Below are 1,153,433 nucleotides of genomic sequence, written 5' to 3'. Positions count from 1 at the left end.
GGCTGGTGAGGGCTGTGCACGGAGCACTCCTTGCTTTGCATTGCATGAGGGCCCTCCACATTCCTCACCTGCTACACTCGCTGATAAGGTTAGCAGGGGAAAGAAAATGTTGCTAAATGCATTTTAACAGATGAGTGCAGTTTGCACTCCGCTGTTAGGCTGGTGTTTGTTCTGACTTAGGAAACGCTGAATGGGAAATATTAGCTTGAATTAGTGAGAAGTGCAAGATGAAAGCGCAGAGACAATTGCAAAGTGAAGCCCTGCAAATTTCCCCTGCACTCAGTCAAACTACAAAATAATCAGATTAAGCCATAACTGCATAAATGGGGCCTGAGTGTGTTTGCTCTGCTTACTTGGTCGTGCATTCAGGGCGTTCAGAGTGGTGTAACTATAGCCCAGGAGGTATTAGTCACGCTGGGAGAACTTCAGTGAATATAAGAGGGCTTCATCTGGGCAGTTACCAAGGCAACTCTTGCTAATATTTCATTACAATGCTTTCGCCCTCTCCAAGTCCCACGGATTAGGACTGGGAATCTCAGAAAGAAGAGTTTATTGTCAATATTGTGCTTGGATTGAGTGCATCCCAAAAAAGAAAAAAAAATTAAAAATAAAAATAAAAAGGCAAAGCATTCTCCATAGGCAAAACCCACAATGCGCAGCTGGAGCTAAACTCTCTGTCATCCATCACTTCCTTGTGCCCTGTGGAGCGTCTTGGGTCGTAAATAATCTCTCTCTTTCCAGCTTTGAAATAAGTGGAGATGCAGGTATGAGCTCACTTCCATCTGCGTTGAGATGATGCGAAGACACCCTGCCGCAGTGCCGTGCCGGTGTCATTCAGAGTGGCTGCAGCAGAGCTTGCACCCGTTTGAGCCGATGCTCCCAAACAGTGGGGCCAGCACGCCGGAGATGGAGTGACTTCGCGCCGAGCTGGTCCTGCTGGGTGTTTGCTGGAGCCGTGTCCCCAGTGCCAGCACCGGGGTGCAGCAAGCGGCGCCCGTTTGGCCTTTCCCAGTCCTGGGAGCTAAGGCACCGCACAGGAATGTTGCTTGGCTTGCTTTCTTTCCATTGCAGCCTCTGCCCTGGCAAAGGATGGGGATTGCAGGGCAGAGTTAGGGATCACATTCACGTCTCCTCATGTGCTCAAATCAAAGTAATGCAAACACGAGGGCGTTTGGTGTCGGTGGTGCATACCCAGGATGCTGACTCCTTCTGTTTGTCCTCGTTGATCTTTGTTACTCGAGAGGAGCTGCCCTCTCCCACACCTTTTGTTGCCCTTGCCCTTTCTGAAGTGAGAAGAAAATGCAAAACCTCTGCATCGAGACTGGTTTTTATCTCAGCGGTCTGTATGCAGAAGGTTACAGTAATGGTCTTTCTCTTGTCAGGATTAGACTAGCGCAGCAGGCAGGAGGTGGGCGGCTGCTCCTTGGTTCCCATCCCTCAGCCAAATCCCCCTGGCTGCCTGCTGACCCAGCACAGCCTGCTGGGGTGGCAGAGGCCCCACGTCCTCCTTATACCAGTGCCACTGGTACCGGCCGTTCAACTTCCTGGATTTGGGGAATGAGGTTATCTCCCACGTTCAAAAAGCGCTTTGAAAAGGATGAGGGAAGAAATCCTTCATTTCTAACTTTTTTTTTTCAAACTGCATCTAACCTCTTTACCAGCTGGCGCTGTTTATAAGACCCACGGTTCTGATTTCGTCTGGGAAAACATGTGCAGAGCAATTAGAAAAGCTGCTGAGGAGCGGCAAAAACTGGAGCTTTGTAGCCAGAACGCGGCTTCCCTGCTTCATTCAGCTTTGTGCTTTTTTAAATGCTGCCGATTGGAGGTAGCAGGGAGATCCCAGATTTAAGTGTTTGTTCTGCTAAGTCCAATAAGCCGGTTGCATTGCTGGGTCCATGCACGTCCCTCTAACTCTTGCCCTTATGACTGACATGAGAGCTGTTGATTGCTTTGGGGAGCCACAGCCAGTGTGTGTTAGGCTGGGCATCCCTCTAAGCCGGCAAAACACACATACAAACCAAAGGATAGCTTCTGGTCTGGGATATTTGCTGAGATGACCCTTCCTGTGGGATGAGCTTGGTTCTTGTAATGTTGCTGAGACCTGTTGCTTGTTCCTAGTGACACTTTTCATTAAGCATCTGTTATTTCTCATTAAAGAAATGGGACTTAATAGGAAAATACCAATACTACCATCCTGGATGACAGAGAAGGTAGTCTATTTATCAAGTCCATGTACTAGAATTTGATAGTGGTGGGACTTTAAGGCATGATTTAGGTCTCATCAGTCCTAGGGAAATTGGCTCTGTAGGATATAATATATGATAATTAGCTGTAACAGAAACCAAGCGTGTTCACACCGTGGAGATCAGAAGAGTATTAGAGCGTGTCCCTGCCATGTTTGGACTCCAGTTAGCAAGAGGCACCAGTGGGCACCTGTCTCCTTGTTTTCAGTGGAAGTTAGTGCAGGCATTGTGGGCTGGTGGAGATTTCAGCTGGTGTGGGAGGGCAGCACCCAGGGGAGCATCGCAGCATGTTATCTCTGGGCAGGTGAGGCACAGCCACCGTGCACAAAGGCAGAACAAGCAACCTACAGCTATCACACAGATCTGAACGTATCCCTCCAGTCAAGTTTAGACTGTAAGTAGAAAGATTCCCCAAACAAAATCAGATAAGCAGTTCTGAATCACTCTGACTACAGGAAAGAAATCTGACCTTCAAGTCCCCAGGTGTAGGTGAAAAGTTACTGACAAAAGGCCAGCTTGGAGGTAGAAGTTGTTCTCATAGCAGAAGCTCTGTGCTGTCCTGGGGAGCAGGTGTATTTGTGTCAGTGCTGTGGTACAGTAACCTAGCAAACAGCACACGAGCTCTGTTTTGTGCTGGTTTAGTAGTGCTAATAAAATCAGGCCTTTTCCCTGAGGTAAGCAAACCCGTAGCTTTCCAGCTGAATGGAGGCACAGTTAATGAAAATGCAGTCACAGGGGCAGGGCAGGCAGAGGGGAACTATGCAACAGTCAGCTGTGTCTTGCCTTTCTGATCTGGATGAGATCTTCCTTTTGCTATGCTAGCTACTAACTTGCTCCAGGACCTATTGTTTTCAGAGTTATTTGTGACATTAGCACGAGCTCTCAACAACGGCAAGGAGAAAAGAAACCCCTTGAATGGAAATGCAGTGGATGATTTCGCCCAAGCAATCCTTGTTGGCATGAATTATTCCTCCCACTCCAGCAAAAAAAAATAAATATGTGGATATGCATTAGAAGTGCCAACTATTCTTTCTGAGATCCCCGAAGAACCTTGCACCTGATAATCGCCACCTAGATTTTGAAAAATGGGATGTGATCTGATCTTTCTAGAGGGCAGCAGGGGTCTGTCATGACCCCGTGCCTGAAGAATATTCCTGCACATAGCCACGGGGCACGGAAGCAAGTGTGGGTGAAGTAATCTGTGGGAGAACAAACTTCCTGGTATTCCAAGAAGTTACAGTGACAGGGTAGGAGAAATCCTGTTCTGTGAGTCAGCCTTGAGTCAGTCGCCCTTGTGCAGTGCTGGATCCGTCCCACCTTTGGGACAGGCCCTACAAGCCTGTTCTGTCTGTGGGTTTCTAGCTTGCCCCACTGCTCGTTCACACTCGAGGGGTTGCATTAGCTCCCATCATTGCTGGTTTTCATCCCAGGCACATTCGCTCGTCTCCCTGCTTCCTCTGGGGCTTCGATTTGACCCAGAAGTCTTCATTCTCCTGCAGTGCTGAGCAGCTACCGTGTCTCGCCCTAGAAGTAGCTGCACTTTTCTGGTGGGTGAGCTGATCTCTGCTGACATGTCAGCTCGTTAAATCCGCAGGGCCCTTCAGGGCCATTCTGGCTGAAGGGAGAGCTGTGTGGCGTAAATCTAAAGCGTGATTTAGTTATTAACATAAAAAGCAGCTGTGTTCCTGTTAGATTTGTGCAAAGAAAAACACGTAGCTAATGATGACCAAGCCTAAAGCATGCCTAGCAGCTGGCACATGCATACATTTTCAGTGCGCGCCGGAGTAATATGGAGGTCGGGCTTTAAAAGAAAGTATTTGGGCCCTTGCCAGGTAGACAGACAGCATGAATGAAACACCTGTTCTGGCTTTGGGAGGGTTTTGGAACCAGTTGATTACAGGGAAGGTACAGGCTGACCTTAAAGTGAATTGAATTCTCTGGTGTAGAGTAACATGTCCTGCTAGATTATGAAACCTCTTGATCTATTCGTGCAAATGTCCTCCGCAGACAAAACACAGATGCATGCCTTTTTTTTTTTTTTTTTTAACTAAAAGGTGCTGCCCAGGCATGGTGAATCGACCAGCTATGAATCAAAATAGTCTTTTTCAAATTTGAATGAATGTTTAAGTGGGAATACTCTACAGGAAGTAAAGATAAGATACCTTAAAGCGATTTTACAAAGGGGAAAAAAACTATTAATTCCAGATGTCTTTTAATTCTGCTCTTGCTTTTTTGGAGCTTCTGAGGTTTAGGGTTTTGCATTTTCACATAATGTAATTCAGTTTTGAGAAGATACAAAGGAGATTGCCTTTCCAAGAGTTGTTTCCTGTTGCATCACCGTATCAGTCTGCTTTGGTTGGGTTTGTCCAATTTTAACTGTGTTTCTGTTAACATTGCAAAACCAGCATCGGGAATATTTTAATCAAAGCAGAGGGTGCTTGGTATAACACTGTGGTGTAGAATATTAAGGCTTGCAGTAGAGGGGCAGATTAAATAGTGTGAGGAGTCTGCTCATCCCTTCTGGCCTTTGGCTTTGTGCATTCCTAAGAACAAGGCTGAGAAAGTGAGGCAGATCCTGCTCAAATTCCTCGTGCCTTCAGCGAAACTTTGCAGCCATTTCCCAGTGCAGAGCCAAACCGTGCCCAATCCCCCAAGATGCAGGAGGGTTTAAGAAGTTGTAATTGAGCTGTCAGTTTGGAGAACAAACAGGGAAAATGTACTTTGAGTCACTCTTTGGGGGCTGTTTGCACAACTGTCTGTGTGTGCGTACGTGGAGGGGCTGTCTGAATAGGGAGGGAGCTCCTTTCCACGCCTCTGCGAGCTGAGCAAACCCAACGCGAGCTCACTGGAAGACAGGGACTTGCAACCTGCTTATGTCTTCTGCTTTGTGTTGTTTTACAGTCCTCTCAGGTACAGCCTGTAAAATTATGAAGCTGGAGACGTGCTTGAAGGCTATTGATTGCTCTGGTGGCTTGTGTTGTTTCAGTTCCAGCTCATGTGGAATTAATTCGCAGCATCTAGTAGCTGATCTTGACACACGTGTGTCGTGACATGACACGGTTATGAAAATGGTGATGTAGGTACAGTGTTGTTAGGTCACCACCGAGCAGAGCTCAGGAAACACATTCCTTCACACCGTTTGCAGCAGAGTAGTAGAAAAGTAATTAAATCTGCCTTAAGACAACATGTTCCTGACCCCACATAATGCACGGTACAGAAACCATATGCTCGGTTATTTTTCCTGGCTCAGGCCCTGCTTGCACTGACAGCTCTGTATGTAGTGGTACCTTGCTAGGAAGCCCTGTGCAGGAAGGCAACAGTTCTCCTTCCATTGGCCATACGTTGGTTTTCCCAGAGTGAGGCGCATCTGTGCTTTCTCAGTGTAATAGACAATACAAAACCAGTTAATTTATCCACAGCAAGCAGAACTTGTTGGTATTCCCACTGAATTACTAGGTAGGCCTCACTTCCACCTGTGGAACACTTCCCTGCACTTCTGCAGCAGGTTAAAAGGGGATGAGTAGATAGGAAGGCTGGTGATTGTAATTTGATGAATGTCTGTTCAGATTCAAAAATGGGGTTCCCTAATTGAGGTAAGCTTTGGGGAGCCCAAGCCTTACATTTGTTCTCAGACCTCTCTGAAGCTCTTCCTTTCCCTCCACCCTCCCAAACGCCTGCTGTCATTTCTTCAGGTTTGCGGTTTCTGACGGCAAGCTCTTCATGGTCCTGCAATTTTTAGGAAGGCAAAACTAAAAACTTCAGTGGAATTCAGATGCCTTTAGTGGCTGCAGAAGGATAGCAGTCATGTCACTACATGTAGTTCTGGAGAATAGTTGAGTAGGATTGCCAGAGGCTGGATTTTTTCAGTCCTTTCTGCAGTCAGTGGCGGTGGATTGGATTTAAATGGAGAGGTCTTTTCTGCTTCGGCACCTCCAGTGTGAAAGTGTATCACTACAGCTGCTAGCTTCATGAAGCCAAGCAAAGAAGCACCGTTGCTTGGCTGAAGACATTAGTAAAATTCAAAGGGGAATAGGAGTAGATAACGTGAATAGTAAATGTCCAGAGCTGTTGAATTTAGTGCTTTAAAAAAGCTTCCTAAATGGAAGAAAGGCTTTGGTGTTCAATCAGATTTCCAGCTGTTGTAGATCAGGGAGGTCTTTTTGGGAGCAGAGTTTTCTTTGTCTGCCTGTGGGGGTTTTCACCTGCAATGGTTGCTGCTGGTGACTCTCAGGTGAGACGTGTGGCCTGGGGACTTGTGTCGGGGCCAGATTAACAAATACGTCACGCCTTGTTTTCCTGGGAGTGGCTGACCAGAGCTGGCATCGGGATGGGAGTTCAAGCCTGGAACCTCAACTTTTTGGTTAACCTCAAAATTGGCTGTTTGGCTGTTATAAACCCTCTGCCCCTTTCTTTTAGTGATTTAGGAAGAAAAAGACAAACACTCAGAAACCTCTTTCTTTAAAGCGTTTCCCTTGCTTCTCTGAGCACTCCCGATCCCCCCGTACAGGTGGCCACGGCGTGTTTTCAGTCTCTGAGCTGCCTTTGCAGGGTAGCTCTGCGGCTGACTCGAGGCCAGCTCAGGCTGCAGAAGGGTCATTTTTCCTGCATGGTGCTGCTGAGCCTGTGCCACAAAACCCACGTGCTAACTGTGAGTTCGCTCTGGATGGATTGTTCGCTTTCCTTAATTGCCTTTTGGAGGGGTGATTAATTACGTGCCACAACATTACCACTAGAGGGATTACAGATATTAGACTGGCCCGAGTGTTTTGCCTTGTTAACAATCTTGTGGGGGTGGGAGAAAGCTATTTTCTTAATCTGTGCCCTGCTTTCCTGTTAACTCCTTTTATGTATTCACAGATGCCATGGGGTATAAGCACCTAATGAAATATGGCATTAGATAAAGTTTGAGGAAGTTTTAATTCCAGTTCTGTGGCGTATTGGTTTCCTGTCCATAAACACATTAGTTAACGATTACTGCAGATCACAAGTATATTCAGAGGTGGTTGTTCCACTTTCCCCAGAGCAAGCTGCCCATCTTAATGTGGACTTTAAAGGGCAAAGACTGCCCGTGCTTTTTAAAAGAATTTGTTTCCAAGGGCTCTATGTAGCTTTTAAATTATATATTCATCTGCTAAGTAGTAAGACCTGACATTAAGTGGGAAAAGCAGTGGGAAAACCTCGAAAGAGACAGACAAGCAGGAATGGGTTAGAGATGCCTGGAAGCCCTTTAGGAAGCCTGTGGAGCTGAAGGGGTTTGGTGGCTGTGCTTGGTGCTTGCTGGCCGTGTGGAAGCGGGCACCCCGCAGCACCCTGCGCTGAGTCCTGGTGTCCTGGTGCAGCGCGTGCTGTGCGTGCCCAGGGACGGGCAGCGGTAACTTTTCTGAGCAGGATGGTTCCTGGGGGGCTGGCCACTAAAAAGACATAAAGATGATGATGAGAGGCAGTGGGCAAATGCTCAGCAGCAGCCTGCGAGGACCTGGGTGCGCTTACGAGCTTGTGTTGCTTTCTGCAGGGTTCAAGTACCACAGCGCTGCGATGTCTGGAGTCCAGGCCCGATCTCAGTTGATTTATTTTGTATCTTCTTAGTGTAGAGAAAGAGCATCGGTCAGTTCAGGCACACCACTTTATCAGTACAGTGTATTGCTTGATTTTTGGATTGAAGAGAAGCCTGCACATGGCGGGAAATGAAAGCAGCTTTTTGTTGGGTTTGGTGATGTGTATAAGTATTTTGGTGATGTGTATAACTGTTTTGGAGATGTGTACAACTAACTGCGCTGGGTTCGGTTTCTTACCCCTAAGATGCCTTCTACCAGCGCGTCTGCCCTCACAGATCGTGCCGTGGGGGGACAGCACTGCGGTGGCAGAGGGGGGAGCAGGCTTTGGGGTGGCTCTGCTGCTGCTTTTCCCCCAGGTGAGAAGGTGAAGGCTTTTGTGGGCTGCCAGCCTTTCTGCCCCACGAAGAGGCAAATCTTCACCATTTAATGAAAACAGACAGCATACCTCGAGGAGAGTAAGTTGGGTTCTGTGGGACCTTATAACGCTTTGTTAATTAGTAATAGGGCTTTTCCTGGAGATAAACCAACCTATCTGCTAACGGAGTTTATTAACGCCCTAAAAACACCGGCGAGCGAGACCACGGCAGCGCAGCGCCGCAGATACAATGCCCACATTGTTCCCCGCGAACATCCCATCCCTTTCATTCCTTAAAAAAAAAAAAAAAAAAAAAAAAAACGACAAAAAACACTTCACCCCATTTGGCCTCTCCACCCCTAAAGCTTCTAAAGGGCGCGGGGGGGGGTTCCCAGGGCGAGGCCGGCTCCGGGGGGCGAAGGGGGGGGGGTCCGGAGGCGGCGCCTGCCGGGGCTGAAGTAGTGCGGGCGCGGCGCGGCGGGGCGCAGTGCCGGGGCCGGGGCTCGGGGGAGGCCGCCGCCCGCCCCCGCTGCCTCCGGGGAAGATGGCGAGGGAGGCCGAGCGGGGCGGCGAGAGGCCGGGGGGGTCGCTGAGGGGGTTACTGGGGCTGCTGGTGCTGGTGGTGGTGCCCTCCGCCGCCAGCCCCGCGGCGTCCTTCCCCGGCGACGTGAACGGGCACAGCCTGCACCCGCCCTACTTCAACCTGGCCGAGGGCACCCGCATCTCCGCCACCGCCACCTGCGGGGAGGAGGCGGCGGGAGCCGGCAGCCGCCGAGCCGTGGAGGATCTGTACTGCAAGCTGGTCGGGGGGCCGCTGGCCGGGGGGGACCCCAACCAGACCATCCAGGTAGGGCGGCGGGGGGAAGGCTCCGACGCGGGTGGGGTGGCGGAGCTGCACCCCGGGACCCCCCCCTCCTGGGGAGGGTGGGGGGGGTCTAGAGGAGTCCGAGCCCCCCCCGCTTTGTGCTCCCCTGGCCCTCGCTGCCTTGTCCCAGCCCTGCCACCCTGCTGCGGGTGCCGGAGGAGGGGGAGAGGTTGGGTGGGGGGCGCGGAACCCCCACTGGTGGTTTCCCATGTGGCTGGAGTTGATGCAGAGCCGGTGTTCCCCGGCTTGTTGGGGGGGGGGGGGGGCTTGGGCACCCCAGGAGGGGGTGAGGGGCAGGTTGGGGTGCCAGCCCCAGTTGGTTGGGGTGCCAACCTGGCCCCAGTGCTGCAGCCGGGGTCTGTGGGAAGCCCCCCGGAGCAGCCAGGGCACGCAGCACACGTGCTCTGCTCTCCCGGGCTCCCCAGAAGTCGCGCACGTGAAGCGCGGTTTGCTGGGTTCCCATGGCTTTATTTTTACAGGGGTTGGTTCTTTATGGCCGGACGGTCCAGGGTGAGCCAGCCCCTGAAGTCCCCTGCCAGCCGGAGAATGGCTATGACATGCATGATAATATTTAGCTTCGGGGGGCTTAACTCTGAAATTCCCTCTGTGTTCGGTGGGGCATTAGGATGAGCAGAGGGGAGAGTTAAGAGGGAGCATTTTACGAGCGAGCGTCAGGTGACTTAGCTCAGGGGTCCCATTTTAAGCAGCCCGGAGGGAGCTCGCAGCCAGGAATGTAGATGGTAAAAACTGCTGTGCAGTTTAACGGCCCCGGCCCTCTTAAAAAGAAGGAAGAAGAATTGTAAACAGGCTTGTAAAACACTAGGTTTAGCTGCAGGAACGCCGGACCTGCTGCCCCCCTCGGGGCAGCCTGAGCAGGGAAAAGCAACTCTGCCTCGAAATGCTCTTGCAGCACGAAGCCCTCGGCAGAGCCAGCAGCTGCTGCCCACCAGCGTGTGCTGCTTGTTGCTTGTGGGGTTCCCGGTGCCAGGTCACCTGTTGCAGCGGAGCAGTGGGATTGTCTGGTTTGAATGCAACAGGGATGAAGAGCAGGGGAGAAGCGTCAGCTTCTGGGACGGAGCCTTTCTTGGCCTTTTGTCGGGGTTGGCTTTATTGTAAGATGAGCTTCTGAAGCATTTTTCTCATTCTAGCCGCGTTCTCCTGAGTCAGTGCTGTATGAGGAATTTTCTGGCTTTTGTGTTTACGACGTGGAATTTTGCCCGTTTGTCATAGAAATTGTTGAGGATGTTACTGGAGGGCAAAAAGCTGATAGAGTTTCCTCTGAGTGTTGCCACTTTTTAAAGGGATCTGTTCCACATTGCTGCACTGTAAAACAATGCAACTCGAGCAAGCTTTGCTTTAAGTAGCAGTACTGGGGGAGAGCCCTGGGAGCTCTCTGAAGTCATTGTGCCTACAGTGATGCACGTTAGTTTTCACGTAGAAAAACGTAAGGAAAAGTAAAGAATTAACTGCTACTATGTGCAGTTACAAATGTGAATAACCTGCCAAGCAGAAGTAGGAGGATAAAGCTACTTAGAAAAGCTGGCAGGTGTGGGTCTGCGTTTATCGCTCTCCTGTCCACCTGTGTGCTGGCCCCACGGCTAGCCTAGCACCACGCGCTGTGCTATGGGTGTTCTCAAAAATAAACCACGCGGGCTGTGCCAGCCTCGGGGCAGCTGTAACTCATCCTCCAAGTTCAGCCCTTTCCTGGTACCGCAGGGCGTGCAAAACCTCCCGGCCTCCCCCAGCTGCTCCTTGTATGGGGCTCCTTGGCTGCAGATTTTACTGCAACCCCCTCCTGTCCCCTGCACAGCTCTGGTACGGGATCCTTTGATCTGAGCACCGCTTCCAAGGCCAGCGGTGCGGTCTTTGGTTGGTCCGAAAGCTTTAGAAAAATCCTTTTGTAGCGGCTCCTTCCCGTGACCACAGGCAGCACCTAAAAGGGAGGGGAGGAAGCAGGAGGCTCGGAGCAGAGGTCAGAGTTCCCAATTCATCCCCTTTAGGGGTTTTGGCACCGCCTGGTGAGTAAAGCAAAGAGGGGGGTGGGAGGGAAGTGTTCAATTTAGGCAGACTGCAGTGACAATAATGAACTCCACACGCATGTCCTCGGTATTTGCGTGTCCCACCGGAGTGCCTTCCCTTACCCATTCACCTGCTCTGTGCTGTGGCTGTGGTGTAAAGGGGCTTTTCACTGGGAATTCTGAAAGAATGCCTCTTGGGACCCTCCAAGGGATTTCCACCTGCTGTGGCGGTGAAGGGAAGTTTGCTTGATGGAAGACCTAGGGAAAGCATTAACACAGCCATCCAGTCAACGAGTTCAGTCACTTCTGTTTTCTGGCTGTTTTCATTTGATATCGTAGTAGACTTTTAGGAAAGGGAATTCGTGCACTTTAAAACATGATGTTGTTAAAATGGCGATAATCATTGAGCTTTCTAAGATAATGCTGCCCTAAAGACACTTGCAGTGTTTTTGGCACGGCTTGTGGGAAGGCTCTAAACCTTTTCAAGGAGTTTCCTTTGCTTTATTGAGGGCTCTTTGGCAGAAGACAGCATTTCTGACCGCGGGAGGCTTTTCAGCCTGTAAGGATGTGAGGCGAGGCGATGCTGAGGTGCGCTGAAAGGGACTCCCATGAAGGTTTGCTTCCCTCCTTCCCCTCGCTAATCAGCGGGGGCAGGCCCACCCTAACGAGAAGTGCCTCTGAGCCGTCTGTTGAAGCCGAGACAAAAGGGAGATTACAGGTTTATTTTTCTGGTCGGGCTTTACTGAAGATGCCTGTAAGCTATCTGTCTCCCCAGGCAGGGGCAGAGGCACAGCAGGGTGCTCAGGTTCCCCATCCCACCCAGCTGCCCCGGGGGCTATTCCGGAGCCGTGCCAAAGCCAGCAGGGGCTGCAAGGCAGGGCTGCAGATGATTGCTTGATTTCAGGAGATTAGTAGTACAACAATAAGGGAAGTTACTGGCGTTAATTGAGGCAATTACCTTAGAATTTAAAAACGTGCAACAAACCGTACTGATTTCGTATCACCACCTCTCTCGCTTTCATTTGAAACCTGCCCTCACCTAAGCCCTGGTGCCACAAAGCGCTCGTTCGCATGTTGCGTCGCACCTGAGCAGCGTTGTTGCTTATGGGAGGTCTTGTCCAGGTGTAACAGAGGAGGTCTGAATCTGTTTGATACTTGAATGGTGTGGCATTCTCTCTTGCTGTCCTGTGCTCATCAAGGACCAGGGTTTCTTCGTCCTGTGCCGTGTCACAGTGCACGGCGGGGAGAGCCGGCCCAGCGCGGGGCCTCCGTGGGTTGGTTGGGTGGCTGCAGCGGGCCGGCTGGTGCTGTACGCCTCTCTCCTGTGGTTACATGTGTGAAGGTGCTGAGCTTTGGGGGCTTAACTGCAGCCGAAACTGAGTAATTCTTAGGGCAAGCTGCTGTAGCCTGCAGAAGACACCTGGTGAGCAGCTGGTCGGTCTGGGAGGACAGCCGCTAACGGCTCGTGGAACACCTCCTCGCCTTGTCTGCAATACTACTTCTTGCTCCCCGTTTCCAGCCCCGCTTACCTCACCCCAAACTGCCCGGGCTGGGTCACGCTCCCTGCGGTTTTCCGATAAATTAGATGAGGAGAGCAGAGGTTGGGTCATGGCAAGGCCAGATAAACCAGGACAAAGCCATCTGCTTTCCCCGAGGCGAGCCGTGCCAGCAGGGTGCCGGGCTAGGCTTTATGCTTGGGGGGAACTTCAGAGCTCCTATTGATGTGAGCAGGAGCAGGCCTTGCAGGTCTCTGGAAGCTGCTCACCGTTCAGATCTCCTCCTTATCTCCCTCCCTTGCAGTTTGCTCTGATAGCAGCAGTTTTGTGTTCTCGAAGCTGCCTTGCATCTTCCCTGCATTGCTGAAGTTCTTTCTGTGGCGTGCCCTGGCGATATCCAGGCCTCTCCTGCGCTGGTAACCTGCTCTCTCCCCTTACCCAGTGGCTCACAACTGCTTTTTAATTAAAATCCTCTTCTGATGTCAGAGCTTCCCTTTTCCCATAGAGACCTGGCACGCTGCACAGGAGCACGAGTCGCTTTAAAGCACAAATAACTGGAAACGATTCTCGCCAGATCTCGGTGCAGCTCTAATGAAACAACTAACGAGCAACTGGTGCATGGGGGGGGCCGTGATACTTTTAACAGCAAGCTTAGCTCAGCTGTTGACGTGTTACCAGCCCACTGGCAGCTAACACATGCAGGCTGCTCAGCGGTGCCGAGGGATAACATCAGCATTACAAATGTATAGCAGCTGAGCCTAATTTTTAGTCCCCTCTTATTAGGCTTGAATTGGCTGTCACCCATCAATGCGAACATTTGGTTCAAAACGGTTTTTGCATCCGTAGCAAGAATTTGAAGTATGAAAGCACTTTGTTTTCTGTTGTTTATCCCCGTTTTGTAACCTTTCCTCGCTTCTCCCCCCCGTCTCGGTGGTGTGCATCGTGCAGAAGTTTCCACACAACCTGTTGCACCGGTTCCCCTTGAGGTTTGTGCTCAGGAGTGGGTCAGTTTTATCTGGTCTGCTCGCCCTCCTCGCTCGGTGCGCGTTCCAGCGGGACGTGTCCTGACCTCTCCGTACGGCAGGAGCTCCCTGCCTGGCATCAGGGTGGTTTCAGCTGCCCTGTTCTTTGTCCTGGTGCTTACCCATCTGCTGTTTTCACCTTCCTAGAGGGGTTAATTAAAAGGTGTGCTTGTCTGGCACAGTTTGCATTGCATAATTGCCTGCAAATAACATGGCTGTGGGGAAGAATGCGGGGAATTCTGTTTCCTTTGCATCGCAATTCTCCCAAAGTTTGGGGCATCTGGAAAACCTCTGGGGTGGCTGTGCCTTGCCTCAGCCCTCCTAGGGGTGCACATGGAGTAAGCAGGAAGGAGACTGCCTGTCTTGAAATCGTGTACCTGGTGTAATATTAAAGCTGGCTGCAGCTGGGACAGGCAAGGGCAGCTTGTTTGCCTGGGAATAACTGCACCTTTTAAAGGCAAATTGCCTGCAACAGAGTTCCCTTTCAGGCTCTGTAGCAGCAAGTCAAGTGACAGAACAGAGGCTCCACAAAACAAGTTCCTTGCTAATTTCAGGGCTGCGTGCAGGTTTCCTTGGGAGTGGGTCAGATTCATTTGTGCCTTAAATAGGAAAGAAAGAGTTGCCCTTAACAGCTCAGGTCTTTGTCTGATCCTGCTCAGGAGGTGCTGTTAAAGTTGCAGAGCTGTTTTTTCTGGCAGCGTGTCCAGGGAGCTGACAGAGACACTTGCACCACAAAAGCGAGACAGAAAAGACTTCATGAGAGTGATTGCAATGAGGTCCATGGCCAAGTGACAGCAGGGGCTGTCCCTTTCGGGCCTTGCATGGAAGCATCACCGGCAAAAGGGACTTGGCTGCTACACCACTAAGCTTGAAAACGTAGCTGAAAGGACTATGCTTGTGAAATGAATGGGTTGACAAGAAACAGATTGCAGAGTTGGACAGAAGAACTGGCAGCCTGGGTCCGTAGGGATGACTGAATGGTCCAGGTCAGGATCTCTGGGTATTGACAGGGCTGTGAGTGGCAGCCTCGGCAGAGGAGCCGTGGGCTGGTGGCCCTGGAGCTCGGGCTGCCGCTGGGTGCAGGGGGCTCAACCTCCCTCTGCCTGCTCTGCAGCTGGCAACCGCTTCCTTGTGTTGGGTCCCTCTGCCAATGCACGGTGAAATCTACCTGAATATGCACAGTGAAAAATACCTGAAATATGGAAGGGGTACTTCTTAGAGCAGTCCAGAATTTACATTGGGTCGAAGTGGGTTTTTACAGCTTTTTCTTGTTCCTTTTTCAGTCCCTGCTCTAAATGGGTGCAGAAAAAAAAGTTTATGTATTGATTCACACCATCAGGCTTGCATTCTTTATTTTCCGAAGTGTTCTGGTACCTGCCTGCTTTGAGTCGTGTTTTCCTGGCTACAGTTAAATGCTGTCTTTGTGCTTTCCAACAGGGCCAGTACTGCGACATCTGCTCCTCAGCGAACAGCAACAAGGCGCACCCCATAACGAACGCCATCGATGGGACAGAGCGCTGGTGGCAGAGCCCCCCGCTCTCCCGGGGGCTGGAGTTCAACCAGGTCAACGTCACTCTGGACCTTGGACAGGTAACTCAAGTCCTGCTTGGTTATGTTGGAGGCTGTGCTGGCGAGGACCTGTCCTTCTGGGCTTCTAAAGTCCTTTAGTGGCCTTTGCTGGGAGGGTGAGATGAGACCTCCTCATTTAATGACATTTTCTGTTAAAACTTGGAAGGGAAAAACTTCATCTGTCTGTTCGTAGTATTAACTGCCATCTGTGCTATTTGCTGTTACTGTTTAGCTCTTTCCTAAAAGTTAGGTCATGAAAATCTCCCATGCCACACAGGTGCCGTTCCCGTAAAGGGGGGGGGTACCTGGCTCCTGAAGGGGTGCGATAACACAAAAATACAGCCCTGAGGAATTTAAGGTTGTGCTGTAAAACTTTAACTGGTGTATTTAAAGCTCTTGAAGACAGTTAGCCCATGCTGAAGTTCTTCCTGTAAAAGACAAAGAATGACAATGGATTCTCGGTCTCTAATGTTGGCAAGTCAAAGGGAATTAACATTGTAATGGCCATGACTGCCAGCCCACACCGCCTCCTCTGCTGCTCCTATTCAGCCTCAGACCCATTCCTCTGGCAGCAGGCTGTTCTCTCAGACCTTCCTCGGCTTAGGGAAAGCAGCAGGAAGGATGTCCCATCTGAAGCTGCAGGAAGAGGAAAGTGGTGTAAACCAGAGGCCTGAGGGGCTGCAGGACGTGGGTCTGCTTACTGATACGAGACCATTGCTCTGGCTGATGGACGGGGAACTGCTGCGTCCTCGGTGCAGGAGGGGTGTGGGACACCCCTTCCTTTGTGGTGCTGTGCTGCCTTGCCTCTGCCCCCAGCACCTCTGTTTGGGGGATGATATGGGGGGAGGCAGACTCAAAGTCCACAGGGTTGTCTCTGATCTGCTCCCTGCTCTGCCACAGCACCTGCTCCGAGCCTCTCAGCACCCTCCTGGATCTGTTCTCTCCCATGCGTGGCAGCCACCCAGAGCTGTGCTATACGCAGCACCACCAAAATGTCCCCGACTGCCCGGGGCACAGCGTGCGTCGCACAGTGCTGTGTGGGCAAAGCCTTCTCGGGCTGCACACAGTGTGCTGATCCCGTTAGCCAACGTAGGTGGCATCTGCTGTCTCTCAGAAACCTCCCTGCTGGCAGGGCTGTGCTGGCGGGAGGATTGCTTGCAGCCTCCCATGTGGCTTTCTGGTTGCTCGCTGCTCTCAGGAAAGAGATTCTCAAAGACCAACTTTCCTGGAGAGCTTCTCCTCCTCCTTGTCACTCACTTCAATTTTCTGCCTTCAGGCCACAGCTAATCCAGCCATGCCAGCCACTTGAAAGCTGCTGATTTTGGCTCATGTGTGGGTTTGCAGCCTTTAGAGCTGCGCTGGTGGGAGTCAGAGCCTGGAATAATTTGGGGGGGGGGGGGGGGGGGGTGCACTTCTGCTGAAACCGAGCTGCTGTAAGCTTACCTTGTCTCCCAAGCCCCCTGTATTTGCTCACTGTACCCTGAGGGGCAGGATTGCACCATTGCTCCTACAGGGTTGGTAGCACGACTTGCATGGTGCTGGTCGCAGTTTGTCTCAGCTGGTGGGGAGTTCCTCTGGGCTTACAGATTGCTCAGCATCCCTCCTGCTTCTGTAAAGTAAGTGCTTGCCCAGCTTGTTGGAACAGGAGCACAAACTGAAGTATCAGCCCATTTGCAGTGGCTTCCTCTTAATACGTGCCCTTATTGTATGTAATTGCTTTAATAATCGGTTATGCTCCTGGTGAGAGTCAGTTCTTTGCTTTTCCCTCCTTTGTTTTGGTGGGTCAGGCAATAGAAACAAGACGAAACATTACAAAATTGCTAATTTCCTCCTTTTGAAGTTGAGGCTGGTTGAAAGGGAGGAGGATAAAGAGGATTTTTTGGGACCCAGTAGGGTCTGCAGGGTGAGTGCTGGAGCGGACTGGTGGACCTGGCAGCCAGGCTCTGCAAATTCCTTGGATACCTGTGAAAGATGCAAGTAACACCCTCAGAGGCATGTCTGAGTGCAGGGCTCTTTTTTTTGGCTGCCTAGCAAGGCCTCTCCTTGCTCCACGTGACCCTCTAGGGAGCTCTCGGATCGATTAAGATTTAATTTAAGGGACTGATGGCCACGGACAGCTGTTGTCCCTCTGGGGAATTGCTGGTGCCCAGCGTGCTGATGGCAGAGTCCTTCAGCAGGGGCTGGCACAGGAGGCTGTGGTGGCAACCTCATCCCATCGCTGTGGTGCTTCGCTGCTGTCGTTGTCCCTCCTGAGCCGTAACTGCTTAATTACCAGCTGGAATTGAGTTTCTCCAGCAGTTGGCAAAGCTGTGGCAGTTGGGAGAGGGGCAGTTAATGAAGAAGCCTGTTGGTCTTTGCTCTTGCTGCCCAGGAGTTTGCTCTCCTCACAGGGATGTTAAAATCCTATGGGAAGGAGAGAGGGAGGGATATAATTCACAGCCAGCAGATAAGATTTTCTTTTGAAAACAACCAAAAAACAGCAAAAACCACTCAGGCTGGCCTCCCAGCTGGCGGGAGTATATTAAATACTTGCATCATGTCATCTTAGTGCCAGCAGTGGCCTAATCTTAACAGCTTCATTGGCAAGGGAGGTCAGAGCTCCTGCCCCGGCACGGGAAGAGAATGTGGCTGCTGATCTGCTGGGGGCTGGATCTGAGCTGCTCCTGCTGCCGCGTCTGTGCCTGTCTCCCTGGGAAGGGGAGCTTTGTGTTTAAAGAGTTGGTAGGGTGAAAAGCTGGGAGAGGAGTAAAAGTCACCGAGGGTTCCCTTGTAAGACCTGAATTTGGGAGCCAGAAATAAGGCAAGCAGCTCCAAGGAGGGAAGTTGAATGGATTTTAGGAGCTGTTGGGGCGGGGAGCATGAATAGGCTTTTTTTTTTTTCCTTGCTTTTAATCCTGACTTTATGCTTAAAAGTTTATTATGCTTAGGATGAGTGATTGGGTGACTGCATGGCTTTGCCTGCTGTGTCCTACAGCTCTGTGGCACCACGATGGAGCACGGGGCTGGTTTCAGGGGGTGGAAGGACCGCGGGGTGCCGCGCTCCGGGGGAACACCATTGTGCATTGTGCTGTGCTCACCGAGCAGAGGGACAAGAGGCCGTGACTCACCGTCACTGGAAACTGTCCCCTGTGATCTCGCTGTGATTAAGCGCCACAGTGGGTGGAGGGGAGGAAAGGGTGTGATGGACTTTTTTTTTTAACTTTTTTTTCCCCAAGTAGGTCATTTGAGTCAGAGCTGACAAAACTCAGGAGGTTTAAAGAACCATGAATGGCTGGCTCCCTGCCAGGGCCTGACATCTTCCTTGCGTGAAGGTGAACCCAGGCCAGCCCTTCCCGGAGATGTTTGTGGATAGCTGGTGCTTTATGATAAACTCTGGGGAGAGGAATGCTTGCTGTCATGCGAGAGCGAGAGCTTCGTGCCAGCGCTTGCCCGGGGTTAATTGCTGCGGTGGGAAGGTGGCTGGGCAGCGGCCCCGGCTCCCTCCAGCCCCGGGACACTGGAGAACAGCAGAGTTCTGATTTACACCCCTAAAGGTATTTAATTCGCATTTCAGCAGGAACAGGCTTTACGGCTGAAAGCCCCCACCGAAGGGGTGAGCCAGGTCTTGCAGCTCAGCGGCTGCACGGCCTCCCCTCCGCCCTGGTCACCAGCACGAAACACCCGCGTCCCCTCACCTCTGTCACCGAGCAGAGAGATCTGGGCTGTTAACCGCTTAAAATCTAGTTCCCTTTAGAGTATTTGAAAACAAACAAGAAGTTGCAGTCGTTGGTAACTTACGAAGATAGACGGGAAATGAGGAGGACTGAGGTGAGCTCCTGGGCCAGCGTGATGGTGCCTTCTGCAGCCTAAGGGCCGTGTCTAGGCGAGGGCACAGGCTGAGGGCTTACTGGGTGCCTTGAGAAGTCTCCTTTTTGAGTTTCGTATTACAGTGGGATCTGCCAAAGCTAGCATTTTTTCTGGCCGCTGTCGGGCTGGTTACCTTACGCGTGCCAGGCTCCTTGAGCTCCGAAGCGAAGGTGTTGCTGGGCGCTTCAGCCCTCGGCCAGCGGGCTGCTATTCTGTCAGCGTGAAAAGTGCCTCAAAAGGAGGTGTGTGTTTTTTCCCTGTGGTGGATTTCCAGGGCATAAGCCTACTTCCTCTCCCTCTTGCACTGCGAACTTGGCCCCTGGGGACCTGCTCTGCGCAGAAGTTAGCCGTGCAGGATGCTTTCGGGTTCTGGGTATGAGGCCTGGCTTGCAGGAGCAAGTCAGTCCCTCTCGTGTGAGCTGTTTTCTTGGTAATGAATATGAAGTTCTGGGCTGGGTTCAGTGGGTGGAAATGTTGCCTGGCCTAATGCTAAAGGAGCGCTGTTGGACATAGTACAGCAGGGCATGGTACCTCGTGCCTCACAGCGCTCTGAAATCTTCTTACGCTTGTTTCTAGCCTCCTGTTTGTTTTCACTGAGTTGAAATAGTAATGGGAGCTGCTGGCGGAGATGTTCAGGAAGCCTCTTTGAAAGGCAGCTGGAAGGAAAGCCTTGCAGGCCGATGGGCTGAGTTTACCTCCCTGCTCCCAGCAAAAGCCTTCAGCACACATGAATCTGATGTTTATTCCCTGTCTTAGTTAATTAAAATACCCTTCTTAATGAGAAAACTTATGAAATCCCAGGAAGAGAGCTCATGGTTACTGTGGAATGGAGCTGTTCTAGTGGCTGCTTACCCCAGGACTGGGGTGGGATAGGGGTTATGGTCATCTGAGAAGAATTTTCAACTAAAAACTTCTCACCTTCTTCCTTTTGCACCCCTGTTTCAGTTGCTGTGAGATCTCGTACTTGCCCCTGGATGATATCACTGCTGCCAACGTTTTCCCCCAAGGCATCCTGTTCATTCTCACTGTACGCAGAGGGAGACTTGCGATGGGTCTCTCTTCCTTCACTTCCCTGTGGTGGAGATGTCTTCTGCATCCTTCTTGTACACACGTTTATAGCAAATGCACAGCTTCCATTTGCCTCGGGGCCACACGGTGCTTTAGCTGCCTGGCACACGTTTCTCATAGAGCGTTCCAAAAACATGTGAAGATTTCAGGACTTCTGTACAAAGTCTCCAGTTGTTTTTTTTTTTTGTGTTTTTCAAAATCTTTTCCTGTAAGGACTTCTAGTTCTTCATTATGCTGGGGTGCCACTGTGGGAAAGGAGTAGGAGGCACGGTGACATTTATTGGGAGATTTTGCACCTTAAGTAAAGGACTGGGGCGTAAAATCTCTAACAAAGACGTTCTTTCTCCAAATTTTTTTCTGGCTCTTGGAGCAAAAGCAGTATTAAAAATAAAGCATGTTAAGCAGGCTGAGCAGAAATCCTTTTTGCTTTCACCAGCTGAGGCGACAGTCTCCTCTCCTATGTAGAATCCTCTACAATTACCTAAAATCCTCCAAAAGCAGATCAAGATCTCTGTTCACTTACAGGCTTCAAAATTCTAGTTCCCCGGTGTGAAATGGCTTGTGGTGCCCCTTTTGCTTATGGATCCTAGTCAGTGCTGCTGTGTTTTAATGTGATCGTCTAGTGGAAGCAGGGTGCCTGTTTGTGATGCTTCCCTGGGAAAAGCTGGAAAGGTGCGAGTGTGAGAGCACGCGGTGCTGAGAGCTGGCGCTGAGCCCAGCTGTGTGGATCTTCTCTCCCAATATATTTTCCCCTTTATTGTTTGAAATAGCTTTGCTTGTGAAATCTGTTCTGTTTCTTTCAAACTTGCAATTCCCCTGACCCAGACCAGGAGCTTTTTTTTTTTTTTCCTCCTGATGAGGGGGGAATTTTCTTTCTTTTTTTATTTTTTTTGCCTTTGCTTGGCCCTTCTTGACCTCTTTGTGCTTTCTGCCGGCTCCCACAGGATTCCTGGCTCTAGCGGCTGCACAGGAGCCGCTCAGGTGAGCGGGAAGGGAACGCTCAGTTGTTAATCAAGTGGGGATCTGTCCACTTCAGCAGTGAGAGCAAACCCATCCCCTCCCTTCCAAGCAGCCATGCCAAGTCAGATACCAAGTTCCTTGGTATCCAGAGCAGCCAAGGCTGATCCTTTTTTCTATTTTTCTACTTTGTTACTGCTAGTGCTGGTTGCTGTAAGAGAGAAGACACGCAGAACATCACTTGAGGTAAATCATGGGTGACATGTGAATTTTAATTCTACATTGTTTACTTATGTCATGAACCAGTACTGCCTACAATCAGTTTTCCAGGTCTGCAGTGAGTAGGTGGCATTGCACTTGCAGCATTTGATTCCCCAAAGACCTGCCATGCCTGACAGACATGCCAGGCTATGAGCACTGAGAATTGAAGACTCCTGGTGGAGGAGGCGGCCCTGAGCAGATCACTCATCATTGTGGCACCTTTTGTGATTTCCATGGAGGTTATTTCTGACTGTCCCTTGCATCTTGCACAAATGACCCTTGTGCTTCGACTGCTTAATCTCCCCAGAGGCTCTGCTTGCTCTGCCTGGACCTGAACCAGCTAAGGAGAATTCAGGTGTTAAAATTCAGCCTCAGCCTTTCCCCTAGGACAGCTCTGGGTAACAACTGATGAAAAGATAATTGCTCCGCTTCTAAAAAACGCATGCAAGATTTCCAGGGTAATTTCTCCCTGGGTATCACTGCTTATTTTTAATTTCGGCGCGATGAGAAACGAGGAGGCTGACGGTGAGGTTTCCTGCAGCAGAGCTCTCCCTCCCTGCCAGGCTGCCGGGTCCTGCTCCGCTCCCTGGGATTCTTCAAAGATTAGGAGAAAGCCTCGAGGCGAGCGCGAGCCGGGGAGAGGTCAGGCAAGCTGGGAGCTGGCGTATGGGAGGCTTTGGTTTGTAATGAATAGCTGGAAGGCAAGCCTTGTAATTTCTTGCTGTTCTCCTGGAAAGTGTCTGCTTGGCTGGGCTGGTAAACAAGAGTGTGCCTTGAATCGGGTGTGAATGTGTGCAGATACACGTGCTGCGGGGGTCGGCTTCGTCTGACCCCTTTGTGGCTGCTCCAGGCAAGTTAAAACAGACCAGACCCAACTAGTCGGGCCTCTGCTTTACTGGAGAGTTGTGTTTTCCTGCTGCAGACAGATGTGGCAGGCAGCGTTTGTAAAGGTCGGCGTACCCAGGGGAAGCAGAGAGGGTCACAACCCTGACACGGAGCGTGCCGGTGTCTGTGACCCAGAAATGGGCTGGGAAACGCGTTCTTCCCGAGGCATTGCACAGTGGGTTCAGTTCTCGATGCTTGTCCAGATCACGATGAGAAGCCTCTCAAGTGGGCAATTCCTGCTTCCCAAGGCGGGTTTCTGGAGCCATTCCTGCCTGCCGCAGCCCTGTCCTGGCTTAGATCCACAGGGCTGGCAAGGAAAATGCTAAAATGCACCTCTCATCATCTGCCTAGTCAGCTGCTCTGCTCTTTCAAGCCTGTTTTGCCTGCCTCACCCCCCCGCCTTTCTTTCTCTGCTTTACCACGCCTGGCTCAGCCCTGCTTTCATCTCTGCCTCATCCTTTTATTACAGTCGTAAACGTGGGCCTCTGGGCTGTGCCCAGCCTTGATCCTCAGCCCTTTCCTGTTTTCTGGACTCCGTGCTCCTCAAATTCCAGACCTCCTGTGTGGGGTGCCAAGCAGTGCAGTCAACGGTGCGTTGCCTCCTGCCTGACAGAACAAAAAGGAGGACGGTGGGAAGGCACGAGGTGGGAGGCACGCGCCTGGCGTGATGGCACAGAAGAGCCTTTCAAATGGCTTAGGAGCAGCCTGAGAACCTGCGGCAGCTAACAAGGGACATGTGGCCTGTTCACACAGACCTGGGACACGGTTTCCGCTTCCAGAGGTGTGCTGAGGAGCTGGTCAAAGAGAAGAGGGTGGGACAGGGATTGGTGACGGGGGAGATGCAGGGAGGAGGACGAGGCTTGAAGGTGGCCCGTGGATGGCTGCAGGAGGTGAGGGCAACGTGGTGGTTCGGGGCTTCCTTGGGTGAGGTCGCCAGAGTCAGACAAGGGCAGGAGGAATGACTTTGTGCTCCACAGAAGGGCTTGCCAAGCGTGACTATAAAAAGGCCTTTGTTAATATGAGGTCACCGCTAATGGAAGGTGGGTCGGGAGCGTCCCAGCTCCTGTTTGTGCAGCGCAGGAAGCAACGGTGCTGGCTTCCTCTGAGCGCTCGGCTTGCCCCGTGTACCTTGGAAAGGGAGCCACCGGATACAGGGGGAGCAGAGGTGGGGCTGGTACCGTAGGCTGGGGACTTGGCGTCCTCTTCCTCTCTGTCCTCTTCTTGGAGACCTGAGAGCTCCTGGAGGAAAGTGCTAGGAAGGTCGTCTGACTGTCTTGTCCTTCCCTCCACTGAATAGCAAGGGCTAGAGGAAACATTGGCTTGGGGGGAAATGTTCATGGGAGGCTTGAGTCTCCTGGATGTGGTGGGAAGCTCCGTACCTCTTGTTGCCTGCCACATCTACCTGGAGAAGCTGCGGCCCTGCCAGCAGGGTTAAATTAGCCAAGCCCTGGTTGCAGAGCTGTATGTCAGTGTTGAATGGTATACCAGGTTACCCAGAGGTTAGAATAAGGTGCCTTTATCCTGAAAGAGCTGCATTGCCATTGAGGGCTTTTACGTTGTGCCTTGTTTCTGCTGAAAACTGTGTCTTTGGAGCAGACCTGCTGGCAAAGCTTGCCCGTGTAACTGTTCTAGCTCGTGCCCTGCGCCTGAAAACAAATCGTGCATCTGCTGCTCGGCATTCTGAGGGCTTTCAGTGGTCGTTTGCGTAACCCGTGCAGTGACAAGCAAACAGCCGAACCCTGAGAGCTGCCCCAGTTTTTCTCACACACATTTAGTTGCTCTTTCTCGTTTCTTTCTTTGCCCGCTTTGATAAAGAGCGCCGCTGAGCCCTCGCACATGCAAACCCTCGGCTGAGCTCTGCTTGTGGGTTCCTGAGAGCTCTCGTCACTGTGGATCGGAGCGCGCCCTGTGTCCAAAACCCGGCTGGCATGCTGCTGGAGGCAGCTCTTGGATACAGTCAAATGCAGATGATGCCAAGGCCTGATCGGAAGGGGAAAAGAATGGCTTTCTGGTATTTGCGCACAGCTGCAAATAGTAAACAGACGTACAACTGCAAACAAATCCGTGCCACTGCCTCCATCGTGCGTTGTTCTGGCTGTTTGCTAAAGCTGCCGCTTAATCCTTCTTTAGTCCGCTGCAAAGTCTGCGTTCACCCAAATGCAGTGGGCACGAAGATTTTGGCTGGAGTCCACGATGGGTTTTGTGTGTTCTGTTTTCTTTATTTACCAGCCATTGCTTTCTGCCTTGGCATCGGCTCACATCAGGTCTCGGTAAATGGGACCGTAAATACGAGGGCGCTCCTGGGGTTCGTGTGAGTACAAAACCTGCGCTCTCGTGAGCTCTGTGCGTCCCGGCAGCGGTACGAACTGTCACACAACTGCTGTAGCTGCGGATCTCTGGTGTTAGCGGTGGCATTGGGAATGTTAATCCCGCTGCGACCCTGGTATGCGCTGCTGTTGGGTCAGCGAAGCTGGCTCTGAATGGCAGTGTCATGGTGGGAAACCTGCTGACAAACGCTAACGTGGTGCGTGGCTCGAGCGCAGATTTTTAGAAGAATGAGCTTGCTTGCACGTGTCAGGTTTGGTATTGTTGAAATCTGCTAACGACTGGACAACGGCTTTAAACACAGTGCTGCCAGAGCTTGCAGGAACCACGCAGAAGAATCGCGAAAAAGCGACGTTGCTGAAACGTCTGGAAGTTCGATTCGGTCGGGGCTTGGTGCAAGGGGATGTTTCCTCCAAGGCTTTATTAGAAAATCAGCATGGCCGAGTTAGGGACCCGGAGCTTTGGGGTGAAATCTGGCCCCTGCCAGACTTCCCCTTAGGAGGAATGCCGAGGGAGCTGCTGGAGCAGCGTGGTTTATGTCAGCGTGTCGGTGTTTTTGCCATGCGTGTGCAGAGGGACCCTGCTGGAGGAAGGTCTCTGTACGCGTGGGACCTGGAGCTGCTGCCTGAGGGTGGCAATAAAAGGGACCTTCCAAACCCACCGCTTGGGCCTGGGAATGGGCAAGGTGGAAATAAGACAGAAAGGGAATGGTGTTTGTGTCCTTGTAGAGCTGGGTCAGAACCAGATAGAAACCCAGTGTCAGAACTGGGGCATCCATATCCCCCTCCAGACCCATTCAGAAGGATTTAGGTGTGCTGCTCTTGGGCGACAGTGAGCTCGGAGCTCCTCTGAGGTTCGTGTGAGTTGTTCCTCTTCAGCCTTTGGCCATGTAAAACGAAATCCTTTCAGTGGCCTTGGTGGCATGCTGAGACCTCTCGCTTTGTGCCAATTTTTAGCTAATTCATCCTCTTCCCTTTCCTTCTCCTCCTTACCCTTCCCAAGCGCGCAGGTTTGTGACAGGATATCCACTTCATTCAAGAGAACGGGGGAAATATTTGCCTGTAGCGTGGCCAGTTGCCAAGCTTGCTTTGTTCTCCCAGTCTCTGAAAGGACAGGACAGCCCAAGGAACGCTCGGAGCTGAAGCTGGCATGCAACTTGGAGTGAATTTGCTGCGGCTCTGCGAGTGAAATGTATGACACTGGAATTTTTTTTTTTGATCCCATAAATGCAAGGAAAGAGAGAACCTGGGTGGGCTGCAGACAGGCTGGGTCTGAAATCCTCTTTGATGTGAAATTGCTGTGTCACAGCTATACAAGTTGTGCCGCCTTTATTTTTTTTGGCAAATTAAGTGCTGACCTCGTGTCAGCTTGTGAGTTCAGTTGTGTGGTTAAGCCGGCTGTCCCTGCATCCTTCACAGCGTTGTAGCTGGAGGCTCTCCTTGGTGCCACTGAAGCCCTGCTGTGATTGCAGAAAGCCTCTTGTAACAAATCCAGACCCGTAATGATGGTGGCAAGGAAAGCAGTGAGTTGTCGTGTCCGAGTTATAACCCCTCGGTGTGGGTAACTTCTCTTGCCCTTAACTCTTGAGGCCAAGAGAAGTCTCCTGGGCAAGCAGGGTGCCTGGTGTCGGGGCAGGCTGGTGCCTGGCTGCTGCTCTAACACCGTGCTCTGCCTACAGCTGCAGGACAGATGAGGTGGCTTCTGTTTGTCGCGGTACTTTGGGTGGCGTTTGTCTGTGTGCGTGCTGCGTTGTGCTGGGGTCGTTGCCTTGGGTCCCCCAGGAAGCCTTGGGAACTCCCCAGACATCTCGTTCACTATTGCAACAGCTCCTGCTCGCTTCTTGAGCAAGTCTCGTCCAGTGCCTAAAGACCAAAATCCTATTTCTGCCTTATGGAGGGGGACTTGGGTGTTCCTTTTTTCAGCCAATGACTTGGCCAAGGGCTTCCTGAATAAACTGAGCAAATCGGCAAGGCTTTGTTGTTACTGAAAAGGGTCTTACTATAGCTCTTACTGCATTTTTTTTTTTTTAATTTTTAGTATTACAGAGCCTAGAGTGTTCACTCATGGAGCGGGTCCCAGATTTGTACGACTCCTTGCATGCCCTGAAGAGCCCATTCCAATGAGGCTGTGGTCCTAGCTTGTACAACTGTGGGGTCTAAATAATCCTGCATCCTCTCTAAAGCAGAAACAAGTGTTCTTTTGTCTGGCTTCTCCGTTCCAGTCGTAAAGTGGTCCAGGAACTCCTAAGAAAATTGAAATTGTCTCGCACAACGAATCTGGGTTGGTATTCCTGTAACTTAAACAATGCATAAAACATACAGTCAGGACCATTTGTTTGCTCCGGATGGTAGGAATGTCCTCTTGAAAATGTGCTGTGCTTTGGCAAGTATGAATAGAGGGTTTTTCCATCCCCCTTTCCAGGTTTCTGAAGGCCAAAGTCTTGAAACAACTTAGAAAGGCTGCTAAAGCTGTGCTGATAAGATAGGCAGCAAATGTGCTTGAGTGCCTAATGTAGGAACAGAAACGTTTAAGCTGTTTGCTTTTCCCTTAACGGTGTGAAAAATGAGCGGGTCTCATTGAGGAACCCGGGGGATCGTGTGCTTCGAGTGAGGGCTACACCGAGTTCTTGCAACTGGTTTGTTCTGTCGCTGGGGCTGGCAGCTGAAACGCTTGCTTCACATCTACCGGGTGGGAAGCTGGAGCTGCTGTGGGCTCTGCAGAGCCCCACTCATCCCAGGTCCGTTTCCAGCAGGCTCTGCCTAACACTTTGAGCGTGGTGCAGAGAGGAGATTGCATCTTGATGCTGCAAGTCAGTGGTGTTTGGAGGAGTCATTTTTTTGTATCCAGTTAATTCCTTGTTTTCTTCCCCCTCCGCTTGTTGTTAGCCTCACTCAGCCAATAACCACGTTACGGAGGACAATTCTGGTAGCAGGGTCTTGCAGAGGGTGCCTGTCGGAGCAGCAAGCTGGGAGCGTTCAGGGAGCCTGGGTTCACAGCACCGTCAGCCCGAGCCAGGGGAGGAGGATGCTCGACAGCCTCTGCCGTGCACCAGCGCTCTCCTTCCCCCAGTCTCCACCACCGCATTTGTGATCTGGAGCGCAGCTTAGGGTCACGCAGGAGATTACAGGGCCTAGAGACTGCTCCCCAGAATCACAAAGAAATAGCGAACCGCTTGTTATCTGTGGTGCGAGCAGCGTGCAGACGGGGCCTTCTGCACTGACGCAGGCAGCCAGAATTGCAGCCCTGCCTGCGCGTGCCGCTCATCAAACCAGCCTCCGCGCAGGTGCTGTGCCTGCCCAGCCAGAAACAGCTCTGCTCCCAGGCTGGGCGGATGGGTCCTGGCCACGGCCTTGAGGCTTTGCTTCCGTCTTTTTGCTGCTTTTCCCCCCCCAAAAGGCCCAAGTGGTTACCCCGGGTCGTGGGGCAGAGAGCAGGGTGCTCACTTGTGCTGTGCCCCTCTTTCCACCGTGCTGGGCTGCCCAGACATCGCGAGCATCTGCACGGAGCCGCAGTGGCAAGCATCAGTTAGACACACTTAATCAGGCAGGGGCACCACGAGGGTGATAGTGCCGTTGCTTAAAAACTTGGTTTCAACGTTTCAACCTTCCAGGTAAGTGGTGTGGTTACGTTGTGCCCCCACCCTGGACGCGTGCCATCGCACACGTGCTCCCTTCTTTCACTGGTGGTCTTTCTTCCAGTGGTGCGTGCTTACACACCCAGAGCTCTTATCTCTACTCAATCGTAGCTTTCTTAAGCCCTTGTGTTCTCTGTAGCGCTCCCCTTATCTCTGTTCCCTTCCAGGGCTGGGCAGTGGGAGCAGGGAGGCAGGAGGGGCTGAGCAAGCAGTAAACGTGTGTTTGCCCTGCAGCGATGCCGCAGGCTGGCTGCGAAAGGCAAGACGGAGAGCGGTGGGAACACCTGCAGGCCAGTTGGGTTTTTCTGAATTGCTAGAATTTTGCAAGAAATTCCTGGTTTTAGGGTTTGAGGAAGGAGGGTTTGGAGCGTGCTGCTGCAGCACAGAGCTGCAGTTCCTCGTGTGAAGGTCTGCTCGCGGAATGGGGCTGAAAACTGGCCCGAAGGTTGCTGTCAAGTGGCTGGCGGGCTTTGGCTCTGCTCTCTGTGCCCTGATCTCTGCCAACCATCACAATGAGGGTGCTGTGAAGCTCTGGGAAGGTGCTTGCAGTAGTCCCAGGCGGACTGGGGGGCCAGCAAGCATCCACACTTCTGAGGTCTGGGTGGTGGGACAGGGCTCTCCGGTCCTTTTGGTCGGTGGCTCCAGCCAGGCTGGGTCTCGGCAGCCCCGTGCGCTGCATCCTGCCTCTTGGGCACAGCTCAGCACCGTCTGCAGGGCAGGCGTGCCTGGTCTCCTGCCCAGCTCACGAAATTACTGGTTCTGGTGAGAAGTGTTGCAGTTACTTCTGTGTTTCCTTTCCCTTTTCTCCTACAAGCATTCAGCGGTGGCTATGCAGCGTGCGGTCACCTCCTGGCAGACCTCAGGCTTTGGGATCAGCTGCGTGTGCCTGGGCTGTCTTTATGGTGTTGCCCTCTTGTGGTTGAACCTGAAGGAAAAACCTGGGGGTTTTATCGCTGCACCTCGCCAGGACACCCGAATTGTTTGATGGCAGGAACTAGGGAGTGCAGAGCCGGAGCTCTGCTTCCCAAGAGGGTATGTTTTCTGCGCGGAGGGTTTATTATCCACAGCGACGGGCAGCAGCTCCAAAACTGCAACGCTTTTACCTCGTTCTGTAGCCAGAGCTGAAGGTTTGGGGCATGGTGCTGAGAGCTGCGGCTTTGCCCACCATTTGGGGGAAACCTGTGCATCTGTGGTTGCACCTGGACGAGGTGGGGTGCAAGCAGCCGTGTGGCCGTGCGTATCCCTGAATAACATGCCAATAGCTGTCCAGCACTGTTGGTTTTGCGCAGTTTATAAGGCATCCGACCTTTCTTTCGCTGAGGCTTTCAACGAGCCAATTTACAGTCCTGGGAGGGACCACCCAGTGCTCGCTTTTGTGGCCGGCGGAGGGGGAAAAGGGAGGGAACTCTTCAAAGAGCAGAGGAGGTGAAGTTACCACCACGGGCCGTGTATTGATTTCATGAGCCGTGAGGCTCGGAGTCAGATGCCAGCCTGCTTTGCTCTGATCTCAGCAGAATGTGACCCCTGTCCCTCGGCAGCAGAGGCACGGAGGCGATCGCGTTTCTCCAGGCAGGTCCCGTTTCTGGAGGCCGCCGGGGCGACGTACCCCGGGTCTGGGAGCGGTGCGGGGAGGCGTCGCAGGGGAGGCTTGGGCTGCACCTGGTGGACACGCCACGAGCACAGACCCCCACACCAGCTTTGGAGGCTGGTGCCAAACAGGGCGGATTGCTTGTAGCTGCCCTGTTTGCATGGATGGCCTCGCCTCCCCTCCTTTGAAGATGACGGCTCTCTTTGAGAGCGGGAGATCAAGACTCGGTTCTCGGCTGAGTTGAAAGACGCTGTGTACAAATGTTTATCCTGCAAAATATTTATAAACCTACCCCTGGGAGCGGGGCTGTACAGCGCAGTGGCCTCCCTGGGACCGCAGAGCACCGCTGTCTATTGCTCGTGAGCCGAGCCCGTGCAGGATGGGCTGCGTCCTGCTGCGGGCTGCCGCTTGCTCTCCGGGAGCCGCTTGTTGTCCCCCCGGTGTTTATGTCGCTGTTGTGCACGGCTCTGCACTAAACACTAAATCACGCTCGCAAGTCCCCTGCCTCTAGAAGAGCTGTGAGCGTCAGGCGAAGAATAGAAGTGCGATGGCTGCTGCTCTTTGCAGCTGCTGTAGGAGTGTTTTGGGTTATTCACACCAGGTCATTAAAAGCTCCTCGTTAATCTCGTGGGGGCGTAACGTGCTGCAGCACCGCTCCTGCTTCTTCCAGAGTAACGGCCTCGCGTCCTTCGTTCTTGCCGTGTGTCAGAGGAGCGAGACGCTGTCGGTCAGCAGCAGTGCCGGGGGGCGCACACCTCCCTGTGTGTGGCCGGGAGCTGCCCATCCCTCTGCCCTCACCCACACGGAGGCGAGCTGCCGGGGACAGCGAGGACACGCAGCGGCTCTTGGAGGCACGCCGAGGTTGTAACCCCGTGCTCACGCCGTATCCACAACCCCTACTTGAATCGCTGTCTTGCTTTGTGTTGAAGCACAGTAAATCCCCCGCTCCACCCCGGCGATGCCATTTTCTGGGCAGGGGGCAGGGGATGGGCGCTGGGGTTTCCGTGCTGGTGGGGTGGATCCGCTGCCACCGACCTGCACCACGGCAAGGAGGGGACGCGGGGTGGCTGCTGCGCAGGCTGGGGCGCTGTTTTTGGTGCCGGTGGTGGAAAGGCTTTGGGGGTTATTTTACCCGCGTCCCGACGTCTGCATCTCACGTCAGCAGCGAGCCCCAGCGTGGTTTGCTGTTCCTGTCCCGTGTGTCTCAATGTCCCTCGGGCTGGGCCGGGGCCGGGGGGACAGGATGCGAGCGCGTTCGTGGCGTAGCTGCCTGGGGTCGGGTTGCTGAAAGGGAGAGGGGGTAACAGGTGCACTGCTGGGAGCACGGCCGGGCTCAGCACCACGCGGGGACGGATGGAAACTGCCCGGGTTTGAAACGAGGTCAGGAGCGCGGCCTGAAACACACCGCTCCTCCGGCCTGGGGCAGTTCAGTCCAACGGTGCCTGGCTGCTGGGGCTCGTGCGTGCCTCAAAGGCCAGAAATCCGGTGTTGCTAGAGGCTGTCTGAGCAGAAGTGCTCACAGGAGCGATGTTGTTTGCAGTTGGCCTGTTCCTTGCGTGCTGGTAGGTTTCTGACCACGATAGCTGGAGATGTTTTGAGAGCATCAGTCCTCAAGCAAAGTGTAGCCACCGCATTTGCACTGGGCTTTCTGCAGCCAGGTTACCTGCTCGGCAGTCCTGGGGCAGGTCGGAGAAAAGCAAGGCTCTGTGGCAAGCAAAGCAAAGCAGCTGCAGGTGTCTGAGCCACGGGAGCCACCGGGGCTCAAGACCAGAGCGACCGCACGTGCCTGCAGCGTGCTTCTTCTTAACGCGTTGTTTATTTGATGTCCTGTTTGTTCTGGCACAGCCTGATCGCCTGCTGAGATAGCTAACTGAACGCTGGAGCGCAGCGCGAGCTAACTTCTCTCCTTGCAGCTGCCGGGAGCAGCAGCTCTTCTCCCCGTGCCTGTTCAGTGGCAGCCTGGGAGCTGCCCAGGGAAGGGGAGGCTCGCCGCCCATCCCCACGGCGGGGGAGATGGCACAGCTCCTTTTGGACCTGCCTTTGGGGTCTGGGGTCGGCAAGAGACTGGGACAACATCTTTAAACTTCTCTTTCCCCACAGCTACAGGAGATAGCACGTAGGATGGGGCACAGGGGAAGGCTTTTGTTTGCATCACACCTTCCCTCTTCCCTTCTAGCTGCGGCTGGGTCCACGGAGAGGTCTGCCGTGCTTCTGGCAGCCTCTGCTACGCAGCCAGGGGGATGCGGCCGTGCTGGGGGCAGGCAGCAGCTGCCCCCGAGGGACTGCCTGCCGTCCTACCACGTAGCGAGCCTTTAATTTCCTGTTATCAGTTACAATAACGCTGCGCGTATTTAGAAAACAACCCCGCGTTAGTCCTCCCTCCGAAAGAATTCGAACCTGTCGTGAAATTCGGAGGAGAAACGTTTTCCCAGACAGCCCAGCTGCGGCAGGGCCGTGCTGCTGCTGTCAGCCGCTGCGCTTCTGGGAAAAGCAGGCGCTGCGTCCACCGGGGGAGCGTCCCTGGGAGCGCGGGGCGAGAGGCTCAGCACCCAGCCCCCAGGACCCCGTGAGTGCCTCCGACAAGGGCAGGTTTGGGCGGCCCGACGCCAGCTGAAGTCGCCACGCTTCGGACACGATGCAGGGCACAGATCCGTAGCTAGCACAGCCCCACTCCCTCCCACCTCGGCTCAACGCCGCTGCCCTGCGACATGCGGTCAGTGACTGCCTCCAGCCCTTGGGCTGCGCTGAAGGAGCAGAGAGGGATGTGTGACGGGGAGGAAAGTGCTAAGGGTTCCCTGGTCTTTGCAAGGGTTGGTGTGAGCACAAGCCAGAGCAGTGTTTTGCGTGCACGTCCTGCTCAGCATCGCCTCTGCTCTGTTTGTTCTGACGTGGGCTGGAGGGGCTGGGCCCAGGGACAGCTCGAAGCAGCGCCCGGAGCGCATCAGTTGCTGAGATGTGGGGAAGGGATTAAAGAATTCCCTGATATTTCAGTGGCTGATCGAAACCGCACTGAAAGTCTCTGCCAGGGGGAGTTGCTGGATTTCATTAAACACAAGCAACCTCTTTTCATCCCGCTGCAGTCAAGCTGCCAGGCGCAGTCAGAAAATACCAGAAACTATCGATAGCACGGTTGATATCACACTTATGATTTGATCTTATCAGCTCCTGCCTGTGAATTGTGACCGAGTTTAATTGACTCTTTCCCTGAGTTGGTTTGGGAGGGTTCCTCTTCCCCAGCAAATGAGTTTTCCAGCTGCTTACTTTAAAGGGAAAAAAAATAGTTAGGGATTTTCTTTGGCTACCTCTCCAGCTTCCAGCTGTTAAGTACTGGAAATGTGTTCTTCATTATGTCCGAGAGAGAAACGTTTCTTTCTTCCGATTGGGGTGGCAATAAATAATTCAAAACATAATGTGCTGTAGACAAGTGGGTTAGTATCATTTGTTTTCCGCACAGCAGCGTGCGGCAGGCTGGGCCGGCCGCGGCGGGGAGCAAACGCCGACATGACGAAGGGGCCGGGGAGGCGCTGAGGTCTTGCCTTAATTCATCAGTTGTCCTTAGGCTGAGCGCAGTCGCTTTTGTTATTTGGGTACAGATTCAACAACCGAGTGTCCAGTTCTACCTGTAGGCAGCTTTGCATTAATTTAAAAATAAAGGCAGAAATAAGTGATCCTTAGCAGCCTCTTTGAGCGAGCACGCTGCACGTCGCTGCCTTGGCGGCACCTCTCCAGCCCACGGCGCCTCTCTCCTCATCTGACCCCTGAGCACTCGAGTCCTGGAGTGATCTTGACAAGCCGGTGATGGGGCTATTTTGGATTAGGGGGAGGAGGGATGAATTCCAGTTTTGTGGAGCATTGCCTCCTCTGCCGGGGTTGGCTTTGTTCAGAGCAAGGGTGCTCCAGCTTGCGTGCTTCTGGTGGTCTTGGCCAGGCCAGCGTGACCAGGGCGCTTCCACTAACAGGAGGGTCCCAGGACATAACCTTCCACTTATTCCTCCTAGCCTTGGGTAATTAAGTCTCTGAAGTTTGGCAGGTGCTTTCCCTCCTTGGTCAAGAAGGTGCCAGGAGTTAGAGGAGATGAATTTGGGCAGCTGCAGGAGTTACTGTCTGTGGTGGCTGCCTCTGGTCAGGCTCCCCCTGGCAGACCCTGTGGTGATGTTGGGGACTGATGGCAGCGTCTAGGTCTTCTTGGAAAGAAAAGAAAGCATCTTTTTGGAAAGGTAGGGGAAGATGGAGAGAGAGGGCTGTCATCGATGGTTAGCAGCAACCCCTTATCTAGATCAGCTTGGCTGAAAGCGGTGTAATCGGGACACATCCCTGAATGAGCCCCTGGAGCAGAACGAGGCAACATCTCATCCGATGCTGCGGATGATCCGTCGGTGTGAGAGGGAAAAAAATACTGAAGATTTTGCCGGGAGCAAATTGAATTTCAAAGGAGTATGAATCAGAGTAAGCCCCCAGTGAGAGATGAGATCGCTGACAGAGAAAGAGCAGAGCTGGAAAGTGCAACTAAAGTGTTTCTCAGACAGGAAAGGAAGCCATGGTCCCTCAAGTGGGAAGGTGGCCTGAGCCACCAGTCTCTCCCCGTTCTGCAGCTGGGAGCAGGCAGCGCTCGCAAAGCCCGCACGTTGTTTGGGGTGTGAGGGGCACGCAGACACCCCCATGGGAATGGGGACGGGCTTGAATGCTGCTGTGGGCTGGTGCGAGCTCCTAAGTGTGCGTGTCGTATCTGCTACCTCTGCTGACACCAAATTGCAGAAATCAGCTGTCGTGTTCTCCCCTGCCTGAGAACCTCTAACGACGTCTCCATCCTTTTGGCCTCTCTCTGTGTTCTCTTACCCCAGCCCAAAGCTAACGGGAGAGGCAGGCTGCGAAAGGGCTTCTCACATGTTCAAGGGTTTTATTCCCAACGTGGTAAATACTTTACTTTAAAATGTTTTGCCCGCAAAGACGGCAGCATGTGTTTCCCTTTAAAAAGATGTTTAATAAGAATATTTTTAAAAGAATTAAAATACCAATGAAAGCAGGAGGGCATAAGCCAAACGCTAAGAAAAAACCCTTGAGGATAGAATGAGTTGGTGAGCAGTTGGGTCTTGAACTCTGTGGGAATTGGACGAAATCTGTGAAGTCTTCCCGGATATCCCGCCATAACTTGGAGCCCTAAAAATAGCACAAGACTCGAATGGCCCAGATGACCTCAAAGCTGCTTTGCGAGAGACTTGCAGCGTAGCCAGAGTAGGTGAACACCCTGCAGCACATTTGGGTTTCAGAAACCTCTGCGGCGGGGGTTGCTAGTTGATCGCTGGCCTTCATTAGCACCAGGCTGTGATGGATGGGGCTGAGTTTGCTTCTGCAGCGAGCAAACAACGGTGGAGGACAGCGGCCTCCTTTCAAAAGCTGAAGCGAGTCTAAGGGGCCCAATTAACTCGGTCCTGGGGGGCTGTTTCACCAACGACCACAGCCCTCGCTGCCGCCAGCTGTGCTGGCTGTGAGCCCGCTCCCTGATTTATTTATCCCTGGGCTCCGCACGGGCCCCAGCGCTGACCCATGGTGCTCCGAGACTCAGAGGAGGAGATGGGAGCGCACGCAGAAAGGTGCTTAGAGAGGAGCTCTGGCTGGGAACAAAGCAGCCAATTTCCTTTCACCACAGATGAGCCTTATCTCAGGAGATTGCGTTTGTCTCTCAGGGTGCCTCTGGTGTCGTAACCGCGCTCTTCCTGGAGATAGGGGGTTGAGCAAAAATCCCACAGCGGGAGCCTGGCCTCGGATTGCGGCTGTGACTCAGGAGGCCTGGCCCATGGGGGAAGTGCTGGGGCCAGGGAGCTTGGGGCTGAGTTTATTTACTTACTTATTTTCTTTACATATACATATATATTTATATTTCCGATTTTAGTTTTTGTTTTCATTTTTATTTTGGACCTGACAGAGGAGGGGAGCTGCGGGGCTAGTTGTCCTGGCATGTTGCTGATTAGGACAGCTCAGTGCCTTTTGGGGTCCCCCAGCCAGACCCCCGCTCTTGTGCATGGCAGGCACGTGAGCATCCTGGAGGTGCCCAAGCACTTCTTAGGTCTATGACCCTCTGGGGTCGTGCTGAGGGACAGGCCTGAGCTCTGTCTTGCTGGCATCCACTGACGGCTGTGGAGATTTCTCCCAGCAGTCATGAACAGATGTTGTTCCTAGCAAAGATTTTCTCTAGGACATGGTCTCCTTGGCCAGACAGAAGGTTGGTTTCTCCAGCTCATGGGAAACATTTTTACGGTGTGTCTTCAAAAATATAACCACAGGAATCAACTGTTTGGCAGTTGTTGTTTTAAAAGGGTTTCAACGTGGATAGCAGAGAGGCTGCTTAACTAGTCCACCATGCCTCAAAGTAGGCAGACCACGTTTTATGGTCCTGGCACAAATGTGGCTGAGACGTTTGCCTTTTCTCTTCTCCCCCTCCTACAAACCCAGTGCTGCTGCTTGTGTGAGATTAGCGGTGGGCCGCAGGTAGGTCTGGCTGGTTCGGGCTGAGTTCAGAGCAACGCTTCACCGTGATACACTCAAGGCACTGGAGGAATTTTGCAGTTATCCTATCCCTACTGGCCAGAGGAGACTGCTTCTCCTCTTCTGTAAACCCCATCCTGCCTCTGCCACTGTTGCTGAATAGTCAGGTTCTCAAAGAGGTTGGATTGGTGTGCATGTGTGCATGTGTGTATAAATATATATATAAATATATATTTTTAGCTCGCACTTTCCTGTGATGTTAAATGTTCCTGAAGCTGGGCAGGAAGGAGCTGGTGATAAGAGAAGAAAAGGCTGGAGTAAATCCTGCGAGCAGAGATAGCGCTGTGCAGGGAGTAAGGGTGAGCCGGCACTGGAAGTTCAAGGCAGCCGGCGGGCCGCCCTGCCAGCCAGCTGGGCGCGCGACGTGCCCGAGGCAGCTTTTGGTGTAGCTCGGAGCACCGTGCTGTTAGACACGAGGCCGTTGTGTTCACAGCTGTATGACGTCATCGGTATTATTTTGCTTTAAAAATGCATATATTTTTTTAAATCTTAGTCAATTTAAAGGATTTCCTCTTACACCTGCCCTGAGTCATAGGGTTCCTCCTTGTCAGGCACCCCATCTATTCTTGTGCCATTTAACCACAAACAGTGTTCACTGAGCTTGGGGACGAGCAGTGCGATGAAGGTGCCCTGTGTTATACCAGCACTGTGGTTTACTGCAGCGCTCCCAAGCTGATCTTCAGGCACCCACACCGTTTCCGTACAGAAAATGGGCAAAACCAGGAGGCCGTGCTGCGCTGGTTTTTGACTGTGGAGCAGAAGAAATGAAGCAGCACGAAAGGTCACACCAGATTTCTTAGCGAGGAGCTGTCTGCCGCTGGGAGGAAGTTGAGGAATTTTGGCCCAGCGCAAGCTGAAATTCCTCCTGGGTTGTGTGGGAGCCTTTGGCCCGGGGGAGGCCGCCCCGCTCGCAGATCCGCTGAGGCCTCGCTTTGACTTGTCTTTGTAAGGACGCGAACGCTTTGCATCGTATGAGCTGTCACGCGTGCCCCAAACTGGCAGTGCCTTGGAAGAACAGAAATGAGAGGAATTGTGTGGAAGAGCCCCTCTACTGTCCCAAGGCCTCCTCCCGGCCAGGCCTCACATGGGCAGCGCCCGGAGGGAGGACGTAACCTCACCAGGGGCTTGGGGCTCTGCTGCGGGGGATCTTGGACCCACGCTGTCCCACAGCTGTGCCCATACACCTGGGTCTGCAATGTGCCGCGTTTCATGACGAGCTTTTGTAGCAGCTGCTGCCAAAGTCACGGATTCCTTCTGTACGTTTTAACAGCAGAATAATCCGTGACTGTGGACGCTTCGTTGTCTGCATCTCGGCATGCATGCAACTGGGTGAACCGTTAACCAAATTAACCGAGAGCTGTTAAATTACAGTCAGAGGAGATGGGAAAGAGCTTGGTGCTGCTCCCAATCTGACACCCTCTTGGTGAAATCCTCTCACGGGGATGTTGTCCTGGACTGGAAGAGAGATGAACATGGTCTTTTAATGGGATTCTTTCTCTTCCTCATGATCAAGGTTAGAGTTTCTACCCTGTTAGACTGCATGTTAGTAAACAGGAGGTACCAGGCAGTTGTTAAAAGTAACAGGGCTCTTGACGTGAAGCCCATTCTTCTCTGTCCAAGGAATGGATGCCCCGAGAGATCCCACCCTGTGCCCACAGCCCTGGTCAGTGCGGCAGGAGATGGGACTTGGGCCGGGCTCTCCTCCAGGCCGTGCTAGTGCTTGCTGCACAGAGGTGGTCGGTCACAGGGGAAGAAAAGGAGGACATGGTTTTCATTAAAACTAGACCTTCTCCCTCCTCCACAACCCTTAGAAAAATGCAGCAGAAATGCCTGGTTTGTCTCAGTCCACGTCCCATGGCTGTTTGCGCCAAGACTCCTTCTCCGTCAGCTGTGCCGGGGCCAGATGGGCCGTGAGCTCGGGGAAGGCTGTCGGAGGATGCTGTCGCTGAACTTTGCCGTCATTGCTGCAGAGGGGGTGGGTGTAGGTCTGGCTTCGGCCTCTGCTTGCTGCTGAACAACCTCTGTGCAGCTCCTGCTGTATTTGCGTGTCCCACAGGGACAACACTTGCAGGTTGGGGATGGCTCATTGTCTAAAACGTGCCATGGTTGGGCGGCACACCTGAAGATGGTTTTTCTGTTAGCTCTTGAAGTCTATCTGGCATTAAAAACTGCGTCAGTTCTTTCCCATTAGTAAATCTCTGAGGCCTGTGGGGCACAGATAAAACCGCATCTGCCCCCTGGGTCCTCCACTGCTGCTCTTCGCTTTGGTTATGAATTGGTTTTGGCTTCCAGCTGTCGTCATGACATGGAAAAGAAGGAGACGGCTGGTTGTCTATTAATAACCATTTTGAAGCAATAGCTCTAAAAAACCTTTCCCTCGGAGATCTCATTTCATAGTTTATCTTTTTCATTTATTTACTGCTTCATTTCATTTATTTACTGCTTCGTATTATGCAAAATGAACGTCCTGAATGCATTCGGTAATTAAACGTGCAAGATGCTATTTTAGAAACATGCCGAAATCCATACAAAAAGCCTTCTAAGAATAACAGAGCAAAGAGAGAGAACAGTTCTTGCGGAGTTACCAAAAAAAGACTCTCCCTACGTGAGAACTGACAGCTCCCTGAAGAGAGCTGTGTCTCGCTGCCTCAAATAACTGCTATCATATCACATCCCCCAAGTCATGCTTTCTGAGCGATTTCAGATTTAGGATGCAAGCACTCCCGTTAGTATTAGCAAGCAGGAACTCCCTGAGTCCTCTATTTATAGAAAAGCTCATTTTTCCATATATTTTTGGGTGAGCAGACTCTGCTAGCATAGTTTTCTTTTTGCTAAAATCAGTGGCACGCTTCTGTTAGATCCAGGGAGCAGAATTAAGGCAACGTACAAAGAGCCTTTGAAAAATCAGCCCCAAGAACATTTTTTTTGTGTGTGTCCTCAAAGCCATCTCTGTGTAGGTGGCTGGCTTGGGTCAGCTGTCTGGATTTGAGTGACTTCCAGTTAAATTCCTCTGTAATACCGGGTCTTCTGGGGGCATTGTTGCCCACCTAGCTGCATGGAGCTGCTGGCGAGCGCTTTACCTTCTTCACTCGTGCACATCAGGCAGCTCTGCACGAGCACACAATTTTGCAGCTGGTGCCCTCGGTGCCTGCCTGCCTGTCGGTGTGCCTCGTGCCTCCGTGAGCCCAGAGGCTGACGTTCGTTTTCCCTTTTTCTTGTTTGAGTCCCTTTTTCCTTACCCCTCTTTCCAAGTAAGGCCATGCCTTACTGGGAGCAGCGCAGCCCTTTGGAAGAGCCCAGTGGGAGTTGCCGCTAATCCTGCCAGCTGCTTACAGTGCAGATGTTCTCCCAGAACACCTGGCTCCCAAAAAAAACATTCCCAGAAGCTTCCTGGAAGCATTTAACAGTCAAAGACAGTTGACACCTCAAGGTAAATAGTCTGAGAATCTGAAATCCTGAATATGGTCACTGCGTCTTATCTGTCTTATCGCTGAAGGATTAGGAGGTGTTAAGGGCATCTTTACTGCCACCATGGTGCTGGGCTTGCACTGGTGTTTGCAAGAGGATTAAAGCAACTGGGAGGGTTTGAGCCCTTGTCGTGGGGGTACCCGCTCCTCTCCGTGTCCCATGGGGTGCCCCAGCCTGCTCCAGGGCTGAGCTGGCCTTGGGGGCCGGCATCCATCCCCCTGTGCGGGGTACCTGAGAACATCTGCTTTGTGGTGGCAGAAAAGGCCACTTAGCCCTTCCTGGGGGTGTGCTAGTTCAAGTTTGGGCTAAAAGACAAATATTTAAGCCTTGTCTCTAAGCAGACACTTTACACCTCTCCCACCAACCTAGAAAGTGCAAAGGCCGTCTCAGCTGAGTGCACGATATCTCCTAATGCACAGTGAAAGCCTGGGGTGGGCGAATCCTTATCTGGAAGTGGCTGGAGCATCATCTCAAGGAATTCCAGCCATCCCCTTCTGCCCTGACCGCATTTTGCTCTGCTGTGATGCCTCCAGCTACCTGCGCTCCCCGTGAGCGTGTCTGGCTTCAACGATACCGGGGTGGCTGCTGGGCTAGCGCAGAAACCAGCTCCTGAATTTGGAGGGGACACTTGTGAGCTGGGGCTGAGCGCACGTGTGTGTGTTCAAGCATGCCCAGGCTGATGCATCAGCATCCCCCACGTGTAACCATGTCACACGTGCTGTTCGCAGCCCCAGGACCTTGCCGGATGCTCCCTAAGCCCTGTGCCCTGCCCAGGCTCCTCCATGCCTCCGTCCTCCTTCGTGCCAGCCGGCAGAACCCTGCTTATCGGGCTCTTGCTGCTGCCCTGTCAGTAGGTATTGCTAAATCTTGCCTATGTGAGTCTTCAGTCCAGCTCTGCGCAGGTTTTGCAGTGGCGCCGCTCTGTCCGGGTTCGTGCCAGGTGCCGCGGATTTGGTCCCCCAAGGATTTTTGGCAGGAGGCGTTCACGGCGCTGGCCAGGGAGGGACAGCTCGCCCAGGAGGATGCTGCGAAGATAAAGCAGAGCTGTGTGTGAAATCGGCGAACAAGCCAAATCCTTCTCAGAAGTGGCATTTAAAGAAAAAATCCTTTGTGGAAAGCGGTCCATCAGCTGTTCACAAAAGCCAAGCCGCTTAGAAAGGGCCTGAACAGGCACTGTTCAGAAAATACCATCGTAAAACGTTGGGTCGCTGTTGCTTTATGACACCGAGCAGGTTTCATGCTGGTTTGTGGTTCCCAGCCCGTGGAGAACAGGAGAGTGTTTTCTTTGATCTCTCTCAAACTCTTGAATTTTAAGAGAAAAACTTGAAAATGGCTTAGTGCGGAGCTCAGTCCCTTTCCTTTCGCCCGAGTCTCAGCGCTCACCTCTTCCCCCAGCCGCGTCAGAACAGCCCCAGCTTTCTGTCTCCGTCCTCCCCTCTGCATATCTCAGCTCCGCACCGGGCTCTGGCTCCCATCTTTCAAACACCGACTTTTGTGCCTTTTTCTGGTGGGTTTCTTTGGTATCAGGGACTTCAGTATTTTATTTAATATAAGTCTCATAAAAAGCTATGCCTGCTTGGAGAGGAAGCGCTGTTTTTGCTGCCTAGAAGGGCTGAAATTGTTCTCGTGTGATTAAATGTGGGCACCTACCTCCCAGCAGCTAAATACTGAGATATTTTAATGAAGGGTTCTGAAGGCTGGGCTAGGAGGAAATAAAGCTGCTCCAGGACAGCTGAAGCTCAGCACGAGTCAGCCAGGCAGTTAATGAGTAAATCCATCGCTTCAATGACAATAAATGATTACAGGCAGAAGATCTAAAAGGGGCGGGTTGTCGACCTGGAGAAATTCAAGGGCAAGTCAGAAGCTCTCTGGCTTTCTGGGGCTTCCTCACCTTCCACATCCTTGTCTGCAGGGACTGCGGGGCTGCGGCCAGAGGTGAGATGTGCTCCCCCTGGGCTGCTCTGCGCTGGGGCTGGGTGGGCTTGGGAGGAATCGAGGCCTCGTGTGCCCTGCAGAGAGGGATTTATTGCCGCCGGGCTGCACCTGCTCGCCCGCCGCATCCGATACTTCCAGGAAACCTCCGGCGGCATCGCGGCCGCGCTGGTAACACTAGCCACAGGCGTGCTCCGCGGGGGGATTTAGCGGCGGTTAGGAAGAGACGGATTGTTTTGGTTCTGCCTGGTGCTATTTTCAAAAGCCGGTGCCAAAGGTAATAAATCTGTCCTGCGGAAAAGGAGAGCGTCGGTCGCTGCGTGAACTGCTGCCGCGCGCGCTGCGGGGCTGGGCGCAGAGCTGCGCCGAGTCCCCGGCCAGCACGGCCTGCTCGTGCCTTTTGTCTGAGAACCAAAAAAGGGCCTCTGGCTGTTTGTCAGCACGTAGCGGCTGGTGTTACAACAGATCGTTGTAAAAAAAAAAAATACAAGGAAGATGTAGTTTGCCTATTAGATGTTGCTGTGTGGCTTTGCGGCACCTTGGAGGAGTGTAAGTGAGACCTCACCAAAGAAACTCGGGATGTGGCTGGTTCCAGTTTGCTGTCTGTTTTTCACATGTGTCCCCCAGGGCTGGAAAACTGCGATCGGTACCTTGAGAGAGGGAACGAGGAGCTGGGAGAGCTCGCCATCGTGTGCTGCTCCTGCAGGAGGACGGACGGGCAGAGGATGCGCTGCCCCAAAAGCAGCGGAGTTTCTCTTGCCTCCCAGGTCCTCGGTTTTATCCTTCAAAGTCTTAGCACTGTCGCAACGGGCAGTAATCAGAATTACATTTCCATGGCATTTTGGTGCTCAACAAAGTTGCCCAGTGCCCAGATAGGCAGAGGGAAGAGCGGGGGGGAGATGGAGGAACTGCCCTCACCTCCATCTTCCCCTGCTGGCTCCGGGACTGGCTCCGTCCTTCCAGGCGCTGGGGCAGCTGCGAGTGATGGTCCCTGGGGAAACTGGCTCCGAAACCACTGCCGGCAGGGAGACGTCACTATAAAATACCCCTGTCAGAGTGTCCTGGCTGAAGATTCACTGTGTGAAATGAAGGGGGTTGAGTTGTACCTGGTGGTTTTTCAGAGACGGTGAGAGCCTGAGATCTGCTTGCCTGGAGGCAAGTGCGTGCATCAGAGCTGGTTTGCACCTCCCTCCCCTATGGAGAAGGGAAAAGAAATTGCCTAAGAGTCTGGGAGCACAGAGGTTTTTATTCATCTGCCTGATAATAGGAGCTAAATAAAGGCTCTGGAAAAAAAAACAACCATTGCTCTTGCAATATTGGTGGGGCAGAACTGTACTGGAACTAAACATGGAATGAAAAGTCTGGCTTTTTTGTCAGCTCTATTTTTGGAGTTACTGCTCCATCTTTGTAGCTTTGTGAGTTTTCTCAGCGCGTGCACTTGAAGCAAGCAATCTGCCTTTTTTTTTTTCCGGCAGGCTGTCATATTTTGCGAGATAAGGGTGTCGGATGGGGAGGCAGGGGACTCAGCAGATTTGACAAGAAATCCCTCTGAATACCAGGATGCGGGGCCCGTTCCAGGGGGAGGTTCACTGCTGTCCCAGACTCCTGCATATTTTCTGCGCTCCGACTAGAGATGGGCCTAGCCCGTAAGAACTGGAAAGAAGAGGGTGTGAGATGTTGGCTGCCTGCTTTGTGTCCCAAAATTGCAGTCCCAGCTGGAAGGAAGTTCAGCCTAGCATCGCGCAGTAGTGCTCACGCCGGTTTAGGGCGTGGAGCAGGGAATGGTGTTTGGCTTTGGGAGCAGGGGCTGGGTAGGAGTACCTGAGCTGGGCTTTGGCTGAGCTGTGGCTGAACCAGCGAGGACGCAGAGGTTCTGGCTCTTTCCTGCAAAATGCTGCAGTGAAAGAGAAGTTAGCATGCTGGTCCTGGTCGTGGATATTGAGCCCTGCTGCTCCCCGGTGCGTTTCTCAGTGCCCAGCGTGGCTGTGGGCGTGTGGACGTGCGCAGACCCGCATCTGCAGCCACTTACCGCGTGCTGACACCGGCGACATCTCCTTGCAGCTACAGAGGGCTCCTCTGGGCCATGAGCCGCCCTGCTCCCCGACCCTGCCACTCCTGCTCCCAGGACCGCTTGTGCCAGAGCGTGCAGCCGGCAGCACGAGGCCTTTTTTTGGCTCTTGGTTTCCCGTTACAAAGCACCGAGCCCCAGGCTTGGCTTCGAGTCGAGTTTCAGTGTTTGTGCAGAAAACGACTTGCACCAGGCACTGGTGCGGCTGCATCGTGACTCAGAGGACTTCTGAGAGCCAGAGGGATGCGAGGAGTTCGGACTCGGGGATGTTTAGTTAGGGACATTTCTTTCCAGCATCGACTGGAAAGCAAGAAGGACCCCACAGAAACCCTGTGGAATTTACCGACCATAAACTCGGAGCTGGCTGTCCTTGCAAGAAGATAAATGGAGAGGATAGGGCTGTGCCTCATGTTTCTAATTTCGTGTTTGGGGTTGCTGCTGTTCATTGAAAGCATTTCCCCCTAAGTGTGAGAACAGAAACACGAATGCTGCTCTTTGGAAGTGCCAAAAAAAAGCGTCCTGTTGGAAAGCATCTTGCCTTCGTGGATCTCCCAGCAATTTAGAAGTGCTGCGAGTAAAACTCCGCAGTGCTTCTGTGAAAGGGATATTTCCTCTGGGCTGAGGGAAGCGCCAAGCGTGTGTTTCAGACCTGTCTGGTGGTTTTCATTACGGTGCATCAAAGGCAACTGAAGGAATTTTACACTGTGGCTTCTTTGACTACCGGGTGGTTTCTGTCACTTCAGGCTGGGTGCTGCAAAAGCAGTCGTTACATTCAGCGGCTGAGAAAAAACGTTCCTGACACTGGGGTTGGTCTGTCTGACTTGGCAGTCATCCTTCCACTAGGCGCTGCTGATGTGATTCTTCGGAGGTTTCAGACCTCTGTTCGAGGTAGATGCTACGAATATGAAAAGATTGCCCCTTCGCGTTGAGTATAACCACCAGTTTGTGGAGGAAAGTAAGGTACAGAGAACGTCAAGGCTATTTTCAGAGGCACAGAGCGCGCGCATCAGGTGTCTGCTGCAGGCGCAGAGGTCTGGTAGCTCGTCAGGCAGACCCCGGGGACCTGATGGAGTTAGGACGAGAGCGGTTTGGACACGTAACCCCAGTCCTGCAGGACAACAGGACGCTGTTCTGCTTGCTTTTGCAATACTGCCTTGTTTTGTCAGCGCTTTGTTTTGTGTTTTGCTTTGTAAAGGCGGGTTAGCCCTTTCGCACTGCCTGCTCTGAGCCACGGGCGGTTCCCGGTGCCTCCCAGCTCTCCCAGTGCCTGAGGCCAGAACACCTGCAGGCACACTGGAGCCGCAGTGGATTTTGTCCAGTTGAAGGCTATGCCAGCTTCCAGCAGGAGCAGTGGTTTATTCCCTGGAGAATAAATCTGGAGGAGGATTTCTAGTGGAGGGAAGATGTAACTGCACCGGCTGGTGCTCAGCCCCGCTCCCGTGCCAAGAGGCGGATGTGAACCTGTGGGAACGGGGCCTGTAGAGAAAGCAGAAAAAAAAAATCCCGAGCTGAAGCCTCTTTCACTAACAAATAACAGCTCTGCTGGGAGGGTAAGGGGGCAGAAAATGCCGCTCCTTCCAAAAAGCGTAGTCTCCTGTGCCTTGATAACATGTAGGCAGCGGAGGGGAATACGAGGCAGCGTTTAGGTCTGGTTTCCTTCAGGTTCCAGCAGCTTGAAATGTCTTTTTCCCCTTGCTTGGGCTCACAAGGCTTTTGGCAGCCGGGAGCTGCGCTGGGTTTTGATTCCTTTGCTCCGGATTGCACCAGTCCTCACAAATCCCGCGCTCCTGCCCCTTTGCAGCCGGAGAAGAGCCTCCGACCTGCGACACCCCCGCCGTGCTCCAGGACCCGCGGCTTTCCCAGCTGGACCGAGTTCAGTCCCCGAGCAGCCCTCTCGGGCACCCCTCACCCACAGCCAGGTGTGAGGGTGGGTGCCGGCAGCCTGCGCTGGGACCACAGCAACCCCTGGGGAGCGGAGCAGAGGCTGTCCTGGTGTCAGAGCAGTGTCTGGTAGGAGCCTGAGGAAGCTTTTGCCTGCTGATGTTGAGACAGAGCCGGGGCCAGCCTGCAGGGCTGCGCCGTCCTCTCGCTCCGTGCCCTGACAGCGCTCAGACCCGCTCGTCTGCGTGGCTGTAGCAAGGCGCGTGCTTCATGGGTGACTTGGTAGCTTCAAATGCCTCTTCCCTGCCTCCTCCCTTCCCCTCAAAAAGCCTAGTTACCGGCAGGGCTATTCTGGAGGCCTGTTGCGATTAATACTCGCCTTCTGACTCCGCGACGTGTGCGGCTGGGGCAGGGCCGAGGTGCAGGCGGCTTTCTGGTGCCCCTGCGCTGAGGCAGGCACGCAGCCATCCTTCTCCTTCCCTGCAGACGTGTCCCGGGTAATCCTTGGGGGATGTATGCTCATACAGTACCAGCTTTGTATGAGGAGGGACTACTGAGCCATAAATCTCTGCTTTTTGAGCACTGAACTCCCTGTTGGGTTGGTTTTGATGTTAGGAATTTTCTCTGATAAGAGAACTTTATTTGCCTTTAAATATCACTTTGTGACAGGATGATGGAGCGGGGATTCTTGGAGCAAGCCCGTGCCAGCCGGGGAAGGGAAGTTCTGCTGGGGCTTTTGTTTTTCTCTAGCACTGACATTTTAGCTCTTTAAAGAGTACATTTATTTTATTCTTGGCAAGGGTGCATGCACACGCGTCAGTGTCCAGACGAATGGGAGCAGCCCGGCGGTGGAGCTGTGCTGGAGCCAAGTGGGTCTCCTGCTCTCCTGTACCTGTGGCGCCTGGGGGAGAGGAGCAATTACGGGGCTTTTTTTGCAACCAACTTCAAAATGTAGGTTGCGTGGGCGCAGCAGAGCTGTCAAGTGTAGAGCCTTAAAAAAATAATACTTTAATTTTGTGGTATTACGTGCAAGGTGCGCACGGGGTGTTCCAGGCTCCGGGCAGATGTTAACAGTTCGGGGTGGCACTTGGTACCCCAAGAGCAGCCTGAGGCTTTGTAGCACTTAGCAGCTTTTTGTGATCACCTTGCAGAGCGTGTTGGTGGGGTCAGGCCAGCACGAGTTCCCTGGGCAGGACGTGGGCACAGGTTTCTGGTGCCACCGGCTTGGTCGAGGCTAAGTCTGAGGAGCCGCCCAGCACAGCCTCCCGAGTGGGGCCTGTAGCCACAAAGTCTGAGTTTTGTTTGCATTCGGACTCGTGGGAGCTGAGCTCCGTAATCTGTCTCTCCCCAGCAGCCTCATCGTATCACCATCCTTTTAGATACGGAGGATTTTGCTCCACGAGCTGCCTGTGAGCAGCAGGCTCTGCAGAGCGGCAGCTCCTTTATTCAGCTGGGAGCCCCCAAGCTCCCCCTGGTTTTCACGAAGCTTCGAGCAGCCGACTAACTCTGTGTTCCTCTCTTTCAGCTCTTCCACGTGGCGTATGTCCTGATCAAATTTGCAAATTCTCCTCGTCCTGACCTCTGGGTGCTGGAGCGATCTACTGACTTCGGCCTTACCTACGAGCCCTGGCAGTATTTTGCCTGTAAGTATGGCAGCGTTAGGAGAGAGCTGCAGCATAGTGCCAGGTAGTGAGGCTGAAAGGAAGAAGGGCTCTTTGGGCTTGCTCTTTGTGCAAGCACTGGGCTGGTTTGGAGCTGTTTCTGTGTCACTGCCGCGATGTGGTACATGTCTCCTGCCCAATAAGGCTGCAAGAGTTGTGTTTCAGATCGTAGCGGCTGGCTGAGGTTGTGGTGCTCCTCAGGGCAGGAGAACTGTTTTGCTCTGTGGGGCTAAATGTATTTTTTAAGGTGTTGCCACTGGTGCTCACCCAGATCTCTGTGGATGCCAAAGCTGGCACCAGTGTCAGTGGTTGGGCATTGCTGGTCTAGGTATGGAACCTCAGATTTCTTACCATCTTCTCTCTCTGTCTGTCTGCCCTTTACCGCGCCCAGAGGAGCATATTTCAGCTCTCCAGAAACAAACCCGCAGCTCACTTCCAGGTGGCTGCAGGAACCCAAAAGTCTGGGGGCAGAAAGCAGCCCCCTTCCCCTTACTGGTTACCGGAGACGGGATGCAGCCTGGGCAGGGTGGGGAGCCGCTGTCCTGCTGCTGGCCGGATGGGATCAGAGGAGGCACTTGGAGAAGGAGGCTCCAGAAATCCCGTCTGTGCGTTTGGATTCCCTCCTTCCCAGTTCCCTGATTAAAACCTGACCTCTTTAGGAGCAGCTGGTTCTCTGGCAATTTGTCCCATGGGGTCTATGGGGTAGCCAGGTCTGAGGAATGTGTTAACCACCGTCCCCCGCCCAGAAGCAGCAGCAGCAGTAACTGGGAGAAGATGAGAGTTAAGATCTACGACCAGAGCTTAAAACCTGTCATGGAGGGACCTCGGAGCACTCAGAGGCCTTGCCCTGGGCTGCCCCTCAGGGCTCATATTTCTGAGTTACCTGTCAGCCCGTGCTTTAGCTCTGCTGGCCTTTTCTTGTGCAGGAAAGAGCTGCAGGCGTTTTGTGTGCTGCGTTGCCTTAGTATGGCAGCTCCTCTCCAGCACTCAGATTTTCCCCTCTGCTGTGTGCTAGGGGGGAGTCGCTGCTGTCAAGTTGCTTGTTTTGGTTTTTTTTCTTCTGTAAGGAGAATTTCCCTTGCAGCTGTAGTGCCTCTCTTGGGGCCCATTACAGTTCTGTTATTGTATGGTCTGGGGCAGAGCTCTTGCCCTACATACTTGTTCCTGCTTGTAGTGGCAACGCTGCAACATCTGGAGCTCTCTTCCCTCCTGCAACATCAAGCCCTGTCCACGCCAACCCCCCTTGAGAAGAAGTGAGATGTAACGACACAGCCCAGTGGAAAATTCCCGTGGAAATTAAGAGGTTGCTGGTCCGAAACGTGCCGGGTGCCCTAGCACGACAAGTCCTTTGCAGAGGTTTATTTTTGGCTTGGGGAATTCTGTAGGTGGTCTAACAAAAACACTGTGCGGTTCGCTAGGGTGGTTAAAAGCAGCTGGCAGGGCTGTAAGCGCTCTCCAGAGACGCCGGCCAGCCTTGCCGGGGGTGATACCGTCCCTGGTGGGAGGCGTTCGCTTCCCCAGGCTGTCCCGGGCAGGGCACTGAAGTGCTTTTGGGCTCAGCTCTGCAGGAGGAGGGCAGAAATGACGTTGTGGAAAGCATCTGTTAGGGCAGCTGCTGGGGTCTGGGGGAGCGGGACCGGAGGGAGCATGGCAATGCGGATCCTCCGTGCTTCGTGGCGGGGAGGCACCGCGCGTTCCCCGGCCACCAAAGAAGTGGGAGCAGCCGGATGAGATTCGTGGTGGTGTTTATCCCCATGAAGGGTTCCCCACGCAGCGTTTCAAATGGGGACGGGACGTGAAAGATGCCCGGTCCCAGCTGGCCGTGCGGGCTGCGGAGCCTTGCCTGCCCCAGCTCAGCCTGCCGGGCAGGGCCAGCCCCTTTCATTGCGCTTTGCTGGGCAGTGCCACCATGGAGGGGAGGGCAGACAAAGCACAGAGCCAGGCTGTCCTCGTCTCCACCCAGGGCTGGCCTTCCCCAGGCTGCTCTTTCCGTACAACATGGGTTAAGTAAAACTGTCTTAGCTCGGAGACAGAAAGTCCTGCCCAAGGGCATCAGTACAGCTGGTGACGGAGCCAGAGTGCCCGGCTTCTGCCTCACGCAGCCATGGAGATCTGAGCTAGCTGGAAAAGATTTTTGTTTTTCCTGAGGAGCTGCTCTTGCTGAGCATCCTGTCTCCGTGCTCAGCCATGGCAGTGCTCTGGAGATCAATCACCTCACGCCAGCAGTGACAGGTTCCTCGCCTGAGGCTTCAGGATAAGCTGCCTTTACAGAAGCACCTGGTGAAGCAGAGCTCGGGAGCGAGGCACCAGAGCTAAAATATTTCCACGCCGTCTTCCTGGGGGTGCAGCTCAGCTCCTGCCATTTCCACAGCAGCGTTTAACGGAGCAGGACCACGTTGTTGCTGGAGACCAGGTGTAGGTGGCCACGAGGCGCAGGGCAGGCTGAAGCCGCCTGTGCTCACCGGTCCCACACCTCCTGCCTGCCTTCACCCAGCAGTGCAGCACGTGGGGCAGGGGGCATGCCAGCTGGAGGCACGTTGCAGCAGATTTGGGAGGGTTACTCCCATGGCTTGGACTGATGATTCTCATCAGCTCCCCACGTGAGCTGAGCAGCGCTGGCAGGTCGTGTTGGCTGCCTCGTATTCCCTCTCCTCCCCGCGGAGACGGCGTCCGAGCGCTGCAGCGACGTGCGCTTCGGCAGGCGGTGCTGAGCGCTCCTGGCACGGGTGAAATGGGGGTGGGAAGGAGCAGCACCCAGGCTCTTCCCTGGGGGAGCAGCCCCATGGGGCTCCCCACCCTGCAGAATCGGGTCCTTCACTGCCCCAGCACAGTCGCAGTGGGTTTGCGGGCTCTGCAAGGTGCGGGGCTTGCAGGAATGGCTGTGCGGGGAAGCCAAGGCGTCCCTGCAGCTGCACGCACACTCATGCAGCCTCGTGGCATGCAGCATCACGTCCGGCTCCTGGGAGCCCAGCAGGGTCCCCAGAGCAGGTTGCAGGGCCAGCAGACTGCCCAGTGGTGCCTGTCCCCTGGCTTTAGCCAGCCTTCCGTTGCCACGTAGTGGCAGGAGCCCTCGGGTGCTGTCCCCAGGGGGCGGTTCCCATCAGCTTCAGCGTTTCTGTTTTGTAGACGTAGTGGACATGGTGCGGTGAGCTCCTGCATCAGGTGCAGAGCTCTGGCAGCAAACAGCCCTTCAGTTCAGCAGAAGCAGTGTAGCAAATTCCCCATCAGCAAACGAAGACAACAAATTTAGACTAGGGTTAGCTCTCAAACTGTGAGCTTAATGCCAAAATTGCAGGGCAAGTTTCTTGTAGGTGGTCGCAGTCGGTGCAATGTCCGTTTCCTACCTTCCATCTGTGAGTTAATTCACTGCACTGAGGTGATTTGGAGGAATTTCTGATGGTGCCTGTTACTCTCACAGCGACTCCCTGCTTTCTCAGCAGTGGAGCACAAGTGTGTTAGCAACAAGAGAGTTGATGCAAAGCAATCTTTACCCAGTAAGTGCTTAACGAAGAGCATAGACCCTTCTCTCCTGTTGGCCAGCGCGGAGAAATCAGTACAGCACTTTGAATTGTTCCTTTCCCCTTACTGCTTTCATCTCTGGTTGATACAGCTTCCAAGAGGGACTGCATTGAGAAGTTTGGACTGCACACCGTGGATCGTATCACCAAGGACGACCACGCTATCTGCACTACTGAATATTCCCGGATCGTGCCTTTAGAAAATGGGGAGGTGAGCCGTTGCACATGTCCATCCCCTGGGGCTCCCAGGGTTTCTGTGGCTGTAAAAAATGCTGGTGAGGTGACTGGCCACTGAAATAGATGGAGGAGTCTCGTAGGAGACGTTGGGCAATTCTTCCTTGTATGGATGAAGAAAGTCCTCTGTCCTCCCAGCATACAAACCCTGGTAGAACACAGAGGACATTTGGGTTGTGGCTGTGCCTCCAGGCTGATGAAGCAGTGTTCCTGTTGCCTGTTTCCTTTTGTGCCTCTATTTACATGGAAAAATAGCCATGGGGTGCAGCAGTCCGGAGGGACCTGACTGCCTCTGGTTGCAGTTGTGCTCAGGGCGTGAGTCCTAGGAGCTCCTCAGCCCTTCCCCTGCTCCTGCCCACAGCCCAGCTACCCAGAGGAGTGGCAGCAAAGTGTGCATAACCCATGAATATTTCTCTTTACAGAGAAATGTAAGTCAGCAGGAGGCTTTTGAGGAGGACAGCAAAGAAGAAGAGAAAATAGAAAGAGCCTGATAATAAAAACTTGCATATTGGGTAGTGTTTAAGTTAAGATCTGAACTCCTCTATAAGGGCAGGTAACAAGATGAAGTAGGCAGAGCAGGGCAGGTGTGTGCATTGGACAGGAGACTTTAGAATTGCTCATCCTCCAAGGGATGCTGCAGCCTTGGTATGAACAGTGACTGGGCACGAAGGACAGAGCCGTGCTATGTTTCATGCTAAAACTTTGCTTAGAGAATAGACGTTCAGGGCTGGGTTTTTTTGGCAGTTGTTTAATTGTGCAAAAAGGCAACAGATTTCTAGTTTGTTTTCTCAGTGACTGAAAGTGCTCATATCAAATGGTTCCCGCTTGGCTTTTGGATGCCACTTACACTGCTCAGCGTTAAGACAAATAAGACCAGCAGGGAACTGATTCAGTTGTCCTGAAAAAGGATAAAGCTTGGGTTCTGCTGAGGGAGAGATTATTTTCCTCCCATATCAGAGGATGATGCTGATGTGTTTTCCTTCCTTGTGTTCTCAGATTGTTGTCTCTCTCGTAAACGGGCGCCCGGGAGCCATGAACTTCTCCTACTCTCCTCTCCTGCGGAATTTCACAAAAGCCACCAACATCAGACTGCGCTTCCTGCAGACAAACACTCTGCTTGGCCACCTGATGGGCAAAGCATTAAGGGACCCTACGGTGACCAGGAGGGTAAGGCAGACCTTGATACTTCTTGCTCATGAGGTGGAAGTGTTTGAGGGGTATTCCAGGGGTATGGGTGCCAGCTCTAGGGAAGAGACATCCCGGGATGTTGCCCATGGGAATTTCCTCTCTCTGCACTTGGGCTCCCCAAGCAGAAGGTGTCTGCAGCGGGTGCCACCACTGCTGTGTTTAGAGCTAGGGACTGGTTGGGAAGAGCTGTTCTTAGCACCAACAGCATGAAACTGGGAAACACTTCCTGGTGTCCCACAGGGCTTTCTGGCTGTGCTGGGACACCCAGCTCGTAGCTCATGGGCTCTGTTAGCGGTGGCAGGTCTTACCATAGGCAGATGCTGCAGCCTATAAGGTCAGGCTTGCTGGTGGAAGGAAGATGTTCCGACGCGTTATTTTACTGGTTAAAGTCCTGCTGAATCCTGAGTTGTGAAGCTTATTCTTAAGATATTAATGCGCAGTTTCTCTTGTGCTCTCCAGTATTACTACAGCATCAAAGATATCAGCATTGGAGGGCGCTGTGTCTGCCATGGCCATGCAGATGTCTGTGATGCCAAAGACCCTAATGACCCTTACAGGTATGTTTTTCAAAGTACCAGTTCTGTGTAAAAGCATTTTAATCATTGTGCTTAAAAAATCGTCGTGCTACAAATGAAATACAGCAGTGTGAGTTGAGTCCCGTCCTGAGCTTGTAATTATGCTGGTATTGTTGCTCTTGGCTCTGCCCTGGGAACAAACTAGAAACTAGTTCAGCCAAAGTAGCAAAAATGAAAGATGTTTTGCCCATCTGTCTTTTGGACAGATCAGCTCCCTGTACACAACTTTGCCGTCCCCATGGGGGCAGAGTGCTGGAGTGGGAAGGTGGGTGCGCAAAGCTGATATTGTTGAACAAGGAGGTGTCTTATCAAAGCCCAGGGCTGTGTTCTGAACCCGTTCTTAGAAGACTCTTGCTTCCCACATGGCTTCTTAAGAACTGGGGCAATGCTCTCACACGTGGATGGCCTCCCAAGAAAGTAGAGACTGCTGTTCGGTTATACTCATAGAACCGTAGATAAGTTATGTATGTAGCTAAACAAATACTCTTTGCAAAAGAACAAGAGCATGCAGAACAGTTATATTTTGGCTCATAGGACTCTTCCCATCCGCCTCAGCAATTTGAAATGCCAAAGAGCTTCTTCAAACCATGAAAGTGTTGCGTCTTAGCCATCTGTTTGCATCCTGAATGTTGCCTTTATGAAGGGGATGGGTAGATTCAGCTGGACGAGGGAAGCTTATATTACTTTCTCATAAGGATCATGTAGAGCTTTTGGATCTTCTAAAATAAAATTCCAGTGAGTCCCAGCCAAGATTAAAAGCTGCTAAGCGTTAAAACAAAGATGTATTGAAAAGCAAGTCTGCGTCAGTGTGCTTAACTCCCTGACAAAGGGAAGTTCATAAATATTTGAGTGCATGGTTCCTTGTTTTCATTTTAGACTTTGGTGTTGCTGGATGCACTGTGCACCCGTGTACCAGAGCAGAGTGATTTTTTAACATGGAAATGCCTTGACATTGATGGCTCAGGGATTTCCAGGAAGGAAGGGAAAACTGAGGGAGGAGAAATACGTTGGGATCATTGTTCGATGCCACTTCTGCTGATGACTTGCTCTGCCTCCCGGAATTCATCTCCGCTCACATTTGAATGCATTTGGCATCTTCCCTCTAGGCCCCAAGCTGTTTTCTAAAGCCGCAGCACTTGTTAGCAAGCAGCTGTTGCGTTTCACCCAGAGCAGATCGCACTTGCCTAGAGGAGAAGCCATCTCCTCCTTGGGTGCTTTGCACAGCCAGCACAGAACATCTGTGAGGCCCTTTGGGATCCATCAGGGCAAAAAAGCTGGGTAGATAGAAGACCTTCTCATGGCGTTACTGTACCCTGTTGGCAAGCCCAGAGAAGTCAGTGGGAATATGATACCGGGGGCAGCACTTGGGTTGAGAAAACAAGTAATCGGTGAAGGCCTGCTATTTCACCAAGGCTTCAGCAGCAGCTGTGTGCAGCCTTCCCACTGAGGCAGGCACTGCCGGGCAGTCGTCGCACCCCTCCCGTCCCGACACAGCACGGAGCCAGCAGAGCAATACCTGCCCCAACCCTGCACAACCGGAGGCATCGCGGAGGCAGCTGGGGCCTGGAACACGCCGTCCCTTCGTGTCATCGGCCTCAGCTGTCAGGACTGTGTCATTCGTCCAGAACTCGGTGCAACCCCGAGTGGGAGGCGCGGTGTGTCTCGCTGCACACGTCCTGCCTCCTCAGACGCTGACATGCCACAGCGAAAGGGCAAGGAAATGCAAACAGAGGGAGGCAAGGAATGTGATTTGGCCCAGCCCTGTTAAAAATCCCAGTTATGTCTCAGCCTGTCTGGGAGGTCTCTGCCTCTCGTTTTAACTTCCCGCTTCAGCACATGCCCGCTTTTTGTTCCCGTTGCCCAGAAAGGCAGGATGAGCACTTTGATAGAAGTGAGGTGAGCTAGAAATGTTGGCAGAGATTTTAGGACATGATGGAGCATGTTCGTGAGCTGACTTCCTGGCCATAGATGATGATGTTTATCCAGCTTAGGAAAGTTTTTCTGAAGTGCCAAGTTACGGAGGCTGCACTTCCAGACGCGGTATGTTGGCAGCACATCTGGTGTGAGTGTGTGTGTGTGTAAGGCCCTGTGCTGTGAGGGCAGATACAGCCCCCTTAAGGGTCTGTTGCACTTTTTACACCCATCTCTATTTGCACTACGGTCAAACGGGCTGAATTTAGCATTGGGAAGTAAAGTTCTCCTGGGTAAAGGTGAGCACCAGCAGGATCAGACACAGACCTTGCTCCTGGCACACCCTGTGAGCAGTGAGATAAGCATCAGCAAGGACTCTGCATGTTGCAAACGGAGGGCCCAGGCAGGAGCCGTGTGTTGACATGCAGCTGCTGTGGATGTGGGCTCGGGAGGACCCTGCGAGCGCTCTGCTTCTGCCTGATAAGAGCTCCTGTTTCTGTGCCTTCATTGCTCCGTCACAGATGTACGAGCAAGAGGAGAGACAATCAGAGAGAGGAGCTGCTGATTCTGTGCCTGATGCTGAAGATAACCGGCAAGATGGTATTTAAAGACAGAGGCCTGGCTGGTCAGAAAGCAGATCTGTGGGGAGGAAGTCGGGAATGTTTTCCCCTGCTGGATCCTGAATGCTAGCTTGCTCTTTCCAGTTCTGGAAAGGAAAACACCCTGTGTGGTGGCACCTTTGTGCAGTCAGTGAGTCCTTTCGCAGGTGGCTCCCTCTCTCTCATTTAATTGGAAGCAGTTAGAGAAAGGGGCACTTTTTCCTGATCCTAGTGTGATGTTCTGGCCCAATCCAGATACCGCAGCACTTGTGTGCCGCTCTCAGCTGTGACACAGACACTCGCTGCAGACTGTTTACACGCTGTTGTTGAGCATCAGTTCCAGTGGGAAGGTTGTGGTTTTATGTTTACGGCTGGATGGCCAGGAAATACGTGTGCTATGTGAACGCAGCCGCTCCCTCTTCTTCCTTGTATATATTCAATCAATGAAACATGTAAATATTGTAGCTTGTGAACGTTTGTCCATAATTCATTAGCAGTATGGACTCGACACAAGGTGCAGTAAAGCTGCCGTGATAGATGAGCTCTCTGAGAGGTCACTGCTAACTCTGTAGAGCAAAGTAAATAAATAGCTCCTTCTTCATCTGAAACATGCTTCTTACTCATTGAGGGCCTTCTTTTTGCCTTCTGGGAACTGAACCAATGCTTTTCAAACATCTCAGATGTTAAAGAGCTGGGATGCGTGGCTGGAGCCATGTCCTCCAGCCAGGGACATTAATACTGTTCAGCAGGTTTATAAGTTCCCTGACTCAGTGACCATCTTTTTCAACACGTATATATTGTGGGGTTAGTCTCCAGCTGCTGCCATGGAAAAAAAGCATCAGAAGATTCTGTTTCCTTGGAGGTATTGGGCAGTGGTCAGCCAGGTGAGAGAGGTCTGTGGGTGGTTTTGTTACAGAGACATGGCCAATGTTTGCCTTTCTCTGGGTCTCGCTCTTGGATCTCCAAAACATGGGAAGAACAAAGTTTGCAGTGGATGTTTCAGGGCTCATTTCTGCCACGTAGACTCCAGCCAGCCCCTAAGGGACGTGGTTTCTTGCCTGGACTCTCCTGGCCATGGCTCAGTCCAAGAATGTGGGTAACAAAGGGCATGAGTGTGCAGAGAGCCAACTGCAGCTGAGCATTTCATGGCATCTGCAAGGAGAGGGCTGCCCGTGGAGCTGGGAGCAGAGGTGGGACCTGCCTCATCCTCTCCGGCTGAAGTGAACTCCCAAACTTTCTCCCAGACTTTCATGTCATTCCTTATTTCATTAAAATGAGTTCTCTTGTCCCATGCTGCTGCCTCTGTCTACCTCTTCACTGTACACACGCTTGCAGGTCCCACATCTTAAAAATACGTGTAGGTGGAAAACACAACACTCCCAACTCACTGCAGCCATCAGAGTGTCTGCACCTCTGTATTTCATCCAGAATCACTACTCCATTTGTGCCTGACGTTTTTTAAAAAATAGATTTATTTTTAAACACTGCTTTTGAATGGAAAAGCAGTGGAGGAGGGAGAGATGGGAGTGGCAGGCCAGCCCTGAGGGGAAATGAGTAATTGCACAGATAAAAGCTGGAACATGCTGTATTATCCATAAGTCTAATACAACAGAAAGCATTTGTTTTGGATGGGGATCGCCTTCTGCTAAGTGGAAGTTTTGGAGATGATGTCACTGCTGTTAATGAATCAGTGCCGTGGTCGAGCAGGGATGAGATCCGTCGGTCAACCGTCGAGATTTCTTGCCCGGCGCCTCAGGAGCCGCCTGTTTACCCAGCACAGCCGTGCCTGCGCTGGCTGGGGAAGCAGGAGGTGCATTGCACAGGAAGCGTGGGCTGGCGTCTGCTAAAAGACTTCATTCACCTTTCCCAGCTTTCCTATCTGCAAGCACAGGTACACCTGGAGGACCGGATGGGGCGCGCGTGGCCCCATCCCTCTCTGACTCTGGGCTCATTTATTCCTTCCACACCGGCCCTGCAGGGTGCAGGGACATCTCCACACCCCTGCACCACGCGGCTCCCTCTCAAGAATTTGCTTCAACTCAGGTTTCTGAAGCCCACTACCCCCTCTACCCCCTCCAGCCAGTTCACATTTTATTGTCTGTAGAGCTGACTAGGCAGTGGCACACCGATTTTTTTCTATTCCTTGTCTTCCTGTAAAGAAAAGAGAAGCGACAGGGGAGGAGGAGAAGAAAGGCAGGCAGTGGCACTGGAAGAGCAAAGTTTGGTGTTCGGCTCAGAAAAAAAAAACAACAAACTCATAAGTAAGAAAAATGCCTTAGAAGCCTTTTATCCAAAATACTTGGATTACCAAAACGTTGCTCATTGGTGTATCTGACTGGTGACAGCTACGCACAGCGGGGCTCTGCGGCAGGTCCCCGTCCCGCACGCCCCCGTCGGTGCGCCAGGCTCGGCTGACCCTCGTTCCTCTCCCCCCGCAGGCTGCAGTGCGACTGCCAGCACAACACCTGCGGCGGGTCCTGCGATCGCTGCTGCCCGGGCTTCAACCAGTTCCCGTGGAAGCCTGCCACTGCCGACAGCGCAAACGAATGCCAGCGTAAGTTGGAGTCGGGTTTTTCCTTCCTTTTCCCAGCTGTTTGCAGAGCACGGGTTGGCCCACGCTTCCCCGGCCCCTTGACGTCGCAGCGCAGCGAAGTGTTTCACCGAAATAGCGCGGTTTGTGGTGTGTAGTGCTGGGTGAGGCGTAGATCAGCAGCGCTGCTGAGAGGACAGTTTACACGACGGTTAATTTTGTTTAGTCGAGGCTCGCACAGGGAGGCCCGCAAAGTCTGTACGGGGCTTTGATTCTGCTCGCGCTCTGGTTCCTCCTCCATATCCAAGGGTTCACACAGGCAAGTCGCGTTGCTCAATTCTGTCTCCAAGATGAATTGCGTTTGGGTCTGTTTACATACAGGACATCTTTATTTGTCCGGAGAAACCTTTGGTAAACGCCGACACTGGAATTTGTGCAGCACTGGGAATGCAGAGCCCAGAGCACAGCTACATCGCACGATTTCTTTTAAGTGCAGGGCAGCAAAGGACAGTTAGATCTTATTCTTGTGGGTTTATAGAGACAGCGGGCTGAACTTTACAGCTCACCTCCATCCTGGGTGGGATAAAAGAAGCAAGAATGTTGCCCTCTGAGCCAGGCTACTTGAGGCCCCAAAGTTGGGTAATTTCTCTTTCTCGTCTCTACACGCCTGCACATATTTTTCTTCTGGTTTTGTGCCTGCTGTCGTTTTTTTTTTTTTTTTTTTTTTTTTTTAATTTTTAAAATAGACCTTGTGAAAGAGCTGTTTCTTCTTTGGTTTTGAATTGGAAGATCTCTGGAAGCTTGGGTGTTCCCCCAGATGCATTCAAGCGACTTTCCTCATGGAAATGTAACCCATTCGATATCAAACCCACAAGGAAGAGTTAATATCTTGAGATCCAGCTGGTGACAGAAGGACCTCCAAGGACTGATGACTTAGCTAAAATCTCTCTGTATTTTCAGCTTGCAACTGCAATGGCCACGCCTATGACTGCTATTACGACCCCGAGGTGGATCGCCACAAAGCCAGCAAAAGTCGCGAAGACAGATATGAAGGGGGAGGTGTCTGCATTGACTGTCAGGTAGGCCTGAATGGCTCTGGTGGAAAAAGCTGTTGCAGATCCTTGTGTGTGTATTTCTGCAGTCACACCTGGAGTTCGGTCTTGCTGGCAGCTCTGCCAACCCCTTCACACTCCCTCTGTTGTCTTAATTAGGGTCTCTCTCTGGAAATCTGGTCTCTTTGCCATAGTATGCACCAGTAACGACAACAACACACTTGGATCCCTCGCTGTCCCCTGGTATTACCATTTTAGCTGTGCAGTCTTGCTGGGAAGAGGCAGGTCACTCCCATCCTCCTAGCCCAAAGTGGTCAAGACATTTTTACCATGTGAAGCAAACAGAACGGGCTTGAGGTCAGATATGAACCTGAAGCTCAGACTGGAGTTATGGGAGGATGCAGAGTTTGCAGGAAATGCTTTGTTTTCAAATCAGCATATGGAATTTTGAGCAAATTTAGGTCTATGTGCTGACACTCCCGAGTTGCTCCCTCTGGGCCCTTGAGCTGTTAGCAAATCTGGCAGATGAGCATGAATCCTCTACTGCAGGTAGAGGAACTGATGTCCGTGTAACCCACTGTCTTTCAGCATCACACCACTGGCATTAACTGTGAGAGGTGCATCCCAGGATACTACCGGTCCCCTGACCACCCGATCGACTCTCCATACATTTGCTATCGTGAGTGTGATTTCCTCTGCAGGCTACAGACATCGTCCTGGACTTGGTGACGCTGGGGAGGGTGGTTTGGGGATTGGCATGAAAGATTTTTCTGGTGTAGAGAGTCCAGCACCATGAAAGATGGGGCCATGAGGGCAGTTCCTGCTGCAGCTGGCATTGTCCATGGAAATCTGTGTGCACACACAGCCTGTACGTGTCTGCAGCGTCCATGTAATCAGAAGTGGTGGTGTGTCCAAGGCTGGAGTGACCTAAAACAGTGTTGTCACCTCTGCTGTACCCCCACGGAAATCCAGTCTTAGCTGCTGTCTCTGTGCTCTTTCAGCCAGTAGCTACAAACCACTGCCGTCTGTGCCTCTAAGCCAGACCCTCTCAAAATCACTTTTTTTTATTTCTGGAGAGAATTCCTGTCGGATGGTGGGGGCTATTACAGAGAATCTGTGTTGTAGCAATGCCCCTGTTGTGCTTGTGGCTGGCAAGGGTCTTGATCAGCGATGGCCACTGCAGCTTGTCCCTCTCTGTAGGCTGTAACTGCGAGTCTGACTTCACCGATGGCACCTGTGAGGACCTCACCGGCCGCTGTTACTGCAAGCCCAATTACACCGGGGAGCACTGCGATGCCTGTGCCGAGGGATACCTCGACTTCCCCCACTGCTACCGTAAGTACAGCGAGCGAGGCCATGCGGTGGCCAGGTCTGGGACCTCAGAGTGGGCACAGAAACAGTCAAAGCTCTGTTTGTGGCTGCTCTTTAGATGTCTTTCCCCCGTGCCATGTTGGCAGTCCAGTCTCAGGAGTAGTTCCCACTGGTGTGGATGGAGCTGTGCTCAGCCTCGGTGGAGGGTGGAGCAGAGCAGAGCTGAACCCAGCTCCCTGTAGTCAGTGGGAACTTCCCCTTTTGTCTAGAGTCTGACCTCTGACTTTCTATGTTGGAGAGAGAAAGACATCTTTCCAGAGCCTGGGTCTAAAATGGCTGTAGTTGTTTTTTATATAGTGGGATGTCTGCACTTGGTTACATGTTTCACATTTTTATTCAGCCCGTTCAGTTTTGGGACCATCAACCCATTGCTATTCTGACAGGATTTCTTTGACTGTGTGATGACCTGTGCGGTGTCTCTTTCTCCAAATAGCTGTTCCAGCTTTCGCTTACAACGATACTGGAGAACAAGTGCTCCCTGCGGGACAGATCATAAGTAAGCACTGCAATTTTCCTTGCTGCTTTGGCAATCACCCTGCTATTATTACTGTTATACCTCGCCGCCTAACGTGAGATCAGCTCTTCAGCTTACTGGACTTGTACGTTGTAAGGGACAGCCCTGACACACAGCGGTTCTGAGAGAGGAGGCAGCTGAGGGAGAGGGGAAAGTAACCGTGGGTCCAGGCCAAGTGGGGATGTCCCTTCTGGTCTCTCTGTAAGGCACACCCTAAGATCATGGAGGGGCTGTGGCTGAGGTGGAACTCCAGCTGGGTTCTCCCAGAGCTCAGCCTCTGGGTTTAGGTACACACCTGTACTTGTGCCACACCTGCATGTTCTGCATTCTCCATGTGGTGGAAGGCACAGTGGGTCCACGCTGACAGCCCCCGCTGCGCAAAGCCACAAGTAGCACAAACTCCTGGGAAGCATCCACAGGCGGCTGCTCGCTCTGTGTTGCTTCCTGTGTTGTTTTCAGTGTTCACCCATGCCCTCAGCCGTGCTCCCCTCCAACTCCCTCCTCTCTGATGATCACCCCTCTCAGTTGATCTCATTCCTTGTCTTTATTTCTTTTCCCACTGAGTCCTCCTTTGTCTCATGCTCCCTAGCGTGCTGGAGATAACCTTTTCCTTCCTTCTGATATTTTAAACTCTGTATCTTCCAGGCAGGTTTTTCTTTCCTGAGCTGGAACTTCTCACTTCCTTTCCCATTTCCCTGCCTCCCCCTTCCTCTGGTTCTTGGATGATTTCTGCACTTCCCTCCCCAGCCCGTCCCCCCATGCTGTTGCAGGAGGCAGGGTTGGCTGACGGCCTCAGCATTGCTGGCCCAGAGCACCAGCCTGCCCTGACAGCGAGAAGGGCTCGGATGCAGCTGAGCATAGAGCGGCCAGAGAAAGAGTCCAAACCCCACCCTGGGTAGCTGAAGTCTTTGGTTATTCATGCGCAGCTCTTGGGCAGTGCTGCACCGAATCAGCCTCCTGGGCTTGTGCAGTCAGCGTTTGCCTGCCCTGTGCATTGCCCTGTTGCAGGCCAGCACCTTGCACAGCTGCATGATGCCGATGTTTCCAAATCACCCTGCAACCCCCTGAGCCAGCCGTGCTGGTCGGCTGAACAGGCTTTGGTTAAAACATTTACATCTGATAGAAGGTTATTAGGGGGCAGACCCATGAGCTGTCACCTCTCCCTGCAACCCCTTCCCTGACTTACAGGGCATAGAGTTCAGCTGACAGCGCTGTGTTGTTGCTTGTTGTGCGTTCCCCCCTGCAGACTGTGATTGCTACGCCGGTGGGACGGAAGGCAACGCCTGTCGGAAGGACCCTCGGGTGGGGATGTGCGTGTGCAAACCCAACTTCCAGGGGACACACTGCGACCAGTGCGCTCCAGGCCACTATGGACCCAGCTGCCAGCGTGAGTGACTCCGGGTTAGCGGCCTCGAGCCTCCCCCTGCTGGCCTCCCTCCTGGGCAGAAACATGCCTCTCCCCATCCTCTGCTTGTGCTGGGGAGGAGGAATTCTCCGGCCCTACTTCCAAGTGACAAATTCCCAGGACTTTTGCCGGTATTTTCCACCCAGCCCTAGCCCTCCAGTGTCCATCCAGCCTGGGGGTGCTCTTGAGAAATTCCGTAGGGATGTGAGCTGTGGGCTGGGCACGCTTACTGTCAGCCGTGTCCCCTGTGGTGTCTGCAGTGACTGCATTTCCACCCCAGAAGAACAGGCAGTTTGGTTTCTTTCCTAGGAAGGGAGAACGCTAAGGAGCTGTTTATTTACTAGTGCCCTTGTTGCTTTCCAGCCTGCCAGTGCTCCGGCCCCGGTCAGTACGATGGCACCTGTGACAGCGAGACAGGACAGTGTCTGTGTCGAACGGGATTTGAAGGGCACTCGTGCGATCGGTGCGCTCCCGGCTACTTCAACTACCCGCTGTGCCAGCGTGCGTATCCGTCCTTCCAGGGGCCTGGGGGGGGCGTGCGTGTCTGTGCTCTGCAAATGCATCAGAGTGCATCAGATCTGGCAAAAACTGTCTGAAGACAATCTCTGCCCTGCTTACAGATACTTTGCTGGAAAAGAGATGCCAAAAAGTAGGCACAAATCAAGGGTTGCATAGTGGCAGTCAGGGTGACAGCAGCAGTCTGCCTCTGCCAACTGTAGGGTAGTTGTTACAGCAAAGTCAGTCTTCTGGTAGTGTTTTGAAGGAATACTAGAAGTGGTTTTGTGGGCATTTTGGAGAATGTGCAAAAATTTGCAGAGATCAACAGTTTGAACACTTAGGGCAGGACCCGCATTTCCATTTGAAAGCCTCAGAGAAAGCCACAAGTGTTTCCCTGTACTCCCAGAGCAGAGCAGACGTTTTCTCTCTCTTACAGTGTGTGGCTGCAGCGCTGTCGGGACGCTGCCGGGAGGCTGCGACTCGTCCGGGAGGTGTTTCTGCAGACCTGAGTTTGCCAGGCCGAGGTGCGAGCAGTGCAGCGCTGGGTACCACTCCTACCCCCACTGCTACGGTAAGAGCACAGCGTCAGTGGTGGAGAGCTGGGGATGTCCACGTGGCAGTGCTGCCGTGAAAAAGACAGGGTGCTTTGTCTCCCCAAAACACCTCTCAGGGGAGGAACAAGCTGGCTCCGTGCCGGCGAGGCAGCTGAGAGGCATCTGGGGGTTTCCTCATGGCAGAGTGAGGTGATGCGTAGCTGAACGCAGAGGAGAGAAGCCATCCCAGCTCCCTGCTCAGCATCCATCAGCCATGGATGTTGTGTGAACGTGCCTCAAATTGTGGTTATTCATGTGGGGCATTTTAATGAGCGTTAACATTCAGTTCCTGCTGGCCTGTCACCTTCCAAAAAACACGCCTTTTCTCAGATGATGGTGCTTCCCAAAATCAAAACCCATGTGATTTGCACTATGAATTTGGCAGGCTTGTTCCGGAGGTCATGGATTGTGCCAAAGCCTGGAGGACAAAGCTTTTTTTGTCGGTCACACTTCCTCATCCCAACCCGTCTGTGACCTGGTGTCCCAGCTCCTGCCTTTTTGCCTCTCTTTGGTGCATTAACCTACTAAACTGCTGTAAAAAACTCTCAGGGGCATTTTCCTGGTACGGCTATATTTGTAGATTAAAGTATTCCCTGTCTCTCCGGAGAATTAAGAAAATTAATTTCTGATGGAAGTATTCCCCTTCTCTCTGGGGAATTAAGAAATTAATTCATTTTTAATGGAAATAGCTACTTCCCGTGGGACTGAACAACAATTCAGACCAGCAGTGGTTGGCCACAGCTCATGTTTCCTCAGACTATTGAGAGTCTTGCTCTTCCAGCCTGCTCCTGTGATTCCCGAGGTGCGGTGGACAACAACTGCAGCCCAGCTGGCCAGTGCCAATGCCACGCGAATTTTGCAGGGCACACCTGCAACCAGTGCGCCCTGGGCTTCTACGGCTACCCCAGCTGCACACGTGAGTAGCCACCCTTGTGAGAGGATCCTAGGGGAGGGAGGGGAGGAGCTGCTGCTACTGACTTTGAAATGGTTTTCTTTTCCATAATCCATCTCTAAGGGTTATACATGAATGTAGCTGGCTCTTAGAGCAGGAATCAGTTTTCCTGTGTACGGTTCACCTGGCTATCCATCTGATAGGCATGCTTTGTAATGAGCAAACATCACTAAGGAGCGCTTCCCCGGAGGCCGTGCGGTTTTGTCTCCCCCAGTTCATTCGTTGTCACTAACAGCAGGAGCCTGGGTCTGCCTGCTTGGTTTGGAGATGAAACCCGGTCTGGATATATGGCCTCTGTACCAGTGAGCTCTTAAGAAGCAGACCTACAGAGTATGAACTGGGGAGCAGCTGTGGTTCGGACTTCCTCTCTGAAAGAAGTGTGTGTGGATGAACATAAAATGTGCTCAGAGTTACATCTCTCTGTCCTGGGGTTTGAGTGTCTGCAGCCAGAGAGCAGGGCTCTGAGAAGGGTGATGTGTCCCAGCAGTCTCAATCCACATGTTTGGGTTATACTTTGGTGCCATGAGACGTTCAGACATGGCTCACAGGACACATTTAGGCTCTTCAGGACTTACTCCACCCTAGTTCATGCCAATGCACAGCAACTGTGCTGAAACCAGCAGGAGTACAGTTGTACAACAGACTGAACAACGAACGTCAGGATTTGGGGTTTCTTGTCAGCCTCAAATTCAAGGTGTCATGGTAAGAGCGTTACAGCAACTTCCCTGGGTGCTGCATCACTCCGGGAGCAGAGCTGCTGGCGCCAGGGCTGAGCGATGCCTGTGGCAGGTGCCTGCAGCCCAGGATACTCTGGATAGCCTTCTCCAGCTCTGGGCAGAGTGTCCCCATCTCCCTCCCCGTCGGCAGTCTGGCTGGGAGCCAGATGTACTCTTATGTCTCCCGGCAAGAATTTACTGCTCATTAAAAAATAATCTGTGATACAGCTTCCCTGAAGCAACAAAAGAGCATCATCACCCTCTTGCACCATACTAAATGTGGATGCCTGAGCCACGGCCAGCTGGCAGAGCGCTCCTAGCAAATGCTGATGCCGGCAGTATGCCTTTGAAGAGGCTGGAGACATGGATGAAATGGTCTCGCAGGAATTCAGTAGTCTTTTTTTTTTTTTCTATCCTACAGCAATATCCAGATAGCAGAGCTGTAAAGGAGTCACGGCAAGGAAAGAGGAGAAGAACATGTTTTTGTCTGTTTGTTTTTAAATCTGTAGTTTAATTAACAGTGTTTTGCTGTGCCAGTCTAGGGTGTCAGCTTAAAACCTTCCCCCTTGGCATCAGAGCAGGGATTTGAGGAGCTCCCAAGAGCTGCCCGACAGCTTGCTGACCTTTCATGCGATAGGGCAGCAGGATCTCTCCGTGCATTCGCAGCAGGCAGGTTATACAGGAAGCTGCAGAGCCATCGCCCTGCCTTGCCCTCAGCCGCTGGCAGTGCCACGGCGGTGTCTGGTGCTGCAGACCTGCTGCCTGTCCTCAACAGCCACAGGGCAGACACTGATGGCCAAATGCTGCTCTTAGGAGTCTGGGTGCAACTGGGCTTTTGTAGGGTCTGACCTGTCACTGGTTGCTGACCTTTTGGGGATGAGATCACGCAGTCCCCTTGTCTTTAACCAGAACTCCACCCACCACTGAAATAACACCTCACTGTAGATGAAAAGCTGTGATAAAAACGTGAAAAGCATTGTTTTTCTTATTTTTTTTAACTAAATCAAAGAACGAGTTTGTTATTTATAACCTGTGTTTTTGAATGCTTTGGTGAAGGTCAGGCAGACAAAAGAGGTTGTTGGTGGGAAGCCTTGAAGGCAGGAGCCGTTGTGCCCCGCAGGCCCAGCAGTTGCTCTCTCCTCTTTTGCAGCTTGCCAGTGCTCCAGGGAGGGCTCTCTGCACGGCACGTGCGACCAGGAAACAGGGCAGTGCAGCTGCCGGCCCAAAGTGACGGGACTGCGCTGCGATAGCTGCGTGCCAGGCGCCTATGGATTTCCACACTGTGAAGGTAGCCCCCTTCTCCTCCCTGGGACGGGGACTCTGGTCTGGGACGTGGTGTGGTGCTGGTAAATGGGCATGTCGCTCCCCAACAGCTGCGTCAGGGAAGAAATAACCACCCTGAGGAACAGCTGGGGTGTGAGCTGTCTCTTTATAAATCCCTCCTTGTGCCTCTCTTTTCTAGTGGGCTCCTGTAACCCAGCGGGGTTAGTGACTGCAGATCCCTCACTGGCCTCGGTGAGTACCAAATGGAGCTGCCAACCACTCGGGTCATTTTTTCGCTTGATCCCCTTTTTCTCACTTTGGGCTGAGACCTTCCTTAAGCACAGTGTTCGAAACAGCCATTGCCCACTTCAGAGTAGCAGACACCACATTCAGCCACTGTGCTGCAAGTTCTCACCTGCTCTTTTCTCCTCCTCCCTTTCTGCAGGGCTCCTGTGCGTGTCGGGCATACGTTGAAGGCCCAGCTTGTGACAGATGCAAGCCCTTGTACTGGAACCTGACTCCGGAGAATCCCTACGGCTGCACAAGTAAGGAAATGGCATATGCACAGCCTCAAAAAGCCCCTTCCATGCTGTAACGGTGCAAGACCCACACCCAAGTCGGTGGGGACCATCACTGCTGGGTGGTTATGATACCTTTCCTTCCTTCTTCTTAATGAGACGCAAGTAAAGCTAGAGGTGTCTGAGGAGGGGGGAGAGGCTAGAGCCCAAATCTTTCTGCTTGGTGTAGAAGACAGGGCTCGTGCGGTGAGTTGTGCCATTCTCAGCCACTCCCTGCAGATGTTGCACACTTAGATTTTCATGGCCCGCTGTGCAGAAAAGTTGAATGTCTTCCACAGCTGTGTCTGCAACAGTAACTGCCCAAAAATGACAAGTGAGCCCTTGTGCAGTGCTACCCCCTACTTGCCCAGTTCCCATCTCCTCTTATCCCAGTTGGTGTCCTCTGATGTGCTGGGTATTGTCACCCATCAGGCCTCTCCTCAGGTGCTGATTGGTTTTCTTGGCTTTCTTGTTCGTCTCCCCCTCTCCAGGCTGCAAGTGTGATACCAAGGGCACCATCAGCGGAATCGCAGAGTGCCAGCAGGTGGGTTTGCTCCTCTCTGCCTCTGGGCACCTCCCAGTCTGTGCTGTGCTGGGAACGTTTCAGCTCCGTCTCCAGCAGCTGCTGCTGGAGAAGCCTGTCCTGATGCTGAGCTTTCAAAGGTTGCACCACAATCTGTGCTTGCATGAGAACATAGGATTAAGACCTGTCATAAATTAGGCACCTAAATATTTCTGTGTCTGGCCCAGGATGCCTGTTTTTTTGTTTGCCTGCATTTTTGGGTAATTGCACTTATCTGGCCCACCCACGCACAGGAAGCATGAAACTCAAAATGCTCCTCCAGTATCCCAGACTAGGACCCAAATAGCTGAGGAATGGCTCAGCCATGACGAGAAGTGGGAGGGAATAAGGTTTTCTTTCTGCCTGCTCTCTCCTAGGGCGATGGGCAGTGTTTCTGCAAACCGAACACCTGTGGCCAGTTCTGCTCAACATGCAAGGATGGCTACTTCAGTATGGAGAATGCAAATTACTTTGGCTGCCAAGGTGAGTCCCCTTCTGGTGTGTCAGGTGAAGGAGGGGGGCACAAGAGCTGGCCCTGTAGCGAGGGTCTGCACATACCCCCTGACTGGTGGCCTCGGAGGAAAGGAGCGGGGCATGTCCCACCTCCTGCTTTTGAATAAACCATGGCAGGTGTTGGATCTTGGTGTGTATCTGGAGACCCAAGTGGGTAGACACCGGTGAACAAAGGACAAATGTCCATCATACCAGGCGATGAAAGGCCAGGAAAGCTCTCTTGGGCACTGCTTGGTTTAGAAACTTGTGTGCTTAACCATTGCTCGCGTCCTTGCAGCTGTACCCCATCTTCCTCCTGCTGGGAGCAGGTGGATGTGGGGTTGGCTGCTCTCCATGGTGCCCATGGAAGGAGAGGAAGGAGGAGATCCGGCCGCTGTCGGCTGGCCCACATGGTCCCAGAAGGGTTGGGAAGAGGGAGCGAGGCTGCTGCTGGCGGCAGGGCTGCGGCGCCCGGCCGTGAGGGTTTGCAGACCTTGTTACTCCCGCAGCCGTCTGGAAATAGCTCGGCGCTGAGGTGGAAGAGGAGCTGGTCCAAGTGGGGCCAGGGCCAATATGAAAACGGATACAATGGAATAAAAATAGTGGCCCCGGCCTCCCCACCCGCTGGGGCGCGCCTTTGATTAGGGACCAGGAGCTCGTTAGCGCGGCGGGAATGTAAACAGACGCTTCCTGCCCACAGGCTGCCGGTGCGACGTTGGCGGGTCCCTGGGGCCATCCTGCGAGGAGCGGAGCGGAGCCTGTCGCTGCCGTCAGAGCACACGTGGCCCCACCTGCACTCAGTAAGCTGCTAGCACCTCAGGGTGCCGGGCCTCTCGTTCGCTGTCTCGGGGCTGGTGTCCTCTGCCACGACTGGGATGGGGACCTGACCATCCGGGCTGCTGCCACATCAGCCGTGTGCCTGGCAGAGCTGTCCTCCTGCCCGCAGGGGTGACATGCAGAAGTGTCCGTCACTAGCATCTAACATCTCAAAAGGCTAAAGGGGGCGTTGGTGAGTGAGTCAGGAGCCTTTCCTTCCAGATAACTAGGTAACGGTGCTCCTTCTCTTCCGCAGACCTGCACGGGACCATTATTTCCCTGACCTTCACCACCTGAAATTTGAGCTGGAGGAAGGTACCACGCCAGCCGGCCGGGCCGTGCGCTTCGGCTACAACCCCCTGGAGTTTGAGGGGTTCAGCTGGCGAGGATATGCGCAGATGTCCTCCATCCAGGTATGCCTGCTGCCTCCAGCCCAGCCCAGCTCCTCCTGCGGAGGATGCGGCTGGTAGAGAGCTGACGTCCTTTCGGCACACATCTTTTACCCCAAGTGCTTCTGAAACCCCCAAAGTCACATGACAGCCAACATAAACAGCACAGTGAATATATATAGCGTGTTTGTGCAGATATTTCCTGTAGTGCTAGGGACAGCATAGACTGATGAGGGGAAAGATCCTAAATTGGGAGTCCCCTGACATCCTAATCCGGTTAGATAAAGGTGGTAGCTTGGTGATTACTTACAGGGATGTCTGTAAACACTGTATCTGGGTTTCCTTGTGGCTATTTCATCTGACTCTGCTCTTTCCTGCATCTCTCTGCATAACCTTCTCTCCCTTTTCCAAAAATAAAGTAGATCCTTCTTTGCTGCCATGTCTGGCTTGGATCTCTTGTTACTGGTCTGCCTCTGCTCTTGCTGATAGATGGTTTGCCATAATGATGGTTTACACTAACCAGGAGTTGTCTAAGCCCCACAGATGAAGCTATTTCATCTGTTGACCTTTTTTTTTTTTTTTCTTGGGTGGATTCTTCTTCTGCATGGCACCTGCAGAAGCGTCACCTGTGTGTGTGTTTGGGCATGGGGTGCAGGGCAGTGATTCTCTGACAGTCTTGTCCCATGTAAGATGTTCGTTATTCTGGTGCATTTACTTTCAGTTTTCTTCGCTTTTTACATGCTTAAGTGAAAGAACAGAGGGGACCAAAATATTAGCCATTTCCCATTGAATTTGTATATAGAAGCTAGGCAACAAACTGCTGTAGGCTGCCTTGAGAAAACCCTAGCCTTAAAGTTTAAGTGTGGAGCTCGTGCTCAAGCTCATGGCTTTGTTTTGCATCCAGCATTGGCAATGAGATAGAAACAGGCCTTGACAGAAGGTCAAGCTCATGGCTTTCTGCTGGCAGGTCTCTCCTGTAGTTTGCTCTTTGCAAGGTCCTTCCAGTTTGCTCTCCAGTGGGAAGAAGGTGTGTAACTGGAGCTTCAAGGAGTCTCCCCAGGCATATCCCCTGTTTCGCTCTTTAGGCAGAAGGGTATTTAAGCAGGTGCTTAGATCTCTTTAAAAGGGATAGGACGTAAGCATCTACTTAACTGGTATCTTCCCAAACAGTGTCCAGACAGGCGGAGGGCTGACACGTCCCTCAGTGGCACATTCCCTTGGCACCACTAGTTCATAGTGCTGCGCGTTTCTGGGGATGAGGCACCAGCTCCATTTGTAGCCTTCTCTGTAGGCATCTGGGCAGAGACCTGTAAGCACAGGAACCAGGAGCTTCAGTGTTCGGTCCCTGCCAGCTGGTTATGTCACAAAGCCCAGAAGCAATACGCAGATGAGAAAAACAAGAACTTCTTAAAACCTCTCCTCTGGCACGGCGTGTGCCCCAGGATAGCCGAATGACCCCGCTGCGCCAGAGAATCTTTCCCGTGTGGTTGGAGCCTCTCCACCCGCTTCCTGCAGGCAGCTTGTCCCCTCCATGGGTGGCCCTGGAAGGGACAGCGTGGCGAGGCAGGGCCGATGTGCTTGTCTTCTCCTTGCGCTGTGGCATGTCGCTTTGGGAGCAGTGAGCCGAGCGGCTGCGCTTAGGCTGGTGGCTGTCGGCGGTGGAGGTAATTGAAGGTGTGCTCTGCTTCTCTCCCCTTTCTCTCTCCACCAGCCCAAGGTAGTGGTGACTCTCAATGTGACTTCCCCCGACCTCTTCCGCCTCGTCTTCCGCTACGTCAGCCGGGGGCCCGCCAGTGTGGAAGGGAGGGTCTCGGTCGTTGAGGAAGGAAAGTTTAATGTTTGTGACAACTGTAAGTGCATTTTTCGCTTCTAGACTAACTCAGAGCATCCCGCACTGCGACACTACTCCTCCGCCCCTTCTCCTGTCCCAGGTGTGCCCATCTTAAGTGTGCCCATCCCAGATGGCCGGCCAGTGCTGTGCCCTGGGATAGCAAGGGAGGGGGAAGAGAGGCAGGCAGGCAGGCAGGTAGGCAGGCGGGTCCGGCTCTCCCGCAGCGTGGGTGAGTGGCCAGGAGCTGGCCTCCCAGTGACGTGTGCCCCATGTGCTTTTTTGCTTTTTGCAGAATAAAATCAGAGTCACTGTAGACGTGAAGGAGGCAGAGCTCTATCTGTTCCATGTCATCCTGAGGTATATTAATTCAGGAGGGGCCACTGTGTATGGCAAAATTACAGCTTATCAGCCACGAAGGAGAGGTAAGGATCCCAGACTGCTCTGCTCCCCTGCACCATCGCCACCTCCTCCCCATCCCAGGCAACCTTCTGCATCATCCTTTCCAGAAGACACTTCCATGTGGCTTTATCCCATTAGTCCTGCCTTTCCAACTCCTAGGCTGATTTCAGCCTGCAGCCCCCCTTATTTAACAAAGCAGTGACAAGCTGGTCCCCAGTCCTGGGGCTGTGCGTCGAGGACTGTTATCAGCCAGGCTGTTGTTGGATAAGGCTGCTGTACAGCTAAGTGCAGTCTCTCCAGCAAGGGTCAGAATCGCCTCAGTGCCCCAGGCAGAACTGAGCTGAGTTTCCACAAAACCAGAATGGGCCAAGTGCTGGGAACTGGATCCAAACTTTGGCTGCTGGACATGGTTTTATTTCACAGATGCCCTCATGTGGCAGGCCTGTCCTTGCCTTTTGCTTCTCTCAAACCAGGCTGCTGGCTTCACAGAGTGCAAGCTTTGGAAGTGACTTGGAATTGCATGTGTTATACAGGCTATGCACTCTGGTAGTTAGTTTCTTACCAAGACATGAGCTGCTGGAGAGGAAGAAGAGACACCAAAAGATAGTTGAACAAGCCTAGAGACCTGGGAATTGATTATTCTGGGAATCAGTGTGAGCAAGCTTGCATGGGTACAGAGCTGAAGCCATGCAAGTGCCCTAGGGCACAGCTGGCTGATTGTTTTTACCCCTCTAACAACTGTAGTGACATTGTCCTGCTGTACAAGGCTGTTGACATCAGCTAACTAATTCATCAGAGTGTGAAGTTCTGTCCTCTGTCTTGAATTGACATAGAAGATGTTCTGCCTTTGATATCATATGCAAGGTTTGAAATGCCAAGATATTATTTTTCTACCATTTTTTGAGGGAAAAAGATAGCTGGTTATTTTTACAGCCATGCTACACAGCAGAAAGCCCAGAGAAGCATGAGCCACACTCATGCTTCAGGATCCGGCCAAAGGTCAGGAAGTATTTAACCTTTCCTGTCCAGCAGCAGAGCTCATTTGCCTTATGATGCATTTCCCTTCTTTCTCAGAAGCAACACTTGATTTTTCTAGTGTTGAAGGCAAACTGCCAGGCCAATACAGCAGCAATGGGATCTAGGAGGGCAGCTTCCTTGGTAGGACAAATGGGCTTCAGAAATGCTGCTTGGGTAGAATGGGCTTCAAATGGTAAAGGACAAGTGGCTTGGAAAGAAACTGAAAGGACAAACTGGACCATTTTCTCTCTCCCTGCTTGAAGAAGATAAGTGAGGAGATGCGGCTTGCGAAAGGGGAAGCCTTTTCCAAGTGTATAATCTATTGACCAGTTTGTCCCGCCCCACCTCCACAACCCATCTCAGTTTGAGTTGCGCATACAGTCAAAGGGATGTCGGACTTCAGCTGCTCAGGAAATCTGCCCCGTTGCCTCTTGAGGGAAATCTCTCCATTCCTTGCATCCTCACCTTTGCTTCCCATCTGAGAAAGTGAGGGCTTGGCCTTAGCTGATGCCAGGCATGTTGCAGACCTAGCACACGGGAGGAGAGACTGCCTTATCCCAGCAGCAGCACAAGTCCTTGCTATAGCTTCGGACCCTCTGCACTATGCCTTGATGCCCGTGTACCATACTAGGATAGTCAGTGTGACATTCTCCACTTCTTCATCTCATCTGCTCCCCATGCAGCCATACTCAGTGAATCCTTCTTAATCATGTGCTTCAAAACCTCCTGAGACTGTTAGACAGGCAGGCAGTCTGCTCCTAGGTGCTGTTTCGTTTTTGCATCCAAAGTTAATGAATTCAAAGGTTACGGAAATGTGTCAGCTGAGCCAAGTTGCTGTTCAGCTGCAGCAGGATCAGGCCTTAAATCTCTTCTGTCCTGTCAGTTAAAATCAACGTCTAAATCTCAGGCACAGAGAGTCTATTGCTGGCAAGAGAGACAGGAGCACAGACTGGGGGGCTGAGAGTTTGCCAGAAGGCAGGTATCTTTCCCATGGAGCTGGGGTAAGAATACCCAAAAGGAAAGTGTACCTGGGCAATTCTTTTTGTCTGTCTCAGAATAAATTCTTCACAGAGGACTTCCTTCTCTAGCAGGCAAACTGCTCTTTGGAATGCAATACTCTGTGCTTTGCAGTCCAGGGAGGCAGAGCACACTGTGAGAGCCGTGGATTATCATTAAGGATTGCAGAGATTCTTTTTTTTTCCTCCCATTAAGCTACTGAGTAGATTTAGAGTGGATGCCTCTGTTATGGGTTGGTGTGGGATTGTGGTGCCTCTGCTACAGCAGCACCAAAAGAGCAGGAGCCCGGGGCTCCCTGCTGCATTACAGAGCCGCTCCCCTGAGCGCAGCCTCTGATTTGCAGCCCCAAGTTTCCTATCTCTCCCCCCACTGCCGTCACAGCCTCTTGTCCCTCCCACTCCAGGTACAGAGCAGACCAAGCAGATTGTCTTTGCTCCCAGCACAGAGCCAGCTTTTGTCACAGTCCCCCAGAACAGCTTTGGGGAGCCATTCGTACTCAACCCCAACACCTGGTCTCTGGTTGTTGAAGCGGAGGGTGTGCTGCTGGTAAGGACCAGTCCCTGCACTCCATCCACCATGGGGAACCTCAGCAGCTCCCCAGGGGCAGGTGTCCCAAATAGAACTAACTCTCCTATTTCTCCTCCTAGGACTATCTGGTTTTGCTACCCAGCTCATACTATGAAGCTCCAATCCTGCAGCTGAAGGTCACGGAGCCATGTACATACCAGCCAGCCCCAGAGCAAGCTACCCAGAAGTAAGAATCCCCTTGTTTTTGTGCTATTTGAGACCTACTCAGCTCCTCTTGGCGTGAGGTTAAGAAATACACACAGTCCATGTTCTGCGAGGGTCTGGATGCAGTAAAACTACTTTGTGGAGTACTTGTCATGGTTGATAACATCTGGGCCTACACTGGAGCAGAAAGCCAATGCACAGGTCACCTCATCCATGGCACAATCAGTCTTTGTGTTCCCATGGATCCTGGATATCTAACTCAGACAGTAAGACCATAGCCCCTTTCCTATGATTCAATGCGTTCCCAGTGCCCAGGACCTCTCTGTCCATTTTGGCAGGAAGGCTGTTTGGATTCTGGACATCAGTTGTCCCCTCCACTAGTAGCAGATGTCACTAGTATGAAGAACATTGCAAGGGGAGAAGCTTTTTGTTGTTACTGCCCTTGCTGGTCCTATAATACACACTCTCTTGCTCCACACTACCCTGAGATGCTCCTTTGGGCACTGGAGCCCTCACATTGGACCAAAACCTTCTTCAGACCTTGGTGGGATCCTGTCACACGGGTGCTCTTGACTCTTACAATCTTGATCTAACAGCAGTACTTTCCAAATTCTTTCTCAATGCTTTTAGCTGCCTCTTGTATAAGTACCTGTCTGTGGACGGCTTCCCTGCTGTGTCCGGGGTGGACGCGGTGTGCAGGCTGGATAACCGGTTACCCAGAGGGTGTCCCACGGAGCAGCTCACGCTTTTCCATCCCTGGATGGCGACATGCAGCGGCAACGATGTGAGTAGCACTCCTGTTTCACTCCTTGCACAAGTACTGTGGCAGCCATCTCTGCTCCCACTGTTTACGTTTTACATACACCCAGGCAGGTTGCCAGAAGGGCTTTGCACCCAGCTGCACTTGCATGCCCTGTTGCTCAAGACACCCAAAAGCAGTGTCTTGCTTACAAGGACACGGGTGGTACTTGGTAAGAATTGTCACTTCGTCCCCTCAGTCTCTCCTTGTACCCCTAGAGCGTTCCCTGAGAGTCTACAGCATGCAGGTAGACTGCAGTGACAATACTCTGCAGACAAATGAACACAGAAAGACAAACTTCAAGGTGTAAATCTGGAACAAATCTCCCTTAGCAAAAAAGTAGCACGTGCCTTTGAATACGGGACATTCTGTCCTGGTTCATTCAGTGGTAACTGCTCCACGGGGACAGGGGGAGATTGATTTGAGGAGTAAAGCTGTGAACACCTTTTGAATCAGCATCCCTTGAAATACCACAAATGAGTGCCGTGACATACCTCCTCGCATGAGAGGTGCAAACAGCAGTGGGGTGCACACTCCAGCGTGTGCATGGGCTGTGCAGAGGAGGCTGGTTTGCAGCACAGGCATCCTGCATGCACTCGCTATGGGGAGTGGGACAGGAGACCCCCCTTCAGTTGTCTCTCTGTCCTCCAGGTGGAAGTCCAGTTGTCGCTGCCTGTTGCTCAGCCCGGAAAATACGTGCTGCTGGTGGAGTACGCCAACACCAACGCTTTGCAGACAGTCGGCGTTGCTGTCAGCTCACCACACCTAGCCATGCAGCAGGGCACGTTCACCTTCTACCCGTGTGTCTACAGGTATGGTCAGCCCTGAGACAGGGAGAGGTTTCAATCTTCCTGTGACATAGTGAGGGACAGACTCCCTCAACGGAACTTTTTCTGCTTTGTCGCATAAACAAAGAATGCTGCAGCATTGTATATCTAAGCTGTGTACCTCCAAACTCAGTCTAGCTGGACATGATTTTAGTGACTGGCTGTCCCTGGGAACTACATGGTATCCCTGGCACACTACCTGTGCCGGTGGAGTCCTGTAGTACCTCTGCCAAGAGATGTATTGCTCCCTTTTACAGCTGGGTACGTTGTTAGGGGCCCTGATTTAGGGAATGGCCTACGGGCGGGTTTGTTGGAGCTGATGGTGCAGGTCAAACCCTGTCCCTTACAAAGTGTCTGATTTCAGACTGCAACCTTTGCAATAGGAAACAAATGTCTGGGCTGTCCTTGGGAAACTTCACTCTTGTGACTTGCCAGAAAAGGCATCAAAAGATTTACAGGGACTTTGTATAAATGCCTTCAGGACATATAGCTGGCAAGACAAGAAATAGATCATGACCCTGCTCAAGGCTGGCCTCAAAATCTGTGTTTGTCTCACAGTTTCCTTTGTCGAGGGATTGCTGTAGATTCCCAGAGCCGCTTGGCAACTTTTGAACTTACCTCGGAGGCCACAATTCGGTTCATCGCTGATCTGGCTGACTTCTTCCTGGTAAGGCTCCCTGCGAGGGCAGCTCTGTTTGCAGGTTGCAAGGAGGAGAGGCAGGAGCAGCACCTACTCTGTGGAAGGGCTTTCTGCTCCTGACTGGACTGGATACTAGATCTCCATCCGAGTCATGAGCAGTCCAAGGCGGAGAGTGTGCTCAGCAGTGTGTTTTGAAGTAGATCATGAGACGTGGGTTTGGGAGAAGATGGTGGGAGGAAGCTGCTCTTTGCAGAGGAAGCTCTGAGCAATGTGACAGTGCCTCTTCCCATTTTACCTGGAGGCATTCGTGGTTGCTTAGCTGAGGATGAAGAAACCCATAAATACATGGAGCTCCTAAACACCTTAGGGCTTGTACCAGGGAAGGAGGGGCAGCAAACAGGGGTGCAGCCTGCTGTGCATTAGCTGAAGTGTCTGATGAGGGGGGTGTTCAGTGTGCTGATGGTGGAGTCCAAAGCTGCTGTGGACTCGCAGTGGCAGAGGCTGTTGTGTAACCAAGCGTCTCTCCTTTTCATGGCCTGCAGCACAAGGTGTACCTCGTACCTGCTGCTCAGTTCACCATGGAGTTTGTCGAGCCAAAGGTGCATTGTATCAGCGTCCATGGCACGTTCTCATCCAACAGGTAACAGAATCCCTCAGGATTTAGTGTGAAAGTGTCTGTGACCAAAAGCCCTTGCTTCCCCCAATTCCCTCAGCTTTGGAGCCTCTTAAGTTCTTGACACAGGAGAAAGACATCTGTGGCATAGGAGGCTGCAGTGAAGCTCCTCACCCATGGCCACCAAGCAGGCAGTGATGGAGTAAGGACTGGAAGTCAGGCAGCTGCTCCTTTCCCTAAACACCACGTTGCCTCCTGGGGCAGCTCCTCAGCTGTCATCGTGAACAGGCTTTCCTGTGCTTGCTCACATATAGCAAGGGACACTCACTGTGTCCGGTATCCACTGTATTCTTCAGAGTGCTCTGCATAAATGTTTGCACAGGAATTAGCCTTTGCAAGATTTCTGTCCTTCCTGCTGAGCCTGTGTCCCAGAGCCCCAGGTCCCAGTAGAAAGCTCTCCCTCAGCAGGCATCCTTCATAATCCTAAAGGTGTTACAGGGTGTGCGTTTCCTGCCGGGATCCCCAAAGCCTCTCTCCTAACATCTCGTTGTCTTCTTCTGCAGCAGTTCCTGCATTCCCTCAAGGTTTCTGAAGCTTTCCCAGTCAATCATTTTGGAGGGGGGGCAGGCTCTGCCCATTGCCTCTGATGTCCCCCTGGCCCAGGCAGTCCACGTGGCTCCAGCCGGGATCCCGCTGGAGCCTGCACCTCGGCCTCCCACAGCTGTGGACCCCACCGCAAAACTCATCCTCCTGCAACAGCCCCAGGTAGCGGCGTGGGCATGGGGTGGGCTGTCGTGGTGGTGCTGTAACACTGGATAGCTGGGGCAGGGAGAAGTTTTCATTCTTTGTTCAGTAGCTTTAACAATTTAGCAATTAGACTTTAAATCACAATTTAACCAGGACTTTAAACTTGTCCCTGAACCTGTAATTCCTATTGAGGTCGTACCTCCATCCTGCCCTGCTTGTTTTTCTGGACTCCCAGGAACAGCTTTGCAGGTGGTGCTGTTAGAAAGGGGGGTGTGGGGGAATGGGAGGCTGATTCACCAAATGTCTGACTGTTACCTGACAGTTGTGCAGTAGGAGCACAAGTCTGTGCAATAATAAATGAAAAACAAGCAGGTGTAAGTGCAGGCGTCAGATTGAATTTTATTTATTTATTTTTTCTCTCTCTGTTCTCGTGTTTGGGGCCAGGATGCTGTTGTGTTTAACAGCCGGATTCAGAACCTGGGACGCTACGCCTTCATCCTGCACTACTACCAGCCCAATCATCCCACCTTCCCTGTGGAAGTGTTAATCAACGGGGGGCGCATCTGGCAAGGTGAGATGAGCAGAGCCCTGGGGAAAGCTGCAGATAGGCAACAGCGCTGTAAGAGGCGCCCCAGAAAGTTTTTTGTGCTAGACAGTAACTGGGTTCTCTGAGGAATGCAAACATGAAGTAAGACTGACTCTCAGCTCTTTCAAACTGGGAGGGTATGATGGGGTCTGCAAGGGAAATGTGAGACCAATATCTTTGTTGTTTTTTCAGGTCAGACCAATGCAACTTTCTGTCCGCATGGCTATGGGTGCCGGAGCCTGGTAGTTTCCGAGGACCAGATTATTCTGGACGTTACTGATAATGATCTGACTGTGGTTGTTCGAGTGCCAGAGGGCAAGCAGCTGTGGTTGGTGAGTCTCACTCTGGGAAGCTCCTTGGCATGCTGGACCAGGCTCCAGCAGGGCTTGGGGATTTTTGCAACTGTGTCACCATAAGAATGTTTCCCACCATCCTCAGTTTCTGAACTACCTTAGAAAGTTGCAATCTCAGTGTTAGTGGCGTAGAATTGTGGGCAGGGTTCACATCTGTCCAGCTCAGCTAAGACTCACCCATCTTGTCCTTGCTGCAGGATTACATCCTTGTGGTGCCGGAAGACAGCTACAGTTCTCAGTACCTTCAGGAGGAACCCCTGGACAAGTCCTATGACTTCATCAGCAGCTGTGGCATTAACAGCTTCTACATCAAGTGAGACCTTTGGCTTTGGGTGGCTGCTCTGCTGTACAAGGGCTGCATGCTCCACAGAGAGCAACAGCCTTTTCCCTTTGCAGACATCGTGTGTGGCAGGGGAGGGCTCTGGTTAATGCTTTCCTTATCGAATGACCAAACCCAGGGGTGTTTGGGGGATCTCAGTGTCACAGGGCTCTCCATCCCACCAGTTCAGTGTTTCTGTAGGATTTTGGGGTGGTGGGGAGGTTGGGAGACTGTGCCACACGATGACTCTTCCTGCCTTCCCCTGCAGTCCCAGCACATCGTCGAGGTTTTGCCGCGACTCCGCCATCTCACTGTCCCTCTTCTACAACAACGGGGCGCAGCCCTGCCAGTGCCATGAGGCAGGGGCACGGGGCAGCCAGTGCGAGCCCTTCGGCGGGCAGTGTCCCTGCAAGTCCAACGTCATCGGGCGAGAGTGCTCCCGCTGCGCCACCGGCTACTGGGGCTTCCCCAACTGCAGGCGTAAGTTGTCCTGTCTCCTGCTCTGGCCGTTTTGCCTTGGGCTGCCTGGGTCTTGCCCTCACAAACACAGCTTCTTCCTGCCTCTTCCAGCCTGTGACTGTGGGACACGTCTCTGTGACGAAGTGACGGGGCAATGCATCTGCCCTCCGCACACCCTGAAGCCGGAATGCGTTGTCTGTGAGCCCCAGACCTTTGGCTGCCATCCTCTCATCGGGTGTGAGGACTGCAATTGCTCTCGGCCGGGCGTGCAGGAGCTGACAGAGCCGGGCTGCGATGTGGACAGCGGGCAGTGCAGGTGAGGGGGCCCTGTCCCTGTCCAGGGCACATCTGGCAGCATCTCCGGTCCCTGGGGGAGTAACTGGACACGTTGGCAGGCTGCAGGGAGGAAACAGGCAGGATGGGGAAGTCCTTGTCGGCACTGTGTCCCTGCCAGCACGGATGAAACTCTGCAAACCCGACTGATCCTCATACAGCAGCGTGAGGCTGAGGTTTCTAATGCTGCACCTCTTGTGTCCTGTCCAGGTGCAAGCCCAATGTCATAGGGCGACAGTGCGACCTCTGTGCCCCCGGCTACTACCACTACCCCAACTGCCAGCGCTGCGACTGCCACCCAGCTGGCACTGAAGCAAGCACGTGCGATCCGGTCACAGGGCAGTGTCACTGCAAGGTCAGTCCTCCAGCACTTTCATGTGGTGCGTTTCTGCTCGGCTCAAGTCTCCTTGCTCTGGCAATATGTTCAGTCTGGGGGGCTACGGGAGTCTGGTGGGCCAAGAGGGAGCGAGACACAAGGAGTAGCTGGTCCAGAATACCCTGAAAAGCTTCTTTTCCCTATTTTTCCTGGCTGCAAGGGCTCATTCACCAGGCAGTTGCTGGGGAGTCAGGCACTCTGAACCACTCATACAGCCATCTCTGTCCTCTAGGAAGGCCTAGCAAGGAGCTGCTGACACTGTTGAGCTTTGTTTGTCTTCCAGGAAAATGTGGAGGGCCCGAGGTGTGACCAGTGCCGCCTGGGGACGTTTTCTTTGGACGCCAGTAACCCCAAGGGTTGCACCAAGTGTTTCTGCTTTGGTGCGACAGATCGCTGCCGCAGCGCTGAGAAGTACCGAGCCGAGGTAAGGGGGCTCCCAGAGCTCACAGATGAGTTGTGTTCCCGTCTGCCTGGCTCTCTGCTGCCCGGGGGTCTCCATCCCGCACTGATCTTAACCCTCTGGAAGATAGGCTGTGAGGAAGGTTATCTTTGTCTTACTGCGCCCATCTCCCACTTTCAGCCCCTTTTTCTGGTCCCTGGGGCCTCGTAGGGTGGAAAGGCGTAGCAGGGTTGTGCCACGTGGGGCTGGTGCTCTGCTTTCCAGTGGCTTCATCAAGATGCATGGGAGGTTGTGACCCTCTTGGCATCCTTTCAGCTGTACTGAAAAGTGTCAGCATCCAAACACATCCTGTAGTTCCACCAGAGCACAGTGGGGGCTCCCTGGAAAATGCGTACAGTTGATGTTTCCCCGCAGTTCATCGACATGAACGGGTGGCTCTTGCTGAGCAGTGACCGCCAGGAAGTGCCAACGTCCCTGAGCCTGCGGGAAGAGCTCCTCCGCGCTGATCTCAAGAACCTCCCAGATGCCTATCAGGAGCTCTACTGGGTTGCACCCAGCTCCTACCTCGGGGACAGGGTAAGAACACAGTGAGAGCTGGACCAGCAGCCAAGCACATCCCTGACCCCACCAACATGCACGCCGGCAGCATGCCCACAAGCGTGCAGGCACGGCTCACTCATGATTGAGCACAGACAGCTCAGACTCAGGTCCCTGCTGTGGACTTGCAGCAACGTATGTGATTTGGCTCTCCCTTAGGTTTCCTCCTACGGTGGCCACCTGCGCTACGAGCTTCACTCCGACCCCCGGAGGGGCGATGTTTTCATTCCAATGGAGTCCCGCCCGGACGTGATCCTGAAGGTGCAGCCCGAGAAATTCTCTGGTGGCTCCTGCTAACGTGAGCAGGATGAGGTGGTGACTGACACTTTCCTTGCTGTTCCCAGGGAAATCAGATGAGCATCATGTTTCTGGAAGGCTCCTACCCATCCCCAGGGGGGGTACATGAAGGTCAGCTGCAGCTGGTGGAGGTGAGTTTGCACACACGTGTGTACCAAGTTAAGTGCTCAGATGCTACTGAAAGGACAAGACTAGCATGTAGGCAGAAGGGAGGATTGCTTTGAGCTCAGTATTTTTGTTGCTGCCTGTTGCAGCAGAACTTGCTGTGAAAATCCAGGAACTGTTTTACCTGTGCAAAGGGGAGACATCCCAGCGGCAGGGAAGTGAAGGTTAGGCTGGATGTCCAAGCACCTGGTACAAAATAAGGGCTTATGCTTTCTGCCAGTAATGTCAGGTCTTCTCCCACTAGGGTAACTTCAGGCACACGGAGACGCACAACCCTGTGTCTAGAGAGGAGCTCATGATGGTGCTGGCAAACCTGGAGCAGCTGCAAATACGGGCACTCTTCTCCCAGCTCTCCTCATCTGTGTCCCTGCGCCGTGTGGTCCTGGAGATTGCAACGGATACAGCTACAGGCGTCCAAGCCAGCAACGTGGAGTTGTGCTTTTGCCCAGCTAACTACCAGGGAGACTCCTGCCAGGTAGGGGCAAAAGGGCACACGCCATTCCAGGCAGAGAGTAGTTGAGCAGAGACCATTTGGGGCCTCAGACACCCCTCGTGCTTAGTGCAGGTGGCAGTACATGGGGCTTGGATTATTGACCCCTGAGGGCTTTAGTTTTAATCGCAGCTCAGGTTGTGTCTGAGGAAGGAACAACATCTCCCAAACTCCGCACCAGCCTGCTCACAGCTTCCCTTCCACCACAGCACTTGGGAGCCCTGCATTAGCTGCACCTGGCCTCTTGGAAAAGGCATGATGGGGAAATTGTTCGGGTGTTGAAGACCAAAATCAAGTTCTTGCAGTATCTTGGAGTAGGTCCTACTGCCTGTGCAATTATCTCTTACTGATGAGGAGCAGAAAAGAGCTGCGTGGAAAAAATCTTTGTTGTTGCTTTTAATCTCTTCTCTATCTATACAGCCCTGTGGAAATTCTGTCATGGAAACTAAATCAGTCTCTGCTTTGTCAGGCTGTTTTTCACATCTCTGTCTTCTCCTCTCTCCTCAGGAATGTGCTCCAGGTTACTACAGGGACACCAAGGGGCTATTTTTGGGAAAATGCATCCCATGTCATTGCAACGGCCACTCAGATCAGTGCCTGCCAGGGTCTGGGATATGCCTTGTAAGTAAACAGTGAACCAGCGTGGTATTTTGGACTTGGAAGATCTGTAGTGTGTGATGAAAAAAGCTCTTCACATGCAAACTGCGTCAGTGGGACCACGCTTGAATCAGAGCATTTGCTGCACGTGCCATTTCAGGGGTGGTCCCATTCAGGGTCAGCCTCGGGTGAAAAACAGTTCTAGGAAAGAGAAAGGATCAAAGCATCCAGATATCTGGTGGGGAATTGTCTGTGCGAGCCACTATTTCCTGCTGTCAGTGCTGAGCCTGCCTTGTCCTTGCAGAACTGCCAGCACAACACGGAGGGAGACCACTGCGAGCAGTGCAAGGACGGCTACGTGGGCAGCCAATCTGCTGAAGGGTCCCTGCAGTGTGTCGGATGTCCGTGTCCTCTTTCCGTTGCCTCCAACAAGTGAGCACCCTTGAGTGGAATTGCCTGTTTGCCCCCCATTTAACTGCTGGGAACAAGGCTGGCCCACGTCAGGGCGCTGGTTTGGCGCTGGGAAGTGAGCCTTTTCCATGACCCCAAACCCACTCTCCTGCCCGAGGTCCCAGCAGTCCACACCAAGTAACTGACCCCCCGGCACCACGTCAGTGAGGTGCCTGCACCTTCCCATTCACCCCTTGTCGTTTCAGTTTTGCTGTCGGTTGTGTCCGCAAGAGCTCCAACATGCAGTGCCTCTGCAAGCCGGGCTACGCTGGACCCAACTGTGAGCGGTAAGGAAACCCGTGTTTCTGGGGCCACAGCCACGCTAGTCCAATGCAGCCACTGCTGTGGCACAACAAAAGTTGTTCTAGTAGAAACTGCAGAGGGAACAGTTGGCCTTGCCCCCAGTGTGATTTGCTCTGGCAGGAATTCTTTCGGTCCCTTTCAGCCTGCAGATACCCCATGGCTGTCTTTACTGCTGACATATTGTGCTACTGGGGCTGCATTACTTAGCTGGGCTTTGCCTTAGCTTGCAGTCTGTGATAAAGGCACCTTTCTGGGGTATCCAAAGGGAAAACACAAAGTGCTTTGAGATCCCAGGGGGCTGCATCAATTGCAAATCTTGGATGCCCTCACTGATAATTGCTCAAGACTGAAGTGTGGTGCCAGCAAGGGCTCTGAGGATCCCCCCAGTGCCCTGGCTGTGTTTTAACTTGCTGTGTTTCTCCAGGTGTGCCCCGGGATATTACGGCAATCCCTTGGTGATTGGCAGTTCGTGCCAGCCCTGCGACTGCAGCAGGAACACGGATCCCAACATGCTCTTCAGCAGCTGCGACTCCCTGACGGGTGCCTGCACGGGGTGCATGCACCACACAGCCGGTGCACGGTGCGAGGTCTGCGCCCCTGGCTTCTATGGGGATGCAGTGACAGCCAAGAACTGCACGCGTGAGTGGGGCAGGCAGCACGCACTGTGGGGAGAAGGTGGACAGACAGACCTCTGACATGTCAAGAGCCTTGGATGAGCTGCTCGTTGCCTGGATGAGTCATGCGCTCAGTTACATACGTGCCCGGACAGGCAGCCTCTAAATACGATGTTAAAAAAAAAACAAAAAACAGCTCTAAAAACGTACCCTCCAGCATCACAACTCCATAACCTCCAATCCACCCGTCTGTAGGCTGCCAAGCCACACCCAGGCTGGAACAGCCTTACTCCAAGCAGCTACTGCAGCCACGGTGCTGGCACTTCCCCGGGAGCGTGGGTGTGCACAGCCCACTCCCAGCACCGCTCAGCTCCCTCTCAGGAGCGGCAGCTCACAAAAGAGGGGCTGTCCTGGGCGAGGGTAATGGGAATAAATTGTCAGCTGGAGAAGGTCCAAGAGGAGAGAGGCTCTTTGGTAGTGAGAAATAGGGTTCCCTGTCAGGAATAAGGGGGTTTGGGGGTAGCTGACCAGTCTCTTCAGTTCAGCACATAACTGGGTGTATCTTTTCCCTGGCAGAGTGCAACTGTTCGCCTTGCGGGACTGACTCATGCCATCCACAGACTGGCCAGTGCTTCTGCAAGGCTGGGGTGACAGGCCAGCACTGCGACCGCTGCGAGGTGAGGGCCGCCTGCGTGCCGTGACAGTGCCAGTGCAGACACGCCTGCCCTCTTTGTGAACGGGGCACCCACTGACCTGCTTTTCCCTAGGAGGGGTACTACGGCTTCGAGGGATGCTCGGGCTGCCAGAGGTGTGACTGCGACGTCGGTGCTGTGGGGAGCAGCTGCCACGTGCAGAGCGGACAGTGCAGCTGCCTGCCCGGCGTCAGTGGCCTGCGCTGCCAGCAGTGTGCCCCCGGCTACTGGGGCTTCAGCGAGAGGGGCTGCAGAAGTGAGTCCTGCTGTTGGTGCTGGGTTCCTCACGTGGAGGAGCGGGACAAGGTTTCGGTGGCATGTGTGCTTGTCAAATTGTTAGGGGAGGAAAACAGTTAACTGCTGTTTGAGGTCCTGCGCGTGTTGCCAGAATGCACAGGGAAGCCCCCAGCAGTGCCATGCACATAGATATCCAGAGATGCAATTGCACAGCTAGAATAAAACCACCTCTTCCCCTCCCTCCGGTGTGGCAACAGCACAAAATGATGACACGGGCCTTTCCCTGTTATTACACTTGGCAGAATGTGAGTGCAGAGGAGGCTCCTGTGACCCGCGCACCGGGGAGTGCACCTGCTCCAACGGGCTGACGGGGAAGCAGTGCGACGTCTGCATGCACGACTACGAGATCCCGGTGGCGAATGGCCCAGACAGCATGAGGTGTGAAGGTCTGTGTCCTGCAGTGCTGGGGAACGAGGGGCGGGAAGCCCCGGGAGAAGGCTCCGTGCTGACTGCTGCGTTCCCCTGGCAGTGTGCGATAGCTGTGTCCTGCTTCTGCTGGAGGATCTGCAGAGCATTGAGATGTCCTTGCCCTCCATCCGCAACCAGCTGGTCAACCTCAACGCCAGCTCCATCGCCTGGGCTCGCCTCCACAGCCTCAACAGTACTATGGCAGCTATCGCTGTGCGTGCAAGGTATAATGCTGTTTTTAGCCTGTGTTTGCTGGTCCGTTGGCCTAATTTCAGCTCTTTTTTTTCCAGAACCAGCTGCGTGAGTACCAAAGAGCCATGAGCAAGGTCAGGCAAAGGGCTGATGAGCTGGAGGATGAGAACACGGACCTCACGCAGGACTTGAATGCACTGCAGCACAAAGTAGGATATTTCTCCATCTCCCTCCCCTAGCCAGAGCAAGAGTCCCCCCCTTTTATCTAAAATGAGGGGTTTGAAGGCTGTGAGGAACCTAGTTCTGGCAGGATGGATCTCCTGCTCAGCCCAGCTGTGAATGTCGGGGTGTCTTACTCAGCTGCCCAAGCTACGTTACCTGCATGGCTCCATTGGAGGGCTGTTAAATTTCTTGTGATATCGATGGCTGTTTCTTGATTTAACACTTGCTTTTGAAGGAGCTCCATATTTAATCAGTAAAAATAAATACAATGTCATTTATGTTCCCTCCCGTATGCTACTTCTGTAAATGTCCAAGTCTGTCTTGGGTGTATCCCTGTGGCAGGGAGAAGCCATGCCCTGTCAGCAAACAAATACATCCTCTTTATTGTAGTTATCCTTAGGGGCCTCAGTACTGCACACATTTTGCAAGGTGCAGTCGGTACAGTCTAGAAACACTACTTGTGTCTTCAGAGAATTTGTAAACTGAGCGGAATTTGATTTGATTTACAATCTCCCTGCTTTTAATCTAAGGGAGAGGGAAACGTTTCTACTTGAGACTTTTGGGTGTCCCTTGGGCAGCTGCATGGACAAATGTCTGCCTCTGTGTATACATAAGTCCATGCTTCTAACAGCTGAACTGCAGGCCTGTACCTCTTCTTGTTCCCTGGTCAGGACCCAGGTGGGCCTAGCACTGGGTTCTAAGCCTTTTCCTGTGTCAAGAGCAAGAGCACAGGACAGAGACACCCTCTGTGGTCTTAGAACCATTTCAGGATCCAGAACCTATTGCACTGGGAGCTTCACTTCTCACTTGTGCTCCTGTAAGGTAGTAAATAAGACCGTTAATAACACATCACAGGAGAGCAGCACCAAATAGCTGTTGCAGATGTGACTTCAAGGAGCTCAAAAGCTGTGTATTCCTAGTCTTGTGTGTTTTTTGGGAACATCATACCCTCTGATGGGTCATGTTAAACATAACTTACTCGTGAGCTAAGCCTGTGTTTTGTGTTTTAGATGACAATGACTCACAGGAAAGCAAACCATTTAGAGGAGAATACAAGAGAGACTTACCAGAGAGGGGAGCAACTCCTGCTGAATATCCAGGGTATTCAGAAAAGCATTGGAGGTAGGTAAAGAAGCATCCCGGCTTTGTGGGTTTTTGCTGCTGGGAATTTCGCTTTGCAAACAGAGTACTGCATCACTTAGAAAGGGCCATGGAAAAAAAGAAGGGGAAATGCAAATGTAGTGGAGATCCTCCCAGACTCATGGCTGTTTGGGTGGACCAGAGGTTATTGTGAGTCCCAGCTGTCTGACTGAATGCCATCTTTGGAAAAAATACATGAAACTTGCACAAATGTTATTAAAATGCATAAAACTGTCACTTCAGGAGAGATTTAGCAAAACAGGGAGCGACTGGATCAAGGAGAGGAGGCAAAATCACAAGAAGGTGCTTGGGATGTAGCGTGTATTAGTGGTAGTGTTCAACAAGACAGAAACATGGCAATACACCTGAGTGATATTGCAGTTTGGGTGCCTGAGTTCTGAACAAGGGCTGGCTGCATTTTGGTGAGGGTGATGTGGGAGATGGAAGGTCTCAGAGGGTTGTGAAGGGACCGGGGTCCGTTGATGCTAACAGGACTGGATTTCTCTGCAGACTTGGTGCGGCAGATGGCCAAGTTCGGGGCGGCAAACGCCAGTACCACCTCCACTGAGGAGTTTCGGCAGAAGATGGCTGAGGTGGAGAGGATGCTGAGGGAGATGAAGGAGCGGAATCTGGGCAGCCAAGAAGAGCTGGCAAGGCGCGAGCATGAGGAAGCTCAGAAGCGTGAGTCCAGCTCAGCAGCATGGGACAGAGTTGTGCAGACCCTGCTTGGTTTGGTTGTTCCTGACAGCCTGGTTTGGAACCCTTGCAGACACTACACATCATAGTCATGTTTGGAGGGTGTGGTTATTAAAACAAACACCCCTCACAAGTTTCACAGTAATTTCTGGGTCGTCTTTGCCACCCCAAGGGATCACTTATAATTTTTTTCCCCTCAAAATGAATTTTAGAGCTGATTGTATTAACTGGGTAGTTTGGTTTTACGACCAAAAATGACAACACTTAGAGCCAGGAGTTAGCATTTATCATACAAACATTACATGTGGATGGGAATGAGACACCTTGTGTTTCTTCACTGTCCCAAGAGAGTGGTTCAGAATAATAACTGGCAGCCCACCATCCTCAGCAGCCCTGCCATCCCGAGGGCTTCCCTTGCAGGACCAAGGGGTCACATTCTGCTTCTGTGCAAAGCTCTGCTGCATAATCAGGCAGACCAGCTATTGCAGGGAGCTGAGTGCTTCTGATTAGCAGACAGTGGCAAAACATAATTCAGCAGTTGTCAACTGGAATTATAAACTGTCTCTCACTAGAAATAAGTAAGTGAAATGGGGAGTAATTAAGCAGTGGAATGGGACTCAGGTAGAGGTTCTCCATCATATGGAGCCTTACAGGCATGGCTGAGCATCTTTCTGAAAGAGATCCTATTTCTCTCACCAGCATTGGGGATTTTTAGACAATACTGGATGAGCTCCTATGCTATCCAGGCTGAAGGAGGAAGGGAGGGAGGATAGTCACTTCAGGTCTTGATACCAACAGAGTGAGACCAGAATCAGGCTTTTCCACAACCAAGCACAGAAAGAGCTCTTTAACACAGGAGGATGGGTTAGTGACAGTTCTCACCTCCTCCGTCCTCAGTGTTGCATCGGGTGAAGAGCGAGTTTCATTCCCACTGGGAGTCCAACCAGGACCTGGTGAGCAGCATCCAGGACCGTCTGGCACAGCACAGCTCCCAGCTGATGGATCTCCGCGATGCCCTCAATGAGGCTGTGAACAAGACCAGGCAGACAGAGGACTTGAACAGTCTGAACCGCAACAACCTGGAGGAGAGTCAGGTAGACCTTCACCACATATACTCATTCTACCCAGCAGTGAGGAGTTCCTGCCCTGGTCCCACTCGCTCCTAACTCCACATCTCTGTCTAGCAAAAGAGTCGTGAGCTCCAGAAGCAGTATGGGCTGGTGCAGGAGACCCTGAGGATGGCCGAGGACTCCCTGGCCCAGGTCTCCAACTTCCTACAGAAGATGGAGAGCGCAAAGGAGGTGAGTGATGGAGTTGCTTTGGTATGGGCAGAGCACAGTGGGGCAGCCCTGGGGAGTGACACGTGTCCTTGCAGGCATACGAGAAGCTGGCGGCACTGCTGGATGGAGCGAAGCTGCCCCTGACAGAGCGGGTCAAGAAGTTCTCCCCAGCCAGCAGCAAGATCCCCATCGTGGAGCAGGCGGAGGAGCATGCCCGGCTCCTGAGCGAGCTCGCCAAGAACCTGTCCAGGTGAGACATCCACCCAGCTCCCTGGTCCTGCCTCTTGGTTGGTCACCACCCAACCCAACCTTGACCTATGAGAGTTGGGGATGGGAAACCACAGCCCCTACATTGCAGCAGAGGAGCAGTGGGGTGTTGTTTCCAAGGCTTTAGCTCCACAGGCTTGACAGCTTTGTCTTCCAACACAGCATTATCCAGGGCACGAACCAAGATGGCTTTATCCAGAGGGCAATTGATGCCTCCAATGCCTATGCCAGCATCATTGAAGCTGTGAAAAAAGCTGAGCGAGCAGCCCACGACGCCGATGAGGCAGCTGGCAAGGCTTTGATGGTACGTGCTGTGCAGACAAGCAAAAGCCAAATTCCCTCAATGGTCTTGCAGCTTTTCACACCCACACATAGTGGTCTGCTGCCCCCTCCCTCTGAGACTTCAGCGCTTTGTTCTTTGTCAGAGAACACGAGATCTGCCAGGGCTGGTCTCTGGGGGTTGGGGTCTCCCCATCGCACCCCACAGGACACCCCACTGCAGTTGTCCAAATGAGCATTTTTTGAGGGTGGTCAGGAGCAGTGACTTGAATTCCTCTTCCAGACTCCCAGGCAGCACCTGTTTGTTTTACAGAACGTCATATCGGAAAATCTCGGGGCTATCTCTAAAGAGCTGAAGAGGAACAGCAGCAACCTTGAGGAGTCTGTGATGAGAGAGCAGAGAAAACTCAATGGAGGTGAGAGAAACTCCTTGCCTCAGTGGAGGCTTTGGGCAGAAGTAGCAGATCACAATGTCCTTTGGGCTGGACTGAGACCCAACATGCTGAGTATGTGTTTATACGTTTCTTTAATTGCAGCTATTAAAGGCACTCTGCAGACAGCGAAGGACAAGCTGGCCAACCTCCGCACAAAAAAGGAGCAGCTTTTGAACCAGCTGCAGTCTGTGCAAGATATGCTGGGAAGGGACCAAGGTTTGTCCTGGGTGGGCACTGGTGCTCTCTGCCTCTTTTCTCAAGTCCAGGCTGTGAGCCAAGACTGCTTCTTCTCCTCTCCTGGCCACCTCAGAGATTTTCTTCCTATCTTTCTAGAGGACACAAAGGAAGCGATCCAGAAAGCCAAAGCAGCAGCGACAGAGGCCAACGAAACAGCTTCAAGAGTGGAAGATACCCTGAGCACCATGAGGAAGAACCTGGATGAGTGGAAAGACAAGTATGGAGGCCTCAGAAACGAAGATCTGAACCGAGCAGTCCAAGACGCCAGGAAATCTGGTGAGTGCTCATTCTGCTTGGCTACTGGGGCTGAGTCCAGTGCAAGCCAGTGCCTGGACAGATCCGTCCTCAGAGACCGTGCTTTTAGGAGCTGTGCTTTTAGGAGCTCCACATCAGGAGCGTAGGGACGTGAAGAAGCCAGTACTAGGTGCCTCAAATCCTGCTCCTTCGTTTTAATTTCAGTCTACGTTTTCGTTTCGTTTTAATTTCAGTGTGTGTATCACCTGGGCTTTTACTGCAAGAGATTGCATGCACTGGAATATCTTTAAACCCCTCTTCAAGGCTGCTGTGCTTGGGGGGTGATAGCGTGACCCTGCCTGGACTTGCACGTCTCAAAATTGCAAGATCTTCACATCTCCCTTCCTCACTAACACAAAAACACTGGTTCCTTTCTAATTCCAGTGTCCAGCCTGGAAAGCACCATCCCGCTCCTGCTGGGGACGCTGAGCAGCCTGGAGAACAGGAGGAACAAGAATGCCACTGTGTCAGAGAACATCGTGCGGATCCGGCAGCTCATCACGCAGGCGAGGAATGCCGCCAGCAAGGTGGGCTTGTGGGAGGGTGAGGGCTGTGCACAGGGGGCGAGGGGCTTGGGGTGAACGAGGACCTACCTGAGGGTGGTATGTAAATGGGAGAGGTGGCTAGAAGAGCTCTGGGGCTACCAGGCGTGGCTGCTTGCTCAAGGGAAGACTCCAGAAAGTGGACTTGGCAGAGTGGTCGTGGACAAGAGGTAGCAGCAGTGGTTTCAGCCCTTTGGGCTTGGATTTCTTTCCCTCCAGGTGAAGGTACCCATGAAGTTCAATGGCAGCTCAGGCGTGCAGGTCCGGATGCCCAGCAACCTGCAGGATTTGGCAGCCTACACATCCCTCAAATTCTACATCCAAAATCCTGAGCCCAGGAGCCGGCAGCGACGGCAGGATGGGGCAGAAGAGGGGCGGTTCGTGTTGTACCTGGGCAGCCGGGAGGTGAGATGGGACCGCACGGGCAGGAGGGGGGCAGCAGGAGCCCAGGCAGGTAGCAGTGTCAGTGGGGGATCCTGCCTGGACATCATGCCCTCGGTGCAGCCCTCAGCACCTGGGGAACCAGGAGCTTTTCTCCCCATGCCCTGCTCTTCCCCCGGCTCTGGTGCATCAGGGAGAGCATCGCTTGGTGCACTCCTGTGCATCCTGATTGCCAGCATGTGGCCCTGTCTCTCCTGCATTCAGGCCACTGGAGACTACCTGGGTATCGTGCTCAAGGACCGCAAAGTGCAGTGGGTCTACAGACTGGGTAACGAGGAGCCAGCTTCCCTAACCGTCGATGAGGAGATCGGAGAGCAGTTCGCCACCATCAGCATTAACCGGTAGGAGACTGATGGGACACGTCCTGAGGGACCTCCCTGGGAGCCTGTCCCCGCAGTGCACGTGCATAGTGGTACTGTGCCCAAACCCAGGCAGGCCTCGGGCTTGCAGAGGTGCTGTGGATTCCACACCATTTATAAATGATCAACTTAAAAAAATGCCAGGGAAATTGTCTTACCGCATCTCGGAAGGTCTGGGGGTGCCTTCACGAAAGGAAAGGTGAAAGATGATGATGCTCCTCAGGGAGAGTCCCTTCAGCCTGGTGGCAGCACTGAGAACAGGAGTGCTGACTCCTTTCGATGCACTGCTGCTGTGGGGTTCCCTGGTGGGAGGTGCACCCCTTTTTGGCTGAGCTGCATGGGGAGGCCCTTTGCTCAGGGAGGGCAAGGTTGGCTCGTCTTTGGGAGTCTCCACTTACCTTGACCATCCCTCCTTGCTGCAGGATACTGCAGTACGGGCAAATGTCTGTGATTGTGGAAAGGCAGACGGTGCACGAGACCAAGGGAGACAGCGTGGCCAAGGGGGAACAGGGGCTGCTCAACCTCGACCCGCACAACGTGGTCTTCTATGTGGGCGGCTACCCCGCCAGCTTCACGGTGAGACGGGCAGCAGGGAGGGAGGCACGGTTTCCTAGGAGGTATCAGCCGTATCTTTGGAGCTTCTTGGGGGGAGAGCCCTTGATATGGTGGGGAAACCAGGACCAAACTTGCCTTACCTGGTTCCATTCCCAGCCCCCTCCCACTCTGCGTTATCCCAACTACCGTGGGTGCCTGGAGCTGGACACGCTGAACGAGGAGGTGGTGAGTCTGTACAACTTCCAGCACACCTTCCAGTTGGACACCACCGCTGAGAAGCCCTGTGCGAGGTAAGGCACCACAGCCAGGCCAGGGCAGCTCCTGTCCCAGGGGCTTACCCTGACCCCTGGCTGCCCCAGAGCGTGGCAGCTGGCTTTGGAGTGATGCCTTGTGTCTCTTCTTGCACGGTCCAGGTCCAAGTCCACAGGAGATCCATGGCTGACCGACGGCTCCTACTTTGATGGTACCGGGTATGCAGAGATCAAGTTTGAGAGCCAGTTTGGTACAACCAAGCGCTTCGAGCAGGAGATCCGGGTTGTCTCCTATAACGGCATCCTCTTCTTCCTGGAGAATCAGGCAGGTGCCCACTCCTCTAAGGAGCCTCCACACCTGCGCGAGTGGGCTGGGGCAATCGGGAAGAGAGGGCTTTGGAAGTGGCAGAGTGCTGCTTGGAGCAGTATTTCTGCACTTTTGTTAAAAGCCACAAGAGGGCTGGACGCAGACCTCACAGCCAAGGCAGTCACTTGTCTGGTCCCGGAGGGCCTCCCCCAAGCTCCAAGAGCTTTTGAGCTAGGGCAGGGTTCACTGGCGCAGTCAGTGCGTGAGGAGCATTTCCACCTCGCAGTGCCGGTGCTGAAAGGCAGGTTGGGCTGTGCACCGAGCACCAGGGCATGGTGCTGAGCATCCGACCTGCCTCCTCTAGGGTCAGTTCCTGTGTCTGGCCATCCGGGACGGGAAGCTGGTGCTTTACTATGACTTCAGCACTGGCCTGGAGATGGCAAAACCCAGCAGCAACTCATCCTCCCTCACCGTCAGCAGCACCACAAACAAAGCGGTAAGGGAAAGCGGTGGGTGCACGGCTCACTTGGGGAGCTGGCTCTTCATCCAGAGGGCAAGTGGCGCACCTGACCCCTGGTTTTGGGAGAAGGTTTGAAGCCTGCTGGCTCCGTGCCTCCCTTTGGGGTGTTCTTTGCTTTGAGATGTGAACTGGACACCTTGTGCTGTCCTCCGTGATGGATCCGATTGCCCCAGGCTGGCAGGTCATTTTTCTCCTCTGTCTGCAGATCCAGATCTTCCTGCTCAAAATGAACAACAAGAAGCGCATCCTGGTGCGGCTGGAGCGCCTCACCATCTTCATGGTGGAGCAGGAGAACTCCCTGGAGAATGCTGTCTCCTATTACTTGGGCGGCGTGCCCCCAGCTTTGCTACCCCCCAGGTGGGTCCAGCCCAGATATTCAGGCCCGTAGTCCTTGGGGAGCCCTTCCCCAGCCACAGCCAGGGCTGCTGGAACTCTGCAAGGAAGGTTCCTCACCCTGCCCATCACCACGGGCTTGAGGGCTGAGGTGCTGATGGGTGTCATGAGCCCTCCTTGGCCAAGCTGGGTGCTATGAAACAGCCTCGTGCATGAAGCACTGGAGACACGCCAGGCCTTCGTGGTCCCAAGTGCTCTGTTTGAGAGGCTGCAGGGCCAGAACCCCCCCAGGGCTGTCCGGTAAGGCTGTCTGCTTCTCCTGCAGCTTGAAAGCACTCTTCCCCATGGGTGGGCCCATCCGGGGCTGCATGAAGGGCTTGAAGGCTCTTGGCAAATACGTTGACCTGAAGCGCATGAACACCGTTGGCGTGAGCTACGGGTGCACCTCAGACCTTCTGGTAAGCACGATGTTCTGGCAGCTGGGAAAAGGGTCCACGGGGGAAAGGATCACAGGACCCCTGGGACAGGCCCCATCTCCTGTCTAGGCAGAAAGGTGCATGAAACCCACGGCCCCTCAGTGCAGGGGGGCAGGGCAAGGTGCTCCATGTGATAGCCGTAGCACCAGGCAGACCGAGCGAGAACCTGGATGCCTTTCTCCTCTTCCCAGCAGCCTGCAATGCTGGGCCTGGCTCTCACCTCTCTTCCTTGGCATCCCTTGCAGGTGGCTCGCTCAGTCAGTGTCCACGGCCACGGCTACCTGACCCTGGCCCTCAAGGATGTGCCAGGGCTGCGGGACTTCTACAGTGGCTTCAGCTTCCAGACGAGCCAGCACGAGGGGCTGCTCTACCACCACGCTACCCAGGTGGGCTCCTGCTGTCCCCCCAGTTATCCTGGCAGTGGGGCAGAAACGTTAACTCCTGCTTCGGGGGTGGCAGTGCTCCTCCTTGGGAAAGGGAGGGATTTTGGTGGAGTGAGGGAGTGAATCCACAGTGAAATCTCCACCCTGAGCTCTTGGAGGGTGGTGGTGACATGGGCCCTTGTGCCTTCCTTCTGTAACGGCACGATGCTTTCTGCAGGAGGGGACGTGCCAGGTGTCCCTCCAGAGGGGCCAGCTGGCCTTGAACCTGCTGGAAACCAAAATCACCACTGAAAACGCCTACGCAGATGGCCGGGCCCACTATGTGGCCTTCTACAGTGACACCCGTGGGTACGTGTCCTGGCAGTGTGCGGGGCCCGAGGGGCCAGCCGCCACGGGGACCTGCTCAGCCCTCACCACTCCTCCCTGCCAGGGTGCGGCTGTACGTGGACGACGAGCTGCAGGACACCACGGCAGGCGCCAGGCCCAGCCGGCGGCAGCGACGGCAGGATGGACGGCTGCTCTTCCAGCTCGGGGGCTCGCCAGAGCCAGGTGCCCTCAGCAACCTCACCGGCTGCATCGGGAACGTCTTTGTCAAGAGGTAAGCGTCTTTGCACAGATTCAGCCCTGTCCTGCCTCCCTCGCTGGCCCAGTAACAGGAACTCTTTCTCCCTGCATGTAGGAGGTCAGAGCCACAGATGGTGGTGGACCTGCAACAGAACATGGAGAGCATCAACGTCACCATGAGCTGTGTCTGGGGAGAGCAGCCACAGCAGCTCAGAGTTGCCCTGAAGAAGGACAGAAGGAAACCCAAGGTACCAGCTGCTGTCAGACCTCTCCACGTCCTTTCCCCATCCTCTCCAGACACCACCATCACCCCCTTCCTGGGCACCTCTGCCCTGCAGCACTCACAGGGGTGCTCCCCTCACTCCATTCCTTGGTGCAACTCGTGTAGGTGCCGGGCAAGCCCATCTCAAAGGACCGCCGCCATAACCAGGAGGGGCTCTGCCAGCTGCCCCACGCAGCTGGGGGCACCTTCCGCTTTGGGGGCACCCCGAGCAGCCGCTGGGAGTTTGAGGAGATCCCAGCCTCCTTCAGCCAGAGGTGAGGCTCGCTCCATGCCCACCCCACGCACACTCAGCCCCAAGAACCATCGCTCGGAGAGTGGTGGCTCCTTGCAGCTGTGGGCGAGCAGGATGCTCCCATCACCCCCCGTCCCTGCAGGTCCCACTTCTCCCTGGAGGTGAGGCTGAACTCCTCCAACGGGCTGCTCTTCTACGTGGCGGGCAAGCGGGGCACCTTCATGGCTCTCTTTGTCTCCAACGGGCGCTTCGTCTTCGTGGTGGACGTTGGCAGGCGCCGCCTGCGCATCCGCAGCAAAGACAAGTACCGGGACCGGCGGTGGCACACGGTGAGCAGCGGGCTGGTTTTTGGCAAGACCTCGCTGAAACGTGTCGCTCCTCCCCGCCCCTGCTGCCACAACCCTGTTCTGGGCATCGCTTCCTAATTGCACGTGGGACTCCCACCATCAGATGGGACAGAAAAAGGGACAGCAAAGCTGTAGCCAGGGCTGACTGAACCTCTGAGTCGGCCTCCCCCTTCCCCAGGCATGGTTCTGGGGTTCCTCCCACCCCAGGAAGCCCCCAGCCCTGGCACTGACCTTTGGTCCTTGCAGGTCTTCTTCAGCAGAGACCAGCACCGAGCCCAGCTGGTCATCGACGGGCTGCGAGCCCAGGATGCTGCAGTGGCCACCGCAGGGCTCTTCGTGGCCCGGAGCCCCTTGTACGTGGGGGGGATCCCAGCTGGAAAAGCCAAGGCTCACGTGCCGGTGAGAGTTTGGTGGTCCCGTGGCATCATGCCATCTCTGCCAGTTCTTGGTCCCGTGGCATGGCCCCGTGCCTGCCGTGTTTGGCCCCTCTGCACTCACTCTCACGGCCTCTCTCTGCAGGACACATCAGCCTTCAGCTTTGATGGCTGCCTGAGGAACCCGCAGCTGGATGGAAAGCCCCTGGGTGCCCCCTCGCACACCTTTGGGGTGATGCCATGCTACGAGGGTGCTCTGGAGAGCGGGGTCTTCTTTGCTGCAGATGGCGGGTCCATCAGCCTAGGTACCCCACAGCAGCCTGGGCTGGTTCCCGTGGCCCTGGGAGGGTTGTGCCTCTAGGAGGTCCCTTGTCCCCTTCTCACCAGCAGCATTTCATTTTTAGCTGATGCAGTGGCAACTGAGCAGGACCTGGAGGTGTCACTGGAGGTCCGTCCCCGCAGCGCCTCTGGGCTCATCTTCCACGTTGGCACAAGAAGGAGCCACCATCTCCTGCTGTACATGGAGGAGACGAAGGTAGCGGGAAGGGCGGCTTCCCCCTGGGTTTTCAGAGGCATCTCCTGCTCACCATGCTCAGTTCAGTGACCTCTGATGATTTTGTCTCCCATGCTAGGTCACCGTGAGAGCGAACACGGGGGCTGACGAGTTGCACACATCAGTGATGTGCCCATCCCTCTGTGACGGGCAGTGGCACACCATCACAGGTGAGGTGACAGCACTCAGCTCGGGGGTGCTGCTCCCCTCCTGCTGCTCTGCTTACACCTATGAGGTGGAGGCCGGGCTCCCTCCTTGGGTATTTAAATCCCAGCTCCCACCTGTATGTGGTTAATCTGGGAGATTGTAGCTGCCATTAAGTAATTTCCTAATTACAGCCTTTGCCCAATCTCGTTAGTGCTGTCAGACCTGGTGAGCCCGAGGGACGGGGCGGTTACCAGGTCACAGAGCCACCGGCAAGGCCAGGGCTGCCCCGTGACACTGCCAGGCCAGGCCCGGGCTCGGCTCCGTCCTGCTGGGGGTGAAAGGCTCGGGGCTAAAAGGCTCGGTTGGGTGCACGTCGGTCCGGTGGGTTCAAAGCCTGCAGCTGGGCCAGGTGACTGAGCAGGAGCCCCACCTGTCTGGGCTCAGCCTTTAATGCATTTGTCATCGGGGGAGTGCTGAGGGTTTTGCATCGGGGCCTTTCTGGGTGGGGGTCACAGCCCCTGCTGGGAGAGGGCAGCTCTGCTCTGCAGGAAAACACCCCAATTTATGGACGGCTGCGGTGCTACAAGGCAGGTTTGGGGGAGGCTCTCCTGACCCCAGGCGTTTCTCGAGTGCCACACCAGGGCCTCCGACCAGCCCAGTTTTGCTGTGCTCCAGCACTGGCCTGTGCCAGAGGGCGGCGGTGGACTTGTTCTCCAGGTGAGGGAGCAGCACTGACTGGTTTTGCTTTCTTTCTAAGTTACCAAATGGAAAAACGTAATCCAGCTCGACGTGGACACGGAACGAAAATACACAATGGGGCCCAGCCAGCCTCCTGCACCCAGCACAAGGGCGACCTTCTACTTGGGAGGACAGCCAGGTGAGGGGGGGGGGGGAGATGAACTCCAGAACAAAATTCCCCAAATTGCTCTTGCAAATCTACTGCTCTTGCAAATAAAATGTCCTTAACCCCCTGCCCTGTTTCTAGCCCCACTAATGCTTGGTTTTATTTGTTCCACCAGCAGAAACAGACCAGGCCAGCACAGCGCCATCGTTACCTCCCCTCCCTCATTACGTGGGCTGTGTAAGGAATCTGTTGATCAACCGGAGCCACGTGAACCTGCTGCAAACCGGGACCGTCAGGGGCTCCGTGGGCCTTAGGGGTTGCCCCGTGCTGTAAGTAAGCGCACCTCAGCGTGCAGCCTGACCGACAGACACCGCACCGCTCCCTGGGCCCCCGCCGTCACCTCCTCGTTGCGATTAGCCGTGGCCAAACGTACCTGACCTGCAGCGACTGCAGCGCAAGCCTACAGGCACAAGTCTGGGGCCAAAACCACGGAGGGGCCACGAATCCATGGGGAAGGAGGGCAGGGGAGGAAGGTGGAGAGAAGGGGGCACTTTAGAGGCATTTTTCACAAATATAACCAAAAAGTTGGAGCAGGATGCGGAGGCAGGTCCGACTCCTTCCCCGGTGGTCAAGCATCCACAACAGGACTGGTGCTGACACACGGCTCGTGCTCGTGTGAAGAGCAGCTGTCCCCTGCCGAACTGGGCTGAAGCACACAGCAGCTGTGCAGCATGTCCCGAACCCTGTTCCCTTCACCCCACCCTCACAACGCACATAGGTTTAGGTCACAGAACACTTGAGGCAGTTAATAACAGTCACAGGCTGTCTTCTGCTGAAGGCTGGAGGCAGTTTCTGTTTTATAATGCAATTAGGACAAACTGGATTAATTCCGTCATTTCTGTGTTTTTATAAGCAAGGCCGCATTTAACCCTGCCCGCAAGGTCAGTCTCGGTTCACCTGCTGCCGCTACACAAATAAAGAGCTTTGCAAGGGGGACCTTGGACAAAATTCTGCTCTCAGAATTAGCATCTGCCTATCAGATTAATTTATAAGATTTAAAAAAAAAAAAGGAACAAAATAGGCTGGAAGAACTGCTGAGGGAAAGCAGGCCATCACACCCACCACTGAGCTCTTTGCAGTTAGATTCAGCTCTTTGCTACCACTGACAAAAGTCCTGTTGTACGAAGCAAGAAACTGTTGCTTGAAAGGGAAGTACTAAAGAAAGGTTACCTCTGTCTGGAGTTGCAATGTCACTTTGCCATCACCTCACCTGCCACCAGCTGCCTTCTCCCGTTCAGCCTAACTCACTCCTGTTACAGTGCAGGCTTCACTTGAAAAACACACTTCTTCTCCCAAGACACCTAGCTCACTCGTGCACTTACACATCATATATATATTTGTGTGTGTATATATATATATATCTAGCCACCTGGGGACAAAATCTTGCTTCTGAAATGGACTTATAACTTATATCGTATTGTTTTTTATGAGGGGTAAATATTGTAAAATGGGTTTTTAACATGTCCATCTTAAATGTAATTATGACCTGTTTTTAAGTTGTAGTATTAAAGATGGTCTTTGTAAATCACTGGTACATACTTTGGAGTCAAATAAAGTTTTATGTTATGCTCTTTCAATTTTCTGGTGAAGAGAAAGAACGAGACTAATGTAATAGAAGAGGACTAATCCCCACCTCAGGAAGCAGCACAACAAGGAGGCCCTAATTGTATTTACCACAAACAGTACTTAAGCAAGTACTGCTTAAGTGCATGTCAAATAGACTGAGAAAACAAAAACAGTATGGCAGATAAAGAAAATTCCTTTATTTGTAGATTTATATAAGCATAATATGAAGTTAGTAATCCTACTGCAGTTGCTTAAGTTAGTATCTAGGATATCTGTAAGGAAGAGCAAATAACTTAATCTAAACTCATATCTTCCTCTTCATCTTTCTTGTCCTTAGAGTCTCCTTCCTTTTGGTCTGACTTCACACTGTTCTGCATTGCTTTGGCAAACGCTTCTACATCTAGAAGTTAAATACATTAGTTATTTAATTTCGCATTTTCTGGGACAGAATTCATTGTCTGCATGAAGTTAAGAGTCATTAGTTGGAAAGCAAACCATTGCTTAATAGTGAGAGCCTATTAGCAGAGAAGAAAATGCTAACGCTCATTCACCATATAATGCACTTCTGGATTTATGCAATTTAAGCTTGTGTACAGGCAGCCTAAGCACTGAATTACTTCCATAACGGACTAGATTCTAAACATTCCTCAAGGAAAAGCGGTACTTTCCCCCTTTCCCAGTGCTAAAGGCCCTAGCTCTGAACTTATTTTAGCTGAATCATTAATGACTCTCATTAAAAAAAAAAAAAAGTATTTCTAAACAAGCTGCCTGACCATCTCTGGTCACGTGTAGCCCTTTCAATAAAACAACCAGAAGGCTGCTCAGCACATCCCTCTGCAGAGCCCTGAATTCTCTAACTCCAAGCCTGACATCAGCACCGTGTCTGCTGCACAACGCCCAAGCCACTCGCCTTTTGATTTCAGAACCAGCAGTGTAAGAGTCAGCTTTTGACAGTTACTCAGAATCATTACCTTTTGTATTCAAGGGCTACGTATGTGCAGTGCAAAAAAAAAAAATTAAAAAAAAAAAATCACAAAACACACACACACAAAAAAGAAAGAAACAAACCCAACCACTTCATCACGGTCCCCACAGCAGCGGTACGTACCTCCTTTATTTGCTGCATCTACTGCCTCTGCGGGTAAGCCGAACTGACTCATTAGTGGGCCGAGCTGTCCTGAAGCTAAGGCAGCACTGAACATGCTCAATGCCTGTGAACAGGAGGCAAGAGCACCAAAACCACGCTTGCACCACGTTTCTCCGTCACCATGTGGCTGTGGCTACTGTGCAATAACCGAGTGAGGCCAGCGGTCCCTGGCCGTTTCCACACCCTGTTACGGACACTGACCACACGGCCCACCTGGGCGCAGCCTCTACCCTCTTTAGAACAAATAAACCGAAACAAACAAACAAAAACCAACCCAACAACCTACTGCACTGGGGCCAGGCCTGGAAATGCCTCTACACCACAGGCCCTGTGAGTATTTTGTAAGGAGGAGCAGTGTTTGTTCTTGAACTATGTGCCAGTAGGCACAAATTAACAAGCCGTACTGGACCGAGCAGGAAACAATCGCAGTGACGGAACCTCCTGGCACCCCAGCACGTGGCTGCCCCGCTTAGGTGCAGGATGTGCTGTCATCAGTTCGCTGATCAACAACAGCCCTCATTTCTGAAGTCCTGTCTGCACAAGACTTGCCACAGTTTAAGCTAAAAACATTCTTTAGCCAGGGGAATTTTGCTCACTGACAAATTTTAGTCACTTTAAATTCAAGCCGGCCTGTAGTACACCAGATTTAATCTGATCAGTATGTCCAAATGGACACTCCTGGAATTAAATACTGGTGTTTCAGGAGGGAAACAGGGAAGTAGTGCTGTAAACATTCGCATCTCTTCCCTTCTATGTATTTGTTTTAATGACTGAACTTTAAAGGGACTGCTTACAATCCACTCTGATATGAGTGAATTTGCTGCTACTCTGCTGTCATTTGCCAGAGAGCATTTATATCCATGACAAAGGTAAAGCCCAAATCCAAAAGAAAGTTAAAAAAAAACCAAAAAACAAAAAACAAACCCTTTGTGATCTGCCCTTGGGTGGCCACGGGCAGGACAAACCAGCGCCCCACTAAATCGTGTCCCTCCCCACTTCCACCTCTACAGATCAAATTCCTGCTCCGAGCAGCGGCAGGGACCTAAAAAAGCCGGGCAGGACGAATCGTGACACACACGGGAGGAGGGAAGGGGACCTGCGCTCTGACCGCTACCTGCTGGAACTGCGGAGATGTCAGGGTGTTCTGGATCTCTTCTGCAGTCTGCGGCAGGGATTCCCCTGAGGGAAGGTAAGGCATCAGCCGCTCCTGAACTTCAGCGTTGGCCAGAATGGGAGCCATTATCTCGGGAGTCAGAACAGTTGCCAGGTCAACTAGGAAGAAAATAAATGGCTGGCTGTGAGACTACGGACAAACCCGCATCTTGTCACGTAAACAAAATGTTCCAGCGGAGTACCGAAACGCATTTAGCACGCTGCTGGCATCCTCCCTCCCTCTCTCAGTTCTGGAGCGAGGGTAAGATTCCTGAAGCAGCCAAGAAGATCAGCACTCAAAATAAATAAACATATAAACATTTAAGAGACCTTTCAAACCAAGTTAGAACGGGACCGGACAGTAAAACAGCTCTGCCTGGCCAGAACACCGTTACCTTGCTGCCCTCCTGCTCCAGACGGCACATTCATGGTAGCTAGAATGTTCTGAAGGTCACTCAGCTGGATGGGCTGGGTCGGGCTCGTGGCCGAGCTGGTTCCGTTACCCGAACTTGGGACGGGGCTCGGGCTGGTCACGGAGGCAGCCGCAGGAACGGACGGGGCAGGCGTTACGCGTGTAGAAGAAGTCGTGGAAGATGGTGTCACAGCAGCTGACTGGCTGCGAGAGCTGGAAAGACAATTCGCGTGGAGTTAATGCCCTGCAAAAAGCAGTTCTGCCTCTTCTTTTCAAAAAGCTTCTTTTCAAACTACAATAAAAATTAACACCCTCAGTTTAGCGAAGTAAGAAGCAGTCTTAATTCCCGTTACATTTTCCATTCGGTTGGCCACGATTCCTCCCAGGTAAGCAGCAACTTCACATGAGGAAGCTGTTACAGCCTGGGACCGAAGGGGCGCCCTACCTTGATGACGAGCTGCTGGTCGGGGGTCCCCCACTTCCAAGCAGACTAGCCAGCCCAGGACCTGTCAGCGCACCCAGCCCACCTTCCGCAAACACAAGAGAAGAACAGGTTTAGAGGTTTTTTTTTTTTCAGGTTTCCTGCACCTCTCTGGTCCAGAGAGGTCACTCTTGTACCTGAAAGGTTTTATTGCTAAAACAAAGGAGGAGGGGGTGAAAAGAGCCCGGACCAACCCCCACCCACCGCTCTGTAAATAAACAGCTCTCGTTTTCGGAGCTTGCATCCCCGTTAGAAACCTGCCTTACTCGCACGTTTTAGAAATTACTCGATTTCTGGATGTACACAAGGATGAAATGACTTCGGTTCGTGCCGTACACGCGTGACTGTTGTAACAGAGCTCTCTCTCTCTCTCCCTTTATCTGCTACGTTCCAAAAATCCAACTGGTCCCTAAACTTTAAAGCCAAGGCCCTCAGCACAAGACTGCAGAGGCAGCCTCTGAGGCACCACCGCTGTCTCCCCCCCACACCTGCAGTTTTTGCGGCTTCACACCTAACGCAGAGATACAGCGGCAGAAGCAAATGAGTCCTTAAACACCCCCCAGGCAGAGCCAAGCGAGAACAACCCCGCACAGGACTGAAGTGCTCCCAGGACGGTGATCGAGAAACGCAGCAGGAAACCAACACCAGACCCTCAGCCGACCGTCACATGCCAAGAAGTCAGAGCAGAGCCTCCTTCACCCACACCACGTCCAGCCACCAGGGAATCACTGCAGCACCCCGAACACCAGCTGAAGAGCTGGGGAGAGGCTCGGCTCCTGGGTGCAGCGGAGCTGTCAGTGACCGACCGTCCCCTACAATTCCTCTGAGCCATAATCACCAGACGCTCCATTCACCACACGCCTTCCATTCGGTGCCTTGTCGCACCACGCCTGCTCAGACGCACTTTTCTACTCTGCATTCATCGTCCAGCTCCTGGGACCTATCTGCAGGCACAGAGGGCAGAGCAGCAGCGCTGTCAGCGCCCCGACGAACAGACCGCAGAACGCAGGCGGTCAGAGCAAGCACCGGCCGCCTGCCGGTCCTGGTGCGCTCCGTGCTTTGCACAGGACCGCTCCTCACGTGTGGAACCCAGCCCGCAGGGCCTGCCTTGTGCTCACTCACACAGAGCTCCCACAGCAGCAGGGACACCGGGGTGAAACAAGCTAACCAGGCCGCACCGCGTGCTACTCTACCCAGCTTGGCCTTGCTCGGAAAAGTTTACCCAGGAGCTGCAATAGAAGCAAAGTCCCGAGAGGTGCAAACCAGATGTCAGAGAACCAGATGCTACCCAGGGAAGAGATCCACACGGACTCACCGCAACCACTGTTTGCCGAGGCAAGCAGATGGTTCTGAGTTACGTGTCGAGCTGTCTTACGGCTAGATGTAAAGGGAAAGGAAGAAGAGCTGCTGAAAAAAACGTGTTGAGAATAAGAGGAAGGAAGTTCCAGGAGTCATGTGAAGCTTCAAGAAGGAAGCAAGAAGGTCTTTTCCAAACACATCCTAGGAAGTCAGAATCTTCCAGCGCTAACGTTAGATTTGCATCTGAACATCCCACCAACGCCAGACCTGTATCTGAAGCTCGTAATTAATTACACTACTGCTAGATCCGCAAAAATGGACTTTGGAGCTTAAGCACAGAACCTCAGTCACTGCCACCTGCTAGGTATTCCTTTGCCTTCCGGGGTCTGATTTCTCAGTAACTGCTCTGCTGGCCTTGGAGCACGGGCAGCGTTGAGAACAGACCGCTGCGGTGACTCCAGCGCCACTATCGGGCCCTTTAGAAAAAGCAGAGCAGTGGTTCGAGCTCTCCCCAGAAGAGAAAGCCCTAAGCTGAGCCTTCCTCTTCTCACAACAGATTGCTGCAGGGCGGGTACGCGCCAACCTTCCTCCTGAACTCTGCTTTGCACACAAATATTCACTGGATCAGAGACGATACGAGCAAGAGCCCACAGCTGGACAGCTGGGATGCTCACCCAGGAGCCCCTGGTTTTCAGTTCCTGCTCCAGTGAATATTTAGGAGGAAGAGGAAGGGGTTTAAAAACAAGAACAACAACAACAAAAAAAAAAAGGCAGAAGATTCAGCAGAGCAAGGAGCAGAGCCTACGTTCCTTGCAGACAGCACCCTAAGATGAGTGCCATCTGGAATTTGGTACCCCTCATTTCCTGCCTTTTTTTTTTTTTTTTCGCCCCACAGCTCACGTTTGAGGCAGGGCCTTGCTGCTTTCTCACGTGAATGAAGCGCTATCCAAATCAATAGCACCACTTGAGAATATCGTCAGGTATAAGATTTAACCTGGCAGGAGAAAATACCATTTTGGCATAAAGATATTAAAGCATTTTACCAAGTCCTCCTAAGCCCGTTGGTCCGATCAGCTGCATGAGCTGGTTATGGCTCATGTTTCCAAGAAGGCTTTGCAAGCCACCCTCACCTAAAAACAAAAACATTCTGAAACACAACATATTCACAGAGGTTTTTTTCACAGCACTCCGGCTCAAACAGCAGGAGATTAATTGGCATCACATTCTGTATGGAAAAAACAGTTTCAAGTGTTTACTGATTCATGATGCTCATAAAAGATAAATGCAACTCGGCTTCGTAAAAAGGTAAGACTCCAGAGAATCTACTGGGATCAAGCCCCTTCTTCTGGCAGTCTTAACTTTCAGCCGGCACCTATTACAACAGCGCAGTTTATTGTGCCAAAAGCACGTTTACACTTCTGGTATTAACATTGTCCCCAACTCACCCTCCAAAGCCAGCAGGAATGTCTCCCTAAGGAGCTACAAGTGCTAATTCTAAACAAGGGCCTCGCGTGGAAGAGCAGGGAACGGACTGTACCTCCTAACGCCGACAGCTCGTGGCCTCCGCTCGCGTTTCCACCCAAAGCACCGGGCATTGGGGGATTGTTGAGATACTCGTTCACTTTGCGGCAGTGCTCTTCGTCCTTGTCGGTCTTCGGTTCCTGCAAGGAAGCCGCTCTTGGTACAAGGCGAGCTGGCAGCGGCTTGCTCCCAGACCTTTACCATTTACCTCCCACAAACCTGCATCCAGAAGAAGAGCCGCTTGGATCCCGCCTTGAACTTCAATACGTACACGCGGCCGGTAGTGCACTGCGGCACCCTTTTGAACTCGCAGTCGTCGGGGAAAATGATCAAATCCTGGAAGAGGCGGCGGGAGGAAGGAACGGGCGTTACAGGGAGCGCAGGGATGTTACTTCCAGCCTCCCCGAGCCCCCTGCCCTCCTCCCCGGCCTCCTCCCGTCCGTCCCAAAGCAGCGCGGCTCCGCCAGGCCCCGGGGACCCCCTCTCACCCCGGACCGCCTCAGGGAGCTCCCGGCGCGGTGCCGCGGGCCGAGGCCGGGCCGAGGCCGCCCCTCAGCGCCCCGGGGCCGCACTCACGTCCTCCACGGTGCCCGAGGCGCGGTCCTTCCAGCAGAAGTGGATGAGGGAGTCGTCGGTCTGCTGGATGTACACGAGCCCTTTCCGCTTGTCCGGCGTCACGGTGCTGCCCTTCAGCGCCATCTTCCCGGCGCGGAACTCCACCAGGTACTTGCTGGACGAGCCGCGGGAGCCCGGCACCAGGCTGGGGAACAGCGCGCCCGAGGACATCCTGCGGGCACGGGGGGGGGGGGGGGGCGCTCAGGGACCCGGGACGAGGCCGCCCGGCCCCGCCGAGCCCCGCGGCCGCCCCTCAGGGCCCGGAGCCGCCTCAGGCGCCTCAGGCCCCTCAGGGCCCGGCCCCGCTCCCCCTCCCCCCCCCCCCGGTACCTGCCGCCGCCGCCGCCCTCAGGCCCCGCGCCGCTGCCGCTTCCTGCCCCGCGCGCCGGAAGCCCGCCCACAGCCGGGCGGGGCGGGCCCCCCCTCGGCCCCCCGCGGTTGGATGGCGCGGCTGTCACTCAGCCGGCGGCCCGCCCCTCCCCCGCCTGCTGTGTCATCACGGCGGGAAGATGGCGGCGGTTCCCCCCCCCCCCCCCGCCCTCTGAGGGGCCGCGCGGCCCTGGGCGGAGTTGTATGGAAACAAGAGCTGTGTGTGACAGAGATGCGTACCGACAGCCGTTAAATAAAAGTCAATAAAATTCCGTTTATTAAAAATAAATCCCACTCAGAAAGCGGCTGTGGGGTGCACGGGGCCAGGCAGTCCGTGGCCAAGGGGTTGAGGCCTGTGGTAACACCGCTGGGAGGCGGTTACCTGAGCAATGGGGGGAGAGCTTTTCTATTTTTTCCTTCCAACAGCAGGTTTCAAATCGATGAGAAATGGGTTTCAGTTACTAAACAGCAGTAAATACTGCCATTTAGTCCTGTTTCCTTTTCCTGGTTAATTTGGGGTATATACTTCCCATCTGCGTTAATTGGGGTACCAACAATTCCAGAAGAGGCTGATGTTTGGAAGAAGCTGCTCCCAACCTGCAGTATGACATCGCCTCAAAGACACAAGTCAAAAGCCACACAGTTAATTTTTTCCTCCTACCACAACTCAGCCAAAGCCCCGGCCCTGGGCACGTCCCCGGACGAGGGGCACAAATCGCCACAAATCGCCCCGCACCACGGGGGCTGCTCTCGCCCCTCACCTCACGGGTCCCCTGCAGGACTCCACAGGGGGTGTCCCAAGCTGCGATTTAAATCGCCTTTTGTCTGATAGCATCACGGTGATAACAAAAAGGGACCCGGCCATGGCCGAGCAGCAAAGCCAGAGCGATCTCCGACAGTTTTCTTGCCCTAGAACGCGAGTCTCACTTCACAAAAACCTCTCTCTCACCACCTAGAGGCCCAAAGGGAATTAAGTATTTATTATAATCTCTTTCTAGATGGTTTCTCTACATAGTTGTATTAACATATACTAACACATTTATCTTATATACAGTGTTTAATCAAGTTATAAAAGTGACATTCTTTTAAAAGGTGCAAAGTTATTAAAGTTTTGACATGTAAACTACTGAGGCGAGATCTGCATTTAAAATAAAACTTTTTCACTTTCAGAGCAATGACAACGTGGTTTAGGCATCCCATGGCTAGCCAGGCATAAATTTGTTGGCAGCAATGAGAAAATACTTTGTTAATGTTTTCGATGAAGAACAATAAATTAAAAGAACAGACTTGGAACCAATCTGAAATTTCACTGAACATTACACTAAGGGAAGAGGAGAAAAGGGTAAAGACATAACTAAAGAAGTGTTCTTATTTTAGAAAACTTTCCAGTTCATTTTTTAAATTCCATGAAAATTCTATACTGAAGTTTTGATTAAACGTTGTTACAATTGTCTCTGATTTTGCATAATGAAAGGGGTTTAGGTCTTTGAATTAGAATTATAACCTAGAGGAGAGAGATGCTAACCTGCACGTTCCTTCTTAAAACCAGAGTATTTCTTTAGCAATTACTCTACTTTTTTTCCATTCTGATAATTCTATTTATATGTATTGTTTTAGAAACATGACTCAAACTTTAAACATATTATTTAGTTCAAGCAAGTTTTAAACTCCCAGAAGATGTTAAACTGGCTTAAACTGTGAATCTTTTCAATCCTCATCTAATATAAATGGTTCACCAGTCAGCCTGCAGAGAGTCTGCAAGGAGGATTACAGTGCTTGGAACAGTCATTAAAATCCATTTTTTATAAAAAGGATGAAAGTGTTTTTATGCTGTCCCATACAGATCAGCAAGGTCTTTTTAAAAGTGTCTATGCATTTATTAGGAGCAAATACAAACTTACTGTCTACGCCTTATTACCATGTCTAGCTCGTGTGTTTGAAAAACTTGCAATCAGCTCAAAGCACAATTTCTGGCAACACAATAAAGTTGCCATGAGCACGTTCAGATTCGGCCCTTTTTGGGAATCTTACAATTTTGGGGAATTTTACAATTTCTCCCATTTTTCCAATGAGGAAGACAATGAAATCCCCCAAATTTAAGGTTAATCCAATCATTAGATGCATACATTGAGACAAAAGTGTTTCTCTGTATGTTCATTTCCTTTTGCTTTCTAATCCTGTAGCTAGGATAGAAGAACAATCTACACTTTGGATGAAGCCACAAACATGTTTAGGCATCAGTTGGATTGATTCTTCCACAAATTCCTCAAGGTGCTGATGCTTAACACCAGCAATTACTGAATTTTACCGTAAATCTAACAGTAGTGTAGCCACTTTCCATTTTTGCCTAGTTACTCGATTAGAAGCTTTCATAAAAGAACAAGCAACCATAGGATTAGTTTTAATTACTGGACCTAATTTTTCAAGCCTCCTTTCCCCCTCTCCCCCTCGCCCCCCAAGAAATGTACCACTTTGAAAGAAAATGAATGCATCAGTTCAGTAATTGATCTGTAGCTCAGTTATGTCCAATATTACGTGGCTTCGATGTTTCGATATGGAACAAAAAAATCCCACTTTTATGCCATCACGTGCTCACAGAAAACGTGTAAAAGGTACAACTATGCCACAGCTTTAAATTGATTCTGCTTTTTCACAACGTACAAAACAGACATGACCTAATAAAGAAAAACATGCAAACAAAAACATCCTGGAAATATGAACCTGTGTGGATATATATACCAAGTGCTTCCAAATAAAAGTTTAGTCTAGAAGCGTACACAGTGCCAAAGCTGCCAAAAGTAGTGCGGAAGATCTAAGCCTCCAAGTGGTAGCAAGCAATATATTTTACATTGTAACCACCTCTACATTCCTACAATTGCTTCTGAAGCTTCTCTTATTTTAAGAACAGCATTTGACTTCAGAAAAAGCACACAATTTTTAATGCACCTTTCTCTTCTCTTAACATATATTTTTATGTAATTTTATCACAGGTATACAGTTTAATGCTCACAGTGTCCAAAAATTGTGAAGACTCTGTAACAGACAACTACAGTTTGAGAAGCTAAAGTTGTTTCTTGTCTCTCCAAGTCTTTGAATTATTAAATCATATTGAGAGAGAGGGGCCAGAAGCTCCAATCCCCATATAGTGCTACATACCGTATGAGAGTTTCACATGCATCTCTTCATGGGGAACAGTACTAGATTTTATCACGTTGGTACCATATTAACGTTTCATCCCTGCTCCAAGTTCAGAAGACTTCAGATTCTTCACTATTGTACTAAGTAAAGAGGATATTATCTCTATTTTATTAAAGTTACACAGTTTTCAAGGATGTTATGAGCTCTACCAGATACAGCATACCTTCCTGACAAAAATGAGAGGGGGAAAAAAAATGAAGAACCAAAGGTCCCTTTAAAAATTAGTGAAAACATGATGATTTCAGGTGCAGCTTTACGGGAAGAACGCAACAGTATTTAAATATTTGGCAATCCAACATTAGTGATAATTAAATCCTTGATTGTTGACTGATAGATGTTTTGTTAAAATTTACTTAGAAAAGCTGGTTTTTGCTATTAACAAAACCAGAATAACTGGCTTAGAATGAAATCTAGTGATGTCCAGATGAGATGAGCAATTGGTTCCATAATTTCAGTATATGTCTGGACAGTCTGAGAAATTTCTATCAAAATAGCCACCTGAGTACAGCCAATCTGAAGTCCCAGTGTATGGGTTAGTGCCTTGATGAAACCATCTGTGAAAAAAATAATAAAAAGAAGGCAAACTGTTAGAAGAGCAGAAAAAAACAAACACAACTTTGTTTCTTTCACAAGAACACTGTCAGAAGACACTGATATTTCTTACTGGGAAAAAATTACCTCCAGAAATTTTCCAAACATGAAAAATAAGGCATTAAACTTCCCACATTTTCAAAGGTATTAACTGGAATTAGTCTGTAGCTGTTCCCCAGGCTTTGGGAACAGAATGCTGAATTCCATGAGATCATGGGAGCAACCCAGAGTTCTTGCCTTTGAAGGGGACACCTGCAGCAACTGGCCTTGAGTGTACACCTTACTGTACAGCACTGGCTTCTGAGAAAAACAGCCGGAAGGAATGGGAGCCAAATCACGCGTCACTGCGATGCACTCTATGACTGAGAAATCACTTAAATATGCAACAAAAAGAGCAATTTCTGAAGTAACCAAGCCAAGAAGTCCAAAGAGTTTGAAAGTAAAAGGTCCTAGAGGACGTTACTCAACTTCCAAAAGCTGGACAGAAATTGGTTAAAGGAGAGATGAGACTTAACTTTTTATTAATTCTAACAGAAAAGATGACCTCTGTAGGCTTTAGAACAAAAAAAAAAAAAAAACAACCAACCAAAAAAACCAACAAGCCAGCATTACCAGTTACTTATGACAGGTCGCAGCATTTATTATAAAATAATTTCTCTAGGACAAAATTATCAGCAATTTTGCCTTCCAGCTACATTATTTAAATGTTGACCCAGCAAATGCTTTAAGTGACATTACAAATTGTGCTGTCATGAAAGAAATCAAACACACGTTGTCTTGAATAAAAACATTTCAGGCAACAAAATCACACCATTCCAAGCAGTAAATGCCCAACTCCCTCCTCCTTACCGTGTCTGCCACTCCACTTCGTCTTTTGCACGCTCCTTGCGAGCAGCTCTTTGTTTCTCTTCTAGTCTCTCTTTTTCTTTGCTAGCCACATCTAGCAAACATTTCAATGGGAACAGGTTATTTAGTAAAATTGAAACAAAAAAAGGCAGAAAAAAAAGGGAAAGACTGCAGAGAAATAAAATACAGCTCATTTAAACAAGAGAAGCCATTCGCTGTACACAATCTCACTCCACAATGACAACTGCAGGTAGCAAATCTAATACTGTCATTTCAGAGAAGTTGTGACTAGAGAGTACAAACTGAAATTATGGCCTTTTATCTCTCAGAAATACTGCACCCAGGCACCAGGGAAGAATTTAATCTACAATGCGCATAACAGTGCTTTTTCCACTACTTCATCATGTGTTCTTCCCGACAAACGTGAGAGCAAGACAGCAGGTCTGGCAGTTTTCCCCAAGTAAAGAAACCTGCAAACACACCGTAACCTAGGACAGCAGTCTCGGGATCCCTCTTGGACACACTTGCTCTCCCAGGCATTTCAGAGAGAAAACAGACACTGCACATTGTTCAAAAACATACTCGCTAGCACAGAATGAAAAAAAGTTACGGCTGCTCTGGGAATGAGAAACTGAGGACAGTGTTCCTATATCCCTTCGGACATCCCCCCCAAATTTTAGTGATGTTAAAATATTTCCTCCACCAAACACATACCCATGTTTCCGTCTTCCATATTTCTGATATCTGGACGTAGCCGACAGTCGGTGGGAGCTAATATTGCTTCCATGCCTTTTTCTAGTTCATTGAGACTCACGGCAAAACTGGTGAAATTGTACATCTTAAAAGCAAATTAAATACAGGTTATTTTGGCAAAGCAGCAGTACATTTCCTATACCGAATGGACACAACAAAGCTTCTAAGAGAAATTATTGAGTCAAACCTTTTCCCACTGGCTACCCTGAAAGCGAGTTTAGGTGCAAACCAAACTGCTTTTCTTAATTTTTTTTAAGTGGAGAGAAGGCAGGAGCAACAAGGAAGGGCAGAAGGGAATGGAAATCACACCTTTCATTTCTTATGCAGTCTTTGCTGCAGAGGATCAAGATACATTTTCCTCATGCTTGATATTTCGTACCATGATTTAAAAAAAAAAAAAAAATCCACACTCAAAACTAAAAAAGCAGGTCCTTTTTCTCCGGAAAGCAGACATCCTTTCATTCATTCATTTCAGAGGACAACATTCTGGGCTTTTTCAAAGACAATAGCTAAATCTCTATGCACCCATTTGCGCAATTCCCAAAAAAGTCTACTTGAAACTATTTAAGTTAATAGCCAGATGCACAGCTACTGCACGTTTTGTAAGCCTGTCTCCCAACGGCAGGGTCAGCAGAAGGGAACGTGCACCCATACTTTAGCCACTCCAGGTGCAAAGGTCTTGACAGATCAGACAGGCTAACAAATGACCCCAAACTGCACCCTGAAGCAGCTGCAGGCAGATCATGCATTCTGTCTCCTTCGACATAGGAGTGATGCTTTCAGCACAGGGATGAAGCAGACAGCTTGCTGCGGTTTAATTTTGCTGCTGCAGCAAGAACTGCCAGGATGTGTCAATAAGCATGCCACAGCTAGACACCTGTACAGGGTTTCCTTTGAACATTGCTCATGTTCCCTGGGATGAGTCACTACTAATAGGAACACACAGACCGATTGAAACAGTTACCTGCGATGAGTTTGGTGGTCTACAATTTATCCTCCAAAGCAATTTACTGCCTGGCACAAACTGCACGGTGTCTTGAACTTCTGGCATATCATCAGCCTCATCATTTTCAGATTTAATAACATCTTCACTCTGAAACAGAGATAACGTTTGGCAGGGGAACGGAGGGAAATTAGATAGTTTCATCTAGAGTTCTACAGAGTGACTGCTGGAGAACGCGTTCAAATTTGAGATGCTACTCTCTCTCCTGAACTTCTGCCTCACCCTTCACGTTTGCTTTTCCTCATTCTTTACACTGTTCCTCCAACTTTCATCTTAACGTCTTGCTCCTGACACAGAATAGTCTCCCACCACCTATGTACAGCTTCATCATCCATTAAAAAAACATAACAGTGATGTCTTTCAGAAATTAGATAGCTCCCCTCCTATCCCATACCATAGCTTTTGTCTAACTACTAATTTTGCCTATTACTTCCTCATGTTTAGATGAGTCAAGGCAGCAGTTTAAACCAGTTCTCATAATGGCATAAGAAAGATACACAGCACACGCATGCTTTTGGGTATTGCTTCATCACTTGCAAAAGATTTGGATGGGTGACTGAAAAACAGATACGCTCTTGTTCCAATCTGATTTCCTATGATGCAGATTCTATTAGCAGTTATCACTGCCAGTGTTCTCACTACGAAGACTTGGTACTTAAGTTTAAAAACACGGTGTCTCTCTCTCCAAGTTCCTTTGTTACCAGACGCACTGCTATAATCCATAAAATCAAATGCAACATTCTTCAGCAGGCTGCTCTCAGAAGACCAAGTCACAGCAGACCTGTTCCCAGCTCCCTTTCCTTGCACAAAACGGAAGGACAACAGAAGAGCGGGCTTGCAGCTCATCTAGGAATGCAGTGATTTCTTAGGCTTCGAAACACAGAAAAGCCTTTTTATCCCCACACTCCAGGTCACATATGCATCTCAGAAGCTACTTGGACCTTTAAGAGTGTCATTGGAAAAGACAATTATGTCCTTGTAGATGATTCCCACTGTCACTCACAGCTGCTGACTTCTGCCTAAGACCTTCACTACAGCTCTCTGCTACCAAGTGAGCCTTTACAGGACCCTCTGACATTAATGCAGGCTGACATTCTAACACTGGTTTTACTTCTACTTATTTTTCTTATTCTTTTCTTGGAGTAGCTGCCACTTAAAATTTCCTACTGTTCTTGGTGCCTCCATGGAGGCAGAATAATTAATTCCCGAAACTAGGTGCTTAACATGACAGAAGGCCTCACGAATTCCATCTATTTCAACCTAAAACAAGCCACTTTTTCACATCAGGACTCACACCTCACCTCAGTGCATTTACATTAATGCATGTGCTGCCTAAATTGCACTAAGAACTCAACAGCTAAAAAGAAAAAAATATATATTTTCCATGGTTCTGGCCAGCATTCCCATTCTCGGTGCTACAGTTAAAGAAAGCCGTGTGTCAGGACGGGCAATCTCATCGGGCTGGACTGTCATTTCAAAATGTTGCATGGGGGTGGAAAACAGAATGAAGAGTTTTATTTTATCACCTCACTATTTTTATTCCACTGTTCACTCCACAGACCTCAATCACTTTTGTTCTGGCTTTAGCTATTTTAGGAAGAAAATACAATCTGGTTCTGTAAGCAGTTAGAGGAAAGAAAGAGGCTGCACACAGCACGAACACAGCGGAAAATAACATCTTCCTTGTAAAGCTGAAAAGCAAGCAGAGCACACACAAATTAAGCATTCTCTCTGCACAAGATCAGGCCAAACAACACAAGCTGTCAAGCTGTACCACCAGATGTGTTTTCACCTACTTGAACTGCACAGACCACAGATCACTGGGCAGCTTCCCCCACCTACCTGAAAACCTATTTTCTGCATATTCGGTTCCTGCCATCAGCCTGAACCAGAGGAGAATCTGACCGTCTTAGCTCACAGCCATGTTGTGAGAGTTCAGAGGCTTTCACCATGAGAAAAGATTTAAAACCACAACAACCAGAAGAGAAGACACAATAACAGTCTAGAGTTATAGTATCGCTTTTTCCTCTCCCCTTTTATTTTCCTTCTGCCTCCTCTGACATGGCTCATTTGTTTTATTCAAAAACACCCCATTAAGTTAAACAGGGCCTGTTTTATACACTGGAAAATAGCTCCATATGGTTAAAATTCTAGTTTCAATCCTTTGGTTTGAGTATACACTATTCTAAAAGACCCTTTTAGACTACTTTCCATGTCAACATCTGGTTTACCGTCAGGCAGTTCCCCATCTAAATATAAATTCAACAGGAAGGAAGGAAAGAAAGAGTTGATTTTCTTAAGATGAACAAAATCTTATTATTTAAAAGAAGTCAAAATATAAGCCTGCACCGTGACGGAATCCAGAGCTAAAACCAAGGCCTGTTGTTGCTCTAGATTCCTCTCGTAATACTTAAAAGAAAGTTCAGGCCTCTTAAACAGAGGCTAATCACTCTCAACTTTAGTTTATCATTTTCATTTTGAACAAGCAACCAGGGTCTGCAAGATTTCTGTTGATACTGGGCAACCCAACAGTCCTCTGCATTTTGCATTTTTCATTTAACACTAAGGCGTGGGAGTAACACGTCTGACCTGGCCTACACGTGATGAAAAACCCAAAAGTCTCCAGACCCCTTTGTTGTCAAGGCTGTCTGCATCACAAACTCTAAAATGCTGCACGACCAACGTAACTGACGTAAGCACTCTTTACTCCCTAAAGAATCCTTCGTCTTACCGGCTTCAATTTCTTCTGCTCACCACCTCTCTTTTCATTCTTTTTGTAAGTCTCATATGTAGTGGGATCAGTGCACCATAAGCATTCTGTCCACTTGCCATAGATCACACACAGCTTCTTTTTGCTGCAGAGAGAGCGAAGGAGACTTAGCTTTTGCTTCTTATAAAGCCTAAGATGAGTCATGCAGATTCTAGTCTATATTAAATACACAGCTTCCGACTCTGTCGTATATTTCTTTGCAAATTTCTTAGAAGCCAGATACCTGATTAATGCAAAGAAAACAATTCACCTTATTCTACTCTTTCTGCTGTGCAGTCTTGCAGAATGCATCCTCGTGACTTAGACACATGCTTTTTGCTACTGTTAAAATGAGTGTGGGTGCAGCGAAGCCAAGAGCTTACAATATAGACCCCCAGAGTCACATCACAGCTTCAGGTTTGATTAAGTACTTCCAATAACTGTATTCTCATTCTTTTAAACTGAAGACTGGAACTGTGACTGTAAAACAGTGAAATCAATTGCAACTACTCTGCATATTCCCTAAATACCTTTATTTCAAATGACTGAACTGGAAAATTTTTCCTAATAATGCTTAAAGTGCTTATCCTAGAATCAAGGAGTTTAAAACCAACACCGAGAACAAATGATTGTAATCTGCATTGCTTTGCAGTCACATGGGTTGTGATCATCATCATGCCAGCACTAAAGTAATGCCACAGTGCTCAGGAACAGAGAGGACAACAGGCTTTTATCACTTACTTTTTGTCCTGAATGTATCCTTCTACTCTGTGAAGCTCTTTCCCAAACAGTCCACATGGTTTAAAGTTAAGGACACATTTATCTCCAGTACTGTAGAGGAAATAAGCACACACTTAAAGAAGCAAGCCCCTAGATACATTAATAAATTCACTTTTTCTTTAACTACACCTTATTTTAGCTTTTTCTATGCAAGCACTGTGGATTAATTATTTTTATCATTATTTTTATTTAACTATGGTTTATTATTTTATCAGGGCATTTCAAAATACCATCAAAAAAGATAAAAAAGAAAATGTGCACAGGAAGACAAAATAAGCACGTGAAAGCCAACTGAAAGCATGATCATACTTCTGAATTTCATGTATATCTAAAATTAACCAAAAATGTAAGGAATAAAATGGAATACAGTCTTGCATACTGCTTAACATACACTATAAACACACCACAATTCAGGTTAACATCTGTTTACAACTAACTGGAATTAAATAAAGCTTTATGAATGACCTACACAGGGAATCTCGTTAATGGCATTCAAGAGTCACCTTTAAATTGCATGTCAAAAATTCTGAATTAAATATTTTACAAACACAAAGCAACATTATACTTCAGCATCTGAGATGTACATATGTAAGATACTGTCTCCCAGGGAGGTTTCTGGCCAAGTTTCTACGTTAAGCACAAAGCATACAGAGACCATCCCAGTCTTATGTGTGAATGCAAGAAACAGAAACTTAGATCTGATGTGATGAGAAGCATCAAAACAGCAGCCCTGCTGAATCAAAGCCCTAACCTACTGACAGAAAAACAGGTGCAGAATTAATACAGTTTTCACAAAAATCCTCCCTTCTTACAAGGTCATTCTCCCTTTTATTTTATGTAAGGTAAAAAGCTTTTATATAGGCAGTTGGCAGAGCAATTGACATGCTTTAAGTTCACATTTTCCTACTCTGCAGTCATTTTTGTGTGCTGCACCCTTAAATTAAGGCATTCTCTATTATTAAAACTAAAATGAGTGGCAAATCACAATCAACAGGTCAATCAACAGGAGGTCTATACTGCAAGCCTCCAACAATTATTCCATTTAATGGTTCTGGAGTTAAATCTAATTTCTGTCCGTTGTCAATAAGGCTGAATGTGAATAGGTAACTCACAAATGTAAAACCTCTGCAGCCCAGAAGCCATCTAGCCCTTTTCCTTTTACATTATGATGATACTAAGCCCAATCCAATGAATAGCTTGCATTTGTCAGAAGGTGGAAGAAAAGACTTCGGACCTATAAAGGTCTGCGCAGATCTGAGAAAAATCAAAAGTATCTGCTTTGTAACGACAATGCAGCAACCCCTATAAGCCAGCCCTCAGTTCCATGGTTAGCATTACCTGTGATTTACAATTTCTACTGTTCCATATTGTTCTAGCCACAGTTTACCAATAATTACATTATGTACACAACAGGTTGGATTTGTCCATGTGTAGGCTTCGTTATGTCTGTAAAAAAAATAGAAAAATAAATCAGTTTCTTGAGCTTGAGGTGGAATGTAAGCCTGTTTTCAATTCTATTTGTGGCAAAATATTTAGCACTCCTGTGAACAGCCTGCAGTTAACTTCAAAACAGAAAAGAAACAGACTTTTCTTTATAAGCCAACAATGTGTTGTATGCAAACATTAGTGCAATTTAATAAAGTGATACCCCCTTTACTTTTCTCCCCGTTACATAGTTGAAATAGTCAGTTTTACAGTTGCTGCGCTTTTGATTACAAATTCCAGCTCAGCTTAAAGAGCAGCCCAGCAATTCTTCTTCTTCATTTGCGCTTTTAAAGTTATACGTGACGGATAATGCTCAGGTGAGAACTGGACTGACAAAGCCTAATATTGTCTTCTATTCAGCTACTGCAGCGGCATTACAAACTTCTTCCTAAAGCTTTCTTGTAAACCTGTATCATAACCCAGAGAGGATCTTTCATTCCTGAACATGGATGCCTGAGTCCTCCAGCAGAGGTTAGTCACCACCAGACCTGACAAAGGGTTGGTAAAGGCACTCCTTGAGGCTTGGTCAGACTAACCACTTAGGCAATTTTTCATACAAACTGTGGGTGGTAAAGGCTTTTGAACCTGAAGAGTACGATAGGAGTCAGCAACTGCAGAAACTGTTTCCACGAACACGGCATCAGTGTGTGAGGCCTGAAGGCAGGCCTCACCGAAGGCAGGTTTGAGGGGTGAGATTAGTTTTTGTTTAAAATCAGTTGGGACGTGACAGCACTATGTTCAGTCTCATAAGCACGATGTTTAAATGTTGAAAATATTATTTAATTCCACCCTTTTCCCAAAGATTTACTGAGAAGGAAGAGTCCAAAAAAATGAGGAATGTTCCACTTGTTTTTGTTTTGTAACATTTTGTAAAAAGCTTTGCAATGATGAGTTAACAGATCCTAAACCCTTAAAAAACATTATTGTCAAAGTAGTCAAAACATTAAGTAACAGGATTCCTTTTATCACTAGCCTGGCTGTATCAAAGCCTCCTATTCTTACACATCTTTCAATACTGATAAAAGAAATGCAAAAGTTACCTGGTTAGCAATCAACCCATCTTAGAAAAGCTTGCAAACTCTATTTTAGTACCAAAAACACAGAAACAAGTAGCGTCCTCTGTGACAAATGCCTTGTGCTTCTACTTCCATTAAGCATGGAGAGAACACACATATTTAATCTTTCCACCTGTCAGTTTTCAGCACAGAGAAAAAACAGATCAATGACGTCTGACTATTTTCCACAGCAAACTATCTTCAAGCATACTTTAGAATAATGACTACTCTTCAAGTGGAAAAAAAAACCCTGCATCCCACCAGCCTTAGTGTACATTTTTATTCATGAACTACTTGACAGCAAAATCTTGTGTAGCATAAAATATACCAGAAGACACTCATGCCCTGTGCAGACAAATTGAAACGTTCGTTTGTGCTGGAGAAGCGAGGAAGATGTGTGTTTTCTACCACACCAAAAACAGTTGTTTTTAGCATAAATACAGTACTTAACAATGACTACACTTTTGCTCAGGCCCCGAATAATTCTCAGACTCCTCAAACCAACAGAGCAGGATGAATCAAAACATTAACAGGCTCAAAATTTGAGCTCAGCTTCTGCTACTAACCTGTGCAAATATTTAAAACAAGTGCTTTAGTTGTTTACACTCCAATTTAAATCTGTACTGTGATTTGATTAGGCAGAGCAAGAATTCTAATAGTCTTCCACATAAGGGCTCTCCCTCCACCGAATATTTTTGTCAAGTCTGCATTCTACATTGAGATTCATAGCTATATTTCTACATTCAGAAGAAATTTCCTCTATTTACAGCACCATTTATATTCAAGACCTGTTCATACTTTTATAAGCTTTGGAAGATTAGATGCCAGCAGCTTGACGAATAAACTGTGCTTTCAAAAGAAACTACAGGAAGAGTCAATGCTTGATGTGGCAGTCAAGTTGCCTCTTTATTGAAACCAAATGTTTAGAAGTTTCATAAGATATCTCAAAACAACCTCAAAGTCAGGCCTGAGGAAAGCTTTTGGAAAAGCACCTTTAAGTGTTCAATTGCAGAATGCTTGTTCTGTGATAGTACATGCTTGTGACCCACTTTGGAAAGCTCCAGAGTCTTTGTGCCACCAGGGCACAAACCAGCTTGTGCAAGGTCGCCTTATTTGAGACATGCTTGATTGGAGACAAGCCCAGGAATAACCTGGAAGGGTACTTATGATTTTACTTGGAAAGTGATCGTACACAGGGAATATTAAATAGATAGAAATCCTGACAAGTTCCTTGCATTCACCATCACATAAAGCAGCTACTCCGAAGCAGCAGTTCTTTTCACACAAACATGCATGCAAACAATCAAAACCAACAACAACATTTAGAAGTGAAACGAGTTTGAATAGCCTGGTAATAGAATTTTAGCTCTTTGATTGAATTTTAAGTGCCCTCACAGAACTAGCTTTCAATTGCATTCCATTTTAGGAAATGTTAATTTTCATGGTGCAAAAACTGGGTCAAATTGCAACAGCTACACAAGCATGGCATAATTCCAAAACCAGAGTTCTTAAATTAAGGAGTGAAAAATAACCTGTAAATAATTTTTCACCATCTTTTCAGCAAGAGGTTTTCAGATGCTCATCGACAAAGAGCCAAAAGTAGAATATGACCTACATTTTTGTTCAAGTAAGTGTTAAGGATATAAGCATAAACGGTATTGACTTCTTATACTCACTTTAGAAGTTCCAAAGTAATTGTTCCCCGAGGCTCCGCTTCTATACTCTTTCCCCAGAATTTTAGTTTGGGGTAGATTGATCCATGAAAAATAAAGTCCTTATTGAGGCCTTCAGAATAAAACGCACTAATAGGCGGGTGATGGCTGACTTGCTCAGATATAAACCTAAATCCTAAATCCTCCCTAGCAACAAAAAAAAAAAAAAAAGTTAACCCCTACATCAACCTCTTTTCTTTTCTTTCCTTTTTTATTGTTACAGAATAAGTAACTTTTTTTAAAAAAGGATTTTTAGATTACTCTGAAGGTGAGAGTTTCCCTCTTCTAGTTCCATGACACTTTTACAATTAATAAAATGAAAGCAATTATACACTTAATACTTTTTCCCCTTTAAACACTTCTTTATACAAAGAAACTATCCCCATTCAAACACCTAAGTGGCTTTCTACCCAGAAAGGCTTTTGAAGAAGTTTGACTGAAATAACTCTTGAAAACACTGAAACTGCTTGGGCGGCAGTAGAAGATCTGATTGGAAATTGATTTCTCCACCATATCACTCATTTAAGCACACGGAAAGTCTCCCAGACTAACTCCTCTACCTGACACGATCAGCAAAACACGCTTTAAATTAGTGTATAGTCTCTGGTCAGGTGTCTTTGGCAGAAGAACTTAGACCATTTTTTCTCCGAATAATTCAAAGAATACGTAAACACAAAATTATTAGCTTTTATGAAACTTCTTAAATATTTAGAATTAGTTTGGGGAAAACAATTTTAGCTTTAGTCAGAAATATATGTTTGTAGATTTTTATTTATTTCCCTGAATAAACACCTAAACTAGTACGAGAGTGTGCTCACACAAACAGCCTCAGCTCCCACTTTAATTATTACCTGGTTAATTCATAGGTTTCTCCTAACAGCGGGTTAAATGGTTTGCCAGTTCTCTCCCACTGAGAAGCTACAGCAGAAACTGCAAAAGCAGCTACAGCCTATAAGCAAATAAGAACACATTGTTATGAGAAAAGTATATTATATTAAACTCGTAATTCTAATGTATTTGTTGCATATTGCAGGATTTTATTATTTGCACCAAAAGAAAACTATATATATTACTTAAGGCCAAAACCTTGGTCAGGCAAGCATCATTTCTAATATGGATGAGGTTTCTTGAATCTTAGCAGATACAAATGAACATTAGAATATCTTGCAGGCTGATAAGTAGGGATATGTACTACACACACAAAAACAGAATACAAGAAGTACATTTCAATTTCACTCATGTAAAACAGAGCTGTAAGCAAGACCAGTATGCCCTAACGCACACAGGCCTGGTATCACAATATTCATTCAGTTTCTTGTTGTGAGGCTAGTACTACAGAATCAGGGATTATACATAACCATAGAATAAAAAACAGTTACTGGAACAACAGAACAACAGCCAGTCTGGAGAAAAAGAATGGTGAAGTTTGTCTCTGTCACAACAATTTTTCGTCCAGTAACTTAAAAATCATGGAGCCACTGAACAAATCAACTTAAAATGATTTAAAGCAAAGATCTCATTTTCACAACAAACAAAGACATAACAGGAGCCACAGTTAAAGCAGTCCTGAAAAGGTTAGGGCCTTGTTCTTATGATAGCACCAGAGAAAAATGCACTCAAGTGAACGTTTTTTTAGAAGATAAAAGAAGACTGGGAGAGAGCAACTTGTGAACTAAATAGAAGCTGGTAGCTGGTACTTACCTGCATTCTTTCCAAGGGGTCTGCATGACTACAAGCCTTATTAATGAGGTATATATGTTCCATATATTCTGTTATCCGCTGAAGGAAACTCAATGGCTCGTTGAACACAATGGGCATTGTAATCTTAGACAATTCCTAGGTAACAAAAGGATACATTAGTTTCTTAGACACAATACTAAGTTATCAACTGAGAAGAATTTTGAAAAGTTGTGGATTAGTTTAGTTCATAGAATCATTCGGGTTGGAAAAGACCTTTAAGATCACCTGGTCCAACCTTTAAGCAGCACTGACAAGTGCACCACTACACCATGCTACTGAGGTCTGCATCTACAAATGCCGGCGTAGCATTCTTCAAAAAGCATTCCACAAGGCTGTAGCAGAACTCTAATTGTTATAGCTGAAAGGGGTTAAAAGCACTGCAGAAACTTAGCAGCGACCTGAAAGAATAAAAAGCCTTCAAAAATTGATCCAGCTAACCCAGTAAATTCAAGAAAAATATTACCTTCTGTTCTGTTTTCTACTTAAAACAGAAGAGGTTTAAATTTACGTAGATAGCAGCACTGATGTGTCAACCAGCTCATTAAAGGTATTTAAGTACCCCACATTCCTTTGAAAACCTCACGTACCTATTTGCATAAAATCTAACTATTTTAGATTACTGCAGGAAGCACAAATTCTTTTTTAAAAGGAACAGTTATATAAAGAATACTATTTGAAGCGCTCTAACAAATTTTGGGGGCTTTATTAAATCCACCTGTTCCTTGCGTCAGTATGTTTCTCATTTCACATGTGCACACAAGACAGACACAGAGTTCACGCAGAGATTTCAAGCTCCCCAGGTCTTACACCATACCCAAGCAAATCTGGTTGGTTGTTAAAAGAGTTGCACTCTTGACTGAGCACTTCAGTCACTTACAGCTTACAACTTAGGGGAAGGGAGAATGCCAGCAAACAGTAACACATTTTCCTCACATTGTCACAGGCAGTAAGGAAAAGCGACTCCAAGCTAACTTGATTTGGTCCAAGCAAATCGTTCTAGTAGATGTGTACTCATCCTAACAAAAGGAGTTTAAGACCGTGCATTCCTCTCTCAGAGGACATAACGTAAGCCTGCAAAAGGGCTGTTGCATTCACATGGTACTGCACTGGCAGCCCTAGAGAAGATATGAATGTAATTGCTTAATGCTTCCAAAAAGCATCTGTGGCAGCAAGACGTTCAGTGTAGAATACCGAGAACTACATTCTTAATGACTTCAGTCCAGTTCTTACAGGACAGCGTTAGAAATGCCAAACCATATGCTCCAACAGCTAAAGCAAGTAAGGCAATAGAGTTGCAGTTTCTTACAGGAAAAACGCAAAAGGTACCAGGTACATTCTGTAGGCAAGTTTTAAGCAGTACAGTTAATGAGCTTAAATTAGGAGACTTAACATCAGCATATTTCATCTAGGCTAACTTACCAGTCCAATGCATTTTTTTAATATGCTCCACACACTAAAATCACTCCTAGAAAACATTGGGGCAGGTAATGATGTCCTGTAATTGGAAAAAAGAACTGTCACCATAAGCCCTGTAAACAACAAGATATCTTAATGTACAGGGACTCAAGTACTTAAGAAAGAAAGCAAAGCATTAACCCACAGTTGACACAGGAAGCAGACAGGTGAAATCTGTGTTCAGTTCCAGAGAATAACTTCTTCCAATGGTGAGAACAGCAATGCCCCAAAAGGTCATGAGCCAGCACATACTCATTTCACATTTATTAGGCAGTACTGTGTGCTTACCTGTGTCTCTTAATTCCATTTTCTTGAATCTCTGTCTCTCCGTTATGCTTTTCAGTCCTATTGCTTTGGTGCGGATCTAGATCGAGCATTTCTGTGACTTTATGATTTGCTTCTGAAAAGTCCCCCGAAGAATTGTCAGAATCAAAGCCTGTAAAAAGCCACAAAGCGGTAATTTCCTTGGGAACATTATTACACCACAGAGTGCCACTCACATTTTACAACTCTCGCAGCATAAGTACAATTATACCAGGTTATTTTATTTTAAAAAACATCAGAGTGAAGAACCTTTATTAAGTGACCAAATTTCCAAGAGTATTTAGAGCTAAGTATTGCATAAGGATATGGGATTCTCAACCATTTTTTCACACTGCCGAATCGTACAAGTTCTTCAGCAGCTCTTGATCAGATTAGCTGTATTGTCTCTTCTTCAGAACTGCAGCATGATTGCAATAATTTTGTTTAGGTATGTAGTTTTCCTTAAAGACTTTTAAAAAAATTACTTTGCCTACTCACACAGATAGCAGCCAAGGAGCAATAAAGAGGAAAAAATATCCATTTCACAATCCAGCAGCAAACATCCAGACTACTAGAGCAACAGAAACATGGGATATCTAAACTTCTTTGTTTCCTACACCCAATTCCATCCACTTGGGTAGACACCTACTGGAAACAGGCTTATAACACACGAAACCATTGCGCATGATGAGCCCTGCTTTCCTGGAAGTGGCTGAACATCTGCCTGCTGATGGGAAGCAGCAAGTTAACTCCTTGCTTTGCTTGCATGCACGGCTTTTGCTTTACCTAGTAAAATGTCTTTAACCCATGAGTTCTCACGCTTTTATCTTTCTGATTTTCTTCACGATCCCACCAAGGGAGGGTGAGTGACCAGACGTGTATACACTGAGAAACAAAAAGCTACTTTTTTTTTTTTTAGGGATAAAAACAGTAACATCCAAAACTGGAAAAAGGAAGTACCACTGATATGATCTTATTTGGTAAACAGCAGTTATAAAGGGTAATGTAAGGTATTAAACCCTCTCCTACATTTTGATGTCACAAGCATGTAATTATACAGCAATAACCCCACCTTAAAAGGTCGTAGTACTTAATTGGAAAGTATGATAGTTATAGATACTCAGGTTATGAAAATGAAGATTACCCTGAAACACCTGTCTTTAAAAAAATAAAAAAACATGCCTCTCTTCAGCCAACCTACAACAAAACAATATTTATCATTTTTAAATGGCATTTCTAACCACATATTAGCTTTTTTGGAACCTGTTACTGTACAAGGAGATGGAAAAGGCAAATACTGTAGGCTGTAAGGAAATAACTTTGACTGATGAAGTGGGGGGGGAAACGAGAGCTTCCACGCACATATGCCCTCAGCCAGAAGGCTGATCAAGTGCACACAACATATGGAACTGCATCCCATTTAATGGGCATTTCAATTAGTTGAGAGTCTAGTGTTTAACTGTGCTTTCAGTCTTCGCTAACAGCTGGCTTGTCTGCTACAAGCCCAAACAGAAAGTTTTAAAAGCTGTTTCTCGATGAAGCTCTAAATATTACCATTCTGAGAACTACCCAGGTGACATTTTTCACATAGGAAATACTGATTTGGAATAAAAACACTTTACTGAAATGCTCTGTTATAGTTTCAGTAACTTCCAAAAGTCTTTCTCCAGCTGCTATTAAAGCCTCGAACTTGTAAAACCGAGTTTTAGCTTTAGTACAGGCTAGTTTTTGTAGTGAAAGGCCACTAGGAGTGAAGAGAAAAGCGGGGATTTAAAAGGGGGACAAGGAATCGCACACAGAAATACAGTTTCAAAACTTAACATAATCAAAAGCCCCAACTTACAGGCGGTAAGGGTCAAACAAAGCTTTTAAAAAATCTTACATTTTCAAAGTCAGATATCTAAGCTGGTTGACAGCATTAATCTACTTCAAGAGCTTAAGAAAAAGGACTTGCCAGTAACTCTAAGTTTCATGGTCGTCTTCTTCCCCATCCTGCAAATGAAACAAGTCCCCTGAGCCTACGTTACACATCCACCTGGGAGGGCGCGGAGGCACAGCACTGAGTCACTGCGGCAGCCACACGACTGCCCCGTCACACATTCAGCAGCTTCCTCACATACTAATTAAGCGCTGTCACTCAAGACGGAAAGAGAATCAAAACAGCACAGCGCTGGGAGCCCTCAGACCCGAAAAGGGTATAAAGAGTAGGGAGAAATATGCTGGAAGTGTACGTGGCAAGTAAAAGGGGAGGTAACTTTTCCCCTGCCAGAAGTTGCCAGGGTTGGGTTTTGGTTTTCAACCCAAGGCTTCGCAACCTGCAGCCGTGTCACGCTGCTTCCAACAGGAGGCAGGCTGGGCTTCCACAAGGCTCGCAATACTTAAAAACCGTGGCAGAATCTGCTGATTTAATACAAACACTGTGAAAATATATACATTTGGCAGCAGGTACCTCACTTCTTGCTCCCCAAGAGAAAGTGAGAGTTTACAGCGAAGAAGAGCCAAGCGGTAGGAAACAGAAGGGCAACACGCTCACAGATGCTCCGGGCCAGATGAACCTCACAGACACAGAACAGATTTCCCTGGAACTGCAGGTCATTTAAAAAAAATAAATGAAATTATTAGCCAAACATTTTGCTGTTCCATTGCAATCCTTCCACAAAATACCTCGGCAAAGAGAGATCTGGCAGAATTAATGAAAGATACAGGTCCGACCCAGCAGAAGCTGATGGCACACAGTCTGTAACAAGTTTATAATGAGATTAATAATCCCCAAGTGACATAGGCCAGAGGCAAGCGATCAAAGCTATGTGCTCCCTGTCTGGCAGAAGATTTCGAAGAATCTGCATTCCTCCAGGAACGTACCGGATTGCCTGCTCCAGTCTCAGAGCAGACTGCCTCCTGTATCTGAGAAAAAGCAGACGCCGCGCTGCCAAGAACTAACTGACCTTGCAGGTAACATTTTCAAGATTCCCACGGCAAGCACTCATTGCTGAAGTAAGATGCCACGTGTCCAGCTAATCGGCAACGACAGTCACCTCTGAATGCGAGGAAACTTCACTACGGAAACTCTCTCCATTGGTCAAAAACCTGACTCACCACCTCTACAACATGGCCCGTCCTGGACGTTTACGAGTGTGCTCATCACCCAGCCAGGGTCACACCAGCCGCCAGGAGGGTGACTCGCAGCCACGCAGCACAGAAATCCATCCCATGAGCGTGACTTCTCGTTGTGATGGGGACGGTGTCAGAAGCAGGAAGCTTCTCAGCCTACGAGATGAAATCCATCACAACAGAAACCAGGTGTCTCCTTAGGAGAGGTTTACATTCTAGAAGTGGTTATCATCAAGGAATAACTAGAAGTTATAAAATAACTAGAAGAGTTGTGGTTTCCTCAAGGAGTCAATTCATGTTTTAGAGAGCACACTACAAGGGCTGCTGCTAAGACTGCTGCAGATTTCCAAAGCACAACTTCTGATGGAGTTCCGCTGCCCTGCTAAGCCTGGTTTGCTATTTATAGGGCAGAAACCACGGAATCCCAATCACTAAAATCAGGGAACCTGCGGGAACGCATTGCCAAGTCCCACTGGGGAATGCAGGGCCCAGGACTCTGGGGGAGGAAGTGGAGAAGAGCACGGGGTACACACTGTTTTCATCTCCGCACGGAGGTGAGGCACAGCTGGAGAATGTGCTTGTTCCCGGTAGCCACGTCCCAGCCACACACTTAGAGGAAAACAAGTACACGTCTAACGCTGGCTTCTGCCCATCTACTGATCTGACTTAAATGATGGAGAATATTCCTGGAAGGAACAGACTGAGGAGTCTGCCAATGGCATTTCATTTTTTTAAATCAAAATTCACAACCCCAAATCCTGAAGTTCTCACTGTGGAACTGAAAACCTTACCTTGACTCAGCAAGGACCTCAGTTATGAACTTGATTTCCTGGGTGTACTAGGTCTGCACCTAGCAAGTCCAGACCATCCAAAAACTAAAAGAATAAGCAGGCACAATCAGGACCCATTAGAACATAAAGAATCCAACACAGCACTGCCTGAAAGACACAGTCCGTAGAATTAACAGGAGTAAAGAGTTGCTACGGGCACCAGCAGCTGGGAACACGAATGCAGAAAGATGTAGTCAGAGCTGTTCTTAGCATCACACTTACGTATGACTTGGACAAGACATAGCTACAAACAACTAGGTCTGGATTTTATTATGTTTATGCAAGTAATCCATCAAACTGTCAGTGACTTCTAAAGCACCTAGCTGGAGGAAGAGATTGAACACCTGTCTTTAAAGACAGTATCGAGGGAGGAGGAATCTGCAACAAACTTGTCTGAACTGAGCACTCCTGGTAAACCAAACACCTGTGGGGCACGCTCAAGGGCAACATAGACTAGGGAAAAAGTTCAACCTCGTTTAGTTCCTGGAGCAGCTGCTGCAGACCAACACCCTCCGTCAGAAGAGGGCTGTGCTGAGAGCACATCAAGACATCTGATTTTCTTTTGCTTTGAGCTTCTCTCCTCCCATCACGTCGCCCAGTAGAAGAACAAGCTCCGGACAGGACAAGGAGCGCTCTCAGAACTGACGCGTTACATCTCACTCGTGAGCAGAGCCAGCAAGGCACAAGAACATCTCACGTACAACAGCTCAGAAGTCATTACCTCCTTCAGCACTTGTAGGGCAAATCAACCTTTTGGGGTTGAGGAAGGAGGGGAAAGATGAAAGAAGAGAAAATTCAACTGCTCAAACGCAAACGACTCAAACACCGAGGGCTGTGTGTTTCTGCAGAAAGAGACAAAGGAACGCATCAACATCAAAACGGCAAGCCACAGAATCCATGCTTAGATGCTCATTTCTGTTCAGCTTTTCAAATTAAGTAATTTCTAGGTCATTCATGGCTGTGGACCTGAACTCCTGGAATTATAAGATCACCAAAGATGCACTGGAACAATCCATAGTATTCTCTAGATTTTCACAGCATGCTTCACAGATTTTACAGAGGAATTTGGAGTACCAGCCCCATCACTCCTAGCTAGCGTCAACACAATCCAAATATCCTTCTCTTCCCCCTGACGTAACTGTGACAAGTCCTGTACAGCCTGCTGTCGGTCACACTGGTGACCCAGCTCCCTCTGTTTGTTCCTCATAGGCCTCTTCAACCGACCATGTCTAAGTCACAGCATCTTTGAATGGCTCAGGTTGGAAGGGACCTTACAGATCACCCAGTTCCAACCCCCTGCCATCGGCAGAGATGCCACACTCTAGATCAGGTTGCCCAAGGCCTCGTCCAACCTATGTCCACCTTACCCACTTGGATCTGCCATGCTACTTCCATTCCTTCAGCCTTCCCATTATTCTCTGTTCATTCCCTGGCTTTTACATTAAACACTCTACACCCACCACTGCCAGCATTTCTCATTTCACTGCTATCATAGGATTTCTAAGGAGACAGTTAAGTGGGAAAGTTATATTGTTCGGGATCTTTGAAAGGTTTTTTTTTTTTATTAGAATACTTCAAGCATTTTGTTTCACAGCTAAAAACACACAAAGCTCTTATGAATAATCATAAGTTCAAGTTATTATCAAGTATATTCAAGTTATACACTGCTTAAGTGTGATGTGATCACCGTTTGCTTTGCTAGTAGCAACACTGGATTGCAAAGACTTTTGTCTCCCTATTTTGAAAGCCTCTTTTACAGCAATTTGTAGAAATGCAGAAAAACATTTCTATTTCAATTCTTGGGAATAAGTTTTCTATTAAAATAAATAAATAAATTACACAACAGTAAAAATAATCTACAGAAGATGTTTCACCTTCCAAAAGGGTCTTAAAAGCATTACTTCTCAAGCTGCTATAAAATTACCCACATTTTACTGAAAATGAAAGCAAGACTCTGGCACTAAAGGACTGTTGTAATGATAAAATAACAGCCAGCATTGAACTTTAAGGAAAAAAAATTAAATAATTTCCACGCCTGAGCCTGAACCTGAATTATAATTCTTCCTCTCTTCTTTTCAGAAGAGGGTACTACAAGTTTCACCAGAAACAATTTTATTTTAACCTGTAATGGTGACACATTACTAACACCTCACCACACACGTAATGCAGCTCATGCCTTCCCCCCACTTTTTTTTTGGTAGTGTGCCCATCACTCACCCGTAACGGCATCATAAAACTCTTCTTCACTATTCATCCTTCAGTGTGAAATCTCTGTACAGCCAGGCCAGCTTCCTCTAATGCATTGTTGAATCTGATTGAGAGATTAAGTATCTGTACGCTGCTGAAGTCTTCTTTTGCAAATATCCAGCTGCTTTAGATGATCTATTTGACAAGACAGGGACAAAGAATTAGCAACGTCCACGCTTCTTGTATGCACACACACACTTGAAAAATACTGATTTTCCTATTTCTTCCACAACAAAAGGAAGTGCACACGCTTGGATTCTTGCATCTGTGGTATAGAGTCACTTCTGACACCAAAGTCATTCTGAAGATGATCACCACCTACCACCGGAACAACAGATGTGCTACGCCATGCTTGTTCTCCCTATATAAATAGATTTTATACTTTATTGTAAAACATTATTATTTATTTACTGCAAGTCACAGTTCAGGCAAGTACAGCTAGAAGAGGAGAACTGAAGGAAGAAAAGGACAGCCGGCCAAACAAAAATTATTCTCTTCAGCGAGAGGCTAAACCTTACCGCATCCTTAACAACGAAAGATGGGAACAAGAAAAAGAACCTTACATCCCCAAATCTCAGTGTTGCATAAAAACGCAGGGCCTCACGCACATTATGCAATTGTTATCTAACCACCGTTGCAGAAGTTTTGTCGGCTGCTGCTACAAACTCCCGAAGGAACAACCGGAGGTTTTTCTCTCGGGAGGGAGAGCGTAAAGAAACTCCAACTTCTGCCCAGTGAAGTCAAGCACGCTGCAAATTACTTACAGATTTATGAAGCGTTCCAGCTCTACTTTACGGACAGACTAAATTAGATCTATTCCAGATGGTTGGCAATGGTGTAACGCAAGCAGTTTTACTTCACCCACTTTTAGGCAAAGCAGAATAATCAACAAGTTGAGTTTCCTCTCTTCCCAATGCTCAGCAGGTACCAAGGACGAGCCAAGCACACCGCGTTGAGGGGCAGCACGGCTTGCTGTCGGTATCTCCTCCAAAACAACCTCAATACGTCAGTCACAATTTTTTATGATCCTTGACGATCCCACTGCTTTTGTGAGAGTAGCTTTTCCAGCGTAATTATAACTTGCACAATTCCATTCCAATTAAGAGGAACAAAGCCAGAAGTGCACTCTGCTCCTAGCAGAAGAGCTTGCCATGTTTCAAGCCAATTCCTCCTCTCCTCCTCTCTGCAAGAGACCAAATTACACGATTCCCCCTGTACTTCAAGGCTTTTCACCTCGCTGCCCAGAACAAAAGCTGTTTGAATGCCTCACACACGGACAGTCCTCCCCGTTCAGAAGGAGCAGGAACAGCCTACTTCAGACCTCAGCTAAGTCAATGAACGCGGCGTTCGCCTTAAAGCGTCGCGTCTCCCAGTGCCAGGTATCTCAGTTTCTCCTCAGGAACCCCCTATTTTGCCCACCACCGTAGGATTTTACACCAATCTCTGCATCATGGTTAGTATCTGAGCTCCCACACAATCTTCAGCAATTTCCTCCCTTTACAAACCCTCATCTCCACGAGGAGGAAACGGTCTGCAGCTGCTTCTCTTGACTGTTGCTACCGTGCTGTTGCAATTGCTCTGAGCCAAACAAGTTTCCTTCCCTTTTCCCTGTGCTCCAGTCACAGCCCTTTAAACCTTCTTCAACTTCCTTGCCCACCAGCAACAGGTTTCTGATTTGGTTTTGTCAACCCGCCTCATTCTCCTCGGGAAGGATGCAACAGCTCAAAAGATGCACACCCCAGGGATGGGGATGTGTGCAGACTTCCAGCCAGGGCTATCAGCAAGTGCTCTGCCTGCAGAGGCAATGCAGCAGCGGCTTCATTTCAAGAAGATCCAGGCTGTTCATGCTGCTGACGGAAGCAGAGAAAGGGAGAAATTGAACTAATACCTGGTTCAAAAGCAGCAGCTGGCCCAGCTTTCTGGGCGAACTGAACAGGATGCCATGCTCCTGCTCAAAACAGCAGCAGAATTAATTACGGTCTTTAAATGCCTACTTCTCTTGATGAAATGTGCATCCACAACTCCCTGTCAACAAAGAGAGGAGGCCGTACCGTAACACGGCCAGCGGACCTGCTGCTGCCTCACCTCGCCCAGCAGCAGCCCGTCCCGACTGTAAGAGCAGCTTGCTCATAGCGAAGCTGCTGGCAGTTTCTCCAAGGTTTCCAGCCACGCCAGCAAGGTACCTCCAAGTCTCTCTTTAGGTCTCCATCTCTATCACGTCTTCGTGGGAAATCTGTCCTTGAGGATGCAGTTCTATAAACCTTTCAGCTGGGGACGGGGGGAGAAGAGGGAATCCTAGGAAACTTGCTTTCAACTGCCCCCACGTATCGCATCCTGCCAGCCCAACAGCAGCCAGCAGCGCCAGAAAGCTTTCCCGGCACAACATACAGCACAATGATTCCCTTATTTCCTCCATGCTTTCCCATCTCCAAACACAAGAGAAGTGCAGTGAAAGACTTGAGAGAACGACAAGGAGGAGCGATGCCACGTTATCCTTGTGATACAGACCTCACGACTCACCCTACAAGGATTGTTACTGAGCATGAAAGTTTGTCATATCCCTGGAAGTTACATACAAGCAGCGATCTACTACCTAAAAACCAAAATATTCATGGACGTCACTTTAAATAATAGCCACAAATTCTTTTAAAGCCTTAGGAGCATTTTAAAAAGGATAAAGCAACGTGTTTTGCATCGGAGTTGCACTAGGAATAACTTAACGCTCCTATCACTAATTTTAAATTCGGTCCTTTTATTTAGCAGAGATTACCATGAATTCGCATGCATCTGAACACACAATGATAATCAGCATTTGGCTTTCATGAGCCAAAAAGCTAGGATTAAGTCCCTTTCTCTTCTAAAAGCAACAGCAAAAAGTTACTTTCGACCACGCTGAAATGCCAGAAGACAAAAACATCCTGTTTGCTTCAGGTTCAGCGCTTATAATCTGTATTTCCTCCTCCGTGCCCATCATGTTCTGAAAAGATTTCACTTCCACACTAGCAACTATAGCTAACAGCTTTTCTCAAAGCCGCCACAGAGCCGTCCGAGGAAGGGTGCACAACTCCCACGGCAGACAGACCTCAGGAGCTCAGGACTAATTCCCATCCCAGAAAGCCTTTTAGGAAGCACAAACACCGTGTTCTGCTCACACCTCGTCCCGCAGCGCGGATGAAACACAAAGCACACGCCGATGTTTCCTCCGCATTCCCAATGATCGCCGTGTGGGACATAAAAACAAAACGGTTTTCCACGCAGGGCTCCCTTCCCACTCGCTCATTGGAAATTAAGGATGCAGAGAGAGCCATCCCAGCCATACGTGCCTACTGACGGCATCTGGAAATCAGCTCGCTGGGTTTCTCTGCAACTGCCAGTGCCAAAAGGCTGTGCCCGAGCAGGAGGCCCCGACACCCAGAACGGTGCTTTGGGCTTGGGATCGCGCTCCGGCCGTCTTGCCACATTTACGCCTAAAGACAGGCTGCATATAAATCACTTTATAAATAACAGGAAAAAGCTGCGAGTAAAGGCATCTTAGCAGGACTGGGAAATTGGAGATTTAATGATGACAACACACTCCTGACCGCAAGCAGCACAGGTTTCGTGGCTTACAAGATAAATGACAAAGCTCATCTATTTTCTCCTATTTAAGGCTACAGATTGGTAAACGCTAATTTGATTTATTACGGGTCGTGTGTGCATGCATATTAAAGTGCCACATTTACTTTATTTTTCTAATAGATTGATTTCCCTACAGGAGAGACGCTATTTTGAAGGTCAAACTGGAAGAGACTACAGATAAACTAAAAGAAGAGATTAAAAAAGCCTAACACCCATCACTACAGCTTCGTAATTGCTCGGTAAATCTGTACTGCAGACTGTATCATCCTATACTTTGCTCTGAGAAATTCACTATACGAGGTTATTAAGAATATTCAGAAGACATTTTACTCCAAATTATATATAAAGTGGGTGCAAAGCAATTAAGAGAAAACATCGAAGTTTAACATGATCTACTCGAGCGAGCCTTGAACAAGCAGTTTGGGCAGAAGCTGGTTTTCCTGGTCCTTTTGCCTATTTGTATGCCAATGACTACAATATGCAAAACCAGCCTGGCAAGAGTTAAGCTACGCATTGCATGCGAAGCCCAAAACTTTAACATCTTCTGGTTATCTTCAAATCAAAGGACTACCACTTTGGGTCCCCTGACATAAGCTTCGCGCCTTAATGATGTTGTAAAGCCATCCACAAACAGGTTCAACGAGATACGACGCTCTCTGATAACACAATCTGAAATGTGAATGCCAGTGCTGAAATAAGAATTCCTTGTGGTACCAGGCAAGTAACCCTGAAAGGTAAGGGGCTGCCATATGAGTACCTACCAGTCACACGGGCACGAGCTCTGGTTTGCACCTTCATTACTCAAAGCTGTCATCAGTGCTGCAAAACTAGTCATCAAAACCAAGTCACTTCATTAAACTCCTTTAAACTCTCACAATTTATTAGGGAAGCTTTGCACATTCCTGTTGCCCGATGACCGGGGCCAGTCCTTTTCATTAAGGACGCGAGGATGCTCTGCAGGGGCACGGCAGCGCTCCTTTGGGATCCGCGTGCAATAAGCACTGTTCGAAAGCCCCGAGGGATACATGCAAGTAAGAGGCACATGCAGAGGGTGGCCAAAATAAAAGCTAACACTCACCCAGTTTTAACAGGTAGTTAAAAAAAAAAAAAAACAACGCAAAACTCCTTCAAGTGCTACTGGAAGCAAGCTCCAGGAAGACGTGGAAAATGCTCGTCACCTACGACAACGCACAAGGAGCAGGTCCTAAGAGCCAACAGATGAACTGAGCAGACCAGGAGCAGGGCCCTACTCTCTTCTGCAGAAAAGCATCGTAAAAGACAGCGAGCTGCCTAGCGGCCTGTCTTCCTTTTTCTCAGGGAGGGAAATAAGAATGCAGGTACAGCAGAGATGGAGAAGCACGCAGCTGCATTAAATGCTGCAGAGACGTGAGCCGATTCCCGCAGCAGCCCGTCCCACACCTTGCAACCCCTACACAGAGGAGGGAATTCTCAGGATCGCTCGCTGCTTTCCAGAAGCGCATCCATCACGGACAACTGGCACCGACGGCTGTCCCCAGACACACGTGGCACACCGACGGTCACTGCAGGCACTGCAGCACACCCCAGAGGGTTGCTCTCAGGGAAAGCGTGCTTCTCTCCAGGCGAGAACTCTCACGTGTGTTTACTATTAAAAACCAGGAAAGCAAGACGCAGACTTTGCAAGTCACCTTAGAAAGCACCTAACGTGCTCAGCACACTCGGTGACACACATCCAAGTGCCAGCAGGAGAGCGGATGCAGACGCTTGTTTCTGAGACCGGTCCATTCCCTGGAACCAAGGGTGTGGGGATGCCGAGGGCTGCTCTCGGCACCTGCATGCTCCAACACCAGGAGCTGCCTGAGGCTGCAAGTATTACCTGCAAAGGCTGTCTAGAGCATCGTCTCACTTGCTTACAGCACTACCAAGTGCTACAAGCTGAAGTTTCCTATGCCTTTTACCTAGCCAGGTTTGGTAATTCCTAAAGTTTGTCACTACGCATGCTTGCTCCTTCTCAAATTTCCATTCCTCAACAGAAAAAACAAAGAAAAGAACAGACCAGAAAAACAAACCAAACAAAATTTTCTGTCTGTCTTGCTAAGATTCTGGATCCTGACCACTTGTACACCAATTTAAAAAGAAACAACACCAAGACTTGCCCAAAAATAAATCCCTAAGAGCCAAATGTGCAATTACCATGCTTTAGTTGATCCAACATAACTAGTTACTCCATACTAACTCGTTCTTCTACACTAATCACCAACAAAGACCCAGCTGGTTAACCAGAAGCTGTCACTCCTCCTCGAAGCAGCGTTTCCACGCTGCAGGAAGGGGAGCTTTCACAGCTGGAGCAGCTCGCTGCCCTGGAATGCAGCTCAGCAGGAGCCGCTTCGAGGTCCAGCTGACGACTACACCCGCGCTGTTTCAGTCCTCCGGACCTGAAGCTGAAGTCCTACCCCATCCTGGGAAGCAAATGTTGTACTGACACCGTTCTGCCACCTTCGCAAAGCCCGGGTTTTCGCTCTTGAAGTGCACGTTCTGCCCTGTGAGAAAGAAATAAAGCACACGGACATGTTCATCGTACAGGCAGTGACTACAGACACGGCATCTATTCGTCAGATCGAGGAGCACTGGAGTAAAACCACACACGGGAACAGCAAGCAGTTACGCACATAAACAGGCGCTCGCCAGCGTAAGCAGGTAGGGTGTTAGAAGTTCAATCCACTGGAATCAAAGCGCCACCAAAGAATTAATGAACCGGCACATTCATTAGGTTTTTCACATGCCTGGCAAGGCTCTGCTGGAGGTGCACTTCCAGAGCAAATTTTAAAACACGTTAAGTTTGTTAACCTGAAAGTAAATACTTGCAAGCAAGAAAAAAAAAAAGTTATAAAAGAAAAAAGGAAAATCAAGTGAGGTTTTCATCACACGAAGAAAGAGAATTTTCTCTCAGGTCTCATATGGTAAAAATGCTGCCCAAATATTGCCAGAGGGGAGGCAGAGAAGGGGCAAATCGCACGAGCTCTGAAAGGACACTCAGTTTTCGGATTTTTGCTTTTCTTTAATGGGTCAAAAGGGCACAGACTCAGTTCAATAGAAATAGCTTGGTCGGAATTTAAAATTAGCTTGGAAAAATTAGCAAAGGAAAAATAACTCCATGACCTGCTTAATCCACCCAACAGCATGTGTTAATAAAAAATAACGTTTCCATTTGTTTGATATCCTGCATTCAGGATACAACTTCTGTCCAGAAACTGTCTCCAGAAGAGCCAGGGGAAGATCAAGTATTTCCTTCACGTTGACACTTAAAACAAAAACACAAAAACCACCAGACAGCAGTCCTAAACACGACTGGTGAATAAGAGCCAACCCCACCTTTTCTCAAGTTGCCAGCTGAAATAAAACATAGCTGTAGTACTTCAAGGGACAGAAATGAACAGCTTGAACTAGAAGATAAATATTAATGTGGTTTTGCTTCTTCTGTATCTCCTGAAAGCATCAGACTGCAGTGTTTCATCTCTGAATGAAAGCTCCAGCAAGGATGAATCTTAATTGACTCATGAAATTAGGTTACCGACAACAGTGGATCTAAAACATCTATAAAAGTTTGCCAAGAAGTCATTTTAATTGGCAATTTAGATGCCTGCTGTAATTATGCACTTGAAATCTCTTCAACCAGCGAACAGCTCCACAGATGGCAGAATCCAGAAGAGGATTTTATTTACCAAGTCGGAATTGTTTCTTACTCCAAAGTTCGAACATAAAAGCACCTTCCACCAAGATGTCTTGGCACGACGCAGCTCACCCAGCGTTTCCAGCAAGAGAAGGCAACTTGCTTCTCAAAGTCTGTCAAACGGAGAGCACAGAGGGTTAGGGAAGAGATCGGCCGCAGGCCTGGCCCCCTGCCACTCCTCCAGGTCTTTGAAGACTGCAGCTCTCCCTGCCACAAGCCCTAATGAGGCTGGCAGGTAATAAATGCCCCGAGGACCGGGGAGCACCTGCGCTGGGTCTGCCTGGCATGGAGTCAATTTCCTTCGCAGCAGCCTTGTTTCGGATTTGTGAGCGAAACCTCCAGCAGAGGCTGGTCGGGAAGGGTCGGGGCCGCCTGCCCCACGCTACCCGCGGAGCTGCCCCATCCGTACGCCGCACTGCTGGGCTCCGGCCAGCTGGGGCTGAGCTGTTGGTTTTGCACCACCTGGCTTTGTTTTATTTTATTTCTGGTTTTTCCTCCGTTGCTTATAACGCTGGTGGGTGGGCGGCTGCGTGGGGGCGAGCTGCCTGCCCGCTGACCCCCAGCACAGCCACGGCCGGCAGCTTACCTGGACCTGTTCCTGCAGCGACGGTGGCAACGAAGCGAACATCCGAAAATTCAGCGTCGGAGGCACGTGCCAAGCAGGTTTACGGCAGAGAGAATCGCGTTTTGTTCTCCCAGGTCTACAGATTTCTGGTAACAGGTCACAAGGATCAGAGCCAACTGAGATGCCAGCGCTCTGCTCTGCAGCTGAGGTAAGGCTGCAAAATTTGCTTCGTTCTGCATCAGAACGAGCAAAAAAACCCCGCACACTGAGCGCAGCCCTGCTGTCAGCAGCTTTACTTAGCGAGCGTAAACACTCCTCTGGACAGAGAAGGCCCTAGCAGAAGGGTGACCCACTGCATTAGGAACCGATGGCTATCCCCAGGTTCACTCCAGCCAAAACTTCCGTTCTGTGGCCAAGGAGAGTGGCCTGCAGAACTTGTACCAAACCCAACAACACAAACAAACGGACCAAGGAAACACGATTTCAGAGTAGTATTTTCTCATGCTAAACACCTCGCTGAAATTCCCGCAGATTTTTGTAAATGCTCTCAGTTTTAACACTGCATTAATATTTGAGACACTTGGGTGCAGTGCTCTTTGGAGTTTGTAGCGTTCTCTTGGAAACCAGGTCACTGTTCACAATTCTAAAATACCCTAAAAATCTATTTTACACGCCTTCCCTACCCATGATACATACTGCTAGACTTGATGGTGACTGATACACCAGCTCATTTCTAGCCATGCTGTTAAAAAAACAGTAATTCAAAACTGCCTTGTAGAACTAGTTGCTCCTTACTAGGCTCCCGAAGGATTTGTCTGACTTGAAAGAGGGACAAGGTGGGAAGCAATCGATAACTCCAAGCACAGCGGCTCTTTTGGTATATCTAACTTTGTCAATAGATATACAATCAACCATTTATGAACTATTTATCTTTGAAGCAAAACTTACCTGGAAGACAAAATTAAGTGTGCTTCAATATTTTTCATCATACTGTAACCACCCCTGTAAAGTGATCCTTGAAATTTAAGGATATGAAGGCAGTTATGGCATATAAGATCACTAGAGAAAAGAAAAGCCCGTTACAGCTCAGTTTATAGGTCTTCCTAATCAACGGCGCTTTTTAAGCTTTGTCTCCGCGGACCCATTCTCTCCAAGCAGGCACAGTTTTGCATTCATTCTCTGCTAGGTACTGTACTACTTCTCTACTTACAAATCATGTTCAGGAGCCTGTGAAAAATTAAGATAGTGATCATACTGTAAATAAAGCAGGACTACACAGCCGACTAACCGAGTGCAAAGCCCCACAATGTAAGCAACTGTATTTTAATGCCTACCAACCATTCCTCACGCAAATTCTGCAGCACCAGCTCATACAAACAGCTCACAGAAACGTTCCTGTGAAGACAGCAGACCGTTTCTTAAGGAGTTTTAAGATTATACCAGAAATTCACAAGTTTTAGAAAGTAAGGGTGTTACTTCTCTAACTGTCAAGGGTTGCTTTATTTAAAAAAAAAAAAAAAAAAAAAAAGCTAAAATTTGGCTTCATAAGCCAGGATACGTATCTCTGTTCAGTGCTCACTTTTAATAAAAATTCCACCTAGTTGTCTGCTTGGTAGCATTAATCCTCTCTGATAATAAGAACACTGTACAGCACTACGTTTACGGCCATATACATAAGGCCACGTGTATAAAGTTATTTGCATCTTTATATTTAGATAGCATTTTTTATTATCATTAAACCACGAGACTCAATAGCTTTTCTGCTGTTGTGCAAAGCCTAGGAAGAACACACGCAGTGGCAGAAGAGCACAGCTTCTTCCCCAAGTTCCAGCTGTCCCGCAAACAACCACGCTTGGTGAGCTAGCTCCTCAGCAGCCTCACCACGTACAGGATTTTGAATTGGGAGTTACCGAAAGGACCCTTGCTTTCACTTGCTCGCACACTGCAGGGAACAAAGCCTGCGCTGGCCTCTGCCACCTACGTGCCCCTGGCTGGGTAGGTCTGAAGCGAGCGACACGAAGCGCAGAGACATCTCGGGGTTCACACGCCTCCCGTCGTTACTCCTTCCGTAGGATAATCAGTTTTGAACTATCACGAGAACCAAAATACAATGAGCTGTGTTGACGGATTCTTTTGGGAGCCCTAAAAACCGACCTAGAAGAGTTAAAGCAATGCTGGTGAAAACCTAACCAAGCTATCAGCTCATGAACGCGCGCTTCTAGACTGTGCCATGAGCATGGAAACTCCTCAAAGGTTCGTCACATCCCAACAGCCCCAACCTCATCCCATCCACAGCTGAACTGCAGAGCAAAGGAACCGAGCCCCAACAGGAGTCCCACAGATCTGGGGTTCCATTAAACCAACGCTAAGCAGGGACATCACAAATCCAACAGGTTTGGGACTATCAAACCAAGAGGGCCAAGATTAAAAGGCCCAGACGCATTCCTGCAGCTGCAGGAAGAATTCACCTCTTGTGCCCGCTCCCGTCAGATTTATAAACACTCACAGGAGGAAAACACTGCCCAGCCTCCTGCGTTTCCTGAATGGAGGGCAGTTGTAACTCGCCGAAATCTGTCCGATCAGATTATGTGCATCGCAACGTATACCGAAACAATCTAAGGATCCGTCTAGACAAGCAAATGAATTTCCAACCGTTTAAAAAAAGCAAATTTAAGTAAGCTGGGTCTATTCTTGTACCCTACTGATCCTGAAAATTAAGCCATTATCTTTGTGCACTGAACCTACAGTACGTGTTTGAGGAGCATAACCGAAAGCACCAATAAGCCACGTTTGACACATTCTAATTGCTTGCCGCTTTCACGCAACGAGGCTCTAAGCCTACAGAGTAAATAATTACATCATCATCTGTTCTTCTCACAATAAGCTGTTAAGAATTAGAGGTCTGAGATACCGTATTTTTTAATTCCAAATTCTACAGTGGCCTATTAAAAACAAAAACCACATAAAGGAATCAATATAATATATAGCCTTTTTTTTTCGGCCACAGGAAGCCTACCAAAGCCCTGTACCTTCCGAAGTAGGAGATAAAAAGTGGCCAACTTTCTCAGGGCTGCCACTTCCCGATTTATTCCGCTAGACGAAGATGCCCCTGTGATCAGTTGTACATTCAAAGTCAGCAAAAACATTCGAGAGCACCCCGTATTTAACACATTCTCTCTGCAGGCCTGACTTTGAGCATTGCTTTCAAGAACACGTAAGAGAAAACATTTCAGGCATTTCACAGAAAACAGACCGACCAGCAAGCACAACAGCGTCAAGGACACACATTTCTCTCCAGGTATCTTCGTGGCTCAGGCAACAACACTGAGTGAATGACTACAAAAAAGCCAGCTGGTAATTGGAAGTCCTAGCTATCGAGCAGTATGATGCAACATTGCACGGCTCCAGACCGAGCTACTTCAGATGCCAGAGGTAACGAATTATCTGCCGAAAAACAATCAGCGGACTTGCAAGCGAATCCTGCTTTCAAACAAAAAATCAGCTGGCTGGCACTACAAATAGCTACGTAAAAACACAGCCTTAAAGCGAAAAAGCCTGCCTGGTATGTTTTCCAGCCAACACTAACCTCACAGAGAGCTAAGCTTTTCGCCGTTGTTCTAGGTCAGCATGTGTGACATTCACACAGTCGGATTCACAAGAAGAAAGGCTGGAAGAATTAACAGTTCCAATGGTACCACCTGGCAGCTTAAGCAAGAACGTGTCACAGAAAGCAGTCACAGTTTTAAAACGGATTTAAAGAAACCACCGAATCCTTAAAAGGGCCCTCCGTGACCACACTTACCAAACCAGCTACGCTTGCACAGATGTTAGCAAACAAACAACTGCCTGCACCACGCTCAATTTTCCTCTTTCAGTAGCACACCAACTGAACCCTTTAACCTATCCAGCCTTCAACTACTTCCAGGCAGGGTTTGTTATTTAATCATTTCTGTCTTGAACTTTTGTCTCCTGTTTACAATGTTACATTGGCATGGCTGAAGAGCTCGTTTTGGAAGAAACAGCCTATTTATTCCTGGACAGCAGCTGTCTCGGTGTTTCCTTTGAGCCCTCCCTGACGTGACAAGTTCGTTACGAGGTACTGCTGTTGGTTCAGGAAAGCAACACGAAGAATCACTCCTGATCTTAACCCAGATTGCCCTCAGCTCTGTCATGTGGTCAGAAATCTGTATGACTTGACAAGTATTTTAAGAAAAGCTATGTTTACAGAAACTGAAAACCCAGGGGATTACTCAGGGATAAGTCTCTGCTCGGAATTTCTTGCCTCCGTGCTAGTTTAGCCAGTTCTCCTACTTCCATCCCACGGCTTTACGTTTGGAAGTTACCCAAGTCACCGCTTCCAGAAATCGCCCTGAGGTTTTAGAAGTCCCAGAGCACACTGGCATGAAGTCTGTACGACGATACAGATGTTGGTGCCCCCAGTAACAACAAGAACGTGGGGTTACCAAACTTTGGAAAGCTAAGTTGGAATTAAACAAATTTAATTCTTCTCGCATGCGTATGTTTGCAAAAAGCAAATGCTATGAGAGGAACATTAATGCCAACCCATGCTGCAGATCCCTGTCTCTTTTTCTTTTTGAAAGTTTAAGTGAAGGCCACGTATTTTAATCGAGAAAATTCACAGTAAACGAAACTACTACCTGCTTGCACTGAGCGTGCTTTGCCCAAATACTTCTGAAGGGAAAAGCCAGACTAGGGCAGACAGAAAACAGACAGTGAATGTGAGCACACATCCGAAATTCTGGCCTGCGAGTGCTGCAGAGCGACGAGTGCTTCTGAAAGGAGCCCTGAGTCTAAACATACAGATAGCACAAACAATTAATATCCAAATTAAGTAAGTGACAACGTAACTTATACCTTTGTTACCATGCAGAAGTTCTGGTGGCATGTTATTTAAACAAAAGCCTCTTTTCCTGCTATTTTTCCCATCTTGCTCGCCTCCCTTTGAGGAGCTCTGTAAGAGAAACATCGAGGAGGTGACCGCAGAGCGACAACCAGACTCCTGCAAGCCCCGACAGCTCCGGCCTTCAGCCGGGGCCTCAGGGGCCCCTTGCGGCTACCGCATCGCGCCGAAGTCGGGCTTAGCGCGTTCCCCTCGGGTGCCAGGGCTCAGAGTGCTTCCCGCGGCCACCCGGCTCCAAAAGCAGCCAGGAGAAGGGAAAAAGAAGGAAAGATAAAAAAAGAATTTGCTACGGCAGGCCTCGCGGAGCTCCAGTGCCTCGCAGCCCGTGCTGCACGCAGAAAGGCCTGGGCCCGGTCCGTGTCCTGGGCCCTGCCCTGGTCTTGGTCCCTGACCCCTGTCCTGGCCCTTGTCCTTGTCCCCGTTCCCATCCCATCCCTGTCCCCATTCCCATCCCCGTCCTGTCCCCGTCCCCGTCCCCCTCCCCATCCCCATCCCTATCCCAGGCCCTGTCCCCGTCCCTGTTCTCACCCTGGCCCTGTCCCCGGCCCCGACCCCATTCCTGTCCCTGTCCCTACCCCGGGCCCTATCCCCATTCCTGCCCCAGTCCCCATTCACGTCCCTGTCCCGGTCCGTGTCCTGCTCCCTGGCCCTGGCACCATCCCCTGGCACCATCCCTATCCCCGTCCCCTCCCGTCCCGTCCCGTCCCGTCCCGTCCCCGTCCCCCAGCCGGGTCCCTCAGGCTCTGCCCCCGTCCTGCTGAGGCCCCGGCCCGCCCGGCCCCATCCCGGCCCCACGTAGCCCCAGGATCCCGCCGGGGCCGTGCTGTCAGGGCGGGCCCCGCCGGCCCCCTCGGCCCCGTCCCGGCCCCGTCCCGGCGCCGCCATTACCTGGCCCCGCGCTCCCCCGCCGCAGCAGCCCCCCCCCGCCCCGCCCCGCTGACACCCAGGCGGAAGTGCGGCCCTCGCAGCGGCGGAGCGACGTGCGGCTCCGCCAATCGCAAAGCGAGGCCGCGCCCCGCCGCCGCCCGGACGGACGAATCGGTTCCCTCGCCCTCTCGCCAGGGGGCGGGGTGAATGCTAATGAGGCGGAGAGCTCCGCCGGCCCGGGCTGCACGGCCGCGGGGGGGGGCTGCTGGCCAATGGGGCGGAGCGGGGGGCGGGGATATGCAGACGAAGGTGGGTACCGTGAGCCCCCGCGGCGCTGGGGGGGAACCAGGCGCGTTTAGGGGGGAACGGGGACGCCTCTGCTGCACAAACGAGGATGGGGGTGCTGCAAGGGGTGTGGACGAGTGCTCGCTATGGGATGGCACATTGGTGTCCTGTCTGTAGGGAGAGATTAAATCACCGTAACTGCAGTAGTACAAAGCCACCTCCTGACTGACGGGTGGAAAGAGAAATTCCCCCGCTGCCCTATGGAGCGCTGCGGGGGCGCTTTGTCAGGGGGTGGTCACCTCAGTGCTGTGCACGTTCTGCTATTAATAACTTATCCTACGCGATTAAGATTTGCCTGGTTTTATGTGGTAAATTCTGTTTAGTCGTGGGGTACGGCGCGTCACCCACAGGCCTCAGCGTTCAGGCCCTTCGCCCAGCACGGCCTGCTGTCCTCTGTGGCCTCGGAGCTGGTCAACGGGCGCCTGGAGAGCCCAGCGAAATGCTCGGCAAAACGGGGCTCAGGAGTCAGAGTTGCGTCACCAGGAGAGCAGCCAGCAGGTGCCTTCATTTCTCTCCCCTGAACTTGGCATTTGTTCGTACACAGCCGTTAACTTGAGGCAGCTTTGTAATCGCCCCCCTCGTTTCAGAGGCAGACTTAAGCAGTCGACGTTGTTTGTAAATGTTGATGCAAGTATCAAAACTCTGAGTCAGGAGCTTAAAATGAATTTGATTCATAACATTTCTCTTAGATAACACCTATTCTGCTCTTTTTATTTGCCTTCTAGTTTCTGAATCTGCAAGGAGCTTTGCCTTCACATGCGCTTAAATGTCTTTCATGATCAAAGAGACTCAAAACTCTCATCCTCCCAAATGTCTCCCGCCCTCCCTCTTCATACTTGAAAGCTAACAATCAAACGAATTCTCACTGGACCCAGCAACCAGGACTTTAAAAGGAAAAGGGAAAAAAAATATATATATATATATAAACTAAACAGAATGCGAAGCGTGCACAGAGCGAGGTGCTGCAGATCAGCCAGATGTAACAAGCATCTTTCCTGAGGAGTTAGGAAACCAGTCAGTCTGGACGAATTACGTCTCCTATCACAAAGTCAAAAAGACCCACTGGTAATGGCCCAGGGAAGCCTTGTTGTCCTCACGAGCAGGAAATCATCCTGGACATCAGGAGGAGCAGGCACAAGAGTTAAGAAAAACCAGTCAGGAAGGACAAGCTGGAGACTGAACAAGGAACTGGAGGGAGCGAAGGAGGGAGATGAGTCACAGAAATACTTATCCTCAAAATTATCTTTCCCAACAATTGGTACACTTCTGAATGCAAAGCAAATGGAGCATTTTAACTCTTTAGCGCAGAGCTTTTTCATCTGAGGAGGTTACAAATGCTTTTAACAGGGGAATGACTCCAAGGCCAGTGAGGAAGTCATCACTGCCAGAGACCTCTGCCACCAGCACAACTCATTGTGTCGCGAGGATTACGGACAGGGGCCGGCAGCGTGGCTGCACTTCGGGGGCAACCCTGGCTTTGGGCACACGCGAGGGCTCTGGCTGCAGAGCAGAAGCTCGCTGCAGACCAAACACCATGAACGCCCTCTTCATTTCTGGTTATCTGCTGTAGACAGCAAGGAAGTCTTGCACGGATGGATGGTGGTCAGAGGTAGGAATGGAGGCAGAGACCCTGATCGTGACAGAGTTCATTCCTCCACCTGCACTTGAATAAAGTGAGTATGTTTTTAGAGGTTCAACAGCAAAACCACAAACCATTCCTTTGCTACCTGGCTCCCTCCTACTATCTCCAAGCACTTTACATGGCACACTGTATGCCGATTCTGGAGTATTACTCACTCCTAAATGAGCTGACAGCTCCTGGCCATCAGCCACATGCTGACAATACATGAGACATGAATTAACAATGATAATGCTCCTTGCTCTGGAGCAAATATAAGTTCTTAAATAAAATCTCCCTGGAGAATTTCTCTCACACACTGGGATTCAGGAGTGTTCAGGGGAGCACTGCTGGCTCTGAGGATGTGTCGGTCTCTCTGGATCCAGTCTTGCTACACCCACACGTTGGTTTAGCCCTGCAATGATGCAGGCTGTGTTGCAAGGCAGGTGTTGTTGGACTTATTTTGGGAATGCAAAGCTTTGGGAGGAGAGGATAATTTGTTTCATTCTAAATCCTTTTATAAGATCTTACTAATTTGCCCAGAGAGGTGTGGGTTTTTTTGTTTTTGTTTGTTTGTTTGTTTGTTTGTTTGTTTTGTTTTTTGTTTTGTTTTGTTTGTGTGTTTGTTTCAGTAAGTCATTATTCAGCAATCCATCAGAATTTAAGCTCACCATTTAGTACATAAATGCCCATACTTAGCAAAAAAAAAAAAAAAAGCCAATTGAAATTTTCTTCTGTTGCTAAATATTCAAGGTTACTCTCTAGCAGTATTGAATCAAATGTACAGATGTATATTGGACAGGAACAAGAATCTAGATCCTTATTTGTTTCCCTCCTGTGCTGGCAATGAGGGGAGAGAGCAGTTGCCTTATAAAGGAAATGGCATTGAAAATTTTGCCTTGCTGCCAAAAGTTTTGCAATGTTAATCATAATTAAAATGGGTTTTTACAGTGGAAAGTACAGAGCAACTGCCTCATTCCTAGGTGTAACTGTCAGCTCCATGTGTAATAAACCCAACTGTTCACCTACTGTGGAGCAATGCAATCCACTTCAAAACTGTTCCAAGAAAACCGTGTCACTACAGCAGGTTTACAAATGACGAATTGCAACAGAATAAGGGAGGGCAAAGTGGAAAAACAAAACGCATTGATCCTGTGCTCTAGAGATAATCCCATTCCTGTGTGGCATGCTACTGCACAAATACACATTGTCCTTCACCGGTTGCAGGTAAGCAGAGACAAATGCCTCTTCTCTCCTCCTTCAAATGGAGCCAGCCTGCTGAGGCAGCCACTTCAGTCGCGGCGTGTTTGGGCAAGTGCTCACCTCTGCCACTGGAAGCTCTTTGCAGATGACTCCTGGCAAGGGCACTTCAAAACCCAAACCATTTGTTTGGCAAGCACTCCAGTGACTTCTGCCTGACACTGTCAGTCCCTGCCACGCGCTGTGCTCGTCTGCAGATGGCCGGGGCTCCCAGCACGCCACTTCTCCAGACCCACTCGTGCTACGGGAAACCCAGAACAAATCCGGAGTTTCCCCTTGCATCAGAGAGTTTCAAAGACACGGCATTGTCCTTGCGGGTATGTGCTGAGTGCGCTTGGAAGCATTCCTTCTCCTGTCTACAAACAGCTGCACTTCACAGGAGCACGGGGCTTGTCCATGCTTGAAGGCTAATTTGTTCTGAGGGAGGGTGTGAATTAAAAGCGCAGTAGCGATCCAGAAATATCTCTGGGCAGCTAAGGCCCAAGGTATCACAACAATTGATTAAACACACCATCGCTAAATGCAAGATCAGCGGAGAAATGCCACGAGCAGCGCACCCAGGAGAGAAGAGGGTCGTGCAGCGTGGCGGGGCCTGGGGCTTGTCTCCTACCACAGCTCCTGCCTGATGGAGCTGTGCCATCAGCCGCACAGCGAGACTGGGGACTGGGTGGGATGGGGGGAAGGAACAAGCCCCAGAAGAACGCAAACAGGACTGCAGCGAGGAGCACAGCCCCTGGTTGTTGCCCCTTGGGTGGTGCCTTTTGCGTGGGCAGATGCCAGCCTGGACAGCTGCAGTGTGCCTCTGGCTCAGGTGGAGGTGGTGGTTCTCCCCTCCTGTTCTCTGCAGTCCTGCAGTTTGCTTGTTAATATTAATCGTGATTATTCAGGTAATAAGACGGCACACCCGGTGTCACGCTGTGCTGGAGGCTGTGCAAACATGGAATAGGAAGAAACTTTCTGCCTCTGAGAGTTTGCATTGAAGGCACTCCCACTTTCCAAATGAGCGCAGGCTGCATCCAGGTACAAGTGAGGCAGACACAACTTTGCAAAATGTGAAACATCCAAATGTTCCACGGTCTGAATAATAAAGGTTTCCTCCTATAGCCTGTCCCATCTTGCAAGACAGACATTATAAGTTCTATTGACTGGAATACTGAATTTCAAGCTGCTGGCACTAAGAAAAAGGAAGATATTGTGAAGGAGCTAGTGTCACATAAATGTATTCAATAGAAAAAAGACATTAAAAAAGCAGACATTGGTAATACTGATAAGGCTTCAGTGAAGGACCCGGTAATGCTGAAACCACATGAATTTTAACCAGCATCTTGAGGAAAAGCAATTCAAGAGAAAAAGGAATCCACAAATAATGAGGAACATGGCCAAAGCTGAATAAGTAGAAATAGCCGGTCTGTTAAAAGGCTGAATAAGCATGTTCTTTGTAATGGCATGTAAAGGAAAAGGCACAACAGGCTGTGTCCTCCGCTTCAGTGATAATTTCCCTGGGAGCTGCACGCATTCAGCTGAGGGCAGCGCAGGGTCTGAGCCACTTCTCTTCAGTGTAAACTAAAGTTTTGAAATTTCGCATAGTCAAAGTTGTAAAAGCTTAAAAGCCAAATGCTGAATGTCCAGGGACTTTCCAGGGTAAGTGAGAACGTTTCTTAAAATACATGCTTTCTCACAAGGTCTAGAGGTTACCCCGCCGAATCCTGAACTCTTCTAATTCCAGATACGACTTTGGCACTGGACACTTCCACTCCCGGAGCCAAGTAGCGATGAGCAGGAGGCTGTGCTCAGGATGAGAACAGTTGTGCAAAACTAGGTCAGCTCCATATCCCGCCTCACCCTCCCTGGGAGGAAGGTCCTTGCGTTTCTTCCACCTCCATAGAAGGGAACATGGGGATGGATCAGCGTCAGCTCCCAGCTTTAACCACCCCCACATTTGTACAGGGCTTGGGAAGCACCAGAAGAGCCCTGCGGAGCCCCATCTCTGGAAACTTGCTCCTGCTGCAGGCTGGGCACCAACGTGCCTCGGCTCTTTCTGTTTCAGGAGCAAATCTGAGGATGCTCCATTTTCCCAGCGCCCATGCACCACCACGCTGCCGCTGGTTTATCTGCCAGCAGTCAATGATGCTTTCTGTCCTAATAGAGGTTTATTTGTCAAACTTGGCCACAAGAGTGCCTTATTTAGAATTAATTACAATGTCTGGTTTTAGCTACATGTACAGCAGCGTGGCAAGTCACCTTTGTACTCTCTGGACCAAATTTCTATCTATGGATGTCAGCATTTACATCAGAGACTAATTCTACAGCTTGTATGATGCTTTCGTTCTGGAAATTTCAGTCAATAGAAGCTAATTGTATTTATTGATGCGAGATCAGAATTGATGTGTGAGTAAGATTTAACCTGACTGAGCGCTTCCTTGGTAACTTGTCTCCGTCTCCAGGATCTCACCATCACCAGCAGCTGACCGGGATAGGTGTGCACGAGGCAGGGCGAAGGGATGCTCCTCACAGCCCAGAGCAAAAGGGATACTTTCCTTTGGATCCTCCCCACACTAAGTCAGAAAGTCAAACAGATTTCTACTGCCCAGGTAATGCAGAGGTGTTGCTTATGTCAGGTAAATTAATTTCAGTAAGTTCCTTATAGAATTAGATACAATTAATTCAGTAGCAGCGTTTCCCCAACTCAGCACCAGTTCCCTCTGCACATGCTTTGTGTCTGAAATGACAGCAGAGGAGAGTTTCCTGTAGCACGCACGTACTGTTCCTGTATATTTTCAAGTACACCTGGCGAGACGTCCACACTGTGCCCCACAGCACGGGGAGGAGCCTTCTGGACTGGCGGAGGTCCCAGCATGGGGACAACTGCCCTCCCACCGGGGTGCCACCTCACCACCACGCAGCACAGAGCTCAGGCAGGTACTACCCCTGGAAACAGGTTCTGCAATTTTATAAGAAGTCCCTGACTTTAACCCTACCACCTGTAGCTGCCAGTAACACCTGGGAAAAAAAAAAAGGGGGGGGGGGTGTATTGCAGATAAGCTTTTTTACTGATAAACTATAGGCTGTTCTAAATCAGTTCAGCACGTAATTTTCTTTATCTTTGCAAAATTACCACCATTAATCCAACAAATATTTATACGCAATATTATGCTGGGACAGTTTTCTGCGCTGAATGTAACAAAGTCCTGTTAACTGGTCCCTAGGCAACCACTAGGACTAATTAGTAACTGCTAATTCACACACATCCATCAAAATAAGATCCACATTCATTTTATGCTTCAGTATCTTTGTGCTTGAAAATCATGTAAACTTTCCAGAAATAAATGATACTAATTTGCAGATTGGTTAAAAATGGAAAAGTATAAAAATGGTCTCATTGTGATATTCCACAAAAGCAAATCACAAAATATACGGAATAATTGAGCGTGAACAAAAAAAATCAGCTCCTGTCCCAGATGGAGTTGGAAAGTTTGGCTCTAGATCTGACGTCTGCTGTACGAGCAACCCCGACAGGAAGGGTAACTACGATGCCTCTCTCTTCAGCTCCTGTGTCAGCTACAGCTGACTCTGTTTGCTTTTAGCCCAGAGAGGAACGGGGAGCAGAAGGAGAAGAAAACCTTAATTGATATTCACAATGATGTCTTACATGTTCAGCATTATTTTTGTCTAAGGGAGCTCTTTCAGAAAATGTGAGAAAACAAGTTATTAGGTAAAAGAATGGCCATCAGAACTGAAGAAAGGACTCTGTTGGGAAGGAAGAGACTGCATAACTCTAGGTATTAAAGTACCATGAATCATTTTGGTTGCCGTTTATATATTTGGAAACTGAAAAGTAAGACAGATTCAGATCGGCACAGTGGAAAAAAAGAGTCCATTACCTTATCTAAGCTAAATGCCAAACTGGAAGTCTCTAATGATCAAGGCAGATGGGTTCAATTTGCAGCTGACAAGTAGCCATTCCCTTATGCTGCCAGCGTAAGAATGGTAAAACCTCTCCATGACCCCATTTCCACGCATAAAACCCGATGTCCTGAACCCAAAGCTAAACCGGCTCCGGCCCTGGGGGCTGTGATGCCAGCAGGTGGCCAAGGCCAGTGACAACGCAGTTGCCAAGCTCTGTGTGGCCACCAAAGCCCCAGCCCTGCCTGCCATTTCCCAAGCGCGGAGCACGATCCTTGTTTTCCAGCCATCCAGCCCCAACGGCCGGGGCAGGCAGGAAGGAGCCTCGCCAGCTCGCTGTTAGCTGAGGGCTTCCAGCAGGGAGAAGCCCAGACAAAGAGCCTTGCTCCCCCCCCCCCGCTGCTGCCCGGGGCCTGCTTCACGATTGGATTTATTCCCGGTCACCGGCTCTGCCGGGGACGGGACCTGGCAGGAGGGCAGGAGGGGAAGCCGGCTCACCTCTGCTGGGTTTCCTTGGCCTGGCCGTTCCGTATGCAAAGCATGCTGCCATTTTTCAAGCCCTGCCACTTGGAAGCGGATTTTGCAGGTACTCTCTCCTCATTGTCACGTAGGGAGGGTTTTGGCTCAAAGCACGGCATTTACACTGGCATGAATAACGGGCAAGAAGACAGAACTCACAGGAAACTTCTAATGTGATGCGATTCATTACCAGTCCTGCGCAGTCTGAATTAAAACAGCATTACAAAAAAAAGAGAAAGAATCACTGAACCCCCAGGCTGTCTGGCAAGCAAGTGCCCCAGTAACCCTGCCGTGCTGGTGGGGATGGCGAGGGCTCCTGGCAGGCGGCTGCCGCAGCCCCCGGGCACAAAGCTGGGCTCTGCCCACGGCTGCCACCTCTCCATGTGCAGCCATATGGCCTCGGGCAGGGCCTTCGCACGGACCAGAAACAACTCTGCTCTGGGAGCGTGGGAGCGGAGGGAATGCAGCCAGGCCAGAGGGAGAAGGAGAAGGAAGGAACAAGGATCAATTAGCCTCTCATTTCCTCAAATTAGTGTTTCAGTTGTCATGAACACAGACCATCCATTCCAGACAGAGAGCAGAGATGAGAGGATTTCAGGCAGCAGCAGAAGGATGGACTTCAAAGGAAACCCAAGCTCCTGCCTCCAAACTAGAGGCTGGAGTGAGGCTTGCCATCACCTACCATCATCTCCGCCTCGTCCAAACCCTTCACTCACCCACGACCAGCTGCGACATGCCTTCCCAGAGCACCTAGAGCACCTAGAGGACCAGAAGCATTGGAGAGCAAAGATCTTTGCTCCCACCCTATCCTGTCCTCCCCTGCATACATCTCCCCTGTAGAAGGAGCTGGGGCAGCTCTGTGTGTCAGCCCCATCCTTGCCACGACAGCCAAGGAAAGATGTCAGCCCCGACCATGTCCGCACAGGAGTAGCAATCCAGCCCACCCTGCTATGGCCAGCCCTGCGCTCAGCTCCAGCCTCGTCCCACGTTCACTCTGGGTCTGGGACTCCCCCGGAGCTGTAGCCAAGACCCTCACCAGCATGTGCCCCCCATCAGCTCAGCACAGAGACTTCAGTGAAGAACAGCCGCGGGGGAGAAACCTCTGCTACTTTGCTTGGATGGCTCGATATGTGTGAAAAATACTGCTGAAGAAGAAGAGCAAACGCTTGGCTGTGCCATACACGGGGCACCTGCTGATGCTCAGCCCTTTGTCCAGCTGCAGAGGATCAGAGCGCAGACACGGTCTCCGGGAGATTGTGATGCTGGGTTTTCCAGATTTGCAGGCACTGAGGTGACAAAGTGCAATAGCTGGAAATGAGACAAATAGCCAACCCTGGCAGCACTCAGATCGGCGCTGGATGTTCTTCTAGCCCAAAGAGGGATTAGTCCGGAGCAGCTCCCTGCCAAGTGGCAGAGGAGACACGGCTGCCCTTTCAGCTATGGTGAACTTCATCAGGTTTTCAGTAAGAAAAACAGATTATCTGCTTGCAACAGCAGCCTTGGAGTGCCACACATGTTCTTGTTGCTTCAGGTGAATAGAAGCAGAAGGGCTTTTTCCTATCTTTTGTATGTGCAGCTGCTATTTAATGTAAATGTACTTACCAGAAATTGAATAACTCCCACACGAGTAATTTTATCCCCATCCGACATTTAAATTATGAATGCAGTAATCTGCAGCACCACGAGTTACAAGGCAAGGCTAGAATTCCCGAGGCAAGAAGTCTATTTTTAGACCTTTCAAGCTCAAATTTTCACTAGCTGCAGAAATTTGCTTCCTTCTGCTGCTTTGGAAGTTAATTCGCATTGAAAGTTTCCGGATACGTGTTTCTGACTTTTGGGTGCTGCCTGGTCAAAACAAAACTGCTGCTTTCTGCCACCAAGCACTGGGGAAAACGTGCAAGGAGGAACCCCCAGCTTGCGGGTCTGTAGCTGGTGCCCAGGTCATGATTGCCTAATGTGGTTGTTCTGAAAGCACGGGGAAATGAAGAAATTGCTTGTTTCCCTTGATGACATCCTCCAGCTGGGATGTGACCTGGCTCGGGAGTTGTGTGTTCAGCTTGAACAGGGGCTGTGCAAATGCTCGCTGAGTGCTTCCAGTTTTAATCTGCATGACTGACAGCAGTTGTACAACTCTGCTGTCTAGAGACTGCACAGAAGATGCTCCTGACTCTCATTTGCAAATGCTGTTTAAATTCATGGGTTATTTTCTTCTCTATTTTTTGGAGGGCTTTTTTTCCTATCGTGGAGACTTGGTGTTTTACTTGTTGCTCTTGTTCTGTGTGCGATACCCAAGAGAGACCCAAACACGATGCAGATCTCTTATTATCCGCTTGTGCGTAGCAGTCCCAGAAAATAAATGAAAGCAAGAAAAGGCTCAGATACACTACAAAAATGGAAGACCCTTTCTGCTGGTCTCTGCAAGGGGTCAGTGACATCTAGAGCATGGAACAACACTGGTCTGGGAAGAGCAGCTCAAGGATGAATCACCTTTTGCTTCATGTAAAGCCCTTTATCTCAGAAGAGGCAGGAGGCAGGGCTGATAATCATCGGCTGCCAAGATGTGATGCTCTTTCCAAATCAGGACTGGCAAGCAAAGCCTTCCACGTGAGTCTTGGTCTGGAATTACAGCGAAGCGAGAAATCCCAGCTCTGACTCTCTCTTCCCTGGACAAATTGTCTCATCACCATTTCTTAATCAAACAGTGCCAAAGCAGGAATGCTGGTACTGGCTCAGCTGCCGTGCTGGCCAGCCCTGAACCCAGCTGTGAGGCAGCTCAGTGGCGAAAGCTGAGCACCGCTGTTGAGCATCTGAATGTTGTGTGTGGGGCACATACAGAAGCAGAGGGTAGGGCTCTGCAGGAGCCCAGGCTCCCCAGTAACCCCCAAAGGCTCTAGCAGAGTAGATGGACCTTAATTTCCTTCCCTCTGCAGTGAAATGCACTGCTTTCCCCTATGTCATCAGGCTTTTGCTGTGCTTGGGGGAAAAAAAAAAAAGATTGTGGCAAATGGAGGTGCAATTCTTTTAAAATGTTCTTTTTTTTGAGAAGTAGCAGCAACAAAAATTACATGAAGATCAAAGAGAAAGGAGACTATATTCAGAGACAACTCAAAAATAATATGGGGCAGTTGCTGAGCAACTCTCCAATGCAAAGTATTGCTATTTTCTGGTGCCTCCCCCGCCCGTACAAGAGGGACGGTGTCTAGTATTAGTCAAAGAAAAGTCTGTGTGATTGCCTGAGCACAATTAGATCTAAGGTCTTTGCAAACAGCTCCTATCAATCAACCTCCAGCCATTGATCTTACATCTAAAGCACTTATTGAAAAATAAATGATGCTTTTTTGATCTAATCAACTATTAAGGATTCTTTTCTTCCTTTTTGAGGCTAGGTAAATAAAATTCTTCCATCAGAACTTGCTTAATAATTATTCTGGACACACAGTGGACCAAATCCTGAGTGCGAAGCAAAGCGATGACTCAAAGGCTGATTTCTTTTTCTCCGGTCCTCATTTTTTGTTCGAATATCTATTCTTCCAACAGGCATTCACACAATTTGGTGCACAATGCTAAATTCATTCCCATAATCAGGGCATTGTCTGTTATCTGACTGGAGCCGCGACGCACATGTGCCACAGGGATCTGCCTGCCTCAAAGTGGTGCCCAAGGATTTTACCTTCCGCCTCCTGACGTCGGTCCGTCCCCGTCCCGCTTTTGTGCCGCATCGGTTACAGCTGCAAAAACGCTTTTGTGCTCCGAGGAGAGACAGCGGGTTTCCATCCGTGGGGATCCTTCAGCATCAAGATCGTGCTAACGCCGAGTGCTGTCAGAGTGCGTGTGGCCTCGGGAAGGGCCGGGGGGCAGGTGCCATGACAACTTGGCGGCAGGGCTGGGACAAGGAGCGCAGGCAGGGGAACGGGTCAGATGGTCACCATCCATCGCTCCCGCTGGGGTCTCCGGGGAGGAGATGTTTAGATCCCTGATAGCTATGGAAATAGGAAGCTTCTTCTCGTTTTGTCGTCGAAGTGAATAAGCTTGGGGCTACAAACAGTGAGGAATTAGCGAGGCTGCACTGGGGCTGATGCAGGCGAGAGGGGCAGAGATGGTGTCTGCATTCATCCCTCTGCCACAGCGCGTCTGGAGGGCAGTGCAGGGCCCACCAAAGCACACCTGGAGCGCAGCAAAGTGGCCCTGCAGCCCCCCGGCACACACAGGGGTGTCACACCCAGAGGGACGCAGGACAAAGAGCCCGCAGCTCCAGTGACCTCCGCCTCAGCCTGCAGAAATGGGGGCACCCCACTTTCACATCAGGACGGGATGGAGAAGAGACGTGGCGTGCACGAAAGGGCCCTGCGAGCGTGACCAAAGCGATGTCAGCCACAGAGACCGCACAGCGCTTCTTCCCAGGGGCCAGGACCCGAGGCAAAACAGATGCTTGACCCACGCCGGCATCAGCACAGCAGGGCTTGCCCTGCTATTTTCCAGAGTTTTTAAAAAATGCCCCTTTGAAAGCAGCGCAGCCGGCTCAGCTCTGCCTCTTGGAGGCTGGCACGCTGCCACCCTTTAATTAAGTCTGCTGTTATGTCTAACGCTGGTGGCAGCATTTCAGGTCGGCGGCGCGGAGGCTGTGGGAATCGGCAGAGGAGATCAGGTGGCTGTGGAGCTCTGGGATGACTTGGATGTTTGAGTTAATATGCCAGAGTAATGGAGTCGATATTACCACACTTGCTGATCAGATCGATGGGGAGCACAGATCTAGCCAGGGCACGGCTCCTTTGCCTGCAGGGAAGAGGATGGCTGGGAGCAGAAAGCATTGGTTTGAAACCCAAATCCTCTTTTCATGGCACAAGCCATGGGTAAAACTACTGCCAGAGGCCTCTCTAACGTCCCCTGGCACCAACGTGCCAGCTCAGCCCCAGACACCTACGCCCCTTGCACGCTTTGCTCTGTGCCTGGCTATGAGCTGAGCTCCCAGCACAGGCGAAAGGAGTGAGGACTGAGAAGGGGGCAGCTTCTGCATCTTTTTCTCTGTGCTGGAAAGCAGACCTCAGGTCCAAGTCTGGGTGGTTTTGGCTTCACTTCTGGTAGCTCAATGTGCAGCAGCTCAGACTCACACTGTTTCTTATGCGCTTCAATAAAAGTAGAGTCTGTGACCAACTGCATTTCACTGCTAGAGAGACTGTTCCTTGCAAAACACAACTTTTTGTGCTTTCTGCAGCGTCATTTCTCCTCACGCAGCCTCCTGGGAGGAGCAGCCTGTTCCTGCACCTCTCCCATACACACGAGCTGCTGTGGTTGTGCAACCCCAGGGCTGCATTTTTACGCACAGGACACGGTGACAAGGCACACCAAAGTCCAAGCCCATTTCAAATACAGGTTTCCAGCAGCCACTGTGCTGCACGTCTGTCCCCACGTCAGCCGTGTCCTGCAGACAGGGTAAAGCTACAAGCGGGCAGTCTGCAAAATCAGCCTCACATTGCAAAGTGCTTTGGGATCGTGACTGGGAGGTGAGGCTCTGCCTCCACCAAGTGATCGGCAGAAAGAAGAGAAAAAAGCCTGCTCGGGGTTGCACTTCTGCAACTGCAGACTGGGGGGGGGCAACACCCAGCGATTTGTATTCTGCCGCTCGTTTTCGTCAGCCGTACCCTGCTGCCCCGGAGAAGCTAATCTCTGCTTCGTCCCCACAAGGCAGTTTGATTTGATCTGCTCTGCTTGCGGATAGTGCCATGTACAGAATAGTGTTGCAATTAAATATTTTCTCCACTCTATGCTAATGAGAAGCAGGAAGAGCTAACAGAATGCACAATGGCAGATAATTACAGCCAAGCAATTACTGACACAATCCTATCTCCTTGGCCTCGCACTGCTTTTCCCACTGCTAAATGCTTGCCATGAGCCTGCCACAGCAGCCGGAGCTGCGAAGGTGGCGAGCAGAGCGGTGGAAAGGCTCCTGGAAGCATGTCCCCTGGATCCCCATCAGCCCTGGCCACACGCCCCTGCCATGGCTGAGCCTCGGCAGGGCTGCATCGCCAGTGCAGGAGGGGACAGGCTGCCTGCATCTGGTCCGAGCTGCTAAAACTAGGATCATTAAGAGAAAAAATATCTTAATCGCCATAACTGAATTAAAGGAAAACTAGGGAGCATTTCCCATTTGCTTTCATGAGGGCCTGTATCTGACCAGAACTTTGTGAAGTCTAGCTGCCCTAAATGGCCCCCTATGTGCTTTCCCAATCACTTTCATTTCTTGCTCAATCCTGAGTATCTAGGAGCTGCTGTTCAAAATACCCACACTTTGCACAATTACTTCGGATGTGAAACCCCCTCAGTGTGTGCTGATGCTCAGAAAGGGCTGTGGCAGGCTGGGGAAAACACATGTTTAACATCAACAGAAGTAAATGAATGAGCACATTTTTAGACATGCAGGCTCAGACAGAATTGCTTTAAGCCAATGCCATAACATTCTTCAATGCCGAGCGTCACATGAAACGTTACCCAGAACCACCTCCCTCCTGTTCCCAGCCTGCTCGCAGACAAGTGGGACCCACGAAGCCTGGCTGTGGGCGCTGCAAACAGCATCGGCTGCGTGTGATGCATTATTAACAAGAGGAATTATGAACTCTACTTCAAAAAACTTCTCAAAGCCAACCCCAGTGCCACTACACACAATTCTTTGCAAAATTAGAGACTGTGATTTGAGTTGGACGATTCATCTTGTACCTGAACAAATGCAATTAATTTAGCACTGTGCTCTGCGTCCCCTCCCTTTTTCCATTGCACTACGGCGTGCTGTCAGACAATGCAGAAGGACAGCACGAAACAAAGAGAAGGGGAAAACAGCATCTGATATTACAGGGAAGCCTTTCCCACAAACCACCAAACTCACAGCGTAAATCAGAGCAAGACAAAGGGAATTAAAAGAGAAAGAGCAATGCGCGAGGACAGCTTGGTGGGACAGAAAGCTGTGGATGGTCGCATCTAGGGAGATAAAAACCCCAGCTCCTCACCTTCTGGCAAAGCTTTAGCCACACGGGAAGTACCAAAGGTGACCGGTGCCAGCCTGGTCCTGCTCCCTTCCCAGTGCCTCGACCATGCTCCTTCACCCAGCCCAGCGCCGTCACCCCAGCTGCGGCTCTGCACCGTGTTCCAAGCTTTGTTGTTGTCCTCTGTTTTCTAAGCGAATTATCAAGGAAACCTTTGCTCACCTCGCACCAATACAGCCTTCATTAGCTACTTCCACGTGGAAAAATTGCACATCATTGTCTTCTGTCTGTTTGCCATGAATTTTCAGGCTCACCGGTGTCTCATGTGCCCTGGAAAGAAGAGCAAGAGAGACAGGTGGGGAATTATTTCTCGCTTCCCATTCCCTGCTAACAGGCAATGTTTCACAGCCTCAACTCAACTGAGACATGTGGGAAGTGACAGAGCAAGCAGAATTTCTGTGGCTGTTGGCCTTGAGATAATCAGGTACGGGGTATTCAGGCAGGCTTAAAGGAGACCTGGCTCCCAGAATCCCCAAATTCTGGCTCATGTAGCACGCAGGAAAATTGCTGATTGACCATCATCCCTTGGAGGCGCAGGGATCACATCAGCGACCTGTGCATTACCGGCCATGCTGAGACAGAGAATGACAAGGGGGATAATGGCAGAGGTGCTCCAGATGGAAGACCTGGCTCCCACGCAGTGAGTTTTCATACACCTTGTGTGACTCAGTACCTTAACTCACACAGGAGGCGTCTAACGTCGTCACTTGTCCTTGGCTTCTCCGAGCACCCCGCATCCTCCCTCCAGTGCAGCTGCACCCCTGCCTGGGGGGGTCAGCACTGCAGGACCTGATTTCTTACTGCAGAGGGGAGGACTTTCAGGTTTTTTTCCCCATTATTTCTTCCAGGATGTTCTGAACTCGGTGAAATCACAGTGACTGTTGCGTTCAGCAGCAGCTATGTAACATTTGAGTCTCCCGAGACAGCTTAGCCGAGTGGTTTCACAAGAAGAGTGCCATAACTGCAGTAAGGAAAATAATCTTGTTATTTACAGCAGCAAATTCCCTGTCTTTACAGGGGAGCAAGGGTAGCACAACAGGCCAGAAACCTCGGCAAACACCAGGCTGGCTGCTGAAGTGGCTTTTGTTGCTAAAATGCTATTCATTGCAAGCTAATCCAATAAACAGTTCTGCTCAGGGTTCCAGCTCCTCTCTGGACCCAGGGGAGCTCTGGTTTCTTTGTCCTCCAATATTTTTCTGCACCAGTCTGACTCCAAATTACTGGCTTGTCTGGAGGCCAGAGCAGCCCAGGAACGTGTATTTGTGCTTGGAAGGGGAATGACAGTAGATAGCAGCACAGGCAAAAACATCCTGAGCGTCCTTGCTGCTTCGCCTGCAGTGAGCTGATGCTTCCTAAATGCTTTACCTTCCTCCTGTCGCCGTATCCCTTTTAATCCCTCTTCGCCGTGCTTTTGTAGCCGGATGCCTGACATACTCTCTATTAGTCTCTGCTGGCTTATAACAAACATCAAAAGAAAGCCTGAAAAGATGAGGAATCAGAGATCAGAACCTAGAGCAATAGCTAATAGAAGAGAATACGTTAGGCACACTGAGGCTCAGTATGAAATACCTTTTCCATCTACCTTTGTTAGACAGATCTAAGTGCAGGCTTGACATCGACGTGAGCAGTCAGAGATGTGGCTGAGAAAAAGGTTTTTTATTAGAAATGCCAGGAGTCAGGGAAAATCCTTGCACAGATGAATTTCTTTCTCAATTACACTGATCTGGAGACCCGTGAAGCATAGTTCAGGCTTCAGGAGGAAAGGGGCAGGTGGAGGAAGCAGCATCCTTCTGCTGGCAAACTTTTAACTGAGGAGCTGAGCAGGATCTGACCTTGTTCAAACAGCGAAAAGGAGGGCAGAGGAGCCGAGGGTGACTGTGACTCACAGGGGGTGGGACAGGGAATCCAGCAAAGCAGATTAGGGCTAAAGGACAGACAGACATCTTCCCCTCTAGCCAGGAAGCCTATCTTCCTTTGAAGGAAGTGCGCTTTGAGAAGTGACTACAAAGCTGCTGGATTTAACTGTGCAATGCCTTTCACAGATTGCCCTTGAAAGTGCTCTTAGCAGCACAACCACTTAAAATTCCTGCAGACCTGCTAAGAGTGGCAACAGCAGCGTCTCCAGTGACGTTGGCCTGCCCTTCACCCTCAGGAGATGCATGTGGGGGCGAGCCCAGGGTGACCAGGTTAGCCAGGGTGACCAGGTGAGCCTTCTGATGAAGGTGCTGATCACAGCCCGTGACTGTACAGCGATTGTTTCTGACACTGGGTGCAAAGGCAGCTTCGGTCCAGCCAAGCTGATTCTGTCTGCATCTGCACTTGGACCTCCCCAGCATCTGCCTCCTGTCCTCCCAGGCAGCAGAGTGGAGGTTTTGGTGCCCTGTCCTCCCCTCTCGGGAGCAACCTGCACACTTCAGACAAGGTCTCCAGCCACCACGGAGGTCACTGGTGACACGACAGCAGCCTCCTGCAATCAGACCCCTCAAAACAGCCTCCACCGAGGAAGGGGCAGCCTAAATCCAACGTCACCTTTGCTCTCCTTCCTTTGGTTCAGGGGGACCCATGCACCAAGTTCAGGGCTCAGCGCGTGCAGTGTCAGATCATTTTCAGGGGCTGCCTGCAAACAGGAGACTTTTCTGGTTCTCGTGGCTGGTTCAGATGAAGAGTCCCCTACCCCAGGATGTGTAGCCCAACCCGGAACAGCAAGGACGGCTCTGGGTGCAACAGTGCCTTCACCCTCACATGGAGAAGGGTTCTGGGTGAATGAGAGCTCTCTCCGTAGGACCTGGACAGACTCTGCTCAAACATTTCACAGAGGCTGCTGGGGAGTTGGAGAACAACACCAAGCTTCAGTCCCTGTTGGCTAGACACTGTCCAGCAGCCTGGAGACAACAGACTTCATTATCACGGGCCTTGCAGAAGTCAAATCATCAAAGAAAGCAGAGTTAAAGCTAGTTAGACTTCTGATTTTCCTGATCTTAGCAACAAAGGTCTTGTTTGCCTTCTGCTGTACAGAACTACCTCTACTTCTGTGCTGCATTTCTTCTACAGCTGAGTATGATTGTGAAATAAATACCAGACTGCAAATCCAAACCTCGACTTGTAGAAAAGCCCCTCAAGTATTGTGCCCGAAGGACCTTTCACTGAGCACCTGACGGAGGATTTGGGGACAGCTTCTGCTTTCAGTGACACCAGCGCTACTCTGAAGGAACTCCCTTGGTTCAATCAAGTCACGCAGAGATGAGAGGAAAATCGCCTCTACATTTCTGCTTGGAAAGCATCTGGAGTACAGAGCGCTTCGCTTTTCTCCCTGTTGCCAACAATGAATCAATATGGTTGCATCTTTGTAAGACAGCAGAGAATTGGACCCACATTAAGTGGCGATAATGAATTAGACTGAATTAAACTTTGGTGCATATTAGAGAGATGTTAGTTACTATATAAAGTAATATAATTAATTAGTCCAGGAAATCTGTTAAATATTATATGAGGTTACCAATGGATTTCCTGCCTCTGGGCCCCACAGACCAGCAGGAAGCGAGGGATTTGACATTTGCAGATCTTCTCCCATAAGAACCTCATGGCAGCTTGGAAGAAAATCATGGGCTCCATAAGTGTTATTAAACTCTACCCCTCTAATTGCTCAATGTCATTAAGTTTTATAAAGTTTGATCAAGCGTTAAGAAGCTCGCTGCTCTGCAGCTTGCACCAGCCAAAGTCCAGAGGAACCCAGCTTGTTTCTCTACAGCTGCTCTGTTTTTACATCTGCCCAAGAACAACACTGGCTTCAACTAGAAATTGTTCAAATGCTCCCACCTAGCTCCTAACCAACCCTACTTACCACCACTAAGAGCATTAGGAATGAAGCCCAGCCCTGCTTTTTTTAAACCATCTCCTGATGGAGTACCAAATGTAACCGATATTTTTTCAGCATAACTCTAATGTTTACTCCTCCACGTGGGAAAATGCTTCCAGCGTAGTTGGTTACAGCTGTATATGGATCTCACGTCTTGTTACTCAGATCCTGCTGCCTCTCTCTGCAAACATCTATCGGTCTTAACAGCTGATGCCAGCTCAGTCCAAGCTGACAGATGCACAATGACTTTTGGTTTTATTCCCCTTGTGCTCTGAAATTTTCATTTCAAAATGCAATATCGAATTGGCCTTGACAAGAACCAGGTGTTAATTCCGAACAGACAGTTACTTCATTACTATCCCTATTACTCATCCTGCTCTACTGCGTTTTCCTTTCCCAGAGTAGCTAAACTCAGCATTTTCCTGCTCACAGAAGTGCAGTTGGTTTCCACAAGACTAGAAACGTGACTTTCTTTGATGACAAGGTGATTTGTAATTTTAGGGAGTTAGTTCCCAAGAAGACACAAACAGTCACTGAAGTTAGGGACAGGTCCACGTACCAAACATCCCTCTGTGCTAAAAGATACGGTTGTTTTTGTACTCTTTGGGAGTTTGGGTTGGCAGGTTAGAGTTAGAGGTGGGGGTGGAGAGAAGAAGATGAAGGAAGAGAAAAGAAGAAAGGAGAAAAAAAATGTATAGGGCTTGTTGAACACAGATGGACCACAGCCTGCCCAGGCTGGAGGCAAATCCTCTCCAGTGTTTGGGGTCCTGTTCAGGTGCTGCTGGTGCTGTGCTGTATGGCTGTCAGTGCTGTGCCACTTCGAGAGGAGAGATACTAGCGCTGTCCTTGCCTTTTTGAAAGCTGAGTTCACAGAGTGCTTCTTCTCATTTTTGAGAACTATTCCTGTCATTGTTCTCTATATCCAACCTGAAACTTGCTCAATTAAGTCCCTTGCAACACAACAAGGCAAAGACCTTCTGCCACCAGCAGAAGTTGTTTTGACATCTGGCTCAGCAGCAGGATGAAGCACACCCAGGAGCTGATTTCATGATGTCCCATCCAGGTTTGGATTGCCATGCTGTTTTTCAGTCCTAATAGCTCTCCAACTTTGACAGACAAGCTGTTGTTTTTATTTTATATATCAAAGAGTAGCATCTCGCTGGAAAGGCATCTCTAGCATTGGAAATGCTCCCCTGGCATTTTCTCTATCCTATCTTCTTATCCTAGCTATAAAAAATTCATCTTTGGGTGTGGCTTCCCTGTTTGTGCAGTGGCTCGGTGGTCTGGCAAAGCAGGAGCTCAAGGCCTCCTCTGGAGATTTCATCCTTAGCTGCTCCGAGTTCTTTTCTCCGCCACACTGCCCTTACCCTCACCCACATGTGCTCGTAACTTCTGAGAGGATCTCAAAAAAGGGAATTTTCCAAACTGAGTAAACATTTCCTATGACGAAAAGCAGAACAAAAAGAAATAAAACAAAGGGATGGGTCCCACAGTGACAAATACTTGTGTGAATGCCAGAGCACTTTAAACCCTCATCAGTAAAGACATGAATACAAAGAGGTTATTAAATCATCTCTTTCTTTAAAATTTGTTTCACAGACAAGCTGGCTCCACAGGGCAAAAATAAGCAATGGAAAAAACTACAATCACGCATAGCAATAGCAGCATCTCTTCTGGAGGTTTGGGGCTTGCCCTGCCTCCAGCCCTGCACTTTCTCAGTGCTCTGTAAAAGTGAAGAAGAACTGCTCAGTGTGAAAGATCCAACTTGGTGGAAATGCAAAGATGGACATGCAGCAAGAGAAGGTGTCAAGAAAGCTCTCGTTTCACCTTTAAATGTTTCTGTTGCTAATGTGTCTTCTGATTTCTGTCTCTCTTGATTTCAGGACACAGCTGTCCTCACCGTGTAAATGCAATGATGCGTATCTAAGCCTGCACCGAAGTGCAAATGCCTCCATGGAAGGGTTGGAAAAGGCTGATCAACATCCAGGAGAAGTTACATCCATCCGTATGGATTATGGATAACCCCCTCATCCTTAGCACCTTATATACCGGTCTTGTTGGGTTTATTCCCGGAGAGATGGGAGCTTCCATCTCTCCCCTTCACAAAGAAGCGAGCGAGAGCAGCACGCAGACTCGCACACACCTTTGTTCCTGCACAGCTGAGCTCACACGAGGGTGGGATATTTTGCCCAAACACCTGTGCCCCACAACAGAGGCACTTTTACTGATGTCAAAGCGCCTTAGGATTCCTGAGCTGCAGCCAAGAACGTTAGTGCAAGCACTGAATTATAGATGCGCCTGGAACAGAGGGGCAGAAAAATGTTGAACCTTTTCAGCCAGCTGCTGCCTGGTGGAGGCGGGGGCTGTTTGTTCGTAGAGCTTGGCTGCAGCCATCTCTATCGGTTTTGACTGGGATGCGTGTGACAGCGATTCCAGGTCATGTATTCTCCGAGACAAACCACAGGGAGACTGTGTTGTTGTTTTAATGATTCAGGCATGATTATCACTTTGTCATTTGTAAAAGATCACAGTCTCTGAAGGTGGGAGATGTTGTCAATTATGTAGCCATATGTAATCAGCCGGCTATGGAGGAATATCCTCCCAGCTCCAGGTTTATTACATCGAAAAGCTTTCTGTGGGCCAAGAAGGTGCTGGTTTTAAGAAACTCTCTAATGTACTCTTCAGAGCTTAAAAGACATTTCATGGAATAAAACTTAAGTGGATTAGATAAAAATGCCAAAGCAAGCCAACGAAGTTATCTCATCACAGACATATTGACCTGCCTCCCAGAGAGGGTAGAAATCCAATTCCTTGCATCTGGGTTTCCTGGTTCATTAGAAAGAGCATCCAAGACAATCTAAGAACCGAATAAACATCTAACAGAATATCAGCATCTCTAAAACTCTTCTAAGAAGCTGAAAACAAATTTTGTAGTGCAGTGCTCCACATCCAGTGTTTTGGCATATGTTGTCTTGAGATTTTCATGAATTGCAAATAAATGTATGAGGCAACCAGAAGAGAAAGTGACAGTGGCCCAAGACAAAACAGATGCATGTATAATAGCTCAGATTTGGCATGGACTATAGCATATGCCTTGTAGATCAAGGAGCACCTCAAGTGTTACAGGGAAAACATCATGGTTTAATAAAACCATGGTTTTTATTATACGAATTACAGGGATTTAATAAAACTACAGGAGGCTAAATTTGAGAAACAGGAAGAATTAAACCTGGCCTGTAGAAGAAGGTGCTCCACTGAGATGAGCAAATCCCAGCACTGTCTTCGGTGGTCAGAATAATCAGCCCACATGGAGACTTCATTTATTTGTACAAGAATTCTTGGGAAGGCAGAACTTCCCCATACCTCCTCTGTCCAGCTTGTAAATCTACGCGCAATTCTGCAAGTCACAGGAGAAAACAAAAATGAGATGCTGTACAGAGGAAATACATCTGTGCAAAGGAAACTCCAAATTGGTCCCTCTAGGACCTCCAAACTAAAATAACAAACAAGAGGAACAGAAGCCAGTGGCACTAAGCCATACGCATACAAAGCGTGTACAAACCACTCGGTGAGTCTGAGCGATCGCCTGTGACCAGCACCAGCAGAGGCTGTGGGCGCCGGCAGCGCTTTGCAAACGCGGCAGTGGTCGGTGGTCCTGCGGCACTGCGCTGTGATGTGGCAATGCACAAATCCTGCAGTGCCCAGAATCCAGGACAGGGCCAACTCCAAAATTACATCCAAAGCTCCTTAAACATCTGGAGGCTGCAGAAGCTATTTGTCTCTCAGCCTGGAGGCTTCACAGAGACGCTCCCTAGAACAACCATTTTACAAGAGGGTTATTCACCCCTTCTTCACACACTGCTTGAATCTGAACTTTCAAGTGCAGACTTCTCCTTCAGTATAAAGCAGCCTTAAAAAAGTCATGTATTACCTCTGTCTGTTTTTAAAGACATAGAACATCTGCAGAATTCACGTTCAGGCTAAATGCTTCTCAAAAATCAAGTAGGGAAGGAAGCAGAGAGGGGAGGAGAGCTCCCAGTCCCCTTGTTCAGGAGTCTCCCAGAGGAGGAGCTGCCTAGCAGGCAGCGGCTCACCAGGAACTGCTTACCAGTGGCAGCAGGGCTGCCCCCAAGCTCTTCACCCCCTTCCTGGGGGCTTCTAGGACTTGTGTGCTGGTGTAGCTGGAGCCTGAGTCTGGGAAACATCAGATCACCTCAGCACCTTGGCTGCAAACTGTGGCTCCTCAACTGCCGCATCACACCCGGCTGAGACTTCACAGACGCCTTTAAGAACTGGGTTCGGGGGGAGCTCTGGGCTAGGAGCTCTGCATCGGCCGCCTGCTCTTGCGTCTGCCTGAGGACTAAGCGGTGCACAAGCTGTGAGGCTCAGGAGGCTCCCAGCCCCAAAGAGGACCCCGAGGGGTGACTACAGGGTGATCAATACACCCCGGTGGACATACATAAGCACTTGTGAACATCTATGGTATCTCCATGTGACGTATGTAATGCGTAGGCCAGGTCTGCACGTTAGCCATCGTACCGTCTGCTTGCATAGCCTTACGTGATCTGCTCTAACTGGCGCTCCTAGGCTGGCTGCCGCCTTTGTTTCATCACCAAAACAGCACGTCTCCTAAGTGTAGTAGACAGATAGTCGTCCTTCTGCTGAAGCAAGAGAGAAATATCTAGAGCAGGAAAACTATAGTCTGCTCGGCTCTGTCATCCCTTATTTACCTGACATGCCAGGCAAATTACTCTGGATAAACAATAACTGAGAATTGTCCACATTACATTTTACAAATCACTTTGTAAATTACCTTAGGTACAAAGCACGATTTCTGCTTTCTGTTCGGATGGCGAAAACTCTGAATAATGAATGACAGCTAACAAACGGCAAACAGCTCCCAGTGACAGCGCTGCAGCCTGCACACAATCATTCGGCATTTGTAAACATTTTAATGAACACTAATGATTGTCTGAAGAGCTAGAGATTACAAATAACACAAGATCCCGAACAGCCGCAGAATAAAAGCGGTGTGGTGCCTCATCAAGACATCCCCCCTCCCCCCAAAAAAGAAAACCTAACTAAACACGATTCTCTGTCCCATCTGAGGCAACACACACACAGCTCGTATCCTCCGCGCACTGCTGGGTGCCGCCAGCTGGGTGCTGAGCCGGGGAAGGGGAAGGGGAAGGGGAAGGGGAAGGGGAAGGGGAAGGGGAAGGGGAAGGGGAAGGGGAAGGAAGGGAAGGTGCAGGACGTGGCTGGGTGCCCTCGCCCCCAGCCCCGCGGGTGACTGCCCCTGGCTGAGAAGAACCCCTTGGCCGCCCCCCAGCAGGGCCGGGTGGGCCGAAGGGGAGCTCTGCGACAGCTCCTGATGGGAAAGCAGCTTCGGGAGGGACAGGGAGGCGGCAAACCTCCCCGCGAGGCAGCTTCGGGCGCGGTTCTGGGTTCGCAGGATTTTGTCGCTCCGCTTTTTTGTTTGATCTCTGTTCTTCAGCGACGCTCACAACTTCTCCGACTTCCCCAGAAGGGAAGGAGCTTGGTCGGGGCCCCGGCCCCGGCTCCCGCCGCCCGGCCCTGCCCCACGCCGTCTCGGGGCGGCCGCGGCGCCGCCAGCACGCGTGGGAACACCGCCCCCGTGCGCGGAGCGGGCCCCGGGTGCCGGCGGCAGGAGCCGCCCCCCGCGGGCAGCACCCGGACACGAGTTACTCCCAACAGCCCAACACGTGCGGGGGGAGGCGAGAGCATCGCCCCCCGCCCCCGAGGGCCCCTGGCTGGGGCTAACCGAAGGACAAATGAAGCCTTTAACGCCGCTCCCCGCCGCCCCGGGGACCTGAAGCAGGCACCGGGAGCGCTCCCCAGGGCCGCTGCTGGCTCCGGGGGCGCTGCGGGGAGGCGCTGCTGACACGGCCCGGGGGGGGGGCTCGGGGGGGCTCCGGGGGGTGCGAGCACGCCGCGGGGGAGGCGCGCAGGACGCGGCCGGCTTGCGGGGGGGAAGGGGAGGTCCGGGCTCCCCCTGGGGGGGCTGGGGGGTCGGTACCGGGGGGGCGGGGAGGCGGGGCGGGGCGGGGCCGGGCCGGGCCGGGGAGGGGCGGCGGCGGCGGCAGCCCCGCGGCTGCGGCTGGGTGCGGAGCGGCGGGGCCATGGAGAGCGGCGGGGCCCTGGGGGGCGGCGGGGCCCTGGGGGGCGGCGGGGCGCTGAACGGCTCCGCCGCCGCCTCCGGGCGCTTCGCCGCCGGCGGCACGGCGGCGCTGGGAGCGCTCATGGCGCTGCTGATCGCTGTCACCGTGGCCGGCAACGCGCTGGTGATGCTGGCCTTCGTGGCGGACTCCAGCCTGCGCACCCAGAACAACTTCTTCCTACTCAACCTGGCCATCTCGGATTTCCTAGTGGGTAAAGTGCCGCCCCGCCGCGCCGCGCCGCGCCCGGCTGCAACTTGGGGACGGGACGGGACGGGCAGGGCAGGCACCCGGACTCCATCCCAGGCAGCACCCCCGGGTCCCCCCCGGCAGCGCCCCGCTTCTCCCCCCGATACCCCTCTGCACCCCGGGTCCCCCCGGCAGCCCCGACGCCGCCGCCCCCAGCCCCGGGCGCTCCCCGCAGCCCCCGGGCGAGCAGAGCCGGCAGCGGCCGCACCCCGGCCCCGGGGCTCTTGCGAGGCCGCCCCGGCCCCCGTGGCCTCCCCCGCGGGGGCTGCCGCCGCGCAGGGTCCCCAGTTTCGGTGTAAATGACCCCCTCCGGTTGCAGGTGCTTTCTGCATTCCCCTGTACGTGCCCTATGTGCTGACGGGGAGATGGATCTTCGGGAGAAGCCTCTGCAAACTCTGGCTGGTAGTTGATTACCTGCTCTGCACCTCCTCGGTCTTCAACATCGTGCTGATTAGCTATGACAGATTCCTCTCGGTGACAAGAGCGGTGAGTCCTGTCATGGCAGCTGAAAGGGGAGTAACTCTCCCCTGCTTTATTCTCCCAGATTCGCTGCAATAATTAAAAGCTTTTTTAATCCTTCAAAAACAATGAATCTTTTAGCCTGGTGACGGAAAGCAATAATTATCCACAAATACATAATTCAGTTATGGCTTCAAATTATTATTTCTGGCATAATTAAATCATTTAAGGCTCAGACCGCATTGTGCAGGTGTTCCCTTCCCAGATAACAGGACAGTGTACAAAGTGAGTCAGCGAGGTAAGCAGACCTATTGCTAACTTCCAGGGGCTTGTTATCTCCAGGACAAAGAAGCAGATTGTGGTTGGATTCTCAGCTTCTCCCTGGCTACCAAAGCCGAGGAGATTTCAGAACCAACTTCAGCAGGGCACTTCCCGGAGGTCGTTGGGCATGGTGAGATGAAAATGCTCAGCCTTTTGCAGGAGGGAACGAGCAACTCACGGGCTGCTTGTTTTTTTCCATGACTCCAAGTACAATGTGGATTAGCTACAAGGAGCCTAGGTTCAGAGAGACCCAGAGCTAAATGCCTGCCTAGCCCAGAGCTTGAGGCATGCCTCTCCCCGGGAGTTGCAGGGTGTAGCTAGGGACAACTCACGCAAGTGGCTGGGAGCAGCAGCCTGCCGGGCTCAAACCAAGTCAGTACATTTCCACTGAGCAGAAGCCACGTCTGTTTTTGGAGCTGCAAGACGAGGGTTCTAAGTCTTCCCTGCAGGAGTGTGATTTATCTAGCAATTGCTCCTGTTGCCTATGGCATATGAATTTGTTACACTGCTGGGAGATTGCCTAGCAACTTTACCAGAAACACTAACAGTTTATTTGTGAAGAGCCTCAACCAGTTGGTATGTGTGGCCATACTTAAGGAAAGGTTTCCCCACGGCAGGTCGCCTACAGAGCCCAGCAAGGCAACATCAAGCGAGCGGTGCTGAAGATGGTGATGGTGTGGGTGTTAGCGTTCCTGCTTTACGGACCTGCCATCATCAGCTGGGAGTATATCTCGGGCCAGAGTATCATACCCACCGGGGAATGCTATGCTGAATTTTTCTACAACTGGTATTTTCTCATGACAGCCTCCACGCTGGAGTTTTTCACCCCTTTCATCAGCGTAATGTTTTTCAACCTGAGCATTTACCTGAACATACAGAAGCGCACCAAATTACGCCTGGATGTTTTCCATGAAGTGCACAACCAATCCTTCACCGAAGAGATGGAAATGAGCCCAGAAGCAAAGCTTTCTTTGAAACGCTGTAAGTGGGAGCAGAAGGAGCCCGCTGAAACCCTCGACCTCTCTAAGAGCAAAGCACAAGCAGCAGCCTCCACTGCCAGCCTTGGTGCAAAAGACCTGCAGACACCCAGCTCGGGGAGCTCTGGGAAACCCAAGTGTTGCAACAAAAAGAGCTGTAAAAATTCAGCGTGCACTCTGTCCTTAGAGAAGCGGATGAAGATAGTCTCCCAGAGCATGACTCAACGCTTCAGGCTCTCTAGAGACAAGAGAGTGGCCAAATCACTGGCAATCATTGTGGGCATTTTTGGAATTTGCTGGGCACCATACACCCTCCTCATGATTATCCGTGCCGGCTGCCATGGCCACTGCATCTCTGATTACTGGTATGAGACTTCCTTTTGGCTGCTGTGGATCAACTCAGCTGTCAACCCTGTCCTGTACCCTCTCTGTCACTACAGCTTCAGAAGAGCTTTTATTAAACTCCTCTGTCCGAAGAAGCTAAAGATCCAACCTCACGATCCTCTCCAGAACTGCTGGAAGTAAATCTAGCCCTGTGTGTGGATGAGAAGAGCCTTCTGTAACACAGGTTTTTATAAAAGAAAAGTACTGTAGCTTGCTTCCTTGGCAGAAGCCATGGCCACTGGTCTGGCACACGTGAGGAAGGCAGCAGTGAGATCACTATTAAATTACTCTAGTTCATCACCAACAGAAACAAGCAGAATAGAAGGGAAAGGTGGTTGTTTTTTTTAATTTTTTTTGACGTTAACCACAGACGGTGAAATCTGCATCCTGCATCTGCACAAAAGAGCACAAAAGAGCTCTGCTGCCACCTAGTCAGCCTGAGTGGCAACAACATTTTGTTAAAATAAGATCTAACCTGAAACCACTGGACTAAACTACAGTTTACACTTAAGATATTACATGATTATATGGAAAGAAAAGAATGGACCTCAGAAAGAAAACCACCTCATTTATCATTGCTACTACAGCAGCTTCAGCCATAAGCCGGGTCCCCACTGCACGTGGTGCTGCAATAGATGTCCCTTCCACCCCCAGGAAGGGGCAAATCGCTGCCACGAAGAGCTTACAGATGGACTTAGGGGCACCAGGTATCCTGAAGCATTCTGTTGGCATTCCCTGCTTCCTGCTTCAAAACGGATCTGATTCCCTTTGCGTCCAGCCATGCACCAGCCATTACTCCCACGATACACGGGTACGCTTCTCTCCTGCCCTTCGGCCAAGCTTCCTGTCTATTCCTCCACATAACCCTTGCCTATCTTGCCTCCATTGCAAAGCTTCCTCTCCTCTCTCAGAAGCTGTCCTTCCTCGAGCACTGCCCTGTGTCCTGCAGCAGCTGTCTGCCTTTCCCCCTTTTGACTGTCAGCTGTTGGACCGGCTGTGCTGTGCACCACGTGGATCAGCACAGCACCACAACGTGAGCAGCATCCAGCCCAAGGGCGTGCAGCAGGAGCAACAAGCGCAGGCACCGGCCCTGCAGGATGGTGGGAGCCCCGGCAGCCTCGAAGAACAGGGCTGCTGTGCCTATAGGAAAGGTGTCAGCAGGGTTTCAGCTTCTCCATGGGCTCTCCCTCACTGTGACCCAAAGACCTTTCCCAGTCTCATCCGCAGGACCTCATATTTACCCTTTCAGCGATGCGTTACCAAATGACAAGTGCTGGGAGAAGTGAAGTTTGCATTCCTCTTTTTTTAAGGTAGTTTCAGACCTCCTAACTTCAGCAAGCTCTCCAGAACTCTCACATGCTTTCTTTTAAAGCATATTATTTTGAACAGAGACCCTGGTCAAGCTGTTCCAAGCAACATAAGTATCTTTTTAATTATTATTTTTTATTTTTAAAGCAGTCAACTAATTCCACAGATAAAGCACCAGATTCAAGAGACCAGGGCTCTATCCTCAGTCTTAGCAGGAGATCTGGGGCATTTTAGCTCTGCTTCCCATCTCACACTTCATCATGCTTGCCCATGTAGTCTATAACCTCTTTGGGAACAGAGCCAGAATGACCACAAAGTGGAAGACTAACTCCTGATCTCTGCTGGCATTGTTCAGTGCTATAGTAATACGAATACATAATAAGTTGCCATGGCAAAGCTCATATTAACAGTATTGTGCAAGGAAGCTCAAAATCCTAAGTCTGAAAATTACATTTACAAATGGAAACCCAAATGCTGTAAGGTAGTACCCAAAAGCTTCTGATGGTGTGATTGCCCATTACACTTTGCTATTGTGAGCAAACTGTTTCTTGGCTGTTGCTAGGAATAAAATAAATCACTATTCAACTTTATTCCAGTGACATTTGCTGAGTAGATCAATATTGTTGTCTGAAGTCAGGTTTTAAATGAAGTCTTGTTTTGTATATATATATTTCAGTCTTGTGACATGTTCAGTCAGACCATTATATATGAATTAAAATATATGCTTTGAAGTAAGTGTGCTAAGAGCTGCCAGTATGCACTGTTGAGCCTGCTTGTACCTTTCCTTGTGTCTGCTACCTTCTGAGAACCCTAATAAAGTATTTTTCTACAAAACTTGCCAAATATTTTATGGTAAACAGGGTGTTGCTGGAAACAATGAAAACCAACTGAAAGTAAAACCTCTATGGGTTTGTCTGAGGAGACAATTAAAGCCTATACATTTTACTTTAATAATAGTAATTTTTAAAGCTCCTGGAACAGCTGAATTTTGCTTACCACTGATTAGTAGGTTCTTGATAGCGCACACAGTTGGTGGTGAGAGCGTATCACTTAATTCTTTCCAATTCTAGTTCTTTTCCAGAGCACGTTACATGAAACTTAGATCTGAAAACAATACATTAACCTTCTCTCTTCCTGTGACTCATAAAATCCACTGGTCTGCCTAAAAAAGACAAAGTCAGAACGTGAACAATAGACTAATTTCCAGCTGTTTCTCTTCTTTCGTTCACAAAGAGAGGACTACTAGATCATTCAGTCTGATAAAAGAAAAGTTACATTACTTTAAATTACACCTAAAGAAAAGGATGGAGGAATCGTTTCTGTCTGGTTTACCTGGGATTCAAAATAGCAGGTAATAATCAAAACCCTTCTCTATCTGTCTGTATCCTATGGCTCTAAAAGATGACTTATGATACTTACCTAAACTTAGCTGTAAGTGATTTTATTCATTGGCAGATTTTGCAGGGAAGATACTTCTATTCCTTCCTCCTGCCTTGCCAAATACAGAAGAGAAATAAACTACTTATGCCTGTACGTGAGGTCACACCTGAGCCTGGTTTCATACTCAGAATGTTATCAGCTGGTTTGAAGTTTCAGGGTAGCTGATGACTAATTCAAATCCAGTAAAAGGAGTATTGGAATTCTGCTGGTTTTTACTGTTTGGAATATAAATGTCTATATGCATTTGGAAGAGGCAGGGACTAGGGAGCACCTAGGCATAATCAAATATGAACTGTGAAAAAGCATTACCATTAGGCAACGCAGGGCTCCTCATCAGCTAACCTACCAAAACACACACACATTTTCTGCTACCACACCTGTTAAAAAAGTTGCCCAATTCCTATCGTCTAGACACAAAAAAAAGCAGACAGGACCTGTTTAAAAAAAAACAAAAACATGAAAGATGACTTGCTGTAATTATGAATATGCATCAAGTATTTGTGGAAGCACATAGGCACAGAGGAAAAAAAACAAACAACTATTTCCAGAGAGAAGGATCCAATTTATGCATGGAGTGTTAGTAAACAGTATTCATGCAGTCCTAAATTGTACTCAGGAGCTTTTTAAAGAAACAGGCTAAATGACTTACCGTAAGACCTGTTTGGAGGCAATGTCAGCTCCCTTAATACAAATCTACACTCCATTAACTAGAGGATGTAAAGGGCACAATAACGAGGTCTGTGGTCCTTTCACAGAGCAGCGTCTGCATATCAATAAACTATCAAAGAACATTTTTCAGCACAGCTACTTTCTTTCTGGCTCTGTGATGCTTCCTCCCTCATCACCAATAATGAAATATCTCTTTCCACAGATAGAAGATCCTTGCTCCCACAGCCTCTCTTCAGTGCCCTTCCTCAATTATGATTCCTTATTTGTTCTCACCAACCTGTAGTTATATAAATTGCTGCATTGTTCCAGAGACATCACTGAAGCTTCATTAGCTTGTGTAGGAGGCTACAGAGGAAGAAACAATGCAAGAAGAGCTTTTGTTGAAAAACACCTGTCCGGGATAATTAATGAGACTTGCCAAGAGGGATAGGCTTTGAAATCAGGAAGATGTGATTATATTTTGATTTGAAAGAGTGCTAATGTTTTCCTTCCACGTTTGGAAGGAAACATTCAATCTCATAACAGAACTAGGATGGAAAAATACTAAGTTCATTCATAGAGAGAAGTTTAACAATGGGGTTTCTAAGAGGGAGGATTAATTTTTCATAACCCCAGCCCCTGTGCAGTGATTCCAGCACAACTTTGAAATGTGGATGTGGTCTTGAAAGAGACCTTTCTCCTCCACTCTACTGAAATTATTCTGCAAATAGATGGAACAGAGTAAGGAGTATTTTTATATTATTATTTTTACTTCTGACCTAGGAAACACAGGCAAGAACAAAAACACTTCACTAGCCACCCTGGATGAGTGCCAAAAGAGGGAAAAGCTCTCTCAAAAGGTTTCTGACACCACGAAACTAGCATTTCTCATGAAAGATTTCACAGATGTCCTTGTGGATAGCAGGAAGCTCATAACGCTGCTGTGTTCCCTTATCCTTGAAGGAAACCTCCCTTTCCTCCATACCTTTGCACAACGTATTTTTCTGCCAGTACAGTTGTATTTGCAGCATTAAGGCAATATGTTATATTACGAAAAGCAATCAGGAATTCTGCAGGGTGAAAGCTATCATCCATAACCTGTTACCACAATTTTATGAAGATATTCAGCTACCGTGGGCACTCACTTAAATCCCACCGCTACCTGGGGAAGGGAAGGCTTGTACACACCACAGAGGCAAGAAAATCAGGTCTGTCAGCAACCTGCTCTTGTCAGCTCAGGAATGCTTATGACTCATTAAATCAGCACCACTTTTGTCGCTGTAGTCCAGGATGCATGAATACTACTTATTACTAGGTATTTACAAACCACACACTTTTACTCCATAATTTACAACCTGTTTGCACAGCCTGAATATAAAAAGGAACCGATATTTAATCCAATTACCAAGCATTATCGGTAGTGCTATGCATACACATTTGTGGGGGAAGAACAGGACTATTATTTTTCCATTTGTAAAATTCTACAACTTGATACCATTTTAAAGTGACTCAGATACACCAGGCAGGACTTTTTGTCGTCGTGTAAAGGCTTTTCTTATACATCAGAAACCTGCCAGTAATTCCTAGGCCCCCCTGCCATACCGGACAATGATCACACATTAGAGATGGCAAGGCAGTGCCATGAAGTAGGTAGTTGTGGTGCATGTGTACAAACACCACAAGCACCCATCCTGTGCACGTAAAGGTGAAGTTCATGGCAAAAATAGTTTTTATAGGCAGGCTGTGCCCACAAGCTGACACCTGTCCTTTTAAGCACAAAAATGCATCCATGATGTGGCACTGACTTCTGAATTCTTTTTAACGCAATATCCTGGGATTCAGCAGCACAATTAACACTGAAGGAAAACTGATTGCTGTGTAGTTAATAATCTCAATTCAAGATCTCTCTCTGAGCATTCACAAACAAGCTCTCTGCTAGAAGGGCAATGACAGTCCTGGCAAATACTTTAGCCGTTAAGTAACAGCTCACACACAGCTTTAGTCGTTTGAAGCTGTTTATTGAACAACAAACAATGACGGGAGTTGCATATATAATTCCTTGAACATGAGGTTGCACATACACCCTGCAGCGTTCATGAATTGATGATGGATTGACAAAGCAGAGCTATTACCCTCCATTATGAAAATAATTTACTTTCTAAAAAGCACAAATTCAATAGGCCATTACAGCTAAAGCACTGTTTAATATCTCTGATACAGCTTGTATTCAAAATATACAGGGATAAAATAATATGTGTGATACTTGCATGAAGCCTATGTTAAGCAGTCTCATAATTAGGAATTAAGCTGTTACTCAAGAGCTTTCATGAAAGTAACAAGTAGGGAGATCCTTTGTTGTTGCTGTTGGTACTTTATATGACAGTTGCAAAATGCTCCACAGAACCATATGGACAGAAGAATGCCAACACGTAGCTCCTTCTAGAGTAAGGTAGAGACTGAAGTCAAACGTGCACAGATGATGGACACTGCACGTACAGAGCAGCACAGCAAATCAAAACCTCAACAGAGGGCCAAAATGCCCAACATATCCCTCCTGAAATTCTCATCGGGAAGAACTCGTGCAGACAGAAGCATGCAGAACAGTTCATAAGGGGCTGAAATCCCCTAGAAATTCCCCCTCAGAAATCCCACACGGCTCCTGAGCGGTTTCAAAGCAGCCATCTCAAAAATGCTTTCTGAAAACACAGGTTTGAGTAATTTCCTTGGAATAAACTAGAAATACAACCTTTTTCATTCATCTCTTGACAGCTAGCCCCAGCTGAAGTGTTGAACAAAAGACTAAGAAAGTGGAAATCAGCTATTTAAGGTCATTACGATCAACTCATCCGAGTAACTGTGTTTTCATCTCAGCAATTAATTCACCAGGTACTCACTTTTACAGAGTGCCATTCAATCACAATTCATAAATAAGGACGTTTTCTAATCAATATTAACCATTCACAAATCTGGCACGACGGGGTATGAAATCAGCAAATAATACAACAGAAGAATTGCCTCCTCCACACCAAACCAACCCAAAACATGAATGTTAGCTAGTCTAAATGCAAGCTACACAACAGTGTCTAAAGAGGTATTTGTTTTGCTAGGATCTACCAAATTGTGTTATAAAAATTTATATTTTAAAAAGAAGAGCAAGCATAAAATATTCTTCTAAATCTGAAAAAGTTTATTATTTATTCCATGACATTTGTGACCCTCTGTAATTATTTCCTTCCTTAACATGGAAGCACCGAGGCATTAGTAGCATTCCCACTTTCACACTAGTATTTTTTAGTTTGAATATTCACTAAAAGCAAATTTCAAATTGTGTACTCATTAATCAAGTGATGAATGAAGTGACCCAGTTAGTTAAATGTATTATTGGTTTTGTTCCAGACTAAGTACATTACGAAATTGACTTGTATAGCACTAACTTCATTTAGATTTAGTATACCATTCTAGAACTGTTCCACATCGATCAGTTTCCTAAACCACTTGAATACATTTAGCAAGCATTAAAAAAGCAGTCGTTATCTTTAGATCTTACATGAATGAGTAGCACCAGTTAATAAGCTGCACAGGTTGATGTGGCAATATTGTTGCCCTTCTACAAATCAAGTTTTATTTACCATGGAAAAAAACCTGAATGCCTTCAGAAAAAATAGGAGATACTGAAGTCAGCTCACAGAAAGCTCCTAAGTGCTAAAACGGACTGCAATACCATGAATATGGATACTAAATATGGCAAAATGGATACTGAATAAGTATAATACCTCACAAGAGTATTGCCAGTTCTGGGGAAGGCAGATGTGAAGCAGCACACACAACTGGCCACCTCTTCTGTACGTCAGGTATTTCTGCGCTTCTCTGTAAACACCTAGGTGAAGTGCTTTGAAGCTACAAATACAAACGTGACGTATCTGGTCAGCTCTAAGTCATGCTCGTACAAGGCTCCTACAAATAAAAAAGAGTGTTACTGCAGGGCTAGCACTACGCTCAAGTTTTTCCAAATTCCAGGCCCTCTGTCTTGTCACACATTTCCTGTGTGACTTTGCAAGTCACTGGGGTACAGATCCATGTGGATATTTAAATACCAATTTCCTAAAATTTAGAGGGACATAGGTTTCTTACAGCTAGATTTGGACCTCAGTCTTCTGTGATTCAATTTCTACCAGGAAAAGGTGGTTAATGAATCAAACATAAGGTACTGTATTAAAAAAAAAAAAAAAAAAAGGAAAAGGTAGGATGTAAAACATCAAATTTTCATCCCTCAAAGCCATTTTCCTGACGGCAATATGTCAATGAAGCTGCAAAATTTCTGTTGATATAGAAACAGAGACATCTTCACTTACAAAAATGAAACAAGTTTTGTATATCTATAGTTAGAGGGGTTGGTTGGTATGGACCTTTCAAAACTAGCATAGACTTAACCCATCACATGGATGTGCGAGCTTCAAAACCACAACTGCTGGCATCGAAGTTACATTTAGCAACTCTTATCAGTTTTTGTTTTTCTAGACAGAGCTCACTGTCCCAATAATAGTTTGTTTGAACTGATGTTTTAAACTTCCATTACATGCCTGGTGTGGGGGCGGGTAAATGAAGAAAATAAACAATTTCTAAAATAATCCAGTAAAAATGTTGATTTCATGCAGTGACCTTTTACCAGGTTATTTTTTAAATGTGATAAATGTGTGTCCTGTCTGGACAAAGCAAACTAGCTGCCCAAACTCATCTTCCTGATTTGTAACAGAGGAAAACAACAGGAAATGAATAGCCACAAGCCAATATGATTTCATGAATAAGATAATCAAAATATGGATACTTCATCTGTAATATCACAGATGTCTTCTTGACAACCAGTGTTTTAGAAATTACATTGCCTCATGCAAATATTTTTCTTCATAAGCATTTTCTACTTTTAGTGGAAGATTAATTTATCTAGATTTAGACAATGAATAGCTAACTTCTGTCAATGGTTGATCAGTGTGTGTACGAAGGATGTACTGGGTGGGGATTCACGTCTTTGGAAAACAGTGATGTTCCAATTTCAATGGGAATTAAGCACTGAGGAAGCAAACGTCAAGATTCAAATGAAAAATCTTTAAAATTATGACCAAGCTTTTCCACGGTATAACCAATCCAAGCCCTTTATGTTTTCTAAAATGCTGACTCTTCCCTATACATTTATTGGCTGTGCATTTCTCTGGTTACAAAAATAAAAAGGCACCCACTACGGATTTGAATAACAGGAGATAATTTGTTCTGCAGGTAGTTTTTAGCCGTGCTTTTCAATCAGTGTTAGTATGTCTGGATCTAAGTGCATTTCTGAAAGGTGATTTAATCTGCATAAAACATTTTCAGCCTATGTGAATAAGCGCAAGACTCTTCACGTTTTGTGTGTCTCATTCTACCCAATAACCATGACAAAATGACAGCATTTGAGTACACTGCAGTGCTGCATTTTGAAGGAAAAACGCAAACAAAACCCCCACAAAAACAACCAACAACCTGGGCCTGGGTCACCAATGCATTATGCCAGAGCGACTCCAATTAAAATTTATGGAACGTTACCAGAATAAAATGAATTGTAACAAAGTAACCAGTCATACTATTACCTCTTACTGAAATTGAGCACGCAGAGATGAGCTAGTTATTAAACCGTAATTATATGGTTTAGCAGCACGACTAGCCTTTTGTCTTCGCTCCAGGGAAATCCACATGTAACGCCGGAATACTTCCATCTCAGTGACAGGAAGAACAGCGCCTCGCAAGGAATGCACGCTTCAAGGAGTCCAAGTGCTACTTTGGATAAGCAAGGGCAGAGGGAAAAAACAAACGAAAAAATGGAACAAAACCTGCAAACCCGGTGGATAAGGCACCAGACACCGTTAAGGTCTCTTTGGACAATTCTATTTCAATCAGGAAAGAGGAGATGGAAAATTACTCTCTGGGGAAAAATGAAGGACAAACACAATCTCAATATTAAAACGAGCTCGATAAAAATCTCCCTGCCTTTGTCCTACCAGCTATGCTTTATACCTCAGAAAAATGGGCACATACCACATAATACATTTCAGAACTGCACATAGAAAAATCAGGAGTGCAGCCCGAAGGTAGCTTTGTTCTGTTATCAAGAGTTACCAAATCATCCCTTATCATTATTGGCACACGTATATAACCTGCCCTCCAAATATTAATAACTTCAGTCTTTCCAGACCTTTGTAGCGCGGGCACAATTAATCCCTGCTTAACAAGATGGGGAAACTTGTTAATGGGGAACAGCGTTGGCAACTGCAGTATGGGAGAGAAGAAAACAAAGCTGGTTTTTAAAGGCCAGGCACACAGCAGTATCGGGGTGAAGTTTTAATTTATACCAAAGCCATTTTCACAGTGGTAATGAATTTCATCGTTAACAGAAGTAGTCCACATCCCCATCCATTTAAAAAGAAAATACAACTTCCAGGGAAATGACAGGGCTGCGGACCCACTGAAGAGATGCTAAGCTCAAAGCTTACCAATTCTCCCTGTGCACACTGTGCAACAGGCCCAATAAAGGAGATTACCTCTCCCCTAAAGCCTCACCTCTCACAACCTTTATGCAAGACAAAAATCTGCAGATTACAGACTAGAGTGTCCCCCCAGAATAAGCACTCCCCATGTAAAGGTTATCTTGCTGCTAGTAAAAGTTCGTTTTTACACAGCAACGATTTCCTTACAGTGATTAAACCAAACCATTTATTCGTTGTCTTTAAATTTCCGTTGCAGAGTTCACAGTTCATACAACACAACAGCATTCCAGACCTTCCTGCCCCCTATTTATGTTCCACCTGCCATTCAATTAACAACTCATTTGAGTTGCACACCTGCAACACACCGAGCCTCTGGCCCCAACATCAGCTCCACATTACAGGTGTCAGCATACCAAGGAGCTCATTTAGCAACATGATGTTGAAGACAAGACAGCAAAGGAGTTCAACTGGTGTTCTGCAACCAGTTGTTCGTAAATGTTTGTACAAACCATGACAAAGTCCTGTTCTACTACCACTTGTATCTGTTTCATAGCCACTCCTGGATATCTGTAATTTGAGTCAGTTTGTTCATAAAAAAACAAAAGCAAACAAACAACAAACAGCTTACATGCCTTTAAACACACCTGAGTCAGAGAAGCTATTCACTTACCACAAATTTGCCTGAAAATAAAAATCACTATGAAGAAAAATCACCTAACACACACACAATAATGAAAAAAGTAAGTTCAAAACCTTTTCCTTGCAACAGAAAATGAAATCCTGAGACCAAATGAGATCTGATACCTCTGGTAGCCTTCCCCCTGCCCCCAAACCTCATAAATTGTTTGTTACAATAAATCAAGAGAAGTGATAGTAACCCAGCTTCACCAGTAGTAACAGCAAAGCTCTTCAGCCCAGGAGAGCAGCACCATTTTCCATTCGCCTTTGATCAACCACAGCTCTCTTCAGAATTTCAGGTGCTGTGGGGGCTTTTCATATCTTACTCCCACATCCCTCCCGTGACATTTCAGAGACTGCCTGGTTTGCTTCTCTCCCGTTTCAGATTTCTCCGCTCCAAACAACTGTGACACAGGAGGGTGGGCAGGCTGACCACAGCTAAGGATACCACTAAGGATACCCAGCCCTACAGCCCACCGACCGGCCAAGAGCAGGGCAAAACACGAGGAGGCTGACACAGCTGTAACACGGAGCGTCTGGGTGCACCTCAGAAAACCCCCACCAACAAATCATGAATAAAAGGTGCTTCTAACTGCTAGGAACTCCATTTGCTCGTATCACTGATTACTGCCCTTCTTTCTCTTCTCTTCATTCCGGAGGCTGTTTCGGTGCCACTTTATACTTCAGTCTTTGATAACCTTTATGTAAGTGAAAGGTACGCAATCCCTCCATTCAAGCAAGTGGAAACCTACCGCTGTTGCTTCAGTATCACACCTCTAAGCATACCTATTATCAGACTGTACCTGGTATCATTCCTGCATCTCCTGACCCTCGCTGAGACCCTGAGCAGAAATGCTAAGTGCAATTCCAGTGAGTCTCACTTTTACTGCTGGCAGTTCACTTCATTGCAAAGACGTCCTGCTTTACCTTAAAAATATTATGCTACACGAAAAAGTGCTTAACAAAACAGCGTAAGTAAAGCAGACTGCAAAATAGGCCATGCTTAAACACACTGATCCAACACATTTTACATAATGGACTGCAGTGAGTCCTCAATAACCATATGTTTAAAAAGTGTGATCGTTTTTTGTGGTTTTACATCAATATTTCTTTTTCTGTTCAATTGATGCTACCTACACTTTCCATGAACCTACAAAGGGGGAGAAGATTACAAATAAATATAGAGAAAACAATTACCTCTAAAATACTCCTGTAATCATTTACTAAAAATCGTATCAAAATAGATGAGGAGTACTAGAACTGCAAAGTGCTAAACTCAATTATGGTTCAAGCTTCTCTATGAAATATTAAATAGACTGAGCTTCAATTTGCACTAAAATAAGGCCTATTGTCAGAATGAGGAAAAAATCCCCCATCTCTTTCCTCTCGACAACTTGAAAAGCACAGACAACATCAAAGGTTTCAGTAAAGGAAAGCAATAGCTACTTAGGGAAAGTCATGCAGAAGAAAGTCACCAAAACCTCTCCAAAACCTAAAACAAACAAAAAGAACATGCTCCCCCTCCAAAAGGGGGAAGAAAGCCTGCAGCGCATCGTTCTTCTCTGAAACCATTCACCCAGTTAATCTGAATATTTTTTTTCCTCTTCTCCTACAAGTGGGATGAGTTTCCGTTGTAAATGCCTTATTTTCAGCAGAAACAGAGGTTACTCCTCAGTTCTGTACCACGTAAGAATTATTTACAGGAGATCTTCACGCTAATGCAGAAGGAGCACTATGGAGAAAGGTGAAGCTAAGCTATTAACTCTGCGCTGGGCTGAGCAGCACGCAGTCACACCTTTTGTTTGGCATTGACTTAGAGACCTCTACCATGAGGTCATTTTGACGGAGATCTATATGGACTACAGAAAGTTCAAGCTCCTACAAGCAGTTGGTCCAGCGACAAAGCTGGAGCTATTTGGCACTTTCCATCAACAGATGAAGGGATCCACGCTCCTGTAAAACCGCTTTGAAACTTATAAGCCTGTGGCTAAGAACTTGGTCTGTCATCTCGGAACAGGTGGCTGAACACGTTAAGAACAAAGAAACCAATTACATGATCAACAGGACATTCTGTTAAGCTGTCCAGCATCCCGCTGCGCTGTTTGCACATCGCTATACAAAACACTCTCCGCCCTCAGCGCTAAGGCTGCATGAGTGCTAGGAAGGCAGTGTGAAAGCTCCTTTGAGTACAGGGGCTTTTAAAACGGTCTCTGTCATTCCCAAACACGGCAGAACACTACAATGCAGTCAGAGCGCTGAGTACCTGTAAGTACTGAACAGCCTGCAAAGCAGCTACCCCAGCTTTTGTGTTTGGACAACCTTCAGCTTTTATTAAATGTGGCTGAAAAGCATACACGAATAGAAGAGAAAACCGGTGAGGCCTAAAAGCGCCGCACAAAACCAGTCGGAAGGACGGAAGTAAATATTCACTTCCACCTAATTCAGTCTGGGAAATCCCCGGGATGAAGCAAGTAGGAAACAAAAGACGAGAGCAGCTCTGGGACTTAATACTTCTGTTTTCATCTTTTCCCTGATCGTATTTATAACGGTATCACTGCTTGTTATGCATAGATTGCTTTTTCACATCTGATCAGATACAAGTACACAGAATGTGAATTTAAGAGACGTAATTACCTATTTTGACAATTTTCTTAAATTAAAGAATCTGGCCATTTGAGTTAACCTTGCAGTTCAGAATAAAAACCTGCTGCTCTTAACAAGGAGGAGCACGCACCTGCTTTCTTACACACACGCAGTTAGTTCTAATTCAGTCGTAATCACAGATCTGATCCCAACAGCAGGAGGATGAGTTGAGTTTTAATAGTGAAATTGAACAAGACTGCTCCCTTCCAGTCATAGTCAAAGAGTTACGGGGAAAAAAAAAAGACATCATCCATGAAAGCCAAGAAAGCCAGCGTTTTAAGGATGCACCATTCAGATGCATTAATAAGGCATACGAGATGAAATTAAATAAAATGTGCAAAGTGACAGAAACAGAATTATCACCTTTTCTGTAGTACACGTAAGAAAGAAGTTAGAGGAGCACTGCAGCTTTCTTTTCTTTAAACACGGTAATTCCCACTAGTGGTGATACAGTACAAAATATGACAGTCAAAAAAAAAGAGAGCCCACATCAAATCCTTAAAGTACTGTATTGTTCTTGTGTTTGGAATATCTAAGTCTAAGACTTCTCAGAACATTACTTAAGATTCCTCAAGGAAACTAGAGAGCTCAGAACTGAGTCTCAGATGAGCGTCCTGTGGCTAGTTTATACAGCTATTTAGCTGCTGCCAGCATTTAAAGATAGTTATTTATGCTAATGAGGAAATGTCAATCATTAATTGCAGCTGTTTCACCACATTCCTCCTCCAAGACACTAAGCACCTGTACCTCCTCCTCCGAGGGGGAAAAAAAAGGAAAAGTTTGAGACAACTAAAAGTCGTTATGGTACAGAAATAGACAGGAAGGACCACCTTATTTTTATTTTAGAATCTTTGACAAACAAAAATTGAGACTTCACACCATTCCAATTCAGACAGACAGCCAACATACCCTGCATATTGTGAATTTCAGTAATTTCCACCAGATATTCTTTTATTTCCACAATTAACTACCTAATGCCAAACAAAATCCCAGTTTCCAAATGAACATCCATCACGGTTAAAACTTTCAAATTTTGTTGGATAACATTTGAGACACCTCAGAGGTGCAAAAAATGTTCCAACGAAGCACTCCAAAACACATCCACGAGCTGTGTCCAATGCATTAAAAACAAACAAAATACAATCAGGAAGAAAAAAACTACACACAGATGTTGCCTAACCAAATGATGACTTTTTTTTTCCTTCCAGTAGAGTTCACGGTCGTTCTGTGTCCTACCACTTGACTGGCCTTTGCCCTCGTGATTGTTCTGTCTTCACATAAATGTCATACAGTTCTCTCAAATGCAACAACAGTTCCTCTAAGTTGTCTCCTGTCAGCGCAGACAATGCAATGACCCGGTCACCTATCTGCTCTTTAAGGAGCGGGAGATTAATCCTGGACTGAGCAAGGTCGATTTTATTCCCAACGACAACACAAGGCCTCTCCGACAATCCATTTTTATATTGTTCCAGTTCATATTTTAAGTCTTGCAGCTGAATCCACGGCCGAGGCACAGAGAGATCCACCACATACAAGAGAAAGCGGCATCGTTCGATGTGCCTTAGGAAGGCCACCCCGAGGCCCCTGTTTTGATGAGCACCCCGTATCAGGCCAGGAATGTCAGCGACTACAGTGAGAGAAATTTCACAGTGAATTGAACACATTCAACAACAACAAAGCCTTTCACTGTCCAGCGCAAGTACTTTTAGAATGACATCCCATCAATGAATCAATACCAGAGCATACCTCACGTTAAGTCTGGCTATCATGTTTTACAACCCCCAGATTTAGATTATTCCAGTGAAAACAGCATTCGGATTGCTAGGTTAATATTAGGGGCACGTAGAACTGAACGACAAATGGGCTTCCAGTTGTTTTCAGCTACATTAAGCTTGAGTTCTTGCTGTTTCTATTGGACTTGAACAGAATTGCTAAACTTCCTCCTACAGCATTTCAAAGATAAAGCCACCTGACACAAACTGCTATCGAGGTACAGACTGTGTCCCGTGATTTTTACCTGCCACTTGTTCGTAGTCTTCATAGTGGACAATGCCAACGTGGGGGTTTAGGGTTGTGAATGGGTAGGCAGCCACTGCTGGCTTTGCGTTGGACAAGGCTCGCAACAGCGATGATTTCCCAGCATTGGGAAAGCCCACCTGGAATACAAGCATTTATTAAAGCCATGGTTCTAGGCTAATACAAAGGAAAAAAAAAAACAAAAAACGAAAACTAAGCTTTTGCTAGATGTGGAAAGAATCTTCTGGCAAGAATATAACATTAATTTTGCATGCTCAGTTCTGAAAAACAACTTGGTTTCCTTTTTTATTTTTCCTAACTCCTCTTATTTATTCCCATAAATATTAAAAAGGTCAAAACACAGAAGGATCACCTTATTTTTTTGTGTGCACGCAATACTTAAGTATTTATTTTGTTCTGAGTCAAAAAGGTATACCATAAAATCTTTTACCCTGAAAAAACATTATGGCTTTGTCTTGCAGTTCACATTTTACCTATTTTCTAATTGTGTGATTTATTATTTTCCAAAATAATTCAAAGTTAGTTTTGACCCTAACCAACTCAGTAATGTAGCTTGGCCTGTAACTAACCAGAATGCTTACAAGTCTGCAATCTTACAGCTCTCAGTCTTGATATCCAAGAACTTGGCCTTCCAAGGAGAAGACAAAAATTTAAACAAACCTATCCTGCAAAGGAAGTTCCTCTGGGATATCCTAGAGTTGACATACCACAGATACACAGATGGCCAATAATCTCTAGATGAAAGTAGATCAAATCCTAGGTTCTCCCATCTACTGATGTCAAACACACTGAGTACTTGTTAGAGGATATGAAGTACAGAACTTTATCAGATTTCCAAATCTGGCCCACTTCTCATGTTTTTGGCACTGAGTGTCCAGCTGGACAGAGAATTAGATGTTTTGATCCACCAACTCTAACTCTAATAAATTTGTGAAATTATGCTAGACAGTTATTTTGCTTGAACAACAGCAGTAACACTTGGTAGAAATGCGTGATTGTAACAGTTTTACCAAACGGGGTCAAAACATTATCATACTTAAATACAAAATCAGGTTAAGCCCTGAGGTGACTTAGCACTCATGTCTAAATGGTATTTTTGTTTCAGAGGATGCTAAACCCAGAACTAACAAAGTCCAATGTTTAATATGTGAAAAAAGAGAAATATGAGTATTAACTATAAGATAATTATAACTTTATACTTTTTCTTTTAAAAAAACAGAAAACGAGCTAATTTAGAAGAGTTCTCCACAGTGTACTGTTCATTTGCAGATTCTGCAGACAAAGCCTGCTGTACATCATCAGGGAATCTGTTAATCACCGGTGAATCTTCAGCATTGCTTTTCTATATATACTGTTGATTTTAGCAGAAGTAGGATGACATTACGTAGCAAGACAGTGACAGCTCTGCAAATCACTTTGGACACCCTTCTACCAAACAGCAGCAAGAAAGCATCAAGTTGCATCTCTAAACAAGCACACCAAAAAGCTAACAAAAATGTTACCAAATGTTATTTCTTCAGTCAGTCAAATGTCATTGTACGATGCTAAGGAAGTTGAAGAACCGCTGCTACACTCACCAGTCCTGCGTGAGCTGTTGTCTTGAGTTCCAAATGGAGCACCCTTTCCTGACCTGGCTCTCCTGGAGTAAATAACATCGGAGCTCGGTTTTCATTGGAAAGAAAAAAGCGATTCCCTTTCCCTCCAGCTCCTCCGTAAGCTGCAACATACTCTTCACCATGTTGCGTGAGGTCAGCCACAACTACCCCGTCCTCCTTAACCGATGTACCCACAGGGACCTTAAAATGAAGGGACGTGTAATTCAGAGTAATGCCTGCAAAGCCTGCAGCAGAGCTGCCTTCAGCAGGCCCAGCTAATTTCAGATTTGTCGAACGTTATTCCTCTGCTGGGCACCTGGCAGAACCCAACAAGAAGCATACTGCAAGAGGTTCACTTCCTGGACCAAAACAGCGCTGTCAGACTGCAATTCATTAAAATGTCAATGGTACCATAAGCCACTTGCTCTCCTTTTAAGCACAGAAGCTTAACAATAATGAGCTTACAAACATATTGTAGGTGTGCACCAAAATGGGCATATTGAAGAAGAAAATATATGAAAGAAAGTAAGTCTGCTCCTACTTAACAAATTCTGTGTTCTGCTTTCTCCAGGCATGTTACCCCAGAAGAGAAAACAAGTCAGGACAGCATTTTAGTCAGATGTACCTTCCACAGAAGTCTAATTTTGATGAACAATTTACAGCAGTTTGATCTGCCTGTGTGTCAACCAGCCCTGTTCCTGCAGGGACAGCATACAAGGCTCCTTGTAAAAATGTACAGGAGAATTTTCTCCCATCCACCATGAAAATCAACAATGTAAATATAAAGCTAACATAGCAGCCAGAACTTACCTTAACATACACACTTGCACCATTGGCTCCGTAACAGTTTTTGCTTCCTCCTCTTCCTCCATGAACACCCTGATAGAAAGGGAGGACTGAAGAAAGTGATTTCATTTGCTGGTCAGCTGTAAAGCAAAACACATGGATCTTAAAGGCGTTGTTTTAGTAGAACAGGCCAAGTAGAACAACCTCTTAGCTCTTCTTTCCTTTCTGAATACTGCATTAATACATATCCAATTCACTGTGTCAACATAGCATATCAGGGAATACTGATATTAATTTAAGTTGTGATGAAGTTTAACTGCCTTTACTTATCTCTTTAGGTTTGTTAACGATGCATTCCATTAAGTGGCCATTCCAAAATGGACAGAACCATTACAAAATACTCTGGAAAATGCATTTGCCGGATTAGCAGATTTTGCAGGAGGGTGATAGCAGAAGCAGCTTTATCTAGCTTAAGAGTAAAACTTGTTGGGTTACCATTACAGTCAGGTACCAGCCACTAAAACTTCTGCAAAATACCGTGTTTTTTAAAATGCTTTCTAGAAACTCTCCTAAGGCCTTTGGTGTCATTTATGTCCTTTTTACCATGGCTCAGGACAAAGCATAAAAAACAAAGGCAGCTTAGAGAGAAATTACCTTTTTTTTCCTTATTTAAACTAGGGGAGTAAGGTGTTAAAAGATAAGACAACAGGAGACAAAACAGATTTGTTGACTTTTACCTTTCAAAACAACATGTCCCCCATCACCCCCATTTCCACCATCAGGACCTCCAAATATTTTTCGAGGTTCACTATAAAAGGAATGACCTCCGTCTCCTCCTTGTCCTCCAACCACACGCACTCTCCGGTGATCCACAAAATAGCGTGTCTGCAAAGAGGATGAGGTTTGTACCTTGTAAGTGCAGTTTATCAGAGTCACCTTCCAGCAAGCTGACCGTTCTACAGAATTTAATAATATGCAGACCTGCTGTTTTCTGTCATGACAAGTTCCACTGAACGGGTGAAAAAGATCTCTGCTGTCATTCACATATCACTTAAATACAGCTTACTAAGTATAACACTGAAGAAAATTAGATCTTATTTTTCAAGTATTTTTAAGAACCACGTTAAAACATTGCAAGTACATGCCAGAGGTTATATTGATATAACCTAATAAAGCAGCTCAGATACCAGAAGTGCAGAATTCATGTTACAAGAGCTAATAACAGGGTAAGTATCGTTTTAATAGTTACATACTAGTAACACTGGTTGCTTAAGAGGACTACCACACTACAAACCAGAATCATCCAGTAGTTGTGTTCCTACACATGAAAATAAAATTGAAAAGAAATCATTTTAAATGGAACTAAAATTTACAAAGAGGACATAGTGCCTAGTCGGGGGGAGATGTTCTTATAGTGATTCACTGCCTACTATACCAGGTGATGAAAGTAATGCAAACTTCAATCTTTTAACAACTAAGAAAACTATTATAAAGAATAATCTTATTTGAAAACAGAATAAGTAGAATTAACTTTAAGTCATAGCCAGTTACTTAGGGGGTAAAGAAGATACAGCGTGGAGAGGATTCCAGGTTTTGGCCCTATTTCTGACACGAACTTGGTATCTGACTTCTGGCAAACCAACTGTTCTGCACTGCGCTTCAGCTTTCCTGTCAGCAAAGAAGGGTTTTGCTAATTAAATAGCCCAAGAAGTATACGTGGGATAAAGCAGCATTGTGATATCAAGCTAAGCAACTGCAAAAGTACAGAACTCTCGCATAACTCAAGTCACGCCATGCCCTGTGATTTCTTAAAAATCCTCTCTTAGAGAAGTGTTTGGCACCACCATACGGCAAGACGGGAAATTAACGCTGCGAACTGAAAGTGACGTATCGATCACTCAGAAATAACAAATTCTTTCTAAGCCTAAACAGAAGAACACGAGGGAGGAGCTCTCTGCACATCTCGTACACAAAGCGCAGCCAGCCCGGCAGCTGATGCCACCCAGGGCACGCCGTTTACCTCAGGACTTACCAATTTCCTTTCCGAAATGGCTCTTTTTTGCCTCAGCCGCCTGTTCTTCCCGCACGCGACGCGAGTTGTGGAGAAAGCCGGCCTCCCCAGCAGCAGCAGCCGTAGGAGGGGAGCGGCCCGGCCGCCCAAGACGGCCCCGCTCCGGGGCAGCGCCACGGCCCCACACAGCGCCATGGCTCCGCCACGGCCGGGACGCGCAGCCGCGGCCCGCCCCTGCCTCAGCCCCAGCCCCGGCCGTTGGGGAAGGGCGGGAAGGTGCCGCCCGCCACCTCCCCTCAGCCCCGCCTCGGAGGCCGCTGCTCTCACAACAAGCCCGCGACACCGACCTCACGCCCGTGAGGGTGCCGCCGGGCGTCGCTGTCTGCCTCGGGGGTCCCCTTGAGTCTGTCAGCCGCCTCGCCTCGCCTCACGCATCGTTAATTGGGCTTTAATTAGGCACCCACCCATCGCCCTCAGCATTGGAGCTGGGACAACCTCTGGGCGCACCTAGTGGGTGCGACCCCAAGGCATCTCCCTTTGTTGTTTCCACTCAAAAAGTCTGTGTCGTAAGAAAAGCACCACCAACTTCATTTCCAGATAATTTTTAACCTAAACAATTGTCAAGCATTCTGTATTACAAAACAGAAAATGATACAGTTAATGGGAGAAGTCAAAATGCTGGCATCACTTTGTTTCCACATTGACACATAAAAATGAACAACACATTAAATAAACGTTTTGTTATTAACAATTAGAAATATTAACACCAAAATCATGTATAAATTAGGAAATAAATGTACAAACTATTTCCAAAGTGCTCTTTCAAATACATTATATACACAACATTCAAGAAGTTCTTAATGTAAGACATTTCAGATTGATGTAATGTTGCTGTTTCATTTTAAGTGTTGATCGTATTCTCTCAAAAGTATTTCAGCACTTTCAAAAACCACATAAAAAGGCATATTTCCAAGCTGGCAAAGAGCAATATTGCATTCTTCTGGCTACCTGTAATATTAACATATTGTAACGAAAACGATCTTATTTCCTTTCCGTTCCTTGATATTTGAGAGTACTTATTTGTATGAAAACACCAGCAGGAAAGATGAGAGAAATGAGGACTGACCAGAAATATCTTCTGTTTTATCAGTTATTAAAAATGTTAATGTTGCAAGGGCAGTGCTTGGACATTTGATAGCTGTCACATTTGATAGCAACACTGATCTTTAGCTGTCCAGTTAAAAGATTTTCCTCTACAGGAAAAAAAGTAATGAAGTGAGAGGTTTTTTTATTTTACTTGTGGTCTTGGTTTTTCCAAATACGAAGTACCAAAACTCAAAATCCCATAAATACACCGGTTTAGACAAATGAAAGGAGAACATCCTACAACATAGGGTAAATTTACTCTATATTGTAAATTTTCAGTTAATCTCCTATTCAAAATTGCTCATGGACTATAATCATCCTAGCCTTTTGCCACAGAGAAGTTCAGACATGTTACTTCATTCAGCAGTTATATAAGCACTTTATAAGTGCTTTAGTCAACACTTTATAAGGACATATAAAAACAGAAGTGACTTCAATTGTTTATACTGGCTTTTACATACCACTAGTTCATATTTCTAAAACCTCCCTCTATAGGTATTTTCTCACTGGTTGACCCCATTAACAATTCTCCTCTCTATATGTATATTGTTTCACAATTAAAGCTGAAATTAGTTGCTTTTTGGGGGAAAAAAAATAAAAAGGATTTTTCTTTTTTCTTATGAACTATTTCTGTCACGGTACAAGAGAAAAATGAATGTGATGGTAAGCTGTAAGAACAGTCAACCATAAAATTGACAATATTTATGGTTATAATGCTTGCTGGAAAATCTGAGCAAGGGCTATGGGAGAATCAGAAATAAAGGAGGATGCCAGCCACCTGCCTGTGAAATTTGGCATGAAAATGTATATAAGCAAGTTATAAAAACTGGAGTAGCATATTTAAGACCGGAATTTTGCCAGATGTTTTTCTCAGCTAAGCACAATAAGAAGCAATATTGACATCTAGTAGGCTGACACTGTAGATCTCAGAGCTCCCTTCTATTTTTCTTTCCATAATAGAAACATCTTAGTTTATAGATATGCATATATAAAATGTGGCCCTAGTGATTAACGTATCTTTGAATATAGGTTTTGATCATCTTTCTGTACCGTTTACAATAAAAACATGGGTTTACGAAGATTACTGAATTCTAAGACTTGGGTAGTTCGCTCTGGTAGGTATTGCAGAAATTGCAATTAGTCTTACTTTTATCATATAGCATGAAACTGTCTTCACATAAGGAATGTAACCTCCCCATTATTCTTAAGAAGTAAAGTTAAGAGCCATGGATTTCAGCAGCTGGCAGGTAATCTGTAATGGAATTATTTAAAAAAAGATCAATGACCTACTGTAGGATACTTCCCCGGGCTGAGATATGACTGAATGGCTTTGTATTTAGCCAGAACGCCGAACAGCCTGGCTGTCTTCCAGAACGGGGCACAACTGTGATCAAATGATCCTAAAGCTATTTAGAAACATCAAGAATGGGGGGGAAATTAAAAACTTCTGCATTGTATCAACATACAGTACTATACACAGCACCAAATATCAAACCATTAAAGCATTGTCTTGTTACCAGTAGTGCACTGCTTCATATCCAGCATGAAATGAACACTGTTCACATACAGACGCTGCTTTGTGCTAAGGGGTAACCAACATATTACAATTAATCAAAACTGTCGGTACATCCAGTTCAAAAGATGGATATACTATTGAAATGAATCTGACACAGGATCATATTCTTTTATTGCTGATAATTTCCATATTGTCCCTATAAAAAAAAAGAGAGAAATAAAAATGTTGGAGAATAACATATCAGAGGTTTACAAACAGTGGAGTTAATTTTCTGCTGGTTTACTAATGTTGAAAGACCCACCCATGTATCACCAATATGCCTGCACCAAGTTATCAGATAGATTGATGTGAGGAGCTAGTAGGTAAATCTGCTTTCTTATAGCAGAGATTTAGATGATTTACCTGCTCGTAGCCATAAGGCCTCTGTTGCTGAGCGGATGGTCCTGTCTGAGAAGTTCTGTAACTTCCATATTGCTGCCCCTGTCCCTGTTGGTAGCTGGAATACTGTGAAGATGCTCCTTGTGCAGGACCTGAGAAGACAGAGAAGCCTATCAATAAGGCTTGATTTGCTAGGGGGAGTTCTTATGGTTAACAAAATGTAAAATGCAATGGTAATAAAGTAAGCTTTGCAAGTATGAACTGTGAGTAGATTTTGCCTAGACTTCCCCAAGCTGGTTCTACATCCCTCTGGGAAATCCTGTATTTCTCTGGTCTTCCAAAACGTTACCCTGAATCTACGGTTTTGAGAAGCATCAATAAGCTCCCAGCCACAACTTCCCCCTGCAAAAACAGAACGGGAGCAGAGTACTGCAGCTGTCTGGAGTGTCAAACTTAAGGAACCTGAGAAAAATTAGCAAATTCTGCATCTTTAGAAAGAGGAATCCTAATGTTAACATTAAAAACTGAATTTTGGGTTTAATAGAAATCCTTTGCCTTGAAGCTAGTATTTAGAATATTCCCAATCTCTCCAGCCCGTTTTTGTGCTGAATAACCTGAAATGGTTACTCACTTTCAGAGACTCAGATGCATGCAGCTGTCCAGAGAACTCAAAGGCAGCCATCAGACTTAATTTGATGACAATGGGGAGCACTGCTCCTGGTGACCAGAACGGTTTCAAAGCCCTGTGCCAGCGTTAGCTGCATGTTCAAATCACTTCCACATTTTTCTTTTCACCTCAGTTCCAAGTTTACCAAGGATTAATATGACATTGCCAGAAACCTAATTGAGGGAGTAGTGATTCTCCGGATTGTTGATGTTATTTTTTATGCCAGCTGCAGAACTATTTGATGTGTAGGAGGCCTGAGAATGCATACAGTGACCTCCTACCAATGCTTGTCAGGAAGTCAACATGAGGCGTGTGTACTGGGTAATTTTCTCAATTTATCACGAGAGAGGACTCAGGATGCTAACATAACAGTATGAAATGCAGTGCTCTACTAATGATGTTACTGCCCAGAATTCCTTTTCATGCTATGCTATTTGGCTATTTATAGTATGTGGATGTCCAAGGTTAATCAATAAAATAGTTTACACCATATTTTAGATTAGGAATGGAGACATCGGGTTGAAGTATTGCAAACACTTGACTGGCCAGTGACAGTTTCCTTACCATATCCTTGCTGTTGTCCTGGGTAACTTTGTTGATTCGGGTATTGCTGCTGGGAATATGTTTGCTGTTGTGCAGCTCCCTGTTGGTATCCTGCCTGCTGCTGGCTGTACTGAGAATTTCCTAAAGAGGGAAAAAGTGAAATAGTTTGGTTACAGATGAAGCAGGTATTTCAACGTACATGCTAATCATAAAGAAAATAAGGGAGTGAGGAGCCCTGGTGTGGAACTCATAGACAAGTACTCTTTTCAGAAACAGGTGTTTGCATTTTGCCAATCACGATGAGTTTATTTCTCTAGTGACTTTTAGGATATTTGAATGGGAGAGAGTTGTTTATACACATCATTAAACAAGCAACCTGTTCCACCAGGATTTGTTTTACTCCAGGAGAGTTTCAGAGAAGAAAGAGTCAGAGCTACAAAGATAAGGGTGCCAGGGTAAATAGCTGTTTTTTCATGAAGCCCTCCCACTGTATTCTGTTCCAGATAATGATGTTTATTCATACAACCCAGAAAGACAACACATTTAGTCGTTACTGATATTTTTAAAAACGTCTACAATGGAAATTCCATTTGCGGTATCCTGAAATAACAAAATGAATGGAGACTATATGGAGGACATTGCTTTACCAAATTGCCACCCCGCTGTATCATAATAAAGTTAATATTTTTACAGTTAATTTACAGGTCAGATGCCTTAATAGCATCACTGAATGTACTGATGTACTGCTGTACAGAGTTTTGTAGTGGTAGAACTACAGACTCAAAATATTGGTGATTTTCAAGGATTAGTTTCATTTAGCACGTTGTTTTTCACAATTTGTAAGGAGAATTAAATAAGACCAAAAAAGTTGGTCCTGGAATAAACCAGTAGGCTTTCTCACTCCGGGTAAATTTTCATTTATAGCTGCCATTTTTTTCTAGCTCTGAACCCCATTTCTAACTGCAACACATTAGTTTACCTTAGTGAGCATAACCTCTTACTTTAATATAGCCACTTTTATTTGCATTCTATAAAATGTTCATTAAACAGTTTTATAAGAGTGGAGCACATCCTGGAAGTTTATTCGCTCACTGAAAAAAAGGTTCACTATCCATAGCGATAATTCCACCAGGCTCAGCTACGTCTGAGGATCATTTTTCTAATGAATATCAGGCTATGCACAAGTTATTAGTGATCCCACAAGGGATCGCACAGCGTAACTACATCACCATACCATTACTGACATGATACTGTGGATACAGGCTGATATGGTATTGGTACAAAAATGCTATACATGGCTGAACTCTATTTTCTGGACACTAAATAGCAGCTCTGTAATGCAGACACTGCAAGTCATGTTTTATATTTTGATAAGGATGTTGTATCCTCGGTCAGTATTTTAGGGGAACAGAGCTTTGGTTTATGAAAATTACCAATGTATTTTCCTACCTCCTTCATAATAGTGCTGTGTAGAGTCATCAAATGACCTGTCATAGCTCTGCTCTGTATAGGATGACTGCTGATAGGCATAATCACCATGTCCTATAAGAAATTGCAAAGATTTATCACATACATTATTAATATAACTTCCTACACACTGCTGACTCCATATATTATGAAGTTGCTTATGCACAAAGGTGAGGCTAAGAGAAAGTCTGAATATGTGGCAAGGAAAGTCACACCCCCAGGGAAATCACTAGGATATACGAGTCCCAACTTGGCTTCGTGCTCTTTCTGAAGTGTGGGTACGCAGGCTCCCATGCAGCGGGATTAAAATTTTCTAGCACTTAAACTGGAAACAAATCTTAATGTGTTTGCCACGTCCTTGGATGTGGCAGTCATGCCAGCCTATGCTTTACCAGTATTACAGTGACCAGAGCTTAGAGGAATTACCATCTGGATAATACTGCTGATTCATAGGTTCTGACGAGCCTTGTCCATGACTGTACTGTTCGCTGTAATATTCTTCCTGACCCATGTACTGCTGTGAGGAACCTGCAAGGCAAAGGCAAGAGAGAGCACACTGAGCCCGTGGACTCCTAGGGGATGTTTTTTATTATCTTATTTCTTTTTTAAGAAAACAATGTTTACATCTGGAAAAGTAAGCAGGCTATGTACGTTCAGAGCGGTTTCAAAGATGCTTTGCTCACTGGAAAAAAGGAAATAACTTTGTATTTTCAGAAAAAACGCTAGTTGAAACTGAAATTACGCAAGTGTCAGCAACATGTCCTAAAACCACTCACTTGGGTGTCAATACCGAAAGAAAAGGCTACAATTCATCTACTAATCTGAGTTATTAGAAAGCACAAGAATGTATGCCATGCTCAAGAACACAGTTAGAATCAAATATATTACAATTAATGTATTCATTTATTTCTTAGCAAAATTCATTTTATATTAGAATCAGTCTAGCATTTTTATTACCTCTCTGAAGTTTTTCCAGAGGTGTTAGAACATGGTGGCTATCCTCTGGAATTTTCCTTGCTTTGGCCTAATTTTTCTTATTAATTGCTGGCAAACTATATCTTGTTTGCAGAAATGTGTTCCTTGTTAACTCTGCCATTTTACGGCTGATCCAATACCATTTGAAAGAAACAAAAAGGTTTCCAATGACTTCAGTGAGCTGTATATCAAACTTTTCTTCTTTTCTTTAGAGATATATGATCTCTTCTAGACAGAATTATTTCTAAACACCTGAAATAATTAAAAAAATACACTTGAAAAGAGATTAAAGTTCTGGCTGTCACGGTACTTCCAGCATTTCAGATCTCCTGTCTTCCCAGATGGGTTCTCTATTCATAAAATTGGCTTGGAAATCTTGGTGACTTACCTGCCCTACACAATGGGCAGAACATCATCAACCTACTGGTAATTATATCAATAAGCTACTGGTAGGCTTTACCTTGCTGTGAAGCTCTGTAGGGGCCCATCGGTCGCTGCCCCATCATACTGTTGCCCTGGTTGCTCTGACTCATCATGGCAATGGAGGACTGGCCCTGGTAGTGCTGGCTCCCTCCTTGCGCCGAGTTGTAATGCGACGTTGCTGCTTGCTGGTGCATCATGGAGACTACAACGTGCATGGAAAATACCATTTTATAAAAGGATATGACCGTTGTCTCCCTGATCTCTTTGGAATCAAGTTAAAACCTTCAACTAACTCACAACCTGATCATTCTGTGATTTTTCCATAGGGGGAGATGTTTTCCTACTACATGCATTTAACTCTTCTGCACTGTAGTCAGAAAAGGATATTCTTTACATGGTTAGCTCTTGCCATTTGTTTCAGTCACACATTTGAAAATACATCTAACCTTGATAATTATTACCTTAATTAAAAGAATGGAATCATTATTACAGTAGGATTAAAGAAAGAACTGATATTTGTTCCTCACTCCTGACTCATTCATTGCTGCATTTGTTTTCTAGTCAATTCTTTCTTCTACTTCGATCTTATTACATACCTGATGATCATACAGATTAAATAAACTGACATTCCAGGATTTATTTGCTCCCTACATTTCATATTGTCTGAAAGAACAAGCATTTAACATCCCATTCAATACTCAGTAGCAATCATTTTTACAAGTCAAGAGAGAACTTCTGAGTTGTCTGCTAGCCTCTCTATGCATAAAAAACGTGGTAGTAACATAAAAATGGTAAATGTGCCATACTCTTTGGCTGGCAGGCCCTTTCAGCTAGGCCAAAGGTGCTTTTCCGAGCCCTCCCACAGGCGTGAGACTTGCCGCCAGGACCTACTGGATAGCGCTGCTGCACCTTTAGCTAACTAATCCTCTTTTCCACAACTCATTGTTAACCACAGCAAGTCAATGGAAGTTGAAACAAGTCTGAAACTGTTCTCACTTCCTCTGGTGCCCGACACCTTAAAATTCAGAGACATCTTAAAGCTTTTCCTCTTGCATGTTTGCCCCTGTCTACAGAAAATATTTACAGAACACATTCGCGTGTGGTAAACCTCTGAGGTCACTGAAAAGTCAAGTTGGCCCAGAAGGAGGAAGAGGGAGTTTACCTGGATTAGACTGCATGTTGATGTTTGTTCGAGAGACATAATTGCCTATTGACCCCTGGCCTTGCATTGGCACATTCTGAGATGCAGGCACTGTATGGCTATAACCAGGCCCAGTTCCATGACTGCTGACAGTCATACTCAGAGAGGTTGTGGGCATAGTGTTCTGGCCTGACTGCTGCATAGACACGTGATTAGGACCTAGAAAAATTAAAGAGAGCAACAAGAAAATCTGTGCTATTATTGGCAATGTACAGTGAGCATTAAAGCCCTCGCAGCCTTTCTAAAATATGATAAGGCAAAACAAAACGAAAAAAATCCTCATTATTAAAATTCCCTGGTATCTACAGACAAATTAAAATTGCCTCCTGCAAAATTAGAGAGATCTTCCTCTTCCTGGCTGCCAAATCTAGGTATACAGAATTGCAGACAAGAAGAAAAACATCAGCAGCACCAGCCTACAGCCAGTTCTTCATGGGCTGCCGCAGATCTTGCAGGCAGCAGAATGAACAAATGCCAGTAATTTCAGATTCTTCAGAAAACACACGCACTCTGGTAACATCCCAGCCTCCTGAAATTTGTTCTTTCCTTCCTCCTGTCCTGCTGCCAACTCATCTTCCCCATTCACACAAATGGTGATGATGGGGAGCACAGCAGCGGCTCCTTGCGCATTGCTGCATTCAGGCAGTTCCCCTATAACCAGTTAACCTTGGCCGAGGCTTAGGAAGCACTGAGGGACCCCTCCCTCCAAGGGCCAAGAGGACACACCTGCCTCTCCCCTTTCCTGAAGTTTGCCTGGAAGAACCTCAGCCTTTCAGAAGATAAATCTTCCAAGTCACCATAATCATCATCACTATTGTTGCAGCACTCCCTGTCCGATATCCCAGCATGTAATTATCAGGGTGCTCCAATTGTATCCTGATGTTTTGAGTATCATCCTCCCTACCTGGCAGTATACTTATTTTTTAAAAAATTCTGTTGCTGTTGGATAACTAACACTGGGGAAAACTGGTCCTGGTTTTTGCTGTTAGTTGCTGTAAATACTTTTATGAGCGGGTTTTGGAAAGTTGTTTTCACTGGGTATTGTTACTACATAAATTGCGATAGTATGTATTGTCTATCTAAACTCAACTGTGTATTGCTGTCTATCTAAATTAATTTAGATAGGATGGAAGACATGCAGAATCCCTAGAAGAGAAGAATTGTGTTGTAATGTTTAAATAATGATATTTCAATTCAGTTATTAAGCGTATCTCCAGCCTCTGAAAAATGTATCTAATTCTCTTAGTGCAAACCTGATTAATTGCTCTTAATGATATTTATAGACATCAAAATGAGAAAAATTGCTGTTGATTTTTATATTTTCCTCTGATGGAGAGAAGCAAGCAGCATTTTTAAAAGGAGATGAACAGACCTAGGCCTACTGAAATCAGTAGAACCAGAGATACACATACTGCTACATGTTCTACCTGTTCATTACACTCTTTCATCTCCACTAGATGGAAAATTTTCACAAGTCCTAGAGCCCACGTATCCATAACTGTTAGTGCATACTTACTCCTAACTTGCAAAAAACGTTGTCCACTAACTGTTGACAAACGTTAAATAATTTCTCACTCTATCTATACATGGAGTGATATGTCACACAGCAAAAAACAAAACGATGTTTTGACTGATTTATTCTAATACTTGTACTAGTTAATAAATCCTTCAGAAAGAAGGCTCAGATAAAGTTAATAAGCCCCTTTTACAGCTGGAACTGTTTAAAGTAGATACCTCATCCATTAGTTTAAAAGGTGCCATCAGCTTGACCACAAACAGATTTTTTAAAAGTCCAAAGTAATTTCATGGCTTGCATCTGCTCTTGAGTCCCCCTGCCAAGGTTTGTGATTTTACAGTCACATATTTCTATTTATAGAAACTGTTTTTCTCTCTCTGTCACTTTGGGAAAGACCCACATAAACAAGAGCTAACTAAATAATCATTAAATACAAAATAAATAAACAGATTATTCATACTATAAAATGCACAAAGTAAAAAAAAAAAAACAAACTCTTTCAGTGAGTTTCTTTTCAGTTGTGAGAACAAAAGAAACAAATAGATAAAGTTGTGTATTTATCTTATCCATATAAAATGTCTGTGCAAACTCTTTGGCTACGTAGTTCAATCCCTGCAAGATTCTGCAGAGGACAAAGACTGACATAACACCATTTTATTTTTAAAAAGGCATTTCTCCTAGAAAGCCTTTGCAATCTAAAGGCTTGGTTGTGCAGTCAGTTACACAAGCAATCTCGTTTTACCCTGGCCAGCCCCCACCGCCTTCAAGAGAAAAATACTGCAATATATAATTTTTCTAACTAAAAACTTGGAGGCAATCTTTACTTGGTGATTTTCATTACACATTTTTTTAAAACAAACATTTTTATTTTTAATTTCCCCTACAGAAATACTGAGCAGCCTGGAGTCCTTGCAGAACCCAACATCATTACCGACTGTAGCCATTTTGTGATGATTTCAGCATGTGCCTGAAATCTCCATATGCCTGAAAGGTGAGTTAGGAGAGGTCTTTTACAGCTCTCTAAGTATATTCTGCATTAATGATTTTGTTGCCAAGCAACAGCAAAGCAGCACAAAGGGGACCAAGGCTCACCATTGCTAATCTGACTCTGCATGAGGGAGGAAGGAGGAAGGCCCGTCCCAATTGCATCACTGAGATTGCTCTGTGAATGGAGAGATTGGTTGGATGCACTCTGAGTCATTCCTCCTGGGCCCAAGTTTATGTTTTGCGTTGGAGGCTGCAAATAACAAGGAGGAGAAGCAAATTTTTGGTTAGGTTTTATTTAGAAAAATAATAACCCCCCAAATTAGCCTGACTATGACTAAAAGCTGCCTCAACTAAATGCGTGCTTTCCTCACTTTTTAGGCTTGCTTGAGTAAACCTTTTTTCTTTTGACTAGGGTGTGCAAATGACATTCAGCATGACACAGGGAAGCCAGCAGGCAGCACAGCGAAGATCTCAAAATTGGGCTTATAATAGAGCCTGCCTTCTGTGCCCATTCTTCTGTACTAACATGAATTTCATTTTGTGCTGGTCTGAAAGTAACTGCTGAGGGTATATGCGTTAGCAGAGACTATACAGAAGAGCATTGGCAAATTGACCCTTGTCAAGCATAAAGCTATTTTGTGTTTTGTGTTAGGTGGGATACTTCCAAAATCAATCACTTTAGCAAGAATAACACAACGTTTAAAAACAAACTAATGCCCAAATGCTGAATTCGATTTTTGATATAAAACAGTGGCTTTTTTTTTTCCTGCGTAAAGAATACAAGAAGAATAATTAAAGAATAAGAAATCTGGAACAAATGGATTCTGTTCAGATCTGTGACACTGCAGCGTTTAGGATATAGAACTTAGGCCACGGAGCCAGATATTAACACTAACATCCTGAAGAATGCGATTCAAATACAGTAACTTTTGTTTAGTGGTCTACATGACCACTTCAAAACTTTTTGCTGGAAAAATACTAAAAAATGGTTTCCTGACAGTGATCAGTAACAGTATGAATGAACATTTCCCTCTGATGGTTTCTGATGGTAGCACTGGTACTTACAGCAGGAAGCAAGGACTGCATATTCTGGTTAGAATCTGCTATTGTTGCCAAGTAAACGAGGTTTCTGTGCAAGATTTGTTGGTATCTATAGAATAAGGAGTAAAGCTTATTTGGAAAGGGTTAACAACACAGAAAATTACAACCTTTTTTTTTCTTTTTTTTTTTTGCTCTTTACAAATGGCTAGTGAAGTTACATTAGCCCACTTTACATCAGTTTTAATAAATAGCAATAGTACTGACCTATTTCTGTGCTGCCATGCTTTTCAACAGTGGGTTCAACACCCAACTTACAAATGGGTGAACCTGGAGAAAGGGGGAAGCAAAGTACGCAGATTTTTGAAAGCACTTTGAGTGACCTGTAAAGCTGGAATCTCAGGATTTCTTTAAGTACTGACACTGGGTCCGCTGCTCTAACAGTTAGCCACAGCTTCTTCCTCTCTTTAACCAGCGTCCTAGTAGTAATGAAACTCCAAAAACCAAAACCTGTTTGCCTTTCCAGCAAGATAAGAATAAGATTTTTATAAGAGTGCTTTAACTGGAGTGTTTACTCAAGTAAGCACCACCAGAACCATGTATGCTTCTTCACAGTTCTCGATGAACTGGAAAAGCTCGTAAGGAAGAACAGGAGAGCATCCAAAAGCAAACTACAGCTGCACCACTGAGCAAAGTGAAGAGCCAGACACGGAGGGTTCTATAACAAGGCAAGAGAAAATACTTTTTTAGCATGACTTTTCTTCTGATAAGGGGAAAATGTGTGGAAAGCAGTAAAAGAGGCAAAAATAAAACCAGGATGGTGATATGAATACAAGGAGCATGGAACTTGGTAGCCTCCTCCCAAACGCACACATACTCCCGTAGTACCGCCTTCTTTGCAGAAGCATTCAGTGCTGACCTTCAGTGCTCAAAATCTTCAATGGATTAATTTCCAAGCAGGCAGTGCATGCATTATTAAAATAATTCAAATCTTGTAGGTTGAATTCATCAAGAACTGAATCATAAACTCATTTAGACAAACATTTTTTTGGAAAGTACAGCTCTTTTGGGTTTGGCCCCATAACTTGACCTTTCATGGGGCAGATTGGCTATTCTTCCTGATCGAGACTTAACCCATAAAGTTTATAAAAGCATTTTACTTTCAAGATTAGGAATAGTACGTAAAACAAACTGGTATGTCTATATGCATATTGTTTTAGCCATAGATAACCACTAGTGATCCTTAACATTTTATTACTTTCTGATGAATCTATGTTATACCTGATTCTACTCCCATTTAATGAGTCTGCATAAAGCTAGTGGTCCTATATCACCAGGTTTGTAATCCTCTATAATTATTTTAATAAATGATCTGTTAAAAATATTTATAATAATAAATTCTTGAAAATTTTGGAGGAAAAAAAAACAAAAACACCAAAACCTCTGTCTCTAGAACAATCTACGTTTCTTAATACAAGTGAACCTAAATAGGAAATAGTCCAGGTATTTTCTTAGTGGCCAGTAAGCAGAGCTGTTCACAGTACTGTTCTTGAGAAAAAGTACACCCAAACTCTCTGACATACCCCAAAACTCGTAATACTCACTGAGTACATTCTGCAGTTTTCCCCTTGCTCTGGTAATCCATAATACATTGTATTAGGTGGTGGTTTTCATCTAGCATCTGCATAAAAGAAACACGATCAAAACAAGTTACCGTGAGAATCAGATTGAAGTCCCGTGGTTTTGACATTCCACATTCACCCTCCTTCACCATGGATTGTGTTTTGTGCACTACTACTTCTACTTTGGGATATTACAAAGTGCTTTTCAAATCGTTCCTTTATGAAGTTATCTTCAAATGAGTTAGCTGAAATACCCAACAAAGAAGAATTAATGGACTTACCTTTTTTGCTCCTTAAATGCCAGATAGATTTTATGCTGAAGAAGGAAATCACTTTCCCTATGAAATGCGTCTCCCTCATTCTAAAGTATCACCCAGCCCTTTGAAAAACTTCAGACTCTTATGTTCAAATAGGAGACATACTTTCAAACAATTTAAACCTACTTGTTTTCCTGCATAGAACTTGTGCCTGCAGACTTCTGAACTTTGACAAAATATAAAATTTGCAAGGCTGGATCCACTGAAACCACATTTAGGAAAATTACATCCCACTACGTCCTTTGCGGTAGTTCAGTTGAAATACAGGGAGGACTTCAAATGAAAATACAGAGTAACTATATTCCAGTTAATTTGCGTGTATCAGTGGCTGCTAACTTAGCTTCATTCAGTAAAATCTACTCACTGAATTATTTCAAAAAAATCAGGGCTGCTGGACAAAATGCCACCTGTCATTTAATTAATGAACTTACTACGCAGTAAAAAAAATTAAAATATCCTTTTGCTTGTTTCAGAATTTCAAAGATAATAGTTTGCCTCTTCCCCATCACTTTCTTGGGAATGGAGCAAGCTTTCTGCAGGTGAATGAATGGAAAAATAACAACAGCATTTATGAATTTATAATTGCCTCTGTGAAAAAACTCACTACATAATGCAATTTGTGGGTTCCACTGCTATTAAGTGCTTGCAAGGTTGGGCCTTTGAACTTGGGCATCAGGACGTAAGAAAAGTATAACATCTTTAATACTAGCTAAATATGAATTAATCTGTGTGGGTGTATGTTCTGATGAGAACAAGCTCCTGACCCATTTAGATGCAGAAAGCTAGGTTATAGGAAAATGAGCAGAAGAGTCTTTTCTTTGCGCTTGGTCTGGCCAGTCACCCCCTTGCAGAGCTCGGCTCGTCGTGCTCCTTGCTTGGGACTTACAAGTTGTCCAGAACTTCGCTGGACGCCCCTATCCACCACCGGTTGCTGCTGGCACCTGCAAGCGACCTTGTCACCCAAGCCGGCGAGGGGCTGAGGACCAGCAGGATGTCTAGGTGGTGTCCTCAGCCCTGGCAGGAAACGTCGGAATTGTGTCAAACGAAGCCCTGCTCCTCCAGCACACATGCAGCCTGGGAGCAGCAGGTAACCTTAAGAGAAAATACTCCTGCCTGACTCACAGCACAGCTCCTTGTTTCACTGTCTGTATTCATTGCACAGAATTTTCACTGGTGCCAATGGAAATTCTGAATGCAGAATTAGTGAAGTATTTAACACTGTCCTTATCAACTTTCACTGGCAAAAACATTTTCACATTCAGTGAAGGTGTGTATTCCACACCAAGAGTCCAAGCAATACCACAGATACCTTTATCAGAAAAGGGTTATTATTCTTCCACAATTAGCTGAAGAACATTTTGCTTACTGAAAAGGAAACAGGAATAGCTCTTTTCCTAACTTCCTAGGAAAAAAGAACTGAGTTCTGATCTCTGTTGCACACAAGAAATTATAGTTCACTGCCCTAAAAATGCTATTTGGTGAATCATTTTAAAGCATCATCACCACTGCTGTGTTGACAAAAGCTCTAACTTCCTCCGCATGATTTATTTTAGGATGATAGTGTGTACTTGAATAATAAAAGCTTTAACGGACTATTAAAATTGAGTTAACAAATAAAAATAAGCAGCTTATATATTACAAATGCAAATAAGAATAACGTTGTTTCTCAACAAAATTGGTATGTTCAAAAAAAAAAAAAACACTTTAATAAGAATTTTAATGAGTTTGTAGCCCAGCATCTGTTCCCTCTCGGACTGCCCCACTTCTTGTACTTGACTGCAAAGCCCATTTGGTGACTGTGCCTGCAAGCCTCTCGCTCAGCATCACTGCTTTGCAAAAAGGAAAATCACTGAAAACCACCCGATGACACCGGTGAGCAGTCCTGAAGGAATGTGCCAACAAACCTTCCTGTGACGGGAAACGGTTTTGGATGTTATTTGTAAATAAATAACATTTTGAAGCCTCCATAAAGTTTATGGATATGAAAAGAAGGAAAGTGCTTGAAAATTGAAATGAAGATACTTCGGCTGCCCTTTGCTTATGGATATGGTGGTGTTTTTAAGTAAAAACCATCTGAATTATGAAATTCTGCCCTAACCTCATCCAATTTGGAGTTTTAAAGAAAAGCTTAGCCACGGGAATATTTTATTATTTAAAATTAATCGGCCCACAACACTACGCGTGGCGCAAGAGCTGCACAACGTGGGATTCGTTTCCGAACAGCGTCCCGAGATTTCCGTCACACTTCCACCTCTTACAGCAGCTGTTCTGCCTCTACATCTGTTCTGTCACAGTCCTCCAACGCCGGTTGTCCCCTCGAAGTCCCAAAGCGGCACCAGGCAATGGCCCAAACCCCACCGCCGCCGAGTTCCCTCAGTGACACTTCCCCGCCGGCCACAACCCGCCAGCCCCCAGCCCCAGCCCCCAGCCCGACCCCCGCCGGCACCTCACGGCGGGCAGCGCTCGCAGCGAGCCCAGAAGCCAAGCAGCGGTCGGAGCAGAGCGTGCCCGGGCTTTATCGGCATTTCCAGCCTCCTCGTCACGCAGTTTTGCCTTCTGCGGAGGGACGGAGGGGCCGGGCGGGTGCGTGCATCCCCTGTGACAGGGGGGAACAATACCTCCCAGCCCTCTGCTTCGGCTTCTGCACCAGACCCGCGTGGGGACCTCACTCCCTGAGGGAATCTTTAAGACCTTTGTCACCGAACCCCGATGCCCACAGCACAAATAACAGCAGGTGGAACCGCCAGCGCCCGCTGCTCCCTCTGCCTCCTCCGCGACCAAAATCCCGCAGCCAGATACAAAAGAACCCCCTCGCAAATTCCCTATTTTCACTCATTTTCCCCTTTCCCCCCCCGTTTTTGGCCGGCAGACCCCCAGAACCCCGTCACGCACAGCGGATGCCCGGCAGCACCTCACGGCCGCCTGCCCCCCCCCGGCAGCGGGCGAGGCGCCTCCCGCCCCTGCCCCGCGCCCCCCCGCAGCCATCCCCGCACCTCGGCTTTGTTCCTCCTCCTCCTCCTCCTCCTCCTGCCCACCTCAGCAGCACCTCCATGAAGGAGCCTTCCCCGGGATCCTGCAGAAAACTGCCTGTACCACAAGCATGCTTTTTTTTTTTTTTAATTTTATTATTTTTTAAATTTTATTTTTTATTTTTATTATTATTTTTTTTTTACCTTCTGGATAGTTTGCTGGGTGACCTCCCCTTTGCCCCTCGGGCGAGCAGAAGCAAAGGCGACCGACATGGTGGGGTGCACTAAGTGCCTATCGCATGCCGGGCGGGCTGCGATAATGTTGTTATTACCCGGCGAGGGGAGCCGCAGTGCGCGGCGGGGGGAGACAACGCCGATGGTACGCTCCGCAACGGGAAAACACCCCCGGGCTCCTCTCCCCCGGCCGCCCCGCCCCTCCCCGAGCCCGCAGCCGCTACCGGAGGGTCTCGGCGACGAGGCGGCGGTGGGGATTTGGGGAGGCCGCCGAAACGGGCCCGAGCGGCGGCCGCCGGCTCCCCCCCGCCGGCCGCTCCCTCATGGTGCGGCCCAGCCGCCGGGCTCCCTGCCGCAGCCGGGCGGCTGCTGCCGGCCTCCTGCCGCCGCGCTGCGTCAACTGCGTAGAGCGGCCGGCGGCTACGCCAAGTGCGGGAGAGCGGGGGAAACGGGGGCGGGCGCTGCGCCTACGCCGAGTGCGCAGCGCCAGGTTGGGGCCGCCTACGCCGGCTGATTACGCCGGGTGCGCAGCGCTGCATGCGTACGCTAAATGCGCAGCCGCGGCCGCGCTGCCTCCCCCCTGCCGCCGAGGCTGCAGCGTACGCAGTTGGCGCAGGGGGCGCCGTTGGCGTATCCCGGAAGCGGGCGGGGGGATGAGTGTGCTGTTCTGAGGGAGGCGGCGGCCATGAGCTACGACCGGGCCATCACCGTCTTCTCCCCGGACGGGCACCTCTTCCAGGTGGAGTACGCCCAGGAGGCGGTGAAGAAGGGCTCCACGGCGGTGAGTGAGGGCCGAGAGGCGGCAGGGCGGCTCCCGAAGCCCGGCTGGCTGAGGGGAGGCCGGGCCCGGGCCTGAGGGAGAGGCCGGGAGCGTGGGGAGGGGGCGGCGGCCGGGGAAGGCGCCTGAAAAGGGGCTCCCGGGGGCACGGAGCGGCCGGGGAAGGGGCCTGAAAAGCTCTTCAGCCCCAGCCCCTGCCACAGGTAAGGACGCCACCCGCTAGGACGGGTTGCTCAGGGCCTCGTCCGGCCTGGCCGTGAGCACCGCCCGGTTTGGGGCACCCGCAGCCAGGGGTCGGCCTCTTCTCACAGGGAGCTGGTGGTAGGGCCAGAGGGGATGGCCTCAAATTGCATCGGCGAGGTTCAGGATGGAAATTAGGAGATATTTGCTCTCAGAAAGAGTAGTCAGGCGTTGGGACGGGTTGCCCAGGGAGGTGGTGGAGTCACCGTCCCTGGGGGTGTTCAAGGAAAGGCTGGGCCTGGTGCTTAGGGACAGGGTTTAGGGGGTGACACTGGTGTTAGGGGGCTTCACAGCTCAACAGTGGCTTTGGAGCTGCCTAAAAGCGCTGCTTCTTTCTTCCAGAGCGGGCGCTGCGTTGTGTGCAAGGCGCTGCCTCAGTTCCCTGCCTGTTGGAGGGGGCGCGTTGGGGTTTTTGTTTGCTGAGGCAGGGGCGCGAGGTGGGTGTCCTGGGGTGGTGGGAGTGATGCAGCAGCTGTGGATTGACCGCTCCTCGGCGCGCTGTGCTGCCTCGGGGAGCCTGAGTTAGCAGAGCAACCCTGTTCCAGCCACAGGGAGCAAGACCCTCGTACCTGCAAGATTGTGGCAGAGCTACGGGAGAGGATGATCCTCGACTTTGTAATTTTGCACGTGGTCCAAAGGGTAATCTTTTATCCTAGTGCAAGATGCAGATTCGCAGTGGATTGGGAAACATATCAGTAAAGGCATGTAGACAGGACTTTCTGCCAGTTTCAGTCTTCCAGTTTCCCCAGACTTTTGCTCAGTTAAGAGTTTTATCACCGGGGGAAAAACAAAACAAAACTGTTAATTCCCAAATAACAAAACGCCAAGAAGAAAACTTACTGCTTATGGGATGGGCGTAAATCACAGTGTGATTGGAAGGTCTCCGAGGACTGCACAGTTTCTGGGCAGCCTGTGCAGGTCTGTGCTCCCTCACCCCACAGCACAGACGTGCTTCCTGGTGTTTTGAAACAACTTGCTGCGCCCCAGTTTGTGCCTGTGGCCTCTTGTCCTGGCACTGGGTACCAATTTTTTTCCCCCCAGAAATTGGGGGATTTCCCCAGAAATTTTTTCCCTGGAAAAACCTTGTAAAAGTGGAGTTAACACCTAATGTAATCTACCTCTGTCTTGTCTCTTGTCGGGTAGTTGGTTGAGTTTAATGTTTTAGAAACATCTGTAACATAACAGAAGGGGCACTCACAAGAAATGACTGATTCCTGTCACCCTGTGAGAAGCAGTGGAAAGAAAAGTATGAAAGGTGGACTTTTTTTTTTTCCCTTCCGTAATGCTGGAAAACACACTTGAAGTATGCATTTGTACAGTAAAGAAGCAGCCTACTGACGGGCTGCTTGTACATTTTGTTTGGTCTTAAATGGTTTTAGTTGTGACTCGAGCAGTATCAGCGGAGCAGTCACAGTGGCAGTTCTATTGTTGATCCTGCCTCTGGCTGCAGAAATACTAACGGTGGTGTCGGGGAAAACGGTCGGTGGGAGGAGAGGGAATATCTCTCTTAGGAGCTGCACAGATTTAAATTGGTGAAAGCTGATTGTGAAACTGCACTCGGGAACCTAATGCAATTTTGGTTGCATCAGTTCTTTTCCAGGTTGTAGCAATAGGAAACAAAATGCTGACTTCAAGTTGAAACCATGCTTATAATCTGTTTTTGTGTGACTTTTCTCCCCCTCTCTCCTAATACTCATTTCACTAAAGTCTGCAGCTACGAGGTTCTTCAGGCCTAGCTTAACTTTTTTTTTTTTTCCCCTTTTACTGCTTTGAAGGTTGGAGTCAGAGGGAAGGATATTGTTGTTCTGGGGGTGGAAAAGAAGTCTGTGGCAAAACTTCAGGATGAAAGAACTGTGCGGAAGATCTGTGCTCTCGATGACAATGTCTGCATGGCTTTTGCAGGTATGTGAACTCTCTGGGATTTGGGGTTAGGCGCACAGTTACGGGAGCACCTTCGGTAGGTTTATGGATTCTGAGGACATAACGTACTTAGTTTAACTGGGTAGCTGTGTTACAGGAGATGTGAGAGCCATTCATCAGTTACAGGGCCTTCTTTCCACAAGCATCAAGCCGAAAAAGCTAAATTGCATAAAACAAAGAATAATCTTTCATCTCCGAGTTCAGAAGATTCCTTCTGAATGAACAGTTAGGTGTTTGAAGCACAAATAGTTTAGTTCCACGATCTTCGTGGTCCAAGTGACTCAATTTCCATTGATCAGAGCTTAAACAGGAGGCATGAAAGTTTAAAAACAACGTAATTGGAGAGAAAATGTATTTCCCATCCTCAATTAATTTGGGGTCTTTCAATCAGTATTAATAATGCTTTAAGAGGAGATTTAGCTGGCAAAAATAGTATTTTTTTAGATGTAGCATGCAGGAGTGATAGGCTTGGCCAACTTCTGCTGCCTCGCTTCCTCAGCTAAGGATCCCCACGTGTGCAGGTGGGGTCACAACCTTGAGTTCTGTAGCAGAAACAAGTCACAAAACTGAGGGTGGCAGATTGCATAAGAAATAGAACCAAAGCATGGGAGAATTGCAATTGCTTTCTTAGTTTGCTGTTCGATGGAGTGCTTTCAGCCTGGCAGTAGTGGTCTGATTGCCTGCCTCAAAATTGCATGTTATATTTAACTCACAAACGTGAAAGCTGTAAACAAAAATGGTGCCATTTTGCTGCATTACGTTCCTACTATTGTCTTTTAAATGCTGTCCTTGCTCAGCAAGCCTAAGAAATGATGATCTCGTTTGCTTTTTTCCACTGCTGTTGACACCGTCCTCGTCAGCCTCTTAGGGCGAGCGTAGTTGTTTTGTTTGTGCGTGTGGTACGAAGCCTGTGTCTGAGCATAGCGAACGCGCTGTCGTTTCAGGGCTCACAGCTGATGCCAGAATAGTTATAAATAGAGCTCGCGTGGAGTGTCAGAGCCACCGGCTGACCGTGGAGGATCCTGTCACCGTGGAGTACATCACACGCTACATCGCCAGCCTGAAGCAGGTATGTTGTACGGCGCGGAGACGTTTCAAATATGTCCTGGTGAACGGCGCCTGACTGCGCGAGTGAAAGGTCTCTCCTGGCCACGTTCTGCTTAGCTGGTAAAAAGCAGTGTAACACAGCACGTGGTGGTGGTGTTCTGGAAACAGAAATGTCGTAATGGGATTGATCACTAGTGTTCTTCCAAAGATGAAGTGAATTGGCACTTGTAATGGCTGCGTGAGCACGTTTGTGATGTTATCAGGAACACTTTGCTAATCTGCAGCTTTAGTGCACTCAGGATGTCAGCGCTGTGTTACCGCCCAAACATCCTTGTGGCTCCTGCTGTAGTTTTGCTTCCTCTGGGACGTTGCAGGGAGTGATAAGAGGGAAGCAAAGCAGTGCAGCACTTAATATATTATGTTTTAGTTTGTTTAAAATTCATAAATATAGTGTCACAATATGCCCAACCCCATTCTATGATTAAAATTACTAATTTTCTAGTGTTAAAATAATTTTCAGCAACTACTTGGGACTAGCAATAGTCTAATTTACACAGACGTGTTAGTATAGTGATAGTGTAATGCTTGTAATAATTACCTGCCTGCCAGAGCAGAATACCGCTTTCCAAAATGTCAGTGTTCCTTCGCAGTAATCCCACGCTTGTCTCATTCTGGCATGCTGTCGCTGCTGCCATAATGCTGCCAGCGTGGGGCCTCCTTGCCTGGGGACAATTCTGGTGCCTGATGTGGCAGCTACTTTGCAAAACCAGTAAAAGGGCTTTAACACTGGTTTTCCTGCAGCCAGCTATCACCACAGATGATACCGTGCTTTGTAACTCATGGAATTGTTGCAAATCGTTGGTGAAAACTGGCTTTGTGTTTGTCACCCTCCTTTTTGGCTTCCTGAGCATGTTGTCTAAGCACGGTGTTGCTAGATCTGTCTGTCTCGCAGCAGCTGCCAGGAGGGATTCTTCCTGGTAGCTGTAATCATGCAGAAAACCTGAACAGATGTTAGGAGAAGGGATCGAGCAGTTCCTGCTCACTTTACTTGCTTTGCTTATGGCATTCTGTAGGATATGGAATCCTGACTTTAATAGGTAGATTAGTAAGAAAGCCTCCTAAAATACTTCTGATTCCTTTTCTGGTTGTAACATCTACAGTCTCTGCTTTTTACTCTAAAAATGTTTAGAACTACTTATGAAATAAACGTCTCTTCTTTCTGGTCAGAGGTATACTCAGAGCAACGGTCGCAGACCTTTTGGTATCTCTGCTCTGATTGTGGGATTTGACTTTGATGGAACCCCCCGGCTGTACCAGACCGATCCCTCTGGCACATACCATGCTTGGAAGGTGAGTTGATTCCATCTCTTATGGAGAAATAATTAAATATTCAAGAGTTAATGCCCCCTTTAAAGAGGGACTGAAGTAGAAAGGAGATCTAACTGACCAGATGGTGCTGGCTCACAGCAGCAAAGATCCATAATGATCACATTGACTGGGAATGGCTGTCTGCAGCTCAGCTCTACTTGGGACATCTGTGTTTTTTGTTTACCAAATCCATACCTGTACCTGACTACTGTCTTTTTGAGTGATGTGGGGGAAGTAAGGTGTTCAGTCTGTCACAAAATACATGGTGACCACAAAAGGGTTTCGCACCATGTAATTGCACAACTCCTATTTCTTGCTTCCCGTGTAAATTAGGTCTCTCTTCCCTAAACCTCTGTGCTATTTTTTTCTCACCCTCACCATTTCCAGGCTAATGCCATTGGCAGAGGAGCTAAATCTGTACGTGAATTCCTGGAGAAAAACTATACTGATGAAGCCATTGAAACAGATGATCTAACTATTAAGCTCGTTATCAAGGCTCTTCTTGAGGTGAGTCAGCTTCAGAACGCTTGTGTGACTCCTCACTGTATGTTTGGATTAACTCCTTAAATGTGAGAACACCAAAATCTTCATACAGTAGTATGAAAGTATCTATGAACACCGTACTAATTGTAGGCTATAAATATACATTGTGCAGGGTTAAATTCGAGGTTCACGGTGCTTCAGGTAAGAATTCCTGCACCTTACATGGAAGAAGTTGCTTGCAGTTGTCTAGGGAAGAAAACAGATTTGAGTTCTCGCAACTAAAATAAATGAACTAAAGGCTTAGGGCATGTTTTGCTTTTGTGTTAAAATTTAAGATGTAGAAAACTGAAGCCCAAAGTCCGATTGTGGAACTGTGGTTTTCTTCAGCATGACCTCAGTGCACTGAGGCCAGAAGGAGGGCCCCTTTTCTGGGAGGTGGGTGGGGGTTCTTACACTACTACTGGGCTAGAGAGCTTAGAGCTAAAGAGTGAGGTACTTTTCCCCCTTTGAAAGGGGGTTAGATTAATTAACGGGCCTGCTCCTAATACCTGCCCCTAACTGTTGTTAAGGTTGTGCAGTCCGGTGGGAAGAACATCGAGCTGGCTGTGATGAGACGAGATCAGCCGCTGAAGGTAAAAGCCTTGTTTTGCTTTTCTCCCCCGTAGCCTGTTTCTCTGATAGCGTTGTTGTAGAGCCGCCCTAACTTCCAGTCCGTAATCTCACATTCTGCACTGGCAAATATTTCTATTTCATATTAGTGGCCAAGGAATGTTGTGTCTGGGCAATGTACCTGTGTCTCTATAAACAGCAGTTAACTTTCTTTCCATGTCAGAGTTAGAATCACTTAAATAAAAGCCTCTGAGATGTATTAGTATCTTAAGGGTCACTTTTTTCTTTTAAGATTCTAAGCCCTGAAGAAATTGAGAAGTATGTTGCTGAAATTGAAAAAGAAAAGGAAGAAAATGAGAAGAAAAAACAGAAGAAAACATCATGATGAACAAAATTCAACCGCTTAGCTGCTTTTTAATTCAAGCAATGGGTTACTCTGTATAGACACCATGTAGGCATTCCATTATTGATACTGTGCCCCTCTTGAGACCTACAATAAACCTACTGATTTTTTTAAGCTCTTATTTAAAAAAAATCTGTCTGTTCCTTATATTAATTACCAAGGATCGATTGGCTACAAAACAGCAGTGGCCACCCATTAAAGGAGGAAGATTTTGCTTGCAGTTGTTTTCTAACACCTCACTTAATGTGAGACTCATTGAACAGGGTCAGTTCTTTTTTGTTGTCTCAAGTGTGCGCTGGCCTTAAGAGAACACGACTACTCGCACAGAACTGTGCTTCCCCCCAGCATTTCCACATTTAGAGGATTAGAGCCCAGACATGAAGCTTCTGAACAACTTGCGCTAGGTGCTTGACTTACACTACAAAGACTTCAAGGTGCAGTGTTTTGAGGAAAGCAGCATGAGCACTGACTTTTCTGAAAGCATGACATAACAGAGGAGTGCATGACTTGCTACTTGCATAGACTTTGCATGATTCATCGGGTTTAGAATAAAGTGTTGGTGTTGTGATTGCCCACTAGGGGATTTGTAGACCAGTAGTTTCCTAATGCTAAAAATAACTCCTGAAATGTTACATGCAACAGTTGAACGATAAAGCTCTACTCCAGTTTATCCTTTTGTATTTACCCTCATCCTGCTTCCTCCACACACCTTGCGCCCAGGACAGAGGTTGCTGTTTCTGGTCCAGCCTCCTCACAATTAGAGCAGCTTTCTCCGCCACTTCTCTTCCTTTCAGCAGAGGTAGATTGATCACTCTCCTGTAAGCGGTAACACAGGCCTACCTCTGCACTGCTGTGCGCCAAAATCACATTGCACTTGAGACAGGATCTGCTCTGTGCAGTCTGTTCTATTCACAGACTAATAAACAGTGTATAACAAAAGTGTGAATAACAATACATTTAAAAGCGGCAGGTAACAAAAAAAATAGCCTAAAGGGGAGATGAGTGAATACCCAACTAGGAAAGTTTAGTTGGGATAGCTATCTGCACTGTAGCACCTCCAATATCCTCAGTTCTGGCCTTCGAAAAGCCATTTCCAGCTGACTCACCTGCTTTCACCATCCGTGCTCTGTAAGGAAGCTGATCCCAACTGGTCTTGAGCTCAGCCCTGTTGAATAGTCTAAGGCTTTCTGCAACACAGAGAAAACAAAAAGGGGCAGGGGGGAGCTGGAGTCTTGCTTTAAGCCCAGGCAAGGCTTTTCCTGGTGGCCTGGATGGGGTCTGTGGTGCTTAGACCAGGTGGGGTTCTGGGGCTGTGCTGCTCTGAGCCAGGAGGTGGCTGTACAACAGGGGGGTCTCCCATCCTTTAGGCTGCACAGGGGGTGTCAAGACTGACCCTGGCCCCTTTTTCCTGTCTCCACATTAAAAATTGTCTTTTTTGTTTTTGCTGCAGCACTGTTTGTCTTTTCCTACAGCCCTGAAGTTGTGCACAATAAAAGGCTTCACCCATTACATCTATATGCCTGAGGGAATCTGTTTACTCCCAGCACTGAGGGGAAGCTGGCAGGAAGAGGGCCAGTCATGGCTTGGTGCTTAGCACCCCTTCCCCCTGCACAGAAGCCTCCCCTCGAGCTCTCACCTACAGGGCTCACTCCCTGCTGCAGCAGTGAGGTGCTGCTTTGTTACAAAAGTTTCCCTATTTATATCTGCTGAGGGGTTGGAACAAGAATTAGAAGAGCCTCAGAAAGCAGCTCTTCTGTTACTAGCAAAGAGTTTTACAGGTATAAAACGAGAACTTGCACCAAAAGCAAAAGAGAGACCAAAAGCATCTTGTGAGCACCCTGTGACATGGAGCTCAGCTCCCCGAGCCAGGCAGCGGGACCTGCAGCACTCCCTGCAAGGGAGGCGAGGAAGGCTCCCGTCTGACTGTTCTGTTCCACTCGCAGTAACTCACGTGCTTTCCCTGGCCCAGCACGCCACAACTAAGCTGTTTACAGCTAACTCCTGCAAAGCAAAGCGTGGGCTGAGTGCGATACAGGAATCAAGGACAGGGAAGCTGCAGTGCTGTCCCCTGCTCAGGACAGCTTTAGACCACAAACTAGAGAAACGGAGTTACCGGAGTACTGCGCTGGTTCATTTATCAGTCCTCAGACGGGAATTTTGAGAGGAATGGTTTGTTTTTCCGCGCTGTCTTTCCCTCATGTCAGGAATCTTCCCCATGAAAGCTGATAGGGCTGCAAGGCAGCCCTGTGGGCAGCTGCCTGCCTCAGACCGCGCTGGAATGAACGCTCCTGGCGGACAAGGACGAGCACGGAACAAGTCCCAGCGTTCAGCAGCCACCAGTTGTCCCCACCGTGCTCAGCTCAGAGGGGCCAAGATACGCCCACAGGACAGCAACTTCAGGAGTGCCAGCAGCACCGGTTGTGTCTATGTATCAGATTGAGGTCAAGTGCAGAACAAAGGGAGCTACTGCCTTAAAAATGAATTATAGAGACGTTGCTGTTTTCTCATTTCACCACAGCCAGACAGGACAAGCTCTGAAGCGCTCACCGCTCAGTTGACTTTGGCAATGCGATTCCATCTTACACCACAGCGTCCCAGTGGCTGTTTTGCCTTCAGAGAAATTAGAGGCTTGCAGCAGCTCCCAAATAAGCTATTTCAGCACACACCCTGTGTGCTGCTTTGAGCCCAGATAAAGGCAGTTGTGGCTACCGAACCAGAAGCTTCACCACCCACAACAAGCTCTCGTTAAGCTCCACCAGCACAGACTCAGGCTGGGTGCTGAGGACAGTCTGGGTCACAGCACCACTCCTTTGGGCCTCAACACCATTCCTTCGGGCAAATCCTCAACAGCCAGACCTCCCACAGGGCACAGAACACAGGATACCAGTAACAGTGGTGTTCAGCAGCTGTACCAGAGGTTTTAGGCACCCTTTCTGAACACTGCACGACCCTTCCCGTCAGTTTCCTCTGACCAATTTGAGCCCTGCTGACGGGCATCTGACAAGTTGTACGGGCTGAAGATGGACAGAACAAAGTAGGAGGAAAACAAACATTTACATGTTTATTATAATTACAATTTACATTACTCCAAAGAGCAGCCCCACTGCTATGTTCTAATTCTTAGCAAGAAAGTCCTACAAAAATAAATCCAAGCTTTTACAGTAACCTAAGTCAATGCATAACTAAAAAATTCTAGCTATGTAAGGGGTTCAGTCATCAAGGTGCTTTTTCAACAAAATTCCCTACCAACCAAAAAAGGGACACATGCCTATAGCAATTTAACCCACTTATTCATGCAAACAAATGTAAGCCCTTCCCTCCCAGCCCCTCTCCCCACATACAGATTTTAAAAACAAAAGAAAGACAACTAAACTATTTACAGTATGGGGGTATAGAGGAAACAACTTAAACATGCCCATCTGTTAAGCTTCATTATACGGACTCCCCATTCCTAGTTTAATGAAAACATTCCATAGTGTTCCACCACAGGCTACTAGTGTACAGAGAACTGTTTGCGTTTAGTACTGGATGAGCGAGGTACGCACCGAGGCGAGAAGCCGGAGCTCCAGCCCCCCCGGCAGCCAGCTGCTGCCACGGACTCTCCGCTCGGTGCACACCCACTCGGTGCACACAGCAGCGGTGTCCCCGCTGCCCCGTCCTGCTGAGGACGCAGCACGCTGCCCTCCCGCCCTGCCCCGCCCTGGTGAGAGGCTGGAAGCCTCTGAGGAGTGCCCAGCACCCTTAAACTCGAGGGAGAGTCACGGTTCTGCGCGAACCTGCTGTACCTCCACATCAGTACCAGGTGGCAAACAGTTGTACAGTCATTTACACTACTACATGATCAACAATCCAGTACTCCCGAAGTGACAATATACATAACTCCCCAGCACCAGGAATCCACTTTTTCAGATGCCAAGTGCTACTTCACACATGCTGCCAAGAACAGTAAGACCAGCAGCACCAAAGAATTCATTTGGTTACTCAGAACAAACAAGTTAGCTGGTTTATTTCAAGTGAGCTTTGGTTCCATGTTAAAATACCATGATTTATCTTCTTCAGGGTTCGGAAAAGGAGTCTGACTTTGAGCTTAGACTATAGCAGCCTTTGAGAGACCCAGAAAGAAGAACCATGTAAGTTAGTCTGCACTTAAAAAGAAAAAAAAAAGACACCCTGAAGAAGGTACCCCTGAACACATTCCCTCTTCCAAAGAATACTCCAGCTGACAGTTGCTGGTCCAAAATAAGTCCAGAATATAAGCAGTAGTACATGAAGTTCTGTCACTTGAGCTGAGACAGTAAACAATATGAACCATTTTCCCACATTAGTGCAGCAGTTGGTTGTTTTCTTTCTATGTACAGTTTCATCCTCTCGGGAGAGAAGTTAGAACCTATGCAGGAAAAAGGCAGAATTAGGGAAGGTCCCCTGGATATCAAGCCTAAGAAAAAGCAACTAAAGTTCATATTTGTTTATCAACTAAAACGCTTGGCTGGAAAGTCTCACTGAAACAAACAGCTCTCACTTTCTGGAACAGGCAGGTTAACCCCAGAAAAATTAAAACCACTGGTATTTCTCTTACATGACTTATAAAGACAGATCAGACACAGTAAGGAACGATTATTGATACATCAGAGACTGGAGAGCAAGATGAGGTTGCAAAGACAGTTCAGGTGAAGAAGAAGAGACAAGCCTAGCTCAGGGACAGTATTTATTCTTGCTAAAAAACTTGCCTCTGCAGTTACACTCTGCCAGTACCAGCTCTGTGAGTGGGTTGGTTTCGCCTTGCTGCTCCAGTACCCCTTCCACCTCGAAATCCACCACGAAAGCTGCGGCCACGAAGGAACCGGCCAGACACTCCAAACGTCTCAGTATTGAGTTTCCTTTCTTCAGCCCATGTGGTACGCCTAGAACTGAACAAGACAACGTTCAGATGTGTGGCCATACTACCTTCTGAAGACTCTGTTGATTTTCCTGTTTTTTCCTTTGAGACTTTTTTTTATTGAGACTTTTAGAAGAGTTACATGTCACACCATGTCATATGTCTAGCTTTTCACGCAATTTTAGTTATAATTCAAGTTTTAATAGACACACTCACCTAGATTTCAGTTCTGATGAGATGTTGTCAAAGAAAGACTTGGATTTATCATAATAGCAGTTGGGTCCAAGAAGGTCCTCCTCTGCATTACCATCATTGTTTTGAGTTGCCACTCCAGGGTCCCCTTTCTCTTCCCCCGTCTCTGCTTTGTCATCTGAAGATAATAAAATGCATTACACCTCCTTGAGGCATACCGAAGAGCCATCTGTTCTCTTGCTCCCTCAAACAAGATTTGAGATGCTGCCACATGTAATCACGCGATTTCTCAGCATGAGTTTTTCTATGCAGTGTTTACTACTAGCTCAGCAATTCATATTTAATGAAGCCACAAACCTTTAAAGTTTAGTTTCTTCTTGAATTCTTTATCAAGTTCCTCTCTGTTGAATTGTGCATTTGCACTTTCAAAGTCAAAGTCACCTTCAAACTTTATTGTATTTTCCTTCACAGTAGTTGGTCTGTTTTGTCCTCTAGAACGATTTCTGGTTCTCCTGTTTCCTGAAAGCAGGAGAGTTTAAACACTTGGTAACGTGCAGGGAGGTTAAATGACTTGCTCAAGACCAGAGGAAACCAGGATTAGAACTCAGGAGTTTCTGGCTTCCAGTCCTGTGATTAGGCCACACCTCTTTGAAAGTAACTTCTCAACTTGGCTGTAGAAAACATATTACAGCAATATTTTAACTTTCTGAAAAGCATTCCTCAATGTCAGTCTTACCACTAAGACAGAGCATGTCCAACTTTCCCTTCAGTATGAGGACAGAAAACAAAGAAGTACTATGCCAGGTAAAGCTAAGGGAAGGGACATGCTATCAGGTCTGCTTGCTGATTTGCAAGCATGTTACCTGCTGTCTGTAAACCTGTTATGAGGGGTTGACACCCAAGACTCATCTACCCACAAAGGGGGCTTGTACTTTGTAATTTCTTAGTTGTAAAGCAGAAGTTATCAGCTCCTTTTTGGAAAAAAAAAGAAGCTATAATAATTCCCCTTCCACAGCACTGCCTTCAGTCAAATAAATTCGAAGACCCAGTGTCTCAACTTCTGTTTCCTGCCGTTTCTCATTTTGCTTGGGCAGGGATGTCTCCTTGAAAGTTAACTTCACTTTCTTTTGACCTGTGCTTAAACTGCAGTCTCAAGGTAAGAACTGTATTCTACAGATCCAAGAAATCCCAGAGATCTTTCTACTTTAAAAAAGTATGAAATTTTTAAACAGGCTGCCCTTCCCAGTTAAAGAAATAAATCAGGTTTCAGAAAAATCTGTTTATTGCTGCCAAGTCACAGCAGCATCTTTTTTTTATGATGTACCTCCAGTTTCCAGAAGACACCAGAATTTTGTTCCTGGAAGGTTCTGAACTTCTGTGGCTCCAGAATCTATTTTGTTCGGGAAGCATCTCTAGATGGCCAAAGACTTATCAAGCCTTACTTTGCCCTTAGCATTCTGTCCAATAATCCTTTGTTGAAATTAACAATATTTGCTTTCATAAGCTAAAGCAAATGTTTGGGTGTCAGATTAACCTACCTGATCTTCTCCTTTGAGGTCTTCTGTTTTCATCATTCACCTGCCCTTGGGGTTGCACAGGTGGTGCCTGAACTGTATCTACTGAACAAGAAAGCAACTTAATAAAGGAGCACAAGAACAAAACCGAAAGAGTTGAGTCTTGCTATGCACCTTTGAAGGATGCCTAAAAATGGCACTTTAAGGATCGAGCGGTACATACACACCGTTTGTCTTAGTGTTGCTCTGCGGAACCTGCCGTCCGTTGCGCTGAACCCCTGGAGTTACTTTCACCGGGGGCGGCTTTTGTGAATTCATGTTGTCAACCGGGCCCGTCTGAACAGCCTGCTCGACCATGGGGCTTTTGCGGACTGGGTGAACAGGCGGAAAGCCAGCACCTGGAAAAAATTCCAACGATTAAGTGCCTCTCAGACAGTGTGCCGATGTTACTCAAATCCTACCCACTCCTATGGAGAAGCCATTTTGTCAAGAATTATTCAAAACCATGTGTTTACCATTGCATGCTATGCTTAAGTGGCATATACACTAGGTAAGGCACTGCTGCTCTAACAAGCCTTGGCTCTCAAATCCAGAGCCTTAAATCAGAAAAAACTACACATTTATTTCTTAAACCAAGTTAAGAGGCACACTTCAGATAAGCAAACCAGGTCAGTCTCAGAGAGTTTATAGCAAAATTTGATTTCTAGGTGTATCTTTGGTTATGCAGGATTGTATTTTACACAGTACTTTATATCTAAAGCAAAAAAAAAAAAAAACACCTACCACTTCAAAATCACTCAAGAAAGCTTTCCCCACTTCACCTAAAAAAAAGTTTGCTGCAACAGTTTAACCACCTCAACAATATCCCATTTTGTAAGCCATTTTAGAAGCCCCTTCAACTACTTGAAGTACTGTCATTGCTTATTGTTAGCTTTCAAATAAAGAAAACCTGAAACCAGACCAGGATCTCAAAGTTACCCTTTTAAATTCCTCCTTGGTCAAGGCCAAAGTGTTACCCAAGACTTCTGTTGCTCTTCCATCCAGGCTTATTTATTCACACTACAAAACATGTAAATACTTTTCATGGTTTGGTATACCTTACACCAATTATATTAGAAAGTGACAGTCTTCAGTACTCAGAAGAAATACTGCATTCTAGGTTTAAGTAGAAGTTTTGGAGTACTACAGCTTTATGTAGTTATGCGTAAGAACCGCTCAGAAGTGAACTTTAACTAAATACACTTTAAGAGCAAGAAAAGTGAAAAAGCTGAAGAGTACACACAAACCAAGCCACTGACACTTCTGGGTCACCCAAGTCCACATGAGATATACCCAGTAGGTAACATCATGCAGGTTCCCAGTTATGTACACCTGGAAAACTTGCAAGGAAGACAGACACAGCCTAAGGATTATTCAATAGGACAAAGCTGCTGTGCGAGTTTAACATGAGAAAGTTTCAAAGCTTAGCCAGAATACTGAGAAAGTACGTACAGACAGATGGCCAAAACCAGAAAGTAAGCAGAAACAGTTTCATGCCAACACAAGCATACATGCTTAAGTTAAAACCAGATGAAACTAATTACCATGTTTAAATGCAGGCTGCACCTGGACTCTCTGCTCTGAGGATGGTCAGTCTAGTTATCCCTACTCAAACTCCTTTAAATTTGTTTAAGCATAGAAGCAAGCACCCAGAACTGTTACCTCAGCTTACCACAACTCAGAAATTGCTTACTGTTAGTCATGCTTTACTCAATGAGAGTCTTGACAAGGTACACTGCCCCATCATGCACAAAATATATCCTGAAGTTTCCTCAATTACAACAATTCTCCTGAATTTTCTACCAGGTTACTTTTTTTTTTTTTAACAGCAAGGCCACCCACAATTTAAGCAGTGTGCTTGTCTTTCTAGGAAAGACCAATTCATTTCTCACCCAGTCCCTAAGCTGACGCACGCTCCTGGGCAGGATGTAGCACAACATCCCTAAGCCTCAGCCCTCTCCTGATACTTACACAGGAGGATCCACAGTCCTTTACTTTCCTTTCTCCTGTTTCCTCTAATTGATAATTCTAGAACAGGAGGAAGTAATACTTCATGTAAGGAAAAGCAACAACAGCCAAGAACAAACTCGTTTGACTAGCATTACCCATGTAAGTACTATCATTCTAGGAGGGGGTTAACAAGAACAGATTGTTTGCAAGTGCCATGCAGTTCTTCCAAATATTTGGAGTCCTCAAACTGCTGTTACCCTTGGAAGAGAGCTGATGGGGCTCTGAAGACATGTCAGGCTCTGAAACAGGTTGTGGAGACGGAGAAGAACTAGGGCTGGAAGCAGCTGCTGATGCTGGAGGGCTTACCAATTTCTCTAAAGAGATAGAGGGAAGAAGAGAAAGCAAAAAGATATATGGATAAGATACAAGGTAGCGAAACATCTGAAGGACTTGGAAAGAGATACAAGAATCTCTAGAACAGCATTAGAGCAGCTTATTTAGTCCTCTCTGGGAACACAAGTTCTTTTCACGTGCGCTGTGTGCGTAAGGTATGTTAGACTAGAAATAAACTGGCCTCAATGTTAGGTATTCACATTACTCTCAGAAAAAAAAACTTTAGCTCTTTAGTCTCTCTCATGTATGCATGCGTCAATGAAAGATGGGCCTCCTTGCAATAAGAGTGCTGCACAAAGTTGTTAACTTATTCACTGCTTGCTGCAGCCTGACACTCGGCAAGGAATTCAGCATTAGTTACTCTTATTTGCTTTCACGGTAGCTGCGTACAAGGACCGGACCTTTATTCTAGCAAGTAAAAACTTTACTTACCTAAACCTAATGAAGCTGCATACTGCTGGCTAAGTAAAGAGCTGGCAGCAAGCTGGCTGTAAGGTGGCATACCTCTAAACGGGCTGTAAGGCACATGCGGCTGAAAGGAGGATGTGGAGGCAGAGCCCAGTGAAGACTGTAACAAGACAAAGTACATTTCCATTTACAGTGTCCAGAAGTCAACTTGCTTTGGTAGTGATTCTTTACTTCAGTACAGCGTTATTAATGCTTAAGTAAACACTGAGAAGCGTTGGTTTGCCTGCATTCTCAGCTAGTAAACTCTCTCAAGTTTCGTTGACAGAAGTCTTTAATCCTGCTAATCTAAACATTAAAACGAAATTCAGAATGCTTCCCAAAATCTGAAGATTCCTGGAGACACTGACCGGCCTTCACTTTTACCATTTTGTATCAAAATCCAGTCTTTCATCAGCAATGTTTTACCTTAGCTGCCTACCTCCACTTCGGGCTAACTTACTTGAACAATGGCAGGATCTTGTGGCAGGGTATGTTGAGCTTTTGGAGGTTCACAGACCGTGATGTCTTTGATGTCGCTTCCTCGGAAAATAATGTATTCATAGATCTCTTCTCTTGGAGGAGCAGGTCTGTCTGTGGGCCGGTCTTCAGTACCAAAGGACCGCACTTTAGCATTAGAAAGATTACCATTAGTCCAGTATTACCTTTACAACATTGTACAAGTTGAAACTTAGGCAGAGTGTGCTCTCGTAATACTTCGGCTCCCCTTATCCCACACATCTCTCAAATGCCAACTTTTTCAGCAGCCTGCGTAAACATATTTGTTTACAACTAACTGTGAAGGTGAAGACCATAAACCAGTTGCAAAGAAGCCTACTAAAAACCCGAGGATTTCCCCACAGCACTGTACTGCCACAGTCACCTTCCCTCCCCATCCCATATACACACAGCTTGAGACAACTGCCACTGCAGCAGGCCACAGGAGAGGCCTCTGGCAGCAGGGAAAAATTCTTAGAAGGCTTTAGAGCTCAAATTTTTTACCTTTGGTTTCAGTTATTATTAATAAAAAAATATACCTGTATAAACTCATCCGTAAAAATCTCAATCTGTATAATAAATAAGAGGTTACTGTTGAAAATCTCTCCACTCCACGCTAATGGTTTCATATTTAGCTTTTTAAGGGATAGATCTAAGACCTTAGTACCTACTGAGGCTTTGCTGAGTTTCAGGCACCAGAACACTTGAGCAGGTACTAAGCAGAATGATGTCACACATTAGAGTGGAAAAAAGGCAGTAATTGAGCGTGCGGCTGCCAGGGAGGAGCGTAAATTAACCCAATCTATAAAACAGGAAGGAGGTCAGACTCAGCCTTACTACTTTGTTAAGGAAGGAAAACAGGCAGCAGTCACTTTAGACACTGGAGTATGAAAGTCTGGAATTAGCTAGAGAATGAGCTCGCATGCAGATTTTTTGCCACAACTTTCAGGAGTTTATCAAGCCTACTAGCCTAGCTGTTTTCCGTCTTCACAGAGCTTGGTCAGTTCAGATAAGCCCCGGCACATCTTCGCCTGATATACGCGCCCTGGCACTGGAAGAATTCCAGGCTGGAGTTGCATCACTTAGTTCTAGCAGGTTACCACATAACTACCCAGCCTCTCAGCCAGGACACAGCAGCAGTCCTGCAGTACCTTCGCAAATTCCATCCTAACCAGACCTTCCCCAAGCACCTGCTGTATCACAGCCCGTGGCTGCGTGCCAGCCAGCCACCACTCCCACTTCCCAGCTGGACAGATAAGCAGAGACAGCCCCGTCACATGGACGATAGGGGACAGCTCCCCCAGAAAGAGGGCTGCAAGAACCGGACCAGCTCAATCCCCCTCTGAGCATCCCTGCCATCCTGCAGCAACACTAACTTAACGAGTGGTGATGGTTGTAGGCAGCACTGCTTGTCAGGAGATGTCCTCAGATGGAAAGCTGCGTCCAGGCGGTTCCCCACCAAGCAGGGGTTTGTGCTGCACGCAGTCTTCAAGTCCCGCTGATGTCCAACACGCACGTGAGCTCACACAGAGCAGTAAGCTCAGGTCAATGCCAAACTTGATTCCCATCTTGCTGGTGCTCCTTAGCACCTCAGCTTATACCTAACTGGTGCAAGCACAGTCAGTTGCTTCCTCTGAATGCCATCTTCCATTAGTTACTAGGGTAGAAAAGCCTCCAAGTTATTTTAGATCTCCAGCTGCTGTTTGATCGTATTACAACTGTAACCTAGTCAACTAGAAGCAGATTATAAACTGAAAGCAATACTTACAGCCTTTTAGACATGAACCATACTGATATCCCTGGTCAAGATTAGATTATTACAGCATCCAGCTCAGGGCAATGGATGTTAAAGCTACCAGGAGCTACCGCAGAATCCCACGGCTAGCTCTGAAAGCACAACGCCTTCTCTCAGCCCGTCAGTTGCCACATGGGGAAATACGGACCTGCAGAGCCTGAAGCTGTGCAGACAGCCTCTCAGTTGGCTGGGCTCAAGGTTCGTAACTGAAAGGGTGGAAAACGATGTCCTCGTTGTAGACAAAACAGCAGTGATGGCATTTGAGAGGCCTCTAGGAGTTGAGCACACCCACCCCTGTATCTGAAGTGTTTAATGATTTTTGGCACAGCCCAAAGCACAGCTTCGGGTTTCTGGGAGGACTGAAGGGCTGTCTCCCATGAAGAGTTCCAGTGACTATTGTTTACAGATGAACAGGAAATCAATCCCACACTGTGCTGCAGCTAGCGCTCCACGACACAGTTTGTATTCACATGTAGGACTCAAAGCTAGACCACTGGCGGGTCAGGAAGCACACAGAAGATGGACTGGATGTCTAGAAAGAGCTCACAAGGGTGTCTCTTGCTCAAAACCTGCAGTTTCTTCAGACTCCTGCAGAAAGTGAAGTTACTGGGGCTCACTGCCAGCAGGAGGCTCATTATCTACTGCGTTCTGACCACTGCTTGTAATTTAAGTTTAGCATCTAATGAGATGGACAACTTTCTTGCAGCACTTAATTAAGCACATGGAATCTTCTTATCCAGCATTTAAGTTGTTGCACATGTTGAGATTTAACAGGAACAGTGTTCAAATCAATTGAAGTGAGCTCTGCTTTGAGTAAAAGGCTGAACCAGATTCCTTCTTGAGGTTCCTTTCAACCTAGGTTGTTCTTTGTACTATTTGGGATGATAAAAATCCGGAGAATAGCACAGCATAATACATACAGTCTGTATTTAAGTTGTCTGAACCATAAACATTGGCATTTGGGGCTTAACAATAATTTATCCACTATCTAGACAACATCAATTGCTGATCAGTAGTTGGCAGTGCTTTTACCCCTCCAGAGACCACGTGCTTTCAACCAAATCCACCCAAACAGTGTTGGCACTGCTGTCACTGACTTCAGCACCGTTGCTGTGTTCATAATTCTGACACTAATTTTGATATGAAGCCTCAGAATTTAAAAAAGCCTCTGAGCTGCAATGAAAAGCAGGCTTTGCACTGTAAAGTTTAAAGCAGCAAGTGAAAAAAAGAGCATTTTTCCATGTACCGTAACTACTTAGAAATTCCAGTTCATCAAAACTGAACACTGAGAGCCCGATAAATACAAGATCTGCCAGATAAATTATGAAGAGCATGTGCTTTCTCACACCATAAAACATTTCATCACATATGCCTTTGAAACATACCACTTCAGCTCTGCAGTAGCAAGTGCTACATGGAAGCCAGAGCTATGTGAGAAACCATCCCTGCTTTCTGCTGAAGAAAGGTGAAGGCCATTCTGCACATACAGAAAAGGAACCGCACCCTTTCTGAGATATCTCAATTAATTCTAGTTAATAGCTGTTTATACATTTAGACAAACAGCCCTAAAAAAGAGGGAATTTGTGAAAACTCACATTCTTAGCTCCCAATTAAATACCAGCAGGCTTCAGGTGCTTGTACTCAACACCACCCAAACACCACTATGCTGAACCAAGACTGTGGCCTAGGCTGCCTCAGGTGGAGCTGAGAACCAGGCAAGCCAGCAGCTTGTTCCAGCAGATAGTCACGTGAGACAAAAGATGTTTGGTTTCTGGACAATCCCGGTGGGTTGTTGAAGGCAGTGATGAAAGTTTGAACTTCCCGAAGAGAGAAGAACGTAACTCAGGGACACAAAAGGCTGATATGCATTAGCTGGACTAGCCGAGCCGGACCATAAAAGCAATACAGAAGTAAGACCTTGTTTGAGAGACTACACAAGATAGGACAGGCTTTTCTGAGAGTGAATACAGGAGGCCCCCAGCACAGGTGACAATCGAATCCAGATTACACCACACAGCAGGAGACAGATCACTATTTCTACAGGGGACCAAGAGCAAAGCCTTGAGGAGCAGCTTACGAGGTAGGACGAACCAGCCCCACGTGTGAACACCCTACAGCACTCTGTGTGTTCGCTCCCAACCTCTTACCATGAGCAGAGCCCAATTATTGATCACGAGAGGAACAAAGACACGCCAACAGCAATGCTGCTCTCCCCAGCAGAGGCCTGCATCCCCACTCAAACCCAGCACTGCCTACCTGCCAGGCACACAGCTGGAGCCGGGAGGGGGAAAACCCAACCTTAACGCCAACACGTAATTTTTTTTGGTAACAACGCGAGGGGACAGAACCAGCCCCTCAGAGCGCTGCCACCCCCGGGCAGGCGGGGGCCACCCCCCCTCCCCAGCCCCCCGGAGCCCCCCTGCCGGGCGGGCCGGGCACCCAGGGCAGCGACGGGCACGCAGCGAGCCCCCGGGGCCGAGGCAGCTCCGGCTGCTGACTCACCGAGAGCCGCCGCGCTGCGGGCCCGGGGCTCGGCCCCCCCCCCCCCCCGGCTCCCCGCTCGGGCAGCCCCCGGCCGCACCTCAGCGGCGAGGCCCAGGCTCATTGTTCAGGCCCAGCCGGGCCCGAGGCGCCGGGCAGGGCCCCCCCCATCCCCTCACGGCGCCGGCCTAGGCCCTGCCCCCCTTACCTCCCCCCCCCCCCCCATATCCCCTCACGGCCCCCCGCCTCACCCTTGGCCAGCGCCACGGTGGAGTTCTCGGTGTCGATGGTGTAGAGGATGCCCTCATAGCGGATCTGCGCTTTGGAGATCAGGCTGATCTTGCTGCCGATGTAGGGGGTCCCCGAGCTCATGGCGCCGCCGGGCCGGGGCCGGGCCGCTGTGAGGGGCGGAGGCCGCGTGGGGGGGGGCGGGGGGGAGGGTGCCGCCGCCGCCCGCCCACGCACACTGCGGAGCCGGGAGCCCCGCCGCGCCCGCCTTATATAGGGCGGAGGGAGACGCGCTGGGGGGGAGGCAGCGCGGGGGCGTGCTGCGGCCCGCGCCGCGCATGCGCCGTCGCCGCGCCGCTATTGACCAGACGGGAGACGGGGTCAGACGCGGAGGGATAGGAAGGGGGGGGAGGAGGAGGAGGAGGAGGAGGAGGAGGGAAAGGAGGGGGGGAAAGCCCGCGGCTCGCGTCACGTGATGGGCCCAGGCGAGGTTGCCACGTGCGCTACGGGCGGGGCGGGGCGGGGCGGGGAGGGAGGGGCGAGGGCTCGCGCGCTTCCCGCCCTTCCCGCGCACTGTGAGGGGAAGGGGGGGGGGCAGAGGGAGGCGTGACAGGACCGCGCTGTGCCGCCCGCTGTGGGGGCGTTTTGTCACCTAACGCGGGGGTGTCACACACGTCGCGGGGGTGTCACACAACAGGGGGGTGTCACACAACACGGGGGTTCCCCCAAAACACGGGGGCTCTCCCAAAACACGGCGGTTCCTCACACAACTCATGGGGTTCTCACAGAAGCCCCCGGGGCTGCCACCGCCTCAGCGCCCCCCACCTCCCCCCCCGGCTCGCCCTGACGGGAGTGGCCCCCCCCTCAGCCCGCTCCCCGCTCTGACAGGAGCCGCCGGCTGATGGCCGCCTCCCCGCCCAGCCCCTCGCCCTCCCCTCCGGCTCCGTGCGGCCGGGCAGCCCGCGGAGCGCTGCCCGGGGCCTGCCCCTGAGGCGCCTTTGTTCCCGGCGCTGGGGGGGGCGAGCGGGGTGGGGGGGGGGGGGAGCGCGGAGCCGGGCTGCAGCTGGAGGACGGGGCCCTGCCCGCCGCCTCCCCCGGGAGCTCCGCGGCCATCTGCGGGGCAGCCGGGGACAAGCGGGAGCATCTGGCGGCCTGGGTGGCAGGAGGTGAAGCCCCCGCGCAGCGCCGGGGGTGGGTCGGCACGGAGCAGGGCAGTCGCACTCGGGGAGCGGGTCAGAGGGCGCAAATCTCGCTAATTCGTGTGACGCGAATGAATAAGATTCAAACCCAGCGGCTGGAGACAATGCAGCGGGAGCCATTGTCTCGGCGGAAGGAGGCTTAGCCGGAGCGGCGCGCACCCATCCCCTGGTTACATCTTCCAGCAGTGAAGCCGACGGGTCTGGCCTCCTGTCACAAAGACCTGCTCGCCTCTGCGCCGTGCCTCAGAGCTGGTCTCCGAATGCCCCGGGCTGGCCGAGCCGAGGCCTCACGGGTTTTATGGCGCTACTCCTCGTGGTGTTCGTACAGCCCGGAGAGCAGCCTCCCTGCCTGAAGGGGAAAGACGCCTTCCTCCTCGCTCTCCCTTATGGTCACAGTCTCTCTCTTGTTAAATCTTCATCGTTTTAGCTTGGAGACGGTTGCTAAAATATAAAATAAATGATTCCGTACATACGCATTGGGCAAAGTATTTTTCTGAATGCAAAAGTCAGCCTTTAAAGTCAGCCTGTCTTTAACTCGGCCTTAGGTACAACCTATACAGAGCAAGAAAAGATGCGTTTTTATTGTAGTAAATGGTGATCCTTAGTGGGCAAATTACTGGTTAAAAACTTCCCTGATGAAAAAACTCTTCTGCCTTCTGTATATGAGGAGTGTCTCCTTTAAGTATATGGAAAAGCTCAAATGGAGAAAAGGTAGGGTGAGAAGTAATTGCAAAATGCTCAGTTCACTGGCAAATAATTGTTCTGAATGGGGAAAATGATATTAGTAAAGATAATGTAACCCGAGGCAGAGCAGCAGTACTTCCTCTTCTGGCTTATATTCTCAAACTTTTACCCTTTCACTTTTTTTTTTCCCAATAGCAGTAGAGGAAGGGACCATCATGTACCAAAACAGCAATGTGGATCCTGCAGAGAGCCTAATTAAAACAGTGTGAAAAAAGAACGATACATGGAAGTGGCATAAAATATTCACAGGTAAGGAGAAATATGTAAACGTATGGAATTTTAGTTATCATCATGTCCATAAATCGACCTGTCTCTGGAAGATACTCTTATTATAATGAATTACCTCAGTATCTTTTGACAACAGTCAGAGATAACAAGTGAGCAGCAAGACGGAAGATGACACCTGACATTTTAAATGCCCTGTTAGTTTTATTTATTCTGCTAAACAATACAGTTCTTCATCCCTTAAGCACTGAAATGGTGGCCAAAAAACATGTTTCACTGCTTAAATTTATGACAAGTATGCAATCCTGGGCATCCCTCATATAAAGAGGGAAGATTAAGCTTCATATCAAGAAGCTGATTGCAGTTCATTCTGGTACCAGAAAGAAACCTCACAGAGTGGTTGGTACCTGATGATAGCAGCAGACACAGCTTTCACGGAACAGCATTTTGGACCACCAGTGACCACTGGAGACTAGACGTAGGGTACAGTCAGAGGAAAACTATGTTGCCAGAACTAAGAAGACTCCCATGGCGGTTGGAATGCAACCACTGGCATTTGGGATGGTCACCACTGATATATCTAATGATATTTCCTAGCAGCTAGAGAAGAGATGTGTGACTAAAAGCAATGACGAAAATTTGTGGGGTTTATGATGGAGAAAGTACAGTAATGTGACTGATGGCAGCGTCCATGGCAATGTAGGTTGAACTGACATCTGGCAGAGTTAGTGACAGAGGGCAGTTGTTGGAAAGACGTCTGTAACAAACTCCCAACTGCTAAAAGAAGGGAGCCAGGCACTGGCTGTTGAAACATCTCCTCTTGTGCCTGGGGACAGCGGGATATGGTGGCAGTTAGTTGCTGGTAGTGGGAACTACTGGGATACACGCAGCTGCTGAGAAAAATGGCCGCTGCAGTGGTAGCAGTGGTTGAATTGGAACCTGTAGCAACTGGAAGAAGGCCAGTGACAGGACAGGTAAATTTTCGTCAGCTTGACAGATGGAAAGACATCAGTGGAATTTCGAGTACAATAATAACACCACTTTGTATAAAGTGGGAGAATTAACAATAGGAGGATTGTCGTTGCAACTGGAGGAGAGATCAGGGATGTGGAGTGCTACAAGTGCTGTTCTCTGGTAGGAGAAAGATGAGTATCTGGAAGAGGTAGTGATTTATTTTATGCTGCCGTATAAATTCTAGAAGTTGGTTGGAGGGAAGAATACCAGAGGCGGCACGGGGAAGGCTGCAGTCTTAAGGGTCTGCATCCCTTCCCCAGGGAAGGAAGAGGGAAGAGGAGGGAAAAGAGGCTAGCGTAGAAAATGGAGGAAGTGAAAGTGGAACAGAGTTTTGAGTTTGGGTATGGCAAACAGAACACAATTATATAAAGGAAGGCAGAAGCATGAGCCCTGGAGAAGAAATGTTAGAAACTTGCTAGTAGTTTCAAAGAACATGTGGTAGCTGCAGGGAAGGAGGATAAGGTCACCAAGTACAGAACACAATTCTATAGTGATACGGGGAATGTGGAGTAGAAAAGAGCTCAGAAATGAAGGAGGGACTAGAAAAAGGAGAACTGAAAAGATGCAGGAAAGATGAGATTAAGAAAAGGATCTACGTATGTAAATGTTTTTATCCTTTATAAGAAAAGCACATGAAGTAGAATAAAGAAAAAATATGTAAAGTCAACTGAAGAAAACTAGAATAAAGGGAAGAGAGAAGGAACAAAAGTAAATGAAAAGGAAAAATAGCAGTAAGTAGAAAAAAAGAAAACTTGGCAACTTTTATTTAGATAATGGATACATCATACAGTTAGTTTCTCAGTGTCCCGCAGTCTAAGAACAGGAGACACCATGATGTATGTAGGAAACTGCTTCATTACATTAGTTTGTCCTACATCTCAGTAAGAGGGGTAGCTCCTCTGAAGAAAAAAATACAAGTCATAACAATAGGTGTTGTTTTCTTTTTTTTTGTTGTTCCAGAAATAAATACAGATATTTTAGCGCATGTAATACTGTTCTGTCCTCTCTCCCCCTTTGTTCCTCTCTTTTTCTTGGTTTTGAGTCTGTACCTCAGACATTTCAATTTTGACATCTTTCATTCCACCCCCATACATCAAATTTAAAGTCAGTTTAACTTCTGGATTTAAATGAAATATTTTATAAAATGCCATAGTTTTAGGCTTCTGTGGGATTGTCTCTCCTAATTAGTACGTTGACTGCATAATTAGTGGGACCAGCAAAAATCTGCATTATTCCACTGCATTTCTCAGCAGTCCATATGTGTTGCGCAGTCAAGACAAAATCTATTTTCCCAATAAGGATGCTGTGGTAGAGAGCTTAAACCTCACATCCAGACCCACAAAGTTTGTGAGGATCAAAGCAAGACCATAATTTGGGCATTTCTCTCTCTACAAACCCTAACCTCTAACCCCTAACCAAAACCCCTAACCCTGGCCACAGTGCACTGTATCTAGCCACAAAGGTTCAACTCCAGTCCTATGCCCGAAATGTCCCCAATGTCTATTTCAACAGTCTAACGGTAAGAAATATAAGAGGAGGAAGTGTTTGCGTGAGTTAGGCTGTACAGACACACAGCCTTTATAGCATATCGTTTCAGTATCTAAGAGCGAGTTTTAACTATAGAGATATAAAAGGAGCATTTGGAATTACCTACTAGATTTAACAGGTTCTTAATCAATAATCTTAAACAGCTTTATTATAAATACATTCTCACTAAAATAGTATGTATTTCTTTTCTTGTTCCATGTATGCACTTTCATGCTGTAGTCAGTTTACTCTTTTCCCTGCTAAATCAATCATTTTCTGCGGGGAAAGAGTTCTTTGCTATAGAGCAAAATGATACTTTCTTTTGTATTTGTGAAAAGGCAACGGTAAAATTACAAAAAAAAACAAACAACAAAACACTGCTGGAGGATTTATTCTTTTTGTGTAATGCTTCCAGGCTGCCTCTATACTCTCACGTTTTTTAAGAGGAGCTTGATATCTTCACGCACGTTTATGGGGTAAGTCAGCAGTGCCTTTCTCACCTGCCCAGTCTTTGCTGTTTCTACCTCACAAATGTACAAGGCCTACTTGTAGAAGTTATGTTTCATTACCTGACCCTATAGAAGTTAGAAGTCGTGATGCTTTTGATGCGACAGAGTAAGGATGGAACATTTACTTATTTTAATAAAACTGAAATATTTCTGACATGCATAACACCTTTTATTAGAATGAATGCAAACTGCTATTCCAGACCTTTTTCGCACTCATATCACTACCCTACAGTGTCTACTTTACAAGCTGCGAAACTGAGACTAAAAAAACACCCGCGGCACTAGACATAAGACCAAGAACATAACCCCAGATCCTGTCCACTCTCGTGATTCATCTCATCATCGAAGCATGCGGAGGGGGAGTGCAGCAGTTAGAGATGTGCAAACACCTTTTATATTGAAGTGTACATTTTGTGAATCAAAAATGGCAAGGTGAAGTTATCCTGGGTTACTGGATGGTGATTTATTCATGGGTTTGGGAGCGGGAGATAATTTTAAAAGATCCTTTCATGAAGCTGGGGAAATGGATGATATAGGTGATACAAAAAAAGTTAATGAAGCTGAAGTTTGCAAATTGTTCACAAAAACTGAAGGATGAAGTCTCACAAGCCAGACCTAGATTCTAAAAAAGGTGTTTAGGCATCTATCTTCCATTCAGATGAGTAAGAGGATTCAGACCTAAGTTTAGAAATAATTAGGACATAAAGAGAGATAGCTGTCTATCTAGGACACTGGGGAGCACCGAACATAGCCTAAAATACGAAGTTCCATTAGGAAAAAGCTCTGACTGTTTGTTTTGCTGCATAGGCTGTTTTTTTTCTTGGGTAGCAGTGTGCTGAAGTGAACTGCAAGCCTCTGTATATCCCCAGCATTGGGCTGAGCACACAGAGAAAAGAGCTCCTTCATTTGATGTTTTAGTTCTGGAACCTCTTTTGCATTAACTGTCTATAGTGGATTCTGTTCTTGAGACACAGAAATGAATCTCCGTCTCCTTGTGTGTTTTGCAAACAACTGGTAGATTCTGCTTCTTTCTCTGCAGCTAGGTAATGTATCGTTTTACCTAGCCTCGGCTGTATGCTGTTCTTTTCCTGTGCAACATCTGCTGCAGCTTTCATAGCTCGAATTGTTCTTTGACTTGTTTTAAAAGGCATGTTTCAGAAACGTCTTTGAGGACATGAGTTATTATTCGTTGCTTCATCTGCTAGAGTGTTCTTTATGTTTGTTACTTGACTCCTTAAAGTAAGACTAAACAGGCTTTTGAGTTTAAAGTTTATAGGTTTTAATTGATGTTTTTAGTTAAAGATCCCAAGACTGGTAAGGCTAAATCATAGCAATAGGATTTTAGAGCAGTTTCAGAAAGTAATTTATTTTTGTATGACAATAAACTGGCATTTAATCTCCTTCATCTTTTAGAAGCTAAACTATAAATCAGACTTCACTTAAGACGGCAGCGTCACTCCGGTTGGTCAGTTCTCCTCACTGCTGTGGTATTTGTGTGTACGCTTTCCGCATACACCTGGAACTTCTGACCTTTACTGTTCCAAAGCTTTTGCATTATTTGTATTTCATACCTCATTTCTCTATTGCTTGAGGTATGGCAGGGGTTCTATTAGCACAATTTTAAACCACTTTTTTGTTCTGTAAAGTGATCGCACCAGCACTTGTTCCAGTATGCAGCTTGACATAGCTTTTAGGGTCACAAGGAAGTTAAGTTTGATGAGTTCTTGCTGGGGACGAGGGTGTAGCAGAGGTGGCTTCAGGCTGCCAAGTCCTACAATTCTGCATAGACGGCTTCATGTCAAGGAACAGCAATGAGTGAGTAAACTTACTGGCCCACTAAACTGTACAGAGCAGCAAAACTAGCTCCCTCTTCTGCTCTGCTGAAAATAATTAAGAGAAACAAGGTTTGCAGTTTTGGAAAAACAACTTCATTTTCTTGCAGAAGAACATACAAATTGTTGCTTCCCAAAGTAATCATTTTCTCTAACCAAGGTGTGGTGTTTCTTGCTTGCCATTTTGTCCAGTTGTTAATAATTGGTTAGCTCACACAGATGGATGGGTTTACTGTCCTAGGTAGAAACCTAAGTAACAATGACTCACTATATATAACTCTGCAGTAATGAGAGAGTATTACAAGTAACCCCATACAGAAAAAAATGACAATAAAGAATAACTTAACATAAAAAACTTGGCCCTCCATCTGGGGTGTCATTTCCTGTGGGTTGGCAGTTTTCCCCATCTTGTATTCTGAGAGAAAATATCTGTCTGACTTGTTTCAAAAGTTGTACTAGTTTCTTCTCTCAACTGTGGGAACTCATCCCATATTTAATTGAGTTATTGGATTTGTTTGGAGTTTCAAAAATGAGCAAAAGCTCATTAGAGGAATAGGGGCCAGTCCTTGAACTCTGATAGTGAGGATATATTTTAGGTAGCGTAAGAAAGTAACCTATAGTCTGGAGTAATATCCCTAACTATTTTAGGACTGCTGGAGAATTCAGAAGAAAACTCTATATAATAGCCTTTCATGCTGTGCTTTCATTAAGTTTGAGGCAGCTCAGAACAGATGATACAGCATGATTTATTTTAATCAGTTAATACAGAGAGTTCACTAGAAAGTAAGAATAAAAAAACCTTGGCAAAATCTTGCTTACGTACTTTTTGCATTCCAAATCCACAAAATGTTTAGATACAATCTCATTTCATTATAACCAAAACAAACCTCCTTTACTACATTTCTTTCACTTTTTTTCTTTACGTGATGATGTTTCCATACCTCTTCTGTCTCCACTGGCTTTCCAGTTCAGTGTCTTTCGTGTCTGTTTTCTTTATACTGTCACTAAAATTAGTTAGGTTGATCTGAGGAGTCCTGTCGTCTCATACGGCTTGGTAACAGCATTTGGCAGACTATGGACTAGAGATGGAGTAAGGAAAATGACTTAGCCATTTCTGTCATCCGAAGACGACTGTCAGAAATGCTTGTACATGTGATTATTTTTCCAATTAAAATCTACAGGAATCTGGATCTTGACCTATGTGTTGTATGTACGCTGAAAATTTTACCACCTCTTTGGCCTGCTAGTTCCATTTGATGCTTTTTATTGTTGATCTCCAATGTGCATATTCAGGCACATGGTCCTCCTTTGAAATAACTCTTCTATTTAAAAAGAGGGGTGCCAGGGGGCTATTGAATGATTTAGATAAGGGCTTAGGGACAAAGAATGCTTCTAGCTCTGTTCCTGTAACTTATGGTCTCTAGGCATTGTGATAAAACAAATGCCTATCAAATTCCATAGGACAAATGTTTTCATCTACAGTAACTGCTGTTTCACAACTGATGTGACATTAACTGTACCTGTTCTTGGCACTGACCAGAACCAAACAAGATGAAGATTTATCTTCAGTTCTTCCATTTATGATTCATTTTGTTACGTATTTTTGAAGATGAGTGGATGGAGGGCAGCATGTGAAGAAAGAGGATAAAACTGCTTGCCATAACTGGCCAATTGTTAAAGAAGTGTCCGGTAAAAGCTATATTTGAGAAGACAAAAAGGCAACAACCTAAGAATGTCACTGTATTGACTGGAAAAAGTTGAAGCAGCCTTCAGTTCTCTAAGGAGCTCTGTTTTTAAGAGTGCATGTGTGCATTTAAGAGTGCAAATTTCATTTTTACATTTGAGAGCAAATTTCATAGAGCATGCTATATGTCGTGTAAAGTGGCAGAAATATGTTCTATGTAAGAGAATTCGTGGAGACCAGGGAATAAAGAAAACCTTAGAGAAGACAGGTTTTTGTTTTTGTTTTTCTGCAGGGTTCTAGTGATGATCCAACCTAGAAAGGTGAGGCTGTGCCCTTTGGAAATGCAAGCCAGTTTGTCCAGTTGCTAGCGCAGCAGAGGCTGGGGAGGTAAGGAGGAAGTTATACCTTTACCTGCTGTTTTTTAAAGAACATTTGGGGGCCTGTTGAATTCAGCTTATTTTCTTAGAATAGTTTGGTTCTCAAAGTTATGTAAGTCAAAAGTGACTGGCCCTTGTGAAGGAAATCTGAATTCCAGGAGCTCTCCGCTCTCCCAGTCATTTTAGGATGAGGGTTGGTTCCAGGCATGGGAACTATTCTGGTTAACCACGACCCTTAACAGAAGATAGGGCTGATGATGGAGCACGTGCTTTCCACATGAGCTAGAGCAAGAGGAGGGGTAGCACATAGGCCTGTTAACAGCCAAAATACCTCTGGCAAAAAGCTACTGGCACCGGAAAGATCAGTAAACAGGACAGAAGCTGCCTTCTGACCTTAGTGGGCTACCAAGCTTGTGTCTGGAGGCAACAACCGATTTACCTACTGGTTTTCCAATAGGTAAGGGAGGTGGAAAATAGGTGGCAGGTGGAAAATTGAAGTCTAATGGAGTTGTAAAGGAGGAAGAGGACCAGTGATCTGCGCTGCTCAAAAAGCAAGTGGTGAGGACTGGTGAAGAGAATTTTAGATATTGAATGATGCTAGAAAGTCAGAGAAGAACCAGAACAGCTCTGAGCTAAGAAGGCTCAAAGGAGTCCAGAACTGAAACATCCATTGCATTATTATACCATGGCAAGGACCTCTGAGGATAATTGTTGACAAAATATCCCTGGCAGGGTAACAGTTTGCTCACAAAGAATACCAATTGAAACTGAAACTGCCAAGGCCACCTTGCACTAAAAACAAGTATTTCAGACATATTCTAACAGGTCCAGACCGTAAAATGTACAAACTGGATTTGCAGTAATGAGACCCATCACTAGGCACAATTTCTTGACATATTCTGTCAGAGTATCACATGGAAGGAGGGACTGAAGTTTCCAAAAGTTACTTTAATTTACTTAGAGAGGAAAGCATTTTCATTTTGCCCGGTCAGTTCTAATCATTTGCTAAATTCAAAATAGAAAATTATTGAAACTAGCTGTCATGACCAGAAGGACCATTCATCTTTTAATAATATTTTTTCTTCCCTGAATCACGTCGACTTGCACAAGAATTTTTTTATAACAGATAAAACGTAAATCTTTATTGACATGCCTGCTTCTTGTCTCTTCTACAAACATTCTGGACATTTGTTAGCAATCTCCATTCAGAAGATTTGCTTTAAAAGAATCTGCTTGCTGCCAAGCATGTAGTTGGAAACTTGCATCTTGTACAAGTGCTCCTTTTTCTTAGTAAAGTTCCCTAATTCTTCCCGTGTAGACGAGTCTGGATTTTGATGCTTCCTATCTTGGCACGCAGTAGCAAGCATGACAAGTTAGATTAAGAGCAGTTGGGAAGGAAAAACATTGTTGTATTCCACAACTCTTTTATACTGTAAAGCCTTGAAGGCCTTTAAACAATGATCCTTTATCCCACAATATATTCTCTGGGCATCCTCTTTTGGGCACAGGATGTTTAGCTGCATGGACTTTGGTATAGCCATACTTAAGTAACTCCCACATGAATTGCATATAGCGTGTGCTAGGGACACACTCCTCAAACTGTCCCATAAAAACTAGAGAAGATTCACAAGGCAGCTGCGTGCTCAGCTAACTTTTTTAAAAAAATCTAGCTCATTAGTAGTCTTTCTCTAACAGATTGTTTTTATGTATTTCCCAATAACCAGGTACAGTTAAATTTATTTTTTAGAAGAAGGAAATCCCTGAAGTTGTCACATTTTTATTCAAGCATATGTCACTGTAGGTCTTACTAGCATCTTCTATGGAAAAAAGAAGTTTGTTTTTCTGCACCACTTCTGAAGTTCCATTGTTATGTAGATATAAACACTTCAAGTGGGTGATTTCAGTATACCTCTTCCAATTTCCAACTATTAGGGACATTAGACTTATTCAGAGATCCACCAAATGACAGCTGAAATGTGTGTCATGATTTTAAGACCAAGACTTCAACGATATCTTGAGTTTCCAAGAAGGAGACAGCAAAGTGCAGACTACAGAGAGGCACAAAAGTTGTTTTATTTATCTGCATGTGCTTGTGTGTAATAAGACTGCATTTGCCCCTCAATTCAAAGTAGAATGTTCACAACAGGAATACTTTTTGTACAGGTTACTGTCAAACTTTTGTATTCCAGATGCACACAAAGCCTGCTGCAGACTGACACCCCTTTGCAGAAGGATCAGCATGCGGACCGTGACAAACTGTGTTTCTGCATAGGTCTGCATCATCCTCAACCAGAGCTCCACTGTTTTGTCTTTCTCCTGACACTGTGTACTTCTGCAATTGTCCATTAACCTCCTGTGCTCCTGTCCTCCAAACAATTTGGAAATGCACGCAGATGCAAGCATGGAAAGAGTTTCTGCAGCAGTACCTAAGTTTTGTAACAAACCCAGAGCATCATGAAACCAGGGCATGGACATCAATGGGATGAAATATTCTCCTACAGTCATGCTAGGTGAAATGCAGGCGCTTTCATAAAGCGAACACTCTGAAGTAAAGCAAGCATTTATTTTGAAAATAGGTCTTAATTCCACGAAAATTGTACAAAAGTGTCAGAATGATGAACATTAAGTATACCTCCGTGTTACCTGTTACCAACAAATTATTCTCCATTGGCTCCGACCACTTCTTGAAATGTTCTGATTCAGGTTTGAAGTAGTTACAGAAACCAGATTTGAGGAATATTAGAGCAACTTTTAGAATAAGAAGTGAGCAGTACAATACAGCGGAGCTGGAATCTCGAGCCTGAAGAATCCCATCTAAAAAGTTACTTCCAATAGCAAATGAAAGGCAGAGTGCAAAAAGAAATTATCCATTAATAAATCTTGCACACTTACAACACACAAGCCATAATGCATTTCAGTTGCTCTTGTAATTTTGTAAAGTTGTTTACCTAATATGGTAAATATGCCATATGGGTCTACTAACGGGAGTGCTAGAACAAAGACTGATGATTTCTAGGTTTTTATTTCTAGTTCTGTAATACAACTGTAAGCTGCATTCCAGCTGCCCTAAAATGCGAGCAGCAGAAGAACATAGGCTGCTCTAACCTTTTGTGTTGACTACTGCTGCCATGGGATAATTTAATCCATCTCTCATGTCGCTCACTCTTCCTCCATCACTCTCACCAGCCCAGCTTTGGGCTATACACCCATTTAGGTGCTGCAAAAGAAAGATGTGCAGCCACTCTGCACCTTCAGGCTGCTTTAGCTCAAGCCTAGCTTCCCCCATAAATCATTTGAGCAGCTGATGTAGATTAATTCTTCCACTGTTTTGGGAATGCAAAGAGACTTCTATTCTAGATAGTTCTTTGGTATGTTGCTTATAGAATTTCATCACAGCTAAAACTGGCAGTGTGCTTGACTGGAGCAGCAACAAACCGGTAGACGTGACTCTGCTTGAAGCAGCATTCCTGCCTTGCAAGAAGTGGGCAACTACTTTGCAGCATTACAATTGGGCAAAAAATGGAAGGTAAGAGTTGCAGAGAGGAAAGAGGTATTTTCTTTTTCTCTCCAAGTTTTGGGTGATGACTGAGAAAAGGTACGAAGACAAAAAAAACTATGAAGTACAAAATATTTGAGAACAAGAATAAAGGATTATAAAACCCTAATTTAGAACTTCTCAGAGGACCTATGCAGTCCCTTCTAGTGACGCCTCCTTGTAAAGCGATCAGAGCTGAAGGAAAGGCTCAGTGTCATAATTTTAACTCAGCAGCAGCAGTCTTGTGCAGGTGAGAGGGGGATGTGAGAAACCACAACAGTTATTGAAATACAGTTTATGGTAAGGGCTAAGACTTGATTTAAAGATATTTACTCACCCTATTAAGGAATAGCTATCGGTTTTTGCTGTTTCCTTAGTGACCTTTTGGCAAACACCTCCTATAGACATATTCATGTGTTTGGGGGCAGAGTAGGATATGGAACTACTTTAGGACTGCTCCCATCGCTTACTGGGCCAACTGGTGAGCGGGGCACTTTGTTCTGTGTCACAGCACTACGAGTTAAGTGATCACAAATTGTAACGCAGAAAGCTCTGACACCCATCTTTGGGCAACCCTAAGCAGAGAATCCTCTCATCCCTGACCTATTTAAAGCAATCCAGTCTCAGGGAGCTCAGAGCACTTACTCTTACCAGTCTCCACCACTGCAGCCCTACTGTCAGCCAGCAGGCCGGTGAATTCTGGGCAGGGCATCAGCAGGTGCTGAGTCAATCCCTGCAACGCAGTTCCAGCCTTTAATTCCATCCATTCCCAGCACACAAGAGCAGCGCTTATTTTATAACGCTGAAACACGAGGCCCTGCTTTAGGCTCGCTACCTCTCAAAACTTACCCGTGCTTTCTCTTCCCGCTCATTTTGCTCCAACGCTTCAGCCGCCTTTGGAAAACAACACCTAGAGAAAGAGAGCGTTAGTGAGAAGCCAGGTCGTATTTTCCACCCCGACCCTATTGACTTCCTTGATGGCGGTTGCACAACGGGGTCAAAGTGCGGCTCCCGCCGCTGGGCCACCCCCGGGCGCGGAGCTGTCCCCGCAGCAGGGCCCAGGAGGGAGACCCGGGGCCGGGCACAGCACCCCCACCTCCCCCCCCAGCACCCCGGCGGGCTGCTCCCCGCCCGGAGCCGTCCGTCTATCCGGCCGCCTGTCCGTCCCTTTCCCCCCCCGCCTCCCCCGGGGCCGGCGGCTCGGTCGCACGCCGCCAGCACAGGTGCGGGGCGCCCTTCGGAGCCGGGAGCGGCGGGGGGAGCCGCAGCCATTTTGCGCCGGGGCAGACAAAGAGCCGCGGCCTCCCCCTTCTCCCCCCGCCGCCCGCCCCCTCCCACAGCCGCGGCCCGACGGCCCCGCGCCCCCTCCCCGTCCTCCCCCCGCTCCCAATCGCCCTCCCCCGTCCCCTCCGCCACCAGCGCCGCCGCCGCCCGCCTCCCAACTGAGCCTCCGCAGCCATTTGCCCCGCCTTTTATAGGCGGCCGCCGGCCAATCAGAAGAGGGCGGAATCCCTCTCCGGCCGCTGAGGTGAGGCCGGGCCCGCGCGCCTGCGCGGTGCCGGAGCGCGGAGGGGAGGGGGGAGAGGCCTGAGCGTGTGTGTGTGTGTGCGGGGGGGGAGGGGGGAGGAGTGGAAGGGGAGGGGGGGGGGAGGAGGGAGCCGCTCACAGGAACCCTCCAAAAAAAAGATGGCGGCGGGCTCGGATCTGCTGGATGAGGTTTTCCTGAACACGGAGGTGGACGAGAAGGTGGTGAGCGACCTGGTGGGCTCCCTGGAGTCCCAGCTGGCGGCCTCCGGCCACCACCACCAGCACCACAAGGCGCAGGAGCCCCTGCGGGCCGCTGGGGGGCTGCTGGGGAACCATGTTGTGAGCAGCGGCAGCCCCAGCCCCAGCCCCAGCCCCGCCGGAGCAGGAGCGGGAGGCACCGCGAACGCCCAGCCGGAGAGCGGCGGCAAGATGGGGCTGAGCGCCCCGGAGCTGGCCAAAGCAGGTACCGCCGGGGCTGGGCTGGGCTGGGGGGCGCCGGGGCCCTCCCCTCCCCCGCTCCCCCCCCTGCCTTCCTCCCTCTCCTCCTCCTCGCCGTGCCGGGGGGGGATGGATCCTGTGGGGGCGAGCCCTCCTCGAGGGGTGCGCGTGCCCCCTCAGGGTGTGTGTGTGTGCCCCCCCCAGGGGTGTGTGTGCCCCCTCAGGGTGTGCGTGTGCCCCCCCCGGGGCGCCCCCTCCCCTTTATTTCCCCTCCTCGCCTCAGGATGTCTCACCCCTCGGCTTTAGGGGCAGCCCCCCCACCATGGGAGCAGCCTGTCCCCCCCCCCGCCCCCCCCTTTCCCTTTTCTGCTCCTCCTGAAGGGGTTTGGGGTGACCCCGGCGCTGGGGGAGGCGCTGCCCACCCCCCCTCGGCGCTGCCTGCACCTCGTGGGCCGCCCCCCGTGCCCTGACCGGGGGTAGGGGCTGCTGGGGGGGGGGGGATCCCCCCCTTCTCTGTAGGGCCGGCTGGGGCAGCGCTCCCTCCCTTCCCCCGGCCCTGTCCCTGGAGCGCAGGGGGGTGTTATGGTGTTATTAATCATGACACCTATTTCCTGCGCAGGAGGAAGCGAGGGGGGATCGCTGAGGGGAGGAAGTCCCTCAAAACGCGGCCCCCCCAATATCTGCCGGCCTGGGTATTCCTCCCCGCACCCCCCCCCACCTCCTCCTTGCGGGGGGCTTCAGGGGGCAGCCGACACCTCCCGTTCCTCCTCTGCCCTCAAGGGGGGGTTGTCACAACGCCGGGTCCCGGGAAGGGGGGGAATTCAGGCCATGGCACCCCACCTGGTACAGTGCCCCCCTTCCCGCCCCCCTGCCCCCGCTACCTGTGTGTGTTCTCCTTCCTCGTCTCGTGAGGATCATAGGGGATGGGGTTGATGCTAGGGCTGAGGGTTCGCTCCACAAGAATGGAGGGAAGAGGTTTTTCTGGGGAATAATAATAATAATAATAATAATAAAATGTCTCCCCAGAATCTCTCTGCAATTCCTCCCCTCCCCCCATTTTTTTTTTTTTTGCTTCTTTTCGTGTTACTAAAGTGTAAGAAGATATTACAGACCTTCTGTCATGATTAATGAAGCTCTTCTAGGAGGATCTCCTCAACCCTCGTAACATGCATCTCAATGTTTGTCTGTCACTGTTCTTTTCCCCTTTCTGTCTCCTTAGGGCCAGGACCCAGGCTGTCTGTGATTGTACTTGTGGTAACGCCAGGCCTCATCAGGGGGGCGTGAGGATTATTCAGGACAAGAAGCTACATCATCTTGTCCCTTCTTAAACTCAGCTTTGCTTTTTATTTGTTTATTTCGTGGCTATCTCTGGCTGTGGGAACTTCAGATCCAGAAGAAGAAATCCTGTAATAAGGGGGAGGGGTCTTCTTGCAGCCTGCGCCAGGCATCACAGTACTTCTTACCTTGGCAGGCTGATGTTTTTGTTTCCCTTTGGTTTTTCATATTTTGCTCGTGTTGAGCCTCTTGCTCTGACTGACTCTGTAGGAGATGAAAGGATTAGGGGATAACATGTGCTGGGCATAAGGAATATGTCTTATTAACGTGTCTTCTGTTGCCATTTGCCCCTCTTGCAGTTGCAGTCCTGTTGATAAATGTGGTATCAGGCTCTAGAATGGGGAAGAGGTCTGAGATGATCTTCCTTCTTCCTTCCCTCAGATCATGTCAAATCTTTTTTTCCCAATTTTCTCTTACTGTAGTGATGAGGGTGAGGGTGTTATGGTTCATATTGAAGCTACCAATCTTTGGTGGGAAATTGGGGGTTTCAGGATAATGTCTTTTAAATCCCTCTTCAGTTTGTTCTCTATCTCATTTTTTTGGCTGCGTGCAAGTAGCCTCAGAGATGGAGAAGACTTGGTGATGAGGGAGAACGTTCTGTCTTTGCTGGAGTTCTCCTCCTGCTCATTCTCTCTGTTTACCCTTGTTGTTGTTTTGCAGGAGCAGGAGCGGTGCAAGGGGGTGTTATTAATCATAACACCAGGTCCCAGACTTCAGCTCTGGATGGAGCCACCACGACGAGCACCAGCACCACCACTGCAGCAGCAGGAGGATCTGAAGTCACTGCTGCTCCAGGGACCCTCAGTCAGGGCAAATCGGTGGTTATCAGCACCATGGCGACTGCCATGTCCACCAGGAATGGCAAGATTGGGACCACAACAGTGCAAACTTTGAATGGGAGTAACGTGGTGATGAACTCTCACCATGCAGGAAGTGCTGCTTTCTCTGGGACTCCTGTGACTGCTAACCCCGCTTCTGCACCTGCTGTTGCCCCTCTCGTTAACAATGGACCTGGATCTGTGGGAAAAGGAAATACTGTTAACGCTGTTTTGCCGTCAGCTTCCAACACTGTCATCCAGACTTCTTTCCTTAATACTGCTGTGTCCTCCGCATCTTCCTCCTCGCCCACAGTTATCTCCTCGCAGCCGCCACCGAGCGTTGGAAGTGGGGGGCCTACGGTGACGCTCGTGAGGCCACCGATCCACACAGCAGGACCCACAGTGGCTGCAGCTGGTGCAGCCACTCAGAATGGGAGCAATACTGTGATCAATTCAACCATCAGCGTGGGGAGTTTTCCTGCTGTTGCTACAGCCACTGTGGGATCTGGAGTTTCCCTCCAGACGTCGCTTGTGAACAGCCAGCCTGGTACCACCGTACCAGCAGCTCCCGCCACGCAGGTCATCAAATCTGAGTCTCCTAAAACTATAGTCCAGGCAGTATCCCAACAGCAGACGCTGGCTACTGCTGGCCAGCCCAGTACTACAGGGGGTAACATGATTATTGGGCAAACTATGCAAGCTGGGCTCTCCAATGTTGCTCCCAATCCTGGTGGGATACCTCCTGCAGCACCTGGCACCCCTACGGGAATGGCTAAAGGCACTGCCAACACAGTGGCACAAACTCTGCCAAGGACTCCAACAGCAACTACGAGTGGAATCAGAGCAACTTTGACTCCTACAGTTTTAGCACCTCGTTTGCCTCAGCCACCTCAGAATCCAACTAACATTCAGAATTTTCAGTTACCACCAGGTAAGTAGAAGCTCAAGGGCTTTTATTTCGGGAATGTACTTGCAGGGAGGAAGATGTCCAAATAAGATTTCTTGCTGTTTAATTGTGAATTGTGGAAAAGGCATCGCATTTAACAATGAGAATTGTCTGGTGTTGAGTAGTAGTGTAGTAGCATTCCACTACGAAGCGTATGATTTCAGGTGACCAGAAAGTCTTGTGAGAAGGAGTAATTCGGAGATAATTCTATCCGGTGTCTTCGTTACAACATTGCCTGTAGACGAAGCTGCAAACTGCCAAAGTGTGACAATGAAAAACTATCAAATGAAACGTTGCTATTTCATTTTCACAGAAGGCGTTTTAGGGTGGTTTTGTTGGTAGTCTGTATAACCTTCGCGTGCTGTTCTGTTCCCTCCCTGTCCCTGCATGCCCCCAGTACCATAGAGCACTCTTGAATAGAGAAGCGGCAGATAGAACACAAGAAAACCACCTTCTTTTGCTTTAAACACCTTCAAAGTCTGACTTAAAAACTCCCAGATTTGAAGCTTATGATCGTCTTTTTAGTCACTGGAGTTTTGATACAAAAGGCAGTCTTCCTATGTCCTTACCTCACCCTGTTGTGTCTAGGGTTGCAGCTTTTGTAGTAGCTGGTATCGTGCTTAGTGCAGAGCATCTCTGGGCACGCAATCTAGTCCTGACCTCAGTGGGTGAGTAAAAAGCAGGATGAGAAACATTCCTCTTTTGAGAACTCTTCTGTCCCTTCCGGAATACCCTAGATTTGGAGGTGTAAGGTTATGTATTTACTATTATTTTGAACCTGGCTTGTACTTGTGTCAATGCTTCCTCTATAACTGAAAGTAGGAGTGCAAGCCTACACAGAGTTCCCTGTCTTTTTAATAGTACGCGATAATAGGTATATTCTTACTATCACTGTTTGCAGGGCAGTGTACAAAGAGCAACTAATTAAATTTTACTACTAGTACCTAATGAAATCAGTCGTATTTGTATATTATCTATGTCATTAGGTCTTAGTAAAAGTGTGTCTGTTGAGACACCTAACAAACATTAAAGCAGCGCACCTGCTGTATAAGGTAGACCAGCAACCATACGGCGTTACTGCACACGAGCTTTCTGTCAAATATGCTATTTATGGTGTGTGATGCCATGTAGCTCGATGAAGTCTTATCGAGCATTCAGTACATCTGAGTTGTAACTGGCATAAATATTCCACGTTTTTTTGTGTAGCGAGTTATTCCCTGTATGAGTAATTTGATTGAGACGTGGTGCTAATTTAAAAAACATCACTAAAACTCAGACCTTGAATTCCTAGTGCTTAATTTGAAGCTTGTGGGTTAATAGTCTGGAAGAGCCTTATTTATTTATTTATTGCCACAGCGTATCAAAAGATTTTTCAGGTTTGCAATCTATTGCCATGTATACATACATTTTCACTAATACTGCATTATAAATCTGATTATGGGACAAATACTACTGTGGAGCCCAATGGGACCTCTTTTCCAGGTAGCTGGTGTTTTCAAACCACCATTGCACACTGAAATGTGTTACACACTGAAGCAGCACTGCCAGTCCTTAAGCATAATTGGACCATAAATTGCTCCTTTGGAGGTCTTGATAGATCAAAGTAAAGCAATATAGTTTCTAAACACTTGAGATTTTTTATTAAGCACTTTTCTTGTCTGTCCTACACTTTTAAGAATATTTATAACTTCAAAAGAATAGCATGACTCCTAATATAAGCATATATTCATGACTGAACAGAAATAGGAACTTAGATTTTTGCATAAGACAGACTTAATATTGGAAAGGATTTTTTTTAGCGGAACGTTTTGTGTTTAATTCTTTTGGTTTACGTTTTTATACTTTGCCAAAGAAGCCAACTTTGCAAATGTTCTGCATGAAGCGAAGAACAACTTGAGAACTGATGGGTGCTGAGCTCTTAACAACATCTCACAGGTGCACGGGCTAAGCACTTCTGAAAAATCTAACCGTGTGCAACTGCTTTAATCTTTAGTAGAGTTCATCTACATTCATAGTGAAAGCAGAATAGATGAGTATGGTTTCAAAATCATATTTCAAATTACACTGTGATAGGCCAGAGTTTTAAAGGCAGTTTGGCAGTGTGAGGCTGCAACTGCAGTGCTTGTACACTGTGCAGCTACTGTGTGCACCACATTTGCATCCACAAGTTTGTGCCTAAAAGTTAGTGGTGTGTCTGTACAAGAGTGGGTAAGACTTAGTGCATGAAAGAGCTTGAGATTAAAGACGGAACACGTCACTTTTTACGCTGCTATTTACAAATACCTGGAAAATTCTCGTGGAAGGTCTGACCAATGAGCAGCACGCGTTTTACAGTTAATTTTCGTATCCTGATACACTGTTTCTGGCCCTCCAAAGTACAGTTACATTTCTCATTTATGAAAAGCAGAATGTGAAATGTCAGTAAGTGTTACTAGCCTGGACTTCAGCTAGAGGTTTCTAACATTCTCTTAAAAAGAGCGTGTGGAACATAAGTTTGATCAGCACTCTCTAAAATACGTTGCTTTTAGAATAATGTTTTGTATCGCATCAAGGTGGTTGTATGACAAACAAATCATACAACAAATATATCAGTAACATAACAAATCGGAGGTGTTTGAATTGCTAATAGGACGAAGTTGTTGTGACCTTGCAGGATTCCGGTATATGGTTTCCCAAAGAAACTGGACTGTTCAGAGCATCTGTGCGTTTATAACAGTTTCCCATTACTGACATCTATGAGGAAGAGAACTGTTGCTCAGTCTTTTCTTCAGTAGCTTCATGGTCCAGCTGGACAGATCAGGTAGTGAAGGTCCAAAAGTAACCTTATTTATAACTTTATAGCAAAGACATGGAAATGTTGACAGGTAACTTGCTAGGGAGCAGGGAGGGGGTAACGCAAACATGCTTCTCTTTATGCATGCTACTTTGAAGATGCAGCATCTTTGAAATTGGGACTGAAAATAAATTAGATCCAGTTCTTTGTTTTGGAGTACTTCAAGCAATAATACGAAATGCATTGTGTATAATCACCTGGTAAGAGGTAGGAAAATTTGTGAGTTTGTTAAAACGCTGTCCGTGTTTTGCTGTTACAGATACACTTCTCTGCTGGATCTTCTGAGTAACTGAGACTATGCTGTAAGAGTAATCTTTTGCAATGTAGGGGTTCATAAAGTGATTAGAGACCATCACTGACATGGTAGAATCATCTTGGTAAAGTGACTAACTTGTGTGCTTTAAAATCCCTTTTCAAAATACTATCTCCTCCTGCAATGCTGTGATACAATTTTAAAACCAAAGTCCAGGAGCTTATGATCACCTTAGCACTGTTGTCAACTTGAGGGTTCAAAGATTTGGTTTCTGTTCTTGGTGGAGGTGCTTCATGTCGCTACTCTCCCGCTTCATTTTTATGGACAAGCATCTCCTGACAACCTTTAAGGTGCCTGCTTAGAGAAAGGAGTAGGTTGGAGAGATTGCTGCAGGTATGCAGTAAGAACGACATGCAGCTGGTAGGTCTCTTGGACGGTTTTCTAGCTCGGGTGAAAATGAAATCTAGAAACCTTCACTTCCCTCTGTACCCGTTTTTCTTTCTTTACGTTCTGAGTGAATATTAGTACTCACAAAAAATTGCCAGCTTGATCCTAAAGGTTTTTTTTCCCTGAATAAGCAAGATTGCGACACTCAATTCTGTTTGAAGATAGAAGATAGGACAGGTTGTTTTTATAGTTTATGTAAATTTTTTTTTTTTTTAACTTCGGAGCTCCTGACCAGCATTCTCATTAGCAGTAATGCAATTTTGCTGCTCTAGTAGAACAGCTATCACAGGCTTGTTTTGCTTTGTACCTAATGATAAAACTTCTTTATTGCTTTTACGAGGCTCGGTTGAATCTGCCAGGAGCTGCTGATGGGGGATGAGAGTAGGCTTCTCCACCGTTTTCTTTGTGGGGGCCTTTTCTGTTCTCTGTGTGTGTGGTGTGACTCCAGGATGGGTCGTTTCTCAGCCCTGGAAACTGTGGGGCTGTTTGAAAAGTTGAGTGTTCCAGAACTCTCAACGGTGCTGGTGCAGCTGCCCCCGGCCGTTGGTTTCAGCTTCCCGGTGGTGCTTCGGAGGAGCGAGGAGAGCTGTCCGAACGTCGGGACCCTGCGTCAGCAGACCTTGGAGGATGGCGTACTACTGTTCATACCTTGAAGGTTTTCTTTACAGCCTGAGAGGCTGGATATTGAACTTGATTTGAAATGGGGGGTTAACTTTTGTAGAAACCACCGTTTTTTAGCTTGTGTCAGTTGTACAGTAAGGGTTGTAATGCCTCAGGCCTTGGTTATTCTGCCTTAGGATGGGAAAAGTACCTAAGCACGTGCCTAATTTAAAATGTGTTCAGGTCCTGTCAACTTGAGCACTGATACTTTTTGGAGCTGGCATCACTGAAAAATAATTTCTACAGGACTAATTCGGTTTTCTTCAGTAAGGAGTTGGGGTGCTAGGCTGTCAGGCAAAAGAGAGCAGATAGGAATAGGAGAAGGGCGTCAGGCTGGGGAGAATCAGACCACCTTGTCACTGTAAAACACTTGGTAAACACTTTGTGAAACACTTTTTCAGTCTGAAGGTGGCATTTTTCGGATTATTCTGTGCTTGAAGTGTACCCCAGAAGTGCCTAAAATAATTAGAGACAATAGGAATATAAACACATAAGGGGGTCTACAAACTTCCATAATCTTAAGAAATACAGAAAGGAACAGAAGAAATAATACGAAGTAGTGGAATGTCGTTCTTTCTATTTCTTACTATCAAGCGAGTTCAAACATATCCTGGTTCGAGCTTCCCTGCATCATGCACGTGCTGCCAATATTTTGCCTGTTAATTGTGTTGGCATGGCTGTGTTTTGTTCAAAACATCTCTAACATAAAGTGATAACAGGAACTTCTTACAGTACGCGTAGTCTGTTTTACTTTCAAGGCATTTTACAAAACTTGATCCTTGCAACATGCCCGTGTGGTTGGTAAATAAAGTAGTATGAACTCTGCTTTAAAGCTGGGGGAAAGAGCGAGTGAGAGGAGTTCTGACTTGCCCAAGGCCATGAGGGAATCGATATTGAGCCAAGATTAGAGCTTGGGAGTCCTGTACTTGGCGCGTGAAGTGGTAGCTCGCTCTCTGAAGGGTAACCGTGGATCTCGTCTGAGTGCAGGGTGGATTTCATGTTCAAATCATGCATCAGCAAAAGGAACATTCTGCTTTATTTGAAATCTGTTACATCAGATCTGCCATATGTCACCAGGCTGAAAGTTCTCGCTGCGATTTCTATAATTAAGGAATCCTGCGTGCTTAGCTTTGTACCCCAAGGAACCTAAAAATGAGAGAGATGCTCGGTAGGATTTCTGTTGTTACAACGAGTGTCACGAGGCAAATGAATGCTTTGTTTGTACACATCTGATAAAGGTGTCTCTTTAAATGTTGAGATTTAATGGGAAATATAATTGTGATTCTACTAAGCCAAGCTATGAAAGACATTAACTTTGCTTACTGTTCACTTCTGTTACGGAAAACGCTGTTGTTCCCAGCAAGAAGAGCACGTATGGATTTATTTTATATATCCATCTACACTTCAAGTCACCGTCTGTCTGGGGCTTGGGGTATCACTAGCGTTGTGATGTTGGTAGGTGAGTAAAAGTGAGCACTTTGTGTCTTTGGGGCATTTTGCACTCTGCTGTTGTAGGAAGCTCTATGGTGTTTGCACGCTCAGTGAGCTGAGTGAGTTTCCCATCTCTGGAGTTACTGTGAAGTGCAACATCTTGGTTAGAGGACCACAAATTTGGTGCTGCCTGGGACTCGAGTCACTAATAGAGGGCACTGCAGCAAAGTTAGCAGCTGAAAATGAAAACGTACCGGCTTTGGACACTGATGTGATAAGACACAAATTAGTAGGTAATGCAAATGCTCTTCAAACGAAACCCTTTGGTGTATGAAAATCCTTACTGTTGTTTGTCTGCTCTGTCTCGGGAAATGATATGTAAATAAAATCCTAAGAAGTGTGTGAAGGAGTTCAGGAGCACAGTTAAAATACTGGTAGTAGCCTGAGTGGGTTTTAAGAGAAGAGGTCGGCTGGTGGAAAGCCTGCTCTCTGCTCTCACCAAAACTGTGAGGAATAATGAGAGTCTCTTTGGTATGAAGCAGGCATAGAAACCACGTACGGACAGGGCACGTTAAACACTTCTTGGCTGCTATATGCACTTTTTGTCAGAAATACTTGAAACGAACATTTTAACCTGAAAATAACCCATCTTGTCAACTCTCGTCACGGTTGTTTTGTGTGTTGAAACTTTTTATGAATGTTTACAACTCCATTTATCTGTCTGAATCTGCTCCTGGAGTTTGCTGTCACTGCTTGATGTTAACAAGAAGGCTTTTGCCAGTTGGACGGCAGTACGCGTTGCCGAGCTAACTTTTTGGTAGGTGTGCTACCTCTTGTGAGAAAAGATTTGACGAAGCAGCTGCACGAAAACACACAACGTTGAAAATGGTGCTTCCCACAACCGAAGGCAGCGATAGGAAGGAATTTTCAGTGGTACCTTGCAGACAGCCACTCGGTTTGTATCACAAACAACGAAGCTGAAGGAAGACCGAGCTCAGAGAGCTTACCAGGAGCTTTGTGAGCGCGTGGCCGCCGACGGGATGTTCCTGCCCGTGAGTCGTGTTACCTGTGAGCATCATGGCTTTCCCTCCTGCACGTCGGGACTGAAGCCTCGGCACATCTCTGACGGGTTGCACGCTGCTGTTTTAACAAGGCGGTGGCTGTGCGGATGCTAAGGAGCTGTGTTTGTGTTGTTACGAGGTGTTAATGCCCTGAGTTGAGTTTGGTTTTAAACTAATTAAGTTCTTGAGGAAACGCAAGAAGTTGTAGTTTATTTATACTGATGCAGGCTTCTTAAAAGTTGTATAACCTTTTTTGTCTGGATGATGGCTCTGCTGCATCACCCCTCCTGCACGTTTCCTCCTGGCAGCAGAAGGGAAACGGTTCATACAGCAGGCAGCTTTTACAGTGACCCAGTTGTGTCCGTACTGCACGTTGTTACTCTGAATTACTGGGGCAAAATGGTCCCGTTTCCACCTGAAATGTTGAGAGAAGTACAAAACCTGTATACAGATGAGGCTGTAATTAAACAGCTGTAAAGATTGTGTGATCACTCATATTTCAAATTAAATGAGACCTTTTTCATCGAGACCACAGACACACGAATGGATTATCCTAGAAAAACGCTGCTGCCTCAGGAGCAAATTATTATTATTTTTTTTTCCCCTTCATGGACAGTTTTACCTCAGCTTAGTCTCATTTTTTTACCCCAGTTCTATTTTGTAGTAATTTCCTTCCAGAAATGCTGGTCTTTTTCTGGAGGCACAGGAGTCTCAAGGAACCGAGAGCCAAGTCTTTACCACAAAGCCTCCTGCCTTGGAGTAATTTTCTTCGTATGTCTTTAGTGGAATATTTAAGGTAAAATAAGTCTCCTTGAGGCCTTATTTATGCCTTTAACTAACTGTTTTTTTAATATAGACTTTTTTGGTGAGGACAAATCGTTGATTGTCATCGCTATGTAACGGTATAGGTTATCAATATATAATCAAGAAAGAAGTGATAACTATAGGGAGCTGAGAGCAGGCTCTGCAGTGAGATCTATATAAGCAGGTTCAGCACCGCCTTGGCAGAGCTGTTCTTAAGGCCCTTTACAAATACAGATAGATAATCTGTCATCCTGGAGCTCTTGTCAGGTTAGAAATAACATTTTAAAAATACGACTTTCTGTACTTGTATTACTAGTGATGAGAAAGTTACACTTGGATTATAAAGGGCTGACTCTCAGCAAAGTGCAGAAATAGGTTGTAAATCCTTTTACCCAGGGACAGTCCTTTTACTCGGTATTTGTATGGGATTTAGTGCAAGCTTTGACTGTTGCCACGCTCTTGGTGGTATTTAGAAAAGTATATTGAGAAAAATCGAGTAACTTCTTGTTAGTGTAGAACTCTATAAATATATATGTTATTTATAAGTTGATGAATCAGAACCATAAGTTATGAGCACCACTTATCTTTATTTTTGATGCTTTTTTCCTTAAAATGCATTCCTAAAACACTTTTTTTCCCAGTAATGCATTGCAGCCGGTACCTGGACAACTGGCAACACAAAATTTGCATCAGTGCGTGGTGTTATTTCACACGGCTAGTACGGCTGCTGTAAGATCTTGTCTTGAATCCGCCTGCCTATAAAAGTGGTCCAGCTTATTCCACCTGCTCTGAGAATCACACGCTGCCTGAGTTACGCTGTTAAAAGCCACCCCAGTCCTTCTGCACAGAGCAGAGCACGTGCTGGGTGCTGCACGGCCACCCAGTGCAGATTCGGCTGCGAAATACGCTGGAGATAGCAGCGAATAAACAAAAGCTCGGCGCTGAGCTGCGGTGCTGTGCCCCCGTCCTTCTTACACAGCTCGGGGGGCAGCGAGGCTGTGGCAAGCTGTCTTCACGCCTCTCTCACTTTATTAATCAAGCAGCTCGGTGAGGGAGGGTTAGGTGTAGCCCAGCTCTCGGCGGTGCCAGCATCAGGCAGGTGCGTTTAAGCTAAGTGGCGGTGCGGCGAGTGGGACCAGTCGCGCCTGTGAGTCAGAAGCGCAGCTCCGAGGAATTGCAGCACCTGTGGCGAGAGGCAGAGGAGGTGACCCGAGAATGTTTGCTGAGGGATCGGTGGAGGAGGTGGAAGAGATCTCGAGTACGAAGGCTCAGAGTGGCTGGACTCCGCACAAGTTTGCAGGAACGCGTGAGCGGCTGCTAGTTCTTCGCAAACATCCATGTGGCCACGTTTGCTTTGCGGTGGTGTTAAAAGTGGACGGGGAAAAGAGGCAAGCGGTCACGCCACGAACTTGGAGCTCCTATTTCCTAGCATTCTTCCTTTTTTTCCAGTGTATCGTTGGGTTTTCTTCCCTTCCCTCCCCTCCGTGGGGGAGGGGGAGAGCAGGCGCTAATTATTTATAAGTGTTAGTCATACCCAGTCATTAAGCTTAGTCATTACTCAGGACTGTGCTTTTGACGGTTAGTAAAATCAAAACTAGGCTTCATTTTGCTTAAACGCGTTCCGAGCGCAAGCTTACAGGTGTGAAAATACTTTTATTTTTGTGTTCATTCCCCGACCGAAACAGCAGCGCTGTTTAATAAGTGTTGCTATCGGCCAAGTGACGTGCAACATCATGTCCACGGTGATCGTTTGTATTTGAACTCGCAGGCATTGTGTTTGGCATGTTCTCAAAGCAGGATACCTCCTGTATCGGCAGTGGGAGTCGTGAAATCACAGGCTGCTTCTGCGGAGGAGGACTGGAAGTGAAAGCTTGCACTGGGGCAGCCCTGCTTGGTTGTCTGGGGAATCGTCCAGACGCGGGGTCCCTGCAGCTCCAGGTGAAAAGGGCGGCATCCGCAAAGCTGCGTGTCCCTGCCAAAATTACCAAGGTGTACCCAGAGCAGGGCATTCACGGGGTACTCAGTTGTTTCAGGGTGTTGCTTTTACAAGGAAGGCGATGTGCATTTACTGCGGCGTTCCTCACTAGGTGTTTGTGTGCAGGCTGTGGTGAATTCGAAGCAGCGTGCCCGTTTCCATTTCATCGCGTGCTTGAACAGCTCCCGTGTGTTGGTACACCTTGGTGTAGGCAATCTGTTGGCCAGGAAGGAAGACTGGCTGAGTTGTAAAATCTCTGCTTTAGAATGACATCAGAAGAATTAGTAACCCTCTCTTCCGTGTCTTCCTTTCGCAAAAGCAAATCCGATTCTGGTATAACCGTGTTGTTGTTTGATGTGAGTCCATTGAAATTAGCAGCGGAGCTAAGTCTGCATCGCTTCGAGATCAATAATTAAAGTAATTGGTTTAGATCCTGGTAGTGTTTTTCTTTCTTAGTTCTTTCTGCATCAGCCGGAAGGCGGATTTGTGTGATGGTCGGGCTGCAGTTCGACAGAGCTCTCTGCTGTTCTGCCTTTATATGCTTGACTAGGAAGGACGGCTAACATGCTTTCAAGGAATATGGCTTTCCAGAAAAGTCAAAAGAGTTTCAGTCCACATCGGTGATGACGCATCTGTCAAATACTTCTTTATAAAAAAGAGGTGTTTGTCAGAGCACTTGCACACCTTTCCAGCTGAGCAGGTAACATTTCTCTGTATGGGATCACTGTTGAACGCGGTGGCTTTTTGGCATTCCAGCCTGACATTATCCCTTTCGCTGTATTCTTGGAATCAATACTTGCAAGTTGTTCACTTCGCTTCTTGGAGAGTACAGGGAAGTTCTGTAGTTTGAAACTAACTTCTTGCATAGTAGAAGTAAATAAAAGCTTTTCCTGTGCAATGGAGTCGCTTTTGTCTCCTAACTCTTTATAAGGAGTTATAAAACTATTATTATAAAGTTATTATAAAATAATCTTTTATTAAAAGTTTTTCATGATGTAGACTTGTGCGCTTGATCTTAAAAACAACAAAAAAAAATAAATTCCTTGCGCTGTAGTCAGGATTCGTGGTGATTTTTGAGGTCTGTTTCATCTATCTTAGTAATAATCACAGGTCAGCTGTTCAAGAAGTAGAATTTCAGTTATGGTCCAAGTTGTGTGCGCACATGGGCTGCGAGGGGAGGGCAGTGACAGGCAAAAGGAGTGGAGTGCTGTAGGAAACGAGAGCGGTACCAAAACTTTTAGGCTTTGTGGCTAGGTGAAATCTGGCTTTGTTCCACCTTAAGCCCAGCAGGTGCTGAGCATTTAACAGCCAGCCTTAAGGTGTGTGCAGCATCTTACGGCTGTGCACTCGGTCCAGCTGCACAAATCCCTGGCATTCGGTGCTGTAGGGTGCCCATTGCTCTGGTGCAGGGCGTGGGTGGTTGTGGGCCGGGGTCTCGGTGTGCTGGACAGCTCTAGCACCGCCTGGCAGCCTTGTGGTCGTAGGCCTGCCACTGCTGCTGGTTTGTGTTCCTACAGGCTGTCTGGCACAGCGAGCCGTGGGTTCGTTTTCAGCCGGCTGCTTTGTGGGGTCTGAGGCTTGTGCTGCGCGGGCTTAAGCGCTGCGGTAACGCTTGTAGGGCCGAGACGCTTACAGATGTCACAAACCAACCAAGTTTGTTTGTGAAGCCTAAGAGCTTGGATTGCTGAACGCCTCGAAGATCTGGGTAAGAAAATTCAAGTAAAGGTTTTCCCGGGTTGGTTGTGCAGCACAGCTCGCCTGAGGTTCAGAGCACCTAAACTTTGTTCGCTCCCCGCTCTGCGCCCTTACCCGCAGCGTGCCAGGAAATCCACGGCACGAGGAGGGGTCTGGGCTGCAGCTGAGAAACTGCCCCACTATTAGGTCCGGGCTCCCCTTCTGGTTCGTGGCGTGCTCCCCTCTTGATGAGCTGCTGTCACAGTCTGTATGCGACAGAAAAACGGATGGAAATTTATTAATGGAATTAATGGAAGCTCAGCTGAAGTCCTGACCCGTTTTTACAGCCCCAGCAATATGTCATGTTGAATCCAAGCGACTTTCAGTTTCCCTTTGAATCTGTGGCTAGTACTTGGCACTCTCTCATGGGGTTGTGCAATAATTCAGGTAGGAAGGGACCTTTGAAGATCACTTGAACTAAACCTCAGCTCCAAGCACGGTGAACTTCAAAGCCAGGTCAGGTTGCCTGGGGCCCATTCCAGCACCCTCACCTTGCAGTGCTCCTGTGCTGCGCTTGTTCCACTTTGTCGGTATTTCTCCCGCTCTGAGGAGCCCCAAACTGAAGATATTCCCCAGGCAACCTTGCAAGTGCCAGTTAATGAGACTCACACTTCCCTGATGAAGCTGGCTACATGCATGCTAATACAATCCAGTGTTGGTTAGCTGCCTTCTCTGCAAGGACGTGCTGCTGACTCCTGTCCAGCTTGTGTCCACCAGGACCCCTGTGGTTTTTTTGTTGTTGTTGTTGGTTTTTTTTTTTTTTTTTTTTTTTTCTGTAGAGCTGCTGCTTTGGTTTTCAGCCTGCACTATTGCATGGGGTTCCTCTGTCCCAGGTTCAGGACTTGTTTGTCCGTAGACTTTGTGAAATTCCTGTTGTTTTAATCTTCTGACTTGTTGAATTCTCCCTTAAAGGCAGCCCTCCCTTGTAGCATATCTGGAGCTCCCCCGGTTTGTTGTCCTGTGCAGACTTGGTGAGTGTTTTCTGTCCCATCACCCAAGTCAGTGACAGAGATGGTGAAAGGTTTTGGTGCCAGCATAAAGCCCTGAAGGTTGCCAGAAGTGACAGTGCATCTAACGATGGTGCACAGCTCTCAACAGGTACAAAATAACGCATCCCTGGTAAAATCCAGCCCACGGCTGTGTTGCCATTGAAAGTTTGTGCTGTTCATCGTGTTTGTAACCAATACGTCTCATGAACCGGTGTGTAGATGGTCCTTCATGAGTGCTGTGTGTCTGATGGTTTATTACAGCAGCTCTTCTTTGACTTACACAAGTAATTCCAAACCTGTCTAAAGTTGTCCTGTGCGGGGGGAGGCCTCCTTTGCTTGCTTAGATTGTCACGGACCTGCCAGGAGCTTGCAGACTTGTAGCCTACACTAGTCAGCTTCGGTAGGTTCTTCCCTCTTTTACTGGCTTTTTATTCCTGTAGAGCGAGAACTTGTATAGGCAGGCTAGTTATCATGAGGGGAGTTAGTGTTGGTGTCAGCACCGGGCTATCCTTCCCTGCCTGTAAGAGGAGCCACTGTCATACACGTAACTGCTGCTGAATGGTCTCCCTGAGGTTTCTACAGGCAGCGATCCTTTGCTCCAGCTGTCTATCCACTTTTCTTCCACCTTTTTTATATTGGGAAAATCTTAAAAACTTCCTTTCGTAAAGGTTTTGTCATTCCAGGGTCTCTGCGCAGCTTGATCAAGTCACCTAAAGAGCACTGACTCACCCCCTCTGCTTTAGGGTGTCTGTGGTGTGTCTGTTATCAACTTGCATACCCTTACGGACACTTGCTTTCCTTTTCATTGCAACAGAATCTCTTCTGACGATATAGAAAGGATACCGATACTATTATAAAGCTTTCTTCTGCTAATATGGCACTGCCCATTTACAATTACTGTCAGATTTTTATTCCAGGTCAGAGTTTGTAACTGAGTATGTGCCTGAGAGCTGTGGGCACTAACTGCTTTGGTGTTAAGATAACCTCTTTGGTGAAATTTCCTGGCAAATCTGGATAGGATTTGAAGATTTGTCAGGTTCCAATGGACTTTACGATCAATAACCTTCTTTTCTAGAGATATTTGTTCGAACTTTGATTTCCTGCACCTGAACTACCAATCCTCTAGTTATTCTTTGGGGCTTGGACGTCTTTTCTGAACATGGGTGCTTGAAGGTGTATTGAAGGTGATGCTGTGCTGTTAACAGTGCTCCCTGAGCCTAAGTGTGCGTGTGGTTTTTCTTTTCCCTTTCCTGGAAGTAAAGTTCAGTTCCCTTTTTATTTTGAGAACAGAATCTCAGAGAATTTCCTCAGAAGACTGGAAAAACATATTTTCCATGTGATTTCAAGAGCGTACATCCATTAACTCCTCTGTGTCTGTCTCAGCTACAAAAAAGAAAAAACACCTTATTAAAAGTCTACATTCATTAATGATGGTTCTGAACGGGTCTGGATCAGACCATGGGCTGTACTGTGGGTAATGAGCAAAACCTCTTAAGTTTCAACCTATTTGTTCTTCTGCTCAGTATCAGAAATGCTGTTGCTTTTGATCTGATAGGATACTTTGTAGGTTTTGTATTTCACAGCTACCGAAGGGTTTCAGTCCTTCATGCAGGTGCGAGGAGCATGGGCATCCCTTCCTATGGTCCTCGTGCTGGGTGCGTGCTGCCGTTCCAGCACATCGCGTGGTGTGTGAGTAGTCCCTGAGCAGTGCATCGCCTGCTCTGAGCCGGGCTGACACCTGGCTGCGTCTGCTGGGTGTGCTCGTCGGGGTGACGATTTGCTGGACCCCGCAGCTCCTCAGGGCCGTAACCTGCAGATGCCTGCTGTACCTGCAGGGAGTTTGAATTCTGTCATTCCAGCTCTTGTACATGTTATTAATCTAGCTTTCTAGTTTGCTGGAGGAAGCATCTCTGGTTCCCTCAAATGTAGAGGTTCCCTGCGAGAGAGAAGCTGCATGTCGCAGGAGTTACCCGGGGTGGTCTGTAACAGCTACGAGATCACTTTTGATTTTTCTGCCTTTATTATTCTGATATGGATTTTTTTTTGTCTTTAGCCTTTGCTAAGGCACGGCATCTTTCAAAGGAAGGGGAGGGCGTTAGAAAAAAGCCTGGTTTGTGTTTTTCTGACATGTCATATGGGCAGAGCTCTTCACATTTTATTCCACTGCATGATTTTACAACTTCTATTAATTTAAGAAAAAAAAAAGAACAAAACCCTTTGAAAATAGAAATGCCAATAGCAAATAAAATACAAATAGCAAGAGGCAAAGAAGACATTGTAGAGTCATGTCGCTATGCTATATAATGATGAACTTTTCTACCCAAAAGGTTTCTTGAAAATTAGCAAGATCTGGAAAGTTCTCTGCAATGAGAGTACGTGAGATGACCATTGCACTAGTTAGGAGGACAAATCCTTTTTGGTGTAAGGAGAAATCCAACTCAATTTTGCTAATCCTTCATTTGGAGCCGTGATGAATTGTTTAATTCAAACTAAAATAGGAGCCTCTTTCAGGATTCTGTTAAGCCTCAAACTTCTAACAAAAATAGTAATTAATTTTAATTTTAATTAGTTTTTTAATGAGGGCCTTGGAAAGAATGCTAGAATGTTTGCATTTTTAATAGCGAATATGATTTTTGTAGTACATATTATTAGACTTTCTAGGAAAAAAAAACCAGATATTTAATATGTGCAGGGATTTTATTGTCACTTCTTTCTAATAGAACATCTGCAATGATCTTTGTTAACTGATTGGCCTGAAATTGCAATTCAGCCACTTGGGGAACAAAAACCTGGATTGTAAACTTGAAACAAAAGGTATTTCTCATTCTTATGTAAATGTGATGCTGCATTTAATGGAGAAGTGAAGTACCTGGGTACAGTTCTAGCTGTCGTCTAGTACCTGCTGGTTGTTTCTGGTCCGGTTCGTACAGCGTTTGTACCCTTACGCTTTGGAGTATGAGATTATGGTATTTCTCTGTATGTCAATATTTAAAATATACATTTTTGGAACTGAAAAGATATATATATTTCCTTCACACGTGAAGGTGTCTCCAGCTCCCTTTTAAAAATTGCCAGCAAGGTCGGAGAGATGTGAAGTGGTCAGTCAGAAATTAGTCGCCCTCATTGTATTACAGATGAATTTCTGCACGAAAGTGTCACAAACGAAGTTCATCTCGATCTAAATTCTTACACCTTTTTTGAAATTATCTCTATTCCAACAAGACACGATTTCAAGCAGGTGAAATGTGTGAAATCATCGCGCTGTGATTAAAGCTTATGCAAGGCTGGTCTGCTGCTTGTAATTGTCTCTGCGCTTACACGTAGCCGGTGAAGTGCGCACAGCAATTTGTCTGTCAGCGGTAGACCCTAACTTAAAGATATATTAGAAACTGTATAAATTGAAAATAACTGCGTATCAAACAGGAGCGCAATATAAAAGAGCTATTTAAACAGGGACAGATATGAATGTAGCTGTGCGTGAATTACTTTTTCTATTAGGACTTCAGGACTTGAGCGAAGATTCAGACTTGCTGTAGTCAGACATCTAACGGCAGCGCAGAGCCAAGGCTTCGATTATAGCTGATTGTTTTCTCTGTCGACTGCCAAAACCTGAACTTTCTTGGTATGTTTTGTAAGGTTTACGCTAACACGCTTTTCACCTGTGTCAGCGACTGTGCTGTGTTACCGTGTAGGCATGCTCCTACTTTGCGTGGAGCTCAGGGAGAGCACCTCGCGGTCCTGGCACGGTGCTTGCCCTGCAGCGGTGGTCACCTTTGGTTTGGTGCTTATCTCGAGTTGGTATCTGTTACGCTGGGCTTCTGGAAGGAGGAAATACGCAACTCCCCTAAAGGACTTGGGTGGTGTGTTAGCCCTTCAATGTTGTAGGGAACCCCAAAATTGTGGTGTTTAAGGAAAAAAGTTTCGTACGGATGTCAATATACTTGTGTGCATTTCAGGGCTTCTTTGAGTGAAGCCCTATAATTGTGCTTGACCTTTTGATTTGCTAGAAACTAAACGGGAATCGGCCAGATTAAATATTTGACGTTGTCCTGAAAATAGCCCCTCTAATCAGACTTACGCTGTCCTCACGTCTTCAGTTATAATAATACTGGAGATTTCCACTGATGCGGTGTTCAGTTTCTTCAGCTGATTATTAAGAAAGGTGACAAAATTGGGCAACAAGAATTCATCACCTAAGATTTCATATTTGCACATTGGGAGATTATTGCCAAGTTCTTTTTGTGCAAGGATGAGCTTGGCATGCTAGCAAGTCACTTCTTAGGCTTTAAACTACTGAATTTCTCTCTTTTTTTTTTTTTTTTTTGTGTGTGTGTGTGTTGGTAGCCCTGTTCCTGTGTTGTGAGGCTGTTGGTGAGAATGTAGTGGTGGCTCTAATGAGCAGCAGAGAGGAGCAAGCTCTGAGGTTATAAAAGTTCTTGTAAGCTGTGCTGGTGATGCGTGGCTTTGCTGTTGTAATTAAAATGCATCTCTTGACATAAGTCACAGGAAAAAGACGTTACTTTTTGTGGTGGCATGGTTTTCCAGGCATGACAGCTAAACTTCAGTGTATTTAGTTCTGCAGTTTTAAAGATTATAAAGGTTTTCCCCCTCCACCACTCCTTCAGAAAGACAACTTTAGAATGTTTGCTTCTAGATGCAGCTCTTGTCCGCAGCACGTAGTGCTCCCACCTTAACGCTTCTAAACAAGCTGTGATAGAAATTTACCTTTTTGATGTAAATGAGCTTTTTGATGTAAATTTTGATGTAAATTAACATCTGTGTAATACTAATATAATAATGTTTTCCTTTTGATCTCATATTTGTAAAAATCAGTATATGGATTTTGTAGCTGAACGCTAATTTTGAAACCATCCAAGCAAACTTTTTAAGGCTCTGTCTGTAGACATTTCAGCACTTCAACTAGAAAACCAAATGAAAGCTTGATTCTTTTGTGGTAGTTGTGCTATGCGATTCTAGAGAAGAGATCTATCTCCACGTATTGTTGGGGAGCATGTATAGGTTCTTTATCCACTGATTAACAATAAAAATGTCTGGTTTCAGTAGTGCCTCTTCATTTTCGTGGTGAAGTTTCCTCCTGTAGGTTGTTGCTCAAACAGGCTAACAAGTTTTGGGTGCCCACTTTGTTTCCTTGGGTGGCTTATTCGGAGCTCACGAATTCCTGAGGCTCTCACAGACTGACTGAGACATGAGGAATGAATGAACCCTTGAAAAAGTTCATGTTGTCCCGATCCCGATGTTGTATGTGCTTCTAGAAAGAGACTAGCATCTGAAAATCTGCCTGTTCGGGTCTGGTTCCCTGGAGCTATCCGGTGGGGTTAAGTGCATCGATCGGAGTGACTGAGCAGGGAACGGCTGCCTCGTTTCCCTCTCCGTTTTATTTCCCTTTTGGGGTGTAACATGGCACAGTGCAGTCTGTTGCAGATGCACATGAGAAAAATTACGATTTTATAACCGCTTTCATTACTAAATTTGTTACAGGGAAATTAATTTAGAACTTAGACAATTGCGTTCCTGTTGCTGGTGAAACCTAGTTTGATTTTAATTTCTCAAAAAGTAACAGGAATCTTCCTTAATGGGAAGATTTTGTTTTAGTTGCTGTGTTAAATAAAACATCTTTTACTAAAAAAACAGGAGCAATTTTTATGTGATTACTAACTTTAACCTCTACTCTCATGAGATATTTGGTCGGGAGGGATGTGACTCGTGTGTGCTGATGCACGCCATGCAGAGCATTTTGATGAATAAGGAGTCCTCCTGCAGTTAAGCTATTCCATACAGAATATGGTAACACATCGGGGTATTTTGCTTTTATTCCAAACTACTTTTGCTAGCTGTGTAGTACTTCAACAGTGCATTCATTCCACTTACATATCCAACTTGGATAAACTGAAAAAATGTGTTCTTTCACATTTGAAAAGGACAGTATGTTTCTTGACTAATTTCTTTTTTAACAGGCATGGTCCTTGTGCGTAGTGAGAACGGGCAGTTGCTGATGATCCCTCAACAAGCCTTGGCGCAGATGCAAGCACAGGCACATGCCCAGTCTCAGCCTCAGAATACTATGACTCCTCGTCCTGCTACCCCTACCAGTGCTCCTCCAGTACAGATATCGACAGTGCAGGTTTGTTCAGTGATTTGCAGCATTAAAAAAAAAAAAAAAAAAAGGTTTTAGCTGAAAAGAATACACCAGAAAGCAACGTGTTGTTAGTGATTTGAAGAAGTCATTGATGAAATGGGTAATATACAGACTTTCCCATGTGGAATAGGCATTAAGTTTTGTTCTGAATCTGTTACAGTTTGGCTGGCCTTCATCAAAAATATTTTTACTTGTATGCATGGCATTAAGTTTAAAACTTCTTTATATCAATAAAGCCATTCAAGACCAAATATGGTTAATAAGGGATCGGTAGATTATATTTCAATTTAGGAACTACCATGTGTTTTTTTTTTTCCTCTCTCCCTAGGCTCCGGGAACGTCTATTATTGCACGACAGGTGACACCAACTACTATTATCAAGCAAGTGTCTCAGGCTCAAACAACAGTGCAACCCACCACAACGCTACAGCGTCCTCCTGTTGTGCAAGTAAGTCTGTAGAAATGGAAGGTGTGCCTGAGGTACCTCACTTGTTAAGATAAGGTGAAAGCCCTGAAACTGCCAGAAATACAGGAGTTATAATTGGAAGCTTAGTGCATGGAAGAAATATCGTATGGATTATCCTCTCTAAAACATTTGCAGATCCTAATTTACTTCAGATTTTGGATGAGGATATAAAAAAATGTATATGATTTTTAATGTTTTTTTTTCATATTACACCTATCTGCATATATATATATGTAAAGGTGTCCTGCCTTTATATATGTATATATGTATACATATATATGTATACATATATGTATACATGTATATATATATGTATACATATACTATATATATGTCCTGCCTTATATATGTAAAGGTGTCCTGCCTTATTAAAAAATAAAAGTTTTTATAATTGCAGAACTGTCCAAAATAAAGTAACTTTTATGCCTTCTCCCTCAAAAAAGTGACACTATTTTCCTTTAGATTTGGAGCTTTGGCAGTAGTCCTATGATGGATCTGAAGTCCTCCAAATCCCGCAACAAAATTTACAATTACAAACAAAAACTTGCCCTGGTAGCCTTCTCTTCCACAAGCCTTCTTCCTCTTCTGAATTTGTGCTTTGGTTTGTGTACTTGTGGAGATTCTAATAGCCCTAGGATAAATCATGATGTCTTAGTATGGCGAGGTCTCTTCTAATTGATCAGCCTGTATTAATGAAAGGCCTTCTTGTTGATTTTTTTTTTATTTGAGGGGGAGGAAGGGGAATACCAAGTTTAAGACGCAGTGCAGAAGTGTGAAATTCTCCCTTTGACTTCCAGGCAACAATACAATGTGATTGCCGTTGCCTAATCATATAATTGTGCTTTCTTCATCCTCGGAGTAGAGAGGATTAGAGAGTTTTCATTTAATACATGCAGGTTTTGCCGTGCACCCTGTTAACCTTTTTCCCTCTCAGATCCTTTGCCTGTGCCAGTGGTCTTTCCAAGTCTAAGAGTTAATTTATCCGAGTCTCACTCATCTACACTGCTGTTGTACTGGAGGAAAAGATCATTCCATCTGCATATTTTTTTTCCTGTAATGGGCATATCGTGGTCTTCATTTATCCTTATTACAAAAGAATGTGACATGTTAAATCCTTAGCTCCTTTTCCGTCTCCCAAATACCAATGAAAGTTACCTTTGGCACCACTGGAGCCTTTTTCTTTGTGTATATTTGTATTAAAGAGCAAGTTTACAAATAAATTGTTAAAGTTCTGTGAGCTAGCTTTAGCTTGGTAAGAATTATTGTTTCTCTGATTGGGTTGTCATTAGTAATTAGAATGTGTTGGAAGTCTGAGTGGGACTGCATGTCTGAAAAGTGCTTGTTTACAGTGTTGTTTCTTTATAGGTGTTATTCCTACCTTGAATTACCACCTTGTCTATGAAAGTAGAAAAATGTTTTGTCCTGTTGTTCATCAAAAAGACGTAGAGAACACCAAAGCTTTTGTGCTCATTGTGCTTTTTAAAAAAGTCTCCTTTTGAAAGTGGTGTTTAAGGAAACAGGCAAAAATAGTTATTGCATTGACAGAAACATAGTGCTTTTTTTAATCATGTTGTGAAACAACAGAGTATAAGGGTATGTTTGTGGTATTATTTTGTGATTTTATTGAGTAACCAAAAATCCTGCAATCAACTTTTGCCATTTCAGTTTTGAATGTGTAGTGTTTTGTGCCATCTGGTGGCTCTTTCTTTCCACTGCAACAGATAGTAGATGAGCAACTTCTTTTTTGTAGGAGCTGTGAAAGAAGATGCCCACTGCCCTGTGGCTTGGTTAATTTGATGGTTTGATAGGAAACAGTCAGGTACATTCCAAGTATAATAATCTTATGTTTGTATTTTCTGCAGCCTCAGATTGTTCTGGGTGGTACTGCACAAACAACTACACTGGGGACAGCAACAGCTGTACAAACTGGAACTCCTCAGAGAACAGTGCAAGGAACGACGGCAACCTCCACTGCTGCCACAGTAAGATACTGAGTGCATTAAAAAACCCTTTTATTACAACCACGTATGTATATCTATACACATATACACACACAGGCACTGATCTGAGTGGAGAGTAGTAAAGATGTAAGAGTTCTGTTACCTGATGGTCTTGGGAAAACAGTAAACTTTTGGCAGTACCATATAACTTACAAAATGTGAACACTTTTTTAATTCAGGGACCTGAATTAATAAATATTATTATTCAGTGATGAACTAGAGAAGGACTTTATTTCTCAGAATTCAGGTCAGAGTATTTATTACAAAGAATTTATTATCCCTTCTGTTTCCCTTCTACTCCCCCTGCCCGCCTCCATCAGGAAACTATGGAAAATGTGAAGAAATGCAAAAACTTTCTATCCACGTTAATAAAACTGGCATCATCTGGAAAACAGTCTTCAGAGACTGCGGCTAACGTGAAAGAATTGGTACAGAACCTGCTGGTAAGGAAAGTTCATATGAAAGTTCATTCAAAGTTGTAAGAAACAATATGTGAGCAAATTTAGACTCAAAACTGAGTGTTTATGATGAGGAAGTTTCTAAAATGTGAGATAAACCAAACACTGCTTTTTCTGAATTAAAATATATGCATATATTTTCCTTTAAAGCTTGTAAATCAGATGTTGCTGCTCATATTCATGTATGAAAACTTACCCATGACATCTGTTAACTTATTGTAATGGACCTATGCGAGTTAAATTTAAGTGCAAATAATATAAATGATGGCTCTTTAAATTCTATGATTTTTATTGATAAAGGAACGAATAAAAATATGAATTATGAAATGTCAGGAAAGACAGTGCAGCTAGTAGAATAGCTAAGTGTAGGAAACCACAAACTTTTACAAAATAATAGTAAATAATATTACCTGAAGCTAATGTTAAAGATTGACATACTTAATATTTATAGAATGAATAGTAATACTGCTTAGCCTGGTTGTGAGCAGCCTTTAATTTAGGGCACAGCTGTATATTCTGGATGTTATCATGAGATAACCAGAGGTGGTCACAAGACCAAAAGTCAAAATATCCTCCTAAGAGGAATATAAAACTAGTTTTGTGAGAGAGATGCCACCTTAGTATATGATGGGCACACCTTTAATTATTTGAAATGGAGGAGCTATGGTACTTTGGAAAAGAGAACACCAGAGATGGGGCTGCCAGGCTGTTCAGAGCAGTTGATCGCTCTTGGTAAATCTCTGTGGCTGTCTTAAAACTGCATTCAAAAATCATTGCTATGATAAAACTTGATAACTAAAATTAGTGGGGGATGATAAAACTGCTTATTTTCTATAGATTGCTAAGATGTAATTTTTTTGCTTGGTGTTGAATAAATGTAAAAGGTAATTTTTGCAAGTTCATTTATTTTGCTTTTCTGTTCTGAAGGATGGAAAAATTGAAGCAGAAGACTTCACCAGTAGGCTCTACAGAGAACTTAATTCTTCACCTCAACCTTACCTTGTGCCTTTCCTGAAGGTAACTTGTGTTCACAAGTCCTCATGTATAACTGTGCTTATCTGCTTGCAGCAATGAGCACAAGCACATCTTTTACCAGTACAGATGGAATTCTGAGATGATGTAGATGGAAGTTTTAAATGGTGCCAGGTTAGACTTCTGCACCCTTAAAACAATATTTCTGTCTCTTGGTTCCGAAGGTTTGTTAGTATGATTCATTGGCACAACCAATAATATTTCTACTAGTGTCAAATTATAGCTACTTTAAGAAATCTGAGAAGTGTGGGTCGTCTTTCTATTATTTGCAAGCTGTTTCTTTCCATAGCACCAAGCCTATGAATTGATTTATTATCATCTCTTTAGTCTCTTAAAAAAAAAAAAAAAGTAGGGATTGAATGATACAGAAAACTGTACCTTCTGGACAAACTCATGCTCTTATGCCTCTGCTATATACCATATATTCATATGGATAAATAGGAAATTTGTCGTCTCTCAATAATAAACACTATTTGTCCTAAATTTTATAGTAATTTGACACATCTCAAAATAATGTTTATTCTGAAACATTTAACATCTGAAAAATCAGAGAAGGCACATCAGCACTTTATGATAAGAGTATAACTCTGCTTGGCTAATGTATGATTAAGGAATATAGCTGTAGGTGTGTGTTGATGTTTCTGGATTCTTAAGTACTTGTTCATACGTGAGTTGTTCACAAGGACAAAAATTGTTACTCTAAGTAACTAATGTAAGAATTCAGTAAAACTCTGCAGTCTTCTAAGCCATCACGTCTCATAGGTTGGTACATGCAGTCAAGTGAGGCAGCATGAGCTTAGACTGTTAAATATGTACCAAGGGTTCCAGATGGGCTCAGTAACTTAGATGCCTGATGCCAAGTTCCCACAACTAAAGGTCCTGTTGCTCTGTCTAGCTTTAAACGTGAAGTGGCATGGTATTTCTGTGTGCTGCTGTCACATTTTCTCTTCTGATGATGATGTCCATGCAGACCAATGCAGCACACTGACGTTGCATAAAAAGCATTGCTTTTTATGATTAATGTTTTCTTCTGTGATCTAGCATTAAGATACTCAAGCAAATTCTTTCCCTTCCTCTTTTCAGAGGAGTTTACCTGCCTTGAGACAGTTAACACCGGACTCTGCAGCTTTCATTCAGCAAAGTCAACAGCAGCAGCCAACAACGCAAGCAACAACTGCACTTACGGCAGTGATGCTAAGCCCGTCGGTTCAGCGCACAGCAGGGAAGGCGACTGCAACTGTAACGAGTACTCTCCAACAACCTGTAATCAGCCTAACTCAGCCTACACAAGTTGGTGTTAGTAAACAAGGGCAGTCTACACCACTGGTACGTAAGTTGAAGCGCGTCAGCTGTTACTGCACAGTTGTTTTTTCAGAATGCAGTGAGTTTGCTTCACAAATTGGTTGTTTACCTCAGTCGGATCTTTAACCTTTTTAGAGAAGAGAGCTACTAAGAAGAAAAAAGGTATAATTTAAAATCCATTCACGATTAAAGTACTATATTTCCTGTTTTACCAAGAAATATTGACAGATTTTCTCAATCACTGCATCCCATGAGAGCAGTGTTACGGAGCATTTTTCACTTCCCATTTCATAAGTCTAACAACAAATTACCCCAAAAGAGGAAAGAAAAGAAGTTTCTTAGGCCTGCATGTAAACCTTAATGAAACCTTAATGAAAACCACATAAGACTATTATAATGTGCACCGCCTTTTTTCCTGTTCTCATAACAAAGCAGTGTCTGCACACAAGCTATTTCTAGGATATGTATTAATATATGTTATTAAATGGCTAGGGTTTCTTGCTACTTAGTACATGAACGTTGCCTGTAGAACATTTGCCATTCATCTGAGCTTCTCTGTCCAGAAATTTTTATATAAGATGAAAAGAAGAGATTGCTTTTGTCAGTTCATAAATACTTTTTACTTAACTTGAAAGAAAATTGCGGATCTTATCAGTTTTATGGTCTTTATAGCCTAGACATTATAGCAAGGGGTTAGGGACCTAGGGAAGAAATAGAAATTGAACGCTATATATATTTCTATATCTAATACAGGAACCACAGGTAGAACTTTTACCAGGATTGTTGTGATTATAGTTTTTTTTTTAATAGCAGTAAGGCTTTTTTTGTATCACAGAAAGTGGATTAGTTTTCCACTGAGTAATAATTTGTCTAAAGAAACTCAAATACCTTAAAATGTGCTGATTCTAGATCAATGAACAGATGTGTTAAGATGATAACAATTTACAAGTTTATTGTTAGGCTTTTTTCTTCCCACCAGATTCTTAGCCTTAGTTGTTTCAGATTGTTCACAGTTCTTTTTTCTACTTATCTGCAGGTTATCCAACAGTCTCAAAAAGCAGGGACATTGATAAGGCCTCCACAGGTAACGTTGACACAGACACCGATGGTAGCGTTGCGGCAACCACATAGTCGTATTATGCTTACTACTCCTCAACAAATTCAACTGAATCAACTTCAGACAGGTAGGAGGTCAAGATATTTAGTATATATTGTATTGATAGCACTAACTGAAGTCTGTTTTGTTACTGTCAGTTCTAAAGTGCCCTGTAGCTGTATGCTGGCTGTTGTAGTACAGATAAAATTTTCAGTGCATATTGCCATAGTGGCTGGGGTTGCACATATGTTAGGGCAGCATTTACAGTCAACTAAAATGTCTGGGAGCTGGAAGTGCATGGGAGGGTCCTGCTCTAGATGGGTGAAATGCAGGTAGAGTCTTTGTGCCAGGCCCTTGCCATTATCATCCATGACTGGCATGTAAATCTGAATTCTGAAATTTGATGTACAAATGTTGTCTGTCTTCTTGCAGTACCTGTGGTAAAACCAACAGTATTACCTGGAAACAAGGCTATTGCCACTGTTTCAACACAAGTAGCTGCTGCTCAGAAGAATAAACTGAAAGAACCTGGGGGAGGTTCTTTTAGGTGAGGAACCATATGCTTATTTGTACTTATACTGCCTGGGCAACCTGCTGAGCTCAGTGGGATCCTTTCTGTGTATTCCAGTGGTGCTGAATCAGGCTAGGTAAACTCGCAAGAACTAGAAGTGAATTTTCTGTAGCAGGTTTGCTACTTAAAAACTTGTACAAACAGCTGTGGGTATACTTGTGCCAGACTGGTTTTAGCATTTAGCTGGCACTAACGATAGATATCAAACCTCACAAACAAATCTTGTCTGGACAAGCGAATAGAATTCATTCCTCTGCTCCTGCCAACTCTGCTCAGGTCGTTCGGATGTACAGCCTGTTTTACGGTGATGAGTGCAGTTTATTATTGTTTGGTGGTAGTGATGTCTAGCCTTTTGTTTCTCAAGATGCTAAAATGTTGCATAAGAAAAGACCTTAAGAAAAACAGTTAGGAAGTGCAAAATGGCAAGAATACTTTGGAATCAAATGATTTATTTTAATGTATAATAAAAGCAAATAAAATGTAAAAGTTAAATAAAATATTCAGATTTGTTGTGGAACTTACCTGCAGTTGAGGTTTTGTAGCAGAATGTGTAGATACAAGAACTAAATGTTATGGTTGTAATGAGTTTTTGTTTCTTAAGGGATGACGATGACATTAATGATGTTGCATCAATGGCTGGAGTCAACCTGTCAGAGGAAAGCGCTCGAATATTGGCAACAAACTCTGAGCTAGTGGGCACGTTAACAAGGTCCTGTAAAGATGAAACCTTCCTCTTCTCAGCACCTTTACAAAGAAGGATATTAGAAATAGGTAAGTTAATGTTTCTAGAGCTTTAAGAAACAAATTTCACTAGTGTTGGGGGTACTTGAAGACATTTTCCATAGAAATAGATTTGAATAGTTTTAAAGTTGCTAGAGTAGTTACCTTTTGTATATTTGGATGCTTGTGTGGGCAGTCACTCACCTTATGAAAGTAGAAGAACAGTGTAAGCAATAACAAAGCTACAGAAATATTTTCTAAAACGATGGCAACTTAACATCAAAATTAGTGGACCCTGTTAAAATTCTGACTGCATAAAATGATAGAGCAACTAAAATAATTAAATTTGTTTTTAAAAAAATAAATCCAGAAACAACTTTATTGTATTTATGCACAAGTTTAAAAATTATAGTATAACTAAAAATGTTCTTAAGTTACTTGTTTTACTGTGGCATGCAGCATTTGTTCATAGTCGTACATTTTGTTAAGCTAATGTAAACTTTTATATGTATACTGTTTCCTGTCTAATGCTTGTTCTCAGAAATACACATGATGGCCTTATTTTTTAAAGTGCTTAAATTTCCATGATTGAGATTGACCAGATGTTTAGCTGCATGTTATAATTTTTTTTTACAACTTTCTGTCCTGATCATAGGTAAAAAACACGGAATAACAGAAATCCATCCTGATGTAGTTAGCTACGTATCACATGCTACACAACAAAGACTACAAAACCTCGTGGAAAAATTATCGGAGACTGCTCAACAAAAGAACATTTCTTATAAGGTAACTGTATTTAATTGCACAGATAAAATTGCACAGTTTCCATGGGCTCTTAGGGTTGGCTGTGATACATGTGTTTAGATGTTCTTCATTCTGTGAAGTTAGTTTGTTTATTGTCTCTGACTGATTTACCTTAGACTAAGATTATTAATATACATAGATGATTAGAATACTTCAGCTTGCGTTTGCAAAAATTTTTTCAAACCAATGTTTAGGAGCTGTCCCCACCCCTTTATGTCAAATGTTTAAAGTCTGAGTGATTGTACAATGAGAGAGGCAGATAAAAGATGTGGTTTAGTATTATTCACCACACCCAAGCATTATGTGCCATCTGGTAAAGGTCAGTCAGCATCAAGTCTCCCAGTGTAAGGCTGAATGGTGTGATGGATGAGTATTTTTCATTTCCTTTCTTCAAGTGTACAGCATCTTTGCAAACAAGCTTTTTGATCTCCTACTGAAAATACATATAGGTGCTCATCTCCAGAAGCCTTTTTTGTGCTCAGTGATGATCTATTTGTAGAGTCCTTGTGTTCTTTTATTTCTGTAATTCAATCTATATAGGCCCAGCAGGTACTGGGAGAAAGTGAATCATTGAACATGCAGTTAATATTCCCTTTCAAGGAAATATTCTTTGGCTATGCTGACCTTCCAAAAAGGTATGCCCTAAGTCACAGAAGTACAACTCTACAACTGCTCAAGCATGAAGAGGATGCAGCAAAATTTAGCATTGAGGCTTACACCACATTATATCCTTCCTTCCCCCAATGTGAGCATATAGGAGAGAAAAATATATCATATTTTCTTCTCCTTTTTGATGGTAACCCATGTTAAACAGGCACTTTGTATGGGACGAAGCGACTGAATGTAAAATGAGCTGTTTCACCTGCTCTCCGTGCATGTGGCCACGTTGTATTAGAATGAACAGACTGCACCTGTTGTTAATGCTGCTGGGATCAACGTGGGACTAGAGAGCACTGCTCTGAATTCTCAAGAGACTTCTATCTGACAGATGTGTGTTCTTAATAGATGCAAATGCCTAAGCATTAAAAAATAACAAAAAACAGTTCTCTCTGAAATATGTTTGGGAGGTTAAAGCCGTGATGATATTAGCATAGAAGTCAAAATCTGATGAATTCGTGGAATAGAACAAAATGCTTTTAAGAGCTCTAGCTGGTTTGACTGGTGTAAATATACACTTGCTATTTGTTTGAAAAGGACAAAGTGAACACTTAGCTTTAAATCTATATGTTCTTCTACAGTACAGTACAAGGTAACAGCTTTGTTTTTAAGATATGTAATGAGAAACATATTTGCTATGTTTTCAGGATGATGAAAGATATGAACAAGCAAGTGACGTTCGGGCACAGCTCAAGTTCTTTGAACAACTTGATCAAATAGAAAAGCAGCGTAAAGATGAACAAGAAAGGGAAATTTTAATGCGTGCAGCAAAGGCAAGTGCTTGGATTTCACACACATTTTCGGTGTCATTTTTGACGTCAAAAGTGCAGAGTTTCTTTGCATTTTAAAGGACGTGATGAAGGGAAAGACTAATCTTCAGAGGTAGAACTTGATGAATGTGTTCTTTAGATACAGCTGTGTTCTGCTTTCCTTGGTAAAGCACGTGAGACAGCTGCTCTACCATTCTTGTTGCATTTTCTTAGATTTACTAGATCTTAAAAACTAGTCCTTACCATCTTCATTGAGGAAAAAGGTTTATTTTATATCTTGGTGGTATGCATAAATGAAATGGTATAGAAAAGCTACAAGTATTTTGGAGAATAGAAATTGAATTCAGAAAGATTTTGACAGGATGAAGAAATATAATAGGTAGGAAGCAGTTGATGCAAGTACTAGACTTTGTGGTTGTACTCAGTGACCCGAATATAGGATGAGTATGACTACCTATGCAGGAGCACTCTAGAGACAATTCACAAAATAAGCCAGGATTTCTGATAGGTTTATGTTGTGTTATTGTGTTACTAATCCACTTCCCACAGAAATTTAAGAAAAGCTTTCATACACTGTGCAAAACTTATGTTTATCTGCTTTTGTAAACAAATTACTTTTTTTCTTTTTCTTCCCTCGCTCTTCCATGTTCATCATTTATCAACATAGTCTCGATCTAGACAAGAAGATCCAGAACAGCTTAGGTTGAAACAGAAGGCCAAGGAGGTAAGTGTTCACTTCAACATAAACTTTTCTTTGCAAAATTAAAAGAAAAAGATTAACCGTACTTGTTTTGACAAATGCAGATGCAGCAACAGGAGCTAGCACAGATGAGACAGAGGGATGCCAACTTGACTGCATTAGCTGCAATTGGTCCCAGAAAGAAAAGGAAAGTGGATTCACCAGGATCTGGATCAGGGACAGAGGTACAGTGCAATTGCAGTCCTTGGTTTTGCTGTGTCACTCTGTAAAAGTCTTTTTCTTCAGAGCTTTCTTTGCTAGTTTGTAGAAGTTTTTGAGTAGCAGAAGTGTATTTTGAAATGTGCTAAGATTTGCTTGCTCCAAGGCCAGAATCAATTTTTAGCATCAGTGTAATGGCATAGGGGACAAAATTTGAGTAGTCATTATTTCCTGATTCACGAAACTTGAGGAATGTTAGAAAGCCATCGCTGTTCTCTCAAGTCTGTGCTTCTTTGGACCTGGTTTTAAAACAGATTGTCATAGCTGTATCCAAACTAACCAACTAAGAGAGCAGACTAATGCCTTTAATGAGGTGGGTGCAGTGGTAGAGTTGAATCACTGCTGAATTTTACATCTGGACCGTCGGGTTATAGGAACTTGTCTAATTTCTTCAGCCTTTGATTGGCCTGTAGTTTTAGGATCTCTACAGCAGATCAGTTTGACTGTTTCTATTTGATTAGCACGTTCATATATATCCCTTGTATGTTCTACCATTTAAACTAGCATTTTAAAAATTAAAAATGCCTCTACTGACAAAGCTATTAGTATGCTCAGTATTTGTTTAGTTTAATGTTCATTTAAATTCAGGTAGATTGATAGACTATCTGCTATATTTGTAAACAAGTTAATGAACATGAAATAGTATAAAATTACTTTCTGCATGGAAGATATTGAATGAAGAATCTCTAATGCTTGAAAAGAACGAAGTCTTCTGAAACTTGTGATTAACAGGTCCAAAAACGCTCTTCATAATTTGAGACTTTTTCGATGCAGAGTTTTGTATCTGATAGCAAGAGACAGGATACTAATAGTTTAATAATTTTGCTTATTTACTCCATGAACATCCCACATTTTTGCTGCTAAAGCAACTCATTCTATAGAAAAGTCTCATTACAGAATAGTTCACCTTGCTTTATACTGAGCTATTAGAAGCCAGAATTTGTGTGCTTGATATAAAATTTACAAAACAATCTGAATACTAATAAATTTTATTTTTATATTAAAAAATCAAGCCTCTTGAGCATCCTCATAAACAATTTTGTGTTTTGAATGTTACTGAAATGCCTGATATTATTAATAATGTATCAGGCCTGCTTATTGATAGAGTTGTTTTTATATAAGTTAACTAATTATTGTATTGAAGTTTTATAAACATAATTTAAAATCAGAATTTAGAAATTAGAAATTGCAGAATGCAGCACTCAGAAAGATCAATATGTTTATAAATGATGTGGTCTCTGAGGAATATCCTGAAATATTTCACGGAGTGTTGATGTTGGCATTGCCTGCTTATGCACGCTCAACTGTGCAACATTAATAGTCTGTTAATGTCACTTAGGTTATGGAAAGTATTTTGCATCTACTGTGAACACTTGTTTGTATTTCATCTAAATCTGACTAATTTAGTTATCCTAGATTAATCACTTACTGGTTAACCAATTAACTACAGGTTCCCTGGAAATCTAATCTTTTTGTCTGTTTAATTAAGAACCAGCTGCTTTTGATCTGATAGACTCACAGCTGTGCTTTTGCTGCTGTCTCACTTAACGTTTTTAAATTGAGCTCCACTTGTCACCATTTGTATGCAGTTTGTAGTTAAGGCATGTTAGAAGAAGTGTGGAAAAAATTCTACTTAGACACAGATTTGTAAATGTAAGCTTCTGTTGTCTAGGGATGTGGAATCTTAATTACTTGTAAAATCACCTCTAATAATTGTACTGTTTCAAAATTCAACAAAACAGGTTGGTGTCAGTTTTAGAATTTTAGGTCCAACTGATTTTATTGAATGTTGTAAGAAAGCTCATAACTTATTCTGTGCCTAAAGGAGTAGCATAGTTCTCTCTTTAAAAAGACTCCTGATATTTTACTTCATAGACTATAATAACATTTTGAATAAAAATCAGGATTGAGCTAAGGCATATTTAAACAAACAAACAGCTAACCATTCCATCTATAGACCTTTTGTTATTAACCTGTATGTATTTGACAAAATTTATTTAGCATCCAATATTGTCCTACATCTTCTAATGTCCATTGAAGTAGATGGAAATTAGGCACCTAAATTGTGCAAGTGCTTTAAAGTGACCTTTTGAAACGTGTCCTTTGTTGTTAGTGGTGTGTTGATGTAAGAAGGGCGGCAGCAAACCCAGTATGCTACCACCTCAGAGATGACAATTTCCAGTGCAAGTTTAGATTGGTTTCTTAGTAACATACACTAAGCAGAAATACATTACTTTAACATGTGGAGGACTGTGTTAGCGTGCGTCTCAGCAGCTCATTCACATTGCTCTCATGGCTTTTCTCCGCTCTGCAGTGTTCTTACCTAGAACACTTTTAAATGCTCTAAACTGCAGGCAGATGAATCTTTATCCACTAGTGGAGTATTTGGGCCTTCTGGTGTCACCTAGTTCTGAAGTTTCATATAAAAAATAAAAGAATATTAGATTCTTCTAGTAAATGAAATAGGAGGGGAAAAAAAGTATCCAGAAGTAAGTGATAGAAATATAATCTGTTCCCAGTCGCTCAGAATATCTTCATTATCTCTATAAACACACAAGAGCAAGGTATCAGCAACAAGCAACTACCAAAAATATTTCCGATTTTTAAAGTTGAGCTGCAAGTTGGCTTTTTGGTCTCGTTGTGCCATCTACTGGCGACTGTGCCTCACTGCTGCTGCTTCCACCCTGCAGGCGAGGCAGAGCCAGGGAGGCTGGTTGAGAACTTCTTGGGGGCTGCTCTTCTGATGCTTGCTGCTCTTCAGCTGTCGCCAGCCCCAAGCCAGGCTGCACCCCAGTACTGCTAAGGAAATGTCTCTGCTGCATGTGCTAGAGAACCCTGGCTGTGAGAAAACCCCAGGCTTTCTGGAAAGAGACGCTTTGTTATGGGATAGTGTTCCTGCCTAATCCGATGGCTTTAAAGCACTACAGGATTTCCTTGCTGGTGTAAACAAAAGCATAGAAGAGATAAGAGTTGTATTTATCACACGTATCCTACCAGAGCTGTGACTGCTGCAAGCGAGAATGCATGGGGAGCTTGCCCCAGCAGAGCTGCTCTGCAAACTCAGTTACCAACCAGTCTATATCTAAACAGTGTGGGCATCTCTAAAGAAATCTTACGTTTCTCCTCCTGTTTTTTCAAAGTAACAAATAACGCTCTGCTTGTTTCTTTTGCCACCCTGTGTGGCACGCTGCCAGTGTGTAGCGGAGGGGTAAGTGTTGCTGAATGATAGAGAGGAATTCAGAGATGATTAGGGAATGTTTGCCGGTGTCCAGAATAGCTGCTGCTTAATATAATGCTGAGCCTGGTTACAGCTGTTGTCAACAACAGGCAGAGATCGTGGCACTCTACTGGGAAGATCAGGGGAGATAGAGGATATTCCTTGCGACCTCGCAGTCAGGCTGATAGGAGTGATTCCTAGCTCAGCAAGAACTCCAGGGCTGCTCCTGGGATCCGTCTGCTAACCTGGTGGAGAATACCGAGAGTAGTCGCTCGTGGGTTTTTGCTTGTTGGGATTGTCGGTCACTAGAGCCTGCCAGCAGATAAGAACAGCACTTTGCTTGTGTGTTTTCAAAACACATCTATATTAAACATCACCAACAGCTTCTAATTATTCACCTATTGTTTATAAAATAGTAATTAAAATGAAGTCTGTAATCTGGTAGCATACACTGTTTGCTAGCCTCCTGGACATAGTCAGTTTTTACCTCACATGTTTTCTCTGAACAGTTTTGGAGTACCTGTGGGCATTACCAAGTCCTGATTTCTCTGCTCTTCTCGTTCACAGGGATCTGGTTCAAATGCAGCAGTCCCAGGCAGCTCTGGAGTTGGAACAACCAGACAGTTTACGCGACAAAGGATAACGCGGGTGAACCTCAGGGACCTCATATTTTGTTTAGAAAATGAGCGAGAGACAAGCCATTCACTATTGCTATATAAAGCATTCCTTAAGTAAAATGGAAAAGATCAAGGTATTTTTGACGGAGAGCCGCCTGAGGACATTTTTTATATATTTGCAAATTACGCCTTTTTGTAACAAGCAAATGGGATATTGTTTAAAAAACAACCACCTCTTTACATGGAACAGTTTTATATTCCTGTTTATAAATAAACTCTTCAGTATAAGAGAAATACATTTCTGTAACAGTGAGGATACTTACAAGGCCTGTGGATACTATAAAAGGACAATTAAATTTTAACTCATCTCTTGATTGAGTGGCCTTCTTGCCAAACAAGCCATATATAAAGACTGATGGAATCGTTTAGCAAATAACTAGCTACCCTTTGTCAGCCCTGTAGCAGTTTTGACATTAATTGTGCATTTTAGTTCAGTTTTATTCAACTAAATCAATTATATAGGCATATGTCTACAGCAGATGACCTCATTTCATTTAGCTTTTTTTTTAAACAGTCAGTTAGCAAAGCAAACTGATTTTTTAAGAATATTTATCTTTCCCCAAAATGTTCAAAATCTAGAGGGATATACAGTTAATTTTAAACATAACCTCAATTTTAATCACATTATTGCTTATTAGAGGCCCTGAAATCCCATAAAGGAGGGTTACTTCTGAATGTTTTAGCAGCATCTGTAAAAATGCATATTATTTGCTATAGTTTGTAAAGCTGTAAAGTTAAAAAAGGAAAAAAAGGAAAAAAAGAGAAACCTTTTCAGCATAAATATATTTTACTTGCACTGTGTTTTTTAGCTAAAGTGAAAGCTTAGATTAAATAAAATCAAAGTTGAGAGGAATCATCAAAAGACTGTTTCTCAGTGTGAATCAAGTGTTGAAAAATGGTTGGTGTATTTTGTCAGTAATTGTACATAATTTTTGGCACATAACATAAAAATGGCTATGTAAACTATAATTATTTTGCTAAAAGACTGTATGCAAGCTGTGGGCCTACTTTAAAGATGTCCAGAGCAAAGTCCCTTCTTTGTACCTATTTTTTTATTACAAATATACTAATTGGTTCTTTATATTTTCAGAGGTTATTGTATTAAATTGTCTATTGATAGTACTTTTATGACTGTAAATACTTTGGCTTTCTTTGTGTGAACTCTCATGGTAGAATTTAACTCTCTTGCGTGTAAACTGAATGCTGATCAGTATTTTTATCAACACCTGACAACTGTTACACCCCTTTTATTTTGTCTTTTAGGAATCCTGTCTTTCCATTTTTTTTCATGTAAATTTTGCACAGTTACTTGTTCATATGTAAATATTTTACTTTCAAAAATGAAGTTTTTAATTGCTATTGTTTTATATAGGATTGAAAGAAAATTAACTCCTTTATTAAAAACAAATTTATCTGTATTTGCTAATGTATTTTTCTCTCTAAATCTTTTCTCTTCTTGGATTTATTTTTCTTGGTACAGTAAAATATTAGTCTACCTGAGGGGATGTTGTTTCCTAAAGATGCACTTTGGTTTTTTATATTGTTTTGTTTGTCAGTGTTTTGGAGGTATGAAACTTTATGAATCTTAAAACTTCATTATTGTCTTAGGGATCTTGGACAAAGATCAATGGGTAGTGGTTTTGTTTTGTTTGCTTTTTAAGCAGGGAAACTTTTTGAAGAGATCTTAAGTGTTTTGTTTTGATCCAGTAAAGATTTAATAAAATACCCTCTCGCTAAGGGCAAGCCTACTCCCTCAAACACAGTTAACCGCAATGGGTTTCAGAAGAAGGTGTGATATAAAACAAAGAATTTGGAACACAATTATGAATATTATAATAAGGGACACATTTTTGATTACTAATATGAAAGTCAGAGGTGTATTTCTGGTGCTCTGTACTGAATGTTTATTTTTTTATTTTCCCCCTCTACATGGGCAGTTAAAAAAAAAAAAAAATCACAATTTTGACGGCCCAATCCTGCTATTAGATGAATAGAAAAATCATATTATTTTGATAATTATTTCTTGTACATGGACAAACCTATCCACAGGCTACTGCAGCAAGCACACTGCTAGTGAACTGGCACTCAGCCCGGCATTGACGTGGTCCACCTGAGACTGGTTGTCTCGCTGAAAAAACGGATTAGCTCCGCCACTGATGTGTTCACCTGACATCATGTGTGACACTTACTTGAAGATTTTAATCGTTTGTAAACTCCAAACTGTCTTTGAAATTATGTAATGTTATTAAGTGGAAAGAAACTACTTTGACTTTTGGCCAAAACATTGTCATAGCCTTCCTTTAATTGTAAAAAACAATTGTGATTGCTAATCACCACCAACCATCCAGCAAGCGAGCACGCTAACTGCAAAGCTGCGGCAGGTAAGTTGAGAAGAAACTGGCCTTCAAATGTTGCTTCCAATAACAAGAGGAGGCTAAGACATGTCTGAAAAATTGAAGTTATTACATGGCATGCTATACTGTGTGTTCCTTGTGCAGTAGAGGTAGTAGCACTTGGTTTTAAATAATATCTTCTTAAGTGCACAATCAGCTCTTCACTCTGCACAATTTTTTCCTGGCTTGTAAAAGTCATTCTTTTAGAGAGGGAAGCTGGTAGGGCCCATCTCCCTCCTCCAGTTCAAATCGATGTCATTTTTGGCTGAAATACTGGCCCTCAACTATCATTGGTGCTGGATTGCTTGCTGCTTCATGTGGCTGTTGGCATACATCTGAGATGTTCTTGTGGCAGCTCAGCTGTTGATCTTACTTTTTAATTATAAAGATGGTGACTCCCTTTAGAAGCATCTCAGGAGCTTTATGCTCCAGAGCAAACCCACAACCGAGGAGGAGTGACATTTCCAGGAACCGTGTACGTAGAGCAGCACTTACCTGGTGCGTTAGTGACCTGTAAAGAGAGAAGCTGTGCTCTTTTCCTGGCCCCAAAGCTTGCACAGCTCCACCAAAGTGCAAAGGTTCATTTGCCACCCGGCTCGAGCTTCAGGCTGTCCCTTTTCTTCATCCTCTCAGCACCTGTCCTGGGTTGTGTGCTGCAACTTCTGGCACCCCTCGAGCTGGAGGTACGTGCTGGGGAGACTTCTGCAATGCAGAGGCTCTAGCTCTGCAATCCCCCAGTTATTTCTTAGACTTTCAGCCCCATGTCAGCAACGTGTTGCTTCTCCCTCTTGCTTCTAAGTTTGCCAGCACTTCTGCAAGTGACCTAGAGGTGGGCTCTGCACCTTGTTTTGCATTAGCCTTGATATCTCTGTTTTAACACCTTTGATTAGATAGCATGTAGCTGTAACGTTCCTGAACTATTGCTGTCATTCTTTTTCTAGCTAGTGGAATAATTAGGATATAATAAGGCACTCTGGATTCAGGTTTTCATATTTCAGAGCTCTATAATTAACGTGCTTTCAAGGCACCTACTGAAATACGTAATGAAAGATGCATGCCTGAACACTGCAAATGCCATCAATTTCACAATTTCATTGGAGATTTTTATTTGATCCAAGAAATTTCCCTATATTTCTCTGATTGTCTAAATTAAAATAATGGTATGAGAGTAGTCTAATGCAGTGAGCATTGTGACCATTTTCTCATGTTTGCAGTTATTTGTCCATCTCTAGAGAAGAGTTAACTTTTGGGGTAAGTCAGAAACCTGGTTGGTTACACAACCGTGGTTACAATTTCAGCAGCAGTTTTCCTCTGGTCTATGTACGTGTACCAGTGTGTCTAGATAAGTGTGCAAAACTTTACGCTTGTGTGTTTGAGTTGGGATGGGTCTCTGTAGAGATTTCCAGTGTTTATGCAAGGATATTTACATATCAGGGCCTGAGGCAAGTACAGGCCAACCTACTGTATTAGGATGTGGTAGGAAGTGTGAAGAGGGAATTTAGATACTACAGGTTGATCCTAATCATTTGATTTTTGAAAATGTCAGGTAGACAGCACCCTCCATAAGACTTCTCAGTATTTTGGGAGATTTTATTTAGCAAGTGACATTTTCCTGTCTGCAAAAGTTGCCAGGCTCATTTATTTGGGGGATATTCATTCCCTGAAGGGCTAGGTAGGGAGGGCAGCATGCTACTCCTGTTCTGCCTTGCTAATCTGTCTTTAATTTGCCCAACAAGGGCTACAAGTCCTCCCAGTCAGAAAATCCCTTGGGCTGCAGATTGGGGTAAATTGTGAAGTAAAATTTGAAGAATTTACTTCAAATTGTATTTTAACAGCACAGACCTGTCCTCCAGCAAGCCGCTGTGGCCAAAACCTGCTCTGCTCTCAGCTCCCCCTTCTCCCATTGCCCTCTGGGGCAAGCCAGCGCTCTTTTATTGTGTGTTACTGAGACTACCCAATAACATACCAAGCTGTGTGAAAGGGAGTATGTTCTTTAAAATTTGCTTTTAGAAATTCAGTCGCAGTCCTCGTGTTTCTGTGGCTGCTGAAAGTTGCCTCGTGCTGACGTGGGAGTGCAGGTGGGAGCTCTGAGCGTGCTGGGGAGGCTTCACGCTTCGCAGCCGCTGCCTGATTTTACTTTTGTTCTGCTACTTCAGAAATAGCTTTCCTCATGAAACACAGTCTATTTTCCCTTCGTTTTCCTGCACAGCATATTTACTGTTATTTTTTTGTAAGGAGCTGGGTTGCACCCAGTTTAGTTTCCTCCTGGGAGTTTCCCAGCTCTGATGTCAATAGCCTACTTGTACAAACAACGCGAGCAGCGTTCGGTCTGTGATATGTGCGGCGGTTCTCTAAAAGTACTGCATAAATACATAACAAATCTCACTTTTACAGTGTCTCTGCGCTGTGAAAGTACTATATGGTTTTACTTGAGCACTTATGTACTTTTCAATGCAATAACAAAATTAAGTTGCCAAAAAAACTTGCGAGTGCTTTCTAGTTGCTTTCTAGTTTACTGTGATGCATTTGGTGCTCTAATTTCAAGCAAGCACATTGGAGCATTGCCCAATTATTGCAGATTGGTCTCCTGGGAAATTAGATATATTGTTCTTCACGGCCCAATGCAGTGATGTTTAGATACAGGCTCTTTAAGAGGAAATGAAGATGCTGACAGTGTCACCATTTAGTGCCCAGGCTCCTTTACTCCACTGTGACTAGGGAAAACTCTGGGTAAGTTATGGGTTGAAGGATCTTCACATAGGTGTAGACTTGGTGGGATTAATCATTCACACTGGAGAAATAAGTGTTAAGTGCCTAGAACATTAGATTTCTTTGCTCTTTTCATACCTATGCACAGCAGCATTAACTCTAGGTGTGTGATTTGACTTTTTTTTTCTTTATATAGTAGCTTTTCCCCTTTGGAAGGGTAGGAGTATGTTTGGTGTGTGCATTCTTAATCTTAATGCCCCTATTTCAGTATCCTTGCTCAGAGCACAGCCCTAGAAGAGTTGTGTGAGTGCTGGTGGAAGCGAGCCCCATCCCCACCCCAGATGGTGGTTGGGGAGGAGGGAACTGGGGCCTTGCCCCCATAAGCAGCTTGTCAGTCAGCTGGGGCAGTGATGAGTGACAGGCCTGGGGCTGCACCTGCTGTCTGGTTTTATGGCCTGGTTGGTTTAAATGGGAGAGAAGCTCCTCCTGGGCATGGTCTCTGCAAATAAATGATATTAAAACAATAGCTAAACTGGGCAACCGGAACCTACACGCTGTGAAAGGCAGGGCCGTGTGAGCATCCACTGTCTCCTTGGCAACTGAAGCAAGCAGGAGAGTGCAGGGGAAAGTGTGTGAGCGTGATCGAGTGAGCGTGAGCGTGATCGAGTGAGCGTGAGCATGATCAAGTGAGTGTGAGCATGATCGAGTGAGTGTGAGTGGGGCTAGAGCCCTGCCTGGCCAGGCTCATGTATGGCCTGGGCTCTCCTTCCCAGCACCGCCTCGCTGAGCTGTGCACTGAGGGCTTGGGGGTTTCTAACAGACCCAGGCTGATTTTTTTGTGAGCTTTGGAAGTTGCTTTGCTGACACAGAGGAATGCCAGGGTGTGCTGTGTGACTGTGCACCCCATTGCCCCAGCCACCCCACCGCTGTCCTGCTCCCAGGGACCTGCCCTACCCCAACCCTGACCCTGTACACACAGGCACTGGGGGACCTTTAATAAGCCAAGTAAGCAAAGAGAGCTCAGGACTTCATTGTACCCTTCCCTCTAATGCAGGGAGGATAAACTTTTTTTCAGTTTTGATTAAAAAAAAATAATTAAAAATGCGAATATGTAAAGTCTGCTCTGCAGGGAAGCTTGGTCCTCCCGCTGCGGGGCCAGGTGTGTGAGGCAGCCGGGCTGCTGCGCCCACGGCCCTGCCTAAAGCTGATTTTGCAGAATGAGGGAGTGTAAGTTGTCGCTCAAAGCTGCTTAGAGGTGTAAGAGAGGATGGTTTTTGACTGTGCAGCAAGGAGCTTCGCAGGTGTTTCATCCTTGTGCATGAAAGACGTGCAGTGGGATGCTTGCTCTGGGACTGGGGGTGCAACAGCTGCTTTGAGAAAAGCTACTGTTTTTCCGTACCCAGCAAACACTTCTGTTGTAAAGCATTCCGTGTCTGGGTTTGGAAAGGCAGGGGTGAAAGTGGGAGAAAATGAGAAAAAAGCAATCAAAGAGTTGGAGCAGTAGCTCAGTGCCCAGTGGGAGCCTAATGGCAGCGACCAGGGCTCAGTATGGAGTTGGGGCAGGGACTAAAGAGTTCAGGAGTGGGCTTGTGGAGCCCTGTGGCTGATGGAGAAGAAAATGCTGATTTCTGGAAAAAAAATAATAATAATAAAAAAGAAAAAAGGGGAGTGGGGGGCACGAAGGCAGCTGGTTCTGCAGCAAGTAAGGGATGCGGTGGTTGTGGTGTGTGGTCCATGGTGGGATCATTGCCTGTCCCAGCCCTGCTGTGCCAGGGGTTGGGGCTGCATCCCCTTTGACACCACACATGGGGGCACAGAGGATTTTCACGCTGCAGCCCCCATCCCAAATCCCCATGGGTCTGGGGGCTGCGTGATGCTCCATGTCCTGTGCCTTTGCCATCTGATGGGATTAAGGCCGCATCCCCTTCCTGCCTCGTCACCACCGACTGCAATCACGCTGGGGGAACGCACGGAAACCCCTGGGCTGGGAAATGCTCTGTAATTGCTGTTATCTCATTAATAAGGCGCCGTTATCCCTTCCCAAGCCCCTGTGGGGAGGGAGGGCCGGGGAGAGCCGCGCTCAGGCGAGCTGATGGCGGCGGGCGGCAGGTGGAGCTGCGAGCCCGGCCACGCCGAGAGCCCGGCCCTGCCCGGCTCGGATCGGCCCTGACTGGCTCAGATCGGCTCTGCCTGGCTCTGACCGGCCTTGCCCGGCTCTGTCTGGCTCGGCTTGGCCTTGCCCAGCCCTGTCCTGCCCGGCTTGGCCTTGCCTGGCCCGGCTTGGCCTTGCCAGGCCCTGCCCTCCTCACCCCTACTCCCGAGAGCGGCCCTGCAGCATGCACCGGCCACAGTGGGAGAGGAGCGTCTCTGCTCAACGCAAACTCTAAATTATTCATTTGCTGAGCGCTAAATAATATCAACCGGGAAGGGGAGAAAGGGTGGGTGTAATTTAGTCGACGGGGTAAGAAAAAAAAAAAAGAGAGAACTGCAATTAAAAAAATTATAATAAATAATGAGGACATCCCTGTGTGCTTCAGCTGGCTTTGATCAGAACGACTGCCCCAGACTATTTATTTATGTATTTAAGGCTTTTTTGGAGGGCACAGTCCCCGAGTGTAGCAGATGTCTGTGAGCTTACAAGTGCAAGCGCTCTTACAAGCTGGGGGAATTAGTCAAGGTGCAGAAGAAAGCGTGCTGGGAGCTTAGAACCGTTTACAAAACGGGACACAGCTGTTCAAAGGGAACTTCTGGTGATGGCAAGATGTAAGAAAATCAGTGTCAAAAAGCAGAGTACACACTGAATCAACATTTTAACCAGTCTTTTAATTTCCCTTCTTCTTTCAAGTGCTATGATTTCTACAAGTTACAAATCTGTAAGGCTTGATGCAAGATCCTTTTGAAGAGGGCCAGGGTAAGCCGAAACCAGGAGTTGCGGCTGCTGGAGGTAGAAAATGCCAAATATCTCACGAATGGGATTTGTAAGCACTGCCGGGTGTTAGGAGCGGCTGGATTGGCATCACCACTGGGTTGGCATCACCGTGGCTTTGCCCCTTGGCAGGACACCCATGCACAGAGCCACGGGAGGCCACACGCACTGCTCTGCAGGTCTCCTGCTTGTCCCTGTTTCAGCTGGGCTCCCTTTGGTCCTAAATCCCAGTTAATTGCACTGAGCTGATACACGGGGCATTTTCTCCCACTTCGCCCATTGCTGTGGGATGCTGTGTTGAGGAGAGGTGGGCATGGAGCCACTCTGCCATCACCGATGTGGTCCCTGGCGAGGGCGAGATGGCAGTGGGGTGAGCCCCCTTCGGTCCCATCCATCCACACTGCTCACAGCAAGCGAAGGGGCAAGCTGGCCCTGCTGCCTCTCTCCATGGATGCCCACCCCGTCATTGCTGCAGGAGCTGGGGCCGCTGCAGATCTCCCAAGCACACCCTCACGGCCCCCCACAGCTCCAGGGCTGGCTCAGCCCCGGCTGCCAGCGCCGCTGTGTCCCGGCCCCAACCGCCGCATCGATTCCAGGTCAAACCACCCCAAGGGCAGCGCAGTGTCAGGAAATCGTTGTGTTTTCTAGGTCGTTAAGTCCTTTGCTCTTTAGCTTTTTGCCTTGCGAACACCCCCAAGGTGTGTTATAATCACCCCAAAATGCGGCCTCTAATTGTTCTATGTCCCTGTGGGGGAGAGGAAGAGCAGAGTCACATTAAATCACAATAATCAAGAGCTTTTGCAACAAATAAACTCCAACCTACTTGACAGGAGGAAGCAGAAGAGCTGCCTCGCTCTCTGCAAAGGGCCATGTTTAGTGGTAATCTTATTTGTAATCTAATCAATATGTTTACTGAGGGAGAGAATATCATCAAGTATTACTTTAAGACACTTAGGAGATGTGACACCGTTCACAATGCAAAGGTAAAGGTATTAGCTGACTGCAATTGCTAATAGGAAAAACAGGCTGTGTTTTCGTGCGGGCAGTGGAGAAGGACAGCGGTGATGTGGGCCTTTCCTTGCGCTCATGGGTGCAAGTTCATCTCCATGTGGCTGATGTTGTTGCCTGCCCTGAGCAGTGCCCACGTCTCCCCTCCCATGAGGTCAGGGAGGTTTAGCTCATGAAGGTGATGCTGTTTTTTTCCATAGGAGGTCGACGAGAGGTTACAAAACCTCAACCTCAACCTTGTAGTGCTTTCCATTGGGAAAGACAAGTGACGGCATCTTGCTTTCAGCATATTTTCTGCTTTCTCTGCATGCTTTGCTTCATGCTGACCCTTGACTTGCTTGGGTAAGCACCAAAGCTCCTGCAGGGCCACCTCCATGAGAGAATGAGGTCTAGAATTGCCACCTTGAAGGAAGAGGCAGATTGAGCTTTGGAGAGGAAGAAATGCTTCTAAGAGTGGAAATGGCCTTACATTGGCTCTGTAAGTCACCGGAGAGGGAGATTTTGGTGACTTTCCTGCTGGCCAGGGGCAGGTAGAGCAGAGCAGGGCTGGTGCCCGTGGGCCAGGGTCCAGGGGTCAAGTCCCCAGGGCCCGAGCTCTCCCCTCCAAAGACCTGCTGGGGGAAGGCTCCCGAAATCCTGGGTCTTGGCCACTTGCTGCTGGAGGAACTTCATTAGCACCTTCCCTGTGTAGCTACCAAATACCAGCTTTGCAAAGACTGCAGGACTGGGGGCTTTTGGTGGCCGGAGAGGGATCCAGGACCCCGTGGTGTGTCCCAGCCCAGTGCCAGCCTGTCACGGCTGCAGGTGGCCACCAGCCACCTCCGTAGCTCAGGTTTCTCGTCTATAGGATGGCGTTTGGAAAGAGCTGTTACTAAAACAGGGATTCCTGAGAATTGCTTGTCTGCCGCTCGCAGGGCTGTTTGAGCGGTGCCACGCTTGTGCTGTCAGAGCTGCGCACTCACAGCCTGCCAGGGCTGGCGATGAAGGCTGATGATGGACAAATGACACAACCAAGGGGGACGTGTGGCTGTGGGGAAGAGCACAGGCTTTTCAGACTCTTCAGAGCCACAGCCGGCAGGCAGCCCCAACTGAGATGGGAGTCAAAAGGATGAAAAATCAGGCTGCTGATGCCTTTTTTTTTTTTTTTTTTTTGTCAGGAAAGTTTGGAGGTTTTGTAGAAATATATAGGGCAGCATATAGCATCCATAACAAACAATTAGGTTCTAATGTGCCCAGTGGAGGACTTTCCTTCTCACCCCAGGCAGTTAGAAGGTGCCTTTTAGCCTGAAACATGAGGGTTATATGTATAAAAGTGTATATAATGTTTCCCTTATAAAATTTTTATCCCATCTAATGTATCCCAGAGCTCTTTAAAAACCAAAAACACAAACTCCGGAGGCTTGGCTGCAGTTGCAGGAAAAGGGACGGATGCTTAATTCACTGCAGTCATTGCAGACCAGCAAGCAGAGAGGACGTTGTGTCCTATCAGGGCAGAAACCTTGTCCAGGAGAGGTGGGCTGGGACCATCCTGACCCGCCTTGGCCGCGTGTGCTGAATTCCTGGAGCCACTGCCAGGGGCTGGTGCTCATCGCGCTGCACTCCACCTCGCCCCCTCCTTGCCTTGCACCCACTCCGTCGCTGCAAAGCCCCTTAAATCTGAGCTAAACTGACAAGGAAGCTGGTAAGGAAATAAAAACGACAAGGAAAATAAATGCTGCCCGTTTAATTATTTAAATTAAGACTTATTTGAAAGCTGTGTTTGCAGCAAACACCCCCCCCCCCTTTATTTTTTAATGAGCTCCAGTGCATTGAAAAGGGGAAAAAAATCCAATAAACTCCCCCTTGCAGTTTCTTAACATGTTTAATTAAACAGGTAGGAAAAAACCCTCCATCCAGTGCTTCCAGAACAGGCGGTGTCAGCACTCCTTCCCCAGTACGTTATCCCTGACCTGCAGGAAAAGGCCCTGGGGGCTTCCCTGCACAGAGAAGGGGCCTGGGGTTGGGCGGTCAGGGCTGGGGGGCCCCCACGATGACCCAGGAGAGGCTTTGGGGGTGCTGATCAGAGGGGTCATAGAGCTTCTCCCCAGGGAAACCGAGGGCCAGCGCCAGCCCTGCCCATGCAAAGGCTTTCCCGCATCCCCAGCGCTGATGATGCAGAGAAATGGGCTCGTCCTCTGCCTAGAATAAAGGAAAAAAAAAAACACCAGGGGAAACACATGTCATTTCTTCCCTCCTTTTGTCATTTTAATTGAATTGTGTCATATTGCTTTTCTTTGCTAAAAATCATAATGGAGAGTTAATTAGCAGCTCAGAGGCTGCGGGACGGGAGCAGCGGGCCGGCGGAAGCGGGGCGGGCTCGTGTCTCTGACGTTAATGCGGTACCAGCGGGGCTGAAGTGGGGAGTCACATAAAATAAATAATCTTGGGTAATAATGAAATGCTCGGAGATTGCAGTGCGTGAGGAGGTGGAGGAGGTCAAGCGTGTGATTAAACGCTGGGGCTGTTTGCAAGCTAATTGCGGCCGGTTATTTACGTGAGCAAAGAGGGGCCGGTGAGCTTAGGTGGGCCCTGAACCTGACAAATAGCAAAAAGCAGCTGGTGGGAAGAGTGAGAAAATCAGGATTTTGGCGTGCTTTTCTCCTCTCTGTCTCCCTACCCGAATCGTGCTGTGAGCTCGTTCGGGAAGGGCCGTCTCTGCCTGCATGGCCCCGCCACAGCGGAGCCCAGTGTTGGGAGAGCCACGATTCATTGCCGTGTTTCAGGTTATTAAAACCAAAATCAACCCAAAGCGAACCTTTCTGCTTCAGCTGCACCCCAAACACAGGAGGGCAGCGCAGGGGGCCGGGCTGCTTGCTGCAGCCACTCGTTTCTGCGGAGGAGCAACCACAACCTGCGTGCGCTTCCTTCAGCTTTCCCAACCCACTGTCAGTCCTGGGGCTCGGCCGCGGGTCCGGCCATCTGCGAGAGCCATTTTGGAGGGGTTTGGACCACGCTGGCAGGTGCAGCACAAAGCCCAGAGTCTCTCAGGCACCAACACAGCCTCGCCTCGCTGCTGCGGTGGCTGCAGGGGGTTGGCTGCCGCATTCCCACCTGCACACATGGAGGAAAAACATTCAGGGAGGAGGGAAGGACCGGGTGAACCAGTAAAAAAAATCATAAAATGGCGTTTGCCAAGGTCCCCAGGAGGCTGTGCAGGTGGTGGGTGCTCAGCCGCTCGGACAGCGGGGCCAGGAGCAGCAGTCGTGTGTCCGGTGCTTATTGCTTATTGCAGGTCCTGTTCGTCACGCCACAGCCTGCTCTGAGGCCGGACAGCCTTTGTGTTCCCATGGCTAGCAAACAGGCTGAACCTTAAACTGCTGGGGGGGATGGGACACATCGATCACTGCTGGTGGCACTTCCACCTTCAGAAATTTTATCCCTGGCTGCTGTCCCTCTGTCCCTGCCTGTCCTTGTAGCGTGGATGCTCTGCTGCTCCTGCACCCGCTGGTGGGGAAGGATCAGACCAGGTCCTGGCATATCCATACCTGGGAAAAGGACTTTGCTTTAGTTCTGCTAAATCAGATACACTGAGTCACACCGGGATAAATAACACTGGTATTACAGTCTGTGTGCGCCTTGAAAAGATGTATTTGAATGCTAACGTTGCTAGTTGTCACTGTGTTTTGAGAAATGTTGTGGAAATAGAAATGGAGAAAACATAATAGATTCTTCAGATTTGCAGCCTTAATAGCTTTACAGCACATCCTAATTATTATATATCTCTCACATCAGTATACTCCAGCACTCGTGGTATTTTTATTTGGCTCCATCTGGTGTATGATAACATGCTTCTGATACCGAAACGAGCATGAATCGGAGAGAAATCTAATACACACTTCTGCAGAGAATTGCCTTAAAAGGCATCCTACAACAGGCGTGCGTCTTGTAAAAACAATACTACAGCCTGAACAAGGGTGGACAGGAGGGGTGTGATGGACTGAAAGCATACTGACACTGGACACCGGTCCAGGTTCCCCGCTGGTAGCCTGTAGCTGAGGTGTGGATGCGATGCTTGCTCTCATCCCAGGGTTGGTGCCGGGCTCTCAGCTCTCAGCGGGGCTGCAGACAGGGCTGGCAGCGCGGTGCAGGGTGCAGGTGGGTGGCACTGTTGGCCAGCTCTGCGGGAGCTGCAGGTGGGGAAGGGCCAGTCGGATGGACACCGGCGACTTAGAAACAAGATGGGAATGGGCCAGCTCATGGACAGTTATTCCTGGTGTGTGAGCTAAAAAGAAGCTGAACCTGGTAAATGTTTTGAGTGTTTCCGGTGTGGAACCAGCCGAGATCACACCTCCGTGCCCCCGCCAGCACCAACACTGCTGCTGGGGGTGTGATGGTGCCCTGATGTGAACAAAGCACAAAGGATGGCTGGAGCTCTGTGCTTCAGGATGTCTGTGCCCAACAAAGGTCCTGGTGCGGAGGGCAAGATCAGCCTGCCATGAGATGTCAAGGGTTTTGTTTCCTAATTCCAGTAAGGGGAAGCTTGCAGCTCGCTGCAGGGCATTTGCCCTCCAAATCCTCTCCGGCTCAGAAAAATGGAGCAGCATGTTCCTGCAAAATGCCCTGCGAATATGGGCAACGTGGAAAGGCATAAATATTGAACAGCAAAAGAAATCCTGCTTGCTGTTGACTCCTTTGCCAAGAGTTTCTGACTTCCTCAGCTGTGTGGTTGAGAAAATGACTTTACTTAAATGGTAGAAACAACAAAATAAATTCCCCACTCGCTTCCCTCCCTCTTTGCAAATGCTCGCTCCCCTGGGACACGCATCCGCTGCCAGCAAACAAGGGGCCGCGGCGCTCAGATGCTTCCAGCAATCACGGCGCCATTAAGTGCAAATGGAACAAAACTGCGGCGCGTCGCAGGACGCATGCTAATAGGCAGGAAGGTGTTTTGTGGGGGAAATCTCTTCCCGAGCTGCGCAGGGTGAAGGAGAGGATGCATGCGAATTAAGAAGGAGCTGAGACCCTCCTGGTTTCTCCGCTGGCTGAGATTCACCATCGCCTCCTTGCAGCCGTGCCCCAGAAAATGCAATTGCTTTTGTAGTGAATGACACCGGTAATGAACTCCTGGGCTCTGCGGAGAGTCAGTTTATAGCCAGCCTAGCAATGAGCAAGTCTTAAATACCTGGCTCCATCCACCCCCAGGTGCCCATTGCAATGTCCCTCCTGGCTCCGAGGCCACTTGAGTGTGCAGTGAGGAAGCAGTGACTGCATTCCTACCAGTGAGCAACTGCACGAAATTTTCAGGGAGTGCTCCTAACATAAGGTACAATCTATATTTGACACAGGTAGGTGAGCTACAGCCTCCCCGTTTTGGCATCTGTGGGTTAAAGTGCAATTTTACAAGTAAATCTCTCTTCACCTCAGTCCCAGGACATGAACAGATCCACGCTTTGAGGTCGGGAAGGGCAATTATATCGTATTATACACAAAGCTGGCCCATAACATCATGCTGTTGGTCCTGCACTAAATGCAGACGCTTGCTTGACTAACCTGTACCAGCAGATGAATTAGGGGCTGCCCTGTATTTACTGCTGGACTGCTTCTAATCATACATTTTCCTCCAAACAAAGAGTTGCCAGCTTGGTACTTAGAGATCAATACATTTTAGTCATCACCTGCAGGCAGGCATCATTTCCTATTAACGTTTTTCCCACTTTATAGTCTAATTAAGGTCATCCAACCAGCAGAACGCTGCTGGGTTTGTTTTAAACTACTCTAACTAATTATTTTTTTTGAACCTTGCATGGGTACCCTGCATTAGAGCGGCACGTCCGTGCTGCTGGCTGGGGTCTCAGCATCAGCTTGCTCCTGCAGCAGCAGCCAGCACAGGGGCTGTTAGGGATGTAGCACACGGTCTCGTGATGCTTTTCTTTCAAGATTTGGGAGCTCAAAAGAAGCCCTGGAAGCTGCTCAGCATTGGTCCAGCCTTGTATCCAGAGTGGGAATAGGGTGCCTTGCTCCCCAACCTCTGAAGAGGGGGAAAGCCCGACCTGAGCCTGGTGGTCCCAAAATGCCCAAAAGAGGTGCATCTCATCTAGCTTTTGTTGATGTCATCCCCATGCTCCCAGCACCGGCATCACTGAGCTCAGCTTGGTGTCGCATCTGGTTTAGTCACAAATAACCTCAAAATCCTTTGAAGGGCATGGCTTCCCCTAAGCAGATTGTAGGACCTCCACCTACCTCTCCTCTACGTTTAAATCAGACTTCTCTGAATATATTACACCGCAGAGCCATATGTTCAGTGCCACTTCCCTTGGCATGTCACGTATTTCATCGGCTGTAGGCTTCCTGAGATATATGGACATTGCCAAGAAAGGGAGTGGTGGACGAGCCCTCCTCCTGCTGCAGTGAGGAATGTTTTCAGATGGCCGATGAGGAGAGCTGGGCTCTGAGTGGGTCAAATCCCATGCTTGAAGGCTGATGTTGGGTTTCCCCTGAATTTTGCTCCATGGCTCCCTTTCTATAAATGCTGCAAGAACTTTTGGATTGCCCCTGCAATACTCTGCTTGGCAGGAAACCTCTGCAGCTTTCTGCAGATGTTCCCTGGTGCTCACTGAGCTCTTGGAGCTCCACATCTGCACCCCAGAAGGGCTTTTGCCACCCACAGCGGCAGGCAGGGGGCTCAGCTCTACTCCCCAGCTGTGCTGTGATAGCTCTTACAGGCACCCCCATGTCTGTGGGGTTTTCTGAGCATGCCCATCCCTGTTAATATCCAGCACCCCTGGTGTAGCCCTGTCCCACGCGGCATTTTTCATGGCTTTCGGTTTGCATTTCCATGTAACACTTGGCTGGATAAAGAAATTGGAGTGAGTCAGGCAAAAGGCACCGAGGGCATTAATAAGTTACTGCTGCCGTGGGGGGACAAACATGCTCCCTTCCCACCTAAGGAGAATGGGATTTGCTAAAAACCCACTGGGTTTCATCTTCATTAATATTACCAGTCTCTCGATGGGTCGGTCAGGTGCCCAGCCCCATCCCGTGGTGGGGACTGTATCTCCCACCACCTCCCAGTGCCACCACCATGGGACTATTCCCTCCTCGCTTCTGCCACCCAATTTTCTGCCTCCTTTCCCCCTGTCCCTGGTTTCTGCACCCTTCGGCTGTGGCTCCCTCCGCTTGGTGCCCAGGAGCAGCCCCGGCGCTGCCAGCCCTGCTGAGCGGGCGCCATTGAACGCAATTACGGGGCTGAAATGCACTTTTCTGTGAATGTGTTCCAGTGCTGGCTAATATATGCTCTGATATTGGCACCGCTTTTGCTAATATTCCTGCCAGCGAATTCTCTGCTCTGCTTGAATATTCATGGAAAGTGAATGCAAAGAGAGGCACAAGCCTAAATGAGGTGAGTTCATTTAAAAATTCAAGCTGAAAATTCAGAGGCTATTTCTTGCAGCACTCACCCAAGCGTTTGCTCTTGCACTCTATTAATTTGGGTCTGTGTTTCGGACTTCTGAGCAAATTTTCGGTGTTTCTCCCTCACTGCATCTGCAAACTCTTCCTCCCGCTCCCTCCCCAAGACCAGTAGCTTTGTATAAAAACAGCAGCTCTCCGTGCTGAACTTTGCAGTCAAAGGATTTGTTTTCCCTGACTCTTTCTTACTTAAATTATTCTGCTTTCACCTCCCTGTGCATGGTTCAGAGCATGCTGTGGCTCTGTGCTGGGATTGAAATGATTCTTGCTTAGGCAAACTCTCATTTGAACTTGTCAAAGGAATTCAGTGTGTTTATAATTAAATGCCTATCACACCTTCTTTAACCTTGCTTACACGAAGTCAAAACACTAGAAAAGCCTGTAAGAGGCAGGAAAGGCTCATTTGCACCTTGAAATGCCCATGTTTTTGGAGATCAGTGCTGTCTGTATGGAACAAAACTATAAGCAATTTTCAAGTGCTTTTCTTCTGTAGCGCCTCTTTTACATATAGGATTTATGTCTGATTATATACTAACATGCAAAATTATATGAAAGCAGTCTAACGTATTAACTGCTCTACACACTTAGTGCATCTAACATGGCCCCGTTGATCTTTCTAGTGTTTACCCATGTTCATTCTCCCCTTAATACAATAACACCCAACTGTATGACAGAAAAGAAGCCCTAACATGGCAGAGCCAGGCTTATGAAGCTCAGCCTGCGTCAGAACGGAGTTAATTAGTGTTTGCACGATGCTGCTTCTCAGCCATGTGGCCGATGCCAGGCGCGGGGCTGCTGGCAAAGCAGTAGGCCTCGCTGCTCTCCTCGTCTCCTCCTGGAAAGTGAAGTCCCATCTGGATGACTGCACGGCCTCGTCCTCGCTGTCGGACTCTGGGGTGGCTGGAACTACTCTGAATCCTCGTGTCCACACTGATCTGGGGACGGAGCAAGACCCAGGCGTCCCCCCTAGGTACAGCTCTTCTGTAGTGTGGTTTCTGGGCCGCCTGGAAGCAGGAACCTCTGCAGTCATCTGTGGCCCAACCCTGGAAAGCTGTGAAATTTCCAATTACCGTGAAAAAAGGGTAGATAAGCATGTAATTCGCAGTCCAAATTGAATCAAGCTTCCTAGCACGCTGTTCCCTCATCGCCACCTTATATCCACCGCCACTATCTCCCCTTTGTTTTTCTTTTTAATTTGCAACAGACATTATCCTTGTACTTAAAACTTGGTTAGTGGTTGGAAGGAAGGGTCCGTCTTCCTAATTTGATTTAAAGAAAGGCGTTGCTGTCGCTGGGCCCCAATACTCAGGCTTTGTTCGGGTCTCAGCACCCTGCCGTGTGCATTGGCTGGGCTGCAGCTGGCTGGCTCCGGGCTGGCGCAGCAGAGGGAAGCAGGGAGCTTCGTTTGAGATCAGAGCTGCCTTGGCTCAGGGTGAGAAGCCCTAAACCTGATGGTCAGAAAGCACTGCCGAGGGGTCAGAAAGCTCTGCTGAGGGGTCAGGGAGCTCTACCAGGGAGGCTGAGAAGCTCTGCTGAGGCGTTTGCATTACAAACGTGTTGACACCGCTGAGTGTAAAAAACAGTGGTAATATAAATGGCCCATTTCTTAAAAATCTCAGAGTCCATGGAGAGTCCTGTAGGGACCCTGCACAGCTCAGTGATCGGGAAATGAGCCGGTATGTTGCACCTGCAGCGTCAGGCCGGTGAGGCTGGAGGCATGTACAGGCCACTGCAGCAGTGAGGCCTCCCTTAGCTCAGCACAAAAGACCCTGTCCCTCTCACCTGGACTGAGTGCCCTTCCCAAGGCTTTCTGGGATTCACCGCCTGTCAATATTTAGCAAGCAGAACCCTACGCAGACCTTTTTTAATTCTACCCCAGTGTGAAGCTGTGGAAAATGTTGAAACCGCAGGGATGGACAGGGAGCCTGCTCCCAACGCCGGGCTCGTCAGAAGAAGCACCGATCAATTATTTTTCTGTCTATGTGGCAATTGTTCCTAATTGCTGTCTCTGTTGCATGCTTTCTGGTTTCTAGCATGGCAAGTGGGAGGTTTGTGCTCGGCTTGAAAGGATGCAGGCTTTTAATGATCAGCTAAAGCTCCAGCGAGCTGGAAGTTCACAAAGCGATGCCCTTATTTCTGATTTCCAGGGCAAAATTCTGTCTGTGGCTCCTGCGATTTAATAGCATGGGGAAGCTGCAGGCGGGTGGCGGATGGGGAGTGCTGCTGCCATCGGTTTGGGCTTTGAAGCAGGATTTGGGGCTGCTGGCCAAGCGTGGTGGGATGGCGCTTAGAGATCTGCGTGCAACAGGAGGAGGCTTGCCTGGGGAACTCGGCCTCCTGCTATACTCAGCAGGATCAGTCCCGCAGCCACCGGGACGCCCCTGGTGGTGTGTTAGAGATTTGAGGCAGCTGGAGGGGCTCCACGGCAGCCGCAGGATGCTGGTGCCTATAGCACCACCAGCACAAGCACTGCGCAGCGAGACAGCCGGGTGGGATTGACGCCTCCTGCACTTATACTGGAGGCTTGGCTCTGCCCCAGCATTTGTGGAACAGCAGAAGAAACCTGGATCCTGCCACAACGTATGTTAAGCCCAGAGGAATTCATCTTGGGCCAGGTGAAAGCGTGGCTTGGGGCTGCAGGAGGAGCAGGCCTGTGTCAGGTCACCCTGTCCCAATGTGGCCTTTGCTGGGAGAACAAGCGCCTTGGTGGGACAGCCTGGTGGGGCAGCTGGTGACGATGGCCATGGGTGGTGGTTGGGACAGGGCTCCTGATGGAGGCAGAGGGCTCCTCAGCTTGAGGCTGGGTTTGCAGAGAGCCACCAAGACACCTCCTCCAGGCCTGGGTCTCATTCGGCTGGGTGGGTTCAGATGTTTTTCTTCGGCTGGTGGTGATCGCGGGACGGCAAGAGGCTGGGAAGGGCTCCTGCAGCTGCACGGCCCGATTTCCTGGTGCAGCTCCATGGAAATGGGGATGATTGTCTGGTATTAACTAGATGGGTTTTGATGGAGAGCTTTGATCCTGTCAGAGGAGACAGGAGAGTGATGGGAAGAGAAAAGAGCGCGACAAAGGGAGCGGGAGGTGAGGAGCGCTGCTGAGGTGCTTCTGGCAGACAGGGAGGAGGTAACGGGGCGGGGGGAGATGTTTCCCTCTGCTGCTTACATAGGCAGGGGGAGGACAGGGGGCTCAGGCTCCTTCTTAGGGTTTTCTCTCTCTCAGCCCCGCAATCACATTCCTGTGCTTTGATTGCTATTCTGGGAGATGCTCCTGCGGGAAAAGGTCAGATTTGGGATGTGTTTGGAGCTGGGTGTCCCCCAGCACTGTTCCCTGAGAAGGAGCCTGATGTGCCCTGCATTGCTGGAGGTGTTGCCTCCTGAATGTCATTAATTATGGTAAATCGAGGCTGGAGGGTCTATGAAAAGCAGAACAAATGATGATGCTCCAGGTTAGTACCAGGTCCCAGCTTCCACCTTGCAAGCATCTGATTTCCATTGTTTTTCTAATAATAAAAAAAAGGCTGGTGATACCCAGGACATGGGGAAAGAGCCAGCAGGTCTCAGAGACTTGTGCTTTTATTGAATCCTCCCAAAATGATGCATTCTCAGGTAGCTGCTGTGTGTGCAAATCATCGGGTGTGCAAATCCCCCACGTGCTGAAGGATGAAAGAGCTGCAGGATGAAGCAAAACTTGTCTGAATCACATCAGTTTTGTAAACGTGACCCCGACACCTCCACACTTTAATACAGCTCTTCCAGCTCGCTGCTGGAGGTTTTGTAGTGGAGGCTGCTAAAAAGGGGGAAATTCTGGCATTATTTACAGTTAAAAAGATTGGGTTTGACACATTTATGGCTGAGATAGTAAATATGACTTACGGCAAATCAATTTGCCGCGTTCCACTGCGACACCGGCGCTGCCAGGGGTGTGATTGAGAACTGACAGGTCGAGTGCTGGAGGGCTGGGGGTGCATGGTGGGCTCAGCCTCCCCTGCCAGCCCCACACCGTAACCTGCTTCTTGCACCCTGACGGGACCAAAGCCACTGCCAAAATGCCAAAAATGCTGAAATGCCAAAGTGACGAAATGCTGGGTCTCACCCACGGGAGGAGGATGCCGTGCTGGCATTTCCTCGGCTTTGCCAAACTTTCCCCTTGGTTTTTCCATCCCTTCCCCCTCTCCTCAGGGCCCGTCCGGGTTTCTGAAAGCAGAGATGCCGAAAACCGAATTTATGCTTCAAACAGAAATAATATAGATAAGGGGGGGAAGGGGGGAGTTAGAAAGGCAGCCTTACTTTTTATTTTATTTTTTTTTTTTGCTGATGGCAAGTGGTAAGCATGTTTTATTTATGTATTCAGAGATCCGCCAACGTTATGTTTTTCTCCTGACTGATGCATGGGCTGCAATGACAGCTTACACCAAACCGGCTGTGCACGAGGCTTATTTACCCTCCACAGAAGGCTTCCCGAGATTGACAGTGAATTATTCTGCACCTTGAACTGCTACTCACTTAATGCAATGCAAATTTTGCCTCTTCATTAAAAAATGATTTTTAAAAATGTGCAAATTATTATTTTATTTTTTTTCAATGAAAGGGGCTAGAGGGTTTTCTTAGATGAAAAAAATCAAAAACAAAAACAAAATCCAAGAAACAACAAAACAAGCCTTCTTAAAAAAGAAGTTTACTAATTCTACTTTCCACCTGTCTTGCTATTGGCATGTAAATGCTAGGAGGGATTTGAGCAATGGCTGTGTGCCTTTTTCACTCCTCCTATTGCTGCTGGAAAAGCAATATTTGGATTTTACAGGACTGAATGCCTGTGAGAATAGCCCCGTGCGTTTCCAGTGTCTTCTCTCCTTTTCTGGCTACACTTGTGAAACGTGAATTATCCACTTCTCTTGGAAACACTTTTTTGGGTCCTGGTGGTGGAAACCAGAAATGGGCAAAGATGGAGGCACAAAATGGGACTGAAACGCTGGGGGTGCAGCTGGGAGGAGCTGCTCACGCTCGGGCACACATGTGCATGGTGCACGTGTGTGTGTGTGTGTGCGCACACATGTGCCAGGGAGAGGCTCGTAGCAGCAGGCGAGTTGGTGCTGATGCCACCTTGCTCTCCCTGCCATGGCACGGCCTCGCTCCTGCTTCCAACCCAAATTTGAAACTACTTTGGCAAAAAACATCCTAAATGAGGTTTTTAGCAGTGTGCAGTATGGAAGGCATCCAGGGTTGTGGTTTTCCAAGGTAACAGCTGAAGGAAAGGAAAAAAAAATAAAAAGGTAAGAGTGAGGTTTTGTTAAGTAATTAAAGAATTGACGCTTGCTGGAAAGCCCCAGGGCTGTGCTTCCGTGGCTGATCGTGAGCCTTTGTTTGCATGAGGCTGGTAAACAATTTGCAATTCTTGGCAATAACCTGAATTATGCAGAACAAAAAGGAAGTTGTAAATGATGTTTTCATATATTTATTTCAGGCCAGGGGAAGAAATGAGGGAGGGGGTTTCTGACAGCGGATGGCATTCACCGAGGTCAGCATGAGGATTCCCTTGCTTCTCTGGCTCTGTCCACAGGATGCGTTTCTGTAAATAAATAAAGTTCAGCAAGAGCAGAGAGCCCAGAATTAATCAGAGCCCGCGCTCCTTCCTTCAGAGCAGGTCTAGCCGGTGCTTTTCAAACAGCGGGGCTCGACGCACAAAACATTAATATGCTCCGTATGTATTCTGGCTGTACGCTTACAGCACAGAGATTTGCATGCTAAATCTATGCTCCTGGAGCCTGTACACCCACATCTTTAATTAAGCAATGCCCCACGTTTCTGCTCTATAGGATAAGTGAATATATGCAACTCTAATGCACAGGAGATAATTTTGTAATGATTTTTCTGTTTGTTTAACTGAGCAGGAAGTTAACTTTGTGGGTTAGCCTTACCGCAAGCTACATGTAGTTGGGAAAATAAATAAATAAGCCAGGCTGTGATTTCCCAGCTGGCACCAGCTGCCGAGACGGTGCTTGCAGCGGAGGGAAGGTGGATTATCTGGGGAGGCCGCATCGCTGCTCTCGTCCCCTCTCGGTTCTGCTGCATGGCTGCGGTTATCCCAACCATAGACTCGTTCAGGTTGGTAGAGACCTCTAAGATCATCCAGTCCAACCTTTAACCGAGCACTGAAGTCCACAAGCCCATGGGGCATGGTCAGGGGAAAGGTGAAATTTGGAATAAAGGCAAGAAGTGCATCTAAAATACACATAGCATTGAGCCACCCTCTGAGGAGGGCAGTTCGTGGCCTGGGGCCCGGGAGCACCGGGCTCTTCAGAGGAGATGCCCCCAGGTGAGTCTTGGTTTTGAACACCGTTGCCTCTGCCCAGACTGGGGCCAAGTGGCACTTGCTAATGGACATGAACCTGCTGGTCTTTGTGAACCTGCAGAGGTTTTTTGTTGCTGCTGTTGTTCTGTTTTTTTGTTTAGACACAACCACTGAGAGTCCTAAAAAGCCACTAAAAGTCCTAAAAGTCCACTAAAAAGCTCCTGGAAAAGAGACGCCCTTCCTCACCGCTCTGCGGAAAAGATCATCTGAATTAACATGAGCTTCTTGGCTATTAAACAGAAATTTTAAATGGGAAGAAAATTCTGCAGTGGCTGCTAAATTGTGTGTCAGCAGAAAGGGAGAAAAAGCAACGTGTGTCATTCCTATTATCATCTTGAAATCCATCTTCCCTCTACATGCCATGACGGTGGATAATCCCCGATATGATGCCTGAATCACTAATATTTGCAGAGGCAGAATTCCTATTTCGGAAGACTTTTGTTCTGCATATCTTCCATCCGCCCCTGCAAATACAATTTCAGGTGAGAGCCCTGTTAAAGGGTGGGTTTGTTTGCGGTTGCGGGGTAAAGACAAGGAAATGGCATTGTGGAGAACCAGACCTTGAGTGTGCACAGCATTGTGTGTGGCACCGAAGAACCCCAGGACAAATCCCTTGCTCAGCAAAGCAGCCTCGGTGCTGATGAATCCCCCCCAGTGCCCCGTCCTGCTCCACCTGGCAGACAGCAGGAGTACAAGGATGGCCAGGAGGAGAAATGTGTGCAGGGGAGGATGATAGAGGGGAAAAAAAAAAAAAAAAAATAACAAGCTAATGATGCCGACATTTGTGCAGAGGTTAAAAATGAAGCAATAAAACCTTTACACAAACTTCTGCAGTCACACACTGCAGCTCAGAGCGGGGAATAAATAAGAAAAAGCACAACCCTTTTAGGGGCCGGGAAAAGTTGATAGAGCAATTACTTGCTCCTGGGCGCAGCGTGGCGAGCCGCAGCTTCAGCAGTGGCAGCATGAGACACGTGTCCCCACGGCATCCCCCTGGTGTCCCTGCAGCCCCAGAAACCATTCAAGGTTCCCTAATGCCCCTGAAAGGTTTAGGCCATGGCAGGCGAGCAGGAGGCCCCGGAGGGCTGGTGCTGGTGTCCTCATCCTTCCAGCCCCACGGCCTGTGTGTGTCTCCAGCAGCTCACAGCTCCCACGTCCCCAGCACCTCGCACTGGGGGCTCTGAGGCTGTGGAGCTGCCCACAAAGCTGAGTGTGGTCCTGGGCTGCTGGTGCCGCTGTGTGCCGAGCCGCTCTGCCAGCAAATGGACGATTTTGCATTCAGGATATTGACAAAACCTCCAACTCAATCAGCTTTCAGCAAAAAGGAAGAGAGCCTTATTCCCTGGGGGCAGCGAGGAAGGTAAAACCGGAGTGTATTTAAACCACGGGTTCTTGGCAAGTGTATATCTTGCCGCAGGGTCTGGCCCAATAACCTCGTTTGCTTCCCAGCCCCATTAAGCTCTGCCCTGGTGACCAGGAGCCCTGGTCCTTGTCCTTAGCTGCTGACCCAGCCTGGGGGGCTTCAGGGTGTAGGTTATTGTTAAAACTGGCTGGATCCTCCCACCCACATCTCCCAGACCTGGCAGCAGTGAGCACACTTTTTCACTCAATTGCGGTTTCCAACCCTCTCCCCACCCTTTCCAAGAACTGACACCTTCCAGCACTGACTGCTATTAACAACAAAACAGCTGTTGCTGACCTGTGCGGCTTTTTCACATCCACTGTTGGCCTGGACTGAGCTGTCTGGGCTTTTTTAAGAGATGCTTTCATTTCTGAGGTCGGTTGTGCCATCCCAAGGAGCAGCGGAGGAGGCTGAGCAGCCTGGGACGTGGCGTGTGCTGGGGCTCTGCGGGGCTGGACCCTCCCCACAGAAATCCCACAGCGTGTGGCTGTACAAGGCCGGGAAAGGCTCTGTCAGTGTGAGAAGGGATTCCTGCCTGTGTGGCAGCCGTCGGAAGGGTAGGAAACGCGGTTATCTTTCAAATGGCTTTAAGTGGCTCAGCGTAATGGGACTGGTTTTATCCTTCTACTCTTTGCCTGGGGAGGTCTGAGCTTTATCCTGCCTCCTGAGCTTGAGAAATTCGTGTTGCTAACTTTCTGTTCTTTGGGCAGATTTCCTCCCCTTTGCTTGCCTCCAGGAGATGGTTGCCTTCACCTGTTCCTTACCCAGCACTGTTTCACCCTGCTCTTCTCCCCCGCAGAGCTTCAGCCACTTGCGATGGAGGAGAGAAACGATAAAAAATGCTTTCCGAGCACAGTCCCTCTTCCTAAAGCTGATGCGCCAGTGATCCTTCAGCTCTGCCTTCGCTTTGGCTGCTCTGCCACGAGGATGCTCTGCACTGGACTGGTCCAAAGCAGCTCTGCACCTTGCTGCTGGGCTGGGCCTGGGATTCCTACACCAAGAGGTTATCGGGGTGCTGGCGGAGAGCAGGGAACAGCTCGTGGGAGGGCAGCCGTGACTCCGCATCACATCTCCGGGGGCTTTCACGCTGTTCGCACCGCCACGAGGCTTTTCTCAGCTGCCTCTCTGACGAGAGGCGCCGAGGTAGTGTTACTCGATCAGCAAGTTTCCAAAGGCAGAGATGTGTTGGGAGGGCGGCTGTACCCCCCCCCCCAGCTCCGTGTCCCACACCCCTCAGCTGGGCTTTGTTCCTGTGAGCCGAGGGCAGCCCCTCCGGGGGATGTGCGTGTAAAGGACATTGGAGCGTGGCACGGCTCCCCGTGAAGCTGCTGAACTTGCCGTCTCCTTAGCTTAAGGCCTGGGTAAAGAACTAATTATTTGGACCTGAGCTTAAATCTGTTTCCACAAACATGGATTTGTGACTCTTGACAGCTTCCCCCCAGAGGATTGCAACCTCTTTTTTTTTTTTTTTTTTTCCTCATGAACTTCTGCTGAGGTGTAAAATAACAACAATCTGGAGAGCTAAAATTGCTGAAGGATGGATTAAATTATAATGCAATCAGTCCGGAAGACCTTCTGTCTGCAAGCAGCAGCATCACACCATCCTGGCTGTGCAGGATTACCCCGGCTGGGCCAGCTGCTTTGTCTTCATCAGGAAACTGCATTTCTTGGGCAGGGAAATTACATTATCAGTCTCTGAGCGTGCTCCTTGGGAGCCTTGGCATCGCCCTGCCCGGACCAGAACTCACAGTGTGAAGAGCTGGATAAACCCTGAACAAAACCCACATCCAGGACAATGAACGTTTCGAGGTCTGCAGTGAATTCCCGGCAAAGATTGCTTCCGACGTGCCATTTCTGCACACACTTTACATTGCAACTCAAGAAGTGAGTCTGAGGTCTGTGTGTGTGGTATCTGGCACAGCAGGGCCCCATCCCTTTGGAGACTTTGTCGACTTGTCCCAACAGGAGCGAGCCCCTGGGGTGTTTGTCACGCGCGGGGCATTTGAAACCTTGGGCCCTGGCTTCATTTTCCAGCTGGGGCTTGGCAATCCCAGCTCCTGGTGGGACACTGCCAGGCTCTGGGCTGTAACCTCGTAAGAAAGAAGCCGTTTCACAAGCACCAAAGCAAGGAAAAGTCGGGGGCCTTCTAGCTGGCTGCAAATCCTGTTGGAAGTTTTTTCCTTGTTCAGGGCATATTTAAGGTCTTTTTGCCACAGTCTTTTTTTTTTTGCCAGTTCGTGTATAAATTCTGTTTCAGCTGCTCCTTGAATGAAGCATTTGTAGGAGGTAACACTGACGAAAGCTCCGCTCTGGCCCTTTATTTTCCACAAAAGGTGCAGCGACTTAATTCCCTCGCCGACTGCGGCCAATTTAGCTGCTCCCCACCCGTGAGCTCAGCGAGGCAAGGCAGGGGCGTGGGGATGCAGTCAGAGCAAGGCTGCTGCTTCTTAAGAAATCCTGCTTAAAAAAGCATTTCCTTTCTGGATATGACGCTGTCCTGCCCCCTGCTCCATGCTCGGGCAGCAAAGAGCCTCGGCATTGTTCAGCTGCCTTTACTGGGGTGCTTTGGAAAGGTGACCCTGGAGGTCCCTGCACTAAGACACCCCAGCAGAAGGCAGGCTGAGCCTGGCTTTGGGCCTTTGGCTGCTCGTCTTTGTGGTTCTTACACATCGCAATGAAGATTTGCTCTTGAAAGGTTCCTCTCCTGCCTGGCCTGAAGTCTGCGGGCCTACCCCAGCATCCCCAGAGCAGGAGAGAGCCCGGACGACGGAGCCTGAGCCCCCCCCTGCAGCGGGTGGCACGGCCGGGGCTGTCCCAGGGGCTGGGTGCTGTTTCCCATTTACACGAGGTCTCATTTACTGGTTCTTGGCTGAGCTGCTCCCCCCGTTGTGCCCCTGCGGACTGCCTCTGTGCCACCGGCTCCCTTCGGCAGCTGCAGCCGTGGGGGAACAAGCAGGAGGGACAAGCAGCGAACAGGACCAGGACAAATGGCAAACCAAGATGCTCGGTGAAATATTTAGCAAGCCATTTCGAGCAAGGCAAAGATTGTACCTCTTCTATTTATTATAAGGCTCAGAAGTGAGAGGCTACCTGCTTGCGGAGGGTTGAATATCTTCAGCAAAGCCGTGCCTTCTATTTGCTCATTTCCTCGAGTGAAGACATTAAAATGCTTTTGATCGGAGGCACTTAAACAGCAAAAGCCTGCCGTACAAGCGTGTTTTGCTGCTCTGATGTACTTCAGAGCGTGTCTCGCCTGCGTGTGGTGGCCGTACAGGCGGGGCAGTGGCACCTCCTGCTCGCAGGCCTTAGGATGTCCCCTCCTCGGGAGCACGAGGTAATGCAGATTTCATGTCAGCCTTGTTTTGGGTCCCCAGAGCCAGCACAGCCACTGTGCTGAAGCGATGTCTGCTTGTTCTGGGACGGGTACTTGCTCCTGGCGGCACGTCTTTTACAAGGGCACAAATGTAATGTCAAAAGAAACCACTTTGATAATGTACTCAAAAGTTAAATATTTTATACAGTACTAGAGCAGTGCGATGTCTTGCCTTCGTGGCACACTTTGCTTTCTGTCTGGGGCTGGGGCTGAGCTCCTGCTCACCGCCTGGGCTGGCAACCTCCTGCCCCGAGCCGCTGCCCGTCCTCTGGCCCCGCTGGGCTCTGTTCAGGATCCCTCTCTGTCCCTGCAAAACGGTGAGAGCAACTCAGTCTCAGTTCCTGGAAAACACTGCATTCTGATCATGTGCTGGTTATTGTTTGAAGCTCTCAGGATCAATAGCGCTGTATTAAAGCAAGGAACTTGCTCCTTCTCGAGGTGCGGTGTGAAAGGAGTGTCCAAATGATAAATGCATCCTCATACAGCAGCCTACATACTTGGTGCAGGGACCTCGGCTGGGGAATGGCTGGCTGACAGGCCAGTTAGTCGTCAACTCAACAAGTATGGTGCCATGCCTGATTTGCACCTCCTGGTGCCCCAGCTGAGAAGTGGGGGCTCAGCCACCTCATTGTAGGCACGTCCGATGCAGCACACGCTCTGGAAGGCTGGGGCTGTTACCCACAGTTTTGGCAGTATATAAAATGCACCGGTCCTCTTTATGCAGCCAGCAAATTGCTTTCAACCAAAACCAGAGGACCTGCAAGGCACTGACCTCACTGCCTTACCAGTACGAGGCATCTCCAACAGTGCCTGGCACTGTTTTACCCCCGATTGGGAAAAGCTTTATGGGGTGTCTCAGGAATCCCCACTTGTGCTGTGCCATGAAGCCCCAGGCTGGGATGTCAAGCCCCTAAAGCAAAGGATTTGCTCAGCAATACTGCTCAGTGCTGGGAGTGTATGCTTCAGGTGCATGTTGCTTAAATTTGGTCAAGGCTAATACAACACACCTGCTCTGGCTCTGCCTTGAGTTTTGGCTCTGCTGTCATCGGGGATGCAGCTTGCTGGTGTTTGTTTGCGCAGCGACACCCTTGGTTTGCACCAATGGGGCTGGGTATTGTGTGTGATCACTAAAACTGCATTTTTGCAGAGGGTTTTACATGCTCTTTGTGTTACCTGGCAGTTAAATTCCAATCAATATGTTTTTCACAGAAGAGGATTAGTTATGTCACCTTTTGTACTCTAAGGTAACTCAAAGTACTTCATAAAGTAATGAGTTAGCTATAGATAGCACAGGTTAATGGCGTGGCCATTATGTACTCAGTGATAAAGCTTCCATGTGGCCTCGGATATTATAAATCTGGTTTATTAAGAATGGAAATATTGACAGAGATTGGATCTTTCCTTATTCCTCCTGCAGCTTCGCAGGGATTTTTGACAATCCACTTCTGGCAGCTTCCAGTACAGATAGAAAGAGACTTTAATCTCTCCAAGGAAAACTGCTATTTTGAACAACACGGCAGCTGATGCACACCGGGTGAGCGTTAACCCATTGATTTATATTTGCAAGCAAGTGTTGGAAGGCTAAAACCAAGCAAGGGTAAGCATAAACCAGGGGGGCTGTGCTGATGCTGCCGTGGTAGGTTTGAGCTCTTTGAAATGCCGTGCGGCATGGCCGGCTCATCTCTGCTCAGCCCCAGCATCGCCACTGCAGCTGCCCCAGCTCAGTTTAGCAACCATCGAGCAACAGGGGATGATCCCTCCATTATTATTTTTCTTTTTTGGCCAGATCTAGAGGCAGATTTTTAACAGTGCAAACAGCAAGCGAGCACCCAGAGATTTAATAACTACAAATGCTCTTGGTGGCAGCTGCTGCTTTCGGTTAAATTCCTGCACGAGCTGCAGGTCCCGCTGCCTGTGCAAGGCTCTCAGTCCCTGGCTGTGAGCAGCCAAATCCCACACACAGGAGCTGAGACGCTGCTCCCGAAGGGGGGGGGGCGCAACTGAGGCTGCTCACAGTGGCTTTGGCCACTCCGTCCCTGTCCCCACACGGACGGGTCCTGCCCTTTTCTGGTGCTCCTTGTGGTTATTTGACTTAGCGCGTGAGCCTGTGCTGGCATTAAAAAAAAAAAAAATCTCCCTAGCTCTAACTCAGCCTTTTTTTTTTTTGGCCTTTCCCACTATTACCCATGTGTGCAATGCCCAGTTGTGCTGTCAGCCGCAGGGCAGGAGCACTGTCTGCTTCAGGCTGGACGTGGCAGTGCTCCCCTGACGATGCAGGAGGGACGGACAGCTTCCCCCTCGCTGCAGCTGGAACTGGCCCTGCCTGAAGCCAGCAGGATGATAACTAACGCAAACCCATGGCCTTGCTTGAAGTGAGTATTTTTTTTTTTTTTCTCCTCCATCCAGCCCCCTTAACTGAGTGTAGCTCGCCAAAGCTTCCAGGGTTTTCAAAAAAAAAAAAGCTTCAGGGTCACTTGAGTTAGGCTGGCTTAAAAACCACCTCTCCGAGAGGCAGATGAAAGATGTCAGCCGAGGCTTCCCTCTTCCCACGCCTCTTATCTCCATCCGGAGGGGCTGGATGATGGCACCAGGAGGCAGACCTGAGAGCAAGCCGTGGCCTTTCAGGAAAAACCCATCAATAGCAACTTCAGCACATTCGTTTTTACTTTTCAGCCCTGGCCTTTGCGTGAGGTCCCTGGCACCACTCCGGGTGCACGCTCTATGGCAGCCCGAGTGGCTGTGCCATGCGTGCCCATCACGGCTATGCTGTCCCCCAGGTGAATTTCTGCAAAACCATGAAAAAATCCGAATTGGGTTGAGTGGGAGGTGAGGGGGAGGCTGGTGCCTTGGTGAGGCCAGTCAGAGGCCTAGGCCATTGCTCAGAGCCACGGGCCCACCACCGGTTCCCTGCTCAGAAAAAAAAAAAAAACACAACAAACATCGTAGCAAAAAACACAAACATTTTCTCATTAAAAAAGAAGGTGGGAAGGTGGGGAGGGAGAGGCAACAGGCGGGTGAGATGGATTGCGCTGTGGCGCCGAGATGAGTGTGGGGAAGCTGTACATTAATCATCGCGAGAGGGGAGGGGGAACAGAAGAGCTCCTACAGCTCTATCAGGAGAAATCATTCGCTCTGGTAAACTGGTGTGGGTGGCCTGGATCAGGGCCTGCTCCCTGCTCCCTGCCTCCAATGCCTCCCCTCTGCACCCTGCACCCTCTGCTTGCACCGAAATTCGGGTCCGTGATGGGCCATTGGCTCTGTGCCCCCCAGGATCTGCCGGGAGTGGGCAATGAGGTGGTCATGAATAAATCGTGAGCATCATTCGAGCGAGTGGAGGGAAGTGCCGGTGGGTGGGCAGGCATGGCCAGGCCCGTTCCCCTTTGCTAACCTCACTTCTCCCTATTTCCTTTCAGTTTATCCAGGACTAAGAGAAATGCTGCTGCTCTGGCTAACGTGAGCACATGGTGTGTTGCTGCTGCTGCTGAGGCCGGAGGAGCCGTGCCGTTGGTATTTTAATGGGGTGGAGCAAGGCACTGCCTGGGGAGCTGCCTGGTTCCCACCGGTGTCTGTGTGTCCCATGTCCTGTGTGTCCCACAAGCACCTTGCTCCTCTGCAGCACTTCCTACCCTGCTTGCTTGGGGAATTGGTACCTAACTCAGCTGCACGTGGGGTCCCCTTCAATATGAATTTGTGCACAGATAAAATATAATAATAATAATAATAATAATAACAACAATTAATAACAATTAATAATAATAATAATAATAATAATAAATCAATCAGTGATGTGCATGCCAGGGGACTGCCAAGGTAAGAGCACACAGCTGACGTGCTGGCTCACACACGTGAACTGAGAAAGTTTGCGTGACACAGAGAAAGTTTGGCCAGTGGTTAAAAAGAGGCATTTCATCCTCCTGACACTCCACCTGTCCTCACCTGGGGTCTGTTCTGACAGTGATATTGCATTAGAGTTTTGGGTAGATATTTTGTTGTCATGTAAAACTGCCTAATGTGTCTATTAACTTAGGCTTTGATTAAAAAATGCCTTCGATTTAAAGAGAATTGGAGAAAAAAGGGCCAGATAACTCAAGGGCTTTACTCCAGGTAACAAAGAAAAGTTTTTTATTTTAGTTTATTGGGAAGAAATACACAAAAACCCTGTGTGCTTTGGCTTGATCTGAACAAAATTCTATTGCAAACTCTGGTGTTTGCCTCTGACTTGGGAGAGCTGTCCCCAAACCCATCTATAATAATATCTTTAATAATACTTGTTGTTATTTTTAATTTTAGTACAAAATTCAAGGGATTTAGAGGAGGGTGGCCATTTTCATCAGCTTAGTAAAGCTATCCTCATGGTCAAAGCTATGCATGCAGCTAAATCATTTTAGGAACAAGACTTTCTCCAGGCAGATAAAAGCTTAATAACAGGATGATGAGAGCACAGACTTCCACAGATAGCAGAAACTAATATTTGTGATGCAACAGTCTTGCATTATTCAGTAGTTAAAAATAATTCTAAGAAACAGAACAGCTTGAGAATTAGCAAAACCAGCAATAAAATATTCTTAGTTGACTCTGGGGGGAAGTAAATAGCTACGTACAGGATTTGTATTCATCTTAATGTTTATTAAAATGAGACAACGCTGCTTTCCACGTGCTTGCCTGCAACAGCTCTGTGCCGTGCTGGAACTGCTCGTCCTTCCCAGCCTGTACTCACCCCGGGGTGATGAAATGGGGAAAATGGTGGAGTACGGACAGGGCAGGCAGAGGCCACTTGTCCCAACCCCTTAATGTGATGTCGAAGTGCTAAAATGCAAACACCTGGTGTCAAAGGAAATCACCACCACCTGTGCTCCCAAACAGGCTCAGAGGTGTGCAGCATCGTGCGACCCGCAGCCCACCATTGCAGGCACTGTCCTCACTGAAATGACTGCCCTGTGGGCAAGCCACGCTCCTTGCTTTAAGGAGTGCAAACTTCCCAGCCCCCAGACAAGTGCAGAAGCACCCGGGGACTCCGAAAATACCATTGATGCCCATGCACATGGACCCAAACCTGCAGCCAGGCCCCTCTTTATTGCCTCACTGCAAGAGGAAGTCTGTCATCAGCAAATGCAATTGGGTGGGCGTGGGGAAAAGTGAAATGGAATTGAAAAAAAAAAAAAAAAAAGCAAGTGAGACTATTCAAAAGGGGGACTTTATTTTTATTACACTGGAGCCAGGCGCCAGTGCGCCAGTTCAGCTTTGATACACAATAAATCAGCAAAGCTGTTACTCAGTTTGGAAACCAAGATTGCAGTGGCACTAAAAACACATTGAAAACATTTACTTTCTTCCCTATTTTTTTTTCCCTCTTTTGATTTTGGTACAAAAATGGTACAAACAACAATACAAAATATTTGTGCTGTTGACGGTTACAAAAAATGGTTTTTGAACTCGGTTAACGGACGCAAACTGCTTTTGCGCTTCAGCGTGAATACAGCAGAACAGCAGAAGTCTTCCTCGAGAACAACCACAGTCATGCGGGCTGCTACACAGCTTCTCCATCGTTAAAGGAAACATGCAAAATCATAATTAAAAGAAAGTGCTCCAATTATACATCTATATGTCATCGTTGGTTTTTTCACCTATTTGATTTGTAGCTTCAAGCACTAACTACATTATGTACACATCATGGTGAGCAGTTGGGCATGGGGTTTGTGTGTACTTGAGATAACTTTGATTTTTTCCCCATGAAACTGAGTTAACTTTGCGTGGGAGACACCTACGTTGTCTAGCTGCTGTTTTAAACATCATGTTCATCGTTACACAGCATTCCCCCCATTTTTTCACACTTACAATGAAGAGCTTCAAAAGACATCACAAATAAAAGTCCCATATTTTACCTTAATATGTTTCTTGAGACTAAACAAAGTCACAATCTTGGCATATTGTGTTGTACAGACCCTGCCTACCCTGCCCGCTACAGTTCTCCAACGCCTGGACGTTGACCCTATGCAAAGTGGGTGCAGGTGACACAGCCACCTCCTACAGCCCACTTACTGCTGGAGGGTGAATTCGGACCCGAGCGTCCCCAAAAGCCCATCCACAGAGGCTCAGGTGCCTGCTGCATGGATGTGAGCTCCCCGCCACCCCCTTACAACCATCAATGGCATCGCCTGGTCCAGCAAAAAAACAGGAAAAAAACAAACAAACAGGAAAATGCAAAACTATAAGCATAACTATGAGTAGCACGTAGGACACCGATAACAGACTTGCCTATTTACTGTCATTAATTACCTGCTGAATTTCCTTGTTGCCTTGCAAAGCATTTCCGTGACGGATGCTTCTCCCTTTCTACAGGCTGCGTAATGATCAGACCGGGGCTGTGCCCCAGGTGACTGCGGGCACAGCGGGGACCTAGGGCATGGATGGTCCTGGCTCAGAGATGGGCAAGCTTCATGCCGAGGAGGTGGGAGCCACATGAGGCATCACTGTCCCTGTCCCCATCCCTGTCCACATCCCCTAGACACTGCTGAGAGCCGCGGTACTGGCTCCCGACAGTGGTGTGAGGTACGGGTGGGAAATTGGGTGTAAAAATGCTATTTTGAGGGTGGGCTCACCTCCATCTGTCTGAAAGCAGTGCTCTTTCCCCCATCGTCTCCAGGTGGGCAAAAAGTGGGGGCTCCAATGTGTGGGCACCGCTTATTTCAATAGTTTCTTGAAGTCAATGCTTTGATTTATTTAATCAGAGAATAACCCTGTGTGGCCTGTAAGAAAAACCTGTAAGTTTAGGGAAAGTTGGTGTTTCCCCACCTCGGCTCCTGGTAAGCTGCAGTCACCTCCAGCCATGAATAGCAATGCCACTTCTTCCATGGGACCCCTCAGATTGATGTGTACTGCATTATCTTAGCTGGTTATAAAGTGTAATTAATATTAACAAGCAAAAAGCTTTGCAAAAAAGTGATCTATTTTCATTGCTCGATGTGCTGCTTGCTTACCTTCTGCCTGTTCCACTGCGAGGAAAGGGGCCAGACCCTGCAGCCATGCTTGTGGGACTGCAAAGGTGAGTGGTGGAGGGTGCGGGGAGGAGGAGGAGGAGGAGCAGGAGGAGGTCATCCTATGGAGGGACACTGAGCAAAACTGGGTCAAAAGATAATGAACTAGTTGGTTTGATTTATAGGCTTATGGGGTTGGAGTGGCTGGATTGCAAATGCTGCAGAAAAATATCCGCTGATTTTTTAAGAAAAGTTTCCAATGGAAGCAGGCTGATTTATTTTTAATCACTCTGACAGTTTTGTTTGACTTAGGTTGCATAAAATGTTCTTAAAATCCTGAACTGTTTAGACAAGCTGAAGTCTGACAGCGTCTCCCTCCTGGCCAGGGAGGGAGCTGCTCCTATTTGCCATGCTAGGGGGGCGGCTGCCCCCTGCAGCCCTGGGTACGGCCCCTGGGCACACACCACGACCTGTAGGCCATCGCCCCGGCCAACAGCACGCCAGGCATCAAGCACCAGGTGCTCTGGAGCCCACGTTCAGCTCCTGCTGGTATAGCCAGGTGCCCGCACAGCTTGGCATCCAGGCCAGCAGCACTGCGGGAAGCGGGCGCCATCGGCTCCTCCCGGCCTCCATCCGCCTCCTTCACCTGGTGGTGAGGTTACAGCGATGGGCACAGAGCACGGCCGTGACTGGGGAATTATTATTTATTATGCTGCTGCTGTGTCCGGGTGGCTTCAGAGGAGGTGCACACCCCAGTTGGTGCCGGCCTGCAGACAAGGGAAAGGCCCGAGGCAGCAGGAAGGGGAGACCAGAGGCTCAGGGGGAGCCCAGCAGCTGGAGGCCGGGAGCTGCCAGGCCTGCTGGAGGCTGGGGGAGAGGAGGGCAGCCAGGAGGAGGAAAAGGCTCACGGCAGAAGCAGGCCAAGACCTTCATGGTGGTTACATGAGACAACTGGGCACCCAGCTCTGGAATAGAAACCTGCAAAGGGTTTTAGATACCTTCATAGAAACCTTCAATAGAAGGTTCAATAGAAACCTTCATGGGGATGGGGCGCGTGCTGCTCGCAGCTGTGTCCTCGCCTGGCTGCGGCCACTGCTCCCGGGTCTGCCGGGTCTGAGCCATCCATCGCCCCCGGGGCTCCTCCAGAAACTTGTCTGAGTGTGTGTTTGCTCTCTGGGCAGTGGAAGGACAAAGTGACCGGGCGGCTAACTGACCGACCAAGAGAAAAAGAAAGATCGCATCTTCGGTAATTAATAACATACTGGTAACGTTTTGAGTCCCCTTGGGCAGACTTTTACCACATTCCACTTCATACAAGACACATTTCAAATGCTCGTTAATTTACAGAAACTGCATTTTATAGAAAATATGATACAGTGAAATATAAAATGCACTAGGAGCATTTCAAAAATCTATAGAGACGATCTTGCAGCCTAGTATACCCTCTGAAACAACGTCCACTCGTTACCGCAAGCTCTCTTCTTCTCATTCTCGCGCTCTCTCGCGTGCACGCTCTCGCTCCCCCCCGCCCCCCCGTTTAACTCTTAGCATTCAACTTGAGAATTAATCAAGATATCAAAAAAGCATGATTATCCCCTGGATAATCACCTTCCAGTACTGTGCACATTCTTGGATTTAAATGAAAATATATCTAAGCACTTTTACAATTTTTAGCGAACCCACTGCAAAATCGTCTGCAGAATATAAAACACAGGTAATCCAAGATTTCATAGCACATTAATTAAGTGGCTCATAATCCATTAAATGTGGTTTATATTACACATCCATGCAGTCTAAATCATTTTACAAACATTAGACAGAAACCCACTAGTCCAAATCAGTAAAGGAAAAATGTAATAAAAAAAGCTAATAACTATTTGTTATTGGTTAAACTGACCCTACATATAAACTAGGTAGTATGCTACCATTTATAATACTGATGTTGAATTATGCCTGGATGCTGCAAAACCTCTTGCTTGCTTGGCAATGCTTGAGCATATTAACCACAAGATACTTAACAGGCCCTCGTTGCACTTCTTCTCCAAAAAAAACATTTACTACAGATAGCAGCGCCTACCCATCGAATATAAAGGACACACATTAGCTGAGTTACATGATGCTGTTGAGCTTTGGCTACTGATGCTCCAAGGCATTAATGTCATTCTAGGCTAGCTCCATACTTACGGATGGCAAAAGTGCTGATTGCCGGCTCCGGCCCCTCGCGTGCCCCAGCCCGCAACGGGGCAGTGACGCGCGAGAGGCAACAGCATTGGCTTCGTGCCGACGGGCACCACCAGAGACGTGGGACAGCACCACGTAACCCAGCCGGTATTTACACCACTCGTGGGAGCCAAAACACGCCGATAGCATAAAAACAAACAAATGGGCCTTTGGTCATTTCACGATTTACTTGTAGGGTTTAGGCAAGGGCTGTTGGAGAGTTCTGTGGCAATAACCAAAGGCTTTATCAATGCTATAGTTCTATGCAGCTACATTGAGTGTGACCAGGTTACAGCAGAGCCCCCTAGTCGGTATTTTGCATCTGATAACACTGAATTATATACAACATGATGACTAGTTCACCACCTGCTGAGGCTTAAAGATGGCTGTTAAGATTTCCACTCAAAACATCTCCCCCTCCCACCCCCCATCCTCTCCACCCCAGAGTGAGTCACCCCCTTAAAAAAAAAAAAAAAGGCAAAAAAGAAACAATCTCCACAGTTCCTTTTTGTTAACTCCTTCCCAGCTAGAACTGGCTTAGGGTCACAGGGAGTGCTGCCCAGGATGGTTGTATGTTTGTTTTCATCACTCCTGAGATTGAAGGGAATCTGATACATGCACCAAAAGGCACTTTCAAATATATATATATATATTTTAAAAACAGTGCTTCTGTTCTAAGAAATTCAAGTTAAGACAGAGTGCCTTTCACTCTCTTTAGTCATAAAGCAGATAAACGAGCAATATCCCAGCTGACATTAAAAAAAAACAAAAACAACAACAAAAAAACCTGCAGCAGAGACAAGTGTTCATGCGAGACAGCTCAATATTCTAAAAAAAAAATTGAAAAGAAAAAGGAAAAAAAAAAAGAAACCTCCTAAATCACCACTAAAAATAACAATACAGTCAGCAGGGGATATTAATTAAAAAAGCTGCCACATCTGTACAGTTCTTGCTTCTGCATCGGCTCTTTTCGTTAACGTTGTCATCTGTGGGTTTGTTTTTAATTGTTTTTATTTTCTTCTTCTTCTTCTCTCTTTTTTTTTTTTTAAATAAGTGAGGTCAGTTCAATCCTCCTCGCCTCCCCCGTACATGTCCGCCAGTTTCTTGAACCTGGGGCCCCAGTCGTTAAGGTAATCGTAGTCCTGGTCCCCGGAGCTGGAGGAGTTGAGGGAGCTGACGGAGCCGGCAGTGGAGCCGCTGCCCTCGTAGTCGAAGACCAGCAGGGAATCGTAGGGGGGGGCCGTGGGGTCGTTGTCTGCCGCACGCAGGCCCTTGGGGTGGCAAACAGACGGTGTTAGTGCCCGCCGTGGGGTTTCACGGCTGGGGAAGGGTGCTGGGAGGGTTGGGATGCCTGCAGCAAAGCTAAAGGAGGGTGGTTGCTGCATGAGGGTCCTGGGGCTCCGAGCAAATGGGGGCACAATGCGCCCTCTGCTCTGCATCCAGCAGAGATGTAGGGTGTGAAACCCTGGGCAAGAGGTCCTGGAGGGGCTGAAAAGCATCACTGCTCCAGCTTGTGCTAAGTGAGTGTGGTGTGGGCAGCAGTCTGGGCCAGCACCAGAAATGGCCTCGGGATACGGAGAGAAAGAATTGCTTTGCTGCAGCCCAGCGCTGGGAAAAGCTGCGTGGAATAGACCTGCAATAAAGAAACCTGATCTGCGCTCACACGTCCAGAAACTCCAGCCTCAGCGTGGGGAGACGGAGTCCGTCTTACTGCAGTGAACAGCAGCCAGAGCATGCACGAGAGCGAGCCTTCAAGTGCACGTATGTGCGTGAATGTGAGTGTGAAGGATGGGCAGGAACAAAGGAAGAAGGAATTTTAGGGAGGAAAATGAGAAAAAGCACAGCAGGAAATTGATATAATAATAGAAGTAAATCGCTATAACATTTATTTTTCTGACTTGCAGAATGGATGGTGGTTTTTGTCTCAGAGGAAATAATGCATTGATTGGCTTGTAACCACTCAATCACTCATTTTAATACTAAAAATGAGGTGAGATGCTAAATTGATAGATATTTGTACAAGTAGATAAAGGAACAGTAGTCTAACGTAAAATAAAGAAACCCTCTCTGATCTGTGATGAATCTCTGTGCTCTGCAAACTCTTTGAGGTTTTAGACCAAATAGAAAATATGCAGACTGATGAAATAATTGCAAGTCCAGAGCCACAAAAAGCACCTCTGGCTTTAGGCAAACCACCCGGCTGTCCGGCCACACAGCAAGGAAATTCCTTCTCTGTCCCCATCCAGGCAGTGTATTTACTGACAGCAACTGCAGCACTCAGAGCAATCAAAGGGAGAGCAGGAGCAGGTTATACTGCCTGGATGCTGAAAAGTGTGCTGTTTTTGATATCCACAAGCCAGAAATCTCGGGGTTTTTGTGTGCACTTTGGCTTTTATAGGCTTGGAGCCTTTCTTTGGCCAAGTCCTGCTTCCTTTGCTCATCGTAATCGTTCCCTGTGCTCTGATCAGACTTCTCGTGGGACGAATAGCATCACTTGGTCCATAAAGCAGCCAGGAAAATGTTGCACAGCTGATGCTAGCTGGCTGCTCAAGCTTTTAAGATGTGACACAGGACACCCTCAAGAACATACCTCATTTATAAAGTCACCAATATCCCCGGGATGGGGGATTACTGGTCTTATAGGATACTGCGGTTCAGCACCAATAGGCCTCTCATCCACCCTTCTGACTCCAGGTGCCTTGTTCAGCACGTGATCCATGGTCTCTGGCTGCTGGAGCTGGCTTAAATCGTAATCCTGTGACAAATGGAAATGCACGAAGTGAAACCAAGGGCTTTTCATTCAGATCACCTACGCTCCTGACATCGCATCAACATACAAAGAAGTTGAGGGGGCTAATCTTTTCTCAGCTCAAGTTCGATGCCAAATCTTGTTCCTGGGTACGTAGCATCTCTATCTAAATTACAGATGAACCTGACCTCTGAGTAGCTCATAAAATTGACTTCATAAGACTGTATCTTAAAACATAAGTTAAATCAAATATTTAAATACCTTTTGAATATTTAACACAGTGTCCAAATCTTTGGGATAAAAAATTAGCTTTGGTTTGCATGTGCCTAGATATGTGCATAAATTTTGGATGAAATACATAATATAATGTAAATACATAGTGTTGGTAGACATATTATTGCAATTACATTTGTACAGAAGTAAAAACATTAAAATGTGTACTGCATTTATGCATGTAGGCCTTTTAAAGTAATTATGTTCTTTCTGCTTGTGAAAAATCCCAGCAGAATAGGTTTCTATCAGGGAATGAGAACCAGGTAATATTCCATTAAAAATGTATTCATGTAGGTAATGGTGTTTTGCTGCTTTTCCTCTGCTGTTATTTTTAACGAATCCTTTCTAAAATATTTAAGCCTACAGTGTATTTGCCTGAAACCAGATACTTCAGCGAGTTTGAATGTTTATAACAGTACTTTGTTCTCCTGGTAAAACTGTTCTTGTGCTCGGATGGGGATGATTGAATCTCCAGGAGCAATATTTATAAATATCTTGTCAGTGACAAGAAAAAAGAAATGCTAATTGCAAGGATTTTTCTGTTGAATAAGAACTTCACAAATTTTGGGCGAAGTCCCTGCCTCGGATCCCTGCGGTGGCTCTTGCTACGCTCCCTCGCTTGCTTTTGGATGCTGGGGGGACCTCCAGGGCAGGACGTGCTGCGGTGGCTTGGTCAGTGCCAGCCACTGACCTCAGGACTCCCGGACACCAGCCCTGACCACTACATGGTCCATTTCAGCAAGCAAAAAGCTGTGACATGATGCAGAGACACATCGTTTGCATGAACAAAATATTTGAGAGTGTCCTGGGCTCTTCTGTTAGGTAGGAATAAAAGAAAAAAACAGTGACCTAAACACGAGAGGCCAAACTTTGGAATTTTAGCCAAGAAAATACATCCTTAGCAGAGGGACAGCACATCCCCAGAGTGCAGGCCAGGGATGTCCACATGCCACATCAGCAGCGCTGTCTGTAATAAGAAGCCGCTGCAGAAGAGCTGACGTGTTCGGGCAGATGTGGCTGATGGCTCTGTCCCCCAGCAAAGCTTTGCCATTATAAGCTCTGTGATGAGAAAGAAAATCCCCAAATGTATTTAGACATTTCTCACAAACTATGTCCAGAAATTAAAAGAAATTACAGGCACACCAGGGACAATTAAGAAAATACAGGGGAAGTCAAAAAAACCTTTATGCTCAAGCACACCAAGTCAAGTGCCTCCAGCCACAGGTCTGGGGTGGGCGGTAGCTGGTAGTTGGTTTTCATGAGATCTCTGAAGGGGTATGGGAAAATACATGACTTTAATGACGAAAACAGCAGAAATATTGTTCGAACATGACTGTCTATGGATTGATTTATAATCCATCCCCAGGAAGCTGGGCTGGGGATAGCAAAATCCATGTGGCACCATGCTCCTGGCACGGTCCTGCTTGCACAGGAGCGTGTCCCAGAAACAAGCTGAAAGCCCTGGACCTAAGGTGGCTCTCATCGATGCCCATGTCATGCTGGGGAAGCCAATAAAGCTGCCTGGGCATAAACAAGGGGGGACACAGCCCTTTGCAAATACACTAGTGAAAATAATGTGGTTTCTGCCTTTTTTTGAAAGTAGAGATTGCACAGCTATTCTGACCAAGACCTTCTCACCTGATCTTCTTCTCCACCTCCCTCTTCGTCATACTTCAGGATGTTGTCCCTCACGTCATCCTCGGGGTCGATCAGGAGCTGCTTGGTGTGGCGCTCCTTCTCCCGGCGTTTCATCCACACCACGAACAGCAGCACCATGGCTGTAAGAGTGAAGGAGCTGGGTGAGCTGGGATGTCCCAGGCTGCATGGGTCAGAGCGTGGTGGCACCTCCTAACACCTTGCCTGCGCTCTTCTGCTATGGAGGAGGCTGGCTGCTAGCTGAGGGGCACATCCTCCGGGTTTATGCAGCCACCAGGAGAGGAAATAAATACCCCTTCTGGAGTAGAAGCCCCATTTTATGAAGACAAAGCATACACTGACATTAAAGGGTAATGATGTTTTGAATAATTTCCCATGCAAGAATCCTCTGCACACGTCAGCGTGTGCTGAACAAATGTTGAATGAACTGCATATGGCACAACTTACAGTGTAGATTGCAGGCCACGACGAGTTTGGGGGAGAAACTTCACTGACTGCTAGTAAGAGGAAAAAAATGTTATCCTCTTGCATGTTCTAATTTGTAAGGGAGAGATCAGTGAGAGCTGTAAATACTATGACAGGCCTCTACTCCAAACAGTTCTTTAAGCTCCATCACGAATGCTGATTGAGCTGAAGTAAAACACACAATCAAAGGAAAAGCAAAGGAAAAGCAAATGGCAAGTGTGAAAACAGCAGCTTCCTGAAGACATTTGATCTAAATCCTGAGTTTTCTACAAGAAGCATAAAATAAAAACAAAGGAAAAAGAGTTGCAGAGCTGCTGAGAAGCAAACAGGTACAGGCAAATGAACAACACCTTTGGTGGTGGTCTTGCCTGCGTGCACACTGATGTCAGCTCAGGTTGTGGGCCCTGGCCTTGGCAGACGTCCTGCTGAGCTGTCTGTGGTTTGCTAAGGAAGACTGATTTGGGGAGGCTGGGTAACACTGGGTCGTGTAATTCAATTTATACTCACTTTTTCTTTGGTAAATGAGGGTGGCTTTCTAAACTTCTAAAATCATATTAGCCAGGACAGGAGCATATGCATTTGACCATCGACTTGCAAAGCAGATCTATGATCACGGGAAACCCTTTCAGCTTTGCAGAAGGGAGAGCAAATCTGGTAACACACAGCAAACCTCTTCAGCCATCAGCATTTGCATGCCAGGCCCTGGCTAATCTCTCAGTACACTAACAGAGAGAAATGAAGAGTTCTTGCATCATGAGTAAGTTTTCCCAGCTTAAACAGCTTTACCCAAAGGGATCTGACTCCCTGCTCCGTAACCACCTTCTTCATATGGCCACGGCCCAGAGGCTGTGGGCTCTGTAAGACTTTCTCCAAGTAAGTTGCTTTGGGAACTTAACTTCCCACTAACGTAAAGCAACCAGACCTTGTCTTCTTCAAGAACTTGTTGAGACTCTAGCTTTCATCCTCATCCTCAGTAGCTGCAAGACATGCAACAAAAAATGCAGCTACACCTCCTGGTGTCTGCTTTCCCCTCCGTTCTCCATCTGAGCTGTGATGGTGGCAATCAGCACAAGAAGGGAGAGACAGATGGACAGTGCAGGTGGGAATGGGTGGCTTGGCTTCATCTCACCAGGGTTAACCTTAACCATGCCAAATCAATGCAGCCAACACAAGGAAACCCAAGTAGGATGGAAGATCCCAGACCATCACTGTGCTTTTAGCTGCATGAGGAGAACAAGTAGCTGCTGTTTTTCTACCATCCCATATTTTGTTTCCCTTTGCTTCCTCCTGGAGCACGGAGGGCGAGCAGAGGAGAGTAGCTCGAGGCCTCCTGGACCGTGGGGGCTCAGGCGGGCAGCCCAGCTGGTGGCCCCCGCCACAGGGGCAGGTGGGTTAGGTGGATCCGAGTTTTTCCTCCCAGCACCGAAGTGTTTATACCCAACAGGAATTCACTGAAGAGAGCAGAAGAGGACTGGACAGCTAATTACCGCCATTGTGTGCCAACTGGCTGCCATCCTTGCCTGCTAGCTAACAGAATTGTTTTCAGATAGTTCAGCATTTCTTTAATGCTTATCCTAGACCTATTCAAGAGACAAAAAAGAAAAGGAAAGAAAATGTAACTCTTATCTGCAATATAAAACCTCAGCTATTTAGCAGACTATTGAAGTCCTTTTCTCGTCTTTCCTTTTCAAGTCTCTCACAACAAGATACCTGCCTAGCCCACAAAGACAATATTATAATGGTTACCAGTTTTTTTTTCCTTTCTTTTTTTCAAATGCTACTTTTTCATGCACTTGTGGAAAAAACTGTGCCATTAACGCCTTTACAGCTACCTTGAAAAAAACCAAGACCTTGAAAGTGTCAATAGCGGATGTAGTGCACTCTCCTTCCTTTTATTCACTCTGCAGAATGGGAAGTGCTATTACTGCTGTTAGACCCATTTTCACTCTGCATGTAGTTTTTCTTGAAATCTATTGTCTTCACCCTTCACAATTTTTTATTGCATTGCTCTTCTCCTAAATGCGTTATTCGTGCAGCTAATACATCAGGTATTAAGAAGAAGAAAAAACCTTTGAGCAAAGGTAAAGGCAGAAACTTCCTTCACCTGAGCAACCTCAGATCTGTCCCCTTGCTGCTCCTTTCTTTTAAAGCCATCAAACTTTGACCTGCTGACTCTAAAATGGACAAATAGCACAAAAAAAACTATCTGCCTTTTTGCAGGCTTTTGTTCAGAGGTCACGATATAAAATAGATACAAAGGAGGCAAAACACTAGAAGGATGTAGCTGAAAAACTCCGCTCATCGCAAATTACATTTTTCATCACTGATACAGTGCTTTGCAGCTCTTGAAGATAAAAAAAAGTCAATTAGAATTACAATGAATGTAAAAATAAGCTTTTGTAATAAAACCCATAATTTAAAAAGGGATAATGTATCTGCGAATGAAAAGAGGAATCTCTTAAATCAAACGTCCTTCAGCTGATGTTAATTTCAGTCAATAGGATTTTCAACTGCTTAAATCATATTTTAGGACTGGATTTAAACGAGAGAAGCAAAAAGAAGTCCTGTGTTTTATCGCCTCTGGGACTTGTGGTGCAAACTTTTCCCATGCCCTCATCTTCCATGAATGCAGAGTTAGGAACTGATCTTCCATGGGGTGGTGAAGCCTGCAGAGCATCAGTGCATAGGCTGAAGCATGCCTGCATGCCCTGCTGTAGAAAATGTGTTGGGAACTGATGAATGCCACTCCTTTTTCTAGGCGTGCAACTGCAGGTGCCTGCATTCACAACAAACGTGCATGGTGAGGGGACAGCCTCAAACATTTCGCTGCTGGGACCCCACATCCAAGGAAGGGCAGAAAGCGTGCATCAGAACTGTGCACTGGGATGTCTGCACCTGCTCGGATGGGCTGGACGAGGAGTGGGGGACTGCACAGCCACAGGCACCAGCTTTGCTGCTCCCTCTCCAGACTGGTAGGGTAAATCAATTATATGACTGTGTGTTCCATCGCTGGCCCAGGAGGGTGGATGTTTGCCCAGAGATGACCCATTCTCTTAATGTACCATATCGTATCTGCATTAGGTGACATTTGTAGCATACGTTGCTCTGTCTGTTCTCTGTTTAAACACATTGGGGGTAAAAATTAAATGTGATTTAACACCATAACTCCCATTAGCTTTAATGGGAGTCCCATGGTTTCATCCTGTGTTTCTTGATGAATATTTACCTCATTGTTCATTTCAGCGCTCATTTTTATCTATCCCTACTGTGCCAACTCCTGCTTGAAGTTATAATGATATCATTTTTATTTTTAAATGTGCGCACAAATGGTTATTGGCAATGCTCATGAAAGCCCGGGACTAATAGCATTGCTGGGCAATCGGGAGGGCTGTGCCTCTGCCTTGGCTGACAGCACCCCCAGCCCTTGAGTGCTCCCCACAAACCGGGGAGATCTTTCCTCTGCAAACGCTCACAATCCACCTCGATTCTCCAATCCCTTGCAATTTTACAAGCAATGGGAATAACTACCATTCTTTTTTTCCCTTTGGATTGAACAACTGGAAAATCACAGCTGTGCACTGGCTCCAGCAGGGACCAGCTGGACTCCCATAAGTGGTGCATCTGGAACTGGGAACCAGTATATCCACAGCCAGACAGGGACAGGCAGCGCCCTGAGATCTGTGGGGCATTCTGCCACAGGGCTGGGGACAAGTCATTCAACTTTTTTTCTGCAGAACGTGGAGAATCGTATCACAATCACCACCTACAGGATGTTGTCAGATGCAAAGAATGTTTGTAAAGCTCCTGGAAGTCCTAGAAAGAGAAGTCTGGCACACGCAGTCCGTGCTCTAGCTCTCGCTTTGCTGACACTGCACTGAAGGAGGTTCAAATGCAGATAAATGAATCCCCACCCACAGCACAAAGCTCACAGTTCTGCCCTTTTCATGGAGCTTGTGAAAAATAAAGCATATAATGGGACCAAGGGGAACAGGATGGGAAATGTGACACTTTGCAGCAGTGTCACCCCCTGCGGCACTTACTCAGTAAAATAATGATGCAGATCAGGATGGCTATGATGGCTCCCGTGCCCAGTCCCGCTGCAGCTACTGCCCCGATGGTGGTGCAGTCGCCGTTCTCATCACACGGGCACACCTTCACTTTGATCACGGATGTGTTGTACAGGGGGGGGTTTCCCGAGTCCGTCACAATGATCGGCACGTCGTATACACCGGCTTCCAGGTACATGATTCGTAAGCTGAGCTGGGCGTAATCGCCTGGAGAAACCAAGACAGACAGACAGACAGATGGCAGACATTGCGGGAACCCTGCAGCCATACTCATGCGGGCAGCGCTCCTCTGTCGGAGCAGTCTACGGAGTCCTGAAGAAGAGGCTGCCAATACCACACCTGGACTGGGCAGCTTCAGACATCTGCCCCAACGCCCGGGTCAGCAGTCAGCCTGTGCTTTGTAAAATAACGCGTGTCTCCACCACTACACTAACATACCTTGGTGCCATTTGCAAACCCAACCGCATGCATTTAAAATGGGAGGAAATGCCAAAAATGAAGCACGAGTGGTGGTCCCCTGGTCTGGCCTGCACCTGGCCTCTCTGCAGGCTCTCTGCTCACCCACCCTCCCTCTCTGGGGCTTTTGGGAAGCCCAAAACCCATGAAGAACATGCTCAGCCACATAATCCTCCTCGTATTCCTTTCCATTGCAGCACCAGAGCTGGGGGCTCAGCCCCAAACTGCGAGGGCACAAGCCTGGCAGAAGGTGCCAGCCCTCAGCGAGAGGGAGCAGCTTTGAAGACAAAACCAGCCCTCAGGCTCCAGGATGTTTTCAATCCTCTGCTGAAACTACCAATCAGAGAGGCAATTAGGGCCAATTGTGGTTGCATGCTGCAATATAAAAATCCTTCACATACTGGTAATCTTCACACTTACCTAGCCCTCCTGGTTCCATGGTAAATTAAAAGGCTGCCTTTATGCAATTATGGTCAGAGAAATGAACATTGATCCTGATTGTGGCTTATGACAATTACACTGGAACATAAGGAAGACTGATAATAGCTTTTTTCCCCTTGGCCATTATGGATGATTTATACTCCGTTCAGTACTGATAACCGTTCATAATTATGAACTGCATTAAAAAAAGCCAAGTGCCAAGGCTCTTAGAGTTATGCTGCAGGTCTGATACAAATCATTTCTGATTAACTATCTTGTCTATAATGTCAGCTATAATGTGCTTTAAAAAATAAAAATCAGATAAAAAAGTAGGAAAGTTTGGAAGTTTGAAACCACACGTGGCCTCATTAGCAAATCAGAGTCCAAATGTCCTCAGGATTGCCTGCCCCATTTACCATTCAGCCGTGTTATGGTCCAGTTCTTCCTCACCGCAGATGGCACACTTGGCAGCTCGAAGACAAAGGGCCCAACGTTTGGATCGATGTCAGCATCTGCGGCTGTTATGTTGATGACATTCAGGTTTGGCTTTTCACAGATCTGTGCCTCCTTTGGCAGGAGCTCAGGAGCGTTATCGTTGATGTCGATTAGGTAGATCTGCAGCGTGCCAGTGCCGCTGGCTGGGGGTATACCTGAGCGGGAGAGGCAGAGCCGAACAAGAACCGATGACCATCACCTGGGAAGCAGCGGGTACAACAACACCATGGGCCAGCCCCCTCTCTGCCTTCCAATTTTGATAAATCAGGATTTTCTCCCTCCCTCCTTGGACCTTACTAGGGACATGCTGCACTTTCATGGTCCCTTGCTTTAAGAGGCATTATTAAAACTTCCCCAAGCCTCCTAATGGTGCTGTTTTTTGCTCCAGCAGAATGTGGAGGTTCAGCTCTGCAGATTTGTAGCCTACAGCAATGTCTTTACTCAAATTCTAAAAATAAAAGGAGGTGACGCCAGACTGTTAGTGTAAATTTTGGTAACTGCTGCTCTGAAGAGGAAAAAAACATCTGAAAAAATAGCTAAAAGGAGGAAGAAGAGGGCTTGGAAGAAAAAAATAAATAGTGTAATCCTTTAGTCAACATTTACTGTGGCACTGGCTAGCCAGTTTGTAGATTAGCAGACTACTATGCTGCTTCAAAGAAAGTCCAGCTCTACAGCCTGTCCCATGGTCAGTCCTAGCTGTAGTGAAAGGTCCTTGCTCAAAGCCTACAGAGTGAGCCATCACCAAACATGTTGGGCTGCTACTAACCCATGGCAGCAACAGTACGTCCCAATATATAGTTCTTCAGCCTCTCTACATCTGTCCTAACCATCAGGGATGCCACAGCACAACAATTTTGGTCCTCCAATCTCTTGCTGGTGAAGACCCCCATTTGGCTGACTGGTGACCAGTTACACAAAGTAATGCCCTCCCTGGCATGAAAGGACAGCCTTTCCAGAAATGGTGTGGTATTTTTAAATTTTCTCCCCATGCATACATCCAGCAGCTCTGCTCAGGCTTGCCCACTGCCTCCCTTCCCAGGCAGCTTTCCTTCAGCAATTCTTTTTTAAGTTTGTATTTTTAACTCTGGCTCTTCGTCCCAGTGCCAGATACAAAGTTACCCAAACCAGCCCCTCACTAGACTTTCAAACATTGCTTCTGCATCCATGGGCTTTCCTGCCTATATTCCTCTCCTTTCTGCTTCCTTTTTTAAAGGAGCCTTGAAAATGCTGAAGGAGCCCTGGAAATCCTTCTTTCATGATTCCTACATTAGCTCTTCACTCATTGATCTCACCCTTTCATCTTGTAAGCACTGGGTAGGTCTCCCTCTAAAACAACGTCTTTGATCAGCCTTGAAAGTTTCTGGAGAGACAGACAGCTCACCAGGATACCGGGGCTGAACAAGAAAAGAGACTTCTGGGACCAAGAAAAGTGATTGCTCTATTTTCATGTTACCTAGAGTATCTTCTGGGATGAATGCAAGGCCCCCACACATCCACAGCTTCTGAGATAGGTTGAAAGCAAACTAGCAGTCCTGAGAGACACTAACTTGCATGTGGCTGAAATACCCTACAATCTCTTCACATACAAATGCAGTTTTGTGTGGGTGTCTGGGTATTGCTGTGTTCAGGTTCTGGGTATTTTTGGTTCTTCGTGTTCCTGAGTGCAGCTCTGGGGCAGGCTCAGGAAAAATAATAAAATAATAATAATAAAAAAAAACAAGCAAAATTTTAATGTCCGATTATTGCAAACCATGTAACATTTCATATAGTTTCAGCTGTCTTATGTGGAGAGAGCAAAGGTGTGGACAGAGCAGGTACTGATGTATTACAAAGGATCCTTGGACTTTATGCCGAAGAGAAGTAAACTAGAACAGTGCTACTGGCTTCAGTGGAGAACTTGGTTCATTGCCTGGAATTAAGATTGAAATAGTAACGAGAGTATTTTTTTTTTAAAACAGGGAACATACCACTGCTACCTCTACACTTAACTGCTGTATTCCAGGGAGTATTTGGCTAAACTGCTTATTTATCACATACTGAAAATAGCAAAAAGAACTTAAGGAAACAAGATGTTGCTGCTGCAAGAAAGAAAGAAAAATCCCCACCAAAACACCCAAACCAAAGCCTTTCTTTGATGAGTACATGATGCCGGAGAAGCTGGAACTTGGGAGAAATGTGAAAAGAGTCTGTTAGTCTAGATGAAACTTTTGCTGTTATCCTAAGCACTCCAGACAGAATTTTAAATAAGGTGTTGCTTTATGTGCATTTTAACAGCTGCAATATACCAGTGATAGATTAATTTTTCAGAATAAGAGATTTATCTAGGTCCTCACTTTCTGAGCTGCGGAATGATGGATGTGGAGGTGCTGATGCTGAAATGCATTAGCACCGAATCCAGGGAAAGGGGTTAACTCCACATCACCTTGTACTAAGTGCCCTGGCTTTGCGAGGTCCGATGCTGAGGATTAGTTTGATGGGTTCAAGCTCTACCACTGCTTTTGTGTATAGCCTCAGCCAACTCATTTGATCTGTTTTTCCCTGAGAATCTTGCAGACAAACGATGCCAGAACTCGTGGGGCTATTTTGGATTTCACTGCCCCAGCTGCCTTCACAGGGAGGAAGGTTAGGATGGGACCACACCAGCCCTACCACTGATAGCACCAAGGTGGAGTAAAATTTGCTGCTTGGTACTGCTGCTTAGCACCCAAACTCTTCCATGACTTTGCCTTGCCCCAGTGACTCAAGATGCAATGACTGAAGTGAAGCTGGAAAATCCCAAACGACCAAGATTTTGTTAGCCCTGAAAGCATCCCCATACCTACTTAGAACAGACACGGCACCTGCCAGCCTGAGGGATGGCAACAGCTAACACAGAAACCAGCCTGAAAGCACCTACAGGGTATGAACAACACACTTAGGTGCCCACAGCCAAGCCTAGACTTAATTCTGTTGCTGAAGCATAACTCAGGTTTGGTTTGAGCACCCAGCACCCCGAGGGGAAAGGCGAGGGTGGGAAAGTGGGAAGAAGGCCTTCTGTTTGCCCAGGGAAGCTGCTGCGGCAGCAGTGGACTGCTTGTCCTTGAGTGAGGCCAGCGCTGAGGTTCACAGTGCTAATTTGGCCAGAAGTGCTGTGTGATCTTTAATGAGTAGAGAAGATCAAGCCTTAACTTCTCCGTGAGAAGATCTGTATTGGTCTCGGTGACTTTGATAATAAACTACACCAGCATCCAGATGCTCTGATGATGGCTGGACATTTCAGAAATGGTAACAGACAGAGAGAGACTAGAGCTGATGACAGATAGACACCTTTCATGAAAGCCATAGCAGTTCAATGAATTGGCTTATTTTTAATACCCTCCTGCCATCCCCTGCAATTATTTCTGGTTTCCCGATGGAAGGCTTCCTGAATGCTCTGATCAGTGCCTTTGGGACGATTACTAGGACCGGTGTGTTCAACAGCCCTTGGAGATCACATCCCTTTGATATTTTTTTAAGTTCAGGCTACACCACTACACTGAACTCCCCAAATCGATTTTCCATTTGCCCTCCCTTTCCCTTAATAACACTCTCTGTATACTGTGCACATTTAATTTACTCCAGCAATTTCCCTTCCCACTTTCACATTTTTGACCATAAAAACCTGGGAAAAAGATAACTTATACTGACAACTCTGTCAGGGCATCATTTCTCTTAATGCATCACATTAGAGTCTTATTGAAGCATGAACAATGTGAAGCCTGGGCTCACCGTTGTCAGCCGCCAAGAATGTGGCCTCGTAGACATTATTCTTAATGTAGTCTGACTCTCGATCAAGGACAGCAGCGGTAGTGATCTGACCATTTGTGGCATTAATGTTCAGCCAGTTTGCAGGATCTGACAGCTTAGAGTATCTACAGAGAAAGGAAATAAATACATGGCAGTCTTTTCACCGACATATCCTTAATATTGCTTGAAATAAGGTTTTTCTGGACTCCTGACCCATGATTCAAAGGACCTTTAGATAACTGGTTTTGTTGACAAACAAAATGCTAATTGAGTATCTGGTTTTTGACCTCTACAATTATTCAATTTTTCTATTTCTTTCATTTTAAAGGTTTTCCTTTCTGCTAAGTGCCACTTACATGCCAGCTTCCTCCTACTGGGAGTGGATGTAGCCTGAGGACTCTGCAGCCAAGAAGAAACGGGGTCTGCAATGACCACTGCATATGTTTGCCTGAGTTAGAGGACAGATTCCTGCTCTTTCTCTTATATTGCTCTTCCTAAAATAGCTCGTGCTCTAAATCCATGGACATTCTTGTTTTCTGCTGCTCACAAATAAACAACAGGTTGGGAAATACCATGTGGGAAGAATGGCAGTTTTCAAATGTGTTAAATATTGTTTTGGCCACACCACTCCTTCATATCAGAATCACATCCTCAGGAGTATAACGGGAACTCACAGCTCTATTAAGGCATGGACCAAAGGGTGAAGTCTCTCCTGAAATATTTTATACGGCTTTGAAACAGCAGGTGAGGTGATGCTATGCACAAGGGAGGTTTGCAAAGAGCAGCAACAAGGATATGGCTGGAAGGGCCAAGGGACACATTAGTAAGAGCTCTCCCCATGGGCAGCGACATGGGCTATGAGCAAGAACAGACGCATGAAAACAGAGCCCTTATTTGACATCAGTGATCTCAGGATCAACAAAGTCCAAAAGCACAAAGAGAAGCCTTTTGTGGGACCAGGGAATGGAGAGGATGTTGGTGATTCTTGCCCATAGAGACGATCTACTTTCTGGACCAACATATTCTGTTTACCTTTCTCATTTTGCTTACTTTTTTGCTTCTATTTGCTTCCTTGCTTTGGATTTCTACCTCTGTTTTATAAGGCTTGAGTTAAGATGGACACCTGTGGTTCAACTGGAAGCTAATAAATGGCCATCCTATAAATCACTGAAATAAGCACACAAAAGATGAGCTTATTTTATGAGTAACTCAGACCTGCTGATAGTTTGATATTATTTTTTTTGTCTTTAGATATGCAAGCAGGAGAACCTCCAGCTGCTGGTGAGTAACCATTTCCAGAAATGGGCCATTTGAAGCTGAAACTCAAGGTGAAACTTGAGATGCGTGAATCCATGTGAGCAGGAAAGCAACAGCACAGCTGCACAAGCCCCTGCCAAAGGAAAAAATTACATTTCATGGAGCTAGACTCTTTGGGATGTTTTCATTTCTTTTTAATATCATTGCTGTAAGTCTCTTGCCCTTTCACTGCTAAATGACCAGGGATCCTGTTTCAAAGCTGGCTTTGTGAATGCATCTGTGGCTAATGAGGATAACTTGAGGTGTGACATTGGCCATGCCAAGCTGTGCCTTACTGGAGATGCTCCTGCTTCCTTACCTTGTATTTGTAAAAACTCTACTTTATCAAAGACTATTTGAAGCACAGCTCTGAAAACAGTGTGCAAGGCTATAACAGCTGGACCAGCTCTCTGAGAACTGCTCACCGTGGATCCATAGGCTTAGCTTTTAGGGTATCTTTTTTTTCCTAATTTACCAGTGCCAATGATGAAGGAAAAACAAAGTACCTTTGGATAGCTACGGGACACTAGCAGCATCCTGCTGCCTCTTGCAAAGCCTTGGCATCAGGCTGCCCTGATGAAAAGGTGGTAAGAGAGACTGTGCTTTTGTTTGGAAACAAAGCGCTCCTGGATTCACAAAACATGTGTCCTGGGAGCATTAGGAAAGATCAGCTCAAGTAATTTGCTGTTCGTATTTACAGCAAGTCTTACAAGAGCCTGCACAGGCACTGTGCGATCCCAGGAAGGGCTCAGCAGAGCCAGTCCTCTCCCCTGAAATGGTGGATGCTCATTCGGGCTTACAGAGCGACCACCTCCGGATCAGGGGAGCATTCAGCCAGAAAGGAACTGCTCTCTCCTGCGAAGAACCAGACTTACTAAGGGCATCAGGGAAATAAAGACCCTTCAAAGGCCAGTATTCCAAGAATAAAAGAAAAACTGGCTTGTTAGTTAGGAGGGTCTCTCTCCTTAGAAGTCGCAATACCTGTCTAAAGACAACAAGACGAGGTAGTGAATAAACAACCATTTTCTAGACCAGGCAGTGCTGTGGCAGGTGAAATATTTCAAACTCTTCCTGACACAAAATGTCACAACTGATGTAGGTTTAAGAGGCCTCTGCTGTGGTCACATAGTATGCTCACACTGTGCTTTCAAAGCCAGGCTGAAGCTAAACCCTCCATAAGCAACACCAGACATAATGAAAAATCCCAGTCATTGCACGTGGAAATCTAGCCCTAGCCCCTTCTGTGCCTCAGTTTCCCCTCTGTAAAACAGAAATAACAAAGCTATCTTTTCCCATATTGTGTTTAGGAACTGCAAAATCAACACAGGTCAACAATTTTATGACAAGGTAGAGAAAAAACATTTCATACAGTGCAGCTCTGATCCCTGTCTTTGTAACGACACAGGGACCCCTGCTAGTTACTGAATTCACTAGAAGCTGAGAACTGCCCCTTTGCCATCCAGTAACACAGGATCCCGTTCTGTCTGCCCTCCTGGACCAGAGCCTGGCTCTTAGAGGGAGGATCGGGTGTTTACCAGCTTGTGGGGTGTTCTGCGAGCACTCAACTGGGGCTGTAAGTACCTGTAAGGCATTTAACTGATACCACATCAGTTAGTTCATAAATTCGATTTCAGCTCCTACTGAAATTCCCCCTGTGTACGCAAGCTCCTGTGGCTGCCTGGTCTCCCACCTTACTGCTTGCTGCATGAAGCGATCAGGATCCACAGCGGAAAACGTTGTCAGGACCGTCCCTGTGGGCACTCCTTCCTCCAGTCTGATCAGCTTGTGGTTTGTTGGGAAATACGGTGCTTCGTTGACGTCTGTAACTGAAATGGTGACTCCTGCTGTCGACTGGAAGGACATCTGGATTCCACTGGCCAGGGGAGCTTGGTTTGATACCATCACTGTCAGCATGAAAGCTCTGTTCATCTCGTAATCGACTGCCTAAAACAAACAAATAAGCAAGAATTGAGCCAAGCGGAGAACAAATTCTACCTTCTGGCTGAAAGCTGCAAGATTTAGACGGCGGATGACATCAAAGTCATTGCCTCATCTCATTTCCTTCTGAGCCCAGTTCTTTTGAACGGGTTCAATCCAGTGAGGATTTGGCCTTCCAGTATTTGGAGGACCAAATAGTTAAAAACCCACAAAGTAAAAATTGCAAACACCAGGGAGGATTTGTGTTGTGTTTTGCTCCAGTGCTCTGTGCTTTCCAGAACAGAAGCTGCCGGTGCTAGTTTAGCACTGGATGAACAAATCCACCGAGGGCTGCCATAAATGCAACAGGCAGAGCCTGGTCAGAGGAACCGGACCAGTACTTAACGGTTCTGTTAGCACTTAAAGCTGCTGACTAAGTAGCCAGGACAGTCTAGGTGGACCCACGAGCCTGAATTGCTTTTCATTTTTCCTCATAAGTGAGATTATAAGCAAAGGTTGAGCTGCAAGGAACCATGCCTGGTCCTGCTGCTCAGGCGGCCCTTCCAGTGGGACCTCTCGTCCTTTTGCCTTGTGATCTCTGGAGGTTGCCTGCAGGCTTGCACACTTGTTGGGTGGCCACAGATCTCTTTCAAAATGCACATAAAGGTGATGTGCCTTAAGAGCCAGAAGGAGTGAAAAGCCTTTGCTGGCACAACTGACTGAACTGCAGTATAATAATAATTTCTAACCCATCCCACTAATTATTATGAGGGAAGTCACTAATCATCTGCCAGGGACGCTTGAGTTATGCAGGATCACACCTCTGCTTCTTAAAAAGTGCTTTGCTGTAATTTACGAATTTAGAAGCGTAACATCTCCTCAGTGCTGAGTCTGCAAGGCGTACCCTCACTGGTGTAAAACGCCATAGTTACACTGACTTTGCTACAGCTATCCTGATTTACATCAGCAGGAGCTGGCTTCCCTGCTCTGTTTAAAATACAGTATTATCAGGAGAGAAATCAAATCATAGGAGGCTACAAGAGAGAAACAAATTTCAGGGGCAAAAGGTAAAACAGTGGAATCTCTATTCAATTGAAGTGCAAATGTTCCTATTGCTAAACGGTTTCCTGACAGGCAGGGCCAACATTTAATAAATAAAAGGAAGCATAAAGATTCCCAATACACCCACCAGCACTGACTCATGGACTTCTACCGCATTCAAAAAAGATGCATGGTAAAAGTTCCCATTTAAACACTATTCACGGCCTTGAAACAATTTGACTCATGCATTTCCTCAATTTCTTTCATGTGCCTCTAATTTATATTCCTCCATTCTTTATTTTTTTAATGTGTGCTGGCCTGTTTGTTAACCTTGCCCACAGTCTGCACCCAGTCCCTGCAGAGGCTCTGCTGGGGCAGGCTGGGCAGCACCCAGGGGCTGATCTGAGCAGCCTCTTTTGCCTCTTTTCTGGGAAGTCCAAAACCAGGGATGCAGAAACGCAGCACAGGGACTGGACAGCCCATTTACTTCTCTCCCTGCTGTGCCCGGTAGGGTCCCGTTTCACATCTTTTCTTTTCTCTGAAACATTTGCCTGTAATTCCCCTCCTTCACGCCCATCTCCTACCCAGATGCAGCAGAGTGAAGCCGAGGGCTTGCCACGTGTCTTCCTTTACTCAAGGTACTTTTAACTAAAGGGAACAAATTTGCCTTATGTTATTGTTGAAGCAAATAATAACTGAAGCTTTGGAAGCATCTCCATTATAAATTCACAGCTCTGATCCATGCAGAGTTTATAATAACATTTTACTCAGCTGGCTGCCACAGGGCAGCCACTGCTGCTCTTGGAGATTGTTTCCAGACTGCGATGTCTCAGCTGTGTGCGAAGTTACTCTCTCCTTGATCAAGGCTTTCTTTGAAGATTAGGGTCTTGCACAGATATGGAAATGGTTTAGAAAAGGCATGAACAGAAAAAGGAAATGCTACGCTTTTGGTGATTGGGCTGGAGCAGCAGATGAAGTTTTGCTGAGAGAAGCTGCAAAACAGCCATCATGAGCATCGTGTGAACTCCAAAGGGCTTCTTGGTCTGGAAGCATTTCTGGCCCCGAACTGCTGCCGGAGGGGTGGGTTTCTCCACGACATGCCCTTCTCTGCACTGTGTCTGCCACTGCTGCAGCCTAAACACAAACCCCTTTGCTTGCAGTCATGGGGACTGTGTTATTACCTGTGTTTTCAGCCTATACAAGGGATTAAAACAGCAAGGGACTACTTCCACGCCACGAAGAGCAAGCTCTGGCTGGCCACCCGGTTTGGTGTGCATACATTCCCCTAACCTTTAAGCATATTCACTTATTAACGGAGAACAAAATATTTCAAAGAAGAAGGTGGAATCCTAAGAGTCTTCCCTTCTTCACCATGAAAATTTAATCACAAGCATTTTCACTTATTCTCCTTGCTGAAAATACACCAAAAAACCTCTCGGCTTGATAAGGGTAAGAAACTCTGGGCAGCCAGGGGGATAAGGTGAGGTTATACAGTGAAGACATTCAATGCAATTTCAAGCTCTGAGCTCAGCTTGACAAGATGGGATTTTCGGGTGGTTCTTTGCATTGTGATCACTGTGGGTTACACAGCAGTGGAAAGTCAACAGCAGCATCAGTGGTGCCTTGACAAATCTGCCCTGCTTTTTGCTTGCAAGTTCTGAATAAGGGACGGTTCATTATGCAAAAGTTCTTGTGTGGCAGCGATGATCTTGTAAATCCCGTTCTTCACTTTGATGTGGCTTTAAACTACAGTCGTGACACTTTACTAGATTAAGACTAAGGAGTCCTCCCCTGCTTTCAGTCATAGTGTTGGCATTTTGATTTCAGACTGGCTGCTGATGTCAACAAAAGTTAAATTGTTCCATTTTACTCTGTTGAATGTTTTCTGTTTAAGCAGAAAACACGTACACATGGATATGTGCATACTTACACGCATAAATGCATCCATACACATGCATGTCCAGAAATAACTGCTAGGCCTGAAGATGTTTTGTAACGTTGCAGCAGATAAGGCTGTCAAATGTCATTACAGAGCAATAAAGAGTGATAAATACAAGAACCCTGCTGAAATATCATCTAGCAGGTAAGATGATGTCTTCCTTAAAGTTTCAGCAAAGTGGCATCTGCAGACACACACACGTAGCCTAGGGGCCAGGGAGCAGGACAAACTTACGCGCTCACACGTTCCCACCAGTGTAACCTCATTGGCATTTCCCTGGTGCCATTTTTTCTCATACCCAAACTGTAAGTAGTAAGAACGACTGCAACTTATTAGCCACAAGGGAGTGGGGCTCTTTTTTTCAACACGGAGGTATTCCTTGATCAGGTTGCTCTCTAAACATCAGCGTTCCATCCTAAGTAGTTGATTACAACTTTTTGTTAGGTAAGGCCAGGCTTGTCAGAAGATGCAGCCTTTGTCCATCCCAGCATGTATTATCCATTTCAGGAGCAGCGCATGGCGCGTGCAGTGCAAGGCCCTGCTGATCACAGCAGCCTACTCGTGATGCCTTCACTTTCTTGGTAGTCAGTGGGAGCATCCATAGGCATCTTATCTGGGAAGAGATTCAGGGAATGTTGAATGAACCTGGTTAGTTTCTGACCGTGTGTAATTACTGCAGAAGCATTCATTGCCTGAGCTGCTGGTCTGAGTAACTGAGGGGGAGCAAACTCTCAAACGATGATAAAGGCATGTTCTCTGGAAGCAATAAAAGAAACAGAATTTGATACTTGTGGAAATACCTGGAGGGTCTGTGATCTCCTAATGTGAAAGGCAATGGATGGAGGAAAGAAGGAGTAGTGAATATTTACAGTCTTTTTTCTCAGAGCCTTTGGACAAGATCCTCTGATGACTTAACATGTGGAGCAGCCTTCACTGAGGACGTGGTCCACACTGTGTATTTATTGCTTGATACTAGGAAAGGAACATTTCTCCAGCTTTTTTATTTTTTATTTTTTTTTACGAATAGCTCAGAGGAAAAAAAGAGGAATATCTTCTCTCTCCTTCCCTTCTGTTACCAAGAAATTCTCTCCTCCTGAAATGCCTTCTGTACTCCCCGCAGATCAGTTGGCCGATCCCCTGCAGTGAAGTGCCACCCACAGCTTCACAGGTAGCTGGCAAATTTCTGGCTCAGAAAGGAGAATCACAGGTTCTGCCCTGAACTGCCAAGCAGGGCAGGACTGGACAGCCCAGGCACCAGTCCCACTTGAGCTCAAAAAGGAGCAGGTCAGGCTCTGATGCTGGCAGCTGCCTTTGGCATGTGAGAGTTTATGAAGGCTTATGGCGGGAGAAACCCAGAATCATTGCCACAGCTCAAACCAAAAGTATTCAGGACACCTGCACAGAGAGAGCGGGTAAACAACCGCTTGAAGCACTCGTGCTCCCAGGTAGGGAAGGCATGAAATAACTGCAGGCCTCTGGCAATCCTTGTGGCCTTAGTGAGCTTAAAGGGTGACAAATACGTCTTTGCTTTGGCTTCCCACTTACCTTCACGACAGTTACCATGCCTTCGTTGGTGACAGGGTCTGTCCGGATGGTGAAGTGGCCAGAGGGGTCCCCGCTGATGATGCGGTAGATGGCATTCCAGTTGGGGGAGTGAGGCTGGTCCCGGTCCATCACCGTCAAATTTGCAACCACAACCTCCACTCTGTTCTCAGGAACTTCCCCTGAATACTGCAAATAAAAAGATAGGAGCGGTCACGGTAGAACCCTTCTGTCGGTCCTCGTGGCTACATCCCCTTAACCAGCACACCAACAAGGACATCAGTCCCATGAAAAGGACCACAGTGAGCAACGTGTCCCTTTCTCACCTCTGCTTTGCATATTCTTATTCTTTGAATATTTTCCCAAACCTTTTTAAGTCTAGCCTCACGTTTTAGCCCAAAGGAGAACAAGCCCGCTATCACCCAGCCACTGCCCACATTTTAGCAAATGCTTGAAGCAAACAAACCGAAAACGTTCCTGACACTCTCATTCACTTACAGCAATTGGAGAGTTAATTCTCGTTAGAGGGTAAAATGGCAGACTAAAATGTGCTGTTTCTGTGATGACTATGTCCCTTTAAAACAAGGTATTTTGCCTCACTCAGATTCCCGTCATGGCATTTGCTTCTTCAGCGATTTTATTTCATTTTCTTTCTTTCTTGCATTTGATTTGATTTTTGTTTCATTATTTAAAGTGTTTCTTGTGATTTTGCCACAGCCTTTCCTGGTGCTTAATTCTCTCATTTAGCACTGATTTTCATGGAGCATGTCCAGCTCAGGCATATCCTGATGCATTAGCTGCATTCTTTTCTGCTTTCCAGTCCTTGATTTATCATATGGCTGATCAGGGATCCTGCTCTGCAGATACTTCCAGTGTTTGGGGCTCAGAAGCTGCCAGTAAGACACATTCCCAAATTTTCAAATGTGCTCATCCCTCAACATTGCCTATTATCAGCACTTGCAAATCAACACTCTGATTGACATATGGCAAATTAAACACTGGGGAAACGATGGGAGCGGCTGGCTCTAAGTCTGCAACTGAAAGCCTGGCCCCAAACTGCAGGAGCAGAGCATTTGGAAAATTTGGCCTTTGGTGTGCACAAATGCCAGGTTATGTAAATGATAATAAATCATTCCTTTGTTAGCACAAGAGTCCCTTTCCAGTACTAACCCATACCCATCCTTTGGAGTCCTTCAGCTTGTCTGCTTATATTTAGTATACATTATTGCACTTCTGCCAGGAAAAATATTCAATCTGCCCTATGTTAATGTAGATTTAAATTTGCCCTTTAGTGGTATCTTGAATGGCATTTTGCCCTCTTTTCTGGTATGCACCTGTCCTAAACAAGTTTTTGCTAGCGAATGCAGATGGCATCTCTTTCCAGCCATGCTGAGTGGTGGGGAAGAACAGTGGGAAGCTGCGAGATAATTCTAGTTCCAGCACATGCTACAGTTCTTCTTGTCTCTTTATTTCCCATGATTTCACTGGTTCTTTACCCATTCTCTTCACCAATTTGGAATCTCTGTGGCACACAGCTTAAGCAGGGGAAAATTTATATGGAAATTTATCAAAAGCCTTTTGAAAAATCCATTAGATTATGTCAGAGGTACATTTCTATTACCATTTTTTTTCTGAATCCTGCTCAACAGAACTCAAGGAGATTAGTTAAGTAGGATTGTCTCTTACTAAATCCACGCTAGTTATTGCCTATTACACGAAGTTTATGTTGTATAGCATGCCAGCAATGACAAGTTGATGAGCCTCCACTCTCTTCTAGGAGATGGTGACACTGCTAACATCAAGGTATCATATTGGTTGTAATTTCAAAGGATTTTAGCACTCCATGCATCTATCTCAAATCTCTGACCTTGGCCCACAGTTCTTTGTCCACCACTGCTAGGCTTACGTCTTGCAGAACCAAACAGGATTAATTCGTTAAGAGCAAGCTAAAAGCTCTACCTAAGACGTTTAAGAGGACCAGACTTGCAGGCTGCTGAACACCTGTACTAGATCATAATCCAGGTGTTGCCAATGAGTTTGGGTCACCTGGAAAAATACCACACATTTGCCACCAGACTTTAGAGCAGCTTTTTGTAAAAGCCATCACAACACCTGTATTTGGCCTGTAGCAATATAGTAAAGACATATTTTAAATGTAGGAGGTACAAAACCGAAATTATAAGTCCACAAGGACATCTCAATATAAAGCCTAGAGGAAGATCATAGCCCTCTATAAAGCTTTTCTATTAGTGTAAAGATCAAAATGCTCTGCATATACTGAGGAATCCAGGAGCTGATCCAGTTGTAATGCCTACTAGGCATTAGTTAGTTCTTTTAGTTCTATTCAGCACTAAGGGTAAATATTGTCTATTATGCTCATAAAGCTAAATATTTTTCTGATGACAACAATACCTACTCAAGAATCAAAAGACCCATCCAAAGCTATGCACGTCAAGAAGCAAATCTTGGAGAGATGCACCATAAACAAGAGAACAACTTTTTATCATCTTTGGATCAGCAGCTACTGGGAATCCAAAATGTAGCCCATCTTTCCTCCTGCTAACACTCCCCCACTATCATTAGTGTAAGTAAATGCTGTAACATGCATTGTCCACAATTGTCTTTACCGTTAATAAAATTAAGTAATGACATTAAATTACATTTGCTAAAGGAAGGATGGCAGCTCAGAGCTACCCACACTTCTTTAATATCATTCCCTCCCTACCTTGGAGTAATTTAGGATAATGAACAATGCCATTTTTCACTGTGCTGCTTTACAGCATTCCCTCTGCTGTAAGTTTTCTTTCATAAGATTACAATTGATTTTAAATAAAGGGAAGCATATCTATTCAAACAAGGTAAAACAATGGGCAACGCAGGAGCTGCTGGAGTAAACACAAGATTGATAAAACACCACTTGACCTATACTTGTAGCATTTACTCGTATTCCCCTGTAATTCATTTGGCTTCACTTTCACTTGTTGCATTTGAAGTCCTTAATTTCCAGAGTGCTTTTTTAAAGACCATTCGCAAGGATTTCTATGGCTGATTGTTACACACTCTGTTTCCCTTCTGAGATAAGAATTTGTTCTGAACTTGTATGCTTTTAAACTCTTAAATTCTGTAGTGTCTTTTTTGTCCCTTTTACCATAAAAGCATGTGCTGGCAAAAGTCTTTCTCTCATTCCTCTAGAGCTGACCTGTCTGAACTCGTGTCTTGCTGAAAAGGTAATAATTCATTCTGATATTCTGGTTGCATCAGATTCTACTAAAATTGTTTAATTCCTGAGTTTGTCTTTTGTCTCACTCAGTGTTTGACAGCATATAAACACACAGACCAGTATCACTCAGGAAGAGACAGGGATTGATGTGGGGGGACAAATGATGAATTCACACAGTGACTTGACTTTGTGCTATAAATCTGGAGCCTGGGTTGTGAAGCCATGCACAGCAGAGTAAAACCAATTAGCTCACTGCAGCCACTCCTAGGAAAGGTGTTGAATTGAGATAGACGAATACAGAGACAATTTTTCAGGCTTTCTTCTAAAGGAAATTCCTTTTTTTCCAATGTTCATACCTTTTCCTAGCTGTTTTTGACAAAAAGCTGTGAAAGCAATGACTTGTCCATATAAGCAGCTGCAAGAAAGATTTTTTTTGTTGCGTTTGCTAATGACGACACAAAATTTGTTATAGGCAGAAGCAGGTTATGAAATCTGGATTGCATAGAAGCATAGAGTGTTTTGTCACTTATAGCTATGGATTCACTTAGAAGAATAAGGGCATCTTCATTCTCATATAAGATTATGAGTCCTTCCCTGGACAGCTATAATTACCACAAAGTGTTACTTCTTCTTTCTGGGCCCCCTAGGTAGAGAGAAGCCCATAGGAGAGGGCACAAGCACACGTGGGCATGTGGCACTGGGTGTCCATCTCTCACTGCCTTCTGCTGCTGGGCCACCCCATAACACAGCAAGCCCTTGGGACCTGAGAGACCTTTGCGAGGTGCAGCTGGGGAACCCAACACCCAGAGCTGCATGCCAGGCTGCATTTGCCTACGTAAACTGTGACATACTCCCATTGAAGTGTTGGTGTGTGAGCCAAATGTTTACCTTTTCCACATGATATTTAACAAAGACGCTTGAATAGCACGCAAATTAATAAGCCACTGCAGTCTGGTTGCAGCAATCTGTGTAAAATGGAAAAAAAGGCGAAAATCTCCTAATAAATCATTAATTGTGATGTGCCTGCCCAGCTGCAGCATGGAAACAAGCAAATGCCAACCTAATTGATTGCTTCTTATTCCATCTTTATAGGCCTGCATTTTTTATTGTGGGGGTTGAATAAGCCCAGAGGTGTAAAAAACCTCTAGATTGTACTCTGTGTATCTGCCAACTTGATATTTAGATCAATAATCCTCTTTTTTTTTTTCCCCCTACTCCTACTACTGGTAATTTAGCTTTTCTTCCTAGATGCCTAATTGCTGTTTTCTTAAGCCTTTCTATCAATTCTCTGACCTTTAATTTCCAATATTGTTTGCTGTATGGATGACTGTACTAGGTCTGCAAGTTATCCTGCCCAATCTACGCTGCACAGTCGCATTGGGCTATCAGTTTCTGTGACAGCAATACACCGAACTCCAGGTTCTTCCTCCACCTTGGCCATGGTGCAAAAGAGGCAACAAATGCACTTGAAACTCCGTATTCTGAAAAAATGATCTGATACATAAAGTCAACCATACTTCGCATGCAAATTGATTTTGAAATGTGAATTTCTTAATCACATTTCATTAAAGAACTACTCTTGTGTGCTCCTGAATGACGATTGTCTTCTAAGTGCCGAAGTCTGCATGGTTTTCTGAAGCAGCTCAGTGTCCGGCTCTGCATTTTGGAGGCAGCAAGCCCCTGTGTTTGCTGTTGATTTTTTCAGGTTCATGCCCACAGCAGACCCTGCACCGCAACATCCCTGGTTCAACTCCATGCTCATTTGGGTCTACTCCACAGTCAATCCCCGCACACATATATAACTTCAGACTAGTTAAATGCCATGTGGCAAATGTTTCCCCAAACGTTATCTATAAAGCCCAACGCACTCCTGCCAGCTCACAGTTTTTCTCCACTGGTATGAGGCCCAGCAGTCAGAGCTCAATCAGAAATGAACTGCTGAGGCTGTAGGCACTGGTTTGTTGTGGTCTGGCAGGAGTCAGCCTCATGCAGCCGAGGGCATGACAACCATCTCACCAACTTTTGGAAGTTCTGCCTTCATCTTCAGCAGCTCATGCCACTAAAATGCCCCCCATGCCTGCAAAGGAGCTCTCCAACCTGGGAGCAAGGCTCTACACATGGTGTGGTGGGGCCAGGCTTGCTTACCAAAAGGTTCTACAAGAACACTTGATAACAGATCTTAAAAAAGAAGAACAAAAGGCGTTAGAAACACGAAAGCGAGCCCTAAACTTTCACACTTCTAATATGATCCTATGATGGGGTGCAGACAGCATCCACTTGGTGTCTGTAGCTGGCAACAACCACTAGCTTTGGGCTTTTTCTTTACAGGTGTAATTTTTTCAAAATCATGAGTAATGACTAGTTTTGAATTAAACTAAAAGATTTACTCTTTGAATATGAAGACAATGCAGCAACAGAGGAGAAGAGAGTAATATCCTTTCTTTCAGAAGCAGCAGATGAAAACCCTCTCATTTCAGCATCTCTGGCATGAGGAAGGAACGTGCAGGTCTAGCTTTCACCTTGGTTCAAAGACTCTTCGAGTACATGCCAGCAGTTCAGAGACAAGAGCACGCAATAGTAAAAGGATATTAAAAAAAAAAAAAGTTTGCATGTCTGACAATGAGCACTAATTTTCTTCATTATCAGATGTTACATTCCTGTGACAGTCTGAAAAGATGCCAGAGAAATGATGACACAAGACACTACTCTGCTGTAAGATAGCCATTTCCAGATAAATATATCTTATGGAATGAGGCTCGAAGTTTGCATAGAAATTTAGATATTTTATAAAAATGCATTACAACACAAAAGAGCTTTTTACAACATTCTTATGAAAGGTTTAAAAAGAGATTAAAATTAAGTCCTTGGAAAGGCATATAGCCTTGTCAAGGAAAAAAAAAAAAGTACATTAACCCCGTGTAGGAAAGTTGTACTTTATCTGTATTTCAAAGGCTATAAAGAACCACTTTAATCAACCTACTTGACTTTTGGGACTTGCATGTCTCACTGAAACTCATGAAATCTGGCATAGTGTGGTTTCCAGAACACAAAAGCCTTTAATCTGTAACCAAGCACTCTTGTACATTCAAATCCTGATACTATCTCCTTGTTAGGAAGAAAAATTGTGAATTTATCCAAAATGGGATCTCAACTCATCTAAATGATGTAGCCTTTGCAACAGTGACCTTTAACAATGGTTATACTCAACCATAAAAGATTTTATCATCTCAGGAGCCAATGGAAACAGTATATGTTAAAATTCTGATCTGATAGCACAGCCTTTTATTTTCAAGTTTTAGACAAGAATCCTTTGAACATTTAATTTGCTTTCTTGCCTAACATACTTTTGTTTCTTGCCTACAGCATGAACAGTAAGAAAAGGTAGCTGATACCTTTCTGCAGACTATTTGATTGTCAGGCGTAATTAGCAATGCTATCTTTTAAATAAAGGCATAGATTTTAAAACAGCTGGAACTGCCTACAAAAGGTGCATTCTTAAAGAAATGCGTACTTTTATATAATAAAACAGTTTTGCACAGATACATCAGTGCTTTACAACAGCCGACAGCCCTATGCTTCCCTTTAGCAGCAGCACTGCAGGCTACGTGAGTTGCCTGCGTCTCATGGGCATAAAACTGGTGCTGGAGTATCTGGGCTGGGTCGGGATCCTGAGAACATCATGAATTCATGTGCCACTTGACAAGTCCATTTGGTCAGCCCAGATCAGTCTTTTGGCCTCCCCCATTGTGTTGTGTCGTAGCTCTATGATATCTGCTGAGCTATGGAAAAGCTTCAAGAGAGGAGGGCTGGCAGTGAACCCTGTGTGTGGTGGGCACCCCATGGGGGATGAGCTGGATAACCAGCGCTGCTCTTCCCCAGGCTCTGCAATGTGTTGGCTTCAACGGAGGAACCCGAACATACTTCATATGTGTGAGAAGAGACTTGCAGCCATACAGGAGTAGCCAGCGTGCTCAATTCCCTGTGCTCGCAGTTAGGCATGTAACTATGAACACTTCTGAAGTGACCTGATGGTCATATGTGTCCAAATTTCCTGCCTAAGTTCTTTAAAATAAAAAATTTCCTTAAAAGCAGGTGAAATTATTTAATCTGTTGGAATGTCAGGTCTCAAATGTCTTTCTCTTTCTTCAAAGCCCAAAGCAGAAAATAACTGCACTGTTTTGAACAAAACCTTGAAAATGCATTTTTCCCAATTTACATGTGAACCAGACTGACAAAAATGGCATGACAGCATTAAGCTTCTAAGTGAGCAAAATGTACTTCACAGGCCTGACCTGTATTTTTTGGTGAAATGTGTATAGAAGAGAATGTTTCAATTCAGGCCCCTGTAATGAAGTTTCATAAAGAAGGGCCTTAAGCTGATAAATCTGGTTTAGGATTTTCTTATTAACTGTCCACTTCATAATAAAATAATGAGTTTTTAATTTAATTTTTTAAATTTAATTTATTTTTTTCAAATTTTAGGGCATATAAAAGCTGCTCTTGTGCCTTTGGGATCTGAAAATGGATATTTGGGAGAGAGAGAATTTTAAGAGTACTGAAACTGAATTTTTTATGCACACCATAATCCTGGTATTGAGATTTTTAACAAGTTTCCTGCGTAGCACAGCTCAGTCAGACTGCCTGATGACTTCAGCTCAAACCTTCTCTGTGTTACAATTGAAATCTCTGTTGTTTCCAGATTAGTCTCAGAATTAGCATACCAAGGAATTTTTTTTTTTTTTAACTTTTTAATGACTAGCGTTGAACTCCACAATCAGGTGCTGCAAAACCCACAAGGGCTGGTCATAAACAAGGTTCCTGATCAGACACAGCATCCCTGTAGGAGAAAGGCACGGAAGAATGGGTTTTATTTTAAAAGTGCTACTACTGTGGTTTAAAGTCGTGACTTACTGAGCTGATGCCACGGATGGTCTTTATATTGTTACTGCTGAGTGAAATGTAAAGGCACTACCTATCAGTGGGGCTGAGAGCTTCTGCTCGCAGGGAGATTTGTGGGTCCCCCATCTGCTTCCCTGTGCTGTGCTTTCTAGGGGAAGGTGACCAGGAGTGGAGGATGCGCTATGCTCTGGTCAGCCCCGTGGTCTGGAAGGCAGGAGGTCGGAGCACACCCCGAAATGCACCATCTCTGTGCTGCAGGGGTTGCTGAAGGGTCCCTGCAGTTTGCAGACAAAAGCTGACAATTGCAGCAGCAGCACAGCCCCAGAGTCACTAAAATCAGGCAGAAACAACAGAAAAACGCATGCCCGCCTGCTTAAAGTAATTCAGAGCACAGAATGAAGACTAAATTAAATGCTGTGTAATTCATCAGACTTGCCATGAGAAAGACTTCTCACTGGAAAAGAGAGGAGAGCTGTTCAGTACAGGGAAGTCGAAGCCTGTGTAACAGAGAAAAGGAGGTGCAGTGAGAAATGGGAGGATGGTGGGTCCTTGTAAATTTAGGAAGGAAAACATTATTTCTTCTCTGTTATTTTTTTGGCAATTAAAACGTTCCTGCACAAAGCAGGAACAGTTTGAAAAACTCCATGATGCTCAAAAAACTGCATGAAATCTTTCAAACTTCCTCTGTTTTTAATTCTCGCTTCAGTCTGTGTTCTGACCCTTTCTTCTACGGCTGGAAAGTGTTAAGGCATCCTGGACAGTTAGAAATATTTGATAAGAGAAAACTCACAGCACTGCCAAATCCTTTGCTAAATCTCCTTTTTTTTTTTTTAGTATGTCACTAAAGATTTCATAACCAAAACGTGCTTAATGAAATTCCAGATACATATCCTCTTAAAATGACACCCCTTGGAAGCAACTGTTTTTAAGGCAACAGAGTATTGAGGAATTAAAAACCTGCCGACCCAAAAAAGTTAGCCAACTCCAGAAGGGGATTTATTTCAGCTCCTTGCAATGACGGAGTTACAAAATGCGTTTAAATTTCTCAGACCTGCATCAGTGCCTGCGACGGTGTGTACTTTTAAGATATGAAATAATCCACTTCCAACAGGTATTTGCCTGGGACACCTGGCAGACACGGAGGTGTACCTGGCAGGGCTGCCTGGATGTCCTGTCTGACCAGGACCCCTGGGTGCTGGCTGGCTGCACTCAGGCAACCGAATTGTGCCCTCTGATTTCAGGGCTGGGCTCGGGAGGAGAATTAGGATTTGGGTATTCATCCCAAGGCAGAAAGAGGTACAGAGTCTATGAAAGATCCTTCTGATCTGAGAGAGACATTACAGATAGATTTTAGGGAAAAAAATTGCTGGTACGGGTAGATATAGGAGCATTAATGTCTGATTTTCTCCTTGAAGTTTTAGCTTGACTGATGCACAGGAATGGTCTCTAATCAACGTGTACGTACCAGGCAGCGGAGAACACAGGGATTTCCAGCACGGCACAGAGCAGGAAGGGTAGGTGATTTTCTGCAGAGATGTTGCTTGACCCTGCGGATTGTGTCATGCCCGTAATTCCTGGTACAGAAGGCATGGGTTGGGGGTGCGGTCTACACCTTCCCGCTCCAGACCCCATACACATTAAACAGGGAGGGAGAAGGAGGAGAGAAGTCACTGCTGAATGAGACACCCCACCAGGAGATACAGCTCTGCCAGGTGCGGCAAATGAAGGGGCTCATGACAGATGGGTGACGGCAAGGGAGAGCTGATGTGTGGTGTCATACCGCATGGTTGGGGGTGCTCTTGCCAGCGAACAGCTCTTGCTTGTGTTTTGACAATATTAACCTGACCGTACGAAGCAGCAAACAGCAGGCAGGAGGCTTAAACGTCCAAACAAATTATTACGTATTACCACGCTGCTGCTGATGGATATGCATGCGCTGCTCATCCCATTAACAACAGCTTCCTACAAGAACCACAATGAAAGGAAAGCGCAGAGCCATATATTACAGGTGGGAATATATTTACGAGGTATGCAGGCACAGAGGCTGTGCCGTAATTTCTGGATTTTGACCACTTACGTGCTGGGGAGCAAAAAACGAGCAGCACCGTGGGCTCTGCCCCCTGGGTACTTCTGTAGCTGTAATTGGCTGAGATTGTGCTCTCTTGTACAGAGAGCGGAGGTGGCATTATTCTTGATTTTACACCAAGCAGTACATGTGTCCAATTTGAGAGAGACCAATAGAGCGTTTTTTTTTTTAATATTCCTTTTTTTTTTTTTGACAGAAAATTGAAATCTGTAATGAAACTATCGTCCCCATTTTTTAACTCACTGGTCGTTGGCAATTTAAACTCCAAGGTCTGAAAAATTCATTACTACTAACTTCCATCAAGGGTGTTCCTGAAACCAAAATTACTTAATCAACTCAATTTAGCTTCTTGTGTAGACCTAATTCAGAAAAACTTTATCTTCTTGAATTGTTATTGCAATTAATTTCCCCCCCTTCTTTTTCTGCAGCAGACGACATTTCAGTAATTAGATATTTTATAAAAATGAGTTATTCATTCAGGGTAGCTTCACTTTTATATTTGATTAATCATATTACCACTGAGGTCTGGGGCTTGTCTCCAAGGAAAGTTTAATGACCTCATTTTAATCCTTCTTTTAACCACCAGGCAGGTATCAATGAAGAGAAATAAAATTATATTCTTTTTTTTTCCTTTTTCTTTCTTTCTGTCTTTTTTTTTTCAATCTTAAGATTACATTGGATGTTTTTTCTGTGTAACTGACCCATTTACAAGGAAGAATCTATCTGATTTCAGTTAGATTCAGGACAGAATCAGGCTAAACAGAGCCTTGAACTATGCCTTAAGAACTAATGCTCAGTGTAATGGAGAAGAACCAGAACTGTTGCACCAAATGGCAGTTGGTTTAAAGTATTGTAGATGATTAATCTGGTGATAATTTGAAAATGAATGTACTGAAAGGAAATAAACAAAACAAAAGCCACTGTAAATTTAGGTTTTGATTAATGGAGTCTATTAGTTAGAGACTTCTATAAAGGAGACCACATTCTTTTAATAAATGCATATATACCCCCACAATGTAATGGAATAATTCACATAACCACAATTTATTTGGGAGCAGGGACTTGGATTTCATTGATGACTGTTCACATCATATCAGTATCTATCTATGCTTTGAATCTAGCTACATGTATATTTATCTCTGTGTATCTGTATACATACATCTTTGTACCTATCTATCCATCCTGTAGACTACCCTAAGTAGTCTTAAAGTTATTTCAATCCCTTCTGTCATATGCTATGCTGATGAAATCACAGAAGAGGCTGATGTTCTTTTCATTAAGACACGGGGAATTACTGTTTTCTCATAAAGTGAGAAATGACTTTCATTATAGATGAAAGGTGATAAAATAAAGAGCAGAAGTTGAGTATCCACAACAGAGTATGCAGCATGGTTTGTCTTCCAGAGCAAGGCACTGAAAGGGTCTCCAGGCACCTCAAGAGGGTAGAGGGCACCAGCAGCCCTCTGCCCTCGGCTCCTAGCACCCCTGGACCCACCCAAGGGTGCTCAGCCCCAGCAGTCACAGTTTGCACCTGTGCAGAAATCCGAGCAAGAAGGAGGGGTGAGGTTTCAGCAGGACAAACTACCAGGTTTCCTGAAACTGTCCCAAGGGATTGTGCCAAGCTGTAAAACCTGCACCCTGAGGCGAGGCTCTCCCTCAGTCCTTATCAGAATGAAAACCGTGTGGCCATCACAGCTCCTGGGCACTGATGGGCAGGCTTTGCAGTTAGGTTGGGACTCACATCCGAAGGCCAGGTGATTCAAAAGGCAGGTCATGCTGTCAGTAATTTCCACCACAGTGTTACTGCTTTCCTAACCAAGGCTAAACTGCCTGTCTGTGGCAGCAAAGCCTCCTGACATTAGCGTGGTGAGTCCTGGGTAAGGCTGAGACAAGAATCATAAAATCATAGAATCAGACAGGAAGAAAGAACAATTTTTGTTTTTCTGTTTGTTACTGCTACCTCTTGACCCAAAATCCTTATTCTAATTCTTTGTTTTATGACAATAAGCAATGGCTTTCATCAGGACCCAAAATGTAATGAGAAGCAGAAAGCCCATTTCAATTTATGAACACCGAATTCTTATTTAGGAGAAGCAAACTGATTTGTAGATTTTAGACTTCACTGACTATGTATTTAATTGAAATGCACACAGAATTAGGTAGATACTCATGTACTCAAATGCTACTGGGCATATTGGATTCACTTGAATATAATAATTTATTTCAGTTAGAAGATGACAGTTCTATAACAGCCCAAGCTTTACCATGTAGTTCGGCTGAGCTTCATTTTGATTGGAAAATAGCAAGCAAACGGCAGTCACCTGGGATTTTCCATGAAAGCACAATTGATTTTTAACAATAAATCCTGTCTGCAGGACTGTACTGAACTCCTGGGTTTGTTTTTAGCTGTAAAACAACGCGGTCCTGTTAAATTTTCTCACCGTGGTATTAGGTCTTTCCCCTTGCCAGCCATGACCTGTGCTGTTCACCTTGATTTCTGGCTCCTGTGACAACTGCCTCTAAATTATGCCATGGGCATTTTGATGATTTTAAAATACTGTGGCGTGCAGGCTAATCTATATCCAAATGTCACCGAATGGCACAGGTGTAACGACAGGCAGTGCGTGAGCCAAAGGGGCAGAGGCACTGGGTCCCTGCCACACCGGCAGCGTTAGTCCTTGTGCTGGGAAATCGGTACGTGGTGCTCAGGATTTAAGCCCTTGATCTTTTCCACATCTGGACACATGCCCAGACCGTGGGAGGTAGTTAACTGCCCAAGTCCACTGATTTTCCCTGCATCGGGTGTGTTAAGACCTCTCTTTAGGATGCTCCTTGGTCCAGTTTGGACCATCCTGGTCTGTTCTTCTCTCTGTGGGAACCTACCAAAATCCCGTTCCTACTGGATTCTCCCTTCACAGCATAAGATCAATTTGTAAAACACTAGCATGTATGTAAAAGGGATTTCTCATAATGCTCACATGTACTGAATGCTTCCTGGTACATCTGGCTATAAATGTGCTTAGGAAACCCCAAACCACTAGCAGGCTTACTTGGCTTCCTGTTCTGGTTTCCTGTGGCCATTTAATATTATTTCTCCAAACTAGGGCTATTTACATTTTTGCACTGTAGCAATTTGAAAATCAGGATTTTTTTAACCTGAATGAAAAACTGAGGGGTTTCTCTGGCACTTGCTATTTCTGAAGTCACTGTTAGAGACAGAGCTCAGCAGGATTCAACTCAGGGAGCTAGAGACCAGGTGAAGCATTTTCTCAATTCTTTGCCACTTGAAAAGAAGTCATCATATTTTTACAGCTCAAGTCAGCAATTTCTGCAATATTGGACAGTGTTGCTCTTTCTCTGGTTGATGCATGGCTGTATTTTGTCTTCAGTGTTAACATGAGAACAAATACACATAGAGGAAGGAATGAGATTTTGGCTTGCTTTTGTTTGCTTTTCCAGAATTTTGGTAAGTTTGCAGAGCAGAAGAACTCTTGTTTAAGACACTGAAAATCTCATCTGGACTATTATATACAAATCTGGTCAAAAGAAAGAAATAAGAAATCTGAGCAGAGCCTGGTGCACAGCAGGGTTGCTGAGATAACCATGGGAATGGAAAGCTGTGATGTAAAAAGGGTCTGGAGGAGCTTGGCTTGTTTAGCATCACAAAATGCTGTGCACTAGTGTATCAGGGTGCAGACCGGGGACAAAATGGGAAGGAAACATTGAAACGGGAGAAGGAAGAACTATTTACAGTAAAGGACAATGTTAGTGCACCCACTATGTCCTGAGATCCTGCTTCACTTTCAAATTTCAAAACATTTCCCAGAGTGGGCTCAATAACATTTTCCACAGTGCGCTGAGGAGCCAAAATACCTGCAGAGACAAAGGTCAGAAATTTTTGGCAGTGCACTGCCAATAACAGAAGCCCTTTCAACTTGGGACTCTCTGTCGTTTTGCTCATGAAGCACCGAGCTCATTGCTGACTGATCCCGTCCTGGGTGAGCCAGGTTACCACCTCCAAGATCAGCCTGATCTGACACTAGTAATTAAATAGCTCAGTTAAAAACTGGCAAGGACTGCTTTTCGTGATGCACTCGCAACAAGTGTTTGTTCCTCCACTGATAAGCCAAATCCACTTTGCAAACAGATTAACCTTACCCAGCGACATGGCCCCTTCTGTTAGGAGATGAGCATCTCTCTGAGCATGGAGTTACTCTGTACTGGCTCTTCTGCTTTCATGCCCAGCCTTTGACCAGACTGCCTGCCCAGGCCACAAGACTCACCACTGCCTGACAGTCCGGTCCTAAACCTTCAGACCTGTTCCTAATGGGAGATGAGCCCGAGAGGTGGCGTGGCAGTGAAGGCAGTCTTAGAGAGAGGATGCTTTAAAATATGCGCCACTGGGTTCAGCCTTGCAAGAGAAGATTCTCAAAGCAGTGCCAAAGGGCAAGTTTTAAAGTAGCTTTAAATAAGACCTCCTAAGGCTCAGGAGCTTAAAGAACTTGAATAGCCCAGTTTCTTTTTTCCCCCTTTTTTTTTTTTTTTAAAGGAGAGGTTGATTGCCAGCCAGGTTTTCCCAAGAATCCACAAGCTCAACTAATCATGAGCACTTCAGCCCTGTGAAATAATATTTCCCTTACACGGGCTACTATAAAAACAAGTTCTGCACAGTAGGCAAATTTAAAATAACTTTTAATTAACATTTAAGACACAGAAGTCTGATCATGCAAATTCATCTGCGTCTCCTCTCTGTGCCTGATTGTTCCTGATTGAATACGATAAAAATAGACTTTGTAAGAGTCAAGTGTAGGCATGGATTCCTTTTACTTCTCCTCCCCTCTGATTATACATTTCCTTAGATAAAGTGGAAACCCTTGGATGGCTATTAATGGTATGATGGGTCAGACTGGAAAGGGCATCCTGCTTGAGAGGAGCTAAAGATTTCATTGACATTAAAGGTGTTCCTTCCACAAGCCAAAACATGCCTCCCCCTTGCATAAAATCTCACCTGAGTATCCAGCGTTGTTCTGTCTCAGCTGATGTTTAATCTTTGAAACACCAACACTAATTTCACTGTGCCTTCTCTGTATCTGAGGCGAGCATCTGGCCAGAGGCTCAGCCATGGATCTATATTAATGTGGAGAAAACGCAACTCGCCTGCACACAGGAGATAAATATTTGAAGGGAGGCAGAGGAATTTCTACATCGATAAGTGTCAGAGGACATGACCCTGTTATGAGTAGCAGGGACTTTGGGTAGCGGAGGGCATGCTGATACCGGTATCTTTATCGTGTAGCAGTTAGGGAGCAAGTTTCCCAGTGAAACTTGCTACAAGGTCTTTGCAATGCAGACCAGTTAAAATTTTACTATTTTATACCAGCTGATGATCTGGGAGGTGCAAACCCATCAAAAATGCCACAAGAATGAATGAGTGCAGCGAATCACTCCAAAAGGAAAACTTGGTCACGGGAGGTGAAACTTTTGCAAGGCGTTCCACCCAGAGCCTGGGGGCGCAGGCTGGTTGGGCACGCCGAGGAGAATTAATGTCACTGCTCTTTGGCAGAGGGAAGAATCGACTCCCTCCATTTATTTTTGCAAGCGGCAAAGTCACATGAAGAACACAGCACAAAGAGCCGGCTGCTGAAGTCCCTTAGCTAGCCAGAAGAGCATTCCCTGGGTCACTGTCCTGCATTAAATCATTAAAATTGCCCAAAATAGCTGTCTATGATGTTTACAGCACCATAGGATGCTCCACTCTTCTGGCACAGATCTGTTTCCCACTCTGTGGCAGTATCTCATGAGACATTTCCCCCCGTTAGCTGCTCTCTGATGCTTCTCAGCATGGTCAAGTAGCAAGGCAAATTGAGGACGCATTCACCATCACAAAAATCAGAGCTGGAAAGGACTAGGGGAGGTCACCTCATCCTTGCCATTCCCCAGTGCCTCATGCTTTGATGCTGGTAGGCCAGGTCACGATGGCCACAACTGGTCGTGAGTCCACTTATGGGGACTGGGCTTAGTGTTAGCAGCAGACTTCAACTCAGAATTATTTCCTTTACAGACTGTGATTTTTTTTTTCCGTCTTATAACTTCAGAATCCTTTGTGTGAGATGGTGAAGATTCTTCTTCCCCTGGCCTTTCATGTAATGTACTAAAGGATATGAAAAACAGATCAATCCACTTTCATGTAAGCAAACAATCATTTCGGAGTTTTATCTGAGTATCTTTAATTCGTACATTTAAGGACTTTCTGGGTGATTTTATTACTCATTTTTGACTTCTCCTCCAGCACTATATCATGATCACTGCCCAGTTGGTATTTTGGATGGCTGTTAAACAAAACACCTGGGCAGGCCATCCCCTCTCTTGCATGTGTGATGCTGGCATTCATACGCTTGTGTCTGGCCTTCTACCTGGTCCATGTGTGCAGCCTTCTCAGCCATGCCTGACTACCAACGTGATCTGAATTTCTTGACCATCACAGGGGCCGTTTTTTCCCTTTCCTGTCCCGTTGTTAAGTTTTACACAGCAACATTAATTCCTGCTGCTGAACACATGAGCTGTGACACCAGCATGGAGCAGTGTCCTCCCGAGCGACATTCTTATCCAGAAACAATAAAGTCTAAAACCACCCTGGCTGAATGACAGGTAATTTAGGAGCACTATAGGGTTGGCCTTTGTGTGCTTCAGAGCTGAATATAGTTGCTCCAGTTCTTTTCATCTGGCAACTTTCCAAGAGCAAACCATTATTTCAGTTATTCAGCCTATTTTGTTTTTACAACAGCATCTCAATACAGAAGTATTTTAAATAAAAATATACTGTATCTCTCCAAACAGTCTCCAGTTTTAAAAGACACCATGGGTTTTCTTATCCTCCGAGAGCTGTAAATTTTCTGGAAAGAGATTTTTGCCTTTTTTTAGAGGTGTTAAAATGCAGATCAGACTATTTGAGGACAGCAAAGAGACTCAGCTTAGGTTTAAAGAGACTGATTAGCCTGATGCTGTTCTCTATGCCAGTCAGGGAAAAACTGTATTACACTTTCATACTCACATGAAATTCATCCTGACTATACCTGGGAGTATATCAAAGATATTTGTTTCCATAGAATCAGAAAACATTATTGTAAGGCATACTTGGTTTTCAAATCTTTATCAAGTCCCCCGTGCTACTGTATAAAGCCCTTTGGCCTTTGCAGAACTCTTTCTTTAGTGATTAAAATTAGAGAAATAATGGTACACATCAACCCTGCTTAGAGGAAGAGTAACATTTTCTGATCCATTTAACACAATCCTATGGGTAATTCTCTTGATGCCTTTTATTCCTCCTAGGTCTTACAAATACTGAAACATTAAATACTTAGAATTCACCTGAAAGCAAATTGCCACTATCTTAACCTTCCACCAGACTCAGCTTTGGAAAACATTTTGGAGAGACTTCAAAATACATCCCCTTCAGACGTGGATCACTACCTGAAGGGATACTGCCCTGCAGAAGGCACTACCCGAGACTTCGCTTCCTACCTTTCATTTGGAGCCAAGGATCGGTCAACCTGGGTCATCCAGAACAACCTGTGCTTAAATGATGTGGCCACTAGATGTCATTCCTTTTTCACTCAAATGAAGGTTAAAGAGATATTTACCTGGCAAAATAAGCCCCCCACCCAACATTAGCAAGCACATGTTGTGGTAGGAAGTCCCATTGCCCGGGAGATGCCAAACCGTGTAAGACCAGCCACTACAAAAGTTTCCAGGGAAAACAATCCCATACTGGCAGTAGAAAGGACCACATGGCTCAAGATCTGCATCGCATTTTTACGGCTCTCCACAACCATATGTATCATATGTAAGGAGATATGTAATGACAGCTTCACAATACAAAGCTCTCTGTGTTCACCACAACAGATAGGAAGCACATGTGCTGTTGTAAAACCCAAGCTCTACCCACTGGAACAGCAACAGACTGGAGGCTGAGGGCCAGACCCGAAAATGTGTAGGGTGCCCATTTCTCTCTCATTCAGGAGGAATTTAGTGCTGCTCTTTTTCTGAGAATCTAGGACCTAGTCACTTCATCAGAAATGGCTGGCACTGCTCAGGAACCGAGCACACTATGACCAAGAGCTCAGATCCTGATGGTGATGGGAGGGAAGGATCCCAAAGCTGGCATGGAACCCATCTGGGTCCATGGTGGCATCAAGTTGGCTTTTGCACGACTTCCTTGAGTTCTGCTGCGCATTCATAGTTTGTATGGGTGTAACTAAGGGGAAACTCTGACACTATGTGAATAAATATTTGCATATCCTGTAAGATGGAATGAAAATTCAGAATAATATAAATAATAAATGCATTCCTTAAAGGATATTCAGTGAAATGAGCACAATGCAGTTTTGACTTCCTGTATTTTTAGCGATCTGGTATCAGTTTTAGATACATCATTTACCACTCCTGGTTGTCCCTGATATGAATATAGACAGTGGTTACACAATGATTTCTCATTTATTAGCATGTAGACCTCTATGCTCCTTTGTGGTTACTATCCATGTTTCGGATGTCTATCTCTATGGATTATGAAGGCTGGAAAGAACCAGACCACATCATTTCTCCTTCTGTCTTTTTGTTTTTATCTTAACCAACTCTAATCATTTGTCATTTGCAATCTCTTTATCTTTTCCACTTTCTCCCAAATAATAAAGACTTGGAGCACGTAAGAATGGGATAGAGAAATACTGTACTAATTTCAGTAAGATCTTACACTGATTAAAACCAGATGTACTGAAGTATGTCTGCTGGCACACACAAACACATCTGTTAGAGCTATCAGTGTAATACAAATTTTACCAAATAACTGTTACCATTTAGAGTATTTACTGCTTCTTTGAAATCGCATCCAAGCTACTAAACCCAAAATATCTCTTACTGCTCAGGATTTCACTCATAAGTAATAATAACTCTGAGATATCTACAGCCAATTGCTGTGAAACAACTGTATCCTCTTCGGAGCAATCAGACATAGTCTGTTTGCCACATTATTTCAGCTCCTTTAGTACCTCAGTGAAATTGGTTGCCAAATAGTTTTGCTAGTTCATAGATCATTCTTTTTTTCCTTTTCTTTTTTTCCCCACTTTTTCTTGCCCCTGAAAGTCTTTGTCCCACAGATCTATCAAGTTCCTCCTATCTGCCAAACCAGCAAAGGGAGACGACTGATACATAAATCCATGAATTCCAAACACACTGTGTGTCCACGCATTGCTGTGCTGATATATTGATACTTACAGTGCTCGTAGTGAATTCGGGTGGGTTGTCATTCACATCTGTCACTGTAATGATTGCAGTTGCCGTGTTTGAGAGACCGTAGTTAAGATTTCCTTCCATATCTGTGGCTTGAACAATGACTATATACTGCTGAACTTTCTGGAGCAAAATAAAAGAAGAGAAACAAAAATACAGCCTGTAAAATGCCTGGGTTTATTTTCCATACACAAGTGCAGTTATTATGAAGTTAGTTGGACTCAAAATGTTAGTAAGAAGACAAAATTTTCTATCATATTTTTGAATGGATTTTTGCATAGATTGGAGGTTATCACAAATTCTATGGGAAAATAAAAATCTTAAATACAGAAATCATTGGTTGAAACAGACGTTTTTGTTAATTTTTAAGCATTTTCAGCAACATTAGTTTGTGTCTTCTGAAAACCAGTAAAAACTTGGCTGATGTGTTTCATGTGTTTGATGTTTCATGTGTTTGTTTGTTTCATGTTTGATGTGTTTTCTTCTGGAAGACACTTAGACTGCATGTTAATGCAATAGGAAAACAAACCTGAAAAAATAAAATAGGAGAGAGCAGCACCTGATCTTGCATGTTTGTACATCTCCCTGCAATGCCTCTTTATTTGTGAATATCACCTGAGAAAAGAGACCAACACCCTCCTCACTGCAACCTCCTTTCAGGTAGTTGTAGAGGGCAATGAGATCTCCCCTCAGCCTCCTCTTCTTCAGCCTAAACAGCCCAATTCCCTCATTGCTCCTCATAAATCTTGTTTTCTAGTCCCTTCACCAGCTTCGTTGCTCTTACGGGCAGATATGAAGGCAAAACTCCCGTCCTCTGTGGGCAGCCAGAGAGACGTGCAGAGGACCAGGGAGGGATCCAGCCCAAATCCATGTGGCTGGGAGGAAAGCTAAACCCCCCTCCTCCCCCAGGACCTTGCTCGTGGTAAGCCCTGCAGTTTGTGGGCTCGCAGAGTGGATAAGTTTTGAGGGGACAAGCAGGAGAAGCTGCAGGGTTTGCTTTGGATGCCTAAGGTGTAATTATGGCTGCGAGCTGGGACACGGGGATCAAGTGGCTCTGGTGGAGCAGTGGAGAGTCCAAAGGTGTGAAGATGAGATGGAAGCACAATGTTATGCAGGAAAAGCTTTTTGCAAAGCCAAGTGGAGGGACTTCGATGGGAGGAGAGACCTGCCCGGAGCAGCCGCATGCTGGGCTGCTTCCTGCTGCTGGAGTCCGGTTCAGCTACTTGAGTGCTGCCCTTTCCTTTGCTGATGTTACAGGCTCATGTAAAATGTCAGACGTCCTTTGAAATTCCAAAGGGTGAGAATTAGGTCAGTTAGGTCTGTTTACTCCCATACAAACACTCTTGAACTGCTGTAACTGCTTTAATTCTTGAATTCTTCTGAGTTGCTAGAATAACAGAGATCTGAATTTTAGCTTTATCTTGATTTCAGCTCATTTAGTTGACAGATATTAATCTACTAAATTGACAAGACATCGCACATAAGGATCCATCAGCACCTTGCAACTGGAATATATTATGGAAATGTACTTTCATTATTTCTTGCTACCTTGTATAATAAAACATGAGGGAGAAACTATTGTTAGCCCTTGTTTTTCCTCCTGAAAAAAAGTTGCCATTCATTGCTCCATTTGTAAAGCACTGAGTAATCATAAGGCTGAAATGTCCTTATTAATGAATGCAATTTCTATTTCATATTTTGCCCTGCCTTCCTTCCCTCTTACAGACAATTTAGGAGACTGACAGAAGTATTCCCAAACCAGCCAAATGCTTGCGAGCCAAATTAGGTTTAAATCATAGAAAGGGGAAAGATAGTTAAAAAATAGTGGCAATCAGATTCCACAGAAATTAGAAAACCAGGTCGGAGGCCCACATTAGAGACCGCAATTCAATAGTACATTTAAATGGCAAAGCCACCTCTAATGTTCCTGGCTGCAGTGAGACGGAGCCGTGTAACACGGCGTTTCCTATCTGATGGCATAGCTGTTGCCCAGCATTTTAAAAGCTCCAATGTTTCCGCAGCCTCCGCAGGAAAAAAAACCACACCTTCCTTCTTCCCATCAACGAGGGCAAGGAAATAGCCTCCAGCAGTGGGGGCTCTTCGTTTTTAACCTTGTGGTTTTCAGTTTTCCCCTGTCTTCAGACCGAGGTTGCATGGCCAGGTCCAGCAGCAGAGCGGGGCTGTGGGAGCCGAGGCAGCTCAGCTTCTGTGCCAAAAGCGGTCCTGAAACCCTGCCACTGCCAGGCAAACTTTCTTCTGAGCTCTGAGAATGAACTGCAGACCTTGGGTAAGGTCGCATGTGGTCTGTACAGAACTGACTCGTATTGGGACCTGGGCTACAAGCCTCCCGCTGCCTTCAGCTCTTTTCTAGTTGGCTTCATTTGGCCCTTAACCAAAGCTTCCACTGGAAAAAAAAATGAATCCTCCCATACACGAGGGGAAAAGGGACTAGAAAGTCTCATTTAAGAGTTCTGTTAGCCTCACCATTATGCTCCAAGTACAGATATTAAATTATACGCACTCTGATGACATGCTTGCATGTCTGTGTACTCAGAGACTCGCTTTTATTAATCTCAGATTTACAATCTTTTTTTTTTTATTTAACAAAATGCAGCTCACCAAGCATCATAGCACAGTGTTCATAAAAAATCCAGAAAAATTCAGAACACTACATTAAAGAAATTTTAAAAAGAGATTGTATCTATCAGATAATACAAACCCAAAAATGAAAATGCCCAGAATTTAGTAAGGTACTAGCCACAACGAGCTGGTTCATGTGGATGGGAAGAAGGAAGGAAAACACAGGAATGCTGCACATATGAAAAAGCACAGAGAGTCCAAGCCTGGTGAGAAAATGTGAGGAATTATAGCAGATCACAAATGCATGGAGGGATCGGGCAGGATTGTTATGGGAGCAGAAATGTTTAAGACAGGCACTGCATCTCAGGGTTAGAGGCAGCTGCAGCAATCAGGGACCCAACCAGAGCTAAAATCCTGGTGCAAACTTCACCAAAGGTGCTCTGATTTTCCTCAGCTGAAGACACAACTATCCTATTTAGAGCAGAAGTGTGGTCTGACAGAGAGAAAGATCTTGGCTGGCATGTAAAGTTGTGTCAAACAGGAAAACATGTAAATGAAAGTAGACTGGGATTTGTCAGACCTTTAGGCACTCGGTTGCCATCCACATCCACTTTCATTTGAAAGCCTCCAATGTGGGCATATAAAGGTGGCACACTCAAGTACCTAGTTTAAATTTATAACTAATTCAATCTTCAGTGAGATTGGTCCCAGCAGACAAGAAATTACTGATTTTTTGTTTTTCTGTAGCTAACCTTTTTGCTTTTGTGCATTAAGCTGATTTTATTGAACTATTCAATCAATTTCAATTTCAACATGTCTTTCCAATTTGTCACCGCATCTCCAGGGGCATCTCAGTTTGTTGTCCTACTATTATTATTATTGTTACCACTATTAAAAAAAATAGACAGCCCCGTGCCCCCAAGCATACGAGACATTTTCTTGATGGGGTTTTGATCACACAGAATAATTCTGATATCCCCTTTCTTTGCAGAAGTGACATTTTAAGTAGCACAGGGCAGAAACTACAGCATGGATGTAGCACTGAATAGTCTTAACCCAGAAAAGTGAAATAGTTCCTCTATGTTTGCTCTGATGGTGATGCTGTGGAACAGAAGAAATAAGTTTCTGCCCTGACAGGGGCAGACTGAAAACCCAGCCCCAGTGAAGTCACTGGGAGGCCCAGCGGCCGGTATTTTTAATAAATCTAGCAAATCTTCATGCTAGATGAAGGTGAATGTGCTACTTCTACTTCAGTCATGGAAAAAAAAAAAGCTGATCTTTATAAGTGCTGAGCTTTTAGTCTGACCTAAAAACTAAGAAGGGCTTTTGAAGGAAAAAAATTACAAAGAAAAGAATAATTTAAGCAGCTGTGGCAGATCTAATCTGTCCGCTCTTCTGTCAATCATCTGATACAGAGCCACAAAGACATACATCAGCTAAATTCCAGAGAATGGGAATTAGCTGAAGAATTAGTTTAAGCTGGTTAATGGGAAGTTGTTTCAGGGCTTGGTAAAAAAGTTAGGAGCAACTCGTGCAGGAAGAGGTAACAGCTTGGAAGAAGGGTAACCAGAGATGACAGAAACAAGATGGGATTTCTCAGTACAGAACAGAACATAATGCAGCAAGGGACTGACAACATGACTTTTGTGGCAGCTGGTTTAGTGGACGTGAGCAGGAAGGACTGGCACTGCATCCCACCAACTCCCTGCTGTGCAGCAGGAGACAAACAGCATTGTTGAACGCACCGTGTACAGTATTAGCCTTGCAGATACAACGATAGTATTTCTTTGTGCCAAGCACTGAGGACTCATCTGGATGCTGAGCACAATCCAGGTCACTTGTATTCACCGCTGAGCAACCCGGATCCGACCAGGTGCCGGGAGTGAAGAGCCCATCACCGGAGAAGAGCCTAGAAGAGCTTGGCTTGTTTAGTCTAGCAAAATGAAGGCTGATAGCAGATATGATTGCTGTCTATAAATACATCAGGAGGATAAACACTAGGAAGGCAAAAGAGCAATTTAAACTAAAGGGCAATGTTGACACAAGAACAAATGGGTATAAGCTGGCCCTGAATAAATTTAGGCTGGAAATTAGTAGGTCCTTCACCACTAAAGCCGTGAGATGCTGGAGGAACTATCTAACACAAGGTCTGGGGAGAAAAATGTTCAAAAGAGTATATTAAATTAGGGGTAAAGCCTTTTTGGTCTAGGTAGAAATTACGACAAATTGAGCTAAAGCAGAAATCAGCTCCCTTGGTATTCTCTCGGCTCAAACAACTTTTGAAGACAAAAAGAGGAAAGCCCTTTCAGTCCAGATACCACAATCCGTTTGGGTGAAAATGGTTTAAGACTTAACACCGATCAATAACATCAAACCAGCATGTTACACAGGCACGAACAAAGGAATAGGTGCCCCCCTAAAACTGCAATTATTGCAAGCAGCTCTGCCCATCGTGGTGCAGGCTGGCACCGCAGACAATGCCTCACTTCCCCTGCCTTGCTATTAGAGTTTAGAAACCAAAGTAAATCACACTCAGAGAGACAGTCTAAAAGAGCAAAGTAGTTTCTAAATGAAATTGTAGTAATGAAATGCTATCTGTGATCCCAATTTCCAAGTCTGCATGCAGAATATTTTTTGGAATATGGCTGTTCCTGGTTTACACATGCAATTATTATATACCATACACGTGCTGGGTAACTGTGGAAGCCAAAGTCCAGAAATGCGGTAATTATGTGATTGAATTAATCTGCATTATGGACAAAGGGTTTGCAAAATTAGGACCTACATTTTCAAAGCTCTGTACAAATATTGTCCAATTAATTACCACTTCCTGAGAAATGTATGACTAATTAAATTTAGCATCCTGTCTGTTAAAGCAAATAAGGTTACCAGGATGTTGCTGTGGGATTTATTGAGTTGAAAGCTATTGGTGAAGGAGAAAGAAAATCTGAAGTTGGTAAAAAAAAAAAAGGTTGTATTTCTTCTCTTGGCTATCCTTATATCTTCTTCTTTATATTTATGTTTTTTTTTTTTTTTTCATGTCCCCTAACTTGTACATTGCCAATGAGAAGGGTATGGGATGTTCCTCTGGCTTGTTTTCTAAATCATTTTCTTCACATGCTAGCGAAATTTTGATGTTTGCTTTTTTGGTATAAGACAGTTGCCCATGAACACATTAGTACTAAACAGTGTAACATGGCAGGGAAAGCCAATTTGAAAACAAACAAATACCCCAACAGTCACTTCACTCTAGCAGAAATGCTTTATCCAAAAAGATCTAATTAGCCATTGTTTAAAGAAAGCTCACAGGCAGACCTTTTCAAGTATCCGTAACGCTCCCTACTTAGCCATGGCTAAATATGAACACAGATTCCCAGAAGAAACCCCTATTCTGGGAGCTCGCTGCAGAAGGCAGCTTTCACGGAACAACCAGAACGCCTGACACCTCCGGCAGCCCCCTCAGGGACTGGTGGACAGCAAGCTTCGTCTTCATGCCTGAGCCGAGCTGAGCCTTTGATAGAGCTTGACGTTTTCCTTCCGTACATGTGGTGCAGCATCGTGTCATGTAGGCAGCACCCTCAGCAGACTTTAAACCCTGGGCCGATGAATCTTAATGCACACGCTGCTGCTGCCTGAGCTAAAAGGATGCAGTTTGCTCCATCCTGATGTCTCTATACAGGTCTGGCTGCTATCAGACGCATTGCACGTTCCCGCTAGGACTGTAACAAGGGAGAGGATCCCATCTTTAAAATGAAGCAGGGCACTCGCTGCTGCACAACCATGAGCAGGGAAGCAAACAGACAAGTTTATTTTCTCCATTTGGCTGGGGTTGTGTTTGCTTTTCTTCCCAGCATGGCACAGCATTCCCTGGCCGTGAGCATCTGGGCATGTTTGATTTTACAAGCTATCTGCAACTGCAGAGCTCTCGGGCAGGAGTGGTGCCGTGGTCTAACTCTAGTGATGCTGATGTCTCCTCTCCTGGAAATGGTGGCGTGTTAATTAAGCTAGTTTTCCTCCGTAAAAAAAAGGTGTTGATGAGAAACATCCTGGCTTCTGACAAGAAGGTCAGAGCCCTGAATTCCTGCTCCCATCAGACTGACCTGCCTGCCATCCTCATATTGATAAATGCCTCCAGCTCCTTCCCTCCTGCAACCTGGGCTGCTCGAAGCAGGCGAGAAGCAGCCTTGCATCTGGAGTGCTGCAGAGTGGTGTTGCTTTTCCCACCTCGTTTCTACACCCCTGCAAAAGCTCAGGGCCAGCCTCCACCACCTGCAGCTCTCTGAACTGGGCTTTGCAGTGCCTTGGATGGCTCCTATGCCATCCAAACCACAGCTCACAGCCATCATCCAGCCCAGTGGCACCGTGCAGAGACTGGGAGCATGGAAACGCTGGTGCACATTGGACCAACTCCAGCAGATTTTCTCTTCTCTTCTCAAAGGGTGAAGCCCTGTGCCATGGCTCATCCCCTTCCCACTGTGCTGCTGCCCCATAAGACTTACTTAACTGGGACTGAAAGAGGAGGCAGGCAGTGGAGGCCTTCTCCCACTAACTTTGCACCCGGTGGGGGATTTCTGCCTGCAGAACGGAGTTGCTGTGACTCAAAAAGAAGGGCAGAAGGACAATATTTATTCAGGAGTCATCCCGATGAACAATTCCAGTGTTTGCTCTGACTCACTGGCTGAAACAAAGACGGCTTTCACCCACGAAACCATGCTGGGAGAACTGTCCCACAAATCTTTATAAATCAGTCTAACACATGCCAATTTTTTTCTGAGACAAATAAAGGTCCAGAGGCCACAAGCTAACCTCCAGATTTTCATTTGGCACTGCACATATATTGACAATCGACCTTTAATAAGCAGCTTTCATCTAGCAGTGTGATTAACAACCGTGAGTTAAGCTTTTTTTTTTAACATTTTTCCTCGCAGCTTCTGGGCCCTGTAACCTGGGGGATCTCACACCTTACTGATCTCTTAAGCTACTGCACTTTAAGACAATATTTTAATGTGTTGCAATTTGCAGATTTTTTTAACCTGTTCACAACCAGCAGGTACACAATCAAATCTTTCAGCTTTGACCAGGGTGGATGTTGAATTTGAAGTGCAAATGTTCCCTGTTCCATCTCAGCAGCTATTTTCTGTGTGATGGCTTCTGAAAGCAAAACAACGCCTGGTGGTGTGTGTAACACCCAGCGAGAGCTACCTTAGCTTTCATATGAAAGCACAAGGAAGTGTTTTAAAAGTCATCTGAAAGAAAGTGAGTGTGATCACAAAGAGGTTATAAAATCACAGAGAGCTGGAAAGCCCTTTGGGAGCCTACTCTGTTTGGCCTCTTAGTAGTGTTAGACCGAGCAGTTCAGCTTCTGTTGCCTCTGGCTGCTTTTTTTTTGTGTTACTCAGGCAGTGGAAGTGGTGAGTGTAACCTTCCCTAAGCACACCTCAGGTACAGAGGAGACCCTGACAGCCACACAAGAAGCCTTCCAGCATCCTGGCTGTGTCCACAGCCCCCAGGACAGAAGGTATATGAGCCAAACTGAATTGCTCACCTACCTAATTTTATTGCGAGAGTCATGATTTTGCTGAAGAGCCAGCTTCAGGAGTGGTGTTATTGAGTGAGAATCTCATCTCTGAAAGCGATCTGCTAGTTGTCAGGGATACAAAGGGAAGCTTAGAAATATCAACTCCAAACACTAAAAAGCCCCGAAACAAAAACAAGTAAAAAAAAAAAAAAAAAAAAGCAATAGCAGACATATCAAAATAACTGAAAATGGTAACACAGACTGGTTGTCCTGGTGGACCATTTTCATTATTTTCTTAATGCTTTGTGCTAGCAATACTGTGCATAATAAGGACTGTATTAAACAAACAGAGATGAGTGTGATCCATCTGATTTTTTTTTTATTTAATTATTTTTATTCCTTGGGGATCAGGCACTGAGCCTGGGCTATCGAGGTTTTGAAAAAACTCTCAGGTTGAAACCTCATTGTGTTGGAACACATGAGGAATATCAATGCAGAGATTTCTGTGCGAGGAGAGGGACCTACTGGAAAATGCACCCAGCAAAACAGTCAACTGACCCAAATGCATCTTGCAGAGGGTTCCCCACACTCTCACCCCAGCTGGCCCCCTCTTAAGGCAGTGGCACGTTTTCAAATATACTATATACAAGGTTAATACCAAAGTAGGGGCTGTTTAACCTGGTACTTATTCTAGATTTTGAGTTGCAAAGGGCGGGGATTGGAGGTATAAATTTTTTATCTGATATGTCAGCATAGGAGAATATCAGAACTCGAATGCAGCTGTTTGAAAAACTTCAGCCCACGCAATATTTTTGGATCTGAAATACTGCTTTAAAATCAATCTCATTCTTTGAAGTTCACTCAAAATCTAAATGGTACCTCTATTTTGAAGATTGTGACAGCATTTTCCGGTTTTGGGAGGTTTTATAACATGGACACAATATTTGTTGAGACTTTTTTGTTTTTCCACTCAGCCTTGGCAAATGAGACACCAAGCCTGAAGCAAATAGAAAATAGGGACTGGGCTTTTTTCAGAAGATAAGTATGAAAACAACAACAACTTCAAGCAGTAGCCACTGTTCTGCAGCATTTTTTTTACCTAGTCTTGAAATGTTTTATTTACTGATGCTGCTACTGATGGACCTAATAGGTTTCCATGCCTCCAGCAGTCCTATGAAGGCATCTGGGTTGAGTCTATTAAAGATGTTCAGGCATTACAGACTTACCTCAAAGTTATTATCAGAATTATTAACAAAATTGTTACCAGAAAACCCACTGTAAGAATATCTGTAGTCCTTGGACAGTATTGACTTTCCTATTTAGAAAGACTGTCAGTAAATGGGCTTCTTATATGGTTCGTATTTAATGCATAAATTAGAATCACAGGATCATTAGAAATAGGTTACATCTCACTCTTTGGTGATCAAAACTACAGATCAGACTCAAGTCCACAAGGAATTAGGAGCGGAACAAGGAAAATAAATTATATACTTCTGATTGTCACCTCTGATAGTCATGTAAGGGTGTGACAGTGAGCTGGTATGAGCTACAAGTAAATTTCATTTAAAAAAAAGAGATATGACGAATATCTATGATAATGTATTTTGATTATGACTACAGCCAATGAGTTGGTGCCAAAAAACAGTAGGACTGTGATTAAGGCTACAGGCTGCAGCTTGGATTTCTTTGCATTTTCCCAAACACTCCCCAAGTGACCTTTAGTAGGTCATTTAATTTTTCTGTGCCTCAAAGAAATTGAAAATAACACTTCAAAATGAAATGAAAACACTTTCTTATCTTACAGTGATATCGTGAGAATAAAATCCATTAGTTTGCTGAAGCACTCAGACACTCCGATGAGGAGAGCTGCAGAAGGACCCAGCACTAGCACCCTTCTGCTGGAGGTAACTGCGCTGGGTATCGCTGCAGGAGCTGGTATTCTTTTGTATCTCTGCATCGACAGGAAGCAACTCAGACCTAGCACACACTGCTTTCAATTCACATCAATATTTTGCAGGCTTTATGCCCCAGAGATGCCAGGTCATCTTGCAAAGCACTTAAAAGGAGACCTGAGGAATAAGCCTTCTATCTTTTGGCTGAGGCAATTTTTGTAAAACCATGAAATTACGTCCAGCTTTTCTTGGACAGGAAGAGACAAGCAATAGTTCAATGTCTAGGTGGTCACACAGCAACTGTCGCTGCTGAGAGGTGCTCTTTGGAAAATCTGCCAGCAGTAAATTGATGCTGCTTCCAGTTTGTGTCTGCCACTTTTTGACAAAAGGAGTGAGTGTTGAGAGAGAAGGAAAAAAACAAAAACCCCAGGCAGACCACAGAAAAGGGAAAGTAAACAACAAACCAAGAAACATTTTTGAAAATAAAAAATAACCTTCTTTGGACTTGTGCAAAACCACGTTCTTCCTCTAGTGTGTATCTTCTTGGTGCTTACCCAAAGGCCAGGCTTTAGGAAAAAAAAATCCTAGTTATGTCCACTGCACTTTTATAATCTGCAAAACCTTTTTTTGTCAAATGCTGCCAGAGCAATTTAATAAACAGGGAGAATGCCTTAATGTATTCTGAAACCTGAAAACCACCCATCATTAGCCCCACATGCTGTTTTCTTACTTTCTCTGCTTTAAGCCATTTAGCTGTTACAGCTCTTTTTCTTGTAAGCGTCACTTCTGTTTTTATCAGCCTGATTTGTTTTCTGGTATATCTGGCTTGATTAAAAAGAGGAAAAAAAACTTTTACAATCCAGGTAAAACTGCCTTCTTCTTTAAGCTGTGTTGGGCTGGAAGCTTGAAACAGATCAGCAAGAAGATCAGTGTAGGTCAATAAATATTCATAATATTGCTCATAATTTATACTTGGACTCATTTTTGCAGATAGGCTCGAAATTCTGCGCTCATGGCACTTCTGCTGTAGTCAGAGCTTTTTATTCTTAGCAGCATGAGGTTTTGTAAATCCTATCAATGCAGCAATTAAAAAAATAAAATCAATGTAATATATATTCGATGTAATATATTCAAGCCATTTCTCTACTCCTATGTGTTTACACATGGTATGTACACCATAACAAGGATCCTGGATTTTAAAATTTATGACAGTCAGGAGAGGAACACAAGTCTTGGGAATCTGTATGGTGTAGACTCTGTATGGTACGGATAAAATAAATGAATTTGGTGTTATTCATTATTCACTGTTGAGAATTATTCCCTCACTTTTAAGAAAATAGCTTGTCTAAGTTCTTGCTAGCTGCATATCATATATGCCTTCACCCTTATGAACTGAAAGGAACATCCAAATAATGGAAGAACATGTTATAGTTGGAAAAGCAGCTGATTTAATTAAATTTGGCAGAATGAAAGGTCAGTGAAAAACAATCAAATAACTGAGAAGAGATTAATGTGAGATGCTCCCTATTGTATTTCCCTTAAGAGCTGCTTTACACAGTATGTGTAGGGTCATGTTGTGTCGATTTGCTGAGAGAGAATTTGATTGACAGAATTACTGGAAGAGAAAGTCGGCTGGGTTGTGAAGCTGGAAATACTAATGGTGGCTTCTGTCAAAAAGAGCTCTGGCTGCAAATGGCCTCGCTTCCCTGGCTTTTAAGAGGGCTATGCTCTTCCAGGTACTGTACACAAATACTCCAGATTTGACCAACTGAGCTAGTTAAGTTAGTGGAGGCAGAACTGGAAGACCCCTGTTTAAAGGCCATCACAAAAATTACACCTTGGAGGAATACAGATCACTATGTTCTGTCTACGGGACCGGTGCCGGGGACTGAGTGCCACAGCACTTAACCCAAAAAGTCCTACCTGCCTCCACCATTTCTCTCCTCCACAAACTTTGATCCCCAAACCCATGAAAATATGTCAACCTTTTAGTTAAAGCAGCAACTGTTGGGTTGCTTTGTATGGCACTGATCCAGTCCCTGCTCCGACTGCAGCATGGATGATCCTTGAGCTAACCTGCAAGCCCTGCTGGGTGTGGAAAAGACAAATTTTATGTGAATACAGGTGCAAAAGAGAAGATCCTCAATGCTGTGGGAAAGGTGGCCAGAAGCTTATCCTGCAAGCGGAAGAATTTTCAGCTGGCTGGAAATTGTGACCCATGCCATGAAATGACGATGTTTGAACATGAATAAGATTTGATCTTGTTCACTTTGTATATATTAATCACAGCAAAGATGTAACGTGCAAGAAATGAAAATGTGCAGTTGACTCAACACTTGATGGTTGTACTCTGTCTCGGTGTAGAAGAAGGGATACAATTCAGACTGAATCTGATAGAAAAAAATAAGCAAGAAGAGAGCAAAATACGGTAATAAAGTTAGGGATAACTTACAAAATCCAACATAGCTACGATCACTTAGGTGTTACAAATCACTCACTGAACAAGATCTAGAATTAATGAAGGATAAAATGCTACACTTTTTGAAGTAACGCATTTCAGCAGTTTTTTAGAAGCTAATGATCCTAATGTTTATATGTAGATGTACTAGATAAATATAAAAAGGTTTTTTTTTTATTAAACATTGCATTAGTGAATTTGAGTCAAGTCATGAATGAATATGTGTACTCTTACAAAAGGCCACCAAAAAAATAAAATATTTGCAGATAGCAGTCAATAGTGCAGCGCTTCCCATGGAGCTTGCTGATGTTTGCAGCACTCCCTGCTCTCTGGGATACAACATTTGGGGAATGAGAAGCAGATAGATCCCAGGAAGATATTGATTGATACATTGACCATAGGTTTGCAATAGAAAGTGTCTGCAGGACATTTGAGCAAACTTAGATTTTTGTTGAAGATGTCTGCAACTTTTGTGTTTTGGTTTCAATTGGGCCCAAAGACTCAGCAGAGAAACACTGCAGTGAGGTCTGAAACCCAGCCCCTGTTGACTCGGAAGCTTTGCAGACACCTATGGATGTCTATGATGGACACGATGCCGGCTCTGCAGGAGCCCAGCTTCAGTGGGACTTCAGCACTCTGCAGGGTGGGTGCTTGCTGCTCTGGAGAGTAACAACCTGTACACCTCAAGGCACTGCCTGCTCAGGAGGTTTCAGATGAGAGAAGGTTTCAGCCTGGGGAAGTGAGGAGCTGGAATGAACAGCTTCATGATAAACTGGGAAACTGCTGATAAACTAAATGACCGAAAAGCCAGGCTGGCACAGCGCCACTGCGAGCGTTCTCTGAGTTGAGCAGGACGTTTTCCTTTCCATATTGGACCTGTCAGCCTTAATCAGATCTCCTAGAGCGGAGTCACCGTATGTCCAGGTGAGACTACAAAAAGAGCGATCATTATCATCCTGGAAACAAACTGCTCAATGTCAACCATGGGAGGAGAAGCTCAGGTCAGAAGAGCTTTTTTTTCATAAAGTACTCCAAAAGAAGTGTTCTGATGTACAAAGTGTGAAATGTAAAGGCTGTTTTTATTAATTTCATATAGGAGCGAGTAGACCCTCAAAGGTCCCAACTGTAAAAGAGACCTTTGGCAGGGTAACTTGGGCTCTTTCTTGTGACTATATGTAACATGAGGATTGCATGGTAGCCACAAGCCATTCCAATAATTGAAGGCAGAATTTAATTTTCTCAGATCAGAGCTTTAATCAAGCAGCATTTAATTTCAATGCTTTTTGTCATCTAAGGGATGCACGGGATCTTTGCAAGTGTCAAAGGCCTTTAAGTGACCAGGAGCTGGTTCCATCTTATCAGGGGAAATCTTATAAAGGAGTTAGCACCACAGAGAACCACTTGACAACCTCCCAGATTCTTGCAGTGTGGAATTAACTTCACCTTGCTAGAAGGTATGAAAGAGGAACACGCCAACCATCTTTATGTGATAAAATATAATTCTTGCGGTTATATAATTGGAGAAATGTAGCAGTTTCTTGGCTAATAGCTGCAAGAGGGAGTTTCAGCATTTCAGTTTTTTCCATTTCTGGCTACATTTTCTCTTAAAAAATATATTTGTATGGAAAAGCTGAATTTCATACAAGAAGCAAAATGACCCTGAATTTAGTAGCATACATTATAAGACATTCAAAACTAACAGACTGGAATGAAAAATCGCAATGCATAATTCTGCCAAGATAATTAACCCATGACCTGATCATATATGATGCTGTTCTGATGAGCTTTCTGATATGCTATAAATAATGCTGGCATATTTTATTTTCTTTGTAGGCATAAATATTGACAAATTCATAATCATTAAACTTCTGTGAACTAGGAATTATCCCTATTTCTCAAACGAGGAACAGACAGAGGAATTAAGGCTATTTTTTCAGTGGCATTCATCAGTTTGGGGAGCCCAGTTTGGGATACTGAATACAGTTTCAAGCCGCCTTTATGCACAGAAGTAAAGCTATATTGATCAAATCCATCCTGGCAATGTTACTTCCTTTCTCCTCGCTCTCAGCTGAGACCTGTTTCTATGTGCAAGAAAAGTCCTTTTGCTGAGATGCACCAGTTTCCTGAGCAGAATTACTTACGGCAGGGAGAGACTGTTTGCCATTGTAACTAGATCTACTGTAAAGTTTTGGCAGCAATTCATCGCTTTATATTCCTAACTGACAGAACTAGCCCAATAAAAGTTAACTGCAGACTAAGGATATATAAAAATTTTATTTTGAGACAAGCTGTGGTATGGATATACAGCGCTTTTGTCACTTCTCAGGACCTGCTTCCATGCACCCCTTCACCTACAGAAAGTCTGGGTAACTCATTCCACTTCAGGCTGCCACGCATTAGCTGTTATTTGTCCAGGCTACCTTAGCTGCAAATGTTAGTCCTTATTCCAGTTCTGATACTTCCTGACAATTAGAAAGGAATGGTATGTTGTGGTATGAAGAATTCCTGGTCATGATGGGGAATTCAAATAAAACCATCTCAGCTGTAGGACTACCTGTGGAGTATCTGTGTTCCCATGCTCTACAACCTGGGCATCTTGTGGGACCATCCTCTTCACGCAGGCTGTGCAGGGATGGAGGGCTCTGGTCCTTGGTTTCTCCTAAGAAAAAGCTGGAGGCTGTGTAACTATGTGCCAAGGTTTTTGTGAGATGGATTAACTCCCTATCGGGAATAAGGTAGGATCATGAAATATATTTAATTTTATCATAAGTTGCACTCACATTTGTGTCCCAGAGGTGAAAAGGTTTTATCTCATCCCACCAACTGCTGTGTTTACCTTATGCTCAGTTAATGGGAGTAGTATAGATTTTTTATTTCTCTTTTCTCATAGCAAATGTCAGAACAGTCCAGGTTTAGAAACATTATTATCTGACAGCAGAAACAAAGCGCTAACTCAAACCAGCTGTAACAGGTCCTTACTTTGAGTCCTTAGGGTCTCTAACTAAACCATTAGCTCATGGAGTCATTGATTTAGATGATAGATCTTGCCCAAACAAAATCAGTCCTGCCACTGGGAAGGGTAGATGTGGAGAACACAACGCCCATCACAGAGAAGCTATTTTCACCACTCAATTTGAAACGCATCCTGGGCTGGGCACGCTCCACCCGTCTAAGTGCTGAAGGCGTGCATCCGGGGGGGACGGAATTATCCAGGAATTATCGAGTTGCCTGTAGAGGAGACACGATGTGAGCTCAAGCCGAGGCCCTGGCATGCTGTCAGCAGGCTAGAGTGGGCATGAAAGGGATGAGCGGGGATGCAGGGGCATCTCCTCAGGTAATCTTCTCATTTGCTTTACTGGGTACATAAAACTGAGCCTGCAGTTCCCAGATGCTTGGAGGCCAGGTTGCTGCTCTCTGGGGCCGTGTATACAGCATGCAGCAGAATTGGGCCTCGATGTTTTTGTAAAAGGGAAAGAAGCAAACAAACAAAACCAACAGATGGAAATCCTCAGATGGAAGGGGACATACTGGTTATTTATTAAAGAGCTGCTGAGGTCTAATGGAAATTTTCAAGAAACATTCCATTTAGAACTAGCAGAGGTTTATTTAGCCCATATTTTCTGTTTGTTTTCAATCATTTTTCATAGCAAAGAACATTTGCTACCAATGCTCTTTCCTAGCATCTTCAATTGTCTGTTCCCCAGCATTACCCTGGTTGCTACGGAGACAACTGAGATGTCACAGACAACAGCAAGGCTCTTCAGGTGCGGAAGCAGCGCGCAAAGGAGAGAAACATCCTTTGGAAACAAGAGACCTCCCTGCCCTTGGGCACAGGCATGGAAAACGGGTGAGGACTATAGGACATACGATATGCTGGACCCTGCATCTCAGCAGTGCTTCCCCAGTTGCCTCCCCAGCGCCAGCTGTTTTTCAGGCTGCACAAAAGCCACGAACCATGTAATTCCAGCCTCAATGCCAAAGAACATTTTCTACCTGGATTTGAATAATGTGAATATATTAATTAAAGTTGATAATGGCTGGTAATGATTTCCATCAGCAGTAGAATGATGCTATATTTATCATTATCTATGAGATTCTCGTACCTAAATAATTTATACAGGGAAGACTTGAAGTAACGTGACTTGCTGTCTTAACAACTTTTCTGACAACTCCTTTAAAGTAACAGAACATTGTTTTCTCAGACAACAGAGTCCATTTCTTGTTACGTGAAGGAAAGGAAATAGAGAAGATCAAAACCCCCAGGTTTTGCTGTGAGCAGGTTATTCTTGAAAAAGAACTGATTTTCAGACTGGCCACAGCATTGGCAAGAATCTATTTCAGAGCAATTTAGCTTGTATTTATTATGGTGACATCGTTTTCAGACCCAAGTAAGGCTCAAAGTAAAAGGAGATGGAGAGAGGGAGAGCTGAAACTGCCTTTTGGGCTGGAAGATGCCTTCTGCAGCCCAGCTCTCAGGCTGGGATGGTGGGAGTGCCTGGACCTAGCCTCAGGGACGAAACGTGGAGACAATCAGATTCCACTAGGGAAGCATCTGCACCCTCCAGTGTGGATCACAAAGGACTACAACCCAGTGGGGTAAAATTCATGGCTCAGCTCTGGTACGATCTTGATCTGGATGTGGGAAGCCTTTCAGCTGCTGCTGCTGTGCCAGGGCTCAGCAGCTCCTGGTGGGAGAGCCCCTTCGAGGAGTCTGTACAGAAAGACAGCCAGGCACTGCACGTCGGCCAGTAACTGTGCTCTCATGGCACTGTAACTTAAAAACAGCTAAACCATCCCTGACTTTAGAATTATTATTATTATTATTATCTTATACCAAGTCACTGGATATAGCCATGCAACTGAAAATTCTGGAAAAAAATGGAAATAAGCATTTGCTATTAAATATATCTCAGTGATATAATGTCTTTCAAGAAATATGCAAAACAGATTCACTTTTAGCTAGTAAGGACAAGACTCAAAAGCATCGGCAACTGACAAACAGAGGTCAGAACAGTTTGCAAAATAAACTAGGAAAAAACCTTCCTGGAACCTCAAAATCCCTCAAAGCTGATGACATAACTGCTCTTGATTTCAGCAGTCTTAGACTCAAAGAGAGAACAACAACAGGAATCTTCTTAAATATTTGTTGTTAAGGTAAATCTAAAATGATTGTCTAGCACAATGTTAATTACATTGTACAGCAATCAAAACAGAGATGCTGAGTCTAATGAATCCCTACTCTCACCTTTGGAACAGAACTGGAGTGTCTTGTTCACCTCCTTATTAGCCCATAAATATTCTAATTAGGAAGCAACTCCAGATGAATAGGATTAGCAATAAGGACATTTTAGACTAGGTACACAAGAGATACTCAAAACTCTCATGTCTTATCTAAGGCTCTCCTGACATTTATAATCATGTAGAAACGCTAAATTTACATAGCTCTGCCTAATTAGACATGGTTGCAATTATGTTTGTGGGCTTTCTTTTTTTCCTGCCCAAGTATAACTTACCCTGTCAAAACAGGAAACAGGAATTGAATAGAATTCTGCAAGAAATAAAAATATATTCTATTTATTTTTTGGTGTTTTTTATTTGAAATTCATGTTTCAAACCCACTTTTTAGATCCCAGGCGAAAATTGGCTATTATGGATCTAAGTCTGGATCACTGCTATTTTAGATGTGAAAAAGAGCTTTTTTTAGATCAGCAGCATTTCAAGAGCAGGCACCAAAACAGGCCAAATTCTGCAAAAGGTCATACATGCTCTGCATGTAGTCAGTGGGTTGCTCCTGCTCTTGATGAGAGGAGGAAGCAAAGCTCCCTGAAATTCTCCCCCGGTCTATGAATTTTTTCTGACTGCCCTGTGGTTTTCAGATTTAGCCCCTCTCTCCAGCCTGAAAGAGCCTGAGCCTGACATTTCTGAAAGAATTCTGTGTTTGCCTTTCTTGGCCTTCAGTACGATGGTGAGAAGCAGACAATCCATCAGGCTATATTTTCTGTGCAGCAATTGCTGGCATTATTAGGCAGGGACTTGATAAATGATGTGTACATTATAATAACTGAATTTCAATATATTGTCTTTGATGTCTATAATCACAGAGAGCGTTCTTTCACCTTAGCTCAAACATAATTCAAAATAAGAGTATGCACTCAGCTCAACATCAAGCTGAACCATCGACATCAAAACTCATCTGTGTCAGCAGACTTCCCCTGCACGGAGCTCACACTGGTGTCAAGGTGGATGGAGATGGCCATGCACATGGACAGACACCCTGGATTAGGGCAGTGCTAGGGCAAACAGCCACAAATTATATTGACTGCTTAAGGTCTAATTCTCTCTACTCCTAAATACCTTGTTTATCAGAAAACTAGTATCCTATTTGATTCACATCGTGTTTCAAGCTCCATGCAAATGATGCCAGCAGATTTACAGAGCCCCTGCAAGGCAGGCTTCCTGGTGGCAAAGGTCAGTGGCCCGAAGCACAGCAGCACTAACGAATACTGTTTTTAATAAAGACTCACGAGGAATACGAATATAACTGAGAGATGGTATTGAAAAATCTCCTGTTTACAGCTTAACTGCTCGGGGTGTAGGAGAGGTGGAGAAACAACAGTTCTGCTTGTGCAAATTTGCAAAAGCAAGAAGTAATCAATTAAGAAATCAAATTACCTCCTTTTACCAACCTGAAGAAAAGAGAATCATGCAGTAAACTGATTCACGTGAGCACTCTCAAACTGTTTAATGCACAACACAGGTCAGTAACACACACCAAGTCTAGGGTCAACCCAAAACCTGCTGAAGCCCAGCTGCAGTCTTCCAATGAATTTTACATTCATGCTCTACTGAAATAGAAAGATCTGGCATGCTTCTGAATATCTCCATGAAATAAGGACAACAGTCTGCTTCTAAAAGGATGTAACCGGTATATTCTCTTTGGGTAGGACATCAGTCTGATGTCTGCTTTCTTATCAAGCTTTCTAATCAAGAGTTGCATCAGTCAGGATAGTTGGATCTGAAAGCTTATGATGACAGCCCAAGGAGTTGAAACAAAATCAATAACCATACAACCACTCCCATCCTCTGCTCTGCTATATTTAAGATCAATCAATATGCATAAACGACTAGCGCCAGGCACATCTGCACTAGTCTAGCACATAATCAACTTTGTCTTGTCTCAGCTTAATATAATTTTCCACCATATTAGCAGTCTTTATGATATCCTGTCTTTTCAAATAGACATAATTCAGAATCACTACATAGTTCAATTGGATTATTTTAGTTGCACACAGACCTGCACTTGCACACACACAAATCTGCCCTTCAGTCTCTCTTCACTCCACTGCAGTCGGGATTATAGCCATGTTTAAAGTGTTTGCAAGGAGGTGACATCTGAAGTCCCAGCCACCTTTTCCCGATACCTCTGGCAGAAAAATGTATGTGTGGGTATACATATGTATACTTAACGGACTGGGAAAAGAAATGAACAAACTTATCAAATGCCATGCTGAAACATCCATTAAAAATTGCACACACTTTTAATGACTTGGGTGAGGGTTGCTGTTGCATAAATTTATTTAACGTTAATGTCCCTTGTTTGCTGTAAATTCCACACTGTGAAATTACCAGGGCAATTCTAATGGTGCTGAAGCCTACAGCTGCTCTCTATGATAAAAGAGGAAATAATTATGAATTCCTCTGGGAAGCCAAAGAAAGTCAAAGATCTCCCTCAAAATTGCTCCCCGATGAGCTGCTCATCAGCCAACTCATGAGGTGCAGAGCCGCTCTCCAGAGCCAGGGGAAGCAGGGAGCAAGTGGGACGCTCGTGCTGACAATGACTGCGCCATCAAGTGACATTTACTTTGAAAGGATTGAACGCTGGTGTCTGCAACAGCTTCTGCCAAGAAACGTACGAACAGTCAAGACAGAGCACGGAAGTGGTTTTACATTCCAAGTTAGGATGATACAGTGTAATTTTACATCTAATCAGCTAGTGAGAGACGTAACTACCAAGCACACAGCTCAAAGGGCTCATGCCTGAAGTGCTGACAGATGCCTATATCATAAGAGGATGCCGAATTACATGGGTTGTCCCATCTAGAATGGCATTTCCTATAACCCTCTGAATCCAGAGCTCATAACCTTTGCCAAAGTTCACATGAGGAGTGGAAAAAGGGCAAAAACAGTGACTGCAGAAACTCATATCACTATGCACGAAAGACAGGGAGCTTCAGCTGAAGCATCCCAGATACGCTTCATCCTTATTTGATTTCTTTCCAAGCCCGCAGTTGTGAGTATTCACACCTTTCATGAGATCTAAGCTTTCCTCCTTCAACATAGGACACCCTACACTACCAGCACCATTTATTTATTAACCAGATTTGATTGTTTTCAAGGCTGTTTATGTCCCATCATCACTGTCACTAAGCACTAGGATAGCTTTGGTGAGATGATCTGAAGCCTTATTAGGCTTTGCTAGTAAGCCCTTTGTGCCAAATTCCTTAATCCCTGCAAATGTCTACTCCTCCTCCTCTTCCTATTCCCCGTCCTTGTCCTCCCCTGCATCTCCTCACCTGTGGAGCAGCGGAAGGGTGCAGAATGGATCGTTTCTCCCTTCTCCCTTCCTTCACATCACTGTGGGATCTCCTGGCTGCAGCGCTCTGCCTGCAGATGAGCGGGGAGCCCTGTACTGGGGGCACAAGTGGAGACCCCAGCCCCAGCATTATACCCTGTCTCCCTGCGCTGCAGTCAGGATCCTTCCTTCGGCTGGCTTTGAATTCAGACCCTATAACAAACGACTCAATAAATGGTCAGAGTGCACTTCTGAAATGATAAAGCAACTCATTCCTGGTAAGGAAAGAGGAGAAACATAAGAAACAAAATCACCTAATGGAACAGACAGGCAGAATTTATTCAGTTGCTCCCTGTGCGTCACTCACAATAACGTGTTGCAGTGCACTTCAGGCTTGTTTCCCGAGAACAAATATAATTCTTATTTATAATGCAACAAAGGATAAAGCAGGTTGCAGGTTTCCTGATTCTGATAAGTGACTCTCTGATTATTTCTTCAATAAAAACCACCGTGTCTTTCAGATTATTCTTTCATGTTTTATTCTTGTTTGGAACAGAGAAGTTGCAGACAAGCCTCTCTGCGCCTTCAGTCACTTCATTTATTTTCTCATTTATAAAACCCAGGGACCCACTGGAGAACACTTCAGCGGTACTTAAGAACTTTTGAGCACTGGATTGAACTTTGTGGACTGGACTTGCAGTGGCGTGTAACCAATGCATGGCTATGGAAAGTGTTAGTGGTTATCAGGTAATTGCATCCTGTGAGATGATGATGCACCAGCAGTAGGCGGGTGGTATTATCACTGTGGATCATGACAGAGCACTCTCCTTGAATAGCAATAATCTGGCTTTCTGAATACACGGTGAACCAATATGCTGCTGGGAAGCCTGTCAGCAAAACCCCCATACTGTAAATCAGCATGCTCCAGGCATCGTCTCGCTGTGCTGAAAGGGGGTGAAAGATGTTAAATGAAATGTAATCACCTGCTTGGACTTTCTACTTACATTCAAATTTCTCTAGCAAAAATGTATCATGTTATTTACTGTGTCTTCTTCTAAGGTATCTGTTACCATACCATTTAGAAACACAAAACACACCAAGACTAGGATTTTCTGTGTCAAAGTGTCCCATTGAAATTCAGACACCTCCTTCTCACAGTCTGTGCAATGCTGCGAAGTAAACAGGGCCTGGACCTCATCGGAAAAAAATCCCTCAACAAACTGCGTGTTTATGTAATGGTGCATGTATTTAGGGCCACTCCAGAGAGATACAGCTGGTTAGACTTGAAACTAACTGCCTGCGAAAACACAAACAATAATTTATGGAACTTCAAATGAGTTTTTGCAAGATGTTTTGATGCATTTTATCTGAATGCTCCCTTGCACATCTAGTTATTAACTATGCCGTTTAGCTACCTTATTTCCTATGGACATTGTACGAAAAGCACCGTGCCTGTGCTCCTCTCTAAACATGCCCTGGTACAGCATCTGGGGTCAGCGCAATAATGCAAAATCCGTTTTTCAAATCTGTCAGCCTTTGAAGATGCTAATACTGCAGGCGATGGTCACTCCGAGTTACATTAATAGGTTCTTATTGTGAACAGTGGAATTAGCTCTCAGAAGAACATCCCTAAATACCCTTTTTGATATGGTGGGATGACAGTAGTGGCAGAGACCATACAGAGAGCTGAAGGGGCCTGAGGATGAAAGCTGGTGGAGAATATTATGACAAAGTGGTTTTTCATCAGAAGTCACTAATGGTGACTGCTTCCAAAGAAGGGCGTTCAAAATCTCTCTTTTACTTGAAATCTATTTTTATGTTGCAAAATAGTCTCTTTTTTAATGATTTGAGACATGTTTTTAAAAAATTGATCTTTTAAAATGTCAAACATCATTTTAGAAGACCGATATCAATGTGACATTTTTGCAGCTATTGAAATAAAAATCTTTTTTTCTTTTTCCAGATTTTTTTCTGATTGGTAATTACAATTTTTAAGATTTATTATTTTGCTCTAGTCTGGGGGCTGTGGAACTCTTATGGGGGCATTTCATGCCTAATCAGGACCATTTACATAAATGACTACTGCTGCTTCAATTTGCAATCACATGGATATAGCTGAGAGACTCTCCAGCTCTCCAGTCTGTGTGCTCACAGAAACTTTGCCATGACAAAAGCAGCTCCAGGTGGGCCATCTACCAAAGATCCATTCAATGTTCTGCAGATTTTCCTGATCTTCAAGCTATTTTATAGCACTCATAAGGCTAACTCATGGAAAGGCAGTTTAGATATGTCTATGTGAGCCACAACCAGGGCAGTGATTGCTTTGTAAATAGATGGTATGTTGGAGTCACGCAGTCATTCAGTGCCTCTCCAGCACATGCTGAGGGAAGGTGCCTTCTCTTGTCATCTGTAGGGCAGATTTTGGGATAGTGAGGAGCCCTGGTAACCCTTTCAGATTTTCTCTTTATGCTTAAAGATGTATTAATTCAAACCACATCTAGTTGCTGATTTACAAGCAAATACTGTTCATTACCTTTTCTGCCAAACATCATGTCTTCTGATATCAAACATCAAGGGGGGAAAAATGCATATAATTTACAAATCTAATAACGCATTTCCCATCACACTCCTCTGCATTGCCATGGCCACAAAAAGATGGAATCAGCCAAGATGAAAGCATTTTCAGGGCTGAAGCTTAATGGCTAAAATAATTGCAGAAACATACACATCTCCAAAACAAACCACTTCCAGAATGAATAATGTGTGGAGTAGCCTCTCATCTACTACTCCACTTCACCTCAGTACAAGCTCCCCTGTGAGCAAAACACATACAATATATTGTAGAATATTTCCGACCCTGCAGATCTCTACAGCTGGGACAGCTCTAAGCTGCTGCAAACACACTGCAGGGTTTGCAGAGAGTTAAATAAAAAAGGATGTATTGCTGCTCTTCTTATCTCTTCAAAATCCACCTTCAGAAGGTGAAGACAATTCTTTGTAAATAACCAATTTATTTTTAATTTGACACGTTTGCTTGGGTGGTACAAAATCCTCCCTTTAGAAAAGCAAGTATCCACCAGAAAAGTTTTACTGATTCTGCAAGAGTTACTCACAGGTGACTTACAGACTCTGCTTCCTCCTCAGGCAACAAAAATCAGCCTGGCCAGTCTGCCCATCTGAGCATCTGCCCAAACTTTGAACCATTAAAATGAGATTCTTCCTTTCAGACTGATACAACTTCCACGTTGGTATGAATGTGAAACTGCAATCTATTTATTTTTCATAGACCTATATAATTAAGACTGTAAAGGCCAACTTATTGAATGCCTGGATAATATGAGTCACCACATTTTATCCAGTTAGTTCCCCTTCTAAATTTTAGCCATCAGATTTAAGGTCTCTCACTATGTGACCTGTTTATTTTAACTGAAAACTACATTTATTTTTCTAGAAAGTCATTCAAAAACAGAAAGCATTTTAAGTGCGAAAAATGAACTGCTTGAATAAAACATAACTGTACTGACATATACTTTACTTAATGAGGATTTCTCACATTAAATCTCCACTGCTTTGTAGAATTGGAAAAAAGAACAACAATGAAAAGGAAAATATTTACCCTAAAATTTAGGGAAAATAAAGCGAGGTTATGACAACAAAAGAACAAAGTGCCTTACTACTCTGCTACTACAAGCTCCTAGATGCTTTAACGTGCAATTCTGGGAAAGGTAATACACAGCTCTTCCTGCCTGCACATGACACCTGGTTGGCCTTATCCAAGAGATCTTCTCTCAGTCTGTAGTCCATGGAGAATATTCCAAACGTGAAATCGTGTGTGATTATTTATAGCCACTCCAGTGATGCTTGGAAGTGTCTAACAAGAGCAGTTGTTCTCTTCAAAGAGCTACCTTCTGCCACCTTTTTGGTACTAATTAGTACAGAACTCAAGGAATTAGACAGTATTCATGGTGCAGAATAACGAACTCTCACATTTTTGTCCTTGTTCACACATTTCTCTCTTTTTGGAAGTACTACCTCCCCAGCAACTACATGCTCTGTGATCCTGACACTATTCCAAAGCTCTGATGAGATGCACTATACAGACGGCAGATATATCAACGTTTTAATTCCAGTTTACAGAGCACATAATAGTCTCTCCTTTGTTTACACTGATAACTTTCCATTTTAAGAATACTTTCAGAATACAAGACTCTTTATCTGTCTTCTTACAGTTACATACCTTTGCATTTACACTGCCTTTTTCTTATGCTTTGTTAAGAAAAGTAGCTGCTGCAGACTGAAACATCCTGTAAACTCATTCATGCTCTAGGAAATGTGTCAATGCTAATATTTTAATAAGAAATGTAGCAAAAGATGCTCATAGGAATGGGTTGTATTATTAAAAAAATACTACTATGTCTACAAAGAAGAAGTTAACAAAATCTCTCTTTAAAATGCTAATAACAGACAATGGTCTGTGGATAAGTTAATTAGCGGAGCCAGCTTGTGTTTAATTATTTCACTTGACCTGGTGCAGATTTAGACAATAATCCCTTTAGAGAGGGGAAGGGGCTGTTGGAAAGTATGTGATGTATCAGAGAAAAAACTTCAAATCTGCCTGAGCTGAGCAGGTAGTCTTCTATCTAAAACTGGCATGATACACTATTCTCTACTGTAAGACAAGCTCAAATGGAAAAAGAAATGCAGGTCTGAACTAGAGAGATTATGCTAAGGACCTGGTGAGCTTTCCACTCCGATACTTAAATTTTTTTCTCTCCCCATTCAGCTGGGATTTTACTACTGAATAATGTATAAACCAACTCACTGTAGTCAGAGGTGGGATTTTACGAGCAACTTGAAACAAGTGCAACCAGACTGAACCAGAACTCTCTGAACATACTAAAACGTGTGTGAAGAAAGAAAAGGGTCTACAGACTATTAGTATATATGGAATTTTCTTATAGGAGAGGCTCTGAAGATTTCCACATTTTTTTAAAAAAGAACTGATTAGGTTGGGTATCCATCCTATTCTTGCTCAGACTCTATAATCGGATCCAATTAAAGGTTTGTTTTATCTGAGTAGGTCAACCCCAAATCAAGTAGCTTTTCAATTTGGTAATAGCTCTTCAGTAGCTTGCCCAAATATGAATAAGAAGCCATTACAGTTTAAAATGTGAAACGGTTACAATCTCCTCCAGAAGCTATAGCATCTTAATGCCAGCAATACTTAAAGAAAGCCAAGTGTATAAAAGAAAGTACAAGCCAAATGAAAAAAAAAAAGAAAATAAAATACCCACATACTGGGGAACTGCTCTGGCAGCCAGTAATTTGCTTCATACACAATGTGCGAGTGGAAAGAAACTATTCATTTTAGCCAAAGGGTAGGACTCATTCGTGGCGGAATCAGCTCCACAAGAGATGAAACTGGTTGTATGTTTACTTTTATACATTAGTTGTCTCTGTTTTGTGGCTAGAGCATCCTCCTGCATGCATCGCCAGACAGGACATTCAATGCACAGGGACTTGAGATGAAAAACTTCACAGAACAACTAGACTGATAAAAGCAGCACCGTTGCTCTGTTTGATCCTCTTTATTAAAAACGTAACATGATGGGGAATGAAATACCCTAGGACAAGAGCGAGGCCAGACAAATGCAGGCCACGTGTGGTGTATCACCTTGCTAGATACTAACTGTAGAAAAAAGAGCTATGGTGCCAAGGTGGGATCCCCATCAGCTCTTCTGACAGCCACATTTCGCTGGAGCATGGGGACTGTCAGCCTAAGGCATAAAACTCCTCATCATGAAAAACGAAGCCTCCTCAGCTACCAGTCTGCATACATGAAGCCAACCTCTGAAGCTGACCTGCATGGCAAAAAAATCATGGGTCCTTCCTCATCCCTCACAAACCACTGTGACAGTCTCCTTCCTCTAAGAAGCCATGGCACACCCCAGTCATGAATTAGGCACCTCAGCAATGCCAACAGCAAGGCAAAGAATTGTTGAAGACGAGTTCAAAATCAATGTTAACAAAATCATTAGAGCAGAGAGGGGTTTGTAGCACTGCTGTCCTGGTGAGATGTTGACCATGTTGCATAGATAAAATAACAGGAAGAGTGGGATAAGGTTTCATGGAAACTATCAGACCAAGCAGCTCTCTTAAACAAACAGGCATTGTTCAGCCATGTTTTTGCAGGGCGTGCAAAGCGCTCCTTCCCCAAAAGCAGAGGTGTCAAGGATTAAAAGACACACATCTATCAATACAGGCTGCCATAAAGCATGCTCTGCCTGTCCAGGCAATATGATTAAATGTGTGTTCTCTGCTCTGTCTTAATTCATTAGTGTTTATCTTTGTCAGTGTTATTAACTTCCTAAAGCCCCCAACAACAACAGGGCCATTAGTGTTTAAGCACAGAGAGGATAATGAGTGCACGTGTGCAGATGAAACAAGAGTTAGGCTAAGCTACGCATTTGCTTACACAAACCCACTCTTGAACTGTGACAACAGATCATCACCATTTGTACAACCAGTTAGTCTCCAACCCATGACATCTGTGTCCTGATCATCTTGCTGGCAAATTTCTTTTTTTTTTTTTTTGAGGTAAATACCGTGGCTATTTTCCTCTCTGCTCATTGGGCTTCCACAGATTCCAACCTATTTACAAGTTTTTTTTTTCTTTTTTTTTCTTTTTTTTTTTTTCCTAGAGAGCTGTTTTGGTCCTTAAAAGTTTCTCCTATCATCTCCAGAAACTACTTTCTTTTTTGGGTGTGTGTGAGAAATACATACTCATGCTATTGTCTTCCAGGCCCACAGCTCAGAGCCCCTGCTCTATCAGTCTTACCATTCTGCCTATCTATTAGTTTTTTATCAAGGAAAACCAATCAAAAATAACTATCCATACACACGAGCTGTAAAAACTGATCGACAGCATTGTATTCAGAGAGTTGCAGCAATCATGCATAAGACAGAAAGGTACAGGTGATTCTGGAACCAACTACCAGAGAGACAATCAGCCACTGCTCTTTGGGAAATGCAAATGGGGAGAAATATTCTTTCCAGGTACAGTACCAAGGTTTCAGAACCACTGACATAATTCCCTTCTCATTTAAAACAAAAGGCATTGTTCCTCTGATGAGGCTTTGCTCACATCTCTCCTGTACTGCAACGAGAGCTACCGAGGAATCCACTAAGCAATGCTGGGCCAACAGCGCGCGGAGCAGACCCGAGCCCTCCCCATCTGCTAACTTCTGGTAGCTCAAATTACTACAAGTGGCCCTCCACTGGGTGCACGATGCATTTCCAAAGGCACTAAATGGGGTTAATAAAATGAACCTTCTTCACTGATGAGTGGGAGTGCTCCTCACCATAATTTGCTGAAAAAGGTCATTCTTGCCTGTAATGAGAAAATGAAATGCATGCTGGAATGATGGAGCAAGCTCAAATCAGTCCTACGTACGATGTAGAAACATAAACCAGAATCAAGCATAAATCTACTGGCTAAATTCAGCTTATGGGTAATCAGCTCTTCCTTTGACAGGATCTGCTGCTGTGGAAATGGGATAATTTTATAACTGAATAATTTAACCGGTTTTATCTTTAAGTAACGATTTCAGACATATTAATATATAAAGCCTTAGTATTTACATTTTTGTTACATGGACCTGAAAAATTACAATGTATCAGGAATAACGGCATTTGGTGATAAGTGACACATATATGGAGTGGCTTTCATTCCCCAGAACGACTTTGTGTTTCACAAATCCCCAGGATGGCGTGTGGCAGGGAGGGCAGAGCCTGCTGGGTGGCAGGTGGGGAAGAAATGTCTCTCAGTAGCAAAGCAGCCAAAAAGGGACAAGAAGGGGCACGTAAAGGTCTCTGACCAGCTGTACTGAATATAATATTTTACCTGCTTACCCCTGTTAAGACTCTGGTAATATATGTCTGTCTACAAGATATATTCAAGAAAGACTTCCAACCATTATTTGAATACTGCTATAAGTGGAGAAGCCACCTACCCTTAGAGGTAACAGTCCTTCATCATCTCAGTCACAGGAAAACACTTTGGGAGCCCTCAAGTCTAGAAGCTAAATATGGAGATTTGTGGTCCAAATTCACAGAAATAGATATGCCTTACAGGTAAAATAATTGCTAGTCTCTCACTCTCATTCTCCTCCTGTGAGTTCAGCTGCAGATGCATTTTTCTGCATATGTTTTAATGCAGCGATAGAGGAACTTCATCTTTAAAAGCAAAATACTTGTCTTCAGCAAAATCAAACAGCCTTGTTTTAGTTCTTCTTTGGGAAAAATAATAGAGAGAACATGAAAACCAGAATCCTACTAAATTTACAGAACTCCTGCAATAGATACAAATAGCAAATGCTGTGCACACTAGATTGTGCCTGTCAGAAGGTGATATCCTCTTACCAGCTCTGCATTAGTCCTCACTGCTCCTTGGAGATGGCTAACTTGAGCATGGAAAATGAGAAACAGAAATTCTGACGATGCAGCCAGGCCATCTAGATGTCACTTTCCCTCACTCTTTGTATTTTGTCAGTACACATACACGACTGATAATCTGCTCAGATTCACCATGTATCACCTGCATGACGCAGAGAGCCTTCAGGCTTGTGCTGCACCAGATGTTCCTCCAGCCCTGCTCTGGGGAGGAGGTGCAGCTTTGCAGAACATCGCATTGACATGCAGTGAGGTGGAATAATTAACACAGGTGACCATAATTTAGAACAGAATAAATTCCTTTTGTTGTATTCCAGGGGCGGAAAAAGGATTAAAAGATGCTGCACTGTCCTGTCAGAGGAAAATTTCCTGGTGGTGCAAGCAAGGCTCAGCCTGTGTTACCTGTCTGCTACAGTTAGGGTATTGGCTGGCTGGCAAAACCCAGATCAAACCCAGATTGTATGGCAAAAACCAAACCTAGACTGGCTGGCAAACCCAGATAAAAAACACCGTATGGGATATTCCACAAAGGACAAATTGTAGCAGTCCCAGTGGCTAAACTAATTCCTATCACCAGTGTCACACCTTATTTAACCCTAGTCAACATTTGAAATCAAGTTAACAAGGAGATTTTGAAAAGATACTGCAATGGCCTGGAGATATAGGTACCCCAAATAGTTACTGCAGGTGGTAGACACCAATCACAGCTCAGTTTTGGAGGAGCAGAGCACCACTTTTTTGTTGTCTTTAACCTAACATTTAAAAATTCTGCTCTACAAGAAATGTCTAGTTGCACCAAAACCAGAGCACTGGAAAAGAAATCAACGGTCTCTACCAATAAGAAGAACTTTCCTCTTCCCCACAAAAATCCTGCCACTTCATTCAGAAATCGAACAAGGTACTAACTCAGTTGCTGGCAAACTCTCCCTTTTATCTTTCACTCACTTCAGGAAGACTAGCAACATCGCATTTTTGGAAAGCCAAGTTTAGTAATCATAGAATCGGATTGCATGCATTTTTAAAAACATTTGCAGCAGCAGAGCGCCAATCACCTTTAAAAGAAATACAAACATTCAGAAATTCAGAGGAAGCAACTTAGAGCTCCCGACTGTCTTCATTCATTTAACACCAGATGAACATGCTGGGAAGGGTCTCCTTTAAAAGAAGACCTCAGAAAGTTAGCAACATTACACTACAAGCACCACGGAGCCAAAATACTTATTATCTCATATAAGGCTGGATGACATTTGAGATATCTCAACGTTTATTGGCCTGCCAGTAGAATGTGAAATCAACCAGCCCCTTTTCTCTCCGATCTTTTTTCTCCTTTTTCCCCTGCTTGCTCAAAGTCTGCGTTCATCAAATATTTAGTGGAAGCTCTTCAGAGGATGATATTGCCTATACTATAGCCCCAGTGTGGGTTTACTGTGAGACAGATATTCTGCCACCAAAGAAATCAAAAGAGCTGATCTAGTTGAGCGACTGCACCAGGAGCTCACTGGTGGCTGTCAGACCCATCTTCTGGGCTTCATCCCTGCCCGTGACCCCAGCAGAGCAGCGGTGGACAAAATAAGTGAACTTGCATAGCAGATCTGGTCCCTTTGCAATGCTTATCAGGAGAAATGCTCCTTTTCAGAATGGAAAAGAGAAATATCAGTGTTCTGCCTGTTTCCAAGCCCCAGCTAGGGACAGCTGACCCTTTTTTACCCCTTGTTATTTTTTTCTCAGTAGAAAAGAGCAAGGACATCTTGAATTCAGATAAACTGCTAAATTAAGCTATCACTTGGTTAGCAATTCCAGGTAACCCATTTCTGCAGCAGCCTGCCATAAACTGAATTAAATAGCATGGTTCCCCCCCGCCCTGCCCTGAACTTTGTTACAACCTGCCCATTTTCCATGTTCGTAGCCTTCCCTATTAATCCATAAATTTGTGTTCCAACCACTACTTGATCTTTCCCTCCTAGCTTTAATAAACCAGCTACAAATTCACTACATTTTCTTGACATTTTCCTGTATTAGAGCAAGTATCTACTTTTAACCTTCTCATCTCAGCCTGGCTGTTTGAATGTACCTTTGAACCTCTGTCACATTCTAAATCCCTATGATTTTCCCTATTAGTTCAAGGGGTAGACATTTCTTTGTTTCACCTTTGGCATTTTTCACCCTTAGGCATCCAGGAGCTTAAATCAGACTGTTGCCAAACTATCCTTCTTTAGTAATTTTTATGAAGTGCAGTCCAATTATCTTTATCTTCCTTGGGGATCCATTCAATTAAGCACAGTCGTAATGAGTGAATGGACACAGAGCATTGTAACCATATTTACATCCAGATTAATGGGAACCAGGTAAGATAACTTTAAAGCCATCAATATTTTAATACCTTGGCTTTTCATTTTGCTATCTTCCATGTCAGACACATTTAGAGAGACCAGCACAATTTTAGAGGCTGAGTTTTTAATTTCCTCCTTGGTTTGTGGAAATGAGGGTTTAGAAACAGCAGTAAACTACATGAATTTGTCTTTAAATAGGTTTCTTGCAGGTTAACTGAAACACTTCTCGTGATAAAAAGCAAGCTGGAAAGCTTAGTCCAGCTTCTTGGACATTTCTTGAATTGAACATAATGGAAAAAAACAGTAAATAACCAATCCTTAAGTGGAGATGCTGAGACCACTGCTAAGTCTTGCTTAGAGAGCATGCAAGAGATGCTGAGCTAAAAACACCAGTTTTGAAGTGACTTTTCTCCCCACTGAAAGACAAACGTTGGATCTGCACTACGGACCTATCCCTCACATACAGAATAGCTTTGACAGTTCCTTTCACACCTTCTTTAAGGCACCTTTGCATCACAGGAGCAAGGTAGAAGGATCGAACTTAGACTGCCAACCGGGTTCTGTTTCGACACAGCTTACCATAACAGTGTCATAGGCACTGATAAATGTGTCAATAAGCATTTGGAGAAATATCTGGTATCCAGGGAATTTATATTGGTTGTAGTAGCTTCAGCTGAATAGGTCAGATTTGTTAACATTTTAATTTACACAAATCTGCATTCCAAATACTGCTCTTAGGCTCCTTTTCCTAACAACGAGAAAATGTCAGCAGCAAAACCAAATTTACTCCTCTAATAGCTTTCTCAAGATTTGAGGAAAAACAAACAAAAACAAAAAAACAATCTGTGATAGAGCCATGGTAGTGCTTAAACACATTTTTCAATTTAGCCCTAATATAATTTTATGTTAATAAAACAGAAACTTTTTGCCAATTCCAGGTGTAATCCTGAAAGGCAGCGGAGAGCACTGGGAAGGAGCATGTCCCATAGCTGCAGGGCAGCCCCAGGTCTGTGCCCAGGGCTGCTTGTTCTGCCTTGTTCCGAGTGTCCCTCGCCCATCCTGTGGGATGCTCAGCACTGCGTTTCCACACACAGAGTGCCAATTTACCGTCACTTCCCAGACCTGGTGCAACAGCGGGCCTAACACGAAGCATATGGTTCCCCTGAAGTTTTTAATATACTTCAGGCGCAATGAGATAAATCTGAAAAAATATCACCGTTCTGCTTTACCCTTTTCCCCTATTTATCGCCTGCCTCTTTTTTTTTCAGCTGATTTGCTGAGATTAAAACCTCTCGCCCAACTCGCTACAGCAATCCATGTCTCTGAAATTAATATAAACCTATGACCTTTCTCTGTTTGTAAAGCCCTACATTGCAGTGCTGGCCCCCACTGATGTCAGGGGGGCAATAAAAGTTCTGTCATTTCCTTAAAGCCAGCATTTTCCTGCCAGAATTCAGCTCCCTCCCCAAAGTCCTCTGCCGCCGTCTCCTGAGGGCAGCCAGCAATCTCTCTTGCAGCCTCCATGCAGCCCTGGAGCAGAAAAGCAGCCCCAAATATGTGAAGAAATGGGCACAAGCCACTGAATTTTTTATGTTGATGTAAGTGAAGTTTGTGAAGATTGTGTGATGAATGTTGATGAACGCATATTTTCATGATATTAATGATGTGCACAGCGACGCACATCGGCTATTGCTTGTCAGAGCGTTGCAGCTGGGCTGATGGTGCCACTGGGGCTGAACTGTAAGGGAAAAAATTTCTTATGTGCTGGGGGACACAGACTTCATTCCTTCAGGGCTGGTGTCCCCATCGGTCACAGGGGAGGAAAGGAGAGAACAGAAGAACAAAACCAATTTCTGGTGTTTTCTCTTAGAAATGCATACTTGATGCTCTCAGAAATGGATTTTGCAAGACTTCTTGTCTCTGGGGACTGCCTCAACTCAAATATCTCAGCTTATGGCTAAAAGTAAGTCCTTACTTTTGTGTATGTTGCATAGCAATACTATTGGTGGCTATCCGTTCAACGAACAAATGACCTTTCTGTATCACTTAAAATCTGATCCAGTTAAGATCTCCTAACCACAGTGGACAGGTGACATTCCACGAACCACACAGTCCAATGGGGAAAAAAAAAAGCAGAATTTAAGTTTCCCCTCTCACTTCACACCCATAGACTGCTGTCTCCTCCTTCCACTCCAACCCTCCCTCGAGTTTTGTTTAACGTGTGAGATGTAAATGCTTTCTCCTTAAGTTATACTCACAACCAGAGAAGGCAGAGCTCTATGAATCACACTACGTAGCTTACACTACCAGACCACGTTTTGGTCCTTTGTAATGGTATTTTTTCTGTATTTGGAAAAGTGTAACTTGTAAAATACCAGGAAGAAGGGCTATTAGAAACAGGACTGCACACAAAACCAAAATCACAGAGTTGATAACATACAACATTTATCTAGTCTGGAAACAATACAAGAATGCCATCATGAAACACTACATTTGTGGAATATAGGCTGTGTAACTGCTTCCAAAGATAACGTACAGAGAGGTCTAGAATGGCCTATAGTCATACACCCCTTTTTCTGTCCCATCACAGAAGGGGGAGAGCTGTCAACTTATTCATCCCCTTTTCCTTCTGAAGTATTTTCTGTCTTTGAGTTGTGCACACTCATACAAGGAAAATACCAGCATCTCGAGTCTGAAGACTCTCCCAGGGTTTCACTGACCACTATGAATTAAGACAACAGTATCACACCAAAGCCACAATGCCCCGCAGCCACTGCAGGAGCAAAGACCATGATCTCCACACTGCAACACAAACTTTTGGAAAGTTTGGATTAGAGAGAGGATTTGGACTTTGCAGGTCAGTAACCCTCAACAATTGGATAACCGGTATGACGGTTTTCAAACTCACCTCTCTGTCAAGGCCAGCAGCCACGGTGACGATGTCTCCCGTCTCGCTGTTAATGGTAAACATGTTTTGTGACGGACTCTGTGGGGTCTGAGTCACAATTCGGTATCTCACCATCCCGTTCGCTGTAGTACTGTCATCAGCATCATTCGCAGTCACTGTCATCACATAGGTACCTTGGAACAAGAGAAGACAAAATATCAGGACTATCGCATTGCACAGCAGATTGAAGTCTCATTGACTCAGGGTTGTGCATTTTACTCAGAAATGCACAGAGTAGATGTCCCATTTCAATCTAGACATTGCGAAGACTATGAAAATAGCAACACTGTTGAGACTAGATGATCTGTAAGGATACTGATTACATGTCACTGATATATGAAGAGAAGTTATATGAGGATATCTATGATTAACTACTAATTCTTCCAGTGATTGTAAGTCTAAGGGCAGCATTTTTGTCCTGTAATTTCATATAAATTCTACCAGGACATTTTTTTTTTCCATTTGCCAATCACTTCATTCACATATATTCAAAAGTATTTTCAGAGTTTAATAGAGGAAAGCCTGTCAGAGTTCTCAACAGCTTCAGAAGGATGCCACCAACACGCTCAGGACCCAACAAGATGCCCAGTGCAGCAAGGAACCTTCTGCTGCCTCTTGTTTTTGGAGAAACGTCCACCTTTCCAGCTCCTTCCAGAGAAAAAACAACATTTCTTCAGAGCAAATGGAACAGCTGCTGCCCAGCAGGACAGAAAATCAATGATTTGGTATGTGTGGCCAGTGATGTATTGAATCATTGGTTTGTTTCTTGCTAATCATCAGTGTCTTCATTTGCCTTGCAAAAAAAAAGAAATCCCTACTTTCTAGATACTGTTGGGAGCGCACTGATGCACTGACAGGCTCATTATCACTGGAGTTTGGCAGCAGGGTGTTCTGCTAAAGTGGGAAATTATCATTATGAGGGTAAAAGATGTTACTTGATTGGATGGACTCCTGCAGATGCATGGTCCTGTGACCCCCCTGAGCTCATAGGGCCCAGCTTTACACTTGTTATACCGGTAGGAGAGAAAGACTGAAAGGGCAGACACATATTGCCTGCAAAAAGCAATCTGCAACAGTGTATGAATCTAATGATATGAGACCTGAAAAGGAGGAGTAGGAGGCAAAGAGACAGTGAAACCAGACATAACCTTGCTTAACAACCATCAGAACCCAACAGCATCAATGGAAAGTACCGCTTGTACACGGCTCATTTGGGAACTCTGAACACAATGAACCCACTTATGAGCGTGTCAAGCTAGAGGAGATGCAAAGTGGTCCCAGCAAGAACCCGGGCTCAAGACACAGCCATGTGTTGTTTTGCAAAAAAAGAGCTGAGCTTGTTCTGCCCACTTGGTTAGATGCGAGCCGCTGGCAAACTTGAGGCCATGTGGCTACATCAGTATTGCATCATGTCTGACCTAATACGCCCAGATTCCCAGCTTGATCACAAAGTTAACCAGCTTCCAGTTCAGAGAAGGCACAGAGAACCAGAGGGCTTGTATTTGTTTGCAGGAGAATTAAAGAACTACCCCTTGCTCTAAATGGGCAGCTCTATCAACAGCTGCAGCATGCCCAAAATTGCAGCCTACTCAAGTGTCCCGAAGACACTCAGCATGCAGGCAATGCCCCCAGTATCTTCCCCAACTTTGGGAAAAAAAACATTTTTCAGTATTAGTGGCTTCCTAAGTTTGTAGTTTTGCAATGTGGAAAATGCTTTCCTGAACTCCTTCCATCTGGCTCTCTCAGGCTCTTTTTGTTCTCTGTGGTGATACATACCCCTGTGAGTTTTCTTAGTTCAATAAGAATTATAGATTAAAAAATAAATGAATGTGTAAGGCAAATTCTAATGATGAATACATTCCTATCATTCTGTGCTAATCCTGATCCACATTTGTGAAATGAAAACTAACTATTCAACAACTTTAACGTTTTTCCAATCAATAAACTTCAGGAGGAAGAAGGAGCACAGAATTGAAACAAGGTTGCACAGGCAATGGATTTTATCCTTTCTCTTCAAGCATTTTTTTTTCTCTTTTGCAAAACCAGTTATCATGAGACAACTGATACAAATAAAGAAGCCATTCCTTAGATAGGTACAGGGGAAACGTACAGGAGAAATTTAAATAGGAAATATGCTGAATGAGGAGACGTTTGATTTGAAATCTATGTTATCTTAATGCATTCTATACTGAAAATATCTCTGAACAGAATGTCAAAACCTGGGGCTAATGAAAACAGAAGTGGAAGAGGAAAACAGAATCTATTTTAGAACATGTGCAATCTTAGGACATACTCCAAATAACAGGTGGTATTTTGTGATTCATTTTAAGTGCAAGAAAAAGCTCAGAAAGAAAAGTTACTGGGGCTCCTGCAGTCCTGGTCCCTCCTCATTCAGGGTCTCTCAGACTGCACCATAGGAGATGGGGGGTTCCCAACCTGGCAAGAGGTTGCAGCTGTGGTGGGCATGGGGGTGACCTGACAGGAGCTCTGTCGTGGATGGGGGACACGTATACAGCAGGTGTCCTTCACTCTCACCCTCACCTTCTTGCTTGTTTTCTGCCATGTTGTATTTTGACCACTGGACTGAGCACATCTGCTCTAAAAGAAACAACTATTTGACCTACGTCTCCATAAGGGAGATGGGACTGGACAAATGTCTCTAACGTCATGAACTGACACCAGGGAGCTGTATTTCAAGGGGCAATCTGCTCCCTATCCATCTCATATTTTTAATTTCCCTTATGAAACCCAACCGCAGAGAAAATAAAGAGAGGAACTTGGCATTAATTACCAACTTGTAACTTAATAAAGCATCCTCTGCAAAGGGCCCTGTGTGGCTGCAGCACTCTGCAGCGCACGGTGGAAATCCAGCAGCCGCTTCCTTCCCCGGCTCTCTGCTGCTCCCTGGGGCTGTTTGTCTGACCACAGTCTGCTGGAAACCAGTTGCAAATTATTTCTTCGTTTTTGCAGTCTGGATGGTGGCTGGGAAGAGCTGATATGTCCGTTCCCATATTTCCCACTTGGCAATGCTGACCCAAGGGCAGCAGCCTGATGGCATCTCCTGTTCCCCTGCTGAGAGCCATTCCCAAGGACTGCTCCCAGGGGATCCGTTGCTCTAACCTGCACTCACCGTCAATGTTCCGCTCAGTTTTCTGTACATTTACTCTGTCTTTAAGCAAGACATATCCTCGAGATACCGGTGTGCTGCGGTGAATGACATAAACATATATCTGTGCACAACAACTGCAGTAGAGTGCTGTGGATATATGCTGCTACAGAGCCTAACATCTTCTGGGTGCTATAGAAAGTCTCCCACTATAGGAAGGTGGTTGGTGATGATTTACCTACTATAAAGTTTAATAATGTCATGTTTCTATGTTATATGCATGGGGGTATATCTTCATATACTTTATATTAAAATAAAGGAAATACATCCTCATATCTAGCCCCTGTTACTACACAAATTAGGCAAACATACACTGGCAGACTGTACATTTCTTACACACTTGAGGGCTGAGACTGGTATTGTTAGGATTCAAGTGAAAAAATCCTAAAAGTGTCCTAGTTTTGGGTCAGACCTGGCCACCGGTGATGGAGATAAAAGAGAGGTGTACAAACACAACAAGAGGGTCTTCATGCTTTTGGTGCGTGAAAGAAGCATTAGCTTTATTTTCTGCTCTGAAGGACTTGCTTACAAGCATGCTGACAACATAAAATGAATGCATAAAGTGCCAAAACTCTGAATTTTGCCCAAGTCTGTGCTGTGTATCAAATAATGAACACCCAGTCCAGATGCTGTTTGATATAACTGTATTAACCTACACACCTGGCCTGCTAACTCAGGTAGATAACCTGTTGAAAGAAAAACATTTCTCATCAAATCAGGCACATGGTATGTTAAATGAAATACCTAACCTAGTACATCATGTCAATATTAAATCACATTTGTTGCGTGTTGAACAGCTCTTCTAAGAAGCAGATTGAATTATCATGCACAGCTAGTGATGACAAGATTACTGTGCATTAGCTTTTCATTAACTAATGTGCCAAGTTCATATATCACCTGAGTTAAAATTAATGTATGGCACGGTGAAAGAAGTCTATCAGTAAAAGGCAAGACCCCAAGAAACTGAACTTCACAATGCATTCCCTTTTATTTCCCAGAGACTGCCATCTCCGAGATACTATTTTGTCAAATGAGATATTTTTGTTTCAACCTGACAATAGACATGAAAAAAAGAGAGATGCTTGAAAGCACCCCTAATGGAAAATATTCCCATTAGATTAATCAAGCATTCTGCAGGATGGGTAAAATAACACCTTACAGAAACTGGGGAGACAGAAGCAAAGGGAGATCATTTTTTACCTGTATATTCAGTTTTATTGATTTTAAAATTAATTGCATCTGTTTGTAAAAGACTGCAAAAAGATTTGATGTTCACTATATCTCATTCGATCTGTGTATGTTTGTAAAGTAAAAAAGGAGCAAAACAAGCAAGATAGCTTCCCTGTATATATACGAACAGATAAACATACAGTCATAAACAAATGTCTCCTGAAAATTGCTCTGGAATGTGAGAATCAGGGTGATTCTTTCTAGCTCAGATGCTCCCAAAGCATGCCAGACTGCTGATTCCCATCACATTGTCTGCAATCTCCACTCTCCCATCTATGCAACTGCATTTCTCTGTAAAGACTGGGCTGTCATGGTTTTAAGGCATACAAACAATATCTCAGCACAGTTGTGCTCCCAAAGTCTTTGTTACAACTGCTTTATAATTACCATTTTTCTAAGCTGGTTTGATATCCATTAGCTAGATTTAATGCATGTAAAAAGAAAGAGCTAATGGGCACTTATCAGGAATACAAATAAAAAAGTACAAAAAGCCTTTCACTTTGCCCTTTATACCACATATTACTATAAAAATACACAATCCTCGCTGTCTAATCCTGTGATATAAACAGAAAAGCTAAAACTTTTTTTTTTTTTTTTTTTTACTGATAACGCTGATTCTCTATTGAGCTTTATCTTACAATTTATATTTTTTAATGGCTGGTAAATGGTTGCAGAATCATTAAAGGTTGGTTAACCTTCTCAGTCTAATTCTGACCTACAAGATACTTAATTTAATCATTCCCCCATAGAAAAGGATTGAATCATTATGTGCAGACATGTGGTGATGGCCATATTACATTAGATCTTCATTAACCCAAGTTAATAATGGCTTTGTACTAATGGAAACCTCCCCTTCCTCCTAATTTTTTTTTCCAAGTCGAGAAGCTCACTTAGTGAATACTCTGTATCCGATGCTGGATACAGAGAAGACAATAATTGTTGAGGGGAAGATTAAATACTGAAAAGTAGTGTAAAATTTACAACACTTCCTAAAAATAAAATTTTCAGTGCAGAAGAGTTTCCTGATATTGGCTTTCTTCCCCACAGAGGACAAGATCTCATGGCCCTACTCACAACAGGAACACTTTGCCCATTAAGTGATTTCATGCATTGCAGCAGGGTTTCAGAAACAGAAAGACAGCACACTATAAAAGCAAAGTGTCAAAATCAGATTACGATAAGTACAATGGGATCCTGAACAAGTCCTCAAAGTACAACTATACCCATAATTACTTAAATACAATTTTTCTACAAACAATGCTATTTTCTTTCTAATGAGCACGTAGAAGTGTGCTTGTGGTATTTGTCTTTTTAACTGGCTCCAGGCATGCAGGTTGTGATGTGCAGAGTGGTCCCGAAGATACTTTTACTTGCTCTAACTCAGGTAGCAGTAGCAGTCTAAGTGGTACAGCACAGAGCTGCTCATGGCAGAATTTACCTTGCAGTAGGTATGGATGTTAGAGCACTATTTGGAGAACTGCTGTAGCATCAAAGACTAAAATGGCTCAGCAAATAAACCTGCATCCTCAAGTGAAAAAAAAAATCTATTCAGTGGGTGATTTGAAGCACTTTCACATATTCACTGTTAAAGATTTCAAGGGAAAAACAAGGAACAGACTCACCAAAGGTGTTCAGTGGAGTCGTATAAGCAAATAGGAACGTGTGCAAGACATCAAGATGACAAGTGCCTGAAACTCTACTGCAGATGTAATAAATTGCAAATATACTTAAATTAAACTGCATCCCACACGCTCTGGATAGAAAACTAAATAGAAACAGCACTTTCCTTCTAAATGATATTCCTTCAGTCATAACTGATAGCTGCTGTCATTCTCTTTCCCCATTATTTTTGTAATCACTGGCAAATTTTGACCTTTCAAGCAGCTAACCTAATTCATAAAGGATGCCACTTCCTAATTAGTGGAGACATCAGATCCTCAGCCTCAAACAATGCAAGAGTCAGCCTAATGAGAATAAAGAGAGCAAGTGGGTCTGGAGAGATGACTGAGCAAGATGAAGCAGCTGCTGTCACCCGGAACTGAAATAATGCCTTCTTATCATTAAAAATAAAACAAGTATCTCAGGAGAGGAAATGAAGCGATGCACCAAATACTATGCACATGTGAGCAGGGCCAGATTTGAAAATAACACCTGTACAGCAGTCTACGGCCTGCAGAGACCTCCAGCACCACAGAGAAATAACAGAAGCAAAACTTCAAGATGGGCAAAAGCACACTGAGCCTCCGAGCAAACAGTTCTGATTGCATAAATCGATGAGCCTCGGCTCGGCTGAGTTCCTGCAGATGAGACCTCTCCATTCCCATAGGTGAATTCAAAAAATGGAGAAACCATGACTTAGGATGAGACATCCTGAACACCACCACCAAACTGTGCTTAGAAGTACGGCTGGGTTTTGTGCGTAGCTGAAGGCATATGCGACCAGTGAAACCAGGCATATGTGACCAGGCTGAGCAAAACCTGGGGCTTAACACAAGGCTAGAATCCAACCCTTGAATCTTGACTGAGAGTAAGAACCATGCAGATTCGCAACAGTTTCTCAGCGTTTCCAGTGCACAGCAGGAAATCTTGATGGACATCTGTAGACTGCTAGTGCAATCAAGTATTTGGGATTTACAGTAAGCAGCGCTCTGCTTGGCTCAGCGTGAGAGCAGGAGGCAGAGGACGCGCTGCTGGAGCGCTGCTGCCTCCCCTCCCTGCGTCACGGTGAGACGCTGGCGGCATCGCAGGAGGTCTCTGGGAAAACAGCGAGATCAGCTCCGTCTCCTTCCAAACCCATCCAGAACACTACATGCATTGTCTTTTAAAATGTGGTAGCAATAGGAGATGAGGAACAAAAGAACAAAAGTTCACTGATTTTGTGGATTCACCCATCGGACCACAGCTGCAGTAAATGTTTGCTGGCTGGTGGAGGCTAGACTTGTGTTCATCGTGCGAAAGGCAAAAAAGGCAGTCGTGTACATGTCTGTGTACACCTACACATGCAGACACCTGAACACCTAAAACACTGGAACTACATTTTGGTATTATTACAGGTGGGCTAAATAGCATCACCCATGTAATCCCTTATCATCTACAATTTTTTGTTCCTTTTCTCTTGTATTAAGTGCATCTTTAGAACAGTTGTTTTGTAGCAATACATGTAATATAACGTAATAATAAATGTAAATATAAATATATATAGTATATATATATTACTAGATTGTTTGTAACTGCTGGTTAAAATGTAGTGGAGAGTGGACTACTGCAGAGTCATAACTCACTTCAAGAATGGTCTCAGAACATGATTTCCACATTGTTTTTCTTTATATCAACCTGGCCATTTTTTTTTTCTGGAGGAAAAAAACACCAGTCAGGGGATTTGCATTTTTTTTTCTCACTTACAGTCCTATAATTCACTTCCTTGCTATTGGGACTAGATGCTTCTGAAAAGGAAATTAAGAAGAGCACGGATTTCATAACCACTCACCTCGAAATAAAATGGAAAGCACTACGATATGTGTGCAGAAAAACAATTTCTTAAAATTGTGCTTGTCTGAGCAAAAGAACTTAAAAAGAATATTGTGTATCCCAAGTCTGTGTGTAATGTGTGAGAGAATAGAGTCGGGCTGGACAAAGGCATTTTTAACAGCACATGAAGTGCAAGGACCAGACTAGCATCTACCAAGAAGAACAAGATAGCGCTGCATTGGGGCGTATGTTCAGGCTTCTCATGGGCCCAGAAGTAATGCACCCGAGCTGTGAAGAGCCCTGGGAAGACTGGAAAAAATTGTTGAAGCTTATTCTGGCATGTGAAGATTTTATCTTTACATGGTCTCTCTGAAACACATCGAATTTGCATTATTTCTGGCTTTCACTGCTATCAGCAGGAAAAAGCACCTGACACAGGCCCCAGACTCCCCTGTGCGATGCCCATCGCGAGCAGCCTGAGCTAGCTGAGGTCTACAAACCTCTGTGGGTGCTCTGGTCAGCCAGAGTTTTCCTTAATGAAGAGTACCAAATTTACCTCCATGCTGGTAAAAGAATATTAAACATTTTAATTATGAGCAGCAGAACTATGTTTTTGCAATGATTCATAACGGGAGAAAGGGGTTTGCACTCAGCGCCCCATTCATTTTCAAAAATGAAGCTGCTTCTCTTTGGTGATTCCAGATTTCGGGCACTGCCACTTTCCTTTTCTCCTGTTCCAGCCAGTAACACCCGCCCTGTTTTTCCACTGTAAGAACAACCTGCAGGACACCAAACACCTCGTCACTAATTGTACTACCAGGATGGAAAAGAGGAAGGAGCTTGAAACGCAGAATCCAGATTGTTCACATGAATACATATATATATATACACATGCAACTATAGGCCTTAAAAGATTAATTTCACATGCCTTAAATTGCAGTTTAATTTGAAAACTAATTCAGCCTCATAATTGGCTTTCTGCTCAAATCACTGAGGCTAAAGATTTAAATTCTTAATATTCAAATGACTTTCAAGTTTCTGGCCCCATCTGTGCGTTAGTCCATGGTGTTAATCGCTAAGGGAATCTCTGCTAGCATAGATATAAAATAAACAAACTGGGACACTAATAGAATAATTGGCTTTTTAAATCCTTGTTTTTTTTTTTTAATATACTGCTTATTTTTATGAGATTTCTTTAACTCAATTTGCCACATATAGATTTGGCTCCCAGATATTTCATTTTTCACGTGGCATGCTATCAACAATTATTCTATCAGAGTTTCATGAAATCAGCAGCAGACGGGGAAATTTTGAATTACAGCATTTTTCATGTAAGAAATACTGATTTTCCTTTATTTTGGAGGGCTGTCTGTACTTAGCAATCTTTCACACCACTTGTAGGGAGGGTGGCCAGGATAAACCATCCTGGAATTAACAACACCGCAAGAAAGAGTGAGCTAGCTGAAACCCGAGTTTAAAAGAAGCCACTTGGACTTTTGCTTTATTGACTTGAAAGGGACCAAGATGCATCCAGAGAGTTAGTGAACTGGAAAGGATGAATGAGAACGGAAAAGGCCAGTCTGACAGGAACAAATTGTTTTGGAGAGATGTGTTAATTTTTGACAATCTTTCTGTTAAAACAAAATAGATACAACCCTGAGCAAAGCACTTGAGTCACCGCAGAGCATTTCACATTGACCTTTTCAGAACTGAACGCTTCAGTTAAGTAAGACATCTCCGTCCCACTGCAAGGTACTTTTTGCATCGGTTAGATCAAAACCGAGCTTCTGCAGCGACCAAGTAATTTTTCTCCATCACGTTTTGTTTTGTGATTAAATTCCTTTTTTCCTTTTACAGTTAAGCATTTTCATTTTATCTTATACAGCGTGATTTTTATTTTAATTTTTTGAAACTGTAGAATTTCATTTGAAGCAGCACTCCCCTCCCCTGGGATGCCGCAAGCCCAGCTGTGCCAGCGCAGTGGTGGGGCTCCTGGCAGGCAGTAATTGGGGTTGTACAGAGGGGGAAAAAAACACCCCAAACCTGTGCAGAGCCACAGGCTTTGAAAGGGCAACAGAATCCTGAGCCACAGAGCTGTGCAACCCGTCCTGCTTTATCAGCGCTTGAAAGGCAACTTGGGCAGCTCCAGGAGAACTTTGCTGATTAAGGCTGCCAGAGGGACCAGGGGAATTTCAGCTCTAGCTTGCAGCTGCATTTTTAAAACTTGTCTGTGTTCTTCATATAGAGGCAAAGTTCAAAGAGGCAGAACATTATTCAATATGAGTAAAACAAGGCCTTTTAAGATACACTTTCAAACAGTGGCTTGTTAAATCAAAACAACTTGTGGGGGAAAGAGACAAAGGAAGAAATATGGTCCTTCAGGAAAAGAGAATCCTGCATCGCTATTCCTGTTCTGCATTTTTGGAAGAGCCTGCATGTACACATTTAAATTGTCCAGCTGCGTGACCTTAGGCTAGATAAACTAGAAATGCATTAAAATGCTTTCCAGAGAATGTCAGAAAATGAAAAAGAAATGCAATTCGGTGTAAGAGCCAGCACACATTTAAGGATGTACACGGGCCACGTACACGTGGATGTACATGTGTTCACGCTATGGAAAACTTCATGTATTCCTGATTTCAAGAACACTATGCTGTGGTGCAAAACACTATTTCAATTATTATAATCTTAACCAGCACCAACAACCTATTATAATTAATAGTACTCGATGATTTCTCTTCTATTCCTGTCAAGGGTTGCTTCAAGGTGACTTGCACACCGCAGAGAGTGTGCTCCTGGAAGCTCAGGTGTCTGAGTGCCCTGCAGTCTGGGAAGCTGGGTCACTTAAACCCCAGTGACCATCTCCAGTACGTCTCTTCACACTGCTGCCAACTCTTCCAGCTCTTGGACAGTCCCCTTTGAAGGCTATTTGTATGCCTGAAGCAAAGCTGCCATGGGAGGTAACGTGCCCAGCAGTACCACAGCACACCGGAGGCTGGAGTACACAATCCTGCCTGCATTCCCATTTTCCTGGTTATCTCCTTTTGCCTTATTCAATGTAGTAGGTCACATCTTATTTGGCCACCTTCCCACCCCTGCAATGGCCAGGCATGATAACCAGCTATCCTGCAGGACCAGAGGAGGCAGGGCACCCTCCTCCAGCTTGCTGCATCCCAGCTTCTGTGAGGGGACCCGGCTGAGCATCCTCTGGAGGTACCGTCCTGCCTGCAGAGCCCCTGCACCAGATGCCTTTGCTTTGCCCTGTACTTCGGGGTGAGCACTGACAGCACAGCAGAGCCTTTCTTATTCCCTTTGAATGCAATGGGCTCTATTGATCCTGCAAATCAGCCTTGCAGGGGCTTTCTTTACAGCTCAAGGTCACTGCACCCTGCTCAACAGCATATTTTTGATGGTCTTGCCCTGGGAAATTTCCATGGGTAGAGTTCGAGCTCCATATGTCCCTTCTCCTTTTTTTAAAATCTGGGCAAAATTCCTACTGACTTCAAACAGACATTGGCTGCTCATACTAGCTGCCCTCAGAGCCAGCGTTTATCTGGGATACTAACACTCCAGTTACTTTTCTCAAAAAAGGTGTACAAAATCATGAAGAACTTTGCAGACACTATGCTAATCGAGGAATACTGCACTTTCAGTCACAGCCATTATAAAGGGGCATATGGAAGATGTGAGAAATAACAATTGCACAGGATGTCCAGGGAAGCATTTTCAGTCCTCAGGCATACTTCAATGCCACTGAATAGTAGAAAATGAATGCTGAACTCCTGTATCACATAATAAGATTTTTTAGTTTGCTTGAAGCAAATCTCTACTTTCTACATGGATATGCACACGTATGCATATATATTTATAGGTGCATATGTAACTTAATTTTGAATCAATATTGAACACATTTTGCTGCCACCTCTAAGATTACACAATGTCTTTCATTTGTTGACCATTGCCACAAATAATGTTGAATTCTGGCTGCCTATTTTTCCTTTTGCAAAGACTCCTTAGTTATTACAATACTCTGAATCATCTTGAACTATAAAGAAGCTTCTGAATCTCTGCAAGATCTATGCTTAGCTAAATACACTGTCTAGATTTGCGTCTACGCAGAACAGGGATACGTAACTTTGAGGTAAATGAGGAGTGCGCAGACTTTCACAGTAAGTATATAACCTCTCTATCATTTCTCTCAAAGACATAACATCATGTTTATTGCCAAGTACATGGAATGAAAGCCTCAGATTCCCAAATTCCCAGGTGGTTCTACAAAAGCAAGGAACAGAAATTCAATACTAATATAAACCTTTAAAAGAATACTGATTAAACAGGAAAGGGGAGAAAAAAACAAATACATCAAAGACAAATGTAATTGCTTTTGAATAAAACCAGATTGCTTTCTACCTACCTGCCTTAAAGGCAGACACACCAGCCTAGGATACAGAATACCAAAAATCACTGCTGGAAGCAGAGGCACAACCATTTTGTAGGCAAAGGTATCCTATTCTGATTTAATAGCTCAAAGGCTTATCTGGATTTCAAACAAGAGGATGCAATTTACTGCTTCTTTCACACAAATGAGCAGAGCTAGTTAAAACATCTGGGAACACTTTGAATATTGATTTGTCCCAGAATAAGATGTAAGAAATTTGATCTGCTATGGAAATGTATTAATCTTCCAACCTTGATACGCTGCAAAGTGGCCTTCAAGTGAAAGAAGGAAAAGTCCTCCTGGACGCTGCCATCTGAACATCACCTCTGCAGACACGATTTGGAGCAGCACTTTGAAGCCTGGCATGTCACCACCCAAAGCATATCAGGAAGGAAGCTGTACATATATTCTTTCCTCAAAAATAATGTCACACGCTGTCCCCAGTACGTGTCAGCACAACAGCCTATTCCTCACAATGCTGAAAGACAATCAATCACGGCTGCAATTCACCTTGTTAAAAATAGTGGCCACTGGAGACTTTTCAATGACACCTCAGGCAGTGGAGAAGCCATGACAGATGTTTGCTGCCACAAAACAAAGTCACGTGGCATCTAATCCCTCTGCTGAGGATCAGTTTATCTTGGAAAAATCTCACGCGGATTTCAGGAGATGTACTGAAGTACCGGTGACAGTTTTCAAAATATAATTTCAGCTTAAGTAATGAATGCATTCAGAGCAGTTATGTTCAGCAACAAGCTAAAACCACCCTGGTTGCCATATTGGTAACTGTACAGCTCTGCTGCACTTAAATAACAAATCAACAATACAGTTGAAAAGAAGACATTAAAGTCCCTTACAACTGTATTTTTCCAAAGATATAAACATATTCATGTAAAAATCATCGCTCGCATTCTGTGTATAGCTTACATCCTCACTAACGTTTCACTCATAATTTTTCTGAAAATCTGCCTCAGATTTTTTTCTACATTTTACCCTCTGTAAGAAAAATCCATAGGAATGGAGGACGACCCAGCAATTTCAGTGGGAACATTCCCACTTCAATAGGTCTGCATCATGCCCAAATAAGACAGTAATTCCTTCACACCCTGGGACGCAGACTGTACTGAAGGCTCTGGGTGTCAGATACGGAGTTTATAAATGACTAAATTAAATACCAAGGAGTCAGATATTCAGCATTTTGGGCACAGGGTCAGTGAACGGTTACGGCTGGGTTTGCTTTCTGTTCTTTGTAGTTGGAATAACAGCACTATGCACCTGCAACAAGCATATGGGAGAGGCAATACCAAGCATTACTCTACAGAACTGATGCTTTCGCAAAGTCCACATCTAGAAAGGGGCTACCAGGATCCAGGTTCCCTCTAACCCAAGTTTGCACTTCCTCTGCATCAGGAGAAAGAGATACCAGCTAAATCATTCTCATCTCCGTCAGTCTTCAACAAAGGAGCAAACAACAGAAAACCTCTCTTTTGTGTTCCCTCTACTTCAAGAGCAGGCAAAGCCACCAAGTCAGATTAATGTTTGAAAGCTTGTGATAACTTTAATACTTTTTTCAACCGTACCTGGTTTAGAGCCTTCATCAACAGATCCATTATAGACTTGGTTTATAAACTCCGGTCTGTTGTCATTCATATCAATCACATAGATGTAAAGGTCAATAGGATTCTCCACTTTGTTTCCATTCATATCCACTGCATGAGCCCGGAGCTGGGAATAAGCACAATGAAAGCATAATATCAGCAATTGGATTTGTTGCAGAATGAGAAACCATGCTTCGTAAGAATTGACTTCACTTCATAAGTACTTTCTCAAAATTGAACTAAGAGAGTATCTAATTCCAGCAGAAAGCACTGACGTGGTTTCCATCTGAACTTTACACTCTACAGCTTTTCAAGGCTTAACATAATATTGAAATAATATTTTAAAATATTGTCGGTAGAAACATGTTAAGTCTGGTGCAGTGATGCTATCCCCTTCACTGCTAACAGATCACTCTGTTTTAATTTTAAGACATGGTGAACCTTGTCTGACAAACTGAAGAGCAAATTTTGCTTAGTTCCAAACACAGTGAGGAAATGAGATTGACTTTAGAGGTTTCTTATGGGAACCTGCAGCCTTTCATATCCACAATAACAGGGATTAATAAACGAAGAGATTTCAGAATGGCATTAGTATTGTTTATTCTTTGTTTAATCACAGTCTCTAGTCTCAGCAACAGCAACCGACCCCATCACTTTATGCACTGAAAGATATAAAACCAGTTCCTTTCCCTCAAATGACGGGAGCCCCTGTGGCACTAAGAATGAAATATTTTCTCCAGCTTAACTAAAGTATCAACGATGAAGCATTACAATAACCAGAGCCACAGTGTTAAGTCCCCAGCTAAAGTGGAACTGCAGCTTTATCTTATTAGCAATAACCATCAGTAATAATGCTGGAAAACAAGAGCATCTGTTTTCTGAACAAAAGGGACAGCTACAGCATGTCAAAATGAGTAATTAATAAAACAAAGCAATCAACATTAGACTGGAACAATCGGTAATCAGGTGAAAAAAATGGATAGCTTCCTCATTCAAGGGAACAGATGGCTACTCTAAATGGTGTGAGCACTGAATGTCGCTGCCGGTTTCAGGAAAAAGAAGACAAGCGAAGAAAGAGCTCCGTGGCCCCTGGCTTTGAGTGGGCAGCGGAGGGACATCTGCCTTGGCAGGGGTGCTGCAGATGTTGTTAGTCGCCCCTCTTCACTTGGATAGTGGGCAGGGACAGGGGACCTTAAACACCTGTGTGCTCCAAGCCCTGTGAGCGTGGCAATAGCCAGCAGCCTGTGGCTGCCGAGCAGTGAGGGCTCTGGTCCCTGCCAGCACCAGCCCGGGCCATCGGGATGCTGCTGGCGTGGGAGCTCCTGTGCCACAGAGGTCTCCAGCTCCTCTGATGCGTGACGGATAAATGTGCTAATTGTATTAGCACTGGTTCCCGGCTTCCACTTCCCTGTGCCCGTGATTGATTCAACTTTCTCCTTCATGTATGGCATTCAGAAGTCCAGAGCTTGACGAAAGAAACTGCACGCTGTTATGATGGGCCGGATTAACATTTAATCAAGCAAAGAGAACAAACTGCCACGTGAAATAGGCTGAACGAAGAACATTTTTTAAAGGAAGTTAAGAAGCACTTTTTCTTTAAAGACTGAAGAAGTCTGGCTTCATTTTCAATACAGGATGTACCATTTGTATTTCTTGATTTGTAATGCTCTTAATATCTGCATTTCTTGCCGGAATATAAACTGCTTTGACTCCCACCTGTTGAGCTATCCTTCATCATGTCAGATGTAGCAATTCAATAACTTTACAAGTCAGAGGTCAGATTGCCTTTGAAAAAAAGTAATTCGGAGCTAAAATTAAAGTTATTATCTTCAAACTGAGGCAGCACTGGGCTGCCTCTTGCTGTATTTCCAGGAGCGGAAATGGCTCCATTCAGAGATAAAGCAGAGAGCAAGGCTGATATCTTTCCCCTCAGATCTGACTCTCCCCCTGCAAATTTTTAATTACATTTGACAGCTTTTGTTTGAAACCTCCAGGAGTAAGGAATTTCTCAGCAATGCACATCTATCTGCTTGTTACACTTAGCACACGTTGCCATGAACAGGGTACTTACTGCCTGCGCTCAAGGAAAGAAAAATTTCAGTGAGCAAGGCTGCAGGAATCTCCCCCACCTGCACTGAGCCAGCACCAGCACCTGGCTGTGCTATGGGAGGCAGGATGGTGCGTGGTGACCTGGGCACCAGTGTCCTAATTCATGGCATTTGGGCAGCCAGGAGCATGGCACTCGTCTTGCTCCCCACCCCAGCGCAGCAGACCCTGTGCCTTCTTCCTGCTCCTTTTTTTGCCTCATTTCAATGAACTTTTCCTCCTTTTTTTTTTTTTTTCCTCTTGTGCTTGCCTGCATGAATTTTCTCTATGAATATTCTTTAACAAATCTTTGTGGTAATATCTCGGTATCATTTCACATGTTACTCTTCTGTGGTCAGTGCCAACTGCAGCAGAGGGAAATGTGATGCTTGAGCCAGAGAGTTGAATATAAGCTGTGCTCAGCAGGAGGTCTTCCTCATTAGAGACCATTCCTAATTAGAGACCCCTCCCAGAGGAGGGAGCAAAGGGAGATGGACTCCAACTCAGCAATCTGCCCACTGAGAAACAAGCTGTACCTTCAAGGCAGATCAGATACTACATTCCCCTTCCTTAATTCATCTTCTCCCCTGCCCTCAGGCCCTGCTCTCTGTATTCATCTTGCATCCTCAATCCGGACAACACTCTTTTTGGAGTCTTTCTTTAGATGCTAAGATAGGGCTCATTTGTGCAAGGCACGAGCCTAACAGGGTGCTCAGCAGAGCAGGCTGCAGTCTGCTCCCACCTGTACCCAAGTCGGTGCTTTGGAGGCAGGACGGGAGGCATGAAAAGCAGGTGCACACGAGTGCTTCTCCATAGTTTGTGACATGGGTAAGGCACAAAAGGTGATGGCTCTGCTCAGTCAGACACAGACATTACTTGGAGCTGGAAAAAACAGCTCTGAAAAAGCCAGTGAGCACAGCCTGGATCAGAGGACACACACCACACACAGGTGTGCACAAGTGTTCACAGGGAAGCTGACGGGTAGCTGGAGATACAGCTAAGAAACACTTATAAAGTTAGCTTGAAATATTTACATTGTCCCTAGGAGGAAGAACATGACAGGAGTAGAGAAGGAATAAATAATAAGTGAAACACCATGCAGAGGATTCTTAAAAATTAATACAGGTATAGCCAGCTAATCCTTAGTCGGTGTACACTGTACACCAGCCAAAGAGCAGGCTCAATATTCTTTAACAAACATTGCTTAAAGGTATGACAATTGTTGCTATCATATTCAGCAGCAGCTACCACAGGTCTCTGAGGCTTTTCTACTGACAGTTTCCCACGTAAATGTAGCTGTTGGCATACAAATGATTCAGTATCATGATTATTGATTACACTGGAGGCTGGTGGTATCTGAAGGTAGTTAGTCAAAGTCAACACAGTGAATTGTGCTAAATATGAATATTACTTATGCACTAATACTACTAATACAAATATATATTATCAATCAGTGACAGGGACTTTAAGCAATAAGCATACAATGTCATGCCTAATTTGTGTGCTCTTAATTGTGATTAAAAGTGCAAATTAGGACATTGTGACACAAATGGCCGGCATTACTCACTAGAACTTGGTTAAAAATACTGGAATTAGCTCTTGTATCCCTGAATTTCGAGAGATCTTTTTTGTCTCCTTGCACTGGAAATAACTTTCTCAGACTATAACTAACATGTCCTGCCACTTCTGAGACAATATTTCATTAGTCTGATGCTGAAGGCATACATGTGTCTGGGATTGGATTAGGACTTGCTTTAGAGTTCCCCCATAATGTACATTACTTGGGTACCATAAGCAATGACTGCTTATTGACACGTTGATATTGATGGCTTTTAAAAACAAAGCTTGCAAAACATCTTTGGAAAACTAACCTGCCAGTTTGCTATCCCTAGCACTTGCCAGGCCTAAATGCAGCTTGATATGAAACCCATGTGTGGATCAGAAAAGACATTCGGAGTCACTAATTCAGTCACCAGTACAAACAGGGCTTTGGGAACTCAGCTAAATAAGGCCAAGAGAGCTCATGCATATTAAATATTACTACCTGCCGAAACTTACTTGGCATGCAATAAACATGAAGGGCTGACTAGAGTAGGAGAAGCAATAACAAGCCGTGCCTGCCGCAGCGAGACGGGGTGAGCTGGCGCTTGTGCTGGGAGTGCGCCCCGAGGCTGTGTTCCTGCACACGCAGCTCCCAGCAAACCGCTCGGCACAACACGCGCTTCTGCAGCACAACGTGGTGCTGGTTAAGTGGCTGCAAAGCCCTTCTCATTTTTTCCTGATCATATTTGCAGCTGACACTGCATCTGGGATGTCTGCAAGGTCCCCGGAGAGTTTGCACTCTGGTTTCTAGTGCAGACGAGAAAACAGATGAGGCCAAAATGTGGCTGAACTCGCGATCTCTGCCCCTGCCAATTGTGCTGGTGAAGTTAATGCAGGGATGCTAGCGCACACTGCACCTGGGCAGACAAAGCAAGTCCCAGAGGAATATATGTCTCTGCATACATCAAACTCAGAATGATCCTCCCTAAAAGTTCATGAAAACGTATGGGGAAGTTCTGCTAGAGAACTGAACTAATTAGAAAACATCCATTTCTCCTTAGAGAAAAGGTTAGGTTTCATCAGACAAATGGCTTGCTAAATGTGGGGAGAGTTAAAACACTAGTATTTTTAAAATGGTAGTCCTGAAGCAATGCAGATAATTATGCATAAGAAAATATGTGTTGAGAATGTAGGAGTTAATGAAACAGAACTCTTCATATGTAGCCTCACAAACACTTGCAAATTATTATTATTATTTTTATAATTAGATTCTAGATTACCTGGGAATGAAAGCAATGAGGACAACACTCAGCAGTGACAGAGATGCTGAACAGGCTTCATTCTGTTTAGGACTGCAAAAAAACCTGAGGTTGTATAAATACCCCCATCTGCAGCCTGAGCCGCCAGCCCCTGTGCTGCTGCGGACCAGGGGCAGTTCCCGGAGCTCTGCTGCCAGCCTTCACCACTCAAGGGTTAGGTCCAGAGCTACTAACCAAGCTAACAAAATCTCCACAGCAGATGTCAAACCAACTTAAAGATGGCCAAGCTTTATAGTCGGGATCCAAGCCTACACCTAAGTTGCTGTTTTATCGGTATGAGACTAGCTTCAAGTCTGTCTGCCTTTCAGTTAAGGGCTTGGCTATATGAAGTGACATTTATTAACCAACTTCTCTGAAACTTGCAGCAGCCAAGACTTGGGACTGTATCTTCCTTCTGGAGGCTGGCTTATTTTTTGCAGCTTCAAGGATCATCCACTCCTACTGTAAGTTTCTTCACTAGTGCTTGGGTCATTGCTTTGGAGATGGTGTATTTATACATGCTTTGTAAAGGATTATTAAACGAACAATTGATGATTCAGTAAATCATCAATCAATTGCTCCTGAGGCTAAAGGATCTAAAGGTTGTTTACAGCCATGACTAAAATGATCTCCATCACCTTCTACTGCTCTGCTAACAAAGATTTTCTATCACTCACTATTCTTGTCTATAAGGTCTCACAATGTATTTATCAGCTATTCACTCTCCATAAACTATAAATTCCTGTAACCTTCAGAGTGTGAATATGCTTTCTTGTGCCTGGAAGTGCCAGTTCAAGGTTTTTGTAAGGAACAAAAAAGGCTGGGAATCCTGCAGTGTGCACGAGGCAGACTTACCAGTTGCCTTTGCTAAGGTGAGAATTCAGTCTACTGAATTTCCCGTAACCAGCAGATTAACTTTGTTATTAAGGCATTGCATGATTTGTTATTACAGGGGACAAAATCTTTTTGATCTTATTTTTTTTTTTGATTGAGAATGTCCATTCCTAGACATCATAGCGGCTCCATCAAAAGTGTTAACTTGTGCATTGTATTATCGACTACACTGTTATAATAACCTGGCACTGCCGAAACAATATCAACAATGATAAGATGACACACGGAGTATCTCAAATATTTCTTTTTCATAACAATCTCTCTTCATATTTTCACAGGCACAAAAAACCAAAATAATTGTTCTTGTTCACAGAGGATAAAATAATTTTCCTTCAGATTCTCTTTTACCCAGGGGAAATCTCTTTTTCCACCCAACTAAAGAGGTAATCTATTTTCTTTATCCTTCCACCCCAGTCCAGAAGCTGTGTCAACATGGTTAACTGGATACCTGATAAAGCTGACAGAATGTGCATCTCCGACAGAGCAGTTAGGAATATGGTGTCACTGGAAATGACCCGTACCGTTCCACTGACATTACAGCATCCCTGGGAACGGCTGTTACGATGCCAATAGATGTGGCTAATGCTGATACAAAGCAATCCATGAAACAACCTTTCACAACCACTCTGGGAAACAACCAAGGCGTAGAAGCAGGAAGTGCTTGAAATTTTGTGGGGCTATCATGCAAGGTGCAACACTGCTTTCAAAGCAATTTGTGAGACTGGATTCGCTGTGCAATTATGCCATGCAATATATGGCTTATGATTTATATCAAAACATAATGACCAATTGCACTCTAAGTATTCTGCAGGTAGTGCATTTTATCAACTAGGGTAGTGTAAGGCAGCACTTTTGAGTGTAATTAATCTTAATTAATTCCCTCATATTCAATATTAGCCTATCTGCATATTTAAAAACCTATCTGACACACCCCCATCATACTTCCTGAACATCTCCTAGTGATTTAAAATGAAAAATGGCTATGCCAATTATTGCATGTTTAACTGCAGTAATGATTCCTAAATTGGTAGTTTCCCAAGACACGCTAATGTAGCGGTTGGTTTCTCATGGTTTTGGGGGGTTCGCTCCACAGACAAATTTGCAGGGATTTAATAAGCAGCATGAAGTTGCACCACTTTATACAAATGACTGTAACCTTATTTCAGAAAAGGAGATTGGTTTAATGCTGCTTTGCATTGATGCGGCTGATAAAGCAAGGGCAGGTTATGCTGAAGGGAAGCAGAAACAAAGCTAACATCTCCACACACATACACAATTGCTCCAGCACAGATGGCACTGAGACTTGTGGTGTTAGTTAACCTTGTGCACCTCTGCAATCAGCTCCTCAGGGCTTTGCTAATGCAGAGAGCCAGTCCAAACTGGTAACTGGGCTCTGCTTTTGCATGCAGATCCCAATATTCTCAAAGCTACGTGTTCCTAAACAAGATGAGACTCCCTGAACCCAGCAATTCTGTGAATCTAGGTAAAACCCAAGATGCATTTTTTCTCTTGGCATCTCGTGCTTACGTGGTAGGAAGCTCTTTCTTCTCTGTCCATCGGGCGAGTCACATACATCCTGCCAGACACAGGGTCAATGCTGAAGACTTCCATCGGCGGCTGGTCGGCTCCCACTCCAGTGATGCTGTACCTGATATGGATCTCTTTGTCCTTATCGGAACGAATCTAGATGAAACAACAAAGACAGCAATCAATAAGTTTTGGACAAAAGCCATATGGATGTTTAAACAACTTTAAAGATCTGAGCCTGAAAGCTGCATAAATGTAATACTGCTGTCAATTTTGACAAGGGAGCTGCACGCCGAAGGTTTGGAAAAAAGCCAGTAGAAGTGTATTCCACATATTTTCAGTTATTTTTCTGCTCTTTTATTCATGATGATTCTCTAGGAATCATTGAAATTCTGACTTTTTGCCTTAGATGTAGAAGAATCTATATGCACAAAAAATGCCATTTACTTGTCATTGAAACCATAAGCTCCTGAAAGTGTCCAAATTGTTCAGCTATACCTGGCGTCTCATAGCCATTAATCACTTCCCAAAATGCTCTCTGCTGTCTCCCCCATCACATTCTTGTTCCCTGTAACCGTGCACACAACCACTCCCATGACATTTGGAGAGCAGAGCTGCTCACTCCTGCTTTGTCCAGCCCTGCTGGCTTGATGAGGCTAGGATGGGAATGCCGGGTGGGACGTTACCATTTCATTTGACTATTTGTTGAGGAAAAATGCATTTGGCACATTGCTTTTGAAACTCCTTCCCTCCCATGCCTTGAGAAACACGACAAATCAAATACAGCTTGATGAATTACAGGAACCTTGGATTCAGAGACAAGAAAATAAAAAAGGGAGGTTAATATGTTGTCCTAGCAACCCTGACTATCTCTTTAAAACCAAATTTAATTTTCTGATCAAATGCTGAAAGAAGTTCTTGCAACACCATGAATATTCCTGAAACAAAGTGCAAGGTACAAATAAATTACCACCCCCCCCACCACCACAAACTGTCTTGGCAGCATAAAAGTGGTGTATTTTTTTCCCTAACAGGTCTATGAATACAACAAAGTTGTGGGCGGATAATAGAAATCTTGTAGCTGAGGGCACGTTAGCATCTCTGCTCTGGCAGCTGCTGGATGGGCTCAGCAGGTTGCAGGAGGCCCCCACGCCCCTGAAAGCAGCCCCAATCTGGGGAGCAAAGGTGTTTTCCCCGGGAGCAAAGGGTTGGGACGGGGCCGTGGGCTGCTCTTGCACTCCTCCCACACACGACTTATTGTTATTTCCTCCTCTCCCGACACAGGAGGCTGGCAAGATGCTGAACGCGTCGGTGCAGAATCACACCAGATTCCCCAACAAGCATCTCCAAGAATCTCCTCTGATGCTTTTGTCCAGATCATTACCAAGCTTGTACGCTGGTTTCTTTGCACTGCCTCCACTGAGCAGCCTGCTCCTGTTAACAGCTAATAATGTCAGTTATTGCTAGGCACCGCCAGGATTGATCCGTGCTGCACCCACACTGCTGGAGCTGAAGGTCAGGGAATACAGACAGTTTCATCTGTCTTTTCTCTACAGGATTCACTGCTTGTTTAGGCTGTTAGTACCAAGAAAAACTGGACGTGAACTTAAAAGAGATACTGGGGACACTGGGAATGTGCGCTTATGTCGCACACAAGCTTATACGGGTTTTTGTGTGTCTGATGGGTATTTGTAATACGGACCCAAGTAGACAGGCAAGAATCCAATTTTCATTAGCAAATCCGTGGGTGAAAAAGAGTATATTAAAATTAAGCTTTGCTTGCACAACTGTGGTATTAATGATGGCAACTGGCTCCTCAGTTCAATAACTGCAGTCTATAGTCCCCATTTTTAGAAAGTCAGCTTTCACCCTGTCAGGTAGGCAGGGCTGAAAATTGAATTTATGTGAATGTCTGTGCAAATGAATAGCTCAAGTCAGGAGTTCAAGCTCTAACCCACTATGTATGTGTTTGCAGCTAGGCTCAAGGTAAGAGAAAATGTAGAAAGCGCCATCCATGCTCCAGCTTTGAGCCCGTGTGGGGTTCCCATATTAGAAATTAAGAGAAAAGAACAGAAAAGGGTAACTCGGGACACATAGTTGTGTGCATGTCTCCATCAATGCACCTGCATCAAGGTATCTGCATGTTTCCTGACCTGTCCAAGGTATCTGCACATTCCTCCTGAAGCCAGGATGGTCTCCCCAGGTCTAGCCTCCACCCCCAACTCCAACCCCAACCTGGCTCAACTACAGCTACAACTCGAGCACAAGCACTGAACAGCAAACCAGCCTCCCTCCCAGAACTAAACTGGAAGTAATTTTAACCTGAATCATGGAAGGGGAGAGTCTGTTAGTTCTTCATGGACATTTTTATGCTCTATTTCCTGTTGCATATAGTACCCAGATCCCATTGTGATAGAAGCATTAGAAATGCATAGAGAGAGACAGAAACATGGAAAAGGAGGCTAGATTTAAATATTCAGTGCTAAAGGCACTATATTTTATTTTCAGGAAAGAGAGATAAACAGAAGCTCTCTAAGAAAGCTATGTACAGTTTAATAAAGTGCATGCTATAGGATGTCCTTGCAGCACTTTATTAGCATTAATAGGGTTTAAGCTGTCTGTATGTAAATCATTGCAGATCTAGAAGATGAAATATATCACAAGACCCACACAACTTACCCAATTACGCTAAGAAAAATACATGAGATGATTATACTGCACTGAGCAAAACAAAGATAGGTAAATATGTTGCAAACATTCAGCAATGACTCATTATTTGTTGTTAACTGCCAACGTACTACAACGGTTTGCTTGTTACCTGTGCTTAATTCCATCGCCATTAAGAACACAAGGATGTGAAGTGCTCAGAGAAAACACATGAGTAGCATTTGTCACAGGAAGTTGCAAAGACCATTGACAATGAAGCATAGTACGTATTACTACCAGGGAGATATTCATCGCACAAAGGCACATGCTTTTTATATTGGAACATGTTATTTTAGTGCTTTTAATGAGATTTTTAAAAAAGATTTTTTTTATAGCAGTCCTGTAACATTTTGACCAAAAGTTTCATTTGCATAATTCCCAGGGTGCAATTTAGTAAATCTTGTTGAGAAGTTAAGAACATTATCTGAATACAATGTAAGGTTTACTTCTTTTGTTGAAACCATTACTGGAGCAGTTTACCATAATAATAATAATAAATCTCTATTCCCAAGAAACTCACTAGAACAGGAGAAAAAATTACTGGTTGGGGAGAATTTACTAGCTCAGGAGAGAGTTTCTTCTTCATTCATTTATGCCTGGGAAGTGAGAAGATGGCAACATATCCATATTATAATATTCTGACTGGAGAACATACAGATGAATTTTATTCATTTACCTTTCATGTTATAATGCAGTCAATAGCTATGCGGGTTTCTGGGTTATAAAGCAGAAGGCAAAAGGATAGTTTTCCTTAGCTGTATTTATACATTTTTCACTCAGAGAACCCTTAGAGCTTCGAGCTTCTCCAGTGCCAGGCACGGTACAACCCTGTGTCTAATGCCGCGAGCCGGGGCAATGCCTCATGAATGTCATAAGAGAACTTTGCTTGTAAAGCAGCTTTTACTCTCAAAAAGACCTCTCTGGGATGAAGCTCAGATTAGATTGCTATACTGGTGAGGAAAAACACCCCAGAGAGAAGGCAATTTAGGGTGGAAGATGCAATCCTCCATCCTACTGTATCTCATGAACGCAGGTGAAATTTTCCATGCGAGCATCCTGGGAAGCAGAGTACCCTTCTGTGCTGGTAGATACACACAGACCACTGGTACCCTGCAGCCTCACAGCTGGAGGGTGAAGTAGGGGCCTGGCCTCCAAGAATTGATGCCCCAGCCAAAACAGAGCCCAAACGTGGCAGCCAAAGTTTGCAAGTAAGAATGCCGAGAGCCTGACTCAGCTCTCGTTTCTACAGAGTGATCCCAGAAACAGGAGAAATCAGAGTGATTTCACAGATGGGTATTTTCCACTGCAGGTTCTGATATAATAACTAACGTGTGTGAAAATGAGCATTGCAGATCTTGAGATAAGACAGAGCTAAGCCCTTCAGTGCTGCCTTGCTGCTTTGTAGCAATGTCACATTTAGATGGGCTTGAAAAGCAGCCAGCTTGTGACACAGGATTGCATCCCACTTTTACAGATAAAATCTTAGGGTTCGTACATCTCTGCCAGAGTTTAACGTGGAGCTAAACTGTTCTCACAAGTTTTACTGGCAAGCAGAATTTCCACTGATGAGCTTCTCTGAGGCACCAGATTTTATCCCTCCATTTTGCTCCTGCTGATCCGTATCCGTTTTGTACTCTTAGCACCACCATCCCTTGCTGCTGTGCCCTGAATTCACAAATCCTCTCATCTCGGCAGCTGACAAGAAGAACCACAGGGAACGTGGACCACTGAAAGTTGCGTGGTCAGCACACTGGAGAACTCCAGCGAGTCCATAAATTACATAGGTTTTGGAGCATGACATTGCCACAAAAAAGTGGCTCAGCAGAGGTTGTTTAGAGAGTAGTAAGGGAAATGCCTGGAAAGCTAGGAAAGGGGGGATGTAGGGAAAGGCTGTACAAAGGAGGGCAACTGAGCCTACAGAGAGAAGATGGGGGCTGTACCAACAGCATTCCTGTACGTAGCAAACTATATTTAGAGGACAGGAATAATCTCGTGTTTATTCCTCTCTTCCGGATATCCAGAGTTTTTCTACAGTTTTCAAACCACTATACTGATAGTGGGTTGGGGCCCTATTTAAGTAACACAGCAAAAGGAAGAGCATGCGTGCAATTGCAATGAAAAGGATCACGTATTTTATCCTTGTGAATGTGCAAAACAACCTTAGTTTAATTTATTTTTTCACACCCTCTTCTCAAATGAAAGGGAGCTGGCAACAAGCAAACCAGCCTGTTTCTTATATGGTCTCCATACCTTCAAATACGCAACTGTCTTGGAGTTTTAGGACCTATGAGTTAATGGGGTAGTGTGTGATCATGTGGATTAGTACAATGAAATCTGATGTTGGCATTTTTATTGCAATGTAGCAAGAATCAAGCTGCGATCTAGATACACTGCTAAATCTGAGGATATATCACCTAATCATTTCCATGTAAGAGCAGGGACCTAGGACATTGGTGGTGGTTTCTCTTGTTCTCAGTTTGTGGGAATTAATGCTTGGTCTTCTGAATATTTATTAATCAAACAGTCAAGCTCTGCACAGAATTACCTTGGTGACTTGCAATGCCTTCTGGTATATACAGGAATTTAGATGACACGATGTATTAACTATGTCCCTTTTTAAATCACAAGCGGGTTTCACTGAGCTGTACACGGTCTGGGTTCTGCCTGTCACTCTGTGATGGCAATATGTAAACTGCTGGGAATGCATCGAGAGAAAGCAAAGCAGGCAATTTATACTCTGTTGCATTTTCTGTTCACAGAGCAAGCTAAAAAAATAAATTTCCTTTAAAATACTTCAACTTGCTCTATAAGGATATGGTGTTAAGAATACCCTTCAAAAAGACTTAATTTCCCAAATCTCCCAGAGAATACTATGCAACAATTGCACTAACATGACCTGTGGAGACTAGGACCTGATTTTTTTGTTTTATAAAACCCATTATAATTATTAATGACCACATAAAATAATGTAAATGATAAGCAATAAGTGTCTTCTATTATTAAGCTGTTAGCTATTTTGCCCATTAAGAAAACCAAATTAAAATAATTGAAAACTATAATCTGTCATGCATTCAAAATGCTCCATAGAAATTCAGACAGGCAAACATATTCAAAGTCTTTAAATGAGCACACTTAAGAGTCAGTCTAAGCATTCCAGGATTGGCTCATTAATTTTAGTGGAAATATTTTAATTCAGCTACTCTTACTGCTTATTGAAATCCCTGCTAAGGACTGACTTATTTATTTTTAACCGAATCTGCAATATGTTTAAGAGTCATTTGTATAGAAGTTCTTAACTCTTATTTCACAGTTGTTTCAGAAGCCAGTAAATAGACACATCTCTAGCTCTGTTTTTCCAAACAAATTACTGCGTATTGCTTACTGAGTCACATATGGTTTCAATAAATATCTGCAGAAGTCAAATGGACAGGGAAAAATTAAGACAGATTAAGAGACCCAACCAGGTTAAAGTAATGTTTATGAACTTCTGTTCCCTTTTATCAGACCTGCCAATGATCATCCCAAGCTACTTTCCAGAAAGAAAAAAAAAAAAAGGAAAACAAAAGATCCTCTGAAATACGTCAGCTGTCTTCAGAGAAAACAGAATCTATTCGGCACCTTGCAAAGAGGCTGCTTTGAGATGGCAAGAGCAGCTATCAAGTTTGACTAAAAGGAAAGCTTCCATTAACTACAGCACTGGGCTTAGCAGCAGCCTGCAAGTCCGTATCCACTGCTGGACAAAACTCCTGTCAATTGAGCTAAATTCCCCCTGCTGGCACTATTTGCAAACAAGGTTAAGTAGGAAGACAACTCTATTGGCAAAGAAAGACAGGATGGAAATGCCACACATATTTATAATTGTGGGTTTCTTCCTTCCCCCAGCTGGGACTGGTTTCATCTCATATGTAACTTTCTAAAAACTTTGTGTCTGATCTAACATAGACAAATAAACATGTCAGAAAAACACTTCCAGAAGAAAATCCATCCTCTTGCCTTAAACACTTCAGTATCCGTGAAATTTCCTGGAAGAAGTGATTTTCTGTTTCCACATATTATAGAGGGAAAACCCAGGACTACACTTAGACTCGATGCCTAATTTTTCCATGGTTGAAATGCACTGTGATGAATGCTGCTCTTCATGCACTTACAATCAGCATTTAGCTACTGTCATTATTACTATGCAAGAGCTTAAGTTTCTTCCTCTTCTTTTATAGAATGCGAATCCAAAGCCAAACTGTACAAATGCTTGCTTTGTCCTAATGGCTGGATGTCTTTCATGTCAGGTTGTATTTTCCTCTGCTCCTATTGAAATTTTTGTAAAATGACAATGTATCTATTTTGATGATAAAACAGGGTAAAGCTAATATGTCAGAGAGATTAAAGCTTGCATTTAAGTTACTGATGTAACTGATGATGTAGCCTGCGCTAGGGAAAGAAATGAAGCTACCAAGTGTTCAAACCCTAAAGAGAAACCATCTCTCACTCCCTGGCTCCCTGCTTGGCCGGGTTCCGTCCCTGCAGTCCGCAGGGGAACCCAATTCCCTTCCAGCTCATCTGCTTCTTACCACGAGGAGTTTGCTCCCACTGCACTGACCCCGCAAGTGCTTAGCTAAAGCAATTCACCAAATGTTCAGCTGCGGAAAGCTTCCAGCCTTTCACAGGTCCTTTGGCTCTCGGGCGGCTGCCTCTGTCCAAGGGCTGTTGGCCAAATCAGCAGCTCCCTTCAGGCCAATTACATCCATGTGGATCCGTTTCTCCGGAGCTTTCCCTATGCCCATCGGTAGCTTTGATAGTCTTTGCTCCCTCTCTCCCTTCCAGGCTTTTTGAATTGTTTATCAGTGTTTTTCTCCTGTACCTGGAGGAAGATGTAACATCGAGCAGATGGAGAACAGGAGAATATAAATCAGGCTCAATAAGGAGACTGTGATGCAGCAGGAAAGGAGACTTTCTGCCTGTGGTCCTGGCCAATAACCATGTGTGACCCCAAGCGCCAGTACAGGATGAAAATGAACCTGTCAGACTCACAGCCCAATTTAAAACCACCATTATTCTTCTTGGGATAAAAGTGAAATAATGATCCTCTTGCCTAGGAAGCCTAATTTCTCATGTGATCAGATGAGCCACGACAAGCTAAGAACACCTGGTACGCAGCTCTGCAACTAGGCTCAGGATCTGCTGCATTTAAATTTTGATTCCATCCATGCTGCAAATGCAAAGAATTTGTTTTAGCGTGAATCCTCTGGATGCAATGAGACTGAGGTCTGCAGGATTTACATAACACTCCAGCTGGGCCAAAGCTTCCAAGTGGTGACTTGGGACTGAGAGCAGCTAAGACAATGCCAGCGCTGCCAGGTCTCTGTCTTTACCAGCAAAAACTCAGTAAATTGCAATTTGTTGCATGGTCTTCATGATTAAATAATTAAGCAATTTTCATTACTCGCTATTATGAAGGTCAAGAAGCTAATGTGTCTGTATCAGGGACTGGCCAATGCTAATGGATCTTCCACATCTAATGATAACTGATACGGTAGAGTAATTTCTAAAGCAACATGTGCTTCTCTTCAGGCCCTTTGCAGCAAGCTTGGGTTTAAAGCACTCCGCTGTGGAAATGCTTCAGACTGCAGCAAGGTGAGCGAGAGGGAGGAGAGTGGTGGTGATGGGAAGAGATGATTACAGATCAGCAGAATACCGCCACGTGACCAATGTCTTATCACTGCCAGAATGGTGATAGCAGAAGCAACAAAACTCGTTTTTACTAGGCTTTCTCTTATCTCTCTTACAAGAGAGCAGATTCTTCAGTGTTGTGACTGAAGGCATCCCAGTGGAGCTGCACACGAGTCTATCTGGCGAATTTTGGCCCTGAAGAACTGAGGCTGGTTCATACTGTGCTAGATGTGAGTGGCTGATATTAAATAACTGGGATTTGAACCAGATGTACAAGCCCTTCTCTGCTGTCAAGGATGCTCCATGACAAAAGGTCAAAGAAAATACCTCTGAGAGTTCAAAACACTGCCTATTCCTCCAATAAAGGAGTCACGTCAGACAATAGATCATCCCACGTAATCTATTTATGAAGGGCTACACGCTGTTATCCTAACGTAGGACATCCTGCAGTGTCTTCTTGCAACTGACCCCGCTACTGCCTGCCACAGCTATGCCTAAATGAAGACTAAGCCAGGAAAAATAAATCACAGGAGTTTGACTTCATCCTGATTTCTTTTTGAAGTATGTCTGCCCCTAAACCTTGTGCAGCATCTGCCGCAAAGTCAGCCTGGCAAAGAGAACCCAGCGCCCTTCCGTGTAAAACTGAGCAGGACACAGAAGTGCTCAGTGCCGAAGGTAAACGAGGGTAGCAAACAGTGACCTTCCCAGGAGTAACCTGAGCACTGCAACTAATGGTCGAAGCCTTCAGCTAGTATAAATCAGTGTAGACTCACTGGCTTCAAACAGAAGCATGTTAATTTGTTTCAGCTGCAAATCTGGTCCATGGCATTCAAAAATTAAGCTGCACAAGAGAAGAGCAAGGGAAGAATGGTCTTTGCACAATCTCATGCAGCAATTTAAAACAAGCAGCATTCCTCTTGATAGAATAGTGAGCTCGGGCACAGGAAAAAAACACTGGGGAACAAACACACTCGTGTCCTCATGAAAAGAGTTTTTCCCAGACTCAAGGGATATAATTGGTCTTAGTATGACCTTTGCTTCTATAATGAGTGCTGGCTTTTCCCCACTGATTAGTTTTTCTGACCTTATATTGCCAAGCACTGAATTTACATTCTGCACAACACCTACAGATATTACTGATCATGGAGAAGTGGTGCTGTGGCATGATTGCGAGTGCTATTCTCAGCATAAAATTAAGCTTTTAGACCTGTCTGCAAATAGGTAACAATAGGAAACAGCAATAAAATCCTTTAGTGTGTATGTTTTGGAGAAAAATATATGCTGAGGCTCATGTTTGAGACACTACTTTGGGACACTTGCAGAGCACGATTTAAAGCTCTGCAGTTTTCAAAGTCTCGCTAATAAGTTTAATTATAGGAACAACAAACCCATTCATTTGTTCTGTAGGGCAGATTACCCCGCACAGTGTATATAGAAGATATTTCAATGGTCAATAAATGGAACCATCAAAGCCGAGAAGGCTGAAAATGAATTTCTTCCTATGCGCTACAGGAGCAATGCTAACGGGCATCATTGCAGATTTAGTCTATTATTTATTCTCCACTGAATGAAGCCAGTGTGAGATGATGTTGGTTTTAGGATTCTTATTCTCGTGTGTTATGCAACTCTCAGATGAAATACTGGATCTCCTTGTTTGCCAAATTCTGTCCATGGATGGATATATATACGCTTCCTTCTGCAACGGATAGCAGCAGCTAAGAGGGGAATGAGAGCAGCATTTTCCTTTCTGCTGAGCAAGACACCGTGAGAACTCTGTGGTCAGGAAAATCCCGCACAGTCACAACAAACAAGCAGAAGCCAGACCTGTGTCTGCATGTGCAACCCAGCCTGCAATGCACGGCCCAGCACAGGGCCCACACGCACACTTTGGGTTTGCACGTCTACCTCCATACAGACCACGCACCAACAACCAGTGTAAAAATGCTAAAGGCCACACACACAGACCACATGTAGGGCAGCTGCATTCCCCATCACTACATCACGTCTGCTTCAGAACTGCTCAGATCCACCGCAAAATAATTTGCTAAGACTTGCTCCACCCTTTCGGAGCAGTCCTAAGATCTGCCCAGCACCCCGTCTCCCCTTCCCGTAGCTCAGCTGGGGCTGTGCCTCCCTCCCTGCGGCTGCAGTTCCCATGCTCCTGCCCCAGTTTCAAAGATATCTTTCCCTCCGGCATGGGTTATGCTGGAACACCCATCATTTCTGCAAATCTGCTTTGTTCATTAGGGAAGGGAGATTGCCTTCTAGGAAATTTCAGACCTAGCTGAACTGTGCTTATTTGGAACATTTTCACAGCGCTGAATTTTTGGCAAATATTTCTTTTTCATTAACTGTACTTCTGTGAGGGTTAGAGCTGAGACCCCTGCTTACTTTGACTTGAATTCACATTAGACTTATTCATATAATTTATTGATGTGCTCCTTGTCCACATGCTTTTAACACAAGGGGCAGACAGACCTGCTCAAGGACACGGCGCCATATAGAGCTTTTACTGAAAAAAAAAAAAAGAAAAAAAAGAAAAAAATGCCGTCAGTTCTGACATGGTTTGGAACCTTTTCCTGTCTCACTTCCTTTTACGGCGCATTCGAAGTTTTTGAATTTAACCCCCTAAGCAAGGAACAGTCCTCAAAAGTCACAGGCACAGAGGCAGCCTCAAATTAATACTCCAAAGAGCAGCCTCAAGAATCTCTACAATCAGTAGTGTTCCCCTTACCCATAATTTACAGGGGGTACACATTAATTTCCTGATGCCATTTGCCTTTCCAAGCACTTCCACAAATAAAAGGAAGGTGCAAACCCGTGGCTCTGATTTTTCTGTGCAGATCTGCAGCTTAGTGGACCTGGCAAATTAGGACCGTGGAGCCCAGACTGATTTGGGATTCCGGTGCTTGGCTGTCTTTTTAATTGCAGACACTCTGACAGACATACTGAATTTCTTGTTTAATTTTTTGCAGTATTATTAATTGATAATTTAATTTCCGATCTGGTGAATTACATGCAATTCCTTCACCATCAGTTAAATGACAAGTTTAGAGCAGAATAGTTTAGGTAAGCAGATTGTCAGTGCTTATGGCTGTAAGACATAATTATGTACAGCCAACTGTGTAACGCGCTTGAAAAAATTACAAGCCTAGGCACAGAAATTAAAATTATTTCAAGATGAAGTTGTACAAATACAGCTGCAAAAAGCTGAAAAATCCTATTAATGAATTCCAACTGTAGTGGGTAGTGCAGCAGGGTTCCAACCCCCACCGTCCTGCCAAAGAAAGTTTAAGTATAACACACAACGAATCAAAGGACGGATGCTTACATCTAAACATGGCTCCAGAAAGCTATTTCAGCTATTATTTATGTACTCAGAAACTTCTGGGCATCAGCTGGTAACTTGGCGTGATGACTCCCCAGCACGTCAAGGCAAACATTAAACGCTAAATTACCATATGTCAGCTTAGGGTAGTTAATAATTCTACCACATCTTGGACAACTTGAAGGCTTTTCTGAAACTGCTGTCAAATCGAATCTTTCCTTCGATCAATAAAGCAGCACAATGAAATCCACTATTTGTAGTGTCTGAAAGAATAGATTAGCAAACTACAGTAAATGCAACTGGCAGGGACTAACTCCATTTCTTAACCAGAGATCCCAAATATGAGTACGAGTATTCCCAGTGGTTTCAGCATGCAGCCCACGTGAAGGAACGGGATCACCTAGGTACTTCTCTGTTACGTGCACCTCTGGTTTGTTACTAGCCCCCTGAACAACCCCACAGCTGCACGTAACCTGCGGCTCCCACAGGCAGCAGTTAATTACGTGAGCAATGTTTTGTTCCACACTGCTGGGTCTGTCAATCCCAGCCCGAGGAGTAAAATAGAGAAAGACGGAAAGCATAGAGAACCAGTCCGACCTCCTGTTTGTTTTCCAAGCGGTATAATAGAGATATCTCTGGCAATGCGGAGAAGGCCGAGCAATAATCACTGGGAACAGCTAGAGAAGGTGGAAATGCAGAAGTCTGCATGTTGGACTTCATTTAAACAGGTACCACGAACCCCAAATCACATGTTGGCTGTCACCGTTAGTCAAGTATGCCTACACCTACCACAATACAACAAGTAGGACTGATTGGAAGGAAATGTTACCTTATTCTGTGCATCAGAGAGCATCAATGACACATTTCAAGATATTCAACATTGGCAAATCAGGGCGAGACCTTCAGTACAGTTGTATTGCTGCCACAGCACTTTCAATGAGAGTCAAATTATTTCTAAGGCTCGCTACTTATCTTACTATGAATCTTTAGAAAATCTGTCCCTGGCTTCCCATAGTGGGGCCACAGGTCCCATGTATCCTCCAAGTCCTGGTAAACGAGCCCTGAAAGGGGTTTCTACTTGACATAAACTGAAAGCAAAGCTATTGCACTGTCAACATTTTCATTGCATAGCACCCAGCCTGGTTCTCACTCACGAGAGCAGCCCTCCAGGAGTAAAACAGGGAAACTATGCTCTAGTTCTTATTTTGAAGGACAAACAAAATCTGAGCTCTTACAACATGTCTGTGTTTTCTCATGCTCTCTGGCCTGTTCGCGATATCCACTGTTGTGTCTGATTTTATAGTTCAATTGTAAGCCACAAATGTGTCCTCCAGGCCTTACAGAGCCATCCTGTACAGCACCTGCATCTTCATCAAACCATGCTGGAGACCAGTGAGTGCAGGATTGGACCCAAAACAACAATCCCCAACAGACACTGGCTGGCCACGCAGTTACTGCTCCTGGGCACACCTACTCTTCCTTGCCAAAAATGACTTTTATAGCCATCAGCGGTGAATAAAAGAAAACCATTTCTTATAGAATGCTTTTTTGAGCATTTTTTTTTTTTAATTCAAGTCACTCCATCCAATTTTCCTTCGCCGGTGGATTCAGCCATAGGGGCTGTTCTCAGGCTGCAGGGCCCTGAGGAAGTGAGGTGAAAGTCACCGATGGCAAGAAATTGCCTTCATAATAGTTTCAATTTAAGTAAGTTGATAATAGTGCAGGGAATAGGTCCTGTGGGAAATGGGAGGGTTGAAAATACTCCACCAGTGCAAAAATTGTGAACTGATGACTTTCAGCATTTAATTGGGATAGATCTTTATCCATCAATCCCATACATGCTCAAAAGGTGATAGTGAAAAGGAGCAGATTATTATTATTTTATGCCATATCTTTTTTTCTGTCAGAGGAAATTAAAAGAAAACAGTCTGTCACATACCAAAATCATGCAGCTGCTTTATAAGCCATGCCTTGCTCTTCAAGCCAGTGTAAATCAGCATGGCTTCTTTGAGTTCAGTGGCTTTACACCGACTTCCACCGCCTGGCAAGCTGACCCAGTATTTTGGTGGTGATTAGAGTGAGATATCTCTTCATGTTTATTTCTAGGAAAGCTCGAAGTTGGCTCTTGAGCTTTTGAGAAGCTGGATGTATGTGGGGAAAGATGTTTTTTTCAAACTCTAAATCTTCAGGGCTCTTTTTTTCTTCTTTTTAATAAGAAACAGGAGGAAGATTTCCTGACCCTCTGAACTATCCCTGGGCTTGAATAAGCTACATGGTAAACAGAAGAAGAAAGCTCTTATGTGAAACTTCTTAAACTGCCGAGGATGAAGGACAGTAAATGGGATGCAAGCCAAGGAACATGACAATTAGCACAGAGAAAGTTTTCAGGGTTTATTCCATCAGTCAGCACTTAAGGAGGCTTTGAAGGGGAAAAAGCATCCTTTTATATATTAATCCACTACTTCTGCACTTTCCCCCTATTCCATGGATTTAGTGCTTAGCTGCTAAATATCTATATGCAGAGCTTTATTAAGAGGAGTTGGCTTATTTTTTTGAAAGATTCCACATCCATTAGTTTATATGGAGAAAAAAGGCAAAATCATTTTGCCTGCTGCAGTATCCTGAGTTTAAATGACAATTTACTCTTCCCCAGCTAATAGTACTTAAAGACAGGGGTGAGAGGAGAGCAAGCGCTTCTCACAATGATATTGCTGGTCACCATTATACTTAAGAGTCAGATATTGCTACTGATGATAAAGGAACTCAGTGAAGACAAAGAGAAAATCACCCACATTTCACCCCCTTCCTGCCCTGTCTTGGCAGACTTCACATCTGAAGAGGCACCTTACTGTTCCAAGATAAAATATTTTCCTTTTTCTTTAAAAAGAAAAACTTCTCTCAAGCAAGAAGTTGGGCAACAGCAGGGGACAATGCCATGCCAGTATTAATTAGCAAATTCCAAATGAATCATAGTTTCTGCTTAGCGGGGTATGCTTGAAAAGCATGCGAACTTTTAAAATGCTGTGTTGTGCATAATAGTTGTAGCTTTTTTGTTGTTGTTAGTCTTATTAAAAAATAATAATAATAAAAGAAAAAGTTTCTTTGGAAAGGTATCTTATTCATTCTCTCCATGGCCACATTCCCAGGCATTTTTGTTCTTGCCCATCTCTTTATTCAGAAGATGCCAGCTCCCCTTAGCCTGTCCCTTTTGGTCTGAGGCCACCACTGGGGGGACAGCATTTTCCCTCTAATTAAGAGTTGGCATGTGCGCTTGTCCACACTGCGCCCCCAGTCACCTAGCAGGAGGCCCTCTGTGACACGCCACCCTTGTCATTTTTGCAGCTCTTTGATCCCGAGTCCCTGGGACTCCGAAATCTGCCTTCCCCACAGAGCAGCGGTGCTCCTGCTGCCTGCTGCCTCTCTGTGCCAGGGCTCCCACTGCTCTGCAGGCTGGAGCTTTCATGCACCCAACTCCCTGCCGCTGCACGGGAGGCAGAACTGGGTACTCGCTACATATGGCAGCAACGGCAGTGGCAGGCTCCAATCTTAATTTCAGGATTATTTAGCTTGTGATTGAGCTGGGGCACCTGCCTGTGCAAAGCTCATCAATTCTCTTTGATTTGGAAGACTCTGTGCATCTGTGTCAGACTGTGAACTTCAATTTCAATGCAGAGCTTCGTTGCTGTTTTTCCTTTCTTTCACTTCAATATTGAGTTTAAAAGACACAGGAGTAGAGAAAAAAAATTTGTGCTTTGGTACAGGGTAAGCAGTAACAGGAAGCTGTGAGCATTCATTCAGATAGCATATGAGTAGAAGAAGATGCCCTTGGAAATCTATGAAATGCCAGCATTTCGACTCCTAACTTCAGGGTGATGGTGAATAAACAACAGATCAGAGCATGGGCATCTTTGATCGTCTGAGTAGAGTTCCCTCAAAGGCTTGGGAACTTGGTATAGGAAAGGTTTCACTGGTCAATGGGGGGGCAAAAAGACAAGGTCAAACCAAGCCACGGCTGAGTGGGACCAGCTGGTGATTCAGCATTACAGGGACTAGGGACCCTGCGGTGTCCTATGTGAGGGGCCTTGCAGCGATTTAGGGTGGTCAAACATTGGAATGAGCTGCCCAAGGAAATGGTGGAGTACCCATCCCTGGAGGTATTTAATAGGAGTGTGGATGGGGCACTAAGGGACATGATTTAGCGATGGGACTTGGTAGGTCAGGTTGATGTTTAAACCTGATGATTTTGAAGGTCTTATCCAACCCAGATGATTCTATAATTCTGCCATAGGAGACCAATGTCCCCTACCAGGGGACAAACTCTTTTGAGGTAGGTAGAGGAAAGGAAAGACATGTCAGTTTTCAAAGGATTATGGTCTAAACCCCAAAATATTCCACAATGAAACACTAATATTTTTTCTATGTCTGTATATTTCTTGAACCCGTTTAAAGGAAGAGCATTCTTACAAACTGCTACTAATCCTGTGTGCCTATTCGCTGGAAGGAAGAAGAAAAAAGGGAAAACAAAGTAAATATATATCCTCTCGCCATTCCTGTGTCCACGATAACCCCACTGCTTGCAGAAAACAGGCTGTGGAAGGACTCAGCCACTCACACCCAGATCTCACAGCATAGGTTTCATTTAACTCAAACCTGTCCATCATGATTTAGCAAAAACGGTGAGAACTGAGATTCACGTCTCCTTTTACATTACCTTGGCAAACAGAATTGACTGTGCACAGAAAAGTTGGGGGCTATAGCAACCTAAAGAACAACTGCAAGGTCCACTGGGATCCAGAACATTCAAAGCTATTTTAATCAAATTACTATCGATTAGGGACAAACTAGAGTCTATTGAAGTTAATGGACAGATTTCCATCGACTTCAAAGGGCTCTGGAACAGCCTCTAACGCAGAAAACAAGCAAGTATCAAAATGAAGAAAATGCATTTTAGTCTAACCCTAATTGCATGAGATGAAAGAACTGTTTCAGCTGAAACTTTTCAAAAAATATTCTGCTGGAGACAAACATCAAACATCTCAAATGGTCAAAATCCAGCAAAGCTACCTGTGAATAAGAAAACAGTCTGATAACAGCAAGTGCAGTCAGCTATACGTACCAAAGACCTACCAACAGAAATTTTAGCTCTACCAACAGCCTCAGAGGACCTTTACTAACAACTATAGGAAGAAAAAAAACACACAACAAACCTTCCCAAAGTTGTGCATGTAGAGATATAAACACTAATTTAGCTTTACTTTCCACTCAAATTCATTTCCTCTAAGATAAAGGAGATCCCTCCCCAGCCCCAGCATTTAATTCCTGGCTACAAATACATCATTTACCCTTTTGTCTTTGCAGGACCTAATCATCTTTTCTGACAGATGAAGATGAAATCATGACGCAAGCAATTTCTTTAAACTAGCTTCTCTCTTACTACTTAGCACATTTTGTTGTCTTTAAGGTCATATATTTATGTGACAGCCAGACATCCATTAAAGCCACAAATCTGAAGGTCTAAGAGGTGTAAAAGGGATTTCTTCTTTTAAATTTTATAAGGAAAAAATCAGGCCTGAAGACCGGGTGGTCATGACTTTACTGACCTTCACAATATTAGGTTCTTCCCAGAGCTGGTATAATTAAGTACTGAGTTTGCGGAAGAAAAAAGTTTTTTTCCTATTAAAGAAGCTAACCTGAGAAAGCGCTTTAAAGAGCTTATAGGGACCAGAAGCACCATATTGTCCTCAACTCCAGAATTATACTTCCCCAGCTTTCATTCACTCAAGAGGTTTAGCAAGTAAACAGATAAATCCTACTCAAAGTCTACTGTGCTGTGCTGCAATGACAGCAGAGGCTGTACTAGCTCTTTTAGTAACAAAAAAAAAAAAAAAAAAATAGTTGAGAAATGTTGACGTAGTAGTTAAAGGAAGAAAGATTCTGAGTTAAAATGGTCCATCCTGTGTAATTCCTTTTTCTGTCAACACTCAACAGGACATTTAATTCAAAGCGTTTCAGAATAAGTACCAGAATCTGTCCATACATGTATGTTTTTAATGGACAGATGAAGATCCCAGCACCACCACGACCATCAGAAGAACACAAACATCCAACAAACATCTAGCTACCAGAGCCCCTAACACCAGGTCTTTTGGTAGAAAAGGAGCCAGAACATTGCTCACCCTAGGCTCCAAGCCCAAGGCTTTACAGACAAAGCTGTCCTTCATAAAAACCCACTGAGAAGTACAAATGCAAAGCATAGCAGGAATTGGTGGAGCTCTTTTGCCAGATGCTGTTCATTGCTTTCCTTCACGTTGCTCCCAACTAAATGGTCACCTCAGTGGTCATCTCAGTGTGTGCCACAGCAGCATTGGCCAAACTGCACGTACCTCCACACTGCCTCAGATAACCATGGCTGGGATCGAAAGGTATGATTCAAATACCTCTTAATGTCCTATTATCTGTGGATCACTGACAGGGTTGATTATAACTGTTTGACATGACTCCAAAGGACCTGTTACAGTCTATTGTATCAACAGGTACCTAGGGAGCCTTTAATCCAGATACACGTAATAACAGCCTACTAAACCCACTTTTTTTCCCCTTAAAATTTGCTACTGCTGAAGCAATAAAAAGAAGTGAAAGTAATGTTCATTGAAAAAAATAAAAGCCCTGTCATCTTTCACATGACAAGAGCACAAAAAAAGTCTGAAACCCAAGATTGCTTCCCCTTTCAGTTGTAATATAAAAATGATCCAAAATGTTTATGCCAGGAGACAATTTGGAATGACTTGTTTTCCTGCTGAGCTATAATCTTGATCAGCAGGAACGCTACTGATGTGACTCAAACTGTATTGCTGCTGTACTGTGAAGGCAAGAAGGGGCGAACTGTCATAATTCTTAAATTAACGGAAACGTTTTCTGTGTACATGATGTGTGAAAGTATGAAAATAAGCATGGGGGAAAATTGTTTGTTTCCCTTGGAAACTGGTAGATGGATTTGATTAAGAAAAGTCTACTTCCATGTTAGGTTCTCCTGAGGTTCCTGGATACTGCAGAGACAGGCGTGGTGTAGAGGTGCACATACAGAGATGCAGAACAGAAATAATACCTAGAATATAAAATTATCACTCATGAAGTCATAGGCTCTTGTGTTTCTTTTTTTCTATTCTTCTTCTTTTCCCAGAGCAGATACCTTCAAAATATTTATTTGTTCAGGGAAGTCTGTGAGAAACTCTATAAAGAGAGCACAGAGAGGCTCAAACATGTATTCCTGAGAAATGCTGTTAAAAATGGTTTGCATAAAAAGAACTCTGTTTACAAGAAAGGAGCTAGAAGATCCTTTGGAAACATTTGATTGCTTATTCTTTAAGAAATATCTTTTGCAGGTACAAGATAGTTTTCAAAAAAGAGTATAAGGTATACAGACATCCGCGCTCTCTGATGAGAAGAATGCCGACTGTTCAGCCTTATTCCTATTTAGTCCTGACACAGAAATACATTCACAGGAACTTTTGCAAGAGAATAAACATTCATTATGCTAGTAGTTAAAACCTTGTGTAAGGATCTTAATGTTTCCACTGACGGTCGTGATAGAAGAATGTCAATATCTCTGGAGAATTTTAATGAAAAATTCTTGAATATGGAACTGCACTTGTGTGATTTGAAGCACTTCAGTCTCTAGGTCTTCAGGGAGAAAAGGCTGGGTCAAAACCACCATAAGATAAACAAATATTTGACAGTGTGTTTCAAAACATTATTTAAATAAAGATTTCTGTTCATGTTATTAATGCCTTTAATATGGATTCTCATCTCCTCTTCTCTTTTTATTACTTTGCGTGTCTTTCTGGTTATTTAAAGAGTTCTGAAAAGAGCTGGTCAGCACTTCAGAGCTCCCACTGCTCATCAACAACAGATACTGATCATAAAGTTAAAGCCAACACACACAACAAAACCCCACCAACCCAGAATATTTCCTTCTTCTCTTGAGGGAAGGAAGACAAACACATCAATACCTCCCTGTCTTGCTTCTCCCAGCTTCCTACCAGAGAGCAATACCAAGACAGTGCTGAGCTCACTCAGTTGTTTTATTTCGGATTATGGGAGCACAAGCTCTTTGCAACTGTTAAGCACTATATCTCCTGGACCAAATGTCCTGTCCCATCAGTTCCCACAGGAGTGTTAGAGAAGCCCGTGAGAACATTTCACACCCTCTGAAGATGAATCTGTGAGTTCTTGGGCAGCGTGTGCCCCCTTCCCCTGCTACGGCGCTGCCCTTTCCTCGGGGCAACAGCTGGCTTTGACAGCCTGTGTGTTTGATGGTGTGGATGTTACACAAATGGGAAAAGGGTCACGGTTTCCAAATCATCCGGTGGAGTAATGGGAGGAGACAGCTCCCCAGCAGCAAGAGCCAGAACATCTCAGCGCTCTGACATCGCATCAGGGCACCAGCACAGTCAAAAGAAAACCAGACATCTCCTGTGCGCTGAAACAGCTGGTCATCCACATCAGACCGGGGGTGGCGTCAGATCGTGCCAAATGCATCTGGGCTGCTTTCCTGTTTGCTTCATCTTCCACACCTTCACTTTGAAATAATTCAAAGCATAGATCAGCTGGTGAATTTTTAGTGATCATGAAAACTGGGACTATTAAACCCAGGCAGAACAGGACAGATAGAGTCTGAAGGTAAAAATTCAGTCCTATCTTCTAATACACATAACATTCTAGTCTCAGGTTCCCTCGGTAATAGTTTCTTATCCTGACAAGCCAAATATTTACATAACATTTTTCACATTAGTAACACAACAAGGAAATAAAGAGCCAGACGGTTCGTGTTCATGAGCAAACTAACTACTAGGCATACAAGGATAGCAAGAGACCTAATCCATTTGGAGTCTGAAATCAGATCTCGGGGGATGCTTTAGATTGTTGCCCTACAGGATGCCTAGGTTTTTATCTAATGTAGTGGTTTTCCTAATATCAAAATGCTACTAATGAATTATATGGTTGGATGAAAGAACTTTTATATAGTCACTTGCAACCAGATTAAGCGTATCAAGATGTTTTCTTTGATATTGTCTTGTCAGTTCATATCAAGTGACTCTTCCATGCTTTCATGTCTGGTAATTCCCAAGAAATTCATGGCTACAATCTAAAATAAATGTGTGACTTTCAATTCAGTAAGAGCTGAATGATAGGAATTTTAAATTGCTGGGATAAAACTGCAAGCTACTTCATAACACTCATGCTGCTTCCAGATTTAATACCTGCCTTTTCAAACACTATCAATTCACTTAATATGTCAGTAGGGAATAACATTATTTTATTTTCCTTTCCAAGGATCATGAACCATTTTCTCTTACAGAAACGTACCAATTACCCACATGCCAATTGTCCCAGACACACTCTGATCTTACAGCATGGACATTCAGATCAGACACACACAAAGCTTTCTGATGCTACAAAAGAAACACTATGGGCTAAATTCAGGACTGATGTAAGCAGGCAAATTTCTGCTGACATCAATGGAACTGCACTGCCGAATGCTGGTTCTGAATTTTGCCCTCTGCCCTAAGAATCTGACAAATGCGGATGGAAGTCAGAACAAAACCTTTCATGTGAAAAATACCTAATTTAAGGAATTAGCAGAGCAAAGCCATAAAAAAAAAAAAAAAAAAGAGGTTAGAAATAAGAGGCTGTATAGTTACAGTTATGCTGCGATAGACAAGTTGTGTCTTAAGTCTGCCAGCAGGGACACTCGAGGATGGTGAACTGCCGCTGGGGCAAGGCACACGGTGATGCGGTGTTGGTGCTGCTCCTTGCCCCCCTGGGACCACTTGGCAGAATGAGCGCAACAGCAAAAAGGGGGCCAGTCTTCAGGAAAGGCCTTGGCCATGGAAACATCCAGGGGTCAGGCGTGCACAGTGACACAGCTTGGCCACTCAGCATGTAACACTTGATGCAATGGCTACAGGACACAGGAGTTAGTGCCAGAACGGGGAGCCGTGTCTCTAAGCCTGCCCTCGCTAATTAGTCCTGCTGAGAATTTGGGTACAGTAGCCAGGGCAGAGTGCCACACTAATGAAGCTGTATACTGCTCCTGAGAGCGGGGCTGGTGGCTCGGTAGGGCACTGCCCTGCACTCGGCAGCCTTTCTAGGCTGCCCCCAGCTACCGCAGCCATCTCCACCTGCCGCTGCCCTGCGCCGAGCTGACTTTCCCTGTGGCTGTGCCGCGGGGAGCTCTGCCTCCTGCACGTGCTGCTGGTAAAGCAAGCTCTGACCAGATAAACGAGCTTGATTATTCTGAGGCTGCAGTCCCTGACTCCATCCCAGAGCTACTGGCTTGCTTTACCTTTTGCAGACTCCCTTGGAGGAGACAGGGTGCTACACTTTGATCCTGAGAGAGGTGGCAAGGCTTGGTTACTGCATTAGGTCACTGCCAATTTATTTCTGATAAACTGTCCCGCTGCTTCAGCATTGGGTACAGTAATTTATTTACAGTATATCTGAATATACATTATCTATACAGTTCCCACCAATGCCTGGTAGACCTTATTCTGCATTGGCTGGGACACGCTGGGAGACATGCCAAACATAGTTAGCAGAGAATATCCCATTCTACTCGGAAACATTTACCTGAACTATGAACATCTTTCAGCAACGAATACTCACCTGTCCTGCTCTTTTGAGAGCTATTAATAAAGCTCTAGTTTAGGAATTTGCCTGTTACTCCACTGATGCTAATGCAGGTTATGAACACACATACCATTTTCATCTGGGACTGATGATCTGAGTGTGATATCCCAAGCACTGGGCGAAAGAAACCCAGCCCAAAGAAATAAACAGGGCTTTTTAGACTTCAAAAGTTTTTGAGATCTAGCTGACATATTGAGAAGAACTGAAATGCAGAAGCCAGGCTTTCAAAACCAAAAGTGTTTTTCTTCTGGAAACTGAGCACTGCATAATATTCCTCAAAGGCAAAAAATGATGGGATCCTCAGACTAAAGCCATGACAGGGCTTTTTATTCCAGCAAGGCATCCTTTATCTGGCTGCCCATTTTCATAGTATGTGTAAGAATGAATGCTACTCTTCTTTAACATTTGGTTCAACCAGCTGAGGGGTTCAGCAGACTTTTTTAAGAAACAGGGTTAAAACCAAATCACACTAGAGTTATTCCTCTGTTTTCCAAATATTCAGATGGCTCGCACTGACCAGCCTGACAGCTGATGGTAAGCTTGTGAGCACCTCTCCAAAACCATACATTACTGATTGCTAGAACTGCTCTTGCTGGGAGTAGATCTGCCCCTATTTGTGAGGCTGGTATAACATTAAGTTCTTGGAGCAAAACCGTAATGTAGGTCCAACACTGAACTGAACTACACATTTGTGTGATACTGTGGCAGGGAAAAATTAGGCAGAAGAGATGGGAAAGAAATCACATGGAGCAGCATGATAAAGGAGAAGAACCTCACTATATCTGCAGACCTTCCTGTAAAACCTCTGTGAGCCAGTAGGAAAGATATTAATGAGCATCAGACAAATCTAATAGGAGGTATGAAAAGCAGACACCAAATGGGATGCAAATGATGAAAGAGAGGAAAATGTGCAGTAAGAGAATAAGGATACTAAAAATTGTGTTTTATATCTCTCAGACCACAAGAAACAATTTAATTTGCACTGACCTGCAAGAAGCAGTCATAAATTTGATTTTAAATTAGCAGGCTGCAGCGTCAGTGCTCACTCGCACAGCAGACTCCTGCTCACCTCCTCTGCGCTGTGGTGGAAGATGAGGGATTGAGAAGACAGCTCCTGCTTGAATTTTTCAGCCATTTCTGGCAGAGCTGGGGCCAAGTGATAAAAGCCCCAGCGCTGCAGGAGCCAGGGCTGTGTCACGGCTGACTTGTTTTCCTACCGGCCAGCTTGTTCATGGCATATTCCAGGTTGCTCCGGTATTGACTCAAATCAGTGAAAACTGGATTGCTCCCCCAAAGGGCTTGAGCATTAAATAGGAAAAAAAGTTCAAAAGACCTGATCCTCCTCGTTTTTTTCATTCTTATTCTCAAAGACCCAAGACGAGAAAGCTCAAGGCTTGCTCTGCGTTTCTCCCTTTCACTGCTATACTTCAAAAATATTTGAAGAAAGTTATCCTCGCTTGGCTTTGGCATGCTGGGCAGCCGAATGCCTCCATGTAAGATGGGCTGGCGACCTCTCTGTGCGGCTCCCTTGGACGCACGCCCTGCACGCATGCTGGCTGAGCCTGAGGCTGGCAGCCAACCTCCCTGCATCTCTGCTTGGACAGGGACTGGTTTTGTTTTATCGGTCTTCATTTTGCTTTCATTTTAATGTGACGGTAAAAATTTTATCTGATAATCTAAACAAGGTAATAATTTAACGCCATAAAAGTGCCTGTCTTCCGTTGTTACCGCCACCATCGTATATTGAGAGTAATATTTGCAACATTATACAAAATTGTTATTCTATTAAAATGATAAAATGGCAGTGGTTTTATTACATGAGTGATTTTGCAGGCACTGAGATGCCCTTTACTGCAAACAAGAATAATAAACACATTATTCACCAACACATTAGGGAACAATCCTGTGATTTTGGAAACCAGTTGTAACAAACAAGTAAATTATTACAGCAACACGCTCAGGAAATGCAGCCCCCAAATCTTACCTACTGTAACTAAATGCTGCTAATGGCCAGGGACTCTGCCTGCTTTGCACTTCAGCAGTTTGTTCCCAAGAAGTTGGCAAATCATAAGAAAGATGCTGAGAATTGTTCATGCACTTTTTTGCAATCCCATCTAATCCAGGCCTTGGGATTTTAACCCTTTCTTCCTGACCAAAGTATTAAGGATTTGCCATCTGCCTCTGACGCATCTGAGAGGATGAAGAAGGGGAAAGGATTAAATTAATTAACAAATTCTAATCCTAAAACAGTGTTGGCAATGTTAGGGCTCTTTGAATTCTAATGAGCATTTAAATTAATGCTGACTACTCCCCTACCAAAAAGGGAGGAAAACAATGCCACGTTAGCACATCCCTACTCTCTGGCCACTCTGCTCAGCACTCACGGGGCATTTTATCCGATGGGGTCTCTTACAGGGAGCACTGGGTTATCTGAGGTGCCTCCCCAGCCACTTGTGCAGCCCCTCTGCACAGCTCAGAGTTACGACAGGCTTAAAAATGTTATCAAGGTCACACATATTATTGCACATCCTTCTAAGCTTTTTACAAGGCAATCCTAAATCAGATAATAGAACGTGGTGTATCTGATTGGCAAACAGACCTTCAATTACATTCCTTTCTCTTCACTAACTCAAATGCACTTGCACCCACGGGCACCCGGAAGTGGCAGATGCTCTACATCTGCAGGTAAGAAACAGGAGGACCGAAACAGCAGAAACAGGTCTGAAATGCCTCCGGTCACCAGTGATTCCAGTTTCATACCAGAACACAGAGAACAAAACAACATGGGAAAGCAAAGCAAGGCAAAGAGTGCTTCAGCATGGACAACACAGCGTTCCCCTCCAAAAGTGTTGTGTTGTCATAAAAATCAAGCACCAGATGAAAATCAGATCTTTGCCTGCACTTCAAACACCTAAGTGTACTTACGGAGAATGCGGCGATATACAATGTACCCTCTCCACAGCAAGCAATGCTACATGTAATAGAACAATTGTTCGCAGCCTCACATGCCATTAGAGGCACTTGACTTCTTGCAGGAAAGTGCAAATTTAAGTCATGGTGGGAAAGGAATTTCACCAGGGGACCTAGGCCCTTTGTGCTGGGAAGCGACTTTAAGTTTCCTGACATTGCCGTGAATTTGGAAAGAAAACATATGGAAACCAGATGACATTCTTCACAAACTGCCAAACAGATTTTGCGTGGTTTTAGAGCACGCATACTCCAGGGAGTGTCCGCAGCAACTCAGTGGTCCCGATGGCTAACATTTGTTTTGAATGCTTATGCAGAAGAACGGAGACATGATCATTCGTCTGTCTCGTGTTTCCATTCAGGTGCACACTTCCCAGCCATGCTAGAAAGACAGATGCTGCTAACAAATATGTTTTAAAGGAAGGAAAAATAATGGGAGGGAAGGAGGCAAGGAGAGAGGGAGAGAAAGAGGGAGGGAGACTACTGAAGCAGATTGGAGGTTTGGATGCTCTCCTGGAGAGCCCCAGTGGGCAATGCAGATGCGCTGGCTGCAGCAATCGCTCCTTGGAGCACAGGGTCTTTATGGAAACTATACACTATACTGCAAATGAAATCTGTTTTCTTATTAGTCTCCATGGTGGAATAATAAATGGCAGAATTCAGAGTATCTAGAGACCAGTGGCTACATTTTGATTTTCAAGCTTTTGCAACCTCCGTGCGCAAACAAACTCTTCAAAACAAACGCAAATTTGGCAGTTCATGCAACAGTGAAAGCCACTTGGGGGGATTAAAGGCTGATGTACTATCAGCTGAAAAAATGAGTAACCCTGAAACACAGAACTAGAGCTCCAACATTTGTATATTGATCCTCGATATACTAGCGCTGTAAGTAGATTCTGAAGGACACCAATTCCTTATTTTTAAGCCTGCTAAGTAAGAGGAGGCTGAAGAGATTTGACTGTTTACATGTTGTGAATCCTATTCTCAAAACCAGACCCTGAGTTTTAGAAGCAGAGTTTGTGGCATACAAGGTACCCAATTCCATTATTAAAACTGATACCAAATCTACCAAAGCCAATGGGAGCCTTCGAGGTCTCGTTAAAAATTAAGCCTTCAGTATTTTATTTATATTTTGATGCTTGCTTCAGAGGAAAGATTGACTGCACACTGTGATGCATTTGTACATATTCATCCATCGCTGCACCCCCAAAGGCTAGCTTTCTGAATCTTAACCCAATTTAATCTCAATCCAAAATCTTAATCCAAAAGAGTATTTATCCTTCTTTTTTAATAAGGGATGGCTCACCTGCTCATCAGAATGAGAACGTATAGCTGCCAATGTACTTAAAAACACTGTTTCAGAAACTAAATAAAAACTTAAGCAACAGAAACTTGAATCCCATTCAAATCAGCCTGTCTCCTTTGAGACATACTGTTTGCCTAGCAAGACGACCAAAAAAAAAAAAAAAAAGGAAAACCTTTTCATTCTGCTCATTGTGCCTTAAAATATTGTTATCTTTAAGACATTTTCTTCACTTCTTGAGAAGAACCTTATCAGGGAGACACAGTATGTTATAAAGACTAAGTTGCCATGCACCCAAAACGTGTGTGTGAGTGGGTGCATATCCACTGGCAGAACTAAAATAGATTAAAAATACTTCCACTTGGCCAAACAAAACTGGAATAGGGGCTGGTAATTACATGTGCATTCCAAGTAGACTACACACGGTGGGGGTTTTAAAGCATTCATATAAATTATACCAATCAGCACAGAAAGAAGGAAAAAACAACACTGAGGACATCAAATATGACACTTCCCTATAATTGATACACACAAGTACTAAATCACGGCAAAATAGTACCTTAGAAAAAAGGGACTGAAATGTCATCCTAAGATTAGTTCCATCTACAGCTTTGCTGCCTCTCTAACTGCATATGATCATCTTAATGATGTATTTTCAGGAGACATGATAAATCACTGAGTTAAAAGACCCCATAGAATGTGAAGACGTGGAGATTTTCTGTAGAAAAAAATATGTATTGCAAATGAACTGGAGTTTTACATTTGGAGTATTACAGTTTTTCTTGTTTGTGTGTGTGTTCGTTTGGTTTTGGTGCCTGTGCGTGTCTGTGGTTAAACATTGAGGTTCAACAGCTTCTGGGATGTGATAAGAAAACTGGTTTGTTAAACCCCATGCAACCACCGCATGGGATAAATGACATGGGAAATGATGGTTCTGGAGTGCCTGACCTACATGCCAGGGAAGCCAGCATGACAATGTTTTGTTAGGAGATCTCCAGTCATGGTGCCTTGGGACAAGAGATTTAGAAAAAGAATTAGGATAATCTTTCCAGGCAGAAGATTTAAAGTCTGCTATAGTTATACTTGATCGATCCCCAAAAGATTGCCAAGAAGTGTGTATCTTAAAACCTCCTAATTAGCAGCAGTTTTAAGACACTGTTATAAAATACCTTCTGCTTAGCTTGTAAGGGAAACCATTTAGACTAGTAGTATAGAGAACAAAACAGTCATAAAATGTTATTTGTAGCTTCTATTATATTACCATTACACTATATTATCACCAGAATAGTTACATACCTAACATAAAACCATTTAATGAAACATTTGAACTTTCAGGAGACCTACCAGTAACCTGCTTATTTTCAGCAATGGGATGACATTTGTTGTTTGCTGCAATGCAAACAATAATAATTACATATAGAGACATTAATGAGGATAAAAACTAATATTCAATGCTGCCGTCAGCTCATGACCATGCACGTATATCTACAGAATTTGGGATTACTAATTTAGAAGGTGTTTTTATTATTTTTAATTTTTATTAAAAATGAAACTGATCCATGCTGTATGGGATGCTTTTTAAGTTTACATTAGAAACAGTAACAGACAAGTAGAAAGGCTGCTTGAGTGAACACATGCAGGAGACTCAATTCAGCAAACTGAAGAACTAAATGTTCTTTTCAATTCCTGTAAAAATGGAACAACCTTTAAAAAGTTTTCATGATCAATTTGCACTCTATGCATTACAGCTGTTTTAAAACACATATTTGTAATACGTTGCATCTAAATGCAAGTTGTGATGTCTGAATATTATTATTATTATTTTTTTTTAGCCTATAAAGATGGTTAATCTTGTCTGGCCAAATTGCATGACCTTCAGCTATTCCTTAAAGAGGAGCTAATGGAAGTTCATCCCAGTCAATTGAGATGTCAACATGAAAGGTTAAAATAAATAAAGATGTTCCCTAATTTTCTCATGCTTTTGCTCCCCCTTGCCATTATTTGCACTTTTCTCCTTACTGCTTGCTTGTCTGGATTTCATTAACAAGCCAAAGGCTTCTGCTTTTCAACTCTGCCATCAAAATGCAAGTTTTGCAGGATGTTTATAGTTTTTGGTATTCATGCTACATGAAATACCATTTACAACAATCAGATGTGAGAAAACATCCAGAAATAACATAGGTTGCCCCAAGAATTGATTTGTGTGGGGATGTGGAAAATGATTTATACTATTGTCTGTTTGTTTTCTTGCAATGGCTCACAGAAACAGCTTTCTTAAGACTTCTGTAAATGGAAAGAAATCGCAGGTTTAGGTAAACAGAATTATTCTTGATCATAATTCAATTACAATGCTCCATCTTTAACAAGCGAAAAGGGTGCAGACAGCAGGTCTGGCTTGACTTTCCATTTGAAAGCTCAGCTACTCTGATGTCTTTATGTCTCTTTTTTACATGTTTTCTCATGATAATTTAGGATTAGCAGCTCTGAGAATCAAACCCTAGAACAAAGTTTCTTGAGCTTAAATTTAATTCTGGCTTGATTCTCATCCAATGCCTTTGTACATTCACCAACTGTGCCAAAAAAACATCACTGAGTGATCTTTTAGGCCTTGCAGATTTTTTTTTTCTTGTTGAAAAACAGAAAAAGATTAGGAATTATGTGTCCTCAGCACATTTCAAAATATTTAACTAGATGTTTAATATTACAGGATTTATCCCTTTTCAGATCCACTAAAGCGGTTGTGTTTTAATACTGCATCAGTGAAATCACCTGGTATATGAGAGGGACTGGGTCAGCTCTTGGTCGCGAAGAACCAGTATGATTGACAAGCATTATTACAGCACACCAGTGACTTACAGGCGCACCAGTTTGGCTTTAGAGACCACCAGATTAGAAAAAGAAAAGAGAAAGCTCCTCAAACACTAAAGAGCAACGTGCAGACACATGAGATATTAGTCAACTCAAATATAACGACGTACCGATCACTGGACCATAGCCATGAAGTCTGGGCAAACCTCTCTGCGTCACCCAGCTCATCGGCATGTCCTGCCTCCCTCCTGCTCCGTGCCTATTTCCCGCTATCACTCCCAGGGGTGATATTAGCATTAGAAATGTCACTGTGGGCGACAGCTTATTCCACTTTCACAGTGAAATACTCCTTATAGACTGTCTGCGTGCAAATAATGAGGGTGCAGTAAATTCCCACTCTTACTGCACGCTCCCATTTGATCTCTGAAGCTTTTAGCTACAATATGGGAAATAAATAACTGGGAACAACCGTCCCCTCCCCTTTGAGCAACGACTGGCCTGTCATTGAGAAATGACAAGACACGGACCAAACTGCTCCCTCTGCAGCCTCTCTGGATGTTTAGCTGTATTAATGCCTCCGTACTCCCCCAAGAGCAATACCCGTGGCAGCATGAGGTGGAGATGGGTTATGACAAATGTGAGACACCTTGATCCGGGTGCAGCTGGAGATGGGAAGGAGATTCAACAAGCAGGAGCTGGGAGCCTATCTGGAGGAACCTATTTAAAGTTGGATCAAGGCTGACCCTGCCCCCAGTGGTCACGCACTTTAGCTCATAGCGTAGTGCAGAAGAACGTAAAAAAGCAGAGGCTGCTGGGTCTGCTAGCAGGAGACGTTGTTATGTATTAGGGGGAGGCCACAGGAGAGAAATGGTGGAATTCAGAGGAACACTAGCTTTCTATGAAGAGGATTAATGCAAGAAAGCCAGGGGTTTAAAATAGCCTAATTGACCCAAGCATAATGTAGTTCACAGTCACATGGTGAAAGTCAGGCAGTATTTGAATGCCTCCTCATCATTTAATATAACATTTCTGGTAATAGAATATTTAAATCCTATTTTATCAAAATCTCATCACTCAAATGTAGGAGTCTTTTCCATTGCTGGAACATACAGTGTTATAAATTCATGAAGGTTGTAATTATGAGCAGCTTCAACACTGTAAATGTGTTTGGCAAAGATATTATGCTCCTTCTAAGACTTGAACAACTCTAGCACACATTCAGAGTTACAGGGGTTTTGCTTTTCATGTGGCTTGCAAGCAGCAGACTGCTTCCTTGAACCCGAGATTCCCGTTCAGAGGGAAATGGCCTGTAGCAAGAGGCCACCCCAAAACCACCGCCACCACTTACCCAGCAAGCATGACAGAGGAACACTCCTCCTTCCTCATGAAACTGGAAAAGTAGTGTGTAAAAATCTTTAAATAAGAGATTTCAATTTCACATCTGAATAGTTAGGTATGATACCATTTCCCAGGATGCAAAAACTGATCATCCTTGGTGCAACTTATGCTTCCCCAGACCAGTGCTGCGAGGGGCTTGGCAGTGTCAGCACCAGCCCTGCAAACTCTTCTCCCTCTCAGGAGGCAATGCTTTGCCTCCCCCCCCCCCCCCTCTTTTTTTTTTTTTTGATAGGCTCCTCTCTACCCAGACCTAAACCCACAATGTCCCTCCGGAGAGAGCACTGAGCTGGCCACATGTTGAGGCAGGGCTTGAATCCGCGCCCACCATGGGGCTGCGAGGTCCCTCCCTGGCAGCCCTCCTTGGTGGCACCCGGAGCACACAGGATGCTTTGCTCAGAGATGGAAATCTGAGCACGGCCTGCGATGCTGCAAAAGGCAATGCTTGTTTCAGGTCCCCCAGCGACCGGGGTTGCTCACATGCTATAACCCACAGAAATAGCGAGTGCATGTAATGGCACATAGATTTCTTTCTGTAACACCTGGGCAATCTAAAAAAGATTCCATTTGGGCTTTGGGGCTGCTCTGGATTTACATTGTAAGAAAGGAGATGAAGCTCCTGTGACAGGGCTGGCCCTGAGCAGAAGGCTGCCATGTGAGGAAGCCGATTTGTGAGGCTGTGACAAAACCAATGCTGCTCCCTTTGGCCTCGTTTAGCTATTTCAATGCCCTGGAAAACCAGTCTGGCTGCTGCCACTGCTACCACCAAAGGAAAAAAAAAAAAAAATGAAAAGGGAAATGGCAGTGCCAAAGGCTGGGGTGACCATTTCCATGCACGTCTGTCTTTCCTGCAGAAACACCGCTCCGCTCAGCCCACCCAGGGCTCTCCGTTCCTGCTCCCAGCTCCATCCCCGCTCCATGGCGACAGCATCCAGCCACTTCAATTCACCTGCAGTGTTGGGAAGCCTTGATCTGGCTCCAGTTTAGCTGCAAAGTTTAGCTGCTTTGCAGCTTTGTGAACCTGAACCCTTTGAAGAAGTGGGGACCCATTTCTCCATGCTCCTGACTCATTCCCCATGACCCAGGCCAGGCGAGCCAGCCAGCGGGTTCTGGTTCTGCCACTGAGTGTTTCCTGGGGAGCATCACTTGGGAGCATCCTGGAGCTGCTCTCTGATGAATTCCAGTGCAAACAATAGATCTTCCCATTCCATCCAGCAGGTAAAGCTCTCACTCTGTGCATGCTGTTTTATGCTGTGCAGCTGGTATACACTATGGCACATCTTGATACCCAGCACTTTTTTTTTTTTAATAAATAAATAAAAGTACTCTCAAATCAAAATTAACTCGGTCCCATTGGCTGTACCGGTGCATACCACAAAATAGTATTTCAGTTCCTGCTCAGGCAACCAAACTCATCCACAAGCTAGACACTTAAAACAGCCCCTGTATTTGAGGGTACACAAGAACAAAAAATATACCTTTGCACACTAGCTGAGAAGTTAGTGCCTGCTCTTTAGCACTATGCAGCATGGTAAATTAGACACATCTTCATAACCTATTTATTTTATCAATTGTTCCCTCATGGTTATTAAGAACATAGTTTTTTATACAATCCTAATGGCAAATTCCAACAATTTTCTAATTCTACAACTGCTCTAAGACTACTGAAATCAGTGACAACTCTCACATGAACAAACCACAGCTGGACTGGGTCCTAAGCAGGTCCTTATTTTATAAGATCTGACTCACGGTTATCAGAAAGAACTATTTTTTATCTGAAAATGCTCATTGCTAAGTACACCAGGTATGGTGGGATTAGACTGATCATCCTACTAAAGTACCTAGTAAGCTTGATACGGTAAAAAAGTCAGAGGTGACCTCCCTTTCCATTCAGACCTTAACTTTTGCACACAAGTATCACGTATATAACTTTTCTATTGCTACAGTCGATGGTAAAAATCTGTCTTGAAACACAATGAAAAAATCACATTTAAGATCTGCAGAAGTAAAAGGCAGCACACATAAAAGCTACTGCACTAGTTTTTTTTTTTCTTCATGGTCATGACTTCTAGGTTGCTTTCCAGCAGGATACAGCCTTAAAAGCCTTTTGTTCACATTCTTTATTCTCTTCCTACTTGCAAACATTTAATATGAATGAAAGCCAACCAGCTACACAAAGAAGATAGCCAAAACGCTCAGATGCAAATAAAGGTTTGAGATAGATACTTTTTTAATAATCAAAGCCAGCTTCTAGAATTTCATACTTCAGAACTGAGAAGAAAAACCAAAACCTTTGGTATCTTAGCTATAGAAGGTGGGCAAGGGGACAAAGGCTGACAAGTAAATGTTGAATCATACAGAGCCCTTGGTTAATATTTATGTTCATGCTCTAGATAGTCTAACATAATTGATCAGATCTGCAGTTTTAAGGCAAAATTCTGAACATGCTTTCCACAATTTGTATCTTAGCTGAACGATGAGGTTTTGTTGAAATGAAAAATATTGCAGAGTTTGAGCATTTTGCTTGTAGAAAGACGTCCACAGTGCTGAACTCTGTGGTCACTTCTCATCAGAGACACAGAGAGCGGAAAATTCAATCTAACAACAACAACAAAATACCCAAACAACATGACCTTTTTGATTAAAAAAAGGAATGCTTTCACACAACTTAGCTTTCCCAACATAAAGACATCTGAACTGTTTTATTTTCATCCCATAATAAAACAGACAAATCCAGGAGCTTCAGAAGCTCTCCCTGTGGTGGATTTCAGGAACACAGGGGTGCGGTAGGGCAGTGTAAGGAACCTGGTCCTAGGCGTGGCTGATGCACGGCGTTAAGGGCATGAAGAAATGGTTGAGCATTCAAGAAGGGCTGTGCACACAGACCACAGCACATCCCTTGGTGATTTCTGAACCACTGATGCTGGGTGTGGGGTTCACAAAGGCACACTCCCAAAGATGGGTGGAAAATTGTGTAGCAGGATGAAAGGAGTGAGGAGAGACCAGGAAAGGTGGAGGAGGAGGTCTCAATTTAACCCTTTCTTTGTTGATCACTGCCTCCAGCCAGCCCTAAACGTAAGCAATACAAGTTTATTATACTACTAAAGCGACTCTTGGAAGGCTATTATACTGATAAACTTACCAGAACTAAATTCCAAAGGAAGAAGTGAAAGTTGTTATACTAACAAGACAAAAACCAACATAACCCACTGAGTTTTAGAAGCTGAAATCAATCGAAGTCTTTCTATTGACTTCAGTGAGAGCTGGATCAGGATTTAAAGAGATTACAGCTCTGAAGTTCATCTCTGTTGCAGTTCAGAATTTTTCTTTTTGTTTCACATCACATTAAAGATTCAGCATCTCTCTTCCTAATGCTCTGAAATATAGTGTGATCTATAAGAGAACAGAAAACAGAACTCAAGGGGAAAAAAACCCTCCTACACCTCATTAAGATCTAAAGTTTGTCCTTAATGTGCCTATGAACTCAAAATGAGTGTCTAAATGGAGACATTTTTTTCTGCTACAGGGTAAAGTGATTATAAATGTCTCTTTGTGCAAAAGCTTAGTGGTATTTTATGCAGCTGGCACTGCAGAGTTTGAAACAAATCCAAGAAAACAGATTGTATCTTTAAGGTTAGAAATCAAACTTTCCATTGCTAAAGTGCACATTTCCTGGTAACGGGCTAAGCTCTGACACCAGAAGCTATGCAAACGGGATCTCTGGTGCTATGTTAAGTGAAGTGTATTGCTGTCTTTATTCCCTATTGCCTTTTTATCTGTTCATTCCACTCCCAAACTATCATTAAATGGACATTTCAAAGTAATTTTTTGCATTTTTCTATTCTTTTTTGTATTTCTGACTTTTTTTTTTTCTAAATACCCATTTAGAAGTCTGCTATACATCATTTCCCTTAAGCTTTTTAGATTACGTTTTCCTATACACCAGCAAATACCATAGGTGCCTTTGTCAACCAGCAAAAGCAGTAAGCTTCCATTTACAGGTAGCAATACCCTATACTGTTAAACCTTAGCTACAGGGAACCTTGCACAAGAATAGAGAAAGCCCGCATCCACATACTGCCATTCTTCCCAGGCTTCGGCAGGCATTTCGATGCCGAGCACATATTTTGTGCACGTACCTTCTAGCTGGAGGACCACACACAAGCCCTTCCAGGGCTAGGGAGGAGGGACTGGTCTGCAAGGGATCCTGAACTGGAGCTCACTCGCTGCCCCTCAAGCAACTTGCTCTCATTGCTTGGTGATGTGCAGGTTAAAAACAGCCTCTCGAGGTTCATTTGACTCCCACACAATCCTGCAAGCCATGAGGGGGGCTGCTCTCTGTGTGATGAACTACTCAACGACTGGCAGCTGTGTTCTAATTCGAGCTCCTGACTAGTCCTAATGAATAACCTCATGTACAGCATGGGCAGCAGAGGAAGGATTGGCCTCCTATTCCAAGCTAGAGGCAGATGAGAAAAATCCTATTTTTGCCTACAATTGGTGTTTGATCTTCCACAAGCAGCTCTGCTTCTAATAAAACTCCACAGTCAATTGTGCTCAGTGGGGACACCATAGTGAAGAGCGAAGGCCATGGAAGGTGCAGGCTTGGAGAATGGCAAATGAGTCTGTGAACCAGCTGGATTTATGACCCGCAGTTTGATCCAAAGGGGTTTGTGGCCAGTAATTCCTGCCGGTACTGTATAGTAGTGGCTTTTAGCTAGCTCCGTGTTACTTCTGCAGATGAGGGGAATCTATTCTTTCCAAGACGTGTGACTGCTGCCGAGAAACTTTGCCTGAGCTGTCATCTCACCTCTAGAACTTGCTCGGGTGTATCCTACACGGGTACAAAGCACATCCTCTACGTAGGCACATATAACAGAGACACCACACTTTTCCAGCACATTACTATTAGTATTCCTTACATATTTGTAAGCGTGTGGGTTCAGATAACCTATCATATTAGTACACAACTCTGTGACTCCCACCAGCTTGGTGAGTACGGTCTGACCCAGCTGCACAGACTGGACACGCTTGAGGCATGAGCATCCTTGCAGGGTGCCGATCTCAGCACCTCCGCTCCCCTCACTTCAAACCAGCTCCATAAACTCCAGTTTCCCTGTGAATCACTACGGGAAAAACCAAGCAGCTTACATTTAAAGTTTACCCACTTGGCCTACAGCGTAGGAAAGATGAGTGCAAATATAGTGTATCTCCTTGTTGGCATAATTCAGAACCGCGATCTCTTGTCACTGATACCTGCTCAAACATGACCTTGACTCAGTCTCTGGCAGCCGGGTGCCGCTAATAGCTGATAGACAAACAGGCATATTTACTTTATGTTTACCTTTCCCTTTACCTCCGTCGCACCAGCTAATGCTGCAGAACCAGGCTCCCCGATTAGTTCTGCTGACTGCAGTAACCCTGTGGCCTTCGTTAAAGAAAAGCATTTCAAGAAACTGTATCCGTTCCATTTTCTATCATCAGTCCTTTGTGGAAGTTGGATTGAAAGCACCCCGGTGGTAAATCTACCTCTCCCAGAGGTAAAATGCAAAGAGCAGAGAGTGATGTTTGTCAGTGGAGAGAGGAAGCGATTAAAGGACAGAGAGGGAGAGAACAGAGGAAGAAATGTTGCCTTTAAGAAGAGATTCTGGGGATAAATATTGAAATTCTTCATTTTCAAAGCGGCGCCTTTATTTTGGTTTCTCCTTCAAGGAAATCAACAGCGCTAGTCCCAAAAGCAATAGCACGAATTAGCCTGTTATCATTTGGCAATCAGAGACAGTACCCTGCTTACTGATAGCGGGAATTTCACTGTTCCTACTAATACATTTCAAACATCTGGATCTTCCTGTCATATTTACTATTTGCATAAGCTGATACACTCCTTTAAAAAAAAAGGAAAAAAGGGAAAGCGTTCTGGGGGGTAGCAAAGATTAAAGGAAGACTGTCAGTCTGGCTCTGCCTAGTTTTTATTTTCACTCAAATGAGTGGAGTGCGTATAAATAATGCCTTTGATTGCTTCAAAGATGGGGCTGGTGTCACCATGGCATTTGAATCATGGCACTTTCTCTTTGTATTGCTTCTGTCAGTCAGGAACAATATAGAACTTTTTTGTTAAAGAAGCCTTTAATTTCACATAGTAATTACCTATTTGATCAGACAAAAGGTGCTGTGAATGAAAGTCATTTAGTTGTTTGATGTGACTGAGACTGAGTGTTACTACAGCTGCGAGACTGTCAGAGAAAACACTAGTGGCTGATTAGATAAGCAGTCCTGTGCAGGGGGAGGAAGGGTGAAAATGGAACGAGGGGCAAAATCAACTTCTACCTGTTCTCAATACGAGGAAAATGAGAAGTCCCTGAGAATATAATTAATGTAATTACCAGAAGACGCAACTCCCATATAGCTTCATTGAGGTCAACTTTCCAGCCACTGAGTTGAATGCCTCCCCTCTCCCCCCACTTCATCAGACAAGGCTGATTTACAAAGCAACTAATGATCTGGTGGAAACTTGCTGAACACCTGCTGCTGTGTCACACATGTATTCATGCAGCCTTAGAAATCATACTGCAACAACATGAAGAAGTATCATCTGCTTAAGCCAATCTACCACTATTCAGACATTTTTTCCTCTTTGAAATCAGAGATGTCTGTTTTGCCAAGAAGAGCCTTTTGGTACCTTCTTGCTTGCAGCAGTAATTCCAGGCTGTGCTGGTGATGATGTTGGTTTGTGGGGACTGAATCCAGCTGGTCTTCCCCAGATGGATTACGTCTAAAATGTGGAAATCCAGGATGCTGAGCTGGACTTTCAACTCACCTAGACCTAAGCCCTGAAAATCTCCCTCTCAGGTTTGGTTTTGGCTCTAGCATGGACCCAGCTGCAGACAGGAGAGGGACTTGGATCTGTGTGTTCATATCCAGTGCCCTACCCCAAAAGCATTTGTCTACCTCTGAGCATCCAGGCTGGGCTCATCTCTAATCTCTCTGAGCAATTATCAGGATTTTAGGGAGGGAAGGACCATCTTCTGGATGGGAAACTGATGAACTGGAACCCGCAGGATGAACTCACTCCCCTTTTATCTCTACTTCACGCAACAAAACCTCTACTCTGCAACGCAGCAGCAGCACCTTTCCCCGTTACATGCACAAGGGCACATAAAGCACAGAGCTGGCGGCTTCAGCTCCCCCAAAGCTTTTTTCCTCTCCCTCCCCATCCCCTGTGAGAGCAGCAAATGAAGGGGCTGCAATTTCCAGCAGTTCTCTATTGGTAAGTGTAAAACAGGAGCAGTTTGGGATGCAGACTGTCTCATCCGTGCTTGCTGTTGGCCTTTCTGCACTAGCTGGCTAGTGCCGAACATGTTTAAAACATTGACTGGAAATATTTTATTCTGTTGGATAACATATCAAACACCACAGGAACGAAACTTTCAAGGGCTTAGAAACTGTGCCTGCAGGTACTTGAGAGGTCTCGTGGACTCCTTCAGCAGCACAGCCAAAGAATCCCCAGGATGTGTTTTTTTTCCCGTGTCTTTTAAGTGACTCAACAGGAGTGACTCATGTAGCACGGAGGCCGAACGCCTTGATTTCTCTTTATACACGCTCTCAAACAAGGCAGAAGGTAGACATTCAAAAGGAAAGCCCTCAGCTAGCTGACCTCAATTTAATGCTTCTCGGTGCATCCCAAATGTGGAAGGCTACCGGTGTGATGCATGTAATGCTGGGGAAGGCTGGACCGCCAAGGAGGGGCCCCACAGCCTCAGCCAGCAGGTAGCACGAAGGAGGGCATGTCCTCAGCTCCACCCGCGTGGGGAAGGCTGAAAATGGGAACCTGTCCTGCCTCCAGCTGGCAGTGCTCAAAGCACTTATCGGTCACACACGATCCAAGGTGTCCTCACTGCCTTATCTGTTACCTCTCCTCGGGTGGCAGCTCTGCTGGACCAAGTGTCCTCCGCACCGGTGAGTCTCAGACTTTATGTTCACTCTCCCTAACATCAGCTGGGAATTGCTTTTGAGGAGCTGCAAGACCGTCTCCCGTGAAACACTCCAGAGCACAGAATCTCACAAAGGCAAAGCCAACACCATGGCAGAAACAGTTCTTTAAAAAAAAGCAAATGGACCCCTTATTTCTTTTTAAAGCTTGCTCTCAAAACCTAATTTCACAGCATGATCAGTTACTGCAGTGGAATTACTTGCCTTCTTATTTGAATAGCATAAAAATGAACATATTAACAAATCATACTCATAAAATTCACCGGACAACACAATGGAAAAAAATTACACTGCATGAAGAACTAGGTTACAGAAGTTACATCAGCATTTGAATCAGATGTAATATGCATCAACCCAGAGAGCCTGTATATAGAATTAAAGAAATCATTTAATTTTAAAGTAATATTTTATTCAATGCATCCCTCAGTGCATGTAACTGCTAAATGAAATGCACTGCATGCTCTACAAACACATCATCACCTTGTAAATGAAATACCCACGATATTAAAACCGATATAACATTTATTAAAGCCATTATGCAAAGAACAAGGTTGGATACTTGAACTGCTGAACGCAAGCACTAGTTCTGGCCTCTCAAATGTGCACGAACTAAGCAGCTTGTGCCTCTGAAACAATAAATGGAGAAGCCTTTCCTGAGGGTGAGAGTTCATTCCAGCTGGAAAGAAATCAACTTTTCCTTCCCCAGAACGAGTAACGAAATGTGCTGCAGCATCAGGCAGAGAACTGTGCAAGATCAGAGGTGCCACTGGCTCTGATGAGCAGCATTACTGCCCCAGCGTAGGGCACCAAGGTGGCTGGTTTGTTCCACATGAGGTCACTGTAAGAGCATGTTAAATCCTCCACAAAGCTGAGCTATCTGGTTTGATATTGTTTCTTCCCTCTAGACTAATAGTAAAGTTTAATAGTAACGTCTTTCAGGATCAGAATGTGACCTGTTTTCTCAGCAAGGCAGAGGCTGGAGTGCAGAGAGGATTTGGTCTCTCTGCCTTACAGATCTCCTGTGATGGCCAAGGGATATTATAATCCCCAGACTGAAAGAAAAGGAATTATTTACCTGAGAGCCCCAGAGTGGGTTGAGGAGAGGCTGCATGCAGGAGGGAACAGCGTGCTGAACCCCAGAAGGGCGATGCTGCCTTCTCAGGAGAGGGCACGTGGCTGAAGCATTTGTGTGTGTCTCTAGACATCTTTCTGCATCCCCGCAGAGCATTCTTGCTGGCTAGTCTCCATATATTTTCAAGACTTTGGGCAAGTTTTTCAATCCATGCACCTTTACCATCTTCCTTTTTCAAAATGAAGTGTTGTAGTACTAATTAATCTGTAGGGGATAGGTCTGACTGCTTTAAAAGCACAGCTCTATTGTGTATGTTTGAAGCATATTTTTTAAAGGAAAATCTCAGAATTTTACTTTATACTATCATTTCATTCTAGCCTATGACATTTTCAGCTTTGCACAAAGGATGTCTCTCTGCAGAATGCTAGCAGTTCAGCTGAGTTACACATTATAAAACCCTTCTATTTGCCTTCGAGCCTGTTCAAAATGAATTCTGGTTAGGATATGTGAATGTAAAATGCTCTTGTTTCCTAATGAAGCACTTTGAAATGCACTGTAGGAGAAGCTTGATTTTACCCTTCCATAGACACAAAGAGGAGTTCTTGCTTTTAAGTGTTCTATCCTGAAAGATGAATTCACATGAACCACATAGAGCTCAGGCTGCAAGAAAGGCAAATACAAACTCCCTTCCCCATTCCTTTCAATAAATCTCAGTCTAGAACAGAGAGAAACGAAGCATACATTCAGCAAAAAGGGATTAAGAGACAGACAAGGGGAAAATCCTTTTAAATACTAATATCCACTGAAATTAATCTCCAATCACATCACAAGTGAGGCAGGTCCTTGACAAACAAAAAAAAAAACCAACCCTCCCCCCCATCTAAGCATACTCCATGCTGCCAGCCCTACATCTTCCTCCAACCAAAGTCACACAAATCTATGCGTTTCTAGACAAAACTTATTAGCACAACCCTGGAGCAAGCTGTGATTTCAGTTCATAGGTATTATACGCCGTGCTCCACTTAGGAGGATGTCAGCACTCGGTTATCAGAAAGAGCTAAACAGATGCAAACCCCATCACGGTCACTTCTAAAAGCAAGGTAAACCTGACATCTCAGCATTTATTATAAACTGGTGAGGGACCTAATGAGACCGAACAGTTTGGAGAGACTTCACACTAGGATTTGCACTTGTTTATGTATGCGGCTGGCAGCAGCTGAAATGGAAAGGTGGATGTCCTGCAAGGAAGCCTGCTTGCTGTGCAGTTCACATCTGAAAACTACCCATGCCTGTGTTTGAACTGCCCTTCTGGCATGTTATCATACGCTGGATCAGCTGCACTACTCTGTCTGGGAGCTGCCAAATTCTTTTCTTCTTCTTCTTTTTTTTTTTTTTTTTTTTAATTAAATGAAAGCACGCATTGGTGCCAATCTCATACAGCTTCCTATCAACTTTGTACTACCCCACGTGGGACCCAGTCCTCCAGCACCTGCATGCTCTGCTTCGGTGAGGCAGGACAGCCTGGCGGGCAGCACCACGTACTCCCAACCATCCTTACTTGGAATCCAGTGACAGTTCTGTATTTTGCAGCAACACCAAGTGACTGAATTAAAACATTCGAGAACACAAGCTTGGATTTAAATACTCCATGGATAAAAGTAATAAATCTTTTGACTTTCAAATATCTGAGAATTGGGAAATTATGCTGGAGAAAACATGCCTGGACTGACTTTTTCAATAGCACCGCCGTCAACTGCTCACTTTCATGAGTCACACACATTGTCCTGAAATGCTGTAGACTTTCTGGTCAGATGTTTCTAACCGTGATCAAGAGAACACCATGACTTTTCACATGGTGACATGCTGATAAAAGCTCTCCCACGCTTAAGTCTGTAAACAGGTATAGCTGCTAATTAATGAATTAAAGAGGAGAAAGAAACCATTGGCAAGAGTGGAGCCTTGGCCCCAAAACTCCTCTGAGGAATGTTCAGTCAAGTGAACAAAGCCCTGTTAGCACCCACTGGCAGGTGCAGTCGAAGCAGCCACTGAAGAAAACCAATGTTTTCCCAGTATTCACATTTTTTCTCTCTGTCTCCCAGCTACTAGGAATTTTTAAAATCCTTTTGCTTTACTAGCACACAGCTGATATCATTACATATGCACAACAGCACCGCACATCAGGCATGAAAACAAGGAGTTAAAGGTCAAACAGCACCTCTCCAACGACAGCACGCATCCGAGCGGTGCTATCTTCTCTTAACCTCCTGCCATCCAAACACGGCAACATGTTCAAAACATAGCGAAGCCGTGAACGCGGCAAGCTGTTCAAATACGCCTTGGCTGCAGATAAATCTTAAGGAAATTAAAGAGTGCGTTTGGATTCAAGTAGAGCTTTCAGCGTTTCCATGCAGGAGGGAGCGGGACAAAGTTATGAGACGGTACGGAAATCATTTTGCGGTGGCAGGGAATACATGCTTCTTGCTTTGACGCAAGCAGTAAAGTGTTAAAAGTGAAGTATGAAAGCTGTAACCATGCTGGGCAGAACAAGGAAAAATTACTCTCTCGATCATACTGCAGGTTGCCTTGTTTTTATGCGATGACATTCCTGTTTAGTTTAGAGCTACTGTTTTGCATATGAAGATTTCAAAAGTGCTATTAAAGCTTTATCGTAAACATCAGAAGCAGCACTGTTAGTCCAGACCTGGACTTCTGAACATTTTTAAGTACTATGCTCTCACCAAGAAGAAAGTGGTTGCATTTTCACTATACGTAGTTCAGAAAGCTGAGGTTGAATGAATTCGAGAGTTACCAGTTAATATTTCAGGAGCACAACACAACTGTGTTCTAAAGAACAGATCTTGAGAAACTGGGCTTTACCTTTATCTGCAGAAAAGCAATGCAAAATGGAACAAAACCTGTGTAAAAAATAGAATCTTAATAATTTCAGCCAAAATACTGTCAGATTTTGAACACTCAGACCTTTGTTCATTATGAAAAATACATCAGTAACAATGATAATGTGAATGTGAAACACAAACTAAGTTTCAATTTGGTTTAATTTTATTTTTAAAACTAGATTTGATGAGTATTTCCTATAAGCTCTGCTTAAAAGTTACCACCATCAATACCTTAACAGCTCCAGAGCAAACACAAAACAGGTAAGGCAGTGGGGGATTACACTAGGTGATTTGGGAGATTTGGTTCAGTTCTTAAATACACCCTGGGTTTCCCTTCTGACTTTTTCCAAGTCATTTAGCCTCTCTCAGCATCGACAGCATTTGCGTCTGCAATTCAATTGTGAATTGCAGTCTGAAACCACGTACTACTAAATATCTGAGAACAAAAGTCAGGCAGCTAAAGCTATAGATTCACCCACAATTCAATTTGCAAGTGAGAACTGGAGCCATAGGAAGAGAGGCTGGACCTCAAACTTGTTAGAAAATTTACTGCTTAATTTCTGTCAATTCCTCATTTTACATTTTACCAGGTGTCAGCCATAATTCAGCTGCAATTGGTTTTGTGTACTTGTATTATGAATACGCTATGCACCGTTTACTACTCAAGAGCAGTAAGAGCTACTTGGATTTATACAACATTTTAGCATATCTAGTGCTTCAAAGAGCTTAAGAAAAGGAGATAACTCACCAGGACAGCAAGCCAACCTATCCATTACAAAATAAATAAATCAGTTTTAAGTTCAGACTTCAAAAGGGAAACAGGAGATGCCCCACGAAAATCTCTGTAGGTGGAGACTTCCACAGAGCAAGAGCTGAGCGGCTGCTGCTGCAGCATCCCTGGGTGACACATCATGGTCCTTGCCCAGCGTAGATTAATGAACAGCGGGAATGGAAATGCTAATAATTAAGAAAAGGTTAAAATGTTCACACTGTGTGAGAACGATGCATAAAAGGATACAACTGCTAAAAATCACTGCAGCAATGCAGATTTTTTTTTTTCTTTTCCAGAAACTCAATTCCAACTGGGAATATATTAAGACAAGAAGAAAGGAAACCTCAGAGGAGAAAACCAATGCAAAACAGCCAGTGAAAGCCAGTCAGCTCTGTGGCGTGGAGGCACTATGCACATGATAAACTAAAACTCTATTCTGAACCAAAAGCCATTTGAAAAACAAATTCAGGGAAACACCCAGACATGACAAACCCAGAAATTACTGCCTGAAAATTATTATTTTTCTTTAAAAATAGACACTTATCCACATGAACAGTTTGTGTTCAAAGCAGCATTTGTCCATTAAAACTCTCCTACTCCAGCTGTAATGCGGACTAAGAAACTTAGGGCCAAATTTTCAAGGCACGCATTTAGTACAACTGCTTATTCCATCATCCCATTAAACACTCAAGTGATCAGTTCTGCAATCTAACCAGTCACTTGTGTTTTCACTGACCACGTTTCCCTACCCATCCTATAGGTTTTGTGCAAAGCTTCACACACAAGATTCCACAAGAGCTTGCATGCCGAGATTTGAAAATTTGCTCTCAGCTTTTTTTTTTTTTTAAAACTCCCTCTCCCTCCAAAGAAAAAAAATAAAAAATGACTATATTAGTTGTCAACTGCATAGTGAGGAAACTAAACCTTGCAAAGAACAATTATTTTGAGGAATCTGTGAGGGCAGTAATACACAGGAGATTCCTCTTGCTTGTCTGGGTTAAGGGTGGCCCAACTCCATCATTTAACAGGGGTGCACTTGTCAAAGCCTTTGTTGCCAAGTTGGAGGAGCATCCGTCCTGCTGCCCACAGAACTGACCTTCTTCCTTCCTTCACAACTGACACAGAGATCAAGGTCTTGGTGAGTATGTGATAAATGCTCCTTTACACCCCAAGGGTCAGGAGACCTTTCTGTTGCTTCAGAGCAAGCACTTCAAAAGCAACAACAATAGCCCCGGGCTCATCTGCCTTTAGCGGTACCTGACCAGGGCTGACACACAACCTCGCGTCAAGGGTCTCTGCTCAGGACAGGCTGGAAGCCCTTGTTGTTTTTCTGTGTATGTCATGGTTTTGTTGTTATTGTCCATTTGAAAGGATATTTGAGAGCAGAAGATAAAATTACTCAATATCGATATCCCACAAGCTGTCAGGTCAAAGCCCTAGCTTTGATCTCTCTCCTGCAGCTGGAAGGTCTTGACCTGCTGAAAGAATGAAGTTGTGGATCCTCAGACAGCCCCTCCACCTGCCATGGATTCCTCCCAGCAGACCTGTAATGGCAGCCCAGTCCTGTCTCATCCCCTCTGGGCTCACTAGGGCTGGCACTAATACATCCCAAGGCAGAACCATGTCCTGACACGGTCCTCTTCATTCACCATGTCTTGCTACCAGCACTATCAGATTCATGGTTTACAGAAACAATTGCATCAAAACCATCCTGGTTTATAACACATATTCAGAAATTGCTTTTGTTATGCGTACAGAGTTCAATACTTGCTGACTGTTAAAACACTCGTACGGATCACTAACTGCAAATTATACCCGACTTTCCATCTTCTCCTAGGCCAGCCGCTAGTACCTGGGACCTTGGTAAGTCCATTAATTCATCTGAACCTCAATTTACCTATAGGTTGAATTGGTATACTTATTTGCTGTAGAGTCCTTCAGAATTGCTTTGTGAAAGGGTTATATATAATGGAAAGTGACCATGAATTGCAAATAGAAAACTAGGGTTCCATCTATTAACAGCTCCTCTTGCAGGTTTTACAGTTTCTCTGAAATCTCAACAACAAGATGCTACAGTTATGCAGAATATTGGCAAAGCCTCATCAATTGTGCACTATATAGGTACTTGCAAGTCCAATTTATGGCACTACCTAAACCACACGAGGAATGAATGTATAAACTGTACCATGCATGCATACTACATATGTCAAGAGAATTAATAAATACAAGATAGCTTACTTCAAAAATTCAGCAGTCACATTCACTTTCTGCTCCCCAAGAACTGCTTTTGCAACATGACGTAAGGGAAGAACTTCCTATCACTAGTCAAGAGTAGCATAAGGAATAGCGATGACCCTTCTTCAAATAAGCAAATCAGGATTTTATCTTGTCTTGACCATCATTTTCAAATACTTGTCTGAGATTACATGATTATCTCATAATTTTATTTTTACAGAGAGTTAACTTCCACTTTCATAGCAATTATTATTTGCAAATCCCTAGACTCGAACACAGAAACCAGCACACAAGGAGTTTTCTTCGAAGACAACATTAGCATTATAGCAAAGAACACCTAAAAGGAAAGCAGAATATGGATAGTTCCCACCTGTCCAAAGGATTCTGTTAGCAACTGGTTTCCTAATCACCACAAATTCATTCTCCCTTTGCTTGCTGCAATTATGCTATTGAAACCTGCAGGTCTTTTTTTTCCTTCTCCCCTTCTCTTACTCTGAACAGAATTCATTTTTAATGTCTACTGCAGAAGGCCAATATGATACAAAAACCCAAAACATTTCACTACTCATACACTCTTATTCATAATATCACATCAAATTGCTGAAGTAGTACCATATGGCGCTTGAGCACCAAGCCAGAACAAGTTGTTCAGCTTGTCATAATCTCAAAAGCTGCATGAAACTTAAATAATTTCTCTATGAAGTGGAAGATCTTTGGGTTTAATATAACTCATCAGAAATGGCTTCTGCATTTTCCTCCTATTATTTCCCATGTTTTCTCTGATTCGCATTCCATTTTCCAGTGCAAGCTATCAGTTTAAGTGGCTACAACTACAGGGCTGAAAGGCTCTAAAAGCATCCTGTCCATACTTTCTTCTTGATCATTCATCATCAATTTGAATGAATAAACAACTTTCTCAATCACATAGATATGTAATTATAAATTAAAAAAAAAAAAAAGAACTCAACCAGAATGGCTGAATGAAAAAGATTAATGAAATCTCCCACACTTTGATTCAATCCTTAAAGCAATATCCTCAGCTGCAAAATGTCCACACTTCCACCCGTGCTGTCCTGTAAGAAAATACAGCAACCTCTCAAGAATATTGTAACTGGGACATTTAACTGGTACTTAATTTCAAGGAACGATGACAATGGGAATTCTCAAGGTTTCATCATAGACTGCACTATATTTACATGCTCAATTCCCAAAGACATCACAAGTCCACTCAATTTTTATTACTATTATTTTTCAATATTTCTTACGCTGATGCGTGTAAAGAAAGATTTGGAATGAAGTACAAATGGAGACTGTAAGTGCAAGAACTAAAGACTTGGCTGACCTCACAGCTCTCAGGGACTATGACCAACTGGTTTTGAATGGCTGAGCAGCAGGATCGATGCTATCTGAGATGGAGAATGCACACAGGGAAATGTTCCCAGGACTGCACAACAGCAAAAATTGAAGTGTGAAGACAGAAGCAGATAAGACCACCAAATGGAGGAACAGGAGACAAGTGCACAGAGGGCACAAGGAATGTCAGAAGACATTGAAGAGGAAGGCAGGAATGTAGGCTACAGCATTGTTCTGGAGGGGAAGAAAGAGCATTGCAGAACAGCTCAGAGAGAAAGGTCATTTTAGCAGCTGCTTAACCAATTGAAGAATAAAAGGACAGCACCAAATCAAGCAGAATTTCCTCGTCTTTCTTAGAATATATGTTCAAGCCTGTTTCACAGATGGGATTGGGATAGGCAAGAACTGGTGCTGAGAACCATAAACTGGCACATGTATTCCAGAGACTGCTACTATACAGCCTTTTGCTTAAAAATAAAATATAATTGGGACATGTCTTCTGGAGCTAGCATACATTGGGAGTTCCCAGAAAAACATTTCTATAATGGTTACATACGTGATTGTTCTTTTTTTTTTTTTTTTTCCCTAGCTATATGGAGAAAAAGCTACTTGTCACCAGCCCAAAGGGAAAAGCATTTGGCTGCATGGGGGAAAGACAGGACTTGTTACATCTGTGGCTTCACAGAAGGAAAGGAATAGCTCTTTAAAAAAGCAAGGCATGCAGAGAATGTCTAGGCTAAATGAGTGAAAGGAATCAGTCCTCCACCCCGATGGAAAGATGTGAAAATTAACAAAACCCCTCAGTTGCTGCACACATGAGATTGGCTACCACCAGGCAGCAGCAGCCTGGTGTCCTGGCCACGAAGCCGGGACAGCAAAACCTGCTGGAACCAGGCTGAGACCAGAACCAAGCTGTGACCTGGTGTCCTCGGGACAGAGGAAATGGTGCTGGATGCTCAACCACCTGTGGGGATGCTGAGCACTTGCATCGCTCACTGCTTTGCACAGCTGTGCCAGGAAGTTTGGCCCCTCTTGCCCTCCCTGGCTTTAGATCTTTTTTTTTTTTTTTTCCCTTTTGCCAGGCCCAGGTAGGTTTGGACAGCTGATGAGCCACAGGGGGATCAACCCTGTCCACAGAGGTCTGCATCAGCCCGTGTTACTGGGAGGAACTGGGATGCTGGAATTGCTCCACAGATAGTCCAAGCTGCTATGCTTTTTCTTTCAAGGGCTTTTACCTTTAAAGATCTAAAACAGTATAAAAAGACAAGAACCACCATTGCTACCTTCTGTTTTTCTTTATCCTAAGGGTTTATCACCTGACAGAGCACAGTAGTGGAAAATGGTCCTGAGCGTCAGAGATCCACACATTAAAGGAATCTGGGCATAAGACAGGATTTGCTAATGCACCCAGCTATCCGATTCCCATCAGCCCATAAGGGAATCTAAATCAACGAGGATTGATTCTGTGCTTTGCCCGACGCTCCCCCGCAGACCGCCTGAGGTACAGATGTAGCTTCCATCATCGCAGCGCTCCTGACACAAAGAAACACAGGAACGTATTTGTCTTCCCATCCCCTGCAAGGTACAAGGTACTGCAGTGCTCGTGTGCCTGTCTGGGCAGAGCATGTGAGTGCTGCGATGGAGTCAGGCAGGCTGTGTCTCTGCTGTCTTTGCAGGCAGGGGCAAGCTCTGCCTCCGCTCGAGGCTGCTGGATGCTCGGTGAACGAGCCCTGCTCTGGGTGAGGGTTTTGGGGCAGCTATGGGAGAAGTAAGTACAATTTTGTGTGAAGAACTACGGGAAGGCTGCAGCAAAATGGGTCCGGAGAGTGGGTCCACCTACAGTCCCACTACGGGCAACCTTCTCCTACCTTCTCAACAGCCTGGCCCCGGTTCCTTCCATTTGTGCCTCTTAATAAATATATCATCTCCAAGACATATATATTTAAATCTGTACAGAGTGAAAAGCAGAAAGCAGAATAAAATATTTGATATGGACTGCTTTGACGTGCCTTGGTGCAGGGCTTCCATCAGCACAGCCCGAAGGCAGTATTCCGAGCACTGATAGAAATGCAGAGCCTGCCTTGCTTACAGCAGGTGTACCGTCTTCAAGAGCTCAGACAACACAACATTTTGCATTATTTTAAATGATGTGTTGAAAGCACCTTATCCCAGAGAAGAAAAAGGGAAATGAAAAAGCTGTTGTGTGTAATTAGCAGCTCCTTTTGATGAATCCTTTCCAACACTACCACCTTTGTGAGAGTACTTTGCTTCTTGAGGAACAGTTCTGATGCAGCCAATGTGGGCAGAACTTCAGAACAGGATTACCAGAGAAGATGAATTGTCAATTACAACATCCATTAACCCAGGCAGAAAACTCTCCCCAATCTGGATTAACTCCTTAAATGCCCGATGCACAATTATAGTAAAGACCGATGGAAAGGGAAACTCAGGCTTTCCTTACTTCAAGATCACACCACTCAGCAGTTATTCTGTTCTTTCAACAATATACACACTCAGTGCTCTGTACTTATGAATACCCTCTATCCAATTAATACCCCATTAAGCCGCACGCCTGCCGTGACTTTATCCTCAGACCACTGTATGGTAGCTTTTAACTCCATAATACCCTGGCATTATTACAATATTAGACTACAAGGGATTGATCCAAAGCTCACTGAGGTTAATGAGGGCTCATTAAATTTTGAATTAGACCCTAACTGCTCCGCAAATACAAAGTGAAGTGAAACAGTACGTGTCAGTTGCAATGACAGAGGGCATAGTAAACTTTAAGCTGTAATATTGAATGCTGATCATGACAAAAACAGGCAATAACGGGGAGTGCGTGCGGAAAGCAGCTAAGAGAATTATGATGATGTTACACCTCATATTAAGCAGCTTAGGTTTGCGCCTGTATAAATAGATATTGCCCGGTCTGACTCTGATATGATTTTGCCATCATATGCTCAGACATAGCATAATATTGACACTACAGCTTTCCTTTAGATTTTAGTCTTGAGTTTCACTTTGAGAGTATGATACTAGAGGCTTGAAATCAGTATGACTCCTTCCCTAATTACTGATTAATCAAGAGCTAAGGTTGCTTACATAAAGAGTCGTGGGGAGAAGGAGGAAGTCTCATTAGGAACAAGAGGTTAAAAAAAAAGAAAAGGAGGGGGACATTTTAACAACTGGATGGATACAGAAAGAAGAAAAGAGCTGATTTCCTAATAGCATGTTATACCTGAATGTTAAATTTTGTATTCATGTCTAATTAAAAAATTATAAGAAAACATTTTAATACTTGCAGATACTGTGGGTTATGGTTCAAAAGGAATAATAGAAAGTTTTTTTTTTGTCTTTTAATGACTTCAGAAATACATATATGTTGTGTCACTCTGTCCCTTAGGTGCTCAAAAGGCACAGCAGCTGTTTCATAAATTTTGAATTGCCTTTTCCTTTAGCATACAAAAATCTGTACCATAAACATAACGCTGTCTGAAAAATACTCAGTAAACCTAGACAGTTGTTGGAAATGTTTCCTCCAATATTTAAATTCTTCTCTTAACAGGAGTTTCCCTGCAAAAACAGATGCTAACGAATAGTGTTTTTGCCATCAAGCTGAATGCAAAAGCTTTGGTGCATTATTTTTTTTTTTTTTCACGGAGACAATAGAGGGTGCATTTCCCATCACTGAAAGAAAACTGCCACCTTGCTTCTCAATTGTTTGCTTTCAAATAATAAATAACAGCTATAATCTTCCGTTAAAGATTTATGTTCTGATGATGTCTGATGTTTCTACTCTAATTTCTTTTTGTTAGATGCAGCTGAATGCCATTTACTGGTAAGTAAATTGTGTCATCATTTCACTACAAACCACACCACTGAAAACATTAAGATGGCCAAACATTTATTTTTGCTTTCCAACTCTTTGAAATCCATTGAGAGAGCTGCGGAATAACCAGCAACACTTTTTAGTTAGGATCCTTAATCTTAATTTCTTTCCCCCTCTCTCCTAATATGCTTCCTTCCAGCGCTGTTACTTCTGAAATAACTCCAAATAGCTTACAGTGTGTGCAGAAACACTGCCTTTTAGCTGCCACAATTTCAACGGTGGCTTGGAAATACAGCAGATCGGCCATTTTCCCTGAATTCTTTGAGTGGGGCACACAGCGAGCCGCAGCTTTACCGCTTCCCATAACAGAGGGGTTGGAGGACCACGTGTGGCCAATTACTCCAACAGGGAAAGTACTGGCCCCATATCCAACCTTCTCACACTGTCACCCATGCCTTTCATTTCACAGACAGAAACAACAAGCCTGCCCAGTATTTCTTCTACCTTAAACCACCCCACTTTTTATGACAATAAAATTAGTTACTTTGCTTAAGTAAATGTTACAGCTCACGAAGCCTCGAAGCACAAATCAAGTAAGTCAACTGCAAAACAGCCTAGCAGGGCTGTAAAACCAAGTACAGGTGCAAACACCTCCTCAGGTCATTTAATATTTTGATTAAAATGAGCAGAGATCGCAAGTGAAAAAAGATGTCCGGAAGGTGAACTGTCCTTGTAATGTCTGCCAGCACTACAGCATTTAAAGCTCTGTTAATGTTTCCAGTATAAACTTTCAGTTTTGTGGGTTTATAACTCCAGTCATAGAGGCTTTGTGCTGGACTCCAAAACCCAATGCCCAAAGCAGAAATGCTCAGGTGAAGCTTTGCAGGGGTTGGCCATACCCTGGTGGTTTGTTATGGCAAGACTGAACATGCTGCATGACTTTCCTTTTTACTTCTAGATGTTATATATATAACCCAGAATATATATCCCCAAAATCATGCATAGAGCTGAAGCAGGGAGAAGACCCTTTACACACGTTTATGGGAAAGCGCTCTAAAACATCCTCTCACTGGAATCACAGCCTGCACCGAAGCACAGCCCCGTCCCACACAGGGCTCCCACCGTCTCATACCCAAGATGTGATCAATCGCTGGTGGGGTGGCACCAGGGGTGTGCAAGGCTAGGTCCATGCTCAGCAGCCCCCCATCACTATTAAATAACACCAAAGCCTTGTTATCAGTTTCTACCCGCTCATTAGCTAGCTTGCTCTCTTTCACACAAGACATTTAAGTTTTGGCCAGAGCAACTTTGCTCTCCCCTCTAGCCTCTTGTAGCTGAACCCTGCACCACACTCTGCACATTCACTCACCTTGAAGCCCTTTGCCAGCATCTCTCCCTCATCCTTAATGAAGGACAAACAGTCCCTGCTCTTCCTAGAGGCTTTTTCTGCAGAATACCCACAGTTTTAGGTCAGCCGTAGTCAAGAACACCTCAATCCTCCCCTGAGAGGAGGACTAAATCTGTTGCACCTGCAGCCAATCCTTGCCCTCTGCAAGGCTGAACTCAATCTGAAAAGCAACCGCAGGGGCTTTCAGAGGATGCACAACTTTCTTGTGTTTCGTGGGGTGAAGAGAAATTCATCTCTCTTTAACTAGTACCAAAAATATGAAACCAAGTTCCGCAAAGTATGAAATTGAGGCCTGCTGGCTAGCTTTTCAGGGCAGGCTCCTGGCTTGGTGTCTGCTAGACAGAAAGGAATACACTTGCATAGCATATGTGAGGCTTGGACGGGTGTGCACATCTGGAAGCATGGCCTCTGTATGCCTGCAGTCCATGCACAGAAATGTAAATAACACAGGGATTGTCAGGAAAACTATAGAGATGGCCAAAGAGGTTGGTGCTGCATAACACTGAATGCTTGGTCTTAATCCAGTAAGGCACTACTCGTGTCCTCAGCTTTCAGTCACTAAATAGACTCAGAAGAGACATTGGAACTATGTAAAGGCTCAAATTTAGGCACGTACTTAAAATCTCTGCTGAACATTGGCCAAAATGTTCAGTACCATCTGCATATACCCAAACTGCCTTGGGCAAAATGTTTCCCTTAATATAATCCAAGGTTTTGTTTGTTTGTTTTTCAGTTGTCTAACTGTTCAGCTAGGAGGAAAATGTCCTTTAAATTAAGGAAATTAGCAGCAAATATGAATCTTATTAAAAATATGGTCATTATTAAAAATATGGTAAGAGCAATGGAAAACAGAAATAGCAAAGAGATTAAGCCTTTAACAAAACCGTAGTAAACTGCTGCACATCCACTCTTTGCTGCTCCCCAATCTAGTCATGGCTTACACCTCTCATCAGTCTGCATCAGACATAGCTGAGAAAGGATTTAGCCGGTGACACCTTTATCTCTGAAAATCTCAGCTGTTATAAATAAAACAATTAACTGCAGCAGTGAAAGCTTAAAATTAGCCCAAGAGTAAATTCTCTAAAATCTTAAAAGCTGGTATCTTAAATTCCAGGGTACTGAATTTAATTCTTCAGCAGTGCAGACTAGTGAGAACATATGCAATAGTAAGGAAAGAAAAAGTGTGGATTTTTTTTTCCTTCATATCTTATTCCAGCTTAAAACAGTGAATTTCAGCATCAGCTTATCTGTCGAGGTTATATCTGCACCATCATTCTGCAAATCCAAACTCACACCCACACAGCCCCCACTACGTCTTTGGGACTCTATCAAGGAAGCCTCGTCCCACAGTAACCTATTACTAACGTGGGTGATGAGTGTTAAATAATGAACTATTGAAGCAGAGAGGCAGATTGCAAGTCTTTGTTTGTGTCTTAGTTTTATTATTATTATTCTTTGGAAAAGGCGTAAGCAAGCCCAAATCATCTTCTTAGCAAATTAACCCACTGTTTTTGTGTACCCTCTGTCTTTACAGATTTTCAATAGCTTTTGTGAGCTGTGTACATTAGCTCTGACTATGCCTTCCTGCCTTTGCCTCTACACATAATGACAGCCATACTGAGCGGCTATTACAGTTATCTCACTTTCTGTAGAGGATGGGGATGTAATGATATGCTGCAATATGTGCAATGGGGTATTACAGCTAAATACTCTTTGGAGTGATTGATGAACTATTTTGCAGTATGGCTGGTACGACAGTTCAAGGTGAGGGGTACTTATCCTTCTGTGCTTCCTACTTTTTCTGTTCTCTAGGTGAACTCAGAGCAGGAGCTAAAAGGTAATGGCTAGATGGGGGTTGTGTAATCAACTGAGAGCAAGCAGGGAAAGAGAGCTGCTGCTTAGTCCCTGCATGGCGGCGGACAAGCACCTTTGCATCCCTGTACATTAGCAGACCAGATGTGCAGACCTTGCAGCTGAACTCAGACATGAAACACAGTGACTGAATATAACCATCAAGAAAAGATTTCTGAATACTCAATAAAACCTGAATCCATTATGAGATTTTTCTAATAACCCAAGGACAGGACCAGATGCTGATACCTGGAGAATGTTGCTCATGGTTGTGACAATACCTCTGTGATCTTGGATAGAGTCTCTCTCCCTTTCAGACTTGATTTTTTATTTGTGAGACATAGACCGCCCTCACTTATGCAAACAGGTTGAAAAGATCAGCCCCGTATGGAAAAGCAAAGACTGTATAGATCTAAATTGCAGGTTTTGTTTTATTTTTTTTAAAGTAGAAGTTGGTGTTATGGTCACAAACAGCTATTAGTGTATCCCTCTCTGCTGTACCCTGGAGATTCTGAATGACTGCAAAACAGGTTAAAACATCATATGTGATGTCAGACCAAAGGTCTGTTATCTGGCTACCCTTTCTGTTTCACTGACTGTACCCCAAATTTTCACTGTCCTTCACTCTTCATAACATCTCTGTTTTCATGCTTGCAATATTAGTAGTTACATGTTGCCTTTGCTTTTTAGGAATGTATGTAAGCACGAGTCTGACCAGGATCTGTACCACTAGATGATCATACATATACATGGCTATAAGTTTTAAGACACAACGTACCAAACACAACCACTGCTCCTGTAACAATGGCACCTGAACAATCAACCAAAAACGTATCATCCTAGGATTTCATTTAAATCTTATCAATGAATTTTGATGCTTCTGAAATTTTATGCTGACGCTTCTTGATCTGAATGGGAGCAGAGTCTCATTGCTGCCAATGGTGTTAGAGAACCTCAGGTTTTATGCTGTGTGGGAATTAAAAATCTGTTTTTTTTTTTTTTTTAAGCTATTGGGACTATATTTCATGGAAAATTTATCACTTCCAAATTGCATGGCATTTTAGGATTTAGTGGGTCTTTTTCCCGCTTACATTACTATTCCCAAAGCATTTTGGAAAACGGCAAAATCTCAAGGGAAGTATTTTTAGCTGAATTGGGCAATGGGAGTTCCTTGATATTTGTCCGCAAAGTGTCAATCACCTTAAAACCCCAACCTCATTTTCAACAGTTCTCCTTGAGTAAGTAACAAAGCTGGGCTGGCAAAATAAAATTCTTCAGTAACATACCAACATATTCAGAACCACAAGGCACCGAATTCCCCCTCAGTCTGGATCTGAATGCATAAATAAATAAGGCTCTTGCATTTCTTTCTGCTAGAAGATTGTATTATTCCATTCTGCAATAATGGAAAAATGCAGAGCACAGGCAAGATTTACTGTCTGAGTTTTTACTGCAAGACTTATGTCAGTAGAAAGGCATTCATGCTCTTGGGAATCAAAGTGAGATTCACCCATTTGTGGCAGGTGTTTTAAGCACTCAGCCTAACAATCTACCCACGCATGGCACTACAGCAATTCAACGACTAAATTAAATCTCTGAATATTAAATTAATGATGGAAATCTAAAATATTAATATATTCTAATTGAATATTCTGCGATAAATTATCTGGGCATTCTCAGCAATTTGATTTTACTTTCATTTCTTAAGGAACTTTCAGCTGCATAAATACAGCTATTAAAGCAATTCAAAAAGGGAACATTTTCTGCTCAGACAAGAGAACTCTAAACACAAAGAATCTAAAAATTTCTTTCATATGATTGATTAAATCATAGAGCCCAAGACAGCTGAATCATTAAATGACTGCTTCCCTTCAGTCCCTCTGGCTTTAGCAAGGACAATATAAATTCCCCATGGGTCTGAATACAAGGAAATACAATATGTATAATTACAGTATAGGCTTGAATGCTGTTGTAAGAGAATTTCAAATGGAGCATTTATGCTGTAGCTGCACTTTTCAATCCATAATGCTATGTGTGCGCATGCATGTAATGCCCATAAAGCACTGGGCATCTGCTTTCTTCGACCTAGATTCCCAAATGGAATACGCTGGTGTAGCCCCACCAGCTTTGGCAGAGATGCCTGAATTCACATCAGGATCTGGCTTGCTATTTCTGTGAAATGATGGGAGAGTTAAGGGTGACATCCAGTCTTCACATGCCAGGAAGAATACAAACAAAGGAATGTAGTTTGAAGAGTATATACAGTGTGGTATGTATTTAGGAACCTGCTTTAAACTGCCTGTTTATACAAAATTTCAAATGAAGGTGTCAAGAGAACATTTTCCTTTCTCCTTTCATCCAAAGTGTGCAGAGTCCTGCTTTGGATGCATGCTCAAAAGGGACAAGTTCATACCAGAGCTGAGAACACAGCAACACCTGACTGTGCTTAATAAAACATCTTTCTGCTAATCTTTCTCCATTTGGTTTCAAGCTGGTTTGTGTCATGAAATCACAGCCAAGGGCTGTTGCAATCCACCATCCTTCATCCATCTTTCAAAGAAATCTGTGGCTCTACAGAGCAACACTGTGTGCATGATGGCCCATCTCCTCTCTACCTTCTTGGCTTGCTCCTTTTTCTCTCTCTCTGGCTGCCATGATAGAGTCCAAAATGCCTAATTTCCAAATTTCAGCCGATAACGCTCACAGGGGTACCAAAGATGAGATGTACTGAGAGCCAGAATCATCACTTTTTTGTTGTTTGTGGCTAATAAGGCAAAAGAAACACCTATTCCCACAAAGAACAAGGGAGATCTAGGCCTATTTGTAATCAAGGCTGTCCATGTCTCTCTCAGGAGAAGTGAGGTCTGACATCCTTGGGGAAGAATTTGTGAGGCCTTTTCTCAACAAACCTTCTCTCACCACAGACAGATGCCATCTGTCTTGCAGCTGGAAGTTAATGGATTCTGAACTGCAATTTCACAGCAGCAAGCAACGTCATTGATACAGCAGGCATGAGGGATTTCCTACAATAAAACTATTTAAAAACAGTGCAAAGGTGCATGCTGAAATACCTGTGATGAGCAAGGGAGATGGCAGTATTGAGGGCTGACAGTCCATGACAGTGGGGATTTTCACAGTATACCTTACAGGCACATCCAGCACTGGGATTTTGGACTTTTGGAGAACTGTCTCACTACGCCTATTTCCTGAACTAGGACAGGCTACAGCACCCAAATAGCCTGCGGAGGGCAAGACTCTGTTATCAACTCTTTTCATATTAAATATCTGACTTCACCATATAGCTTAACATGTGCTAAACCCATCCACAAAAACACTGGGGTTCTCCAGCATGCTGAAAAGAGCTCTCTGCTCCATTAACATGCATCATGCTGCACAAAACCCAACCAATCAATGGCACCTCTGCTAAGAAGCAACGCAAGAGTCTTCAGGTATATTATATTCCGCCGACTTTCCAAACCACTTCAGGACTTTCTGATTAAATTTACATAAAATGCATCCTTCCCTCTTATTCCCTGTTATACACATTAGATTATTTATAGTAGTCTTGTGTCTGAGATTACCAGCGTTCAGATATGAGGGAGCATGCTGTGCCTGTAGCACGCAATCAAGGCAGTTTGTAAGGGCACTGAGATTCCGTTTTGGTCATCCGCAATGGATTTTCTTGCCAGCGTAATGAGAACAAACAAATTGTTTATTGTAAGAGATCTCACAGGCAAAATTCACCTGTTTCAGTTCCAGATTTGACACAGGCAAGTTGGGAAAATTAGGGTCACTGCAGATCAAGTTAGAGACAGGCAGCTCATAACAGCTCTAGAAAGACCCTAGAGATGAAGCTGGAAGCTTGGAGCTTTCCTAAGGGTGAATACAATTGCAGTGGTTGATACAGGAGCCTGTTATCTAAGCTTGCCATGACTAAAAGCTGCTCCTCTGTCTTTTAAATGAATGTTTTTCATACAGCCCAGTGAGATTGGCTAGGACTTCAGCCTCTAAAACTACCAGAATATTTCCATCAGAAGAAGCTAGAGACTTGCATGTGGACCCAAAACTGAGGAAACTTTTAGAAGTTAAAAAAAAGGATGAAATACAGGATTAGCTAATAGATAATTAGATAATAGATAACTAAGAATTAGCTACACATGTAGCTAAAAAGCACGAATCAGAAAATAGAGGGTACTCAGCAAAGAAGCAACTGTTTAATATGCTATCTTAGTTGATCAGTGTGCCTGCATGAGTCATTTGCTTGGCGAAGGATAGGGATTTCATATTGTTTTTGTATTTTTAATAGGCATTTTTATGGACCTCATAGTTATAATAATGAGAGTACCTGACAATTAGTGATGAAATTATCCTCACTACAGTAAAATATTTCACAGCATGTAAAATATTATTCCTAATACAAAGGTGGAAATGAAGCACAAGGAAATTAAAACCAAGAATTTCATAAATGTTTGCAAAATAAATATGCATATACCGATAAAATTTAATAACTTTCTTCTGCTTGAAGAGAAAACCAAAATTTGCAAAACACTGATACCAATAAAAAAAAATTATACCTTATACATAAGATGTTTATTTACAACCTCTGAAGAACTGGTCCGTTATTTGTATTTAGAGGCAGATTTTTTTCAGCAGCTGAAACTCATCACAAATTCCTATTTTTTTTTTTTTTTACATACTGTTTTTCTTAAACACATTTCCTAGTTAGTGTGGTTGATGCATATGAACAGACACGGATGTTCCTTTGAAAGAAAAAACCCTGTAATTAACAGAGGGTTTTTTTGGCAGGAATAATGTTGTGACTTCTTTCTTTTTACATTTTTTTAAAAGTTTTTCATTTAATGTATTTTATCAGAATGAAATGCTTTAATGAGCACAGAATTACAGTTGATCCCAGCTGAACCAGATAGGGCTGCATTTCGAGGTGTGTGACTCCCATCAAGCTACGTTCACCTTTGCTATAATTTAAACTTCATTCAGGCACAGCCTTGCTAAAAATACTGACAAGTAACTAATCAACTTCCATAAAATGGAATTTTTACCTTCACAATAGGAAGCAGGAGTAGGAGGGAACCGAAAAGATTTGCCTATGCATTTCAAATTAGTCTGACCTATAAAAACACAACCAGCAAGTGGTACAATGAAAATGTACTTCTGGTAGGGCTTTTTTTTTTTTTTTTTTTTTTTTTTTTTAGTATTCAGATTTTTCATGACATTCTTTCCTTTCCTTCCATGTAACCAGAACCAAAGATATGATAATGGAGGGACTGGTTTCCATTAGTTATACCTATAAAATGGAAATACAAGCAGGGCTCTCCAGAGCACAAAAAGTCCAGTGCCCAGGAACTGGCATTAAGTTTGAACACTTTATAAAAACTAGCAGAGAAAACTGTGACAGACTTCTTTCCATACAAATGAGATTTGTGCTGTAACTTCACATGTGCACTTCTAGCTCCAGTTTGTGAGCAGATGGACACAAAAATATTCAGCGCCCAGTGAGCAAAAGCATGGGAAATCAGATCAAAACTGTTACCTAGATCTAGGAGACAGCAGAATGCTCCAGGGCAATCTGAAGATTATGTGGATGGAAATAAGCAGATAGTGCTGGTCTTTGAAGACGTCAGTTTGTCCTGTTCTGGATAATTAAAGAGCAAAGCCTAACAGAGAAAGCTGTAACTCCTGCTAGGAATCACCCAAGCTTCATATTCAGGGGCCAGCAAGTAGGCCAGTTGCTGCAGATGAGAAGAAACTTGACCCAAGCCCGAAACATCAGGGGTTCTCACGCTTAATCAAGTTACACCATTTGTACAAAGCTATGTTCTTCCGTGTCATTACAATACTTTCTGCATGTCCGGAGAAAAGGAAAGCAGCACTTTATAAATCATTTCTCACTTTCTTACCCCATTTTTTTCAGTATTTTCTCTAGCATCTGTATTTAAAAACCACAATGGAACGTATTTTTGTGACAAACTGGGAGCCCTCTGTTTCCAACAGCGAGTTTGTCTTTCCAAGGTTACCTTTCCAAGGTTACCAGTAGTATAAGTGATGAATATAAATTCTCCTGTACCTAAATAAAATTTAACATTTGCCACTTCCATTAATACTGGTGTATTGTATTCCCGAGGCCTCCTGTTTTATCTCCAGACTGTAAGAATAAAAACTGCCACAGAGATTTCAGTCCTTATAAATCAATAAATGTGCCATGGCACAGTGGTGCCAAGTTGTCCTTGCTGTCTAGTCAAACCCAAAAGAAATCAACAGGGAGTGGGGCAGGGCATAAGTTCATTTTGCAAGCAGCCCACTTATTTTTCACAGGAATTCAGGAATCAATCTAAATTATTAATCTGATTTATGGAAGTATTTTGACACATTCAGTAATTTTCCTCTTCAGACATTTCTTCAACTTGCTAGGACAAAACATTAACAGGTCACTCCTTACCCAGCACTGAAGAACATAGTGACTCCTTGGCAGGCTCCTTTTTCTAGGACAGACACAAAAACATTTGCCACCTGGTACTTTTTTAAAAAAAAAATTATTATTATTCCTTGTAACATCTCCCTAATTACACAAAGAAATGTCACCAACAATTCAAGTGTACCTAATACCCAGTGAATTGAGCACCTGTACCTTCAGTCATTACAAGAGTCACTGCAAAGTTCACCTGGACTTCTAAAGGACTCAGCCAGCTCCTTGTGTGCTCTCAGACATTGGTTGCGCAGAAGAGTTTGAGCTAATTTGTGTGAAACAGATAATGATAACAACTCATTTGAATCCAGGCACTGTTTCAAGATGACTAGGTGAACTTCCTGAAAAGGGATGCCAATGCGCACCACTGTTGCTCAAAATAATTTCTGAAATTTTGTAATTGTCACCGTTTTCTTCAAAGGGAAGAGCTGAAAAAGCCTGCCAGAGAATTCTTTTCTTACAATCCTTCTACTGCTCCAAAAAATACAACCAGCGCCCATAAGAGGAATAGCAATGTGTAATTGTATTTTGCTAACACTTATCAATAGCAATAATATATCAACCAAATGGAGTCTGTCAAGGCTTCTTTCCCCTTCTTTTTCTTTTCCTGTCATCCAATAAACCATCACAGAAAACCACATGGGCAAACTTGATCTCAGTGATCATCCTTGTAAAGAAAGAAACCAGCAACATGCAGAGGGTGAGGGATCCATCTGCGGCGGCAGGCAGCCAACCTCATCAAGCCCCGCCACGCATCTGCACTGCGACTCGGTGCAGGAAGGGAAGGATGCAGCACCCCCTCAGTGCTGGGTGTCACCAAGCCCAGCTTTACACCTGCAGCCATTTTCTGGATGAGAGCGTGGGCAAAGTGCCATCTTGGCATCAATGCCGGCGTCTCCTGGGGGACTGGCTGGAAGGAGGCGATTAGGCTGCTGTTCAGCTGGGGGAGGGAAAACTGGGACAATTCACTTCAGAAAAGCAGTGCTTCAGCAGCGTGTAAAAGGCAACTTTTCCTGCACAAGGAAGGAAGAACAGAGAGCCCCTACTTCAAACCAGCCTTCCCATGCCACGAGCTTGGACTGCACCTATGACTTCACTAGACCCACTGCAAAATTACCATTATCTCTATTTCTTATTTTGCCTTACCCGAACCAGCTGCTGCGGAAAGGGGCCTCTCGAATTTTCTGGCACGTTGATCGGTGGGATGACCCAATCTCGCTTTTGCCGCCGGAGGCCATTAGCGCTCTGATGCTGGCGCCACGGGAGCAGGGTGTCACTTTGCTGCTGCGCCAGTTCCCCAGGTATGCTCTTCCTTCCCTTTGGCTGTTTAGGAAGCAATAAAACAAACCCAGTTAGTCTTTTCCTCGCTTCTTAGGACCTCTCCCAACAGCAGTGCTTCCCTGTGTGCAAATGGTCACATGTAACTGTGAAAATTATTGTTATTAACATGATATATTTCTGCATCACAAAGACACAGTATGCTTTACTGGCAACTCTGCTGCCACTTCATTTTCACAGATATATGGAGCTGTCACTCTCAAATCAAGATGCCTCCCAGAATATATTGTCTTCATTACACCAGCTGCAGGGAGCGTTAGCAGCACTTTGGGGTAAAGACGCTTCTGCAAATTTCTAATAAATGCAACCTACCAGAACACAGTAAAAAAGAAGAAAATTCCTTTAATGCCTATGTCATGGGTTCAGGTTTTATAGTACAAAGTTACCCTGCTCCTTGGCATTAACAGGGTTACAACAACCTGTGGTCTGTGGTTCTGCAGATGTATCCTGCCAAACCAAACAAATCATGACCAGAGGGAGGGTCAGCTCCACGGCTACAAAGGTGAATTAGTTCAACTTCTTAGTACTTCATGAGAAATGACCTTTTTATTAGAGCTGGCTTCTGAATACAAATCTCAAATACATATCTCTCTTTGTAGCCTGGAAAGTGTAATATATCTCAGTCAGTAAAAAAATTTCGTTATTTAGAATGCTTTTGAGTCATTCTTTATGATTTTTTTAAAACTTCTGACTCTGCCCATGGCAACCTTTGGTGTTGGTCACATAAAAATCCTGCAGCATAGAAATGGAAATGGTGGAACCATGTTTTAGACTTCAAGAGCCTGGTACAACGTTAGAAGAATTTTGCTGTACAGAACAAAGAATCAACAAAATGCAGATTTGGAAATGTAGGCCCTTCAGAAGTTACCGAGTCCTGGTATTTAAATGTTCTGTGGCCTTCTAGGATTCCAGGAGTTACTTAAGAGAAGTCCAAATAAAAGGAAAAATAACAAGGACAAGCTTGTTGAAAGCAATTTCGTGTTCCCATATGACCTGCACTTCCAGAAGAAAATATTTAAACTTTCAGAGATCAGAAAGATTGGAAGCCAAATTCTCTAGATTTGAGGTAAGATCCGGTGGGAATACAAATCTCTGAATGTTAAAATTTTCAGCAATTTTTGCTCAGAAAATACAATCTATCCAAAACTCAGTGCCTCATATTAGGTGAGGTGGTAAGAGCACGGCCACCTCCTCCAGCCACTGCTGCCCAGCACCATTCCTGTCGGGCGCTGGGGCCCAGCCGGGTGCCCTGGGGTCTCTGCCCACGCTGGGGGATGTGGCTGCTACTTTCCCCCTTACAGATTCAGGTGGTAGCAAAGCTGAGCATGTATCCCAGAGACACACAGAGAGAAAAAGGACACTGACATGACCGGCCACTGACTGGACCAGGGCAGCCTTTGAGAGCACTTACACACAGGGCTCACATAAAACACAGACAGCCGAGACTCCTTCCTGCTCTCTGGCTGGTAGGGATAGAAGTTCACTGGTGAAGGCACACACAGCGCTCTCCAGCTTCTCCAGCACATTCACAGATCCCTCAAGCACCAGCACAGCCCCTCTGTCAGCCCAGCAGCCCTGCCTGGATCCCGGCCCCCTTACCCACCTCACGATCTGCTCCTCGCCAACTGGTCTGGCCTGAAGTTTGCTGCACACATACAGCACCAGCACTCGCACCTATCCCTCACGCACACCCCATTCACACGTCCACCAGACGTACAGCACAGACTCCTTGCCCACCAAATGCCCCAGCCTGGACCCAAGGCCCTGCTATCCACTGCCTGGTCCAGCTTAGGATTTGCTAGAGAATACACACACACCAGGTTGGGGGAGATACGGACACTTGCGTCCCCAGCAGCTGGCACCAGGTGCATTGGCTGTGACCTGTGGCCCCATTCTGGCCACGAGTGCAGAGCCAACGCTCACCTCAGTCATGCCAGCCCCCCCAGCAGCTCGTCTGGGAGCACACACCGCTCCCACCCCAGGGGCTGGGGGCAGAAGGCCCCAGCTCGCTCCAGTAGCTGGTGCTAGGCCCAACTCACTCCAGTAGCCGGCACCACAGGCGGGGGACCTGCACTTGGCTCCCATCGCTGCCTCTCTTTCTCCTCATCCCTTTGCTGCCTTGGAAAAGATCATTAGTCCTTTAAGGTACCCTTAAAAGAGCAGACGCTTTCCCTCTGCATACCCTTACACCCCAAACCCAAAAAAAACACGTAGCACTAGGAAAAAACAGCAAAAGTGTTTTGGAGGCTCTTACAATTTTAAGCTATAGTAACTTTTAGTTTTACTCCAAAGGTGCGAACTAAAACATCCCACACACATTTGCAAGCAGTTATTTGTAGGCACTGAGTTCAGTGAGAATCATTGCTTTGGAGTTTATAGTTTGATGTAAATCCATCCACTAGCACATTTCAATTCTTGATCTGGAAGTGGAATGAAGCAGGCAGTCACCTGAAAACTAAACAGTATATGCATCTCAGCGGTGGTTCCCAAGCTGTGTGGACCTTCTGGATGCTGAAAGTTGGACATCGCAGCAAGGAGGCCATTCTCACAGCTTGATTGTGGCCCTGATTGGTGTTACCTGTGGAGTGCGAACATCTACTGGCTGCAACTATTGGAAGCATTTGTGCAAAAATGCATCTATTTTTACTGCAAACCTTAAAAACGAGCCAGTTTGAACAGAGCAGAGATTTCACAGAAGAGACAAAATGCAGCCTTTTTCAGTCACACGCATAGCCACATTTCTTGAATCCTCTTCATGCTAATTTATGCCACCAAGGTGACTGGTGTTTTGTGTTTGCTTGAATGCTGTTTTATACACCTTCACTAAGCATCGTCACTAAGCTGCTGCAAGATCACTACAGTACTGTTCAATATTTAGATGTTGTTCTAAAAATATTCACTTAAGTGTGTAATGAACAAAGAAAGAGCATCACGCTACAACAGTGGGAGACTTTTTTGGGATATTCAGGATATTGACAGGTACTGTTGAACTCATTCTTCCTATGGGATGCAATATGCAACTTCCTATAGAGTTTTCATATAAAAGGGGCTTTATCACCAGAAAGATATCTTTTCTTTTTTGAACACAGATGAAAACAATGTTATCTCAAGAAGATACCCAAAAATGAATGTCAACATGAAAGAGGACTACCAGACAAGAGCTACAGAAAAGTAGCTATACCCCCCCCCCCTTTTTTTTTTTAATTGGTTTGTGATTCCCAAATAGGATTCCTTTGAGAGCAGGTATTTGGATCAGTTTATATAATTGGCAAGTGAGCGTGGGGACAGATTATGAAAGGATGGTCAAATAATTTGTGCTCTGCTGAGTTTACACAGTGGAATGAGTCTGAACTAAAGACAGACTTGAGAATTAACATGAATCCCAAAGCTCCGCGTATACTGAAATAATTAGTGTCAGCTCAGCAAGGCAGTACCAGCCTTTTTAGTCTTTATGAAATATTTGCTGGCAGGTGACTAGACAGTGACTAGCTTGCTTGTCACTCTTGATGATGTTTTCCTACATTAGAATAAATCATCAACATGACTCTGAATTTGGTATGTAGAATTTCAAAAGCATCTTGCGACAACTATTTTTTTTAAACAACATTTCTTTTTTATCTTCATTTGTTGACGATGCATTCTCATGACCTTAATTTCTCTGGTGTTGTTTAAATACGTTGTACATGTTTTCTGCTGTTTAAAAGCTGTGAGACAAATGCAGTAACAAAGTCTGGTGAGTACGAATGCCAGAACTATTCAGATCTCTAGCTGAAACATCCAAGAGCATCTCTGGAATAACAGCAACAACTAACCACGCGCCCCAGAAAACTCTCCTGTACTTTTGAGTTTTCAAGGATATAAAGTTCAACTCAAAAGCAGAATATGACACCAAATTAAATTAATTATAAAATACAGCTTCAAATTCTGTTTTTGCGGAATAACAGTTTTCACTGAGATAACAACTGCTCCTTCTCTCGTTGCCTTACTGGCCATATGCTTTCCAGAATCTCAGGCAGAGATCTTTGAAAGATAAAATATTCCTCTACCTTTTGTAGTGTCATCAGAATACAATCTGTCCACAGTCCTTATCACAATCAAATCAAGCATATCTGATGCTGCTGCTTTAGGGTGGTTTCCCTCCTGTTGCCTTTGTGAGGTGCTTTCACCCTGTTACGCGTGAGGAAACAATGACAGGCATTCGCAGCAAGATAGAGAGAAGTCCATGAATTCCCAAAACTCCACCTAGTGTCTTAAATATTGGGTTACACGAATTATGATATCCTCCAACTCACTCTGCACTCACAGCCTCAGAAAGACCATTTTATGTGCTAGGATCTGCTCCCACCATGCTGAGTTCAGCAGCAGAGCAGACAGCAGCAGCACTGAAGAGATGCTCTGCACCTTCAATGCAGGCTGAGACTGAGCTTGTGTCCAGCTGCAGGAGGTCCTACTACAGCACAGCATTGTCCATCCCTCCTCCATCTGCCTCAGCGGCATCCCCAGAGCAGGAAAAGGAGCTGAAGCTGTACTTGGACGTGATACTTAAAGGCTGTGTTTGCACATCTGGATTTTTCTAAGCATGTCTGTATTATGCATAAAACCATCCTCTCTACACTAACAAACAATGCTGACAGTATTCATGAAATGCCTCCAGCCTAACCTACTCTGCAGCAACTCCCACATCTCAGATCCATTCATGAGCACAGGGAAGACGTATCTACAGCTCCTGATTTTCCTGATGAGCTGTAGTCCACACCATCTCAACGTCAAATTCACCAGACATACCGTTAGAAGAACTGTCCTTCTTGTATGTCAGGAAATCTGTCCAGAAAACACTGCATGCTTTTCCTAGTCTCTGGCATTTAAACTTTGGTTTTAGGCAGAAAGAAAAAAACTGAACAGAAAATCTGCTTTCCTTGGTTTCTAAGGCCACATGCTCTGCTCTGATGAAGAGTCACATCATCTCCTTAAGACACAAGCCTGTAAGACTGTGTTGTTGACCATGATTCCTGAGCTCTGCTCCAATGGTTTTCAAATGACATCTACAAACCAACACAGTTCAGGACTACCTAGTATGTCTGGAACAACTGAATTTGTTTTACATCATGTTGGAGATATCCCTTTAGCAAGGCTACATGGGAAATGAAATCCAAGTTGCAATACCACAGCTCATTCTACAGCAGAAAGAGAAATACATGCCAAATGGAAATTTAAATCCACTTTCCATTCTGAAAATGACACGGTGACGTTTATAATTCGTTACAACACGATCAAATACCAAACGTAGAACATGTGAGCATGGTCTTTGGCAATACAGATAATTAAAGAAGCATACGATTCTATGATATAAAATTGTCATAATTTAGTAATTATGCCTGTCTATTACTTTAGGACATTGATAAGCTAGAGAAATACAGCTAAACCAAAACGGATGAAAATCTTAAAGTTCAAAGAGAAAAAGTGATTACAAAGTGTGGGATGAAGAAAAACAACAGGACAAAAGACCATGCTGAGATGTAAATTTTTTATGGATTTGGATTCGGTATGATTTAATGCCTTAGTCTTCCTGTTAGGGCAGAATTGTTTAAAGCTTGGTAACGAAGCAATGCAAACCACTCAGTACTAGCTGTATTATTTAAAACCTACATCCTACATCCTTTGCTCCAAACGGGTGAGGTTGTAAGGTGCTCCAACGGAGCCCATTTATGCCATGACACCGAGAGCTCATAGAGACTCCTTGCCTGCATTTAGCACTACCAGTAAAAGACAAGGTGGAACAGCCATGTAGCTAGTGGCTGTCTATAAGTTCCTGCCACTTCAGTCTGTGGCTTGAGACCTTCAATTTTTGGGAAACTTGGGCTAAGCTCAATCCTCACTCACAAAAGAAGTTGAAAAAAAAAACCACATAGAAGAGGATGTGTGGGTTCCCTGTAATACCAAACCCTATGTCTACTAGTGAAAGGAAGGCTGTGAACCACTGACTTTCCACTAGTACACAACTAAAACCAGTGAGTGTGAAGAAATACCAGCTTTCACCTTCCGCTACACTTAGCACTAGCCAGTCTTGCCAGCTGGCACGTCTCCCCTCCCAGCCAACCTGCCTTTGATATCCGTCAGCCTCTGGCTACAGAGACATCTGGAAGTTATTATCCAGCAGAGCGTATCACAAACCCATTTACATAATATAATATCATATTTTGTGTTCCTGCTTAGCTGAACATTTTGGATCACTCTAATGTTTGGGTAAATAAGCCACCATTCTCTGCATATAAATAACTGTGCGTCTTAGGGTATGTTTGTTAGAGATTATTAATTTTATAGGGCTCAACCCGCAAAATGGATGAATGCTCTGGATTCAGCCATAAAATAGACTATTCTTGCATTTGAAATAAAATCTGTGATGGAAGGTGAGGTAATAAGGCTTTTATTCCCCAAGTATCAGTATTATTTATGATTTAACTTGTTTTATTTATATGCTAGTCTTATTATTTTTACAGAATCTTTAACACTTTGCACTAGACATTTTTCAGAAAAGAAATAATACTTGGCTTGCTTTGTTTCAAGTGTCACTCCTAGCGTTTAACTGAGGCAACGTGTTTTTGATACACTTTTATTAATGCTAGGAGATACAAAGACAGCTTTAGTCCATTGTTCAAACATATTCACCTTCATCCCTGTTATCAATATGCATTTTGAAAACTTCTACCATTTTCTACCACAAAAAATCGATTTAAAAATATTTAATCTGAAGCATTTTTGCTTGTTTCCATGGTAGCTGTGAAAAGGACAGGAGGAAATGGTATTTACCAAACACAAAATAAGACAATGAAAATATAGCTTAGTTCCTTAACAAAGGGAACATGAGAGCACTGCTAAATAAACAGTTGCATGAGTTCTGTTCTAAGGAGACAACATTTTGCTGACATCAGGGATGGCAGTGGAGGACGAATGAGCTCTTTTTTCCCAAAATACACCATTTTCCCAGTTTTTGATCTTCTAGCAGAAAGAGATATTTCATTTTGTGTTTTCATACTGTATAATGAAAGGGTTGCAGAACAAAAGGCAAATTTATTTATTTTAGGGTAATTGATTCCTTTGTATTTAGGTCATTGCTGAATTTGCCGAAGTTGAAGGCAGGAAAGTATAGTTTTAAGAAGATGAGACTTCCTATTTTAGACTTCCTTTTATTACAGTCTGTCTATGTGAAGGTATTCTTTAGGAACCATGCAGGTAAGGAATCCATAATTTGTTTTTCTCCTTATCTACCTCCTGGAATTCTGTAATGACTATCTATATTACCTCTATTTACTAATAGTTTTAAGCACAGTGGTAAATTTAATCAAAGAGAGCTTCATATCACGTCCCATTGCCATCAAGACATAAATTGCTATTCATGAATAATTTGTGTCAAAGTGTTCTAAAAACTAGTGTTTTAGCAGCAAGATGTTCCAATGTGCACAGTACTTCAACAGGGGCATTAAATTAATGTGTTTGCAGAGAAGCCACTAATTGACAATGAGACGTGATTTTGGCAGTAGACTTCCACTTTAAAGATAATGAACAGTGTTCAGATATAGAGAAGAACCCCCTCTGCTCCTAAAACTATACTAATAATTCCTGGAATAAACAGGAATAGAGGGAACCAATCCTGACAGGATATTTCAAGTGCCAAATCAAGCTGTTTGATCATCACGACTTACAAAAGCAAACAGTGGAATCTCAGCATTTGTGACCTTTATCAAATCTGGCTACATACAGTCAGGAATGTTATGTTTGGTTAGGAACTCATTAAACAAAATTACCTCTCCATTTATAGAAACCATACAATTACAGTATAAAACATTTTAATTAAATCAGCTAGTTAAGCAAAAATTCATTACATTTTTTTTTTTTTTATCAGTTAGCAGTGGGGCTGCATAGAGCAGTTCACATTAGAGTCAATTAGTAAGAAAAATTGTCAGATTTGGCAAGTGCAGGAGCTTCCAGAACACATCAGCTGACAGGGAAGGAAAAGTTTGACTAAAATCGAAAAGAGTTATGGCCCCCAGAGGAGGAGAATGAGCCATGTAAAATGCACACACATGCATCAGGCATGCCAAACACACAAGGAGCCTGTGTCAAAGCTGAGCAACTGTCTGAATGTGCAGTGTTCCTTGATTTCTGAAAAATGATATGTGCATGCAAATTTAGGGTTGCAAGGTACCTGGCTGGCTTTGCAGGCTTTGGAAAATTTTAACCAGCACAACTAGTAAAACGTGATCAGAGTGACTGAGGAACCAAAATGTTCATTAGCATTGTAAGGACTGCAAAGCAAGAAAAAAGCTGAAAAAGAATATAAGGTGAAAACAGGAACTATTCAAACAGGTAGACTATAATGCTCATTTGTAAGTGAGGCAGGAAAAGATCACTTTTTTTTGCAGAAGATGCAGCAGGGCCTTTACTGGGCAACTGTAATTAAATGTGAAGTCTGGACTCCAGAGGAAAGACACCCACTAGCTTGTGGCAAAGCCCACAAGGTTGCCGCAGAAGACTCTTATTCAAAATGACAAATGCTATTTAATCTCTTTGATCAGAAAACCTAACAAGGTTAGTGGTGCAGACAAGTAACTAGTAGACACAGACGGGAGCCAACGTGCAAGCTTGTGTGTTGAGCCAGCATGGCTTTTCATGTAGCTGCTGACCAGGAGACCTACTTTGGGACAGAACACATTGATTTCCCAGTACAATTTAATCAATTTACTTGAAATTCAGAAATTACCTGCACTCACCCAACACCTTTCATTTGCCCAAACCTTTGGTAAATTATCACTGTTTTAAGTCAAAATTTGGTTAACATCACCAAAGCACCTCAGATGCTTTGCTTTTGTATTAGCAGAATATGGAGAACCGCAGGCAACAAACATACTCATTATCAGTCACAAAATGCAAAAGGTATCTCTAAGGGGAGAGGAGTTTTGACTGGGTTGGAGAGGCAGCACTGTATTGAAACTTATTCTGTAGTACCACACTGCACCAATGATTAGAGGTATTGCCTGTACTGTGCACTGCTTTCAAGATTTTAAATGATGCTCTTCCTCTTCCATTCTCTAGAAGAATAGCATGCCAAAGCAGGTACATAAGAAATCCTTCTGCCTTTGGTGGAATCTTTTATGGTTCCCACAGGTTTCAAGCACCTGTGATCCTTTCTTGTCATTGTCAGGCTCTGAATATTACAAGAGCTTTCAATGAACAGAAGATGACATCATCTACAAAGCATAGCTCTTGATGTACTTTTCTTTCTCATTTTAAGGCTTGAACATCTTATCCCAACATGAAAAGTTCTGATGAGGCTGTTTCCTTGTAAAGCTCCCCACATCAACTTGACCTTTTCACATTCCCTTTGTAAGATCTAATCTTGCAGTGCTTCTTAGGTAGGATTGTTTAAGAAACATCTAAATTACTGTTGTACTCTATCTTCTAGTGTTTATAAAAAGACACTTCTACCTTCAAGTTAATGTCATTCTCATAATTGGAAGAAGCCAAACACAATGGCTTCAGAACTACAAGTACTTCTCAAGAGTGTGGCTATTAAATTGCATAGTACTGTGTGCTCTTCTACATGTTACCTGTTATGATATCTATAGGACAGGAATAAAGGTGGTGGATCTTGGCATATATTATAAAGTACAAAAAAGCACACAAAAAAAACCTAAAACGACACACTACTGTAGCTTGATATTAGCTCTTTCATTCTGCAAGTATCTCATCAAGAAAAATGCATGAAATATCTGGGCTGGAAAGCCTCTTCTTATACCCCAATAAAACTTCTAATGAGTAATTTTACAGGCAACATTTTCAAAATTGCTCCAAAAAGCATTTCTGTTGCTTCTAGAACTCAGCCTGTTACAACTGCACTTCATCACAGAAAGAAGCAGGAGAAAATCTACCCCTTAACAAGCCTGTGAAACATTACTTAATCTCATTTTATTTTTCTAAAGCCATGAGGTTCAAAAGCTACATGAATTAAAATAATCATAATGAATTAAATGTAACAATATTCCTTCTACTCAAAATGTTTGCAAGTAAAAAGATCACAAGAGATTTAAGAGATCACAAGCACCACTGCTCCTTTAGCAAAAACCAAAGTAATTCATTCTGGTACTTCTCCCCAGTGCTAGCATGCGAGTTTGCCCTTTCAAGTTATCCTTTGGTTATTTCAAGAGGCTCTTGAGAAAAGGCTGTTCTTCTTTTATTCCCCAGTACTGGAGTGCACCTAAGCATATGCTTAAATTTGAACACATGAACACATTCAATTTATCCCCATTTGCATGCTGAAATTTAAGTGAGTGTTTAAATGCTTTGCTGGACGGAGAGAGTATCTGAAATCCCACCGCTACCTGGTGGTACAGACAGCCTGCTCAACCCACCCAGCCATGCTGGATGCTCAGGGCTGCCTGCTGCTCCTCGCTCCTTCAGCTGGCGATGCCAAGGAGGCGGAACATGAAGCGGCTGCGCTACCAGCATCCAGCCAGCAAGTATCTGACCTCCAGAGGCTGGGAGGAACCGAAGCTCTTCCTCACCCAGAGCTTGTAACTGTGATACTGTCTCAGTTCGCTGGGCAGAAGAAAAGAAAGGTGGACTCTCAGGGCCCCTGACAAAGGCTTTTTTTTTTCTAAAGGATGTGCCTGCATGAAGGCATTTTTGTCTTTTACTCAAACTTGTGTTTACATGCAACATGGATCACCACAGCAATGAGGAGTTTTTTTTTAGGAGATTCAGTCCAAAATGTTTTTTTGAAGCAGCAGTCAGACTCAAGCAGTTAACAACAAAGAACGTGAAACCAGAGGTCAAGCGCTTTGATCTCGCGAGGGCATGGCGTACATCACAGGCAGGCAGTACGCAGCAGTCCGAGGGCTTTGTTTTATCAGCAAAGACTTATTTCTGTGTAGGTAGTTCGATCCTTACGACTTCTTTTTGTTTGAAGGAAGACAGATCTGGAGTGAATTTCACTTCAGGATGATCTTTCTAGTATGGCTTTGAGCCTGACCCTTGGTAAGATGCTGACTATTTAAGAACTAAATGCAGTGAGTGCAGTGCTCAGAAAGTTCACGTAGTGGGCTGATTTTCCAAAGCAATGAGCACCTGTATGTCATATCTTATCTTGGTTTCAGTGCAAGGCAATGTGATTGAACACACCTGAAAATCAGGTCAAGGAAGTTCACATGCTGTCACAAACAGCACTTTCTGCTCACGCGACGATTAACTGCTAGATGTTCAAATTCACTTAAGCATGAAGTCAGACAAGTTCACCTGACGTGTCTCCACCAGACTTCCACAATTACCATGATCAGTTTCACTGGTAACAGTTATATGACATTAATGTATTAATTTACCCCCAGAAGTGGTCAAACAAGGTGGCCTTGTGGCATCCACTGGACAACATAATGAGCTGGTCCTGAAAATGTGCATAAATATGGCTAGAAAAAGGCAGGATGAGAAATACAGTCCTTTTTCTTCAGCTCCTCTCTAGGGATAACACAACTTGCCATAAACTCCATCTCCTTGATGCCATGTATCATACCTCATCCCAATACAGGGGAAGGAGGGAAGGAAAACAACTGAGGCAGCTTTTCCCCTCCTCCTTCCAAGCACACCCACTTGAAAGTGTCAGGGTAAACGGGAGCAATGGAAGCGCAACTCCTGCTTAAGCTGTCATTTTCTTCCATCAGGGGAAGGATATGTCTTCATCGCTCCCAGGCCCCGTGCAGAGCATCCTGGCTAGCACAATAACTGAGGTCATAAACATGATCGGTGCTGAATAAGCCTTTCCTTGCCTGGAGACCTTTGTATTTGTGATCAGCAATAAAAGGCTGTATTGGAATTTAAAATCTCAGCTAGGTAAAATGCCAGAGATGATTATTTAAAGGCTTTAAATCAAAAAAGCTGGCTGTAAGAATCAGCTTCTCACATTCATATTGTATGGATGTGGATTCCTACCTCAGTAATGAAAGAAGCCCCAAATAAGATGAGACATAATAAAACACAAGCTAGACTTAAGCAAGGATTGGTTTTTGACAGTGTTTCTCAATGTTTTAAACACTAGCTGCATACCCACATATTTGCAAGATTTTAATTGCACAACTTCCAGTGATTTAACAGTGAAAATTACAGTTAACAGATTTAACAAAAATTTACGTATTTCCATGCTCAGAATTTGAGAATCTAAGACAATGAGAAATTTAGGTTTACACAAACATGTTTCAAAGAAAACAATATATATATTTTTTTCTTAAGTAAATCACTAGCAGCAAAGATGACTGTCATTCTACATGTACTGAATGTATCCTGGATGTCCAAACTCTTTTGCTATGAATTCCTTTCTATGCTGTATTTCTGTGATTCCGATTCTAATTCATGGAGAACAACAGAGAAACAGGAGAAACTAAAGAAGAAAAAATTGCCAGAAATGACTTCTCATTTTTAGATGCATGTAACCACTGAAAAATAAAGCTCAAAATGAAAGAGTGGGCCAGAACTTCAGATGAGACAAACCAGCACTGGGAGTGAAGGATACTGATCAGCAAGGGATGACAAGGAGCTTGGACTGTATGGACATGGTGATAGTGCAGTAAGTGAAGCACGAAGGGCTATATATGCATTCATGCACTTCAGAAGATTTGAGTTTCTGCAAATAAGAAGCAGAGGGCACTCTGAAGACTGAAGTCTTCAGCAATGTCACTATTCACAGACATAATCTTCATCTGTAGACTTGTGGTTAAATCAATATCCAATTGTTATACATAACAGCATGCTCTCTTAGAAAAGAAGACATTGCACTGCTAATTCCAGATAAGTAAAGTCTGGCTTTACTGTGTTTTCTTCTGGAGAATTATCCCACTCAAGTTTATCTTTCATAAATGCTGACACAAGCTACAAGGACTTAATATTATTTCATAAACAACTTTTTTTCTTTTCTTTCTTTTGCTTCTTTATTCCAAATTATACCCACAGGTCTGACTGATACTTTCAATTGGAACAACAGGCAGCCAGACAAGAACAGTGTAAGAAACTTTATCTTAAGTATTTATTGTTATGCTAGAATATCACTCAGTTTCCTCTGGGGTAATTCGTCACTCCTGTGGGAAATATGTGACCTCATTTGCATTTTCTAATTGAATTGCTATCAGGTTTCCTGCAAGACTGAACAAAAAAAGTTCCTAGACTTACTAACACCACTTGTATTAACCAAAAAGTTTACCTTCAAATGCTTTCTGGGGAGGAAGGGAAAATGTATGCCTCATGTATCATAAAATGTGTTTTTAAATATTTACCTTCTTTGCCATCATTTCATCCTATTAGCATTAAACTTTACTGTAGTCATTGCATTTTATTTTATTTTTTTAAAAGCAGTTGCCAGAGAAGATTTGCAGATTTGCCCAGGTTATTCAGTTATTCAATGCAATTAGCACATTTATTACACCAACATTAAGAAGCAGGGGAAGCTGTCACTGTATTGGGTCACTTGCCATCAAAATGCCAGCTTGCACCCAGAGTAACTGCACAGCTGTGGAATCTGCAGCACAGGCACAGACTCTGATTTTGCAATGAAAGCACCCCAGGGGATGCCTATCCTGACAGAAGCTATCCTGAATTCATTTGCTACCCACCCTGAGGATGTGCTGACCACCAGCAAAGCTCTCCAAACCTGCTATGCAAATTTCCTTTCTTAGATGCTGTGATAATAAAGGACCACAAACACAAAGGATCGCATTCTTGAGGGTCTGAGCCCTCCTGGGAAGTAGACTGCTCTTTGCAGGCAGGCTATAGAAGAAAGGGCTTGGTCCTTCAGGACACACTGTGAATTTGCATCAGAGCAGGGACGTCACTTCTGGTCCCCCACAACCTTGGCTGATGCCTCAACAACATCAACTTCTCTTATATTTACTCTGTACTAACCATTTTACTCTGTACTGACCTCCACAAGAAGCCAAATGTCTAATAATGGCCTTTAACATGGGATAATTGTATTTTCATGAAGCTTTAATCCATGGAAAATCATAAACTAAATTCAGATTTGGCCTTTCAATGATGATTCAGGAAGGAGAAGAGGGGCAGCAAGATTTCCTCGTGCAGTGAGGCTGCCCCAGCTGATGGCTGCCGGTCACGGAGAAGCGCCCTGAAACACAGATGCTGGGCAAGCAAGCCAGAAGGACTTGTTTGCTGTAGGTGCCAGCAAACAGAGATCACTAGGTGCAATAAGGCAGATTTCATGCCAATTATTTTTAATGTCTGGGAGCTGTTTAGCATTTTCACAAAATCAGTCACGTATTTACAAAGTAAAATGGAAACGGATGCACGCGCTAGAACAGAGTTGGTCTTTCCCTCTCTCACGTTACCTCCTCCGTTCTCTCTTGCATTTGCCATCCACATACCCTTAATATACCACAATAGTGTGAAAAGTCTTTAAAACAATGATGTAGTTATGCTTGAGTCATATTATACCTTACAAAAACAAATGTGAAGTTTGTTTCTAGTAAAAGCCATGAAATGTAGTATATTAGGGTCACGGCCTGAAACATATTGTACTGGATATTGTTGTTTTGTTTTTTAGCATAAACACTATTATTTTTGAAATAAACTCATAATCATATTTATTTCTTTAGTAAACAAAGGATTATTTTGTTGGCAAAAAAGCACAAGCATTTAAATAAAATAGAAGTCAAATGCCTGCTACAGGAACCCACAATAAAACTCCTTGTGACCTTGTCATTAGTCTTGTCTTCTATATTTTTTCAGCCTCAAACTATACACTAATAAGGCTTTTAGAAAGGAGGGATATGAATTTTAAAAAGCTTAACGCTCTCTATTTTGAACCAGAGTTCAGCTTATATTAACATTAGATGAGTGTCGAACCAAATATTTTACTAAAGCAGAAATGTGTACTTACTCAGTTTTCTTTCTGCTACAACAAGAAGAAATTTAAAGCAGTATATAAGACACCTTACTTTGTGCCTTCAATATTTAATTACTTTTAGAGGGAAGCAGTATTTCTTTGGTTAGAAAATGGCAAATACAGCTGACATAACATACAGGGCTTAGCTCTATCTCGCACAAGCCAGACTTTTACTGAAGAGCAGCAGAAATGTATTTATATGACTCTAAGTCATGCAAAACCTCAGGGGTCAGTCCACCGGGTGACTAATAGATTTAAGCCTCTCCAAGTCTTTTCCATCTTGTCTCACACATGATAAAAATTTCCCCAAATGTTGCAAACTCTCACGTTGCAGCATTCTTACAATAAGGCACAAAAAATCTCTCTCCTTCTTTCCCCTCCTCTGCCCTCTCTGCCCAAGCACTGCAGCAAAGAGGAGATGAGAGACCAGTCTTGCTATTTGACAGCCACCACCGTGCATTAATCCAGTCTACAGCCACAGCCAAATGGCCCTGCCTGTCCGTTCCCAGGTGACACCCACCTTCACCCTTGCTCTGCAAGGTCTTCAAGACCCAGCAATAAATCAGGCTCCTCAGCCAATTTCCTGCCAAATTTATGCTTTATGCTAAAGGTAACCCCAACTATAGCAATGTGTTTAAACTGCCCAACCATCGAAGAACTGAAGAACTGTTTTTTTTTTCTTTTTTTTTTTTTTTTTTGAATAGGCAGCAGACAGCATAACCACATTTACTCAGTGTCGCACATGATTTCAGCCCAGACTAACACTGAAAATGAAGAACTGCTGCCGAAGATAATATGGAAGAGGTGGGCCAGAGACAGCTACGCAAGGAGCAGGGCAGAAGAAATGTGTTTTTGTGGAGCAGTCCCTGATTTCATTGCCACTGCGCAGCCCACGGCTGTATTTAAGTGAAGCAATATCGCTGTCAGATTGCTGGGCAGGGACAGATCCTTCCTGCTTTCGAGCTATGTGCATGAAACTAAGAAAGCAAGCAAGCACTGGTAAACTCCTGTCTCAAACACTGAATGATGCAGGCTTTGGAGCTGGTGTTGACTACAGCTGTGGGGAAGGGAGGACGCGGGCACCGAGCAGAGTTTGCCACTGCGGTGCCACGTTGTGTGTCGCTGCCCTGCTGGTGCTCACAGCCTGTGAGCAAATGTCCCTTAGCAGGCAGCAGCAATGCTCCCTGTCCTCGCTGCACTGGAAGAAAACAAGTCCAGATCTTCATCTGGAATCCCTGCCTGGGTGCACGCATCACTCCCGAGGAGCTGCAGGACCATGCAGAGTGCTTGTGGAGAGCAATGAGGCACTGTGAAAGCTCGGGAGATGTCTGCAGCGCAGCAGAAGCAGACAGTGCACGACTCCAGGACTACACTGTCACAGAGAAATCTGAATTTAACCTTGTGTTTCTCAAGATTATGGTTGACCTGGCCCCTGGAGAGAGAGAGGCACCTTCTGTCTGCAGGTTTTATTTCAAGTTGAGGTAGAGCATTAGCAATGAGAAGCAAACACAAGGTATATAATAGTATATACCTGCAGTACATAACAGATCCAAGTGGTTATTTAAATATACAAAAGTATGAGCTTACAGAATGCTTCCCCACTGGCAACCTAAAATCATTTACATCAGGGAGGATCAAAGAATATTTGCATGAAATTTGCTGCTGCTTGTGGCATTTTCTACCTGCACACGTGCCCTGGAAGCACAGACCAGACGACACAAACAATCCTATGCTGCATGTGACTTTTAAAGGCTTAGGGAACAGAGGCAAACGAAGAATGAAATAAGAAAAAGAGTTCTGAAAGCATCTTACCTTGTGTCCATTGTGTTGCGACTTCTCTCCCACCAGAAACCTGATGATCACCTCCCATCTGCCCAGGGTCTGGGGATCCCAGGCGGTCACCATCAGGATCAGCTGCTTCGAGGGCATTTGCACCTGGCGGACAGCATACATGGTCCCATCTGCTCTCACCTTGAAGTCCAAGCTGTTGGTTTCATACCGAACTCCCTTGTTACCGGCACAGTTATTAAATTTTACTAGAACAGAGAGCAAGAGATGGAAGAAACGTGTGAGATTGGCGTGATAAGAAAAGCAATCAAATACAAGTTTCAGACATTTAATTTTCACTGATGTCTTCTATATCTCTAATAACCATCAAGGAAATGATTTAACTGTTTCTTCGACCTTTCAGGAGTGCTCTTGTGCTTTATCTCCATTCCCGGGGGAAGAAGTTGTAAGCCATTTTTAAAGTATTTGATACAGTTTCATTAGATCTCAAACAGCTGTTCCCCATTTCTACAAGTGGATTTTTCCCTTGTTGCCATTATCTTTTAAATTCGACTGGAGTCTATTACCCACACTGTGGGTATTTTTTTGCACGAAATGTTCTCCGTTTCCCTAACCCTTCAATAACCTACTTACCAGATAGCCTATTTGCACATTCTTAACTGAAATTTAAAAGCCCAGAACAATTCCATTATCAGAAATATAGAGGCAAAAAAATTACACAAAGAAGAAAAATTAAAACCATTTTGGGGAGTGCATCCACTGGTGGAAGCAGGTACCCACAACCAGAGCTGCCATCCCACCCTGGCCGACCACTCCACACGTTACAGCTACAGCAAAGAGGAACTGTAAAACTTTGCTTCACAAACCACAACTCGTCATTTAAAAGCTTACACTGTCGGATCCAAGCTCCCCAATGGCTGGTATTTTTATTTTTGGCGTTTTTCGGTCAAATTCATTTACAGTCTAGTTTGAAAACTGTTTTTATTGGCATTATGAAGCATGTCACATACATTAGGCTGGAAAAAAACCAAACTATTATATGACAAAATTGACAAATCTGATAGAAATTGAACCTGCAGCTAATCACATAGGAAACAAAACACTTTCTGCCATTCAAGTAATCCACAGGGTGGAACACATGTGGTGAAAGAAAACATATTGTACCCGTAAAAATATCTCAAGTGAGTGTGAATGGATATACAGCTTTCTAGCTAGTCCCGTTACATGGGCTCTGTAATGCTGCAGCTTCTGAGAGCTTTGCAGCAATGCTCCGAGATAAGGAATACCAGCTAGCCCAGGTCTGATGTTGCCTCGGCAGGCACTTAACTTTGGAGAAGAAAAGCGAGGTAAGATGAGTCCTGCCTAGACTGGCTGTGGTGGGAAAAGGGCGTGCAGAGGCAATCCAGGCTAGAGGAGCTCTTGGGGCCAGTCATCTCTTTCTCCTTGTACCATAGCTGACTGCTTCTGCAGTGCTGCTTTGAGCTGAATCAGGGGCTAATAGGGATTTAAAGAAAAACACCCAGGGGATGCCAAAGTGGAAAGAAAAAGGAGCCAGGAAACTGCTAACCAAAAAGCCCCCAGTACCACCACACCGTGGAGAAGTGAGAGGAGCAGATTGTGGTGGAAGAAGGAATTAAACAAAGTTTTCCCAAGTTCTCAGCGCTGACCACAGGACTCCTTTTTCCCTCCTTCACCGTACTGCACCTCTCCATAACTGGGGTGCTGTGATCATGCCATAACCATACATCTACAAAGGCTTTTCAGGCTGTGTATTTATTTAAGCCACATTAGTACTTTTTTATGTGTGTGTGGTGGGAACTGTTACCTAATGACATAGTAAATTATTAAGCACAAAGTAACTGTCACACACTGATTTACAAAAAAGAAGATGGATAAAGTTACCTAGTATATAAAAAGTGTGGGTAATGCTTTTAAGCAATTTCATCATTATAGACTACAGCACTAGATTCTGGAAAGCCAAGGAAAACAAAAGGCCCTTAGCTTTGTTTTGGAAATCAAAACTGCCTGTCTTTATCTTTCACTGTCATTCAGCCTGCAATAAATAACCTCCATGTCTATCTCATCTGAAATGCTTTAGTCCAGACATTTGACCAGTTATCTCTGCTTTCTATCTCCAGAAGCATAACAAATGGTTTTTGGTGTAATAGGGAGCAGCATCTCCTGCATTACTCACAGTCTGAATGAAACATTGGCCACCATTGTTGTAAGGGACAGGCTATCACTTAATTGCCACTTTGACCACAGTTTGAAGCTCTTGGCATCTTGCTTTCAGTCACTGAGTGTCAGAGCAAGGTGCAGATAGAAGACTGCAGATTCGGCAATCTGGAGTGGAGGATCTCTGTCTTATGAAGGTGAGACTTCCATCAAGCTCAATAAAGAAAAGAAGAAAGCTTACACTTCCATGGTTTCCAGGGCAGCTAAAAATCATCTCAAAGTTCAAAGTTCATGTATACAACTTGAAGCAAAACTTTAAAAAGATTTATGACTCCGTGATGAGGCTTCAAACTTCAGCATTGCCAGAGCTGGAGCTCAGGCCCCTCTTGAATTTCCACATGCCATGAAATGCACGGGCCAAACCCAACTGGTGCCAATGGCTACCAGTTCACACAAGTCAGTGCTCTGCCTTGAGGTCAACCGGCACACAACAGCTCACCTCCAGTAGGCCAAAACTTCTTATCTCCCCAAACAAGGTATTACTTCTAAATCATCTACTGGGAATAACGCATGGACCACGTTAACTCCAAAACTCTGCTGTGCTATCATTGACCTGACCATAGGGACAATCCCAGGCCAGTGCTCAGACTTGTGCCGGCACTCACTCTAACAGTAAAAACATAGCCAACAAGCCTGTCCATTGCCTCCATTTAGTTTTAGACTAGCCTGAAATATAGCAACTCATGAAAGCACTAAATGAGGTTAAACACACACAGTCACTGGCAGCTGCAAGAACCGGCAGTGGACGCCTCGAGCAGCTGTGATGGCCTCAGAGACCCACGAGGTGGCTGGTACCAGCAGGGAAGGTCTCACCACCCCTTGAGACCACCCTGCTGCACTTCATCTATCAGGAACTTCCGCAAATCTCCCTTGCATTCACAGCTATAACAAATATGTGCGAACACATTGAGTGCTTTGCTGCTAAAGCGTTATTTATTTTCAGCTCCATGCCATCAGCATTATTAGAAAGAAGGTACATCAACTGGCGTATTATTGCACTCTTCTGCTATATAATGGCAGTGCAAAAAAGCGACTTCTATCTATACCTCCTGAAGTACCAACATATCATATACGAAAAGACATTTGAAGAAGAGAGAAAGGAGTGATAATGACCGCACATTAAAAACAATTCAGAGCTTTCTTTGATTTTATTGAGATTAAAAGAAAGCCCTACAGTGTACTAGTAGTCTGAGAGAAAAAAATAAAATAAATCCCTTCCTATACGTGTATGTAGTGATTTCAGGACTCAAAGTACTTAAACATCTGCTTAAGACACAGCGCATTGCTCCAATATGCTGCTCTGGTGTCATATGTCACTGTGTCGACTTTTATGCTCCATTATCTAAAAATGGCTACCTCTTAGACAAAGTCCCTCTGTGACTTGCTAATTACTTCCATTAGTTTAAAACAAACTTGACTAGAGACAGAGAAAATCCTGAGAGAAATTAAGTTTAATTTTTTAAACAAGCAACATGTCTGCTCCACATTGCTCTTCCCAGGTAGCACACGTAGATGAATGCTCGGCAATAAATCAGACACAGCCAGCTCCTCCGAAGAGCCCTTAGGAACTGCAAGCACAGGAAGCTTTCAGGGACATAGGAATTCTATAACACTTAGTCTCTGCTGGTGACTGCACCTCGCATGACGGCCTGCATGACAGCAAATAGGCCCCGGCCTGGACAACAGCAAATAGGCCCTGGCTCACCCAAGTCGCACCCCATGAGCTGCATGGAGGGACTCTGGGGACACACGTGGCAGTATGGAAGTGTCTCAAAACCAGGCCAGGAGAGGTGGCATGTCCCATGGTGCTATCCTAGGCATCGCTGATACTACCAAAGCCAGGTAAGAGCTCAACACTGCTACAGTTCAAACTCTCTGTGATGAAATGCACCAACACTTTTGTGACAAGTTTTTGACTAATCGATGCACCATGACAGGCAGCAATTTATGTTCTCAATTAGATGATACACGATCTCATGTCAGAAAAAACTGCTTCAGTAAATCAAAGTGCAGAAAGCCCAGGCCGATCCCCTGCTGCACCCCTGTGGGTGCTGCTGCTCTCACTGCCTAGGCCCCGCGTCTGCTGTGGCCATGGGTGGACACACCTTCGGCAGCTGCCAAGGACACCACCACTGAACTCCAAAGCATCTCTCACAACAATGAAAACTAGATATGGCTCTCAGAAAATCCCACCGTACATTAGTTTCACCCAATATCTTCATTTAACTGCTGAATGCAGACCCCTGTGACTGCCAGGTGATGTACTAAACTCAATACTAAATTCACATAAAAACTTCCTCTATTCCACCAGTAAAGACCCTGCCTCACTCCCAGGGCATACTGCAAAACACACACTCACTCATTGTCTTGTGTAAGGGAGTACAATAAATGCCTCAAAAATTGCTAATCATCCAGCTAAGTCCTCTGCTTTCCCTCAGTTTGAGGCAAGGCATCTGTGGGGGACGTCCACAAACAGATCTCAATGCAAATGTTCTCCTGCAGCCACTACTAATAAGAGAGCTCAACTTTGCAGATCACTTCAACCACAGAGGGAAGACAATTCAGAAACTCATCAGGGCCTGAATATTAGGGACCACCACGCTGAGCTGCTGTTGGGTACCGCTGTTGCTATTGCTCTAGGCACCATTTGTACACAGCACAGAAGCAGTACAGATGAACTGCTCACATTTTCACCACATGGTTGCAAGGACTGCCATTAGTAATCCTATGCTCGTTCTCCTTGTTTCCCTGTGAAAATGATTCTTTGGAATGTTACGTGACTACTAGGAATCAGTTTTTATATGTATATACACACACACATATTTTTCTATGTATATACATATAGAATCACATATACACATATTTAATATTTTTTTCAAATATTTGTGTATATATTTGGAAAAAAATCACATTGTTGTTCTGTACTAAATACCATGACTCAAGAAAAGGAGGTGTCTTCCATATTTTCGAATTCCACCTCACCTCTACTCTATGCTCTCATCAAGACAGAAACTAAAATTTCATTCAATGGCAGAAAATCATTTTTTTAAAATTCCTTTAGAAAGCTGTAAATCTATGCAATTTGCAGTTGATGCAACTCTTGACTTTAAAATAATTTAATAAATAAACAAACATTGGCTCTGTTTACCAGACTTAGATCTCTCCGTGGACACAAATCCATCTTTCTTTGACCAGTTTGAAGTCTAAAGAACACTATATGAATTTAACATTCAAAAGCTGGAGCATCAGTAATTAGGATTTCAGATAAACAGCAGAGCCACACATCTATCATTTTTACAGGATGGTAAAAAAAAAAAAAGAAAACTTTTTTTTAATATACTCTGGAAAAATGTTCAGTGATGCTTATCGAAAGCTTATGCTGAAAACAGCATCAAATGCCTGATGAAAAGAAAACCAAGAAGGCACCCTCATTAGCAGGCTTTTAGGTTTAACCCTTTACCCTCATCATTTTTAATTGCTTCTCTATGAAAGGAGGAAATACAACAATTTGATATGCTGAAATAGGTATTGAGTGATGGACAGAGAAACTGCAGGAGTCTGCAGCAAACTGCTGGGCATCTAAGGAAAAAAATGGTATCTTTCTTCAAAAAAGACACAGGGTAAAAAAAAAATTCAACAAGTTTTGCATTGTTCTCTTTTATTATTTAGCTTGTTAAGCTAGCTGGACAGAGTCAAATGATCAAGTAAGGATCTTGAAAGATGTACGAATACACTGAACCTCCTTGCCCTCCAAATGTCTGAGAAATATATTGAATTTAATAAGACTATAAATGGTATAAACCAAAGAGTTCACTTTAAGCCTTATCCTTCTGGATTCTCCTTTAACTTCTCCTAGTCCATTAAAAAGTGCCCCCTTTGGCAAGCTACACAGTGCTGCAAGAGCTAGAAGGATAACATTTATTAGGATATACCCCCTGGCATGCCATCAGCCCACGGTTCAGGATACAGGTCCCTTTGGGACTCCGTTTTCACCATGGTTTCAAGTATTAGCACTGCAAAGTTGTTTTGTTCCTGATGAACTTCAAAGCAGCAAATACATACCCCTATTTATAGTAGGATCCTTTCTCTTCCTCAGGTCGTGTTTTTTGAGCAGCTTCCTGTATGCCTGGTGTGCTTGTGATGAACCTGCACTGCCAAGCCCACCCTCACAAACACCTCTAATATGGGGATGGCTTAACCACGACCTTTGGAAATTTTGGATGTCTGAGTAAACTGCAGAGTCCTGAGACAAAAACATCCCTTTCATGTGATGTCTAGCAAATGGCTTCTTTTCCTGCCCTGGCACTTCCAGCCCAACGCTCCCACACACCAGCACTCATCACCTGCATGGGGCTGGCAGCAGCCCTGGTCAGCATTTGCTGGTGTGTCACCACATCAAAAATAAAAACAAAACAAAACAGAAAAGAACTTCTTAGGGGACAGGAACCTGTTGTCTATGAACAGGGAGGAAACCACTCAGTTAAGCAAAAATACCTGCATATTCCTCAGAATCCTATGAGCCCATTGCATGCTCGCAAACTGATTTCTCCATTAAGTGCTAATGCTAAATGAAGAGCGCTGCGTGTCATTGGAAAGTTTCGTTTATTTGAGAAAATAAGTATGTAATATAAACTTTTACATGGACACATTTTCGAGGCATCTTACCTTATGCTCATACAGCCCCTCCATGATTCTGTGAGGAAATTCTTTTACATCAGTGGGAACAAACTGCAGTCAAAAGAATTCTCCCTGGCCACACTGGAACCCACAGCAAAGATGGGAGCTCAAATTCAGGCTCATAGTTTCTTATTCAAACTGTTAGACTGCACTGCCTCAATCACCCATACATAGGCTGACCAAATATAAGAGAGAAAAATTTTAAATGGGAAAATGGACTTTTACAGGCACTTCAAAAAGCAAATTTCCAAATTAGCACTGGGTTAAAAAATTAAGAAATGTCACACAGCTTATTACTGAAATTGTTCAATAAAGCAGAGTCCTACAGAGAAACATAAATGCTTGGTGGAATTCTGGAACCGAAATATTTTATGTACAAAAGTCTAATGCTGAGAGGAAGACAAAAGGATCCTGTTTCTCTTGTACTAAAAGAACAAATACATACAGGTACAGCGGGCTTTTCAACCACTGCGAAAGAACTTGGAAATGTTGCTGTTTCAGTGTTTTGTGGAAACAAAACCTAATTTGAGCCATTCCACTTACAAGCAATGCAACATATAAGTCCTGAGTGCTATTTCTGTCGCACTCCTGCATACAGTTAATCCAATATTATCATACAAAGCACAACTAGATTTGCTTTGCAGTTAATAAAATACTCAGAGCTCTTCTCCTTCTGTACAAGAAAAACAAGGCAAAAACAGGAAAAAATGATAGCTGTAAAACCTGATAGAAATAATGTATAATTTTCAACCTGCCATTACTAATTTTATAGGTTACATTTTCAACCACATCCCCATAAAAAATATTACACTAATAAACTCTTAGTGTCTTTATTTAATATTTATAGTACTGTGGGAAAACCCAACTTTACTGGTAAAAGGTAAAAACAGCTATTCAAAAAGCTACTTCAGAGTCTAATAAACATATCCCTAGTGATCACGTTTAAGAGTATACAGTTTAAGAAAATGCTTTGATACAGAAAAATGTTGGAAATAAATGGATGTATGTTGGTTGGTATACAAATGTGTATAAAAAGTGTGCGTATCCATACCCTTCATAAAGCATTGATTATTCTTTAAGGGTTCGCAGAGTAAAAAACAAAAATAATGAATGACTTAGCAGAATTAATGAACTGCCCAACATGTATCAGCTGCTGAAAATGTTTAGCATGATTTAGCATTTTCTTTATGCTACTTTCTTGCAGTACAGAAACCTGCTGCAATTTTACCTGTTTTCCATATCTCAGGTCAATGTTAAACATCACAACCAATTTTCTGAAGATTATTTATTATCTCTGAGCTATGACTTCTAATATTTGCCTTACTGGAATAACAATAAATCACCATAACAATTTACCATATGTAATTACATTAAACAAGATCTTTCTTTATTTATCTTCTTGTAATCTTAAGTTACAGTGAATCATCCTATACTGAATATGCAATAATACAAAAATCCTGGCATTTCCAACCTCTTGCATTTGTGTTAGAAGTGACTCCATGCGCTAGTCAACCGGTAACACCTCTGCAGCAGCCAATGAGGAGAAATCTATCTCCAGCAACAATAAGATAAATTCGAAAAGGCACATGAAAGTATTTTACATTAAAAAATATATTTTGAATTTCCCCACTTTAAATTCCAAAGCTCAACCCCCTCCACGATCAAATGATCTATACAGGATTTGGGCACACATTAGTAAACTTCTAACTACCTCGTGTTCAAGTTCATGTTGTGCCCTCACACAGCCAGTACTGCCTCCAACAGGTTTTATGGGGAAAACTGCAAGCCTTGTTCATGAACAGTAATTTACTGAAAACAAAGCAAAACAAAACTGTGGGCTTGGTAGAACTGTACAGAAAAGTCATCTTTTCATTTCCAGAGCCACCTAAATGCTTTCAGTGCCTTTTCCAGCTTTATATTCAGTTTTAGCAGCTCTTGCTTACACACGGTTTCTGTTTCTATGGCCTGATGAAAAGAAATAGGAACAATACGTTTCAACACACTGAAATCGGGATCCTTTAGAAAGTCATTCTGTCACCTGTACAGTCAGCCAGTAGCAATGAGGAGTTGAGTACATTAAAAAAAGATCTAAATCCCATTCAAACAAAACAAAACCAGCCCTACAGTAAACAAAACCCAAATCCCAGACACTGCCTGCCTCCTTCATATTCCCACCAGTGCTATTTTTCATTTACTTGAAGCCAATTCAACTAAAATATGTTTTTAAGAGGGGAAAAAAAAGTGTATTTCACTTTTGGTATTGGAATTGGAGGGGAGTACAGACCCCCTGGAGAGAAGGACTGCAGAACATGATAGAAAAGATGAATCACTGTGGCAACAGCCAGCCAGCCATTAATTTTCAGCAAGCCAGGAGTTGGTCCAATTAAAGCAGGCTTCTTTCTCTACATTAACATGCTTTATTCAGTTTTTTTTTTTTCTGCAGCTAAAACATCATCTCGAGACCCCAAAGGCTTTTCTATTTAGGATCAATCAATCTACCTTGCTGCACTGTAAAACACACACTGTCAGCTCTGAGGCTAGCTCAAAAAAGAGCAACAGCGGAAAAAATTTGATAAATCGACATGTTCTGGCAGTTAGTAGAGGGATTCTTCCTACACTGTCACTTATTTTTATCTGATTAGGAACCAGTATTAGTAAAGGGAATATTACCATCTATTCTCTTCCTGATATTTAGAATTGGGCTGGGAGGAGTCATTTGATCCCCAGTCTTCTAAATCCAAGCCAGAAGCTTACCACAAAGGCAGAGATGCTACCCAGCTTTCAAAAGGCAGCGAGTTCGTATTGGATTTGCATGATGTGGAACTCAAATCTGAGTCTTTTCCCAGTACAGGAACACGAACCTCCATCTATTAGCACTCCATGTTAGAGACATTTGCTGCTTTCCACATTTTTATGCTCAGTACTTTACCCTGGGTGTGCAACCTCGCCTCTGGTTTTCTAGCACCTATTTTGGCAACAATTGCTTTGCCTGGGATTTCCTTGCCCATTTGAGATCCTGTCACTCTCCCTCTGCCCTACTGAGACATTTCAAAAATGAATAAATAATAAATGAGCCAGAGGCCAGTAAGAAGGACGCCAGTAAGAAGGACACATATATGGTCTGAATTCCCTTGTGTGGGAAGGGCAAAGCAGCACCCTGAGCTGGGATAACTCAGAGGATTACCCCTTTTTGTGGTGAATGCCACAGTAAGTACGTTGGCTTCCATTCCTGTTCTCGATAGACACCTTTATCCTTGGCTAAAAACCCTGACATAGTTTCATTACGGCAGTCCTCCTCTGTTCTTAATAGTAAGATAGACCAAAAGCCATTGGGCTGAGTAGATGTAGCTTTTAATAAAAATGAAAATAAAGACAACCCCGGTTCAGCAAATTTTGATCATATCAACTGCATGGCGCTTCCTGTCAAATGTTAACTTTTTATAGACAACCATCTTTACTCTTTGCTCTTTAAATTCCATGCATCTGTAGGATAGTACCGAGATTCACGATGGCACTAATGAGATCATTTTGCAATTAAAGGCTAAGTAGAAACAAACCTCTCACCACTCTACAGGAGAGTTTGGGTTCTCTGATTAAGCAGCAGTAAACAAACCTATTTCAGTGTTGGTCCTGTTGCAGAGGCTCTCTGATTAACTCTCCAAACAAGATGGACTGATTGACCCCATGGATTAATCAATGAGTTTCTCAGCTTCAGAGCAAAGTGCAAGTTGTGGGAGTTACCTGCAGTAGTATGCATTTTAATTATTATTACCACAGCACTGAGTACGTAAATCCCAGGGCACTTTATCTGGAGGTTTTACCCATAGCGCTAATTATTTTCACAACACTCCCATGTTTGTCCAACTACCTACATGGGAAAAGATTTTAAGCCTCACTACATGTTTCTTGAGGAAAAGCTACAGATTTGATAGCAGACTAATGCAATAATTATAAAGGGAGGATCCTATGTAATCGCAGGGCAACCTCTAGGCTAAAGCATCTGCTCGCCCACCCTCCCATGCAGGAGCATCACCGTGAGAAGCTATAGGGTGGATGGGACTGAGGGAAACCTGGGGTGTGCTGCACCAAGCACCTTCCCCTAAACAATCCTGGGCAGGGCAGAGAGCCCCAGCCCTGCCACTATCAGAAACATCCACGGTGTGGAGCAGTGGTGGGAGGCAGGTGAGCACGCACAACATCTGCACCACTGTAGCCGTCCGCGCCAGCTCCCACCTGCCCCACCGATAACAGCCCCGCACCTCCAGGGATTCTTCCTCTGTCCCAGATCTATCTTATTTCAACTTGTCAGAATGGTATTTGAAACACACAGGGAGCTGAAGGAAAATTTCAGGGAGAAAAAAATGTGAACACAGGCATTCGCAGCCTAGGAAGAGAAGTTGAAAGAGATGCTCTGACCGCAGCTGTGTCAGATAGCCTCCGGCTCTTCTCTTCTCCTGCTCTTCAAAAGCAAACAAACTCTCAACTCCTAGAAACAGAGGCTGCACATGTCAGGAAAAAAAAAAAAAATCAGACGTACCAGTAAAGACACTGAACTCCTCACTGACTTGGCTTGCGTGTAAACAATGACAACTTTGGGCTTGACTGTTCTCATCTTCCTGAGCCTGGCTCAGGAGCAAAAGTGCACTCATCCAGGAAGGCCAATCACAATATAGCAAATTAGATGTTTCAGGCAAGAATATTAGAATTGGATTTTTATATATATATTTTTTTTTATCTGTAAGAATAAAGGCTATATTTCACCTGCAGCCTGTGCACCTCTGCTTGTCTGTCTGTACAAAACCAGCAACAGTCCTTTCCTTCAGCTGTAGCCTACACAAGTGTTCAGGTTTCAAGAGAAATTAATATTATATGGACTCAAACACTGGTGGTACTCGGTGTGCTCCACTGCTTTGACATTTGAACAAATTCAGGCAGCTTTATTTACAGATTCAGAGGCTCTGGGTTCTGTTTCTGGCACTTGGTCGGAGGGAGCCAAAGAAGTGGCCGTGATGCTGGAGCTGCATTTCAGCAGGTAATAAATACTGGGCACGTCGAGAGACGGAGGGGCTGCACTACTGCAGAGAGCTGTGATGCTCCTGCCCTGGGGCCAGGCTGCAGTGCCCACTGACTTCACGGGAAATTCACCCACGGAGAAGGAAATTCACGGCAGAAGAGACACCACAATCATACACAGCTCCACGCTTTCCCATGTTGGTCACTGGCCAAGTGCCCACCCTGCAGTGGCCATGTCCTGACGTCTGTGTAGCTGCAGCCACAGGGCTCAGCTGCTGGTGTTTCGGATGGAGGCATGCAGATGAGGTTTATCATCATCTTTCCTCTCCCTCTTCATATTTACCCCTTTTATCCCTTCTTACTGCAGCGGTCCCCACCCGAAAGGCAGCACTGCCCTCCCCTGAAGAATGACCTCAGGACTCAAACGACCTTAAAGTTAACAGAGTGCTTTTGGCAGGGCTCGCCATCCTCAATTAAAACAAAGAGAGACTAAAGACAGTAAATTAGAGGACGTGACAAATGCAGCACAAAGCACTGCCGATCCCAGAAGGTATCAAATTTAGTGTTAAAGTAAAGAAACAATAGGGAAGTCCAAGACATTTCAGAGTGTAGTGAATCAAATTAAATTGCCTGAAATTCCACATGGAATACATTTGACAAATTTCTTTCCCCCTCTTCAGCTTTCTGTTTGAGATGAACTGTCGTCTGGCAGCTTCAAACGTCTGGCACAGCTTCAGCTTCAGTTTGCTGGGGCTGAATCCAAACACGAACCTGAACTTTACCAGTTCTGCTCTTTTTGTAAACATACTTGCTGTGGCTGCCAAATGCTTTCCAAAAGCACACAAAACCCAGAATCCAAAAGGAAAACATTGTCTTGCTGCAGTAAAATTTGCATTTTACCCCCTGCCGGTAGCAGCTGGTTTGCAGAGCAGTGGGGCAGAGCCCACCTTGCCCCGTGTTTCGCCGGGCATTTTGGAGGGGACAGCAGGGAGCAGGGACGTACCGCCAGGTACGAGCCCATCCCACGGTGCTGCAGCCCCGGTGCTGCCTTGTCTCCTGGGGCTGCGGGCAGCTCATAATGCAACAATTAGCAGTAGGATTCCTCAGACAGGCTGGCTAAGACAAGCAGTAAAATGTCATTATACACGTGTCATTGATAGCGAGGACCAGTTTAGATTACCCCTGTGAGTAGTCTCAGGAACAAATTCATTTTAGGGTAGGGAACTTCAGACAGAAGAAGAGACAGATATAAAGAGGGTTATGATCAAATTGCTCCTGAGAGCAGATAGCATCAGCCTTGATATATCAGATTTTTTTCTCATTTTGCTTTTAAAACAGACCTGTTTTTGCAAAATGGTTATAGTGATGGCACAGTGCTTTGAGGCAGGATGCAATTCCTCACTGGCAGCATCCCACTACCTATGCAGATTCTCTCTTACAGGCGATAATTTTTTTTTCCTCCCCATTTCTAAAGCTTTTTACAACTACCAAGTTGCATAAACTATACAAGTGCAGAAGGCTAAAAGGAAGACACCTTTAGGATGAAGAGCAGCTAACGACAGAGGTGGGTGGATTCTGGCACAGGACAGGCAGGCAGATGCTGTTAGAAAAGCGTATTTTGTTGTCCACAAAGCGTTGGCCTCATCTCTTGGAGCCACATGGAGTTCCCACCACCGCCCAAAATAGACAACATCTGGTTCATATACACTCTGATTTATTGCATGTGTTCTCTCCCCCTGCATTTTAATTATAACTAGATCTTGTAACTATTACATTTGTATTTGGTTTATCCATCTAGATGCTTTTCTAAGCTATTTACTACAAACTGAAAGCTGCATGTAGTTCTAAAAATAGTACAAACCCACAAAAATATGCATACGGCCTTTATTGAAGAAAGCCCTCTACTGAATATTTAGACAAAATAAAAGTACCACTGAAACCAATGTTTTGCAAGCAGGTACTTACTTGATTTCCTGAATGGGAACAGACCAAAGAAATTGCTCTTTCTTTCAGTAAAAACACAAAGAAAATGACACACAAAACTGACTACCGCTCCTAAAGTTAACCAGCATGGCAATGGCCAAAACTCACTCGTTATTGTACCATTCTGCCCACAGGAAATCTTTTGGGGATGCTGAACCAGTTTCAATGGTCAGGTGTCAACATTTTAAAGAAGCTATCGAAGATGGTACTTTCTCAGCAGAAGAGACACTGTGCCTGAAGAATAAAACATCCTTTCTCCCCTGGGAAAGAGTAATACAATAACGAATATAGTAGTTAGAAGCTTTCATATTGAGAGGTTTTTAAGATTCTTTTTTTTCCTGATGAAACTCTTGATCTTTCTGGAAAGAAGTTGATTTAGAAGGAACTTTTTGATTTGTATGGTTGAATAACTAACACCACAAAAGAACACACAGTGCAATAAATAAATACCACTTGTGTACTTCAGATCTCTCTGCCGCTGCTTCATCCATCAGAACTAATTCTGTAAAAAACAAAGGATGTGACAAACCCAACCAGCCTTTCTCTTATCTTACAAAAAGACTGAAATCTATTTCTGGAAATGTCATAACGTTTCTATTAAGTGATCGACTCTGCTGAAAACATTTAGCGGTCCTACAGAAAAGCCATGAGGACCAGCAGCCCTCCTCCCCACAAACCAAACGCAGTGACTGGGCTGCTCAGGTCCAAGTGCTTGTGCAGAAATCCTGTGTTCATTAATACCTCCATGACCCTACTCTTGTGACAGAATCTCTGGGAATATGATGGAAAATAAACTTTGCCACAGATACCTATATTGCTAAGATCTGAAAGCAGAGAGCACCGCGTGCTGAGCCCCTGTCTGCGCACTGACAAACTCATGAGGTGGAGTAATACACTTGTAAGAAATATTTTGGCTCAAAATCGGCCTTTTAATTCAAAAGTTCCTCATCCAAACAGATATCTTCCCTTCTTTCAAATCCACACTGAAATGCACTACTTATTGTTTATTACTAGAGGATATACTGTTAAAAAAAATCATATTCCAGGGCAGGGCAGTTTTCTTAGCTCTGCTCATCATTGTACTGTCTGGTCCCTTTCGTTTCAACTCAGTTGTGAGAGTTCTAAGCTGACATCACAAAGCCAGGCCATGAGAGGGCATAAAAGTCAACTATGAGGTATGCCTTTTTATTTCTTTATTTTTTATTGATTGGTTGAAAAAGACACATTGACTGGCTGATTTATTTTAAAGGTTAAATGAGCATGATGAATGATATCAAAGAAAGCTCTGCTCAACCCTGATACCCCTTTCTTTCATGAACTATACAGACATCAATAGCCTAAAGATATAATTATCCTAATTTACTGATAGGTACCAGAGTGTCATGAAGAAACCTGAGCTGCAGACTCATCCTCTTCTTACAGATGTGAAGGGAGCAGCTGGCACTGACCCCAAGAGGACACTGTGTTGGCTCTTATGTGCTGCTTCCAACACTGGTAGTAGCACGTCAACACTTTAAAGTCACACATTTGCAGTTTTTTCAAAACCAGGCCTTAGTAAGGACTGCCAGCTACTGCTGTCAGTAATGTCTAGCTCAATGTAAACACTTCGTTAGTAACATGCTGAAACTACACCTTAAGGTTTATTCTAACTACTAAAATAAATCTTTTCACAGAATACATACGCATTTAATTATACTGCACTTCTATGACCACACTTTAATTTTTAATATTTAATTATTCATTGTGGATCATGTCTGAATTTAAGCTAATATGCAAACATGAGGAAGAATGGGCACTTGTTTATCTCTTTATCTCATGTTTTTTCCAATTAACTCAAGTTGTTCATTAATCACATTACTTCTCTGCTATGTGATAAGAAAAAACAAAGAAAAAAAAATGACAAACAACAGCAAACATCCAAACAAGAAAAAAAAGACTCCCTTTGCAGAAAAGCAGGATATTCTACAAAATTTGCTTTCATGAATAGACTCCATTAAAGCACATATTTGTGTATAGGGACGGCTCATACTATTGACTTAGACTGCAAGCAAATTTTTCCTTCTTTTTTTGCTTTTAATACCCTCACTACTATGAGTGAATTGACCTAATAACATATTATATTATGGAAATTAGCACAGTTTTATGAAGAATTTCGCCTTCTGTTCCACACTTGCCGTGGCAATAAATGCTGCATCAACTAGCAATTTCATTTCTATTACCAGGTGCTATACCTGAATTAATTAAAAACAACATTTTGGGGGATTGGGGCTTTAACTAAAAGTAACCACCTTCTACATTTGTGTAATAAAAAACATGTGAAAGGCTGAAATAAGAAACAAGAAAGATATTATTCAGTCCATAAAACCATACAGTTTTAATGACTTTTCTCACCTTTAAAACAAACAGTATGAACAATGCACACAGATCACTGGGCAAATAAAACAAAAGAGATAAGAAAAGCCAGCAAAGAAAAGAGGAACTACCCATGAAAAATCCTCTGAAGCTCCAACAGGACCAAATTTCCACTTAAAAAAAAAAAAAAAAGAAAAAGAAACCCACCACCAAACAGTACCAGCCACTACCACCACATTGTCTGAAGAAGATTCCTCTCACTCACCCTGGGCATTCCTATGATTACTCTCATGTCTAAGAATTTCTCATAAGTATTAGAGACATGTTACTGTTTGAAATGTGGTTGGCAAAACAGAATATGACTTTCTTTTTCTTGCATGTAAACACTAAGAAGAGCCCACAGTCTGTCACCCATGTTACAGTTTTTGAAAACTGTCCAGAAGTGGATACAAACATCAGCAAACCCTTCTGATTCCAACTCTTTGAAATATTAACAACTTTATTTTGGATGCATAAAACATCACGGGCCTGGACTTTTAAAGATATCCCACATTTCAGTGCTGAAATACGTGACCTTGATTATTTTTATGCTCAAGCATAGCATCAGTTGATGTTCATTCACCACACTTGCATGCAAAAGTCAGTTAATTATGCTGCAAATTATTCTATTAAGCCATTTGCAGTCGCTCTTATCTGACCAACCAGTGCTATCTGCTTTCACAACTAAGCTGTTACGCAGATGATGGGACAGAAATCGAGCTTCACTGAACCCCCACCAGCCACAGCATAAGCCCAGAATAGAGATGATTAACATCTGCATAGCTAATCTTCATGTCTTCCTGAATGTTTGTACAAATCAAAGAAAATTCAGCAAACTTTTGCACTCTGTCTTGCGTCGGGAGCAACCACTGCCAGCCTCCTCTTCCTGCCCAGGCGCGTGATGGCCAGATGCGGTGCTATGGGGCAGCCCCCTCCAACTACAGACCCTTAGGACCACCTCTTCCTCCTGCCATTGCTTTTCCCTGATGGCCAGCATTTCTATCTGACCAACTTGCTTCAAGCCAACCTCCAAACCTTTTCATTTTCTGAGCACTTAGGCATGTGAGCCCCTTGGGGCTGAACCTGGCTGAACCCAGCTGCCATGGGCAAGTCTTTCTGCTTTGCAGGATATTCCCCTGTGAATGTCCTCCCCAATATTCTGTGTCCTGTGTCCTCACATGATGAAAATGAGGTCACAAAGCTGCACAAGGACAAGAAGGTGAGATATGCAACAGGGCGTGTGCACATGGCCAGGACACCTGCCTGGCACCTACCTGCTTGGCTTGTTAGCCACTTATTTCCTTGAGCACCAAAGGTACTGAAGCTGTAAAATGAAAAGGTAGTGGGGAGGAATGTAACCATCTGGGGAAGATCCTGCCAACTAGTAGTTTCAGAAAGAAAAATACAGGCTGTCTTGTTTAAAACCACTGTCATATGTTTATGCAGCCCTCCTCCTTGGGTATTTGTGCTACACGACACCCCCATGGAGCAGTGATATTATATGTTAGCTGTCTACCCTGTTATTTCTGGCTGCTTAAGCAGCAAAGGACCAATATCCCGTTTGGCTATGCTCAGTTGGTGCAAGAGAAAACAGTAAGCTATTGCTCTGCAGCTCACTTCACACACTTCTCGTCCTTGTGTGCCACTGCTGGTTTTTGACAATGATTGACGACTTGTACCAATCGCTATTACCAGGAACTGAATGGATAAATTTCTTCATGAGCAAACCCTTATCTTGCAAAGTCTGTGAGCTTTAAAGGTAGAAAGCTTATCCTCTGAAACAGTCTTTCCCTTCCAAAATACCTCCTCCTCCTTTCTCCTCTGATTTATTGTTCATCTGCACTGGAAAGCCGATATTTCTGAGTTACAAACTAGAGACATCTCAGGCTCTAGTTGTAGAAAAGCCAGCCACGGAAACCTGAGAAATGAAAAGCCAACACTCCCACCAGCACATTAGCTGTTTTTAGCCCATAGCTGATGAGCTGTCAATCATACACGATTTTACATTAAATTTCATTTACATTTAAGTCACAGTGGATTGAGCAGTGGTGTACATATCCATCCGCCAGTTTCCAGTGACCATCAATAATTAATAGCCTCTGCTCACCCTATAATCTTGTTTACCAAGTTGACATTGACATCTTCCAGGCAGACCTGCTCTCATGAGCTTGTTTCCCCGCAAAATAATTCACACCTGAAATGTAGAGCACACACACAATCATTCTTTTAATGATAGCTTACTTCCATTCCATACATCACCCCTCTATCCTGGGTACAGGAAAAGCACTTGGGTAATTTTGATTTAAAAGAGAGCTTTAGCTGTGCAGAGTCAAATATCTAGAAATGTCAGGAAATCACCTAAGGCATTATTAAATTGTATTCACCTACCATTCCACATCCCACAGAAGAGCCAACAAAAGTCTTCATGCCCTCTCCAACCTCTCATCCCCACGTCTGGTGGTGACAGCCCTGAAAATCTTGGTTCTGTTGCCATTGTCTGATTTTCAAGCTGATATCTAAAGGGAAGACTGAAGGATGAAGGTCCTTGGCTTTGCCAAAGAGTACTCATTTTGAAAAGTCACATCACTGAGCAAGCAAATACCAACACATCATCTTTTGAAACTCTACATGATCTGCCAGGGAACAAAGAAGAGCCAACTGAGACCTAGCAGGTTTAGAGCATCCAAAGCTGGTATGCAACTATATAGCAACCTTCTGACCAGAGTTTTCCTCCACTATTTGTTCATATTAGGCAGTTTCCTGACAGTGTTCAAGTGGCAAATGAAGGGCAAAAGATGATGAAAAGTCTGCAAAGAATACACCAAGATAAGTAAAGAGAAAAAGCAGCAATTCTTATCCTATTCTTGCATTCTGCTAGCTCCAAGCATTAAAACTTAGGCTAAACAGTATCCAGTGATTTAGTCTGCTTAGCTCTAGGTAGACAGAATACTAAAATATTCTCTTCCATCTTAGCAGCAAGGCAGGCTGTGAGGAAGAGAAGTGAAATCATGTCTGTTTACACCACCTTTTAATTTAGCTGATTTGGGCTGAAAGGATTACATTAGAGATGAATTATTCCTTAAGAGGCTTCTTTAACGCAAGGAATTTAAAAAAAAATTAAATGAAAAGCTCAGGGCCTCCTAATACATGTGAATATTTTGCTGAGTTCCTGCCCAAGAAAAAAAATAATAAAATTCTTGAAGCAACAAAACTCTATTTCTTCTAGTAATGAACAGTAAAATCTTGTCTAGGGGGGAATAGTGATTAGACTGCAACTGCATTCCTTCCAAATGTAAAGTCATTTTGCTTGAGACAATATTAAGATGCTAGGATGCAAGGTTTGATCATTAATTTTGGCTAACACTACATGTTAATGTTGCTGCAGTCAGATTTTTTTTTTCCTCCTCTGGTTTTAGACAGCCTTAATCATGCTTACAGCCGGTTCTAATTGCTGGATTGTATCACTCTCCACCTTCTCTAAAATGCTTGGGGCAAAAGAAATAGTGAAGATTGATGACAGACGTGTAATTAGAAGAAAATGTAAAGATCTGGTGTTAATCATTCAGAAATAATTTGATAAATATGAAATTCTGAAGAGCGCTCAGAATAGATGATAAAATGAGTACTGTAGCACAAAGCTAAGCAAATTTATATGTACCACACTCCTTGCAACTGGAAAAAGAGAACTCACATGAGCACACGCAAGCGTGTGGGTATGCAAGGGAGGCTTTATTAACATAATGGAATTCAGCATGGAAGACCATCTGTTTTAATTGAGCAAGCTTATTCGTACAATGCTTTGCTCCACTAATCTTGTTTAGATTAATGTTAATGTTCTATTAAAAGGTAGTTTATCATCTCACAATACTGAGTTAAAGTGATCACACCCATTGTAATATTCTCAGCTCTTATGGAGGCAGAAAGTTCACTCATTACCAGGCTATTGATCATCGTATAGCATAACTATTAAGGCTGGGACCTTGGCTAAAAGTAACCAGAGGTTTTTCTTCCTGTAAGGGGAAAGGCACAGACAAAAATATTTTATTTAATTAATTTAAAATACAAAAGAGCACAGTCTGCAAAATGATTCTTAATTATGCCTTTAGATAAATACAGGAACAATATTTCAGCTAATAATATCTCTCAGGTTGTAAGAGAGAATAAATATCTGACTGTGATGGTTTTTCTAGATGGCTATTTTTTCTTTTTTTCCTGTGACATGTCTTCTCACCGTAATGCTTTACCTGTCCTCAGCCTTTGCTTTTAATTAGAAAGCAGGAAGTTGAGTTTTAGTTGGAAGCATGCCTATCATTAAAAAAGGAGACACAGGGCAAGTCAAAGAAAGTGCAGCAAAGCACATTTTGTATATAGATCCCAAATCCCCAAATTGTAGGAGACATCAATAAATATATCCTGAAGGTTCAATTTTTTTTTTTTTCCAAATATGGCAGAATCTGAAAATGAACTTTTGCATCCTCCCTGTCTGGAGAATATTGTACCTAAATGCTATGGCTATTATTTTTAGAAGGTTACATTTTTATAACAATATTATGTGCCAGTTAAGAAGTACACTACACCATCATTTGTTTGGGGTGGGTGAGCTGGATTGGAAAGGGATAAGAAAATTGACCACAAACAACTATATTTATAATAAAATTAGGACTATAATCAGAAAACTATGCACATCTGAGTTGGGTCATATTCAGTGATAGAGTGGGTTTTCTTCCTCAAAATACTTAAACAGTGCTTGTGCAGCTTCATTCCTGCTTACTTCCTCTCATCTCTGTAAATGCCATCCTCATCTGCTTGAGTCCAGCCTCAAGCTCTCAGCGAGGATTTTACCTCCTGGCTTTAACCAGGCTGTTTTCTTTCACTGCACACCCCTGGTCCCTCTTTTGCCATCGCACCAAGCAGCAGCTCAGTGTCCAACCCCTCGAACACTTCTCACCCCCCTAGCCTGCCCTGCTCCTGTGCCACCAGAGCCTTGGCATTTTCTTGTCATCTTCTCGAGCAAGCAGCCTTACCCTTTCTGCCTTGCTGCTCCATCAAATGATGGAAGAGCTACTGGTGAACAGCAGCAGTGCTACCTTCACACTTCCCTTCAGACTCCTCCTTCAAACATCTCCTTCGCCAAAAATCTTGACAGCGGTTAGGCAGCTGGCGTGCTGGACGACTGCCGCTTCTGCAGAAATTGTTCTCTCTGTTTCTGAGGACTCACTCCATCTGTCCATCTCAATTCATCAAACATGCCCCGTCGTACATTGAAATGGCAAAGCCACAAGGGCAAGGATCAAGTTTTCTGTGTTTATTTAGTAGTAGGTTTCTACAACTGCAGTTGCTAAATACCACTGCGGTACAAACAAAACAACAAAATTAGTGACAAAAGTAACCCTCCCTCTTCCCAAATTTCAAGCATGGCTTGAAAGAGTCCACTTAGAATTTTTATTTCCTAAGGGAATATTTTGTAATTACATTTTGGACATATGAACAAGGAAGATGAAGGATACCAAGAGTAGATGAAATATATGTGAAGAAATTCTTCACATGCCATTCTAAAAACAATAATCTCACAAAGCAATAATTCAAGTGAGACTTTTTCCCCAAGTACCAAAACATGCCAGTCATTAATTAAAATTCAGAAAAGCTTTGTGGTACAAAAGATCGCCATTCCCCCTCTGCAAAATCAGGAACCTGAGAAGAAAAAGCAAACTGCTCATCCAAGAAAGCCCAGATGACAGGGTCCAAACTGCAAAACACTCCCAGCAACATCAGAAGCTTTGCTCTCAACATTGGGTAGGAGGTTATTGAAAGCTCCCCATTTTAGCCTGTGTCAAGCTGTAAGTTTCTCAATAACTAAACCTCAGAGTAGCCTGTGCACTGAGCTTTTCAAAATCCCATCTGAGCTGACTCCAAAATGCACTAATTATGTGGATTATGTAGGACACAAAGGCATCTTCTCATTAAAGAACCACACTCCGAGATGAAAACCACTCTGAAATTGGTGTCCTCTGGTGCAAACGAGACCAGATGAGGATGCCTACGTAGGAGCCACAATTTTTCACGAGAATGTTGGAAGAAACTTAAATGAACCCCTCATTTTGCAGAGTGGAATTGTTAATGCTTCCCTTGAAAAGACAAGATGCATTTCTATCTCTAACGAGAAACATGCATCTAGAGCTAACAAGCCATACAACCTCTGAGCAAACGTTGACAACTTCACAGGGGAGATGCACAAGCCGGAGATTATGCTGGAAAAGCTGATAGTGATCAGGGCTACAAATCACTGATTTCCTGAATATTTGTCAAGTGCCCATTCAATGCTTGAGGCTCTGTCCAACATGCTGAAATTACAAGGGACAGAATAAAATGAAAATACACCAATATCTCTGCCCCCATCTGTTTGAACAGTTAATCAGCCTTTCTGAAGAACTTCCCTGTGCTGAGCACCATCTCCCACGACCCATCCCTTTTGCAGAACAGCTTGGGACTGGGGACGTGTGGTTTGCCTCACTGTGTTATCTTTTTGGGCATTTTCCACAGTTTCAGGACAGTTTTCCTGGCACAGACTATACAGCAAGAGGGCTCTGGATGGCACAAGGTCCTGCATGAAGTTATAAGGTCGCCTTTCTCCACACTCTTTGCTGCTTTAACCTAGGAGAAGTGGGAGAGGCAGCCTGGGAGTGTGAAAATGCTGGGGCAGTGTGAAATTGTATGGGAAGTGTGAAAGGACAGGGACGACACTCTTCAAGAATCACACTTACCAAACAATTAACTTCCAGGCTTCCTGGAGGTGGTCTCTGCATATACTTTTTTTATTCCACTCCCAGCTGTATTCAACACTAGCAGCTCACAACCACTTTTTTTTTTCTTCTTTAGATCAAAGTTACGCTGTACAGCGCTTTTTCATCATGGTGCGCAGGAATCCATCTGTCCATCTGCTGGACTCATTACACAAGAGAAGAAACCACATAACCTGTAATGTGGGCAACCTTCGCCGCTTCCCTTCCCAGGGTAGCTTCTTCCATTTACCTACACGGAGTGGGGAGAAGGCTGCTCCTCCGGAGTCAGCATCCCCTGGGGCTGCTCCTCTCCAGTCAGAGCCCTGACTGCGGTGCCTGCAGAGGGGCCAGGTGGATGCATGTACCTACATAAAAGGCACAAACCTGAACACCTTGTTCAGTCAGACCCCATTTTGTCATTAATACAATACTGAATGTGACTTGCATTTTTTTCCTCTCAAGACAGACAAGAAATGCATTCAGGAACCTGTGACTAAGCTGCATGGGCGATTAGCCAATGCACTGTACCTACACATGACAAATTATGCATTCATCCATTGTTTGAAAGTTTGGAATTCACTGTTGGTGGTAAACTTTTTACTAGAACACACAGATGGTCCTGCCTGATCTTGTTAATGAAAAACTCTCACACAGCTACAAAAACAGACGTGATCATCTGTTTTTCAACATTCTGAAAAAAAATCTACAGAGGTGTAAGGTGCTATACAAATGAGAATAATTAGCTTGTGCCATCTGTGGACATTAAAAAAAAGAGAGAGAGTATCTGTATTCCTGTGTTTTATAATGATAAGTATTATATCTCCAGCAAAGTATGCACTTAATAACTTTTCAATTTATTGTGACCTTCTGCTCTAATTTACTTAAGGAACTATAATACTAGCTGTGCCTCACACCTTTTCCACCTTATAATTAGCAAGTAATAAAAAATGCTATTAAAAAGTAATAAGTCTGAAGCTCTCTGACAATTCACTGATTAATTCTGAAGATTTTAAAGCACATTGGAACATACTTGGCTAAAACATCAATTTTATCCAGTTATCAACACTGGTGATGAGTGTTGGTGCGTGATCAACTCTTACAGCTCACCTACACAAAACGGCAACAATTGAACCCTGGTACATGGCCTGAAGACAGAATAACACTTCACAGATCTTTCCAATCTGAGTTTAGTGGCGAGCTGTATTCTGTCCTTGCACATACAGTGCTGCATGCCTGGGGTCTTCAGGGAGGAAGGCACAACACTGTAGTAGTTTGGGAAGGGATGCTTTTAGCATCTGATGAGGAATACTTTATATTGATGAGTGCCTTAGAGGGACAACAGTGAAACTTATCAGCATCCAGGACTGGATTTCACCTGATTCTGGATAACAATACCTGGAGACAACTAAACGCAGTGGGGATGCAGAACACAGATTCTTCAGTCTCCAAAAAATAAGGGGTGACCGGGCAGGCTGCTCTTGCAGGCTGCACCCGCTGGGTTCTTGCTAGCACTCCTAGCCCTGGGAGAGAGATTACTGCTGCAAAAGCAGTCTGGCCATTTGCAAGAAAAAGCAACTAGCATTTTAAATTCCTTACAAACTTACACTTGTCTCCAAGCTGGAGACCTGGATGAGGAGGAGGAAACCCAGTGAGAAGGGCTGAGAGCAGAGTCTGAATTATGTAGATGTTTTCTGAACACCAGCAGCAGGACACCTGGAGAAGCTGCTCCCCCAGCTATTCCCAACCTTCCTCCCAGTGGGCTCTGGTGTGAAAACATCCCTCCGTGCGCCATTCAGCTCCTCTCTCTGAAGTGTGTACTGGAGTGCTATCATATTAATGGTTTTCATTTCATATGAAATAAAAACAAATAGTGTACAGTGAGCAAATGCCAATTCTGTGTAATGCCAAGCCGGAATGCTGCTGCCTTAAAGCCAAGCAGAGCACACAGTGCTGCCATTTCCAGGCCCGGTGCTTTTCCACTCATGAACTTCTCTTATATTATTCACACAGACAAAAGCAAACAGCCTCCAAACATCTACTGGAACGCAGTTCCTTTCTCAACAGCAGTTCCTACAGAGAGATTTACCCATTACAAATGGTCAAGTTCAACAGCGAGCACAGGCCGGGCCTAACTCGGAGCAGCAGCTCTTGTGCCCTCTGACACACCCACTGCCCAACCTTCTCATGGACACAGCTGAGCTCTGCCCTGTCAGTCCAAGGCCTTTTAAACCCTTTTAAAACCTTAAACCATTTCCTCCAACTGACCCATTTTCATTTCTATTCCTAAAATACTCCCCACTTTCTCTCCACTGACTGCTTTTGTTTGTGAGATGTGGAAGCATGGCCCTATTTGCTGAAGTTTTTAGAGTACTTGCCTTCATTACTGCTGCTGTACTCATTTAAGCTGTGTTACCTCCTAATTAATTTGTTTTAAAACAACTTTTTTCAGACTCCCACTGGATAGAAAGTAGCACAACTTTAGCCTGAGTTGCCTTTGAAAAGCCTGCATGCATTGCTATCTCCTAAGTGTGCTCTGAAGTCCTATCAATTCACAAAGTCATCTTCATAAAATGTGAAATGATAAGAAAAGAGTGAGTTCTGTTATACAAATTACCAGCAATTCACTATGGTGCTTTAATGTCATTCCTGTTCTTCAAGGATATGACTGAATGCGACCGGCAAGTAAAATGCCCATATGAAATTAAGACACTAAAAGTAAATGTTTGCTCCTACATTGTAAAGAACCTCATAAACGTCAGAGGTTTTCATTTCATGCATTCCACAGCTTGTAGAGACACCAGGAAACATTTGGTTCTAATGGCAAACTGATGTTCACTTCAGCACTGTGCTGGCCATTAGCATCCCAGTGATGTTCTGCAGGTCTGAACAGGCAGGCACGCCAACCTACAAGGACAGCACAGGAGTGTGAATTTAGTTTGTGCTGTTCCAAGATGAGCAATTCATGTACTGCTCAAAGAACACTGTGTGTAAATCTTCTGTCCCTTAACAAAGGTGTGCTTAGGAGATTCTCATTTTAATTAATCAGTAGCTCAGAAGTTCATTGGAAGTTTTGCATCGTGCCCCTTTTCTACGCTCTGTTATTAACAGCTCATATCCAACGGGTGATGGGTGACAAGACCAGGCAGGAAGGGAAACGGGATGGAAGGTTTTTGGAGCCTTCTTTGCCTCCATGCTCTAGATGTACTGCATTGGACTATTTCTTGTGATCTCTTTTTCACCCACATTACTGGGCACAGGAGGAGCTGCTGTCATCACTCCACCAGTCAGAAAAAATCATGGTTTTGCCACATATGACTGTAAGTCTCCTACCTTCACATACATCATTTCATTCCAGTTTACTTGACAAAGGTGCAACTGAATGCATAAAGAGGCAGGAGGTAAGGAGAGCTTAGGAGACGCATACTAGGGGAAGGCCAAAAATGAGTATCCATGATGTGGTAAGGTGAATGACTGCAAGGGGAAGGCAAAATGGTTCCGACTGGTGGTGATTCAGCTCAACACTCCTTCACTGCTATGTTCTTGCATCACATACCATTCCACTCATTTGTAGCATTTTGGGGTGTATGAGTATTTTGGGGTGTCCCAACTGCATTACAATGAGTTTGGCTGAACACTGTTACTCTGCATTACCTTTTAAACTGGATATTTCTATCATAACAAGGTATCTATGTATATTATTTATCTCCTAGAATCAAGCAATGCAGTAAAAGCCCAGTGTAAACAGACAAGGTCAGACTTCCAAGAGACCAGCTTCCCAGTAGTTTCTGCTGAAACACGGGTAACATGTAACTAAGGGCATCATACCAGAGATGCTCTGTTCCCGCTACAACACATGCAGACAGATGGTCAGCCCCCAGCGGATTCAAACCTTGCTATAAACCTGGTAACTTCATTAGGTGTTTCAAGGATGGCTCCATCCATAAAAATGTGGTTTTGGTCACAAGAAGGGAACATCTGAGTATGTGATCCCATCCTCCTTTCGCAGTGGAGGGTGAACCCTCCTCACCACCCAGGCATTATCCCATGGAGGAGAGGAGGGAGGAGATGTTCATGCAGAAGTTCAGCCTGCTCAAAGGCAGACTCCCCTTTGGAAGAGGAAAAGCCAATACACACTCAAGCAGTATATTTTTCAGTCTTGGAAATGCTAACAAGATTTGTGTGTTTGATTTTTGGCTTTAAATGAGTCAAATCAAAATTAAGGGATTTCCGTGTGCGATCCTGAACACACACATACTTTTGCATAAGGGATTTCTGTTTTGTAAATTATACCCTTTAGCCATATCACTAGTCATTAACCTAATTTAAATTTCAATAAGAAGATTCTCAGCTTTTATCATTAAAATTAACTAGCTCCTCACTGCGAAGATACAATCAGGATGCTGAGGTGAAAGGATATCACCAAGTAAGTCTGATTAAATCCACTTTTTATTCAGCAGCTACTTGTACTCCCCTGCAGTGATACAAAAGCAACTCCCAAGCGACTTCCCCTCGCTGACGGATAACATGGCAAAGTATCCCTTTTGCAGGTGTCTCAAAGGCCACTCGCTGCCTGCTGTTTCTGCTAACTGCTGTCTGTCATGTATTGCTAAGATTTATAAAGACACTGCTGGGATCATCTCACAAGTGCCTTTCTACCATGTGTTCAAACGCAGAAGGTCGTTCCGGGAATTACCCGTGCAAGTAGCAGAGGTAATGCTCAGGAACAGATCTGTTCTCTCTCCGTGCCAGCCTTTTGGGTCTTTGTAGTAGTGAAGCTATGTGATGATCACAAGTTTGTGATCAGAACGTGCAATGACCCCCTCAACTGCACGTGGCTCCCCAGGTGCTGGGGGATGCAGCTAAAGTCAGGCGATGGAAAAGGGGAAAAGCCTCATCGGCCAGGAGCTAACAGGTTGGCTGCCTGCACAAAAATCAGTCAAGTGGTGCTGCCAGGTGCAGACACAATCCTGAATAGGAAATCCCAATGATACCATGTGGGGGGACGCAGACTTTGGATGGAAGAGGTGTCCTCAGGGCCTGGTGGCACCTGGCCCACCCAAACCCCTCCAGCTCCAAGCAGCGGCACAGGCTCACAGGGCTTTGCTGCAGTTTGGGAAGAAATTCACAAGCAGGTGCTGCCAGGGTGCTAACCAGCAACAGCAACTCCGCACTCCTCTAGCAAAAAGTAGGGATAGCAGGCAATGAAATTCTGATCATGCTGTTTAACAGGATCTCAAATATTTGTTTAGGAAAATGCTGCAAGTCCTGATGTGAACTAAGCAGGTAGAGTGCAAGCATTCAGACACAACTTCCCCCCCCCCCCCCCCCCCAGTTACAGGTGAGCTTTTTCTATCAGAATTCTGTCTTCTTAGGCACTTAGGTAAATTGAATACAACAAATCAAGACAGAGGGAATTGCACCTCCTCCACTGACTTGCTGTGGAGCCCTGACTCCAGGCAGGCTCACTGTATTGCATGTCTGGATCAGCAGGCAAGAAACCACAGGACTTTCAAAGCTGATTTGCCTCAGAGCATGTTCTTAATTTTTGCTTTCAGAATTAGCTTTAGAAAAAGGGGCCAGCAATAACAGCCAACAAAAAGACAAACATAGTGGGTATTTGAAGCAAATGCAAAGGTAAAGCTTTTCTAGGGCTTCATCTAGAAAAAAAATCCTCTCTACAAAAGGACATCTCAGAGCTAACTGAAGCGTCTCAGATTTTATGGGTCCTGATGATGTGGTAGAAGATTAACAGGATCATGTACTTCACAGAAAGCAGTAAGGAAGGATGTTGAAGAGAAATGTTATTTTAATTGGATTTCTTTGTTCCCCTGTTATCTTCAGCACCTCAACAATGCCTGTAGTACTCAAAATCTTCTGGGACTTAAGAAAGCTTCATTTCTTTGATTCTATTTTCATTTGAAACTTATATGAGAAAAGTTATTGGTTTGTAAGAAAAAAACATACGTACTAGAGTATACAAAGGACACACCACGTTAACTGTTGTAGGGTAAACCTGCTCCACAAAACCAGGGACAGATGTAACCCAACGATTCTAAATTCCAATCAAATGGAACTGAAGATTAATTGCAAAATCCATCAAAGTACTTTGGGGAAAATGGTAAACTGTACATAAACATTCAGGGACTTTTGCAAACTCCCATAGCCTATAATTAGATTTACTGAACGCTATCAAATCTGAGGCTCCAGTGCAAACATAGACAGTTTTTGTTGTTTTAAGATGCGTACACAGATACATGAAATGTGTCTAATTACCAACAGTTGTTTTGCTTCCCTGTTTAATTTCAACTGCACAAATCCACGCAATGCAAGAGTTTCATGTACACTGAAATAATTAACTGCAAAATCTGATGTTTACAAAGTTAAAAAGTAAAATACTAAATTGGAAATAGTCATAAGCACTCAATGAAGCTGTTTTGCTAGCAAACAGGGTAGAGATCATGGCATCTTTGCATCTTTTCTAAATTTACACCGAGCTTCATTAAATTCTCATCTTTACTTTTCTTCTTACCGAGAGATATAAACAAAAGCCCTTAATCCTCCAATTTCATCCAGGTGAAGAGAACCGTATTTTCTATGAACTCCTTACGGGGTTGGCTATGCTCTGCGCCTGTAGCACTCCCTGACATCTATGGAACCAAGCCAGGTCATTTCTAGCCACAAGATCTTTGGAAAGGGTCATCATTTTCCCCAAAATCCCTAATAAATTTTTTTGTGAATGACTTTTAAGGAAGATTTTAAAAGGAAACTCACTTGGCCACACACACCTGCATTACACATACAAGTTGCCTAAATGACATGGGGGTGCTCCACTATCGTCTGTACTTTTCTGTCAGAGACGTATTTAACCCATTAGTATTTTTCCCTGCAAAGCAGATGCACTGTAAAAATACACGAGTACTGAATATACATCCAGACCTAAAACAAGGCAAGACTTGCTGTTTCTCATACACAGTCCATGTCTGCATCCATGCGTTTGAGTAGTATTTTTAGCAAATGTAAAATTACATATGATTTTAAGACTGCAGTCACATCATGTTTAAATACACACACACACCCAATAGATGTTTTAGGAACAAAATTATAGATGGCATTCTTCAGCCTTTACTATTCTTTGCAAAATATTTCCCAAACTTGGGGAATGAGTACAATATGTTTGCTAGCTGAAGTAATTTTAGAATTAACTAGAACACTTTTTATTATTACTTTTGGTACTTGCGTGTTTAATTTTAGAAGCGTAAATCATATAATTAAAGCTTTGACATAAGAAGTGATTATGTTCAAATGCAGCTCTCCAAGCCATGAGAAAATATGAAGGGATGTTTTCAAGTTTCTGTGTTTAAAAATAATTCCATGCATTTCAGAAACACAGGAAAGAATACTTTATTAAACAAAGTTTTTCTGCAAGTGCACTAAAATAAATCAAAGGGCCTCACCTTCATAAGTTCGCTAAGTTGGCTAAGTATTTTGGCTTTCAGTGAGGATTCCTTTGGGGCTAAAAAATGAAAAAACATGCAAACTAACAACCTTACCTAAACTCTGTGGTGATGGCTGAACACGTGAAATACTTGGGTGTTCACTAATACTTCTAAGTAGGTATCAATAGCTATCAGAGATCAGCTGGCACACAGTAACTTGTTACTCCATTATATCATGCATCTGGTTTCTTAGACTCCAAAATCGATAGGTGTTTCAAGAAATTTTTCACTCCACCTGTTGTTTGCTGGCATTATTTGGGATTCGGAAGACAACGTAAGGATTACAAGAACTGGATGGCATCAAGGACGCGATTTTTGCCCTCACTTTGTTTCTATGCCACAGCAACAGCTCCCAAGCTCAGCATTTTTCTCAAATCCTCATCCCAGCTCCAGCAGGACTTCCCTGGTGCAGGCGCTGGGAAGACAGTTCCCAGTGTGTCTGTGGGCAGGGCAGCGGCACCACAACCAGCTGGGGCTGTTAGATCTGGGGATATTCCTGGTAGAACAGGCCCTGACATAACCCGGAGGTCCCAGGGGCCATCAGCTTAGGCTGAGAGTCTCTTCGGCCCCCATAGCAAACCATGACTGTGACAAACCGCCCACGACTTATAGCCATTACAGCCATAACGAACAGCTTCCCCGTGAGACTCGCGTCGCGTCTTTCAAGGGAGCGTGACAAAATCTCCTCTCTATTCCCAAGCAGGTTTAACTGCCAGACAATTTCTACAGCTTTCTCTTCCTTGTCTTCTCCCTTTTTCTTTGAAAAGGATCAGCATTGCCATGCTGAAGCAAACTGATAGCTATACAAGATAACTTTTTATAAAAACACTTACAATTTCATATTACATGAATAGGCTTAACATAATCTTTTAGACTTCATTGTAAATTCGACCCTAAGGGAATTAGAAGCCTAACTCACCTTGACTTTTCATTGTATTTTGAGTCTAATTGGCTTAGCATCCTTTGAAATTTCTTGCTTTAATTATTTGTTACATTAGTTCTTAAAGTTACAGCTGAGTAAGAAAAGTGAATACAAAGCTGCTTATCCCACTTTCTATGCAAGGAAACAATCTTGCAAGCACATCAGCTGAATCTCTTTTAGAAAAACACTTTGGCCTCTCCAAATTCCAGGTTCCAGTAAATCAAATGCTTGGAGCATCCTGAAATCCAACGAGCCAAACAGCTAGAGCAGTGAAGTTAACCTGTGCTCCACAAGTTCAGTTCGAAAAACTGGCAAATTGGGGTATCCACCAACCTCTGTAACATGGAAATGATTCTGTAAGCAACCTGTTTAATTAGCAAAACTAATTGTCTAATCAGACAACAACTACCCCCCCCCCCCATAGCTCTGCTTTCATCCTCAACCATTCTGTGATATTCCTCTAGAACAGAATTACAATTCACAGCCTATCTTCATCCACAATGATGGATGATTCTATACTGTGTAAACTAACTTAATCCTGTGGTCCAGACACTATTTCATTTTCCTAGACTCTGGGTGTCCTTCTAAGAAATATTCATATCAAAAACGAGCTTTGCACAGAACCTGGAACTAGCTGTCAGCACAACTGGTATCCAAATCACACAATCTGTGCATGCAGAAAGGCCATGACTCAGTACCTCAAAGGAAAACAAGCAGTACAACGCAATCAGCTGGCATCCATGCATGAATTAATGGTCTGCAATTTTTGAATTACATATATTAATGCCTACAGTATGCTATGAACACTATGGACAAGAGTAATGACTTCCTGGGCTTTTCTCTGAACTGTTTACTAATCTCCTTCATGGTCTTTTTGATGTTTGTGTAGTTCCTTTTGACACTGGAAAGATCTATTTTTTAGAAAGAATGAAAACAGTATGTGCCACTAACTTCTTGCTGCCATACACTGGCAAATACACAAACTGCAAAAATCAATGAGCTGCATGATTCTCTTTGCTTATGGTACTTTTACATCTCACACAGCTTTCGTCATGGCTCAGCATCCAGCCTGCCTAAAGGTCAAAATATAAAGATACCTGGAGGAAGAGAGAGAGGAAGAAAGGGCAGACTGCAATCACTGCATGTGTCTTGGAGATCTACAGTCCCCTCCAGTGCCAGTGGGGATGGGACAGCAAGATTTCCAGGCAGGTCTCTCCTTGGCTGCCACTAAAAAACTGTCATTAAATCTGCACCAGATTTATTCTTGCATCTAGATTTAAAAGGGAATGTCCCATGGTCTGGAGAATGAAGATAACCAGGTACTACTTCACAGACATTCCCATCTTCCCTAACATCTACGAAGTTCACCACACATGCATGACTTTAGATTTGCCCACCACTACACACTTTCTGCCAAGCACAAAGGACTGGCATTTATTTATCACTATTAGCAGGACACCAGGACTGGGCTTTGATCCAGTATAACCCAATCTGCTTTTCTATTCCTTCTCCTGACAGCTATTTCAGAGAGTTACAAAATGAGGCTGGATCCCACAGTGGTAGGCAAGGCAGAAGCACATCATAAACAGCTTTGAAAGAAACATTATGGGATTGCCTGTCTCATTCTTTTCACAGAAAAAAAATGTCAAAGCTACACATTAAACCACTTGAAAAAAAATGGGATGTAGGGTGAAGGACAGGCAGGTTACATGTTGTAGAGGAGAACTGAATGTGTTTTGTGAACTGTTATGGTGTGACTTGCACCTTCTTCCCCTGCGTTCCCAATTTGTTCAATTAAATATAAGATAGGTTGCAAAAACCAATACTGGGATAAAGTATTCCCCTGCATCATCCACCCAGTGAGTGCTAGCCTGGATCAGCAGGGACTGAAAGCTGGTGCTGTGTTCGTCCCCTTTGACAGCGATGGCCAGCGTGGAATTACAGCTGGCACAGGCGGGCGCGTTTTCTAGCTCAGCTGGAGCTAACTGGCAACTTCAAGGGCAGTTTCATTTGCTCATAAAGTGCTAAGCGGAGAAATAATATGAATAAACTGTACATAAATGCGGTAGTTTGTAATCAAAAAGGGGGCATAAAAAGAAGAATGCACTCAAAGGTGTTTGCTCCTTTGGTTACTACTGCAAATAGCCAGGGCACATATCCATAAATGCAGCTGGAGCCTAATTTCAGCCTTAGTTTAAATAGTAGCACATCCACTGCTTTCACTGGCATTATTCCCAGTTTGCATTCCAGTAAGCTGAACTATCTCCTTCCCTGCTTCCCACTAGGAGCAGAGTTCCCATGGACCCAGGTCTCCAGAAATCCCTACAGAGGCTGTTTCTTGGCCAGCTTCTGCACCTGGGAACTGCGTGCTCCCCTAAAGCACAGACCTGGGATCTGTAGGTGTGCTGGCCCCAGGGCAGAGGGACGTATATAAAGGGTAGGAGGGGAAGGAACACACTTGTCCCTAAAGCTGGCATTTTAGAGCAGTCTCTCTGCTGATAGCCTTTTTGTACAAGCAGTGTTACAGGACCAAGGTGACACGCGACTGTGAAATGCTTTAGAATTATCCATGTTAGAAAGCACCTCTCTGTATAAATTATTGCTATTATTATTAGTCTCTAAAGTAGGTTTCATCCTGCAGAAAAGCTAGTGTAATAAATCTGAAGATGATTTTACAATGTAAACAGTTTGTGGGAATGTTCAGCATTCAAATTCTCACTCTGACTGCTAGAAAGGCAGAGGTTTGGGAGAAAAGCAGAACAAAGCTGAAAGCTGTAATGAGCGCAAGTTAACTTCACACCTCTTCTCAGTCTTCCTGCTATCCATGGCACAGCTATTAACTTGGGGGCTAGATGTGTTTCCATTACTACATATATTATTGAGTTAGGACATCACGCCTTAAATGTTGTGAATGTTTTTTGAAATGCAGCAGTGGGGTGTGCTGCTCTGGTTTTATCAGTATTGCTATTTGTTTGGCAGGCCCCCACACTGCTCTGTTTGCAGCCTGTGCAACCTACATGGAAGTGTGCAACGGGCAGCCAGTTAACGCACAAAATACTTAAAATCTCAAAGTATGACCTAGATGACCACATTTCCCATTAAAATTTGAATACATCATTGTTATGACAGAGACTGTAATGAGGACACACAACAGCATGGAACACTGTTTCTGAGACAGAGAGATAAATATAATCATTTTCCAATATTCTGTGATATTTGAAATCTTCTAGGCCTATTTTCATAATATGACATTTCGAATAGCAATCATAATTCCAGAGGCATATGATTTCCACACTCACCCAAATGAGACCTTTTACATTTGCATTTTCTATTGGGAACATTCCCACTGGCTGCTTACGTCACCAAATTGCAAGTGAAAAGGTAATGTTACATATTTGACTTGTTCTGGGTAACGTTATGGGGAATTAAAATAAACACTTGAAAAATGTAAGTCACGGGACTTTTCCTTAATTTGCAAGCCAGAAAACAAAAGTATCTTTTGTACCACTACCTCACCTCATACCATTGGTAAGTGGAGCTGCTATCTGGGGGACAGGGAAAGTAAAGCAAAAAGTCAGTCCTATCCTACAGGACATGAAATTAAGAGAACAGACTGCAGATGGGTAGGGAAAGATGGAAAATGGAGGAGATTTGAAAAAAGGGAGCATATTTAATAAGTATGATTATTTTTCTTAATTCTTATAAAAGGACAAAGTATAAAACGTCTTTTTTTTTTATTATTCTTAAATTCCACAGCTTCCTGTTCTCTACATAGAATACATTTATGTGTTGGTTTCCATGTCTGCCTGGTTACTTTTTCTGTAAACTCCCGAAAGCTCAGATCTCCTGAGAGAATAAATTTCGCTGATCCTCATATATACAGAAACAAATATAGTTTCTAGTAATATTGGCATCAGAGAACATCTGTTTACTTTGAGTTAATCGAGATTAATATTTTATTTTCTGTCTGGCTAAAACACCCACCTGTAAGAAGCATTTGCTTCAATTGCAAAGATGAAATCTTTAAGCAACATAATATTAGGCACTCACCAAATTTTTGACAGGGTTGTATCAGGCTAATGTATGATTAAGACTGGCTGTTTTCTTTCACAGTCAAGCCCGTCTCAAAATCCTGCAATAATCTGGGAATATGTGATACATGAACACAGCCACACAGCGGTATGCTTATGTAGACAGATCAGTGTGGACACCTTCAGGCAATGCAAAGAAAAGTTGAGTCATAGCTGGAACCTCCCTCCAATTATTTATTTTAGCAACAACTTTGGCACAAGGCAAAAGAGGAGTGTCAGGGAACTCTTGAGCCCTCTTGACCCATTTTCCCTCAAGTGGTCACTGCTAAGCTTAGGGAGAAAGCTATTAATTACTCCAAGCAGGTACCCACCGTACATCATTAATATGGGCAATCTGGATGTAGGATTTCAAAGCCTTCAATTTCTGCTCTCGGAAAACACGTCTGTTTTGATCTTCCTATGCAGCCAACCAGTAAAAATGTTGCGCATATTTTCTGCACCTATCCAAAGAAATTTATCTTTCACACCCTACTTCATGCCATATGTTGGAAGCTGAAAGAATGAAGGATTTAGCTGTCAGTCTCTGAAGGCAGCACAGGCCCTCTTCCAACTGCACACAGCGTTAGATCTGAAAGTATGACATTTCACTTTAGCTTCTGTCAGCACTATCTGCAGTGTATCACTGGTGCACTGTTGAAAATATTCTTGATAGGCAGCTCATATGCGCTGGATAAAGTGCTCATTAATCTTTCCTTTAAAGTACTGAGAAGTTGGGTGGTGAATTTCTTAAGTGAAGGCGCTCCGCTCGGCGCAGAACGGATATTCCCACTGTATTTCCTCGCCAACAAAGGCAGCCTGCAAAAAGCCGCCTGTGAAGTTATTTCAGCTGGCTTTGTTTGCTTTAGAATTTTCTCTGCAGAAGCCCTCCTTCCTCCTGCTTCGTTCTGGGGTGCCATCGGGACACGGCCATTGCCACCATGGGCCGCGTGCCCTGGGCATGGGTTCCTGCTCACCCATCCCTGGGCAGCACACCTCTGGGGGCAGGACACAACCACGGCTCACGAAACACACCACAAATCCTCCCACCATCACACCAGAGTTACATTTTAAAAGAACACTTTCAAACTACCTAAAGAAATAAGTGCAGTGGGGTGTTTCTTCCAGCTGCTCCTCACCCCAGTGCCAGAGTATTTTGGTATTTAGCAGGGATATTTCAGCCTGTAGGAGCCTGGTTCTTTGTCAAATATTTAAAAATTGTTTCCACAAAACAAGGACACTTCATGAAACATTTAATGCATATATAGATATTCATACGAATATGTTTTTAATCCCTCCCCTTTAATAAAAGATTCTGTTTTTTTAAATATTCACTATTTATTTTTCTCCCTCTGCAAACTAATACAGTAGAAACAGACAGTAGGTTAGGCATTTGCCAACAGCAACACGAAAACAATAAAATGAAAGAGAATAATATTTTTTAAGCCTGTCCTCCACCTAAAAATCCCCTGGCGGAAAATGTGTGTTATGAAATTCATATTGACAAAGGACTATCAATCACTTCTGGGGATGATTCTTCAATTTATTTTTAATGTTAAAATATTTTACACTCGTATCAGCATTCATATGAGAGGACCTGGCTTCATAAAAGAACACACTAAATACTTTGCTGATAACTGAAATGCTGCATTTTGTAATAAAGTCAAACCCTTCTTTTGGATGGAGTCTTTCAGCATAATTCTATTAGGAACAAAAAGCCACAGAAGAAAACAAAATGTCAAAGAGACCAACCAATCTCTTTAAGACAAATTTATACTGTAAGTGATACTCATACCAAAATAATTGAATGCCATTTATTTTAGCCTTATTTGTCTTTGTAGCCTGCAACTATTGCTGTACTGGGTAGACGTGCAGATTAAATCCTGACATACCCGTCTACCAAGCGCTCTACCAGAAGACATCAACCTGCAGTGGTCATCTATAGCCCTGCCTGATAAAGCTTGAAACCTCCTCAAACGGAGCTGATAGGAAAGGGGCCACACTGACACCATGTCTGCCTGGGGTCCTGCAGGGGAGATGCAGAAAGCTGTTCTTTGATTCGTTCACATGAAAATATGAATGAATCAAAGAACTTAACTGGAAATGTTCCTCATTCATGGATGTGAAACAAGCACAGGCTCACCACCTCACTCTCACTAGTACCCATGTGTTATTTTCCCATGGCAAAGCAAGTTTTGGTTTATAATCTGCCTGTGTTTACTACCTTTTAAAAATGTCCACTCTGTGATTCAGATGAATGTAAAATCCTAAAACATGTACGCTTTGCTAGGAGACCTCTCTCAGTAATAACATTCAGCCACAAACTCTAACAGCTTAGCATCAACCACTCTCTGCCAATATCTTAACATATATATCCTTCACAACCCATCTGCTTTGGAAAAACCTGGCAGAGGAGAACTTCTGGCAGTGCCTATAAGCTGTGCCCTACAGCACAGGGAGGATATTGGGAACAAACTGTGGACGGCAGGTCCTCCAACAAAAATTTCATGTTCCCCCTGTGCAAGCTGACTGACAGCTCGAGCATCGGAGCTGTGCTGCAGCTGTACAAGCAGAAAAACCATCTCCAAGTCTTTGCTGTATAACAGTGTTCATTCCTGTGTCCCCTTAAATAGTTCTGGGTCCTGAAAACATACGGCGAGAATAGTCACCGGGCTGCTAATGCTGGTGAAAGTGCATTAACGAAAGGGGAAACATGCACACCAAGAACATGCCTCCCTTGGGAATCCTCCTGCAGGGAACTTGGAAATGATCCAGAGGTGCCCCTAAACCTATTGCTTACCACTAGCTTAAGAAGGGAAGGATACAAGGGCTGAAGCCCCACCTGCTCCGTGAAACTACTCAGGATGGAGCCTTTCAATATTTGTCAGCTGGCTGGGATCACGGAGAAGGAAGCGTGTTTATGACGATGACAGCCATTTCAGGAATACGAACTAGACAGGACCACACCAGTGGAAAGAACGCTTTGAACAACAGAAAACACCTGCTAAGTCAGTCAATGTCTCATTATCACCCAAATGATAATACAATTGTCAAATGACAATTATCACCCGAATGACAATGACTTTCTGCCATGCCCTGGGATGCAAGAGACTCAGACCAACCATGGGTGAGCAGAAGACCCTGCAGTACATCTGCCTCCTGATTCATTAATTCAACAGAATGTGTGGAACTGGAGTTTTTGACAAATAGGGCTTGACTTAGCCTGAGAGAAAGTAATAAGAAACTCGTATAAAATGCCTTTTAACTAAAGCCTATTGAAGCTTTAGACCTCCATATTAGGTCTTCAAACACTCCATCTTATAAAGGTCAAGCATCCAAACAAGAACTTGACTGATGTACAAATTCAATGACAGATGTCTGCGCACACTCAGTGCGTGCGTGCCAGAATGATCTCTCTGTGCATCGCTGCCATGCACACCAATGAAATCCCTGAAATGATCCCAACCTACAGGTGCATGGCTGCACAGGGATTTCTACCCTACCTGCAGATTTGCACGCGTACCTTAACAAAAAGCAGAGCTTATGTAAATATGCTCAGCAGATAAGGCTTTAAGCTCATAGCATCTAATTCTGGTTCTAACCAAGTTAACAGGCTACATCGGGAGGAACGTAACAAGACAGATCTTACCCCAAAAGCACAAAGCACTGGGGAGTTCTTTAGGCACCTATATATGGTACATGCAAACCTGGTAGGTCTGACTTGTCTGGGACAATTTAATTGTACCACACAAACTACACAGCTCTCTGCCATGTCAAAGCGTATAGCTTCACTTATCAGCACCTAAGCTATTTTCGGTGAAGCAGAACTGAAGCGTTTACATGAAAGCTGCTTATGTGGCTGGCCACTTGAGACTTCTCACTTTAAAGTACCATGAAACAGGCACACTATTATGGGAATTAGGGACATTCCTCAACAGGGCCAGCTGGCAATCACAGGGAGACCTGGCGTCATCATGGATGTGACTGACTTTGCACGTCTCACCCTGACCCGCCGTACAGCTGGATAAACCCAGAGCGTGTCGAAGGTTTACCTCCAGAGGTACGACATCCTTGCTGGAGCTACGAATCGGCAGCGGCATGACAACACGAGGAGAAACGCTCTTCTGCAAAGCCTATGACAGACTCCTGGCAGCGCCTCTGAAAGCGAGAGCCCCGGAGACAGGGATGTCGGAGTGATTTGGGGATGCTGGGGAATGTTTCATGAAGCTGTACTAGATACTGGCTTATGTTGTTGATTCACTACTACTTTACTTAGTAGACACATTTGGAAGTGTTAGAGTTTCCTCTGTGAAATTCAACTCACAGAGAAGACTCTCTTCTGACACATTACAAATTTCAATCAAAAAGTTATAACTTGATGGAAGTGCAGTGTACGGTTTCCTATTAACCTTCTGATGGCTAGCATTCCAAAATGTTATATAGGAGATTCAGTTACATTTATTTCCCTGAGGCAGTATTCATACTACCACGAGAGGTAAAGGTGGCTTGAAAAATTCTGAAAGAGCCTGAAGTATACCAGTCCGGTGACAAAGTTGCCATGAAGTATTTTGATTTCAAAACCTTTCTTAAGGATTATTTAAATAATTTCTAGTTGAAAATTTTCAGACACCTAACCTCATGAAAAACTTCCATTCCCTTTTCAGGAGTGAAATTCCAAAATTTTCCCCCCACAATGGGTATTTTCAATTTTACTTTGCTTCTACCTGAAGCCTGGTCTGACCTTGATTCAGTGGGTACACTGAGTATATTCTATTTAATAAATCAGTCTATATGTTACAAAACACATATTGGTGACGCCAATTTCTACCTCAGTAGACACCTACTGATGAATAATTTCCCAGGTCCTTCCAGACGCCTGGCTACACAGCTTCTCCAGTACATTGGAGGAGACCCAAACCCTGTTGCTGTGCAATATTTGCGCCCTGCCCACATGGGATTCAGCACACACACAGGCAGCAGGACTTGGCCCATCGGGCACCAAGGACCGTCATCCTCCCAGCTCTGCCAGTGACCTGCCCCGGGGCACCAGATGAACCACCTCTCTCTCAGCCTCCCAGCCCATGGACATTGATGTGCTCCTTAGCAAGGGTTTGGAGATGTGGGGCTGAGGGATCCCAGCATCATGGTAAGATCTCTCCTAACCCATCCCAGCAGCTGAAAGAGTTTAGCCAAAAGGCAGCGTGGACACACAAAAGGCAAAATTTGCAAATGAACCCTCGGTATTTATCTGTCTCTAAACTCCAGGTGCTCCAGCTACACCATTTCAGATATGCCTCCACCTTGCTTTTCATTACGACTAACCACAAATCTAGCAATGAATACGGAACAGACCCCCTATTATAAAGTGTTTGGCATTATTTGTCATTTCTGTTGTGTTTCATGTGAATTTCTACCCACAATGTTATGGATATATTAATGACAAGAAAAGCCACTTTTAAAAACAGCAATACAGTATCCCAATAAGGCTTTTGTTTCCAAGTATTTTCATCTCAAGACTACAATTTCAGGCAATTAAGCATTTCAGCATCCCTGGGAAACAAGTAATTATTGTCAGTTCCATCTAACAGACTGAGGATCTGGCAAAAATGCATTGCTGACTAACCCAGAAACTAAATGTGATGCTAGAAACTGCTGCCCAGGATCCGTCCCGGGAGCTGCCTCTCCCATACACTGCACCCTACCAGGGCCAGAGGAAGATGAGGAAGATGGTAGGGAAATGGTGTAATGCGTCCTGACCCCAAGCACGGTACATCAGCTCAGTCCCAAGCAGTTTCAAGCTGTCTTCTATTTATCAAGGATGGTATTTCAAAGCTGAGCGTGCTTCTTAGCCATTTCAATGCCATATTTCCCTTTGAAGATCCTCAGTAAATTCTTAGTGTCAGTGACATCTTGTGGCAATGAACTCTTTGCTACAGCATGTGGTAAATGCCAGCCCATGAGAGGGGAAGGCAGAAAGCTTTATACAAAGCTCTATCCAAGTTAAAATATATAAGCTTATACCAAAACCAGAATGTATACATTATTTTTTCAAATTTAATGTCCTTTGTACCCCTTGAATGCTTGGGCTTGTGAAGTTCCAATGAATCATCCCAAGAGCTTCCTAGCTCAGTATGCAAATTTGGCATAAAATATGTTTAACCAAATTGTTTGAGTTCATACAGACTCAAATAATTTTGTTTTCTCTTTTTTTTTTTTTTTTCATTCTGTCTTTTGTAGAATAAAAAGGGATTAGTGCATGTCCAGCTATCTAAACTGAATCCTTTTAGGAAAAAAATGTTGACAAAGGAAAATGTATATTTTTATAGCTCTGAAATCCATGCAGAAAATAAGTATTTCTAAGATAAGTACCACAACTTCATAACTTCAAAAAGTATTTGATGAAACAAAATCAATTTTCTTTAGCTGCATTTCATTTCCTTCTGTTCTAATACTTTTTTTTTTAGACTGTCTTCTGTCACTTTGTGCTGTTGGTCTAGTGAGTATAAAAAAGCACAGAAAAGTCTACAGTTTGATACAGTCTGCCTAACTAAGTAGGAATATTTTTACTCTCAGCAAATCTGAGGTCAAGGCCTTTGACGGCCTTAAACAGAAGGGTATTTTTGCATTATGGTTGTTTCTAAAATACTTGCGATATTCAGCTTATTTACCCATCTTTGCACGTATCAGCACTTGCTGTCAGTGGAAATTCAGTAAGATTATTAAGCTAATTTCCATACGGGTTACTTTCATGGGATTTTCAGAGTTGGGAGAAAGAAGGATCCTGGAAGCACACCAACCTAAAACCATTATGTACAAATTGCTAAAAAGGGCACAATAAATGACACGTGAAATATTTAAGCGTTTTCATATTTCTGAATGTAGAGCCCTGAATTATAAAATACAAAAGACAGACAACAACCAGCCTCATATGGCCTGAGGAGAAAACATTTAGCAAAGGCAGAAATTCAAACAGGCAACCTGCAAGGCATTAAATAATGCCAAGTACATCTCAGTCTCTTTAGTTTGGAAAACCAGCTGAATGGTCTGCTCAGTGTCTAGCACTTAGAGATTTCAGGCACTGGAAATCCCACTGAAATATGTTACAGCAAGGCATCTAGAGAGCTCTGTTTCTCACTGCAGTCGTGTGTCTCAAAGCAAACGGAGCGTTCTGGAAAAAACACTGAATGAACACTGAATTTTTGTCACTTCCTTAAATATTTGTTCAGAATCCTGCTTACTCTCCTGATAATTGTTTCCCATTTATACAAGTAATTAAAAAGCAATTGTGTTATTTTACACGTATTACCATTCATTTACTTTTCCACTGCAAATCTGAAAATATGCAAAATGAAAGCACTTGAGCCTAGATTTAGATGGTCTAAATTCCACTTGAGTTCCTGCACCTAATGTTTCCAATTAGCGAGGTGTCTCTGCAGACCCAGCAGCCAGGAATAAGGAGGCAGGAAGTCCAAAGCCATCTGAATCTGGACATCCGTGCAAGCACCTTGATGCATAAAAACCCTGCCTTTATCTCCGAGGGCTTGAATCAGCAGAAGGGTTTGTGAGACAGGGTGTTACTTCCATACACACTTTCAGTCAAGGTCACTTGTTTGACTGGATTTAAAGACAGGTTATTGATGATTTATATCATAAACAGGACTTGTGTTGAAGAAAGCCTGAAGAATGAGACTTTTCCTACGAGAAATAGATATCTGAACTAGATAAAGAAGGGTTTATGAGTACTGAGGGAGGTGACTAATCTTTATTTATCAGAAAACATGAAGGAATGTGATCTTTTCCCTGAAGTAGTTCTTATCTCACAAGAGGCTGAAGATGAAATGCTGATGACAGGAGTCTGGAAGTCCCATCCCTTAAAAAAGCCAAAACTCTGTAGATGTTTGTCACCAGGAACTGGGTTTGTTTCCATGCCAGATTATGTCTATTCTGTATTTGTTTGTTCTTAAATAATACAGAGCTTTATGACAGCCCTCTGTGTTTGTGTAATCCAGGGTTACAAAAACAAGACGGGCTGTTGGCACCTGTGGCCTTTGGAAATGTGTTTTGTAGCATCAGCATGGGCAGAACACAAGCAAGACATGACAAAGTCTGCAACCAGCATGAACTAGAGCAACTACAGAAATGTGCAAGACCAAATAATTTCTGCATGCACAGGCTGCTGGGAGAACACTATGAGTAAATTAACTACTCTTTTCTTACTCATTTTGATCAAGAGGGACACAGCAAAGATGGCATTTCATTTGCTCCATAGAAAATAATCAAGAGTTGACCTGTGTATCCATGTCAAAGATGAACACTGAGCACATATGTAACGGAGAGAAAAGCATTGTTATCTTAAGATTGTCAAATTCTGTGAACTCATCTATGACGCCTTCCAGAAACAACTCACACTCCACAGTCATTGCAAGTATGGATGAAAGTCAATTGGCTCAGTAATCTTCAAGGAGGCAAATCACTGTAATTGCCTTTCAAGGCAAAACAATTTCAAACTCATCCTGAAAGTTAGGCACCTAAGCACAAGTGGCCTTATTTCCAACAGTAGCAAGCACTGAGGCTCTCAAACAGATGAATGGAAGCTGTGATTGCTCACCACTGCTGACAATCAGGTGGCTTGTAGTTAAGTGTCTACATCTGCAAAAGAAAAAAGCTGGCTCAAAGGCTTCATTTTTCACTGCAAGTGCAAGCTGGTGTATTTGAGTGCAGCCAAGAGTCTGAACGCCTTCCTCACAAAGTCTTGCAACCTCCAGCAAAAAATGCTAAAAGCACGGCACAGGTAATGCTCCTATTTGCAATTTGCAGTTGTACCTTCCTAAATATTTTAAAAGTTTAACATCAGTTGTAGGCATAGGTACCCAAGAACTGTGTGCCTTCCGCACTTCGGGTTCCCACGGGATCCCGGCATCAGGCAGCTCTGTACTTACACTGATGGGAATACTGCTGACTGAAGCCCATTTGTTGTGAAGGATGGCTGAGAAACTAACATTTCTTTAAATAAACTCTTCTAAGTTGGATCCATTAGGCTAGAGCTCACTTAGGCTGTATACTGCTATATTTGGGGTGGGGCTGTGACTTGTCAAATACTCCTAATAAATCTTTCCCACATTTAGTCCACTTATTTTAAGCATCAGCTCCTCAGTAAAATCCAGAGAAGGATCGCTTCTCACCCAGAAAACAGAATCAGCACTCCTTATGCTGAGATCCTGCCCTTCATGCACAGAAATAAGTGCCCATAAATCTAGAATGGTGGATCTGAGGAGCTGAAATAGGATTTATTTGGATGCCTTCCACACGCCGCAGCTATATTTCATAACCAGTTACAGAGCTTACTAAATTTTGACACGACTGTTCTTGAAAATACACACTTTCATCGGGGGGCATAATTAACTGTACACCTTCTACCTACTCAAAAAGTATATGACTGACTACACTATGAGCAAGATCTGAAATCTGTTGCTACTGTACCTTACCTCTTGAAAAGGTGTTTAAAATTATAAGCAAGATGACAATTCGGAAATATCCAAGACAACCTAGGCCCCTTCTTTGCATTCTCGCCAGTATCTCCGTTACCATGTTATCTCCCTGTTCACTGTCAATTTTTCTGCTTCTACACAATTAAAATGAGGAAGCATTATTCTGAGAATAGGAAATGTCCTGACATCTAAATAAAGTAAAAGAAGATAGAAACAGAAATTTCTCTTTTAAAAATCTTTTATGAAACAAAAAATAAAATCTTTTCATCACCTACAGCAAAATACACTGGTTCAAAGCCTGACCTCAAGGAAAGCAAGAAAGAAGAAAGTGAATATTGAGAAGGGTGTCAGCTACTATACCTAGGAGAGAAGGAATGAAATTAATGAAGAGAAATTAAGGCTGTGTATTAAGACAGGGAGGAATTCCTCCTAAGGAAGGCTTCTTTCCCTTAATGCAGCACAACACTTCAATGCATACTTTTGCCTTATGGAAAGATTTACCATCTCTGAATGTGTGTACTAGGTATTTGACTTCCTATGGCTTTCCAAAGGAATTAGATGCCCTAACCGTCCTTTACGCCTTTGGAAGCTTTCTCCTCAGACCCTAACTAATCCTTATTCATTTCACTTGGTCCATTTCCAGGCTGAAAATTAAGCGCTCAAGTGCTTTGTATAAGATTATGGGATGATGTTGTAGAAGCAAGGCTGAAGTCCCACCATGTGGAACATTTCAAAGCACCAGCACCTTGGTGAACACATGAGTGACCAAATGATCTTGCTGGGTAGGCGGGAAGGAGCAATTTCACAGTTCTTTTCTATTTTTTTTTTTTTAATAAAATCAGAAATTCAGCTATGTAATGACAAACCAGTAGTTTCAAAACAGAGTTGCACCTTCTGTGCAAACTGAAGTTTTCCCTGAAGGGAGTCTTTTTTGTGTGCAAAGTACAATAGTTAGTCATGTAACTAGGAGCCACCATTTTAATTTTTCTTTTTGCCTCATCAAGCACTTACTGAGCAGAAAGTACTACCTGTGATAAATGCTACCTGTCAAGACTTAACTTTGATCATGCTTCAGGAAGGAAGGGTTTCCAAATCATTTGCTTAGAAATTTTTAATTCTTAAGTGGGTTGTTTGTTTGCTTCAAAGGAAGTAGTAACCTATTTTAAATTATCAAAAATCTGTTTTTAAACAAGTTTTCCTTTGTACTTTAAACATTCCCTAAAAATACTTATGTTCATTTTGTAAAATTAAAACAAAGTAGATGTTTAAACTATCATCTGACTCAGCAGCTCTGTCATCATGCTTACCCACTGCCTAAGGAAGGATCAAATCTGGCCAATGGCTCTGTTCACCTGAATTAGGATGTTGAGTTAATACTGTCATTTGTCATGGCACCAATGTCCCTCTAAGTGTGTCAAATCACCAACAGGAGAGCTTCCTAGTTTCGCTGAAAATTCTTTTAAAACTCACAAGCAGAGTGCTTACAGCACTCTCGCCAGCCCTTCCTATGCTTTATATGTAGTGTCAAAAATAAAAGTAGGAGGCTTGGTGCGGGAGGTGGTTTAAAAGGTCACCTCTATAGCTTATAGAAGGGATTTGCCTTGCTTCACTAAGCCCCAGACACTGTACTTCAATTTTACCAGTTAAATTTGACTTTGCAGGACTGGGTGGGAGGGGTGCAATTTATATGGCGTGGTCAGCAGAATCCACGGTGCCATGCATCACTGCCAAGCAGCCGCAGGAGCTCCTCGGGCTTGGTGCTGCATAGGATACCTTTGCAGGAGACAAGTTACAGCAGACTGTATTTCTTGTAAAATAAAAGATTTGGAAATATACTGATATTCTGAGCTGTCATGCTGCAAGTGACTGGTAACCTTTTTAAGGAAAAAGACAAGAAAACAGACGGGATTCTATTACAAACCAAGTATCACCTGCTAACAGAGGGATCCTAGCAGTAATATTACTTATTTTAATCAACAGTAAAAGCAATTGCAGCAGAATGATTCTCCTGGTAATGGAGACGTTACTTTCTGCATTTGGAATACCCTCTCCTCCATTCCTTCATGTCATGTCAAAGGGAATTATTCAGATGAAATACAGGAGCTAGACCCTTTTGTTTTGTACTTGCTGTTCTTAGACTTAAGAATTTCATTAAAATTCTTTCAAGTCAAAAAAAAAGGAAAATCTTGGAGGAAAGGAAAAATAAAGCTTTCCCCCCCATTTTATTTACAGACACTGCTAAGCTTCCTTAAGCTACTTTTGACTCGCTGCCTCATACCCCAACAAAGCAGATGTGAAGAAGGCAGATATATAACAGTACAGCACGCACAGCAGGGCTGCCAACTGTCAATAAATTTATGAACAGTTTGTAGATCTACAGGAGTTTTGTGAAAATTCTTATTCTTTCAGTAAAAACTGGCAAGCTCTCCCGCATCTTGGCAAAAAAAAAATCTGCAAAATTACAATTTGAGAACATACTGGTCTACTTCCACCTGGAAAAAAATCACCCCAAAACACAACCCTGTTGTTGCTGGATCAGATCATTTCTGTACGGAGCTCTCTTCCAAATTCCTCCGATGCTGGAATGGATAACAGAGTTGCTGATGTTTAAAAGTAACTGGCAATCGAATTCTGCAGGATACTGAATATTGTGCAACAGAACGTGAATGCAGCTTAGTTAACCACAAAAATAGAAATACTTTGTTTCAAAAATAACTTACTGACACTGGAGTTTTAAAAATAACCACCTAAAATTACTTTTATGATTAATCACATGGGATATTTCCCTTTCTGCCCCAAAACTGGCTAGGTTGATATTCAAATGCTAATTTGCACAAACAGCTATGAGCTTTATTTCCACAGATCAACTTGAATGTGCAAAAGCTCTGCTTCCAAATGTAAAGGCTGTACTGAAACTGTTTTGCATAACTGGCTTAATATGCATGAAATTATAGGGGCATCCTAGAAATTAGTCATTGCGTGCTTTGTACTTGCACCTGTTTCAGTATCTATTACCTGCTATTTGCCTGTACTGGTCCAGCAGGCAAAACCACACACCTGGATACACCGCATATATAAATCACAACGTACAGCCTGGTGCAGGTGTAATTACAGAGGTCAGCTCACTATCCAAATATATTTAAGATATCAAACCCCAAGCTCCCTTGCTCTACAGTTAAATCTTAAATTTGGGTTTTGCCTCTCTCCAACTTTATAGATTGCCAAGGTTTGATTTAGAGGAGTACAGCAAGAACATTATTGGAGAGAACCCTTGCCTACGAATTTTTATTGTAACAGAGTTGAATTTGCTCCAGCTGGCTTTCTGTGAATGCGAAGAGGACAGCCAAAGATTTTACATTCAAGATTAAGCAGAATTTTGAAGGCAGGAAGCATGTCAGCCTGCAACAGCATCTCATGAGGTTCCACATCTCCTAGTGTGGTTGAAAAAAAAATTATGGAGAAGCTACAAAATAAATACCTATTCTTCTCAGTAGCTTTCCTGGGCATATAGCAAGAACTAAAAGGTTTTCAAGGTTCATACGATTTGTCAGGCTTCAAAATCATTTTGAACGCTTATTTTAGGGACTCAACACCATAAATGTATGGAACCAAGACTGTAAATTCGAACATTGGTGTGAGTGAAGTCAACTGCAATGTTCCTTAGCACCCTGAATGTCAGAAATGGTGTGTGTGTGTGCATACACAAACACCCCACCTGAAGAAGGCAGGGAAGGAGAGGGAGTGAGGGCACATATATATATACCCAGAAAACCATTCTGGAGGGAAGAAAAAAAAATAGCCTTATATCAAGCTGAGATTAAGTGAATTTCTGCCACTGCTGAATGACTTGGGAACTCTATTCACTTTAATGCACTATGAGCTGTCATTCCCATCTTTATACAAAGACACTGAGTTTCTCAAGAGCAGTTTGAAAAAAACATTCAACATTTTCTGTACTTTCACATATTTTTCTGGGTGTATTTTTTCCATTAAAATGATACTGCTGCAAGTTAGCAAGAATAACACAGATCTCGTCTCCCCTGGTTTTCTGTTCGTATATATTATTTATAGGGAGAACCGACTCCAACTCTTGGACTTCGACAATCTAACACTTGCTACTTCAAAATATTATTGCGACCTTTTTTTGAGTTCTTAACACTATCATTGTTAGCAGCTTTCCTCAGAAATTCAGAAAAAGCCCTGAAGGCTTTTCCTCGGTCCATGAAACTCGTTTCAGATTTGATGGGTAATGATTCGAAAATCTCCATTTTGTTCTCTGCCTTTGTCAGCAACGTTTTGGTAGCGTCCAAAAGAGACCTGGACACATCAAAGCGCTGCACCCAAGGCAACAGCATTAAATGCAAGGGCAGCAGCACCCTTAGCCAACCTGGAAGAGCTGAGTTGCAGATAACGTCTGCTCTGGCTGGGGATAAGGCTGGTGTGTATGCAACGTGGCACAGCAGGGCTGTGGCACTGTCTTTAGCCCATCTGAAATGAGTTCTTCAGCACCATTGCTGGCCACACGGCTGCATGATGCCTTGGGGCCACTAAACTCTGTCTTTAGATTACACCCCTTTAAACTCATGACTTCATGCTGCCAAATCTGTGCATTAGGTATGACTTCACGTAATATGCGCTAACAGAGAGCCTGGCACACCGGCATTGACCTTTTTTCCCCACTTGTGCAACAGGCAGAACAGGCAGAGCACTAGCAGCAGTTCAGCTGTGCATGCTCATGTACGCAGCTGGGAGTCCCCAGACCCACGTCCTACCTCCAGGACAGCAGACCCAGTTCTCACTCTTGGTTAGACCCAAGATCAAGGCAAGATGGAGCTGCAGCTGGGAGCAGAGGCCGCTTGCAGGAGGCAGCCACAGCCCTAAAAAGCCGTTTGGCAGCTGGCTTGCACCTGCGACAACAGCACTTTCAGCTCCAGTAATTCTTTCATACCACAATAGGGACAAGATGACAAATCTGATTATATTAATGTCCATTCTTTCACCCTGCTTTCCAAAATTTACAAGTTTACCATATGCTTTAATGGAAGAATGACCTGTCTCTTTTTAGGTAACTATTGCTTCATTTTTAATGATCCAATCCTTTCATGCATGCATTGCCATGTCTGCTGAGAAGTCAGCTCTTATATATTCATGGGCAAACAGTCATTTTGCCAAAACCCAGTGATGTGTGACTAATATCTGATGGGTAGCATTAAGGTAACCCTTCCAAATGGGTCTTCTCAATTTAGTACCCAAATTTTAAAAGATACTCAGGTGTCTGCTAATTATGTCAAAATAACATTAGAAGTATATATACATATATATAAACACAGGGAGGGAGGAAGAAAGATAGACAGACATGGAGATAGATGGAGAAATTATCTACCGTATTTTGCCACATCACAATTTCACTGTATTCTACTGCATCAGAATATATGTATATTTAAAATAAAAAAGCCAGAGAAGACATTCTACAGTTTCTCAGTAACAGAAAATTCATACTAGGTACTGCAAAGAGCTACTTACTGGCACTGGTTACAATCTGCAGGTAATTCACATTAAATTATATCTCCCATTCCACTGTGTATTGCAGAACAGAAGATACGCCTGCAAGAATGACAATGTTATATCTGCATAGGGAGTCTGTGATTGTTATACAATAAGGCACATTCTTCCCACATACAACCTGTGGAGAAATGGATGCCCTAAATGAAGGGCCACATTTTGGTACCATTAATGGGTACCTTGCCACAAAATAGGACACAATATAAATTCATTTCCAAATTACTCTGAAAACAGCAATACAAAATACACTGGAAAGAACATTTTTTTTTGTTTTTGTTTTTGTTTTTGAAGGAGGGTAAAGTTACAGATCTAGTCTCATTTTTCCTTTTTTTTTTTTTCTCTTCTGGTACGTGGGTGTCAGGATATCACAGGTTCTTCTTCACCCAATGAAGCATGATTTTGCTTCCCTCACACTGTAACAAAAAGCTAAGTAGGTGGTATGTACTGGCTTCCAGAAGTGCAAAGTCCCATTCTTCTCTATAATAAATTCAAATATATTCTAGAGGAAACAAAAGAGTTTATCCTGGAGAAGGGATGGATTCATACTCTTCAGGCAGCACACACCTGCATCTCTGCTAGTGCATGCACTAACACCAATGAATGCCCATGCTGGAATACAAAAACAAGCACAAACAGCAGCAGAAACCATGCGTTGTACTAATCCAGGAAAAAAATTCTGGGGCATGTAGGTGTGAGGTTATTTAAAGAATTTCTAAAAATGTCAAAATGTTAGCAGTTTTTTTGTTTTTGTACCTGCAAAGTGGAAGTTTGCAAATACTCAGTTTTTCAGCACACATCGAGGCTGTGCTGAGACATAGGTAAACACTTCAAGTTTGGGTCAAACACTGACTTTTTCCCCTCCTTACATAAAGAAAAAACAAAAAGCAGAATAGCAGCTTATCAGAAGGCTTTTACATAAACCTGAAGCATGGAAAGCAGAAGTAAAAATCTAGAGGAGTCTCTTGCATTTAATGGAGTAGCCCTTCCTGGTGCTAACAGCAAAACTCTCAGTCATTTCAGCAAATTCTCCCCTAGGAATATTCCCTCCGTGAAAGCCTATGGGAGCCATTTACCCCGAAGTGGGTGGCACCCGTCCCTGCCAGGTAGATGTTAGGGACGGTGCTGCAAAGGAATCACTGGTTCTCCCCTCCTCCCTGGTGAGAAAGAGGAATCAAAGTGGGGAGGAATGCTGCTCTCACCCCTCTGCATGTGCCTGCGAGGCGGCTCCCCATGCCTGCAGCATCTCACCGGTGGCTGTCGCTGCCCCCAGCTGCAGCAGGAGTTTCTGAAGAGCACTGCAGGCACCGCGAGGGGAGCGAATACAGTGAAATATTTTCAAAATGATTCTTTCCCTCGTGCTACTTTCATCAAATATATGAAAGATCAAATAAAAATCCTAATTACAGTATGCGTATACAGGCTAGCTCGCACATAACCAATCCCCCTACTAATGACTGCAGTATTTTAACATTTGAATTCTAAGGAACCAAGTCTTTGGAGAGCTTTTTAAAAACACCAAGCAGTTGGGTTGCCTGATGTGCTTCCTCCTGAGGTTTTGTCACTTCGAAGATATACATGAAAATGTTCATTTCCAAAGCAAGGCCCCAGATAAATTTTTGCCCCAAACTCCATCCTTCATAATTTGCATGTAGTTAAACACTTTCCATTTTCTGTCAATTTTAACATTATTTACAGTACAATGACGCGTAGTTTTAATTGAATGTTTAAATAAATGTTTTCTAGTATATGAACAATTAGTGTTTGCAATAGGAAGAGGCTATAGATAATTACGTCCTACTTTGGTTTGGAGTTTATTTCAATAACAACATGACCGAAAGAAGGGGAAACCCAATTTCAGCTAGAATTGTATGTTTACTCATATATAATTAATAAGGCCCATACCTAATTTGCATTCCAAACTCCTGGAATAATCTGCTTAGGCAGGAAAGAAGTGTAATTGGTCTAAATGGGAAAGCTGCATCCTGACCACAAACCCTCCCAGTTCTTGTCAGATGGAGCCCTCATGTCCGCTGTACTGTATGCTTAACTTTTGGTAGGACTTGTGGGAAAGGGGGTATTTGGGATGGAAGAAACGGACAGTTCCTACAAGGCAAACAAGTAACAGGAATAAATTCCCTTCTGCTTGCATATTAATCACTTATGTGAATAATAAGCATGCCCCATGAGTCTAAATGATCCACTCATGTTTGTAAATGAGCTATCCACAGAGATTATTCCCACATAAACTTCTAAAGACCCAATCTTGCTGCTGCTGAAGTCAACAGTAACATCTCTATAAGCCTCATTATGCTTCCGATTTGCCAGACCCATAATAAAATATTGCACTTTTACCACTACAGGGTAACACTTCTCAAACTTCAAATTTACTGACAGTTTCTCTACACTATGAATGCTCAAATCCACACCTCCAGAAACAACAATCTCATGAATTCCTTTCAAAATGAACACACGCACACACATATACATATGTTACTCAAACCAGTTGAGTTTGGGAGTCACTCTATGCAAGCTAATTCACTACACACAACACTAATCCATACAGATACATTTTCAAAATAGCTCCAGCGCATAGGAGAATTTCCAAATTAATTAATTGTAGTAAAATTCACAAAGGTGCTGTCTTACTTTAAAAAAAAATATTGCTGCCAAATTTGTAACACTTAAAACTGAAATGGTGCCATGTATTACCAAGTTCACCACCGCTCCACTTGCTGGAGTTCTGCAGATAATTAGAAGCCACTTTAAGTTACATAAGAAGATTATTTTTTTTTTTTAGGAAGCAGTGCTTTAAAGGCTTCAGTTTGCTTCCACAGCACTTAGAGATTTGTTTTGTTTCTTAGAAATGTTTTATTTTAATAAGTGCAGTTTTATATGGGCTCTACTGCTTTAATGTAAAACACATGAATATGAATGTGCAGTATTTACAGGAGATTTCCCCCCTGCATTCTGCTCTATTTTGTCATATTGTCTGCAGTAGATATGTGATTTTTATTTTCCCTTTAGCAGTGAGGTAATTTGCCCATGTTATTTGCTCTGTGGGCATCCTCATAACACATTCTGAATTTATTTCATGATGTCTCTTGAAAGCGCTGTGAATCCAAGACATGCCGAATCAAACTAATGAAGTAACCCCTGCACTAACAAACCTTCCCTGTCTCAACTCTGTCAGAAGCAGAAAGGACATAAGACTGATAGACAAATATTAAAGATATAATTCTTTTGGACTTGGTCCACATGTTCACGAGATAATGAGACCTTAGCAAAGATGTAGATACTCATACGAAATATTAGATCTGACATTTCATTTGAGGTGAAAATTGCCAGTCCTCCTAATGATATCTTTTCTTACCAGGTAAAAGAGAAAAAGGGCTGAACTCTAAAAACTTCCTTCCCCGCCACCCCCCCCCCCCCTCAGCGCTGATTTTGATCTTATCATGCCAATTTTCACTGAAGAATTTAAAAATGAATACAATGAAAAGCCTGAAAAAAAAAGATTAAAAAAAAAAAAGAAAAGAAAGCTGCTGGTTATCCACCAAGAGGCCCTTTAATTTTAAAGAAATCATCACCATGAAACAACCTTGCTGATGTCACCATTAGTCCCTAATTTGTGGCTGGCTCAGGCCCCTAAGATTCAAAATGCTTTATAGGAAGTAGAGAGGCTGAATGTAAAGCAACTATGTGCCTCCTCCAAGTTAATGCTATTTATCTTGAAATACTGAGGGAGTTAAAACCAGTTTACATCAACCTGGACATTTTCATTCCTCAAGTTGCATCTTCAGCTTGGTCTGTGACCTTACAATGCAATGTGTCAAAAGGAAGAGGCATCTGAATCTTTTATTCCAGCTGTAGTATTGCATCCTGCATACATTTATACATTTTGTTTATGCTCCGATGTCACATCCCATTCCACATAGGTCACTCAAACAGAGCTGCCAAAAGTTATTCTCATTAAAGCCTTTCAATGTGTTGGTAGGGGGAGAAGGTCAGGGCTGAGATGCCTTCTTTTTTGCTTGCTTGCTTTTTGCTGATTTTTTTTTGGAAGAGAGAAGAAAATATCAAGAATACAGAAGAAAGGAAAAGCTTCCCAGACAATACTGCAGAACAAGTAAACTCCATGGCAGATATTCTGTCCATGAAGATAAAAGAGATGCTCAAGCAAAAAACTCTATTTTATGCATTTATTCTTCAAGAGATGAGAAGACTTGTAATACAATAATTGTAGCTTCGCACAACTCCGTAGCTTTATCCCAGGAAAAAACAAGGGTTCCCTACTGCAAATGAAGAAGGTGGTGAGATATCCTCACAACGAGATCTTTTTCTAATCTGTAGCCACAGTGCAGCCATTACCCCTTAGGGTCTCTGCAGAGCTCCAGTATCATTCCTGAAGCCTGATCTCCAAATCACCATGCACTCTGGCCCAATCCAGATAGAACGCTAACAGTGTGATTAATTTTAGTAATTTAGTTAATATAACTGCAATTATTGGCCTCTTTCATTCTCCTCCTCCTGCCTTTCAGGAAAATTTTGAAACGTGGGTAGACTCATCCCTATAGAGCTGTGCCAGCCCTTAATTCCAGGACAAGGCTGTGAATAGGATTTGAGCATACCATAAAGGTCTGACAAATGTTTCCATGCTTTAAGGAATGAAAATTCGTGTGTCTGAAGTTATGCACAATGTCCTGGAGATCCCTGTGTTTTCCAAAGCCATGTCATTAAGGAAAAGGAACAACATGATGTGAACTAAACCCCCTTGCTGAAACTGCAGTAGCACACCTCAAGAAAGCAATTTTCAAGGTTGCAACTCTATTACACTTATTTGTGGGGTTAAAGTCACTTTTCCGTAATGTCCACAACCTTAATATGATTGCTTACAGCAACTGCTCCTCATAGAGTTGCCCTCTGTCAATGTTAGCTTTTTCATTGAAAAACAAAACTCATTGTAAACTAGTGTAATCTTGGAAGATTCAGACAAAAATAAAAAGGCGGTAAAGGGGAAAAGGGGAAGACAGTATGACACGTGACAGTAGACTGCACCAGATAAAAATGTAATCTTTGCACAAGGTAACAGCACGGCCTTCGCATAGTACACTGAAAGGTCATGGACATGTGTGATGCCGAATGACCCCAGTGAATCACAAATCAACCTTGCTCTCCTTGGCTACACATGCTTCATGAAAGATGAATAAGCATAAGCTGGTCTGCTTTCTTGTATGTGTTCTCAGAGTAATCTTGAGGTATTATTGTGAATCCTTCCAGACTGTCTAAGCCCCTACGAAGGGCATGTTATAAAAGTCATTCATCATCTGCTAAGAAGCTACATCTGGGACTTTCCAGCTCCTAGGTAGTCACTAAAATCATTTAACAGGGAGAAATGGCAATCAGCAAGATAATCAACTTGTACCACCCAAGAGAGAAATCACCCAATCCCTCTTTTGAACATTCATGTCTTCTTAAGAAGATTAAAATCTGGAGTTGATTTTTAAGTAAAGCTACAATCTAAAGAGGGATAAAAATATTTTCTTAATTCTTCCAGAATATTAAAACACAATCTGGAATGATCAATACCAATAAGTACCAAAAGTGGTTTTATTGGTTATGAAAAAATGGACTGTTAAATGCTAAATTGGAGAGGCTAAAAAAAAAAACAAAATCAATGCTTATTTATAGCATTATTCCTTTGATAGCCATAAATAGCATCATTTTCACGGCCATAAAATGCACTGACATGTGCTCTGATTCATTCAGCACAGGTCACTAGTTAGATTCAGGAGAGGAGATAAGCGCATGCTTAAAAAAAGGATATATGTAGGTCCAAATGGTGGCCATTCTACGTAGCAACACCACTAACACCACTACCTTAATATTTGTAAAGCATCTACTTGAGAAGAGAACTTCTGCCCAGGTAGAACTATAAATACACAGTTCTCAATAACTGCTGGTGTTTCTTAATTATTTTTGTTGCTGTTATCATGCTGGACATATTCCACTGCATTTCATAGCCTCCCTTGGAAGAACTGTTCATCTTAAGTTATAAATTTTTGTTGTGAACAGCAATATCGATCTCCAAGCAAATAGCAATTTTATTTACTCAATATCCATAAGAACAGGCTTACAGAAGTAATTTTAATTATTAAGTCTATGTTCAGCAATTACTTGTTACGTACAAATTTCATTTCCTTTGTTAATTTTAATAAAAAAGTCCATTCCGTGCCTGCTGTGTTCCTCTTCTACATAGGCATTTAAAAGATTAGTCTTAATTATGGGTTTCAATATACAATGCGAGGAGAAAAACAACAACAAAAACACCAACAATGATGGATGGACTGCATGGCTTTCTGCTAATTTTTCAGCAGGCACAAACCCCGTGGCATTAAAAATACAGAATGAAAATGACTTCTAAAGTTACTGAGGGGAAAATATCATCTAAAAGCACACTCATGCAGTATCCGTGTCATGCAGTGCAAATAGCACGGGCTAGATCTGCAACATTTCCTGTGCACAATCGAGCCCTTTTTAGATGACTTTTCTTGGCCATATTTTCAAAAAGCATTTTGCTGGCCCAAAGATTCAGCCCAGTGCCTTGTGACGAGTGAATTATGTACCTGATCAAACTCATTTCAACGGGTGTTAGGGAGCCACCTGGTTTTGGCATTTTATAAATCCCACCAGGCACCCGCCTGCATCCTTGGGGAACTGAATCTCTTCAGACAGCCAGACGAATGCTATACGTGTCTGCACATCTGCACAACTACAGCCAGAGAGGAGCACATCCACACATACTGCAGGGACGCCCACGCCTGCGTGAAACACAGCACACTCCTGGGTCTTACCCATGCAAGTGTGTCAGCAATCAGCTCCAATGGATCTTTGCACTGATCTGCAACCACAAAACCTTCCTCACCGCACTCTGAGGGAGAGCTAGCTAGAAGCAAGCATTAATGAAGGAGATATGATGATGATGGAGCTATGTGAGCCTGATCCATTTTGAAAGTTTTTGCTGCTGCTACTATGTCCTTATTGTAGATGAGCACTAGAAACATCTGATGAGCAGTGAACCTTGGGGATAGCTCAGGACAGAAGCTCTCAGTTTTGCATTTCCACCACTCTTGTGCCCCAGCCCAGATCATTTATTGGACCCTGACAGACACTGATAATTTCTGCATGTCCAATCCTTACGACCTCAACAGCCACGCTGCTTTCTTGGATTAACCATTTCAGCAGCCTCTCTATTTGTCCAGGATCTCAATGAGCTCATTCTTTTCTCTGCCCCACTCCTCCAGTTCAGTTTAGTCTGAGTTTCATTACAGCTTTTCTTCCCAGTGTCTCAGTGCAGCCACATTGACTCTGAATGGCAAAGTCTCACTCTCTGTTGGGAATGCTGACAACAGATTGTTTCATAATTAATTGAAAGGCAAAACCTGGACATTCTCAATCACTGCTGATGGGAATTATTTTGTCCAACTTCAGTACGTCAGCAGTGTGCAGCACAGGGAAACCAATGATCAACTTAAACACGTGTTATTTCACTGTGAACTAAACATACAATTTAGAATTTGTGCTTATTTTAAGAAACTTTCTAAAAACACTGCTTCAATGGTGAGTAGTGTAGACATTTTGGGGTAGATTATATCTGGTTAAATTAGCTAATATTTGCCTTCAAGACAAGATTACATAATATTACAGCTTCCACTTTCAAAGTCACCCCAGATGTGCAACAGGGATCAGACATGCATGGCATACAGCTATCCTAGCAGAAACAAGGGGAAAAGGACTCTGTTTTTTACAGCACCCATAAAAATTTAAAGATCAATTCAGTGCATATTTAATCACTTCAGTGCCCAATGGCTGTAACACATCAGTAACACAAAGGGTACAGCACACAGTATTTTGCACATGTGCTCCTCTTTCACTGACTGTGGACTAGATTCTGGTTTGGGTAAAGCTGAAATAACTGTATATGAATTTATTCTATATTAATGTTAATGCAATTAATGTTCGAGTCCACCATTTGAACTGTAAGATGGAAATTGCTGTTGGAGATGAGGCCAATGGCCCAGAACCTCCCCCCAGCTGCAGCCCACCCCGCGCTGCAGAGCCCATCTAACAACCTCCCCACTGCCACTTACGGAAGACATCATCAGCACAAGGATGTTGCTCATTACTCCCTTAATTGGAGATTGCTCCAAAGAATGAAGGCTTATAGTCTTTACTAATCATACTCTGCCCATCCTTCTTACCGAAGTAATCAGGTATCTCACAAATCTTATCAAGCTTTATGTCCCATACGATTCAATACACTGGAGCAGATCAAAGGTCCTGCTATGAACTGCATCTTACCACTGCCAGGGCCAGTACTAGATACTTTAAACACGTAATTCGAAGGCACAAAATCAAACCTGCTTATATACATATATATTGGTATATATGCATGTTCGTGTGTGTGCATAAATGAAAACACAATACTTATAATGCACATATAGATAAAACAAGCTTCCTAATAAGAAACAATTTAAAATTCTTCAATAATCCAACATGCAATACAAAGCAGCAATCCCACATATGTGCAGGTGAAAACAAATGAAAGAAAAACTTGAGTAAATCACCATATGAATTTTGCAAGCTGTACTTAGTTGCTTTGGACATGGGAGTCCATTTTGTTGTGTCAGCTGAAGACGCCCTTTAGTGAGGTGCACAACATGCTCTTTCTACCTTGTTTGCTGCATTTTTGAATGGCCATGCTCTAGTGTCACACTCACTGAGTAAGACTGTCAGGGTTTAAAATAGACGTATGTAAAGGTCATGCCCTATTATTTTAAGGAAGAAATTGGGGAAATGGGGCATGCTCCACAAAGAAATTCAGCACATTTTTATTATTTTGAGAATCTAACAGAGGAGCAATGTTTTCAAAAGGAATCAACTTTTGAAAGGAACAGAGTACTGAAATATTTAACCTTTTGAAAGGCCAAAGCTCCCTATATCACAGCTCTCTTATATGCTCTTGCTAGAGTGAATCACTGAAACAAATAAAGGTTTATTCTCTTAACATTGGGTTTAACCAAATTAACAGAGCTTTCGACTAATAGCTTTAAAATGCTCCTTTTATTCTATTCAAGATACTTTATGAAGTATGAATTAATCTCACACTATATATTCGAGCATTGTACCTAGTGACAGTATAGTAAAGGATCTGTCAAGGCTTTTCATTACAAAACCCTATTCTAAGCCATAGGAAAAAAAAAAATCCCTCTGGGCTGAACCTTGGCATACAAGAAACTTGAAAGAAATCCATTTCGTGGTTTTTGAATTCTAAGAGTGCAAAGAAAATTGATTTAAAATGTTTAAGAGACTATTCTGTGCTTACGTAACTCAAAAATAAAATTCATGTTTTTAAACAAAATTTTGCTGGTTTATTAGTCTCCACCATAAGCCATGCAGCCTTGCTTTTAAAAAAAAAAACAAACATGCCCCCACAAAAATTAGAGATCTTCCCACCTTCCCAAATGTACTTTCTATACATAAGAACTTGTATGAATGTTATGTGCTATCCCGCAAAACTCAGATGGACATCTGATCTTTCCTGGATACATCAAGAATACGCTCAAATGGGTAGAAATAAATGATTCAAAAAAGACATGAAAGAAAATAATAGAAAAGGAAAAATAATGATGACAGCAAGTCTGGAAGCCATATGAAAACAGTCTGATTTCTGCCTTTGAAGGAAGGAGGGATATTTACAGCATGAGGAGGAGGCCCTGGATGTCTTCTCTGAGCAGCTGCCTCCTTGCTGCTCCCACAGTCTGGGGAGAGCTGGCCGGGCTGATTACAGGCCCGTGCCACACACTATGGGGTGTGAGAGCGAAGCATGGCATTACTGGAGCAAGTCAGCACCTCTGTGGGGCACCCAGGCACTGCCCAGCAGCCAGCTGCCCTGCTGCGATCCATGGCCCCCAGGGACCCCACTTGGATCATTCCAGGTGGGGCGGCCTCCAACCATGAGTAAGAAACCGGTGGGCTCCTCAATCCATTTGAAGTCGCAGTGCTCAGCTTGGGTTACAGAGAAACAAAGTGCTCTCCGCCCACTGGTCTCTAAGCACCGCCCAGTTTGGCTGTTGGGAGTGCAGAGCAGTGCGGGGAAGTTGCCTCATGGCCCATAAAAATCCCCTTCCCCACTACAGACCAAACATTCCCCATACCTCTCCCCTCTGCTGTGGCTGTGTTTAACATCCTGCAGCCGGCACGGCCCCTGCTCCATGACCGAACTCAGCCCAGAAACACTGCTTGTTTCCTCATGAAGTTAGGGAACCCCTGCTCGAAGGCTAGGCCGCCTCAGGGAGGCTGACATGGCTGCTCGGCAGTGGATGGAGGCTGCATCGCGACTCAGGCCCTGCAGTGACACGCTGCCGCTGAACTCGATGGGAGCTAATCCGTAAAATGGCTGGCTAGAAATTGAATCGGGATGTCAAAAGTCAGTTCTTTATCTTCACAATCCAAAATCTTTATTAAGTTCTCACTCGACCAAAACTTGGCAAAATCAATGGGGCAAATCTCAAAGTGCTTACTCAGTTTTTATAGCATTAGGACTAAAGCAAATTTCTATTGACTCAAGCAGAAGCTTATTGGAGACAGGCCTCAAAAAGCAAAGTGAAAAACCTGTGAGATGCTCAAAAGTAGTCTGAGTTTTTTTCCAGCACCTTCTTCCTCTGTACATTGAGGAAATTGGGATATGCTCACATCAACAGAAAATCTTTAGCGTCATGGTCTTGCCAAAAAGCTTTCGCAAAAACCTGAGTTCTTCCTTCAGCACCCTGCTTCCACCAGCACTGTTGTTCACCCATATAACACCTTCTTTTCACCCCTTCCTACAGCACGAACAAATATTCTTCACATTCCCTAACAGATTTTGGGGTAGGAGCAGAAAGGCTGAGAAATTCCTTGTAAGGTAGTTCTGTAGCTGTGATGGTGCTCTTGTTTCTTCTTTCCGTGCCACATTTCCAGAGCATGCTCTCCCTCATTTACCCTTTCTGCCTCTAAGTTTTGCTGTGCAGCGTGACATCTTGAGGTTTTTGTTTAGTTTAATTCCCTGCTCCTTCTGCCTTTTCCTCCCCTCCTCAGCCAGGTATGTTTTTCTGTCTGTTGGTGACTGTGATTTTGGACCTTTTAACTATCCCTTTTCTCAAGTCTATCAATATAAAGGACCAATGCTGCCAAACTAAATTTACTGGTACAAAACCCACATTGAAACTGCATGGCAGTTTCATGGTGGAGTAGATGATGCAGAGCCATGATGGAGAAGGGAAACAAATGCACCTCCAGACCCCACAAGCTTTGACCTGTCTCCCACATTTCTAAGTACAGCCCCTAAGCCCTACAACACAGCCCAGCCCAGCATTTCCAGCTCCTAGTCTGTGTAACTATCAGGCTACGGAGAATTAGACATCTTTGCCACTACATTTGCAAAAGTGCTAGCAGAAGTTCAGTTACAGAACCTTACCTTCTTCAGTTTGCTCAAAGGACAAAAATGTCTCTTTTCATCTTACAGCTTTATTTTCATGCTCTGAACAGGCTTGCAAGGTTTGGAGCTGCTGAAATGGATTCTGTCCTAAATAATCACCAAATGCGCCCTTCACAATTTAATAATCTTATACAATGGGAGTATTTGTGTACACCCACTGAAATAAAATGGGAGCACAATCATCCCCTGATATCATTATAGGGCTGATAGAAGTCATTCTTGAATTTAGAGAATATTTTATGCAGATAACTTTGCTAAGTACATAAGGAATTTAGGCATACAATATCAACAGTTTTCTGAGAAGAGAGTTCATTCTGAAATGAAGCAGCTCATTTATCTCTCTCAGTAGTGCTCTTTGCACTATCCACTTTAATTTTCCAACAGAAAGGTGAATAATAGAATTATTCACATAATCCTCCCCAACCCCTCCCCGGGTCCCAAAATCAATACAAACTTTGATTTGCCTTGAATTCTCTCTCTAATGTACAATGAACACATAATTCAAATACTCACAGGTACGCATACTTCATACAATATGCAACATTTGCACCTCGCATTGCCTTTGATTTGGCATTCTTTTAGTAATGCAGGAGCTGCCTGGATGCTCTCTCCAGCACAAGCTAGACAGGCGCTCTTAGACTACCAACCTTCGTTTACAAACTGGTATTAAGAAACACTGAAAAAGACAATCATTATTCTTTGTCTGCTTTCTAATGTATTCTGTGGCTGAAAGCCTCATTCCAGCACCAAGTTCTCCATCCAGTAAAAATGCAAAGAACAACTTACAGTTTATGCAAGAAGGAAATGCTTTAATCTATAGATTGCTTAGCATTTGAGTATTTGTGCTTTGAGAGATAATTGCTTTCTTCGATTAAAAAACAGAGGAGAAAATAATTTGCATTATGGCACTGTTTGGTTTATTAAAAAACAGGACCAGGAGAGGCAGTAAATTTCTCAGTGTCCCAAGTCCCAGAATCTTGTATCAGGATACAGCGCTATTCTCCTGGCTCGCACTGTCAGCAAGACCAGATGGGTCTGATTAGTTCCAACCCAGAAATACAAATGGTTGACAGTCTGTATGAGACAACAGGGAACAGAGAATTCAGTGAAGTGAAATGCTAGAAACCTCCAACTGCACACAGCTATTCACTGCTGCTCAGCTTACAATAAAAGAAACGCCAGGAAACGAGTACGTTTGGCCCTTATTCAATAAGCATGCTGAGCTAAAAGTAGAATGGCAATCCAGTTACTGCATGATTTCCTTTGTCTAATACCTCAGTTACTTAAATATAGTTTAAATACTAAATCCTGATTCTATACAGGCTGTAGGAATGGGAGGAGTCCCTGATCAATGATATGGGTATAATTACATTCTCTGCTGTAGATGGAGCTGAAAGACCTTTTGGTATAAAACATTTTTTGTTTACTGATCTTACTGATGAACTAAATCTGTAAAAATGTGCACTTACCATTTATGGTATCAAGTATTAGAGAAGTAAAAGATTAAATCTGCTAAAACTGACATTAAAAGTGTTGCAAGCTTCAAATTGCTGCAGTTCTGTAGGGCTGCTGAAATCCTTCACTACCATGGGGGGGGAATTACAAAAAGTAGATGACAAACTCTTAATAATTGTGGAATGCTTGTTTTGTTTCATAAGCTTAAATTACTTTTAGAGTGTTGCACAGGAGGGAAGGCCCATCTGCCTATGAATATAGCCCCATGAATATTATGAGACAGCGATGACTGCAGTAGGCTGGATACTCGCTTAGGATTCAGGATATCAGAGTAGGTCTCAATTCCCCACTCTTCCAATCAGTCATTTCCTCTCTGTGCCATCTATATTCCTGGAGATGTACTGAAGATCGGTACTCAGTATTGGAGATCACGTAAATCCCTTAGAGAGAGAAATACAATCATCTATTTCACACACACACACATACATACACAAAAAGGGAAAAAAGAAAAGAAAAAAGCTGCCTCAAGGACAGCCTGGTAAGCTCTGTCTAGTTAATTTGGAAAACACTTTAAAGACTCTGATAAGCTCATTAGTACCAATGAGTGGATATATGCATTCATAACCCTATAAATACAGCAGGGCGACATCATGGATAAGCATCTTTCTTTTTCTTTTTAATGAAAAGTTCCTATGCACCACAGATTACAGGATGTCTGGTCTCCCTTTGTGGGCACTCGCTTCGCGACAGTGGTGCATAAATGGGGCAGTTGTTTCATTTATTTTTTCCTGGTAGAAATGGAAATCCACTTAGAGGAATGCAAGGCTAACACTGCCAAATTCCCCATCTTTTGCTAGGTATCTCAGTGTAATTTCTGCAATGCAGTTATCCTTCCTTTGATAAAAATGAGGCAACCTGGCACAGAGCATCCCAAGCTGAGCAGCCACGGCAAAGTTCGAGAGCTGCCACTCCAGCCCGCAGATGCCTTTTGCAAACACCACATCACAGTCCGTATTGCACATTTGTTAACCTAATTCCCACCCAACAGGCATGTCACTTCCAGTACGATTCATCCTCTCCACCTGAAAACAGTTCACATTGACAGATTTGTCAGCTATGGGGAGACGAAGAACGTCTTGGGCTGTGGTTGCAGCCTCCTCGCTCAGCACCCGCACACCCAGACCGTCACGACCGACGAGCAGACAGAGAGCACGGTGCCAGCAGGAGGCGTGCACATAGCGCTGTGGCATGGAGAAAGATAATCACTTTTCTCTTATTTTTTCCCCAGAAATTTTCATCTTCAGTAATTACACATTGTATTAGTACAATTCTTCTATTAATCTCGGGCAAACCATGAAATCTGATATTTTTACCATGACCAGCCCATGAAATTTGTCAACTCTACCCAGGAGATATGGGTTTTACACAAATCCCACTGAATTTGATGACAGTATCTCTACCAGCTTCATGGGCTCAGGATGCAGCCCCTGCCTGTAAGTCTCGTGAAATGCTGTTAACTTCTTGAGGGGCTCCAGCCCCAGGAAATGTGACATCATTTCATCGCTCATTACAAGCAGAGAGATTTTAGCATTCCTTGCTGTCAAGAAAACTTGAAAAAGTCATCTCTTTGATAGCTCAAAAACGAGGATACAAATATAAACAACATTAAATGTGTCAGGTCCCTTCACGTCACTCTTGGTTTTGGAGGTCTGATGTTTGTTTTTGAAAAGGCTGCATCTGGCAATACTGCAATATATTATCTCCCATGCAAAACTGTATCAAAGTAATAATTACGGTATTTACCTACTTCACAAGGGTGTTGTGAGAATGACTGCAAATGCTGCCAGTGTTTTGCATATGTAAAGTAATATATGTTTTAAATATTATTCTTATTTGCATACCACAATGCAAACAAGCTGTACCCTGGATCTCAAATTAAAAAAAAAAAAAAAAAAGCAAAACACAAAGCCACAAACCTAACTACCAGAATCGTAAATTAAGGAAGCACCACTGACAGCAGTAACGGTTATGTGAATGGTGCATAATGCTTTAAATGGTCAGCTAAGGTCTTCAGAAAGAACAGATATGACTAGCTGCATATTCTTTGTAATTATTTAATGATCACATCTCTGTTTTCTTCAAATGCAGGGAATCTGTCACTCAGCAGTGCCGTACCCCACACCTGGATACTTGTACTTACACAAAAACATAGCAGAACTGCCATTTATCTCTGAGAAGATAACAATGATTTCTAGATCACGGGCTTGCATCTAGCACATCATTCAGGGAAAATATTGTAGAAAAATCTTTAAAAAATGCAGAAACGGTCCTTCTGGGTAACATTCTTCCTCCTTTAAATAATTAGGAGTGATTTTAAATGGGCTGCGCTTTATTGGCTGACACTATTATTATTCCATTGAATGGTATCAGAAGCTGTTTAATCCTCCCACCCCACAGGAAGATGAGTTTAGTTCTGTTTCTTAGCACAAATGAAAGTTGATCACGCCATCACCTGCAGCCCCCTGAGCATGGGAAACCTGAGTGCAGAGGAGCAGGACAGGCACAGAGAGGGCGGTGCTGATGTATGGGGACAGAATGGATAACAGCAGCACACAACGGTGCTGAGCAGCTGGGCCCAGCCCGGAGAAGGTGGTGCTGGGAAGGTGCCTCACCTCCTCATGGATTCCCGATTTATCTCTGTTAGTAGTTATTAATTTGTCTCATTACTCTTCCTTCCCAAAGTGAGGGAGAGAAATCCCAGACCTGCATCCTCACTCCTGTTGGCCTCTGCCCACGGGAAGACAAGGCAGGAAAATAAAAGTAGCCACTTTTCATCCTGAAGTTGCAGAATCATCTGGGCTACCAGACAGAGAAGCAGTTGGGTGCTTGCCTTTGCAACAGCCTCATAGTGCTTAAGCTCATTCATCAAACATAGCTCCTCCCAGCTGCTGGGATTTCCTGAAACACACTCAGCCCATGTTTCTGCCCCAGGCACGGCTTCGAACACCCTCTCCCTCAGCCAGTGCAATGTGGGCTGTGGATGCTACCTCCAGGCTGCACACGGATTTCTGCACACCAGACCCAACAGCATATTTTTCCTTGGTGCAGAGCAAGAGAGAAACAGAAGGGAGAAGGGAAACACATGTTCCAAGAAGCTACTTGTAAAATAACCATGGAACTGTGTGCTGGAGAGAAAAACTGCCACCTGCACCTAGCTCCTGAAGTTTTATCCTGCAGAAGGAGGACAGCAAGAGAAAAAAGAGGCACAGGCAGGCAGTTCAGGAAGAAGCAACCCCATGAGCAGCAAAACTGCTGGGCTATGCTCACGCTACCACCTAGGTTCTCTCGCTCTTTGGGGAGGGAGCAGCTCGCTGACGAACCTGCATCCATCAATAAATGCCGTTCTGCAGGTCTCTGATGGAAAGCCCCACACCGCAGCGAATATGCAAAGAAAGCTGAATTGCTGGAGGTTGACTGCTAGCTTGGGTATCGCTTCTCTCATTACTGTTTGTGACTGGGGAATGAGCAGGGCAGGGAAATGTGGTATCTGTTACTCAGGCTAAGGATTTCTGCGCTAGGCAGCTTTGCATGTTTGCTTGACTGGACAACCCTTTCTTCCCCAACCCACAGTGTAAACTTGATTACACAGAAACAGCAAACAGCTTAAAAGTAATTTCTCATGACCTTGGAAAGAACATATGTAAATAGTCGCTATCTGGAAAAATCCAAGTATGCGTCCACATGTGCAGAAATATACCGTGTATAAAACAGGTTTATCTTTAACCCTGCAGTAGATACAAATTCAAATCCAACCTACAGATAAGCAAGAGGGACAGAATTTTGTGGTTGACCTCAACACAGTCACCCACAATTTAATACTTCTACTATACCAACCTAGCTGCACTTAGCCTACAAAAAGAAAGATGGAATAATTAAATTTAATTCAGGAATCCAGAATGAGGAACAGAGGGATAAATCTTAATAGGAACATGGATTAATTCTTAGTATAATAATAGTCTCTGGAATCTAATTTTGATGATTCAACAGTTCTGCTAAATAATTCACATCAATAAAAGAGAGATAACATCAAATTCAGTTGGAACATTGGTTAATTTGAGCATAAAGTGAAGGACTTCACTCAAACTAAAGGACAGCTGTAAGTAACTGTTCTACTTTACAGGAATCAGCATCACGTATTTGCTACACATTCACGTGCATTACAAATTGCGCTCCAAGGTTACAGAAGAATAGATAAGGGGCAAAGAAGCATAAAAAAGTTGACAGTGGATGGAGCTGAAATGCCAACACTGCACAACAGGAAATCAAGGCAGAACAGAAGTCTTCTGGAGGATCCCTTGCATGCAACAGTGAAACGGAAACAATACTTCATTGTTTTTAATTTACAAAAATATCTTTGTCCACTTGTAAAGGGTAGTGACAAGAAGGCAGCATATACTTGAACCCACACATCAGGACTTTCTGGCTGCCCACTCCAGCCCTACTTTACGGATTCTACCTCAATAGCACAACAGAGCATGGGGCACTCATGCGAGCAAAAAGCCCTTGTTCTGAAGAGCAAAGATAAATATTAAATAAACCACAGAATAAGGAAGTCCAAGGGACAGGTGAGGCATCAAGGGACACATGCCTTGTCCAATCTCAAAGAGAAGGTTGGGTTAGAGTCTGAAATCACACCCAGGTTTCCTAGTCCCGAAGTGTAACACTCGCTGCAAGATAAACCTTCTCCCTGTCACTGTTTTTGAATGTGATCAGCAATGGGATCAATATTAATAATGTATTTGTAAGACTTATTATTTTTCAATGGTGTTCTTCACCCCAGGGAGGTTCTGAACCATTTAACAATTATTATGTATGAAAGTCATTTTTCCCAAGAAATGCAGCCATCCCTGTGATACAACATGGCAGCTGTGCTGCACTGCAAAGCAACAGTAAAAATAGTTGAGGCCAGAAACTAAGGAGCTGAGTAGAAACTGTGGGAAGTATTTAGGTAACAGGCTGCAAGATTTAATTACACAAGTTGGAATCTGGCCAGCAGGCATGAACAAATGTTTTCAGTGTGTTGTGTTTAAATATTTTAATTTTTTTTTTTATAAATGCTATTGCAAAAATCATGAAAAATGGAAGAAGATACTTCTGTTAGACAGTGCATTCCCAGAAAGTGAAATAAGTTCACATTTCAATCCTGAAACAATGTGAAATACATAAAAGTTCATCTGCTATTGAGAGTTCCTTGAAAAAAAGGCATGCATATTTTTCTGTAAGACACAAAGAACATGATCATCGGAAATCCAGACACCACTATCACTGTCCACAGTGATTAGTAATGACCTAATTTTCATTTCTTTAAGCATAATAAGAACCTCCAGATTCCTTTGACTTCAATAAAACATGGGTTAGACCCCACGCCCTTAGTTCATTCACTAACTTAACTTACAAATCCTTCTTTCTGCAAGTTCTTCCAATGCCATTTTGTGTTAACGAACTGGTATTTAATATGTCAGAGTACGACCTATCTGTCCTGACCCCACCTGACTGCATCCCCTTGCACAACGTGTGCAAGCAGAGCAAAGGTGATTAAGACATGTCGGAGATCTTAATTAGCATCGCAGTGCCCTCTCCAAGCTAACCTGCCAGTGCTTCGGTGTTCATCACATGCCTGGCATCACCTGCTCATCTCTCGGGCTTATGAAGATCTGAAAGACTGAATCACAGACTAATTTGAGCTGGAAGGGACCTTAAAGATCACCTAGTTCCAACCCCGCTGCCATGGTCACGGGGATGTAGGAAGCTACGTGACACATCACGCATCAAATGCGCTCTACCATACAAACCAACACCAACTAAGTATCACAACGCATTACCTTGGACAACCCTGCTCCAATAGAGATATATCCTTTTGGACTGAAAGTTATTGTGTCCTGAGAGTGCTAGAATGAGATTAGTTTGTAGAGAGATATTTAGTTTTCTGGTGATTAATACTGAAAAAATTGGAAGTTACAGTGGAGACCTGCATTAGTAATATCTGCATGGAGAATGAAAATACATCAAATTTAGTACATTAGGTCTTAGCGACAGATGAGGATGGGATCAAGTAATAAACATGCACAGAGCCCTTGTTAGTGAATATTTGGTCACTGCCATATACTTATGCACAAGTGACAGATGTTGTGCGGGGTTGATAACACTCCAGCCCACCTACAAAAGAGATGCATTCTTCACGGTTGAGCCAAATCAGACCCCATAAATGATTTAATCATTTGTTTGCTATTAATTTTTAATTTCACATTCAGCAAGTCTTGACGTCTTTCCATCAATTCAGTCTCAAAGACTGTCTCTAAAAAAAACTTGTGTGATGAAATTAATGTCATAAAGGGAATCATATCTGTTCACTGTTTTGAACACCATGGGAATGGGCTTGCAAAAATGGGGATGTCTGGATATACCATCAACCACACATGACACGGGATAGCTTGATTTTGCCTGATATTGTACAGTTACTGTACTTATTTTCTTGTGAAAATGCAAAGACAAAACTTTCACAACCATGATACCAACTGAAAAAAATATAGCTTTCGAAGGCTAATATAATCGTTGGCTTTTGCTTTTTATTTTTTTATTTTTTTCCACACAATTTACTTTATTATGGTCCATTTTGTCACGCTGTTCAGTGCTAAGGCTATAATAGAACTGTGATAACATACAAAAGTTATTTTAGAAATCAGAAATAACCTACTTGTGTGAGAAGCAACATGAAACATTTTATTGGTAGCTCCTCAGTAACGGTATGTCACATTTTCCATGGATATGATGCCCTACTAATATATGCCCAGACTATCTCAAAGTTAGCTGTCCTTTACAAAAAATCCATTGTTTAAAGTATAGATGGAGAAAATTTCTTTCCAGGATCCCAATTTTCAGGATCTGTCACATCTGAACATCCTTATCTAACATTTCTCAGCTCTCCTGCCACATGTGTGTGAAAGACTTCTAAGCCAGAGGCATGCCCAGGCACTTCAATCAGCTTGGTTTTGTGCTTACATTTTCACCTAAGCTTTAAGTCAGACAGACAAGGCTGGATTTAGGGGGTGTCAACAGCACATAGGAAGACATTTCAGTCAAAAAGAGTTGCTGGGTGCCTTTTGTTTTTTGTTTTAAATTTGAGTAAAAAATGTGAAAAAGTAAAAGCATGGAAAGGCAACAGAGAAGTAGAAAGCAGAAAGAGTAGAGGAGACACTACAGACACTAGAGGAACAGCCCTGCCACAACAACACATTGCTGGGACCACCTCTCATTTCCCTTAAAATGGTTGTTTATTTTCTTCTAATTTAGACCTGAACCCTGAAACATCAAGATATTAGTTAAAATACAGAAAAGTCTCTGAAAATAGACCAATCCTATAGCCACAGCTTTTACTGTTCTTCATACATTAATCAATAGTTCATATTTAATTAATTAGCACCAAGTTCACTTGCTGATGAAAGTAGAATTTCCATGAATAGGAAATAAATTAATGTGAAAACCCAGCTACCAGACTGTTCTGAAGGCTCTCTCCCACTGACTTACATGTGATAATGGATGTCTCTTCTTTATTATATTAGGCTTTTTGAGCTTTTTTTTTTTTTAAATTTTATTTTTTTCAGAGGGAAAGAGAAGGCAGTTTTTTTTCTCCATCAAGAAATATCTTAAATTCTTAGTGCAGAAAAGCCACCCCCCATGATGGCAACATCACAAGCTGATACAGTTGGATGAACCAATGACAACAGTGGTCTTTGTACCGCTAGCCTACCCATCAGCACTGACTTAAGAGCACACTTAGGATGTATGCATCCTACCTTCACAAGACAGCACTTCAGTCTGAAAGTACAGAACATTTGCCAATTAAAAAGCCAATCCAAAGCATTTATTTACAACCAGAAATTTAATAAACTGCTTATATGCTATAGAGTAAACACCTCTTCTGCTGCCGAGTAAAGTATGTTTAATATTCAGGATCTATCTGCAATGTTACCATGTCCTCTTCATTAGAGCATCAGTTTTGTTAATTAGCATTTACTGTGAGCAGTCCCCTTGACTTTAATTGATCCATTTTCATGAATAAATAGTACATAATTTTATAGTTAAAGAATTCAGTTCCTAGTGAATGCAACCAGCCGCTGTTCTCAAAGTTTAATTCTTAGCATAATATGGAAATAAAATGAGTATAACACTTTTCATCAGATAGAAGAGAACACGTGTAAGGCAACAGTAGGAACAAGCATGAGTCCAGGACAAGATAACTGGCTACCAAATCCATTTTATTTGCTCCCTTAGCACAGGGAACAAAATGATAATAAGAAATACAAATACATGTCTTCATATAAAATAGTATCTCTGTTATAATGGCAGCTCCTTCACTACTAGTGCCTGTGTGTTCTAGAGGGCCAAGAGCATCTGCCCTTCAAATGTGGGGAGTTAGCAGATCGTAAGATCTGCTGAGAACTGAGGTTTTAGAAGAGGAGCAGTATGAGCTCCATCTGCATCCCAGGAATTTGTTCTCAAGCTCTCACTTCTCGTATCAGCTTTGTGCTTATAACTGAACCTCCTTGTTTATAGTCCTTTTTATTTTTCAAGCTAAAGGCTTCAGGATGGCTTACAGAAATTTTTGTAATGATCCTGTAACATAGAACACTTTAATAAAAGACTATAGAAGCTGCAATTTGGCAGTTTTAAAGATGGTAGCCAGTGTTCTTCTTTCAAAAGTCCTTATTTCAAGAGCATCAGATTACACATTTAAATAGAGATATGAGTAGGGGTCACTGCAAATTGCTCCAGCCTGACAGAGTGGTGGGGGCACTGGTTTTCCTCCATTTGTAAAAACTGTTTGCAGCCATAGCTGGCAGTTGTCCACATTGCGTCATGGGCTTTATGCCTGTAATTTTATCCTTAATTCAGAGTCTGAGGACACAGAGTGTAATATCACCAATAAATCTTTAGCTTTATAAACTAAAAAGAAGTCGCTTTAAATAATTCAGAGAGAATTAATACATTTCAGGAAGCAAGACGATTTACTAAGCTAATTACAGTGTGTATTTTTTAGAGGATATCTTTGGAAAGGTGGCTTTAATCACCAAGTGCCTTTAGAGTTTTCTCATGTGACTGATGAGAGCCAATCATCTAATGGCCTGCAAAGACATGAATGAGAAATGCTGCTCTTTCAGATGCACTGCTCCTTCTGATTACTTTGTGATCTTGCCATTGCCTAATTGTCATATGTAAGGTAATATTAACGATCTTCTCAAATGGCTAAAGGGACAGAACTGAGTTTATGTGAAATTGAGAAAACGCAGACTTCTTTAGCCAGTGTTTCTACCAAGTGATCTGGTAGAAAAAAAAAATATTCCAAAACCCTACGAAGAGATGGAGAACGGAGAAAGCCATCTAATGTCGCTTTGAAGACTCACTACAAAGTTATGTCTTTTAGTTTAGTAAAGCAAAAAGGCAATAGAAGATCAGACCAGGAAAACAGTTCCTGTCACGTGACACAGATGGATGACCTACCAGTTCTATTTCACACCACAACATTATGTGTTGATGTATTAACTAACATAATACTTATCAGCTAGCGTTATAAATTGCTTTGAAGATTAAAAACAACAACAAAGAACAAAAAGAAGTTTTGGGTACTTTTGAACACAATTAGAAAGATATCTTGAAAGAGCTCATGTGAAGATATTGTGAAAACATGATTTTCTCAAAATCTATGAAAAAGCCTTGCAGCATGGCATTAAGGGGGCTTTGGGAGGTAGAGTTAGCGAACAACAATTAGCAAGAATAGCTCTGTACCATGGCAGGTTGGCAACAGTCTGACAATTTGATGGCAATTAGCAGACATAGCCTGATGCACATGCCCCTTAAACTTGCAAAACCCCATTAACTACCTCCTGGAGAAAAACCCTATCTATGGGCACTTCTCCAACGCATTGTAGGCACTGCACTCCTTTTCCATGCAGGTATTTTACAGGTTCTTAACTTGCACTATAGATATGGTGGGAGAAAGAGTACCAGAGTTTGCTCTGAGATTTCATTAACTGCTTCATGCATAAGACACAAAAAAGATTATTATTTATTAGCAAATTTATCATGATATAAAGAAATGCTACACCCTTTCTCACCCTTCAAGACCTGAACACATCAAACATGTTCTTTTTCTTTTTCTAGAGTACACTGCAAACCACAAGGCACAAAGTATTCACTAAGAGAGAGAGAGGGAATAATAAAATACAGCAAATTATATATACATCCGATGAAAAAAATTCCATTAATCGATGGGACAAAAGATGTTAAATTACCATGTGAGTTGATGTAGCCAGTGGTTATTTAGCCTGCTGCTGGAGTAGGGATACCACAGAATGCACATTTTATAATTTAGACACTTTACAGTTTGGATCATAAATATATTGATTACATTAGCTATGGATCAGGTAGATAGATAATAAATCACTGTTGATCTAGCATATTTAATTCATTGCTTTTGATGAGCTCCATGAATGTTTTCCAAATCTTATAGACTGCAATATTTTAACTTGGGTATGTGCTGCACGTAGATAATTTTTTCTGGTAGCAATATCCATTCTTGCTGGTTTCTTCTTTTTTATTCTTCATTATCAGCAGAGCCAGACTTGATGGTGTCATCGATGGGGAGAGGGAGGAAGGGGGAGTGCAGACGTTGCAATCAACTTTAAGCTGATGATGATTCCTTATCAGAAAGTCTGAGAAACTGCTTTGGTAGGAAGTAAAGTGGATGACCAAAGACAGCATGAAATTTGGATTACAACTGAGGATACAAAAGGAAGTGGCAGCTGCAGCAGGGAAAGTAGCGTTCCAGTGTGCTAAAGCATGGGAGAGGGAAAGATGAGCTTGCAAAAGTAGTTCTACTGGGATACTAAAGAGAGATCTAGTGGCATGTGAAGACTTCCTGAAACATTCAGCCCTTACAGAATTGAGCTTTGGTTTGAATGTTTTTCCATATCTCAGGAGAGGATGTATTGTTTTAATGAAAAGTAGACGGCAAGTTCCCTATCTGTAATGCCCAAGACTGAAAGCCATTGAGAAAAAAAAAGACATCACCTGTGGTACCTAGTGACCACTAGGCTGTGGTACTGGAAGGTCAGTAGACATATTCCAAATCATTACTGAGCATCCAAAGCTCATCTGCAGCCCTCCAAAGCTCACAATTAGCATAATTATTTGGCATACTTCAGCCCAATTTGGTCCATTGCAAATGCCCTTTTGTCTATCCACACACGCAGACACAATCTCCCTGCCTCAACCCCAAAGGAAAGCGTGGCTCTTCCTTTTCTAGAGTTTTACCAATGATGGCGTGATTTAAGGAAATACTTTGTTTCTTTGGCAACGTTTTCAGTTCTACTCACATTCCATTTAGCTTCTCCAGGAACCATTTTATTACTTGGAGAACTCACCGTTTGAAGTAGAGGATAATCAGTTTAAAATGAAGGGATGCAGACAGATGCCAAACTATGCATGGAGAATTTCAAATATCTGTTAGACCAGGTAACCAAAAAATGAAATGCAGAAACATCCTATTTATATTGGAGTCAAGCTATCATAAGAATGGGGGAAAAAGTAACAAGAGTGTCAATTGATGCAACTTCTGCTGTACTAGAGACTAAGATTAATCAGTTTCAAGGAGAAACATTGGGGTTTGAAACACCCACTGCTGCCTCACAGAATGGTAGTTAATACAGGAAATATATAGCAGGGTGACTCGTTTCTACTTTTTTCCTCCACCATTTTCTTTTCCATAACAAGAAACATTTGCGAGGAAAACATTTGTTTTTTGCCACTAGGTAAGATAGTTATAGTAGAATTTTATATGATTCTAGGAAGAGCTTGATATCGATATTAATTGATTTTTTCCCCCCTGAAAAATATTTTAATGGGTGGAACACATCACATGAATAAAAACAACTGAAGAGTCATTCAATACAGCTACAAACTGTAGCACAGGTAACAGAAGGTATCAAAGAAAGTCTAAAATGACCCGACTAGTCATAAAAGCCAAACCAAAAAGCTACTCACAAAGTATATGGTCAGGCCAGAAGCCCACATGCTGTGCAGCTTCTTGCTCCTTGCAAAATGCAGCGGCAATGTTGCAAGCAGCTATAATACCATCAACATCGGTGCCAGAGGAAAGTCACAGAGAGGGGCAGACAGCATGCAGTGAGGAAGATGCAGATTAAATAACTGAGCAGGTAGAGAAGGCCAGTACTGGCTGCTTTCATAAAAACATATAGAAAATAAAGATGAAGTTGATTGTTCTTGTTCATGTCCACGAGTGTGCAGAAGTAACCGCATGCAGTAGCGTGAAATCCAGTATCATACCAGCAACTGCTATGGGAGGTTCAGAAGGTTGCAGAACATAACCACAGACAGGCTCACAGATTAAATTGCAACATCCTATTCTGAATTATTTTCTTAGCAGTATGTTAGGCACTCTTCTGAGAATGACTAATGATTAAAAAAACAAACAAAAACTTTGGCTTCCTGCCCTGAAAATATCAATACATTTATTAGCTTCAGCATCAGTATTTTTTCTCTAATTCCTGTCTATGACTTGCAGGGTTTTTTTCATTTTTCTCCTTCACATTTTCCTCTTTTTTTTTTTTTTCCTGAATGTTTCCCTTAAACACTGCTGAAGGAAAACAAAAACAAACAAAAAAAAAAGTGAAATAGAAATGAAAAGAAATGCATGTGAGAGAGAGTATGGAAAAGTAGATTTATTACTGGAGTCTTCTGTTTTGTTTTTGCTGGTGTTCATGAAAGATAAATTGCTTTTAAACAGAATCTCTCTTGCAATTTCAAGAAGTCAACAGTTTAAAGAGCTTACAGAGCACAGGGTTTGGCTGTATCCACTGCTTTACCAGTGGATTACAGAATGACCTTGCGTGCACTTTTCTGCCTCAGTTTCTCTGACTGTAAAATAACTGTAATGATATTGACTTCCTGAAATGCGTCATTGCCTCAGTACCTACTCATGAAAAATATTATTAGAAGAGTTGAGCATAATTATTATTAGTTTCTGAGCTGTCTGCTGGTGAGGTGAATCAGCTGACTCAGTAATGAAAAGTCAGTTTTCCTCCTCAAGGCGTTACATGAAATTGTTATCTGAAAGACTTAGGATTTGACCTTCAAAAGAATTCAGCTCCCTGGAGCTCCAATTTCTGGCACATTTTTAGACATTCAGAAACAACTGCATTTCCAAGTGAGTTTTGCCCACAATGGATCCCACCATTTGCAGAGCAGTTCTCCTAAAACTCCCGCAGCTCTGCTGAGCTGCTGGGAACGGGGACTTGGCTTCTCCTGAGAATCCATCCATCCCTTGCTATCACCATGGGGCTGATCTCAGCACCTGAACTCGTGTATTTCCACATGGAAAAAGATAGCAGATGCCAAATTTCTCCACTCTTGCTCTACAAATAAACCTGGCCACACAATATATGAGCACAGAGCTTTCTTCAGGCCTCCTCCTACACCTGTTTTAATCCCATGCACAACTCCAGTTAGAGAAAGCAAAAAAGAGAACCACTCAAAAAGATTCAATGAAGACCCTCAGGCAAAATAGCTTCTTTACCCACAGTATCTGCAGGGTCTTATTTCAATATGAAATTGCTTTTATCCTGGAAGGGGAATATAGTCTGAGGAAGGAAACCAGCATTTAGTCACTGTCTGGGTGTATAGGATGTGCGCACCCATGCAAGTGTGTAAATCTGATGCTGTCAGCAAAACTTGCTGCCTTCTGACAGACACCCTGTGCAGCCTTCAAAACTCCTACAGTCAATCCTCACACCTGTCAGCCTGAAAGATAACCTGGACTCGTCTTCCCTTTTTCCTTTTTCATCATAAAAATAAAAGAAGAGGTACGGTGCTGTCATTTGGAAAATATGAAGATTCTGGGATTCTCTGGCACAGTCTCTCTCTGAGGGCTTATTTTAAACATTTTTGTCTTCCAGCTCACTTAAAACTGTAACAAATAAAACTAAATGATGGTGTTAATTTTGTCTACTGCTCCCTGTATTGCTGCAGTCTTCAGTCTTCGGCTGCTGTCCACCCTCCAGCTGCACGCACAGCAGAGCTGTAGCAGTAAGCCATAGCTGACTTTACATGATGCCTCAGCTAATAACAATCTGTCAATTTACTTTCCTCCACTGTTCACTACCGCTTTCCACAGGGGGTAACAAAAAATGTTCCCAAAGCCTTTTTTTCTCTCTCTTTTGGCTGCATACGTACGTCTATATAATTATCAAAGCATCACTTAATGTTCACTAAGACAGATCATGTCGCTGAACAATTCATTTTCTAACACCACAGCCTGGTATGACGGGCCTTTTGGCATAATGAATCCAGTCTACTGCTGTCAAACAGAGAATTTATGAATAATAAATTGATTGTAGCCAGGCAAAGCTAAGTCTGAGAGATAGCAGGTTATGTCAAGGAATAAGAAGAAATTTAAAAACACAATAAAGATTAATTTAGAATCAAGCCCACAATGCTTCCACAGTGGACAATAAAAGCAAAAAAACTGTCATTCTTATACGATATAATCTATAGTGCCACAAAGTGCATGAGCTCACAGACAGAAATAAGGGAAGCAAAACGTACGCATACCCAAAATGATAGTGCAGATATAAGATGTGACATATGAACAGAACACGGTGTTGCACTGCCATAGCTCTAATGGATTTTAGGTTAGGTTATCAGGGTCTATAGGAGGACATAATGTGTTTTATTAGACTAACTGATATGCAGAATGAAAGCTGGCAAGCTTGCTAGCATGTACTTGTGAGACCTCTGGACTTGCAACAGTCACATTTCAAGGTTTCCGTAAAACCAAAAGGCGAAAATACAGATACAAAGGAACTCCACCCAACAAAGAAATAACAAGAATTAATGGTCACAGACTGAAGGCAGAAAATAAGCTGTAGGGTGCGACTTTCTTTACAGTGAAGGCACTTAAGAGGTGGAACAAAGGGTCAAAAGGAGGGGCATGCTCACCTCACTGCTTTCAAATCATGACTAGTTGCCTTTCTGGAAAGAGCATTTCAGCTGCATAGAAGTTAAAGAAGCAACAGAGTTACTGGGTAAAATCCTACTGCCTGTGATCTATAGAAAGTCACTCAGTGCCCTATCAGTCCCTTACGGCATCAGACTGCATTAACCTCTGAATGTCCTGTGTGCCACCCAGGGCTTTGTGAGTCCAGACTCATTGCAGTTCATCGAGTGAAAGGAGCTGATTAAGACAGCATGGTTGGTTAAAAGATGATGCTCTAGCAATATCTAATCTATCCTGTTATTTCTGCTGTCTAGGAAATGATTTACTTTTAGGTTTTCGTTTGTTCCTGGCTACGATTATAGACTTAATCCCACTAAGCTGGTTAAAATGGTTACTTTTTTTTTTTTTTTTTTTTTTTTTTTTTAATTTCCTTGTTGTTTTCGTTTGCTATGTTTGGGGACTGCTTGCAAATTCAGAACTGGTCTGACTTGACGACGTTCAGCACTTCTTCAATAGTGGTCTCGAGTTTACTAGAGCAAACACTACAAACCCACACCTGCCCAAACCTCCAGCTTTTGACACTTGCTTCGCACACACTGGCCAAACTCCCTGCACGTCACCCGCAGGTCAAACCACACGAATGGCGTGCGTGGACTAATGGCAGCAGATGGTCTTCTAGCTTAATGGCTCCCAGGGAGCCAATGGACTCAATAATCATTAGCAACACATTATGTTGGTTTCATGAGAAATTATCCTCCAGGAATGTAAAGTTAACACAGGATCAAGACCTCTCTTTAAAAATTGGCCATTAACAGCCAGTCATTCTACTTTTAAATAAAGTGAGTAATCGCAACTGAACTCAAGTTATACAAGCCATGTACAAAATTTCATAGCTGCCTTCAATTCATCTTTTTTTTTTTTAATGTTCAAATAATCCAAACAAGGAAAAAAAATGGTATAACCTGGAACCACCTGCTCTCATGCTGTGTCTTGGAAGTGACTATTTCCAACCCAAAAGATTTATGAAGACAGACACTAGAATTAGGGGAAAACACCTCTAGGATGAACTTGGAATGTCCTGAAAGCATAGAGACTTACAGCACCCAGGTTTCTAACCTGGCACTACAGGCACATGTGCAAAGCTCTGCAGAAACCCACCACACCTACAAAGCCCTACTTTGTAGCTGTACGTTTGGGGTGTGTGCATGCAAATTGCTGGTAAATGAAGCTATAGGCTTTGTGAGTGAGATCTTCAGGAAGGAAATGGCTCCCAGGAGAGGACTGAGTCCAGTGCTCAAAGACATGGGGCAAATGAGGATAAACTTTCAGAACCATACTGCACTGAATACCTGGTTGAAAATCTCTGCAGATACTAAGAAACTCAGGTCAATTCCAAGTGCAAAACCCACAAGTTCAGGACAACAAAAACAGTAGAGGCTTTCTGCAAACCTCTGTTGACTTTGTGAAAAACAAAGCTCTGAAAAAAAAAAAAGGAGAGAAAGAAACCTGTCTAGACATTTATATGGATGTTGGTATTCATAAAAGATTTCTCCATGCCCTGACCTCTTCTCATAGCTGATCTTTTTATATTCTTTTTGGATGGTATCGAGTGGTTCTATCATTATTAATAAGACATGTTTATGTGACATAAATAAGACAAGCTAAGTTCTTCACGGACTCACAGAATACCAACTACCTGATAGGCTTACGCTTTTCCAAAATTGGTGGCCTTTTCTTTTTGATCAAATCTTCCCTGCCAACTGCTCTCACCTCATCAGGTAAGACGCTGGGAGATAAGCAGGACAATGTTGTAGAGGACGGAATCAAATGTTCCACAAATCTGTGTTGAACCGTCCCCATCATCATCTCCTCCTTTCCTGAAGCCCTCTCAGTGTTAGGATGAGGCAGTGACAAGGACTCCATATCTCATGGAAGACTTTTGTAACAACCCTTCAGCAGATGCTCTCTCGGACACATTGTCTTCACAAGTTGCCAGGGAACCCGGCATGTTGGAAAAGTAGATGTTTCAGAAGGAGAAACAACACTTTTTCAAGGAAGGACCAAAGTAGTATTAATGCTGAGTACACTTCAACCATCTTTCAGAAGAAGATCTTTAGAAGTGTGCTTTGCAAATAAAACAGCCTACAACATCTCTCTTAGTTTGAGAAGCATGGTTAATTTGTAAAGTTGAACTTTGTGCTACATCACAGAGATTGTTTATCCTTGTTTACATGTCCCCCAAATGCACACACACTTTTAAGACATGGGTATAAAATTTATGAGATCTACTGTGCTCCTTCTGCAGAGAAACATGCCGTGTGTTTACTAAAAATGGTCAAGTACCTACATGAGTACTGCATGAACCAATGCCCTGCACCAACAAGAAGATCTAATAGTTTAAACTCCTACCGGTGGTGTCATATAACACCAAGTCAAATAATCAGTACTTAATGTAGGACTTTCAACACTTTACAGCGATAACTCAGTTTCAAAGATGCTAAATTTTGCAACAGAAAACAGGCATGCCCATAAAAAAGCACTTGTATACAAAGCTATCTTCCATACAGCAGTTACACAGTTCACACAGGTATGTGGTTTTTACAGTTATCAGCAATAAAAACAGACATTTTCAAGGAAAGGTTTTACGGAAGATCCATTCTTCTTAGAGCTAGAGAAAAAGGCACAGTCAAACTTATTTTAGGATGCTGTAATTTTCAACACACCTCATCCCTTTTAAAGTTCTGCAGCTCTGGATGCTACTGGTCAAATTTTACCCTCTCATAACTATAATAAAATCTAGACTAAAATCCAACGATTAGCTGGTATTATATGAGTTTTGTGCTCGCTTCCTGGAGCATGAAAAATTTATTTGTAGAAAATGAAGTTATTGTATTTCTCTCTCCATTAACATTGATGTGTTTCATGTAACAAATACTGGATGCAGTCACTGTATGCACTACCAATGATGAGAGAAATACAGTAGAAGATTGGACCTAATTGTTAAATGATCTTTCTGATTGTCAGAAAATTAATGGCACACTGCGGGCCTTGTAGTAAATGCCTTGGAAATCTCAGTGCAAGTTCCCAACCCATTTAAATAATTTCAGTTTATACATTTAATTTGCTTTTGATGTAGACATTTAATTTGTTTTTGCCTATTTTTTTATATAAAAAAAAGCACCATGGAATCTTTATGCTTGCACATGTACATACACAATTTCAAAGAAAGTACTATTTCAAGCAAATTATATGAAATGTAAAATTAACAAAATGCAAATATATAACAATCTAAATTAATATTAAAACAATGCTATATCTGAATGACTGAATTTTATTTTCATAAGAAGCTAAACTATAAACCATTCTTACCAATGCAACACCCAGCTGTTTGGTGTTTAGCATCGGAATAACATTATTCTAGTGCAGCTGCTGTTATTGTTTGCTGTATTTCTGCCAACCTCGTGAAGCCAGAGATGTTCATCTAGCAAAGAGGGACAGCTCTGATGAAAGCTCCAGTTTGACAGATGCTCCCATCAACAACTTTGTTACTCTGAGTGACTACATGGTATTTTAGGCAAATTAACCTGTCCAAAAAAATTCTTTATTGCTATGCTTGTGGCACAGATGGAAATATGAACTTGACAATTCAGGGTACTAGCTTAGCAATTAACTGAGATGTTTCAATAGACTAATGAACTTTCATTCAAAGCATGCTCTCTGTCAGGAGAAGAGACAGGCTGTTGTTTGAGGAAGTGTTATAGAATGTCAAATAGATCTCGACAGCGATGTTACTGTGAAATTTGAAATATTAGAAAGGCATAGAAAGAAAGTCATTTAACACCTTTATAATCTCAGGAGATCTGAGATGAATCTTTATTATCAAGTCTGAAATTCTACTGCACTTTACAGTCAGCTTGCAGTAATTCATGCTCTGTATAATAACATTTCTCCAGTCACTAAGGCTGTTCAGTTTTGAATGGTCACACTATTAGAAGAAAAAAAATAATCAAGCCATCTTTCTTCTAATTCATAAAGATATTAACATCCACTAAAAAATTATGAAACTATCTGAGCCTAAGAAACTACTATAGGGAAACTAAATCATCTGAAATAGTAGTCAAGAGAGAACTATGTATAATTAGTAAATATGGATAATATTAAAAGGATGATTTTGTTTGGGGGGAAATGAATGCAAGGTTCTAAGGTAGCCTGAAATCATACAGAAATGACTTGAAAACATGCGTTTGATAACTGAATGGACATTTCTGGGATCCAGCTTAAATTGCTCATCTAGCACCCTTAATGCAATAATAATGGACAAATCACATCTCCGTTGCCCTAGTCTAGCCTCTGTAAAAAACAAACAAAAACAAAAAGCATTCTACAGTCCAGTTACAGTCATTCTGCCACCCTCAAATGGCATGAAAGGGCCATAATATCAAAATCACCACTGGCAGGACCTTCCAACCATCAAAAAGCTTCTCATTTTAGGCTGAGCAGCATCCTTTACCCCACTCCAGATCTATGCACATTACCGGGAATGGAAACAAAACAGAACAGGGCAGAAAATAGCATTTTCCTGGATCAGAACTGAAAATCTGCCTGGTCTTGTGGGAGGCCAACCTTCTACTCATGACATACACATACATATATGCATATGTTAGGTAAGCATGTACCAGGGTATAATAGCCCAAAAGCCCTCTTAGTACCATCTTTGTCAGTACATCTGAAACTAGTTTTGCTCCTCTGCCTTCTATAGGAAAATGTGATTATGGTAAGTATTTCAGGCATATATTCACATTTACAATATATTCTTTATTTTTTAATAGTCACTTTTTGTGTCGTTCTATTGAGAGGAGCTAAATTTGTTCCATTATATAGGAGTCAGGTACCTAGCCTTGAGTGAAAACCTGCACTGTGACAAAATATAATCCACTTTTCCTACATACCTCGTAAACAGCTTGACGCTCATCATAAAATATTAAAGCCTAATATTGCGTCAGTTCCTCTGAGTATCAAGACTTGGAGTAGCCCCAAGCATGTCAAACATGCATTGGAAACACGACATTTTAAAGCAAGGCAATGTGTTAACTAAATACTGTAGTATTTAGTCTAAAAAACCTTGAACAGTTCTTAAAATTCTTTAAAACCATTAACTACGTGATGAGTTAATAGCTCTAAAATGACCATTAAGGTTCAAAGTGGGCTTTTTAAGAAGAAGTCAATAAATAAAAAAAATATGAAAGAGGGCACTCCTATATTTAACCCTACAATAAGCAAATTGCTTCTCCTACTTAAACCAACGGCAGTATTCTCACTGGTTCAAAGTAATTGCACACACGAGTTGTAACTTGGACAAGTGCCATACCACAGTGGTTCTTTGAGCTGACAAATAAATAAACCAGGTAAGATGGGCAAGCAGCCTGACCTCTGTTTACACTTTCCAGGTATAACCGCAGGGGCAGGGTTTGACCTCCTGCTGCCATGCACTCACTGCTATGGCCCTGAGAGACCAGAGCAAAGTCTAATCCCTTGTCAATATAAACCACTGGATAAAATACTTATCTTGATTTCTCTCTCAAACTGTTATATGCTGCTTATTTCTATTCCTCTTGAAATTATGCTCATAGCCATAGGTAGTATATTACTTATGCAGACTATTATTGCACACAGCACTCCTATTTCTTACATTTAATCATCAGAGCAAGTTGTTTAGCAATAACAAATGGGTATATGTTTCTAGTGTTCCACTTCTTGTTAAGGGCAGAATCACAAAACCCAGTGTATTTTTGTTGAGCAGAATCTTACAGGAATATCTTTTATCCACCTAATCATGGCACATGCCTCCCAACATTTCCACAATTTCCAGCCACAAATTTCTTAACCTCTTGACACGTTACCTAAATCTCAGAGCAGCCAGAAGACAACCATCTCTTTAAGCATTTTTAGACACCTATACATGATGCTCATCAACATGATCTTCACCTAAAATGCTTGCCCTAGTATAGCTGGATTGAATGATGAGTGCCATAGTTTGGCATAAGTGGGACAATTCAAGCAATTCGTATTTAGGAAAGATTGTGTGAAGAATTACTTGAACCAGAACAGTTAATACAGGTTGAGTCCCTTGAGAGAAACAGCAGTCTTGTTAGCAGCAAGTTGGAAGTCAACTGATAGCCTTCTAAGGAACTCCTTTTGTTTAAAGGTGGTATTGTAGCAAAAAGCTCTGACAAGTACTAAACAGGACCTCTGACGTAACCAATGTATCATGCTGAGATCAGTACAGAACTTCTGTCTCAACATATTTGTTTTATATTCTCTGTCACGCTGGCCTGAGAGCATGATGTTATGCTGAGCTCACAAGAACCTCTTTGTCTGCGAAGGCTTTGGTCGTCAAGTGGGGAGAAATGGCAGACGACCTATTGACTACACAGATCAATCCCTTTTGTCATCCTAGCCCATGAAACTCTGCCAGATTTTAGTACTCAGTAAAATTGTCTGAAATTCCCTTTTAAACTTGAGGATGAGGTTTCCAGCTCTTTAAAAGCAGACTGCTCTGATAGCAGGTAATGGACAGCACTGCTGAAAGAAACACCGTAGTGAAAGGCCAAGAAAAGTCCTGTTTGCAGGGAAGTGGAGTTAAAAGACTTGCCTCGGTAACTGTAATCAAACAGCTAGATTAAAGGCAGCACTGGATTTCCTGAAGTCCACAGAAATTCTCAGGAAGGCCCCACTCATGCCCTAAGAAGAAAATGAGTCAGTGGCTGCTTTTTCTGCTTGGAAAGCTTTTCCTATTTCTCCCCTATTTTATTCATATCACATGGGAGATGAAAGACTTGGCGACTACTGTCGCGCCTGGTATCTCCTTCAGTACTGGGTGCATCAGCGTGTAGAGAAAATGAGCTCCATAACGTGGAAGAAAAAGCAAGTGGGGAGGACTGGTGCGGTACCACCAACACAGCAGAGAACGGTGGAGAACCACAGCCTCACTTCAAGTAATAAATGGGACTAACCTTGAGTGAGGACAAATCCTGCACGTACTTTATGATGCTTTGGAAGAAGAGGAGAAGAATGCATTACTTGAATGAGGAATATATCTACAGATATATATATATATATATATATATATATATACACACATATACAAGCATATGTAAATCAAAATATTTCTCTTAAAATACAGCTATAAGTTTTTATAAATCACCGCACTGCCTTGATTGAGCCTGAAGAACATTTCTGGTAATTTCAACAACTAATTAATAGGTACCTTTTTCTTCATTCTCCAAGTTCTTTATTCACTATAAAAATGACAACTGGAACTCCTATGAAATGTTGGTTTGATTCAACCCACTTGGTAAATTTACCACCAGCATTTCAAAAGCAAGATTAGGAACGCCCTACCAACCTGTTCACAGTTTATAAATAAGTTGTATTTCCTGACGCAGAAATTAGATGTGTTGTTTGGGTAAAAGGGTGAACTGCAGCCAGACTTACATTTTATGTAAATCTATGATAAACAGGCTAATAAGCATTCTTTTTATTATGTTGTGAAGATACCTCACCAATTTCACCTTTGCATTTGCTAATTCATTACATTTATCAAGTTCCATTTTTTTCTGTATGGATAATATACTGTGTAGAAGATTACTTTGAGCCTTCCGTTCCAGATAAATCTGATATTCACAATCGTTAACTATTGACTAACCAGAAAGAAATAAGCTAGTAATTAAAACCGAGCCCTAAACAACCTTTCTATTTTCACAGGGAAGGTTTGTTATTTATTTTTTATTTCCTTGAGAATTTAAATTAGCAACTACATTCCCATTTTGGTAGAAATAGTAAGACTGCTTCAGTGCTTACTGCTGTCAGTGAGCTCTTATAATAAGTGTAAGCATGTGCTGTTGTTTCAGAACTAGGAGTTGGAGGCTGCATCCTGCCCGTCACGTTTAATCATCACCAAAAGGCCACGTAGTCCTCCTGCCCATTAAAATGATGGACTGTACTTCATACTATGTTTGTAAATTTTCATGTAGCCACCATTTTCTTATTATGTTTTGCATTGTGCTTAGCACCATAGGACCATAGGACTCTATCCCTATGTGGTAGCATAAACCGTAAGCATAAAATACTAGCAGTAATTATCAGTAGAAAATAATTAGACGAACAAGACTGTGACCTCCCAGCGACAAACCACAATAAAAGGCTGGTACATAAAGCATTCAGGATACTTAAAGGTTTAGTACCAGGAGAAGCAGTGTGGGTGATAATACTGTTACGCATTCTGGAAGCATTTTCAACCATTTTAGACATCTGTCTGTGCTCCTCTGTAAAGCAGAAAGATGGGCTCACCTGGAAGTTGGTGAATCATCCACAGAAGGAGCATCTCTCTGCACTAACCACGCAGGACACCTGGGAAGAACAGCCCTCTGACTTAGTCACCTCGTTTGGAGACCTGCACGAAGGCATTTAAGCACTCCCCTCTGATAAAAGGTAAATGGGGCATGGACTTCATGACAGGAGCTTCGTTAAGGAAGATGTGTTTTTGTGGCACTAAACCTGGAATTTTGGCTCTGAACTTGCTTCTGTTAGATGATGAGTTAACTCAGTATTATTTGAGAGTTTTCTTAGTGAGTCAGAAGATGACACATCAGGAAGCAGTGTGCACCTTACAGAGCACTTAATGCTAAAAATCAGAGACGTTCAGAACAGGCTTTTCTGAGAGTCAGTGATAAGCCACAGCAGCCACCCCGAGTCCTGCCCAGATTCACTGGCTCTGTCAATCAATACATCTCCATTGATTACAATCACAGTTAAATATTGGACTTGAGCTGAGAATTTGTCTCATGGTTTCTTTTGTTCAAAGGTCTCTATACACTTATTTCTCATTTTTCAGTCAGGCAACATGAAAACACTAATAGAAAAGAAGCATCCCCACGAAGGTGATAATGAGATGGTAAATCTAGTGATTCTCCTGGTGTTCCTGTAAGCAACAAAGAAGGAGCTGTTTGAAGTAGAGGTTTCCATCGGAAACACAGAGGGTAATCTTTTAAATACTGCATTTATTCAATAAAAATATTTTTAGTGAAGTTGCACGGGCTGCATTCTTGCAAGAGCTTCTCTCAAATCCTAAGGGTAACGAGTCTATGGTCACAGCTACAGCCACGAACTCCAGGATCACGCAGCATCTGTTCAACGGACAGAAGGTCCAGGAGATTTGACTCCAGCAATTCACATCTCTGGGGCAGAAGACAGATGTGTCTGTGCCCCTGAAAAACAGCTACCCTCCATCTCTGTTGTCCTGGCTATATATTTACCACTCTCTTTTCCCTGTAATATCTAGAAATAACCTATTTATTTTATGTGCTGCTCGGTGCCTTAACAACTTTCCCTGTCATTATTAATGGTATTTCCATCCTTACTAACACTTCTAATGAGGAATTATCAAAAATGCCATTAAAAAAAATTAATGACTCTGTCACTATATAGCACATTTTTAATGGCACCTTACGTATTAAACCAAGTATGCTGTGAGTCAAATAGATATTTATTGAAAAGTATGTTTAGTTTGGAAACTTTGGAAAGCTTGGGTTTTGTCCAGCATGACTGGATATCTGCATCAAGCATAGATGTCCTGTCCATAGATTACAACACAATTTTCCCTCATCAGTGTAAAGTGAGTGACATCTCGAATTTTTCTGGGAAGACATTTCAAGAAATAAGAGAAGCTGGTGTCTGGAAGCTAACTGCCGGGTCATTACCGCAACAGTGCTGTGCATAATTCAACAGCAGCTATGAAAATTGACCTATGAGACCTTCCAGGGAAATGGTTCCTTCTCACTAGTCACCACAACTTGAAAAATATACTAGGTAACTTGGTAGCCAGTGAACGGAAATTGTTAAACTGACTTGCTCTCTCAAGGAGGGTACTTGTCTATCCCACTGGTAACAGAGCAGGTAGTAATGAACCTTCCTCCAGAGACAAAAAAATTATCTTCCCTTTCCTGCCTCCTGAAGATAGAGAAGAGATGGACTTGTATCAGTCCGAGGCTGCCTCAGTCTGCGGGCTCTGCTTTTGGTAGGAGCAGCTGGCTCGCTTGCTTCTGATACCTCAGAGGCATCATTCCCTTCATGAGCTGGAAGGGGAAGAAGCTTTCTCTCCTTAATCCCTCTTCGAGAGGCTCACAGATACAGCGGTACGTGGGAAGGATTGCTGGTACTTCCATTGCTTCCCCCAGAGCCCCTTAGCTGCTATAACTCAGCTGAGCACCATCTACTGAAACAATCGTTTGTTTATATTAAATCTTACTTCAAACATGATAATGGTATCATTTTATATTTATACAGTGCTATTCATCCCAGAGGATCCCAAAATGTTTCAGCTACTTATGGGCAGCAGCTGTTTAATAGTGGATAGTACGACTGCACAGCAGTGCAGGGCAGAAGTAAAGAAGAGCTCTGCATCCAACAGGAGCTACAGGGGAATTTACACAGGTGAAACAGAATTACCCAAATTGCAATTTAGCCAAGATGCCTGGGGCTAACATCTCTCTGCTCACAAAATGTTGCCCTTAACAATTCAGAGGGCATTCATCTGTTGACAAATAGAGAGAAATGTCTTTGGATATTCATGCAGCTTGCTTAACTCAAAAGCAAATTGAAAATTATAATAAAACCTGTTCCACATTCTTCATTCATTAAAACTGTGTCTGTGCCACGTTATTTCTGGGCATATTAGCATCTGCTGGAAGAGCTCATTAAATGACCATTAGCCTGCTCTCTTTTCCTTCCAGGACAGCACAGGTTGAAAGTCTGTCCTTCCTTTGTGGCACCACATACGTAAATGGCAATAAGACAGAATTTCATTTTGGCAAGAAAGAACACATGGGCACAGAGGTTTTTGTTGGAAGCAACCGTGAAATAGAAGGAAGAAAGTTCAGGAGAAAAGGCTGCTGAATAGCATGCTTAGGAAGAAGTACCACCACGGTCCCTCAGGAGTGACTGCTCTCACCCACAGAAAAAAAAAGGGGCGACCTTGGCCACTGATCTGTAGAGACTTGCCTCAAATTCAAGGAGACCTGGCTTGTCAGTAAGTCAACAGACAACATCTCGTGTTGGGTGGTCCTTAGAGCAAGGGTGATAGGAGAAACGTTGCACAGCCCCAGACACTTCTGTAACCAGAACTGCAACCCCAGCAAACTGGAGAAGGCTGTGCAACAGGAGGGCAATGCCTGCACACCACGAAAGAAGAAGAGAAAGTTGTGGGAACAGTAAGTTGAGGAAAGAATGCGAAAGAATCAGATGTGACATGGGAAGCACCAAAACTCAAAGCAATTCTCAGGTTCTTATGTTTTCCACGCTACAGATGCGCCCTGAGACAACCTAGACATTACACATTTACATTGCTTTTCTTTTCTTTAAAAAATAAAAATTACGTCTTACTCCTACCAGCAGATCAAGTAACATGAGAGCTGGAGTTACTAGTCACAAAAACAATATTGCAACTGGGGAAATGAGAAGAATGGATGGGAAACATAAAATAAACAAGTTGAGGGCTAAAAACTGTATTTGGGAATTTTTTATCTTTTGAAAGGTTCTTCCCAAGAAGAGACTGCATCAGGGCACTGCTTTTATGTCCTTGAGTAAACATCATTACCTCATCTCTTCTCCCTCTTACTCTCTTACCCTTTTTACTTTTTGATTTACTAGCAGTATTAATAAGGAGCAACACAAATTGCCACATAGGATCAGGGCACTGTAGTCACCTCCCATGTTATCAGGTCTGCGACATTCTTGCAAAACATCTAATTTGGATCAAAGTTCAAAATTGTCTGTTGTTGGCAGGCATGGAATAATCTAGCAACTGTCCTCATGACCATTAATTCAAATTTGCAGATTTACCAGGCTAGGAGATTTTGTCTTTCCCTGGCAGTATGACTATTTGGTGCTTCAGCCTAGTTTCTGGTGGAAAGAGCACTCGAGCATCCTCTCTGCTTTTTTTTTTTTTTTTTTTTTTTTGTACCTGTGACATCCTGACTCACTCCCCTCATCCCCTGGGTACCTTCAGAAGCTTTTAGCCCATTTCAGCTGAATTTGCTGGAAAGACAGAGATCTCGAGAACTTTGTGTTCCACAACAAACAGGCAGCTGGGAAGAGATTCTGTTAGTAACTCTGCTGGGGAAAGCTGTGGCATGAGCTCGGCTCCTGCTGCATCCCCACCAGCCCCCTGAGACAGGGCCACCACAAGCACTCAGCCCCAAAAACGCTGCCATCAGAGCACAGGCGCCAGAGGAGGAGCTCCCGGAGACACCAGCAGGGATCCGGGCCTCAGCTATTCACCTGCTTATAGCTATTTGCTAATCTTCCCCGTCACAACTCCTCTAGCCAAATAGGTTTTGGAAACTTCCCAATGATATTGTGTGTCAGCGAGCTCCACAGACTAATTAGAGGCTGCAGAAAAGCTTTTCCTTCGGGGTGCCTTCGGTTTCACTGACAATCCCCCCCTTCCTGGCGACCCAGAAGGAATTATATACTCTACATCTCAGACAGTAATTACTATCACCTTCTCCTCTTAATTGATCTGGCTCCAGTGAGCAATAAGAAATTAAAATAATTAGCAGATATGCCTAGTGTTTCTGAAGTCCCACCTACACTTTGTAGTCTATTTACTCTAGAATCAGCTGGGCCCATCACTTCAGTGGCAGTGCTGCACTGCTCTGGCTCTCCAAGACATTTGACCAGCCAAGTCTGAGGACTCTTCCCAACCCATACACAAAGCCCAGCTGTAGCTGTTGCAGGCAGTCATCAAATAATCGCTCACCAGCACAGGAGCTGTGGTAAAATAGCCCTTTCTCAAGCTTGTTTTGAAAAAAAAATGAGGGTCATTGCTCTCCTGTCCCCTGGAGAGACAGAGGATTACAAGGATGTCTTCATGCTGCCAACATTCACACGTTTGCTCCACTTGCACTGGCAATAGAGAAATACACACATGCAAGTTGGGAAGAGGGGCTAAGGTCTTGGAATAAAAATAGCATATTTAAGGGATTAATTTCATTTTTGTTCCTAGTGATTTCTGTATTGCATTAATTAATGTTCCATCTTGACTGCTGAGCATGGACAGATTTATTTTTTTTTCTAATAGGATGAGAGAGCTTTGAGCACCATGTGGCTTTTCCCAAGCACTTGTTCCTCCAGTAGCTAAATGTGGAGATATCACTTAAAGCAAATTGTGCCCTCTCTCTGCCCTTAGCAAATAGACACTGACTTTTTTTTTTAATGTTTTTTCTTCTGTGCACAGATACTACACATCTATTGCCCTCCTTTCAAGAAACAGGGAAAATCCAGATCCCAGCAAAGTTCAATCTTTTCCCCCTGCACTCTGTAAATTTAGTCAACAATATTAATCCACATCGAACAATTCTGCAGAGTACAACAACAAGCTGGTTACACAGACAGGGATGCATTTGGAATTTAAATGAGTTCCTGTTATTCTTGTTCTCTTGAAGCCCGCACAGTGCTGAAGAAACCTAATGTCTCTTAAACAGTGGAAAAAAATCAATTTAAAATATATTTTAACTATTCTGCTAGTACTATTGTCTGTATTCCTGAGGGAGAGAGTGTTTCTTGATTCCCCCCCTCCACAATTAAAGGCAGTCATCAAAGATACACATTACCCTCGTTGTCTTGACAATGCTTTATGATTAAAAGACTCAAATACCTTCAGCTTTTCATGCATTTAGAAATATAACAAAAACAAAGAATAATTTACCATTCTGCAAATTTGTCATCTCTTCATTCCTTCTACTTTAAAATTCTTTTATTAACGTGGTTTATTATTTCTATTGCAATACTACTAACGAAGTCAATTCATATACTCGTTGTGCTAGTAGCTGTACAAATACAACAAAAATAATGATAGAGTATGTTAGTTATTTAAGCTGCATTCACACAAATGTATTCTCCCAACCCTGAACTTGAAATAGTGTCTAATGGTTGTGCTAATGCCTACCAGGAAAACGGTGGCTATTTGTGCATATTTCTTTAAGTGGAACAAGGTCATTTGTGGTCCTTCTTGCACAATATTCAGTGAATTAAAACATATTATTCCCTTACTTCCTTTTCTGCAACACATCAAGGGATTATTCAAAAAGAGAAACAAAAACCACCTTGACTACCTTTCACGGTAGGCTCATTTATCCCTTTGTGGTCTCTTAAGCAGCACCAGGCTGTGTAAGTTAATGTGGACTGGACAACTCTACTTCTGGCTTCAAATCACACCTTCCAAAGTGCTTATTAGGGGAACTTTCCGATCCAGCTTCAATAATCCCTATTCCTTGCCCTCTTCCATTGCTTAATATAACCTAAAGCGCTAGCCTGCTAGGAAAGCCTTTTTATTGACCCATATGAACGGGACACATGAACACATTTGTCACTGGACAAGCAAAGGTACCCACAGATCCCCTCCTTTCACTGGATCGATAACAGAAATGAAAGTGAAGACTGAAATGCTTTGAATACGGGTTATACAAAGTAATACAGCCATATCTCCACTTATATATAAATCCCATCATTATAGTCCCTTGCCTCAGACAAAACTCCAGTTAAACTCTAGCCCTACAACACTTTCCTCCAAAGCAAAAACCTAATATAACTTACAGTGAACATTTTCACAGTAAAAGCTGGCTCCTATTTGTGCACTGAATTGACCATGACAAAAGAATGCCTCTGCTTTCCAAGGCCTAAATATTAAATTGTATTTTCTCTAAAATCTCAGCTTGGGAAAAAAATCCCCTGCTCTCATTTAAGCTAAAAGTTTTCTTAGTCTTTTCTCCTGGGCTCTGAGAGCTCCTTTACAAATTTTATTGTAAGGAAAGATGGAAGAATTATGGTAATTTAATGTTTATTCTTCTTTGTGAACCACTCTCAGCTCTTCTGTATAAATAACTAAATGCTCTTATTAGTCCTAACATACAGAGAAATGCTTTCTATTTGAGACTGTCTCAGTGTGAAATCTACGGAAAATCAACTTCTGTCTCTTGCCCTTATTTTTCCCAGGAGTTTGATATTTGTCTCTAGTTTTCTCTTACCTTCTGTTGTGACAGCAGCACTCCTCTGGGTATCAAGAACAGAGAACCACGGTCTTACTGGGACAGCAGTCTTCTATCTTGTGACCAGCCTACCCAGCTCTTGTTTTATTTCAAGAGCACATTTCTATCACCAGATGGGATCTGTTCTGCAGGCTCCACTGGGCTGGGGATGATGCCAAGAGAACAAAGAGCAGCGCCAGAAGCATTCATGCCACTATTCCCACGGAGAAGAGGACTTCCCAAGACAAACATCACCAAGTGCAAGGACCTTGCCTCAGCACTGGGATGCTCACTGCTCTCAGATAAACATCACATTGCCGTACCTGTGCCAGTGGGGTAGCCAGGGCACTGAGTATTGTGCCAGTATTACACATCACCCTTTCTTAGTCAAAAGGTTCAGGAAAGATTGTATTTTCTGGAGGAAACCTCACATCTCCAAAGTATCTGTGAAAAGTCAAACTGCACTTTTTCCCCCAAGTCTGAAATTTCCATACACTTCAAGCCAAAGCACTTTTAAAGAAGCTTAAAGACGCATAGGTTCCTGATGAAGTCAAGAAAGAGCAAAGCGACAGTTTGAATTCTAAACAGATTGAACTGCCCGGTGGAAATACCTCTCACTAACGAGGTAGAGAGCTGAGAAGCAACTATGCTCCTCACTGAAGTGAGAGAGAACACAAAGTTTAGCATCTGCTTTGGCATCAGCTCTAGAGAACTTAACAAAGAGGAGCAGAGATCGAGCCAAGCTGAATTTCAGCATCAGCTCTGGATGCACCTTTTTGCCTTGGGGAAACTACTTCTCCTCTGCTGCCATTTTGCCATCTGTAAAATGATGATGGCACTATTAATTACCTACCTGAGATAGCTATGCTGAGATATACTTTTTATCTCTGCAGTATAACACATTTCTGGAGGACTATACAAGTAGCAACATTTGAGCTGCTACAATCTTTTCCACAGTGCAGCTGTACTTGTGAGCACGCACAGCTCATATTGCAAGTATTCATTCTTTATTCTCTTATTGATTTCAATAGGACTTCTGAGCACAGAGTGTTTTCAGGAGCAGTTTACATGCATAGGTCTCAGAGTAGTGCATCATCAGTGAATAGAAATAAATACATGGTAAAAAATAACAGCTGCAGAATACATTGGGGATATTCTTCATCAGAAACGAAAATTTACAGTCTCAAAAGAAGAAAACAGGATTTCTTTTCTATGAAGTATGGAGATTAGCAGGCATTAAACATAAATACATAATATTATACATGTATCTCTATAAACACATAATTTTCTGCCTTTCTAAGACTGTTTAAAATGGTAAGGAAGACTACACAAGTGACTTGTTGATTGCACTGTGAATCTAAGAACTCTCTAATTATTGCTGCCATCTACTCATAATTTCAGAAGCTAAGTTATTTTGAAAAATGAAGTCAAAACCTGACACTAATAATTGGATCTTTCAAGTTATTTTCCCCCCTCAATACAATAACAAACCGCTTGTTGATATTGCATTAATACTTCCTTTCTATTTGCTTTTAAATAGTTTTATGAACTAATGTAAATATTGATCGTACAAACTAAGAACAGACACTGTTTTTTCAGCAAAGGACGTGAACATCAGGAAAAGGAAACAGAAATAGTGGCACACGCCAAGACCTCAGTGCATTTAAAGCAGCTTTCTGTGCAGTTGAGGTAAGCGGGCTGGGGAAGGACCCTTCTCTCTCTGTCTGCTCCGGGGCCAGATGAGCTTGGGCGCTGCTTGCTCGTGCACTACCTGACAGGTAAGCAGCAGAAGAAAGCAGGAGGCTCTCCACACCTCAGAGCAATATCCTCTCTGCCAGCACACCTATGTATGGGACATCCCACCTGGCTCAACGGTTGGAGCCAATAGACCATGACATGCCTACTTGGTCTGCAGTCTTTGAAAGACCCATAGGTAACGGGGAGAAACCTCCTCGTATGGACTTCAACCCTTTCAGGCCTTGGAACATGCAGGCATTTTTGGAGGTCTATTCAGCATTAGTGGAAATGCAGGGATAATAACGAATATTGACCGTTTGTCACGCAAAATGTTATTTAGCATATGCCAGATGACAGCAGTAAGGAACACACACCTTACTTCATTAATCCGTAAAATATGTTCCTTTTCCTCCTTGCAAATCACATCTCAATGAGCAATTTGCACAAAGAAATGCGGCAGCAACTTTCCTACCCAAGTTCAGGAGAATAAGCTCTGAATTCTCCTTTTCCATGGTGTGTTCCTTTAGAGACACATGACTATGCAAAACCATTTTTTTAAGGACATCATTCTGCCTGTTACAGAAAAGTGAAATTGTATTGATGCTTACAAGAAGGTGCTAGAAAGACACTCCCACAACTGGGCTTCTGCCCAACGAAGTCAAACGCTCGACTTTCAACAGAGGCAGCTCCTCAAGCATTTCACTGAGGCTGGATCACAACAAGGGTGAATGCCATGAACTCCTAGTCTTCCTGCTGATCAAAATATAACTTGTGCAGAAAGGGTTGGATGAACCTCAAGTGCACAGCTGCTTGTTTTACAGTTTTATTTTTTACATTCTGAAAGTTTATGTGATCTAATTAGCCATTTTATTTCACAAAAATACATTTTGGCACTGTTGGACTTGGAACGGCTCTAATGCAAGGGGTTTGTCTACAAAGGAGGCAGACAAGTGCATGGAAAATAAGCATTATGCTTCTGATCAGAGACATTATGACAGGGAAGCACAGCTCTGCTACACTCGCATGGAGATCGCTTTGCTGATTTTAAGCTTTTAAATCCTGTACATTTATTTAAACCTAGCTAAGAAAAAACAGTGACAATGCCCAGCAGAAGCGTCTAAATATTATTCAATCTTAATGAAAAGGCTGAGAACATCAGAGGCTGGCCAAAGCCCGAGTGTTTGCCTGGGGTTATCTGCACCGCTGACCCCAGCCCCACCAAAACCCAGCAGCAGCACAGGCGAGGCGGGGGAGATCCCGCAGAGCTCCCCAAAGCCCCTGGCCGCTCGTCACACGCCGCCTACCCTTTCCTACAGCAGCTCCTCTGCCTCTGATTTTATCTGGTTACTGGAGAATGTGGATTATGTGACTGCTCATTTCCAAGCCCCAGCGCTGTTAAAGGGGTTATCTGACACGCGGGTGTTACCAGAGAAAATGCAGCAATTAAGTTCCTGGATCCGTGGCTGTTCGACAGCACGGCCACCCCAGGGAAGACATACTGGCCATGAATATATCCAAGATATCTAGATAAACAAAAACATATAGTCTCCAGAGCCAAATGTCAACCAGCCACTTTTAAAAAGCACCGAGATAAAATATCTACCTGTGCTCAGAGAGCTGACACAGCCTGCACGCTACTTGACCCAACCCAGCACTTAGGCAGGACCTCAAAGGCACACTGCTCCTGCATAACTCTCTTTTGAGAAAAACTTTCTTTGTGGCCAGCGGGTAAAAATCTGCCCTTCCTCTCCTGCCTTATAGTTATGTCTTGAAGGAAAACCACCCAAATTAAAATGCTTGAATCAAGACATCGGCAAGAGATGTGCAAAACAAGATGTTATCAAGAGACTCTTATTTGCTGTTTTCACTCCACTATTTGTGATAAAAGCAAAGTACTAAAGTACAATGTAGGTACAGAACAGCTCCACACTTGAATCACACAGTCTACTTATATTTAACTCCCAGGGTCCTCCCCTATAATCTGAAGTCCTAGATTTATCAGGGTGGAATATAAGGGAGCATGTTTAAAGCATTTGTGAATGCAAATGTGTCTCACCTACACACTCAGGAAGAAAACCATGACCTCTTTCTGTGTGTCCTTGCTTTCATCCAACTCACAGGAAATGTCATCTAGCTCTGATTGACAGTGACTGATAATAAGGATAAAATACCTTTTTACTTCAAATGCCTATCTATCACTGTTTAGAATACCCCTGTCCTTTGATGATGCATGAAGATGCATTTGCCTCTCAAACAGCTGATGGATTCATTTCTTTTAATTAAAACTATAAATCTTACTACTTATCTTACTGTTATCTGCAATATGACAGTATCCCAAGTTGGATCAAGCCTACTGTGTTCAACACTGTACCCCTATATGGTGAAAGGTAGCCCCTACAAAACAACTGGCTGATCGTGGGGATATAGGACCATTTTACAGAAACAAACAAACAAAGGTGGCACAGACGATAAATGATGGAGCTGTCAGAAAAATAAAACCTATACAGTTGAACATGAAGACGAGGAAAGGGATCATTTCTTTTCCCACCATTTGACTAGTTTTCACAAGATGCTTGCCAAAGTCTTATCGCTGTGCTGGCCCTTAAGCCTTGGCTTGCTTCGTGTACACATTAAACCCACTTTTATTAAATGCCTTCTGCTATGACCAAAACATTAAATATATTTCTCATCACTAATTTACATATTAACCATTTATGCAGGAGTACCTTAAAAAAGCATAATGGCACACAAATGCTGCTGTGTAGCAGTTTCTATGCAATATCCGTGGTGTATCTGCATTTATTATGAGACTCAGTGATGTGTTAAGATGCTTTTGACAGTATTACTTGCTCTGCTGTTAAACTTCTCTAGGCCAAGGAGGTTGTACCTCTCCAGTGCCATTAACCCCACAGATTGCTTTATGAGGTTAACCGTCAATTCACATTTCCTTGCCCTCTTTTCAAGCTAAATTTTTTGACAAAGCTTTCAGAAAGACAATGCAAACGAGCATTTTTAAGCGGTCAAGGATACTTAAAATATTGAAGAAACAAATATTTTGAGTGAAATTTAGAGCTAGTGAAATTTTTATTGAAATCCTTATGTTCCTCAGATGGACACTGGAAGTGGTGATGGGTTACCTCGTACTCTTCTCATGGCTGACTGTTGGGAAATAGTTGCACAACAGGGCCACTTTACTGGCAGAGATGGGACGTTAAACATACAGGAGGTTAACTGCAGGAGGTGATGTGCCAGAAGGTCAATTGTCAGTTCTGGCTGATACCAATTCCAGCTACTAATTGGTCTCTTGCCCCTACCCGGTAAGGACAATTTTCACTAGTGAGTCCCACACAAACTCCTTATGCATCAGTACCCATTTAAATTGCAGGATGCAGTAATGCACGCCCAATCCCATACACACATTACCAGTGCCACTGCCTGAAGATCTGTTGTGTTATAATTTAGGATAGGTGCTTAATCAACTGCCTTGATTTAGTAAGCTTTACTGCTTTCTAAATGAGTAGCAATACATAACACAATTTTCAGTCCAGTTTTAGAAACCTTGATCATTTACCCCATTAAATCAGAAGGAGAAACGCAGGCTGCTAGTGGGAGCATGTTCTGTTTCTTATATGCAATTCTCTGACAGCAAAACACACCATAAAAATGCATTTGCTGTTTCAGCTGACATATAACACAATATTCCAAAAGAAAATATTAGCCTTGCCATTGCTACAGCTAGTGATATGTCCTCTCGAATTTAGTACATGCAATAGGCTAGAGGATAAAAACATCCCAAAGATAGCAGAAGAATTTATAAGTCAATGATCTGCTTATGAGGAATGGAGACTGCTGATGCAAGCTGCAGTCTTACTGATAAAAAAAAAATGGATTTCCCATAGCATTGCCGATAGCACTGGGAACTAATTGGCCTGAGTTTACTCCTGCTGACTATTCTGTGTTCATTTTGGCTTGCTCTGGAGGACCCAATCAATCACAAGCCCAAGCTGCAGCTGACCCGTAGGCAGCCACAATTAAAACACAGTTCCTACTTACTTAAAGGTAGAAAGTGAATTTAACCCGATCTGAGTAAAGGAGAGAGGGCTTGAAACCACTTGCAGTCCCTAAGATGTTACATCACTTCAGACAACCCTTTTCCTTTTAAGAGGAGCTTTTATTGCCCACAACCCTTAGGAAAGCTTACAGACCATTTTAGCAGACGACTCCTCTCCCAGATGCAGGGTAGATGAAGCAGGATGCTACCACAGCTCAGGACCCTGAGGATCAGGCCCACGGTTCTTAAGGATATTGCTGACTTGCTTTAATGAATGCTCTGTCTAAAACTAATTACGTGCTTGCACTCACAGCACATTTCTGGGCATTTGACAATTTATTTTGCCTACGTGCTACAGAAAGGCAATCTACACGAAAAACACTCTTGGAATGAGCCATGGCCTGTAGTTTGTTTAGAGACAGTCCCCGCTCATCCTTTGAAATGCAGGCACAAACACACTTGGACTGTGCATCTGGTCCTACCCAGGCGTTTCTTGGAGAGAGAAGTTTTACATAGACTTATAAAGATGGGGATGGGGAGGAGGCAATCCCAACAATATGGGTAGCACCTCCTTCAGGACACAAGGGACATAAGCTTCCAGCCATTACAGTGTTTTCACATCTCTGTTTCCAAGAGCTTTTGCTGGGATGCAATGACTATGGTTATGTACTGTGCCTTGCTACAGGGTGAGCCTAACCTAGCCTTGTATCTCTTCCTCTTTCTGGCAAGAAGCAAGCACTTGTTTATCTCACTAAGGCACAATTTAAAACTCACCCTTCTCATATGGTGTAATTTCACTTTTAGGAATTTACTATAAGATTAAATTTGGTTCAGTGCTTTCTAAATGTACAGTACATACATGAGGCAGAAACCGAACTGCTCTAGTATCACTACTGACTCTAGACAAAAGCTGCACTTAAAACTGCAGACTATAGGGAAAGTCAAAAGCAGTTACATAGAAAAGGATGTCATTACCAAATAAAACAATTCTCATAATGGCTTATATTTGCTAGCTCTGTATTTTTGTTTTGCTTTAAATGAGGCCTCCAAAAAACCACATGATTTTAAATGGGTTCTGAATTTCAAAACTTTCACCACTACCTACTCAGCCAAGAACCCCCAAATCTCCTATGCTCTAGCACAATTTTCAGACCATGCAGTTTTATTCTTCAGAGAGTAGCACTGCTTTCTCAAAAGCAATGAGTTAAGGGACAAGCAATTTGTATTTCAAGTTGGTCACGTTTTTGGTCAACTTTAAATCTATTTGTACATTCTTGTCTGAACCCTTTGCTCCACATATAGCAAAGAAACACACATCTGGTCAGCATAAAGGAAACAGCCATGCAGTCAAGAACAAATTGGAAAATTCCTCTCTGAAGCAGGAGGAATTAGCTTTGGGTGACTATGCTTAACACATTTCTGTTACTTAAACAACTGATCATGGAAAGCATTCAGACCAAATTTAGGAAAACAGAAATAGGTATTTCATGGTTATAGAAAAAAAAGAAGCTAAAATGCTGGATATGCTGGCCTCTTCTCTAGATAATATTACGTTTTTTCTAAGCACTGAAGTCCCTTCTCCTGTGTAGCTGTCTAGAATAAGTTTGTTTCCTGTAAACTATAACAGCTGTGGGTTTTTTTTTTTTTTTGGCATCCTCTGCATGTCCGATCTTTAGATCGCTTTTAGAAGTATCCAGCACTTCCCACTTACAAGGTTACAAGAAGGAAGTAATTAGCATTTAGATAAAACAGAACAGGATGACAGCAATTCAATTGTTGCCCAAATCATAAGTTTTTCGATTCAATTAAGCATTCGTTTTCTGGTTTTGGTGACAGCTTCTGTTGGGGACAAAGCTGTGGTTAATTGAGAAATGACTACAAACCAAACACTCTTATTAAAAGCAGAATTCTTTTACAGCCAAGTTTCTGGGCTCTGTTATCTTTCTCTGCAGAGTTAACATCTCTGCAGAGCAAACTCTGGAAAAAATGCAAGACACCAAACACTGAAAAAGAGAAATCATTTCAATTTTTCACTGTTGTATTTCAATCACGTTCTAGAACACAGGGAGTAAACTTCATTTAGAAGCTAGTTCCTTTGGGGGGGAAAAAAAAAAAAAGAGCAAATACTTTAAAGACTACTGAATAAAAGTAAATTAAAAACAAACAAACAAAAAACCTTGTCTGCTATATACATACCAACAGGCATACCTACTCAGAAGCCATACTTCAGCATGAGTTCTGCATGACATAATATAATTCCAAGCACTTTTCCTTCCCTTCCTCTTTTTCTATGAAATTTTGGCTATTGAGTCCACCCACACTATTATTGTGTAGTCAATTCTGTACAACGGCTCATTCACTGAAGATATTTAACAGTAAGAAAATTTAGAAACATGATATAAAAAAAACACAAAGTAATCACCAGAACCTGCCTTGCACTAGATTCCTGCACAGCAGCAGAGCTGAGCCAGATTCCCACCATGTGGGCAACTCAATGCCATAGCTAGATGAGTTACTGACCAGCACCACCTACATCTGCCAATTAATTCTGTAAGAAAACACACACAAAATATGTATTTTTAACCACTTTGTATTCATACAATTATAGTACCTGTTTTGCAAAACCAGAGAATTCTGAACAATTTTAATGTCTCTTCTCTATCATGCACTCATGTAAATTATTTGTGACATCTAGATACACTTTGACTGCAAAGTATTACCCATATTTTTGACGAGTAACACCATGGAAAGCTGGGTTGGTTTTGCTTTTCCATTAGCATCAAGGGTGCAAAGCTCAGCTCAAACCTCTGGAAACCTTTGGCCTTTCTCCAATGCTCCTGACCTGGCCAATGTTAACAGCCTCTGATACAGACTTTTAAAAGCTTCTGTCAAAGATCAGCAGTTTCTTTGGTGTTGCCACTGGATCATTTGCTTTTGCAAAGCTGTTTCAGTTCACAGTGTCTTTGGTAGGTCCAAGAGGCAGAGATTTTCCCTGAACTTCTCCAGTACACATACAGATAGGATATTATTTTGAAAAATAGTATATTTTCTAGAGGAAGTTCTGTTACCACCAGTCATTGACTTTATCAAGGACTACTTAAACTTGCACATGAAAACTGAGGTCAACCTTTCGTTCTCTTCCACTGGTTAAGTGGAAAACAACAACATAAACCTACACATACACTGGGCTAGACCCCAGAAATGCCAGTCTGTACAAGGCTTGATACCATCAGGTTACGTTTACACGTTTCATCCAGGCTCACTGATGTTAGCAGCGTATTTGAAAGTGTGTCAAATGTCTGAGAGAAGTCTTTGAAATGAGCAGCACGACCTGCATGAACAGAATTCTGCAAACATGCATGCTCCATCATAGCTACACTGCGTCCTAAAAATCAGTAATGGATGGTCAGTTGTTGCATTGAAAATATCTACCAGGAAAATACAGATAGTATTGTGATCAACTACATGGGAGAAAATTTGTATTATGTATTCTTATTATGAGCTGATCACAGCCTAGAAGTCTGAAGAACCCCATCTTTGGCCTTTACGCAGGATATGGCACCACTGCCGCAGGCAGTAGCAGTCCATTAATTATTACTCCAGTGCTGCCTGATAGCAAACGTCTTGCTCTTTCTTCTTGCTGCTTCTCTCCACATGGTGCAGATAGGCTTGGTTTTATAATTGCTGGACCCTCCAGGTCAGAGTCACCACCCTGCCATCAAGAGACATGTGAGAGACCAGCAAAAACCCAGCAGCTTATCAAAAACAATGCTCCATTTTTCCAGCCCCATTGCCCTTTCCATTAATGGGATTCTGCTCTATTCTGCTGTTCTTTGTGCTTAAATCCCTTGGGCTTCTCAGGCTGTGACTGCTAAATTATAAAATGATTTTGAGAGGTCTGGATAAATGTACCATCTTGTTACATGATAGCTTTTTATAGGTATCATATGGGAAACGCCAGCCCCTGAGGGTGGCACTGTCCGGGTTGCTACCCTTGGTCTGTCTGACCACAAGATGTTAAGCAGTACTTGCCCAGAAAAAAAATGATTTTTTTCTTCTTTTTCTTGTTTTCAGTTTATTAATACTGTCACATCAAATCTCAATGCAAAGCGATACAAAATGTCATACACTAAAAATAATGTGTTAGAAATGGGTCAGTACTGGAATATTTGCACTATCTATAAACCCTAGTTTATTATATCCTCCACTTTCTAGCTCTTTTAACACAATTCTTGAGAATACCAACAAAACAGAGTTAAATTCTGATGAATTTTAGGAGAAATCCAAGACAGAAGTGAGTATTTAGGTCACTAAATTAGTGAGAAAATAATGTCAGTGAGGTTATTTTGAGTGAATTTCATCATTTTTATGTAAAGTAATTAAATTGATTGCTTTTGTCTTGACCACTCCAGAGCTTATGGTTCCACACAAGCTGCAACCATGCCAACTGTGTGCTCTCAGTGAGAAGACAGGAAGAAAGAACATGGGCAAAAGACCTCTATTGAGTAATTTAGGTTGGAAGGACCTCGGGAGGTCACCTGGACTAACTCTCCAGCCAAACTCTCCAGCCAAACCAGGGAAAAATAGGTGAAGAAAAAAGGAGGAAGACGACTTGGAAGTTTTAACGAACTAGAGAGATATACAGAAAAAGGGAGATGACGATGATGGCTTGAGAGGCAGAGAGGAGAACTGTGTTAAGGCTTTACCAGGTAAGGAATCGGCTGAAAGGAAGGATGCGAAGACAAGGATGAATGTAGTTCTCACCAGCTGTACATGGAGAACTAGCATGGACAACAAACTGGCTGTGGGGGGATTATCACACAGACATACCACAGGAAATTTACCATTTTAATGCAAACACATACTTCTGCAATGGGCTAAGGCTCGCTAATGGGAAAGTACCTCCTCCCTAAGAGATGTGTGCAATTTACTCAACAAATACAACCAGAGTTAACCACGTCCAAATAGCTGTCACCTTTTCAGTAAATAATTAACATGAGCTGGAATAGCACTCTGGGAAGTAGCTGGCGCATGGGCTGCACTTGGTAGCGAGCAATGACACCCAGAGTCCGCCACAGTAAGGACGCGCGCCCGTTCCAAGTTATTTACTCCTCTACATGGCACATGCACATCCTTCGAGGAATGGCTCCCATCCACCTGGCACCCAGAAACGTAGGAAACAGTGTCATAACATTTTAGAGTTTAAAGTGCAGGCACAATGTGCCAAATTGAGGTAACAGATGGGGATCCAAACATTGCTAAGTGCTACCTAGCAATGCAACATATGCAGAGCCTGGAAATCGTGACATCATCTCACGGATGACAAAAACTTGCACCGATATTCAAATCACACGCTTAATCACAACAAAAACTGCACATCAGCGAGGAACAATAGTACCAGAGGTAAGAAAGACAATGGTCCTGGAAGAGAAGAGCGAGCCACCCTGGTGTCTCTGCGTGACAGAAGTGTGGGCTCTGTGCAGTCCTCATCTTTTCCCCTTTCTGCTTCAACAGTTTTTGGCAGGCGGATAGAGACAACCTGTGAGATAGTTTTGTGTTGAGAGTTTTGGAAGGGTAGGCTTGTATCCAAGAATAGAAGATAAAAAGAAAGACTTGCAGAATACGTCCATCTCCCGAAACCTAAATATGTACTGTACAATTTGAGGTTAATCAGTTGGAGTTTTTAAATTATTAAACATGTACTAATTTTATGCAGACTTTTATTTATACTATTTGGAGGGATTATTATGAAGAAGAGAAAAATTGCTGCAGAATGCTGAACACCCAGCTTGAAAATTCTGGCCTTCAGTAAGAAGATGAAAACACTTTTTACTGATTCAACTTTCATTCTAAACTCATGTAATTTAATCAGATATGTTCACAGCTAGAATTGCTGCATGCTGGAAATCCTTCCTGGCAATATAGAAGCTACCACTTTACCACTCCACAGATAATTTTCTCATTACATTATATACTACAGTTAGAAAAAAGCTCAGTTATATTTACAAGCATACAGTACAACCAGTGATTGTAAAAGTATGCATAATGCATAGCTAGCTTGCCCAAGTAATTAATGTGATTATGCATGCAAAGCAGGTAACTGCAATAATTGGGTTGCTCTGCAAGCTGTGCAAATGCATGCACAATTCTGCACACCTAACGTTTTGGGAGCTTTGCCCACTTGGGGAGATTCTCAAGTTCTGTTTTGCAATCACAGTCTAGAAAATAAACATAATAAACATAAGATTATTTCCTGTGCTATAAACTGGCCTAAGAACCAATGCTATTTTCCCAATATAATTAAATGTTAAAAGCCTTTAATTAAAGAGTATAAATCAGAGTGAATCATTTCAGACCAAAGCAGGCTTACAATACAGGATGCATTTGTTGCTGAAGGTCTGCACGAGAACAAAGCCATAAAAATGCCATTCACACCTTTTAATTGGTACATTGGAGTATTCCTTTTATTGCTCTGCCAAATGAGCAATGGTACCACTTTCCGTCTGAAAATATTTTCAGACCCTCCAAACTTCAATCCAAGTGCTGACAAACAACAAACGATGGCCTCTGCTTCCCTGCAGTCCCACCCAGAAGCGAGCCGTTCTTTGTCCTGAAATGCCTGAAGCGTACCTGAGGTTTGAATTTAATTATCTTCCATATTGTGTTTCCTTTCATCTCAAGCTGTTATTTTTATTTGTTTATGCATTTATTTTGGGGGGATAGGAAATGTTATTGGTTCCGTTGACATGGCTGTGCTATTACACGGCAAAGGAGCCCTTGTGGACTGGAGCCATGGAAGAGCACTGCGCTTGTGCCTGCTGCAGGGCACGATGATCCTTCTCCCTTTTTTTCCTTCCCCCTCTGTGCTCTGCCCTGTTGTCATGCCCCCTGCCAGCAGTGATGGGCATCCGTAAATCATTGGCATAAAAATATATTTACGGATTATGCACCCAGAAAACTACAGTAGGGTAAATGCAATCAGATTTACCGATAAACTCCAGGGCTGTGTGTAAATCTGGACTACGATAGAATTTTACAGCTAGACAGAGCAGAAAAAAAAAAAAAAAAGAAAAAGGTTTCTTGAGTTTGAAAGCCAAAATATGGATTCAGCTCAACCATGCTTACAAAGCTTTTGTTACCACTTTCTACAAACATTCAAGCGTTAGGTTTTGTAGCAAACATTGAGGAATAAGACAGCAACAGATTTTGAGCTTGTAAATAATTTCCAACTGTGTATTCAATTCTAAATTTTAGTTTATACTGTGCTAGGTAATTGTGTAACAGTCAAATACAGAAAAGGAAACTAAACCATGGGGTAATACAGAAATGCAATATCACGCAAAATTGGCAATAACTGCAATCCAAAAAGAAAGCAAAAACACAGAACAATGCTTCAAAGACCTTTACAAATAATTCCAAATATGGAATCACTCTAGGAATGTCTTGGTCAAATCTTTAATAAAGAATTCCTCAAAGGAAAACACTTAAATTATTTATTCAGCCCTGATCACGTGAACTGAGAATGAAGTAAGGAAAGCAAATAACCAGAAATACTCCTTTTAAACTTGCCTTCAAAGAGCAGAATATCGCAAAATAGTAATTAATATCCTCATAAACTGTTAAGTATGCATAAACAAGCATGCCAGCTCTCCCTCTGTCCCTGCAAGCACAATATGCGTTTACATCTGGTCTCAAGAAGGAATGGGCAGATCCCAAACACTTTGGCTGCTCAGTTCAGATAAGCGCCCAGCAGCGTGGGTACTTATCCAAAGCTTACTCAACCTACCTGAACCTTTTGGGCTGGCAAAATGGAGCTGGCAGCCTTGTCACAACAGGCGTTTGCCTAACATTTTTGGAACTTGCTGCTTCCAGTTGGGCTAGAGATACTGCAGGAATAATCCTTCTCTTTTGACATTTCATATCGTCAGAGTGGCAGGAAGCTGGAAGTGTGGGGATGCACAACATGTGGAATGAAAGAGAAAAACACTTAAACAATCTGAAGCAGAGTTTGGAGTGGAAGCCCAGCAGCCAGGAGCTGCCTTCTGCAGTTTGTCATCCAGTCATGGCATTACAATCACATAACCAAATATATATATATATATATATATATATATATATATATATATCCCTTTCAACCCTTAGGAAATTATCACACAAACAAGTAGCTCCACAATGTGAAGTCTGAGGGCCAAACGGTTCCTGGCACTCCAGTGTTTGAGGTGCACACTACAATGCTCAAGTCACACTGGTGTAAGCCAGGAATTTAACTGGTGAAAAATGCAACTGCCTGCAACAGGGAGAGGTGACCTTTTCAGCAAAGAATCTCTGAAAAATAGCAGCTTCTTGTGTAAGACCAGTGTTTGTGTAAATATCACCCATGATGATACCGATGCACCACCTAGCATTTGCAAAGCACCTGTTTACTGACCATAAGGTGTATAAAAAGAACTGCTCTTCAGCTAGCCTGTGATTTAACATTAATGGCATGATGCAGTGAAGGCTTTCAAATAGCACGTGAACAATGAAAGCTATTCCACACCTATGGACTTTTTAGGTAGTCCAGGAATGATAAAGTATCCTTTATGACTGGCTAGGTGATCCTGGAAGGACTGGGGGAATCATCTGAGAAGCCAAAGTAACAGTTAAAACAAAACCAATATATCAAAAGGAAAATTTTTGATTGTGCAACAGATTTTCCCCTGGAGATGGAAGACAAGATTTTCTGGCTGGGAGAGCTCTAATGCAGGCAGCATGCATGACCAAACCCATTGGCTGGGCAGCACGGTCCAGCAGAGCGCGGAAGCCACGGCGAGCCAAGAACTCGCAAGCTCTAATCCGAGATCTGTCACCATCCACTGCACAGCCTTGGGCAAGTTACTTAACCTCCTTGTGTCTCAGTTTCACCATCTGTAGGACTGGGCTAGCACTCACTTGGCCAGCAGATCGGGGTATTCAGACGCTTAATTAAGGATAGCTGGAGTGATTAAGTGCCAGCTGCTCAGGCTGTGGCTGCAGAGACTCGCTGCCCATCGTGAAGCCCCAGCACCACAGCGCTCGAGCCAGGCGCAGTGCCCTCGGAGGAGGGCAGGGCAGGGAGGCTCTCTCTAACACAGTACGTGGGTCAGCATCTTTCAGTTCCAGCTGCTGGAGTGCTGGCTTGGCATCGCCCTCCTGCAAGCCCTTGGCTAACGCATGCTGGAGCAAGCCAGTCCTTCCCAGCCCACTGGAGCTGGGAAGGGAGCCAGGTTGTCCTCCAGGCGCCGCCACAATGAGGAACAAGTGGACGCCCCTCTGCGCATGTGAAAGCGGGGCCAGGTACATCCTGCTCCTCCTGAATGCTACAAGCGGCAATGGAAAGGAAAGACCCGAGAGGTGAGCTCCATCCGCCCTTCTGAAGCAGCTCCTGACTGGTGGCCAGTGCCCCTGGCCACGAGCCCAGGTAAGATCTGACCGCAGCTTCTGCTCAGGCTGAGACGCACAATGAGAGCTGCTTGGTCAATCCCACCACGGACCAGGGCCACCAGGCACAGCATGAGAGACAACAAGAAAGCTCCTGCGAAAAAAACTTTGCCAGCTCCGGTTTTGTGGTGCTTATCCCACCAAAATCTCCCGTTAGTCCCGAGCCCAGTGCCTGACCTCTCTTGCAGAAGTCTCCCCACTTCTGCTCACTGCATCTCTCATCATCATTTTAATTGTCACCCTGTCTCTGCACCTCCTATTCCCATCCATGCCCTCTTATTCTGGGCAGTTTACTGTAAGTTTTTACTTATCATCAAAATATTCAGAATAGCACAGCCCACATTTCAGCTTTTCTTCTGAGACAAGTCCATTGGGAAGAGGTGTTCAAACCCTTCAGTATTTACAGGACTACTCAGGCTAAAGAGGACCCATATATATGAACAGATATTAAATGTACCTCAGAGTAAATGTCACAAAAGTACAAGTGACTGCACAAGGGACAGCCATCGTTGCATCACCAAAGAATTAAACCAAGGAGGCACAACAAAATGGCATAGTTACAATGCAATGTAAGGTTCCCTATAAACCCATGAACCAACTTCACTTCAAAGACCTAGAACTAGAAGAGAGGAAAGAATTTCCTTTATCCATACATCTTTTATTTTTAAGCTTTCTCGCCAGTGCTCCAACCCTACCTGTGACCTGTTCATCTTGACAAATCCACTTGCATTTTCCAAAAGTTGAACATGATCAGAAATGCACTCCTACCCAGGATTACTCTTTAAAAAACAGAGTTCTTTGATTTAGAAAGACTCCAGAGCACTTGCCCACTGCTCCCAACACATCCAGCCTAGCAATATACACCAGTGTTTGAATTTTTCATGTCACCGATATCACAGTCACACAGGCAGCAAGGAGAGGGGTCAGGAAGACCAGCCTCATAGGTGCAGAAAACCACGGTGTGCCAGTGCACGATCATTTTCCTGCTGGCTGGAATCACGATGACACTGGACCAGGGGTGTCAACACATTGTCATCAGCCCTTCCCGCAGGAGGCCAAATGTTGTGTTGCTGACTCTGAAGCGCAGCAGGAGCAAGCCAGGGTTTTACCAGAGTAAACACCAGGAGAGGATTGCAGTATCTGGCTCCCAGCTTTTACAAACAACTATATTTCTCTCTCTGTCCTGTGACCTAGGTAATGAAATAGCATTTAAACTCAATTAGGGCATCTAAAATACAGATCTCTGCCTTAACAAGCAGACATTTGTGGTATTGCAGATTTAATATGGTAATGACTGAACAGATGTTTAGGAAATTGTGTACACTAGCTGATACTGCCTGGCAAAGGATTCATATTTTAGGTGTTTGGCTTCCATGGTTTTAGGCATGCCACAGCCAAAAGTCTGTTTTCTGCTTGAAGACGAGTAACTACAGAAGTCTTTGTCCTTTGCTTTCGTGGCAAACAGAGGAGCTGGACACATCAAATGTAAATCTCTCCTCCATGTGCAATGGTTTCCAGTGACCCAGCTGCTTTGCACCACAGCTGTGCTACCACCATACCTGAAAGAGTAATTCAGGACTTGCAAAAACAGAACTCAGATCAGAGCCTGGCCCATGTAATGCAAGAAAAAACACCAAATGGTTTTAAACCACCACATCACGTAACAGCACTTTCTTAGAGTGAAGCATACCACTGGATTACAGGAGACTGTTCGCATTAGGAAGCATAATTCAATACAACAAAAGGTGGCAAAATTGAGCCTGGATTGATTAAGGAGATTTAACTTCAAATTGACAATATTGCTGAACAGCGAGGGCAGGCATAATTTGGTTTTCTGCAGCACCACACTAAATGATGGCGATCAGTATTCCAATCAGGGGCTGATAGCTTTATTTCCCCCATGAGTTTCCCCAGGTCATCCCTGACAGTTAGAGAAGTGCTTAGTTGTTCAGGCTGCATTGAGCAGATGGCTACTGATCAGAGATTAGTACCGGAGCCTGGGGTCAGCAGGCTGCCAAACAAACTCATCCAAGGCTGGCTGTTACCGTCACCCCTGGGACAACAGTTTGCTGACCGCTACAGACAGGTGACTCGCTAGGCAGTGTTACTGAACGCCTTCAGACCTCTCTGCAGTATAGCCAGAGCTTGCCTAATATATCATTTATATCCCTGTGATTTCACTGTCTGGTGCTACAATATCACTTTTGGCTTCGGGTCACTCAGGATAGACTTTTGAAGGAAATGGAGGGCACACGGAGGTGGCGGAAGAGAATGATTGAAACCCACACCATCCCAGCTCTGTGAGAGCAGAGTCCCCACAACCGCGGTTAAGCCAGCTCACATTTTTCAAACCTCAGATCAGTCAGCATGACAACAGTCATCTCTTTTCATAGGTTTATTATTGTTCCAACAACAACAACAACAAAAAAAGGAAAGAAAGTGGCAAGATTAAAAATGTCAAAAAGCTGGCGGGCTGGGAGAACAGAAGCTGGTATTTCAGGACTGGGGTATGTGGTTACTGCTGTGCATGGTGCTATCTATATTCTTTCTCCTGATGTTGTTCAAAGGTGAGTTTTTGCACTGACTTAACACGGAATTTACACATACGTAAACCAGAAATGCGCCCTACCTTTACGGGTCTGGACTTTCTCAATGCTGCTCGTTTTCACTAAAACATGAGAACTGAGTCCTCGTAAGCAATGCTCCAATGTTACTTTCAGCCTGGGGTATTCTTCATTTGGGTGGGGTTTTCTTACCAAAGGAGGAAGACAACAACATTACACCATCATAAGATCCTAGACCAAAACTAGTTTTCACTGGTAAAGGCAATGAGGAGCAAAGCTGAGCTTTGCTCTAGCACAACAGGCATTTGGAACATCATTTCTCATTACTACTATGGTATAGCAAAAACTGTTCTATAGACAAGAGCCAAGAGTACAGTACATACCATATAAACATAACCCAGGAATGTGTGCCCTCCAAATCTGTGTCTATATAGAGCAGAGGAAAAGAAGAAAAAACAAGAAGATGGAAGCAAGTTGCTGAAGGTAACCAGTAAAGTCGCTAGCAGAGCCAGAACTATGGTCTCTTGACCCCCATCTTGGTGTCTTCAAAACCACCTATACTGTAAGAGCAAGGACCTGTTTGGAGTCATCCATTTCAGGAAGTTTAAAAATAAAGGAAAACGTATCAATTATTTTACACTTTCTAAGAAGAGTATCTATTTCCTCCAATTATAATATCCTTTAAAGAACGGGTACATGTTGCTTAGATACGGTACTACATATACAAAAATAGTTTTCTAATGGGTTCCATTTAAGAATTACACAACAGTATTAAGTTTGGGGATGCTTTAAAGTCCTGTTTACTCAATTTCATTTTAGTCTACTTTCACATATGTGCTTTAATTTGCATATGCTTTTAATTATGCACTTCTGTGACACTGTATTGACTCAGACCTAAATCCTGCAAACACATGCATGGTTAACTTAATGCACATAGAGCCTCACTGCAAATTTATGCATGTCAAATTGGAAATGATCATGGTTTCATTGTTTCCCATTTTCTAGTGGTTTGCTTCATTCATTCCTATATTCTGTTTTTTTTTTTTTTTTTTTTTTTAATTGATTTATTTTAACTTTCATGCATTTATTTCCAAGCCAATACAACATTTGAATTTAAAAGAGAAAAACTCTTTGGGAATTAAATGCAATGTAAAATCAAAGAGTCAGACTTCTAAAGGAGGAAAATCAGGAAGTTATTCTCATGTTGGAGAAGTACATTTAAAAAAAAATCACATCTAACTTGCCTTGAGAACTATTTTATGAACACAGCTTGAAATCTGTTCAGAGTTACCATGATTGTAACATTGCTGCTCGAATATTCTTCATCATCTCAGCTAAGCAAAAATATGCAGAAAAACTGAAAGAAAAAAAGGTTATGTGATGTAGAATAACTATATTTTCATACTGTATCTCACATTATTACCACAGTAGTGCTTGCCTTGGATTCCAAGGCCATGATAAAACTCACTAGTTCTGAGTCCTGAACCAATGAAAGCAAGCATGAGCTGGTAAGGAGTTTCCCTGATGTCTAGCAACCTCTGCAAAATCCTTGTCCCCTGCAAACAAACATCCCTAACTACATTTAATACTCCAAATGTTTTATAATATTTGGTACTGTGCCTTTGAGCAATTGTACAGTGCAATCTGCAGCAACTGGTCAGCAGGATTTCTTTAGAACAATAGGGACTTTAATAGAAAACATGCTGCAATAGCAGGGGAAGGACGCAGCTGATTTGAAGTCCCGAGAACAAGAACAGTAGTATATTCTCAATTTAGGCTTCGCCTATACAAGTTTCTTCTTCCCTGTAATCTCGGTGATATTGGAAACCTTCCACATTTACTTTGGGCTTTGACTTGACTTCTTTTTGCGTCAGTTATTAAATAACCGTCATCCTCCTCAACACATGGGCAATGACGCCTGCACACCGCTTCTTTCTCTGCCCACTGCTGGTCCAGGCGACCCAGCCAAGCTGGCTCATTACACGGCACAAGCTAATGACATGTATTATCCCAATAATTACCCAGAACCTTCACTACCTCAGCAACAAATAACTAAAAACCCATCTTGGGATAGAGGACTGCAGTGGAGTAAAGCTGCCATGTTTCTGTGCAGATTTTCCCCCAAATAAACACGTGCATAAGAACTGCACGAGAAACAAGTCCTACTGCACGCGTGCAAATGAACTGTTTAACACATGAGCCCCAAAGTGTGACTTTTTATCAGTAACAAACTGATAAAGCAGTGGCAAAAGCTGGAGGGATTTCAGCTGGCAGGTCTGCTCACACCTACAGCACATGAACTCCTACCAAATGCCAGACTTACGGAAAATCTGGACAAGACTGAAAAAAATAATCAAAAACCTTCCTAGAAAAATACATCCAGTCAGAAAAAGAAGGTCTGTGTGTAAAACCTGCGAGAAATGAAAGCTCTGTTGTAGCATGCTAATTGGAGTAGAACTGCGCTGCTTTCTCCAAGTTAGCAGAACATTAAAGGAATTCTCGTTTCTTCATCCAAGTGCCAGCCCTGAGCAGTGATTTTAATTTGTACAAGAAACCCCAAACTGTGCCTTTCCATGCACCCAGGAAACTTCTTGAAATAACCAGCAGCACTAGCTGCAGACTGGGCAGTCAAAAGCTGCTCTTACCAGACCTTGCAGCTTTCATGATATCGCTCGGCTGCCTCTTCTTGCTGTGGTTTACTCAGTGCTGACACGGAAGCAGCGCTGACGGTTCAGTCCCATCATTAGGCTCCTGAGAGAGAGCCCACGAATAGCAAGAAACAAATTACGGCTTTCCCAGAGCTTCTACCTCTAGTTGGCTGCAGAAAGGAAAAACGAATCATTACGTGTTTCTCTTTAACACTCTGAAGGTAAGATTTTCAAGCTAGAACATTGCATTATTTGCATGTCAGAGGAGAGGAGTTTTAGTGCAGATAATAAAAATGTAGATTCTGAATCACAAGCTACAGCAAATAGAAAAAATGCGTATGTCCATGCAGTACTGAATAGCAGCCAGCTCTGCCAGTATATGCTACTTGCCAAAACTACTAGGAGTATACAGTGTTTATACTTTGAACTATGTGTTGGTAACCTTCTGAAGTAGGATTTGCTTTTATTTCCTAAACTCCAAAAGAGATTTCAAAGTGATCAAATTCTACCAATGCAAATGCTTGTACATACAGTGTGTTTTGCTCAAGTATTTACAAATGTTTTCTTATTCATGAACAACCTTGTAAGCAGGAACCTGTTTGAACAAGTATTCCTGGAAAATGAAAAGTTACAAATATGATAGCTGATTAATCCATTTTCATATGCAATATTCAAAGAGTTTGTCTTTCAAAACTGTTTTGAGAACTAATCCATTCCTGTTTGCATAGTGCTGCAAAGGTGTAAAGCATCATCTAAGCATTCAGCATTATTAGTCTACCAGGGTCTGAGCATGCATGCGGCCCCTCTTCAAAACATTCGTGCTTGCATTTCTTAAAGGAGAAAGCAAGAGAAGTTGGAGAAAAGCCAGTCAAAAATCTATATAGTGTACTTGTCCACCCCAAAATTAACTTGGGTGAAATTTTAAAGTATGATCAATCTTTATGGTCTGTTACTGCAGGGAAGGTGTAAATAGAATCAAGTTTTCATACAACTGCAAGTTGTATGAATCTTTTAAAAACATGATTATAGTGTTCTTCATTCCAAATCAATATTGATTATTCCTTAAGTTACAAATAAATTGCTTTTAGACTGAGACATTTCATGTCATATGAATATACTTATTAATGGAAAATATCCCTCTACCAAGTGAATGATGCCACCCCACTTGCTGGGCTCATTTAATAAAAGAAAAAAGGTTCTTCCCTTCCTTTCTCATATATTATTTTAAATATATTTTAGCCAACCTGCCTGACCTATTTGATTCTTGTTACCATTGTTCTGTGCAGAACTTTGCAAGGATAAAGAAAAACATTTGTGACATCTGTGCTTGTGCCCTGACCAAAAGGCCATTGCTTTCAGTGCTATTTACCCACTTTAAGGCTTGAGACACTCTGAAGACACATAGCCCAAACTCCCTCAGCAAGAAGCAGAACTCAGATTTTTATACCGAGGAAAAAGTCACTCCTGAATGCACTGTCATGAATCATGCAGGAAACAAGTCAGAGGAGGCTGCCCAACACTGTAAGTGCCACACAGGTGCTTGGCCGGCTGACTTCTGCCGACAGCAGTGGAAATTCACACACCCACTGGGCTGAAAGCACGGAGGTAAGTGAAACGTCTCTTCTCTTTCATCTTTCTGCTGCTTGCTCTCGGCTTCCAAAATATACTTAAAATAAAAAAAAAAAATCCACAACAGTGAAATTTATGTTCTCAATAGATTGCAGATAAGACATAGGGCAAGGAGCATGAAAAGCAGCAAGTCACTTGGATAGAAATTAGGAATTCAGCAGTTTCTTCCTCGGTTGGCTACTCAGCCAGAGCGGTGCAGTTTGCTGCATCTCATCTGGCATTCTGCTGCTGTAGCTTCGAATGTGGCCAAGGCAAGAGCCTGTTTGATCATTAGTTATGAGAGTGGATTTCTGCAAAAAGGAAATACAAAGTTCCTTTTGCAATAAAATGCTTTGTATTATCCTTCATGGTTTTACACCACAAAATACTCCTTACGTTTTCTCTCAGCATTTAATGTTTTTTAAGTTTACATTTGAGTTGCGATGATTAACTTTAAGAAACAAAGTAAACTGTATGTGCTTTTTTAGCCCCTAAGGACAATTATTGCTTAGAATATAACTGCAAAGATATTTTTACATTGTAAGAAACTGAGTATAATGCATATTACAGCTCATTTTCCAGCACTGGATTGCATCATAAATATGCTTTAAGCTGCCAGTATAAAATGATAGTGGAAAATTAACACAAGCATAACCCGCATTATTTAAGCTGAATTTTATAGCCAAATACAAACCAAAATGAAATAAAAACACGGTATTTGTCTAAGAAAAAATCGTAGAAATAATACAAAAAAATGGTTTTGTTTTTAAGGATAAAACCTACTTAGCAAAAAAAAAAAGTAGATGAAAACATTTGCCATCTGTTGAGAACATGGAACTGGTTTCCCTATTACAAGCAATAATCTTAAAGCTAGGGATTAATATCTGTAGCAGCATCACCTCCTGCAAGTCCAAGCACAAGGGCTCAGAGTTCTGTTTGTCTGCAGCTATCACAGCCTCCGGTGTGCTGGCTTTGCCCCCAGGACCACCCATTCCTGAGGAATTTGGTCTGGCCATTGACATCTGCTCATGCTTCCGTGGACCTGGGAGCAGCATGTGCTCATCAGAAGGTGGAGACTCAAATATCAACAAGCACCTCTCACTCACCCGTGATTGAGAAAAGATAGAAAGTGGCTAGAAACAACTGGGGTAAGGAGTTTGCTCTTTTTTTTTTTCCTTAAAAAATAGGAACACTAATTCACCTGAAGATCAAATTAGTTGTCAGACAACACATTGGTCTTATGTTATACACTGATGGTGGTATCAAAGACTAGACGAGTAATGATGACTTTGAGTCCTGAGACACAGAGCTGAAGAACAGCTAGGGCTATGTCCAGGAGTCTGATTTAACATTGGTAAACTTCATTGCTGTAGCAACAAAATAGAGAAGTTATAGCTTCTCTGACTTTGGGCTGAAAGATGGACTTATGTCTTCCTATCAAACTATTTTATTATTATTATTTAACAGCACATTATCAGGTCAAGTATTTTTTCCACATTTTTCATCTGCATGTCCTTAATAACCCAGTACACATTTTACTTTTTTGTTTCCTTCAATTTTCTATCTCCAAATATCTTTGACAAACTACCAGATTTTCACTATCAGGTGTAAACAGAATCAGATGCTGGAGTTTACAGCAGGGTGAAGCATTACAGAAGATCATCAACACAAAATATTTTAAGAAAGTGCACAGGATCTTTCATTGATCACTGAAAGTGTTTATCAGGGAAGAATCAAACTTCTAATATTCCCTAAGCACGTGTGAGAAACTATCAATAAAGACAAGTTCTTGGGCTAGTACCTGAGATAACAATTATATTCCTTTGAAAAGTTCATAATGAATAAGGTTCTCATCTTTTTAAACCAGAAATTTTTATTCACTACATAGTCTTGCCATGACACAAATACTATCTTTTACAATAGATGCTTTCGAATTTTTTTTGTGTGGATTTTGATCCCTATTTTACAATTGTGAAGTTTTCTCTCGTTTCCAAAGAAAGAAGACTAGTGCCTTTTATTCAACATTATTAACAATGATTAACATTTTAAGTTTCCTGTGTATGTCATAATATCAATAGCTAATTTATTAAATGATCCTATTTGTTGTTTCATGAAGCATGTATTTTCTATCCTTACTCACAATGCTATGCTGTTCTTTCAACTAAAATTAATGCCATATCACCCATAATTAAAATCCTCATATTTAAAGTTAGCTCATCGATGCTGAGCCTGATTTGGTATTCCTCAAGACTCAATCTGACAATGTTCTTGAATAAAAACATATCTTCGAGTCTGTACCTTGCTTGTTATTAAACCAGTACAGTCTGCACCTTCACCTTGCTTTAGAAAGCCAGCCCGATTTGTAAACTGAACATAAATCTTAACCACTGCTGATCTCTGGAGCATCTCAACTTTATATTTATTCATTATTATAAATATCAGCTTGCTTGGTGAACATGATCCCCCAAATATTATTTATATGGTACTTTATTTATACAGTAAAGAAAGAAGGTCTTTAAAGTATTTCCTAAGTTGATGTATATTTGAATGAATGCTCAATATATTTTCCACTTTAAAGGCTCTCACAATCTAGGTCATTTTGAAGGAAGTCATTATAGCTGTTAAATACAAAGAAGTGAGAGAAGGCTTGACTCAAAGTCCCAAAGTAAAAAGTATGTAGGGAAAAAAGGGAGTAAAAAACAACTTTATATTATAATACAGAATATTTCATTAGTATTTCACTGGTTAGGATGAATAGAGTGGAGAGGAGGGAGAACCCAACTTGAATGAAGAAAACACTTTAAGGAAGGGAAGAAGGGTAAAGTAACCTGTTGCATACCTATTGCCACTATTTGATATATGGAAAATATAAGTACATTTCAGATTAAACCAGAAACACCTTGAGTATTTCTGATGCACTGTAATTTCTCGTCTCTATCCTTATCCACAGCCCGTAACATGGAGGGTATGATCTCCAGATGCTATTAGTCAGGGTGCGTCCATCAAAGCTACTGCACACCAACTTCCAGCTTTCTAAGTGTTTTCTGGCTATTTTGCTTTCCTCTCCCTACCATCCGCTGTGGATGCAAGTGAATCAGTCTTCCAAACAGCACAGTTCAAACCGGGCACCGTGCACTACACGTGATGAGGAAGGGGTCCCCACCATACCGACTGTTCAGATATCCCCCAGACCCGTGGTGAGCCCACGAAAGCACACGGCATCCTTGCGGTCTCACCACCCTTAGAAGTCCATCACCAGAAGCAGAACACTTGCTGGCATGCTCAACGGGGTATGAAGGGCCACGGACTTTGAATTACTGTTTCCTTCATAAACGATAATGTTAGATTCTATTTAAGCAGATACTAAGCTAATAGTCGTTATGATCTCAGTGAAAGTACATGCGAAAGTGATGTGGACAATAATGGCATTTTCCTGCCAGAGGTGCAAATGACTTGAACAGAGACATTAAAATAAGCAGCATGACATTAATAATTAATTCAGAATTCACCATAACAATACTAATTATGGTGCATAATGTGGTATTATGGATTACATAATACAGGCTTCTACAGGAAATCAATTGTAATTCACCAATTAACGTGGTGTTGTGAAATGTGCTTCTACCACTACCAGTAGAATTTAAAAGCCTGATTTAAATCTTCACCTCAGAGACATTTGCTGAAAGCAGAAAGAGTTTAGGCAGATGTGAATGCAATTTTATCTGCACAAGATGCAGGGCTGAGTTTCTCAGCTAAGTAGCCTACCGGGAGAGGGCCCAGAGTTTTGTTTGGTATTTCAGAGACCATGCACTGTTCTTCCATAAAGCTTCTCTCTCATCTCCCAGCTAGACTGAAGGATCTAAGAAATCCCTCGCATTCAAATCAAATATCAATCCAACTGCCATTGTTCCTTTCCTTATCGGAGATGCAATCCACTTGATAGAGAAGGATACATGGTGCTTCTTTAAGCACCTATCAATAAGACATCCACAGCAGACAGCAGGCTTATTCGAGGCTATCCATCTCTGGGAGCAGCACGGTGACAGAGGCTAGAAAGCCTATGTTTATGAAAAAGGTGAAAAAGGAAATATTACTGCAAAGCCATAGGTCATTTTTAGTCACACTTTCAGCCTACAAAGTCAAACTCAGAGGCTTATCTGAGCAGGGAGACTCATATCCCCGCCACATGAACACATAAGAACAGCAAACGTCCTCTAACAGGGTAGATTTGATCAGATTGCAGGTGAGGAAGAAAAATCTCTCAGGAGGCAAGAGCCAAATGTTTCCACATTCATCTACAACCCTCAATCCCGCTGAGGCTCACCAAGGTGTTCTCATTCTGATGTCCCTTGCAGACAGCATCTTGAGGACACCACAGCTCTGAGCAATCCCCCGCTGTCATGGGGACACAATTCCTGTGCTCTAGGTAACTGCACGGGAACGATGGCACCTCAGGATGTGCAGACTCACAAGTTCATTATGCTATCACCCACAGCAACATTAATATAAAAGTACCAATACCCAGAGGCCTACATAGATGAGAGATGAAAGCAAAGCCCTCTGAGAAGGGGACTGGTGACTGCCCCTCTCCCTCCAGGAGAAAAGAACTCCAGGGCACAAACCAACTGTCCAGCACACGAACCAAGACCGTCCTGTGTCATTGCATAGCACAAACACCTCAACTCACACATACAATCCTTTAAAAAACACGCTTGATAGCTTAATAAATTTGTGCCTTTATTAAGCCTTCCCCTTCCTTCTGAAATCCCAACCCCATTTCCCTTTTCAACTGCTTGTATGTCTGGATCAAAAAAAAAGATGGATTTTAGTGTATTTAAAAAAATGCTGAGCTTGGAAGCTGTTCCTCAAAATTATTAATTGTGTCTAGTTAAACAGCTGAGCACATTTTCATTTAAGTGGGGAAGCAGCACTCTTTCCTACCCCTACAGGTAGCGGGGACGAGACAATATTCCCATTTCCAAACCTGAACCAGAGCAAAGCCTACATGATGAACAACGAGGGGGCCACTTTGGTTAATCACTTCTTTGGGTCCACAGACACAATTGCCAAAATCAACTCCCAGCACTTTACCACAGATGGTGAGCCTGCCAAACTGTGCTGCGCTCCTCCCCACCTCCCTTTGCAGGCTTTAAGCAACAAAGCTGACCCTGTCCCTCCCCCTGCCAAAATGCTCCAGCCCACCCCTGGTGACATTTCTGCCCTTTTTTTTTTTTTTTTCACAGGACAAGGGACCAGTGTCCTGCTCTCACTTGACAGGAAGATGATGGCCAGACCAAGGATGCTGACACTCGAGAAAGGATCCTCAAAAAAGGATCCCCCAAAAAACACTTAGCACCCTGCTACAGCCATGTCTGGCATTGAGACACTGTGGCCAATGCTCCAAGTACCACAAGATGCACTACACCGGGCCCGGGTAGTGACAAGGCAGCCCTATTTTAGGTCTTCCTCGTTGATCCCTTAACAGGCCTCAGTTTCCTTTGTGTAAAGGACTGCAAAAGCCGTTTCTCACTGCATAGAGCCGTTACACGAATAAAGACATCGCCTGCCCTACGGTCAGCAGCGAGGACATCAGTTCCACTCACTGGTACCAGCAAGGGAGATGCGTGGCCCCTGCAGCAGGGGCAGCTCCAACTGCTTCACCTCTATTTCAGGGAACAGATATGGAGATTACAAAATCAGCTGCTTCCCCAAAAACCCCCTAGGTACAATACACTGCCCTCGAGCCAGCCAGACTCTGCGTTCATTTTTATTACCTGGTTTTCTCAGCACCCTGCTAACAGAAAAGTTGCCTCACAACCTTTTTTTGGGGTAATTTTCCTTTTTAGCTCCATCTTCCAGACAGGCACACTTATCATACTCAAGGCTACGCCTGCAAGCAGGATGTAAATCACTTTACCAGCTCAGCTGCCACGTATTTAATAACTTATTCACAGTTGCAGGAGGAAAAAAAGGTTAGATTATATGGGGGGAAACGAACAGGGAATATAATTTCCTAGCATTATATGGGACTTTCCATAAATACCTTGATTAAGCATCACAGTGGAGGGAAGCCCTTTCATCACGCCGCACAGGCTAAACTTGGATTTAAAACTATGTTGGTGGTGGCTGATACGTCACATGCACAGAAGGGAATAGCTGCTCATAAGAGCAAGAGAAGGGAAGGACAGTTTGCTCAGGAGAAAAAAAAAAAGTTTTGTTTGTCAGACAGAGCTGTTCCATTGTCTGCAAATGCCAAGAAGGGCAAAATTCTCTGAAGACACGTTGAGCCCCTGATCCAGCTGCTAATTGTTCTCATCAGCAGAATACCAAGGCTGACATGTGGAGGGAGCGGTGCAGTGGTGGCAAGGGGAAACCTCGTCCTCCCCAGCAGCAGCGAGGGGCAGCGCGCCGCAGATCGCGCTATTAGCGGGATTGACCTAATATTGGATGGCTCCGTACCCAAGTGCTTACGCGAAATAATAAGCCCGGCTACTGAGCAATTATTAAACACAAGGAATTGTTAAATCCGTGCATTGTACATATTCTAAAGGAAATTAATCATTTTGAACTCTGGAGAATACAGTTTTATAAGAAGAGAAGAAATAGCAAATACACAATAGGGTATTTAAATGCTAATACAGTCAAACAGTTTAAAGCATGGCATACATTTTAATATTGGTTTACTGAATACTAATTATGCTCTGCTAAGTAGCAGTAAGTAGCATTTATTATGATTTGTTGAAAGTATTGATCCAGACGGTGACAAGTACAATTTCTCTTACTGTATATATCCTTAAAAAACAAATATTATCAGATTACCGATAAGTCTTCTTAAAATTTGTCTTCTTGTGAATTTTCTGTTGCATCTACTAGTGGCAGATAAATATGCTGTAGCTCAGTACTATTTTAGCTCAGTGGTGCGAGGCAAAGGCAGATTGTTATTTATGATCTCAAATTTATTCTCCTCTACTACTCGAGGCCGATGACTTTGCATGTGCTCACATCTGGTCACACAGTAGACTACACAGGCTGGAGAGTCTAAAATAAATAGCCATTTTGTCAGCAGAGCTAAGGCTTTAAAAACAAATGGCTCATCCCACATCTGGACAGGTTGGAGCTGGTGTGCTCCCCAACGGGCTGTGTTCAGTGCTGAGCGATGCACAGCAGTGATGACCCCCACGTGGGATTAAATCACACGGCAGGTATTCAACCTGGCTTTCAAGGAAATAAGGACTCTGTGCACTTCGGTTTCCTCCATAAGGAATGCAGAGAAGCACACGCTTCCATAGCCTAAACGAACACCTCGTGCCATTCAGCTACACTGAATCAAAGGAAGGTGGTTGGGACAGAAACTAGCACAGGATTTGTCCCCTGGCCTCCACCATATGGCCCATCTACATCCATCAGGCAATGACTGGCACAAACACAGAGCAATCCATTACTAACAAATATTTTTATATTTGATTAACATACAATACCTGCTGCGTTAAATGCAAATTAAATAAGCATATAGGAAATTCAATTTAAAGCTTTTCTGTTTTCTTTTATCTGTTACATCAAAGATATCAAAAAAGTAGTAGCTTTATTTTTTCATGTGTTTCAGAAACACGACGTGAATAGAACTGACTTAACGGGAACATGAATGCAAAAGTAGATTCAACTCTATTAACTTTAACAGTTTTGCTGCAGAAATTGTTTCTCTTGATATTTTAATTTCAACTTTGCTGATCGCAGAAAGAAGCAAGGTCAAAACCTCTGCTAATGTTCCTCAGCCTGCACAGGATCACTTAACATAATTCAAGTAGTTGTAAAAAAAATTAGCGCTGCGTGCCATGATAAATGGGTTTGTGTTTGTCTCTCTAATGTAACAGGATTAGGGTAAAAGAAAGTACCATTTCAGTAGTTCAGCTGAAATAAACATTACAAAAGGCCAATTTACACTTCCAAGATTACTCGTAATCACACAATGTTTAAGAAATTATTTCAGAGTGTAGCGTTATTCTGCTCTAACTGTAAGTAGGCCGTTCACTAAAATATCTTTGCTGTTTTTCTTAGCAGAAACAAATCACAGATGTTTTACAATTTATTTTTATCACCAAAATTAAAGAGAATAAAGCTGTATTTACACTGTCATAAGGGTAATGTATTACAGCTGTAAAATAAAAGAATCTGACAGTGATGAAATTATCATCTTCTTCACCTGGTAAAATCTGCTGCTAGAAACTTAACAACTAGAAAAAACTAATCCACGTATCTCAGCCACCTTGATGCTAAAGAAATAGACTATAAGTAGCTCTCTAATAATTTACTAATACTGATCAGCAGTTGAAAATTCACCCTTTCATTTTTTTGTGATGGCTTTCAGTCTGAAACCACACCTTTTAAACCATAAGGGTATTTGGGTAAGGTACAATTAACAAGTTACTTGGTCAGATCCCCTTCCCACCCTCCCACTTCCTTTTTGGACAAGACGTTATCCACGGCAGATGATGCACAGAGACAAAACAGCTTTGAAGAGACTGGCAAAAAGCTTTTGACTGAACATTCTGATTACGACTATATGCAACTGAAGGCAGTGCGATAATGCTGAAGCCATTCAGTAGCAGCACTGCTGGAACACGGCCAAAGCAATTAAAGGTTGCTGACTTGGCCATGACACTGAGGATATATAAAATAATTTTACACCCCTTCATATTTTGGTAATGGGTACATGCACCCGTAGATGAGGGAGCAACAACTGTACAGCATGGATTAAATTAACTAGTAGGACATTAACCGAGAGCAAATGGCTTTCAGATGGGAGGCAGAGCCCCTGCCACCAGCCCACCCCCAAAGCCTGGGCGCTCTTGGACTTAGCACCAGCAGCACCCTGGGGACAGGAGTCTCCTTCTCCTGACCCCACGGCCATTCCGCTCTCAGGGCACAGCTGTTGCAGCCAGATACCAGCCCCTTTTTCTGGTCCAGAGAAGGACGGATGATTTTGGCTGCTTTGCTTTGTTTTCATTTGATGCATTCGAATGACAAGTCTCCGCCAGGGAGCAGGAGCTGAGCTGCGATGCTGAGGCATAGCCTTACGAATCTGGTGATGCTGGTGTAAAAACTTACACATTTCCCCACAAATATCCCAGCCCAGCTCCAGCTTTTCAAGACAGAAGTTTGTGTTCCTCCCCCTGTACTCAATCCCACCAAAGCTGGAGAAGGTTCACCAGCCCAGAAAACAGATGTAGGCCTCGGGGAACACCTCCAAACACTTTTAGTCCTGAGCAAGCACCAAGGGGGAACACGCAGGTGCTGCGGCAACCCTTGGGAAGGGCTCCAAGAACCCAGACAAAGACAGGGCTATTGCACAATTTAATATTGCTCTGGGCTACGTGACCAACCAGGCCGTACTGCGATGAGGGCAGCACAGCACATCTGCACAAACACACAGGGATGTATCTGCAAAATGAAGGATGCAGAGTTTACTGCAGCTCTGGGACAGCAACACAGCTCTGCACCAGCAAGCAGCCTTTACATTCTGCTTAATATAATTATCAATATATGAAAAAAAAAAAAGGCAAGTAAATGAGGAGTTGCCATAGCAACCGCTACCTCCTAGGAATACGAAAGATACGGGACCACCCTCACAGAGGGAATATTTTATTTATTGTTTCACATTTTGAGTGTTCAGCAAAGTTACGCTGCTGGACACTGCCATGCCTGTTGGCGACCTTCACTTGGTACCACTTGGACTTTGTTGGCCAGTTCTGCCTCAAGAGAGGGTCCAGATTTCCAGTACTGAGAAGCAAGAGTGAAGGCAAACTCTCTGATCAGCATGGCAACATCTGCTCGTAATTCAAGCGCCTGCTGATGGTCAGCACTTCCCCTGCTAAATTACAACATGCTCCCAATTTATAAGCCATCTCAATAACAGAAAGTAGAAAGGCAGAGGAATTCATTTCAGTCTGAATTTGTGATGATGGGCATGAGCATATAAGGACCCATGGGTTTTTCTATTTCTTTGTGTTTGTTTTTATTTTTATTTTTTATATATTTATTTAAACATGCACTGCTTTAGCCCCAAATCACCTGTTTCACTGCTAGCTGGACTTTCACGTGCTCAAAGCATTTTGAAGCATATCCCTAAAACTCTTTGGTATTAACAGGACAAAATCACATGTCAACATGTTTAGCTATATAGGAATGGAGCTAAATACATGATTGAAGTTAAGCACAAGCTTAAGCTTTAAGAAATTGCAGCCTTACACTGTCAGATTTAGGCACGTGAGCATGTCATGTTGCTACAGAGCTGAAAAATTTAGATGTGGGACAAGGGGGACAATTATTATTTCATGATCACAAACAGTTCCTATGGCACGGAAAGACACTCTACCAAGAGGAGTACTTGGCTCACGTACCCTCACGTACCAGCTCCATTAACACAAAACACAGGAGGCCTCCTTCGTTGGACGTGGTATTTTATAGATACGCTATTTTCATGAATGGACACCACAAGAGAAGGAAGCAAAGCTGTGGGTAAAATAAAAGATTTAGTAGTAGTAGTAGAAATATAATAATAAAATTCTAAATTCCATGTAGATGCCTCTCTAAACCTAAATTCCTTTCAGGAACACAGGAAATGGTTTAATTTCTCACCATTTTTGAGGCTAACATTTGTCAGTGACATCATCAGAACAGTGCTTTTCTTCTCTATTTTAGTCTGTATTTTTATCTCCTGTGCAGCTTATATATTCCTCTTTTTACTCCTGGTAGTGTTAGAGATGCACTGCTAATTTAGTCCGCAGAGACAACAGGACATTTGCTCCTACAGCCTATCATTTCCTTGAATATCAATCTAAATAATATTTCTAATCTGCAGAGTGATATTATATCAGAGTAGTGCAAATACATTTGCACGTAAAATGAAATATAAACTTCTAAAAAATCAATATCACCAGCTGGAAGTATAAACAAGATGGTAATATTCAAACAAAATAAAAAAAAATACAAGTCTCCACTCTTATGCATTTTCTTTTTTTTTATTGGTGAAGCAGACTTGAATTAAATCTAAAGCTATGCTGAGCTTAAAAACAATTAAAAAAGGCAAAAAAAAATCAAGCTTTTTCTGTCTTTTGGAAGCACAGAAACAGAATTCAAATGATCCTTCTAAAAAAATCTCCTTTTAAGAATGTCATGCATTGAACCAAGGTAGCTGAACAGTTGACAGTGGCCGGGTAACATCCACTTGGCTGGGCTACACCATTCGAGAGGAAATTCACCTTATTTTTCTACCTTGAAAAATGGAGATGTTTTCCAGCCCTGTGAGATGCCTACTCACTAATGTAACAGAACGAGACAAATTATGCGTGAGTGGAAGGGAGCTAACAACAGCACCAAGCTGGCAGCAGCTTTGCCACTGATGATGCTCTTCATAAAGAAAGAGGGAGAGACAAGAAGCAGAAGTGTGAGGTGAGAGGGTGGGCGCGAGGGAGGCTTTCTGTGAGGAGGATGCATTACAGGACAGCCGTACAACACACTCTTCCCTCTAAGAAAGAGACAGCCGGGGAGCAGCAATAACAGCTTTTACTGCGGCAGCAGCTGGAGCAGTAGGAGCTGCAGCCTTGAAAAGGCACATTCCTGCTTTCTCTTCTCTGAGTACTTCCTTTCCCAACTTTTTTAGCTTGCTTTGCTGCCAAGGCTAAAATAACATTGCTCTCTGCGTCGTTTTAGAGAGAATTGTTAACTCCTGCACTCTCAGAAAGGAAAAGCGAGCCTGGATGTGTGGCAGAACACTGGAAATGCCCGAACGAGTGGCCAGTTTGCCCCTTGTATCTCAGCACACCGCAGCTCCCTGAAGGGGTGCTCAGCCCCAGGGACATGCCTGGATGTAAGGCACCTGGCCACCGTGCACCTGTGTGTAAGACACACAGCCACCTGCTCAGTACCCAGCTGATTTTTCAAAGCAGAAGAGCAGCAGCCAGGGAAGCTGTGAGCACCCTTTCCTCCTGCCCAGTGACATGGACATGGGAGAGGTGCACTCAGATCGTATGGGAGAAGGGAAGGTGAGCTGGCGTCTTGCACACATGGAACTCCAATGTAAGGATCAACAGATTGTTCAAGCGCAGCATCCTTTCACTGCTCTGCTCCTCCAGTTGAGCTTCTCACCATTTCTGCCATGAACTATCCCATATTGGGTCCAATGGAAGTTTTTCTCCAACAAAAGTTTTTTGTTCACTTTTCTTCCTCCTCCTCCTCCCCCCTGCCTTTATTTCAGATGTGAAGACAAAGAAGGAGCAATAACTCTTCAAAAGCACATGAATCCAAACAGAGATCTCTTTGCTTTGGTCACCAACTTGGAAAATCAGTTATTCATTTGTAAGCAGGGAGGGATCTTCAGCTGGATTTCTTGATGGGACACCACAAAGACCACACTGGCTCACCAACCTGTTAGCAGACACTGCTGCACCATGCATGGATCCCCATCCTGGGCTCCGGCACCAGCAACTTTCAACAATGGGTAACTGCAACCTGGCCACCTGTACGAAAGGGCACCCAAAACCGACAGATTCACACCTCTGAAGAGCTGCTATACAACATGAGCAGCCATGGAATCGCAGAGGAGGGGAACAAGGGCACATCCACTTCCCCCCACCTTTATTTTGACAGGGGGCAGAGCTCCAAGCGACTGCGAGGCAAAACAACCGCTGCAGTAAGGCTTTTTGGTGCCTGCACAGCCATGAGGTCTTTTTGATGTCAAGCGCACACAGTGACTGATGATGGCAAAAGCAGGTGTGGGGAGAAGTTGTCAGGATTTTATCGTACAAGTGAAAGACACTTCAAGGGAAAAGGAAATGTTCAAGTTATAAAAAGGCCTATTTCACTCATGTGCTTTAAAACTGCAATAATCCATTTGATGCCAAAGAGAAGAAAGAAAAAAAGGAATCAAAGAACAATAAGAAGGTTGCTACCGCTTATAATTTTTATTCTTTTCTCTACAAATTCTTTAGAAGCCCTCCAGCTACAAACAGGTTCCAGCCCAGTAAGGCTGTCTGGGGCTTTTTGCAGCTGAAGATCCATGAAGAAGGACCGAAACATCCTAAGTTTGCACACTTGAACAACAGTAGAGATAAGAACAAACTTTAAAATCCTGGATAATCCTCACTTTACTAATAAGCAATTTTATCTAAATCCTTCTTTAAAAAAATCATGCTTCCCTGAGTGATGCTAGGGGAAGTAAGTTACCACGTCCAATTTCCAGCTCTATTCAGCAAGCATTAACCTCAGCCCCTGCCAAGTCATGGGGACTCTGGTCCTCCTCATCTCAGCAGCCAGAGGTTTCATCCTCATCCTCTCCCCTGAGAACAGGAGGCTTAGCTCTCTCCAGGCTCCCTCCTGCGTGGTGCTGGGTCCCCTGCTGCCAGGGGCCACCCTACTGCTCACTCCTATCTGTCAGCCACCAGCCTGCAAGACCACACTACAGCACAACACATTTATTCCCTCCACACCCTCAGGCGATAAAGAAGTGGAGTTACGCTTTTATGGCTGTGAAGCTGCAGCAAAGGATGGTGAAGAGCCGGATTTGCAAAGAGACTTGTGTTTGGGATTTTCAACAGTGACCAAGCAATTCCCAGCTTCAGGCACCCAGAGCAGAACCCACGATATTCGCTGAAACCCTGTATGTCCTTTGTAACTCTTTCATAGAGAAAGCCCCAAAACCCCATGTGAGAAGGAAGCCTAACGCATGCACTCTGGGTGAGAACTGATCAGAATTCATGGAAGAAGCAAAAATTTTACCCAAAATATGACAACTCTGACTGACACGTTCCAAACCCTTTGCTGAATGCAGAATACTTCCCAAACAAACCTCTTGGCTTCCCAGCCAGTATCACCCCACATCTGGAAAGTTATTTTTTTTCTTTATTTACATCCAAGGAAATCTTCCAAGAGGTTTCCTCCAACACAAGATCCCCAGGAACCTAGTGACATTCACATTCACCAAACCTGTAACAGAACATAATCACACCCTCCATCCAGCTCAGTGATGCACTTCTTGTAACAGGAGGAGCCGGGGCTTGCCTTGAAGATGGAGCCTATGTCCAGAGTGCTAATTCAAATAACACATGCACAAGTTATTAATCAAGGAATGAGCTCAAGAAACACCTAGAGACGTACATCTTATTGCTCCTAATTTGTACATGCAGTTATAATGACAGTGCAACGCAGCCACATTTACACCACTATCTTATTAATTCTTAACAGCACCATAGGGAACTACCCTTAGGCACATTAAAAAAAAAAAAGCACCACAAAGGTTGTCCTTCAAAGGAAAGCAAGCAAAGGCCTTCTGAAGTGAATTAGGAGAGCTATGAAGTAATTATAGTGATTGTATTTATGCTATAGAGATGTGTATTGACCTGCAATATCCTTCATTGTGTAGCTGCAGTTGTAATGCACTTGTTCAAATATTAGCTGGAGTACAAGCACAGTTTGAAAACAGTTTCACTGGGGAAACTCTGTCTGGCTTCAGTTTTTATTTTGTGCCATGTTTAGAAGATTAACTGTGAACCACAATATTGTGCTCCAGCTGGCTCTGCTTTAAGGATCCAATCCAACAGCAGTGTAGGACTTCTGATCTAAGCAGCATCTCCTCGCAGCATGCTCTGCTTCCCCTTGGCTCACAGAGCCATGCCCCCAGTCAAAGGACGTGCACACACAGGTCAAGTAATTGGGTGTGCAAACAGGGCTGGCAGGTGCACTGCAGCAAGAGTTCGGTATGCAAACTTCCACCTGGCTCTCCCTGCTATCAGGGCTATAATGCAGGATGAAAGGAAATGATTTGTACAGAAAACGAATCGAGTACAACTAATCTCCATGCTGCAATCTTCAATTAAAAAATAAAAATAAAAAAATAAATGAAATGAGTAAATAATTCCTTTCCTCCTTAGGGAATAAGGGAAACCAGATCTTCAGAATTGGGGATTATAAGCAAAATGACAAGAACTACTCTTGAACAAATACATCCATAGAGAAAAACATTAAAAGTTTTTTCTATTAAAACATATTTGTTTCTCAGCTTGTGAACTAAATGGAGCAAATTGCACATACATTTGAAGTTCTGCATTAAAATGTGTACAAATATTTCCGATAATCAAGATGACTGTGAAATGTGTGTGCCAAGTATTTCAATACCTCTTCTTCACTTGAACATGGTTTGTATCCATCACACGGTATTGGTTCCAGACCCAGTGTTTCATCCCAAAGCGCTCCAACATTGTGAGTCAGCTCCCCTCAAAATCATCCCAGTGACTTCAAATGAGACACAATACACACACAACTCTTGGGATCTTTTAAAACTGCCTGTTATCTTACATGCATCTCCCACTTTCAGGCTGCTTTTTTCTAATGCAAAGAAGCTAAGAAATTTACTACCAAAAACACATTAAATACGAAAATAGCAATTTTCTCACACACAGATTGTTCTAGGAACTGGAGGATTAAGACACTGTTTATCACATGGGACCCCTGAAGGCCGGCTCGCTGCTCCCTGGCCGCGAAGGTGAGCCGAAGCCTGCTCGCACCCCAGGAGCACGTTCACCTCCTTTGATTGTGCGGGGAGACCGCAGCAGACAGCGGCGCTGCAGGATGGCACTGGCACCACACAGGACGCTCTTCACCTGAAGTAATCCGGCTGCCACATAAATAAAGCCCTCGGCGGGGGACCAGATGATCTGTTAGAGAAGGAAGAAGCTGCTGCTCCTTCCCAGCACTGGGGCACTGCCACGGAGGACAGGAGGGAAGACCCTGAGTGTGGACAAGTCGCTGGGATGCTTTACCACAGCGCCCGGCACGCTGGTGGAGGGACCACACCAAGGCTGTTCATACAGTGCTTTTCCATCTAGTTTTACATTACGATGACCGAGCTTTTATGTCACTCTCCTCTCACAACCCTCGCATATTCATGTCATCGATATCCAGGAATACAAAAAATCCCAATGGGAAATGGCAGCCCCACGGTGCCACAAGACACTCCTGTTTTCAGGACTGCAGAAGCCTACAATTGCTTGCTGAAATCCTTAGCCTGTCCCTCCTCAAACAACTGCTGGATTCCCGTGGACTGAGGAAGCTGAGCAGACCAGAGCAGAAACAACACAGACTGAAACAGAATAGAAAATAAATTCTCCGTGTCCTAACACTCAGAATGTAGCTGCGGTATGCAGACGGTAGGAGCCTTCCCACATCTCTGATGGACTGCCAGGCTTCTTGGTCACCTACGCCTCACACCCGGGAGCTGACAGCCAGCAATGAGATAGGAGGAGACTATCCTGAAACGAGGCCAGGCATGCTTCTGCCTATAGCAGTCGCTTCCTTCTGGCTGCCAACAGCTCCGTGCACAGAACAGGCCTGGAAGCAGCTTCGGGAGGTTTGGCTCCAGGGAGATCCCTGCGGCACGTCAGGTACCCGGGAAAGCTTCTGCTCCTGTTTAATCTGGGGTATGCCTTTCTGCTGATTTCTCCTTTTAGATTCTAACTCGTTCCTTCTTGTCGCGCTTTCTCAGCGGCGATTACCACCCCATCTTGTGACCAGCCTTGCCCAGGCTGCAGCAACTCCAGACTGCCAAACAGCCACGCCACCTAAACACAGCAAGATGAATTTTCGGCCTAGAAGGTTTCACAAGCTAGAAAAACAAAACACACCACTCCACCACCACAGCAAAATCCTCCACACCACCAAAACTTCAAATCTAATGAAAAAAAGTGCCAAGAGCTCATCATGCATACGAAGTAAGTGGATGCACAGTTCTACAAGGATTTTATTTATTTTTAAAGTCAAATGCTCCTTATCACTTTGATGGACAGAACCTGTGCCTCTGTCCTTCCAAATATCAGCTCAAACAGTGTGAAAAGCTACTCAGAATTTTTTCTTAATCTGAGCCTTAAGACAGCCTCATGTCAGTTTGGTTAGTTTAAAGCCTCACTATTGAAATATTCTATCAAAGTAACCACTCTGCAGCCTGTTGGACAGCAACATCAAAAAAAAAAAGGGGGGAAAGGAAAGAAAAGAACCCACCCTTATATTCTCCAGTGTTCGTTGAGGAAAGCTGCACAGAATTGTCACAATAAGTTAATATGACAGCATAAAAGCCAATACTCACCCTGGGATTATACAATAAATAGACTCCATTAAACTACTCTATAAACTCTCCTGTGAGAAATTTCTCTTTGATCCAGAACTTAATAGGAATTATTTAATCATAATGAGATGGTAATAAAACAGCATCACCTGAATAAGCTATTTTATTAGCTGTTTTATAATTAGCTCTTCTTCATTATAATTCTTTCAGATATTTCAAGCTCATAATGTAAAGGGCACATATAGAAATATCTAGAGCAGCTGTGTACTTATAGATGTACTAAGGAATCCTTCATACAGCAAGCGATATATTTTGGTATTTATAAAGATTGCGACTATTCTCGGGGGGGGCCTTGCTAAAGCAACCTCATCACGAAGGCAATGGAGAAATAATGGTGTCCCTCTCCATGTCGACCTTGTAGGCAGACAGCAGGATGGGTCTTAGGTTGAGCTATCTTTCTTCTTATCAAAATTTTGGCTTTTACTGGAAGGGACAGCCTCCCTCTCTCCTCTCCTTCCTTCCATTTTGCTGGACACTAAGGGACTGACTCAGCTCAAACCTTACACTGCCTTGTTTGCAGTGAGGGATGGTGGTGCTGCATTACTTTTTGCTGCACAGCTACACAAGCTTGTGTTGGCGCCAAAGAAGTGACAGCATAAGAAGGCTGAGACTTGTCCTGTCTGGTGCATCCAGCTGAATCCAAGCTTAACTCATCTCTAGTGACCATGTTTATGCATTTTTTTTTCACGAAGTCTAAGAGAATTTGATTGCAAATTCTTACAAAAGTTGTACATCCTTTGACTTCTCCAACTTGCACCAAAAGACAAGTTCCTCCACCAAGGTACGGGCATGCAAGACCCTAAAACCTGCAAATACGTGATGCAAGCTTGGAAAAATAGAATGGCTTTTCACCAAAGCCAACTGCAGACTATGATTGGACAACCCTTACTGAAGCTTTCTAAAAATTAGCTGGCATAGGCAGAAACACACCTGGAAAAATATTGACTTAAATGGCTTGTTTCCATCGGGCAAAGTTGCAGACAACTGAAGAAAAGTCTTACAATGGAAAGCATCAAGAATCCTTAACTGAAAATAGGGGCATAGCATGTGCATACACTGAGCTATTTAAAAAGTAATGTGACATAATTAGATTCTGCATTTCTGGAAAGGGTTTTTGATCACACAAATGTATAACCAGAAGCCCTTACAGAGCATCTTACAATTTTTAATGTTCATACACCCTGTACAGCTGCACGTCGCTTAAACAAGGCTGTGAAAGCGGTGTTTCACTGTCATTATCCTTCACTCCAAAACTTTAAAGATACCAAATCTTTCCAGTGCTTTGAATTTTCTGTCTCTGGCCACATCTCGCATCAGTATTTTCACACACGTACCACAGAATTTGAGGAGGGGAATAATTCTGTAAAACACATTTTGGTATGGTAATTAGTTTCCTTTAGCATAATGTTATGTCCACCAGAGTCTGCTTGCTCTTATGGCTCTCCTTGAGACCTCAAAATGTATTAACAGATAACTTGATAAGCCTTTAAACGCTGCTGAGTTTGTAACAAAGTCACGCCAGAAACCAAAGCCCTGCTTGTATACACGCAAAGCGTTCAGCAAGTTTCACTCTAGTAAGGATGCAATTGAATTAAAACACGTCATTTGATAATTTTGCAGTTAGTCACTGAAGTAAGCACTAAGTAATTTCAGTTTTGCACAAAACTAGTCATCTTAACACAGTTGTACAATTTGGTAGAAAATTATTTTTAGGGAATTATCTAAGACTGCACTATTTAAAATCACATCAAAAAATCAAGGAAAAAAAGTGGTATAAAATTCTGTCAATATCTCAGTTCATGAATTACCAAGCTCTTAATATTCAACTCCACGAGAATGATTATGGGCTAGGGCCAAGAAGGGGCATGTGTGATAAATATCTCTCTTTTATGCCTACATAAAATGCTCTTATAACATGAATAAAAAAATAGATAAACAATCTGTGTTGACAAATTAGCATTTAAAATTTCTAGGCTATCTAACCTCCCTTGCACGTACTATGAACAAACACTAATAAAGTGTTCAGCACTACAATGTAGCTGTTTTGGTAGCTAAATAGTAATGGAGCAGATGCTTAATATCAGCCTTTAAGCCTCAAAATGTACAAATACAATTAATTGCCAGCCCAATTTTGGAGGCTGGGTTCTTCAAGAAAACGTGTCTTTGAAATTTTGACTGTAGGCAGAATTTTTCTTTTGGGGGAGAGTTATGTTATTTTTAACATAATTAAAACCTCCTTTTCAGTGTAAGTATCACCTTCACTGATGTTCCTCCCACCCCTATCCATAGTTTTTGAATTCTTATTTATATTCTTGTTGTTACATGAAGAAAGTCAAATCTCAGCTACTTCTGACAGTCTTTTTTAAAATGGACAATTGCACTATTCAGCTCGTAACAATGCAAGCAATTTGAGGTTATCAGTCTGTTTGCATGTTTTCACTGTGCTCAGCACAATGAAATCCTGATCTTAATTACTGGCTATCATCGCAAAAATACCACTATTGCTACTCCCAGCACTGAGTCAGAAGCATTGTTTTATATATGATTACTAGAAGGTGAACCTCACCAGTCTCGCTTCCCTGAGCAAGCTGAGTGAAGTAATACTGAAAATAAAATAGCCTGTTAAAATAAAATCAGTTTTCATAGTCTAAAGCGCTGCTGGAAATAGGACAATATGAGCTATTCATTCCTGACACTGTTTCTGCAAGTACAATCTATGGTTTATAATTAACAGATATACAATACTTTTCCCTTGTTACTTCTTTTCTGAGCTCTCCTACATTTATGACTGTGCTAATTCCCAGTGGAAGTGCCTACACTGCAATGCTGCTCAAACTCCCCTTGTAGCAGAGCCCTGCTAATACAAGGCATTGATCCAGCAGCAATTACTAGCAGGGTAGTTGGAAAGTTGCACTAATTCCCTGCCTTTATTTTCCCTGGTGCTGCAGGGTATCAGTTGCTCAGGCTGAGAGCCGTGGGCAGTGCCCGCTGCTGCCGTGACCACACTGCCCGGTGTCAGCATCCCGGGGGGCAGGAGGATGGGGGCTCTGCTCCTCCCCTGCCCCGTTTCCCTCCCTGTGACCCAGACTTGGGGAGGAGGCCAGGTCTGCAGCTGATGCTTTTCAGAGAAGCCAGCGAGCTTTGCTAACCAAGGAGCATTAGTGATGCACTTGGATCCTTACCAGCTTTTTTTTTCCTCCCCCCTTAGGAAGCCCATGGAAGAGGTGATGGCACCCGAGCCCCGGGTGGTGGGTGCTGAAGCAGGATTACCGCGCCTCCACCTCTGCAGCCTCCACTAACAGAATCAGCCGCCTGCTGCCAGAGGACTCGCTCCCCGCGCCACACCACTTGGCATTTGGCCCATGAAAATCGATGCGTTTAGGGAGATGTTTCACATCCCTGCCCAGTCACACCTCTCCCAAGAGAAGGGGGAAAAAAAGGAAGGGCTGAATTGCTGCGCCTCATGCATCGCTCAGAAGTCTATCAATTTCTTCTCTTTCTTCTGTAAAACCGAGAGCAAAGTACACGCCTTAATTCTGCTGACACTACTCCTGCTCAGTAAATAAGCATTCTGTATCAATATTTACTTCCCTCTCCACCAGGCAATGGACCACTGTTGGAATTCAAATCTTCCTCGCTCCCTTTCAGAAGTCTCGGCTACCCTGAAAAATCAATCAGCTGGAGCAGGCACTGCTAAATGGCTTGTAATAGCTTAGCTCAGGCACTGGGCAAACGTGAAGATTGTCATCCCAAAGCTAGTTACCTGTGAATGCAGCCCAGTGCTACAAATTCTTCTTAAATTTATCACCCGCTATTTTGCACAGGTATCAGTTCATGTTCCGCATGCTTAGCAAGGCTCAGGTGAACGGCCGAACAAAGGCTCCTGCAGCCCAAGCGCTCGGAGCTGGCAGAGCTGTACCCGTGGTGCACAGCCAGAGCATCCTTCCAGATGGGGACGCTGTCAGGAGACACCTCAAAACATGCTCAGTGTTTGGACAGGAGCAGCACGCAGTGGGTCAGGTGCTACCTGCATTGCTATCTGGAGAGAAAGGGAGCACTGGGGCAGGTTATGGAGCACCAGACAATTAAAACAGCTTCTGTAGGCTGTGGCAAGGGAAAAAGGGGAAGATGCAGAAAGTTCCTGGCTTTCAGGCATACCCTTGTTTTGGTGGGTTTTGTCATCATTGTTCCCACCCTCCAAATGCAATCTCCAAGTGATGCTTTGCCCCTGATGGCAGGTGGAAGGAGAGTGGTTCAATTAATAAATTACTTTTACCAAGTTAAATACGAGCTAACAAATATGACATAGCAACACACATGGCAGATTTATGCTAACCACTTCACTCCGGGATAGAAACACCTGGGCATGATATTAAAGATAAAATTAAACTTTAATGACCACAACAGTAGATAACAGAGCAGCGCTTTCCCTTACAAACATCTTTCGACTATAAAGCACTTACTTAATTTCCACCTGAATCAACTTCTCAACAAGCCCTTCTTGAAAACCAAATGCTCTTTTCTGCATTACATCAGGTGTTTTGGGGAAGAAGGCTGACACCAAACACTATCTTTCAGAAGTACTGCTGACTGGATTCCAGAGCTGCAGTTTCTACATAATGGAAATACTTCATTTTTGCAAAGTAACATGCTGCCACAGCTTAAAGTTGTGCTGTAATAATATAATAAAATATAATGGCAACACAAAGCCATGTTAGGAACCTATTGTTTAAACACTATGAACAGTATGACATCTTTCATCACTGCCAGCACAATGCGAAAATTCTTTTATTAGAAAAAAGTCACAAAAGATGTAGAAAACAGTAAGATTCCTTATTATGTAAATGCCAACTGGGGACAAACAGCTTAATGTCTAACAACAGCAGGCACTGTAAATTTAGCTGCTTGGGGTGAAGGGTGTTTTGCTTATTATTTCTGCAATGTCTTTATTACTTTAACCTTATTTACACACACACACACACACAAACTACACAGATGAATGCATTGTATTCTTAGTGCTACACAGAAAATGCTGTTCTGTTCCCTGGAAATGGGATTTCCCACCCTATACTGCAACAAGAGCACAGTCCCTAAGGACATCAAGGAGACAGCCAACCAAAAGCTGCAGCACGCAGAAGTTTTTGAATTTTCAGCAACCCTGACTCCCATCATTGCCATCGCATGTATTATCATCAGCTTGTAAAATCACAACCCCCTGAGTTCAGTGTGTGCCTGCACAGGTGCCCATTGACTTCATTGCACATTTATTAACAACAGTAGGACCTCAGCATCAATGAAAGAACACATCCCCGGCCTTGATTTTGCTAAACATCTAAAATTCAATTAGTTATACTTTCTCTCTTTTTCTAAGGCCTCTGCAGTTGGTTTCACACTGTGACAAATGCAGCTTGGTTTTGAATTCCAGCAGTAAAAGTTGACGGCCCAAATGCTTGCAGAAAGCAGTAAAGTGATGCAATCGTGGCCGAGGTGAATTCATTTAACTTTTAAATGAAGACTTGTAAAGAAATTTCTTAACACCATTCACGCTGTTTTCCTGCCTCCAGAAAGGAGCACCATTTGAAGCAACAAAATAATCCTCAATTTCGTATTTATAGGCGTATATACAATATATTCTATTTTAGATCATCACATCTTGGAGGCTGTTAGAGATTTAACTTTAATAGGGAAATGAAAAGGAAAAAAACAACCACCCTTAAGTGTATTAAATACTTATATTTAAGCATAGCAGTAGGTCTGTTTAATTCCAAGGTGAGAGGTCCAAGGTGATGTGCCAGGGATGAACAGTCCCCATGGCACACTTGTACTGGCACATGCAGAAGTTCAAATGACTTCACAAACAGTGCATGGAAAATTGTCACCATTGTGGCATTTGAACATATAATTACATCAAAAAACGGGAGTTTTTGTAACAAGAAAGCTTTTATCTCACATCATGCTCCTGGGACACAAATCTCATGTTCTCCAGACAATATTTTTCCACCTGTAATTCTTGCATGTTCTCCAGACCCCATGATCTGCTCCCATGTTGGGATGCAAGGCACACGTTTCCATTCCAGTACACTTCACTTTCCTAAGTGCAAGCATAACCTTCAAACCTTGTAATAGCATATGTCCACACATAACTGCTTATTACGAAAAAAAGAAAGGAAGAAGAAAAAAAGCCCATGACTTGTCTGTCTTTGCATGAAAAAGTAGTCAAATGCAATTACGGTCCATTTATTTGTAATTGAAAACAACGATTTATTATTATTATTTTAAATTGGTGACACAAAAAAGAAATTCAATGACCTGCAGCAGCCAGGCAGTCTTACCTGACTCTGCATCAGCTGAATCATTGTAGTTGTGTCCATGAAATTTCAGTGCCAGTGACATCTCTACCTAAAGCACACAGCTCAATTATATCTGCATGACAAATACCTAAAGCTCAAGAAAATACTACCAACAATTGGCATTTGCAGACAAATGGGCTAGGGAGACAGAAATTACAGCAATCACTATTCACTGATACATGGTACAGTGCTTTAGGTTCGGGGTTTCTGGCTGGCAGAGAGACAGCAACTTGAGTTAACTGATCAGGACTTCAATTTCAAAAAACACCTTGAAGCTGAGAAAGAACTGGAATATAAAGGTATTATTTACTGCATATTGAGATAATGATGTACTATTGTTATGAATCATCATGTAGTTACCACTGCTTCCAATGCTTTGCTTTGTTATTGCAATATAGATTCTGACGGCAAGACGTTGCCTTAAGATTTATCTGCAAAACCACACTGACTTCAGTAGAAGTCTTTTATCTGTAAGAATTTTTTTTGTGTGTGTGAAATGATGTGTGTGGGTAGAGTGGAGGCAGTAAGAGAGTAGCAAACAGAGGGAATGACTGGTAGCATAAAAAGAAATTGGTGTCACCTCACTGCATTCTTCTTCTCCACCATCACTGTATGTCGCAGTGAAACTGCTGCACAGAGTTCACGTATGACCACTACTGTAACTTGTGGCATGAATCAGAGACCAGAATTTCGCTTTTGACTTTATAGATTAATGCTATATTATATATAGCATTATAATATATAGCATTATAATGCTATATTATATATAGAATAATTAAAAGCACAGATTTATAAAATAAGGGTTGAAATATATTCAAACCATCTTTTTCATCAGAGACACAAGAAGTGGTTTAGAGCAATTAATAAGGAACTAGGCAAAAAGGTACAATCCCATCCTGAGTGCATATAGAGTTAAGTCCGTATTTCATGAGATGCTTTCATACAGGCCCAAACATCAGCAACATCAAGGGTGAAGTCCCTGGGACTTCACAAAGATACCTCTCAGGGAGACAAAGGACATCACAGAACAATCCAACACAATGCTCATGAGCGTAACGCATACAGTGCATTTTGCAGAATCGCTGCTGAACAGATGCTTGCCTTTGTCCTACAGTATCCTCCCCCACTTCATGATAAACTTGTGCTTGTAATCAACACAGCACTGCCAGAACACCAACCGAGCAAGCCCTGGGGGGCTTCTTCAAGGGGTAATCAGACACCCTTCCCACCTGGGTGAGAAGAGGCATGGAAAAGTGATGGAGTTTGGGACCAAACCACGAGCAAAGCCAAGAAAAGAGGTCTCAGTGCTGCCTTGACCTTTTGAAACAGTCCTGCTGCTTCAAGCATGCAAATATAAACAAAATACTTCGAGACTACACCTGTAAAATAGGCTTCATGATATATTTCTTCATTTACCTTTTTATCTGAGACTTAGTATTAAAAAAGCACTTCTGAAAATTACCTTTGTCTATTTAATTAATCTTCTGCCCATAGAAAAAAGCTTAACATGATTATGAACACATTCAATTTTACTTCCATTGATTTATCCCATCTGATGGCCTATTTTATCTTTATAAGACTTACAATAGTAGAACTGGGTCACCACGCAAGTAATACAGTAGTAAAACACATTTTAGTGAACCCTGTTATTAAAACCTCTCATTTCTTTCTGCTCTGTTCGAAATGAAGCCTATTACAGCAATTGGACTTGTACCACTTGGATAAAACATGGTCAATTGAACTGACTGAACCTCACTGTTACAGCCTTAATCCTGCCATTCCGTGCACCAAAACCAATCCCATGACAGGGGTCCTCACACAGGTTTTCACCAAGTCAGACACCATCTCAGTGGCCACAGCCGTGCGATGGGAGATTATCTGAGACAGAGAAAACAAGAGGGGGGAAAAAGGCTACCTGCAGTCACTTTGGGGAATGCTCAGAATTAATTTTGACATAATTTCGGAGCAGAATGGGAAGGTATCCAGAAGCACTGAAGTTTGGCCTTGCTTTCAGCTGAAGGTCTGAGGACTGGTTCGGCCACCTAGAAGTCCTCACTACCAGTGATGGGAACCTTTGCAAAGCTCTGTAGCAAAAAACAGTTTGGGATCATCCAACTTTGGACTGAAGCACAGGAAAGTCAATGCCTGTGAAGGTGTTATTTGGTTTACTGCTAAGTTTCCCAGTCCCAGAAGTCAAGTGTTGCAGACTGAAATCAAGATAAAATGAGCTGTATCTACTTTGCTGCAGGCTGCTTATCAGCAGCATGGAGACATCCCAGAGACTCATTATACAATATACATGAGAAATGTGAAAATAGTTCCTTCCAATTTATTGTAGTATCAATGTCCTTAGGTGATAGATTCTGTCTCTGTGAATACTATTAAGAAAATCAGCATATGGCTCCTCTGAAGACGTTTTTTCCAGGTGAGATCCACCTCAATTAACCCAATGAGTACAAGGGAGATGAAGCACATAGGCTGTTATTCAGAAGTTGCTTGCATTTCATTTCAAATGGAAATTCATCCCCACAGGTGAATTCACCCACTTTAGAGGGCTAACAACAAGGCATTCACAGCACTTCGGCATCCTTGTACAATAAGACCTTCAAGGAAGGTAAGTTTTGCACCCAACTTAATATGCTTCACTGGGAAACCGTCATTCTACGGGATCTTTCAGTGCTTATTTTTGTGTCTAAATACTACTGAATGCTTCAGACAGTATTTAAAGGGCAGTATTTGAAAGTTAACCCTAGAATTAATATACTCTGACAGTTTACATGAATTAAACACTCAGCTGCTGCACCAGTGCATTTGGTATTTAATTTTATGCAATGATGATAATGGATGATCATGGCACTGAAAATAGGATCCCTTTTTTTCCCCTCAGACTTTCTAGTCATATCCCACTATGTAAGAAGGAAAGTGTTGTTTGCTCATTTTAAATAACCACCAGTCTGCCTCCTCTTGCTTTACAAACCCGAAAACTACGGAAGTCTTCTTGAACACCACACATTCAGAAGTAATTTTTTTTCCAACACAGCCAACCCAGACTTCAGCACTGCAGCTACTGAGATGGACCAGGCAGCCTGTACAAAACAGCAGTGTGGGTTTTTTGCACCTATGAGCTTCCCAGCCTCTCTCCTCTGCCTTTCCTGAAAGCAGCACCAAGACAGGTTTTAAACCAGGCCACTCCATCCCCCTAATCCCTTGCACTTAATCCTACGGTCGCACCTTCAGAGCCCCCTTTGCACCCCAACACAACCAGCCCTCCACAGGCTGTTCCCTGAACCCAGGAACAATGTTTTCCTTCCACTGCTTCTCAGGTCTATCACAGCACAGACAGAAAGGGACAAGCACTTTCCCTGCTTGATTAAAATTAACTTACCTCGAACACAACACAGAGGTATCATTACTTAACGTAGTCTTCAAGGAAAGAAAAAATCCCATCAGCTTTATTTTCTCAATCTTTGCAAAAGTCTGTAATTCTTAATACCTCCTGCCTATGTTACTTCTGGAAATAGTGTTAAAACTAGAACAGGTCCCCAAGTAGTATGGAATAGCCACAGTCACAGCATATAGTTTGAGCTCATGGAAATACTGCATGTCCTGATTTTATCTTCATTTATGAAACAGCTTCAAGAGCCCCTCTCCAGAACTCAGTGAAGTGAGTAGGGGAAAAAAAACTTCCACTCACTAAGCAGACAGATATGGTTTGAGACTTAAAACAACAAGCACAGAGATTCAGGGGGAGGTTATTTCCCCCCCCCCCCCCCCCCCACCCCCCCCCCCCCCCCCCCCCCCCCCCCAAACATTAAATATATAATACTCATATATAACAAATACGGTACATACATATATATATGAACTATACTGCTACATGTAGTAAGTAGGCAAACAGAATTCCAGACCAGTGTTAGCAATCCACCTTATCTGTATCATCAGTACATTACTGGAAAAATGTATTTCCTTTCTGTGGCACGGCAAAGATACCTCTGTTCTCATCGCAGGAACTACTGATTAGCAAAATTATGTTTTACAATGGTTTGCTACCTCGTTTATCTTTCAAATTCTTTGTAGTGTTGTACTGTCAGGCATGTAAGAAAAATGAATGCTACAGGTGTTCCTTAAAAAGCAGTAATAATGCATCACACAGAATGTAGAGGTTCATGAAATAATGATGCCACAAGGGTTCACAGCAGAGTATGAATCGAGTACGATCAATTCTAATCTACTACAGGTGTGACTGTCTCACTTATTTAATAAAAGCAAGATAGGTGTGAGAAAGCAAACATGTTTTCCATTAGGGTGGGAAACAGAAACTGGCATTTTATGCTGGGCTATGTTTCCAGGTAGAGACGCAGCTCTTCATCAGCCCACACCCTCATGAAAACCAACCAACATTGTTATTCTGACAGCAAACGCTGTCTGTTTTTCAAAGACATGAGAAAGAACAGACAACAATTATATTTAATTTTCATACAAACTAATGTGTACCGAACATCTGCTCTCAGTTTACTAAAGTCAGGTTATCAGAGTGCTTTTCGTGCAATATAAATCATTAAAAGAAACACTCTTACAATCCAAAGCTTTCCTTCATGTCTCATGCACATGGTACCTTTCAGATATATTGCAACCTGACTAGTATTAAGGTTCGTTCTTCTGTAATATTCTCAGCCATTTTTCACCATAGCACTAGTTGGTTGGCCAGGATGAGTTTTTGACAACTGTCTGAAACAGGTCAGCTGGTTCAAGGTCATGGAGAATAAAATGTTCGCATGCATTAAAATAATCTGGCAATCTTGTATTTGAAGAGACATATTACCTGCATAATTTGATTAGTGACTGCAAATTGAACAGAGTGGGCTGTGATCATAGAATAAGCCTTTTTCTAGCTCGGTGAAGACTGGAATCTCTGTTCCCACACAATCAGCAAAAATGCTTATTTGAATGTAACTGTTCAATATTTCATATGTAACAGGTCATTGCTCCTGGTGAAGACAGGTAAAAGACAAAAATGGTTCAGGGCAAAGCAAGGAGTCAGGCAAAGAAAGGCAAAAAGGGCCGGAGGTGGGGAGAACATGGCTGAAATGAGGAAGTATGTTCACAGGTCCTGGAGGCAGGAAGGATTAAACGTACAGGAGGTGACAGGTTCCAGTGGCCGATCAAATGGGCTCAGGCATGTATCTAAGAAGACCTGCCAGCGCAGTCCTTCCTCACCTTTATTGGCGCCAGCCTGTACAGAGGAATTCACTCTCTCCACTACTGTCTGTGATTTCGTTATGTTAAGTGCAGGGGCTAAATATTCACAGCTGCAAATGGACTCAGTGGGAGCTGCAATTTGCTTGTGTAAAGTGCTGTACATTTCTAAGGAGCCTGAAAAACATCCAACAAACCCACAGGTCCAAGGCACTTCAGACTGGACACTTAAAATTAACAGGTAGTTTTGACCTTAATCTCTGTTGGTCAGTTAAGTCCTATGACATGGGGAAAAACTGGAACTTTCTCACCTCACAAGGAGTTTTAATTCAAGAAAAGAAATTCCCAAGTGCTTATGAACCAGATAAGCACTGCAGAGGAGCTCAAAAGGAAATTAATAATTCTGTCTCCAGAACACAGTTTGAATTATGAGCAGAAATAAGGCATAGGGGACACATTGATTAATGAAAAGAAACAACATATTGAATAGCCTCTCATTAACTGAGCATCCTACTTTCTGTGCACTGAATGAGGCCAGGGTCCTGCGCAAAAATAGCATGAGACCATATAGAGACATTATTGTAATGCAGATGCAAGTAAAGGTTTCACAGACAATCTTAATTTGAGGATTTCTTAAGGCTTTGGTGCTCAGTTTAGCACCTGATATTTCTTAATTCAGGTACTTTTGCGTATAACAATTTACTGAGAATCGTATTCTGTGAATGCTGAATATTTCCACCAGATAAATCAATCGGCTAACCTCACGAATGCTGATGTGATTGAAAAGTGTATTTAACACATAATTTACACATATGCAATTCTTTAAACACCCAAGTGTGCTCCCAGTGCTTTCTGATCAGCTAATTCAAATAGCTACCTATACAAGGGCTCCTTTAAATGGATACAAGCGTAAGGGCAATATTTTTATGTGATATGGAAAAAACAGGGTCTATCCAATTAAGGAGAGATGCCTGTTTAATGCACATTTTGCAAAATGTGCCAGTGTTGTATGTGCCATTAAAAATATTCAGCATTACTGACTTTTGAACTTGGTAATTTTCCTCTTACTACGGTCATAGTATTATACTTTTAAAATGGAAATACATTTCAAAGGAATAGCCCAAAGGTTATGGAATATATCACCAAGCTAATCACAGTGAAGTAATATAGCAGGCGATATTAAAACCCCGGTGATAATTGCCCCAGGCATTTAAAGTAACAGCAGCATTTTCCTGTACTGCAGTCAGAGCACAACAGCCAGTGCTGTATCTGAAACAGAATCAGACTAAAATCAGACTATACACTTCCCCTCAGGATTTAAGAGCTTTATACTGAAAGATGCCAACCTCTCTTCGGCTAACATTTTATAATAACCAAAAATACATACACATAATAGCTTCCAAGTGCGTTTACTTTCTTAATGGTATTTCCCAGTGCATGTTTACAAAAGGAAAACCAGGACAGTGGGTACCTGGCAGGATAAGGACCCGGGTGAAGTGGTGCCTGCAAAGTCTCTGAAGTCCTGTGTTTACTCGTGCAACAGTGCTCTACCAACATGAACCTGTGCACCCCAAAAGGGTACTTGGCAACATGCACTGGGCTCACTGGATGTCAGTCTTCCTTCTGTCAAAGGGCCAAATGACTTTCACTATGTTTATTTGCCTCTTCTGAGGTTCAGCCAGATGTAGGATGTAGGTCTCAGCTAAAGGACAACAAAAGATTTCAGAGAGTATCTGTACCCGAAGAGCGCACAGTACTGCTCCACAGTAGGATACCTTCAGAAGCTAACAAACTTAGCCCAACGGTACCATCCAGCTTGCTAAAAACAAAGGAGGTCCAACTTTCTAGGGGAGAAGGGTCCTTGACAGTGTCACTTACTAATAGCATCTGCCCCAAAACTTGCTAACACTTTCTAAAAGTAGCAGTTGACATTGAATGAGTAGATTGGGTGGAATTTATTTGTTGTGGTCAAATACATAAGTCCCTTTCATCTGGATTCTACTAGGAACTGAAAATAAAGCAAATCTCCTTACAAAACAGAACTGCAAAGTGCTAATGTAATGCTGCATTATCTGAAAGATAGTTATTATAATCAAGACAGATGCTTTACTCTGCAATCTCCTAATGAGAGGCACCAGCAAACACTATTCCAGATTTTGTGGTGAAAACAAAACAAAACCAAATACCTTTCATTATTTTTACTTTTTATGTGTATACCAAGTGACACAAGAAACCTCACAGAAGCACCAACTTTATTGCTTCTGCTTCAGAAAAGTCAATGGGCAAATCTAGTAAACGGGAGATTTTGAAAGTAATTTATTATTGCTGCCGTTACCTGGTGTTTTCCCTGTTGTGATTGAAAACTGTCTTGACTTATGCTTCTTTAAGAGCCACACACAAAGCTGTTCCATGTTTAAGCAGTCAGAGGCATTTGTCTCCTTAAACAAGGCATTCTAATCATTCCTTTTGTAGCCTACTAAAATAAGATTCTAGAAAAACTCTTCTCTAAATAAGGATAAACAAAACAGTGGCTTGATCACAGCACACTGCCAGAACAATCACACTTATAATCTTAGCACTGACGGTATATTTAGCAATCGCAGTTACAATTACTTTGGTCTTACTTCGCAATATCTCAGGATGACAATTCTGACAACGTTACAGAGAAATCAGGAGCTGTTCCCAGAGAGTGGTTCCCAACCACAAATTGGGCAACGTAGACTAAGGAATGAGAAAGCCAACGGAAGCATTTTGAAAGGAACAATATCCTTTGTGAGTACTTTTTCTTGATATACGACAATGAACACCAGGCAGGAGTTGGAGGGTTTTCTGCAGGACCTCTTACCTAGGACATACTGCAGTGGTATAAAAGGCATTTGCACATCACTTTTTTGAATGTAGACTCTGAGTACAGTTTTTTCCCCATGTCCAGTAGCAAATAGGACCAGAACAGACATGAGAATGTTGCTAGAGTTTGTAAACGCTTTTTCTTTCTTTTGACTTCAAAGTATTTATTTTCTAAGCAGATAGCTGTCAATTTTATTTTTCAATTGATTCCCCTATGGCAATAAAACTAAATCACAAAAATCAAGTTTTACATCCAAGGGTAAAATAATAAATGGCATTCTGTATTTAATAATGTACTTGGTATTACAAGCAGATAAATAGTAATACATAGCTAATACTAATCTATTTTGCTACTAGACTAATATTTCTGTGAGTTGACTGTTTGACAGACTTCCAATTTTTGCTAGCAGTACAGTGTTTATATATGCAAGAAAGACTATTCTCATGATTAAGTTGCTGCAGAGACACCAAGGATCTCAGTTGAAGTCCTATTACAGAATGATGCTCAGAATGACCGTCCACTACATTTTTTGTACACTTGAAAGGAATCCAAATATATTTGTGCCCTGGTTTCCCATCTTATTCTAAAAACAATATATGTTATTAAAAGAGATTTTAAGGTACTGAATTCAGTCTTTTTAAATGCATTTTTGTTTTTCAGTGATACTTCAATCCTTCCATTTTTTTTCCTTCCGAAAACGGGAAACTCATGAGAGAAGAGAGAAGAAAAGATTTTTCCATGATTCAAAAGCTTTTGCTGATTTATTCTACTTATTTCTTGTGAAAATGTCATCATCAAAAATCTCCCTTTTTATTAAAAAAAAGATTGATTTTTGTACTAGCTCTTGAGGTGAATTTGCTTCCTCTCACATCCTGAGTCTTGTATCTTCAGATGAGAAACTCTGAAATGGGAAACATCACAGAACTCAAATGCACTTTGTCAGCAGGGTCTCAGCTTGGTCTCTGTGCCTCTAGGAGGCTCCTCCATGACCCAGCATGATGACCATTCCCACTGCCCTGACTGACAGATACTCTACTACAAACAGGCAGCAGCAGACAGACATGAGATGGAGAGGCAAGCAATTCCTGCGAGGTAGTTTTGAGGCAAAAAGCAAAGAACTGGTTACCACTAAATTTTTGTTTCCATTTCATACTTCAAGACCAACCTGTAAAGCCTCATCTGGCCTATTACAAAGGATGCTCTTCAACAAGAGAGGAAGGTGAGCAGCGCTGCATGCTTGTCCTGTTGGACAGCAAGCTCTGAGAGCCTCCTGGCCAGCACACCCCACTTGGCTTTAACCACTGTTGCAAACAAAAGGTTACTGGAAATGCTAACACCTTGAGCCCAAAGACACATACAACCCTTGCACTGCAGCACAATGAAGCTGTGAGGTTAAATTAGAAGCAGTATTTGCAACAGGTTTTCTGCTAGTGCTTAGTTCTTATTTTTATGACATATATATTTTCCACTAGTAAAAACTGCAAAAATTGTCGAAGGGATCCTGTGTCTAATTTTTGCCCTTTCAAATAAAAGCTCTTTCCAGTCTGGTAGCCTGATGAGAACTTTAGAGCATGATTTGTTAAATCAGATCAGTGCAATGATTCTTGCAGTAATACTCACTTTGAAACAAATGAAAGAAGATATACGTTTAAAATAATTTTAAAAGTGAAAATACCCTGGCATCGTATTTTTCTTAAGCAAAATAGCGAAGTATAAACAAGAAATTCTGAGAAACATAACCAAAAAGAAGCACATTCTTTTATATTAGAAATGCCCTGAACTGCTGTCTGTGTTGTTTCATCATTTTTTCCATTAAATCAAACACTTCTTCTAAATCAAGCCCTTGGGGAGTAAGAGACAAAAGTGATGAGAATGCAATGTGTGAATATAAAGTGGAGCATGTGTTTATAACTAACTCCGTTCAGAGATCAAGGGAAATGTCACCGTTTATAGCCATCAGTAAAGAATCAATGTAATTATATTTGTAGTATCAATTCAGGTCATTATTCCAATATATACACCATAATGCCACAATTACAGTTTACATCTGCATAGAACAAATTCATGTATCTATTAACCTTATGTAAAAAGGAAACAAAAGCCTCTTCTTTCCCCTTCCTCCCCTACACGCCCTCATTATTTTGATCTTGAAGCGAGATGTAGTTCAGCATTTAACTATATCAGAAATTTTAAAAGTGCATCTGGATTTGTCTGAAACCTTTGAGACCTGGGTTCAGAGCACTAAATCTTTTTGTTTTCAAGATAATGGATACAGTAAAAACCTCCGACCCAGGGGAAAGAGAAGTACTCCCAGACTTGGAGTAATTCCCACTCCAAAATGTTTAGAAGCACTGCACCAGGATGCTTTTTTTCCTTGCTAAGTCAGCCACCACTGGCTCATGACCTTTTGGAAGGGTTGAATTTCAGGGAAGTGAGCCATACTCTTCCAGTGCACTGTTTGAAAACCAGTTTCTGCCACTCCTAACACCAAAACAAAATGCTTTGCAAAGCTGACTGTGTACAAGAAAACAGTGAGACAGCCCTCAATCCCCCTCCATGGCTAAAATTATAGGTATTCACGTTATAATATTTTTGGGGCATCTTCAAGGATCCATCATTATGAACAAAGACTGAACACATCTTTTAAAGCTGTTCAACCTGCCAGCATACTTGCACACAATTTAACAATAAATGTGACCCTGTAGTCATCTTAGCAACTGTAAATGCCGGTGCCTCTACTTAAATAAAAAACAAACAAAAAACCCAGCAAGCTGAGGTTCTATACCTGGTGGGAGCATCATCCACAGAATACCATCCCACAGAACTACTGCATGTATGTACTACTTTTAACAGTATTTCTCAATAGAAGGAAAAAAAGAATTCTGTCTGATTAGTTCTTTAGCTTTCTGAGATGAGGGCATAGAGACCCTAGTTAATCACTTGTGGAACAGCTATGCAGAGTGCACAGAATTTGGAAACCAACTTGAATTTAAATTAAAAATCCATTTTTCACATGAGCCCAGGTCCTCCTTCAAGAGCCCACCAACATCCATTAGGCATGCAGAAAAATTACAAGCAGATAAGTGTTCTTGCAAACAGAAAACATTGCCAATCTGTGAAAGACTTTACCAAAACTGAAGGGCACAGGAGCTCTACTTGTTCAGTCATCCAGCTTTTCAGTATTCAGAAAACTTTCCAGATGTTTAAGAATGAAGACACTTACCTAGAGGAAAAAAAAATAAAAAATGAAAAAAGAACACATTAGTCAGAGCTAACACTTCTGGAAAGCTTTGCCTTTTAAATGATGACATTGCATTGGACAAACTCTCATTATAGATTGTAACTACAAAGTATAAATATTATATTAAGGTTTCATTGATAAATAGATATCAAGTATCAACATACCATTAATAGATGTTTTTTGGAATGACTTACCAATTTCAAAAAGCACAACAAAACTAGAAATTGCTGATAACTATCACAACTTTCAGCAGTGATTTGTTAATATTCCCAAATTAAGGCTTATCAACCCCTTGTTCACCAAGTTCAGACTTGTACAAATCCATATAATAGCCTAGTTGATATCAAAATAAAACATTAACACAGGAGGTTCCAGTTCACAGGGCCACTTAAATCAGTTATTTGAAAATAACTGTTCCACCTCTGGATGTCTTGTCCCAACAATGGGATTCAGCATGCTCAGAAACAGTACCCAGCACAAAGACTTAGTCTAGTGCATAAAATGTAGAAGAAACTGGAAGGAAAAATGGGGAAGAATTTTGAAAACATATAAAACAACACGAATTATTTGCAAAACCTGTTTATTTTTTCTATTGCTTGGAAAGAGCTTCCTTGTAACATGAGTAAGTGTGAATTTTTCATGTGCCCAAAGAATTGTGCTCTTTTAATCTTATGATTAGGGTTTGCAGAAATGTGGAGATTGGCTCAGTATTTGTGGCTTCCATTCATTAATCTTCCTATTCAGGACAGAATTTAAGCACTGACTTAAGTCCCAGTGACATCAACTGGACTTAAGTAGATATGTGCAGTTGAACATCTGCATAAATGCTACCCGGAAGGGAAGCCAAATGGGTTATATTGCTCTCATGCATTTCTCCTCCAAACAAGCTAATATTTCTAAGTTAAAAAAAATAAAAATCCAATACTATTTTTATCCTTCTAAGCCTTCGGGACAAATGCTTTACAGACCTTCTAGTCTTGCAGAGTGCAATTTATAAAGATTAAAGATTAACATTTAGAGAAAAATGCCTTTCCCTAATACTGTAGAGATGCCATAAAAAGTAATACTTTTCATTATAATACCACTTTATGGTGCATGAGAGCTTTAGTACCCCACAGGTCTTTTCCTTCTCAGTATCTAGAGGGGAAAGAATACAGATTGCAAGAAGTAGATGCTTCTTTCTTTCTTTTTCCAGCTCAGCAAATATATATCATTACTTCAGTCCCTTCAAGGTGAGCTTTGTTGTGAAGAGAGATAAGGCCCAAAGCAGAGGCAAGGTTTGAAGAAAATTAGTCATTGTATATGCATTTTTATCTGTCTTGACAATGTAGAATTTTAATGAAGGAATGCTACAAGGATTCTGCACTGAAACAAGCAGTTTAATTCTTTCTGTAATTCAGAAAGCAAGCTTAAGTAATGACTTTATAATTTTTAATTATCATGGAAGAATCCTTTTTTTCTGTTTTTTCTTTACTGCTTCAAAAATTTAATTTTCATTTTCAACTCAGGCAATAATATTTTTCATCATTTTGCAAATAAAAAACCACGTTACAATGAATGAATTAGAGATGGGCACATGCACAGAATGGTATCATCTAGAAAATACTTGTTTAAGACTTACACTCAAGCAACTTTTAAAATCTTGCAATGCTTGTTACAAGTGTCTCAGCCTTTATTCTCTTAAGATAACAGCTTTCCATTCAGTATCGGTGGCATTGGCCGGTACAATCATCTGCAGACCAATCTCCATGCTCACTCTTTCTCATGCTGCATTACAAGGGATTTATGACCACTGTATCCACTCTGTTCCTCAGCGAAAACACAAAAAGCTGGGAATTCAGATGGCTGACCAGGCATAGGAAAAGCATCAAATGAATCACTCAATGGGTTTAGGGCAGAATTAGTGGGATAAATATTTACAAAAGCCTGTTCTCATTTGGGATATGACAGTTGTTGGGTGCCCAGTACAATCTACCCTGATGCTGAAGTCAGTTGGAGTAGTATGGATTTGCTTTCAGACACTGGCTTCAAACTTCTGTTCTACATCTACACTCATAATCAATCCTGTTAACTTTGGCAATTTGTTTGCACCCATTTGAATGGATCTCCAAGAGAAAATTTACAATATATCTCTCTTCATCTCTGCCCATGGAGAAGTAAGAGTTTAGTACAAACATTCAAAAATCTCAGATCTAATTATCTGCAATATGTACCCTTATTTTTATGTAATTTTGGCACTTGCCATCAAAATGCCACAGTCATAAAAAATAGATTTGCCTCCTATACATATGATCTATTACCACCACAGCTCATGTTATTTCCTCGGAAGAAAATGAAAAGCTCCATTTGAAACTCACTTAGCAGCTGGTTATTCTACATTTCATACAGAAATCAACTCCTGTAAAGGTGAAAATGAATAATGACACATTTGTGAAGAAGCCACAAAAATTCAAATGCAAGATTTACCCAGAGCTTTGATACTCCAGTCCTCTTAGAGAGTTTATAAAATAATGCTCTGTGCATACTGGAAAAAAAAAAATCATTCCACCCACTACCCTGTATGAAACCAAAGGAAATTTGCCTTATAAAAGAGAAATATATTAAACAGAAACTAGCAGCCCTGTAATTCATTAGGAACAGCCCTTAGGTCCCTGAGGAACAGTCTTACAAACTACACAGAGCTATACAACGTGTAGATAACTATGAAATGTGTATATAAAGGAAGCAGGGACTAGAACCAACTGAAAATTTTCAAAACCAGATAAAGACTCCCTCCTCCCCCATTTTGGTGCTTTTCGGTGCTATGTTTGGCTTCTATAGTCGTCCCCTTCCCAGGAGTCTGCTCTCTGCCCGCCTCCCTACCCTGTTCTCCTCCCACCTCCCTGGCAGGCCAAGACCCGGTCCTGCGGCGTCACAAGGCCGCAGCCTCCTCCTGCCCAGTGTGGCCCACATGCACCCAGCTCACCGCACGCTGCAGGGAGGGCCGCAGCTGCCCTTCCTGTCCCCATAACCCCTCTAACCCAGCACCTGAGCACCCTTGTAGAGCAAGGGCATGCTCCAGTGCCACTGTGTTGGTGCCAATGCCAGAGACAGCCATCAGGAGCCCTGTCCAGGCTCACATGAGCATGGAAAGCAGACACCAGCGGACTTGGCCTTTTCTTCTCTCAGTGGACTTTCCTGAAGGATGACCAACATGGTCTTCACTGATTTAGCTCCCTGCTAAAATAACTAAGGCTGTCAGAAGTGAGACAAGACACCAAAGTAACAGTGAAAGTGCAACAGTGCCAAAAACGAGAGCAAGCTGTTGCGTTTTCTAGAAAAATTCTGTTCTTGATAAGTATTTTGCCCATCTCTGTGCTGTTTATAAAAAGGACTTTAAGCGTTTTCTCCTTCAACAGAGCTCAACCACAGAGTCAAGTGAAAACAAACATCCTGGTCCAGCAGAGAAACTGCTATGCACAAAGTTTTATTGAGACAAACCCCAGCAGGAAAAGAAGCTGTGTGGAACACAGCGGGCTCAGTCTGAAACATTGGTGATAAATATCTGAGTGGAATTTACAGTCCAACAGCAATACAAACAGTGCTGAACACCTCCTCTCTGAAACGCACCCAGCTTGACACAGGCTCATCAGGCTGCAAACTTGCATAAGGATTGGTGTGCAGCATCCAAGATTACCCATGAGATGAGAGGAACGCTCAGCTGCTTGGGGTGGATTGCTAAAGCATTAAGGCAAAGTTTAACAGGCAAGGATGGGGATGCTTTTGCAGTCAGAGCACACAGCAAATCAGCTGCATGTGAAAGACAAAATCCCCTAGCAAGGGCTTATATTACTCCTTTATGTATGTACAATATGGAAAATACTAGTTGCATTTTAAATTTTTAATGCATCCCATGTTTACAGAATATATTTTTGCTAAAAGGGAGTTTCTATGCAGTGCTGCTGTCTGCACACCTTAAAACATACAATCTTTTTTTAACAACTGCAATGAATTGGATAATAGATGTGAACAAAGTCAGACTGTTTCTAGCTGCTGGGATAAAATAGGTCAGGAGAGCAGAATACCAGGAGAATAACTCCCACTGATTGGAGTAATGACTAAAACCACTGTTTGCACTTCATATTTTTCAAGCTGTCCTTCTATTAAATCACACAGCCCAGACAAGAAGTACAGAACAGCGTGCGATGCAGCCACAAAGGTGTTCTAGCATCTGAAATAGGTGATAAAAGGATAGGGAAAAAGCAAAACTTTCAGGCATCTCATTCTCAGCCAAAAAAAAGGGAATCACCTTCTAAAATGAAATGAATCGATGGGGACAAAGATGTGGTTGAGGTCAAGAGGAATGATCCATATTAACTGCTCCCCATGTCTGAAAGGCTGTGGAGCACAATTCAAATAATGAGGGCATATAGAGATGTATGGATTATATTGAAAAATATGATCCTGCCAGGAAACAAAGCACAAACTAACCCATTCTGTGAAGCTGCAGTAACAAAGGGAAGACAGATCTTAAACCAGTTTTGTTCTAACTCCCTAAATTAATGTTTTGTCACTGTAAAGACTTAACAACCATCAAGAAATGAGCACTTGGAATTTGTGTCTGTCCTGGAACATCTTCACTCCCCAAAGGACAGCTGTTTGCATGTACCAAGGCAGGACAAAATCTAAAATAGGGGCCCCTTTCATCTCCTGAGTAAGATAATGAATGAGCTCAGCTGCATTTCACTACTTCATGGAAATGGGTATTTTACACGCAACGCCTGCTTAATCTGTCCCTGCATCAGCTAAAGACTTCTGGTCAGAAATGGGTCAGCCTGACTACAATTAGCAAGTAGAAAGATAAACGGGGGTAGGAGCGAAAAGCTGCAGTACCACTGGGGTACCAGTGCTGTACTATTTGACCTGTACAAGACCATGATTTGCTAACTCAACTACACAAAAGATTTCTTTTTGCCTAAAGAAATATTAATTTTCAATGTCCCATTTAAAAAGAAAGCAACAAGGGGACAAAAACCCATCTGTCATTCACAAAAACCACAGCAGATTTTAGCACTATGCTTTGGAAGACATCCTCATGACAAACTTGCACACAGAGCAGATCCCCGTCTAATAGCAATAGTGGCTCCAATAGATACCCAAGAGATAAATGCTACAAAACCGAGCCAAATTATAATAGGACTTTGTATAGCAGGGAAAAATAACACACTATTGCTGTAACCTTGCCCTGAGGCATTTCACAGGGAAATGAAAAAAGTCTGAATTCAGGCATTCCAGTTTTTCCTTAAGAGAAAAGAGAAGCAGCTCATTTCCTTGGTTCTTCCAAAACCAACAGCATCAGGCAGTATTAATCAGACTGAAGCAAACTAAATGACAAATCTCCTTCATGAAGGACAGGCTCATTGGGCAGCCATCGGCCACCACGCAGGACGCCCCATGCTTATGAGGGGGGCCATTCACTTCGCACAGAAAGTGCGAGCGTGTTGGTGACTCACAGTGAGGGACAGGCGAAGATGAACCAAGCCATTCATTAGCTCGTTCACCACACACATTGGCTTCTCTCTCGTGTGAGCGGAAAGAAGTAGTGTGCAGTATTGCAGGAGCCTCATTAGTAAATGAGAGGGGCAGATAAAGAGTGGAGAGAAAGCAGTCGCTCCCTTAGGGCAGCCAGCAACCAACGCTTGGTTTTGGAGTAACTTAGAGCGGTCTGGCAGCTGCAGAAATTGGTTCCCTAAAGACCATTGTGAGGACTTCGAATTATCCTTGACACCATCCCTGTGGTGTCTTGCCCTTAAATCACAGCCATACTTTGCAGCGCATCCAGAAATGCCCTGTGCCTGAGGCATGACAAAATGGATGGCACTCAGCTATTTGTGTCAGCTTGCAGGGGCTCTACAGCCAATTTCCTAATGTGAAGGGAAACTGTAGCCACCCAGGTGGCTGAAGAGACCAGACAGAGTTTCCAGCACTGGGTCTGGAAAGAATTAGCTGCTGTTATGATAGAAAATCTTGTAGGACATAAACATTGACATAGATAAATTTCTTAATAAAAAGTAAACTAGTTGTTTCTCCTAAAAGAAGCGTGAAAACCTGTTCCTACCCAAGTACGAAACACTCCGTTACTAAGCTCGACTGGCTAATTCCCAGTTGGTATTTGGGCTTTGTTCAATATTACTCCCCAAATCACCTTGACAGTTGAGTAATCAACCATGAGAATAGTTTTACACTTTGTACTGGTTAAGCAAAGCACAGTGTTTATCTTTTTTTTTTTTTTTAAATTGGTAGAAGGAAACTTATCTCTATGGATAAAGATCATCCTGTCTAGACAACCATCATAAAGTCTCTGCTATACACCACTTTGTTACATGCACAGATGCATAAAAGCCTGTGAGAATATTACACAGGTACAACACTACAATACTTGGTTCACATCTATCAGAGATTAATGCCAAGCGAGGTTCCACAGCACATGGTCAAAAACATGCAGCTTTGTGCTCAAAGCAATAAATGTCTGTGTTGTCTGGGATTACAGCAACCTCATCTAGTTTTACAAGCACCCCACTGGAACCTTTTGAACCTTGATTCCTAGAGCACAAATACTTTTAATACGAGGCGTATACACAGTGATGTGATCAGGGTTCCTCTCAATCAAACGGGTATCAAATAGAAACATGGAATCCAAAAAGCAAGTCAAGCAATTAAATGTTTGCATTAACAATCAAGCCACAAGGCATACAACAGTGCTGGGAGTAGGCAGGACAGTGGCTTTTGTCTCATTTGCCAAGACTTAAAAATGCAGATCAGATTGTGCATCCAAAACTTCAAGCCATTAACAGCTGTCAAGTAAAAAGGCTTGGAAAGGATATGCCAAACTCATTTTGAAACTGTATCAGTATTCAGAGAAGTTGGAATTATATTTGGTGACCACTGCATATAAATTCACCTGCAGGCATTTGTGATTGTTATCAACACTACAATTCAAAAGCGTGGCCAAGTGGACCCAAGTGCACACCAGCTAAACCGAACAACAAGAAAAAAGAGAAAATGGAAAGTTTGGAAGTCATTCATCATGAAATTCCCCCCTCAAAATATAATCCTTAGAATTAAACCAACCCTTCCTATCCCGTTTTTCAGTGTGGAGGGGGAGAATGAAATTTTAAAACTCTATTGCTGAGATATGCATCCCCCTGAGTCCACAGGTGCTCACTTCACTGCTGAAGAATAAAACTCTTGCCAAAAGTTATCACATTAAAAATGAATCTTGCTAGTTTACCCTCTGTAGGTGAACTTCTCTTTGGAAGACAGCTATAACTGCAAAGAGCTAATCTGTGAAAAAAACATTTGCAAACACGACAGTATTAGCATAGATATCTGCTATTGTTTCTTAAAAATAGGGCTTCCTACTGCAGCGACTGCCCCAACAGAAGCTCAAAAAAAAAATCTTTCCTTCTTAAAGATTTGAAGATGAAGAACCCAAAATGCTGTGATACCTCATAATGCAGCATGATCCTCCTCAAGAGTTATTTTATGTATAAACAGGCTATGATGCAACAGGCTTAAAAATGGACAATATAAACCAGAAAAATTAGATACTTATCAATCTCATTGTCTCAAACAGTGCTGTTAGTGGCACTTAATACCATAATTCAAGATTATTTTAATTGTGTTTCATGCTATTTCAGGGCACGCTAATTAAGGAAAGGGGTAAAGAAGGTCATAATGGTGGGCAGAGTCAGTACTGCCCTACACCCCACAGCTGAGATGCACACCCAAACTCATCCCGCTCTGCTTTAAATCTCCTGTGACACCTCTAACTCAAGGGCTGTCAACTTCCAGTATCTTGGCCAAATCCCAACTGGATAATTAGATTGTGCCTGAAGTGCTTATTTATTTCTGGAGCTTTAATTGGATAAACATATACATTTTCTTTTCTGGGTAATCATGAATATTGCTGAACACTTTTCAGTAACTTCAGCCAGTTTACTCCGCAGTTGACTCATGCTGCTCTGGGTCAAACCAATTCCATTATGTCGTAGCTCTACAATGGCTAACTGTAGACAGATTTCTATCAACGGCAACAGCACAACTCAGAAGAATAAAGGATTCCATCCTACTTCAAAATTAGATCATAAAGCACTTACAAATCAAATTTTCTCCCTCAATGCTTATTAATGATTTTGAAACTGCTTTATCCTCAAGCCTAGAAGCAAATTAATTCATAGTGTACCACTTGCAAATTTCTTGCAAAATCCCATTATAACGTAGCCTTCAGTTTTATAAAAGAGAACGTAATTTATTAAATCTTTTTTTTTCCAGATATAACTATCATACTCAAGAACAATGTTTATTTCATCTCCAACAATCAGCCAAAATACTATTAATAACCATTCATATTTCCATATGGACAAAAAGTCCAAAGAAGTGGCCTTAGATATCCAGAAGTGTATTCACACCATTTCACTGGGTGTGAAGTTTAGAGGCAGAGACACAAACCCAAGCTTCCACTCAGCTGCTGCAGCCTCCAAAAGATGAGTCAGTTCTCTGGAAACTTTGCAGACTACCTAAAGAACTTAGGCTCCCAACAGACTCCGAAATTAGATGCCTGTTTTAAGACAGTGTCAGTATCTCATGTTTTCTACTGGATTAATTGGAAAATGTGTCTAAAGCTACTAGATATTGTATAAAAAAATACTCATTCTCTACTGCTAAATTCTAAATTTTTTAATATAATCAGACAACTAAAACACTAGTTTCTGCATAAATATTTTCATAACTTTGACAATTACTTGAAAGTAGGAAATAAAATGCTCATCTTGACTGTAGGCTTATTTTCTTATTCATAACCCATTCTTTTATTAAATATCTTAGGAAATCAAAAATTGATCCTTTGTGCAGCCAGAGTTTCATACTCACAATTCAACAGCAGATTCTGACGTACAGTAAGCACATCAGACAGGCAATTAATTGCCTTTATAGCATAGAGTACTCTGTTATAAATGTCTGTACCAAGAAAACTGCAGATACCATTTCTACTGAGCATTACTAAACCTATTAGAAATACAACAGAGCAGAGCATTTTCACTGTCCCTCCTTACCCCCAAATATCCTGCTGAGAATATATTTAGCCTGCAGTGGATAAAAAACATAAATGTTGAATCATCATCACATTCTGGATGATCTTCTTTTAACCTAATCAGCCTAAACTGGGAAGAGTGCTGCTGAGAAGTGTGTATTAATGTAGCAGAGGCATCATCATGCGTATCAGGTCCAGCAGATAAAAGGGCTCCGAGGCACATCATTCTACAGGAAATGAAGCGTCAGTGATGAACATCGGTTCTCCATTTTAAATATTAAAACAGGCTATGGGACTTTGCCCTTTCAAACTGGTACTGAAGAGACAATTTGAAAGGTTAATTAAATGACTGACATGTAAAGGGGACGTTGCACCATATCTGTAGAATGGGGTCTGCCTACAGAAAGATGGTGCTTTAAGTTTGAAGGCAGTGTAGAGGACAGGACCAAAGGCCACATCAACTTAAGGACATTCAGGAAAGTTGAGGCAAATCAACTAATAGGGTGAAGTCAAGGCACAAAAGTTGCAGTACATTAAACCGCAGTGTGAATGCTCCCACTCGAGAGCACAGCCTCCTGGGTTTTAGCTTTAAGGCTGCTTTTCTCCTGAGTGTCAATATCCACACGCTATTTTATAGTTTATATTTTGACTTATGCTTCATACCCACCACAGAAATGCTTCAACTTTCTGGAACTTCCTAAAGCAAACAAGGCTAGTGGTTTAACAGCAATGCATCTCCAAGTGTTGCTTTTGTTTACTACACATCTGATCTCCGCACGTAAGACTGGCTATAAAGCTACTGCTTCGTGTATGTCTCTCAGCTGCTCACAGTCTTGAAAAGCACTAGTTTAAGAAATTAAATAAAAAATAGCAGGACTCATGTTTTACCTGCTTTGGATACAAGAGTGGTGGACAGCAGGATATTTGGAGTCATGAACTCTGAACAGGTTTCTTTGTATTTGCACCTTTGTCTCCATAAAATTCAAAAGGAGCCATGCCAGTGACTTAAAAGGTACCAGCATGTTACCCTTGTGGCACTTGACTTTAAACATTCCCCCTCCAGCAGTACGAGAAAAAGCACACGCAGTGCAGATCTCCTGCTTCCGTGACAATTTGTAGAAGTGTAGATTAATATAAGAACAACAAAAACAAATAACCGAACAAAAAAAACGCACTCTATATTCAGAAATTAAATTTTGCACAGATTGTGAGTGTGTGCATATACAAAGCCTTCCTTAGTATATCTGAATATATATATTATTGACTGAAATTTAAAAACCCAGATGAACTTTGGTTGGATTTCTGACTCATGCTTTTATATCACTTCTCAGCAAAACTATCCAATTGTATACGAGTCATTCTAGCATCTCTCAGAAGCTAGTTTATCTTTTTTCCTCCTCTCTAATTCTACCCCCCTCCTTTTTAAAGCAAATTGGTCAAGAAACTGAAATCCACAAGGAAGAGACTTAGCTTTATCTTACTCACTCAGGAGGGAGAAAGAAATCCACACATTTATTGCAAGCTTGGGTTCCTACCACGACGTCTTGAAGCGCTCAATAATTCCTCAAAAGCTGTACAGGTAAGAAATATAATCTGCTGCAGAGCCACCAAGACTTTTCTCTATTGTAACACAGGCTGCAGGAGAAGTTCTTTGAAGCAGTAAACAAAAAATGCTCAAGGCATTAAAAAATAATATTTTGGAAAAGAAAACAAAAAGAATTAAGTGTTGGAAACAATCATAATTATGTTTTAAAGAGAGGTTTTGATTGCTTAACGTAAGTCACCTAGGGCATAATGATTACTAAATTCATAACTCTTGCATCAGAGAATAAATGGAAAAGTCTTAATAATCTAAAAAATATTGCAGTATCTTTCTCTGTTTGGAGTGAATCAATGATATTTATAGCCCCGGAGGTATTGAATTTCTTTTGTATCAAAGAACACCAATAATAATGTACAATTCCATTATGGAAGTGAGCACTGTCTAAGATTACGAAAAAGGAGAAAAGTTAAAACTTGGTATCTGTGATCCCAAGAAAACATGCCAATCTTCTCCCACCAGATGGAATGATCAAATCACCTCAGATGTTTGTAGGTCACCACATAAAAATGGGATGAAAAACGGGGACTACTAACTATTAAGACATTTTATGTAGTTTGACAGGAAAACTTTACAGCCTAACTCCACCAAAAAAAAAGCATCCTGATCAAATTAAGCTTACCTAAAAAAGTAATAATAAATGAACAGAAGACAGCAGAGAGTTTGCACTGATTCTGAAACCCAAAGTAATTCAGAGATACAAGCATTCCCTTGAAGCAGAACGAGAAGGCATGATTGTCCAAAGAGAAGAAAGTATCTGGCCTTTCAGCAATTTTTTTTTTTCTTTTTTTTTCTTCAAGAAGAGTATTTCTTTCTCTGGTTGCTCCCTGGCTTTTTTCTCTTGCCTATGAAGAGTCTCCTCAGGCATCATCCAGAAGTTACAGAGGGGACCTATGGGAGTCATTAAAGTAATTAGAACTGCTTGAATGTCAGAAGCAGATGATGCCATGGAGGACAACACATCCCTACCCTTGTGTTAGTATGAGATGTTAATTTTGTGAAATCTTTTCTTTTGTGTTCTGCTTTGTACATTAACTATATAAAGTTGAGCCCAAGAGAAAAGATCTACAAAGATCTCAGCAAGCAGGATATCACAATGGGCTTGGTTACCATGACATTGTCATCTGAGCGTTTGTAACTTTAAACTACTCAGAACCTTATTTTGAGAGACTTCTAAATATTATTTGTAAGGCAGTCCACACCACCTACTCAAATGTTTTTTTTTTTTCCTGACCAATTTCAACATGTGATAAGTTAGGCCAAGATTGCTCCTTTTGAAAAATCATCACCACACTTGATTCCTGTTCTTAAGGATGGAAATAGTGCATCACCTGTAGACTACCACAGGTACAAATGCCAATTTCTGATGTTCTTGAAATCAAGCTCAGTACCTGAGCCTGACAGCAGCCCAGGACCAGGAGCTCCCCTCCCTGCAAGAGCAGCACAGGCTGCCAAGACCACCAGGGCTGCTAGCGAGCTTGGAGATGACCAGGACAAAAGTCATCTCAAGAGCTTTAATAAAGAGGAAATTTCATATTTAGATGAACAACAGGTATTTTAGCACAGTTAAGCAAAAAGTGCTGCTTATACTGGCAACAGTTAAAAAAACGTGCACTCCAGATACAGACTGACAGTGCTCTTGCCCCAGATTTTCTGGGTCAAAGGTTGAAGTAGGCATATGAATGGGAAAAACAGAACAGCTCAGTGCTTCATGAAGTATAAGTAATATTGCTGGCCTTCTAGAATAATAACTCATTATTGCAAAATTGTGAAAAGTCATTATACTCTAAAGGAAAAAAATCCTGGATATCAGAAGGAGCTAACACTTAAAACTGTACGCAGTATTAATTCATTTTGTTTCTCTTTATACTTTTCTATTCTTAGACAGATAGCAGCTTCACGAGACCCAATTTATTGTCCATATGTATCAAAATAGGAATGTGCTCTTACGTTTCAAAGCATTAAATAAGATTTACTCCACAGTAACTTCATTCCGACTTACCAAAGCAGGATTTTCCATGCCCAGTACCTCTTTCACAATAGAAAATCTTTTCCAAGAAATGCAGAGTTCAGTGAAAAAGTTACTATTACTAGCGTCTTGATACTTAATATTGACAGCATGGGCCATCAATCGTAACTAGTCTGACTAGAACTGTCTGGAGAAAACAATGGATTAAGTAAGTGGAATGAGGAAAATACAGCAGAAAAGATGCAAATGCCGTCCTCAGTAATCTTGAAGACTCTTGGGGTCCTGAGCTGCACCACCATGGTCTCTGTGGCCATGGCTGCTCCCTGCCAGTGATGGGATGGAAGGCAATAGACATGAACTTACTTAAATACAGGAAATTTAATGTAAGAAACTCCTCCCCAGATCTTGTGAGTGCAGCCAAACATTGGAACGGGTCACCCAGAGAGGTTGTGGAGCCTCCATCCTCACATATATTCAAAACCCAGCTGGACACAGCCCTGAGCAGTTGCACCTGCACCAGGTGACCCCCCTCAAGTAGAGGGGTTGGACTCATCTCCATGAGTTCCAGCCTCGACTGCTCGGTGGTTCTGTGACCTTGGGCATGTGTCCTCTTCAGCTCTATGGGTATTATTAGCACAATGTTTAATAACTATATTCTTAGCTATGTATAGATTTTGATTTCAGTTTAATAGAATGATAAAACATCCTAGATTTTAATAGATCATCACAGTGACAGTGTGATCAATACAATCTCTGATTCATTACTTCTATCACTTTCTTCTGTTCTCACAAAATAAATTATGTCGGGATAAGATGGAAGCATTTTTTTTTTAAATCTTTTTAACTGCTGTATTAAAAAAAGTTATTTCACAACATTTATGTGAAAGAACATATATTTCTCACGTTAAAAAAAAATGAGGAAAAAATCAAAAATAGCTTATAATTTTCCTAAGGCTTTATAAAGGTAGGATTAACTGACATGACATCCATGAAAAAAAACTAAAATAGCAACATTAGGAACCCAAGACACATTTTATGAAGAACTTTACTAGCTTTGGCCACTCTTGAACAAGCTGCTGACAGCTGAATGGAAAATTCAGGTCCCTACTTTTGAATGTATGTAGGTATTTTGTGTTCGCACTGTATGTCAGGTGCTGTTCAGTACCTATTCACTACTTGTTTCACAGCTCCATAAAGTTCTACAAGATTAAATTCTACGCAAATGGCTGTAAAATTGTGCAGCTGGAAGTAGAAACAAGCTGTGTCCATCACTTCAAATATGTGCAGTCATAGAGCAGTCTGTGCAAACAGCATTTCTTTTCTGATTTCACCCTCTTCTCAGGGACGGATCTGTACCTAAAGCAAGATACTGCCAACGACACCCAAACACCTTGATCCTGTACCAGTTCCATTCAAAGCTGCACCTCCTCCAAATCCCAGTTCTGATAGCTGCACGTTTTACCTATTACAGCAGGCTCCAAACAAGTTTGACTGCATCCAACTATTTTCTTACCAGTGTTATTTTAAAGTGCTTATATAGTAATAAATGGACTACCCAATATGCGGTTGATCATGGCTCACATAGCCTCTGACAGTGGGGTTATCACATGCATTTGATAAGTTTTGCAGAAACATATAACTTTCATCTGAACTGTCACCAAAGAATAGCTTATGAGGGAATGAGGTCTTCCTGAGAAGCATATTATGAAGGCAGCCTTTATGATATACATTAATGGAGGTCAGAGGCAAGGCTACTGTTCTCATTTATGAACGGAAAGCACTAGATCATTATGATGGCATGTGAATAGTGAAAATAAAGTCATTCCCCTGCTTCAGAGAAGATTAGCACGTTTTGTCCTACTAAGTTAAGTCCTTTTCACCATAAAATTACTGCCTAAGGGGGCAGTGAAGCGAAGGTCTGCAGGCAGTGTAGAACTAGAAGCAGGTATCGCATCAGTTGCGGCAGGTGACTTTTTACCTAGGAGTCACTGGGAACAGATACTCCACTCAGAGCGGAAAATCGATTCAATGAGCATGGCCCTTCCTAATTGAGAAGACATGGTTCTTCAGATCAGAGCAAACAACTCCGAAAGTAAACCAAAGCCTAAATAACATGAAGGTTTAATTCCTGGCTTATATAAGGAAATTCTGTATGGCATTCACACACGCAGTGACTGCTCAAACTTCCTTTTGAACTTGTAGATACAAGCACTGACACCTGCCTTTGAGGTGGTGTTAACCATTGTTAAATGCATACTTGTTACTCATATAATTCTTTTCTAAATTGCTTTAAGATAAAAGTAGCAAGGAAATAGCCACACAGAATCAAACATGATTGCTTTCTATTGAGTGGCTGTCAGTTCCACCAGATCAGCACCAACCTTGGATCAAAGGCAGTCACACTTGGACACTTTTCCTTTAATAGCGGCATGCATGCCTGGGCAGAGCTGGAAATCTTTATCTTCGTTCTGATGCTATCTCAGTACTTGAATGAGTACTGTGTGTTGTACTTAGTGTCTCTGGATTCCTACCTTCATTCAGTTTTGAAAGAATACGTTCACTGGCAGAGAAACGCAAGCATCTCTGCAAGGAACAGCTACTCCCTTGCAATACAAGGCAAGTACAATCTTGTTAGCATTAACGTTTGGGATGAAAGAATCCAAAGATACACAATATTTACAAAGCATCCAGTAAAGTCACCACTCTCAATGAACTGCCCACAGTTCTATTTCCACTCTCACCCTTGCTCAGAGATCAAATTTGAAATCGCTCAGCCATTAGAAGGATCAGGTTTTAAATTTTGAGCGAGTCAACCACCTACTGCAGTAGCTTAAAGTTGCATTATAGTGTGAGATTTAAGCATTATGGTGAAAGTAAACAGGTCAAAACCACTGCCTTAAGCTAAAGCAGTGCAGACAGCAGTGAGCAGCTAAGGACTCTTCTTGAAGAAAAAAGAATTATTGCCTTAATTTAGAAGGGTCCTGAAAGCAACAGAGGCACCTGCCAGTACTCTGATCTCAGGCATATCGGTTGAGTGAATAAGGAGAGCATGCCAGTGTACTCCCTACAAACACATAATTAAATTTTATCTGCAGGTTTTAAAATTCAGAGGCTAGTAAGCTGGGTTTTCCTGGAAAAGGAAAACAAGAAAGGGAGGGAAAAAAAAGCCTGTCCCCTGAATGTTCTCCTTGGGCATTCAGTTCTGTGCTCCACAAGAGAACGCCCACTCTTCTCCCTCAGCAACCATTCATGCCAACATTTAAGTGTCTATGATCAAAGTTTCTCTTGGCTTTCAGTGGGGATTTGGAAGCACAACCTTTAAATCTAAAACTGTGTTAAAGAAAAAAATAATTAAAAAATCCCAAACCGTCGTATTTTTAAGACCTGCAGCAACTCCAAAGATTTGCCTAAAACGAACACCAAATTCTACATCTCCAGGCTTTAGCTTATTAAATAGGGAAAATGTAAAATGCATGACCTGGATGAAAGAATCATTCTTTTCTGCTGTGTTTCCAAGTTTTTGAAGTTGGGGACTTTGTTCTTAGCAGAACTACTTTGGTAACAACTCTGTCCCCAGTGGATGAAAAGCTGCGTAATGAAACTATCCGACCTAGTTTGGTTCCACCGTCCAGCTCTGTTCTAGATAGATTCCTGATTAAACTCAGAGTTATTCCTTACTTCTTTTGATGGTTGAGACATTCAAGTTAGCTATTAGATACTTAACAAAATTGATAGGAATATCTTTCAACTCTTGTGCTAACTCAGACTAGTAGATGTATCAAGGACTGTAGTTTCTAGCATTACCCAAACCAATTAACCTTTGACAGAATTATGCACTACAGAGAACTAAATATAATAAAACATTTTAAAAGTATTGTTTAATTCATACTAAGAGCCATTTCTCAGAGGTAATTATGAACTGATAGGCACTGAGTCGCAGCACGTTACTGTGTTGTTCTGTGCTGCCTTCTATGCTTCACATTTGACCCCCCAGCTACAGAAAGCTCTACTCATACCCTGGCACTTGTTTCTCCTAGGTTAGCTAATTCTTCTGCAGATGAAAAGCTGGGAAAGAAGCACACAGGCCACATAGAGATTCAACAACAAAAAGAAAAAAAACAAACTATTCTGTCTCTTACAGAATTGTTCATTTCTACACCAGATACGTACATGTTTTTATATGTATTCAAAACACTATGCATTTCTGGGTTAACAAAATATATGTATCTTTGCCCTTTCAGAAACTGGAAAGAAAGGAAGGAAGGTAGGTGGATAGGGAGGACACATTTAACACATACCATCCTCATTTTCTTAGTTTGGATATAGAGCCAAAGATAGCTAGACAACACAGCATTCACAGGACTTCTTACATAAGAAAGATGTGTGTGGCAATGCCAGACAAAATGTCTTATTAGCACTGACATGACAATACTGCATTAATAAGAAGTGTGTAACCTACTTAATAGTCAACGGATGAAAAATATCACCCTTTAAAGTTTTCTCTTCCTAAAAACCTGAAGGCACATCCTTAGGAAACACCAAAATATATTAAGGCTGCTCAAGCAGGTTCAATCACTAGGTTAACATTTCACACATATCAGAATGTACACATTTGGTATAGCTGATCACACACATCCTATAAAAGCTGATATGCATGCAGAAGGCTCACTGGAGCCTGGTGAACGAAGTGAGTATTTGAGCCAAGATTTCATTAAACAATCCACAGCTTATATGCTCTCAAATATCACCAGTAATGTCTGCACACAGTCTAAAACAGATTTGCCAAAAACATTACCTGATTTCCTCCCGTTAGGAGGTATATTGACTGGATCGTGGTGATATTTTAGCACCTTACTGAAGCTCTATTAACTATGCCATTATTCTTTAACAAAGAAGGTTTTTGTCATGCTTCAGCTCTGAGTGAAAATCAGAAGCACTATCCATGTGTGTGAATTCAATACTGAATTGCAGAAAGTTTATTTGAATATTAAGATTTGTCTCAAAATATCTCCTATGTGCACACAGCTACACATAGCACAAATTACTATGAATCAGATGGACACAATGTCATGTGGAGACCACCCAGCATATAAACAGCAGTTCAGGGTGTGTATTTTTTTTTTTTCAAACCAGCCTTTTTATTTATCAGCAATAGATTATCTAGTTATAAGTGTGCTGTTTGTTTCTCCAATAAGTATAAGCTATGAAGTCAGAACTTCAATAAGCAATAGTCTATTCACCTTCCTAATCCCACCCCCCCAAAAAAAAAAAGAAAAAATGCTTCCAGCTGACCACCCAGCAGTATCTAATCTAATGGGAAAAGGTGAATCCTATATGACATGCATTTTTTGTTTGGGTAGATAGGAAGCCTGAGGGTGCCAGAAAGGCAGAACAAAATCCTTAACAAATCTATAAACTGAAAAAAGCAACATCTGCCCATGGAAAGATAGGAAAAGCAGGGTCTAATACAGACTGACACATCATAACAAGTGTTTATGTATATTGCCAAAACCATTGCCCTCTGAAATTTCTAAGTAAATTTCAGATTTCTTAATCACTTCAGCATTCTGTTCTTGTCGAAACGTCTTGTCAAACAGCATTACCGTGACTTAAAAACTTTAAGTTCAGAGAAACGGTAGAGAAACTTAAACAATATCTATGAAACATAGCATTTCTCATCATAATTTTAAAATAGATTCCCCTTTCATGATTTGAGGCACTATGTTCTGTGCCCTCAGAATTTACACCACCTCCCAGGGCCAGAATAAGAAAGCATGTTGAATAATTCCTCTTATCACTTACTGCTGAAGTGTAAAGTAAATCTGCTGCTGTTCAATAAAATTCTTCCTTGAAATCACAAGTCTCTCAGTTACTCTTTCTGTCTCAGTGGCATTGAGTATTCCAGGTCATTGCACAGGTTAAGTGAACAACCTCACAAATGCAGAAATAACACAAACTGAGATTGTTCCAATTTCCCCACAGTAGCACTTTAAAAAAGAAAATAATCAGATCTACCATCTTCTCCCAGATCCTCACCCCCTTCCTTTTGTTTATTTAAGGTTTTGGTACTTATGGCCTCCTTAATATTGGCTCTCCCTGAAGCGTTCATTTTATAGTCGACTTTTCATACTGAGTATCCCTACTCTTTGCTTTCATTCCTTTTGCAAAATGCCTTCTCTCAGAGCTAGTCTGATGTAACCAGTTTTTGGTTAAAGCAGCTCTCTCTGATAATGGATTTGCTGAGTTCTGGCACTCAATATGTATTTGGGTTTGGTATCTTCAGGGTTTTTTGAAAATTTTTTTTGGTTGTTCTTTTCTTCTTGTAGTTCATTAACCCTGCATAACTGCCAATTAAGAGATTTTCTCCTCAAGAAGGAACATTCCCTCTATGAAATCCATTTAATTACAGAAAAATGCATAGCTTAAATATAACAGCCTCTTCTCCTGTTAATTCAGCTGTGGTGAATTTTGCATGCTGTATTTTAGACCCTGATTATGGCAAAGGAAGGCTGGAAAATACATTTTTCTGATTTTTTTCCCCCCTATTATTTAGAAGTACCTGCAATTTGGCTGCATCATGAAGATTTCACTCATTTGGGGATTGTGCCCACATAGATCAGAAAGCACAACTTTGGGAACCAACAATTTATTCTGAGAGCGTCCGTGGATCCCATGACCATACTAGCTGAATCCTTACAAACACATCACATTTTTCTCCTATAAACATTCCTGGAGAAGGGAAGTTATCTTCTATTTACAGGAAGATCAGACTAGGCTATTTGTCCAGGATGACACGGGACGTATGTGAAGAGGTGCAGGACCTAAACTTAGCTCATCTTCTAACAGGAGGCAAACACTTTGGTACCCTGTCCCCATATCCCCAAAGGAACATGGTCCCATAGCGACTTTCCTGATTGATCTATTTTCCTTCCTTTTCCTTGAAGGAGACAAGCTGGAAAGAGGCAGGAAGAAAGAAAAAAAAAAAGATTCACTCTTTAAAAGGATGGAAAAATATAATTACTATGCTCTGGACAACTTTGCACCTTTGGCATAATTTGACCAGATGTAATGGCAGGAAGGTATTTTTCTTAGAGCAGCTAGCTTGGCTATACGAGCATCTTCACAATACTAAAACCAAGCCACTGACTTTTCAGTTTTGTTTTCTGAGTCTGATTCTGTGCTGGTATAAGTTGATAATGTTGCTCTGATGTAGTTCTTTCTACGTTTGCTTCTCTCTGTAGAGAGTGTTCTCAACAAAAGGCATGGCATTTGTGATTTTCCCTACATGAAGGGTGAACATATAATTGATAACATAATATAAGCAGAGTAATTAAAACTCATATTTAGAACTATGAACTCTGAAAAGAAATGTATGCACACCAAGAATTATCAGAATACAGCCTCTAATCAAAATACAACCTCTAATGAAAAAAATGATACATTTTGAATGGATTTATTCTTAGGCAGTGGTGTTCATTACAGTACCCTTTCACTGTATGAAGAAATACAAGGGATAGACAGCAAACCATACAGTAGTTTAATAAAACAGTATTAGATGTGATAACCTCCCCGCTAGATAATACATGGAAAATATACATCCCACTACTGCAGTGGCTGTTCATTTACATGATTTTCCAGCTTCCAGCTACTCTGAGCTGTTTCTTGTGTCATCCTCACTGTTGTTACATCTGCCAGAAGGTAAGGAAAATTCAAAGTGCTGCTTGGTCAGCATGACCTCACTTGGAGACGAAGCAAATGAGCTGAACATACATGCCCTGTGTGTTCCCTGTCAGCCAGAGCCCTAAAGTAGTTCCTGAACTCAAGTTTCCTACAGAGTAATGCAACACACAAATCACCAGGTGGCCCTATTATGTAGCAGTCATTACTAAAGAAATCCCAGCCTTACATAAGCCCCAGCTTTCATGTAGTGTAACACTGCGTGATTATTTGAATAAAAATGCCCCGTTTCCCATGGAGACGGCTCCCTGTGGCTTACACCTTGTTGGGGACAAAAGAAATGATCTGGAGATGCTGTTAACCTCTGGAAAGATGTGAGAAAGGCTCAGCTGAAGACAGAAAAGTGAATGGTGGTGAAGGCTAATTGTTTAGTGCGGAATTCATTGTGGTTACCAGCACAAAAATTCTGACTTTGGGAAAATCATCTAGGGCATTTTCCTTAAGGCATATAGGAAACTGAGGTTCAGGGGAGGCTTCAGTTTGCAGTGGGATAACAGGGATTACAATTAATCCTTTATACAATTTGAAGAAGGGCATGCTACATTAAAATAAAACAAAATATCCTTCATGGAATATCTTCCCAGTCATTTCACTGACTGCTGAAGCAATTTGTTTCAGATTTTGGGAATCAAATTTTGGCTCAATACAAGACAATAATTCTCACTGTACATTCAACAATCCTGTACTTGAAGCACAACTTCTACAAAATTTTAGATGCATATGAAAAAGTTCCCATTCTTATATCCCAATTAAGAAGGAATATATTTTTCAAGTACATTATCTCTCTCCTGTGGACACTAAAATTTACAGCAAAAGCAATTGGATTTACAGCCACAGACTATTTTTCAGGAGGCGTACGGAAGTACAAATAAATGCAAGCACCAAATGACTTCAAAACTAGCACCTGGCACCAACTCATAGGAGTTACACATCTTAGCTTTTTATTCTATTATTTTACCCATTGAAGTTAATGTGATCACTGTCAGTGCATACCGCTAAACATCTGCATAAGTCCTCACTTGGTCAGGACTTAGTCTACGTCTGCAAGAGTAACTGCCATAATTAACGTCAAGAAATTTTGAAAGGACAAGATTATGCATAGCTAAGTACTTTTTTCAAGCTGCAAAAGACCAACTTTGGAGATAAGAAAAAACGCCCCTGGGTATTTCAGATGTACTACATCCAAGTCACTTGGCACGCATTAATAAGGTAAGCCAATTTTCCAACAATCAGTGGGCACACTGATGTAATGCAAAAGCCACTGTACCTATGAAGGAAACCTCCAAGGGCCAGAGTTTAAATTCTGTTTGCCTTAGGTCAAAAGATCTACCTTAGTCCCTAGCGAGCGCTTGTGTATATCACAAAGCCATTGCACACTTCAGCAAAATTGGCAGCCAGAGGAGAAGTTGCGAACACTAGAACACCAGAGGGATTATAATTCAGAAGTGAGATGCTTTAGCTCAGCCACATCAAGGCAAATTCTTCCTCATTTGCATCTGCCTGTATTCAGATTGTGCAAACCTGACACGTTTTCAGGTACCTAGCAATTACACCAATACTTAACAAGAAAACACCAAAACAGGAATTTACCATTTCATCCTCTTTTATGTCAAAGCGTCCTTGTCAGAAGGAAACAAGATGTATTCTCCTGGAAAGCTAGGTACCCGAGTGAGCTTCTCAGATCACCACCCACATCAAAATCCTGCACGCACTGCTGCATGAAGACCACTAATGACCACCGCTGTGGCCAGTGCAGTCCAAACAAATTGGGAACTTGCCAAGCTAACACCACAGTCTTGCCCACAAGAGCAGGCTGGTATGCATTGGCAAAATTGGGTGCTAGAGCCAGCTAAAAAAATGGGGTGAACAGCTCTGTTTCTAACGACATATGCATGCCTCCTCCTGCACATAGCCTAGCAGAGTCTTAAGTGGCTGCCTCTTATGATCAAGGTAAGATATCATACCCCCAGTGATATGGGGGCAAAAATCATTGATATTGGTTCCTAAATCTATGAACCTCAACTAAAGGGGAGGGAGGAAGGGCTTTTCACATTAAAAAAGAAATTAGGATTTAACAAATACAATTCAAAGTGCCTAGTCTGGGAAAACAAAGCTCAGGCCAAGCAATTTGAGAGCAAACAATATGGGAGAAAATAGCCTTTATATAAAGAGCTGTTCATGCTCTGCAACTTGGTAAATGTAATGGGGGAAAAGAAGAAGAATAAAATGGTCCTTGTCAAAAAGCAGCTTGTCCTATATAATGAGGCTAAAGTGGAAACTGGTATAACAGGATATTTAAAGCTTTAATTATTTCCTTTTCTTCCAGTCTCATGGCATCTACCTGCAGCAAATCGAAAATGACCTTTGCTAAAGCCATCCTTTCCTCTTCTCAGCACACGTCTGCTACTGTGTTGAAGCTTCCTGAGGAGCTCGCTGCTCAGCAGCATCCACTGGCAGGGCTGACATTAAGGCAACTCGCTCTCAGCACTGTAAGCCATGAACATTAACACTGCAATAAAGTAATCAATCACATACAACTCCCTCCCCCAAACTTTGCCAGTCCTCTTAAGCCATTAGTGACAACAACAACACTGCCCCATCACATTCGCAGAAAAACAACCACCAGGGAATGGAATATTTCTGTTTGAACTCAGTGTCTTCCAGGAAAAATCATCATCTGATCTCCCCTGCACCTAAGTAAACTATTAAGGGTCTGAAAGCTCGTGTTTCCTAGTAGTTCTATCGCATGTATCACCAGGCAAGAAAGCAGTTTTAGATGTTGCAGGTTTTTATACAGACTATTCCCATGCAACAATCTTTTCTTCTTATCACTTCTTGGTTGTTAGGTTTATTTTTTACTTCCTTCATTTTTGACTTCTTTCTCAGAACGTGCATATTCTCTTTCAATAACAATGTAAAAAAATATAACTCTGTTATCAGCAGAAATCATAGTACATTCCATTAAAAAAAAAAAAGCCTTTACCAATATCTGTGATTAAATCAATTTGTTTTGCCCTTTTAAAAATACTTCTGGAGCTCTCAAAAAACATATTACACATATTTACTTCCAAACCAGCATAGCAAAAACAAATCAAAATAAAATAACATTATATATTTCCAGGAGGTTTCTCATGAAAAAAAGCATATGTAATTAACTGTATCTTGCTGAACAGTAAATGGCGAATAACTCCATCCTGCCTTTGTGCTCTGAACTTTTGATTTTCTCTTTCCTGTATTCTCTTTCAAGAAACAGAGAATATCTGTGGAAAACAAAGAACATTTCTACTGTGCCAGAACCCAGGATTGCCTACTGCAACCTCTGCTAGGGAGAGGATTTAAAGAGCATCTATTTAATCCACCCAGGAAAGACAAAATACTTTGAACTGCAGTTAACTGTAGCAACAGGTGGGTTTTTAAGCCTTAAAAGCAAACTGTTTAGTTGTGGCTAAAAAGCCAGTGAATTCAGTGGACAAACAGCCAGAAATATTCTACATAAAATTGATTGCTTTGAGAAAATTTCAAGAACCATTATTTTAACTTACGCCACAAACCCCTTCATTTACCCATGGGACTGGGCCATGCTGGTATTGACAGAAGATTGCACAGCCACTTAAACAGCTTTGACTGCAAAAGCACAGCTTTCTTCTGCGCGCTCAAGGTCGCACAGAGCAGCTGCTACTGTGTGGTCATTACCGTGCAGAGTGGGGAAGGCAAAAACTGGGAAATAAAAGGCAAAACAGGAGGCAAGTGCACAACTCTATTAAGAAAACCAAAGTAAAAAAAAATTTGCGAACTTTATAAATATACTACATTTCCCCACCCCCATATATACCCACTATTTTTATTTTTCTCCCGTAAAACTACAGTTTATGAAACTATTCAAAGTTAGTGTGACACGGACAAGCATTTCAGCTTTTTGGTGGGTATCTGTGATCTTGGAAGGGATGAAAGCAGCATCATTTTTCTCTCTAAGAAAATGCAGTTACATAACTTCGCTCTTCTCATATCCCTTTGATAATTATTCCTCAGTTCTGAGCCCAATACTGGAAGTACAAAGTGCTTCAACTACTATAAACACACTGGTACTGGTGAAGACGCCCCTTTGGAAGGGTCACCAAGAAGTCCTGATACTGTCCCTACATTTTTTAACCAAAGCTTGTATATTTTTCAGGATTCCTTTACTATTTCAGATTTAACGTTGAGTTGGATAAGCAGTAACTAATGGCACACAACCAAAATTGGAAGGTAAAGAGAGCAGAGATATTTGAGAATTCATGACTTAAGGTTATTACTCTTCTACTATATGTAGTACATTCATCTTGCCAACCAAAGAAAAGACTTAGAAAGGAGGAATGACTAACACATCACCGACTACTCTGAATATTGTTCCTCAACCTGATGGAGTGGGGATTAGACAGACAGGACTGTAGGCACCTCAATAAGACAGCCGAGAAATCCAGTCACCTCAACTGCCAGGAGACATTACAGCAGATCTTTGCTATAAATCAAATGAATGCGAGTCTTCAGATATTTTTATTTTAATAACTTTGCCAGCAGTGTCTTCTTTTGAAATTAATATATCTGCTCTAGTGGTTTTCAGTTTTCCTTGTAAAATAATGACAGCTAATAGGAAAGCACTGTCATGCATTCTGACTAAAGGTAATGTATATGTGACAGCTCCGTGATCATCAGTAAGAAAGTATTTCCAAAAGACAAAAGGAATAATTAAAATGAGCCTGCAGTCCTAGCTTTGGATTTAAATGTTTAAATGTTTTAATTTGAAAGAACAATGGCTCCTTGAAGCTCCTTCACAACCAGTACTGACAGCCTGTCATTTCTTAACCGCTGTTAAATAACAGTTGTGCGAGTCTGAACACCAAACACTAGATTGTCTGATGATCCTTAAAACAGCACTGATGTTTCCAGGAAAGCCTAAGAAACCAACAGAGCTTTACAACCTTTTAAAGTTCTGACTCCAGCAATGAAGCATCTTTGGAAATTATGCTAACAAGAGAAATGCAGTGAGCCCGTGTGGTGCTTATTTAACTCTTGTCTCGAGCATCATGCCCTGTAGCCTGCGGGGCGATGAAGAAGTTGGGTGGCAGAACATGCCCGCGCACCCACTGCTGCTCCAATGCAGCTACTTACTCTCCTGTAGCACAGCAAGTGAGGCAAAGCCTGACTGAGGTACATCAGCAAGAAGGGAAGGGCATCTTCATTACCTGAAATGCTGTCTCTAAAAGTCCATGTGCAATTACTTTGTGCTGCCGCGCAGCAAAAAGCTCAGTGCACTGCATGTTAGCTTCCTGCCCACCGATGCGGCACATGTGCACAAAGAAACAAAACCCCAAATATATAGATTCTTCCACTGCTGAGGACCTTGATTTTCGATTTTCCATCAGAAAGCCAAGAGACTCTTGCAAGAGACATATGCAGAGACTCTGAGGCAATGTGGGAAGCTCAGGGACACAGTTTTATTCACCAGGTAGCAAGGTGCGCATCAGCTGCAAAATATCTGCAACTGAAGCCAGACAAGTGTTTTTCATTGAAATATAAAGCTTCACTCAAAAGGCAGAAATTGTTACAAATACTTGCAAGCTTTAAAAAGTTTGTTTTTAGGCAGAATCCCTCACAAAAAAAAAGTCATCTTTTTATGGAGAAATCAATTTGATTGATCTAGACTAACAAAATATTTTAATGAAAACAAATTTTCCCCCAAACAGCTCCAGGACAAGGGACAAAGGAAAAAGGGTCCTTTTCCTAATGAACTCCTTCAAACATGATGCAGCATTCCTCTACTGTCTCCTCTTTTACCTCTGAAGAAACAATCCTTCCTCCATTGAAACTAGCAGCTTCAGAGCCACAGAGGCACCAGCATGCTTCAGATGGAGGTCAGCTACCCCTGTCCTTTTTCTCCACGTTGAGAGGAATTTAACTATTAACTTCTATTATCTGCATTAAGGCAGAAGTCAAAGCTTCAGTCACAAAACAAAAAATTGCTCATGTCCAAAGGGTTTTCCACTACACTAAAAGGAAAAAGTCAACACACATAGGATCAGTAGCCACACGCAGGCATATACTGATAGACAACACTACCCCATGAGAAAACACTGAATAAATAACGTGGAAGATAGATAGTTTGATTGCATTTCAGTGACATTAGTGTCACTGGAAGAGTTGCGACTCCAAATGTTTCTGGATCTTGCTTCCCCTTCTCCTCCCCTTGCATCCTTTTATGATAATGCAAAAGAAAAAAAAGAACAAAAAGAACACAGGTTTTTAATATAGCAGATGTTTATTAGAAAAAGGTCAAGCATTCAAATAGAGACTGAATTTTGAGACAGAAAAGCAATGCATCACCCAGCTGTAACGACAAAGTGTTCTATTGTTGCTGAACTGTCTTTTAACCACATTGCTAAAAGGGATTTTTTTTTTTATTTTAGCTTATATGATTCCTAAAAGAAAACACTGCTGTAAATATTTCCTTTAAAGACTTTTTTTTTTGATTTGACAGATTTACTGATGACTAAAATAAATCCATCACAGCAGAGTAAGAGGGGAAAATACCAATCAAAGTATTTTCAAGTGATTTGGGATTTTGGTTTCATTTAGCTGTTTTAATTTTTCTAGCATGCCTGAATTATTTATCTCCTTTCCTCTTCAGGGCATGCACATCATGCTTCAAAACGAGTAAGAATTAGAAAAACAATTTTTTGTTTTTGTTTTTATTTTTGTTACTTATTCAACTGAATGGGCTGGTCATGAGACTACGGGAACCAAGGTCCAGCAGCAAAGCGTTCGTCTAACCCATTAAATTTATGGTATTTCTACTTTTTTTTTTTTCCCCAGAAGGATGGAACCTTAGGTTCCCTATCCATTCCCTAAAAGCAGAGGGCAAAAACCTACCTTGGAGCTCTGTGGCACAGCCCCTCCTGACACGCAGGAGGGTTAGGAAAAACTGACGAGCATCAGAGCATGCTGCCTTAGTGCAGCACAGAGAAGCTCCTGTTTGAAAAAGACCCTCCAAAATACGTAAGGCTTCAGCCCCAACCTCATTAGTAGTACCACATCCACACAGTGCAACTCCACAGCACACGCCTGCTCTGCCCAGGGTCTCCCATGCTTGCAGGGTCAGGCTTGTCACAACCTTTCCAACAGGAAAGCCCAGCACAGACCAACTCCAACACAGTCCCACACCAGTACACTGGGATGCAAGAGCTCCAGGTTCTCGTCCCAGATGCCAGGGATGACATTTGAACCTACCACCCAGCCACTGGGTGACAATATCAGACTGCAACAGTCAGGCTTCGTTTGAAATATCCTTTAAGCCATGCTGCTTTCACACACATTGGCATGCATTCCTTGCATGTTTATCCTCAATAAAATCTTCAAGCCACAGACAGTATCCGCTTAGTTGTATTTTAATGTAAAACGGCAGCTTTGCTATGGATGCTAGCAGAAGGACACGTTGGATCTAAAAATATCCTATGGCCAGAGAACCAGATCCAGACCTGCATGGCCTCGGAAATTGTACTGAACAGATCTGTCAGGGGCTGTCAGCCACATGGAAGAGGAGGCACATCTATGAGCAAGAAGAGAAACACCTATATGAGATCCGTTTATCTGTGCATGCCTTCCAAGCACGGTGAGCAGCACCACAGGGTGCTCAGTATCACGTGTATGACTCCCACTCAGGTTGGCAGTCTTTTCCCTGAGAAGAATTCCTGGTGGAGTCACCACCAGCCTTGGAGAGGATCCTTAAAACCAGTACCAAGGCCAAACCTGCTGATCCTCCACAATGCTAAAAGGCAGGTTTCAGAGCAGCCCCAGGGGAACAAGGAGGTGACAGGCAGCTAGGAACAGATTCCAGTCCGCAAACACACAGGCACATACATGCCTTCATCAATCTCTGAGCTTTTAAAATCATCAAGATTAAGTAACAGCAGGCATCTATGCACCCTTCTCCAAAGCACTTATTTTTCTCTTATTTTCCAAGTGGGAGAAAGAGACAATTCCAAGAATGGGAACAACTCTCCCCCATAACTTGCTGCAGCAAAGTTTCTTTCAAAAGGCTTGGTCTATCGTGCTGCAAAGCCTTGGAACGGGCCTTAGGCTTATGCATGGCTGTTACACGAGTATCTGAGGATGCTATCGTGCTCATAAACAACAGAAGTACCATCAGCTCATTAGCACTCAATAGCAAAATTCCCCACTTCAGTGGGTTAAGATTTCACCCAGAATATTCTTGTAGTAACTGACTTTATTTCTCTGGCTTTCAACATGTATCGATCGGTTCCCAGGCAATATTTGCCCTAGCTCATGGCAGAGGATAACTCACTCCAATAAACATTCTCGAAATGTTATTGAAATACAGATACTCAGACCTGCAATAAATTTTGCATAGGGGGTGATATAGAGTAATCAGAAGACAGCATCAATGGAAAGCCAAGTTTCTCTTACACCAAGTGTGCCACTTTGCAACTTTCCAAGTGTTCAATAAAATATAAAAGTCTTCCAAGGAGTACTCTACATCTAACATTTTCTTTTACAGTAAAATGCTTCTTATTGATTTATAATGTACTTTCAAGGGGAACAAAACAGTCTATAAAACTAAAATTTAGGAGAAAGCATGACTGTCTGTTAAAAAGGAAAGTCCAGACCAATAGTGAGAGGGATACAGATTCTCATTATTTCTGATAGATGGATCATGTTCTCTCATTGTTTACTTCACATAAATATGAAATAAATGCAAAAAAATGCAACTATAAGCTTAAAAAGTAAACAGCACTTTAGATGTACTGCATAATTTAAACAAAGTTTATTATTTAGGACATTGAAAGCTGCTAAAGTGCATTTTTCAAAGTATTAGGGAATAAGAACTGAGCCTTAAATAAGCATGAGGAAACTTGTTTGCTCTTCAGTTAAAACTGAAGTTCTCTAACAATATACCCCAGTTTGATAAGACTAATCAAGACCTGAGCATATTCAGAACATGTTGTTTTCCTTTTATTGACATTAACTTATATTTCAATAAATTTTTATCTTGATAAAAACACTGCAAGTAAATGCAAGGAGTTCCTCATAGCTGGATGTGAGTGGACAAATGAATCTTTTTGTTCTATCACTGCAACTGTTTTATTTGTACAAAGTCAGCTGGTATAGTTTAGATTTAAAAGGTGCAACTCCTGGATTTGCTGAGATGCGTGTGCAGACCTGATTGGGAGTGCTTTTAATATTTATATGCTGTATATTACCAGTCCATTTATTCTTGACATATTTATGATGCTATATATCCTGGAAGATGCATGAGATTTCTGCAAAAGCTGTTCAAGTTACCTCTCCTATCCTTTAGAAACTGTACAGTCTCTCCTATGCATGACAATACATGCTTATATGGACCTTTTTAGTCTTAAAACAACAAGCTGAGAGCACATCAATCCAGCAGCACCACTCCATAGGTCAGATTAAGAAGCTGACATCTGAAACAACATTATCTCGTATTATCTGGAGCAACTGTTTTCCTAAATTTAGTTGGAAAATATCACCAAAATTGGAAGCCTTTGAGTCTATGAGATAAAAGGAAAGCTGAGCCATTTGGATCCTCCAGACAGAAAACAAAAATTAATTGAATGCCCCACGGAAAGTAGGATACCTCTAACTGGAGCTCATGCAATTTCTAGGATGCATGACAGTTTTTCCCCCATCGTGCCACCATATAAGATTCTCAGCTCACATCAACAGGATTTCTCTTCACTGAACTGTGTCCAGTTCTGGGCTCCCCGGTACAAAAGAGACAGGGATCTCCTGGAAAGAGTCCAGCGGAGGGCCACAAAGATGATATGGGGCCTGGAGCATCTTCCCTATGAGGAAAGGAAGAGAAACCTGGGTCTGTTCAGCCTGGAGAAAAGACGACTGCGAAGGGATCTCATCAATGTGTATAAATACCTGAGGTGTGGGAGACAGAGGAATTTGGCCAACTTCTTTTCAGTGGTTTGTGGGGATAGGACAAGGGGGTAATGGCCACAAGATAGAACACAGGAAGTTCTGCACCAACATGAGAAAGAACTTCTTCACAGTGAGGGTGATGGAGCACTGGAACAGGCTGCCCAGGGAGGTTGTGGAGCCTCCTTCTCTGGGGATATTCAAGGCCCGTCTGGACGCCTACCTGGGCAGCCTGCTTTAAGGAACCTGCTTTGGCAGGGGGGTTGACCCAATGATCTTTCGAGGTCCCTTCCAACCCCTTCAATTCTGTGATTCTGTGAAAGTTGCAATTTTCTAAAGGAGGATAGCCTTAATAGGGACTAAAAAGACACAGAAGACAAGGGAAAAAAGAAAACCTCTGAAATCCAGGACGTAACGTTGAAATAGATTGGGCCAGTCTCCAAGCAGAGACCAACAGAAATTGTTACTGAAAGCACCTCTGTCCGTGCTGTGACCTTAGCAAATTACCTTTGCAATAAATATCGAGGGAGGAGTTTGAATGAATTGCACTCAGTTCTTTCAGATTTTTTTCCATTTAAAGCATACGCTTGTACAGTTAAATATCCTAAATTTCATGTTTCATAACATTTGCAATTAGACTTGGAAACTCACAGTGCTGTTAGTTGTCCTACATGGCACACATTTTGCCTCAAAAGAGCACTTAAGCTTAAGATTTCCTTTTTCTCTGACAAATTTGAAAGCCTAATAGGATGAAATATTCTTGAAGAAGAAAAACAAATTTGAAGGAGTTTATCTGAAAGATCAAACTGTAAGGACAAGAGCGAAATAAATGTTTGGTTGCAGCATGTGACCTGCTGTATAAATCAAGCTCAGAAAGTATATAAACAAAGAATAGGCAAAAAAGCAAACATGTTCTGCAGATTCAACTTAAGAAAATGAAAAGAATAAAAAAAGCAACCTACATGATTAAAAGGAGAGTAGTTATGAATGAGCGGAGAAAGCACCAACTAAAACAGAGGCTCTCCTTGTCAAAAGTCTGACCATGCACAAATGAGGGATACCCCCACCACTAACTTCAGTTGTTAAACACAGTAACTCCAGTTTCACCAGGTTTATCATAGAGCAAATTAAGTTTTAATTTGACCTAAATAAATACATGCCAAGAGCCTTGACGAAATTTTGTTTTAGGTGTTTTTTTGAGGGCGACATAAACCAACATAAGCTGCATCACCCCCAAGACAAGCTGAAAATCTGTATCTTCTACCCAAAAGATGTGACAACATTGGTGCTTTGGGTCCAAAAGGGATGCTGTGCTATCGTTTTTCACCCATGCTTTACCTTTGTGCCAGTCACAAGTTTTGCTGCTTGTCTAGCACAGTTTGCTATCTACTTTTCTATTTCTAATGACTTCTTTTGCCCATTGGCCAGTTCTCCCATAGATCTTGATATTCAAATTAACTTGCTGTTCACTGAGTAAACTTCCTAGTATCTTTTACAGCCCATTGCATTGTGCTTTAAGATGGAAGAGAAATAAATGAAGACCCTAACTTGCAGCTATAAATATTTATTTTATGTTCCAAATGAATTTTCTCTATCAGTTCTTCTGTACGTCAGTAGCTTGTTGATATAGGGATGCCATGTTGCAGGTATTATGAGTTTAAGAACGCATGGATGTACCAAGTGTGCTGGTCCAACAGCTGATTCCAACAGCAGGTACTACACACAAAACAATGCAAGCAGTAAATTATTTACAGTACATTTTCCCATATAGTGAAACGCTCAGTGGAGGAAGAACTCTATTTGAATAATTAAAGTACTTTTTTCGTCCCCTGCCTGCAAGGCTTGTTCCCAAGTTCTTAGCCTGGGCTCGTTTCTGCTTCATATGGTATGTTCAATTTCCAGTTATTTTTTGAGTGCTAACAGTGGCCCGTAACTTTAAGTACTGCTATTCAGAGTCGGTGCATTTTCCCTGATTAATTACTAGAGAGAGATGATACCTCTGGGAATCAAATACATCGTGTGCTTAACTCCAGAATAGACAGTTCTTGTCAATAACGTATCCAAGCAGCTTAAAACTTCAATAGCCTGGTTCTTATATACTGTAAGTGGTGCTGAATATTCAGTTTTATTTCTCTGTTTCCCTGCCAGTAGGAAATAAGAACACACTTTTAGCTAAATGAGAACTGAAGTGCATTGGAAGAGTGCTATAAATTATATGCAGGCCACCAAATAAAATTCAATTTTCAGGTAATGTGAAGGTGTAATGCGTCTGGAGAAGCTGTTTTGCATATCACACAAGACAGCAGGCAATAAGGAGCAGGGAATGACTAAAACCTGATCTGTCACATGCAACTCTTTGATTGTTCCCCCTACTTTACCTACTCTAATCGCACTGTTGCAGTGTTGATTCAGAACACGGCGGCCCATGAAAAATGTCACCGTTCTGTCGATGTTGCGGATCCGCTGGCAATTTCAGCAAGCACTGGATGCACATAAAGGGTGATAAGGCACTACATCCTGCCATGCTCAGCAGGTTTTCCATTTCCTCCTGCAATTACACATCAAACTGTTTTAGCTTCACAAGCTTCGGCACTATAAATGGCCTCGAGGCAGAAGTCTGCTTCGCACACTGATGAGTCTATCTTCAAAGCAGAGTGCAAACTCAGGTTTTGGGAGAGATTTTTTTTTTTTTAAATACCCTTTTTCCAGAGCTTTTAAGAGTTTACTTAGAGATTATTCCTATCATTATCTCCATGTACTCCAATTAACAAGCAGTTTTATATCAACATTAACTGGAGCTGCTCTAAGAGGAGATGAAAGCCATGCATACACTAAGAGCAAGCCACCGGCTGCACGAGAAGACTGTTTATAACATTACATCTTTGCATTGTGGGCTTTTTGTTTTGTTTCTTTGCTACAAGGCTACCTAGAATTCCAGGCTGATAATGGACAGGAGAGCCTGGTTTTCAGATGCTCAAAGCCTCTCCGTACACAATAAAAATGCTGCCAAAATTGTATCTTGCTCCTGTTATTCCGTTTTAAGCAGCCCAGCCATTTTGCTGTAGGTATTTCAAACAGTTTAATTTCTCAGATGTAAGACCCATTCTCCACTTTCTGTGTGGCTGTGCTTCATTTTTAAGCAAGGGGTTGCAGCTCCTGACCTACCTGTGAGAAGCTGCACAGAGCCAGCGTATCAGCACACGCAGGGTGCTGCAAACCTAGTAGCAGCTGCAAGGCAGACACTTTTGTTCTCTCCTCAACAGTTCCTTCTCCTTAGCACATAAGCATGAAGAGATATGCAGGTAGTACCAACAGGATTGTTCTAACTGACACTGCCAGAACACTATCCTCTCATTTCATACTTGCTCCCAAGTGTGCTAACACTTGGGACTATAAATGTAGCTCTTGCCTTTCTGATAGGCTGGGATCTTTACAACTGGCAAAATGCTTGTAGCATCTTATTTTCCAACATGCAAGCTGAAGGCTGCAACTAATATTAAGACAGAAACAAGGAAATATAAATACAATTACTGTTCTCCACATTTCAGTATACTGGCATCATGATTTGCTCCAACTCAGGTATGTTTTTCACGATTTACATAAAAAACAACAAACCCTAGAGCGAGCCAACCAACTGCAGTGACATTTCTGTACCCAAGCATTACAGAGGCAAGAAGGGCTGGGAAGGAGTGATCTCTCTTTCCTGGTTAACCTGTAAACAAATCCCACCCAGAAATTACAGCTTTGACCTGCACGCTGAGCTTCTCACGCCACTCATAAGAAGTGAATAAGGTAAGCAGAAGCTATGGTCCTCACCAACATCTCCACCTCTCCTGATGTACTACGAGTGAAGGTCTGGACTAACAGGGAAAAACCCACCAGTGCCGCAGCACCCATGGTCCTCCTTCTTGGCCCATCCCCAACCAGAGTTACACGGCAGGGATCTGAGCTGCCTGAATTGCACCCTTCGCCAAAAGATGTTGACAGCAATATAAAAGACAAGTCTTCAGACGGGTCTGAAATAATAAATGGTTTGTGTCCCCTCCAACCCCTCCGAGACAGCATGACAAAGGGACTGTCAGAGGAGAAGAGAAGGAGTGAAGCAGCAGCATTTAGCCACTGAAAATGAACAGGAACAAACAGTTCCTTGCATGCCATAACTGACAGTTTGTTCCTCTGCCTCCCCAATGACCCTATCCATGAACAACATGGACCTTTTAAAATATGCCTCAGGGTGTGTTAGTATTCATTCCAACCTTCAAAAGGTCAGCTGTCATTGCCTAAAATGGGCTTTGGGTTCTTTAAAACAATCAAAAAATCAAAAAAAAACCTACAAAATATTCAGAACTAATGATATTTAACACGCACCTAATTTTCTGATTAAATCAATTACCAAAACACATTCATGCATGCCAGCCCTCCCAAGCAGAAGGGCACCGTATCTGTTTTAAAAACATGTTTCAACTTCCTAAAAGTAGCAAAGACCTTTCCAGAGGGAACCAACAGCTTTAGGCAGCTCACCGAGGGCAGCCAAGTGAGTACTTGGCCATCTGACTCGGCCCCCAAGACACCCACAGTTACACGCTCAGAAAGCTCTGTGCACACACAGCCCCCAAAAGTACCACTGCTGCTAACCTACCAAGCCCACCAGCAGGTAGCAGAGAGATGCCAGCAAGGAAGGCAGGATGGGGTGGTTGTTACCTTGATAAAACTCAATAAAGCTCTGAGTATTTGCTTGTTGGTAAGTAACACAGGGTCAGCCTTAGTGAGACAAGTCAGAAGGTGCCCGAGTGGTAATCAAAACAGCTGGCATAGCAGGAATTTAGGTAAACATAGGGAAGATGTCACACATTCATTGCTATTTATCTACCTCTGATTGTGATCTATGCCAGGGCAAGTACCTCATCTGCCCTAGATGTCTGTCACTGCTACCTGCATCTTGGACTCTGCCTTCTGCATCCTGCAACAAGACATTTTTCAACCCCTGTATTTATTGTAAATTCAGACATGTTTGGCTTCGTTCACTGCTCTAACTTAACCACCTGCTGTTCGTAATAAAATAACTATTCCCCTCTTTCTTGGCATCTTCTCTTAGGTGGCATTGTTACAACACTTGCTGTAATTCTCAAGTGCTGCTCTAGATTGAAGTCACACCACAGATAAGAAAAAACTCTTCAAAATTCCAAAAAGAAATTACTATTACAGCATATTTAGGTGTTTTTGACAGTACTTTTTTTTTTTTAAACACAGATGCATTTTTTTTTTAATCTAGAGATATTGGATGGTTGTTCCATTTGGGGCTACAAAGAAAAGAACAAGAAAAATGGGTGAAATGATGTAAGAAAACAGGTACAGATGACAGACACCAGTCTGAAATGAAGACCACGCTGCTACTGACGAAAGGAGAAAGTCCAACAAATTTAACACACAGTGGCCATTTCTACCTAAAGTCTGCTTGCAAAGAACAACTCAGGACTCATCACATGAAATGCTGTTTAAAAAAGCCGTGAGGAATTTTGCTATTATGGACTCCTCTAACCAATGCTGAAACCCAACCGGACCAAACCAGATCCACACTACCGTGAATTTCTCTCTCAAGCATGAGGTGGGTCCAGCCTTGCAAAGAAGATTTCAGCAACAGCTCACAACGTGTACCCTCACAGGTGAGGTTTGCTGAATAATGAAAAAGATTAAGCCTTGAAAGGCTCCTTGTGAACAGGAGTATAAACAATCTGTGGTCAGAACGTAAGTGGCCTCTACTAAATTTACAATACATCATCTGTGAATAATCCTTTCCCCCCCTCACGGTTAAAAATGTGGTTGAGAGGCACATATCTCACCACCTGTTGTAAGCTGTTTCAGTTGTGGATGCTGGTCAAGTTGGTATCAATCAGCACTAAAAGCAAGAGCATCCTTCCATCCGCAGTTTCTCAGAAAAGCCATATTTCAAAGAGTCTTTAATGGACTATTAAATACTACTGAGGAAAACCTAACCATGATCACTCACTTAACCAAGAAATGATGAGCATTTTCAAGCAAAACACTCACCACATCCACATCCGTAAGTGGTTTTAGTGAGTATTTTGTTCACTTTATTCAAATGTAAGCTTTCAACAATCCATCTGCAGTGTATTTTGCCTGAACAATTATGTCAAACATATGGAAACGAGACTAGGAGAGGGAAGAAAGAGGTAGCCTGCCACACCAAGTGAACAGGACAGAGCAATGGAAATTGCACCTATGTGAAAACATAGGGACTAACTACCACAGGTTCTGCAGACAAAACTGATGTTTCTCCAATATATTAGAATTATTGAAATTCAAATATGTTTATAGAATAGTTCCTTCAAAGCATAAATTGCAACAACGTGCAAGCCATTTCAATTATCTTGACACTGTTGAAAAAGGCACCACCACTGAACGATTTTATCACTATATAAACTCAGTATAACCATCAGCACACCAATAGTGGTATATGAGGAGGGCTTTATAAAGTGTGCTGTGTGAAATTCCAAATTTGATACACTTTCTACCTGACAACTATCATATATTAAGCTCACCTTTTAGATATAGCAAAAACCAGATGAACATCCAAGTAGCCTCGGACACCTGCAGTGTCAACACCTAAGCGGATGGAGTTCACAGAAGCTAAACAACAATGTTAGCAACATCTCAGTTCATAGTGCAATTCCTCCAAGTCCATGTGATGCTCAGGTGCAACATCAACCATTTTTTGTGAATCCTGACAGGCAGTGAAGACTGGTGTGCAGTGACAGGTGAAAATGGAAAAATTAATGCAGGTGGTTTTCCTCTTTGAATGTATGTTTCACAGGAAAGTTGCACAGCACTTAATTCTGCATAAGTGTTGTGCACAGTAACACTAACAAAATTACGAGTATACAAACATCTTTATGTTTTGCCTACTTGGCAATCTATATTTTCCATACACAGATTTATTTGTAAATGATCCATATGCATACCATTCCCAGAGTTTGCATAGAGGCCTACTTCAATAGCAAACAAAATAAAATAAAGTTACTTGGGGTGTGGTGAAAGGCAAAAAAAATAATTAAGTAAAAGGAGGGCTGGAAATAAGTCATAAGACAAAGAGCTCACACTGACTCTAACCCTGAAGGAAATAACGAATTGGCTCCAAAAACAAACAGAACCCTGATACTCAAAAAGCGATTAGGACTTCTATTTAGGATTTTTTTTCTAATGAAACAAAATAGTTAAAATCTTCAAGTTAAGGCTTTATGTTTCCGTTCCCAAAACCCTTGGGTATTTTGTAATGCATATGAGAAGTCAAACCAATGACATGGGGAAAGTCTGGACGTCTACAGACTTGGCAATACTGGCTAGCTCCAGCTGCTTAGTTCACACTTCTCCCCTCCAGGACTAAACCACCTTTGTGTGAAACAACTTCTTCATACATAAAAACATCCAATCCACCTAAAGGCTATAAATGATGAAACAAGGAATCAAAATCCAGGTTTTGCTGGATGAGTTAGGCTGTAGATCGAATTTGCATCAAGTGAGCAAACAGAACTTCAGCAAACTGAAGCCTGGAGAAACAAAGGTACTTTTAACGTGCTCACTTCTTGCTGTTTAATCAAAATTGTTTTCTGTTGTATTTTTGTGTATGCTTGATGCAATTATTGGAAAAGTTTTTAGCTTGTTATGCAGGCTGTCAGAATAGATGATCTACCAGTGCCTTCTGGCTTTAAAATCTATGAACCTTTGATATATAACTCGGGAGCTGGTGGAATATCACCATTGCTTTTAAAATGCCTAGGCATACACTTCTCTGGCAACCTGCAAGTTATGACTCTTATTTCATTTACTTAATGCTCTACCTTCCCAACCACGTAAGTGAAACTTTCTACGGGAGAGGCATGTCAGGGTATGCTCTCTTGTACTTCCCTGTAATTAAATTCTAATTGCAGTGTATTACCTGCATTGAAGAGAACATTTCAAATGGGAACATTTAAAAAGCTAAACAGTCTTGCTGAGAATAACCCACCTGAAATGTCACTGGACCCTGCCTCTGTCCATCTCAGCCCAGTTGCGGCAAGGAAATTTGCCATGACTGACGGGATGCCCCCTGCAGTCGAGCGGCCCTCTGACCCCCATCTCACAGCCAGGGTGAAGAGAAAAGCACACCACGTGCTTCACGTGGAACACCAACGTGCTTCCCTTCCACCCAGCTCCTGCACTGACACACAGAGACGTTGGGACTGGCCGTTAAAAAAATGATGTACAGAAGAAATACAAGCTTGTTTTAAAGATGGTCTGAAGCATCAATCTATGGAAGAGCGAGCTGGTTTATAACGCAGGGTGCAGTTCCCTTCTCAGCTAGTAACACCACTAAACTTGGAAATTCACAAGTTAAAATACATTTCTATCACACTGAAAAACATATGCGAAGCCACATATTTAAACTACTTCCTTTCTTATTTCCTCTGTAAAAGCCAGCTTACTGCTGCTCTTATAATATTTCATGAGCTTATTAATATTGCAGCTGCACAACAATAATTACTATAACCAGAGCCCAAACTGAAGTTATGTATAAGAGGGTCGGTTTGTCAAAATACCGACAAACGTTTGTAATAGCAGAATTAGAGATGTCCTGAATACTTTCCTGCCGGCAGCGAGTCTCCGCCTCATTGACTATTGACTTTGTTGCAGAATTGTCCAGTAAAATTGTGTATTTAGACCTAATCTGCAGCAACTGGAGCTATGCACAAACACAAGAATTTTGTGAGTATAGCATTAGAAGTCAAGGAAATATTTCTATAATCAGAATTATACTTTTCTCTTGAAGCTAAGCCACTTTCTGTGATCAGTATGTTGTGTGGTGCTAACCATGATGTTTCTATACTACACAAAACCAAAATATACTGCTTCTACATATTTTATTTTAATGGTGATATACTGTAACGATTAACCTGTGGAAACATTTAAGTCCAAGTCTGAGATTCGTTTCAAACACGTCCAATGGCCAAACAGAAGTTTGAGACAAGATTCCAGCTTACCCTTAGGACTTCCAAATAATAAATACACGGTTATCATCTTTCCCATATTTGTCCCATAAGCATGTTCCATGAAGAGCAGCAGTCAATGGCAGAAGCAGGATGAAGCCACTGCAAAATACCTCTAACAGCACCGCCATGTCCCTACCAAAGTCAACCAGACTACAGAGCTTTTCTTCCTCACTTAGAGGACCATACAGTCTTTCTTCCACTTGGAGTTTACCAATTGGTAAATAACTTAATTTTATCATTATTATATTTTGCATGGGACAGTTCACAAACTGATTTTTCCCCTTCTATATTTTCAGTTTTAGGAGATGAACTTCCAGGTTGAATGACTGCAGTCAAAAGACATTACAAAGTAGCTTGGAAAAAATCTTCCCTGGGTGAACCCCCCCCCCCCAAAAAAAAAAAAGGGAAGGGATGGAGAGAAACAAAAGATGGAAAGAAGCTATCTTTACAGTGGCATGAGAAGAAAAGATCTGCCATAGGCATGGGCACAAACCAGGGACAAATATGAGATTCTCCCTTACCAATATGAATGTCCACACAACAGCATCGGTTTTAATGCAAAGGCCCAGACCAAGTGTGGTAAATTCAACACTTCACACTACCATTCGTTCCCCATAAAAGAATCTCCTTCCTAAATAGATGATCCAGATTGTAGGAAAAGCTACACAAATTTTCAATAGATCATTCTCTTTTCATCATAAAAGTGAGCACCAGCAGCTCTCCCATGGAATTCACTGTGAAATAAAATTTGCAACCTGGCACCAGAGTCTGATGAGCACATACAATCCTTCCTGAAAGGCCCAAGAGGAATCTATTGTTTTGAGGCTTAATTTTCAATTTGCATCTTTAAAAAGGTATGATTTCATCCAAATTCACTGGTCTACTCATTTATATTTATCTGTAAGAGACCACATTTTGGTTCCTTTGAAAAGAAACATGAAAAAAATTTATGTTCAAAATTATTCCAAGAACACTTCTCATATTTCTTGTTTTATTGCAATCTACTTGGACAGAGATGTGACTAATTTGTTTTGGAGGGCCTGATTCTGCAGGCTCTTGATAGTCAGTAATCCCTCTGTATCCTGTATGTAAAGCAGCAAAGAGAAGAGGAGGTCAAGTGGCATAAATCAGCAGTTTCATTGCAGTCAATAGCTTTAGGCTGATTTACACCAACAGAGGATAAAGTCCTATATGTCAGAATGAAAAACACTGAGATATTTTGCCCCATACTAAACAAGCCTCTCCTTAATGACGAGCTGAAAACTAACTGCAACTGGAATCAATTAAAATTCATTGCAAAGCACTTAGTACCTTGCTTCAAACCAAACAAAATGTTGTGCCTTGCAGCTTACAATATCTTGGGAATGTTCAAGTCAGCTCCCTTCAGACAAGACTCTTGACTGTGTTTCTATAATGAACAACTTAAGAACTGTAAATGCACTGTTAGCTAGTGGTAAAACCTTCAGGATACACAATGATTTTGAAAGAGAGCAATTAAACGGCTAGTTATTTTGAACCCATGTCCCCATTTAAACTATTTTCCTTGTAGTCCATCTGCCAGAGAGCCTTTAAGGCAGACGAGAAGATGCAATACCAATCACAGAAAGCTTCTATTACACTAACATTTTCAAAAGACCTGCACTGTTGACTATCATGAGTCTCATTAAGAAAACGCAAGTTGCTCCACTATCCTTAAATATATTAGTTTCATGGGCATTGTGTACATAAATGAAACCAAGCACTTACAACAAATGCAATGAAGAACAGCATCATGTTATCCCACCCCTGCTGTTCTCTTCACATATCTTGAAATAAATTCAGGGTCTTGCTAATGGAAGCCCAGTCCCATCATGGAAATTTGATACTTTTTTCCCCACTTATACTACTGGATTTAAAGAAAACACAGTATGAATGGTAGGGGGAGCCTTCACATTTCTCTCGGGGAATAAAGTTTCCCTTTAACTCCAGACTACCGGATGGCAAAATTAATTCCTTGAAGATGATGAATTTCAGGGTTGATATTTTTATTACACAAGTTTAATAAATTAAATAAAGAATGCTAAGATATTTGCACAACTCAAAGCACCTCAGCAAAGATCCTCAGCACACAAAATCGTATGAATGTATGAATTTAATCTACTGTACACATATGAATTTATTCTACTGTACACGAAGAAAGAGGAGATGCTACTAAAGAAAATTCATTAACCCAAAAAACATCCATTTTATTTAGCATAACAATAACTTTAGGCTGTATCAGCTATTTGCATCAAAGCTCAAAATACTCTAGCAGAGCTCTGGAACGAAATACCTGTTGGAAGCATTGGGAATTTGATAACTTTGGTCTAGGCAGGATTACAACATATGGATTTAATGTTCTTAGAAAGATTCGTGAATGTGATTTTAGACTGATTTTCATTTGGAAACCTTCCCACCTCACCTTTCATTTCCTCTGCAACACTTTCCAATACATTCATTGGCAATTCCTCTCCAAAGGCAAAGAAAATCAAAAGGTCAGAGCCTTACTTTGTACAAATCATAACGTGCATGACTAAAAATTTACTGCTAACCTTGAGACTCCAATAATTGATTCCCTTACCTCACTTTGAAAGCAGTAAAAACAAACAACCAAAAGAAAACCATGGAGAATTCACTTAGTGGTTATGAGAATCGCTCTTACCAGTGACAGCACAAACACTGCAACATCTATTTTTTTTCTTGTAAATCATGGAAATAAGATTACCTGAGAAGTTTTCCCTTAAAACAAATATACAGAAACCTTTGCGAAGTGCAACACGAAAAGCTGGGAAACATGAAGTGACTACACCTCTGAAGTCCTTGAAACCAAGGAGCAAATAAAGAACTCTAAAACACAACTGAGAACTCCTTCAGCCAATCTCACAAACACCTGGAGACTGACTCATGAGATTTTTTGTTTTCTTCTTTCGTTTTGAGGTTGGCACAACACTAATCTAGTATGTTATGATTTGGCCAAATTAATCCTTTGGATTTGAAGATACTGAAGAGAATAAAACAGATAAATACTATTTTTTTCATATATTCCACTGACTTTTTCCAGTCAATGTTATCTTTGTGAGACATTCCATACTGCGACCTTCAAGTACATCTCTAATGTAATAGCATTAAGTAAGTGAGAATTGAACTAACAGAGCTGAAGTGTTCAGCAAAACCTATCACTGAGGCTGCTCCATCTGCTTTTACTTATTTAGGAAACAGCAGGTTTCACATATTTGAGATGAAACAAATGAGAAAACATTACAGCAACATAACTTCCTTCAACTGAAAATATCCACTTAACAGATTTTAAAACAGATTTCTAATACATGTAGGAAGGGTTCCCTGATTTTTTTTTAATTGGCTCAGTAAAGTACAAAGATGTTTTATTTCTCACAGGTTTACTTCTGTAACACTTATTTGTTTAACAGTTTTGCAGTGGAATTGGTGCTGCCAGCTCATGCTGCTTCTTCCTACATAACGTTGCTAGAATCCGTCCTTTCAAAAAAATGCCTTGATGGTGTAAAACATTTATACAGATGCTAAATCCTATCTGTAAGCAATGCCACTGAGCAATTCCTCAAACCCATACTCTTACCTGCCTACGGCAGCCCTCTGATCCCTTGCTTCTCATCTATCTATGTGCTGCTTGCCCACATTTCTGACTATGTGAGCTTCACTTTTATCAAATTTTGGATTTTCCAACCTCACACTCCATGTGCTGCTGATCTCCATCGTGCCTACAGGATCGTCTTCACCTCCCACCTCTCTCCCACTCGTCTCCTGCACATGGCAGATTTGGCACGTACTGGTCCCCCCCCAAGCCTTCTGCAAGCCACCAGCCCCAAAGCAGTCAGCTTTTTGGGGAAAACCATTCTGGATTCTGGGTGCTCTGTAAGGTTATTTCTGCCCTCCCTCCAAATCTCTCACAAATGTTCCTTCTTTCAATCAGTTTTCCAAAGACAACAACTTCAGTACTGCTCCACTTGGTCTCTGCCAGTGTTGCTTAATTAGCCAAACCCCTCGATCTGTCTATTTGGGGCTTCAAAGGCTTCTCTCCAACAGGACAAGTTTACAAAAAACAAGACATTGTCAGTCCTGTGCTTCCTTAAGGTAATCATTCTCCTAGTACCACTCGTATCCTCAAATTCTCACCTCCCAAGATTCTTTCAAGCATCCTCGTTCCATTCTTGTTGCCAGTTCTTCAAGCTACTCAAAGTATCCGATTACTACATATTTTCATTATTATTTATTTTTAAGAAAAAAAAACTACAAAAAAAACCACTGACATTCCTGCCAGTAGAGAACGCAATACATTTTAAAGTTAATTATGGTAGCACTCAAAGCTCTAGTACAGGACCTGACTGTGCTAGGTGCTGCACAAACTCTGAAAAAGAGCCCAAAGAGCTGCTTGTCAGTGCAGAACTACACATGCACTCAAGATCTTTGCTGAATTGGGTCTTTTCACTTCAACTCAGCATAAACCAAATACATAAGTTGTCCCGCTCAAAGAAATTTCATGCATCTGTGATATATTGCACACTGTGGACTTTCTGAAGGATTGCAATCTCTGACTACACCTGCAGTTTTCTCTTAAATGTACTATATGTATTTTTAAAGTACTAGAGATATAATAAATTCACAGTGAAACTAAAAAACTGGAGGAAAAACATAAAGCAGCAAATTCTTCTTGAAGCTATTCCACACCTGACAGCATTACCATTTCCCTGTGCAATCATCGTCAAGAATCATCATGTAGCTTTTTTGCAACCATCATAATTACAATTAAGTTTCAAAGAATTACCTCCAAGCCAGGTGCTACATACAGTTTTAATGTCACTGGTCATTTCTGAAATGCCAAGCAGCATAAAATTTCTCTGATGTTCAATGTGACAGCAACCCACCATTGTGACAGTGTGCTAACCGTGAAAATTAAATAAATTAGCTCAATCTTCAGAAGATGGCATTGTTAAGGATTTTCTGCGATTGCAGTGTTATTGCTTATATGGGGGGGAGGGGAGAAGAAGGAAACCTCAGCTCTGAAAGCACACTGGAACTCTCTTGTTCTTAACTTTTACATAGAAAAGAATCAGAATAATTGAATCAGATGGAAGTAAAGCCAAAAACATTTCTCATTTTCAGTCTGCCAATCTAAAACAGCCTGGTATTTGTCACAACTCCATAAGCGTTATGGTCAATAATAAGTGAAATTACTATACCCCTACCATTTAAGTTTACTATGGCTGCCAGTCATTTAAATATTTCAATAAAACGATTAAATGCATGAAGATCTTTACAGTATGTAGACTTCAGAAAGTGTGACTTCCAGATTTTACATACTTAAAGAGCAAACCATGAGCTGAAATCATGCAATTATTAGTTACATGAACAGAAGCACAGTACTTGGGGAGGTAAATAATCCCAAAAGTTTATCTATATACTTAAATATAAAAATTCTTTTGCTGGTAAGATAAGTTGTTTAGTACATTAATGAGAGTGAATTAAATCATGTTTGTCCATGTTATCATACTTGCAGCAAAAAAAAATTGCAGGAAAACAAAATTAGAGCCTGAAAAACTGAAGTGACATTTGAACTTGTAGTCTCGCATCAAGTTTAAACCAGTCTTTCTGCTTCAAATACCGGGGCTCTGTCTACCTGAACCTAAAAATGCCAGGAGTGTAACCATAGTTCCTTAATGCTACAGTTGACATGAACTAGATTAATTAAAAAAGCAAGCAGAAATAATTTGCTCATTGAACGCAAAACAAATTGAAAAGTTGAATATTTAACCCATAAGTAGAACGTTCTTTCAGAACTAATCCTACATGGAGTTATTTCTGAAAACAACAACAAAAAATATTTTTTTACAGTTTCATTTTACTTTAAGTTGAAGAATAACAGGCATAGAACACTTCTCCCAATAGACTTCACATCTTGTTTTATGATCAAGCTCAAACACCTCAATATTTTGCAATGAGCGTGCAATTGAGTCATAATCGTAATTAAACACTTGGTTTAAATTCAGCAGTGAAATTTTAATGTGGTAGAATCAATCTTTCGACCATTTCTATAAAGTTATCTGATTGTAATATGAACTCATAACAAAGACAAAAACCACACAACTTTTTCCCCTTGGAAAAGCTTCGGTTCTCTAAACTCAGCAAATTAAGAGAGAATCAAGACCAAACAAAGCAGTGCAACAAGACTGATGAGGGAGGCACCGCCTTGGCAGGACCACGACCACCAGCCTACAGAAACTCCACCATGCTTCATGGGTAAATTCTTCCTAAAACATTTTTGAGGAAAAAACGCTGCCACTAGGTAAAACTAAATCGCATATAAGAAGTGACCAAATAAGACTGACCTTGATTCTGTGAAAGCACACTCAGATGCATAAAACGCCAATTATTGACAGCACATCCAGGGGCTATGAGATACACAGGGTAGTGATCAACTTCTTATCGGCGTCAACAGGAGCATCAGCATTCCTCTAGCACCAGCTGTCCCCCAGCACCACGCTGCCACTAGGGGATGGCAGCCTAAGAGAGGGAACTGCCTGGACATACCAGTGGGAAGTTGGATGAGTCTCTAAATATGCCTGGGCTGTGGATAAAGCTTGAGCAATAACAGCAGATGTCTGCAGAATGCTTCATTTTCAACAAATTATCATCTACTTGCATGTCTCCCAGATTTTCCGTGAGCTATTTAAGGTCTTTGAGGTGCACGGGAGTTCAGAAATCAAATGGTCAAACATCAGCTTTTATTAGCTGGCCGTCGAAGAGCTACATCTCTCATCTTCCCTGCATACATAAAAGCAATACAACATCATCCAATTTTGTTTTGTCATTTTTCCGCATAACTTAGTAAGTTAAACATATATTTATCTCCCTCTTGAAATATCTTGCTAAAGGCTAAAGCTCATATTTATTTGTACAGACAGGAGATACATCTCCCTACAACTGACAAACAATTTTGAGACTCAGAAAATGCATTAGTAAAAAGAAAAGGGCAATTGGTTGATAAATTAAATATTCTGCATAACTCCTTTAATTTCTAAAAACATTTTGCTCAGAGAACAAAGCATTAAATGGATATAGAGGCAAAAGATGAACTGTACATTATTTTTTCTGTCCTGCACAATGGCAAAGTTCACAATTCTAAAGAAAATTTTGATCACAGTTTTGGCAAACAAAGAGGCCTGTAAATCAAATTCCGTGTGACTTCTTAGATGGTATAGATCATTACACTGAGTGAAAAGAGACTAAGTTAAATCAGCAGTCCTCATTACATGCTAAACAAGGTTCTCATCAAATTTACTTTAAAAATCACAATGTTTGCAAAACAGCACATGGATGAAGGTCCAGCCCAGTCTGTTGCACAGTGACTTAGAAAGATTTAAAGAGAAACACAGGAAAGCAAAATCTTCCTCCCCACCCTCTCTTACATCCACTGTCCCATCCATCACAGCCATCAATGGCCACATACCAACAAAACCATCTGAGAAGCAGCCTCACCACCCAACAGGCACAAAACTAGGAAACAACAGGAAGAGTGACCAGAAATGACCTTTCAACCTCAGAAACCGGCAAAATATTTTAGAGGACTTTTGCAGTAGTTTTGTAAGAGAGTGAGCCACAAAATCCATCCAAACCATGTAAAACCGCCCCACAGGTTTGGTCAGTGTCTGCTAACCTGCGCTTACAGCTCTGCATACAAATCCCACACTCACAGACCCAAATACCTACCATGGAACTGCCTGAGAAATGGCAGAGGAGAAGTTAACACGCGGGCACTGAAGGTCTCACCATGTCAGGTGCCAGAATGTGGCTCCACACACAACAAAATCAGACATGTAGCCTTCCTCTGCCACCCCTGAGAAGCTCAGCACCCAAGTTTGACTGCACCACCATGAACATAACACAAGGAATCAGCCTCTCAAAACCGCACTGCCATTTACAACTGCCCTGGACTCTTCCCCATCAAACTTGGGCATACATGGCTGAACAGTCATGCTGAGCAATATCAGCAAAACTAGAATCAAACCTAGCATTTGATTTAGAGATGGAGGTATCTCAGGGAGATTTGTATTCAAATGTATAAAAACAATTTTTACTTCCAGCAAAGATCTCCAGTTCAGTGAAACAAAAACAAGGCATGTACAAAGCATTATTGCAAATACACAGAAGAAAACCTCTACTGGAAACATGTCATGGTATTTCCAAAGCTTTTTTTTTCCCCACATGATTTTATAGTTCTTACTTCCCCACTGAAATATGGTCACTGAAGTCTATCGGCCCAAGACAGTCACGTATTGAGAAGAATCCTCATTGATTAAAGCAATATTGAAGACATGCACCAGCTCTGACCCACAGGCTTGGCTCTGCACCTCTAACAACAACTGTTCATTCTTCCTATTAGGAAGAATCTCTGAAAGGGTGGAAAACTACCTAACACATCACATTTCTCTGAACTGTGAACTGTATAATGCATTTTTCGTTCCAGACTTTATCTGATGCAACCAGGTTGCTCAAAGATACGTGTTAGTAGAAAGATCAGTAATAGCTTAAATTTCATAATGAAGCCTGGAGTAAACAGACTTTCACAAATCTAATAGCTGCAGCTGCCACTGATGCTAATGAAAAAAATAATAAACTTTACTTGATTTGGTAACAACAAAAAAGGGAAAATACAGGCAAAGAAAGGCCACCTTCAAACAGTCCAAAGACAACTATTTTTATAAGACAAGTGATAGTTTAATTTACTGGCCATGGTAAGTTTTGTAGTGAAACAAACTGCAATCTAATTACTTGCTGCAAAACAAGAGCTTGATTTGATTTTAGGAGAGGTTCTCTCTAATTCCCTGTTATTGTTTTGTCACTGTAAACTTAGATTTTGCTACAGGGCCAGTGAGTTTAATTTTCAAATCAATCCTTGATTTACACACACACCCTGACTGGTATGCATGTGTAATGTGTAAACAGTACGTCCCCAGGCATGGCTGTTATACAAACAAACATAATTGGAAAACTATCTATCTACCTCAATTCTACGCACATGGATCTTGGGGTTTAAAAGTAATAATTAAAGAAAGCTCTCAACCACCTGCATAAGGAGAAATTAGTACTGAAAACTCAAGAAAATACAAAGCAGCTGGCACAGAAAGTGTTTGCCAGTAAATAAGTCTTAGATGCAAGCTAAGTTTCTAGAATACCTGTAAAAGCAGGTATCCAAAGGTACATTGCAAAGAAGAAACATTTTGTATAAGATACAGAAAGATTTCTGCTAACAGCAATCTCTTGCAAGTGATGTTAAATCATTTAGAAATGATACAGTTTGACTCCTCTGATATTTATTCGAAAGTCATCAAAGAGGAACACATCAATTTTACCATATGATGATGCTCTTACAAGACTTTTTGAGAATAGCTTACAAAAATCACATGCAACATCAGCTATGCTATTGCAAACTACTTTACACACTTTACACCACACTTTCAGTTTGAGAATCCGAAACAATGCAGTTTGAAACTTCTTGGAGGAAAACTGTAAAGGCAGCAGCAAGAAGTCTTTGGGCACTTCTGAGAAACTATTTCAGAAGTTCCCAAATAAAAGCCACGCTGACATCTCTGCCTGTAAAGAGATCTCCTGCCTGATGCGTAGCTCAGCCAGTTGGTATGCATCAGGTGAGCATGGCAGGGGAAGCACTGTACCTTGCTTGCTAACATTTTAGGCTTGGTATCTGACAACTGATTGCAGCTACAGCAAATGAAGGGAGCTCTGTGAATGGGAACTGCAGCAGAGATCTTGGAACTGGTTTTCTTCGATATACCAATGGCATAGGACAAACAGAGCATTTTTAAATGGCAGTGAAAGAGGCCATGCATACATCATCACCCTCAGCTTATCAAAGGCCTCAAAACATGATTTATCTAACCATTTACATAGTTTCAAATAATGTTCCACATAAATTTTTAATCATTGATGACAACCTCCACGAGAGAGAGAACTTCTGCTTCCAACACCAAATGTCAGTCATCAGTTCAGCATCTGCCACGCTTACTGAGATACACAGTTACAAACCAGAGGAGCCATGAATTGGAGATGCGAATTCCTCTCTGGGTTTAAAGTACCTTGTTATTTCTAGGACTCCTCTCATCCCCAAACTCCAGCAATGATAAGGCATAAAAGCAAGAACAGCTATAGACACGTAAAGCCCAAAGCGAGCAGGTACACAATAGCAAAGGAATCAAAAAGCACATAAGCTCACAAGCAAGATGCAGCAAAAAAGCTGTTAAGAAAAATCACAATAGCACAACAAAACTTCATTTAAGTTGACTTGAAAGAATGAGAGCACAGCTCAAAAATGCACAGTTCAGGTTTTGTGCTGGGTAATCAATGCAAGCTTGACATTTCCTATTGGAAAGACTCCTCTCTCCCATTCCCCCCACCCAGTAGTACTTTGTTAGAAGATAAGACATCTGTAATAATTATGTATAAAAAACATCTAGCACTGTTGCTGAGGCCATAAATAATGTTAAGTATGAAATAAATGAATACACCCCATCTTCCCATCTTATTGAATAAACTGATAAAGAGAATTTTCCTGTGGAGATTCAGTGGGAAACTACTCTGTAGGAAATTACAAGAAAAAACAAACAGTAGACATCACCTAATGATGTCAGCACGTGTTGTGGATATTTTTTATAACTGTTTTTATTAACACTTTCAGTAGAATAAAAACAGCAGCTATAGTTTGGGACAAAGAAAGCTCAACTTTTGATAGAAGCGACAGCATTAACTTCTAAGTTTATTCTTTGAACCTAAAAGCCTGGAAATGTGCTTCCATTGAACAATTAGATCACAGTAAACAAAAAGACATAGTAAAATGAGAGTTGGATAAATGGATGAGAGTGGCACACTTGACATTTCAGGACAGTCTGTTGAAGTTATTCGCTTCCTTTTGCCTTTCTGAAATGAATGAGAAATACGGAGTTTCTGGTGAATGCTGAGACAGTCCGAGATTCTTTGAAAATGTCAAATTTAACAGCATTGGGAAATGTCTTTTGAATCAGAAGATGAGAACTCAGGGGAGTTAAATTAACAACATAGCACAACATTTTACCAAGTAATAGCACTATATTTTTTCTTTTATGGAGCACTGCTCGGGGCAATATTTAATCTCTTGAGTTTAATGAACTTTTAAAACTACTCAATAAATACTCAAGGCCATGACAAGTACAATCATAAGATAAATTTAGCCCTACTCCAGCAGACTGTATCACTTTTTGTTATTAAAAATGTTAATTTTAATATACTAGGGGACTTCATTTCTATAAAATAAGGTGTCAGGGTTTCTAAATTCATATCACAATGGTTAGTTTTCATTAAAGATGTTAAGTACAGGGTCATTTTTAATAAAAATACATGTTGAGCCCTTCTTTCTGGGCTAATAATAGGACTTTGGATAAATAGTGCTATCTACAAAATGTTCCAGCTCTCAGCAAGGCTTCCTTTAGTCACCATGGAGGGTAGGACTTCAGGAAATTACTTAATGAATTGAATTCACGTAACTAAAGAATTTTTGATGATCCTTGAAGACTTAACTAATTATTCAATATTAATATATTATGCATATAAAATAACATAACTAGAATAAGCAAATAGATGCTACATCTCTGAGAACACTAATATATATTCAAAAATACATAGAATTCACGTTTCAACTGTGAAAAACAAATAAAACCAATGAACTGGATCAATATTACTGCAAGATCCCAACACACGGACGCTTAGGGCACTAAATTATTTCACAACTTTGGAGGGACTGAGAACCCCAATGGGCAAAATCATAGCCATGGTGGTCAATACATATTTGCCACTGTCTTCGGTGGGACCAAGAGTTCATCCCATTTCCCTTTTCTGTCAAATTTACGCAACCAGAGCCACTCTCAGAGCAAGATCACTCACAAATAGCACCTGTAAGTTATTCCTGTTAGCATACAGCCAGAAGATATGTATTAAAAGAATAAAAAAATTGCAGCGTTAAGTAGTGAAGAGGTCGAAAGCACAAAAACTGAGGTTATGAACGTAGGCGGTCAATTATCTCTAATTTCAAAATATTTCTAGTTGCCATGATAAAGTATGTCTGCAATTATTCAACGACAGCTTACAACTCTGTCTACACCAACACTTGATACCAAGATGAGGTATCTGAGAAAAACAAAAGGTATCTGAGAAAACAGAAGTCAATGCATCAGGAGTTTTTGGCTGGTGGCATGAGAATCTCAAAGAAAGAATTCAATGTTTGTGGGTCATTACACTGAAACACACACCATTTAAGACATACCTCCAAGGACACATTCCACGTTGTCTTCATACATAAATACATAGTTGCTTAAATGCGTTCAGAATTGACTACAGTTTTGTATATATGCTCCGAGTTATCGGACATGAAGTACTAAGTAGTCTTCCCATTTATTTTTCATTACCTCCCTGAAAAATGGAAGGAAATCAACGGCTGCAATTCTTTTTGAAATATATTTCTGAAAATCTGTATATTGATTTAACTGCTTTCATGCCACGTTTTTTTTTTTTTCAAGTCCCAGAAGCATGCCTTAGGAAAACATGACTATTAGCTTCAAATAGTAGGCATATGTACTGTTTGAGTTATGCAAGAATTCTTCTCATGAGAAGTCTCTACCTCTGTAGACAGCAAATAAAGTTCTGCCTGCATTAGTGCATTTTTTATATGCACAAAGCTATCTCCCAAAATCAAACTTAAGGCTCGCCAGGAAAAAAAGTTTAAATACAGCATGGATTTTTTAATCTAAAATATCTGCATGAGAATCTAACTACATTAACACACTTCGTTGCATTCAGAAAGGAAAAGGAGCCATGCCTCAGTTGTGTATACTGCCTCTCCCGCCATAGAGATAATTTGTGCTGAAGACATCTATGAAAAACATTCAGGGTTACAGAGAACTCATTTCACTACTTCCTAATTTTTTTTCTGAGACTGATAAAAAGGTTTAACTGTTTTTATGGGACACAGGAGGCTGTCATTCTGGTCCACTACAGGGAGTGACAGAAGTGTCGCGTGTAATCAGTCACCGCCGAAAACTGTTGTTATTCCCAGCAGTGCTCCGTCAATAAGCCAGTGGGGCCACGTGCCCACACCTGGGCCTTCTTCATCAGCTGCCGTTGTCAGATTTAATGTGTTCTGCAGATACCAAAGCAAAGCACTTATACTTTCCATTTTCCCTTTAATAAACCTTCTCTGCACCTTCTCCCATTTCAAATGATGTAGGTTCTTGTCTATTTGTATGAACTGCTCTGCCAGCAGCATTTCCCTTGCAAACTGCTGAGATTGGCCAAGATACTCGCATTTCTACATCTCTTTTGGGATGTTTATCTTTGTTAGATAACACAGAGACACAACTACATTTTAAAATATAAAATTGCATAGCTTTAAAGTGACAATACACTGACATGAACCTAGCTGAATATTCAACCAACGTCCTGGATGATCTCTTAAATCAGGAGCGCTCCATTTATTTAGCTGTGTCCCCAGTTCACACCTGCTTCAAGAGGAGGTAGATCAGACAAAACATCACCAGTGCAAAAGCTTCAGCAGGAGCACTCCTCAAGGACTTTAAAACAGGTTTTTGCCAACAGCTTTCTAAACGATACTGATTAAAGCTACACGTAAGGATGGGGGGGTGCAAGGTACCTTTTGCTCCTGAGCTTCCTGATCTACACTGTGGGCATCCCAACAGCATCTCTTCCAACAACCCAACTGGAAGAGGGCGCCACAACTTTGGCCTTCTCCATGAGGGTCCACAGAGGTCCTCACACCCTTCAGCTCCCCCTTCACCACCCTGTTTGCAGGGCCAAATGCATACAGAAGCATTCAACTGGAGCCCTCATGCTCCACCATCTCCTGAGCTGACTGTGCAGACTGGGCTTGTCCTGCTCAGGGAAGGAAAGGCACAACAAATTACACTAATTAATTCAGCATAATCATTGAGCCGACTTAGTCTTGTCTTTCTTCTGCACTCACACTTTTCAATTAAATCACTGGTGTCAAGGAAATCTGGATCAGTCCTTAGGCTATAATAGCTGGACGCAACCAGATAATTCACATTACAGAAAAAGCTTAGGTTTTTCTCTCAGTAAGGAGAGTGGAGTTCTCAAAGGCTGCAATCTCATACACACATGCAGTTAGCAATAAGTTCTTAGGGAAAAATTGCAAAGTCATTTCTTTTTTTCCCAGCTATCCACAATCCTTGGCTCTCGGGATTTATTGCAAGATCTGTCCTTCTAATTAACCTCTCTGCTTTTAGTTGTTTCCAATGGACAGACAACTCCGATATTTATATGGCATCTTTCAAGAAAAGTGACAAACTGTATTTATGTAGTGTTCATTTTAATTAATTGTTCTCTTATTAGTAGCTTTAAAGAATGAGTTAGCCATTAGCTGAGCTACTCCAGGCAGTCCCAGTATGCGTTATGAGCACCAGACATCTAGATAAGCCTCATGTTCAGTATTATTAGATCCAAGTTGTGCCGCTCATGCTGCTCTGAGCACTAGGTGATGAGAATAAATGAAGTAAAAAACAGTTCTTATATGTAACTACTTAATTCACATACTTTGTGATGCCTGGAATTGCCTTCCCAGCTTTACAGATGAGGACATTTTAGGACTGGAAAAGAGAAATTGAAGGGTTTCTCCAAAGCCGTAAGACCAACAGTCTGACAATGTCTATCCCCTCTTCTCTGATCCCATTACTCAGTGGACAGAGCTGTTAATATGAAGGCTTATAAATTAAATACATTTTCTGTATGAAGACATTGTACTAGACGTTCCACATATAGCTGAAAAGATGCACTTTCAAACTTGCCAATTACCTTTGCTGAACATAACGTTACCCAAAATAATTGTGTACATTCAATGCAGTTTTTCTAAGGATTTTCTCCTCTTTAATTACACAAGGAAAGCTGTTTGTAGCTGATGATACAGCTTTGTCAAAATGGAGCCAGTGCCATCAAATGTAGAGCACAAAAGGCAAGATGACCTTTTTGCTGGATATGTAGCAACACCCTGAAGTGAAATAAATTGATAGAAAATGAGTGCTAAAGGAACCCACTATGATTACAGCCATGCAACTATGTAGAAAATTTACACAAGAAAACCATGCTCATGATTTCCCTTCAAACACAGGACTCAATCCAAGAAAAAAAAAGTTCTACATTTTGTATCTCAGTTGAATGAAACAAATTCCTTTATTTGGGGATGCAATGTTGACTCTTCAACAGATTCATCACTGAGAAAAAGTCTTGAACCCTCATTGCTTGCATTCATGTTGCTTTACTCAATATGCTGAGCTAATTTAGATTTCATCAGTCAGGAACCCACATATTGGTTTACACTTGAACTACCTTAAAGAATGCTTGTGAACAAAAATTGGTGTTTTCACCACATTAAATCCATTTCTTCCAGTTTCAAACAGAGGTTTCCAGTCTCGTAGGAGTAATGGGACACAAACACCGGCATTATAAATCAATAAAGGGAAAAGAAATCATATCTGTCAGTCCATCTTTAGATCACAGGGCTTCTTTCTTGTTCCTCTTAGTTGACCTCTGCAACAAAGCTGTCAGCCTAGAAGAGCTTAATATCTTCAGAAGATAACCCCTTTAAATTTCTTTCCTGGCTCAGTGACATCCTGTCAACTAAGAAAAAAAACTGGTCCAGGTTTGGGATTGCTGGGAATTCTTTCAGCTTGCACAGTAGCATACCAATGCTGTATGCATCTGTCCAGGGTAAACTCCCAAAGAGCCTGATCCCGTAAGCTGTCAGAAGCCCAAGAACTTTGCTAATGCCTCTTAGTACCAGGCTACTTCTAAGTTAGGAGACATTTGCGGGCAGAGGAGTTTTAACTGTATTTGGTCTTTTAAATGCATGGGTGACATCATTCCAGAAAATACTGACCTCAGCCCAACCACAGCTCTCAGTCTCCAAGTTTATTAATGTAATAATATGGAGAAAAGTTTCACCGTCCTTTCCCAATGGGAAGGGCTTGTAGTCCCTCCCTGACCAACACGGGAGGCTCCACCACAGAGATGGACCTCATTTCATCTTGTGTGCTCAGAGCTCAGCAGGGCCCCAAAGTCCCACATCTCACTCCCCCTTACTGTAACGTAAAGGTGGGCAATGTAGCATTCGTTGACATGTACTGTTAAAAAAATTATAAAACAGATAAAATGTTTTTACACAAGGGTGGCAGTAACCATTGGAGAAAAAAGAGGATAACTGAAGATCAACAAACAGAAGCATTTACTTCTTGGAAAGCTATCAAATATCATGTCAAACATTTGATGCGTGAATTTCAGCTTTTGTTGTGCTTTCTCATGATGTGAAACTACTTTTGAGTGAAAGATATCCCTTATTCTCAAATTGTTACAGAACACAGATATTATCTGAACTTAGTAAATAATTCAAAGGCTAAAATCAGAAATACCATGAGAGAAATCATGGTTTTAGGTAACTGAAGGTAATTGACATTTGGGCAGTCTATTTAGCAACCACCAATGCTGATGTTTTGTTTTAGTTTCCTGATTTTGCTGTACTTTTTTTTTCCCCCCAAATAAAAGAAACAAGTCTTTGCCAACAAAAGCAGTCCCGGTCTTAGAACTCGAATCAGTCTTTCCTTAACTGATGCTCATTTAACCAACTTTTTCCCAACCATTCTTCACTAAAATAGAGCTTCCACCTCTCCCCTTCCCCTCAGCTGTGCTGCTTCCAGTCCCCTTTTACACGGTTGCAATTTCCAACACTGAGTGGGTGAAAAAGAGCCAGGAGTGAAAAAACTCCAGGGAAGAAAGCGACAATCAATTGAAAAGACATTATTTATTAAACTATATTAAGTGAACATATATAATTTGCCAGTTCAGTCACAAGAGCTGACATCTGCCCTTTGCTTTGTTACAGGAAAGTACGAAACCCTTAGCTGCCGCCCTAATATTGGCAGTTGGCAATTTGTATGTTTTTAAAAAGGCACCTAATGCACAAACCTGATCAGATCTCTTGAAGGAGTGGCAGAATTTGATTTGAATTGCCTACCATTGTGCACTGGAGTATTGTTGCTTGTCTTTGCTGCGCACACAAAACAATACGAAGGATTTTGGAGGGGAACTTAGCGGGGGCTGGAGGGCGTGCACATTTTTACTTTAAAATTCAATGCATTTCTGACAAAGCGCAGGGAAATGCCACACGTTTTGTGGATCTAAGGACACCTGAATAACGTGATCACTAGCCTCTGACATTAGGCTTTGCATACAGAGATGGCCAGATTATTGTAACTTTATCAAGGAATATGGCAATATACATTTAAACATAGGAGTGGGATTAAGAAGAGATAACAATGATTAATGTATGAACACTGTCCACTCAACCACTGAAGCAGTAATAAAGGTATTAATTTGGCTGCAAACATTAAAATACGTACAGTAAGATAGATTTTTGAATGGTGCAGTGTGGCATAACCTTAATACACTATATTAAAATCATTCATTACAATGAATAAATAGCTTAATGAGATTTGAAACATCTAGCACTCTCTGTGTAAGCGGGTGATGAAGTGAAGCCTGATATCAGCACCACAGAACATAAATTATGCAGAAGTAATACTTTTAATGTCATCTACTCGCTGGCATTGTTACTTTTGTTAAATATTCACGTATACATCTTTCAAGGACAATATAAAATTAGCCTGTAATAAAGTCTAGAACAGTCACCTACCATTGCCTGATTTGCATAAAAGTAAACAAAATATAGGAATGCACATGTGACTTCATTTAATTGATTTAATTTTGTGAGAAGGAGAAATGTATCTTACCAGGGGTTCGATGTCTTTTTTTTAAAAAAAAAAAGAAAATACAACAGACTGGTATTTTACTTCCAAAAGTTCAGCTGTCACATTAAACGTGGTATTCTGTGTTAAACAGCAGGAGCACATAACATACCATGTTAAACTGCAGGGGTATAAGAAGAACTGCTGGAGCACTTTTTTCCCCCTCCCTATTAATTTAAACAACTTATTAACAAATCAAGCCATTTTATTTAACTAATTACATGGTTAGGCACATAATTTAAGTAAAACTACTTAAAGCACATTTTTTCTTCCCATTTTAAACTGTGATGTTAGAGCCACTATATGATAAAGCAGAAAGAAAACCAATTATTCTAACAATGATTCTTAAAAAGCTTGTACACAAGTTCTGTGCAGCATAGACAAGGCAGTGGATTTTATTTAATGATCACTTACTTCTTTGCTGTGTACAGACACAGCTCTGAATTTTGGATTAATTTCAATAAATATAAAAATCTTTATTCTAACTGTTCCAAAGCACTTGTTATTTATATTTGGAAGTGCAGGATTGCTCATGCATGGCTGCCTGTCAATTAATCCAATATCACCCTGTGGATTTTCCCATTTGTAATTGGAAAATAGAGCTTTTCTGTTTCTCTGCAGAAACAGCAGCCATTTAACTACAGGTGGTAGTTGCAGTGGCAATGCACACATTTATCCAATGTTTATATATAAAATAAAAACCCTATTTCCTCCAGAGGTAGCAAAAGCATTTTGGAGGTTATTTTCCTGTCTCTTGTATTAAACTGAACTTTTATAGATGACAGAACAGCACAAGTTAGAGTAGCAGCAACGGGGGGAAAAATTAACAGTCTTAACGGAGTGAGCGTAATTTCTTGAAATAGGACAAAACACACTGAAGAACATTAAAAGAGGATTTCAGGATTACTTCACAGTTTTATCAAGGATGCAATATTTTGTCATTTACATGCCCTGTATTTATTCTCCTAAAAGCACCCAATTCATTCTTCTAGCTTGGAAGAAATTATTTGGGATGGTGCTTAAGAGACTGATAGCCGACAGGCGCTTGCTGCTGACAGCCTGCTGCTCCAGCAAGGAATTTATCATGGGGCTCTCATTACCAGCAGGTCACCGACCTCGCAGGGCCCTGAGCCACGGCTGCTGGCAGCACGGCCACAAGTCCAGCCAGGCTCTCCAGTTTCCACCTTGACCTTTATGCTCAGGCACATGCCTCCTTGCCCAGGACCCGAGCAGAACCTCCCTGCAGGATCTGCACGAAGAGCGGCCGCTCTGTGCAGCGGGGCCAGCCCGGCACGTAACACCAAGCACTGCTCTTAAACACAAACTAGCTCCATACCAGTGCACAGGGATAGCAATTTATTCCTTCCAATCCCCCCCCCCCCCAAAACAAATCTTTCTTCCAGACAATGACTGAGAAAACAGATTATGGTGTTGGCCAAAACCAAGAGAAAGCCACATTTCTGCCTTCCCAGCCCTGCTATTTGTACTACAGTGGGATTTCCTAGTAAGCTGCTGTTAGTAGTGCACGCAAATTGCCAATACCTCCTGCTTACTCCCCACAAGTATCAGAAGTGGAGGGAAAGTGACCCAAAAGAGCGCTCAGCCAGGAGGGAGCTGGCAGCAGTGGGCACAGCAAGCACTCGTACAGCCAGGCTGCAGAAAAATCATACGGAAAAGCTGGATGATTATTTCAAATAAGGAGGAGTTCTGGGAGCCAGTGTTCAATATAAACATATATCTAAGCACATATTCCCTATAGCATACCAGAAAACCTTGTATTTTAACAAGTTCAGAATCCAGCAAGTTTTGTCGTATGGCACCTATTCATCAGCTATGAAAGGACAAGAAAAAAATCAGTGCACCTTTCTAGTTGCCCATGCTTTATGTTCCAAGTCTCCTGAATTTGTAAAGATATTTATGACCACAATTATTTAAATTTCTTCTTAAAGTATTGCCTAGAAACAATTCATACAATCATTTTAATCATTGGATATTTCTCTGAGGACTCGGAGTCAGTTATACTGACTGGTCACATTGCTACAATGGCCATGGTAAAAGCCATTGTCCCATTCCACAGGGTTTGTATCCAAGAGGATGTTGTAGGGCAGTACTTGAACTCACAGGATGACAGAAGGTCCAGGAAGGTCCACGACGATGAAAGAACCAGAAAGGTTCTCATTCAGTGAAATCAAACTGAGTGTTCGATATTTCAGCAACTCATGTGTTTTCTACTCATTATGGGAGGTCAGAAAGTGAGAAAAGTGAGTCCACATTTGCAAGCTACCAGAAACCCTATGAAAGTATCATTTCCAAACCTCATGGAAAACACAGCATCCCCTTTACAGCTGCGAGCTCTGACAGTGGGACTCAGCTGGAGAAGAGTCATTGACCAACAGAGCTGGGGGAGCGCTGCTGTTCAAGCACACAGCATGCTCCGATAAGCCAAACAGTTTAATGTACTTCTTCAAAGAAAAGTCTAAAAAAACCCCGTGACTCACTACTAGAAATTTAATCCCAAAAAGCAATTTTGGGGAGATAAAAAAACATCACGGAGTTAAGTACTGGTACTATATAGGGATCACTGCAGCATAAATAGCAAACACCTCCATTCGAAGCAGAACTCAGAGTTGAAGAGTTGTCTCAGCTAGCACAATAGCATTAGCACCGTGTAATTATTCACCAAATGCAGAAATGAAGCTTGCTGACCCAGTCAAACATCTTCCTTTTCTTTTCCTCAATACTCATTCTGTGCATATCTCTGCAACGCATGCAGAGACAAAGGTGGTACAACAGCTGCTGCAATAGGAGCCACCGACCCTTGTTTGCAGAACGCTTCCCAACCTGACTACATGCTTCAGCAGCTATCACTTTTTAAAATTCAGTAGGAATTAATTCCTTAACAATAAGCCAATTAAAAGGTCTGTGTACTATAAAGAAAGAATAACTGCTGACACAGCATCATGGTTTTCTAACAATGCCAACAGAGCTGTAAACAAAGCTGAAATTGAATGATATATTAAAAGAAAGACTTCCATACTCTGATTGTGGCATATTTAATCTGGTTAATGAAACAATTTCTAGGATAAAAGAGCATTAACTCCAGCCCAACTTGTTGTACAGTAAGTTACCTTGAGTAACTAAATTTTGTCCTCTAGTTGAAGGAATTAATGTGAAGTCAAAGAGAAAGCTTTCATTGAATTTGTGGTAAAACATCACTGTTAAACTGTAGCACTGAATTATGTTCAAACCAATCAATACAATCAGCATTTCTGGAGCTTATTTGTCATCATATTTTCACCACTCAATACCCGTTGTTTAAACCTCCAACCATTCTAAAAATCTGAGCAAAAAAAATAATGGTACTCAAAGAGGCATGCAGTTGGCTCAGTGCACCAATTTTGCTACATGCAAAGCAACAATTTTACTGAGAACAAAGTTGGGTAAATAGGGTTTTTTCAGAATACTGCAATGAACCATGCTGGATTACTACTCTTCCTGCCCTGTAACTGGAAGAACCACATCCAGCTTTGCCCTCTATGCCAAAAACACTGATACACATCACCAAAACCTACAGGAGACAGGGAGGATTTATTGGCTTTCTGAACTAAAACTAGAGAAAGCTAAAATGAGAGGCAGGGGAAAAAATCGACATGGCCTGTGCAAATCCAGGAAGCAAATCCCTGCAGATAGCCATGGAAAATGCTTTTTCCCCAGCTGAAGCAGGGCAGGAGCCATGAGGAAGAGCACTCAGTGCCTCCTGTACCGAGGCTCCTCAGGGAAAGAGGACATCCCACCCCACAAAACATGACTGCAGCCCCTGAAACAGATGTCCTCCCTTCCCCCTCCAAATATATAGGATGGAGGAACATCCTATAGGAATAATAACAATGGGAAAAGGCTCCCCTTTAGCTTTGTGAATAATATAAAGTTAACTTTTTAGACCTGAACAGCACAGTTAACAGTGAGTCAAACCATTTCTTTAGACCTGGGCTGTTTTATCTGGTCATGTGGCACAGCTTCTTAGTGACAGCCTGAACTGACTTGTAAAACACTGACCAAAGCAAATCCCTTTTTTGGTGACAGAAACCTGATCACATACTTAAGCAGAAGCCTTACAGTAGATGAGCAGTGCTTGTCCTAATATAACAATTCCAGCCAATGTACAGGGAATTAAGATACCTGTATTCAAATACAGAGCATACAGGCATCTCCACAAAGGCAAAACATTTTCCCCTCAAACTCTTAAGCGTTCAAGCTGAACATATTTCGGTTTTGACTCATCTTCTCAAGCAGCTGCCAAAGACCCCTGAAGAAAGCTCCCACGTAACATGACAAAAATAAGAGAAGTATGACGAAGTGCCTTTCTGTATCCCAACATCTGGCTTTAACTAATTTTCAGTTATTGAACAAGGTAGTGCAGGTGTACAACATTTGTGGGAAACTTGGTGGCGTGCAGGTAAATGAAAGCACCAGCTTCCTGCAGCTAACAATCACGCAGAACAGTGTCTGCACCGGCTGCCACAACTACCGTCAAAACAGACACTGCAGGATGTAATCAGAATGCAGGTGGAGTACACGTGGTGGCTTTTCTTCCCATAATCATTTTATTAAGCAGCTTTCAAGATACCTCAGCTGCTGCCTTAACGGCCTGCATAGTGCATGTCTTTGGCCACATGTTCTAGAATTCAATTTGAAGAGCTAGTATTTCACATGCAAGTTATTGTTTGAGGGGAGAAATCGTATTTAAGTGCTTCTTCAAGAATAGAATAAGCAAGTCAGATTCCCTTTTCTGAGCTTAGGCAGTTTAATGGTGTGGCTTGCGACGTTTGACTCTGTCTCAATGTCACCACAGCTCAAATCTTTTCTCAAATCTTTTACTGTATCAAAATCACAAGTAAATAATAATAATAATATTACAGCACCAGAATATAAGTCAGAAGTGAAATTCCCAGAGCCAAAGATTACTCAGAGAAGCTTCATGAAGCACCGGGGAAACAGGGCTTAAAATTAATTTTCTAAATTAATTTCTAAGTTTTCATTTCTCTAAATAATCCCCAAAGTTGCATATGAAATTAGACCTCTAACATTGATAACTGCAACATTCTTGTTGCAGTGTCTAACTGATCACGTGGAAACGTGAATCGCAATCGAGCTAGGAAAAACCATCGGTCACAATGCAAAACAGAGTCTAGCAATTTGAGCGAAATTTGGAAAACATAGTACAATAGACCTCAAAACTCTTGGATTTCATTTCATTTTCACATTCAGAAGTGAAAAGATCTGTCTGAAACTAGGCTAAACAGGCAAATGCAGATTTTGCTTGCCAAAAATGGGTACAATTAAAGAGGCAATCTTTTCTCAGAAGCCAACTTTAAATTTACACTCTTTAATTTGGTTAAGTTCAAAATTAAAGCAGATTTTTTCACTCACTAGCACCAACATGTGCTTCAAAATGTCTAATCAGGAAAAGTTCTGTATCCAAGGACAGATGCTAGTGGTACATGCCAACTGGCCTGTGTTTGCTAGCAATCCGGCCCCAAGATCTGCTAAATCTTCTCTCCCCAGCATCACCATAAAGGTACTCCCTGAGATACATGATCCTTTCTTCACTAGGTCTTGTTCTACAAACACATGAGTAACAAATAATTAAGCTTGCAAGTCCTTATGCTCAAACTTGTGGCTTTTCTCAGTTTGAATAAATGAGTTGTTTTAAAACTACTCTTGGGATTAACTCCAGTATTTCAGGGAATACTCGAGACCTCAGTAAACTGGACTTCCACCTAACAATTTGTATGGAAACTGAGGAAACCTTATTCTAGAGTAGACAATGCAGTACACTTTAAAGTGAGCTTTAAATTATTTTTATGGTCAGTATTTACAGCTCCCATCTGTGCCTCTCCCCAACACACACCTTTCCTTCAGTAAGACAATTTAGTCCTAGACAACATGACAGGAGAGGGGGAAAGCTCAATCCATTTGACCTCTTATTTTTAATTAAATTTCCCTTATTTCCTCTACTTTATTCTCTGTGGGATATAGATGAACTCATTTTCCTCTGCTCATTATTTTCGAAATCTGAATGGATGTCTAATAAAAAAACATAAAAGCTGTTTTGGTTCTTGAGGCAGGGGTAGGACAGCAGCGAGTTGTTTACTTGGCATTCCTAATGCAAAAAAAGACATTTAAAACAACCTGCAGAATAGATGTGTCCACTCCATTTACAAGCACAAATGCTTATTGCACATACAGCATCGCCATACATACCCGGACATCTTTCACGAACTCAATTAACTGCTCCAGTGCTTTTCAGTATTTTTCTTCTTATCAATATAACGAGATGCATGTATACCAAAAGCTTTGCCTTTAAATCAGCCTTTTTATCTAGTCCCATTACTCTAGTGATAGTTCTGTGTTTTGTGACATAATAACACAGTACTACAGAAATGACCATGATGAGCTTCATTGTGCGCTTCAATCTTCCAAGGTATTAAGCTTCATTTCAGACTAGAAACTTAGACTTTTTCCCCAAGCACCTAATGCTTTGTCAGCTTTTCAATCTTAAGAGTCTTTGAAGAAGCAAATAACATATACAAATTATAAAGTCTCAAATAAAAAAATTAGACTGAGCAACATGCCAGCATTTTTTTCTTCCTCAGCTTCACAAATTTCAAGTGAAATCACACTTCAGGTCTTGGACATTCCACTCTCAATTTCAGCTCATGAAAAATAGTAATAATAATGCTGAAAGATCTCCTATCATAGGACTTCCCTCCTTAAAGTTTCTGAATTAAGTTTCTCCTATGGGCCCCATTTTATGCTTCATCCAAATTCCAGCTATCGGCACACTGCACAAAAGCTCTTTTTATTTTTTTTAGAAATAGGAAATCTAAAATGGAAAGGAACTAGGTCTATACTGTGAGATTATTAAGGAAACATTTGTCTTTAAACCACCTCAATTCCCAGTTCGCTGCTGTACTGCAACACTAGGCTCATTGCTTTCTCTCTGCCTACAGCGCAATAGGTTGTGAGAGTACCAAGGGGACTAAAGTAAATTCTTTGTTATGTCTACACAAAGTAGTAAATGAAGCATGCAGCTCAAACCTCTCCTGCAGCGGCCAGATCCTTAGTGCCTTTCCCTTCAGAGTGGGGGATTTAATGCTATTTTCTTTCCCATATGCTTCATCTTTCAGCTTTAGCATAAAAGGAAAAAAACCTAAAAGCTTCGTTTTGCACTAACTGCTCCCATCAGATTCCGAGGCATGTCTTGATGAAAGCTAGGTTGTGATGGAGTGAAATCAAAAGCGGAAGATATCTCACCCCGTGAGATGATACTTAAAAGAGGGGAAAAAAGGCCTCGGAAAAGAAAGTTCTTTATTGAGTAATTAGCCATAATCTTAGATAAGACAACAGATCAAACAAGCACTCTTAAAAGACTTGCTCTGAGAAAGAAAGACTTTCTGCAAGGATTTACAAATAATGCTAAAAAAATTAAAAAGCAGAAACATAGTAAACTTTTCCATTGAAATTCAAAGAAAATTTATATAGTTGGCTCTCTGCTTCACTTCAGGATTCGAAATGGATTTAAGAGAACTCCAGAGAGAAAAACTCTTCCCCTTCCTCCCCAAAGGCAGAGCTCAGGAGAGATTTCTGTTTGACCATGGATTTCCCGCTCCTATTCTGGGGCCCCTTGTCCAGGTTGCCCATCAGGAGCCACAAGACAGCCGGGGAGCCAAGGGGACAGGAAAGGCCCCAGGGTGCTGCTCTTCAGCTTTAGGTCTGCAGCTGATTTCTCTGTTCTCCTGACAGCACATTGAACCACACAATACTTCAGATCGTAAATAATGATGAATTCTACATTTTCCCTTCATCACAGCACTGCAGGGAGAAAAAAATCCCAGAAGCCTTCATGTGCTTGTAATCCACACTGCCTGAAGACCCAAGCACACTGTATGAGGCGGGTTTCCACAGGTGTCATCTCCAAATTCACAGCTGTATGGGCTCCCCTGCACACGGGTCTCTATCAGCTGCAAACAAACTCTGGAAAAGCAGCTGCATAAGCTGGTGTCTAAACCCGTTGGCTTGGCTAAAACCCTAAGAAAAACCACAGCCTAAGTTTGCCATCCCCTAAACTTGCCGTCCTGCAAACTCCTGCTCTAGCTATTCCCTTTCTGGGATCCATCTACTACATCTGAGTAACTCCCCGGTCCCAAAATAGTCCCACTCAATTCATGAGCTAACACTTACGGACTCGCCAGATGCTTTACCTCAGATGACAAATTTTGTTTTATGTATGTGAAGACTCGAATCAAAAACCAACTATAAATATTTTAATGAGATACTTTTTGTCACATTGTGAAAACTTAATTAAAGGGCTCGTTACATGTGTGAGTAAGCACTGTCTAAATAAAGCTGGTGTCTTCTTGCCCTGTGCTCGTTACAAACCCAAGCTAGAGAATCCACCCCCTACTCCAAACCCACACATGGCTCGCTCTCCTCTCACAAAGCCTGGGCCGCAAGTGTGTCTAACGGATCTGCAATGGCTATCAGCCCACAATAAGTTTATTTAGGCTGCTGAATTTTGGACGTACATGCTGAGACAAAGTCATTGTGGCAGGGTGCCTTTGGGCTGGCTGAATCCCTTGTACAGAACGGAGTGCTCCGTAGTCGGTGGCAAACCGAAGCAGGCTCCAGACACAACAGAAGGGCTGGCACTGCTGTGATGAATCAGGCAGCACCAGCTCCGTGCTGCCTTTCCCCCCCCCCAACCATGCTATCTGGGCTTTTTTAGCCAGATTAATTGCAGATAGTTCCAACTGTCTTTAGCACCATTATTTTGTGCTACTCTCAGACATCTAAAAAAAGCTTTCAAAGACATAAACATACACTCACTCAGAGGGCAATTGGTTTCTTAAAATATTTCTAAAAAGGTATTTTCACTGATAAAAAAACAAATGTACATTGTTCATTTGCTTTTTGATATATTTTTTAACTTTTGACTTCAAAGAGACTACAAATAAAACTATTCCATTGGAGTTTAATTACATGCCTGACCTCCTTTCTAAATGTTTCGCCCCTTTCGTGCAGGGTACTATTAAGTTTCCAGAGGTGATTCGGAGTTCAAGGCCAGCAGTCACAGTCTGACCCTCCACGTATCAGTTCAGAGTCACTGACTAGCCCTTGCTTCTTGGCATGCCCTCCTCTATCATACAGAAGAGTGGTGATACAGCGGCGCGAGCCATGAATCAAACCATGACCTCGAGAGTCAAACCAAGAGGTCAAATTTTGGAATATTTTTCCTTCAGATAGGTCTTAACACTTTTTGTATTTTCAAAATTTCTTACATGACCAGTTTTATCTGTTCCCTCAAATGCTTCTACATCTAGATTTTTTCACCGGTTTGTCCTTCAAACTAGTTATCCAAAAGTTAAAGGTAGGGAATACAATGCAAGTTACTAGCTTTAAACAAGTACTCTTCCATCTATATGATTAAATGGAATTAAGTATCCTGATGCCCCTCCCTTACTCAAAATCCTGAAGTACTCAAAACTTATGAGCTTGACAGAGTGATAGAACCAAAGCAGCCTGTGTGTTGCTCAGTAGTGATGGAGCACATCTTAGCGGATGCAAGGAAGGATTGTGCCAGTGACTGAACACATTAATATATGTGAACAGAAATGCATCTGCATGCAGAATTTGGAATAAAATGGACTTTGCACTCTGGAAATCTGTCTTTATATTTTTACAAGGCTGATCTTGCACATGGTTATACTGAACAAGGAGATGCTAGCCAGTATACTGGCATTATCACTAAGCATCTTCTTTTTGTTTGTTTTTAAATATGGACTATGCCAAACTTGGGTTTTAGATTTTCCAAGCTACAAAGATTCCCAGCTAAGAGAATTTGACTAGTTGGAGATGTAAATATCTTTGATGCCTCAGAATATCTTACAATAAATTAACAGGCACAGAACATTTCTGTTCCTAGTTTGAGTTACATACCTGGGAGATATTAGTGCTTGTTTACAACTGTATTTTACATTATTTACAATCAATACAAATTAACTTAAATGTAAAGTCACAGTGCATTTGTTTGCCATCTCTCCTTAGATAGTTTACAAATACTTAAGACAAAATGCTTTTTAAAGAAACTGACATTGTGTGTTCATACCAAAGACGAAAAGAAAACAATGTGAAAGAAAAGGGGCTGAATTTGGATCACTTGCTAACAGAACAGGTAGGAAGAGATTTACCATGCAAAATAAGTTAATAGGTATTCCCCCCCAAACCATGGAAATAGTAAGATCAGAATGCTTTTTCTCCCCACGCTTTTGGAGTTGATACCATTAAGCTCGGTATGGTTGGATTTTTTTTTTTTTAATCTCCTCCAAAGTACACTGTTCACAAATCAAAATATTTTACACAAATACATTTCAGCTAGCACTTTAATAATAAAAATGTAGAAAAGCATTATATTTGTCTATTTGCCTTTAATTTTAGTAACGTTCATTTTAATTTAAATATTTATTTTCAGTCATTTTTCTTTTCTGCAGAGGAAGGAGAAGGTTAAGAAAAAAGAATTTTTCCACTCAAACATTCATACGAATACAGCTGAATATTTCAATCTGTGATAGACACAGGCATTATTGTAACGCATTTATACATTAGTTAAATACAGTTATTAGACCTTATACAGGAATGAATGAGAATGACATTCCTTCATTCCTTGATGTGCTATAAAGGAAATTAAAAAAAATTCTAGTTGGCCCTTTTGACCCTAATATCCGTGAAATAAAGTTGATGGATTCATATTCACTTGACTTGCTAGCTTCATCCATGTTTCCGGTATAAGTTGTAAACTATGTGCATCAAGGCCTTCATTGATTTAATGTTGTCTAACCTTGAAGCAATCAGTGTACCTCCAGCTGGTTACGGTTCAGCCAGAATAGCTGATGCTAGTGCATGTCACGCTCAGTATCAGCGATAGAGATTAAGAACTTACTCAAAACTCACTTTCCTATGAGCTGAGCATAAAGCTGTAACGTAAGTGATGATTTGTTGACCCAGGACCTCATAAATTCTCACCTCAGCACCATATTTGTCTTAATGATGTATAGGGAGACCGTTTTGGTCACAGGATCCAGAACAGGTTTCGTGAAGAGATCGGACCACATCAGTGTTGAATAGGGCTCACACCCTAACAAAACCACAAACGTTTTAAAGATAGTCCTAGAATTAATCAGCTTGGAAATATAAAGCACAAAAGCCATACTTACATTATTTTCTACTCTAATTATGCAACATTTAAATATCAAGGTGCCATGCAAGATTAGGTAATTGCGGTTCATTAGGAATCAGCAGAGAGTTCAACTGCACCAGCCAATCATGCATGTCCTACACTAAACACTGCAGTATGTTTGGGACTTTTGTTGTTTTGTACACTTGGCATCCAAGCTGTGCATTTCCAAGTGATGCGCTAATAACATTATTGCTCTTTAATGGCATTTTTGATTATATAATTACGCCAGAAGCCTCACAGACATGGAAATATATGTGCACTGGCATTTAATTGCTTTATCATCATGACTATAATCACAAATGAGGACCTTCCAGAACTGAGAGCCAACTGAGGTTTTTAACTCATTTGGTTCTACCTGTCACCATAGTAAACACTGAAACCTCTGGAACTCCTTGGAAATTTCCTGTGTGCTCTGTCATGTTTTGAAGTATTACATATCAAAGAGTCTCATTTATGTATTTTGAGTGGGTGGTTGCTTTTGTACAAAACTGTTCCCATTTCTCAGGATGATGTCCACTGCTCAAGACGGTGAACAAATGCAAGTGTATATTTTCTCACACAGCTACTTGCAGCACACACTTTAAGGCAAGCTGGCCATCCCATAACTCAGGGTGCCAGCTGGCCTATATCACCTGTGCTCTAACATGGGCTTTTGCACCCTCAAAATTGCTTATGAGCTTGCTGAAATAGGCCTTATACGCAGGCTGTCTAGAGCAAGCCTGGTCTCATCCAGGTACTCATATCCACCTTGGCTGCCGGTTCCCCTTCTCCTGCTGACGGTGCTTGAGCGCTGTCCCCAACCCACTGTGAGCATCTATGTGAGGAGCAAGTCCATGACACAGAGCCAGATGATATTACTAGCTCTGTACAAGTCTTCCAGGCAGAGCACTCAAGAGACCAGAGGTGATATCAAAAATAAAAAAGGTATTCTGTAGAAGGAAAAAAAAAGGAAAAAAGGCAATTCCCCCCCCCCCCCCACTTCCACTATAATGCACTGAGACAGGATTATTTTTAAATTAAAAAAGGCTTAAATAGTAGAAAACACATTTACATTAAAATCCAGAATTTTAATAAGCTCAGACCTTGGAGTTAGATCCCATTTTATGAAGCTGTAATTGAATAACAACTTTTACTCAATGAAAAGACCGGGCAAACTCTTTTCAAGGCTATTTGAAGGTAAGAATTATTTTGCATGAAAGCAACAATTAATTAGCACTCAGCAAGGTTCCCTCTACTTTATGCTGTGAAGTAAAAGCAGGTCACTTCTGCAGCCCCTCACACCTGTTACAGGTCACAGACCCGTACCTGAGCACAGTATCTTCTTTGCTGTTTCAGCACCTCAAGGTTAAAGCCTATTTTCCTTCCAAAAAGGAGAGTAAGTAAATTTTGCTTGTGGAATACGACTGCAACAGGGGATGGAATTGGAAACTTTTCTGTCTGAGATATATAAAATTCAAATCACTGCTATTAAATCTGAACATTTTATAAACTAACAATTTTCCCTAAGTTACACAGCTGTGCTCCAGACCCCACAGCTGGTCAGCACAGATTTCATCAGGCTACAGACAAAACCTGCTTGCTCCCTTCTACATCCTTTTCCCCGTTAGGGCACCCTTAACAGACATTTTTTTCTGATTCAGAATTTGAGCTTAATCTGGTACATTTGGTTTATACATAAAACATCATGACTTACTATTCCTTGTACAGGATGTTTCAAAAATTAAACCTAACTGTAAGTTCCCTGAGTAACAACAGCTTACTCTGCCAGGGGAGTGGGAAAACATTGTGCCTTGAGCGAAAGTGAAAAAAATTAGTTCTCTGATGCTCAAAATAGCCCTTTGACAAACGCAAGCCCACACGAGGCTGGGGTAACCATCTAGCCAGCCAATTTCGTTGTCACATCGCTGTCACTGGCTTCAAGGGCCATCACACTCACAGTGCTTGTTGCTCCTGCTTAAAGAAGATGAGTTCTTCTCTGTCTGCCCCCTGTCTCAGCCAGTGAAATCTCCATTTGATTAGTTAAGACTGCTGGCTGGCTGGCAGACTTGAATTATTTGTATATCAGTATTGACACCGCTCCACATTTAGTGTAAATGTAATTATCATTAGGACACTGAGAGCTATCAAATGAGAGTACTTTGAGGAGTGTCAGCTCTTAAGTAGAAATAAATGCGCACACACACACAGGTGGACTCGGAATAAATCCTTGGGCTCCTTTTCCCCTCTTCCCCATCAGGTTTCCCCTGTATGCATCATGGCTCTCATTTTTTCTACACTTCTTACAGCAAAAAACTAGCTGGGAAAACCACTCAAATCCACAGGAGACAAGCTTTGAATTTCTCCCACTGTCCCCTCCGGAGCTGCGATGGCTCCCGTGAGATGAGCAGTGTGCTCCAAAGCACCAGGAATGGCTCTGGTTCCGTTCCTGCCACCAGCTAAGCAGGCAGGCTGTACACCTGAACAAGGTGTACACCCCTAAAGGAAGATATAGTGCCAGGGCTGCCCAGCAGCCATATCCCTGGCTGGGTCAAACAGCAGAAGAAAGATCCATTGGCTAGGACATCAGACCACGATATACAAAAGACAGAGCATAGGACCCAGGTCGACCAGACTTGTCCTACGTGACTTTGTGCAAGGCTTCAGTGGGACTTGTCTTTCCGTCCTAAGTTTTAGGGTGAGTCTCAATCAGTCTCAATGACCACCAGAGCAAGACACCTTCAACAAAGCGATCAGACGAGCCCACCAGGAGAGGACAAGCACTGTGCAGGACAACACATAAAACTAGCACTGCCTACATACCCATCTTCTCCTGCCTAGCACCACAGGACATAGAAGAGATAAATCCCACAGCCAGGAAACCAGGGGCAAGAGCAGCACGCTGCCCAGCAGTGATGCAGGACAGATGGTCTGCAGAGCCCACAAAGGGTGGGAGTTCACTAACAGATTACTAAAAGGGGTTAGTGGGACAGGTCTCCATGGAGCATGAAGGTACCGCCAAGCTGTCTTCTGAAGAACTGATTTCTTCTAAAGGAAGTAGACCAGCAAAGATTGAAAGGATTGAAAGTAATCAGATCCCACGGGGCAGGTACACCCATGTTAGTCAGGCACAGGGAGGGAGAAAAACCACAACACACAAACAACACAAAGAAACCAAAGCACAAAGACCCTAAACCTTCCCCACCAACGCTTTACTCAGGGAAATAACTGCAAGCTGCAAACAGAAGATGATTTCCAGCTACAAAGAGAAAAGAAATTACCCTGAAAAGCAAGAATTTAATAAAGCCACTAGAGCTTTTTTCATTGCACTATTAGTTAAGATTTTTGAATACATAAATGAGAATTATTTGACTGACAGACTCTTTATCAATAGTATAATCAGCTTTCTATTGTTGGAATAAGTCATTTATTTCAACAGTGGAAACATTTATTTTAGCTGCAGAAATATAACCCTATTTATTTCCAATCTGTAAGAGTAACCCCTGGTAGCATAAACGAATTTAAAGAGAAAGGCAATTTCTTATCTGCAGAAAGCAGCAACAACACCAGCAAAGGACAATGGTCTGCATTTTTAGTAATGCAAACACTAGCCTTCTATTTCCACATTTGAATTTCTAGCCTCAGAACAATATTAATGTCTACAATGAAACTAAGTTTCCGGTAATCTAATTTTACCATATATTATTTAAGTATCAGGACATTTAACTATTAATCTATCCTTTTACCTTCTTAGTGTTAATATTCTCAGGCCGCTTACAACTTTCAATTGCAAGGCTGTTTCATCACCAGCTGTCATCACTTAAAATTTTTCTTCTATTTATAAAGAAAGCATAAAGTAGTAAGCTGTATCACTAAAGCTAGACAGAACATACTTTTGCATATAGTCATGTGCCAATTCCTACTTGACTGAACATGATCATATTTTTAGGTACTAGAATTAATAGCTAACAGCTTTAAAAGTCTCGCCAAATATTCATTATTAGAGAGAAAACTGAAAAGGTCTAATCCATTTTAAATGTCTCTGACAATTGCCATTAAAGCATCCTTGCGTGATTTGTCATAGATATTTATATTTAGGCAGCACAGAGACTGATCGTAGGAGTCCACATCCAGCGTTGTTCTTCCTCTTCGTTAACGTGAGTGGAAGAAGTGTCAAATACATTACAAAAACAAACACCTTACACTCTTAACCCATCTCCAAATACAGGTACGTGTGTATTTGCATAGAGTGACAGGGCTGTGCCTTCTGCAAGTGAAGCACACTGGTGCCAGCCGTTAAGGTCATAGCTTTTTATTTTTATTTTTTTTTCCAGTACATGAGGGCATGAGGACAAGTGGAGCAGCAACACGGGAGCCCACCCAGAGCCCCACTCACTCCGCTACTGCCCCTGGTTTGCTGCATGCGGCTGCTCCCCCAGCACAGCACATTCTCCTGAAGGGCAAAGACGCTACTGCAAATGTCAGTCCTGCCCCTAACAGCAAAGACTCTGCCTGCATTTTCATTAACTTCATCAATACTTTTTCCCAGTTGCTTAATATACGTTTCAAAAGCCAGGGGCATAAAGGTTCACTTTGGAATTGATTAGGATTCTGTTTGGCTCTAGTAAATACACTTTCCCTTGGCCTTGCAATTGTCAATTTTTAGGTCTGAGGGAACAAACAGGAAATCCACTGTACATAAGCAACATATGCAATCTTTTCCAATATATTTTTCAAGTATTACAGTTCCATTTTTATTCCTTTTCTCACAAAATCACTTGAAAGTTATGCTGCAAACCTCAAGCGAACCATATAGCTACTGTGAATTCAGGAGGCCCAGGGTGCCTAGTTTAAGTAGTTTAAGTGGCATGGACTGCTCTTACAATCAACGTGTTCTCAGAAAGCTAAAACTCACAATTTTTCAGACTGAAATGCACGACTGGCAGTAATCCATAATCCTGACACAGTGTCATGGGTGCCAAAGGGCCTCCAGTGAGTGCTGCCTTCGCATTTTTAGAAGTGTTTTATGAGCTCGAGACCCTAGAATTAAGTATCTTTACTTGCAAGCAACCTGCCATCCACTAACGCTACAGGAAAACCAAGCCAAAAAAACCAAAAAAGCCCAGCCAAACACAGAACAAAATCTAACCTATATGTAAAGTCTCCTTATCCTCAAATCCTCCACTCCAAGGGCTCGAGTGTTAAAAGCTCTCAGCTTCAAACCCATTACCATACCATTTGCTCTTTTTAATCTGTCACCAACTTGTTTTTGCTGAGAATGAGCATTTAAAAAAAGATAGCAAGACAAACAGATGACCCTACCGCATGTTCTGCTGATTTCTTACAAGTGTCCAGGGTTCCTATTCACACTGTTGTAGAATTGAGCAATAAAGAGATATTTACAGTCATGGCAAAAGATGGACTATGCTGTAGTGAACTAGGTCCCCAATCAATTTCCTAATTGCTAGACTGCAGCATTTACTAACCCGATTCCAGAATTACTTCTTTCCCTGCTCTAAGTAAAAAAACATAAAACAGCCCATTGGTTATTTAACTAATAAAGCTGCCCATGCAGTTTCATTTATTGCACGGGCAGGATATTTTGTTTATTTCCAAAGAATATGGAGACACAGAGCTGCTTCTGTGCAACTATCATCCCCGCTGCCTTCTGCTCAGTAAAGCAAAGAGGAAGCAAAAGGGCAAGCCTGGAGCAGCCTCATCAGAATTCCTCCCCCCAAAACGTTGTCATAAAAATCTAACATTAGTTTTTAAGGAGAGTTACTGCTGTGATCCTGAATGGAGAAATACAGAGCTGGTCACAGCTGGAATTTCATTAACATTTCACAAGGAACTGTGTTCTGGAAGGATTTATCCAAGTAAATTCTTTAGATACTTTTTCTTAAATAAGGTTATGGATTTAAAAAGAGAAGACAGTCGCACCATACCAAGTATTCTTACAGATGGAAACATTTCAAAGTGGTACACTGACACCTTACACGTTTTTCAAGCTTTGTAACTTTAATATTTAAAAAAGCAATAAAAAAAGTCTCATCACACAAATTATGCAACTAAGCAAGACCAAATGTGCTTCTCCCAAAGCCACCTCAAGCATCTTTAACGAAGACCAAGCAACTCCATGACTTGTATCATGCAGGTGGGTTGAGCACGGGCAGTGCACTTGCATAAGCTGCCTGAGCTCAGCTGTGCCAGACCAACACGGGGCTACTGCCATGCACACACTGCTGCCCTGCCACGAGGGAGCCTGTATCCTGCACTGGCCAAGGTGGCATCCTTCTCTCACTGGGGTTTTAGTCTCTCTAATAAGACAGATGTCCTGCTCTCTGCACATGTGCAGAATTTCAGAGTTTTTCACAACTGCACAGATGTTCATCATTGTTATCCTATTCATTCTTAGAAATTGGAACACGTGTTACGTGCACCATCTATATCTGCAATCCATGTTCTTATTGTGTGCATTAACAAAGTACCCAAACCTTAGAGACAACCTAGAAGCAATGCAGGAACAGTGCACAAGAAAGGGCAGTGGAGCAGAAGCTGCTTGTTTTATCTCAACAGAAAGCTCTGTGATGCAGCCACATCAAATCCATGAAACAGCTTTAATTTAGCCAGCCTGTACTATTGAGCAGGGCTGATACCTGATGACTACCCAAAGCCCCGTCCAACTTTAACTACCCTACAATCCTGAGAAAGACTGCAATCCTCATAAATGGAGTGCAGCTGCTCAGTGCACCTCTGCAATATTTTTTCCCCCACCTCTACCTTGTTTTTCCAGGCAAGGCACATCATGAAAGAAACTAGCACACAAGAAACCTGGAATCCAAAATAATTCCTTTAATTTAAGTATTCTCATAGGAATCTAGGTATCAAAATCCCAAAGAAAGTAGACTTGATGAATCTGTAGCTTCTCAGATAACACCAAAAATGACCATTAAATCCTCCTGAAAAATGACTATCAATTATCCACCAACATTTGAAAATGAAAGCCTAACACAAAATCATTCATTCCAGCTTTGGTGCCTGTGCGCAACAATGAGGCTCTAAGGCACTATTTCAACACAACATTACATGAATTCTTGTTACTTAAGATGGTATCAACATGCCAAGCCTAGAGAAAACTTATTAAAATTCCACATGCATTACTGTTATTAAAGCACCATCCATCCCTCCCATTGAGGTTAAATGTCTGTCCTTCTCTACCTCACGATTCTTCCAATATCCCTTAACACCACAGACTAGAAAATCACGCAGCATGTTAATGCAGAAAAGAAGAAATAAGAAACATTTAAAACCAAGAATAACGAAGAATAAGAAGATGAATAAAGTGTAAGAAAGGAAGTATTGGTCCCAGAGTAGAACTTATGAGTAGTCTAGCAGCTGGCATGTAAAGTTACTGCCCATTATGATTTTTAATGTTCTAGTTATGATAAAACTGGAGAAATTAGATGTAGGCTAGAACAATTAGTCCAAATAATCCACCCCCTTGCCAACAGAGGATAGATATAAATTGTCTAAGAAAAAGCATCTCAGCAGTGACATCCTATAGCCTGACCTGCAAGTCCAGTTTCATGAAGATTTACCTTCCCAGTATTGTAAGGCACAATCAATATCACATAAGAAATGCTTACAGAAAGACATGCAATGAAGAACTTCAACTGTTGTCTCTATTCAGGGATACATATTCAAAGGAACTTTAAAGATGAAGAAACCTCAAGGCTCTATGAAATAACTGGTAATTCTGCCAGACAGAAAAAGCTTGACTTGAATATAGATAAACCATATATACCTGCTTGCAACAGGACATTTTAGATGGCAGAAAGAGGCATCCAAGTACATAGCCATTCTGCCTGTGTTGATGACTGACTAAAACCTCATGCTGGTGAGGAAGAGAAGTTTGGAAAAAAAAAGATTTTTAATATTCAACCCCTAACCATTATCACCTGTTAGAAGAAAAAAGTTTCAGGTGCAAATTACATTGTTAAGTCCAACAGCTGGCTTTGAAAGGTTCAGTAGCACCTCTAGCTGCAGAGATAATGGAACACCCTCCTGGACAACTCTCAGAAAGTAAGATTTTAACAATTAAAGCTCAAACACCTTTTTTCCCTAGGTGCCTCAGACAGTTGCCCCTCAGATCCAGACCAGAGCTGGCATTGCAAGTGGCACTGGAATTCTGGGAGAAAGTGATACAAATGTCCAGAAAAATTAGCATGCTGATAAAGCTGACAGACACAAACGTACAACACAGCCATCTATCTCTAGCAGGTATCCGAATCCCTGACAATTCCTCTCTGAAACACTTGTGGAGTCAGCAGCGTGCAATGTGACATTAGAGCTTTTGAGTCAACAGGGAGCAGGATGCCTGACTGAAAACAGTAATTTTTGTTTCATTGCACTGTCTCGCCACGCTAGGAGCTTGATATTCTGCAATTAGCACCAAGAGAAGTGCTCCCTCAACATAAGCAGTGCAGTACTGCACAGCTGGGAGCAGGCAGAGGATACAGCTTGGGGCACTGGGCTCTGCACCAACTCCATTGTACGCAAAACTACTGCGGATCACCAGCATGCAAGAGGCGGTCCAGGTATTCCACCTTACTAGTAAGAAAGTAAAATACGAGGAGAATGGTTGAGAAAAGGTTCTAAAATTGGTCTAACTTCACTTTTTAAAACACAATGAATTTGCATGGAGTAAACCGTGTAGAAAAGCAGCACCGACCATAGTCTCGGAAACACCAACACACAGCAGTAACGAGGAGGCACAACCACCAGGGCTGACAGGCAAACAGGAACATTTCTCAAGAGGCTTACTCTTTGAAACAGAAAAATACAGTCACTCCATCTTCACTGAAGTTGCCCTTCTTTTTTTCTAAGCTTATCTAATTAAATCAATGCAAATACCCACAAAGCCAGACTCATTTCAGTTAAAGATGCAGTTACATTTCTTTTAAATTAACTTGGAAAAAACCTACTGTCAAATAGATTACATACATGTATTCCTCCAGTTAAATTAAACTTCAGTTAAACTGATGGAACAATTAATCTTAAACGTCAAAATAAAAAATAGGGAATCTCATATTTACACACAAAACCAAGTTCTGCCAAGCACTAAACCAAGAACAATTTTTGCTGAACATCTGGCTTCACACATGGTTAAATTTCATGGTTACCAGCAATTCTGAAGTCAAAATTTTCAAAGAATTTATTGTTTTGCATAATTAAAAAAAAAAAGCATCTTACAGCACCGTAGGGTAGACATGGTGATCCACAGACAATGAGACTTTGAGGAGATTATAGGTTCCAGCTGTCTGCCTTGCCTAGCGATCTCCCTAAGGTGCTGTTTTCTCATGATACCAGTAAGCACTTTTCATGGGTTTACATAAAAGGTACCATATATCATCAAATCAAAAGAAGGTTATTGCTACCTTGTTACGCTGAATATGTGGCTTAATCCTAAAAACAGAAAGCCAAAATAAAATGCGCAGTTCTACATTACCTATTATTTTTTATTCAGTATATACAATTTGTTAATGGGTAACTCCAACAATTGACTTCAACATTACGTATCAAATCATGTAACTATATTCACATTTTCAGAGGTCAGACCTGTCCAGTATTGCTGACTTTTCAGGTTATTACTCCGGCCAAACAATATGAAGCCATGGCTTGTTAACATACTTTACCTTATTAGTTTCACTCAGCAATAGTATCGGTCATCACGTTTATTAAAACAGATTGTTCTTGCATCCTGCTAAAACCTATGGGAGATTTGCCACTGCAGAATTTTCTACTTCCTTGCGAGATCTTCTGAAGTTTAAGTGAAAACTCAAGCACTTCCTATCTTTTTTCTGCATCTGACAGAAATAAACCTTGCATCACTCTTCTGAGGCACCAAAAATACTCCACAGTTAAGTCCAGATAGCCATGAAAATAACAAAAACCAAGACATTAGATGGCTCACTCCTCTGCTCTGCTGCCAGCAGCTTCTTTGGCTGTTCTCCAGCTGAGCAGCTGCCAGTTCACAAGAACTCTGACCTTCCCAGAATGCGGACCGAGGGATTCCCAGAACCTCTGTAAGCCAAAGATCAGCCACTTCCCACTTGTTCCAGTTGGAAAGCCGAATTTTGATGACGTTACGCTGACTTACAGCAGAAAGGAATTTGAATACTAGGAAGCATCAACATCTACCTTTAGGGTGACTCCCATGGAATGGAAATTGTTCTGGGCACCAAGAGCTACATTACAAATACTAACGTCTTACAGACCCTCGGCAAAGGCAAAATCCACAGCAAAGCACAGCTCGTTCCAACAGCAAAGCTGCACAGACAGCACGGGTGCATCAGGTTTGATTAAAGGGCTGCTGCAGCTTCTGGAAGAAGAGACCTGCACACTCAAGTGCTGTGGCTCAGCAGAACACTCTGGCATTTGTGCAACTGGGCTGCTGAGCTGATCTACAGCCCTCTGTTACCAGGTCAGCTTTATATTAATTTCTCCTAGTGAGCGCGTATAACAGACGTGGCAAGAAGAAGGCCTCTGTGTTGGACAGTGGCAGACCGACAGGGGGAATAGTATAGCTGAAGCTTTTAGCCACCACATATGAAGACAAGAGCTGGAGCCCACCAGCAGGAATGCCAGTGTCAGACCCTGAACTGCTGAAATGCAAAAGGGAATCGGTACCACACACATCCCTCCACCCCTCCTCCACTTTACAGTAGCATAAATAAGGATATTTCAGCGTTATGCACCTTACTTTCACACCATATTTCCCTCAATAGCCTACAGCAGTAATTTCAGTCATGTTCATAAGGGTCTATAAAGTTTTTATTTTTACACACTTCCCTGAAATACCGAGCTGGGACCCGTGCAGAGCCATGCGTGGCACCTGGCTGCTGGAGCACATTGATGTGCTACCCAAGCACAGCACAGAGCAGCTGCTTCCCCTCTTCTTGCTCCACAACTCAGCCCCGTCACCTCGCAGTGCTGCACCAACCAGCACACATGGCTGGGATTAACTATCCACAGGTACTCCCCACATAAAATTATTTTGTCAATGATTAATCTGTAGTAGCATTTATCACCTCATTTTAACCAACCTGTACCACAATTCGAGACAGCACAAAGTATCACCTAATTAATACAGCAACCTTTTTTTTTTTACAGAATACTCTGCTGCTACTGCTCAATTAATCTATGGTTTATGGAATATAATCTATTGCTTATTTATTTAGTGTTTATTGCTTAGAACCTTAATTTCATCATTCAGGACATGTTATGACTGCAGCTTTGCTCACTGCAAGATCTCTATTTTTAATTTTTTTTTGTAATAACACAGGAGTCTGGTATTAAAGAAGTCTTTAAAATAGAAAACCTGCACTGAGACTGTCATGAGTGAGAAGGATAGAGAGTTTGGATACAAAACTTGCCAATTTCTGTGGTCTAGATTTTCATATACAAGATTAACACCAAAAATATGCTTAGACTGTGAAAAATGTTATGTTTCACAAAACATGTACATTTCATGAAAAAAATGTTATTTACAAGAAAGATCGGTTAGTGTCTACAGCTTAATAATTCCAAATACAGCTATTACTTTCCAATAGATAGATATTTAAAGCAATCCTTGTAAAGACACCCTAACAGTGGTTATATACATCTTCTGGCCTATCAGAACAATCTTCTATTAAGTCTATGATTGTGATAAAGATCATCATTAACACCCCTAAGCATTTATAATACCGGTGCAGATCCTGGAAGCACCGATTATTTGGTATGCATGAGCTAGGTGCTAAGAGCAAACTCTCTAGCTGCAGTTCTTCAGATGGGAATTCATCTGGACATCTGAATAAAGATGCACATCCCATGGGGGAAATGCCAGAAAAGCCAGTTACAGTAAGCTATTACCCGATACACAAGAGGCAATTTACCTGATGCAGACAAGTAGAATGGGAAGAACTCTGCATGGAGTAGATGCTCTGGGCAAAGGAAATTTGCTGAGCATTTTGAAAAAAAAAAAAAGATCAAGTAACATGGATTTTATAATTTCAGGTTTTCTAATGATCCAGTCACAATCAATAAGGAGTTCTGCTGCTGACTTCAGCGGAGCCAAGGCTTTATTCATGATGTATAAGCACTGTGGACTAAAACACATTTTAATTGTTCTAGGGTTTTCCCCAGTCACAAATATTTATTACGAATGGACTATATATATTTTTTTGACAAAGATCACACAATTCTTGAGTTGAAAGTTCATATAATAAAGCTAGCAGCCTTAAATTGACGGGTTACAGTAATTTTGTCATAGGAAGTCTTCTGTGACAGTCACACGGGTCATATCCATCAGTGGCTCCTGAAAGGACAGCAGAGTGCATGAAACCCTCCAGTCTCTGCCTAGACAGCTATGGGGAACTCCAGAGGACAGGACTGACACTCTTTGTGTCTCCTGCTAAATCTTGGACAGCTCTGACTCCTAAAATCCTTCCATCCCTCCCTTCCCCTGCTAAAACAAGGGCAAGAAGTTTTGTGACCATCAGGCGTATTACTGTGTCTTTTTTAAGATACTTGAAAGCAGCAGGGGAAAAATAACACAAATAAAACCACTCACCATATTTGGTGTCAGTCTTTACTGTCAGCGCAGCTAAAACTCCTCAAAATAACGAAAGCTCCACAAATGTTATTAGCAAAAATTTCACACTTTTTAATGGATATTTACAGTTTGAAGCAGTCTTTTAATTACTTTTGCTATTCACATCTGATGGCTTCAGGAAATGTTGAATTCAGATATTAGACTACCAAGGATGACTGGATGTAGTCCAATAAGAAACTGAGATCAGACAAGTTAGATTAGCCATCTGTCCTAAATAAACACAAATCAGGACTACTTTTTAGCGTCCTTTCAACCCAATCTTAACTGCAAGAAGAGCTTTACTGAAGGCAGCAGTTGTGACAAGGTAGACTCAGGAAGTTTACAACCATACCTTTCCACAATGTGTCTTAGTCTCAATAGTAAGATGCTCAACTCTAACTAGTCTAACTGTCCTAGATATAGCACAAGAACGCCGCATGATGACAGCCAGATTTCAGTCTTTAAATTGCCACAAGAGCAAATTACATTTGTACCAGCTACTGTTCTAGTTAAAATTATTACCAGGAGAGTGGATTCATAATGTGCTGGTTCCTGTTCTCATTATAAGTTCTCGTGAGAATGGATTGTAATCAGAATTTTAATGCCTCATCCACTGTGAAAGATAGCTGTAAAAATATATTAATTTGACCTTTTCAAAATTTTGTTATTTGACTTGGTGCCTATTCTTATTTGCTCCTATATTTGCTCATATCTGTAAGTTACTAGAAAATCGAAGTATGTTAGTAAGTCAGAAGACTTTTCTATTAATTTTTTCCTCCTAGGGTAAGGAGTACAATCTTACGACACTCTTTCAATACTATGTGCAGGCCAAACAAAGTCACAGCCTTAAGCAATCATTACCATTTGAGAAGGGTTTCACCACTATTAAAGAAACAGGGATATTCTAAAAGTAAGTATCTTCAGAGAAATAAAACAATATATCCGCACAGGACAGAGCACATAGCAAATGAGTTCTTCCAGTAAACATTCCCAGGGGATGACCTAAATCAGAGACCATCTTAAAACAAAATTAATGTCTCTGGAGATGCCCCCTGTCTCTATTGACTAACACCAGGAGCCTCGAAGACCAACTTAAATTACAATATAAAGGTGGTTCTTGTCCTCCTAATTGTCTTCATTTATGAAAATATGCAAAGAAGCTGAGCTGTACAAAACTCCAAGGGAGCTGGTATTAACCTGATATGCTCCTATGAATAAAGAGATCTAAGAACCTGCACCTAAGCAGCTGGTGGGAAGCAAGTAGCAAATGCAGCATACTCCTAGAGCTGTAGTGCTTTTCTATCGCTAGCCAGCAGCCCTGGGGACTGCTCCTTCCCTCCTGTGAGCAACACGGCAGGCTAGGAATTATTGCACCAACCCGCCACTCACCAAAATATTCTTTGATGACTTCATCTGAATTAATTTTAATTTCGTAGCATACAAAGAGGTTGACAGAAAGCAGATTTATCGGATGGCAGAACTCGACCTTCGTTTCATAACCCATACCATACGGTCAGTCTCACTGTCCTGTCTGTAAATCTGATGCTACACAGATTTGTTTTTACCAGTGACAGGCATGAGGACCACTGGTCCAGAAAGACAACATTCTGACAATTCTTTTAGGCAAGCTGTTGATCTGCATTAGCAAATTTTGGGTGTTTTGTGTGACACCAGATCCTAGAAGTCATTTTTTCATTGGGGTCACAACACTGAACCAAACGCTAAGTCACCTTTCAATCACTCATTTTGTTAAACACTCCCTAGGGTTCCACTTAGCCAATCTATGATTAGAAGTACACATGGTTCATTATGTGTGTGCTATCCAGTAAACTCACTATAAAATTAAATTGCTGCTCCATAGCATATGCTGCAAACTAACAAGACAATACTTTCCTCAGTACCGTGTCAGACAGGACAACCAATCCATTAAGGATTCTCAAATAAACCTCATACAATATCAGTACCCTTCTCCTCCATGAGGAAAAAAAAAAAAAAACAGAAACAAAACTTTAGGTCTGGAAGAGTTCTGAAACTCTACTCATCCTGCACAATTCAACCTTCCTGTTCTCACAGCAGCTTCGGTGATGATTTTTCCCTTTTTGTCTGCCTTAGTAGCAAAGGCTTCTCCTGTACAGCTAAGTACGATTACAGACAAATGCACGAGAGGTATTAGGGCAGAAATACATACACACACTCCTCTAGACCTTGGTTCAATTTCATATTAAAACTGTGATAGAGTAACACTTCAACAAGTCAGTGATATAGAAACCTGAACATCAGTGGTTATACCACTGATGGATTTTGGTTCCCAAGTTGCTCAGGTACTTCTGAAAATTGCACCCCTAACACCTACTTCATTGTGACATGACTAGAATTTGTTTGCACCAAACCTGGCTGCATTACTGACCATATCCATCACACAGCTGACATCAAAGCAACATCCAACCCCCAAACAAGGATGGCATGCAAGACATAGCTCCCCATTTCCAGTGATCTGCTGTGCCCCCTTTCTGAGCCATCATCCATGTCTTACATACAGAGTTGTTCAGCAGCACAGCTCCTCTGGATACAAGACATTTGAGTACATACACACATTGGATAAGTGAACTCGTGATCCTCCTCCTCTGTGGCAGTGCCACAGCTAAAAAATATATATTTTTTTACCCATGTCCCAGTGACCTACACAAAGCTTAGACCTAAGTTTAACTTTCTCATTTCAGATGAAATTTCTGAGTCCTGCTTCTAAGGACACATCAGCAGGGTTTGGTGTCTTTCATGCAGGTAATGAAAAAAATCTGAAAGTTGTTTGAAGTTCTATAGTGAAGCAATTATGCTAGCATTATTATAATACTGATCCAATGAAGATAATAACACAGCATTGTTACAGTGAAGCTGTGGTGACCTTGAAGTGTTAATTCCCAGAGCCATTAGGGCTTTGGGATGTCGAGGTGGCAATGTTTTGGCTTCCACAGGGAAGACGCATGTTCACAGCTCTGCTCTTACAGCAACCCCTACAGTTAGTGCACAGAGTGGAACTGATGGCTGTCTCCATAGAGACTTCGTGTCCTGCTTTCGAAAACTGAAAGAAAATGGGAGCTATGACAACAGACAAACCTGTGGGATGAGGAGGCGTAAACAAGTCAGCAGGAAGCCCACAGTAGTACACTGGGGCCAAGCCTTGTGTTTTCGTTGTTATCCGCTATTAACATAAACAGATAACTAAAGTACTCGAACTGTGCTGTTTGTGTAACCGGTACCGGCGACACCAGAATTTGCACCATCACATGGCTGAGTCACAAGACAGAGACTCGCAGACATCTGGGCTCTGTGTGTCCTTCAGACTGATAAGGAAATATCTCAGTTTCCCTTCTGTAAAGCCACAGTCCTGGTCTCGCAGCATTATTGCTGTCATCCTGCCAACATGCAGAGACAAAAACACTTAAGACACTACCAGACCGATCTTCACTCAAGATCATTTTAGATGAAAGAATGAAGGCAATGTCATTAGTTGACGAAGACAAGAACATGGATTTACTAAGCCTGTCTTCTCTGAGACAACTTAAACCAATCTGATGGCCCTGCTCTTCTTGAGAGATCTGGACTGAAAGATAGATCTGGCTTCGCTCCTGTCTTCCCTGTATGAGCTGTTCCTACACAGCTTGTTGAACTGGGAGAACTTTTCCACTTAAGGGCAGAAAAACATTCAAACCTATTTAATAGGAGACATTCCTAACTAAAGAGCACCCTTGGTATTTGTAAGACATTTTTTAGAAGTAATTTGCTTTAAGGATGATAAAGTCAGCTCTTCACTGTTTTATTAGAAAGCATCCAGAAGGTCATTACCTCCAGCACATTGGGATACATCTCCCAGACAGCAAGAGATGTGGCAACAGGCAGCTGCTCTGCAAGTCTTGGAAGAACTAGAGCTTGTAATCAACTTCTGTTTTTTTTTTTTCTTCCCTCTTTCCTCAGGTACTGTCAGGATGCACAGGCTCTGAAATATGGTGCTCTGAGTCTCAACCTGATAGTTCTTAAGTGGAATTATTACAGAATGGTTTTATATGTACAGTGTTTCTTCAGTGACTCCTGCCTTTACACACCTATGCCCTTTTGCTACAGGGGAAGGACCACAGTACCATTATTTAGGTATGCTCTTGTGGTAAGGCAGCCACCTTAAATAAAGCTCTCTGTACACAAAATGCTTTCCTGGAAGTACAGGGCCTCTCTGAGGCGAACAGTGTTCCCATTCTCAATACTATTTCTACCTAAATATCAGGGTTTGATATTTGCTCTTTAGATGTTTCGCTGTTTCACTATTTCACTGGCGTCACTCACAAAAAAATGCGTTAGCATTTCACTAGCCTTTCAGTAACACACATCCTCAGTTTAGTGGATTACCATCCAGTAACTCTTCCCTGTGTAATATTGCGCAAATGAAGTTGCATGGTTTTTGAAGCAGTGCATTGTCCAGAACACTGCATGCAGAAATGTTTTGTACTCACTCCGTTGTCAGTAATTAAATTTGCTGTTCTCATTCAGGACACAATTTCCCCTAATTTCGCAACAGAATCTTTGTCTGATTGCACAGATTGAGACGTTATCCTCACCATTACATCCTGGGGACGACAACAAAAATAGAAAGACCACTGCTAATGAGGTCGAGCTTACATATAATAAACAATAAATTGCCTAAATATAGATTTAGGTAACTAGATCCTCAGATGCTCTCTTGCAGGTACACACTATGTTCTAAGTATTATTGTGCTGAATTTAGGGATGGGAAGTCTATCATTTGGTAAAATAAATACTGTAATTAATCAACTTTTCCATTTTATCAGGAAGAGGAACAAGGCTGGATACCTTAATAAAGGCATGCTATAGTTCCTATTTTTCTTTTTAATTATAATTTTTTAAACCTATTAAAAATAGGCAAATATGTACAATAACTGCCTCCTGAATGCTTTCATCAAACAGGCCTTCACACAGGAAAACATGGGACAGAGCTGAACCCATACATGGACACTGCCAGACTTTTTTACTGACAGCAGCAGCAGCACCACCAGCTAGTAGGGTATTTACCCCATACAAATTTATCCAGAAAATGCCACAATGAGATAAGGAAGCTTTATCATCTCTGTCATACATGGAGGAATTGCACAAAACCTCCTGAGGTCATACATGTAATTTATAGACCTACGAAAAGGGGGTGCTCAGGGCAAGCATAAGACTCCCACACAAAAAGAGCCTGTGAGGAGGTAATAGTGTGTAGCCAGTGACAGACACCACAATAAAGGAGGAACCCATTATATCAGATCTAAGCCATATTCCAGAATGCAAATCAAAACGTAAATGGTAGATGATCCATGACACAGACTCATTTTTCATGGGTTCACAGATAAGAAGCTTTTGAGGCAGACAAAGTGCAGCAAGAAAATTTATATTTTTGAGAGAAGCGTTTCTGCTCTTGCAAGTATTGCCAATAGAGACAGGGCATTTCAGACCAAGCAGCTCCCTCCCTTCCCACGCTTTGTTTGTTGTTAAAGGCTATGTTTAAAGGCATTATCCGCAGTCAGCTATCCAAAGGGCTTGAAAACCATACAATTAACTATAAGCACCCTGTATTTTAAATAAGCAAAACCAAAAAACTGTAAATAGTTACAAGACTGTTCCAAAGTCCATCAGAATTGGCAGAAAGACTCCCATTGACTGGGATGGGCATTCTACTGAACCCTTTTCATACTGGTGAACAAACCAGGGAAAATATTTAAGTTACAGTCTCATGTTTAATTTTACTTGTTGACAAGTTCATTTACTATCAAATATTAGAATCATTGACATGGCTTCCCTAGTAAATCACACAGCCAGTTTGCTCTGCCTTCAGCAAGCAGTGACATTATTCTTTCCAAAGATGCAGCATTTTTCAATGAGAGAGAATGAACAAAAATAAATAACAGCTGAGAAGCTGAATTTATCTTTCTTTTTTCTGCTCATCTACATAACAGTCCAAAATTTGTTTTGTCACCAGAGACTTGATTTAGGAGAATAAACTACCTCTCCTTGTAGCACATGACAATCATGTTGAGCCTTAAAATTTGTTAATTATCATCTCCCATAATGAAGCTTACCTGCCCCCTCAATAAATAAGATTCCTTCCACACTTGCTTTCAACAGATTTTTCAGGAACAAAAATTAGAAGCAGTAATAAATTCTGAGGATTTCTTTCTATAGAGTTAAGAACACCATCTAATATATGTTCTTAGGCTAGAACACTCAGGTGCTGCCAAATAGCTTGGGATGTATTCTGTAAATATAATTTTACTCAGATGAGCGATCCAGTCCGGATACGGACTTCAGATGTTTAGCCAGTCCACTGTAGAGGCTCTGAGGTCTTCTGTGTTTCTGGGTGGAGTGTTTCTATTTCTGACCTTTCCCATGGTCTGCTGAGCAGCCCCTCTAACAGCCCAGAACACCGCAAGCATGCTGCGGCCACAGGAACAGTCCCTGCTTCCTCCTGCATCGACCGTGCTAAAAGCATCCTGCGTACCTCACTGATAGCCTCTGTGGTAAATCTACCCAGCAGGCACCAGTACAACTTATCATATTTCCTCCAAAATCATCCCAACTATTACAAGAATCACAAAAGCAAGAGTGATTCACAAACCTGAAGTGATCCGCATGAAATTTTTGCTAAGGCCAAGCTCAGGCCACTCCAAGAGTAAGATACTATCACTGTGAAAAAACTCTCTCGATTTATGATTCTCATCTCAGAACCTTTAAATATACTTACATTCATATCTCAAGACAGCTCAGGTATCTCACTCTAGTTTTGTAGCTGGGGGAGACTGGCACATGAAAAGTCTCTCAGAGGCCTTTAGCAGGAGGCCGCACCAGAAGTTACTTCCAAGGCACCATAGACTCTAACCTCCAGGAGACACATATTCACTTGCCATCCCTGCTCTCTTCTCTGGTCAAACTTTTTTTTTTTTTTTTTTAAATATACCAGAGCAAGCAGATTTCTTTGTTCACTACTACCAATTCTGAACACGCGTGAAGATGGCAAAGAACACAAGAGACAAGAGGGAACATCTAACAGCGTGGAGGTCAGAAGGGCAGCCATTAGTGCTCTCACCAAAACAACAGCAAGAACAAGAAGAAAGACTATTAAGTGAGGTAGGATTCGTTTCCTTCATTCCTGTCAGCATAACACACTTACTGACCCCTACTCAAAACAGGTGTATGCCTGAACAATTTGGGATATGTTTTTTTGGAATTTTTTTTGGGCAAATCATCAGCTGAGAAACTTCAAACTGCTTCTGCCATTCACGTAAGCAGGATAGTTTTCAGTCCACAGCAAGTCAAATGATACTGAAAGGTATTACAGGCCAGTGCAAGCACCCGGAATATCTTAAGAGAAATGAGACTTATGTATGCCATGGAGCCCAGAATAATGCAATTTCTTAAGTTAATGAATGGCTCACCTCTTAATAGCAAGGACTTGCCTCACATGATTTATGCCTGTTGATCTGCGATTAACTGCCACCACAACAGCAAGATTTATTGCAGTTCATATTATAACTGGAAGTCCATTGACTGCTTGTAATAAAAAAACACTAAAAATCAGAAAACCATCTGTAATAAGAGAGTATGGCCTACACAGCATTTCATCAGAGCTTCTGTGAATGTTCATTTGTCTTACCAAACCTATAACTGCATTTTCATGTCAATCAATCACCACATTAATGGGCTATTTTCTACTGCAAACACATTCACTTACTAGAGATGCCTATAGAAGGGGAGAGTCAACACTTACCTCTCAAAGGCTTGCTCTGCCTTGAAGAGGTGAGAAGGCCAACATTTATCTCACTATTTGCCTCAGAGTTCTCAACCCTCACAAGGCAGAGGGAACAACAGCTCTCAGGTTTGATAGTTTAACTCACTCTGCCACGTCCCTTGAGCAAAAAGGACTACAGTTCAGGAGCACCACTACATGAACGTCCTGTTTCCACAAGCTGGTGCACATCAAAAACCATCTCCACCTACGCAAGATGGAAGAATTTTGTGCTCTTATTCTTTCCATCCAATTATCTTTATAATCAACTTTGCTTCAGGTGGTAGGTTCATGCCATATGGCCTCTCAGTACATCTCCCTCCTCTTCTACATCCAAAAATATGCCTAATACTTAATATACTAAAGTACAGAACAGGCTTATGTGAGCAAATGGTGGAAAGCCTATCTGCCTTAAACAGCCAAGAACGCGATTTATAATTATCAGTAAATACATACACAGACATACAACTAGAAGTTATTTATCTAGCAGAAATCCAAGTAAAATGTCAACAGTTGACTATCTAGACTAAATATATTTTATGAGGCTCATACAGAATAACTTAAGGACAGTTTCTATTTAAATGCCCTTTTTTTTTTTGGTTGTTTTTAAATTATTTTACATTCTTCTCTCTACTGACCAGAAAAAGCAGAAACCAAGAGGGGTAAAAACCTCAGACAAGATGGCTGCAAGCATACAAACGTAGTAAATCCCTACACAACATAAGAATAACAGATAGGAAATCAACAACGGTAGCACGTGTGTGAAGGCAGGCCTAGGGCAGCTTTAGTTAATGCCTCAGTAAGTTACACAAGTTTTACATGACTACTACCTTTACAGTTAAATAAAGCTTGAATAGCAACAGCTCTTACATCACATGAAAGCTAGGCTTTACCCCTGAAGTAGAGACCACTTTCTCCAGTGAAGCAGTATTTTGTACGCTTCATAACAGTAGAAAAAGTAGCAGTATGTTCACATTTACAATATCATCTGCTTGGTATAAGTGGTTTATTTTCTCTTGAAGCAGCAATCATAACGTTCTTCACACAAATGAAAGTACACTATTTTCACCAAAAAAAACAGCATGGGCCTTTGCAAATTACTTCAAAAATTTTAGACTACACAGCTTTAGTATCCCACACAGGTGGCTAGGAACAGGTAAAGCTAAGTTTCTAGGCGCCATGTCCTCGAGAGGGAAAGCAAAGCCACACACGGGCACCTAAGTGCTTCCTCACAAAAACAGATCTAAAAATAAGACACAGAAGAACCAGTATGCGGAGCACTTTGCCATTAAGAAATATCAAGGAACTAGGCAAAACCAGAATTCTACCTGCCTTATGGGTGTACTCACCTGCTCAGGAATTGCAGCTCCTACAAGATGTACAGACTGCTTCATCAGCTTACCCCCTGCAAACACCAGCTCCTAGCACTCCCCAACCTTCTCAGGGAAAAACAGGTCACTGTACATGGGACCAATCCCTTTTGCACACCTGGAGCACATTCTGCCAACCCATATGAAATCAATGTAGGAGTAGCTACCAACAGCTGCCACTAACTTTTAAGACTGTAGTAGTCTCAGGTGCGTATCAACACTGAACCTTGCAGCAGGGATTCAGTGCTCCTATTTACCTGCTCGAAGCTTGCCTGGGGTCACATCTGCCCTTTCTTCTCAGCTAATATGTTCCTCCAGAGGTCCCCATGCTCTGCTGACTAGAGGGGAAGCTGTGATGAATCAGGGTCTAGACACCTAAGGAATTTTAGGGTAAACTAAAAATTCACTTGAGGAGGGAAAGGAGTCTCTCACAATTTTGGAATTTGCATAGTTCTACCCCCATCTTGTTTACTGAGCCACCAAACTGCTACATACCAGGAGGACAGCATTGCTTCAAACGTTTAAAGAAACAGTACATTTTTAACTTAAATAATGTGTTCTTCTGTTCTTAGAGAAATATGAAACATTGCTTAATTTGGGGAAATAGAAAGCTCATTCACATGGGAAAAATCAGTGCTTTGCTATAATGGGCTTTTAATTAACCACATATTGCACTGTAGTTGGCAGGATAAAGTAAATGCTGTTAATGTTTCCCCAACTATTGCCCCTATCCTATGAAATAAAATGCAATCACAGAATCAGCTGAGAAAATAACTTTATTGAATTTTCAGATTTATGAACAATAACAGACCCCAAAGCTATTACATGCCAGTAGATGGCAATCTTTAGATATAGTAAAAAAAATGTTATTAACAAATATAAAATTTGAAATTGAAACTGAATGACATTAAAAAATACTCTATTCAAGTACAGAAATTGTTCGCAAGTTATTCACAATTACTCAAGTTTCATTTTTACAAAACCAAAAACCAGGAGAGTTTTATAAGTTTATTTTTATTTTTCATTCCAAAAATGTATTTTTATTTTATTTATTTGTTTATTACCAAGTTGGGAAACAGGATGGAGACGGACATTAACCTGAAAATTGCATCTTTTTTCCTGGACAAGTGGAATATTTCAGTTTTTCATTAAAATTCACAGTTTTGATCCTCCTGCAAGTCCCCCACATGGCCATAAGCACAGCCAGGTCAAACCCAGGCTGCGGCAGCTCCCATCACATGAATTTGTGCAACAGGAATGTGAATGTGCATCTGCTTGTATCTTGTACTGGAGAGTGTCTACGGGTTGTTCAAATGCTTCTGGCTACACAATGAGAGAAGTGCCACAAAGCCTTTGGGAAAGAGGACAAAAACGTAGCAGTTAAGGGGCAAAAGAATTTTTTGTTTGAGTAGATGAGGCCTACCACTCACAGCTGGGCACCCCACCTTAGGGAAGAGGAGATGGAGAATTACACTAATGTAAATGAGTTAAGTTTCACTGTTTCATTGCTTTCATAGGAAAGCAAAGAAATCTTAGTACTGAAATTTACTGGTTTAAGATCTAACAGCATCTCCATCTCAAAACATGGTCAACACATCAACAGATATGCAGAGGAGTACACTGCTCTATATTTAATTTCCGATCTTCAAAAAAGCAGCACTTGAAATTTTGCTTACTGTCAGTTCATGATTACTTAAGACCTCAGGACATCACGAAATGTGATCACACTTCTAACAGCAGAGGAAACCCAATAACACTTTCAATATCGATGCCGATCCCAGCTCAACACGCAGCCACAGGAGTGCTGGTAGCACATATACCATGCTACTCAGTCTGCTGATAAAAGAACATTTTGTAACACATTCAACAAGAGTATTTCCTATTTGACAACAAATTTTGACATAAAAATATTTCTAAAATGTAAATAAAAATAAATAAATAAAAAAAAAATATTGCTTGTATTACCAAATTTAAACATCAACATTTTGCATGAGATTTATTCCAAGTTACCTCCCACATCCACACAGAAGTACTTACTCAACTTGCTTGAGCACCATTTTTTTTCCTACTTTTCTACTTGAACAAGCACATTTTTTCAGACATAGCATTCCACGGGTAAGCCTGCAATCCTCTTAAAAAAAATCACAAAAACAAAAATAAAAAAAAAACACCGCCACCAACAAAAAAAAGCAACAACAACAAACTTCTTTGATAACTTCAATTGCTGTTACCACATTACTATCAGGAGAACCATGGGCACAAATGAGATGCAGTCCTCAGCAACCAGCAGGTGCAGGTATGCAAAAGCAGAGGTCTGCCTCTGGCCCTTCAAAACCAAGAGACTCCTAACAAAGGTCTGATCCTTCACCTTCAGGGTAGTATTGGTGATTCTCTGCTTGTCCTGTTGCAGACGACTGGAGTTCCACGGATAAAACTCTCAGCAGTGATTGCAGTAAAAGTTCTGCAAGGTTCAAAATCTCGTGGAGTTTCCACTGCAGGATAATACTGTAAGGTGTAATTACATCCAAAATAGTATTTGTAAAAGAAGTTGCGAATTCACAGACTTCAATCCCCTTAAAACAAACAAATGAACAAACAACAAAGCCACCATTTAGGCATAGCTCAGAAACAGAAACCCTTCCAAGCTGCTACCAGAACTCTCCAAAGGAAACTCTTAGCCTCAAGAGAAAAGAAGTGGGACAGTTTATCAGGTTTCGAGAGAATGACAGAAATGCTCAAATGGAAGCTGAAACAAAATCCATAACAGCTGGAGCAATTTTCTTGAAATTAAAATTAAAAAGCTTGACAGTGTCATAAAAATAAAAGATCTCAGAAAAAAGTGATGCAAAGGATGTTATTAAAATAAGGTTTATGAAGTTTGAGAATAATTACAGATAATATGTATTTATTACTCCTGTAGGATCAATCTGTGGCACTGATTTTCATATCTGAAGCCAAATGTACAGATACTTATCAGATCTGTAGTTATCTTTGCTCTCAACTCCCACTCGTCTCCCTAGCGACACATTTACTGTTCCCATTTGTGATATGTCAATACACTTCATTTTATTTATTTCAGTTTTCTCATTATACAAAAGAAAAAGGGAAGGATTTTTTTTGCCTTTTTTTTTTTTTAAATTATTATTATTTTTTAATCTTTGATAAAAACCCTTAAATTTTGAAAACACCTAAGCCCAGGGGTCTTATGTCCAGATTGTTGTACTATGTCGGCTACTTAATGGCTGATCCATTTTGAAATCAGAAAATAAACCCTACAATTAGAGAAATACCCCTATGTACTAAATGCATTCAGTAGTCAGAGGAAAGAACAGTTTTTCTGCTCTTTTGAGGGCAGATATCCCAGCACATAGCAGAACAAATTAAGAACTATAAAGCCGAAGTACTACATACCTCACTGGGCTTCATATACGAGGAACGCTGTAGCTGGATGATGAATTCATTCAAGTTACAGGATCAACTCCAGACAAAAATGACTCAGCCCTGCTTCTCTGCCAGCTCGAAGACCCACTTCCAGCAGTGGGCATCGTTTGCTACATTCTGCGTCCATGTAGCACCTACCTTGCAGGGATGCTCAAGACCACAGTGGTTTTTGGCAGAAGGCTGCCATAAGGCTCTCTGGACCCCTCTGAACAGAGGTGAAAGATCTGCTCAAAACGTGCTCATTATACTGCTAACCTATTCCACCCTGTGCAAATGCGGATGGTGAACAGTGTAACTGGCAGAGCTTGGGATCGCTGCAGTTTGCACTGGAAGCACACCATGACTCCTCCAGCAGTATAGACAGCCATAAAGTAAGTTTTCCGTCATTATGGCAAGTACACATAACTTCCCAATACTTGCTTGCTTGAAAAATAACCTTCTTTCAGAGGGTAGCTGCACTCTTTTTACCTAGCATATGAAGAACTGTCCAGGTACAAACATTAAACAGGGCAGCAGAACACACTTGCTATTCTCTTTGGCCAAAGTATGCTCAAGTCAAAATTCTTACGCTTTTCTTTTTTGTATTCTTCACTTGGCTGGAGCATCCCTGCCACAATTTTTTCCATTAAAAAGTATGGAGGGGAAAAAACGGCAGATAGCTTTTGAAAATTATATATGGCAGCAATCCTACACACTGGTCTTGCTTTGTAAGCACAACTTAAGGAGAAAAAAAAAAAAAGATCAAGTAGCCAGGCAAGCAAAACCTCACTGTTTTCTTCTGCTAAGAATAGTCTTGACTTCTAATGACAAAAGTTAAAATTTCCCCAAACGTGTTAAGTAATTTCACTACTGAATAATTTCTTTTTTATCATTTTATCATTTTAAAAGTTAACTTGATCAAAACACACCATTTAAACATGTCCAGGCTGTCTCTACGTCTTGTACCAATTATCCTGCAGTACCTACACAACCTTAAATACCCTCATTTGTTCTGAAAATATTCTTATCTTCACATCCTATAGTGGCACCTAAGATCATTAGATCTAAATAATTAAAGAGAAAGAAATCCAATCCAGTACGAAACTTAGAAAAATTTAGACCAGCTAAGAATTTGACCCGGACCTTAGACAGCACATCCCATGGCGCTGTCCCTGACGCAGGGAAACCCTGCCCAGCTTCACTCCTGTCAGCAGGCATCACCCTCCCGGCATCCTGCTCTCCTTGGAAATACTGCCAGCACAAATCCTGCCCCGTTACATGGAGAAGAGAGATCAGTCAGTGTTCTTGTATCAAAGAATACCGTCAAATAACTAAATCTTCAATCTTTTTAATGACTGCTTCCGAATATTTACTATTTACTGAACTCCACCATACATTTAATTCCACTTATTTAAACCAGCAGGTATTCCAAAGATGCTAAAATTGCTCACAGAAAATAGAAAGAAGAAAAACAATAAGGAGGGAAAAAAATGAAGTCCCTTTCTACTTCTGAAAAAAAAAAAAAAACTTTTAGAAGAATTATTCTTGAGGAATTAATGGGAAGAAACTATTTTTTATACACAGTATTAAGTGATTAAAAGCTTGTTCATCACTTTGCTTAGTTTAATTTTAGAAAGGCCTACTTGCAGATTCTTTGAAATGCATAATTAATTGATAGCAGCATGGTTACATCAGTACAGAAGTGAACGATAGATGCCAAGTATTTTCTTCCCCACACAAAACACAATCAGTACAGACCACAATTACAATATCCAGTTCACTCCGCCCTCCAGTGAAGCTATTTGATCTGCACATCTGATTGCACAATCAGCCACAAATATCACTTGTATTAAAATTCTTACTGGTCTTCAACTCATTTTGACTTGTGCAAGATTTTTTTTTTGTCAATTGGATCTGACAGAAAAATTAAAATAATCCTCTTTTACCTCTGCATTATCCTTTAAGTACTTAAGTTTTAATTATATCTCAGTCTACCTGAAGACATTCCAGGCAACTTCCAATAATGTGCATAAGCAGTTGAATACAGTGTAAAAGTGCATGTAATTTCCAAGTCCCCAGTTGTTAATGAAATCCCAAACATTCAGATTTTAATTGAACTAGATAAAGATTAAGAAGCTTAGCAGCAGCTGGCATTGCGAATTAGTTCTCAGCAGATTTTTATGTTGTACTCTAAATCATTGCTTTTGTAATCTTCCTAAATTGTCCTTTATCTTGCTAATGCAGATATGATTCTCAGAAAGCATTAGGCTTCCACTGTTCCCACTGCCTGTAAAATCTTGAACTGTAAAATCTTAATAGTCTTTTTTAATAAGTATTATGATCTATATGTATAATGTGCATTCAATAAAATCTTACTGTAATTAGAAGAAAAGTTTTTAGTTTTTTTACGTGACCTGTTTTACAGATTAGATTTATTAAATAGCATAAACTGTTGGAGCTGCATTAAGACCTATTTAGAACCGTCTGGCATCAGATGAAAAAGCAGAGCTAGACCTAATGCTTGGGGCTTGACTCTCTAGGAGGTCATTACGAAGTTTCCTTCTCCTTCTGGTTTAGAGAGCTCGGTATAAACACAGTTATGTACTTAAATGCCTGACAATATATAATCAGCAGTGATCAAATAATATTTTGCTTGCAAAGATTTTCCAGGACTCAGGGAAAGTATTCCGATTAATGCCGCAGTTAATCAGTTGTTCCCACTCTGTCTTCTCCCCCCCTGCCTCCTCTGAAGCCTGGTGCTGCGAAGGGCACACACGGGTTCTTCCTGCAGCGCCCAGACCATCAATGCTGGAGCCTCTCAGGAAGTGTTCATGCACTGTAACAGCTCTTAATAGAGCTACAGGTGCAATTATTACTTGCAGAGTAAAAGTGGTTATATTCATGCATCACAGTTACGGCTGCACTTTTCTGATTCACAGTAACATACGTTAAACCAGAGTTCCTGTCCTTATAAGAAACAGGTGGGGGGAGAGAGGAAAAAAGATACAATCATCCAAAAAGTAAGAACAACTTAACTCAATTTTTCTCCATTATATATATAAAAAAACCTAGTTATTTTCCTAGCTAAATTGGTAAATGACCAATTAATGCAGTTACATGTACACTGAAGAAGAAAAGTATTAAGGGCTAATACAGCCAACTGGCACTGCAGTTTTAGAGCAGAATAGAATCCTAACAGTTCCACTAGGGTATTTCAATATCAAGAACCTTGTCTGCCCCAATTTTTTCCTAATAAAGGACAAGTTTGGCAGAACAGCAAATGTGAGTATGAGAAAAGATGAATTATTTTCACTTGTAGCCTTTTTCTTTCTTTTAAATTAAGAGTTGTGATGTCCAGACATAACTGATGGCATTTCAGTGCATTTTGCTGTCCTAGCCTCTTCCCAGCTGCATTTTTGCTCTTTACCGCCTGTACTGAACTTCGAGGTAGCATTGATGCCTGCTGCCAAATAGTCAGTATGCTCCAGTACAGACGGCTGCATTTCAATGATGAGTAAAGTGATCATTAGTCTATACCTCTCGTCAAAGAATTATGTTTGGTTCAGCAAGCTTTGAGATCTTTGAATGAAAGATGCTATAAGTAGTGCTAAGCAATTTTCTCTCCCTCAAAGTAAAATGAAGCTGCTAGCTTTTCATGTCTCTTTAGGCCCCTTATTACTTGCCATTTCCCCTTAGCAATCTTCTCATTCCAAATACTGACATTCTGGCAGCCCAGCTATTTTCAGAAACTATTATCTAAGTCTGAGATAGTGAATTTTTTGCTAGGTATTTTTTCAAGCAACCATTTTGCTACCTAAACTTCAGCAAACTTACAACTAGATTCAGAGAAACAACTCCGCTTACCTTTTTTGGCCACAAAACAAAGAGTTAATTTCATAACGTTGACTTCTCACTTGAGCCATTTTCTGAAGTACAGCTCCAGTTCTAGCAGTGACTTTGGTAGTTTAGCCTCAGTTTTCTGAGCTTTTTATAAAAGCTTGACAATTTTTTTCCTAACATTAAATAACCCATTCTCTGGGTGTTCAAGTTCATGCAGGTTTTTAGATGCCTGCTGCTGATTCCAAGAGGCCCTAACTTGAGCATTCATAGAAAAGCCTGTTAAGAATTTTGTCCTTCATGTTACTCCCATGAGAGTAGTGGAACTTGGCTTCCAAATTGCTTTCAAGGCTGGAACTGGCTGGAAGGCTTATTCTTGCTTCAAGACAACCAATAACTAAGAGCATGAAGGAACTTCCATCCATTTTTTAAATACAAAATGCATTATACAAAAGTAGTTGGCAGCAAAAGGAATTTTGTTATGGACTTTACTAGGAACACATTCAGTTACAATTCTGAGAGTCAATCATCCCTCCTGTGGCCTTATCCTCAAGTTTCTTCAGTTTACTAACATGCTGTCAGAACAAGAGCAACAAAATTGGAAATATTTTTCTTAGTACAAAACTGAAACATTGAATTTTCATAAACATACAAAAAGGCGTGCAGGAGATCAATCATTCAGCAAAATATTTGTCTTAGTGCATGAAAATACATAGGGTGGGAACTGCAGACAAATTATAATTATTTGGACTCCTGTTAAACAGACTAGTGAGCCTTATAATTAGCAACATAATCACTTTAAGACAAATATACTCCATAAAATAAAGGATCTTCAGCAGTGCACAGCATATTAAAGCTAACAATACTTTTTATGCTTTATTAATTAGCTTATTGCTTTATCAAAGTTTGGATTTCTGAACCTCGGTAATTTGCAGTCTCCGTTGACTGAGGTATTTCACTCTCGATTCAAGAGACACGCAAGAGCAGAAAAGAACTTCCATCTAGTTCTCACATAGCTTTAAGACCTGCTTGTGGCAATGTTGATTGTACAGGACAATTGATCAATAAAATTCATGTTTTTCAATCCTTTCCTTCTAACATACCCCCAGTAGCCCTAACTGATCTCTCTGCTGGCTAATAACCAACCCAGATGCTCACTGACTTGAAAATGACTGACCAGCACTGCAAGATGTTGTGGCCATGTCCACTGGGGAAAAATGATTCAGAACAGCTAGGTAAGTTATTTTTTTCTGATATAGAGCCACAAATACTAAACCATACTACTTTTATTACTCAAACCATTAGGCAAAGGCTGTTTCACCGACTATCAAAGTTGCTGGAATTATCCACTCAAGTGCCACTCGCAAGTGTTAAAAATTCTTCCCAAAATTTCACATTTAGGTGTGTTATGTGCTGTCTCACCCAGAAAGGGAAAAAAAAAAAAAGTAAAAGAAGTAAAGACCAGACAGTAAGAGGTAGTCAAGGAATGCTCACATCATCTATGAAGGGAAGGCAGAAGCGGGGCAGATCCACACCAGCCCAGGTTGTTCACTGAGGAGCTCCAGAAGCCCAGAAGCAGGAACAGGCTGAAGCAGAGAAGCTGCCACGCTAATCACCAGCACGCAAAGCAGTAAAGATGCTTCAGGATCAAAACACTCTGTGTATTAGGGTCACTTCAGAGAACAGACAAATGGTCCAGTGACTTTGTTATAGCCATTGATTCAAATGACGGTTCTTAAAAGTGTACACACCTTTTTACTTACTGACTGGTCACTAAATTCATCTGTGACTTCAATACAGTTAAAAATACAAGCTCTGACTCAAAGTTACAGTTTTTGCTACTAGAATGATTTCAGGAATAAACATGATTTATTTTCTTAGAGACTAATTGTTTGTTGACTATTAGGATGACTTTTATTAAAGTAACTTCCTTCAAAAGATATTCAGAAAAGGCTCATCACCAGCAGACATTATTGCCCAATTTACCCAACTGGAGACAAATGCTCTATCCACGAATCTGTCTACAAAATCCAGGTGCTCACTGTAGGCACACAAAGGCTTGCATTTTTTAAACATTAAACAAAAAAAAATACGTATGTTTTTTACTTCTGTTTTGCTCTCATTTCTAATATATGAAAACAATTTACCTGCTTTCAGACTCTGACTGTGACGACTTTGTTTTCACTTCATCTAAATGCAGTGAATAATCTTGGTCACGGCTCCTGAGATAAACGCTAAGAGAATTCATTTGTTGTTCCATGCAGCCATAAGATGTTGGTGACACCTGTAATGCTAGGAACGCAACTGCATGCTGAAAATACAATCTGCTTCATTTGTGGACCCTAACAACAGCCTCGCAAATCCTCTTTATTCATTTTTCTAATAATCAGAACAGTTTTCTGGACAAATATATAATGTCGCAAGAACAGATCTATACTGACAAGCAAGGCCAACTGCATAATGCTTGTCTAAGTGGCAATAAGATTCATTAATTAGGTTGCTGCTTTAGAGTGTTGTTCCCCTGCAGCTATATTCTGCTCAAGGGTATTTTCAATAGTATTGAATAGATGAAGCAATTACTAAGCAAAATCCACTAACTGATGGCCAGTGTCAGATTCCTCAGGCCATTCTTTCAAAGGGTATATATATTTACTTGAATGAGTGATTGAATTTAGAAGAAAAAAAGCAAAGCAAACAAAAATCCCCAGTGAGACAGCTTATGTGTTCTTCACTTTTAGGTGTGTGATCTTTAAAAAAAAGCTTCCAACTCTGCATACACAATACTGCAGATACAATTAAGATGTAGAACGGCTAGCTACAGGATACCTAGCTGCCTGATTGCACATGCAAATCAGGTTGTTTGCGATATAAAGGCACATACTTATTCTCACAATTAATGGCATGCAAAGAGCTTTATCTACAGTTATTTGCCCTCTTTATTGACAGCAGTATAAGCAACTTGTAAAAATAATAAAATCTTGAGTCAAGCTAAGTATTTCCTGTTCTGGCATTTGACTTACACGCTACTTATTGGTTTAGCCCAGTAATGTCATTTTTATAAGATGACATATCCCTGAGCATTTAAGTTAAATAAACACAGCCCAATTATTTTGGCTTTACTGTAAACATGTGGAAAGATTTTCTTCTTGTGGATTGTTGGGTTGGCTTTTTTTCCTTTTCACTGCTTCAGTTAGTATGATGTTTATACCGTGCCTCATTAAAGCCAGGAATACAAGTAAAAGAGTTTTCAGGCAGGAACATTATTTTGAAAGTTGGGGATATCTGTAATTCTATCTGATCTTCCACCTGGCTTTAAAACCTGAAAGAATGTCAAGAAATATCTTAAAAACTGGAGATATTTGACTGTACAGATGAGGAACAGATGTGCCTCTATAATTTACCCATAAACAAGGAAAAACAAACCTATCAGCTATTCGGGGACACTTGCATGCCTTTTTTATTACTATTATAATTTTAAAAAAATACTGCTGAACCAGACACAGTGTTGTTAAAAAGCTTTAAACGCTTTTTTTCTTTAATTAATATTATTTTTAGAAAGTCACTATGAGGAATTGCCATCCCACAACTCTCATCCTTAAATTAAACCTTTAGCCACTGCCCCTAGCGTCCAAATTCAGTGGGAACCATATATGGTAGAAAAGCATGCATGCACAAAATACACAATTTCTTCTCCCAGAAATAGAGAAAGCTCAGTCTGCAAGAGTTTCCTTTAAGGTCGCAGCAACTGAACTGCTGAAAAGAACTTAACATCATAACGTAAACTATCACTGAAACCCAGCGGACACTTAACTGAATTCTCCTAGATTATTTTTCTTTCTTTTGGTCTCTGTTTTTAGGCATGCCTTTGAGCAGAAGTGCACACACTTCACTACTAAGTATTCATCTAACTGAGCAAAAAATGGAAGAAGGAAAAAACAAACAAATAAATAACTAAATTTGAAAGATATTTAACTAAATCCTTTAATGAAGACAAGAATTTCAAAAGTCAATTCTACAAATCTATTTTTGGGGCAGTCCAGTACAAGTGGCCAACTTTTAGATGTTCTCTTTATTCTTCACAGATTAATAAATATATATAATATATTTAAGGATAGTAGACCCACTTCCTCCTCTTCTTCCTTCATCTACTTACCTAAAAACTAAAAGTGACCACGGACACAGCAGTAGAGCAGTAGAAGTGGACTCAAGGACATAAATTAAAAGCTACTTCAAAGTAATCCTCAAAGAAAGCACGCCCAACTTGGGAACTGTAATTCAGAACAAATCAGCTACAGACAAACACACCTGAGGAATTCACATAGTAGCAAATCCTCCAGGCTAATGGGGTTTCTGAGTTTGCTAAGAGTATGGCTAGGTAGGTGATCAGATGGGGTATCATTCTGATGCTTCATTCTTTTAAGGAGGCTGTGCTGCTTTCTGTAATGAGCCAGAACATCGACATTTGAATTACGTCTCTATGAAGTAATCCTTTCATTCGCTTATCTAGAAGGAGCAGAATGAAAAGAAACAAAGAAATCAGCTGGTTTCTGACTAAAGATTTTCACTGCAAATTATGAAGCTGCGAATGGAGTAAGATGTACATCAGTGGCTGACAGCACGAGCTCTTGCATTGTACTCTATTATTTCCCAGTTATCTTGTGTCATGATTATGGCAGGCTTCTTTCTGTTTCCTTGGCATTTTCTATCCTCCTTCAAGACTGCAAAACGAGACCACTGGAAACTTTCGCTGCTACAGCACCAGCCGGGCTGGCTTCCCGCAGCATCACACAGCCAGCTCCGGCTGTCCCTCCCAGCCTGGCAGCCGCGGGCACCACCACCACCTCCCACCTGCCTCCAAATGCACACACTGCAGTAGCTCTTTTATTATTTTCTCCCATTTACATCCATTCATCCTTGAAGAACCCTCGTAATTAGTCAAAGCTAGCAGCTGTCTTCCTTCTCCTGCCTCACAGCCCTTTCAAAACAAACAACAGTCCTAAAATAAATAAATAAATAAATTCTGGACAGATTTTCTTATCAACCTGCTCTGCTGCCACAAGGTCTGAGCAGATCGAACAGTTATCTAGATACATCTTCTGTTTGTTTTTCTTAATCAGTCATTTCAAGATATAAACTGGGAGACTCCACACATGGCCAGAATCCCACCACGCCGATGCTTTATAAACACAGATCAGGAAAACTAGAATCTCCACTTCAAAGATTATTTGCAGTTTAATTAAAGATAAAGAGGTAGATACAGAGGAAGACAAGGACACAGTGAACCAATATTAGTCAATATGTGTAGGCACATAAACATTAACAATATGTTTGATCATTTGTTTGAAGACATTTCTTTCTGTATGACCTCAATGTCATCACAATGTACATCTGAAAGTGATCAGGATGACTAATATCTGAACGACATTCATCGACACTTCACCATCAACTAGATTTTACAAAAAAATCCTTATGCTACAATAGAAAACATATCTCAAATCTGTATTTGAGGAAATAGTTATGAGCAGTATTCATCACTATTCTTCTTCCTCCTTCTGTAAACTTTGATCATGGAGACTTAAGAAATATATTCTACCACGCTTTGAGTTCACTCAGTTTTTTTTGTTGTTTAAATTAGTGAATAAAGATGACAGGCAACTAGTCTAATTAACACAAGCACTTGTTTTTTTGAAACTTCCAATGAATTTTAGAAGTCTTTTGCTCAGTATTATGATGATACTCTCCATTACCAGCCCCAAACAAATATGCACCCTTCTGCTGCCACAATGACAGTTTTCTCTTTCGTTTATAAAAGGAAGCGAACTTTCAGCATCCACAACATCCTTGGCCTCCCATGTGGAAGGCACAGGGAACTCATGAAGTCGAAGGGCAGCAGCACCCCTTCATCCTCTCACTGGCCTCTCAGGTCCCACAGGGTCAGTAGTTTATATTTGGGTAACACACATCTGCTGGCAGTCACTCAAACCCGATTTGCAAAGCTCAAGGGTCAAAGTGTATTTGATTTCACTTCGTAGCTTCCTCCCGTGGTAAGTCCCCCACCTGTTCAAAAACAACATCAGGGCTCTTACTCAAATTCAAATATTTTGGTTTTCTGTCAAACTCCTGTTACTTCCTTCTCCAGTAAGGACTGAAGGGACAGTAATCACCAAGATGGACTGTGAACAAACCCAGTGGATCGTAGGACTTTATGACAAAAAGTTTTGTACGTGTGGCTAAGCATGTCAAAATGAATCATGACAAACTTTATTAGTGTGCAAAAGACGTGAGCACCGGCATGCCATCAGCCCAAAGCATAAGGCGACAGAGCCCTCACAGCATCGAGCACTTGTGGTAGCTGAAGTCTGAAAACATTTCACAGACAGCTGAAATACCAATTTGTATTTAAGCAATATTGAATTACCACAGATCACACAAAACAGGTGATTAGAGCAACACTTCTGTGTTTTGTTGTTGGACTTTTAGTTTCTGCTTTTGATTAAAGGCCATATAATTTTAGTTTTGTATTTGATTAAAAGCCATACAATTTTAACCTACAGAAACTAGGGAGATTATTCATCTAATGTCATCTTTGGAAGACTGCTTCCCAGTGCTAATAAGGGAATTTAATTAGATGGACAAACCTTGACAGCAATCCTTTTCCAATACATTTAGTATTGAAATAGGTCTTCATCTTCCAAGATTTACAGAAGAAATCCACTATTCAAGTTAATGGGGAAAAACATCTGAAAGCATTGACTATCCAAGATGTAAGCTCTCGCTTTTCCGATATCATTTGTGCCACACATCACAGCTACAGACAATTACACCAACTGCTCTGGTGAACCCCCAGTTCCACGTGCACATGAAGAAAACCTTCGCAGAACTGATTTTGCCCTCGGTATCAGGAAGCCTCGCAGATCAGCCCACGAGGACCGGGGACCGGGAGAGCCTCCTGGCAGCACCCTGCAGCAGCACCCAAAGCCCCAGGACGGGGCAGAGCTGCTGTGCACGAGGGTGCAACACAAATACGGAGCAGCTCAGCCTCTTTCAGAGCATTTACAGTGGAAAAGGACATGCACGCGCAGGAAATTTGCAGCAAAGAAATGCACAAAGGCTTGTACTTTCTAAAATTGTGTGGGGAACAAGCCTGCCAGCAGGCTGATGAAACACTTGAGATAAAGTGTAATCAATAGCAGTGCTGTACCTTTAAAAAACAGCAAGTATAATGCGATCAATTCACATCACACTGAACTACCCTAACAGAAATCTGCAACTACAATACGCTAATTTAATGATAATTTATCAAGCGCTCACATTATCAACTACTGTTGTTCATGGCAGAATGAAGCCTGTGTAAAAATATGTCATGAGTCAATATGGCATTCGACTGAAGAGAAAAGACCCACATCATTAAAATTTTAAGTAAGCCTTCATTAAATAAAATACATGAAATTAGCTCTTTCAAAAGAATTTAATTAGTTAACACATGCAGGTTAAATTCACAATCTGCCATTGTGGTTTCTTAAGCCATTCATTTTCTTTAAGCTTTGTCATAAGAAGGATTTTTTTTTGTTATTATTATTCTTATAATACTGCTGGAAACGACGGTTCCTTTCTGAAAACGACAAAGTATCCCTTGCAAAAAGCAAGAAACGTTTTCATTGCTACTGTATATGAAGTGCTGCCTTGTTAAGGCAATTTCAATCATTTATGCATCTTCATTAAGTCCAAGCTACCGTTCAGCTTTCCACAGGGAGAAACTTCAATAGCTGCAGAGAAAGGGCAGGACAGCAGATCCTTAAACAGAAGAGAGGAATTGCCAGCTATCTAGCTGGAAATGAAACCTCTGGAAGACCCATCTGCAGTCTCAGTCATTACATATCTCAATAATTATGAGAGCTCTCAGTCCATATATAAAATTTCAATACCTATGAAGAGCTGCAATATTGCAATGTCCACGATACAAAAACATCACCAGGTCATTTTGCAAAGCTTCAGGCTACTTGTAACACCGAGAGAAGATGAATCAATAAAATGCTATCAGTAAAACAGTTTGATTCCTGCACAGTTAAGTGTATGGCTACTTCTATATTTCAATCCCCTCAGGTCAATATAATTTTACACAGTTACCCAATTCTCAGCAGTTAAATGATACTGGTGGATGTTTCAGATATTCTAGAGCACTTATTTCTACATGGGGGATTAAAAAAAAATAATCACTGTTTTCTATCTGGTTCAAAAACTTGGATTTTTAGCACAGTTTTAAACGTGAGAGGTTTTTTACCCTAGCTCCGGTAAATTCAGTTACTCTTAACAGTTGACCAGGCCAAATCCTCTGTGTCCAATTCATCTAGCACTGAAATAGGAGTTCGAAAAGAAAAGCAAGTCCAACCTGGCTTTGGGCTTTCATCTAAAGTAAGTCTGAAGCATAAAATAAAATGTAATTTCTACCTATTTAAGAAAATCAGCCCATTTAAGCAAATTGAACTATTCAGGAATAAATTCTGCTGGGTTACTCACCGTGAGGGCTGAAGAAACTGTAAATGCTACCAACAAAAACCAACTATATAATTAATACAACATTAACACATATCCAAGTAGTTCTTTATGCCCGCTCTTAACATCCAGCTTCCCACCTGGGTATGCCACAAGATAGCGTCTCAGGTTAATCGGACACCTCCAAAGAGCTGCATTTTTTGCATAAAGAGCAGCAGACAAGTACACTTCCAAAGCTGAAAAAGTAATAATTGTCATCTCTAACAAACTCTTGTACTCTAGAGCAGGGAACGTTCCCAAAGAAGCTCTTTCAGACACAAGTCCCCTTTCCTTGATTTAATTTGACAATGTCCCAATGAAACAGGATAATCCTATTATGAGACCAGACAACCAACTTCAGCAAGGCAGGATTGTAACCCCAAAACACAAAAATGCCTCATTTTGCTACCAATTACATCTCATCTATTTCTTTTTTTTTTTCCCCTTTTTTTAAGCACCTGCAAAATACACAAAGAAATACCAGTCCACTCAAAGGCAAAAAGCCTGTTTATTCCTGTATTCAGTTCTTAAAAAAGAAAAATTTTATTGACTAAAATTCCCATCAAACACCATCTACTCTCCTGCTGTTGCTCCTGTAAAACATTTGGTTTCCTTAAGTACTTAAAAAACATCAGATGTAAAAGGGGCAAGGCCCCTCTTTATATACGGTACAATTTCCTTGCCACATTTCTCTTATTAGGAAATTATATTAAGACATTGTAGCATTGTATTTTAATAGTTTAAAAGTTAGCAGAAATGGTCTAATTATTAAGAAACAAGGCACTAACCTTTTTTTTTTTTTATAATTTGTTACATCACCAAAGCTTGAAACTTTCCTCTAAAAATGTTTCGTAATTGGAAATTCTCATACAGTAAAACTTCAGTGATCTCTGTACTATGCTTTGCTCCTAAATAATGAACTAAACTGTCAAGGATACGTGCAGGAGGCAGGAGCCTTTATATTTTACTAGAGGACTAAGCTCATGAAAATCCAACTGCATCAATCCTTCTTTTATTATTATTCTTTCAAACTTCCACAATCAAATAACTTTCTTGAACTTGGCTAGAGCCTTCTGAATAGAAATTCCACTGGGGAAAGAAGTTTTAGATTAACAGCACAATACACTCAGAAATCAATAGATAAACCCTTTGCTCAGCTACACTACCTGATATTGTGAGACTGGAACTAGGTCTCAGAAAATAGAAATAACTGAAACAACTTTCCTGATCTGTCCATTTTTGTTTTGGAATTGAAACCGGCAACATGAACCTTATTTCTGTACCATACTTAGGGAATTATTGTAATGAAAAATATTCTGACTGGATAATACTTTTTAATTGTAAAAAGACATCCATCTTTGTGTTAAAACCAGGAGGGTTGTGTTTGTTTAAACGACATAGATAACACTGAAAAGCAGTAAGGCAACTCAAAGATAACCACATGTATGGGGTACCTGTCTTACGGATATACTGCATGCTTGTAAAGTCAGCCAACAATGTGATTAGATACTCAGGCTTGGGAGAAGAGATGGAGTAAAACTTCTAAACCTATTGTGAAAATTCTTTAAGCCTGGTCTCAGTTTCATTTGAACATCTGGATTAGACAGCATCGACTTAAACTGTTCTTTACATTGGAAGCAGGCTGGCTTTTACTTTTCGATCTGTTTGACCTTTTATCCCCTCATTAACAGTGTTGCTTTCTCCATTCACCAGAACAGAATCCTTTTTGGATTGATCGTGAACATTGGAGGAGTGAGGGTAACTCAAAGCAACATCCATGCTCCACTAAAGAAAGCCAGACCAATTTTGCTATGAGCTGCAGTCATGAAGCTCAACTGGAGAGTACAGCAGAATATGTATACTTTTTGAATACACGAAGCCAGCATTCGTCATTGAGCAGAAAACGCTCTTTTTTCTCTATCCACATGCTGCAGTCAGAGACGTACCACATCTCAGTCCTCAAGGATGTGAAAAAGATGCACCCCACAAAGTGCATCCCACTGCCTCACCCCCTTGGTTCAATTCCAACCCCATTCAGAATAGACAAAAAATGTCCCTATACAGAGAGACACACACACACACACACAAAAAAAAGGATTTCCAGGTCTCAAAATTTTGGCAAACCACTCAAACAGCTCTCATGGCACAATCCCCCAAACTCAGACAGGATAACTCACTGTGTTATATTCATTAAAAAACTACAGTCTTTATTTATTATCCTGTAGTTCTGTAAGGCAAATCTAAAGAAACGTTGCCATGACAAACAAATACAGTGGAGTTTTTATACTAACCTGATCCTCATGATATCCCTTCATTCAATTAATGGAACCTTATTTTATTTTGTATCAACCAGAAAATCAAAATATTTTCAACACTGCTGGCATTAGCCTTGTAAAGACACAGATGAATCGAAAAATGCTTTGCTGTGAAGCAGAAGAGCTTTGCGCACAGCCAGACCACTCAGATGCCATGGGTTGGGATACCATGTTATAAAAACCATGGTCTGTGGCTCCAGTCCAGCCTGCAGAGTAATTTAATCCAGCTCACAAAGAAATCAGGAAAATGGCCTCTGCTGTGCTGAATCAGCAGTGCTGGAAGCCATGCCACCCTCTATCACTTAGTAAGAGAAAGCTTTGTTTGTAGTGCCAACTCGGTGTAGAGCAACTATTGGGTAAAAGAAAAGACCAGCAGGAATATTATGTGCCAGATTTTCGGTAGAGGTAAGTCAGAATAGTTCCAATGACTTCAGGAGTTGCACTGATTTACATCATTTCAGGATTATAAGGATTTACATCCACTGGAAGTTTCACTTCTTTTTTTGTCTTTTAATTAAAAGAACAATGTAGACTTGGCGGTATTATGAGTCTTCAACAGACCGAGATTCAGGAAGGAAAAAGTTTTGTAAAGCTCAGGGAGAGGCAATAAGCCTTTTTTTTTTTTTTTTTTTTAGTGTAAAAAGAACTGTGGCTAAATTAAAATTCACAAGACATACTGATGTATAGATCTGAATTTATGCAATATACACGAACATATTTTTCCTCTTTGGACCTACATAAATATAACAATGGCAAAACAAACAAACAAACAAACAAACAAGCAAAAGAATGAAAACTTTGTTCATTTGATCTGATTATACACCACGAAAAGCTACCAGTACAGATATTGTCCCTATTTATCAGTCACGACTAAGGCCAAAATAAATGCCATGTATTACTTCATTTTATTTTTTTCTCCTTACTGTAAGTGCCAAAGAAGTGATTGCCATTGGAATTAGGAAAAAACACATGACTGGAAAAAACAGGGGGTATTGCTTGTCAGGAAGCAAGCCAACTGGGTCAAAGTTTGGTTTGCTCCGATTTCTAAATAAACTCATAACTACTACATAATGTCTCAGTGAACTCAAAGCAGTTTCTGTTGCTTATCTACTCAGCTATCAAAGAGAGCTCCATAATAAAACCAAAAAAACTCTTTATTCGAGACTGAGAGAGCCTCAGAAATGCACACATATCAGATTTATTTCCTCAGGAGAATCACAGGTGACCATGATGGGGAAAGAACAGAAGGCAAGTGAGAATTGTTCTGGTACATGAGATCCTTCGATGGGTAACAGATGTATTATGTTTTAAGACCGAAAGTGAACAGATCCTTCAGGCAGGGCCATGTGAAAAATGACATGCAGTTGCTCTTCACACTATTTCTGCAGCACAATGACCCACTCCAAAGCCAGCTGAGACTTAGAAACACTTCAGATTAGGCTCGTAAAAAAACAAAAAACAAAAAAAAAAAAACAGCTTGGCTGAAGTATTACACAAGAACTTAAAAAAATGTTTCAAAAGCTAATTGTTTAAACTAAGGAGCTTAAACTAAAATGTGTCTACATTCAAGAAATGTAGCTTCAATCCGCCATATGTTTTTCAGTACTCACCTCTGAACAGGTAAGTATTAAATCTCCCGCTTCCAGTGAGTTCTATTTAAAAGTATTCTTCAAAGGTTTCTGCAACTTTAAAATTATTTTATTTTATACTTCCTAAGCTATTTACTAGCGAGGGATGTACTTAAATTACATTGATCACATACTAATGTTTTTTGAGCATGAATTACTGATTTGGGTATGTAACCTTTAGTTTTATTTTATGCATTTATCTTTTAGGACAGCTCCCCCTAGAACAGTAGGTTCTTGGTGTGTGGATTCCCTACACATTTGGAGGTGTAGACACATATTGCCATCAGAAACTGGTCACAAGGGACACCCAATGCAGACGAAAAGTTGAAAAATCACCTCAATGGTTAATAAACTGTGGCAGCAATCTTTTCTTCTCTTTACATCTTGGTAACACCCTCTATTTCTTGAGTTGTCCAGGCACAACAGGAACCGTGGCCCAGCAGGTTTGTGGAGCACACAGGTCTCCTGGCACTCTGCATTGCACACGTCTTCTCTCCATGTCACACCCCACCACCTTTTTTTTTTTTTTAATATATATATTTTTAATTAAGAAGTTACCCCACTCCACAGATGTTTAATTCCCCCTCTTACAATTGCTTTGCCAAAAGGATGCTACTGCTGAATTAACAGAACTTTGCTTCGTCATCATGTCTCCCAAGGCAATGAAACTTGCTATGTTCTTATAAAGGTAAAACCAGCTGTGCCACTACTGCTCAATTCTGCTGCTTTTTAACAGGATACAACCAACATTATGTCTCATTTCACATTAGAAAGGGAAAATAAAACTTTGTTTTACTGAAAATGCAAAGAAAAATTATTCTAGTAAAATGCATTGTCTACATCAGGCTTTAATATAACACTGCAGTTAATTCCCCACTCACAGACACTCCTGCACATACTCAGGCAATGGGTATCCAGTGATCTGTTCAGGATTAAACCTCTCTTTTATGTCTGCAACAAAACCCAACATATCTAACTGCCCCATACAATCCTTCTTCATGGTTTCTAATCAGCATGGTAAAACCACGCTGTATGACTGGAACAGCTTGCTTATTATCGGGTACAGCAACCAGTCCTTTAACTTCCAATTTCTCTTATGTTTCAGACTCCAGGCAAACAACAAAAATCTCTCTCAGTAAACCTTACACAGAGATAATCAATCTACTATTCAGTTATTTGAACATATGTGTAGAGTTTTAGTGATCCGGAGATCACTAAACTTCTCCTGATGATGGTTTCATGTTGTAGTTCGAACACGGTATCAGGAAATCCTTGGGCACAATCCAAATATTTTCAACGGTTGTCATCCTTGAAGAAGATTGCATCACATGAACTCTTACCATGACCTATGGTTTCTCCTTTGTCCAAAGAACTGTACACATAGCTTTCTTCATCCCCAACCTGTTCCTTCTCTCCCCAGAAAAGAAAAATAAAACCAACATCAAAAAGACATTTTTAATGCCACTTACCCACACTTCTTTATCTTCTACAGAAGATCGAAAAGGAAAAAAAAGGGGGCATAGAATCAAGTGAAAAAGTCTTCATAAAAAGAGAAAGAAATGAAAGAATAATGCACCTCAATAATTCAGGCACACACACACACAAAAAAAAAGCTGCTGGAGCTGAGCAAAACAGTTGCCTTTCATGTGTAATTTTGTAAACCTTCTGTTTTCAAGTAAGCTATGCAACCAGCCACTAATAATTAGCCTCCTGAAAGACAAGCAGCAAGGCATGCAGGACCTGAAATGATGACTTTTTCTGATTCCCCAAGGAAGCACTTTCACTGGGGGGAAATACTAGATAAATAATTTTCCATCTTGAAATTCACTAGCCCTGTTCTTTTTCCTTCCCCCTGAAGTGAGATGCTTCAGAAGCGGATCTTAGCAGCAGAGGGAGTTTGTGCAGATCTGCACGCATCCAGCTCTTTCCAGTTACTTAAAAAAAAAAAAAAAAAAAAAAAAAAAAAACCCACACAAAAGCAGAAGTATGAGCAAAAAAAAAACAGGCAAAATTAAAGATACTAAACGGTATAATATTTAAGTGTGGGCTGGGCCTTCTAACAAGCTTAATGAATAATGCAGTTACGATAGAAACAGTGCAGTATCTAACTAGTTCTGTGTAAAGCAAACACCTTGCCCTCATCTCATCACAAGATGAGACAAATCACAGGATTGGAAATGGGACACCGCAAACCCCCAACCCTCGGTACAGTAAGAACAGATGATACCCTAAGAATCCACACTCTTCATATAGGAATAACACTCCCATTTACTCCTCTGGCCTTAATTTAATCCCATTATTTCAACTCACATTGGCATTAGTAACATCTCCTTCAACCAAAATGTCCTTTTCTGAGCAGACCTCGTGGGAGCCCCCGGGGAGGCCCGCTTGGGGGACATGTCCTGTAGCCACAGCCAGACCTCTGGGTCATGGCATTTACGAAAACAAACGCTAAATGGAGTGTGTCCAATACTGGAATGAGAACTGAAGCACTCCTTCCCCTCCCACAGCAACAGCATGGTATTTAACTTGCATGAATCTATCCTAGGCTTTTAATCTGGAATGTTTCTAGACGTAGGAAATTCGAAGATCCCAGTTTTTGTAACTCTCGTGTTACAAACGCTAGGAGAATTACTGACAAACTGAGTCGTTTAGATTTAGCTGTGTTCCTACAGATTGCAAACAAACGACTTCAAGACATAAAAGGCTTAGGTTACAAACCACTATTGTAATTTTAGTAAGTTCAATAACTATACCCAGAACATAAGTTTCAATGGTTCATGGCCAAAGCAGAAGGCTATATCACATGGGCTCTGCAACAGTCTGTTTGGAACTGTTTTTGCTCACTGCTTTTACTAACATAACAGATAAAGGAATGCAGCATACGTTTGTTGCATCCATGAGTGATATGAAAACAGGGTGTAACTGCAGCTCTGTTGGAGGTCAAGAATAGAATTGAAAACAATCCTAAAGTCAGAGATCAGACTGATTAAAAAAAAAAAGAAAAAAAAAAAGATGCAATTCAATGGAAGAGCAGCAAGGTAACCCAATTCAGGAGGATTAATCAACTGTGCACATAGAAAATAACTGGGTAGGCAGCAGTTCTTCAAAAAATGATGTGGGAGGTTATACTGGATCACAAGCTGAACATGAGTCAACAGTGCCATACTGTTAAAAAAAAATCCTCATATAAGATAAATCAGCTGGAATATTGCCTGCAAAACAGGTGAAGTAATTGTCCCTGTCTGGTCAGCACTGCAAGGCTTGGCTGGCACAGTCGGATCAACGCGGAGCATCGTGCTAGCAGCAAAGATGAGGGATATGAGGGCACAGAGGAGGGAGCCCAGGCATGACACATGAAATGGAACAAGTAAATGGGTCAGCCTACAGAAGCTGAGAAGAAAACATTTTTAAGTGTGTTGAAAAAAAAAAACAACCACACACACACACACACACAAAAAAAAAAAAAAAAGAGAAAACCCAACAACTGTTCTATGATGAATATGACAAATCACAATGGGTTTAAATCGTATTAAGAGACTTTCAGTCTAAATGTGAAGGAAAGAGAGGGAAGCAATACAGTGTAGTGGCTGGGGTCCCTAGGAGCAGACCTTCAAGGCCATGCTGAGGACCACCCGATTACAAAGGAGCTGCCCATGCCTTGAGGCAGCAGCGTGCTTCACGAGACTTCCTCATGAGCTCAGTGAAATCAGGGAGACTTTCTGAGGAAGCTCTGTGGCCAGACAAAACTGCAGGGCAGGTAGTTCTCAGCCACTCAGGGCTAATTTATACAGGGTCATCTATTAACAACTGCTTTGATCATACTGGGAACAAAGAGGTTATTAAATTTTATGCTTTAAATTAGTCCTAATTTGCACTTACTGAGGTGCATCCATTTCTTTATTTTCTAAGAACCTCACAAGCTCATTTGTTGATGTTTTAACTTCATATACCAAGAATTCCAACATATTTCTCCTGCTAAATGGTGAGTAAAAAAATGTTTATTTCACTGACCTGCCTTTTATGATTCTCTAGACATGAACTGACAGAAGGAGCTGATACACAGCTTTCTCTGGAACAATTTTTGTAATCTTGACAATTTATCTTTGGATAATTGCTATATTCATTATTATTTTAAAGACAATTTTGTTTAATAAGGATTGAAATTGCTACTAGAAAAACTCAGTATAACAAAATATTAGACTAAAAGTAATTTTTGTGACTAATCTATGAACTGCTATGAAATTGTGATTTATAATAGGCATAGTAATAGCCTTAATGATTGCAGTGCTTCCGGGTATCAAGGAAACGCACAGATTGGCTCATTTCAAAGCAGAAAGGGCATTTTTTTTCTGCTTCATGGGTGGCCCATACATATCTTCAGGGTCCTTGGAGAAGCTTCCAACATTCCCACTGTGCGTTCCACATACTGGCTGCTATTACTATGTTAATGCTAATAGGCTGTAGTATATGTGACCCTCTGAGCAGCAGCATAACTAGCAGAGTGCTGAATTACTGCCACTGGCTCTCTATTACAAAATGCTGGCAACTGGTGAGGAACGGTGGCAGGGAAGTAGTGAGGGCAAAGCAAAAATAATTAAAATTTTGTACTGGAAGGGAGCAGAAAGCAGGAATCTAAACAGGCTGGCAAACAGAGAATCTGGAGCCTGGGGTCATAAGGCACAGGGCAGCAAGAGCGGCTGAAAGTCTCCATTTCCAATGACAGTACAGCCCATATGCCAGGACATTTGCTCCTTCTCTCTCCCTCTGTGCAATTACAATTCAAAATTAATAAATAAATTAGGGACAATGAATATAAGCAAGATAAATCACAAAGCCTGTGGCAAAAAGAAATCTTGTTCAACCCAACTATTTTTTACGTTGCAGGAAAACTCACTTGGGAAAGATTCTGCTGAAAGAAGCGAAGCAGCCAGTTCTAATGACAAATATTTTGGGAAAACAGAAACTCCATATGTTCTCCTTTTATTCTACTAAAAATAAAGAGGAAATCAAGAGCTTTTTGAATTTAAGTGTAACATTTCCTTATGCCAGGAGACAAACTATGCCTGAGTTAAGTCTGGACATTAATGGAAGCAAATCGCAGAATAGTGGTCCCTGGTGTTTCAATTATTCTCTCTTTAGAAGTTAGGCTTCCAAGAAGTTACAGAAACACCATTTCCCTGTAAGAATTATTTTTTGCAGACTGTTGCAATGTTTTTCTTTAAAGCTATTTGATCTATATTTGTAGAAAAGCTCAGTTCACCACTCTAACTTTTCATATACTCACCTGTGAAGTGTTTGACAGAACCAAGGCACGTTGAGGCTGGAAGCACCTCTGGAGAGCGTTTGGTCCCACATCCTGCTCAGCAGAGGGTCAGCTGGAACAGGTTGCAGGACTCTGTCCAGCTGGGTTTTGCGCATCTCCAAGCTTGGAAACTCCACAACCTCTCCAATTAACCTGTTCCAGTATTTGATGACCCTTGAACCGAAAGTTTCTTCTCCTGTTTAAATGGAAATTCCTGATTTTCAGTTTGCCCCTATTTCCTTCTGCCCTTTCTCTGTGTACCACCGAGAAGAACCCAGCTCTGTCGTCCTTACATTATGCCACGAGGTATACATATGAAATTATATGAAACATGAGATTATATGAAATCTTTCCAAGACTTCTCTTCTCCATGCTAAACAATCCCAGCTCACTCAGCCTCTCCTTGCAGAAATACTAATAAATAAATATTTAAACAAAATATCAAAACCAAATCTCACTGTAATCTCATCCATAAGAAAAACATCTAGTGGCACAGGTGGCCCATGACACTTCTGATCTTTACCCGAAAAAGCGAAGTCTGGGGGGTCACTTAATCACAAAAAGGAAAATTGAATGTGAAACAGAATGGTCTTCAAATCCTTCAGCTCGTGCATAAAAGGTTTACATACACTAAAACCAGGTACAGTTTGAGTCTATCAAGCCAGCGTAAATTCCTGTTGCAGGCGCTTGGTGAAAGTCTCTGGTCACTGGTAAAGGCTCTTAGTTTACTTGTCAAACCATTTCAAACTACAGTTCCAAAATGCAAATACTGGTCTTTTTCAATAATTGTTTTCTGACGTTTGTTCTTACTATTACCATTTATGTAAAAAAATATTTAAAAAAAAAGAAAAAAAGGAATTGCACTATTCTGCATATACCTATAGCCTCAAATTGAAGAGAAACATCCTTCTTTCCCCTTATTATTCAAATTCATTCTATGATAGGAAAAAATATTAAAAAGTAAATTTCTAATGAAATCCTATCCTCTGTACTTTAAATCTTTTCCTACCCGTTAAATGAGACACTTAAGTACTATCTAAATTACTACAATATTCTGTGGGCTATGCACATGGCCCAAGCTGCTGTAGAACTAAGTACTTCACAATCTTTAGTTTGCAATGAAATAAGCTACCTCTAGAAAAATATTATGCTCATTTTCAGAGAGAAAATTAAGGCAGAAGGAGGCTTGCACATAAATATCAATGAAATTAGGCTATGAGAACTGGCATTAGGTCAATGAAAATTAAGCAAGAAAATATTTCATTGCTAGAATAAATAATTTGCATTTACCACATGCAAAAAACAGAATTTCCAGAATGCTTTCAGCATCTGCTCAGTGAGATCAGAGCTCACAAGCTCTGTCAGCAGCAGTCAGCTTCTGAACACAGAAGTGACTTTGAAATTAACATTTTTTAACCTTAAGAGACCTCACCCTATTGGTTTGGACTTCAAAACAATACAGATTTCAAAATAAACAACAAATTTATACCATTCCAGGCATGGCTTATTTCCTAACAGCCTAAGCATAAAAAAAAATAAATTATTCATTAGAAATTGTTGTTTCATTTTCTTCCTTAATATCTGTTTGTTCAGAGTGCCTAATTTGAAGCAGCTCAATCCTTCAGACAAACTTCCCCCCACCCACCAAAAAAAAAAAAAGAAAAGAAAAAAAAAAAGAAAAAAAAAGGAAAAAGAAACCCTGAGTCTGTTTTTGGAGAAGCAGATTTATTCAGATAAAAATCAGTCGCCTTCCCAGAATGCAGAAAAATGTAATTTTACTTGGGTTTGAGGAATTTGGTTCAAAGCTCTGAACTAGAAAGCAATATATACAGTTATTAAACAGCGTAAGGGGATTAACTCTACAGAGTGTTATTGACTACTCTGGTCTCATTAACTGGCATTTTATTTAGATAAAAATGTCAACTTAAACATCATATTTTTGCATCAGAAGTTAGATCTGAAGAATAACGTTACAAATGAATATGCATCAGCAGCTCCCCAGTCCACAGCAGCTCTTTCCGGGGTCTCCCCTGAAACTCACGATTGAAGTTGTGATTTTGGTTTGCTATATGCCGATCAAGAGAAACTGCTTTAAAAAGAAGTTGTCCTGTGGAATGGGAGAAGGGTTTCTGAGAAGCAGCTTCACTCGAGCACATATGAGCTTAGCGCAGAAAGCTGGTGTCTCTCTGCCTTTTTCCTCCAAGAAGGGAATGAAGAAAGGTTAGGGAAAGAGGCCCGGGTTCCCAGTGGACTTACGCCTGCTTTCAGATTTTATTATGAAACTGTGAAGCTAATTATGTGTATGATAACTTCAGTAACTACTTTTCATGCAGAATCACAGACCAGAAAATAAAGAAAGCATGAATGGAAAAGCCTCCCTTTTAAACTCGGAGCAGCTCACAGAAGGCACTGGATACGGCAGCAGGCCGCAGCCAAACCTCTGCACTGCAGCACGGACCGAGTGACTCCTCACAGTGTTCCAAGCCCTCCCAAACACCAGCACAAACCCCAACAGCCCTCACAGCTCATGCTCCGTAAAAATGTCCACACAACACCGAAGGGCACTCTGAAAACAGAGGCACAACAGAGCACCTGCTTACCAGCAGGACACCGTGGCCACCGGCATGGGGCATCCTCCCAGCCATGCTCCAAAGGCCTTTAGGAGCCAAGCTCCTACCAAATTAACCACAGTCAGGCACCTATCTATTTTTTGGATTCTACATCCAAGAAAAGTGGGAAACCACGCATATAAAAGGGCAAACGTCCTCATTAGCCAATTCATGTGTCGGAGCCATGCAGTACTGCAGATGCACACTCCCTGTCGATACCCCCGGTGAATCTTTGGGCACTTGCTAGGTTTGCATTTGTTACCACAGGGATATGCACCTTCCTTCAGGGCATTTTGCTGAAGTATCAGCATTCCTCCTAAGATACCTACCTATATCATTCTTTCTGCATGGCCCAGACTTCACGTATGCAGTAGTATTTCGTGGCTGCACGATTATGTTCAAGTAGAGCTGTTGGTACATTTCACCAATGTACTCTACAGGACACACTCTGTTTCCAGTATCATCTTAACCACAACAATGCAGCACATTTACCTCCAAATGGAGGTACAGCACATATCCCTGCAGCTACTGCTAAATGAATCACTAGCAACCAGCCTCAAACACAGCTTGCAAAGGTTTGTTCAGGTTCCACCACTGTTCCCACACCCCCCTTTTTTTAATTGAAGGTTTGCTTTTAGACCATCAAATGAAGACTGGGATGTTGCGTCTAGCTGTTCTATACTTCCTAAACAGCATTCACAGCCTTCCTAAGCTTTACTGTTGGAGGTGATGAGGGTTGAACAAAGTGGAGGTTTTGAAGCCTCCGTGGGGAGAACAAAAGGCTTCCATGCTGAATTCATATGAAAAAACATGTATTTCAGTAAAATGTATATATTTACTTGTTTTTAGCCAAGTGGTATGTCACTGAAAACCCTTGTGTAGGAACAATTATGTTTTTATACATTTGCCTGAAGTTTGGCTACCTTTGGTTTCACACACTTGCTTAAAGCAGCACATGCTGGCACAGTTTATTCATCTTCCTGTATGAAAATAAACTGTGCTTCCACGCGCTTTTACCCAAACGTAGCTGCCTACACAAGCAAAGTTGTTCTGTATAGGCACTATTTAGGATGGGCAACAGAAACATGAATCACTGCAGATGAAGAGATGCAAAGAAAAACAAAAAAGGGGCCGTATGTCTCAACTGCTTACGTTGTCTTCTTGGCTGTAGAGAAAGCTATGACACGCATGCTAGTAATGTTGTTTAGCTGTATTTCTGGAAGGTGACCGGGGATAACTGTGACGGTACTAGGCTGTAAAAATAATGCAGTTAACTCTGTGATGTCATTACACCCACTGTTAGTTGCCATGGTCTCACCAATGTCAATAAAACTTGAAATTCTAGTTTTAAAAATGTTATTTTTTGAATTATAATATTTAAAAATCTTAGAAAAGGGCATTAATCTTGTACCAAGGGTATCATTCCCCTTAGATCATGCTGCATAGCAGTTTCAGAATCCTGCTCCTTATTTTTCTTTCCCTATGAGGCCACCTGGTCACTGTTCCCACTCACCTGAGCATCAACTCAGGGATCAGATCCCCTGAGTCAGTCCTGAACTGTCTTCAGTGCAGTACTGCATGTCTTTGCTCCTCCCCTTCCCCCCCGGGACCAATGTTCTCACCACTTTAAGGTAACATTAATAATTAACAAAGAGAAAAAGATACCCACACTGTAATTGTCCTCTGTCATACAGCAGCTTTGAGATTTTTCCTAAGGGTAAGGAAGAAAGTAGTCAACCAACCTTTTAAACATTATCATGCATCAGTGATTACTCTAAGTTTATTATCCTTCAAACAAAAACAATGACAAAAATCTACTGATTATACCCCACTAACTTTTATTGGGAGATGGCATTTCAGAGGAAGGTACAGACTTCACAAATTGTCTTAGCTAATACCCCATCATCAGGCTACAATGTTTGGCAGTGATGTGTAGTATGTGGCATTTGTGGCCCTATTGGGGAAAACTATTTTAAGTCTAATTAACATGAAATTTTTAGAATGCAAATGCTTTTCATTTATACATAAAACAAAATGCCATGACATTTCTTCCATCCATTTATCATAAACAAGTTAATTACTATGTAACAAATAGCTCCTGCTAGAATCTGTATGTTTCGAGGATGTTAGAGAGCTGACTCAGGCAAATAAGATGAACCACAAAGTAGCAGTTAATAGCTTATGGCATACTTATAATAAACAATGACTCTGTAAAAGCTCTTGTTGTCAAATTAAGGCTAAGCTATTTCCATTGGAATAAGTCAATTATAAGCAGTCATTATCTGTTTAAACTTGATTCAAACCTAGAATACTTTACACACTTTTATTTTGATACATTCATAACACTGCATACATTTAGGAGCTAGATATTATAAAGCTTAGAAGGGAAATGCTTGCTTTATTGCCACACAGTTTATCCCCGAGCCATGTAGCATCTAAACTTCTTGACGCTGGCTGAGGTTGATCGCTGTGCTGAGGGCTACATCCTACATAATTTCTGATGAACAAATCCTTGGGCAGTATAAACTGTCCCAGGACTCCCCATACCTCTTTCCGAAGGACTAAGTGAGGCTTACACAGCATACAGATTTTGTGTTTGCTGGAATCCCCTGAAAACAATTTGAACTATGCACACACTTTTTCCCCAAACCCATGAAATCACTGACAGGTGAATCCCTACCTACTTTTTTTTTTCCTCCAGGCAAACAGTCCCATTTGGCCTGAAGATGAATTACTGAATGCTGATGAATAAGATGGTGGTAGCTGGCAGCAGAGCTTTGCGTGGTAAGATGGTGTGAAACAGTACATATGTCAATCTATCAAACATGTTAATGTAAGCAATCTGAACCCATTTTTGGTCTGATCTATTGTACAATACTTCACCCAGATGGAAGAAAGAGATAAACATTTTATGCTTCAGACATATCAAGTGTTAGGAAGTAAAATTAAACCTAAACTGGAAAACTACCAATTTTACATGCTAGAGTATATATAAAGAACAACATAAGCACGAAGAAGAATTTTTATGCAGCAGATTTTCTCCCCCATTATTGTACAAGTTAATTACATATATTTGTTTCCTATGATAAATAGCAGCATGTATTTGACTGCTGATTAGAAGGTGTAAAGATGATAGCTTACTTATTAGCAAACACAGCATTTGCACTTTTTTCTTTCTCCTTCAGTTGACAAAATTCTTATAAATCATGTAACTAGTGACAATGTTATCAGGACATGAGTCCTCCAAGTGGTGCATGCGTACATAATATTTTGAGGGCCAGTTCAGCCCTAAACGAATGGCAGGTTTGCCATGACTAATGTAAAACTACAACTGGACCCCAAGGATAAAATTAGCGTTCATTAAATATATACTTTCATTCAAATCAACTTGACAGCCTATCTAAATATAATTTCATATTTAAAGATGATCAGTTGCAACTGAAATGAAATGACAGCCACTATGCTGTCATTGCTAGCTAACTCCTCTAAACAGACCTGCTCCATACCTATTGCCCAGCTACATAAACATGCAGCACAATATATTGAGCACTAAACCACAAAAAAAATACTCCTTCAGGCATGTATTAATGACATGATTTTCTAGTCTTTGAAGGACTCTGTATATCAAATGATTTTCAAAGCTAAAATGTGTGAAATATACTCAGTTTACAAACTGACCTGGAAGGCCATATGATTCATAAGTTTGGGAAAAATTGCTACTAAATATGTAAACAATTGGTACTAAGTCTAATACGTTACTATTTTGTTATATTCTTAGGTTTGTCTATGTCCAGTCCCTAGCTGATTAGCTTTCCAACTAAAAATAAACTCCCAAACATCTCCTAACTGATGCCAGGCCAGTCAAGAGAATTCCTAAACAGCAAAACAAAGACAATCGGGCTTAGAAACAGAACTGATTGCCAACTCATGTAGAGAAAAAGCATCCAGTCCTGGATTCCGCTGAAGCCAGAAAGAATACAACTCCCCCTCTCCCTAGAAAATCAAAGTAACAGAGCAGGTGTTTGCTCTGGAGGAAGACAGAAATCCCAGCTTTCTGGCAGAGGAATATGCATGTGAGTAAATGTACTCAGGAGAAAGTAGCAAAGGGTTTATAACCCCTTGTGTAGAGTACCAAAACCTGTTGTGCTCCTCAATTCCTGCAGTGTACTACGTTTTCAGAACTGCTGTAGCATCCACTAGTGGTTAGTGATTTAACTTAAGGCGGGCCATGGAGTGGGGGAATTTTGCTCTTCAAAAATTCGCTTCAGAGTAAAACCATGATTTTTTGCATCATGCAAATACAAAGTTTAATTATTTTTAACTTGAAAGAGAGACAGATCAATAGACAGGATAATCTATTGTTATTTGGATTACGAAGACGTCTCAGAGTTTACAATCACAAAAGTGGTTATAATCCTGCAATTACTATAAAGCTAATTGGTAGTTTCTTTTTGCCTGTGTTTTCATGTTGTCAGTGGGGCAGTAATGAAAATGAATGCCACATTTGTGAACAGAATGTCTGTAGGCTTGTTTACCACATTTCCAACAACAACGTCTGCTTTATCATGCATTTCAAAGCAGAGATAATTTAAGGATCTCTGAATTTCATACATAAAAATACCTTCTAAAATATCAAATGTAAAGTCCCTTCAGACAGGGTGGGAGTGCGAGACTCAAAAGTGAAGCGATGACCTCGCATACTATAGGCAAACATCCACCTGAAGCAGACAGCACGTGGACTTCGAATGATTCATCTGTATTCAAAACTGTGCTCAGGTAAACCACTTAGTGTTTCATCCTCCTACAAACATAATTCTGCAGACAATTTCACCATCAAACCCAGCATCTTTAAGTCTCCTTTCACCTCCCCGAAACACAGTTATTGCAGCACCCATTAAGCATTTTATTCCACTTACCTTTCAGTAGCTTCTGCCCTTCCATGATACTTTGGGAGACGAATGCTGTGTAGTCTTCTTCTGAAAAGCCAGGCTTGCATGTGGGTCTAACTGTAAGATCCCCATCGCGTGCCTGCAAAATCAAAGCAAGAAAAGCACACACCATGACTTTTGCGGTTTGGTACAATGCTTTGTGCCCAATGACTAGGTGTTTAGGCACGGGCAAACGTGAACAGTAAAGCAGTGTGCAAGTAGAAACCATTTATGCTAAAGTGCCTATCTGTTGGACTGGATCCATACTGTAGCTGCAAAAATAAAATGGGCCAGAAAATAGTTGCCTAAGTACAATAGAAATCATTGTTTATAGGAAGGCTGGGATACTGGGCACTGTCAGAAGAGGGGAGGAAACAAAGAGCAGCAATTCATCAACGCGAGCAGCGCTCACACTGGAGCCACGCAAAGGCCTTATGTTGCAACACCCAAATCACCCGAGTTTTGCTATTGAGAAACTGGGCAAGGCCCCGGCCTGGAGGAGGAGAAGCACCCCCAGCCCGCAGCAGCCTCTGCAGCTCACAGCCTCCTAAAGCCCCCTCGCTTCCCCTGCAGCGGCCCCAAGCCTCTGCTGGCTGCTGCCCTGTGACCCCCCAGGCTCTACGCTTGCCCAGGCTGCAGGGAGGGATGGAGCGGAGCCCAATTAAAACCTAGCAATTAGCGCAGCCCCTCGCACAACCTGCCGGGGTCCAGGGGCTGCGCTCAGCTGCTCCATTCTGACTTCGTACCGTGCAGCTAGGGGACAGCCCCTGCCACGGGGACAGGCTTGCCCGGCTGCAGCGGTCCAGGCTCCTTGGGATGGGGACACCCACCCCAGCAAGGAGGGTCCAGACACCGCTCTTCCAGCTCCCTGCAAGCACATCAGCTGGCGATCCATGACAGGTGATTTATGCACAAGCAAGTGCCGTTGGCAAGGGATTTCTAGCAGTGCTGGGCTGTCAGCTGGGCTAGCCAGAGCGTCGCTTCGCGATGCCGGCTGTGCCCCGGACTCCTCCGGTCCCAGCAGTGCAGGATGAAGCCCAAGGACCAGGAGAGCCACTTCCCTGAGAAAGTGCAACTCCGGGCGCCCACCCGCATCCCCCGGGCTGCCGACACACTCTCAGGCACAGACATCGCTGCATTACGGAGCCAGGCGGGAGGAGAAGCGGAGGGTCCTTTCGGACGAGCTTAGTAAGCAGAAAGCAAGCCAATGGACTCTGCTAAAAAATCACGCCCGGGAGACGGATGCCAGCTACTGCATGGGAAGTGCAAGAAAGCAGTGGCTCTGAGGACTGACCGTCGCTGGCAAGATGTTGCAATTAGGAAACATTTCAAAGGGGCTGACTGAAGATAACGGGCTCCGGATCGGAGATCAGCCGGTTGCTGTAACCGCGCTCGCTAGCCGGGAGCGCATCGGGGCCGTTCCTGCGCACACAGCCCCTCCCCAGGGCTCAGGCTCGGGACATCGCGGACCCAACTTGGCGCTGGGGGATTTAAGCAGGAAAATAGGCGGCTCTTGTCCCTGCTGCCAGCCCAGGCACGGCGCGGAGCAGCGGCCCCGCTCGCACCGTGACACCGCGGGCAGGCACTCGGCGATGCTCTGCAGCCAGCCCCTTACCAGGGGGAGGAAAAAAAAAAAAAAAAAGAAAAAAAGAAAAACCAACAAACTTTTCAGCCCGTCACACGCTTCAAGCCCCCTGGGGGCGTTGAGGGGCGCAGGAAAATAAAAGTTGGCGGCGGCGGCGCGGGGCGGGCAGCGCGGATGCTCGCTCCCCGCAAGTTCAGGCGGCGCCGCGCAGCGCGGAGGGCAAGTTTCGCCGGCACCGCGGAGGTAACGGGCTTCGGGCGAACGATGGCGCTGAAAATAATCATTGCAAAGAAGATATATATATATATATAAAATAAATGAACGCATGGATAAAAGGGAAGGGGGAGCCCGGGCAAGCTGCCGAGACGCCGCTCCCCTCCCGGCGGCCCCGAGCCCGAAGTTGCTGCGGATGCTGAAGGCGGGGGACGGCAGCCCGGGGGGGGGGGCGCGGGGAAAGCCGGTCACCCCAAAACCTCGCCGGGGCGCCCCACTTACCGCCGCCGAGCCCCAGACGAGCATCACCAGCAGCAGCCGCGAGCCGGTCCCCATCGCCCTGGCGGCGCCCGCCCGCCGGGCTGTGGCGGTGCGGCTGGCCGCCCCGTGCCGCGCGGTGCCGGGGACAGCGGCTCGGTTCGGTTCGGTTCGGCTCGGCTCGGCTCCGCTCGGCTCGGCGCGATCGCGCCCCACTCCTGCCGCCGCCGCCGCCGCTGAGCGCCCGCTCCGGGCTGCAGGTGAAGCGCTCGCTGCGCGCCGCCGCTGCCGCCGCCGCCAGGCCCCGCCCCCCAGCCCCGCGGGCACGCGCCGCCTTAAAGCGGCAGGCACCGCCCCGCCGCCTGGCGGGGTGAGGAGGCGGCTGTGGCAGTGGAAGTTCTGGTTCTGGTTCTGGTCCTAGTCCTGAACCAGGTCCTGGTCCTGGTCCTAGTCCTGGTCCTGGTCCTGGTCCTGGTCCTAGTCCTGGTCCTGGACCTGGACCTGCCCACGTTTTGTGGAGCTCTGTGAGCGCACAGAGACAGCGGGCAACAAAGCTCGGGGAAAAAAACGGATAGAAAAGCTTGAGTAGTTAGGCAAAATAACAGCATATCTGAGGAAAGATGTGTTTGGTGAGGGATAAACTAGTGTACCAGCAGGAAAAAATGTATCCGCTGAGGAAAAAGAAGGGTCTTCAGGGGAAAGAAGTAAAGTACTCGGGGGAAAAGCAGCCAGTGGGGAAAAACCTAATGCATCCAGGTGAAAAACTCATATATCTGTAAGGACAGATCACACGTGGGAAAGATGAGTGGATTCTGTGAGAAAAGCCCAGCTTTTTCTTTCTGTGAGAAAAGCCCAGCTTCTCCGTGAGAAGAAGGCTGTGTGTGGGGGGAGAAGCACATCCACAGGAGAAACCAGTGTGTCAGTGAGGAAAGCTAATACACGAAGAGAAGAAAAGCTAGCGTACTCAGAGAGAAAAAAGCACAAATATGTGAGGAAAAGTGGCCTGCCCTGAGGAAACGCAGCCCCTTCGCTGCAGAGGCCTGTGCCAAATTTCAGCCACGGGCAGCCCCTCACAGCGGGGCTCCCGCCTTCGAGCGCTGCCCTCGCCTCAGTCCAGCTTTGGGCAGGAAAAGGGTAAAGGCAGAAAAAGGAACTGGCTCCTCGGTGGTTTAAATGACCCAGTCCTTCACCTCAAGGGAAACAGGTGTGTCAGGCCCGGTCCACGTTCACATCAGTAGGGAGTAAAGCTAACTCCACTAAACGAGAGGGTTCCTGCTGTAAAAATACAGGCAGATCAAAGCAGGCCCGGAAAGCAACACCCCAGTCAGTTTGGGTTTGTGCAGTACTCTGGAAAGGGAAAGCAGCAATTTCAAGTGCTAAGTACGGCTCCTGTTATTCCCATCCAGCCTGAACCTGGCATCCAAATATGATCTTTTCCCATTCTGAATGCAGCTCAACTCCGCAAATAAGCGTTCTCAGGCATGTATATTTTGTGCATATAAATCCAACATCGATTTGCATAAATAGATGCATACTATCTGACGTACGTGCAAAATCAGACATCGTGGCTGAAAAATCTAGCCATTAAACTATTCTGTTAGATTCACACATTTTCGAAGGAATGAGACACATAAATCCACTGACTGCATCTTTTGCTATTGAGTAGATTTAATAGCATTGTGTTAACACCTAGAGATGTTAGCGACGAACTGTGGTAAGCTCTGTAGGCACGTATAATGAAAAGACTGTTCCTACCCCACCAATTTACAGTCTTGGTGGATTATAGGGTTTGTTTAGTTTTTAAACAAGAATTTCTGAGTACATTATATAACATCAAAAAAATCCCATCATTTTACAGAATTTAGTGTATACCCCTTTTTTATGAAACACGAACAAAATCAAAAATAATCAGTTGACACTATGATAGCAAAAATAAATCCTTATATATACATACAATAATCTAAATTTGTTCCTTGTATTTTTATCCTAAATTCCAAAGTTTGGAGGAGATTGTACTAGGCTGAAGGGCAGCTGCTCCTGCTATGTAAATAGAACTACGAGTACTCTGGAGACTTCTGGGGATATTTCGGATTTGCGCAACTAAAGTGTGAATATTTCTTTCTGCATACCTATGGCCAGTTATTTTGACTCTTGCTGGACTACAGCTGTTGCTATGCATGTGCTTACTCTCTTTGATAACTTTGTTAATATGACAAGTTCTACAAGTATTGTCAAAATAAGTCTGACACCACAACAGATTGTGAAGAAAAGGCAGAGCAGTAGTGAAAAAAAAATAGAATTCTTCAACATGTTTACAGTTGATTCCTAATCTGATGGCAAATTGATTTTTTTCCCGAACTAGTTTGCCATCCCTCTTTCCTAAGCTGTAGTTACTAATTCTATTCGTGGGGAATGACTGCAAATGGAGTGAGTTATTCTTTCTGGGTATGTTTTCCAATTGCATCTTCATTAACACTGACCTATGTGAGACCAAAGGTAGTTTCACAAAGTGAGGTGTTTCCAGAAGGATCAGATAATCCGAAAAGGAGAGTACAAGTCCAGTGTTCAGCCAGTGGAAATCACTGGTTTACGGTGTGGTGGTTTTCACTCCACCTTCTTCCATCAACTCTCAACACTGACTAAGTTCTGGAAGGAATTATAGTTTTGCTAACTGATTAGCTAACTTTTAAACCATCTCCTTGTTTGGAAGCTATTAACGTGAAGTGTTCAAAAAATGCCCTCCTGCAGGTCTTTAAGAAAAATTAAAATATGCCATTTATGTTTTTGTAGCTACTGAACTTTCACAAGTTACTGCATTTAAGAGTACAGGTCTGAGCTGGGGCTGAACATGCGTTATTTGAGAGGGTTAGCTTCAGATTCTTACTTCACTTTGAGTCTGTTGGGAGACTGGTTATCAATTGCTATTCTTGCATAAAAAGGAAACAGGAAGCTCTCCCGTCTAACGTACGAATGCTACAATATGTGGATTTAGCTGGATGAAGACATTTAAGAGTGTATATGTGCACATTAAATCAACTTGCTAAACACCTCAAGAGCAAAACTGCTGATCTTAAGAGCCAACTTGCTATCCTACACAACGCTCAAGAGAATAAAAGGCTCATAGATGAGACATCTACAGAACTGACTGTGCCAAGATAATGAGGAGAACAGAGTACACAAGGGATTTTTCTCTCCTTGATGCACATACGTAATTCCTATTGACAGCAGTGGGAGTTGCACGTACGTATCAAGGGGACAATAGAACTGTTAGTAAAGGAGATGAGTATCAGATGTGAGCTGTGTTTCCATGGGTAGAGAAAGAGAGAGGAAGGTGTGATCACTGAGGGACAGTACAACACACAATAAAATTGTCAAGCAGCTATCAAATACATGAAAGCATGGGAATAACAAATTAAATGGACAGGAAGTGAGAAAACAAAGTCTCAAGAGACTTTTCCCTTCCTAGCTTAGGGCTGATATCTGAATTTCTTATTTGGGAAATATTCCTGCTGGCTTAACCTGTTCAGTTCTCTGTTAAGTAAATATTACACTGAACTCAACTAAATACTTATGGCCTAGATGCTAAGGATAATAAGTGTTTTTATTAAAAATCTGACAAACAAGGAAAAATGAAACATACATTGCGTAGACCACACTTCAGGTATCTTCTATTTGATCTGATGATTCTTGCTTCTTAAATAGGAGATAGCTACTTAACTGGTGAATCAGAGAGGTTTTGTTTGTGTCAAAAGCAATAACAAAGGAATGCATATATACACAACATGAGAAACAATGATGCTTCTGGATTGATAAAGACAATTTATGAATTTGTGCCAGCAGTTCAAAACCGAAGTGAATGCCTTCAGATTTACTCTACATGTGGGATCTTTTTAGAATGTACAGGGCAGGTGGGACAGGATGAAACTGAAGAGTAAAGTTAATGATAAGACAAAGCTGTGGAGAAATTACTTATGAGGAAGAGATGTAAGTACCTACCAGATCTAGACAGAAGCCAACACAGGAAACAAAGAAGCTCCTGAGTAGGAAGAGCATAACCACAGAGGGAAAATAACTAACAGTAAAAACCAGACTTTAGTACCTTTATGTAATTCTTAAAAGCAACAGCAAATTGGTGGAACTACACGAATGGTTGGGCACAGCTCAAGATCCTGATTTCTTATGATCTGGCTCTAGTACAAATCTAAAGACAAAATGATGAGTCACAGAGGAGAAAATGAATTGAAGGAAGAATACATAGGAAAAAGGAGCACAGAACAAGGACAGAATATTCATTAACTAAGCTGATTCTGTACTGCCCTGCATGTGCTACCTGTGTGCAGGGATGGCGAGAAAGATGCAGCTATCTTTCTGGTTAAACAGATCTTTTGAAGTCACATTTTCAGTCCTGCCAGATGTGCTGTGATACCAAGGAATTTGAACTTTCTCTCTTTTACACTACCTTCTCATCAGTATGTTGTGGCTCCTATTGATTCTGCTTCTGAGTTGGTAATGTGAATGGCAATGAGGAAAATACAACTTCAGAGGCCCTATACAAAACCTTCCTGCTCGGTTAATTACAGTGACCAAGGGAGGCCAACGTTAGTGTAGTCTGACCTCCAATTACGAGGCACGCTGTGGTCTCCTCACTGAACTGTGCAGGCAATGATGGCAGCTTGCCAGCAATGGCTATATTAAAATCAATTTAGAGATCCCAATTCTGTATGTTTCACCATAGGTGAGGTAACACACCTTAAACTAATGTCATTCTTACTTTAGTATTGTAAAACCCAACTGACCTATGCAGAACAGTAACACTTCTACCACATTTTCTTTTCTTTTTTTTTTTTTTTTTTTTGGGGGGGGGGGCGCGGGGGAGGGTTTAATTTGTTATATTCTTGCAAAAACTAAAGAATCAGGCAACAGTAGTCTGAGCAGTTTAAGATTTCTATCAATGCATTGAACTGCACTTTAAAGCAGTGGTACTAGAAACCAGAAACAAAACAAACAAACAAAAAACACGCAGAATTCAGATTATTCTCAGGAGATACAATGGGTGCTTATTTATGTCAAGATGCCCTTGCTAACAACTTCAGAGACAACCTCTGTGCCTCAGACACAGAAAATCACAAGGGATGCCTAACACAGCACAAGACTCAGTTAGCTTCCCAGGCTGCTCTGTGACGCAATGCCTCTTATTCACAGAAACAATGAAACCCCACCAGATTTAGTGAAAAAAAAAAGAAAAAAAAAAAAAGATTAATATCTATTGTGCCACTTCACAAGTGGGTGGAAGACCACAGTTTCCCAATTTCCCAAGCAGCCTTGAAAACCTTGCTGATTTTAAGGTGCTCTTCATACAAGAGTGTGTTTAAGCATGATTGCGCCATCACCTCAGAAACAAAGAGTTACCTAAAGTAGTCATCATCTGAAATGGTTGCATTCACAGTAGCCTTTACATTATAACAGCAATCTGAGAAGAACATCATTGAAATAATATAAAACAAGTGATTTCCTTCCCATCCTCTCCATGCACCCTCCTCAGCGGCTGAGGAGGGGACACTTTATCTAACAAGTCCTGCCCCTGGCCATGTTCCCACTTACAAATTCAACAAGATACCAGAGGAAGTGGGCAGGAATTAACCTCTGAAGCCCTATAGTTCTCTAGTTTCTACTCTTTGCACACAAAAATTTCCGAATGAATATCAGTGTAATTTAATTTTATGTCCCCAGGTTCTTCTAGGGACTGCTGAAGGAGAATGAGGATTTTCCAGACTTGCAGATTTTCTGGTTTTGTTTATAGCAGCAATTCTCATCACTTCGCCATTTCCTTCCCTTCCCTCCCACTCCCCACTTTTGGAGGACATGACTCTATTGACGTTGAAGTGTTCATATTATACAATTTATTCCAGTCCAGATCTGAAAGCAAGTTACACTGGTACAAGCAGCAATATTGGTAAAGAAACATACTTTTATTTAACAAAAACACAGGGTACAGATCAGACTTTCTTATATTATTGACAATACATGTTTTTCTTCTTTATCAGAAAAAAAAAAAAAAAAAAGTTTTCTTCTGCACAGATTGGTAAAGCATAAATAGAAGTTACATTCTGAGCACTCTCTACCTTTTGTGGCTCCCAGCTTGTTTGTATGCCTCCCAAATATTTTCTCCTACTGAATATATCCAACAGTTTTAGCACCTCAGTAGATACTCTAAATAGTGTGTGTGTGTGCATGCTAAATGCTGAGGCAGAGCTCCTCGGAGAAAGCCAGTTACCTTTTAAAAAATAAGTCATTTTCTAGAGCTGTCAGCGTTTTTAGTCAAAAAACACCTGGAAGACAAAGCACTTCACAGGAGATAGCTTTGACAGTAAATGGACATGGATAGTAGAACTGTAAAAATGAGGAAATTTGGAAAGAGGAGAAAGAGAGGGAGAGATGTGTAAGAGATTACTTTATGACAAAATATCACACGCTGAAAGAGATTCAGCATATTCCCAATTAAAAAGGTAGTGAGAAATGTATAGTTTGTTGTTGTACAACTTCAGTCAAGTTCAAGATGTGTATGAAATTTCTGTGAACATCTGAATCCCTGGTTTATCTATAAATGAGGGTAATAATATGGAGTGGAGGAGTTCTCCTAATAACATAACATGCCTACGTTAAATAAAGCTGAGAGATGAAAGGAAGGGAACTATTTAGGAATTCTGTATGCATTGTCAAATGAATGATATGGACTGACTGTGAGCCAAGAATAATAAAAACAAAAAGTCCTCCACCCACACACACAGAAAGGAAGTGTAGACTCACGCGGGTTAAAATTTTGTTAACTACCACTGCCAGTTATCACCTAACTCTACTGTTCAACCGACACTTTCTATTTCTGGATGTTGGTGAGGTTCTTGCATGAGCCCAAAGAGTTCTGTCTACAGGATAACTGCTGCGTTTACCAATGTCTAGAAATATCTGAACTCTAAAGATTATTTTTTCAAGCTCATGCATTCATCTAGCGAGGCAATCTGTGATTTTCCTGTTAGCACTTGTGAGTGGATCCTGTGGTCTCACATCACCAGCTACACACATGCTTTCCAGCCAGGCTCTAACTTTGTCTAGGACACGTGTAGGCACTAAAACTATCGGTACATCCAAGACCAGGGATCCCCTGCCAAAGAGTAACTGAGAGGCAGTGGATGAGTGTGTGCTCTTGGTCTCTGTGAGAGAGAAATGCTGGGCAGGTCCCTGCACCATCTTCCACTGTGAGCTACAGGCGGCAGGTTTGTGGCGTAACAAAGCTTATTGTAAATGACATTTCTTCAGTTTTTGCGTTTGTGCTAATCCATCGATAGGAGATGGCAAAATCATGTAACAGATTTTATTTTAGCCTAGGAAGAAGCACAGGATTTAGATGGGACATTTTTATTACAACGTTTTAACAACAAACACAAATTATACCTGGTATGAGTTACAGGCTGCATCAGGAACCTGTGCTTTAGCTACCTGGATATTTCAACAGAATGGTCATTTACACAGCTGATCCTTAAGTCTTTTATGAGAGAGAAACCCAGTAACCTTGCTGTGAAACCTCAGCAGGATGCAGATGCCATGATAATCCATATGAAAGCTACCACATTGTATTGTACGCTGTCAGACAAGTCAATTATTTTATTCCAGATCTAACATAAGCTTCTGTTTAGTAAACATGATGAGAGTCAAACTTTTACATATATATATATAAAGTGCTTAATTTGCATGCAAAATTGCCATAAGGATGTATGCAAATAGGAAAACTCATGCACAGATGACTAATTAAGTGCATTTATGTGAGAAATTACCCAATGCACGCATGGATTCTCAGTAATTGTACACACAACTCAGATGCACGATTGCATATGTATTTTGGACACATAACTGATTGAAAAAATTGTTTCTCAATACTGTATTGGAATAACTGATGCACATGATCAGAAACACGACACCTGATAGGACTTTTGAAAGAAACGGCAGAAGCTTGTGATGAATTTTACAAAATGAATGGAATTTGCCATCTCTACCACTACCATTTTCCAATTTCCTTATAACCATAACGTGCGAATCTATGGTTTGAAAAGAGTCATTTCTATAAGTACTGTAAGGAAACACTCAGCAAAACAAAATTAGTGTTACAGAACAAGACAGTAAACTTAAACCCAAGGTTTGAACCCTACTATTGCCTGTCCTGTATGTGTTTTGGAAATAAACACTAAATTTTACTTCACGTGTCTTGATTATGTCCCAGTTCTTCTCACCAGAGCAGCGTTTGCGATATGACAGCACAATATCCCTTGGAAAGGTTCGGTGCATTTTGTTGAAAATATTGGCATCAGTCTGTTTTAATGTTCCAGGCATCATCGGTTATTATAGGTTACTTTACCTCTAAATACTGATTGATTTTCTTTGTATCCCAAAAGTTAGAAAGTTCATGCTAACATTATTAACATTCAGTACAGTAAACAAATTGCTTAAGTATCACATGATAAACATCCCTGACCCCAATCTCCTGCAAAGAAAACTACCTGCCTGTGTTGTTTTGATATTCTCTGGCTACTGAATGCAGGCATATATCTTCTTTGTGATATTTTCCTATTTTCTGTTCTGTGCATTGTATTCAGAACCGAGTATAACAGCAGTTAGGGTAGCACCTTTTTGTTTAGACGAGACATACAACATAAGGTTTACTGTTTCTGTCAGCCACTAATATAGGCAAAGGATACCTGTCCACCTTCGTGGGCACAGCCGAATCAGGAACATACACACACAGGGAAATGAAGAAAAGGGATGGGAGTGGGGTGTGCTGTGACTGTTTGCTCAGAGCCAAAGTGCAGTTGTGCTGGAGAGAGACTCCTAGCAGCATTTTGAAATCTGAGGCTCTGAATGTAAAAAGTCAGAAAGGAGGAAAAAGGGACACGCTGTTTTGTTTTGTTTTGACTCGGAACAAAATTCCTCGGATTAGATTTCGGGAGCATTTGAAGTAGACTTTCTGCCACTAAGTGGTGCTATATACAGTACAGCATCTTTATGATACCGCATTTACAGGGAGGAATAAACCAGAGCACTGTCAAGCTGATTAGACTGATGTAGACACTTAACAAGTGTCCATTATGCTGGTTTAATCCTTCTGTGGCACTGGATAAATCAGGAGGAAGAACAGGCCAATCCAGATGATTAAAGAAATCCAAAGATTGAGCCCAGGCATGCAGCTTCTAAAATGGAGGATTACCGAAAACAATTCTAATTTTTTAAAAGCTTTATCTGGCTTATTTTGTCCCTTCTTAATTATTAGTATTGTCTTCTCCAAGCTTATGGGTGTTTAAACCTGAAGTACACACCCAGTAATACCAGAGAAACAAACTGGTATTAGTTAATTATTGCTATTATTCTCAAACAACTAATATTATTCTTAAAACATACCCTACTTCATATCAATTTACACACACACACAAAAAAAGAGTATGTTCCTTCTGGAGTACATATCTACATGTATATTTACACCCTCTCACCCTCCAGAAAACGTGCACTGTAAAAATAGGATATAAATTTAGAAGGAGAATGCAAGCTTGCAACTTTGTCTATCCTCAGTCCCAGGAGAGGTGTAAATACAGCAGAGAAAGGAACTATTCTGACATTTTGACACCCATGCAATCTCTTGCCCCAAGCAGCTATACATGTTGCCTCTCAGTCGTGGCTGGTGCAATATGTCCTGGGTATGGATCAGTGGAAAAAACTGCTATCCCAAGAATGGAGAGACTGAGTTCAGGAATCACAAGACTTGCCTCCTATTCTAAAGAAGAAGCAATTTATTCAGCCTCAGTGGGTGAAGCAGCTTTCTCCTTTTCTCTTCTCTACCACTGGTACATCCTAGAAAACAAAGGAAAGATGCGGAGAAAGGATGGAGCACTGAACCGTCACTCATGTTCCATGACCCCTCCTGGTCCCAGACACAATCTGACATCTGGGACTGGGCATATTTGATCAGACCAAAGGACCCTAAAACATTTCCTCACTCTGAAGCCTGATCTATATGCCTATAGAATTCGTCTGCTGAGCTAACCATCTTTAGAAAAGAGGTGGAACTTCTGCAGAGAGGATTTGCTCCTTCTGTGGGCTGTGTTTGTGTGCAGGGTGCCAGCTCATACACTGTCTTCCCAGAGAAGTGATTTAAATCAAGAGTCACAAGCTGAAAGGGTATCAAAGCTGTACAGGAACTGATTACTGCTATAAATTTTCCTGAAACAAACCAATGCTTTGCTGATTCTTTAGTTGTTCTCAGGTAGAACTATTCAGAAGATGCTAGTGTTAACTCACAACATTGACTCCTCAATATTTTTCATTTTTGCTCCATGAGATTATTTTTAGCTGCTGTGCATCATCTCTGCTTCTGAAAATATTAATAGGTAGAGGTTTCAGGTTCTCCTCGAAAATAACAAATGATTTATTGATGGAAATACACTGATACAAATATATCCATAAAATTAATGTTCCTCCCCCACTGTTTTTAAATGAAGTTAGAGACAGATGCTAGAGACAGATGCGAATTTCTCAGGAGAGAAAGAAATATCACAGGTAAATCAGTTTTATACCAGAAAATCTGATAACAATGAATAGAAGAGATGAAAGATAAGTAAACTTTTAACAGAAGAATGAACCCTTTTCAATTTTAGAGGAAATGACAACACCCAATTAACTTTATATGAGTTATTTATATTATAAAATCATTTCTAAGTCCTTCAAAGTAGCTAGATGTAAACACATAACAAGAAGCAGAAGCTAATCCAAAATGTCCTAAGGAGAGAGCAGGAGAAATGCAAAATTAGAGTGTCACAAACAAGGTCAGCTGCAGATTCAGAAGCAATATGATTCTTCTGACAGTTACTTCTTTCCCATGCAACTCTAAAAATCTTAAAAAAGAAATCAAGAATTTGCATAAAACAATGATCTAGCAGATAACTCTTAGGTGATCCTAGAAAGTATTCTCCATCCATACTAAGCTTTTCACATATTAAAGTAATAAGCTGTCCCAAGCAAGGAAAAACTTGAAATCTCAAAAAATAGATAAATTCTAACTGAAATATATGAATTAGTCAACATATTGTTTCGCAAATTTTGAAATATTTTATTTACATGTTTGAAACATGCATTTACACATTTTCAATTGAAAATGTATTTACATTGGTCCAAAATTTCTCTGGCAAGTTTGTGACTATCAGTGGGTTCATCATCAGAGAGCAGATCCTCAGCACCTCTGCATTCCAAAATTGTGGTCCCACCTATCCAGCTGCCTTGTACTGGAAAATTAATCTCAAATCCTTTCCCACATGTATTCTCCACCTTGTTCCTGGTTGGACCTGCAAGGGCTTTCAAGTTATTTTTTGAATCTCTTCATTTAAGAGACACAAGTTGTACAAGAGAGCATTAGACAGTGAACACAGTCCTATAGTGCTTTACTGTTTGGCTTTGGGAATTCACAGCTGTGTTTGCCCACAGCTGTTGATCCCAAGTTCAGTCCTGGAGTCCCTTCATCATTAAGAGATGCTGTATTTATAAGCAGTTTGATGCTGTTGGGACATCAGTACTTATATTTGAAGCCATTGCTGGTGCCAACATGAACATGCTGTGTATGTGTGCTATGTGTAATTGCCATTTTTGTATACGCTGTCTGAAATGGATTCAAAACAATGGTTCAGAAACTACAAGAATGTATTCTTCTTTGAAAGTTTAACTTAATGCTACTCTGGCTGAAGGCTGGCCATCTTGCCTACCTAAATCTATTACATTTTAATCAATTTTTCAGCTCCTGGCAATTCACACTAATAAATTCTGAGAACGCTCAGTATACATCAGCCCATTGCTTTTATAAATTGTACAGATTTTGGCATTACAGTTATTGTTCTAACATTCTAAAAACTTGCTTTTGTGGACTGTTTTATCTTTAGTAATTGCTTGGAAAAAAGCGAATACAACTACTTACGTTGAAAGAACAATCAAGGGAAAAAACTGAATGGCTTTATACTACTAAGAGACTAAGATATTACTTCTCAGTGTTAGTCTCACTCACTAAAAACTTGTTTAAATATTAGACATAATTCCTGCAGTGGTAGAAATGGATAAGAAACTTGAAAGCTCCTGTTTGAATTTGCAAGAAGCTTTCTGCTAAGAAAAATAGAGATAATAGATTTGGAATATAAATGAAGCACCAGGTAGATTTTCCCACTATAGAATGAGTACATCTTATATGTATACTAATCTGCACACTACAGACCACAGAATAGTACAAATACTGCTTAAAATCTGAGAGAAAATTTAAAATGTCATTTATGCCAAATATCATAAACTACCCTTTCAATCCTTTCATCTATCAGATTTTATGGGGAGTGGAGACAATAGCACTCCCTCACAGAAGCTATAAAGAAGTTAAAAAGTGAAATCAATATTGTAAGAGGAACATCTAGCTGAAAATATTTAGCTGAATCCCGAGCAATATAAAAGGGAAATGTTTCTGTTGGACTTATTGCCTAGGGCTTTAAATTGCTGTATGCTATCACGCAGTATGGACTGTATTAATTGTCTAATTTAGACATTTATGTGGTCATCAGACAAGTGGGAACCTGGAGAGAAATCCCTAATTAAGACTTGGGAGTTTCATAAGGGGCTGTTACTGCATGGTGATAAAATATTATTTTTGTCTTATCTTATGAATGTGTCAGGGCAGATTACGTTAAACGCTACCTACATGCATAATCAGATGACATATCTCTGGCAAGGCCCACAGATAACAGTCTACAAATGCGTATTTTTTATTTTACAGTTCAGTGATAAAAGAGGAGCAAAACTTTCAGATTCAGAACTACAGCAAATCCATCTCAGCTGTGTCTGGGGTGTCCCACCACCCACATTTTCCTTGGGACTTGGGGACAGGGTATTTGGTCTGCACTGACAGTTGCAACAGCTGGAAGCCTGCTCCTCTTCACAGCATCTGGAACCATTCTGTTGGCTCTGCATTGCTGAACCCTCCAGACATTCCCTTTCTGGTCCCTGACATGCTTCTTATGCAATAAACCAATGGTAGGGGGATTAAAAACATCAGAAATTCAATTCTACACAAGAAATCCCTATCGGATTGCTGAGTTTAACCTTTACAAAGAGAGAAGAACAGGGCAGAGAGTGGCCATTTAAAGCTCCACATTTCATTCCATTCAGATTATAACCACATCTCTCGGCATTACGAGTTTGTTGTGAATGCAAAAATACCAGCTTTGCGGGTCTTTCTGTCTTGATGAGCTTCCTGGATAAAGTCAGAGCTGCTGTATTTTGTGCATACAGCCTTCCGATCCTCATTCTCAGCTGCAGGATTGACTTGAACAACAGCATTCACTTCAGGATCTCTTTCCTCATTAGGTATTTTGACTTCGCAAAGACCATGGCCAGCTCTACTGCTGAAGTAAAAGGAAGTAAATTCAGGGAATAAAATGTATGGGACAGTTTTATTTTTTATTTTATCCTCTTGGCATGCTGGTAACAACACTGTTGATATCAATGGCAAAACTCCTGCTATATCTTTCGGGACCAGTGCTTAGCTATTACTGGAAAAGTAAATGCTTATGAAGTTATAATTTCATTTATTTATGTGTATATATATATGTATGTATATGTATAGGTATATATACAATACACACATAATTATACATATAATACAAATTATAAATACAACTATATATTTGCATAACAAATATATATATGCATTTAACACTACAATTCCATTTTGAGATTATTCAAAGCGCACATTGCAAAAACTCCATCACCTTCCACCTAGATAATATCTTTTTTCATTTTCTGTTATTTACAAGTATGCATAATACAAACTGACAAGTGCTATAGCTGAGGAAAAGTGGCGAGAAACAAGGACCAAAGGTCTTTGCTAAGTCGCAGGATGAAAGGTGGCTTCGTATAATTTTGCAGGAGGGATTCAATTTCACAGATCTCCACACGAGAAATGGGGATATTAATGGGGGTTGGCAACCAGCAAACTCAATAGAACTCCTATTTAATTAAAAGTGCATAAGGCATTAATGCATTGTACCCCAGTTTATTTTTAATGGGCTGTATAGACTGAAGTCTCTATTACTCAAAAAAAGCACCTGCAGTTGCTTCTGTGCTCAAACCCCACATTTGTTGGTATACATCCATTACCATCAGCACTTCATGGACACGCAGAATGATTCTACTTATTTTCCAAAACACGGACTTAGGTTCAAGCAAGTGATTTAGGAGACTTGAGATCAAGCATCCCCTCTGCCAAGAAGCCCTTAGAAATCTCAGACCTGTCCTCTCAGCTCAGTGCATGCTTCTACTTGTGCAAAGGATCGCAGTGCTGAGAGGTAGCATCAGGAGAAATCTGTCAGATTCTGAAGGACCAGATATACCCAAAATATCAATGAGGATTGGAGCCACCAGTATTTACTTAGTACACAGCTCTGTGCCTTGAGAGCTCCATAACAAAGGAAGTGAATAGTTAATGAACATTAACTATTCAAAAGGTAGAGACACCTAGTTGAGGTATAAGTCACAGTGTGATGGCCTGAGTATAAAGACGACCTCACCACCACCAACTGATTAAAAGTAGAGCAGTATTTATTTTATATCTAACTCCCAGGTTTTAGGGAAAAACAAACAAACAAAAAAAAAAAACACAAAACAAACAAACAAAAACACAAAAAACAGCAACCAACCAACCAAACAAAAAAACAGAAAGCACCACCAACAAAAAACAAACCAACCAAACAAAAAAAGTCTCACGTTGTTTGACCTAATCACTACATGCCTGCATAAATAGGTGATGGAAGGAGCATGACCTAACAAAGCTTATGTGGGTTTGATTAATGGAGTGCACCAAAATAATAAAAAAAAAAAGACATACTGAAAATCTGAAGAGAAATGCAAAGTTGTAATAGCATTTTCAAATTATTTAATCATAAAATCACTCCTGAACTTGTTCGATATGAAACTTCATTACAGCGTGAAATGTTAATATAGAGTTCCAACTGCATCATAAATTACTGGTTCCTTCAATGATGCATGGGCCTGTCTACTGTGTCCAACTGCAATTTTAATATTTTCTTAAGAAATGAAAAAATGAAGAATTTGCAAATAATGGCATGATCCTGAAATTACTGCTGTAGGTATCACAGGTTATTAATCAGCTAAAAAGAATAAAAATATTACTTGCTTCACACAGAAAATGATGCAGTTTGTCTTTTTTTTTTTTTGTGTGGAAAAAAATTCTAAATGCTTATTTTTGAATAGATCCATTAATAACCAATTCAAGTGACCTACCTTTCTGCAATATGACAGGTCTGACAGTCAACGAAGGAATTACTACATGTAACTGGCAATTTTACCATCAGAAACATTATTTTGTATACTACCAGCACCTTGTAACGACTTTAAAATGGCATTCACTGTTTGAAAGTGTAAAGTACAAACACTTGCAATATTTACCGACAAAAATTCTTATTTGGAGCTTACTATTTAACAACAAAAGAAGCAAAAACAGTGGACTATTTATGTGACTAGAGAAATCAGGGAAACTGTGAGGGCACTGTACTTTTTTTTAACAATAAATGTTGTAAATAGTCCGTACTAGCCATGCATTGTTTGGATTTTTTTTGGTACTAGCCATGCATTGTTTGGAAAGAGTACTGCTAGAAGTTTGGTGGTCTTCAGAAATAGTCCAGTCCAATCATCCAGTTCAGTCGTCCATTTTAATGGTTCCTGTAGATTTCAATATGAATGAACTGAAATATAATTTTCTTTGCTTCATTGCTAATCAAAGCATCATAAAAAAACTGCAGAGCAGGTCTGCCATAGATGAAACAACACTGGCCTAGGAAACGTTTCACTTCACATATTAACACGTCTGTCTCCCTGAGATCTGAAGGTCCATGTTGTACATTGCATACCAAAGATTAACTGTTTGCTATCAGCACTGAGTAAGAACGGGATAATCCTGGATGTGAACTAATGAAACATTCTGCAGCAATTTAAAATTTATTTTGCATTTTCTTGAAATCTGGATACTTCTCTGCTCCAAAAGAAACCTGATCACTGGCATCGAAGTCAGTAACGTTTATGTATGTATGTAGGTATGTATGCATGTATTTTGAAAAAGAAGGAAAGAACTTTTATTCTAAAACACATTTTTGTCATGTAGTGAAAAGTTGACAATCTGGAGACTCAATCACTTTGAAGACACAGCTAGTAAACATTTCCAAATAAGTTTATTATTTTGACCTGCACAAAGAACCTCACTCTCGCCCTTTTTTCCCTATATTTCTATGTTTGTAACCTCTTCAGCATTCTTTTAAATCTGCATCAGATTCAATCTAAAAATATTTAATGTTGTTAAACACAAAACAGTTCTGCTTTTTTAATAGGATAGCCATCCAAATATTTGCTCGCCAAGAGGCAACAATACTGAGCAATGTTGTGCAGAAGTCTGTAATTTGCTCTATAATAACCTCAGTTTGCTTTATTTTTTTATTTCTTCTGGCCATGAGACATGTCAGGAGTTTTCACAGGCAACCCGTTGCCCAGAACTAATTGGCTGAAAATCACAGTAAGGGAAGAATTTCATTGTTTTCAACCATAATATTACACAACTATTTAGCAAAGGGAAAGAATAATGCAGAATAATTATTAATTGAAGAAAACACTCTGAACACATGAAACATGGCGAAACAAACTGTTAGGTCCAATTATGCCACTACTGTGAACACTGTTATGCAATCTTTAATGAACGCACATTTGAAAGCTCAATTTTGTATTGGGCCATGGTTCAAAAACCAGAGACGTCAGTCCCAAGCACGAACAGTGCCAGAATTCAGCGTACTGACAGCACTTCCCCCAGCAGTCTGGGTTTACCTTAAAGAGCTTCTGTACAGCTCTGACTCAAATCCAACTTCATTTAACTATGGAAATGCAGCAAGGTCACAATGCAAGACAGTCTGCCTGCAGACGCCAGGCTTCCTTTAGTCCATTACACAACCACACATACGGGAGTTTAAGAGCAAAAATACTGGATACCTTCTGTAGCAGCAGCCGGAATTGCCATAAAATCCAAAATGTTGAATTTGCAACTAAGTATTAAACCGTGACATAGTCTGTCTGTGAATACTACTGCCTGAATCTTTAACTATGAACTTGCATTTAACTCACTGCAAAAATATAACTAGGAGAACTAATATAACCCAAAGTGTAGCTGGACAGTGCCCTGTGTCAATTACAGAGACCAGAATTGGAGCTACAGAGAGAAAAAATAATGTGTGTTTTGGTGAGAAAGTCTTCTCTAGAGTTACAATTAAGATGAAATTTATTGCTTCCGCTTAAAATCTGTTTTATTTTTATTCATTCTGGCAAAAATTATATCCTGAATCCAAAGCTTCAGCTTCTAATGTTGCGGAATAAATGTTAATTAAATATTTGATATATACTCTTTTAAAAACCCACTAAAATTATGCAGTTTACTTAAAATAGGACTCTGAATAACACAAAGGGTAGTATCAGATTCCATAATGAAGTCTTTTAGTTCCCTTGAACTCTTTGTATTTAATGTGAAATATAAAGGAGTAACTTTAATATTTGTTTCTCTCTGATATAAACAGAATGTGTAATGAGCTGCTGTGTGATATGAACTCAATGTCACTCAGAAGGCAACACATTCACAGTTCACTTGTGGCTTTACCCCTCTTAATCTTCACCTTATATCTGAGATGTTCTTTCCCTTTTTCATGGATGCTCATTATGTATCTGTTACTCATTCACTTTGCTGGGTTTGAATGAGGATGGACTTCTAGATACGACATAATCTACCAAACGCTACTAGAGTAGTGAATGTTATTTGCTGAAAAGCCTCGTGCTCATGAACAGCTTGTCAGTCTGCTGGCTCCTCAGAGATCTGTTTCCCCATTAGTGCTTATTTCCCCAGTTGAAGATTTAAGGATTTTTTTCCACTGTCACAATAAAAAAGGAGGAAAAGGAAGCAGGTGGTGTCATTTCTAAAGTCCAAGTGTTTTTAATGATTGTGCTGTATTTCTTCAAGTGCAGAAATTTCAATTCTGATTAAAATGAAAAAATGACAAGCCATTTACAGACAGGCCTCTGTTCTCCAAACACCCTGCTCTGAATACACAATATGTTTTCCTATATAATGCATGCACCATATTTCAATATTAATTATATGCAGGTCTCTCATGGGTCACATGCTAATTATATCTATTTAGAATTTATCATGCTACTTCCAATAATGTGCTGTCATTGTGTCCTGTTGTTTTTCCTTGCCTGAGGCATAAGGAAGCTACAATAAACCTGGAAATATTGGCAAGAAGCATTCATCTTAAAACATATGGGGAAAAGCAGCACTAAGGGCCCAGTCCAATGCTCATTGAAATCAACAGGAATCATTTTATTAACCTCCAGGGAAAATGGTTTGCACCTGTTAAATATCTACACTTCTATATGATGAGCTATGTGCATCTCTCACGATATAATGAAATGGTTATGTTGTAACCACCAGTAAATAATCAAGGAAGCCTTCAGCCTTACACCAGTAAAAGAGAAATTCCCTGCAAAGAGAAATTTAAACATTGCTGATTCTGAGAAGGTTAGACTGGTACTAAATAACCACAAGATAAAGGAGAAAGGAGAATCATACCCTCTGTTTCCAGCCATCTCAAATGTAGCTTTTTCATATATTAATGCATAGCGTTTTGTGATCACTGGATCTGTGCATTAGACAATAACAGTTTTTTTTTTTTTTAATGTCTGAATACTGTACAGTATTGATTCAGATACGTCACAAAAAAAAACCACACAAAACAAACAAACAAAAAAACTCTATTACAAGCACTAAACATATCAACTTGTTTGCCAGACTTATAGACTGTGTTTTCCATTTCCTTGTACAATGACTGGTATAAGTCAGTCTGCATTTACCAAGACATGGCATCCTCTCTGTACAAGGAATCCTTAAAGTCTCCTGCATGAGCCAGAACCAAAGTTAAGTGGTGCCCCCTTCGTGCCAGCTGATGATCACAGAGGCAACTCAGTAGAGTACCTCACTGCATATGTACAATTATTAATGCTGAAGATTTGCATCTGCTTTCAAAAAACAGGTGCCTGCGGGACTAAGCACAGATAATGCGCAGGGAAAATCCAAACACTGAAGATCAGCATCTTGGACAAAAAATACACCTCTCAAGTTTCTGAGCCTTCTAAATTTTTACTGCTACATTACTAGTCAACAGTGACACAAATTAGACAGCCAGTGACTAAGTCCAATATGTAGGAGACTGCCTCATCCAAATTTCCATGCATCCTTTTAACCCATCAACCCATCTACTGCTACTGTCAGTCCTTTAACTCTCTGTGCCTTTTTGGCTCATCGACCCATCACATCACTCCTCTCATTACTTTGGTGGTGTCTGTAAGCAGCCTGACTCCTGGAAATAAATCTCACAAGGTACAAATATGAGCTGGCATTTACAGGTCTGTATCTCACAATGGTGCTTTTTTTTTTTTTTTTTTTTTTTTTTTAATCCATAATGAGATGATTTCAGAATGAGAAAAACGTTTCCATTTAGCCCACCAACTATATTTCTTGCTTATAGGTCTCAGCAGAGAGCAAACTGATATTCAGGTACAGAAAATGAATTATCTGAAGCCAAATGTAATTTTATTTAGGTGGGCCAAGAATCAATAGAGTGAAAGCACAGTCATTTCAGTAACTGCCCCAGCTTCATGACAAATACTCACTTGAAACTTGTGGCTAGATGGTCTCTTTCAGCAGCCCATATGGCAAAGCTTCTCTGGACAAAAAGCAGTATGCATTTTACTGTATGTTAGCTCAACTGTTCAGAGACATATTCAAATGAAGCAAGTATGGATGCAATTTTGTTTTAACATCTAAGGTCATGTTCAGATTGTCCCACTTTGTGTAGAAATCTAACTGGAAAAAGAAGCTGAAGTCTGAGGCTTCCACTTTGCTTACCTACATAGGAGTTAGCAGGGACCATTAAATTGGTAAATAAACACACATGAGAACCCAAAGACTCTATTCCCAATATCTAAAGGCACAAGACCACCTACTCTTATAAAGCTTATTGCCTCCATTCCTGCAAGACATCATCGTTGTAGGATCCCTATTACAATTAGCTCTGCCACATGAAACTGCAGTAGCAGCATTAAATTCTGCTTTGGTAACTATTGAGCAAAGGAGGGCTCCCCTCTGGGGCCTGTCTGCTTCTTTCGGGCCTTCTGGTCTCTTGCTTAACCCAGAAGATTTTGTTCAGTGCACTGGGAGAGCAGATGTGGCATTCCCAGCTGTAAGCAAAGGAAGGGATCTTGTTGTTGCAATAATCAGACTGCCAAATACCTCCGTCCATAACTGATCTTACAAAGATTACAAGGCCTGGGCTGTATTCTGTGGGAGCAGCTCTGAGGGATCAAAGGTGTTGTGCATAGATTTCCATATTCTGATGAGGTGAGGAAGAATTCAGACTCAGGAATGAGAAAGGAGAAGCAAAATGCCAGCAGGATGCTTCGCAATGCTGAAGACTAAAAGCTGCATCCGTGCTATGAAAAATGTGGCTATTTTAATATGAAATGAGTGTGAGTTTTAACTATGGTCACCAGAAAAGCAGAAAGGTTTATAGGGCAAAGAAATATGCCAAGCGTAATATAACCAAAGGCTGATCCCTATCTGCGTATGATGTCAAGGAAATGAACTAGCGATACAGCCTCGAGAAGAATCTCACAAGATAAGATATTAATTAGGTTAAAATTAGCTCAGTGGTAAGACATTTGTTTTTCCGTAGTGCAAGAGTTCTTCCACTAAGGTGGAGGTTTGGACCCTTTGGGAACCTGGATACTGTCCTACATGCGGAAATTTATGGCATCTTTAGGGCCTTGTGAAGATCATGTAAGACCTGATATTAGTCTGTTTTCAAAATACCTTTTAGGAAAAACAAGCCAGTACAATCATCAGTTTGGAGGTGGATTACAGATGAAAAGAATTAAAAGCACATTTTTCAAATGTATGACAGAGGAATGCTATTCTAATTTGCCACAGCAGATGAAATACTGTTCCACTTAGGTACTTCTGGATTTTTTACCAATGCCCATTTGTTTCAGAGCTTTCAGTGATGCAGATCAGACACACAGGAAACAGAGAACATCTTAATTTCTGTTTTTTTCTTCCTGAAATAAGAAATATTCTTTATGCGGGGGAAACTCCAAAGTCTGAGAGAAATTTCAGGTATCATTTTTCCTTCGAAGGAAGGGTATTTTATATAAAGGAAAAAAAAAGAAGAGTGTTCAAGTAAAACAAACTTAGAATTGAGTGATGTTGGGAGAATAGAAATCTCTTTAACTAGAAATCTTTCCTAAAGGTAATGCCATCTCTAGGCATCCTTTTTCAAAGGTAACAGAAAGGAAAGAGCAAGGCCATTAATTGTAGCATAGTTTTAAATGCTTGCAAGAAAAAAGGGAATAAAGAATTTTACAGGGTAGGAAATAGAAGAAAATCATTCTGGTAGGGAAAAAACAAAAAAACAACAACAACCAAAAAAGTAGCCCAGTCATAATTCATAATTGTACATTAAAGAAATATTATCCTGCACCTGTCAATACAGGAACAACATGCCTCCAGATGGTCAGACCCAAAGAAAGACACAAAGTTTGCAAATTTGAAATGAGAGGGAGAAAAAGATACCTTCAAACAGTGAGCTGCGAATAGACAGGACTGCTGTCAGCCTTTGGAAATTGTTTTCAAACCTCCCACTGTGAAAATATAAATTCAGAGTTACAGATGATTCCTAACATCAAAAACTGGCGTATTGTTAGTTTAGTTCAAAGTGTCAAGGTTTAAATGCAGCCTGGATGCCTTTTTTTTTTTTTTTTTTTTTTTTTTCCGTTGCTCACAATTGTGTCAATCTGGAGCAAAGTTACTTTAGTTGACAGAGACAAAACGTTGATGGAAAAAACTTCGCTTTAGACCATTCTTACAGCCTGGTATCTTCAATAAACTATATTCTCTTCTGCATCCAAGTTATGGTGCACTCTGCAACAAGGGAGAAACCCTGGAATCTTTCCACGTCCCTGCCTTAATGCAAGCTAATGCATCTTCAGTATGAACATCGCAGTATCATCTGTGCCACCCTTTTTACACCTGCCTGATCTTTCTGCTCCTAAGGCTGCTGAATCTTCAACACTACAGGCATGGGAAGGAAAGCTGACGAGTTGGCTAGACTGGGTCCATGCTTGGCAAAGTTTTCTGTCCATTTGAGATAATCCCTAAGGACCTGAGGACAGTTTATGCCTCTTCTGTCATACCTGTACACAGAAGAGGCAGAATATTTATCCCATTAACTAATGACCGGGTTCAAAATAAAATCTGAGGCTTCCTCAGTCCCATAAGCAGTGCAAGTCTGGCCATGGTAGTACAAGACAGGCAGGTACTCATACTCCTAGCTTCCACATTTACTTGGTCTGACTCTATGCACAAATTGGATAACAAAATACGCAGAATGTCCAAGTAGACTCATGCCTGCAACGGTCCGTATTTGCCTATGTGGCTGTGATTGTGTGTACAACTGAAACACAGCTCTGTTCTGCAAAATGCTGGCCTTACATGTTCCTTTCCTCACTCATTCTTCTCATTAATGAAATAGTATAATTGAAACATATATTGCAAATGTAATAATTTGACCATTCCTTCCTGAAATGGTTGTTCTGTGTATCAAGGAATTTTATATCCAAAAAAATAATTCAATCCAGTTCTGCTAAGAACAAATAATGACTGATTTGCACTTTGTGTTTCCTAAGTGTATGTGATCTTCCCTTTTTCTGCTAATGAATAGCCCCCATGCTATTAAGTAGGAACTACTTCCCCACAAGTCTGCACATAGTTAACTATCAGTAAACATTTTCAGAATACATCTCCCACCCTGAGGATCCACACTTGATTTGGGTATAAAATGTTATTAACTTTGACTCCTAGTATGAAAGGTCTTGATCAATAATTGTTTCTACCTGCCAATCTTATTTCTGTGTGTCTTCTAAGACACTTTTGGTATGCTGCCAACACATTTTTTGTTTGTAAGCAAATAACACTATCATATACCTCAGATCTGTGTGGGTTTCTTATCTTTTCATTAGGTAGAAGACTTTTTTATCTCCATAGATTAGATTAGTTTAAGGTCACCCTGGAAAAGAAAAGGGAAAAAAAAAAAAAAAGGAAAGGGAGAGGGAAAGGGAGAGAGAGAGAGGGGAAGGGAGAGGGGAAGGGGAAGGGGAAGGGGAAAGGGAAGGGGAAGGGGAAGGGGAAGGGGAAGGGGAAGGGGAAGGGGAAGGGGAAGGGGAAGGGGAAGGGGAAGGGGAAGGGGAGAAGAAAAGAGAAAAAGAGAGAAGGGAAAAAAGAAGAAAGAAGAGAGAATATGAAAAATGAAAGGTAAAATAATGAGAAAGACAAAGGGAAAAAGATTAAAATAAAACTGGAAAATGGAACCAGATATGTTCTTACATAAGACATAACTGAACATTGCAACTCACCACCTCATCAAATCTTTCTTACTGATTTTAGATGTCTAGGAATAGAAGAAATAAAAGTACACAACCTCAGATGGGATCCTTTGGAAACCTACCCATATATTATCTCTTGGCAGTTCTTCACAAATACATTGGCATGACATGACAAATACATGACCATGTTATTCAAAAGATCAAATAGAATGGTCAGATGATCCTAATTACCTCACTTCAGAGTTTAATTCTTGAAGAGGCAAAATAACTGCATGTTTTTCCTTTTATTGACCACAATGGAAATACCATCAGGTATTAAAACAACACAGAGATACAGAAGCTAGTAGTTTCTGATCTTTTATTTTGGAATAGGCTATTCGTACGATTTTGTAAGGTTGTTCATAAGGATGCCAAAATAAAGGGTAAAAACTTCAAAAAAAAATCACTTCAAAAAATCACATCAACCCTGTTCCCTATTAAACCTAAAGGCAAGCAGCATCACCTTAAGGGTGACAACAAGTAACCCTTTGAATTTTCCAATAACAGCATGCTGTTGATGAGAATATTTAACATTTCTAGTACAGTCTTAAAGAAGTCGTAGGGCTCTGAATCAGAAACAGAATCAGATTGTATTATGAGGGAAGTGTCTACCAACAAGTGGAAAGCAGGAAGATAGTACTGGCTGATAGTCCCTGAGGAACGTAAAATCAAAATTTAGCTTCAGAAATGAATAAGCATTCTGGTCTCTTGGCAGATCGTCATCAGCTCTGTATTTCATTCATTCATTTGTAAGTCAAACTTACAAATAAAACTTTCTTGCTGAATTCCTTTACTTGCTAAGAGCTCTGAACTAAATGTATTTTCATAATCCATGGTGGATTACCTTAGTGTCAATGCACTGCAGGCTGTATATTTGCTGACAGCTATGATTAAACAAATATATATATATATAATTTTCAGTGAGTTGTGAATATATTTAAAAACAACTATCCTTTGGTAGTGGAGAAAGTGTTGTCAGCAAGCTGTACACAGGCAAAGAGGGCATGAGCCACTCTGCCACCTGCATACCTTTAAACTTATGTCTCGAAAGTACTGAGCAGGAACTACAAAACAGCATGAATTACACACAACAGATCAAACATTTTTTAGCTCATACCATATGTGATATTTTTGCCATAGCTACATTTTAGCTAATTTCTGGGTGAATTATATCCTGCTAGTGATCTGCATTCAGAACATTAGTAAAACATTAAAAATTCTTCAGGGTGAAACAAAAATCAAAGGAGTTTTTGAACGTTTTGAAAATTGTGCAGAAAAAAAGAGGGAATGGTGAAGAAGAAAAAGAAACACGCCTGCAGGTAGCGGGAGAAGTAACTCTTCTCTCTGTTCTGGTTGATAAGTGAACACTTTCAATTGCAGCATTCATTCTACTTATTTAATGTTTGTGGCAACTTTCTGAGACAAAACATAACATGAGTCTTTGAACTCTTCATTGTTGAGAGTCAGCCTCTACTACACCAGAAAGGGCAAAGAGGTTCCTCATAAAAATGTTGCTACCAAGACACAAATATCATCAGCTGGCTAATTGGGTGGGAGAGGTTAAGGGAGCAGGGCTCACACAGAAATCCTGCTGCATAGCAGGAATGGGTGTTTCTTGTGTGGTGCCTTAACCACAGAGTAGACCACATTTGTTCAAAGAGATGAAATCTACTTCTGTAGAAAGAGTCATACAAGTTCGGTATCAGTCTTCAACCTATTACCTCTACCTCAAGCTACAATGGATTTAATTGGCACACAGCCCTAAAAATCATCTAGCATTGATATATTTTTAAGAGCATATATTTAAGACCATTATGTTTAACACATTACATTTAAAAGAAGTTCTGCAAAGTACATGATTTATATTAGATTCTCTTTATCATCTACGTTGTTTCTCAAGATCTGTGCTAAAGATGGATTTTTGGAGGCAGAGAGAGTAGGAGGCTGTGAATAGTTTATTCAGAAAAAGTTAATTAGAACTGAAATTTTCTAGTCTTTTGGGTCAAATTTGGTGAATATTTTTTGCTAAGTTAAAAAACAAAAGTGGGACTTAAGTGACCAGTCACAAAACTTGCAAGGCAGAGAAGGCTGCATGCCCACCATGTCTCAGTGATGAAGACTTTCAGTTCTAATGAAGGGACGTGGGTTCAAGTCTTCCTTCTGCTTAGCCCACAGCAGGATTTTGGGAAGTGCCGTCTCCCGTGTTTCAGATTAATGCTTGACCACTGGTCTATCAGATACATGATTGAGATCAGCAGCATCAAAGGATCAGAGCTTTTATGAAAAGAAAGAAAGATAAATGGTGATATTTTGAGTTCAAATATTCAACTGGTCTGAAACAAATGAGATTCCAAATTCTGGGTTTGCTTGTTTCTGGTCAAGTGAGGCATTTTCACTTCCTCCTTTCCCTTAAAATTATACCTTATAAGGTATTTAGCTTTCTTTCCAGGGTAAGCCTACTGATTTCAACAAACAGACTTCTCATTTATGGGGAGTCATCTCACATAACTTCAGATGCCTGTAACAGAGACAATCTCTTTGAATTTAATTCTCCTGAGATCACTTTTATGGAGTCATTCATCTAAGCTTTTCTGTATATCTTCTGTCCAAAAAGATGAATCACATGTAGGTGGCCTACTTTCCCCCACAGACTATCAAGGGTGATGAGCAGGGAGTGTATTTACATGGTAGTTATCAGTATTTGGTGACATGAATCCCATCCTTGATGTGATACTTTTTCTCCACCTAAGACTGATGCTAAAAGCAAATACAAAACCCTTTCATAATCCTGTAGCTTTTCTTTGATACCGAGATACTTTAGAAAACAGACAAATTGGTAACTAGTTATTCTAGCCAACCTTTTGATTTCATAAATGCAAATTAAAAATACTTATCTGCTGTATAAAGACTTGGCATGTTTAAATAACTATTATCCTTTAAATATATTCCAGGGATGTAGGAATCATTATTCTAACAGATAGAATAGGCATTAAATCCACAGGGGAGTCATTAAAAGATGGCTATTTCTCTCTGTTTGACCAAAGCAGCAGTTGTAATGTATTTATTCAGGATTTAGCAAATGGAATTCAATTAGAACTGAAATGGTGTTAAATTGAGTAATTTCTATTGTATTTGTCTGACAGACAGGAGTGGCATGACCTGAAAAGTTAAAAGGAACAGTATTTAGCCAGGATCTCTGCGTTCAATAGCACTTGTTGACAGAATGTCACTAAACAGGTATATATCCTTCTTAACTTCTTAATCACCTGCTTAACACCCATAGTAAAAGTAAAGACCAAACAACATATATTGGCATGATGTGATAAAGTCACACCTTAATAATCTCCTTTATTAATGATAATCTCTTTTTCATAGTGGATGCAATAAGGTTTGAAATTCATTGTATTATGGTCATGTTTGTATCAAGAGTTCTGATATAGTTCCGTTCTATGCAACAAGGAAGAATTAAGTATTAAACATTTTTTTGTTTCTCTGGAATATTTTTTATTCAGCGACAATGAGATTTTAAGTTATGCAGCAAAAAACTTTTTTTTTTTTTCTTTTAATGTGGTACAAAGGCATATGTATTTAACACCTTCTATACAAGTGTCTGCATCTACGTACCTAAAGTGTAGAAAGTTACAATGACATATGCGATGCAATTGGCATGAAGAAAGTCAAATGTTGAATATATTGTACATAAAGCAAGACATTACACGTGATGTGGTATAAGTAAGTGTCATAAAACAAGGCAGGTATGTGACTTCCCTATTTTAGTAAAACCTCCTCAATGTGAACAGATGGGGCTGGGGTGGCATTTCCTGTGATTATCCGTGGGGAATGCAGCCTGATGCCATTGAACACCAGACGCTGCTACTCATCAGTATAGTTGCATCCGTTAATGCATTTGCTTGGCTGTCCTTCATGTTGTGCATCTTTCACACATGCACAAAATTAGTCTGGAAATGACATCTGGCACATCTTGAACATACAGAAAAACAAAGAAAAATTATGTGCGAATAGCCTACTAAATTTATGAGCGTTGTTAAGGAAAGAGCCGTGACAACAATCCGCACAGATAATTTAGCCACTGCTTTAGATCTTCTACAGGAAAATACTGCATTAAATTAGTAATCATCCTAAAGGACTTCACTCAAGTTGGCTATATATATACACACACAGAGATATATAGTTTTAGAGTGGCAAGTACCACAGTCCTCATATTTTGTTTCTGAATCACAGAACATAACCTCAGATGGGAGACATAATTATATTTTACTTTTCTATTGTTTCTATGTCTCAGATCATTTTAGCTTTAAGCACCTATATGATTTAACTCAGATTACCACTCTTGGCAGTTGCCAAATCTCTAATTCAACAAAATACTAAAGCGCATACTTAATGTTAGTATTTTCAGCATGGCTGAAAAGGACTGGCATCTTAGTTGGACTTAAAGGAAATAAAATTTCAGCAGAATCTTCACCCATACCCGGTTGTGATCCTGATAGAAGGTTTTATTGTAATTAGCATGCAAGTAATGATTTTTTCACAGGAGCAGAAGTTGCTCAGTCAGGTCAATAGAATTTACAGTTGAATAAAGCTAGATTTCGTTTGTTCTTTTAAAAATGTAGATGTGAATGGATACTAAAAAGCATTTCTGAGAGCATTTTTGTGAGCAATTTTAGGGGACCAATTCCAAAGCTCCCATTTTAGAAAATGTGTCCATTGTTTGTCAATTTAATATATTTGCAATGACTCTGTACTGAGAATTGCTTTTTATGAATATACACTAAATGCCCATTATTAAATCTTGAAGTATAAGAAGCATTTTATAACTCTAGCCTCAATTTGTTGAAAATATTTCCATGTGATTTTAATATATAAAGAAATATAGAGCTTAGGAAGAAGAATTATGCCTTTAGCTGCTCTCTAAAATATTCAGATGTTCAGAAAAGGAGGCAAACATATGATAAAAATCCCACTGGACACCACAGTCCCCTTTGGAGCACTGGAAAGCAGATGGTGTCTTTAAAAAACAAGACTAGATCAGTCTTACCAAAAAACAGATGCTATCCATTTTACAGGAAAGATCACTGGCAACTAATAAATAAGTTCACACAATAAACTTCTGCTGACTCAAGAAATATATTAAAGAGTTTAGAATAAAGAAAATTATCTAGAAATATTTATAGGGAGAAATAACGTTAGTTTCAATAAAATCATTTTTTCATAACTATTATCATCTTCACATCAATACAGAGCTATTTCCAAGATACAGGATGAAACAATAAAAGCTCCAGGAGGTGAAAACATCATCTAGAAATTTAAGAAAAGAAAACAATACTGTTGCAAAATTCTTAAACTAAAAATAAATCTGGGAGTGTAAACAACAACAAAAATAAATAATGCAAAGTACTAAGAATTGCAATCTTGTGTACATAAAAGAAACATTAGTTATTCTTAAGTCCATAAACTTAAGAGCACAGAGCAGTTTCCAGGATAGTTGCTGAATATTATGCATGACAGTCATGCACCTTGTTTGTAAAATCACTCCACGTTGAGAGCAAGAGAACTACTATTATATTGCATGTATAGAGTCAGCGTGATATTTCTTTTGTTTCCAATATACAATGAAAAATGATAACCACATTTTCTTATTTTTATTAGGAATATATGAGTATGTAGACTTCACTAAAGCACAAAAAAGCTCATGAAGTAAAGTTTTATAATTGGATTTTATAAGGGAGAGTACAGTAAGAGAGACAGACTATATAATGTAAATTTTAAAGACATTAAAGACATTTCTGCTTACACATTCAGAAGGAAAGAAACCATAACTACTTCCCTGTGAAAGTCATCTGGTCACAGCAGGAATTTTCATTTGTTCTTTCCATATGCAGCACTGGATAATTGGCCAGTTGCGTTATTGCAGGGGATGAATATTCCTCCAAAATGTGAGATACGGATGTAATACAGAAAATCTCCTGAGTAAAACACTCCACTGACATACACTGGTGCAGTTCTATTAATTCTGATACAACTCTTACAGTTTATGTAACTTTAAATTTTTTTTTTTTTAAAGAATCCAGATTCTTACTTCAAAACCACAAAATTTATTCACGTCACAAACTGAGTTCTTCATCTCTGTATCATTCACTGAGTTGTAGCCAAAGCTTGAAAACAATGTACCAAGTCTTAAAACAAGATGCAACACCTTTAAGAATTATTTAAGGGTAGAAAGTAAAGAGCGCTGTATACTGCTGAATATTTAAGACCACATTTAATAAGAAAAAACATGCTGTTAGAGATGAAACACTGTATCGGGTGACATGGATATTTTCATGCACAAAAGTCCTATTTTAAGTCATGATCTGAATACTCAGACTTGTACCTAGACAGTGCCTTTGAGTCCACTCCATCTTCATGGAGTTTCAGAGCTAAAAGACATAAACCTCTTTCCTTTGTTCAAGTGAAGGGGCTCTTCTGTCTAAGATCCAGCTCTTCTGTTACTTGCATTGCAGTATGCTGCTATCAATGGAATGACCCTTAAGCCAACGTACCTTTTTTTTTTTTTTTTTTTTGAGTATTGTAGGTAACGTTACAAATAAATATACATCATAAGTGTACAGAAAAGAGAGTGGCTTATGACAAAAGTCTGATTCCCAGTTCTTTTAGTATGACCTTGAAGAACTTAGATCTGTAAATATAAGGACAGCAATAACAATATAATGTTTACAGATGTTATAAAAGAGAAAATATTAATAATACTCCAGGAGCAGATACATGGGAATGAACATTTAAAATAGGTATTTATCAGCCTGAACCATAGGCAATTCATACAAACACAAACCAACAAAGGTAAAAAAAAAAAAAAAAAAAAAAAAAAAAAAAAAAAAAAAAAAGGAAGAAGAAAGAATGGACTTTTCACTGAAACTTCCTGACTGCCACATTCCAGTCCTGCAAAAGTAATTTAAACTGAAAATCATTTCCATTCTGAACCTTTCACAGGCCTTTCGCAGGGCTCGTTTTAGATTCTTTCATAACAATTCTGCATTTGGCTCATCTTCCCCTCCCTTCTTTCTTTTAAATCACAGTCAAACTTAGATAATAAAAGTTGAAAATAGAGAGATAAAGACTTTCTGCTACATTTTTCTTATTCAGGTTAGAAGATAATTCTGTTTACTTGGTTCAGGTAATATTCCAGTTGTATTGCAAGCTGCCGCAGAGGAATGAAAAATTGATTTTCTTCTTGTAAAGTATAGCGTACATGAACACCTATAATCTTTATACATTTACAGTGATTCAAAAAAAAAAAAAAAAAGTCCACATAGTACGTAAGTATGTTTAAACCATAAAATATTCTACAGGCCACACTGTCTTTAGTCTCCTTTAAGTAGAGGTTGCAGTATCTGCAGATGCAAAAAACAAAAGACAGTCCTACATGTACAGGTTGCGTGCTACTCTGCCTAATTGCATTCACTGGAACCGAACATACAGAAGCACTTAGAAAGTGTAACTACTGACATTTTTTGTTGGGGTAGTCTGTATTAGTGCTTTTTTTTTTCAAATGCTTGGGAGCAGGCAGGCAGATACGAGGCTAGCTGTTCCTTTTAACCCACCTTTGCACATTGAATGTGCTCAAACCCTCAGACAAGAGATGAATATTGCCTTTCCCAGGCAGCCAGTGATTTTCAGATCTGTTAATTTTGTCTTTTTTTTAAGCATTAGATCTGAATTTTCCTATTGAAAGAGTTATTCGGTGTACACGAGAATGTTTTAGAGATTCATAGCCAAGAACGTGAGATGTCCATGAAAGAAATGCTAGATTTTTTTATTATTATTTTTTACCTCATTGCTCCTCAGTTAATTGGGTTTCAAATTCATCTTATCAAAACTTGAGTCATGAAAATTACTGACTCTTTGGAAACACATAGCTCAGACTTCATTGCTAAACTTTTCATTCAAATGCCATCAAGATAATATTTATCAGCTTAACTATGGTGCAGCGAACAACAGACTCTTATTTTTCTTTCTAGCAAGCAGGTTAGAGAATGTTAAAAAATTATAAAATTACAATTGAAAAATATGCCATAGTAAAATACGGCAACAGGGGAGTTGTTTTGAGTATTGTAAAACTGAATGCATTTAAGTGATATTTACCATGAAGGCTTGCCACTTTACCACGATTGGTTTTGCATCCTCACATAGCATCGAACCTACTCCAGCCTTTAGTTTTGCCAGGCAGAGGCTAGTTGGGGATTCCGTCTAGCCTCACCCTGCTCAGATGCGCTCAAAAAAAACCACAGGCTGTGCAAAGGTAGCTGGAACAGGCAACTTATCACAGAATCATAGGGGCATCCACAACTTATCTGGGCAACCTGTTCCAGTGCCTCACCACACTCTGAGTGAAGAATTTTCTCCTAACATGTAGTCTAAATCTCCCCTCTTTTAGTTTAAAACCATTCCCCCTTTTTCTGTCATTGTCCGCCCGAGCAAAAAGTTTCTCACAATCATTTTTATAAGTCCCCTTATAAAAATATTCAAAGCTTATGTTGCTTTGAAAGGTATAATTATACCAATATAGTTACATTGATGAATTCCTCCCTGTGGACATGTCCTTACGTAATGCCAAGCTTGTTTATTTCCCAATCAAATATTACAGCTTGAAAAGCTATCATTGTTTCATTTATTTGTTTGTCATTTACCTTCCTTTTCATGTTGATATTGCCTGACATATTGTTCAATTAATTGTTAGATACAACAATTATTCCCCTTAACTGCTATTAGAAATGCCATCTATTTTCTTTTGTTAATTTCTCTGCGTCAAAGTTATTAACTATCCAATCAACTGTTGTTGTAACTACTGCACATTTCACTGCTGAATGATATATACTTGCACCAAACATAAAAGACAAACCCTGAATTGCTTTCCCAGAGACCAATCCTTCTTCCCACTGGTTTGTACTCTGCATCTCTTCTTCTATGCCCACAACTGAATGTATTTAAATACAGACTGAAGGTAAAGCTATTATGTTATCATCGGATTCTGTCTTATTTTCATATGCTATCAGGCATGGATCCAAATATATGATAAGAACAAACAAAAAACAAAGAGAAAACAACTCAAACGAGATAGGAACAATTTTGAAGAATTTGTTTATAAACTGCGAAGATGCACATTGCAACTGGTGACACAGATTGCCTGTGGCAGTAGCTTCCTTTTGTTCCTATTTGTTTCAGCAAATAAAGACGGTATATAAAAATCAGAGCTTGAATCCATGCTTTCCAAGGTTTTGTAAGCCATTTTATCTTTAGGTCACTACAGTAGTTTGAAGGCTGTAAAAGGCTGATTGTTGCAAAAGGTGTGAAGGGGATTGAGCAGTCTGTCAAAGGTCTGCAAATTCTAAGTGCAAGGTGAATACACTGCAAACTAAGACAAAAATGAAACAAAAAGTCCAAGTTTATGAAATAAATCAAAATAAATGATTGCAATCTGACACAGAATACACTTCAGGTCTTTTTCCTCCACTTAACCAAAGTATTTTAACATGGATGTGTGCTAACCGGTAATTAGTCCGTGTATACTAAATTGATTTTACTAAATTGAATTTTTCTTAGCAAAGCCCCATATCTGTCTTAAGCTAATGCTAAATGTCTGAGCTCCCACAAAAGCACATAATACTAAAATGCTTCCTTAATGGTATTCCTGCCCAATATTAGGGCAAACAGGTCAAGTAAGCAAAATAAAACAGCAATGCCTTTTCCAGCAGGTGTTGTTTCCCTTTTGAAACATGTTTTATAATCGTGGGTCAAATATCTGTATCCTCTTTTTAAAGGTGGTGAAAGTAAGGTGCAAAGGGTGATTACTCTGCCACCAGCATTCACAAAAAAGGTAACCTAGAAAGACCAAGGTCTCTTAAATCTTCTAGCTGCTTTTCTAATATTAAACACCCAAAATAAATGTGGAAAAATAGCAGACAAATGGGAAAGAGAGGGTTAAGATGACAAAGACAGAAAAATCCAGATGAAGAAAGTCAGTAAAAATAAAGGAAGGAAAGGATATAAAACTATTATGTTTCTCTAAAAACCTCTTTCAGCTCACCTTCTGATCTATGATTTATTGGTCAAACACAAATTAAGCAACAAAAGTAGAAATGAAAGACTTTGGCTGGAGAGATGGTCAGCCCTGCCCAGGAACCCACCTCTGAATAAAAAACAGCCCATCACTTTTTCAGGTGTGGCAGTTTCTTCAGCTACTGCAAGCATGTTTGTCCCTAACATTTTGTCCCTCTCTCCTCTGTACACTTAATTGGCCTTTACACTTAAGCCCACCCCAGTTTCTCCAAATGTAATAAATTCAGCTTTGCTATTTACCAGTTCTCAGGACTTCAGGGAGAGCTGGGTTCCCCAGGAGCAAAGCAGTTTCATTTAGAAGCAACAGACAGCAAAGTCTGCTCTTTTCTATGTTGGCAGGCAAAAAGGCCAAGACACGCTGTGCTAGAGTGTTCCCTCTCATGGTGACGGAAATGTGTTGGCCAGCCTTGTTGAAAGTATCAGTGGCCTAAGATTAGCCTGTCATATTTACAGCTAGATAAGGCAATGGAGAGGAGCAAAGGAAAGGAAAAAAGATATATCCCCAAACCCTGCAGTATTCCCCAAGTATAATTTCACGGGATTTCCCATGGACTGTCTAACCAGTTGTGCACTGTGGGCTTGACCTGCAAGAAGAGCAGTACAAGAACTTGTATAAACAGCAATGGCAAGGCAATCTCTTGTTTATAATCAGATGTCAAGAGGAAACTTCATTATGACAATGTGAGGAGACAGTGATGGACAGCCAAGTATTTATTGATTTTGACTGCCGAAACTGTTCTCCATGTCTCAAAAGGTGTATCAGTTACCCTGAAGGGGTAATGCTAGCTTTTGGGAAGCCCAATTCTGTGTGACCTGCCCTTCCACAACCCTAATCGAATCTTTCAATAGAAAGAAATGTTATATCCATATTACGACTTCAGCAAGGTGAGAAGTAACATCTTATGATTTACTGTCTTCCATAGCAGTGTAGCATAACACAAGTGCCATCCACCTCTGGCATATACACTATTATATTCCCCCCAGTGTGGATATGAATTCATGACCTTCTCTATACGTTAGGTATTAGGAGTTCTTGAGTGTTACTGCACTCTGTCAAAATAAAATCATCTCCCCATAGAAAAGGGACATTGTAAATTAACATGAAAATAAAATTGCTCAGCAGCTTTTGCAAGCTAGGATGTGATGACCAAAAGACTGTTTCTAGAGGAGACAGCAAGTCAAAATAACAGTCCCTTTACATACACAGCATTAAAGTAATCAAACAATAACTGCTGCTATTAATGTGACTTGTCAGGTGTTTTTCCAAAGCTTCTCAGAAAACCTGCAACAGGATTTGTTGTGACTTTATTTAACACCCTAGTCAGTCTGTCATGATTTGCTTCTTACTTGTTATTGTAGATGTTCCAACCTCGAACAGTTTGATGTTTCACAAACTTTGCAAGCAATATATTGGATACGCCAAACTTGTCAAGTTTCTGACCATAACTTAAACCTACTTTTCTTCCCTTAAAGCAACAAAACAAAACAAAACAAACAACAATAACAAAAAAAAAAAAAAAGGAAACAAACAAATCCAAGCACAAACCCCGTCCCATCTCTGAAATCCTACCAGTGAATTCTGGGCAGCATATCTAAGTTAGCTGCACTTTATCTAAGCATGCATACTCTGGGATGGATTTACTGCATTCTCAGCACTTCCCACCAACTCTCAGTTTGGACATCATTGGACAAAGCCTGAAAGAGGAAATATTCACACTGCACAGAAGGTACAGAGACAGTGTAAACAGTTAGCTTGCACTAAATTCACACTCTGAGACTTGAAACCAGGGAGGTTAGTACAAAAGAAGGAACAGGGAGAATTTAGTGTTACATAAGTATCTATCTCTTTGTCTTGTTTCTCCCTCTCTAATACTACGTTCAATTAGAAATGAGATTTGCTTTTTCCCTACCAGACCACTGTATGCCCACATCTGACTGGGAAATGCAAATTTTCCTTCAAAACCTCGAAGGGCAACTCTCACCAGAACAAACAGCTATCAAAGCCATTGTTCTGCTTTGCAGTGATTGCTCCAGGCTTCCCGACCCACCAGCAACCCAAGCTGGGAGCAACCTCCTTCCTGCTAAGCTGCTTTGTACTCAGATGATCAAATTTCAGATGAAGCTCTCCCATATTTTCAATCTAATATATTTTTTTTTCATTTGAATACACAACTTGTTAATCAGTTACATAATTTGGATTAATCGTTTTCCTGAATCTGATGAGAGACTAGATATGGTGGTAATGAAATCGTATTGGACTGATGGTGGATTTGAGAATGTCTTCCTTCCAACCTTGTGTTTGATGGAAAATACGGCAATTGCCCAAAGACATGTCTAAAGGTCACAGAGTTATATGGGAAAACACCAACCAATCTTAACAAACTCCGGATCCAGCAGCAGATCCTTTTCTTCATAGAGCAGAACACCATTGAATCACTGCTATTCTGGTGCAGATTTTTTCTGTTTACACTGCTTTAACTTGTACTTGCTCTATGAAATCCGCACTGAGTGCTGGATTTCAGAACAAACTGTTCTCACAGCCGACTGACTGGTAGAACGATTACACAGCTTCCTATGGCAATACACAATGATGGTATTTGTAGCCAGCCAGGGCCAATGAAGATGTGAGCAAGTAACTGAACTTAACAACCCTGATTAATGGCACATATCAGTAAAGAAGGCCAGACGGTGGCATTAATAATCAGTTAATAATGACACAAACTATTTTTAGGAATAAGCTGAGGTTAGGTATTATTTGAAAGAGACCTGTCTTTATTTCTATCTGCACAACTTTCCATGCATCATTTTGCAAATACCGGTCAGCGGGACAGCCTAAATTTAAGTCAGGTGTACGCAACTACAGACTACTTTAGAGTTATATAAACATGTTAACTTGGAGATTTAGGACAGCTTAAAGGTGGCAGTATGTAGCTTAGTGTGGGTGAACTTACCACGTAAGAGAGGTACACTGTGACTGCAGGGTACGCAGGTGCTATGGTGATCTACATCACATCTGCAGACACGGGTAGAAAAAAAGCTTGACTTTCCAGCTTTCAGACAAAATTCCTACTTCCAATGACTGATAATTTATTCATTTATTTATTTTGAAAGAATTCATCTTCCAGTCAGATACCTGCAAAAGGGCCATGTTTCTGAAAAGACTTGCTTATCCAAATATAGTGCAGTTGTCAAAAATTTAGAAGGTGTTCAACCCTCCTGAAAATTTAAACCCTCTTTTGGTGCCTAAGCAGAAATGTAAAAACCACCTTTGATAAATGTATCTTCTCTATCTTCCCTTACAATGTATTTGAATGCATTTGAACAAATAATCTCCTATAGTAGCCCTTAGCCATCAAGAGTGCAAAAAAGCTGGTAATAATCACGTTTAATCTGAAAGGTACAAATGTCCTAGAATACACTAAACTTGTGTTAGACTAGGCACTTTTTAAGTATTGTGAAATGGCCCATATTTTGGGGAGATCACGGTAGACTAGAACTGTTCAAAAGACCACATCTTGAATTTCAAATATAATGAAGAAAGAATAAAGTAGAAAAGCTCATTTGTCATCTATTTTTGTGTGGAGGGCACTTGGTCTGGGACTCAGCATGAATAGGAATCCCACAGCATTTAGATTATACAGCTACACTTTTCTTTCCAAATACTATATCACAAATGTGCTTGTGTTATACACAGTAATTAATGCATTGAGAGCACCAACACAGGCATCTACTGTACTGCAGGACAAGTACCTCTATTAGTGTATCATATCTACTAAAATTCAGTAGCATCTAGTGCTGGTGCCAACAGTTCTAGTTAGAAACCTTTCTCTTGAGGACCCTTTTCCATTCCTTCCTTCCTGTTCAATGAATATATTACTTTTTTGTTACTAATTGCACATTAATGTACAAATTCTTTTCTTTTTCAGTAAATGACAAAGAAATCTGGACCTTACACCCCACAATCTTGTGGGCTAATTTCCAGACAATATTGTACATTTTCTATGCAGCTTTTTTTCAGGTGCTTCAGTACTGAAGTGCTGCAATGCTGTGTAAATTATAGTTTACAAATTAACAGGGATTTGCACAGTGATTTATAAAACAAAGGCTGTCTCTTGTCCCATGGAGAGAGGGAAGATGGAAGAGAGAAGGGAGCTTAAAGGCTGTATGAGGATGTAGTAATCACAGAGACCAAATCCTCTGCTGACGTTATCCATTTTGTGTACTAAATCACGTGTACATTAACTCTCACTGAAGTAAAGTGGTATAAAAACTGCCCAATAAATGAAGCTCCGAGGGAAAAAAAAAAAAAAGTGTGCTATTTTGGTCATGTTGTTTGGTATGTTATATTTAAAAGGGAGTATGTCAAGAACTTATGCCTCTGTATGGAATGAAAAACTTGAAACAAAACCAAAACCCAAAGACACATGAAATGAAAGACAATGACTCTTGTTTATGAAGATTTATGGGACAGGAGAACCAAAGAGAAAAGGCAAAAGAAAGCACCACATACAGCTTTTAGAAGAACTGGTAGACTAAGAAAACTTAACGATCAATTTGGGACCAATTAATGACTGGAAGCAGCCAGGAGTGATAAGCAAAAGAACTTTCCAGTGGTGATCATGAATTCTGCATGTTCTTTAAGGAAAAAACAACAAACAAACAAAACAAAAGGCAAACATAAACCAACCAACCAACAAAACCAAACCAAAACAAACAAACAAAAAACCAAAACAAACAAAACAAACAAAAAACCAAAAAAAACAATCTCTATCAGCATAACCTGCATTAATCTATTCTTCTTGCCAATAAAAATGATCTGTAGGATTCTGAATCTTGATTTATCAAGCAAAGACCAGAGTCTATATAACACATCACTACTTTTACTTATGGTCTTTGTGCCACACCAAACTAGATATTTATGACATGAATTATGTATAAATATACATACATACATATGCATACATACATGTATACGGGACCATGATTTATTCATTATTCTTATCAATCTGGTTGAAACAAGTGGAAACCAGTACTGGAGGATATACACTTACACTGTCAGGGTAAAAGTTGATGCACATTATTTATGCAGCCTGTTCTGTCAAAGAATGTTGGTTTTGATGATCCTGTTTGAGTAAATGCCACCCTTATCTGTCAAGTAAGACACACCAACCTACTACTTCTCTGAGGGAGCAAAAAGTGCTCATGAAAAACACACAAATTCTTATTATAAATGCATATCAAGGCAGGGTCAGATAAAAAATAACCCTTAATACATGCATAATTTTAATTGGTACCATATAAAAAATGTACCTAGCATATATGTGCACAATTGCATAGCCACAGAAAAGTATTTGCAGTTTTTAAATCAAGAAGATTTATATTTTCATTTTTGTTGGGTTGAAGAAGGCAAAGAAATAACTGTCAGAAAACTGAAAAGCAGAAAAGGCAAAAGTAAAGATACTCCTCTTATTTGTCAGAAAATAAGAAGTTCAGAATCATCTTGTCATTGAAACAGTTTTGTTCTTAATGCTTCATTTTTCTTCCTCATAGTCGAAGACTATTATAGAAACTAATAGAGGTGGGCAGCAATCTGATTTTCTGTTGTATGTGTCATTCTGAGATTTTGACAGGCTTTAGGTTTTTATAATGAAACAAAACAAAACTAGAAAAGAAATTTATTGGGAAAGAAAATCTGATTTGTGGGTAGTTGAAATGTGTCATTCAGGTTTCAGGGATTTACATTTTATAACAAGATAATCCATTTTCAGTTTTTCACAAACAGAATGATCAGAGCTTGTTTTTCTGTGAAATGTGTTATTTTGATTAATGAGAAAAAAATCAAAAAACATTTCACTGAAATATTTTTGCTGTCTAGAATTTAAATTTCATGTTATGTGGGGACTCTGGCTTAAAGCACTGATATAAAGCACTACAGAAATGAAGGAAGCTCCGTGACAGCATAAAGTTAATTCTGGATTTGCTCCAAAACAGCCAAGAGCAACATTTACCCCTAGATTTTTAATAAGGAAAAATGTGCACAAGGTACAAAATATCCTCGGAATCACTAATAAGAAGGAAGAACAAGCAGCAAAGGAGTACTGAAAAATACTGCAGAAAGGAAAGAACCTACATGTTAACCAAGCTTTAAGATTTTGCATACAGTTTAATGAAGCAACCAATGGAGATTTTTAAGAGATGACAGCAAACATTAATTCTCTTTATTTGTATCATTACATTTTCTAAAGAATCTAACTGGAGATCAGAGCCTTCTTGACCAAGAAAATGTGTGAATAATTCAGCAGGAAAGAGAATTATTTTTCCCTTCAAATTCTGAGGTATTCCTTAAAAAATAAAATAAAATAAAATAAAATAAAATAAAATAAAATAAAATAAAATAAAATAAAATAAAATAATAAAAAGAAGCCCTTGAATGTTATTCTTTTTAACAATGACAATCTTTCCCATAGCATCCCAATAGAGAGTTCTTGTGTGGGTGGGTGTGAAAATCCAAATATTGCCTGTGTTCAGTCAAAATTTTTACAATAACGAAATTTGAGTGGGCTATATAGATCCATGATAAGAATACACAACATTAATGAAAACCATAAAGTCTGAAAGAATTAAGCAACTCCAAGTTCTCACTCCATTATTCCCACCAGTCGGAGATGGAGAATAATTTGTAGGTCACCCAGACTTTATGCAGCAAACTGTGAAAGCTCTACAGCAATCATGATACAAAAGTTCACTAATGATGAGATGACATTTCTGAGCTAGGGTTGCAAGTAAGTGCTACGTGGGTGGTGGAAACAACACACTCAGATATGACTTTCTTAATTATGTATTGTATTGAAAGGCATTTGTGAACAAACATCAATGCATAAATTATATCTCTGGTTTTTAATGTCCTGTTTTAAGTCCATTCAGTAATAGAAAAAAAGCAGTTTTTTCAAGTGATTCATGTTGCAGATGTGTTGTAAATGAAGCCGGATCTTATCAGCACAACTGTGTTCTTTTTTTTTCTTGTAGACTTTGAGCTCAGTAGGTCAGTTTGTGCTACAGCTAATATTTGTTCTGCATAAATTGTACTCAATGTAATAAATGTAATAATTATGATTCAATAAATATAAAGAAACTGAAAATTCATTTTGAAATAAACTGAAAGTAAAGATTAGTGAATGTGGAAACATTCAGGATTATTTTTTTTACCGCTATTGATTGTCCAGAGATGTTAAAAAATAAATAAAAATACATAGCACAAAAATGTCATCTAATTTTGTTTTCATAGATGTTCATCACCTCCTGACACAAAGATACCTGCAGTGGAGAGCTTCAGTGGCTGGCTGATTGGATCGCTTCTCCTGTCCCCATTGATCTTGGATTCTGACATTTGATTTACTTGTTCTTTCATTACTGAATGAACGGGAGAAATACCTAACTCTCCAAATACCCCTTTCCACTCAGAGAAAATTTTAGTCAATGGGTTTCAATTACGAAAGTACTTAATTTGCATAGTCGGACAAAACGTAGCCTTCATTTTAAAGATACAAAAATCAGCTCAGACCACATCTGATGAAACAAGAAACTGAGCAAGTACATCAGTAGTCTACATGCTTAACTAAAAGAAAGCTTATCATCTACAGCCAGCTGTGAATAAAAAAAAAATAAAATTATCACCTCTGTATTGAATGTGCAGGTAGAGAAAAATAATTAAACAAATAAATAAACAAACAAACAAATAAAAACCAAACAAAACACATTGTAGGCCCATTTTTTCCTGCCATTTTGTGAACAACAACAAAATCCCCTAACGTAGTTGCCATATATTTAGGAAACACTTTCAACCTTCACTGTAATATTTGCAATAATATTTTTTATTTTAAGCATAAGAAACATATTAAATTTCACAAACAGTAACTATTACTTTTCAATGCCATCCCATCTATTTATAGTATTTTCCACAGAGTATGTAGACTCATACAGGAAGCCAGCAATATTAAAAAAATTTCACCATGTGAGAAAAAAAAAGTTAGGGAGGAAGTGTAAAGCATTAAAAAGATGGATGTGAATTTCTTAAAAAAAATATACCCAAATTGTTCATTTTAGTATAGCCATGAGTATACACTACTGACTAGAAATAAGAGCTTCCAAAAAAAAAAAAAAAAAAGTTTTTTAGGAACAAATTTGAGGCTGGTGTCTCTTAGATAACTTACACTAATGAAACAACTGCCAATCACCTTTGTTTGCAAGAAAATGTCTTGTAGTGGCTACAGAAGAGCTAAAATGTTGAAAGGTAATTCAGCAGTAGGTGCTGCAGTTTATGAGGCTATGCTGCATACATCAAGCAAAGCCGATAAAATGTGCCTGAACTAACATCACTTACGCTTAACAAAATGCCATCAAATTGCACCAAAGTCAATACTGTCACCTCACATCCGCGATAACATGGCACAGACCAGAATCTGTTCTCATGGTCTAACATTTCAGTCAATAACATATACGTTTTTATTTCACATTCCTAGTTTTAGATCATACATGTTGCAAAACAAGTGGATGTAGTGACATTATTGGCTATGAACTGTATACCATATATTACTGTAAATGCTATTATCATGTGACAGCACTGAAAGTGCCATTACAGTGAACAGCTGAGGAAATAAAAACAGCCAATAGGTGGAAAAATTGAATGGTACCATGAAAGATTTGCTGGAAATCTCTGCATTTTAATTTTGTAAGAATATAGGTGAACGGTGAAAGGTCTTTTTTCTTTCTTTTTCTTTCTTTTTTGTAAATGGTTTACTTAAAGATGCCATCATGTTGACATTACACTCAGTGGTATCTTGTTTTATTGGAAAGCAGGTCTGCTTGGGTAGTCCTGAGTATATTTGATTTATTGCTAATAAGAATTTTGATCAAATATTTTATTTCTCCCAACCACTCCGTCCCCCGTCCAGGCTTTCAGCACTCAGTAGTAGTCTAAGCACTCAGTAATAGTAATACTACTAATAAAAGCTACATTAGAACTAGCAACCCTTCATACACTTTCAAATAATCAGACTAGACTATTTTTACAGGTGTCCTGGCAGAATCCCAAGGTACGTACTCAGGTAAAATTCTCATAAAAGTTATAAAAGTTTACAGATCAGAATACCATCTCCCCCCCCAAAACTGGGATTAAATACGGGGGAATCCATAGTGCTTTCACCAGGGCTTGACAGCAAAGGTTGGTCTGCAAGGAGAATTCAGAATTTGTGCCCCTATTTTGTATACACCTCAGTGCCTTGGAAAGCAATACTTTTGCCTTAACGTTGTCCTTTTCTATTTGGAGAATATTGATCTTTACCCGCCCTCCATTTTTCACGGAATTCAGCAAACACCGTTAACATTTTATTTATCTCTTTGCTTCTAAGTTCTGTTTTTCTCCCAGAGTGGTCAATAAAGGACTTGGCTGTCTTTCTGTGAACCACATCCGAACCTCTAATTGACCTCACCGGGTTACCCAGTCCCATATCATTGTGGACTATCTTCATCCTTAATAGTTATTGTTTCAACACTGTATTCTCTAATCACATACTGGACTGTGGTGCCTGTACGAGGAAAATACTACTCTTCTTCCCAATCCCATTAGAAAAAATGAAAAAAAAAATCTTATTCAAAAAATTGGTATCAAGGCCATAATAGATACTTCCAAGTGAAAAAGGCATCACCTTACAAAAGGAATAAGTGTAAGGATGTGTGGAGGGAAGCAAAGAATTTCCTCGTATTTGGATTGTATGTGATGCAGAAAAAATGCACAAGGGACTGCACACTGCACGGAGTATGCTGCTCCTTCTGAAAGTGAAGAAGCTGGTGGAGCTGATGAGTTTCCTGATGACACCACTACCGAGCCTGCAGACAGGGGTGACTCCACATACACCGTGCTAAAGGCAGGTTATGGCAATGGCAGTGCAGGTTCCCACAAAATTTAAAAAAAAATAATCTGTAGATTTCTTTAAAAAGACATGAGGAGTAAAGACAAATTCTATCAACCCCTCAGAATGAAGATTTAAACAAACATGTACATCCAGAACCAGCAGCCTCTACATGTGCAGTCCAGAGCAGTGTTGAGTTGGCAGCTGTTTTGAGTAAAGGTCAGTATGAATAAGTTCATAGTTTCTAACGTGCTGTTCTGTGGCTTGATAATACACTTGTTTTATACCAGATAAGCAAAAATGTCAAGTTCTGATCAATGAATAATTAGGCCCCGTTGCTTCCAGCCATAGCCAGGACTGGGACAACCTCTTTGTCTGAGCCCAACAGATATACTCTAGCAGGTACCAAAGTCTGAATAAGAGCACAATGTAAAGCTGAATTTCATTCTATAGTAGCATATTTTTATCCTCCATAACATTTTATCAATTCTACTCACCTTTCCACTACAGAAAGCTTTTTATTTTTTATTTTTTTTTTTCCTTTCTCTCTTTCTTTCTCGATGCCAGTGATAACTGCATTTGGCTTTTTTTTTTTTTTTTTTTTTTTTTTTTTTTTTTTTTATCCTGGCATGATAATTTTGCAGTAATCTTTCATAAATCTCAGCATGTTCTCAGAAAGTAAATGATGGCATAATTTATCACTATTGAAAATGCATTTTGTGCCATGACAGTATAATTAGACATTCTTTTCTGGAGACATATTAAGTATATACCAATGTATTAAAGCTACTGTGCTGCAGATCCATTTAGTTGATTTATTCCTTGTCTCTGGCTACCTTGCCGTATCATGATACCCGCACAATCATGCATTCTCATTGCAGGAAAAAAAAAAAAAAAAAAAACAGGGAAAGGAAGCAACACATTGTAAGAAGCAGTATCTCTAGGTTAACTAATTCAGGTGGGAACAGGATGCAATTTGGCTGCACTTTTGTACCAATTCAGAACACATTAATTATGCAGTGATCAAAATAATTTCACATGCATAATGCTGACCTCATTCACTAGAGGGCAACAAAACCCCAGCTTAAAAAGCCTCCACCTTCTACTTTCAGTGACAGAGCACTTTTAATAAGATGCTGCATGGATTTCATAATGAATACCCTATTAATTTTACATAAGTGCAAAGTTACTTCTGAAAAGCCAGTTAGGCTGCTGAATATACATGATGTAACCTCTCAACAGGTGCCAGGAAGACATTATTCAAGTCATAGCCTCCCTCCTTCTCCCCCTACCCCCCGGCCCATATCAGTGGGTGTGTTCATTTGTTTGAGTATCATTGTTTGACTCCAGTTACCCTACTGAGCTCCGTTTAATAAAGTCCTCTTGAATGTTATACGGTTTTTGTAGATCAAAGCATGTGGGCTTATCTAGAGATCATAAAGCTACCAATGTTCAGGCTACTTAAACTGTAGTAACGAAAAGCTCTTATACAACTGACTGAGCTTTGCTTTTGATCAGTGTGTTTTGGGGGGTTATTTTCTCTTCTCCTTAGCTGCTTCCTATATGACATTAACTTCTCATTTTGCCTAAAGAGGATGCATACATTCATATGGGTGTCCGCTTAACCAAAATATAATAGAAAAGCTTTACTTGCTACTTTAAGGATATTTGTTAGGAAGTCTGAAAGAGTTTATACTATCTCTGCCAACAGTCTAACAACTAATTAGTTTACTATGGGCCACCACGTTAGCTCTGCTAATTTAATTTTGAAAAGTTCACTCTGCATAATAAAATCTGGTTGCTGGATCTTCTCCTCAAGTTGTAAATAAAAAATAGCTATTACTGTTATGGTCTATTGAGAAAGGGTTTCATACACTGTAAAAAAAATGATTACACAGACCCAGACCCAACCAATTGAAAAATAATTATGTGAATTTGTCTTTTGTCCTTAGATACAAATAATGGCTAATGCAAATAAACTGCTAGTGAAGGATTTTTATGGGCTTTTTACAGCATGAATAAGAATATATTTTACCCACTTTTGATGAATATCTGAATTCTTTTTTTTCACTGGTTTTGATATAGATAATGATTATTAGGACCAGAGGCAAACCCCCATGTTCTAAAGTTGTTGCTCCCAGAAAAACATCCTTGGCCTCTCCTTTAAAGGGGTTAGTCCCAAGAGGTGACCAGATATGCATTCTTGTGTTTCAGAAGCACTGCAAAGATTATGAAGGAGGAGGGGGCCTCAGAAGGGGAAAGATGTACAAATACATTTTTCTATTACACAGTTGACAGCCCCTTGGGAAAACAAGTCTAAGAAATGTGCAACCTTGAAATGTGTGCATGCTGCAAGGGATATTTTCAATGTGAACCCTGTGTTCTTATTTTCAAAGTCCTTAATCATTTGGCTATGCTGTAGAAAAGGGGTATAACTGAAGCTCCTAAAACAAACTGAAAGGTATGATTTTGCATCCGTCTTCTTGCAGAAAGGCAGAGCATACTATCCCTGCTACACCACTTTGGCAGTGCACTACAGCCTACACATTGCATGCCTAGTTAGCAATATTCTCCTCTCCAAACAGTACAGCAAGACATGTCCCCCTTCCCACCAAAGTATTTAACAATTTCCTTTGAAATGCAACTCATTATACAAATGCAGAACTAAATAAAAAAAATACTCCAGAGAGAGAACAGATTGCTAGATATAGATTAGATGTGCAGTCTAATCCTTCACAAGCATTAAATATTTAACATAATCACGCCACAGGTGACAGGAAGATGTCTGCATTGTTTAATTAGACTTAATTAAACATAAGGAAAATCTAATACTAATTCAGATCTAGCTTTTAAATTGATTACAAAATTCCTTTTTTAAAATACTTTTGTATCCAGAGAAATGTATTCATTTGTTAGCTGGGGAATCCTTGCCATGCAATGCTCAAAACCCATGAAGAGACGATCTGTTGTGTTCAAAAGCCCATGGATGATACTAACTTTACTCTACGGGGTTAAGGACAAAGCCAAAGGACTTGGCACTCCTAGCAGGCTGTAATGCTGAGGTCTTTTGGCAATATTTTGTATAAACCATTACACTCGGGACATCATTTTTTTCTATTACCTCTTTTATAGTCTTATTGTTTACAAGAAAATAGATAGAGCATTTAATTATGAGACGGACTTAATGTTCTATACCAACTCCTGTATGCAATATATTGCCTCTGGAACTCTGCTCACAACTCACATTAATGCGACAAATGAAAAAAAAAAAAGTGTAACAGAGAAGATGCTTTGCAGCAGGATTGTAGTATCTAATACTATGAATCATTCCCTGATAACATTCTAACACATCTCCCAGTTAAAGTTATGGTTCAGAACTGCATTTAAGGACAAACAAATACAGTATGTGTTGTCAAAGAAGCAGCGATGAGTGATGACAAATCACTTTGTTTCCCAATTGTCTTATTCAACAACATTAAGTAGAATAGCCTGATAAGTGTCCAACATAAAAGGAATATAGACATGGGCTAGATTAGAGCCTAAACTATAATTTTCTCTATGAACTAGAAGTTCAGAAGGATTAAAGAAATCAAGCCATAATCTTCCTAGAAATGAAGGGAACAATTCAGTGATCCCCAGCTTTGCAGGGCTGGCAGTCACTTCATCATTAGATGACTTTCATCACCTTAGATGAAATCATGTATTGATGCAATGTTGTAGCAGCTACTGCTCTGAACATTTTAAAAAGTTTTTTTGGATACCTGATGCCATGTCTCCTGTCCTTCTCCTTTCTGATTTCTGGATCACTGCAACACTTTTTTTTATTATTATTTTTTTTTTTGGGGGGTGGGGGGGTGGGGGGGATGCAAGTTTCAGAAATTGGATATGCAAAACTTTGGTTTTTGTGTGTTCTTTGAATGAGAGCCAGAGCTACCCAGTCATTCCAATTTCACTGTGCATCTCCTTAGTATGTGCACATACATGATGGAGTTTCTTGTACTACCAATATGTGCTTGCTTAACTCCTGGATCTGGATCTGTAGAGCAGAACTTCAAGTCTCTTCTTTAAAAACATAAAAATAAATGATAATTAAAGAAAAAAAAAAGTTCCATACTGAAGTATTACTATAAGTTTGGCAGACAGAGGACAACTCCCATAAAAGCATTACTATAGTAAATACGTATAATGCATGTAAGTAACACAAATTCTTGCTCTGGTCATACACAGGCAATGACTACTTTTTGCTGATCTCTGGCAGGTGGAGGTTAAGACTTTTTGCTAGTGCAACCTTTGTCATCTAGCAGCACTGAATCACATCCTACTTATCTTTTTTGAGTCCTTAGTACACATAGTTGTCTGACATGTTTCTTTCTGCTTTGTTAGATAACACAGCTGATGAAAGCAATAACCATATTCATGGTGTGATATCTTATTCACTATTGTCCCAGTCAAATTAGGATTTATCTACAGAGAATAATTGGATAGGCTCTGGAAATTGACACACTTATAGCAGAGAATAGATAGTAAGCTTACATGAAACAAAGAAATTTTAAACGATGGGCAGAAATCCAGGACAGTTTCTATTTTATCTTTTTCTTTTTTTCCTAAGAACAGGAAAAAAAAAAAAAAAGGAAATAAAGTTATACAAACAGAAAGAAAAAAATAAAGAGCATCAGTCAGAGGAAAATAATAAGAGGAGAGAAAAGTAATAGGAGTACTCTAACATAAAGACTGAAAATGAATGACCAGCATGGTCCTTCCATATAGAAAGCATAAGCTAATTCATCCTAGACACAGGAGACTCAGTTTTGTGAGCTGAGAACTTTTTACACAGGGTGAACTTGGTAGAAGTTGGGAACATTAACATCTAACAGAAGGTATTCAGCATCGCAGCGCCTGAAGGGAGTGGATTAGACCATGGAGGTGATTAATTCCCAACTACAAAACTCAGATCAAGGTTGATATAGAATATATATTTTAGGGCTCTCCTCACCAGAAGGTACATTGATAAACTAGAGACACTACTGAGGAGAGCAATAAAAATGAAGTAGACACCTTGCTTGTTCTAGGAAGGCAGGTTGCATGAAATGACTATATGCCATATGCAGAAGCAGAGACAAGAAGGGGAGAGGTTACTAGCATATAAATTACTGAAGGTTAGTAGCTGATACTCCAGCAAGATGTTAGTGCATTTTAAGGAGTGAAGATTCAAATCCCAGAAGACTGTGATTCAGCAACAGACATCTTTAAGGGTGCTCAGACCATCCCACAGAAATCCAAACAGGAAGAAAATTCTTGAATATATGATTAAGTTCTTCCACTGCATCGCCATGGAGAGAAAGGAGAGGAAATGATCCTCCCCAGGAGAAAATTCTGATGAATCCTCTCCTCCCCCAGGCCTTACCATACAGGCATACTCATATGAGCAGGCAGTAGGGAGTGATTTGCCCATCCCACCCAGTCACACAGAAATAGTCACTGGGCAGCGCCAGTCCTACTGCCACATGCCGAAAATGCCAAGTGACGCCCACAAGTAAATACAGGCTGTAATGTTCCCTTCAGGTAATCTATAAACTATAGGCATAATTTGGGTTTAGTTTTAAGACAGAAAAGAGAAAATGTCAATACAATAACAGGAAAACAACTTTATGCGAATTTCCATATTATTGGTGCAGTAGCAGAAGTGAACAGTTTTTGTCCAAGCAAAACTCATGTACAATTAAAGTGAGTGGGCCATCACCACGACACAGCATGTGCTGGTTAAATGTCTCCCAACAGCGCACATTCTTGCTGAACTGTGCCCACGCTAAGTCTCACCAGCATGCAAACAAATTAATATTTAAAAGAAAACCCCATATTTATGATTAACCCCATATCCTTTCAGATTTTGAGTTGTCAATAAGGACGTCTTAAGGTAAAAACCTCAATGCACTAGCACTTATCACAAAAATCTAATTATAAAACATGAAAATATATTTTATCTGTTGATGACCTTTGAACTGTTGCACTTCCTGTTGGCGGCAAAACCAGATATAGATCCCTGTTCTATTTACTAAGTCACAGACATCTAAACGCTTGAAAAAGACCATTTAGCTTTGGCTACAGTTCTTAAACAGCCGTGATGCTCTGACGCCTTCCAGCAGAAGGCAGCAATGTGCAAATGCACCAGACAGTCTAGTGCACAGAAGCTGTTTCTTGTTGGCATATCATGCCAACTTTAGCAGCTGTCTTTTTAACTACTACTATGTGATACACAGTTCTGAGTAGTAGAACAGGAGAAAGTGAGCAACATTGCACTTCTTCAGATGCAATCCAGCTACTTAATGGGTATATAATTTCCAAATGAATGATGGAATTTATCAACATAATTGCTGCAAATAAAATCTAATCTAAAATCTTCCAAGGCATAACACTCTTCAGTAGGTCTTAAACTACCTCCAGTTATTCTGAAGCTCCTAAACTTTCAGCACTTCACAACACAAGGCTTCTGGATCCCTGAGAGAAAAAATTGTACATATTACACAGCACTGTAATAGAATCTGACAGTTTTAGCAACAATAGGGCTAGAGAAAAAACCTGCCCTCCTCCCCAGAAGATGAAATATACAAACAGCAATGTAAAATAAAATTAAACACAGTTTATCTCCTATATGACGTAACTATTATATATTCTGAACTGGCAGAAGTTTACAATAATGACTTTCCCCTCTGTAAAATGATACTTATTTCAAGCACTTGAAAACAGAAAATAGCTAAGACCATTTTTGCACCCAATCCAATTTCTCATTTCTCTTTAAATTTCAGTCTTAGTCATAATTCTCATCCTGGTTTGTTCAAGAGCAAGGACTCCATCTCCCACAGAAATTCTTCTGGCTTTCCAAGAAACAGATGCCATCTGAATTTGACAGTAGTGTGTAAAGCAGGGGTTCAGTGTGAGGTTTCTGATACTGTGACTTAGTTTAAGACTTAAATTGCAGAGCAATAGGCTAAAATTACAAAATACAGGCATCCTAGTGACATTCTGTTCAAACACAGTTCAGGTAAATCTAACCAAATTGCTACTTCTTTTTTTTTTTTTTTTTGCTTAAGAGAACAGATTTTTCCAGTTATGCCATTGCTTAAAAATTGGAACAGAAATTCCAAAGAGCCTAGTTCTCCTTTAAGACAGTCCACTTCTCAAACCTACTCAGCACATCACCTGTATATGATATACCAAGGTTTGCAAGCAAAAATAGAGAACTCTGAGTCAAGCAATTCTTGACCCTCAACCAACCAGTGAGTAAATGGACATTGTTATCGATGCATTATTATTATTGAACGTAATACAGCTTAGTTGCTCAATATATCTTTCAACAAGCACCACTGTATATTAGTGATATGTTGTTAACACTGTCTACCATCAAATTAATTCTGTTAAATACCAGGTCTTTGTTTATAGTACAAAAATAATCTGTTGTTGAACAAATGAATTGGTAAACAATTACAAAGCTGGAGAAAGGACTGCATTTCTAAAGTTGGGGTCCTTTCCTCTTCAAGAAAAACTAGCACAAAAATTATTCTGATGCAGTCAGTTTAAGTAGAGTGACTTTTCATGGTTAGTTTTCTTCATGGAACTGAGTGAATTTGAGTAAAGTGCCAGAAGGAGCACTGCATTCTGAAAATATTTAACTTGAAAGCAAAGATGCTTTCTGTATAGATAATGTGCTCATTGAGCAGACATCCAGATAACACATTTACATGAAGAATGGACTGAATATAGCGCAGCAAAAAGAAGACAGGGCATCATTACCCTTAGAAGGAAGGTCTGGCTCCTTAAAATGTCTGCACTTCTGCATATCAAATCTGCAACAATGATTCTGTCTTCTCACATCACCAACAGGTATCAAAACCCTCCAAAGCCACCAGACGCAAAGGGGTTGTAAGGCTGAGCATGCTGACTCCATCAGAGACAGGAGAGAGCGAAGTGGTGAGAGGATTTGTGTAGTCCCATTCTCCAGCACTTTTTTGTGATTAGCCTGGGTCTTTCTCAAAGCAGTAGTTTTTATCAGGGTCTTACTCAAAGCAATTTTCTATTGTGACCTCATTTAAGTCAATGGGGCATAAAGGAGCAAAGTAAAGCAAACATATAGGAGCTGTATTTTCAGCAGGCTGAGCTCAGAACTCCTTTAACCAACAGAATTTTGGAATTCAAGTTCAGCCCTATGAGATACTACTCACGTTAGGACATTATTTCAAGGAAAGAAAAGAAGTCTGTACCACTTGCCACATCCTGAGCTTATTGATCTGACAAAAAGGTATCCTGACGCAGAGGGCATCTACAATCACATGTAACTACGAAACAGGTGAAAACACAGAAACATACATACTTAATAAAAGCTTCATGGACCATTTGCAAAACATGCCATTCATCCCTGTCATACCTAAAAACTGGATTAAATTTAGTGGCCATCTTATTCCTGACCTGGAGTTCCTTCTACCATTGACTGACTTTGACAAACATCCCATCACATTTTTGAAAAGCAAAGGCTGGTATTGCTGTACTGTGCTTACTGCCATGCACAGTACTTTAGCATTATCAATACCCTAGTGCACTATTTGTCATGGAGGCAGCACTGAAGGCCCACATACATGAAGATATTTTGCTCTGCATACATCAAATAAAAAAACTGAACATCAAGCTATTTGAATTGATTAAATCAATCAGCTCAGCTAAACCAGAGCAGAGCCTTTCTTTTTGCCATCAGAGAAATGAATGTGGCAATGTCAGACACCAGGGCTCCTGTTTCTGCAGAGAAGGCAAGCTACTGATGCACAGCAAAATGCAGAGTCTTGTCACTCCTCTTGCCCACTGAAAATGATAATCCACATTTATATGGGGCTCTGTTGGCAAGAAAGAAACATTGAGATGGCTCCTTCCACTTCAGGTCCTTGGCCTGCTCAAGGATAATGTCCCAATGAGTTTGTTCTCAGAAGCCCTTAAGACAACTGTGTTTCTTAGACCTTCCATCTTTTCCATGTTAAGTTATTTAGGGATTTCTAGTAAACAGAAGAAAGGGAAAATTAGAGAAAACATTCATCTTCAGAAAATGAACTTTCACAGACTTCTTTTTGCTTTCATTATCTTGATATCTCTGTTTTGTTCTATGCATTCTCTCAAAGGCCAGACTGCTTTCTGCCAACTGATTTGTCTGTTGAGGCTGTGTTTTCTGATCAGGTATTGTAAAACAGATCACTGACAACAGTCCTGAACTCCTTGGATGTATATACCAACATGCTCAGACCGACTGGTGCCTACAGAATCACAGCTGCACACTCAGTGAGAAGTGCAGTTATCCAAACTCTGTATATTTACAGTGGCATGAACATACAGTAAAAGGGTTTTCATGCAGTCAACATATATATATGTATATGGAAATCCAAACAGGATAATTGAGAAAAGTATCTGGAATAAAATTTTGGTATCTGAAAATAAATTTCTGGTATCAAAAAATTTGGACTATGACATCCAGCTTATTTATAGACACTAGTCTACTGATATTTGTGTGTATGGAATATCATTAATATAAATCAGTTCGTAATATTTTGGTAGTGATGTTAGTCTAATTTGAATTTTATATTGCACAGTAGTATTGAATGCTAGACCTGATTTTTTTAAAGTAATTAATGAGCCAAGTTACCTGAGAGAAAAACAAAATGATGATTATAATTAGAAGTGTTCCATGACTGCTACCGACTGTTTAGATGTACTTACAGGTAGGATTTCTAATTAAAACCCTCTTGATGCTTAGACATCTCTCTGTTCACTCCTCATTTAAAAAGTGGGATTTTTTTGCATTAAGGAATCCCTTAATAGAAAAATAATAGAAAAAGTTACAAGTAATTACATTCTCTGTGCTATTTGTGGTGAGCTATTCCTAAGAGAAAATGAGCTGCAGGTGTGTAACTATGAGATATGCTGGCATTGATTTCACTTGTTTGGAGAATTCCACCTGGAAAAAACTTCGAATTTAGGCTGTGATTTTCAAAGAACCCTCATGGAGTTGGGGGAATTTCAGGGAGATCTGGGCATCTAGCTCCCTGAGGGCTTGATAAAAATTGCATTACTTAGGGGAGAGGAGGGAAAATAACTCACCCCAAGCTATTCCGTGCAGAACTATGTAAATACACAGTAAGTTACAAGCATAGTCCAGGATTTCCCAAAATGAGTCTAGGTCACAGAAATGTCTGACAAAGATATTAGCTAAAATTGAGGACTGCAATGAATGAGACTGATCAATGTTTTCTCAGTCAAACTGTATTTCAAGCCTGTGTCTTCAAACAAAAAATTCAGTCCTTTGTGAAAATGAAATCTGTAATATTGCAGCAGTGTTCATTTGTCTTAGTTATCAGCCAAAAGTCTCCACTATTCTAATTTCCAGTAAGAGCTGAAATATTCTGCATACGGGAAAAACAAAAATCTGCAAAGATATTTGCCAAACTTCTGAGCTGGCAGCAAAAGTTTCAGTTATACCAAGGAGATTTCTTTCTGGTAATGCCCTAACAAGACTGAATTTTCTTCTCCCATACTGTCTGCATCACTTAGATATGGATGGCTGTCACTGATGCTCACATTACCGGTGCAGTTATATTTATGATCCTGAAATTCATTAACTTGCAATCATAAAATGGACTAATGGAGTAGCCCTTCTGCAGATGCAAACTGTCATACCTTTACTGACTTCACTAAACTGATGCTGGTTTATATCACATGAGAGTCTCATCACATAATTTGCATTATTATCATTTCTGAGCAAGATCAGTAATGTTAATAAGCTCTAGCAGTAGTAAATTCAGCCTCCCACTTTACATCAATGCCAGAGGGTGAAGAGGAAGCTGAAATAAGGTATAATTCCATCCAGAACTGTATGCTTGAAAGAGGAACAGCAGCTTCAGATGATTCGTGGAGCTGGGATATAATCCATTTTCCCACCAAAATCCTTTTCCTGGACCAGAAGTTGGCTCTAAATACAAAGGATATAAAACCAATCTTCCATCTTTCTCCAGACTGCAATTTTATAAGACAGAATTTGTACACATTTGCTGTGTTCAATCACTTCATGATCATTAGGTATGAACTTTTTTTTTTTTTTTTTAAAGTATATATTTTGGGGAAAAGTCTTAAAAGGCTCTTGGAACAACAGACGTGACTTTGAAGATGAGTCACCAAGTGCAGGTTGCATGCTCCCATCTCCCAAACCACTCAGAACTTTGTAGCCAGAAAAAAACAGTATCACAGTGTGAAGTGAGGGAACCCATTCGCTTTGATAGTAGATGCCTTGTTGTCCACAGTTCGCACACTGGAGAGCGCTGGGACAGGACCACATGTACCTGAGTGCCAGAAGAGTCAGTTTGAGAGGAGGACAGGAAAAAGAAAAAAGAAATGAGGGAGCGAAAGAAACAATATTGCTCACTTTGAAGGGACAGGCTTCTGGAAGAAAGCAATGACTGAATAAAGCCACCCTGCTAAGTTTAAAGTGCTCTTTTGATATTAAGTATGCTACTTTCTCCTGTGGGAAGAATGAGGAAAGACAGCTCTGATGATTTATTTTATTTTTTTTTTCTACTGATTTAGAGGGGTGGGTTTTGCAGCTTAATTATCATTACTTTCATTTTTCTTCATGAATTACAACATGACAAAACTTTTCTCAGCTATGATCAGTAATTCTGGAGTTTGAATGCTTTGATCTAGGTCAGCATAACCCAGAAGAACGATCTAGACTAGAATTTTTCCTAATTCCTCTAAAATGTTATGCTTGCTGCTAGAATAGATGTCAAATGCTGTAGGGAGGTGCTTAGATTTACGTTCCTATTGACCATGTTTGACCTTGATTTGGCTAGTGAAAATGTAATATTCATATTGTGAAGTCCTTGGCCTTATTTCTGATTTTCTCTCTCTTTTCAGTCACTTGCAATATGCTTCCTTATTAATCTGGATCACAATGACGCTCAGTTTGCAAACAAAGCAGAAAGTTGCTGGCCTTCCAAGCGGTGCTATACTTGGACACACATAGCAGGGTACTCACCCTCTCCTATGCACATGAAATATGACTCTCTTCTTTGACAAAAAGGTTGGAGTTAAAAAACGACACTAGTAAGGAAACATTTATCATGCATATTTTAAATCAAAATTAAGCACATCTGATGTGAAAAAAATTCAAGATGTTTCATTCAAAATATACTGTTGTGCAAAATGCGATACGTCTCCTGTCATTTATATGCTGTGCAATACATGCTCTTTAAAGAAATTAATTAGCCATGTATGACATTTATCTACTGATGTGCATATTATAACATCACGATGCAGGTAAGATAACTTTGCACCAAACAAAACTAAACTCTCATGCACAGCTGGTGAGTCACTGAAACATACCCGTGATGTACTGCTATTTGACACCCATCAGCTTCCTGCTATGAATTAGCTATGCAGTATCTTTCAGCAGCCTATACAGTCTTATGAAAGTGTTGTGCTATGTGTAACAACAGAACTGATCTTTAATCTTCACATGCTTCTTCAACAGTTCCTCCATATCAAGTTGATGGCGTATAAAACAGGAGTGCTACAGGCAAATTAACATGTTAGAAAAAGAGAGAAACATCTTTGGACTCTAACAGTGTAATTAAATCTTTTGCAAATCCTAAGAGTATGTTATATACCCATCCCCATCAGACAGTGGCTACGGGTTCAGTATTAGATGGAAGAATTAAAAAAGGGGAATGCCTATTTCTGGGTTTGATTAGGAGAGAGGGGCTTTTCCTTGTTTCACTTATGCCAATTAAAGCTTCACAAACACCTACATGTAACAGAGATATGTGGTGTAATCATCCATTATATCTTTTAATGTGTTCTGTTCCTTCCCTGCTTACTGTTGGAATTGGAGAAAAAAAAAAAAAAAAAAAAGGGGAAGGACATCTGAGCCACAAAGTGAGAGTTCAGATCCAAAGCTTCTTCAAGCACAAGGATTCGTCCTGGCTTATTATACAGGCTAAAAGTCATGAAATTTGAATGGAATTTCCAAGGTTAAAAGATGTTAGGTTTCAGGCCAATCTTTAGAAAAAAAAAGTTTCAAAGACATGGAGGGAGGTTATGGAATAACGGGCAGTGGGTGAAGGAGAAGCTATTGTATTATCTGCTATTCTGTTGCCATTCCCTCTCTATCTAACTCTACTTTTTCTCTTGAAGCCCCTTAATATCCAAGGCTGTGTGTGAGCAATGGCAAAGTGCACAATGGCAGGTGCAACTGTGAGTGCCAATGAACTACCAGAATTTCACTCATCACTTCACAGAGTGCACTGGACTACTCATGCATAGAAGTCTCTGTGAAATTGAATTCGCTTCTAAAATTCACTACATAAAAGGAGATTTGTTCCTCAGTCCTCCACACCGCAGTCTTATCTCCATTGTGCATGAAAACCAGGGAAGCACACTGCTTTAATCAGACCAAAATGTCAGCAAATTATGCTTACATTATCATTGGGATATTCATAGAGATTCTAAGAAAAATGGTCCTAGATTCCACATTCTAGGGAACATGATCTTTTTGCCATCAGCTAGGTTTAAATCCAGGTCTGTAACACGAAAGCAGCACCAAATGTAAAATATGTTCTGCTTCCCATGAATGCTTTGGCGTTACAGGAAATGTATGCACCTTGTCCTGAATTTCAGGTCTACGTTTGTGAATACTTCTGAGTTTAGAGAACAAAAAGCCACAAAAGAAGACTTATATCTAGAATTATTAAAAATATCACAGAAATATAATTCTCTATGGTATGCCATTGAGTTTAACAATGAAAAATTTAAATTCTGGATAAATGATACCCATAATCAAAACTAGTAAATCAAGCTTTTATTCTGACAACCTGGGTGCAAGGCCAAGGTAAAAGCCAATTCATTAATTTTGTCTTCTGAGCAAGCTGAAATTCAGAGTCTTGATTTTTAGAAGCAGACCCAAAGAAGTCAGCAATAGAAATTTCCCTCTGAAAATATTTTTAATATGAGGCAGCCCTGAATTATATCTTCCATGACACCACGTAGCGGTACTAATAACAACCCAATGTAAGCTCCCTACATTGCTCATTTCCTGGAGAGCTGCTTTTAGTGAGCATCAAGGTCCGAGCGGAACAAAAAAGGAGCATAAGCTTCTTTTGTATTGCAGCTAATGAAACCTAGAAACTATGCTCCATGATTTTAAGTGGATTTCTAAGATACAGTGAAAAATTCTTGGAGAATAAATGAAGCACATACCAGTACACCATGATGGCAATACACACCAGAACAGATACCCTAGCCAGCCATTAGGCACTTATAGAGACAGAACTTGAAAGACAAAGTGTTCATATGACATTTTTGTGGGGAAGATAGAGTGGGACATAAAGCAGTCAAATATTTGGTAACAAAGCAAACCATTTGTTTGTCATCCACTGCATGACAGCTGATATCAAAGGCATTGGTGAGCTTTCCCAGAATTTCCTAGAGTCATTACTTTTATTGTGGGAAAAGTTTGCAGTGTGAGAAAGTTTGGTTTGACAATGTTTATGTGATATTGTCCACAAAATGAACAACAGGCAAATAAAAACGGTGTGTATATGTAATATCTGATTTGCACACTCAGTCAAGCACTTATAGGCTCCAGGGTTTTTCCTATGCAGTAATAAAATTGTGAAAAACTTCCATAAAGAAGAACATCACAGCTAGTACTGTAGGCAGACAAGGCTTATTGTCAGAAATAACGCTCTTTTATTAAACTAAATGTGACAAACAGGGAGTGGAAGGGGAGATGCTTCTGGTACACGAAAGTCCTTTTTCATGTTAGAACTCATAGGCCGTAACACCGGCCTATTTTTGTTTCTGACACTGGTTGAACCAATAAAAGATATTACCACTTCCCACAAGAAATATGTTATCCAAATCTGTTCATATTCTGCCATTTAGGGTCATCCCCTAAAATCTCAGCTCATATATGACCAATAAAAACTTGTTAGAGTTTGGCACCTAAAATCTTTGATAATTCTTTCTACACTGGCTTTGCTGAATGCAGCAAGATGCTAAGGACTTTTCCTCTTTCCTTCTCCTGGCTGCCAGGGACTACAGCAGTATGAAATATCAGATCTGAGAAAAAAAAAAGCCCTCTGGCAGAGTCCAAGAAGCACATACAGAAGAAGGAAACAGCTGCAGTGAAATGCTCAGGGATAGGGAGTAGAGAGAGATTGGGACCCCAGGGGAAACGGATAGGCTATGATGTTGATTCCACTGAATAATAGTTCAGCAGACCTCTGCAAGCCATTTGGAAATGGGACCTAAATATGAAATAATACGTCAGTCTGGAACCAAAGAGTATGGTTTCAAAAAGCGTTTGTAACCATGCTAGAGTAGATATTTTTCTTAATAGAGTGCAGTATGGAACTGCTATATATGGGTGCTCAGGGTGAATTGAGTAACATTTCCAGAGGATCCAGTAAGACTTTCATGAATGCCATTTTATCACTATCATCATCTGTATTAGTTCCCAAAAGCCACCGCCATAGATCACAATCCCAGAGTGCAAAGCATTGCACAAAATGCACATGTCAAACCCGTGTCTATGCCTCACGCAGCTTACAACCTCAGTTTCAGATAAACTCCTTTTCTCAGCTCTAATCTGTTTTGCAGACATTTTTACAGGACCATGACAAAGAGATACAAGGAACTTTCTGCAACAATACCAGGAGTTACACTAGCATGGTCCAGGGACACCCTGAAAGGGTTCAGATTACGACCTGATTGTACAATACAGTATACATAAAAATCACAGAAGCTATAGAGGGGGCAGGTTATACCTAGCACATCCATCAGCAACAGAGACCAGAACAAGCAGATTACCAGCAACAGCAGGATATATTGTAACATATCTCTCGTTTTTGTCACTAAGCCATATGAAGCATTTGCTGTAGAATTATTCTTACATCTCTTCTGTTGATAAGCTACTTAGCAAGGTAGAGTTGAAGCTAATCTGAGTACTGTATGAGAAATATGATGTGCTATTTCACTGTGCCACTGTTTGATATTCGGTCCTCTCTTTCCAGGCACTTTTTGTAAATTGCAGCTGCTATCTCAAAGAGAAATTCCTTGGCCCATACAAAGGTCATTAAAAGGCCCTGAATGTAGAAGAATCTCCTGAAAAGGAGGAAGATAGCACATTTTCTCTTAGTTTGCATCCGAGAGCCAGGGAAAGAATTTTGATATCTTTAAACAAATTCTTTCTAAACTGCACAATAAAGCAATAAGATTCTGCTGTGCTCAAGTTTGATAAATGACTTATTAATACAATTGAATCCCCTATATTAGATCTATTTCTGAAGAAGAAAGTTCATGTAAATATATCAGGCACTATTCCGATGCCCATATGACAGATATTCTACAGTGCAGCCAGTATCTTGCAATTATTTTCTACTGTAAATCTTTTGGCAGTCTAAAATAACTCAATCAGAGTTTATAATTTCAAGGTCCCCCATGTCCCCCCCCCAATCAGCAGTTTTATAACCTACCGATTTTCCTTCAAAAAGAGCTGGTGATGATCAGTGTTTATTCCAAACCATTTAAGAAGGCAGCTGTTTATTAAAGTGCCAACAGCAATGATTGATTTCTGATGCTCATGAGTGCATCTGTTTTCTAGTTAATGACATCACTGCAAGCAAACAGATATTGCAAGCTGGGACTCTAATAGAGAACTAAAGCAGACATGCCTTCTCTATAAAAAAGTAAAAATCTATTTTGCTCAGAAAAAAAAAATCTATTAATATGTCAAATGTTCAAGTTACATTCATGCCAACTGGCATTCTTCTATGCAACTGGCATTTCTTCAAAAAGAATCTGTGGGTTAACGGTGTTTATATTAAAATCTCTAAAGAGGACATCTGTTAGCTGAATTTCCAAAAGTAGTGACTGATTTATGATCTAGTAAATCACATCTGTACAGGAAAAAAAAGAAGAACTGAATGGCAGTGAAACTAACATCTGTCATCAGGCAAACACAGACCACGATAGTGAATGAAAAATGGATGTATTTCAGGTTGGGAGGGTTGTCCTTAATTCTCGCCTTTTTTAAGGTGTTTGAGATAAGGAATAAAATTGAACATGCTCCAAGCTCCACTGAAACATGCAAAAGCAATGGCAGTTTAAACCTCATTTCTTAGGACCAAATTTCCATCAGGTGTAAATCAGCTTGGTCTTACCAGCTTTATATTCTCCTGCGTTCTAAAGAATGCACTGCAGCTCATAGCAGCATCCAGAAAGCACTCGTTATATCCATTTAAAAGTCTCTTTATAATATAAATGGTGTTAAAAGAATATAAAAAACATACATAAACATTTCCCTGGCAATTCCTTGTATGCATCAAACAAGGATATGGAGCTGAGAGCACTGCAACCAACTCTTGGAAATCCCTAGGAAATGTTTCATATTTTACAACAAACATTGTTTGATGTGCTCAGAGAGCCAGGGCATGACTCAGAAATCCAAGACTGTGAAGAGCCTACCCTGACCAGAGCTGTATCTTTGTGAGAATGCATCAGGAGGCAGAGTACTGGATTCGCCCTTGCAAGTTCTGCCTCCCGCTGCCACATGCCTCTGTGTCAGCTCATCTCAGCCTTCTGGTATTTCCTTACAAGTCCCTTAAGTGTCTGTCTCTTAAGTATATGCTTCGTTTGGTATGCATGTTGTTTGCCTTACTTTGTAGTACTGCATACTGTCAAGAGAGAATTGAATGACAGGCATATGATCTTAAAAAATAGCCATTTAAAATTCTGCACATTAGGAAAAAAAAAATCAGAAAAAAAAGCAATCACAGTTTGAGGTCTGAAATAAAGCCTGCAAATTTCTTGGCTTTTCTCCTTTTCCTTGGCTCTTGACCTGAGTAACAGAAGACTCTGAAAGCTGGAAACATTATTCTATAGCAATGCCTGCTTTCTCCCTATTATTTCATTGTCTATGCTTTTCTTTCCACCTGCATTCTTCCACAGGAGCACCAGGGAACATCACTGTTCTCTTTACAGAAAGCAGGAGATGACCTATTCAGAGCCTAATGAGTACCCTCATTCAAGTTTGAATCTTTAGCTTTAAGACTAACCTTAACCCTACCCAGCCATTTTCATCCTTTTTATTTTCTAACTTTTCTCTCCTATAATAACTCTGCATCTCATATCCTTTCCCCGCTTCACTCATAAGTTCAATCCAACTACAAATAGAGTGCGTTGCTCCCTTACTTTTCCTTATCTCGTTGCATCTTGAAATAATTAGCAAAGCGTGTTGGAAACAGTAGAAGGCACTGGAGAGTCACTCTGGCTGCAATAATCTGCAAGGTGTGTCAGTGTTAGCTCTTTTGGTTCAGTCTGTGAACCTCTACATCTTAACCTACAGAGGCATGCTATGGCACAGTTTGATCCAAAGCTGGCAGAAGCACCAGATGCTTACGGGCACTGTTGAGCTTGGAATCAGCTCCCACTATTGCTCTATGTAACCACTTGAAATCTGTGGGTACCTTAACTCGTCTCATTAATGGCTCCACGCTATCATTCACAATCAATAGTAGGATAATAAAACTTAATTTGTTTCAGTGCAAGATTGTGTGTAGTATTATCAATATTAAATGTAACCTGCTAAAGTGTAAAAACCATCATGCCTCTCAGAATAAAATGCTTCCACATGGATGACAGACCTGACATTTGAAAGTCTGAGTACTTATTTTAGCTTTCAGACAGGCAACTAAGCCAAGGGAATTGCTTGAGAAATCTAGCCCTGTCTCTTCAGGGAATTTCGAGATATAAAATATCCCTTCCTATGATTACATAGATTATTCAACTAAGAAATGTAGAGGAAATAATTATTTTACAGTAGGTTTTGATAATTCATACTCACTATCAAATCAGTATTCTCATTTTGCAATGTTTGATACTGTTTCATTATATTAATTAGACAAGGTTAAATAAAGAAAACAAGCCTCTTACAGCCTTGGAATACACAAAAATTAGGGTTGCTTTCTCATGACTTTTTTTAGTTATTGTTAATTTGCCCTTCATAAAAGTAATGGGAGAAATTCTAAGCCTTGACCTTTTCTGCAAAAGCTTAAAGTATTATGCTACCCTTACTCCACGGGTAAGTGCTTTTCTAGGCATCCCCAATGCTGAATTTGATATCCTAAATATTTTCATTAAAATCATTCTTTTGGGCATGCATTATCACTTCAGGTAGCCAAGCAGCAAGTGAACTTCCCGCTGTGGTTAACGCAGCAAGCCATCCGACGTATTCAGGATACACGTGGCAATTATGGAAACCGAGCCGCATCGAGACAGACCCTTAAAGGTGGTTTGTGGGAACATACTGAACGACTTGGGATGGGAACTATCTACTAGCAGAAACAAGACTTGTACTAAAGCTGATTAGATCATTTCAGAAATTATACTGATAGTTTTTAAGTCTTGTAATTTAATTTCCATCATTTACCACCAAAGCTCACATCAAAAGAGCTCGGGTTTATAGGCAACGTACGTTGCTGTAGAGTAAGAAGTTACTGTAGGTGAGTGCATCGGTACAGGAAGCTTCTGCGGAGCAGATAACAGACATGGCACTTTGGCTTTGCCCAGTAGTATTCAACAGACTTAAAATACCAGAGGGACAGAAACAACTTCAGGGGACTGCGGGCACTAAACCAAAGGGATTCATGTCCCATTAATTCTGCTGCTCAGAGAACAATTTAGGGTTTTCATTTATTTTTTGTCTCATTCTCAGATGACATATGGCTATGCTTTCTAAATATAGCCTGCATTTAAATATTGACTGTATAAAGAGAAAACACTTCCATTATTTCAAAGCTTTAGGGAGCGTAGTTTTGCTGCCCAGTTTCCTCTGATTTTGAGGCGGGGAATTACCAACTGTCCTCAAGCAGCTGACCAGGGTAACCAAACAGATGCATTCAGCATTAGCACATTACATGCTTTCAAGGCTGTGACTTGAATAAGAACAATAAGAATATGTTATTTCTGCAGCTGTCAAATTATTAGGAGGTTGTTGTGGCTTTTTTTTTTTTTTTTCTTTCTAATTCCTAGTAAGGAGAACATACAAATTCAAGATGAGAAGAAAAATGTACAAGGTAAATGTATTAGTTTGATCCCTAAAGCGCCTAGCACCATATGCACATGTTTGTGAGGGATTCTGCTTCAGTGAACAACTTGAACAACACATAATTTCTCTGATTCTGTTTGATCCCAGGAGAAACACTTGCAGGTCGCTGTTTAAATGAGGAGAAAATTGGTTATAAATCAACTTAATTTTCAAATGTATTAATCCAAACAGAACCCAATTTCGTGTGAAATGGTAGCATTTAGAAAGGAGTAAAAGAAAATCTCAGAAAGAAAACCCCTTAACTTCAATTTTAGCTAGCACTGAAATTTAAGTCTAGATGATGCTATGTCTCTCATTTTTCAGGTCTCCAAATTTCAGCAGTAATACAGAACATGAAGGCATAATTAGTCATAAACAAATTATGTATGCATTTCTGTTTCTGTAAAGGTAAGTATAATGGAATATTTTATCCCCCTTTCCTGTCTAACTTTGCAATAAAGTACAGCCTATCAAGAATAATTGTTACTTGTAATTTCTGAGGCCTTGTATTTCTTTAGAAAAGAAATGGTTTTAAGTCAGAGCAAAGTGACTTGGTTGCATTAACACCACAATTTTTAGCCAGCAAGAATAAAGGTTTGAATTTAATGCCACATTTTTTCTCTCTGCTCTTTCGTGTACCCATTGAATGAAATCAAATTTGCAATTGTGTCCTGCACTGGCACACAGGAAGGAATACTGTGTATTGTGTCCTGCACTGGCACACAGGAAGGAATACTGTGTACCCCTCCAACTCCTCTCCCCAAGGAACTTGATAACAGTTATATCTCTAAATGGCTTTTGCTTACATCACAAAACTACTACACAATTCATCACAATCCAGCTGTGTTCAAAAGAAAATTGGCTGCTTTGATATGACTTCAGAGCTTCTCCTTTCCCTTTCTTTTTATGGCTTAAGTGGAGAAGAAGTAGAAAAAGTTTTCCAACTAAGATCCAACATTTGTGCATTTGGTTATTGATAGAATTTTTCACAAGAAATGCACAAAGGGGGCTAATCCTGCAAAGCGCTAGCTCCAGTTAAGTAAAGGGAGCTTGCCAGAGATGCTCAGCATCTCGCAGACTGTACTCCAACTGACAGCACAAGAACAAAATGACTTCAAGGTCAGAGAAATGCAAAGAGCTTAAATCTCTGCATGCTCCAGACATCAGCTGTGCAGAGTGCCTATATTTCATATTAGAAGTTGCCACATCATTTTTATAACAATTTTTGGAAAGTATTGAAAAAAAATCAGGAAAAAAGACAAAATAAATAGGCCTTCAAAGGCATTCCAGTAAATACATACTAAAACGTAGACAATTTGGACTATATGGCTTTCTCATTAGCTGGAGGACAAATTCTCCTCTCTTACGCTGATACAGCTGTTACCAAGTTAATGAGTAAGGTCTGGTCCAACTGGCTTCCTGAAGCCAGCATTTTTTTAATACCAATATGTAGCATGCTGGTACTTAGCAATGGGCTTTTATCTCTAAACATAGCAGCACCCTCAAAATATTCAAAAACCAACAAACAAATCAATGAACCTATATGAAAAATCCAAATGGTGTTGTATTGATGCACACTTGAGACCATCAGTAGTCTTGTCTTTCTAGGTCCAGTAATTATAGCATATAAATAGGTGTCAAAATCTCATCCCTGCTCACCACTGATTTACTCTATGAAAACAGTCCCTGGCCCTGCACACATGCACACCCACCCCTCTTTTCAAGCAAATAATGTAGTTTCTGACTTTTTTTTTTTTTTTTTTTTTTTTTAACCACATGGTCAGGAAAATAGTATTCCCATATTTCTCTATCTCATACAAATTGTGAGAACCAATTATGTTTGTGAGGTGCTTTGAATACATATTATCTGAGCACAACTAAGGAAAAGAATGGTAATTATTCATAGCTTTCATTTTCTGGCACATTTAAAACAATTTTCTGTGCCTCAACTAAAGCGATCACACCCAAACCTGATCTCCCTCGAACCCCTGTTCTCAACATGCAAATATTACGATGCAAATATGTAAAACAGATGAGACAAGTCTGAGAGTCTTTAGTAAATATGTTGCCTGTTAGATAAGATGAATTACAAAGTTATTTTCTTGAACATTTGCATTTACAACACTTTCATCTAACTCAAACCATTCAAATTCAGATTGTCAAACATTCTTTGGATAATGTTTACCAAAGTATGCTAAATACTTAAAAAGGCAAGAAGACCCTTTTTTGAAGGAATGAGAAATGTACCTACATATACATTTATACACACACACATATATAATATAAAAACCACACAGATATGTGTAAGTATATAAAAACATGAATGTTGCAGAGAAATCAGGTATCTATAGTAACAACTTGCTGGTATTCTAATGTCACTGTACTTTCTCATAATGGGACCACTAATGAAACAGTTGTTTGATGTTCCATTGCATATAATGATAGCTTTTTGCACCATAAGTAGACAGCTATACAGAAGTGTGCAGATACATTCTTACTGAAAAAAAAAATTAAAAAAAAAAATCCTAAACCAGGCCATTAGAGAAAAAAAAAATCCGTCATTCTATCCTTCCTTTCTTTGGTTTATAGTTAAAATATTTCCAGTGCACATTCAATTATGGTTTTCTTTATACTGCAATGTAAAAAAATAAAAAAATAAAATAAAGAGATGGAAAAAATACATTAGAATAAGAATTTTCAGATGAGGATAGCAACATGCTATCACATTCTATGACTTACTGATCCTGGAATTCTCTCTCATTCCCTGGGAAACCTAATCCTCACTGGCAAAAAAATATTTACATATATTTTTATCTGACAACGAGATAGAGCATAGTTTTGGGTAATTCTCTTTGGGATTATTCACTACATTTTTTTTTCATTTGTTAAATCTTTTCTTCCTACTTCTTCCTATGCTATTTCTCCTTTATTCTTCAGCAGATAAAGCAAAATTGACTCACAATAGGACAAACATTCTTGTCTGACCAGACTGTCAAGTCCTTCACTGACAGAAATTTATATGTTGCAAAACAGAGATCTTCCTCTTTTTCTTTTGGTAGTAAAGCGGAAAAAAAGGTTTAAAAAAGTTTTAAAGCTCCAGATATGAAGGTGGAATAAGGCTCTGTGTGGTTTGTTTGTACTAACACACATTAACAAAGTGTTTAAGGCTGCGTTCATTTTCACTTTTCTACACTCCAAGGGCTAATGCTGTAATTTTTCACAGGGAAGGAGCTTCCTGCTGTTCTCAAGCCCTATGCTGAGGAACAGATCAGCTCATTAGGCATTACAACAACTATTCTGACATGCAAAGCATATCAGCATCCTATCCTCTTCTGTAGACTTAGAACTTCTGTGGCAGGCAGAGACTTGTCTGGAAATATTAATACAACTATTTCCAACTGTTTATGTTGTAAAGAAATGAAAGTTTGGAAATGTTTACTGCAGATGGTGAAATACAAAGGGTCATGCACGTGATATAATGAACCGTCTTTAACAAATTACTGATTTGTGTCCTATTTTCCACTGAACATGTTTAAAAGCAAGGTTTCACTCTGGCTCTGAAATTTCACTGTGACTTCTAAAGTAATAATTCTCTGCAAGACTAAAACTTCCAAAAACATAACAGCACCTTGAAAACAAAAGCCAATGTATTCAGACATCTGTGCAAAGATATAAACAAACACCTTCGAGACTTAACAAAATCAGACTCTAAGTACATACAATTCATACAAATGTGTTCCAAAGAAAACGATGTTTAAATGAAGTACAATTTATGTGCTGTCCCTTTCGGTCTCAAACTAGAACATCCTTGGAAATGTCACATTTTTGTCTATAATTCCTACATACTGCTCTTCCTAACCCACACTATAACTGCAAGCAGTTTTTTTTCAGTAATATGGCTGTTAAATTTAGTGCAGTGAATACACTGATCAGCTCTTCTAGCAATGAAGAGCACTAAACGTTCTCTAGTTTACACATGACATAAAAACAAAAGAGATCCAGAACATGTGTGAACAGATGCTGCAGCCTAGCCCACAATAATAACACAAGAAGACAGGAGAGTTTCACTGTGCCACAGCTGGCAGGAGTTCGCATTCAAAGGGGATACACAACCTCAGAACCTGAATCTGAAGCCTTTCACCGATAGTACTCATGGATTGATATCTGCAGTGCTTTCTGGATATTTTGTAGGTGACTGCCTTCTGTTACTGGTATGAAATATGTTCCCCTCTATTTCATACTGACATTTTCAAGGTTGGACTAAGAGCCATATCACACAATACAGAAGCGCACATCATATCGACCAGTGCTAACCACGGGACTAGCCCCATGGCTATCCTTATAAAGCCTTCTTATTGTGTATATCTTGCACAGGAGTTATTCTATTGCATGTTTACTAACAAGAAAATTAACTAGGAAATAGTGTTAAATCAATGCTTTTTAATTTTTCAGGAGGAAATGCTTCTTTTTAAAAATGATATAGTATACATACATGTAAATAATTCTGCAGGAAAAAAGGAGGTGATCACGTCGCCAAAGCAAAAATATATGCAGAGCTTTTATAACAAAAGAAAAGGTGGATGCCTTACTATGTAAACTACATCCTTAACTAAGGACATTTTCACCTTGAATCCCATCAGCCATCACTTTCAGATGAATTCTGTTATTGTTTGTGTGCACTCAAACAGCAAAGGATGTTTTACACAGCTACAGTTTTATAACAGTTTGCCCTTGGCCTAGGCCCATTGGAATAAGCAGAACTAGTAAACAACCTGCACAAACACTGCATTTCTTTTGTTATCTGAATTTAAAATGTAATGAGTTATTTTTCTCTGAGTAATTACAAAGTATTCTAAGTTTTCAAACCTTTATGACATATACCAAAATATGACTTAGAGCACAGAAATAATAATAAAAAGCTCTCTAAAAATTTATAGCCTCCTGTATGTTGTAAAAATGCCTTGCACATTCATTATGTCTCCCACTAGAAAATTATTTCCACAGTATGCTTTAATGAATCTGGAGATGGTTTCAACACCTAGCTTGTTGAGAAGCAAAACTACTATTTTCCCTGTTGATAGATTGAGGCAACTTTGAAGCTTTCGTCCATTTAGTAACTGAAACACTTTCAGACACAAAACTAAATACTCCACTTTCCTTATAAAAACAGAAAATTAAAGACATTTTTGTACATGGTGCTAAATTTAAATTTCTCAAATATGGCTTATTAAAAAAAAAAGGCAAGGGGTGGGGGTGAGGGAGTGAAGAAAATCCACAAACTATCCAGAGTGCTGAGTTTCGGATGCAGTCTTAATTTCAAAGAGAGAACAAACCATGACTGATTTTATCCCAACTTGAAACATCTTTATAACAACTGGGATAGAGGACAGATATCATTAAATAATATTTTGCCCACAACCTGAAAACCATAGCATAGACCCAGTCTAGCCAATAACAACTGAAATTCAATTCTCTGAAAAATATCTAATACAGGCACAGATATTTTTCCCATCTGTACGTATGAGGGGAGGTACCTCTGTCAAAAGCAGTCTTTGGGCGTCCTTGCAGAGTGAAGAACAATGCAGCACAGAAGTGGGTCATGTGTAGGTTGCGCTGGTCTCAGTACACCTGTGAGTGTTTGAGTAAGTGAATAACCAGCTGCCAGTCTTGCTGAGCTGAAATGGAAGAAAAAGTCAGAAGTCAGAGTGACTTTTCACAGTACAAGTCTAACTCTGGTCACAGGTGACCATAAGAAAGTTCCCTGAGCAGCAGCCTAGGCTATCAGATTTTGTCTTTCATGCTCTCAACATCGTGAGTCTGCACTTAAGTGAGGCTGCAGCAGGGTCCATGCCATTCTATACAGATTACTGGCATTATGGTTACAGTCAATATCATGCCTAAAGGACACAAGGAGTTCTACAGCCTGGAAAAATATTAAAGACAGATACAAAGTGACAAAATGACATTGAAATATTTTGTTGATTTTCAGTTACGTTTGCAAAAGTTTTCAATATTTCTATGCGTTATGATGAGAAAAATTAAGATGCCTGAAGGGTCACTCCTATGCTACATTTTTGCTGCATAATGAAGGATTCCAGATTAATAACCTTCCGTAAGAACTGAGCTCAATTTATATCCTTATACATTTTCCTAAAAGTCTAAACACAGAAAATAGGTACTGTAAGTATCTCTGTGGAGATTAATCATTATTATGGCTTTACTCAGCTCTGTCATGAAATGCAAAGATTTTCTTTGAGCTGTAACAAAAATACATCACAAGCATTCCATTTGATGTAATTTCAGCCAGGATTTTGTGACACCTCTGAATTGCATGGGGGATATGAAAGTGAGATGTTGTCTGAGTGTAGTTGATTGCTGTAAAGATCCTTTTTGCATCTTTGTTTTGTGCTTCCAAACATTTATTACACACACACAGAGTTAAATAACGTGGTATCAAGAGCACTGCTGGTATCGGGGCTCCTTGTGGGCCCATGCAAAGTATTCTGGAAGTCTTGTTTAAAATAGGTAATACTTCTTGCCCTTTTTCCAAACATACGTGCATACCTCAGATCACATGTACAAATTAAACTTTTTTTGCAGATCCAAGTGCTGTAATGTAAGCAAGCCTACTCACAGTATACCCAACTCACAGGAAGCAACAAAGAACTGAACTCCTGACAAGGGAACTAGGAGTAGCCTGCTCTCCTAAGGCCATCATCTCAAACAAATGATATTTCTCCCCATCAACATTATTAAAGCCTTTGTGTCTTGTGATCTATTTATCATTGTCTTTCTCCCTTTCCTCATATCACACATCTTGGTCTAACCAAATTCAAACATTAAGGATCTCTCATGAGGCAGACGTTACAGCCTTCCTGTCTTTTCCAGCAATACACACATAATTAATAATAATAATAATAAAGAATAACTGTGTGCAGCTGGATGAATTATTCATAAGTGAATATACCAAACTGCTTGACATTATCTTCATCTTCATATATATCCAAGAAGGATGACTATGTCTCTTTCAAAGTAATTTTTCTAGTAGATAGAAGAGTAAGGTTTTTGATGTGTGCACAGTGAGGTACAGTTAAGTGTGCATAATGCAAAGCAAAACTTACCCCAAACCCACACAGTTTTTGCTAGGCTGGGCAGATTTCTGTACATACAGAAGCTTTTGTGCATACTGCCAAAGGACTTATGCATGTGTATTGCTCACATATATAGATTAATTGGTGTGGCTATGCCCACTTTCATTGCATTTTTTTCTGCATATGCTACTTTGCTTGACAATTTATGAATGCTTTTATATATAAACAACTCACTTTCCTCCTTTTTGCAGAGCTGCAATTTTGGAAACTGCCTGAGTGATTTTATTGTTATTATTTTTTTTTTCTGTTGCCATACTGGGATCCTTTTAAGGGAGTAGAAGAAAATAATGCATCCTTCCTTATTCCATCTTACACTTTAAAATACAGAGTCAAAAAGTTAATCTAAAAATGAACTCATGGGACCAAAGCCTCAGACACTGTAAACTGGTACAGATTCATTCACTTTGGCAGAGCTAGAGCCCACAGCTAATAATTTGGCATAGAAGCTTTACATCAGCGAAGTCATTTAAAACTGTAATGATTTCCACAGAAAAATTTTCCCTCCTACCATCCTGATAAACAAGCTTTTAAATTTAATATCAATGTCCCTGGTATTGTGTAAGCGGCTACAAATGATTCTGTAATCAAACCACTGTTAACAATTCTATTACTGATGTATGAGCCAAACTCAGAGCAGACTACGCCTCCCAGACCTGCTTCCCATATTCGCAGGACCCCGTTTTGTGCTGTAAACCAGGCAAAAGCAATGCTGAATTCAGGCAGCAATTTCTACTGGTACACCAGAAAAATTATTTTACTGCTAATGTTATAGACTTGACTCCAGAGCATAACTGTACTTCTTGAGCTTTCATCCCTGAGTTCTCTGGACTTAAAGACATTTATTTTTGTCCTGAAAACCTCCTACAAAATTTATGGTTGTCTTCCAGGAAAGACAGTAAGGAAAACATAGCTCTTCTAAAGTAGTAGTACTGAAGCTGGTGGTAGAGAAAACAAAAGATGGAGAATACACTGTTGGATACAGTCTTTTAAAAAGTTATTTAAGTCCTTGTTTAGATCTGCTGGACAACTGAATAAAGCAGGCCAGGAACTACAATGAGTAACCCCATGGAGAATAAGAGACGGCTCAAGATTTTTGAGGGACTTGTGGCTCTGACGACACCTTTCAGCAAACCTCTCTAGTCATAGTATTTAAGCAAGATGTATGCCAATACCTGATGACTTACAGAGTCACCTGCTTTTACAAAATGTTTCTGACTTTCACAGTTAAATAGAAAGTTTCTGTCTCCTCAGTAAAAAGGGATATGGAGAACAATTCATGTTAAATAAAGCAAACTCTGAACAAAGTCATGCACATGTGATCATTTTTGTATATTTCTCATTTCCACAAAATGAGATTTACCTAGAGTTCTAATATCTCTAGACATCTAATAATAGACTTCTAATACCAATGCACAGTACAAGCAGGCATAAGTATCTAGGTCATATTACTTTCCAGTGCATTTAAAACATGCTAGTTATATCCATAAGTGATGTAAACCAGTGTAGCTCCACTGATAGCAGAAGTTCCAAATGAAGATGAGAGCTGTATAACTGTCTGCTAACAGCCTGGAGGATGCATTGCCATTTTGAAACGTAACTGGATAACCTCCTTGGAAGCTACTTTTAGAATTCATTTTTATTTCAGAGGCTTTCCTAACATGACTTGCCAGAACAGAGTGTTCTGTTTATTAATAATTACTATTGTTACTATAGAAACAAGCAAAATAAACAGAAATTACCTATAATTTTCCTTTGCTGAAGTTCACATTCATGATTGAGTTACTGAAGTAAATCCCCAGGAATATTTGAAAAATTATGTAATTATCTTCAAAACGTGCTAATAACCCTAAAGCAAATGGCTTTCTATTGCATTTGTTGCTTGTGACCTCTTAGCTTAGTAATTCAGGAGAAGGTGACTGCAAACACTTTCATACTAATGGAAGGGGTAAACGCTGTTTGATTTGTGGTTATTTCTGGCAATCTCCAATAATTAATTCTCTAAAACAGAGAAAGTGATACTACATGGAAAGATGCATAGCTGAAGTATTGTGTAGCCACAGAAAAACATGAGGTTATTCCTTTGCTACAGAGAGTCAGTAGCAAAGAGTAACAGCTAACTGTGGAAAAGAACTTTGCCTACTCTTCAGAAAGAAAAAGGACTGCACCAAAGCAATAGTTGACTCATTAGTAATTGATAATCAATATAAACAATGTCTGATAGTGAATTGATTTTTTCTAAGGGAAACAATTCAGAGACACCCTAATCCCCTCCTTTCCAACTATCCGTACCAATAGGCAACACCACAGAAACGTGGTATTCTAAGTCCAGCTCAACATACAGAACATTCTGTACTCCTGCTCAGTGAACACATCTACTGGATTGTAGTCTTCACCCACAAAAGACATAGTCTAGATGAGATTGTGACACAGCAATTGGACCTTCTTCCTCTCATGCGTTATTGTTGTCACCATTTTGGCATCACAGACTTTACCCATTATCCCTATTTAGTTTTACTGACTGCCAACAAACCCAAGCACAACGTTTTGCACAGCTCTTTAAACAGAGGCAAACCAGTATCATTGCCAGAGACTCAGCTCTCTTCTTGCTGAAACATGTAATTATAGGAAATAAAAATTCTACAAATAGGATACACAGACTGTGCCGCAAAAGTGAAACTCACTAGTAATGGGAATATGTGCTCAAGCAGTATGAATTTATATGTATATAACCATATACTGTCATATAAAGTGGTAACAGAGAGACTAGTAGACATCTTCCTTTGCAACGTGCTTTCTCTGTCCTCAGGTGTTTTCATTAAACAATCCATTGTAAGGTGGGGGTGTGAGGGGACACCAGGACAGGGAAGAAGTTCATCTCAGAATTCATTATTCAATGCTCTTGCTTTCTACCTTCCTTTTTTTTTTTTTTTTCCCCTCCTTGGATTTTCTAATGAGAGTATAGCAATGTCTGAGGACAGTATCAGCAAAGAACTTCAGAGAAGCCTGATCACTGGAGCATTGTCTATACGTGTCTATCTGTATGTTTAATTCTTGAAACTTTATTATATAAGGTATTTGCTGGGAACTCTTCATGGAAACTGATTTTTCACAGCACAAAAATATCCCCACAGTCATGCACATTAAAAAATAAAAATAAAAAAAATTTAGTTAAATGCTCTTGCAGAGCATGGGCTGCGATGACCTTTTCATCTCTACTGGTTAGCAGGTCAAATGCTTTACTACAGCTCTACCATGGACTCCTAAAAGCCTTTTCAGCTTTATGAACAAATTGATATAAAATATGTTAAGTCCGACCCTGTAATTATGTTGCATTGAGCAGGATCAGCACAGTTATTGCCTCTTACAATCTTCCTTTGTTGGTTCAAATGCAAATAGCACTGATAAACATTAATGGCAACCAAGTCATAGTTCAACTTCACCATTCATTTTTAACCTTACTGTTTTAGTAAATAAGTCCAGGGATCACCATTTAAAGATAATGAGACAGCTGTCAATGTCGTGGATGAGTTATAGTCGCTCAAAGCTACATGGAGGATGGAGGAATCAGCAGAAAGTCTAAGCTAATTTTATAAAGATCCCAGAGCTCTTGATTATGTTTAAAAAGTCTCATAGGAAGCACATTTTTTTTTTTTTTCCCTGATGCAGTATAAAAAAAGAAATATAAAATGGAGGTGCTTCCCATCATAATGATTACCTTGGATTTGAAATTTCACATAAACGTTAGCAAGTGTACGTAAACATGTTTGTGAAATGAAGTTTTCCTTCACAGCAGAACATTTACCTGGAGAACCACACCAGACCCTCTGAGAAGCAGCCTTCCTGTGCTGCAGAAAAAAAGAGCCTGACCTGGCCCAGTCTGGATCACCTCTGCTCTTGCTGAAGCTAATGGAAGCAGACAGTACTCGGTGGTGTCACCCCAAGCCAGTTCTCAGCAGCTGAGTGGCAATTTCATAATGACACCTAAAATGCCCCTTACCAACATAAGCAATGTCCCAGCTTCAGTGGCGCCCAAGCTGGTATTTATTCTGCAGAGAATATGTAGCAATTAGTGGGAGCCTGTCAAACTATCCACGGCAAATTACATGCATCATGAATTTTGGATTATTTTACTTCTGTTTTCTAAATCATTAAGAAGCAGTTCCAATCTCCAAGAATGTATTTTTAAATTGAAACACTGGCATGTAATTTCTGGTTTGTTTATGAGCCAATCACTTCAGACATCTTAGCTATACATTTTATGATTAATATTACAACAGTAACTCAAATTATCTCTTTGAGAATAGCAAAAGGTACTGTATGTCATCTGAGCCCTCCCCTCAAAGCACAGTATTTCTCTGAATGTCACTTCTTATTTTATATCATATTCTTCAGTTTCTATGTCTGTGGACTAAGCCACAGGTCTGCATAGAACAGAAATGTGGGGACTACAGTGTGAAGTAATCACTTAGTATTACCTCAATTTTACCTGCTTTTCATAAGCTTTTTGTCCATTCTCATTCCTTTATGCTCTCCTGGCATTTACTCTAGATACCACATAATACAATGTTTTTAAACTGAAAGCATACACTTTGGACAATTGCTTCTTAAAGCATTACACCCTCCATCTCCCACATCCCATTCTAAAGGTACAACTTTTCTCAGCTACAGGTCTGAATCACATCCGTGTAACATTGCCTGCCTTCATACCTATCAAGATCATTGTGTTTGCAAGTTTAAAGTAATAATTTCACTTATACTTAGGGTGGTTATGACATAGTTTAAAGACTTCATTAAAGCAAAATTCAAAAGGTCATTAAACACCACTTTGCAGTTGTGATGAATAGAAAATCTAAGAGAGATAGAAACTAACAAAAACCTTAAAGCTGGTTATAAAATTAGACAAATCTCCCGTGGCTGCTGATATATAGTGATCATTCTTGTAATTTTAAAAACAGTTATTATTGTAGGCTTGTGTATCAGGAAATGTGACTTTTGGCACCACACATGCAGTTACTGAAGTGAGTCCTGTTTTTGCTTTCCTGAGCTTTTTATTTAAGGTAAATACCATGCAAAACCCTACCAGAAACCAAGGGGCAGATAAGATCCAGGACAGGAGGCTTTCATTCACAAACTTCTAGAGATGCATGATAGAAGTAGACATGACTAAGGCCTGGTCTTAGAAGAGTCAGATCCAAACCAGTTCTTCAGCTGCTTCCGGAACCTCTCTCTTTTTTTAAACCAGTTTATAGTTTGGAGGTGAATGGGATTGCAGTTGACACAAACTTAGGATCTCGGTTTTCACCTTACAACTCATCTGGTACCATGGGAAGCCTGTTGAAACCCTAATGAAATGCTAACTGCAAAGGCAGGCCCGTTTGGTTTCTGAAGTAAAAGCTGCGGCCTGCCTCCCCAGTAACCGCTGCCAGGCTGAAGCTGTTCTCTTTTCAGAGCACTTTCCAGTGCAGCTGTGAAAAGCTGTAACCAAGCAACGAGCCAGCTCCAGCCCTCAGTGCTGGCTGATGAGGGCCCTGCTGGCCTTTCAATGGCAGCACACGGCCTCCGCTGCTGCCCCAACAGGCACGTTGTCTCCATCTCTCCCTTATGGATATGAGGACTATGGGGAAGCACCAGTAGTGAAGAAGTAGGGGGCAAATAAGTCACCCCAGATAGATTTGCCACTCAAACCACTACTTCTCCAGGACAAACCAGACCTCTGCCAGGCAGGTACATCACTTATTATGCAATTAGTCATCTCGATGGATCAAAATGTCTTGATCCATTTCCCACTAATGAGCAGGGCCTATATCCCTACGTATGGCTTACAACTCCAGTATCTCTTAGCCCTGAAGGATCACATCTTCCTTCTGTTGCGTCTTCAAGCTTCAATGAAAACACAAAGTCTTAAGTTTTACTTTACGCACACCCTACCCAGTCAGGCTGTTTCTAAGAGCACATTTCAAGCTAAAAAAGATATAAAAAAAATTAAATCATGCCTATGGTGTAACTTGAGAGCTGTGAGTTGTAATTTTCTCTCTCTTATTCACTCTGTCTGGTTTTATCCGTGTCAATGAAAACACACAGGGAGCCAACAACTTCAGCTATAATTGGTGGGAGCTGTAGGTACAAATACAAACCAGTTTTACTCTTTAGTATATACAACATATGGAACAGTGCTGTAGGTCAGGAGAATTATTTCTCAGCATTCTGTGAGTAGGTTTCTGATAGCTGTTTTATTTTTCAGGGTTGCAAGCTTTAAAAGAGTTATGACATTATTGTTTCTTTGTAGATTGTCTTGATTGAGATCAAAGTTCAGGGGTTGTATTATGTTACCCAAAGATTGCTTTGCTCCTGTTATTTTCAAAGAATTGTGTGGATCTGTACTGAGCAGCTTAAGAAATGGTAAGCCCTGACTTCATTCTTGCTAGTATTAATGAAAATCAGGAATAGAACAGTGAAACACAATTAAGCTCGTGTAAGGGAACAGACTTCAGCCCACACCACTTTTTCATTGTTTCTCTGCTTTGTTATTTTCTGAGGGTCTAAAAAGCAGTTACTGAAAAGATGCAACTTGTTTCACACTGTTTTCATTGTTATATCATCTTTCATTCCTCTTGCTTTTCAGGCCAAAGACTTTCGGAATATTTCTGACTTCAATGCCCTTTATACTTATCATATAACTTCACAAGGGAGTTATTATATGCAGTGGATAATTAAGCATCTTTGCTGATGATAGTCTGACTATGGCAAGATTCTTACAGTTCTAGTCTTATTTTCTGAACAATTTTGTCATTCTCTAATTAGCATCTGGCCTTAAGGTCTTTTAGAAACATTCTCCTGAACTCAACTTATTATGCAAAACTTTTCTGTGTGTTTTCCTAGCCATCATACAGCAGCTAATTGCTAATGTATATATACACTTATCAACAGAAACTTTCTCCTAAGTGAGCAGTCCACTTTTCCTGTAATGAAAAGTTGAAACCTGTCACACTGAAAAGGACAGAGAACTGATTTGTTGTGGAACAGAACAATATTCTGTTGCTATTTCAGAGGAAATAAACTTAATTCTGAGAATTCTGTTTGTGAGTGTCCAGAAATGGCTCAGTAGGAGCCATCAGAAAATGAGACTTCTGCAGTCAAGCTAATGTGTGCTATGAAATGCAAGATCACTTCAAGGTGGAATCACCACTTGGAAGACATGGAACAAAAGTCAGGGAATTGCAGCAAGTTTTTAGAGCTTGATTGCATGAAGACTGTATTCAGTTTTATTTCACATACACATTCACATTTCCTTGTAAAGCTAAAACACTACCTGAATATTTAAAATTAAGCACACAATTGAAGGCTTTTCTAGATTCTAGCCAGATTGTTCAGTAACTTGCTGTATTATTCCTCTGGAGAGCAGTTAGTTTTAATTTTGAAAGCCAATTTGTCCACCCTGAGTGAATCACTTCTTGCCTCTGTCCTGTATTTTCTTTCATTAGTTTTTACATCTACTTGCATGAGACAAAATCGCCATCCTGCCACCCTTCAAACACTTCTGACAATCCAAATATTCAGTCCAGGGAAGTGTTGAATCCAAATTCATGGCAGAGTCAAGATCCATAACATTACCTCAGGAGCACAACGTGTGAAGTGCATAATCAAACTATCTTTGCCAAACTTGAACAAAAAATGAAAACACAAAATTACAACTCAGGAGGATAAGAAGAGAAATGAGTCAGTCACCATCCCAACTTTATCACAATACAATGTTTCTCTTCTGCTCTACAAGAATACAAAACACGAGAGAATAGGAAGAAAAATAATCACTAACAGGCTTATATACTTCATAAACAGATACCTAAGAGAACTAGAGCTCTGCAAACAATCTGCCTGTGATTGACAAAACATTGATTAAATCAAACAAGATGCTCTTGGCACTTCCAAAACAATTGAAATGAGAGGAGAAAGGATGAAGTGCGGTACTTGGCTCTAGTGAAACTATATGATGCAAAAGTATCAAAAATGAAAAAAAAACAGGGCCCTCTAAATGCTATTTTCCCTCATTGTCTAGCAATTCGTTTTGCTTTAAGACAGGCATAGAAATTTATGACAGCCCAGCTCTTTTACCCACTAATTATTTCTCAGGATAAAATACACACTGTACAGTTCTTGTTTCACCCCTTTCCACCCTCACTACAGTAAAACTAAAATGTCTGACAGTTACAAGAGTTATCAATGCATTCCCAAGAGGAAAAATAAAAGTTTAGACAAACTACAAAGCCTTTGCAACTAGTAACTACCCGTAAACTCAGCCTATCAGGAGCTCTCAGGCTAGACCCTCAAATGCAAGAGAACAGTAGAAGAGTGTTCAAAAATCCTGTGCCAGTAAAGCAGAAAAATTTAGCTCTTCCCTTCTGTGTCATTAGCTATATCCTCTACTGCAGAGATTGTATTTGAGAAACCATCAGGAGTGTGTCCTGTCTGACCAGAGTGATGGCAGAGACCTAAGCAGCCCAAAAGGCACCGTGGAAATTACAGGAAGGATATAGAGAAGTCATGATGTGGGTGAGATATTTTAACAGCAAAAATAGTCCCTCTATCTGATTTAAAATAAGGCTTTTAATACACAGAGTTGTTTGGTTTTACACCTCCAGTTCCCCTACCTGATTGTATCAGAATGATAAAGCTGATGAGAAGTGCTCATCTAGCGTTTACCCTGAGATTAATAGCAGTGTAGCTCAGGCAATCTGGTAAATGAATGACAACACAGTTCCATATCTTTAAGCTTGTTAAAAAATGCCTCTTGGCTTTCTAAGGAGTAATTCTACCACATGATATATTTTTCAGGAGAGGCATGTTAGAACTGTGGTAGCAATACACACACTGTCAAAACAAAAAAACATTTTGTTTGCATTACAGCAACTAAGCTTGCTGAAACACCATCTGAAGCAGAAGGTTCCAGCTCATCAAATCTACTGTATATTCATTATATGCATGAGCACTCGTTGTATCAAAAATTAGTCCATGACTATGAGGAAAGTCTAAAACAGCAAGGCAGATTTTATACTTTAACGCACTGCCTGCCTTGTGGTGGAAAGACAAAGCAGCTGTTGTAAGGGCCATATAAGATCGTATGCTATGCATACAGTCTAGAAGAACTGAAGACACAGATGCAGATGGACTGAAATGTCTTTCCCAGTTTAAGGTAAGAATTGAATAAATTTGGTCACCTGCTAGAGTTTTATTTCTGACAGCCTTTGGAATTAGCAGTGCTAGGAAAGCTGCTGTAGGAAGTGTTAGGAATGTCCATAGCTGAAATGGATACTGTAATACTGAATGACATTTTATATTTTTGGCACAAAACTGGCACTCAGTTATTTTAAGCTGTCAAAGTGCACCATGCAATGGCAGGGGGAGCCAAGATGATAAAATACCACCTACAGAGTCTAAGACCTATCCTTTCCATCTATTTATAGGTATTCAACTTGCTATCAGCTCTTATACCAGTACTAGGAGAAACAGTGTGACAGACCAACAATTCATTGGAGGGACTCAGAGCAGCCTGTCAAGCTCCGGCTGTCAGAAAGACCCAGTTTGTTGGTATTTAAGTAACTGGCAAGCTGGATGACGTGAATGTAGCTCAGAAGGCAAAAAAGTGATCTCCAACCTTAATAACCAAAGTAAAGTCATCACAAGAGAGGTATGTAGCAAGATAAATTCTGTTGAACTTATCATCTACTCCCTACTATCTTCAGTTACCAAATCAAAATCAAAGTAATAACCAGATTATTGAATACCAACAAGATATATATCCATACAGACTTCCCTCAGATGGAAACTAAATAGGTGAAATGTGATTCTGAAATTTACTTCAAAAGTTTCTTAAATTAGACAATTTCGTAATTGGATCTCTGATACTTAAGACCAGCTACAACGCTTGCAGCTAATTCTGGTAACACAACTGTTTTGGGGCACACAATAAGAAAACCTTTTCAGAGGTTAGTAGCAAAATAAAGGAAGGAAATGTCTCTCAACCTACGTAAAAATTCCATCTATTTTAAAGTTCTGGTTATACCTCAGAATGAGTACACATAACCTTTAATACCTTCACCGTTAAGATTTTTCAGTTATTATCTACTTTTATCTACTTCTTATAGATAGGGAAGAGTATACAGGGAGCCTGACTAACTTGTTCAGTGTCATAAAAGGTTCACACAGTAGAGCTGAAGAATTAAGAATTAAAGAATTAAAGTTTGTTCTTGTAAGTCTCAAATAAATGCCATAGGTTGTGAGTTCTTTAAATAAGAATCATTTAACAGGGAAAAATAGGAGGGAAGAGAAGTATTTTATCACTAGAGATAAAGAATTGGAAGGGTTAGATGAAACAAAACTCAATGCAATGTAATGTAGGGATGTACTATAAGAGACTTTCAATAAAAAAATTAATCTGACCACAAAAAACGAAGAGGGAAGAATATTTTCAATTCTATATTTAAACAGGAAATCAGATTACATTTTTAATGTGAAACAGAAAAGCAAACATTATTCATTCCCAACTAAAGTGAAAAGTGATATAGGAACGTATCATAAGGTCTTCAGAGCACTTAAAGAACATTTGAATTCTTGAAAGAATTCTTTTGATTCAGACTCACTGTCCATTCTACAATGTTCAAAAAGATCAGCAAATTCCAACCTACCTGCATACATTTATCTTGTTATAATTTATAAAATGATAAAAACATATCATTTAGGAGCTGCTCTGTGGGAACGCAAATTTTAGGAGGGAGTTTTTCAACCTGAAATAATCAATAATTTAGTTTTAATCAATTCTAATTTCCATGCAAATCAATTCTGTAATCTGGTCCATCTATTGACTGAAGCCCACACTGAATAAATCTGATCACAAAAATATCACTCTAACTTGATATTAAAGTGAAAAAAATTACCCATCCTAGTCAAAAGCTGATACATGGACTCAGTCACTTAGATACCATGGGTCTGGCCTACTGAAAGCATTAGAAACAGAGAGATTTTAAGTGTGCGCTGATATCCAAGAGGAAACTAAGAAGCATAGTGGGTGATGTGCTCTTGAGATCTTGAACATTTTTTAAAAGATATTCTCCACAACATGGTGATTTCCATGAGAATACTGTAACACTATATTTATTTATTTATGCATATCACATATTCTTGCCTGTCAGAAGATGTCTACATTATGATTTCCTTCAGCAGATATACTCTAATATGCCTCCAACTGATAACTCTTCTACTACTGTTGAAACATGGACAGCATACACCCTGATGGTTTAAAATTTTCCCCATTAGCATGACCTTCTTAAACAGTTAATTCCTGCTCTTGGATATGTTTGTAGCATGGCTGGTATATGGCTTAAGAAAAAAGGTACTACAGAAAGCTGTAATCTGGCCTGTTTCCAGTTTTGCCCTCCAGCAAATATTTTCTCTTTGCTTCCTTATTATTTTTCAGTTATATTCTCTGCTGCAACATAATTCACATAGAATGGTTTATGTTCATCGTTGTCTTGGATGACAACAACTGAAAACTTTTGCTGCTACTAAACGTTGCCATCATCATGTGTTCACTAAACAAGCATTGTCAATGAACAATGAGGAAGGAAGCACACACACGTGCAGCAGAAAAAAATAATACACTAGAAATCCTATGCACTTCCCTCCTTCAATCGCAGGAAAGATCAGAAAACCCCCACCAAAACAAGGGAATAATACCTGAATGGCTAGGAGCTTGCACTGACAAACTTGATGAAATTTTCCTTCTGGTGCTCCATTTTAGTTGTAAACCAGCTTGGAATACATTCTGGAGTCTCCAGATACACATTCAAATGAGCATGACATAGGGAAAAAAATCTGCTTAGAAATAATCTGAATGTAAGGCTGCATTGTTCAAAGAAGATTTTTTCCAAGCCATATTCTGACTACACGTCCCCATGAGAGAGACTCTGTTCATCATCTAAATGACTGTAATTAATTGGGAAAAAAATAACTGAAGGGGATTACTGGGAAACACATGGGAGGTGAGAAAGACTATTAAATTTATTTCCAAGAGGAGATGGGGAAAGCATTACATTTCCCTGTCCAAATAACCATAGTTAATATACATTGATCAACTACTGCTTCAAATATATGCACAGCTTATCAGTTTATCAACATCTCAAGCTTTTGTGCCAATTGTTCTGACATGTTCTCAATAAATATAATAATAGCAAAAGGACAAAAAATAAACGGGGAGATCCATCTTTCACTGACTACTACCACCTCAGTAGATCAATACATGTCATAACACTCTTATCATTTGGGAAACAGAAATCTTTTTATGACAAGAAAGCTTTAGCATTTTAGTTATTAATTTAGATCAACTGTGACAAACCCATGAAATTTCACATTTGTACAGGAAAAACATAAAATTTATCCAAAATAATTGTGAAAAACATTTGTGATCTCAAGTGAAAACTTCTACCTGTTACATGGGTTTGAGATTTATATCTACATTTCCAACTGTTTAAGGAGGCAGATTCTGATTTTACTGCATGATGGGATTCTGTAAAGTAAGTAAAATAAAGCTGCTATTGTGCTTCTTTATATTAACATCACTGAGAGAATAAGCAAATGCTGTTTTCTGTAATTGGAACAAGAGAATTGTCATAACCAAATAATAGAATACAGCCAAATGTAGGCTAGAAGATAGTGGCTGTAAGCAGTGGGCAGTAGTACCTGCTAAAAAAAAAAAGGGGTGGGGGGGTTGAAGTGCAGTTTTCCCATCTGGAATTTCTGGGATTTTATTTGGGATTCTCAAATTCTCCTTTCTCAAAGGCAAATAATATTAGCTGTTTTAAGTAGGAGGGTTGCTATTCCTTTTAGTTTTAAGTAGATTTAATGTAATTGGATATTATTATTATGCACATAGCTATCTTTTTAATGTAATTTTTATTTTCTTGAAAACTGCTGATTGCAGTTATGATTATATCTATATGGTACTTTTGATATAGCACTTTTTATCTGAAAATCTCCCAGCAGTTACCAATTGTTAATTTTTACAACTTGAGTGAGAAAGAGGTTATTAAACTTTTGGTACATGTGCAAACTAAGAAACAAAAGGGTTAAATAAGTTTCCCAAAATATGTCAGTGCCAAATAAAATCCAGGTCATCGTGACTTGTAATATTGTAGCTCACTCAGCAATTTTATGGAGTGATAAATGAAACATTTTTTCCCATAAAGATAAATTTAGCTCATTTTCCTGATTAGAGTAAACATTGTTAGCTACAGTCTGGTTGTGTTAAATATTGATGCAGACATTCCTGTTATTAGTTATCAATTAACACAGAATACCAACCAGGATTTAAAAGCTAAATATGTGCATTTCACTTTAGCCTTATGAGCTACTGCTTAGACTGTGCAGGTTTGAAGGCAGCTCAGATATAAAAAATATATATAGATTGTGTATGTTCACATATTAAAAAAAAAAAAAAAAAGGAAAGAAAGAACAATGATATGAAATATCAATTTTTTGCTCAGCCAAAGAAAGGAATTTATATAGGGCATATTTCAGGAAAAGACTATGGCTGTATTTTAAATTTGCCTGTGCTACCACAGTGGCAATACTAATCTTTGGCACAGGGGAGAGCTGTCATGTCAGAGAAACTCCAGCTGTCCACTTTGCCTGTCACTTCCTTCATCTTCAAGTTTGTAGCAGAGGAGAGGAAGGAATGTCTGGGGACACGTTAGTGAGGACTCAGCAGAGAGGACCCGAGGGAAAGAAAGAGGGCAGGAGTTAGCTGAGTGGGGAGGAGAGAATGGGGAAAAGGCGACAAGCAAATTAGAAACAAGGCAAGCGTTACAAGGGGGTAGGATGGGAAGAAAATAGGAACCTGGACAAGAAATGGAAAGGAAAGAAGGATTAGGAATTAAAGAGCCATTGGGCACCCATAGGTTTATTTATTTGCTTTTTTGGAAATACACATTTATTTTTGAATGTCCTCAGTGTGCAGGATCTTTTAAGATAAATCTAGATGTCTCTTGGCTGGCTTCCATGTCACTCTGAAAAGATTGCACCCCCCCAGAGTAATGACATCAAGGCACGCATGATGGACTCTGCCTGATGTCATCATCTATGTCTCCCAGCCATGTGACTCTCATGAAGAAACCTAAAAATTGTGGAAGGCTATTTAGAGAGAAGAACAGAGAGAATTTCAACAAGAGACATTTACCTCTTAAACCAGAGACATCAACTCCTTTGACCCTTAAGTACGCAAATCTCAAGCTGAATAAAGCCTTCAAAACACACATGGGGTGATTTATGAAAAACCTGGATTCTGGTTGTTTCTCTAGCCAGATATCGTTACCGTGACCAGAAAGAAAATGGTCTGACCACAAAGATGAAAGGGCATGTAAAAAACAGAATCCTCACACTACAATACTATCATAACTTCCTTCTTGCTTGTCATCTCGCTGGAAGGGAATCAAGGACAGCAAATCAATGTTGACACCCATAATGCATTGAACTTGGCAAGGGTTAGTGTAACAGCCAACGCTACCTAATGGACAAGGTGTCTTACACCAGAAAACGTGTTGCTTACATGCAAGGTGGTCTGACACCCTTGGGTGGTGGCATAGTCATTATGAGCAGCAAATTGAGAAAAAGTAATATCCATTGTGAGTCTGTGGAAAATGTCTTGCATGTTTTCATACTCTACACAGCTCTAAGTGGGAAATCCAAAAGAGATTTTTGAGACAGGTGCTCCTACTCTTCATTACAGACTTAACATCAATCCTCCCTCAAGGACATTACTTCTGTATTATAAGGGGGGTGGTGGTGGTGGTGGTGGTGGTGGTGGTGGAAGAGTCCCTTGAAATCTCATGTTTGTTCATTATTCAGCCTAAAGTATTTTTGAAAAATATTTTCCCTATCTTCAGATAGAGGTGGATATAAAATCCATCCACAATCGAGGGCATCTTCATCCACAGATAATGGAACAAGTAGCCCAAAGGCTGTCTTTCCCCTGAACTTCTTATCAGTGGTCCTACAGCTGGTCTTGAGGCAAGAAAGAAAAAAATAACAAAACAAAAACCCACAACTTAACTCAGCTTTGACTGTTAAAACACTGAACATTTTTGCAGATTTGTACTTAGTCTAGTACTTTCTATTTGTCTTAGTTTGATAAAATGTTGGTCTATAAATAAAAACACTCCACAACATCATCCCAGTTTTCAGAGGTTTGGAATATGCTGGCATATGCCCTTCTGCGAAATTTTAAATTGCCTTCCAATCTTTTGTCATAAGTAGTATGTCCTATGCTGCTGAACAGATTTTCTTTTCAGTATAAAATATTATTTCTTAGAACATAATAGCATCTATAGTGTCATTTAATTTTCTTTCAAGAACGGTCCTCCCCTTCAGTTTAGCTTTTATTTAGCTTCTGAAAACTGCACTTTAGGCTTTTCAGATGTGCAGACATACAATTTCGAAAGGCTGGTTCATTAATTTTTTCCAATTATTTCATCAACAGATCGTACAATGATATGTGATGATATTGAAATTCCAAGGAACAAATGATATAAACCTATAAAAATATGAAAATGACAATCAAGAGCCAAATAAATCTTAAACACACTTCTGAGTTAAAAAGAAAGCAGAATTTTATGCTTTTATAATATTTCTGTTCTCTCTGCCAACAGACAGAAGATTAATCTTTAAAGGAGCTAATGACCTGCCCCTATGGGCTGTTCTATGAAGTGGCACAATAGACTGAATAGTACTTGGAAGAAGAGACACAAATGCAATACAGAACTGAATCTACCTCATTCAAAATAGCTAAGGCAGACTAGAGGAATGTGTTACAATCACACATTTTTACAAAGATAATGATGAGCAACTCTCTGAATACTTTTTTAATTCCTCTAAGAATTTGTTTCTGCAGTTACTTTTTAGTAATTCCATAAAATTCAAAGCTAACTGACTCCTTTCACTGGTGTTTTAATTAAAATATCAGGATCACATACAGAATATTTTAGCTAATTTTAGGACACGTTCACAGTGTTTTTACAGAATTTCATTAAAACACTCTGCAGGTGCATTAAAATTTGTAATTTTGTTTTTGACTATTTGTCTTCTGTGAGTGATGTTCCAAGGGCATATCAGAAACATCCTAAATCATGAAAGACTCTTTTCAGTGAAATTAAGCTTTCCCAGTGCTGAGCAATTAAAGCTCTGCAGGCTTCCATGGCTCTGTACAGAGCTTAATCCTCACTGAAATTTAAAAGAAAGAAAAAAAATAATGTTTACCACTATTACTGAAAATCTTCATTATCTTTGTATTCTTGACCTTTTCCCAACAAGTCATTAGAAATCTGCATACTGCCACACAATGGGGGAAGAGGGTCTTGTAATCAGAGTGCTGCACCAGTAGTCAGGCGATAATGCTCCTGTTTCAAGGGGCTGCCATATACATTGTGGATGACCTTTCCTCTCTGTATATCCTAGTTCCTAGTTGTCTGAATGAGAATGATAACATATTGCTAAAGCACAGGACTTAGAAGATGCCAAAAGAGCACCACCCCCTTGAAAAAAAAAAAAACAAAACATAACAACAACAACAATAATAATAATATAGCTTTAATATATTGAAAAATAGCTGCATATTTACAAAAAGGATTTAGCACCTCCAGGAACTGAGTTCTAGTCCATCCAAATAAAGAAATGTTGAAAATTATGAATTGTTAATCGCTCTCCCAGAAAGCTGGATGTGGTATGGTGACTGCATTTATTACAAAGCATCATTGATGTCTTTCTATAGCTATTTCCTAGGTTGCTTCAGTGTTGCCAATTTCACAAAACGTATCTGTAGGCTGAGCAACCGTCATTGCATAAAGCTAATATAGTTTAGTGTCTTTCAATAGATGAAAAAAACACAAGTTTTCCTTCACAGTTTTTCATTTCTCCAAGTCTAAATTAAACTTCAAACATCATAGAGTGCATAGAGCCTGAAGCTTCCACTAATATACCTGTTTCCACAGGAAGAAGCAATTTTTTATCAAGAAATGATGGTGAAAACAACAGAGAAAGAGTGGTGATGAATTTGGTAAAGATAGCAAATGAAGAACTCTGCCATTTTTTGCATGTTGCATCCTGCTTTGCATTCTTGCATCATATATAATATTCACAATCACAGATGTTGATACAAATATACAACTATGCCAAAAGGAAAAAAAATTAAATCCCTTGCTTCTCGCATATTCGTTTTACTTCTCGCAAAACCCAAATCAAGTGATGAATAAACCTTAATGCAATTCTGCCTCTGGATATTTTGTTGCTTGCAGTCATTTCTACCATAGAAGTCAAAACTATCCCTTCTCTGAACATTGGCAAACCAAACTACAGCTGCTTTGCTGGGGTGTCCAATGTCATCAGAAGCTACCATGTTCTACTGGAGGACATATTAACAGCATACATCATTGCCTCTAATTGCATGCAAGAAAGGTTCAGATAGCAGTTTTGAACCCACATATGTGGTCTGGCTGCAGAATGATATTAGCAAATTCAGAACCAGGACCACTGACAGTATCGAAGATGAGAACCCAAATGATATAGACTAGAATTGATGATGTGCAAGTGGGTTGGTAAAGTAGAAATGAAATGTGGCTATGACAGACAACAGTACCCAACCGTTTTGTCTGCGTTCATATGAGGAGGGAGAAGAAGAATCACTGAAAACCTAAAACCTCTCCTCTCTTTGAGCATTCGCAGCCACTGCTGTTTGAATAACACACCGAATGTGAACATAATTGATGAATGAGACTCTGCAGATTAAATTTCACCCAGCACATGGATGGGAGTACAAGCACGTGACAGTAGAAATAAATGTTATTAAACTTGACACATTTCAGTATGCCACTGACATCTTGCTAATTCAATGGTGATAAACACTGGCTGTAGAAGAGACGGGTAAACAAAATGTTAAAAGATGTTTACATTTGGTCCAACAGAGAAGGAAAGAGAGTGCCCAGACAATAAAGGAATATATGGATTAGTTGCATGCTTTGTTCATGTGATGCCTCTGTTCAGTTAAACTTGCCCTTCCTGACCTGCCTTCAAGATGTGTTATCATATTTTCTCTGAGTATTATTTTGAAAAAAAAAAAAAAGAAAAAAAACAAGACAAGCAATTCTTTTTTATTGATTTCTTCTGTCAGGTTTCTTGATGTAGAAGTACATTTTATGATCAAACTTCAGGCTTTACTTTTATGGTGGTAAACAATATACGGTGTATTTTTTTTATTTTTGTTAGAAGAGTACGTGCACATGTGATGAAGGAGGTAGAAGAAACGGGTTGTTTCAAATCAAGGTTAATTCTTCCTATACTTCCTGTTCTTCTGCTTCAACCTACTTTAAAATAACCTTCACTAGGGGTTAACAATCTAACGTTGCCCAGAAGGTTAAAAAAAAAAAAAGTGGAAATGAACTTCTTAAAACTTTCTTTTCCTAATTGCCAATTAAATATGAATTAAGTCTTATTTAATCTGTATATCTGCAATACAGCTAAGTACTACCAGAAAATGAGTCACAACTCTCTTTGATGACTGGCTAATGAAGTCACGACTAGGTAGGCATGCATGCACATTCATGCAAAAATTTACTATTACTGAATTTAATTCTAGGTGCATTTTTCCCCCTTAACAAATTGTAAGTAAGCTTCCTATCCTGCCCTCTAAGACATCTGTACATGTTATTGTACCCCTAATACAAAACCGGTGTTATGTCTCTGCGTGAAGGTTTTAGAGAAGCCCATGAGGTTTCTTGCACAATTTTGAAAGAAAAGGACTAGCTACAAAACAAAAAGATGTAGCAGGTATGTACACTGCCACCTCTAACTAGAGAGAGAGTTTTGATGTCTCCCAAAAGAACATTCAAGAAAGTTATTTAAAGAAAGAACACAAAAAAGTCATCTGTTCATCCTTTAAGAGAAGATCACATGTACTGTTGACAATACTTAATATCGACTAGACATATTTATAAAATAAAGCTAAAAGAGAGTGGTTATACTGAACCTTAATATTGTATTTTGTCACAGAATAGGCAAGGACAGAAGAGAGGATCATATGCAGCACCTGACTGCTACAGAATGTGGAATCACAGCATTCATCTATAATTTACAAGTTACTGCAACTGTTCACATATAGTTGGATCATATGGTTTTCACCCCAGTAGCCAGGCTAACTCTGACAGAAGGCTTCCTGTTCTTCACAAAATGATGAGGATTGTTTGTAATACTTCCAGAAGTTCTTAATAGGAATATAGAAATATGCAACCCTACAGATCTTTGTAAGCAGCACTGTTTGACAGAATTACTTCAAGACCACTGAATTCTTGTACAATTGTATGCTGTGGTGGATAGGGGGAGCAAAGAAACTGAATTGAAAGGGGAGAAGTAACAAAGCAAGAAATAAAAGCAGATTATTATTTTTTTTCACACAAACCTAACATAAATGCATTAAATGATTATTTTTTCTAAGTTGAAATTATTTTTTAAAGATAATTCTGGATATCATTTTAGGAAAAACATGAATGAAATGACCAGTCATTCAAATGCTGGATTCTTTTCTTGACAGCAGCTGAGTGCACAGTCACGCAGTGCTGGTTGCATCTCTTACCGTTAGGAAGACATACAAACAGTGAGGAGTGTGTTAATGCTTTTCATTGTAAATGGAAAAGCATAAATTCTCTATAACAAATATCTCAGGAAAAGGAGCTTCTTGTTGTCAAATACTGAGTTACTTAATCAATACACAACAGTAAACAAAGTAGAAGCAGTCTAAAATACCATACCTCAGCAGGTATGAGAAGCAAGAGTTCAACCATACAGGTTTTGCAGTGAGAGTGCAGGTTTGTGTTGTTTTTGTTTATTTGTTATTTGGAAAAAGATGGTCACAATAATAACTGGCCTCAGTAAAAGCCCTAGCATACATAGCATTTAGAAAATCATCAAATGATTTAGATATCTAAAAGTAGATTTCAAAACTCTTCCCTGGCCCTTTCCTCACTTAAAGAACAAACAGCCCTGTATTCCTATAGAGAAAACAACATGCCTCAATATTTTCATGGTTTAGGAATGTTTTGATCATTTATAAATATGCTGCAAATACTGAAGGGGGAAAAAAAAAGTGGATACTTCACTAGTTTGAAATTTGAATTTAATGTCATTTAAAGTAGAAGGCATAGAGTAGATGTCAGTTTCATGATTTTCTGTCTTTAAATACACACAGAATAACATAAACCATCATATTTTATCTGTTTTCTCTACCACAAATGCAGCATATTCCCATTCTTAGACCAAAACACAAATATTTCCTTGACAGGTACTTTGCTGACTTTTCCGTTCAATTCTACTTTTAGAATGTTTTTATCTCAAATGTGTATATACATATATACACACTTCTTCGAGATCAAGGATCTTTTTCTCAGTAACTGAGCCCTTGCCAAGAAGCAGCAATCCTACAAATACTGTGTCAAAATCTGTTCCTACTGCCAAAACTCTCATTTTCAGAAAGCACAGAGTAGATAAGGGAGGTACAGGGAAGACTCAGATCATTCACATTTATTATTCCTGGTTATCAGAGGTGTATTCACTGGAGCATTGGGTTTGTAAGAAACAATATTCCCAACTGTTCTGAGATTTCCAGTAAAATTCAGCGTGTTCACAACAGTATTTTCCTTGGTTAGCTCTCTCTTTGTGATAGTACTAAATTCTTGGCTCTTCTGTTATTATGTTAGCACATCTGCAAGTTATTACTTTGTTAGGAGCAAGTGAGCATTTTTCCTGCCCCTTTGAGCAACCCTTGGTTCTGTTGTTAAAAGGCATGACATAACTTCATTTTGCTTTGGATTTTGCTGCTTCGCCACACAGCCACATAGGAAGAGGACTCCCCAGAGTACCTACTTTGTACCTTTCCTGGCCGAACAACAAGGTCAAGCGCAGATACATGCTTTGTGCCTGTGTTAAGGTGTAGGTGCTATTCCTTCCTGCTGTGTCAGTGTGCAAGCAGCAAGACAGAATTCAGCACACACAAGATCACAGACGTTTATCCATAGGGCACTGTCTTTAAGGAGGATTAATAACAAAAACCTGAAGAACCAGCAAATTCTTCAACAGCAGTGACTACAAAGACAAGACAAAGGGACAGTGATGTCTCCTGATGTCTTGCACGATCAGCCACGTCCTGAACAACGGCTGATGAACCTACTAGCAAAGAAGTGCAATATCTCTGCCAACCACAATGCAGTTCTGAGATCTGTATACATCTCTAAGACAACATTTTTTGTGCTCCACAGTGTCATAAAACATGGCAGGATTTGGTATATGGTGCTATGGCTCAAGCTAACCTAGAAGATAATTTTTACCAACTGCCACGGGTGCCATCCTGGTATCTGAAGGAGTTTCCTGCCTGACTTCCCTGCTGCTTAGCTAGGGTACTGATGGACCCTCTTGTCAACAGATGCATGTGGTACATTTTCAAAACCAATTTTAAGTTAGCCTGGAGGCCAATTGACCTACCTCCCAACCAAATTATTTGTTGGTGAAAATTAAGATCCAAATCACTAGAGACTGCCAATTGGAAGGTACAACTCCCCACACATCATTTTTTAAAGGCAGAAAACAAGCCAAATGCAAACTGAGGTTAATGCAATATATACAAGAAAGAGAAATAAGATTAGATGTGATGTGTGTGCCAAGAGGCCTTCTGCAGGCAAGGGAAAAAAGAGAATAAGGTTAACATCTTTGATTTTTTCCCTTCCCCCTCCACTAAAGCTGAGAGGAGTTCTCATAGCAGCAAGGTCAATTCTAACCTTATTTCCTTGTTTCTCACAGTTATTTCATTACCTCCATTCCCATTTTTTTAAACTTCAAAGCAAAAATTTTTTTTCCAGAAATCTCTGCAATTCAGGATCAGTTGAATATCATAGCAGCTCATTTTAAATAATTAACATGAGACATACAAAGAAAAAAAACCTCCTTTTTAACAATAGCCACCTGCAACAAATATTCTAAGGAAATGCACCCTTTTCTTCTTCTGAATGGTTGCTGCCTCTCTCATGAAAACATCAACATTTTGCACACAGAAAAATGATGTAATTAGCAAGAACTTTCTCTATTTCTGTTCCCATTATTGCTGATTACCAGAAATTATCAAGCAAATAATGGCTGTTTTCTTTTTATGATCAATTTATTCACCCTCCACCTGATTTCTTTGGCGATGAACTGAAATTTAGGCTCTTGTGTCTATGGCACTGAGAGAGAGAGAGAGAGATTAGGGACAGGGAGAGAAATTAGACAGTGAGTATGTGTAAAGTGTCAGAAAGCATTTAAATTGTCCTTGCCAACTCACAATTTTTCTTCAAGCCCTGCAACGCGTTTTTACATTTTTGTTAAAATCATAGCTTCTAGAATCACCTGATTAGTTCAGACTTCATTTATTAATTATAACGATAAATAAATAACAGCTTCTCAAAAGTGAAAAGATTGAAAGCATGTTTTCAAAATAAGCTTGAAATGAACAAAAGCCTTTGAAGCTGCAGAAAAGTGAACCCCCCCCAAAAAAAAAAAAAATTAAAAAGAGACCCCAAATTTCATCTCATTTCAAAGGCCACTTCTAATTTTGGGGTGATAACTCTGTTTCCATGGCAGCTGGCAAGAGGTGGGGATTGTGAAGATTGCTTCCACTTCTATGCCAAAGCACAGTCAAGTTTTAGCAGTTGTAGCAAAAGCTGTCTGGGAACACTGCTCAGAACACTGCTAAAAAATAAATAAATAAATAAATAAATAAATCCCTCAAACTTGTGCTGAGTTCTACATTGCCAGAGCTGTACTGTCATTCCTATCCAACCACCTAATTTAAATCTGTTTCGCATACATTTTTGCAAACTGCATTCAATCTTTAGATTATTACACAGATGCCTCAGTCCCCCAGTTTTTTATTCTGTGACAACGGATTTCTCTTGCTTGAACCACTTGATGCCCAATTGTTTAGGGAACAGTTGAGCAGGCTCATCTGCCTGGGAAGACACCCCCATGCCACCCCAGTGCCCTCCAGGGAGCTCTTCCCTGAGGGCACAACTGCAGCTCCCATATTTAAGACCAGGCAAAATGATTTGCTTTTCAAAATGGAGAAAGAAAAAAAAAAAACACACACTATTCTCAGCCTGAGACTTTTTGCATTTTAAGCTTTAGCCTGAAGCAAATTATTTAGGCAGAGTTACTGTCTAAATCCCTGGAAGTAGGGGTTTATAGTGAAAATACTGACAGATCCATAACTATAGCCATGCAAATAGAGCAGATAAAAATATGTATAAATGATAATGTAATTTAACGGCTTAAAGAATTTTTACTGGTGAGGAGGGTAACGTCTGTTTTATTTTGACAGTGTAAAATGTCAGAGCAGAATTCAAGGATGTAGCAGAGTCATACTCTATACTTCTTGGAGATTATTTGACAAGAACAATTTCAGTGTTCTATTTAATGCATTTACGACAAATTTAAGTGATGAATTGATGCCTGAGAGACAGTATGGCTAGAATTAGGAGAACAAATTCTCTTGTTATGGGAGCAGCTACAGGCCAGTTCAGTGCTGATAGGCATACTAAAAGTTAGGTAAAGGAAATCTGAAAAGAGTATTCTGTCAGTGGCAGCAAAAGTGGAAAGCTATATATTTATTAAGTCATAATGTCACCAGGTTGTACTTTCAAGTACCTCAGAAGCGGTGTCTCCTCAAAGTCTGTGAGTACAAGAAAGAGATCAGAGTCTTTTGGAAAAGTCAGTTTGCTGAGAAAACCAAACATTACTATGCAACTCCAGATGTCACTTTCTGTCAAATATCTTATTGTTTCATTGATATCCTCTAATATGGAGAAAAATTGAGAACAAGCCATTAAGTAAAAATGAACCTTCACTTAATAACAGTGGAATGAAGTCAGGCATCATTCTATAAATCTGATTTTTATATCCCTTTCCATGAGAAGTAAATATCTACAGCCATGTTGAAACCAGCAATTACTGGAGGTCTAATCCTGCCAATGTTCAAGTCCCAATTTTTCACGGGAAGATATACATACATAATGAATATTGTACTGGACATTTTTAAAGTATAATGGCACAGAAAAGCCACATGCAAGAAGAGTCTCACAGAACTTAAAAATGAATCATTCCACCTTGGAAAGATTTTCTGGCCAGAAATCTGTGGCTTGGGCTTCCTGTTCATCAACATTACGAAAAGCATGCTCACTGGTTTTTATCACAGGTGAACTGGTGACCTACTGCTAGAGACTCACAAGCTGAGAAAATGCATTTGTTTTAACGGATAGAAAAAATCTTATGGGTCTCAGTAAGCTAGACAGCAGGGAAAGACCTGCATCTGTGTTTATAGAGCTTCCAGAATGATCAGAATTTGTAAGACAATGAGTTTTCAATGAATTGTTTTAAAATATTTTCTACTGAAAATGAAACATACTTACTCATAGCACTGAAACAGGGATGTAAAACTAAATGATTAGTTAAACATGCTACATCTTAGAGACTCACCACAGAACTGGCATAAGCAGAGATTTAAACTAGGATACAGTCCAACGTGGAAAGAAAACAGAGATGCATGTTGTTCTATTCTAGGCCTTTCAAAGATTGAAGAATGGAGTAACACTTGCTATCAGAAGAGTATCTTGGTAATAACCACAAAGGAGTACACCAAAAACTGCTACTCTTCTGTACCAGATTTCATCATTAATAGCTTGGAATTCAGATGAAAAATTTAAGATACTTCACTAAAATTTTTTAAAGAACAGCAAAGGTGCTGGATCGCCAAGTTTCCAGCAATGTTTTGTGGGACTGAAGGTGTGGGACTGAAATATGGGAAATATAGTACTCTTGCCTCTCATTTGTGATTTGATAAATGGGATCCATGAAATCAAGACAGAAAACTCAATCCTGTTCATTCTGAAGACTGATCCTCATGCAACAGATAGGAAGCATCAGAACTTTATTACACACTGATTACAGCTATTGCCTGTTGCCCTGATACATCGTGGTATCATAATTTGTGCAATTACTGCCTCAGGCAGATCATACAGCACGCCCTTGGGAATGATGATTTAGGGAGATGAGATACATGGCTGATAAATACTAAGGATAGAGCAATCTAAAATGCAGGAGTTGTAAAGTTCTACCTGATATATATGCTCAAAATAGTTCATGTAATATATTGAACTTTTTTGTCCATTTGTAAAACAGAAATTATTTTTCCCTCCCAGACTATGGAGAAATATGCAAATGTAAGAGGCCATTTACTCTGCGCAGTCATACCTAAGTTCAGGATCTGCAGACGTAAGTATCTAAGTGGTGACATCCCTAAGAATATTGGATGTGTAAATTAGGGGTGAAGCTCTGAGTGCATATTCAGACTGAGAATCAGACTGTAAGAAGTTCAAGGTGAATACAGCAGAACCTGCTGTGATTACTGCTCCTCCTAATCTTTATGTATTAATGAAGTTAGAAGGCAGGATGGAAAAGATTGTATATGCTCATAAATGCAGATACACATTTTTTTCCAAATTTTTCATATTTAGAATTCATTGTTGTTGAAGACTTATGTGAGAAATAGACTTTTAAAATGCAAATTTAAAAATAAACCATCAGAAATAAACCATGGATCTATGCGATTTCAGGTAGTTTTACCAACCAGAAACTCATAATTGTATACACAGAGTTTTAAAGTTGGCTTACTCTGTTTTCAACTAGAAGCAATTGCTTGTTGAACTCTTATGTGTTGACTCCTGTCCCCAAGTCTAATACAACAATTAAAACTGAGGGTCAGTTTGGATTCCAGCTTAAGCTAATATTATTGCTCCATCTGCAAAACATGCTACTTCCTATGAGCTCTGTATTAAACTGGAAAGATACATCCATTACCAATCTAGAGCATAATGAAGTTATCCTGGACCAAATCTTTCTCCCTTTTGTTGTCTAATAACTTTACGGTTGCTTACCCAGCTTTGATGAATTTAAGAGGAAAAATTACTACATTCCTTAATTCCCTTATTTATCTATTTTATCAAAATTCACACTGGAATCCTCTCTTAAGTGATCAAATTAATCTGAGGCATTTAGAGCAGGGACCATGTGGTAGCTTGCAAAGCATTGGTTGTTCACGATAATTTGGGCATGGCAAGTGGCCAAAGGGCTGCTCACAAACATATGGTTATTTATTTCCACTAGCCAAGCACTAATACAGGCTGTTTGCTACATTACTTTACTAATATAACAAGCTTCAAAAAGAAAAAGAACCACAAGTGCACAAAAAAAAAAAAAAAAGCCCAAAACAGAATGTAGAATCATTAGCATACTGAATCCCAAAGTGATTTGCTAAATTCTTTTTCACTCAACAGATCCCGAAAGACTGTCTCAATCTTTATCTCCTGTGGCATGTTTGGCTCCTTTGTTTAATCACACCTGAAATAGTGTCTTCTAGTGTGACACGTCAGCTGAAAAAGTTTAACTGTTGTTCTGAATACAGCATTGATCTATGTTTTATTATAAAAGCCATAAGAAGTATCTTTCTGAGAAAAGAAAAGTTGATAGAGTGAAGTCCACCTAAGTGGCATGAAGAGCTGTGTTAATTTATTTTGGTAAGTAATACTATCACTTCAAAAAGGATTTTATTGTTCCAACTTTTTCCATTAACTTAGATTCTTTACTTTTTGACAGCTGCCCCAAAAGGAATATTCAGTGAGACATGGGATTTTGGAAGGCAAACAAAATAATCATTTTTGAGTGAAAATTTCATCATTAGGGAAATATATATATATATATATATATATATATATATATGGCTCTTTCTTGTAATCCAAATCACAAAAGTTTTTGTTTTATCTCCTTCTTCCAAAATGCCCTATCTGATCAAGACATTGCTCTCTCAGAGGAACTTAACACACACATTGAAAGCAAACAGAAGAGATGCTGTCACATATTCCAAGAACTTTTGAGGGATAGACCAAGAAATTGAACACATTTTATTGCATAGTTTTTGTAAAACAACCGTGTAATCAAAGATGGAATGGCAGAAACCTGACCCTCTGCTGGGAAACATCATGCTTCTGGACCACCAGAGCACTTTTTCACTTTTTGAGCAGATAAATCTTAGGTGAAAGGAATAAGTGTTGAATTATGGTCTTAAATAAGAGCAATTCCCTCTGATGGGATCTCACTAGGGATCCTCAATAGCTCATTTGAAACTGCTGCTGCAGAAATCACAGTCATCAAAAGATCTGTTGTATGCTAATGAAGAACACTGACTTCACTGCTCAGTTACTCAAGATTAAATGACGTGATTTATAATCAGTAAATGTAGCTAGAGATCACAGATTCTGAGGCTGCCACAATGAAGCAAGAGCAACAGAGTAATGTTTGGATTTGGTACTCAGTGAGGATAAATGTTTAAGGAAAAACCCTTGGAATAAATGACAGAATATTTTCTGTGTAAATACAGTGACTCTACGACCTGTGCTGTCACAGTCATTTATTTCCTCAGTTTTTTTGAAATATATGTTCATTTGTTTAAAAATATATATATATTGGCCAAATGCTTTATTTTTTACAAGGTCGTTTTTGTTGTTGTTAGAGAAAAGAAATGATCGTGATACTAAGCATGATCATAAATAAAATATTCTTTTACCATCTTTCTAATGAAAAATAACTGAATACTTTTTGAACCAAATTTTATGAAGTATGCAGTCCATGCTTGAATAGTTAGAGACAGATCTTCAACATAAATTGATCTGTCTCCCAGGGTTTAAGCTCCTAAAAAAAAAAAAAAAAAATATATAAAAAAAATACTGGATAAGAGGAGAACTGACACAACCTTATCTATAGTAGTGCAAATGGTACTAGTTAATTATACTAGAGGATAGGCTGTCATTTTTGAATTTGCATATACAGTAGGCTTATTAATAGTGATTGCTAATTTTCATTTATTAGACATTCCCTTAACAAATTCCATGGAAATAAGGAAATGAAGGCAAAGCAAGAAAGAAGAGAGAGGATATCAAATTTCCAGTCCTGAGCAGGGAACAATACAACTTTCACAAAAGCAACTACGTCTTCAAAACATGCAGGTTATCATATTGAGGGATTTTATTAGCCAGCAGTGGAAATACCTGGGTAACAACCGTGATTTTCAGACAGTGGGTATGTGTGAAACCTTCACAAAAACACAAGCCAGTCTGGGAAGGGAGAAAGAGGAAAGAAAGAACTATATATTGACAAGGCATCAATAATGTTTGTAAACTCAAGCTGCTCTAGAAGACAGTAGAAGAAATTCAGGGCAACAATCAGAACAATCACTGGCCTTCCTAAATTATTCACAAAATGTCATTTGTGTGCATTCTGAAAATTTTATTGAAATTCACAATGAAGATTTGAATCCAGCTTATGATTTTGGATAGATAAAAATTATTTATCCAGGAACCATTAAGCCTAACTTTAATACTGCTATGGAACTTTCCTAATGAGTCCACTGGATATTTTCTTCCACTCTCTTTCAATCACTATTGACATGTGTTTTAGGGCATCCACACATGGGAGGTCAATCAGACCCTTCTTTACTCATACAGCATGCCAGATTTAAGCAACAGTAAGACAACCAAATGCATCTGATATCAGCAAAAGTGTTTCTTTCTTTCTTTTTTTTTTTTTTTTCCTCGCTGTAAGTAAGCATCAATGTTGCTTATGGTAATGTAAACTTACAGCAGACTGTTTTCCTCTTCTCCAAAGACTGTTAGCCTTCAGATCCTGAAGTCTGTTCAGCAAGAGTTTCTGCTGAGAACAATGAGACCTTGCCTAAGAGAAGCCTTAGTATCTGATTTTGATGACAAACTATACTTACTTTGAGATACACTATTTCCAGTAAATTAGTACATAGTGCTATACCTCCCTTTTCTCTACAGTGATGGGCTTGAACTATTTCCCCGCATTAGAATGTCCTCACATCTTTAGCTATTCAAAAAGCATGTTTGTTTTTTTTTTCTCATCACGCTGTATTTGCACTTTTCTTTCAGTATTATTTGACTGTGCAACTAGAAAATATTGTAAATAACTTAGACTTCAGAGGTTTGTCAATTTATACTTTTTTTAAACTAATTATCAACTACTAGCATCTTAAACACATTTTACAGAGTTACTCATCTAACGTTCAAAACATGAATGCTACATCAAGTATATACAGCATTTTATCACATGTCAAGTTATAAGATGATTTGTTACCATTTCTTTCTTTTATACTAACTCCTAAATTCAATCCAAGATTTCTCTGCCTTAAAAGGCATGATTAGTTTAAATTTCTGGAAGTGGGCTTTTTTCCATTTTTCATATTTAAATTAAGTTCCCTTGAGATGAAAGAAAAGCAAGGAATTTTCATCAAGAGACTAATAATACAACCACTGAAAAATCCGAGCATTTTTATATTGAATTTATAAATCATGCTAGCAGTAACCAAACTGTTTAAATAATATATAGAGTTTAACTATAACATACTTATTGGCATAAGTAATTTTAGTGCTTTTTAATGTAACAAATCACTCAAAATATTCTCAGTTGATCATTAGCATACTCAAATCTAGAGAGAGGTATATGCTTTGTTCACTTCATAATTTGGTAGCGATCGTTGAGTCATAAAACTTCATATTGTGTGCCAACTGATTTACGATTTCCTAAAGATGTTTGGGTACCCTGACAAATTATCAATTTGTCTCTTCATTATAAGCCACTATTTGCAGATACAAAGGCATGAAATTAAACACAGGAGAAGGAATTAATTAAAATATATGTGAGCACGCACATGTATTTCTGTATAGGCACATATTTGTATTTGTTGTAGAAGCATTAAAAATTACCCACTAGCATAGATACAGGTGAAATTAGCCTTTTCGATATTATTGCTATTTGCTGCTGTATTTATCACAAAGCCAGAAAATAAAGGCTTCATAACAGTGACTACATAAACATCCTGGGGGCAGGAGGGTATAATTTGGGGCTGTGACTGAGTCAAGCAGCAACGTTGAACATATTTCATGGTCTCATCAAGTATGCAACAGTTCATTCCAAACATCGAGGTACCACCTGTTCCCACCTACCCCAAAGTGCAAAATCTGTAGGTCCTTACGGAGCTGTTGTTTTGCAATGTTTAGAGCTTGGAGCCTGCCTTTGTAGCTTCCCTAGCTCCCCCCTACAAAGGAGCCAGAAGAGGGGTTACACAGTGTACAGCTCAGAGACCTTTTCTGAACAATTAGGTGGAATCCACTTAGAGCATTCAGTGCGAGAAGGGACCAGAGCTCAGAGAGTTCAAACCAGACATACTCTGTTGTCAGCCTCAGTTACGTGACACGACACTTTAATTAGAAGGGGTCAAAACTGAGAAACTTGTGTCAAGACATAGACCTGAACTTTCCCAGATTACTATAGTAGTAAAAGGTTGAATTGGGTGTTGTTTCTCAGTTCTGCCCCTCATTTTCATGTTAGAAATACTTCTCTGTTTGCATTATTCCCAATACTCAGCCTGTAACTTTAAGGAGTTTTGCTTAAATGTTCAGGTATCATCCCTATTCTTTTGGTTCTTCCAGTGACAAATTCCTGCTCAACTGATGCAGTTATTGTACTAGAAAAGCATAGATATTTCTAAAAATCACTATTAGAAGTACAAGAGTTTTGAGATAATTGCTTTTTTTTTTTTTTAAAAAAAAATTTGCTTCTTTTTTTGAGTACCAAGTGATTTGCATATAGAGTTTTAAGATAGAAGAAGTACCTCAGAATAGACTAGAAATACTTGAGGCCTCAGGTTTAGAAAGGCAAAAGCCCCAGATTCATGTACAAGTTTTTAGCAGCGACAAATGTTCTAATTTAGCATTTTGTATAATTTTTATGCTACTGTATAAAATTAATTGACTTGTTTTAGTAAGGGTATTCTATTATGAGATCTTCTGTAGTGAAGAGATTTGGGATGAAATAGTAGGTACGAGTAGCCTGAAAACTGTCCACTAGTTTCAGTTTAAAACCAAAACTTTAATTATCAAATAGCTTGAAAAGGCTAGTTCTTCCTCAGATGTCTAAATAATAAAAAGGGCAAAGTCTTCAAAAAAGATTAAATCCAAAATAAGTGTATTCTATATAAATATGAAAGATTAGCACAGCCATTACAAAAACAGAATAACAGCTCACTTGTTATAATTGTTTGAGATTATTTAACTATTGCCTTTGAAAGTTAACCACAAGAAAGGAATTAAAAGCAAGAGCAGTTTCAACAAGATCTTTTTCTTAGAGTGATGTTTCCAAATCTACTCTTGCATCCGGAAGCAGATATCTACTGATAAGCAGGCCAGAATTATAAGACATACTTGGAGAGCGGAATGATTGGTTCTCATATAGGAGTATGCTTACATAGAGCCCCCTATTCATAGGCTGCAAAATTAGTTCAAGAAGCACTATTTCTCCAATAGTTTAATATTTCTAGTATATATCTTTTCAAATAAAATGATGACTCCTTATGATGTTCCTTTGCAATTTGCTCAAAGGGAACTCTGTTGCTCTCCACCTTTAAGAAGAAACAAATACACAAATGTTTCATGGGAAATATCATCTGATTGATTTCAGACTGATAAAAGCCTGAAATTGTTCAGTCTTTGCTCCCTAACATGTAATACATCTGCCTGCACATTAAACAACTATTTCTCTATACTGTACTAACCTTTCCACTATGATTCCCTTCATCTGTTTGTGAAATATATGAGTAATTTGCATCTAAGTTCTAGTGGACAGGGATGCTTGTCTTGATTTTATTTTAAAGCATCAGGGACACGTGATGACTTACAGACAAAAAATATTATAACCTTAAATTCACAGGGTCAGTAGCACTATGGTAACTAGAGGCAAAAGAAAGAGGTTAGTTGAATAATTCTGATCCCTTTCATCTTACCCAACCAAGAGACTAACATTTTTATTGAAATGATATGTCACTCTTATAAAGACAAATCTTTCAACTGTCATCTTTTCTGCTTGGTTGGAAAAGCTTATTCATACCAACTGTGAATTTCCCCATCCTTCAAGTCATATGTAGGGCTAGAGTAAGCCCAGTCATTTTGTCCAAGTTGTTTAAGTCATCTATTAATTTCAGTGTGATTAGAGGGTACACACAAAGTATCTCAAGGGACTGGCATGACCTTGTTGTATTAGCCTTTAAAATGGATATAAATTTTATTCCATGGTCCAGCAGACATGGGTTCTATTCTTGGTTCTGTGATGTAAACTTAGGAAAAACAACAACAACAAAAACCTCTAAAGGCCAAAATATTCCAAAATAGAAGCTATAAGGAATGCTTTAAATGTCTGTGTACAATCCTGAAAAATCAGCCAGCAAACAGTCCTCATGTCCTACTACTGTCAGTCAGAACTGAAAGAAAGCAGGGTTCAGGAGGCACATTTTATTCAACAATCTACACTGCTGTGCAAAACACACACAGAACAGCCCCCAGGCAAAAATGGCCGTGCTGATGCATCCCTTGTTTGTCGAAGTGCTCTGAGTTGTATGTGGGACAGCCTCTGTTGTAACATGGAGTAGGCAATCTTGCACGTGAGTGGCTCTAGCTGTTCTAGCTTTTAGCTGTCTCATCTAGCTCTGTAGAAACAGCAGCTGCAGAAGAGGAAAAATACTCATATATTTATTTTTACAGATAACTACACCAGTACTTTTAATAAATATATTTTTTTGCTTCTCTTTAGAATATAAGTAATTTGAAACACACATTCCGGAGAGCCTGATCTTCCATAACACAACTATCTGAGGTCAACAGTCCAGTTAAATCCACATCATGAAATGATGCTCTAAAGTAGATTTTCAAAAGACTTGGTTTCAGTTTAACTCAAAACCCACTGAATTCAACAATAAAAATCCTAGCCTTAGAGGGGGCAGTTTTAGGTCAATACCATGTGGTTTCTTTCCACATACTTTTCAAAAACAAGTACATATATCTTCCTCCCAGCACATTTATAGATTTTGTCTCCAGGGCTGCATCTTAATATTGGGGAAAGTTTCAGTAATAGGTGGATGGAAAGGATAGTATAGATATTCTGCAGTCTTTACGCTGCTGCTGCCTTGTCTGCAAATACATGCATCCTGGGGACAAACAATTTATTACAAGCTAAAGAGGAACATTTTTGTGGGTGCCCTTTGACAAAGTTACCAGCAGAACACTGCACAGGGACAAAATAATACAATTTAGCTGATTGTATTCTTGCAAAGGAAAAGGTTAAAGTGGAGACTGAGTTTTTATGGCTCAGCTCAGAGGAAGGATTAGCCAGGAAAGGTTGTTGATACCCATTGAACAAAAACTACAGTTGCCTTTTTTGCTGTATTAATTTTCAGCAATAGAACAGCAACCAGCAGAATTAAAAAAAAGAACAGCTGGACCCCCAAATGGCTGACATCTCTTTAAAACCCAGGTGACTGCCTACCAGGGATCACAGTTGTGCATTAAATGTGTTATAATATAAAATAAAATCCGTCCTGAGTCTGACCAGTTGGAGTGCCATTTTGCCCTGTCTAGCACTGTCAGACAGTCCCAGATAGCTAGATAGCTACCTTAGGATGAAACTGTTTAAGAGATCCTGCTGATTTGTTCTGAGACACTTCTCTGGGGCTTCTGCCAGCATTTTAAAGCCCTGAAAGGCACGCGTTTCAAGCTTTGTAAGAACCAGGGTCTCAGTAGAGTGCTAAAGATGTAAATCACTAATTTTCCTTAACTCCTTCCCTCCCAGCTAATCAAGGATTTTCAAGTTTACTGAATTCAGTAATGCAGATGTAACACGAGGTTACCTAAGCCTGAAAAGGATTATAGCAAAGTAGACAGCTCACACCTGGTAATTCAGGGCATTAAGAGGAGCAAGAATGAACCAAAGGGAAACTAACCAACATTTTTTTTTTAAATCTGTGATGAAATATCCATGCTGAATACCCTCTTTGACCAATTTGCAAACTACATGTAAGAAAAGCAAGAAGTCTTGCATTGGACTTGACGTACTCAGGAACAACTTTATCTTTCTGTCTGTTATCTTGGGCCTGTAAATTCCACAGTAATTTACAGTTCCAAAGACCTGGTTTGGGACATTTCAGAAGAGTTTGAGGGTTGTTTGTTGTTGTTGTTTTTAGAGAATCTGAGACAGAAAACCCAGTAAAAATAAGAGGGATGAAGATGGTGAGAAGGGGTCGATGAAAGTGTTCCCCCAGGCATGATTAAGCAATAAGCTTCTTAAGAGATCTGGTGTCTGACTCAGGAACATGTTTTGAGCAGGTCCTGTATAAAGATAAGTAGAAAAAGAGAAAAGTAGCTGAAGAAAAAGCCATCACAGTTGGTCCAGTTCTTATTTTTTTAATCAGTTTCTTAAGGTATCTCAGCTTGAAAACACAAGCAGAGGGCAGAGACCAAATAACTAATGATAGTCAAAAATCATAGCCTAGGAAAAACAAAAACAAAATGTAGTAAGATGCTTAATAAGCCTAAGAAGCATACTTCTTTATGCATGGATCTTGTTTCAAGAAATTAGATTTTTTAAATATCTGCTATTGGCCATATAATATTTTGCCTGCTCTGTTTCAGAAATCTCATTTAGTCCCATTCTCAAATGTTTAGTATGCATAATGATTTATTTCTTAATCTACTATGAAAGAAACTCAGAAAATGTTTATATTTATCTTTTTCTCTCTCTTTTTTTTTTTTTTTTTTTGTACAGAAGGGAAGAGAGTGAAGGTAATCACAGCATTGTCTCTAATTTAGTTTCATGCTTTCCTTATAGGCATTATTAGATTCAACTGATAGCTCTCAAACAAATTTTGCCAGCAGTGATAATACAAAGACATTTTCAATTATAACTTTCCAATATTATGCATATCATGATTATGACTTAGTAGATGGAAGAACCATGCAGTAAAAGCCTCCTTGAGGAAGGTCTTATGTCAATATTGAATACATTTTCACAAAGATTGATTCTAAACAGAAACCTATCAACTTGCATCCTTAATTTTGGCTATTGGCAGTAAAGTTTTGAGCTTTTTAGCTATTTTTTTTCCTTGTCAAGAAAAATATTTAATGCTTCTGAAGTACATAGATAATATCAAGTAGATAATCACATTGGCCCATTTTTTTTTTCTAGCAATACCAAGATCTAACCTTAATGCCTTTGTCTCAGTAAAACAACAACTCTTGAAATGTTCTGTGGTTGTTTTTCTTGGTGCTGCAAATTCTTTGCAGTGTTAAATTAATGGAATGTGTTTTGTGAACAAAATCAGTATAACAAGTTATATTTTTCCTGCCAGCATGTTGTCCTTTTTACTTATGGAGTCTAAGAAAGATTGTAAGATTGTGCTCAGACTTTTTCTCCTTTTTTTTTTTTTTTTTATCTTCTACACAGACACAGGCTGATACCATAGTTGTTACTCAGTCTGTTCCCACCTTTCTCCATGAAAGGCTTCAGCTGTATGTTAGTAAGCAGCTCTGCCTGATGGATTCTCATTAAGCTGCAGCTTTTGTGAAGGTTTCACTGCAACTGCCATTTATCTCACACCTGAAAGGATACGCTTCCTGTAAGACAGGTGGATTTTAAGCATCCTTTTTCTGTCTCTAGTGCTTTCACTCACTTGCTAAAAACTTGTAGCAGATACTGTAAGTTATTAGAAGCTGTCATAAAACAGAGGGATATACCAGGGTCTGCGAAGAGTCTTAAAAATCCAAGGTTGGATACAGGAAGGTGTTCAGAGATCTAAACTCTCTTTGGTGTCAATAGAATTTGAGGGCACTTGGTGTGTCACAGAATCTGGTTCCTAATGCAGCTCAAACTGAAAACACATTACTGTTGATCCTGGAACAGGCGGAAACAAATCCTTTGCCTGGCTTGTATGGCTTCAGTCCGTATTTTATGCAAAAAGCAGCAAGTAATGATTTTCTTCAGAATAGTAAGACCATAGAAAAAAGTAAGGCAAGCCAGTGTTCCTTGTCTGGAGCCCAATAACATCCTGAAAGAAATTAAAGTTGATCTACAAAGACTTTTTCTTTTTTCCTTATAAATCCTACAAACAAAGAAACACTATGAAAGAAAAATGAAGCAATACACAGATATTGAACTTTGAACCTTTTGGGGGGGTTATAGATGCCAGCATTTTCAACATCATCTGCAGCTCTTTGACTTTTCTTGCAACATATTTTAAAAAGTGTAGCTGGTCCTCTGACTTTCAATGGTTGAGAAACACAGGCTTAAACAGGTATTTGCAGAAATATAATGGTCCCAGACAACTCAAATGGCCTTCATGTATTTGTCAGCTGTAACTATAATCACACTGCTCTCTCACAGTATGTTGAGGGCACACTTGTTTGAAAACTGTTAGTTGTATCTTCAGGGGTCCATGTTTTGAATATAGGTATCTTTCAAAATCTTAGCAAAACCTTTCTCCAAGAAAAACAACAGTTAAACACATTCACTGCTGCATAAACCTAAACAACCAACCATCCTTTCTTTATCAAGTAACTTAACACAGAATATATCTGTGAAGCTTTACACAAACTAAAGAAGCTTGAGGGCACAGAGAGGTATGTATGTATTTGTGTGACCGTGCATAAGATTAGCAGTATGTACATCCAATATCAAACACAGATGGTGAGGCTCTCCACAGGTACACTACATCTGCAAAGATGCAGTTGCGGAACTGAGTGCAATTCAACAGCCATTATGTGTGGCAGGGTTAAGATGACAATGCAAAACCCTGTCAATCTGTCAACTCTCTGATGTGATAGCACGATTCCCTGATGTTTACAAGGAGCCTTGAAATAACTACTATTTTATTTCAATTGTACTGATACAGAACAGCCCGGGCATTTATTTATAATAAATAACAAACCTAATACGTTCATGGCAAATGTTCTGGGAAATACGGAAAACAAATACTGGACTGAGATCAGTGATCCAGCTGAAACTAGAAATCAGCTCAGGGATCAAGACCACAGGCTTTCAGAGTTTTATGCATGTGCCTTATTTTATAAAAAGCTAGTATTTCCCTTTGGCTTCAATGGAAATATTCACTGTACAAAATTACACAGATGCCCAAATCTGTGCTGGATGTATTCCCAAAAGCTGAACAAAGAGAAGCCAAGAAGATGGACTAATTCTATAGTACAGAATAGACCATTCTAAAAGCCAGATTTTTTTTTTTTTTTTGTAAGAAAAGACTCAAAATTTCATCCGTGATTTCAGATTGAACACCACCTAACCACATTAATACTCTGCAGAATTACAGGTCCTTACCCTTGTTCACCCAAACCTATTTGACTACAGTGTTTTGAAATAATTTAAAAAATTGCAGTGTCCTTCCCCTTTTTTCTTCTTTGTCTCTGTGTATGACCAATGATAGATGGGACGTGGTAAAGAATAATTGCTTGCATTTAAAATGCACATTTTCAAAAGCAAGGCTTTATTTTGGGGGTACAATTTATACCTCCATCTGCACATGAATTGCTGGTGCAAATATTAACATTTGAATGGAAAATGACCTGATTTATGAGTATATGCCAGGTTGCTAGCTATGCAAGTGCTAAATCCATATTTCCAGTTCCAAGGGCAGAAAAATTCAGCAAAGCTTTATCTCAGCCAGGACAGAGACATGTTTCTTAAATATCTCTAGCCACTGATGGTGAGAGGTGACTCCAAAAGACCAGAGATAGCTTATTCTAAAGTACAAACGACAGAGGTTTGGTGCACGGGTATGTCATGAACATAGTACTGTTTGTTTGCACTGGTTTAGGAAGAAAGGTAATTAGATAAAGAAGGCAGAATCAGAAATGTAGGCATTCTCCCTTCCAGTAAAAGCATATAGACTGCCTTCTTACTGCAATGTAGTTTAATTGCAAGTAACTTGTATTCATTTTTATTCCGACATTTACAATTCCACCCTCTACACCTCAAACTGGGTTTACATTGAGTACTTCATTTCAAAAATTCTGGGCATTTCACCAGTAAAGAATCAAACTCTTTCTCCAGTACAGACAATCTACATACAAATTTAAGTGGTAGGTGAGCTGGGGCACAATGTAGATAACTATATTCTCTACAGGGTTTCTAACTGGTAGGTTTCTGGATTTCTATTTTCACTTCCTAGTCTGCTCCCTTAATTAATAAGTATGCAAAATATTTGTTTCTATAATGGGAAGGGAAGGGAAGGGAAGGAAAGGGAAGGGAAGGGGAGGGGAGGGGAGGGGAGGAAAAAGAAAAGAGAAAAGTAAAGAAAAGGAAAGGAAAAAGAAAAGAGAAAAGTAAAGAAAGTAAAGAAAAAAGAAAGAAAATAAAAAAAAAGAAAAAAGAAAAAAAGAAAAAAGAGGAAAGGGGACAGGAAGGAAAAAAGAAATTTATCAGGAAGCACAAATATTTGTCAGAGACCAAGGAGGCCGAGGAAAGACATCTGTGTTCCATTCATTTATAAAAGACAGAAAACCTTCACTAAAGATCCAGAAGCCCATGCAGAATTATCTCTATGCTATTATAATATGAATATAATATTAATATAATAATTATAATATTAATATGAATAGCCTGGCAACCAACAAAGCTAGATATCCCAACAAAACCAGCAGTCCTCAGGACAGACTAGCAGCCTTCCTCAAGAGAGCGGGCAAAGAGAAAGAAATCTTTTACTGGGATACCAGAACATTGTTGTGGACATTCACAATTACCAAGGGAGGAACACAACCTTTATGCAGACTCTTACTGTAACAGTCAGTGTAATCTGTTCTGTAAAATCCTTTCTAATTAAACTTCCAAACAAACAAAATAAAATAATTACTAAGCTCATTTATCTGAATTTATTAAGATTGTGTATACGTTTGTTTTAATTATTACATTAATAATCTGTTGGCAGATTAAGAAATTAGAAGCCTGCCAATAAAAGCAAGTAAAGGGAAACAAAAGACAAGATTAAGAGAAATAGTTTCCATAGCTCCTGAACAACTTTAGGATGAGAATAAAGACTGTTACTGAACAGTCAATCTGTACTGATTTACAGCTACAAAACAGGGATGCATGTCTCTTTTCTACAGGTTCAATATTCCCAGTGTCATTTGGAGTTTATTTTCTTTTTGACAAATTATTTAACCTAGGCATCGCACACCATGAGCACAAAGGCTGAGGGACGGCATTATTTTACTACACATAAGTTTAGCAAGGAGTGATGATTGTTTCTGATTTTCATCAGTTCAATTTCTAAAAACCATCTGATGCATATTATTATTAGTCCTTAGGAGGAATATATTTCGCTGAGCCCAGCATAACCCCAAAATGAACAATAACCATCCTGCTTAGACACAGCCAGATCTAAACCACAGAGTTCTAGGAATGAAGGTACTTAATGCTGAAACATGCCCATTGGATCACCAAGGGAAACAGAGGGGATGCTGCCCTCCTGTTGAGGCAGGAGGTCATAGCTTAACCGGTCAAATACAAGAGATAACACTGTGATCTAACAAAATGTCATAGGCCTCCAAATACAGAAGAAAACAGTTTTCTTCAGTAGGGGAGGGGCAAGTTATCTCTAGAGCACGCTGGAAGGAGGGGGCATTAAATCAGACTGGACCTTCGATAGCTTTCTGAAAACAGCGACAAAAGATCTGTCAGGAAAGGGTATGCTCTGATGAATGCAACCCAATGCTTACAGGGATGCAAGAGGACAGAATCTGTAATGAGGTGTATGTCAGCAGCTGGGTACAGGGAGAGACACCCTTCAGATTTAATCTAGGTAACAGCAGATAAAGTATATTCTCTTCCTTTCCTCATCTCTGTCTTTTAGTTGTACTGTCTTTTAAGAATGTTGCATGTAGTTTATTTGCATACTATGCCGAGTTCTATTTGTTATCAGTGAACACTGCAGGAAAAATAAAATTAAAAAAAAGTATTATTTATATGTTCGTAAGATTCTAAATGCATTTTTTCCATGCCTGAAGAGGTCTGACACTTGATCAGGCAGAATCAGACGATACTGTCAGACAGACTTCATTCAAAGTACTGTGACTGTGCCCCAGTTAAAAGTTTTACAATTTCAGTGGCATTGCATTTCTGAGATGAGTTGTGATGTTAATGAAAGGTTAATAGTATATACTACAGTTCAAAGCATGTGTTCTCCATAAAGCACCCATGAACATGGGAGTATTCATTCACAACTAAAACCTTAGAGACATATTAGCTAAATGCAAGGAGAAGGTATATACTACAGTTATCAGATCTGACAGTATTTCAAGGTTCTGAGCTGAACCAAGTTTTGGAAAATACATACTAATTCTATCTCAGATATTTTGCAATACTTAATGTATAGATTGACTCATGCCAGTAAAGAATTATTTCTTTGTTTATATCTTTTATCTGAAAAAGTACAGTAAGATTCAGTGGATTCAAATCTTAATAAATTCATATACTTATCAGATTTATATGAAACTATCTATATTTACACTGACAGCAAACAGTTATAGAGTTAAAAGAATAACAACCCTAGGTTAAACGAGCTACAGTGCTACTGAAAAAAATGCTACCTAGAGAATTCACCAATCACACAGAATGGGCACAGTTCTGACAAGGCCAAGGTCAGCTTTCCTTCCCCAGACTGCTGATTCAGTTCCCCATTGACCTTAGTGAACACTGGCATAGAGTGGCAGACCGTTTGCTCGCTCTGAATTAACTACTGAAAACATCTTTTTCTGACAGTTTGGTTCTTGGTTTCTCTGCCAAGGAGATTTGCCCTGAGTGGGCAAATATTCTAAATTATTCCACCGTGATTTTTTGATGCATCATTTCCCAAACTTGTGCCTAGCAAGCCATATCATTGCAGGTCACCAAATCTGTGATGATGACCTACTAGAAAGGAAGTGGATCGTATTTAAAATGATCCCTATCACCCAATCCAAATATTAAAAAAATATATGAAAATATAGTTAAAAGATGGAAATATTCTCATGTGCTACTTCATTTTCTTGACCTGTATCTTATTAAATAGGTTAGGATACAGTCGTGTAATAACTGGAATAACATATACTATTGTATCCCCAGGAACTATTGAGGTTATGAACATACTACCAAATGGCACAGGTGAGTGTATCAAATCAACCTGGATATGGCCACAGATAGATCTCCAGAACCATCCTGATAGTCAACAACTTATTCATGGGGATTTTGGCAGCCTTACCTGGTTACATCAACAAATCTGACTGAATAGCTGCTTGATTTGTTATTGATTTCCCAGAGGTTATTTCTGAAGCGGCAATTTTAGTGATAGATCTTTGGAGTGGAAATGCAGGGTGAAGAAAAAGCTTTGCTTATAAAGAGGCATTCAAGTGGTCACTGTAATACAGTTAGAAGATTCATTATTAATAATAAGCATAATTTAGAGGCTTTTTCCAACTGAGACAAGAAAATCTTAGCAGAAAATCTGAAGTTTTGGGGAAAATGCAAAAATGTTCCAAAGACATTATTTGCTTTACTAGAAATGTGAACTAGTTGAAATTCCAAAACCTGACTGTTACCAAATCTGACAACAGGTAACTTATCCTCTCATTAATTGATTTCAGTGTACTTATTCTTGATGTGTAGATATGTGAACTGAGTTGAAGTTAAGTTTCTCAAAAAGTACTCTCAGACTAAGAAAAGTAGTGGAATAACAGCTTTGTTTTCTCCTTTAGCAGTACTGACTTTTAATGCATGCAGTTCATTCAAAGCTGCTTCCCTCTTCATGGAAAGCCTGAGTTTCAGCCTGAGTTATACTGTGGCACGTGATGTCAGGTTGCACTCTTGCTTTATTCTATGATGCAATTCACCATGAGTGACACAATTCAAAGTGGTTTAGCACAATACAATGTCTCAACCCCCCCCCCCCAAAAAAAAAAACAAAAAAAAAAACACCTAATTACTTTTTACCAACCCTATAGCTTAGACAAAAGTAAATTTAATAACAAAATTTAATTTCCTTGGAAAAAAATACAAAAGGATATGCCTAAAATGTTTATAAACCATACAACAGCATATATGCTCTAGATGCTACTATGGATTTTATTACATCTCTGTGTGACATACACATACATTCTAGTGCTATGCTCACATGTCTATCTTCTCCTAAGCACCTTTGTACACATGAAGCCAAAGGAAATCTAATTCAGGTGGAGCAGAACTGACATACGCGCATACTCCTGCTTTCTTAAATTGATCAGAAGTTATTTCTCTGGATAGGACTGAGTTATCACCTCAGTTGATTCTCCTGTTAATGAAGTTCCTACAAACCCTGTACACAAAGGCTGTTTGGAATTTCCCCAAAGTAGTTTGCTAGGAGTTCTCTTGCTATATTAGGCTTCTTGTTCACTGATTTTTGAAATAGGAAGCTTACTTTTCACTTATCTCTTTGTGCTACTGACTGTACTTTTATAAATGTAACAGGCATAATGCAGAGACAAGAATATGGTTCACAGGAGGGCTATTCGGACAAAACAGCAAGTCATGCATACCTAGTTTAAAAGTTAATTGATGTATTATAACACTACCCAAATATTTCTGTCCTTTCTTTTTTCCTCATGCAAAGAGTCAGTACTAAAAGTTCCTTTGTGTCCTCTCTCCACCTTAACCCACAATTTCTCCAATTATATAACTCAACAGAGGAAAAATTCAAAGCTTGTATATTAGCGCAGGCTGTGATTCCATTGCAGGTACATGTAATGGGCATCAGGTCAAATGTTGAGATGAATTGTGCTTGACATCTTTCAGGGACATTCTTGCACATCTGAATTGCAGAATGTGCTCTGTGCCAACTTAATTCAATTGGTAACAGAGGCTTCATACTGACCATGACACATTTCACATGTACAATCATTTAAGCACAATGGGATTTTCTTTATAGAATAGATTTCTGGAAACATAATGATTTGCAGATTATATTAAGAGTATAGTACAATACAAGGTTGAAATCTAAAGTGTTATCTTTAGCTTTCCTGAGGAAAAAAAAGAAAAAAATGCAAATATGCATTTTAACAGGACTTTCAGAATCATTATTAAAACAGTAAAATTACCTCTACACTGCTGAGACACAAAATACACATTCTGTAAGAGGTAGGATTTGTCAGATATTTGCAGGTATGTACTCTATGCATGCACATAAATGAAACAATTGTATTTTCTTAATCCATTTGGTCTCAGTCAAAAATGTCCTATGTAGTGTCTAGAAATACTACTTGTTATCACCACTTCAAATGCCAGTTATAATCTACACATCTGTAATTAGCCAATCAATACTCTCCTTTCATGAGAAAATAAGAAACCATTTTCCATATATCATCTAAAAAAGAAAGCATTTAATTCTACAGAATCATATGCCTTTTAAATTGCTATCCCTAACTTTACTCCCACCTATAAATCAAAAACCAGAAAATGTACCAATATTTTATGCACTGCACCTTAAAAATTTAAAATCAGATTAGAAAACATGGTTGCCATGGCACCTGAGAACACTTTCATGCAAAGCAATTTAACAGACATAAAAGAATTGAACCTTACAGCAGGCATGGTATAATTTTTAGATAAACTTAAGAAGAACCTGTAACGATATTTCCAGCACAGTCTGATGGCTGGATAGCTTCTTGTTCTGTATTTCAGGAAGCTGCATCTCTATTTCTGTAACAGCTTCGATCTCTCTTGAAGGGCTGAAATGTTCCTAGGGTGAAATCTTGACATTATTCAAGTCAATGGGGGTTTTGCCACTGAATTCAAACAAGACAAGGTTTCCCCTTGGCTCTTTGAAGGTGGATGGCACAAGGAAACATTTAGGGAGAATAGCAGTCTCAAGTCAAGAAGGTCAGGCTGAGCTGCAGTATGGCATTGCATCTTGGCTGATAGAAAATGTTCATGCAGCCTGGTTTTTTAACAAAAGCTGCTTGCCTGGATCCTCTGAATCAAATTTAAGGGGAAAAGGTTCACTGATAAATGAGGTTAATTTCTATTTCATGGTATGATTGTAGGTGTTGTACACCATGTGTTCTTTGCCCAGGGGCATCACTAAGGAGAGCGAAGAACAAAGGACGAAACACCAAGAATACTCTGGCAAACTGGAGCCAGACGTAATAGGGACTGAAAAATAATAGCTTTCCCTGCAATTTTGTGCCAAAAAATGCCAACTTTTTGTACTGTCCTTACAGAAACACTGCATTAGAGAGCACCTTCTGACATCACTGAAATTTGATTCATGGAGACATCCAAGCTGTCCAGCAAAAATCTGCTCCTTTGACAATTAAGAACCACCAAGACTGTTAACTTAGTCTTCACAAGCCTGGGCTAGGCTTGAAAATTGTATAGCACTTACTGTTTTCCATTCTGGCAGCTGAATTTGTAGTCTGAAGAACAAGTTAGATTTTCTTTTTTCTTTTTTTTTTTTTTTTTTTTTTTTTTTTTTTTTTTTTTAACCCAGTCAAAAGACCATAATTTCAATGCTTTTTAAAACTTGGTCATTTTAGCATCACTAAATATTAGAAAGGTTGTTTAAAACAAACAAAACTCTTCCCAGCAGTTTGTTCTGTGCAATTTACATATCTTGGTCTGTGAGCACATTACTAGCAAGAACTGAATCTGAACACGAAAAGCAGCCTCTATTGCCATGCTACCAAGATGCAGTGCTCTGCCCCCCACTGCACTTCTTCATTACATGATTTCTGTGCTCACCCAGGAGGAGCAGATGTGGCCAACTTGCAGCGAAAAAAAGGGAAAGCAACAGCTTCTTTCAATACCTCAATGAGATTATTTACTCTGAAACACTCCTAAACAGACTTCTGCTCATGTCAGTACCACAGAAGGTTTGATACACTAAAAGAATTTCAGAAGAAAGCAAGCCAACAAACAGGGAATCTGCCCCAGTCAGGTGACTTGATTGCTGGTATTCGGCAGCCCAACAGGATTGCTGAGCAAGAGAAAAGATAAAAGAGACCTTTGAAGATATTGCAGTGACAAAGCACACGTGCATGCGCATCATGTAATACCTTTCACTTCTTATCCTTTGCTGCTGGGGTTTAGTTTTGAAGGAATTATCTCACTTTATAACACAGAAGATTGTCAGTGGTTTAAGCAGGGCTTTTATGTAACTATAACTCTTTTTAAAAATAGCATTGGAACAGACAAGAAAAAAAAAATCACTAGAGACCTACTCCCTGAGTGAATCACTTAATTTTGCCAAGAAGAATTAGCTACTGTATTTGGACAGCAGCATAATATGTTGCTTCAAGTGTATCCACATGTGAACTGCTGAGACAACATCCTGACAGTAAATCTGACGGGCTGCATTCTTCACTGCTCAGATGTTTCATCAGCTCCATGTACAGCCAGATCTCACCAAGCCTCCTTCTGCTCATCACTTCCTTTTCTATCAGGGAGGCAGAAGGTGAGAAATAGGGATAACCACCCACAGCAACCAACAGCTGGAGGACATTGAGGTTCATTGGAGCATGCTTGCACAGAAAATCACCCTCATTTTAAATAGATTGCTACAACTAGAATGTATGTTCAAGAGAACTGAACACACAAAGATGACATTGCCTTGCACTCTGTCTATCAGACAGAGGGAGGGAAGATAGACTCCTGATTAAGAAGACACACAAAAACTTGAGGGAACAAAGATACACTGCTGATTAAGAAGACAAAGAAACTTTGGAATTTTAGTATGTTTCCAGGTTTCATGGAAAGAAGAGTGGCCATCGCCATCTGGTGTCTGTCCCTGCAAATTCAGGGAGAAGATGTGGGAGAGGTGCTCTCAAGGAGCCTTTCCCTTTCTGTCTCTTTTCTTGCACTTTTCCCCTGCTACCCTTCCAACATGTTTGCTGTGTCTACAGTTGAACGACCCCACAGCTTCTGCCTGCCAAGAACAGAGGTCTTGGGCCAGCTCCTTCTTGGCAGTGCAATGTTGTGGGGCTGCTCCACTTTCTGTGCAGAATCAGCACTGACGGGACATGGGAGAGGAGATGGGGTTGTCACAGGTGTCTGCTGAAGTGTCTTATTTGCAGGCAGAACAGGACGTTATCTGAGGTTTTTAAGGCACCATGAGAATATTCAATCTCCCACAGGAGATAAAAAGTCAACTGTTATTAAATGCTTACTTAAGAATTAAACTGTAGATGAAACAAAGAGCTTTTTGAATTCCTCAGAACAGCTGAGATGCTATTTACAGTGCATTTGAAGGGATCACCTAGTTTGACATCCATTATTTTTAGAAATTGTCAATAACTGCTCTTTTTAGAAAATTAAGTAGTTGAGGACAATGGAACTGAAATAATATCAAAGATTTTTCTTTACTAACCTTTGATGTGCTGATTTTGGCAGTACACACCTTCTATTTGTACCAGACAAGAGAGTAAATCTGATAAAATACCAACAACTAAATGATGCCTGTCTGCAGTCTATGCATTATCTTTATACTAAAGCATCTATTTCATCCAACTCTCTGCTGTTTGTATAGATGAGAACAAGGTTCAGACTTACATTTCTGATTCTAATTAGTAAGGCCACAACAGTGGAAAAACTTGATTTTTAGGGGAAGCAACAAGCATTTCAATTTCTACTCTTTTTTTCTTCTCCTTGTTACCACTCAGCCTACTGAGAAAAATTACATAAGGTTCAAACCATTTAATTCCATTTTGAAGAATGCATTCAATAGCACTTAAAAAGTGATACCATTACCTATTCATTTTATCCAATACATTTCTTATTAACAATAATCTATCATAGTGCATAATGATTATTAAAATCTAAGCAATAAGAGCTTTCAAATAAATGAACTGGCACACTTGACTAACCTTGAAACCTGCTTTATAGATTAAAAATGCTTTTTCACCACGAACACTTCAGCCACTTCACTTTCCTTACATCCTTCATATCTGAACTGTATTTCCTATTTTCCTCTCATACACTTGATTCTATTCAGACAAGCCAAATCATTTTGAAAACATTGAATGCACACCTGAACACTGAGTTTTCCTACTTTTGGGTCACCAACAGTGGGTTTGCACTTGCACTGAGGTTCTCAAAGCTTCACTGGTGGATGTATAAAATCTACCTCCATGTGGACATTTTTAAATCTGTAATATATTTATGTAGGTGGTACATTTTAAATTTATCTCTGAGGAAATTTACTACCAATTCACCTAATTTTAACGTTGACCTCTAAGTTTAAAACTGAATAATTTAGAGTACTTAAACTAAGTTATCATAGACACAGACTATTGCTGTTAGCAACTATATAGCATGAATTGTGACATGAGCACATTGGAATGAAAAACTTCTTCCATCCCAACAAAAGCTGTTTTTCTATTAGGAAAAAAAATAAATAAATAAACCAGGAAACAACTTGCAACAAGATATCTCGCAACAAGATACTACCAAACATTTATAATTTACAGGGCACAGGATATATATTCTAAAATGAGGATAAAATTGATAAGATATAACAACATAAAACAGTAATAATAGAAAAAGAGGGAAGAAATAGAATGGAAAATGAATATACAGTCATATACTTTAAGCAGAAAAATGAAAGGTAAGCAACCAAAATTACACACAAATCAACAGAAAAAAAGGTTATTTCAAATAAGATAATAAGCAAAATCAATGTAAAGATGCTAAGTCCAAACAGAAATGAAAAATGAATAAAATGAAGTCCAATAACTTTTAAAGGATTAAAAATAAAATAAAATGAAATTCAATAACTTTTAAAGGATTAAAAATAATAGGGTAAGTATATAACACTTTTTTTTTTTTTTTTTTTTTAATGGAATAACACATAGAACAAACTATACAGGTCAGGGTGTTGCAGATGGCTGCACAGCATTTTTTTTTTCTGTAAGGAAGGCTTTCAAATTTGTTAATTTATCTCATTAGAAAAACAAACAGTTTTATCAGAGATGAGCACAAAAGCCTTTGACATTCTGAACCTGAGTAGAAAGTGCTGGTGTGCAGTAGCCAGTACACAGATTTGCAGCTCAGAATCAGGGTTGGGGTGTTTTACTGAGGTCATTGTTGTATTACCTGCAGACAGACAAAGGACCAAAATTCCTTCCTCTATTAAGCTGAAACAGCCACATTTTCCAGGGGAAAAGAGTCTTGGGAATCTTTTCTACTACACCACCCATACACAAGTGTATTTCTGCAAATGCAATCATCTTTCCTTACAAAGGCCGGGGGAGAATAGCTAAAAGCAATAGATCCAGGCAGCCAACGATCTGTCATTTTTTTCTCATTGCTGCTCTTCCAGCTACTCTAGCTACTACTTCCACGCTCTGATGGATAGTAGTATGTAAGAGAAATGCATTAAGCATGAAGGGCACAAGACACACAAACCCTGTTCTGACCCCTCTCTTCCAAGTAGCAGAAGCATACCTCGGTCCAGTACAAGTGGGGGTCTTTGTCCATTACAACAGGTTATAGGATGAAGTTCTGAGAATGGCTTCTTTGACATAAAAGGGGGCCGTAGCTCATGTTTAAAAGCTACAGTTCTTCTGTATCTATTCTTATTTTAGAGGATAAAATTACTCCCTCATGTTCAGAGATCTACATTCTGTCCTGGAAAATATATAAATAAATAATTTCCCCTTTTTATTTTGCACTAAGCCCTGCTTATTTGCAGCTCCATGTAGACAGCTGATTCCTGGCACTATCTGGCCAAACAATGACTAATTGTTACTGACTTCCCAGATGGTCATTCTAATAACTGGAGAAGGGCAACCAACCTAGCAATCAGGTTTCATTTAGTTGAAGACAGCACAACAGCTGTCTTTTTCTTTCCTACACACTCATGCAGAGCTTTCTGTTGTTCCAGTACTCTCTTGAGCATGCAGCAAATAGAGCTCCAATGAGCTGGAAAGTCCTGCTTTAGATGACATTTTACAGAGTTCTCATTCCATTCTCTGTCCACTTTGCTCTGCATTTTCGTCCACTACCACTGCGCATTAACTTTCAGCCTAAACATGTGTTATCTCCAGCTTATGCAAAGCATTGAGTTCAAAGGCAAGCATCTTATGAGAGACCATCCCAAATAGTCACAGTTTGTTCACGTCCACCTCAGGATGCACTGGTTAGTAACCGAACTGGAAGACAGCAGCCAGAACAGAAAGCTAGCACAGGGCCTTGGTAAAAGAGTCAAAAAGTATCTCGGGTCTGTAATGAGTAATAAAGTCAAGATTCATATTTCATCAGCCTCACAGAAGTTATTATTACATGAACTTTAAAGCTACGTGCTAAAATGAACCTTATTTCTTTCTCTCCTCTGTCCTCTTACAACACATCCTTTCAAAATCTGCTCCCAGGTTGCTATTTATCTTAAAGGAGATATAAAAAATTCCACTGTGAATCACTGTGGTTATTTTGGTTCTATCACAATCCAAATCCACATGCAAAGGTAAGGTCTTTCCTCCGTACCAGCATTTCCTGATCATCAAACACCACATCTTCTGCCACCTCCAGCTGTTAACTTATGCACTAGCCAGCTGTTCCCTCCTTAACATGCAGATATGGTAAACAATTCACTACATTACTTACTTACCTTGGGATACCAAGTATGGACATAAGAAAAATTCTAACTAAGCATGAAATTCAGTTGATTCTTCTAAACAATATCCATCAGGCCAGAAAAACTCAACAAATAATCCAATTATCAGGCCTCTATCACAATACATTTACAGGAACCAAAAGGGTATTAAGTTTGTCTGCTGATGCAGTTCCTGTGGCTACCCTCTGTCACCACATCATAACATGATCAGAGGATATGTGAGACAGCACACTCACCATACTCCTAATTTTCATGTTAGTGCACATTCAGGCTTTAACTTTATTGCATTTCATGCTGACTTAAAAACCTCACGAAAACAAAAGTCTCTACACATGGGGGTGGACTTTGCCTTTACCTATTTTTAATATATAAATAAATATAATATAAAAGTATTTATTTGCTTAATTTATTTATAAGTTTGAGAAGTATTTCTTTGCTTAGTTTTTAAGTCATGACCCATAAAACCAAATAAGTTTTGGTAACAACAACAACAAAAAGACTAACAAGGCAATAGTGCAAGGAACATTATTCCTGTGTTGAGAAGAGGAAATGCAATCTTGATTCCCTTGAAACAGGTCCAGCAGAGACTGTACCAAAAAGAGGACAACTGAGAACCGGGGGCTGGTTCAAAGAGGAGGCAGATGAAAGACTAAGTGTGGAGAAATGTAAATGCTTACAAGAAGGGCAAGCTCTGCTGTTCACTGACATCATTCTGCCAGAAAGGCACAGATATCTCAAATGGATAGGCCTTTCTTGAAGAATATTAAAGCAATGGAAAAAAGAAAGAGATCAAACCTTTGCTAGGTACAAACTGTTCTGCCTAAAATGCCAGATAAGTCAGAGAACCTTCTGGCAAACGCTCTGTTCCAGAAAACTAAACTAAAACCAAAATAATTCCCCTGAACTGAATTAAAACACTCTATTGCGCATTTACACTTAAGCAGATAATCACTTGTGTCCTAAGTGTATCATTCGGGATGTTATGGTCCCTGACTTCCAGTTGGAATACAGTTCAGTAAAGTGCTGATCTCACAAAGCGATCAGCTACTGATCCTAATGTGATCACCAATGAGAAATGTGCTCTCCACCATGGAGTTTTAGTTTGTCACATTTCTTTCCTTAGGCTTGTAGACAATGTCTTTTGGTCCCATATTAGCCAAGAAGCAGCAGGCTTGCTAGGCCACATGCATAGCAGGAGACACAAGATGCACATTTCAGAAAACTGAGGGAAGAAGAGCTTGCTCACAGGTACAACTTAACAAAGGTTTGCCTGAGACCTCAGCCATCATAGCCTTACTGGGATCTGGAGAGTAAGGTACCAGGATGACCAGCCGTGCTGGCAACAAAAGACACTGGCTGGCTTCCTCCTTGGATTACCCTGCAAGTCCTGGAACAGAAGAGTTCCTCAACTAACCACATAATGCAACTCTACCACTGGAACGCATCCCTTGTAGAAAGTCTCATGTGAGTTACCCTACATTAGCCATTTGCAAAACAATTACAATTGTAAATGCTACAAATAGCTAATCCCAGCAGTTCCCTCTTTGCTTCTTTTCCTCCTGAAAAAAACTCTGACCAGTGAGGTCAATTCACACAATACAAGAAAATTCCAAATTACTTCCCGCCTTATAGTTTTTAATTGCAGATATGCTGCAAATAAAAAAGTAGAAAGTGGCATTACGAATTGTTTCTGGAATCCTTTCACTGTGAAATACTCTTACCTAAATACCAAGAGATTTAATTTATAAATAACAAGAAAAGCTGCTTGTATATCTGAAGGGGAATTGATTACTCTAAATTTTCAAAGCAAGTTACAACCATATTTTTGGCTAGTAAATCACTTTCAAGATAGATACATATTTATATAAATAAAGTTAGTGTTAAACTTTCTCATTTTGGGACTGAAGAGTGTTTCAACTAGACTTGCATTGCCATGTGTACCCCAGGTGGGGAGGAGAGCACAACCCAAGGATATATGGAGTTTCGTCCTGATAGGAACTGAATGTGAAATCTACTGATAGGGCTAGGAGTTGAAACAATTACCACGGGAATGCAAATATTAAGCACCTCTATAGACTAGGCATAGAAAGGGCACTTAACAGTGTAGTAAATAGCTGTGCTTAGGGAGATGGTTAATACCCAATAAATATTTATTTCTTTAAAAACATCTCCAAGTAGAAGCCTAAATCAAGCCAAACATATCTGGATCTGAATATGAACATAACCTAATAAAGTGTTTTTATTTTTAAATTATACATTGCATTCAGGATTTTAGAATACATCAAAAATTCTCTTTGCTAGCTTGGATTAATATTTTAAAGCTGGAAAGTATGACAAGGAGACAAAAGGACTATTGTAGCAGATTAAACTAAAAACACCCTTGTCACATTAAAATAGCTTTTAGAAATAAAGGGACAGCTGTTCACAGGATGAAAAGAAGTTGGAATAAATGAAACAACTACATGATGTCTTGATAGCCTGATGTATACACTCCAATGCCACAGATTTCTCTTTGTACAATATTTATATTTGTTTCTCTAGCATTAACTGTGTTCTTATTATTCATTTGCATTTATGAGTCAGTTTCAAAACAGCTCGCAAACCCCCTCCACACCTGAAGTTTGCCTCTAAGCATGATAGGGAAAGAAAAACAACACCTGTGCCGTGCAGAAGAACAGAGTGTTCTTTCAGAATATACACTAATGAGAGGTCAGGCCACTTTAATTTTATTTTTTTATTAGTAGTAGTATTTTTGTGAGAGAGAGTCTGAACACTAGTATATTTTCTAATTTTACCTCCACAGTAAAAGTTAAGATTTTCTGCAATCTCTTTTGGATAAGTAAAATGGTAAGTATTGTGACTGTATTTGATAGCCCTAAAGAATCCTATAAATACCGACACTTAAGCCAAGGATAGCTCATGGCACAGAGGCCACATCTCCATTAAAAGCTAGCGCACAGGCAATGTGACTACAAGCCATGGAGGAAAATTAATATATTTTCTGAAATATTGTTAGGTGAAACACAAATCACATTTTTTCCAAGCTCACTACATAACCAGTTTGATTTTAAGCCTGACATTTCATCCACGCAGCTTCCCCAGAACAGGTACCATTGTTTGCTCTATATCCTATGCACATCGTATGTAAGCCCACTCTGTAAGCCAGTTGTATTCTCTCCCTGCATTCAGGTGCCTGGGAAGGTGTCTGCACTGCCCCTCTGCATGCTCTTCACCAAAGAACAGACTGAGAACATTTTGAATAAGAAAAGTATGACATTACATTAATGATTTTAACATTTCAAAATAGTTAAAGACCTCGGTTCCATGTCTAGCTGTACATTAAGACAAGACATTGTTTAAAATACTTCAGAAACTTTTATCTATCCCCAGCGATCTGTATTTTACTCAAGCAGCTACGGGTGTTTTGGCCCGTATCTTTTAACTCACAGTAAATGGGATTCTATTCTGTCTCTGCAAACTAAAATTTCATCAGTTTACCCTTCAGAAACATAGCATTTTGTCTGCTTGCAAAATTACTACTTAGGATATTGATCCATGCAGGCAGTGTTTTGCTCTGAACTTATTCATTAGGAAAAGATTAAAGTGGGCAACAGAAGAAAAAAAAAAAAGGCAAAACAAACAAAAAACCCCCACAACACTTTGGAGTATATAAGCAGTGTGTTAGAAATTAAGCACCACAGAAGTGAGTCATAGGGTTGAGCAGATCGATGGTAAAATTCAAATGAATGCACTTGAAGCTAACAAGTGATCCAGAGATGCCGATTCTCACTGCAGGGCAAGTACTATGCTATAAAGAAAACAAAACAAAAATGAATTTATCATACCGTTCTTCACTTCAAGCAAACTGTGAATACTTGATAAGAAAAATGTATAAAGTTGAAAAATAAGAATATAAAACAATTTTCCTTTTCTTCTTGTCCTCCTGCTCACAGTGAAGCAATGCTTTACAAATTATTAGCCCAATATAAAACATGAAAACTTTCAAGAGAAATCTCTAGAGGAGTCTTGGAGACAGAATGGAAAAGAAAAAAAAAAAAAAAAAAAAAAAAGAACCTGCAACAACATAAAAACCACACCTGATTTCTTGCCTTGTACACCTCACTGGCCCTGCCTGCATATAGCCTGCCTCAGACAATTGCTAGTAGGACCTACATAGGACCTCCATTATTGCCTCCATGAGTAAGAAAAATGCCTATATGCTATTATGAGATCCTTATGTTATCACTACCTGAAGCTCCTTAAAACAAAGGATGAATTTGAATGTGCATTCACGTACAGGCAGAGGCTGCTGCCAGTCTCAGGATGGGTTTTGCAGGACCTTGCACCTGGCATCGTTGAGCTTCACAAAGTTTGCACAGGCCCACTTCTTGAGCCTATTAAGGTCCCTCTGGATGACATCCCTTCCCTCCACCACACAGCTTGGTGTCATCTGCAAATTTGCTTTGGGTACACTCAACCCCACTGTCCATATTGCTGACAAAAATGTTAAATAGTAGTGGTCCCAACACAGACCCCTGAGGGACACTGCTTTTTACCAGTCTCCAATTGAACATTGAGCTGTTGACCACAACTCTTTGAAAGTGACCATCCAGCCACCCAGCAAGTGGTCCATCCATCCATCCTCTCCAATTTGAGGACAACAATGTTGTACAGAACAGTACCAAAGGCTTTTCATTTAAAAACAAGTCAAACTCTCAGTTAATAGAGGGCAGAAGAACAGGTGAGGATTACACAGAATCACACCCTCAATGGCTGAGGCTGGAGATCATCTAGTCCCACCCTCTACTCAAGCACAGGCACCCAGCAGAGGTTGTCTGGGACCATGTCCAGTTGACGTATGGGCATCTCCAAGCATGGAGACTACCACCTCTCTGAACATCTGTTCTGATGTTTGATCAGGAAATCTGAGCAGTTGACAGTCAGCCATATCAGCTCTGTGCCAGACCTCTCTTGGTCTACAGATTGGAAGGACTTTTCAGGGAACCTTCTGGCACCCTCCTGTGCTCCAACCACCCTTGATTTAGCTGGTACAGATGACAGTAACCATAAGGCTGTTCTAATTTATACCATGAACTAAACAGGCTACCAGCTTTCCCAAGGCATGGCAGTCATAAAGGCTGTTTAAAGTCAGGTTTTCCTTTTTGTGTATTTTTAATGCCTCCACTAGAGATGACAACTGTCTCCATTACTGGATACTCTGTACAATTCTGTTGTCTTTGTGAACACTGACGATTGTCTTTTTGGTCACTGATATTAATGCTTGGAATTATTTTTGTTCAACTGTACACAAAAAAGGAACTATTAATCAGCTGGCTAAAACATCCTGTTTGCATGAGAAATTACTTCATGGCAGACAAACTCAGAAAGACGGTCATTCTTCTGAAAATGTAGGCAAGAGTTACATGGGCCCATATGATATCCAGTGATACTGGATACATTAATACAGCATGACAAGTGAATACTTAATGAATGAATACTTAATTAATACAGCATGATATGTGAATACATGATACTGCATACATTAATATAGCATGATATGTGAATAGGTTTTTCCCCACCATATCAGTCACAGTCCTGCCACAGCTTGGGGACTAGATCTTTACTGGTTGGCAGCCTAAAGTATGTGTGGCATTCACATTATACCATGTCTGACACATGAATCTCACTGATTCAGTGCCTGCATGAGTAAGGAACACATGATAAACACTTGAGGTTGTTGGACATATTTTCTAAACAGGATTGACAGAGGTGTTTTTTGTTGTTGTTATTTTCAGATTAAGCCCTTTTTCTTCAACTATGTTAGAAAAAAACAGCTGATGAATCCCAGACTTTTCTGATTGTATCTGCTCTCTTCCATTGAATGATGATAATGCATTGATTCTTTTAGGGTCTTATTCTAACTTGATGACTTCCACAGTATTACCTTTCATACTGTTTTGAGACTTGTCTGATTTTTTTTTCAAAAGGATTTTCATAAAACTCAAGAAGTGAGCAATTCCTAAGTGTAACTTGTTGAAAACATAAGAAAAATGAAATTTGACTTGACTATCTTGTGGGGAATTACAAAAAGCAGCTCTAATATGTAAATACTGCTACATAAATTATTCGCAAATTATGTACCATAGATATGAAGTAAAAAGAAATACTGTTACAAAATACTAAATGTAGGCTTAAAGCCAAGAGGGACCATTTTGAGTGCACATGCTTTATGTCCTCAAGAATTTTCTGCATTATGTCCATACCTTAATGTGCAAGTGCTTAGTGAATCAACATAATGAAGAACCTGTGGCATATCTAGATACTTTGGAATCTGCATTATCAAGTCATCTGCTAATTCTGGTTCATCACATCTAATCCCAGTCAGTAACCAGTTACATCATCCATTTTAAAAACAAACACACAAAAACAAATTAACAAACAAACAAACCCACAAACCCACACAACTCTTGATTTCATTTCAACAGAATATCTTAATTTTAGCCACTGAGCAGAAGACACTTATGAAAGAAGAAGGATAAGCTGAACGAGGGGACTCGATTAGTGCATGCACTACAACATTAAGAAACAGCAATTTAAATAAAGTTGAAAAGAAACCATAAGAACACTGTTACATGCTACTCGTATCCCCTAATTTTCTGCATGTCTGGAATTGTCATAGAATACTCTACCCTGGTTAGCCCCCCGTCTTCAATGGTTACTTTAATTATGAAGGGGCACAAACAAACCCATTGTAAACCAACAGTTTACAAATAAGACTGCAGTTTGTCCAGATAAATAATCTGCATGCCCACATGCATTTTTAAAGCTGAAAATAATAGAGTAAAAACATTAAAGAAAATCTCACCAAAGTTCAAATTTCCTCCAGGCATCATGATGTAAACACACTTGTTCTGCATCACAAATAATACATTCGATCAATGTTCAGTCTTTGAAAAATCTTGAACAAAGTTTCCTTCAGAATGATCAGAGGAAATCACACTGTGGGTTGCTGCTTAAAAGCTTTTACAAGCATGTTCATGCTAAGTTTCACGTGGCTTGGATACCTCTTATGGTTACCTTAGAAATTTAGCCATGTTGTCAGATACATCCCACGGATGTTTTGGTAGCTCTGAAGCTGCTATCCACAGAGAACTGGTCAGCTTTCTGGACTGATGCTAGAATATCACTTAGCAGGAAAAAAATTGTAGGAATTAAACAGCAGCCCTAGGATAAACAATTATAAAAGAAAAGCCAACATCCAGTGGAAGAAGCCTGGAGATCTAGATTTCTAGATTCCAAAATACACATCTTAGTATTTTGCTGACAGTACAATAAAATCTACAAGTGATCAATCCCCTGATTATAGAAATATCAGATATATACATACACACAGACTTATATACATGTAAACCATACACACGTTACAGAAACACTGGACCCCCAGAAAGGAAGATCAGAGATGTTCTGACAAATGTGCTTGATTTCTTTTGACACACACTGTATCTAATGCCCTGTTTCTTTCTACATCACATAGTGGTTATACACACAGATACAAATATCAACATAGCGCTTCTACTGCTAGCCTTGAATCTAACCCTGCAGTATCTTCTGCTTCATCTAGGGTTACAGGATAGCAGTATAACTCTCCAGAGACCAAACGTGCTGTTTTTTGAAGAATTTGAGTTTAAGCATACCTTTATTAGGAAATCTGACCACTTATCTTGTTGCCTGCCACTAACCTTCAGCAAACTAAGTTGACTTCAAATAAGCACAATCAACACTCACTCACTTGATGCTGATATAAAAGCAGAATTTAGCCCTGTGATACTGCTGCAGTCGGCTCTTACGACAGTGCATAAAAATTATTGATCAATGTGCAGAACACTTGGAGAGACTGAGGAATTGGCTATGAAATACCCACAGAAAACATGACAATTCCACAAATATTTTAAAAGTATACAGAAAGATAAATAATAGCTGTGCAATATTAAGGAATGTCTTAAATAATAGATATTAATAATAAAGATAGGACTGTGGTACAGAGAAGCTTCTTCATAAATAGAGAGAGTGTGGATGTGGAAAAATCTGTCCTCAAAATTGTTAATAATTCAGCTATAAAAATCTTTTCACTTTTAAGGTAAGGTTTTTTTTTTTTTTTTTACTGTACAATGTAGCAACACTAAATCTCTCCAGAAGTTAGCTTGGCCTTCCAATTTCTGTTCATAACCAGACACTGTAGGGACAATTAAAGAGTCCGTAATTCAGAGATATGCAGTTCTACAGAAAGGTGATGTATTCCATTCATTCTGTCTAAAAATGACTTTATTGAGCATCAGTTATCCTAAGAACTCACCCATCAAAGTAGTGTCAGTCACCTCCACAGCAAATCAAATACTCCACATTATGAAACAATTAATAACTTTTCTACAGAGGGAAACTTTTGCTGAATGTAATTGACCCAAGCTGGAAGTTTGCCAGCACACTGGATTGATAACTGCTTCTCTAACAAAAATAAGCTTCCATGAGAATTTTAATGACCAGAGGTGGCCAGAGCTTTAGCGTTATACTTTGCATCTTAAAGCTGACACTGCCAGCCACTGTGTGCCTTCTGTGATGAAGTTGTGACTCAGAAGCACTGGCAGGAGACTGAACTCTGTGACCTACTCACAGACGTATGACAAAGGTTATAGTTATAGAAGCTTATGACCTTGTTAAAACATGGAACCGCTAGCCCCCAAGGATATTTTTACACCCCCGAGTGCCATATGTTGGCATTCGTTTCAGATATAACTCAGAAGGGCACATTTCCTCTTGAAGTATCAGAACTGTGTTTAGATACCACAGAGACGAATGATAAAGAAGAGTAGTTAAAATCAGTTTCTTTGACAAGTTTTCAGTCGGCACAGAAAACAGTTTCTGTGACCTTTGCATTACTGCATTGCCCAACACATAGAAAAGGCTACTACAGCTACCCATGAATTGTTCCTCCTAATCTGACTACACTTATTGGAGTAATTCATAGTAATATAATAAATGCTTCAGTGGCGTGCCACTGGTGCCACTGTATGCACATAACGTCTCTGCTACAGTGTAAATCACAACAGAAAACTTGCTTATATACCAGATTCTGTAATAAGAAACAAAAAATACTCAGTGCTTGCTTAAATGAAACTCCTTGGATATTTTATCACACAGACCCTAAAACCCCTTAATTTTCACTAAGTTATATTTATTGGTTAAATCATCAATAATCCAGCAGTTCTTATTTTCAGTTAATTCAATACTTGACTATAATCTCTTCTTCTTTTACATCTGTCTATAACATCTTGACTGTTTTTTGTACACCAGCTCTTCTGAAAGAGAGGTACAGCCTATGGAAGGTCTTTAGTATTACGATGTAATTGCTAATTATTAAGTAATTTTCCATGGCTAGAAAATTAGAAAGGTCACAGACTGTTGTACAGACCTACTATTCTTCCAGTTACTCCTAACCAAAGTCCAAATACACTAGTCATTTACCTATAAGTTTCAGAAATGTGTTTAGAAAATTAAGAAAGAAAACAAAGATGACAGACCCCTTTCACCTGTAATTACTCCCCCACAATCTGGATTCCCCCCCTCCTGGCTCCCCATGACTGCTTTTGGCTGCGCCTGTCAGTCTTGGGCCCATCTACAACATCAGGCATCTTGCTCACTTCCTCACTGTCACCCTCATAAGGCTTCCTTGTAACAAGGGACATCAGGTAGGGTAAAGTGCCTCTGTCCCCCATTTCTTTTTGGCAGTTCGATGAAGAACACTGTGTGAAGGAGAATAACGTCAAATTAGGTGTAAGTACTCCATTCTCTCCTTTTATGTACTAGCTATACTCAGAATAACGGAGAAGAGCAAGGAAAGACTTCCTTCCCATTTTAATAGAATATAAAATGAGCAAGTGATAAAATAACAGTACAAAGTGAAGTTTTACAGAAGAAACTGTAACTCATGCATCATTGCTTTGTGGTTGCTCTCAGTGTGCCCATGATGCATTCTGTGCCATAAGTGATAAACGGCCTAACGCTCATCTCCCCTAGGAGCTGGCTACAACAGCACCTCCAAATGCCACTGTAAGAAAACGCTGTCCGCTTAATTTTTCCTGCCAACTGCTGCATGTCACTGTTGAAATAAGACTACTTCCCTTTTTTTACGAGTCACCTCAAGTGCTAAGCAACTTTACTATAAACCACGTAAAAGCAGATGAAAAGAAGTATTTCAAGCCATAGCACCCCAAAGAAGGTAAACACCTTACTTTGTAACTTTAGAAAACACCAAAGCTATATAATTTCATCAGCAGGATCTAGATGTTCCTATTTCAGTGGTCCCCCAACGTATTTTGGATGCGTGTCTCACTCACAACCTTCCCTTCCTTGCTTCTGCCATTTAGATTGCAGCTTTCTTGATATTCCCCTGCTTCAGTGTTTAGAATCCTGCTACCTTCTTCTCCGGCCTGCTGTGCCATAAACTGGTGCTGTTACAGCTCCCTTGTACCATTCCTCTGCATCTGTCACCTTAACTGTCTCAGTTCTGCCTCTTGCTTCTTCAGCTTCAGAGAGTTTGTTATCTTGGGCTCATTTCTTACGTGGGCTCACCTCATGATGACCAGACTTGCCAATCTCTCATTTGAAGCTTTCTCACAAAAGTTTTCCTTCCTCAGGAAGTTCTGCAGCAATTTCACAACTCAAAGCGGATATTTGCCAATTCTGTGATAGACTAGGCAGGATTTGGATCTTTGGACTGCTAAGTGTAAGAGTTTCAGCTAGTTCCTGTATGCAGAAAACAAGCTTGTCACTTTTTGCAGATAATGGTGAAGTATTAAAAACAACAACAATAATAAAAACAGGCTGGATTTTCAGAAGTACTTAGCCCTCTGCAATTCCCACAACACAGCACATTGCAGTTTCTTCTGTGAATGGTTCTGTAAGCTGTCCTTACATTAGGGTGAGAAGCAAGTGCTGTACCTGACTATGTGACTTTTATTCAATGAACGAGATTGTGAAACCTCATGATTCTCAATCCTAATTCATATGGATGTCAGGCAAAACTGCTGCAGAAGCAAGGCACAAGGCTTTGATACTATGAGCGGGTCACATCCCAGGCACATTCTACACATGAATGTCTAAAGAACAGAGTAAAAGTTTATAGATACTCATTTTCTTCTAAGACAGTTTATCAGAATAGACAGTATTCAATATTTAACATCTTCCCCCCACTTCCAAGTTTACACTTAGGTTGAAGGAGTGCTTGAAATAAAATATTTATGTGCATAATGTCAGAACCACCTGCTCGGTGCAAAGGAATAAAAAATATTGAGATGTTGAGCCTTAAACACATCATTATTTCTTGTTGGATTCTTTTATGTCTCAAGTTCTGTTCTCTAGAATATCCATAGGCTCTACCCTCTTTGTATAATACACCACTTCTTTCTTCTGCTTTCAGATTATTTTTTTTCAATTTATTTAGGAGAAAAGCAAGTTTTAATGACTTTTCTTCCCCTAAAGAAAATCATTTTTTCTCTATGTTCAGTTAACCATTCTCAAGATCCAAACTCTGTCCTTAATGTGCTTGTTTCCTGTACATTTATGTACTTGTTCATATGATATGAAAATTAACATTAGTTAAATCATTCCTAATTTCTTTTTCATCCATCAACACAGAAATCCATCAATCAGAAATGTTTAAAAGATTACAGAATTTTGTTCTTACTCTCTATAGAACAGGCTTTAGAAACAGATCCCTTTATGTCTGAAAAAAAATGGTTGGCAGTACCCACTGATAAAATCTTGCTGTTAATGATTACAGTCTAAACATTAGAAAAACCTCACCACACACAATATGAAATAAACATCAACATTCTGCATGTATGCTGAAAAAACATGAAAGACTGAGTCAGCTTGAGGCAGCAATTAAACCCACCATACATTACTCACACCAGATCTATTTCTTTTTGGTGAACAGGAAAAAAATAGAAACTGAGACTGAGAAGGAACAAGACAGCCCAACGTATAAAACCATACTCATTTGGGCACAGATCTAAGAATTTCACCAACATCAGACCTGAGGCATACTTATGTTTCTTCTTCTTTTTTTTTTCTTCCTTTGTTTCTCAACTTTCCCTCTTACTTTCCCACTAATAATTTCTACAGTGAACCCATCCAGTTGTGAGAAAAAAGCACATATTTATCATAAAATCGTGGCATGTTCACATCATAGAGAGCACCTGACAGAGAAAATAGATATCGCTGGTAATATTTTTTTGTTCATAGCTACCATATTCAATTTTTAAAAGCCTAAGTTTATTAGGTTAGTGCATTTCAGCTGAGAGTTAGGCAGCTATAACACTTCTACCTAAAGTTTTGAAGCTAAGGCAAAGTAACCTACCTAGCTGCAAATGCTTAATACCAAACACGAAAGGCCTGTGCAAGCATTGGGAAGATGAGGATCTAGTGTTCTCAGTTGATTGTATAAGCAGAATGCAGTGATACCAGAATTATTGTCACCTATTAGGGATGAATTTCTATAAACTAATGAACCAACAGTTTTGCTTTATTATTTATACATGCTAAGGTTATTTCTACTCTGCTTAAAAAGAAATGCTAACAAAGATCTTACAATGCTTGAATTCCCATAATTTTCCAGATAGAACCTATAGCATTATAAAAGAATTAAATGTGCAGGCTGAATAAGGAAAAGAAAAATAAAATAAATTGGTCTAGCAACACTTAAATGATGACAAATGTAAGTTTAATATAAAACCATATTAGAACAATTGAGAATCATGAGGCTGATTTATTATTTATATAGCACACTAAAAGTTATCTGTAAAGGAAATTGTGTAATATGCAGTAAATTAGACAAAGCTGCACTATAAATTGGGATTAAATCTTAAACTGGTTTTAATATTTAATACGCTATCATGACTCACATTTTCAATAACGGTTGTTCAAAGTTCAGGAAGAGGCTTGAAAGCAGCCAGAGGAGGATGAGTTGCAAAACCTTGCCTCCTGATGATACAAATTAAATCAGATCATCTCTTAATTGCTAAAACCAGACAAAACTAGCACATCCTCTATTGAGGACCTGGTCCAAAACTCGCCTGAGAGAGTGGAAAAAGTCCCTAAGCTGAGATCACAGTTACTGTGAGTTATGTAACTACAAGGACTAAATAAAGTATGTTATACAGGAATAAAACAATTACATGTTAATTCAGTTTATTTTTAATGACTGTCCCAGTGGACCACTGGCAAAATCCATCCTTTGATGGGAGCACAATCTGCATGTTAAAAAAAACTATATATATAGCAGGAGAGTATTTGGAATTATGCTGTTTAGCTCTGACTTTGTTTGAGTCGAAGTTCAAGTGCCCATTTGGATTTCAAGCTACACACTTAAGCAAGTAGCCATGAAGTGAAATACTTTACATTTTTTTTTTTTTCAGGTGAGTGAAGATGCATTTCTGTATATACTAGAATACACTTCACAAGTTAAAATTATTTTATTTACTGAGTTTTAGTTATGGCCATGTGGAAAGGTGTTGATCTGCATGGCATAGTCAGACATTTATTACTTGCACTACTGTGAAAAAAACAAATTGCCTCACTTATGGTCTATGGCCTTAACACACTGTGCAAAGAAAATAAATCACAGTCCTTGACCAGAAAGGTTTATAGCAGAAGATGTCAAACAACAGACAAATAAACAGGGACAGTTCAAGGAAGCTATGACACAGCTTTGGTCAGCAATTTAGACAGTGGTCTCAGCACATCAGCAGCCTAACTCCCGTTAGGAGAGCTTTAAAGAAAACATTTTTGTCAATGGTTATAGAGAGCATGAAGGACAACATGGAAAAGGCACCAAAATACCATAGACAATTTAAGGAGATGATTGTCAGGCTAGGGATAGAAGTCAAGATATTACTACTTCCTAGAAGATGACAGGAAAAGTGGGATATGGCTTTACAAAGGGAAAATGATTAATATTTCATTGAGTGGAGGAGAAGGAGACAATCACACAATCTAGGGCATGATTTCAACAGCAATAGCCTGAATGGAAATGAGACAGTGAAGTTAGTATTGGTCAATACCAGAGAAAAGGATGCTGCACTAATAACCAGGACACGAAGTGATAAGTTATCTGAACAATACTTGCAGATGACAAGGAAACATCATATCATAGGAATGCTTTACAGAAAGAAGTTGCAAAATATAAGTATAATCCTATCTGTGTGGCAGAATAAAGAAAAGTCGAGGCAAAAATACCACGTGTCAACTCTTTTCTAACATATCAAATTGTCACGTCTAAATATATTTATGGATCGTCATGTAGAATCACAGTTTGACCAATGTGGCTGTTGGTAATATAGTTAGATGGATCCACATTAAGCTGGCTGAATGTCCCTTGTTGCCCAGACAATTCCTCTGGAATTTTGTTGGAGGGCCTAGGCCCCAGTTTAACTCCTCTGTACTGCTCTGCTTAATACAACATTACCCACCCTAGAAAACATAAGAACTGTGAGTAGAGTAGGTTTACGCAGAAATGTTTTTAACTTGCAACTTAGACTTCAATAATCTTTTTAAGTTTTAGGTGTTCTGCACAGAAAATCATATTGAGTTGTCTGGAATGCTTTGAGCTGCTTAAAATTCTTAATTGTCATTTTGATGAATGTAAAATAGGCATTCAGCAGACAAATTTGGTCCACAGTGAATTTGCATTACGAACGACAGCACTTTCTAGCACTACCACTGTAAGAAATGTCAATTTTAATTAGCATTTTATTTTAAAAGACATTGTTTTGCACATGATATCCTAGAAAAGGTCTCCTTATCTGTGTGAACTTTAGACTGCTGTACTAAGCAGTGTGGCTGGAGTTTCTTCTGTGTGCTTAAAAGAAGCCTCCGTTAACAACTCTCACAGGGACATTGCCATTTTTTCCACAGTCACCTGTTTCTAGGACAGAGTCGCTATATTAAAAGATGTTTCTATCACACAAGACAGCTGCCTTCTTGAGTCACCTCAGCTCTTGCAGCTTATTTCTTCATTACCTCTAAAATCAAGGTTTGTTCATGGCTAGTTAGGATTCTAGGCCAAAATGTGAAAGAAATGAGAAATTATAGTGCATCAATGGAATATATTGTTAACTTATCTGTCTTCTGTTAAGATTGGCCAATTTAATATCTACAATAATATAGATATCTAGATATCTAACAATAACTAGGCCTAAATAATTACTAAGATAATATTATCATATATAGATAAGAATATGTAAAAGAAAAAAGAAAAAGTATTCACATATTTTGAAACCCAATAAGACTTTTTTTTCTGCAGGCTGTCATCCATAAATCCCTCTTGCTACAGATCAAGGGTGATAGGAGAGACAAATAGTCCATTAAAATATTTTCAAGTGCGTATATCTACATAATATTATTGCTTTATTGACAAAATTTATTTCAGATAAATGCAAGCCAGCCTCCTTATGGCAGAAAACACTGAAATACATTTTTGGCGCTGATTATAAATAGCAAAGATGACATATACATATAAAAAAAACTCACCAAAAGCATACCCAGCCTATATCTAGATATGAAAAATCATTATGATTTCCAGCCTAGTATTACTTTTATTATTCGGTTCCATTCTTTCATAACAGACACTTGAATAAAAACTGGTCTGGCCAGACCTCGCTATTTTTTCTCTTTTTATTGTAACCATTAAATTAGCTTTCATTTCATTACTCTAATTATGCCTGGGAGCAGCAACTGCCACCTTAAGGCACATAACCTAATTTAAAATGCTCACAGCTCATTCCACCTTAAAATGTATTGCAGTACTTAGAATCAGCACAGCAGGTCAAGCTATACAACAGCACTGTTGCGATCAGAGGAGTTTTTTGACAGTTAAATCAGGAGAAAGACTGAGGCAATGTGAAAAAGTAACATTTCTCTTGCTTAAAAGATACACAGCAGTTGACATAACCATTTTTTATTTGTACCTTAAGTGTCTCTAGAGCATTCTTATTTAGGTAGAGATTTCTCACATAAGGAGAATTTCTCAGCACAGCACACAAATGTCTAATTCACTAGGATGATTTTTACCATGGGAATTATACATGTAAAGAGCCACCTTGCTGGGCCATGAGGGAAAAATCCATAATGATGATATATGTGTCTGTCTGTGCTGCTTGTGTGGGTCCCTTCTCCTGGTGTTTCTGTTTTGCAATCTTTATCTGTTCTAAGCCTCTCTGTAAATTGCATATTACCTCCATTTTACTGGTGTGGAATTGAGAGAAAGAAAAAATAAACAACTACCTAACGTTACATAGGGGTGAAAAGACAGAGCTAGGGTTTAAATTTAGGTCTCCTAATTCCTGGGTGAGTGCTCCATATAAAAGGTGCTGTTGCATCTATTATTTCTTTCCTTTTTCATTATATATTAATAGACTTATCTACATATCTACATTCCCTACAACATTGTTTCTAGAAGACTTTTCACTTCCTAAATGAATTGAGCTCTTGTAAATAAGATCATAAGCCATATGCTAAATGTTCTGCTTGGACAGATTAGCCCAAAAGTATAATTACAAACCTAAGACTTCTTTTAACCTTTGATAAAGGGGCAAACCCAGCAATTACAGTCTTTAATATCTATGGAAAGACTGGATGCACAACCTACCTAACCTGATATTTGCTACTGTGAAATCTCTGCCTACACTGCTCTGCGACCTGGAGCACAGTCCTGTTCAGACCAAAGGTAAGGTAAGGAAGCCGTGGGAGCCATGAAGGAGACAAATCTAGGAATGAAACCAAGATTTGTGTGATCTACAAGATCTAAGGGAGTTCAGTACAAACAACTGATAAATATCTGTTCATCTGGTAAAAATCAAGGACTGCTTGGAGAGTACACCTTGAAGGTAAGACTGGTATACTTTATCTTGCAGTGAAGAAGAAAGGAAATAACTCACCACCATTTTGTGGATGTTACCAGCTAAGTAGCTGCTCATTTCACCAGGTAAACAAATGCAAATTGTATCTGAAAGTCAAGGACAGTGATAGCGGACTGGTCAGTCACTGAGCTGGACCTATGTAATGATTGGATCCATCCCACTTACGATGCTGTTTCAGACATGAGAGCAAGAGATGCGTCAGTGGATCTTGACTAAAAATATTCCCACTTTGAACATGTGCTGCAGTGTAACATCTGTACAAGTACTTACATAAATATATATGTCCTTAAATACACCCACCCACTACCCATATATAAAGGATAGAGATTCTCAAGAAAACTACTTAAACTTCTGTTCAAATTTGTGTTCAAAAAAGGCAAAAAAAAAAAATAAATCAAAATCTCCTCAGAACTTTCTTTCAGATATTTTTAAACATTTTTTCCTTCAAAAAAATCAGCATATTTTTAAAATTCTTCAGTTTGAAGTGTCATTGGTGAAACACTCCAGGCTTGGGAACTTCGTTATGTGACTAGAATGACTTAACTGTTAGTTTAGACATTCCAAAATGACAGTTTTCAGAAAACCCTGACGCTGTTTTCATAATGTAAATCAAATGATTGAGTGGCATATGGTTATCCTGTTGTCATGACATAGCATGTGTATCTTTCTTTTCTTTGCATCAATAAAATTAGAACTTGAAAGAGGCATTCATTTAAATTGGAACTTGGAAAAAAAAACACTAAATTAAATACATCATACATACAATGTGGGGGCGTTTGTGCATAAACATAAGCCTAATACATATTACATCTGACATAACTTTAGCCTTTTTCAGAGATTTTCAGAGGTAAAGAGGCAAAATTTCAGTGGGCATCCAAGGTTATTCCACCAGCCAAACTGCTAAATGCTTCCAGCATCAGATCATGGGCTTCTCATTTTATTCAGTGCAGTAGGAGGCTGCCTTGCACAATACATCATGTATTTATTTGAATTCCTGGTTAATAGGGGCCTGATTCTTAATTGTAATGTTTTTAGACTTTGAATGATTATCCGCAACAGTGAGAAACATGGTGAAAATACTTTGTCTAAACTTTCAGCACCTTCCTTCAAATATTATTGATCCTACCTTCCCACCCCTTGATGAATATTTAATTAATTTTATTGAGTGCAACAGCTCAAGCAGTGGAGACAATAACCAGTTGAACGAAGTTAGAACAGTTCATAGGTTTTCAAGAAGCAGAGGCTCAAAATGCTGCTACAGCTCTTCTATATCCACAACTGCTGTGATCTTGCTATCCAGCAGTAGTATATGTGTGGTCGCTACGTACAATTTAAACAGGGAATCCACAGCAATAAAAACAGCAGATCATTAATTCTGTGCATCCTTTCTCTAGATTTTCCTCTGGGCAGCTCTGTAGCAGAACACAGACATCTAATTCATAATGATTCTTTTTTATCATATAGATTCTACAGAATAAAATATGTAATGTAAAAATCTTAGGCACTTGGTGATGTCCAGGATGCATCACAGTGTAGGGAAGAGTGGTCATTCTGAGAGTGTTTTTGGAACCTAATTTAAAATATAGTTACCTGAAAAGGCAAATAAACCTGTGAGCATCAAGGCTTTTAGTCCATATTCAGGCAGAACTAGCTATCATCTCAGGAACTGGCTTGCAGTTTGTTTCTGTGATGTGGTAACTTTTTTGTACATATTGGCAACTTGCTTCTAAACTAAACTTTGTAAACCAAGTCTCTAGCATGTTTAGAATTGCAGATGTGTGTTCTGAGAATTTGCAGTGTTTGCCAAAAAGACACTATATGATATTAGCACAGTTGGTTCTGAATTTTAAACCCAAATCTGATGTGCTATGACTCACAGCCTCAGGAAAGAATTAGATGAATAGCTCATAAGGGGAGAGACACTACCAGAATATCTTTATAGAGGAGATATTCTGAATAATAACCATTATCTCCATACCACCAGCTACCATTCTATTTAGGATACAGTGTGCTGCAATACAGAGTGCCATACAGATAGACATATCTGAATTATCTTTAATATACCTAGAACACCAGAAAGCATAAAACTGCAACAGCACAGACCTAACTCACAGCTTGTTCTTTCAGTTCATGTCCAGGACACCTCCCGACATCTTTAGGTAGTCCATTCTGAAATCCTTGCTGTCACAGCAACTCCAGAGCTGCTAGATACAAGCTAGCCCAGATGAGTTAAATGCTCATGACGTATGTAATCACACCTCTCACTGAAGCATGGGCATAATCCCAAATTAGCTATGATACAATAAACCAGTAATTGCAATATAGATGAGATTTGCAACATTGTCACAAGCTAGTAGGCCTTTAATTTAGTCGTCTTAATTTACATGTACGTCTTTCTTGTAGTGAACCTTCCTCACCTTATCTAAGAATTACATGTACAAAGTGAATCCAGCCCCATGTAGGTCTGTGTGGAATTTCTGTAAACAAAAATACTTAATATGTATGGTTCTGAAGAGTCTCGGGTATCTGTCATCTCATAAGATATGGTTGTTACTAAACCTAGAGGAACCATTTAAGGGTTGCCAGATTTCGTCATGTAATGGGATTTGCTTTCAGTATTCCTCTCAATTCTAAGGTTCAAAAGCACAATAGTTGCCTTCGAGAACTTTAAGTAAACTGCTTCCAAAGAATTTTATTACACAGAAGTGGACAAGAGCTTGTGGTATTGTAAGCCTTGCAATCCCACGCTACTCAGTCTGCTCCAAGCATCACCATTATAATTCTTTTTGAAAGAACCAATAAATGTTTACATAAGCTGATTATTAATCACAAGCCTTTAATGACTTACAAGGAGAAACTGCATGGGCAGGAAGAGCATTTTCATTTGGGTAACTTTACTATTTAACTAGCCTCACATCTGGAACACCATGATATATGGCACATTCAGAGCTATAGTCCTGTGAATGTTTTAAGAAAATAGCATGGAAACAGTTCCATTCATTCTGCATTTTTAGAGAACACCCATATGAGACACTTAAACAATAGCTGGCAGTGAGAGATTTCATGACATTGCTCTCAAACGTCCTGAAATTTGGCAGTAAGATATAAAAGAGAATAACAATATTCAAATAAATTATTTACTATACTTAATATTGTAACCAGAATTAAAGGCACCATAGTACCTTGGTGCTATAAAAACATGCAGTATGCTGTTGTTTTTTTTTAATATACAAGACAACCTTGTATGCTAAGTAGCCTAAAAGGACACACAGAACTTGGAAGAAAGGTGGTGGTTTAATTTATTGTTTTGCAGCCCTTTAGGGGTAGCGTGGTACTTCAGTGAAATGCTATCAGCTTACCATTTTCCTTCTCACTCACATTTTTTTACCCTATTGTCTTTATCATATCCAATACCGAAACTTTCACCCATTCACCTTCCAATTTCTCATGACAATTATTATGAAAAGTCAGGGAGCTGTAGTAGAAATAGGTACATTTTAAACAAATATTTGGCACTCTTTCTAGCCCTGTTCTTTTACATCCCTGTTAATGTTTCTAGACTATACACAGGATGAGTTTGTGTGCTAATGCTTGCAGATTTGGCTTGTGAAAATGGGTCCATAAATAGAATGTATCCTTTAAACATCAGTCTCTCTCCTTCCCTGCTGTGTTGCATGTTTCATTTTTCAGAAGGTGAAAAGAGAACCTACTGATGATAATGGCCTTTTGCTCCTCCAGAAAAGGAAACTCTTAAGTCCCTCCAGCAACATATGTCCCTGTTTAACAAGCAACTGAATAAGCGCAAACTCCATGGGGCTTTGCTTAATGGAGCAAGCAAGTACTTCTGTTCTACCACAGCTGAAGAAATCATGGATGCTAACTTAGGAATATTCCTTTCTCCTGAAGAACAGCTCTATACATATTCAAGGAAATGAACTCAGCTGAAAAACTATACAGTTATGCGGAAAAAAAAAATCTCTGAATTTCAGATTTTTTTCTCCATTATGTACTTATGCTTTTTAAAAAACATTATGTACATACACTAAAGAGAGATAAATACCCAGATTTATTTTTGATTTTTTTTTTCCACATTTTTTTATGATGGAATTTTCAGCCATTCTTCAATTATTGCAAAGGTACAGAATGGACAATGGAAAAACAAAAGCATGGAAGCTGGAAGCATCCAGAAAGGAATCCCAGTATCCAAATAGCAAGGGGTGGATAAAACCTGAAAGCCTTAGTAACAAACTAGATATATTACAAATACTTTGGTACATATATATAAAAATATATACATTATTTTTCACCAGGATAAAAAACAAATGAACAAACAAAAACAGATGACATTTCATCAGAAAGTACACTGGAGTGAAGAGACTTGACTGAGCCCATGAGAACAGCCCTGTTAAGAAAGCACACCTTGCAGGCTTAGCCAGACCCATATAAACTACAGCAAAGCCTTCATGACCCAAATATCAAACGTGAAAAACTTTTTTCTTCGTGCTGCTCCCCTGAACAGAATGATTAGTAACATCTGCAAAGGCACTTGTTGTTTCCCTTTACAGCCCTCTTTAAAATCTCCAATGCTGTAATGGACCTACAAAAACAATGACAGCTTGAATTGGACAGCTGAATATTGACATTGCTGTATTGCATTTTAAGAAATATTGTCTCCTGGGCTATTCAAGATCCTTCATAAGCATCTGTGGTCTTTTTCTTCTCCTGAGACTTTGGGAGAAGAAACTAGATTTTTGACTACAGTTCCTAGGTATGATGATGACAAAAATACAAAACAGCAGCAATGCCTCAAAACTCTCATCTCTTACTACACTTCAGAAGTCTGAAGAAGTTACAGTTAGTTTCTCTCCTGCATATGGATGACAACCCTGAGAGTACATACAACGCCCATGGTCTACAGCAGGTGCCAAATGGCACTGTTAGAAAAGATTTCCTTTCAGCATAATCTGCTGTTGTTATGGATCTCCTGGATGTTATTTTGAGGCTCATGCCAGAAGTTGCAGGGTCCAGAGAATATCTGATGTGTGGTAATATAACAGAGAATTCTCCAGAGAAGTATGGCTTCAGGAGTAAGGGGAAAACATTAACCTAAACATTTCTAAGGGAAAAAATTAATGGTGATAAAGTGGTAACAGGATTAAGTTGGATAGAACAAATTATTCATATTAGGGGATGTGAACAAGGGCTTGCTTTGGCAGTAAGCACGCTTACTGAAATCAAGGAAGAGTAATAAGCCCAAATATGTGCTTGCTTAGGGGAAAGATTTTCAATATTCAATGTATGGAAGTAATTGGACTACAGACAAAATTGGAATGGGAAAAACAGCACCAAGTCACTCTGAGTCACAGCATAAAAAAATGCAGATTCTACTTCATCCATGACATACATCGTGGATTAAACCTCCCATCTTCTGATCAATTTTGCTTTATCACAAAGACACATTTTCTAGTCATAAATGACTGGATTCATTTAAAGTATATGCTCACCTGCCGATAACATTCAAATAGAAGATTTCTCCACATTTAAAAATAAACAGCAAAGATGATCAATTACTATCAGAGGCTGCTATATATAAAACCATTCATACACAAGAATAGAATTTATTCTGCTACTGTGATTAATGTAAAATGTGCAGTCTCTATTACTCTGCTGGGGGTTAATTTAAAGAAAGAGAAAAATGATAGCCCTGTCAAAGGTCTAAGGATTTTGTTTTGCTTTCAGCAACAAGTATTACAACAGCAGCACAATGCATATATGCAGAGGTATCATCATTTACAGGGTGACTGAACAGGTAATAGGATTTTGCATCTACATCCAAAAGGTATAAAGTATTTTGTGAGTTTATTTGCTTAAACTGCCACTTCATTTAGTGCGATGAAGCTCTGCTGACATCTCAACTTAATTTAGCTTACTTAAATCAAACTGCTACATTTAAATATACGTATTATTAGTGTTAGGCTACCTTCTAGCTTATTCCATGCTACTAAAAATAAAGATATCTGTTGATATACGTCCTGTCAGTAAAATATTTCCTTATGAATTTGATCTTGAAGTTATATTGAAGCATCTTTTTAATTTACTCTAGAAGAAATATTTGTTAACATTTTAAGTCTTATAATTCCTGAGATCCACAAAAAATACTACATCTATAGTACAGATTCTGAAAGAGAGATTCACCATTACAGAGGTTACCTACTGCAGCTTCAGTCAATACATACCTTTCAGTTACCTGTTCTATCCTTCAACTGTTAAGGACCTATGCCCATGGTGTATTGGTGCTTTTTTTTTTTTTTTGTGCGTGTGTGTGTATGTGTGTGGCATGATCTATTTATTGTACTTCTGCAAAGAACAAGAAATGTTCTTACTGACTGATATCCGGAGAGACTTCCCTTTAACGGCAGTAGGGATAGTAGGGGACATACCAATGGATGTTGGCTTCTCATAGAAAACTTTGTTCCTCAAACAGCATGAGGTTATTGGAACTTTATTAGGATTTCTCAACTGTCAGGAAGCACAGCTGCAATTCCCTTGTTAATAATAAGTGTTAACAGATACAAAACAACCTTGGAAGGCAGTGTGATGCTAAACAGCTTGGAGTTTGTTATTGCTAGACTTTCTATTTATTTATATGTATTTTGGCCTATTACCCTAACACCCATTCCCACCCCCTTAAAGAAAAAAAAAAAAAGAGAGACAAAAAAGCAGACAACCAAAAGGATTGCTTCACACTCCTCTTTTTCTTCAGTTATGCATTTAGTAGGATTGTTCTTTATTATCTTCCCTCTTCTATTGATCTGGGGGGAGGGAATGCGCAGAGGGAAAATGACAAATAGGCTGTATTTGTCCCATCCATTCTGTCATTTGTTTCACGGGTAACTGAGTAGAAATGAAGACAGCATGTTCCATGCTGAATACTGAGAGCATAGAACATGGCCTCTAGCTAAAGCACAAATTTCTATGCATGATGAATCCTTTCAATAACAAGAGCCCTGCTAATGTGGGATCAAATCACAGTCATTAGCTCTTGGCACTGTTCTTAAAAAGATGATATAGAAATCCAAACAAGATCCAGCCGTAGTCAAGTATCACACAAACTAGCCAGTATTTAAGGTTGGTAATTTACTTTTCTCATCAATATACTGGTATAATTAGAAAACAAAAGAAAAACAACACCACCACAACCTAACAACAACAACAAAAAAAACCACATCTGACAGGATAAAATCCTCTATAAGCAATAGCCTGCTTAAGAAAATAATGGATCATTCTGAAATAAGGGGCTGCGGAATAATTCTGTTGATGAATACAATATCACTAGTATAACTATATTAAGACCTGTGGCCATGTATGATGAGTGATTTTCTGTGGCAGGTAACACACATTTGAAACAAAGTATGTTTTACCTTCTTCCCCCCCCCCCCCCCCCCCCCCCCCCTTTTTTAAATTGGATCCTAATTCTGGAATAAATAATATGTAGCATAGACATTACTGAAAGGAATCGGCTTTCCCAGTTGAACACCTAGATTCATAAGATTGAATCTCTTCTTGCAAACTCTTCTTGTAGTCCTGATAAGCTGTTTCATTGCTTCTGAAGTAGTAAAGCTGTGCCTACATGGGCAAAGTCTTTTACATTATTTGAACTGCATGTCTTCTATTATAATTCTCATTAAATAACAGAATCAACAACAGAAAAAATCAGTTTTTAATGAAAGAGACCAATAACTTTTTATCTACTTTCTTGTCCAATTTTGTCTTTACAGTATGTCTTACACAATACTGAAAGTTACACGCAACTACAGGACAGTGTATTATTTAGAAACCCATCAGAAGTAGACTGGGTAACCTCAAAGTAAGAGGAATGGACACTTTCTACAAGAGACCCTGCTGTGAACCAAGTTCAAACGTACAAAACTGTCTCATCACCAAAGCTTCTTTGAAGCCGCTGCAGAACTGACACTATGAGCCAGCTAATCTAGTCCTTCTTATTTTGAGTCAACAGTGCCTTTTGAAACCATGGTAGTCGTAGAAGTCACACTTACTGCAGCAAAAAAACACTTTCAAACCAAGTTCAGGCTCTTTGACGGTGATCCAGAAGCTTTACATAGTCATTTAGACAGACCTCTCTTTGCCTCAAGCTATCTTGTCTTCCTTTTTACATTTTCTTTTTAATAGAGCTAGTACTTATTTTCCTACTTCAATTTATAATTCTACTGTTCAATATTTTATCTATTGACAACTTTTGTTGTTAATAACCTGCAATGTGCAAATGATACAGCTGATATATTTTCCTGTCAATTAGTTTTCTTCAGTTTAAACGCACATGATATTTTATTTTTCATCAGTACTTTTTTTCCTGGATTTTTTTTTTTAAATTTTTCTTCCACTTTCTTGCAGTAACTCTGTATCTGTATTTTATATTTTATTTTTAATGGATTTTTCCACAAAAAGAAAACTAGCAATTAGTAAGATCTACTTAGAGGTTGCTTCTGAGGTTCCATGGGAAATTAAACTTCAGCTTGTGCTCCACATTCTCTTAGTCCAAGTAAGGGACACTTCCAATACGTGTATCTATATGAGTGCTAGTGCTAGTAAATGCCCTGGAATGACTACTGCTTTCATAAATTGACACACTGATACTGGATTTGCTAGTTTCATATGCTAAAGACATCCTAGGTCTGTTCAGAGTTTGTCAGATAGAAACAACTCCAGTCAGTACCCAGTTAGGCTGTGGAAAAAATGCTCATTAATAGTTCTCTTTAAGTGCCAGCTGAACAGTAAGCACGTGGCCATGCTGCCCGCTGGTGTATGTAGCAAACCCACTGATATCACATGGCCTTCCTGGTATTCCGGAACATTTGATTCTCGTTCTACTAAAATAAATGACAACTTAATAATAAAGACTGACCTTCCAGTCTGTGACAAAAAACCTGCTGACCAAATAATTCCAAAAATCCTTAATGCTTATCTAACTCCAAAAGAGTCAATAACACGAAAAATTAAATACTTGAACAAAGAAGGAAAGACTACAACTGATCCACTGTGATCTAGTGTTAAATTTCAACGCAGAACATGCTTGCACAGCTTTATAGATCTAGAAGACAACCTAAGATGCTCAGGTTCAACTAGTCTAGACTATGACACAGATTACACCCTCCCAAACCCATATTTGATAACGTAATAGAAGAGATAAAAGGTTATCAGCTAACCATTATGCCATCATTCCCTGCTATTCTCTGAATTATGTATAATACAGTCCTGAAGCAGATGGTAGCACATTGAGAAAAAAAAAAAAAAGAATTAAGTATGATAATAATTTAAAGTTGAATCAACTTGTTTATTTCGAAAACAGGTTTTTATGAAGGTGCCACATGATCTTTTGAAGAAGAGAAATTTTTGAATTTTGTTTCCACAAAATTTTTGTTCCTTTTTTTTCTTTCGTTGGCTATGCAAAATTAGGTAAAATAAAAACTTTTATTGGAAGTCATTTAAGATCAATGTTTGAAAGAAGAATCAATGTGAAAGAGAATCTTTTCCTTATCTTACCGTTCCTTTTCTTTTTTTTTTTTTTATGCCTTGACTTTTACCTCAAAAATAAATAGAAGACAGATTTTTCACCCCTCCTTAAAAGCTTAAATACTTTAAGCCTCTGGTAAACATTTTGTGAAATATAGTAGATATGGTAGACAAACATCTAGGATATAAGACCCTTGCTTGAGTCTCTTCATACAGATCAGATACCATTCACAACTGAGCAACTCAACTTGAGGTATTTTTCAACTGTGACACTAATTTTGATCTGTGTAACAAAGACCTGAACCAATGTTTCTGTTACGCCCAGGCACCTCTCCTCAATGGTCTTCCTCATCCTTCATGCTCTTTCCAGCCACTATTACGTACACACATATCCAGGTCCTCTTCTGAGGCAGCAACACCATCAGTAATCATTACAGCTGGCAGGACTTGAGAACTTTTGCATTAGATATTTCCATCTCATTCCATACTTGATGCAAGGTCTATACAGGGAATGGATTTTGTTCTATTTGCATTAGCAGAATTTAAAGAAATCTATTAATTCTCTTCATCTTCCTGTTAAAATTATAAAACAACTGAACATTACCTGTGACAATCATTGAATATATCCATACTTTTTCTTTTGTAGTTCCACTACAGTAAGTGCATCAACAGAAGAGGATTCTAACCAGCAGATGGAAAATATAGACTTCAGACAGCCGATTGCTGGTTTGTGTCTAATGATAGCAGTAAAGAAGCAGTTGTATTTTTCTATTTAGGAACACAGGATATTGTTCTGGAAAACATCTTGGTGATCAATGGATCTAGCTCTCTTCTGTTGCAAGTCATCATACTGTGCATATCCCCTCATATAAGCTAGAATTAACATACTATAATGCCATATGAAGATGAAAATTAGAATAGTTCCCTCATTCAGTTTGTCTCATCTAAAAGAAAAATTACAGCTTGAACTGTGTCATCTCAGCAAAAGGTAAATCTCAGTTTATTATGTACCACAACTTCCTAGTAAGCCGTTTGGCTGAATTAAGTTCATCTTTCCTTTTTTTGACAACTTATGTCATGACATTAAAGGTCATGTTCCCTCATTTCTGTCACTTTAAATTATGCCGTCAATATCATGAAGTGATTTAACAGAGAATTTAATAAATGTCACAGAATTATTAAAATTGTACTAGGTTACTGCCTTTCATGTATTCATACAGTTCCATTTATGAATTCAACTAACATTTTATGTTCCTAACAGGAAAAACAGGTGGCTTGAATAAAATAGGAAATAAGTTGAGGATGCAAGTCTGGGGAGGACGAACTTAAATTCTAGTCACGCCATGCATATAATCATAGCAATAGCACCACACATGCATTCATTAAGGAAACATTCAGTTACCCTCTTTGCAATCAGATTTAAAATGATTTAGCTCAACACTCTATCCCCCAAAAGCATACATCTGTACTAAAGAAAGAAATAAATAATTTAAAGGTATAAATGTTTATTGAAAACATTTGCATCTGACTCAATCAGCTGCTTACTTGTATACTTTTCAGCATGACTATTTTACTTCCATGTTGTTCTTTAGTTTTTAAATGAGAAACTTAGGTTTCATTTATCAAACAAAGCACCTTTCTGCTTCCCCCACCTTCTGGCAGATAGTCCCAAGCTAGTTACTAGAAGATGACTTGAAGTTTCCCCACTGGAAACAAAAATTGAAGGTGTAATGCAACTGCAAACACACCATTTATGTTAAAAGTTGTGAAAAAACCTGGAGAATTAGCTGCCACACAGTATCGTAACGTGTGCTTCCCTTGTATGAGAAAGCAGCAAGTACTCCAAAAAAAAAAAAAAAGAAAAAAAATTGTGGTTGCAGATTAAGATACGGCTCTTTCACACAGGTGTAATTACTATAGTGTCAGAAATTCCCATTTCATAATTTTTTTTCCTTAATTGATTCATAATTCTATTTAAGTTAAAATTCTGCATACGACTAAATGTGTTACATGATCCTGGCAACACAAAAAGTCATTCAAAGAACTGACCAGCTGGATGTTTACTATAACTGAGTAGCAGTGAAGCGTGTATAAGGTTGTATAGAACTTTCATTAAAGTCCTAAAATCAAAGGGTGTGAATACACTTCACATGACATTGGAAACATCTGTGTGAAAAAGCCTTTTCAAAGCATGTCCTACCCATCCTGCGGAGATGGTGCCTACTTCAAACAGACCTGCTTAGTATTTGCATTTAGTCTTGGTGATCAAATGGCTTCCCAAGCCTAGACAGTCTGTTAGACTAATGTAGTTTAATAGGCACCAGTTTTTTAGACAGAAAAAAAAAAAAAGGATGCTGGTTACTTATTATCATCATGACTGGTTACTTATGATTTATCTGCTCAAAAGACTAATAACTACTTCAAGCTGAAACTATAAAGAGACCTCATTTTCCCATTAAGTCTAGACCAAAGATCCAAATCCCACCACCTGGTTCATAGTCTGACAATCCTTCTTCAGGCTCAAGACTCAATGACAGCAACAGAGAAGAGATTTCTTGATTAAAATTATTGCAGATACCAGAAGACAGAATTCAGATTTCTACAGTGTCATTGTTTGCAGCCTTGATTGCAACTACACAATGCTATCCTGGAACTGCCTTTCTTATAAGAGTTCCTCTTATTAAAAGATTCTTAGGATTGGCAGACTAGAAAAGCTCTACAGAGGGGACTATGCAACAGAGGACTGGAACACGCTGTCCAGAGAGGTCATGAAATCTACATCCTTGAAGATATTCAAAAGCTGTTTGGATGTCATCTCAGCAGATAGACTGGACAACATAACCTCCAGAGGCCCCATCCAACCTCAACCGTTCTGTGATTCTGTCACATAGCATAAGTAACTGACCACAGTTTCTTTTGATCAGTAATAAATAAAAGCTGCCTATGGTCAAACTAATCCAGTACAGCCACCTAACATTCATCAGACTATAATAGATTTCAGCAACACTGAGGTCAAAGTATGGTCACTTTGTATGTGAGATCTCAAAGCTAATACCATCCAGTGTCTCTTTATATACGAAAAAGATACAAACATCCCTAGTCTCTGCTTGTTTCTCTTCCGTATCACAGCTGTGTGCCTTACCCATCTCAGGACTCCACACAGGTGTGAACTGTTGGTATAAAATACAGTTGCTCTATCGCAATACAACACCAGTTCCTATTCAGTTGTGATTAATACATTTCATCTAAGTCCGGAACAATACAACACAAATAGAAATACTCTATTACTCCTCTGATTTACATGTTAATAGCACATAACGTGCAATACCTGTCAGGGAGGCGCAAAAACGTTTTTCTTGGCTTTGTTACTCAAGACTTAAAGGTGTAATAAATTTCCAAATATTTCTGAGTAGCAAAAAAGGAGTTGCCATCCCCAGCTGCTTAGAAATCTCATATTAAGATGTCGAGTAGCCTTAACTCCTCTAAGATTCCATGAAACTACCACCCAAGCAGCTAGATAACTTGTTCCAAAGACAGATAATCTGCGTCTACTGCACTATTTGGCAAGTGAGCATCATGAAAAGCAGCGAACATCATAGCAAATTTTCCATGGAGGAATGGTTTCAGCAACAGAATCAACAAATCCCATCAACATTAAGTCCAAGGAACGCATTCCCAAGTGCAGCTTCTACTTTGACCTTTTTCTAAATGTTTAAGTGACAGATGGAGCATGCAAACTGTGTAATTCATATTTCCTTAGTGGACTCAATATTTAGCTTGTCAACTTGATCTTCTGTTGTTTTTTTTTTCTGTTGGTTTTTGTTTGTTTCTTTCACAGAATCATGGAATCGTCTAGGTTGGAAGAAACCTCCAAGATCACCAAGTCCAACCTCTGACCTAACACTAACATTTCCTTGCAGGCTTAGACACCACCTAAGGTGAGACAGTTAAATGCACCAAGGTTCCACGCCGAAACAGATCATGCATACTATGACACCTTCAGCATTAGTTTTTAATGATTATACAAGTGCTAAAAAAAACAAAACCCTGTTCTCTCCTATGACATTTTATTTCAATGTATCATACACATTTCTAATCACTGCAGTTTACCTTAGAAATCCCTGTCACCAATTCAGTTATCAGCTATCACTGTTATTAGTTTCAGTGCTTGTTATGAATACGGTATCTCAGGATAAGAACCCATTTTGCTAGACAATGTTCAAGTACATAGTAAAATTTAGACTATACACTAAAGTGCGTAATAGAATCATGGAATCATAAAAATATTTATTTGGATGGAACTGTAAAATATCATCTAGTTCCAGCCCCCCTGCCATGGGCAGATACACCTTCTACCCTTCCACTAGGATTAAGTTACTCAAACCCCTATCCAGCCTGGCAGTACAATTAATTCTGCTTCAGGAATATAGAAACATGTAGAGATTAAATGACTTAGTTCAAGGGAACACGCACAAAATAAGTGGCAAGGCTGGGAAGTGAACTTAATTTCCTGAGTTCTACCCCAGTACCTTAACTACAAAACCATCCATCCTTTCAGTCTACCTGCTTTTATTTAGACTAATTTGTTGAACGTCCAATCAAAGAAAAGCCTTAAGTGTGCTTAACGAAAGCTACTGAGTAAGGAAAGAGGAAGAAAAAGGACCTCCCAAACAAGTTAGAATTAACTATTTGTAAAGTTGTTTTAAATCTTTTAGCTGTTTAAATAATATTAAATATATATACAAGGTTGTGGGGAATAGGAATATCAAGGGTGAAGTAGTGCTGGTGTTGGAAAAGAAAGAAAAAAAGACCTGAATATAGAGCATGGCAGTGAAAAGAGGGATGCAAGAAGGGGAAAAGGAAGAATGTGGCAGTGGAACAATAAAAGAAAGGCTGGCTGAGTTTGAGGGAAAAACAAAAAAAAACAACAAGATGTTTATTATGTGCTGAAATACTTTTTTTTACCATCACTTTTTCACACCTCACACTTTCTCTCTTCTTAAAATCATGTTGAGGGTGGATGCAGTACTGCTAACTGCAGGTTTATTTTAGCTGAATATATGTAAGGAAAGGAACAGCACAAGAAACTTTTTGGCTATTTAAAACCTAATGCTGATATTTCCCTTTGCAGCTAAGTCCAGTTTCTATGGGGAAAATGAGTTTGACTCAGACACTTTTATACCTAAGCTAGTTGAAAACAAGCAAGTCAGACAACTTCAGAAAATAAAAACCTAGCTTCAGCACAAAATAAGCAGGCAGTCCAACTCCATAACCCTTTGGGCTGAAGTTGCAAAGTCAATTGTTAATTAAGATATTAGCGACAGCTGTTGCAAAAATTATGCTCAATGGTCACAATAATATTTAAATTCAATTTTTGTTTTCCTGATTACTCACACTCAAAGGTTCATTATTAAATTTATAAGCTGTTGAAAAACTTTGTGCTACCACAGAGGGAGAACATACCACATACGTCTGATTTTCAGAATCACTGTCAGTTTTCATTTTGTTCAGTTCTTACTTGTTAAAACTGTTACATAGGATGAAACTGCTTGCTCTGAGATCACGCCTACCAGCTTGGCATACAGACATTTGTTTTAGTAGTCAAAAATACCACAAAGGAAATTCACAGCTATTAAGGAAAACTTTGCTGCATTCATTTTAAATTGCATTCTTTACTACCTCTGAGCATTCAACTTCAAATCTAATTTTCTGAAGGACAGACTGGAAGAGCTATATAGGATTAATATTTCATTAATCTTCTGTGCCTGAAATATTATTATAGAAGGGATGCTTTAATTTTTGCCCTGATTAAAGAGATTGATATGTTTTTGTTTTTTTAATGGAACTTAAAATTTCATTATTTTGCATCCAGAATATTTCAGCAACTTCCATTCTTGAATAGTAACATGCTATACTTCTTTGTTCACTCTATCATATCAAAATTGCGTAGTTGATTCATTGTGAGTTCCTGTATTTAGTTCTAAAGTATATGAGAAATAAAGAGAAACAGCTTTCTCCTGTCTAGGAGACAACACCCATTAAAATACCTGCTGTTTGTCTACCCGCCAATAACAGGCAACACCACTTTGGAAAATTAGAAATCAGTAAAGCACAAGGCTCTTTGTCTTTTAATCAAGCCTCACCTACAGGCAGATACTACAAACCCTTTTGCATATGAGTAACCTGTATTCATGCAAATCTTGTTAATAAAGTCAGTAATTCAATTATAAAGCCAGCAACTAGCCACATGTAAAGCTTAATAGTATTGAGTACACTAAAAAAAAAAAAAGCAATAATGCAGAACCATCAAGCTGTATGTATTAAAGGCTTACGTCACAAAATCTTTTCAATTATTAGCTCAGCAATAAGGCTTTCACTGCATGCTAATCACTCATTCAATAGACTTGTTATATTTCTTGAGAGAAAGGAATGCAAACACGTGCATTTTACTTTCTTGTTAAAGGAACATACATATGATGTGAGCTACATATAGTTTTGGACTTCAAGAAATAATCAGGAGTAGCTCATTGGACAGTCATATTCTGCAGGGAATGTTAGTGAAAAGAAAAAAAACTCTTAATAATTTACACTAAAATCTGCTTGATTTACAACCTTCTGTTCTCCCCTATCACTATGGGAGACAGCGTGTGGGAATGAATCCTCACAGTAAATCTACTTTTAACAAAAGAGAAGTTACTAAGCCCCAAAGACTGGCCAGGCCAACTTAAATAACTCTGATAACTAGGTACCTAAATCCCAGAGCCTCCGAGAAAGAAAACAAAGACAGTGCTCTTACAATAGCCATTTTGAACTCTACAGACTCGCTATTCCTATCTGAGTTATCACTACAGTATAATAGATCTGGCCCCCATTGTGTTAGGTGCTGTGCAAATACGTAACAAAGAGACTCCCAGGCCAAGGAGCTTACAATCAAAGTACAAAACAGAAAAAAAAGATGGATACAAATGAACAGTAGAGTCCAAGGAAACAAAACCACAGCATTAGTGAGAGCACAAGACTCAACACTGCAGCAAGCCTTGCTATTGTGATATTTCTTGCAGCAAAGGAGAGTTTGAAGGTGAGAAGAGAAGAGGAATGTATCTTTCCAGATGTTTACAGGGAGCCTTTGTCAAGCACAAGAGCAGCACAGAAGAAAGCAGATTCAGTCCTGTTTCTACGCTTCACATTGATCTCATCAACAGTGGAATCACTGGCTACTGTTCAAAATTCCTTATTTGAAAATTTCCACCAGTTCTTAGACTCTTACAAGGGCAAAAATACCATTGAACAAGAAAAGTGTTTGCCAGAAAACGAAACAAATAAAGGATGAGCAAGACTGTCAGGTGGAATAGCCTAACTTTTAAAACAGCCTCTCTAAGGAGTCTGGGGACATTTCATATAAATTTGGCTCCACTAGAACAAAGAAAAAAAAAAAAAGACCACAATCCTAGGTTCAGGTTTTTAAAATACTACCATTTAGCAGTAGATGAATTCTTGTATATTCATTGTCTTCCTGAATTAGAATGAGTGCTTGAAAATGAAAAATCAGGAGATGTCAGAAACAGGGAAAATAGCCAGACTTCCTCTGTGTGAAACATATGTGCTAGATTTGTTGAAAAATGAGGAGAAGAGTTCTTTAGATTACAGCACATAGGTAAGCTATTTACAAATACAAAACTCACACTGTGATCTTTGCCTTTCCTGTAGTCTATTCTTTGGAATCAACTCAGGCATTAATTACATAAATGACCCTGCCGCTAACAGCCACGTGCAGAACACGGTGCAGAGATCATCCTCTATTCAGGACAACAGGAATTTGGCCTTCAGGAAGCTCCTGGCTACAATCAGCTATTGATATCGGTTACTGCTGTATGTATACAGCAGCTATTTACACTGCGTAAGTGTTAAATGGAGATATCTGCTCTTTACATGGGTGAACAATACAGGCAATAGCTATGAATGCAGAAAAATTGTTTGTTGTACCTCAAGAGGCAGCTTTTTGAAGGCATGTATAGCCTGAAAGACTGAAAAGGTCATACCTTCCCTTCAACAGAAGGCTCAAGGTACCAGGTGCAGGTTTTTTAAACCTATCCTACAAATGAAATTCTTGATCCTACTAAGGACCAATTCGGAAATGCTGTTTATTAAATGTCCTCTGCAAACACAAAGATATAAAGGACAAAAATAAGGCTGTTGAAGAGAAGGTATGCAGTATGTGGTGCTGAAGAGGATGCTGAGTTATGAGACAACTAGGAATGACTTTCATCGTACAGTATATTTAGCCTGTACACAAGATTTTTGTGTCCAGGTGTGATTTCTTTAGACTGTTTTCTGCAAGGTACAGCGCTTTGTTTTAAGGTGATGTTACCAAGTCTTTCCTCAGAAATTACAGAAAGACAAAGTAATACAAACAAAGCAAAACAAACTTTGGAAATACTTGATGCAGGCTTCTAACATAAAGATAAATCAGATCTAAGAGGCCTCACCCAAAGCCGTGTGGAATAAGGGGAAAATTCTCATTACTTGAGTATGATCTGAAGAAATACAACTCTATCATGAATTCAATTTGCACGGAACATTTCTGAGCTCTTTTCACCTTGGTAGGCGTACAAAATGCAAAACTTGCTCATAGGAGTAAGGGTTCTTTCTCTCTAGCCTGTTATTTTTACTTCATGCAGTACCAAGTAGCCATGTCAATGCTTCTGTGCACCTGAATGCCCGTGAGCACATGTGCATCTCTCTCAATTCCTCTACCTCTAACATGGGGGACAGACTGAATTTAGATTTAGCAATATTCTAATTACATTTCAAAACATTATTTCACCTTCAAATCTTCAGTCTCCATATTACTATGAACAAATGCATGTTTCTCCCTTACTTACCAAACACTGTAGTTCAAGTTTAGGCTCACATGGAAAGAAGGTCATAAAAGATGGGGAAAGCAGAGTTCATTTAAGTAGAAATTATGTAAGATGTATATCAATCAAAATTAGGTTTGCATATCTTTGGTTGTTGAACAGAAAAACAGAATGGCTCATGGCAGAGAGCCCAAGAGTCAAGAAGCATAACCAATGCAGGGAAATTTGGCATAAATTGCCTCTTCATTTGACAGAAAAAAGAAAAACAAACAAGAAACACCCAATGTATAGATTTGATTTTTGTTCATTTTTTAAAATGTGTTGAGCTATGTTATTAAAAAGCTGTATGCAAAGAGTAGCTGTTGTTATTAATATGGATACAGCAGGGGGCTTGTATTTGCTGTTACACTGCTTTTCAGAGGAAGATGCAGTTCCCAAATTTAAAATCTTTTGTTTTTTTTTTTTTTGTTTGTTTGTTTTTCATGCATACTAACGAATTTCATTTAAGAGCAGTGATGAGTGAAACAAGAATCTCCAATGGTATATTATGCACAAACCATGTTGCTTATGTAAAGAAAGAGATGAAGTGAGAAAAGTCTGAACTTTATCTGAATTGTAGGTACATAGGTCTAAAGATGTTCAGATACAGACTTCACATTCAAAAAGAGCACAACTCTTACACTGTTTAAGCTGTCCTGTAATTTTATATTTTGGTTTTAAATTAAGGTATAAGAGAGAAAAGATTAGCATTTTGTATTTATGAAATTAATTATGTTATGCAGTATAATTATTCTGATTAGAGGACTGAGTTCTAGAATAGCCTCTCTCCCTTCCTTGGGCATTCTGATTATCTGTAGGAAAATTGACATGGGTGTTTTCAAAGAGATATGTTTAGGTTTTGCTAAAATACCATGACAACCTTCAGAATTATTCACTTTCAAAGCCTTTCCAGAATAATCTGTAAAGAAACACCAAATATTTCACACTACTATTGCAGAAAATAAGAAGTGTTCCATTTCATGCTTAATTTATTTTGTAATTATGAATGTGTTGGTAAACAGTACCATAATAGGCTTTGCTTTGTGCCTGTTTATGCTTTTAAACTATTTAAGTTTTAATATGTTTTCAATACAAACAACATGATAATAACTGTTCTTGGAAATGACTTGCTGCAGAGGTTCATTCAAAAGTAATATTTTAGCATTCATCACATACATCTGCTAGTAAGAGACATTTAAAAAAAATAGAAAATGGAGTCTGGTGATTTTTAAACTGCAGAACAAAAATTGCTTGTAATAACAATTTAAGATTAATTCTACATAACAATAGTCTTTTAAGAAATAAGAAGACAGTTTTCAACTAAAAATATTTTTGGTGTAAAAATGTTAGATTACCCTTATAGGTGACATATCACAAAGACATGATCTCATATTTTACTATACCCTTTCTGAGGTACTCCTGAAGAAGCATTGTAGCTTTCTCCTGACACAGAAGTAAGTATTTGGGCTTTTTGTTGTTCTTGTTGGAGCTTCATAATCACTTAAGATAAAGGGTCTTGGTATTTAAACATGTGTACCATGAAACTGAGCGTGAATTCATTAGTAGACAGCCTATACCGTACTTTAGAGAAACATCTTTCCTTCCACTTAATCATAGCAGTACATTTTTCTCCTTAAAGCAGGCATAAGCACTGGGCATAAAACTATATGCCAATTATCAAAAGAGCATTCTTATTTAAATATGCAAAATATATGTTTAAGTAGAAATATGGTTTGAAAAAATAGTCTCTCTTCCATTAATCTTTTCTCATGCCTGCATTTAGTATTTATTGATCAAAGTATCATCATGTCCTCTAAAACTCCTGGCACAGAGCAGTACTTTGTATAATTTCACCACTGCCAAATTGTTAACAGCTTCACCCCCAGCCCCCATGAACACTACTGCTTTGTGTAACAGACAAATATTAGAACTTCTTCACCAGCAGAAACAAGCACAAATACTTGCAAGAGATCAAGGAGTCCATAGTTCAGTGACAAGCGTTAGGAAAAACAGAGGTTTGTGTATAGGATAAGTAGTTCAGTTTATATGGCCAGACATAAAAATTCAATCAATTTGGTAATTCATCTTGGCTGAATAAGTTTGAGTAGTCAGCTCCTTTCCACCATTAAATAATTTATCCACACAACTGCACAACAGACTCTAAGCCTTTTCCATCGTTATACCCCAAGCAAAAAGAAAAGCATGCTGTATTTAAGTAGTATGAAGTTGCTCTTTTTGAGGGAGTTGCTATGATATGAATATGAATTGAAAAACCAGTCTAGGTAGGTATTTTTGATGTAGAGCGGGCACTGCAGCAATTTTTCACTGAAGTCTGTCAGGACTGTGTAATCCTGAATATATGCTCTTACTAAGGGAGATATCAAGCTAGTTGCCATTCAAATAAGTCAAAACATCAGCTGCATAGAGCTATCCTAACCACAGATGGGAATTCCACTGTAGCCCACCCTCTTTCAACAAATCTGCTACTAAAATCAGTCAGGAAGAGCCTGCAAAATTTTATTGTGAATACATATATGTTCACAATATATATTTAAAGTGGTCTGTAATAACAAGAGAACACACAGACGAGAAGATTAAAAAACTGAAAGCAAAGTTCAAGTGTGATACTAAGGTACTTTTTACATAAAAGCTGGGTTAAAGAAGGGGAAGATTTTTCAGAGCAACAGCATTTGTCTTCCCAAGAAGACATGCCCATAAGTATAGAAACGAACGCATACACTCACTTTGTTTTTTATATTGAATTTTATAGAAAATTTAACAAGTAATCTTTCCAGGTTTACTTTTTTCTATAATCACTGTATAGGTAAACATCTTTATTGTATATAGGCTTATTGGTACTTTTCAATACACAAGTATCTAGGTTTATTTGTCACATTCCATTATGTATGTTCTGCCTTTTGTCAGATTTTATATTGGTTGCGTACTTTCTTTCTCATTTTGTTTCTTGGAAGTAGTATTGTACCTTTTGATGTCATGACTGTGACAGAAAATTGAAAACTGATTTTTATGCACTAAATTCTCTTATCTAGACTAAAGAAAAAAGGTAACTAAGATCAGACACATGTTTTTTCATGTTATCCTTGTGCAATGTGAAAGAAGGCTGAAGCTTGAGAACTTAATTGTTATTCTAGGATATGATTCAATGATTTTATTTTGTACAGTTTATTAACAGACTTCTAACATTAACTGAAATACTAAACTAGTTATAACAACAGACAAAAATGAAGTAGCATAATTGAGAAAATTATTCATGAGCACACTGTCATACCAAATAATCTTATAATTTTACAATTTCACGAGGCCAAAATACTGCCTTTCCCCAAACTTTCCAAAATTTTTCAGCACTAACTCCATATATTTTTCTCACCAAGAAGTAATTACCCTTTAATGATTTCTTTTTTTCCACGTAAGGGGGTGGGTGGGTGGTGTAAGAAAAATCAAACCATGAAATTCAGTCAGAAATTTTATGTAAATGACTATGGAAGCAATAGCACGACAGAAAAGAAGAGGTTTTTGAAAGCATAACAGGTAAGTTAGGGTTGAAAGTCAGCAACAGTTGGATCTCCTCTTTTCTTTGCTACATAATCCCAACCTTCCATGCACTGCAAAGAGAGCACTTCTAAAATAGTTGACAGTGTAAATTGCCTGCAGGAGTAACAAACACATACAGCAGTTATACCTATATGTATCTGTCTGCACGTGTATATACAAACACAATTAAAGGAAAAAGCCTACTTTCTGCATAATTCACAACAAGTCATTCCACTAACTCCTTAAATGTTATTAAAGGCATAATGAATTGTGTATTAATAAAATATGCAAAGAACACATGTGCATTCTGTGTTTACACAGTACTAAGTACAATGAGATCCTGATGCAGGACTAACAGCTTTTATTATTTTTTTCTCCATTTGCACTCTTCATAAAGATATATTTACTTTAAAAAAATCTTAATGGATCTGTCACTATGTTACAGACTTAGCATTAACAAAACCTTTATATGCAGTTATAAGGAAAGATTCTTAGTATATCATGTTTTCTGCAGTATTTTTGAGAAAGGATTCAAACCTTTATTCATTACAAATGCTGGGAATCATTACAAGTTAAAAAAACACACACAGATTTTATAAAATGGTGAATTATATCAGTGAGACCACAGGACTGAAGGAAAAATTGTAAGTTGAAGACGTCACCAGTAGATTAGGTACTGCATACGTGGAAATGTTCTTCCCTCTGGAAGTATTTTATATGAAAATGATGCATCAAATGAAGCAAATTGTTTTTAATATCAGTACAACATACCTTCTTAAAATCAAATTAAAGAAACTAATCATCTTTGTGTGGGTCTATTTCAACTATACAGTTAATATTTCAAAGTTTCATAGACTTCACAGGTTTCATCTAAGCATCTATTTGCCAACCTGGGACTTGCACAGTGGGTACAGAATCTCTTTACAATAGAATCTCCACTCCAAGGATGTCAAAAAAAAAAAAAAAAGGAAAGATGAAAACAAGCTGCTGCTTCCAGACCTAGCACATACTGATTTGTTGGCACATGCTCAGAAATCTGACTGAAAATCTGGAACTAAAAATTGGCCCCTGTCAACTTGTAAAAATGTTGGGATTGGTAGCCATACCGTGACTTTCAAAATGCTGGGATTTCTAAAATATAAGCATGGCTTTCCAAAACCTGCAATCCTGATCCCTGAAATAGAAGACTGTTCAACTGAAACACTGTCTCCCATATGCACAAGAATCCTGATGCTTACTTTGTCAGTAAACAAAGTGTGAATTATAAATTTCACATACCTTTGGGAACCCCCACAAATGCTACCTTACTACTGGACTGTATGGTGAAAATGTCTACAATATCTCAATTGAATTGAGAAAGGATCTAGGTTTATTTTCCCTGTACTGCCCAAGTAGGAGGTCATTTGAAAAATCTTTTAGGCTGTCCATTTTGAATGATTTTGTCATGAGAATTTAATTTACAGGCTTATGGACTTAGCAAAAATGATAGATCTCTAAAGACTTTTTGAGCAGTTAATAATGAACTTTGTCAGCCCCCTCAACACTGAATGATTTAGCTTCCCGAGTAAGTGAGGCAAGTGGTGGTCTTATCTCTACACTCAGATCAAATGACTTATGACTGGAAGAAGCAAAAACATAAGGCAAAAACCTCCATTTTCAAAACATAATGATACAGTTATAAGACCACATTACTGCTTCTTGCACAGGAACACAATTCAATCATGTCTAGAGCAGTCATTCTTGAGAATTATAAAAAGAAAACCTTTGCTAAAAAGTGGCAATGGAAAATAAGAGGTTTATTTCCTACCCACACTGAAGAAAAATGATGTTTGAGATCTAAAGCATGTTAAATTTCCTAATATTTTGAGGGAATACCAGAATAAAGTTTTCATTTTTTGAAATATAACCTCATGTCTTCAGCACCATAGACTTTACATCTAAATACTGCAAAGACTGCCATTTGGGGGTAGTTTTTTTTCCATTTCATCCTAATATTTCCTGCATTAAGTCCATTGCATTAATGCAATGCAAATAAAATATTATTCATGTGCCTCTGACATGGAGGAATACATTAGGGAATTTGATGGTTCTAATAAGAACTAAATACATGGCATTGGCTTAAACTCTGTAATAGGCAAAAACCTGAACTGCTTTGATTGTCCAGAGGTGTTATCCTAAATCAAGATCAGCAGACACAGCATGACTGAGGCTAAGATATGTCTGTATTTATTTATACCCTTATCAAAATTTTGCTCTTTCCGTTTCCCACTTTACAGCTCCAAAGGTCACCTGCTCCCTATGTTACACTCTATCCATGTTGCCCCAGTACCATTATGCATTATGAATTCCATGATTCTTTAGAATACATGAATTTATAGCTTCACTTTTGTCTCAGAACCAGCTACATTTTTGATGAATGAGATCTCAGACTAGATAGGTAAATAGAAAAAGGGTGAAGGATGTAAGCTTGCAATGTATAATTTATTATAAGCACCACAAAATACCAGTGCTGAGAGAAAACAAATTATTGGCCTCTCATGCAGTGACCATGACAAGGTGATAAATATTTCATTATATAGTACTCATCAGACATTTGAATAGCTCATCTGTCCTATTTATGCCAGCTAAAATGAATTCAACCTATCAGTGGCAAATGTATTTTTAATGTTTCTCTTTACCTTCTGTGGAATAGGCAGCTAGAAAGTCCATCTTCAACAAGAATTACATTATTCATTTCATTAGATACTGTAAACACTTATTCTTGAACAGGCTTTTCCTGCTAAAACTAGTCCTTTACATCTAAAGGAAATTGCACCTCCAACGCTAGCTCTCATTAAAAGGAAGCAGAATTTACCATAATTGTTTTATGAGATATGAAAATGTGGTATTTTTGAGGAAACCACCTATCAAATACTAAACTTTATAAAAAGTCTGCAGACATCCATATGGACTTCCTCCTCTGGAAAAGAAAAGCCAATCTGGATACAACTATTTAATCTTCTTAAATGCCTCCTTAAGTGGAGAAATTACATCACATTTCCATTTAACAGTGCATTAATGACACTTCCTAAACATCTCAAGTTTTCCTATATACATTATATCATAATTTTTGAACCACACCTATTAAAAAAGAAAGGAAGAGATCTTAACAAGCTGTAATGCAGGGCTACCTCAGCATCTCAGGACTCAGACTGCATCACAATTAAAGGACTACTCTTATTGTCTTATTGACAATAATGGAATTTTGCCAGGTCCCCCAAAAACTCTGTAACAGTGCTTTATTAAGTAGCCACATAATCAACAGTCAGTGGATCTGAATTTTATACCAATTACTACTTCTCATAAACTCTGCCTTGAAAATATGTCCTGCATAGAATTAGTGCCTTTGAGGAAGATTCTCAGTGAAAACAGAGTTCTGTTTTCAAAATAATCCAGTGTTAGCCCTTCAGTTTCTTGGAATTTCAGTTCAGGATGGATATAAAAAGAGAACAAGAACTTGAACTAGAAACTGTTAATAATGGAGCTTACCATGTAACTACAATATACAGAAAGAACACCCATATTGAATAACATGAGCTTTATGTGGTAGCTGAAGACAGAATGTGCACTAGCACACACAACAGATGCACACTTTTGCATGCACATATTCCTGTGGGAAGCTTGAGGACATTCTCAACCATGTTTAATCTGAGCTAGGTTTACAGACTTTGTAATGTATAATATTCTTGCCAGCATCAATGTGAAAAGGGCTATAAGATACTAATGAGAATCTGAAAGTAAGGTTGAAAGCCTATATGGAAAGCTTCTGACATAACATTTGGCTCCAAGAATGTATGAGGAATTATAACTTTTGGATATCGAAATTCATCACTGAAAAAAAAAAAAACACTTCACTCATACAGGGAAGAAAACGTAACTCCAAGTTTGTAAGAAAGCCTTTTGTACAAAATGCAAGCTTGAAAACCAGCAACTGCCTGAAGAAAACAGGATTGTGCCCCTTGAATTCCTATCTTCTAACTCCCAAGACTGTATACATTTGTTTTCCAACTGAGGACAGAGCTTTCAAACACATTCAGAAACTCCAGTAGGAGCATGAAGTTGTAAGACCCTATTACAAGTCATTGATTAGGCTAAATAATAGGAAGCCGTTACTACCCAAACACCTCAGAAACCTCATTAGAAGATGACAAATACTGTAACCATTCACTTTGTCCTTACCATTCTTGATGCTAAGCTCTATCATTACATAAGGCCCTTTTACAACAACAAAAATAAATCAAGAAAATTGAAAATTCTGGTGCTAGGTCTCAGTCTATTTTCTAGAATTTGTAGTCAGACATATCTATACTATTCTTAATCATAAATATAATTCTAGACTGAACATGAGCTTCAGACACTATAATTCAGAAATGAAGACTAAAGAAATAAAAGTCATTTATGCCAACTCTCAGTTTACACTTCTGGAACTTCCTGAATATCACAAATTCATTTGGCATTTGGAGTTCCTAACTGCATCTAGTTAGACTTGGTTTCTAACCCAAATTTTGCTGAACCACAGTAACCACTCAGAAGCAAACAGTGATTAATTTGAATCTATTTACACCAGCCCTAAACTTGCATATTTAGATTTTGATGAATACTACAATTATTCTCAAATACAGCCTCTATTTTTCCTCATCTTGTCTTTATTCTGGCTTAACCATTTAGCTTTAGCCCCATTACCATCTAGAGAATTTAATGTGGAATTTAAAGCCACTTACCTCTCAAGAACTTTGGTAATACTATCTGTATTGAGCTTCTACAGACTTTTCCTGCCTTTACCCCCCGAGATTGAATAGGCAGGGAAACATGAAGAACTTATAGTCCTGAAAATACAACTATCAACAACTGTTTCAAAGTTAGCTTTGGGGTTCAGATTGGGGAACTTATTTCTATACATCTCTGATATCCATTGACTTGCATTACTTATAATCATCCTTCTGTTGCCATGGTGCATATCAGGCTCGCAATAGCAAACAGGCTCACTGTTTCTACTCTGACAATAACACAGATGGTCACTGCTATTATTTCCACTCCCTCAGAGTGTCCTTGTGCACTTGATGGGGTCTGGAAAATGTCTGTGGTGGTCAATACTACATGGGTGGAGTAGCACAAAAGCCATTGGAGCAGCAATAATAGTGTTTCAAAATTTTCTGCCTCCCGATAACAAAAACTGTATCAGAGACAGAAGGTCCTATCAAGGATATTGAAATGATAAAGTAGGAACAATATGCTGTGATAACAAACACGTGCTGATGAATCAAACTCAGGGAGTCAGCAGGGCTGTTGATAGGAGCTCAGTGCTCTAGTCCTTATTTGAATAAAACCACCATTGAGACTGACAGTAGGTTAGCAGGGGAAGGAGGGGAAGAAAAAAATGAAACACCAGCATTGTGCCAAGAATCATCAGCTACTAAATGAGCTGATTCATTGAAATACAGAAGAGAACATTCTTTTCATGCTCCCATATTCCTATGAAACTTTCCATCTTTCTGAGACTTTTCAAATGCATTCTATCTTGTCTGTGTCTGGAAAGATGTTTCTGTGGTGGAGGCAGAATATTTGGCACACTAGTAAGAAACGAATGTCTATCAAGACTGAAAGATAAAGTTAGTAAATAATTACTATCAACCAAGCGACTTTGAAGCAACTTTGAAGTGCAAAAATACTCCTGTGGGTGACCACAAATTTAAATATCAGAACAGCTTAATTTTAAAAACTGATTGTGGTACAACGTAGAATTCTTGCCTTAGTATTTCATGTTTTAAACATTCTGATTCTGCTTTTCTCCATTTTTTCAAGTACCCTAACACTAGCACTACTCTTTTCCCTTTTCTGAATGTTGTGGATGAAAGCACAGGTGCTTCTTCTTCCAACAAAGCTTGTATTAACTTAAATGCCAGTAAAATCAATAATCAAAGCTCAATTTATAAGTTCTCTTCAAGCAGAGTAGAATGAGTCTCTGTGCCTTTTGCATAAATATGACAATTTTGAGGACAAGCTGAATTCCAACACTGCTTTAAAACACAAGTGTACAAGGGCTTTTTAATAGAATCTGTCATAAACTGTAATTACATATAGGCATTTATTTCTCTTGTAGGATTTTGGTAGACATGTATAATCTCTCACTTTTCAAGAGTAGTACCAGCTAGATGAAGCTACTTACTAAGCAAACTCAGCAACTTTGAGTGTCTTGGTTCCAGTTTATCTTTGTTATACCTACTGAGCTGCAAAGCTGTTAGCAGCCCAGTAGGTAGCTTTATATCTAAGGAATCTAATGAAGATTTTACTGTTAAGATACATCAAGATTGGGTCAATTGCCTATCTTCACTCTAAGCAGATCTGTTGATTCTTGTTTCTGATTGAAAATAGAAACCAAAAGTGGTAAACAGCCTGTTTTCTTTAATACACAAAAGAAAAACTTTATATCCACTATTTGCAGTAGAATTTATGATAGGCAGGTAGGTTTTTGAAAGTCATTTTCCTTAAAGAATTTATTTTGTTTCTGCTGTCCCATTGTTTCGTATTTATTAGCAAGTGATTTATGAAAGAAAGCAGTTAAGTATTAGAAGTTCTGTCTTTTTGTAGTTCAGATTTTCCTCAACAGCTCCTTATATGCTTTTGCTCTATTACAAATTTTGAGTTTCATATTCAGTAATCATTCTTTATGACAACCTAAATACATACTGCATTATTTGTGAATTAGAGAGCAATTTATTTAGGAATCTAACAAAATTACTTTTCTTCTAGGTGCTATTTTACAGTCTATCCATTTTCTCTTATCTACAATTGCCTCTTCCATGTCACACAAGTCTTAGCTATTCCATACAGACGTGAACTGCAGAATTACAAAAAAAAAGTTTCAAATAAAAGAACCTGCTCTGTTTGTTGCTAGAAAGAAAATAAAAGCTCTGCAAATACCAGGAAATAGCTAAGGAACAAAATGGGATACTTCACAGGGCCACCGTGCCCTGGGTCTATATAGAAAAACATAAAATATATATGTATGATGAGATTCATACAGTCAGGTCTAGATCCGACAATAAATCCTAAATTCCTAGTTCAGTATGAAGCAGGATTACCCAAGCATCCGCCTAAACTTTCAAGAATTTCCTCACTGAGGCACACTTTTCTTATGAATTAGGAACCTTCACCTTGCCCTAAAGTATTTTTCAGTTAGACTTTGTGAAAGCTCTTCACATATTGAAGTTAAGTAAGCATTAAAGGCTCAGCTCAAGACTCACATTTCCACTAGACACCTAGCGTGTAGGTTTAAATATAAAATGGCTACAAAACAAACGAAAAAAACACTACATGCATTACCTAATAAGAAACACTTGGAAAGCTACATCATTTGTCAACAGCCCACAGAGAGCAGATAAAGAGAAAAAAAGCCATATATTTAATGTGACGTGAATCAAATTAAGTAATTAACACTTAGATTTAAGATAATGATTTAGCAGTTCTTTTTCATGTACAACCTAGGTGCCAAAAAGGCCACTTTCTATTGCCTTCTCCCATCTCACTCTAATGAACACTGTGTACAATGGGAAAGAAAACAAAGGCCTTTGTAGCTCCTCATTAAGGAATGATAATGAATGAATTTTAGTGTTTCAAGAGTCTGGACAAAAAGCTTGGTGAAAAGGCTTTATTAACCTGGAATTAAGGTTAACTTCATCTTTTGTCTCCTTTCCCAAACTGCAAATTTTACAGAACAGTTTACATAAACAGTACAGAAATGAAACACATGCAGAAGAGGACCCACTGGAAAGAAGAAAAGATTCTATCCAGCTGGTCTTGTGCTAAAAACTTACCAACCTGAAAGTGAGACATTCAGGAGTGCTATATTCATCCTGGCTGCTAGCCACACAAATACCCTTCCCAAAGCTCTTTTCTTCTGCCTTGCCACGTCCCATCCACTGGCCAAAAAATAGTTTTGCACAACTCCTCAATGCTTCCCCTCCACAGGGAAACTCTCCAACTGGCCTCTTCCTGCTCCCAGCTTCTTTTGAGCTCTTCCAGGAACCTAAAGACCAGGATAGGTCTTTTGTCTCTACTTTGACTCAAGGTCCAGTGTATGCCAGGTCAGATATTAATAAGACTTCAATTACTTTTATTTTCAGTGACATAAAACTCCCTGTGACCATGACACATACAGTGGCAAATGACTGCATCTCACATATCTATAGTAACATACTTAAAATGATGCTATGAGAAAGACCTGATCATAGGCCTGGAACATCACGTTTAATTAGTTCAAAAGTATCATAAATGACAGGCTGAACTAAACAGTGGTCCAAATAGTGAAAGCAGGTACATCAAATTTCCAGCAGGAAAACCGAAAGAAGGCAAATTGTGCGCGGGGTTACAGTGGGAAGGCAGACAATCCAACTGCTAGAAGATACCAAAAGACAGTCAAAGAAGAGGTCGAATTAAATTAAAAAATAAATTACCTAAGTTATGAGAATCTACGGCATGACAATCACATTGTGGTTCTCAAGCAACTCTGAGTTAGGTTTGTTCCCACAAAAACACCCATTGAGGGGTGGGGGTTTACTTGCTGTTATACAGGTGGTGCAGAGGCTTTAAACACCCTAAAGACTGGTATCTATGAGCTGTACTGACACCTTGGTTAATACATTAGGAATCCATTTCTGAAAGTTAGTGACAAAGTTCCAGTCACATTTATCAGCAAATTTGGCCTACGACTCCTGTGTAGATTTTTGGAGACAACCCTTTTAACAGGCTCCTTGGTGGCATTTAATTGGAAGTCTGGATAGTGCATTCAGCCTCATGTCAGCAAAATGCCTTGGGTAAACAGCAGTAAGCAAACTTCGATGAGTTTATTTACCACACAGTTAATAACCTGGGTGAACTATTTGTCATGAGCCTAATATTTATTTTGGCAGAAAACTTGGTACACGCACTTTATGCTTTTTGACTGTTATATGTACCTAAATTTTAGAAATATCCACTGACAAATAGCAAAGTTCAGAACCTTTCCCTGAAAATAAATACTGTTCTATTGCTTTTGTATCAAAACATTACAAAGCAATGAATTCACTCAACACAAAACAGAAGGTTCTCTTACTGTCTCATACTTGCATCCTTCACTTCTCTTAAACAAACAGTAACACTCAAGAGAACATGTACCACACTGAATTGCTTTGTTTTCAATAAAATTGAAAAAAAGTGGTACTATAGTAACTGTCTTCATCATGATTAATGTAGGAAACATTTGGAAAGCATGTTATTATTATTCTAAATTACACTTTGCTTGAATTAATTTTTATGCATGGTTACGAAGATATAAAGAGTTCTGAATTGCAAATTGTAACATTCTTTCTTGTGAGATAAAATGAGATTCAAAGAGTGAGTATAGTTTGCTAAAAGATTTTTAGTCTGAGAATTTCCAAACTGGAAAAAAGGGGGAGGGGGATGGGGGAGCAACATTGTAAGAGTCAGCCTAAAGGCTAGCAAACCATTAGAATATAGTGCCAATTATAAGATTTTTTTTATTATTTTTTTAACTGCAAGACTGCAATGTATTTCTAGCTTAATGGTCTAACAGAAAAAAAATTTATTCTGTACTTACATGGTGTTTTTGTCTTATCATTGTTAGGTGTTAAATATTCTCTTTTCCTACAACTTTATCTGTTTCACAGACAAGGCAATGCACTTTTTCATGAAATTGTGATAGATTAAGATATACTGGGATTATCAATCAGATATTATACAGAGGGACCTGGGCAGCAGTTCTTACTGTAGATTTTGCAATTTGGCTTAATGTCACCTTTGGAAAACCTTACCTTCTGCCCATTCTTTGCCCAGTAAATTAATTTTATTTTTTTTTCCTCCATATCCAGAGAAGTGTATAAACATGATTGGAAAATAACATGGAAGACAACATTAATCTCCCCTTTTTTTTTTATCCTTTTCACAGCTGTAAACAATTGGCCCTGCAGAAGACAGATCTGGAAATGAAAGGAAGCAAAACAATGGGTATATCAAGGACCAGCTCTCCCCCTCTACAGCAAGGCAGGAGGGATACAGGCAGGCAGTGAAGGCTCCACAAACAAAAAAGCCCATGGCCCCCAGTCTTTCCTACTAATAGCTAGATTATTTAGCCAGAAGAAAAATAAATAAATAAAAATATATAAAAAATTAAAAAAATATATAAAATAAAATAAAAATATCAGATTAGTCTCGAAAAGAAAAAATCGTTAACCCTAAAATTAATCACTTGTAGCATTCATGTTGTTTCTCTGTAGTTACAGCTCTTTCTCCAACTTGCACTCTAATTATTCCATGCTTCAATATCCCAAAGGCAATTATGCATTTTTCAGAAGTTATGGATAGTAATCAGTATTTTCAACAAGACTTCCAGACAAAGCCTATCCAATGTCTTATTTATTAATAATGGCACATACTTTGATTTATATTGTATGCATTCAGCAAAACAACACATTGTCTCTTGTGGAAATAAAGTTCCTTCATTTAGTGGATAAAGATGTTCCACCTCCTACCTAGACAGAGTTACTGACAGGTCATCGTCAGTCAGAAAAACTGTGTTTGCAGCCTTGTAGAGAAAGAACAAGTGTACCATGGCAAGAGTAAGCTAAGAACAGAGAGAATATATGCATTGCATAGAAAGGTACAAAGTGGCTAATATCATGGTACGGTTATCACATGCATAATGGAAACAGCAGAACTGTTGCCCAGGGAATAGCTAGTTCTATTTGCATTTCTCTTTTCTTCCCCTTGACTTCAGTGAGCACTGCTTCAAATTCAGCATTTACCATTCTCTCAAAGAAGTTGTCCCTCTTCCTTACTGTGGTTCTCCTTTGTGGCTGGAGAAACAAGGAGATTCATGATTACCTCCTTATTCTGCTAATAACTTTGCTAGCTAAAAATCTTTCTAGACTGTACTTTAGAGTTTATTTTTCTTTCTTGCCAGTTCAGCCTTCAGTACACACTCTGAGAACATTCTTTCATAAACTGCAATGATATTTTAGCCTGAGAAATAAAAGGACTTAAAGACCACAGGAAACTGAAATTCATGTTTCTCTTTATGAAAAGTGGATTGGCCATTTTGCCCATTTTAGAAACCTCTCAAATGCAGTGAATCAACTTGTGAAGTTATAGCAGAAACAATAAAATAATTTAAAAGAAGAGCAGAGAGTTGTAAGGGGAGGAAAAAAAAATTAGAAATACATTGCTGGTATCCACTCGACAGTGCTGAACTTTTTGGATATCCTTTTATGCTTAATACATACCCTTGATTTCTTTTTAAGCTACCCTATACCCTTGTAATAGCTCTCCAAGACTCCATTTACAGAATATGGCAGCACAAAAAGAATTTGAGAAAAAAATGGAAAGGTATCTTACTGGCCAGTCCACTAAAAACAACAAAAAACACACCACCACCACACACACCCACAACCCGCGCATGTTATACACTGCTGGAGTATCTGGAAAGGGTAACTGGAAAAATACCATTGATCAGGCTTGCATCCTCAAAATATTACAGAAGCATTTACCGAGAGACTGCATTCAGAGTGAGAAAAATGAGAGTTCCACAGACTTACTGGCTAGAATTCACTTGTCACCGTGATGTACAAGATGTCACCATGAGATGAGAGAATACAATGTATAAAGAAGTTTGTTTTGGAACACTTTATATATTATCTAGAAGCCAACTGGTTTTCAATGACTGAGAGAACTAAAACTACAGTTAAAAAATATAAAACTATAGTATAAAAAAATATAGTGAAAAATATATATTTTATATAAAATATAAAACTATAGTTAAAAAATATAAAAGTATAGGGACAAGTTAAAATGAGAGAATTGTCCCCTTACAAATATGCAGGCTGAGCTGGAATATATAAATTAAATTAGGGTGCCAGCACTGGACAACAAGATGACCTATTCAAGCTAAAGGGTAGTTTTGGCCCCAGTAATTTTAGATTTCAGTTGAGAGCGCATTAATCCTTGAAGATATTCAAAACTTGATGGACAAGGACCTGAGCAGCCTGAGCCAAGCAGGAAGCCCAACCACATGGCCTTCAGAGGTCCCTTCCAGTCAACTGTTCTAGAATTTTGTTTCAAACTGTGTTAAAACCATTTGCTTTTAGAATAGCCCTCTAATGGAAGGGATAAGAACTTCATTGCTTCAAAACAGCATGGCAAAGGCAGGAAAGAGACTGAAGATGACAGTGCCATTGATAGCGAGAGCAAGACTTAATGCCTGAGGTTTCTTCTTGTCTTACATTCCCAAAAAAAGATCTTTAAAATACAATTTCAGAACAGCAGATATTAATATCCAATAGAACCATTCATTTTGAGGCCAGATGGCCTAAATTTCTTTCCTTTACATTACTTACATAAGTAACTGGCATTTCAAAGGGAGACTTTGCACACAAATGCCCTGTGTCACTATGAGTTTAGCTTTTACACTTTAAAAAGTCTGTTTTCTGTCTGGAAAAAATGTGAATGCTAACTTAACAGCTAATACCTGTAAGGTGAGGAAAACTAGTAAATGGTAAGATATTCATGTCTGAACAGATGCTGTTGAGGAGTTCATCTTAAATCACTGCAAGGCCAATATATTTTATGCCTATAATTGCTGCTCAAAGTTCACAGTGGCATTTTGCTGATTTGCCTAAAATAGTCTTCATGGGTGCCATTAGACCTGATTTGACAGTAGTTAAGGTATAAGGGGCAATGATCCTGCTGAATGCCTGTCCAAGTCATTTTGATAAGTGTACAGCCTGCACAGAAACTTAATTGCTCCAATATTCTTCAGTTGTTTCTGTTCATAGAGCCCATGAGAAAGGTCAATCAATCACAGAGTGTGTGAAGGTTTTAGGTTTTGCTTGCTTAACAAAATACATTTTAAAGAAAGTAAAATCAGTTAATAAGAACTTATGGAGGCTATGATATTCTCTTTCCTAATAGTGAGTTTTGAACATGAATCATTTAACATCTCTATTAAAGGGGAGGCACACCGTTACTACTACACCTTGCTCTTATCTTATTATTGTTTTGCAACAGAAAATATTACCTGTTTTATTTAGATGTGATAACAGTAATAACTAGATCCACAGCAATTTAAATGTTATGATACATTAAAAGATCTGATTACATGATAATGTATGAGATCAGATGTCAGGAAATCCCATGTACTAGTCCTGGGCTTGCCTCTGACTGAAGAGGATTTAGACAAAGAGTTTAGTAGCTCTGCATTTTTGACAATCTATGAAAGAAAACAGCCTACATATAGCCACAGATGGGTATGTGATATGTCTACAGAGGTCTGAAAACACAGAGCACTATGACTTAAAGGATGCTGTCATTGCTACTACACGATCAAGACATTACCTGTTTTTAATCTGGGAGCACAAAAGGAAGATAAGCCTAGGTTCACGGCACTTTTTTTTCTTGGCTACGAATCCAACAAACATAGCTGTGAAGAAGGTGACAAAAAAACTAACGGGTTAACTTTATTTCACTGGACCATCTTTTTTTTTTTTTTTTTGAACAATCTTGGTGCACAAGGTGCTTGCTTTCTTAGAGTGACACCAGAGCCCGAAGTTGACTCTTTCCATCTAATACGGTATACATTTCAGATCCTATCAAGGTTGCCATGGTAACAAACTTTTTTATTGAATGGCAGAAAATTCAAAAAAATACAACATATGAATCCTGCATAATTTGTTGACACTAAATATTCATTGCCTGAGGCCTGTATCACACAAAAATTACACATTTTTGCTAAGAAAGAAAAGGACATATTGATAAAACATTTGAAATTTTACAGAATATTTTTTCCCCTTGCTGCATTTGGAAATAATTTTGTTTTCTTGGTACTGTCTCCAGCTAGGCCACTCTCCTGAGTTCTGCCAATGGGGACTTCAAACAGAAAGAAATTTGTCATTTGTGGGGAGAAAAAAAATTAGAAAAATTTCTATCTGCCTTCCACTTTCTCTTCATATTTGCCTTTCCAGTCCAGTCATCATTTTAAGAACTTCTCAGGTATTATTTATAAAGATTCTCAATTTGTCCTTTTTTTCCCTCTATTCCCTGAAGTTAAGTAGCCTAAAATCTAAACTTTCATTCTGTTCCTTTTTGTTGCAAGTATTTTTATATCTACAACTACCTTTCAACCTTGAAATTTTTTCTTATACAAAAGAAACATACCAATAAGTTCTCCTTCCACCCCTACCACCACCATTATCATTTAATATAGTAACAGATGGATACCAAACTGCAGAAAGACACCTACTGATTTCAAATCTGCAAGGTTTTAAAGTGCGTCTGTAATGTGCCAATCCACATCGATTTCACATTCTTATGGAAAGTTATGAAGCAGTAGATTTTAGGCTCCTGATAAAAGCATCCTGAGAAAATCCTTTTGGCTATAGCGTTTCTTCTCTAAAATGAGAGCGAAGTACCACCTGCACTTCACCAGTTTTCCAGCTGCCAAGCGCAGTTATGAAAATACAGATGATGTGAGTACTACACCTCCACTGCATTACTCCTCTTTGACATGAGGATCTGCCCCATTAAAGATCTTATAGTCTCACTCCCCTCTTGTTTCTCTGTCAGCATCTGGCACAATGAGAAAACCCACAGTACTACATACTAAAATTCTTGCAACTGCTCGAAAAAGCAATTCCTTGGTTTTGTGGAAAGGAAGTCTTGTCTGATATTGAGTATGAATAAATAAAAAGCTTCAGGATCACAGTGGATTAAAACAGGTGGAAAGACTGGAAACAGTGTCTTAATTCCTGTATACATTTACCAGCAGTTCTTTGTGTTGGTGTAACAACTGTTTCAACAATTAAGGAGTTCAGGAATTTGCTATAGTCGTTGACAGCAAGGAACAACAGGCACACAACATGCCTTTCCATTACTTGCAGCTATTATATATCACTGGGTGTTAGCAGCTCCATTACTTATTGTGATTCAGGTTTATCATACTACTGTGATACACAAAGACAGTTTTTCCAAATTCTACTGTTACAGTTCTTTGTTGAGTTTGGCAAAATTTAGATTCTCCCGTGCACTTCTATATAAAAATCCTACTATAGATCTCTTTCTATTAGTATAATATTACACTAGAAAGATAAATGATATTGAGATGAACATCCAATGATCCAGATGAACATTGCCATGCAGGGCTAATAATTAAATATTAAAATAATGGAGGTCAAGATCATCTTGAGTATGTATATTCCTGCCTCTTCGTGAGTTAATTCAGGATTTAAGGCAAGTTGGAATTTTCGATGACCTGTGCTCAAGCTGGCCAGCATTCTTTTACATGAGTTACTTTTATCCTATTCAGACACCGAATAGTCCTTTTAGTACCTTTTCCAGAAATGTTAAAGAAAACGTCCACATATACATACCACGATGAAGCTGATAGAGTGCAGACCATAAATAGAAGTAGTTTGGTTCTGGTTCAATGATAGGGCAAAATATTCTCTTGTACCATAATATCTCCCAGTTCTTAAGTAAGGATACCTGGCCCTCTCATCTGTGTAGGAAAACAGAAATAAGCTATTCTGATTTTTTTTATTATTATTATTATACATATTTTTTTTTTTTTTTCAAGTTGAGCATTCCTTTCACTAGCAAACATTTCTGCTTCAGAGAGCTTGTATCTTGGCCTGTACTGTTCACAGGAGGCACTCTTTATTTTTACCTTTGTGAACAATTGCATTTTTTTTAAAGCTCTTTAAAATATTACACTAAATGGGTTGAACTTTGCCTCTTGGCTGATCAAGAATGTCACCTAATTAAATAGCTTTGTGTTATTGCTATAGGCTTGGGAAGAAATTAAATAAATACCAAGCAACTGTATTTCCATAAATTGCATAACACTGTTGACTTCCCTGCATTTAAAGAAAGAAGTCATTACTCACAGCACAGGTGGAAAACATTTTCTTTGAATGAATGAAGTTTTGCATTCTACACTAGAAAGAGCAATGTTGAGCATAACTGGTAGAAAGTACTCTTTTATAGCGGTGAATGAAACTGCATTCTGAAGGAGACTTTAAAAAAAATCTGTCAATTAACGTATTCAGTTTTTGCATGTAGATAATAGTTTAACTCAGGGATCACTGCCAAATTACTTCCACATATCACAGGATAACATGAACAGATGAAAAATAGAGAACAGTAAAAATAAAATAAAAAAGGCTCCAACTATCTATGTAAAAGCCATAACAGTATAGAATAGATCAAAAATGTCACTGATATTCTCCATCTCGGAGGGTGTGAAGATAGAAGAAGAAAAAAAGGGAAAACAAAAAAGAATATTACTTTTTTGCATCCATTTCCAGACACGGTGAAAGTTTATTTTGAGACATTTGGAGAAGTAATATCCAGTGAATTCTGGGACTGATTTCAACCACAGCTCTAAGGATGTCTACAGGTAAGTTTGAATCTCCAGTTAACAACACGAGCTTCTCTGAATGCTTTCTTCCTATAAGAAACTGTCTGACCTCACCCAAGACTGAGATAGTCTAAAGTATCTCATGCTGCTCTTTTTTATATCTCATATACATACACAGCATATGGTGTTTCTAATCTAGGTTTTGAATGTTCAAAACATCAGACCTACTCCCCAAAGAATGATCCAAAGGAATCTTTGTTGGTGCTCTTAATTTTTATAACAGAAAGATATGACATAATACATAACTCTAATTCATGTCCTATCTGGTGTTTAAAATTACATTAACTTACTTTTTCTCCTTTCAACAACAGAATCACATAAACACTCTTGAAACTCAAATAATGATGTTATTCTTACTACAGTGCTTAGAAAGAAATATTCAGGGTCCTGGCATGCTTAAGATGTTAACTTTTATTTAAAAGGTATATATTTTCCCCAGATATCTTTGCTTATTTTCATTCTCCTCCTCAAGTAAAGAATTATACACAGTATTAACAAGAAAAACTATAGCACTGGTTATCTGTCTTGTTACCGATTCACTGCAAATAAGCTGTTACCTAGTCGAAGGCATAAACCTGCATTGCATTCCAGAAGCAACTTTAAAAATTCTTATAGTAAAGAAAACACTTCACAATCAATGCACATTGACCTGCACTGTTTCCTAAGACTGAAAATTTCAATAAATGCTCCCCACCTAAAGACAGCACTGTTACGTGTTCTAGCAGAGAAGGCAGCAAAGCCAAACCAGAGTCCACAGAAACTTTGCTCTATGAAGTTACACTCTGTAAACAAATACCAAATGGTTCCTTTGGTCTCAGTGTTGCATTAAACATACTAACACCTGGGTTGCTGTTCTGTTGTAGAGAAGATGCATGCATCTAAAGCATGCCTGGAACTGGAATGAAATATGTATGGTTTAACCTTTTCAACTCTGCAGACATTTAACTGCTAAGAAAGTTCCTACCTTTGTAAGGCTGCCCTACGTATTTACTAAATACAAGCTGAGAATTTGTAGCATTATCTTGATATACTGAAGTCATCTTTACACCTTGGCAGCAGCACTGGACAGTAAAGTTGCAACAAACTGGAGTGTCGGATGTTACTTTTCATTAAATCTCTCTTCCTCCCCATTATGGGGGATCCCCTGCAATGATGCATTTTCTGCAAGGATATTCTGCTGCTGCAAAACTCAGCCAGCCTTGTCCTTGTTTCCCCAACCCACCTTTCCTACCCTACCCGTTCCACTGGTAATGTGTAATCTGAAGGGAAGCACTCGGTTAATACACTTGTGCAATACAGTAAAGCAATGACCAGAATTACTAGCAACAGTAGTGTGTGGTATTTTCTCAACACCAAGTATTTTAATTTCATTCTCTTACATTTAAAATAATATAATTATTATTATTATTATTGCTGTAGTTAATTCTCTAGTTAACTCATGCTTCAGTCAAGTCAAAATTTTAGTTCGTAATTACTGTCTTCCATTCTACCTATTAACCTCCTCACATTTTTTGAAAGTAGTTAACTACAAAGAATTTATTCTTTGTTCATAATTAGGAAGAATTTCAGTTTCACAATTTTTCTTAATCTGAAAAACATCTAAGATCCGATCATCCTGCACTTTATAAACTTTTTTTTTTTGTATTTTTATGCAGCATTTATATGCCCAGAAGATATGGAAAGCCAGTAACATTTTTAAATATCATTTTCAGAAATTACCTATTCAAGCCTCATGTGTTAAATCTTACCAGTTCTGATTTCTATGAGGACCCCAGTGTCTCAGTTTCCTATTAACAATCCACTGATTTTAAAATCAGTGCTATGTTTGTTTGTTTGTTTCCCTTCTTTTTCTTCTTCTAGACAAGTTCTGAGTGCATCTGGACTGTTACCAGAATACATGCGTCTACAGGCTGGTAACATGTGTAACAAGGACTGCTGCCTCTGGGGTTTAAGACGCACCATAAGATATACTGTTGTTCACAAGTTATTAGGTTCTAATATGCTGTATTTTACCTCTAGGATCCAACCTGGGCAACAGGAGAACTCAACAGACATTTAAAAATTTGTTGGAAGTAAATTTCAATCTTGCATTCAGAGCAGCAAAAGCAACATGCTTCGTATGGAACAGTAAAATCTCGCAACAGATCTTTCACGAAAACACCAATAAAATGATCTTGGTATTTACCAACACTTTCAGAAATATGTTTTTCACATGAAGTAGACAGAAAGTGAAGTTATTTTTCCACCATTAACTATGAAGGTCAGAGAAAATTGCAGAGCTTCACAGGGAATGCCTTAGAGACATTTTATACAGATTGAACTTGTGTTGTGCTGGCTGCTGAGAAGAGAAGCAGTTCCCAAAAATCTTTCTATCAGATGTCTCATTGGAAAGTGCATCAGATCATAAAAGCATTCTTCTTACTTGCATTGTATAAGTCAGAAGAGAAAAACAGTACTACATGATCAATCATTACCAACCAATATCTGCAGCACTGATTTTACACTAAACCTTTACCACAATCAACAGAATTATACCAAAATAAGCTGCAAACTTTGTTGAGCAAATTATACTGCCAGATGAAATCATTTTGATCTTTTTGTGGACATTCTAGAAGTAGAAAATAATTTATTCCCTAATGTCCTTGAATGATGCATATTTGGATTTATTTCAGAAGGAATCTAAAGAGCCAAAGAGTGCGTGAATGTAATGAATTTTGTTGCTGATACTGGGTAGCAGCACAAATGGATCTATCCTCTTGTTCCTGCCGACTAACGCTAATGCATGTGCATTGAAAAGAGAATATAATCCATAATACATGCACAAAAATCTGCATTATTATTGGTACAAGAGTTATGCTTGTCCTTGGGCTTCAGAAATATTCATTGCTGATGCTCTTTTGTTTAATAAAGGCTTCGTTATTTTTCCTTTTAATTGAATATTTATACTTCAGAGCAGCATTAGTAAGACCATTTTCAACTGATTTTTTTCTGTAACTCAGACGTTCTCCTGTTTATATCTCTTTAGATTAGATAACATGCCTCCAAAATTTGATAGGAACCAAATATAAATGTCTCTGAAGGTTCAAAAAAAAGTTGAATAAGTTCTCTTACAAAATCATTTTCGAATTTCTACACTTCTTCAGCCTCGTATAAAAGCTACAACTATCCTCTCAAAGGAAGTGATTTCCAAGGATATTCCTTTCCAGCTGAGCAAAACTCACTGACATTAGCTGGGCCAAGGTTTACCTCCTTAAAATTCTTTGAGGAGGTAGCGGGGACAGGGGGAACAGTGTAGAAAATAATATAGCACATCTATTAATTCCTGAGTCCAGTCGTGTCACCGGAGTGACTAAGCCTTCTGTATGCCTTAAGACAGATAAAAAATAATAAAATAATAATAATTAAAAAAAAGAAAAAGAAGGACTTCTAGATCACATCTGAAGCCTGAGTGGAGTAGATAGATTAGTTTCAAATATCTCTCTAAACATCCAGGTGTGTTCCTTTACTATTTTTTCACGTCATGTGTTTCATGGACTGTAGAATTAGGCTGAATTTGCTAAAGCTGAACCTTCTATGAGAGATATTACATTCACATTTATCTGTTGTTATCAACATTGTGCAGTTACTCTGATTAAGCAGGGAAGGAATATTTCTATAAGAGCTCATCTGTTTATAGAAGTCTGAATAACTATGACTACTTCTGCAATTTTTACACTGATAAGTTATAGCCCAAATTTTTGCGTCATGATTATGAAAATGAGGTGGTATACTCATTCAACAAGCATATTCTGAGCTTGCCCTGTCCCTAGTGCAACCCCCAGAGTTCCACTTTCAATTGCAAATTGCAATACTCTGCCACAGGATCCTGAGAGGACTTGTATGAGAGTCAATTTTGCTCTTCCAGGAATGTTTAGTCAAGATACAAAGAAAAACACTGAGTTTTACTTAAAGAGGAGAGAAAAGTTTATAAAACAAGAATAGCGGAGACAAAAAGACAGATCACTGAAGACTTTGGAATACGGAAAATATGAAGTGTTACACACTTCACACTTTTGTCTGACACCAACATATTATTTAGTAATTTTGCTGAATTTCTTGCATAATTCCATGATTCCAAGACTTAGGGCATAAAAAGAGAACCTGGTATCACAAGGCCTCACTGGTCCTGTAAGCATCACCTGTTTGTCCCCATATATACCCCCAGCTGCTGACAGATGGGATATTCCGATGTTCTGCAGCATACCCCCGCCCTGCTCAGAGCAAATCCAATACAACGTATATAGCATTAACTATGGCCTTTGCTGTTTTTGTTTTACAAAGACAGTGAGCAGTTATTTTTAGCACCCAAATACAGAATCTGCACTATAATTGGGAATGCCATAAAAATGAGTTAGTCTCTATAAAGATAAAAACAAAAGACCAAAACCACAAAACGCCACAACTATTGGCAACATACGGAAAGAAAAATCTGTTTGTGCTTGTCCTTCGTCTTTGCTCAGACCTAATTACAAACGAGGTCATGATGGTCTACAATGAACTTCTTATTCCAATATAGTCTCCAAGCTAAGGTGAGAATACAATTCGGTTTGTTGTAATCTCATTTTGCATTCCTTGTTCTTTTACCAAGGAAGATTTTTTGACATTGCTGGGGAAAACAATGAGAGTGTTTGACTGTATGGGGGGGGGAGGGGAGGGGCAGAAATCTGAGATCAGAACAATTCACAGGCAGAGTATGCCATATGGGAAAAGTGTTTCTAAAAGCAACAGTGGTTGATACATGCAGGTAAATTACTAAATTACTATATGGCTTTTCCAGACAATGTTACATGCTTCCTTTTCTCCAGCTGAGATATCTAAGTGGGAAATGTCTGCATTTGGTAATAAATAAGTACAGCAAGTAGCACTTTCACCAATTTCTCTCTACAAATTTCTACTGCAAATACTCTATAGCAGCCATTATTTAACAATTCAGTAGATGACAGGTAGTCTTCTGAGCCAAGTGTCTCCTGCCTACTGAGCTTTTCCACCTTCCAGCATGCAAATCTTAGACAAGAACATTTCGTTTGAATGCTTTTCTAAAGCATTCACAATAAAACTGGCTTATTTTCTTTTCTTGGTTAGATTTGGTAGCAAAAAAATAAACACACCCTACCCTGCCTCAACACGGCACACCCCTAATGTTGTAACTGGAAGGAGGCAGGGATAAATATATTAAAAATTACATTATTTTCAAACCACTTATGACTGAGTAGGAGGTAATACATAATGCCAGAATCAGAAAGGACTCTTAAAAACTATCATATCTTGTGTACAAATTTTTCATTTCAGGTCCCATAATGGAAATGACCCCAACTCAGATACTTTAAAGTTCGCTCCTTGTCATCAGCTTAGATTTTAGAGAACATAAAAAGGAATGAAAAAGGCATAAGTCAAATCCCTGCTCATGAGGTACTGAAAAAAAAAAAAAAACCTTTACACTATTAGCAATTTTACTAGAGGAAAGTGGTGAGACTTTGCACTAGGCTGGTGCAACAGCAAGCAGCTTATTAATGCTAATAAACTGACCACAAAGCTTGAGAGGATAGTTACCTTTATTCACTTGCTCAGCATACGAAAACCTGAGGCACATTTTTTGCATAGTTATGAATTGCAAAACTGTACAAAAGCTGGAACAACTCTTATGCTCTCATTTGCAGGTGTTTAAGAGGGTACACGCATGTGTAAAGGCATAGCTAGATATGCTGTTAATCAGGTTAGAAGATTCAGTCCTTCAGGGCCTACTCCCTGCACAAAGATATTTTTCAGCAACTAAGATGACATTAAGTGACCAGTTACTCTGCTAGCCCATTTGGGATGCAAGCCAGACCTGGCTTGCTTCACATATCTTCAGTTTAACACTTGGAAGTTTAGGAATGTGTACCTACAGAAGCTATGAGAGCAATTGATTTAGTGAGTGAAAACAATAAATAATATAGTCACATAAATGTTATGTGAAAATGTTATCTGACAAACCTCAGAACATGAAAGGACAGTTAAAAATTTTAGTAGGTATTAATCCCACAAATGGCAAAAACATGTTACATTTGCACAGATCTCCTAGAATCCAGTTATCAATACCCTTTATTGTTTGTGCCTTAAATTGTGACATTATTAAAAATTGGATGATATTCTTATAATCTGAATTTTACAGGTTGTGTGGTATAGGCAATTGTTTTAGGAGAATTCTGCCATGCTTTTTTTCCCCCACCAGCAAGTCCCTATTTTTACACACAAATGTAGCAAAAGTGCACTGAAAAGATGCCAACAAATACACTATTACAGATGAACAAAATAATGAGGCAAGAAAAGTTTTGATCCATTATTTTGCTGTCTAGAAGTAATACAAATGAAAAAATAAAATCATTCTAGTATTGTACTTCCAAACTAAAGAAAATAAAGTCTGCTTCCACAATCTTCCTGTTGGTAATGAGCACTCTGCACCCAGAAGAGTACAGTAACTTTTTTTTTCTATTTAAATATATATACACACACAACACACAGCTGTCACCTATATTGCTGCAAGGTATTTCCTTCCACTTCAAAATCCCTTGAAGCTATTCATGGGCAGTTAGCTAACAAGCGAGTTCTGATTTTCAGATTTTAATGAACGTAGGCAGCATTTTAAGAAGTAAAATGGAAGCATTAAGGCCTCTCAGCATCACTGTTATTTCAGGGAGGGTGGATGGCATTTTCTCTTCCATGTTCCTGCTGGAGACTCACCAAAATAGGAGGGCAAAAGGCATCAGAACCTTCCCCATTTACCTTCCCCAGCAGCACAAGGTCTACCCATAACGACTCAAACCTCTTCCTGACAAATTCAACAGCTACACTTCGAGGCTCTAGTCATATCTAAGTGGGCAGGCAGAAGCACAGACAGGCATCTGCTCCAAATACAAGTGGCACCAGTTCTGCTCAGCAAACCGCTGCAGGTATCACAGCTGCCATTGCCTTTCTTCATATCAGTGTTCTTCCATGGTTGGTTCTCAAATATTTAGTTTTATCCAGCTGCTGCTATAATCAGATAGACCTTTTGCTTTGCTTTTAGTAGAAGGTGAATCAGGCCATAAGAGAATTAGAATTCCCTTGTTGATTGCAGTTGAGTTGCACCAAAAAAAAAATTCTTTATTTCTAGGATTTACAGTAACATTACTTCCACTCACCACCCTTCATTCCCTCAACCCCCCCATGATTTTAATGCTTACATACATGATTTACTTGGAAAGTTGATAGAAGACTTGGTTTGCGTACCTAGTATGAATTGAGATCAAATCTTTCAACACATGCTCACAAGCCTGGCTACCAACATTTTCCTTTCTAAAGTACAGAAATACCAACAAGAGATTAAAGATGCCATTCAAACAGACATTTCTCATAGGTTGCTGTTCCAATGCACAAGGAAAACTAAATGCAAATGAAAAAACATATCTGAACAGTGCAGAAGAAAATAATAAATTGCATCAGACAGTGTACAAGTTACTGTCCCTTTCTATTACTAGCAGTTGTAGGCAGGCACAATGCTACAGAATGCTTCTCTTCTGCAGTTAGCCTTTAGGCGTCACATAAATTAGCCAGAAAAAAATATTTAACTTCCCTCAGGAACAGGCTGTCTTTGTCACCTTATCTTGATTTCATCTGTGAGTTAGACACTGCCTGAAGAGTTCTTGAAGGCTCCTCAACATCAGAAACAGAAGCTTCTCACTTTAAATCATAGTAACAGCAAAGCCCAGCTTAGCTGGCAAAACAGAAGGAAAACTGTCTCAACTGCACCATTCCCAAGGTCTACACTAAGAAATTCTGGGTTTGTTTAAAAAAAAAAAAGGTGCATTTTTCTACTCCCCTATTCCAACTGAAGTCCAGGGAAAAGCGACTAAAGAACAGATGTTTTTAACTGAGGGGTCTTTTTGTTTTCTCCCACCCACCCCCTTTAAAAAAAATCAGAAACGTCCATTTTACAAAACTAAAAGTATTTTCAAAATACAATGACAACTATGAAATATTTTGGTGAATATAACTTGCATTTATTTCAGAAGTTTTTCAGGTATACCAAGTTCTTGCATGTCTTTGTAGTATCGTGAATAGAGACGAAAAAGAGCCAGGTCTTTATATAGTAAGATGAATATATATATTCACAAGTACAATCTTACTGAGTCAAGACAATTCAAGCCATTGAAAATATCACAGAACCGAATGATAAAAAAGGATCTAAATCCCTCTGATGAAAGTTGTTTCTCATTGAATAAGGTATGAATGTCAAGTACCTTTAAAATGACTCCTTACAAAGCAGATAGTTTCACAAACATGTTTTTAGCACCTATAAAATACAGATAATTCTCACTTAACATGAAATCTTCAACTACGTTAGCTCTACAAGACCAACAGTCCATCTAGAGAAAAGAGCTTTTTGGAAATGGATTTGCAGAGAAGGTGCATGGGTGGGTGGGGGAATGCATACTGGCTTTACTCCATCACGATGTGTTATTTATCATGCGATGTTTTATTATCATAGAATCATTTCAGTTGGAAAAAACTCTAAGATCTCTAAGATGATCTAGTCCAACCTCTAACCTAGCACTACCTAGTCCACCATTAAACCATGTCCCTAATGTGTTATCTACACATTTTTTGAAGACCTTCAGGGATGATGACTCACTACTTCCCTGGGCAGCCTGATCCAATACTTCACAACCCTTGCTGGGTAGAAATTTTTCCTAATATCCAACCTAAACCTCCCCTGATGCAACTTAAGGCCATTTCCTCTTGTCATATCACTTGGTGCTTGAGAGAAGATACTGATCCCCACAGTGTGTTATTTCAGTATTAGGATAATAATCTTACAAAAATGTCAAATGAAACATTTTTCTTGCTACTATAGCCTGTTCCAACAGATAAATGATTCATTTTTAGAAAGAGATCATAAAACAAAACATAGTCTCTAAAGATTAATATATACACTTGTGTAGGTTTTCTCCACCGGTATTTCTATGCATATCTGGACATTGCCTTCTTAGAATAATACTGCATTAACTAAAAATATTTCAGGCTGTACATACATGAGAGAAATGATCATGAACTACATTTATTTACATAAGTTCATTCCAAAAAGGACTTTGAGGGAAAAAAATCCCAAAAGCCAGGCATTAGGGGACAGCTTCTTTGCCATTACACAGGCATTTAGTATGGATACCATCACTAGCAATAGGATGGCCTAGCAACTCATTTAAAGAGTTCATTCAGATATAGCAAAAATATTACTTATTTCCTTTCCTTAACGCTTTTCATGGCTGAAAAGGCGAAATGAGAGTTGTTCAGAAGCTCTTTCAGTTTTTTTTTTGGGGGGGGTGGGGGGGGGTGTGTGTGAAGTGCAGAAAAACTTGAAGATTATGATTATTATAACAAGCAAATGCCTTCTTCACTCAGTTACTGACTACCCTGAAGTATCCCTACTACTGTCCTCTTACAGATGCTTCACTTTACATAATTAAACATTCATTGATTCAGAATCTGAAAGACTACTTACTGTTAACGTGCATTTCAGATGTAGAAAGTCTCTACTACGCATACAATAGCTTGGCAGCAGGCTATATATAATAACTTTGGCAGCAGACACCCACTCTCCCGGTCATCGCTCTGCACACTAGCACCTTTCCTCTGCTCTCCTTCTCATCTTCCTAACCCCTTGCCAGAACAGAGCATTCAAATCCAGTACAAAAGCTTAGGCTTCTCTACAAAAACACTTATGTCACTCCATCTGCTGTGACAGATGCACCATCATCCTGGTGGTTAACAAAATACAGCAGCTACAAAGGCAGCCAGAAAGACATCAATATGAACTATGCAACCTTCCACTGGTCCACATGCTTGAACATAGCGGTGCATTCTCCAAGTCTCAACAAACCACGCCATGAATTCAAACCTTATAGCTTTTGGAATGTATTTAAGTGTTGAAACAGGATACATTTAAGGGACATATTGAACACTCTATGATACACTGATACCACAGAAAGACAGGCATCAAGTTTAACAGTTGCCCACAACCTGTTTTAATGCCACCTGCTAACATGTCAAACTTTTACTGTATGCTGAACAGAGGAGCAATAGTGACCAAAATCTAGCACTGATAGATATCACGTCTGGGTATTTCAAATTCATTGACCTGGACAGCATTACATGCCTAACAGGTCAAGTTTATAGTGAACAGTTCTTGCATGCATACAAGTAAGATGTTTGTGAAGAACGTTCCCAGCATCTCACCCTGCCGTGCCACCACTAGACATCAGTTGTTCAGTACCATTATTCTTTTCAGAAGTGTCAGCTGCCAGAAGACTGCCGTCTCCACAAGACTGTTCACATGGACAACAGAGTCTTTTGTGACTGGATTCTGCACGCACAGAAACTTATTTTTAAATACAGAGGTTCTACTGCATTTGAATGAAGGACTTTGAGTACACAACAGGGTGTGCGTTAGAAAAATGCACTGTTCAAGAAAAGATATTTATAAAAACTGGGATATACAGTAGGCTTATTTCAGAGGAAGCCATTTTAAAGAAGGATTTTTCCTGATTGTGCTCCACTTCTGCAGTCCATACATAATTTAAAAACAATATATTTTCAATTATTTTGAGCTCCTTAAACAAGAGAATTTTTATGGATGTTAAATATAACCAGGTAATCATTAAAATCTTGCTTGTGTTGCTTTTTCAACTGCAAAAAAAATGGCAGTGTTAAAATTTCTTAGGATTAAATGAGACCTCTAGGGAGTAATGGTTAGAAAGAAATGTAATCAGGTTTTCTAGCAGAATGAGGGGAAAAAAAAGTCTTCGGTTTTCCTACTCTTTTGGAAAACCCAACCCCAATATTACAGACAATACACACAGTGAAGTTATTCCAATAGCAGTATGTTCCTTATTTCATGAAAGAATACTGTTGAGTGGAAGTTGACCGGAAGCCTTTGGGCTGCACTGTTTAAACGGTTCAGGTTTGTAGTTTGACATGACCTCATTATCATTAAATTAATTCAGATCCTTGTAGGATGTTTGAAATGCCTACCAAACAGTACTGAACTGACAGCCTAGTAAGTCATATTTCACTGACACGTGAATAAGAAATTAAAAGAAATCAGATTGATCTTCCTCTTCCTAGACAAATAATTCAAACTACTAGCAGTCGTCAAATGTTGTACATGCAAAAAAATGCATAATCTATCAAAGATGCGTAAGTCTGAGTTTTCTTGCAGATATAAGCAATTCCTCACTGAAATTCCATATTTAAATGTAGTATTTCCTCTAAGTTGATCATTTTTAAACACAGCGGAAGAGCTTGTACATCATGCATTAGGAACACCTGCTGATCAATTCTAAATAAAAAAAATGTTGTTTCCTTTTTTATTTCTTGGGGTAATATTTTCAAAAAGCACTGAAGCATTGCAGATTCCTTGGTTATTCAAGTGCTTTTGAAAAATGCTTCTTTTTTCATTTAAAAAGGGATTGATACACTATGAAAAGCCAGAGATAAGCTCTCAGTTTTCATAGCACATTTTGAGACTGGTAGATCTCCAACCTTGTGAGACACTTTTTCCATTGAGAGTCCACTGAGAATACATAGCATTATTTAAATGAATGCAGCACATCCAGAAGTTTTGCAAAGTGTTCTCGTCTCCATTTTATGCGCAGGCACATATCAAAATCCAGATATGTTGAACACGCCTTCAGAAGTCAGACTCAGAGAATACCTTACCTCTTATCATTATTAGACAAAAAGGTGCATCTATTTTTTAATTCTATTTTTTGATTCTTACCTACAGTAAGAACAGTGAACTCCATGCCCTTATTTTCTAAGAACTTGCTATAGTTAAGCAATAACTGAAAGCATGAACCACTTCAAAAAAACAAAAGGAAGAGAAATTACACAAATACATGCCAAAATACCTCCTTGCTGTCTCTGTTACATGGTGCATAAATTGCATTTTATTCATTCAGGGTTAAGTTCAACACAAGGGGAGCAATAAATGGTTCCACACTTTCAGAGGCATTAAAAAATCCTATAGTCTTTATGCAAGAACTGTGCTTATGCAGTGAGGCAGTTTTGTTCTCCTTCACTGAACTCAGAAAGGAAACCAAACAGCAACTTGATTTTAAAAAGTTATTCAAAGTGTACTTGTGTGTGCCAGCCAACACTGTCACACAGGCATGGGACTTTGCACCTATTCTCTCTTTTCTTGACATTGATAAGTATATAAGACTTGGCCAAATACTTCTTATAGACTGTTCTAAACTATTAAAGACGAGCATAAGTATTAAATGAATGCAGATACATAAGGAACGTCCTTTTAGCATGGAACTCTCCATTTCTGTCACTAGAAAGATGAGAAAGAAACACGAGTTTCATGAGACAAGATGACTGTTACATTGCTCAAAATGTTAAAAATAAGTATTTGCTGTAAAAACAAAACTGTCAAGAATTCTTATTGTGTTGTTTTTTTTTGTACATTCAAGAAATTATATCTGAGAGGCATTAAAAAGAAAATTGATCAACAATATAAATTTTGGTGTGTAAATAGGTTGAAGACAAACAGTAATAATTGCTAGAGTCAACAGGAATGTTTTATTTATTTACTGAACAATTAATATATAGCTGAATAAAGCCTATTCTTAGTAAACTAATTTACTCTCAATGAAGTGCATATGAACTTGACTTATTGCTATTGAGCTATACTCTTAACTACCATCCTCACTCCTTTTAGAGGAGCAAGATGATGCAGAATTTAAGCAACTGTTGAAACTCAGATTCTTAGTGTCAATGTTTATGGCTTCAAAGGTGTCTTTCCAGGTAAATTATATAAGAGGACTCTGTGCCATCATGAAAAAATTATTTCCAACCAAAAGGTCTGCCAAATTTGATGGAAAGACTAAGTGTATTACTTGGTGCAGCCCAAGAAATTGTGCAATCACATACATTCACACCATTTTAATGTCTATTTAAGCAGCACATTAGCACTAATTATCATTACAGAAGCTGACAGCGAAATTCTCTGCTGCCTCAGGCAGTGGCATTGGCTTTTGGACCATATTACTTTTGCTGCTGTCCAAGCAGGGATGGTAAGAAGATCCATCCAAAAACAGATATCCTAAGTCTGTTTTTTTTCAATAGCTTGTTTTGCCTATTATATCCAGAAAGATATTGATGAACTTTATCAATTACAGTCAGAAATTGACCCTCTTCTACAAGTATTTCCAGATAGAAAATATTTAGAAAGATAAAGAAAAAGAGGTTTACTTGAAGATTTCTTTATGCACCGTTTTAAACAATAAATTCTCTCTTGTAGGGAAAGCGTATGCCACCTTTTGATTGAAGATACTCATCAGTAGGATGATCAAACTCCAGTTTTCCCCATTGAACATTGCAATCATAGAAGTTTTCTAAACTGCAACCTGTTACACCACATGACATTTAGTCTATTACTTCACCTGTTGCCTTCCTCTCTTAATATAGGGTTGGTAAGTTTAGTAAGCATGAAATGTTCTAGTAAAGATTTCCAGCAGTGTCACTAGACATTAGCATTTGCTATTGTGAAATCAGCGTCTCTGCACACAGTTTTAAGAGTGGATCTTACAAAAGATAACTGGAGATGCACTCTGCAGTTTCATGCTGGTTGATTTATTTATTCTTTCAAAAGATTAACATACAGTTCTGAAAATCAATAGTCCACATGGCAACTTCATATTCAACAGATCTCCTGTCTGCAGGTGCTCAATTAGTGCTGCTGACTAACTTGCTAAAACCAAGTTTTGCTGGTCTAGTATTCCAAGTCCCAAGAGTGTGCCTGAACCATGCCAAGTTAAGACTAGATCTATTTCAAATGGAAGACTTGACTCAGTGAGAATAAGAAAAACATTAGGAGGTCAGGATACAAAAAAAAAAGTAGGAAAGAACTCTGAGTAGACAAAGAGAGAATCATGGCTCAAACTGGTTGAAATCCCACAGTAAAGACATTAGAAAGAGAACAACAACTGTGGAAAATTTATAATTGCGGGGGTCTGCGGGGGGGAGGGGCAAAGAAGAAAAACAAGATGACCACATATCACACACTTCAAATAGAGTGGTAAACTAAAGTGTTACATACCTATCTATATATCACAGAAGAAATAGTACTGGAAAAGAAAAAAACTAAGAAGAGTCCATAAATTATTTTTCAAGGTAATATTCGATAGGAAGCTTACTGTTAGGATTTTACAAACATAATAGAATTAACGTGACTATATTGGAGAGACAAGCTGGAACTGGAACATGTAATGAAGTGCTTAGAGAAAATGGAAATGCCTAAGGCAGGGCTGGTGATGTGCCCCATATCACGGGGAGATGAAGAGAGCCAGAAAGCTATCTTCAGTCATGTAAACGATACAAATTTCTAAAATATGCATCAAATGGAATACCAGAGAGATGAAAGGCCCCTCTTCAGCAGTAAACTGTAACCTTGCTGCTGAAAGAGTGCTAGGGAAGCAGCTACATATGGATAGCTGACTGCAGAGCTGGCTTCTCTTCTTTGCCTTGAGGGATGTTTCTCCATCTATGAGCACCATTTATCTTTCATCTAGATTCAACAAGCAGAAAGTGATATCCTAAACAGGCAGCATAATTTGTTCTACAAAGATACAGAAGATTTTTTCCTTGAGTACAAAGAAATATACTCCTAAATTATCTGATTTTTATTTTACCAAAATCAGACACCTCACTGGAAATAAGGCAGTAAATGCAAGTCTTCTGAATGTCTTAGGAAATGTTTTTCAGGTTGACAGTGTGACCTGAAAAGACCTTTACAGTTGGAAACTGTCAATAGTTGCAAATGCTGTAGTTTTTATCATGGATTTCCTGTATTTAATACTATTGAGGACTCTGTTTAATCCTTGTTTCTGACTATTAGAACAACTGTTAGATATTAGGTGTGTTAATAGAAAATGAATGCTTCTGATGCTTGCATAAAATTATAACCTATGTATTTTTCTCTGAGTTGCTGTTAAGAGACTGTGTTCTGTATGCTATCTTGTGCTTTATGATGTTCTAAGCAATCAAAACTTACACACAGAAGAAATCATTCAAAGCTCATGTTCCAAAAGCAACCTTACCAACAGTAGATTTCATAAACAACATGTAAGCCAAATACCTGAGTTCAAAATTATTAGGTAAAAGCTTGGCTTTGAGAAATGAAATAGTGAGTATTTCAATTAGTTATCTATAGAGATTATGCCTATGAACTGTAGCTAAAGTAAAAACTACTTTGGGGGTGGGTTATCACTACCTAATGATAAAAAAAAGTTAAGGAGTTTTGTTGTTCGTGCTTTTTTTTTTTTAATAAACTAAACACTAAGAAATCATCAGAAGACAAGCAAATATATGTATATAAATAAATATTGTCCTTCTTAAACAAGCCCAAGATGCAATTTACATGTATTTTATAAATACTTTATTTTTTCATAACTTGTAATCCATTTTCTCAAAATTGGGTCAGAAAGGGAGGTAGATATGAATAAAGAACAATGAATCTGGAATAGTTTATCTTGAGTCTTTGCTTAAAGAAAACAAATCAAAATTCATTTTGAGAAACATGGAGGCACTGCCGAAGTTTTACCTTGTGTGTCAAGCTGATTTGATATTTAACATTCAAAGTAAACCAAACAGTGCAAACAAGCTTCCTTTAGAACTGGAGATGAAAAGTAGATAGAAGCTTATTGATTTAGTGAAACTACCTTTTTAGTACAAAGTTCAGCTTTAAACTTTAACCAGAATGACTGAAATGGGGAAAAAAAGTTTATTAAAAGCAGAGGTGAAGGGTGGGATGGGGCGGGGTTGAATTCTAGTTTATTAAAAAGGGAAAAAAAACAGAACACCTAATACAATAAAATGTCTGTTCTACACAGGTCTTTTCTTCTGTTTCCTTGACATATCTAGACCAAATTTGTTTGGATTAGTGCTGTATAACAAGCAAGTCCTCAAATGTTTATTTGTTCACCTTGAACTACTTCCTCTGAAGTACTTGAGCAGCTTTGCTTCTTGAAGGGATGCAAATGCTAAAGTTGGAAGTCTCCAAGGGGAGAATTGTGGGCATGAGAATGAGGTTAATCTTTAATACTCCGATTCTAATAAGATATTTTTTAGTTCACTGCTACCAGCTTTGCATCCCATAGCCATAAGACAATAAAGTAATCTCTACCAAAGATATCAGTTCCCAAAATTATAGTAGTAAGTATGAGGTATAAATTGCTTGTTATTCTTAAATTCTGCAGAGTAATTTAGTATCAGTAAGTACTGTCCATACAGGAATTATATTTTTTAAATGAAATTTCCTAAGCTGATTATGTAGATACTAGCCTACAGGACTGTCTGAATGGGGCAGAGACAAGTATACGATTTGATCATCATTTTTAAAGTATTTTCTCTGGGTACAGATTATGCAAACACAGAAGTGTACTCTCTCACACAAACTACCATACATGGAAACACTGAGGAAGGTATAAAGAAAACCCAGTCACCCACAGATCATTTCAAACTGTGTTCTAAATATCTGTTCTATTTTTCAAATTTAGGGCAATATTACTAATTTTAAATAAACAAAAGTATACATACACATCTATGTACACCCTAACAAAACTTTGCTCAGAAGAATGAAATTGAAAAACTAAACTGAATGTAACAGCTTCAACATTACTACATTTGTTGTCATTTCTGCATAAAAAGCAAAGTAAGTGAAAGCCACTGCATACACATGCACTTCAGTAACTTGGCAGATACATACTCTAGGCTTAATGTCTGACAAGAAAATTCACAGCCCTCTCAGATTTTTTTTTAAATGTTGATACAAATATCCACAATAGAGTTCAACAGAACTAGTAACAAGCACTGAAATGGTCCCTCCTGACTTAGGTCATTGTTTCACAGAGTTCACAGTCCACGTTTTCCAGGTGTCTAGCAAATCTTTTATTTCAAGAATGTGTTTTATTTGGTATTTAGATGGCAAGTTGGTTGTTACTGTTCCCCAGATACCTGGAAAAAGATGCACTTTGTTCAAACTTCATACTGTAAAGTTTACCCAGAAGTTACATCATACTAATTATGTCAACTATTACAGAAAGTTTTGCTTTTTCCATGCATCATCTGCTCCAGCAAAGAAGGCTACCAACCAAGGGCAACCAGAGAATGAGGGTAACCTGGTTAAATAAAAAAACCACTACTAAACAGTTAATCTACCTATTGTTAACAATACGTATACAAACTATGAGAAAATAGATAGCACATAGCATATATGAAACTCCTAAGTCACATCTCATTAGGTACTTTTGCTGCTACAGTGATAGGAATAAAAGCCCATCTGCTAGGTAGTAACCTATTGTTCATGAAAATACATGCATATTTTGTCTCATTAAACTTGACTAATTTTTATTTTTTTTTTTTTGAGATAAATGAGAAAAATCACGAATGAGCCACAGAAGACCCTTTGAACCACAAGTAATAAAACAGATGTAGCTAATAACAGGACCGGGACATAAGCAGCTCTACCACGTTATTGCTGAACTTTCCTAAGAGACTACAGTACTTCCACTGCTTACCATTAGTAACACTAGAAGAAAGTTTATATTAAAATTCCTGGAATTAAGTCCTGTACAAGGAATAAGCATGCTCCTTTTAATAAGCATGCTCCTTTTAATTTTACATGCTAAATAAAAATAAAAAAAGAAAAATATTCTCTAGACACATACTTGAATTATTTCCACAACATTTTGCAGTTAGAACAAATATCTGACACCATTATCAGTCTAGCACTAGCCAGTGTGCCAGACAGTTTGTGATACCTTGAAACACAAGTTATGACTGCATTTAAATCAAGCACCTCCATGTGCTGGTAAGAAGGCAATCTTTTCCAGGAAAGTTCCTCCAAATCCTAGCAGCCCTTTCCAGGTTTTTGGAAAACTTAATTCCTAATTTCAAGTGGTTGGCAGGAGGGGAAAAACAGAACGTGGTAACATAAGATACTGTATGCTTTGAAATGAAGATCAGTATCTTCCTTGTGAGTTACTCAGAATTTGCTTTGATTTTTGAATAAACTGATTTTTTGATTAACCTCTCCACCAGAAGAGACAAGATGATTCAAGTCACTGCGCAACATCTCCATATTACGGTCTGCTTCCTTTTTGTTCAAACACCCAGCTTAAATGATTAGCTGCAAACGAGCAGCCACATCCAACGCAGGGAAATTTGTAACTGAAAATGTTATTTATATCATGTTAAGTAATTGGATGGCTTTCAAACTGAGTAGACATAAAATTAAAGGCAAGTCCAAGAGCACGTATTTCTTTAACCAATGGTGTGTTACAGTTTTACCTCTCCAGCTGCTCCACCAAGGATGACTGCATTATTTAGAAAGTTTGGCTTTTTAGGTTTGCAGACATCATCTGTTCTCAGTCAGCAATGAAGACTTTGGCAAGTCAGTTAGCTTCCTTCAGTTCTTCCTACATTGAAGACTGGTATGTACTGCCAGTTTGTACTTTTTATTTTTATTTTTTAATTATAAGTGCAGTTATGAATTGTGAAGTGCTTATGTACTTTAATTGGAAGAAAAAGAACAAAACTGATAAAATTTAAATTGAGAGATTTAAGTTTGTTTTTTTCTGGGACCTATAAAAGCCACCTACAACAAAATAAATAGAAGAATCTTAACATTTACAGTTAGTCGAACTGAGGAATATGTTATTCTTCACCTGTAGCAATGCTACTGTGCCATGCACTCTCAACAACGATAACCGTTAAACGGTTATTGTTCACATTGTCTAAATGCCAGAAAAATATTTCCATGTTTTATTTTGGTCTGACAATGCATCTCCTGCAGGTATTGTCATCTCTCTCAAAATGAATCTCAAAGCCAAGTTCAAGGGCTATGAATCATTCTTATAACTATCTAAATGCTATCCTGAATTTATCTAGCAGATACAATGCCCCATAGTTTTAAATTACGGGATGCATCTATTGTTAACAATCCTGATACAATAAAATACCACAATTTTCCTTCCCTGGAGAAGGGATTCTCAAGCAATCCATTCACCTCTCTGCTATATTTTAAATGATGTGTTTATAAATTATGATCAAGAAATGAAAATATAAACACTTTAGTAGCGAGGTCATTAAAACTACTGTAAGATCAGTAAAATTTCTTTCAGCATCCCGTTCATGGAGTTCATACACACTACATATATTACTGATTAGATGTAGGCAAGTTATTGATACTATAATTGTTCAAGAAAATTCAAGAAAAGTCCTTAAATGCAGCCTGCCACCTATTATGTAAGAAGCATTCACACTTCCATACAGATGCTGCCAAAAGGACTTTGTCAGATTGCAACAAATATAGGAGAACATATCATATAGTGGTCCTGGTTTATAAAGGGATGAGCAATAACATGTTCTTTGATATTAATAAATCCAATCTCTTATTACATAATGAATTCCACTCCATTTTCACTACACCAACAGTAAATGTTAGGTGAAGAGATGAAACTGACGTTTGTCAAGAAAGGATCAATGAAGAAGAAAGAATTCCTTTTATTCCTAGACATTCCTTTGGATTCAAATACCAGGAGATAATGTCTCCATGTATAAAAAGTAATGATTTAGTGTTTTCTCCTGTAGTGCAAAATTGTTGCTGGAGGAAATACATTGCTGCTGAAGGAGCACATATTCAGAAGGGACTTCTTATACTTTTTTTTCTTAAAGGCACTACTCTGCTCTAAGTTACTTCTGTCAAAAATGTATTTCAATTCCACTTAAATACTCAAACTGGGTATCTATATGTTTGACCCAAAACTAGTTTAAAAGTTTTGCTTACATTCTTTGAAGCCATGTAAAAACCTAAGACACCAGCTTCTAATAACATGGGAGTTTTAAGTCATTTGAATGTTCAGAAGATAGCAAGATGTTGTATTCCCTGTTGAGGCTTAAATAGCTCCTTGTGGAGACTGACAAAATAAAATTACTTTGATAACCTTTGAATTTATCCCTCAAAGTCCTCAGCATTCATTCCATCGGTACGAAAATTCAGCTGTTTAGGTTTCATGCTCAGTCCCTCCTTTTAGGAGTCTGAAGGACTATTTTGTATAAGCAGGTCTGAGTATTCATGCCACTGTAACTCTTAGAAGTTTCTATCTGCTGTAGAAGAGCATGGGTTTTGTGGTGGGTTTCACTACCACAACCACCACACAGAGTAATTCAAGTCTGAGTGATAAAACTCTGTCAGAAGGAGCAGTCATGGCACACATTGAGAAAGGACCAGTCGGTAAGTGCTGCAGCCACTGCTCAGGCCATTTGCAATTTGCACTGAAGTGAGGTAAAAAGAGATACAAGATTGTGATTTAGTTATTCAAGCCTTGCAGTTTTGCTGCCACAATTCATTTTCTTAATTACACTAAAAATCATTTGCCCTTAGTGTTTAACAGATTTTATTTTTTTTTTCAAGTGGTAATATATGTAAAAAGCCTTTGGGGCATAATGAATTATGGAATATGTTTTCCTTCACTAGGATTGGAGATCACTCATGCAAATTTCATAAATACAGAAAATTATTATTATAAGAACTTGCAGAAGTCAGGTTGGTAGGAGTTCCTGTTCAGCCTTGTGTTATTTTTTGTTTGCTTGTTTGGTTTTGTTTTAAGATTTCTCATCCTTTTTTAATACGCCTACTCCTTAAAACTAACACAATACAGCCAACTCATTATGGCTTTCATATCTCAATATCTTCGCTCTGTACATACCTCTGTAATAGCACACCAACTGTGCTGCATTTCCTGCAAATCTTAGGGCTGTAGAGTAGACAAGATTCTGAGATTACACAGTGTTCCAAGATCCACACATAGGGTGAAAATAAATCTAGAGAAGCAAGCAAAACAAATGCCAGCTAGCCCTATCATGTAAACAGATAAAGCAGTTCAGTCCCCTCATAACTATGTCTCCAAGAAGCTTTTAAGAGGACAGTTCCTTCACAAACTGAGTCTGGAATCTTCCTTTATTTAAAAGAAAAGCTTATGGCTATGTGTTTGCATCAGATAAAAGCTAGGGACTTTGAGAGAACCAGGGAGAAAATTACAGAAAAACAGGAAATAAAAAATCATGCCTTGATAAAGAAGCAGGTACTGAAATGTACTGTACTTAAGTGAGATTATACACTTCTCTATATTCCCTAGCAGAAGCCAGAAATCCTGAGAATACAGGTTTTTGACTAATCATCAAAACAGCTAATTTTGAATGCCTCCTGTTCCTTTTCTGCTTCTCTTCAGAAGATGGAATATGTCAGAAACACACAGCCAGGGTGGAGGCTAGTAAGGACAGTCACCTCAGAAGTCCAAGACACCATGTGCATAGTGGAAGTTTTATCAGAAAGTTTCCAGTTATGTGAAACATTCCCGAGTTTGATTTCCTGTGAAAAGGTAGGCTTTGAAAGTAGTTCTATCCACAGTGCCTGACAAGCAAAATTTGGGGAACTTTTTACGTTCTCATTGAGTTGAAACAGCAAACTGCTACTCCTTTCCAGGAGACATCCACAATTCACAATATAGAAAGGCCTGAAGTGTCATAATTTTAGAGTTTGTTTGTGATAGCATCAGGCAACTGCCGGCTTTATGATTAATGTTACATACTGATGCAATTATGGAATCCAAAATAGATTGAGGTTTACTGTCCAGAGAGAGTGAAGTTCATAGATCACAGAAGTTCCCCTAGCCCGCTCTCCCTGCCTTTGTTATTAGGAGCAGTAACTACACATGGATGAACACAAATTAGAAGTTATTTTTATTTTTTCCATGACAAATTATCACAGATGTAAAGCAAGTAGAGTTTGAAAATTACACAAATTAGATCTTAAGTGTTGAAAATAAGAAATGAAAACAAGGAAGACATGGAAAAAAAGGGGAAATACTACAGCAATTGAAGTTAATAAAAAAAAAGCTGCTTGTTACCATTGTTCTGAAAATTGTAAGCAGTCACACCATAAAGGCTGCCTCAGTAACTGATACCCGCTGAAGAAACACACAGTTTCCCCCCTCAGAACTATGCACATTCACTAATTACACATTTGCAGGACAGTAAAAAAAAAATACAGACTTATAACGCACAGCTTTAATACCTAACTCCTTTAAAAAGGCAATAGACCATCTTTTTCTCTCCAGAAAACAGAATTGATGTTACAGTAAGTGCTAGTCATCTAATTTTTTCTTTATAATCTCAGAGGACCTTCGTATTGCACTCAACTTAAAAACGACTCCCACTCCCTAAGAGCAGGGCATTTAAAACCTAAGAATATTTGGTCCTGCCTTAGTGAAGAAAAAAAAACAACTAATTTTCAAGTGCCTTCAAGTTCACATTGTCATTTTGCTTCACTTCCTTAACATTCTTAGTCTTGTACTTCCACTACTACTACTACTAATGAATACTACTATTCATTCTACTGCTCTAATTACATTAACGGGACCCAACAGTAGCTGTGCAAATGAAGCTGCATATGGGAGCAGAGAAAAGGAAATTGGCAGGATATCAGCAAAAACATATGAAATAAGTAATACTGTGCATTCTTTTGTTCTCTCATGGTAGCTAGACTTCCAACCATTCCTCAAAATCTCCAGTCTGATTTTACAGCTCTGTAAAGTCACTTTTCTTTCCAGAAATCCCCTCTTGTCCCCACTCACTCAGAAGAGCTATGGCCAATGAACTAGATTATCATAAATTCAGCAATCAAATTTACATGGCTCTGGAGATGCAAGTAAAATATGCATTGTATCTTCATTTCTTTTGTCATGCTTTATCAACCCCTTTCTCTGCTGGTGGTAAAAGTCAATAAAATCCTATTAACACTAAGATCCGGTATTAAGTTTGACAGTTTACAAATTACAGGGGTTTTCATTTCAAGTATGAGCAGCTTGAGATACTCTGGAGTTTCACTGTATAAAATTGTTAAAGTTTGAATAAAGCTGATAAAATAATTTGAATTTATTTTTCTCCTCTCCTTTCAAAGAAGGCAGCAGAAACAAATCAAACAAAAAAAACCTAAAATCCTTTCTGAGAGATTCACATTAGCTTAACCACGAAAATCAGAAGAATCATAATAGGTATATGTTTAGAGCAAAACATTCATCTGATCCCTCCATGGGCCTGATCCAACTGCTATTTGAAAATGAAACAATCCTTCCTATGGACTCCGAGGAGTTTGTATCAAGCCCTATTGCTCTCTATAATCACAAGTAACCACTCCAGCAAAACGAGTAACACAGGCTAAAAGAAAAAGGCTTAAAACAATTGAACCTTTAAATAGGTAAATAAAGATTCCAGCAGCTGGGATGAGGCTGGCACCTGCAGAAACAGCAATCAACAGTATGGCTGACCAGCTGGCAAATGAATTAGGAGTTATTCCAGAACAAACCTGGGGACAAGTCTAAAGCTATTCCAGCAATTGGGCAAATTGCCATAATTTCTGCACTTCTTCACCTCATGATTTAAATTCCTGTTAAATATTATTTGAAGAAAACAAACACCACTCCCATCTTGTGCTATTCTTCCATTACTAGCTTTCTTCACTGAAAGACAGTTTTCATAGTTTCCATCCAAGACAAACATGGCAGCAGAATGCTTTTGAGCAAGACATAGAAAGCTCTCCCAAACAGGAAATAAATAGAAAGCAGGTGACTTTGGAAAAAAAAAAAGAACCAAGTTTACCCAATTTCAGGAAAGCCCCCAAGAATGAGCAATATACATGTCTGACTTCCCAACTAGCCTATGAAGGTAGAATAGTTGAACAGAAAAAAAAGGAGAATGTAAACAAAAAATAGAGGGAAATGTAGAAGAAAGTGGAAAGAGAAATGTAATAACAGCAAATGAAAATTGGGGAGTAGGACATGGATAAAAATCAGCAGAGATGAAGGCCAGGCAGAGAAGAAATAAGCAAAGCAGCAGCTGAAGGAAGCTTCCCTGTACATTGTTGCTTTAACCTCTTTCCATGGAAACATACTTGACCTCATTTGATGTGGATTGTGAGCAATAGCAAAGTCACTATTAGAATGAAGGGCAAGAAGGTTTTAACACAGCTTTAGGTTAGATTCTGACATTCTTCTCAAAATCTTTTTTAAACCTACAGTCCTATTTCTGAACAAATACAAAATATCCTTTATTCCTTGCAAAAGATATTGCAGAACTACATTTTTTTCCTTTTCCTGTCTTATAAATAAGGTCTTCACAAATATTTCCCTCCCCTCCAATTCCATGCCATCGTTACTTTGAACAGACTTTGAAATAGAGGGAGCAGCCTCACTCTTGGATTTCATTCCTAGTTTTGCTTTACTCTTGCTATTCAAGTTAATAATCAAAACAGAGATTTATTTTTTTAATTAAAAACACACACAAGCACTACCCATTTGCCTTTTAAGCATACAGTCTCAAATTCTGTAAAAAATGTAGTACCTACTGGACACCCAAATAATTTTTTTGGGATTAGTTTACTGAATCAGGATTACACCACTCAACTAGATGAGCTGACCAGAAAATAATTATGCATCGACTATCAGCACCCTTTTCAGTACAATTAAAAATACCACATGAATTCACGGTTATCCGGATTCCTCAGATCACCACTCTTACAGCATGTCTTGGACTGCTCACAGGACAGAGTGGGAGGCTTTATTTTGAAGCAAATATCGCCTCTAGTAAGGATGTTTGCATACAGCAATAACTTGCCAGTGTTTAAGGCCAGAAGCATTACAAACACCCACTTATAAACATTCAAATGTATCTTTCTTCGCCTAGAAATTGTACTTTGTGCGCAAGAGAACTTTTCCTGCTTCAAGTAATTGGCTGAATAAACCAGGCAGATTGTATATTTACACACACGAGCAGTGCATCAAGCATGTATGGACACTTTAAAGTTGCTGCTCTGACATCTGATGCTGTCTGCTGTTGTGTTGTCCTTGAGCTCAGGGTACAAGGACTGAGTGACAGAATTCTGTGAATTCAGCACTACAGTTAATTTGTTGGCAATATGACTTCTCTGTGTTAAGTGGTTAGTAGTACAATTTTGCAAGTTTAAATTTCTTTCTAAAGAGCAAGATAAAGAGATGCCTTTCTATGGCACTTGGACAAATCTGCAGTGCGGATAGAACTCCAGAGGTGAAAATTGAGAAATATATGCATTTTTTTTATTTTTATTTTTTTTTAAATGGTGGCCCACCTAAATTGCCAATTAAATTTAGAGTAGGTCAGTCAAAGAATTTCTATTGTAAATCCACACCCTATTACCAACCCTAGTGTTTAAGGTCAGGATTTGAAAATTAATATCATAAAACCAGGAAAACACAAGCATTTGAAAGTTTTTCCATCCAAAAACATTGCTTGAACTTTATACTACATCAGATGATCAAACGTTGCATTCAAAGCTACACACGCAACATGTATGATCTGGTGAACCACATTCCTTTACTCCAGGCACAGTTTATTTCTGAGCAACTAGCACATACATACAGAGAATAGGTTAAGTGCCCAAATCTCCAAAGAAAAGGGAGAAGACATCTTAGTAATGTTCCTCAACTAAAAGTGAAATAATCATATGCTGTCAAGTTATACATGAAATATAAGTGCAGTGCAAAGGACTAACCTTCTCTCTGCCTCCTTGTGATACTGTTATGAGCAATTCATTTTCAGCTTTATATCAGGAGATATCTCCTCAACATGCTTTGGTGTTTTACTGCTGCACTAACACAACCCCTTTTATTCTCTGGTTCATCAGTTTTATGTTTTTATTTACTTGCCATAAGTTTTAACTCTGATGGTATCCAACACAGGCAGCTCAGAATAAGCTGTATTTGAAAAGATATTGACAGTCTCTGATTTTGTAAAAACCAACTTTCAAAAAAAATTACCTGAGAACTTTTTTTTTTTTTTTATAAATACATAGCACAACAGTCAAATGGGAGGAAAGAAGATACAATGAGACTCACCACCACCACTTTCCAGCTTGTGGAAACACCCTGTTGTGCTCTTGCAAAGGTTTATTTTGTACACTCTGCTGGAACAGGCACTTTCGTTTCCTTGCTGAAAAACTTGACAACGCAATGGCCTCATATAGGGCTAGATGCTCAGCTAGTACAAAGTGACAGAAGCCTGTTGATCTTTGCATCCGCCTGTACATGCATTCAATCACACGCCTACATTCTACCAAGGAGAGGGCATCTCCAGCATGTTCCACTATTCCAAACTGATTGCTTTTGCTTATCCTGCAATTTCAAATGGTGCTAGGAAACCCTAACTGTGCTACTGCTTAGAAGTGACAAATAAGAATTTTTTCGGTTTACCACTATTGTAACTGGAATGATTTTGCCTCACCTACCAGAGTAATTGATTTTGTTTGATAATCAATTGGCGTATCAACTGCTAAACTTGTTACTATTTAGCAGCACCCTCTTGCCAGTGGACAACAACATACTATTAAGCTCAAGAGCTAAAGGAGTCAATGCTTTCCAATGACAACAGTATCTAATAACTGTTCTGTGATCCTCCCATGGAAATTATTAATATGTTGAAGATACCCTTAAATAATGAAGTTGAGCCAAAAGTCCATTAACCATTTGGACTTGGGAGAAATTACTACCCAGATAGAAAGAAACACCACACCATTCAGAAAGCCTTCTACAGGTAGATGACAAACCATAACTTTAAAGTATGGATTTTTTGAAAGAAATATTTATCAAATAGGCTACATTTCTGAAGTTCAGTTATATATGTTTTAAGATTCTATTCTTTCTTAATGGCTAGGCAATTTTATCTATGCATCGAGATTTTTCAGATTTTAAGATAAAACTATTCAGACACTCTCCATCCTGTTCTCATTAGTTGATTAACTTCAAGTTCTTGTTCCATATAAATCTAGTATGTTGGAATCCTTGACTGTATCTCCTCTATGAGGAGAAAAACTAAAAATGAAAATATTAAAAATATTGACCTTTAAGAGAGATGTATTCTGCAAGGTAACAAGAGAAATAATGTTTAGACATACATCTGATTTAATTTCCTAGTTATTTCCCTATACTCTTCCCTCCCCCCAAACCAGCAAAACTAATTCATCAAGCCTCTGCCTTCCTTAGCACCTGTATGCTTTCAATGATTCAGCAAGAACTGTCAAACACCTGGCGTTTTGCTTTTCCAGAGTAGACCAATTATCATTTGGATTGCATCAAAATTAGGTTATTTTTACAAATTGCTCAGCTGCCCTCACTTGAGATCATTCTTCATGCTTACACAGTGGCTCTCAAACAAGGGATGGTGTACAACATGTCTGAAACAAGTTATCTGCCTTTTTCAGCTTTCCTAAACTCATAGCTACCCCGTGTAACTGAGCCTGGGAAACAAAACATGAGAATCAGAAGCTCCAAGGAGACAGAAAAAGCTCATTACAGAAAATAAGGGACAACAAGGCAGTTCTAAAAATCATTGAGAATCATTCTAATAGAAGGGTAGTACAGGTCAATCTCCAGTGGATTAACAGCTAGGGGTGCTTCTGTTCAGCAAACTCCTTGCCACCCCTTGTCTCCCCTCTCTACCCCCCCCCCCCCCCAGATCCTGTGTGTTGTCACACAAAAAACACCCACAAGCACACCACCCCCACTCCTTTCCAGATACGTTCTAGAATACTCACAAAAGCATTCAGAGAATAGCTTAACCTTCTTCCAATCATAATATCATGTAATACTTCCAGGCAAATGCAGAGACTATTCCATGCTGTAGTATAAGTATTGGTTCTGGTTATTAGTCAATATATTATGAATAGAAAATGGCAAACTTTTCTAAATATGGGATTTCCCTACTGAAAAGCTATATCCAGAATCAGTTTTCAAGGCAGCTGATAAACTGAACAGCATTCTCTAAGCAAACCCAAAACGTAACTCAAGCTTGTGAACAAACAGGATGTGCAGTAGAAAAACACTTGCAAATAGCTCAGCAGACTCAGGTTACCTGTGACACTTCTTATTTTAAGCAAATCTCATCCAATAAGAAAAAATAGTTTACCGTGGAATTAAAATGCTAAAACATTTAAACTATGTTCTTGATCAAAATATTGTATTAAATCTGTGGTCAGATTTAATTGACTTCAAGAGAATAATAAAAGATTTGGTCACTACTGAATAAAATAATTTCATAATAAGCTGAATTACAGAGAATATATTTGAGGTAATGCTGTAAGTCTATAAAATCCTGTCTTTCTCCATTTAAGAAATAAAGTTTGCTATCACACTAATATGACACTTTCACATTTTATTAAAAGTGTCCTCTCTTTAAAAGCTCAAGATCAATAAAACTGTCCTCTAAGCATTAAGCAGCCAGAATATTTCCCCATAAAAACATTGTTTTACAGAAAATTGGGGCAACTTTCCCTCTGCCTGTACTACTTTGTATGTTACTCAAATTACATTAAAGTCTCTTTGGATTGGAAGAACACTCAACAAAGCCACTCCTGACAATTATAGGGTTAATGCTAATTTGAATATCAAGACAAAAATAAAACAAAACTATACCAAAAAATATTTAAAAGCAAACTTGATCTTATTTCTTTACAGCAACTGCTTTGGGACAGGCTAGTTAAATCTTACTTGCAAGTTTCACAGTCAAAGCTATCTTAACTATAAATACAATTAACCGTCCCCCAGCCTCCTTACATTTTTAAAGCTCAAACCATAACATTATAAAAATAATGAGGATGATATTATAGAACACTCAAGTACCTATTTCAGGCATTATCCTTAATTATACATTTTGCTTGAACAATTTTCAAACAGAGCTTATTTCACACTCAGCGAATGAAGATGGTAGTCTCTTCAATTATTTCTACCTCTCCCATCCAGTCATTTTGTGGTACCCGCCCACCAGCAACTAGTTATTTTCAAGATGGTGCAAAGAGTAAGAAAATCATATTACACAAATAGACATTTTCAAAGTTGCAGTGGACATAAGAAATGATACCACTGGCAAAGTGAAAGGTAAATAAATATATAGAATTGAATAAGTTATGTAGAGTAAAAGCAAACCTTAGTTTGCTACAACTACAAATTGAACATCTCATATTGAAATATTTTCCTCTTAGCTGTAATAGAAGGAGAACATAGGAAAACCAACACTCATGCAAAAACAACTTTGTAATTAACACAAAGTGGCAAACATTACGAGCTTCATTCTCTTACCAAATTTAGTAGTTTTGCTACTTCCACTGCCACCTCCAAATCTGTGAAAAGGAACAGAAAAACAAAAACACCTTACACACAGGAAACAATATGCACAAGTGTGGAATATTGTTAAAAAAAATTTAACGAAAACTTTAAGAGCATTTTCTGTGCCTAATGTCTATTTAGGAGTGTACTTCAAGAGTAATAATGCAAAGTAAAGTGTGCAGCAAAAAGTGACCAGCTACATCAAGTTTGTTTATCATCAGCCATTTTACAACACCGACCAGTTTTAAAAAAAGGCAACTGTTATAAAAAGATTTTTTCTTTCAGCCTCTATTCCCATATGTTTACAGTACCTGTTCATAGACTTCTTAGATCTAAATTCTCTGATATACAACCAGCTACTTCTGCACAACTTTGTTAACTGAAATATAAACCCCGTAGGAAAAAGAACAAACCAGTTATTTAATAGAGTACTTTTAGTAACAATTTGCTATGAACAGGCATATTCACTGTTTTGTTTTTCAGTGCTCCAGTACATCACAAGTTTAGAAGACGGACAAATGGAGAATAGAATTCAGCATTTTACTAGTGTGTTTATAATTGTCATTTCTGAGTAATAGAAACATGAGTAGTTTCTGAATAAAGATTCCAGAGAAAGGTTCTGTACATACAGATTGGATGTGGGTACTTATTTCTCCTAACAAACACCATTCGTGAAGTAAACGCAAGTCTTTTGGGATCTGTCCTATACAGAGGTATATTCTGGATTTAGATCCTCCTTGTGACAAATACATAAGAACCAAGAAACAAGCTTCAGATTTAGTTCAGAAATCCGCCATTTATACAAGGAATGAGAGCACATTAAGTCAGGAATTTGCAAGTGAGAGATGCAGAAAAATCCCATTCATTCCTCGCATGGTTTTGAAGAGCGCAAAGCTATCAAAGAACTCATGAATTTGTTTGTGAAATTATGCCTTATGTTGTCTACTATATCCTAGCTATCTGTTCTCTCCACACAGATATACTGAAATAGTTTGGGACTATCCAACAATAAAGTAGTTTTGTGTGTTAACATTTCATCCACCCATTTCCAGTCCTTCTAGAGAAGAAACTCATGCCAACTTCATTATAAAACAATGAAATAAAATAATTATCCTTCATTTGTGGTCAATATAAAAATCTTGAAAATTAAATCCACTTGGAAAACACTTTGGTAATAGCAGACAACAAGTACATGAAAATTACTTCAAATTCTTAACCTATCTTCAAAATAAGTAACATATACTTTTCAGAAAATAGGAGTTTAAGAAGCTTGATAGGAAAAGAAGCTGTAAGGAATAAAAAAGCTTCTGTAACCGCATTAATTTTTCCTACACATGCTAAAAGCACTACTAATATTAAATAACCATAATTTGATTTATTACTTGTTTATGGTAAACCGTGCATTAAGTGCAAAAATTCAGACAGATCCTAGAACAACAAATGTAGTACTACATTTTCAAAACAAACAAGCTACACAAAACTCTCATTTCAATGCCTTATTTCAAAATAGAACAAATAATCTTCCCAATCGAAGGCAAAAGTAGACTCAGGAACTACGTAGAGCTGAGAAACAGGTATAAGCTATACAGCACAACTACTGATCACTGAGTGTCAAAAACAAAGCCAAACACGGATCAAAAGAATTCTTTAGTGTGTCAAATATTTAAAGAATGAAGTCCAAATTTAATAAGATGCAGTTCTGAAAGCAAGGAGTAATTCATTTAAACTGCTCATCTTACCAATAGTCCTAAACCCCATCCACAAAGTAACATTTAAACCTGTGTTATTTCTTCAGGAAAGGGGTCCTCACAGATCTCTCTTCCTCTCAGCTCAGAATTTTAATTGATCTGAGTTCTGCAAGCTAACTAAATGATGCATGAATGTGTATAGATTCAAAGTTCAGTTTCTTCAATCAAAAATCCAGAAGGCATTGCAAAGTAGGCCTGGCAAAAGGAAAAAAAGAGAAAGAAAAACAGCATCTGCTAATATTAAACTCAGACTTTGCCACTCCAAACAGAATTACAAAACCTCATCTAATGACAGAATAATTAGGCATACATACAGCAATCATTGACACATTGTCAGAAATAGGGTATTTAAAAAAAAGATACAACTATCAGCAGTTTCATTAGCAAGTCTCTAGCATTTGCTTCCCCCGACTAACTCTAATCAATGAGTCAACTGCAGCAGGTCAAAAGCAACTGTGATGAAATGCCACCTTATGAAGTAACTGCCTTCATAGATCTTACCAAATGAGTCATAAAACTATTCATCAATATCACTCCTTGTGCAGTACAGCACCGTTATGAGGGTAAGCTCAGGGAGTTCTCTGATCAGAAAAGCTTACTCAGTTATTCCATTTGCAGGCTATAAATCATGATTTCTTACATTCCATACCACCATTAAGTAAGGCATGAAAACCTCCACTATCATTAGTCAACAGCTAACAAGCCATTAACATTTTCATTAACAGTGTTGACAAATTCAAATTGATTATAAAAGCTAATTTTATCATACCCTAAAAAAAACGTGAACTAGAAGATCATTAAGTTGTCAGGCTGTTGCATTCTATATCTTCTATATATGTTTTCTAATAAAAAAAAAAGTATTTCCATGTACTTCTGAAGCGTACACAACGCTTCTGAACTTCTGAAGCGTACAAACCTGATTTACTTAAATATATTATTAGAAAAAAATCTGACTTCAGATTTCTCAGCAAAACTGACATGGATTTCCAAATATTGCTATTAAAGAATACCTTTTCTATCAAAAGAAACAATAACAAAACTTTTGATGATTAGGTAATAGCGTAAAAAAATTTGACATATATGGTTAATTCAGAGCAGAATTTCTCAGCTGCTGATAGTTTTAATGCGAATTACCTCAGAATGGCTTCCATAACTTGCAATGCATCATTCCTCCCAACAAAGCCCAAATAAGAAACAACTACAAGGAAATAAATAACATACAGCACGCTCCTTCAGTTTAGGTGAAGAAAAAAATAAAAGGCATTTATGAATTACTTTCTCTGTAGTAAATCTAAAGTCTACCTCAATTCACATCATTTAACATTCATGAATTGAACATTTTCCCATATCTGACTTGTCATAAAATGGAAGCATCCAGAATCACATATTCAGTTAGGGAAATACAGATCTTTTATACTTGCAGATTTAGAGCAATTTGAGACAAATAACGTCATTTGTCAGATAAAGACTTGTATTTTTTTAGTAATAAAAAATAACGAAAACACATATATTGTAGAAAAGCTGCTGCTGCTACCTGTACTACAGGCAGAAAATTGCCTGGGGTACAATGAGCCTCTGCACATGCTCCGTGGTCAGATTTGCTTAGGCTCTAATCAATATGTTCCGTGCATCTAGTCTATATTGGAGCTCTTATTACATGCTCAATTGATTCACTGAACAACAGCAAGCTGTAAAAGGCTGTACTCCTGTGGATATAGCAGATGTTGTTCTGACCTCCACCCACTGACTCCGATAGTGAGTTTTCTGTCTGCCTTCAAAAAGAAAAATATCCCAGCTACCTGTTTTGCCCTTGCACAATAGTTATTACATTCATTATACAAAAGTTCATGCTAACTTCCCCTGATTTTTATTAAAAACAGAAGAAACAGAACCACACCCACAACAACTGCCATGAACATCACAGTAAGCTACCTATTCCTAGCAACTTTAGGGAAGTAACCTGGCTAAGATTTTGTAAAAACACAGACTGAGTTCTGTAGGAGAAATCCTAAAGCTGAATTGAGTTTGGCTTCTGAAATTACTATGAGCTATAGATTAACACAGAAATACTGCCATGTTATAAATATTATAGAATCATAGCAACCTAGGAAAGCTTCCATTACATTAATTATTACCTCTAAAATTAAGGCAGCATAAAGAGTAGGAATAAAGTCCATCTAATAATACGCTAAAATAGAAAAATATTCCCCTCCCCCTTCTTTGGGGAACAAAAGAATCTGAAAAAAAAAAAAATAAGGATCAGGGAGATGGTAGAAAAGAGATCCCAAAGATAGCAGTGATCAAGGAAATAAATAAAGCGAGAGTTGTGATATTAAAGGATAGCATATTGGTTTCAAGAATATCTGAAGACTAAAAACAAAAAAAAGATATTGGTATAGAAAGTATTTGCTATATTTAGAAAGATATTTAATAGGTTAATCTGAACTCTGAGAAAGCTGAGAGATAAACAAAAAGTGAAAGAGCTCTTAAACATATTACTATGACACAATAATCTTTATTTCTGTAGTATGAGGATCACTATTAGTGTCTTCAAAGGACAGACAAAGCCAAGCCATAAGAAAGGTATAGGTAATAAATTCACCTTCTAAAACAAGAATACGCATGAGAGAGAAAGATATTCACAACTACTTAGCCCTATGAACATCACGGGAATTAGTAAAAACGCTTTAGAAAATTGATGAAATTTTACTACCTTGAAGAAATTGTAGTCTATTTGCACCAAGACATACATCCACATCTCTCAATGAAAATACTTCCAGCTACATACTCAGTACCTACAACAACCCACACAATCCATCCACTGATTCAGGGAGAGCAAACAATCTTAGAAATGAAGGCATTCACCATTTAGCTTCAACACGACACCTGTGAACTTAAGGAATTTAAATGAAGCTCAGATGTTACAGTTAGTAAAGTACTTAACACAATTCTCTACCAGATCAGGGTTTAATTCTTGACAGATGTGTTACCATATTTAAGGAATTTAGAGTATCAGGTGGCTATTGTGTTAAAACCAAACTGGAGTGTTTGGTTAGTGGCCTTTCTATGATGATGAATGTGACCCAGGTGCTTTAAATCCATTTACTCAGGATTAAAGCTTAATCCTGTTTCTAGGGATGTCAACAGGACTGTACTATAAATATACATTTCAGAGCCCTAGTTCTCATAAAAAAAAAAAAAAAGTCATTTGATATGGATAGAATAAAAAAAATCTGGTTTCTTTATCCCTAATACATATTGACTGTATGTTCCTTTCTCGTGTGTTTTGATCTGTCTTCTATCAGATCCCACTGTGTCTCACCCTTCCAGTTTCTTGAGTACAGAGTATCTAACAAAAGAATCAGAGCGCTTTCTCTTGGAGTCTCTGCAAGGGATGAATGCACCTGTGAAGGTTCTGACCCTTGCTACTACTACCCTGGAGGGACAGAATAGTAGCAGCTACACACTTCAAAGCTGATTTCTTGGAGAATTTTTTACAGGCTAACCCAGACAGCTTTTACAATATTTCTGATAGTAAATAAACCAAGGAAAATCTCATAGACAATGTGATTTGTAGTAAGTAAAATTATAGGCTTTACATGGTAAACTTCCTAAGGTACCATCTGCATACATATATATTCATAAAGAGGTTAGGGTGGGGAGGAAGATGTTTCTCCCACCTCTTTCCTGTATGTCTTGAAACAACCAGTATGAACTTCTAAATCTTTTGTGCAAACCTCACTAGATCAAAATCCATGTGCTATTTCAGTTTAGTAAAGACTTTCTGAATCAATTTGGAAATTATGTTTTATCAGGATTTGAGGATTTACTGTGCTATTAGAATGTTATTTTTGTAAATATTCAAGTGAAACTATTTTTGTATGTGTGAATATGAAAATACTACTTTCCCCTCTGTCCTTGTGGAACTAGGAAGTATACTACTTCTGTATAACAGTTTGCATAATGTGGTTATTCCTTTTAAACTGCCACTATTATGTTTGAAAAAATACTTCTAAAAATTATGTAAAAAATAAAGTAAATAACAAAAGTTAACAAAACTCATCAGCATAAAGAAAAGAAAACATAGTACCAAGAAATCAATGGCAAATTGCTGTTTTGCAGTTTAAGAGTTAAGAATTAAGAGAAAGGAAAAGGGAGAAAAGCCCATCAAAATTGCAACCCTATTATGTATTATCCCTATTAAACATATTATGGACCAGGACAATGAAAAGTTCCCTTGTTTGATAACAGGATTATTTATTCTATCCTAGCTGGTGCTCCATAAATTCTGGTGTATTCTTCAGTATGAATGTAAGCTGTGGGGTTTTTTTTTTGTTTGTTTGTTTTTTTTAGGTTAATTTGTTAAAAAAATATGTCCCTCTGTAGCTCAGATATGTAAAGAGACGTGAAACATGTATGATTCCACCATCAAAGAGCTTTCATTATTCCTTATTTTATTGTACTGTGGAGCGCTGTCCTGATTAAAGATGCCTTTACTGCACTATATTTATGTTATATGCTATGTTATGTATAAATTCTGTTAAGTCTGTTCTGGATTTTATCATCACCAAACAATATGTATTACCAAATTATGTTACAAGAAGACAAGCTTTATCTCCTGTTCACGAGCAACTCTTGTTTCAGACTCCATCTTTACCAGAAGATCTCCTTGAAAAAAAATGACCTATTTTTTCAAGATTGCCTGGTTTTGGAGGAGAGCACAAGGTGCAGGAATGGACGATACATAATGACTGTGATATGTCTGAAACTTCTGAGTGTTTCTGAAGGCAAAACAAGAGTGAGCATACTGAAATTGGGATCTGAGAGGCCCACCCTCCTTAGATCCAGATCCTCCTTAGATCCAGAACTTTGAATTTTCATATCCATCCCATTGGATCTGCACTGGCACAACAGATTCAGCTCCTAGGGCCAGACACAGCACACATGCATGATGGGAATATCCTCTCACCCATCTCGGCAATTCAGACTCAAAGCACAGGCCTAGGAGGAAGTGTTTGGTTGCTATTACTGTATTTTGTACAAACAAGCATGTCCCACTGGAGGCCTACTGGAAGAGTGGCTGTCCTGGAAGAAGTAGCATAATTGTTTAGGGAGGCCAAGACATGTTTTCTTCCTATTTCATTTTTCTGTTTATCCTATTAGGATGATTGCTGGTACATCTGTTGGTGGTCAGAATGCCAGCTTATCTACTCACTCATCCACAATGCACACATATGCACATCAGCATAAGTGCTAGTAATATAAAAAACACATAATTACTGAATTTTGATTTTAAATTAAAGCAGTTGATGATAGCTACGCAGAAGCAATTTCATTTGTAATCCTACCATGGCTAGCAGTAAAATTATTAGAGTATTCCTTTATTCCTTTTTTTTTTTTCTCCTGATTTGAATTTCACTTTCCCCTCCCACATGTACAAAAGTCTAGCACTGAAAAGCCAATGAAACAGGGAACGTTATTTTAGGAACAAGCTGTCTCACCAGAGATTGAAAGAAAGTAAATTGTAAAATATAAATACCCAAGTCTTTCTTTAACTCCATACTTAGATTTCTTTTTCTTTTCCCTGGGCAGCTGCAGGAGTTTCATTTAGTCTTTAGCTATTGCATTATCAGTGGAAGAAAATGAAAGAAACTGCTACAATTACTTGTCAGTCCTGCCATTTCTCAATGCTCAGTAAGTAGTTCTGTGATTCATTCCAAGCGGGCTTCACCTTAGGTCAGGATGTGAAAAATATTCTTGTCTTAAGCTTAAGAAAATGCCCCTGTTTACAGGTAATCAAAACCAGGCTCCATCTCTGGAACACACATGTTACCCCATATTAAATTTGAAAGAGAAGGTCTATAATTACATTATGTTCCCTCTGTAGGTGTAGGTGTAGATAATCTTATTCACTCAAGTGGAGGATTGGAGAAAGTACAAAAGAAAAACGTATAGCTGAGGACATAGCAGAAGTGATAGGTATTAATTATACTGCCTGATGGGATGCTTGTCACTTTTCTTGCCTCGTTTAGTGTTGTTACAAAGATATACATGCAATTTTTTTTCCTGTCCACAAAACATTTGGAGCATTGATGTTTATTAAAGACCAAATCAATTATGGTTTAATAAAACCCAAGAGGACAGAAAAACAAGTGAAAATCTTCACACTTTAGATGCTCTTAACCTCTCGTACTTACCTTAAGCAGAAAAAATAATAATAATTAAAAAAAAAAAAAATGGAGAAAGATGGTGTTGGGGAAGCCAAAGGGACTATTCCTGACTACAACATCTCTTTCTATAATGACAGCTAAAAGTCAAGTCAGATACTACTTTCAAACCCCTAAATCTTGCTAGAATGTGCTCTAGAAAGAGCATGACAATTGTTAGTAGATTGGAAGTTTGATAGATTAATAAACTCGAGGTTCAGCCAGGGCCTAGTGCCTAGAGGAAAGGGGTAGGTGAATAGAAGATAAAATCCCTAAACAGACTAGTCTCAGCTTTTGCTTTGTATTGTGACACACTCTGTCCTCCAGTTTTAGAGGTCACAATTTACACTTAAGCCATGAGTAGAAAAATATTACTCACCAGTTTCCCTGTATAAAAACATTACAAATATATATGCCATGGAGAAATTGTCACAAACTTGCTAAAATTTTGTGCTTTCCCTTTGGTCTTTGTTTCTGTTAGTAATCTTGTACAATTCGCATATAATTTCTTTGTGAAAAACCCTGTACTTTAAAAGCAAAGAGAGTTCGGAGAAATAGGCCTGACTTTGGGCTGAAGTCTCACTGTGCTATCACTTTTAACAACAACTATGAAATTAAGCAAGATGATTTATGTCTGAGACAAACCTGATAACATTATAATAGTTTATACATTCTATTTCCAATCATTTACAATTTTAAATTAGATGTATTCAGCATATTTGATCCATTCCCTGGATTTCAAAAATCATTAACTGAGAAATGTTTTGTTTGGCTTTGTTTTAAAGGAAAAATACCATTTTCCAGTAGGTGGGCAGGAAGGGGAAATGTCTCTTTATAGGGCAAAGGGAGGAGGAACTCCCAGAATAATTATTCTCTTGTCAAGTGCCATCATTGTTCTCACTACAAAGTGAAAAGAAAAGCAACCTTGAACTGACATTTCAAATAAAATAATAATTAAAATAATAATTGATACAGGGTGGTATGTATTCTGGATCTAGGGATATAGAGACTCCACTTCAAACCTTTAATGGTTTTTGAAACGAAGTCAATATATGCTTAATTATCAGTAAACTAGTAATGAAAAACAGAGTCCTTTTCTATTTAACTTTCTAATTTAAAGGATGCACTAAGCAAAAGAGAGATCCTACGTAATTTAATGTAATTGAGGAAAGGAATTAAAATACAATTTGCACTCTTCCATCTAATAACACTGCTCTTTCAAACTCTGGGGATGTTGTTTAAGCCAGAGGTGGTGGTTTCCTTGACAATTCTAGGTAAGAATAGATATTCTTAAAAGAAGTGAATAGAATAAAAGGGCATGAATAAGTAGCATTTACTAAATTGAGGGTTAAGGAAATTATGAAAGATCCCTGAAGAAGATTTAACATTGAAGATATATTAGAATGAAGAATAAAATGAAGGTTAATCTTGATAATGAAGGACTTGAACCCAGAGAAAATATCATTATCAACATGTTAACGTGCAGAGTTGAGGTGAGAATTGGATGGCTCAAGATAGCCAATAATACATGTAGCTTTTCACCTGCTGCATCTTCAGACTAATGTAAAACTGCTAGTAGAGAGTGACTGGTTTGTGAAGCACTTTTGTGAAGGTGGCAGTCCCGAGCAAAACAAGGAGGCTAGAAGAATTTAACAGACTGGCCAATGACTTGTTTATAGTGTCCTGGTGGATGGGGTTTGTTGTTGTTGTTTTGTTTTTCTGGGTGAAAACTGTTGTTTATTTTCCAGCTATTAAAAATTCTGACTGCAACTCTGATCTAATAGGAATATTAGCCCATTACCCCAGAAGTGTAGACCAAGCTTGAGAAGATCAGTGCAGATAAAATTTTAAGAGCAGCGAAACAACACAGACCCTAAAAGATAACTGACTAAAAAGCCCTAGCTAACACAAATTTTTAGAAGTTGCACCTTCCCACTGTATGTAACAGTAAGGCTGTATGGAAAACTGTTTTGTTCTACTAATAAATAGCCATGTCAGTCTTAACTGTTATCAACTGTTACCTTTGAGCTGCAGTTCACAGATTTCTTGAAATAGCAAGTGATATCTGTTAGAAATTTGTTGTTTTCCTGCAAATTTCCAATGACATACTCATTTCATGTACCCAAATGATTGTGGATTTTTTTTTTTATTTTTTATTTTATATTTTATTATCTAGTTATTGCTGACTGCTGAGATCACAACACTTCTTTGGAGAAGCACCTGATAGGCTTCAGGTACTAACTGCAGTTCCCAGCAATTTTATCAGCTTAAATATTTGAAAGCTCTAAGAAGGGGAAAAGAAAAAAAGGGGAAGGAAAGAAAGAAAAGCAAGGCAAAGAAAATGGCTCTCAGAACAATTGCATGTTCTGTGGTTTAGTTTAGGCTTTATGTTTTGGATATTTTGATATTTTAATAAAAAAATAGATTTCGTTTAAAAAAAAAGGTTGAGAGCTCTTAAAATTCATTTTGTGCAGGAAGACAACCTCATTGCTGTTGTGACAATGGAGAGCTCTGGTAGGTCAAAAGATCACAGTGAAAAGGATGAAAGAAAGAAGATGACTCCACTTGAAAATATTTTTTAAAAGGAGAGAGAGAGGGGGAAAAAAATAGTGTTGTCAAGGAAAAAAAAAGGGGGGGGACAAAAACTGTCTATGAGATTTAATTTAAATTTAACAAATGGTTGATCAATTAAATGCTAAGCCTGAATGACTAAGATTCAACAGCAGAGGAAGACAATGAAAATAATAATTTTCATGATCGGGAAAATCAGATAGGTATAAGTGGCAAGATCTTAGATAATTCAAAATAAGAAACTGGTGAGGGAAATTGCCTATTGATTGCTTGTTTGCTATTCTGCTCTAACTAAAATTATAAATTATTGTTCTTTTAAATTCAATGTTACCTACCTTTTCTTTTCCTAAGATTTTTTATTGCATTTTCAAGGAGATTTATGGTACTCTGACATAGTTTCAGTACATTGAAACCAACCAGGAAGATGCTCAAATACTTCTCAGAAGTTTGAAAATAATATTCTTCCTGGCCTTCCTCAGTAAAATTTGGTATGTATTTCCCCACTTCTACTAGGAATTAAACAACATCGGTATCAAAACATTGTCAGTTTTGTTTTTAACTATTATTAACTTATTTTTTTTTCTCCATTTCTTCATTATTTATTGTTAAGAAAACAATTGCTTTGGAATTTGAGGACAATTTTAGTTTTCTTGGAAATATGCCATTTTCTTTAACCATTCTTAGTGAAAAGGTACTCAGAATAGAATACCTACAATACTTTTATAGGCCAGTATTATAAGCATTCATGTGGACGTAGATGCCTATGTTCAAACACCACTTTCCTCCTAAACCAGAACAGAGATGCAAACTTCGAGCACTGAATGAGTGCCTTGATCAGAATGATTGGAGTACTTTTGAAGAAAATGTAACTAGCCCATCTCAGGGTAAATATAGAAAAATCCTTCCCAAATTCCCCCGTATCATACAGCTGATGGTCAACTAGTGGATTAGAGTACGCCTGAAAAGTATACTGTGATAAACTAGAGTACGTAACTGTTGATGAGTTCTTTATCCAACCACTAAGGGATTAAGACGATTCAGTTCTTCATCCTCTCCCTAATTTTCTTTAATTTATTCCTTTATTTTCTTGAGACATTTGGTACTTGTCAGTATTTTGATATTTTAATTTATTTTTCTAACATTTTTCTTTGAATAAATGATGAAGTGGGTTTCCAAAATATCAACGGACAATATGTTATCAAAGAAGGGTTGGATGTTGGTAGAGGTTCATAATTTATTCAAATGTCTCTTTCATTTAGACTTCAGAAATAAAGCATTGACATCTGAAGGGCATCTGACTTCCATCAAACAAAGCTGACCATGTTTTCCAAGTGTACTGATGCTAATGATCCATTTTCTTGCTATGTGTGATTTGAATGGTCTAACAGTCAAAACATTTTAAAAGACTGATGATTTACATCAATGATAATTATTGAACTAAGATCTCCCTGAAAACCAAATTTACAAAAGTGGTCTTGTATTGTGATAAGTAAAGTCTAGATACTTATTTTTCCCTGAATTCTCAAGGAACGGCTTTTTTTTTTTTTTTTCTTCTGTATAGAGGGATAAAATTCCACAAAACAAATGATAGACACTTTTCAAATTATATTCTTTCAACCCACAGCAAAAACATATGTCTTGTGTTGGAGAACTATCTCTTGTTTAATGTCTCCCCCAGCTCCCACAGTTTTCTTGTTTATAAATCTGCCTATCACTTCTTCTGGAAAAAATTGCTAGAATGTATCCTTTACTCTTCCTACGGTTTGTAAAGGTCTTTTTTTGTTTTTCCTTTTTAATTACTTCTTGCCTCAAAAACAATTCCTTCTTTACCTGTTCTTCCCAAATTCCTGTTATCTAGATATCAGAATCAATGGTATATCATGCGAGACCACTTTTATGTATCACTTCCAGCATCATGACTATGCATTTCCCATTCAAATTATAATAAGCAGCTATTAACCTATGTTCTTAGTTCAGTACTGATAACTGCACACAGCTTTTCACAATAGGGGCAGATGTCTTGTTTCTGCTGCCTCATCTCTTTAGGATCTTGGCCTCCCTGGTCATTTGTTCTTTTGGCTTGAAAACTGTTTTCTCTTACTGTGAGCAATTAAATTTGTAGTGAACATTCTGAAAAAAAGATGCTTCATTTTTAAACCATTTGCAATACAATTGTGTGAACAAAGTTTGTACATAGCTGCTTACTCCGTGTTGTTTACATGATAACATATGCACACAAATTGGGTAAACTCTCTAAATTCAGTGTCTTCAATGTACTACCGACAATGCTTTTTGTCTTCTGTAGTGTATACTGCAAGATTTACTCTTAATTACAAGCCATAAAATGTAAAATATGCAAAATATTACATCCAAAATTTTGCATTCCTGCCCACCTACTGCTGCCAGCAAATTTTTTTTGTTGTTGTTGTTACCCCATGGAAAAAATCTGTTCCCCAAGGTATTTGCCATCCTTCTTGAAGTCATAGCTAAAGGAATTAAGCTATTAAGCTTTTTTTTTTTTTTTAACAGTAATTGATGAGCTCCTAGATGCACAGAAAATCTTGAAAGTATTAAGTGATATACCTAAAGATTCATAAACTAGAATGAAAATACAAACTTTTTTTTTTTAATTTAAATTTTGAGAATCCAGTGTTTTAACTCTGCTTAAAATACTGCACAATGTCAACTCTAACCAACAAGAGTAAAATCAAAACCAAAAAGTTCCTGTCTCCAAAGAGATCACTGATAAGGCACTTTCCAGCTTATAAGAATGAGTGGATTTTCAGCCTGTGTAGAACGTTGCTAGCAGCCATTAATATAGAAAACGTTATTCAAAGATCACTTGCTCTTACAACTGGGTGGTCTGAGTCCCCCTCCAGAATGCAATTGCCACTGCATTGCAGGGGAAGAAGCAGTTCCTTAAGTAGCACTAGTTCAGGCTTCTATTTTGTTTATCTTCTTAATTTTAAAAAGATTTCTTCAACCCATCCAAAACCCAAATGAAAACACTTTTAGCTGAAGCATTAATTTATTGATTTCCACTCTGCTGCATTTTGCCTATCTCTTCACATGACTCCTTTGTTTTAAAATCACAACCATTGGTATTTCAGATATTCTGTAAAAGAAGGTTGTTTTGGGGATTTTCCTGCAATATATTATTTGGCTTTCCTTTCAGAAATATGCAGAGAGTAGCTGAAATAACAATTGCTATATTCTCTCAGTAGTGTTCACAATTTATGATAGACGATATTTGGGCTTGGGAAAAGGGAGGGGGAAACACTGATAAACATTGCTTATGTTGAAGAAGTCTGTAGAGTTCAGAGATAAGAAAATATTCCTCAAATTGCAGTAAAAATATTTTCTCATTTAAGTGTGTGACAAAAGAGCAAGTCAGAATGAGTTACTCCTGTTTATATTAATTATAGGAAACACCTTTTCACAATGACCTGCTGACCTGTCAGTTATCAATATATACCATATGTATATATCGATATATATATACACACTGCTATACAAGGTGTTATTTAACAAGGTAATTTTGAGCTCTGAGCAACCTCTCCACCACCATAAACATGACCATTCAGTTCTTCAACAAATATCTGAAGTTTTCAGCAGCTGACAATTATCAATTTATCTTTCTCTTTTGCTAAAGATTAAAAAAACAATAATAATTTAAAAAAAAAAAATACAAATGTGCTGCTAAGACTGCCAGCACACTGGAAATAGTGAGCAAATGCAATGACTTTCACTTTTCAGCCATTCCACCAGGAAAAATCTTCGTGGGTGTTGGATTAAAGGTTCCAGCCATGTAACACTTGTTTACAACAGTGCTCAATACATAAGAAATACACATTATATAATGTACCAAACATCCCTTCTTTGCTCCATTTAGGTAAAAAAAAAAAAAAAAAAAAAAAAAAAGCTAAGATCTCCTGTTGGTGTGAAGTTGATATCAGTTTTATTCATCATCATGAATGGTTTTAAGTTGATGATGTTTAATGAGTTCTACATCATTCAGATAGCTTTCAAGCTGTGGCTCAGCAAGAGTCACATACTCAGCCTTTCTAAACATACCTTTAACTTCCTTTCTGTGACTACTTCATGACACATAAATTACTGTTTCATTGAGCTAATTGGATCCTTGCAGCTCTTAATTTTTTGCAGATAAACTATTTTCAAAATAAATGATGAAACTTCATTTTTGAATACCAAATCGAATGTTTATTGATGTTCATCCTGTTTATCTGCTCAAGGTAATGTGCAACTGTGTCACAACTAGTTGATGGAAGGTGCGAGCTCTCTAATTTCTGGCACCCCAACCTAGATATTCTTTGCTGGTTAAGTCAGTTTTTATTAATTAGGATGGACAGGCAAATCCATGCAACTTATTTACTAGGCCTAAGAAATGAACAAAGGTAAATGTAACAACTTTGCTTAAGAACCTTGCACTTTCTTACAAAACCATCATATACAGTGGTACATCTCTCTCTACTTTCTGATTTTTTTATAGATGTTTTTTTTAGTTTCTTTGTCCAGTTTTGTAATAATCTTCAATATCTTTTAGAATATGTCTTCAAGGTATTCTGGGACAAGTATATGACTCTGTAGCTGCCTCAGGCTGCCTGGATAGGAATCAGGTCTGACCTTGAAACTGTGGAATTCATATTAGTGTGGTACTCAGCTCAACCTACTGTTTGTACCTCGACAGAATTTATGAGGTTAAGTTCAGCAACCAGCTGCTTGCATGCGCCCAACTTCTGACCCATAGTTGGCTTCCACCTAACTGACTTGAAACAAACATCAGATACAATCAATGAAGGCAGAGTCCTGTTCAGTTTCTAAAGTAAAATCCCACCTTCAGATATGGAGGAAATTATAAAGAAAATATTTAATTTTAAGATGAATTTCTATCTTTCACACAATGTACTAACCTGCAGGGCAGTCTGCAACACTGCTTCTTCATTCTTGATATGAATAGACTGCAACTTCTGCTGCAGTACAAACCATCTTTGGTCAGTCTGGACAACATTCTAACACAACAAAACCATACAGATTTCCCAGCTATTTTTATAATTCATTGGTGCTTTGTGAGCTTGGAAAAGGTTTTGTTTGGATCTGCCTGATACAAATGAAATCCATGTAGTCAACTGTCAGAAACAAGTCAGGCTGACCGCCCTAACAGCCACATGGAAGTCTTTGCAGGGACTCAAATGAAATAAACTTTACACCTGTCATCTTCATCCTTTTTATTTTCCTACCATAGCCAGAACTGCCCAGCCCACCGTACCACAATACAGATAAAGCATACAGCTGAGCATACAAAGACTCCCTATATTTAAAGATGGAAATGAGTATAGCCACTAGAATTTTAAAAATGAAAAAGAACACACTCAACTCTGCTAATAACACCTGTTAGTGCTCGATCGACAGGTTTCATTATTTTCTAAGCAACACTGCCTCCTCAGGATTGTATTACCAACCTTAACTCTGTGGTCTGATGAAGAATTTACAGGGTTGTCTATTTTGACCTGTCATGCAAGATGTTAGGCTGGATAACTGTAATAATCCCTTCTATATCCCACTCTCAAGCTTCACATTTATGCCTTTGTGAAAAGTGCATTTTAATAGTAACTATTTATTGAACTGGCCAAAATATTCACGCTGAGTCTCTGTGAAGAGTTTGGCACATCCTTCATGTTCTCCAGACAAAACTACTAGGGATCCTAATCATCAAGAAAAAAGGCAAGCAAATTTTCTCTAAAGCCAGCTCATTGAATCAAACACCTTTCTTTACAGTTTGGACTTCAGAAATAATGGTATGTCCATTACAACAAACTAAAAACAGTGTGTTCCACTGTTTGTAAACGGTGCTAAAATTCAAGAATTGGAACAGAAAACTCTGAGAGCTGATGTCTCAGCTCTCTGCGTCTCCGCAGGCATAAAAAAATAAGTTAACAAAACCTTTATCGTGTCTGGAAAAGTTTCTGCTGAATAGGTGTGTATGGGTCTAACTCTCTTCTGAAGAGGACACTCAGCATGATGCACTGTAGCATGTGAACGTTTAGAAAACCACTAGTCTGAAATCCTTCAGATGCTACACTGAAATACTTCAGATGTTCTACACAGGAGTATAGCTAGTAGCAAAAATGACTGCTGAATAAGTAGAAGCATAATATTCGGTAACAAAACGATTACACTGAGTATGTAAAAACTTCGCATAAAATTCAGAATTCACTTTTTTAGTGAACATTGTAAAATCTCTGAAAAGCAATACTCACTTCTGGAAACTGACAATTTGTTTCATTTTGGTATAATGATGCTTAACGGCATACTCCCCCCAGTAAAAATATACCAGTTTTATGAAATCAATAGACTGTTCCTAAGCTAAAATTGGCTGAACTACTAATTTTTACTAAGTTCAGCACCATATAGATATTTCAATATATATTTATGAATAGAGCAAACCTGATGCATAGAAAATGCATGACATCAAAATATAAAATCCATCATTTAAACTCCATTGCAAAATATGTTCATTGGCATAACTTGCAGATTTTCATACTTCAGTTCTGTGCTCTTACCAATTCTTTAGAAATATTTCAAATAAGCTTTCAGCTGCCCTAAGCCTTTGTATATTGAAGCTTTCTCATAGAGATTATTTAAAACATACAATGAAAGTTTCTAGCAAAAGTCTCGAGGTTTCTTATCCTATTTTTATTGGACAGACACTGCATCCATGAAGCTTGGAGCATATTGATCCCAAAAAGCTGTTTATCTGTGAAGGCAGCAAACGGATAGTAATTCTCACTGTATGTGGCTTGGACATACAACAGTGCCACAAAAGGCCTGTTGAAAGAAAGGGAGTTTCTTAGGTTTCTGTTTTGAATTGCTACACTAAATCTCTACACAATTTTTTGTTACTCTGTTGGAGAAATGACCATATTTAATTTTTTTTCCCATTCTCTTTAAAATGTAATGCATTTCAGAATAGCAAAATTAATTGACCACTTTGTAGTTACAACCCCAAGAATCAAGACTTTAAAGTATATATACTGCTTTTATACAAAGTGTATAAACATGATTTCAGTGTTCTTGCTACCAAATGAAGAATAGATTCCTAATGCAGTATGACATAATGAGTAATTTCTGCTTTCTCTACAGATACTATATCCTTAAGTGTACCAACAAAAAAGCTGAAAAGCTGGCCAATTTTTTTAACTGTCTTTTGGCCTTCAACTCGCCTTTTATAATATCAATTAGCCTTGATAGTGATTTAACCTTTATACGTTCTAAATAATGTAAAACATTAACTTTCTATCAGCAGGGATTTTTTTTTCTTTTTTCTTCAAACATCTCTGTACAATAGAAATATCTCTCCATTTCACCATTTCAGTGCTGAAAGTCATCCAATATTGTCTCAGTAAAAAAAAAAAAAAAAAAAAAATCCTCTGTGATGTAACAATCCTTTATGGAAACAGGGAAAAAAACACACACACACCAAGTCAGAATGTACTTGTCAGCCTCACCAAAGATCGCAGTGCATAAGGGTTTGACTTCTTTTCCTTACTGTTTGCAATCTTATTAAATAGATATTGCCAAAGAGAGAGTTTTTGTATAAAATATTCAACTTTTAAGCTCTAAAGACATTCCTGCATTTTGTGCAATTCGTGTCAAATCTGTTACTAGAAACATACGTGGGATGCTTTTGCATAACTGTAAATATTTTTCTTCTTCAAAAATTCATCTGAATTTTATGTTTTTGTTAATACAGAAAAAAAAAAAAAAAAAAAAGACCAAATTGCTAATGGGAGATTATTGAAATAGAATTAAGAGAGAGGTGGAAAAGGCTACTTACTAATATGTCTAATAAAACAATAGATTTAAATATAGAAGATCAACTAATTCATAGCTGGCAACAAGAAGGCATACAAACATGGTCATCTTTTTACATGGCTAGGCAGTTTTAACAGCCTTTTAAACCAGTATCTGAATTTGGTACATGAATCCAAGATTTCCTCAACTCTGACAGAACAAAAACTGATAATTTTTCTCATGTTTTTATCAGCTTGACTGGACTTTCATAGAACTCAGTTTTCTTTTACCATGCTTTTCAAACTCTAAGACGAAGTATAGTAACATTGCAAGAGATGTCAAATCTCAGTATTCAGACTATTATACAAATTAAAAATTATGTAACTCAGATTAAAAACATTATGTTCTTTTAATTCTATTTTATCTGACCTAATAAAATGCAATTAACAGTAAAAAGTAACATTCTTTAAACCAGCATCACAGAATCACACATCTTTTTATTTTCCTTTATAGGCTATTAGGAGCTTTAGGAGCTACTTTTTTGAGCTGTGTTTTTGAAAGCATCTTCTTTGCATGAATACTGCTGTGTTAGCTACAATCTCATCAACTTGAGATCTGTTCTTCAGAGACTTCATGTGTTCGTAATGTAAACTACCTCTTCCCATACCTACCTGCCAGATAACACAGAGACTGTTGTCTATTGTTACAAGTCTGCCTAGCTAGAGCATTGCAAGTAACATTTGTATTTATAGCTGAATGCTCGCAAGGGAAGAATGAAGTCTATTGTGTCAAAATATATAAAGACCACAATCAGATGTATTTCCCCATTGTGTCACTGAACAAAATGGTGCCTATAAAAAAAAAAGAGTTATTGGCAGGTTCCAAAAGCTCTGTCCAGTGTGTCATGGCACATCTTATAGACTGGATTTTCAGACATATACAGTTTTTCTACAGTACACTGCATTATTTTGAATATTCTATTGTGATTAGTTTTCAAAAGATTATTTTTCCCCAACAGTTGTGCAGCATTAGCCACATTAATTCAGATTGTTAGAGCAATCAGACACAAGTATTCAGAAGTTTGTTAAAATTAACTGAAAAAAAATGTAAAGCAAATCAGCAAATATACTACAGATTATCTGTTTGTTTGGTCTACTCTGTTTCCTTATTTGCTAACGTACATCTTCGACAAATCTTAAATACCAGTTTTTATTTTTGGTAGCTGTTAACACATTGACTTACGCTGAATTCACCACATTCATTCATGTGAATGTGACGTTTTGAGAACTGGAAGATAACGTAACCTAGATTTTGGTGTTTTGAAACTTTGTTTTTAAAATAGCAGGAATATACCAGAAACAAATCTTTAGGGCTCCATAAGAAAAAAAAAAAAAAAAAAAAAAAAAAAAAAAAAGAGCTAACATCAGCAAACTAAGGAATATCTTCTGTATAAGGCACTCTCATAGGCAAGGAGACAGATATTACATGTTCCCCTGCTCCAGGCAGTCACCTTTTCTGTTAATATAAAAAATCTAACATGAGGAAAAAATGTAGTCTCCTACTGACACTTGAATAATTGGTGACACTTGTGCTTTAACCAAAGGTGGGTACTGATCCAGCCTGTTCATTGAAATCTGCATAATCACAAAGCATCCAAATATTCAACCGCAATAATGAGAAGTATTCTAATATGTGTTATTTGCAGCAAGAGCAAGATGAAACAACTATATTTTGCAGGATTAAATCTCCACACTGGAATGATTTATGAATCAATAAAATTTAACAAAAACTAATTTGAGGGGGTGACACTACAAAAAAAATAATGTTCACAATGAAAAAATAGAGTAGAACTATTTACCCTAATGCAGTATTCCACTTCACTATAAATTCTACAGTCAATTAGTACTCTCTATAATTGTACAATTAATGAACATAAATAAATTCCACAGTTTATTTCCACTACTAAATTTATTTACTTATTTAAATTGCATGTTTAAAAAACTACAAATACACAAACATGCAACTCAATTCATATATTACTATGATTACATTAATCACGTACATGTGGGGAATTTTTTAATTGTTAAACAATTCATTCTGTATTGTAACATGCTGATGATGTAACTGTAATGTGATTTTTTTTTCCCCAGAAAATAAACAAGTATTAGTTTTACACGTACCAATGTCCCTACACAAACTGCAATCCCTCTACCAAGAAATCCTAAACAACCTACAATATCAATTACATTTTTTGTTCCACAACTTATTTTCCATCCCGAGTGTTGCTTTTTGTTGTTGTTGTTGTTTGTTTGTTTGTTTGATTGTTTGATTGTTGTTTTTGAGTGCTGGTGATTGTTGCTGTTTGGGTCTCTGCTTTTATTTATTTCAGGAAAAAAAAAAAATGGACCCTTAACTTCACCTGCAATGATGTACACGGATCATACCTTATCCTCTTAGTAACACAGCGTGCAATTCAAATGTAGCTCTTTACAATGCAGTCTACTATATTTAAATTATTATTATTTAGGACCAAATTAGCTTCACAACAGTTCTGCCATTAATCTTCCTTCTCCTTTACTTAACATTTCTCCACAACCTAGTGCTCTGAACTAGTGTCTGAAAATAGCTGGCTTTTATGCAGTGAATCACTGTGTCTAGCTCTCATTTCTGTATGTACAGATCTAAAGACCAGAATTTTTCTCTATATACGCTGTACTGATCCAGCTATATAGAAGTCTTAAAATAGCATTAAGTTCGATGCTATAAAGACTTTTTCATTTTCATAATAAGAAAAAGCAACTTAATGTAAATTTAAATCACTCAATTTAAACAGATAATAAAATAGATACAGTGGGTGTTTATTCAGCACATGGCACTTCTGAGACTTCTCTTTGTGCCCTGATTTATTTTTTATTAGAGAGCAGCTAAGCAGGTGCTATCAAATTATTTATATTCACCCCAATATCTTCAATCCTTTGGTTTCTTTAGGGAGACAACCTGACCCATGAATCTGGCTAATATCCACACTTGCCAGAGCTCACACATTCTGGAGATTGGCCATATCCACATCACACAGGATTTGGCAAGGTTCTCTCTCAATCCCAGATGCTGCTCCTGGGGCCCTGAGACACAGTGTTTTACTGTGGTTTTCAGTTCAAAATGCTCACAGATTGCCTGTTTGACAGAGGATTCTGATTAACTGTTTCATGCTTAGGTTCAATTGAAAGAGAATTAGTTTATCAGGAAGTCTAGGAATAAATTTGCAGTAGACTAGGGCCTGGGAGCAAAATAAGTCAAATTTACAGCCTGGGTACATTTATATAATACAGTTTCAAAAATCCCAGGAAGCAGACAATGAAAGAAAACACTAGCATTTTGGGATCCTAATACTGAAGAACAGTCCTTTCTGAATCCCCCAAATTAGACACTGACTATTTACAGAGTAGCCTTTAAAAACAAAAATCCTCTAATATGATCCTAATAAAGGTCCCGCTCCCAAAAGTACACCTGATTATTCTATCAGATGTTCTAATAAAATATATTTCCTTTTGTCCTGTCAATGACTTTTAGATGATAATATCTAAACCAAAATACCACTGGAATGATTGAGTTAATCATAGAATACCAGTCCTCAATCTCTCTACTTAGGTGCCAAGATGAGGGCAGGGGCAATACTGTTCATTTTAGCCTTCACTTTAATTTTTTTCTCTGTGTTAAGTGCTATGTGAGAACAGTGCTTTTTCAATATTTATCCTGCTGCTTTGTACTGTGTTATCCCCAGGGAGGTATTTCTATATAACATACTCTCAAGTGTTATGTATATTCCCTAACTATACGTTTGCCCACAGCAAGTACATTAGGGGAAGTGATGATGAAAAAGTGAAGGAAAAGCAGGAAGACTTGAAGGTGTGAAAATAACACAGCCCTTAAGGAACAGATAAGCCACAGGCTGAGATTCACAGAAATTTTAAACATATTAACAAAGGTAAAAAATACAGAATTAAGAAGACTGAGGTTTGAACATATTTTTCAAATACATAACGAACAATAGATTGACAAAGGACACAATAAGACTCTGAAGGTCAGCAAGAGATATTTACCGCTGAAAGAGATGTTTTAAAATTAATCTTAAGATAGGAAGATGTGTAACAGAAACAGAGCAACTGCATTCGTTCAAGTTTAGATTATGTGATGTGAATACTTTGAGTTCCGTGTCCTTTAATCTTTTTCAGTGCCCAGCTGAGAAAACCTCTGATACAGGGTCCCCTGTCAGTAAACTATGGCAGCACCCCATAGGACTTATTTTCAAAGAGTCAAAAACTGAAACCTATGAAAAATACTGAAACCTATGAAAAATACTACAAGTCATTTTTGTGAAGAGAAATGGAATTCATAAAGACAGTTACTTATCAGGAATTAGTTTTCCACAGATACTAGCATGTATTTAAAAATCCCTTACCTGCTGTGCAGCAGCTGGAGAGTGAAAGGAAAAAGAGGTTAAAGATGGCCTTGGAGCATCTTTTGTAAGAGACCTATGACTGATGGCTAAAAAAGCCTAAAGCAAAATACAGAGATTTTCCTCAGGGTGTAAGGATTCAGCTAAATTTTTTTTTCCTGAAATTAGAGCTGGGCCTTTATAATCTTTAACAGAAACTCAAGATAAATTTGAAGTGATTTGTGGTAGAAAAATTTCTTGCAAAAGTAAAAAGTTGTCATACAACCAACCTAGAGAAAAAAAAAAAGTTTTCAGATACAGGCAAATTTAAGTGCTGAAATAGATAAGGCACAAGGCATGCAAATACTGGTAATGCTGTGTATGAGGGAGTTTTGCTTAAGTTTGCATTTTCTGTTTGAAAAATTGGAAGAAGGAAAATTAAAAGCAGATCTACCACAGTCTCTTACTGACTGACATCTTTCCTGGCACCCTTTCAAGCAATATTAAGCTTTTGATGCAGGTGCAATCCTGATTCTATGCAACTTGAGCACAACTTTGTCAATTATATTTGTTTCCATTAAAGCAATTATAAACATGTTAATAATTTGTAGGCTTCCATTATCAGACCTTTGATCACCTCAAAGTTCCTTGGTTTTGTGCCATGGCCTCACCTCCTATCACTCAATCTTAGGGAAAGATAGAAACTCCTCTGTCAATACCTCCTTCAGTTTCATCCAGTATGCACTGCTTCTCCAGTGAAATGAAAACAAGAATCTGAGGATCACTTGTCATGAAGTACATGAACATAGCTGAGCAAAGAAAGACTGCAGTTAGCTTAGCTAAAGTTGTGTAAATGTTTTTCATTACTCAGTGTGAACATCCTACTTCAATCTTGATAATATACCAGCATTCGAAGTCTTGACATTTAATGTAATCATATGTGATCACTGTGACTGACAACCATAATTGCTCACCTTAACTTAGTCTCCTTCTACAGCCAGCAAAATCACTTAGAACAATCACTTAGAACAATCTTTCTTCTTGTCTCTCAACTATTTTTGTTTCCTTTCTTCAGAACGCAATTATGCTTGGTCTTGAATTTTCTCATTGTTTTATTGCAATTTATCCTAGTTTTTTTTAAGGCTCTTGAATGAAAAATCATGCCATCAAAGAACATTGAGGGAACTGCGGATACTAAGGCGTTTGTACCATGCACATTTTTTCCTTTAAAAAAAAAAAACTCCAAAATCTCCTGAAGCACCTGAATCATAAAACTAGGCTGTCAACAGCTGTACATAAACACGGTTCTCATGATTTTAACGTGGTTATGCCTGGTCACACTTTAAATAGAGATTAAAAACATCGAAAGAAAATCAAGTACATCTTATCCTCAGTTACTCTCAAATTCACATAAGTTTTCTTTTGACCAAATTTATCTCAATTTTTTTTTAAGGAGAACACTTCCACTCCATCTTATAGGAAAGCTTAAGAAATTGACAATGTTGGTTCTCCAATACAATATCCATAAGCATATACAGATATTAGAGAAAGCATCCCTGGAAGAAAGGCTCAGAAGTAAAAATTTACATCTGTCTAAATCAACGCTTTTCCGAAAACAACTCACATATTTATATTGAATATATATTGCAAGTAATAATAAATTAAAAATTTACCTAGAAGTTCCATTGTTTTATTTCTTATTGAAAGCTCATATTTGCAAAATATGATATATATGAAGTACATGATTTAATTTCAGACTATGTTTATATTACATTTCCAGCTCACAATTTGATTTGACTTTTTCAAGCTGCTTTCCTCAAATTTATTTGACCTCTGCACACAGAAGAAATGGTCTAATTTAAAATGCTCTAAATAAGTTTCAGCTTTACACTCATGGCCATATTGGATACAAGCATGCCTCATAACTCCTGATAGTGTCTGTTATCTGGGAAAATATACGAGATCATTCTGGTATAATCTTTTTCTAGGCTTTATTAGTCTTATAAATTGTGTGTCAACATTTTTTCCAGCTATCCAGTGGCAAAAGGCATATGGAAATAACTGCTTTTTCTAATCATTCAGCCAATGAAAATTAGAAAAGTGGGTTTTCTTTGAAATATGAAGAAAATAAGTAGATCTTCATAGAGTATCTGAATGTTGATATTGATTCTTCCTATTGTCCCCTTCCCAGGGTGAAGTTTGTCCACACTACTGTCTCCCGTAATGGATAACATACTTACAAAAAGGGTCAGTCAAATCTTTAAGCTTTCCACAATGAATGTTTAGACCATTACATGACCACTCCATAGATGCACTACATGCACCCATGCATTAAATAATAAGTTAAAAATGCATATAATAAGAAACTTCCTCTTTTCCCATAACTTTGCAGTTTTTTTTTCATTGTTCCTCCTGCTCTCACATTGTCTTGTTAAGAACCACCAGTTACTTGAGAGCTTTGAATTCGACACAAAGATCCAGAGAGGAGGGAGACACGAGGGTTGGGGTGGTTTTAGTTATAATTATATCCTTATAGAATATATTCAGCATTGATATTCCTTCTTAGTAGTTATCAATTTGACCTCTAATGAATAGAACAGATTTATGGGAAACTCATTAAGGAGTCAGGTTATGACTTCAGTGAATCATACTGACTGATAATTAACAGCATATATTGAGCAATTTATGAGAGCTCAGAAAAATTGAATTTCTGCACTGTGAACTTTAATATAGTACAGAGATGAGACAGTTAATCTACTATTAGCTGTTCACAGGAACAACAAGAGAAAGCCGTGGTCAGTCTTGATTCCCCCAAAGGTTCGCTTCTCCCCCTTAGAACTCCTCTCCACTCGCTACAAGAAGAATGCATAGGAAATGACAACTAGTATCTAAGTATCAAACTTGGAAGGGTCAATATACTTACAAATTGTATTTACTAATTAATACTTAGTAATTATATAATAATTACTGTAAGTTGTTTACTGTAATGTTATTTCAAATGTTTTAGCTGAATAAATATGCAGAATTCTAGGCTTAAAGAGCAAATTTCAGTTTTCAGTGAAACTGAACAACCAAACATTGAAAATTACAAAAGCATAACTACCTTCTCCAGACTAAAAATATACTATTGTCCTTTTTTAATAACATGCTTAGAGTGTATTATTCATAAATTGGCACTAGAATGAAGTGTGATGGTTTAAAAAAAATAATCTTCATTGCTGTAGAAGAAAATTTGAGATTTTCTGAAGGACATGCCCCACAGAAGTCACAGAGAATAAAATTTTAGAGTAAATATGTCATTTGCTTACACAGATTCATCCAGGTAGATTCAGTGAGGGACTGGGGCCCTCAATCTGTGTGCTACTGCTCAGCTGTGCGTCAGTTAAAAACATCTGACTTTATTTATGTGAACAATCTCACTGATGCCTCAAACTCACAAATCTAAAAGCGTGATTATTTCATTGATGTTACAACGAATGCTCACTGCTACAGTATTATTCTGGTTCTTATTATGAGAAAAAATAGCATTATCTTACATTTTTTCCAATTGTGAAATACAGAAATAAATCTCTATAACAATTTTTAAAAGCAGAAGAAAAACAGGATCCTTGGTATTCTACAATTTGGAAAGCAAAGTTATATTTTATCATCTTGCAGAAACACTTTCTTCAGAAGAGAGCAGCAAGATATGCGAACAATAAAAATGTTTTACATTTACTTCAATAAGGAAAAACTATGCACAGTGCTGATCAGGGAAGCAAAGAGGCAGTCCACTAGTATGAATTCATCAAGAAATCTTGTGTCTGATTTGTGACAGAATCCTTCAAGGGGAAAAATAATAAAATCCACAGTGAGTCAAAGGTAGGAAGAGCAGTACATAACTTTCTTGGACTTCAATAACACTTTATCAAAAGCAGCACACAAAAGAAATAAATATACTTGATGATCTTATAGTGGGAGAAAGCTCCTTGAATCGACAGAAATGCGTTGGATTCAGTAGAAGAAGGGAACATTAAACTGTAAAGCACCTGAAAGGAAAATTCAGAAAATACTGTGGAGATTATTATTCTTAAACATTTCATTATATTTTTTATTTGAGAATGCCTAAAGTTTTGTCAGCTTTGTCTACCAGGCATACATTAAACTGCAAAGTGAAAATAATCTCTAGTTGATTTTTTTCTTGGAAGTTCATGGCTAGATTTGTTTTTTTGTTTTTGTTTTTGTTTTATTTTATTTTGTGCAGAATCAGAAATAGAAAATCAACATGGGAAAGTCAAATGGGGCAGCAATGAAAAGGAAAGACAGTGTAGTTTAGATGCCCTATGACCATATCTGCCACAGACTTCTGGGTATATCATTTAATCTTCCTACATCCTTGTTCCTTATATGTTAAAATAAGGTCACACTACTTCAACAGATGAAAAAGGATAGGCATGGTGTCTTACTAACTAGGACAAACAGGTAAAGCTTAAATAGAATAAAAACTTTCTTGCCATATAAATGCAAAAATAACTAATATATACAGTAAGGATATTTCAGTTATATGGTTCAAGAATACGATGGCCATTTAAAGAGATGTTCCTTGCACAAACAGAAAAGAACTCACAAAAAAGGCCTATCACTGCCCTACAGATGTGGGTAAACCTATCTTAACAGTTTCTATTATTTTTTACTTCAGAGTGAGATAGTAGAAAGGCTTTAAAGGTTACTGATGGCTTGTGTATTAATCTTCCTTTTCCCACTTCAAGCACAGACTAACTCCTGCATTCATGTTTTCTTGAGACAGGCTACAGATCTAATGAACTGTTCTACTTTTATTTTGTTTCTGTGAGGACGCTCTTTGACATGAACAGCTCTTTAAGAAAACCATAGATAGGATTTTGCTTGTTATTAATTTCCAGTGTTGGAAAATGTGACAACTACACATTATGTAGACAACTACAGAAGGATTCAGAGCAAAGTTACTTTGAATATTCTTTATATTCTGAATTCCTTACTCCATTATATACTAAAACTGCTGTGAGAACACAACTCCAGTTGGATCCAAATTCCAATTTGAAGCCCACTGTAAAGCGCATCCTTGCAAGAACGCATAATTAGGCAGCATTTGTTAGAGTCAATTTGAGTGCATAAATTATTGAACGTGGGTTAATTTTGGTTGGATTAAAAGCACCACCTGTTCACTCCTATAAAAAAAAAGTGCCGTAATTTCTATCTCAGTGAAGTATTTAATCCTTACATGTTTGGTTTCATCCTTTCAGTATGCAGTTGGTTTATGAATACCCTCCACTGCTCAGAGAGTCAACATATGCCCCATTTGTTGAAAACATAAGCAATATATTGCCTTTGCTCTTCACGAGCCTGACAGTGAAGTACTACAATTCAAAATGTGTTTTCCAGCTGGGGAAAGCAATGAAGATAAGGGTAGCTTGGACACATGTACCAGTGTGTGTAAAGGCTTAAATTGCTGGAAGGCAAACTGCTGTTCATCAGTAAAGTTCAGAGCACTAGTTATAGTTACTGCTTTCTATGGAGCTCTTGAGATGCAGGACTTAATGACTGCTAGAAAACAGTTACTTAACTGAAGCCTTTCACAGAAGTTTAGCATTCTGCTCCTAGCAATAGCTGTTGCATACCAGACTGCTGTGGAAAATTCCTTTTTTCTTCTCCCGTAGACTTTTTTTTTTTTTCCAAATGACAAGCTTAAAAATGGTTTTACAACTGTGAAGTTTAAAAACTGTCTCTGAAGACTGCAATCACAAGCAATCACTATAGATTTCAATGCAAATCTTTTTCCACTGAATTTTTCATCCCCAATGCTCTGATGAACCCTCAACTTGCTTTGCAACTGATGAGACAATGAAAATTCACAACTTGAGAGGAGAAACAGAAGATTATGAATCACCTAAAATCTATGTGGATCCACAGGACATGAATCCTGTGGTACTTTTATAAACAAGGAGATTCATAGCCATACCTTAAAAAGAACACCAGATGTCATATACTGCTCTTTTTTTTTCCATCTTAGCGCAGACTGTCTATTCTATACAGTCCTGCGCACCTGGAAGTGGCTATTTATTTTATCAAGGTACAGGGTTAAAAGTTTATAAGGTAACAGTTACTGAAGTAAACAGTCTAACAAAAATATTCATCAAATGCAGTTTGGAAACAACAGTGGAAGAATTTATAAAAGAATTTCTCCTTTAAGAAGTATTCCAGGGACACTGTCAGCTCTTCAAACAAGACAAAGTGAGTTGTACATAATACAAAAGCATTACTGTCAGAAGCATGAGATGTTCAAAGCGGTGACACATTTAAAGCCTCTCAGTGTAGGGGACACTGTGGGCATTCTGTGGAGACTGGGCTCACAGACACCCTCTCTCCTCTTCTGACTATTGGATTTAAAACCCCAAGTATTCAGTTTCATCAGAGATATTAAAAAAAGAACCCAGGAAAACAAGCCCAGAACAAATAAATAAATAAAACTACCACGGCTACAACACATGAACATAGCAACAAGGTAGCAATAAGATTAAAATGTTCCTCAAAAAGGGAAAATAAGCATTTTAGGATTATTATTCTGACAGAATAGAATGAGAGCACAAGAGAACATGCATGTGTAGGAATCCTGAGAGTAGCGGCCAGGCATTCCGTCTTCCTCCTGCTTCTGTTCATTCCTCCACTTTGATATCATGACATTTAATTCTACGTCTTGCGGGTTTAACTGGCAGAGAAATGCAAAGAAAGTAAAAGCTTTATGAAGCATGCATATGACAGAAGTAACAGGGACACAAATTTAATATGAACCAAATTTTGAACAAAGGTGGGTCATTCATTTTTTCTTTGCTGGAATTAGGCCTTCGTGTTTGAAAATGTTATTTCAGGTAGCCTTATTGCCATAAGCTTAAACTGATCATTACAGCTCTGGGACCTCAGTCTGAATTCAATAAAGTGGTATGTAAAGTACTGGTCCCTCAAATCCCAGCAGTCTTCTGAGAAAGTATCCTTATTCATAAATACAGTTATCCCACTTCAAGGCATGATCTTCTAGAAAATCACTCAGCTGGACAAAGAGTATAGACCTTTCTCACAGTATGTAGCAGAGACTGGCACTAAGCACTAAAGATACACGACTCTTGGTGATCTCATCCTGTAGCTGTTCATGCAAAAAATTGTTTTTCTCTTTCACTTCCCACAGATCCAGGCCTTTTGATTTTGGTTTGATGTGAGGATTCAAAAACATAACTGTGAAATAAACTTGGTTTCACCTGGCTTGAAGTCAAAACCAGTCAGTTTTATACAGTTCCCATCACACTTAAAAGCCTGTTCAGTCCAACCAATCTTTTCTTCACAATGCTCACACAAATTTTCAATTTGTTAGTGAATGCAAAGAAACCTCATTGATGTAAGAGGCCTACAGAATCCTCCAGTTACTCCATGTCTAATTTACCTAATCAGCACTACAGCTTACGAGCTCCAGCATTTGCACTTATCACATAGTAAATATATATGTTTGTTAAGAATCTTTTTATTTCTATAAAGTAGCAAAAAAATTTTAGCATTTTTCTTTTGATGTCGTGTCATCTACCAGACAAATCCAGGCTTTTTTTTTTTCCCATATATATATATATATATATATATATATATATGTATATATTTTATTCTGGAGGATGGAAAATAGGTAGAGAGACTACATTTGTATGTTTATGATTTTTACTCAAAAAGTAGCAGCTTACATAAATCCTCAGGTATGTAAGATTAATTGTTTGCTTTCTAATCCCTGTTCAAAAGAAGGCATCTGCTTTTACATTTAGATCAGGTTTTAGCATCCCTTTTAAAGCATTTGACAAAAATTAAAAATGCAGATACCTGTACATCCAAAAAAAAAAAAACAACTTGTAATTCTATTTATAGTCATTTGCTATTTAGTACATCTTTGCAAGAACCAAGATGAGCTGTCACACATTACCTGTTTGTTACAATATTTGCCTTGGTGATAAGGATATTTTCCACTAAGGTAGACAATCATATATATTTTACAAGGGAGAGATTGACATTTCAAGCACTAACACCGATCTGAGTTATCAGGCTAAAGCCTCAATATTAAATAGGAAAGTAAATCTAAGGGAATGTACCCCAAGTTAAGCCATTGTGTTTAGAGAATTAGTGAACAAGCAAGCCTATGAAAGTATGTGGAGTTGAAAAAACTCTTGACGTGGCAATTCTGCTTACATGGGCAAGTCCAGTTAAATGAACTGTCAAGACCTTCCTAAAAAAACTTGGTTCCACTACCCTACAAACTTATTTCAAGAATAAATAAATAAATAAATAAATCTTAAAAATGCTCATATATCCAGACTTCCAACTCTGGCAAACCAATTTTATTGATTTCCTCTTAGTCATTCCTTTCCTGAGACTGTTCAAATTTACATGCATTTGTAGTGCTCCAAAAACCTGCTCCCTTGGACAGGTACTTCCCTTGTCTTGTACTTGGGTGAGACAAAGATGAAGCTCACCTTTACCTCAGTAAAACTGTTGAGCAAAAAAGTGAACTGACATTTCTCACTTTGCTTCTTCCATAACTCAAATTCATGCTGAATGTTTATTTGAATGTTGTAATCTAATGACCACAGAAGTGTGAAAAAATTTCATAAGGGCCTGGAAACATCTCATCTCATATCCCAAGGCAGAATCAAGTATCAACATTGAGACTCTACACATGAAACACTGCTTGTATTAGTACCTCCTAGCTTCTACCTAAGTTGGAAGCTTTTCATTGAACTTGGGAATTGAGGTTTTCTTTAATACTCAATTACTCCATATTTTATTGGAGTAACTTCACATTTCATAATCTGAAATAACATAATACATGTCAAACCAGTAAGTCCCTCCATGGCATGTGCATTGGCATCAAACACACTGCCAGCGCTGACTCAACTATTTTGCATTCAATTACAGAACACACTGATTTTCCTGCTGATTCACCTGAAATTCAATTTCTCATTGAGAATTCATCTAAATTACTTGCCCATAAGTTAACATTGAATGCTAACACAGACATTGAATTATATTATCTTTCAGCGACTAGAAGATGTAATTGCAGCTGACAAGGTCTGCTTTATTTCTTCTCTTTTTCAGTTTTTATTTAACTGATCCTGCCTTTTAAATGCAATACTCTGTGGCCAAAAGAAATACTTTATTTTGTAGGACTTATGATGCATCACAGCAGGTTACACAATGAATGCTTCTGTTTCATCTACTAAATATGGTTCAGACATCTCATGAGCAGTCTGGTGGACTGCAGACAAAACAGTCTGTTAACCGTTCCTGTTTTCACTCGCTAAAAAAACTATTATCCTGAAATTACATTTCAGTACATGAAACAGATATTCTTCTATTAGCACAGTCACCAGCAGGCAAGTAAATTAAATTCGTAAAAATACAATCCATGTAAGATCAAACAGAAGTACCTTGATAATTCCTAGAAGGATGAGCACATTATCTACCATATCCTTTTTTCTTTCATAATGTTCTTTGGCATGTGTAATGAAAAGCAAAATTCAAATAAAATTTTAAAATTCAATCCAAATTTTAATTTAATTTTCCCAATGCTACATAACTAAACTAAGACAGTAATCCAGAATCCTGGATATTCATAGTATCTAACCAAACCTGATTAGCAATGAAAATTTCATCTGTAATTCATTAGAAAAGTATTTCTTGCAAAATGAACAGAATAATCTCTTCAACTCTTCAATGGAAATAACACAAGATTGGTATCTGCTATAGTGTTTTGAACATCTTTACACTAACACAATGAAAGATGCACACGAATGCATCTATTACCCATAAATTTCGAAACAGCCAGATGTATTGTGCTTTTATTTGTTTTTAATAAAAATCGTCTTCCAAAAGCAAATTCTGTGTTTATCTCAATGGAAGGGGAACTAAAAACTTCAGTTATTTGTATGCTTCAGAGCAGTTGAACCTGTGATACATATGGCCTATCCAGCAGATTTCTTTCAAAGTCATCAAAACTACGGTCTCTGGAGTATTTGCAAAGAATTTCATGATTTAGTTGTCCCAAGAATCAAAAGAAAATTCAAAATACTGAAATCTTAGTCAGGGCTACATACTGAACAGAAAGTTTGCCAGAGGAAATTATCCAAACAGGAATTTTCTGGCACAATTAGCAAGCAGGTGCATTCATACATGCATTACTCCAAACTGCAACTGCATTTTCTTATGTGTATGTGAAGTGTTCTTCTAAACAGAAGACACTTGCCCAAAACATACTGAAGAAGTTATTCTTCCATGTAGATTGCAAATGCAGAGAATTACTTCTGAAAGAAAACTAGAAACGTTAAGAAAATGTGTGCTGTTCCTTTTATGTTAATATTGCCCTGGATTTTGGCATATTCAGCCTCTAAATAAGTTAGTGCCTGCAATGTTTTGTCTGCTGCATTCTTAAATTAACATGTTACTAAAAATGGCTGAAGAACTGCTATTTTTAATGATACTTATATCACTAAAAAGGAATAAATTGCAAGACTTGTTACTGTTGACTATGACACTTAATACTTTTGGTACATTTTCAGGCTTGTTTTTCCCCATGGCATAACAGAGTCACCTTCCTGTTTTTATTCCTTAATACTCATGGATAATTTAGTAATCAGAGAGGAAACTCCAATCTAATTTTATTGTTTATACTATAGGCTGTTCAGAGAGTCCTCCTTCAAAGTCAGTGTTTTCATTTTGAAGCAAAAATAGGGCCAGTAGTTATTCTCCATGAAGGAACTTGGAAGCCACAGTTTTAACTTCATTCAGGGAGGAATGGGCGCAGGATCTGCAATTTCAGTAGTTTTGAAGAAGTATATTCTTCCATTCCTATCACCGGTTACATCAGCTTTGCTTCTAAGTGATATCTACCAATACAGATATATCATTGATACAACTCTGTAGATGATACTAGCTAAGGTTGAAAAGCTGTGTTAGAGCACAAAACTCCAGGACTCATTCAGGTTACATCATAAAATGGATCCTATAAAGGCCTGCTGTTGATTCCAGAAACCAACTCAAATCCTGTTTGATCCGGGTAGCTGCTGCCAGTGGGCTGAACTGGCAACCACCTCTGCTCCTACCTTCTGCAGTAGTGTTGGCAGAGGATTATAGACAAATCGGTCCTGAAGATCTCCAGCAAATTGGTAAAATAATAGAGTTAAACAAATTCATTAGCAAAATGCCGATAACACTATTGTCCAAACATGGATGTGTACCTATCAATGTCAACTGAAATTGCATAGGTCTTAAGCCATGAGGTAGAAAAGTAACTTTCCATCAAGACATGTCTTCTTGTGGTCTTTCTGTATTCAAGCATTATGAGCTCCTGAATTATTACAAATGCTGACACTTGAGGACTGGCTAAGCTTGTGGGAACTAGATGTACTTCTCTAGATGATTACAAACCATTCATCTGGCTAATGTGAGGCCAAATTTGGCCTGACTGCCTGGCTCAAGGGAATATAATTAACTCTGCAGTCAGGTTGCATTTGGAAAGTAGGATGAGCCCCAAGAGGTGCATGCACATGTGAGAGAGCTAATGCTGCCACCCAGCGTATAGAAATGGATTTGCAATGAACATCAAGACTTTTTTTTTTTTTTTAATAATATACACACCCTTCTAAGCAACCATTCGAAAGATAAAAAATAATAGGAAGATGCATAAATAGATTTTAAAAATTCCCTACATCTTTGACCTGTTGGAAAACAATTCTTTACATACTCACACTGAAACATCCTCAACAGTAAGGGATGACCTTAGGAAACCATGTTTGAAAACAGCTAAGTACGTTTAAGTGTTATTGATTGCACAAGTAATAGCGACAAAAATGATTACACAGTGTGGTACTTAAAAAGATAATTACACTTCAGAAAATCAAAATTAATTTGTACACTTCTGCTACACTTTTAAAGTTGTTGACATTTCATTGTAGTGCTTCTAATGAAATGAAAATTATTAATAATTGTTTCTACTTCAGTGTGACAAATGTCATTTAGGTTGTGAATTTGTCAGTGCCTCATCGGATGACTAAGTTGACTTTTGGCTCATGTTAATATTTGAAAGGTTATTTGTATTTTTTCAGATTCAAGCTTACACAGGCCAAATGAATTATGATGCTAGTTCCTAATAGTGAAGCACCTTGTGTTGTGTAGTTCTCTTTTCTTAGAAATCACATGAAAAAGTGTTTAAAACACACCAAACACACACAATGCCAAATGGAGTTCCCTGGAGAGAAGATCAAAGAGCTTAATTTACACTGTTTCACTGTTAAAGTGGATTGAAGAATTAAACTAGTATAAGTCATGTAACACCAGGACCACTATTTATTCCTTTCCAAACTTGAGTCTAATTTTGATATACAGTGAATTACATGGCTCAAATATGGAAAATTATCAAATGAATAAGAAAAATGCAGCACACAGAAGATCTACTGTGTAAAGTAAATGTTGAATCACGTATGCCTCAGTGTTTGTCTCACACAACATATTCCTATATACATTTATATAATCAGTATAAATAAAATAATGATGTTTTTAAAATATTGCAGTGAACATATTTTGTCGAATACCCTTAGAGTTCTTTAAAAGCATTAAACAACTAAAATTCACATAATCTCTGAAGATCCTTACTATTCATATTTCATAGTCAGGTGAACTGACAACCAGATCATTTGACTAGGCAATTACAGTGAACCAATTAAAAAGCTACAAACAGAATTTTGGAAGACTTGCCTCCAAATCACTCAAACAGTTCTTATCTACTGCCCATGACTCTGGCATGGGTCTTTCTGCTTCAGAGGACACCCTACCAAGATTCAAGTTACTTTCTAATAGCTGATCTACAAGAGCACTGAGCAAAACATCTGATTTTCAGTGATTTAAGGGACAAAATCCATGATACTAAAAATATATAACCTTTACTATTTGGCAAACACATTTTGCACCACTACCATTAATTCATAGATGGACAGAAGTGGATAATTTATATCCAAAGATCAAAGCAATTGTTTTGTCTAAGTGCTGTTGGAGCAGCACTTTCAGTCATTATGAAAACGATGACATTAGGCTAAGAAAACTTGCCTGGATACATGGTGGTTTCCTAAGAAAGAAGTATTATCCAGAGCCAGTTTTGTAAAATCAAAGCCTCGTACAATGATGGCTGTATTAATATTTTAAAAGTTTTCTCATTTTTCCAGAACTTATTTCACCAGCTCTGATTGATGATAAAACCTTGGTTGCAGATGCTGCACAGAATATAGCAGTCTGCCACAGATCTGCTTTGCCTGTACTCAGGGGAATGAGTATTCCTACTTTTCCAGTAGTTGCCATAAATCCAAATGACATATTAACAGGTTTGAAAGAACAGCTTGCGTAAAGCTAGCCACTCTGTAAGCATATCTTTGTTTACAGGAGGAAAAAAATAAAAATAAAATAAAGTAATAGTAAATATGTTTTTAACATCTTTCCTCTAAATCTGGGTAGAATTTTTATTCCTTTGTTATTATTGTAGGCACATCATCAACGTGTTTTCCTTCAATCTGATTTCTATTATACTCCTTGCAATTAGAGACAGCAAAAAAAGGACTATTTAAGCAACTTGTTTTCTCAGAGATACAATGAGTATCTTTTCTATATATTTTCTTGGATATCCAACATGATGACAAAAACAATGTGATTGGCCAAATTATGGTTGCAAGTAAGCAGTCAGAAATCTTGCATGGCCAGATATCTTTTGATTATAAGAATGACCCATTTCTCACCCACTCTGATAATGAGCCATTTCACTTTCAGTATATGAGCATAGTAGAATGCTTGCCTCAGTTCTCCCTTTACATTCTCATCAACAGCTTCCTGATTTGACTTTTAGCTAGTCAGTAAGGTAAAAATGAAGATTAAATAGGCTGAAAAGCTACATTTTATTTTCATCTTAAGCTTTTTTCTTCTATTCTGCTCACCTGTAAAACTGTTTTTATCCCCATTCAGTGTTATCACACTCATGGTATTTTGATTGGTGATGTTTATTTCCCCTACAGTCCCAGTTCTCAGGCTCTTAAGATTGTTTGAGAATCCCAACTTCAATTTAAAAATCCTTATATTGCTAGCTCTCAGGTTCTGGAGAACAGTATGAACGCATGACTCAAGTGTACTCTAAAAGCTCTATATGAAAGGCAAAGAAAAGCTTTATCCTGACACCCTCCTTTCCCCCCCCCCCCCAAAAAAAAAAATTCTTAATGTATTCTCTGAATGGCTTGATTTTTTATTTTTTGATTTTTGATTTTTTTTTTTAATTGCTAGGTTTCATGAAGCTATTATCCATAAGTGCTGCGTTCTGATTGTAAGCATGTATTTTATACAAGCGTTGCAAGCCTGGTGCAACGTAGAAGAGACCAACTATTTCTGGGAAATACTGTCAGGATGAGCACATGGATGGTATTAAACAGCCAGTGACATTACCTCAGTTTTATCATATTTTCACAACAGTGACATATAAAGAGGGAGGCACTGGGGTCATTTTTACTTTGGTGACATAGCCCACTTGCTTATGTAAGCTTTGTGACCTGACAATATTATTTATGTGCAGTCTCCTCCATTAAAACCAATCTTGAACTTTCATTTTGCCATCGAGGTTACTTAACAAACTACTTTCCCTCAAGATACCTGTAAGGACCCTGTTGGGAAGAACATTCCAGACCATACTCTCCTTCATTCACCTCAATGCAGGAAAACAACTGCTCCGCCAACACCTACTCTGCCCTACCTACCTTTACCACAGCACAATCCAGCTGAAGAATGTTTCTGTACACTTTGTTACAATAACACTGAAAACATTGACTAAACTTCTGCTTAAACAACATACTTCAGGTAGAGCTCCTATTGAACCATCATTGAGCTACTATATAGCTGGCACCTCCTGTGAGAGAAAAACCTCTCAAGGCCTACCTCAGCCAGCTACTCCTAGCTTCTGAGCAGGAACCAGGCTGGTTTCCCCCTTCACGATTTATACCTGCAGAGACAAGTTAAACAGGATATAAAACAACAAGGAAGCAAAGCCACAAAAAATTTTGAGGGGGAGGATAGTGGCTGTCTGTATTGTTCCCCCTCACACTGCTATGGGGGCAGGCTTAGCTGGGGTCTCAGGGTGTGTTGGTTAAACTCACTCAGGTGCAGCTCCAGCCTGGCTGAGGACCAAATTTCCACACCTGAAGGGAGAGCTTATGTGTTGCAGCAAGTGTTGCTGTTTATCACATTGCCTCATAGACTCTCTCATAGTCTGTGAGGCACTAAACTAAAATGGTTTCTGTGGGTGCTTCTAAGGCCTGGTGAGGATGGGCTCTCCTGTTTCTAGCTGGCCCAACTAGTCTAGACCTTACTGTGCTGTGGCTTCCCTCTTGGTGACAGAATTTTCAGCCATGCCTGCAAGTAGTAATGCCCTGCATCTGGAGGACTCTGTCTTTTAGCCTAGTAGATTGTAAGCGCTCTGTTTGTGCATTGTGTGTAGCTCTGGTGTGCTGTGGAGAGACTGCTGCACTGGGGTGGTGCTGGTGGCTCAGGGATAGATCCTGCCACAGAGGGAGCTGGCAGCCAGAGTCCTCAGATGCCATAGCATGGAATTACCTGACTTTCAGTAAGCCTCTGTCTAACTTGAGTTTTGTGAATACCTGGCTGCTATAGGCTCCTGGGTGTGGAGAAAGAAAGAAGCTTCTTTTTTGACCCCAAAGCCCTACTATCACAGACTCAAATAATATAAAACTGGTTTCATGTTGAATCCCACATGCAGCCTCTAATGCCTTCGCATGAATGTGTCTCTCACAGGCTCCTCGCAGGATGTGGTGGTCCTTCTTTAAGTGCTCTTCTAAAGAAGGTGAGGTGTGAGGGAAGCCGCCTCTGTCTGTAGCTGTGTTTAAAATAAATACATATCTGGTTTAGTCAACTGTGTGTGGAATACAAAATAAAAAGAAACATTTTAAGAATTGGCATGCATAACAAAATTGAAAAGTAAAAAGTCCTGTATTTTGTCTTTTTAAAATCTGTGGCCTGTTAAGCTGGGGGGTGGGAAATCTCAATGACCACAAGATGGGAGAAAGGAACAATATGTGGTATTGCTGTTTCTCTGATTCAAAATTGCTTTATTTTCATGGCATGGTTATTCCAGAGCTCATAGTGATGCCCTGAGCTCTACACAAATGCCTGTGTCTAGAGAACTTATGAACTGGTTTGCTAATTACAGAGCAGGGTGGAAAGGTTACAGTTAGAAAGCTATAATGTAGGCAAATCTGCAAACCTTAATTGTACTTCAGTTTTACTCCTATTGAGGCTCTAGTTGGAAAATCGTTTAGAGGTTAGTATATTGCTTAGGGGTATGAATAAAAATCCTTAATTAACACAATAGCAAAGAGCTTTGGTTTCTTATTTGGCCTGAAATATAAAAGCTAGTTAGCTGAGAAACAATATATTCCCCTGAAGTGAAAAATTAGCGCCTTGCTAATATTTCTTTCAAAACCTCTTGATTTTAAATTAAGAATAGTAGTTTTGTGATTAAAGCCCTGGGTAGAAATTCAGCAGAGTTGAGTTCCATTCTCAGATCTGAGCCAGACTCATTATGTGACCCAGGGTTGTGTGTTAGTTACCAGGGCTAGCTTTTCAGCACCCATCTGCTTTTAATTATGGGCACAGTGCGCTTGAGAAATTGCCACTGGGACTAGTAAGACTTTTTCCGTTAGCTTCAGTTGACTTTGGATCAAACACTTTTATCTGTCCATTTCCTAAATGTATGTATGGAGAACCAGGCTCTCTATTTAACGGGCATGTTGGAAGGGTGTTTTAATTAGCATTGTGTGCTGCTGAGATATTCCAGAGAAGGGAGTTGCAAGTATTTACATCGAGACATACATTTATTACAATAAATTATCATAATGTAATACCACTGTCCTGTTAATTCAATTTGTCAGAGTAACAATTTTGCAACTTTCTAATCATTATGAGCTACCATTACTTGGTTTTAAAATCTCTAATTTTCTATGCCATTATGAAAGGATGATTAAACTATATCCAAATATTTACAGCCACCCAAATAGTCTTTGAAAACACCTAAGTAACTGAAAAAATATTGTTTTCCAAAAATATAGGAAGAGAATTCTAGAGCACATCTGCTTAGGACAGGATCTGGCTTCTGCTGGCCTATACAATAAGACATGTAAATAGAGTTTACCTGGCTTATGGCTTTTCCTTTCCAAAATTAGGACAGCTATATATGGAGAAACTCGTTGCATGACTACTGGAAGATGAGAGAAGCAGACAACAGATTTTATCCATTCCCAAGTGATGAAGGTTTCAAGAAATTCCAGAAGTTAATTTCTTCCAACTTTCTGAAAGGTAAAATTAATCTGTTATTGAGAAGCTTTTGATATTGATAACTGCATGTAATAGCTCCTATTCCTGAAGTGAAGTGAATGGATGAAAAATTCTCAAGCTTAAGATTCATAAAATACCGCTGCTTGTTGTATCTGAAAGGAAAAAAGCACTTCGCACATCTCTGTCCAAGGTGTTTCTTTACTGAAGCTGTGTATTTAAGTAGATAGAATATGGTGAGTTGCATCTGAGCTGAAACAATATGAAGTTGTGATGGTGCTTATAATGAATGGAAACACATAAGCATAGATCAATCTGCTCTGTATGGTCTGAACAGCTCTCTAGCTTATTTTGCTGCCATCTTGACCAAGGGATTTCATCAGTGAGCCTTCTAAATTAAATGACAGTTCTGGGGCAAAGAGTAGCCCTGGTAACACCTGTGGTCGTTTAAGAAGGTTTGATTCGTATGCTGAGATGAGGTCAGCACTTTCTAAGCCGTTTGTTCTCTCCTGAACTCTGCAGTGAGAAAAAGAGTAAGGTATGAAAAACTCTAGACTATGAATTTGGCATTTGTTTCAGGCTGAGTTCAAAAACACTGGTTAATGAACAAAATTAAAATGATCGCCTTATGGGATTTTAATTATCTTGCATACTTAATTTCTTACAACTTAATTTGCTGTTCTTTCTTACTATTTACTGTGCATTGTTTTGTTATGTGGTACGTATTTCATTGTAGTATGGTGAACTGGTACTGTTACACATCAGTGGTAGAGAAATCAAGCATGAATTTCCTTGTGCCAAATGACCAACAACTTGTAGGATGTATTCCAGTTACTCTGTCCCCTCCTGAAGGGGCATAAGGTCTCATCAGTTTGATGGGTTGGATGAAGAGAGAGATTAAGTTGATTAGGAAGTAATGACTGAAGGAAAAATGTATTAAGCTATTTTCATATTCAGAACAGGATCATTATAACCAGAACCTCAGGAGCCGTTATTTTAAGCATTAGTGTATAATGTGGTACAGTACATTAAGTTTTATGTACTGCAATTGGAACCTCAAGATGACTACTGTAAACTTTTAATCACTGCTAGTTTTCGCAATGACATTTTATCTTCATTGGGTGATACTCTGAAATGGTTCTAAGTATACCAGTATGGTTTCTTTGTTAGTGTAAACCAGACTGTATAGATGTTAATGGAGCCGTTCACATTTATTGATATAAATTAGTTTCATTATGTTCTCACATCATAAATCATAATGGACATCAGAAAAGTCATCTGGCAACACTGGTGTAAAAACAGTAAAAATGGGAAATGAATTGACCCAACTATTCAATGTTTAATTGCATAAATGTGTTTGAAGCATGCATGTGCATTTGTATTTCCCAAGCTGTCTTTCATGATATGAATCATCAAACAGACAAGAACAGGGACAGAAAAAGTAATTTTTTCCTTACAAGAAAAAGGCAGTGCTCACCACGATCTGCCCATTCATTCAAGCGTCTTTCTTTTCTTTTCTGGTTCTTGAGTTTGTCTTCTATGTGAAACTTGGACATAATGACATTAGTCTCCTGTACATGCACGTTTTGATTTTTTTTTTTGTCTATAATGTATACTGATAGCTCACTTAAATGACTTTATTGATTGAGAAATTACAATGAATTTGTAGGTTGCTTCTAGCTTGACCTTGTCATGACATCTGCTCAAAATAGTAAGATAACTATTACTCGTGTGGATTGAGAAGCAATTTTTAGGTTCATCATTTTAATGAAGTCACTAGCCAGGAAAGGCTGTTCTAAGTTAAATCTAGAACCCCTATTGTTACTGACATCCACATTAAATATTTGTAAGTGTTAATATAAAACAAATGCATACTATAAATAATTCACAGGTAAATGACAGCTATTCAGGCAAGCCTGAACACAGGTTTTATAGTGAATAAACATAGAATACATCTAGCATCATGCTCCATTTTTACTTCTCAAATCCATACAATGTTTAAACCTTTTTCATGCTGTATTTTGATTCATTATTCCATATAGATATCATAAAAAAGCTGCACTTTCCATATGTATAAAAAAGACTTTGTGCTCATCAAGAGAATTTGTAAGGAAAATTTCTACAGAATACAGAAACTTGAGGTAGCAGAAAGTACTTAATCATGGCAATGGCTTCTTCAGGTGATTTTTCTTTGTGACAAACCAAATATGTATTGTATTATTTGTGGATCAGTATATCTAATGTCAGCAGACATTCCTGTTTATTGACTCATTTTATCATGCTGAACTGTCACAAGCTCCTTATTAATCTGTCTCTGAAGGATCAAAATGCTTTAATAAATATGTTAGTTCCTTTAGATCTTAGGCTGAAATGAAACTGTTTGTTAAATGCACTGTGACTTTGAGTGAAGATACCTTTAGAGATTTAAAATGGAGCATGTCATATCTAACACTGACAAAGGAGAACGTATCTTTATTTTAATGGCTAATTAGAACTCAAAGTTTTAAAAAGAAACAACTTTTCTATATGAAATGAAATTTTGTACAAGCAATTTATCAAAGGGATACTGGATATTGCAATTTCACAGTGAAAATGCATTGCTTGTGTGGTCTATTCAGACATCAACAGATTTGTATGCTTTGAAGTCAGTACACGTTTACATATATGACATAAGGGCTCAGGGAGGTTTCCATCTTTCCTTATTATAAAATGATACGTGTATTTAGGAATTTGAATTTCTGCTTTCTTCAGGGACATGAAAATGCATACTACTTTATTCATTTGGCAGGTGTAAAAAGGATGGAGTCATCCATTATACCTTAGATCTCTCGTTTTGTGGGTCAAATTTTTCAATTCAGCATGTTGAGATCTCAGCAACAAGAGTTTTTTTGTTTGTTTTGTTTTGTTTTTTTTTTTCATATATATAGGTTTGGAAGATAAACACCCGTCTCCTTTTTTTTTTTTCAGAAGTACCTGAATCTCTCTGCATATCCCACTTAGTAGTTTATATGGCTAGAGTTTAACGAATACTTTCTCTTGTAATGCTTGTTGGTTAATTCAGTCTGCCTCTGGAGATGCCCCACAAGTATCAAAAGATGGTCTTTCTTAAATAAATTGGTCTTTGATATTGTACTCACTGTTGAAATATTGGTTATAGTTACCTAAGTCAGATCAATATCCAAATGTGAAGATGGATTTTTACTGTATTTGTATACTAGTGAACATGTTGCAGATGATCATGTGTGAATAGCCGTGCCTGTAAAACTTCTTGGGATTGCTCTTGGCAAGCAAGCCTCCAAGGGCCTACAAACTGATTTGTTTTCCGATGCAAGTGTTTGTGTTTATTCAGCTACAGAAGAATACTTGCTGTATTCATGAGGGCTTAGTTTGCACAGACCGCCCATCCGTCAGTCTCCTTCCTTAGAAAAGTTAACAGCTAGTGCTTTCCTTCTCTTAAATGTGAGCATCAAGACATGATATTGTTACAGTATATTACGTGGCCTTTCCTCTGTTATCATACATTGCCATTGGGAAACAAAGCATAGGAGGGCTGTCATTTGAGCACATCATTATATAAAACTGCACAAACTCCAACTGTTGAACAATTGATCTGTTCCATTATGAGTCAAAGACGTGTTATTAGTACAAAAAATCTGTTTCAATGGCGTCTTTAGTTTTATTTAATTTTTCTTTTAGGAATTGTGCGCTATGGTATTGTTCCCTTTCTTGCAAAGGAAAAGAACAAAGCGTACAGAATTTTTAGCCTGTGCACTAAATGTGAGAGAGTTAGAAATCAGCTCTCAAGTGCTATAAGTTTCCTGAACCATCCCAAAATAATTCATGATGAGGGGTTGTTTTAAGATGTCCTCTTTTAGTAGGGTACAAAGCTGTCACAATTGTTCAACTGCAGCAAGAAATATTGTGAGATCTATCTTGCACAGCATTTTGCGGTTGTGTTGAAGTTGTTCAGTTTGCTGGTTGACTTATTTTGAAGCGTTGGAGTTTAGCAATGGTATATTTATGAAGTTCTCCAACCATTTGTCTGGTAGCCTCTTCCACAGAGATATAGTTCTCCACTGAAATGTGCATGTTATAAGATTAGATAAAGAATAGTAGATAGTACAAACAATGCATGCAGAGATGCTTAAGCAGTAGCTTCTATTCTGTCTGTTCTCTCCATTCTTGAACACGACCTGAGCTGTCTATATCCTCTGGCTTTTACTTAGGTGACATAATGCCACATCTTAGTCTAGAGCAATGAAGTCAGTTGTTCTGCCTTGTGGATGCAACATGAGAAAATAAACAGCCCCATTCTCTGAATGTATTTTATCAGAGTTAAAATAGTCAGCTAAGTCTTAGACAGTCCAACATGGCCTGAAGTTTTTCAAAGACTTGAATGATGCAGGGGATGGTTCACACCATTAAAGATATGGCTACAAAAAGGACTTTTAATGTTATGTATGATTAAAGGTAGAGAGTAGTAAATTTAGTGTTTCTGTATTAGGCAAAACTGACTTCAGAACTGGACCTTAATCAAAACATTTTCCATTAAAAGAATAAGGAGATATCCATAAAGCTATAATATTTTTAAAAATGCTGGGGAGGAAGAAGAGGGGTAGGAACCAAGCTGTGAATTTAAGACTGCCTCACTTTTCTTACATGAGACCTGTCTTAGCATGTGTCTGGGATATAAATATCTGCTAACTGAATGCATGCAAATCCTCTGATTAGCTAAGTACAGATTTGGGTGTTTAAGTAGGGTTTTTTGAAGATGTCTATATAGAAAATTTTGAAATAGATGGGATTTCCAGTACTTTTTTAGTTTTGGCATTAAAGAACTTTCAAAATTATTATTAGATACCTATATGAAGACAGTGGGTTGAGTGAGGGGGACGTAGTTTCCCTGTCATAATACATCAGTGCTTCTGTACTTGAACTGAGAACAAGTACAATGCCAAATCAGTTTGTTCTATAGGTAAGCATATAATTCATGTGTTTGTTACTGAATGATGAATTTGGAAACATAGGTAATGTGTATCTGTAAGTGATTGTATAACACAGCTCAGACCTCAAACTTCCACCAAGTGAATGTTTGCCTCATTTAAATAATTCATTAAAGGATTAAGCTTCAATTGTGTAATTTAAGCTAGGCAAGAGGGATTTTTCAAGTGTTTTAAACAGTTGAAATAGCAGCACTAAGGGTGACAAATGAGTCAGATTCCATACCATGAATGATCATTTTGATCACTGTGTACTGTTAGCTACTCTGTTGTGAAGTGTATTGTGACACTATTGATCACAAAGACTAGGTGAGTCTGACTTCTTGCCAAAACTGTTTGAGACCTAAACCCATTTTTCATGCTGCAGGGCAATTGTCTTATCTCATTGTTGAGACTCAATGACTCAACATATAATAGAGTTTAGGGAACTAGGAGTTGATATCCTGGCGTATGTTTTATTCCCAAAAATTGCAGCATTCCAGTTTAGGAATATTATCTACATGTCTCCTGGGGCTCAGAATGAGTTTATCACAGCAACTGGTCAAAATGCACAGCAGTTCATTCACTAAAGTGAATAAGGTTACAATGCTTCTGTTCTCAGACACCACTATCTTTAAAATATCCTTATGAATTCTTATAGATCTCATCAAATGCACAAGTAATTCACAATGGTAAAATAATGGATATTGAATTGCATTTAAATGGAATACCAAGTGGTTACAGAGCTGAAGTAGTCTTTTAAAAGTAATAGTTATCAGAGGCCTATTCCAAACTTCATTACTAGTTTGTGCCTAAGGGATCATAGAAAAGTAGAAATTGCAGTAGAATTCTGTGGCTGTTGCTTTGCTTCTTATGGAGGGGGTACAGAAGTTCCTAATATTAGTGTGCATGAGGAACAGTTTCTTACTGTAGGAGAATGTAAAAGCTGAATATAGGCAAGTAGCTTCATAATACTCTTGAAGCTAGTTGGTTGACTTCAAACAGTTTTCTTTCCTTTTTTTTTTTTATTAGCTGGTCAACATTCAATTAGTCAAATTAGAAGAAGAGAGTTTTCTTTTGAAAGCTGCAATATCTATCTCTATTTGCAGTTAGAATTACACTCACAGAAAAGACCGAAGTTCTGCCTTTGGTAACTATCTGTTCTTGTCAAAGTAGGATTTGCATTTCTCAGAATTTGTATAATATAACTGGAAGGACAGAAAAACTGATGCATCATAGTATTCCGCCTGCTTTATTGACTCTTTCTTTTTTAATGTTCATTGCTGCTGTGTGCCTTGTGTGAATCTTGTTTTAAAACTGTAAATCTAGCAACTGTATGGGATTCTTTTGTGGAATCACTGGTTCCTCTTCAACATTTGTTTGCACACTTGTCTGGAAGAGCAAGTATTGACTAAAAATAGTGATACACATTGGACATACAGTCCAATGGTTGGATACGCACTTGGGAGACTACCCATTCCATCAAACTCATTGCAAAAACACCTGGTCTGTCCTATGGGTGCAGCTCAGTTTGTGTGACCTGGGACTTCTCACTGTATAGGGAAGAACTTTGAAGTTTGAATACCAGCAATATTTGAAAAATAGTTGATAGAAATTGATAGTCATGCTTTGATGTAGTGCAAGAGCTAAGAAGTTGAGCTAGCTTGTTCAGTGAGCTTGACTTGGCAAATGCTCTTTTAGAAACGAGGAAAGAAGTATGACTTAGGGAGTCATAAAGGTTGGCACCATGGAGCTGACAAAGTTCTAAGATGTTTTGTTACGGAAGATGAAATACTGTTTGAAGTGGAAGCTGTTGTCTGACCTAATCAGAAAAAATAGCTACCTAGTCAACTTCAGGATCATTCTCTCTAGTGAAAATTTCAGAGAGCCAGGAGGTCAGCTCATCTCGATCATTTAGCGTGGGTTAGAGTAAATTTATCTCAGATTTTTTAAGTGAAGCTAGGGGGGGGGGGGGGAGAAAACACCTAGGAGGATATAGTTCAATGTTCAATTGTATTAAATACACTCAATATTCAGGCCCAAGTCCTGCCCGTTAGGTATGTGGTTGCTAAATTTAAGTGTGGACATGTCTGAGCAGTCAGATAAAATATGTTCTTGGTAGTACAAACCTGTTCATGCAGAAGTTGCACTTAAGGTTATAATGTACACTTAGTTCTGAACACTTGCCAAGAGGAGTACTACAACTGATAAAATGTTTTGAAAACAGTTAAAATAATCTGAAACTAGATGGTTATTTTTTTTAATACTCGGTGAGTATTAAAAAATAAAAATAATAATAATAAAAAAAAAAATTGTCCCAACATTTTACTGATTCCCAAAGCAGATCTTATGCATCTTTTGTTTTTCTTCTGTTGCTTACAAACTCTTCTGTGTTGTGTATTTGCATTTGATGTTACCCAAATAACATTGTGTGTGGAATGCTGCTTTTATTAAATGTTTGTCCCATAAACAATGAAAGTTATTGAGGCATAAAATACTTTGGTATGAAAGTGTTTATTGCTAAGATACTGAAGTAAAAGGAATATATTCTGGATTCAAGGTGATATAACACTATTATATGACTACTGTAATTCCTAGAAGAACAAATATTAGCAAAGGTTAAAGAGAAGAAACTAATTCAATCACATCTACAAGCCAATATTTAAATTGTATCTTTGGTTTTCTCTGAACACTTTGATCTTTTGGGATATGAAAAGTAGCTGCCATATTTCTGACTGTATGGAAAGTTTAGGGCTCTAAAAGGAAGCCGCAGGAGTAAAAAAAAAAAAAAAAAAAAAGAAAAGAAAAAAAATTCTATTGTTAAATCCTCAAAGAAAAAGATCACGGATGAAAGCAAAACTGAGATACAAAGAGTGTTTTAAGGTATTTAATGTTTCAAAATGTTTCTAGCCCCTGCCTACTGACTAGTTTCAAATTTACTGTTTAAGAATTGAAATTTCAAAGGTGATTTTGAAATACTTTTTTCCTGTATTAACTAATGTGAGGGCATATGGCTCTTTAGTCTGAACACATGGCACTAAAAATATACATGTGTGCAGTGCTTTGTTTCAGAGTCACATTTTTTTCCTTTCATTTGTTTCTGAAATCAAAGGGTTTTTTTTGCGTTCTTTAAAAGACCAAGCCTGTGTAATGTCATGCTTTGAAATACTGTTCTCTTGACATTATAAGACTATGAAAGGTGGAACTTTGACTGTATTATTCCTTCACCTTAAAGAGACACTGTCAAGTGTGCTAGGCTCTAAATATGACCCACCTAGTTTTGTTTCCTTTACTTCTTATTCTATTCTATTACAAATCTTATTTGATTCTTTTCCATACATAGTGTGTCAAAACTTGCTTTAAATTTTTTTTTTTAATTAAGCAAATAAAATTCCAGAAGCTTGTTTCAATGATTTCTGCATACTTGGGCTCAATGTAGGCAGGTGATTACAGTGTGTAAACTCCATTTCAACTGGCTGGTGGTTATCAAACAATGAGCAGAAGTGATTTAGGATGAGTTATGTCTTTTGATGTGTGAGTACAGTGCTGATCAAAGTCAGTGATAGCCAGTCATGTAAATCCCAGGACAGGTTTTGTCCCCATTAAAATATTCCATCACAATAATTGTCAGGCAGCTCCCCTCCCTTCTAAGTGATTTTTTTTTTTTAATTTGATGCCTTTATATCACAAATGAAAAATAAAACAAATGCATACTTTTGTTCTGAAATGGAGTGCCTCTATCCAACGAAACTAAATCCCTAATGTTTTAATTAACCATAATGATCTACCTCTAAAATATTCTTTTTATTGTGGCCCAAAAAATGGTCATATTGAAAAATATGTACCACCTTTGTATGTAATAAATTCAGGCTGGTATATTCAAACACTATTGCTCATTGGGTTCTGCAACTGTAAAAGATGTTTGTTTTTAAATAACATTGTCATTTTTATCTGAATATACAGCTAAAAGCATGGTCCAGATCTTGGTACTTACCCAAGGTCACTTAAGTAAATAGTTGTATAACTGACAAATTATTTTTTACTGTTCAAAGACATAATACCTCACTTTTGTTCATGTTTTCTACATTTTGAAAATGAATTTTGGAAAGTTAGTGATAAGAAAACCTCTGACCTCAAAGAAAAAAAAGAAGGCCTAGTAGAAACAGAAACAACCAGGGTTTAGCTTTGAAGTACCTCAAAAAGCAAAGATCTGAATGAGTCTAAAATCCGGAATCCCATATAATAGGTTATATACCTCACTGTCTGGTAGACTTAGATTTCTGGTTGAATATGTATTAGGTCAGTGATTAGAGAATGCTATGAATTTCAAAAGGTGCAAGAAGTCCAATCCATAGACTTTGCCTTCTTGAGTAGACCACCAACAGAACACTTATGCTGTTTGCCCTCATGCTTTGGATGAATACTTGTATTTGAAGGGAGAACTCTGGGACTGGCCAAATTTTTATTTAAAAAAAAAAAAAAATCCCACCACATGGATGTGGATTAGGGAGGTGTAGTGGATGGGCTGACATTTCAGAAATTAATCTCATTTCATAAATTACAGATTAACTCCCAAAATGGAGTGAGCTTTACCACAAATTTGGGTGATTGTTTCTAAAATAAAATTGATGTGATATTTTTCAAATGAGACTACGTTTTCTGCTGCTTTGTCTGGTTCTCTCATTTCAGCTTTGTTAGATCTTTTGTTTCTTTGATGCTCTGAATATTGCGCCATTTGGCTTTAAAACCTACATTAGAAGAGCATTAATTAAAGGCAGACAGTGCAACGGAGACACTGTTAAAATTATGCTTGAAGGTACAATGTAATTAATTTTGTACAAGCAAAACATAAAAGAGAGAATGAAACCAGAGGAAATAGCAACATATCATCAAAAAATGATAATGAGAAATGCAATTACAAATCAGACAAAATATGAAAGGACATATGGAATAATTAGACTTCAAGAAAGAAATCAAAACAAAGGGTAACCTGCTAAGTGCTCACAAAAAAAAAAAAAAAAAAACTGAAGAATGTATAACAAATGTTCAAGGTTCTTGGGTTTTGTTTTGGGGTGCTTTTCTGTGGAGAGTCAGATTTGTATTAAGGACCTGCCAGCTACAAGACTATGTACGTTTTATAGCATAATTCCATGTCATGCAGAGAACTGAGGCTATATATATGTATGTATAGAATTAAGACCACCTCATTCACTTAACAAGTTCTGTGTTATAAACTGTATAAGAAGATAATGGGCTGGAATCTGGATTATGGTTCCAAGCTGAAAATGAGGGCACATGACGGAATTACAGTTAATTATTTTTGTAGAGTAGAAGAAAAGGGCTTTAGGAGGCTGCTTTACTTTAATTGGTCATTTTAAGTAACAAACTTTTCCAAATCTTATAAGAACCCCTGAGGTCCACCTTAAGTTTTGAGTGTTCTTCAGTAAAGCAGTTTAAAAAGCACAAAAAATGACTCTTGAATGTTCATCCTGAACTCCAGAGTTTAAGTGCAGCCAGAGGTTCCCAAAGGTCTATGATGGCAGTCTTTTAAGTCTAGTGTAAAGCAACATAAAACACAATGAAAGATTATCATACGTTTAAAGATCTCTGCATGTGATCAACTTCTTTTGATGGCAGGGATTGTGAAATTGTTGGTTTGTCTGCAGAGCTTTCATTCTAACTGTATGGAAATTGTAAATTGGGATGACCATCACGTTACTAGCTATGGGAGAACTGTGCCACTTACACAGTAGTGTGACTCGATTGTAGATGGTTATCTGGAGCCCTTGTTTTCTTCTGCTTAGGTTTAAACAAACTGCAAAAAAATGTTAGAACATTGTTTTCCCCACCACACACACATTCTCATACATCCTTCCTATTTGCGTGGTGACACAACTGAGCTCTGTTAAGCAGCACAAGATACAGACTTCTTTATCCTGCAAGAAAGCAGTGCTACTAGAAATTCTCATAGCAAGTACTTCAGTTTTACATTGTTGATAAACAAATATAGTGGACATTGATAGTGATAGAGAGAAACCTGAAGCTTCTTTATAAGCGTGTAGAGTTGTAGTATGTTAATCTGAAGACTCAGACTATAAATTCTAGCCAACTTAAAAAAATTCCAAAATTTGCCTACCCAACTAGATTTTAATAATTCTTTTTTGAACTGAGATTCCTCATTTTCATTGTCTAGAAAAAAACAGATTATGTCCTGCAATTCATCACAACCAAAATGAAAAACAGCCCTTAGGAGCCAGAGAGAAGTATTTCTAGGTGAGGAGCTGCCAAAGTATTGTGCTTTCCTCTAGCTGTGGGTTAAAGTTGCACATTGTTTTTAAAATAGTAGTCAAGTAGCAACATTCCCAGGTTGTCTTGAAGGGCTTCTTGGATGAGTAAGATGTTCATTGCCCATAATTTGAAGAGATGCTCAAAGAAGCAACCTTAACCAATTTACATCCTGTGCAATATTATTGAACTTTCCAGGGCATTTCTAAAGCTTTTTGTCACAAATTCCTGAGCTTGAAAGCAGTGTAACTTATACAATAATAATGCCTTCTCCATTGTGTGCATTATATGTTTACAATGTCCTTAATGTCATTAATTGGGATTTTTAAGAGTTTTAAATGCAAGCCCATTATTACCCTTTTTTAGTGTTATTTAGAAGATCAGTGCAATAAACTCATTTTAAATATGTTGCTTATAGGGTTGTGCAGTAATACAAAGGACAACATATGTTTCAAAGCAATATGTTTTAAAGTAAAATGTGTCAAACTATATTTCTAATGCCTATAATTATATCAACCAGTTCATTCTTTTCTCTGAAATGTCAAACTGCACCATTTCAAAATCTAAGGAAATTAAGGGAAATACATAGACTGCCTTTTTTTTCTTTCTGTGGTAAAACTCCTAATCACTACAATATAAAAACATATAAGAGGAGTGCTATATGGAATAAAGTATGTAGCAAAAATCTGAAGATCTTATACGTTGTCTATTTTGTCAAGATTTCCTCAAAGTTATAGGAAGATGTTTCAAAAGGTGACAGAATGTCCACATATTAATTTTAATAATAGAACTTTAGAGACAACTCATTTAAGCAATAAGGCATTTAATCTTTAGTGTCAAGACTTTCTGCTACAGTAATTATCAATGTGTTGCTGGGCAGCTATATTTTTTTTTTTAAAGATATCATTTGAAGTTGTTTATTAAGCCCATACATGTTTTCCACCTAAGTAGCATAAGCATCCAAAATAATATATTCTTTACATCTCATTTATAGGAGTATGTTGCTGTTGTTTGGGTAGAAGATCTGTAGGAAACTGGTTCTCTGATTCACTGTAGTTTACAGGTTTTTTTTTTTTTTTTTACTAAGAGCAGATCTTGTCTCTGCCAATTAATCTTTACAAATTTTTTCTCTTCTTTGTGAATGCTCACAGAATTTTGATAACAAGTAGATCTAATTCACTGCTTCATGAAAGGGTTTTTTAATCTGTTATGTTCTATACTATTTCCCTGAAGAAACCTACTGAATTTCAAAGCAGTTATGTTTTAATGCCATACGGAAAATATTTTGAAGGGTAAATATATTTTGCTACTCTTTGTGATGGGGGAATATCTCTTCCTAAGAAAAATGCTCTTCCTAGTTAGTGTTTCACTAAGGTTTTCAGACAGGTTGTGGAAAGTTATGAAATTCTGATCTTTTGCAAGTATAATCGGAAGAGCTGGATTGTGGTGGAACATGCATTCACCCATCTCCATTCCATCCACACTTGATGCTGTAATGCAACAGGCTATGCAAAGTTCATCTATAAAGCCAGTTAGCTTAAATAGCCCCATAAAATTACACATTTCTTCATTGCCCTTAAATTCCTGAACATTCTAGAACTTAGGTGGCTGCTATTATTGTGGAATATGGAATGTAGTCTACATACTACAAAGCTGAGGCAGAGAAATGTGAAACATTTGTGTGACTTTAAGTTTCTTTTGTGTAGCAGTGTTAAACACTTACCCTATGAATACTCGAGTAACTCCCTTAGTACTCAATGATGCTTTGTCTTCACTGTGATCAAGTTTAGAAACTATACACTATTCCTGCAAGCAAAAATAAATAAATTTCCTTAAATAACAAAACCATAATATTTTGAAAGCCTCATCTGCTGTGAAACTTTGGAGCATATAAGCAATTTCTGTTGCACCTTGTAATTTTAACTTGTAGTGCATGTAATTATTTTTTTCCAGTTTTGGCAATCTTACGGTTATAGCAAGTTTTTTGCTAAAGAAATTCTGAAGTAGACTATTTACAGAAAGTAACTGCAGAAAAAATATTTTCCTCATTAAAGTAGATGCTGTCATTTTTTTCTTGTCTAGTAAGGAAAATTCGGTGTGTCCAGTAATGGAAGGCATGGCAATGAAAGTCACACCATTGTGGCTGATCAAGTTGTGTTTTTCTTAATTTTTCAAGAGCCTATGCCTGGTTGCTAATACAATTTTGTGGTGTCTTGTAGAATTCTTACAATGACAGTTTTCATGCATATACTTGAATTAACACAAATGAATGTTAAACAGCAATATTATTGCTGCCATTGAATAATATACTCACTGAAGCAGCTGGTAAAGGCAGTGTCAATGAGGAAGGTATATCAAGCATGGTACTCAAAGTTTACTATAGTCTGGTCTCGATTTGTATTTCTTCATTCAAAGGAATACATTTCAAAGAGTTCTGTCTTCAGCCAAGATTGCAGCTTGTTTCAAATTAGGTTGTGGTTCTGGCCATCTGTCATTACACTGCCAGCTACTATTAAACCATCAAAGCAGTATTTTAGTTGCTTTGATGTAGACTAGAATTGTATCTACTGCTGAATGATGATTAGATTAACTTACAAATGCATCCAAAGGGAATAAAAGTACTGTTCTACTCTTGATCCACCACAATTTAATTTTAAATGTTTCCTTATTACGTTTCTATTATTGCTGATGCATTCCTTTGTATTTATACGTGCTAGCGCAGAGAAACGGTCTCTTGGAATATCGTTAAAAAGCTGTCATTGAAAAGTCTGTGACTGTAGGGCTTCAAACACAGTGGTTGATACATCCTGACTTCAGAATTACATCAATGGATTAGTTTAAATGTGACTTTTCTGTTCCTGGAATGAGTAGCTAAAGTAGAAAGCTCTAGAAGCTAGCAGGGAAAAAAATAATAAAATAAAAAAATAATAATAGATATGGGAAAAAATACAGAAGTAAAATGATTTTGTTCAGGTTTTATACAGAAGTTTAGTTCACGCTTGGGACTGGTTGGCTATGTCTATGCCATTCTTGCTTGTTCAGTGAGCCTTCAAGTACAGTCTTTGGGTTTGGTCCCAAGCATCCGTATTATCCCTTGACTCTGTACAACCACGCTCTTGCCCACAAGTCAGTTTAGATATCCATGCTATATATACAGCACCTTTTTAAGAAGGATGCTAGGGCCACCACCAAGGTTGCTCTTTCCTCCTTGTAGAAGGAAGATGGAGTAGCTGGCAGCTCAGACTCTCAGCAGCACGGATAAGCATATGTGGAAAAAATGGACCAACTATCAGAAGGTACCTCAGATTTCCTCTGTAGGATATCAAGAGCATAGTCCCAGAATCATCTTTCGGTGCTTCTACGCATGGATAGTGTAGTGGTATTCTATCTCTGAGTTGCAGGAGAGCACTTCATAGCACATGATTGATAGATCTAATCTTGCCTCTGTGTCCTCATCAGTACTTGTTCCTTTAGTTTTATGACTTCGCAGTTATATTAAATTAACCTAAAATGTCCTTACTAAGCTTATTGGGTAAGGTTTCCAAAAGAAGATATGGATAACTTCTGTCAGGGAACACTGGAAATGATGGTCTACTCGCCAAGCATAAAATGTAAAACAAAAGTCTAACTGTAAAACAAGACAATAGAACAGGGTACAGGAACAATACAATTTTCCTCTGAAGTGGTGGAGGCTGCTTGTTTGTGCTGGCTTTGTGTCACTTTTGATGCTAATACAGGGAATGGTATTACTATCTGGTAGTTGAGTGCTATCCACTAACTGAGGCTGTCAGAAGGAACCCATTCCAAAAAAAATATAGAACATAAAAATCCATGGAAGTTATGGTAACTGTATCATCTACTTGCAGAATTGTATGGTGACTTCTTGACAGTATATTAATACAAGATCCATTAATGTGTCTAGAGGTAATAATGTTGGTAGCACCCAAGACAGTAATACTTGAACTATTGTTAAGGGAAGCAGAAGTGCTGAGAACATTGGTATGTTTCAACAGAAAACATCTTTTCCCTTATCATGTGAAATTTTCCTATTTTTGGAGGGCAAAAGAAGAGTCCTTGGAAATAAGTCTGTGGATACATAGAGAAATAAATAGTTTTTATGTGTATGAGAAATCTGGGTTAAAGGCATAGGTTCAGGCAGATTTGAACTTTTGTCTCATGCATCTGATAAGCTTCTCTGTCACAGTAAATACTGAATTTATTATGAAATTGTGTTTTTCTTTTTCTTTTTTTTAAAAACCAGGAGAGACTGCAAGTCAGAAATATGCTTTAAACCCTCTATACCATTAGAGTAATGAAAAAACAATTTTACAAATTTGCTTTCATAGTAATAAGCTAATTAAATTAAGTACTTCACAGAAGCAGCATTTTAGCAGTTCCTGAATTGTTTTGTAACAACAACAAAAAAGACCCCTGATCTTATCTGATTGTGTATTTGGTATTTAAGTAGTTGATTAGATCCTGACTGTGGTCTAATGGTTCATGTCCTCCTAGAAAATAATTCAAAACTGGATGCTGACAGTTTCATGTTTCTGGAGCGCTACCTGTACCCAGGTAGGGCACCCATTAGTAGTTAATGCTGGACTTAATGTTTTTCAGAGAAAATCAGTCTGAGAACAGAGCCTGAAAACATCTGGCTTTTTGTTTGAGGGAAAATTAATGTGGTATAATTACAGAAGGGCAAAGATCCAAAGAGAAAAAGACAAAAGAAAAATTTCAATATAATGAAATGCCTGATGCTGTATTGATGCATTTCCTTTCAGACAAGCAAGAACACTTTTAAGCTCAATTTCATTTTTCAATGTTTCTGGTTTTCAGCAAACTGCAATAATACAAAAAGGTTAAGTATAGGCTTCAAGTGAAGGCTGTTTTTATGATTAGGAGTATAAATATATATATATATATTGTTTTTCTGGCTGATTGCAATAAAATGTAGACATGCAATTACTTCTATTTAGACATTATTTTCTACGGCAAGAGTCAAGTGTACTTAAAATCATCCTTCCAAGCAGAATATCTACGTGATGTGCAGCTAATGCTAATGTTTTAATTGTAGTAGGTTGTGGAGATCTTTCAAAACAATACATGAATAGGGCTATGGATAAAACTGCAGTTTGTGCTGTTTTATCTCATTGTGAATGTGTCTCAGTTGAAAATGGGATAATTTAAATTGGAACACTTGAAAACTGTCGTTGATATCAGTGCAGCTTCAGCCTAAGCATCCGTGGTACAGTAAATCAGACACGTTGTAGACATGATATTTAGGGCTAGGTGAACTGCATCTCTACCAAAATCTATGAAAGTGTTATAGTTGACTTCAAAAGAATTTGGAATGCTCCTCTTTTAATGAAGCACATTATCCTACAACTCAAACATATGCTGAAGTAAAGGTACAGTTTTATGTTCTAGGTGTTGTAGTATATAGTTTTACACTTTGTATAGGCAGCCTATAGAGGAGTGCATATTTTGTGAAAGCTTTCAGTGCCTAATTCATATTTGAAATGGACCTTTGAGCTCCTGTCATTACTACTTTTTCTGTAGGACTGCATGGGAACCAAAAATGTGAAGTTGCATTTGTTTTATAGAAATAAATGGTCCTGAGTTAAAATGTCTTTTAATAATAAAAAAAATGTGGCAACACCTTATCACAATTACTTTTTTTTAAAATGGATAGAGTACAAACTTTGTTCTAATGTAGTTAAAACTCTTCAGATTGGGGATTCTTAAAACAAATTATTTCAGATTTTCTTAGGTACTACATAAGACCTCCATCAAATTATTTTTTTTTTTTACAATAGGGACAGATAAGTAAATTCCAGCTGCAAAACTTGCTCTGTTTACATTATCCTGCGGTTACGAGAAATCTCAAATGATAAATGGTAAGTTTTCCAGCAAAGGCTTAAAGATAAATGTTAACTGGTGCCACTGTCTTTTCTGCATAGTGAGAAGCTTTAGTCTGTTACTTCATGCAAAAGATAATGATGGTCCTTCCAGTAATTCTCCAGGGCAGATGTGTATACTGGACTAGATTACTGACTTTGTGCAGGAATATCAAATTCCTAGGTCTGAAAACATTACCAGCACTCTAGCATTCAAATAAATAGAAAAAAAAAAAAAAAAAAACACGCTGTACTTTTCCTTAAACTGAGGTAAAATTGTGCCTTTCTTGACATAAAATAGGATTAGTAGAGCCATTCTTGGCAGTTGTGGAATGTATAAATGAAGCTAATGAGCAGTATTAGGCAAATATAAAGGACTTATTAGTGACTAACTCTTTCCATAGAGACCAATAAAAGGCAAGCAAGGGCATTTAGTGCAGGTGGTGAAGATATTTAATGTGTGTGTATATGTATATATTTTAACCAACCACATTGGGGTCAATCTTTTTGCCTGAACTTAGAAGTTATTTCAGTAAATAATATACTGAATCCTGTGGATTCACCTAATCTGTAATATGGTCTGCTGTGCTAGGTGGTATATTTTAGCCACATAGATGTTTCACTTGTGTTTTCAAAAATAACTAAATATGTAAGAAATTGAACATTTAGTCTCAGTAGTGTTAGTCCAGTGAGATTTTAGTGTTTCTGTAATTTGGAGTAGGAAAATAAAATCAAAATGCATTGTTTTAAATAGGAAAGAATGTTTCCTCAATGGGAATTTAGACAACCATTCATTTCCTGCATCACATTTACTTTTTCTGTATAACTCATGTATAAATGGCTCAACCACTGCTGAAAATAAGAGTATCTGAAATCTGTACTTTAAAGTAAGGCAGAAATTCATTGCTTCATTTCCATTTTACTAAAGAAAGCTTTACATTTCTTACAAATTTAATGCCGTAGTGTTTCTTTAGATAGCTCCAGTGTATTGCGTCCTTCACTTCAACAGTCAAACTTAGCCTTGAACAGTTTGTTAACCAGCAGTAAAATTTATACAAGCATTGAACTTGACTGAAGTGGATATACTTTCACTATGGAAATCTTCTGACGTACTAATCACTATTTAAAAATATATATATATCTTTTTTTTTTAAAGTAAATATACTTTGGCGAGTGAAGACCTTGGCCTAAATAACTTTGCTTTGGTAAGCAACGAATGGTATGCTATGCTTGAAATAATTATATTTAAAGGCCAGAATATTACTGCTGTGAAGGCAGACAATGGTAGGCGAATGCCCTGGTTAACTGAGTTTTTAGCATAAGGAAGATGACTCAGTGATGGAAATGTTAGAAGATTGACACTGTTCTGTACGATTTACGATGTATGGCTTCCTTCTTGTGCATCATCAGAACTAATATTAATTGTCAAAATAAAATGCTTAGTAGCTGCAGAAAAATTGTTCACGAGTGATGCGTCCTAGAACAAAGGGGGTTCAGCTGTTGACCTTTCATACCTTTCTGGGATAATGTGCTTTTTGTTCGTTTTTCTAAAATTTGATGTGATCACTGCTATAAAATACATCTGTTTTTTCTCATTTAAATAGGTTTCCTAGTGAGGTGGATGATGCCCTACGCTTACCAGTGTTCAAGAGGCATTTGGCTAATGCACTTAATAATATACTTTAACTTTTGGTTCGCCCTGAAGTGGTCAGGCAGTTGGACTTGATGATATTCTTACCAAACTATTGCATTCTCTTTTGGATGGTCCAAGTAACTGCAGTTAGGTCTGTCATATTGAGTTGATCATGCTTTGGTCCAGGAAATTTTAAAAAATATAAATACTAAGAATAGCCTACTAAAACTGGGGATTTTCAAGTGACAAATTCAACAATCTGAGGAAGAAAGGTCGTATAATCCTCCAAAATGGAAATGTGCTCAGGCAGGGCATTAAAAAAGCAGATTTACTGAAAAACTTAAGTAAATAAATAATAAGTCTATTTTAAAGTATTATGATAAACAGAAAAGTAACTATAAGAATAACAGGTTAGTATCTTTTGTTCATTCCCCATCAGTGACCTCATATCAGATGTATAGCATTTACAAGTCAAGATTTTTGTGACACTTGTACGAACTGAAATATACATCTGAAAAAAAATAAGTTGTTTTTCCTGCTTCATATTTAGGTTGAGCAGACAAAGTGAAAAGGTGACTTTGTGTCAGTTTTGTATTTCCAGTCTGTTGTGCTAGCAGAGGCTGATTAATTTTATTTTATTTTTTATTTTTTTAACTAGGAGGTTAGTAAAATCTATAAAACCTAGAAGGTTTTTGGGATCACCAAGCCTAGAAAAATCAAACTATAGAGTTTAAGAACCAGGTAGAAGGGACCAGAACGTGTATTTTAATTGCCTCAAAGGAGTGAAATACAACTCAACTCTCCTCTTGATATAACTGATATTATTTATATCAGTCTATTTAAATAGAATATTTTTTAATTTAAATTTTAAGTTTAAATTTTAAATGAATTAAACTGTTTTAAAATAAAAAAGTCAAAAGATTCAGCTGAGAATTAGGAGAACTGCATGCTACTTGGACCATGCGATTTGGAGAATTGGGAGAACTGAAGACTCAACTCCTAAAGATTTTGATGCCTGCTTCTTCAGGAGGCCTGAAGGCTAGACGGCCCATGCTGTATTGCAGTCTCCTTGAATCAGTTATTGTATTTTTGTCAGCTATCTTTTTCTAAATATTTTTGCCACCTTGCATATTATAAATTGATCGTTTCTGTTCAAAGAAACCTTAGACTCCAAATGGCAATACTCAGCATTTTCAGTGCTTTGGCATAACTTGTTGGTGGAGAAAGATTCATAGCAATTTTAATCATATTGTCAAAAACAGAATAAGCTAATGTATCAAGTTGAGAGTTTTTTCCAGTTTTATGACTTAATTACTTGTGTATTAGGCCCACAACAAAAATAGTAGCTCTGCAGTAACAATGTTTTTAAAACTTCGTTAGTGCTGTTTGCCTTAAGATAAAATGAGTAATTACCAGCCCATTAAAAACTGACAGGTAACCAGTTACAAGGAAGACATCAAGTTATTTCAGCTAAGTAAAATCAATCTTTCCCTGTTATTCTTAATTAAGGTAATTCCAGCTTGGCTATTATGTAAAGCTTATTTGAAATTCAACAAAAATAAGTCTTGAAAAAGAAACCATACTGCTATAGTGTACACCATTTTGGAACTGAATAGTTAATAGGTAATACTGATTTATGGCCACTCATAATAAAATGTAAGGCATCAGATGAACAGCGTTTCTAAAAAATCTTCCAATTTTATTTAGGGACCAAATATGTGCTGGAATTTATAAGATCTAGCTGCGTGAGTAGATAGATGCATGACTGAAAGCTGCCAAACTCTAAAACAAAAAAAAAATGTGATGGTCAAGTGTGGGTGGGTTGCTTTGATTCTGAAAGAACTAGAAATGAGCTACCACTAGTGCATAACACAACATCAGTGATTCCAGTCCAAATTTGTGTAGTTACTGATTCTGCTTCCAGCTTTCATACTGCCGGACTTCTGTTTTTGTGAAGAAAATAGTGCAACTCCAGAACTCATTGTGAATGCCTAATGCTCAGGCATTTATGTCTAATTTTCAGTATCTAATGCAAATGATGAATGGCTAATGTACAGGCCTTAATGTCTAATTTTCAGCACCTACTGTAAGTGTAAATTACTGAAAATTGGAGCTAAATTAATTTATAGCTAAGCTGTTGTAGGTATGAAGGTTCAGTCTGTATTTCTTCCAGTAGAATCTCGTGGTTTAATTCTTGCCCTGAGTTTGTTCTATCTTTGAGATTTGTTCAGTAGTGTCTAGAATAATAAACAAGAAAACTATCTTATTTCTTGAATGCTAGAAAGCTGAATATTATTATTTTAAAATGACTTGAAAAAAAATAATCTTGTGAGTTTTATGTAAAGAAACTGTTGCCTGCATTTGTGGGGAATGGAGTGGATTTAGTTGGATGGAGTGATTATTTAATACAATGCTTGGCTAGCTGCTTAACCTTATACAGCGTGCAGAGTGCCATCAGAGGAAGAAGTCTGTCAATGAATTGTGGTAAAACAGTTGAATCCCAAATCTAATTCTATTCCCTTAAAGCTGTCAATGAATGTTGCAGTCTCATAGATGCAAAAAGTCATTACTTGCTCTGGTATGCCAAAATTTGCTATCGTTGGAGGTAGCAAAGATACATATGCAACTTCCAAGCTGATTTTTCTTTACTTTTACTTTAACAAAGTAGTTGCACTGGTGAACTCTGGACTCTAGCAGGAGACCCAGTGAATAGGTAGATGTTGATGTAACTAGAAGCACTTTTATTGTTCAGCAAGGTGGTAACGTTACTTCCTCAAGCAAGTTTTATGCTTGAGGAAACTAACTTTTTAATATAAGCTTAGTGATCCTCTTTTGTTATATATGAGGTATACAGACAAGCGTTTAATTACTTTGTGATGTTTGGCAACCAGTTTGATGCTGCTAAGACTTTTCAATCAATATGCTGCTATATTACCACCTTACATGTTAATTGATGTAATTAGTATAATACATAGTCAATCTTCACATCAGCTAATTAACAATTTGGGAATTATATGGGAAAGTATTTGTAACTTATTTTGTCTTTCTTTCTTGCTCACCTCTTGTGGTGTTTGCTTATTGCAGCATATTCTCTAATGCTTGTCTTCTATTCTTACACAGCATTGCTTTCCGTGAATCCACCAGGTTGTCCGTGATGTAATATATACATCATTGCTAGGAAGCTTTCTCTTCAAAATAATTATAGTCACGGATAATTGCTTATTTTCAGAAACTGTTCCATATTGTCTGCTCTCACCCAATCTAATTTTATTTTGATGGACTAGAATATCAGCCATGCCATTCTTATGGTTGAAGTTAATGTATTCATTAGTTATAATTGCTTCCAATGTGTCCTCACCAATCTTAGTCTTCTGGTTACTTAATGATTGTGATTGGATGTTCAACACTTATCTGGGTTAATTTGCTCTTCACAGTACAATGATGGATTATTCATTTTGTTACCCAGATTACAACTGTAAATGGAGTTATACATCATCAATGAGAGCACCACAGAATCATTTAGTTAAAAAATGCCTTCTAGTTATCTTGAAGCAGCAAAGATAGTCACATAAAAACTTTGTGGCTGGCAATGTTTCCTGCCCAAAGATAGTTGAATTCATTAGCCTGCTCTGAATTGGCATAAAATTCCTTAAATGCTACTTTAAAACACTGTTTTTTGTGCATAAATGCATATGTGTGTACAAATTATGTTGAGGGAAACATAATAAAATGTAAAAATGGAAGTAGGGAATTAAAAAAGGGTAGTGGATACCAGCTTGCTATTCTCAAATTCTGCTCAGTACTATTGTGGATTTAAGGAGGGGAAGGGAAAATAAAAATAATAAAAAATAAACGTTTAGTTTGGAGTCACAAAAGGAAAGATCCCTCAAGTCTAGTATCTCCAGTCACTAATATAACTATCCCTCTAGCTGTAATAGTGCTGGCAACTAACAACCCGAACTTTTTTTCTACCTGTTAAAGATGTATATCAGAAATATTCTGGACTAGTGTGTAGAGGATTTCAGAATAGTATGTGAGCACCTTTAGGAGTGTGTGACTCATATCTTGCACATTTTGTCATTTCTTGCTATCAAAACAAAAAAATCAGACCTTACTTGTGCGTACTGCAGAAGCTACTGAAATTGTGACACTAGTTTATCTTCACGAATGAAAAATGGTTTTCTTGAGCATGAAGATTTTAGATTGAAGAAAGGAACTAGCTCCGTGAAAGATCAGGTTCATATTTGCGTGATCCAGGCAGTTTTGCATCCAACTTAGCTTCTATGAATTGTACAGATATGTTAGTCAAGTGAGGAGTGACAGGACAAACCCGTGAGACATGCCAAGCTCAAGGATAAATTTGTGTTGGTGCTTCACTGGGAGCAATGTTGAACTTCAGTATTTTAATAAGTTTGAATTTCCAAAAGAGGACAGAACAAATTGATTAAAGTGTGCCCCCCAAAAAAAATTTCAGAAAATTGTAATAAGGGAGGAGAGTTTAAATGGAACAGCTCGACTCACAGGCTATGATTCATATTTCAAAGTATTTTACAGGCCGCCTGTGCTTCCTGCGTTGTGCAGAAGGGTCTTAGTAGAGGCCTTGCAATTTAAAAGTGACATCCGTTTAATATAAACCTTTCCATAGGTTTCCAGCAGCCTTCCTGTGGTGCTGCTGTCATTTTCTGCTGTGGCTGTTTGAAATGAGATTCACAACAAGTTTCTTTTCATTCCTGCTTGAAAATACACCGGGCAGGTCCCATTAAGAAGCAAATCAGCATTTGCTCATGTGTGCAATAGGTGTCTATTCTTAAAAGTGCAGTAACAGGAGCCAAGAGCTGGTCAGTTCTGGTCACTGAAGACCATATAAAGCCCTTAGAAGTGGCATCCAAGACTTAATAATTTCTGCTGTTCACAAAAGTGCAAAGATATAAACTGCTTAAAGTCAGTGATGAGCAATCCAGTAGCCCTGTGTCAAACTTTGCTTGATGGAGGGAATAATATCACTAAATTAAATTTAGGTGAAGCAGCCAAATAAGAATAGTTGTCTGTATAAACCCTACAAATAAGCTAATCTCCCTTTGGGGAGTAATTATTATCACAGAATGAATTTCACTAGATTTTAACTGGAAAAAAAAAAGTCTATTCTGTATTTCCTCAGTTTTAATTGAAGAAAAATAACTAATTATCTTCAGGAAAGAATTATCATCAAGAATCAACTGCCAGGCTTATTTCTCAGCTAATGACCCAAAGGAAATTCAGGGCAGTCAGTATGATGTCAAAGCATTATTTCATGTAGTGTGCAAACTGAGTAAACATTTCATGGCCAACAGTTTATTTGTCATGATTTGTCAAATAATTACTAACAAAAATTATAAATTCTATAGATTGAATTCATAAATATATTCAGTAGAATTTTAATGCCTTGGGGCTCTTATGGTAAGATAAATCTTCATTATTTCTAAATAAAAAATGTCTGGTGCTAAGTTATTTAAATATTCCGTCAGACACTCGAACATAAGGTGCGGAAACATTCAGTAGGACTTGCAGCTATGAGTCACACCTTGCATTCATGCATTGGCTCATGTTTTAAAACTATGGGAAAATAAGGTTTTCTGGTTACATAGAATTTTATGTTAGCATAAAAATGGCTAATTTTGCATCTTAATTGTCAGCATAAGTGATATTTAAGGAAGGCAATAGCTCTGCTATATATTTGTGCAATTCTTAGCATACTGGGGCACTGATACTTAAAATGAAACATCCATTATGAAACACCAAAAATATCGTACAATTAGGAAACTGTCTTGAAGGAAAATAATCATTGAAAACATCCTTCTTCCCTATTCCCTCATAAAATACACTTCAGTCAGTTTAACTGAAAGAATATGGGGAAATTTGAGGAGCTAAAGATGGAGTTAGAAACTCAGTCAACTCTTAAAAATCAGGAAAGCAGCACAAATAAGGAAAAGATCCCTCCCTGTGAAACTCTGTGCAAGTCAATATTTCCGGCCTTCAAACTCTTGTGCATGAATTAATGATTATATGCATTTCCCCTAAAAAGGTTTAGAAAATGGATGTGGGGGGACATGACACAACACCTAAGCTGGTATATATCAATATCCAACTTCAAAAACTGTGGGATAAATAGTCTTCAAGGGAAGCCATCTTTTAATGATTGTGAATAAACAATTATTTTACACCAGGAAGGCTTGTTGCATCACCATTGTATTAATTAAAAAAAAAAAAAAAAAAAAAAGTATTGACTCTTCCAAATAATGCTTAAATCTTAGCTGGAAAACACTGCTTAGAACATGACTATTTTCATTTGATAAATACCAAACCTCTTCTCAGCTATTCTGAAAAAAGGCATCAGATTTCTTGAATTCCCACATTTTATAATTGTAACTGAGCTCCTGCACTCACCTTGTACAACAGAAGCATTTCCTCCTGCTGTTAATCAGGAGATCAAATCAAATGATCAGTATGGTCCCTTCGCTCCTAACAGCAGTGATGGGATGAATATGCTCCAAGAATTGGTAAAGATATCACTTAGGAATTGAGAATTTTTAAAAGCTTTTCTGAAGAGGAATAAATTTAGTGTAGAACAGATGTTCTAAAAATTCAAAAATACCCTCATTAATCCCCCCTTTTTAATGTCCCCTTTCATGCTTGCAAGAGTTTTTACATTTAATTTATTCTCCAATGTCATCAATTTTCTTCAAAGATGTATTTCTTTAATTAAAATAGTTATTACAGCTGTCACTGATGTAACATCATCTTTAAGTTCCTCTTGGGTAGCATTTACAGCCAAGCATTCATTGGAAGTCTGACTGTTGTCAGTTTGGTGTTTGAAATCTCGTAGCATTCTGGGACCATTTCAGTGCCTTTGCAAGTGAGCCTAGGGGGAAAAAATGCATAAAGGAAGTCTTTCATTACTGTGTTTCTTATTAAGTGCCTTAGTTTTACTTGACAGTTGGTGAGGGGAAACAGCAATTTGTTAAATGGGTGAAGAAATGGTACAAGGCAATGGGGGAAAGGAGCAGTAGTGGTAAGGAGGTCCCTGAATTTGAGTATTCTAACCTGACCTGGTACAGGTTTCAGCTATTTAGTAACAAAATAAATTTGCATTTTTTTTCCTACCAAAAAAAAAGTGGGAGGCCAGTTTCTCTCACTTGTGATGTAAATTGGGAATAAATTGGAAGTAACACCTTGGTAGCCACAGAGTAAGGCAATGTCTCTGTGTCACACTGGCGTTTTTTTCTCTCTGAATCCAGTGGTCAAAGGGTTTTTTTTGAGAACTGGAAACTGAGTTCTGAACTAGATCAGCCTCTGAGTCAGCATAAACAAAAGGCATGAGAAGCACAAGACATGAACCAGGCAGTCCAAAAGTAATATAGAAAATCTTTTCCCACCTGTGGAGACTATTTTGGAGAGGAAAAAAAAAATAATGTGTAAAATGCTCATCAAAACCTCCAGCCAGCTAGAATTTAATCAAAATCAAGGAAGAATATAAAAGCAAGGAAAAAGTCGGAAACAAAATGCAAAAGAACAGTGCTAAATCCTCAAATGAATCCTGGAAAACTAGAGAGGTTTACCAGTAGTCATTAGCCTGAAAGGCAGAGCATGTCAAAATAAAGGCAGTATCATACAAGAAGAAGTAGTGTACCATGAGGAGTTGCTTGGGTTTTTCAGACCTAAATGGGTTTACGGTAAATGGAGGATAAACTTCAGCTGTTTTCTTTCTTTTAGTTCTGCAAATACTCTTAAACTGTCAGATTCTGAAATTCCATGTTGGGTAGTACTTCAGGAAATCTGTTTTTTTGTTTGTTTGTTTGTTTGTTTTAAAAAAGAGAGAGAAATGGGATCAGAATTCTTGTTCTATGTAGGAAGTGATAGAAGAGCTGCCTTTGTAATTGTGTGTGCTTCGGTTTTAGTGCTAAAGGAAAGCATTTAGATGCACCCTGCTTTGAAAATCACTGGCTTGATAAAATGTAATAGGTTGAGAGATGAAGAAAAAATATGTGCAGATTTCAACAAATACCTTCATTGTCCTTTGCATTCAACCTGCTGTGTGTTTGGCAAACCCTGGGGGATAGGCTGTGATCACTTAGAGGCTGTGCCTGAGGCATGACTGTGTACAGGGGAAGTTTTACCTGTGTGCTGTATTATGTGCTAGCAGCCAACCTAGCACAGATTCTTGGTGGTGTTTTTTTCTTTAGCTTCTAACATTAGAAGTGGTGAATTTCTTTCAGAAAGCAGCAGTAAGCACTAACAGATTTGTCATTTAGGATGGATGTTATTTTGTAAGAATGCAAGGGATATAAAATCTGGTGAATTTGGGGATCTTGATCCCAGGCAAAAACATGCCTGAAAAGCACCAAAATGCATCAGTTTTCAACTTTATCAGTATCTATTTCTTTTCAATCTGAGATCACTTTGAGCGCTGAATTGGCTCCTAGACACCTTTCGTGCAAGTTTTTGTCATCTTTGTATTAGTAAGGACTTGAACATCTTTAATTAAGCACAATTTTATTGAAATGTGAATTACATACTTATGAATTTTGAGGGCGAGAACCTAAATGTGTATAGTTCTGCTATTACAGAAGCTACTTCTTAATCTGTCATCTGATGAACACTGGTTTGGCAAATTACACTTAGAAAATAAGGTTGCCAAATCCTAGTATTTGGGTTTTCTTTTTCTTTAAAAAAAAAAAAAAAAAAAAAAGAGAGAAAACAGTACCTCATTAACTGATGAGGAAATAAACAGCAGTAATATGATGTGACCTTTAAAGAACAGTTGATTAAAATATCTTAAAATATTTGGAAACATTCAAGAATATACTTTCTATAGTCTTAATCCACATTACATATTACTAGTCATCTGACACCATGGAATTTTTTTTTTTTTACGATGAATTCCCTGTAGCACAAATGTTTTACTGACTACATAACAAAACACAGGCTGGGATTGCAATTACAATCTAAATAAGCATATCCCTGTATAGGAGATTGTGATATTCTTATTTATTTGAATGGACACTTCATTGACGTGATTATTTACTTCACGAAATACGCAATGTTCTATTCAGTTTTTATTTTAATTTGATCTATGAAATACTTATAATGTAAGTAGTCACATTAATGGATATGTCATAAAAGTACCAGAACAGTTGGAGATCACTTATGCTTGTATTCCAAAGGGTTGGAATGCGGGATCCATGTGTGCAATCAAAGCAGAAGTATTAGACGAGATTTTGGATGAGGCAAGTTATTATATATTAAGTCTGTCCTCTTTGATATGAGGTAAGGCAGAAAGAATTGCATTAAAGTGGAACCTGATTTCAGACATGTGGTTTATTAGAGTTTTAAAAAATGATATATAACCAGGACTTTCTCAAGTTAGAATTTTTATTTGAATCTTTCTCTTGTTGAATTTTTTGGGGTGAAGTAAAACTAAACTATTAATTTTTCTAATTTTAATTAAATCTATAAGTTTTTGTCTATGTCGAAAAAAGAGGAAAATGGAAATTCCTGCTCTCTTTGAATACACCATCCCAAACTTGCAATTTCCTTTTAATTTTTAAAATTAGGCTGTTGAATCCTACAGGATCTATTCTACATGCTTTTGCTATAGTTATGAATAAACAGTAACATATATCTCCATTCATTTACATTCATTACACTTTCATTAGCTTATACTTCTGCTCACTTAGTTACTATATGCATCCATCACTCTGCTCCTAGTGTTTTCTCTGAACTGATGCTGACTGTCAGCAGTATGCTGGAAGTCAATACTAACCCATCAGAACTCAAGAAGCACCAAAAATGTCAGCAATAATTTAAAGGCCTCCAAAGGTGCAGCCACCTGTGTTTCTTTTCCTTCTCTTGGTTCACACAGAAACAGTTGACTCTACAAAGAATGTGACCCAGATCTGAAATGCAGGTGGGCCCTTCTGCTAATTTGCATCTAAATATAGAATATTTGTAAATTAAATTTAATCCATTGCAAAGTTAAATCTGGAAAACATGGTTACTATCTAACCCCAAGTCAAACTTGTTTTATTTTTTTCATGCAGGAAGGTGATCCAAAGCTTCTTATCTCCCTGGATCTTGCTATCTCCCCCAGAAAATAAGTCCTTATGTGGCCAGTACAAAGAGAATTGTTTATGCTTTTCTGAGTGAGTGCCAACAAAAAAAGAACCATAAAACAAAGACCAAAAAACCCTTCTTGAATTTACTGCTTTAATTTTTTGACGGTCTGTCAGACAGAGGCATAAAAATCCTCAAAATTCAATTTGTATATATCCTTTAAAATGTTTGGAAAAGTATGTTTTAGTCTTTGAAGAAACTATAATCTGGGTTGAAAGCATGAGAGGCATTTAAAACTTTTTTTCCTCTTGTTGTCTCTTAGAAATTGAACGGGACAAATAAACACAGTACTGTTCTCTCAAATGCATTTGAGCATCTGCCAAAGGACTGTCAAGCTCTTTAAGCCTGTGTCTGCAGAATTTTGATATGATCTCTCTTACTTTTCTCTGACAGTGTTACTATTCACAAGAGGATGTTACCTCAGGTTCCCTTCTTTTTCTTTTGTCCGTCTCCTATCATCCAACCCTTCTAGCTTCTTTCCTACTTCTGTCTTTTGTAGATTGTTGCTTTTTCAAGACCTTCTGTTTTCACCTTTTTGATAATGAAAGTGGAATTCTGCCAGAAACACTTTTAAAGTTTTTTTTTTTTTCCAACATTACTCATCTTTTGGTCTCTTCCTTTTGGTTTCACAAGGAAATTAGGCTTTTGCTGTCAATGGTGACATTCAAGTTACAAGTCCTTATCTAACAGATTTCCCTGTCAGAACTGAACCATTGACTATTTTCAAGCAGGTGATGAACAGGTATAAAAACAAACAAGTCTGTGCTTTCATTTTGGCCAAGAACCATGGATGTACCAGTCAGTCCATCAGCATGCCTGTAGCTCAGAACTACTTGTTTTATATATTTCGGAATATTGTGAGATGTAGTCGTATTGGAGTTACCATATATCAAATATTGATACAGTGAGATAATCCATACCAAAAGCTATGCAAAGTAGGTGTATTAAGTGTAGCGAGTGCTATTTGGCCAAGCAGTCATTGCTTAATCACCTTCTCTGCAGACCAAGGTACACCAACTAAAAATCTTTGGGGGAAAAAAAAAAAAAAGCAAACTTGGTAGTATCTGTCACAGCATTTCTCCAGAAAATTACTACTGGACGTGCTACTTCCTGGAGTAAAATTTCAATAAAGCAGATAATTTAGAGATCTGGAAGAAGTCTGCCACAGATACAATGTACAAATATTAAAGTACGGAGTCTTCTGTGTTTAATCAAAACACATTAGTTTAAAATATGCATTTCAATCCCTGACATTTCATGTTGTATATACATGTATTGATAAAATAAATATAGGTCTAGTATTGTTTAATAAAAGAATAACAAAATTATTCCTGACATAATCACCTTTAAGCTTACCCCTGACCTCATATATTTTAATTATGTATAAGAGCTAGCAGATCTCCTGTGCATCAAGGAGCCCTTCATTACCTGTAATTCCTATTTTATAACTTTTTTGTTTGATCTGCTCTAGGATTCATTCTGAAGAAATTCAACAGAATAAATTATCATTCTCCCCAACCATTTGACTGTAGCTTTGAATATATAATGTATCCACCCATGTATATTATTTATGAAAGATTGATTATTCTTTCATCTCAATATCCCTTTTATGCCAAGAGAATTTCAGATTTAACACTTCCTGTCCTAGACATAAAGATTAGCTGTCCAAACGCATGACTGCATCCCCCATGGATGTATCAAAGCTAGTTGAAAGCTAGTTTGGGTATGTCAATGTGAGTTGCAGTTACGCTTTTGACTCATTGTAGGCTACTAAAGGTAACTCTAGGGATAGCAAGGTGAATAGGTGAATGGACTTTTTGTTCTAATCTATGCCCCGACTGATGAAATGCAGGCTCTTGAAGCTGGATCAACACAGAATTTTAAAATAAACCTTTGGTTCTGCTTTGCTGCAATAGTTTTAAACAAATAAGTGGAATAATACTAAGCTGAAACTAATGAATCAAGGAAAATGGGAATAAATATGAACTGAAGGCATATAGTTGGAAGCTGTTTGGGTTTCACTAGGTTTATTATGTTTTAATAGAGAGACTTAACAGAGTGAAAGTAAATCAGAATGCTTCAGAGGAAATTTCTGCGTTAGTTTTTACTTCCAGGTTCTGGTAAACCTGAGAGATTTGTGTTTTTCAAGGACAGATGGCTTCATTACCACTTATACTGCACTGCTGTCATTTGACAAATTTCATACCAGACATAGTAGGATGGTGTTTCTTTATCAAACTATGGTGAGAACTTCTGCTTTGTGAATGCGTTATGTTTCTTTAGGCTGTTCTTAGGATGGTTTCACAAGAAAGGGTAAATTAAATAAGCTTTCTACTGATACAGCTTTTCAAACACACATGCATAGCACACATGCATGGTTCTCTGCAGCTCAGATCAGCTGGAATTTCTGTTCATGCCTTAAAAAGTAATACACCAAATACTGATTATGCATAGATACAAGGAATGAAAATGCAGTGTTTGAGAAATCCGGAGCACTCTTTAAATAAGAAATAAATTGCTTCCATCAATCAGATAAAACTTCATTGTGATTGCAAACTTTTCAAAGTGGTTTTGTTTGTCCACTCTCTAATGTTTGTCCAGTGTGGACTCAGCTTCAGCCACTTTTAATGTAGAATCAGTCCTTAGCTAAAGGCCAACTTCGTGTCATTGAAATAAGTTACTCAAAGAATACATACTGTTATGTGGATTGTCTAATGCCCTATCATGCCAAGTACAGCGATTTCTAAAGGTTAGTTTATTTCAATAAGTATGTTTTTGTTTTTCATCCTATTCGTTTGTTTTTCAGAAACTAAATTTTATCTCTATGCTGTCAAGCTTGAGTGAAAAATGAATGGTCAAGCAGTAGTTAATCTTGTAATACAAGGGTTAAAGTCAAAGGTGTCATTCAGAACACCACAGCCATTTTTTTTTAATTTCCATTTGTTCTGTCATGTATTTCTCAAACGTGTTTTGTCATGACAGGCTTTGCAAAACATGCAGCTGCTTTAATTTCTGATGACTTTTGTGATGGTCAATTGTTTTCATTCCCCTTTTTCTATTCTCTCCAGCAAAATTAAAATTTTCTTCATATTCTTTGCAGAATGTCTGTTTTAATTTACTGGGCAAAATATTTTTTTGTTGTTGTTCTACACCCAATATGAAAAAAACAAATGTTAACAGCACATAAAAGTTGTTCCCTAAATGTAGACTTTTAAAGTGCAAATAATAAAAATGTCCTACAGAGACATTTTGAAAATGCTATGTTAAAACTATGATTTAAAGATATGGGGGAATTTTTTTATTTTTTTTTTAAGGGAGTGGGGGTTCTTTTGGTTCAAAATAACTCTTAATAGAAAGAATAGAGGCTGCTATAGTTTTTAAAGTGTTCAAAGTTTCACCTAAAACTGGTTTCTGTGCTTTATGAGAAAAACATGTTGTCAGGTTGTCCAGTAAGCTTATCATTTGAAATATGTTGCCTAAGTAGTAAGTAGAGTAGAAACTATTCAGTCATCACCCTGTCAGGGACTGCATGATTCCCAGTGGCATTTTGGAAGATGACACGTGCAAACCAAAGCTCTATTTCTGTAGAGATAATACATTCCCAAGCTTATACACAACAGCCACAGCAACTTCCATGGGACTTCACTGGAAATAATCTGTGTTGATCCTGCAAAGGCCTTGCAGCGTTGTACTGAAATCCACTTTCATAAAAGCTTTCTGAATGTCCTAATTCCTGCTGATTCTTAACATCAGCAGGAGGGGGTTGACAGTACAGCTTAGTAGTGCATTTGCTCACCTGGAGTTCAAAGAATTTTCTTCATGAACTTAGCACATGTTTATTGGTTGAACTAAGTAAATGACTTCAGTTCTTTGTGCCTCAGTTTCTTCCCCTCTAAAACTGCTTTTAATGTCTGTGAAAAAACACAGCATCATCAGCAGTGATAGAAAAGAAAAATCATAGGTCTTCCATTGCTTTGAAACAGTAAAGTAGTTCAAGAACATCTGTAATATTAATAGCTGTTGTCATAGGGAATACAATGGTATTACTTTGCAAGACTTTGCATTTCCTTTTATATTTAAACTGTACTAGAATACGTGTATACCTGGTGAATATATTGTCCACTAGTAAGATTGAATTGGATTTAACTTTGTGTAGCTTTTGTAGCAAATAGCTTTCAGTGCTTTTTATTTTTGATGTTTTATGTTCCTCAGTTTCTTTATCAGTCTAGAAAGTTTTCTCCCATTTCTGCGCCCAGTTCTCATGCTCTTTGTCTTGCTTGCTTACTTAAGTGTGTGGAGAGAGGGAGCATGGAGAGGGAAAAGAATAGGTATTTTGATGGTTTCTGTCCCACTGAAATTCTTACAGCTTTTTCCAAAGAACAAGAAAATCACTCTTTCCTTTTGCTCTATGCAAGGCAGTTCTACACTATTATGAAGCTGTTTTCTGTATGAGATTTACAGTGTAAACCAAAGGCAGGCAGTCATTTTGTTACTAATACCTCTGCATGACTTAATCTAATTCAGGAGGTTAAACTTAGCTGAAGCGCTTTGTGGCTAGAGGCTGCATTCCTCCCTCATAGTTTCTGAACGGCAGTATTTGACATGGCTGGCTAGGGATCTTGTCTTCGACAAACACAGTTGATGCTCAGACATAAGCTTTTGGCTGGTTATACTGTTTCCTATCTGTTACCATGGCATTGTTCCTGCTCATGAGGTGGTACACCAACTCTAATAGGGCAGAGGTGCCAAGTAAGTATTAGTTAGGGTTGATGGACTCATTTATGCTATAAAAGCCCTGTATTGTGCAAGAATTGCCCTCTTCAGAACTGTGATGTCATGCACACACTGTGCTTTTTTTCCCCATTTGCTCTTGCTAGTTTCTATCTGCACAGTACTTGTTTCATCCCAAAGGTTGCTCCCAAACACTTTGAAGTCAAGGATGCCCCCACCATTTACTCTCTCCATCAGCATGCCCCACTGAACTGGTGATGGTGTCTAATTCAGTTTTAGTGAATTATTCCATTTCTTTTAAGGGCTAACCGAGAACACCATGGATGATTATGGTAGAACATCCTCTTAGTTTTTACTTCTTAGTAAATCACACTGCTTCTATATGATCATTGTCCTATTTCTTAAATAAATATTGCACTACCATAAATTTAGTTATTCCAAGAGCAACATTTGGGGCTTTTAAAAATGTTTTTAATTAAATTGATGTCATTGTTCTAAGGTCCTGAAGCCATTCTAATTGATCCTGAAACTCTTAAGGTTAAAAGTTCCCTTCTTTCAAAAGATACCCATTTAAATAATTTATCTATTACTGTTCTAATATACATTTCTTTTTGAACTTGTAGTCATCTTTCAAGGGAAAAGGCAGTTAACAATGAGAAAAATGTACTTGCAATCTTAGACCCCTTTTTCTGTTTTCCTGTTCCTTTTTTTCCTTTTCCCCTCCTTTTTTGTATCTTTGTTCATTCTGAAGCTGCTAGGAAGGTCTCCTGCTATTTTGGTGGCACTGGTGCAACCTTCAGTAGTGCTTAAACTAACACAATCAGACTGAAAAATCAGCGAGGATGGAGTAATTTTAAAAAGAAAAGTAAAGAGTGGCTACAGAAATTGTTATAAACACAAACTGTAGCATTTATTGCAGCAGGAAAATGATTTTGCTTCATGAAAAATGAACTATATACCGATTGAACAGGAAGGCAATTATTCTGGATGCATTAGTTTGCAGAGCTCAATGTATCTGCCTCCCACTCTGTTAGTCTCTCTCTCTCTATTTTATTATTCTACAGATATTTTTAATTAGTTTTTATTTATGATCCCCAAAATTAATGAGGTAATAATAATTATTTGTAAATTAATATGCCTGAAGATGAGGGATTGTTACTGAAACTTCTCAGGACTGAAGCAAACCTAAAGCTTTATCACTACCCTGTAACATTCCTGGAAGGTTCCAGTTCTGCATCTCAGTTTTCAGCAGGGAGAAAAGCAGACTACACCCTTTAAAAACCCAGTCTTTGAAGTTTGAAGTAGTTGATCCTGAGTTTGGTAGGCAACTTTTAGTTTTATAACCTTTCTCTGGAGCATTGAGAAGGGGCTCAGCTAAAATAAGCGGAATGGATTTGCTCATTTTCTCAGATGCGTAGGCAATGGCAGATACCTGTATTATGGTTCTTCCGGCTTTTACTATTTTGCAGAATATTATGTGTGTGCAGTGTACAGTAGTCTGAACTAATATTTGATCAGTCACAAAAACAGATGAAGACCAGAAGAAGCCTATTTCACTTCAAAAATCTGAACATCTAAAGCTAAGTGTCAATTAACAATGTGTAGGAAAAAAGTAATGAGAAGAAATTTTGAGAAGCTATGCTGCATGCAGGTTTCTTCTGAGGTGTACGCTATGCACAAACTGGGTGACAAGTATCTCCTCTGCAGAGTTCTGTTGTCAGATGTCATGCAGAAATTTACTTATGTTATATACACAGTTATAAATAACTAATGTGCTTGCTGGGAGGAATTGTACATGATCGACAGAACACAGAACGGCAAGTACTACATTTCTTTAATAAAATTCCAGATATGCCTCATAGCAGAGTATCGAGTGTCTTGAAGAAGTCCTATTACTCTTTCAGCAACACAAGAAATTGCTTATGTCATTTGCTGTTAATTTTTATACAAACTGACATCCCAGTTTCTTTAGTTACTATGTTCTTTTTTCTTTAACATATTTAATGATTCCTATAAATTGTTAAGGAATGGCTCACAGAATACCATCTGAATGTTGTATGCACATTAAAGTGCAAAAATGTGTGATTCACATCAGCTTGGATTTGCATGTTATCATTGAATAATACAAAATTAAGGCAATATATTTAATGTTTTTGCATGATGCACCTTAAACATTTTCTGTTAAGGTTATTGTCAGTTTAAATACCTAGTAAACAAAGACGGAAATAAAGAAACAGTTGACAAGCCAGCTGATGAAGCAGTATAAATGATATTACAGTGTCCCATTCTGCATTTAAAACTACAAAATTCGGATGAAATTCAGAAAAAAAGATCTCATTATTACCATTCATAGAAAAATAAATGCTAAAAAAGTTTGATTTTGCTTTAGCAATGAAAACATAGCTGCACCAGCAGGTATACTGAAATAGTCCCCAATTTTCCTAAGTAATTAAATTGGATATTTTTTTTATTTGTTAATTGCAAAGCTATATTTTCATTTATTCTATTATGATTTCATACTGTTGGATAACAATTGTTTGGTAATGTGGTAGCCTTAACACAAACTTCAGTACGTATGTTTTGGATGACTACATTAATATAGTAAAAAATGCCAATAGAAAGTTTTATCAGCCATCATATATGACTTTAAGTAATAAATGAAAAGCAGAATGAATAACTGAAAGTCTGCTGAATCAAGGTGATGATTGTAATATTTTTATTGAAATACTCCTTCCTGGATAGTAGGATGTCAGAAGTCTAACTGCAGAATAGTGGAATGTTTAAAGTTTTGAAAACCTGAAGTTGGAGATCTAAAAATGAATGGTTACAAAATCCCCAACAATTTCAAGAAAAGAGTATGAAATGCTCCACACTTTATAGTCCCAATGTATATCTTGTGGGATCTTTCCCAAACAGTATTCTTTAAAGGATGGTGTTTTAATAGCATGTTCCTTCATTCTAAAGCATTTGGAGATTTTTCTTTGAAGGAAATAATTTTATTATTATTTATTTGATTTTAGGTTATTAGCATTTCCAGCTCTAAGCATCTACACCTAAAATTGGTATCAGTACTAAACTTCAGATTCCAAATGGCTACCAGTGCATTAAATCTAGAATATCACTACCTTCTTCTAATGACATTTTTGCTGTATATATGAATCAAAAAGTCAAATAAAATATTTCATTTTCATCACAACATGATTCTGCTGTCTGACATTAATACAAGGTCAAATAAACATCGTATGGGAAAGAAATAAATCCAAATTTGAAATCTGAAAGGGCAGTCATATTTCTTGAATGTTCTGAATGTCAGCTTTTTGATAGAAACCTAATACAATAGCAAGGAGTGTGTACATATGCCAGCTCGAGTTGTCTTTTGTATTCATACCAAAGTTTAATTTCTTTGAATCCTTTGTGCTTCCCATTCAGCAGTATCTTCTGGCATTTATAATGTTTCTCTTAAACTGTAGCAAATGAAAGGCTTTGAAAGGTCAGACATTCTTTACCATTTAAAATAGAATAAAGCTAAGTTAATATATATTATTTAATAAAACAGAAAATTATGTTTCTCATAGATGTGTTGTTAAAGATGAACTTCTTGTAGAGCTTTGGTATCATATGGTATCTTGTAGATACCTTTTTAAAGTTTTTCTGACAAAATATTACACTGAGTATCCTAATAATAAATAAGATTTTTAAAAATACCTGAGCTCCATTGTGCCTTGTGACAATAATGGTAAAGTTACCACTCAGAGGTAGCCTGATTAATGCAGTCATCCTGTGACATATGTACTAGAACATGAAATCAAATGTCAAAAAAAAAAAAAATTCAGTAAATTAATATTTAATTCAATAGCTGAAAATAGGCAATATTCTCTCACTTTATAATGTTAGACTGTTTGATTTTATTTAGCATGTATGGTAACAATAATTAAACTTGAACTTCAGTCCAAGATTTCCCCAAAAAGGTTTCATTTTATGATTTTCCCAGGGAGTCTACAGTTATTTCTGATCAAAAGCTGAGACTGCCACTCTTCCTTGCCAAAATGGGTCATAATACTCAGCAGATTTATCTGGCATTCTTTATAAGCTTGCCTTGTAATGGCCTGAATTTTCTATACCTGTTGATGAATGTGGAATGATAACTTTTTAATTTGTTGTGTTGTTCCTAAAGAACATAGCTTATATTGTTCTGCATACTGAGTAACAATTTTCTTTGGAATAATGCTTCTAGAACGATCAACTGTCTTTGTGATTATAAGCATCTGCTCTTATCTTAAATAAAACGAGGGAAAAGTTATCAAAAGTTATCAAAAAGGTAATAAAAACTTTAAATAGTTTAGAGGACAGTACCATGTTCTCCTAACACCTCTCTCTCTGGTCCTCTTACTACTTAAAGGTGTGGTGTTAACATGAAGCACTGTTATTTCCACTTCAAAGGTTCAAAGTTCACCCTAACTTAGCACACACATATCTGTTTACTTTCAAGTTAGAATGCTCAGTTGCTAGATCATTTTTCCTAAATTTGCAGACAAACTGTAATTTAATAGAAAAGTGAGTTTGGTTCTGTAACTCTTATGCCTTGTGTGTATAAGAGTTATAATATCAGTTGAAGATTTGAAGAAAAGAATCCATCAGATACATTTTCTGCAAGTTCTTTTAAAACACAGGACAATAATAAGGATTTTTATTAGGCCTACTAAAGAAGGAACTGGGGAAAAAAAATTAAAGTACTTTCTGTCATAGGCAATCCAGTAGGCAAAAATATTCCCAAACCCAGAAAAATGTTAGTCCATATTCTCAAATGAGCCAGGTAAGCTCTGGCAGCACAAAGGAGCTATTGAAGTTGGCCCCAGCCACAGAGCAGCCTCACCGTGTGCTAGCCAGGGGCATAAACTGCTCCTTTTCAAAGGAAAGGGGATGTGAATCCCATTGCACAGTGCCAATGCTCACCTTACACTTGCTGATTCAACCATATAGTAACAAGGAATGGGGGAGCTGGGGGATGCTAGCTTTTGGGTTTATGCCAAAACTTTTTTTTTTAAAGATCTTTCCTGCCTTCAAAAGGTAGATGATCATGTGTGGAACCATCTATTTCTAATTTCAACTGATGTGTTTAAAACAAACAAAAAAATTATATAGTAAGAAAATATTTGAGATTTTTTTCTTAATTAGTCATTCAATACTTCTGTTTTCATTGCTCTGAAACCAAAGAAACAACTATGAGTGGAAAGAAAATCTTAGCAATCCCTTGTTATTTCTTTAAATAAAGACCTAGATAGAAGGGATTTAATCTCATCCTCTTTCATTATTGCCTGTGAAATGAGGTGAGAATATATAATCCTCATACTTATACCAGTGGCTCAGTCAGGACACTGTGCAAGAACCAATTGTTACAGTAATTGAATTTCAGCAAAATTTATGAATGCTCTTCAATAATGTCAAGTTTATTGAAATCTAAAAATAAAGAAACAGAATACTATTCTGACTTATGACTTAAAGAATTGTAATATATACAACTTGGAACACTATTATTAATAAGAAAACATACTGTACTTCACAGGAAATTAGTTTTCTAACTATTTGTGCTATTGTGAAATGTTAATGCATGTAATCATTTGTAAGGAATATTTTATAAAATTTATCTTCAGTGCATTATCCAAAACATTAAATGAAGATCAGTGGAGATTTCCATAACATCATGATGGCAGTGAACAAGGGAAACAGAAGGTAAAATATTAAAACCTTTCTGTCATAATATACTGGTAACAGGCTGGATGGGTCATTGTGCCTAGTATACAACAAGAAATTTGAAAATCCTGAAAAAATATACTTTGGTTTACATACAGTCTATTTGTTATTATTACTTGTGGGTGGATTTGCAGTGTTGGAAGAAGGGAGGAAGAGATGAAAGGCTCTGATAACCTGTAGGGTCAGCTGGTGGGGATAGATAGTTTTGAAGTGAGGTGTATTTCTTTAGGCATTGCTTTAAGTCTTAAATGTTTTATAGACCTACATATAATAAACACACAAATATAAAACTGGATGCAAGAATAAATAAAACCAGATTTGCAGTTGTATATGTAACCTTACAATCCATTTGGAAATACGTCTTTCAGGGGGCAATGTACAAGTATGTAAATGCATAAATCAGTATATTCTGAACAACAGGCAGGAGAAATCTCCATTGACAGGTGACTAGAAAGTGGTATCTTATGATGAGTAGGGTAGATAGGGAACTCTACACTATCCCTGCACCAATTTAAAGTCCTCTCCCCCTTTCTGCCTATTGCACTTAGGACTTCAAGTGGTTGACGTATTAGATTTCTTCTGGATCAAAAAATTCCTAGCTCAGGAATGAAATAAAAGACTTGTAAAAAGGAAAAATGAAATAAAATATGAAGAAGGAAAGCAGAAGAAAAAGGCTTATTAAGAAGAAACCTGAAAAGAGCCAGGGCTACAGCTCAAGCAGCTTTCTCTAGGCAGCCCGGTCATTTTTGAAGCAAAAGGGATTGTAGATAACTTCCTCACATTATGGTTTTCTTCTTCTGTAAACCGTTGGTGATAAAGAATATGGGAAGACTCTTATTCAGTTCAGGGGCAGAAATGATTGTTTGCTGTTTTTGGAGACTGTCTTCCAGATTTGGATGGAAAATTCTCACATTTTCCCATTGGCTTCTTAATTATGACATTATCACAGAGTTGAGCTGTACTCTCATTTTACAATACACGCAATTGTTGCCAGTTTGTTTTGTAATTTATGCAGACTAATGTTTTGCTTCTTTGTTTTAAGTTTTAATTCTTTTAATTTTAAAAGTTTGATTCAAAATGGAAATGAATGAAGAAGTTCACAGCTCAGATGATGATGTTGTTTCAGTCGTCCTGGCTGTAAATTCAATATACTCCCTTACATAATGATGTCTAGAGTGGCAACTAGGTAGGCTATAAAATGTGCTCTTTATTAAAACTACAGTTTAGGATTTTTTTTTGAGATCATTGCAAAATCTGACAGACCATAAAACACTAAGTCCACACAGTTTGGGTTAAATTAATTAGTTTCTTTCACTCAGGAATTCTACTCCTACTCGGATGGAAAAGTGCATCCACAAACTGAATTTTAACATCAACGTGCTATAATTTCCTACAAAACAGTCATACCGAAGAGCCTAAATAAAATAATGAGGATGGATGAATAGAAATAAAGTTTAAGGATTTTTTTCTTCATTAAGTAGACAAATATTGAAATGGGAAAATTAGAAAACATGTATTAAAGCATAATAATGAATGTATTCCTGGTCATTGCTTTTAACAGGACTCAAGTAGAAATGGGATCATTATCTCACCTGATTGATTACCTATACTGTTATACTTTAGCAATTACCTATGAAATAATTGCCCTTTTTTCAATAGAACAACCTGAACTATTTGCCATGAGAATAAAATGCAGCATGACATCAAGTCTGATTTTGTTTCTAGTTTACAATCTTAAAGAACTAAATATATTTAAAGAACTAGAAATAGTCAGTGCTGTCTTTACAGTTGGTTTCTCATGTTAAGGAATGTGAGAGAGTTTGCAGCAGCGTTTTGTTGTTGTTGTTGTGTTGTTGTTGTTGTTTTGTTGTCGTTGTTTGTTTTTTGAAAAATATGCAATGCTGAACACGTAACAGTTTGGTTTATTGAGGCCTGTGTGTGCTTAGTAAAGAATTGCCTGTTGGTTTTGGTACATTTAGAAGAAAATGTCAGTGGAAATCTATCTTTGGAATATTTAACACGTTACAATCGTCTACCTCTGCTGTACCAGAGGAATTAACGATTGGGTTATACGGACTTGAGAGAGGATTTGATTTGTTACAGGTATATTTTCAGTGGGCTGTGCTGATAGCTGCTGTTCCAAGATTGTATCACGATGCTGAGTATTTCCACTTCACTGTTCTGTTTATCTGGAGTGTCTGATAGAAAGTCTGTCAGTCTTTCAGCAGTGGGTCTGGGCCATAAGAGAGACAAAGCCAAACTGTAATGGAAGACGGCTGTTACATACAGTTAAGTATATCTCAAGTTAAAGTCCTCAGCCAAAAGCCTACATTTGTGAACAGCTTAGACTGAAGTTGCTGACACAAAAATCTGAACGAACTTGTGTGCATTGTACCTGGAGGACAAAGCACATTCTCATTAATACAGCGGTGTCACTTGTGATGGAATTGATGGAAATGATTTACAGAGGATTAGGAAATCTTGTTCTGTTTTACCAATAAACAGTGTTACATTACCATATTTCAATAGCTAATTCTATTGCTGTGCCTTTTCTCTTGAAAATTAACATGATTTTCAGAAGGAAAATAATTACATGTCATTCATAATCCATTAACTAGATTTTTTTTTCTTAAAATCCATTGCGTGCGTATTTTCTGAGGGAGAAGTCTAGAGTATCTACACTTCCCCCATGTGGTAGTTTAGTGTAAAGGCTCCTAGCAATACCATTAATCAAATGCAATCTGATAGCTCACATTCCTCTTATCTGAGTCGAATTATATGGACACATCAGAAACGGGCTTTAAGAAAAGGAGCTTTAGTTGAAGACTGTTGCCAATGTTAATGCTGGTGAATATTGAAGCAATTTAGATAAAGAATTATTTTAATTTTGCAAGAAAATCAAGTTGGAAAACATAAACATGAGCACCTTTTTGGTGTGCATACAAGTAAGAGAAAACATTAATGTTTCTCTAAAAAACATAGAACATTGGAATTTCTTTACAGAAAATATCATCGCTCCCATTTTACAGATGGTGAAGCTGAAGCACTAAAACGGAAAAATATTTACTTTATTTATAGACAGAGGTAATTGCAACACTGTTTTTGAGATCTCAACTCCAATCTGTTCCCTGACTAGTCAACTTTGCTGTCACTGTTGTAATACAGGTTACTTCTTCAGAGACTTGAACCTAGTTACTGGGTACTTTTGTTAAGGACAACTTTGTTAATATCATTCCTTTCTGTCTTTAGTGTATATTTTCTTTAGCCTCCAAGCACTATATGAAACACTAGCTTTTTTACCTTTTTTTCTTTAACTCTAAACTGTGCAGGCAAATTTATCTTTTTCAAATGCATTTGTTGTTTTTAAATAGCATTTGCCAAAAAAACATTTGAACTATGATTAATTTTTTCTGTCACAGGGAAAAAAAAATGAGAATAAACCATGAAAAAGCTGCAAGGCTTTTAAGTATGAATAATTTGCTGATGGTCTAGGAAGGGATTACAGTGCTGAATACACATCTCTATAAATATTAAAAGCAGATTTTTTTAACAAAACTATACTTCAGGAAATGCTTACAACAGCTAAAATAGCTATAGAACTGTGTTTTATTCCTATCCTCTGTCAACTTTCAAGAAATTGATGTTTCAGAAGAGCCATCCTGCTCTTAAATCAATCTAACCTGCTTTAATTTTAATCTTCAGAAATCAGCCAGACTTCATTTGCTTTTCGACTTCATGTTGGAAGGTTTACATAATTCTGCATCATTATTATTCAGTGCTCCATTGCAACTCCAGTAATGGTTTTGTTGGAGATCTCACTGCCGCGTGTACCTCTGTTTCTCCACTGGTAATAGAAGATTTTAGTCTGCTTATCTGAGCATATTACTGAATCTTTTGTTTATCCTTTGTGAAGGCCTAGCTCACTGAAGTCAGTGCAAGCATTCCCACTGTTAGCAGCAGACTCTGATCCTTCCAAGCTGGTACCATGTAGCAGTACTTCCAGTAGTATTGTACATACAGCAGTCTAGTAGCAATGACAGGAATTTTGCAGATTTTTTTTTTTTTCCGAAGAGAGAGAATCTGTTGTAGCAGGCATGCAAGAGTTAGAAAGGAGGAGAAAAACAGTCACTATTGGTGTTTAAATGATAGTGTGTGTCACAAAGCAGAACAAATGTCTGGGTATATATCTTGGGCAGGTGTTAGCTTCCATCACATAATACCAATTTACAGCATGTGTTTTGATTTCGAGCACACAGATGTTGCACTGATATTTTTCACTAATACTTGAAATGCTTTGTTTCCATAACTTCAGTTGCCAATTCTTCACTTCTTTGTCCTTCAAAACTGTGACTTTTGCCTTTATAATGCTAAGACTTAACATGCGAATAGTTCTTGCTGTAGAGTTAGGCTAAGGCTGTGAATGTGTGAGGTTTGAAACAGAAAGACAGAAGAGAGAACTTTACTGGTGCTTTTTCCTGTTCTTCTGATCTCTGAACACTGAAATAAGTTACTCTCTCTTGCAACTAGCTTTGAGGTCTGCTAGGTACATAAATACATTTCAACTATGACTGTGTGGCCCAAAGCTGGTTTGTGATAGCTATTGTTTGCAGACAATATGACAAACATTTTAAAATAATTTATTCATTCACTTCACCTGTATCCCTTGGAATACAGCTTTCAAGTAAAATCATTGGTAAAAATAGGGTATTTTATCCTACTGCCTACAAATTTACAGCACCATATGGATCATTAGGGCCTACAAATGCTTTCAGTAGAGCTCATGAGGAGAGTGCAAGTCGACTTCTACGTCCTCTGAATAGGCATTACTCCTGGAATATTATCATACTGGGGATTAGTTTGTGAAGCATAGAACTATACAATGAAAGAACTATTAAATAGCCAGTAATCTATTGCAAGCCAACATAAACATGCTCACTTGATAACAGTAGGTTTATTTAAGAGACAAATTATAATAGTTCATTATGGAGGGAAAAGACTATTAATGTGACAGTATCTGATGCAGTGTCCCTTGTCACTGTAAGTCACAAAATGAATAAATCAACATTATTGAAAACTTCATCTTCTTGTGCCATATAGAATGTGGCACTCTTGGATATATCCTGCTGTAAGGATGGCAAGAGGGATTTGCTATGAAATTTGTGATTCTAATGCAATTGTTGGCAAGAGGTTACTATGCAGATTCCCATTATCTGGCATGCCTTCAATATCTTGGCCATTTTCACCTTCATGGCTGTTTTTCCTCTGTCTGATGCTGCTGTTTTCTGGGCTTTTCCTAATAGAGGCTGTACATTTGCAGTCTAATTATTTTCAACCTTATTTTGTGTTACCTCTATATTAGTCCAGAAGGGTCCCCAACTTCTGCTTACTAGCTAACACCATGTTAGAAAGCTCACATAAACCAAGTATCAGTGTCATAAAGGCAAAATGCTTCATTTATCTACTAACCATGCCCATCCTCTTTAGTCAGTTAATCTCCAGATGCATGAATTAAGTTTTGTGAATTTTCTAAGTGCCTACTTAACTGCTGGAAGAACATGCACTCAGCATACTATAATGTAAATTAAAGCTAAATATAGTTTTGGTATTCTGTAGTTTTGGGGTATTCTATTTATTAATTATGTTGTTGTCATGACATTCAAAAGAACTGAAGCATGCATAGTTAAGGTGGAGAACAGAATAATTTCTTAATTTGGTCTAGGTAATAAAAATAATTCATTATCTGCAAGACAAAAAGTAATTAGCATATTGCTATAAGTGGCAATTGAGATAAAATCTTGGGAAGAATGTCAACCTTTTCACTTAAAAAAAATAAAATAAAATCCTAGCTGTGCCCTAAGATTTTATTTTTTTCTCTTTTTTTTTTTTTTTAATGGAGAATACTGGTCTGATCTTAAATGCACTGAAGTTAATAGAGTGGTACCATAAACTTTGATGGCACTTCAATTGAGTTCTACCTGTGTGTATTGTACAGTCAGTAATCAACAATTTGGAGCTAAATTTTTCATGGTCTGCTGAAAGTTGCATCCATGAGTGCATAACTGCAAATGCATCTTTCCCCCACCCAGTGTGTCACTGAATAGTCTTAGGTAACTCCTTCCAGCCAGCAGAAAAAAACTTTGGTAGAAGCTTTCTGAGGCTTTTAGCTAAAATTACAAGAGTGAAAGACTGTGAATAAATTACCTGCATATTTAATTCGTGCTCAAAATACAGCCTTTTCATTCCATCTCCACCCTCTGTATACGATCTCACTGTACAATGTACAGTGCCTTTTAAAAGTGGAAAATTGTCTTGTTAAACAGCTGTGCCATAGATTAAGTCTATTCTGTATTTTCAGTTTTGTGTGTTAAATGTCTTAATCATGATTCATGACACTTGATAACCTATAGGTTATCAAGTTAGGTATTATCATAATCATAGGTATTATCATAATCAGGTACAATTTTATCACAGATCTCTACAAATTATGTTAAATAATTGTTTTGGAATTGCATCTAATCATGTGAAACAGCATCCTGGGTAATCCTTCAAATACAGTTCAGGTTACAGTCTTTGGAAGTATCTGATACGTAGCTTTTTCCACATATAAAAAAGTCCTTTCACCTGAAAACATGGAGTCCACACAGTCCTGGTTAACATTTGCAGCTTACCAATGCAAAAATATTTTTATTCACCTGTAAATGGGAGAGTTTATTTTGTTTTATCTTTTCAGATGTAGCATTTTTCTTGACAAAGAAATCCTCAAGATCAGGGAAAGCAAAGTAGCTCCTTAGTACAGATCAGACAGCTAGGCTGGGGCCTGTGTTAAAAAATGGCAATGCATAAACTCAGCAAAAGGCAGCAGAAATGAATAAAAGGTCCTACCATGCAAATAGCCCCGTGTTTATAAGAAGTCAATACTTCTGAATGAAAAATTTAGAAAATAAATTTGACCTCTTTTTTTCTGCATTCAGAATAGTAACAAAAAGAACACTATTTTGTTCACATTTATCTATTATTCATAAGTAAATCCTCCCCTGAGATTGATTGCTATTTGTACTTTGAAATGTTTGCTGTAATTTTTCCATTAAGTCAAGTGATATTATGTTTGTATTGGTTTGATGAGTGCTCAAGAAGCTCTACTGTCTGTATTCAAATATACCATTTCTCTTAAAGAATCATGTCCTTCTCTTCTATGTGGTCTCTTCAGCTACCCTTCCATCTTTCAATTTTCCTTCTCAAATGAGAGTGTTACAAAATTAAATACCATTCCATAATACTACTTATTACTTTAATTCTGCAACTTTGAAACTTTTTTCAATGGCTGTTTTTTGGAAATCCTCTACCTTCCCTAATTCTAGCAGTTCAAACATTAGATCTTTGACTATATTTCCATATGTGCTATTTATAACAAAAAGGTTACAAATATAAAGTTGATCTTTTGAGATAAACTCTCTGTTGAGAGATGTAGCTAAAAGTTCATTAGTTTCCATAATAGATTAGAGGTCACTTGGATGTTGAATTTAAAAATAAAATAAGCCTAGGCATTTAACATGGTATGAGAAAGGTGATAATGTCTTTATCAATGAAGTAATGAGCTACTTAGAACTTTATTAGAAAAACATGCTGATATGCCGGAGTTAATATACTGCAACAACAGATTAGTCTTGATTTTTCTTTTAAGTGGGTATAATGATTTCCTAGTATTGTGTCATTATACATCACTAAGCTGTATTTTCAAAGTTACTTATGAGACAGTTGTCAGTATCTGACGACATTTTGTGCCTGGAAACTTTATGGGAAAAATGTAAATGTTTATGTTAACAAGTAAGATACTCCAGTTGGAGTGTGTTAGGTAGCCATTTCATATGGCTTACAAATGCATTTATAGTGGTTGTACAAATGAGATGTTTTAGGGAGAAAAACAGCATGTTTGAAGGCTAAGCTAGATCTGTGATAGATGTCTTGTATCTGTAGTTCAATAGCTCCTCCTGTAGTCCTATAGATCCTATGGATCTTTAGTTCTTATTTCTACTATGTTTATGGGATTGTGAATATGGTAAGAGACTTAAGATTTGTTTTTAGAATACCTACAAGATGAACAAACTTCAGGAACTGTAGCTTTCAAACCCAAGTCTATGTCTTTCTTTTCTTCAAATCCAAGAAGAAAATATATGTTAGTGTGTAAAGAAAATATAAGTAGATGAAAATGATTTGTATATTCCACGTACAATTTAGGTACAAAAATGAACTCTGAAGCCATCATAAAGAGGCAATGGTCTTCTGAACCCAAATTGCTTTGTTTGTGGGACAAATTTTTTTGTATTCTGTTATTGCCACATGAACATCTAATGTTAAGTTTCTAATGCAAGAAGTGGTGGTTATGTTAGCAGTTACTTTAAATGCAGAACAAAGAGTTTTTAACCACTTTGGAAAGATTTGTAGTAGGGGAATGTGGAGAAAAAAATTGGGAATGGTAAGACAAAAGTTACAACATAAAAAATTTTACTTTTTTTCTTTTTCTGTGTGTAAAATACATATCTTTTCATACTCTTTCTCAGATTATCAAGCTGTTGTTCAAAGATAGCTTCTTTAACTTTTATATTCAATCAGTAATTTACCCTGAAAAGCAAGAATATGGAGAGAGTGGTGAGACGAGACCTTTTCATTCTTAGATTTTTTTTCATGAATAACCATAAAATGGCCTTTTGATTACCAGTTGTAAAAACCCTTAATTAAATAGAAAGATAGAATATCTTGCTTTTTCTAGGTATCATGTTAAGTTTCAGATATATATGTATATTTCCATATATATTTCCATAGTGCGTATATATATGTGTGTATATATATATATACACACACACTATGGAAATCAACAGGAGTACACAATTTCCAGACCTGAATTCCCATTTATTTCAGTATAAAGAAAATCTCAGTGAAAGCTCAAATACAGAGACAAATGTTTTCATAATTGCACACTTCAAGCATTTTCTATCTTTTCTGAAGTATTTTGCACTGACTGTTTGTCCAAAAAAAGATACAAGGTCTTGGCTGCATCTAGTCCATTTTTCACATGACAATTCTTCTGGTTTATTTCCACTGGCTTAAATGAGATATGCAGTCATGCAAAGAATGTACTTAAATAGGGGAGTTTGGTTAAAACCTGGTTTTATGGGTTTTTCCTCTCAGTGCTGATAAGGTGAGGAATTTTATCATGTCATCAAGAAAACACTTAAAATCAATTATATGCATTTTATATTTTACTTAAAATGTCAATATTACTAACAAAGTAATTATCATCGTGTCATTGCCATTGCCACTAGAATTAACTCACTGAACCAAGGGGATTATACCATCAAACTTGAGGCAGAATCTAAGAATATATATATTTAAGGAAATTCTTTAAGTTCCAGTTGCTATGAAGAAAGACAAATGTATCTCATTACATTTTCAATATTGTTCTTCTCTTTCCTTCTCTGAAAAAAATGTTTTTGAGGTACCAAATCTCAACCCTGGTTTACAGATGAAAGTAGTAGTGATTATTTGTAAGATGGGCAATACGCAGTCATTTAATCTCTGAAAACTCTAAAAGGATGTCTTGCGCAGGAGCATTTCACACCAATGCAGTGCAGTTCTGCTGATTCATCGTGGCAGCCTAGCATCACAGAATAAAAGGAGGTTATTTCTAAGTAAAGATTATTACATTTTTTTCCACACGATACCTCTTTTTTTTTTTTCTAGAATCACGCAAGTATAATTTTTTCTTGATGGAAATTTTCCAAAACAATTTATCTATAGTTCCAGCTGTCTCTCCTAAAGCTCCTATCTCTAAGTGAAAGGAAAGGTTAGAAGAAATTAGGCCAATAGATCTTACATGAAAAATCAGAAGCAACCAAATTAGGAGGATATTTAGCTTTAATTTGAAGTGAAAAATAAAAGAAGCCATATTTTCAAAATTAGCCCAGTGGCGACCAGAGGACAAAAAGGCAATAGGCAAAAACTGAAATACAAATATATATATATATATGTTCAAACATTAAAAATTATATGTGTATACATATATATATAAACTGTGTGGGTGGTCAAACACCGTAGCAGTTTTCCCAAAGAGGCTGTAGTCTCCATGCATATATTTAAAACCCAGCTGGATACAGCCCTGAGAAACTTGCTCATGGTGATCTTGCTCTGACCAGGGAGATTGGACTAGACAATCTCCAGACATCCCTTCCAGCGCCAACTGGTCTGAGATTCTATGGTGTGTAACCTTCCTGAAGCAGCCAAAAATTGTTTGGGACCATTTCTGAGTTCTAGATGCATCTGAGGTAACATTGTATTTTTGGACTCTATTTTGTGGTCAGTTGCCCTATTTTCTACATCTACGTGTTATATGGGCTTCTTTTCATTATTGTCCTTATTTTCACTCTAGAATGGAGTATATTTTTAAACAGGTTAATTTAATGACTACAAAACTGTAGTACAGGAACATCCAATAAAGTATTTTTAAACAAATCCCTGTTATGGTTCACATTCCAACCTACTAGCCACTTTTTCTTATGATCACTTGTTCTTTGTCTTCTTTAAAGTGCTTAGTTGTTTACACATCGAAGTTTTCTGTTAATAACATAGGCTTTTTAAGAAATTTTGGCATTAATATTTTATTGGGAGGTACTTTTTCACAAGCAAAGTAGATTAGTTTTATGGGATTTTATAGAGCAATTACTATTGTGAGTGGTTTTCATTGTGCAATCAAGACAAATGTTCTGCCACATTTGTTAATTACTGGAAAACTGAAAACACCAAACAAAACAAAGCACTCAGTCTTGAAAATAATTGAAGAATCACTTAAGCTAGAGCACCCTACATCGGAAAATGTAAGGTATTAACAAGCAGGCTGAACATCTGCTATCTATATTACTTCCTTCTTCTGTAACAGAACATGTCAAAATGAAGATATTAGAGGTGCTGCCTACCTCCAAATATATACTGCTTCTAGAAAAGGTTACTTCTCAGTAAAAGTTCATGAAGTTTCTAATCAAGCATTTATCATTAAAAGATGTAGTTGCTGTGATGAGGTGGCTCAGAGAAAGGCATTAGGCATGTGGACCTGGCTTCCAAATACTTCAGATTTATCCCAAAGCTGGTACCTTAATAGACTATCCAACTTCCAGTATCAAATGTGAGACTCTTTATACCTTCATTTGTCTTAAAAGCCAAAACAATGCCTCTCCTCGCTCCAGTGGATATTGTGATGCCAAATAATGAATGCCAAATTTCAAATTCCTAAAGTTCATTTCTAAGTATCCTATATTCCAATTTTCACAAAAGTAAAGTGGTGTTTATTAAATCTATGGCAACCATCAAATCAGCTTGCCTCACAGGATTGTTGTGAAGATTTTCAATCTTTATGCCCTCTTTTGTCAGTTTTTGGTGCAGTTCATCTCAGTGCCAGTGCACCACTTAGGGTTTGATGTATTTACCATCACAAATCCCTAGTAAGGTAGGGAAGCAGTGTTAAACCCAGTACAGAGGAGATAGTGGATGTATAAGGAATCTGTGATAGAACAAAGATTGAATTCTGGTGTCTGAAAGCTGTCACTCCAACCACTGGATCAACTATAATGTGCACAGCGTGAGCCTCTGAAGAGGCTGCGTAGCTGCTGTGAGAGATTTTAATCATAAAAACTATTTTAGTTAATAGGAAGCTGGGTTTCTTTCTCAGTTTTTAGACAGTAGAAATAGCGAAAAAGTATTTCACTGTGAGCAATAATCCCTTACAAGTTTATTTTCTCTACCATTTTGCTTTTCATCTTGCTCCTTATTAGATGCATTAGGCATCATAATCCCATTATGGAAATGAGTTGATGAGCTGGGAGACATCCTCCCCAAACAGCGTCTTCTCTAGAGAGTTAAAGAAGGGACAACACCATCTGAAACCTATTTCCAGCCAATCAGAAAGCGAGCAGTCAGTGACCAAAGCCATCTTATAATAAGGAAATTAGAACTGAAACCATGGTTTTCAGAAAATCCATTTTTGGGCTTCAGGAATAATTCTTCCCTGATGACTCCTGGTTTTCAAAGCTTGTTTGTCTGATAACAATGAGAAAATTCACTCCTGTGCTGCATAATGAAGTGCCAAAGTATACAGCACATCCAAAAAGATCATTTCAGTACTGAAATCATCTGTCAAATACCATAATATCTATCTTACACAGCTGAACAAATTTGCCAATCTTTTAGGAGAATATGATAATGGTGATGAATGCATTGACAAGATGACATGCGCTCAAGCAGCAAGCAATATTTCAGAGAGGGATTTTCTTTCTAAAACAAAGTAAGAAATTACAATCAACCCTGTGGATAAATTGCTGAGTAGAAATTCAGGGAGATTCTTGATGGTCGTCTGTCAAACATCCTTCCCTATGTAATGGTTAATCCTGTGGCAAACATCCTGACTGAGAAGCTGTATATTTCTGTCTGCTGTGGGCCACAACTGCCCTAATGAAGTTTTTATTGTTTACAAGATTACACTGTGGTGCTTGAAATCAGGGATTTTCTATTCCTACTGGACTGAAACAAAAATGTGTAAATAGAAGACTTGCCCATTGGAAAGTGTTAACATATTTTTCAAGCAATGTAACGTGGAGTGCTTCAATCACTTCAATCTCACCCAATTTCTTACGGGAAAAAATAAAATAAAAAATCTTGTTGCTTGCCCTGTGTAGCCCACACTTGTTCCTGTCATGCACATATTTGGCTTTACAAGGCACCAGCCCTCAATTTGCATGAATGAGGAACGGGTGGAGCATTGGTCCCACAACATAATGACCTTCAGTGACAAGCTAATCTGGAGACACTGTAAGAAAACACGAAGTTGCTTGCTGCTAAAACAAGGAGATTAAACCGTAGACATGACCTGGGCAATGTCCTTGCCTGGACTATTCTAGGGTCCTGCTCAGAATTTGGCCTCCAAACTAAGTCTGTTGTTTAACCCTTTCTTCTCTCTGAAAGAGGACTATAAAAGCTTTACAATCCTAGTTCTTGGTGCCTCCCCCTCAAAGTAGGGCATGTTCTATTGTATATAGGAATGAACTCGGATGGGATTATGAAGTTTATCAATAAAATTGATTCTCCAGCTGCCTTTGATTGTGGATCACTGAACAGATGAATATGATTCCAACCAAGGTGTGGGATGTGCTTATTGTAAGGCTGTAAACCTCAAAAGTTTCGTTACTATTTTGTTATCATAAAATCTTTACTAAAAGGGGAAAATCAAATCAACAGTTTTATCACAGTTGACACTACCTAGACATCTTAATAGAGCAGCTTGTTTTATTAAGTTTTTCTGTCAATCTATAATTTTGTATAGTGGGAACTACTCATTTGTGCATCATTGAAATAAGTGACTGTTAGATGAGAGACAACTTGAGACCCACTTTCATTTGCATTTAGCAAGTCAAGCTGTTGTTTTTCACATAATTTATTAAATGAATTTCAGGCAAATATACACATTTTGATATCCCAGGAAAATACTTGTGATTCATCTCCAGTGTCTGTTCTCACAGATTCCACAGGAAAATCTTACATATTGCATTTATCACAAAAGACTGGGAGGAGAACTACACAATATATTTGCACAGCACCTTTTCTTTGAGATAAATAATGAGAAAGTAGCCCTGCTTCAGGTTTTATTACATGCTTGAAATTCATTGCAAAATATTATCAGATTTTTTGGCACAAACAAATTGAAGGTTGAAAGATGATTTCAGTTGCTGACCTGAATGGAGCAGTGTCTGACACCAGACTCTGTCTTTTTCCCTGCTGTAGGGAAGGAGGTAGAACTTTCCTTCCCTCTGCAGCAGCTGAGCCCCTTTCTCAGCTCTGCCCATACCTCACCCAGATGACAGTGCCCATTTATTCTGACCACTTCTGAGTTAGCAATTATTTGCTTGCAGTGAGTAGCAGCTACAGACCAGTGCTTCAGCGTGGAGAACACTGCTCTGAATGTGGAGCAGAGCACTAGACAGTGCAACCTACTTACAAGCTCCTAGCAGATGCTGGGTGGCAAACCATGCAGTGAGCACACAAGGCAATAGTGAGGTGATGCTGATGTTAAGCAGCAGTCATGGGTAAGCTGTGTGTAAGGACTGAGCTGAAGTCACAGCCAAGTTACATGGACCCACAAAATGCAAATTTAGCTATCAGTTCCCGTGAGTGAGAGGCTTTTATTCCAGTTCTGCAGCGACTGCCTCTCTCTCACTGCTTTACAGCATTAACCAGATTTACCCACAGTTTTACAGAACAAGGGAGAGACAGTTTAAAACAGACAAGCTGCAAATTGACATGTTCAGGGAGTATTTTTTACATCATATTTATAATAGCAGATATTTATAGAATAAATAGCACAGAAAGGCTATTAATAGCAGTAGGAAAGAAACAGTTCCCCTAGAATAGGCACTATGTGTAGAAGTCTGTTAGCAAAACCAAGGATATGGATGAATGTGGTACGTGAGGTAAAAATCCTAACACTTTAGGCACTAATGATTTCTGTTGCATTTATTCAGCAATAGAAGTGGAATGCAAAGGAGTGAAGGACATAAAGGTTGATGAACAAAGCTGTTTTGGTAAATATGAATGAGAAATAGTCTCCAAATGCAAAATAGGAATTTGCCAAGGAAAGTCCAGCTTCTGGTGATTTGGAAATATGTTTCCATTTTGCTACTAGTCTTATGGAAATAAAATATTTCATGACTTCTGTCTTTTCTTTGAAACAAAGAAAGTAGTAATGAAGCATTTTATTCTTGCTCTTTCAGTGGTGACACAGATCCTTGGGGAATTAATAAAAAGAAAGAAGACACTTAATGGCAAACCTGTTGAGCAAACTCACTATACAAACTACTGAAGTTCTATCCCTTTTAGCTTAAACAGTTCATTCACATCCATCAAAAGTTTTTCATGAGATTGATTTAATCTTTGAATACTATAAGAGGTTTTATTACACTGCATCGATGGGGATATTTCATTATGGTGGGGGATTTTGTTTTTCGTTTGGTTTGTTTGATTCAGAAATCAAAATATGTTGATAAATCTAGAGGGTGTTGTGTTTTGTTTTCTGTTGTTTTCTTTATTTTAGAAATATACTACGAGGGAGCTTAACAAGTCAAATATTAACAGAGTGTACAACAGCTGGTTTGTGTTGTGTCTTGTGGACACTGTCATTACCTGGCATGTGAAGTACTGAATTTTGGGGGAGGCTCCAGTCTCACATATCTGAGAGAAGGGAGATCCTGCTGTGTCTGAAGGAAGTCAGCAAACTAGTTTATGTGTATGTATAATTCTGCCCTCCCCTGGATGGAATTAGAACTGATTATGTTCCTCTTTTTTTCCAGACAGTCATTTGAGGTTGTATTTCTGGAGTAAAGGGGTTGAAATTTTGGTTTTAGTGATACTGTATGGCTAGATTGTGCACCTGCTTCCTAAACGATACCCAGTCCCAGGAGCAATCCCATGAAACATGCAGAACTCCTGGGTAAACGGTTGCTTTTAAACAGCTTGTATAACTCAGACTACAGGAAGTTTTGATTGCTGCTACTATGAGTGCAAAGTAGAGATGACCAAGTGGTCATTCACTTGTTATTGATTTCTTAATAGAGTTGTCTCTTTGTTAAAAATAGGGTTGTTTAAGGAAGTTAGCTTATCCCTCTTGACAGACTGGTGGAGAGGTATACTCCGCCTGCTCACCCTGAGGCACCTTTCTATGTTGTCTTGCTGTAAAATTATTTCCAATTTTGATCTATTTTGGTAGACCTCTCCAAGAACATCCTGACCTCTTAAAAGGCTTTTCACCAATGAACCACCCTCAGAAGTTTACATCTATACAAGTCAGTATAAATTTGCCAAAATTGTTTAAAACAGAACTATCCAAGTCTGTACTTGGAATTACCCAGGTTTCTGTATTTGTTAAGTCATGAAGATGAAATATGTGCACTGAGGCAGAAAGAAATGTATCCTCAGTGTAGATCACATTCTTATAATGAATATTTTTGAGTCAGTTGCTAATTCTTCTGGTTAACTGAAAGTGACTTTGTGGTCTTTCTCCTCTACAAAGAGTACTTACTGAGTTTAACTAGTGGCTGTAGTCTCCTGAAGATATTGTATCCATGGTTTAAAAATTCCCTGTGCAGAAGTTGAGAAGGAATTCGTTTCTTCTGTGAACAGTCGTAATGCTGTACAGCAGATTTTATGAGCAACGTGGAGGTAAGACACCAGATAGAGAGAAGTGCTTGGAGTTTTGTTCTTCTGCCTTTCGTCATCAGAACCCAGAGGCAGGATAATAGAACCCTGAAGGAAATTGCTTCTCTTCCCAGTCATTCTGATTGTGGCTGTTGGATCATGCAATTACATGGAGGGGGTAAAAAGCACGCAATGAAAACTTGTCAAAAGCCTCAGGACTCCTAATGTCTCTGTCAGTTGTTGGGATATAAAACCTTCTGTTGCAGAACATGCTTGGATAATTGGGACGGAGATACCTGCTGCCTTCATTAGCCTGGATGTATATAAGTAAAGCAAATGTACACTGGTAGCGCTTTCCTAATGCCCAGAAAGTTTTTATTCTGGCGAAAGGGAAAACAGTGTCAAATATTTTATAAATCTACATATCATTTCTAAAACTATTGATTTTATAATGGTATGGATGAAAATGAAAGCAGGGCATAATATTCAGACAATATAGCTGTACAATGCTTCTTTAAATTTTGAGAAGATAAGTGAAACGGAATGGTGAAGAAAACTAATGTTGGGTTAATGTCAGTATGTCCAGTCTTCTTTTCTCCAGGTTTGCCTTTGTTTATAGAGAGGAAGCTAGAGAGAAAACGATCTATTATTGTGCTGTGCCAAAAAGAAAGTTTTGTAAAACTAAGAATAAAGTGAGAATTTGCACCTGAATTTCTTTGGCACTAAGATCCCCAACCTGCGAAACACCAGAGAAATTAAGAAACGATTCTGATTCTTAATTCTGGTTTGTTTCAGAACAATAAGCAATGCTGTAGATACCCAGGACACCAAAGGTAAAACTGGGATGTTACATTCAGCCCTGCAAATACAGATAGAATATATGAAATCCAGTGAAAGAATGTCCGCTGTTGTCAGGGAGTTCAGCTGTCATTCACAAAGCCACAGTTCAAGTCTCAATTTCACAATAACAAGTGAAATAAGGTCTTCCAATAGCTCTTGTAGTACTGCTTACAGCTCCATCTGAGATGACTGCCATCTGGGGGAGGATGATTACTTGAAGCTCTGTAACCTACTCTCTTCCTTAAACATCATCCCGTCATGCAAGAACTAAATCCAGCGCAGGAAGAAAGCTCTTTGCTAATCCATACAGCAGTACTACAGTGTTGAGGAACTGGCTTTTAAGTAGTAAAGAGATGAAAACTAGAGCTTCCCCTCTCCTGTCCTTATTCAGTCGTGGGAAATGATGCAATTTTAAACCACTTCTTATTTAAGGTGTAGTCAGGAAAAGGGGAAAAAATGCATAATTTATATAGCAAACTTTTTCTTAAAAATAAAAGTACTCAGAACTGTTTTGTCCACCTACTATGCAGGACACAAAATAAATGGACAAAAAACACATTTTACACATTCCTACAAAATATATTTTTATAAATACTAGATCAATGTTTTTTCAAATAGTTGATCACAACCTTCCCAAGCCTCTAAATGAGGTCATAAACTTACTCAGCAGAGTCAGCAGCAGTTCTGCTCCTACAGGGCAGAGGAGTGTGAACAGGCTGTAATTACTGGCTTCAAGTGTTCTCAGTAGTCAGGGACCTATTAGCTATCATTAATTGGTGGCAACAGTTCAGGCAGTTGTAAAAAGACATATGAGCCAAAAGTTAAAGAATCGCTGCACTGGTGCAATAGTCCTACTCAGGTAAATTGCAAACATACCCCAGATTCACCCAAAGCTACTCCAACTGGTTACGAATCTGATTGCAGGGAAAGCGTGTGTTACTGCCATTAAATGACTATTGTATAACATTGCCATTGCATTTCCATGTTGCATTTGAGCAGTGTAAAGTGGACCTCACAAGCTACTGAACAAATAGTGGCCTGATGGTGAACATCTCCAAATGATGTATTTATGTCATATTCAGAAAGTACCGACACAACTAATGCATAGCATCTGAAATACACAACTCTTTACAGAAACAAAACAAACCACAAAATTGTATGAGTCAAGTCACCCTTTTTTAAAGTAAAGATTACAAGACAGGAAACTTCACTATTCACTGAATTCTTAGTTCATCGTTATCTAGGTGGTCCCAAATGAGGGAGTCTCTACTGAAAAGTGGAGTCACAGGTCCACTGCCACAGAGATGTTCCTAAACAGAAATGCTCAGACTTGCTTAAAGAGAAAGGTTCAGCATTTTAATGCTGATTTTCCCAGTATTGTCACCCATTAAGCCACTTGGTTCTGAGGACAAAGGGACAGGCCTCTTCCCATTGAACTTTCAGACACTGAAGTATGTAGGACCCTAGCTGATATGCTTAATTGTGAGATGTATTAAGGCCCTACACTGAAGTGTTACATGGAGATTACCACAGCTAGTTGCTATCCATTACATATCTTTTACACCTTTGCTTCCTCACTGGTTTTATTGGATTTTTTCCTAAACAGACAGAATACTTTCCCATTTAACTGACTTAAAGTGTTAATGTCAATTTTCAATGCAGACTTAAGATTAATTGTGAAGTTACAAGTGATTCATGGCACAGAAGTATGAATGACTTATAGAAGACTCACCTGCATTTTTGTCTTGTTTCTTTGTTTTATATTTTGTTAAATAATTAATTTCATGTCATTTTAATATAGTTTTTAAAAGATTTTACAGTCATTGGCAGAATTCTCTAAATACTTCTACAAGACTATCCATGATGAACAGAAGCTCCCATTAATGTCAGTAAAAGCTGAAGATCAATAGCAAAATATAGCTACAGGGGTCTCAGATATGCTGTAATAATCAGTGTGTCCTCATGGGAACTGTAGGGCTGAAGCAGGAGAACTGCTATAAGTAGGTAGTATTAATATAGTCAGATCCAGTGTCAGACTGGTCAACATCTGACCTCAGGGCTCATTGTCACAGAAAAAATCTCTTCCAGAACAAATGTTAGCCAGGTTTTAACATTGAACTTTACAGGTACCACAGAGCTTGGATTTTCTAAACTGTGTAACTTCCTAAACTATCTTTAAGATTATCCTTCAGATCTGTCCTTCATGCAGACCTGTGATTCAGAAAGTCTACTTCATGCTCTTTTCTTGTTGAAGATATTTTTTGAAGTGTTCTGGCTTCCAAGAATTCTTTTATTCCTTTTTTTTTTTTTTTTTTTTTTAAGGGAGGGATTTTTTTTACTCTTTCTAAAATATTGTATTACACTTTGGCTTTTATGTCTCTGGGCATGAAGTCGTAGGAGCTTTCCTATTGATTGCAGTTGGGAGCAGAATTGAGGCTCTTGAATAATCTCTTTGGAGGAGATCTATATATTAATCTGGGTCTTGTATAGCTCTTTATATATTTATGAAGCTATTTAATGGATTATTAATAAAGTCTACTCAGTTCTTACATGCTGTCATCATATTCTTCGTCTGTTTGACCAGTGATGCCAGCTTTAAGAGATTTTTAGTTGAATTTCCCACAAGCATCTTCTTGTTGCCTCATACGCCAGGAATGTGATCCCTGTGAAACTATGTAAAGTTTCTACAGTACCCTTCTAATTTTTTCTTGTGACTTGCATTTACCATGATTCCTTATGAAGAGTTTGACAATGCTGTCATTCCAGTTACTCTTGAACCTTTTCTTTATACAAATATACAGTACTTGAGGGACTGTGGGGTTCCAGTCTGAAAAGAGCCATTATTTTTTACTAAAATTGTGATGGCTGCCTATTTTAGTCATCAAATTAATAGTATGTAATAGTTTATTAGATCAATTATCAATTCAAGATCTAGGAGCAGTTTTTAAACAGTTATTAGTGTACGGTGTTTTTAGGAGGCCCAAATGAGTTCTAACATGTTTTTTTCCTCTGTTACCAAAAACTTCATTGTTAATCATTTTGGAGTCAGTTCATGGACCATTCTATGCAGCTGTGCAACTGAGAATAATGGAAATGTTTCGTTTCTGTTACTGTCCCTGGAACCTGCAAGAAGTATTTCCCTGGGATACTGATAGAGGAAAAAATATAATAGAATGAAATCGATGTTACAGTTTTAAGTAGGCCCACACAAAGAAAGTTGTATGGTTCTGTCATCTTGGGGAAAGAGAGGCAGGTCACATCTTCACCCTCATTAACAGTGGAAAAGTTACTGTGTTAATTGGTAAAATAACCCAAGTCCACAAATTCCACCATTGTTTGTATATACAGCACAGTTTGGGGACAGCAAGGCCACTTACTGAAGTCTTTTCAGTCACTGAAGGCTCAGCCCCATTAAAAATGGTAGTCCTTTATTGATTAACCCATAGGTTATTGTTCAGGAAAAAAAAAAAAAAGTGCTGTAAAATTCTTTTCTTAACCACTAGCTGCAACTAAAGGCAGTGATTTGTCTTAGCCTCATGTCCCACTGACAAAAAAAAAAAAAAAAAAAAAAAAAAAGAGAGAGAAAAATATCCCAAACACCTGTGAATTTCTGAAACTCTCATCTGATTTTTATCTGACCTTTTCCTAAAACATTATCGCATGTGTTTCTACAGTCAGACCTTAGTTCTAAATGGATAAATGGATCAGAGAGAAAATAGAATGTTTCATTTTGTTGTTTGTTTGGTATTTTATATATATAAACCTCCAGTAAATACATCTCTAAATGAAAAATTGATGCAGGTTTTTTTTTTTGTTTTGTTTTGTTTTGTTTTACCTTTCTCTCCTTATCAGAAATGCACTGAGCCTTATCTCACTGAATATATTCACTGATCTTGGCTATTCATTAAAAGTAATAGAACAGCTAAATAACTTTGGTGCACCACAGCTCCAACATCTTTTGTTTAGTTTCTTCAATAAATCATATTGTCAGAGGTTACTTTATTTTACTATTGTGTCACTGTAAAAGAATGAACTATATTTTGAAAATTTCCATGCCTGTTGCATAAGCTCTGCTCTAGTAAGTTTAATACCCTGACAATCCAGCCATAATTTACTCCTTGGAACAGGTCATTAAGTACGCGTTGCTGCTTCAGACTTCTTTGATCCATTGCCTTTTATAAAATATAGAAACAGTCTAAATAGTCTCTATAGAAAGAATTTTCTTTTAGGTTGGTATTTAGCAATGAATCATAATGCATAATTCACCCACCCATCCAGAAAAATTTCTTGCACCACATAGACATGTTGCTCTCATTCTCAGAAAGCCATATGGTGCTTCATCATTTGCCACAGTGGACTGATACAGAAATAATAAGGTTAATCATATTACCATAGCTAAGTGAGCAGATATGCAGGTAAAGCAGGTAGTATCTTCTGTGTTACCTGGAAATAATAGAATTGCTCTATGGCAATCTGCCAAGGATTGTCAGAGTCACTTACGGGAATCTGATGGGATTTGGTGTGTAAAACTATCAGGGTAGCTTGGCTGGGGATGTATGATAGATAGTGTTATAAACTTCTCCCATGGGCAGATCAAAGAAGTTAATAACACATCAGGGAATGGTCACTGGGACGATACAGCTAGTCTCTAGGGAGGAAATTTCATCTTTTTCCTCGAGAGGATTGTAGTCAATTACCATGAAGTAAGAATATTTATGAATGAAATAATAATTTTACAGTTATGGGATCATTTCCATCACTCTAAAAAGCCCCAGCCTTCAGAGCATCCCATTTGGGTCTATTAAATTAGTTTAAGTTATTTGCAGGACCCTGCACTGAGAAAACATCTATTTCTACAGTCTTAATGGGTCAGATTCCACTATCCTTCTTATATCGATAATATCCCTGTCTAGAACAGGTCTCTTGCAAATAACATCAGCCCTTAAACTGTCCTTAGAGTCACAGAGTTTTTTAGTCAAGAGCCTTTTTTTTTTTTTTTTGAAAGACCAGTGTTGTCTATAAATGCATATGGGATAACTGCATAGGTGATTTCACCCTCCTAATGTATGTATAAATTTTGCTATCCATCATCCAAATAGTCCATGAATCTTCATCCAACACTTCTAGTTTATCCATTTGTCATGTTTATTTTTTCGTAGATATTAATCATTTAAATCTATTTATAAAGGTAATGTATTTACATGTCTAGATATCTGAATATTCAAGCTCCATTTCTCATTCCATGCAGCAAAAATTGATTAGCCCTACCTAGAGAAAATTTGCCAGAGAGTAACTGCCAATATTAACATCTGCAAGCCAATCTTCTTTATAATCAGCAGCAAAAAGAAGTGATTTTGCCTCTTGGGAGAGCTTTCAAAGTTTCCTGTCTCAATTTGCTGTTTGTATCTCTCAGGGGTGTGAATATGAATAATATTACAATTCTCTATAGCTTCATCTATCAAATGTGTAAACTGATGACAGGATCCAAGTAACAAAACACTGGGACAATGACATCTCCTAGGCTGCTCTATTAAGTGAAAAGAAAAAAAAAAAAAAAAAAGCTTAAAAGACTTGTGGTCTGAAGTGAACTTTTGGGGTAGAATTGACCCATAAGCAGGGGGGTTAAAAAAAAAAAAAAACTGCAAATACAGAAGCAGTTATCCTGTCTTGGTGAAAACAATGTTAGATCTTAGCAGCAATATGCAGCTCAGGCTGTGCACACTTCAAACAAGCCAACAAACAAACAGAATGTTAAAGCTGAGACATCAAAACCACAGAGACTTGGTGGATGCCAATTCCTATTAATTTTAATGGATATCTAGCATCCAGATTCCTTGGGATCATTTGAAATTCAGAACAAAGCATTAATAAATGCTTTTATTCCCCTGTTCTCCTTATTCACATCAGCAGTGACTCAATGTGATAACCAGAACCCAGTCAAAGGGGACGTAGTAAGGGTGGAGCAGAGCTATGGTGACGCTTCATCAGGCCATGGCAACTTCGGTAGTTCATTAATAGCATCAGCAGAGAAGCATATCCAGTTCCTTTCCCTGTATTCAGAATAAGAATTGAGTAAAAATTGTCCCCCTTTTGCTAGAAAGCTGCAGTGGTCCTTGATAGCTATAGAGTGTGGCTGGGGAAGTTCAGAGGCAGGTCCTCACGAGCAAAGATTGGCAGTGTGGGAAGTCACCAGCAGCTGTATGCCACTCACTGACAGACTTAAATATTTCCAGCAGTTTCCACACACTCACAGACTCCAAACTGGAGTACATGTGCCTCTGCTCATAGACATGGGGACCAAAAGAAGAAGCAGACTTGCCGTGTAGACTCACAAGCAAAATCAGAAACCTACTTGTCTGTGCCTGCCTGCCCTGAAAAGCCACTGCCCCTGCAAACATGGCTGTACATCTTCCCTTCCATACACCCTGCATGGTGTCTGCCTTTCCTGAGCTTGGCAAGATAGCTACCTTTGCAGGGATCATAGCATGCAAGAACATGTGTAACCATGTCCAGAGGGGCTCTGGTGCCTGGGGTGTCTATTGTTATACTATCTTTCCCCTTCTATAAAGGCTGAAGTACTGGGCTATTCATTGGGGAATTTGGACTGTAAGCTAAAAGGTTATTTCAACAATCATATTGATGTATGGCATTTATCAAAACTGTTAGAATGTTCTGGTCTTTTAATGATGACCTATTTAAAGACTGCATCTGCAATGCTTAAAGCAACTGGCCTCAAAATATTTGACAAAAGGAATATTAGAATTATTTCATTTCTTGTATTAATTTTCTGCTGTACCCGTTCCATAGAAGAGCAAAAAGCTTGAGGCAAACTAGTAGTTATTGGTCATATACAGTATTCATTAACAAAATGTATTGGGAGATAAATTTATGTTCCTTAGTTATGTAGGGTTGTCTGAAAAGAATTCTTCATCATACTTGAATTCAGATTATAAGTAATCAATGAATCAAAAGTGAGATAGCTTTCCTTGGCTGTAAAGCGTCTTTGTTACCACTGTTATACATACTAATATGAAAGGTAGAAAACAAGTAAAATGACTGAATCCACTATAAAAGATAATTTCTTGTAGACTAGCCACTGCAATCAAATTGAACAAAACATATCCTCACAAATAGTTGTAAATCAGCATAGCCTCATTGACCTCAGTGCAGCCAGACTGATTTACAGCAGCTGTCTCATTGTACTTATAGACTAAGCAACTATTTTATTCATAAGTGTATTTTTCTCAGAGTTAAAAAGCTATCTTTCTACTTGTCCTCCCTTACTTTTTTTTCTTTTTTTTTTTTTTTTAAGAGGCTGTTGGCATATTATTTGAAAAGCTAACAACTGACTGAGCTGTGCTCAATATAATGTCATCATTTGTGCTTCGACTTGGAAACATGTGCCCTGAGATTGAAGTTATTTTACTCCCACAGGGGTAACACTCTATTTTAAGTGCCCATTAACTAATCCTAAACAGCAGTGGAAAATCAGTGGAAATACACGTGACATCTACATGAATACCAAGTGAATTCATGAAGATTACTGCTGAATACAAAATTATTTCACTATAGAAGGGATACTTGAAAGAAAAAGTTGCCGAAATAAGGAGCTAGTCATGAAAAATAAGTGTCCTTCAGTAATAGTTCTTTTATATTATAGAGCTCTATTCATGGCAGTTAGTCTGCATTTCTATTATAAACACCAGCTTTCAGGAGCTTAAAACTTGCCTATTAAAATTTGGTCTATGACTTGACAGTAACATATATGTGTCTGGGATAAAATTTTGTTTAAAAAAAATAAAATGGCCATTTATCAAAGTTAAGGAAGTCATGTGCTCTTTAGTGTTATTAATACCTTGTGTTTAAAATAAAATGATATGGATGTTTTTATATATACTTGTTATTGATTGATCCCACTGAAACAGTTCTTAGCAGAATGTCAGTAAATGTCTGACACTGCTCACACGTCAGTGATTAGTTTTAGTTTCTGTTGATGCCAACAGAAGGGTATGATCTATTGAGTCTTTCTATCAGTGTGAGAGGCAAAAACCTATCTATTTATTTAGCTCTTAGCAATAGATGTTACTAACTCTTAATAATAGATCTCAGTTTCTATTGGGTTGGGACTACTTTGTTAGTACTTTGTTCAGATGTTTAATCTGTATGTAGCAAGCTTGACTTGGTTTTTAGAAGTTCGGAGTTCTCCCAGCTCCCATCAATGTTAAACCAGGCCATCAAATGCAATTTATGTGATGATCTAAACATGTGGTTAGCATTATAGGTTCCCTAATTTTATGCTCTAAATTTTGGATATGTAATTCCAGTTAATGAGAATGGGTGGTGACCTGTCTTGCTGTCTGAGTATGCTGAGTAGTTATGCCACTTCCTCATAAACTGCACAGAAGGCAGAGCTTTACTCCACAATGTAAGCACTATTGGCAATAAGCTGGAAGAGAGGAAAGAACAGACTTGCACACTAACTCCCTTGGACAAAGTTCACAAGGCAATTCAATTCTCACTGTAGAAGCCAGACTACAATATGTAACATGGAACAATGCAGATTTATAATTATAGTGAAAATGGAGTTGCTGCAATCTAGACGCGTTCAGAACAACGAAACACATTTCAAATATGTGGTTATTATCTGCTAACCCAATTTACTACACAAGTTGATTTTCCAGTCAATTTCTCTGAGTTAAAATGACTAGGATAGAGTACAGAAGACATTCATTCACATTTATTCCAATATTTGTATACAAAGACAAACAACTGTCATCTCTAAAATGTAAAGACATCTCTCTCACTCATTCTTATAAGTACGTCTGTCTTATTTTTTCTACTCTAGCATAGCCTGTCTGTGTGAACATTCTCCCAAAACTGATATATTGATGTAGTGTTTCCATTCTAGATACCCTGAGATGATCTTTCTTCAGAGAGTAAGCAATGCTGAAACTCAAAAAAATTACAGGAAAATGGCTTTCCTCAAAAGTTAATTTATGTTGGCATGAAGACAGTTTTCTTTTTTTTTTTGCACAATGTCCATACAGTACTTATTAAAGGAAGGTCCCAGATAAAGACCAGGCACTACATGCTACTACAGTATAATACAAGTCATCTTGAAAGTCATGTTAAGTGCTAAATGGAAAACAGCCAGGGTGCTTGATCTTCTGCAAAACAGAGTAAAACAAAATAAAAAAGGAATGTACTAGCTCTCCTTGACCATTTTTTCTGTCCGTCCATTACCGCTTCTATTCTACCTCAAGGAAAAGTTACTGGAGTATTTGTTCTATCTCTACAGTAACTTGCACAAGAAGATCATGGGATTTAAATATTTAAAGCTTTGTATATCATTTTAAAGCTGAGTATAAACATTGTTCTGGAAATCTGGAAAGCTTTGTATCTATCACCAGTTACTCTTTACTCTGTGTGTAGATACTGCTTCGTGGTTTACCATTAGACCTTTTTCTCAATGCGTTAAATTGCAGTTGATTTAAGATCTTGAAAGAAACATTTGCATGGAAAATTGCAGTTATTTCTTTCAACATCATTGCTAGCTGCTATTTTCTTACACGTCACACATGAAATTACAAATGATAAAATATATTTCATCAATTTTCACTACCATTGCTACAGTTCTCAAAGAAATTACTTTTCACTGGAGCTACTGTGTTTGGATCAAACATTGTTTACACCTTTTTTTTTATAGTTCCATCAGTACTAACTGGGCAATTAAAAAATTGTTTTTTATTGAGTGCAATGATTCTGTACTCCACTTTATACCCTATGCATATGAATTGCATGCAATGAATTTTCTATAACTAAATTACCAGAATGCTGTCAAACCAATTGTTTTATTCAGCTGTGGAATAGTCATTTTAGTGCCTTTACTAATTTTTAATTAAGGTAGAAATAGTTACACATTTTACTTGACTTTAAACTGAAGGATTCAAACAATGGTTGAACAAAACTATTTAAAATCACTTTGAATTTTGTGCAAGTGTTAGACTAAAAGAAATACAATTGTCAGATTATTTTTTTTAATGTAGTTTATCTGACAGCACAAGTTCTTACAGCTAAGGTATGTTACCTATCTAAGCAGAAATGAAATCAAAACACACAGCCCTTTGCAGAACAGAACTCTTTGGGAAGCAGTCAGGCAAATATGATTAGGTGGGATGGAGTTGTCCCCTCAGGAAGATGGCTTGCATTACTGTTGTAATTTCCATACCTGCTGCTTCTCAATCTGACACAATGCCTAGCTAGTGCAGCAGCATAGTCAGAAATGTCTTGCACTTCTGCCCACGTGTCCTCTAGATTTCTTTCCATTCTGGCAGGAGAATTTAGTCTGTGGATTGATCACTGCAATGAGAAAAACTATCTCATAAATTAAATCAATATAAAAGAGAAAGCCATTACTGAGACCTCCAAGTTTGAATTCCTGTTTAACATGTAACATAAATAATTCTGTTAAGAATTTAGCTTCCACCACTTAACACATCTCAGCTGTGTTTTGTGTGGTGTATATGACTGTATTTGATGTGGAACTATCATTTGCTGGATGGGATGCTTTAGTCGCTGGTTATCATGACAATGGCTTTTGTTCAGCAGTCTGAGTCCCAGCCTCTTACCTCTGGTAATACACATCTATCCCTGCATGAGGTTGGTGCATGTTTTGCTATGGAAATAAGAAAAGTCCGTTCTTCTTATTATTCACAGATACTAGTGATGGTGTTTCAGCATAGAACACAATTAAATCCTGAATGTATGTAATTATTTACTTCACAAATATTTGAATGGCTGTGTTCCCGCTGTCTTAGAGTAAAGCCAGATCTAATGTATTTCATCATTAATCTGTGCTACAATCTCAGTGTAGCTGTAACTTTGGCAGTTCTGGGACAAGGTTAAGCCCCAGGAAGCTGAGTGTCACATTACACACAATGTTGAATCCAGCCTTTGAACATCTAGATCCTCTTCAACAAAATTCAGAGCATATTGTGGCTTTCCTTTGGCTATTGTGTGCCATTCCTATGTGTGGAAAGAAAGCAAAATGAGTTTCATGCTGCATTTTTTAAAGGGTAAAATATTTGTATAGGTGTCACTGGGAAAAAGTACTTAGCTAGCATTCCAAGCAGCCTGTAGAAGAGCAATATGTAAGTTTTACATCCTTCTTAGCAGGTAGGCATTTTCCTATTATCTGCTAATGAACTCTTTTTGTTTTGGCTTTTCTTCAGTGTTTCTCTTTAAATCCTATGGATGGTGTGGTTTTTGTTTGTTTTTATTGTTGTTTGCTTTTTGTTTTGCTGGTTTTGTTTGTTTGATTTAAAGTCTGTATTTCATTTGGTATTCTATTCTACACGGGCTGTTTTTCCTAGAATGGACTTCATCTCTTGCTCATCTTCCAATGCAGTAGCATCCACGAGCATATAGCCCTTTCTGTTAAAAAAAAAAAAAAAAAAAAAAAAAGGCTTTTTGGCTCTTCACTAAATACAGTATCAAGGTTATTACAGTGCCATGTAAAGATTTCTATGGTATATACACAAGTTATCTGGAAATCTCTGTCTTCCTTTGCAACTCTAATCTCCATGATTAGAAACAACAGAATTGTGTACCCCTATGTGTGATCAGTGAGTCTACAGTATTTTAAGCAGTCTCCATTCTTGAAACTTGCTACACAATACATAGGAATGAGCATGGGCTGCAATTTGGTGATCAAAGTCAACATTTGCTAAGTTAACACTTTGCTAAAATAGCAATAGTATTTGTAAAGAAGAAAAATAGCATGCAAAAAGAGGATAAAAATACTTTATTGTAGAATGCCATCACACTGAAGAAAATCCAAATACTTTGTTAATTTGGTTTATTTTATACTTGATATAACCCTAACACATTAAGCAAGGTAACATCCAAGCCTTGTGAAATGGCAAATTATATTAATTTGTTGGGCTACTAGATCAGAATTTCACCAGTAAATTTTTGAAAAATATGAGAAATTTGAGAACAGTAAAAAAAAAAAAAAAAAAAAAAAGAAAATTGAAAGCAAAAGGTTGTACAGTTTTTTTGTGTCTGTATTCTTACATTTTTCTCATATGAAGTGTAATGCCATAATAGATACTGAGTAGCATACTCCAAATGCTTGTTTTCAGTGTATCTTCAATATGCCTAAAAAATAAAGGTTTTAACATTGATTCTGAGAAATGCATATAGAAAAGCAACAGTAGATTTCAGTGATCAAACAAAACTGAACTACATATTTCTGAGTGCCATCTACTGGCATGTCTTTCTTTAAGTACTACGTGCATTCATATGTAGAGAAATCTTTTAGTGGTCTTAGAGTCTAACCCATAATCTGTATCATTAAACTTTTTAGTTTTACCATCGTTATCTTAGTTGTGTCATTTTTTTTCCCAGTCTGTAAAGTCAAATAGGCCAGGGTTGGAAAATGCAGTTCTCAGAAACAGTTTTCATTTGCAGAAGTGTGATTATTTCCTTGGCTCATGTACTCAGCCCTTTGTATTTATGTTTCAGTATGTCACTGGGAAACATGAGGTAATACAGTTTTTTCTAGCCAGATTGGATCAACTCCAGTATCATTTTTCCTGCAGTGATGAAATCTGCCTTGAAAATTCTGTCCTCAAAATGCATTTCCTAGTGGGAGTGTGGAACGATGCATATGCAGGGGGTGCATGTGGGCTCTGACAGAGAGATGAAAATAAAGAACTGAAGTCCCAGCCATGCATTAGTATCATGATTGCTTTTTCTGGAAGACAGTGAAAGTATTTATATATCTAACTTGCCATGTGTCTGCCTGTTTTTTTCATCTTATTTACAATCCACTAGGTTGGGTACAGCTGCTGGGGCAGAAGAGAGGACTGCCATGATGCTCTTTCATACCATATAAACCCTAAAAACAGGTTTGATACTGGGCAATTTTAATGAACAACCCTTTAATCTCTTCCATTAGTCCATGTATGAGAATCACGCATGAAACTTAACTGCTTTTGCACCTTTTTTCTAGTCTAGTTTATAAATATCTGTGTCTATGACAAAGACGTGTATGAATAAATGTCTTTTTAGATGAGAAATAAAAAATACAAGAAGTGTGAACACAAGAATATTCGTGCAGACTTCTTTACTATGATTAATACTGTACCTTTAATAAGTCCCACTTTCATAGTCCGACAGACATTTTTTCCTGATATGTCCTGACATAACATTTGCCTTTTTCATAGCCACAGCCATATTGATGGTTCATAGTCATTCTGTGATCAGGGAATATAGTCAGGTTTTCTGCCATCTCTGTCATTTTCAAGCTAATGAGTTCCCCAGTTGTACCAGAAATTCTTGTTATTCATCCCTAAGTGAATGGCTGGGCATGTTGTACTATAACATTTCATCCTATTTCCATTACTTTGGTTCTCAATGTCATCCAAATTGTCCTGTAAGATATTCCACTCTTGCTTTGCACTGATGATGTCTCTTATCTGTGTTTCAGCACCAAATGTCATGAGCATCGTCCCAGATTTTGTCAGTTTATTAATGAAAATATTACATAAAATAAACCTGGACACTAATCCATTAAAAATAAATAAATAAATAAAAATCTACCAGCAATTGTCCTCTCTAACTGGGCCTTTAACCAGAGCAGATGAGTAGGTTGACTGGAGTCAGTAGAATAAATTTCATTTGTGGTTAATTTTTGTTCTATTGTAGTTAAGGTAATTGACCATTGTTGTGAGAAGGAAGATCTAAAATCAATTATAACTACTTAGATGTTTAAAGTTAAGTGTATGCTCAAATGTTTGGCTATAATTATCAGAGGTAAAATTTCCCTCTCTAACTTTTTGTCTTGAGTGGAATCTTTTTGTCTGTGCATCCTGTTGCCAGAGCAACCTGTACTGGCACTGGTACAGTGGAAAGATCAGTTACTGCTTTCAAAACATACATAATGACATAAATGTGTGCATTAAGTTTGATTTATTTATTTATTAGACACTCATACCAACATATCTAATTGTATTTTCTTTATTTGGATTATCTTTATATCTTTATATCTTTTTTTCACATCTGAAATTAGTAGGGAACAGTGAACAGAATTCCTTGGTAACATCCAATATCATAGCTCTTGCTAGTTGTTTAATAATGAGTGTTATAATCTGAAAATTACAGAGAGATGTAGTGTACTAGTACCAATCTGATGTCCACACTGACAGTAGCTGCAAAATTGTAACAGATATAGCTTGTGATGATGGAAAACTTGAAGGAAAATTTACACAAAGCTTTTTTGATTCAGTCTTTGATCCTCAGCTATACTAAGATCACAGGTCCTACACACCTAAAACTTCCTCGGTTTAACTACCCCTGGAAAGATAAAGAAAGCTCAGAACATACAAGATAGGTAATTCCCGTCTGAACAGAATTCAAGCAGTACATTTCTATCTTTTGCAGCTGAATCTCCTCACATACACAGTCCAGTGCCTATCAATAAGATATTTGGTTAGAATTTTATTTTTCATAGATTTATTAATTCTTTTTCTACAGCAGAAAATCAAATTAGGCCTAACTGGATGTCTACCTCTGTTATTTTTTGTTCGGTACTTTTGTAGTAAAAATATCAAGTCTACAAATTGTCAGTCTTACTGTATCGCAGAGAAAAAAAAATTGACACTTAAATATCGATGGATACTTTCCTCTTAAAATACAATGCAGAATATATTATAACATATACCAGATTCTAATGTTCAATGCAATTAAGTCTTCTGCTATGCTGTAAACTTTACTGAATATGCCACTGAAAAATAATACAAAAACTATTCAACTATGCCCAGCAGATTTTGAGTGCTTTTTGGGGTGTAGCTGCATAAATTAGAATAATTTTTGCTTCATTGCCGACAGTAAAAAGAAGGATTAATGTGGAAATAATTTTTTAGTGCAAGTTTCAAAGCACAATGCAATGTTAACCAGATCATCTGAAGAACCTCTTGGTTTTCAACATAGATAAAAATACCATGATCTCTTCAAGATCTCTGACACAATTTTTATATACTATTTACAATATTTTTCAAACATCCTTCTACTTGATCGAAAGCAATTGATGAAGACAATGTCCATCTCTGTTTCATAATGTTGGAGACATCAGTTAGCACTGTTATCCTTTTTTATGTAAGTGATGTAAATCCTTACTCATGGACCAGGTTCATCAGAATAAGTTTAGTCTGGAAATTTGTTTCCTCTTCTGAGAGTTTATCCTATTTCACTGCATACGATGAGGCACAAGTTCTGTGAAACACAAAGGTCCCTTACATATAGAGTCTAGAATTGATTATCTCTGAAGTTAGGGTCATGTTTAACCTTGGCCTGCCCTTACTGCAGTACTGCATTGGGACCAGATGTTCTTAACTACCTACAAAATGGTTCAGCAAATATGTGAGCATTTTGCCTGCGTTCAGTAGGGTTTAAATGCATTTTGGAGCCCAAGCTATGAGTTACATTCACATTTAATGTCATTAATTTTGATGCATGAGTGTGTAATCTTGATCTGATGTCAGATATGTAGAAAACAACAACAACAACAACAAAACGCTTCTTAATAGTATTATCCCTTTGTTCAGAGTCAAAACCGTTTATCTACTTTGCACAATTTGTGGTCTGTATATTTTCACTTTAAATTGTACAAAACATTCTTTTGTTTTCTACTGGTAAGTTTTCAGTCACGTGGTCTCTTAGAGTCCACTTTGTTCAATATTTAATGTTTGTCAGCTTATCAGGTCTGAGATATGTGCCAGGATGGTACCGGGCAACAGTAACCACAGGCCACTGCTTATGCTGATAAATACAAAATATAGACATTCTTCCACATCATTACAGAGTGATCAATTGTGACGAAAACAGAGAAGAAAAAGCATATTTTTCCACTGTACATTCTACAACACAAGAGAATTTAGGATTCATCTGGTCAAACTGGTCAAAATTTTCACAGTTAAAGATGAAACATAAAATTTACTTCATATCTACCTAACCTAAATAAAATTAAATATTTCCAGATTATTAGCATTCAGCCTTCTGTAGTTTATTGCTTCTTCTTCGCTCATTCATTAAATACATCAAACAGCAAATATCTGACACCTCTCAGCTGTATCATGCTCTTTGCTCTTAGCAGGGCTTACAGCACTGGTCCTCACTTTTAACTGAATTATTCCTGCAAGTAAGCACAATTCAGAGTAAAGCCTGCAGTGTAAAGTCCTAAATGTGTTTGCTAAGAGCTAAAATTAATACTAGCCTGATTTCTGTGTTCTCAGCTTCTCATATAATGCCTTCCATGGGTGTTTTGAAAATAGCATTAAAGGTCAGTTAAAGAACCAGTTGTAAATGTACTGCTAAGTCTGAATGGTTCTATAGATTCCTGCAAGAACTTGTCTAATATTATTCACCATTTTAAGCACAGTTGCAGAGGTTAATTAGATTTCTGACCCCTACAAATTTTAAGTGTCTCTGATGACTTACTTTCCAACTGATAATTTTGTGTGAGAAACAGAAAAAGAATAACAAATAGACTATGAATAAATAAACTCTTCATATTCATTCATATGAGGACAGAGAATGTTTCTGACATTTAATTAAATATCCAAACGTCCACAAGATCTATAATAAACCACTTTGCAAGACGTCTAAATGTCAGAGAAAAACACATTTTACATGAAATGTTTTTCTACCACTGAAGCTGTGAAGAAGATACAGCACTTTTTTTTAAAAGAGGCACAAAAACAACAAGCACATATTTTATCTTGAAAGTACTTTTTCAAAGGCTTCTGAGTAGCAAGTTGTTTGCAATATGACGAGTGGAATTATTTTAATTTATCACACAGGTGTTTGAAACAGTTTTACAGATATGGCAGGCTGTTCTAATATAATTCAAGTCCTGTGACTTACACTATTCAATGCATAGTAAAACAATGAAAACATTAAATTGATCCTTTTACTTAAATCACCTGGTACATTTCACTGGGATCTGATTTTTTTTTTCCTATATTTAAATGCTGCAGAAAAACTGTTCTAACCTCTTCCTCACACACACATTACCTCTTCCTTCCTTTTTACTCAAAATTTTGATTGTGGATCTTTTTTTTGTATTGTGAATGATTACTCCCCTACCTCTCCCCACCTCTGTAGGGTGTTCACTACTATCTATGTATTTAGTTTGCCAGCAAAGTACATGAATGTTCCTCAAGCCCACAGGTGATTTTAAGCCAGTTGTTAATTGGAAGTTCTAGGAGAAAACAGAAATGCACAGGATGCAACAAAATAAGCAATCAATGTGCTCACAAAAGATATTGAAATGTCAAGCTAAAGTAGAATCTCTGAGGCCTAAATGTATGTCAAGTAGTGTGAGAGGTAGAGGAAACATCCGACAATCATTCTCAAGTGATGCACTATGTACCTTACCCTTCTAAATCCACCCCATGGCTGTGATCTGGAACTGCAGTGGAACATAGAAGTTTTCTATATGGGTTTTGCATTGCATAGGAAACAATGGTGAAACTGCACTCCTTTCCTGCATTCATGGATCCATCCAGATATGGTAGCCCATTGTTCCTGCCCTGTTAGAAAGTCACAAGTCCCATGAAAATAAGAATATCCAAACTAAGCTCTAACCAGGGTTTGCTTTAAGTGTCAGTGCATGTGGAGAGATCAGAAAATTTAGGAACTCATCAAAAACGAATTCAGATAAATGTTAATGATTTTCATAGCTTTAGTTTTTATACACAGCATGGTTACACTTGTGGTCAGCTGCCAGCTCAATCAGCTTTTAATGGCTACCCAGTTACTCTTACATAGTACTACAGTATGTAGATATTATTATAACATCGTGGTGATATAGTCTCACTTTTAAAAAGGTGGGGACAGGAGGAGGTTCTTCTTCTTGCATCTGGAAAATCATTATGTATTCTAGTCATAGTGTAAATGAAAGGTCTGCAACACGGCCAGAACAGCAGCTGCAGAAGAGAAAATAGGTGTCCTCATCATTTTCAGAAGGAACTACAAGGGAAGAGGCCATGAAGAAAACCATATGTTCATCAGATGCAAGAAGGCTCAGGCTGTCATTTTGCTTCTCTGGTGTAGTTATGATGTTCTGTGCAAGCACATATTTTGCACTGTATTTCCTTGTACAAAGTGTTAAACATAGAATGAAGCTACTCAAAAATGATGTAAGTTCCACTTGACTCCATTACACCTAATCAGCATTTTGCATCATTTTAGAAGTGACAGTTTGGCCACCTGCTTGGAGACATTGGCTGCTACTGTTGACCTATAGATAAATGCCTCCAAAAAACAGTACTATCTCCTTTAAACTGGCAGATACAGCATGACAGCGTTGTATGGAGCTAGTTCATCTACAGTGGTGTCATCCCACCTTGACCTGTCATAACATCATGCGTATTGACATAACGCAATGCCTTTGTCATTTTATATCACCAGCCTGGATGGTTAGATGCTACTTCTTTCCAAGGACAGCTACTGTAAATGTCATTGCATTTGCACACCATGTCAAAGCAAATACAGTTGTTTTCACATGTCAGTCACCACTGTGTGTCTGCTGTTACCTGTAGTGTAAATGGATAGTTAATTAAATTGCCTTCGTGGAGCTTAGTAAAAAAAAAATCTATTAAACAAAGAATCACTGGTATAAACAAACAAGCCTGGGTCACAGTTTCAGCTGTTTGACCTCTTTAGTGGATTTTCTGTTTTCATCAAGAGAGCTTCTGTACATTTTTCCTAATTTGCCACCAATATTTTAAAATAGATAAAAAAAAAAAAAAAAAAAAAGAAAAGAAGGATAAGATTTGGCACTGATTATTGTTAGTCTGTTCAGAATACAGGAGGAAGGTTAATTAGCTTTTCTGACCTGAAGAATCTAGGAAGGTATCCCTGGTGACTCACTAATTGCTGCTCAATGCATAATAGTGTCTGTGAAGCAAAGTGCATGAAGCTAGACGCTGATAATAATGTTACTTTGATTTAAAATTCTATACCTGCAAGGACATAATGCTGTTTCAGTACAGCATGCACTCCACTGATAGATCTAAATATTCCCCAGCTATTCATTTATTATATTGGCAATGCTAGTCACTAATTTGAATTTATACCGAGTAACTGTGTTTCTCAGATTGAAAGTAAGTGCTATTTAGGGTATCATTGAAGTATATTCTGAAAGTATTTTCACGCATAATAAACGTGTTTTCCACTAAGAATAGTATATGTGCTGGAGATGACTTCTTTATTTAGCTATGTATGCCAGATAAATATATATAATTTCTAATAAATGAAAATAAAGAATTAACGCATGTTAGAAAAAGTGACTCTCAACCATGAGACAGCTGTTGTGTTATCTTTAATAATGGTGTGAGACCAATATAGCATAAGGAATTTTAGGAAACATATGGAGTTAAGCTCACAGAATACTAGAGAATTGTTCATTGGATATGTCCCTCATTTTGACACCTATCAATTGCCAGTTAATGTTGAGGATTTTGATAGGCAGCATAGGTATGTACTATTAGTCCAGTTAGTCAGTAGCTGTCAGGTTTGCTTTTGAAAGTCCACAAGAGAACAAAATACCAATTCACTCTTCTTAGAAGGTCCTGTAGTGTAGTTTTCTTGAATAGTCTTTTGTTTAGAACACTCCTTCCCCAGTAACAGCACATTTTTCATCTAAGATATCTTTTTGATGCTAGTGGTACCGTTTTCTTTAAATAAGTATTCTACAGATACTCTTTGGACCAGTTATAAAACATTTCTTTATCAGTCTGTTCTCCTATAATAGATTCCTACATAAACATCAAAGTCTTATATGCATTAGGTGTATTATTAATTAGGTGTATTACTAATTAACGTGTATTACTAATTAAGTTTCCTGGTCAGTGTTGGAATATCAGGTGTGCCATTCACGGTTTTGACTACATATAAATTGCTAAATCAACAAGCTGAGTTCATTCAGTGACAAACTATAAGCTTAATTTACACACTTCCAATTCGTAATCCTGAAGTTCTAAGTTTATATTTTCTGTCTCAGAGGCTTATGGTGTAGTTTAAGGGGGTTTATGTAGTTACCCCGATCCATCTGCCAGTTTATTCTCTACCTTTCATTCTTCCATCTATTCTGCCCTGATCCAGATGATAAAACTGAGTGAGACCTATACATTAAGAGCACACTGCCCCAACAGGAAAACCTCGAGTTCCCTTGCCAAGACCTCTCACACACAGGCAGTTGTCAATAGTGACACAGCTTGAGGATGAAGCAGCAGAAAGGAGGGCATCTCAAACATTCAAACATTTCTGCTGTTGAGGCTGGCACATTGTTTAGTACTGTTCTACTTCTGAGTTATAAATGAAAATAAATAGCTTGAATGATAGATCTGTCCTACCCACTCTTTCTTTATTAGGATAGCTTGCTAGTATTTCAGGCAGTCAAAGAGCTGGACTGCAGATGACTAGTTTTGCTAGAAGTGCCATCTCAGTCACAGATCAAAATACCAGGTCTGGAAGGTTTCTGCTTTCCCTGGGCAGACTGTGGGCCTTCTGCTGCACAGACATACAAAGACACCCCATCTCTAATACTCCTGTTCTTCAAGGAGTGCTATTTGATGCTGTGTGAGGGAATGGCATACCTAAGTAGTGTGGGGAGAAAAGAGGGAGAAAGAGCAGATCAGATGTCCTTGTCTTTCTATTCTCCTGCTCATAGCAATGGTGAAAATGCCATGATCTAGCATCCTGCATGTCTGTATACCTTGGTTCCAGGCACAAATGAAATATCCCTGATGCTGTCTCTCTGTTGGCTATGGACAGCAGCAGGAGCAACAGAGGCTTCTTCTGTGTTTCGGCATAATTAGTCTACGGTTCCTGGGGACAGTAATGACATTGCCTGAGCAATCTGCAGGATATTTACTAAATCAGCAGTATGGAAACCATATCTTTGTCCTGCATTCATCTTTTCCTTGTTGTTTGTATTTCAGCTCAGATATCCAATAGCTTGACAGCCATTGCCAGATCACAAAAGACCTTACCTATATCTTGAATTTCCTGACTTACCTTATTAAGCTACAATCTGTTGCATAGAATCACACGATAGATGTGTTATAATGTAACCTAAGTTACTCCCATAATAAAAGCCTTAAGACATGCAAAAAGGGGCTGTTTTTCTTATCAGTTCTCAAAGCAGACAGGAGATCAAGTCAGTTGAATCTAGCATGCATTTAATTTAACAAAAATTAAAGCAGATGTCTACTAATGTACAGGATATTATTTTTAGACTTTTCCTGAAAAGCCATGTGTATTCAATCTTTAATATGAGCCTTTATTAATTGTATTATCTTACTGCTTATTGAAGTTGAATTATTTTCATTCCCTCAAATAAAATCCTTGTTTTTTGTTCAGGACCAAGTTTTGTTATCCCTATTCGCCTCTTAAACTGGCAAATCATTATTGTGCATGAATTGGCCACAGCATGCTCGTCCTGCTCGTCAGGGTAGGTGCTTTATGTCACTTGTATAAAGTCTCTGAATTGGGTATTTCAGAGAAGGGAACTAGAAACCTATCTCACTATGGGCTTCTCAGGTGAGAAGCATTCTGCTGCTGAGCCTTCCTTTGCTGCTGCCAATTTGCCCAGCGTCGCTATGGAAATGCACAGTAAAAGAGTACCTCTTAAAGAGCAAAATAATATTGTCCTGAGATGGTCAGCATTCTCCATGTTCAGAGGACTTATTCTCCAGTCCTAGTATGTAAAAATGCTGGTTTGATTCCTTCAATAGAAAAAAGAATTTAAGGACGGGGAATAAATGTTCTGCACAAAGGCAAACAATGCTCCACATGAGCTTAGGTTCATGTTTGTTCTGCATCACCCACGTTGGTATGTGGTACATAGTAATATGTGTATTTTATAATATATATATTTCTATTTTTATAATATGCATATTTTATAATATCAAATATAAGTTGAATCAAGCACTAACACTAAGCTGAAAGCAGAAACAGATTGAAGCCTCCTCCTTTGTCACAGACACCCCATGCCTTAGAGGAGAAGCACAGGCTTGCCTGTGTTTCAGGCCAAACTTACAGAACTGCCCTAGACCCACGGGAGTACTAGCCTTACTTAGACAACACAGACTTCCAGCAGCGCAGGTAACTTCCCAAGTGGGACATGTTATCTCTTACCTAGGCTTTTGATGAGTCCAGGCAGTACTGGAGGATAAACAGCATGAGAAGGTGGGACAAGAGAGAAACTGCCATTATAAGCATTACCTCATTAACTACTCCAGTGTGTGAGGGGGGAAAAAAGGTAAAAACTGCTGGCAGGATATTCTAGGGCACTAGGGTCTTACCTAGAGAAATTGTTGATATTTATCTGTAGTTTTCTGAAATATCTTTTGTTCTCTGGATAGTATGCTTTGTTTTAAATTAGTAAAGCCAGAGCTTTCTGAAGTATTATTTGTCAAGGGCACCTACGGGAGGTAATTTTATTCTCTCAGGTTTCTGGGTGGGGGCTTACACCAGAGTTGTTTAATTTTTCCAGCTGGAGCCTCCAGGTAATTGAACCTGACAACACCTGGCACAAGGGTTCCACTGAGTATCTCATTCATTGTGTAGAGGCATTTTTATGTCATCTCTCATCACGATGTCTGAGTAATGAGGACACATATCTTCTTTGGGGTTTCCTTTTTGTCTGCTATCTTCCCAAAACACTACCATAATCTTTGGTAACAACACAGCAGAGGCAAAAGATATGCACTAAAATGGGGTTCTTATCTGCAGTTTTATTATCCCATGCAATATTCTTGCAGAAAATTACTTTCTGAAATGTGCTAAGCCGCTCTTGTCTCTCCAGGGCTCTGTTCACAATTTTCTGTAAGTGATTTTTGTTTAATTTGTAACAATACAGGGATAGATATCTTTCACCCTGACTCCCATCAACTTAATTGTAGCTATAGGAAATGTAAAGGCTATCAGACTGTTTTTGTTACCAAGAGTGAAATGATGGGGTATTGTTTGCTTTTTGTGTTTCTGTATGGCTCAGTGGTTAAACTGGTTCCAAAGTTCACATAATTTTGCTCCAGATAAAAGCTTAATTTTAGTATAAATTAATTTTTAGGTAGAGGAAGACCATGTTGCCTGCAGTCCTTGTTCCTAATTGCCAACTTGCAGCACGTAACTCAGTCATTAGTAACCATTAGTATTAAGCCAATTACAGGTGCATATATACAAAGGCTGCCTTTTGCCTTTTTTAAAAAATAAAAATAAAATTAAATTAAAAAAAAAAAAAAACTGTAGAGACAGGAACTGTTCTACCAATTAACAGAAGCAGATTAGTTCACTTTTCACAGTTTGTGTGCAAAATTGCACACTCAAGCAAAGCAAGGAAACTAGAACAGGAAGATACACCGGGTTCTCCTGAAAGAACAGGAGGACAAAGAGACCAAGACTCTTCCAATTCACATTAGGTTTTGCATCAGACGTAGAGATACAGCCTACACTTTTGCTGCTGGATTTCTATAGGAGGAGAGTGTTATGACACACAGTGTTGGCCCATCTCTGCCAGAGTAAGAGCTTTGCGGCAGCGAAGATAAGGGAGAGGGTGTGCTCAGGGTACTTGCAGCCTTTAGGAGCAGTTGTGGGGTTAGGTCTGAAGTGCTGGGGCAGCAGTTGTGTCTAAGGAAGGAAGAGGGTAGAGAGGGTCAAACACAATCTGTAGAATACAAATACATCTGGAGCAGCAGAAGCTGGTAGTTTCCCCGGGAGACACTCTACCTTTATGTTTCTAATGTACAGGGCCCCCATTACTCTACAGAGAAATGCAGTTTTTGCTCCTGTCAGCTGCATCCTCTGTTTTCAGAAAGGAGAAAGATAAGTGTATGTGTACACGCTCCTGTGTGCATTTCAAGGGAAAGCCCAACTGTTTTTAGTATATTGATACTCACAGCATTTCAATAGGGATTACTTTAATGAGGCCTTAGCTGGGGTAATACATCTAACTTGGCCACATCACTTCAAAAGGTATACAGGCTAGAGAGGAAAAAGTATCACTGGAAATGTACAAGACAGACTGAAAGGTTTGGGATTATTTAGTCTAAAAAGTGAAATTTTTACCCTTTTCATTCCAAAAAAATAAAATAAAATAAAATAAAAAGGAGAGAAATTAACTGGTTTCCACAGGCATAGTGGAAATTGCAAGTAATAGTGAGGTTAATTTATAGTGGGGAACAGACATTAGGAAAAACCTTTTTAATGGTGAGGACAGATAAGCAATGGACTCAGGGGATTATGAATGCTTTGTCATTAGTTTTTTTTTTTAAAAAAAAAAAACATACTGTACAAATGTCTCTTGGAAATGTTGTGTGTACTTCCTGTCATCTGTAAGAAGGAACAGTGTTAATGTTTTATGGTTACTTCAAGTCCCATTTCCCTGTCACTTCTCTTTGCTTTTATACAGGGAAAGTAGGTATGGAGAAGCTAGTTCGCTGACTGTCAAGCAGTCTCCCTCCTTAGGAAATCTCTTGTTTAAGACCTATTCTAACAGAGGTACTTTCCAGTTTGGGGCTCAGGTAAGGAATAACCTCAAATAAAACCTAATTGAGCATAGTCTGCCTGAAGAGATTCTCCATTTCTTCTTTTAGACACTCTTATTTTAGCAATATGTGTAGGATTTCTCAGTTTCCTGAAAATGTGTACTGTGAATTTTAATGTTATAGGGTGGCTCTGCAGAGGAAAGGAAAGATGCTTAACCTTTGCCATCTGTCTTATGTCTGTAGTATTTTTAGGTAGCAATATGCTTTAACATCATATGCTTACTGTATAGAAAGCAGTATTTTTTTCTTCCTTCATTCTATATTCCAGAATAGATTCTCTGTGATAAATTATACAGAAGCATAATCTTCCTGGCATATGAGAAATTCTGTGCAATATTCCAAACTGAAACGCTTTCATGCAAAGATGTTGACATGGTGCTTTCTGCACCATCCCCCAAAAAGTACACAGAGATAATTTTTGGATGGATTTTTGAACAAACCTTGCTTGTAGCTTTGAAAACATTCCCCTAAATCCAATATCTAAAAATATCTATGAATAAGTTAACACCTGAAAATGTATGTTTCTGTACATGGCCTACATAAACCATAAAAGATATATTAAAGTTTATTATTAAAGGTTTATAAAGGTTAATTTTCACTGTGTCTGAAATTTCAAACGTAAATCGCCTTGGGAAGAAGTTCTATCCAATGACAGTGAGTCTTAAACTAAAGTAAACAGTTGTCTCTGCAGATGACGTATAAAAACCCTAATTCAAAATTATAAGGCCAATGTCTGCAGCTTTTTTCTTTTTTACCTGCAGTTAATACCTCAGTTCTCAAATAGACCACTACCACAAGTTTCTCCAGCAAACAATTACAATTTTTGTTGTTGTTTACTTTCATTGTAATTACTGACTTGATTGCTTTAAACAAACCAGTCTGATAGTGGTTGATATTATGGATGATATTTTTCCTTCAGGTGTCTTAGTTAATCTTTGATTGATATTATTCAGGGTAAAAAATCATCAAAATGAGAGCTTAAAAAAAATGAAAATCGGGATTCAGTCCACTTTAAGTAAATAGGTGGTTTTATTAATGCTTTTAGAATTCTTTTACCAAAATGTAACATAAACCAAACCATGTTTAGATATTCTCTACTTTTCCTCTATGGTAATTCATCATAATGTATTAATATATATCACCTTTTCATACTATTAAGACTCCATACTGTGACTAATCTTATTCATTTTTACATTCCCTGAAGGAGCCATTACATTGTACTCTGCAAAAGAGCCTTTTATAAATGTCTCCACAGGGCAGATTGACACAATATACCCTAATGGCTACTTGGAAGGTTTCATAGTGTGTCCTGGGGATGATCTATTTAATAGCTTATTTATGCTATGGACTGAACTCACAAAACGTATTGTGGCAAGAATCCGTGAAGTGGCATTTCAAGGGTACATCAGAGCTAAGTTGCTGTGTGCTTGGAGAGAAAGGTGAAAAGAGAAACTCCTGCATTCTTCATTTATCTTCCTTGGACAGTAATAAGCATGAGAGAGAAAACACAGTATATGCTTCTCTGAATCCCCTGAGATCTGGTGTTACAGCCCACCCAAGTATCTTTCTTAATTCTCTGCATAAGAACAGCATAAGTGGAGAGTCAGCTGAAGGAGACATTTGGTTGGAGTATCTCCCTCTTCTAGACCTTCTGTGGGTTTCTACCAATGAGTATGTTTTAGCATAGTTATGAGGCTGCATTAATTTGTACCAGCCTACACGTTGGCAGAAAAGTTATGTTAAATTAGTAAAACCTATCAAGTACTGGGAAATAATAGCTGTTTCCTATTTTCATATTTCTTGCAAATTACTCTACCCAACTTAATTAATTGCACTTTTCTTCAAAGTTCTAGCCTTGGCCCAGAAAAGTAGTAACATTAGGACCTTCTATATAATTGCAGATTTGGTATTCTTAATAACTATTTTGATGGGATAAGCATTCTGTTTACCAAAGGTCTTAGCATGCTCTTCTCCAGCCTGAATCATATAAAAAACAAATATGCAGGGCTTGAAGAGCAAAAGAAATCATGAAACCTCTTACAGACTTCTGTAGTGTGATAATTATGTTTTATTTGAATGATTTCCTTCCACTAATTCCTCAAGTCATTTTTATAAGTTTATCCAAAAATCCAGGACTCACCTAAGCAAATTTGACTAGGTATCTAAGCCACTTGAAAATTGCATCTTATTTTAATTCTATTGATATAACATCTAACCTTGCTAGAGCAGATGACAGAGTATGTCACTTCTAACATTCTGAAAATATAATTATTTCTATTTTAACATAGTGGCAAAGAAAAGGCACTATATCAAATACTGAAGTTTTAGAAAAAATACCAGGTAAACTCAGAAACTACCATAACGCATGATATTTTTGGCAACAAATCATCAAAAACTTCAAAGCATGATCACATTTTCCTCAACACTCATATCTTATAGCATTCTTATTCTTTGCTGGAGTAAATGCTCTGCACACACATATTATACTAATTGTGGAATAATCTCTAAATTGTCTTCAGAAGCTTATGTCTGTGTTTACTGACCTTCCTTGAGGCTCCTATTTTTGTCTCCATTGGTCTTAGTTTTTAAAAAATATTTTACAGAGTTTTGAGGGTTATTTTCAGACTGTGCTTGAGTTTTCAGCTCTCCTTAGGTCTTTATCCCAAGCCATAATGAGAGTCTTATACAGTTAAATGAGTGTTACGCACATGTTCATCGCAGAAATATACGGAATAGATCTAAATAAAAATTTAATCCAAAAAATTGTAAAATATCAAGAATGAGATTTTATTGCTGTCTACAACAGCCTAATGGGAGGGTATAAAGAAAATGCAGCCAGCCTCTTATCAGATGTGCACAGAAATAGGACAAGAAGCAACAGGCACAAGTTGTCACAAGGGTAATTCTGAATGTACATTAAGGGAAAAAAATCACAATAACTAGAGCCAAATGTTGGAATATTGCATTCTGAAAGGTTGTGGAATATCTGTCCTTGGAGGTATTCAAAATTCAGCTGAACGAGGTCCTGATTAGCCTGATGTATGTCAGCTCTGTCTTGAGCAGGAGGTTGGACAATGACCTCCATATGTCCCTTTCAGTCTAAATTATTCTGCAATTCTGTGCCTCTGGCTTGTTTTGGTACAGTTATTTTAATTCACATGTTTGTATAGTCATAATGTAATCCAATGCAATTATGGAAGGTATAAATAACAGACAAAAAGAATCTATGCAGCACAAATTTTATTACTCTTTCTAGACAGTTAACTGCAAGTCTTTGGTATCAGTCTATGTGTAACACTGCCTGTTGAGAGTTGCAATGAGGTGATAAACCAAGCCCTGAATTCTGGCACTGGGGGAGGTAGGAGATGGCATGCTGTTTCAAATCATCGTGCATGCAAACAATGATTCTCAAATTACACTTAATACAGGAATAAAGGTGATATGAAGTTAATCTAAACAATGCCTTTAGTCATCCCATGCATCCTTGGAAACAGGTGACATTCAACAGCCTGAGTTACTGTTTTTCAGTTACAATAGTCACTGAAAGTAGTATTTTTATGATTTCGAGTTCTTACAAGATCCTGTAAGGGATCACTCTGTTCAAAGCTCTTGGATACTCTTGCTGCTACTGTTGAGTGTAGCATCCTAGGTTTCTACTCAAATATGTTTGATTTCATTAAGTTCTGTTTAATAATGCCATCAGTCTAGTACTTGTGGTTGAAAATAATTCTTATGAGAGAACCCCTATCCACTAAATATTATGGAACCTCTGGGTCCATAACACAACTTGACTAAACACAACTATCCTGGTTACTGTATTAACAGTCATGTGAATTCTCTCCAGGTCTACATAATACGCTAAAACACAGCTTTGCACTGACCATGGCTGCTTCCAGAAAGAAAAGGATGTGTAAATCTTGAGAAAAAGAAAAATGGCTTTAAAATGTATTCCTTGGTCTAGTTTTCCATCACTAAATTAAACTTCAGCAACTTGCTTGGAAAATGTGTTCTTTTTATGTGCTTGTATAAATCACTCATTTCAACGTTATATGTATCTTTTTTATTATAGGGGAAGCAAAAATAAATAAATAAATAAGCAACATACAACATAGACAGTATTTCAGCTCCTAAAAGCTAAGTTTTCTAGACACTCAGGCTGCATCAGGCCTGAGAGTGGAATATTATTGTAATTCTAAGAGGTAAATCTCTATCCTGTTTAAAATCATTCCTTTGGCAATGGAAATGAGCACATGTTGAGATTATTGATTAAACTATATTACATCATCTCTTAGAAACAAAGTACTACAAGACACGTAAACATCTTTGCCCTTGTTACTTAACATAATTTTGAATAATTTACCAGGTCATAGTCCATGAAATATGGCCTTTTGTTGCAAATTTTATATCAAGAGGTACCATTTGATACAAGATATGCCATTCCTTTGAAGTTACTCATTAACATTATTAGCAGGTCAAAATTAGATGATTAGCTGATTTTGTATAACTCATATTTTTTACAGCTAGTATACAACCTCACTGTTTTTCTTTGCAGAAGTTGAAAATTTGAACACGTATCAAGTATAAATCATTCCTGGTAATTGCAGTCCACAAGTTCTTTGACCTCAACTGCGAGGATGCTTGCTTTAGAGTTTGGGTGACCAACTTCTTCCTTCATCATTTTGCTGAAACACAAATGTATTCAGGACAAGGTAAGTCCGTCTAAAAATGATCTGTCCTAGTTACTTTCACTAGCATAATGGTTAAAAGAGTTTATAACCAGGTCAGCTACATTAGTGTCAATATGTAGAGGCAGATATGTAAAGTAGGTTTTAAAGCTTTGTTGCATAGTTTGGGTTTGTTTTTTGTTTGTTTTGATGGATACTTATAAACTCTTCCCATGGGAATTTAGCAGAGGAATAGAACAAAAGAGGTTTGAACACTTCAGGAATCTCACAGAAGTACAATTTGCTAAATGATTTGTTTCAGGAGCCAGGTTCTACAAGATTCAAATGCACTAACCTTGTATTGATGTCAGTGGCACTACCATGTACAAAGCATTACCAACATATAAATTGCATCTATAAAACTGTACCTTTTACTCTTATATTTTTCTAACCTCACAATATTTTTGACTACAGCAAGACTGTAGGAAGTGAAATGTACGTCAAATATTGTTTGAGTAAAACACATTTTATGTATTGTTAATGATGACATACCTAGAAGTCATGTTTTGGGAATGAAATATGTAAGTAAAAAAGGATGAAGAACTGATATCTCAGCAGGTGTGTGACTTTTCCTGTATTCAGAATTCTGCTGTTCAAAGGTGGTCAACACCTCCTGCTGCCATTTATATTATTTCAAAAGACTACAAGTGCTCTACTCCCTGTAAAGCTAGCTCTTACTGAGTACTGCTTCATCTCAACAGTTCCTATGAAAAATCTGGAATAAGGAGTAATGACGTATTTTGCAGAAAGTATCTTCTGACCAAACACGGCATACATATTTAACTAAATTTATTTGGCAGAAGAAAAAAAATAGTTGTGGACTTTTCTGCCAAAAATTTTGATTTTTTTTTTGAACACATGTGAAATGCTGTTCTAGTTAGGCTTTTCTTTTATTTTTTTCACAAAAGTTTAAGTTATCTAAGGTGAAAAATATCATTCTCTCAGCCAACTCTATCCTCACAATATTAAATAAAAGCATGTCTTTGACTTCTGTGAATAACAGCAAATGAATAGATTCTTGGCTACTGCAAACATTTCTGTGGATGCACATTTTACTTTTGAAAACTGAGCTTTTAATAAGAGGATATAACTTTTTAATTATGACTGACTATTGTAAAGAAAAAGGAAAGAACACAACTCTCTCTTGCAGACTACTTACTTTGAATTAAGTGGCAGTCTTAAGTTTCATTGGGACCAACACTTTCTTCACAACATTAATGAGGCTGACTAATATACTCTGTCTCTCTCTCTCATCTATGCAAGTTAGAGTTGAGGCATAAAGGATCTTTCTGACTACTTGACTCTAAACAGTTTAGTAGTGCTACTATATTGCTAAAGAAATGGTGGGGGCCAGAAACTTGCATGGAAAAGGAATTAGAAAATTAAAATTCCTTTCTTTGTAGGAATGAAAGCTGCAGCATTTTTCTTTTATTTCATATGTGTATTAAACTTCCTGTGGTTCAGAATTCCAGACTCTCTAGGTATATCTATTTTCTGGTCACCTGATAGAATCTTATCTTGCAATATAATATACTTATAATTAGACTTGGAGACCACATCGGCTTTATGCCCAGGGCACAATGTTATTTAGGAACACCGACTACTGTCTGCCTGCTAACCACTGCAGTCTGATTTCATTCAGTAAATGTTGCATCATCAACCTTTACTCTAACTAGCAATGTCTTGTGATTTATTTCCCTTACTCCCACATACTATCAGAATTGCAGCAAAGAATAGCATAGAGTTTTCTGCATGCAGTGATTTGTTCCAGAAGGCTACTTTCTCATGACAAGTTGTATCAAATGAATACTTGCTGAAGCTTATTACCTTGTAGTAGCAAAAAATATTAAATTTTGTTTTTTCCTTGTAGTTCTGTGGTTCTACAAATTATAATTAAACTCTTAATTATGGTAGCTACTTGAGTGTGACAAATTAGGTTGACTATATGAAAAGTCACTCTGTACCCTTGAAAAATGCAGCCTTAGTTTAAAGGTATTGCACTGAAAATTGAATTTTTAACAGCAAATTCCAGACACTGTTGAAACTGTGAATAAAAAATACGTTTCACACAGCACAAGGCTCATGCATATACTTCTCCTCCTCTTTATTCTTCTCACCAACCCAGTCCTGTATCTTGATCAAGTTTTTATGTGCATTTCACACCAATATCTTCTTACAACTATTTTACTGACACAACCAAGAATCTTAATTTCGAAGGTTATCGTACAGAGAAGGTGAAAGTCAGCTGGAAATCAGCATTATTGCATGAAAGCATGTTAGAAATAAAAAATAATAGTTGCACACATGATCAATTCTGGGTTTTCATATGTATTTTCTCTGCCAACTTTCTAAAAATATTGGCAAGTTTTTTTCTTTGTAAAGAGACCAAAATTGGTAAAAATGGCAAAATGTAATAATTTGTTTTTAAAGATGGGAATATATATATATATATATATATATAATTATAATTATATAATAATATATAATTTATGTTCTTCTAATTAGATTTGTTTTTCTTCAAATTCTAAGGGACAAAATGACTTTTTTTTTTTTAAATTAGTCCCAAAACAATGAAGCAGCTACTTTTTAATGATGTACGATTTTGCTCTATTTTAATATGTCTGCTTTTCAAAGACCAGTAGAAATATATGCTGCAGGTTTCTTGATTTCTTTAAAGGAGTTAATAGCTTCAAAAGTATCAGACAAAGAATACACTTTGCAGTGCAAAAGTTTCCTGCAAACACTGCTTAATATGTCCCAAGCCTGATAAACTCTACAGAATTTTAAAGTAAGGAGAACTGCTTAAAATGCAATTTATTAGGATCCTGCACTCCAGTTCTACTGCCAGTTGGGGTTTATTGCTTTGGTTTGATTGCATTCTTTCATTCTTTGCGCTAGATTCAGCCTTGACACTCAGATCACTTCTGGAAAGGCACTGGACTAAGGTGCAGTTCCCAAAATATTGTTTTAGTTTAGTTTTAGTTTAGTTGAGGTTTCAAGTGTGGCTTTGAATCTCTCTGACTCAGTTCTCCACCAATAAAGCTAAAAAAAAAAAAAAAAAGTCACAGCTGATTTATCATGTCATTTTTAGCAGAATTTTTTAGCTTGAGTAAATGATCTCATTTTATTTCTGTTCTCTAAGTGTCTGCAATAGGAGTTTAACCTGAGTGAGGAATGAAGAAATTGCTCTGTTTTAGAGAACAATTTTTAAAATAGTTCTGTTATTTCTGCCCCATTTAAAGTTCAATAAAGCTGTTGAAGTAATTTGATTTTTCAGCTGAAGACAAGCAGAAGGCTTGTACTTGGACAACAATTTATCGTTCAGTAATTGTTTTATTGAAAATGCTGAAGTATCTTACATGCTAAAGTCAGAGAGGGAAAAAGTCATCTATTTACTTCTTGCGTATGTAATAAATAAGTCTAATAGCTACAAAATATGTCACGTTTCAAACCTATCTCTCTGTAGAGAACATCTAGTCCAAACACTCAGCTCAAAGCAGGCTCATCTAGGGCAGGTTGCTCAGAACTGTCAAACCGGGCACTGAATGTCTCCAAGGCCTGAGACTCCACAAACTCTAAGCAAATCGTTTTGGTGTTTGACCACCCTCACAGAAAAAAAAAAAAAAAAAAGGTTTTGTTTCTTTAATGGAATTTCCTGCGTTTCACTTTGTGCCCATTGCCTCTTTCCCATATGGAAGTAAGGCTGACAGACCTGTAGTTCCTCAGATCTCCTCCTTCCTCTCCAGTTTCTTCCCATCCTCAGAACTCTCCCCAGTCTCCACAGCCTTTGAAAGATCGTTGAGAGTGGCCTAGGATGGTATCAGCAAGCTCCATTGGCACTTGTGGCTGCAGTTAATTTTCTATTAATTTGTCTAGAGTAATATGATACATGTGACATAGTGAAAAGAGATAAAACTCTAAAAATAAAATTTAAAAAAGATTGTTTTGATAGTACTCAATATTAGTTTTTACCTTTGAGACATTTGCTGAAAAGTTCTGCTAGAGCAAAAGGTGTTATTGGAAATATTTATATTTACTGAAGCAAACCTATTCTGAATAAAGTTTTGAATCTGCAACAGAGCCCAGAAAATATGGTGTATTTTCTAGTCTGAATTTTCTTTCCAATTCTCTCAGTGGGCTACCCTGGGTAAGTTTAATAACTTGCAAAGGCTGGCAAAGCGGTGTCTAGGTAGCTGCAAATATGGTAGAAACCACTTCAGTTTCAGTCTGAACAAGTTCCAGTGAGTTTTATTTATTTATTTAAAACTATAATTCTTTTGTAATTTGGGAATATTTATTGTTGACTTTGCATCAGTAAGGTGTTACTGATCATTTCATACAATTTAAGGTGATTACATCACTGGCCAGATGTGCATATGACTAGCTTTCTGATATATTTCTTTAATTGAAATTCAACTTGTTTGACTTGAGTGTTTCTTCCAGGTAGTCCAAGTTTCATGCCACATACTTACATTCCTAATAGAGGTGTGGTCAGCATAAGGTGTTACATTTCACCAGTGTAGAAAATGCCCCCTCTAAAGGCATTAATCCAGCCTGAGATCTAAATAACTACATGGAGGTGATTCTCTCTTTCTATGACCTTATAGAAGCTGAGTGTAAATATGGTCGTAAGGTTTGGAAGATGTTTAGAAGCCTGAAAATAAGTAGAATTAATCCAACTTTAATTTGAAACAAAAGGAAATGGAGATACCATCTCTTCCCTTGAAAATTTGTTTCAATAGTTTACTAGCATTCCTGCAGAAAATAAGCACCTGTGTTTTCTTTTTAGAATCAGAAGCCAACTTCTGTTTAAGATAATTTCTCCTGATAGTTTAAAAGCCCTTCTGATATTCTGAGTTTCCTCTTTACGAAGGTATTCATGCACTGTAATCATGCTAGCTCTTGATCTTCACTTTGAAATCATGTTTTTGAATTGCATGAAAATTCATGTCTTTGGGGGCAAAAAGGGATTGGGAGCCAATACCAGAATGTTTCTCTTGTATTTTCATGCGGCCAAGTCAGGAAAAGCTCCCACTGACTTCAGTGAAATGAAAAATTTATCTTTATGGTTTAGTTCTCTCCTTGAACAAGTTTGTCTGTCATAAAGTATTAGCCTAAATTTGGGATTCTACCAGCAAAATCTGTTTCCTTCTCCATTCCTTTTTGGTGGTATTTTTTCTGAATCTAGAACTCATCAAAATTTAAGACTGGCAGCCTTAAGCCAAGCATTGTCATTATAAGTGTAATAATGATTCATCATCCCCCAGAAACCTCTAATACAAACATCTGTCTGTTAATGAATTGTTTGGCTGAGTCACAAACTTATCAGACAAGACACAAATCCTTTTGTAGTTCAGTAATTAAGTTCTTTGTTCACTGCACAGCCCTCTCTTGGCTTTTGCATATCAGAAGTCTAAGCAATGCCTTCAAGGAAATGACCTCACAAAGAATGAATAGCCTGGCATGATATGGCAGTGGGATGGAGAATTTGTTGAACCATGCTTAATTAAGGATAATTACACAAAAAGAAAGCAGAAAAGATAGTTAGGATGAATCAATTGACCAGTACATGCTTGGAGCAGAGCATGTGTAGATGAGGGAGTAATCTGTTCTTTTTATCCAGTGTTTAAGACATTGTGTGATGTATATTAGAGTTAGCCTTAACCAGTCCAAAGTTATCACAGCCTCTTTTTAAATAGTGTGTTTAGGAATTTTTCTTTGATCAATGTAAGAGTTGTTTTTTTGTTTTGTATTTGGTAACAATGAGAGTAGAATACTTTGTCTTGGTTTTAACAGAAGGACACCCAGAGATGGGCTTAACAAGGTAAAACACCATGATGCTGACAATGAAATCAGTAGAACAAACAGCCCTGGAAAACAGTCAAAACACTAAGTATGTGATCCTCTATTCTTAGATGGTGAGGGCGGTGCCTGTGGTGGGTTGTTCGTTTCAATGTCTGACAATGGAATCCCAATATAGGAATTGACTGGCTGAAACCATTAAATTATGTATTCCCTAGATATAGGTTTGAGAAGTTGGGAGGGTGAGCTTTAAAGCCACAGTGGGGGTGAATTTGAATCACTGTGACCGATACTTTACTTGTGTCGGCATCATTCACAGAAGTAGCATGTTTGATTTACATGTTGCTTTCTACTTCAACTGAGTTGTTGCATGGCCAGGTTTTTTGTTTACCTGTGCACAGCTGGTGTGCTTCACCTTTCAGAAAATCTCTGTCTTTGTATATCAACACAGTGTGACATACATAATTATAATCTCATTTAAACAACTTTTATAAGGATTTAGTTCTGATGGATAAACTGATGTAAAACAGAATTTACTTAAATTTTTGAAATAAATTATTTCAAACAGATACACCTTACTTACCCACTCACCCATACAGTTCCACTGAAGAATGCAGTGGATCTCAAAGAAGCTGTAGCAAATTAGAATAACTCCATTATAAGCTTTGGAACAAATAAATTTAACATAAATAAATCCCCAGGCCAGAAATGTATTTCTGAAACCTGAGTTCATTCTTTCTTTTCCTTGTTTAAAACAAAATGAAGCAGATGCTTGAATGCCTTCCTAAATCAGGACAAGAGTTTGAAGTCTGATCCATTTAGGCTACTTACTTAATCTCGAGTAGAAGTGGAATACCTAGCTCCTTTTTCGAAATGTTAAGTCTGTTATGAAAAATGAATAATATGTTAGTTTTTTTTTTTAATTTTGTTTTTGCTTAAATCACTGTAGCCATTTCCATAACACATATACTGTCAGTATACATACATGAATAAAGTGAATATTTTTATCGGTGTTATCCCATTGTAGTTAAGTACAGGCTTTTATTCCTGACAGTGACTTATTCTTGAGGGAATATAACATTTGCTAGGAAACCTAACTGGCAAAAGTAATAAGTAGTAATAAAGCAGAAGGAATCTTTGTAATCTAAAGACTAATGGATAAAATGTTTATGCTGAGGGTTTTCTTCATCAGTAAACTGCTGTTTCCACCTATTTGCATTTTAATGGTTACCCTAGTTCTGAAGTTAAAATTACAGACTTTTCCCAGCTGCTCTTTAAATGCTGCATTATAATTTTGAGGAAGCATCATACGTAATTATATTTAATAGACACAGAATTGATTGAAACACTTAACAAAAACAAAAAGCCCAGACCTAATTTTGTAAACATGTTATTGTACAGTAACCCCCAATGATTTTGTTCTTAAATCTCCTAATTAATTTTTAATTAAAAAGCTCAAAGATGCCATTATACTACTTGTTGTAAATAGCAGCCTTATGTAAGCATAAAGGACTTAGCTGCTCAGGAAAATATCTTCCATTTAAATCCATGTTAATGAGAACTCCTGAACACAGTATTTGGGAGATTCAGCACTAAAATACTGTAAATATCACATGGGGATTTGTTCTTTCTATTCCTTCTTTCTTTTTTCATCCCAGAGAGAGGTTTGTGCAGAACACAATAGGCTTGCATATGACAAGCTGTCCGAATTTCCACTTAGGCGCATCAATCCTCTCCCTATTGTTACTATCAGCCTATACATAGCATTAACTGGCAAATGATAGGGCTGATGTAACTAATCTCTAAAGAGGGCAAATGGGCACCATATCAGTAAACTTTTTCACAAATTTGCTCTATTAAATAGATGAACACTCCTCTTATTAAGGAAACACTAACCTGGCGAATAAAAACAAAGACTAGCCACATTCCCAACCTCACATATAAAAAAGATCCAGCTTTCCACGATTTTAGTCATCTTATCATTAAAACCAACCAGAGGATCTGAGCCAGTAGTTGAAACACAGTGTGTTGCTGTAGTGATGGGCTGATGTCACAAATAGAGGATTATTAATAGCATGAAAACAGCAAGTGCAGAGAAGCATCTTTAATAGCAGGAAAAAAAAAAAAAAAAAAAAAAAAAAAACTTGAGACAAAATCTCATTTGCTAAGTTTTTCTTACATTTTTAACCAAGGAGGGATGAGGGGTGGAAATGCAGTGATTTCCATGGTTTAATTATCTGTCTTGTATATTATTATTAACACTGCACACAGAAGCAGCAGAATTTAGAAGGCTGGAAGTCGTAAACTCAGTTTTGCAAAATTGCAGTTTTCATTTTTAAACACAAAAAGTTTTGTTATTAGAACAAGGGATTAAAAATAGTGGTTTCCTCTGAGAATAAATTCACAACACCTTCTCCAATCAGAACTTTGCTTGTCAGGTCCTTGGAATTTTAGAAAAGGAATCTATCATGAAATCACTCAACCTAATTAGGACTCCTTTTTATATATATATAAATATATCAGGAATAAATCACACAATCCCACTACATACCTTCAAAATCAGCAATACCTATCTACTTATTAATGGCAAACATCAGTTGCATGCTTTCCTTTGGGCACAAGGTAATATATTTAGTGTAATCTGTGTACACACACACACACAAAAAAAAGTTTGCATGTCTTTTTTGGACTATCCAGTTTGGGGTAAGAGGAAACTCTCAGACCTGCATTCTTGAAGTGAAATATCCTCTGCTGTCTGTTTTCCTGCCAGATCTATTACCACAGTTTTTGATGTTGTGTGGAAATAGACAGTTGGATCATCTTATGGAAAGTAGCACAAGGAAATGAAAATGGGGAGCCAATAGTATCTGCAAGACAAATAGTTCTTCTAGGCTTTGGCCATCAAAAGAATTTTTAGAGGTATACAAAATGTATGCCCAACAGATGTTTTACTTTCTTGCCCTATCTATAGAGACTTTTTTTTTTTTTGAGCAGATTTGTACTGATGCAATAATCAGTCCAATTGGTACACAATGTGAAATTTGCCTCAGAGATATTTGAAATACCTGATAAAATTTTCATGCATACTTACTTCATGGGTGTTTTTTTTGTCATTCTTGTTTCTGTAATAAAAGTTGTGAGTCAACTTGTGCAATCAGTTTCTGTGTGCTATATATTGTCATTTTGTGCTTGACTTAATGTTGTGTTGGTGACTTGCTAGTTTCAAAAAATCATGCTCAGAACATTCTTCTCCTGAAATTAATTATTCCTCTCCTGTTGAAGGTAACAGTTCCAAAAACAGTCAAAACTTTTTCAGTTCCTGGAATGCTCCAGCTGCTCTGGTATAGCTCAGTCTCTTAAGATGTGATACTATAAATCAAATGTGTTACAGTATATACTTCTAGTTGCTAATGGCAGGCTTTTACAACCATGGATGGTTTTGTCATTTTTTTTTCCTTGTTAAAATCTGTAATAGTTACAGATCATAAGTGTGTGCTGTAAATGCCATCTAAATTACCTATTTTTCAATTGCCCACAGGAGATGGTTGCCTTGAAGAGAGCTTTATTGTGAAAGCATGTAGCTCATCGCACTCCAAAATAAAATCTGTCCTATTTCAGAAGTTGCTGCAGTGAATGCAAGTAAACCAGCACTAGCAAATTGTGTGCTGTAGTTTTACTATATTGTAGGTCTTTATGAAATGAAATTGGGTTGCATAAAGAAAATCAAATGGTTTTTATCATTTCTTGTATTATCCCAGGGCTTCTACAGTTCTGGAGATTTGTAATTCTCTTCCTTAAAGGACTTCAGACAAAACTTTTTTCTGGAGAGAGAGAGAGGTGGAACAGAGGTCACAGAGATGCCATCCTTTGTACTTTCTGGTGGTGGTGAAAACCCTGTTTCCCTCAACACTTCAGGATTTATTCAGTGACAGTTTCTCATAGTCCTGCTTTTTACAGTCAGAGATACCTCTGAAGAAAGACAGGAGATTTGTGCAGGTTTTTTTGTTTGTTTTGTTTTGTTTTTGCTTTGTTTTGACAGTTTCTTTATCTTTTCTCCAGTTTCTAAAAAGACAGACACCTTGTGCAATGAGACATTGAGCTTTCGGATCATCATCAACTCATGTGGCCAACCAAGTATAGAAGCTTGTGTACACTTATGATTTAGATGTTTGGTTTTGTTTGCAGATAAGATATGTAAGTGTCTAAAGTAAGGCTGGTTTCAATTACACAACTTGTAGCAATACCTTTTGCTAATCTCTGTAAGAAAGAAGCCTGCTTCCCCCCTTTCCATCACAGAGGCCAGAAGATGTGATGAAAAACATAGCAGAGTAGCAGCCAAAATACTTGAAGTACTGTATATTCACTTGAGTCCCTCTTCTTTGCCAGTGCTTAGAAACTTCTATAAGTACACCAGCTGTGCAACTTGTCTACCCAGCTGATAGTACTTCAAATCTGCTTAGCTTCAGAAATTACTTGCCTGTGTAATCTAATTTTACCCAATGTTCTGTTTAGAAATAAGTCCATTTACCACTCACAGATTGTTAGTTTCCTGATTTAATAGTGAAATGTTGAAGAAAAAAACAGTGTTTCTCCCTCATAACTCATGCTTTCATTCCACTTGTTCATACTCCAGTAATTGAAATTACAGTCTTATAATTGTGCAGACATTGATGATTTTGCAAATGGAGAATTATTAATAGCATAAAAACAAGAAGGACCTCTTCTCAAAATGTTATTCCAGCAGGAAAAAAAAAGAAAAAAGAAAAAAAAAAAGAACCAGAAAAATATCCTTGATTATTTCTTCATTTTTGTGCATTCTTAACATTTTAATTAGGCAGAAAAAGTAGATAAGATTTTCTTTCATCAGCTTGAATATTAGTGAATCATAGCGGAAGAGAATCATATGGGACTTAGTACAAATCATGAACTTAGATTAAGCATATTCTAAGATTTAAAGAAAAAACTTTTGAGAAAAGAAATGCAAAACAGAACCTAATCTTTATTGGTGTTTCATTAACAAATTGATTTATTTGTACAGTTAAGTAAAAAATATGTACTTTGTTTAATTTTATAGGAAAGATAAAATTTTGTGGGTATTTCTACATGTAGATGCTTTTATTGTTAATTTGCCAAGCCTGATATTCCATACATACTTTGTGGCCAACGGGATCTTTTGGTCTTTTTTTAGGAAGTTACATTTGTTGCATCTACAATAAATGCATGCATTAGTTGCATGTATTTCCTAAGTATTTGAATATGTATTTTCAGCTAGGAGCTGGTCAGGAAAACTTTGCGTCTCACTTTGCTGGGAGGTCCCTGGAAGGGTCCAGCTGGTAGCTTTGGAGTTCCTGTTTGCAGGTGGTGCTGCTGCACTGCCTTCCAGCTGGAGGTCCTGGCTGAGCACCTGCTCTGGAGATAGATGCTCGTGCGTAACTCCTTCCTCTCTGCACAGCCAGCAGCATGGCTGTTCCCAACCCTGAGCCACAGAGTGGCTCCAAGGAGGTAGTTTGTTGGAGTACAATGCCTGAGCTACTAGTTAGGAGAAAGTGAATAAGGAACAATGAAAGAGCCAGGGCACAAAGAAATCACCAGTCTGCATTTTTAACACAAACAAAGGAAGTATTTTTAACACATTGTGTAACTGCACTGTGGAATTCATTGTTCTGCAATGTCAAAGAAGCCAAAAAGCGTAAGTAGGTTAAAAAAAGAGAGCATACAAGGAAATGACCACGATCCGCATTTGTCACATTTCTCATACTCTTTTCCTGACTTTTTAAGCTGTTGGATACAGAGAGAAATGGACTTTGAGCCTAACCAAGCAATTCTGTTCTTATGAATGCAATTTTACTTTTCCATTGTACTTAAGGTGGTTTTATCTTTGTTTTCTAAGTGTATATTTAGCAAAAGCTTTTAAAAATCAACCATGCTATGAGCATCTCATTGCTAAGCAACAATGTATTCTTCCCTCCCACCTGCCTTCTTGCTATTCTGTGAAAAATAAGTATAACAAATTTGTAAAGAGTAGGGTGCTTTCCTCGTAATAGCATAATCAATAGAGAGGCTGAGCACTGGGCAGTTCTGGTCACTTATTTCTGAGACATACTGTGGCTGCTATCTGGATACTTACTAAAGCAACAGTGGTCTGTATCCTACTGCTGCATTCCTGCAAACTTTTATTGAGATCTCTGCTCAGGCATAAATTGTTCCACACAGAACATTTTTGTAGTTAGTGTCTTTTGGTGGACAAGTACGGTTTGGGTGCTTTGAGATGACCTAATACTGCATGATCAGACAGGTGGATCTTACTTCACTTGAGGAAGTTGAAGCCTGCAGCAACTTCAGTAAATCCATCTTATAAATTCATTGGCATACAGTGTATTGTTTAGGGGCTCTCATTCTGGAGTATTACTATTAGCTCTGGTGTTTTCACATTGATCAGAAGACAGTTAAGTTGTGGTGGGCAGGGAGGGGGTAGAAATGTGCTTTGTCAGCTAACTACACTTCGGGAAAATGCTTGTCATTCTGGAACTAAAACAATTTTAAAGCTCTATAGTTCATTAGCTTTAGAGGGGGGTTTGGTATTCTGTGGTGTTGCTCTGTTGTATCAGTGCTCTTGTGAATGCCTTCGAAAGCTATTGACGTGTATTCCATGAACTGTGACTTTTGCTTTACAATATTGTGTGAACACCACTGAAACTATTGTTGCAAGGTCACTGTGTTGAACTAAATGCTGGCTAAGTGTTAAATATGGTCAGACAGTTGTAGAATAGTTTGAACTTTGTAGGAGTGCTCCCTGGCTTACAGTTTATACCTGAACTCCTGCTCTCCTTGAGTTTAGGAAAGCTGTATTAGTAATTGAGACTCCAGTAGCAAACAACAACAAAAAAAATAAAGCAAAATAGTTACCGTTTGGTGACCACCTCTTTCCAAGTACTTGGAGTGCAACTTGCTTTTTCTCACGTTTCATCTCTTAGCCTAAGACACATACAGGTTGCATTTTCATTGGTATCATGTCAAAGACGTCCTTAACTTCCTCTTTACCACAAAGATAGCTCAAGGCTGTTCATTTATTTTCAAGCACCTTTACTCTGTTAGAGGTTTGACTTCAATCCTTGGTGAATTCTACTTATCTGTGTGAGAAAGCAGTCATGAAATGAACTTGGGTGTGAACTTGAACAAAATCCTGCACACTAAGCTTTGACGTGGCTGTTCTTATTCCTTGTTCAAGGAAGAGAGCTTTTAGGTTGTTGATTAGCATAGCATGAATTGCTATCCCAAGTATATTCCTATTTTGTTTAGTCTTCATAGTCTTGGTGTACAATGCTATGAAGCACTTTAAAGATACTGATACTCCAAAATATGACAGCAGATCTATTTTAAGATATAAATTATCCAGTGTACTTTGCTAGTTAGAACTTTCAGTGGTAATAATATTAGTATTATAATAGCAATCTTCCAAAAATCTTCCAAAATATAGAAGTCAGTGACAAAACACAGGGATCTTTTCATATAGTGGCTTTAAGATTAGAGCCATGACCTACCAACCACTTGCATATGGGAAAAAAGATTACAGACACCATGCTGTATTCCTGTTTGTACTTTTTTTCATGAATGGGTAAATAACAGGTGGGAAGTTAAACAGTAAAGAGTCATAGCCCAACCTAATGCACCAGGTAACAGCTGAGTTAGCACAGAATGGAATTAGGTTGTGGAACAAAAGATACATAATTTCTCCCCCCCCTCAGAGCAAAGGAGAAGCACCATCCATGATATTGATCTCTTTTTCAGAATTCATTCCTCTGTTTTTCTTCCAGAGCAATAACATAATACAACTTAATTAGAGCAAAAAGTTAATATTCTATTTAATGTACAGCAAAGTAAAAATAACATGTGCCAATGAGGATACAGTCCATTTACCCATAATTCTTCTATTCACACTCTTCTCATTCATTTTTAATGATCATTTTATGTTTTTCCTTTATTTCTTCTTCCTATGTTATTATATACACAAGGGGGGAAAATGAACAAAGTTAAATTGTTTCTTGGGTTTTGCTGAGCTGCCTGGTGGGTAGATAAAAATAGCAAGTGCCAGTGGCAAAGTTTCCCGAAAAGTGCTAGCACATTGTGAAAGTGCTAACACATTGTGCTATTGAATCAGCACTGAGAAATCAGATTTTCCTCACAACGCTTTCTTTAAACTTAAGGTGACCTTTAGGAATGCATTTGCATCAATGTAGAGAACCTTATTACTTTGTCGTATCAGAGTATGTGCTGTCATCCTAAAAAGAGCTCAACTATAGGTCCTGGAAATTCCATTCTTTTGTCCTAGGCTTGATAGAACAACATCGATTCGGGTACCAGTATTGACAAGTCAAAAACACACAGTAATGAGGGAGATTGTCTTTGGAAAAATATCATTATGCAGTAATTTATATTTCAGTATTGCAGAAAGTTCCTATTTATGAAAGGCTCCATTGTATGGTTTCTTAAAACTATTTCTATATACTTGATAATTCTCCCTGCTTTTCTGAAATTCCATGGAGCCTGAGGTTATCTACAGCACAGACACTGATACAAATTTAAAACAGGGTTTGGGGCAGCAGACCTATCTTGGATATGGCTTCTGTCTTGCATATTGATTATGTAGAAAAAGTTTTACCTTACGGTGTCAAATTCTTAAACTCTTACTTGTGGATCAAATTAAAAGAGATTGAGTGCTGCTGTGCCACCTATTGATTTTGAAGGAAGCAAGAATTGCAAGAATTGCTCAAAACTTCTTACAGTCAGGCCTGAATTGATCAAAGTTCTTACGGGTTTTAACTTATGAATTGTAAAATGACTTAAATGTCTGTATTGTCTGCCTGTATTAATGTTTTTACACATTGCCTCAATCCATGGTTTACAGAACTCAATGAAAATATTATCTTATCCTGCCATGGACTTCCAGTGAAGGTTTATATTATAAACTAGTCCCAGAACAGGTCCATGACCTGTTTGGACAAACTGGACAAATATTTAGAAATTTGGATGCTAAAAATTAGGCTCTCAAGTCAAACACAATATCAAAGAATGAAACACTCACAGCTAGATAGAGGAGACTATAGATAGCCAGTGACTTTGAAAATACTAATACTTAAGTAGCTGCTTATATGTGGAATTTAAAGAAGTCAGAAGAAACCTGAAGAAGGGCATTTTTGAATGCATTGTTACTCACTAGTATGTCTTCTTTATAGACCAAGGGCAGAAAGAATATGGTTTTCAAAAGGCAAAGACATGTTTTCAGCACAGCAGGTAGAGTTTCAGTCTCTGTTGTTACTCAAGACCTCCGTTGCAACGTATGTGTGCTTACAGTATACAGTAAGAGGCACAATAGCATCAAAGTATAGCATAGAAACAGCAACAGTGAGCTGGGGAAAGAAAAAAAAATAAAAAAAAAAGAAAAAAAAGAAAAAAAGTAAAAAAAAAAAAGTGGGTCTAACTTTTCTGAGACACACTATGCAATACTCCTTTACTCAGATTTTTTAGTAATATATTTTGGCCCAATATGCACAGCAAAACTGGCCCTGTGAATTCACTGTGGAGACTAAATGTAGAAGTTACTGATCCTATCTCAGTCTGATGTATTGGTTTAAATAACAAAATAACACTTACAGAAGTTTAAAGCAGATTGCATCAGTATTTCATCTAATTTATGACCAAGAGCTGCTGCACTTTGTATTCATATTTAGAATGCAATAATATCATTACTGACTTATAAGAAATATTGATGTCAACAGATGAGTATTTTTCTTTGTCAAAGCATTTCTTTTAGACTCATCAGGGCGTCTTGGTTTCTTGTATAATATTTTCTCCTTTCTCTTTCGTTCTTGTATTTTAATTCAAACATTAAAAAATGAATATGTTGCAAATTTATTAGTAAGTACTATTTTTCAGTATCTTCTGTTTATTCAGGAAATGGCAGAGATATTTTACAATTACTTAGCATTTATCTTTACAAAGCAAAAGGATGATTATAAATAATAGTGAGAGGGTTTACTGAAGGCCAAAGAGGTATGAGTACTGAATTATCTGATGATCAGAGCAGTCAATGAATAATTCATTATTCCTGCCTTTACCAGGAGCTAAACTTAAGAGCAGTGGCCACTGTAATTGTGGACACCAGGTGTCATGCTATTAAGCTATTAATTTGCTTATGCAATGTCATGCCACATTATATCATGTCAACGCTCTGTGTGGCCTGGCATAATAGGGAATTTTAAGTGTTGTAATGTGGCACAGCACAGCGGGGACACAAATCAGACCAGCAGCACTTCAATAGATCAGCTGTTTTGTAAAGTGTGTGTACAGGCTATCCCTGTGGTTTTACCTCTGCAATGAAACTGTTAAAATGGAAGTGGAATGGAGAGAGGGCTGTCTGCTAGTCATCTCCATTACATTCAGGTACTTTGGCACATCCCTAATTAAAGACACTAAGACTTGAGTTCCAATTGACAAACCACTAGATCCAGACAACATACTCTCAAGAGTGCTTGAAGAAGTAATACAGAGATGTGAGGCGCTAGTTGGATAATTTCATGGATGATTTCTAATTAGCTTGTACTTGAGAGGTGAACTCGTAGGTCTAATGGGAAACTAGCCAAAGAATAATGGAGTCCCCAATACCACAGGTGTTGCTTTTATGACCTGACTTGGATTTTATGCTCCTGAAGAAGTGCAGTCTGCCATTTAGAGAAGGCTACCTCTGCCTGCTCCCTGGACTGATGAGGAACTGCCCAGCAGCCATGTTGTGCAACTAGATGCTGATAAGGAATAGGCGTAAGTCAAAACAAAGCTCCGAGTCATTGTTTCATAGGGGAGGTAAAGATCTCCGAATCTTATTTTGTTTTATTCTATCACAATTCGAAAGAAGCCATTATCATAAATACCAGACTCTTTAACAAGGATTCTGCAAAAAGCATACGTAAACACAGCATAACTAAGGAGCTGGCTTTTGCTTATGCAGGTGTGTATAATCAGTAAGAGTTGGAATGACGCTGTCACAGATGCCTCTAATCTAGTGCAAGCGTTCCAGTAACAGTCCAGATATTGTGCATAAATCCTAGAACATAGTACATTGAAGACAGGAACCCAAGATTCATGCTTCTGTTGTAATTTTTTTATTTCTTTGTACACTGAAGAAATAATGCATCTTATGTGGAAATCTTTCAGATTAGAGTGAGAAAATAATAGACTTAGAAAATTGCAAAAGTTGTGAGAAAAGTTTATTCATGTTAAGTTTATTGTCATGGGGGAAAGGAGACTTTATTAAAGATTTAAATTTAATAAAGTAATAACTCAAGGAAGAAATAAAAATCTTGATAAAGTTGATCCAAAAGAGCCTGACAATAAGAGGACTTAATCTGAAGGCTTAGGAAATGAAGAGTCAAATACAAACCATACAGAGCAGGTTCATGTAGCAAGTAATAAGCATACACCCTTGCGTAACAATATAAGAGAATATATTCAAGCAGCATCAAGATACAGATGAAAGAATTAGATGAGATTCTTGACACCAGGGATTAAGGGTGGTGGCAGGAAAATAAGAAAAGGATGTGAATCAGTAAGCATGTGATGTCTCAAGCTGATGACTTTCTCATTCTTAAGACTGTTTTTGTTTTTTAGTACTTTCTTTGTTGGAGGTAAAACACCACTGTGGTTTTTGACCAGGCTTAGACTCCTGCCTCTTTTGCTGTCTGTCAGTCCGTTTTCCTGTCTCATCTGGGGGTCAGTTCACAGTTCTGCATCACAGCAGACTTGCAAGATTTCTTATTCTTTATCACTAAGGTAACAATGTGCTCTAAATCTGAGCACATTGTACCTGATTTTCAGAGGAGTTCTCTGCTCCCAGTTCTTGCAGGAGGCAGACTTCAGAGTTTCATCTGAAAATGAAGGTGCCCACAATCAGAGATCTAGTTTAAAACTGTTCACACTGGAAATGGCTATTATACTACATATTGATTGAGCATCCCAGATCCCACAGTCTTTCCATTTCCCTCCTTGCATTTTTTGTTACACTCTTTACACATACCATGAGAGAACTGAAGTGGCTCTGTGGCAAGGATAAATCTGCATCTTTTTCTCTGCATGCATGTTGAAAAGTTTACAGAAAATACTTGACCTTGAAGTATGAAAATGTAAAGGCAGTGGATGAACATGGTTTCCTTTGAATTAAATTACATTAAAATTTTCAAAGCTTCCCAGCCCTTCTGATTTCTTCTCGTGGCTCTCCCAGCTGGGAAACACTGGTCTGCATGAGCCACCTGAGACACACACACTGCTAAATCAAACCACTTTGCAAGCACAAAAAAGCACATTTAGAGCAGTTTGAATCAGGCACGTTTTTTTCTGAGTGTTGAGTGAGGGCGGGAGTTAATTAAAGCTAGTCTTTCAATGGAAATTCTTTTAGTGCATTTCTGGTATCTGTGGAGATAGTGATTGATGAGGACATAAATAGGCTGATTTTACTGCAAGTTATTAACATTCCAGTCCTTGCTGCATCGCCACTGATCCTGCTCAGCAGAGACCACTCTCGAGTGATGTCACTGAATATTTCTCTGCACAATCAAGTCAATAGGTAAAGAGCATGATCATTGCAATTACTGCTCTTCTTAGCCCCCACTGCTACCTGAGATAGTAAAAAATAGATGTCTTTTTCACCTAGTGGCAAATCCTCACCACCAGCCTGTCAGTAGCAGGGAACCAATATTTATAGTTGTCTTTAGGGAGCTCTATCCCATCGTGCAGTTAATAATGATAAACTGTTTTATTTGTAAAGGAGCTTAAAATGGCTTTGTACTGTGGCATTGCCGGGCTATAAAAGAGCTGCTTAATTAGGGTGGTCAAGCCAGCAAATGTCTACCGCAATATGACAGGAAAGGCATCAAGACACTTGTCTACTCTGAACAGCAAAGGTGTGATTGTAGCATTCTCTGATAAGACACTTGTGTAATGAGGAGGGTGCAGGCAAAGGCAGGTGTTCTTCTCATGGAAGGCTGGATTGTTTGTTTGTATGGAAATGGAAAGATTGTGGACTGTTCACTGAGGATGCTCAGCCCCCTCCTGGTGCTGGTTGTTGCCCCCCCCAGCCTCATCCCTTTCTCAAAAGTCATTTGAGTTTCCCTTGCTTTCTGGGACTCTAAAGCAGATGAAATAGGTAGCAGGGTCAGGGGAATTGCATTGCCTCTTAGCATCTGGCACTTGACAAAAGGATAGCCTGCAAGCATGTTAGCTAGAATGAGTGGGCACAGTCCAAGCTGAACATGCATCTCCATTTTGCAATAGATGAACTGTCATTGCTTGGGCTCTGCACAGATAAACTTCTGAATTCATGTACAGTCCATGGGCCCTAATGCAGAACCGGTTAACAACCATGGACACATGGCAGGATCCAGGCATTAAGGACTGCTACAGCACCCTCTGAAATCAGTCTCAGTCCTTCTGTTGCCTTCAGCAGATCCCAAAATGTTCTGAGATTCAGCACAAGCAAACAAATGGATAATTTATGGATGTTATAATGCAGGGTCTAGATTAGGGAACTTGCTGGGGCCTTTTACTGGAGGAGATTCATTAGCATTTATACACTAATAGCTGAAAAACCCCAGTACTGCCTGTGTTGGCACACATCAGTGTCTTTCATCATGACACTGCAGAAAGGAGGACTTGACAGGCCATCTAAATTAAGGCTGCATGAGCAACAATATTCTTTATCTTGGGGAAAGAAAGAAATTATATTAATATATAATGCCCTACATTTAACATTCCCTCAGTACCCTCCCACTTCTGAGTTACTGTAGTTGGAGATGTGATCATATATTAAACACTGTGAATTCAAGATCTTTTTATTTCTGGCAGTTGGTCTAGAGCTATTCTATAGAATGTGCTCGGCTTTTATATTCATCTCAAAACTGAAATTCGTTGGAATGATATATTGGTTGGTATGTCTGGGAATATCTGAAAATATTGTACTTTTACTCTTCTCTTTTTGTCTCTCGTATACCTGTCAGTAGAACACATGCACAGACATATGCACTTTCCTTTGCAGACAATAATGAACTAATTAGAGCATAATTAGAGCAACCATTGCTTTTCACCGTACAAAATCATAACATCTCAAACATGTGTCACAGACTCTCTAGTACAAGATGCACAGGTAGTTTGGCCTGTGCTTACTGGTAGTTTTCCCTAAGCTTTAATTAGAGCTTCCAGTCCTAGGTTTTGATCTTTCTTGCTGGCTCAGAATTTCAGAAATGGGAAAGCACAGTTATGGACAAAAAAAACTGTTTTCTTGGTCAGCTGCTAAATCAGTGACAGAGCCACATGCAGGGCTGTGAAACCTACAGTCCAATTTCTTGGCCTTTCAGTTGTATTTAATCATGAAATTAAGAAACTATAATGCTGCAAAGGAAAAATTTAAAGCATAAATATTTTAATTGTATTTTCCAAATATTGTTTATTTGTAAAATACTGGTACAAGTCAGCATGGACCTAAAATGATTTTGTAAAACTTAGTAATCAGAGATAAAAAAGGTTCTTTTTATGAAGAAAGATGAGGGAGAGTAAACAATGAAGACCTAGAGCTTTTTCATAAAGCTGTCAAAGTTTATGAGGCTGTCTGTCTGTGCTAGATTGAAGAGTATGCTACGGAGGTCTGCACAGGGAAGTATTTTTAAAAAAATCAACTGCAACAGCAAGAACACATTTAAGAGGACGTCTCTTCAGATTAAGGTGCCAGTGGAGTTCATGAAATAAAAGAAGTTAGCACAAACTCAGGTGTGGACTAATCTAGGGCAAGTTTTCACAAGGCAACCACTTTTATGGATGAATTGATACAGAAAAAGAACATGCTGATACAGTACAATTAAAATAGTATTTAATATATATATATATCCAAGTCAAAAGAGAAAGGGTGAAAAAAGATATTTTTTTAACTGCATGGAGCTTGAATATGCTTTTAAGGGCTCTGTGTGCACTGCAAAGAAAAGAAATTAATCTTACTTAGCAATGAATATTTAAAGTATTGGAAATTCCATGTAGGGTCCAGCTTTTATTTCCTGTTGAGGCTGAAGCATACATTGCTATAACAAAATAAACAGTTAAGTTGTTCTGGAGATTTATTTTGTTTCAGTTCTAATAAAAATTGTATCAGTGAGGGTATAAAGGTGGAATTTGGGATGAGTGGGGAAAGCCCCAGTTCAGCAACCCACCACTGTGAACAGCCTACTATTAAAATGACTTCATGTGTAAGCATGTTTCAGTCCTTTAATCAGTAAGGATAGTTGGAAGAATTTGCTTAAATAGCTATCTGAATACCTGGGGTCTAGTCACCTGGAATCATCCTTTCATGCAGAAAAGGTGTTTTTTAAACACTCAGCTAACAGTGGCTGGGGTAAAATCTTTGGTCAGTACTCATTCCGTGTTAAATATTAATCTTTGGAAAATGGGTTTAACTTTACAAAAGGTTAAAATAGTTCTCTTTTATTAAACAGTGTACTAATGCATTTTTCCCTGAAACTTATGCAGGACTAAAACTTTTCAGATGAGGTTTTGAACAAAAATGAGCATGGCAGAATAGTGAGAAATTCTGGTTTAATATTTGTATTTGATTAAGGACCTGAGCAAACTATGTCTTAACCAAACATAGGCATTTTCCTGACTTTTCATCTATCACTTGAATATAGGACAATGAAAATAGAGTGGTAAATCTCTCTTTTTAATATAAAAAATAAACAAATATAAAAATATAAATTAATTGAACAATTGCTAGACAATATGAACATGTTACATAGTTAAAAGCAGTACTTGTCATTCCTTCGTCTTCTTTCTGGGTATGCTTAAATAACTTCATACTATTTCTGTGAGTTGGATTTTATTATAACTGATTTATGTAGGCTTGCACACAACTTGACATGGACAGGAAAATGACAAGCAAGGGAAAGGCTAGAAATAATTTATTTTTGTCCTAAGCACTAAATGATACTATCTTCTTCAAATCAAAAATTCTCTCCTTCACTACCTTTTAGCTTCAAAATACCCGTTCCCACCAAATATATATTCCCTAATCACATGCAGAGTCTGTTTAGTTATTCATTAGCTATTCTGAGTCAGCATATAGGACCCTTTCACTGGGAAAAAAAAAAAAGAAAAAAAAGTAAGGGTTCCTGTTTCTGAAAATATCAAAAATCTCCCTGAAGCTGATAGATCCCTCTGTAAGAATTAAATACAATTTTCAGATTTATATCCAAGATGTCACTGCCACGAATGCAATTGCTCTTACATGTTAGTATGTATATCCTTTAGAAGTACCTATGGGAGATAAATTACTGGATCACTTAATTAACATCATTGTCACATTGCTGCAGCTAAGAGCAATACATTGAGCAAAGGTTAATATGCACTAAAGTTGCCAGCTGGAAGGTTCAGACTTACGTAACTGTAAGCATGCACAGCTTTGCAAATATCCTTTTTGAAACGTATAGCTATGATTTCTTTTTTACTTCTATTCACTTTTTACATACTTACCAGATCCTGGGTTGCCCAGGATATTTTCCACTCTCTAATGTATTACAGATTAAAATCTGTTTCCTGATGTATCTCAGCATTTCTGCTGCTATCCTGTATATGAACAGCTGTTTGGTTCGTGGACTCTTAAGTTTCTTTAGCTACAGAAAGTTCTGTAAAAGCCACATAAAACTATGTAGTATATGCTATCTTCTCAAGTTGCCATGATGAGGCTTCACAGAAATTAGCATTATTGTAATCCTTTCAGACTATTGAGAATAAGAAATAATGCAAAAGAACTCAGCTGTCTGCATCATATGCGATTCTCCCTGTCCTGTTTTTAATTCATTTTCTCATATTTGTTGAAGATGCTTTTAAACTAGCATGAGTTAAACTCAGCTCAGCTTCGACTGGGGAAGTAGCTGGAGCAAAGGGCAAGCCTTTGGAGATTTATATCATGCTGAAGCCTCCTTTGTAAATCCCTAATTCCCTTTACTCTTATGCAGTAGAGAAATCCAGTTGCAGATTATAATATTTAAATATGAATGTCCTTTTCCTTACCATCTTCTTCCAGAGGGATGGATCACATGCTGGGAACCTCTGTAAAAGAGAAATAAGGATGGCTTTGGAATTAGTGGTGCAAAGATGTTTTCTGGTAGCATACTGCAGTCAGCTGGTGTTTCATTCTTTGTTCACTGCAAACTGTGTGCAGATTCCTGTAATGATATCTTATTTTCAAGCTTGTTGCATATCATTAGTCTGAGTCTTACGAAAAGACAGTTCGGAAGTTTAAATGGTCAGAAACTAAATTTGGCACAAGCCCAAAGTTTGGGTTGCGTTTGGCTTGGAAAGTTTAGAGAAAAGGAAGTGGAACCAGTAGGAACAGCAAATTGTCATGTAGTGCTAGCACACAACTGATTTACAGTAGAGTCGTGATCACCGGTGGTTACATTCAGAATGCAAATTAAAGCCCATTTATGAAATTTTGGAACTCCGGTGCTCTAATTACATACAGGAACTTGAAATGCATTTGACAACCTAAATGGTACAAACAATGCACCTTGACCAAAATCCTAAGATGGGCTTCCATTAAAATGAAAGAAACCAAGAGCATGCATTGTGCTTCACAGAACTAGAGTATATATATATATATATGCATATATATATTGTCTTCATGAATAGGTATGTTTTTCTTATAGACGTTTGCATTTCTAAGTTTGGCATCTATGGACAGACAGGGCATGTATAATATATATATATATATATGTGCAATTTATTCTCACAATCAAAAGACCCTTCCCTTTTTTTTTTTTTTTTTTTTTTTTTTTACAATCAGGTAGTCTTCACATCTTTCTTAAAATAATGTCATTATTCATGTTCAGCATAATTCTGGAACTATTTAATCAGACAATGTATGTGTGTGTGTGTGTGTGTGCATAGATACATATATACACATATACCGAAATTTCAGGCATTAGGAAAATAAACACTAACTTGGACCACATGTTAATCTCTTCTTTTGGTATGCAGTGTCTACTACTGCCTTCATAATCCTCAGCTTAAAGCACAAGTAAGAGTTGTTCTATCTGTTGCAACAAACAACAAGCACAAAAGGATTCAGAAAATAATAACAAAGATAAATAACTTTGCAATAAAATTTCAGCTCCAGCAATTTCCCATTTATATTTTCTCACTGAATCATGTAGTCCCAAGCAATGCACTTTTTAACGTCTGGGCTGCATCATACAAAATAATTTTATATCTAATACTTCTCAGTGTATCCAAAATATAACATCACATGCACAATGCATGACAAGGTAGTCGATGAATTATACAGAGCCTTCAAATAATATCACCGTGAATGTGATTTCATAGGCTTTCTAAGGCAATCAATCTTACCATATTATGAGGAATGAATTGTCAGTCAGGGTTTTTTTATTCGTCCAGGAAGGTTTCAGAAGCTGTTACTTAATGCTTCTTATTGTTGAAGGCTGTCTGCTGAATATGTTTTTCCTGTGTGAAACCACTGATATGTTCCGTGTGTCTTAAAGTGTAGCTCTTGTTTAGCACAGCATTTTGCCAGAGTGCAATACTGTAGGAAACATTAACAAGGGAACGGAAGTGGAAAGTTTAGAGAAAAGGAAGTGGAGCCAGTAGGAACAACAAAGTAATAGGTTTAAAATATAAAAGCTTGGTTTTGTCTTATTTAAGTGTAATTTATCTTATATTTCTCCATCACACACATCCTCCCACCCACATTTAAAATATGATTTGAAATGACAACTGAACTGTGTCTTCTGGGAGCAAGCAGATGAAGCTGGACTTCCCTCTGTTTTCTGTGTGAGTATCTGGAGTGTTTCTCCATATTGTTCTTAAAATAGCTGGGGCAAAGGAATATATTATAAGATATATATTTACGGAGGAATATATTATTTTAAAACCTCTGAACAAAGTATATTTAAAGACTTGTTTTTTTCTATAATTACTAACACACCACTTCCCATCAGTAATTTCTCATTCTTGAGAAGAACTGGGTGCAAAACATTTGTCTTTTACCACTCAGGCACATTTAAGAAATTGTTCTTAAAATCAACGAGCCAATTTTCTTCTACAATGGCCATTAAACTTCGGGTAACAGCAGGTTAGTGAACCCAGACTTTTCTCATCTCTTATTAACACCTTGAGCTGAAAAACAGATCACTTTGTAATTTGTAGCCTGTGAGAGGTGTTGAGCTGAGAGTTGAGAGCATTAGAAACTAAAATCTGATGCCCTTTGCCAATAATGCTTAAATGTGGACTTGAAGGGCTCTTCATTAGGACTAATGGCTTTTCATACTTCCTCTGATCTTGGCTCTGTGAGAGAGATACCACTGAGAACCTGCAGTAGCACAGCTTTTCTCATACAGACACCAATTTGGTGTCTTCTGGCTAATTTTACCATGGAAATTACAAATTTAGGACTGCAGTTGGACTGTTAAAGGTTGATAACAAACATGGTTATGAATTGCAAGTACAGATATCATCCCAGATATTTCCTTATAGCAGCAATCCCTCTTTTCCATATTTTATATGCTCTAAAAGGTCCATCGACTTTGTAGATAATGTGCAAAAAATAGTCTTTGGGGAAGGAGCTTTGGACTTACGGAAGCATTTAAACAAATTCTGGCCCCTTCACTTTCATGTAGATGGGGTAAGACAAGTGTAGTAGTTTCACCCTGATGGACAGCTAAACACCACCACAACTGCTCTCTTATTCCCCCTCCTCAAAGTGGGAGAAAGTATGATGTGAAACAAAAAAGCTTGCAGGTTGAGATAAGAATAATTTAATTAAAGGGAAAAGAAAGATTGAAAATGCCGGCTGCTGTGGGGAAAGTCAACTCCATCCCAGCTGGACCCAGTACAGCAAGTCCACAAAACTTTGAATTACAGAGACAGAGCTGTTTAACTGCAGTTTTATTTGCACATTTTGTACAGTTGTACCTGGGCTCAAGACCACTGATTCATTACCTATAGATAACTGAACAAATCATTCTCTCTTCTCTTAATTATTAATGTTATCTAGAGATACAATTGCATTGCATCCATGAGCCAAATATAATAACACAAATATCAGTCTTCAAATTTGGATTTTACTTCTGGGCAGTGATCATTTAAGTCTTCTGTCCTCACATTCTGTCTCTCATATTCACCTGGAAAGGAGTGAAGGTGTTATTGACCTCTGAAAGTCTGACAGTTTCACAGGAAAATAATAGTATCCACTCCCATCAGTAGATTTCAAAATAAGAAGCAAAAGTGACAGAGGGTGAACCAGCCAGTCCTCCACCTCATGCCATCCTGAAGTTGGAAACCTTCTTTTAGATTCTTTTCCTAAATAGAAAATAGTTTTCTACTCTAGAAAGGAAAACAGAAAGAGAGAGAAGAATACAAGAATATTTTATGATAGCACAAACTGTCAGAAAACTTTTTAATATAGATGATTTTTTCCCAGTGGGGCAAACATAATCTTAGTTGGTTACAGCAAGTATACAGATTACTGAGATGGAAGAATCCTGTGAGTGTGAAATTCTGCTTAGTTTTTACCTAGATGCTGTCATTTTATTCTTTCTCTAGAGACAAATGCAGATGTGTGCGACAGATTTTAAATATGCCATTAATTACTGAACACTGCCTCCCTGCACATAATCAGTGAATTCCATAAATTCTTTTCATCGTAAAGGATACAGGGAAATCATGCAAACATTTTTCGGTGTGCAACTTACTGTCACTTCTGGAATCAACTTGTGACAGCAGATGTTAATTCTTTGCTCAGTAGAAAGCCTCAGCACTTGTAAGCAGCAAAGTTAGCAAGAACAATTGTCATAGTTCAGCACAGTCTTAGTGTTTCCAGAGACTTTTATGCTCCTGCTATATTATACCGTAGGAAATTTGGTCTTGCAAATTGAAAACCTGTTGCATCAGCATAAAAGAAACAAAGCTAACCCTAACAGTGGCAGGTGAGTGGAATGTGTAAGGAATCCACAAACAGAAATGAATCCACTCCCCAAAATAAAAATATAAAAAGACAATCACAGATCTAATGTTACATAAAACCAGACATGCTTCAAATTAGTATTGTTCTATAATATTTATATGTAACATCTTTTAGAAGTGTTTCTTCAGCTTTTTTATTTTAGAGTTCCTTCTCACCTTCTTCCAAATGTTAGTCTCAAGCTCACAGCTTAACACTGCTGAGTCACCAAATAGCTCCTATTTATTGCCAGAAGAATGAACACTTGAACATGAAGACACTACTTTCATCTTGCATATTTTTTCTTGTCACTTCCCAAACTTGGAAAATAGCCCAGTGGTTTCAGTTCTTGCACTGGATATGTTGCTTCATTGAACTGGCTACTGTTGACAATATAACATGTAATTTCAGGTATATATATAACATGTAATTTCAGGCTAATTCCCAGCCTTCCCCAAAATGATCTATTCCACACTAATAGGCCACATCGCCATTAGCCTATTAGTTCATAGCAGCAGTACAGTATTTTAATGAATTCCCCCATTGTCCCTACTTGCCATGTGTTGGGTCAGTTGCAGAATGATTTTGATATATCCAAATTAGATTCTTTTCTGAGAAAAATAAATCAGAAGCTCTGCTACTGAAGCGTACCGCATGCCATTCAACCATTAATGGGGACACTGAGTCAAAACCAGCATTTGCTCCTCTAGACAGCTTTGGTCTATGTGCCTGATAGGAAGTTTCCATTCAAGGGATCGGACTAAATACAGTCCAGAGTAAAAACCCAAACTACAGACAGGTTCAACAAAGGAACTTCAGCACCAACAGCTTCATTCTGCTGATGCTTTCCTTTTACACCCAATTACTTGCAGTGTAGACAAAGCCCTTGTAAGCAAATAATTTTTAGTGGTAGTGGAGGGGAAAGGATGAAGAATTAGCACATGAGACTCAGATAAACAGCCTGGTCTGCACAGCTTTGCAGCTGAAAAAAATGTCATGGTGCCTTGTATGCAATGCACTCATAAAGACAAGTTGATCTCTGATTCCAGAGGGGTGAAGGGGAGGCAAGTGACATTATGGTTTTTCAGTAGAGATGTAAATGTTAGCCACTACAGTTCCTTTTTATTTATGTGACGTAACATAAAAAGATGTGTAATGGTGTAAAATTGGACTGTACTTTTTCATTATTTCCATATTTTCATTAATCTGATTTATGCAGTTTACTGAAAAGTGGACGTTTTCTCAGGAAAAATGATACAAAGTAGTTCAGCAGGCTTATGTTTAAGACAGCTTGTTAAATAGCCAATATTTGTGACTAATGTTCTGCTTCTGAAATAAGTGTATTATTTTCTAATATTTAAGAATATTATATTTTGCTTTCACAGTGGATAATGTGCAAGAGGCTTCTGCTTGTGAACCAAAGCAAAAAAAAGGCAGACTAATGTATACGTAGAATTAATTCCAGTGACTAGAAATCTGGGCCTATGTTTGCCCGAAAAGCAGAGATATCTTTTCATTTTACACACACAGTTATAGTAAACAAACAAATACCTGGTAAAATATGCTGTCATTGGAATTATTCTTCTAACTTTTTGTTAAATAGTCTTAGAGATGTGCACTTATTGAATTAATATTTGACTGCTAGAACACAATGAGAAAATATTTAAATGATGATCTAGTCTGAATTAGGTAGACTCAAAACTTTTAATCTTATACCATGAATTTATATTGGTTTTATAGACTCTGTTTTTAAATGTTAATCTTCTATAATGATACATATGTTTCCAGTTGTGGTTTGTTTTATTATTTTTTTTTTATGAGTGTCTCAGATGTTTGAATTTCCTTGATCTTTCTTTAAACATTTTGAATTGATCTTACATGTGCTTAAATAATTTACAGTAATCACAGGAACAAATAGACATAATCATGAAGTAAAGAGAAGTGTTGCATAAATGCACAATATATTCCAATAACCTATTCCATACCCTTACATAACATTTTCTTCACATAGGTGAGCACATACTACATTTATTTTTTAAATCAAAGCATCATGAATTATTATGTAAAGTCTTTTAAAACATTTTAATACATGCTATTTTCCTTGGTGTTAGACCTTGGACTTAGACTAAAAATCATGCAGTTTAAGAATTGCTAGTCTGAATATTTGCTTATGAAACTAATTCTGGAATGGAATTCTAGGCTTAATCAAACCAGTCAATTTAAATGCATTAATTAGAGTCAATATTTAAGTATTATTTATTTATTGCATGGTATCATTAATCCAAGTTTATTGCCTTCTGTGCTAAGGTCAAGGTATAATGAGAAACACATCAGGCTTTGAGCATCATACGATCTCAAGTCAGAAGAAATAGAGGGCAACTGCCTTCACTCATGGGCGAAGGTCAGTAATAGCTGAGCCCAAAGCAAATTTAAACTCTCCTGAATCTCAGGCTAAAGCATTCTTTCATATGTCACACTGCCTCTACATAAATATTTTGTTTTAATTTTACATGTATCAGCATTGTCACTCCTAACTAAAAATGAAAGCATGAAGTCACAACATTGCTATCCTTTCTGGCCAGCTGTAATCAAAAGTACTGGAAATGTCGGATAGAAACACAGTTTCACAGGACATTGTCAGGCTAGGTTTGTGAGCAAGACTAGTTCAGATAGCACTGATAATTTCTGAAATGCAGCTCACCATTTTGTTACTTGTGAACAGGGCAGTAGCTTCAAACCTGCAGGAGGGAACCCTGCTGTTCCTGCACAATAAGGAACAGTAGCAAGACAATATGTGAAACAATTACAATATTGAGTCTAAAAGGCATCTTTATTATTATAATTTAAAGTTGATATGCTATCCTTATTCCTTAAATTCAGAGTGGATGCATTTGATCCAGCATAGGAATATCTTTTTCAGTTTGGTGTATTTTGTTAAAGAAACCCATCAACCTGTAGTCATATTTTACTGGAAAAAGGGAGAGAAGACAATTCTCATACACATACATCTCTATAATGGTGTTTAATCTTTCCCCGGCAGAGATCATTATCAGTTTAATAAATATTTTAAAGTACATTTTCAAATCACCATTCTTATAAAGTTATCACAAATAAAATACTAGGTATCACTTTGCATAAGTAAGTGTGTTTTTTACATCTCTGGAGCATTCTCTAAAATAGAGTTCAGGGTACACAGACTAACACCTAGATCTATCAGATTTGTTCTCAAACCGTAGACCTCAGTATTGGTAGGATTCATTGATCATACCGTTTGACTGGGCAGGTAAAAGTATACTAAATACTTGGGGTGTTTTAAAATTGTTGTACCTGGCTACTGACTATATCAACTCTCTCTCACTGTTTCCCAAAAATTGTTCTTTCATTCTTTTCCACCATAAAAGACCACAGATTACTGAGCAAGCTGACAGTCTATCAGATGCAATCCATTTTGCTGTAGCTGTTTGCTTGTCAGATTTATTTGTAGCAGTATCTCATACCAGACAACTCATACAACTGCAGTTTCTTACAGCGACATTTCAAGAGAGCATGATGAATCTTCATGGCAATTTATATGGATCCAGATGTTGGGCATTTGCACAGAGTAATAGACAAAGTAGTTCTTCAGGGAAACAGCTTTTAAGAGTACAACTTGTGTATTGTTTCACTGAAGAATTTGTCTGTTTGTTTCTGTCTATTGGCTATTTGTAGTGTGGTTTCTTATCATGAAGTTAGGGAGTCCTGAAGTTGTTCTTAATTATATTGGAATTATTTCACTGTTTCTAGATCTAAAACAATAATTTATTAGAGAAGGGAATATCATATGCTAAAATTGTACAAATATTAATTTCAGCATAGCGTACTCCTTGTCACTGGACTTATATGTAGTGTTGAGCACTGTTGAAAATCTAGTCCAAAGTATTTGCTGCTGAAACACTGTCAGACTGCCTTTGAAAAATAGCCCGCTTATAAACTATTTTCAGTGTAATGTCCAACATTTCATCCTTGACCTTAGTTAATTGCATATTTTGCCTTTATCATCAGTTTTTAGGTACAAATAGAGCTGTCAGGTGTGCTGAGTACATGAAGTACATAGGATTTTGATTGTACAGCTCCTTAGCACAGAAAGGAGTCTTTTTCTTTCCTAATCTACACTATAACTGCACTTAACTGAGAATTTGCATGACTGCAAGGAAGTTATGTCACTGCAGTATGTCTGAACACTATTTAGGCTGGTTAACAAATTCATGGCAATGCTTAACATGAAAACTGAAGCTAAGACTTGTGTTTCTCTGGATTCCTAGTTCCAAAATGATGTGGAACTGTGAAATGTTGTTTATGCTGCACAAAGCGTTTCTGTTTTACAGTTCTCCAGATTAGCTCAAACTCCAGAAGCATGGTACTCGATGGCAACTTCAGTAAGGCAGAAGTGTCGGTGACACCATACTTACTAAACTATACTGCTTTTGTAGCTACAGCATACTATTCTGCAGGGTATATGTATGTTCATAGTCCTACTGAAATCAGGCAAGACATCATGGCAACTTGCACGTGAAGGTGTTTTTAACTGCATAAAGCATGTTATAACAAACCATCATTAGTTCAGCTGTGAATCTACTTTCAGTTCGAATGTACAGCACCAGTTCTGACCTCTGCCTTCTTATTCCAAGATCATTGGAAGGAGTAGCAACACAGATCATTAGCATGACCTGGCAGGACTTGTGCTTTGTGTTCTATGTACTTAGCAATTTTTTCCTGAATGCAGATGAGACTAGAGATATTGAGTAACCTGCTGTGGCATCATAATTTTCGGACTGAATCTGCACTGATTCTAAACTCAACTTGGAAACCTTCTGAGAGTTCTCCCTGTTATTTTTCATTTGCACTGCTTCTGCAAAACACCCCTGGTATTCTCCACTAGCTTGAATATGCATCATATTAAATTCCAGGGACAGTATTGATAACAGTCAAAGTGCTGAGGCTCATAATTAATAATTTGTACCACCAACCTAGAACTGTTTATGCAGCGTCCACACAGGGTTTTGGTCATGAGGGGTTCTCAGTGTTATTTCATAAAACTTTAAATTCACAGGTTACCTTATCACATTTTAATGAATGTTCTGTTTCTAACACAGTTGAGAATCTCTGAAACATTAAGGATAAGAAAAAAATGACGTGGTCATTACAGTCCATTGGATTTAACTCTAATGTCATTCTTTATATGACTGAAAAATATTGTTCTTCAAGTAGCAGCCTGTGGGTGGTACAAAAAAAATGCAGTTTGAGCACTTCAGTGGATTGCTGAAGTGCCCAAAGGTACGTACATCTCATGTTGAGAACCCAGAAGCAATTTTGACCTTTCTACCTGGAACTGGGTATTTCTTCAGTAATGGATTTTCCTCCTACTGCTCTGTTTGTTTACATATATATATATATAATAGAGGGAATTCTTTGGCCACACTGGCAAACATTAGTTGCTATAGAAATGCATAACTGTTTACAGGTGCAATATTGAATTTTGCTTGCTTCCTGGGACTAACAAGTTAGTTGTATTTTCACTTGTGGACAAAATAGCCTATAGCGTTAAGGGAGATAGGAGACATACAGGTTAGAGGGGACAGAATACCTTAAAGCTGTTCATCTGCTGTTGTCTTGAAAGACAATGTCTTTTCAGCTGCAGCATCTTACACAATTTGTTATGAAACTTCAGCTCTAAGCTCTCCCAAAATGCAAGCATTGTACTTATTGATCTATATATATATGAAGGAAAGAGCACAAACTTTCCTAATGTAGATGCTTCCATGTGTTCCCTGTTCAATTCATAAGAAGAGTATCTAAGCAACATTTTTCATCACACAGAGAATTTCTGTTCATACAAGACCATGTTCTTCTGATAGGACACCGTTTGGAAAGATCTTGATATTAGTCCAGATTTTATTATGATGGAAGCATATCTTCTCCTTGCTACTCAAAAGATATTTAAAATCATGTTCAAGTTATATTTTAGAGCCCAACTGTCTGTTTCAGAGACTTCAGGAGTCTGCATCTGATGCTGCAATGCAGTTGTGTTGCTTTTCAACACAAGCACAAGATAAGGGTCACAGAATAGTCACCTGTTACTCTTGGCTGCCAAAAAACAAAGATTACTTTCCTAAACTTGCCTACTCTTTAATACTTTTCAGCCTTAATGACAGTAACCTACTGTTTCTTGTGTTTGTACTTCTTTATACAATCATTTTTACACAGTTCCTAGGTTCTTTGGGCAAAATAAAACTGTTCCTTGGTTGGCAAAACTGTCACTTTTAAAACACTATGTATGTTTAATAAGTTAACTAAATATGCTAAGCATTATTTGGACCAACCTTGTACAGTTCTACAACAGTGATGTTATAAGCAAAATTTTAATAACTCTAATTTGAGAAAACCTTTAACTAGTCTCTTGACTCTACAGGAACTATTTCTTTTAAACAGTGTGAAACTGAGGATCTGGTCCTGCAGAGCAGTTAATCGTGTATTTAATTTTTGTACATTGAGTTGTAACAAAGCAGAACTGCGAACAATCTGTAAATGCCCCCATTAAGTCATATTTAGGAGAAAAAGTAAGCATATCTGAGCAAGGAAAAGTGTCTTCCAAGGATTTCCATACTTTTAATTGTTTTCTGTGCTTGACTTGGCTGTACACCTCATCAATGAATTCCTTTCTAAATATAAGCCTACAGTAGTAGACTTTATTTAAAGAAAGTTATTGAAACAACTGTACCTGAGCAGACAGCTTGGCCGAGTTGAGAGAATTGAGCTGATCAGTTCATGCCCAGAACACATCTCTTCTATTTGGTGAATGAACTCGGATTTATCAAGGCAACTAACAAGCAAGCCACGAGGTCAGACGATTTCTGACCACAGACGAGCAAGCAAAAGCAAGATTTCACATGATCTGCTCTCTCTGATTCTTTGTCACTTTTATTCATGCAAGACAAGAGGCAGAGGTTTAGTTTTGATCCTTCCTCTTTCAGAGAAATCAGCGTGGATCTGGGCCCCACTACCCACCCCCTTGTGTTTTCTATTATCTACTGCTTTCTAACTCTGCCTTCTCCTTAGTGTATTTGTGCCTGTGAAGGATTATGAATGAGTTGGGTGGAAGAGCACACTATGGGAATACCTGGATAACATATGAGCAAGTAAAGCCACAACTTTGCTTTGTTACTGGCAAAGTAGATGCTTACTTCCAAAAGGAGAAGTTTCCCACTTTGGAACACTGGACAGCTCCCAAAACAAGAATATAAACTCTTAAATTTGTGATTTCTGAGTTTTAAAAGCTGAAGTTTTTTATGTTTTTATTTTCCAGTGCTTTACATCTTGTTCTGTCAGCTACTAAACGACACCACCAAGGTGGGAAGCTTAAGCTCCTGGTGTCCCTCCATGTCTCAGATTTAGTATGCTCAGTCAGTACCGCTCCCAGAATGTAACACTTCTATGCCCACTCCCACACATGCATAAAAATAAAATGTAATGTCTAAAGCAGTAGAACAAAAGTTACTAGAGCCTTGGTATTTAATTTTTCTTCTTATAAAAATTAAGGTAATTATTTGAAGAAATTCATTTTTCAAAGTGCAAAATGCCACAATTTGTTACACAGTCAAATATAATCTTTTCCTTTTTTCTTAGTTTAGGTAGACCAAAAGTTATCTCAGTTTGACAGGAAAAAAGGTGAGGGGATTTTGATCTGCGAAGCAACTTCAATATTAAAACTACTGTAACATGACAGCACATAGTCTAATTTCCTTTTTTCCCCCCAATTAGGACTTTTCCATTACCAAACTAGCAGTAATCACAGTAATGCAACAGTGCCATCTCTAGGACAGACTCAACATTCCCTTCATTGTACGATATGTCAAGGAAATTCAGTTAAAGATGATAGAAGATGTATGTGACTTCACCCTTAGACTTTTACAGAAAAGTAAGATGATTGAAAAAAAAAAAAAAAGTCTCGTGATTTTTTTTCATTTGTTCTGAAGTCTGATGAAAGTGCCCAAAGTTTCATCTGAGCTTAGCTTCTCAGACCTCTTAGTCTTCTTGAGACTTTTGCATTCCCCAGATGTTTTCAATCAGTAAGAACAGACCTGTCGTTTTCAAAACAAATCCTTCCAAGTGTTTTCAGAATGCAGCCATGGATGACAGTGAAAGGGAAGCCCAGGGTTATTTTTCACATTCAAATACAGCTAAACCACCATAAATATTGTTGGACTGACATGATTTTTAACATCCTTGCCACACCTGGCATCTCTGTTCTTTAATGGTTGTAGATTTTCAACAGCAACATTTTTGTCTGTTCAATTAGAAAAGCAAAATGCCTTCATTACAACACCAGGGTTTGATCAATTGTTTGGTTTTTTTTTCAGTTATTTTCTTCTAGTATGATTTTAATTTTCCTTGCTATTTGATAAACTGTGTCATCAAACATAAATCTAATTTTTACAAATAAAATTCAGACTTCTATGACAATAATCGTTATTAAGTATATGTTTGCGAGTAACTATCATTTCAAAACTGATATATGAAGCAAAATTTGTCACAGAAAAAAGAACCTATAACTCTGTATTTCTTTATCATTCTGGGTATGGAAATATCTGCATTAACTCTCTGTTAGCTTCAATTTTTTATTTTTTTTCTGTAGTGTGTACATTATTTCAGAACTTCTGACACAGATTTTTTAAAATTCTGATATGAATTGTTATATGCATGTCCTCGAGCATACTCTCGAAAAGTCCCACCATATGCTTCATTTAGAAATGGTGTACATTTGTGATTCTAGACAGCCACTTTCTTTAAATTCAATTACTATGGTACTAAAGAGTACATTTGCTATGGAAGCTACAAGAATGTTACAACATCACCTGCATTGCACATTAAAAAGGCTTACTTGCGTGAAAATACAAATGCTATATGCTGGCCAAAAACAAAGAGTCTGTATCTGGGAGTTTTTTCCCACAGAGAAGGTAGCTGATACAATTAACCTCTCATTTAATGTACTTGGAAAAAAACAACGTTGAAAGAAAACTTCATAATTTCTTACTTGTCTCTGTCTTTGAAGAAGTTGCTCCTGATAGTTTTGCAGACAGAATACTGCTTAACGTGAGCTCCTCTTCTGGAATACGTCTTTTTTAGCTGCTTTAATCTACATCCAAGAATAATATGTATTTATCATAGTGCATCATTTATTTATTTTTTGTTTGTTTTTATTTATCTATTTATTTTATTACAAGAAAGGGCATGTCAGAAAGATTAGTGAGAAGTGTGTTGTCTCAGTGACCATACAGAAAGAGTATATAGTAAAACCATAGAGTAAGAGTCAAAAGGTGAGGCCAAACAAATGTTCCATAGGTTCTCGTAAGGTGCAAAAAGTCTTAATGAACAGTAAACCATAACTGTTGTGTGAGGCATCTAGCTAAGATGCTTCTGGACCATTTTCCTCTTATATCTTGCCAAAGCAACATTTGCTGTTTGTCCTGTTTACAGAAAACTCTGCTAATTTGTTTGAGTAGTAAATGTTTCCAAAAGTTAAATAGATCTCCTATATAATACATGGCATTTTAAGCTTTTCTACAAAACTTAGAAAAATTTGAAACCCAAAAGCCTTCCTGTTTAAAAGTAAATACTACCATAGTCCATCTGACTCCATTTTAAACACCTTTGCACAGCACAGTAGAATCACTGACTATGCCGAGTCGGAAGGGACCTGCAAGGTTCATCGAGTCCAAATCCTGGCTCCACACAGGACCATCCAAAACACAGACACAGACACAGACACAGATTTCTAGGTTGGAAGAGACCTCAAGATCATCGAGTCCAACCTCCGACCTAACACTAAGTACTCCACTAAACCATATCGCTAAGCTCTACATCTAAACGTCTTTTAAAGACCTCCAGGGATGGTGACTCCACCACCTCCCTGGGCAGCCCGTTCCAATGCTTAATAACCCTTTCGGTAAAGAAGTACTTCCTAACATCCAACCTAAAACTCCCCTGTCGCAACTTTCGCCCATTCCCCCTCGTCCTGTCACCAGGCACGTGGGAGAACAGACCAACCCCCACCTCTCTACAGCCTCCTTTAAGGTAACTGTAGAGAGCAATAAGGTCGCCCCTGAGCCTCCTCTTCTCCAGGCTGAACAAGCCCAGCTCCCTCAGCCGCTCCTCGTAAGACTTGTTCTCCAGACCCCTCACCAGCTTGGTCGCCCTTCTCTGGACTCACTCGAGCACGTCCATGTCCTTCCTGTAGCGAGGGGCCCAAAACTGAACACAGTACTCAAGGTGCGGCCTCACCAGAGCCGAGTACAGGGGCACAAACACTTCCCTAGACCTGCTGGCCACACTGCTTCTTATACAGGCCAGGATGCTGTTGGCCTTCTTGGCCACCTGAGCACACTGCTGGCTCATATTCAGCCGACTATCAACCAATACTCCCAGGTCCTTCTCGGCCAGGCAGCTTTCCAGCCACTCATCTCCCAGCCTGTAGCTCTGCTTGGGGTTGTTGCGCCCCAAGTGCAGGACCCGGCACTTGGCCTTGTTGAACTTGATACAGTTGACCTCAGCCCATCACTCCAGCCTATCCAGATCCTCCTGCAGAGCCTTCCTGCCCTCGAGCAGATCGACGCACGCACTTAGCTTGGTGTCATCTGCAAACTTACTGAGGGTGCACTGGACGCCCTCATCCAGATCATCGATAAAGATATTAAAGAGGACCGGCCCCAGTACCGAGCCCTGGGGGACACCACTAGTGACCAGCCTCCAACCAGATTTGACTCCATTCACCACAACTCTCTGGGCCTGGCTATCCAGCCAGTTTCTAACCCAGCGAAGCGTACGCCAGTCCAAGCCCCGAGCAGCCAGTTTCTTGAGGAGAATGTTGTGGGGAACGGTGTCAAAAGCCTTACTGAGGTCAAGGTAAACCACATCCACAGCCTTTTCCTCATCCACCAAGCGCGTCACTTTGTCATAGAAGGAGATCAGGTTCGTCAAGCAGGACCTGCCTTTCATAAACCCATGCTGACTGGGCCTGATCACCTGCTTGCCCTGCAAGTGCCGCGTGATGACCCTCAAGATAATCTGCTCCATGAGCTTTCCTGGCACTGAGGTCAAACTGACAGGCCTATAGTTCCCCGGGTCTGCCCTCCTTCTTATAGATGGGCGTCACATTGGCTAGCCTCCAGTCAACTGGGACCTCCCCCGATAGCCAGGACTGCCGATAAATGATGGAAAGCGGCTCGGCCAGCTCCTCCGCCAGTTCTTTCAGTACCCTTGGGTGCATCCCATCCGGCCCCATCGACTTGCGCACATCCAAGCTCCGTAGCAGGTTGCCAACCATTTTCTTATGAATAGCGAAGGCCACATCCTGCTCCCCATCCCCTTCCACCAGCTCAGGGCACTGGGTATCCAGAGAACAACCGGTATTGCCGCTAAAGACTGAGGCAAAGGCGGCATTAAGCACCTCAGCCTTTTCCTCATCCTTAGTAACTAGGTTTCCCCTCGCATCCAGTAAAGGATGGAGATTCTCCTTAGTCCTCCGTTTCGCGTTGATATATTTGTAAAAGGATTTTTTGTTGTCTTTAACGGCAGTAGCCAGGTTGAGCTCCAGATGAGCTTTGGCCTTTCTAATTTTCTCCCTGCACAGCCTCGCTACATCCTTGTAGTCCTCCTCAGTGGCCCGCCCTTTTTTCCAAAGATTATAAACCCTCTTTTTTCTGCTAAGCACAAGCCGCAACTCTCTGTTGAGCCAGGCCGGTCTTCTTCCACGCCGGCTCGTCTTTGGGCACGTGGGGACGGACCGCTCCTGTGCCGTTAAGATTTCCTTCTTGAGGAGCGCCCAGCCTTCCTGGACTCCTCTGCCCTTCAGAACCGCCTCCCAAGGGACTCGGCCAACCAGCGTCCTGAGCAGCTCAAAGTCAGCCCTCCGGAAGTCCAATACAGCAGTTTTACTGGTCCCCTTCCTGGCCTCGCCAAGAATAGAGAACTCTACCATTTCGTGGTCACTCTGCCCAAGACAGCTTCCGACCACCACATCTCCCACCAGTCCTTCTCTGTTTGTGAAGAGAAGGTCTAGCGGGGCACCACCCCTGGTAGGTTCACTGACCAGCTGCGTCAGGAAGCTGTCTCCCACGCTCTCCAGAAACCTCCTAGACTGCTTTCTCTGTGCCGTGTTGTGTTTCCAGGATATGTCCGGGAAGTTGAAGTCCCCCACGAGGACAAGCGCCGACGATTTTGCAGCTTCTGTCAGTTGCCTATAAAACTCCTCATCCGTCTCAACACAAACCATATGTCTGAGGGTGTTGTCCAAACACGTCTTGAACTCCAACAGGTTTAGTGCTGTGACCACTTCCCTGGGGAGCCTGTTCCAGTGCCCCTTGTTCCAGCCCCTTTTCTTTTTTTTATTTTTTCTTAAAAAAAAAACATCTTCCAACATCTTAGCTCATCAGTCCATCACAATCATTCACCAATAAAACAATGTATTGTATAAGGTCTAGGGAATATTCTTGTAGCCTTTCTTTCCCAGGAAATAAGAAAGGAAGGGCTTGTTCCTGCTTCGTCTAACCTCCTGCTGCCCTAGGAAAAATAAAACAGTTTTCTCCTCAAAAGCTTCAATTTCTCCTCCTTCCTTTCATTATCATTCCCTTCAGTGAGAAGGTTCTTGTTTTTCCTCCCATCAGGTGAACCAAAGACAACTACTTTAGTCTTCATTTAGTATCTTTTATGTTGAGCCTTGGGGTCACAATCTCTCCTCTGTTTTTTGCTTTACAATACAAAGAGAATATAATTTGTTCCCGGTCAATACCAATAACAGGTTATTGGATCAGAGAGTTAATTCATCTGTATGAGGCCACTCATGTTCCATCTAGTTCTGCCCATATCTCACCACCAAGAGATGCCCCTCATTGACTCATCTCCTGTTAGAAACACTGTAAATGAAAGAAAAGGCAGAAGAATATAGTATATAATCTTTTCTCTTCTGTCTGGTTTTAAGGAGGTGGGGAAAAAGCTTGTGCTGCCCTATTCCCTTAGTGAGTAACACTAGCAAAATGCAATCCGGGTTCTCATATTTTCTCCTCCACCCCCTATTTATTATTTTTTTGTTTTACAGATTCCTAGTACATGTGGACTCATGACCACAACTGTATGTGACAGCTTGAGACTACCCAGACACCGTTTGTTTTAGGCCTGTAGCCAAACCTTAATACAGGACCTGTAGTTTATCGTGGATATAGAGAACTTGGAGGACTTAAGGGCATTAGGAAAGGACAATGCTGATTTCTTCTGTCTGAAGGATTGCATTAATATTTTCTGCCAGTAACAGATTAAAGTGTTGGGAACAGAGAAGTGCAGTAATGAGCTCAATAAAACAGAATTATTCCATTCTGCCTTAAAATATTAGAATCACTGCTAACTACCATTTTAATGTTACTCAGGCTATGTGCTGACAAGACCTCTCCTCAAAATGGATGAGTTAATTATTCCTTCTAATTGTTTTATTTTGGAACTGGAATTCCTTCCAGACTTCACCATTCCCTTATGACTTTTTGTATGGTTCCAGCCACGTGATGCTAACTGATGTGTGTCTTTGTCATCTCACAGTTGATCTCCATCTATAATCTTGTATCTTTCTAGGCTGACAGTTCTGTTTCTACTGTGACACTTTGTCCCTTTATTTAAAATGTTTCTGCACAACATCTGTCCCCTTATTTTTCCTTCATATTTTACTCCAAAATGTCTCAGTGCTCATTAGTAATTCATTTACATACTGTATTTTCAAACGCATCACAATGATTAGTGATGCGTATAGGGGCATGAACACTGAAGTTATATCCAGAAAAAAAAAAAAAAAAGAGAGAAAATAAAACGTTTATGCATGCTATTGACAGTAAAAATTTATTTGGACAGCTCTCCATATACTTACACGTATGCTTCATTGCCATGCAAATTTTATTTTTTCTGCCAGTTGAAATCGGTGGAGCTGCTCAGGGTAATGAAGGCACACGAGATTACAGGTTAGGGGCTAATGAAATAACAGGGTCAGTGCCTATGCAGAGAGCTTCAGGCAGTGAGCTCTGCCCAGTCCCCCCCTTCTCCTTGCCTGGAGCCCTGCTGTAGTGTGAGGTTTGCCCATGTGGCAATCTGTGTTAAACCATTGACACAGACCACAGCAGAATGAATTCCTTACCTTGACTGAATACACCTACCTTTACAAGTATTTAGTGGACAGAATGGTATCTGTTTTTCCTGGAACTGTTGTAATGGCTGGGCCAAGGAATAATGGCTTATAAATACTTTTGACATCCATATAATCTTGAACCTTCAGGAAAAGCAGACGTGGTGGTGGTGATATGGCTGTATAGCATCTGTGTTATGATCTTAAAATGAGTTTCTTTCATTATCTTCTTCTTCTGTGAGGACTTTCAGGAAATATTTTGAAAGACAGCATGCCCATTTAAGCATTTAAATAGTATCATGTGATAGTTAAGTAAAAGTTAACTGTAAAAGGAAAGTAGAACACAGAGGAAATTTGGTGCAAGTCTCGACAAAATGAGGCATCTGTGTGATATTTTCAGTATAATATTCACAAATTCTATGCAGTACTCATTGCTCTGCTATGTCCCCTCACTGTCCTCTATATGAGTTTCTACCTTTTTAGCCCTTAAAATATTTCTCAATTATTAGGACATTTTGCTAACATGACGCTGATACTTTCAGGTGAAATTCTCAGATTATATTAATAATTTGAAAGTATAAAATAAATACATCCAAAGCATTGCAAAGAAAACTATAACAGTGCATCCTGCTGACATAGGTGAATACAAAACTTAATTTCTTATTTCTTCTCTCTTGTCTTGCATACAGCACATCCTATGTGGGTTTCCACTATCATATTTCATGCTGTCATGTTCTCATAAGGTCTAACAGACTCTTCAAACATGAGAGGGAAACATTCTATACTTGCATTTATGTTTTACGTGTAGAATATGCCTTCAAACCTCCACATTTTAATTTTACAATTTAAATACATATAGGAGATGTCATCCATGAAGGGTGAGTATTATGTTTCTTTCAAGAGTGTGAAGGACCCATAACTCACAAGACCCTCAGGTATGAATGAGTTATGAAGGCTGTTCTCATGAGTGAAAGAAACATATTCACTCTTCAAGGGTGAGGTATTCTATTTACTGCATAGGTACTCATTTTAGTCTATTTGAAAACAAACAAAAAACTATTTAAATCCCAGTGCCTGTCTTTAAAGGAATAAGGTGACATATGTTAGATACACCAAAGCACCTATTTCTCTCAATTTTATTTAGACTTTCCTGATCACGACAGAAGCAGCAGATTAACCAGGTTTGTGTACTGGACTTATATAAGCCTGTTGAGATGGGATGCTTACTGATTTGAAAAAGAAGAGTTGTGTTTTATAAATAATTGTTCGTACCTTGTACCACTCAAAATTAAAAAAAAAAAAAAAAAAAAAAAAAAAGAGGGTGATATTGGGCTAGTTTATCAACTAGATTACAAATTAGCTGTGTTGTCTGGATAAATTTAGAATCACTGGCACTGTAAAAATTAATTTGCGTGTACCTTGGTTTGATTGTAATTTTGTTTATTACAATAATAGAGGTGTATTCAACTATCTATAGACACAAAAATATGTGCATCACTGTGTATACTGAAGATTATAAACTGTAATCTTTAATCTGCTTCAGAGGACCTTAAAATTGAACTTGATCCTTGTGATTACTAAGCATTTTACATAACATGGAAAATGTCCCAACTTTGTTGACATTCATGGGAGCTGCCTTTCCTCAGTATTGGATGGGACTGAACTTTAAATTAACATACCACAGAAGGAAATAATTTTTTAAAGGATGTGCATGTGCAAACATGTAATTTATGAAGGCTATGAATTTCAAAATCAAAGTCTCAGTAAGGATCTTAAGGTTTACAAGAATTCTGCTGTTCCTCAGCACATCATGAATCCCAAAGTGTTCTGCTGTTTTGAGAATTAGGCACTTTAATGTGTATCTGGAAGCTAACAGTAGTTTCCCAGTACTGAATAATTTGATTGACATTGCATGGGGATGTCCTCTTCCCAAGAGTGATCCCAATTCTGTAAAAAAAATCTCTTCCATTTCCATTTTGTCCAATGCTTTGTACATCAGTACAAAACTTATACAGTAAGAGAATAGCATTGATTTACATATGATTTGTGGTAATGAAAAACAAAACAAAACAAAACAAAACAAAACAAAAGAACAATAAAGAAAACAGTCCTCAGCTTTTAATGCATGCTGTACTCACCCATCTTAAGTCTACATGTGCAATCTATGGACTGTGTAGTGTTCAGCTGTGTGTGCGTTCTGCTAGTAAGCCAATATATTCTTGAATGATGGATCATAAAACTCCCAGATAAGGCGACAAGGGTATCTAAATCATCTGTCTATTCTTAGTCTAGCTAAAACCACGTAATAGACATGATTTACAACATTTTGTACAATCTGTGCAGATTAGGAAGAGGAATCTTCATAATTATATAGGCTTGCTGTTATTTAAATATTTACCAACATTAAACACCAAAGGGGCTGTGCAAATGATCCAGGGGATTCATATTGTTCTGAGCTAATATCTGTTGTACAATATTATGCAAATTGCGTAAACTTTATTTTGTTCCTTCTGCTCTGAGCAGTGTATCCCAAGGCAGCTATTCACTAAGTCGAAGCAGATAAAGTTTTAATAATAAATAGTGATGATGAATAAGTCAGAAAGTTTGTGCAATGCTAATGTACTTGTTGGCCCCAGGGTAGTTTATTAGATAAACAAGTTACATTTTATAAGTTGCCTGCACATAAGTGGCTTTTGTTTTCCAGGAATTGTTTATATGATAAATTATTTCAAAACATTAGTTGTTAACAAACAAGTTGTATTCACTTTCAATTTGCCATAACTTTCCTCAGACTTAGGATTTAAACAGAAAAATTCCATTGTTTATTTTGTTTTATCAAAATGACAATACCATGAGAAATTAAACTTTGCTGTGGGATGAGGGACAGACCCATTCTTCTCTTTAATGCAGAATTTTTAAGCCAATAGAGCTGCAGCTCTTTTCATTAATACTCAGGGCATTCTCAAGACTTAAGATCATGGGATCTTAGAGAGGATAGAAATTTGATAAAAATAGTCCTAGGAATGCAGGATTCCCAGTATGCCCATATTATACATTTGGCCTCTTGACAATATTGACCCGTGGTAGACCAGCTGAAAACTATTTGTATATCTGGGAAAGAAGCCACACTAAATAAATAAAAATAAATAAAATAAATAAAAAAAATAAAAGGAATGAATCATAAACAAGCTTATTTAACCAGCATGTTGTAATGAAAACACAGGCAAATGTATTAATGACTCTACTCTGTGCAGTATGGTCCCATATAGGCCTCTCTACCTCTAAAGTACATTTTGAGCATCTGCATTCTAGTTATGCTGAAAATCTCCCTGATGATACATCAGATCTTAATAAACACAAACCACCATCATTTGGATCTTTGCTGGATTTTTTTTAATGTAAATAACAAAACAATTTTATATCCTTGCACAGAAAGAACAGATGGTGCACTGGTGAGAAGGGTTTCTCATTACATTTTCCTGGATTTTGTAGCAGTGGTCTATAGTCTGTCTAATTACTGCTGGACTGCTGTGAAACAGTGATGGAAACATTTCTGACATGGGACATGGCTGCCAGATTCTTGGAAAGACTGTGTTTCTCTCTGTACTTGATGACTTAGTTGACAGCATCAGTCATAAATTCCTTCCATTTCTACCATTCTTACTACTGGATGGATTCGGAAGCACTCCAAAATTATCAGGAATATAAAGTCTACAAAGTGAGTCAGAAAAATTAATGGAGAGACATTAGGTTTACTGTTTATAATTTTGCACTACAGGAGACAAGCTTCTCATTTCTGTCTCTGCCAGTCTCTTGACACTAGATAGGATAAGTCCTTTGAGTGCTTGTTCAAATAGTTTTGGGGTAGTTTTAGAGAAAAAAATATACATATTGTCATAGATAGACCTCAACTTCATTAGGCCTAACTAGTAGGTCTAACGACCTTCAGTAGACCTAACCCATCTTTAGGCACTCACACATTCTGTAACCAAAGTATTTATATATATCAATTACAAGAAATATGTAGAAGAACTCACATTTTAATTTCAAAGAAAACTTGTTTAGCCTCATAGATGAGAGTTTACACAGAAAAATTTTTTTGTTTGTTTTTTTTTTGGTTGTACTTCAGCACATGTTCACAAACTTATTTCAGAATGAGGTATAAAGATTAGCAAAAAATGAGGGAGAAACATGGATTGTTCTTAAAGCTCAAAAACTTTTTGAACTTGGTTGAGCTTGGGCATAGTTTTCAGAGCAGTGAAAAGGACAGAAAATTTTACCCAGCTTTCTGCTATCTGTTCCCCAAAATTGATTTGATCATTGAGATATTTGGCTCATGAAATATGGGATCCAACATGCAGCGTGCTCTCCAACTGTGGAAAGCTTCTTTTGCTCACATCCCTACTCTGTGCTGGGGCAAATTCCTGATGTTCAGGTTCTTGTTACAGAGAGACTGGTGGTTTTGAAATCCTTTTTTTTTTTTTTTTTTAAACTTCAATAGTTGAGGAGCTTTCTAAGAGGTCTTCCAGAATAACACTTCAGTACTCATCAAGTGTCTTTCTTCTGTTTGAATTTTTGAATTTTCCACATTAACGGTTGTTGCTATGATACCTCATGCCCGCTGGTAGCAGCATACAACATGATTCATTTCATGAGCAGGAGATCCCATGACAAGGACTTATCAGAGCGGGAAATTAGAAAGGTGCTGTTCCTGAAATCCATTAGCATAAGAATGCATGTAAATATAATTTAAAATAATTTACCCTTACAAGAAAATAGAAACATTTAGAAAAAAAGTCTGGCAAAAATTCATCCAACTTGTTTTACTCTTAACACGCATTGTGAAAACCATCCTTCACCAAACTACTTGTCCTGTAGATAAGCATTAAAAATCCCTTTTGAAAACTTTACATACCCAAATTGTTTTAGTTCAAACCTTCTGGAAGCTAAGTGTCTTCTCTGATGAAAACTGAAACTAATTATGTACTTCCCCCTACATTCTCTCAACATTACTCTTTGTTGGTAAAAGATGTATCACTTTCATTCATCAATTTTCCACATCCTCCTAACCACATTAAAGTAGTCAATCACAGTCCTTTATTTCTAGAGTGAAAGGTCCATTAGTTTGCAAATTTCTGCAGAACAGCTGAGCATACTAACTTTTGTTTTGACATTTGAGAAAAAGATGTTCTTCGGGAGATAATGAACCAGATCCTCTACAGATATATGTCAAAATAATTGTTTGGCATGAATGGAAGAGAGATGGAGGGCATGACATGGCTGAGGTGATAAACTGAGCAAAACATTTTTTTTAATGAAATTAAAATGAAATCATAAAGGTTAAAGAGAAGCTGAATAATGATTTTGCACCAGAACTAGCAAAAAATTACTCAAGGATTTCAAGGGGAAAGATGGCCAATCATAACATCTGGTTGGATGTAGGCTAATGTAAAACTTCACCTCAAAATCATAACCTCCAGAAATAATTGCAGATTTTAAAATATACTGTTTCTCATTTGTGATCTTCATCCTCTTCTTGTTGAATCTCAAGTAACACAGTTGCTATTGGATTCATCCAGCATCGCCACTGTGGGAGAAAAGTGAGTTTCTTACGTCCAGCAAGGAGTTGACCTATTCCAGAGTTAAACCATTATTCTTGTGGTTTATGAATATTATAATTTTCCCAAGAGATAACGTAATTATGCAAAGTAAGCATGTGTGCCTGCTTATATAGGCTTACATATCTATGACCAGTGTGCTTATAGACATAAGATGAAGAACTGCAAAGAGTTCTTTTTTATAGCACTGCTATAATAGTTAATTAATTCCTCTTTCTTCCTACAAATACCAAAGGTTTTTTTTATGTGTTTGTTTTGTGTGTTTTTTGTTTTATAATTTATGATATTCCAGTCTCTCTGTGACCTCAATGGTCACATTAGCCTCCTAGGCTATTTAGACAAATTATTTGAGTGCCTATTTGCATGAAGCTGCTGAACTCCACCAAGCAAAAATACAGTTCACAATCTTGTTCAGAGGATTTGTTCAGCACTGCAGTGAAGGGAGATGAGACTTGGGATTAGAAGTCACATTGTTTTCACTACTGAGATGCACTCTTGAAATAGCTGATAAAATGCCAGTTATGCTGTATTAGGTGTACTACATATATTGAATCAATCCTATACATAATTGCTCCCTTCTTTCAAACCAAACGAAACATGTACAACCTTCAACACCCTGATGCGTGCCTTTAGGCTCTGTTTTAACAGCTTGCATGTAATTTGCATTTAGCGAGCATCAGCTATGACAATTTTTGCACTTAGAAATACCACAAGACAAGTACACCAGAAAAAAGATTCAAGATAAATTAACACATCTTACCAATGATACAGCAATAAAACCTGCATTATGTCACTAACCTACATACAGTGAAAAAATTCAAAGCCACTTTTTCAGCTACTCTCAGGATAGCTTCTTAACTTACGGGCTGAATTCTTGTTTCCTAAAGTTTACATGTATAAAACTGAAAGAAGTGGAATCAGACTGGGTAGCTTGTTGACTACTAGATTTGACTGCATGAAACTGCCATAGCTCTACATTACAATCATTATAATGTTTGTTATCATAGAAGAGAAGGGATACTCAGAGATACTTAATCCATGTATCACCCAGTTCTTGCTCTCCTGCCCAGAATAGCCCACAGGCAAAGAAATAATATTCAGCTTTTTATTTTTTGCCTAATAACCCTTCCATCTGCTCCTGCCCTTGAATTACAACCCTCACCAGAGCTAGAAACCTAATTTTTGTTTTTGCAAAAAGAAGAAGAAGAAAAAAAATCACATCAACCACAAAATCCAGAGAGAGCATGCAACTCCATAATAGTCACTCAGTGGCTAAAGTACTACTGAAGTTTTCACTGACTTGTTTTTTCTCTTAATTAAGGAAATTTTCAAATATAGGTAAATATATCCTTGCAAAGACTACTTGTGTGGTATGAATGGGACACCTGCAGCTAAACTTAATTGTGTTCACTTGTGTGTACAACACCAGTATTTGTCAGTGACAGCAGCATGTCCTAGTGTGTGGTGGTGTTTTTCATCTAAACTGAGCATTAACTTTTGGGTTTGGTGCTCTGTATGAAGTTAATCAAGGCAGCTCCGTTGGTTTCAGCAAGTACTGGGTAAAATATTGGTCATGTAATTATTGAAAGTGTTTCAGCACAGCTTCTGATCTTCAAATGATTCTGCTTCTGAAAAAAAAATTTTTTTTTTTTTCCTTGGGAAGAAGCAAGAGAATTATTCCTCTTCCAGTATTTATTCTTCTACAGGCGTGGTTCACATAAAAGCAGTCTCAGGACTTGTAAAGTGCTGAATGCTCTTGTGATAGCTCTAGAAAGACCAGAAGGGCCTGACAGTTGTATTCACTACCAATAGATCATCCATGAGTAGGTTAAGACGAAAATTAGTTCATTACAAAATTATAATGTCATGTTGAAAACAGCATCCTTTTCTGCACAATAAACTTACAGCATACGTCTAATGTGGAATATGCAGCCCACAGACAATCACTTGCAGAAAGCTGTATTGCATATTAAACAACCAGAACTGCCTCCTTCTGGGCTATGTGTAAATAAATGATCACAGTATTAGGCTTCAAACAATCTGACTTTAGAGAAGAGAAAATAAAGGCAGTGTAATGCTGACACACAAACCTTACAAAAGGCTCTTGGCTTAACTCAGATCCAGCCTTTTTACTATTAAACCAAAATAACTCCAAAAAAAATCATTAGTGGAACACTGTTCCCTGGTGGGGAAAGCAAGGCTCTTAGGGCTCTGTGAATAATTGATTTTTTTATTATTTTTTTTTTAGTTCAGCTGCTAAACTGAGGGAAAAATAAACTCTGCTTGGACTGACCCTAAATAAAACTTTTTTTGCTTGGCATGGAATATTGGGGAAAAAAATATTTCCAGTCACAAACATTTACTCAGTACTAGTTTGGTCCAGATTTTCAAGACTTTAGTCTTCGTTCTGACCTCAGAGCTGACCATGTGGCAAAATGCTGACAAACGGAAGACAGGGGATAAGCACTGTGTCAATAGGATGTTGAAATGATAAGAAACTTGTCTAGGCAGGTAAGTGGGAAGAGGTGGCCTGTGAGACTACGTATAGATTTAGAACGACCTGCAGAGAAGCAGCACTGCAGCTTAATGTTTCACTATTATTTTCTGTTCATTTTTAGTAGTAGTTTTTGTTAGTATTAGCTATTATTAGTTCATTATTGTTTTTATCTTTTGGAAACCGTGAGTTACCTTAAAATAAGTCTGCTTTATGTTTGGCCATCATAGCACTTTTTTATCTGCCTTAACTTACTAAAGTTTCTGTATTGGTGCTTGCCAGAGCTCTTAACGTGCCAGCCGCTGTGCTACTGCGGTTGCAAAAAGTGATGTGCTTTGTGTACTCAGAGCTATACACTTCAGTGTAACCTGGAGATGTCAATACAGTGTTGGTGTGGCAAAGAGGACTGCAATCAAGTTATGATTTGCTATATAATTTTGAAGCCAATTCTGAATAGAGTTTAGCCAGTTCATCTTAGGTACAAAATACAACAACAGTGTAAAATAGGTTATTTGATGTGATTGATTTTGCAAAACTCCTCCATAATCATACCAGGTAACCCATTACAATGGCAAACTGTTTTCCAAAGGCATCTAAATAGCAGACAAGATGGCATTAGTGGGATGTCTCCACTTACTAAAATTGCTTCATGATATAGTTTGCTCCCAGACATTTGAACCAGATGATCAGAACTTTGTAATCTTTGGTGTGGATTGTGAAAATGGCAGTAACCATAATCATCTGTACCAGAGGATTACATGTCCACAGAGCCATATTCTCATTTTGATGATACTGGAACAAAGCAGTATTCAAGACAGAACGTCCAGCAGAGGGAGGTTAAAATAACATTGCTTTGGGGGCCAGCATGGGGGTGCTTTGATTGATCACATACACATTGCAGCTTCTACCTGCAAGGCTATGTCCCCAGCAGAGAGAAAACCTCTTTATCCTTCAAAGTGTTACCTTTCTGAAAAAATGACTCTGTAGGGAAAACTCTTCCTTCTTGTTTGAAGAGTTCTGAATCTAGCTGAAAGGCAAAACATATATGTCCTACCTTTTTAGTTTAAGAAAAACTTCCTTTGGGTTTAAGAAAATACTAAATGGAAAAAGGCAAATATCTGAGCCAACAAATAGAGAAAACCAGATTATCAAGCTAGCCTAGTTCATTCTAAATCATAAAAATAACAGTTGGAAATGCTGTTTATTGTCTTACAATAACATTTGAACATTTCTGGAATTACAAATTAATTTCAAAACTATTAGGTAATTTTGCAGTATGGTCCTTCCTCCTTTTTCCCTCCCTCTCTTCCTTCTATCTTCCCTTCCTCTCTCTCTCTCTCTGTCTCTCCCTCCCTCCCTCCCTTCCTCCTTCCCTCCTTCCTTCCCACTGCTGACTCTCTTACAATCCTGGTGGTTTCCAAAACACTCCTTCTTCTCCCTCTAGATCAAAAGAGGATCCCCAGGATGTTCCTGAACCTCACTGGGAACATCCTGTTGTGTGCATAGAATCATGGAATCATTCAGGTTGGAAAAGACCTCTAAGATCATCGATAGATGATTTGCATCAGAAGTTAATATGCATCATCTACATGTTCCTATGCACTTGATAATATGTGCATTTACTGCTTGGTGGGAAACACTGTCATAGGGTTTTTCACCTTTTAACAGCATATCAAAAACACCCTGGGTCAGAATGCTCTCTCCAGTACTGAAAGGCTCTTTGCACACTGTGACATTCATTCTCACACCTTTCTGCACAGTGCATCCTGTGGGGCTTGTCACTGCTCCACCTGCAGTGATTTGCAGGCACTGCCCCTTTCCTGTTGCTGTGGTGGGAAGAAGACATGAAGGTGAGAAGTTCCATGTGCAGTGCTGCATATTTGTCTTTCTGGTACAGAGAAGCTGACAAAATCTTACTGATACTTACCCTTTTTGGCAGAGAGGGAAGGCTTCTTAAGCCGTAAGAGCAAAAGAGACCAAAAGATCAGCAATTGTCTCAGCACAGATATATCAATATCAGCACTATAAAATGCCTTTCGGGATCGTTTGTAGCCTAGCGCGTTTCACATAATAGATAAGACTTTACTAAGGGCACATATGCACCATTAGAGGGGAATCCTCACCTGCCAATCAGTCACAGTGATCACTTACATGCATATTTTGCATTGTGTTGCTGTTATTAACCCTAGCTGCTACTTACAGATTCTCTCCTAAATAAACAGTGCTGTTTCCAAATATGATGTGCTTCCTCAGTTTCCCACTCACTTGCACCTTTCTGTTTTGTGTAAAGAAACAAGTGAATAAGGACAAAATTAAATAGCACTTCAGTAAGAGTGAGACAAATAGTTGTACTTTGTTGGCTTATTCCAGATCCTTTACACAAAGGAAAGGACTTCTTAGGAGAAGTTCTATAAAACCATCACTTTTTCTTCTTTTATAAGACTTTGCTTGAGCAAAACTAGAATTAGATGCAACAGAATTGCAAATATACTGCAAGAAAAGATGTATCTGGAAATGGAAACAGAGGCTGAAAATTTAGAACAGAATCTGAGTTTGTAAACCACCGTCCTTTTTTTCCAGCTGGCTTGAAATAAATGCTACACTATTCGCATGCCTGCCAAAGAAAAGTAAATGTCAAGGGAATGAGAGGAGGAGGGAAGAGAGAGACAAAAGCAAAAGGGGCTTTCAGAGGCTTCTGCTGCAGGATCCTCTCCCAGGATGCATTCATGCCACCAAAGAGGATTCATTCCCTTGCTTTGAGAGCCATTGTCTGGGAACCATTATTTTTTAACCTACTTCAGTTTCCACAGTAATATGCAGAGAGAGTCTTCTGGCTTGCTTATTTATTTATTTATTTATTTATTTATTTATTTATTTTGTAGAATCAATTGATAGTATAGTATTTTGAAACTACAAGCTTTTAGGTAAAAAAAAAAATAGTCAGAACTATCCTTCAAGATATTTTGAACATTTACCTTCTCTCCAAGTTGATGCCTTTCCTCCATGGCCATCTCCTTCAGACTCCAGTTCTCAAATGCTGTTATGTCAGTGACATTTTATTTGAGGTCTATACTCAAGACCCATTTGTGACCTTTTGCAAATCATAATGTGTTGGCCCAGGATGAGCATCAACTGTGCTTGCAACTCAATACCATTACATTGGAATGATTTAAATCTCATGTGTTTGTATAATAAGAATTTAAAATATGAGATAACATATAGACAGCCAGTAAGCATAGTCTTCTACTTTTCATACTGAAAAACAGTTTTACTGTTTTCTTGAATTTTGCCATCTGTCTCTGCTTCTTTCTTTTATCAGCTATTTGGATTGCAGACTCTTTGGACATAGATTTTTTTTTCTACACTTTTACAACAGCTAGTGTGATAATGTAGTTCACGAAAGGGCCCCTACCCCAGCACAGCACAAATTGTTAAATAATGTATTCTTCAAAAATTTTACCCCAGTTGTGAACCTCTTTCAGTTTCCTCATACCCCAGATTTTACTTTTCACTTCCCAGACTTTAACATCCACAGCAGGAACTGAGCATCAGCAAGCCCTAATTTCTCAATTTACTTTTCATTCGGCTGGTATAAAGTTTTGTATGGTGGCCTTTCCATGTCATAAATATTAAATGCTAATGTGTAAGCTCCATCTGGAAGACTCTTCATTCTCGAATTCTCAGCTCTGTTTCCTCACATAACAACCAATAACAGAGATCATTAAATGAGAAGATCTTTATTTAGGAACACTGAGAATGTAACCTATAGTAGGCAGCATGTGCAAAATATTAAGGAGTAATGTTTTATTGACCAATTTTTCTTTATTGCTGCTTATCTATGAAGAAATGAGAAGAAAATCATTAGAGCCATAAAACTACCATACCAAGTATACTGCTGCAACTGAATTTACTTTACTTTTTTTCGTGTGGCTAAAGTACAATAAGGAAAATATGCCTATAAAACATTTCATACTAACTTCTCCAATGTTGCTTACTGTAATACGGAGCTTTCAATTTCTTGTGTTCCTATTTGACACTAATTATTCCCCTTGGAATGCTCCATTATGCTCAGTTTTCTTTGCATGTATACGTACTTTCGCGTGTGAAAGAGATGTAAAGTCTGTTGTTCACAGTAAATTTTATTCAGATTCAACAA

The 1,153,433-nt window shown here is 41.2% G+C and overlaps 10 protein-coding genes and 5 long non-coding RNA genes across 44 annotated transcripts; 7 read left to right on the top strand and 8 right to left on the bottom strand.

The window, feature by feature from the left end:
- The first annotated feature begins 8,674 nt into the window (after window positions 1-8,674).
- On the top strand, window positions 8,675-99,522 carry LAMA5 (laminin subunit alpha 5). Of its 4 annotated transcripts, none has more exons than XM_040575607.1 (80): window positions 8,675-9,000; window positions 14,992-15,144; window positions 47,105-47,222; window positions 50,851-50,969; window positions 51,989-52,159; window positions 52,640-52,737; window positions 57,704-57,819; window positions 58,756-58,874; window positions 59,436-59,526; window positions 60,048-60,182; window positions 60,652-60,714; window positions 61,979-62,119; window positions 62,501-62,638; window positions 63,072-63,206; window positions 64,010-64,144; window positions 66,047-66,184; window positions 66,359-66,411; window positions 66,605-66,704; window positions 67,208-67,260; window positions 67,656-67,761; window positions 68,471-68,570; window positions 68,843-68,999; window positions 71,099-71,228; window positions 73,643-73,785; window positions 73,887-73,993; window positions 74,602-74,755; window positions 75,422-75,582; window positions 76,156-76,264; window positions 76,780-76,877; window positions 77,414-77,615; window positions 78,042-78,168; window positions 78,376-78,515; window positions 78,734-78,849; window positions 79,124-79,335; window positions 79,426-79,630; window positions 79,858-80,002; window positions 80,307-80,447; window positions 80,838-80,999; window positions 81,180-81,281; window positions 81,365-81,448; window positions 81,727-81,957; window positions 82,480-82,593; window positions 82,874-83,001; window positions 83,226-83,306; window positions 83,747-83,961; window positions 84,513-84,613; window positions 84,704-84,884; window positions 85,168-85,311; window positions 85,395-85,546; window positions 85,624-85,734; window positions 86,758-86,869; window positions 87,398-87,568; window positions 88,481-88,677; window positions 88,768-88,884; window positions 88,959-89,113; window positions 89,293-89,434; window positions 89,723-89,825; window positions 89,946-90,059; window positions 90,177-90,356; window positions 90,759-90,901; window positions 91,136-91,321; window positions 91,562-91,698; window positions 92,139-92,292; window positions 92,428-92,561; window positions 92,685-92,847; window positions 93,194-93,325; window positions 93,555-93,706; window positions 94,008-94,140; window positions 94,404-94,544; window positions 94,759-94,889; window positions 94,972-95,139; window positions 95,221-95,353; window positions 95,494-95,642; window positions 95,763-95,949; window positions 96,214-96,366; window positions 96,487-96,646; window positions 96,746-96,876; window positions 96,974-97,064; window positions 97,799-97,918; window positions 98,061-99,522. In XM_040575607.1, the coding sequence occupies exons 1-80, from the start codon at window positions 8,698-8,700 to the stop codon at window positions 98,216-98,218; spliced, it is 11,085 nt and encodes a 3,694-aa protein (XP_040431541.1). In that variant the 5' UTR covers window positions 8,675-8,697; the 3' UTR covers window positions 98,219-99,522. The 4 variants fall into 4 exon arrangements, with proteins under 4 accessions (XP_040431541.1, XP_040431540.1, XP_040431539.1 ...); XM_040575606.1 differs by lacking the exon at window positions 71,099-71,228 and adding an exon at window positions 70,687-70,825 and having other exon boundaries at window positions 77,417-77,615; XM_040575605.1 differs by lacking the exon at window positions 71,099-71,228 and adding an exon at window positions 70,687-70,825 and having other exon boundaries at window positions 98,064-99,522.
- Window positions 56,835-57,715, bottom strand: LOC121078923. The gene is made up of 2 exons (XR_005824793.1): window positions 57,574-57,715; window positions 56,835-57,144 (listed from the first exon to the last, which is right to left on the bottom strand). It is a non-coding gene; the product is annotated as an uncharacterized LOC121078923 (long non-coding RNA).
- A 164-nt stretch (window positions 99,523-99,686) lies between the features above and the next one.
- On the bottom strand, window positions 99,687-122,387 carry ADRM1 (ADRM1 26S proteasome ubiquitin receptor). Of its 2 annotated transcripts, XM_040575615.1 has the most exons (12): window positions 122,381-122,387; window positions 119,193-119,196; window positions 106,469-106,507; window positions 106,100-106,310; window positions 105,743-105,859; window positions 105,540-105,663; window positions 105,046-105,132; window positions 102,668-102,749; window positions 102,206-102,435; window positions 101,773-101,930; window positions 100,620-100,722; window positions 99,687-99,911 (listed from the first exon to the last, which is right to left on the bottom strand). In XM_040575615.1, the coding sequence occupies exons 4-12, from the start codon at window positions 106,307-106,309 to the stop codon at window positions 99,805-99,807; spliced, it is 1,218 nt and encodes a 405-aa protein (XP_040431549.1). In that variant the 5' UTR covers window position 106,310; window positions 106,469-106,507; window positions 119,193-119,196; window positions 122,381-122,387; the 3' UTR covers window positions 99,687-99,804. The 2 variants fall into 2 exon arrangements, with proteins under 2 accessions (XP_040431549.1, XP_040431550.1); XM_040575616.1 differs by lacking the exon at window positions 119,193-119,196 and having other exon boundaries at window positions 122,377-122,387.
- On the bottom strand, window positions 107,461-144,166 carry OSBPL2 (oxysterol binding protein like 2). Of its 6 annotated transcripts, XM_040575610.1 has the most exons (16): window positions 144,067-144,166; window positions 143,133-143,229; window positions 142,913-142,967; window positions 130,336-130,500; window positions 124,163-124,310; window positions 123,839-123,914; window positions 122,381-122,515; window positions 121,531-121,628; window positions 120,644-120,826; window positions 117,766-117,873; window positions 116,389-116,478; window positions 115,630-115,753; window positions 112,860-112,988; window positions 111,857-111,980; window positions 111,146-111,236; window positions 107,461-110,259 (listed from the first exon to the last, which is right to left on the bottom strand). In XM_040575610.1, the coding sequence occupies exons 4-16, from the start codon at window positions 130,370-130,372 to the stop codon at window positions 110,157-110,159; spliced, it is 1,446 nt and encodes a 481-aa protein (XP_040431544.1). In that variant the 5' UTR covers window positions 130,373-130,500; window positions 142,913-142,967; window positions 143,133-143,229; window positions 144,067-144,166; the 3' UTR covers window positions 107,461-110,156. The 6 variants fall into 6 exon arrangements, with proteins under 6 accessions (XP_040431544.1, XP_040431543.1, XP_040431545.1 ...); XM_040575609.1 differs by lacking the exon at window positions 142,913-142,967; XM_040575611.1 differs by lacking the exons at window positions 143,133-143,229; window positions 144,067-144,166 and having other exon boundaries at window positions 142,916-142,934.
- A 178-nt stretch (window positions 144,167-144,344) lies between these two features.
- LOC121078919 lies at window positions 144,345-145,290 on the top strand. Its single transcript, XR_005824792.1, has 2 exons — window positions 144,345-144,457; window positions 145,116-145,290. It is a non-coding gene; the product is annotated as an uncharacterized LOC121078919 (long non-coding RNA).
- A 1,320-nt stretch (window positions 145,291-146,610) lies between these two features.
- On the bottom strand, window positions 146,611-177,587 carry LOC121078918. Of its 4 annotated transcripts, none has more exons than XR_005824790.1 (4): window positions 166,143-167,778; window positions 165,810-165,977; window positions 158,887-158,994; window positions 146,611-148,442 (listed from the first exon to the last, which is right to left on the bottom strand). It is a non-coding gene; the product is annotated as an uncharacterized LOC121078918 (long non-coding RNA). The 4 variants fall into 4 exon arrangements; XR_005824789.1 differs by lacking the exon at window positions 146,611-148,442 and adding an exon at window positions 177,577-177,587 and having other exon boundaries at window positions 151,947-158,994; window positions 166,143-167,673; XR_005824791.1 differs by lacking the exon at window positions 146,611-148,442 and adding an exon at window positions 151,947-157,109.
- On the top strand, window positions 168,692-173,729 carry HRH3 (histamine receptor H3). Its single transcript, XM_040575591.1, has 3 exons — window positions 168,692-168,973; window positions 169,328-169,494; window positions 170,406-173,729. Exons 1-3 carry the CDS (start codon window positions 168,724-168,726, stop codon window positions 171,288-171,290), a joined length of 1,302 nt encoding a protein of 433 aa, XP_040431525.1. The 5' UTR covers window positions 168,692-168,723; the 3' UTR covers window positions 171,291-173,729.
- A 7,604-nt stretch (window positions 177,588-185,191) lies between the features above and the next one.
- MTG2 (mitochondrial ribosome associated GTPase 2) lies at window positions 185,192-191,044 on the bottom strand. The gene is made up of 6 exons (XM_040575601.1): window positions 190,829-191,044; window positions 189,534-189,681; window positions 188,821-188,936; window positions 187,993-188,211; window positions 186,396-186,534; window positions 185,192-186,005 (listed from the first exon to the last, which is right to left on the bottom strand). Exons 1-6 carry the CDS (start codon window positions 191,000-191,002, stop codon window positions 185,611-185,613), a joined length of 1,191 nt encoding a protein of 396 aa, XP_040431535.1. The 5' UTR covers window positions 191,003-191,044; the 3' UTR covers window positions 185,192-185,610.
- A 23-nt stretch (window positions 191,045-191,067) lies between these two features.
- SS18L1 (SS18L1 subunit of BAF chromatin remodeling complex) lies at window positions 191,068-207,980 on the bottom strand. Of its 2 annotated transcripts, none has more exons than XM_040575599.1 (11): window positions 207,777-207,980; window positions 204,269-204,345; window positions 202,692-202,776; window positions 201,732-201,876; window positions 199,085-199,282; window positions 197,960-198,124; window positions 196,951-197,052; window positions 196,507-196,599; window positions 195,079-195,198; window positions 193,872-193,999; window positions 191,068-193,665 (listed from the first exon to the last, which is right to left on the bottom strand). In XM_040575599.1, the coding sequence occupies exons 1-11, from the start codon at window positions 207,843-207,845 to the stop codon at window positions 193,639-193,641; spliced, it is 1,209 nt and encodes a 402-aa protein (XP_040431533.1). In that variant the 5' UTR covers window positions 207,846-207,980; the 3' UTR covers window positions 191,068-193,638. The 2 variants fall into 2 exon arrangements, with proteins under 2 accessions (XP_040431533.1, XP_040431534.1); XM_040575600.1 differs by lacking the exon at window positions 207,777-207,980 and adding an exon at window positions 207,050-207,299.
- A 324-nt stretch (window positions 207,981-208,304) lies between these two features.
- Window positions 208,305-214,776, top strand: PSMA7 (proteasome 20S subunit alpha 7). The gene is made up of 7 exons (XM_040575602.1): window positions 208,305-208,587; window positions 210,600-210,726; window positions 211,689-211,813; window positions 213,019-213,141; window positions 213,547-213,666; window positions 214,212-214,274; window positions 214,544-214,776. The coding sequence occupies exons 1-7, from the start codon at window positions 208,357-208,359 to the stop codon at window positions 214,634-214,636; spliced, it is 882 nt and encodes a 293-aa protein (XP_040431536.1). The 5' UTR covers window positions 208,305-208,356; the 3' UTR covers window positions 214,637-214,776.
- Window positions 214,777-217,701: 2,925 nt separating this feature from the next.
- On the bottom strand, window positions 217,702-229,349 carry LSM14B (LSM family member 14B). 6 transcript variants are annotated; one of them, XM_040575592.1, is made up of 10 exons: window positions 229,088-229,349; window positions 224,526-224,689; window positions 224,051-224,186; window positions 223,483-223,599; window positions 221,464-221,634; window positions 221,261-221,341; window positions 220,080-220,241; window positions 219,747-219,900; window positions 219,382-219,561; window positions 217,702-219,041 (listed from the first exon to the last, which is right to left on the bottom strand). In XM_040575592.1, the coding sequence occupies exons 1-9, from the start codon at window positions 229,206-229,208 to the stop codon at window positions 219,390-219,392; spliced, it is 1,278 nt and encodes a 425-aa protein (XP_040431526.1). In that variant the 5' UTR covers window positions 229,209-229,349; the 3' UTR covers window positions 217,702-219,041; window positions 219,382-219,389. The 6 variants fall into 6 exon arrangements, with proteins under 6 accessions (XP_040431526.1, XP_040431527.1, XP_040431531.1 ...); XM_040575593.1 differs by having other exon boundaries at window positions 221,261-221,338; XM_040575597.1 differs by lacking the exon at window positions 220,080-220,241.
- A 14-nt stretch (window positions 229,350-229,363) lies between these two features.
- On the top strand, window positions 229,364-241,073 carry LOC121078917. 6 transcript variants are annotated; one of them, XR_005824785.1, is made up of 4 exons: window positions 229,364-229,444; window positions 231,146-231,256; window positions 238,091-238,185; window positions 240,365-241,073. It is a non-coding gene; the product is annotated as an uncharacterized LOC121078917 (long non-coding RNA). The 6 variants fall into 6 exon arrangements; XR_005824787.1 differs by having other exon boundaries at window positions 229,367-229,444; window positions 231,143-231,256; XR_005824784.1 differs by lacking the exon at window positions 229,364-229,444 and adding an exon at window positions 229,940-230,230.
- Window positions 241,074-243,340: 2,267 nt separating this feature from the next.
- On the top strand, window positions 243,341-280,968 carry TAF4 (TATA-box binding protein associated factor 4). 2 transcript variants are annotated; one of them, XM_040575590.1, is made up of 16 exons: window positions 243,341-243,700; window positions 245,671-246,759; window positions 264,937-265,103; window positions 265,447-265,566; window positions 267,447-267,566; window positions 267,905-268,027; window positions 268,970-269,059; window positions 270,158-270,400; window positions 271,413-271,560; window positions 271,905-272,019; window positions 272,645-272,814; window positions 273,419-273,549; window positions 274,872-274,997; window positions 275,662-275,718; window positions 275,799-275,918; window positions 279,737-280,968. In XM_040575590.1, the coding sequence occupies exons 1-16, from the start codon at window positions 243,397-243,399 to the stop codon at window positions 279,902-279,904; spliced, it is 3,291 nt and encodes a 1,096-aa protein (XP_040431524.1). In that variant the 5' UTR covers window positions 243,341-243,396; the 3' UTR covers window positions 279,905-280,968. The 2 variants fall into 2 exon arrangements, 1 of the variants encoding a protein (XP_040431524.1); XR_005824780.1 differs by lacking the exons at window positions 275,662-275,718; window positions 275,799-275,918; window positions 279,737-280,968 and having other exon boundaries at window positions 243,362-243,700; window positions 272,645-272,817; window positions 273,421-273,549.
- A 31,662-nt stretch (window positions 280,969-312,630) lies between these two features.
- On the top strand, window positions 312,631-317,541 carry LOC121078934. The gene is made up of 2 exons (XR_005824799.1): window positions 312,631-315,410; window positions 315,455-317,541. It is a non-coding gene; the product is annotated as an uncharacterized LOC121078934 (long non-coding RNA).
- CDH4 (cadherin 4) lies at window positions 317,119-974,129 on the bottom strand. Of its 6 annotated transcripts, XM_040575638.1 has the most exons (17): window positions 974,089-974,129; window positions 838,055-838,195; window positions 766,598-766,709; window positions 493,044-493,267; window positions 476,108-476,284; window positions 414,209-414,364; window positions 406,845-406,989; window positions 392,924-393,096; window positions 358,200-358,337; window positions 338,728-338,913; window positions 333,976-334,229; window positions 330,972-331,114; window positions 327,146-327,379; window positions 325,827-326,060; window positions 321,304-321,443; window positions 319,234-319,398; window positions 317,124-317,914 (listed from the first exon to the last, which is right to left on the bottom strand). In XM_040575638.1, the coding sequence occupies exons 3-17, from the start codon at window positions 766,620-766,622 to the stop codon at window positions 317,708-317,710; spliced, it is 2,601 nt and encodes an 866-aa protein (XP_040431572.1). In that variant the 5' UTR covers window positions 766,623-766,709; window positions 838,055-838,195; window positions 974,089-974,129; the 3' UTR covers window positions 317,124-317,707. The 6 variants fall into 6 exon arrangements, with proteins under 6 accessions (XP_040431571.1, XP_040431575.1, XP_040431572.1 ...); XM_040575637.1 differs by lacking the exons at window positions 838,055-838,195; window positions 974,089-974,129 and adding an exon at window positions 767,904-768,073 and having other exon boundaries at window positions 317,119-317,914; XM_040575636.1 differs by lacking the exons at window positions 838,055-838,195; window positions 974,089-974,129 and adding an exon at window positions 768,690-768,937 and having other exon boundaries at window positions 317,125-317,914.
- Window positions 974,130-1,153,433: the final 179,304 nt, after the last annotated feature.

This window comes from Cygnus olor, chromosome 16 (assembly GCF_009769625.2).
Source record: "Cygnus olor isolate bCygOlo1 chromosome 16, bCygOlo1.pri.v2, whole genome shotgun sequence".
Lineage (NCBI taxonomy): Eukaryota > Metazoa > Chordata > Aves > Anseriformes > Anatidae > Cygnus > Cygnus olor.
This window is presented reverse-complemented; position numbering and strand designations above follow the sequence as displayed.

Excerpts from the sequence above, each read along its gene's own strand:
- LAMA5 (XM_040575604.1), top strand. The coding sequence starts at position 8,698 with ATGGCGAGGGAGGCCGAGCGGGGCGGCGAGAGGCCGGGGGGGTCGCTG. Across the intron at positions 47,223-50,850 it reads GCCCTGGCAGTATTTTGCCT|CTTCCAAGAGGGACTGCATT; the intron begins GTAAGTATGGCA and ends TGGTTGATACAG. Across the intron at positions 67,261-67,655 it reads GAATCGCAGAGTGCCAGCAG|GGCGATGGGCAGTGTTTCTG; the intron begins GTGGGTTTGCTC and ends GCTCTCTCCTAG.
- ADRM1 (XM_040575616.1), bottom strand. The coding sequence starts at position 106,309 with ATGTCCTCGGGCGCGCTGTTCCCCAGCCTGGTGCCGGGCTCCCGCGGC. Across the intron at positions 105,133-105,539 it reads CGAGCTGTCGGCGTTAGGAG|GTGAGGGTGGCTTGCAAAGC; the intron begins GTACAGTCCGTT and ends TTTTGTTTTTAG. Across the intron at positions 102,750-105,045 it reads AACGGGCTTAGGAGGACTTG|GTGGGCTGGGTGCGCTGACA; the intron begins GTAAAATGCTTT and ends TGTTTGCGGAAG.
- OSBPL2 (XM_040575610.1), bottom strand. The coding sequence starts at position 130,372 with ATGAATAGTGAAGAAGAGTTTTATGATGCCGTTACGG. Across the intron at positions 123,915-124,162 it reads AATGGAATTAAGAGACACAG|GACATCATTACCTGCCCCAA; the intron begins GTAAGCACACAG and ends TTCCAATTACAG. Across the intron at positions 116,479-117,765 it reads GTAGAAATTGTAAATCACAG|TACTGGAGATAAATGTGTCC; the intron begins GTAATGCTAACC and ends TTTCCTCTACAG.
- HRH3 (XM_040575591.1), top strand. The coding sequence starts at position 168,724 with ATGGAGAGCGGCGGGGCCCTGGGGGGCGGCGGGGCCCTGGGGGGCGGC. Across the intron at positions 168,974-169,327 it reads CATCTCGGATTTCCTAGTGG|GTGCTTTCTGCATTCCCCTG; the intron begins GTAAAGTGCCGC and ends CTCCGGTTGCAG. Across the intron at positions 169,495-170,405 it reads TCCTCTCGGTGACAAGAGCG|GTCGCCTACAGAGCCCAGCA; the intron begins GTGAGTCCTGTC and ends TCCCCACGGCAG.
- MTG2 (XM_040575601.1), bottom strand. The coding sequence starts at position 191,002 with ATGGCGCTGTGTGGGGCCGTGGCGCTGCCCCGGAGCGGGGCCGTCTTG. Across the intron at positions 189,682-190,828 it reads CCATTTCGGAAAGGAAATTG|ACACGCTATTTTGTGGATCA; the intron begins GTAAGTCCTGAG and ends TCCTCTTTGCAG. Across the intron at positions 188,212-188,820 it reads GTGCAAGTGTGTATGTTAAG|GTCCCTGTGGGTACATCGGT; the intron begins GTAAGTTCTGGC and ends CTTCATTTTAAG.
- SS18L1 (XM_040575599.1), bottom strand. The coding sequence starts at position 207,845 with ATGTCGGTCGCCTTTGCTTCTGCTCGCCCGAGGGGCAAAGGGGAGGTC. Across the intron at positions 197,053-197,959 it reads CTACAGAGCTTCACAGCAAG|GTTCCTCACAGCAGTACATG; the intron begins GTAAAGCCTACC and ends TTTGCCTTGCAG. Across the intron at positions 194,000-195,078 it reads AGGACAACAGCAAGGATATG|GTCCTGCACAAGGAGCATCT; the intron begins GTAAGGAAACTG and ends CTGTCTTCTCAG.
- PSMA7 (XM_040575602.1), top strand. The coding sequence starts at position 208,357 with ATGCGCAGCCGCGGCCGCGCTGCCTCCCCCCTGCCGCCGAGGCTGCAG. Across the intron at positions 208,588-210,599 it reads TGAAGAAGGGCTCCACGGCG|GTTGGAGTCAGAGGGAAGGA; the intron begins GTGAGTGAGGGC and ends ACTGCTTTGAAG. Across the intron at positions 211,814-213,018 it reads ACATCGCCAGCCTGAAGCAG|AGGTATACTCAGAGCAACGG; the intron begins GTATGTTGTACG and ends CTTTCTGGTCAG.
- LSM14B (XM_040575592.1), bottom strand. The coding sequence starts at position 229,208 with ATGAGCTCGGGGACCCCCTACATCGGCAGCAAGATCAGCCTGATCTCC. Across the intron at positions 223,600-224,050 it reads TGCAGCTTCATTAGGTTTAG|AGAAATTGGTAAGCCCTCCA; the intron begins GTAAGTAAAGTT and ends CTATCTCTTTAG. Across the intron at positions 221,342-221,463 it reads GAGCAACACTAAGACAAACG|TAGATACAGTTCAGGCACCA; the intron begins GTGTGTATGTAC and ends TTTCTTGTTCAG.
- TAF4 (XM_040575590.1), top strand. The coding sequence starts at position 243,397 with ATGGCGGCGGGCTCGGATCTGCTGGATGAGGTTTTCCTGAACACGGAG. Across the intron at positions 270,401-271,412 it reads AAGGGCAGTCTACACCACTG|GTTATCCAACAGTCTCAAAA; the intron begins GTACGTAAGTTG and ends ACTTATCTGCAG. Across the intron at positions 272,020-272,644 it reads CCTGGGGGAGGTTCTTTTAG|GGATGACGATGACATTAATG; the intron begins GTGAGGAACCAT and ends TTGTTTCTTAAG.
- CDH4 (XM_040575636.1), bottom strand. The coding sequence starts at position 768,743 with ATGGGGACCGGCTCGCGGCTGCTGCTGGTGATGCTCGTCTGGGGCTCG. Across the intron at positions 326,061-327,145 it reads GACCATAACACGGCTGAATG|GCGATTACGCCCAGCTCAGC; the intron begins GTAAATGGGGCA and ends TGGTTTCTCCAG. Across the intron at positions 317,915-319,233 it reads TTGGTGACTTTATAAATGAG|GGCCTGCGTGCGGCAGACAA; the intron begins GTATGTTCTTGA and ends TGCCACCCCAAG.